This window comes from Bos javanicus, chromosome X, assembly GCF_032452875.1.
Source record: "Bos javanicus breed banteng chromosome X, ARS-OSU_banteng_1.0, whole genome shotgun sequence".
Taxonomy (NCBI): Eukaryota; Metazoa; Chordata; class Mammalia; order Artiodactyla; family Bovidae; genus Bos; species Bos javanicus.
In genome coordinates this window covers 17250038-18374828 of record NC_083897.1, presented here as the reverse complement: position 1 = coordinate 18374828, position 1124791 = coordinate 17250038, and the positions used below count along the sequence as shown (strand labels likewise).

Sequence of the window (1124791 nt, the reverse complement as noted above, 5' to 3'; positions counted from 1 at the left end):
AGCCCAGAGAATGGGCCTGTTCAGAGGCCTGAGGATCAGGGATGCAGCCATCAGAGAAACTACAATTAGTTTAATCCGATGTAGTTGGGGTAGAGGGCAGTTGACAGTGGTGAGAAATGGGGTAGAAAAGTAGCAATAAACAAGGCTATGTACAAGAAAATGAGGACTGCCCTTCCCCATCCTCTCTTCAGAAGCTTATGGATTATTAAACACTAAAACACTTATAAATAACATAGCAAACTGTCAGTACTAGATATAGGAGACCTGGACTACACAGGCAAGTTGTGCACTTGACACCTCAAGGGGCAGTATTCGTGGAGACACCCCCGGGGGCTGTGCAATGTATCAGCCTTGGAGGACACTCAAGACCTACTCGCTAATAACAGCTGTTACCATATGCCTGATACATTATACACATGACCTTATCTAATCCTCACAACTGTTCTGCAAGATAAAAATTATTTTCTCTGTTTTCTAGATGAGGAACCTGAGTCTCATAGAAATTGAAGCTAGACACTTAATACGTAACATCACTGGGATTCAAACCCAGGTTGGACTAGCTCCAAAATGCATTTTCCTCTCCTACACTTAACACTCCCTCCCAGAGAGGAGAGGCTTCCAGTTGGGTTGAAAGATCCAGGAAGATTTCCTGGTTGAGATGGGCAGTGATCTCATTCTTAGAAGATAAGGAGGAGTTGGCTAAGCACAAAGGAGGACAAGAGGCATCCTTCGGGAGCGTAAGAACTGACACAGGGCAGTTAAGTGCACTGTGATGGGAAGACACCTAGGGGGTTAGGGCTGTAAGTTAGGTGACAGGGCATGAGAAGAACAAATAGGGGAAGGTGTAAAAGTGTAGGAAGAGATGAAAATGAGAATGATTTCAAGTGAAGAACAATAAGACTTCATTCATTTTAGCCTATGCCTATAGAAGCCCCATTCCTGATCAAGAAAGAAAGTGAGCTGTGCAGGCAAATTTGGAGTGTGACAGACTCCAGACCCTGGAGCAGAGAAGACAGGCTTCATGGAGGCCATGAGATTGGAGCTAAGCCCTGATCTGTCTGACAGGATATAGGTGAAAAAGGAGATTGAATCAAAGAAGATGTCATCACTTAGAGCCCTAGAAGCTCAGAAGACATGGTCAGTTCTGGCTTTAAGTAAGGAAACTGGAATGAGGGTAGAGGATACGGGTGAAGATGAGTCCAGGTTGCACAAGTTGACTTGGAGATGATAGTGATATCCAAGGGAACATGTCCAGGAATTAGTTCAAGAAATTGAGCTTCCTTGAACTGGAGCTTAAGAAAAGGGTATAAGAGGTAATTACTGGGAGATAAAGCCTTGGGAAGATGACATGAATCTAGGTGATTAGGATCAGAAAATGAAAACTCCCCAACATTCAATCTTCAAGGCACAGTTGCAAAACAAAAGACAGAGAGAAAGACAACAAAGGATACCAAAGGGAAGTGATCAAGAGATGAAAGAAGTGTGACTCATGGGATTCTAGACCAGAGACTTGGGTAGGTTAGTTTTTCCAGTGCAACAGATAAGGCAAGATGGAATAAGCCTAGGCCTCATGGACTGGGGGCATTTGAACTAGGCCTTAAGTGAGAGGGAGGATTTCATCAGATGAAGATGGAGGGCAAAGGCATTCTAGGCAAAGGAAATAGCAAGAACAAAGATGCAAAGCAATATTGTATCAAGAATCATATTTTACCTGGGTAAAAATCTCTGTATAACTAGGCATCATTTTTTTTCAGAATTCAAGAGTAATCTGCACTTGTTGACTCAGACATGTCTTTACTCAGTAAAAGCAAACTTCAACCATTTCAGTTCCATGTTTGATCTTTTCTGCTTGATCATGTGCTTCTTGAGCATGGGAGACCCTGTCCTGTTTGTTTGTTTGTTTGTGTTGCTTTTCTCCTATGTAGTACTTGGTGAAGGTATTCAGTAGGTGCTCAAGCCTGTTTGGTGACTGTTACTGAGAAAGGGCCTGGAAGTTCATAAGCATAGAAACCATTCAAAAGGTGGGAAGATAAAAATGCTTTAAGAAAAAAACGCATTTTGAGTTGGCTAGTTTATTTACCTTTTGGCATACCACTCTGAAAGGGCATTTTCTTCCTTTATTGTGGTAATGTCCATTTCACTTTTAAGGTGACATGATTTATAAAAATCTACCACATAGTTTTAACCATATTTGTAATAATAATAAGAAATGCTTTATTGCCCTCAAAAGAAATGAGCATTTTCACATCTTGTTCACTCTCTGGGAAAGTCAAAAATGTTTGAAACCATGTGTTATGATAATTGCTTGTCAAATATTTAAAAATATTTCACTGATAGAAGAAGAGTCAAAGTAACATTTAAATTTTAATTCCTATACCCTGAAAACAGGGTATTATAATACTAATTATAAAACAGCAAACCAGATTTTTAAAAAATAGTATAAAGTATATATAAATGTCAAGGGCAAAAAGTCTTTTATCCCTAATTTTAACTAATAGGCCATTTTGGAGCTGCATGTCAATACTCCCATCCCTCCATTCCTCCATCAAGAATGAAAGTCTGACCAAGCATTATACTAAACACAGCATGTTCACACACACACACACATACACACGCACCATGTTTATAAGAAATACACTATCCAAAAAAAAGAAATACATCATCAAAGATCAAATGTTTAAAGAAAGGCTAATTTATGAAGTAACATCTTTTAATTCTTTTTCTCTGTTTTCTTTAAATCTAATTAGTATTGCAATCCCTGCGATTGATCTCTATGATATACTGCTTAAAGTGTAATTATAGTTGTTTATTCCCAAAAAAAGAGAGAAAGAGAGGACAGGGAGACAGAGACAGAGAGAGACACAAGGAGAGGGCTTTCAGTCTTGTGACTTTCTACAACTTTTTCAGAAGAAAACAAATGATTTGATCAGATTTCAGCTTATAAACTTACACACTGATTATACAATTATAAAACTTTCTGTATTAGTTATCTATTGCTGAATAATGTGCATGCATGCCAAGTTGCTTCAGTCACGTCCGACTCCTTTCGACTCTACAGACTGAAGACCACCAGACTCCTCTGCCCATGGGATTCTTCAGGCCAGAATACTGGAGTGAGCTGCCATTTCCTCCTCCAGGGGATCTTCCCGATCCAGGGATCAAACCCGTGTCTCCTATGTCTCCTGCATTGGCAAATGGGTTCTTTACCACTAGTGCCACTTGGGAAGCCCTTGCTGAATAACAAATTACCCCAAAACAAGACTTCCCTGGTGGCCCAGGGGGCTCAATCCCTGGTCAGGGAACTAAGATCCCACAGGATATTTGGTGCAGCCCAAAAAAAAAAAAAAAGTTACCCCAGAACAACAACTAGTTATTCTCTCATGGTTTCTGCGGATCAAGAACCTGGGCACAATGTAGCCAAGTGCCTCTGGCTCAAGATCTCTGAGGAGATGCCATCAAATTGTCATTTCAAGATGCCACTGGGGTTGGAGATTCCACTTCCAAGCTCACTCAAGAGGCTGTTGGCAGGAGGCCTCATTTCCTCTCTGTGAGCCTCTCCATAGGCTGCCCGAGTGTTCTCATGGTATGGAAGATGATAATGACAACAAAGATAGGAAGTGGGAGAAGGGGGAGGGAAGGAGAGGAGGGACAGAGTCCAAATCGGAAGCCACAGGCTTTTTGTAACCCAGTGTCAGAAGTGACATCTCGCCACTTCCACCATGTTCTATTTGTTGGGGAAGTGACTCTGGAGGTCCAGCCCCTACATGAGGGGAGGGGACTACACAAAGGTGGGAGCACCAGGAGGCGGGATCACTGGGGACCATCCTAGTGATGACCTTAACTCCACAAATGAGACATTCTTCAATTTATCTGTGTATATACAATCAATTTACAATCAATGGCAGGACACAGCTTGGGTAGAAAAATACATGATAAGTCACTGCTGTACCCTTGCCTCTGTCGGTTCTGTTTTCCTTCTCTGGGGAAAATAAGTCCTACCAGCTGCAAATTACAAGTCCGACTGATTGGTGAAAAGTATTCCAGAGGAAGCTTCTATTTATTTTTCTAAGACGACATTGCTGAAGACATTTAAAGCCAAAGGGGAAAAGTGTAAACGGTAAATCAAATAACATAAATGATGATGCTAGTTCAGATCAGACCAACGATTTCCTAATGCAACTCAGTGGGAGTGGGGAGATGGGGGAATCTGAGTCATATATATGTGTATGCACATATTTTTTATATATCCCTGGAGAAGGAAATGTCAACCCACTCCAGTATTCTTGCCTGGAAAATTCCATGGACAGAGGAACCTGGAAAGCTACAGTCCATGGGGTCGCAAAAAGTGGGACACAATGAGCGACTGAGCCACACACACACACACACACACTATATATATATATATATATATATATATATATATATATATATATATATAAGGCATTAGCCAGCTTCAAAATTGAGAGGCAGGGGACTTTGCTCATTGATTTATGTATGTATGTATGTATATAAATACTAACACAATGCTTCCCATCACTCTTCCCATTACTACTTTCTTTCTTTTTTTTTGCTTTGTTCCTATCCAATCCACAACCATCTGGCTTGGCCATTGATGAAGTTCCTGTAACTTATCTGAAGGGTAATGCAATGAAATCAGAGGAGCTCCCAGAATTATTAAACAGCAGGAACCGAGAGGGGCTCACAGGGCCTGAGCAGGTGGGGGATTGCAGGAGGCTTCATAAACAAGTTCCCGGAAGTGAAACGACAGGCTTGCCCTTCCCTGCCTGGCTGTCAGCCTTCATTTTTAGATGTTCTCTGACAGGCAAGGGGGAATTGCTCTGAGTCAGAGAATTAAATGCTAATACCAGTTTTCAAATGTAAAGGAACACACACAAAAAATCCCTGCCAGCTGTCTATAAACTTACCACTCCCCCCTTCAAAAGCACTTATATTCTACAGTTACCAGGAGGAATATTTAAATGACTCAAGTTATTTTCAATGTTATTTTAACTTTGTCACACACACCCTATTATATAAACACCAGGCTAATGTAAATTATTCACCTTTTAAAGTTACTTCAAAATTTTTGACTTTTAGCCAAATACGTATTTCTTTCTAGCAAGAATTCTTTTGAGTTGTAACACTACAACTTAAATACATACACATCTTTAAAAGTTTATTTTCCAAGTAATGCCCATAGAATATTTATTCTGTTTTCTAAACTGCATTTACATGACAACATACTGAAAGAAAGCCAGTGTGAGGAGAGGAGAAATAAGTCCTAAAGCCAAGTCCTAAAGCCACAGTGAGACTGGTTTCTTTGGGGTTAGAGAAACCTCAGCCCTCCCCTCTACCAACAGAGGGTCAAGTTGGGAACAAATTGACCCAAAAGTAAGCCTCAATATCATTCCTACACTAACTCCCTATAATAATTTACAGTCTGCAATCAAAATAAAATTATCTCTTCAAAAATCTGGCTTGTATGATCCAAGCTACAAATTAATTCTCATGTTCATTTCATATTTCATCTGCTTAATTTTTGCTCTACCAAGCTATAGAGAAATCACACTTTTCTGATTATATTGAAGCACCTAAGCTCATATATGTTGGGATATTTGGTTACAGCAACTACAATGAATATTTAAGTTGCCCAAGTTGCTTTCAGTGTTGTTTTAACGTCTTGAAAATATTTAATGACAATTTTTTAAGCTGCCCATGAAAAAAAAACATTCTCCAGTTTGAAGCTCTGCCATCACTCCAAAACGATTAGCCTCAGTCCAGAAGGTGTGTTTCCGTTCCTCTGTTCCATCAAATCAGCACATGAGGTTAAATTTCTGTATTCTTTTGGTGAATTTTTCTGCCTGATATTTACTGGTATTTTAAAACATATTTTTATGACTAATGTCACAAGAAATTGATTATCCTTAAAGGCCAGTCAAGTCTAGTCAGGGGCAGGGGGGTGGGTATATTTTGGTGGGGGCCTATGCAGTTGTCTGAGAAATAGAGAAAAGGGAAGAAAGAGGGGTAGGGAGAGAAGGAGAAAAGCTGCTGTGTAGGCATATATGAAGCAGTATTTTTCCATCTGTTCTCTTCTCCAGTAAGAAAACTCACTCCTGTGTGCATGAAGAAGAAGATATTCCAATGGTTCCGATCAACCTCGGTTTATCACAGTTTTAGTTTGTAGAGTTACCAGGTAAGCCCAGTGAATCTATTGCAAACAATTTTCATTACATCACACTCAAGGCCCTTCAAAGACTCCTCACAGTCCCATAATTAAATCAAGACGCCTCTGCCTACTTCCACACCCCTCTAATCTATTTGTCCTGGAGGGGCAGACCTTATTTGTCCAGTTCAATCAACAGCTAATTCCACAAAAGATAGCCTCTGTCTTGCTGTGTCTCTCTCCTTTTAACTCTTCTCTATCTGCAGGTCCCTGAACATACTGTTTTCCCCATTGCATTTAAATTGCACCTTCCCTTCAAAAATCGGCTTGAAACTTAAAAGTATGAAATGATGGTGGGGGACTACCCTGGTGGGCCAGGGGTTAAGACTCCATATTTCCAATGCAGGGGACACGGGTTTGATCCCCAGTCAGGGAACTAAGATCCCATACACTGTGCCACACAGACAAAAAAATAAAAAATAAAAATAAATCAAATGATGGAGGTAGTTTTTCAGGAGAGGGTTTCTAGTACTGAGTAGCTAATTTAAAATAAACTAATTTCATAGTATTAAAGGGGATGAGTTTCAAATGCCAATCTCAGACCAACTTGTTAAGCAACCATGTTGGCTTTGGGTTAGACAACCCTTGGCACCAAGGGCACCAAAGGGCACCTAAGCCAACTCTTGAGGATATTGGCCACAAGCTTCACCACCGACACGACCTGACTTCTCCTCACTCCCTCCATGTCTTTTCCCTTCTCAGGTAGCATTTATTTGAAAATCTGCGTTGGACACCAACTAACACGAGTAATTGTGCAAAGTGCTGAGAAGAGATCCATGGCTGGGCATGTCCTTACTCTCTAGGGGCTTCCTATCTGCTAGGCAGAGACTTAGAATGACTAGCTTTATTAATGTGCTGTGATGGAACAGGCCAGAGGCAGTTAACCCCAACCTGAGATCATCTGAGAAGTCTTCAGGGAGGAGATGGCATTTGGGCTGAGCCTTGAGGGATGAGGAAATGAGAAGAGCAAAAATCTCCTGCGTGGAAGGATAAAAAAGAAGCTGTGGTTGGAGGGTGAAGGGGTACAACCAGAGGGGCAGATCAGAGCCAGGTTGGAGAGGGTCTTGAAGGCCACATTCAAGGACTATACTTTTCGCTGTATGATTTTTTAGTGCCAAGGATCAATATGATCAGAATTGTGTTTTTAGAGTTGAACTTAGGGAACTAGGGTGAGAGGGGCCAAACTAAGCTGGGGGATGAGCCGGGAGCCTGAGAAGGTTACCTTGGTGACCTAAGGGTGGCAAGTTAAGGGTTTGCATTAGAAGACAGAGAAGGAATGAGGGGAAGGACTTGATTTTCTTTTCCTTCTTTCACCTTCCTCCTTTCTCATTTTTGTCCTTGCCCCTACTCTCTGCCTCCCTCCTCTTTCCTTGCCTGAGGCCTAAGCATTCCTTGGGGACTCTGAGCTAAGGAAGCTGCTGAAGCCCTGGGTTTAGGGCACATGTTAAAATGGAAAACTGGACCCAGATCTCTAGCTCCATTTCCTGCCAATGGATGGAGCTCACCCTGATCATTAGCTACTGTGGAATCCCACCTGATTTTAAACCCAAGAATTATTTTAAAAGACAGGAGGTAAAAGAAACGACATGTCTCACCAGTCCTAGAAACTCTACATATTAAGTCTTTTAAATATTTTTTTAATGCAAACAGCTATGTTATGGACACAAGAAGAAGTTCTGGATATTCTGGCATTAATAGCTTTAATATTATGCTTCAGTTATACACACTGACTTTCCTTCCTTTCCTATTTCAACAAGTATTTCATGGTTTGGAAAACACATCTTGGTTTTAAACAGATAGCATCCCTTAGCACTGTTCACTTTCCTGTCCCCTCCTCCTGTCTCTGCCCAGCGAGATATTATTTTCTCCCAGGAGTAGCACGATCCTAAAAGTGAAGTCGTTCCAACTTGGGGAGCTCTGTGCTTTTGACAGCACCTCTTTGGTGCTGGCCAATTTGGAGCTTAAAAAAATTTTTTTTGATATAAAAGGAGTAACCAACTGTCCAAATGCACTTCAGCCTCCCTGAATCCAATAGCATTCGATGTGTTGACGTTGCTCTATACTGAGTTTTTGTTTTTATTTCTTCTGTATAATAGGGTAATAAGGCTCAAGGAAAGTGCTAGAAGTGTAAGATTAGAAATTGATCATAATGTTTACGGTGAAAGCAAGTGACCAAATCTTGTCCAGGAGGTGGGCTTTCATCTCCATGCCCCTATCATTATACTGTGCTGTGAGCTCACTCTGGTGCAAAGGCGAGTCCAGCTGGCTTACAGGATGAGGACCCTGTAGGGCCAGCACAGTGTAGAGACTGAGGTCACCCTCCACCCCTCCACTGTGGCCTTCCTTTGTGCAAAGATCCGATCATTTCTGTCATCTGAGAGAGTCTTTGATTTCATGGGCCAAAATCCAGGAATAATTAAGACAATAATAGTGCACACCCAACAAGAAAAACATGCCCTGTTTAAAGAAGAAATCCCAGCAGCATTGAAGGCAGTGATTCCGCATCTTTGAAAAGAGACTTCAAAATCAAAAGCAACAGCCATCAAGGACTTACTAAGCTCCTCCTTGACAGAAAGGAAAAATTTACTAATTTATTCTTTCTCCTGGTGAGATCATGGGGTTGGGAGAAGTTAAGATTTGACATTTCCCAACCCCCCTCAAAGTTCTAAGTTTTGCAAGCAGCTATTTTTTATCATAACCAATTTCTCAAAATAAAATAAAAATTACTAAGGTGCACTATATTTTTTGCTAAATCTGACAGTAGGGCAGGCATGAGTCTATTATTTCTGCTCACTGCTAGCCTTTTCTTGAACCCTGAAAAAAAAAAAAAAGCTTTTACAAATAACACAGTAGAAGCTTCATAACACAATTCCAGTTGTTTTCTTTCTGTTAAATCTGTAACTCTATCCTGATTTTATCTCTCTGAAGACTTCTGGATATTTACAACATAAGGAAAATCTTGTTTCCCTAACTCAAGGCCTTCATGAAAAACATAATCATAAAAGACACTTCTAGTTAAAATGAAAATGCTAAGTTCTAGACATTTTGTTTACAGTGTAAAAAAGAGTTTCAATTCAACTCCTTTTCCTAGTATCTAATTCCAAAGATTTATTTGCAATTGCTTCTCAGAAAACACTTTCCAAAAATTCTTCTAAATACCTTGTTATGGGTTACTTCCTTGCTGAATTTCTCCACTCGAGGGCTAATTTATTTTCCTCAGCTGCACCTTCAGAGCCTTCAAAGCTTTTTTTAAAACTCTCCTCCCACGGCTGACTAGAATTATTTCTTATCAAGGTAATTTCTGAACATTTCAGGGAGGAAAAAAATATGTGCTATTTTCCTGAAAATACCTGCTTTGAAGCTGAATTTCAGAAACGACAAAAAAACAAAAACAAATAGTGAATGGTGTCCACTTCATTTGGGGGTTCTCGGGTTGCCCAGCGAGAAGTTCCCTCCTTGACACCGGGGTTTGGAGGGCTGCGGCTGGGTTTTAATGCCAGGCTGCGTTTCTAAGCGACTCTTGGGGCAACTTCTGTTTTGTGAGGTTGGGAAGGGCCTACTAAAATGAGAAGCCATTTGCAGAATCAGGGTTTGTTTCAGAGGCCCTAAGAAAACCTAAGGAAATCCTTAAGACATCATATTTGAAAAATACTCGAAGATTGTTCACTTGAGTAAATACTTAGCTTGCCTGCCCTCACTTTCTGCGGCCTGTAGCCATATTACTCACCCTCAAAGCATTCATCAATATTCAACTGGCTCTCTAATTTGCTGATGCAGCAAGAAGAGTTTAATAAAGGAAACTTGCTTCCCCCCCCCCTTTGGAGGACGTGCCACAAACTCCACTTTTATCTAATAGTGCTGGAATCTTCTGCCCTTCTGCTAATCCAAGGAGGGGAATGCACGCTTGCGCGCAGTTAGATCAACCCAAGCAAATTTACCCACGAAGCCGAGCCTTAAAAGCCCAGAAAAGTCTTTCACCCCAAGGACACTGGAGCTTTATAAATGATCTATCTGAGGATTTAGAAGCTTGTTCAGTCACGTCTGACAGCCCGACAAACTTTCAGCCCTGTCCACGAAGCATTCTGAAAACTTTCAGAGGGAAATTATCGTTTAGAAATAACTTCTTAGCGCCCACCGAACCCTTACACGTCACTGCAGTCTTAAAACCTTTCCTGAAAATCAAATCTTGGCCTGTAAAATCTTTTTAGTTAATCTTTGAAAATAGTTTTGCAGACCCTGGAAGAGTCTACTCTCCCTCCCACCCCCCACCTCTAAAAAAATGAAAGAAAGAAAACAGCCGCAGAGGCAAGGGACAGGCCGCGCAGCACTTGCAGCGCCTCGGGTCTGCGAGATCGCCCTTGCAAAGAAATTAAGAGTTGACATCGGCGCTCCAGAAACCTCAGTGAAATGCATGCGAGAGTTAAGCAGCTCAAGAAACTTGAGCGCCGAGCAAGGCAGAATCCGTGGTTTTATTTTTGTATACTGATTTCGTGTGTATGTGGTGTGTGTGTTGCTATTTTTCTTTCAGCACCTGATTTTTTTTTTTCCAGTGCAGCGCGCGATTCCCCACCACCCCGCGCGCAGGGCGCAGGCCGCTACAGCCTTGGCCACCCTCGGGGAACGTGGGGGAACCGGGGCCGCGGCGGCGGCGTCAGGCGCGCGGCTCCAGCTCCCCGCGGCCCATCCGTTTTCTAGCCCCTCCGCCGCGCGGGCGGTTGGGCAGAGCTGAGCCGATCGAGTCGGAGTCGTACCCGGGGTGGCTGAGTCGCCCGCGGAGCCCCCTGCCCAGACCGGCGCGCTCGGCAGCTCCTCTGCTGTGCTGTGCGCCTGGCCGCCCACCTGCCCCGAGGCCCCCGGGTGCCTCCCGGCCTGCGTCCCGTGTCCGGGGCGGTGGCCGCTGCCGGCCAGCGCTATCCATTGCCCTTCCCTTCCAGAATTCGCTGGTCTGAGCCCTGCGTGCTGACAGATTTGTCCCACCCGGGACAGGGAGGGAGGAAGGAGTCGCGCTCATTTTCCTAGACAGCATTCAGGCGCTGTTTCTTTAACGAGGAGAGGGAGTTCTCACAACGTTTTTATTATGACATTTTGCAAGTAGACAGGAAAGTTGAAAGAACAGTACAACAAACGTCCACTTATCCCCCACCTGGATGTGACAACTTAACACACTATAACACTTGCTTCCTCTGTCTGGCACAATGTGTGCGTGTGTAGGCTGTATCATCTGAAAACTGCAGACAAGATGATATTTCACCTCTCCACTCCAGCCTTCATCTTCTAAGGGTATCCTCCTACTTAACTTCAATACTATTCTCACTATTCTCACCTAAGAAAATCAACTCTCCGTCCCTAACAGCAGCTAGCATTTATAATAAGGGCTCATTTCCCTCCTGTTGCCCGGGGTCAATCTTAAAAATGTTTCCCCTTCTTGGACCGGGACGTGTGCAGACAGTTGTTCCATTCCTCCGGGCTCTGTGCCCCCAGCGGACGGCCTGCAAGTACGGGACCCGCTCCGGGGCTGCTCTCCCTGAGGGCTTGGAGGCTAGGAGGGGTGGCCTGGGCAGGGGAGTCCCCACGAGGCTGGCCTCAAACGCTTGGGGAAAGCGCTACGCTCACGCGGTTCGAAGCACCCCTCCCCGTTTCCTCCCGCAACAAGTCAGGCACCCCCAGCCGGCACAGCGCCAGGGGCGTTGCTCAGTCACCTTGCTCCCTACTGGCAGCTCAGGGGGCACCGCGAGAGGACCAGTGGGCGCGGGGTGGCGTCCGTCCTACACATCTGGGTGTGCGCTGCGCTACCCTGTGCCCGTGGCTTTGCCTTGTCCCATTCTTTTTTCTCCCTAAACCCCGGCTCTTCGACTCTGTACCGGCTCTACTGGATGCCCCGTGCCCTTCTCGGCCCCATCCCGGCTGCGGGCCAAGGTTGTGGCGTGGAGCGCCGACACACACACACCCACACACCCCCCCCCCACACACACACACACCCCGCCCCCCCATCCCTCTCCTCTTCCCCTCCCCCTTTCCGCCCCGGGGCCGGGAGCAGCGCGCCGAAGGGGGGGGGGCGTGGGCACCGCGTGGCCACGCCCCCGGAGCCGGCTTTTTCTAGAGCCGCTGCTGGAGGCTCTCCGCCGGCCGCCCAGCTTGCCTCCCAGGGTGCGCGAGGCTCCGGTCCCGCGCTCCACTCCGCTCCGCCTCCGCCACGCCGCTCTCCGAGCTTCGGCTGCAGCCAACGCAGGAGCGCGCCCTCCGCGCCGCCACCCCGAACCCCGGCCCCGGGCTCCCGCCTCTCCGCGCCCGGCTCCGGTCTCTATGGCTCGGGACCCGGTCCCGCGCCCCCCGCGCCCTCGCCGACCTCAAGCCCCGGCCCCGCTCCCCTCCCGGGCCCCGCTCTCTCGCTGTCTGTCTGTCTCAGCCCTCCGCACCCCCTCCATTCCTCCCTCTCTCTTTTGCTTGCTTGCTCGTTCGCTAGCTCTCAGACGCGGCGAAGCAGCTTCGCAGGAAAATCCCAGAAACCTTTGCAAACAGCTGACAATGAAATTTAAGAAATTCTTCGATTTCGGCGCCATTTTCGAGTGGATCGAGAGGTGACATGAGATTTTTTTAAAAGGGACTTGTTGGCTGGCATTTCTCCCTTTAATCACGTTGGTTACGGCAGACTGAAAAAAATTTGAGTTACCACGCTGAAAAAGTTATGTGTTGCTTTGGGATTGTAAAGCATGTTGGGGCGGGAGGCGGGGGGGGGCCGGGGTGCGGGCGAAACAGACACATGAGTGGGCTGGGAGAATTCTTAGGAAACGGGCTGGAAAAAGCTAAGATGGAGGGGTGGGGAGAGAAAATCGAGTAAGGGGCTGTGACCGCTTGTCAGCCTCGCTAGAGTCGGGATCCACTGGTTTTGACGGACTGTACATGAACTTTTCGTGGCTCCTATTTGTAAGCCGTAAAATATGTCTTGGAAATAAATGTATGATTAGTTTTGCACTGTCTTTTCCCAACTAAAACTTTCAAGGTTGTTTAGTTTTCCCTGTAGGAAACATGACGTTGGTAAAGTCGGCATGAATGAGCCGAGGGAAGGTCCATCGTGTTTGTGGTGGGGGGAAGAAGACATCTGCAAAATTGAGACAAAACGTTGTAAAATATGAACAGAGGAAGAGGCGTATGCTTTGGCTCTCAAATGATTTGGCCCAACACAGTTCAGTTCAGAAGGCGGGGTGGGGCTAAGGGCAACTCGAAAGTATCGATTCTTTGTCTATTGTATCGGCGACTGACTCTCTTCTGAAGTGACAAGACTTCTCTTTGTAATCTCTTTTCGTAAGTAAACTTTAATCTAAGGGGAAATCCATAAACTAGGGGAGCGAAGTGGCTTTTTAGGAATGTAAGTCGTTGTACTGTCACTAGGAGAGAAAAAACGGGTTAAATGACAGGTACAAATGAATTCGATTCCAGTGAGTTTGCAGAGCAATCTGGAAGGGACCTTCGCCTTTGACACCATTGCTGTTTCGAATGAACTTTTGTTTTTCTAAGTAGTCAACTAAGGAAATGTTAAATGAGGGATGACTTTAATGTGAGGGTTCTCATATTTGTGTGGGGCATAAATATTTAATTGGGAGAAGGTTGTGGAGTTTTAAAGTAAAACTGTACATTTGCTAAACATGTTTTTTTTTTCTTTCTTTTTAAAGGCAACCAAGGACGTTTATCTCCATTAATCCCAAAAGTGAGAGTTGTTTGTAAATAGCATAGCCAAAACAAGATGGAATTTACACACACTTAAATGTATGTCCCAATTTAGGGAACGAGTTATTAATAAATTAGTTCACCATAAGTAGTGCATTTGGTAACACTGGATCTCAGTCTGGTGTTACGAATTTTGTAATTAGTCTCATTGAATACTCTGAACATTTTATCATCTAATAAACAGGACACAGCATCCATTAAACTGGTTTTGAAAAAACGATGTAAATTTTAAATGAACCAAAACACTTAACAGACGTGGATACTTGTCGTGTCTATTACTTGTATTGAAACGTATTTTAACTTTCAAAACCATTAGCATTTTGTGCTACTTGTGTTGTTTTAACTTACAGGTTTGTGATTGAGGGTTACAGATTTATTTGCTTCTGCTTGACTATTCCGTTTAAACACTGTGGGAAAGGATGCGTGTAACTTATTGCTAATGTGTGTCCATTTTAAAAAGGAAAAAGTGGTATGTAATGAGTTAATCATTAAGGAGTATGCACAGAGCCGGCCATTTCAGAACGGGAAAGCATTTCTGGGGAACTGCTTGAGACAAGAAGGACTGATTTGACATCAAGTATTTAAACTTTTTGACTTGTGTTTTAATAGCTGATATTAAAAGGTACAAAGTATTTATGAATAAGTTTGAGTTAGTTTCATATGTAAACATCCAGATATTTCATATCAGAAGAGTTATCTCTTCATTCTTTAATACCTTTAAAAAGAACTCAAAGCAGGGTGTTTGCTGTAATAAGAAAGCACTGGTGAGTTCAAGAGGACATCTCATGCTTCTAGGGATGGATCTGTATTTCCCAACTATCATATATATTAAAATAAGCTGAAGCCGCCAGAGACATTTTGGTGATCTTCTTTAAGTCAATAAATGAAAAGTTATTGTTTTTTTAGTGGGGACATTGAGTGAGGCTTATTTATAACATACACCAGGAAAAAGTTTCAGGAAGACTTTGGAAGCAGGCAAGAGTGATCCAGATGTTGCCAAACTGCCTCAATTTCTTTTCTTACTATGCTTTCCTTCAGAAGTAAGATTCTTTCCCACCCTAATTCCTCTCTCAGCCCTCTGCCTTTCACCACTACACTTTTTCAAGATTCATCCTCTGAGGGAAAAAAAAGAAGAAATCGAGTAACATCCTTCACTCCACCTGCTGAACCTGGAAATCAAATTTCTAAAAAGTATGTCGATTTGGACTGACGTTTCGCTTTATTCCTTGCCATCGGGCGGCACGGGGTCTTCCTTCCAGTCACCTTGTCTTTCTCCACCTGCAGGTACCCCAGAGCGATCCTCCTTCGTTGACTCCGAGGGGATGCAGCAGCAATTCATGTTTTGAAGTGCTTTAAACGGTTCAAAACGTGAGGCGCTGCTATACCCCCTTGCGAGGAAGTAGGAAGGTGGGGTTCTGCTAGACGTGCGTGCGTTCCCGGGGAGCACCGGCTCCCTAGGCCAGCTCTGGAACAGGTAGGTGAGCGGAGGCTTGGATCTCTCTTCCTCTTCCCCCGGCGCCCTTTCACCTCCCACGAGGCTCCGCCAGAATTCGAGGAGAGCTCTACTGCTCGCCCGGGGGGCTGGGGGCTGGGGGCTGGGGGCTGGGGGCTGGGGATGGTCTGGGCCAAGCGCGCCGAGAAGGGGGTTGCCGTGCAGCACTCAGCCGTGCCCTAGCAGCGGGAACAGTACTGCAGTGGGCAATTGGTGATCTGGAGTATTGTTTCTGCTGCCCGGGCAAGACTGGGACTCCCGCATGGGCCCCCCCACCAGGTAAGTCCTAGTCCAGTGCCCGCCTTGTCTGCTCCAGCAGCGAGACCCGGGTGAGGCGCGTTTGTCCTCGGTCCAACCTTTGCCCGCCTTTGAATAGATGTGAAAGAAACTGCATTTTAGTACTCCTTTCCCCGTCCGGGTAAAATTTAAACGAGGGTGTGGGGGGAGAACCCTCCTGATCACCTAGACTACCACTCACAGGACAAAAAACGAATAAAGACTACCTTCAAGTCTCAGCAACTAAATGGTGTGGGGTGGCGAGGAGGGGAGTAGTTGGAAAAGAAGTAAGGGGACGCCTTAAGGTGACCCATTGCAAGCAGTCGCCAGGCCGCTGTGCGGCTCCTGGTAAATGACTCACATCCTGCGTGTGGAAAGGACACTGGAGTCCAGGAAAGAGAATGTTTCTGGCCCCTTCTCGACACCTTCCCCACTCTTCTCCCTGTCTCTGTTGGGGGAAGCTTCTGTCGAGATCTGGCAAGGCACAGGGCCTGGCCCGCCGGTGAATCCCAGGCTGCCTCGTAGAAAGGCCTGACCTAAGTGATCTGAGGCCTGCAGGGAGCGAGGTTACCCAAGGGGGTGGCTGTGGAATGAGGCTCGGCGGTTCAAGCTGCCTGTTGCCCTATCTCCCAAAATCTGGTACCAGAATTCCACTCTGGAGGCGCTTCCCCAAGGCCACCGCAGTCGCCCGGGGGCCCGCCCACAGGGATTGCCCCGCTGGCAGGGCGCTGGCTGGACAGCTCCTGAGAAAATGGCAGCCCCTGAGCTGTCGACTCTGGGGCCCTCCGTGCCTACAGAACTCCAGGAACTGTTACCAATGGACCTCGAACGCTGTCTCCACCCCTCACTGTGCGCCCCCCAGTCTAGGCTAGGAGCTTGAGAGCCGGCCTAGAAAAGAGAGGACTCATTCTCTGGCTGAGGTCGCACTTTGCCTGTGAAAATCACTTTAGGTTTTTGGTTTGATCCAGCGCATGGGCAGGTCAAGGACTCTTGGCAAAGACAGAGAGAGGTATGGAAACTTTCCCACGCTTTCTGTCATCCTAAAAGAAACCAAAGACGTGAAAGCCCCTCTGGTCTGTACAGGCTGCCTGGAACTGTCTTCCTGGGGGCCAGGAGTGGGACCCCTGGAGGAGGAGCAGGAGGAGGTCGGGTTTGGGGAGCCCTGGGTTCCAGGCAGCCCGAGCCGGGGCTCAGGCTCCCGCCGCCCCCACGCGCGCTCTCCCAGACTCCTTTGCGCTGAGGCCGGCGCGGGCGGGTCGGGGCCCTTCCGGCCACCGCGGACCTGAGGGCTCCTGGGGCGCCGCCACCCGGCTGCTTGGGGCCAGCCCGGCTCCCCGCGGCCGCCGCTGCCCCGCCCCGGCCTCGATCCCGGACCGCGAACCCTGAAAGTTGGCTCGCGGCCGGCCCAGGGCCCCGCGGGCTCGCAATCCCGAGGCCTGAACGGCGAACAGGTTCCCACACCCGCCTGGCTTTGCGCTTAGGGTAGGAAAGGCACCTCGAGACTGCCGCCGCGCCTCTCATCTTCTCCCTTTCTCCCTGCTCAGGACGGGTCCCCTCGAGCCAGAAGGAGGCCTGGCAGCAGCCAGCGCCCATCCCACGGGAGGACCATACCCGCGCCCTCCAGCTCCCTCCAGCGAGACCCAGGTGAGAGACCCGGCCGGTTGGGGACTGCAAGTGGCGGAGGGTGGGAGCCACGATCCGAATTGGGGGCATTGCCTTCCAGATGCGCTGTGGCCCTTGGCCCCAGGCCCCCAAGAGGCATCGAGCTTGAGGGCATCCACACAGCCTTCGGACTGCGTAGTGCCCTTTTTCTGACTTAAAGCAGTCATCTTACACCATTATTCACACGGTCGAAGTTGCAGTGTGCCTAGATTTTCCTCCAAGGACAAAAATGTGAATAAAGCAATATTTTAGCCAAACATTTCCGTGTCAATTAAGAAGATTGCAATTCGTTCCAGACTATAAATTCTCTTTAACTCTCTAAGGTATTCATTCAAATTGTTTTTCAACGTTGCTAAATGTGCATCATAATGTGTGGGAGTGTGAAAGGAATCCACTTATAGTCAGCAGATCAATTGATCCGATGTTACCACCTTCAAGTAGGCACCTTTCCATTGTTTTCTCATCTTTTCCCAGCACATGTTATTTGTTAGGAAGCTGCGTGCACACAGCCTTGTATTAAGTTTATTAGACAGATGTGGCCCATAAACTAGGAAAAGTTTAGTCAGGCTCTAAATTTAAAATTCCACATTTCTGTAAGTTGTGGGACAAGATATATAGGTTACATTTATAAGCTAGAATTGAACATAATTTAAAATATTTTAATCACAAGGATATTTTTTGAAGGCATCCAGCATTTCCAGTTAGCAGTAATGACTTTTTTTCCAACAAAGGAACACTGCATCAACACTCTTGGCCCGGATCTGGACACAGAAGACTTCTGTTTCAAGAAAATACAGTCATCTCTCAAATCCTGTAATTTATATGCATTCTAAACTCACTAGGTATTGAAAACCACCCAAATGTCCCACAACATGGGATAAAATATAATCAATCACTCAGTGTAATATTATGCATCCTTTAAAAAAGTTATTGGAAAATGTTTTATGATCTGTAAGTCAAAATAACCCTCTCCCACCATTTCTTTCTCCCTGCTGCTCCCTGATACCCATGCTTCTTTGTTCCAATTGGCATGTAAGCTTGTTTTCCCCGCCAAATGAGTCAGTCATGATGGGAACGTCAATTGATTTGAACAGATGTGTGTCAATGTTACTTGGAAAACTAGATGCCAATAACCACAGCCACACACACAAAAAAAGGCAGTGGTTGCAACTATGTAAAAATTTATGCATACATACAGACAGTGACTAAAGTGGAACCCCAAACAGGAAAACAGTTGGATATACTCCAGTGCTGGGACATTAAATGATTGTATGCTGCTTTTGATTTTTATTAATATGAATAACTGTCCAATTAAAAAGACCTACTAAGGACTCTGCAGTGCAAATTATTTTGCTGATTGTTTTAAAAAACACCATACCAATCAAATCATCAAGGCAGATGGGGCAGCAGGGGACTGGGTTTGTTCACCCAATCCTGGAACAGGCTCAGGGCAACACTTGGAGAACAAGTCATCCTACACAGGTGTGAGCTAACTTCTAGGCAGCTTTCCTGAGAAACTGCACAAGACGAAAATAAAAATAGGTCCAAAAAGCATTTTTTTGAAAATCAATGAAAGTTTATAAATAGGAATTAAAGACTAGAGTTGGGGGCTATATCCAAGTTTGAGTAAATTTTTAGAGACCTATTTTCCCATCGGCCTACAGTGTAACTTATCCTCATAACCCTAAAACTTGATACACATTTGTGTTTAGAATGATTACATTACTCCTAAAAGAAAATCGATCTATGCACCAATTATAGCAAATGTGTAACTCCCTGCTATTGTACACCCCAGTTATCCTTCCCATTAGTTACTGCTCAGTAAATGAACAAAAATCTGCTAGCTCTTTCATAATATCTCACCTGCCTGCAGCCTTTACCTCCCTCCCCTGCTCCAAAAGTGATCTCTTTGGCAAGTTTAAAAAGACATAGACCCCTGTAGGGATAGTAAATTAAACCATTGGGGAGGAGCCCTGACAAGACCTCCATTTCCAGGCAGCTGCTCAGCTTTGGAGTGCTCCACTTATGCCAGTGAGCTCTAGAATCTGAGCAGCCAGTGGGAGTCAGTGGCCCTGGCTTGGCCACTGCTGTTAGTCAAGGAGCTGAGAACAGAGCGGTATCCATGAGCTCCGAAGGCTTTGAAGCATGCCTCTCCCAAAGCAGCTCCCTTTACCTGTCCCCTAACCCACCTGACCTGCCCTCCAAACCAGACTGTTGCCCCAAGGCTAGACATTTTAAAGTCCCGGCCACAAAAACTACAATAATCAGAAACATAATAATCCTAACATTTTTCCTTTTTTTAAAAAAAATTGTGCTTTTACATGCTTTTTCAAATGTTTTCATATTTTCTACTTGCAACAACCCCAAGAGATAGGATAAAACATCAAGAAAAGCAATTGCTGATAAGAAGCCTAGAGCTTATGGGGGTTGAGGCTTTTATGGGGGTCTGAGGCTAGTCTGGGGCCTCTTCCTCCTGAGCTCATGTTGAACTTCTTGTTTCATTACCTGTTAATCAGAACCAACTACACAGTAGTGACTAGAGCAGGAAATGGAGTTGGGTTTGTTTAGAAAATTTAGAGGTGAAACTGATGAGTTGTCTGATGAGCTTTTCCCTCTGCCCTGGACAGTTCCTGCTTAAGGCCCATGATTGGCCCCTGGATGGCTAAATAGTGACAATAAATAACCCAGGTGTATACATATAACTACACACAAACCAAAAAAAAAAAAAAGTGTGATTGAAAATCATTTTAAAGTCTCTGACCTATATTGGATACTTTCTAAAAATTTAACCAAATTAATCTTAAGCAGAGATATGGAATGTCCAACCATAAGAGTTAACAATGTAGTCACTCACTCAGTGGAACCTCTTTGAGCCATGACAAATAATAATTTTAAAGGCTGAGTTGAAACCTGGGAAACACTTATGATATCAAGTTTTAGAAATCATGGACATAGAATCTTGTGGACACCGCAATTGACAAGGGGGTCTATGTAGGAGCAGAAACTGGAAAGAACATCAAAACAAGCATACTTGTTGCTTAAGATGGTGGAATTCGAGCGGAAGTTCTTTCTCTGCTTTTCCATGTGTTTTTTGTTATGCCGTGTTTTTTGTTACATTGTCAAACATAATTCTCTAAAAAGTCTTTAGGGGTCACAGACGATACAGCAGTTTTGAGTCAAGGATGCACAGACCTCAGACATCTCGGGGATCATCATGTCACGAGATACCACTGTGCACTTGTGACAGATTGATAACTGAAAGGTCTGGGAGCCGCTCATCTTCACAGCAATACAACTGGTAAGTATTACAAGACCCATTGATGAAAAGATCAAAAAGTGGGTTTTGAGCGAGGAAGAAAGAGGTTGCTGAGGTGGAAGGAATGGGACAAGCTGTACTTTACAGTTTAATGGGAGGTGGGGGGAGTCAGACTTTGTGTCTTTAGTTGTTGTTTTAAGTTCCTTGTAATGAATTGACATTCATTTAAGGCATAAGATTTTATATTCATGCTAGAATGTTAAAGAATTTATGCTCAAGCAAACAACTAAAAAGACATGAACCATAAGTACTATAGACACAGGGTCATCCTTAATATGTTGTTGATGTAAGTTGTTAAGAAAAGGCATAAAAACTCCATGAACAAAAACTCACAGAAGAATACATAAAAGATGCTCATTTCAGTACTTTTTTTTTTTTTTTTTTTGTCCACGCCATGCTGCATGTGAGATCTTAGTTCCCTGACAAGGGATGGAACCTGCACCCCTGCATTGGAAGCATGGAGTCTTAACCACTCGACTGCCAGGGAAGTCCCTCATTTCAGTATTTTTAAGAATAGAAATTAGAAAAATCTTGATGACCAATGAAAAAGGATTGGGTAAATAAAAGATGGTGCCTCTAATATGTGGCAAGAGAATATGCTCCTGCTGAAGTATTTAGCAATAAAAGAAATGAGCAAATTTTTGCACCTTTCCCATCTATGCAATCTGAGCGTACAGGGGGCATTCTGTATGTAGTTTTGTTTCAATATACAGATAAAAGGCTGGGAGGAAATGTATCAAAACTTTTAAAGTGGTTATCTATGAATTGTGGTATAAAAAGTGTTCAAAGAAAGATGCTAAACTATTTTTGCGATGTGTTCCTAATATGTAATCTAAATGTATTGGGAACATTTTGCATTCATAGTTTTGTATCAATCTTCATATTATTATATGGAAAGAAGGCTAGGAGGACGGATACCAAAAGTCCATCAAAGAAAGATGCTAAACTATTTTTGCGATGTGTTCCTAATATGCAGTATAAATATATTGGGAGCATTTTGCATGCATGGTTTTGTATCAATATACAGATAAAAGACTGGCAGGAAGAAACCAAAAATTATATCATGGTTATCTGTGGATTATGATATCATAAAGTGATAAAAGTAAGATGCAAAATTATTTTTGCAATATGTTCCTGAATATTTAATATAAGTATATTGGGAACATTTTGCATCCATAGTTTTGTATCAGTATTTAGAAAAAAAGGCTAGGAAGGAATATACCCAAATTTAATAGTAGTTATTTCTGGGTTTTAGTATTATAGATGATATCTGTCTTTCTCTTTATACTTTTATGTATTTTCCAAGTAATACTTGTATAAACAACAAGATTCATTACTTTTATAGCGATAATAAAACTTATTTTATGTTTTTAAAGAGTTTGTACTCATTTAAAAAAAAAAAAAAAACATGGTCCTTCGACCCGGGGATGGGGGAAGACTTCCTATTTGGGCAGCAATGGGCCTAGAATACATTTTCAAACCTGTCTGAGCAAAACCTACACAGCTTTGGTTGGCTCTGTGGTCCAAATGTATGTTATCATTTACTCTTGGCAAAGGAAAGAGAAAGTATAATTTTAAAATATAACCATGACAGAGTAATAATAGTAATATTGCTAACCAGACTGTTATCTCCGGTCTAATCAGAGTAACACTTCAAGAAGTATAGAAAGTTGAAACAGGCTGCTTTTCCCCATGAACAATTGAGGCTGGCGGGACTTGGGTTGTTGCCCAGGGCCTCAAGACACAGTGGCCAGCTTGGGACAGGCTTGAGTCAGGAAAACACCTTACAGAAAGTCTAATTCCACTTAGCTAACTTTTTGCAGATACAGATAAACCTCCTGCATCCCCCCACAATTCTGCTGCACTTCATAGCAACCCTGGTGGTGAAAAACACATGTGCCACCCGAAATGTAAGCTTTCCCTGTTCTTTTAAGAGAGATAGAGACCTAGAGGGGTGGGATGGGGGGGTGGGAGTGAGGCTCTAGAAGGAGGGGAGATTATTATTATATATATATACACACACACACACACACACACACACACACACTTATAGCTGATTCACATTGTTGTACAGTAGAAACTAACATAACATTGTAAAAAATGAATAATTTTTTTAAAAAAAAAGGAGGAGTCAAAATAACGTACCCAAGGTCAAGCATGAGGCCGGCAGCTAGAATTTAAAAGAGAGAGAGACAGACAGAGGCATTTGGAGACACATCAGGCTCACAGCCTGACAAGACCGCCACCAAGGGTCGAACGCTCTTTAGCTGCACTGATTTCAACAGAGACACTTTATCAGAAAAGGACTAGGGTCTCACCCCCATCCTTTAAGTAGCACTCTGGGGAAACTGTTTCCCCTCAAAGAATCATTCAAACCCTGTAGCAAGTCCATATTATTAGACATTATTTTTGAAATAAGACTTTGAGAACAGCCTTCCAATTTCCTGGTGCCATGCCCTTTTTCTGCTTAAGGACAATTGTCATATAACCAACCGTGTCCTTTTGCGTCAATGGTTGTGCTCCTCTTTAATCTTTCATACGCACTTTTCTCTGCCGCACTCTAGCAATCTGAGCACATTTTCAGGATACCTAGCTCTGTGCTACTTATTTTTGCAGGGAGGAGAGGACAGAAGAGAAGCGGGTGAATGTGATACTAAGCCAGAGTGCCCTTGAACACACCAATCCTGTCCTCTGTCTGCCACTGAGTACAGAGAAGGCTTTGACCTTCTGAGACAGGGCAGACCATACTGAGAATCTGCTTTGCTCAGCTGAATTATCCAGCATCTTCCTTTTTGCCTAGATCCAGAGCATGGAATGGGGGAAGGGTGTGGGAGGGCCCCCTTCCTCAGTGGAAGCTTTCCTGTACAGCTGAGAGAGAGAGAGGGTGGTGGGGAAAAGGAGAGAGAGAAAGAGAGAACTCTTAACATAAGCACTGACCATAAACTCTTCGTTACCAGAGAAAAAGCCCCCAACTCCTGATTTTCTGAACCAATAAAATGTCCTAGAATTTAGCCACTAAAGAGAGTACTCCTAGTTGGGAATGTGCCAAGAGGGGCAGGGCGGTGGGGGGCAGGGGGCCAGCGCAGGAGCTGGGAGCTGCCCTTTGCTAGCAGGGTCAGTGCAATCCCTCATTTTACAGAAGAGGAAACCGAGTTGCTGAGAGAGAGGAAATAACTTGCAGAGAGGTCGCAACTTGCAAAGAATTGGTGGTGACGTTAGAACTTGAACCTTGATCTTCAGGGCTCTTTCCACTGTAATTCATTGCATCTAAAGGACAGAGAAAGCGACTCAAGAAGATGCTAGATAGGATGTGGGGCTTGATCAACATCTGCAAAGGTAGATGGAGCCAGAAGAGGCAGAGAGGCACATGAGGACACTCTAGGTGGGGGACAATGACCCGGGGCAGGCACGGGCAGAGTGGGCATGCTGTGGCACTAGGGCAGTCAGGAGACAGGTCTGGAGGAAATTGCTAAGGTCAAGTCTAGATTGTCAATGTGGGCTATGCAGACCCTAGAGGGGATAAGACATTGTCCCAAGAGGTACAAAAAGCCACAGAATACAGATGATACAACTTCCAAGAGAAAGATTTGATTCAACAGTGGGTCATTTAAAGCACTGTTTTTCTGTTAAGCACAGATTCGGGAAGATAAAACTGAGATCTCAAAATCATTTCAAGTTTGTTGCAGGCCCCTGTGGGCTGCCCCACATCTTCCATCCCAGTCTTATTCTGAGGGAGGATTTATGCATTTGTCTCTAGACATTTGGCTTTCTGCTTGCTTTTCCTGCCAGTTCCAGGATCCTTGACTTCTGCTAACAGCTGCCCTGCTCTGCCCTTTAAGGTGACTGCTGCTTACCCCAGGAAACTGCTAGAGCCCCGTGTCAGGCACAGGACCCAGGTCAGGCCAGTCCCACAGTACCCATGTCCCATTACATACACATCAATTACACTCTAAAAATCTCATGTGACCCCAGCCTGATCAATGAGAATACTTCTCTTATTGATGGGAGTAAGGGTGGGTTAATCCTGAAATGGGAAGTCTTTCTTGCAGTTTCTAAGCTTGGGGCTGTATGTGGCTATGCCCTCACCTACCTTGCTCTTCCGTGTCCATCACTGGGAGGAAGTCCATCTTAAGCAGGAGAGAATGAGAACAGCATGCACCTAGAAACACTTAGAAACACAGCAGGAAGGGGAGGAGCAGTGGGGGAAGGGGAGGGAGGCAAATGACCTAACTAGTCCCATCCCAGGTTGGGAGCACGTATGGTCTGTTCCTTTTTTGTTTAAGCTGGTTTCATTTGATTTGTTAGAAAAATACTTACTGAGCACCTTCTAGGTGCCAGGCACCATCCTAAGGCCTGGACATAGAGCAGTAAACAATGTTCTCATGGAATTTACATTCTAGATTGAGTTGTGCTTCTGTCACTTGCAACAGATTGCAGAAGAATGTACACGCTAAGCATAAGGACCAGAGAGAGAGAGTCTGTATTATAAACAGAGGAGTCTGAAATTTCTTGAGCAGGGGACTCATGTGATCTTTCACAGCAGGCCTGGCTGGTAGCAGTGACTATGAAAAGACTGGAATGGCTGGGGCTCCAATTTGCTCCATTTTTGAGATACTCTCATGAAGAGAATGTCATGGTTCCTGTGATGAAAGTCAACTTCAAAGGAAAATAAAATGCTCCCAGGAGGTGTTCAGGCCCAGCTCTCCTGGCCCTCCCACCACCCCACTCCCTCTGGTTGTGTGGTTCTGCCGTCCCTGGGCTGCTCCGTTTTCCTTCCCTTTGCCCACGTGCAGTACAATGACAGCTGTCTGCACGTGAAGTGCAGATGCCACTGACCAGAACGTAGTAGCTGAAGGGAAGGCCCACAGGAGCTGCCATCTAGGCTGCCCTCTCCTTGCCCCAACCCACCCACCTAAGACCCATCCCAAGTGCTTCATTCTCTAGAAGCACTCCCTTGACTGCCCCACCCAGGTAGAACCTCCTTTGGGCTCCTGCCACTCTCGTATCCGGGCACTTGCTCATAGCAGAGGTGGCTTTTTTTTTTTCAGGCGATCCTCCTACAATTCAGTAGGAAGCTGTCTGAAGACCAGAGCCAGGCTCCCCTATGCTACTTCCCCCTCACAGAGCCTAGCCCTGTGCCTGACACTGCAGAGAGGGTGCTCCACCCCAGTTAGTTGATGAGACTCTGGAGATGACTGAGGGGTAATGATCTGAAGTCCTTTTCCTGGGACAGTCCTATTTCAGCCTATGTTATTGCCATAATCATCAGCAGCATCCTCCCACTTTCAAAAGTATCTTGTGATAAAATATATTGTTACCTACTTGTCTGGAGGGCACCGAAGGAGCTGTTGTCACAGCCAAGTTGAAAGGGCTCCTGATATAAGACAAAATACTTATAAAATCAAAGCAGCATTATATTGCAATTCTGTCCTCTGGTTACTTGGAACTGAATATGCTCCTTATAGAGCTCTGGAGAGACTTGCCTGCTAGGCTGCATCTGGTTCCCACACTTGCTCAAGCACATGAAGCATTAAAGCCACAGTCCAGCCTGTCACAACATCCTGGTATTGCCTCCATTTATTTCATGCCATGGGTATATAAAATAGTACTGTTACACCCCACAAAGACTGAAAAGGCACTGGAGCTCAGTCCAGAAGCAGAAAGAGTTCAAAGGCAATCATGAACACCCCAGAAATCCAGCAGATGGGGCAAAGTGCTGCTTGATGATTCTTTTCAGCTCTTAGCTTGTGAGAATCTGCCTCCCAGGGGCAACCAAAAAAGAAAAAACAGCCTCACCCCATCACCCTCCCATCTCCCTCTCTACCTCTGTCTCCCCAGGGTTACAGCATCATTTTGCCACTGCTCCATACTCACTGGCTTCTGTGTAGAGGCCCTGTGAGACAAACATTTCTCCCTTGAATGGATTAAAGAGGGCCACAAATTCTTTGACACATGGCTCCCACTGGGATATGAGGTCTATGTCCTCTCCCCTCAAATCTGGGCTGGCCTCAGTGCCTTGCTGCCCCAGGTGGCAGAAGTGGCCTTGAAGCTTCCACCTGGAAGCCTCTTGGAGCCTCGTGCTTCCACGTATGAGTCCAGTTGCTCTGAGGAGCATGCTCCAGTTGCTCTGGAGAAACCATGTGAAGAGATGCCATGGAGAGGCCCCGAGACTCCAATAAGGAGAGAAAGAGATGCCCAGGCTGCCCCTAATTGTTCCAGCTCCCAGCAGTTTAGGTCACCCCAGCCGAGTCCCTGGATATCACAAGTCATCTCTGCCAAACTGCAGATTCCTGAGCAAAATCAATGATTTTCATTGTCTTAAGAGACTAAGTTTTGGGGTGGTTTGTTCTCTAGCAACCCATAAGCAGGGTACTCCCTCTTGGAAATATTTATTGATTTATCAATTCTTGTAGCACAAGTCTGGTGCACTGTTCAGCTCTAGGACCAAAAGTGCGGATGGGGAAGGACTCAGGGGTGAGAGGAAGAGGGAACCCTGCACTGCTGCATTCCTGGTTCAGTAACCTGAGAGCACAGCTGGGAGTAGGCAACAGAATGGTTAGACAGTAAAGGGGAATTTGTTTAAATTTAGTACTATGACTGTTTTTAGCTTCTTTTTTTATGGCAAGCAGAAATGGTTTTGTGTTTACCATGTTGCTGTTGTTGCTGTTGCTGTTCAGTCGCTAAGTCATGTCCAATTCTTTGTGACCCACTGAACTGCTGCACGCCAAGCTTCCCTGCCCTTCACTATCTCCCAGAATTTGCTCAAACTCATGTCCATTGAGTCAGTGATGTTATCTAACCATCTCATCCTCTGCTGCCTCCTTCTCCTTTTGCCTTTAATCTTTCCCAGCATCAGGGTCTTTTCCAATGAGTCGGCTCTTCGGATCAGGTGGCCAAAGTATTGGAGCTTCAGTTTCAGCATCAGTCCTTCCAATGAATATTCAGGGTTGATTTCCTTTGGGATTGACTAGTTTGATCTCCTTGTTGTCCAAGGGACTCTCAAGAGTCTTCTCCAACACCACAATTTGAAGGCATCAATTCTTCAGTGCTCACCCTTCTTTGCAATCGAACTCTCACATCCATACATGACTACTGTAAAAACAATAGCTTTGACTGTAGGGACCTTTGTCAACAAAGTGATGTCTCTGCTTTTTAATATGTTGTCTAGGTTTGTCATAGCTTTCCTTCCAAAGATCAAATGTCTTTTAATTTCATGTATTTACCATAGTGAAATCAAATTATACTTACAAAATAAGTGTATGTCACACCCATTAGAATGGCTACTACGGAAAAAAAAAACAAAATAATAAGTGTTGGCAAGGATATGGAAAAATTGGAACACTTGTGCATTTCTTATAAAATGGTACAGTTGCTGTGGACAATCACCTGGAAATTCCTCAAAATTAAACATAGAATTACCATGTTATCCAGCAATCCCACCTCTGCATATATATATATATACACACACAAAAGAAAGCAGATTCAAATAGATATGTATACACCAGTCTGTGTTCATAGCAGCATTATTCACAATAGCAAAAATGTGTACATAATACAAATATTCATCTACAGATGCATAGATAAAGAAAATGTGATATATCTATATAATAGAATATTATTCAGCCTTTAATGGAATATTATTTGGGCTTCCCTGGTAGCTCAGTTGGTAAAGAATCTGCCTGCAATGCAGGAGATGCAGGTTTGATCCCTGGGTCCGAAAGATACCCTAGAGAAGGAAATGGCAACCCACTCACGTATTCTTGCCTGGAAAATCTCATGGACAGAGGAGCCTGCTGGGCTATAGTCCATGGGGTCGCAAAGAGTCAGATAGGACTTAGGGACTAAACCACCATTCAGCCTTTAAAAGAAAGGAAATTCTAACACAGGCTACAACATGGATGAATCTTGAAGCCATTATGCTAAGTGAAATAAGCCAGACACAAAGGGGCAAATATTGTATGAGTCTACGTATATGAGTTATATGCTTTTATGAGTAATCAAACTCATACAGACATTAATTCTGGCAGCTAGCCACATTCTTCAAGGGCCCAACAGCAGAGTCATCTGCAATTAAGAGTCTTCCTGGTTTTATTTCCAGGGTCCCAGCAGCTGGGGAGCCCCTCTGGCACAACACATCCTGGGAGAGTGTCTCTAGACCTCCAGTAAGAGATCAGACTCTGGACAGGTCAGAATTAACCACAAGGCATTGACCCCGCTGGGACACCCTGCAGGCGCCCAGGGGTCCCCACCTCCCCCAATAATGGTGGGGATGCGCTCTGCCCCAGGACTCTGACGGACTCCCTCCCAGAAGACTCGGGGATGGACCCACTTGTATTACCCCAGTATACCTGGCGGTGGAGTCTGGGGGAGAAAGTCAGGCCTCCCGGCTCCCCCAGGGTCAACCACCAGGACCGAAGGCTGACTGACGACCACCCAAGGGTGTTTAAGCCTCCGCCCCCGATCCTCTTTGGTACTTGGATAGTACTTGGACGGGGACGCGAGACACGAGCTGGAAGCTCTGTCTGCGACCTCCCACAGGACACAAACCTCAGCACAGCGCTGCCGACCTGTGAGCACACATCCATGTGGAGGGGTAACGTGACACATGTGGGGCATCTTGGCCCAAGTGGGTTAAGGAAGGCATCAATATGGAGGGTAAGGGTGAATTCTAGAAGATCTGCCGTTGGTAACACTTGACACAACTGAGAATGGGAGCTATTCACCAAACCAAAATGGAAAGGATTAACTGAAAGTCCAAATGAATGAGAACTATATTACCATCACCCCAACCTGTCTTTCCCACTGAGCTTCCAGAGTGCTGGCAACTGGGCTTATGTCCCCCAGACAGAAGGTGGGATTTTATTCTATGTAGTAGACACCTCTGGTGCCTCCTGTCCCTTCCCCTTGGGGCACCTCTGATTTCAGCTGCATAAGTGCACTGTTTTGTAGGAGATCAGACTCACCTCATATTGGCAGTGTTTGACCTTTAGAGAGTATTAGGTCTCTCTTTGCTTTCAGTTCCAAGGCCTTCTCTAATGCTGTGTGTGTTATGCTGTGAATGTTTATGTCTCCACTCCTGAAAATTTATATGTTGAAACCTAACCCTCAAGGTGATGGTACTGGGGGATGGGGCTGATTAGGTCAGGGTGGGAGGCAGTTAGGTCCTGAGGGTGGAACTGTCTTCAGGAATGGGAGTAGTAACCTCATAAAGAAAGCTGAGAGCCGAAGAATTGATGCTTTTGAACTGTGGTGTTGGAGAAGACTCTTGAAAGTTCCTTGGCCTGCAAGGAGATCAAACCAATCATCCTAAAGGAAATCAGTCTTGAATATTCATCAGGACTGATGCTGAAGCTGAAACTCCAATACTTTGGCCACCTGATGCAAAGAACTGACTCACTGGGAAAGATCCTGATGCTGGAAAAGATTGAGGGCAGAAGGAGAAGGGTACAACAGAGGATGAGATGGTTGGATGGCATCACCGACTTGATGGACATGAGTTTGAACAAGCTCTGGGAGTTGGTGATGGGCAGGGAAGCCTGGCGTGCTGCAGTCCTTGGGGTTGCAAAGAGTTGGACACGAGTGAGCAACTGAACCGAACCTCATGGAAGAGGCTGAAGAAAGATCCCTTCCCGCTTCTGCCAGCTGAGGACACAGTGGAAAGAGGCCAGTCTGTGAATCAGGAGGCAGACACCATGATGCTGCACTTCCCAGCCTCCTAGAATGATGAGCAAAGAATGTCCATTTTTGATAAGCCCCTCAGTTTGTGGTATTTTGTTGTAGCAGCCCCAGTGGACTAGGAGGCTGTAGGAGCTACTTATAAAAGTAGCTTGTAAGTGTGGTCAATTAACACCCCAGGGTTAATAAGACTTTATTAAGGGTTAGTAAGGCTTTACCCTCACCCAACAGGGAGATGGGAGCTGGTGTTTAAAGGCTGAAGCTTCCTGTTCTTCAGTGGTCAATTCTGGAAGGTCTCTGAAAGCTTCTAGGGAGGCCCCAGGTGGAATGAAACTCATGTTTCCCACAAGGGTGACCTCAATAACACTTGGTTATATTGGCTTTTCCTCTTGCCCTGTGTCACTCTCTTAGCTCCCTCATTCCAACTTCCCGAGATCAACTCCCAAATAAACTACCTGCTCTCAATTTTTTTTCTGAGCCTCTGCTTTTGAGGGAATGCAAATTAAAATAGTCTCCATTTGAAGACACCAGAATGAAAAGCCTGTGTGCTGGTCCAGCTGTTCTAGATTGGAGCCAGTGGACAGGCCTGACACAGGTCACAAAGCTTCCAGTCAGCACATTAGTGTCTCATCCCTAAATGTGGATCAGGGCCCAGAGCTGGGATGAGAGTGAGCCAAGGGAGGCACCCAGGGCGTCCTGTTTGCCTCTCCTGGCACTGGCTGAAACAGTAGCAAAAAGCCTTAAGACTAAAACCAACAAATGGAAAAAAGAAACGCTAATAAAGGAAACAATGCACACAGCAGAACACAACTTTGAACAATCCACCGTATCTCCAGAAACATGATTTATGCATTCTTTAAGAAGAAAAGAAGGAGCATTTAAAGAACAAGAAATGAAAAGTTTAGGGCATCTCTTAAAGAGTAGAACAAAAAGGCAGAGTAGGAAAATAGAAAAAAAAAGGAAAAGAGCATTAGAGGATTGTTCCAAGAGACAAATCATAGATGTTTCTAGAAAGAGAGCCAGAAAAAAAAAAAAAATAAAGGGGGAGAGGATATTATAAAAGAAATAATACATAAAAATGCCCAGAACTGAAGGACATGAGTTTCCTGTTTGGCAGAATACAATGTGTGCCCAGCGTAGTGAATTAAAAAAACCCACATCAAGGCACCTCATCATGAAAATTTCAAACGGAAAGATAAAGAAAAGTTTCTAGGAGCTTCCAGGAGGAAAAAAAAAAATAGATTATACGTAAAAGATCAGAAACCAGGATGACTTTGGATTTTTCAAGAGGAAAACAGGCAGCTAGACGACAGGAAACAATATTCTGAAGGAAAATTAATATCCAACCTAGAATTCTGTATGCAGCTAAAGCAACAATTAAGCATGAGGAGAGAATATAAACATTTGCACACATGCAGGGTCTCAAAAAAGTTGCTTCCTTTCTCAGGAAGCTCCTGGAGGCTATGTGCCACCAAAATGAGAACGAGAGACTTCAGCTTCTGCACATGGCAGGCTAGGTCATTTGGACCAACACTCCTGCTGAAGACATCAAAGAAAGTGGATAACATAATTTTAAAATATCCTTAAAAGCATGAAACACTTAACAAGATAGACAGTAGTGAGCCAAGATCCAGGAGAGATGAGACCAGCTCTTGGGGTCACTTTGGTTCAAAGATATTTTTCCAATCAGAAAGAAGAAGCCAAGAGACTGAACATTGCCAGTGGCCTCCAATGGGTAGGGAACAAAAGTCAGAGTCCAGGGTCAGGCCACGACAAAGATTCTGGTAAATCATCACCTGTCTTGGGCTGGGATCTGGAAAAGCTGTAGCCTAGGAGTAAGGATGGCTTGGAAATAAACCAGCTCTCACACGCAATGCAGCCTGCCTTCCATTCTTCCGAGTAACCCCCAAAACCTCATGCCCTGAAATTGTATTCAGTGTATTTCAGATAGCTAGCAGTCGCAGGCACCTGGGAAAAACAAATAAAAACCTTTGGAGGAATAGAACAGTATCCTAGGCTTCATTAAAAAAGTTATGTCCAACACATAATCAAACTCCTAAAGTTTTTAGACACTATGATGAGCAAGAACCAGTAGGAATGATAGCCAATACAAATTAAAGCAGAACTCCCAGCACCACAATTTTCAACCATGATTGTAAAACAGTGATGTGTATTTTGTTCAGAGGGGAAATGCCAAGCTTTACAACTGTAGCAGGAAGCTGAAAACCATAAAACAAATCATTGAAGATTAAAAAAAAAAAAAAAAAACGTGAGAGTAAACCAATGAAGACGAAGACATGGGATCCATCAAACAGAGAATGTAACACAGGTGAAATACAAAGGAAATTCCCCCGGCAATAGGGAAGGAGGATGCCAGGATGAAATCTGTACACCAGACCTTGAGAGCTACCAGTTCAGGTTGGAGCAGGAACTGGAAGGCCTCAAGAGGGTTGTTTTCAGGAGGAAAAAAGTGGAGCAGGAAAAAAAATAGAGTGGAGTTGATAGATTCTCTAATGTATTTCCCATATGAAAAATTGAGTTGAAAGTTGTCGTACAAAGTTACTGGACATTGAGAATTCCTCTGCAGTCCAGTGGTTAGGCCTTGGCGCTTTCACTGCCTAGGGCACAGGTTCGATCCCTGGTTGGGGAACTAAAATCCCACAAGCCACATGGCACAGCAAAAAAAAAAAGTTATTGGGTATTATGAAAATATTTAGCCAAAGATTTGAAGAAAGTCAAGGAGAGAGGGCGAGGGTGAGGAAGAGGAAGGGAGAGAGAGAGCACAAGAGACAGGACAGAGGCAGTCAATAGGAAATATTTAAAATTTTAAAATCAGGAAAGAGTGGTGTTACCACAGGATTTTATTTGTTTATAAGTCTAATATCTCACATAGCTTCTTTGATGTATGGGTTATTTAGAAGTGTGTTAGTTTTCTAATATTTGAGAATTTCCTGCCTTCCTTGGATTAATATTTCTTTGTGATGATGTAATTTTCTCTATTGTCTTCTTAGCTTTACTTCTTTTTGTTATTTTTTAGCAGTTGCTCTAGGGTTAACAACATGCATCCTTAACTTAGAAAGTCTATTGAGAGTCATTATTGATACAGAGACAAAACATCAGACTTCCAGCTTTCCCTTCTCATCTGTGTGTGATACTTCACAAATCTAGGAACCTTAACAACACAGTAATTACATACACTTGCCCTCCTGTTCTCTGAGCAATCATTGTCATATCTTTTACTTCTACAAGTCTTATAAACCCCAGCTGACAGTTTCTATTGTTTATTTTTATCGTCATTTGTCTTTTAAGTAAATGACAGGAAGAAACACAGTCTTTTATGTTTACTCACTTACTTGCCATTTCCAAGGCTCTTCATACCTTCTTGTATATCCAGAAAAAATGATAATGCTATTTTGATTAACAAATTAATCACTGTGGTTAATTTTTAAAATCTCACCATTGGGGGTATGGGTCAAACAAAGACCCTACTTTGGAAGTTTTAACCCATCTCAGTTGAACTGTGAAAGGACCTGCTCTAAGTCCGAGCCTTCCAGAAACCACAGGGAAGAAAAAAACTATTTTGATTTTGCAATAGTTACTGTCTTAAAAATAATATACAGCTGTTAAGGGCTTCCCTGGTGATCCAGTGGTTAAGAATCCACCTTGCAATACAAGGGACACTGGTTCGATCCCTGGTCCAGGAAGATCCCACATGTTTTGGAGCAATCAAGCCCACCTGCCACACCTACTAAAGCCTATGCACCTAGATCCCATGCTCCACAACAGAAGCCACTGTGATGAGAAGCTCTCACGCCACAACTAGAGAAAACCCCTGTGCAGCAACAAGGACCCAGTACAGCCAAAAATAAATATTAAAAAATAATTATAGTATACAGCTATTAAGAAGATTGGTGATAAAAGCTGTGTAACAATTATTGTAAGAATTGTCATTTATTGACTATCTACCTACCCCATGTTGTTGGAAATGGACACTCAGTGGGAACTGAAACTTGCTCAGATGCCAGGGGTAGGGAGGAAGTGGAGGTGAGCACATAAATTCAATTCTGACAGTAGATACATGTTGGTTTTCTCATGCAATAGCCTGGAAATGTGTATGACACACAAATGTTAGTGTTAGTTGCTCAGTTGTGTCCAACTCTTTGTGACCCCGTGGATTGTAGCCCACCTGGCTCCTCTGTCCATGGAATTCTCCAAGCAAGAATACTAGAGTGGGCAGCCATTCTGCTCTCCAGGGGACCTTCCAGACCCAAAGATAAAATCTGAGTCTCCTGCATTGCAGGCAGATTCTTTACAGTCTGAGTCACCAGGGAAGGCACAAAGCTAAGCCCCCAAAAATGTCATGGTCATATATAAAGTGTGATTAAAATTAGGATAAAAAACACTATGCACTATGATTGTGTTTGGATAGACTTTTCTCTAACTTCCACATTTTTAAAAATCAGAGAGCATTAAAATCTATAGGAGCACAAACAGGTTTTCTTCTTGATGTAATCAGAAAGACTGAAAAATAATTGAAAAGAGGAAAAATCACAGAGCATTAGCTTTATTTAAAAAATTATTTCTTCTTTCTCTGTTTTGGCTACAAAGCAAATAGTTTCATTTTTTTTTCTGATTATATAATTTTATCATGCATGCTCAGCTGCTCAGTCATGTCTGACTCTTTGAGACCCCATGTACTGTAGCCCACCAGACTCCTTTGTCCATGGGATTCTCCAGGCAAGAATACTGGAGTGGGTTGCCATTTTCTCCTCCAGGGGATCTTCCCAACCCGGGGATTGGACCTGCATCTCCTGCATTGGCAGGCAGATTCTTTACCACTGAGCCACCTGGGAAGCCCCATAAGCATTCAGATATATGCATAAAAGTTCAAAAATCAAATAAACAACCTGATTAAAAATGGGCAAAGGACTTGAATAGACATTTCTCCGAAGAAGATGTACAAATAGCTAATCAACAGAGGAAAAGATGCTCGACATCACTAATCACAAGGAAAATGCAAATCAAAGCCACAGTGCAATGCTATTCATACTTCAGATCTGTGAGAATGGCTGTTATCAAGAAAATAAACAATAACAAGGGTTGGTGAGGATGTGGAAAGTTTGCAACCCTTGTCCATTTTGGGTGGGAATATAAAATGGTGGAGTCATTGTGTAAAGCAGGATGGCAGTTCTTCCAAAAAAAAGTTAACAAAAGTATATGGTAAACATCAATTCCATTTCTGAATATATACCCAAAAGACTTGAAAGCAGACACAAGTGGGTATTTGTATACCCATGTGAATAGCAACCTTATTCACAATAGCCAAAAGGTAGAAGCAAACCCAAGTGTGTTATTTGCTAAGGACTGCCATAACAAAATGCTACAGACTGGGTGACTTAAACAGCAGAAATTTCTTTTCTCAGTTTTGGAGGCTGGAAGTCTAAGATCCAGCTGTCAGTAGGGTTGGTTTCTCTTGAGACCTCTCTCGTTGGCTTATAGATGGCCACCTTCTTGCTGTGTCTTCACATAGGCCTTTTGCACTCGGTTTCTTGGACTAGGGTCTTATATCCATGACTTCATTAACTCCATTACCTCTTCAAAGTCCGATCTCAAATGCAGTCACATTAGGGATTATGAATTTTGAGGAGACACAATTCAGTCCATGACACCAAATGACCATCAGTGGATAAATGGATACACAAAAAGGCTATATATACATGCGATGGAATATTATTCAGCCTTAAAAAGGAAATTCTGACACATGCTCCGTGGATAAACCTTGCAGACATTATGGTAACAGACATTAGCCAGTCCCCAAAGGACAAACACTGTATGATTCCACTTACATGAGGAATCGAGAGGAGTTAAATTCCTAGAGACAGAAAGTAGAATGCTGGCTGCCAAGGGCTAGGGGAAGGAGAGACTGGGGAGTTATTGTTTAATGAGTACAGAGTTTCAGTTTGGGAAGATGAAAAAGTTCTGGAGATGGATGATGGTGATGGTTGCCCAACAGTGTGAACGTGCTTCACGCCACTGGATTCTACACTTACAAGTAGTTAACATGGTATGTTTTATGCTCTGATGTATACCACAATAAAAAATGTGCAAGAACTTCCCTGAGATAGTAATTATTAAAACTAGGGAACTGTTCTCTGGTGGACCAGTAGATTAGAATCTGCCTGCAAACGCAGGGGCCACGGGTTTGATCCCTGGTGTAGGAAGATCCCACAGGCCGTAGGACAACTAAGCCCATGTGCCACAACTACTGAGCCTGTGCTCTAGAGCCCAGGAGCCACAACTATTGAGCCCACAGACCACAACTGCTGGAGCCCATGCACCCTAGAGCCTGTGCCTTGCAACGAAGATTAGCTCCTGCTCGCTGCAACTAGAGAAAGCCCGCAAGCAGCAATGCAGACCCAGAACCTCCAATAATTAATTTAAAAACACACAAAAACTTGGGGAACTCATCTTTTCATGCATCTTTACACTTACATGTATATATATTATGTGTTTTTTGTCCTCATAGAAATCCTTTTAATTTCAAAATATTTTATTATTGTATGATATATCAAATGTATAGAGAATCATAATGCAGATGCCCATGTACCCACCACTCAAGTTTAGAAAATTTTTTTGTATTTTCCCATTCTGGCTTGAGACCTTTTATAAAAGTCTCTTATCATGTAATATTCAGTACCTACAATATTTTGTGTGTATAAAATTAAAATGCACACTTAAGAACCTACCACAACACCCAGTCTTGGAACTAGGCCCTGTGGATGCCTTTGAATCCACCCGTGTCCAACACCGTGTCATGTCATTCCTCTGCCTCTGCCTACTGGCACCCCGTCCCCTGCCACCAAGAAACGCTGTTCTGACTTTTGTGTTTATTCTTCTCTTGCTTGTCACATATGTATCTAGCTCTATTCTGGCCACTTCTTGCTGCCTAAAAACCTGTCTCAAAACAGTGATTTAAAGCATCAGGCATTTAATTATATCTCATGATTCTGTGTGTCAGGAATTCAAGCAGGGTTCTGGTAGGAGATTCTTCTATTACAAAGAGTGGATGGGCTGGGCTGGAAGGCCTACATGGGCTCAGCACAAGTCTGGAGGCTTGGTGGAGATGGATGGGTAGAAGGCTGGGTTCAGCTGGGACTGTTTACTGGAGCCAAACCTCCTGAATAACTGACTCTGGGTAGTCAGACTTTTCCTAGGGTAGCTCAGGACTCTCAGTGTCCCAAGAAAGCCAAATAAAGCTATAAGACTTCTTATGACTTAGTCTAGAAGTCTGGAATGTCACCCTGCTGGACTCTATTGCTCAAGCAAGTCTCTAAGGCCAGCCCAGATTCAGGAGGAGGGGAATTTTCTCCACCTCTTGACGGGAGGATTAGAGAAGAATTCTTGGCCATATTTAATCTATCACAACAGCCCCTAGACTATGTTTTCAGTATTTTTATTGCCAGATGGTGACAGGGGTCCTGTACATGCTGAGCATTCCATAGCAAATGTCACCTTCTCAATTAAGCTTATCCGGATATCTTGTTTTTCTTCCTTTCGTTAAAAAAAAAAAAAAGTTTTATAATGGAAAATTTCAAATGTATAAAAACGTACAATAGATCCATCACCCTGCTTCAATGATCATCAGCTCATGGCCAATCTTGCTTTCACGCCCCCACTTATTATTTCCCCCAACTCCCATGTTATTTTGAAATAAATCCCAGACATCAAGACTTTTTTGTCTATAGATAATTGAATATTATTGTATTTCTAAAAGACAGATTATTTTTTAAAAATAACCACAGTATATTATTTCATATTCTAAAGTGAAGTTGCTCAGTCGTGTCCGACTCTTTGCAACCCCATGGACTGTAGCCCACCAGGCTCCTCTGTCCATGGGATTTTTCCAGGCAAGGGTACTGGAGGGGGTTTCCGTTTCCTTCTCCAGGGGATCTTCCCAACCCAGGGATCAAACCCGGGTCCCCCACATTGCAGGCAGACACTTTACCATCTGAGCCTTCTAAAAGCCACAACAATTCCTTGATATCAATGTACGTTCAAGTGTGTGCAAATTTCCAGTTGTCTCCTAAGTGTCATAAATGTGTATTTTTTTCTGCACCAACTCTCCCTTTTTTAAATATGCATGTATTTTAAAGTTTATTTGAATTGGGATCCAAATGAGGTCCATATGTCACTATTGATTGATATTTCTTCTTCTTTTTTGGCCATGCCACATGCATGACATGTGGGATCTTAGTTCCCTGACCAGAAATCGAACCTGTGCCCCCTGCAGTGGAAGCCCAGGGTCCTAACCACTGAACCTTCAGAGAAGTTCCTAATGGATATTTCTTGAATCTCTTTTTCTATTGGTTTCTCCCTTATGTCTTTTTTCCTTGAAACTTATTTGTTAATGAAACCAGGTTGTTATCCATATAAAAACAATTGATAGCATCTCAGATTAGAAACACAGGGATATTTTTGCTTTATGAAACCCAGAAAGTTTTCCAGGCTCTCCAGTTTCTCACTTAACAAGCATAATGCAGTTTCTTGGCACTTTTTGCCTCCTCAGCACAAATTTCTCCCTTATTCTTTCTTCAGTGAATCCTGACCTTGTTCAACATGTTCCAAGGGAAATTAACTATAATCTTAGCTTTAAAAGTGGGCTTGACTTGGGAAAAGGCAATCCCATCCTCCATTTCCAGTGACTGATTAAGAAATGGGACATTTGAGCCCATTTTGGCTAGTGGGACTTGAGAGATTTGTCATTGCTGTTGAGAATTGACTCAAAAAGCCTTTCTCGAGGAAGCTTGCACTCACATGACTATTGTCAGCCTCTCTTCTGAATATTCATTGGAAGAACTGATGCTGAAGTTGAAGCTCCAATACTTTGGCCACCTGATGCAAAGAGTCGCCTCATTGGAAAAGACCCTGATGCTGGGAAAGATTGTGGGCAGGAGGAGACAGGGGCAACAGGGGATAAGATGGTTAGATAGCATCACCAACTTAATGGACATGAGTTTGAGCAAACTCTGGGAGATCGTGAAGGACAGGGAAGCCTGGCGTGCTACAGTCCATGGGGTCGCAAAGAGTCGGACATGACTGAGCAACTGAACAACAATTCCTGACCGTAAGAAGGCACAGACTTAGGATGAAGTTGGCATTATGGACCGCAGAATAGAGCGATGGAAACCCCGTGAGTCCTTGGCATCATAGTGGAGCAGTGGATCAACTGGTCATGCCTGAGCTACCTCTGGATTTCCCAGTTACATAGTCAATAAATCTTCTTGTGTAAGCCAGTTTGATCTGGGCAATGTGACTGGGAGCCTAGAACATCCTGACTGATACAAAGGCCATTCTGATGAGTCCAGTCCCCCTGTCTGGCTTCTTGTCTTGTCACTTCCCTCTACCTTCCCCTTTGCAACCAGAATAGGCTACTCACCATTTCCCACACTCCCCTGCGATTTTTTCCCTATGACTTTGCCCAAGCAGACCTTATGGCTGAAACATTTTCCCCAGCTTTGTTTCCTCTATATCTCCCTGTCAAAACCTTTCCCACTCTCCCAGGTCCCATTTCAATGATTGTTTCTCCCTGAAGCTTCTCCCCAAATGCCCCCCACCTCCACCTCCCTCTTCTGAGTTTCCTCTTTGAATTCCTGTTGCGTTAGGTGCGCCCCTTTTCTAGCACTGAAGGAAGAATTGCCTTGCTTTACAAATGCTTCTATACTTGATCCCTCTCCCCTACTAGACTCCCGTCAAGTGCAGGGATAATTTTCTTTCATCTCTATCCCTGAAGAACCTAGCACAGAACCTGAGACACAGAAAGGCACCATAATAAGTCCCTCACATACAAAAAATTTCCATTTCGAGTGTGCCTTCGTAAGTCCAACAAAGTCAGCCTAGGTACCCAACTAACACAACTGACTATATGGTACTATACTGTAATAGTAATAAAAATAAAAACTCTACTGTAATAGTACTTACAATACTTTTCACACAAATAATACATTAAAAAACACAAAAAATAAAGAAAATACTTTTAGTCTTACAGTACAGTACCTTGAAAAGTACAGTAGTACAGTGCAACAGCTGGTGCATCTTAGCAGTACCAGCTACATCACTGCTGCTTTTATGCTTGCTTCCAGACATGCTGGGCTTGACATAAAGATACTGTACTACTATACTCTATACAGTACTGCACAGTAAAGTATACTCAAGTACAATCACTTGTAGAGGATTCACACGTGTGACAATGTACGCCAGACACAGATGTTCGCATCTTTGAAAGTTCGCAACTTGAAGGTTCTTGTGGAGGGCGCTTGTACTGAGTTGAACAGCAACAATACCAAATGTGGTTGCTTCTTTAACTTATGTGACTCCAGACAGTTGTTTCCTATGAAGGCTCAGTGACTTTTTAAAGAAATGGTTATGTCTCCAAATTTACAAGTAACATATGTAAACACATTTTGAAAGTGGGGAAGTCAGATTCAACTGAAGGCAGTATCTTCCCCCAAGTTCCAACAAAAGGCCAGATGGCCCCTTGTGAAACTTGTTTAACCACACATGACCAACTAGAGCAAGTGTTGCAACTGTTAACAAAATGTCGTCAGAAAGGTGATTTTGGAAGTGCTGAGGTTCAGAAAGACCCAGACTGAAGAAAGACCAGATAACTTTAAGAAAAGGGTGCTTTGAACACCATCCCTGGTGTCAGACAGATCCCGGTTTCAGTACTGGTTATGTTCCAGATATGTCACCTTGGACAAATTCCTTCCACTCTCTGGGAGCTCAGCTCCCTCATCTAAGAAAATGGGAGGGGGGGAATAATAGTGCACACTCAAGAGGGTGTTGTGCATAGGAATGAAGCAGTGTGTGCCCAGTGTTCACACATGGTCAGTGGTCGGTAAAAATGTACCTGCCATTAACAATAAGGAGGGTGATCCTCAAGGGATGGGAGGGGAAAGCAGTGGAAAGTAGGGGTAATGGGGACAGGATAGTGTGGAATGGGGAGGGAAAATCTAAGTAGACCTTTTTGTATAGCTCTGACTCTAACGTTTTGCCATAATAAGTATTTACGACTGGGAGCTGGAGGGCCTACATGAAGTATGAAAGTGAAAGTGAAGTCGTTCAGTCATGTCCGACTCTTCGCAACCCCATGGACTGTAGCCTACCAGGCTCCTCCATCCATGGGATTTTCCAGGCAAGAGTACTGGAGTGGGTTGCCACTTCCTTCTCCAGGAGATCTTCCCAACCCAGGGATCAAACCCGGGTCTCCCACATTGCAGGCAGATGCTTTGCCGTCTGAGCCACCAGGGAAGCTGAGTTTATATATGAAGTTTATACATGAAGTATAAACACTAACAAATGAATCAAATTCCATTATAGGTTATTAAAGTAATCATGGAGAACAGCATTTTGACTGAATACTATAAGTCTTATGACAAAAATCTGTCCACAAATACTGGACTCTAGTTAATAAATCTGTTACAGGCATATGTAACTACTTTATGATACTAGGGTCAAACAAACTACTGAATTGAGCCACATTCTCTCTGTCAAAGAAAAAAAAGTTTAAGAATAAAGAAAAGGAGAAGGTTAGAATGGATCTTGTGGTGTGGATGAGTGGAGACAACAGACATAGGGAAATAAACATACTGACATCTCCACTCTCACTCAAACTACAGGATTCATTCTAGCCCAGATAAAGAAGTAAACATAGATGTGTGTGTACATGGGTTAGTATGCGTGCTTGTATTTCCTAGTTCTGTCCACTGGGAGGACCTAGAAGCAAAAACACCCCAATAGTCATAAGCACATCTAGCTCTCGGATCTTGATTTCTAATACCATTGTCCAGTAAAGGAACCAGGGCTTCTTGAAGTAATGGTTGATTCCATACCAGGGCAGGGTAAACACAAAGTAAACCTGTAATATCCCATGGTGCCAGGAAATAGGAAAGTGCTTGGGAAAGGGTGGGATTAATGGGAAGATGCACAGCAAATGTTCCAGGGGAAAAAATGTGCAATAGAAATGAACCTGTGATTTATGTTCAAAACTCTCAAATACTGTCATAATGAAAGGAATAGGAGAAAAAATGTTAAGAAGAGAAGTTCTACTGAAAAGTTACCAAGTTTGAAAGTCACTTCAGTCATGAATCATAATGAGGAGGCTCATTATGATGCACACTCAGGCTGTATAAAGAGAAAACTTGAAACTTAATTTGGCAGTTTTTATTAGTAATGCTTGAAGTTACAAATAATAATGAAAAACCATTAAAAAATCATTACTCTTTCAAGTGGTTTGAAGTATCTATAAAATTCACATTTAAAAATGGCAAAGAGCACACACAATCCTTCATGCCAGAAAGTTATTTTGTCTGAAGCTGCCCACGGGATCATAAAATAAGCCAGCAGAAAAATTTGAAGATCACATTAGAAGAACTCTGTAATCATCTTTGAAAATGCTTCCCAGTGCCAGAGGAAGTCAGTTTGCATTCTTAAAGATCAGCCATGACCTCAAAAAAGCACTTTAATGTACAAGTCATTTGGAATTATTACCTTCAATGAGCTTAATATTTTCCTCTATGCTCTCAGTGTATTCATTTCCACTTAAGAGCTGAGTGCCAAAGGTTAAGTGGCAGTGAATGAAGAGCCAGGTTCTGGACTAAGATTGCCTGGGTTCAAATTCCTCATCTGCCACTTCTAGCTGTGTGATCCTGGGCAAATGATGCAGCCTCTCTGGGCTTGCATTTCTTTATATGCAAAACTGGGATAGTTAAAAAAACCAACCCACCATCATAGGGTTTATCATAAAGATTCAAAATGCTTAGTATGGTTCTATTGCCTATGGTGATCATTCAATAAAAGATTAATAATAAATAGGGTTTGGGGGTTTTGTGTGGGCCTTTTTTTGTTTGGGTTTTTTTGTTCAACCTGAACATGTTTTGCTTCTTATTCTAGGTAATTCAGATACAATTTAAAAATATTATATTTATCTTTTTACTTTCTATCATTTATTCAACAAATATTTATTGGGCACTATAATTTGGCAGGCACTGTTGTAGGGGTCTGGGATGAAGCAGTGAACCAGACAGTCCAGGTCCTGCCCTCATGGAGCTGATGGTGTACCACCGGAGACAGCCAATAAATAGAGAAATAAAGGAAAAGCTCCACTCGGCAGGTGCTTTTAAGGGAACAGCTCTGCCATAGGCCATGTGGACAAGGTCAACTGCAGTTGGACCCAGGTCTCAGATCAACGCCCCGTGACCCTCCCAGGAACATGGTAAACAGCTTTGTGAGGCGCTGTCCTGAGGCTATTGGTTACCCACCTCCCAACCTTGAGGGGGCTGCCTCAGAAGGCAGTTTCTGGTCCTTCTCCTTGGTTCCTGAGAGGCATGGGACTTCCAATCTTGCACCACTGAGGCTACAACTGAGGGCAATACAATCATTTAGTTGGAGTATGGAGCCGACCCCACCACGACAGGGCAACCCACCACTTGTCATCTGTCCTCTCTGGTTTGGTGCCGTCCTGCAGGGACTGGGGATGCAGGAAGCTGACATCGTGCTGGGATCTCGCCTACCCTTCGAAGTAATAAACTCTGCATCCACCTTGGGCTTTGTTTCCTCCCCACCCCAATCGATGGCAGAGCGGCAAGTCCTGAGTGGCAAGTCCCACCTAGCAGCTATGGCAGTAGTTGCCATTTAGGGACTGCCTGACCGCTTGACAGAGCTAAGTACCATGAGGAGATTAAAACAAAGGTAATGGAGAGAGACTTTGAGGCTATTAGGCAGACCAGGGACAGGTCCACCAAGGTGATGGGTGAGCTCATCTGGGGGAACAGAGTAATAGGCGGAAGGAACAGCAGTGTGAAGTGAAGTGAGACAGGAGGCAGAGGATAAATGAAGTTAGAGGAGCTGGCGGGGCTGATTTACCTGGGTTGGGAAGATCCCCTGGAGAAGGAAATGGCAACCCACCTCAGTATCCTTGCCTGGAAAATCTCATGGACAGAGGAGCCTGGTGGGCTGCAGTCCATGGGGTCGCAAAAGTCGGGCATGACTGAGCGACTAATACTTACTTACTTTTGCAGGTCTGCGGATAGCTTGAGTTTTCAAGTGCTAAGAAGGCAAGCGATATACAGTTGACGCTTGAACACAGAGATTAGGGCCGCTGACCCTTCAAGTAGTCAGAAATCTGCATAGAAGGTGTCAGTTCCACGTGCACAGATTCAATGCACAGCAGTGTGTAGCCCTGTAGGTATTTTTGGTAACACATCGCTGTATAAGTGGTCCACACAGGTGAACATCGTTATTCAAGGGTCAACTGTAATCTGATCTGTAGTTTTCAAAAGATTATCATCCAAAAAAGAGAAAAAAAACACATAAGAATGAAAAAAGGGTGTCCAAAACTATGGCAACCCACTCCAGAATTCTTGCCTGGAGAATCCCATGGACAGAGGAGCCTGGTGGGCTACAGTCCATGGGGTCGCAAAGAGTTGGACACGACTGAAAGCAGGGGCCTAGCACTCTGGTGAAATATGCTCAGAGTACTAGGAGCCTGGTGCTGGGAGCAGCAAGGTGGGGAAGAGATAATCCACCCTTGTAGGAGTTTGGCTTGAACTCTGAAACCAAGAGCCACAGGAAGGATTTGAGCCCTGTACACACACATACACACACAGCCCTATCAATACTCACTCTAGATAAGATTTAAATTAGGATCACTTAGGCATAAAGGACAGAAATGGTATGGACCTAACAGAAGCAGAAGATATGAAGAAGAGGTGGCAAGAATACACAGAAGAACTGTACAAAAAAGATCTTCATGACCCAGATAATCACGATGGTGTGATCACTGACCTAGAGCCAGACATCCTGGAATGTGAAGTCAAGTGGGCCTTAGAAAGCATCACTACGAACAAAGCTAGTGGAGGTGATGGAATTCCAGTGGAGCTATTCCAAATCCTGAAAGATGATGCTGTGAAAGTGCTGCACTCAATATGCCAGCAAATTTGGAAAACTCAGCAGTGGCCACAGGACTGGAAAAGGTCAGTTTTCATTCCAATCCCAAAGAAAGACAATGCCAAAGAATGCTCAAACTACCACACAATTGCACTCATCTCACATGCTAGTAAAGTAATGCTCAAAATTCTCCAAGCCAGGCTTCAGCAATATGTGAACCGTGAACTTCCTGATGTTCAAACTGGTTTTAGAAAAGGCAGAGGAACTAGAGATCAAATCGCCAACATCCACTGGATCATGGAAAAAGCAAGAGAGTTCCAGAAAAACATCTATTTCTGCTTTATTGACTACGCCAAAGCCTTTGACTGTGTGGATCACAATAAACTGTGGAAAATTCTGAAGGAGATGGGAATACCAGACCACCTGATCTGCTTCTTGAGAAATCTGTATGCAGGTCAGGAAGCAACAGTTAGAACTGGACATGGAACAACAGACTGGTTCCAAATAGGAAAAGGAGTTCGTCAAGGCTGTATATTGTCACCCTGTTTATTTAACTTATATGCAGAGTACATCATGAGAAATGCTGGGCTGGAAGAAACACAAGCTGGAATAAAGATTGCCAGGAGAAATATCAATAACCTCAGATATGCAGATGACACCACCCTTATGGAAGAAAGTGAAGAGGAACTAAAAAGCCTCTTGATGAAAGTGAAAATGGAGAGTGAAAAAGTTGGCTTAAAGCTCAACATTCAGAAAACGAAGATCATGGCAACCAGTCCCATCACTTCATGGTAAATAGATGGAGAAACAGTGGAAAGTGTCAGACTTTATTTTTCTGGGCTCCAAAATCACTACAGACGGTGACTGCAGCCATGAAATTAAAAGACGCTTACTCCTTGGAAGGAAAGTTATGACCAACCTAGATAGCATATTCAAAAGCAGAGACATTACTTTGCCAACAAAGGTTCGTCTAGTCAAGGCTATGGTTTTTCCTGTGGTCACGTATGGATGTGAGAGTTGGACTGTGAAGAAGGCTGAGCGCCCAAGAATTGATGCTTTTGAACTGTGGTGTTGGAGAAGACTCTTGAGAGTCCCTTGGACTGCAAGGAGATCCAACCAGTCCATTCTGAAGGAGATCAGCCCTGGGATTTCTTTGGAAGGAATGATGCTAAAGCTGAAACTCCAGTACTTTGGCCACCTCACGCGAAGAGTTGACTCATTGGAAAAGACTCTGATGCTGGGAGGGATTGGGGGCAAGAGGAAAAGGGGATGACAGAGGATGAGATGGCTGGATGGCATCACTGACTCGATGGACGTGAGTCTCAGTGAACTCCGGGAGTTGGTGATGGACTGGGAGGCCTGGCGTGCTGTGATTCACGGGTTCGCAAAGAGTCGGACACGACTGAGCGACTGATCTGATCTGATCTGATCTGAGGCTGCTGTATTGAGAGACTGTGTCTGTTGGTCAGGGGAAAGGGGGACAAGAATGGAAGCTGGAGTTCAAATCAAATCGAATCGGAGGTTACTGCCATAATCCACAGAAGAAATCATGGCCAATTTGTCCATGGCAGCCTTTCCTCCACGATTTTGGCAACTGAAGCTCAGAGGTAGTCTCTTCTGTGAAATGTGCTTAGAATGGATGTATATAATGTATAAAATAATGTATATAAATAATTTAGCACAGCATCTGACATATATTAAACCTATTAAATAGTAGCTACTACTGGCTTTGCCAGTTTCATTCCTGAAGCCTCTGCACCTACCTTGAGAACTGCTCTTACAGGTTCTTGTGTCTTTAAAAAATGCAAATACAATCTTATCTCTCTCTACTTAAAAACCCTGAAGTGCCTTCACCCTGTGGAATGCAGAAAATCCACCTTCCTGGTCACAGCCTACTGGGTGGTCCATGGTCTGGCCTTGACCTTCCTCTCCAGTCTCAGGGCCTGCCTCTCTCCTGGCTCGAAGACACTGGCTTTCCTTCTTTCCCTCCAACCCCTCAGATGGTTGTCACCACCAAGCTCATCTCTTCATGTGGCTGGTTTCTCTTCCATTCAGTTGCAGCTCAACCACGACCTTCCCTAACTGCCTTATCTAACATCCACCCCTCAGCCACCAGTCCCTAACACATTGCTGTTTTAGGTCCTTCACAACCTGCCACTATTGGAAATTATTTGGTTTGCTGTCCCTCTCCCCAACTAGAATGAAATCTTTGTGAAACTAGGAACCTTGCCCATCTTTCCCAGGACCTAGAATATTGTAGATGCTCAATATATTTCTAGGATCTCAAATGCAGGGAAGGACATTACTTGATTAACTCTAGCCTAGCTAAAGAATTAAGGTACTAGCCCAGGTTATCTATAAATCTTTTACACATGGAATTAAAATGGGGACCTACCTATATTTACAGGTATGAGTCATAGATTATAAGCATTCACAATATGGGAACATATGAAGGCTTTGACATAATGAATTTTCCAGGTTGCTGAGGTGTTCTTCTTTAAGCACCAACATTTCCCTGGATGGCAACATTCCTAAAACAGAGTCTGTGTTGCCCTAGCTCCTAAAATCAAGTAAATGAAATTTCATTTTTCCTTCCTTATGAACATTCCTTATTGTAAGAGGCTGAAGTGAAAGAGCAGCCCTGAGGGATTACTGAGGTGTGACATTTATGACCATCTGCTCCAATCCTCAATGACTACATGGTCCCGGAGCCTGCAGCTTTTTCCTTTTAAATATTCTTCCTCTACCTTGACAGGCTGTTATCCTAAAAATTACTGCTATTCCTGTCAGTATCTCCCCTCCCCTTTCTTATAAATGCATTAGGGGAAGCACACTGATTGAAACCGCCCACCCTGGCCAGGCACCATAGTAACTTTGCATGAGTTGTTTTATGACAGGAGATCCTGATAAGGAATACAGAAGTAATAAGCCACCACCAATCAGAAGAGTTCGGGAAAGGTCGAAAGGAGACACCACGTGCCTGTCCACTTCCCAGAATCCCTCTCGCTAGCATCCGTCTTGGCTGAGCGATGTGTGCGCCACCAGGAAAGACTCTGAATTAAAGTGATTGGCCAAAGACCACCCGGAAACTAATCCCATCACCATAAAACCCGAGACTGCGAGCCACGCAGCAGAGCAGTTCTCCTGGGTTCCCTTGCCCTACTGCTCTCCACCCGGGTGCCCTTTCCCAATAAAATCTCTTGCTTTGTCAGCAGATGTGTCTCCTCAGACAATTCATTTCTGAGTGTTAGACAAGAGCCCAGTTTCAGGCCCTGAAGAGGTCCCCTTCCTGCAACAGAAAGAAGAGGGTGAGGCAGGTGTGCAGTGGGAGGCAGGATGCAGTGGTGAGTAGGGTGGCCTGGGACGCCTGGTTGGGGGCACGTGGTGAGGAGAGGACTTGGGAGGCATCCTCTTCCTGATCCTGGATGCTACACTCACAAGGTAACACTTACCTCAGACTCACAGGTCATGAAGATCAAATGAGATAACAAAAAGTGAAAATATTTTGCAAACTAGTAAGTTCTAGGACTATAACACATTATTATTCATTATCATTCAAAGTTCCCTGTAGGGAATTACAGCAAACTTTTTAAGGCACAAATATAGCTGGATGGCCTACAAGGTTGCTAGTTCATACCTTACCTGGAGCAGAGAAGCAGTGAAGAGTTTTGGCGTAAAACTTACCTTCCTGCTCCCAGAAAACAAAAAGTTTTGTTGTTGTTCTTTAGTCAATAGAGTATTCTCTACCCAAAGAAGGTAGCAGTCTATGTTTGAAAAGCTGTGCAAGTGTAGGTGAAGTTGTGACTGAAACAATTTAACAGAATTACAAAAGAGAGAGCCATGTTATTTTATTTTTGGTTGCCCCACTCAGTTTGTGGGATCTTTCTTCCATGACCAGGGATCGAACTTGGGCCCTTGGCAGTGGAAGTGCGAAGTCCTAAGCACTAGAGCGCCAGAGAATTCCCTGAGCCGTGTTATGTTAGCATAGGAAAACATAATAAACTATATACTATGTGTCTAAAATCTAAGGCCTCTGAAGAAGGTCTAGCTCCACCAACCCATTTTAATAGATAACCATTATTTGCTGTGTTTGGTCAAGATTACAATTAAACTATCTACTAAAATTTAACAGACAAGGAAAAGGTAGCCAACAGAAAACTAGGTTAATTTGTAGAGAAATGACAGGTATGCATAATTTCCTTTAAAGAGATAGCCTTTATTTGAAGGATTTTTACACTGAAGAATTCAAAAATGGTAGGTTTTTGGAACTTACTGACCTGTATTGAAAAGGAACTGTTGACAAAGATTCACCAGAAATGATCTGAACAAGCAAGAAAATATAGTTAATACTACCGAAACCTACTGAAACACTTGCGGGACATGCGGTCTCTCTGACACAACAATGCCTCAAAGTGCTGTCGTGGGTACGAGACTGCCTCTCGCTACTTTCCTAAGCACACAGTAGCATAGGGAACAATATTCAGTCACTTCTGTTCTTTCCTGAACATATAAAAGTTAAAATACCAATTAAAAAACTAATATATTCTTCTCTTCAAATGTTTCTTACACATACAATTTCCATATTTCCAGTCAATAGTGGTGTGGTTTAAGAGCTATTTCATTCACAAGTCAAACAACAATCTACCCAAAGGGAACTGATAGTCTTTAGGCTCGTAGTGCAAATGAAGAGTTCGGGAATGCAGCAACTGACATTTCTAAAATACAAAACAGATCAAATTCTTAGGAGATACATGCAATAAGCTCTATTAAGCAGCTGGCCACAGAACGAGAACATTGGATCATGTCACTGGTGATTTCACTGGGACGCCAGGTATTTCCAAACTCAACTCGGACTCTCATCTTAGGCTTTGTATTTTGCTTTTCCAGTTTCGCTAATGACACACACGTGCTATAAAATAAAAATTGAGAAATTTACATTAGAAAAGTATCATCTGAAGTAAAAGGCAAGAACAATATTTGGCATGTCTTCTATGAACAGTATTATGCTGCGGGGGTTTTAGTGAAACCAACAGAGGTCTGTGTGCCTTCCCCATCTTCCTCACCCATGCTCACAAATGCATTCTCCAGATTCCTGCCTCCAGAGGAGGAGGTGGGTATTTGAAGGAGAGTGACTTGAGACAGAAACTAGTTCCTTTCTTTCTTATGACCACATCCATCATCTGAAATAATAATGGGACGGTTATTGTGTATTAAAGCTGTTCAACTGTTGAGCCAGCAAGAAGTGTCACCCTCGCCTGGCCAAGTTCCAGCTCTAAGGATGTCTGTACTTGACTACAGCTTTATGTGACTAATGGGAACCATCAGTCTGTTCGAATTATGAGGTGCTGGAAAGAGAAAACAAGTCTTCCCTTTTGTAAATTTTTATATGGGTTCTGAAAACTGAGAGTGAAGAAAAGAAGCATTACTTACATTCAAGTCCCTGAAGTATTCATTATAGTCAAGGGCATATCCCACAACAAACTTGTCTGGAATTTCAAATCCAACAACTAAAAAGAACCATAATTCATCATTCAGATACAGAAAACATCACTTTCAAATCTAATATGTGTAAACATTCTCTAAAGTAACTCTAAACCATTTCATATAAAACTTCTTTGGGTTAAAGATGGTTAAATGATTGACGAAAAGTAATTCACTTACAGTCTGGTTTATATCCAACACTTCGAGGGGTCCTTTTCATCAGCAAGCTGTTAATTATAAAATGTGACATGTGACACGTGGAGACACCGGAGGGCATTACAGAAGAGAACATGTGTGTTCTGCAACATGGTTTCATCTGCCGTTTAGCCTGCTATGGTCAGTTTTCACAAACTCAAAGAAAGACTGTGAAATGGAGAGCAACATCACAGGGCTCGCTGGGCAGGGGCAGCAACGAGTTCACACTACAGATGGGGCCCTTGACTGATCTCCACCTGGGACAGAAGGGACTGTTCTGAGAGCTGCCCCCTGACTACCCACATGCCCATCAAAGGGCAGCTCATTGGGAGGATGAATGGGTGGGGAATGCCAATGAGCAAAGATGATAAGATAAAGGCTCTTAGTCCCAAATCCCCAGAAAACAATCCCTAAGCCACAAATAAGTGGCTTACAAAGAGGCACTTAAGCCAAAAAATAAATAAATAAACTACCACCCTAAAGGAGCTGGTATTTATTTTGGAGAGCAGAAACTGCTGGTAGGATGCGGCAACTCTACAAAAGCTAATTTCATAACCCAAATGCTGCCTGCAGAATTTTTTCAGCTGTTAAAAAAAAAAAAAAACCTGTAATGGTTCTTTGAAAGTCTTTACATATGATAAGGGCAGTCCCAAAAAAACTCAAGATTTCACACCTTCAGAGATAAGTATATTAAAAGGGCTGGAAAGGAGCTGCACATCAGAAGTATCTGGGAACCTTAAAAAATATGTAACAGAACTCAGATGCCCAAGCCATACCCCTCACCAATTACATCTGAAGCTCAAGGGAAGGGACTTTTAAATTCTCAGGTGAGGGACTTCCTGCTCCAAATACAGGGGGTCTGGGTTTGATCTCTGGTCAAGGAACTAGATCCTATGTATCAGAGCTGGGAGTTCACAATGCCACAACTCATGATTCCACATGCCACAGCTGGGGATCAAGGATCCCGAGTGCCATGGCTAGGACCTGGGGCAGCCAAATAAATAAATCAAATAAATAATTATTTAAAAAAACTCTCAGGTGATTACGATGTACAGCCTAAGTTGAGAAGCACTAGCCTAAACCTTAGACTCCAAGAGATCATAGTCTAGTAAGTCCTTCGTGATTCTCCTTTCAGTAATGAGAGGAGACACTTGGACTCGGTTTTCATTTAGAAAGAAAATAACAAATCGATCACAGCAAAACCCCTTCCATCTACCTGAACTCATTCAGGAACAATCCAGAAAAGGTATCATTAAACTCAGTGCAAGCTGTACTAAGAGCTCAGGGGAACTCAGCACCTTATGTTCCTATAGATCTGAATGAAATAATTGGAAGTTACAAAAAAATGCACAGGGAGGATCCCTGCGTCCTTTCTCCAGTGTCCTCCAATGAACATTTCACATAATGTAGCAATTACCACAACCAGGACATGGACATTGGTGGACTGACCTTGCCCCGATCTCACCAGCTTTGCAGGCTCATCTATGTGTAGTTCTAGGCAACTGTATCACACGTGTGGACTCATGTAACCACCACCACAATCAGGATACAGAACTTTCCATCACACATGGCTTTCTCTTGCTACCTCTTTATTTATAGTCACCTCCAAACATCACCTCCTAACCCTTGGCAAACACGAATCTGTTCTCCATTTCTACCATTTTGTCACTTTAAGAGGTTGTATAAACGGAATTATATAGTATGTGCCCTTTTTAAGATTGGCTTTTATTGAACAGTCCCTTGATCCTCCTCCAAGTCATTGTGTGGATCAGTAGCTTGTTCCTTTTTAGGGCTGAGTAGGATTCCATGGTAGGGTGGACCACAGTTTAACCAGCGACCTACCAAAGGACATTTTCATTCTTTCCAGTTTGGGGCTATTACAAATGCAGCTGCCATGAACACGCACACATGGGTTTTGTGCGGATGCAAGTCCGCATTTCTCTGGGAGAAAAGCCCAGTGTACAGCTGTTGGGAGCTGTATGGCAGATACAGGTTTAGTTTCTTAAGAAACTGCCAAACTGGTTCCCAAAGTGGCTGCAGCATTTGACATGCCTCGCAGTTAATAGTTTTTATTTGCAATTTAACTTTGAAGTTAAAAAGCTTTCTAGTCATTCTTAACCCTGCTCTGAATAAAAAGAATAAGCTTTATGTTTCCTCTCTTTATGCATAAAACACAAATACACATACACTACACAAACAAATGCACAATATATCTGTGATATTAAATGTAATGGCAAGGAAGAGATTGAGAAAAAAAGGTTGAAAAACAACTGACTTGGGTCAAGTCCATCACTAAGAAATGACCTAGGTATTCTTTGACTACTTCACACCTCCAGCAACAGGAAATACCTCTCTCGTGAGGCAGTCTTTCTCAGTTTCTCAGCATATTCCAGGAAAGAGGCACAAAAGAATATCTAGAGAAGTACATGCCATGGTAGGTTGACATTTAAAACCCTAAAAGCACGTAGACAAATAAGCAAGTGCACTGACTAGTTTACAGGAAATTGCTTAGAGCACTAGAATGCATCATTTCTGCACTTCCATCATGCCTGTCCCAAATCCTGATGATAAACTTGCACCAGCTATCAGAAAAGCCCCGAAGGACAAACTGCAGACATATGACTCAGTGGAAGGCTTACTCTGATTCAAAGATGTTCAACAAATACTTTGTTCCTTTAAGACAGGTTTATAAAAACCAGATAATCATTTAGGGGAAAAAAAGGCAGATCACTATCTGACCCCTACACAAAAATTGCAGATTGGTCAAATTTTTTAAAAAAATGAAAAAAAAAATCCACACAGGAATGTCAGTCGACAAAACACTTAAAATAGTACAGCATAAACTCAGCCAGGTTTCTGGGTTCAAATCTTACCTTTACAGTGATCCAGCTCTGTGCTTTTTGGATAATTCCCTATGCCTTGCTATCCCCATCCGTGAAGTGGGACTAACAACTGACCTCAGAGTTGTCGGGGGGGGGGCGGGGTGAAACTCTAATTAGGGATAAAATAAACACAGGTAGAATAAAGCAAAAACCAGACAGCATAGGTAGGACCAGGAGGTGAGGTTGATCCAGAAGAAAGGAAGCAGGCACTGTCCATTTTCAATGTAGTTACAAGATGCGACACACAGGCCCACTGCATCACGTGACTGCGGGAGCTAAGGCGCTTCAAGGCCTACCCCTTCCCTCCACCTCCTTACTTGTCTTTAGGATCCTTGGTCTCAGTTTTGCAAAGTGGCCCCAAACCCTCTGCCATGCTACCCTGGACAAGTTGGTATCATTACTATATTGTTGGAAAACCAAATATTAATAACATAAGACGATAAGGCAACTGCACTGAAAGGCTTTAAAACATGATGAATGATTTACAAGGACATTTACTGAGTCTTATTTGAGATTACATTACTTTTTGAAGATAAAACTAGAGTTGAAAAAATTTACCCTTACAAAGAAGCAAGTACTCTTTTTTCAAATGAAGTAGCTTATGTCAAAATGTTATATACATACCTCGCAACCTTGACCATCTTTGGTTTATGCTTCTTGACCAAGGCAAGCAAAGTCTGCATTGTCTTCCCAGTGTCAATTATATCCTTTCAAAACAAAGAAAAGATATTTAAATGGCAAATAAAACCATCACAGCTTTAAATTCAGTCATTATACAAACACACACAAAAAACCAAAATCCCATGTATAACTGGAATAACGCCATTTTTTTAACTGCAGTTATTCTCACCACAATTCATACTGAGATATTCTGGAATCTGAAAATCAGTTGGCTCTCAGCAAGCAGTAGGAACGCCAGTCCTCAGGGCTGGATTTTATAGGCACCAAGAGGTCAATGACAGCTAGTTTAAATATATATGCAAGTATGTACATGCATATTTTATTAGAGAGTTGTGGTTGCTGCCCTTCATTATAAGAGATTAGATATTTTTTCATAAATTCAAGATGAGGATGCTTTCCTTCCAACTCTTAGACATGGGTGGTTAAAAGACCACACTGAGAAACACTGTTTTATATCATCTTAAAAGTATCCAAGGGACTTCCCTGGTGGTCCAGTGGCTAAGACTCCACATTCCCAATGCAGGGGCCCGGGTTCCATCCCTGGTGAGGGAACTAGATCCCGCATGCCACAACTTAAGATCCCGCATGCCACCACCAAGACCAGGTGCAGCCAAGTAAATAAAGACTACAAAAAGTATCCAAAATATTAAGATTTTACTATATAGAATGACTTTACATGAAAGTGAATTTTAGCTATTTAGTCAAAAGTAGGACGTTATTCAAAAGAAACCCATCTCTAATTGGGAAAATATTTCTTCAACCATAACCCTAATGTTCTTTTGTGAAAATATTCTCTACAGATGGTCTAAAGCAGCGCTCACAAAATGAAGCTGTAAGTCATCAGAAACATCAGGGCTGGGGATTTGTGAAAAATACAGATTTCTGGGCTGTGGTAGACAGACTCTGACTCCTGCCCCCTAGTGGACACATCGAGAATAATCCCCTGCTCCCTGAGTGTGAGCAGGACTTGTGAAATGATGGAGTAGTCATTAGGTTGTGTTACACAAAACGGCTGGAGCAGCCTGGAGAGACATTCGGCTGGTTTTGAAGAAGTCAGCTGCCATGTGAGAGGGCCATGTGCTAGGACATGAGGATAGCCTAGCAAGAAACTGGAGCTCCCAGTCTCACAACCACAGGAACTCAGTTGTGCCAACAATGGGAATGAATTTGGAAGACAGTACCAGAGTACCATGAACCACAGGTGAGATCAGAGTCCCAGCCTTGATTCAGCCTGATGAGACCTGGGGCAGAGGATTCAGCTACCCTGAACTCAGGCTCCTGATCCCTGAACCCTGAGATAATAAATGTGTGTTGTTTTAAGCTGCTTAGTTTGTAGTAACTTATTAAGTGGCATCACCCTAGACAAAAATGAATCAATCTGAAGTGGAATTAGTGAATCTGCATTTTAAAAAAGCAACCAGTTCCCAGGGATACTCATGTACACAAACCGTTTGGAAAGAGTCTTACTTGTTTATTTACTTTTTTAATCTACAAGCTAAAATCTAAGAACCCTGATAACAATAAAAAAATGAATTAGGGGTTACTGGCGGCTCAGATGGTAAAGAATCCGCCTGTAATGCGGGAGGCCTGGGTTCAACCCCTGGGTCGGGAAGATCCCCTAGAAAAAGAAATGGCAACCCACTCCAGTATTCTTGCCGGGAGGATCCCCATGGACTGTAGCCTGCCAGGCTCCTCTGCCCATGGGGCTGCAAAGAGTCGGACACGACTGAGCAACTAAGCACATGCTGCTCTTAAGCCTTACACCATTTGACACAAAAGAGTGAGAATTTATTCTATATAGTACTATGATGAGTAATTTGGCAGTAAGAGTCAAATTGAAAATGTACAAATTCTACAACCAAGTCATTCCACTTCTAAGTGCCTGCACCCGGAAGGAACTGGAACACATGCACACGGGACCTCACAGAAGGATGCTCTCAGCAATCCTGTCGTAGTAGGAAAACCTGGAAGCCAGCTCCCTATTTGTAGGGCAACAAACAGGTTCATTCATACACTGCAAAGTTATGATGGATTTTAAGGTCAAGTAACTCTATATGTCTCAACATGAATAACCTCAAAACCAATTCTGAGTGAGAATAACAAGTTGCAAGAGAGAACATATAGAGACTATGGGCTTCCTTGATAGCTCGGTTGGTAAAGAATCCACCTGCAATGCAGGAGACCCCGGTTTGATTCCTGGGTCAGGAAGATCCGCTTGAGAAGGGATAGGCTACCCACTCCAGTATTCTTGGGCTTCCCTTGTGGCTCAGCTGGTAAAGAATCCGCCTGCAATTTGGGAGACCTGGGTTCGATCCCTGGGTAGGGAAGATCCCCTGGAGAAGAAAAAGGCTACCCACTCCGATATTCTGGCCTGGAGAATGTCATAGACTGTACAGTCCATGGGGTCACAAAGAGTCGGACACAACTGAGTGACTTTCACATGTAAATTATCAAAAGATATGCTTTGTATATGGTTATATATATGCAACAGAAGCATAAATACATGGATGGGAATGATATATGTAATTTTAATTTTTAAATTCCAAGCCAAAAAGAGAGGGGTAAGATATATACCATAATGTTTCCACTATCCAATTTAACTTAAAAATAAATTACTAAATACTTCTTACAAACGATCTCATTCCCTTATAATACAAGCCCATCACTAAAACTGATGCAAAGGAATTTCTTTCCCTGGGTTACCTTTAGGACTGCATATACCAAGTTAGAAAATCATAAACACCATATTAAAAATATGTAAAACTTACTTCAACAATCAAGACATTCTGGAAGAAAAAGAGAAATGAAAATCAGTACAATGAATCAGACAGTGTTTCCAATTATAGTTTAAGTCACATCATAACAAACTCTAAGGATTTCTCCAAATTCTTGTTTTAACCTACTTTACTATATCAAACCCTGATTTAAACAAATGGGCCATCTGTTGGGATTTGGAACTCTTTAATATAAAATTTTCACTGCAATGGAATTTTTAAAATAAAATTTGACCCATATGTTCAATTTTTAAAAAGAGTTTCCATTACTTAAACAGAATAATCTTGGGCAAGTTGAAAAATTTCTCTGGGCCTCAGTTTCCCATGTAGAAATACACTAATGTGTATTCCAACTCCAACATTCAAAAAACTATAATTTGTACAATAACTCCAAAATCACGCATTTAACTTACCATATGGAATCCTATTAAAACCCCCATTTTCTTGGTAGGCTGAAATTGATCTGCATGTGCTCATATTCTTGGACTAAACTAAAAAAAGATATCAATGCTTCCTGCTACCATAAACCCTTATCCCAATTTCTACCTCTTAGAATTTTATAGCTGAAAGAACCCTTAGAGGAAATACTGCCTTAACTGTCTAAGGTAGAGAAGAGTCCTATCTATTCTTGGGAATGAGGTAGCATTTCATATACTGATTATAATCAGTCATAAGAAGATTCATGTATATTATTTATTTGTAGTCCTCATTTCTCTGTCACATACCTATAGCATTAGGTATGATGTTCTCTATACTTTTCTAAGTCAGTGGTTATCAAGGGGGGTTTGAAAGAAACATTTGAAATTTTTTAAACCTCACCTTATTTAATCTGTAATTTTATAACTGCATGTATTTTATAATATACATTATATTACTACAATAGTTCATATACAACACTCTCTTTCTCATATTACAACTAATTTCTCTCTTCTCAAAAGACACTGTAACCTAAATCTTTAGGAAAATTGAATATACAGTTGACCCTTGAATGACAAGGAGGCTAGGGACACCAACCTTCCACACACTTGAAAACCATATATACCTTTACAGCCAACTGTATCACAGTTCCTCCATATTCACAGATTCAACCAACTACAGATTGTATAGTAGTGTAGTACAGATTGATAGGAAAAATGTGCATATGAGTGGACTCACACAGTTGAAACCCATGTTGTTCAAGGGCCAACTGCAATCAAGTAATGAACCAATAATTGTTTCACCACCCACTATGTGGTTTGCTCAGCATTTTCTCTAGCCCAGCTAGCACATCTGAAGGATAATATTTTCCCATCAGTAACTTTGGCTCACTGATGTGGCAATCAGAACCATGGGATGGAGTTATAGTTTGAAAACAGCACTGAATTATGAGACAGAAAAACTGGAGTCTAGTCTTGGCTCTAATACTAAGTAGCTGCAAAAGCTTGTCTAAATCATAATCAAAGACTTTTAGTACTATGAGACAGTTTACACAAATCAAAGTCTAGAGAGATTAAATATTTGCCACACAAAATTATAGTATCCAGAGTATGGTATCATTACTGTTTAAAAAATAAAAGAATGAGAATTACAACCATTATTGAGAGTTTATTTTATATCAAATAACTACCTCTTTACTTAATAAATGAAAAAAAAAAAAGAGGCTCAGAGGTCAAATGATTTGCTTAAAGTTACAAAAATAGTCAAGTGGATAGACTTGAGAGGTTTTCAGGGTTCAAAGCCCATATTCTCAGCTACTAACTAGAAAAAAAAGGGAAAACTACTCATAGAGACAAACTGAAATAGAAAGTCTAAATAATCCATAATCTCACCCCTAAGAAATAACTTCACCCAACTTCTGCATCTTAATTTTTTTCCACAATAAATGAGCTTACTCAAAGTTATTTCAGAAGCAAAGAACTTGTAAGATCACAGAGCTATGCAGTGGGACAGCCATTAGGTGGGAAAGGCAAGATCGAACGGAATCAGAAAGCTTTGAAGGCTAGGTCCCTTCCAGCACTAAAAACTGATTCTAGGAGTAAGGGCTTCAAATGACTTCTAAATATGGACAAAGCATGCTGAAAGGGAAGGAGGGTATGTCTGGCAGAAAGGGAGAAGAGTCAACAGATTGCAATTTCTCCTTTGAAGTTTTCAAAAGATGTTGAGGAAGACAACATTAGTTTGGCATGACCCTGATATGGGACCATAGAATTTGACACAAGTGTTGTATGTTAAAATTGCCTTACAGATACTCAGTCATGTAAGTAAGCTATAAGCATTAAAATCTAAAAACCAGAGGAAGAAAAGAACTTTGGAGCTACATAGACCTAAATTTAAATTCAAGTTCTATCATTCGCCAGCTTCCCTGGTAGCTCAGATGGTAAAGATTCTGCCTGCAATGAAGGAGGCCTGGGTTCAATCCCTTGGTTGGGAAGATCCCCTGGAGAAGGGAATGGCAATCCACTCCAGTATTCTTGCTTGGAGAATCCCATGGACAGACCATGGGGTCGCAAAGAGTCAGACATGACTGAGCGACTAACACTTTAACTTTCTTTCACTCTGCTGGCAGAGTGACTTTGGACAAGTCCTTCAACCTTTCTGAGTCCTAAGTTTCTTGATCTATAAAACGAGAATGATAATATCTACCTCACAGGATTCTTGTGAAACTTTTATAAGTTTATGCCTTTATATTTGGTACTGCATCTATCAGCAAAAAAAATAAAACAAAATAACTGGCAGCTGAAAAAGAAATCATAGCATTCCATCATTTATCACAGGTTACTCAAAAATCATTTCAGTGTATCAGAAGAATAATATTCAAATATTTTAATAGCTCTATTATCTCAGCTAAATGTCTGTACTGGAAGATTTTTGATGTATTTAAAACTCTCTTTGCGATTCCTTAAAATAATAGTATATTTGAAGTGTTCGTACTACCAGAAACCGCTGAAAGTTCTACACAATTATTATCACTTGACCCTTTTAAGTCTCTGAGGTGGTTGCCAGTATCATCCCACCATACATATGGGAGACAGAGAAGTTAAAGAACCTGCCCAAGGTCACGCAGTTAGGAAGCACTGAGTCAAGCATTGAATCGAAGTTCTCCAGCTCCAGAACCCACACTTTCAGTCACTACATTATACTGTTTATCTTTTAAGAAACGATGTGTGATCTATTTTTAAAAAGGAGGCTTTTCCCTTCATATATTCTTTTGAAGGATCCCAAATTAGATCCCCACAGAAGCATACCAACAGTACTTGGCAACAAGAGATTTGAAGTTTAACGTTGGATTCTGTGGCCTCTTTGCTATATGACCTAGCTTAGATGCCTAACTTAGATTGTTTCCAAGGGCTAAATAACTTGTGTTTGAGTACATAAATAACTATCTAAACTGCCTCCTGGTGATGGATTGAAAGCACAGTATGACTCTTGGTATGGAGTGTTCTTTCCTTCTCCCTCAAGATACATACCTTTCCCTAAGAGGAAGTTTATCTATGAGCTTGCCCCAAGAAATGAGAAAAACATCAAATAAACAACCTAACCTTACACCTAAGAGAACCAGAAAAAGAACAAGATACATACCTTTCCAGTTAAAGTTGAGAGATCATCTCCACCAATTACTTTTATGTCGCCTGTTGACTGGTCGTTCTAATTAAAAAAAAAAAAGGTATAAATATACATGTATATCCTTCCATATAATACACACACATTTCAAGTTATCAAATGGGAACTAGGAGATTTAAGAAGTTAGCTATCTCATGTCACAGCATTATGATACTCTAAGAATTATGTTTCTAGAAATGAATGACAAAAAATTAAGAAGTTCTAATTAGCCATTACTGATTTGATGCTTTGAAGAGTCCTAAAAATGGGGCACACGCATTTTTGAGTGGGCAGTATTACAGCAGCCACCCATCTTCAGTCTCAGGAATTTCTGAACCATGAAAGAATTTATTAGCATGACAGGTGTCTGGTTCTGGCCCAGGACCATTCCCATGAGTCAATCAAACTGTAGAGTCTGGTCTATATCACATTCAACTCCAAAGATATCTCCCTCAAAAGTCTAGCTGAGGCCCAGGCCATCTTCAGCACAGTCTGGGAAATCAGGTCTGATCAGGAGTCCTTTAAAGCATAACTCTTAGGCTCCAAGTTTTCTGCTATCATAGAATCTAGTAGAAACCATTAAGGAGTTTCAAAAAGGAACGCTCCACACCCACTCTAGCTGGTGGTGATAATGATTGTAATTCAGCTGTGCTGGATTCAAGACAGAAAACTAGTGAACGAACAGTGAATGAAAGAGCTTAGACTTGCCCTTCCAGAGAGCAAACCATACCAAAGTTCTGCCAATTACAATGGTGCTGTAACAGACAAAGAGATCAAGGAACAGAATGGAACCCAGAAACAGACCCAGAAGCACATGAGGATTTAGTACATGATAAAGATGGCTATTTCAAGTCAATAAGAAAAAGAAGAATTATTCAATAAATGGTGTTTCATCAACTAGTAATCCATTTGGGAAAAAAATAATGTATGATCCCTACCTCATAGCGTACACAAAAATAAATTCCAGATGGATTACAATCTAAACATAAAAAATAAAGCCATAAGCAGACCAGAAGAAAATGCAGAATATTTTCACATTCTCAACAAAAATTGGAGACAACCAACATGTCTATTAACAGGGAATTATTTAAATTAAGGTCATCCACGCAGTGTAATACTGTGCAGCTATTAAAAAGAATCGGACAGTCTGTACATACTGTCCTGAACAACAGTAACTAAAACACCAAGTTGTAGGGCAATGTGCTGCCCATGAAGCCATTTCTGTTCAGCATTTTAAAAAAGCTTATAACTGCAATTACCTCTGACCAGTGACAAGGGATAAGAAGACTTTCTACTTTTACATGTAGGAATACTTGAGATATTTTGGGTTTGGTTCCAGACCATCACGATAACATGAATGTTGCAATAAAGTAAGTCACACAAATTTTTTGGTTTCTCAATGGACATAAAAGTTATATTTACACTGTACTGTAGTCTATCAAGTGTGAAACAGCATTATGTCTGAAAAACAATGTACATTCCTTAATTTTAAAATACTTTATTGCTAGAAAATGTTATCATTTATATGTGGAATCTTAAAAAATGGTACAAATGAACCTATTTACAAAACAGAAATCGAATCAAAGATGTAGAAAACAAACTTAGGGTTACCAGGGGTAAGGGGGGGAGAGGGATACATGGGGAGGTTAGGATTGACAGATGCACACTGCTATATATAAAATAGATCATAAAGACCTACTGTGTGCAGTGCAGGGAACTCCACTCAACACTCTATAATGGCCTCTATGTGAAAAGACTAAAAAAAATGGATATACGCCCACGTGGGGCTTCCCAGGTGGTGCTAGTGGTAAAGAACCCGCCCGGGAGACCAGATGCGGGTTCCGGAATTTGCCCTGGAGGGTGTGGCAACCCACTCCAGGATTCTCAGTTGGAGAATCCCACGGACAAGGGAGCTTGGCGGGCTACAGTCCGTAGGGTTACAAAGAGTCCCACACGACTGAAGCAACTTCATGCACGCACGCATGTGCGTATGCATAACTGACTCACTGGTGTACACCTGAAACTAACACAACGGTGTAAATCAACTATATTCCAATAAAAAGTAATTTAAAAGAAAATAAAGTAGTGACAGCAAACACTGTGGAGGATGCAGAGAAACTGGACCATTTATACTTCATGTGAGTGTACAGGCACTCTGGAAATCGTACAGGCACTCTGGAAATCAGCAGTTTCTTTAAAAATAAAACATGAAACTATGGTACAACCTCCCCCAAAATATATATAAATAAAAATTCTAACCATCATTGGAGCCTTCAGTGAGTCTTAACCTTTTTGTAATGGTAGCATCAAAGATCACTAATCACAGATCACCATAATAAATATAATAATAATGAAAGCTTGAACTGTTGTGTCAATTACCAAAATGTAATTCACAGATGTAAAGAGTGCAAAAGTGTTGCTGGAAAAATGGCACCAATAGACTTGCTTGACACAGAACTGCCAAAAACCTTCAACTTATTTTAAAAAATGCACTATAAAATGAAGCACAATAAAACAAGCTGTGCCTGAATGCTTCTATATACATGTCCATATTTGATGGCAATGTTATTTTTGAAAAACACAAATGGGCCAACAGAACACAGTGATGCAAACGAATATAAGATACAAAAGTATGACTTCCAATATAAAAAACCCTTGCATATCACTTCTCATCGCCACCTCTTATTCTAACTAACCTAAAACCTAGAGTTTCAAACACAGAATAGAAAACAAAAAGTGTACAAAACCTGAAGCTTTCAATGAGCACAACAAATCAAGGTAAACAGCGACATCTTCTGTTGAAATTTGGTATTACACTCCAACTTCAATTGACCCTTTTGTACAGAGGATAGATCTGAGAACTGAAAAGTATGGAAAGTATGAAATCATGGAAAAAACCCTGTGATCCAAAGGCGACGGTAATAGGGAAACAGACAAGAGAACTCCAAGTATGCAAGACACTGCTGCTCTGATAGATCTAAATCTCCATATTCGTGTTTGCCCCAAGGGTTTTAGCTTCTAAGGCTTCTTTGATGAAAACACAAACAACTTTTAAAATGCAGGCTAAAACAGCACATTCATTTACGAAAAATGTTACAGTCCACTGTGCTAGAGAAGGCAATGGCACCCCACTCCAGTACTCTTGCCTGGAAAATCCCAGGCTGCAGTCCATGGGGTTGCAAAGAGTCGGACACGACTGAGCGACTTCACTTTCACTTTTCACTTTCATGCACTGGAGAAGGAAATGGCAACCCATTCCAGTGTTCTTGCCTAGAGAATCCCAGGGACAGGGGAGCCTGGTGGGCTGCCATCTATGGGGTCGCACTGAGTCGGACACGACTGAAGCAACTTAGCAGCAGTTCCCAAATCGCATACAAATGACAACCATGAATCCGTTCCCCCCCAAAGGATTTCCCTCACTCCCTCCATTCCCGTTTAGGTCAAGGTTCCCACTGTCTCCCTGCTGCATTTCACTACTGAGGGACTCTCAAGTACTTCAAACTTCATGAGATGATGGTACTGGCATGGGAGAGCCCAATCTGTCCTTAACTCAGAATGTCACTGTCTACTACATAAAATTCCCAGAGAAGCTCTTTGGGTTTACAAATACATACCCTTAGTGTCTGTGTTTCCATTTTATCAAACCTTCTTTTTTAAAAATATCTATTTATGTGGCTGTACCAGGTCTTAGCTGTGGCATGGGAACTCTTAGTTGCTGCATGTAGGATCTAGTTCCCTGACCAGGGATCGAACCCAGGCTCCCTGCATTGGGAGTGCAGAGTCTTAGCCACTGGACTACCACGGAAATCCCTCCATGTTTAAAAAAATAAAATTTGTGGTTTCATGGGGCCAAACGTGACTACTTCCTTCATGTTCTATGAGTCAGGGTGCTTGTATAAAACCTAAGCTGCGCAAGAAGGACTACATCAAAGTAAAAATCCACAGGCAAGGATGAGAAAACACACTTTTGACCTTTCTGTTAGAGTTTCTTTACACTGTGGACAGTACATATCCCCATTCCTGCCAATTTAAACTGAACAAATTCTTTCCCCCATCAGTGTCCAATAGTCTTAGTTCAATAAGCAGGAGAAAGGCATAAATCACTTCACTTGCTTTATATATATAAAAATAGGTTTACAGAAGATAAGCTTTCAACCACATCAAAGTGGTACTTTACATTTAAACTTTAACTGTTCTGGAGAAAAAAAGCATACCTTAAAGCAATTGACTAAATACATACAGATTGAAAGCTACTGACCTCTTCTTAGAAGAGATACTTTAAGAAACTACTCCAATATTTTCTACATTTTTCTTTAACAAACTCACTCAAAGAGCCAGCTTCTTACAAATAACAAATCACTATAAGTAATTTGCACCTTTCATGTATTAAACAGTTGGCCTAATCAAGCTACTAATCAAGTGACCTCCAAAATTAAGACTGAAACTTATAGCTTTATGAATCTTGATTATAATTGAGGAAAAAAATCCCAGAATTGGCAAAATGAATTGTCTTTGCGTGCAAAACTGATGAAGAAATAATAGGAAGCCCATATCAGAGGATCCAAGTCAGTTAAAAAGTTTCCCAAGTAAGACTCTTCTGCACAGAATTAAAGGCCTGGGTTCAAATCAAAGGCCTGCATGATCTTGGGGAAGTCACTTAATCCCTCTGCCCCTCATTGTTCTCAAATGTCTTGTTGCTGTTGTTTAGTTGTGTCCAACTCTTTTTCGACCCCATGGACTGTAGCCCGCCAGCTTCCTCTGTCCATGGGATTTCTCAGGCAAGAATACTGGGGTGGGTTGCCATTTCCTTCTCCAGGGGATCTTCCTGACCCAGGCATCAAACCCATATCTCCTGTGTCGGCAGGTGGATTCTTTACCGCTGAGCCACCAGCGAAGCCCTCCCAAATGTACACTGAGATAAGTCCTAACTCAAAAAAGGTTTCTACAAGATTTAAAATCCTAAGAACAATTTCATTTTAAGGTAAGCCATTTAGTCTGAACACATCATAAATCAGGCTAATTTTTCCTTTGATTACAGCCCACAAAAAATTTACTCATCTGACAACTTTCCCTCCTGAGGCTTTCTTCTTTTTTAAAAAAATTATTTATTTTTAATTAGAAGGTAATTTGGAGAAGGCAATGGCACCCCACTCCAGTACTCTTGCCTGGAAAATCCCATGGATGGAGGAGCCTGGTCGGCTGCAGTCCATGGGGTCACTAAGAGTTGGACACGACTGAGCGACTTCACTTTCACTTTTCACTTTCATGCACTGGAGAAGGAAATGGCAACCCACTCCAGTGTTCTTGCCTGGAGAATCCCAGGGACAGGGGAGCCTGGTGGGCTGCCGTCTATGGGGTTGCACAGAGTCGGACACGACTGAAGCGATTTAGCAGCTTAGCAGAAGGTAATTGCTTTACAATGTTGTGTGTGTTCCTGCTGTGCATCAACGTGAATCAGCCATAGGTATATATATGTCCCCTCCCTCTTAAACTTCCCTCCCACCTCCCACCCCATCCACTCCTCTAGATTGTCACAGAACACCTGATTGGAGCTCCCAGCACCACACAGCAACTTTCCACTGGCTCTCTATTTTACATATGGCTATTTATGTTTCCATGCTACTCTCTCCATTCGTGCCACCCTCTCCTTCCCCCGCTGCGTCCATAAGTCTGTTCTCTATGTCTGCGTCTCCACTGCTGCCCTGCAAATAGGCTCATTAGCACCATTTTCCTATATTCCATATGTATGTTAATAGATGATACTGTTTTTCTCTTTCTGACCTACTTCATTCTGTATAACAAGGTCTAGATTGATCCACTTCACTAGAACTGACTTTATGGCTGACTAACGTTCCACTGTATACATGGACCACAACTTCTTTATCCATTCATCTTGCCGGTGGGTATCGAGGTTGCTTCCACGTCCTAGCTACTGTAAATGGTGCTGCAATGAACACTGGGGTACATGTCTTTTAAAACTGTGGTTTTCTCAGAGTATATCCTCTTGGAAAAGGAAACGGCAACCCACTCCAGTATTCGTGCCTGGAAAATCTCATGGACATAGGAGCCTGGTGGGCTACAGATCATGGGGTCGCAAAAGAGCCAGACATGACTTAGCAATGAAACAACAAGGTATACGCTCAGTAGTGGGATTGCTGGGTCATAGGGTAGTTTTAGTTCTCGTTTTTCAAGAAATCTCCATACTGTTCTCCATAGTGGCTGTCTCATTTTTTTAAATTAAACTATTTTAGTAAAAAAAATTACTAAAAAATTGAACTCACAATAGAGAAAATACATTTGCACAGTTACTAACTGCTTTTTTAAAAAATATCATAGATATTTAGTGATAGAAAAGGTCACTTAATATATAGCATTTTATTTTTGAAGGATATATATACACATCTTAATACCTCCTGAAATTGACATATGACAGTTGCCAGCAACTCACAGATATAACTGACAGTGTCTTCTTTCTTAGCAGTACAAAAAGTAGTGGGAAATCTTAAAATCGAGGCTATCTTAGATTTAAACATGGTATCTGGAATCCCTAGGCAATTTCTCAACTAGGCAGTAAGCAAATAAAATCTGAATAGCTAGTCTAAAAGTATGTAAACTATAATATGTGTGTGTATGCACAGAAAATTCTTCAAAATATTACAATTAAAAGAGGTACTGGAATTTAATTCCTTTATAAGTTTTTATGGTTGTATGTTCTTTTACAGGTTTTTTTTTTTAATCAGAAAAATTTACTTTTTATTCTGAAGAAAAACTAGATAGGCTGTGTTAACACTGTTATGGCTGTTCATATATCCGGGGAAATTTAATAGTTCATGGAGCATTTCTTTAGGATAAGTACAGATCAGTTAATGATTAATTCACTACTTCAAACTGGTGAAGATTACACTAACGTCATTGTTACCGATGCTACAAACAATTTTAAATGCCTATTTTATGATTACATCAAATTGTTTTATAATATGCACATGTAAATATCTTCCACAAGTTGATGAATTATTAAAGAGGGTAGAAATGTTACTTCACATCAACAAAGTATATATGGTTTTCCTAATTTCTATTGTTTAGTAGTAAATCTACACAAAATGTCACATAAAATAGAACAGGTAATTTTTCTCTATGGGAAAATTTACCTAAATGTTTGCTTTAATTATGTTCAAGATCTCAACACTTTTTATGAGTTGAGGACTTCAGCTTAACAATCCTCTAAGATCTAAAACTACCAGGAAAAAACTAGCAGTTCCTTGGTGGTCCAGTGGTCGGGACTCCACACTTGCACTGCAGGGGCACAAGTTCAGTCTCTGATCAGGGAGCTAAAATCCTGCATGCTGTGTGGCGTAGCCAAAAAAACAGAATTAAAATGTCAATGTTCCTACTGCTTCAAATTGCTCTATGACTATAAATATACTTAAAAAGAAAATATTAAACTCCCTTCATTTTTTAATGAGCTTTCTTTTCAAAGAAAGAACATTCTGCACAAGTCTCCACAGTAATGAAGTAGAAGTCATAAAGCAACAAAACTGATTTTTATGTGTATGTGTGTGGGCAGGAGGATTCTTAAGAAGATCAAAAACAGAAATCATGCCCTGGACTGTGAGCCTCTAAGCAATAGCATATTAAAGTCAGTTATATTGACTAGAATTAAACCTTAGTGTAAATCAGCAAAACAACTTCTGTTAAGTAAAAATCCAGATTTTGCATTTAAGCAAGTCTTTAATTCAAGCAAGATTCGGACAAGTTAAAAGGAGTTTATAATTACAAAGTAATGTCATGATATATAAGCACAAAGATTTTTAACAGGATAGGGAAACTGTCTATGATGATACTTAAATAGTTGTCCAATCACCAGCAGGACTGATAAAAATGGGGGAAAGGTCAAAAACTTGGGTCAAATAGATGATTAACGAAAAGAAAGGAGGCTGAAAGTTAAACGTACGTAAGTGGTCCTTATTTCCAAATGGAAGTGTAAACATAACACAAGTTTCTACAAAGATGCCCTACAATACTGATTTATAAAGCAGAAAAAGATCAGACATTCATTCTCATCCTTGAAGAAGCTAGGGAAAAAAATCTATTATTTAAGGAAAATAGTAACTCTCAGGAATTACAATGCCAACATGCAACCAGAAAAAAGGCAACAGTATGAAGTAATAAAAATCAAGCATACGGATGATGAAATTCACATGAAAAGATGACATGGATTTTGGTTCACCCCACAAGCATCAATAATGCTTACTCTTGTCAATATTCTGAAGCATTTGAGACTGTGTGACACAGACAGAGGGAATGTGACACAAAGGTGGTTTCTTCAATGTGCTAATGCTCGCACTCCAACACGCTTCCTAAAGGACAACTGCTGACCCTCATTACTTACAACTAACTCCAAATGCCTAGGACTCCCTTGCAAGTCAATCTAGCGCCAGAGAGGATATCTGCCACCAGTCAACAGAGGATCCCCTAAGTCCCAAGAGCAATTCCTCAAGGGGGTTTTAAAAATCCAGAAAACCAAAACTAAATCAAAAAAACGTTAAAATAAATATAGGCTTTGGGGGAGAATGGATACATGTATATGTATGGCTGAGTCCCTTCACTGTTCAGCCGAAACTACCACAACATTGTTAATAGGCTATATCCTAATACAAAATATAAAGTTAAAAGTTTGAAAAAAACTAAAATAAATACTGGCGACTGTATAAGGCAACTAGTTTGAAAAAGACAATATTCACTTGGATATAAAGTACTAGGGAATATATTAGAAAAGCTCAGTAACCATGTAAAATGAACATGTAAGTATAGTTTGAAGAGCTTCAAAACATAGGAAAACCTACAGCTGCCATGGGTTTTTTTGGTTTTGCAAAACATAATGCTTCACAATAAATTCATGTTAATCTGAATTTTAGAATCCATGTAGTTTTGTTTTTATTTATTAATATAGATCAATTGGAATTTATGCATAATCAGTTAAAGCTGATACATATAGGATGCATAATAAAAATGCCATGTTTATTTTAAACATGTATGAAATATACTTACACAGTAGCTCTTCAGTCTGATAAAATCCACAGTCATAGGAATGGATTTGTCACTATTTCTGTTCAGTGCTTTGATGTAATCCAACAGGTCGGCAAAGAACTTATAGCCCCCCTTGAGCACACAGAGGGCCACAATGTGATGGCCACCCATCTCCTTCATCACATCTCGAGCCAGCCGTTCGGTCCTACAGAAATTAAAATCAGTAACTTAATAGAAATTAAATTATATTATTAAAAAAAACATTTAAACTTTATGGAAATTCCCCGGCAGTCCAGGGGTTAGGACTCCATGTTTTCACTGATGAGGGTCTGGATTTGATCCCTGGTAAGGGAATTTAGATCCTGCAAGCTGAAGGGAGTGGACAAACATTTAAAAAAAAAAAGGAGGTTCAAGTCAGTAAACCTATAGCTGATTCATGTTGATGTATGGCAGAAACCAACAAATATTGTAAAGCAATTATCCTTCAATTAAAAAATAAGTTCAAAAAAATATAAATAAATAAAATCAATACATTGCAAATGTAAAAAAAAGGATTAAGCTTCCACAAAACACGTCCTCTGCCCCCTGTGAAGTCTATCTGTGCTCATAAAGCAAAGGTAAAAATTTCAAAAACCTTCAAAATCCATGTGTACTATAAGATCTATCATGAAAAATTTAAAAAAGCAAATTAAAATAAGATACAATTTTTACCTATCAAACTGGCAAATTCTGATAATACAATATTAGAAGAGACGGTGAAGAAAACAGCACACTCATATACCATTGGGAGTATAAATTAATACACCTTTCTGGAGGATACTTTGACAGTATCAAAACATTCAATAAACACCTTCCCCTTGGCCCAAAATTTCCCCATGGATAAAGTTAACTGACCAAATATCTGTAAAAGGATGTTCCCTTCTAGTATGATCTGTAAAAGCAAAAAAATGGAGACATCATGCATCCATCAATAAGGAACTGGTTATATCAATTATGGTACAGCCAGAAAGTGGAATGCCATGCAACCTTTAAATATTGACACAGCACCAGATGTACTAATCTGAAAAAATGTCCAATAAATTGTAGATCTATACAACAGCAATACTCATGTGTTAAAATATATGGTATACATACATAGGCAGTGAGTAGGGAAGAAATGTGTACAGGAGACCGAGAGAACTTTACTCTTCATGTTTAAGCGTCTAGAGTCAGAATATTTTAGAATATAGTTATAATAATATTATAATCTTAGAATAAAAAAGAACAGCCAGAGACACAAGACAAGCATTTAAAGAAAGTGAAGTTTTTCACTGAAATTTATTTAACAGAAAATTTTCAAGCTAGTGTGCATAATAATCAAAATATGACCTTGCCTTCCCATGATTGAGCCCCACTCCATTACCCTGTTCAGGGTTGAGAAATCAAAGACTTTGTGACTAAAGTTCATTCCTCCAGTTTCCCTTCAATATTTACTTTATTCTTCTCCATACAGATTCCCGGTATACCATGACTTATACTGGGTTATTCATAAGTTCTCCTCCCCTCCCTTTTTGTCAAGAGGGCTTCTAAAATAGAAAGCATCAATTATGTGAAAAGCTGGCCTAGTTTATGTTCAAATATCAACTAGTTAAAACAGTTGCTGACACCAGAAATTAATATAAGGAAAGACAAAATTCCAACTTGAGATCATACTAACCTGTCCATAATTAGTCCATGAGGAATAAACACCTTCTCCAAATCCTCAGCATAATGATTGGGTATACAAAATAAATTTAGGTCATAACCTGGTTCATCATCGCTAATCTGAAAAAGAAATACAGCTGTGTTAATGAGAGCATTTCAGGATACAAACACTTGATTGGATTTAGATGTTTAAAAACCTTAGCCTATCACAGAAATTTAGATATTATGAGATATCTTGTATGTGCTAAGTCATTTCAGTTGTTTCCAACTCTGTGACCCTATGGACTGTGGCCAAGAACTTTCTGTAACTTCATAGGTATAATGAATTGTAGTTATAGAAGAAATCAACCACGTTTCAGAGATGAACAGTTAAGATTACAGAAGTTGAATGACATGAAAATTTCTTTAGTTCAGCAGAGAAGAAAAACTAAATAGCTAAGACAAATATGGCAAAATCTTGATAATATTATAAACATAGGTGATAAGTACATAGAGATCAATTATACTTTTAATATGCTTTCCACTTTTGCATGTTTGAAAATTTAGTAAAAAAATGTTTAATACACTATAGTCTAACAAGTTAAAATATCACAGTGAACAAGAAAAATTGATGGTCCCTAACTCAAATCAAAATAGTCTCATCTCACAGTAGGGGAAAAAAAACCCACCATGAAGCTAAGTGATTCCTTAAAAACCCACGCTTGCATAACTCTGAGACTGTTATAATCAACTCATGAGGAGCCTTCATACTAGACACTCTAAGATTGTTTGAGTAGGACCACATATTGGTCATCTTGGTATGTCCAGTTCCTGGAAAGTAAAATATTAATAACACTGAGGACGTGGTACCTGTGGTGGTGAAACATACTATGAGTACAGCTTTCTAAATTTTGTATATGAACCTATACACACAGAGGACTTCCCAGGTGGTGCTGGTAGTAAAGAACCTGTCTGTCAATGCAGGAGATGTAAGAGACGCAGGTTCGATCCCTGGGTCAGAAAGATCCCCTAGAGGAGGAAATGGCAATCCATTCCAGTATTCTTGCCTGGAGAATCCCATGGACATAGGAGCCTGGTGGGCTATACTCCTTAGGGTCACACAGAGTCAGACACAACTGATGTGATTTAGCACGCATACACACAGAAAAACTATAATAAAATCACAAAAACCTTTATCTTGGGGAGTGGAGTTACAGTGATTTTATTTAGCTATATATTTCAAATTGTCTTCGATGAGTATATATTGCTTTTTACAAAGTCAAGTCCTCATTAATTAGTTGTGGTAGTATGTCTTTTCATATATAATATGAAAAGCATAGGGAAATTTTCTAAGATATATTAAAACCAAATCTATGAATAAAAAATTATAATAGAAATAAAAGGAAGACAAGAAAAAAAAGAAAGGTTGGTATGCAAGAATATACCAAACAGTGGTCAACTGTAAGAACTGGGGACCTGCCACTTTCTGCACATTAATCTTGACTTGGGTTTTTTTCATTGTCAATTTCACTTAAAAAAAAATTATAGTTTCTTTATAATTTCTATTCGGCATTATATTTAAAATTTCTTCAGCACCTGGCCAGTTAGCTCAGTTGGTTAGAGTGGTGCTAATACAGCTTATTCCAAAGACACCAACCAGAATTATAATATTTTGTTTCACATTTTATTCAAGATGGAATATCTTCCAAATCACATTCAAGAAGCTGATGACATGAACTTTGGCAGCTGGCAAGAAATATTGGTCAAACCATAATTAAATCTTGCCAAGTCAGTTATTATCTATTGAGCATCTCCTGCTCCAGTCAGCACTGTGTTAGGTGCTTAAGGACAAGTAGCTTGGTTTTCAATAAATTGTAAAAATAGATTTTTAAGATGCATCTATTATCCACAGAATTGATAATTATATTTTAAGAAATTTGAAGTTCATGTCGTCTTTCCTTCGGTCCCCAGAGTTCTGAGTTTTCCAGACTTTGGTGGAGTTTCAAGTGCTGTCAGACTGGTAGTAATTGCACGCCACTTCCGTCTGGAACTGTGGCCAGGAGGCTGGTGGTCATTTGGGCAGGTGGATCGGGACATGTCCACGGGCAAGGTCCAGCAGCACGCAGAGCACAGGCACTCGCTGGGCATGCAGCCTGAAGCCAATACGGGTTTGTTTTAAAAACAAACATGTATTACTTTCATACGCAGGGGGAAAATCCTATTTTGGGTATAGGAGAAAGATTATGCTAGATCCTCTAGGGTGAAGTACTAATGTACCCAACTCAGCATTCACATCAGGCTTATTTCACAAGACATTACTACAAAAAGAATGGGAATGGGACATCTGTGACACCTACAGGAGTATTTTAAGTGAGTATTATTTTTATAATGCTTCATAACAAGCAAGGTATTACTTTTCCAAATTTTATAAACTGAAATCTAATCAAAGTTTTGGGAAAAGGAGAGGTAGACCTTACTAGATCCTATGCAAGGATAAACATTCATGTCAGGCTTGTCAGACTAGATCTGCTATTACCTGACAAGAATGAAAAATGTACCATTTCAGAGTGCTTTAAAATCAAGATCCAGAGCACCAAAATGGTTTCCCTTCCTCCCAGTTACTCACTGCTCTGTCACAAGCATAAACCAGGACCCACCCAGTACTCTGAAACATGCAAGACTTTCACGGAAGACTACTGCTTCTGTGAAAATGACTCAGTATCTGGCTATGGGTTTTGCATGCATCCTAAGAACTTCAAGTCTTGTTTGTATCCATCAAAGCTAATGTGAATTTTGCCCAGAGTTCAAGTCAGACACGCAGTCTAACACAGACAGATCAGCAGGGATATAGCCCCAAATAGGAATTCTGTCATCATGCCAAATTCATTTCCATCTCAGGGAATTCCCTGGCAGTCCAGTGGTTAGGACTCCATGCTTTCACTGCTGGGTGCCCGGATTCGATCCCTGGTCAAGGAACTAAGATCCCTCCAGCTGTGTGGCATGGCCAAAAAATGAAATTTTTAAACAAATTTTCTCCAATTGAAAAGGTTTTATTTTCAACTGGTACTATTCGATTTATATATCACATTCAGTGTAAAAGGGTTTTTTTGTTATTTGATGCATTAAAAAAAATACATCAATATAACTCTTTCCAAAAGGCAAAAACAAAATTCATAAAATCTGCATCACTTGAGGTACTTTAGACATAAATTCACAACTTTGTTATAATTCACTATAAATATATGGGGTTGCCATTTCCTCCTCCAGGAGATCTTCCCAACCCAGGGATCGAACTAGTGTCTCATACGTCTCCTGCAGTGGCAGGTGGATTTTTTACCACTGAGCCACCTGGGAACCTCAATATTAATTGATTAATATCTGATATGAATTAACCCCATCTAATATGGATTAGTTAACAATCCAGTGGGTACTTTGATAGGAAGGGATCATATATATTTAATTACATAAAAATGCATTCAGCATCCACCTTGATTATAGCACTATGCCAGATTTTGTAGGAGGATACAAAGATGATTATAAATTGAGAGACTTCAAAGAGTTTATAATCTAATGGAAAAGACAAATATATATATATGACTAACTATACAGCACATTAAAGCTTATAATCTGTACCATATCTAATCCCACAAGCCCACAAATGTGTGATTATCAAAAGTGCTTATACACACTAAAGATAAATGGAACCCAAGGTCACCTAGCACCAATGACCCCTTCCTAAAGAAATATTAAGCTTAAAGTATATGATAAAGTATTATATTCTGTTGCCTAAATTGCAAACTGAGTAAATTAGACTGACATGTCTCTGGCACCGAATTAGCACAGCCTTCTAAATCAACTAGGTGACAGAAATGCCCAACCTTGTATATGAGTATAAATTACATGGTATTATTTGTAGCTTGTATGTCTAAGGACAGTGGTTACTACCAACACTTCCTAAAAGAAGTGTATTAGTCTGCTGTAACAAAAAATCATAGACTGGGTGGCTTAAACAACAGTAATAGTAACTTATTTCTCACTGTTCTGGAGGCTGTGAAGTCCAAGATCAAGGTTAGCAAAGTAGGCTCCATTATGAGGCCTCTTCTCCTGGCTTGTAGGCAGCTATCTTCTCCTGGCTATGTGTGTGCTGGGGGCAGCGTGGGGCTGGGAACTCTGGTGTCTTTCTTCAAAGACCAAGGCCCCACCCCCACAACCTTATCTAATCCTAATTACCTTCCCAAATACCACTGCTTGGCAGGGCAGGTGGGGCGGGGCGGTGGCTAAAGCTTCAACATGTGAACTTAAAATGCCTCAAGCTCACAAAGAAGCTTCTGGATGGCTTTGGGAAGGGCCCAACCCCAAAATATTTAGGGGAGAGCTCTGGAGGGGCTGGAAGTGGAAAACAAATGAAAATGTGGTTTCTTTGCAGATACATCTTTCCTTCTATGATTCCCAGTTCAGCCAGAAATGGCCAAAAGATAGGTTATTAATAGCTCTGAGACACTTACAATTTACTCAGTTCAGAAATCTGACTGCATCTACTCAGAGCTTTAGAAGGTAGCTTTCAAATTCTAACTCATCTATAATAAACTTGTTAATGGTAAAATCTACAAGGCACTTTTATTAATATGAAAGATTACTGAAAAATGTAACATTACTATATATCTTTTGTTTAGGACCAAAATCCATCTTTTACTATCATAAATTATCAAAATTATTTTATTTTCCAGTAAAACTGGAGCCACAAATTCTTAATAATTATATGTGTCACATCTATAATAATGGTTTTCATACATGAAAAATGTTGTTGCTTGTACATAAGATGTCTAATTACAAAGATATATTATCTAAAATTACAGTAAGCAAAGAAATTAACTAGAATGAAGATAACACATGCAACATCAATTCATCATCTGTGAGCTGGATGGCTTAGGTCTATTTGTGATCCAAAAATGACAATGTTTATGCGTCTAAACAAGACTAAATGGAAGTGAGGAAATGAGTTTTAAAATGTGAATTAAAAGGTGTACAGTAATAGATAAAATACATTTTATTTTATTCTTAGTAACCAACAATACGGGCTTCCCAGGTGGTGATAGCGGTAAAGAATCTGCCTGCTAAGGCAGGAGACCTAACAGACAAGAGTTCTCTGAGTCAGGAAGATCCCCTGAAAGAGGAAATAGCTACCCACTGCAGTACTTTTGCTTGGAGAATCCCATGGACAGAGGAGCCTGGCAGGCTACAGTCCGTAGGGTCGCAAAGAGTTGGACACGACTGAAGCAACTTAGCACACACACACCAACAATAATCCCAAGCTTCCAGAATGGGCAGAAATGACCAGGTGGCATATTTTTACCTTTGATATTCAGACACTTCAAACTCTCAAAAAACACCAAAGCAGATATGTCATACCCTTGGGATAATCTGTGATAACTCAGGGTATCTTAAGACCAAAATTATGAATTTCTGATGCATTTATTCCTAACTGTGAAAACAGTTTAAGCTAGTAGTATGTTCATTTTCCAATTTTATATCAGCCTTACAAATAAATTACATACATCACTTGCTTGCCCTCCCTTCTAATAGGTAAAGAATTAAAAGCTTTACAAGAATCTAAGGCTTACAAGAATTAAAATCAGCATTCTATTCAACTCAGGGATAAATTATTACCTGCTTCTATGTAAGTGGGCCCATAACTACTATCTATATGTACAAGGACATGCATTTAGCCAACATTATCATCTTTCCTTTCCAGTGTGCACAGTAGAATAATAGGCATGTTAACTCTGGGCAAAATACATGCCTATCAATTATCAGAAGCACAGTGCTGAAGATAGTAGTTCACAGCAATTTCAAATGTCTGTTTGAATTCTTATTTGTAGCAAATTTTTCTAAATATTAGACATTTGGCAGCCACTGGTAGGAAAGTAACAGTCTCAATATTGATATTAACAATGGTGGCTGGCAATTTTACAGCATATAAATCTTACTGATGCATGTAATATACAATTACAGAGGAAGAAGAGGACACTAGCACATCTTCATCTTTAGCATCTCTTCACACTGGGGGTAAAAATGACACGGCCTAATTACTCCCTAGTGAACTACAGAAAGCTAACAGAAAGCTAAAAGAACTCCAAGACCCTTCTTCTCTGTTGATCTGGTTGTTCCTTTTGTCTTTTTCCCACCTCTTGCCTACAGACTTTCTGTAATACCTAGATATAAAAAATGGATGGAAAAAGTTAAGATGAATCTATAGGATGCATGTCACATTAATTAATCAATTTTAGAATGAAACCACCAAATTCAACTACTCCATTTCTCAGCGGTCACCAAGGATAATTTTGGTCTACACTGTCAGCCTAAATCCTGTTGATAAAATGATAGTGTTGTGGACCCCAAAAAAGCACTATTTTATCAATTCTGTGAAAATGTGGCAGGGTAAGATTTAAGCCCAGTTAATAGGGATTACATTTCTAGCAGTGCTGCTGCTAAGTCACTTCAGTCGCATCCGACTCTGTGCGACCCCATAGACAGCAGCCCACTAGGCCCCTCTGTCCCTGGGATTCTCCAGGCAAGAACACTGGAGCGGGTTGCCATTTCCTTCTCCAATGCATGAAAGTGAAAGTGAAGTTGCTCAGTCTTGTTTGACCCTCAGCAACCCCATAGACTGCAGCCTTCCAGGCTCCTCCGTCCATGGGATTTTCCAGGCAAGAGTACTGGAGTCGGCCATCCTGAAATGTAGAAGATATTTTATCCACATAATGTATTTCTGATGCTTCATAATAACCTGCAAAAATTTAAAAGCTTGTTCTTTGTTCAAGTGTGTCCAAGTTTTCCCTGGTAGTTTAGAGACATACTTAGAAGTAGCATGGGTCTTACCAGGCAGATCTGGCGGTCAATTTCATCTGATTGATATTGGGTAAGTTACTTCATCCATCTATGCCTCCAAGATCATACTAGTATTTATCTACCTCCCTCAACGTCCCTCGGAATATCTATTATGTATTCTTAGGGCATTTATACTAGATAATGTTGTAAAATATTTACCTCACTGCCTAAGACATAGTATGTACTAAATAAACACCTACTACTGTCACTTTGAACTTAAAAGTGGAGAGGTTAAGAGCAGACTCTGGGGCCAGATAGCTTAGATTCAAATTCTAGTATTGCTGGGTCATCTTGGGAAAGTTACTTAACCTCTCTGAGCCAGGTAAATTTTTTAAATAAACATCAAACCAATTAATATGTATAAAGGGCTTAGTAACCAGCACATAGCAAGCACTATTTAACTGTTTGTTATTGCTAACATGGAGACAATTTCTGGGAAGGAAATAAAAAAGGGAACAGGAATTTGCAAACCAAAAACACAATGAATATCTTGATGTTTCAACAAAACTAACAGCCAGTTATAGCAAAAATAATTCACTGTATGCTGGGGCAAGCATTGGACCCCAAAACTTAAAACCAATCAACCTCCTCAGCAAGTGAATAAAAATAGCTGAGTACGTACTATTAGCATCATATTTAAGCACATGGCGCTTGATAGAGACCTAGGTTTGAGTCTGAGCTCCTCTCAATAACTTCAGAGATTTAGAGCCTAAAAGGATTCAAAGATTCCCCATCTGTAAAATGATAACCATACTTCTGTTAGAGGGTTGTTTTGAGGACTAAATAGGGATAGGCAGGTAATGACAATGATAGGATCCCAGCTGCTACTGTTGCTAAGCCGCTTCAGTCGTGTCCGACTCTGTGCGACCCCATAGACGGCAGCCCACCAGGCTCCCCTGTCCCTGGGATTCTCCAGGCAAGAACACTGGAGTGGGTTGCCATTTCCTTCTCCAATGCATGAAAGTGAAAAGTGAAAGTGAAGTCGCTCAGTCGTGTCCGACTCCTAGAGACCGCATGGACTGCAGCCTACCAGGCCCCTCCTTCCATGGGGTTTTCCAGGCAAGAGTACTGGAGTGGGGTGCCATTGCCTTCTCTGAAGGATCCGATAGGATCCCAGGGCAGACTCCATTAAGACCACTGCTCTTAAAGTCACAAGGCCTAATATGAAATAGAATCCTTTATTTTTTAGGGCTCAATGGTTTATTTAATTTACTCATCCAACAGAAAATCATCGAGAATTTCTTACGTGCAAGGCACTGTGATTCCTGCCCTTGTGGGAGAGACAATCAACAGGTAATAAGGTAACTGTTAAAATAATAATAATAGTAATAATGCAGGCTAAGGCATTTAACTATTGAGAGAGGGTTGGCTCTTTTAGCAAGCATGATCAGAAGGGGAGAGCAAGGGGAGGGAGCAGCTTGGCTTCCTGGAGAAACAAGAACCAATGAGGTTGGAGACAGGATACCAGAGACGGATTATGGTACCAATGTCCTTGAAGGTCAGGACCAGATTCGCATTTTTTATGTCCCCTGAGACATCAAAGAGCAACGGATTGGGATTCAAGCATATCTGATTACGAGGCCTGGCTTACCTCTGGGCTGTGGGAAAATTACCTAATATCAGTTAACTATTTTCTACGCATGTAGGTATGGTTACGGCTGCCAAGGCTGCCGCGAGGATGCAATGAAGCAATGCGCATTCCCACAGATATTCATCATAGTGTTTGCAGAACTAAGTGAAAATACCAGTCCCCGCATGCCTCCCATGTGGTCGTTTCCGTGCCCGGGGCCCTCTCCGGACCTGCCCTGAGGACCTCACTCCCACACTCCAAACCTACAGAGAAGAGCCTCTCCTAAGAAATCCCCCACCCTCACCGCGCCAGATCATTCCCGAACTGGCCCACGGCCCCTCCCCATAGCACGCTCGCCAGCGGCACATGTCAACCAAAACGCCATTTCCACCCTCTCCTCCCACACGCAGCCCTCCTTCCCGGGGCTCTCCAGAGGCGGCCACCCCGACCTCGCCGTTCCGTCACCCCAACGCCCCAGCGTGACACGCGGCCGAACCCAGGAAGATGCGGCCTCCCCCCTTCCCGCGACCCCAGGCCACCCGGACCCAAGCCCGCACTGCGGCCCCGCGGCTCGGGGGGGGGCCGGTGGCCGCCGCCACGGGCCTCGCGAGCCAGGTTGCTCACCACCACGCTGGGGCTGCGGGCCGCCATAACGTAGCCGGCTGGCGCGCGGGCTGAAGGCAGTCTGGGGAGGAGGAAGCCGGTGGCGGGGCCGAGCGGGAGGCGGAGGCGCGGCGGTGGGCGGCGCCGCGCGGGAAAGCCAAGAGGTCTGCAGGAGCGCTCTCCACCGCCGCTCAGAGCTCCGGAGCAACAGGCCCCGCCCCGCCCCGCCCCGCCCAGGGCCGCCCGCGCGCTCCCCGCGCGCCTCCGTGGGCGCCTGCGGGTTTCCACGCTCCGGTGGTGGCCGTGGGAATTTTCTTCCCAAGGAAGTGGAGAGTCGTCCGCAACCTCTCTTTTGCTTTCCCTCAGTCTCTGTCCAGACGGTCCCCAAATTCCCAGACCTGCCGCCGCCCTCCTTTCCTCCCAGTGGCCCTAAATCGGGCACCGACTCTTCAGGTTTCTGTCACCACGTGGTTCCTCTCGCCCAGCGTCCCCTTCCCAAGACCTTGGACTGCATTGCGGCTTCCATTTCCCTGAATCGTGGCCCAATTCTAACAAAAATCTTTAACTGGGTGTACGAGTTGAGACCTAGAACCGTAGAGTCAACCCGAACAGGGTATAAATCCGAAGGGAAACCTTAACTGTTCTTTGTGCGAATCAGACTCACTGAGCCACTCTTTTGCGTCTCAGTAAAATGAGGGTATTAACTTGGATCGTTGAGAAATAATGATATGTACGTAGACGGTGTTCTATGAGCACACACACTATATATATATATATATATATAATATATTATATTTTACATTACATTACATTACACATATATATATATGTAATGTATGTGTGTGTGTGTGTGTGTGTGTGTGTGTGTGTGTACAACACTGAAGACGGTGCACGATCAGTAAATGAGAGCTATCGCCTTCACTGATCTTTATTCTTTGCCGCCACAATTCCCGATATGAATCTGGGGGGGAAAATCTTTCCCTACACTCCAATAGGTGGAGCACGCCAATAACAGTTGTTCCATTTCTACTGTGCTCATCTGTGTAGCTCCAGCACCCACCACAGCGCCTAGCACATAGCTGGTGGCCTCCATTAAGGCCACTGACAGGTACGTGGTGGGAGGAGATTTGTGAAACTGGGCAAGTCATTGAACTCGGAGCGTCAGTCTCTTTCTCAGTTACGAACTTTTTGTACCTATCTTTTGGTGATCATGAGTGTATTTCCATTGGGTATAGACGTTGACGTTCATATCAGCACATTTTTATTACTTATTCCTTTAACAAACACTGTTGCCCTAGGAAGTTAAATCAGAGAAGTTTCGGTTATATATTTGGCCCCTGACACAAGCGGACTCAGCCGCCCACGTTGGTTTCTAAATCAAGTTCCAACTCTTCAGAACCCTTCCAGCTTGCTTCTGCTTTGCAGTTTCTTTCTCCAACCCCTATACTCCTGTATTTTAACAGAGACTTGAAATAAATGGTGAAAGCCAGTGATTTTAAAGACAAAGAAACAAATCATTATTTCAACCTTGTCATTTTAGGTGACAACTTGGAGCTTTTACTTGTGAAAAAAAAATTTTTTTAACAGCAAACAGAGTACAACCTACAAGAGGTAATCCTTTTGTTTGGTAAGTGAAAATCTGGTTCATATATGACATCTTTTGCTGATTTTGGACAATATATTTTAAATTGAAATGTATTCATTTAAATTTTTAATTGTTTTAAAACTAAAGATGAAACAAGAAAATAATGGTTTTTACTAATTACTATTTTTTCTGTAGTAATTAGTAATACCATTATTTTAACAGAAAATAATTTTGTCAGATAGGCAAAATAATTTTCTCACATAATTTTGTCATTCTGGGTGTCAAATATGCTAGGTATGCCACCATTCTTCACTAGAAGATCTGCATGCAGAAAGAAGTAAAAAAAAGCATGGGTATAACGCAACATTCCCCTGCCCCACCCCTGCCTTTCAAGAAACAATTTTGTAATCCACTTATGTGGACAGAATGAGGAATTATTTCTATACTACAGCCAATTCTGAGTATATTTCTGCTCCACAGGTTTCTTTGTTTAGTAAGAACCTTGTTTTTACCATGGTACTGTGTATTTCTATAGGGGAAAAAAATCACTGCAAAAATCCGTATCCTAAATGTTGAAAAACTGAATTTACAATAGCCTTCTCAATGTCAGATGTTTCTCCATCAGATTAAATTCTCATTAGTTTTACTTTGATTCCATGAATTGGATGAGAAACTGAACAATTACTGGAATTAACTAATGGGATGGTTCATTTTATGTGCCAACTTTGCTGGGTTGTGGTGCCCAGATATTTCATCAAACATTATTCTGGATGTTTCTATGCAGGTGTTTTTTGGATTAGATTAGCATTTAAATCACTGGATTTTGAGTATACCAGATTACCTCCATTTCAAGTCCTAAATAGAACAAAGGCTAACCTCCCCTGCTGGCAAGAAAGAATTCTGCCAGCCAGACTGGAACTGCAACTCTTCCCAGTTTCCAGCCTGCTAGCCTTCTCCATCAGATTTTGGACTCAGCCAGGCCTCCACAATCACATGAGCCAAGTCCATAAAATCTCTCTCTCTCTCCCTTTCTCTCTCCACACACACACATCCTGTTAGTTCTGTTTCTCTTTAGAACCCTGACTAATATAACTGATTTTCAATTTGAATCATCGCATGATATCAGTATAAAACTGACATCATTTAACTGTGAAGTTCTCCTGCTAGTAGAGCTACATCTTAAAAGCTATTGTTTCACTTTTCATCATGTACAAGGAAGCATGGCATCAAAAAGTAAATGAATGTTGAAAAGTATTTGATCTAAACAAAAGTCATTCATGAGCAATATGAAGCTACCCTCTCTGCAGCTGGACCTCCTTAAGTCATCCTCTTTGGGCACAATTTTCTTAAAATAACTACAAACCTTTGAGGTAGATGATGCTGTCTCTGCAGGCATGCATACAGCTTCTGGTTTTCATGTGATCAGTGATATCACTGAGGAGCCCCACCCACGAGTGGATAATTATCAACAAATGTTTTGTTCACATTGTACATTCATGATCAATTTTCTTAAATAACAAGTTCAGTATTTTTCATTAGTTATGTACTTTAGTTTTTTAAACTCATGCTGAAAGGGTGGACTGCAAGTTTTAAAAAATATAAGGGTTGTAGATTTGCAACATATAATGAATAACTATTGTACCAAGAGCATTCAGACTGTTTGCTGTATTATGTTCTATGGCAGGACATATTTCTACCTCTATTTCCTGAATATATTTTACATACATGTACATATGTAATTTCCTATGTCCACTGGCCTAGTGGCTTCATGTATCTTGCAGGTTTTGGCATGGGCACACCCAGCTGGCACACCCAATGTCCAGCAAGAGGCAGAGTAGTGAATACTGCTCTCCCAACCCCCACCCAGGATAAGAATGAGTCAGTTGTCTCTAACTCATAGTGTGAGTGCATTTGCTGACACAAGTGAACACCCAGCACACTGTCCTTGAGAGGAAAAGGGAGAAGGTTTATCACTGGCTGTCCACTGGTTGTTGCTTAGGTTTAACTGTGTTAAAGTGAGAATTTGGTTCTCTGCATATTGCATCTCATAAGCTAGTAGGCAAGGCCAAGGCAGAAGCTGGAATTTAAAAAGTGGTATGCAACTGACCCATCCTGGCTTATCTCGATTCAACTATTAATACTTACACTTTGACTTCCCTGGTGGTCCAGTGGTTAAGAATCTGCCTGCCAATGCAGGGAACATGGGTTTGATCCCTGGTGCGGGAAGATCCCACATGCCGTGGTACAGCTAAGCCCATGAGCTGCAACTAGTGAAGCCCTTGTGCCTGGAGCCTGTGCTCCACAAGAAGAGAAGCCACCACGAGAAGCCCACACACAGTGCAACAAAGAGTAGCCCCTGCTTGCCACAATGAGAAAAAGCCCACATGCAGCAACAAAGACCCAGCGCAGCAAAAAATAAATTAATTAGTAAAAAAAATACTTGATAGGAAAATGAAAAATCTGGGACAAATGCTAAATTGGACAAGATGCAGGGTAACACATAAACTGGGACTGTCTTTGGCAAACTGGAATATATAGTCCCCCTATAATGGTGTAGGCCAGGTTGAGGATGCTTTCCAATGCTCCTGATAGGCAGCTCCCAATCTCTGACCGGTTTTCTTCCTCTCCAGTTCATGTTGGCCACCATGCCTAACATAATTTGTGCTTCAGATTCATGGCAGGTCTCCAGTTTCATCATCTAGCATTCTGTTCTTGGCTCTCCTTACAACCTTTACTTCCCACTTCAGTTTGGATTCCACCTGCACCACTCTCTCACCACTGCCAGAGGTCCTTTGTACCCTTCTAATTCTGCTCTGCCACAATGGCAGTGCCACATCCTTGTTCAACCCACAGCCTGCTTTGCCCACCCTATTAGGCCGTTAAGGGCTGCAGGAGAATATCCCACAACCATGGACATTGATTCCTCTACAGATTCATGGTCTCAAACCTCAACCGGGCCCTAAACAGCCATGCACAATCCTTTACAAGTGCTTGGTCAGTTACCCCTCTTGTTCTCCTCAGGAATGTTCTGAACACATTCTCCTTCAACTCCATCAGATTCACTCTAGAACACAGATTCAACCCATTAACTTATGAAGAGATGGAAGGAATCAGACCTGAATCCCATCAGTTCCTTCCGCCAACATCTGCACTGCTTCTTCACCTCTTTTCTCCAGGCCAAGAGGTGATGAGTCTCTCCATACTTGCTCCATCTGCTTTTTCATCTCCCATCTCCTCTCAACAAACCTTCATTACCTCTGTCTCCTGCACCAACCATTGTACTGAAAAAAACTTTAACAAAGAACACCACTGACTGCTATCTTGCCAAATCCAATGGACATTCCTTTTGGCCTTACATAATTGTCCTTCACATTGCATTTGATACTATTTATCACTTTGTTCTTGAATGTCTCTATATTTCTTTGGCTGCTGGAGCACCGCCTTCCTGATTCTCCTACTGCCCTATTTCTTCTTGCTCCTTCTCTCAAACTTCCCAGTATACCCTTCCCATGTTAACATCCAATACAATCATACTTAGTGCAATGATCAAAATCAGGAAATTAACATTGCTACAACAGTGTTAACTAATCTAGAACCCTTATTTCAATTTCACCCATTGTCTCATTAATATCCTTCCTGGACCATGACTAGTTCCAGGAATGCATATTGCATTTCCCAAACTCTCCTTCATTCTGGAACAGTTCCCCAGTCTCTGTGGTCTTGACATTTTTGAAGGGCACTGGTGAGTTACTCTGAACAATGTCCCTCGATTTGGGTTCGTCCAATGGTATGACATCATTAGATTTCAGGCAGTCCACTTTGGGTCAGAAAGCCAACAGTTGTGATGCTGTGTTCCTCACAGCGCTTCACCTTAGGTGACACATGTTACCCATCTGTCCCATTATGGATGTTCACTTGGATTACTTAGTTAAGGCAGTGTCTGCTAGGTTTCTTCACTATAAAGACACTATTTTCCCCTTTGTAACTAATAAAGATTATGAGGAATGGTACTTTAAGACTATGTAAAAAATATTTTTTCTCATCAAACTTTCACCAATTTTAGCATTCTTGCCGGAAAGAATCACTGGGATGTTTATCAAATGTTGATTTTTCCTATTAACATAATTCCTTTTTAGTTTATTAGCTTGAATTCTATTACAATGAAGAGCTTTCCTTTCTCCCTATTCATTATTTATTAAGTTATTTATATCATCATAGACTCAGAGACTCCAATTTTATCTTATACATAATGATCCACTAGTAGCATGACTTTGTTACCCAAATTGCCCAAGATTTGGCCATTGGGAGGCCCTCTATGTTGGCTCCTATATCTTGATGTTTCCCCACCATCCTTTGAGCACCGTGTCTTTATTTTTTTGGCTGTTCCACGCAGCATCCTAGTTCCCAGACAAGGGATCAACTGGTGCCCTCTGTCTTGGGAGCATGGAGTCTTAACCACTTGACTGCCAGGCAAGTCCTGAGCACTAATTTCTGGCACTGCATGATTTTCTATGCTCCTCTTGTGCTTTCCGAGCCCTAGCCTTGGAATCAGCCATTTCCCCAAAAAGCCCTGGTTCCTTTAGGTTATAACTTTTAATTCATGATGGTAAAAACCAAATGTCTTATAATAAGCTTTTAGAGATTCATTCATTCATTCATGCCTCACTGCCAACTGGCAGGATCTTAGTTCTGGACCCGGGATGGTACTCCGGCCCTCAGCAGTCAAATCATAGAGTCCTAACCACTGGACTGCCAAGTAAATCCCAAGAGTAATTATATTTTAAAAACTAAGGTTTAAAATGTAATGCCATCTATCAGTATTTAGTATGTGTGCTGTGTGTGTGCTCAGTTGCTGAGTCATGTCTGACTCTTTGAGACCCTATGGACTGTAGCCCACCAGGCTCCTCTGTCCATGCAATTTTCCAGGCAAGAATACTGAAATGGGTTGCCATGCCCTCTTCCAGGGGATCTTCCTGACCCAGGGATCGAACCTGCATCTCCTGTGTCTCCTACACTGGCAGGCAGATTCTTTACCACTGAGCCACCTGGGTATGTATATGTATACTTAAGTTTGTACATTTAAATACTGATATATGTACATTTTGAGGTATGTTAAATTCTTTTTTGAAAAGAGAACCTTACATAAAATAGAATTAGTAGCTCACAAAAATAAAAAAGAGCTATATACTGAGTATACAGTTTGTTCTCAAGGTGAGGCAATAAAAGAATTAATTTCTACATGAAGACAGAGTTGTTGCCTCACCCAATATAAATGTGTACTCTTAAAAGGTCTACCTTTCATGCTTCTGTGCTACATTTGAGTGTTTTTGCTATAGAAATTTGTAAAAATCAGCAAATGAGACAGAAAGGGTTCCTTGCTTCTAGAGAGGCTAAAATCTCTAAGGTTATGTTACCTTCTGTTTTGGTTTTCAGAAAGCACTGTTACTCTGGTTATTAATACAGTTAAAGCTGTGGCTACTTGACGTTCTCAGGTATCTGTATGCTAACATGACATCTCTTTCTGATGGTGCTCTTTTCCAGGATCAGGTTCAAAATTCAGAATATTAAAAACAGACAGGGTATTTTACACCAAACTATCTTTAACACCTTCTTAGATGTCTGCTAGCACCAAAGGCTTACTCCTTGATCTCCTGACCCACAGTGTGGTATCACAAACAAAAGGATTGAGGGGTGTGTGTTAGAAATTATTAGGTATAATAGATATGCTTCATAATTTTTCATGAGTTCAACAGTGAACTGTCTTATATAGTTCAGGATCCCATTGTAGGGAAAGTTGTAAGTCAAAGAAGCTCAGGTTACTTTAGGTTAATTTTGTACAGGTCAAATATACTATAGGAAATTGTGTGTCTTTTCAAGCTGGGCAGTAACAGGGAGACAGATAAGAAATTGACCTAAAAAATATTTTATTGCTGAGTTTAAAATACCTCTGTTGTTTGAAAGTGATTATATAGAACACATTGTACAGGACAGATCGTAACACTGAAGATTTATCAAGGCCTTCTCTGTTGGTATGTTCTTGCCTCAGGGTTATCATACACTAAGTATGATAAAAAGTTACAAGTAGGTTCATTCCCTTGTGTACTAGTCTCTAATCAGACATTCCATTTTCCTCCATTCTGATACTTTTGGTTATTTAAATGCAATCATTCCATCATTCAGCACAGTAGTCTCTGCTCTCCCTTCATGCTTACTTAAAGGGCCCTGCTATAAATAAGATAGAGCTGTGCTGTTTAAGAGAGCAGCCACTAATAAAATCAAATTTAAAAATTGGTTCCTCAGTCTTACTTAGCCACATTTCTTTAAAAAAGTTTTAAATTGGAGTATAATTGCTTTACACTGTTGTGTTGGTTTCTGCTGTACCACATGAATCAGCCACATGTATATGTATGTCCCATCCCTCTTAGACCTCCCTCCTGGTGGCTCAGACGGTAAAGAATCTGCCTGCAATGCAGGAGATCCAGGTTCGATCCCTGGGTTGGAAAGATCCCCTGGAGAAGGCAATGGCAACCCACTCCAGTATTCTTGCCTGGAGAATTCCATGGACAGAGGAGCCTGGCGGGCTACAGTCCATGGGATCGAAAAGTCAGACACAACTGAGTGAATAACACAACACCCGCCTCCCCCAATCAGTTCCCTCTAGGTCATCACAGAGCATCAGGCTAAGCTCCCTGTGTCATACAGCAGGCTCCTTCTAGCTATCTATTTAACACATGTAGTGTACATTCGTCTAAGCTACTCTCAATTCATTCCACCCGCTCCTTCCCCACGTCTGTTCTCTGTGTCTGTGCCTCTATTCAGGCTCCCCTGATAGCTCAGTTGGTAAAGAATCCTACATTGCAAATAGGTTTATCGGTACCATTGTTCTAGACTTCATATATATTTAGCCACATTTCAAATGCTCAATAGCCATTTGCAGCTAGTGGCTACTGTATTAGTGTGGACACAGAACATTTCCATCACTGTAGAAAGCAGAGTGGGTCTTCTGGAAGGAATGCCAAAGAACAGTCTCAGAGCCTCATGAGAAAGGAAGCAGGCTTCTCAGTGTAAGCGGATACTGATCCCAGGTGCATAAAACTGACAGACTGTTCCAGTGTACCAAAGATTCACAATTTCCAGGACTATTTTAGTGTAGAGGGAGATGAGTTCACAAAAGCAGATGACTATGGGGGGAACACATGTATACCTGTGGGTGATTCATGTTGATGTATGGCAAAAACCATCACAATACTGTAAGTAGCCTCCAATTAAAATAAATTAATTTTTTAAAAAGTAGATGACTACTCCAAGTGGAAAACAAAATAGGACTGAGTAAAATGGATGAGATATCTATGTATGGCAAAACCAATACAATATTGTAAAGTAATTAGCTTCCAATTAAAATAAATAAATTTATATTAAAAAAAAAGAAATCTAGTTGTGGTTGTTTTAGACTCTTTTCAGAATTGCTTTCAATATTCTATTTTCCAACAAAGGCCCCATTCTTTTTGCTCCATTTGTAACCCTCAGTTTAGCAGGTGGCGTCAATGCCCTTGAAATGAACACATTTGCTCAAAAATCACTATCAGTGGACTTCCAACTGAAACAATATTTCTAAAACAAAAAGCATAAATTCCTCAGACTGATACGTTATTTCCATTATCTGAGGGAGGAATAGAAACAGAAGAGTGAGAGTTGTGGGCAAGGATACAGAGCCCCGGACTAATCTCCTGCAGGAGTCCTGCCTTCAAGCCCGGATGACAAGATTTTGTATTCTGGTATCCCTGGCTACCTGGGAAGATGGGGAGTGGACCCTCTCAAGCTCCTATCAGTCAAGCGCAAGAAACCAGAGGTCCCTGTGGAAGGTACACTTGGAGCTAATGTGGGATGGGGGCATAGCTAGTAAGGGGCCTGGCAGGGCACTGCCAGCTCAGAGCCATAGGCTACACAAAATAGCTACCAGTGGAAATAAAGTATCATGGGATTTTCCTTGGAAACACCTTCCTAATATAGGAAACTAGTTTGAAGGAATATTATCAGTGTAACTAAAAATAATGCTAAAAATGACTTTGTTACTATATAATTAAGACTATGCCTAATTTCCACCATTTACTAGAAGCAGCTGCTTTTTAAATAACTCATTTTCACCAGTAGCTATTGCAAAATAATTTAATGTTTGGCTGAATCCAGGTAAGATTCTGTAATTTTCGTGAACATATAGAAATGTTTCCACTCAACTTTGTGTGTGAACTTTTAAAGGTATAGTATCTGACAGACGTTTGTAATAATTATTTAGCAATTGTATTTTGCCTCTATTATTTTAATTGTACCTCCTAATATTCTTAAGTATCTTTGGGGAGTTTAAATTGGCATTAAACTAGATGAATAAGCACTTGATTTTATATATCTACCAGAATTGCCTGTAACATATACCTATATAACACATAATATAGGGGTACTTACATATGTAAGTGAATTTTGACCTTTAAGATGATTTCAAACAAAACCCCAAGAACTTGTGTTTGCTTCTTCCTCCTCAAATCTGGGGAAATTCAGATAATAGCAAACACTTAAATAGCACTTACCATTGGAGAAATTTAAACACTGGAGGGGTTCAATAATATTATTGTGATTATATTTTTTAAAGTCTTCATGCTATATATATATATATATATATATATATATATATAAAATAATGGGATTTGATTCAAAATAAACCATGGTGTGTGGGAGAGGAATAGGTAGGGGTGTATATGAAACAAGATTGGAAATTAGTAATTGTTGTATCTGGCTACTGTGTTCACAATAAAAATTTTCTGCAGGGCACTTAGTTATGTGAATTAACGGACTTTAAAAAATGTGCACAGAACTTTGACTTGGGAGTTTCTGTTTAGAAATTTACCTTAAGGAGATAATCAGACAGGGAAGAAAGCTATATGTTTAAGAATGTTCATCTCAGCATTATTTTTAAATATTTTTTACTCATGTATCCTATAAGAAAAAAAGAAATGTTACTTTAATAAAATGAAAAAGGAATCTAAGATGAAGACATGAAATACAAAGCAAAACAGTGGCAGGTGACGGGTCAAAACAGCTCAAAAGACCAGTTTCCTCTATTTTGGGTGTATGTCAGTAGAAAAGGTAGAGAATCCTCTGATTCTTGATTCCCTGATTCCTAAATGGGAAAGGAGAGAGTCCTCTCTAGGCCACCTGATCCAAATATAGTTTATACCCTTTCCTCCAGATGTGGTTCTTTAGTGAAACATCCTGATGACTCACCAAGGCTTACTCATATTTCCTGAGATCCAGCCTTCTTCAGGCTCCCTTAACAAGAACTGCTGTTTCTGCTGGTGTGTTTAACTTTAAAAATAAATAATAATTTCAAAATTACAGATAAGTTACAAGAATAGTACAAAAAAAAAAAAAAAGAATAGTACAAAGAACTCCCGTACATCCTTTACCAAGACTTACCAACCTGTGACATTTTGCTCTATTTGTTTTATGTCTTTTTATACATACACACACATGGATTACTTTTTGAACCAGTTAAAATGCAGACATGACACACCTTTACTCCTAAACAGCTCAGTATGTTTTTTCTAAGAACAAGGATATTCTCTTATATAACAATAATAATCACAATCAGAAAATTAACATTGAGACAATATCATCTAATATTCAATCCATATTTACATTTAGTTCACAGTCCCCCAAATGTCCTTCATAGCGAGAATTCTTTTTCTGAACCAGGATCCAACTCAGGATTGCACATTGCTTTTACTTGTCATGTCTCTTTGGTCACTTTTAACTTGAAACAGTTCCTCTGCCTTTGTTTTTCAAGACGTTGATTTTTCTGAACAGTACAGGCCAGTTGTTCTGTAGAATATTCTTCAATCTAGAGTTCCCTGTTGTCTCTTCATGATTAGATCAGCCCTCTTTGCACTCGCAAAATAATGGCAACCTAACCTGCAACCAACTTAACTGTATGATGATAGGGAAATGGTTAAATAAACTGTGATACAACCACAAAATGTACTATCATGCAACCAACAAAAATTATAGAGTATATTTACTGAGCTGTGAAGACACTTTCAATTTTTAATTGAAAAAAAGCAGAATACAAATCAATAGTTATAACATGAGCCCATTTTATATAATTACATATATGCATAGAAACCCTGAAGATTTTACAAAAAAATATAATGGTGACCTATGGTCAACAGGAATATGATGGATTAAATTATTTTTTTCTTTTTTTTTTGGTGCCATGACTGAGATGATGGATTAAATTTTTTAAAATTTATCTGTATTTTCTATGACTATACTACCAAATGCAATCTACAGATTCAATGTGATCCCTATCAAATTATCAATGACATTTTTCACAGAACTAGAACAAAAAATTTCACAATTCATATGGAAACACAAGACTCCAAATAGCCAAAGCAGCCTTGAGAAAGAAGAATGGAGCTGGAGGAATCAACCTTCCTGACTTCAGACTATACTACAAAGCTATAGTCATCAAGACAGTATGGTCCTGGCACAAAACAGAAATACAGACCAATGGAACAAGATAGAGAACCCAGAGATAAACCCATGCACCTGTGGGTACCTTATTTTTGACAAAAGAGGCACAAATATATGATGGGGCAAAGATAGCCTCTTCAATAAGTGGTGCTGGGAAAACTGGACAGCTACGTGCAAAAGAATGAAATTAGAACACTACCTAATGCCATACACAAAGATAAACTCAAAATGGACTAAAGACCTAAATGTAAGACCAGAAACTACAAAACTCTTAGAGGAAAACATAGGCAGAACACTCAATGACATAAATCAAAGCAAGATCTTCTATGACCCACCTCCTAGAGTAATGGAAATAATAACAAAAATAAACAAGTGGGACCTAATTAAACTTAAAAGCTTTTGCACAGCAAAGGAAACTACAAATAAAGTGAAAAGACAACCGTCAGAATGGGAGAAAATACTGGTAAAGGAAACAACTGACAAATAATTTCCAAAATATACAAGCAGCTCATACAACTCAATACCAGAAAAGCAAACAACCCAATTAAAAAGTGGGAAAGGGACCTGAAGAGACATTTCTCCAAAGAAGACATACAGATGGCTAGCAGGCACATGAAAAGATGCTCAGCATCACTCATTATTAGAGAAACGCAAATCAAAACTACAAGGAGATATGCCTCACACCGGTCAGAATGGCCATCATCAAAAAGTCTACAAACAATAAATGCTGGAGAGGGTGTGGAGAAAAGGGAACCCTCTTGCATTGCTGGTAAACTAATGGATGTAAACTGGTAAACTGGAATGTAAACTGATACAGCCACTATGAAAGACGGTATGGAGATTCCTTAAAAGACTAGGCATAAAACCACCATATGACCCAGCAATCCCACTCCTAGGCATATACCCTGAGGAAACCAAAATTGAAAAAGACACATGTACCCCAATGTTCGCTGCAGCACTATTTGCAACAGCTAGAACATGGAAGCAACCTAGATGTCCACTGACAGATGAATGGAAAAAGAAGTTGTGGTACATATGTACAATGGAATATTATTACTCAGCCATAAAAAGGAACACATTTGAATTAGTTCTAATGAGGTGGATGAACCTACAGCCTAATATACAGAGTGAAGTAAGTCAGAAAGAGAAATATAAATATCGTATACTGACACATATATATGGAATCTAAAAAGATGGCACTGATTAATTTATTTTCAGGGCAGCAATGGAGAAATAGACATAGAGTACACACCTATGGACATGGTGGGAGGGGAGGAGGGAGAAGGGGAGATGTATGGAGAACATAATATGGAAATTTACAATACCATATGTAAAATAGATAGCCAATGGGAATTTGCTGTATGACTCAGGGACCTCAAACAGGGGCTCTGTGACAGGCTGAAGGGTGGGATGGGGAGGGAGATAGAAGGGAGGTTTGGGAGGGAGGGGACATGGGTGTACCTATGGCTGATTCTTGTTGATGTACTGAACAGAAAACCACAAAATTCTGTAAAGCAATTATCCTTCAATTTAAAAAAATTTTTTAAACTTAAAAAATTATCTGCATTTTTCTAATTTTGTCATATGAGCATCAAGTCATCTGTGAATAGTGAAAATATCTTTTAAAAACTTTAAAAAGTAACAGGATAGCTTCACTTTTATATCTGAAGGATCACCATGTGGAAAAGGAAATACTTATTACTTTCCTGTACCATGAACCAGCTAATTTCACTTAAAATCACTTCATCTTATTTGCTTTTTATGACAACCCAGTGGTTTAAGGGATATATATTACATATAACATGGATACTATTTTGACAGAGGTGTAGGGGCTGAGACTGAGAGGAGGAAGGTACCTTGCTCAGAGTTTACCACTTACTGGACACAAAGCTAGGACTCAAATCCAGGACTTTCAGACCATAAAGTTCCCAATTTATCCACTTCACTCTGCTCTTGTGTGGCTCTTTTTCAGGTGTCTGCTGCCTGACTCTATCTCATAATGGGCTTAGAATTTTGACAGTTTCCCAGATTTTGGTCTTACCATCATACCTCTGATGATTTTCATAGGTTTCATAAATAGGCACATACCTTAACTTTTATTTTTCTACTAAGCAAGATTTATATATGTGTATCTATGTACATTGGAGGAGGAAATGATAACCCACTCTAGTATAGTCTTGCCTGGAAAAATCCCATGGACAGAGGAGCCTGGTGGGCTTCAGCCCATGGGATCACAAAGAGTCGGACACAACTGAGTGACTCAGCATCGGTGTACATTAAATGACTTTGCTTTCTGATGTGCCTCAAGCTTTGAGTTATCTTTATTATGTGGCATTTTCCCAAGCAAGGTGGCTAATCAAATTCATTACCTCATGACAGCGCTGGCCTCAACATCTTCCTTCTCTCAACTTTCCCTTCCACCATTTTACCTCTCAGGTACCTACGGTTCCCTCCACTCTGTCTTTGTAGGTCCTCTGCCAAGGAAAGGAAACCAGATGGTGATTTTGCACAGGCACCTATTAAACCTCTGCTATTGGGGAGGGGCTAGGTAGACAGTCCATGCACAGTCCCAACCAACAGAAGGACTTTTCAGTTTCGGTCTTGTCATCTAGTGGGTTACTCTTCTCTTCGGGTCATCTGCAAAAGCAGATTGGCAGAGAACCGTGTGATGGAGCGTGGACTATATGGACACTAAATAGAGTCAAGGAAGTCAAGTAAAACAGGAACTCAAAAGCGCAAATTGGCTTTAGCAACAGTCACTGGTGAACTGTGCCCGAGTGGTTTTAGTGTAGTTGAGAGAAATGGAGAGATGTAGACAGAAGTGCATACAGTGAGCTAAAGAGTGTATAATAAAAATATTGAAGTGGAAATATCAAGTGAAGACTTGACTTTCAAGAAAATTATATGAAAAGAGAAGGTAAAGTAAAACTAGAAGGAAGCACAGGAACAAGGGACAGTGTATTAGGGGATGGAGATCTTCAGTCTGTGTTCTCTCCTCTAATTCTCACAGCTCTATGCACAGAGTACTAGTTTCAACTGCATTTAAAAGATGAGAGATAATGGAAGTGGAGAGTCAGCAACCTCATCAAGGCCACCGAAATCCGGAGGCCATCTGTAAGTACAAAGGACTGCAGACTGATATGGAGAATCTGAGACCAAACACCAGTATTTATGGGGCATCAGTCTGCATTGGGATTTCCTCTAGCAGGTCATCTTCCACCAAAGTAAGAGTACGGTAAACTCTAGGCAGAGGAGAAGCAAACAGTGGAAGAGAATTACGAGAAGTGGGAAGCTGAGGCCAGTGGTGTCAAGGGGTAATGGAGCTCATTAACCATCTTATCCAAACTGAGTATTTAAGGAAGCAAGACCAAAGAAAATGAAGGAACTAAGAGTCTGGTGAACATGGGCACAGAGTACAAGTTAGGAATCTTGGCCAAAAGTTCAAAAGAAAAACATACAAACAAACAAAACCCAGTAGAATCCAAATTAGTTTATCAGTGGTAAAAATAGATCCAAAAGACAGAATGAGATTCTAAAGAAGTATATGTGGAAATCAAAGCAGATCAATTTTATCACTATGATTGATGGTATCATTAACAGGCAGATAAAATTCAGGTCAGGACAATTTGATGTGACACTCATGCTTGAGTAGCCAGCACATTGGGTAAAAATGTCCAGAAGAATAGCATAGTGTCCCATTTGAGACGCAGCTTCAGTGAATGGAGCAGACTGCCGATAGGGACTGGAACTAATCACCTGCGGTCACACAGGTGACAGTTTGATCAGTTGATTGTGGTGACAAGTAAGAACAATACAAGAGGGCAAAGACCAGGACACCATGGAACATTTAGATCAAGGTAGGGGGAAGAGTCAGGAAAGGAGTAGTCTTGAAAGAGTGGTATAGATCATGGAAATAGTTTCCAGGAGGGCATCAAAGGAAAAAAAGAATAAAGATAGGAACGTTTTAAAGTTTTATGTCAACCACCTTTCTAGGAAATGGCCTACAAACAGTTGGCTGCATTTCCAAGTTTCATGAAATGGAGTGACTCTGGTTATTAAATGCAGTAAAGGCAGCCTAAATCCTTTCCTACCTTGCCTCTTTCCCAGGGAAAAAGAAAACCTGTCAAGCCTTTTTCCTAAGCAACCAAGGTTTTTTTAACCCCTTTCCCTGCCCCTTGGCCCCCACCCTCATCTCCACCCCCAGCATACTGGATTCCTGCCCTAGGCTGCTTGGACACATGGGATAAGGTGAATCACTTAAGAACCATTCTTCCAAGGGAGGTCTGAGAAGACTATTGTGTTTGAGGATAATGCCAAAATTTCAGCTCTTTGATCTGCAAACTTTCAGACACTGCTTATCTTCTATGCTTGCTCTCTAACAGAGAACATGAGACCAGGGTCCGAAGAATTACTGCTTCCTGGTAATACTAAATCAATACTAAATATAGAACATAAGCCTATTGGGCTTAAGGATCAGGAACATTTGAAAATAAGCCTTTCTGTTAAGTTGTCTGGCTAAACTCTGAAATGAAAATAATACCAGTCTTCATTATTACTAAAGTTTCAAGTTACAAAAATGAACTCTCTAGTGTAGTTATCCTGTTTGTGGCTACTCCTTAAAGACTTAATTATTTCATAAGCATATGAAAAAAAGGGGAGGAAACATAACCAAAGGTCAAGTTATTGGTAAAATATTCAAAAGAATTTTTTGTAAAAAAAAAAAAGAAAAAAGAAAAGCTATTTGTAATATTATACATCTGACTTAAATCTATTTAAGTAAAATAATTGGCTAAAGTCATAAATACCCAATTAGCACAAAATGTTAAACTAATGGCATCAAGTCCTGGTTCCAAATCAGGAAAGGAGTATATCAAGGCTGTATATTGTCACCCTGCTTATTTAACTTATATGCAGAGAAGGCAATGGCACCCCACTCCAGTACTCTTGCCTGGAAAATCCCATGGGTGGAGGAGCCTGGTGGGCTGCAGTCCATGGGGTCTCGAAGAGTCAGACACAACTGAGCGACTTCACTTTCACTTTTCACTTTCATGCATTGGAGAAGGAAATGGCAACCCACTCCAGTGTCCTTGCCTGGAGAATCCCAGGGACAGGGGAGCCTGGTGGGCTACCATCTATGGGGTCGCCCAGAGTCGGACATGACTGAAGCAACTTAGCAGCAGAGTACATCATGAGAAACGCTGGGCTGGATGAAGCACAAGCTGGAATCAAGATTGCCAGGAGAAATATCAATAACCTCAGATATGCAGATGACACCACCCTTATGGCAGAAAGCAAAGAACTAAAGAGCCTCCTGATGAAAGTCAAAGAGGAGAGTGAAAAAGTTGGCTTAAAACTCAACATTCAGAAAACTAAGATCATGGTATCCAGTCCCATCACTTCATGGCAAATAGATGGGGAAGCAATGGAAATAGTGAGAGACTTTATTTTGGGGGTCTCCAAAATCACTGCAGATGGTGACTGCAGCCATGAAATTAAAAGACGCTTGCTTCTTGGAAGAAAAGCTATGACCAACCTAGACAGCATATTAAAAAGCAGAGACATTACTTTGCCAACTAAGGTACATCTAGTCAAGCTGTGGTTTTTCCAGTAGTCATGTATGGATGTGAGAGCTGGACTATAAAGAAAGCTGAGTGCTGAAGAATTGATGCTTTTGAAATGTGGTGTTGGAGAAGACTCTTGGGAGTCCTTTGGACTGCAAGGAGATCCAACCAGTCCATCCCAAAGGAAATCAGTCCTGAATAGTCATTGGAAGGACTGATGCTGAAGCTGAAACTCCCAATACTTTGGCCACCTGATACAAAGAACTGACTCATTTGAAAAGACCCTGATGCTGGGAAAGATTGAAGGCAGGAGGAGAAGGGGACGACAGAGGATGAGATGGTTGGATAGCATCACCAACTCAATGGACATGAGTTTGAGTACACTCCAGGAGTTGGTGATGGACAGGAAGGCCTGGCGTGCTGTAGTCCATGGGGTCGCAAAGAGTTGGACACGACTGAGTGACTGAACTGAACTGACTGAGTGGCATCAATTCATTCTTGAGTAAATTCAATTTATTCTTTAGAAACTTTCTTGATAACCAAATATTCACGTTATTTTTTCCCCTAATTTATTTATTTACTTATGGCTGTGCTGGGTCTTCCTTGCTGCTCAGGCCTGTCTCTAGTTGTGGCGAGCAGGGGCTCCTCTCTAGTTGCACTGTACAGGCTTCTCATTCTGTGGTTTCTCTTGTTGAAGCACAGGCTCTAGAGCACTTGGACTTCAGTAGTTGCAGCACCTGGGCTCAGTAGTTGTGGCTCCCGGGCTCTAGAGCACAAGCTCAATAGTTGTGGCTTATGGGCTTGGTTGCTCCATGGCATGTGGGATCTTTCCGGACCAGGGATCAAACCCGTATCTCCTGAATTCACAAGTGGATTCTCTACCACTGAGCTACCAGGGAGGCCCCTATTCATGTTATTTTTACTCTTATTTCTTATTTTATATTCAGACATGCAGGTAACTGGTGCTTGAAATTCTTAAATGAAAAAAAATTCTAGCAGATAAGCTAAAAGCATGTTATGTATATCAAGTCATTTTTTCTAGTTAGTCTTAGATTTTATTCATACAAGGACAAACCAACTAGTTGAAAAGGTCAAGTGATTCTACCTTATTTTTTACATAATTGACCAGTTGTTAGACAGTGTTTGGGGAGTAGGAACCATCTCAACAGAAAAAGGTCATAGGAATTCTTCAACAAAACAGTACACAACCCCTTCAAGTACACTGAACTGAGTCACATCTGACCCTGGACACACAGTAAATCCATCTGGCAACAATGAACAGCTATGAGCAAGCTGTTACTTTTCAGAAAGCAGAATGAAGGCAAATGATTCACCAATAATTAATACAAATAATAATACATACAAAACTGTTGATAGTACATATGAAACAAAGCCTTTTGACTTAATCTTTTCACAAATGAAATATAATGTCCAGTTTCTCAAAGATAATTCATATTCCACTTTGAGATATAGTCTATTTGGTCTTTACAGCAAAATCAAAACTCCACAGAATTCTCTATAGAGCATGTATGTTTTTTTTAAAGGCTCCACACCTCTTTCTCATTAAAAAGCACTCCTTTGGAGTAGCAGAGCAGGGAAGCTTAGTCCCTACAGGTGGACTTTTAAATTGGTACTAATTTTTTGGATGGTGATTTTTTTAATCAAAATTTTAAATGTACATACCCTTTACTTAGAAGTTCCACTTCTGAAATATAGCCTAAGAAATTACTTAAGAACATGAAGATGTACATGAGACTGGACAGAACTGCAGTTCATCCATACACTCCAATGCCATGGCGCTGCTAAACAGAATGTGAGAAATCTCGTTGTGCTGACACTTTCTAGTGTTGTTCAAGTGAAAAAGACAAGGTGCAGAACTGGAAGTACAGCATAAGACTATTTATGCTAGGTTATATCTTAACATAAGCATTTGGCAGAATACACATCAAGTACAGGGGAACAAGCTGGTGGAAAAAGGGGGATTTTAGCATTTTGCTTTATACATCTGTATATTTTCATGTTGCACAATGACTACATTTTTTTAAACTGAGGTAAAGTCCACATAACATAAAATTCACCCTTTGAAGTATATAATTTGTGGTTTTTAGTATAGTCACAAAGTTGTATAACCATCACTACTATTTAATTTCACACATTTTCATCACCCCCAAAAGAAACTCCATGCCAGTTATTTCTTACCCGCCCCCGCCCCCCACAGATCCTGGCACCCACTAATCTGCATTCCGTCTCTATGAATTTGCCTCTTCTGGACATTTCATATAAACAGAATCCTACACTATGATGATCATAGTGTAGTAAGCTGGCTTCATCCAGTTAGTATGAATCAGCACTTCATTTCTTCTTATGGCTATATATGACTTTAATAGCTCCAATTTTAAAGCTACTCAAACAGAAAAACCTTACTCTTTTGTATACACGACTTTATAGAAACTCAACAGCTCTAAATCCAGTGTCCATATTACAGTTTATTTCTACCTCCCTGCTCCTAACACTCCCTTGAACATTTACTCTCTCAGGTCCCATTTAAAAGGTTGCCTCTTCAAACAGTACTTTTGTTTTCACATAAATCTCTTAGACTATTATCATTCACACAGCAGAACGCTTTTTGCCCAGTTGTACCTTCCCTATCTCCACACCACTGGCCCCACCCCCAACATAAAACACATTTGTAAGTCTATAGACTTTTCACTTTCACTTTCATGCATTGGAGAAGGAAATGGCAACCCACTCCAGTGTTCCTGCCTGGAGAATCCCGGGGATGGGGGAGTCTGGTGGGCTGCCGTCTATGGGGTCGCACAGAGTCGGACACGACTCAAGTGACTTAGCAGCAGCAGCAGACATGTATAGGCAAAGGCAGAATTTGGGAGTTTATGGATCCGCTATGTTGACAAGGACCCAGGTCTGGCTGACTTCAGTACATTTACCACAGGCAGAAATGTCTGCTACAGTGTAACAAAGTAAAATGCTATCGTTAACTTCCATAGTAACTTATTATTAACTTCCATAGGTATTTTATAGCTTTCATCTTCTGAATAAAAATCAAGACTATATTTTTGCCTTGTCCTTCAAGTTCGGTTACCTCATTATCTGAACAAGGCAAAATTATGTAATACTGGTTGATACATAAAGCAGCACTGTCACAGGGACTGGGTTTTTCTCTTAAAAACATGGACTGGCCATAGAATTTTCCTAGGAAATTCTACCACATTTATGCTTTGGAATGACCTCAGCAATGCTGAAAAAAGAAAACAAAAATACCCCAATCCCAAACCCCAGCTGTGAATAGTTTCAATTAGCTAAAGAAAAACCACATAATTCTCTTCTCCATATTTTTATTGGGTAATTAAAATGAAGCTCAGTAATGGATTTTCAATGTGCGCACACATGCACACACACACACACTCACTCACTCAAACATGACAGGTAACATTTGCAATAAAGCACACTATAGTTCTAGTTCCAGCATTAATCAGCAATCTCTTGCTTGATTTCTTTTTCCTCTTGAGTAGGGATGCAGGCATGCAGGTTAGAAATTATATGTATGGAATGAGTATATTCTACCAACCAAAACTTTGATTTCTGCCCTCAATAGGACCACCTCAATATATGAGCACTACTGCTAGAAGTGTCCACAGTAAAGGAAGTATATTTAAATCTTTAAGATGGAATTCCTTTATGACAAGGATATTAACCTTGCACCCTTATGAGCAAGCTGATAAACTATACTAGGAGTTTGGGTTTATCTTTAAAATCGCCTTGTAACTAGGTTTCAGAGGATCTGATGTAAGTCATAGGTATCTGAATCATGTAATGATAAAAGAAACAAGATGTAATGCAGTTCTATTATACTTTTGAAAGATTTGCTGTTTCTCTCCCTGATAAAGCCTTATGTGTGAAACGTCAAAATTAACTCAAATTCACATTTTTCTCTCTTTCATACTTATTTAACCACAAAGTTATTAAACAAACTAGGCATTTCACCTTGAAATAATAGCAAGACTAAAAGGAACATAATACTATTGCAGTTACAGATAAGCTTCATCATACCCTTGTACAAAAAAGACATAAGTACAAACATGAAAGTCATAACTCATTTATTGAATGAATAGTATATGCAAGAATACCAATAAAAGGAAACTAATACTACAAACTACAATTTTGAAAATAAAGCCAATATAACAGGAACAAAATATACATAATATGAGAGGAATGTTTGATTTTGACCCATAATGCATTCCTTATCTTTACAATAACCTAAATGTCTGTTAGAACAAAACTGTATACCTTGGTCTAACTTTAGTGCTTCTTAAAAAAGCAACAACATTCTAGAACACTTTTCTTTTGCTTTGAGATATTTAAGATTCACACATTTGTTCAAGTACATAGATTCTGATTTAACAGTAGATCTACATATCTTGTTATTCTCTTAATATCTTGAGTAACATGTACTCCAGAGCAAGTACTATCTGAAATTCTAAAACTGATGATCATTGAAATAAAATGTACTTCAGTTGTGGGTTTTTAATAAATTGAGATGAAAGTAAAACTCACCCTTCCCACCCCCCTCCCCCCAGGAACAAAGAGCTCATTAAAGTATAGAAACTCAAGTCTATCTTTCTACTCTAAAGAACATTTCTTACTAACATTTCTGGTAAGGCAATAAATGCTCCAGAATAATCTTCAATATATGCTTGCAAAGATTACACTGTTTAATATCGATAACAAAAACAAAACAAAAAAAAAAGGAAAAAAGAAAAAATGCTTCAAAATTTTAAGCTAAAATATGCATAAAGGACAGTCATGGCAGTATTTTTTGAAATGATGTAAATGTTATATACTTATCAAATAATGTCATGCTTATTAAAACTACAGTTAAGGACTTAAGAGATGAACAGTAAATACACTGCTGAGGTCCATTTTTCTAAATATTCATACCACAATGTAATTACTACCCAAAAGATGATGATGCTACTTGGGAACATAAGTACTGTACAATTTTTACATTGTAAGGCACTTTTACTCAGCATGTGACGAAAACATGGATAGAGAATCAAAATATTGGAAGTTTACAACCGAAGGTGATTTTTCATGTGACTTCAATTTACATTTCAATTTTTAATGAAAGACTGTATAGCCAATGACACCACAGTGAGAAAAATAGGTAGCCAGCCACTTATCTAGCCAACCAAATGGTAAAGTGCTATTCTGGTTGCTAGTGGCAGAGAAAGGGTTGAAGAAACCCATACAAAGTCATACACTTTATTACATAACAAATTTATTAACTGACAGCTATAGTATTTGAAGTTCATTATATGATTATTGACTGGCCATTATTACCCCTTGGCACCTTCCATTTTTCCTAAAAATATCATTACAGTAGTTGTCCAAAAATGAAGGTGCTCTATTATTCCGTGGGTAAGTCTATGGCACACAATGTAAAAATGATCTAGACACAGTGATTCAAAGATTTAAAATAATGGGTTTCAAGCTGCTGTAAGGAAATAAAGTACAGATCCTTTGGGAAAAGTCACATAGCTTGGTAAACAAACATCTAGATCTGTCGTTGCACTTCAAGTCATGGTGAATTTTGAAAATTCATCACATACATACACAAAAAAATCCAATGGTATATTTAGAGCAAAAGGAGAACAACGTATAGGGCAATCCACTACTAAAGCTAGTTTCCTTCTAAAAATAATAAAAGATGGTTAAAATAAAGCAATCATTGAGTCCCTTGATTTAAGTAAATGTGTGAATACACACTTGACAAATGTGACTTTAAGGGACTGGCAGTTAAAAAAAATCAGTCATTAAGCACAGTGTAATTTTCCACCTGTTACATTTTTAAAATGCTTTTCCATAATCTGCAGAACATCTCAATGTACAGTCAAGTTAACATGTTATTTCTTGTTGGCTAATCTGCTTTAATGTGGTAGGTTAATAAACCAGAAATCAGAATCCCTACCCTTGATACTGAGGTGCTATGGTAATATTAGGCAGAACACAACTAAAGTTTTTTTGGTTTTGCCACAAAGAAATAGATAAATGTGCTTCAGCAGGTAAATGGAAGAAAATATCACTAGCTAGAAATGCCAGTGTGAAAATCCTTTCTAAAAAGCTGGGTTCTTAGGCTTTGAGAAACAATTCTGATGATCAATGAAACAATACCGAACATTACCAGAAGGAAAATAGGTCACAGAAGCCTATTTTATAGATAAGCAAAGCAATGAATGAAAACATTAAAAATATTAAATAAAGTTTCTAAAATAGTGGTCACAAAATTAAAAATAAATACTGTTTTATGCAAAGACTGTTTTTTTTTTTTTTACTTCTACAGCACATGAGACCTCCTTACATACTTTGGGCCAATATATGAAGTGTTCCACAAAAACACGGCACTTGAGAGGAACAAGTTTCAGACATGGTGGCTAAAGTCCTTAGTAAGTGGCAACCCCTTAAATCTTAAAGAGGTTTCATTTGCTGTTGCCAAATGTTAGTTTAAACTTGAAAGGATCCAATCATTTTGCTAGAAGCTCTTTGTATGACATGAAAAGAGAAGAGGTTTACTGTCAAGAGAATTTTGGCATAAGCACTGGAGCTCAAAGCTTATAATCACCAGTTGCCCGAGTCCATGCTGGTCAGTGAAAACAACTTTAACAGGAACCAAATGAAAAGCTTTAGCACACTTCTTGGAAGAGATTTTTTAGCATGTGCTGTCAAAGCCAAGAGAAAAAGAAGGTTCTCTTCATTTCTAGCCTCCGTTACTTGAGCGTGGAAAAAAAAATTCAAAAATTCCCATGTGTTGCCACCAGAGGCATGTTTGTACTGTAAAGTGAAATTTGCTTACGCTTTCCCTTGAGTATGAATCCACTAAACAAACTTAGACATTCTAAACAGTAGAACTTTGTTCAGTCCAGAAATATAGCTTACTTCATTTCAATGTCTGCTTTAACTGTTGACACTATACACAGGGTTAATAGTGTTTCAATTGCTTCCCAGAAACTGCAAACTACAGCTACGTAATATCAACATGTCAAACTCTGCCATCTAGTGAAGGCTCATAAAACAAACAAGATGCTTTTAGGCAGTTCAATGAAGGATCTAAGAGTTGGGCAGTAAAAAGTTACAAACCCTTTTTGATTTTAGAAAACAGTGAAAAAAGAATAGTAGTTATGGATGTCTTATTCATTCCCAGTTTTCTAACTCTGTCCCATGAACCTGTTTAAAAGATGATAAAAAAATGTAAAATATGATGCTTGAGGGGAGCACAATAAATAAAATGTTATTGAGGAGCAAGAATATCTTATTGGTTTGACACTACAACTACATTTATTGATAAAGTGGATAGCTTGTTTTTACAGTTACAAAATCAGCTAGTTAAAAGAAAAAAAAACTATGCAAGCCTACACATCCTCAGCATTCTAGTAACATGCTTAACTAAATATAATAGCATTAAAAAAAAACCAAACTGCACATTATTAGTTCAATATATATTTATCAGTGTGTACTGTATTCTGACAACACAGCCAATATAGTTAACTTTCATACCTAGTTTCCATTAAGCTGCTGCTGAGTTAGTTGTTGCTGATCAATTTCTACTTTTCCTCGGCTTTTACTCTCTCGTTCTTCATCTTCTTCATCTCTCTCATCATTTCCACTATGATTTTTACAATATAGTCTACAATGATGAAAGATAAGAATCTCAAAATGTTTTGTCATTATTGATGAGAACATATTTACATCATTAGTGGACGAGGTTGACGCCCATTTAAAATATGGTCTCCTCATCCAAAAACTCTCCACAATTAGGTAAAGGTTCATTTCTATTTAATAGAAAGGAAAGCACTCTATTAATGAGATACAAAAAGTTCATCTCAAATAAAACCTCTGGTTTAGGATGAAAGTTACCACATATGTTCAAATATAAGGCAATTCCTCACTTTGCCCAATGAGATTAAAAAGGTTTTCAGCCAACATAAAAATATCAATTTTCAGTATATATGTGAAAATGTCAGTTGCTCAGTTTTGTCTGACTCTTTTTGACCCCATGGACTGTAGCTCACCAGGTTCCTCTGCCCATGGAATTCTCCAGGCAAGAATACTAGAGTGGGTAGCCACTGCCTTCTCCAGGGGATGTTCCCAACTCAGGGATCGAACCCCGGTCTCCTGCATTAACAGGCGGATTCTTTACCATCTGAGCCACCAGGGAAGCTTTACTATTGGTGTTTTACTATATACGCACCAATATATTTTGCATAATCAATCATTTCCACCATAGTCAGAGAAGGGTGGGGGATGATCTGAGCTTAGTTTTAAGGCAATTATACACAAGATGACAAGATGGAACAATGCTTAAAAAATGTTCAGTAGATGCCCTCTTGTGGGCAGCAATGGATAAAAGATGATCACGTAAGAATTCATCTGCCACAGATGATGTAAGAGTAGCTTTAACATGAACGTTTCTAACAAGTGAGTAGAATAAACGGCAGAGGTGGGGTTGGGGGGGGGGCAACAAGGATAATTGACTTCTGACATAGTTTTGCTCATCACTTTTTATTCTTAAAACATTTTCAATAATTTTCAAAGAACTATGGAGAATTTCTACTCTTCAAACACTGCACATTAGGAATCACTTTTTAAATCATGACTTGAAGTATCAAGAGTGAGACTTTTTTATAGTGTACCTGTGAAGTATCTTCCTCCAAAATACAACCTGAATCTAATTAAGCCTTTGAACCAAGTTATAAATACAGGAAATACAGAGGGGTAGGAAATGAGGTATATGGTATATGAAACCACAAACAAGCAAATAGATAAAATCTAGAACAAGGGGCTTTTCCAAGACAACTTATCAGGGTTCTTCAATAAGTAGGAGGAAAAGGCAAGGGTGGAGTGGGGACTGTTCTTTATTGACAGAGACTTACTTAAGAGACTTCCATTAAATGCTATGTAAGGACTGTGAATGTATTGAAGTTTGAACAAATCAAGGCCAAAAGAACATTTTCAAGACAACTGGGGAAAGGTGCAAGTGGACTGGGTATGAGATGATACTAAGAATTTACTGTTAATTTTAAAAAGTGTGATAATAATTGCACAGTGATACTAAAGTATCTAAGGATAAAATGACAGAAGATCTGGGATTCTGCTTTAACATACCTCAGAAAGAAAAAAAATGTAGATGAAACAACTGTGCAATAACTTGGTACCTGCTGAGACTAGGAGATGTGTAGTTTTAGAAAGTTTTATAACAGAATTTTATCTAAAAGATGAGCTCTTTGTTAGAAAAATACTAATCTTCTCTGGGATTATTTTTCACTCAAGGACTATTTCCCATAGATCTATTATGTGTCTTTCCCCAGTCGGGACACCCAGGCCACAGGTGTTGACCAGTCAAAGATCTCTGCTGTCACAGAACTTACTATTTTATGGTGGGAGGCTAACATTTTAGAAAACTATATATTTATATAGTTTAGAAATACAATAAAACAGGATACAAAGATCACTATATAATCTTCCCTTGCCTTTTTAATATGAATATATTCATGATCCATCCTAAAGGAAATCAGTACTGAATATTCATTGGAAGGACTGATGCTGAAGCTGAAACTCTAATACTTTGGCCACCTGATGCAAAGAACTGACTCATTTGAAAAGACCCTGATGCTGGGAAAGATTGAAAGCGAGGAGAAGGGAACAACAGAGGATGAGATAGTTGGATGGCATCACCAACTCAATGGACATGAGTTTGAGTAAACTCTGGGAGTTGGTGATGGACAAGGAGGCCTGGCATGCTGTAGTCCATGGGGTCACAAAGAGTCAGACATGACTGAGCGACTGAACTGAACTGATTCATGATCCAGAGAGGACTGGTAAAGAAAGAAGGGAAGGAAGCCATTTCATGTAGAAATATTCCTCCTTTCATTTCCTCCTATCTGCCCATTCTTCTCTCCCCAAACTACTCGGTTATGGACTTATTTGAACTCAATGGTCTCCATGAAAAAAGCTAGATTCCACCTTCTAATTTTAGAAACAAATTTCAATGTGAAAAAATAAAAAGAACATTTCAAATCATCATAGATCCCAGTCCAAATATTTTTGTTCAGAGATGACCACTGCAACATGGTGTTCTAACAACTAAAAAAACCATCTAAACGTCTAAAAGAACTGATTAAATAGGCTAAATCACGCATTCAGTGGAATACTAGACAACCATTAAAATGGTGATGTGCTACTGTTTAACATCACAGAAAAAATGCCTCTACTAAAGATACAGGAAGTGGGAAACAGGTTATAAAATATTATATATAAGAAAGTTTGGTTTTTTAAATGTATACATGTAAATAATCACATAAATGTCTAGAAGAAAACATTCCAGAAGATTTAAAAGTTATCTTTGATGCTAGAATTAAAGTTGATACTAAGTTTTATTTTTATCTGTAGTTTCCATTTTCTTTCTGAAATGAAAATGGATAACTATTGTGAAAAGAATATCTAAATAAAGTTAAATTTTAAATACAATAATTCTCATATATTTGATTTAAATATTTTAAATGAGCTTGTTATTTTAAAATATTATTGGGGGACTCCCCGGTGGTCCAGTGGCTAAGACTCCATGCTCCCTATTCAGGGGGCTGGGGTTCAATCCCCGGTCAGGGAACTAGGTCCCATATGCCACAACTAAGACCCAGCCCAGCCAAATAAAATAAATAACTAAATAAAATTAAAAATAAAACATTATTGGCTACTTTAAAAAATAATGTATTGCTCATGAACTATATAAAGGAGAATATAAAATTGTCTCTTCTTCCCTATGCAATGAATAAGAGGTGACAGCTATTACATTTGCTGACGATACTCCAAGAAATTCTTTTATGTATAAAAACCATGCGACTTCTCTGGTGGTCCAGTGATTAAGACTCTGTGCTTCAAATGCAGGGAGTATGGGTTTGATCCCTGGTCAGGAAGTTAAGATCCTACATACTGTGCAGTGTGGCCAAAAACAATCCTATAATGTGACGGGATCTAAATATAATTTGGACAAATAGGCTTTAAAAAATACACATATCTTGTATGCATGTACTTTTCATATGCTAAAATAGAATTATGCAACTTCCCCCCCTTGACTGGAAATACCTCTTTCATAACTCTACACATGGGTCTACTTTATTTAACTGCTGCATAGCATTCCACTAGATGCTTGTATGTACGAAAATTCATTTACTAAGTCTCTTGATGGAACTCTGATTTTTTTTCCTTTCTTTCTTTTCTTCTTGCTATTGTAGGTGAAACGTTAATAAAAATATTTCCCCTTTCTGCATGAGAATTTCACCTTTGGTTAACTCTTTAGCTCTGTTCCCCTGGCAACTTAACAAACATTCAGTTCAGTTCAGTTCAACTGGTAGACTGTATCTGGACTGGGGGCTTCCCTGATGGCTCAGCGGGTAAAGAGTCTGCCTGCAATGCAGGAGACAGAGGAGACACAGGTTTGATCCCTGGGTCAGGAAGATCCCCTGGAGAAGAAAATGACAACCCACTTCAGTATTCTTGCCTGAAAAATTAATCCCATGGACAGAGGAGCCTGGCGGGCTATAGTCCAAAGGGTCACAAAGAGTTGGATACGACTGAGTGACTCAGCACATGATTGAAACATTACAACTTCTCTAAGCAGAAAGCCTCCAACTCTGTGAACATTTCCATTTCTAAAATTAGTTTTAATGGTGTCCAAGTCCTTACTGGCAACACACACAAGTTAACCAGGAAAGGAAACTTCCCCTGTAAACTCTGCCTCCCCCCAAATAAAAGTAAAATATTTAAATTCTCTAAAGAACCACAGATATAAAATGGAGAGCAATTTATCATTGGAGACCTAAACCTTAAACAATATATATCTTTTACTACTAGTCTGCTTGTGTGGACTGAGCAGACAACAGTGCAAGAACATGTATGTGTAAGAAGTTTCATTGCATTGTTAGTGATAGCAGCAATACCCACTAAGGCATCTTCTTAGATTCTAAGATTCCAACAAAGATATGGATCTATCTTCAGTGATCTTTATCCCTGGGCCAGTACCATACTATTTTCATTACTATACAATATGATTGGCTTTGATATATAACAGGAAGATTTCTCTTCTCAACTGCATTAAAAATTTTCTTGGCTTCATGTGATAAAGATTAGTTGGCTGCTCCAATATCTATCCCTGCCCTTACCTACATAGTACTAAACCATAGTTTGTTTGGGTAGCAATGTGTCCACTAAGAGTATATTTCCCAGACTCCTTTGGACACATGACTAAATTCTGGCAAATGAGATGCTGAGTGTATGGAAATTCCAGGAAGGCTGATTAAAGCCTGACTCAGGTGGAGCAACAGCAACTTGGCCCTTTCATCTTCCTTTGCCCCTGCTTCCTCCTGCTTCCTATGGAAGGAAGAGACAACGGGAAGAAGGAAATGGGGACCAATGGTAACACTGAAAAGCTGCCTACCAATCTGCATTGCTTTCCCCTGGACGTCTTTCGGGAAAGAAACAAACTTCTATCTTGTTTAAGTTTCCATTTCTTTTTCCAGGTATATAAGGTAACAATCATTACTAATAGACAATAATACTACATTTACTTTTTTAGATAAAACTGTCAAAAAGTTGGATTTCATTAAAATTGTATTAAAATGTATAACTTGGGAAGAATAAGTATCTTTCAAAGTTGAGTCTATCAAGGATCATAATATACTTTGTCATTCATTGGGGTCCTGTGTAAGATGCTATTTTTTTAAAACAAAGTTCACCTTTGGGGTGTGTGTGTGTGTGTGTGTGTGTGTGTGTGTGTGAAGAGGAGTAAGAGCTTGGCAGGGGGAGTGGGAGACAGTTTTCCTTTACATTTTTTAACTAGCTATTTGTTGTTTAGTTGCTAAGTCATGTCTGAGTCTCTTGTAACCCCATGGACTATAGCCTGCCAGGCTTCTCTGTTCATGGCATTCTCCAGGCAAGTATACTGGAGTGTGTTGCCATGGAACTGTGGGGGTTTTTCGTCATGGAATTGTTTTTAAAAATTCATCTCATACTCAGCAGTCTTACTGAGTGAGCTCTTATAAACTGTTAATAAATTCAGAGTTGATTTCTTTGGATTTTCTTGGTAGACAATGAAATCAATAATATTGACAATTTTTTCTCCTTCACAATATTTACTATACATTTTCCTTCCTTTCCTTGTTGTACCAGCTTAACCCTCCAGAAGAACAGTGAAAGTGACTTTGGTAGTTGGCACCCTTGTCTTGTTGAAATGATCTGAATGAAATGAAATGAAATGAAATGATCTGAAATGATCTGAATGAAAGTGTATTGGTATAGTGGTTCTTAATTAGAGATGAACTTGAGAATCACTTAAGTGAAGTGAAGTGAAGTCACTCAGTCATGCCCGACTCTTTGCGACCCCATGGATAGTAGCCTGCACCAAGCTCCTCCATCCATGGGATTTTCAAGGCAAGAGTACTGGAGTGGGTTGCCATTTCCTTCTCCAGGGAATCTTCCCAACCCAGGGATCGAACCTAGGTCTCTCACATTGTAGACAGACGCTTTACCATCTGAGCCACCAGGGAAGTCCTGGCAAGTCATAAAATACAAGGTTTGGGCCTCAACCTACTGTGAGGGTAGGGCCCAGGCATGACCATTTTTAAAGAGGGCTATCTCTACCTTCTGGTTAAGAACCATGGTCCATTTACTTTAATGCCAAAGAAGCTGTTTTTTTCTTTTAACACTCTAGTAAGACTCCTAGCTTACAACCAAGAGTACTTTTGCTACCTTACTTTAAAATTCAGAAATGAATGTTGAATGATATCAAATGTCTTTTCAGTTTCCACTAGGAAAGCGCTAGGATTTTTCTTTATTAATTACAATGGGTCACAGTCCTAATTTTGAATAATCTTGAAACTGTTAGACTACAGCCCTGGATTTGATTTTCTAATATTTTGGATTTTGGTACATATATTTATAAAAGTAAGATCAGTCTCTAGTTCTTAAATTTCTGTTGTTAAATGGTATCTTTGTCAGATTTAGTGTCACAACTATGCAAGTGTTACAGAATGAATCAAGAAGTTTTCCATTTTTTGCTATGTGTCCATGGGGTCGCTAGGAGTCGGGCACGACTAAGCGACTTCACTTTCACTTTTCACTTTCATGCATTGCAGAAGGAAATGGCAACCCACTCCAGTGTTCTTGCCTGGAGAATCCCAGGGACGGGGGAGCCTAGTGGGCTGCAGTCTATGGGGTCGCACAGAGTAGGACACGACTGAAGCGACTTAGCAGCAGAAGGACTTAAAAATAACATTGGAATTATCTGTTCCTTAAAGGCTTGATAGAATTCATTAGAAAAACATGTGCCTTTATTATTAAGCAAAGTTTGGCCAAGTTTATAACACAGCATTAGCACCTCATGCAGTCACCCAAATGGCTTGGTGACTGCTGACACAAACTGCTTTGTCCATGAAGTAGCTGACTCTGGGTCACTGGTTTACTGCACACTGGGAATGTGAGAGCAAAGAAGTCCTTTACAACTTGCAAAGACAAACCAAATAAATATTCAGGGATCCCTATCAACTTACTCTCCATTTGATTAAACAATGGGAACCATTAGAGATTCATATTGATACCACTAGTCCAATGCAGCACAGGTAAGAAGACCATAAAAAAATGAAGGTAACATAGAATCCCAAATCTCCAAACCTTACTCTTTCATCAGTCTTCCAAGAGTACCTTTAGACTTCTATCTTCACAACTACTATTCTAATCTACCAGCAGTTCTCACCTGGACTTGCAGCAGTAGTCTCCTACCATCACCTCCCCCCCACCACCATTTGCACCCTGGCTTGTGTACCATCTTAGGGCCTTGCACACACTGTTCTCTCTGCCTAGAACACCTTCCCAACACCCACATCCATTTTGCCTTTGATATCTCAGCTCAAGCACTATTTCCTTAAGGAAATTCCTAGACACTTTTCCACTACAGACTAGGTTAGCTCCTCCTCCTTATATGCTCTCACAGCACTTTGTAACAGAACTTTTACATCAGGGGTCCCAACCCCTACCAGTACCAGTCCATGGCCTGTTAGGAACCAGGCTGCACAGCAGGACGTGAGCAGTGAGTGAGGAAACCAAGCTTCATCTGTATTTACAGCTGCTCCCCTTTGCTTGCATTACCGCCTGAGCTCCACCTCCTGTCCGGTCAGTGGCAGCACTGAATTCTCATAGAAGGGCGAACTCTACTGTGAACTGCACGTGCAAGGTATCTAGGTTGTACACTCCTTATGAGAATCTAATGCCTGATGGTTGGAGGTGGAGTTGAGGTGGTGATGCTATCGCTGGGAAGTGGCTGCAAATACAGATTATCATTAGTACAATAAATGTAATGCACTTGAATCATCCTGAAACGATCCCCCCACCCCCCCCCAGTCCATGGGAAAATTTTCTTCTGGTTCGGAACCGGAAACCTGGTGCCAAAAAAGTTGAGGACCACTGTTTTATACCGTTTATGAAGTTTGTGATTGTATATTTATTTATGTGGCCATTTGACTGATATGTTTCTCCCACTAGACTGTGAGCTTCCATGAAGACACAGTCTGTGTCCATTTTGATCACTGTTGTATGCTCAGCTCCTAGCCCAATGCCAGGCACATAGGAAGCATAACAAACACTGGATAAACAAATGCTAATCCAGAGATGTCTAGGCAGAGGAAAATGCCACTGCAGTACTCATACAGCATCCTCAGTATTCTATACGTGGCTAAACATCACCTAAGAAGCCTGAGCAAGTAAACTAATGTCATCTATTTAAGGGTGGTTACTTACTGACAAGTTTAGGAAAATGGACAATTGTTGTTCTCTTACTTGTAAATTCCTCGTGACATATTTTCAATGTATTTAGCTTTGTCTTGTACTCCACAGTGGTAATGGTAAGTCTTAACACAGGCTTTTATTTCACATCCAATAGTAGCACCAGGCTGACTGCAAAGTGTACATTTCTGTTTAGGGGAAGAGAAAGAATAATTATAAGCAGTATTTCCAAGTTTATGCAATCTTATTTTTTCTATTTTAGCCATATTTCAGCCAAACATTCCATGTTACAAAGAAAAGTTTTTCTATTGAAAGAGAGTACACTGAACTTATAGTATAGCATATATATTAAATAATGTTACAATCTAAATCATACTTTGACTTTCTAATATGTAGTCACCCCTGATGTTTCCATTATTTAACTCTAGTAACCATTAGCAATCTGACATTGAAACATAAAGGGAACACTCCTTAATACTGGCAAACACACATAAAAATATATTCTATATTTTAGTGGTTGGCTTCTTCTCTTCCCTGCAATCAGTCCCTTTCTTATTATGACCAGGGGGAAGAATGAGAAGATAGGAAAGCAATGCCCCCCAGAAAGGGATTGCTACCAAGTAGGCAAAAGGGCAGAAAGAGACTAAGGGGCTGAAATTCTCGTAAGACTTAAGGTAATTGTTGGCAAAAGAGTTTCATACTCAAAGAAGTTTGAGAAATGCTAGTTTTAAACAGATTACTTGATTGCAGAACTTCTGACAGCCTTTCCTCCAGGAAGGAGGGTATAGTAAACAGTTTCCAAGTTTATTGAATTCCAGATGCCCTTTTAATTTTGGAGCAGTGGGAGAGCATCTTGATGGAGCGATTTCCTTTGAAGCACACATGGGAAAATGCTAGGTTAGTGCTGACACTAACGGTCAATAGTGTAGAAGCAAGCAAGCTGATCAAGAGAACTGAATTGCTATCCTAGTCACCTATTGGACTTCAGATGTATGACATAACAACATTGCTCAACATAATATGACTGTTTTCCCCTTTATTTTTTTTTTAATACTCCACATTCTGTTTTAAAGGAGTTTCGTTTTTTAAAAGAATAATCAAAGTATCAAGAAACTGAACTGGATTTAAATGGAACAGATGATATCAATAATTTTTATACCTTCAAAAATGCAGTTCCACAGAGAAAAAGTCATTTCTAATCAATTCAGACAAAGATCAGCAATGTCTGAAACAGATCAAAGGGGAACTTCACAATGGAGGGATTGACTCACCACCTGAATCCAAGGATCAGACATTATGACTTGTCTGATGTGATAAAATATGGACGATATAGTCCCACCTGTGAAGAGTTCTTACCCCCCAAAATGTTGAAAACTGAATCTAATCAGTTTTTTACATCTAACTTCCACTTTAAAAGAAAATCTGGTGGATAGAGGGACAAGTTAAATGGCATTGTGAAAAAGCAAACAGACAAATAAAACATGTGGGATGTTCTATAGGACAATTAATTCATTTTCTTCAACAAGTCAATGGCATACACCAAAACAGAAACAATAAAGACAGGGAGGACGGAGTGCCCTAAATTACCTAAGGGATATGTAACAACCAAATGCAATGTGTGAACCTCCTCTGATTCACACAAACCAACTTTAAAAAGATAGCTTTAAGACAGTTGGGGAAAAACAAATACAAACTAGGTATTAAATGATACTGAAGACTCATTGTTAATTTGTAAGTTGTAATAACATTGTGGTTAGGTAAGAAAATGCCCAACTTTTAAGAGATACATACTGAAATATGTAGAGGTGAAATGATATGAAGTCTCAGCTCTGCTTTAAAATACTTCAAGCAACAAGAATAAAAGGCATAGATGAAACGAGTGCCGCAAATTCTTGATGAGTCAAGGTGATGGACAGACATGTGTTACTAGCCTTTCTAATTTTGATGTTTGAAAACTTTCACAATAAAAATTTTTTAAATAAAGTCATTTCTAGAGACAACTGCTGTCTTAAATATTTTGCATTCCTAGAACATTTTATAATATTCATAAACTGTAAAGGAGTAAGTGATCAAATAAAGATGCCAGTATTTCTTAAAGCTATTTATTAGTAATTCAGTATGTTTAAAAACACGAGACTTAGGCACATTTTATAAAGGAAACTTTAAAGCTATGATAAACATATTAAGAGACAACTATGTATGTGAACTTTAAACAGAAGGCTCTGAAAAAAATCTTTTCCTTTTATTTAAAAAAAAAGAATGAATAACAACATGGGGAGGTTCTCAATACTCTATTGGGGTCATGAAATTGTTCTTAAAGCGAGCTTAAACAATTTAACATTTTAAACTTAATAAGGTGTGTCACATTCACATCTTCATTTATTTTATTAAAAGACTCTCAAAATACCCTGAAATATAAATCTCTGTATAATTCTCTTAAGTAATGAAGTTACATAGAAAGAAGAATAACTTTCAGTAACATCAGCATCCTTTATTATATTACAAATGAGTCAAATATATACTTTGCTTTAACACATGAACTACTTTATATTAAAATTTTTGGTGACTGGATGAATTTAAGATGTGTTCTAAATTTAAAGCACAAAGTCAGAAGAGTAACGGTGCATAGCATAAACATAAAAGCACAGACCATTCTTTTCCCTCGTTTAATCTCCTGCAGTACAGTTTTAATATCAAAATCTCCAAATTCTGCTCTTGAAGTTGTTGTGAGCTGCACGGTGCCAGAAGAAAATAACTAGAGAAGAAAAATGCAAAAACATGTAATATTCAGAATCCTTGTGAGGAAAAGATTAAACAATGTGTGCACAAATGTGTTAGATTATTTTAATATCCTGAGAAAGATGACTTTTCCTTAATCAAATACGACTCAAATATTGTTTTAATCTAGTCACATGTCTGATTAAAATATAACTCAAAATAAGAACAATGGAATAAAATTAATATTGCCAGTACAGGAACAAGATTAAATGCTTCATTAAACAAGAGTTCAGCAGTGTCATCCTGTCATCTCAACTATTTTACATTTCCACAAAGTTTAAAAAAATAGTTTCAAATGACAAATTTCAACCACAGATACAGATCAGAATCACCTGGAGATTTTTTTTTCCAACTAGACATGTTTGGCGGAGAAGGCAATGGCACCCCACTCCAGTACTCTTGCCTGGGAAATCCCATGGATGGAGGAGCCTGGTGGGCTGCAGTCCCTGGGGTCGCTAAGAGTCAGACACGACTGAGTGACTTCCCTTTCACTTTTCACTTTCATGCATTGGAGAAGGAAATGGCAACCCACTCCGGTGTTCTTGCCTGGAGAATCCCAGGGACGGGAGCCTGGTGGGCTTCCGTCTATGGGGTCACACAGAGTCGGACACAACTGAAGCGACTTAGCAGCAGCAGCAGCAGACGTGTTTGGGATCTACTCCAGGGATATATATTTTGGAAAAACCTCCCCACATAAATTTGATATGCATCTCTGAATAAGAACTCCTGAAATAAGTAATATAATTTTTAAAAAACTTTGGGGCCATGTCACATGACTTGTGGGATCTTCCTTCCCTGACCAGGGATTGAACCCAGGTCCTCAGCAGTGAAAGTGTAGAGTCCTAACCACTGGACCACTAGAGAATTCTATAAATAATATAATTTTTAAAAGCTAATCATCAATGGGATAAATAATTTCAATACAACCTATTTCAAAAATACTTACATATATTATGTGTCAGGCCTGTATCTAATGATGCAAAGATATAGTTTTTACCCTCAAGGAATTAAGGCTCATAAATGAATAACTGCAATAAGTATAAGAAATACAATAAGAGAGATTTTTACCAGGTTATACTGGGGTCTAAACACAGCTTCCAAGACAAGTTCATAAAGGTGATGTTTTTAGTTATAAGACTGTTAATTATGGATTATCTGGAACACAGTAACTACAATCAGGATTACTTTAAATCCCACTAAAATCATAAACACTATATATTTTAAAATCTAGAGTTTATGAAGATTTGGGATTATAGAACATAATCTAAAAGAGACGCTCAGAGGGCTCAAACAAACTTTGTGTGCACCAGGACCCAGAGACCCCACAGAGACTGAGACAGAACCATGTTTGAGTGTCTCCTGCGGAGGTACGGGTCAGCAGTGGACTGCTGCAGGGGCAGGAGCTTTAGATGCAGCAGACCTGGGTGTGGCGTAAGCCTTCTTGGAGGAGGCCGCCATTAACCCCACCATAGAGCCTCCAGAACTTACAGAGGACTGCGGAAACAGACTCTTGGAGGGCACAAACAGAACCTTGTGCATGCCAGGACCCAGGGGAAAGGAGCAGTGACCCCACAAGAGACTGACCCAGACTTGGCCATGAGTGTCCAGGAGTCTTGGCAGAGGCCTGGGTCGACAGTGGCCTGCTTCAGGTATGGGGGCACTGAGTGTAACAGTGCCTGCATGGGACCTTTTGAAGGAGGTTGCCATTACCTGTATTACCTCCACCATAGTTTGGCCCCAGGTAAATAACAGGGAGAAGGAAATGGCAACACACTCCAGTATTCTTGCCTGGAGAATCCTGCGGACGGAGGAGCCTGGTGTGCTGCTGTCTGTAGGGCTGCACAGAGTCCAAAAGGACTGATGCGACTTAGCATGCATAGCAGGCATGCAAATAACAGGGAGGGAACACAGCCCCACCCATCAACAGAAAATTGGATTAAAGATTTACTGAGCATGGCCCTGCCCACCAGAACAAGACCCAGTTTCCCCCTTAGGCAGTCTCTCCCATCAGGAAGCTTCCACAAACCTCTTATCCTTCTCTATCAGAGGGCAGACAGACTGAAAACCAGTCACAGAAAACTAATCAGGGCAGACAGACTGAAAACCAGTCACAGAAAACTAACCAATCTGATCACCTGGACTACAGCCTTGGCTAACTCAATGAAACTATGAGCCATACCATGTAGGGCCACCCAAGACGGATGGGTCATGGTGGAGAGTTCTGACAAAATGTGCTCCACTGGAGAAGGGCATGGCAAACCAAGGCAAGATATTCTTGCCTTGAGAACACCATGAACAGTATGAAAAGGCATAAGATAGGACACTGAAAGATGAACTCCCCAGGTTGGTAGGTGCCCAATATGCTACTGGAGATCAGTGGAGAAGTAACTCAGAAAGAATGAAGAGATGGAGCCAAAGCAAAAACAACACCCAGTTGTGGATGTGAGTGGTGATGGAAGTAAAGACCAATGCTGTAAAGAGCAGTACTGCAAGGGAACCTGGAATCTTAGGTCTGTGAATCTAGGCCATGTAAGTGGTCAAACAGGAGATGGCAAGAGTTAACAGCAACATTTTAGGAATCAGCAAACTCAAATGGACTGGAATGGGTGAATTTAATTCAGATGACCATTATATCTACTACTGCGGGCAGGAATCCCTTAGAAGAAATGGACTAGCCATCATAGTCAACAAAAGAGTCCGAAATGCAGTACTTGGATGCAATATTAAAAACGACAGAATTATCTCTATTCGTTTCCAAGGCAAACCATTCAATATCACAGTAATCCAAGTCTGTGCCCCGACCAGTAATGCTAAAGAAGCTGAAGTTGAACAGTTCTATGAAGACCTACAAGACCTTTTAGAACTAACACCCCCAAAAAATGTCCTTTTCATTATAAGGGACTGGAATGCCAAAGTAGGAAGTCAAGAAACACCTGGAGTAACAGGCAAATTTGGCCTTGGAGTACAGAATGAAGCAGGGCAAACGCTAATAGAGTTTTGCCAAGAGAACACACTGGTCATAGCAAACACTCTCTTCCAACAACACAAGAGGACACTCTACACATGGACACCACCAGATGGTCAACACCAAAATCAGATTGATTATATTCTTTGCAGCCAAACTTGGAGAAGCTCTATACAGTCAGCAAAAACAAGACCAGGAGCTGACAGTGGCTCAGATCATGAACTCCTTATTACCAAATTCACACATAAATTGAAGAAAGTAGGGAAAACCACTAGACCACTCAGGTATGACCTAAATCAAATCCCTTACGATTATACAGTGGAAGTGAGAAATAGATTCAAGGGATTGGATCTGACAGAGTGCCTGATGAACTATGGATGGAGGTTTGTGACACTGTACTGGAGACAGGAATCAAGACCATCCCCAAGAAAAAGAAATGCAAAAAGGCAAAATGGCTGTCTGAGGAGGCCTTATAAATAGCTCTGAAGAGAAGAGAAGCAAAAGGCAAAGGAGAAAAGGAAAGATACAAGCATCTGAATGCAGAGTTCCAAAGAATAGCAAGGAGAGATAAGAAAGCCTTCCTCAGCGATCAGTGCAAAGAAATAGAGGGAACAACAGAATGGGAAAGACTAGAGATCTCTTCAAGAAAATTAGAGATCCCAAGGGGACATTTCACGCAAAGATGGGCTTGATAAAGGACAAAAATGGTAGGGACCTAACAGAAGCAGAAGATATTAAGAAGAGGTGGCAAGAATACACAGAAGAACTATACAAAAAAGATCTTCACAACCCAGATAATCATGATGGTGTGATCACTCACTTAGAGGCAGACATCCTGGAATGTGAAGTCAAGTGGGCCTTAGAAAGCATCACTACGAACAAAGCTAGTGGAGGTGATGGAATTCCAGTTCAGTTATTTGAAATCCTAAAAGATGATTTGTGAAAGTGCTGCACTCAATATGCCAGCAAATTTGGAAAACTCAGCAGGACTGGAAAGGGTCAGTTTTCATTCCAATCCCAAAGAAAGGCAATGCCAAACAATGCTCAAACTACTGCACAATTGCACTCATCTCACATGCTAGCAAAGTAATGCTCAAAATTCTCCAAGCCAGGCTTCAACAGTATGTGAACCATGAATTTCCATATGTTCAAGCTGGATTTAGAAAAGGCAGAGGAACCAGAGATCAAATTGCTGACATCCATTGGATCATCAAAAAGCAAGAGAGTTCCAGGAAAACATCTACTTCTGCTTTATTGACTATACCAAAGCTTTTGACTGTGTGGATCACAACAAAGTGTGGAAAATTCTTCAAGAGATGGGAATACTACACCACCTGACCTGAGAAATCTGTATGCAAGTCAGGAAGCAACAGTTAGAACTGGACATGGAACAAGAGACTGGTTCCCAATCAGGAAAGGAGTACGTCAAGGCTGTATATTGTCACCCTGCTTATTTAACTTATATGCAGCGTACATCATGAGAAATGCTGGGCTGGATGAAGCACAAACTAAAATCAAGATTATGGGGAGAAATATCAATAACCTCAGATATGCAGATGACACCACCCTTATGGCAGAAAGCAAAGAAAAACTAAAGAGCTTCTTGATGAAAGTGAAAGAGGAGAGTGAAAAAGCTGGCTTAAAACTCAACATGCAAAAAACTAAGATCATGGCATCCAGTCCCATCACTTTACAGCATATAGATGGGGAAGCAATGGAAACAGTGAGTGACTTTATTTTGGGGGGCTCCAAAATCACTTCAGATGGTGACTGCAGCCATGAAACTAAAAGACGCTTGCTCCTTGGAAGAAAAGTTATGATCAACCTAGACAGCATATTAAAAAGCAGAGACATTACTTTGCCATCAAAGGTCCATCTAGTCAAAGCTATGGTTTTTCCAGTAGTCATGTGTGGATGTGAGGTTTGGACTATAAAGAAAGCTGAGTGCCAAAGAACTGATGCTTTTGAACTGTGGTGTTGGAGAAGACTCCTGAGAATCCCTCAGACTGCAAGGAGATCCAATCAGTCTATCCTAAAGGAAATCAGTCCTGAATAGTCATTGGAAGGACTGATGCTGAAGCTGAAATTCTAAAACTTTGGCCACCTGATGTGAAGAACTGACTCATTTCAAAATAACCTGATGCTGGGAAAGATTGACGACAGGAGGAGAAGGGGATGACGGAGGATGAGATGGTTGGATGGCATCACTGACTCAATGGACATGAATTTGAGTAAACTCTGGGAGTTGGTGATGGACAGGGAGGCCTGGTGTGCTGCAGTCCATGGGGTCACAAAGAGTCGGACACGACTAAGAGACTGAACTGGGGATGTAATATACAGCATAGGAGACCTAGTCAATAATACTGTAGTAACTTTGTATGATGGAGAAGGCAATGGCACCCCACTCCAGTACTCCTGCCTGGAAAATCCCATGGACGGAGGAGCCTGGTAGGCTGCCCATGGGGTCGCTAAGAGTCGGACACGACTGAGCGACTTCACTTTCACTTTTCACTTTCATGCATTGGAGAAGGAAATGGCAACCCACTCCAGTGTTCTTGCCTGGAGAATCCCAGGGATGGGGGAGCCTGGTGGGCTGTCATCTCTGGGGTCGCACAGAGTTGGACATGACTGAAGTGACTTAGCAGCAACTTTTTATGATACATGGTAACTAGTCTTATTGTGGTGATCATTTCATAATATATAAAAACATTGAATTGCTACGGTGTATGCCTGAAACATATAATGTTACAAGTCAATTATACTTTTTAAAAAGATTTGGGATTATAGGATATGCTATTCCTAATTCTAAAATATGAATACTGTGGAGGGAAGTTCTATATTTGGTCACTAGCTAAATGCCTTTCCAAAACTTGGATTTAAAAGCATATAAAAAGAACCATACTTACCATGCACTTATAATGTGCAGCTGCCTTCTTGGCATTAAATATATGCAGTTTTCCTCTTGCTTGATTTTCTTCCTCCCCTACATGACAAAATCCACATTTAGGCCTGGTGTCACTAGGGCTGCTTCTATGTGGAGACCGATCTCTCTGCAAACGTGAAAGAAAAAGAAAAACTTGAAAAAAATCCATAAAAAATATGCTATCAGTACCTCAAGCTTAGTTAACACTTCAAATGATTAACTTTACCTATAAACACAGGTATACTCATGTTGCCACAAAAGTAAGAATCCAACAATTTTCTACTTACATAGGAACTACTTTCCATTTCATCCGTTCCATGAGAGGATGTAGACCTGGTATCTTCCGACAGTCCTTTAAAATTAGTTTTTCGTGGCCTTCCTTTGCGACTTTTCTTTTTACTTTTAGGCGATGAAGGCTCCAGTTCATGTTCATTAAAACTTTCTTCTAAATCAGCTGCTTAAAAATGAACAAAAGCTTTATTCACATGGACCAATTTTAAAATGAGCATTAGTTCATGGGTCCTTAGAACATACGTTTTTCCTCAGAATATCACCTCAAGATATGAGGAGAAATGGTCTGTGGTATGTTTGATGTAACAGCCTAACATTTCATATAAATGCAATGAAAATCAAATACAAAGAAACAGTTTTATTATAATCATTGTAAATTATTTCCATCAAATATATAATTCTATGCAAATGAGTCTTGTGATCCCGACTGTGCACATAATTCAGTAAACATTTCAAAATACCAATAAGGGAAATTTTAGAGTTAGATCTTGTTGGACTGTCTTGGTGGCGCAGTGGTTAGGAATCCGCCTGCCAATGCAGGGGATACAGGTTTAATCTCTGGTCTAAGAAGATTCCACATGCCATGAAGCAAGCAAGCCCATGAGCCACAACTACTGAGCCCACAATTTAGAGCCCGTTAGCCACAAATACTGAGCCCGTGGGCCACAATTACTGAAGCCTGCACACTCTAGAGCCTGTGCTCCACAAGAGAAGCCATCACAGTGAGAAGCCCACACCACAACTAGAGTCCCCACTTGCCACAACTAGAGAAAGCCCATGCAAAGCAACGAAGACTCAGTGCAGCCAAAATGATAATAATAATAAAATAAATTACTGTTTTAAAAAAAGAATTAGATGTTGTGTTGTTGTTTTTACCATAGGTTTCAAAGAGTTTTCCCTCACACTACTGGTGAAATTAGAAAAATTACCCAAAATTTAAACTTACAATAACTTGGAAAACTACATGAAAATAAAGTAGGTATAACATGCATGTGTGCTCAGTCCCTCAGTCATGTCTGACTCCTTGTGACCCCATGGACTGTAGCCTGCCAGTCTCCTCTGTCCTTGGAATTTTCCAGACAAGAATATTGGAGTGGTTTGCCATTTCCTCCTCCAGGTAGTGGTGGTGGTTTAGTCACTAAGTCATGTCTGACTCTTGCGGTCTCATGGACTGTACCCTGCCAGGCTTCTCTGTCCATGGAATTCTCTAGGCAAGAATACTGGAGTGGTTTGGTTTCCTTCTCCAGGGGATCTTCCCAACTCAGGTATCAAACCTGGGTCTCCTGCACTGCAGGCGGATTCTTTACTGACTGAGCTACCAGGGAAGCTCAGTCACCTCCCCCCGGGGATCTTCTCCACCCAGGGATTGAACCTGTGTCTCCCGTGTCTCTTGCATTGGCAGCTGGATTCTTTACCACTGTGCCACCTGGGAAGCCCATGTATATCTGTGCTGTCTAATATAGCAGCCACTGGCAACATGCTTTTTTTTGAAATTTAAGTCATTTATAATTAAATAAGATTAAACCATCAGTTTCTCAGTCTGACTGACCACATTTAAGTATTTATTAGTCACATGCAGTAAGCTGAGTCTCTACTGGACATCACAGATATAGAATGTTTCTATCATGGCAGAAAAGTTCTATTAGGCAGCACTGTTCTATATAGCTCTTTAAACTAACATGAAAATCAAAAGACCTAATTCAACAAAGAAGTCATCTACAAATGAGCTAACCAACTGATCAAGTAAACAAATATTAAGCCCTGGTGGCTCTCAGATGGTCAAGAATCTGCTTGCAATGCAGGAGATACAGGAGACCTTGGTTCAATTCCCAGGTTGGGAAGATCCCCTGAAGAAGGAAATGGCAATCCACTCCAGTATTCTTGCCTGGAGAATTCCGTGGACAGAGGACCCTGGCAGGCTACAGTCCGTGGGATCGCAAGAGTCGCACACGACTGAGCAACTAACACTTTCACTTCCTAAGTATAAAAGGAATTTCTAACGTAAGTGGTAGGAAAGCTATGTTGCAGGCTGTCTGTACATACTTTAATGGATTAAACAAAATTAATGTAGAAGTTTCAGAATTGTACTTCCAAGCAATTTGAAAAGAATTTGTACCATTAATAGAGGTGTTTCATTTGGTTATTCACTACAAATATTTTATTCATTGAGGGTGTACAGTATATAAGACAATGTATTTAGTATTCAAAAGATATAAAAACCAAATATTCAGTCTTAGAGTCAAACTACAGAAAGTTTTAGGTACAGTTCTAATACCTATTTTGATTTTTCTTTTACCATAAATTATTGACTATAATTCCATGGACTAATTTCTCCATGAGAAAGCGTATTAACTCCTATTCTCAGATGCTGATCTTTCCTAATAAATATTTTAAGGGTTTTTTTAAAGCAATAAAAGCACATTCATTATGATAAGAAAAGGGTAATTTAAGTAGTGTACTTGCATATATAAACTCCAGGAACTGAGAGCATTAGATCATCTGCAAAACAGTTACTAAAACTTGTATCAATGTAACTTTACCTAACTATGGTAGAATCGGAGAGAAGAAAAAGGGGAGGGGGAGAGTTTTACAGACAAAAATCTGGATAACTCTCCCTGTGAAGACAGACAAGTCAATTAAAGATATATTCTAATCTTAACACTAGCAAATTTAACATCAGAACACACCATCTACTTTCTTTAAACATTTTATCTGAGAATTCTTATGACACAATTTCATTAAAGGTACTAGAATTACTGTATGTACCAAAAATTAAAATGAAAAATCATAACCAAATGTTTCACTCATCCTGGTACATACTATATCATATATGTAAAATACATAATATTCTGTCACTTACAATGAAAACAAAAGTCATTAGCTATAATACCTATCTTATAATCTATATATAGATTATATATAGAATATATATAGAATATATAACTATATTATAATCACTATAATAACACTACATTGTCAAATACCTATAAAGAAATTACTTAACTGATTCCATTATCAGGCCAACATGTCTAACTTTCTACATGGCAAATCTGTCTGTCCTAAATATGAAATCATTCAGTATAAAATTTCAGGGGACTTTAATAGCAATAGTAAAAAAAAAAAACAATCACAAAAGATTGACAAAATTTAACTATATTAGACTCTTAAACTTCTCAAAGTAAAAATATAAGTGATAAACTTAAAAGGCAAACAATAAACTGGAAAAATATCTTCTGTACTTATGACAAAGGATTAGTATCTTTATGATCTGATAAGCTCATAAAAGATTAAGAACCCAACACAAAAATATGATCAAATAATTCATAGAACATAAATAGTTAAATACACTTTGAGAAAATTTGACTTCTCTAGAGTCAAAGTGTAAATTAAGTGATATATCATTTTCACCTATCAAAATAGCAATCTTTAGTTATAAAAAGCTACAATAAATCCAACAAGAAGTGTGTTAGAAATACAAACATAAAAGAAACCCTACAAATATACTGAGATAAATGATGCTTCTGGAAGAACCAGATCAAAATGAGAATGGTATCAGTTCTTGCTAACCTTATTTAATGAAATGTTGAAAAGACAGAACTTAAGTTGATTCCCCAGTTTTCTGGAACAGTAAATGTATAATACTATCTTTTTAAAAAAGATATCAAAATATACCATAAAGCAAAAGTACTTAAAAACACTGGCATAGGAATAGACACATATCAGCAGAGAAAGCTAGGTTGAAAACAAACCCATATGGATATGGGAAATCAGAGTATGATAATGGTGGCATTTCAAATGAGTTGGGGAGAGACATAATGGCACAAATGGCTACCTATTTTCTAAAAACTGAGATTCCTATTCTCATACCATATGAAACAATTAGAGATGGAGCCAAAAAATCTAGTAAAATAACAAACTATAAATGTAATAGAAGAAAATGGAAGAGAATTTTGGGATTAGGCCACCTAAGAAGCCATTTAGTGGCAGGGAATGAATATCTATACTTTACAGAGAGCACTTCAAATCAATTTTGAAAAGATAAACCTTGAAAGAAAAACATGTAAAAGATAGAACTGACAGTCCACAGAAGAAATATAAATGACCAAAAAAATGGGCAGAAGCACAACCTTATTAGTGATAAGGGAAATGGAAATTAAATGAGATAATCATATGGGTAAAAGTTATAAGGCTGATAATATCCAGCAGAGGTACAGGGAACTGGACACTCTCATACAATATTGGTACATATTATAGTACTTATTTCCAATGTTAAATGCATAGACTGTCACCTGCCATCACCATTTCTAAGATTTTATCCTATAGAATCACTTGCATAAGTACATAAGCACGTATGTATAGGGAAGATCAATGCAGTTTTATTTGTATGTGGAAAAAGTAGATATAGGTGTTTTTAAAACACTTTGTTTGTATTTATTTGGTTGCACTGGGTCTTAGTTGCAGAATGTGGGATCTAGTTCCCTCGCCAGGGATCAAAACCGGGGCCCCTGCATTGGGAGCGCAGTCTCAACCACTGGAGCATCAGGGAAGTCCCAAGGTGATTTTTTAAAGTAGAGAAATCTGTAAGTAAACTACAGTTCTATTTATTCTATGGGCTATAACACAACAATTAAAAAGAATGAGGTTGATCTGTATGCAGACAGAGAAGGGTGTCTGATATATCACAGAAAGAAAAAAACAAGTTGCACAACGTCACCTCTATATATACTATGATGCCATTGTATTATGAACAGTGCATATATGGATACATATGTAAGAGTGTATGTATCTAAGAAAGGTTCTGAGAAGATATACAAACCATTATTAGTAGTTACTCACAGAGTGTGATTCTGGGGTGAAGAGAGGGCTTTGTGAATTAATTTAATAGTACTATTGTACTATTTAAATTTTTTAACAATGGGCAGTATACTACCTTTGTGTTTAAAAGAATTCGTAACATACAATGTGCTGAAAGGAGGGGGTAAAGTCAGCCACTGCTGACGGGAATATAATCTAGCACAATCTTTCTAGAAAGTAGCATGGCAGTGTGGATTGAGGACCTTAAAAAGATTAAACCTTTTGACCCCAGCAATATTATTTTGGGAAATTTATTCTGAAAATTATTTGCACATGAAAATGTGAGGAGGAAGCTAGTCACAGCACCTTTGTTTAAATTTTTCATGGTTGCTTACTGGTTTTTTTCCTATTCAGAACTGTGAAATATTTTACATTTTTTAAAGGTATCATTTTTAATAATAATTGTAAAAGAATTATCTGCATGAAAGAAGGAAAAATCTTCCTTTCCACCTTCCAATTCCAACTGCTTTGCACTCCCAGCTCTTGCCCTAATTTTCTTGCTTCCCTTTCTTCATATTCACTCCCTCCCTTCTCAAGGTACTACTGTTACGTAGTATCTGATATTTCTTTTCTCAATCTCAAGGGTAGAGAGCTTGGTTTTGAATCCTGGATCTCTTGTCACAGACTTTGTGTCCTTGGACCTGAGACCTACCTCAGAGGGTTCCTGAATTAAAAGAGTTAAGGTACTTAATCTAGAACAGGGCCTGGCACATAAGACACGCTCAATAAATGTCAGCTGTTATTTTCTATGCATATGCAAATCCAAGCATACTGCTCTACATCTTGCCCTTTTCCATTTAATATATAAATGCAAATACCCAAAATATAAGACCTAACATTTGAGTTTTTACTATACCAGATGTGCTGTGCAGTTTACATGCATTATTTCATTTGCGTCTCGAAACTGCCCCATGAGGTTATATCAGTCATCATCCCCATCTCCCATTTTACAGAAGAAAAGTAAATTCAGAAAAGTTAAAATTATTTTGCCCAAGATCACAAAGCTGGGGAAGAGCAGAGCTGGGACAGACACATGTCAGTGAGTGACTTTATGTTCTAGAAGTATTAATACTGACTATCTAGGAAATAAACATTTTTATATGCTCCTGCAAGGTAGAAAACTGCTAGCTATACATATGCTTATGTATGCATATTAGTGCTCTTGAAGGACACAAAAGAAACTGATCCTAGATGTTGCCTTCAGCGAAAAACTTTGGAAACTGAGAAACAAGGACAAGGATGAGAGGAAAGCTGCCTTTCCAGTACTTAGTAAATCTATTCTATGCACCTAAACTTAAAAGGTTTTTAAAGACCTTGATACCACATTAGGATCTCCCTAAATTTCCATTTAATAAAAGTAATGGAGATTGGAAATTGCCAACATCCTGGGTGATTTCACTGTCCACATGGACAATCCAAGCAACACGTAGTCATTCAGCTCCTTAATCTTCACTAATGTCCTCCATCAACCACCTAATCCCTATAATCACACCCAGATACCTCATAATCACCTAAAAGGATTCTCTCTCTGAAATCACTGCCTCATACCGTGGGACCACAGATGATTGCTTTCCTAAATAGTTTCATTCTCATTGTTCTCCAATCTTACCAGGACCTCCAGTCTATTAATTCCTTTCAGTTTATTTTTCTCTAGCAAATATTCTAAACTTCCTATCCCTTTACTTCTTGGTTGAACTCACTTGGAAAAAATCCTGATTCTGAATGAACCAACTAGCCACTCTCTCTGTGCTACACCCAGGATCCCGAGTTGCTGGAGGAAATGTCACACAAGCTGACAGCATCATTTTATAAATTCAGGGTTACTAACCTCAACTGCTCCAATAAGGTCTGGAAACTTTACACTTCTTTAGGTCAACTTTCTCCCCTGGTCTTCACAACTAGTATTTCAAAACTTTCTCCTTCAACTTCCAACCCTCACCCATCTCCCTACACTTTCCCCCACAGAGAAAACAGACCTAATAGGAACCACCTATCTTCCTTCTCTCCTATTACAGTAGAAAGGTTCTCCTTATCACAGGGCAGTTGTTCCACCTGCACTCAATCCTCCTCCTTGTACCTCCAATCTCCTCTTGTCCATTGAATCCTTTCTTGTAAGCATTAACAACTAATCTCCCTCCCCACAAAGGCCAACTAAGTGAAAGAAACCAAGCTGAAAAGGCTACATATTGTATGATTCCAAGTATATAACATTCTGGAAAAGGCAAAAGTATGGAAGATGGTACAGAGATTCTCAAATCTGATATTTCAAAACACAGTTCATGTTATATCAAGCTAACAGAACAGACTGAATTATATAGTATTTATCACTTTAAGTATTAGTAAAGTAGGTACTGAGCCACAGATGGCAAATGATCAATACATCACCAAAGGTATCAATTCCTCTTTGCTCTATAGACTAGTGCTGTACAGTTCTCAAAGACAGTCCCTGAAATACAATCCTATAACCCCCACCATAAATTATAATCATTAAGTAGAACATATGTTTCCCATTAGAATAATGAAGTAAATGGAAGTTGTTTCTGACAAAGCATCCAGTATCTAATAAATTCAAGCTAGATAAACGTGATAAAAGTCTAAATTCAATAAATAGAAATTGCCATATTTTTAAATTGCAAAGTTATGCTCTCAAGTTCTACAATATGAGTATATACACACACTACATATGTCACTAATACAGGGAACCCCAATATGCTATAAAGTATACACCGAACCCAAATTTCAAATCAACTGTATCCTAAGTTTGAATTGTAGTATTCCTGCCAGTTCTACTAAAAGAAAAGTCCTCTCGAAAAGTATGAATTTAGATCTTCCTCATTAAAAAGTTTCTCAAAGCAAAACGGTGGTTAAAATTATTTCACTTTGTGTAGTCTGCAGTGACTTATCTCCACCACTAGATGGTACTATCAGCTTCAGAAACTGAGGGAATAAAAGGGGCGATGTCTATAGGACTCATTGTTGTCACCCTTAAATACCCTGCCCCAGTATGTTGATACACTTGCCAGATCATTAAGTCTCAATCCTTGGTTTACTGCATGTGCTCACTAAAATTTTGAAGAGAATCAAATAAATACATTGTTAAAATCTGAAGCAATGAAAGGTGAGAAAGCTTACTCTTAACCTTTCACTAAAGGTTTTTCAACTCAATTCTAGAATTAAATGAAAAAACTGAAGGAAAACACTATAAAGTTTATCAGTTGTACTTTATCAATCAAAAAAGATTCTGTTCTTATATTTGTCCAGTATCTGTATTAATAATAAGTTTTTGCTAAAGACAGTCTTTAACCAGCACTTCTAAAGTATTTAGATTAATCTGGTCCTAAAGGGAAAACAATACTATTTTGTATTATAAAACCAAGACCTAAGAAATCAAAAAGGGCCACAAATTTTAATGTGCTAACACTGATAATTAGGTAAGTCTTTATAAAAGAGACAACTTCTTAAAACAACAGGCTCAAATCATTCTTAATTCTAAGCAACATGCTCTCAGAAGCTAACAAAAACTTGAAAGATCTCTAATCTAAATGAAAGGATAGAACAATCTCAGATTAAATCTGAGCTTTTCATATTGCTAGTAAGAGTATCAAAACCATCTGTATGAGAAATTTGAAACAAGTCAGAATTCAGTTTCAGAACTTTCCCATACGTTTTAAAGACCAACTATACAGCTTGGCTAAGAATATATAAACATGACTGTTCTGGTTTTGTACAAATTTAAGTGGAAACAAACCATAAAATAATTTTAAAGGTTTGTATTTTAAAATTGACTATTTCTTATGAACATGTCTATATTAAGGGGAGTGAAAGTACTTCAGTGTGAATAAAAATTCAACAGAAAGGTTGTTTATCACAAAATGTACCAGTATTTCTAGTCCACATTTTCTTTATCTGACAATAGCAAGGACTCTCTATAATTATTACCTTTACAACCCACTAACATAGTCACCTGAACACAGAAACCCATAACCACTGGCATCATTTCCCCCTAAAGATAAATATATTCTCCATGTACTCTTTACAGGAATTTAAGGTAAAAGTTTTCTTTAAAAATTCAGATCTTTTTCACTATTAGTTTAATGTAAACTTTTCACATTAGTTTATCCAAATGCTTTTCTCTTTTTTTCCCATTATTCTGGTTCATTCATAACTTGAGTAATTTTTATAGTGCCTTAATTTAAAATGAACAAACATGTTCTCTATACTTAAGTATCTTCATTATAAATCTTAATAATAGGAATAAAAATTCATTTGCAGATATAATAAAACTGCTCTCAAAAGGCTTTGAACCTCTGTAGGAACTGGGTTAAGTATTCTTTAAAAAAAAAACAACTGAAGTATAGTTGATTTACAATGTTGTGAAAAATCTGGAATGCTTCATGAATTTGCATGTCATGATTGCACAGGGGCCATGCTAATCTCCTCTGTATTGTTCCAATTTTAGTGTATGTGCTGCTAAAGCAAACACCTGAGTGCTTTTCTTAATTCTTCAAATAGCATTCAATTTTAAGACACCTCTTGTGGTGAAAATATAGTATAATTCGCTCATATTTTACTCAAATTTCCTCTTGAAATTAAAAAGTAGCTGAATGACGTACCTTCAGAATTATGTGCAGTTTTCTTGTGTTTTCGACAATAAACCCTACAAGAAACGAAAAAATTAAAAATTACCAAGTAAACAAACCAACTCATTTTTCAAACTAAGAATGAGCAGTATACTTCACCCCATTCACTAGATTCCAAAAACCTTATCGTTAAACTTTCTATGCCATTTCTCGGAGCAGTCAATTCCCTACCAAAAACACCCTTTGCAACGGATGATGAGATGCTTGGAATCAGGCACAAGTTTTTTACAAAGACCTAAAGAAAGTATGACTTTAAGAAAGCTAAGAGAAGTTAAATAATTACATGTATATCCCTTGTGAAGGTTTCTCTCGTATCTGAGCTTTGTCATGCAACGCACAGTGGTAGTGGTATGTCCTGTGGCAAGTCTTCACGTCACAACCGATTGTTGCTCCGGGACAATGGCACAAAGAGCACATCTACAGCAAAACAATAAAACAGTATTATTAGTGTGTGCTTTTGCTACAGCTATGATATCAGGTTAGAGGCATAGCAAATCTCTGTCAAGGCAAAGAAACTGGTTATTGAAAAGTTCTGTAACTAATATTGTTATTTTTCTTATATTTCTCACCTAGAAATAATTCAAATAAAATTCTACTGGGAGGATTTTTTCCCATGTTAAACAACGACAAAATTAATGGAATATTATTGATGCTACTGTTGTATTGTGGTCAAGAGAAAATCTGAAATGCTGCAGGAATGTAAACTGTAGACCTTTTCACAATCCAGATCTTCCTGGAAATGAGTAACTGGGGAAAATGGCTCATACCAGAAAACACTGTCCTTCACATTTCCACTTATCAGTGAGAATTTTTAGAAAAGAAATCTCACATACTATTTGGGAACCTGGTAAAATCAATTTCAAGTGAGGGAGGGAAAGAAGATAAAAGAATTAGGTAGATTTTTAAATCCCTCAAGCCCTAAAAATATTCTATGATGTCAAACTGATTGTGAAAACATGCTCATCTATTTTAATTTAATCTGTTACTTACCTTTCACATCATGAATTCAAGCAAATAGATAAAACAGATGCTTTCAACATATTTTAATACAATGTACCTCTGACTTTACTGGATAATTCATATTGTTTAACTAGCTCACATTTAAATTTAGAAAAAAATTCTTTAAGAAAAGTACATAACGATGACTGTTAGTGGTTTTGATTACCATATCATAGTATACTGTACTATGGTGGTGGTTTAGTTGCTAAGTCAAGTCCAACTCTTGCGACCCCGTAGACTGGAGCCTGTCAGGCTCCTCTGTCCATGGGATTCTCCAGGCAAGAATACTGGAGTGGGTTGCCATTTCCTTCTCCAGGGGATCTTCCCTACCAGGAATCAAACCCAGGTCTCCTGCATTGCAGGCAGATTCTTTACCCACTGAGCTACGAGGGAAGCCCATTATGAGTGGACTTTTAATGAGGCTCTCTCCTAAGCTATAAATGCCATGCCAAAATAAATTCACAGGAAGGTAAATCTTAAAAACTGTTCACTTTGTTTCTTGGTAGGGATGCCTCATTGGGAACTGTTCTCATTCCTCTTTACTTGGCCCCTAAGTAATTTTGGTGTACCAAGAGGCTAATGTAAATTCTAATAAAATACCTTCTGTTTCTCTAAGCAAGTCAAACACTCAACCCTTCATTCAAGCTATCATTTAAAAAAGACTCCTATATAAGTCAGAAACAGAAACATTCTCAATACAGGTACTTCCCAGAAAACACGAGGGCCAGTGCCCATTATTAATGCTAAAGAAATACACCACTTCCTTAAATAAATACAGAAACTTCAAAGCAATACTGTAAAAAGAAACACTGTGCCAAATTATCAAGCAAGGCAAGTTGTTAAATCCTTTTGGGTGGCTTATAAATTGTTAAGGACATGGAACATTTGTACTCAGCTTATGAGGTTCTATTATTTTAGTAAATTATACTTCTAATTAAAAAAACATAGACTGATTATAGAAATTGCAGAAAACACAAAAGAGCACAAAGAAAATTAAAAAATCATTCATACCAACCAAGTGTAGACACCATTACAGTGTTGCAATGCTTATGTGAAAATATTTTTCTCTGTAATTCTATACATATTAGTCACCTGGTTTTTAACTTAATAAATTGAACATTACCACTACTTCATTAAGAGCTGTACTGAAAGTAGCTCATTTCGAAATTACACTGAAAATGGGTTTGCACAGGTACATTTGGAAAATATTGAATGCAATGAGCAAGCAAAAATAAAAGGAGAGGTACTGTTACAAATCCCGTACCAGCTCAGCACTGGCATACATATAGTGAGATGGCCACTTTCAGATACTGCTGGAAATTGGTATACTCTCCGGACAGCAACTTGCCTTATTTATCACAGAGCTTATTAAAAGTGTATATACTCTCTGATCCAGTATTTTTCCTTTTATTAACCTAGTCTACAAAAGAAATCAGACTTAATTTATATGCAATCATATTCACTGAAGAATTATTTAGAATAACTCCAAATGTAAAACCACCTGTGGAAAACAGCCATTGAAAAATGTTTAAATAAGTTATAGTACAACCATATGTAGGAATGTTCTTTACTCTTTTCAAAAACATTTTAATGGCATGGGAAAAGGTTTATGCATAATATCAAGTGAAAAAACAGGACACAAAGTTAGGTATGCAAATTATGACCCCAATTATGTTTATAACTTTATTCTTTGAAAATAGGTGAAAGTAAACACAGTGAAATGCTGAGTGAGTATCTCTAATTGGTTTTCTGTCTCATAATTTCCTATATTTTCTGATTTTTCTACAATGGGCAAATTACTTTTGTATATGAAAAATTATTTTGAAACCATTGGGAATACTCCAGCAAATGATTTCAATCCCCATCTCTCAGTTTATTGAGAATGAGAAGGAAACCAAATACCAAAATATATCAAAATGTGTTTTGGTTGGTTATAAATTCAAATCTGCCTAAAGTATAACCAGTTAACTACAGCAACTCAGGACAAATAAATTTTTTGAGTGAGAAAAAGCTTATTCTCATTTTTATTTTGTCAGTTTCTCTCAAGAAAGAAAGGAAAGAGGAAGATATACCAATAAAAATGTTTTCAGAGAGGAAGATTCTTCTCAAGGTTAGGAGTAGGAATTTTTCTTCATTAGAATTTATAGGAAAAAGAAAGAATTTACAAGATTTTATGCAGCATTCATATACCAGCAGATATTTCTGCTTGTAAATACATTCTGGGAAGGTATGAAGAAAATACCAAAATATTATCCAGAATAAAACTAAATATGAAATGTAAATTTGCTTATATACCTGTGAGTACAGAATGGGAACACTACTGTTATGTTCAAGATATCATTGCTATGTTGCAACCCATATCATTGCTATGCTGAACCCTTGAACGCCTATGGGACTTAAGATAGCGTATTCATTTTGGCTCTTACCATTTTACTTCTTTGTATGACTAATTATCTTTGTAAATGTATAGATTTTATCTATTGATTGCTTCTAGACCAAGTTTTTTGAAAGATAAACACTGTGACTACCATGTAGCACTCAATAAACATTTTGATTTTAAACTTACTATGTTACTGAAAATTTTAATATCATATACCATATTTTTTTCTCATTCATGTTTTTAACATCTGCAGACTTGACTACTTATCTTCAAGTATGTCTAAAAAATATTTAAAAGTCTGATTTGAAAAGGTAAAATGGAGAACAATCCAGTTGAAGGGGCAGAGAATGAGCAGAGAGAATGAGGAAGAGATAAAAAGACAATTAAAGACATAAAAATCCCAATTAAAGTTTGGAAACTAGATAGGTGGCTAGTATTCTTTTCTTTTAAAAAAAATATGGATAATAAAATAGAGAGGACTTCTACTGGAAAGAAAAACAGTTGAATAATAGGAAAATAACCCCTGCCCTGACACAGCAAGGCACTACTAGCTGGCTGGACCAGAGTGATGTTATCCTGTGTTCCTCTTTACACACACCATTTATTTGCCCTTCAATCAGTTATAGGCTCTATTGGGCCCTCACCAGAAGTGTGTTAACCTGCCATTTAACATCATGCTTGCACTGCAGTCAGAGTGCTCTCAGATGTGGTGAAATCCAAGTTAACCTGATGGGAACACATTTTTCAAGGACAATGGTGGACTTCCTCCTTGAAAAAAGGTCTTTTCCCACATACCAAATACACATATCAAATATTCTGTTGAAGGCCAACTTCCTGTCTTCAGGATAGGTATAATGTCAATTCTCAGCTTATCCTGCCTATACCCTGATTTCAAGTTCTTTAAATAGAGGTGAAAATGTCTTTGTTGTTAATGATTTTTCTTTTACTTTCATCCCTCTATTCAGTTTGCTATCTAGTAGACCTAACAAATTCAACAATTTGTCTTCCAAAATAGAGAGATTAGAAAATAAGACTCAACAGATGTTTGCATAACATGGTATCTTTTTTAAAATTTTTAATAAAAATTACATATATTTAGGATATACAGCATGTTTTAATGTACATATACATAGTGAAATAATTACTATAGTTGAGCTAATTAACATACCCCTCTCTCCAATATAGTTGCCATTTTTTGGTGCATTGGTATAAGCCCCTGAAGTCTACTGTCAGCAAATTTCCAGGATACCACAGAGTATCATTAACTATGATCATCATGTTGTACAACAGATCTCTAGACTTATTCATCCTACATTAAGTGCAACTTTGTACCTTTTGACAAACATCTCCCATTTCCCCGACTCCTCCTGCCCCTGGTAACCAGGGTTCTACTCTCTGGGAAGCTATACTATATTAATATTCAGTTGGGCCAGACAAGCAGAGTCTCAAGGAGCTAATCCACAAACAAAAGAGGAACGAAGTCATGCATGAGAGTAGATGAACAGAACTGAAAGGACTATGACTTAGCTAAAGTCCTGCAGGAGCCCGAGGTTGGAACTTATCTGCTCCTCAGTCAGCTGATCAAGGCCAGGACTGAAATTCACTCTACAGAAGGAAGAAGTCTTAAGTAATAAAAAGGCAAATACTGCTTTGTTAGTAGCTATGGGGGAAACACAGGGAAAAACTCAAGACCACAGACAGAGACAAGGTAAAACAAATGAGATGCCAACTTCTAGGACAGGTAGAAAGAAAAGGCTCTTGAAGACAAGTTCTAAGACTTAGTTTGCCCCGCTCAATTGCTGTGTATCTACTATGTATGTCAGTAACTGACCACAAGTATATAGGTATAAATTCTCATAGCCAAGTAGTTACTAATCTCAAGACACTTGTTCCAAGAAAACTGCTACAAATGTACAGAGAATGCAACAGATTTCCAAAAAAAAAGTCTGTAGAGAAAAAAATACCAGAAGCACTTGGAGTTGGGACTAGGGTACCTAAGATATTTTCACAGGAGAGATGAGACAAAAATTAAGTGAGAGCAGTTTACCTTACACTAGTGTTTGTCACTTTGTATTTTTTTTTAATAACAGAAAACATTACCTCTAGTTATTAATAATAAAATAATTAGGTCTAAATGGAAAGCTAGAAAGCAAAACTGAACTCTTAAAGTTGTCTAAGTCATTTTAAAAATAACTTGATAGATTAGGACCTTAAATTCTCCAAGTGCTTCTAAAAAACAGGGCCACTGAAAAGTACTTTACTAGAGTGACAGACTAAATCTAAGCAGTTACTGAATAAATAATTTCAGAGGTCTTTTAGAAATCAGAGGGCAAGGAACTAATAATAAGTAAGCCTATCAAGCTCTTACTTAACCTAGTCTCCTGACCTTGCTCTCAATATCACATACTCCAACTCCATCCAACTTTATGAATCATCATTATTCTTACGATTGAAACTGCCCACCCTGGCCAGGCACCATAGTAACCATTTGCATGAGTTGTTTTATGACAGGAGATCCTGATAAGGAATACAGAACTAATAAGCCACCACCAACCGGAAGAGTTCAGGAAAGGTCGAAAGGAGACACCGCGTGTCCGTCCACTTCCCAGAACTCCTCTCACTAGCGTCCATCCTGACTGAGCAATGCGTGCGCCACCAGGAAAGACTCTGAATTAGAATGATTGGCCAAAGACCACTCGGAAACTAATCCCATCACCATAAAACCCGAGACTGCGAGCCACGCAGCAGAGCAGTTCTCCTGGGTTCCCTTACCCTACTGCTCTCCACCCGGGTGCCCTTTCCCAATAAAATCTCTTGCTTTGTCAGCACATGTGTCTCCTCGGACAATTCATTTCCGAGTGTTAGACAAGAGCCCAGTTTCAGGCCCTGGAAGGGGTCCCCCATCCTGCAACATTATGAGGAATATAAATTCTCTTATTGGAGCTTTTGAAATTTGTTTTACTTATCTGAAAGATTCAGATTCAGAGTTTTTCGGAGCTCAGATCTCTATGTTTAAGCTCTAAGATGTAGGTCTTACAGGCTGAGGGTACTCTAAAGTGCCATACTGCTTGCTATACTTAATCTGTGAACACCAAAAATCCATGCTCAAATAAGTACCAAGACATCCCCCCCAAATCAGACATAGATTATTTTATATTATTGGTTAGGTTATCTTCCATTACCACAAGTAATTACATAATGACATAAATTTACAGTATTCTCAACTGCAAAGAAGTATTAAATGAAGGCAAAGGAGAAAAAAATTTGAATTTTTAAAATATTAATTTGTTCAGTAATAGCCAAAGACCTGATTTTCTCCACCATTAGACTTGAAGTTTCTCTTTGGCCTCACATTTATTCTCTTTAGTCACCTCCAAAGTAAAACAAAGTTATTTTTCTTTTTATAAATGACAGGTAAAATATCTGTGCACATTTAATCTGCATGCCATCATCCGAACTTTGAAAACAATTCACAGCTCTGTGAATACCTTCATGCTGCATGTACACTTAGTTACACAGGTGACGATGAAGCCAGGGAAATCTTCCGGAAAAAACTTACCTGTTTTCCCCCCAAAATACTCTAAGGCAAGCCCAATTCGGCCCATCTCCTGTCTTCACAAAGAAAGTTTTACTGGAATACAATCACACTCCCTTCTTTGGGTACTGTTTGGGCAATTTACTGTTGCAACTGCAACAATATGGCTAGCAAAACCTTAAATATTAATTATCTAATCCTTTATACAAAGTGCGCCAACCCCTGTCCTAAGGCAATGATCCATAACTGAGTGCTCATCAAAAATCATTTGGGAACCTTTTTAAACCCACTCACCCTCTTTTCTGATTGCTGGTTAAGTATCCCTGATCTAAGGATTTAGTAGCACTATTAAGTCCGTGGGCATTTTGTGCTTCTTTGTATGTAGTAAGCAGTGGTAACATTCTATACACTTTGGGTGCTTCATTTTACCCTTAATGAATGCCAAATAAGCCACATACTCTAAATAGCACTGGAGGTGATATATGTATAATTATGGCTGATTTGCATTGTTGTATGGCAGAAACCAACACAACATTGTAAAGCAATTTTCTTCCAATTAAAAAATAAATTTAAAACATAGCACTGGCATTTACTACTCTGTACTTGTTAAAAAGTACTTCCTCCTCCTTGAAACTGTTCCCTCTTTGAGTTCTACAGTATCATTTTCCCAGTGGAACACACTTTAAATGTCACTCTCTCTGAAGTCTTCTGATTTCTCAGGTAAAATTAATTATGGTCCTCTCTCCCAGATCTCCTGTGGCATTCTTTACATTCTAGGCTAAAGTACATGTATTCATGATCGCATACAAAGTGCCTAACATTGTGCTTGGTACAAAGTAGGTGCTTAATTAAGTATCTGATAAATGGACAGACAGATGATTTCTAGACTCTGGATAGAGGCTTTGAATACAATGCCTAAGGAAAACAACAAAAATTTAACACCCTACTGGGAGAGTGAAGGTTGAAGAAACATGGAAACACCCTTGTTTGAGGCATACACAGCTCTTCACCATCCTGAACAAATAAGCAACCCGATCTTTCCTTCTAGATTTCTCTCATTCCTCTTCAAACAGCTAGAATTGCAAACAACACTAAAACACTGATTAACCAAAACAGAGGAATTTTATGCCTATACTCTTATCTCCATGGGCAATTTACACCTAGCCCATTATTAAAGCTTCACACTATTGTCCCATTGAAGCCCTTCCCTCCTTCAAATTCAGCCAATTAAGGAGTGCCCACTTAATAGAGTACAATTGAGCACAAATGAGATGTCAAGCACCGTGCTAAGTGTTTTCCATGCATTCCCCAGCCCCCACCCCCACTTAATCCTATGCTGGGCAAAAAGAATAGTCTTTGCTCTCCCAGAGCTCACAACACAGTGGAGAAGAAAGGCTTGCGCACGTGTAACAAATACAATGCAGGGTGTCAAACCCTGTGTCAAAGATGAAGGTCGAGTTAGACTCAAAAACCAGAGTTCTGAGAGGCAGCTAGGAGATGAATAACGTCAGTACATGCACAGCAGTGGGGGACAAGTGGAGGATATTCAGGAAACAGCTAGAATGAGATAGGGGATGAGATAAACAATGGAAATGGTGGGTTAAGTTATGCATTCTGAAGGGTAGATATTCTATAGGCAGAAAGGAATCAGTAAAGGTTTGGAGTCAGGGAGTGAGTGGTATTAGGTTATAAAGGTAGAGATCAAGTAATTACCAGCAGTATGCTGGAAGGATGGAAAGAGGAAGACTGGATATAGGGTCGCAATAAGAAAGAATGCTGAGACATCCCAGAAATAGAATCGATGTGAGTAATATGGAAGGAAGGTATAAAGGATTCAGAAAGAGAATCAGGTTTCAGGGCAGGGAGATGATGAACAGTGGAATAGACAGGTTGAGTTTAAGATGCCTGCAGGACATCCAGGTACAGCAGACAAGTATGCTGCCGTTATTGTATTTCATTTTCCACAATGTATATCACTTGTCTCCTGAAAAATCCTGCTTTGCCCTTCCCTTCCCTTCTTACCTGACTTGAAATCCTGTCTAACGTTTACAGACCCTGAAATCATCCCACCTTTCTCAATTCTAATCTATTACTGCCAGTCTCAGTGGCCCATTCTCATATAGTTAACCTATTTCATGGACTCATACTTTTTTTCCCTTTTAAATCTTACCATCTCTGGGATATAGTCTTAGCTACTTAAATTGGCATGACTCCTCCCACACAAAATAAAAAGGTGTATCTATAAATTGTCATACTGCAGATTCATATATGCAGATCATATCTAGATTATGATCTCTCAAAACCAGATATCCTGTTTCGCTGGGGTGCCAAGCACTCAACTGGTAGTGAGTAAACAACAAAGTCAATATGTAGAATTATAGAATTGGTCTTTTTATTTTCAGAGGCTACTAAAAATATCTTGCAAGTAACAGAGACTCAGAATATTCTTAGATAGTATGTAGGTAGGATTTTTGTTCTAAATACGAACAATGCTATTAACAGACTATATTAATAGCAGCCTGATAATGTCCCAAATTCAGTATTATTTCCATCTTTATTAGAAAACTATTAAGCTTTAATTGTAAAATGTGATTTGGGGTTAGGGAGCTTAAAAACAGTTTAGTATAGCCTAGTGATTAAGAGTTCTGGCTTTGGAGTTAACTGGCCCTGGATTCAAATTCTAGCTCTGCCACTTACCAGCTATATGATCACAGTCAGGTTACTTCTCTGAGCCTCAGGTTCCTAATCTGTAAAGTGAGACTAAATACCTTCCTATCTCACAATATGACTGTGAGGATTAAAAAGGATCATGTATTTAAAGTACTTAGCCCAGTCCCTAGCACATACTAAATGTTCAATAAATGTTAGCTATCTCTGCTACTGAAGAAGAAAACAGGAAAAAATGTTCAGAGGATTTCTCAAGACGTGAGAAAAATTTAGTTTAAAAAGGAGAAAGTTTAGGAATGATCTGAGGATAGTTATCAAGTATATGAAGGACTTTTCATTCTTAACACAGGAAAAAAAAATACTTCCCTTAATGGAAAGAGACAGACCTAGAATAAATGACTCTAAATTAAATGAGATATTTGATTTATATAGAAGGACGAATTTCTCAACTGTGAAGAGTGTTATATAATACTGGTCCTGTTTCAGCTTGCTTGGGTAGAATCACAATTTCTTAATATATTTAAATATAAGATAGACAAAAAAAAATCTGTTATATGGCTTGTAGGTAATCTTGCCTAAGGGGAAGGAAAGTGAAATGGCTTCTTAACCCCTTTCGGTCTTAAGAGTTCTTGATACATTTGACACAGGTACCAATTAAAACAGTTCATTATTTGATGTAGATATTTTTGGGGGGGGGGAGATGGATTTTAGTTCCCTGACCAGGGCTCGAACCTGGGCCCAGCAGTGAAAGCGAGTTCTGATCACTGGGCTACCAGGGAATTCCCGCATAGATACTCTTAACGATCTCAACACCTAGCTCCATTCATCAAGAGTATGTTCTTCAATATTCCTCCCAAGTGTCTCCTTAAACAAAACGAAAACAGCAACAATAACTCATAATTTTACTTGGAAATTTGCATTTCTTGGCTAGATAGCTGGAGAATAAGAGTAAATGGTACAGATGTTGTATCTCCACATATGGATTCAACAGGAACTAGAAACCATTCTGGAAAAAACAATTTGTCTTAATTGCAAAAAGACTTTCAAATTATAAAAACCTTATATGCTGGCAAATGTCTTGATGTAAAAGAGATAAACATGTTCATGCAGAATGGCTTTTCTCTCCAATTCTTATGGCTGACGTGATAATCTTGGAAAGTGGACTATGGCAGCAAGAACACAGAAACTAGCCACCTGTACCCTTCTTTTTTGTGGCTTCCCATCCTTTCAAGACTCTGACGCGCCTGGCCACCTATATATTCACACCTTACATCCAAGCCTCTTCTCTCATGGTTTTCTTTGGGGCAAGCACGAGATACAGACTGGAACCTGCCTTAAAAGGACCTATGGACCAGCACTCTTGCCTTTCATTACTTTCAATGGATATTGACCCACTTCTCACCTAGAAATCTAGATGAAAAAGAGCCAGGGCAAACAGACTCACAAGATAAAACGCCTTAAAAAGTGAATTGTGCTTAGTTGCTCAGTTGTGTCCAACTCTTCGTGATCCCATGGACTGTAGTCCACCAGACTCCTCTGTCCATAGGAATTCTCCAATCAAGAATACTGGAGTGGGTTGCCATGCCTTCCTCCAGGGGATTCTGCCATATGGCAGGTGGATTCTTTACCATATGAGCCACCAGGGAAGCCCAAAAAGTCAATTAGGGAAGCTGATTATCTAGTTTTCACACAGTTTACCTACTTACATGAAACTCTTCACTTTTTGTCTTTCTTTCTGATTTATGCCCTTTTAATTGCTTAGATAAATCTACACAGGGAAAAGTAAAGAAGAAAACCAAAACCTGGAATTTTGGTTACTCAGTAATATTTCATGTAAAAATGATATAATGGAAGGGCTAAAACTAAGGGTAAAAAGGAGACTTAAAAATTATTTCAAAATTTAACATATAAATGCTACTCTAGTCCTAGGCCCTATGTAAATTATGCAAACCTGGCTCAAAAGTTCTCTCCTTCTGCCACTATTACTCAAGGCTGGATGCCCACAGCCTCAAAATTTAGGCTGCAAAACACCTTTCCTAAGGAACTTCCCTGGCAGTCCAATGGCTAAGACTCTGCTATATCACTGCCAAGGGAGCGGGTTCAATCCCTGGTTGGGGAGTGTCAAAAAAGAAAAGAAAAAAAAAAAAAAACCTTCCCTAAGGTAAAACTCTTTACATCTTCTCTAGCATGTTTTAGTTATGCAACATCACTGTATAGCAAGCAGTGATACAGCATTATCCATTTATACTGCTGGTAAAAATACAAATAAGGTAATGACTTGTCTAAAGTTACATAATGTATCAGTGGCAGCTATTAGCAAAACAGGCCTCATGAATTCTCAACCCAGTAGGCTTTTCATTAGCCTACAACAATGTTAGCTGGGTCTTATTATTACTTATGAACAATAACTACAACAGGGCTGCCATTTTTAAAATCTTAACTATGTGCAGGCACCATGCTAGGTCCTCTACAGTTTCTTTTTAATTCTCACAATATCCCTGGGAGGCAGGGACTGTCATTATATCCTTTAGGCAGGTGAAGAAAACACGGCTTAGAGAAGTAAAGAACTTGTGCAGAGTCACCCAGCTAGTCGGTAAGAGAGCTGGGATTCAAATCCCCGTCTGTTACTACAGCTTGTGGTCTTAACCTCCAGTACTGTTCTACTCCCTAGATCAAGGAATAAGCTTAGTTATGTATAACTCAGTAGGGCAAAAAAATTAACTCCCTACATCTTGCCATTAAAAATTAATCAAGACAATTTATAATAGTGAAATCTGTACAAAGTTCTGATGCTGTCTGCACAAAGGGGAAATTTTACCTAATTTAAGTAAATTAAATCTCCACTGAATTTAGCAATACTGATAGATGTATGTTGCTGCTTCTTATAAAAATAGGCATCGCATTTGTTAGTAACACAGTAACCTCAGGGACCAAAACTGCTCCCGTTCTGACTAGAGCAGCCGCATAGAATAACAACAATGCTAACAAGTCAGGGTGTAGACACGTTTTCCATGAATATTCATCAAGCCAAGGAAAAAACAATGGGTGATAAGGGTTACAGTACAACTAGTTTCAAGTTAGTAGTATTCTGTCTTTGTATCCAAATTGGTTTTTAAGGACTAGGAAATAAAAACATACTGCTCTGGTTCTCAAAACTCAGCAAGCACGTAACATAAAGAAATCTAAAACCACCAAATGAAAAAAAGATCACATTTTTTTTTAATGGAGCATTCTAGTGTTATCTGCAGTTTTGGGGCTGGGAAAGATAAACGTTGTCATGGTTAAGGTCTCACTGCAACAACAACAAAAATGTCTGGCCTCTGAATTCCCATTTCTGCCTATAGTGACTCTAGAGTTTAAGACTATGCGAAGGGTTGACTCATTGGAAAAGACTCTGATGCTGGGAGGGATTGGGGGCAGGAGGAGAAGGAGACGACAGAGGATGAGATGGCTGGATGGCATCACTGACTTGATGGACCTGAGTCTCAGTGAACTCCGGGAGTTGGTGATGAACAGGGAGGCCTGGCGTGCTGCGATTCATGGGGCCGCAAAGAGTCGGACACAACTGAGCGACTGATCTGATCTGATCCTAAAAACAAATCTCAAATGTTCTCTTTGAACTTCTTCATACTGCTTTTATTTTTAAACTATAGAAAACTGACTACTTTTCAAAATAGATTATTCCCGATATCAAAATGAGAGCCCTCCTTCCCATCAAGATTCTTTATGAGTATGAGATTACTCAGTGTCTAAGGACATAGATATATGTTCTGCCAAACCCATCTTTAAAATAAACACTTGATAGTGATTCAATAAAGAGCTCAGAAGAGAAAAATAACCAAAGAAGAAGAAATTATTTCAATGTAAACTATAATGTATCAAATACCACTTGAGACAATACTACTTTTCCACCAGAACAATACAGTATCTTGCCAAACTGGTTACTTGGTAGCGAAGACAACTGCAGGAACATTACACTGGTGAAGTTTCAGAAAAACTGTAAAATTCACCAAAAGTTATCCAAAGTCATAAATACTGTGTTGTATAACTGAATCACAGTAAAATATGCTGTTCAGACACTGGTAACATTTTCTTGTTGAAAGGGTTCTGTCATCTTCATTTGTAATGATCACAATTACTTTATCATGGAAAGTAAAAACATTTCAGAATTTTAATTTTAAAAATAAGCTTGAATGATGACTTTAACATAAAACATTCAAATTAAGCAAACTGCTTGTTTCTAAGTCAACACAGCTCGCAAAAAGATTTTAATACTTTTGGGGGGGAAAAAAGATAAATATACATATTGATTTACTCCTTTTTTGTTCATTGGCAGACAAATTAAAACTAGCCTTGCAATTTGCTGATTTGGGGGGAAAAATAAGACTGCAATTTAAAAAAAATTACACTCAGTTAATAAGGCAATACACTTTAAAATAAGCAATTTCCTCCTTAATGAGCTTAAAATAAGTTTTATTCTCAAGAGGCAGAAATAGCAACTTACCAGCTTCGTGCCTCTTTTAATTTCCTTTTGGACATCTTCAATAGAAAATCCACCAAGACTTTCGTTATCAGAGTGTGATGAAACCAAAGCAGATGAGAACAGCTATAAATTACATTTAAAAGAAATTAAGGTTCATATAAAAAGAAATTACAGTGAAACGTAATTTATAGTGAATAAGATGCTAAATTTAAAAGGAAATAGTAAAGTAAAAATGACACAACATTAGTGAGGAACCATTTAGCCGTTTAACTGGTTTTGTTGTTGTTCTGTTTAGTATTCAGGAATATTCATTGTTAAGATTCTCCCGGTTTCAGGTCTCCTGGTTGCCGCGAGCATACTTACCATACACTTATGGTGTGCTGCCACCTTCTGGTTTTCAGATATTAGTAACTGTCCACATTCCTTGTCTCTATTTGACTTACAAAAGCCACATTTGCGCTGTCTTGTAGGCCCTTTTTTCTGTTCAACAGAGCTTGACATGATTTTTAAATTGCCTTTAGAATGCCACTTTATGCCTCAAGAAAAGCTACAGAGGATAAGAAGGGCAACAAAATGGTTAATTTGTTTTAAAAATCAATTTATACATTCATGTAAATTGTTTCATATTTGACCTAGGTTTTAATATGTGTAATTAAAAATAGCTACTTAGTATAGACAAATGAACATTGAAACCTCTGTAATTTTAAAAAGTGTACTATCTATGCATAAAGATAAATTAATGAAGTAACTGGGAAAAATCAAACTGCTCTCAATTAAGGGACATGTGAAATAATTAGAACTACTTCTGCATGGATAAATAAAACATGAACAATGTGTGAAATTAAAATAGTCATCTGCTGACATAATTAATGAAAAATATTTTTCATGTATACCGGGGTGCCCCTTCAAGGAGACAAAGAATTATATATCTAAGAGCAGAGCAAAAACCATTGAGAACTACACAATATCCAGAGTGAACAGAACTCTTTAATTGCACAATTCTGTAAAGTTCACATATTGATAATCCAACAAATGAGAAATAAATTTTACATAACCATGACTTTGGAACACTTATTTTTAAAATTTGAGTTCTTTTCAAGTTAAAAAAAATCATTTATACATCTTTATTAGTTTTTGCTACTGTATTCCTTTTGCAAGTAAAGGAAAACTTAAGTTTTACCGCAGTCTATTAAAAAACACAGACTTTAAGAACCAATCATTTATAAAAACAACTATGTTATCTGACTCTGAGATTTACTCCAAAAGTCTGCTTATTAAAGTTACAAACTGACAGTGGTGTTCTATATGCAGTAACTTTCATACTTAAATTAGTAATACTGTATAAAGGGTGGGAAATTTTTCTGAATGAGCCTTCAATTTAGTCAAAATTATAATTATAGGTAGTATAGTCAAACAAAAAAAGGGAAGAAAAGTTCTAACATGGAAGGTTTCAGATTTAGATCATCAGTCTCAACATGGATTCTTCAGAAGAACAAAAACAAATGTAAAATCAGTTACTTGAATTGTGCCGTTTTCCCAAATCAAAAGAACTAAGTAGCTCAGGACCTAGGTTACCATAACACACATTTCAACCAATAAAATCTCAATTTTTTATCTTAAAACTGACTAAATTCTTTCCATTCTTTCATATATTTGGACCTTTTCATAAAATGCTGAAAACATGGACTCACTAACACTACACAGTGTCTTTCTGAGGAGCGCTTGTTCACCAACAGAGCGGCAGCAGCTGGATGCCAGCAAGGTGGTAGCTGCAAACCATGCAGTGCTTCACAATATAAAAACACAAATACTGAAAAGTGAACATAAAGTCACAAAGAAACAGGTCTTCTCATCAATTTTTATCTAGGTTTTTCGGTGTAACGAAACTTCACAGGCCTTGACAGTCTCTACATTGATGGGTTTAACAAACTCTTAATGCTATCAACAATTTTAAATACCTCCCCCTTTCAAATGGCATCGGATACTTTACAACAGTACTGTATTCACAGCACTGGCTATAAACTGTGAAACTGATTGAAAACAGGCAGCAAATACTTTTAGGATTAAAGAAAAAAAAAAGAACATAACAGAGAAACAAAAGAAACAAAAGGGGAAGTGTGTTTGCATTTGCTCAGGCAAATATGTGTTCAGTTGCTTTATCAAGAATATAGCTGCCAACATCTTTAGAATTAAACATGCAAAACACCAAAATTCATAAATAGCACCAGAATTTGCTACTTGGAGTTCTAAATTAGCTTTCTTTACTACTGTGCAATGAACAGTAAACACTCTGAAAGCACTGTAATGTATTCAGCATTTTTTCCGGTCATCCTTGGCCAGTTGAAAGGATGGCACCACTACAAATCCAATCTATACAGACATCTTAATGTGTAATTTCTGTACAACCCCAGCATAAGCTATAAAATCAGCTTAAGATAAATTCCTAGATTAGAAAATTCTTTATTCTTAAAATTAATTCTGAAAATGGTGTCCCTAAAATCTACCCATATTGAATTCTACCTCTTTCCGTTTATAAACAGATAAATGTCTCATCCTAATTTTGATATCTACTTTACTAGATATCAAAGACCCCAAAATCTAAAAGAGAAAAAAAAGTACACTTTATTTTGCATTCAAAAATATTCTAGTGTATCTTTTCTATAATCAGTTTAAATATAATTTGTTAAGTGAACAGAAACGCACACAAAAGTGCACCAAACCAATTAAAAACTTTCCCCAACGTGCAATGACTAAATGGATTTTTCCACTAAAATTCAAATAATGCATCTGTGCATATCTTGCTAATTTTTTTTAACAACCTCCTTGTAAAACATGAAGTGGAGAACATCATGGAAACAATGACTCCTAGCAAAAAATGTCTTTATCATAAAAATATAGATTTTTATCTAATGCTGTCACATTTGTGGTTTCTACTTAAGGAGAAAAAGGGCATTCCAAGGACCAATATTAAGTTCATAATGATCCATACAATACATGGCATTTTAGTTCTAGTCTAAAAGGTTTTTCCGGGCATGCAGAGATCAAACTTTGATGCTTTCGCCCAACAATGAGACCTTTTCCTTAAAAGAAATACAGCATTATGAATAATGTTATAAAGCACAAATAAATAGGCAAAGATGCCTGAGAAACATTGTCTGAAAAAATAGAAAAGCCTGTTTAGTTAGGCTGAAGCAATCAGTGCATTTCTGATTTTCCAAGATGCTGTAAAGCACCAAGCTGGCAATAACCTGAAACATCAAGGAGAGCCTTCAAGAACCAACTCGAGAGCTCATTCAATGTCTGGTATCTGAAAGACCATTTTCATAGAAAAACAAAACAAAAACTGCAGTTCCGGAAGATCAAACAATTCCACACGCAAGCAAGTTGAAATATACAGATCAAATATATATATATAAACATGATCCAAGAAGCAGTATTTCTATCAGTTACACTGGAGAGAAATTAACGAGTAAGAGACGAACCGGAAGGGCACCTGAATTTGGTTGCACGATATTGTTACATGCTTCGCACTGTTTTTGCGGTTATTCAAAAGGAAACTGAAGGAATTTTCCAGTTGTTTCAAACCCAAGGGTAGAGAAAGAATTTGAACTGTATGAAGAAGACCTGATATTACGTAGTAAGCCGATGAAAAGAAAAGGCATTTCAAAAATAAAGGATTTTTCAACTTCCACGCAGAATATCGAAACGAAGAAATTTCAAAAGAATGCCGAGCTGCTCGTCCATATAATAAAGGATGGTACACAGAACGTACCGGATCCTCTCCGTTATTTATCCCTCAGTACAAACTAGACTCCAAGATCTCCCTCTAATCAAGCGCTAGATAAACTCGCAAAACTATCTTCCACTAAAATACTTTAGCAGGTTCCTTTCGGTCGTGAAGTCAGGGTCCCCTAATTGTCCTTTTCCAATCCTCCTGGATCCAGGAAAAGATCACCCTACCACTTTCTTGAACCCTCCTCCCCCCAGGAGTTCGCCCTCTAATAGTCTTCGTTTCGTATCTCAGTTTCACCCCCAATTCCCCCCACCCCGGAGTTTTTCCTCATTCCGAAAGGCTAACCTTCTTGTCATCCTAACAATTTTTCCTCTCACTCTTCCCAAACTGCGAGTCCCCCTCCTCCCCAAATATGTCCTAAGCGATGGGAAAGACTAAAAATTCCCTGTATTTTGTCCTCCTTAAATGTCGCGCCCCCTCCCCCGAAGTCTAGGCTTAAGCCTAACGTCTCCCTCCGCTCCTCCGAAGCACTTTTCTCAGCAGCCTCTTTGCCAAGCGCCTTCAATGAGTGGCGCTTCTGGGGTCCCTGACAATAAAGCGAGACCACCAAGAGTCCCCCTTAACAACGGGCAGGGGCGGCGGCCTGGCCACCGCCATCCTCCTTGTCTTTCCCCGCTGGGCAGAGAATGGGGGGCCCCAGGGTACCGTGGGGACTCACCGGCGGGGCCCAGAGGCGAAGGGAAGGGGAGAAGCGCCAATAAGGGGAAAGAGAAAGAAGTCGATCTCGGTTCTCCGGCAGCGCCTGGGAGCGGGGCTCTGTCGCCGGAGGTTGTTTCCTTTCATTCGAGGAGAGACGGGCTCGCGGAGCGCCCTTACGTCGCCCCCCTCGCACGCAACGACACACTGAGCGTTAATACGTCTCGAGCGCGCCGCGGGCCCTGATTGGCCGCAGAGGGGACAGCTGAAGCCGCCCAGCCAGGACGCATGTGTAGAAGCCACCCCCAGGATGGATCCAGGCAGCAGGCCCCACCTCCTGCTCGCGCGCGTACCTTCTATTCTCCGGTCCACCGCTTAGCCAAGTGTTTGGGGGCAGAATCCTAGGAGATGAAGAAAGAGATTTAAAGATATCGCTGTGGGTTGGGCGGAGAAGGGACTGGGCTGGGACTAGAAACCGTTGACCAGGGGCCCTGGGTAACCAGTTTTCAACAGTGATTCAAGTTGGTAGGCCTTATCCCTTGCACTTGTTCACTGAGGCCTTTTCACATCCATTATTTCATTGTACTCTCGTGGCATCTCTTTCAGGTCCTCCATTCTCTCATTTTACTGCCAGGAAAAACTGAGAACCTGGTAGTGGAGTCAGTCTGCCTGGATTTCAGTCTGTGGGCCAATCATGTTTCACCTCTGTGCCTTAAATTTGTGTGTATCTTTAAAATGGGGATAAAAATAGTAGCTCACGGGTTTATTGTGAGGTAGAAATAAGATAATGCCAGTAAACCGTGTATTAGGGCCCCTGACGTATACCAGGCCCTGTATAAGTTATGAGATTTTCACAATCCGAAAAGATAAGTGATTTTCTTCATAATTCGCACAGGTAAACCCAACACCTAAACTGAGCACTTTTCCCCTTTAATGAATGACGCCAGACTGCGTGGGTTTGAAACTCAGCTCCCCCCACTTCTAGTTCAATGACCTTGAGCACATTGTATTACCTCTGTCCCTCAGTTTCGAGACATCGAAAATGGAGATCACAGTGGTATCTATCTTATAGGGTGGTTAAGAGAAATGGATTGAGATGTGTAAATCACATAGAATGATGCTTGCGCACATAGTATGCCATGCTGCTGCTGCTGCTAAGTCGCTTCAGTCGTGTCCAACTCTGTGCAACCCCACAGACGGCAGCCCACCAGGCTCCCCGGTCCCTGGGATTCTCCAGGCAAGAACACTGGAGTGGGTTGCCATTTCCTTCTCCAATGCATGCAAGTAAAAAGTGAAAGTGAAGTCGCTCAGTCGTATCCGACTCTCAGCGACCCCATGGACTGCAGCCCACCAGTCAGTGGGAGTTTCCAGGCAAGAGTACTGGAGTGGGGTGCCATTGCCTTCTCCGTAGTATGCCATAAGGGTCAGCTTTTGTTATTTTTCTCCTGGGCTCACAGACTGCTAACTAGTGGTTTAAAAGAACAACAACAACAAAAAGCCTTAATAAACCGATGAAAATTTAAAGATCTCCTTCAGGTAGCTATTTTTCCCGTCTAAAAAATAAAGAGGGGAGCAGTGGATTTCCATTGTTTTGATCCGCTACCGTTTCGATGCTGTTTCACCATTTTTTTTTTTCCGACCTCAATGTCAACATTAGATTGTAATCCTCAAGAAAACGGGAACCGCATTTGATGTAACACTGTATCCCGTTTGAAAGTGTTAGTCGCGCAGTCCTGTCCGAGTCTTTGGGATTGCATGGACTTAACGCCTGTCAGGCTCCTCTGTCCGTGGGATTTTACAGGCAAGAACACGGGAGTGGGTTGCTATTTTCTTCTCCAGGGGATCTTCCTGACCCAGGAATCGAACCCGTGTTTCCTGTGTTGCAGACGGATTCTTTACCCTCTGAAGTGAGTGAATGAGTGAGTGAAGTCGCTCAGTCGTGTCCAACTCATTGCGACCCCATGGACTGTAGCCCATCAGGCTCCTCCATCCATGGGATTCTCCAGGCAAGAGTACTAGAGTGGGGGGTGCTATTTCCTTACCCTCTGAACATGTACCCAATAAGGGTAGACAAAGCAGGACCCTTTGCCCTTTCATCCAGGCCCTGTACCCTTGAAAGGGAGAAACTAGAGATTTACATAAGATCCAGAATGTGTATTCCAAATATTTACAGTGTGTTTGAAAACAGGTTCTCCCCCCACCCCAACCCCTAGCATCATTTCCCACCAACTTCACACACTTACTGATGTGAGGATGAGACTGATGATTGTGTAAGTGACAAAATGTAGTGCCTGTGCAGTATGTCATCATTTTAGATTTCCTCACAAATCCCCATATTTTGCTCTCTTTTATTCATTCTCTCATCCATGCATTCCTTCTAACACCGTTTGATTGAGTAAACATCTGCACAGCTACTAAGTTCCAAACACAAGAAGAGACATAGATCAACTCAATCCCTGACCTTGAACTCATGGTCTAAAAAGGGAGACAGACAAGCAAACAAAAACATTATGATGTGAAATATGCTGTATTAGGTGTGTGCCTGGTACAGATATCCTCTATTGTGTACAAAGTATTATGCTAAGGCACAAGGCAACTGTGAATAAGACACAGTCTTTGCCCTCAACTCTTTACAGGGTACCAAGGTTAAGATGAATAGCTGCCATAGGGATAGACTATAGCAAGTGCCTTTACAGTGGAAAGGAAGTGCAAGGAGAGTTCAGGAGAAGAAGAGATCAGTGACCCCAGTTAGTTTCAGGTCCCAGGTCTGGTAACTAGTTCCAGTTAGCCTGACTGATCCATGCAACCTGTTATTTCAAGGGCTACAGAAAGGAGTCAGATGGTGGTAACTTGCTTTTAACAATGCCTGAGGATGGAACATCAGATCTCTTAATCTCTTACTGATTCACCAGCACACTCCCACCCAATACTCTTTCTTTTCCTTTCACTTTTTCTTCAGGCTCTAGGTCTGGTTTTTTGTACCTGATTCTCAGCAAAGTCTTTAACTTCCTGACTTATTTAGTGTAGGGCTATCTGAGCTACGCTACTTTATCTTGTACACCCATCCTCTCTGGCTTCCTTCAAGATGCAGAGAGAGAATCGTCCTTCCTGCTTTTTAAAGTTAAAGCTGTAGGTTTAATCACATTGTTTCTGTACTCTGGAGGAACTGATTCCCTACTTATTTTCTGCTTCAGCAGCATCAATTGCCCTGCTCTCATTTACCTTCACTGCCAGACTCTACCTTCACTGGTAGACTGTGTTATTTCTCTCAAATTGCTTTCCCATCACTCATTCAGCAAGCATTTGCAGATATTTTCTATATGCCAGGTATTATGCCAGACATTGCATGTTTGAAAAGGAGTAAGACACAGCTCCTGCCTTCAAGGAATTCTCAGTCTAATGAGAAAGACAGAATTTCTTTCTGTCTGTAGGTGAAATGCTACAATAGAATTACATACCTCCAAGATTTATGGACTCTGTCCAGTGGAGCAGGAAATACATCCCTGCAGAGGAAATGTTTTGAGTTGAGTCTTAAAAGACAGGTCCTGGTCTAGAAAAATCTGGATCCCATCTTCATGACTCTTCTGTCTTCATTCTTTACATCTTTGTTTCATTTGACTCTTAGGCCATTTACTTGTTCTGAAACGTTCACCTTCCTTGTCTTGTAAGGGACTCTGACTCTGGCTTTCTGGCTGTTATTTCAGTCTCTTTTGTAGGTTTCCCTTCTTCTCTTTTTAAATGCAGGCTTCTGCCTAGACAGAATCCTGTACCCTCCCCTGGTCTACTGTTCTATAAGCCCATGTGTGTGCTAAGTTGCTTCAGTCATGTCCAACTCTTTGCAAGCCTGTGGACTGCAGCCTGCCAGCCTTCTCTGTTCCATGGGATTCTCCAGGCAGGAATACTGGAGTGAGTTGCCATTTCCTTCTCCAGGGGCTCTTCCCAACCCAGGGATTGAAACTGCATCTTTTATGTCTCCTGTACTGGCAGGCAGCTTCTTTACCACTAGCGCCACCTGGGTTGAACCCAGGTTTCCCGCATTGCAGGCAGATTCTTTACCAGCTGAACCACAAGGGAAGCTCCAACCCAGGAATTGAACTTGGGTCTCATGCATTGCAGGCAGATTCTTTACCATCTGAGCTATCAGGGAAGCCCTGTATCAGCCCAGCCGGTCTTAAACTTTGGAGGTGAGAATTATCTGAGGAGTTTGTTAAAAATGCAGAATTTCTGGCACCCCTCCTCTGAGGATTCTGAAGGTTTGGGTCCAGGAATCTGTGTTCTTAAACTGGCCAGATAGCCTGATGTGGATATTCTGGGGATCACGCATTAAGAAACTTCCCTGCATTCTTTTTTTGTAGAACAGATACTATCTCTTGACTTCCACTAACTTGTAAACAACCATTTAGCAACTGCGCTTGCTCTGCTTAGATCAGCCCTGTCCTTGAGCTTAAATCACTAAGTCCAATATAAGCAAATTCATCCTCTCCAGCAACTACAAAGTACTTTTTCTTCCATCTTCAGTTTTTTGTGTAAGATACCACTAGCATTTCTGCTCCTGCCTAAACCAAAGGCTAAATTCGCCTAGTGCCATGACCTCCCTTCTAGCTGTAATCAACACCAGTGGATTATGCATTCATTCATTAAGTACCTATTGATTACCTACTACATTGTTAGATAAATATGGACATGGTCCATTTGGGTCGAGTGGGGGAGACAGACAGTAATCAATTAATCACATAAACCAGTGTAAAATTATAATTATGACAAATTTTGCACAATTTGTTCAAAAAAGCAAATGTCCCTTATATGAAACTTAAGTCTATTTGCATTTTGTATATTGGATACATATTTTTTTATTCTTTATTTTTAAAGTGGATGGATTAAGCATTTGAAATGTTTCTGTGAAAAAAATACAATGCTATGTATTTGTGTGAGATGAGTCAGAAGACCTGAGTTTGAATTGCTGGCCTGCCACTAACTAGCAGAGTTACCTCAGGTTATTCATTTGGCTTTGTTTACACATCAGTCAGATGAGATTACTGTTACTTGAAAAATTGATTGCAGGTTACTTGCAAGATTACTGTTACTTGCAAGGACAGATAATGAGGTACAAGAGTGTTCTTGCCCAATAAATATGAAGGACAATTTTGTATCCCTGAACTGCCGTATCATCTGCTTGATCTACCTGCTGACATAGGCTCCCAGCACTTGGCCACTATACTCTTCTACGCTAAAGCGTCTGTCTACAATGCAGGAGACCCGGGTTCGATCCCTGGGTCGGGAAGATCCCCTGGAGAAGGCAATGGCACCCCACTCCAGTACTCTTGCCTGGAAAATCCCATGGACGGAGGAGCCTGGTAGGCTGCAGTCCGTGGGGTCGCAAAGAGTCGGACTTGACTGAGCGCCTTCACTTTTCACTTTCACTTTTCACTCTTCTACTTAGTTTTTGTTGTTGTTGTTATTGTTTCAGCTTCCACTTAGTGTGTTGATGAGCCTTTATAATATTGTTAACTCTCTCCACCCTATGGAGCTATTCTGGTACCGAAGTGAGGAGATGGGGGCCTTGAGGGCCTTGAGGGCCCCCATCCTTGAGGAATTCCCCATTCCTTGAGGGAATTTGTATAGATCTCTTTCCCTAGTTTAGCAATTTGAAGCTGAATGTGGAGAATGGGCAATGGAAAAGAGAGTAGAAAATGAAGAATGGGAAAGAGACTGTAATGAAGAACGGGAAGAAGTGAAATTGGAATGGGATGACATCATCTCAAGAGTTTGTTAATAATACAGCAGCCCAAGCCCCTACCCCAATAATTCTGGCATAGGTATGAAATGAGGCCCAGCAACTATATTTTTAGCAAGCTCCCCAGGTAAAAAACTGTGATAGATACAAAAGTTTGAGAACAACTGACCTATAGCCATCAAGCTGAAAGCAAGAAAAAAAACAAACACTTATCACTTGGGCAATTCATCAGTTTCACCTGACTGCCCAAGAGATTTCATTCTGATAAATATCATTCTTACACATAGATGTTAGTGAGGACACGTGCTTATAACTGGCTTTGCCATTGGGTCCCAGGTGATCTTGAACATTGTGGTTCTGTGGCCGGCCCTATTTTGGCTGTTGGCTAAGTAGCATGATCAGACAAGTCTACACTAATCGCACATATTATAATAATGTTTTAAAACAAGAAGAATTGTATATGAATAAGATTTGTGGGGAGCTAACATTCACAATGAGATATAGTCTGAGCCAGGAGACAAAAAACAAATGGTATGGACAAAAATCCTGGTTTCAGGTTAACTTTTCAGTGCCTTAATTTCCTCATCTGTACACTGAAGATGATGGAAGTGCCTGTCTCAAGGATCTGGCACAGTTCCTGGCCCACAGAACTCAATAAACATTAGAGCTAGCTTTATGGGCAGCAGTATGGAGTGTTCCACTTAATGAGCAGCTGTAGTAGTCTTCAGTGTTTCTGATAAGTGGAATGGAGAGACAAAAGACTTTTGTTTCTTTCTTTTTGCTGTATTTGCTTCCTACAACTCCTTTGACAGTTTTCTTGGACTTGCTAGGACCTAGCAGCCTTCAAACTCTGGTTCAGTTGTCAGCCCTTAGCTTCCCGAAGCTTTAATTACCCTTCCACTGGGTGAAGCTCCCACCCTCTGTTTCCACAGCATCCTGGCCAGACCTTGAGCTCGTCATTTTCCACCTTGTATTGGAGTTATTGTACTTCTGTCTCTTCCACTAGACAGTGAGCTCTTGGGGAGAACAGGCCATGTCCTATTCATTTTTCTACCCTTAGCACCTAGCACAGTGCTTGCCCCATAAATGTTTACTGAACTTTCTCAGAGGAACATGTTAGGGAGCCAATGGTTACTACTTTGGGAAGACTTTTTCCTGTCTGAGACTGCTGTCTTTATTATTTTATTTATTTATTTGGCTGCACTGGGTCTTAGTTGGGGCATGCAGATCTTTAGTTGTGACATGTGGGATCTAGCTTCCTGACCAGGGATTGAACCCAGGGCCCCTGCATTGGGAGTGCAGTCTGCCGCTGGACCACCAGAGAAGTCTCTGATTCTGCTATCTTGTACTCTGTGCCTTGGCTCCTACACCTTTCTGTTGTGCTGAGAATCATTCAATGCAATTTAGCAATTAATTATATATTGTATACACTATACTATTTTAATTGCTTCATATGTTAATCTACTGCTTATTTCCTCTTCCCTCGGGCATTAAGAGAAGACAGGGCTATAAATGGGAAGTGGATAATCTAGCTGGAAGCCACACCCAGTTGTCAGTCAGGCCTGCTTATTGAATGCCCAGGATACTGTGGATGATACTATCAATCACCAGAGGTGAATGCAAATGAAAAAGTAGCATAATTTACCACAAGTGCATAGAACACTTAGGCACTCAGTATTTGTTAAATGAATGAGCAATTTTGTGAAAAACAGTAGTGTACTTGATTAGACTAGAAATCAGGAGCCCTGGCTTCCAAACTTCATTTTGAACTTGAAAAGTCACTTCATCTTCCTGGGACACCTTTTCTTGTTCTAAAAAAATATGAAATCAGACTAGATTATCTTTAAGATCTCTTCTAGTTTTAATATGCAGTTCTGCCCAACAGTTAGGCTCCTCAAGGGTAAACCTGGTAGATATTGCCTCTTATCTTCTCCATAGCACATAGCACAGTGGTGAGCACACAGGAGGACTTGAGAAATACTCAAAGTCAGAAACTTCACCAAGATAGTTTTTTTTACCAAGATATTTTTTTAAAAAGCACAACCGATGGACTCCAAGTGTGCCATGAAACATGCCTCATCTCTAAAAATGGGACCTCAAAAAAGTAGGAGAAAACCTGGAAACCTGAATTGTTGCACTGCAAAATCATTAAAATATTTAGGATTTGGAAGCCTAACTTAGGCTCCAGTTGACAATCCAGTGATTTCCTTTCCTTAATCCAAGTGAAAACTTGAGTGCATGTGGGATACAATTACAGCTTGATCTTAGACTCTGTTCTCTCTCTTACTTGGTAATCATCCACCCCACCACTTTATTTACCACCCACTGGGATTGACAGCACACTCATTTAGCTCTCTAGCCAAAACATCTCTCCTCTGAATTCTAGGGCCATATATCCAACTGCCTATTTGAAATTGCCTAGTCACCTCAAAAGCATCTCAGACTCAGTATGTCTGAAACACAACTCGTTATCTTCTCCCTATAACCTTGGTACTGCTCCACTGTTTGCTAACTCACTGACTGGTACCTCTGTCCACCAGTTCTGCAGGCTGGAGATCAAGAAGTCATCCTTGACACCTCCCTCTATTTCACTCCCCACACTCACCTCTAGTCTATCAATAATCATGGTAATTTTGACTCCTAATGATATCTAAAATCAGCCTACTCTTTGTTATCTCTACTGCCTCTACCATTTCCAACCTGGATCACTCCACCAGTTTACTGACTTGGCTATCTGATTTAATTGTCTCTCTTCCAATCTATCTCCAACACTCCTGCAAGTATCATTAATTCATTTATTCACCAAAAAATATTTATTAAAAAAAGAAAAAGAAAAAAAATATTTATTGAGTACCTAAAACTGATGTGCCAAGCACTCAGGATATAGCAGTGTACAAAACAAGCAAAAATTCCTATTTTTATGGAGTTTGCATTTTAGCAAAAGAGACACACACTAAAAATAATGTGTAGGGACTTCCCTGGTAGTCCAGTGGTTGAGACTTCGCTTTCCAGTGCAGGGGTTACAGGTTCGATCCCTGGTCAGGGAACAAAGATCCCATGTGCTTCGGGGCCAAAAAAGCCAAAATATAAAACAGAAACAACGTTGTAACAATTCAATAAAAGATTTTTAAAAATAAAAATAATACGGAGAATACATAGTATGGGGAATTTACTTCCAGCATGATGAATTAAGAAAGTTAACAAGTCTTCTCCACCCAAAGCAACTATGAAGCTTTACAAAACTATCAAAAACAGCCCTTTCAGTGCTCTGGAAAGCTGCCAAAGACATAACAGGGTGACCAATTATCCTGATCTTCTTGGTTCGTCCCAGTTTCAGCACTGAAAGTCCTACATCCCAGGAAACTCTTTCCCAGTATGCAAAATCAGTTTTCAGCAATGGCTGCCCAGGTTTGAGGGAAAGGTACCAAACTCATACTATGGCTCCAAATACAGGGGCTGAAAGCAATGCTATTTTCAGTGTCCAGTGAATATGGTAGCAATTATCTACCCCTAGTCACTGTTGCTGTTTTTAATCCTGACCACTGATATTGGCAACCATGATTCACTGTTCACAATATCCCATCATTCATTGTAATAGTCAGAGAGATGCAACTTTAAGTTTGCAGCTTATATACATTGTAGTCATGATTTGTAACATTCTGTCTTTGACTTTGCCTGTGGATTAACTGTTGTGATTTGTATGGAGATAGTGGCACTGTAATTTTTTTTAAAAATTTATTTTTTGTTGGGGTATAGACAATGTTGTGATAGTCTCAAGTGAACAGTGAAGGGACTCAGCCATACATATACATGTATCCATTCTCCCCACAATGGGCTTCTCTCATAGCTCAGTTGGTAAAGAATCCACCTGCAATGCAGGAGACCCCAGTTTGATTCCTGGGTCAGGAAGATCTGCTGGAGAAGGGATAGGCTATCCACTCCAGTATTCTTGGGCTTCCCTTGTGGCTCAGCTGGTAAAGAATCTGCCCGCAGTGCGGGAGACCTGGGTTCAATCCCTGGGTTGGGAAGATCCTCTGGAGAAGGGAAAGGCTACCCACTCCAGTATTATGGCCTGGAGAAAGTCACAGAGTTGGACATGACACAGAGAATAGTTCACTCACTATTCTCCCCCAAACTCTCCTCCCATCCAGGCTGCCACATAACTTTGAGCAGAATTCTATGTGCTATTCCGTAGGTCCTTCTTGGTTATCCATTTTAAAATAGCAGTGTAGTGGTACTTTAATTTTAAACTTTATGAACATTGTGTTCTAAGTGTTCAGATAAAGAAAATGAGAACAATTACAATACCAACTGCAGCTTGACCCAGAAATTACCAAAAAGGAAAACTAAATAAATGACTATGTTATTTTGATGACAGATGGAAGGACACATACAAATGGATTAGGGAGGTAAACAATGAAAACGACATACTGGATAATAAACTGAAAAGAGTTTGGAACTGAGCATGGCAGAGAAGGAAATGTGTAAGCACATATGGAGATTGAATCTCAAAGGTGAAAGGTAAGACAGATAAGTGCTTATAAATCAGTCAAAGGCTTTTGGTCTTCCAAAAGGACACTAAAGTTTGGTTGAAACTGGTGGCCACTAATTTACCCTAGGCATATCATAACAAATATGTCTTATTCTATCATTCCTATCATTGCTCTTTGAATAAAGTTACATTTCCTGATTCTAAGACAGCAACTAAAATGTCCTGTGGGTGAATGAAAGGGGAAATTTTGGTATAAAATGTTTGGCTCCTAGCAGTCTGGAGTTGATTTTACCGAGGATCTTACCAAGGATCATGCTTTGTACAGTAAATCAAATGATGTGTCAAATCATGGCAACTGAAAAATGTTCCTCCTAGCTTTTAGGTACTTTGATTTGAAAAGGAGGATTTCAAATCATCTTCTTAACTTCTTTGAAGATCATAATGAAGCTTCAAAAAATAATAAGAATAAAAGATTGTTGATATCTATCTTTGATCATTGTTCTGCATATTCAGTAGACAGTGCCAATGTAAATTTTGGAAAGCAGATGGTTTTAGAACTCAAAATAAAATGTCACCCAGTAAAGGGCAGTCAAGTTAAACAGTGCTTCCTCAATTTCTTATGAAAATTCTAACTTATTTGGAATCCAATTTTGATTTCACAATTTCAAATTTCCTCTGTACTTTTTTTGCCCTGAGAACAAGGGTTAACTTATGAGTAAAAATTATAGACACTTTAGGCATGAATAAGCCCATACAATGAATTTATAGATACAAAGGACCTGATTGGCAAACAGCTAGTCTAACAAAAGTAGCTTGAAGATACAAAGTGAATGAATGTACATTTTCGGAGAGTTGGAAAATAATTCCTGCAAGTCTAGCAACCTGTTTCCACTTAGTAAAATCTATGTATTCTGTGCTCAACACTTTTGTTGAGATTATTTTAGCTCTTACAGTTAAGCCTTTGATCAATTTTTGGTTAATTTTTGCATATGGTGGGAGGTAGGGTTCCAACTTGACTCTTGCGTGTGGATATACTGTTGTCCCAGCACCATTTGTTGAAAACGCCATTCTTTCTGCATTGAATGGTCTTGGCACCCTTGCTGGAAATCAATTGACCATAAATGTGAGAGTTTATTTCTGGACTCTCAATGCTCTTCCATTGATCAATATGTTTATTCTTTTGTTAGTACCTCACTGTCTTGATTAGTAGAGCTTTGCAGAAAGTTTTGAAGTTAGGAAATGTGAATCCTCCAACTTTGTTCTTCTTTTGCAGGGTTGTTTTGGCTATTCTGGGTCCTTTGAGTTTACAGATGAATTTTAGGATCAGCTTATCAAATTCTGCAACAAAACCAGCTGTGTTCTTGATAAAAGGTTGTGTTAAATCTATAAATCAATTTGGAAGGTATTTCTATCTTTGAAATATTTAAGTCTTCTGATCTATGAACATGGGGCCATTTTTAATATTTTAGGTTTTTTAATTTCTTTTTTTAATCCAATTTATTTTATTTATTTTTTTACCATTTTAAAAATTTTAATTGGAGGCTAATTACAATATTGTGGTCTTTTTTTGCCATACATTCACATGAATCAGCCATGGGTGTACATGTGTTCTCCATCCTGACCTTCCCTCCCACCTCCCTCCCCATCCCATCCCTCAGGGTCATCCCAGTGCACCAGCCCTGGAGCACCCTGTCTCATGCATCGAACCACAGTTTTCAGTGTAAAAGTCAGCACATCTTTTGTTAAGTTTATTCCTAGGTATTTTATTCTTTTTGATGCCATTGTGGATGGAATCATTTTATTTTTTTAATTGAACTATAGTTTATTTACAGAGTTGTGTTAATTTCACCTGTACAGCAAAGTGGTTCCATTCTGCATATATATTCATTCTTTTTTATATTATTTTCCATTATGGTTTATCACAAGATATTGAATATAGTTCCCTTGCTATACAGTAAGACCTTGTTTTTATCCCTTCTATATTTAATACTTTGCATCCTATGGAATTGTTTTCTTAATTTCACTTTCTATTTGATCATTCCTAGTATACAGAAATACATGTGATTTTTGTATTTTGGTTCTATGTCCATGACTTTGCTGAAGTCATTTTCTAGTAGGTTTTTAATGTGTTTGTTAGAATATGCTATATATAAGATCAGTTCAGTTCAGTTCAGTCCCTCAGTCGTGTCCAACTGTTTGCGACCCCATGGACCACAGCATACCAGGCCTCCCTGTCCATCACCACTCCCGGAATTTACTCAAACTCATGTCCATTGAGTAGGTGACGCCATCCAACCATCTCATCTTCTGTCGTCCCTTTCTCCTCCTGCCTTCAATCTTTCCCAGAATCAGGGTCTTTTCAAATGAGTGAGTACTTCGCATCAGGTGGTCCAAGTATTGGAGTTGCAGCTTCAACATCAATCCTTTCAATGGATATTCAGGACTGATTTCCTTTAGGATGGGCTGGTTGGATCTTCTTGCAGTCTGAGGGACTCTCAAAAGTCTTCCCCAACACCACAATTCAAAAGCATCCGTTCTTCAGCACTCAGGTTTCTTTACAGTCCAGCTCTCACATCCATACGTGACCACTGGAAAACCATAGCTTTGACTAGACAGACCTTTGATGGCAAAGTAATGTCTCTGCTTTTTAATATGCTGTCTAGGTTGGTCACAACTTTCCTTCCAAGGAGTAAGCGTCTTTTAATTTCATGGCTGCAGTCACCATCTGCAGTGATTTTGGAGCCCCCAAAAAGATAAAGTCTGACACTGTTTTCCACTGTTTCTCCATCTATTTGCCATGAAGTGATGGGACCAGATGCCATGATGTTAGTTTTCTGAATGTTGAGCTTTAAGCCAACTTTTTCACTCTCCACTTTCACTTTCATCAAGAGGCTCTTTAGTTCCTCATCACTTTCTGCCATAAGGGTGGTGTCATCTGCATATCTGAGGTTATTGATATTTCTCCCAGCAATCTTGATTCCAGCGTGTGCTTCATCCAACCCAGCGATTCTCAAGATGTACTCTGCATAGAAGTTGAATAAGCAGGGTGACAATATACAACCTTGATGTACCCCTTTTCCTATTTGGAACCAGTCTGTTGTTCCATGTCCAGTTACTTTGTTGTTGCTTCCTGACCTGCATACAGGTTTCTCAAGAGGCAGGTCAGGTGTTCTGATATTCCCATCTCTTTCAGAATTTTCCACAGTTTATTGTGATCCACACAGTCAAAGGCTTTGGCATGGTCAAAGCAGAAGTAGATGTTTTTCTGGAACTCTCTTGCTTTTTCAATGATCCAACGGATGTTGGCAATTTGATCTCTGGTTCCTCTGCCTTTTCTAAAACCAGCTTGAACATCTGGAAGTTCACAGTTCACGTATTGCTGAAGCCTGGCTTGGAAAATTTCAGGCATGACTTTACTGGTGTGTGAGAGGAGCATTCTTTGGCATTGCCTTTCTTTGGGATTGGAATGAAAACTGACCTTTTCCAGTCATGTGGCCACTTCTGCATTTTCCAACTTTGCTGGCATATTGAGTGCAGCACTTTCACAAAATCTTCTTTTAGGATTTGAAATAGCTGAACTGGAATTTCATCACCTCCTCTAGCTTTGTTCATAGTGATGCTTCCTAAGGCCCACTTGACTTCACATTCCAGGATGTCTGGCTCTAGGTGAATGATCACACCATCGTGATTATCTGAGCCATGAAGATCTTTTTTGTATAGTTCTTCTGTGTATTCTTGCCACCTCTTCTTAATATCTTCTGCTTCTGTTAGGTCCATACCATTTCTGTCCTTTATCGAGCCCATCTTTGCATGAAATGTTCCCTTGGTATTTCTAATTTTCTTGAAGAGATCTCTAGTCTTTCCCATTCTATTGTTTTCCTCTATTTCTTTGCACTGATCACTGAGGAAGGCTTTCTTATCTCTCCTTGCTATTCTTTGGAACTCTGCATTCAAATGGGTATATCTTTCCTTTTCTCCTTTGCTTTTCACATCTCTTCTTTTCAAAGCTATTTGTGAGGCCTCCCCAGACAGCCATTTTGCTTTTTTGCATTTCTTTTTTGGGGGGATGGTCTTGCTCCCTGTCTCCTGTAGAATGTCATGAACCTCTGTCCATAGTTCATCAGGCACTCTATCTATCAGATCTAGGCCCTTAAATCTATTTCCCACTTCCACTGTATAATCGTAAGGGATTTGATTTTGGTCATACCTGAATGGTCTAGTGGTTTTCCCTACTTTCTTCAATTTAAGTCTGAATTTGGCAATAAGGAGTTCATGATCTGAGCCACAGTCAGCTCCCAGTCTTGTTTTTGCTGACTATATAGAGCTTCTCCAAGTTTGGCTGCAAAGAATATAATCAATCTGATTTTGGTGTTGACCATCTGGTGATATCCATGTATAGAGTCTCCTCTTGTGTTGTTGGAAGAGGATGTTTGCTATGACCAGTGCATTCTCTTGGCAAAACTCTATTAGCTTTTGCCCTGCTTCATTCTGCACTCCAAGGCCAAATTTGCCTGTTACTCCAGGTGTTTCTTGACTTCCTACTTTTCCATTCCAGTCCCCTATAATGAAAAGGACATCTTTTTGGGGCGTTAGTTCCAAAAGGTCTTGTAGGTCTTCATAGAACCTTTCAACTTCAGCTTCTTCAGCATTACTGGTCGGGGCATAGACTTGGATTACTGTGATACTGAATGGTTTGCCTTGGAGATGAACAGAGGTCATTCTGTCATTTTTGATATTGCATCCAAATACTGCATTTCAGACTCTTGTTGACTATGATGGCTAGTCCATTTCTTCTAAGGGATTCTTGCCCACAGTAGCAGATATAATGGTCATCTGAGTTAAATTCACCCATTCCAGTCCATTTTAGTTCCTGATCCCTAATACGTCAATGGTCACTCTTGCCATCTCTTGTTTGACCACTTCCATTTTGCCTTGATTCTTGGACCTAACATTCCAGGTTCCTATGCAATATTGCTCTTTACGGCATCAGACCTTGCTTCCATCACCAGTCACATCCACAACTGGGTGTTGTTTTTGCTGTGGTTCCGTCTCTTCACTCTTTCTGGAGTTATTTCTCCACTGATCTCCAGTAGCATATTGGGCCCCTACTGACCTGGGGAGTTCATCTTTCAGTGACCTATATTTTTGCCTTTTCATGCTATTCATGGGGTTCTCAAGGAAAGAATACTGAAGTGGTTTGCCATTCCCTTAATAAGATCAAATTATCTGCAAATAGAGATAATATTGTTTACTTTTTCATTTCCTATCTGGATGCCTAGTTTCCTTGCTAAGGCCTGGTTAGAACCACTAGTACAATATTGAATAGGAGAGATGTTGTTTATGGATGAAAACTTGCAACTAGTAGGTAAATAAATCCTGGAAATCTAATACACAATATAGTGAATATAGACAACAATATTGTATTATGATCATCAAACTTGCAAAGAGACTAGATCTTAATTATTCCCACCACAAAAAAGAAATGATAATTATGTGATGTAATAGAGGTGCTAACTATCCCTACAATGACAATCATATTACTAGGTATATATGTATAACACAGTATTATATGTCAAATATATGTCTTTTACTGTGTTATACATATATACCTAGTAATATGATTGTCATTGTAGGGATAGTTAGCACCTCTATTACATCACATAATTAGTTGTGGCACATAGTATCCAGTTCCTTGACCAGGGATCGATCCTGGGCCCGCTGCATTGGGAGTGTAGAGTCTTAGCCACTGGACCATGAGGGGAGTCCCTACGGCAAATATATTTCAATAAAAAATGTTGAAACATGTGGTTGACTACTATTGACTTGAGCAGACATCCACATTTCATTCCTGATCTTAGGGAAAAAATTTTACTATTTCATCATTAAATATGATGATAGTTGTGGGTTTTTCAAAGATATTCTTCATCAAGTCAAGAAAGTTTCCTTCAATTCTTAGTTTATTGAGCCCTTTTATCATTAAGGGATGGCAAATTTTACCAAATACTTTTTCTGCATCTATTGAGAGGATTATGTTAGCTTTGTCCTTTATTCTATTCATATGGTATATTATTAATACATGAATTGACTTGTGGATATTAAAACAACTTTGGAATCCTGGGATGAATCACACTTGGTCATGGTCTGTAGTTCTTTTTATATGTTGTGGGATTTGATTTGCCAGTATTTGATTGAGGATTTTTGTTTCTGTTTTCATAAGAGATACTGGTTTTTAGCTTTCTTTATTTGCTGTATTTTTGTCTGATTTTGGTGTCAGAGTAATACTGGTCTCATAAAATGAGTTAAGAAGTGTTCCCTCCTCTTTTATTTTTTGGAAGAGTTTGTGGGAAAGTGCTATTAATTCTTCTTTAAATATTTGGTAGAATTCACCAGTGAAGTCTTTTTTGTGTGTGGGTAGTTTTTTTTTTTATTAATTTATTTTTTATTGAAGGATAATTGCTTTACAGAATTTTGCTGTTTTCTGTCAAACCTCAACATGAATCAGCCATCAGCTCAGTTCAGTTCAGTTCAGTTGCTCAGTTGTGTCCAACTCTTTGCGACCCCATGAATCACAGCACACCAGGCCTCCCAGTCCATCACCAACTCCTGGAGTTCACTGAGACTCACGTCCATCAAGTCAGTGATGCCATCCAGCCATCTCATCCTCTGTCGTCCCCTTCTCCTCCTGCCCCCAATCCCTCCCAGCATCAGAGTCCTTTCCAATGAGTCAATTCTTTGCATGAGGTGGCCAAAGTACTGGAGTTTTAGCTTTAGCATCATTCCTTCCAAAGAACACCCAGGACTGATCTCCTTTAGAATGGACTGCCATAGGTATACATATATCCCCTCCCTTTTGAAACTCCCTCCCATCTCCCTCCCCATCCCACGCCTCTAGGTTGATATAGAGCCCCTGTTTGAGTTTCCTGAGCCATACAGCAAATTCCCATTGACTATCTATTAAAATGACTAATTCAGTCTCTTTGCTTATTTTAGTTCTAGTCATAATTTTCTATTTCCTATTCTGTCCAGTACAGTAGGTTGTGTCTTTCTAGTAATTTATTCATTTTATCTAAGTTATCTAATTTGTTGGCATATAGTTGTCCAGGTGGTGCTAGTGGTAAAGAACCCGCCTGCCAATGCAGGAGATATAAGATACATGGGTTCAATCTGTGGTTCAGGAAGATTCCCTGGAGTAGGAAATGGCAAGCCACCCCAGTATTCTTGCCTGGAGAATCCCATGGACAGAGGAGTCTGCCAGGTTACAATCCATAGAGTCGCAAAAAGTTGGACATGACTGAAGTGACTTGGCACACAATTGTTCATAGTATATGCTTATAATCCTTTTTATTTCTGTAAAGTTGGTAGTAATGTCCTCTATTTTATTCTTGTTTTTAGAAAATTTTTTCTTGGATAGTTTAGTTAAATGTTTTTCAATTTCCTTGAACTTTTCAAAGAACCAACTTTTGGTTACATTAATTTTTTTCTATTTTTTCCTATTCTCTATTAATTTCCACTCTACTCTTTATTATTCCCTTCTAATTGCTTTGGGTTTTGAGTTTAGTTTTTTTGTTTGTTTTTAGTTTCTTAAGCAGGAAAGTTAGGCTATTAATTTGAATCTTTCTTCTTTTTTTACTGTAGGTGGTTTATGTTTTTTCCAGTAGTCATGTATGGACGTGCGAGTTGGACTGTGAAGAAAGCTGAGTGCCGAAGAATTGATGCTTTTGAACTGTGGTGTTGGAGAAGACTCTTGAGAGTCCCTTGGACTTCAAGGAGATCCAACCAGTCCATTCTGAAGGAGATCAGCCCTGGGATTTCTTTGGAAGGACCAATGCTGAAGCTGAAACTCCAGTACTTTGGCCACCTCATGTGAAGAGTTGACTCACTGGAAAAGACTCTGATGCTGAAAGGGATAGGGGGCAGGAGGAGAAGGGGACGACAGAAGATGAGATGGCTGGATGGCATCACTGACTCGGTGGACGTGAGTCTGAGGTAACTCTGGGAGTTGGTGATGGACAGGGAGGCCTGGCGTGCTGTGATTCATGGGATTGCAAAGAGGCGGACACAACTGAGCGACTGAACTGAACTGAACTTACAGCTATACATTTCTCTGTAAACAATACTGTAGCTGCATCACATAAATTTTGTATGTTGTATCTACATTTTCATTTATCTCAAAGTATTCTGTAATCACTCTTGTGATTTCTTTGGCCCATTGTTTATTTATGAATATGTTGTTTAATTTCCACATATTTGACTTCTATTTCCTATGTGTACACCTATGTTCATTGCAACATTATTTATAATAGCCAAGATATAGAACAATCTAAGTGCCCATCAATGGATGAATGGATAAAGAAGATATATACAATTAAACATTACTCAGCCATAAAAAAAAAACGAAATCTTGCCATTTGTGACAACATGAATGGACCTAGATGATATTATGCTATACGAAATAAGTCAGATAAAGATAAATACTGTATGATTTCACCTATATGTGCAATCTAAAACAAAATAAATGAACAAACATAGCAAAACATAAATAGAAATATAGAGAATAAACAGGTGGCTGCCAGAGGGGAGGGGGTGGGAAGACGACAGAAATAGGTAAGGGAGATTAAGAGGTACAAACTTCGAGTTATAAAATAAATGAGTCACAAGGATGAAATGTATAGTATGGGGAATATAGTCAATAATAATGTAATATCTTCATATGGTGACAGATGGTAACTAGACTTATCATGGTGATTATTTTGAAATGTTAGAAATACCAAATCACTATGTTGTATATCACTATCTTGCCTTGAGAACCCCATGAACAGTATGAAAAGGCAAAATGATAGGATACCGAAAGAGGAACTCCCCAGGTCGGTAGGTGCCCAATATGCTACTGGAGATCAGTGGAGAAATAACTCCAGAAAGAATGACGGGATGGAGCCAAAGCAAAAACAATACCCAGCTGTGGATGTGACTGGTGATAGAAGCAAGGTCCGATGCTGTAAAGAGCAATATTGCATAGGAACCTGGAATGTCAGGTCCATGAATCAAGGCAAATTGGAAGTGGTCAAACAAGAGATGGCAAGAGTGAATGTCGACATTTTAGGAATCAGCGAACTGAAATGGACTGGAATGGGTGAATTTAACTCAGATGACCATTATATCTACTACTGCGGGCAGGAATCCCTTAGAAGAAATGGAGTAGCCATCATGGTCAACTAAAGAGTCCGAAATGCAGTACTTGGATGCAATCTCAAAAATGACTGATCTCTGTTCGTTTCCAAGGCAAACCATTCAATATCACAGTAATCTAAGTCTATGCCCCAACCAGTAATGCTGAAGAAGCTGAACCGTTCTATGAAGACCTACAAGACCTTTTAGAACTAACACCCAAAAAAGATGTCCTTTTCATTATAGGGGACTGGAATGCAAAAGTAGGAAGTCAAGAAGCACCTGGAGTAACAGGCAAATTTGGCCTTGGAATATGGAATGAAGCAAGGCAAAGACTAATAGAGTTTTGCCAAGAGAATGCACTGGTCATAGCAAACACCCTCTTCCAACAACACAAGAGAAGACTCTACACATGGACATCACCAGATGGTCAACACCAAAATCAGATTGATTATATTCTTTGCAGCCAAAGATGGAGAAGCTCTATACAGTCACCAAAAACAAGACTTGGAGCTGACTGTGGCTCAGATCATGAACTCCTTATTGCCAAATTCAGACTTAAATTGAAGAAAGTAGGGAAAACCACTAGACCATTCAGGTATGACCTAAATCAAATCCCTTATGATTTTACAGTGGAAGTGAGAAATAGATTTAAGGGCCTAGATCTGATAGATAGAGTGCCTGATGAACTATGGAATGAGGTTCATGACATTGTACAGGAGACAGGGAGCAAGACCATCCCCCAAAAAAAGAAATGCAAAAAAGCAAAATGGCTGTCTGGGGAGGCCTTACAAATAGCTTTGAAAAAAGAGATGTGAAAAGCAAAGGAGAAAAGGAAAGATATAAGCATCTGAATGCAGAGTTCCAAAGAATAGCAAGGAGAGATAAGAAAGCCTTCCTCAGCGATCAATGCAAAGAAATAGAGGAAAACAACAGAATGGGAAAGACTAGAGATCTCTTCAAGAAAATTAGAGATATCAAGGGAACATTTCATGCAAAGACGGGCTCGATAAAGGACAGAAATGGTATAGACCTAATAGAAGCAGAAGATATGAAGAAGAGGTGGCAAGAATCCACAGAAGAACTCTACAAAAAAGATCTTCACTACCAAGATAATCACGATGGTGTGATCACTCACCTAGAGCCAGACATCCTAGAATGTGAAGTCAAGTGGGCCTTAGAAAGCATCACTACAAAACAAAGCTAGTGAAGGTGATGGAATTCCAGTTGAGCTATTTCAAATCCTGAAAGATGATGCTGTGAAAGTGCTGCACTCAATATGCCAGCAAATTTGGAAAATTCAGCAATGGCCACAGGACTGGAAAAGGACAATTTTCAATCCAATCCCAAAGAAAGGCAATGCCAAAGAATGCTCATCTCACACACTCGTAAAGTAATGCCTGAAATTCTCCAAGCCAGGCTTCAGCAATACGTGAACCATGAAATTCCAGATGTTCAAGCTGGTTTTGGAAAAGGCAGAGGAACCAGAGATCAAATTGCCAACATCTGCTGGATCATGGAAAATGCAAGAGAGTTCCAGAAAAACATCTACTTCTGCTTTATTGACTATGCCAAAGCCTTTGACTGTGTGGATCACAATAAACTGTGGAAAATTCTGAAAGAGATGGGAATATCAGACCACCTGACCTGCGTCTTGAGAAACCTGTATGCAGGTCAGAAAGCAACAGTTAGAACTGGACATGGAACAACAGACTGGTTCCAAATAGGAAAAGGAGTATGTCAAGGCTGTGTATTGTCACCCTGCTTATTCAACTTCTATGCAGAGAACATCATGAGAAACACTGGGCTGGAAGAAGCACAAGCTGGAATCAAGATTTCCAGGAGAAATATCAATAACCTCAGATATGCAGATGACACCACCCTTATGGCAGAAAGTGATGAGGAACTAAAAAGCCTCTTGATGAAAGTGAAAGAGGAGAGTGAAAAAGTTGGCTTAAAGCTCAACATTCAGAAAACTAATATCATGGCATCTGGTCCCATCACTTCATGGGAAATAGATGGGGAAACAGTGGAAACCGTGTCAGACTTCATTTTGGGGGGTTCCAAAATCACTGCAGATGGTGATTTCAGCCATGAAATTAAAAGATGCATACTCCTTGGAAGGAAAGTTATGACCAACCTAGACAGCGTATTGAAAAGCAGAGATATTACTTTGCCAACAAATGTCCATCTAGTCAAGGCTATGGTTTTTCCAGTGGTCATGTATGGATGTGAGAGTTGGACTGTGAAGAAAGCTGAGTGCCAAAGAATTGATGCTTTTGAACTGTGGTGTTCAAAAGATTCTTAAGACTCTTGAGAGACTCTTGAGACTCTTGAAGACTCTTCAGAGTCCCTTGGACTGCAAGGAGATCCAGCCAGTCGATTCTAAAGGAGATCAGTCCTGGGTCTTCTTTGGAAGGACCAATGCTGAAGCTGAAACTCCAGTACTTTGGCCACCTCATGCAAAGAGTTGACTCATTGGAAAAGATTCTGATGCTGGGAGGGATTGGGGGCAGGAGGAGAAGGAGACGACAGAGGATGAGATGGCTGGATGGCATCACTGACTCGATGGACTTGAGTTTGAGTGAACTCTGGGAGTTGGTGATGGACAGAGAGGTCTGGCGTGCTGCAATTCATGGGGTCGCAAAGAGTTGGACACGACTGAGTGACTGAACTGAACTGAACTGATATTGTATAATAAGAACTAACATATGGTTTTAGGTCAATTATACTTAAAAAACAGGTAACTAGAAAAAGAGATCAGATTTGTGGTTACCAGATACAGAGGTTGGGGGGAAGGGGAATTAGATAAAGGTGGTCAAAAGTTACAAATTTCAAGTTATAAGATAAACAAGTACTAGGTATGTAATGTACAACATAAGTATAATTAACACTGCTGCATGTTATATCTTAAAGTTGTTAAGAGAGTAAATCTTAAGAGTTCTCATCACAAGGAAAAATAATTTTTCTCTTCCTTTAATTTTGTATCTATATGAGATGATGAGAGTTCACGAGGTCAGGGAGCTACGACGTGTGCAGGGCGCAGGGATGCCAGGTCGGGTAGGGGGCGCGTTGAGGTCGATTCTTCTTTTCTTTAGGAAATTCCTTTAGAAGAAAACAAGTTTGGGCAAGATATTCTGTGATGTGCAGAAAAACGCGACTTCCATTCATTTGTATTTAGCCCTCTGGCCGCTCTCTGCCCTTCCGTGGCCTTGCGCGGTTGCCCACGCACCATAGGAAGGTGTTTATAGTCCTATAGCCCTACATGATCGCAGAGGGCCGTGTTTACTCCTCGTTTAAGATTTGAACCTGGATTTACTGTGCTGTTTTCCCGTGTCTGTGCATTTCTATCTCTTAGTTCCTCTTCATCTCCAGGAGCGTCCGTGCATCTCATTTATTCATTCAGCGTATCTTGCTTCAACTCACTTGTGCCAGGCCCTGTGCTGGTGGAATTTGAATACCCAGTGGTAGCCTACAACTTGACAACTTACAGCGCAGAATTTAGTGGGCAGACAGACACTAAACTCGGAAGTAAACTAGTCAGCAAGATAATTTGGGAAGTAATTAGAACTGTAAAGGGAGTAAATTGGAAATTGATGGGGTGGGGGGGAGTTGAGTAGGCCTCAAGTCATGATGCCTGCATTCCTCCTTTCAACCGTTGTTAAGATACCTGGTTGGCCCTCTAGTAGGGGATCTTGGGGACACAGACGTGCCCATCAGTCCTGCTTCCTGTCTTCATGGAGCTACCAGTACAAAGCGGAAGACAGCAACAGTCTAGTGTGATGGAGCTATGTGCAGGCATAGGGCTCAGGGCTGGGATGGGGGAAGCACAGTCAGAGAGCTTATGACTGGGATGGAGGTGTGTGTTAGCCAGATTAGGAAACTTGACCCAGCCCTGCCATGTCAGTGAAGCTTCCTGGAAGAGATACAGCTGATGAGGAGGAATGAGAAGGGGATTTATGATGGGAGGGAAAAGCCTGGGAGGCTTGTGCTGAGTAAACAAGTAGACAAGATAGATTTAGAAATTGTATTAACTGCTTAAAAGAGAAAAAAGAACCACTGGATATTATGAGAAAGAGCAAGGTAGGGCTAGGGCTTCATATGGAGGATAAGGAAGGTCTCTTGAGAAGGAGTAAAAAAAAAAAAAATTTTGTATCTATATGAGATGATGGATATTCATTAAACCTACTATGTCATCACTTCATGACATATGTAAGTCAAATCACTATGCTGTACACCTTAAATTTATACAGTGCAATATGTCAATTATATCTCAAAAAAACTGGAAGAAAAAAAAGGCTTTTATTTCCTTTTCATCTTCTGCATAGTTTTTCTGTCCATTATCAAAAGTAAGGTGTTGAAATCTTCAATTATTGTCGAATTCTCTACTTTCTTGTTTCACTTAAATCAGTTTTTGCTTCATGTATTTTGGGGCTCTGTTGTGGGTGTACATGTTTATAGTTCATATATGATCTTGGTGGCATGACTCTATGAATATATGATGTTTTCCTTTGTGTCTAGTAATGATTTCCTTTTTGGTGTCCACTTTGCCTGATACTAATAGAGCCACTCCAGCTTTCTTATGGTTGCTATTTGCATTATGTATCCTATTCCATTTTTTAAGTTTTAACCTATTTGTATCTTTGAATCTAAAGTGTGACTCCTCCAGTAAACAGCATACATTTGCATCTTGTCTTCTTTTATCAAGTCTGATATTCTCTGCCTTTTGATTGGATTGTTTAATCCATTCACTTTTGATTTTATTATTGATGGAGTACTTGCACTGATATTTCCCTTTTTGTTCACTGTATACAGTTGACCTCTGAACAACATAGGTTTGAACTGTGTGGGTCCACTTATACATGGATTCTTCTCAATAAATCCATACTACAGTATTACACAATCCTTGGTTGGTTGAATCCTCCAAAGCAGAACCATGAATACAAATGAACAGCATCTATGGAGGGCTGACTATAAATTATACTTGGATTTTCATCTGCAGGGGTGAGAGAGTTGGGGCCCCATGATGCTCAAGGGTCAACTTAATTTCATGCCTTTTATATTCCTCTATTCTTCTTTACTACTTTATTTTGCATTCAATTCAGTTCAGTGGCTCAGTCTTGTCCAACTCTTTGCGACCCCATGAATCGCAGCACACCAGGCCTCCCTGTCCATCACCAACTCCCAGGATTCACTCAGACTCACGTCCATCGAGTCAGTGATGCCATCCAACCATCTCATCCTCTGTTGTCCCCTTCTCCTGCCCCCAATCCCTCCCAGCATCAGAGTCTTTTCCAATGAGTCAACTCTTCGCATGAGGTGGCCAAAGTACTGGAGTTTCAGCTTTAGCATCAGTCCTTCCAAAGAAATCCCAGGGCTGATCTCCTTCAGAATGGACTGGTTGGATCTCCTTGCAGTCCAAGGGACTCTCAAGAGTCTTCTCCAACACTACAGTTCAAAAGCATCAATTCTTCAGTGCTCAGCCTTCTTCACAGTCCAACTCTCACATCCATACGTGACCACAGGAAAAACCATAGCCTTGACTAGATGAACCTTTGTTGGCAAAGTAATGTCTCTGCTTTTGAATATGCTATCTAGATTGGTCATAACTTTCCTTCCAAGGAGTAAGCGTCTTTTAATTTCATGGCTGCAATCACCATCTGCAGTGATTTTGGAGCCCAGAAAAATAAAGTCTGACACTGTTTCCCCATCTATTTCCCATGAAGTGATGGGATTGGATGCCATGATCTTCGTTTTCTGAATGTTGAGCTTTAAGCCAACTTTTTCACTCTCCACTTTCACTTTCATCAGAAGGCTTTTTAGTTGTTCTTCACTTTCTGCCATAAGGGTGGTGTTATCTGCATATCTGAGGTTATTGATATTTCTCCCAGCAATCTTTATTCCAGCTTGTGTTTCTTCCACCCAGCGTTTCTCATGATGTACTCTGCATATAAGTTAAATAAGCAGGGTGACAATATACAGCCTTGACGTACTCCTTTTCCTATTTGGAACCAGTCTGTTGTTCCATGTCCAGTTCTAACTGTTGCTTCCTGACCTGCATACAAATTTCTCAAGAGGCAGATCAGTTGGTCTGATATTCCCATCTCTTTCAGAATTTTCCACAGTTTATTGTGATCCACACAGTCAAAGGCTTTGACTTAGTCAATAAAGCAGAAATAGATGTTTTTCTGGAACTCTCTTGCTTTTTCAATGATCCAGCATTGTTATTCAGTCACCAAATAGTGTCCAGCTCTTCATGACTCCATGAACTGCAGCATGCCAGGCCTCTCTGTCCCTCACTATCTCCCAGAGTTTGCCCAAGTTCATGTCCATTGAATTGGTGATGCCATCCAACAATCTTAACCTCTGGCTCCCTCTTCTCTTTTGCCTTCAGTCTTTCCCAGCATAAGGGTCTTTTCCAATGAGTCAGCTGTTTTCATGGATATGTCTGGACTATTTTTGACCCTTTGCATTTCCATATAAATATTATAATAAGTGTGTCAATTTTTTTAGTGGAATAAAAATAACCTATGCTGCTAAAGAATCTGCCTGCAATGCTGGAGACCTGGGTTTGATCCCTGGGTTGGGAAGATCCCCTGGAGAAGGGAACAGCTACCCACTCCAATATTTTGGCCTGGAGAATTCCATGGACTACATAGTCCATGGGCTCACAAAGAGCCAGACACGACTGAGTGACTTTCACTTCACTTCACTTCACTTCACTTCATTGGTATTTTGATTACTATTCCGTTCAGTTTACAGATCAGTTTGGGGAAAATCAATACTTTCACTGTACTGAGTCATGTAATCCATAAACATGGCATATCATTCTATTTTTTAAATCTTTTTCTGAATTTTCTCAATATATTTTAGTTTTCAGTTTACAGCTCTTGGGTATCTTTTGTTAGATTTATTCCTTATTGCTTGATGTTGTTTGATACCATTATAAATGTTATCTTTAAAAATTTAATTTTGAAAGAAAATTTCATTTCTATTTACTTGATGCTAATATATAGAAATACTATTGATTTTTTATATTTTTATATATGAACTATCCAGTAGATTTGCTAAATTTGCTTATTAATTCTAATAGATTTTCTGTAGATTCTTTTGGACCTTTTTTTTGGGGTGCAAATCATGTCATCAAGAATGACAGTTTTATTTCTTCCTTTCCTACCATATACTCTTTATAGCTTTCCCCGGTGTTATTGCCACTGGACTCCAAGCTTCGTTGAATATAGAAGTTGTGATAACAGACTTCCTTGTCTCAGTCCTGATCTCAGGGAGAAATTTTTCAATAATTCATCATGATGTTTGATCTAGCAGGTTTTTTTTTTTTTATAGGTACACTTTATATGATTAAGAGTTTCTATTACTAATGTGCTATGAGTTAATTTTTTCCTAATCATGAGTGAATGTTGTATTTTTAAAGATTTGCTCTCCATCCATTGGATCATTCTTACTGTGGCTGCAAATTTATCTATTTCACCTTTTAGTTCTGTCAGTTTTTGCTTTTTATCTAGTATGGGTGTGTATGGCTTTAGAATTTGTAATATTCTCCAAGTCGACTGATTCTTCTATTTTTACAAAATATTCTCTATCTCTGATCATGTTTTGTCTGTGATTAGTACAGCTGCATCAGCTTTCTTGTGGCTAGTGTTTGCAGAATATATCTTTTTTCATTCTTTAACTTTCAACTTAAATTTAAGGTGTATCTTATGTAAGCCATTTGTAGTTGAGTTTTATTTTTATCTAGTCTGACAATTTTGACCTTTTGATTGGTATATTTCATCCATTCACTTTAAAAAACAACTTTATTGAGATATGATTCACATACTACAGAATTCACCCATTAAACTGTATAACTCAATGACTTTTAGTAAATTCATAGAGTTGTATAACTCAATGACTTTCAGTATATTCATAGAGTTGTGCAACCATTACCACAATCAAATTTTTAACATTTTCATAATCAGACAATTCACTTTTAATGAAATTATAAACATGTTTGGGTTTTTAACTCCCACTCTTTTTCTTCTATTTGATTCAGCTGTTTTATGTTCATTTCTCTGTTTTGCTTTCTTTTACATTAACCTTTGCTGTTATTCAGATTTTCTCTTCTAGCCCGTGGCTTGTACATTCTTTTGTTTTTCTTTCAGTGATTACCTTGGAGATTACACGTGTATCCTTAGCTTATTGCAGCCCAATACAAAGTATTGCTTTTCTTCTTTACCAATAATTTTATATAACCTTAAAGTTCTTTAACTCCATTTACACTCCCATTTTGCATTATTGTCTTTATACTTTAAAAAAGGTACTTAATTCACAGAATTGCAAATTTCAGAGATAGGCTAGCTTTCAGGGATAGGTGGACTCAGGATCTTACATCCCAAATAGACCTCTGTCCATCTACCATCTCTGCTTCCTTCTGTTTTGGATTCATTTCAGATAGGCGATCCCACTGTTATATTAAGCCTTGGAATCTCAAGGTATGCAACCTACTGCTTAGCAACCCAGTGGGGGAAAAATGCCTATACCATAATACTTCCAGCTAAAGTTTCAGGGTTGGTGCTTGCTGGCTTGTTAGGAGTTCATCTTTGATCAAATACCCTGCACTCAACCAATCATCATGGTACTTTATTGACCACATCTGTATCACATGCCTAACCCTGAAGTTAGAGATTGGAATGAACTCCACCCAAATTCCATGGTGTTGTTATGCATTTAAATTATATTTTACACCCTACTAAGCATTACTATTACTGTTTTGTACAAGTAAATCAATCTGTGTTTATTCCAATATTTAGTTCTTTATAGCTCTTTATTTTCTCCTGCATTTTTAGTATCCATCTGGGATCGTTTCCTTCTGCTTAAAGAATTCCTTTTAGTGTAGGCTTGCTGACTATAAATTCACTCAGATTTTGTGTGTCTGACATAAAATAAGTATGGCACCTTTGTTTTTCAAGAATATTTTTACTGACTGGATTTTTACTTTTGCGAGTCACTTTCCTTCATGCTGTAATAACACCATTGTGTTCTGGCTTCTATGGTTCCCGTTGAGAAGTTGGTTTTTTTTTAATGCAGTATTTTATTTGTTAATTGAATAATTAAAATGGCATAGTGTTTATACTTTTCATGTATCACCTGTTTGGAACTGGTACATTTCCCTCAAAATGTGTTATTCTTTATAAACGCCCTCTAGATTGAATAGCTGTATTTTTCAAGGCATAATAGTATATTGCTTTAGTTTGTTGTGGCAATATGCTTCCATTTATAGATATTTAAATTTATAAATCTAATTTTTAAAAGTTCTTCAAAATGAAATGAAATGCTTTAAGCATATATGTCTAAATCCACTGTGTGTGTCTCTCTCTCTGTTTTATTTTTTTTTTTCTTAAATGTCTACTTCTGATCTTAGATTTCACTTGCTCAAAAACATCATCATCTACCATTTCATTATCAACTTTCCACATCACAACTCATTCACTCACTGAGGAAAGAAACTTTGAATCATCTTGGAATCCTTTCCTTCCTCCGTCTATTTATATTATATCACAGAATAAAGGAAGCAGGCAACAGAAATGCATCAGGAGAGATGCTTAAGTTTTAACCATTTATCTTGAAATGTGTAGAATAGGACTATGTAATAAAGCAAATGATGTAAGATGTGAATGTAAATCCATATTTCAAATTGTCTTCTTGATAATTAGAAAAACTTTTGCCTGACTTTTGTTATATCTGCTTAGAGTGTCTCAGTCTTCACCTTGAAATAGCGATGAAGAAGCACTTATATTGGGATGATGGGAAACCTCTGCTCTTCCATTTTCTTTGCTTGTTTTGTGCTTGCATCATTAGCATTCGCTTCAACCCACGGCTTCTTTGCAAAGATCTTCTGAAATATTTTGTCCACTGTATTAGAGTTGGTTTGTCTCAAATTAGATAACATTATGCATAAACATATTTAACCCTCCACAGGTAAACTGCAAGACTAAAGAGCCAAGGAATGTGGGAGAACACCATGAGCAAGTCATTTGCTTTGTGGAACTTCTCTTTGACTCATGAATCCCTCAGGCCTTGTTTGTGACCATCTGATATATGGATCCAGGGAAGGTGCTGATGACAACTTGTATATTAAACATTAGTGAAGCTACTTTTAAAATTTTCTTTGGATTAAAAGAACTATCACTATAAGCTCTAATATTTTCTTACAGTACCCAGTGGTACATCTTGCATCTCCCCTCGGGATATACACCCCATTGGGGATCAATACTATCTACCGTCCTGAAATGATGACCCATAAGTAACAGAACTTCACTACAGAAAGTCAGGCAAATGACAGTGTACATTTTTCTCGCTCTTTTCTGTTTCAACCCTAAAGTTCTCAGTGCAGAAGAGGGAAGAGAGAGCAAAAGAGAAGGAAACCCCCTACTCTGTTCTAGACCCATGTTGGAACTCCTCCTTGCCCTGAGAAAAGAATTTCGAATGAACTCAAAGACTGAAGCTTAGAAATCAGCATAACTGGGGAATTCCCTGGTGGTCCGGTGGCTAAGACTCTGCACTCCCAATACAGGGGAGCTGGGTTCAATCCCTGGTCAAAGAACTAGATCCCACATGCCACAACTAAGACTCTATGCAGCCAAATAAATAAAAATAAATATTAAAAAAAATAAATCAGCATAACTGGATCTTAATTACTAAAATGAAACTCATGGAAGGTGTTGGAAACTCCTGGGATTGGACCAAGATGTCATCGAAACAAATGAAAAGATAGAAAGGGAATTTCAACCAAGTAGGATGGTCATCACATTAAAAAAAATCCTAAGGAAATGTCATATTTTGAAACTTCAGAGATATCCAGTTGTGGACAAGTCCAAAAGACAGAGAATGAAGGAACTACAGAGAAAACTGGGCCAGGCCAATGGAAGGAGGCACGGAAGCAGTATCACTGTGGGGTGTGACACAAGCCTTCCAGATGGATCGTGTAGATGGTCTTGCCAAGAGACTTGGCCAGTCTGGCATAAATGAGTGGTGTGGATCACCTAAGATCTCAAGCACAACCTCAAAGGTGAGGACATATTGGTTTGGATCTAGGCTTTGCCATTTTCACTTTAAGCATGTTGCTTAACCTCTTTAAGCCCCAGTTACCCCAACTGTAAAATGGGAATGATAATAGCACTGGTCTTATAGGGTTGCTTTAAGGAGTAAATAAAGGTAAATGGGCGCATAGTAAGTGCTCCAATAAATGGTAGGTAGAGTCATCATTGTTATCACCATCACCTTCTTTATCATCAGATGGTTGCAGGTGCTTCTGCTGAAAGTGAAACATTTGGTAAATTCTTTACCTGCTCTGCTGAAAATATTCCATCTTGAAAGAAGATATTGGCTGCCTTTCACAGAACTCCTATGTTATCACAGGTACTGTGCTAAAAGCATTTCTCAATTGCCACATAACTCCCACAAGATGGATTGTTGCCATTGTTCAGTCTCTAAGTCATGTCAGACTCTTTGTGACCCAATGGACAGCAGCATGGACTGCATTTTATAGGTAAGAACTATCACCAAGTTTTAAAGAGCTTAGTTCACCAATTTGCCCAAGTTCACAATGCTTGTTGGAGACAGAGCCCTACTATTTCCACCGAACCACAGTGCCTCCCACTGAGCATGGACCTCATTCTGGAGAATCTGCTAATAATATGGAAATGTTACTAACAAAGAAAGAAAGGGACTGGGTTGACAGCAAGTTGCAACTGTCAGAAAAAGAACTAAAGGCATACTCATAAATGTACCTTGATTTTATGGAAGTCAGCTTCAAAATGTTCCAGGTTGCAAAGTCATTTTTAAGACTTCTTTCGCTTTTTTTTTTTTTTAAGGTAATTTGGCTTTTTCTCTTTGGTTGCTTCTAAGACTTTGTGTCTGACTTCTGCAATTTTACTCTGATGTCACCATAAGTATTTTTTTGTGTGTGTACTTAGCCTGTATGTGGTTCCATCTGTGTGTTAATGTCTTTACTTGATTTTGGAAAATGCTCATCCATAATCTCTTCAAATATTACTTCTGTCCCAATTGTTCTCACTCCTGTCCTCTGGGACTTAAAGGACACTTATATTAGGCATTTTCAATGCGTCCCACCTGTCTTTTTGTTCTGTCTGTTTTTTATTCTTTTTTCTTTCAGCACTACAATTTAAGTGTTATGTATTTAACTCTCAATTCACTGATCCTGGCTTCTGCCAGGTCTGTTTTGTTGTTAAATGTTTCTAGCTAGTTCTTAATTTCAGATATTAGTTTTCTGTTCTATAATTTCCATTTGATTCTTTTTTCCAGCTTTATTGAAATATCATTGACATAAAATATGGTGCAGGTTTAAGGTATTCAGTGTGATGATTTGACACATGTATATATTACAAAATGTTTACTGTGATTAGGTTAACGCATCAACCTCACACATTTACCGTTTTGTTTTTGCTGTTGTTATGGCAAGAATACTTAAGATTTACTCGTAGCAACTTTCAAGTATACAATACAGTATTGTTAACGACCCTCACCATGCTGCACATTATGTTCTTGGAATTCATTCATCTCATAACTGGAAGTTTGTATCCTTTCATTAATATCTTCCCATTTCTCCACCACCCCAGCCCTGGTAACCATCAATCTCATCTCTGTTTGTATGCCTTTGATATTTATTTATTTTAAACAATATTTATTTATTTATTTGGCTGCACCAGGTCTCAGTTGCAGCATGTGGGATCTAGTTCCTTAACCGGGGATCAAACCTGGGCCCTTGCGCTGGAGGTGCGGAATCTTGATCACTGGATGACCAGGGAAGTCCCCCAACTGTCTTTCTCATTTGACTATAAACTCCATGAGGAAAAGAACCCTGCCCATCATGTTTACCACCATAGTCTCAAAGTTTAACCCACATGGTACTCAGTTAATGTTTACTAACTGAATGAGTCAGTGGATGAAAACAAGAAGGCAAGGGGACACGCATGCAAGGAAAACTACTCAAGAGGGTGTCATGGTTAACTAGGAATTAACTATTATGGATTGGTTAATTAACTAGTTGACTATGAATTAATTAACCAATTAACTTTGTCACTGAATTACATTAATTGCTTATGTTAATTAGTTTATTAATTATGAATGAACTATTAACAAGAAGGAACTGAGACTTGCAGCAAATGTTGAAAACGAAGAAAATACACAAAAAGCCCAAAGCTAAAACAAACAATAACAAAAAGACCTCTTGCTGCTGCTGCTGCTGCTGCTGCTGCTAAGTTGGTTCAGTCGTGTCCGACTCTGTGCGACCCCATGGACTGCAGCCTACCAGGCTCCTCCATCCATGGGATTTTCCAGGCAAGAGTACTGGAGTGGGTTGCCATTGCCTTCTCCAAAAGACCTCTTAGGGAATTTATATTCAGAGAAGGAGAAGGAAGATTAAGAAAAGTATATACCTGATGCTTAGGGCAAATGATTAAATTTGATGGATGACACAGGAAATGAATAACTCCAACTCTCACTGTGTTTATTTCTGCTTTGATTGAGAAGTTGTTGGAGAAAAGAGATGTTCAGCAAGAGTGGAAGTAGGCAAAGGAGCTTAGAGGAATAGATGTAGACGTTAGAACTAGACAACAGCGCGATGAATTCTGGCTCTGACATTGGCCTTGGTTAAATCACATAAATAATTCTCACAGCCTCAGTTTTTCCATATGTAAAATGAGGATATAATTATTGGACAAGGTAAGGATTTGAATAATAAATGTGTGTTTAATGCTTTATATACCATAGAGCTTTCTCCTCAAAGAGAAGGTAGATTCCTTAAAAATTACTTGTTATTAATATAACAGTTAATTCTGGCAAGGATTATTAAAGGAAAATGTTCTTCAGTAATTGGATAAAGAAGGGACCAACTGACATGATATGTTTATATATGATCTAATTATATGTATATATAGGGGAGGAGAAGAGGATCACTTCAGTTCAGTTCAGCCACTCAGTCATGTCCTACTCTATGACTCCATGGACTGCAGCATGCCAAGCTTTCCTGTTCATCACCAATTCCCAGAGCTTGCTCAAACTCATGTCCAATTAATTCGGTGATGCCTTCCAACCATCTCATCCTCTGTCGTCCCCTTCTCCTCCTGCCTTCAATCTTTCCCAGCATCAGGATTTTTCCAATGAGTAAGTACTTCCCATCAGGTGGCCAAAGTATTGGAGCTTCAGTTTCAATATTCAGGAATGATTTCCTTTAGGACTGACTGGTTTGATCTCCTTGCAGTCCAAGGGACTCTCAAGAGTCTTCTCCAACACCACAGTTCAAAAGCATCAATTGTTCGATGTTCAGCTTTCTTTATGGTCCACCTCTCACATCCATATGTGGCTACTGGAAAAACCATAGCTTTGACTAGATAGACCTTTGTCAGCAAAGTAATGTCTCTGCTTTTTAATACTCTGTCTGGGTTGGTTATAGCTTTTCTTCCAAGGAGCAAGCATCTTTTAATTTCATGGCTGCAGTCACCATCTGCAGTGATTTTGGAAACCAAGAGGATATATGTACATATTTCTACATAGTGAGTTCTGGGTTGGTTATAGCTTTTCTTCCAAGGAGCAAGCATCTTTTAATTTCATGGCTGCAGTCACCATCTGCAGTGATTTTGGAAACCAAGAGGATATATGTACATATTTCTACATAGTGAGTTCTGGGTTGGTTATAGCTTTTCTTCCAAGGAGCAAGCATCTTTTAATTTCATGGCTGCAGTCACCATCTGCAGTGATTTTGGAAACCAAGAGGATATATGTACATATTTCTACATAGTTAGAGATACAGATAGCAAACTAACTTGATTTGATAGAGTAATTTAGACAGGTTGAATTGGATTACCAAATTGATCATAAAATGACATACAGCCTCTCCAGACTTCAGCAAGGCATTTGACAAGGGTTCTTTAAGTGCAGAAATACAGGTGGACAGTTTTTTTAATTATGGTAAAATATTTTGTGATATTGTGATTAATAATAAGAAATATATATTTGGTCTTCATCTCCATCTCTAGCACAGAGCTCCTAAAACCTTTTGTATTTCCTAAGTGATGAGAACCATAAAGGTATCTTTTGTATGTTAATCAGTAATCTTAGATGTGCAGCTGACACCACCCTTATGTCAGAAAGTGAAGAGGAACTAAAGAGCCTCTTGATGAAAGTGAGAGAGTGAAAGAGCTGGCGTAAAACTCAACATTCAGAAAACTAAGATCATGGCATCCAGTCCCATCACTTCATGGGAAATAGAGGGGAAACAATGTGCCAGTGTCAGACTTTATTTTGGGGGGCTCCAAAAATCATTGCAGATATTGATTGCAACCATGAAATTAAAAGACACTTGCTCCTTGGAAGAAAAGCTATGACCAACCTAGACAGCATATTAAAAAGCAGAGACATTACTTTGCTGACAAAGGTCTGTCTAGTCAAAGCTATGGCTTTTCCAGTAGCCACATATGGATGCGAGAGGTGGACCATAAAGAAAGCTGAGCGCCGAAGAATTGATGCTTTTGAACTGTGGTGTTGGAGAAGACTCTTGAGAGTCCCTTGGACCGAAAGGAGATCCAACAAGTCAGTCTTGAAGGAAATCAGTCCTGAATATTCATTGGAAAGACTGATGCTGAAGCTGAAGCTCCAGTACTTTGGCCAGGTGATGTGAAGAACTGATTCATTAGAAAAGACCATGATGCTGGGAAAGATTGAAGGCAGGAGGAGAAGGGGATGACAGAGGATGAGATGGTTGGATGGCATCACTGACTCAATGGATATGAGTTTGGGCAAGCTCTGGGAGTTGGTGAGGACAGGGAAGCCTGGCATGCTGCAGTCCATGAGGTCACAAAGAATAGGACATGACTGAACAACTGAACTGAAGTGATAAGAGCCAGAAAGGTGTCTTTTGTGTGTTAATGAGTGAATTTGGAACTCATCTAAGGATAGGGATGGGTTGTCAGGGTAACCAATTGGGATTAGAGGGTTGGAATTTTCAGTTCCACTTCTTGATTTCTGGGGAGGGGAGAGGGGCTGGAGGTTGAATAAGTCAGCAACAGCTAATGATTTAATGATTTAATCAGTCATGCAAACATAATGAAACTGTCATAAAAATCCTAAAGGATGGGGTTCAGGGAGCTTCCAAGTTGGTGAACCTGTGGAGGGCTGGGACAGAGCATGGATGCTCCATACCCTCACCCCATACCTTGCCCTCTGCATCTCTTCCATCTGCTGTTCCTGAAGTCTATCCTTTTATAATGGGCTTTCCTGGTAAGTCAGCTAGTAAAGAATCTGACTGCAATGAAGGAGATCCCGGTTCAATTCCTGGGTCGGGAAGATCCCCAGGGGAAGGGATAGGGTATTCATGGGCTCCAGTATTCATGGACTTCCCTGGTGGCACAGATGGTAAAGAACCCACCTGCAATGCAGGAAACCTGGGTTTGATTCCTGGGTTGGGAAGATCCCCTGGAGGAGGGCATGGCAACCCACTCCAGTATTCTTGTCTGGAAAATTCCACGGACAGAGGCGCCTACCAGGCTGCAGTCCATGCGGTAGCAAAGAGTCAGACGTGACTGAAGCGACTGAGCATGGCACGGCACAGCATAGGACAATTTCCGGGACAATTCACCTGCTGGTATCCATGAACTGTTTGGTTGATATGTGGATAAGTCTCCACTCCACATGTTGGAAATTGTGTCCAGGAATTAAAATTATATACATAACATAAAATTTACCATTTTAACCATTTTAAGTGTGTAATCCAGTGGCCTTGACTATATTCACAATGTTGTAAATTCATCTCCTCTATCCATTTCCAGAAATTTTTTTTAGCCTCCTAAATAGAAATTCTGTATCTGTTAAATAATCACTCACATATTCCCCTTCTCTGAGCCCCTGTTAATTTTTCTTCTTTTTCTGTGTTTATGAATTTGACCACTATAGATACTTCTTATAAGTGGAGTCATAATATTTGTCCTTCTGTGTCTGGATTATTTCATTCAGCATAATCTTTTTAAGGTTCCATGTTGACAGTATCAGAATTTCATTTCAAGGCTAAATTATATTCCATTTCATGTATATGCCATGTTTTGCTTATCCATTTTTCTGTTCATGGACATTCTTATTGTTTCCAACTTTTGGCTATTGTGAACAATGCTGCTGTGAATAAGCTGTTTAAACAATTTGATGAATTAGCAACTGGTTGATACAGTTGTACTCAAAGGGTGCTGCTGAGTGATGGCACCCTTGAAGGAAGTTTCTAGTGGCTTGCCACAGGGTTCTTTTCTGCAGCCTTCCTCTGTTCATCAGTCTTTTCAAAAAAATATAGAACATAAGACTGGCTCCTTGTGTTGCAATAAATACAAACTTGGGGGAATGATAACTATATCATATAGAAAGATTAGAACTCAAAAAGATATTGGCAAGTTAAAGACACTGAATGAATTAAGAAAGACGGAAGTTTACAGGGGCAAAATATAAGGTCATATATTTGAGTTCAAAAAACCAACTGCATGAGTACAGTTTAGGTATGCTATCTCTTTGAAAGCCTAAGCTTAATGTGTGCCAATAATAGAAATTGTTCCCTCCAAACATTCAACTGATAGTAGGCTACATTCAAGAAAATATAATATCTAAAAAGGAGATCATAGCCATACGTACTTTGTGCCACACCTAAGGTATTGGTGTTCAATTGTGAGCAACACTCTTAAGAATGCAGAATAGTGTGGCGTGGGCTTTACCGTCTCAACTGCCCTACCCCAATTCCAGTTTTGTCACTTTTAATTCAATTTGTCACTTTTCATTTATTTTTAGTTTTGTGGCATTGAGCAAGTTACTTAACTTCTGTGTTTCTTCAACTGTCAGATAGAGATAATAATAAGAATATTGTGAAAATTAAATGAAGTAACACATAGTAAGTACTCCATAAATATTAATTTTTAAAATGATGTGTTCAAAACAGAGTATTAATATAGTCAAAGAAAAAGAACCACTTATCTTTTCAACCCACAATTATTTATTAAGCTCCTCCACAGTTATAGGAGGAACACTTGAAGAAACTAGGGATGTTCAGCCTAGAGAAGACATAACATGGGGAGTATGAGAGCTGTCTTTAAATCTTTGAAGGACTGTCACGTGGAAGAGGCATTAGACTTTTTTTTGAATGGCCTCCTGGAGTAGAACTAAAACCAGCGGGTGGAAGCTACAGATTTTGGATCAATGTAAGGAAGATGGAATTCTCTGCCTTCTGAGATAATGAGTTAACTGTCATTGCAAATATTCAAGCAGAAGCTCGATAAAGATTTGGCAAGGTACTGTAAAGGAGATTCTAGTATCACATGGGTGATTCGCGTACATGACCGTTAATGTTCATTAATCCTTCCAGACCTAAAGAGTCTATGATGATATGAAAACATTTTTGCTCTTTCTTAACTGTGGGATTGTATAAGGTCTGCACACCTTCTACCTGCTTCCAATTTATTTTGTCAAATCACATTTGGACCTAAACAGAATGACTTGAAGTCAAATGCAGGTCGATCTGGGAAATCTTAGTGGTTTATTTTTCAGCTATCTAGTTTACAAGTGGTTCTTTTGGAACCACATCACTCAGAGTCCCCAACCACTACCCCAACTCCTGTTTGGAATTACAGAGAAAAATGGTAACCCAGACTCCTGGGATACAGAGGCTGAGGGAAGTCTGATGAATTTTTAAAGAAACTATTGAAATGTTCCTAAGTGCTTACTAGAATAAGTGTCATTTGGTGGAAGTGTGGGGAAGATGTATATTTAAATTTTCAACCATAGATTCAGGAATATCATCTGAGAACAACTGAGGTTTGGTAGAGTTTTCTGAAGAGTTGACAATGAAAAATAAAGCTTGTTATTTTTATAGGCTAGAGTTTAGGAATTCATAAACTGTAACTGTTGTCATAAGAAAATTTGAATCAGGAAAGTTTGACTTAGCAAGTGGCTCAAACATGCTCTTTATTTGTCATCTAAATTAAAATGTGAAACAGGATGAACTAAAACAGAAAGTTACATAGAAAAATGTATTATGCATTGTTTTTCATTACCTCCTAAATAGATAAGGATGAGCTAGAGAAAAAAGGCACTAGGTAAATCTCCTAAATAAATGAATAAATTGTAAGAAGACTTTGTCATTTAGAGGAGACAACTAGCATTTATCCACAAAATACATAAATGACCAGGCAATTTACATGAATCTGTGACATGATTCGTCTGACATACATTAAAAAAAGAGGTTGATAAGTACATTTAAAAATTTCACAACCAATTTTGTTGGTACTTTGAGATAGTGTCTTAAAAAATACAGAGAAAATTTTTGAAATGTAAGCCAACAATACAGACTTTATTTCCATTTCTGGATTAGATACTAATGGATAGTATCAATAATTCTGGAGCCCATAGAAGCATATACTGGTTTGGCTACACTCATCTTTATTTGTAAGTTAATTACTTTTCAAGTGACAACAAAAATCTTAGTAGATTTTGTTTGTGGGACTTTTTTTCTTACAGTAATTATTTTCTTACCAAAAGATAATTCATTTTCAAGAGGCTGCTCGGGGAAAAGTTAAAAATAGAACACATACCATAGTAGGTGTCAAAAGCACTCTACAGTTCATGAACTACATTGATATCTCATAAATCTATTTTCGAATAGCTACAGAGAATAACTATTGGAATTCAGTAAGTAATAAGATCATAGTTTATAAAACCAAGTCAAGGTACACTAGAGCTGTGCCACAAAATATCTAATACCATCTGATATACTTGTGTAGCACCTCACTGTGTACAAAAGCATGTTAACACCCCTTCTCATTTGAATACATTCATAACAGCTCTATGAATAGACAATATTATCCAGATCTTGCAGATGAGGAAACTGATATTTAAAGACTGTAATTGATTTGCCCAAGGTCTTACAATGAGAAAAGGCAGTTCTAGGACTCAAACTTAAGATGGCTGGCTCTGTGCTCCAGAGCAGTCATCCTTTATCTCCTGAAGGATACATTCAGCCTAGAAGTGACAACTTGTTGCTCCATTAGTAACTAAACCACTCTGATTAAAAGCCCAAAATACAAAGCACTTCTTATATTGTTTCTCTCCTTTGGGAAGAATTACAACAAGTGTTACAAGTTTTAAATATTCTGACAAGTGGAGACTTCCAAGAAAGTGTATGAATATGTAACATCAGAATAGATATGTTATGTGATTGTTTCGTCTGGGTACCTGAATTAGACACAAAGTTCTGTTTATTTTTCTTGCTAGTAAAGAAGCAATGTACCAGAACTGTATTGCTTGGGTCACTCAGATATTGGGTATCTACAGTGTACTGGGCACTCTATGTATACAACCCCATGAGTAACATAACTATTACTCTCATTTTAGAGATCAAGTATCCAAGTTTCACAGAGATTAAATAACTTGATTGAGACCACATAGTTAATAACTGAAAAAGCTGGGATATAAACACAGATGCTCTGACTTCAAAACTCATTCTATTAATCAAAACTACATTACTTCTAACATAAAAGAGGTATGAAACCATATATGACTTCAAAAAGAAAAGGATATTTTAAAGGTTAAAAAAAAGAATAAAAGCAGGAACACAAATTCCGGGTTACTTTGAAAGCTTTTTAAGATCATTTCTTTTAGTTTTTATTGGAGTATATAGTTGATTTAAAATGTTATGTTAGGTTTTGGTGTACTGCAAAGTGAATCAGTTATACATAAACATATACACACTCTTTTTTAGATTCTTTTCCCATTTGGGCCTTTATAGACTACTGAGTAGAGTTCCCTGTGCTACACAGTAAGTCCTTATTCAGTTACCTGTTTCAAATATAGTAATGCGTATATGTCAATCCCAATCTGGGATCATTTCATTAAAAAAATTTTTTTTGGCACACCCTGTGGCATATGGGATCTTACTTCCCTGACCAGGGATCAAACTCTCACTTCTTGCATTGGAAAAGGGGGTCTTAAGCACTGGACCACTGGGGAAGTCCCTGGTATCATTTCTTAATAAGTAGTCATATAGGTATCTCTCATTTTCTCTGTGTAAATAATAATCTCTAGTAGAATAAAATCGCTCTGTATGTGCAATATATACATATACAGATATATTTAATACTTTCTAGTCTACATTCCAATTTTTTTCTTGATTTTGGAGAAATTATGAGTACACACTGATACTTCTAACTTCATTCCAACTCTACAAGTTATCTCCTGCTGGTGACCCTTTTAAAATTTTTATCTCCCTTCTTCCAGCAAGAAGTCCAATTTCCAACAGTATTAACTCATTTTCTCCAATACACATAAAATAGTTTCAGAATTACTGTTTTCATACTACTATATAAAACAAATCTACTTAGATGGATTGAAGATCTGTATGCAGGTCTTTTTTATCCCTAGTCAGAGAATACACAGCCCAGGTACTTTGTTTCAAAGTTATTTGGATTAGTTATTTTCCATGTGGTGATGTTATTCATTTGAAATACAGTTGGGTTCATTTGTTTCTGTTTGTATTCAGTTTTAAGTTTCTTTTCCCCTCCTGTTGATTCAATTTTATTTTTGAAAATGTAGAACATTGGCACAATTTCCAAAGCTAAAACTGCAAAAATGTATCCTCAGAGAAGTGTGACTCCCTCTCCATCCTTTACAACATGCCCCTGCTCTCTCCTCCCTGAAACAGAACCTTAGCCATAACAATAATTTGTCACTTTCCAAACCTCAGTCCTACCTGATAAAATCTTCTTCCTTGGTATTTCATTTGGGAGGAAGCTATTAGAAAAAAATGTCTAAAAACTCTTCTCAGGGGGGCCAAAAATGAAAAAAAAAGTTAAAAACACTGATCTATTCTCCATCTTTATAATTTTGTCTTTTTTATCATATTAAATAAATTGAATCATACAGTATGTAACCTTCTGAGATTGGATTTTTATCATTCAACATAATGTCTTTCAGACCCATTCAAATTGTGTAGATGAGAAGTTCTTTCCTTTATATTGCTATGTAGTGTTTCATGGTATGAATATATCAGTTTGCTTATCCATTTATCCACTGAAGGTCTCTTGGGTAGTTTCTAGTTTTTAGAGATTGTGATTGAAGCCTCTATAAACATTTGCATATGGGTTTTTGTGTGAACATAAAGTTTTATTTCTATGGAATAAATACCAGGCATACAGTTGCTGGGATGCATGGCAAGAAAATGACAAACTATTTCTAGAATGTCTGTACCATTTTAGATTCCCACCAGCAATGTATGAGAGATCCAGTTTCTCCACATCTTCACCAGCATTTGCTAGCATCAGTATTTTTAATTTTAGCTATTTTGGTGAAAGTGAAAGTGTTAGTCGCTCGGTCGTGTCTGACTCTTTACGACCCCATGGACTGTAGCCCACCAGGCTCCTCTATCCACGGAATTCTCCAGGCAAGAATACTGGAGGGGGTTGCTATTCCTTTCTCCAGGGGATTTTCCCAACCCAGGGATCAAACCTTGGTCTCCTGCACTTTCTGGTAGATTCTTAACCATCTGAGCCACTGGGGAAGCCCAGGTGTGTATTAATATCTCATTGTGGTTTCAATTTACATTTCTCTAGTGGCTAATGATGTTGAACATCTTTTCGTGTGCTTATTTGTAGTCGTTCAGCACTTAGATTTTGTACATGTTTTGTTAACATTTTACCTAATTATTTTATTTAGCCTCTTGATGAAAGTGAAAGAGGAGAGTGAAAAAGTTGGCTTAAAGCTCAATATCTTTTCTGATCTTCAGAAAACTAAGATCATGGCAACTGGTCCCATCACTTCATGGGAAATAGATGGGGAAACAGTGGATACAGTGGCTGACTTTATTTTGGGGGGTTCCAAAATCACTGCAGATGGTGACTGCAGCCATGAAATTAAAAGACGCTTACTCCTTGGAAGGAAAGTTATGACCAACCTAGATAGCATATTGAAAAGCAGAGACATTACTTTGCCAACGAAGGTCCGTCTAGTCAAGGCTATGGTTTTTCCAGTGGTCGTGTATGGATGTGAGAGTTGGACTGTGAAGAAAGCTGAGCACCAAAGAATTGATGCTTTTGAACTGTGGTGTTGGAGAAGACTCTTGAGAGTCCCTTGGACTGCAAGGAGATCCAACCAGTCCATTCTAAAGGAGATCAGTCCTGGGTGTTCATTGGAAGGACTGATGCTGAAGCTGAAACTCCAGTACTTTGGCCACCTCATGCGAAGAGCTGACTCATTGGAAAAGACCCTGATGCTGGGAGGGATTGGGGGCAGGAGGAGAAGGGGGGGCAGGAGGAGAAGGGGACGACAGGGGATGAGATGGCTGGATGGCATCACCGACTCGATGGACATGGGTTTGGGTGGACTCTGGGAGTTGGTGATGGACAGGGAGGCCTGGCGTGCTGCGTTTCATGGGTTCGCAAAGAGTCAGACACAACTGAGTGACTGAACTGAACTGAACTGATTTCATGTTTAAAATGGTATTGTTTTTAATTCTGGTTTCTACCTGTTCAATGCCAGCATATAAAAATACAGCTGATATCTGTGTGTTATCCTCGACCCAGTGACCTTTGGCCTTGCTGAATTCACTTATTTTAGTGCTTTCTGGTAGATTCTTGGGATTTTCTACTTAGACAAAATGACATCTGCAAATAAGGACAGTTTTATTTCCTCCTTTCTAATTTGCATATCTTTTTCTTGCCTTCTTGTCCTGTTTAGGAGTTTCAGTACCATGATGAATAAGAGTAGCGAGAGTAGAAGGCATCCTTGCCTTTTGCTTGTTTTCTGGGGAAAGCATTCAATATTGCACCATTAATTATAATGTTAACTATAGGGTTTTTTAGTATGATGATCTTTATTAAATTGAGCAAGTTCCCTTCTATCCTTAGTTGGGAAAGAGTTTTTATCATCAATTTTATGGACTGAATGTTTACTTCCCCCCAGAATTCGTATGACAGCACTGGCCTTAATTCCCAAACCATCCACCTTTGCCAGGCACAATGATAACCACTTGCATGAGTTGTCTTATAACAGGAGGTCCCAATAAGGAACATGGTGCTGCCACCAAAAGCTAATTACAAGAATTTGGGAGGGGCCAAAAAGAGGGAGAAGACTCTGGCCCATAATATGTCTTATAAAACTAATCTGAAGTATTTGGGAGGGGTCAAAAGGAGGTAAGAGATGCCATCCCATAATATTGTCCTGCCAACCTCCCAGAATCCTTTTCACTGGGATCCATCTTGGCTGCAAGATGTACGTATCACCAGGAAGGACCCTGAGTCAGACCAAATATGGGCACAAGCATGATGACTGACCAGAGACACCTGGGAAACTAACCCCATTACAATACAACCTGAGACTGTGAGGCACGTGGCAGAGTAGTTCTCCTGGGTTCCCTTACCCTGCTGCTCTCCACCCAGGCACCCTTCTCAAATAAAGTCTCTTGCTTTGTCAGCACGTGTGTCTCCTCAGACAATTCATTTCTGAATGTTAGACAAGAGCCCACTCTGAGACCCTGGAAGGGGTCCCCCTTCCTGCAACACTTTCTTTTGATTAATGTTTACAGGATATATCTATTTTCATTCTTTTGCTTTCAACTTCCGTATATCGTTATAGTTGAAGTGAGTTTGTGTAGACAGCATCTAATTGAACCATATTCATTTATCCACTCTTCCAGTCACTCTTTTTCAACAAATGTGCTTACATTTACTTTTAATGAAATATTGCTATGTTAAGGCTTATGGTTTCCATTTTGTTATTTATTTCTTTTTGTTCATTTTCTCTTTTTTATTGAAGTAGAATTCATATAACTTAAAGTTAACAATTTTAAATTATACAATTTAGTGGCACATTCATAATATTGTATACCTCTATCTAGTTTCAAAACAGTTTCATTACTACAAAAAGAAATCCTGCACCCTTTAAGCACTCATTCCTCATTCCCTCCTCCCCTCAGACCTTGACGACCACTGTTTTACTTCCTGTTTCTGTGGATTTGCCTGTTCTGGGTACTTCATATGAATGTGGCCTTTTATGTCTGACTTTTTTTACTTTGCATGTTTCTATGCTTCACCCAGAATGCATTATGTATCACCACTTCATTCCTTTTTATAACTCAATAATGTTCCATTGTATGGATGTATCACATTTTACTCATACATGCATGATTTTATGCATTTGAGTTATTTCAAACTATCAGCAATTGGAAATAGTTTTGAACATTTTGTGTACAAGTCTTAAATACTTATACAAGTAAAAATAGACATCTGGTTTTTAGCCAGTAGATAAGAAGAAAAGATAACATCTGTACTTGAAGTGTATGTTGGTGGGGAGGGGTCAGTCTTGTGGGACTGAGACCTTAATTTGTGGTCTCTGACAACTATTTCCAGGTAGATAGTGTCAGAATTGAGCTGAATCATAGGACACTCAAAGAATTGTTTGGTGGTGTGTAAAGCCAACCATCCCCAACACATATACACATTGCAATTGGTAACTAGAACCTTTTCATACCTATTTTCAATTTTTTTGCATATCTCCCTAGCAGTGGAATTGCTGAGTCATTTAGTGATTCTATATTTATTGTTTTTAGAAACTTTTAGACTGTTTCTAATGTGGTTGCCCCATTTACAAATCCACCAGAAGTGTGTAAAAGTTCTAGTTTCTCCACATCCTCACCTACAATTTTTTAAATGTTTTTTTTTTTTTAAATAATCATCCTAGTGGGTTTGAAATGTATATGAGCCGTATCCCATTGTGAATTTGAATTGCATGTCTCTGATGCCTAATTTTGCTGAGCATCTTTTCTTATGCTTCTTGTCCATTAGCACATCTTAGGAGAAATGTCTATTCAGATCTTTTTTCCATTTTTAAATTTGATCATTTGTCTTTCTGTTGCTGAGTTTAAAAGTTCTTTATATATTCTGGTTATAAGACCCATATTGGGCTTGCAAGGTGGCTCAGTGGTAAAGAACCTGCTTGTCAATGCAGGAGACACAGGTTCGATCCCTGGGTCGGGAAGATCCTCTGGAGGAGGAAATGGCAGCCCACTCCAGTATTCTTGCCTGGGAAATCCTATAGACAGAGAAGCCTGGTGGGCTACAGTCCATGGGGTCACAAAGAGTAGAAAATGAGTTAGCGACTAAACAACAACAACAGAAAAGATAAAGATTAGTAAATTGATCTTCCTTAAAATGAAGAATTTTTTGTACACCAAAAGACACCATTTAAAAAGTGGAAAGGCAAGAGATAGAGAGATAAGATTTGAAATCCATTTATCCAATGAAAGACTCCTGTGCAGCATGCATGCTAAATTGCTTCAGCCATATCTGACTCTTTGCAACCCTATGGGCTATAGCCTGCCAGGCTCCTCTGTCCATGGGGTTCTCCAGGCAAGATTACTGGAATGGGTTGCCAAGGCCATCTCCAGGGGATCTTCCCAACCCAGGGATTGAACCTGCGTCTCTTATGTCACCTGCATTGGAAGGTGGGTTCTATGACTATATAAAGAATTGTTACATACTAAGAAAAAGAAAGTTCATTTTTTAATGAATAAAAAGACTTAACTGATATTTCAAAAATAGTATCTACAGATGGCCAATTACCACATACAAAAGTGCTTAACATATTATCAAATTAAATCCATAATGTGATAACAAATCTATCTGAAAAATCTAAAATTTAAAAGCCTGATGATGGAAGGTTTGGCAAGTTTGTGGAGTAATTTTTAGACTCTATTCATTGCAGTAAAAATTGGTACAACCATTTGGGAAAACTGTTTGACAGTATCTGCCAAGCTGAACACGTTTTTCCCATGACCTAGTAATCAGGGTGCCAAATATATACCCAATACAAAAATTAATACAACATTGTAAATCAGCTTTATTTCAATAAAATAAATTTTAACAATCAATAAAAAGTTATGACCAACCTAGATAGCATATTCAAAAGCAGAGACATTACTTTGCCAACAAAGGTCCGTCTAGTCAAGGTTTTTCCAGTAGTCATGTGTGGATGTGAGAGTTGGACTGTGAAGAAAGCTGAGCGTTGAAGAATTGATGCTTTTGAACTGTGGTGTTGGAGAAGACTCTTGAGAGCCCCTTGGACTGCAAGGAGATCCAACCAGTCCATTCTAAAGGAGATCAGTCCTGGGTGTTCACTGGAAGGACTGATGCTAAAGCTGAAACTCCAGTACTTTGGCCACCTCATGCAAAGAGTTGACTCATTGGAAAAGACTCTGATGCTGGGAGGGATTGGGGGCAGGAGGAGAAGGGGACGACAGAGGATGAGATGGCTGGATGGCATCACCAACTTGATGGACATGAGTTTGAGTAAACTCCAGGAGTTGGTGATGGACCGGGAAGCCTGGAGTGCTGCAATTCACGGGGTCGTGAAGAGTCGGACACGACTGAGCGACTGAACTGAACTGAACTGTACCGCATGAGATCCCAGTTCCCTAAAGCCCATCCCTCACAATGGAAGCACTGAGTCTTAGCCACTGGACCAGCAGGGAAGTCCCTGTTCTTCATTTTCATCTGGGTAGTGAGGACATGACTGTGTTCATTTTGTGACAATTCACTGGGCTATGCATTAAAGGTCTGTGTACTTTATGTAGTATGTAGATTTTACTTCAAAAGAAAATTAACCTGAAAATTTGCCTTTGAAAATTCTCATAAAGGTAAATGGAATCCAAGGGAGAATAGGGAGAGAAAGAAAACCATGTTTTATTATTTTCTGTGATTTGAATTTATATAAAAATACCTTTTCCCAGAAGTATAATACAGATCTAGTGGGTGGGACATATTTCCTGACTTTATAGTTGATCATAAGAAGGATAATAAAAGTAAGTAAAACATATATTCTAAGGGTCAAATTACATCCCTTTCCCCTCACTCAGTTCCCCTCACCTCTTCCTTATTTTGGCACCAAAAATGAGGCAGTACACTATGGTTAAAGGAACATAGGCTCCTTGAGTCAGGTAGCCCTAGGTTTGAATCCCTGCTCAGCCACAAGCCAGCTAGCTGTGTGAGCTGACCCAAGCATTGTATCCTCTTTGAGCTTCGTGTCCTTCAACATTAAAATCAGGCTGATGAGACCTCCCTCATAGGGCTTTATGTCAAATACTTAGCCCCTAGTGCCCATTCAATAAATGCTAGCTGTTGTTGTTCTTCTTCTTCTTTGGGCCATTGTTCTTTTCGTAAACTGTATTACTGTATTCATATTACTGTAAAGTGTAGAGGCTTCTTCAGTTGGAAGTATGGAGATAGCTGTCTTGCAAAGACAGGCGGAGGAAAGGTGCTAGGATTGTGTCTGCTGCTGCTGCTTAGTCGCTTCAGTTGTGTCTGACTCTGTGCAACCCTATGGATTGTAGCATGCCCAGCTCCTCTGCTCATGGAATTCTCCAGGCAAGAATACTGGAGTGGGTTGCCATGCCCTCCTCCAGGGGATCTTACCACCTCAGGGATTGAACCCAGGTCTCCTGCATTGCAGGCAGATTCCTTACTGCTGAGCCAGGGAAGCCCCAGGATTGTATCTACTATCCCCTAATCCATAACTTTTTAAATTTTAAAAAAATTGGTCAATTTGGGGCGATCCTAAGATGGTGGAGGAATAGGACGGGGAGGCCACTTTCTCCCCAACAAATTCATCAAAAGAACATTTGAACACTGAGAAAATTCCACAAAACAACTTCTGAATGCCGGCAGAGGACATCAGGCACCCAGAAAAGCAGCCCATTGTCTTTGAAAGGAGATGTTTTATCATTGGTGCTGTATAGATGGAGAAGTCTTGAGGCTACCGTAAGAATAAGACTGAAAACCAGAAGCAGGAGGCTTATGTCTAAATCCTGAGAACACCAGAGAACTCCTGACTCCAGGGAACATTAATCGACAGGAGCTCATCAAACGCCTCCATACCTACATTGAAACCAAGCACCCCCCAAGGGCTAACAAGTTCCAGAGCAAGACATACCACGCAAATTCTCCAGCAACTCAGGAACATAGTCCTGAGCTTCAATATACAGGCTGCCCAAAGTCACTCCAAACCCACTGACATCTCATAACTCATTACTGGACACTTCTTTGCACTCCAGAGAGAAGAAATCCAGCTCCACCCACCAGAACACCAACACAAGCTTCCCTAACCAGGAAACCTTGACAAGCCACCCATACAACCCCACCCACAGTGAGGAACCTCCACAATAAAGAGAACTCCACAAACTGCCAGAATACAGAAAGGACACCCCAAACACAGCAATATAAACAAGATGAAGAGACAGAGGAATACCCAGCAGATAAAGGAACAGGATAAATGCCCACCAAGCCAAACAAAAGAGGAAGAGATAGGGAATCTACCTGATAAAGAATTCCGAATAATGATAGTGAAAATGCTCCAAAATGGAATCACAGATAAATAGCCTGGAGACAAGGATCGAGAAGATACAAGAAAGGTTTAACAAGGACCTAGAAGAAATAAAAAAGAGTCAATATACAATGAATAATGCAATAAATGAGATCAAAAACACTCTGGAGGGTATGACTAGTAGAATAATGGAGGCAGAAGATAGGATTAGTGAGGTAGAGGATAGAATGGTAGAAATAAATGAATCAGAGAGGAAAAAGGAAAAATGAATTAAAAGAAATGAGGACAATCTCAGAGACCTCTGGGACAATGTTAAAAGCCCCAACATTCGAATCATAGAAGTCCCAGAAGAAGAAGACAAAAAGAAAGACCATGAGAAAATACTTGAGGAGAAAATAGTTGAAAACTTCCCTAAAACGGGGAAGGAAATAATCAACCAAGTCCAAGAAACCCAGAGAGTACCAAACAGGATAAACCGAAGGTGAAACACCCCAAGACACATATTAATAAATTAACAAAGATCAAACACAAAGAACAAATATTAAAAGCAGCAAGGGAAAAACAACAAATAACACACAGGGGGATTCCCATAAGGATAACAACTGATCTTTCAATAGAAACTCTTCAGGCCAGGAGGGAATGGCAGGACATACTTAAAGTGATGAAAGAAAATAACCTGCAGCCCAGATTACTGTACCCAGCAAGGATCTCATTCAAATATGAAGGAGAAATCAAAAGCTTTACAGACAAGCAAAAGCTGAGAGAATTCAGCACCACCAAACCAGCTCTCCAACAAATGCTAAAGGATCTTCTCTAGACGGGAAACATAGAAAGGGTGTATAAACTCAAACCCAAAACAATAAAGTAAATGACAACGGGATCATACTTATCAATAATTACCTTAAACTTAAATGGGTTGAATGCCCCAACCAAAAGACAAAGACTGGCTGAACGGATACCTAAACAAGACCCTTATATATGTTGTATACAAGAGACCCACCTCAAAACAAGGGACACATGCAGACTGAAAGTGAAGGGCTGGAAAAAGATATTCCACACAAATAGAGACCCACAGAAAGCAGAAGTAGCAATACTCATATCAGATAAAATAGACTTTAAAACAAAGGTTGTGAAAAGAGACAAAGAAGGACACTACATAATGATCAAAGGACCAATCCAAGAAGAAGATATAACAATTATAAATATATATGCACCCAACATAGGAGCACCGCAATATGTAAGACAAATGCTAACAAGTATGACAAGGGAAATTAACAATAACACAATAATAGTGGGAGACTTTAACACCCCACTCACGCCTATGGACAGATCAACTAAACAGAAAATTAACAATGAAACACAAACTTTAAATGATACAATAGACCAGTTAGACCTAATTGATATCTATAGGACATTTCACCCCAAAACAATGAATTTCACCTTTTTCTCAAGCGCACATGGAACCTTCTCCAGGATAGATCACATCCTGGGCCATAAATCTAGCCTTGGTAAATTCAAAAAAGTTGAAATCATTCCAAGCATCTTTTCTGACTGACTACAATGCAGTAAGATTAGATGTCAACTACAGGAGAAAAACTATTAAAAATTTCAACATATGGAGGGTGAACAACACACTGCTGAATAACCAACAAATCACAGAAGAAATCAAAAAAGAAATAAAAATATGCATAGAAATGAATGAAAATGAAAACACAACAACCCAAAACCTGTGGGACACTGTAAAAGCAGTGCTAAGGGGAAGGTTCATAGCAATACAGACATACCTCAAGAAACAAGAAAAAAGTCAAATAGATAATCTAACTCTACACCTAAAGCAACTAGAAAAGGAAGAAATGAAGAACCCCAGGGTTAGTAGAAGGAAAGAAATCTTAAAAATTAGGGCAGAAATAAATGCAAAAGAAACAAAAGAGACCATAGCAAAAATCAACAAAGCCAAAAGCTGGTTCTTTGAGAGGATAAATAAAATTGACAAACTGTTAGCCAGACTCATCAAGAAACAAAGGGAGAAAAATCAGATCAATAAAATTAGAAATGAAAATGGAGAGATCACAACAGACAACACAGAAATACAAAGGATCATAAGAGACTACTATCAGCAATTATATGCCCATAAAATGGACAACTTGGAAGAAATGGACAAATTCTCAGAAAAGTACAACTTTCCAAAACTGAACCAGAAAGAAACAGAAAATCTTAACAGACCCATCACAAGCATGGAAATTGAAACTGTAATCAGAAATCTTCCAGCAAACAAAAGCCCATGTCCAGACGGCTTCACAGCTGAATTCTGCCAAAATTTTAGAGAAGAGCTAACACCTATCCTACTCAAACTCTTCCAGAAAATTGCAGAGGAAGGTAAACTTCCAAACTCATTCTATGAGGCCACCATCACCCTAATACCAAAACCTGACAAAGATGCCACAGAAAAAGAAAACTACAGGTCAATATCGCTAATGAACATAGATGCAAAAATCCTTAACAAAATTCTAGCAATCAGAATCCAACAACACATTAAAAAGATCATACATCATGACCAAGTGGGCTTTATCCCAGGGATACAAGGATTCTTCAATATCTGCAAATCAATCAATGTAATACACCACATTAACAAACTGAAAGATAAAAGCCATATGATTATCTCAATAGATGCAGAGAAAGCCTTTGACAAAATTCAACATCCATTTATGATAAAAAAAAAAAAACCCTCCAGAAAGCAGGAATAGAAGGAACATACCTCAACATAATAAAAGCTATATATGACAAACCCTCAGCAAACATTATCCTCAATGGTGAAACATTGAAAGCATTTCCCCTAAAGTCAGGAACAAGACAAGGGTGCCCACTTTCACCACTACTATTCAACATAGTTTTGGAAGTTTTGGCCACAGCAATCAGAGCAGAAAAAGAAATAAAAGGAATCCAAATTGGAAAAGAAGAAGTAAAACTCTTACTGTTTGCAGATGACATGATCCTCTACATAGAAAACCCTAAAGACTCCACCAGAAAATTACTAGAGCTAATCAATGAATATAGTAAAGTTGCAGGATATAAAATCAACACACAGAAATCTGTTGCATTCCTATACACTAATAATGAGGAAATAGAAAGAGAAATTAAGGAAACAATTCCATTCACCATTGCAATGAAAAGAATAAAATACTTAGGAATGTATCTACCTAAAGAAACAAAAGACCTATATATAGAAAACGATAAAACACTGGTGAAAGAAATCAAAGAGGACACTAATAGATGGAGAAATATACCATGTTCATGGATCAGAAGAATCAATATAGTGAAAATGAGTATACTACCCAAAGCAATCTATAGATGCAATGCAATCCCTATCAAGCTACCAATGGTGTTTTTCACAGAGCTAGAACAAATAATTTCACAATTTGTATGGAAATACAAAAAATCCTCGAATAGCCAAAGCAATCTTGAGAAAGAAGAACGGAACTGGAGGAATCAACCTGCCTGACTTCAGGCTCTACTACAAAGCCACAGTCATCAAGACAGTATGGTACTGGCACAAAGACAGAAATATAGATCAGTGGAACAAAATAGAAAGCCCAGAGATAAATCCGCGCACCTATGGACACCTTATCTTTGACAAAGGAGGCAAGAATATAAAATGGAGAAAAGACAATCTCTTTAACAAGTCGTGCTGGGAAAACTGGTCGACCACTTGTAAAAGAATGAAACTAGAACACTTTCTAACACCAGGATACACAAAAATAAAATTTAAAAAAATAATGAACTCAAAATGGATTAAAGATCTAACCATAAGACCAGAAACTATAAAACTCCTAGAGGAGAACATAGGCAAAACACTCTCCAACATAAATCACAGTAGGATCCTCTATGACCCACCTCCCAGAATGTTGGAAATAAAAGCAAAAATAAACAAATGGGACCTAATTAAAATTAAAAGCTTCTGTACAACAAAGGAAACTATAAGCAAGGTGAAAAGACAGCCTTCAGAATGGGAGAAAATAATAGCAAATGAAGCAACTGACAAAGAATTTATCTCAAAAATATACAAGCAACTCCTGCAGCTCAATTCCAGAAAAATATATGACCCAATCAAAAAATGGGCCAAAGAACTAAATAGACATTTCTCCAAAGAAGACATACAGATGGCTAACAAAAGATGAAAAGATGCTCAACATCACTCATTATCAGAGAAATGCAAATCAAAACCACAATGAGGTACCATTTCATGCCAGTCAGAATGGCTGCTATCCAAAAGTCTACAAACAATAAATGCTGGAGAGGGTGTAGAGAAAAGGGAACCCTCTTACACTGTTGGTGGGAATGCAAACTAGTACAGCCACTATGGAGAACAGTGTGGAGATTCCTTAAAAAACTGGAAATAGAACTGCCATATGACCCAGCAATCCCATTGCTGGGCATACACACCGAGGAAACCAGAATTGAAAGAGACACGTGTACCCCAATGTTCATCGCAGCACTGTTTATAATAGCCAGGACATGGAAGCAACCTAGATGTCCATCAGCAGATGAATGGATAAGAAAGCAGTGGTACATATACACAATGGAGTATTACTCAGCCATTAAAAAGAATACATTTGAAGCAGTTCTAATGAAGTGGATGAAACTGGAGCCTATTATACAGAGTGAAGTAAGCCAGAAAGAAAAACACCAGTACAGTGTACTAACACATATATATGGAATTTAAAAAGATGGTAATGATAACCCTGTATGCGAGACAGCAAAAGAGACACAGATGTATAGAACAGTCTTTTGGACTCTGTGGGAGAGGGCGAGGGTAGGATGATTTGGGAGAATGCAATTGAAATATGTATAATATCATATGTGAAATGAATCACCAGTCCAGGTTTGATGCATGATACAGGATGCTTGGGTCTGGTGCACTGGGATGACCCAGAGGGATGGTACAGGGAGGGAATGTGGGAGGGGGGTTCAGGATGGGGAACACGTGTACACCCATGGCAGATTCATGTTGATGTATGGCAAAACCAATACAATATTGTAAAGTAATTAGCCTCCAATTAAAATAAATAAATTTATATTTTTTAAAAATTGGTCAATTTATCTAATGAAAAACATCTGCCAAAACAGTTCACCCATTCCTCCCACCCTCTACTCCCTGTCTCTTAAAACTACCAATCTGTTCTCTTTATCTATGAACTTGGTGGCTTTTTTCCCTTAGATTCCACATATAAGAGAGATCATACAGGGACTTCCCTGGCAGTCTAGTGGTTAAAACTCTGTACTTCCACTGCAGAGGGTGAGGTTTCATCCTTATTCAGGGAACTAAGTTCCTGCATGCCATGGTAAATGGCCAAAAAAGAGAGAGAGAAGGAGAGAGAGAGAGATCATACAATAGTTTTCTTTCTCTGTTCGACTTTTTTCACTTAGCATAATGCCTTTAAGGTCCATCCATGTTGTGGAAAATTGATAAGAATTTACTCTTTTTATGACTGAATAATATTCCATTGCATATATGTACCACAATTTCTTTACCAATTTAATCATTGATGGACACTTGGGTTGTTTTCCTATCTTGGTTATTGTAAATAATGTTGCAATGAACACAAGGGTACCTATATCTTTTTGAATTAGTGTTTTCATTTTCTTCAGATAAATTTCTTAAATATTTCCTATGTTCAAAGTTGTATGCTGACCAGCATGGAAATGATGTGACCCCAGGGCTTAGAACACACTTTTTGGCAGAAACAAGACATGTTCAGAAAGGATTGGTGGAAAGCAGGCATAGAGGTGGCCTAGGTCTGAAAGATAGGGATGAAAGTTACATATGAGCTTGGTAGCAGTAGGGGTCTGGGACCAAATTGTAATGATAAAAGTCCACACAAACTTCCAAATTCAGTTGAGAAATTGAGACAGCAGGAAGACTTTCAAAGCAAGAAAGGGATTTGGACTTGCCAGTTAGTTCAGTAATTCCCTGAGTAGTTACCAGGGATACCACTGTTGACCAAGTGTGGGTGGTGTTCAGGTTGGAGCTTACAGACCTTTCAAGACACTTTCAAAGAAGGGGAGAAAAACAGGGCTGGCAAATGGTTTAGGAACATGGCGAGCAAGGACTTCTGTGACCTGAGCGCTGTCATCCATAAGTGAGCAATTAAAGCGACTTTCAACCTTAACACAGGGGTTGTCCTTAATCATTGACAACTTGGCTAAAACTTTTCAACTTCTGATTATTTCATCTCCCATGATGAAGCTATCTGTTCCTTGTTATCAGTTTATCAAGCTGTAAGCCTTTTGAGCACCCACAAGGGGCAACAGAGAGCATTAAGTATTCCCAAGGGCTTCCCTTGTAGTTCAGCTGGTAAAGAACCTGCCTGCAATGTGGGAGACATGGGTTCGATCCTCGGGTTGGGAAGATCCCCTGGAGAAAGAAACTGCAACCCACTCCAGTACTCTTGCCTGGAGAATTCCATGGACAGAGGAGTGGGACAGGCTATAGTCCATGAAATCGCAGATTCGGACATGACTGTGTGCTACCTTTCACTTTTTTTCACTTTAGGCTCAGCAAACCCAATCTTTGGGGGTCTTTTAAGAAACTGCACTCCATGCCAATATGAAGCCTTCATTCAGTAACTAGAGTTAAGGAGAGGTCAACTGCTTGGAAGAGGAAATAAAGAGACTGTGCACAGGGAGACCTACCTTCTTTTATGGCCTAACCCTCACTATTGCCTGGCTCTTTCCTGGACTCCTAGGAATCATGCTATTGGCTGGGGACAAAGCGATCCACGTTCATAACAGATCCTATCACACTACTGTCTTTCTGCTTCCTAGCCTTTGACTTTTCATTTAAATGATGTTGGATCTAATTTCTTTATGGCTGACTCACAACATAAAACATTTATTTATGATTCTGTACCCCCCTGAAAAATAAACAAGAAAAACACATCATTCATTCATTCATTAGACATTTGTGCAGAATCTACTATTGAAGAATTCTTTCAGACAAGATGACAATGTGGGGTAATTGTTATTGAACTGGCAGGAAGCCAAGCAGCATTAACAACAAACAAGTGAAAGAAAAACTTTTCACTGGCAAACTAGGTGGCAAAATCATTCCACACAAGCCTGAGTATTTATATTCTCCCATTTCAGTATAAAAACAAATGCCTTGATCACAAATTTATGGGATTTAAACTACAAACAAGAGCATGTCACTTAACTGACACTGCATTAATCCTCTTTCATAGGCCAGAATGTGTGTAAGTGAGACAGCTTCTCATCAGACATGATCAGCTCCCTGGCATGTCCATTGCTCAGCTGGAGAAGAAAATGTCTTTCAAGAACAACCTGTGCATCTAAGTTTTGGATAAACATAGAACAGAAAACATCACTGTGCTTTTAACAGAAATTGTTGGGGAAAGCAAAATGTACTGCACACATTTCTGGAGAAATTACCAGAGTAACTATTAGAGGAGTGTTATTAAAATGTGTCCTGCAGGGTCCTGGAGCACAGCCATTCCCAATTAGATGTTGGCTTTATCAGAAACCTGCCCCTTCCCTTCACAGAGAAAATAATTGGCACCTTAGGAGAATCTGTGACAACATCAGCAATTTCATTTGCTTGGTAGTGGTATTTTTTCCCTTCTCCTTTTCTTCCTCTCCCCCACCCCAAGCTATAATTCACATGCCACATACCATTTTTAAATGTACAGTTCATTGCTTTTTAGTGTATTCACAAAGTTGTGCAATCTTGACCTCTAATTAACTTTCTGTCTCGATGGATTTGTCTATCCTGGATGTTTCAAATGAATGGAATTATCCATATGGGGCCTTTTGTGTCTGCCTTCTTTGATTTAACGTCATTTTTTTCAAGGTTCATCTATGCTATGGTATGGATCAGTACTGCATTCCTTTTATGGCTGATTGATATTCCATTTTACTGATATACCACACTTTATCAGTGTATCAATGGACACAGATTATTTCCACATTTTGGCTATTATATATAATGTTGCTATGAACATTCACAGACAAGTCTTGTGAGATTGCATATTTTATTTCTCTTAGATGTATACTTAGAAGTGGAATTGCTAGGTCATGTAGTAAATATGTTTAACTTTTTGGTTAAAACTTTGGTTAACTTTTTGGTTTTCCAAATCAGCTGCAACATTTTGCTTCACACCAGCCATGTATGAGGTTTCAACTTTTCTCCATATCTTTACCAATACTTGTTATCATCCTTCTTTTTGTTTATTGCCATCTTAGTGGATGTGAAGTGGTATTTCACTGTGGTTTTGATTTGCATTTCCCTAATGAGTAATTTGGAAAACTCAGCAGTGGCCACAGGACTGGAAAAGGTCAGTTTTCATTCCAATCCTAAAGAAAGGCAATGCCAAAGAATGCTCAAACTACCGCACAATTGCACTCATCTCACACGCTAGTAAAGTAATGCTCAAAATTCTCCAAGTCAGGCTTCAGCAATACATGAACCATGAACTTCCAGATGTTCAAGCTGGTTTTAGAAAAGGCAGAGGAACCAGAGATCAAATTGCCAACATCTGTTGGATCATTGAAAAAGCAAGAGAGTTCCAGAAAAACATCTATTTCTGCTTTATTGACTATGCCAAAGCCTTTGACTGTGTGGATCACAATAAACTGTGGAAAATTCTGAAAGAGATGGGAATACCAGACCACCTGACCTGCCTCTTGAGAAACCTATACGCAGGTCAGGAAGCAATAACAAAGTAACTGGACATGGAACAACAGACTGGTTCCAAATAGGAAAAGGAGTACGTCAAGGCTGTATATTGTCACCCTGCTTATTTAACTTATATGCAGAGTACATCCTGAGAAATGCTGGGCTGGAAGAAGCACAAGCTGGAATCAAGATTGCCGGGAGAAAGATCAATAACCTCAGATATGCAGATGACACCACCCTTATGGCGAAAGTGAAGAGGAACTAAAAAGCATTCTGATGAAAGTGAAAGTGGAGAGTGAAAAAGTTGGCTTAAAGCTCAACATTCAGAAGACAAAGATAATGGCATCTGGTCCCATCACTTCATGGCAAGTAGATGGGGAAACAGTGGAAACAGGGTCAGACTTTATTTTTGGGGGCTCCAAAATCACTGCAGATGGTGATTGCAGCCATGAAATTAAAAGACGCTTACTCCTTGGAAGAAAAGTTATGACCAACCTAGATAGCATATTGAAAAGCAGAGACATTACTTTGCCAACAAAGGTCCGTCTAGTCAAGGCTATGGTTTTTCTAGTGGCCATGTATGGATGTGAGAGTTGGACTGTGAAGAAGGCTAGGCACCAAAGAATTGATGCTTTTGAACTGTGGTGATGGAGAAGACTCTTGAGAGTCCCTTGGACTGCAAGGAGATCCAACCAGTCCATTCTGAAGATCAGCCCTGGGATTTCTTTGGAAGGAATGATGCTAAAGCTGAAACTCCAGTACTTTGGCCACCTCATGCGAAGAGTTCACTCATTGGAAAAGACTCTGATGCTGGGAGGGATTGGGGTAGGAGGAGAAGGGGACGACAGAGGATGAGATGGCTGGATGGCATCACTGACTTGATGCATGTGAGTCCGAGTGAACTCCGGGAGTTGGTCATGGACAGGGAGGCCTGGCGTGCTGCAATTCATGGGGTCGTAAAGAGGTGGACATGACTGAGCGACTGAACTGAACTAAACTGAATGAGTAATGACATTATTAGACATGAAGGAAGCTTAAATACATATTACCAAGTGAAAGAAGTCAATCTTAAGAGGTTACATAATGTATAATTTCAACTATTTGACATTTTGGAAAAGGTGACAGTAAAAAAATCAGTAGTTGCCAGGGATTGGGGCAGAGGTGAGAGGAAGATAGATGAACAGGCAGAGTACAGTGGATTTTTAGGGCAGTGAAAATACTCTGTGGGCTTCCCAGGTGGCTCAGTGGGTAAAGAATCCACCTGCAGGGCAGGAGACCCAGGTTCGATCCCTGGATCGAGAAGATCCCCTGGGGGAGGGCAAGACAACCCCACTCCAGTATTCTTGCTTGGAGAACCCCATGGACAGAGGAGCCTGGTGGACTATAGTCCATAGGGTTGCAAAGAGTTGGACATGACTGAAGTGACTGAGCACCCAGGCACAAATACTCTATCATTCTATAATGGTGGATACATATTATTATCCATTTGTCTAAACTCATAAAATGTACACTGTCAAGAGTGAATGGTAATGTAAACTATGGATTTGGATGATTATATTTCAGTGTCAGTTCATCATTTGTAACAAATGTACCACTCTGGTGGGGGAAGTAAATAATGGGAGAGGATATGCATACACGGAGATAGGAGGTATATGGGAAATCTCTGTACCTACTGCTTAGTGTTGCTGTGAACATAAAATGGCTCTAAAATATAAAGTCTATTTAAAAAAAAACAGAAAGCAGGGCTTCCCTGGTAGCTCAGTGGTAAAGAATCTGCCTGCCAATGTAGGAGACAGGTTCAATCCTTGATCCAGGAAGACTCCACATGCCTCAGAGCGACTATTGAGCTTGTGCTCTAGAGCCCGAGAGCCACAACTACTGAGCCCACATGCTGCAATTAGTGAAATTCGAGCACCTAGATCCTGTGCTTCACAAGAGAAGCCATTGCAATGAGAAGCCCATGCACTGCAACTAGAGAATGGCCGCCGCTTGCCAGAACTAGAGAAAACCCCATGCAGGGACAAAGACCCAGCACAGCCGAAAAAAAGACCTTGTTAAAAAAATCAAGATAATGCAAGAGGTATTTAAGGAATAGTGCTAGAAAATGTATATGCCTCACATTCAAGTATAATTGTATTTTTAATGTATTAACTTTTGTATTCTTGACTCAGCTCCTAAATTATAAAGACCTTGAAACTATAAAAACCTTGATAAACCATGGTTTCTTTTTTATGTTACATTTAAGCTCTAGCACAATGCATATAATAAACTTTCAATATATACTTTTACCAAGAAAAGGAAAAGAGAATGGATAACGTCTCAAATGGACGAATCAAGAAACAATAATATGCATATTATTTGGAAATATCATGGTAAATACAGTCAAGATTTGTTTAAATATTTTGAAAGTGGTTGTCTTTTGAAAATGAAAACAGCACCTCAAATCACATATTTTAAAAAACCCAACAAATGAAGCCTTGTTTTGAATGAAATTTATAAACTCTTAAATATATTCACTATTATAGTACCCTTGGTTCTTCTGACTCCTCTTGTTTTCAAAAAATATTTTTGAGTCTTTTGCTTAAAGTATATTTTACTTGGTTTCTATTTCTTCTCTGTTTTCAAAATGCAAGCAACTTTTCAAATATATGTTGTCAAACTTTTTAAAATTAATTTTTACTGGAGTATAGTTTATTAATAGTGTTGTATTAGTTTCTGCTGTACAGCAAAGTACATCACTTATACATATATGCACTTTTTTTAGAGTCCATTCCTATATAGGCCATTTTGAAATGAGTTTACTCTTTAAAAACTCTTAATAATTTTCTTTTGTTTTTTCCATTATATCTTATTTAATTTAAATTTATTTTTAATTGGACAATAATTGCTTTACAATATTGTGCTGGTTTCTGCCATATATCAATATGAATTAGCCACAGGTACACATATGTCCCCTCCCTCTTGAACCTCCCTCCCACTCCCACCCCATCCCATCCAATTTAGGTTGTCACAGAGCACTGGATTTGAGCTCCCTGCATCACACAGCAAATTCATGGATCTCAAAACTACTCCTGAAGAGATTTAAGGGAGAAATCTTAGATTGTACCCGGGTATATCTGGTTAACTTCTGTCTGGGAGTTCCTTACTCCCTTTATCTCTTCCTGAAAGCAATTTTTTTTTAAGTAAATGGCCAAAGTCATACCCCCAAAGTTTCCATGTCTTATGGTCTTATATTCAAAACATTCTAAATCATTTAAAAGATTACAAAGAGTCCAAGTGTCCATCAGTAAGGGCTTGGTTAAATTATGGTGCATCTACCCAATGTTAAATTTCAAGTTCAGCTACTTCCTTTCACCATCTTTCTAAAATAACAACAGGAATACAATTAGTGAGATATAAGTAGTGTACTCAATTTTTCATCATTTTTCAAATTGATTAGAGTAAAAATGTTTGACCTAAATACAAAAAGGACAGTGGATAAATTAAGGAGTAATGGCAACTAATTAGCCAATATATATATATATATATATATATATATATATATTTTTGTTGTTTTCAGTTGCCTAATTCTATTTGTGATTAGACCAATAATTAAATTTACTTTTATTCCCTGAGAAGACACCAAATGATCATGGAACATATGAATAACAGAGATGCAAGTGTGAGAATAAACTGGCTGGTGACTAATCCATGAAGTAAAAAATTTACATGCTGAAAATTAATAATCAATTTTCTATGAAATGCATCCTCAGTTCCTCGACAAGTTACAGTTACCATATGACCTAGCAATTCTCCTCCTAGAGAAACGAAAGCATACGTCCTCATAGAAACCTGTGTGTTAATGTTCATAGCAGCATTATTCATAATAGCCAAAAAAGTAGAAACTATACAACGTTCACAACAGATGAACAGATGAATAAGAAGTGGTATATCCCTACACTGGAGATATTACTCAGCCATAAAAAAGAATGAAGTACAAATATATACTACAATCTAGATGAACCTCAAAAACATTATGTGCAATGAAAGAAAACAGAAAGAAAACAATGTTTCCATTGACATAACATACCCAGAATAGGCAAATCAGTAGAGACAAAGCAGATTGGTATTTGCTTGGGGTTGGGGGATAGGGTCTTGCCTGGAGAATCCCAGGGACAGGGGAGCCTGGTGGGCTGCCGTCTATGGGATCGCACAGAGTCGGACACGACTGAAGCGACTTAGCAGCAGGGGGATAGGGAAATGGGAAACTATTGCTTAATCAGTACAGGTTTTCCTTTTGGGATGATGAAAATTTTCTAAAATTAGATGTGATGGTTGCACAAGCCTATGAATATAGTAAAAATCACTAGATTGTACATATTAAATGAGTGAATTATATGTATTAGGAAGTCATATGAATAAAACTGTCAACAAAAAAGAAAGGAGCAATTAGGACAGATAAGAGGAGGGTAGCAGGTCTCCCTGGCAGATTCAGGTAAACACAGCTGGATGTGAAATCCCTCGGGTTTCTGTTCTCAGACCCTTGGGTTTTGGAAGGAGCCACAGCTGTGGTTTGCCAAAGCACCTGAAAGGCTCCAATCAGTCACAGGCCTAGAGAAACATCATGAGCTGAGAGAAGCAGGATTCTTGATCTGCATGGCAGTCAGCCGGATCTCCAGCCACCCATGCCTGTGGGTGAATGAAATCACCTATATGGCAGGGAACACCAACCACTTGGTGCTGGGAAATGGAAGTCAGAGGCCCAAGCAAGCATGGTACCACTTGGAAGAAGAGCACAGCAGAAGGTGTGTGGGAAGCCAGCTCTCCCCTGGGATGCCCATGGACTATATGAGGAGACTGTCGACAGCCAGTTCTGATAGAGATCAATATATGCTAACTACAAAATCATTCCAAAAAAAGGAAAAAAGATACATGTACATTTTATCCTATCTTAAAACCTGTACACTTGCTCACCAATCTATTGATTTAAGGCCAATGTTTTTTTTCCCCCGAACATGAATATGTTGATGGGTTTTTCTCCTTATCCTTCTTGTTTAAATAGCACATTTAAACAGCATCTGATTTCCAGTGTCTGTTTATTCAAAACAAATAAAGGACTCAGAGATATGGGTAGTGAAATCTGAGAGCAGGATATTTCTAGATTTTCATGTTTTCCCATCTTTGCTGATATCTCAACCACAACTAAACTGACAATGATATTTTAGCTATTTAAGTCTTTTAACAGTTTCTACAATCATTAAACTTAGCTTTTATAAAATGTTTTTACAGCCATATCTATTCAATTTATGTAATATTTAGTTATAATTACAATAACTAGTGTTATTAGGGGTTAGGGGACTGCTTTGGTCTGAATGTGTCCCTCCAAAATTCATATATGGACATTCTTACCCCTCAGGTGATGATATTAGGAGGTGACTATGTCATGAGGTTGGAACCCTCTTGAATGAAATTAGTGCTCTTATACAAGGAGCTCCCAATCCAGTATTCTGGCCTAGAGAATTCCATAGACTGTATAGTCCATGGGGTCATGTTGCAAAGAGTTGAACACAACTGAGTGACTTTCACTCACAAGGAGCTCGAGAGCTTGCTCACCCCTTTCACCATGTGAGGATACAGTGAGAAGCTAGCAGTCTGCAACCTAGAAAAGGGCCTTCAATAGAATGAGACTGTTCTGGCTCATTCACATTGGACTTCCAACTTCCAGAAGTGTGAGGAAAAATTCATTGTCTATAAGCCACCCAGTCTGTGATATTTTGTTATAGCAGCCTGAATGGTGCAAAAGAGGGACAGACTGAACTGACTTGTGGAAGGTGTACCACCCCAGTGGACGAGGTGGGAGTGCTCAGGGCTGACCGGTGGGAAGCCTTCCACAGGCAGGTGACTCCTGTAGGCAGACAACTCAGGCATTAGTGAGCACATCCACAGAGACTGGAAAGTGTCTGTGAGTTCAGCTAGTCAGATTAGTGGAGGTTGTCTAAGAGGCCTTTTGTTGTACCCAGTTCACCTCTTGGCCACAGTCAATCTTAATAGAGCCCTGCTCCTGAGTGATTGGACCCCACTCTGAAGGTTGTTCTGAACCTTGATTTTATCTGTCACTCTAGGTCTGAGGTGTGACATGCTGGCTTTCAGATGCTCCCAATGACCCCCATCTCCTGGCATTCACACCTTGTGTAATTGTCTCCCTTCAAGTGTGGTCTGAAACTTGCTTTTAACCAGTAGAATGTGGCAGGGGCTATGGGTGTCACTTCCATGATTATGTTACGTAAAATGGTAACCTCTGTCTTGCTAAGCAGACTCTCTGTTGCTGTCTCAGCACTTTGGTGAAGCAGGCAGCCATATTAGGGAAGCCTAGGTGACAAGAAAATGAGGTGAGTGTCTGGCCAGGAGACAGCCAGGAACTGAGTCCCTCAGTCCAACAGAGACCACAAGGAAATAAACCCTGACAGCAAACTGTAAGATTTTAGGAATGGATTCTTCCCCAATTGAGTCTCAGAAGAGGCCCCAGCACTAGTTAACACTTTGCACCTTGTGAGAGACCTTGAGGCGAAGGACTCAGCTAAACCAAGCCTGGATTCCTAGAACTGAGATAATAAATATATGTGTCGTTTTAATTTAAGCTGCCAATTTTGTTTTTGTTTTTGTTTTGGTGAGGGGGGCTACTCTATACGGCATATAGGATCTTAGTTCACCGACCATGGGTTGAACCCCTGCCCCCAGCTAGACTGCCAGGGAAGTCCCTTAAGCTGCTTTTGAAAAATGTAGAATTAGGGCTTCCCTGGTGGTCCAGTGGTAAAGATCTGTCTAGCAATGCAAAGGACACTGCTTCTATCCCTAGTCTGAGAAGATCTCACATGCTATGAGGCAACTAAGCCCATGTGCCACAAGTACTGAAGCCCGTGTGCCTAGAGCCTGTGCTCCACGACGAGAAGTCACTGCAATGAGAAGTCACTGCGATGAGAAGCCCATGAGCTACAAGCAGAGAAAGCCTGCTTGCAGCAATGAAGACCCAGTGCAGCCAAAAATAAAACAAAGAAAGAATACAGGATTAAATACCAATACTGCCTTGTTGAGAATATTTGATTTTACATTTTCCTCAAAGAGATTAATATTGTTATAGATACCAGTAAACAAACACAACATGGCAAATATCTCTTTCAAAATAGTTTTTAGAAACTGAAGCATTTATTGGTGAAATGATATGCTGTCTCAGATTTGCTTTAAAATTGTCCTGTAGGAGTTGGGGGAGGAAGAATGGAGGGAATATATTTGACACAAGTTGGGCTATGTGCTAGTAATTATTGAAGCTGAGTGATGTATCTGTGGGGGTTCATTATATTATTGCTTACTTTTCTGTATGTTTGAAATTTTCCATAATAAAACCAAAACAATTTCTATAATGTCACACAGTTCAGCAAAGGTAACAATAGTTAAACAACTAGTATTTCAGAAGCTATTATAATCTATGTATAAACACTGTACAAAGTAATGGGAATATTGTGATTCAAAGTAGGTGGTATGGATACTTCTATACTTGATTTGAGATACTGTTTTTCAAATACTATATATACATGCAAGTTATGACATTGTTAATTATTCAGTTTTGGAGAGGGAGGGGATCCAAGACTATAGCTTTCTAAATGTATTTTGGTTATATAAGCTGTATGTAAATCATTGCCATATTAATTGGCAGTGACTTTGTATAGAAAATTTAAGTAGAAAATTTTAAGCAGAAAAAGTTACAAATATATTGACTGTAACATAGGTTGACTCTCTCCCTATATGTGTGTATTTCTCTTTTATATACATATATATAGTAGCATAAATAAAACTGAAATCATATGTAAAAATGAAAAAGTTCCTATGTAAAGTTCTATGAAACTTGGGGAAAGCCTAGAGTGAAAAAAAAGTAGTTTAGTTGTTCTCTTGGAACCAGAACATTTAATAGAAGGGGAACAAATGAGGCCTTCTATTTAGCAATAAACATCTCTTTTTTATTTTTTTAATTAAATTTATTTATTTTAATTAGAGGCTAATTACTTTACAATATTGTATTGATTTTGCCATACATCAACATGAATCCACCATGGGTGTAGACGTGTTCCCAATCCTGAACCCCCCTCCCACCTCCCTCCCCATACCATCCCTCTGGGTCATCCCAGTGCACCAGCCCCAAGCTTCCTGTATCGTGCATCGAACCTGGACTGGCGATTTGTTTCTTATATGATAACATCTCTTTTTTTTAATTGCCTTTTAAAAATATTTCATTCAGTCACTTAGTCATTCAACAAATATTATTGAATATCTGTACTGTGATAATCAAGGAGCTCATGTTTTGATAGGAAAGAAAGAGGAAATTTAAAGTCCAGCCTTCAGTGAGAAAGTGACACTTTGGGGCAAGGCCTCAAGGAAAGACTTTTAAAAATTATTTTATTTATTTATGGTTATGCTGGGTCTTGTTGCTATGGGCAAGCTTTCTCTACTTGCGGCGAGCAGAGACTACTCTTTGTTGCGGTGTGCGGCTTCTCATTGTGGTGACCTCTTCTATTGCAGAGCACAGGCTCTAGGCACACAGGCTTCAGTAATTACGGCACTTGGCTCAGTAGTTGTGGCCCACAGGCTATAGATTGCGGGCTTGGTAGTTGTGGTGCATGGGCCCAGCCACTCCACTGCACATGGAATCCTCCCACACCAGGGCTCAAACCTGTGTTCCCTGTATAGGCAGGCTGACTCCTGTGGACTGTACCACCACGGAAGTCCAGAAAGGACTTCTTGACAGTGGCTTGAAATTATCTTTCAGGGAGGGACTGATTGGTCAGAAAATAATATTAATGGAAATGAAAGCATGCACACAGTCATTTACAAAGCTTCTTATGTACATGATCACATAGGATCCTCACACGATAGAAAGAAGCATTGTCTACCTAAACAAGAGCTTACTTGCATGAACATGATTATAAAGCCACCAGGTAAATACTACTAACAATTTGTGCCTGTTACAAGGGAGCCAATGAGCCAATTGTCTCAGAACATGCAGGACCCATCTGATGGGAAATTCTCAGCCCGTTGGTAATGGCATATTCAAACTAAAGGATTTCACAACCTGTTGGTCTACTAATGTAGCTATATCATGAAAATAAAATATGGGTTTATTATTTAATTTTCCAGATAATTATTCATTTCTGATTACATTTTCTGTCTCCTCTAAAAGTGGGCACAACTTTTCCCATTCACTCACTAACTGAGCAAATATTTATTGAGTGCCAAGCTCTGTATTGGGTTTCCAAGGTGGCTCAGAATTAAAGAATATGCCTGCAGTACAGGAGATTTTGATCCCTGGGTCAGGAAGATCCCTTCAAGAAGGAAGTGGCAACTCACTCCAGCATTATTGCATGGAAAATCCCATGGACAGAGAGCATGGTGGGCTATAGTCCAAAAGAGTTGGACATGACTTAGTGACTAAACAACAACAAACAAAGCTCTGTATTAGGCACTATTGGCTATCCATATTAAGTCAAACATGGATCTTCACATGAAAGGAAGATCTTTCCCCAATACAGGAAAAATGCTGGTTAAGACTTTATTCAGTGCATCACCTTAATTTAGGAGGCTGAAAGAAGTGGAAGTAGTTCAGAGAAAGGGAAAAAACCCTATGAATCCCAGTTAATGTGGACTTTTTTGCATGTAGAGATTTATAATACACCTTAGAGTTTACAAAGTGATATCATATGTGTATTGCTTCCTTTAATCTTCCCATAACAACCCCATGAGGGAGGTATTTCCATAAAGATTCAGCAATGTAGAACTTTGTCCAGTGTCACACAGTGAGTCAGGACTCAGATCCTCCTCGTCTTCTCCGTGATAGACACAAAGAAGTCCACCTCGAGGAAGGAAATGCTGCCTAGCTGTGGGGAGTTCAGTCAGCAAACAGCCTCCAGCTGTCAGCTCCTTCCACAGCTACAGAGTTACCTCACAGCCAGATCGCACCTTTTCTGAGACAGCCTGCATCTGTTGACTCAGAGAGGTTGGATTATAAAGGTGTAGCTATTTTGGCTTGATAACAGAGCACTTAGGTCATCACTGGTTGCTCCAGAGTCCCACAGAAGTAGAGAAAAAACAATCCTAAAGTTCATATGGAAACACAAAAGACCCCCAATAGCCAAAGCAATCTTGAGAAAGAAGAGCAAGCCTGGAGGCATCATGTGTTCTGATTTCATACTATATAACAAAGCTATAGTAATCAAAATAGTATGGTATTGGCATAAAAATGATACATAGATCAATGGAACAGGATAGAGAACCCAGAAATAAACTCATACATATACAGCCAAGTCATCTTTGACCAGGGTGTCAAGAGCACACAGTGGGCAACAAATGGTGCTGTGAATACAGGGTAAGTCTAAACATAACCCAGATGCACTGGGCCTGACAACGGAGGAAAAGGACTATACTCCAAAGAAGCTGCAAGAGGTAGCTGGTGTGTGTCAGCAGGAGAAGATCGGATTTTGAGGTTGGTTGATCGATGTGGGGATGGATAACCTCAGAGAGATGTAGTTGAGTTTACTGAGTACTTTCCTGAAATACAGGTATAACACCTTGTTACGGACCCCAGGAAGTGGTGTAAATTTTCTATTAGGATGGCTCCTAGAAGGAAAATGTGATAGCCTATGCTGTATGGATTTGAAATGTCAATTATTGTGGTGGCAAATAGTTGAGGATGGGATTAGAAGGCTCAAGGAAGTGGGCGTGCTGGAATGGACATCCCCACGTCCAACCACAAGAACCAGCATAAAAGTTTGTCTTCCATAGGAAGAGCCAGAGAGCACACTATTTAACAAAGCTGTCAGGAATGCTCAGGTGAGATGGATGCCAACGTCACTCAAGAGTTCAGTGGTGGCCTCCTTTGCCATCCAGGTCTGAGAAAAAACTGTCATAAACTTAGGTTACTGATAGCATTATAGATGAAAAAACTCATGACAACAGAAGCCAGGTGCTTAATCACCAGGCACCAGGAGTTTGCAGTTATTGTAATATAACCAAGTTTACACTGGCAGCCAAGGGGTCCGACCCACAGAGTTATGGAGATGGTGAACAGAGCGTAGCATTTACAGGCACTATTACTACTCCATTTGTGATAACAGAAACAGTCTGGGAGACCAAGGCCCCTTGTTTAAAAAAAAAAAAAATCATGATCCCCTGTCCAGTTTCCAGACCCAATTCAGTTTTCGACTCACTGATAGAAGACCTGGCTGAATCCCTCAGAGAAAGGACCCTGCAATATCACAGCAAGTATCCACTATAGTGATTTCCCTTCTGCAAAGGGACCTCTGATCATTTATTTGGGTAACTGTGTACTGGAGAAAGAGTACACTTTGATATTTTGAGGGCTATAGGACATAGGGTCTGAGTTGACATAGATACCTGGATACTCAAAATATCATCATAGCCTCCAGTGAAAGTGGGAACATATGAGGCCCAGGTAATACGTGGTGGAGTCCTGGCCAAGATCCAGTTCATGGAAGGTCCGTGGCTACAAGAACTTCGTGATCATCACTCCAGTCTCCAAGGGTACAATTAGGTAGTTGGCACAACTACCACTCTGTGTCCTTGGCCAGTGAGATAAGAGCTATCACAGTGGGGAAGGCAAGTGGAAACCTCTGATACTGAACCACCAGCACCACACTGCCCTGCTTGACTGTGACAGTAAATGGTCACATTGCAGAAGGGGCTTGTAGAGATTAATACCACCCTTAAGGTTCTAAAGGATTGCAGGGTGGTGATTCTCATCATATTTCTATTTAATTTGCCAGTCTTGTGCCTGCAGACATTAGCTGGGATAGGACTGTAGACCACCACAAGTTCAACCAAGTAGTAGCTCCAATCACATCAGCTGTGCTAGATGTGATCCCCTTAAATACGTCCTTATGGCCACTGGTTTGGCAAATACTTTATTTTCTGTCCCAATCAGAAAGGAGAATCAAAAAGAATTAGCATTCAAATGGAAGAGGAAATAGTATACACATTTACAGTTGTTGGGGTTTTTTGGGGCGGTTCTGGCGGATACTCGTTTCTTCGCGAGGCCTTTCTCTAGTTGCGGTGAGTGGGGGCTGCTCTTCATTGCAGTGCGTGGGCTTCTCATCGTGGTGGCTTCTCTTGTTGTGGAGCACAGGCTCTAGGCACGTGGGCTTTAGTAGTTGCAGCTTGTGGGCCCTAGAACATGGGCTCAGTAGTTGTGGCGCACGGGCTTAGTTGTTCCACGGCATGTGGAATCTTCCTGGACCAGGGATCAAGCCTGTGTCCCCTGCACTGGCAGGTAGATGCCTATCCACTGTGCTACCAGGGAAGTCCCACACCTACAGCTTTGTCCCAGCGCTATATTAGCTCTGCTATCCTCTGTCATAATTTAGTCTGAAGAGATAAGAACCTTCTGGGAATCCTGCAGAACATCTCACTAGCCTACTACATTGACAATATTTCGTTGATCAGACTAGAAGAGCAAGAGGGAGCTATTGTTCCACTTCTTGGTAAGATGCATGTACTCCTGAGGATGGCAGATAAACCCTACAAAGATTCAGAGGTTTACCAGATCCATAAAATATTTAGAGGTCCAGTGGCCAGGGATTTGCTGGGGCACCCCCTTCAAAGCAAAAGACAACTTCTTATACTTGTACCTCTTGCCACAAGAGAAGGAATCATGACCTCTGATGGGTCTTCTTGGGTTGTAGAGGCAGTGTATCTCACATCCAGAGATTCCACTCCATCCCAAGTGACAAGGCAACACACATCAGCTATGACTGGGGCCCAGAGCAGTGAAGGGCTTTGCAGCAGGTCCAGGCTGCCATACATGCTGCCCAGCCATATGATCTTGGCAGATCACATGGAATTAGAGGTATCAGCAGTGAGAAGACACAGTATGGAATCCATGGCAAACCCCCATGGGAGAATCACAATGCAGGCCCACGGGGTTCTGGAACAAGGCCATGCCATCTGCAGAAAAGAGTTACATGCCTTTAGAAAAACAGCTCCTGGTATGCTGCTGGGCCCTGGAGAAGATGAAACACCTGACCACAGGACACGAAGTAACCATGCAACTAGAATTATCTATCATAAACTGGGTCTTATCAGGTCCATTAAATCATAAGGTCAGGCAGACCCAGCAACAATTCATTACAAGATGAAAGGGAGGTATCCAAGGGTGATCATGAACAGTACTAAAGGGCATAAGCAAGTTGCCAGCTCAGGTAGCTCCGATGCCCATAGCACGCACCACTGATGCACAGAGCACCTCCCTCAGTTCATGCCAACAGCTCTTTGGGGACCCCCATCAGATGAACTGGAGGAGGAGGGAAAAGCCTGGTTTACAGATGGGTTGGGTCAGTATGTGGGCAGAAGTGAAAAATGGATGGTAGCTATATTAGCCTCCTTCAGGGGGTGGGGGACTTGAAAGAGAGTGTCACATAAAAGTCCTCCCAATGGGCAGTGATTTGGGTGATATACTTAATCACCCACTTCGGGTGGAAAGAGAAGTAGCTCTAGGTTAAAATATTTATACATTGATGGTCAGTGGTGAAGGTTCTGAATAGCTGGTTAGGGGTTTGGAAGGAAAAAGCCTGGTAGATGAGGAACAAGGAGATCTGAGACAGAAGCATGTGAATTGGCTCTACGCATGAAGATCTTTGCATCACATGTTAACATCCACCAGAGAGCATACTGCTCAGAGGAGGCACTGAATAACCAAGTAAACAAAACGACCTGGGCAGCCGACATCAGCCAGTCTTTGTCACTGGCCACCCCAGTGATGGCAAGATGGGCACGTGAACACAGTGCCCACGGTGGCAGACTCAGAAGCTACACATGGCTCCAACAGCATGGACTCCTGCTTACGAAGGCTGATCTTGCTAATGCTACTGCAGAATGTTCAACATGCCACATACAGAGACCAACACAAAGCCCCCAGGATGGCACTATTCCTTGAGACCAACTGGGCACCTGGTAGCAAGCTCACAACATTATGTTCCTTCCATCCTGAAAGGGCCAATGGGTCATTCTCATAGAAATAGACACAGATTTCAAGTATGGGCTTCACTCTCCTGCCTGCAGGTCCTCAGCTAGCAACTTCTTTCTCAGGACTTATTATGGGATGCCATATAACATTGTATCACACCATCTCTGATGTCTCTATCCATAGATGACAGATAGGTAGACAGATAGATAGGTGATAAAGAAATGTAGAAGATATAGATATCAAAATAAAATCTCTTAATGGTTCTACTTCTCTGTTTGAATCCTGCCTAATGCAGGAACTTACACTTACCCTCCCTGTAACTCTACAGGACTTGAGGACCTGGTTTCCAAAGGAGGCATCCCTTCTCTGGGGCACAACTAGAATCCCACTGAGTTTGTTTCCTTTCCTTTTCTTTTGGTTGCACTGTGCAGCTTGTGGGATCTTAGTTCCCTGACCAGGGATCAAACCAGGGCCCTGGCAGTGAGAGCACCATGTCCTAACCACTGGACCACCAGGGAATTCCCAAGAATCCCATTGAATTCTAAGCTACAGCTGCTGCCTAAGCCTTTTAAGGCCCTTGTGTCCAGTGTCCAGCAGGCCAGAAGAGAGGTAAGTGACACAGCAGGGGTAATGGACTCTGATTGTCAGGAGCAGGGCTGCTGTTAAACGAGAGCCCTGAAGAAGCGCGTGTGGAACTGTGTGGCCACTTGGGCCTCTGTGAGTTCTCTTTTGCCCAGTGATGACAGGAGGTGGACAGATACAGCAGCCCCAGCCTGAGAAGGGCATGATGACCAGGGGCTCCCTCCCTTCGAAGACGGTCTGGGTCAGGCCCGCCAGTAAGGCACTGAGGCCACCAGAGGGCGGTAGCACCGGGAGAGCATGACCTAGAACAGAGAGTGAAGGAAGAAGATCCTGTGGTTATGCATGCTGTCGTGTCTGACTTTTCGCGACCCAGCTGACTGTAGCCCGCCAGCCTCCTCTGTCCATGGGATTCTCCAGGCAAGAATACTGGAGTGGGTTGCCATTTCCTTCTCCAGGGGATCTTCCCGACCAGTGATCGAACCCACATCTCCTGCATTGGCAGGTGGGTTCTTTACCAGTGAGCCTCCTGGGAAGCCTAAGAAGCTGAAGGAAGGAGATGCTGAGTGATAATTGCAGCCCCAAGAGCAGCTGCAGAGGTGGTGGTTGTCGTCAGTCCCACGAACGTAACTCTTTTAAGTTTCCCCTCTGGAAGAGAAGCCTGAAGGAGGCCAGAAAGACTTTGGAGGACAGGGTGGTGGATGCAAAGATGAACCTCCCAAATCTCCTTAAGGACGGACTCTACCCGACAGAGGGGAGTGAGGGCTGCAGACATCTGTAGCCGTCAGCTCTTTGAGGAACAGCTTTATCCTCAGAGAGCCATTCCGCCTTCCAGAGACCGCCGGCATTTGGCGAGGCACAAAGGCCCAGCCATTTCCACCCAATGGGGGTCACTTTGATGGATAAAACTCCAGAGCTTCTGCCCGGTTGTCGAGACTTTGCTGTTCACATGGCAATTCCCTCTCTGCTCAATGTTGCTTCCTCTTTTCCTTCACAGGTGTCGATCCCTCATAAATTTCTGGGATCCTAAACTCCATCTTCTATCAGTGACCCAACAAGGCAAACTCCACATCTCCTGCTTTGCTAGTACACTGCCCTGCCTTGGCACAAACATATGAGCTGGAGCCCTTCAATCTCAGCTCTATTTATAAACATACCCTAATATATACCCAAAGGAAAAGATTTTAGATAACTCATGTTTTATGGGAGAAAAGTCCTTATGCTACATGTAAAGGTATTTTTGTACTCATTAAAACCACATAAAATGTATTATGCATTTTAAAAGGTTGATTACCTTATAACCAGAAATGCCCTCCAGGCTTACTGCTGACATAACCCACATTCATGAATGTCAAGAGCAGCTCTCCAGATTTTCTTCTACTTCATTATATGAAGGGGACATGTTGTTTTATAAAATCTTGAAAAAATTTGTAAATCTAAAGGAAACATTTTGTCTGTTATTGAAGATATTTTAATAAAGAGATATTGAAATGGTTTTTCAGAGAACTGTTTAGTTATGAATGAACACAATATGATTCCTTCATTGGAACTTTCAGAAATTTACCAGAGCATCAAGGAAAGAATAAGAGTGAAGTATATAAATTATCAGCATACTTAACACTGTCCAAGCGGTAAGGGGGGCTTAGAGCATTTTTTTTTTTTCCTTAAAAAGTAGCCATCTTTCAATGAAAACACTTTAGGAAGCAAAGATACAAAGGAAAAAATTGGGTAAAATGTGATTAGTAATTTTTAATTATAAAGAAAAAACTCAAACCCCAAAGCTATGGTGAGCATAGAAAGACTCCTTGTTGTTTACTAAGTTGGTTCTATTAGTGCTGGAGCTTGTTTTAGAGAGCTGTCAATTGGTCTTCATATTTCAACTGTTCTTGTTTATGTTACTGTATGTTGTGTCCTTCATGTAGACCTAATAACCCACCATCAGAAGATGTATACTTTATGGTCTTTTCAATAATCAGATGCATCTTCACTACTCAGCCTTGCCATTTAAGAGATGGTTGACTCAAGTTGAGTCTGGATTGTGGCAATAAACCAGTTTATCCTTGAGAAAGTTAAATAACCTCTATGGTGATTGAACCTTTGGCTTATTAATTTTTGTACAAAAAAGTGACCTGATATAATGGAACAAACATCACATGTGGAGTTGGCCAAGCTGGGTTTGAATTCCAGATCCACTGCTTACTGTGTGACATTGAAAAAGTCATTTAATATCTTTGAGCCTTGGTTTCCTCATCTGATGATCAAGGATTTTTGTGCAGATTACAGAAGACAAGGTACATGGAAATATTTGACACAAAATAAACTAGTCTCCAACCAACAGTCCAAGTGCAGGCTACAGTACTACTGACATAAAAAAGAATCTCTCAGGTTATATCTTCTATCATGGTCTGGAATATACCTATTGTGGAGTTAGCAGGCATGGGCTGAAAGGCCAAAGAAATTCTTAAAAGTACCCCAGAACACACCCTCATAGAAGCAGGTATAAACTGAGTCTCCTGGGAAATGCAACTTGAGCCCACTGAAATGTTGCAATCATCAAAAGTTGGGTGTGATCAATGGTGAGGAAGAGAATGAGAATGAGAGGGGGAGAGGAAGCGAGGGAGGAGGAGGCTGTGTGAACAGTAGCTCTGCCCACTCAACAGGGGAGACACCACCTTGATACTCAGTATGGAAAAAAGGGCACACCTACAGTACATGGGAAACTTCAGCTTCAGTGTCTTAAGAGTACAGAAAAGAAGACAATGACTTATTCTTATCCGAGCAGCTGTAGTAGTGGGTCCCCAGCTGCATGGCTCCTTGTGCCAAGGGGAAATGGAAAATACTATAATAGCCTCTCTTGTCTCCATTCCCTCTTCCTAGATGAGCTTTTTCCCACTGGAGCACTAGAGCGGGGCTTTCTTCCTCCTTCTGGTATTGTGCCTGCCAAGGCCAGGGGCCAGCCTTACTCTGACCTGATTGAAGGGGGGCTGGGTGGGCTCTGACCCAAGAAAATTCCCTTTGTCTTGAGGCCTGAAAGTCCATCATGACAGATTCACTACTTTGGCTTAAGCCTTCATACACTAACAAAATCAAAATATCGCCACCCCCCCTGCAATTTGTTCCATCTTCCCAAATATATCACACACATCATTGATACACATCTTATGAATGAGTTTATCCTAATTCTCCAGAGAACACAATTTGAGGGTCAATAAATGTAAAAAGCTTAATGAAAATAATAGCTGGGAGGAGACAGATGGACTTGATCAACTTCCCCTTGTCAGTTATATGATAAAATAATAATAATAAAGATGGTGACATTTACTGACTATATGTGATCTCATCTTATCCTTCTGACAACACTATTTATTAACCCCATCCTGCAAAGTGAGAAAATTGAGCTACAGGGAATCACACAACTTGACCAGCCACAGGGCTAGTAAGTAGATAACCAAAGTTTGGGCACTTCATCTCTGTGTTACACTGCTTCTTGAAGACAGGAGCCACTGTGGTATTTCTGTTTCATATCTCTCTTTGAAACCGGACCACTCACAGTGGACTTAGCTGGGTACTATGAAGACAATCTCTTAGATCTTTTGTTTCCAAAACAAAAATGATGGCAGCCACAGGTACAGTGGCACCAGTAAAAAAATGTTTCCTGCAATTTGTTATCTGGAATCTCGTGTTTATGTCACAAGAACTTCATTCTCCAGTTTATCTGCAAAAAGCTGGAATCCAGGCAGTTTTCAGAGTAGAACCTCGCATGGGACTTTAAAACGTAGTCAGCAGAATGTAACATCGCAGTGTTCTAATTCATTGCTGTTAAAGAGTTTTCTTTGAAGCCAAATAGACTTTGCACATTCACATTCCAGAAATGCCCCCACCCCTGCCCCCATGCTTTGCCTGGAAAAATCCTTCTTATCCTTCAAGGCCCAGCTCAAATGTCACCTCCTTTATGAAGTCCTTCCCAGCCCCACAGGCAGAATTAATTGCTCCTCCTCTGTGCTCCCACAGCACTTTGTATTAGCACTGCTAGTAGAGCCCTGGCCACGTTGTTTTAGTTAGTTGCATAAGTAAGGTCCCTGAGGTCAGAGACCTGTCTTACTCTTAAATCCTTTTATCCCCATATCCCTGGCCTAGCTCATACCACATTTCATCAAATCTAAAACCCCAGTGATTGTAAGATCCACCATTATTTTATGAACTACTAAGAGAGACTTAAAAAACCAAACACAGACAATTATACTATGACTTGCCATCAATTTAAAGATGTGCCCCAAATTCAGGGATGTTTATTTATTTAGTTATTTATTTATTTGGGGCTTCCCAGGTGGTGCTAGTGGTAAAGAAGCCGCCTGCCAATGCAGGAGACAAGAGATGCAGGTTTGATCCCTGGGTTGGGAAGATCCCCTGGAGAAGGAAAGGGCAACCCACTCCAATATTCTTACCTGGAGAATCCCACGGACAGAGGAACCTGGTGGGGTGCAGTCGGAGGGGTTGCAAAGAGTCATACATGACTGAAGCGACTTAGCACTTAGTATATCTATGTTTTAGAAGTGATTAACTATGGTAATAACTGCTCAGCAAATGTTTCTAGAACTGGGTTGTAAACTCAAGGTGGAGCAGCTATTCCTAGAGCCCTTGTTTTTGAATAATTATGGAATTGGGAGTTGATAGGGATGGTGTGCAATTGTATTGCTGATTTCAAATATTTTACCCAACAGATTGAAGGGATAAGTGGCTTGACATGCCATTCCTGTTAAGAAACACTGCCACATTGCTCATTCAATGGACTAGAAGGTACAGTGACAATATGTTCTGATCTAAATTGGGGGCCCACAATCACTCAAGTGAGTGTGATTACAGAGACAATGGGACAGAGTATTTGCATCAGCCTTGACTCTGGTTCTGTAAGCCAATTCAATCCACTGCTGTTCCCATCTGCCCATGAAGATGAACAGTAACTTCTAAGCTTTCTCTCAGCTTGCTTCAGCCCTGCTTTGAAAAATTAAAGCATCAAAAGATGTGGTCCTTTCTCAGCTCCAAACTGTTGGCTCTCCTTGGCCCTCTGGACTTGGTGATTTTATATTGTTCTCCCTGGATTGTTTCTGGATCTAGGCTTTCTAAAGGGCCTTTCCACAGGGTGAAGCTTGCTGGGACTCACCATCCCAGGCTGTCTCATCAGGACTGTTTCAGTTCCATCCTAGAAATACAAAGCCTCCCCCACCACTCGACCTAAGAGCTGGACTAAGTGATGCACTTATCTTTTCTGCACCTCCTAAAACCATACTCCTTTCTCATCCCCCAAGCACTCATAAACACATACACACACACACGCAAGATAAACCAAGTTGTCACCGAAGACTATCGATGTGTGGTTGGTTGATAGAAATTCTGGAGTAAAAACTTCTCTTTAGAAATTGAAATATACTACGAGGTTGGAGCGTAATAGCTTAATACAATTTGTGAAATATTTTAAACATGTAAGCTTATGTGCACACTAGCAGTCAGGGGCTGAGGGTCTTTGTGGGGGAAGGAAAGACCCTGGGTTGGAAGCAGTGACCATTAAAAGCCTGAAAGTCAGCTTCCTCTTTGAGCAGGCTGCCAGCTCCTGGGTAAAGTTATCACGTTGAAGTCAGAAAGTTCCAAAGATGATTATCTCCCAATTTAGTCCAATCTTCCCAGGCCAGGCAAGTTCTGCTCAACTCCAGGTCAACCTAGTTTCTCTCTATTCAAGTGCCTTCCCTGACCTTAATGAGTAAAAAGGAATCAAGAGAAAGGAGAAGAAATAACCTCATTTACTCCCTCTCCTGATTTATTATTGACATGGTATTCGGAGATGTTCAAACTATAAAAAAGAGCCTTTGTGCATTTCCTTTGAAAGGAGAAGCTCTGTAAAGTAGGTCCCCTGAAGTATTAAGAGCTGAATGCTTTCAAAGCCATGTTTTACTTCCTCGTAGGTAGTTATACACTTGTGATTAAAATCACTGTGATGAAATCACAGAATGTTAGAACTGAACAGAATCTGGATGATAGATCTACTTCTGCATTTTATAGATGAGGACTTTTAGGTCTAGAAGGTTAATTAGCTAGTTAGTAACAACAAAGCAGGTCCTAGAACTCAAAATGTCTAGACTCCCAGTCTGGGGATTTCCCGTGAGGGAAAATACTTGAACCCTTACAACTGTATCTCACCATCACAGGCTGTAATTACATTTGGCTCACTGGACTTAAAAATACCATGCAAATAGAGCTCCAATTACAAAAAAAAATCTTGATTGATACAAACAAGTGCAACAATCGACTGGCCCACAGTCTCCACCAAAGGCCTGAGGCAGTACATTTTTATTCTTTTTAAGTAAAAAAGAAACTGTCATCGTCTGGGCTCTTTACACAGCTGGATTCCTGTATAAATCAAGCCAGCTCAGTAAAAGCTTACCTAGATGACATCCAACACCTTTCACTCCCTCTCAGCCAGCTGGTGAAGTAAACTGGACAGGAAGCTTACAAATTTTCCCCTGGTAGAATTTTGGAAGAACTGTGTCAACATCGCCCCTTGCTGGTCAACATAAGAAAATGCAAAAGCCAAGGCTGTCAAAATCAGGGCTCTAGCCAAGGTCACAGCCATGTCTCTAAGTTGTCTTCCAGTCTATGAGAACCATGGCCAGGTCAAGTGAGAAAGCATGGGGAAAACAGCAGGAAGGAGGAAAAGCCTGCATTTGGGGGTGATGTTCATCTATTCCTAATTAAGGATAGATCTCAGGGAAAGCAGATACCTTTTCAGTATCCTGTTGAGTCTTTAAGACCCATACACAAGTCATACTTATATCCATAAATGAAATTTTTATTGTTAATATCAATGAACACAGATAGAAGAATATTCATGTGCCAAGGAAATATTGCTCACAAGATCACAAATGTCTGTTAATTTGTGTTTATCAATGATTTGGTGAATTACTATATGTCTCTGAGTTAAAAACATATATATATACATATATATATATATACACACACATATATATATATATACATATGTATATATATAAAGGGGTTTCTGAAACTTCATTTCTATTTGGACTTAGGCAATAAATTCATTAGAAAAAGAAAGCAGAAGCTTTGAAGTTAACATCTATAGCCTTTATGGGTAGCCTGATTCACCAAACATGAAAACTATATCCTGTCCCACACGTTTTAAGTCATACACAAGGAAAGCACAAGAAACACTGATTTGGCTCAAAGATTTGCCCAATGAAAGGATTTTTTTTATTTTCTTTTTTTAAGTTTTAAAAAAAATCCCCCATAAAGTTGTCAGAGGTACCTGATGGCATTACAGAAGCAAAGTGTTTCCTAAGCAACTCCAGGGCTCTGTTATTTCTTGCTTGTAGGCTCTTCTCTGTTCTCAGTTCATTCTTGATGGCAGTGAGCTCTCCACGGATCTTTTCCATTTCTAATTCATAATACAATTTCATTTCTTCTTTTAGGAATGCATTTCCAACCTCAGTCTGCCGCTTTAACTTCCTAACAGTTTCTTTTAAATCCTTGTTCTCAAGGCTCAACTTGTGGATGACCTCTTTGGCTTGCTGGAGCTCTTCAGTTAAGTTTTTAACATTTGTTGCTTTTTCAGAGAGGTCATTTCTTAAAGCTTGAAGCTCCCAGTCTGTCTTGGAGGTTTCCACCTCTGCTTCTTGAAAATTTAGGGGTTTTGTGGAGACTTCTTTTTTGGAGTTCAAAAGTTCTTTTTCTGCACTTTCAAATTCCTCTTCAATTTTTTTGCATTTCATATCAAGCACTTCCAGCTCTTCATTCAAAAGATTCAGGCGAAGTTTTGAAGACATTCCTTCAGTGAATTTCTTTTTCTTGTCTTTTTGTGGTGGAGTTGATAACTCCTTTATAACCCAGGTAGGAAGCTCTTCTGTGCTATTAAAGCTTTCTTCAGTTGCAATGTCTAAATTAGATGACTCACAGGAGACAGAATTTGTGTCTGCCTCAGTCTTTGAAATGTTTATCTTTCTCTCTATTAAATTTGATTCTTGCTCATTTTCATTTGGTTGGGAAATAAATTCTTTCCTTTTAAATTTATTTTCTTCTCGAAACTTTCTACTAGACAAATTAAATATTATTTCCATTCTCTTGACCTTATCTAAAGGCATTTGTTCAGAAGAGGATTCAAGCTGAGCAGCTTCGTTTGGAATATCCTGTGCACTGAAAAGAGGAGCAAACTTATTCTCCTTCCAGTGTTTTCTCCTAGCATCCATTTCTTCAGGTACCTCTTCCAATTCCTGAAAAACAAAATTTAAAATCAAGGCACATATTTACACTGGCAGCTGGGACAGTGGAAAGAACTAAGAATCCTGGCCCGTTGGTGAAAGAATCTAAATATTTGAGGGCTGGCACACCCTCTAATTCACCACGCGACTCAGGCCTCAGTTCCTTCTTTTATAAATGGAAAGGGCTAAACTGGCTAAGTTCTACAGACCCTTCCAGCTTTAAAGTTCTCTGATCCTATGAAATATAACCAATAAATGGACAAGCTTGGCTATTTATTATAGAGAAAATAATCCTATGAGAAAGCAACATGAAAACAGATTGCTTCAAAACAGTATAAGTGATTTTTAATTAATAGGTAAGCCTGTGCTTCCAATGTGCTTGATTTTTTTCTAGTTCTTCTTGGTTGAACTACTGTTTATTCATTCTTTAAAGTGACTGAAACATCAGTGCTTAATGCAATGTGAGCTGTTTTTGGTAAAGTATACCATGCAGACTTCCTTATGACTAATTCTGCCAAGTGCCCTTCTGTCTTGACCTGTAAATTCCTGTTATTCCAGTCTTGGGCTTTGCTTTTAGACAAGACTGCCAAGTGTACAGAATTCAATCCATTTTGACAGCAATTTCATGATGAGAACCGAATGTCAACAATTGGAAATACTAATGCCACCAAATGGGTTTCTTTTTCCAAGATACTGACTCCAAGTATAATTTTTAGATGAAAAATTAGCATATTAAACCACAACCAACTTTCTAAATTTACAAAAGTTACAGGATATTTATTTTGTTTCAAAAGGAGTCTTCCCCATTCAAAGAGAGTCCATAACATACAGCTTTCTTAAAACACAAAAATATTTGATCAGTGACTTTTGAAAAAAGGGAAAAAGAAGGACCCAAGCAACACACTGATGGGCAACTGGCATCTGAAGCCACCAAACTGGTGACTGCAGTTACTGCTAAAGGGTGGGAAGAAAAAGGAGGGGATCACTTTATTCATTCTATACATTAAATTGCTGCAATATATTTGCAACATTACTACTGAGAAAAATCAAAGTATGTTTGCATCTATTCTTCCCATGCACACAAATGTAATTTTATCTTGGTAACAAAAATGGCAGTTGTGCTTATTTTTAAATTAATATTTTCTTTAGTATTATTAAATAGTATGAATGTTATATTGTATTAATTAATATAATATTTCATATAAAGATGCTAATAGTCATGCATTAGCATGACTGTAAAATTTTGGAAGATACAGAAGATCACAGACACACACACACACAGAAATATTCGTCATGATCCCATGGTACTGAGATAACCACTCTTTGGTATATTACTTCTCGATACTTTTTAACAAATATAGTTTAAATTCTAGCAAGTTTTTCTTGCTACAGACAATGAGAGAATAAACTCAATACCTACATGCCTGACACCTTCCCCCACAAAGAAGAGGGAAGGTAACTCATTATACCCAAGGATATATCTCCACTGACAAGTATTTGGTTTCGAGGAAAGGAAAAGGTGCAAATATGCAGTGAAGGTGTTAAAATGATTGGTTTAAAAGCCATAACCCAAACTTTAAGTTTAGTCAATCAGACCACAGTAGTAAGTCGAGACTTGAAATTCATGATATGTACCAATATTTGCCATTGGAGCATCCTCTGCTTTCTCTTGAAATAGTCCTCTCTGACTTTGTTATCCTATTAGTCACCATCCAGAAGCATCAGTGATGTATCTGCCCTTAAAGACGAAGATGACCATAATCACACTTGCTCTCCTCTCTAGAAACATGAATGCAAATACTGGGGATTATTACAGTGATCATAAAGGAAACGAAGAGAGAAAAGGGGAAAGATGCTAATTGCCAGTCACAGTTTTTAGCAGTCAAATTTTTACCAGACAACTCTGTAAGAGTTTAAAAATGCATCTAGGGAATTCCCTGGCAGGCCAGCAGTTGGAACTGTGTACTTTCACTGCTGAGGGCTCGGGTTCCAACCCTGGTTGGGAAATGAAGATCCCACAGGTTGTGCTGCTGCTGCTGCTGCTAAGTCGCTTCAGTCATGTCCAACTCTGTGAGACCCCATAGACGGCAGCCCACCAGGCTCCACTGTCCCTGGGATTCTCCAGGCAAGAACACTGGAGTGGGTTGCCATTTCCTTCTCCAATGCATGAAAGTGAAAAGTGAAAGTGAAGTCGCTCAGCCGTGTCTGACTCTTAGCGACCCCATGGACTGCAGCCCACCAGGCTCCTCTGTCCATGGGATTTTCCAGGCAAAAGTACTGGAGTGGGGTGCAGTACTCTCTGACAAGTTGTGCAGAGTGGCCCCAAAAATGCTTCTAATCTGGTAGCACTGGGAGACAGATTACTATTATTCCTTCTACCAAATTCTGAGTGAAAGGTATTGGTGAGGTTGACCAGGAAAGAGGTGTGCAGCGGGGCAAGTCAGGTGAGGCCACTTTATACTTGGAGATAGCAATAATGACAAATCTGAGATAGGGGTCTGGCTGTAGATAAAGGTTAAAATAGAAAGCTCTTTTCATTAATGATTTTGCACCTTGAAAAAGTCACTCTATCTCCAACCCTCCCATAAATCTCTGGCTAAAAACTTATATATATATATTTTTTTTTTCAGTGTTACTATCTTTCTTTCCTGAGCCTCTGTACAATTTCCTGATACAGCCAATGCTTTTCACAGAACTGGGAACAGTCCACTTATTTTATAACTGAGGCTCAAAGAAGTGAAGTGACTTGTCCAAGTCCTCACAGCCTATAGTGGTAAAACTGAGACCCTGTCTCCCAGATCAGTGCTTTTTCTAAAATTTCTCTTTATTCTTCTGATAGGTTTCATTCCACAGATTGAAAGAAAACAACCCACTATTTTCAGAGCTTAGGTATTTTTTAAAGGGCCACAAAAGGAGAGAGGAAAAATGAATGGGGGAGGGTAAGGAGAATTGCATGTCACATATCAAAGGACAGAACAGAGAAAGGTTTGAAAAGCCTTTTGGAATTTCCCTCCCCTGGCTTACACAGGGCAGGGTCAAGAGGTCTCTGAACTGCTTCTTTCTTTCTCTCTCCCTTTCTTTCTTTCCTTTCTCTTTCTTTTTTTCCTCTTTCATTGGCAAGATATGCTTTAAGGGATTGTTCCCAAATCGAGTCACAGAGGATGGCAAAGCCCAGACTGAGGGTAAAAGGTACCAGGCTCATTTTCTCTTCACAAATTGTGCTCTTTGTTTTTTCCACAGAACAAGTACGACATTGGTATTCTCTGGCAAAGACAAGAAATATGCTTTGAGACAATGACACTCCTTCCTCTATCCTGGCATGGCAGCCAGTTTGCTTTCAATAAACTTGACTAGGTAATTTGTCGCAGCATAAGGCAAATCAAACCAGAGCCGTTGAGAGAATAAGCATGCCTTTTTAGTGGGTCAATTGCTAACACTTTTTATTACAAGTGCCTACCCAACACAATATCGGGTGTTGAAGGACCTTCGGTAGGGGAAGGAGGTTCAAGAGGAATGAAACATTTAAAGAAAGAAACAACCAGGACACAGGAAAACAATATAAAGTCATATGACAAAAATGACGTTAGTGGTCCTCTAAGCCAGTGATCTCCCAGAAGTCCTTGGGACTGCACTGCATGCTTGTGGCTACATGTATGCATTATATGGCTACATGTATGCATTTGTGTCTGACGTGAATTGATAATGGACTCCTGATTATTCTAGTTAGTGTCTCTCTAAAACATCACCATTCATCCTCTAGTAACTTCCTTATTTTTGCAAAGGTAAAGTAGTAGTACATCTTGGTGGAGTAAGGAAATTTATTGACTCATGGAAATGGTTTCTACTCACCTAAAGAATTTGGGAACCACTGATAAAATAAATTGAAAATGATTTATAATGTAATATAACATAGCGTAATTGTTGAGAGCTAAGTGAAGAGTGATCACTTATTGTGGATTTTTAGGCAAACTATTACATAAAAATCTTAGGTGAATGCATATCTGTCCTCAAATAGCTCCAGAAACTAATACACTGTTTATTGTGAAAGGAGAAACCCACTAAACTATCTCATTTTCATTTTCAAGGTATGGGGCCCTGGGGAATATGCTCATATTAAGATGGATAAGTGATCAAATATAGGAAATCTAATTATTTTCTAAAATATTCACTTTAAATTACATGCTTTAGAGAAATCTGATGACATAAAAATCAAAGATCTTTTTTCTCTATTTCCTTATCTCATTTACATTAGATTTTATTTCAAAATGTCAGGAGTATCTCTTTTGCATAAATCTCGATCTGCCTGCAAAAGGCAATTATGCTTCCAGGCAGGGGGAGCCAGGGACTGGGAAACCTCCAGAAGCTTTTTCCCATCTTGCAACAGTGCTTTGCCCCAAACTTTGTAAACTGGGAGTGATGTTTAGAAAAGGTCATTTCCAACCTGTGATGGACAACCTTATGTTATAACCCTCAGCACTTCAGCCACACTCAACTAAAACTGTGGCTTTTAGTGACAGCTTAGGGGCAGTAAGGGGGAAGACAAAAGGCCCTTCTTAGCCCAGGGAACTTTTCCCCATTATTCTTGGATGGTTTCAGTTCTCTCAACCCTCAGAAAAACTGGTTGGCCGAGATAGGAATAGAAAAGTTTGTTACAAAGATCACTGGCCTTCCTTCATTGCTCAACTGTCCAATCTGTTCTCACATAAAAGCAGTAGTTCTCAACCTATTTTTCTGCTTCCCTTGTTCCCAAGCACAAAACCCTGCCACCATTACTCTCTTCCCTTGCTCCAGAAGATTCTGACCTGCCCCCTCTATGGGAGCTTCTCCATTATGAGGACTCTCCAAAGCTGTCTGAAAGAAGGTGGGTAAATATGTTTTGCCGTGCAAAATTGTGGGAAGAAGGAAAAGAAAGTTCTTGAGAAAGGAATTGTGTCAACCCCGGTGGAAAAAAGACTGAAGACGTCAGATATCTTGGCACCCACATTTTAGAACTTCATAAAAACTTACCTTTTGTGAACCTCAGTTTCTTCAGGTGTAATATACAGACAATATACCTTTTTCCAGGTGGTTAAGAAAAATTAGTGAAAACGAAAATGCAAGCAATTTTATACTGTACACAATGGGTTTTGTTCTTTTTTAGATTTTCCTTACCTTCCCTTGAAACATCAACCAACAACCCAACCCTTCTCCAAAGATATGTGCTTCAGAATTGCCAGTCTGAAGTCATCAGACCTCAGAAGAAGTCAGTTAAAAAAAAAAGAAGTACTGTTAAGGTAGGTAGAGGGGAACTTAAACTTGAATCTTACATTAATTTGAGCTGTATCTTCATGGAAGAATTAGCCCTAAATCCTGTAAGTTGTTGATGTCCCCAGATTTCCAAGCTAAATTTATTCTAAGCAGAAGAGTGGTAGCCTTTCTACACCAAAGAGATTTACATTTTTTTAAATCACTAATTGCTTTGCCATGAACTTACCAAATGTCCCAATGTTTTTCAGAGCCACCAATAAACATCTTAAAAATATTACAATTGGGGCATCAGTTTGAAGATTAGCAAGGATAACTCTGCAAGTTTTTTCTGTGCTTCAGCATCATTTCATACAGTTTCATTTTACCAGTATGCTGAGATCTCCTGGCATCTTTTTCATCATTGTATCCCTTGTTGTTGCCTGGCACATAGTAGCCCTCAATAAATATTTGTTGAGTGAATAATTCTTAATATTCTTCCTGAAAATTCTATAATGTTTTGATTCTAATTGAGTTTCTGTAAATACTTGTAATTTTTCCTTTGGCTTATGAGGTTTTGTGGGTGGCATTTTAGGGAAAGAACTTTTATTTTTCCCTCAAAGTTTATTGGGCTCAGCTGAAGTCTTTAGGACACTTTTTTTTTCTATTTCTATGAGGCTTTTTTGATAGTGTACTGACAGTGCAGACTAATGGTCTTGTTAAAAGATTGAAGATATTTGTTGGGTGAGGCTCTGTGCTTCTCAACACCCATAGCAAGCTATCAGCCAGCACAAGGGTACTTACAGTTCCTGAAGTCCAAGGTCTTCTGTTGGTTGCCACCGTTCTCCTTCTCCAGATTGAACTGAAAAAGAAAATGCCACAGCTTAATTAGAAAATATAATTAACAAGAATGACCAAATTGTGTTCATATCTGAGCTGTAGCTTAAAATTATAAGTGATAGCTTTAATGTTGTTTGGCTGATCTGAAATGCAACATCAGACACTTTGAAGCAAGTTTTCGTTTTAACTTGTCAACCCAATTTCCCAGCTATTACGCCATTAAGTCTTCCTTCCCCCAGCAATGCAAATATCAGATGGGACAACAATCATGGTCGCATCTTATTCAACACTGTACCTTCTTGCCTTTAGCAACTACTGAACAAATGAGCCACCACTAGCGGCCACAGCAACATGCTTGTTAGTAAGGAGCATGCCAAGAGCCACGTTAGCAGAGGCTGGAGCCAAGGCCTTGGCTCCCTCTCCCAGAGTCCAGTTATTTTGAAAAACCATTAAAAAGGAAAGGGATCCCAATTTTTGCCTTAATCTCTCAGGGTCCTCACATATGAGCCAAGTGTCCACTTCACGGGACAAACTGTCTTGTCTATTGTTTGGCGGATATTGAGAGCGAAGCCAAGAACCATTGAAAACTGGGCCCTGTGAACGGTTCTTACCCCCAATTCTTTGTTATTAGTGTGGAATTACTCCTTCTAGAAGAAAAGATAGGAAGTCACCTTAATTCTGAAAGGCTGAGTACCGTATTAGTATGAAAGTCACATTTTTGCTATAAAGCTGCATCTAAGCATGCAGAGTTTGGGGGTTTTCTCTGTAAACGATTAACTAAACTCCTGCCACCGCAGCTTCCCGTGCAGAGGAGATGATGAGGCTCGGGTGCTGCCCGGGACGCCACTGCAGGTGACACCTCCCACTTCCCCAGGCCCTACCCCCATCTACCCCTTGGCTGGGAGAAAGCAGGGACGAGGCCTGACCCCACCCCTCCTTCCACACCCCGACTTCCACGCCCAGTCACCTTCGTTCGCAAACGCCCGCCAGTTCCCGGCCGGAGCCCTAAAGAGTGAGGAAACCGCAGCGGGCGTCGAGGCAGGGAGCACGATGCCTCCGCCCGGGTCACCCAGGGAGGGCGAGGGGCGAGCCTGGGGAGCCCCGGCCTGACTGGGCTCAGACGTACCTGGTGGCGTGGGTGGGGTCCAGTGGGCCCTGGTCCCTCTTCTCCGAAGACGGCCTCCAGCAGCGGGCAGATGACCTGGGTTCGGCGCTGGCCACCGCGACCCGGCCGGGCCGGCCCGGAGCAGAGCCTCTGCACTGCAGCGCCAGCGCGGCTCGCGCCGTTGCCTGGCAACCGGCCGGTCCGATTTAAAGGGACTCGCGCGCCGCTACCAGGCGCGCGGGGCCCTGCGCTGCTTGGCGGTCGTCACAACCCGCCTGAGCACTGAGCATGCCCGGTGGGGCGGGCGCTGCGGTGGCTTCTGCCTGCACGAAAGCCGAGCTCGAAGAGCAGGAGAGAAGAGTCAGGGAGGGAAGGAGCGAGAAACTGCGAGGCAGCCCCACCCATGGTGGCCTTATTACGGAGGGTGTGGGTGACTCACAAAGCCACCTGGACTCTGCGATTGGCGGGGGGGGGGGGCGGGGGGGCGGGGGGGGCGGGAGTGGCACACGGATAATTCCTAGGCATGCAGTTTAGTAACGTTCCCTCGAGGACGGTCAGCTCTGGAAGGTTGCCTGGATTTGGTTCGGAGTCCCTGACAACGTGGGAATTACACGCCCCCCCCCCCCCCCCGCCCCACCACCCCCGCACATCCTTGCCAGTCAGCACAATGGTCTGGCCGGAATTTCTGCCTCTGACCGAGGTTCTAAGGGCCTGTATCAGGAGAGCATGTGTCCTGGTCGCGCCTATGGGAGACCAGGCTCGTTCCCCAGCTAGCCCATGGTGTCCTCACCCATCACTCAGGAATTTCTCTAAACCACTCTTGCACCTATTTGAATTTTTTTTTTCTAATTTTATTTTATTTTTAAACTTTACATAATTGTATTAGTTTTGCCAAATATCAAAATGAATCCGCCACAGGTATACATGTGTTCCCCATCCTGAACCCTCCTCCCTCCTCCCTCCCCATACCATCCCTCTGGGCCGTCCCAGTGCACCAGCCCCAAGCATCCAGCATCGTGCATCGAACCTGGACTGGCAACTCGTTTCCTACACGATATTTTACATGTTTCATTGCCATTCTCCCAAATCTTCCCACCCTCTCCCTCTCCCACAGAGTCCATAAGACTGTTCTATACATCAGTGTCTCTTTTGCTGTCTCGTACACCAGGTTATTGTTACCATCTTTCTAAATTCCATATATATGCGTTAGTATACTGTATTTATGTTTTTCCTTCTGGCTTACTTCACTCTGTATAATAGGCTCCAGTTTCATCCACCTCATTAGAACTGATTCAAATGTATTCTTTTTAATGGCTGAGTAATACTCCATTGTGTATATGTACCACAGCTTTCTTATCCATTCATCTGCTGATGGACATCTAGGTTGCTTCCATGTCTTGGCTATTATAAACAGTGCTGCGATGAACATTGGGGTACACGTGTCTCTTTCCCTTTTGGTTTCCTCAGTGTGTATGCCCAGCAGTGGGGTTGCTGGATCATAAGGCAGTTCTATTTCCAGTTTTTTAAGGAATCTCCACACTGTTCTCCATAGTGGCTGTACTAGTTTGCATTCCCACCAACAGTGTAAGAGGGTTCCCTTTAAAGTCAGGAACAAGACAAGGGTGCCCACTTTCACCATTACTATTCAACATAGTTTTGGAAGTTTTGGCCACAGCAATCAGAGCAGAAAAAGAAATAAAAGGAATCCAAATTGGAAAAGAAGAAGTAAAACTCTCACTATTTGCAGATGACATGATCCTCTACATAGAAAACCCTAAAGATTCCACCAGAAAATTACTAGAAATAATCAATGACTATAGTAAAGTTGCAGGATATAAAATCAACACACAGAAATCCCTTGCATTCCTATACACTAATAATGAGAAAACAGAAAGAGAAATTAAGGAAACAATTCCATTCACCATTGCAACGGAAAGAATAAAATACTTAGGAATATATCTACCTACAGAAACTAAAGACCTATATATAGAAAACTATAAAACACTGGTGAAAGAAATCAAAGAGGACACTAATAGATGGAGAAATATACCATGTTCATGGATTGGAAGAATCAATATAGTGAAAATGAGTATACTACCCAAAGCAATTTATAGATTCAACGCAATCCCTATCAAGCTACCAACAGTATTCTTCACAGAGCTAGAACAAATAATTTCACAATTTGTATGGAAATACAAAAAACCTCGAATAGCCAAAGCGATCTTGAGAAAGAAGAATGGAACTGGAGGAATCAACCTGCCTGACTTCAGGCTCTACTACAAAGCCTATTTGAATTTAAAACCAGTTGCTGGTAAATGGGCGTCCCTGATGGCTCAGATGGTAAAGAATCTGCCTGCAATGCAGGAGACCTGGGTTCAATCCCTGGGTTGAGAAGATCCCCTGGAGGAGGGCATGGCAACCCACTCCAGTATTCTTGAAGGCAACTATTCCAACACTGGGCTTCTCTGGTGGCTCAGACAGTAAAGAATCTGCCTATAATGCAGAAGACATGAGTTCGATCCCTGGGTTGGGAAGATCCCCTGGAGAAGGGCTTGGCAACTCACTCCAGTATTCTTCCCTGGAGAATCCCATGGACAGAGGAGCCTGGTGAGTTACAGTCCATGGGGTCACAAAGAGACAGATAGGACTGAGCGACTAAAAAACACACACACACACACATTCACACACACAAGAGTCCAAGCTACTGGCAGTGTAAAGTGGTTTCCTTTGATCAGTCCCCAAGCTACTCTCTTCCAGCTTCAAAGGTTGTTCACAACTTTCCTGATTTGGTTGGGGAACAAGCCCATGTTCTTCATCATGTGATAGATTTAAGTCCTACTATTTTGTTAAATAAATTAATGATCTCTTCAGACTTTGACTAGCCTTGTTGCTGAATGATGATTCTTCCATCATCAAATTGGCTACACACACTGACTATGCACCTTGGCTATAGTCTGATTGGTACCCAGCCTGGGCTTAACGGAAAGATGGACTAGACAAAAGTTGTGAGGCCTGAAACAAAGAGAGACTGGACTGTCCAAAATAATAATCCTAGTGACCCACTCCAGTACTCTTGCCTGGCAAATCCCATGGATGGAGGAACCTGGTAGGCTGCAGTCCATGGGGTCGCTGGGAGTCGGACACGACTGAGTGACTTCACTTTCACTTTTCACTTTCATGCATTGCAGAAGGAAATGGCAACCCACTCCAGTGTTCTTGCCTGGAGAATCCCAGGGATGACGGAGCCTGGTAGGCTGCCGTCTATGGGGTCACACAGAGTCAGACATGACTGAAGCGACTTAGCAGTAGCAGCAGCAGCAGTGACTTTCAGGAAATCTGGTATTTTCTAGGAAGTAGCAAGGTGAAAAGAAACTTTGACTCTGGAATCTCAAGTGAAAGGAGGTTTATACAATTTAAAAAATGACAGTCTAAGGGCTTCCCTGGTGGTCTAGTGATTAAGAATCCACCTACCAATGCAGGGGACACCATTTCCATCCCTGGTCCTGTAAGATGCCACATGCCAGAGAGCAACTAAAGCCTATGTGCCTGCAACCAGTGAGCCGCTGTAACTGGAGAAAGCCCGCATGTAGCAACAAAGACCCAGTGCAGCCAAAAATACACAAACAAATAAATCTTAAAAAATAAATAAAGAGAAAAGGATTTTAAAAAAGAAAGTGACAGTCTAATTTTTCAAGACCTAGCAAGGGAATGACAGAAACAAGACCAGGATTCATTTCAAAACTTCTTGGGAATCAGATCTAACAGGTGTTTGGTGGCTGACAATGTTGCGTTCAGATGCCCGGAGGCCTAGTTCTCAGTCTTTTTTTTCCTCCTTAGAGAACCAATGTCAACAAGAGTTGGCAGCAGGAAGAGGCTCAATGCCAACATTGATTTTGTTATGGACCCCATCAGAATTAGTTTCTGGGATTCTGACAAAACTACTTTCCTTGACATTAAGTCTCCAAACTACTTTGCATTTTATCATGTCTATTTTCGTTCTTTTAAAAGGGTTTCATTTTTTTCCCCCTGATATAAGATCCTTTATTAATATAAGAAAAGCTGCTGCTGCTGCTAAGTCGCTTCAGTTGTGTCCGACTCTGTGCGACCCCAGAGACGGCAGCCCACCAGACTTCCCCACCCCTGGGATTCTCCAGGCAAGAACACTGGAGTGGGTTGCCATTTCCTTCTCCAATGCATGAAAGTGAAAGGTGAAAGTGAAGTCGCTCAGTCGTGCCCGACTCCCAGAGACCCCATGGACTGCAGCCTACCAGGCTCCTCTGTCCATGGATTTTCCAGGCAAGAGTACTGGAATGAGGTGCTATTGCCTTCTCCGAATATAAGAAAAGAATGTTTCCTAATTGCTCTGTGAGTCAGTTTCCATGCTCATACAATAGGAGCTACAATTGTACCTAACTCATAGGAATGTTGTGAGGATTGGGTGAGTTAATATCTTTAAAACCCTTAGAGTAATCCCTGACATGTTGTTGTTCAGTCGCTAAGTTGTGTCCGACTATTTGTGGCCCCATGGACTGCAGCATGCCAGACGCCTCTGTCCTCCACTATCTCCCAGAGTTTGCTCCAACTCATGTCCACTGAGACGGTTATGCTATCTAACCATCTCATCCTCTGCTACCCCTTTTCACATAGCCAACCCTATATAAATGTTTGCTGTTATCATTAGTACTAATATCATCTTGTCTTATAAATTCATTACCCTCCTAAAATATAAACACACTGATGGAGGGCACTTCTATGGCAGTCCAGTGGTGAGGACTCTGCTTCCGTTGTAGGAGGTCACTCCTTCATGTAGTCAAGTATCAAATGGCAGAGAGTAAACAACAGTGAGGACAGAGATTTGTTATTTGAAGGTACTCAGACTTGGAGATAGGTTTTCAAATATGGAAGACAGAAAACAGTTTACCCCTCTAGAACCTTTATCAATACCAAAACAAGGCATGTGATAGTAACAAGATCATACAGTCACACAATGGAACCCAATCTTCTTGTTTTACCAAATAGGATATTGAGACCCAGACAAGTAATGTGATTTACTCCTTGATCACACAGCAAAATAAGCTGCTTTTTGATTTCCCTGGCAAACTTGCTTGAGTAGTCTCAAATGCAGGATATTTGGGAGAATGAAAAAATACACATTTATTGGTATATGCATCATGTTTATAAATATTTAAATTATTCATGCAGATAATAACAGCGAATATTTCTCGCACTTCATATCCTATACATCAGCAGATTCTGTTGGCTGTACCTTCATAATGTATTCAGGATCTGATGGCATCTCACTGTCTCTATTATCACCACTCTGATCCTGACCCCCACCATCTCTTGCCTGGACTATGGCAATAGCCTCCTAACTGCTTCCACACTTGATCTATATTAGTTTCCTAGGGCTGGCATATCAAAGTATCACAAACTGGGCACTTAAAACAACAGACACTTATTCTGTCATAGTTCTAGAGGCTAGCAGTCTGAAATCAGGGTGTCACCAGAGCTGACTCCTTCTTGAGCTTCTGAGGAACAGTGTGTCTCTCCTAACTCCTGGGAGTTGCCAGCCATCTGTCGCCTTCCCTGGCTTATAGACACATCACTCCGATCTCTGCCTCTGTGTTCTTGTGGTGTTCTTATGTGTCTGTGTGTCTCCACATAGCTATCTCTTCTCTGTGTGTGTCTGTGTGCCCAAAGTCCCCTCCTTTTGTAAGAATGTTAGTTAACTGGGTTAGGGCCCACGTTAATTCAGTACGACCTCATCTTAACTTGATTATATTTGCAAAGACCTTGTTTCTAACAAGAGCACATTCATAGGTACAGGAAGAGGGGTAAGGACATGATGATATCTTTGGGGGGACACAAGTCAACCCACAACCCCCTCACCATCTATTCTCAACACAGATCCAGAGAGACTGTTATAAAATACTAAGTCAGACCATGTTACCACTCTGCTCAAAAGCCTAACAAAGGCTTTCACTTTGACTTGTTGTAAAAACCAAAATCCTTATAACAGCCTACAAGGTCCTACAGGATTTGCATGGAGAATCCCCATCCCCTCTTTCTCCACTCCCACCTCCATACAATACCTTTTTGACCTCCTCTCCCGCCACTTTGTCCCTTGATGACGCCACTCTAGCAATACTGGCTGCCTTGTTCCTATAGCACCCAGGCACCCTCTCACCATTAGGGATTTGGCTGCCTGTTCCCTCTGCCTTGAATGCTCCTCAAAAAGTACATGATATTCACATATCTTATTGCCTTACCTTCCTCAAGTGTTTGTTCAGATCTTAGCTTCTCTGTGAGACCTACCCTGACCCTTCTATTTAATCCTGTCAACTTTCAACCTCTCCAGTGTTTCCACTTCTCGTTATCCTACTCTACTTGAAAAAATATAGCACTTTATCACTTTTGAATGTACTATACTGTTTTTCTTCTGTTCTCTCCATCCACCCCCCTTCCAGGTTGCTCTTTACTATGCTCCAAGAGGGCACGATCTTTGATTTATTCACGGATCCATCCCAAGCATCAAAGTGCCTGGCACATGGTAAGCACGAACAAATATTTGTTGAATAGGTGAATGAATGAATGAAGCTCACACCTTATGCCAGGAATGATTCCTTTAACTTTTACAAAAATCATATGACCTAGGTGCTATTATTACCTACAGTTTTGGATGAGAAAACTGGGCCACAAAAAGGTTAAGTAACTAAGTGCCTAAGGTCACAGGGTTAGTGAGCAGCAGAGTTGGGGTTTGAACTCAGAAAAGTCTGGTTTTCAACAACTATACAGCATTGATATATAAAGGGCATCTGACCACAAGTGCCTGGGAGACCCTGTATCTCTTGTTCTGACATTCACATTTTGCAACTGCAGGTGATGCAAAGTAGCCATTTTACACTATTGCCATATGTTGCTGAGATAGTTTGATGTTGTTTGTACATTGCACTGAACAAACTCTGGAGACTTGTTATCTGGGGTCAGATACCAGCTCCACCACTTAGCTCTTATGGGTCTTTGTTAACTTCTTTCTATGCCAGATTATTCATTGGTAAATGGGGAGTAATTATAGTACCTACTTCACAGGGGGCTTTGAGGATAAATTAGTTAATATATGTAAAGCAATTAGAACTATACTTGGTAAACAGAAAGCGCTCAACAAGCCTTAGCCACTGCTAGTAGTAGTGGTGTATGGTTGAAGTGTATAATGAAGGTATCAAATTTTGATCCAGTCTTGGCTGTAATACAGAAGTTGTTATACAGACAAGACTTATCTTTGGTGTTAGAAGTTAGATTAATAGTTCTCTTAGGGGAGATAGTGACTGAGAAAGGGTACCAGGTAGGCTTCTGGGGTTTTTGTAATGTTCTATTAATATTTCTTGACCTGGGCGTTGGTTATATGGATGCTTTTACATGTAAAAAATCATGAATTGTACACTGGAGATTTGCAAATTTTTTTGTTTGTGTACCTCAATAAATATTTTATTTAAAAGCAACTGAAAAAAAAATAAAAGCAACTGAATCCAGCCTTATATGACTTTCTTCTAGTGTCTCTATTCTTTTTCTTCAATTTCACCCCAACTTCCATTTATTCAAGCAACAATTGCAGAGAACATATATGTTTTATGTATATATATAAATTAAATCACTTTGCTGCACACCTGAAACTAACACAGTTATTGTAAATCAACTATACTTCAATTTAAAAATAAATTTTAAAAATCAATTGACTATACATTTGAGGGTTTATTTCTGAACTTTCAATTCTATCCCTTTGATTTATATGTATATCTTTGTACCAGTACCACACTGTCTCGGTTCCTGTAGTGCTGTAGTCAGTTTTGAAATTGGGATACGCAAGTCCTTCTACTTTGTTCTATTTCAAGGTTGTTTTGATCTCCTTGAATTTCCATATGAATTTTACGCTCAACTTGTCAATCTCTACAAAGACATCACCTGAGATTTTGGTAGAAATTGCCTTGAATCTGTATATCAAGTTGGGTTGCATACTGTTCTATGATATATACGTTTCCCATTCTTTTCCTTTCAATATTTTTGCTTTCTTATGGTTTTTAATATGTCTCAGTAAATAACTGGCTGTATGTTTCTAAGACCAATCTGACATCTTTGTTCACTTCAGCTAGTTAAATACTTTAAATACTTAAATATTTGGTTTAACTTTATAGCCTTACTTTTGTTCTATAAGCTCCTCTTTACCACGTTTCTGTCCTTTCTTTCTTACCTTTTTTTATTCCATGGTTTTCTTCTCTTCTAATCCCAAGATTATGCCCTCTGATTTTATTTTTAAACAGTTATTCATTACTGAGACTGCAGTATGAAACCTACAAAAATTTAGAACTAATCAATACTCTTCAGACAACAAAAGGACCTTTAAATACTAGGTTCATTTACTGCTCCCTCTCAGTTTGTGTTGTTATTATATCCTAATTCTATATATTTATATAATTTAACCCTCTAAGACTTAATTATTTTTATACAGTTAATATTTATTTAGATTTATTCATATGTTTTCACTTGCTTTGCTCTGTTCTTCTTTTTACATCTTTGGCATCTGCAGTAACTTATTTTGCCTTTGAAATTTCCTAAATGAGATTCTGGTGGCAATTCCTTTCATTATATTTCACCGTCTTAGCTGAAAGATATTTCTGCAAGGCATACACTTGTAGGTTGATAGTTCTTTTCCATTAGCACATTAAAGCTATAATTCAATTGTCTTTTGGTTCCACCATTGTTGGGAATCAGCTGTCAGTTAGCTGTCTGATGTCTCTCCTTTCTTTGAAAATAATCTGTGTTATTTCTCTGGCTGCTTTACTCTGTATCTCTGCTTAGTTCTGAAAAGCTCTTAGCTATTACCTCTACTTTCTTTTTAGAACTCTGATTAAGTGTATAATTCAGATCTATCACTCTAAATTCCAAGCTTCTTTCTTGGAAATTTTGTTTTCTTTTATCAGTTGATTTTTTGATCAGAAAAAAAATTATTATAATATCTACTAGATGTTATATCATACACCTTGGATTGAAACTTATCAAATAGCAAAGCCTGTCTATAAAATTACTTTGTAGACTCTTTCATATATTTTACCTCTTTGCCTCTCTGTGCTGATTTCTGAATAATTTCTGTTTTTAAAAAAACTGAGGGACTTCTCTGGTGGTCCAGTGGTTAAGACTCCACATTTCCACTACAAGGGACATGGGTTGGATTCCTTTGTGGGGAAACTAAGATCCTACATCCCACACGCCATGTGCAGTGTGGCCAAAAATATTGAGGTATTATTGATGTATGACATTATATCAGTTTCAGGTGTACTACAAAGTGATTTGATATTTGTATATATGGTGACATGATCACCATGATAAATCTAGTTAACATCTATTACCACCACAGTTATAATTATTTTCTCATGGTGAGAACTTTTAAGATTTATTGTCTTAGAAATTATTTCTTCTGAAATGTCTTCCAATCCACTAATTCTCTAATTAATTGTGTCTAATTTGCTATAAATCTCTTCAGTTTGAGTTCCTTGATTTTTTTAACCTTCTGAAGTTTAATGAAATAATTTTTCAAATATGGTCATTCTCTAGAATTTCTTGTTTCCCACACACATTTTTATTTCTTTAAACATAATAAGTATAGAATTTCATATTCTGTGTTTAATAATTCCAAAATCTAAATTATTTCAGCATATGGCTCTGTTGTCTGGTACTTTTGCTAATTCTCACTTATGGTAATTCAATTCCTTTTTTGATTATTAACTTTTTTTGTGAGCTGCTCATTTTCCTTATAAAATAATTTGGACAAATTCTTTGAGATCTTGGACAAAGAATCTGTGTTTGCTTTTGCTAGTTGTCTGGAACATTAACTTGCCAGAATCACTTTAAATTTATGACTAGAGATATCTTGGAGAAGGAAATGGCAACCCACTCCAGTATTCTTGCCTGGAGAATCCCATGGACAGAGGAGCCTGGCAGGTCCATGTGGTCACAAGAGTTGGACATGACTTAGTGACTAATACCACCACCAGAGATATCTTGAGTCACCTCAGCAGTGTGATTTGGGGCTACAAGATGACAGTTTCTGGGTCATCTTTTTCCTCCTTGTCCTGCTTGGCATCATCAAGAAAATATTCCTTTGTAGTCCCTGGGGGAGTGGGTAGGAAAGCAAATTAAGTTCTCATTTATTGAGGGTTTATTCCTTTGGGGCACTAATTTAATAGAAAAAGATTTCTATTAGACTGTTCACCTTTAATTGGTCCCTGGGCTTGCATCTTTTACCCCTATGTTGTAGATGGCTTTTGCAAAGTTGAACTCCTCAAACACCCAAATTTCTCAGTTGTTTTCAGGACAAACCTGGTTTCATGACTTCACTTCTCTGTGTTCTCAGAGTCTCAGAGGTTTTATCCTGATAATTCCTTACCTTGTAGATCTTTAAGGCTTTTTCAATGGATGTTTTCTATATATGAACCGTAATTTTTGTCATCTTCAGCAGTGATGACATGCCAGAAACAGAAAGCCTATACTCCCTCTTTGGCCCTCATCAACACAGCTTCTGGATTCACTAAAACCTTTCACAAAGGTCAGTAAAGATCACTCAGCTGCCATATCGATTTGACATACTTTTCATTCCTATTGAATTCAACCTCTCCATGGTTTCCGACACACCTGATTATATTCCTTCCCTTTTGGAACCAGCTTCTGCTTTCACAACACCTCACTTTCCTATACAGCTCATCAACGACCACTCCTCATGGCTCATATCTGACTCTTCTCATTTCTACATTTCCTCTGCCATCATTCTACCTTCACCTACTAACATCTATCTCTTATATTACTTTGGTAGCCTCCTTGTGATGTCCTCTACCCACTCTTCTCTCCAACCAATTCATTCTCCCCACAGCAACCAGAGTGATTTTTTAAAAATGAAACTTATTAGGATCTTGGGATTAACATACACCCACTGCTACATATAAAATAGATAACCAATAAGGATCTATGGTATAACACAGGGAACTCTGCTCAATATTCTGCAATAACCTGAATGGGAAAAGAATCTGAAGAAGAGTATGTATATGTATACGTATAGCTGAATCACTATGTTGTAAACCTGAAACCAACACAACAGTGTAAACCAACTATACTTCAATAAAAAATGTAAAAAATAGAGTTCTTTGAGAATAAAATAAAAATGAAAATTAGGTCATGTCATGTTGCCTGGGCCAAACCCTTCAAAGCACTGTATTTGGTAGATAAATTTCAAACTATTTACCGTTACCCATAACCACAAACTTTATATAATCTAACTCTAGATTATATATGGCTAATTGTCCCTTTATATAATGCTATAGACAAGCTGATTTTTTTTTCCGGTTCCTCAAACATGTTACACTCTTTCTCACCTCAGATTCTTACAGTTGCTGTTTCCTCTTCCTGGAATACTGTTTCCATGCTTTTTACATGACTAACTTCTATTTATACTTTCATATCTCACCTTTAACTGTAAATTTGTCAGAGACTTTTCCTAACCACCTGATCTAATGGCATCCTGTTCTTTTCCTTGAGAAAGTTTTTCCTAATTTGCAATTAAATATTTATTGTAGGTTTATTTATTTAAGGTCTCTTCCCCCAATTATCTTTAAATGTTAAGAAGGTGGAGGCCCTACTTGGTTCACATAGCTGAGATGATTATTACCAGGCTAAGGGTTGAGCATATGAATTCAGCCTGTTCATAATAAATTCCTTCTTATGAAAAGTTTTTATTCCTTCTGATGAGAAAGGGCCTCCTTATTTTGAAGAGTTTATAAAATTTCACCCCCAAAAGCAAGGGTTTTTAGTCAATGAGTGCTAATAATTTTTTGGTAATTGAAGAATTCACTATGCTGTCATTTAGATAATAAAAAGTCATTATATTTTTCAGGCTCAGGTTATAACTATCAGAGGGAATATTTGAGGGAATTGTTCAAATTTAACATAATTTATTTCTATTCAAAATATTATAAATAAAGATTCAAGTTTGTAGACTATTGTCATCTTAACAATACCAAGTCTTCCAATTCATGAACACAGAGGTCTTTTCATTTATTTGGATCTTTACTTTCTTTCAACAATATTTTGTAGTTTCCAGTCTTGCACTTCTTTTGTGTTAAATTTACCCATAGTGTTTTATTCTTTTTAATGCTATTGTAAGTAAGATTTTTTTTTTGGCTGCACTGGATCTTTAGCACATGGGTTTTGTCTAGTTGCAGCATCCACGGGCTTAGTTGTCCTGATAAATGTGGGTTTCTAGTTCCCTGACCAGGGATTGAACTTAGTCCCATGCATTGGAAAGTGAATTGTTAATCACTGGTCCTGTGAATAGGATTATTTTAATTTCATTTCTGGAATGTTCTTTACTAGTATATACAAATACAAGTGATTGAGGCCTCCCTGGTGGCTCAGTGGTAAAGAATCTGCCTGCCAATGCAGGAGACACAGGTTTGATCCTCAATCCAGGAAGATTCCACATGCTGCGGAGCAACTAAATTCACGCACCACAATTACTGAGCCCGTGCTGTAGACCTTGCGAGACACAACTCCTGAAGCCCATGTGCCCTAGAGACCATGCTCTGCAACAAGAGAAGCTAACACAATGAGAAATTTGTGCACCACAAATAGAGAGTAGACTCTGCTCGCTGCAACCAGAGAAAAGCCCTAGCAGCAATGAAGACCCAGTACAGCCAAAATGAAATAAATAAATAAAGTATATATATAAAAAACAAATACAAGTGATTGACCTTTTATCTTGCTATCTTGCTATACTGGTTTATTAGCTCTAAGAAGTTTGTTGTTGGGGGGGTAGGTGTGTATGCATTTATGAATTCTTCAAAATTTTCTATATACAAGATAAATTCCCAATTTAAAAATTCCCCCCAAAGAAATCTTCAGATCCAAATAGTTTTACTAATGAATTCTACCAAATGTTTAAAGATTTAACTCCAGGTTTGCACAATCCCATTCAGTTCATTTTATTAAACTATTATTACCTCTACCATCACTCCAGTGGGGAGGGGAAGGAGCATCTCATTGTTGCCAGGGGTGGCAAATCCAAGCTCTCCATGAGGTCTCCGCTGATACATTTTTGATGGAGAGTGGAAGAGGGGAAGCTTATTATGGGTCAGCAGAGTGACCTGACTTGGCTTTCTCTGACACCACTCTGGTGGGGGTGCTACAGAACTTTGTTACTGCCTGCTTACTGTGGAATTCTAAGCCAGCTCCTGAGCATTTGCTGTTGGGGCTGGGGGTGGGATCGCAGATTTTTCTGTGGTGTTTGGCTGGAGTAGAGCAGTTACTGCAAAATGTTTTCTTTCTTTCGAGGCTGCCCCTTTCTTGGCCCTTTGGCTAAGGAGTGCAGGCTTTTACTGGGACTATTTTGAGTCTGTTCCTGTTGGCATTTCTGGGTTGCCAACTTCTTCTCCATGTCTGGGAAAAATGAGGCAAAAAAGAAAACGCAGGGAACTCGACACCATGCTATTCCTCAGGGCCTGAAGTTCTTAACCAATATGGTTTGTCTGTTTCAGTCCAGCTTTCAGAGTCTTCTTTTGTTGCTTCATATATGATATATATATGAATTGTGTATATATCAATACACAATTGGAGGAAGGAATAGGAACAAGTATGTCTATACCATATTCGTGGAAGAGGAAGTTTTCTTGCTTAGTTTTTTTAAACAAAGAAACAAAGCTCTTTAGTTCTCAATGTTTTAATATTTTAAATGACAATATACTAAGCAAACACTCACTTTACTACATTTTTCTTTTCTCTATACACTTATAAACAACAGTAAAAGAGTTTTAATATTTTGATAAAAAATTTCCAAGCTCACAGAACTATTGTTACTTTCTCATTATTAAGATCTCTTGTACAGTTCAGCTTGGGTGGTCATTTTTACAGTCCAGCAGTATCATGCAAAGAGATGACTTTCTGTACTACAAGCCCTAGAAAGCAATAATCAAAATACAACTACAAAGAGTTGTAACTAATGTCAACAAAGGAGATAAGAAGTATTATAATAATTAAAAATACTCAATCCAAAGGAAGGCAGAAAAAGGAACAAAAAGAGATGGGACAAATAGAAGATACACATGGACGGAGGAGCCTGGTAGGCTGCAGTCCTGCTGCTGCTGCTAAGTCACTTCAGTCGTGTCCGACTCGGTGTGACCCCATAGATGGCAGCCCACCAGGCTCCCCCGTCCCTGGGATTCTCCAGGCAAGAACACTGGAGTGGGTTGCCATTTCCTTCTCCAATGCATGAAAGTGAAAAGTGAAAGTGAAGTCACTCTGTTGTGTCTGACTCTTAGCGACCCCATGGACTGCAGCCCACCAGGGTCCTCCGTCCATGGGATTTTCCAGGCAAGAGTACTGGAGTGGGGTGCCATTGCCTTTTCCGAGGCTGCAGTCCGTGAGGTCGCTAAGAATCGGACACGACTGAGCGACTTCACTTTCACTTTTCACTTTCATGCATTGGAGAAGGAAATGGCAACCCACTCCAGTGTTCTTGCCTGGAGAATCCCAGGGACGGGGGAGCCTGGTGGGCTGCTGTCTATGGGGTTGCACAGGGTCGGACACGACTGAAGCGACTTAGCAGCAGCAGCAGCAGCAGTACAAAGGTAGACTTAAGTCCAAGCATATCAATAATCACATTAAATATGAATGGTTGATACATCTCAATTAAAAGACAGAGATTGCCATATTAAATAACAAAGAAAACCTTAAACATATGTCACTTTCAAGAAAATTTAAATACAAAGATACATAGGTTGAAACCAAACAGATGGATTAAGGCACTGTGCTAACACTAATCAAAAGAAAGCTGAGGTGGTTATATTAATATCAAACACAGTAGATTTCAGAGTAAAAACTGTTACCAGGGATAAAGATTATCATTACATAATGATAAAGCAGTCTATTCTTCTAGATAAGAAGCCTAAATATTTTTGTGCCTAATAGCCAAGCTTCAAAGTACATGAAACATAAACTTACAGAATGCAAAAAGAAACAGAGAAATCCACAATAATACCTGGAGACTTCAACACTCCTCTCTCAATGATTGATAGGACAAGTAAACAGAAAATTGTTGAGCATATAGAAGACCCAAACAACATTATCAGCTCATTTGACCTAATTGATATTTATACAACATTCCACCACTACCAGCAAAATGCATATTGTTTTTAATTACACACATTGACCAAGATAAAACATTCTGGGCCATAAGTCTCAATTAATTTTAAAGAATTAAAACAAAACGTTCTCTCTGTTCACAATGGAATTAAATTAGAAATCAACAACAGAAGGACATCTGAGAAATCCTCAAATATTTGGAAACTAAATAACACACTTTTCAATGAACACTTTTCAATATGGGTCAAAGTAGAGCTCAGAAGGATTTTTAAAATATTTGAAACTGAATGAAAATGAAAACATAGTATATAAAATTGTATTATAGGCAGCTAAAGCAGTGCTCAGAGAAAAATTTAAAGCACTAAATACTTATGTTATAAAAGGAACCAGTTCTATCTTCTCAAATCAATGACTTCAACTTCTGCTTTAAAAATCTAGAAAAATAAGAACTAATGAAACTCAAAGTAAGCCAAAGAAAAGAAGTAACAAAGATAGAAGTAAAAATAAAAATTTAAAATATAAAGATAACAGAAAAAAAATCTATGAAATTAGTTCTTCTTTTTGAGAAGATTAATAAAACCTATAAACCTCTAGCCAGATTAATCAGGAAAAGAGAGAGAAGACACAAAAAACTAAAGTGGAATGAGACAGAAGACATCATTACAGATATTAAAAGCACAAAAAGGGAATGTTATGAACAACTTTACATCTATAAATTCAATGCCAGACGAAATGGAGAAAGTCTTTTAACAAACTACCTACTAAAACTCACTCAAGAAGAAATATATAACTTGAATAACAATCTACTATAATAATCGAACTTATTGAAAAGGTTTCTACAGAGAAGACTCCAGTCCCAGATAACATTATTTGTGATTCTTCCCAGCACTTAGGAACAAAATATTAATTCTACACAAAGTTTTTTAGAAAATGAAAAAGTTGGGATACCTCCCAATTCAGTCTATGAAGCCACCAAAGCTATACAAAGGAATCACAAGTTAAGACAATAATCCTTCATGAACATAGATACCAAAATTCTTAATAAAATATTAACAAATCAAATTTAATTATATAAAGGATAATCCACCAAGTGACATTTTTCCTGGGAATGGAAGTTTGGGTTAAATTTGTAAATCAATCTATGTAACTCAAGATTTTATTCCAAAAAGGAAAAAAATATGATCATCAAAACATACATAGAAAAAGTATTTGACAAAATCCAACATTCATCTCTGATAAAACTTCTCAACAAGCCAGGAATAGAAAAAAACTTCCTCCACCTTACAAAGGGCATCTATCAATACTAAAACCTACAGCTGATATCATACTCAGTAATGAAAGGCTGAATGGTTTTGCACTAAGATTAGGAGTAAGGTAAGGATGTCTGTTCTCTCCATTTATATTCAATATATTACCAGAGTTTCTAACCAGTGCAACTAGGGAAGAAAAAGAAAATCTTTCCACATTGAGAAGAAAGATGTAATGCCAATTTTATCCTTTGAGACATGATCATCTTTGTACAAAATCCTACAAAAATATGACAAATAATAAGTAAGTTTAACAAGGTTGTAGAACACAAGATCAATATAAAAAAATCAATTGCATTGCTATTTACCACTCTAAAGGCAGAAAGTGAAGAGGAATTAAAGAGCCTCTTGATGAGGGTGAAGGAGGAGAGTGAGGAAGCTGGCTTAAAACTTAATATCAAAAAAGTAAGATCCTTGGAGAAGGCAATGGCACCCCACTCCAGTACTCTTGCCTGGAAAATCCCATGGACAGAGGAGCCTAGTAGGCTGCAGTCCGTGGGATCGCTAAGAGTCGGACACGACTGAACGACTTCACTTTCACTTTTCACTTTCACGCATTGGAGAAGGAAATGGCAACCCACTCTAGTGTTCTTGCCTGGAGAATCCCAGGGACGGGGGAGCCTGGTGGGCTGCTGTCTATGGGGTCACACAGAGTCGGACACGACTGAAGCGACAGCAGCAGCACCATGCACATAGTTGAATTTTCTCTTTCAACGTTGGAATCATTCTGATACACAGTTTTTAACTTGCTGTCGAAACAATATGTTGTGAATATTTTTCCATGGCAATAAATATAACATACTTCTAAAAAAAAAAAAATAAGTAAGATCCTGGCATCTGGTCCCATCACTCATGGCAAACAGATGGGGGAAAAGGGGAAGCAGCGACAGATTTTATTTTCTTGAGCTCCAAAATCACTGCAGACGGTGACCACAGCCATGAAATTAAAAGACGCTTGCTCTTTGGAAGAAGAGCTATGAGAAACCTAACAGCATATTAAAATGCAAAGACATCACTTTGCCAACAAAAGTCCAGCTAGTTAAAGCTATGGTTTTTCTAGTAGTCAGGTACAGATGTGAAAGTTGGACCATAAAGAAGGCTGAGTGTGGAAGAATTGATGCCTTTGAATTGTGGTGTTGGAGAAGATTCTTTGAGAGTCCCTTGGACTGCAAGGAGATCAAACCAGTCAATTCTAAAGGAAATCAACCCTGAATATTCATTGGAAGGACTGATGCTGAAGCTCCAATACTTTGGCCACCGGATGCAAAGAGCTGACTCATTGGAAAAGACCCTGATTCTGGGAAAGATTGAAAGCAAAAGGAAAAGAGGCCGATAGAGAGGATGAAATGGTTCGATGGCATCATCGAAATGAGTTTGAGCAAACTCTGGGAGATAGAGAAGGACAGTAAAGCCGGCTGTGCTGCACTCCATGGCGTTGCAAAGAGTCGGACACAACTTAGCAACTGAACGACAACAGGTCGCTTAGCTGGTAAAGAATCCGCCTGCAATTCGGGAGACCTGGGTTCTATCCCTGGCTTGGGAAGATGCCCTGGAGAAGAGCATGGCAACCCACTCCAGTATTCTTGCCTGGAGGATCCCCATGGACTGTAGCCTTCCAGGCTCCTTTGTCCACGGGGTCACAAAGAGTTGGACACGACTGAGCAAAGAAGCACATGCACACTCTTTAGCTATCAATTCTCCTCCAAATTGATTTGTAGGTTCAACACAACCCCAATCCGAATCCTAGAAGTTTTCTTTGGTGAAAATAAAAAAAAAAAAAACTGATTTTAAAATTCATATAAGATGTATGAATATATGTACACAAGCGATTTTTGACCAAGTGCAAAGGCAACTCATGGAGAAAGGGTTGTATTTTCAACAATTCATGCTGGAATATTTTAATACCATATGCAAAAAAATAATTTGTATCCATATCTTGTATCAAATACATTCACTCCAAATGTGTCACAGATCTCGTCCAAACTATAGTCTTTAAACTACATAACATATGGGGTTTTCCCTGGTGGTTTAGTGATAAAGAATCTGCCTGCCAATGCAGGAGGACTCAGGTTCTATCCCTGGTCCAGGAAGATCTCACATGCCTCAGAGCTACTAAGCCCATTCACCACATCTATTAAGCCTGTGCTCTACAGCTCGAGAACTGCAACTGCTGAGACCTTGCACCCCAACTACTGAAGTCGTCGCTCCCTAGAGCCCGTGCTCCGCAATAAGAGAAGCCACCACAACGATGAGAAGCCTGGGCAGGGCAACTAGAGAGTAGCCCCTACTTGCTGCAACTAGAGAAAAGCCAGCACATCAATGAAAACCCAGCAGAGCCACGAATAAATAAATACAATTTAAAAATTAAAGCCTATATAGTTTATAAAAGAAAATCTTAGAGAAAAATTTTTTTGACCGTAGATGAGGCATCTCAGGTGGTGCTAGTGGTAAAGAACCTGCCTGCCAATGCAGGATACTAAAGAGATGCGGGTTCGATTCCTCGGTTGGGAAGATCCCCTAAAGAAGGGCATGGCTACCTACTCCAGTATTCTCCCCTGGAGAATCCCATGGACAGAGGAGCCTGATGCACTACAGTCCATGGGGTCGCAAAGAGTCGGACAAGACTAAAGCGACTAAGTATGTGTGCATGCAGAGATATGCTGCTGCTGCTGCTGTCACTTCAGTCGTGTCCGACTCTGTGTGACCCCGTAGATGGCAGCCCACCAGGCTCCCCCATCCCTGGGATTCTCCAGGCAAGAACACTGGAGTGGGTTGCCATTTCCTTCTCCAATGCGTGAAAGTGAAAAGTGAAAGTGAAGTCACTCTGTTGTGTCTGACTCTTAGCGACCCCATGGACTGCAGCCTACCAGGCTCCTTCGTCCATGGGATTTTCCAGGCAAGAGTACTGGAGTGGGGTGCCATTGCCTTCTCTGATGCAGAGGTATAGGTTTCTTATATATAACACCAACAGCACATCCATGAAAGAATAAATTTATAAACTGGGCTTCATCAAAATCTAAAACATCTGCTCTTCATGGTACCCAGTTTAAGAAATATAAAGGTAAGGCATGGACTGGGAGAAAATAATCACAAATTTTATATCTAATGAAAGATGCATACAGAATATATAGCACTCTTACAGCTCAATAATAAAAAGACAAGTAACACAATTACGAAAAAAAAAAAAGCAAAAGACTTGAATCAACATGTTACCAAAGAAGATATATCTATATATCGATGGCAAATAAGCACATGGAAAAGATACTCAATGTCATTAGTCATTAATGAAACGCAAATTAAAACCACTTCATGCCTATTAAAATGACTAAAATTTAAAAGACTGTTTGTACCAAATGTTGGCAAGGATGTAGAAGAGCTAGAATTTTTATACACCACTAGTGTGAATGTAAAATGATACAAGCATTTCGGAAAGCAATTTGGTAATTTTTTAAAAATTTTATTTTATTATTTTTATTGAGATACAATTTACAAACCACATTATGTACATTTCAGGTGTACTGTACAACATAATGATTAAATATTTGTATACATTGCAAAATGATCACCATAATTAGTCTCACATCTGTCACCATACATAGTTACATAATTTTGTTTTCTTGTGATGAGAAATTTTGGCAAATTCTTAAAAAGCTTAATATACACCAACTATATGATCCAGCCATTCTACTCCTAGGTATTTATGCAAGAGACATGAAACCATATGTCCATTTCAAAGACTTGTACATAGATATTTATAGCAACTTTAATTGTAATGGCCCAAAATGGAAAGCAACTCAAATGTCCATTCCACAGCTGAGTGGATAAACAAATTCTAGTATATTCACACAATGTAACACTATTCAGCAACAAAAAGGAATGAACTTTTGTTATATATAACATCATGAATCATCATCCTAAATGAAAAAAGCCAGACAAAATGACTATATACTATATGATTCTGTTTATAAAGAAAATTCTGGAAATGCAAATTCACCTATAGTAGCATAAAGCAGGTCAGAGGTTTTCAAAGGACGGGGTGCAGTGGGGTGGGCACTACACAAGGGCACAAGGAAATGTTGGGGGTGATGGATACATTCATTATCTTGATTGTGGTGATGATTTCATGGATATATACAGATGGCAAGATGTACAGTTTGTGTTATGTCAGTGAAAGCATCACTATGAACAAAGCTAGTGGAGGTGATGAATTCCAGTTGAGCTATTCCAAATCCTGAAAGATGATGCTGTGAAAGTGCTGCACTCAATATGCCAGCAAATTTGGAAAACTCAACAGTGGCCACAGGACTGGAAAAGGTCAGTTTTCATTCCAATCCCAAAGAAAGGAAATGCCAAAGAATGCTCAAACTACCACACAATTGCACTCATCTCACACACTAGTAAAGTAATGCTCAAAATTCTCCAACCCAGGCTTCAGCAATATGTGAACTGTTAACTTCCTGATGTTCAAGCTGGTTTTAGAAAAGGCAGAGGAACCAGAGATCAAATTGCCAACATCTGCTGGATCATGGAAAAAGCAAGAGAGTTCCAGAAAAACATCTATTTCTGCTGTATTGACTATGCCAAAGCCTTTGACTGTGTGGATCACAATAAACTGTGGCAAATTCTGAAAGCGATGGGAATACCAGACCACCTGACCTGCCTCTTGAGCAATCTGTATGCAGGTCAGGAAGCAACAGTTAGAACTGGACATGGAACAACAGACTGGTTCCAAATAGGAAAAGGAGTACATCAAGGCTGTATATTGTCACCCTGCTTATTTAACTTATATGCAGAGTATATCATGAGAAACGCTGGACTGGAAGAAGCACAAGCTGGAATCAAGATTGCTGGGAGAAATATCAATAACTTCACATATGCAGATGACACCACCCTTATGGCAGAAAGTGAAGAGGAACTCAAAAGCCTCTTGATGAAAGTGAAAGTGGAGAGTGAAAAAGTTGGCTTAAAGCTCAACATTCAGAAAACGAGGATCATGGCATCCGGTCCCATCACTTCATGGGAAATAGATGGGGAAACAGTGGAAACAGTGTCAGACTTTATTTTGGGGGGCTCCAAAATCACTGCAGATGGTGACTGCAGCCATGAAATTAAAAGATGCTTACTCCTTGGAAGGAAAGTTATGACCAACCTAGATAGCATATTCAAAAGCAGAGACTACTTTGCCAACAAAGGTTCGTCTAGTCAAGGCTATGGTTTTTCCTGTGGTCATATATGGAAGTGAGAGTTGGACTGTGGTGAAGGCTGAGCGCCCAAGAATTGATGCTTTTGAACTATGGTGTTGGAGAAGACTCTTGAGAGTCCCTTGGACTGCAAGGAGATCCAACCAGTCCATTCTGAAGGAGATCAGCCCTGGGATTTCTTTGGAAGGAATGATGCTAAAGCTGAAACTCCAATACTTTGGCCACCTCATGCGAAGAGTTGACTCATTGGAAAAGACTCTGATTCTGGGAGGGATTGGGGGCAGGAGGAGAAGGGGACGACAGAGGATGAGATGGCTGGATGGCATCACTGACTCAATGGACGTGAGTCTGAGTGAACTCCGGGAGTTGGTGATGGACAGGGAGGCCTGGCGTGCTGTAGTTCATGAGGTCGCAAAGATCGGACACGACTGAGGGACTGATCTGATCTGATTTGGTCTCAGTAAAGCTGTTTAACAAGTATTGGGTAGAAAAGCCTGAACAAACATTTTGGCTAACCCAATATTTTTAAAAGTTACAACTAGATGGATAAGTTCTGGAGAGCTAATGTACTGCATAGTAATTATAGACAACAACACTGTATTGTATATTTCAAAATTGCTAAGAGGCTAGGTCTTAAGTGCTCTCACCACAAAAAGAAATAGCACTTATGGTGGTAATCACATTACAATATATAAATGTATCAAATCAACATGTGGCACACCTTAAACCTATACAATGTTACATGTCAATTATGTCCCCAAAAAAAACAAGCAACCAAAAAAGAGGAATAAGATTACTGAGCATTCTGGAGACAATTAAGGGAGATTGTAGGATAAGACAGTGTTAGAATCTCTAGAATCTCTAGTAGGTTTGAAAACAAGACATTTTGTTGCATTGCCATGATTTGTTTGCAGTTGTGTGTTAGTCGCTCAGTCATGTCCGACTCTTGGCGACCCCATGGACTGTAACTGGAGCAGGTTGCCAAGATTCCCCAGGGGATCTTCCAAACCTAGGGATTAAACCCAGGTCTCCCGCATTGCAGACAGATTCTTTACCATCTGAGCCACCAGGGAAGCCCAAGAATACTGGAGTGGGTAGCCTAACCCTTCCCCAGGCGATCTTCCTGACCCAGGGATCGAACCCCGGTCTCCTTCATTGGCAGGTGGATTCTTTACCACTGAACCACCTGGGAAGCTCCTTGTTTGCAGTTACAATGTTCAATTTACTTTAAAATTTCAAAAAGCACTAAAGGAGAATGTGACATTTTAAAATGTACCAAAAGAGAGGCATGGGGTTTCAGGGGTTCTTTTGGCCACATAGCCCAGCTTGTGGGATCTTAGTTCCTCTGCTGCTGCTGCTGCTAAGTCACTACAGTCGTGTCCGACTCTGTGCGACCCCATAGATGGCAGCCCACCAGGCTCCCCCGTCCCTGGGATTCTCCAGGCAAGAACACTGGAGTGGATTGCCATTTCCTTCTACAGTGCAAGAAAGAGAAAAGTGAAAGGGAAGTCGCTCAGTCGTGTCCGACCCTAGCAACCCCATGGACTGCAGCCTACCAGGCTCCTCCATCCATGGGATTTTCCAGGCAAGAGTAATGGAGTGGGGTGCCACTGCCTTCTCCTACCAGGGATCAAACCCATGTGCCCTGCAGTGAAAATGCAGAGTCCTAACCACTGGACCACTAGAGCAGTCCCTATAGGTTCTTAAAAGTTACAAAGCTATGGTATTTTCTTTTCTTTTTCTATTTTATTTATTTATGGGTGCACTGGGTCTTCGTTGCTGTGTGTGGGTTTTCTCTAGTTGCAGCGAGCAGGGGGGTACTCTCTAGTCGCGATGCACGGATTTCTTTACGCTGTGGCTTCTCTTATTGTGGAGCACAGGCTCTAGGTGCCCAGGCTTCAGTAGTTGTGGCGTCCGGGCTTACTTGCTCCGCGGTATATGGAATCTTCCCCGACCAGAGATCAAAGTATTGGCAGGCAGATTCTTAACCACTGGATCACCAGGGCATTTCCTATAAGTTTTTAAAAGTTACAAAATTATGGTATTTTATTTTCAAAGAACTTTTTCAGCATCTCTTTTCTATTATTTTAGATATGTATGCATGTTTTAAAAGTCAAACAAAACAGTAAGGTAAAAAATGAAAACTCTTCCTCTGTCCTTGTCTCACTGTAATGTTGCCTCCTGGGCATTACCATCATTAACGATTTCTTTCAAATTCATTCCAAATTTTCTACAACATACAAGCAGAGAAAGAAACATTTTTGGGGGGTTTATTTTTGTTTTGTTTGGATACCAATGGGATCACATTAAACAGAGTCCAATACAAACAGATCTTTCATTATTTTTAACAGCTGCCTGTTACTCCATTGCCTGATGTACCTTAATTTATGTAACTAGTCACTCATTCATGGGTATTTGTACTCTTTCTAGCTTTTTACTATTTCAATATTGTAATGAACATTCTTCAAGGATGTTTCCTGTACTGGTGGGCATATATTTGTAGGAGAAAAATCACAAAACTTGGACAGCAGGTGGTATAGAGTTATTAAGTGCATGGACGTTGGTCCCGAAGAGGTTGCCAAGATTTGTATTCTCATTATTATTGTTTGGAGAGTGCCTATGGATTTCCCCAGCACCCCTGCCAACATGGAAAGGTGAATAATGCTGTTTTAATGTGCATTCTTGAACTCTGAGTGAGGTTGAGCGTTTTCTTATGTTTTACTGGAGATGTGTATTTCTTTAAAGAAGCACTTTGCTAAAGAGAGTTGAAAATGAATGGATGTATATACACTTTAGGGGAATACAGCAATTATGGTAAATGAAACACACTTCTCTGTTACTTGCACTTAAAAAAATAAAACTTTTCTATCACTAAGAAAAGTGGTAAACGTATAAAGGACAATAGAAATACAGTCTTCTGGCATTTAAAAAATAGACCAGTGATCTGCAATGTGCCATGGGCAGTAAAACATATGGTGGGAATTAAGATTTTCAGAGGGATAGAAAGGATGGCTTGTTTCTTTCACTGGCTTAAAGGTTATGACCCACCGTGCACCATGTGACCTGTCAGGACCTACTGACCCACCAATTATCCTGTGGAAAATGGAACTCACTAACTCTTCCTAACTTTTGCCCAAATCTGTAGCTCCTGCTGCGTTCCCCATCTCTGTTAAAAGCATCACATCTACCCAGTCAGCCAAGCTAGAAATCTAGGGGGCGTCACCACTTCTTTCTCTGCTCCATGCAGCTGCTCCTAGCCCTCACCTCTTTCACAGGGTCTTTGTGAGCCTGAAATGAGGTCCCACGTCTAGAAGTGTCCAGTACACTGTTAGGCAGGCAGTGGTCAGGAAAAGGGATTTCATTCTTTTGCCTTTGGCAGCTTTATCCATCAGTTCCATGCCCCCAAACAACAATCTCCCACAAAAAAAGCAACAAAAAATATTTTTAAAAGCAATGCCCTCTTACCAGCCACCCAGGAACTTTCCACCTTGTCTACCTAAGGCTTCTGCCCTACTTGTTAAACTGTGTACCTGGAGGAATCAGTGTACCAGACAATCACCTTCCACTAGGCAGGAATAATGGAGTTGCCCACGTGCAACATATTAATTGAAAAATATCCTAATCTTTTTCCTTTAAATAGAAAGGATTTTAATGATTTCTTCTCTTCTTATAGACAAGTATTGTTATTTTAAACTTTGGTTTGGAAGGAAAATTTGATGGAATGCTTTCAGAAAGATTTTGGAGGGGAGGTCATATGAAGGCAAAGGCAGAATGTCTAAATGGTGATGGGAAGTGAAATAAAAATCTTCAGTCACCACCTTGTGACCCAGTTATAGGTTATCAGCATCTCCTCTATCACAAAGCTGATTTCTGGCCCATGTCTTCCACCACCTTCTGTTGGTGGGTGCTCAGCGACTACAAATTCACTTTAATATGTCTATTACCCTCAGCAAAACATAATTAAGAACATAAATGGCCTGTTTCTAAAAATAATATTATGCATTTAAAAACAAAATATTATGAAGTTTGGATTATCTGCTGTTTTGGATTATCTCTTCCACTGCCTGAGAGGGTTGAATTTCCTCTGCAGTTTCATAGCCCTTGAAAACATGTGTTTAGTTATAAACATAGGTCCCTCTGGGGAATCTCCAAATGGGAATGTTTCTCTCGTTTGTGAGTGAGAAGTGCATGCATTTCCTTGACACAAAGGAGAGCATTAATGCTTGCCAATTTGCACATAATTTCAAAATGTGTTCTAACCCCCCAACTTTTACCAGTCAGCAAAATTTTTGTCTAGCATCTATTTGGCAATGAGCATGAGTCGACTCAAGAAGTTTAGTTCTTAGATACTACTCTAGGCCATATTTTCAAGCGTGAAAAAAATGAAAAGTATTTTTTAAATTAGAAAAGTTGTCAGAAGCAGTCTCTCTCACCCCATTCTCCTTTAATAGCCAGATTCTTATGTGGGGGCAACCACTGTTAGCAATTTCTTAAGAATATCTTTGAAAATAACCTCTACAAATACATATACATATGGGTATATTTATCCCTTCCTTTTCATGTAAATGGGAACATTTTATTCATACTGTCCTGAAAGATTGTTTCATATCAGGAGATCTGTCAATCCATCTGTCTTTTACTTTTAACAATATCACAGTATCCTATTGTGTGACTATACATTTATTTTATTTAACTAATCCTTATTCTAGATATATGGGCTCCCCTGGTGGCTCAGACGGTAAAGAATCCACCTGCAATGCAGGAGACCTGGGTTCAATCCCTGGGTTGGGAAGATCCCCTGGAGGAGGGCATGCCAACCCACTCCAGTATTCTTGCCTGGAGAATCCCAGGACAGAGCAGCCTGGTGGGCTACAGTCCATGCAGTCACAAAGAGTCAGACACAACTGAGCGACGAAGCACACAGCACAGCATAGTCCTTATTCTAGATATATAGGTTGTTCGTAAGTTTCTTTCCAATTACAAGCAATACTGCTATAAAACTTTACACTTCACTATTTTTAAAAAGTCAATGTAAAAGATATTCAAAAGTTAAAAAAAAAAAGATATACAAAAGTAGAGAAACAACACAACAAACTCCCATATACTGAACACCTATCTTTAACAGTAATCAACTGACTCATGGGCAAAATTGTCCCATCCATACTCCTCCACTTCCCCCACCACATTTTGAGGCAGATTTCTTCTGTAAAAATTTCATTATCTATGTATAGAGGTAAGGACTCTTTAAAAAAAATAAACACACACCACTGCCATACCTAAAAAATAACAATAATTTCTTCATACCAAAAATATGCTGTCAGTGTTCAAATTTCCCCTAAGGACAATTGTTTACTGCTAATCTATTAAAAGTCAGAATCCAAACAAGGTCCACGTATTATACTTGATCAACATGTTTCTGAAGTCACTTTTAATTTAGAAGTTCTCCCTCCCCTTTTCTTCCCTTGCAATTTATTTGTTGGCAAAATTCGGTTGTTTGTCCTGCAGTTTCCCATATTCTGGGTTTTGCTGACCGCTTTGCATGGTTTTGTTTAACATGTTCTCTCTTCCTGGTCTTTCCTCCAAACTGATAGCTTGATAAGCAGGCTTTGTCATATTCAGGTTCAATGCTTTGGCAAGAATGCTTCCAATACGATGCTGTGTACTTCCCTCAGGAGACCATACGCATTCTGCTATGGAGGTGGGGCTTCCTGGGTGGCACAGCGTAAAGAATACACCTGCCAATACAAGAGACACAAGAGAGGTGGGTTCAATCCCTGGGTCAGGAAGATCCCCTGGAGGAGGAAATGCCAATACACTCCACTACTCTTGCCTGGGAAATCCCACAGACAGAGGAGCCTGGCGGGCTACTGTCCACAGGATCACAAAAGAGTCAGAGGCGACTGAGCACACAGGCATAGAGGTGGGGGGTGACTGTTGAATACATAACTTTAAGTAAGATTACTTGTTCCATTTTAAAATTTTGACAGTTATTACCAAATTACCATATGTCTTCCGCAGAAATTGTGCCAATTTACATTCTCTTCTGAAATAAATAAGAATCTCTATTTCTCCATACCAACACTGCTTTATCAAGCTCTTCTTAGTCTTTGCCAACTTGATACACAAAAAAATGTTATCTTGTCAAGTGTTCATACAATCTAGATTTGACTAGAACCAGAGTTCACATTTCTGCAGCCCAATTTCTTTCTTCCCTGGCTCACATGAGTACAATATTGTACATGGATATATCTATAACCACAGCAACATTACAAATGATCTATATAAGCCAAAATGAATTGGCATGTGTGAAATAGTTGTTAAAATTTAATATAAAGCCACATGTACAATGCTACTGCCTTTGTCATGTCAGTGCCAAGTGCAAAGAAATTTGTGTATATATTTAGGAAGTTGGTAGAATTTCCCAAGTCTAGAACACCTGTCTTGTGCTGACTATATGGAGGGATCCAGTGATGACTGAGACCAAGATCTTTGTGCCAACAAGCTTACAGTCCAGTAAAGGAGGTGAGACAAGTATAACGCAGTTAAAATTTAGAGGAAGAAGGGGTCCCTTACTTCTTCAAACAGGTGGCATTGCAAACAGGCTTTGACAAATGAATAAGTCTCAGAAAAGCAGAGGAGGATATTGCATTCCTGATCACAAGAAGGGCATGAGCCAAAACTGGAGTGAAGCAAGCACAGAATATATTCAAGGAATCCTGAGCAAGCTAGTTGGAATGAGGAGTAGATAAAGGACTGGATAATTGAAAGGATAACAAGCCTAGGAAGTATGGAAAATCAAGCTAATTAGCATAGTTACTTTTGAGATACAATGTTTTGAAAGATTAAAAGGAAATAACTTACTGTAAAAAGTAAAAAGCCAACAAGGTGATTAAAAAAATATGTATCACATGGGTCTTTTGAATAGTAGTCACTTTACAACATGCTACCATTATATCTTCTCTTAACAATCTTCCATGATAATTTTGTGTTCATTTACTGTATGTCAGCCAAACACAGTTTCCATAGTGTTCTATATATCTTGGTTAGGGAAAAAAAATAGAAGAAGCTACCTTTCTTCTTTGGTTAATCAAAGCTAGAGGGCACTGGGGAGTTTGATTTGGTTTCGTTGTTTATTTTTAATTATAGGTTAGAGTAACAAACAACTCTTAAAGGGAATTTTCAGAATTCTTAATAATCACACTAAATTACCAGCCCCAGTGAATTTCTCAAATACATTATGACTGGGAGAAGAGATACCACTCAACTTCTAGAAAGTTGGGCTTCTCTGGATAGGAAGCTACAACAATCATCACTGTTTTCTGCTGCCAGATATGAAGAGTCATGTCAAAGAATAAGTACCCTTTGAAGCAGTGCTGTCCAATAGAACTTTCGGCAATGAGGGAAACACTCTACATCTTCACTGTCCAGGTTAGTGAGACTGAGGCACTGCATTTTTTGTGTTGCTGAATTTTCATTAATTAAACCTCAAATATACAATAGCAACATATGACTGGTGGCTAGTGGTGCAGTTTTTAACTGTAAATGTTTATTCATTTTTCCTTAAAAGATTGAGTTATCAATGAAAACAAACATACAACATGAACTCACAAAACACTTTAATGCTCATACTCTAATGAGGGCAAGAGATTCAGTCTGGAGCAGTGGAACTTTTCACGCCTTGAACATTCCACTTATAGTCAGAGGCAATGGTAATTTACTTCTTTAGGCCAGTTTACTGGGTCCTATTCTTTTAACAAAGGCAAGCACGCCTGTGTTGTTTAACACACTTTAAAGTAGAGATAATAAAACATTAAAATCCTTAAGTGGCAATACTCAAACTATGCATATTGCTGCTAAATTCTTTGACTTTAACTGAGCTGGATTTTCTTTTTCTCCAAAAGTCTTGAGTGCTAACCCCTCTGGATACTTCATGCAGTGGAATTATGCCTTAAATTGCCAACCAATAGCCCCTTTTGCATACTTTTAAAAATGGAATTTCAGATTCATTAGAACAAAAGGATGCACTTTTCTCGACCTTGGGAGCTTGTGATCGTTGGGAGATGAAAAGAGTAGTGACACTAAGGAAAACTATTGTCCAGAAAAATAAGCCTCTCCAAGGGGCACCAGGAATCCACAATAAAATCCCTGTTTCCAAGAAAATCCAGGCATTTCCATCAAAAAAGCCTGGAAAGATAAATAGAATGTCCTTAAAAGCCACAGGTTTTTAATAATACAAAATGTCTAAGTCCAGGGTAAACAAAGAGCTAAGAAAAACTAACATCTACTAACTCAAGTTTCTCAAGACCCAGGTCGTGACCTAGAGCCTGATCACAAGGTATTTTCAAAAGAGCTGCTTTTCCTGCGCCTGCGATGAGTTTATTTTGTAGAACTTACTTGGCTACAGAACTCAACAACTGCGAGAAATTTTAAAGCCAGGTGAATTACCATGACTCCTTCAGTTCACAACAAGAAGAAATGGGGTTTGGGGGCTCATGTAAAAAGTGATGTCAGTTTTTACATGATGTCATTTTAAAAAGGGACGCCCTTCATCTAACAACCAAAATGAACCGGGCTGATTTGTTGAATCCAAAGTTAACACTTACTTTTATCGTATCATTTTCCTGATACATTACTTCCTCTCTCATCTGAATTCCCCAAAGTGATGAGTGAAGCTTTTCAAAATGGAATGGTTTCTTCCTCTTCTATGCTTTCTGAATGAGCTATTTAAATATAGTTCTTTCTGATTTCAACCCTCTAGGAGGCAGAAGTCAACAGAGCTCTCTTCCCTTTGTTGCACAAGCTATTTAAACTTGCTGCTACACCACATCCTTTCTCTGACCGGCTGACTTCCAGGAACTAACCTGTGGTTTTGAAAACAGTATTTTCCATAGCAGGCTGTATTAGTTATTATTGATATTATTCATGCATTCTGAAGGTGTGCCCCAGGGCTTTTACAATGGGCTACTAAAAAAAAAATCAAAGAGCAATAAACAAAAATCAGAAGTCTTGCTCAACCACCTAAATATTAATTCACTTGTTTTTGGACTTAGCATTTTGTTCACTGAGATAGGCTCTGAAAATGTTAAAAGCAAGGACAAAATGAATTTTCCCATGGTCCCTAAAGTGTATTTTGCACGATTTTTATTAATAATTCAAGAATATGTCATTTGGCTTTTTAAAGTTCTGTTAAGTAACAGCTCTTGAGAATTAAGCTGTCACTACCGAGTCTCTATTCTCCCCTGGAACTAGCTCTGTAGCCTTTTCCATCTTCATCCAACAATGAGGGAGACCATCCTCTTTTGTACTTGAGAATTTGTTTAATGTAAACTATTTTGATTTTTTAATGATTTAGAATAAATGATGTAAGGCAGGCAAAAAAAAATCATTAAGGAGCAGCCTCTCATCATGTTCATTAGAAGAAGGGTTTTCTGAGCACTTCTAAAAAGTCAGGTTGAGGTTGTGTCAGGGCTCAAGTTTCACAGCCATCTCCACTTTGAAACATAATATACAAAAGCTGAGGTTTTTGTTTTAGCCGAAATCAAGTGTGTTTTGTGCTTAAGTGGGAAACATTTCAACATTTAAACTGTGGTCAAGCTCTCCACTTTGAAATATAAGGATCCGAGGAAAGAAAGATGGCTAGTTCGAGGCTGAAAGAGAATCTTTGTGAGATGTTACTGCTGTCCCTTTGGCTGCAATGGCAACCAGCACTAATCTAAAGGTCAAGCTGGTAACAATTCTTTCTGAGTAGTGCATCTTAACATCATTTAATAAAATCTATAAAACGAAAAGGCTAAATCCAACCTCCTCATACTGATAATTGTACAATTTCAATTGTGTTAATTACGTATTTATTACAGGCTCAGAATTAGGGCAGTAGAGAATTTAGATAAGTGTATGATAGTGTCTTAATCCTTAAAGAACCTCATATGTGAATTTAAATAAATGTATGATGGTGTCTTAATCCTTAAAGAGCTTAATAAGGGGTTGGCCGGGTGAATCATTAAGGCAACCATGTAAATGCCTGACTAGCGGTGTAAACAAGGGAAGGCAAGAGGAATCCACTTTAACTCTGAGTTCTCCAATTGTAAATTTCTAAAAAAACACAAATGCTTTTTGTAAATGCTGACACAATAAAAAAAATGCTACTGTGGCAGAGAGGATAAACATTTGATAAAGTGTATATTAGTGAGAATAGAATTGCCACACTGTTGCAACTCCTATCTTTCATATGGGAAGTATCCTGGGTAAGAGGTAGTTAGTAGATACAAAATTACTTGAAGTCAGATTATCTGGGTTCTACTTCAGCTGTGTAATTTGGAGCAAGTCTCTTAACTGCTGGCTGCACTGAATTTTCTTGATAAGATTGGTCTTTCAGAGCTCTTCCAGCTCTACAATTCTCTGGTTTTTATGAATACTCTGTAAAGTTTGTGTTTGATCTGTGTGTGTGTGTGTGTGTGTGTGTGTGTGTGTGTGTGTGTGTGTGTGTGCGCGCGCATGCGCATGTAGGTACAGATCTACACAGAGAGAGATCTACAAACCCTATATATTGTACTATGAACTAGTTACTATGGGCAACCACAACAGCAGATGTCCAGATTCCTCGCAGGTCTGGCATGGCCCAGGAGGACCTGAAACTAAGTTGTACCTCTGTCACGGAGTCAGATGGAGTTCTCCTTAGTCAGCTGTGACTCTGATTCTAGAACATGGAGTGGATGCAGAGGTGGTTAAGCTTGTGGGGCTGAAATCATGGCTCCTTCACTTCCCAGTTGTCTAGCTTTCGACAGTTAAATGACTTCCGTTTCCTTAATTGTAAAATGGAGAGATGGTAAAAAGATTAGCTCATACGGTTGCTGTGAAGATTTTTATGACTTAATACATGTAAGGCTAAAGCTCTTAGAAGCGTGCCTGGCACATAATACATATTCAATAAATGTTAATGTTATTATGAGATGGATATAGAGTGAACCTCTTATTAACAGGGATGGCTTGATGACCTGGAAACATTGGGAAAGCAATATTAACAGCTAACAGCCACACTGTGGATAATGAATAAGAAGAGGGAAGACTAGTTGGTGCTATTAATAGAGTGGTTAGTGCCACAAGGCAGTGAAAATCCCCTAAGCCCTTGCTGTCTGGTATGGTCACCACCAGCCACATGTGCCATGAAGCACTTGAAAAGCATTTAGTCTGAAATAAGATGTGCTATAAATATGAAATACACACCGAATTTGGTAAAAAAGAAAAAACAGGTAAAATATCTCATTCATAATTGTATATTGATTACATAGTTAAACAAGTATATCTTGCATATATTGGGTTAGATAAAATATAGTACTGAAGTTAATTTCACCTGTTTCTTTTTCCTTTTTTAATGTGGCTATAAGAAAATTTTAAATTACACGTGCAGCTTGCTTTACCTTTCTATCGGACCGTGCTGCTTTGAAGAGTTAAAGGAGCCAACTATCCCTGTCCTTAAATTTTTTTCCCCAATAAGTCTCTCACTGAAGGCTAAATCACTCTGTGACTCTATCCCGGAAAGTTCTATTTCCCTTCCTCCCAGATACATTCCCAGAGAAGTCACGTTCTATCACTGCTACCAGCACTGAGCTCTACTCTGACTTATCATGGCTTTGCTGTGTGTCCTTTGGTGTGAGGATAAAGATTTCTGAAATGATGCTGAGTGACAGGCCAACCTGGCTTCAAGTGCAGGCTCCCTCATGTCAAATTACCGATCCTCTCAGAGCCTCAGTTCACCATCTAGAACAGAAGGATAACAGTAACAATTGCCTATCTAATAGAGTCACAGTGGGAGACATTAATATACAGTATTTAGAGCAGTTCCTGGCACATAGTAAACCTTCAATCAGTGTTACAGATTATTAACATCTTTGCCTGGAGTGTTTCTTGGGATGAGGGGTCTGCATTAATAAATCTGTTTCGAGTTTAGGTGAAAAATCTACCCAAGCTATTCTGCTGATAATGATAAGACAATGGGATCACCTATGATTTTGCATTTTGGGTATTGGTATCCTTCATTTAAGGGAACTGATGGAGTACAGACAGCAGCTGAAACTATTTTCTAAGGGCCAAGTAACAGTGAAGAGCAGACTTTGTGTACCTGAAGCTAATGAAGGAATGAGATCTCCTGGAGCTATGGCATTTGGGATTGCTAAGGAGAGATTGAGCAAGGTGCGTGGAGACCTGAATTGCTCATTCAACCTCTGTCAGCCCCATTTTCTGCAAACAGAAAACACTAAATGCCTAAGCACACAATTGAAACAAAATGGAAATTCTGTTCCATGATAGACTGGAGGAGGCAGAAATCACTGCGTGCTGGATTGAGCAAGGAAGCCTTCCTGCAGGAGGCGTAACTCGAAATGGCGCTTAAAGAATGGGAGGAGAGAGACCTAAAGACCCCAGATTTGCCGACATCTCTGCCAACCCTGTGTCCTTGTCACGAGGTGAATCCATTTTGGACATAATCATAGTCAAAGGGGTCTGCAGAATCTTTCTGCTGACTTACATGAATGAAAACCCTTATTTATAGCTTAAAAGATGAGGTCAAATGCAACTTGAGCCTCGGGTTCCAATGCTCACCCTTTTAGAATATTTTTCTATATGGTAGACCTAGGTAAAATAATGCCACATTAATTCCTGATTTACTGCACTCCTTGCGGCCAAATGTTTTGTGTTAACATTCATATCCACAAAAGAGGAACATTTTTGGCAGATTATTGAATACTTCAAGGTAATAACCACCTTAAATGGATGAGAAATGGTAATTTAATCAATAAAGAAAACAGACGGAAAGAAAGAAAAAAGTTCACAGCAGAGATAAAAAGCCAGTCTCCATTAATTCTCCACACACCATCTCAAGTCTCTCTCCAGAGGTAACTAATTCATTATTACTATTATTGCAGTTAAAAGGAAGACCAGGAAGAGGGGGTGGGGTGGGGGGAAAGGAAGAACAAAAAGGAGGGGGGAATAAGATAAAGAGCAAAGATTTATGGAGTGGGAAGAGACCTCAGAGGTAATCTAGTAAGTGATTTGCTTAAATGTCATTCAGCTAGTTAGTGACAGAGAGCAGACTCAAGCTGAGGGCTCCTGCTTCTAACTCCTGGTCCCTTTCGACACTACCACAGGGTTTGGGGAGAGGGTCGGTTAGAGCAGTCAGCAGGAAGGGCAAGGCCCCCATTCCCAGCCTCAGTCTTCTTAGCGTTCCAGCCCCTCCCCCTCTTTGAGATGCAAAACCCTCTTTCTAACACTTTGAACTGGCTTCCCTTAATCTTCCCCTACCCTTTCTATTCCAAATCACCAAAAGGAACTTCTCTGCGAGCTGTCTAAATCTTTACAGAGAAACTCCCTGGACTTATCTTTATTTACTAGGGGAACGCTTGATCTCTCAGTTATATATTTTTAGACAGAGTTAAAGAGTTGCTCATGTTATCTAGTACTTTACATACGGTTTGTGATCGTTAGTAAACACTTAGTGTTGAAATAGAATTAACAAAGTGGAAAAGAGCTGCCATTTCTGTATCCCCCAATACAAATATTCAACCTAGTCACTAGACTAACAGTGGAAGTGTCAACACACTCTGATAGCGTCTCATAAAACTACAAAGTTGAAGTTGTCTCCACCATCACGGAGTTTACAATCTAGTTGGGTGGACGGACAAAGCTCAATTATCCATAATGGCCTCAGCAAAGATGTGATAATACCTCATCTCATTAGCATGTTAGCATATGCTATAAAATATGATAATTTTAAACTCAGATGAACGCTTTTTATTCTTTTTCCCTATAAAAGGCTGGGGTGGGGATCCAATTCATGACATTCCTATACAACAATGGGGACACTGTTTCCGCATTGCTCATTCCAAAAGGCATTTCTGAAAGCTAGAGATAGATGCCTTTTAGAAAGTAGACCACATTTTCTGGCACAATACTTAATTTATTCTCCTTTGATGACACGCCTGGTGGAATGAAGGAAACGGAGGGGGGGGGGCATTTCCATAAAACCTGATGAGGCAGAATTATAACACAGATGGTATAACAGTTTATACAATATTAACAGCTCTTTTACTGTCAAACTAGTACCGATAAAGGCATCAGAGAGCGAGCTGTGTTTCTCCTTTTTAACTGCATAGTTGACGAAAAGCCTAAGACGCAAGGAACAAAGGAGGCAAATTTCAGTTTGCAGGTTACGAAGTTGAACATAAAGTTGCATCTGGATGGTCAAAGGTTCATTATTATTTATGATTTAGGATCCCAGTTTGGAGTGGGGCTGCGAGGCGTGAGAAATGTACCCATTTCCCTGTGTAACAGCCAGGTTCCTTGGAACACTTGAGTAGGAGGGGGTAGTTTTGTGTGTCATTTCAGCTGGCATAATCAGATCCTAGTTAAAGTGTGAGGATGATTAGATTGTTAACATTTTTGGATAGCATGAGTCTGTCCAAACTCTCTTTCAGTGCCTTGCTTGCAACTCTGGTGCCCCAAATGCTGACAGTAAGAACTTGGGATCTTGGCAAGGAGACTGAGAAATAGGCACAGGGCGTCAGTAGGAAAGAGAAGAGAGGGAGAAAGAGCGTTCATTGGGTGCTGTCAAGTGCTGCACATTGTGATCACTCTGATGCTCTCCTGCATGATCTCATTGAATCTTCACAGCAGCCCTATGGGAAAACCAAGCTTGAAAATACGTCAAAAACCATCTAGATTTCTTTCCAAATTAACCAAAAGAGTGGTTTTCTTTATTCTGGCTTTGTGCCAATTTAGTGGAGGCATCTTAGGCAAATTATTTTGGGCGTCTTAGTGTCTTTGTCTGTAAAACTAAGTGATTGGGTTAGATGCCTACTAAGGACCTTTCGAACCTAAAATATTGGCTCAAACTATCCTTTAAAAGATATCTTGCTATGTCCTTTCAAGGTTTAATGCTGTTATTTCAGTGTTTCATCACTTAGCATTGAAAAAACATACACACTTGACCAGGAGTTAGGCAAAATGAAAGGCAAATTGGAATTTGGGATTTTTTTTTTTTCAAAAATTGTGCCAATCTGTCAAATACTAGGATTAATTTCTATCACTGCAAATATATGACAGTGTTAAAAGCCAGCAAAATTAATTTTAGGATTAATTTGTTAGGAGCTTTAGATCTTAAATATCAAGACTTTTGTGTATACTTGGTAACTTTCTTAGTGAAGTTAAAAAAAAGATGCAGTATGCTTGCAGGGATTAATCAAGTATAGAGATTAGTTTAAGAATGGTGGGTTTGAATTGTAAATGAAATAGTTGAAATTGCAGAAAACCAAGGAACTGTAGACCAAAACAAGCATAAATAGGACACTTTGTTTAGGAACCAAAATATAAAATGAATTCTCTTAACTTTTCTATTTAAATTTCTGACACAGAAGTAAAAATCAAGTAAATGTATTGACTACCCTCCCCTCCTCCCAGTAGATTTTAAAGGTGTTATAAACTGCTATTTAAAGAAGAGCCTTTTGAAGCTTAATGAATAAGGATAATTCGTTTAGTGGGACAAATATAGCAAATGAAAATTGGTCGTGTTTTGTTAGGTGATTAACCAAACTGATGGGATCTATTCAATTTCTAGTTTGTTGATTATCCTTAGACACATTAAATGTTTGTAAATAATTTGGGTTGAGGTATAAATAAAAGGCTATAATTGTATCTATATCTAATAAAAGATATAACATCTAGATACACTAACAAATAATATAATGTCAGAAGAATAAGTACATTTCCAATAACTGAAAAAAACATGATTAAAATATAGACGGAAAAAAGCAAATTTTTTTTCAGACCAAATTAAAGAAAGCCTCAAAGAGTATAATTTGGTCTGAAGGTAAGTTGTATATCTTACTTTAAAGAAGCTATCTACTACTGTTCATCAAGATCTAGTGGTTTCTATGCTTTTGTTTAATGAGTCTTTAAAGAAAAATTACAAACGAAATAATATGAAAGGATTTACAGATTAGTCAAGTATTACATTCTAAAAATATAATTTAACGCTAGATATTCACTAGGATTATTTGTCTTGCTGTTTCTCCAAAATCAACAAGCAGACTCTATATTTAAAATAGCTTTGTTTATTAGCCTTGATATCCTCCAAGGAAACACTGAACTTTGGTCTAGTTAATCAATTATAAAAAGCAAAAAAGGTTTAAATGCTGTAATACAGTATTTTTTGTAATACATACCAACATATCATGTTTGCTTCCTTAACCTCGAGTTCTAGTATATTTAAATCACATCTATAATAATGTTATTTAGTTCAGCAAGTTTATCAATTTGATATCTAAACATTTTCTCAAATATGCAACCCATACTTAAATCTTAACTTCCACATTTTCTTCTTGCTTTAATCTTCTAGCAGCACATAAACTGTTTTAATTCTTAAAGATGGTTTAATAAGTAGCAGCTATAGAAATGGGATCACTAGCAGCTATAAAGCAGCCGTTTGTCTTAGTGATGTGAATCATATTTTAAATCTAGGGAGTAAAGTTTCAAGTAGTTAAATTCATTAGGAATTGAAAAAGTGGGGGATGCTACAGACAGATCACTCTTCTCTAAAAGGAAAATATACATATACAGAGCTCCAAGTAGGGTTATAAATGCTATGATTTTTTAAAAAGAGAACTGTGTCCTTCCATGCTGGATTTTTAAATCATTAGTCTCCCTGTTGACTTAGACATCCTTTCAAAAATGTCAAAAGTAAGCTAGATTACATTTGTTTTGAGAAAATAAAATCTCTCTTTCATTTTGAAAGTAGATATCTTCTGTAGGCTGTATCTGTTGAAAGATTCCCTTTTACAGTGAGTGGTAGTCCTGTTATTTAGGTTGTTCCAAGCTTTCATTGCAGTCCTTTCAGGCATCTGGATAATTCAACACATTTCACTGCGCCTTCCTCCTCAGCATGAAAAAGGCCAGACAATAGTTCTACTTCCTTCAGCAATCACAAGTCAGGAGACAGTTAAAGAGACTCTCTAAGCTTAGCAGAGGACTACCAAACTGAGGATAAACGTTATCTTTGAGGAGAGGGAAGAGAGAGAAGCTCTAAAAAATACTATTGTGCTCTCTCTACCCAAGGTAGTAGGACTTTGCCATGCTTTATTGCAGTGATAGCAGAGAGAAGACTGAATGACTGAAATTTTTCAAACATTAAATGAATACTCGGGATCTTGAGTCTTTACTTCTGAATCACGACCTTTTCAAGTAACACACTTAATATTGTAAAATTATTATATAAATGGGTAATCCTTAACATTACGATTTGCTTGCTTTGGAAGAAAATGTGATGATAGGTTTTGGGAGATTGTACTTTGAATATAAAACTGTATCTTTCATCATGTTCCATGTCATGACTATTTTCCCTTAGAAAATTTATAATGGTGCAAAGATGGACACATTTAATCTGAAAAAATGATTGAAAAAAGTGATGTGTGTAAAATATTTCTGCTTTATAGCTTTTTCTTTGATTATAGTATTACAGTCTGCTAGCAATTTTATGGTTTGTAATATCAGAAGTTCTACTTCTAAGATCACATAAACAGGAAAATCAAAGTGTTTCAAACAGAGTGTAAAAATACCTTTAACACTATTTAATCTTAATAGTGAATCACTTAATGTCTACTGAGTCTATTCTCAAGGTAGGAGAATTAATTTAAGAAATTTTCCTACTGATGGAAGGCAGGTTATTTTGATATCTTTTCAGTATTTGCATAAGTATTTTGACTTGAAATATTTGACTTGTAAAAAATAATGCTGTTAGTGGGAGGAAACTGTTTTATCATACTGTTGAGAGAAGCAAAGATGGACAGAACAGTAATTTTAAAGTATCACATAATAACAAAATTAGTTCCATGCTGTAAGTGCTAGTACTCACATACCTCATTCGATTTACGCAAGATGTAATTTTATTCTATTGTAACTTATTCTTGCTATTCAAAACAAGATTAAATCATTAATAAGGATAAGAGATGTTTGTAAATAATGAAACACTTTTACTTTTAAAAATCAAAGTTAGCAAAGACCAATTCATAAAAGTAAAGTTTACTAACAAATGAAATTTAATAAAATGTGTATTTTAAACTTTTTCACATTTCAGAAAGTCGATCCACCTCTTCTACCATTTGATCTTCATAAAACCCTTTGAGATTGAGATAAATGTATTTTTGCTTTCTGCATTTTAAAACCAAATTATATAATTGTGCATGTTCAATTAGTGAAATTTCCTGCTTCTTAACAAGGGGTAAATCTTTTGAAATTGATGTTTAATTCACACTGACACTATTTAGTTGAAGAAGTATTGTTTACTTTACTCATATGATTTATGTTGGTATATGTTATTGAAAATAAATAGCATTCAGAAGTTCATTATTAATGCAAATATTTTCTTTTGTTTCATTGACACAAATTTTCTCAAACAAATTAAGCCTCAGTAACAAAAAATTCAAATTTCTTTTATTCAGATTAATTTATTTTCATATTCTTGCCATTCAAAACAAGATGATTCATTTTTAAAACAGGAAATGCTTGTAAATAAATGAATACTTTGAAAAGAAACAAAGTTAGTCAAGCCCAGTTTAAAGTGACTCTCCTGAAATCCCAGTTCTTGTTCTAGAATCAAATAGCAAAATAGCATTTGAAATATTTTCTCTTTGGTACCTCCACACGCCCCCCCCCCCATATTGTTCAGTGAGTGTTCTGATCTGCTGGCTTTGTTTTAGGCCCCCTGGGCCCACACTCACATATGAACACAGAACCATGCAAATGTAGCCAAACACACAGTGCAGGAGGATGCTGAATTCCTGATTCCAGGCAAAACTAGAGTGTAAGAGACCTTTGCAAGTGTAGTCCAAAAAATTAAAGTAGTAAATACACATAGAACAAAAGCTCCATTCTAGTTGTGTGAGGAACATAATACTCTTAAATTACTTTCTGGTTTCCATGGGGACCTTTTTGTCCTAAGATACCAATCATTAGGTTTAACAGAGCCGCTTAATATTATTTCTAAATCAAGTAAAATGATTTCTCAAATGGGTAAAATGTTTATTACCAGTATTTTTAAAGTGCTAAAATTCAAATTACTTGAGACTGCTGCTTTTGGTGGCACAATTAAATCTAGAGTCAATATAGAGGTATCCTCCTCTCCTTTTCAGGCGGATGAACGCTCCAAGTATCTCTATTTGGGGGGCAATTCTTCACAAGATATCTGGTTTTTAATTCATTAGAAACTCAAAATAGTGTCAAGAATTTTACATTGTGATGAGAATTCTTAAATAAATTCTCTCTTCCTCCCTTTGGCCAGTTTCAATGCCTTCCTTACACATTCTTATATAACATCTGGGCTTCTGTGTAAGCGTATGTATGTTCTATATGAGATACACACATATATATATTATACCCACACCCATACACATAAACACACACACACAGGCCAATCTGTTTGGGCGTAAATGATGTGACTGGGACTGGGAGTTGTGGCTCCTTTATTTTGCAGAATGCTTAAGTATTGTTTGTCTCACAATACTGGGAGGGAGAAGGAGCCTGGTGGGAGCTGGAGCCTTAAGCCCTGGGCTGTGGTCTGGGGGAGGGGACGGGGTTGCGGGGTCACAAGCTCTTAGCTTTTAGCCTCAGCATGACCACAAGTTTTAAAGCATGAAGGGATCACGTGCTTTTCTTTGAGCTGTTAGTTATTCTGACTTTTGGGGTGTGTGTGTGTGTGAAATGCTTTGTTCTTTAGCTTTTTTTGATTCTCTAGGTATTTTGGCTGATGATTATAATTTTTTTTCCCAAAAGAAAAAGACCAAAATAAGTGACTTATGTATCAAATGATGTCCTAGTTTTTTCTAGATAGTAACATATAGCTTGTGCTTAATTTTACCTTACACTACCCAGGTACTGAGATGGAATAAATTATTTTCGCCAGTTGGGAACTTGATCCAGACATTCTATATGTTGCAAGCCTTAAAAAAATCAAGAACAAGAAAATATCCTGGTAAAGCAATCTCAAAATACCTTATTCCGGGTATTGTTCTGGCTTTAAAGGGAAGGGGGGTGGGAGGAGGGGTGTAAGTTGGGGGGGGGGCGAGTAGGAAGACTCTGGAGGATGTCTTGTTTAATGAACTGTTTAAAACTTTTGGAAAATCTTAAGCTACTGAAGTCCCTCAACATGGTATTTCCATTTGAAAGCCTCTACTCAGATCTTTCACTTTTGGGTAGCTGCTTCTGCTAGTTCTCTTTTAAAAGGATGATTTCATCTTTTCCAACTCTCTTCTCTTTCTCAAACCAAGACACAGAGACAGAATGCCAAATTAAGACTTCTGATGATAATGAGATTTATTTGGGAACATTTTCCAAAATCAGGGTAATGGGTCTTTTTGTTCTGATGGTGAAGAGGATGAGGATATGTTTACTCATTGACTGGGAGCTCTGGCTGCAGCACACAATTAATTATGCTAATAGTTTGTGAGGAGCGGATGTAACTCCCCTACCCCCCTTTTTTTCGGGGGGAGGGGAGTTTGGCAAAAGGGGAAGGAGACGCCCTGGGGTCGGATCACATGATATTATCTTCGCGCCACTTTTGCAAAAACCCTTTTTTTACTCCAGGTTTTGCTCGAGCTCAAAGGTACTGTTCTTATCTTGCTTTAATACAATGTTTCTTGAAGTCGGGTTTAAGATCTCTTCCCTCCCCCTCCTCTTCTTTCCACTGCTAGTCGTTACCATTAAAGGTCGAAAATTGCATTGAAGTCGGTGCAATCTCACAGGACGGATCTGGTTCAGTAGTAAACTTTGGGCTGCGTAATTTCCAGAAAGTATCAGGCAGAAGCGCCAGGGTGGGCTGCAAAGTCTGTTTGCGTGTTTTATGAAAAAAGGAGAAAGCCCACCTGTAGGAGTGACTCCCATCGAAGAAATAAGTGTGGCTTTCGTTGCCTCCACCCCAGACTCATAAGAGGCACGGGCCGTTCAGGTTGGACTCCATCGCGGACCAGGGCCGGGAGAGGCCAGTCTTTTGTAATCGGCTTGCCTGAGCTACTACTGTACACCAGGTTGAGAATCATATGGCGCCCTTGTCCCCGTCTGGGCTTTGGGCTGCCACAATCTCCTGCGGTAACAATAGTGGGGAGGGAGAGGTCGGCTTCATTTGGCACACCCCTTTCCTCATCCCCCGCTAGCGTCCCAGTGCTTTCCTCTCTGGAATCCGCGTGTTCTTTCCCTTCTCTGATTTGTAACTCTCCCGCACTCCCAAGCTCCCTGCCCGCTCCCGGGTCCGCCCGGAACCTGGAGTGGGTATAGTCTGATGACCGCATTTTGCCCAGTGTTCAAAGTCTGGTATGCTTAATTCCATTTTTATTGTGCTTCTTAAAAACTAAGACGTCGTCTTACTTTGCACAGAGAGTGTACTTGGGCTTTGGCCTTTAAGCAGCCGGCCTTCAATTGGTTCTCATTAGCTGTGGAATGAGAAGAGAAAGCCAGATAATTGCACCGTATCTTCCTTGCATTTGTGCGTGTACTCGGTGGCTGCTACCGTTAACGATGCCTGCCAAGAAAGCCTGATTTACTGGGTGAGGGGGGCTCCTGGCAAAGGCGAAAGCCTCCCAACAGTAGCACAAGGTGCCAGAGGTTAGAACTTTCACATGTGCACAGAGTGAATATGCTGTGTCTGTATTTCTTTCCTCCTGGGGCCTTAGGAACACTTTCAATCTAGCGGCGAGGTGGCGCGCATGCGCGCGCCGGGTGGGGGACACCCCGGTCCCACGGCTCCGTGGGCCTCGTCGTCTATCTCCGGTGGGGGGATGGGGCGAGCGCCGCGGGAGCGGGACCGGACGAGGTGGTAGCGAGTGCGCCCTCCTGGGCTCGCCGCCAGTGGCACCGGCTCTAGCACCGGACGCCGCCCGCCCGCGTCGGAGGTGCGCCTTTAATTAAAAGGCTTCGGCTCGCGGGAAAGAGGGGAAAATGCCGACTGCGCTCGGCCCGTGGGTAACTGGGACTCGGTGGGGTTTTCGCTTTGGCGGGGTGGGGGTTCCGTTTCCTAATTCCTGTGCGGGCCGGGTGGGCGGGGGCGGGCTTTTTCCCTGGGCTATTAAAGGCAGAGGGGCGGGCTTTTCCCAGGGATAGAGCGTCGGACGGAGGGCCGAGGGGACGGAGCGCTCCTCGAGTGGTGGCAGGACGGCTGGTGGCCCCGCGTCGTGCTGGCCGGGGGCGCTTTGGGTGAGGCGCGCACTCGTGGCCCCGATTAATTTCCTGAACGCCGCTTCTCGCTTCTCTTCCTCCTCGGGCTTTCCGCAGGAGGCTGCGCTCGCGCCGGGTCCGCGGAGCGCTCGGGTGGCGCGCGCCGCCCAGGGTGTGTGGTGGGGCGCCTGCGGGGGACGGGAAGAGGGGTGGCCGGTGCGGGATCGCTGCGCGCGCCACCTGCAAGGGGCGGGCGCGGGCCGGGTCCCGTGCCGGAGTGGCCCGGGCCGGCGGCCGGAGCCGAAGGGGCGAACCTTCGTTGGGGCAGCTCTGATGGGGAGAATTGACTGGCTGGGTGGGAGGGGACGGAGCGGGTGGGACTTGAGAAAAGCAAAGTACCCTAGTGCAGTTGAGGGGTAGCGGGGAGCGCGCGGGAAACGACTCGCCTTTTCTTTTCCATCACTGACCTTTAGGTTCCAGGAGAACTTTGGGGGTGCGGAATGAGGGGGTGCACGTGAAGGGGAAAAAAGGACTCCCCTCCCCCTTGGCTTGTCTCCCACCAACCCGGGAATGGAGGGGGAGGGAGGCGTGGGCTTGGCGCGTTTTTGGGGCTTTGAATGGAGAACTCCGTTTCCCATGATGCTTTGTTTCTTTCTCTTTAATCTCGGTGGCGGCGGCTGCAGCACGAGGACGGGAGCGCGTGGTGTGAGCAGCTGGAGCACACTCTGGGCGCGCGGGCGGCTCCCGGACTTCAACAGGAGCGCTAGGTAAGTGTGTGAGAGGCGCGGGAAGAACCCGAGGGATGCACAAAGGCGGAGGTGGAGGCTTTCCTCGTGGGGAGGGGAGTGTTTTTACATTTTAAGGAAGTGGGAGAGTGGCTGTCCATCGCTGGCGAGGTATACCAGATGAACAGCTCATTAAAAAAAGTAATTGCGGCAGGCGCTCTCCGACCCGTGTGTGGCTCAGTGTTGCCAAGTTGAATCAAATACAATACATTTTTGAGTCCATTTAGGAGTATTTTTTTAAGGGGGAAAAGTACAGGCGGAGAAATCTAATTTAAGAGGAAAAATGGTCCTCTTCTCTACTAATTTTAGTCTTCTCTCTCCGTAGAATTTAGATTTTTAGATTTAAGTGTAGTTTTTATGCATCAGTTTAAGGAGTTTTCTTATAAAAACTAGATTAGTGGTTTGGAATACCGTGAAGGAAGCCCAACATTTAAAATTCCCTCACTAGTTAAACATAGTACGGATTCTGAGTCTCTGAATTTTTCTTTTTCTTTTTTTGACAAAACTTAACCCATCATGGAAGAGGTAGAGTAACCCTGTGAACCCTTTTCAAATAGGGGCTCATTTCCTTGCTGCATGTTCTTAGGTAAGATAAGCACTTGGGAATGGAGAAGGTTTGCTTATGGACGATAATGACATGAAGGGAAGAGAAGCTAATCTGCCTTCTTTGGGTTTAATGGAGAAAATGGGTCCATAAATGTTTAAACAGAACAAGAGCCCTTTGAAATAGATCAAAATGTGACATCTCTAGGCCATCTGTGCATTATGTGAAGAGCGTGGAAGGCTGCGTTTCTTAAACCAGCTTTAAAATTTCTCTCATAGTCTATTAATGGAGTGGGGGCAGGGAATGTTCATTTAATCTCACAGGCATTTTTTGTATGGTGCCCTACCTCAAGAAGTGGATAGTCACTCTGATTTTCATATGCCTCTTTCTCTAGATAAACCTCGTCTAAAACCAGGGTGGAGGGAGGTAATGGACCTGCACATTTTCTGGGATGCAGATACCAAGTTTTCTTGGTGGAAAGATGGAGAGGGGAGGTCCGAAATCCGCTTATACATAAGAATTGGACTTTTGAAATTGCCAGTGTTATTTGTGTTCAACTCTGTGTAAATAATTCAGAGTATTAATATTTCTCAGGACTTGGCTGAAACTCCAAAACCTAGCTGGGACTCTCTAAGCCAAAGAAAAGTTTGTTTCAGGAATATTAACTAGTAGTTGACTTGTTCAGTATCTAACTTTTTTTTTTTTTTGAACCAGGTGAGTCTGAATAGGTCAGTGAGGATGGAAAAGAAGAGCTCACGAAAGACACTTTTGCTTTTTTGCTTCAGGAATAGGCCTTGGCCATGTAAAAGTGCTTACAGTGCAGGTAGCTTTTTGAGATCTACTGCAATGCAAGCACTTCTTACATTACCATGGTGATTTAATCAATGGCTACTGAGACCTGTAGTTTGTGCAGAAGGAAGCTGTCGGTGCTTTGGAGCTGTTTCCCAGAACGTGTCTCTTGTGTTAAGGTGCATCTAGTGCAGTTAGTGAAGCAGCTCAGAATCTACTGCCCTAAATGCTCCTTCTGGCACAGGCTGCCTGACACACAGCATTGGAAAATATACCTTGACTGATAATTTGCATAGGACGCCTTTCAAAGGTTTGTGTTTGGTTTTGTCCTTGTTTGTTGGGAGCAGAGGGGTGAGGGTGGTGTGCAGCACACGTTTTTTGGTATCAAAGCATAAGATCAGGTCCCAGTAGTACCAAAGTGCTCACAGTGCAGGTAGTTTTGGCAGCGCTCTACTGTAGTGTGGGCACTTCCAGTACTCTTGGATAACGGCTCTTGCTGATGCTGAGAATATTCAAAGACACTGCTACTTACAGTTAGTTTTGCTGGTTTGCATTTCAGCGTGTGGATATATGGCTGTGCAAATCCATGCAAAACTGATTGTGATACTGTGTTTCTTCTGCGGCCCTACCTTCTCACGAATCTCCAGTCTTCGCACGAATCTCCAGTCTTCACACCCATTCATTCATGGGTGGGGATTTGTTGCACTGCTTGTGTTATATATAAAGTATTGCACTTGTCCCGGCCTGTGGAAGAAATGAGGAATTTATCATCTTCTTTTAATGTTTAAAGGTTGTAAGTTCTGATACTTGATCATTGTAAAATGACCTGTTTTGCTGTTGTCGGGTGGATCACGATGCAATTTTGATTAGTATAATAGGAGAAAAATTGCACGGTATCCATCTGCGAACCGCAGGACCCTTGTTGACAACAGTCTGTTGGTACTTAAGTAAGATGTCCTTTCTCTAGTTAACTGCAGTTAAAAAATGTTCTGAAACACATCTGGAGTTTTAAAAATGGTAACAGTTTTTAAAATAAAATATTTGAAATCAAGAAGGTGTATTTTCGCAGTTGGGTGAAGAAGCAGATTGTTACTGAATGTAAATGGACATTTAAATGTAAATTTGCAAAATAAAAGATATTTATAGATCTGGAAAAAATTGACTCTTTTTCAAACAATTGAGAATGCTGGTAGATTCAAGAAAAAAATATCTCATGGTTGGATGAGATGGGGTCCTAAAGGGAAACTTGTGCATATCTGCTTTTCAAGTGTGCATCTGCAGAAAGCAGCAAGACACCTAATTTGGAAGATTTTTATGATGCAGACACATATCTGGACAAAATGTGCTCATTTTAAGTACCCGTGCTTACCCATATGAGGGAGATGCAAAGTTATAGATCAATGGGACGCCTACCCTTGAGGAACTGGGCACACTTGAGATTTAACAGGGTAGGGGGAGCTTGTTGATCCACTCACTTTGGGATTGTCAGAGGAAATCACTTGGTGGAAGGGCCACTGAGATGGAGAAATAACTGCCTTGCTTTGGAGACTAGTAGATGTTGGAAACCTGGACGTGGGCTTATTAGAATTTGGGGCCCAGGGTTCTATGGGGTGACTAACCTTGTGCAGAAATTACCCATGAGAGCTGTTTGAGACAGATCACATGGTAGAAAAAGTGAATATTGACTAATAACACAATGAAAGTGTTAAGTTTATTCAGCCAGTCGCCACCCCAGATAAGGCAGCTTGGATCCTGTAGTGGTTCTTGAATGTTAGCACTTGTTAAAATACAGATCCCCAGCCTTACCTCCAAAAACTGATTCAGTAGGTCTGGAGTGAGGCCTGAGGGTTTGCATTTCTAATCCAGGTACTGCTGTGATGGCTGGAGACCACACTTTGAGAACTACTGCTCAAAAACAATGAAAGACCTCAGTTTCTAGGACACGAAGTCAGTTTCTAGTCAACAAAGGAAGGTGTCTATTTGAAATGTCATCTTTAGTCTTTATTTCTCATCAAAAAGAGATAACGGACAACCGAAAGGTGGTGTGTGTGTGTGTCATTTTTAGTTTGTTTCCTGTTGCCATGGAATTTTTGAATTTTAAAACCATTTTAATTTTCCCTTATAACAGTCCAGTTTAATCAAGAAGAGGAGCTCTTACTGAATTGCACTTAGCATTGAGCTACTTGCCTAAGGCTTCTGTTTCCTCATAAGGGGAAATAATGATAACGTTGGTCTACCTCAAGGATATGTGGGTTCAGCATGTTTTCTTTGGTGGTAGTGGTTTGGGGGATGGATTTTAATTCTTGGTGATAAAGTGAAATCTTAATGAAAAGAGACTTGGTAGTAAATTCTGTCTTCCATTATTAAGTAAGTGTGTGATTTTTTAAAAGTGACTAATGCTTGAGGCAATTATACAGGCATAAAGAACTCTACAGATATTTCCTGTGCTGTCTAATGCTTACTAGTTTGTTGGTGCCTAATCATAGTTAAGTTTGATGTGGCAGCAAAGCAAAGGTCTCCCTCCCCCCTAATAAAGTAGCTCAGTAAAAGAGGGGATTAAAGCTTATTTGTTATAATCCTTAACACCAGCAAACCTCCGCTTTAATAATGCAAGTTTATTGTCTCTAGTGGTTCACTGGTGCTTTAGCAAAGGTGGCTAGTATGCAGACAGTTATTGCAGTTTCCACTTTTAATGGGCATGTGTGGAGGGGCTGTGTTCCTGAGGGGTAAACCACTTGGCCTCTTTTGAGTCTCAGTTCCTTCATCTAAAATCAGGGCGGATCTGGGTGATGCTAGCTTCAGATATTCTGATCTACCTTTGGAGGAGAAATGTCAAATGGCATCCCGTGTATGCAGAATCTAAAAGGAAATGATGTGATGCAAATAAACTTATTACAAAACAGAAACGGACTTAGAACAAACTGGTTGCTGGAGGGGAAGGATGAGGGGAAGAGATAGTTTGGGATGGATATGTACACACTGCTATCTTTAAAATGGATAACCAAAAAGGACCTACTGTATAGCACATGGAACTCTACTCAATGTTACATGGCAGCTTGGACAGGAGGGGAGTTTCAGGAAGAATGGACACGTGTATGTATGGCCAAGTCCACCTGAACTATCACTATCAGTTGCTGTCCATCTGAAACTACCACAACATTGTTAATGGACTATACCCCAATGTAGAATAAAAAGTTTAAAAAATAATCTCTGTTAAAATTCAGTTCAGTCACTCAGTCGTGTCCGACTCTTTGCGACCCCATGGACCGCACCACACCAGGCTTCCCTGTCTATCACCAACTCCTGGAGCTTGTTAATGGACTATACTCCAATATAAAATGAAAACTTTAAAAATAATCTGTTAGACATCTCCAATAATTCTAAAAGTGCTTTGCATTTAAGTCATTTGTTTAGAATTTGAGGGGAAATGGGTCACTTAAATTGGTAGTTATGGAGAAAATTTGGAGAAGGAAGTGGCAACCCACTTCAGTATTCTTGCCTGGAGAATCCCATGGACAGAGGAGCCTGGCAGGCTACACTCCATGGAGTCAAAAGAGTCGGACATGATTTAGCAACTAAACCACCACATGGGGAAATGAGTAACATACCACATACAGCTTACTTATTTCTAAAGATTTACAATAGGTTCAGGAGAAGCACTACAAGTATATGATTTGCCTTTGATTCAGTTTTTTTTCCCTAAGGTCATCAGTGTGGGCATTTATTTTCCCCAGACAGAAGAGTCAATGTGGCATCAGTTTAATTAGCACAAACATATGTTGACTGAGAAGTTGTCTATTTGGCAATTCTGTTACATTAGCTTTGAAACAAGGGACTGTATAAAATTTAAGCTGAAAGAATCCTACTTTATACATCACTGTTGTTCAGTCGCTCAGTCATGTCTGACTCTGCAACCTTATGGACTATATAGCACGCAGGGCTTCCCTGTCCTTCACCATCACCTGGAGCTTGCTCAAACTCATGTCCATTGAGTCGGTGATGCCATCCAACAATCTTGTCCTCTGTCGTCCCCTTCTCCTACTGCCTTCAATCTTTCCTTGCATCAGGATCTTTTCTAATGAATCAGCTCTTTGCATCAGATGGCCAAAGTTTTGGGGCTTCAGCTTCAGCATCAGTCCTTCCAATGAATATTCAGGGTTGATTTCCTTTAGGACTGACTGGTTTAATCTTGCAGTCCAAGGGACTCTCAGGAGTCTTCTCCAACATCGTAGTTCAAAAGCATCAATTCTTTGGCACTCAGCCTTCTTTATGGTCCAACACTCACATCCATACATGACCACTGGAAAAACCATAGCTTTGACTAGATGGACCTTTGTTGGCAAAGTCAAGTCTCTGCTTTTTAATAGACTGTCTAGGTTTGTCATAGCTTTTCTTCCAAGGAGCAGGTGTCTTTTAATTTCATGGCTGCAGTCACCATCTGCAGTGATTTTGGAGCCCAGAAAAATAGTGTCATTGTTTCCCCATCTATTTGCCATGATGTGATGGCATCAGATGCCATTGGTCTTTGTTTTTTGAATGTTGAGCTTTAAGCCAGCATTTTCACTCTCCTCTTTCACCTTCATCAAGAGGCTCTTTAGTTCCTCTTCACTTTCTGCCATAAGAGTGATGTCATCTGCTTATCTGAGGTTATTGATATTTCTCCCGGCAATCTTGATTCCAGGTTGTGCTTCATCCAGCCTGGTGTTTCTCAGGATGTACTCTGAATATAAGTTAAATAATCTGAGTGACAGACAATATGCAGCCTAGACGTACTCCTTTCCCAATTTGGAACCAGTCTGTTGTTCCATGTCCGGTTCTAACTGTTGCTTCTTGACCTTCATACAGGTTTCTCAGGAGGCAGGTGAGATGATCTGGTATTCCCATCTCTTTAAGAATTTTCCACAGTTTGTTGTGATCCACACAGTCAAAGGCTTTAACATAGTTAATAAAGCAGAAGTACATATTTTTCTGGAATTCTCTTGCTTTTTTGATGATCCAGTGGATGTTGTCAATTTGATCTCTGGTTCCTCTGCCTTTTCTAAGTCCAGCTTGAACATCTGAAAGTTCTTGGTTCAGGTACTCTTGAAGCCTAGCTTGGAGAATTTTGAGCATTACTTTGCTAGTATGTGAAATGAGTGCAATTGTGCGGTAGTTTGAACATTCTTTGGCACTACCTTTCTTTGGGAGTGGAATGAAAACTGACCTTTTCCTGTCCTGTGGCCACTGCTGAGTTTTCCAAATTTGCTAGCATATAGATCATAGTCCAGCTTTATTCTTATGTGGGGAGACTGAAGCCCAGGAGGAAGTGACTTGCTCAAGGTTTTGATAAATAAGCAATTAGGGACCAATATGTTGAGTGCCAAGATAGATGTCCAGAGGCAGAGAAGAGGACATGAAACCCAGGCTGGATCAGGTAGTGCTTCCCAGGGGGCCTCAGGAAAGGGGGCCTGAGGGGAGGTAGGCAAGAAGGTCAGTGAAGGGTCTTTTTAGGCAGAGTGGTTTATGTAAAAAGACGAGAGCAGATGGAGGTTCTTCAGAATGGCTGGCCCATGTGAGGAGAGAAGTAAGTTGGGGCTAGATCACAGAACCTTGTCCTGAATGGAAAGGGAAGTCACTTAAAAGTTTTAAGCAGAGAAGTGACCCTCATTTGCCCATTTAGTAAGACCTCTCTGACAGCAGCATAGAGGCTGGCTTGGAGAGTACTGGGCCCAAAGGTGGCTAGTAGGCTAAGCGGGAGGTGAAGATGTGAGTCAGGACAGCAGCCCCAGCACAGAGGTAGTGGCAGCTTTCTTCTATAAATACATGGATAAATCTAACACAGTTCCAACCAGTTTCCAAACTTCATGATGATTCTGAAGTTCATCTGTAAGAATACACAGGGAAGACACATGTACCCCGATGTTCACTGCAGCACTGTTTACAGTAGCCAGGACATGGAAGCATGTCCATCAGCAGACAAATGGATAAGCAAGTTGTCGTACATATACACAATGGAATATTACTCAGCTGTAAGAAAGAACACATTTGAGTCAGTTCTAATGTGGTGGATGAAATTGGTGTCTATTATACAGAGTGAAGTAAGTCAGAAAGAGAAACACCAATACAGTACATTAAAGCATATATATGGAATTTAGAAAGCCGGTAATGACAACCCTGTATGCAAGACAGCAAAACAGACACAGATGTAAAGAACAGACTTTTGGACTCTGTGGGAGAAGGCTAGGGTGGGATGATTTGAGAGAATAGCATTGAAACATGTATATTACCATATGTGAAATAGATGACCAGTGCAAGTTTGATGCATGAAGCAGGGCACTCAAAGCTGGTGCTCTGGGACAACCTAGAGGGATGGGATGGGGAGGGAGGTGGGAGGGGGGTTCAGGATCGGGGGACACATGTGCACCCATGGCTGACTCATGTAGATGTATGGCAAAAACCACCACGATATTGTAATTATCCTCCAATTAAAATAAATAAATAAAAAATTTTAAAAAAATGGTGAGGAGGAAAAGGAGTCATGAAGGAGAACTTAACAGATATTAAAACTTAGAAAGTAGCATTTTAAAAGTGATGCTAGGAAAAAATAAAAGTGATGCTAAGATTAAAAATAGATGCCTGTTGCTGAGATTTCTCTGCTGTTCTACTGATTGAAATATATATATAAGTATTTAGATGGTCATTAGGGTGCCATTTCAAATTGGGAAAGAAAAGATAGGTTAGTCAGTAAAAGTTGGTTAATTATTTTGAGAAAACCTGAAATGAAATAACAGCTAAAACTCTGATCCCACTCATCAGAATAAACCCCAGATGGATAAAGAGCTGAATATAAAAAATGAAACTGCACATTATCTAATTCTCCCTACTTTTCTTTATATTTAAAATTTTCATAACAAAACAATTAAACTATAAAGTACTAAGAAAATAAGGTGAGAAAAGCTCAGTCATGAGATTGAGAAAAGCTGTTTTAAGAATAATATTGATGACAAGGAACCTCTAAAAAAAGATGAATTTGAACACAAAAACTTCACATCAAAAATCATCTGAAAATTAAAAAGCAGAAGATAAACTCATAATGTTTTATATGTTGTATTACATATGAATAGTATATAATAGTGTATTATATATGAATAGTAAACCAACTTTCTCCTTCCCTACTTCCCTCCCTCCTCCCTCCTTCCTTCCATGAACGTTTATTGAGGATCTATTATGTCAGATACCCTCTTAGTGCTAGGGAATCACTATGAACAAAACAAAGTACCTCTTCCCTGGTGGTCCAGTGGTTAAGAATCTGCCTTGCAGTGCAAAGGATGTGGGTTCAATCCCTGGTTGGAGAACTAAGATCCCACATGTCTCAGGGCATCTAAGCCTGCGTGCCACATTGAGAAAGATCCCATGAGCCATAACTAAGACCTGACACAGACAAAATTAATAAGTATTGAAAAAGTCCCTGCTCTAATGGATCCTTTAGTCAGGGAAATGGATAATAAACAAAATAATTATTATATCAGATGGCAAGTGATATGCAGAAAAATAAGTGAATTTGTTCATCTGCTAGGGCTGCTGTAACAAACTCGGTGGCTTAAAACCACAGAAATTTATTCTTTAATAGTTCTAAAGGCTAGAAGTCCAAAATCAAAGTGTTGGCAGGCCCTCTGAGGGCTCCAGGGGGTGATGCTTCCTTGTCTCTTCCTGGCTTCTGGTGGTTGCCCTCAGTCCTTGGTTTGTAGACACATTACTCCAATCTCTGCCTCTATTGTTGCATGATACTGTTCCTGTGTGTTTATATGTGTCTCTCTGTTTCTTATAAGAATACCAGTAATTGGACTTAGGGTCTACCCTAATGCAGTGTGACCTGATTTCAACTTGACTACATCTGCAAAGATTCCATTTCCGAAAAAAGTCACATTTACAGGTATAGGTATTAGGACTTGAACATATCTTTTGAAGGAACACAATTCAACCCAGTACAGCAAGGTGGGGGAAACAGTGTTGGGGTTGGTTGCTGTGTTAAAATATGACAATCAAGGGAGTTGTCACTGATGAGGTGACAATTGAGTAGAGAGGAGGAGGTCATGAGGGTATGAGCTATGTGGGTATGGAAGGAAGAGCACAGTAATTATTCTTAATCCAAATGAAACACTTGATAAAAATAGCTGACACTCATTGAACAATTTCTGTGTCTTAGGTATAGTATCTCATAATTTTTACAATCCTATAAGGTTCTATAAGATAAATCAATTATTATGTCCATATTAGAGATGAAGAAACTGAAGCTCAGGAAGGTCAAGTAATTTGTCCAAGTTTTCACATCTGATAAACTAAGAACCAAGTCCCTACCCTACTGTCTGCAGAGTCTAAGGCAATAGAAAAATGAGTGTAAAAGAATTCCTAAGTGATAACTTTTTAGGAGTTCATCCTCAGTAGTAATTAGTGCAAATCAGAACAACAGGGAGGTTTTTTTGACATCAACTTTACCACCATTAAAAAGATTGAGGATAAGAGTACATCCTGTATTACTCCATTCATATGACATTCTAGACTAGATTAAACTAATCTCTGACAAGGAAAAAAAAAATCAGAGCAGTGACTGCCTTTTGAAAGGATAGGGGCATCCCAGGTATGAAGCGGCATGAAACAACCTTCTAGGGTGATGCAAATGTTCTATATTTTGACAGGGGATTGGGTTCCACAGGTGTGTGCATTTGTCAAAACTCATCAAAGTACATATACTTAAGATTCATTCATTTCACTACATGTTCATTTTATCTAAAAAAGGAATTAAGTATTAAACTCTAGTTAATGACAAGCATGCTAAAGCATTTAGGGATAGAGTTAACTGAAGCTGCAACTTACTTTGAAGTGCTTAAAAAGTTAAGGTGGACTGATGGATGGATGGATGGATAGATGGATAGACATGCAATAAAGTCAATATCAGTTCAGTTCAGTTCAGTCGCTCAGTCGTGTCCGACTCCTTGCAACCCCATGAATCGCAGCACGCCAGGCCTCCCTGTCCATCACCAACTCCCGGAGTTCACTCAGACTCACGTCCATCGAGTCAGTGATGCCATCCAGCCATCTCATCCTCTGTCGTCCCCTTCTCCTCCTGCCCCCAATCCCTCCCAGCATCAGAGTCTTTTCCAATGAGTCAACTCTTCGCATGAGGTGGCCAAAGTACTGGAGTTTCAGCTTTAGCATCATTCCTTCCAAAGAAATCCCAGGGCTGATCTTCAGAATGGACTGGTTGGATCTCCTTGCAGTCCAAGGGACTCTCAAGTCTTCTCCAACACCACAGTTCAAAAGCATCAATTCTTCAACGCTCAGCCTTCTTCACAGTCCAATTCTCACATCCATACATGACCACAGGAAAAACCATAGCCTTGACTAGACGGACCTTTGTTGGCAAAGTAATGTCTCTGCTTTTGAATATGCTATGTAGGTTGGACATAACTTTCCTTCCAAGGAGTAAGCATATTTTAATTTCATGGCTGCAGACACCATCTGCAATGATTTTGGAGCCCCCAAAAATAAAGTCTGACACTGTTTCCACTGTTTCCCCATCTATTTCCCGTGAAGTGATGGGACCGGATGCCATGATCTTCATTTTCTGAATGTTGAACTTTAAGCCAACTTTTCACTCTCCACTTTCACTTTCATCAAGAGGCTTTTGAGTTCCTCTTCACTTTCTGCCATAAGGGTGGTGTCATCTGCATATCTGAGGTTATTGATATTTCTCCCGGCAATCTTGATTCCAGCTTGTGTTTCTTCCAGTCCAGCGTTTCTCATGATGTACTCTGCATATAAGTTAAATAAGCAGGGTGACAATATACAGCCTTGATGTACTCCTCTTCCTGTTTGGAACCAGTCTGTTGTTCCATGTCCAGTTCTAACTGCTGCTTCCTGACCTGCATACAGATTTCTCAAGAGGCAGGTCAGATGGTCTGGTATTCCCATCTCTTTCAGAATTTTCCACAGTTTATTGTGATCCACACAAAGGCTTTGGCATAGTCAATAAAGCAGAAATAGATGTTTTTCTGGAACTCTCTTGCTTTTTCCATCATCCAGTGGATGTTGGCAATTTGATCTCTGATTCCTCTGCCTTTTCTAAAACCAGGTTGAACATCAGGAAGTTCACGGTTCACGTATAGCCAGCTGTTAACAATAGTAGAACTTAGGTGATAAGGATGTGCATGTTCAACGTACAATTCTTTGAGCTTTTCTTCATGTTCAGGAGTTTTTACAATAAAATATTGGAAGGAGAACATGATTGGATGAGGGAAGAATGTAGACAACTAAAATAATGGCTAATATTTACTGAGTGGTTACTATGTACCGGTCCTTGTATTGCATGCAATACATCTGTATTATCTCTGTCTTACAGATGAAGGAAATCAGGCCCATAAAGGTTAGATAACTTGCCCAAGGTGACACAGCTTGCAAGTAGGTGATATAGGCTGTGAATCCTGCCTGATTATAGTGGCCAGACTCTATATGGAATTAGTAAGTGGGAGAAAAAAATCTACTTCTGCTTTATTGACTATGCCAAAGCCTTTGAATGTGTGGATCACAACAAACTGGAAAATTCTTAAAGAGATGGGAATACCAGACCACCTGACCTGCCTCATGAGAAATCTGTATGCAGGTCAGGAAGCAACAGTTAGAACTGGACATGGAACAACAGACTGGTTCCAAATAGGAAAAGGAGTACGTCAAGGCTGTATTTTCTCACCCTGCTTATTTAACTTATATGCAGAGTATATCATGAGAAATGCTGGACTGGAAGAAACACAAGCTGGAATCAAGATTGCCGGGAGAAATATCAATAACCTCAGATATGCAGATGACACCACCCTTATGGCAGAAAGTGAAGAGGAACTAAAAAGCCTCTTGATGAAAGTGAAAGTGGAAAGTGAAAAAGTTGGCTTAAAACTCAACATTCAGAAAACTAACATCATGGCATCTGGCCCCATCACTTCATGGGAAATAGATGGGGAAACAAAGGAAACAGTGAGCAACTTCATTTTTCTGGACTCCAAAATCACTGCAGATGGTGACTGTAGCCGTGAAATTATAAGACGCTTGCTCCTTGGAAGAAAAGTTATGACCAACATAGACAGCATGTTAAAAAGCAGAGACATTACTTTGCCAACAAAGGTCCATCTAGTCAAAGCTATGGACTCCATATGGATATGAGAGTTGGACTATAAGAAAATGATGTGAGAGTTTGGATGTGAGAGTTGGACTATAAGGAAAGCTGAGCACCGAAGAATTGATGCTTTTGAACTGTAGTGTTGGAGAAGACTCTTGAGAGTCCCTTGGACAGCAAGGAGATCCAACCAGTCCATCCTAAAGGAGAGATCAATCCTGAGTATTCATTGGAAAGACTGATGCTGAAGCTGAAACTCCAATACTTTGGCCACCTGATGTGAAGAACTGACTCGTTTGAAAAGACCCTGATGCTGGGAAAGATTTAAGGTGGGAGGAGAAGGGGATGACAGAGGATGAGATGGTTGGATGGCATCACCGAATCAATGAACATGAGTTTGAGTAAGTTCTGGGAGTTGGTGATGAACAGGGAAGCCTGGCATGCTGCCGTCCATGGGGTGGGTCACAGAGTCGGGCACGACTAAGTGACTGAACTGAACTGAACTGAAGTGGGAGAATCTTGCTGATAGTTTCTCTAATTAGAATGTGACTGCATCTGGAGTATCCTAACTCCAAAGTCCACACACTTTATCCCTACTTCTTGAATTTTTTTTGGAGTGGCTCCCGAAATCCTGGCAAGCACAGCTGAAATACAGAGGAACAGCAGGTAGTGGCAATAGGTAAAAGGTTGTGGGAAATGCTGCAGGGCTGGTGGACGTGATGGAGAAAGACAACAAGATCACTTTTGTACAAGTGAGTTTAGGAGGTTTTGGGGACATCCAGGGAGAGATGGGGAGAGCGGGACTAGAGCAGAGGACACAGATCTGGCTCTGCCCATCCATTAAAGCCTTAGCAATGAGGAGAGCAGAGAGTGCTGAGGACAGTCATTTAAAGAGCTGATGAAAAAAGAGCATGCAGCCAAGCTGAGGGCCGAAGAAAAAGCAGAGCAAAGTGGTGTCATAGAGATCAACATTTGCTGTGTATCCCAATTTCACACCATTTTCACTTAAGAACATCTGGTCTTGTGTTGGATAATACCCAAACAGCTTTATGTAGCCTGTCTTCTATAGGAACATATGAGAAAATATCCTCATGACTTATATTCACCATATTTTTTTAAACAAGACAAAGGAAAAGCAAGTTCACTTCAGGAACCATAACATTGTTTCATGGTGAAGTGCAGGTTCTTTCATATTCCAGTAATTCCTCTTTTTCTCCAAGAATTTTTCCAGCCATAGATTACTTTGACTATAAGCCAGAACACTTTGAATGCTTTAGAAGAAACAAAATATCAAATGGCATCTGTTTTACAGTGACTTCTGTTCTTTTGTTGCTTTGAGTAATTTATGTAGAATTGTGCTTAAAGGACAATCCTATTTAGACACTATGTTGGAGGTCTGGGATGGTTTTTCAATTGACTTGTTGGAAGCAATTATAATTACTATCTATAATATTGGTTTTTAAAGTGTATCAAATTTGATTTTAGTACGGTCATTTGACAAAAGCTTAAGCATCTCTAATTTGCTTAAATTGCTTTGGCTACCAAACCGGGGATATTACTAGTGCTATTTCTAGGAGCTGCTCAAAAGCATCAACTTGGGAAACACTGTTACAGCCATTGCTTCTAATTTATTTCAAGCATACTCCATGGTTTCTGCATTGAATACTTTGAAAACAGCCATAGTTTAACTTAATGCATAAGTACGCTATTTTAATTTTGACAGGGCTCTTAAATTTTAGGTTGGAGACTGACTATTGAAAACAATTGGAAATAAGTATACCTGTTTTGGGCTTCCCAGGTGGCGCTAGTGGTAAAGAACCCGCCTGCCAGTGCAAGAGATGTAAGAGACACAGGTTTGATCCCTGGGTCTGGAAGATCCCCTGGAAGAGAGCATGGCAATCCAGTCTGGTATTCTTGCCTAGAGAATCCCATGGAGCTGTTCAAAAGCATCAACTTGGGAAACACTGTTACAGCCATTGCTTCTAATTTATTTCAAGCATACTCCATGGTTTCTGCATTGAATAATTTGAAAACAGCCATAGTTTAACTTAATGCATAAGTACGCTATTTTAATTTTGACAGGGCTCTTAAATTTTAGGTTGGAGACTGACTATTGAAAACAATTGGAAATAAGTATACCTGTTTTGGGCTTCCCAGGTGGTGCTAGTGGTAAAGAACCCGCCTGCCAGTGCAAGAGATGTAAGAGACACGGGTTTGATCCCTGGGTCTGGAAGATCCCCTGGAAGAGAGCATGGCAATCCAGTCTGGTATTCTTGCCTAGAGAATCCCATGGACAGAGGAGACTGGCATGCTACAGTCCATGAGGCTGCAAAAAGTTGGACACAACTGAAGCGACTTAGCACAGCACAGCAGCATACTTGTTTAAGGGTAAAAGCATATCATCAGTAATTTTTCTAAAGACGAAAACTTCATAATTTCCCCAGGGTTTTAGGTCCTGATTTGTGTTATACCATGGTTGATTCAGACAAAATTTAAGTTAGAGATTTATCTTCTTTAATATTGATAATTGGAAGCAGTATTTGAATAAACAGCAATTCTTTCTTGAATATGAAAAATATCTTAAATCAGAAACCAAGAACATTGTTTTTGCTTTGTCAGGTTGAGCAACTTTCACCTCCTTTCTTCCTGGCCCAACAGTGTGATCTTCCCCACATTTCAGGCTGTAACTGAAACATGGTTTAAACTTTTACTTGTGGGTACATTATTAACAATGAGCACTTCTTTAAAAAAGTTTGACTACTTTGGTGGTGGTGGGGTGTGTGTGTGTGTGTGTGTGTGTGTGTGTGTGTGTGTTTATCACTGTGTTCTTAAAGTGTGGTCAAGTGAGGTTCTACCAAGTGACCTTCAGGGGACTGGCCTATTGTATAATAATCTCCATCTTAGCTCTAAGTACAGATTCTGTAAGATAGTGAGTGTCAGCCGCAAATCATCACATCATTCTTGACAAAACCAACATCACTCTGTCAATTAGTGTGTGTATGTCTTGTGATGGGATGACCAGTCAGTAGGGGTTTTAGCTCTGCTGAATTGATTTTTTAATCATCACCCTAGGCAAGGACTAGTCTAAGCAAGAAAATAATGGCAAAGCCACTATTGAATTCTGGTCTGAGCTTGCTAGTAAATTTGCTATGTGCCCTTGGGCATCAAAATTAAACTCTGCTAGTCCTTCACCTGTAAGGTGAGAACCACAGCCTCCTTTCCCTATTAAAGGTTTGTTTCACCCTACAGAGAAATCAAGGAGCCAGATCCTTGGGTAGTACAAGGATCCAGTAGTGGATATCTCCCGTAACTTTTTGTTGAAGGTTAAGTCAGTGATAGGGAAGTCTGGCTGGAGACAGTTTGGAAAATTACAGGACATGAATTCATTGCTTGGACAGCTGATTATTTATTTATTTATTTTTGGCTGCACAGCATACAAGATCCTAGTTCTCTGGCCAAGGATGGAAGCCACAGTCCTCTGCATTAGAAGCATGGAGTCTCAACCACCGGATCACCAAGGAAGTCTCAGACAGCTGGTTATTTTAGAGGAAGGATTATCCAGACTTCATGATGGGGAAACCCTAAATTGAAAGCGTCTAGATTCAATCCTAAAGTGTAAGTGCATATTATTTTTGCTAATTTCCGGATGTCTTGGTTTGTCCACTGAAATCCTGACTGTTGAACTAGATAGGTAAATACCTGCCAAAGCAGACTGTGTGATCTTAAGCAATTTTCAGGATGGAAAATATCAATTGCTCAAGCTAGAAGGGAAAAGGAATGAACATTCATAGGGTGCTTACTATGTGCTGGTTGTTTTATACATATTATCTCACTGGATCATCACAAGAATCCTGGGAAGTAGGAGTTACACCCATTGAGATTCAGAGCAGTTACCTGTTGTATTTTTTTAGCTTACTGTAATTTTGGCCAAGGTCACAAATCTATTAAAATAATAAAAAATTAAATACTGCCTTTTTTTTTTTGCTTTTCAATTTTTATTTATTTAATTTTTGATATTTTATTTTATTGAAGCATAGTTAACCTACAATGTTGTGTTAGTTTCTGGTGTATAGCAAAGTGATTCAGTTATACATATATATGTATTATTTTTCATGATCTTTTACATTATGGTTTGTTACAGGTTATTGAATATAATTCCCTGTGCTATATAGTAGGGCCTTGTTGCTTATCTATTCTACATGTACTAGTTTGCATCTACCGATCCTAAACTCCCAGTCCATCCCTCCTCCAACCCCTCTTGGCAGCTACAAGTCTGTTCTCTATGTTTGTGAATCTGTTTCTATTTCATAGATAAGTTCATTTTAGATTCCGCATATAAGTGATACCATATGGTATTTGTCTTTCTCTATCAACTTACTTCACTTTGTATGATAATCGCTAGGTCCATGCGTGTTGTTGCAAATGGCATTATTCCACTCCTTTTTGTGGTTGAGTAGTAGTCTCTTGTCTATCTATACCATATCTTTAACCATTCAGCTGTTGATGGACACTTAGGTTGTTTCTTGTCTGGGCTATTGTAAATAGTGTTGCCACGAACACAGGGGTGCACATATCTTTTCAAATTATAGTTTTGTCTGGATTTATGCCCAGGAGTGGGATTGCTGGATCATGTGGCAAGTCTATTTTTAGTTTCTTTTTTCTTTTTGGCCATGCCTCATGGCTTGTGAGATCTTAGTCCCTCAACTAGGGATTGAATCCACTCCCTTGGCAGTGAAAGCTCAAAGTTCTTACCATGGACCCCCAGGGAATTCTTTATTTTTAGTTTTTTAAGGAATCTCCAAACTGTTTTCCATAGTGGCTGCACCAGTTCACATTCCTACCAACAGTGTAGGAGGCTTCCCTTTTCTCCACACTCTCTCCAGAGTTTGTTTGTGGACTTTCTAATAATGGCTATTCTGACTGGTGTGAGCTGGTACCTCATTGTAGTTTTGATTTGCATTAAATGCCACTTGAGAGAAACTTTACTTGATATTCTGTGAAAAGTAAACTTGCCTCTACCCCCATCTCCACACACTATTTCTATCACAGTGTTTACCGTGTGACGCTTATCCAAATTTATAGTATTTGCTTATTTGCTCATTCCTTGCCTATTTTCCCAACTAGAAGGTAAACTTTGTAAGGGCTGGGACTACCCAATATCAGTCTTGTTCATCTCTCTGTCTCCAGTGCCTGACTTGGTGACTGACACAGAGTGGACACTCCATAAACATTGCTTTAGTGAATGAATGAATGAAAAATCTTGTCTTACACAGAACTCTTTTTTTCTTTCTACAACATAGCACTGACTCATATGTTTAGAAATGGTAAAGTTGAGACTCAGAGCTGTTGAATAACTTGTCCAGGAGATCTGATATAGGTCAGACCATGAAAGCTGATTGTGGTCCAAAGACCTAGGATTATATTAATCACAGTATCAACTCACACTGGCCCGAAGTTGCATGTTTGGTTTGCTCTAGAACCATCAAACGGAGAAGGCAATGTCACCCCACTCCAGTACGCTTGCCTGGCAAATGCTATGGACAGAGGAGCCTGGTAGGCTGCAGTCCATGGGGTCGCTAAGAGTCGGACACGACTGAGCGACTTCACTTTCATGTTTCTCTTTCATGCATTGGAGAAGGAAATGGCAACCCACTCCAGTGTTCTTGCCTGGAGAATCCCAGGGATGGGGGAGCCTGGTGGGCTGCCATCTATGGGGTAGCACAGAGTCGGACACTACTGAGGCGACTTAGCAGCAGTAGCAGCAGAACCATCAAATACTCAGTACAAAGGGTGTGGGATCAAGGACATAAGTGAGGGAGTGGATACAGTTTCCAATGACCCTGTTTCTTGCACAGGTCTGGTGGTCAAGGCAGTCCTCCAAGGGTGAGAAAGGGAAGAGCCCTGGAGCCAGGCTTGCAACCTTCTGTAACACTGTGCTGGGAGTAGCCGCATCCTTCCTCAAGGGGCTTCCCACTACAGCAGGCAATTCTTGGCTGCATTATTGGTGCCATGCTGAAGCCTTCTCTGTCCTACTGGGTTTTGGGGCTCCCCAAATGTGACAGCTGGTTAGTGGCAGAGCAAATTCAGCTCTCTTGGCTGAAAGCCAGACTCATGTCACAGTGCATACTGATATAGTTTGCTATTACTGCCCAACATAGTAGGAGATGATGTGATCATTATCTAGTAAATATCCACATAGGAGAAGAAGGAAAGAGTGGGTTTAGGGGCTACAAGAGTAAAGTCAGAATCATGAGGTTATGGTACAGAAATGACCCAGAGTGGAAGAAAGTGTGTGACCTTGGGGAATTTACTTAACCTCTCTGTGACCCAGTATCCTTATCTATACAAGGAGAATATGGGACAGTTTTTAACACCCTTAGTTTCAGTTCATTTATCCATTAAGTGGAGATAATGAGGGCTAATGTGAGGTTTTCATGAATAATAAGACATAAAAATTTAGCAAATTCTTGCTCCATAGCAAGCACCCAATAAATGTTAGTTGTTACTATGAATACTAAAAAATGAAAAGGAGTGATTGATGAAAATTAAATGAGTTAATATCTGTAAAGCACTTAGAATAGTGTCTGACACATAGTAAACTATATATTTGAACCTGTTAAATAAGACAAATAAAAATGAAATAGGATACCAAAAAAGAGAGTTTTGGGTAAAGTGGTTTAATCTATTTTGATACCTTTTATCATTTTGGGTCCTTAAATGTCAACTGGGATTTTTCCCTCAATGGCAATATATCTCTGATTTTTATCATTTTCTTTGTAGGTTTCCAAAATCAACTTTATAGGAACATACTTTATAGTCAGCTTTGTTAAAAACAAAGCAATTTCTCCTGACTCTCACACCAGAAAGATTCAAAGAGGCCCAGGGAGCCCAGGGGTTAAATGTCAGAAAATCTTTCAAGAGAACAAGGAAAAGCTAGAATTATATGTTTCAACAGGTGTTTTATGATGGAAACTCATTAAACTATATGAACATGTGAAAATAATACCCTGCACTTGTATGACACTTTTCACTATTTCCTTCAACGTGCCTTCATGTCTAGTATTTCAATTGTCCTTGTAAGGTCTGCATGTGGTAGGGAGAGCAGGTATTCTCATTTGACATAAGAAGAAACTGAATCCAGAAACTCAACCAACGTTTATTGAGTCCTTACAATGTGTGAGGCATTTGTGATACAAAGATGGATAAAACATAGTTGTTCTTGTTCAGCTGCTCAGTCATGTCTGACTCTTTGCAGCCCCATGAACTGCAGCACGCCAGGCTTCCCTGTCCTTCACCATCTCCCAGAGTTTGCTCAAACTCATGTCTTTTGAGTCAGTGATGCCATCTAACCATCTCATCCTCTGTCATCCCCTTTTCCTCCTGCCTTCAATCTTTCCCAGCATCAGGGTCTTTTCTTATGAGTTAGTTCTTCACATCAGGTGGCCAAAGTATTGGAGTTTCAGCTTCAGCATCAGTTATTCCAATGAATATTCAGGACTGATTTCCTTTAGGATGGACTGGTCGAATCTCCTTGCAGTCCAAGGGACTCTCAAGAGTCTTTTCCAACATCACAGTTCAGAAGCATCAATTCTTTGGCGCTCAGCCTTCTTTATGGTCCAACTCTCACATCCATACATGACTACTGGAAAAACATAGTACCTGCCTTTAATTAAACCAACTCTTGAAATAGAGTATGTTAAAATGCTATCATGGGGTATAGGAGGGGTGTGGTGATCAACTGGTATGTGTGTGTGTTTGTGTGTGTACATGCGTGTGCACACGTGCATCTAAGGAGGAGAGAATCAGAGCAGGCTGTACAGAGGTGCTCCTTGAGTTGGGTTATAACACTGGTGTGCTGGTAAATACTTTACAATTGGCTCTCTAGGGAAAACCAAGTCTTGACTTGTGGCATTTGCTGATTTCTGTGCTGTAAATACTTCCACCCACTTTAAGCTATCAGTGTGAAGTCCATGAATGCAGAGCTGGGAAGAGATGTACTGTGGCACATATTTATAGGCTATTTCCACCACATAGATGCAATGGATGGAGATAGCATCACAAACACAGATAACAATAAAGTGTGGAAAAATAATTAGGAAGTGATGAGTTTTGAGTATTTATTACCTTTACTTTTAATATAGTTTACTTAATTGGAAATTTATTTAATTAAACTTTGAGTAATGGCTGTGTTTAAAAACCAGTTCACAAAATTACTGTTTAACAATCAGCTCTCTTGAGCCTGTGATCTGGTTCCAGCACACCACTGGCAAAGCATAAGTTGCTAGGTAAAAGCAGGGAAGGGACATTTCAAGTAGGGAGACACGTTTGTCAAGGTAGCAAGCATATGAAGCAGCATGGTGCTTTTACCAAGCTGGTGAGTCTTCTTAGAAGTTGATTTTATGTGATGCTAATGAATTTTAAGCTTCAGGGTTCCTCACTTGCAGGGCCTGCCCCCCATCCCGCCCCAGAGTCTCCTACCTAATTTTGTATTCTTTTTCTTAAAGAGACCTCATTAGTGGTATACACTTCAGATGCTGAATCGCTGAATCCCTGAGTGCCCTGTTTAAGAAAGAACAGAGCCAGAGATGAGGTTGTTGAGGATAATAGAGAATCTTTTACGTCACATAAAAAGTGGCCTTAATCTTTTAGGCACTAAGGGAAGTTATCTGCTCTGACTTGTGCTTTGTTAGCACATCTCTGGCTGTATGTGGACAATGGGTGGAGGAGTCCAAACAAGAATGCTGTCCAGGTGGTTTGGACTAGAGAGGTGGTGGTGGAGATAGAGGGAGGTGGATGGATTCAAAGGTATTATGAGGTAAAATCAGCAGGACTTGGTAATGGAGGAGATTATATTACATGGGGAGAGGTCTTGAGGAAGAAGAGATGAGCATAACTCTCAGGTTTCTGGTTTAGGTAACATGGTGAATAGTGGTTCCACTGAGCAGGACAGAGCCTTGTAAGTACGGCATAGAAAATTCCAAAATTATCAAAGGGCACTCGTGAATGGAGGATGGGATTTTCAGTCAGCCAGACTTAGGCTCAAATCCCAGCCCTGACGATTGTAGCAGACTTAGAAACTGGGCAAGTTGTGTAAACAGAGCCTCAGTTATATCATCTCTAAAATTTGAGTGTTCTTATGTAAATTAAGTTTGTAAAATAAGGCTCAATACATTGGAAGAAGACTAAATATGAGGTGGGTAGGAGAATGAGCTGGACAAATCTGTTGTGTTGGATCTGAAGGGCTCGTGGGATAGCCAAGTAGAGAGGTCCAGTATGGCGACAGAGTCCTGGAGATATGACTATTTTAAAGGGCAGGTGAAGAAAGAAGGTTCAATAAAAGAGACTGTAAATGAGTGACCATGAGGACAGAAAGAGGACGAGGATATAGTGATGTCATGGAAATCACTGCTGAACCTCTTAGCACCACAACCTCACAGTAAATTGGCTTCAACTCTGCCTACTTCCAACCTCTACCCCCACCCTCCCTTTGCACTATCTTTTTTCCCAAATCCTGATCTTTACCATTGAATCTAGTATCCGTGGTCCATCTATTCAACATCTGTCATGCCGTACTGCTACCTCCCTCGTCCTTGTCCTGATACAATACTCATAATACAAAATCCCAACTGTGGCCTAATACAACAGCTCTCCTTTCTCTGCTCCTGCACCTGGCTGGCTGGACACTGCCAGAGAACATGACATGCCCAAGTGGGGACTGATGACTTCATGATCTCCGAGGAGTTCACAATGCTGCTATTTTACTGTCCGTATTCTGATTCTCCAATTTTCTTACAGCACTAGCTTGTGAGAATGTTAGGGAACTGTTAACCAAAACTATCCACCTTGACAAGGCATGATGATAACCACTTGTATGAGTTGTCTCAAAATAGGAGGTCCCAATAAGGAGCATGGTGCTGTTAACACCATGGTGCTGTTAATTTTTGTTAACACCAAAAATTAATTGGGAGAATTTGGGAGGGGCCAAAAAGAGGGAAGAGACTCCGGCCCATAATATGTCTTCTAAAACTGACTGGAAGTATTCGGGAGGGGTCAAAAGGAGGCAGGAGATGCCAGCCCATAATATTGTCCTGCCAACCTCCCAGAATCCTTTTCACTGGAATCCATCTTGGCTGCGAGATGTACGCACCACCAGGAAGGACCCTGAGTCAGACCAAATATGGGCATAAGCATGATGACTGACCAGAGACAACTGGGAAACTAACCCCATTACAATAAAACCTGAGACTGTGAGGCACGTGGCAGAGCAGTTCTCCTGGGTTCCCTTACCCTGCTGCTCCCCATCCAGGTGCCCCTTCTCAATAAAGTCTCTTGCTTTGTCAACACACGTGTCTCCTCAGACAATTCATTTCTGAATGTTAGACAAGAGCCCACTCTCAGGCCCTGGAAGGGGTGCCCCTTTCTGCAACAAAAACAGCTGAATTTTCCTGTAACCTCTAAGAAGGGCACTGAAGTTATCTGAGAAAAAGAGGAAGCTGGCAGATTGGAAGAAGGCTGCCAGTCACGACTGTATGCATTCAGGGCATGATCGTTAGGCTGGGAAAAATATGAGCCTGGGCTTATCTCAGTGGAGCAATGTGGAGGAGGGACATTAGCCCAGATCCAATGGAATAATGCTGATTTACCTTGAAGCCATTGAAGTTTCAGCTTCAGGGCCCCTCATTTGCACAGACAAATTCCAAGGCCTGTACTTAATATTTATTCACAATTCTTTTAAAAAAACTCTCCAGGAATTTCCCTGGCTGTCCAGTGGTTAAGACTCACTCCATGCTTCCAATGCAGGCGGCATGGGTTTGATCCCTGGTCAGGTAACTAAGATCCTGCATGCCACACAGCATGGCCAAAAAAGAAAAAAAGCCTCTCCAAATTGTGTAAATAGGGTCCCATCAACCTGAATCCACCTCTGATCTAAGTGTTTCCAGGGTGAATAGCTGCTTCTTACAGTGGCCGCTGGGCTTCCTTGGTGGCTCAGATGGTAAAGAATCTGCTTGCAATGCAAGGGATCTGGGTTTGATCCTTGGATGGGGAAGATCTTCTGGAGAAGAAGGGAATAGCAACCCAAATGCTGTACTCTTGCCTGGAAAATTCTATGGACAAAGGAGCCTGATGGGCTACAGTCCATTGGGTCACAAAGAGTCAGACATGACTGAGTGACTAACACTTTCAGTTTTTCAATGCAGCCTCTGGGCTGTTCAAGCCTGCTAGAACTGAGATGCCAGCCCAGGAAGGAGGATGAAGGAAAAATCCTCAACTGATGAAGTTTTATTTATTTAAGTGATATTTTTAGGCAAAATATGTAAATTGTAGATCATCTTCAATTCAATAGGCATTGCCTGTCCCTTCTCTGGCGGATCTTCCCAACCCAAGAATTGAACTGGGGTCTCCTGCATTGCAGGCTGAGCTACCAGGGAATCCCCAAAGAATATATAAGTCTCCTTCTCACCATCCCATTCTTTCTCAAGGCATATCCACTTGTTACTAGTTTCTTGTGTATTCTTTTTAGAGATAGATGCATACATACAAATAAGCATGTATATTCTTTGATTTGGCTTTTCCTTTTCCACATACATTTATAGCATGCTATACCCAGTGTTCTTCAACATGTTTTTTCACTTTGCAATATGTTTTAGAGTTCATTCCACGTCAATCCAAAGAGAGCTACCTAATTCTTTTTAGTAGTTGTAGGCTGTTCCATTGTGGAAATGAACCATAATTTGTTTTATGAATCCCTTATGCTGGAGATTTTGTTTGTTTTCAATGTTTTGCTATTGTTATCACAAACAATATAGACAGAACTGAAATCTGATTATAACTTGAGATACTGAACTCATTGAAATAATAATCAAGTCACCTTTTTTTTGGCTATGCTGTGCAACTTGCTGGATCTTAGTTCCCAGGGAACTAAGGAATAGAACCTGTGCCCCCTGCAGTGGAAGTGCGGCATCTTAACCACTGGACCACCAGGGAGTTCTCTAAAGTCACTTGTGCAAACTGAGCACAAACTTAAAACTTGTACTCTTTATAATACTGACCTTTAAGTATTACAATTATTAGGTTAGATATATTTATAAAGCACTTAGTATCTAGAATGTGCTCAGCCAATGTTAGTTCTTGTTCCCTTCCTTAGGGCTCAAAGAATGAGAAGTGTCTGTTCCTAACCAGAGCCCATCCCTCCTTCTGTATCCCAGGTCTCCATCCCTTCCATGCCCTCATTAACCTTATCTGTCAACTGGGTCTGCTATCTCCCTTTCTACTGACTCCTTTCTCTAGCTATAAGCATTATCTTCTCTCCCCCATCCTAAAGAAAACCACCCTTTGTATTTCTTAGGATTAGACCCTGCTGTGAGTAACAGAAAAACCCAACCTAACAATGGCTTAAACAAAATTGAAGTTTCTTTCTCATGTGAAGGGTGTGAGGAGGGCAATCCAAGGTTGATGTGGTGATTGTATAGTTATCCGGGACTCAAGTTTCTTCCAGCTTTCTGCTCTGCCATTCCCAGAGTGTGGCTCTCTTCCTCAGGGACCAAGAGGAGGTGCCAACCATTGTATCAATATTCCAAGCAGTAAGAAGGAGGAAGGGGTAGGAAGAGGCAAGGGGCACACATCAATGACCTTTCAGGGAAATATGCAAAATTCTACCACACATTTCTGCTTATATCCCACTGGCCACGTAGAGTTTCAAGAGAGTCAGGAAATATAGACTTTATTCCAATTTAGATGATCATGTGCCCAGTGGAAGCCAGTCTTTTAGAGGGGACAATGAATATTGGTTAGGGAACTAGCAATCTCTGTAACATCTTCCCTCAGCCCTCCTTTCTTCCTTCCCGCCGCCCATTTTTTCATGGCCCATACTCATCTTCTCCATGTACTCCCCCTTCAGTTGTTTTTTAGCTTTTTGGAAACAAGTTTGCTCTTGAATGTGCTTTTCCAAGGTCACTATTTGTTTACCAGCTCAGTTCAGTTCAGTTCAGTCGCTCAGCCATGTCTGACTCTTTGCAACCCCATGGACTGCAGCATGCCAGGCTTCCCTGTCCATCATGAACTCCTGGAGCTTGCTCAAACTCATGTTCATCAAGTCGGTGATGCCATCCAACCATCTCATCCTCTGTCATCCCTTTCTCCTCCTGCCTTCAATCTTTCCCAGCATCAGGGTCTTTTCCAATGAGTCAGTTCTTTGCATCAGGTGGCCAAAGTATTGGAGTTTCAGTTTCAACATCAGTCCTTCCAATGAATATTCAGGACTGATTTCCTTTAGGATGGTCTGGTTGGATCTCATTGCAGTCCAAGGGACTCTCAAGAGTCTTCTCCAACACCACAGTTCAAAAGTATCAATTCTTGGGTGCTCAGCAGTCTTTATGGTTCAACTCTCACATCCATATGTGACTCCTGGAAAAACCATAGCTTTGACTAGATGGACCTTTGTCGGCAAAGTAACGTCTCTGCTTTTTAATATGCTGTCCAGGTTGGTCACAGCTTTTCTTATTTGTTCATAAGTTTATGTATTAATAACTTATTCAATAGACATTTATTGATGCCTAGTACACATCATGGAGAAGGCAATGGCAACCCACTCCAGTACTCTTGCCTGGAAACTCCCATGGATGGAGGAGCCTGGTAGGCTGCAGTCCATGGGGCAGACACGACTGAGCGACTTCACTTTCACTTTTCACTTTCATGCATTGGAGAAGGAAATGGCAACCCACTCCAGCGTTCTTGCCTGGAGAATCCCAGGGATGGGGGAGCCTGGTGGGCTGCCATCTATGGGGTCGCATAGAGTCGGACACGACTGAAGTGACTTAGCAGCAGCAGCAGCAGTACACATCAGGTACTGGGCTAAATATCGGTGATATAGAGATAAATAGATCAAAGTTGTCTTTGCCTTACAGGACTCTCATGGTTTCATGAAAGGAACAGGAAATAAACAGAATGATTAAAATACAGACTAGTATGTGACATGATAAGGAAGGCATGAGAACATCTGGAAGCACAAAGGCAGCTAGGATGGTGAAAGTAAAGAAAATATTAGAAAATGACACTTAAACTTGCTATCTAAAGATAAGCAGTAGTAAGTAGATGAAGAAGTCAAGGGCTTCTTGGGAGAGAGTGTCACGGGCAAGGACATATAGCATTCTTAGAATTGCAGGTAGGCTAAAATGGTTAGAGTGAGGCTTCACAGGAGGCAGTGAGGAAAGGAGATCAGCTGGAGATAGATTACAAAGGCCTTGATGTATATGTAATGCCTCCAAGCTCAGTGGGCTTTGTACACATGTTTATGGAGCCCTGTCTTTAACTTTCTCCTAGGTGTAAGGTGCAATGTGGAAAGCTGATGAGCAGAAAGACCTGATTAGATTTCTGTTTGGATAGATGACTGTAGCTACTTGATGGAGGGTGGAGAGTAGGACAAGATTAGAAGAAATGAGATCAACTAGGAGTCTACAATTCTAGCCCAAGTGAGAGACAATGCTCACTTGGACTGAGAGAGAGAAAATTTGATGAGTTTGAAAGATATTTAGAGGGGAGAAGGGTAGGATTCAGTGACTAGGTTGCTGCATGAGTACAGGAAGAGTCAAGAATGATTTTTGACTTGGGCATGTAGGTTGATGATGGTGCCAGTACTGAGTAGGGGGAGGCTAAGAGGAAGAGTTTGGGTTGGGAGGATAATTAAGAATTCCAATTTGGTCATGTTAAAAGTTTGAGATGCCTAAGAGACCAATAAGCAGGTAAGTTAAGTAGCTAGTCACTTATGGAAGACTAGAACTAGCAATGTCTAAAATACATGGCCAGAGATATAATTTTGGGCAACATTGGGATCTGGAAACTGCATTCCTCGGTCATTCACAAGATCTCCTTAGAAGAATGCAGATTAAAAAAAGAAGAGAGCATAAGACCAAATCGTTTGGATCTTCAATAACTAATTGTTTGATAGGAGAAGATGAACCTGAGAGGGATCAGCCAGAGAAAAATAATGAGACTATAGTTTCATGGAGGCCAAGAGAAAGAGCTCAAATGAAGAGACTGCTAAAAGAAGAAGGAAAGAGTTTCCAGTGTTGAATGTGTGGAAGATGATAACTAAAAGCATATCTGGTAGACTTGAAGTGATGTAGATCATTTGTGACCCTAATGAGAGATGGTTTGATAGAGTTATGGGGAAGGAGGGTTGATTAGTTGAGTGGAGAAGTGAGTAGAGGGTGAAAAATGGAGACTTTTGGTATAGATAACACTTTAAATAAATTTGGCTTATGATTGGGAAGATAGGAAGGAAATGGAAGGATTCAGTGGAAAGGAAGCCATTGCATCTATTTAGAAGGAAAAGATAGTTGAGAGTGTAAGTTTCCTGAGAAAGCAGGAGGGGTGAGGTCAGTGGTTCTCAGGTGTGGTCCCTTGACCACTATCACTTGGAGCTGCTTAGAAAAGCAGATTCTTATGCCTCATTTCAGACTACCTGAATCAGAAACTTGGGGTACAGCTGTATTTTAACAAGTTGTGGTTTAGAGTTCTGTATTTTAACAAGCCTTCCAGGGAATTCTGATGTGCACTCAAGTTTGAGGTTCACTGTACCATAGATAAAAGGGAGAATATCTCCTTCACTGTTACAGGAGAGAATGAGAATCAGAAAAAATACAGATGTGGACAGATGCATCAGTTTGGTTTGGGGAAGTTCATTCATTCAACAAATATATAACATGTTCCAGGCACTAAGGATACAGACCAACAAATTCCTGACTTCATGCAATTTACTTTCTAGTAGCAGGAGACATTGGAGAAGGCAATGGCACCCCACTCCAGTACTCTTGCCTGGAAAATCCCATGGACAGAGGAGCCTGGTGGGCTGCAGTCCATGGGGTCGCTAAGAGTCGGACACGACTGAGTGACTTCACTTTCACTTTTCACTTTCATGCATTGGAGAAGGAAATGGCAACCCACTCCAGTGTTCTTGCCTGAAGAATCCCAGAGACGGGGGAGCCTGGTGGTCTGCCGTCTATGGGGTTGCACAGAGTCGGACATAACTGAAGCGACTTAGCAGCAGCAGCAGCAGCAGGAGACATGGGCTTCCCAGGTGGCACTAGTGGTAAAGAACCTGCTTGCCAGTGCAGGAGATGTGAAAGATGTGGGTTTGATCCCTGGGTCGGGAAGATTACCTGGAGGAGGGCATGGAAACCCACTCCAGTATTCTTGCCTGGGATCCCATCAACAGAGAAGCCAGGTGGGCTACAGTCCATGGGGTCACAAAGAGACAGACATGACTGAAGCGACTTAGCACACACGCATGCAACTGGAAACACAATAAGCTAATAAAGAAATCTATCATAATAAGGACTTCAGATATTCTGAGTGAGCAGGGAAGTCATTACTAGAATGTAAGTTCCATGAAGGTAGGAATTTTTATCTGTTTTGTTCAGTGCTGTGTCTCATGGCCTTGAAGGGTACATTGATTATGTTTGTTGAATGAAAAAATTACAGAGTTTTGAACTGACATGATTTGGTTTACGTTTTTAAAACTCTCACTATATTGAGAATTGACATTTGAGATCAACAATGGGAGCAATGACACCAGTTAGAGGCAGCTGAAATATACCAAGCAAGAGTTGATCATGGGGGTTAGTACACAGTGCTAGTGGTGGAAATGGTAAGAAGTAGTCAGTTTCTGAATATATTTAGAGTGGAGGCAGCAGGATTTTCTGACATACTAGATGTAGGATTGGAGAAAAAGGAGAGTCAGTGATAACTGGACAGGTTTAGGCCTGATAAGCTTGAAGGTTGGAGTTGCCATTGGCTAGGAGAGGCAGGCCTATCGGACACGTGTGGTGGAGCGGGGGCAGTGCAAGAATGAACACTAGGAGCAGAGGTAGGTTAACTGTAAAGGTAGCGAAGCTTAGGTCTCTCATTTGCTCTGGCTCTAGCAATATGTTAAGAAGTATTTTTAAGTTCTTCTTCCTAAGGAAGGAACTCTACATTGTATCAGTTTCAGGAACCAAACATTTGTATTTACCCAGATCAGAAGTTACATTTTGGAAACATTAAGGTTGAGATGTCTATTAGACATCTATTATGAAGCTGTATACAGTCAACAAAAACAAGACCAGGAGCTGACTGTGGCTCAGATCATGAACTCCTTATTACCAATTCAGACTTAAATTGAAGAAAGTAGGGAAAACCACTAGACCAATCAGGTATGACCTAAATCAAATCCCTTATGATTATACAGTGGAAGTGAGAAATAGATTTAAGGGCCTAGATCTGATAGAGAGAGTGCCTGATGAACTATGGAATGAGGATAGTGACATTGTACAGGAGACAGGGATCAAGACCATCCCCATGGAAAAGAAATGCAAAAAGCAAAATGGCTGTCTGAGGAAGCCTTACAAATAGCTGTGAAAAGAAGAGAAGCGAAAAGCAAAGGAGAAAAGGAAAGATATAAGCATCTGAATGCAGAGTTCCAAAGAATAGCAAGAAGAGATAAGAAAGCCTTCTTCAGTGATCAATGCAAAGAAATAGAGGAAAACAACAGAATGGGAAAGACTAGGGATCTCTTCAAGAAAATTAGAGCTACCAAGGGAACATTTCATGCAAAGATGGGCTCTATAAAGCACAGAAATGGTATGGACCTAACAGAAGCAGAAGATATTAAGAAGAGGTGGCAAGAATCCACAGAAGAACTCTACAAAAAGATCTTCACGACCCAGATAATCACGATGGTGTGATCACTGACCTAGAGCCAGACATCCTGGAATGTGAAGTCAAGTGGGCCTTAGAAAGCATCACTATGAACAAAGCTAGTGGAGGTGATGGAATTCCAGTTGAGCTATTCCAAATCCTGAAAGATGATGCTGTGAAAGTGCTGCACTCAATATGCCAGCACATTTGGAAAACTCAGCAGTGGCCACAGGACTGAAAAAGGTCAGTTTTCATTCCAATCCCAAAGAAAGGCAATGCCAAAGAATGCTCAAATTACTGCACAATTACACTCATCTCACATGCTAGTAAAATAATGCTCAAAATTCTTCAAGCCAGGCTTCAGCAATATGTGAACCGTGAACTTCCTGATGTTCAAGCTGGTTTTAGAAAAGGCAGAGGAACCAGAGATCAAATTGCCAACATCTGCTGGATCATGGAAAAAGCAAGAGAGTTCCAGAAAAACATCTATTTCTGCTGTATTGACTATGCCAAAGCCTTTGACTGTGTGGATCACAATAAACTGTGGCAAATTCTGAAAGAGATGGGAATACCAGACCACCTGACCTGCCTCTTGAGCAATCTGTATGCAGGTCAGGAAGCAACAGTTAGAACTGGACATGGAAAAAAAAAAAAAAAAAGAACTGGACATGGAACAACAGACTGGTTCCAAATAGGAAAAGGAGTATGTCAAGGCTGTATATTGTCACCCTGCTTATTTAACTTATATGCAGAGTACATCATGAGAAATGCTGGGCTGGAAGAAGCACAAGCTGGAATCAAGATTGCCGGGAGAAATATCAATAACCTCAGATATGCAGATGACACCACCCTTATGGCAGAAAGTGAAGAGGAACTAAAAAGCCTCTTGATGAAAGTGAAAGTGGAGAGTGAAAAAGTTGGCTTAAAGTTCAACATTCAGAAAACGAAGATCATGGCATCCGGTCCCATCACTTCATGGGAAATAGATGGGGAAACAGTGGAAACAGTGTCAGACTTTATTTTTTTGGGCTCCAAAATCACTGCAGATGGTGACTGCAGCCATGAAATTAAAAGACGCTTACTCCTTGGAAGGAAAGTTATGTCCAACCTAGATAGCATATTGAAAAGCAGAGACATTACTTTGCCAACAAAGGTCCATCTGGTCAAGGCTATGGTTTTTCCTGTGGTCATGTATGGATGTGAGAGTTGGACTGTGAAGATGGCTGAGCACCGAAGAATTGATGCTTTTGAACTGTGGTGTTGGAAAAGACTCTTGAGAGTCCCTTGGACTGCAAGGAGATCCAACCAGTCCATTCTGAAGGAGATCAGCCCTGGGATTTCTTTGGAAGGAATGATGCTAAAGCTGAAACTCCAGTACTTTGGCCACCTCATGCGAAGAGTTGACTCATTGGAAAAGACTCTGATTCTGGGAGGGATTGGGGGCAGGAGAAGGGGATGACAGAGGATGAGATGGCTGGATGGCATCACGGACTCGATGGACATGAGTCTGAGTGAACTCCAGGAGTTGGTGATGGACATTGAGGCCTGGTGTGCTGTGACTCATGGGGTCGCACAGAGTCGGACACGACTGAGCAACTGAACTGAACTGAACTGATGGACTGAATTGTGTTCCTCCCAAATCATATGTTAAAACCCTAATCCCCAATGTGGAAGTATGTGAATATAGGGTCTTTAGGGAGGTAATGAAGGCTAAATGAAGTCAAAAGAAGGGAGCCCAAATTCGACAGGATTGGTATCCTTGTAAAAAGAGAAAGACGCACCAGAGAATTCTCTTTCTCTCCATGAGCACACAGAAGAAAAACTTGGGCTTTCCTGGTGATCTAGTGGTTAATAATCTACCTCCTAATGCAGGGGACATGGGTTCGATCTCTGGTCCTGGAAGATTCCATGTGCCAAGGAGCAATGAAGCCTGTGCGCCACAACTACTGAGCCTGAGTTCTAGAGCCTGGGAGCCACAACTACTGAAGCCTGGGAGCCTAGAGACCATGCTCTGCAACAAGAGAAGCCACTGCCAGGAGAAGCTCGTGCACTGCGACTAGAGAGTACCCCACTTGCCGCAACTAGAGAAAGCTGGTGTGTAGCAACAAAGACCCAGAGCTGCCAAAAATAAATAAATCTTCTTTTTTTTTTTAAGAAAAACTATGTGAGGTCACAGCAAGAAGGTGGCCATATACAAACCATGAAGAAGTCTCACCAGACACCGAACACGACAGCAACTTGCTCTTGGACTTCCGGCCTCCAGAACTGTGAAAAAGTAAATGTCTGTCGTTTAAGGCATCCAATCCGTGGGGATATGTAGCGGGCAGCAGAATATGGGTCTGGAATTCAGGAGAGAGATCTAGACTAAAGATATAAACTTGGTGTCATCAATGTATAGACAGTAGTTAGTCATGAAATGATGCATTCATCAAGGGAGTAAAGTAGATAACAACAGAAGAGCTCCAAGGACAGAACTGTGGGCTCTCAAATATTAAAAGTTGACTTGATGATGAGAAACCAGCAATGGAGGGTGAAGAAAAGCTGCCACTAAGGGAAAAGGGGAAACAAGGGATTGTAGCATCTAGAAACCAAGGAATGAAAGTGTATCGAGGAGAGGGAATGACTTTATCAAATGCTGCCAGAAGGGCCAAAAAGGGGAGGACCGCACATCCTGACAGAGTCATCAACTCTGTGTGATGCTTTTGGCTCTGATAGCTTCAGTTTACTCTGTGAAGTAGGTCAACCCTTGAGAGGCAGCGGTGGAACGGGGAGTGCTGTGGAGATAGCAAGTGGGGAGATTTAAGAATGAGGACATCTTCGGGGAAAATGAAAGCACAAGCTGACCTGAGAGAATGAGTAGGATTGTTGGGCAGTGCGGAGTGCCTTTTTGAGACATCTGAAAGGCCACTGGCTTCACAGTTGCTGGAGGGGAAAAGACTGTTAAGGGTTAATAAAGTTTTTTTCCACCTATTTAAAAATGAGAACAGCAGATCCTTGTTTAGGGCCTCAAAGACAGTTTCAAGATAAGAAAGAGCAGGATGCTGACAGTCTAGGAGAGGCCACTTGGACCTCAGGGGGTGTCACGTAGCAATGTACAGCTGTAAGAAATCACACAGCTAGAGCTCGCCGAACCAGCTTTTATCCCCACACAAAGAGCTGCCCCTGGAGCTCTTTGACACTGGGCTGCCCCAGGTGACGTTTGTTGTCCTGACGTTGCTTCCCATTTCCTGGCTGGCCTCAAGGAGCATGTATACATGTGTCTAGTATACGGCAAGGGGAATCGGGAATGAGACCCAGATGGCTGTGCTCTGACAGGCTCACAGACGCATTCCCTGCCTTGCTGAGGAGAGCGCTAGCACGAATATTTTATCCTTTGGAAGCACCATTCTAGAGAGAACTGAGGCTCTGCGACGTTAAGTAACTTGCTATTAGACACACCAGCAGGAAGCAGTAGAGCCAGAATTCAGCCCCAGGAAGACTGACCAACACAGTATAAAACAGAGTGGGTGTTTGCCATGTTGGTGCCAGGCCATGCACTAAGCACTTCATGTGGATTATCTCATTTCATCCTCACTACAACCTATTAAGGTTGACACCATTATTAATCTCATTTTACTAATGAGGTCAAGTAACTTAAGCCAGATCACATAGCTAAGAAGTGATAGAGGGCACTTTTGAACTCAGGAGAGGGGTTAGGATCAGGAGAGCTAGTCCCAGTGTAGATAGATGTGAAAAGAAATGGATGTTTCTTGTGAGCATGTGAGTTTTCTCTTAAAGGGCGCTTAGCCCCAGCAGTAATAAGGGCTCTGTAGTCCACAGTGGAGGACCAGGCTGGAGACCTGAGAGCAGAGAGAAATTTGCACTGGGCAGGGGTGTGGGGAGAGAAATCAGTGGGAGGTGAGAAAGTGGAGACAGTGAGCCCAGACCACTCTCTGAAGAAGCTTGACTGTGAAAGGAAAGAGAGATGTGATTTAGAGCCAAGAGAGAAAGAAATTCTTTTAAGATGGGGGAGATCTGAGCATGTGTATGACCTGCAGCAATGGGGCGGGAAAGGGGGACGATACAAGTGAGAAAAGGGGTGGACTGAGCGAGTATCTGACTCACGGGAGGGACCAGCCTGGGCAAAGAGGAGGGGCCCCTCCTCAAAGACTAGATGCAAGTTAGTGCAGGTGGGTGTCAGTCAAGTTTGTAGATTAGGACGGTACAGCTCCCCATCTTCCCCATACCTCATGTCTTCTATTTTCCCTGTGAGATAAGGTGGTTTGTATAGAGTGAGGGAAATGCAGATGGTGTTGGGTGCCAGAAAACTGGCAATAAATGAGCTGTGTATATGAATGATCTGCAGTGTGCCAGGCCATTTACGTGCATACCCGTCATTCTTCACAACAACCTGCAGGATAGATATGATCACCCCCAGCTTGTCTATGAGGAAGCAGAGATACTCAGAGGCGTAGGAGCTTGGGAAGAGCTGAAGGATGACAAGGAGAGATAGCTGATGCAGGACAGGTGAAAGCCAAAGGAAAGCTCTGAGGCCTGAGCTGAACTGGGCTCTCCTAACTGTGGGCTGGCACCTGTTTCTCCCACTGTGCCCCTTGCTTCAGCTGTGGTCATCCTCCTGGAAGGGGGGTGGGATGCAGACAGATGATCAGACTGAGGCAGAGTTGGGGGCCAGGCTGACAGACAGAGGCCAAGGAGCTCAGGTGCTGATGAGAATGCAGTTCAAGTGGTCACATGAGGCCTCCAGGGCAGGGGAAGGATGTGAAGTTGGGAGAGGGTGGATAGGCTGGGAAAAGAGGGGTGGCTCATGGTTCTGAAAGTCTGCTGGAAGTTAAAAGAATAGTCTCAGTGGGAAGGCGAAAAAGTGGAAAGAACAGAAAGTCGTGGTCCAGTCTGAGAATGAGATTTTGGAGTTGAACATGTCAGAAGAGGAGAGATGGCAAAGCCAAAGTTATGTACGTGGGCATGTGTGTGAGGTTGTGAGTGATACCCTGGAGGAACCCTGAGCCTGGTGTTTGGAGGGGGTGCCCACTTAGATACTGGAATCACTTTGGACGATGGCAACCTCATCTGTTCTTGTTCTCACGGTTGGAGAGAATGAGCCACCTGCATTGGGGAAGAGGACCAGGAAGGTTAGTGATCAGGAAAAGCATGCAAACCAGGCTTTCCTCATATCCACGGTCACCACGGTGGCTTTTAAATTTTTTAATCAATTTGGCCATGCTTCGTGGCTTGTGGGATCTCAGTTCCCTGATCAAGGATTGAACTCTGGCCATGGCAGGGAGAGCACCGAATCCTAACCACCAAGCCATCAGGGAACTCCCCGCATGGTGGTTTTTTAACTGACAATGTTGAAATAGTACTTTACCATCTAGAAAGTGTGTCTCGATGGAAATATTCTACTGCATGAATTTTAGGCCATCTCTTAACGTATTTTCACACCCAGATAGCTTGGAAACAGATTATGTTGGTTTGCATAGAGTTACAAATGCATTTCACATCATTTTAAAAAGCTATTTTAACAATACTTCCTGGTATCTGAGACATAAAGCCCATTCATCTTTTGTTCCTTCCTCTCCTGTCCCTCACCTGCATAAACAAACAAGCAGACACACTCCTAGTATCACATCCTCCTTTTTAGATCACATGCCTCGTGGTGCCTGTTGCCCCAATGAGCTGAAGGACCAGATTTAAGGCTTCTGGCCTAATACTTTTTTCCTACCACATGAGGGCAGACTTTTTAACAAAAAAAAAAGAGGAAACAACTGTTTACCTTATACTATATAGAACTGAAACAGTGCTGGGGATGTATCGTACAATGTGATGACTATAGCCAACAATGCTGTTTTGCATATTTGAACATTGCTAAGAGGGTAGACCTGAAAAGTTCTCACCATGAGAAAAAAGAATTGTAGCTACGTGAGTTGATGGATGTTAATTTTTTTTTTACCATGGTGACCATGTCCCAATAACCACCTGTATCATATTATTACGTTGTACACCTTCAACTTAGACAGTGTTGTATATCAATTCTATTTCAATAAAACTGGAGGAAAAAGGAAGAAGAAAGAAAATAATGAGAAATTATATTAAATCCAGATCTTCTGTGGTTTCTAGGCCTTGACAAATCTAGCGATTTCCTCAAGCCTGCAACACTTCCTGCGCACACTCCATCAGGGATGAACTGGCTCCTTTCTTCCCTGTCTTGCTTCTTTTATTCTTTCCTCTGTCATTCCCTTACTCCCATAAATATCTATTGAACATTTACTCTTAGTAGGATTGACAAAATACAGGATGCCCTGTTTTGAACTGCAGATAAATGACAAAAATTTTGTAGTATAAGGATGTCCCATGTGTATACTTGGGGAGTCAAACTATAAAATATTTGTTGTTCAGGAAATACAAATTTAACTGGGTAGCTTGTGTTTTTGTTTGTTTTTGGCCACAACTCGCAGCTTGTGAGATCTTAGTCTCCCCACCAGGAAATGAACCCATGCCCTTGGCACTGAAAGTGAGGAATTCTAACCACTGACCTGTCAGAGAATTCCCAGCCTGTGTTTTTGTTACATCTGGTGACCCTAACTCTGGGCCAAGAGCAATGCTGGAAGCTGCAGGGTGGGGCTAGGTCTAGAGGTCGGGGCTCCTGGTGGAGGCACGCCTAAGACAGTGAGCAGTGCAATGTGAAAGCCATGGGTCCATCCAGGAGGGTGACCTTAGTAACCTCACCTTCAATGCTACCTCTTACCTCTTCACCTTGCAAAGCCCAACTTGAGGATCTCTTCCCTGGGACAGCTGTCACCTCAATGCCTTGTATCCACACCACTATGATTTACATTTCTGTCTCATCCACCAGACTATCGGGGAACTAGACGTCAGAGATTTCTGTTGTTGTTCACCTCTGTTTCCCAGTGGTGAACGCAGTGCCTGGCACAGAACAGGCATGGAGTGTTGTGGGAGCACAGACAAGGGGCATCTTATTCAGATGGGGGTCATCTAAGCTGAGACTGAATGGTGAGTAGGACTTAACCAGGCAAAGTCACAGTGTGTGTGTGACTGGGGTGGGTATGTGGATTGCAAACCATATTGGAGGTAGGAAAAAGCATTATGTGCAAAGATCTAGAGGGGAGACAGTAAGTGTGGCTAGCTTTGGGGAGTGCTACATCTCCTAAGATTTCAGTGCAAACTCTGAAACTCCCATCTTTACCAAAGCCTTCTACATTTGATCTGACTGCATCTAGGCCTTTAAGTTCCTTCTATGCTTTGAGGCTCCCTCCGCCTCACCTTCCCCTGCCCCCCATCGCCCATCACCATTCCACTCTTTGTTATGCTCACTTCCCAACTGAGCTTATGGTCAGTCACACCAGAACTGAACTCTGAGGGCCTCTGGCCAATCCCAGGCTATGGGGAAACCGCACACCTCCAACTCTCAAGTAAAAGTCAGGCACTGGCTAATTTTCTTATGATTTCCTGCTAAACTTGGCCAAGCCTTGACTGTATGACATATGGCAAGAACCTGAGGTGTAGAGTCATACAAACATGGGTTTGAATCCTGACTCCTCTTACCATCACTATGGCCTTGGACAAGGTCCTCATCGTTGAAAGTTTGTTTCCTCTTCTGTAAAATAGGAATACCAATACTATCTACCATCGAGAGTTGTTGAGAAAATTCAAAATAATATAGGCAGGGACTTCCCCCCTCATCCGGTGATTAAGACTCTGCACTTCCACTGCAGAGGGAATGGGTTCAATCCCTGGTTGGGGAACTAAGATTCCACATGCCATGTGGCACGGTAATAATAGTAATAATAATAGGCAAAGAACAATAAACTCAAAATGGATCAGGTACCTAAGTAAGGCCTAAAACAATAAAACTCTTAGAAGACATGAGACAAAAACTTCACAACATTGGATTTGGTAATGATTTCTTAGATATGACATCAAAGGCATGGGTAACAATAGGAAAAAATAGACAAATTGGGCTTCAATGAAAAATTTAAAATTAGTGCATCAAAAGATACTATCCACAGAATAATGGATACAATCCACATAATGGGAGAAAATATTTGAAAATCATATATCTTATATTTAGAATATAAAGAGAACTTCAAGACTCAACAATAAAGAAAACAAGCAACCCAATTCAAAAATGGCAAAGAATCTGAATAGACATTTTTCCAAAGAAAAATATAAATGGAAATAAACATAAAAGATGCTCAACATCACTAATCATTAGGGAAATGCACATCAAAACTACAATGAGATACTACTTCTCACCCATTAGGATGACTGCTATCAAAAAACCACAAAACAAATCCAGAAAATAACAGGTTTTGGTGAAAATGTGAAGAAATTGGGACCCTTGGGTACTGTTGGTAGAAATGTAAAATGGTACAGCTGCTGTAGAATACAGTATGGCAGCTCCTCAAAAAAAATTAAAAATAGAATTACCATATGATCCAGCAATGCCACTTTTGGGTATATACCCAAAATAATTGAAAGCAGTGTCTCAAAGAGTTATTTGTGCTCCCATGCTCGCAGCAACATTATTCACAATAGCTACATCATGGAGGCAAACCAAGCGTCCATCAGTGGATGAATGGACAAGTAAAGTGTGGTTGTAAAGAGGAAAACCTAGCAGCCTCTCCTTTACTCTCACACTTCTACTAGTTCACAGTACTTCTGACACCTGGTGTGGTGGGAGGGCGGTTTCCCCACTAAGCACTTCTCTGATACCTCAGTTGGGTATCTTATAATTTCACTCAATTCTGACACTCTCTATCTGGAGATAGAGTCAGACCCCACAGGTTAAGCACTCAGTCCCAAGAAACTGCCCCCACCCCCACTTCAGATGCCAATTGCCAGGTAACCCAATCCCTGGGTTACCCACAACTTCTCTCCAACATGGCTACAGACTGAAGGATCCCATGAAGGATCCAACTCCCTCCTGAAGTTGTATTAATTTGCTTTAACACTCAGAGAATTCAGGGAAACAATTATGTTTACCAGTTTATTAAGGGATATGATAAAAGGCACAGAACAGCCAGATGAAGAGATACCCATAGGGCAAAATCTGGGAGGGTCACAAGTACAGGAGCGTCTGTCTCTGCAGAATTTGAGTCCATCACCCTCCTGGTACATGGATGTGTTCACCAACCTGGAAGCTCCCTTTACCACCTACTATTGGGATTTTGGGGCTTCCTAGGTGGTGCTAGTGGTAACGAGCCTGTTTCCCAATGCAGGAGATGTTAAGAGACATGGGTTCGATCCCTGGGCCTGGAAGATCCCCCAGAGGAGGACATGGCAATCCACTCCAGTATTTTTGCCTGAAGAATCCCACAGACAGAGGAGCCTGGTGGGCTATGGTCCATAGGGCAGCACAGAGTTGGACATGACTGAGCAACTTAGCACACACACACACTGGGATTGTTATGAAAGTTTCATCACATAGGCATAATCAATTATTAACTCTATTTCCAGCCCTTCTCCCTTCTCTAGAGAAGTGGGGTTGAGGCTGAAAGTTCCAAGCTTCTAATCATGACGAAGTATTTCTGGTGACCAGCCTCCATCCAGGAGCTCACCCAGAGTTACTGGTCATAAGAACAAATGATGCTCCTACCACCTAGGAAATTCCAGGGGGTTTAGGAGCCTTGAGTCAGGGACCAGGGTCAAAAACCAAATATTAGAACACAAGATGTTCCTTGTGCTCTTATCACTTAGGAGTTTGCAAGGTTTTCTGGGGCCCTGTGCCAGGAACTAGGGGCAGAGACCAATATATATATTTTCTATGCTGTCACAGTGGTATATGCATACAATGGAATATTACTGAGCCTTAAAAAGGAAGGCAAGTCTGTGACATGCTACTATAAGGATGAATCTTGGGGAACACTATCCTAAGTGAAATGACCAGTCACATTTTTAAAAGACAAATATTGTGTGATTCCACTACTATGTGATACTTAGTCAAAATCATAAGGACAGAAAGTGTAATAATGATTGCTAGGAGCTGAGGGGAGAGGGGAGTGGGGAGTTAATATTTAATAGATATAGAGTTTCGGTTTTGCAAGATGAAAAGAGTTATGGCGGTGGATGGTGGTAATGGTTACACAACAAAATGAACGTGTTTAATGCCCCTGAACTGTACACTTAATAGTTGAGATGGTAAATATTATGTTGTGCGGATTCTACCATGATAAAAACAATGATCCAGGCAGTTCTTGTCACAGTGCCCGCTGCTTAATAGGTGCTGAATAGTTGGAAGCTGCCTGGAGGGCTACAGTCCATGGGGGTGGCAAAGAGCTGGACACAACTTGGCAACTAAATAACGATAACAAAGCTGGAAGCTTTCTTTATTATCTACCTCTTTTTTATCACTAGGTGAATCCCCACAGTTTTATTTAGAGGACCTACTCCAAACTTTTTCCCTTTCCTCAGCCTTCAGTTCTCACTTTCTTTCCTTGCCTTCTGTGTTCTTGGTTCTCCTTTCACTTCTTTGACAGTCTCTTGTGTTGCCTTTACTGGCTCTTCTTCCTTTTCTTTATTTCCTAAATGTAGATATGCCCTCATGATCTCGTGCTCAAAATTCTTCTTGTTCTGCATTCCCTCTCTTAGTAATTTCATTTCAGGCTTTACGTGAACGACTTCTAAATGTGTATCTCTGGTTCCAATTTTCCACTTGAACTCCAGACCTGATTTCCAGGCTCCCAACTTGGCCATCTTCACCTGGATATCTCAAAGGCCCCACACATTTAGTATATGCCAATGTCATCATTTCCAATTCTGCTCCCCGCCCCCACCTCACACCTGTCCTTTTGAATATTTTATGTCTGTTAATGGCATTATCATATTCTCAGGCCCTAAGCTTAAACTCTTGACCTCTCAGAGTTCTAAGGAATTGTCATGCAGTCTTTATATTTCCATTCTCACTGTTGTCAGCCAATTTTATACTTCAGCATCTTGTCCTCCAATAGACGTAATCACTTTTCCATAAATAGGATGTTTGAGTAGTGTCGTATGTAAAGTACTCCCTTTTCCTGATATCAGAATTGTTGAGAGATACAATTCACGAATATGCTTGGTGAGCAAGGACTTAAAGGGAGGGGAATAGTCTTGAGGGATGTTTTATTCCAGCTATGATGAAGCCCGAAGAACTGTCTCTGCTTTGCAGCAAATGGCACCTAAGTTCAACTTTTCACTCCCTCATAAAGTGCAAGATATATCTTGCCAAACTATGCTCATGGAACACTTCTTTCAATGCTGAGTTCTACGAAGAGACATTATTGAGTGTTGTTAACACCACTGGCTGAGTGACAGTGGAGTTGACAGTCTCCTTCCATTTTGAGTTGATGTAATCAGCTGATATCTCAAAAAAGCGGTCTTAATCCTTGGATTATGGCCTTGCCATGGCAAAGGGGCTTGCATAACTCAATGAAGTTATGAGCCATGCCGTGCAGGGCTACTCAAGATGGATGGGTCAAAGTGAAGAGTTCTGACAAAAAGTGGTCCACCTGAGGAGGAAATGGCAACACATTCTAGTATTCTTGCCAGGAGAGTCCTATGAACAGTATGAAAAAGCAAAAAGATATGATACCAGAAGATCATCCCACAGGTCAGGAGGTGGCCAATATGCTACCGAGGAAGAGTGGAGGGCAATTACTAATAGTTCCAGAAAGAATGAAGCAGCTGGGCCAAAGTGGAAACGATGCTCAGTTGTGGATGTGTCTGGTGAAGAAACTAAAGTCCCATGCTGTAAAAAACAATATTGCACAGGAACCTGGAATGTTAAGTCAATGAATCAAGGTAAATTGGACATAGTCGAATAGGAGATGGCAAAATTGAACATTGACATCTTAGTAATCAGTGAACTAAAATGGACAGGAATGGGTGAATTTAATTCAGATGACCACTATATCTACTACTGTGGGCAAGAATCCCTTAGAAGAAATGGAGTAGCCCTCATAGTCAACAAGAGAGTCTGAAATGCAGCTGAAGTGCAAGCTCCAAAACGACAGAATGATTTCTGTTCATCTCCAAGGCAAACCATTTCAACATCGCAGTAATCCAAGCCTATGCCCTAATCACTGATGCTAAAGAAGCTGAAGTTGACCAGTTCTATGAAGACCTACAATACCTTCTAGGACTAACACACACACACAAAAAGATGTCCTTTTCATCATATAGGGGATTGGAATGCAAAAGTAGGAAGTCAAGGGATACCTGGAAACTCTTGGTATTTCAAGGTGAGTTTGGCCTTGGAGTACAAAATGAACCAGGGCAAAGACTAACATAAATGTGTCAAGAGAGCACACTGGTCATAGTAAACACCCCTTTCCAACTAGACAAGAGACAACTCTGCACATGAACATCACTGGGTGGTCAACACCGAAATCAGATTGATTATGTTCTTTGCTGCCAAAGATGGAGAAGCTCTATACAGTCACCAAAAACAAGACCTGGAGCTGACTGTGGCTCAGATCGTGAGCTCCTTATTGCAGAATTCAGACTGAAATTGAAGAAAGTAGGGAAAACTACTAGGCCATTCAGGTAAGACCTAAATCAAATCCTCTACGATTATACAGGCATGGGTGACAAATAGAGTCGTGAGATTAGATCTGGTAGACAGAGTGCCCGAAGAACTATGGGTGGAGGTTCATAAATTTTACAGGAGGCAGTAACCAAAACCATCCTCAAGAAAAAGAAATGCAAGAAGGCAAAGTGGTTGTCTGAGGAGGTTTTACAAATAGCTGAGGACAGAACAGAAGCAAAAGGCAAGGCAGAAAAGAAAACTTAATGCAGAGTTCCAGAGAATAGCAAGGAGAGATAAGAAGGTCTTCTTAAATAAACATTGCAAAGAAATAGAGGAAAACAATAGAATGGGAAAGACTAGAGATCTCTTCAAGAAAATTGGACATACCAAGAGAACATTTCAAGAAAGGATGGGCATGATAAAGGACAGAAATAGCAAGGACCTAACAACAGAAGCAGAAGAGGAGGCAAGAATGCACAGAAGAACTATACAAAAAAAGATCTCAATGACCTGGATAACCATGACGGTGTGATCACTCATCTAGAGCCAGACATCCTGGAATGCGAAATCAAGTGGGCCTTAGGAATGATCACTACGAACAAAGCTAGTGGAGGTGACAGAATTCCAGCTGAGCTATTTCAAATCCTGGGCTACCCTGGTGGCTCAGATGGTAAAGAAACCACCTGAAATGTGGGAAACATGGGTTCAATCCCTGGGTTGGGAAGATCCCCTGGACGAGGGCGTGGCAACCCACTCCAGTATTCTTGCCTGGAGAATCCCCATGAACAGAGGAGGCTGGTAGGCTACAGTCCAAGGGGTCACAAAGAGTTGGACTTGACTGAGTGACTAAGCACAGCAAAAAAAAAAAAAAAAAAAAAACCATAAAACTATTTAAAATCCTAAAAGATGCTGTTAAAGTGCTGCACTCAATATGTCAGCAAACTTGGAAAACCCAGCAGTGACTATAGGACTAGAAACGGTCAGTTTTCATTCCAATCCCAAAGAAGGGCAATGCCAAAGAATGTTGAAACTACTGTACCTTGGGCTGATTTCATGCTAGCAAAGTTATGCTCCATATGCTTCAAGCTAGGCTTCAGCAGTCCATGAACTGAGAACTTCCAGACGTACAAGTTGGGTTTAGAAAAGGCAAAGGAACCAGAGATCAAATTGCCAACATCCGTTGGATCATAGAAAAAGCAAGGGAATTACAGAAAAACATCTGCTTCATTGACTATGCTAAAGCCTTTAACTGTGTGGAGCACAACAAACTGTGGAAAACTCTTAAAGAGATAGAAATACCAGACCACTTTACCTGTCTCCTGAGAAACCTGTATGCAGGTCAAAAAACAACAGTTAGAACCAGATATGGAATAACTGACTGGTTCCAAATTAGGAAAAGGGTATGACAAAGCTGAATATTGTCACCCAGTTTATTTAACTTATATGTGGAGTACATCATGTGAAATGCTGGGCTGGATGAATCAAAAACTGGAACCAAGACTGCTGGGAGAACTACCAACAACCTCAGATATGCAGATGATACCATTCTAATGGCATAAAGTGAAGAGGAATGAAAAAGTTTCTTGATGAGGGTGAAAGAGGTGAGTAAAAAAGCTGGTTTAAAACTCAACATTCAAAAAACTAAGATCATGGTGTCTGTTCCCATCACTTCATGGCAAATAGAAAGGGGAAAAATGGAAGCAATGTCAGATTTTATTTTTTTGAGTTTCAAAATCACTGTGGACAGTGACTGCAACCACATAATTAAAAGACACTTGCTCCTTGGAAGGAAAGGTACAACAAACCTAGACAGCATATTACAAAGCAAAGACATCACTTTGCAGACAAAGGTCCATATAGTCAAAGTTATGGTTTTTCCAGGAGTCATGTATGGATGTGAGAGTTGGACTATAAAGAAAGCTGAGCACTGCAGAATTGATGCTTTTGAACTGTGGTGCTGTAGAAGACTCTTGAGAGTCCCTTGGACTGCAAGGAGATCCAACCAGTCCATCCTAAAGGAAATCAACCCTGAATACTCATGAGAAGGACTGATGCTGAAGCTGAAGCTCCAATAATTTGGCCACCTGATGCAAAGAGCCAACTCATTGCAAAAGCCTCTGATGCTGAAGCCAAAAGGAGAATGGGGTGGCAGAGGATGAGATGGTTAGATAGCATCACCAACTCAATGGACATGAATTTGAATAAACAACGGGAGATAGCAGAGAACAAAGGAACCTGGCATGATGCAGTCCATGGGGTTGCAAAGAGTAGGACATGACTTTGTGAGTGAACAACAATAGCAACAATCCTACACTTAGATTCTACTCTTAAGCCATTCAGTTCAGTTCAGTCGCTCAGTTGTGTTTGACTCTTTGCAACCCAATGGACTGCAGCACGCCAGGCTTCCCTGTCAATCACCAACTCCCAGAGCTTGCTCAAACTCAAGTCCATCGAGTCGGTGATGCCATCCAACCATCTCATCCTCTGTCGCCATCCAACCATCTCATCCTCCATCGCCATCCAACCATCTCATCCTCTGTCATCCCCTTCTCCTGCCTTCAATCTTTCCCAGCATCAGGGTCTTTCCCAATGAGTCAGTTCTTCACATCAAGTGGCCAAAGTATTGAAGTTTCAGCTTCAGCATCAGTCCTTCCAATGAATATTCAGGGCTGATTTCCTTTAGGATGGACTGGTTGGATCTCCTTGCAGTCCAAGGGACTCTCAAGAGTCTTCTCCAACACCACAGTTCCAAAGTATCAGTTCTTCGGTGCTCAGTTTTCCTTACAGTCCAACTCTCACATCCATCCATGAGTACTGGAAAAACCATAGCTTTAACTAGACAGACATTTGTCAGCACAGTAATGTCTCTGCTTTTTAATATGCTGTCTAGGTTGGTCATAGCTTTTCTTCCAAGGAGTTTGAACATTCTTTGGCATTACCTTTCTTTGGGATTGGAATGAAAACTGACCTTTTCTTTCTTTTGATTTCATGAATACAGTAACCATCTGCAGTGATTTTGGAGTCCAAAAAAATAGTCTCTCCCTGATTCCACTGTTTCCCCATCTATTTGCCATGAAGTGATGGGACTGGATACCATGATCTTCGTTTTCTGAATGTTGAGTTTTAAGCCAGCTTTTTCACTCACCTCTTTCACTTTCATCAAAAGGCTGTTTAGTTCTTCACTTTCTGTCATAAAGGTGGTGTCATCTGCATATCTGAGGTCATTGATATTTCTTCCAGCAATCTTGATTCCAGCTTGTGCTTCCTCCAATCTGGCATTTCTCATGATGTACTCTGCATATAAGTTAAATAAGCAGGATGACAATATACAGCCTTGACGTACTCCTTTCCGATTTGGAAACAGTCTGTTGCTCCATGTCCAGTTCTAACTGTTGCTTCCTGATCTGCATAGAGATTTCTCAGGAGGCAGGTCAGGTGGTCTGGTATTCCCATCTCTTTAAGAATTTTCCAGTTTGTTGTGATCCACACAGTCAAAGGCTTTGGCATAGTCAATAAAGCAGAAGTAGATGTTTTTCTGGAATTCTCTTGCTTTATCTATGATCCAACAGATGTTGGCAATTTGATCTCTGGTTCCTCTGCCTTTTCTAAAACCAGCTTGAATATCTGGAAATTCATGGTTCATGTACTGTTGAAGCCTGGCTTGCAGAATTTTAAGCATTACTTTGCTCATGTGTGAGATAAGTGCAACTGTGCAGTAGTTTGAACATTCTTTGGCAGTGCCTTTCTTTGGGATTGGAATGAAAACTGACATTTTCCAGTCCTAGGAAAATCCTTGCATCTATGCTCAAAAGACATGTAAATGATTACTTTTAATAGCAAGCTGCCCCAAACTGAAGGCAACATAAGCATTCATCAGTTGTATAAATTACATCTATGGTTGTATGCTGCTGCTGCTGCTGCTAAGTCGCCTCAGTCGTGTCCGACTCTGTGTGACCCCATAGACGGCAGCCACCAGGCTCCCCGTCCCTGGGATTCTTCAGGCAAGAACACTGGAGTGGGTTGCCATTTCCTTCTCCAATGCATGAAAGTGAAAAGTGAAAGTGAAGTCGCTCAGTCGTGTCCGACTCTTAGCGACCCCATGGTCTGCAGTCTACCAGGCTCCTCCGTCCATGGGAGGAGTACTTTTTCAGGCAAGAGTACCGGAGTGGGGTGCCATTGCCTTCTCCGGCCTTCTCCGCTATGGTTGTATGAATATGGCATATTCATAAAATGGAAAAGCAAAACAAAAGAATAATCTGCAATTACCAAAAAAGAATCACAGATAAATCTCAAAAATGTTGAACAAAGTGAGTCAGGGAACACATGCAGTATAATTTCATTCCTTTGAAGTTCAAAAACAGTAAAACTAAGTAATATCTTATTGGTTTGTGGTTATGGAGGTAAACACATGTGATAAAAACTCTAAAGATAAACGAAGAATAAATAGCACAAAATTCAGCAGAGTGGCTAGCTCTTGCAGGTGGTAAGAAAGAGATGTTAGGCCGAGGAGTGGCATGGAAGGTTTTAAAGGCATTCTTTCTTAAGCTGGGTGGTATATCACACATTTTCATTGTATTTTTATTCTTTGAACTATGTATTTGCCTTAAATACACTATTACACGCATGGTATACTTCACAGTTTTTATTTTATTTTTTTAAAGGTACTATTATTTTTAAGTTCTTTGAGATGAGAGGATGGCCTTTTTTTTTTCAGCTAGATAGCTCTTGTCCACCTTCAAAACTCACTTCAAATTTCCTTTGGGAAGCCACCTCTGACTCCCTAAGATGATTTATTTAATATGGAATATTTCAAACATACACAAAAGTAAAGAGAATAATACGATGAACCACCATGTAACTGTCTCCTAGCTTCAAAAATTTTTAACATATAGTCAATTATGTTTATTCTACAGCCTGCCACATTTCCCTGCCTGCCGCCCCCCCGCCCATCCCATTAGATCATTTGAAAGCAAATCTCTACCATCCTATCACTTCATCTGTAAATACTTTGGTAAGAGTCCCTAAGAGTTAAGAATTCAAAAAAGGCACAACTCCAATATGATTATCCACTTAAAGAAATTGACAATGACTCCTTAATATCAAATATCCAGATAGTGTTAAATTTTCTCTGTGTCCTATAGTTTTTGATTTGTTTGAATAAGGATCTAGGCAAACTTTGCACATTACATTTGGTTATTGTGATTTTTAAATCGCTTTAAATGTAAGGTTTCTGCCCCCCCCCCCTTTTTTCCCCTTGGAATTTATTTGTTGACAAAACGAGAAGTGGTCAATTTTGTGCATTCTGGATGTCTGGCTGATTTACCTATCCTCTGCTCATTTCATAAGCCTCTCTATCTTTCCTTTTCCTAACATTTTCTATTTTCATCTATACATTTTGGGGGAATAGATGAGAAAGGATGCCAGGAGAGAACAGAATGAGGATGGGGGTAACCTCTACACGGATACACCCTAGGGTTCCCCACATTTGATTGGAATCATGAGTTTATTTGCCCATCTCCCTCCAACATACCTCCTGGGGGCCAACACCAATGTCTTCTTTGATTCTGTATCCTCTGTTTACACAGAATTTTACACACAGTAAGTACTAAATACACGCTTATTGAATGAACGAATGCTGCTGCTCTCTTGGACTGCTATGTGCTACACCTTCTTTTCCAACTTTGTAGGAAGATTAAGAATTTGTGAAAACTTTGATTTCAACCCCCTGGGGTAAGGTATTATGCAAAATTCTTTTGATAGTTACTTTTCTCGAAAAGTATGACAAATTTCATTGTGAAGAGCACTTTATTTATTGTACTTTCCTTTGTTGCCTATTTCCTGAACCACCATGGTCTTGATAAGCTTGTTTGAATTTAAACACAAAAGTCCCTGCTCTGTAACTTAATGGGAGGTTGAGGGGGACTCCCAGCAGACTTGTCTTCAGGGAGAATTGTGGGTTAACGGCTTCTGAGTAATGCATTACTCACCACAGCTTCTTAGAAACTTCTGAACCAAATTGTTACTTTCTGAGATATCATTGCTCTGTTCCTTGAATTTCATGGGTCATCCCCTCTTGTAGATTTTCTGACTTCACTCTATGAAAAACAAACTTCCTTCTCTGCACTTGCTCTAGTATTTCCTCCTGATTTATGGTTGAGGCATATGTACTCTCTAGGGCACATGGCTAAATATCCCTTCTGTTAGCTCTGTAGCAGGTACTTAGACTTGTATTTACTGTCTGTTTTACTTTGTCACAAACAGAAAATGTACCAGTCCCACCAAATAAGGACACTTTTCTATCTGCTATTGGATTTGATAATATTGTACTCATCCATCTGATCCTGTGAATACCACTGATGTCTTTAGAATTCTTTTAGAAATACTCCCTGTTTTCCTAATTCCAGGTAATGAATCTGGTTCACGGAACTTGAAATGTAGTTTTTGTAAAACTGTTATAAATTGGACTCAATAATTTAAAATCCAACCAAACTAATCATGCTGTAGCTCTGAGTGTGTAGGGTTTATGGAATTATGTTTGAAATGGTAGGTGATGAAGTCCCTCCCTCATTATTTTTTAATGCAGCAGTTAGATAATAGTGAATTAAGATTTCCTGGAGAGGCAATTTTAAGCCATAAACTGACAGTGAAAGATGAACAAAGACTGGATGACATATTGAAATTATACCTGGTACATAAACTTATATCAAACACTTCTAATCTGGCAAACAATGCAATGAGTGACAGCAGACGCAATAAAACAGAAACCTAGATCAATTATCTTAGAAAGATTGCAGTCAGCAGATAAAAATGGGACTGTGGAGTCTTCTGAATTAACTAGCACTGAGAACATGAATCAGTCTTTCATCTTTTATTATTTCATCCTTTTCCTTTGAAGTAAACTTAAAAATAATCTTTTTGCCAACTCCTAAAAATGAAATATTCACTATATCACTTTTGCTCCTTATTAAAAACTGGTATTAGTGTGCCTTTATACTGAAGACATCAAAGAAACTATGGAGTATACTTGTATAAACATAAGGAAGCCTGAAGTATATTGTTTATTTTTCTATGGAATAAATGCAAGATCATGATACTTCATTGTTGTGCATTTACTGAATTCTACTTGGATTTTTTGAAAGAAATTTTCCTTCCCTTTTTGATTCGACCTTTGTTGAATGGATGAAATATATGGTAATTTGTTTATAGCATTTTGCGATCAGCTCCACTTTTCATCCATGATAATGTCCACCAAGTGGACCACTGCATTCGTTTACTCTTTCCAATGGGCTTGGGTTTTAATAGTTTTATTCCACTGCCAAATAGTATCTAACTATATGTAATCAAGTACATCTGGATGTTATCTGTTCCTCCCATGTTTTAAACTGTCAGTATATCCTGGTACATGTTGCAGACACCATTGATTGCCTACCATCACTACCTCTTCCACAATAACAGAACCCCAACTTGTACTGGTTTGAGGCACTGTAGGTTTCAACAGAGGCTCAATCCCTTCTATCTCAGTCTGTTACCCAGCTAAGCTGGCCTTGGTAAATTTTTAAATTAAAACTTATTATTTTTTTTTTAGAGCAGTTTTACATTTGTTATTGACTCTCTCTAGCTGGGCTCCAACAACGGTCCTCCTGCCCAGTGCCATTGGAGCCAACAGAAGGAGACCAAGTTCAGTTCAGAGGCAAAGAAAGCAGAGGAATGGTCTGATCAGAGTGGAGAGGTGCGAGCTTGAGCTGTAGAGCACACGTCTATGGGCAGGGCTGCTTTATAGGGCTTTGTCAGCAGGCAGGGGCCAGGATTTCTCACGGGTGGGGCATGGTTGTGCTGCTCAGAGCACTCGGTCCGGATCCAAGTGCTGGACGCGACGCTTCTGCACTTGGCCTGCCGCCGCCATCTTGGTCATGTGCAGCATTATCGGCATCCAGTCTGCTGCCACCCTGTTGGGTTGCAATGTCATGTACAGAGCTTCTGCACAGCGCCCGCTAAGCTGAGGCGTCAGGCACAGCCATTTCACGCTAGGACTCTGTTATGAACTGCCGGATGCGAGGCTTCTACACAACCCCAGGAACAAGTGAAACTAGACTAAGCACAAAAGACAAGAGAAGGAAAAAAAGGGTTAGACTTCATTTTATTACCTAGATTCTATTTTTATCTCCTGGGAATTGTTAATGGCCTTTGCCAGTGACAGATTCACGGCAATAGGTACAGAGATTTTTCTGTTCACCTCTGCTCCCAGCTATGCACAGCCTCCCTCCTGCTCCTTCCCTGTTACCCACATCCCCTCCAGCATGGTACGTTTGTTACAATTGTTGAACCTATGTTGTCACATCATTATCAGCCAAAGTCCATAGCTTACATTACCATTCACTCTTGGTGTTGAACATTCTATGCATTTGGACAAATGCTTAATGCCATATATCCATAATCATGGTATCATACAGAGTATTTTCACTGCCCTAAAAATCTTCTGTGCTCTGCCTATTCATCCCTCTCTGACCCCCAACTCCTGGCAACTACTGACTGATCTTTGTAATATCTTCGTAGTTTTCCTTTCTCCAGAATGTCATGTAGTTAGCATCATCCACTATGTAGCATTTTCAGAGTGTCTTCCTTCACTTAGTGATAGGCATCTAAGTTTCCTCCATGTCTGTTCATGGCCTGATCATTCATTACTTTTTAGCATCACATAACAGTCCAATGTCTAGATGAACCACGGTTTATGCATCCATTCACCTGCTGAAGGACATCCTGGTTGCTTCCAAGTTTTGGCAATTAGGAGGCAAGTTGCTATAAACATTGTGCACAAGTTTTTGTGTGGACAAAAATTTTCAACTCCTTTGGGTGAATATCAAGCGGGGAGATTGCTGGATTGCATGGCAACAAAGAGTATGTTTAGTTTTATAAGAAATCATCAAAATGGCTATACCATTTTACATTCCCCTCAGCTGTGAAGGAGAGTTCCTGTTGTTCCGCATCCTGGCCAGCACTTGATGTTGTCAGTGTTCTGGATTTTGGCTGTTCTAATAGGAGTGTACTGGTATCTTGTTGTTTTAATTTACATTTCCCTGAATACATATGTTGTGGAGCATCTTTTCATATGCTTACTTGCCATCTGTATATCTTCTTTGTTGAGATGCCTGTTAAGGTCTTTGACCCACTTATTTTTTTTACAGGTTGCTTCTTTTCTTATTGAGTTGTAAGTGTTCTTCATATATTTGGTATAATAGTCCTTTTTATCAGATGTATCTTTTGCAAATATTTTCCCCATTCTGAAGCCATGAGAATTCCATTATCCTTGTTAATGACAGGCTTAGGCAAGGACATGTGATTTAATTCTGATAATGACGCAAATGGAAAAGTCCGTTGGAGGCCTCTGGGGAAGGTCTTTATCTCAGTCTTAGAAAGAAGCACCAGAAAAGAATGTCCTCTTTCCTGGCCTTTGGAAATTGTTTGAGGACATAGTGCCTGGAGGTGTTGTAACCATTCTGCAGCTATGAGAACAGTAGCAGACAAAGAGAACCTCAGAGTAGAAAAATGGAAAGAATGAATACTTGATAATATTGTTGAACCTGTGAATTGCTGACACTGCTTTATCTCTGTTTTCTTTGTCATATGATTTAATAAGCTAACAATTGTTGAAGCCAGTTTGGGTTGAGTTTTCTATTAGTCACATCCAGGCATCCAACATAAAGCTGATGGTTCCTATATTGCATTAGGTGAAGTCACTCTCTTAGTTTCCAAGCACTGCACTAAAATTTCATAGCTTCAGCCCCATTAGGGCTGAATATCAACATGAAATAATTAAAACTGAATTACAGGGTATGCTTTCCTATTGTCATTACTTTTATTTTATTCATTAAATGTGTAGCTATCAAAGCAATAGTTGATGTCATAGAAAATTATGAATTTTTAAAATCTTTTTCTTTTTCAAACTGAAGAATTATTGGAGAAGGTGTGTTTAGCAAATTTGTGATGATACAAAGATAGGAGAGCACCATATGACAGGATTCAGAACTAGTTCAACAGGCTGTAATGATGAGCCACAAACAAGTGAATTGTAATAGAGAGAAATGTATGTATTTTTGCATTGAGGTTAATGAGATGCGGGCTAAGGTTGTTTGGGATGAGCATTAAAGTCTGCTTATATGACAAGCATCTGGTGAATTCAGTTCACTGTTAATTCTGTAAGTGCCAAGATTAGGACAAAGCCAAAAAATTACTAAAAGAGTAAATATATAAATCCTTCTTTCATTCAACAAGAATTTATTAAACATGCATTCCAGAAATGCATATTAAGAGCTGGTTGAGAGAAAGGGCTTTGGACGTCAACTGGTCTCAGCTTGGACTCTGAGATCTTAGGCAAGTTACTTCTTGGTGCCTCCATTTTCTTATCTGTAAAATATGACTAATAATAATGCATGATGATTGAGAGAACCAAAATAATTTATGTAAAGAGCCTGGAAAAGTATATAGTAGCAAGAATAAATTTTTAGCATTTAGCCTTGTTCTAGATCAGCTGTGGTAATTGTTCACACTAATCTGCTTTGTTCAGTTTATACCTGGAGAACTTTGTTTTTGTGTCATATTTGGAAGCACACTGAGAGACTAGGGAGCAACCAAGTAAGCGTGAAAAGAGGATCTCTGGAAACAATGTCAGACAAGGAATAATATCAGGAATTAAATATATGACCTCAAAAGGCTTCTTATATTTAAAAGGGAGCCATATAAATCGGGGAATAAATTTATTTTGTGTTGTTGCAAAGGGAACCCTGGGCACAATAAGGAGAAGCAGAATTCAGCTTAATACACTGATGACTCTTAGCTATAACTGCTATGCAACAGTTGCCTGGCCTAATTGGAAAAGCAGTGACCTCCCTATCGTTGGAAGTACTTGGGCAGAGGCCAGATGAGCATCTGTCAGGGATGATACAGGGAATTCAATGAGTCCTGCAATTTCTGCAGTTGTGTATTTGACTTGAATCCTTTTTAGCAATGAGGTTCTGATTGAATTTTCATCCATATATCCTTGGAAGGTTTTTTAACCTACAAGAAATATTAATACACCAACAAGAAAACTATTTTGCAGAATTAAGAATTTCAGAACTGTCTGAAATGTCCTTCAGAGACTAAATAGATACATTTCTCAATTACTAGTCCCTGAATTGATTGGTAAGGGAATTAAAAATTTGTTATTATTTTTACATTTTATTAATTTTCCTTTCATTATAAAAGAGATACATTAAATAAAATGGTAGAAGAGAAAGAAAAAATCAGTTTCATCACATTTTTATGCATAGTTGATCACATATGACTTGAATTTATATATACAAATATAAATATATTACATAATATATAACATATAAATATATTTTTGCTATTTTAATTGTATAAGGGTTTTATTATTTTTCTATGTTGTAGAAGACTCTTGAGAGTCCCCTGGACTGCAAGGAGATCCAACCAGTCCATTCTAAAGGAGATCAGTCCTGGGTGTTCATTGGAAGGACTGATGTTGATGCTGAAACTCCAATACTTTGGCCACCTGATGTGAAGAGCTGACTCATTTGAAAAGACCTTGATGCTGAGAAAGATTGAGGGCAGGAGGAGAAGGGGACGGCAGAGGATGAGATGGTTGGATGGCATCACCGACTCAATGGACATGTGTTTGGGTAGACTCCGGGAGTTGGTGATGGACAGGGAGGCCTGGCGTGCTGCCACTCATGGGGTCGCAAAGAGTCGGACACAACTGAGTGACTGAACTGAAATGAGGGCTGCCATAACAAAATACCACAAATTAGGTGGTTTAAACAACAAAAATTTAATTTCCCCCTTTCCTAAGGATTCTAGTCATGTTGGATTAGGGGCCCACCATACTCCAGCATCATGTCATCCTAACTTAACTAATTACATCTGCAACAATCTTATTTCCATATATAAGGCTACATTAAGGGTGAGGATTTCAATGTATGAATTTTAGGGGTACACAGTTCAACCCACAACAAGGATCAAACCAATTGTAGTGCCATCTATAATGTATAAGAGCACTGTTTTCCTGTATCCTCAATGACATTTAAGCTTTATTATTTATTTATTTATTTTTAAATTAATTATTTTAATTGGAGGCTAATTACTTTACAATATTACAGTGGTTTTTGCCATACATTGACATGAATCAGCCATGGCTTAAGCTTTATTTTTAAAAGAAGTTGTTTTGCCAGTTAGGTGAAGAATTGTACCACAGTGATGTTTTAATATATATTCTTTTTCTAGTGAGTGCAAAATTTTTTTATGTTTGCTTACTAGTTGAATTTCCTCTTTTGTGAAATGTCTGTTCCTGTCTACTGCCTCTATTTTTTTAATTATGAAAATAATATATTACAAAAGATTTGAAAAACAGAGAAAATAAAAACCGGCCATAATGCCACTATTCCAACACAGCTATTATCATTTTTACTGATTTCTGGGCTATTTTCATATGCATGTTTTACCCTTTTGTAATTGTAGTGTACATGTAGTCTTATCTCCTGCTTTCTTTTTTATCTTACAATGTAATATAATATGAAAATGGGTTAATCCTCAGTGCACCAGAATAGCTCATTCAACAATTATGAATTTGAACTAGGCTTCTAATATTAGACAAATAGAAACTTTTTTCAAGGATATACTACCTGGCCATTAATGGGGTACAAAATAAGAGTATTCCTGGTTGCAAGAAAGTTAAAATTACATTTCCATACCATGGCCTAGCTTTGGGTATCTGGTGCTCGGGTGTCCAATACATGTTAAATGAATTAATAGTCTAGTTATTAGACATCATTTTTATTCATTTTTTTGGTGAAATATCTCCATTTTCAGAATTTTCTTCATTCTAGGCTCACACATGAAATACAGCATTAAGACTTTACAACATAAGGATCAATGCATTATCAATCATGCATTTAAGAACCAGCATCATACTGGACAAAATATAAGTTAAACTAGTATAAGATCCACCATTTAAAAAAACATATTTTAAAAGTCATAAGTGAAAGGAGGATTTTACAAAATGTCTTTCAAAGTAAACTTGTGTGTATCAAGAACTATGGTTCACAAAAACAAATTTATTCAGTGGACAAAATCCAAACATGGAATTCCTTTTTATCCCTTGTAATAAAAAAAAAAACTTCACATTAGAACCAAGAGATGTTACAAGTTATCATTGACCTATCGTCTGAGATATACTGAGCTAAAATAAATATCTGATGGTGTTTATAATTCTACAGGTGTATATCGATAATATACACCAAAGATTTCTTTCTTTTTTCTTTCTTCTCCTTCCTCTCATTTCATTGGAAATATTTTGCACATATTGTCACTTGTATTTCAGTCTTTATAATTAAACAATAGATGGAACAGACTAGAGATCTCTTTAAGAAAATTAGAGATACCAAGGGAACATTTCATGTAAAGATAGGCACAAAAAAGGACAGAAAATGGTATGGACCTAACAAAAGGAGAAGATATTAAGAAGAGGTGGCAAGAATACACAGAACTATACAAGAAAGATCTTAATGACCCAGATAACCACGATGGTGTGATCACTCACCTACAGCCAGACATCCTGGAGTGTGAAGTCAAGTGGGCCTTAGGAAACATCATTACACACAAAGCTAGTGGAGGTGATGGAATTCCAGCTGAGCTATTTAAAATCCTAAAAGATGATGCTGTGAAAGTGCTGCACTCAATATGCCAGCAAATTTGGAAAACTCAGCAGTAGTCACAGGACTGGAAAAGGTTGGTTTTCATTCCAATTCCAAAGAAAGTCAGTGCCAAAGAATGTTCAAACTACCACCCAATTGCGCTCATTTCACATGCTAGCAAAGTAATGTTGAAAATCCTTCAATATAGGCTTCAACAGTATGTGAACCAAGAAATTCCAGATGTACAAGCTGGATTTAGAATAGGCAGAGGAACCAGAGACCAAATTGCCAACATCTATTGGATCATAGAAAAAGCAAGAGAATTCCAGAAAAACATCTACTTCTGCTTCATTGATTATGCTAAAGCCTTTGGCTATGTGGATCACAACAAACTGTGGAAAATTCGTAAAGACTTAAGAATACCAGACCACCTTACCTGCCTCCTATGAAACCTATATGCAGGTCAAGAAGCAATAGTTAGAACTGAACATGGAACAATGGACTGGTTCAAAATTGGCAAAGAAGTACATCAAGCCTGTATATTGTCACCCTGTTTATTTAACTTATATGCAGAGTACTTAATGAGAAATGTTGGACTGGAGGAAACACAAGCTGGAATCAAGACTAAAGGGAGAAATATCAATAACCTCAGATATGCAGATGACACCACCCTTATGGCAGAAAGTGAAGAGGAACTAAAGAGCCTCTTGATGAAAGTGAAAGAGGAGCATGAAAAAGCTGGCTTAAAACTCAACATTCAGAAAACTAAGATCATGGCATCTGGTCCCATCACTTCATGGCAAATAGATGGGGAAACAATGGAAACAGTGACAGACTTTATTTTCTTGGGTTCCCAAATCAGTGCAGATGGTGACTGCAGCCATGAAATTAAAAGACACTTGCTCCTTGGAAGAAAAGCAATGAGAAACCTAGACAGCTTATGAAAAAGCAGAGATATTACTTTGCCGACAAAGGTCCACATAGTCAAAGCTATAGCTGTTCTAGTAGTCATGTACAGATGTGAAAGTTGGACAATTAAACAAGGCTGAGCACCAAAGAATTGATGCTTTTGAACCGTGATGGTTGGAGAAGATTCTTGAGAGTCCCTTGGACAGCAAGGAGATCAAACCAGTCAATCGTAAAGGAAATCAGTCTTGGATTTTCATTGGAAGGACTGATGTTGAAGCTGAAGCTCCAATATGTTGGCCACCTGATGCGAAAAGCTGACTCATTTGAAAAGACCCTGATGCTGGGAAAGATTGAAGGCAGGAGGAGAAGGGGACGACAGAAGATGAGATGATTGGATAGCATCCCCAACTCAATGCACATGAGTTTGAGCTAACTCTGGGAGATGGTGATGGACCGGGAAGCCTGACATGCTGCAGTCCATGAGCTCGGAAAGAGTTGGGCACGAGCCGGGCGCGGTGGCGCGCGCCTGTAATCCCAGCTACTCGGGAGGCTGAGGCTGGAGGATCACTTGAGCTCAGGAGTTCTGGGCTGCAGTGCGCTATGCCGATCGGGTGTCCACACTAAGTTCAGCATCAATATGGTGACCTCCCGGGAGCGGGGGGCCACCAGGTTGCCTAAGGAGGGGTGAACTGGCCCAGGTCCGAAACGGAGCAGGTCAAAACTCCCGTGCTGATCAGAAGTGGGATCGCGCCTGTGAATAGCCATTGTACTCCAGCCTGGGCAATATAGCGAGACCCTGTCTCTAAGAAAAAAAAAAAAAAAAAGAGTTGGACATGACTGAGCGACCAAACAACAACAAATTAAACTATAAAAAATGGTGTCAAACTTAAACTCAAAAGCTTCACATCCTTCTTCTCTGCCATCTCGTCTTCTCTAAAGCTTCCAATTAAAAAAAAGTGATATAAAAATATTGCTTCTCAAAATATGTGGTGAAGGACATTTAAAAAATTTTCAAATTGTAGTGAACTAATACTTTTATAAAATACAATAAAAACAAACTATTAGAAGAATTAAAAGATCAATGTCATAGAAAATAAAAATCCAAAAAATTTTAAAGATTCTATAGACATGAAAATTATCTTGTCAAATTTCTGTATATAATGTAAAATGCTTAATCTTAATTCCTGTACTTGTCTAGCTATGGACTGGTAATATAGAGTCTACACACTACACTTTGAGTAACATTGATATAAAACAAAGACCCTCTCCTTAAGGAGTTGAGAATCTTGTTAGGGTGAACACTATGATAGTAAAAAATTGTATTACAATTTATAATTGTATTTTTATATAATACAAAATTGTATTATAATCTATGCTATCCCAGACCACACCAGCCTGGAGTGACATAAAAGACATGCTCACTGTGAGACAGTAAAAAAATTTTATCTTGGTCTCTTCCCTGGTTACTGGTATAAGGCTCCTAAAACCCAAGTCATTTTCTGGGTGATAGAAGTGTCTTTTGTTCTACTGAGGCAACTCTAGGGGGGAAGGGGCTCCTAGCTGCCTCCTGAATGAAGACTGGCCACCAGAAAGACCAAGCCATGATTAGTGGCTTGCAATTTTCAGCCTTGCTTCCTTTCTTTTGAGAAAGGAGAAGGGCTGGTACTGGAATTAATGGTCAGTCATAAGGTGACATATACCAACCTCATGGGGACAGAAGCTCCTGTTCTCAGGACCCTCTCAGATCTTGCCCTGTGTATCTTTTCATCTGGTGGTTCATCTGTATCTTTTATCATATCCTTTAATAAACTGGTAAATGTAAGTAAATGTCTTCTTGAGTTCTGCGAGCCACTCTAACAAATTAATCAAACCTGAAGAGAGGGTCCTTGGAATTTCTGATCTATAGCCAGTTGGTCAGGGCTTGTGAGTGGCATCTGAAGTGTGTGTGTGTGTGTGCGTGTGTGTGAGTGTGTGCGTGTATGTGTGTGTGTGTGGCAGGGGGCAGTCTTGTGGGACTGAGCTCACCTGTGGGATCTGACATATCTCCAGACAGATCCTATCAGAATTGAGTTAAATCTTAGGACAGCCAGCTGGTGGCACAGAGAATTTGCTTGGTGGGGGAAAATCTGCACACATCTGGTGCCAGAAGTGTGAGTGCAGTAGTAGTGAGAATAAAAGAGATACACAGGAGGAGGACTGAGGTTTTTCCTTCTCATCTTAAAGGTAAAGATGGGTACAACATTGATAGGGGAGCACATATCTACATACACAGAGGTAACTATTAACAAAAATGGTAATAGTTAAAAGAAGTAAGATGGTCAAAAATATACCAAAACAGCTGTATAAATTATAAAACATACATCATGATTCTTTCAGCTGCATGACTGTAAAATTCACAAATTTCATGGGAAAAAATGCCATTATCATGTTTAAATAATCACAATATGGTCAGAGTGTCACACTCATCATTTCTCTGGGTTTGCTTGAGTTCCTTCTTGTGGAGTCTCCAGTTTCTCTCCACATCAAAACTCAACCACATTATTTCTTGGAACTCCCAGGAATAAAATCTCATTCATACAGCTTTCAAGTGGTCTTGTCCATACTTTTTCCATTGTCTGGTGACCTGCTGCCAAGACTTTTGATGTAATGAAGTTGTCATTACTGCCAGAGTCTATCAAAGATACTACTGTCCTCAACTTCTAAGTTTCAAATAATGGAAACAAAGGTTTGTCAAGGGACCATTAGGTTTAATGATTCATGAGAGGTGCCAGTAACCTTTTCGACTTCTTGGTTCCCAGTCCCATGTATTCGGACAATGAAAGAAATAGCATTATATGTACTATTGGCTGACTCAGAGTGATTCCACATCCTGTAGCAGCATCCCAACCTCGCAAGGTGTTAGTTTCCTAGGTGGTACCGTAACTGAGTCTTCAGTAACCTTTCCAACGATCTATGAGACCTGCACCTTCAGTGATGGTGTGCATAACACCAGTGAATCTTGTGGACTTCAACCCAATTTATCAGTAGCAACACACTTTGAGCCCCTGGTAAAGTACCATACTTTGAGGTGACTAGCCATAACCTTAGGGAAAGTTGATTGCATTAGACCCCTTCCTTTATGGATGGGGTAGCAACTTCCCTCACTAAAGCAGAAACTGTTTCTGGATTCACTCTCTCTCTGACCCTGCTGGTACAATACTTTTGCAATGGAGAGTAAGGCCTTTTAGCATGCATTCTACTTGAGACATGAAAGTTCTCATTCTCAAGGCCCATTCTGAAGACTTCTTAGCCATTTTCTTTTAAAAGCTTTGGTAGTCTGGTAAAGCTCATGAACCCATTCTCAGAGTAGTATTTTTAAGTGCAACACATAAAATACATAAGATTATTAAGGAAACCAAGGTTATATAATATTATATTGTTCCATCTTCCAGCCACTTAGGATTCTGTGGACCCCAAATTAAGAGGCTAATCTAGTTACCAATTTTCTACTTTCATGTTTTCCAAATCCATAACAATAAATCAAACCATTAGATTCTGCCAGTGAATTGTATAGCTAAGAGGCTGGTAAACTCCAGTTTATTAACTGCTTTTATAAATAAAGTTTTATTGAAATACATATCCTTCTATTTACGTATTATCTATGGTCATTTTTACACTACAGGGGTAAAATTAAGTAGTTGCAACAAGATCATATGTGGCCCAAAAGCTGAAAATATTTACTACCTAGCTGTTTAGAGCAGAGAAGGCAATGGCAACCACTCCAGTACTCTTGCCTGGCAAATCCCATGGACAGAGGAGCCTGGTAGGCTGCAGTCCATGGAGTCGCTAGTAGTCGGACACGACTGAGCGACTTCACTTTCACTTTTCACTTTCATGCATTGGAGAAGGAAATGGCAACCCACTCCAGTGTTCTTGCCTGGAGAATCCCAGGGATGGGGGAGCCTGGTGGGCTGACGTCTCTGTGGTCGCACAGAGTCGGACATGACTGAAGCAACATAGCAGCAGCAGCAGCAGTAGCTGTTTAGAGAAAAAGTTTGCCAACCACTGGTATAGATCCTGGCCTAAAGGCCAAGCAAGCAAAGTGGACCTGAAGTTGTACTCCTTGAAGTTCTGCACATTGGGAGGACTTTACTTCTCCACTGTTCTTCTGGGGTAGCCCTCAGGACTATAATGCTGGAACAATTCACTTCTGGCTGTTTCAGGCATATTACAAAGAGCCAGTTTTAAATAAGCCTTGAACTTCCCATGAGGTTGTTGGTATTGCAAAAATAGCTATGAAGCAGGAGTAGATATGCTGAGACTTGTAACTTCAATATCTACTCAGGCCACATTCTGAATGTATACTCAATAGCTTCCATTGAAGAGGAAATGCTTCAGGGTACATGTAAGGTTATAGCTAGGCAGCTGACTCTTAGCATTCAGTTCATGATGGGCAGTTTGGGTTATAATTAGTCACTTGAAGATCTGTGTTAGAAATTCAACCAGAAACTAAAAACAACCAGAAACTAGAAGCAAGACATGGATTGGTTTTAAAGGAGAAAAGTTACTTCCTTAAGGGAACATAAGTTTGTTTAAGAACTCCAGGAACTCCTTGCTGTGATTCTTGGGTATGGACTTTCCACAAGCTATTATAACATCCCAATATGCCACAAATGTTTCTGGCACCATTGGGTTTAATGGGTTATAGTGGCCAAGTGGTAGAACCACTCCTCGGATTAGGTGGAGCACCATCTCTTGCTCTGTGTTCCCTCAAAGATGAAAGATTACAGCATTGTAGGCCAGTAAATGGAAAGAAGCAACCAGTCAAACATGATCTATGTTTTCTAAAAATCCGTTGAAATTCTTTAAATGATAGGGAGTCAAAGATGCAACAACTTTTTATTTACTTTGGAAGGGATATTCAGTATGTCTCAAATCCTGGATGTACTTGCCCCCCTCCCACCAAAATTTTACTGATGTGTCAGGATAACCTTGTATTTTGGGGAGAACTGTTGCCCATTTTCTAGCATCTGAGGTACCTGTTAATTTTTGCTTTCTGTATTTAGTCAATATGATGTTATCAGTAGTAGACTAGCATAATGATAGGGGCTTCCCTGGTGGCTCACCGGTAAAGAAACTGCCTGAAATGTAGGAGACCCGGGTTTTATCCCTGGGTTGGGAAGATCCCCTGGAGGAGAGCATGGTAACCCACTCCGGTACCCTTGCCTAGAGAATCCCATAGACACAGGAGCCTGGCGGGCTGTGGTCCATAAGGTCACACAGAGTCAGACACATCTGAAGCAACTCAGCAGCAGCAGCAGCAGCAGCAGCACAATGATGTGCTGTGGGATGGTGAGATGATCAGTGTTCCCTGCAAATTAGTAGCACATGGCTGAAGAGTTGACATAATCTGTGGTATTCTGCTTCTGCTATTCTCTGTTGCTAAGCTTGTCTCTATTTAAAATTTTGCTATTTTGTATGTCACGGGTTTTTGCGTTAGTTTTAGTTTTGTAAAATATTGCATTAAAATATCATTTATCTTGGTTACTGATTTTGGGGGGGAGTCCCTTAAACTTTGTGCCAGAGGCAACTGCTTCACTCACCTCACCCTAATCTTTGTCCTGATTGATATATAGAGAAAGTGCTTTCATTAGATTAATAACTACTTGCCAACTGTTTACAAGATCACATCTGGAACAGTAGCCAGATTTAGAGTTGACATACAATTAATGATAATTTAAGGTCACTTTCAGACTCACCTGACCTTTAAAGTAGCCAAATATGAATTAAATCATCACTTCTATATCTCCTATGTTGATTTGAAAGTCACTCAGTCGTGTCTGATTCTTTGCAAGCCCATGAACTGTAGCCCCCCAGGCTCCTCTGTCCATGGAATTCTCCAGGCAAGAATACTGGAGTGGGTAGCCATTCCTTTCTCCAGGGAATCTTACCAATCCAGGGATCAAACCCAGGTCTCCAGCCTTGCATGTCGGTTCTTTACCATCTGAGCCACTATGGTAATATTTATCTCTACTATTCTACCAGGGAGGCAATATTGCTTCCTTGTTAAGGAGGTGGAGTTCCAAGAGTCTATACTTGGCCTTTTCTTCCATAATAGTCTCAAAGGCCTATCTCTGTGGCTCAAGAAGTCCAGTGGGAATTCTGTCATTTGCTGAGGATATGCATTTCATTTCTACCTTTAGGAACTGGGAGTATTTTCATTGAATTGGGCTTGGTGGTTTCATTGGGCCTATGGTGAGACTGCCTAGGGTCAAAACTGTACTTATATTCTGTCAGTCCTTATCCTAAAAGTCTATGGCTGGTGGCCATAGTGTTCTGACTGTCCAGAAAATAGTGTTAACTCAACATTAGGATCTACTGTTCTCCAAAATGTGGATATTCCCTTTCTGTAGGGAAAATGGCTTCAGTGTCACTGGGCAGAAAATGAGGAAAATGTATATATACTTGTGGTATTCTTCTTTAAGGGTACCTGGACTCCTTTTCATTTATGAGATCCTAAATCTATAAACTGACTCAGATATGGTAATGGGGTGAAAAGTCGTGACTCTCTATTGTGGTAGATCAAACCATGTTTCCCTTCACTAAACCAGGAATTTTGTTAGTTGTAGAAGGACCTCAGTGAGCTGCACATCTATATGTCCCTAGGGTACCTGCTCAGTTATATAATGCCAAAGGACCAGTGAACTACAATTTCTGATTACCCATACAGGCCCTGCTACCTATCCTAGTAGCTCCCCCCACCACACCATATTATCCTCATTGAGACCAACAAGCTGGTTTTGACTGCAGTATGTCATATTAGCTTCCTCACCTAGAAAGGACCATCGATAAAGCTGTTTTAAAATATGAGTCCTTGAGTATTGAATGGCAATTGCAGAGGGAGTACTGGAGCTGGAAAATCATCATTTTTCAACCATCATAGTAAAGATTGATTTAAGCAGGAGTCATAAATTGATGCTAAACCAAAGGGAAATTTTTGATGAGGATCAGAATACTTACATTGTTCTTAAAATGTCTCTCCACAGACTACTTATTAGTTGTTAGAGAAAAAAATATTAAGTGTAAAGCGGAAAAATCAGAAAACAACCTGATTGGATGATCAAAAATTACATCACCCATGGAGGTCAGATAAACCTGACCTCATATGAGAGACCTTAATATGTCTCTCAATATTAAACCCTATGAATGACACAGCAGCAAGTATGTAGTTTTCTAGCCAGGAATATATAACATGGATCTAAATATGAGGAAATACTAGACAAACTCCAAATGAGGAACAGTCTATTAAAACAAAAGGAATGAAGGCTTTATTCTTCAAAAAATCTCAATGTCATAAAAGAAAGACTGTGTGCATGCTCCAAACTAAAGAGATGCGACAAATAAATCTATATCTGATCTTAGACTGGATCCTGTGCTAAAGGATAATAAAGTGCTGTAAAGGATATTACTGGTCTATTGACAAAATTGTACTATGGAGGTTGGATTATATATATATATATATATATATATGACAGAATTTCCCATTTTGATACTCTAATTCAGTGTGGGTAAGTGATATACACATTAATACATAAAAAGACAAGGATCCTGTCTTACACAGAAGTTTTTTGCTGGTTTGTGAAAGAAAGCAAAGTCGCGCAGTCGTGTCCCACTCTTTTTGACCCTATGCACTGTAGCCCACCAGGCTCCTCTGTCCATGGGAATTCTCCAGGCAAGAATACTGGAGTGGGTTGCCATTTCCTTCTCCAGGGGATTTTCCTGACCTAGGGATAGAACCCGAGTCTCCCACATTGCAGGCAGACTCTTTACCATCTGAGCCACCAGGGAAGCCCAAATGCATATGAGAATCTGTGATTCTGTTACCTATTCAATTCCTAGAAAGCTGCACAAGTTGATATAACAACATTTGGCGCAAAGGAGGAGGAAGTAGTGGAGATTAAAAACTCAGATCTAGATGACTTCAAGAATGATGAAATGAGGAACTCTGAAAACCCTCCCTTCCGTAAAAGCAATGAAAACACTAACCAAAAATTGTCAAAAGTAACTTTTCCAGTATTCCAGAAAATAAGTGAAAGCTTACAAAAATCCAGAGAGCATTTCTTCAAGAAAATGGCTTAATCTTGATAAGAACAGTAAGCTTTGTGTTATTAGAAAGTCCCTCTGTTTCCATGCTCCCTCCCCAGTCCTGTGGTAGCCTTAAAAATCAACAGCCCACAAGCACAGTGAAAACCAGCAACTAAGCAGCCACCGGAGGGATGAGAAGGACAAAGAATGTGAACTTTATACTTCGTGATTTCAAAACTTACTATTAAACTACTTTAATGAAAGCAGTGTGATACTGGCCTAAAGACATATAGATCAATGGAGTAAGAAAGAAAGTCCACAAATAAACCCTCACTTCTAAGGTCAATTGATTTTCAACAAGGGTGCCAGGACCATTCTATGGGGAAAGCATAGTCTTTTCAGCAAAAGGTACTGAGATAAATGTATATTTGCATGCAAAAGAGGGAAGTTACCTCACAGCATATACCAAAACTTAATTTTAAATGGATCAAAGAGCTAACACTATCAAACTTTAAGAAGGAAAATAGGTGTAAATCTTCATGATCTAGATTAGAGAATCTAGGCACTTTTTAGGTAAGACACCAAAAGCACAAGCAACCAAAAGAAAAAACAGATAATTTCATGAATATTAAAACTTTTATACTTCAAAGGGTGCCATCAAGAAAGTGGTGAAACAACCCACAGAATGGGAGAAAACATTTGCAGATCACATATATGATATGTCTTACATACAAAATATATAAAGAACTCTTATAGCTCAACAATAAAAAGGCATTCCACTTAGAAAATGGGCAATGGGGATTTTCCTGGGAGTCCAGTGGTTAAAACTCTTCTTTGGCTTCCCTTGTAGCTCAGTTGGTAAAGAATCTGCCTGCAGTTCAGGAGACCCAGGTTCGATCCCTGGGTTGGGAAGATCCTCTGGAGAAGGAAATGGCAACCCACTCCAGTATCCTTGCCTGGAAAATCTCATGGACAGAGGAGCCTGATGGGCTACAGTCCATGGGGTCGCAAAGAGTCGGGCATGACTGAGTGGCTAACACTTACTTACTGACTTTCCAATGCAAGGGGTGTAGGTTCAACCCCTCATTGGGGAACTAAGGTCCCACATGCTATAGGATGTGACTAAATTTTTTTTTAAAGAGAATGGGCAATGAATTTGAATATACACTTTCCCAAAGATGATACACAAATGGTTAAAAAGCACCTGAAAAGATGCTCAAAATAATTAGTCATTAAGGAAATGCAAATCAAAACATGATGAGATACCACCTCATACCCACTAGGGTAGCTATAATGGCTAGGGTATTATATAAATATATAAAGGCAGACAATATTAAATGTTGATGAAAGGAGAACACTCACTATAGAATACAGACTGGCAATTCCTTTAGTGGTTAAACATAGAGTTATCATATATTCAAGGAACTCCACTCCTAGGTATGTATCCAAGGGAAACGAAAACTGATATCCACACAAAAACTAGTATGCAAATGTTCATAGAAGCATTATTCATAATAGCCCCAAAGTGGAAAGAACTCAAAAGTCTACCAACTGATGAATGAATAAATAAAATGTGGTATATACAGACAATGGAATAGTATTTGGCAATTAAAAGTAATGAAGCACTCAGTAACATGGATGGACCTAGAAATTATCATACTAAGTGAAGTAAGTCAGACAAAGATAAATTTCACATGATATCATTCGTATGTGGAATCTAATTTTAAAACATAATAGAAATGAACTTATTTACAAAAGAGAAAAAAGATTACAGATATAACAAACAAATCTATGGTTACCAAAAGTGAAATGTGGCGGGGCAGGGGAGGAATAAATCAGGAGCCTGGGATTAACATGTACACACTACTATATGTTATTGTTTAGTCACTCAGTCATGTCCAACTCTTGTGCAACCCCATGGACTGTAGCCTGCCAGGCTCCTCTGTCCATGGGATTTCCCAGGCAGGAATACTGGAATGGGTTGCCATTTCTTTCTCCAGGTGATCTTCCCTGGCCCAAGGATCAAACTCACATCTTCTGCATTGGCAGGCAGATTCTTTACCACTGAGCCACCAGGGAAGCCTCACTGCTATACATAAGATAAACAAACAACAAGGACGTACTGTATAGCACAGGGAATTCTACTCAATATTATGTGATAATCTATATGAGAAAAGAGTCTGAAAAATAATGAATATATGTATATGTATAATTGAATCACTTTGCTGTACATCTGAAACTAACACATCAGATTAACCATGAGTGAAATCATTCAGTCATGTCCGACTCTTTGCGACCCCATGAACTGTAGTCCATTAGGCTCCTCCATCCATGGGATTTTCCAGGCAGTAGTACTGGAGTGGGTTGCCATTTCCTTCTCCAGGGTATCTTCCTGACCCAGGGATCAAACCCAGATCTCCGTCATTGTGGACAGATGCTGTACCATCTGAGCCACCAGGGAAGTCAATAAAAATTTTAAAAAGTAATGAAGCACTGATACCTGCTACATCATTGATGCACCTTGAATACATGCTTCATGAAAACACCCAGTCAGAAAGACCATGTATTGTTTGATTCCTTTCATATGAGATGTCCAGAATAGGAAAATCCATAAAGGCAGAAAGTACATTAGTGGTTGTCATTGGCTGGTGGGAAGGAGGAGAGGGGAGTGACTGCTACTGAGCGTGGGGTTTCTTTTTGGGGTGATGAAAATTTTTTGGATTTAAGGAGTGGTGAGGATTGCACAACCTTTTAAATATACTAAAAGCCACTGAATTGTATACTTTAAAATGGTGAAGCTTTTGGTATGTAAATTAAATCTCAGTGAAAAAAAATATCAGACCTTTAAAACTGCTTGATACTTCTTTGCAAGCAAATATAATGATCTAGAATTCCACTTATCAAGTTAGGGGCTGAGATGTAAATGCAACTTACTTGTTTGGATTCCCAGCATGAGGCAAAAAAGCTATGTCCTGTAGTGTCTTAAAAGTATACTCTTTCCTACAAATGAAATTCAAATGGATTGTTGAGAATATGCTTAAAAATTGCTTCCAACTTTGCCATTCCTCTTCTCACATAAGAAAACTACATAACTCTCTTCAAAACAATTTTGTATGTTTAAGATATGTTTAAAAATAGCAAATTTCAAAAATGGGAAAACTTCTTTACTAGGAGCTGCAATTACTTAAAAATTGTCAGTGCCTACACATTTGAGAATTTTCATTGCATGTTAAAGGCTGATTCATCATAAAGAAAATGGAAACAGAAGAGTGAATAGTACAGAAAGGAAAGACAACAGGAGCTTCCTACATGGAGTCATGGTTTCTTAGGTAATCATGTTCTGATTTTACAAAAACCATTACAGGATCTTAGGCTTTTGGGGTGAAAAAAGGGCAGCATGTTACATTATCCATCTTTCTTCCTTCAAATTTTGATTAGTGTAGACAAAGAAGTAGGTGGAAAGCCGATTGACATTAGGGAGAAATACAAACACCCCTCTAGTGAAAACTGTGCTTTCACCTTTAAAACATTATCATATAGTAGAGTAGTAATAAACAGTTTCTGGAAGACCATTCCTTTGGGAGCGTCCATATGCTCTCAAAGCAGGAAACATAAATCAAACACCTTAATCAGTTCATCTTGCTCTAGCCTACTGCTTGAATTAACCCACTATAGAGGTTCAGCGGGAAGACTTTGAACACACTCCATCTGAGACAACCATAGTGAGGGAAAGCTAACAAAGTGCTGAGAAACAGAGAAATCCATTGGTAAGAAAACCCAAATATTTGGAAGATAAATAATAACAAATATTGGTAAAGACATGAAGAAATTGGAAACCTCATACATTGTTGGTTGGAATATAAACGGTTTAGTTCATTAGAAAACAGTTTGGTAGTTTCTAAAGAAATTAAAGTAACCATATGATTTAGCAATACCACTCGTAAAGATACTGAAAATGTCCAAGTGAATTGAAAACATACATCCATGCAAAAACTTGTATACAAATGTTCCCAGCAACACTATTCATGAAAGCTAAAAAGTGGAAACAATACAAATGCCCATCAATTGACTAATGGATAAACAAATGTTGTATATTCATAAAATGGAGTATTATTCAGTCATAAAAAAGAATGAAATCCTTATTCAACATGGAGGAAACTAGAAAACATTATGCTAAGTGAAAGAAACCAGACACAAAAGGACAAATATCATATGATTCCCCTTATGTGAAATGTCCAAAATAGGCAAATATATAGAGACAGAAAGTGGAATAGTGGTTGCCAAAGGCTGAGGGGGAGTAGAGAATGGGGAATGACTACATAGGTATAGGGTTTCTTTTTTGGGTAGATGAAAATATTCTGGAATTAGAGAATGGCGATTGTCGCATGTTGTTTTTCAGTCAGTAAGTTGTGTCCGACTATTTGCATCCCATGGACTGCAGCACACCAGGCTCCTCTGGCCTCCACTATCTCCTGAAGTTTGTTCAAATTCATGTCCATAGAGTCAGTGATGCTATCTAACAATCTCATCCTCTGCTACCCTCTTCTCCTTTTGCCTTCAATCTTTCCCAGCACCAGGGTCCTTTCTAATGAGTCAGCTCTCAACATCAGGTGGCCAAAGTATTGGAACTTCAGCTTCAGCATCAGTCCTTCCCATAAATATTCAGGGTTGATTTTCTTTAGGATTAACTGGTTTGATCTCCTGGTAGTCCAAGGGATTGTCAAGAGTCTTCTCCAGCACCACAATTTGAAAGCCTCAGTTCTTCAGCCCTCCCCTTTCTTTATAGTCCAACTCTCACATTTGTACATGACTCCTGGAAAAAACATAGCTTTGACTAGACAGAACTTTGTAGGCAAAGTGATGTCTCTGCCATTTAATATGTTGTCTAGGTTTGTCATAGCTTTTCTTCCAAGAAGCAAGTGTCTTTTAATTTCATCGCAGCAGTCACTGTCCACAATGATTTTAGAGCCCAAGAAAATAAAGTCTCTCACTGTTTCCTTTTTTTCTTCTTTTATTTGCCATAAAGTGATGGGACCAAATCCATGATCTTAGTTTTTTGAATGTTGAATTTCAAGCCAGCTTTTTCATGCTCCTCTTTCACCCTCATCAAGAAGCTCTTTAGTTCCTCTTTACTTTCTGCCATTAAAGTGGTATCATCTGCATATCTGAGGTTTGATATTTCTCCTGTCAAGTATTAACCAAGTTCTGAGATCAGAGAAAATCAGGTACATTCAGGGTAGTGTGACTATAGGAATGTTACATAGGCTTGTAAATATACTAAAAGACATTGAATTGAAAGAATACATATAAACAAAAACTTGTACACTGATTTTCATAACAGCATTATTTATAATAGCCAAGAAGTGAAAACAACTCAAATGTCCATCCACTAATGAATGGGTGAACAAAATGTGGTATATTAATACAACTAGCTATCATTCATTAAAAAAAACTATAAAACTCTAGATAAAAGAAAGCAGACACAAATAAATGGAGGAATATCCATGGAGATATCCCATGTCCATGGATTGGAAGTATTAGTGTCGTTAAAAGGTCCATATTGCCCACAGCTATCTGCAGATTCAATGCAATCTCTATCAAAACCCAATGGCATTTTTTAGAAAAATAGAAAAACAATCGTAAAATTCATATGGAACCACAAAAAAACCCAAATAAAGAAATTTTGTGCTAGAAGAACAAAGTTGGGGGCATCCCATATCCTGATTTCAAAATATATTACAAAGATACAGTAAACAAAACAGTATGGCACTGGCATAAAAACAGACACATAGACCAAAGGCACAGCCTAGACAGCCCAGAAATAAACCAACACAAATATAGCCAACTAATCTTCAATAAAACTGTCAAGACCATTGAATGGGGAAAGGACAGTCCTTCAATAAACAGTGCTGGGAAAACTGGATGTCCACATGCAAAAGAATGAAATATGGACCCCTATCTTACATAATATACAAAAAGCAACAAAAAATGAATTAAAGACTTAAATGAGACCCAAATCCATAGAAATCCTAGAAGAAAAAAGGAGAAAATCTTCTTGACATTGATCTTGGCAATGATTTCTTAAATGTGACACTGAAAGCACAGCCAACAAAGGCATAAATAGACAAATGTTACTATGTAAATTAAAAAGTTTTGAACAGCGAACGAGCCCATCAACAGAATAAAAGGCAACCTATGGACTGAGAGAAAAATATTTGGAACTCCCAAATGAGTGAGTTTTATGGTATATTAATTATATCTTATTACAGTTGGTTTTTTTAAGAACAGAGAAGACACAAATAAATGGAAAACATCTTGTGTTCATAGATTAGAAAACTTAATATTGTTAAGATGTCAATAGCACCCAAAGTAATCTACAGATTTAATTACATTTTTTGTGGAAACAGAAAGATCCATCCTGAACTTCCCTGGTGGTACAGTGGTTGAGAGTCCACCTGCGAATGCAGGGGACATGGGTTCAATCCCTGGTCTGGGAAGACTCCACATGCCATTGAGCATCTAGGTCTGTGCGCCACAACTACTGAGTCCATGCTCTAGGGCCCACGAGCCACAACTCCTGAGGATGCATGCTGCAACTACTGAAGCCCATGTGCCTAGAGTCTGTGCTCTGCAATAAGAGAAGCCACAACAGTAAGAAGTCCTGTGCACTGTAACTAGAGAAAGCTCATGTGCAGCAACAATGACCCAGAACAACAACAACAAAATTTCTTTTTAATAAATAAATTAAGAAAAGAAAGATCCATATAAAATTCATATAGAATCTTGAGGGACTCTGAATAGCCCAAGACAATCTTTGGGAAAAAAAAGAATGAGATTGGAGGTCTCACACGTGCTGATTTCAAAACTTATTATAAACATATAGTTACGAAAATAGTGTTGTACTGGAATTAAGACAGACCTACAGATCATTGGAATAGAACAGAGACCTTAGAAATAAATTTTCATATATATATATATATTTTTCATATATACTGTCAAATATTTTTTTACAAAGCTGTCAAGACCATGAATTTCAAAAGGGAAAAAAAATCCTCTTAAACAAATGATGCTGAAACAACTGTATATCCATATGCAAACAAACCAAGTTTGACCCATACTTTATAGCATGTATGAAAATTAACTCAATATGGATCAAAGATCTAAATGTAAAACCTTCATGACATTGGATTTTTCAAGGATTTCCTAGTTGTGATACCAAAAGTACAGGTAACAAAAATAAAAATAGAGAAATACAACTGTGTTACATTTTAAAACTTCTGTACATAAAAGGACACAATAAACAGAGTTAAAAAGTAACCTATATAATGGTAGAAAAGATTTGCAAATCCTATGTCTGATGAGGAGATAATGTCCAGAATATATAAAGAACTTCTACGACTGAACAACAGGAAAGCAAATAACACAATTAAAAAATGGACAAAAATTTGAATAGACATTTCTCAAAGATATATACAAATGGCCAATGATGCTCAACATCATTAGTCATTACGGAAATGTAAATCAAAACCACAAAGAGATACCAAGTCACATCCCACTAGGATGGCTACTATAAAAAAGAACAGAAAATAAGATGTGGAGAAATTGAAACCTTGGTAGAAGGCACTGATAGTAGAAATGAAAAATGGTACAGATGCTATGGAAAACAGTATGGTGATTGCTCAAAAAATTAAAAATAGAATTACTATATGATCCATCGGTTCTGAACAGTTGAAATCAGGATCTTGCAGAGATACTTGCACACCCATGTCCATAACAGCATTATTTACAATAGCTAAGAGGCAGAAAAAAGCCCAGTGTTCATGGTGGCACAGTGGTAAAGAAGCCGCCTGCCAATGCAAAGGGATACAGGTTCTATTTCTGGGTCAGGAAGATTGCCTGGAGGAGGAAATGGCAACCCACTCTAGTATTTTTGCCAGAAAAATTCCATGGACAGAGGAGCCTGGCAGGCTACAGTCCACAGGGTCACAATGAGTCAGACGTGACTGAGCAACTGAACACACACCATCAATGGATGAATGGATAAACAAAGTGTGGTATATATATACAATGGAATATTATTCACCCTTAAAAAGGAAGGAAATCTTGTCACATGATATGACATGGATGAACTTTGAGTTATCATGCTCAGTGAAATAAGCCAGCCACAAAAAGACAAACAAATATGGTATGATTCCATCTATATGAGGTACCTCAAATGATCAAATTCATAGAAATAAAATAAAATGATGGTTGCCAGGAGCTGAGTTGGAGAGGGGAAGGGAGATCTGTTGTTTAATGGGTATAATTTCAGTTTTGCAAGACAAAAAAGTTTTAGAGATTGATTGCACAACCATGTGAATATAGTTAACACTACTGAACAGGACACTTAGAAAGTGTTAAGATGGTAAATTTTATGTTAAGTGTGTTTTTTAATCACAATCTCAAAAATATACAAGCAACTCCTACAGCTCAACTCTAGAAAAATAAATGACCCAATCAAAAAATGGGCCAAAGAACTAAATAGACATTTCTCCAAAGAAGACATACAGATGGCTAACAAACACATGAAAAGATGCTCAACATCACTCATTATCAGAGAAATGCAAATCAAAACCACTATGAGGTACCATTTCATGCCAGTCAGAATGGCTGCGATCCAAAAGTCTACAAGCAATAAATGCTGGAGAGGGTGTGGAGAAAAGGGAACTCTCTTACACTGTTGGTGGGAATGCAAACTAGTACAGCCACTATGGAGAACAGTGTGGAGATTCCTTAAAAAACTGGAAATAGAACTGCCTTATGATCCAGCAATCCCACTACTGGGCATACACACTGAGGAAACCAGAAGGGAAAGAGACACGTGTACCCCAATGTTCATCGCAGCACTGTTTATTAATAGCCAGGACATGGAAGCAACCTAGATGCCCATCAGCAGATGAATGGATAAGAAAGCTGTGGTACATATACACAATGGAGTATTACTCAGCTGTTAAAAAGAATACATTTGAATCAGTTCTAATGAGATGGATGAAACTGGAACCTATTATACAGAGTGAAGTAAGCCAGAAAGAAAAACACCAATACAGTATACTAACGCATATATATGGAATTTAGAAAGATGGTAACAATAACCCTGTGTACGAGACTGCAAAAGAGACACCGATGTATAAATCAGTCTTATGGACTCTGTGGGAGAGGGAGAGGGTGGGGAGATTTGGGAGAATAGCATTGAAACATGTATAATATCATGTATGAAACGAGTCGCCAGTCCAGGTTCGATGCACGGTACTGGATGCTTGGGGCTGGTGCACTGGGACGACCCAGAGGGAGGGCAGGGGAGGGAGGAGGGAGGAGGGTTTAGGATGGGGAACGCGGATATACCTGTGGCGGATTCATTTCGATATTTGGCAAAACTAATACAATATTGTAAAGTTTAAAAATAAAATAAAATTAAAAAAAATATTTTAAAAAGAAAAAAAAGTTGGAGGTGCTACTTAACACTACAGGCAGCAGATTTAATTAGCCATTCAAGAGCTGGTATTGGTTCATATTGTTCATAAATTTAAGAAAAGTTTTAGCACAATTATAAATGATAACATTAAAATGGCTTTTTAACAGAATTTGGGATGTTTCTGTGAATCCAGATCTTTGAAATCATCATTAACAAGGGATTATTAGGTCATCAAAAAACCCAGCTTCTAGTACATGGAAAAGAGAGACTTCTGGCCTGAATGGACCACAGTTCTGATAGAATGATTCTATTATTATGTTCCAATAAAATTTAATGTCTAAGTGTGCTTGTTTAATTACTCAATTGCTTAAATAGTAGTAAAGTGATACTGCACAGAGCTTTGTGAAACAACCAAACCCAAACAGTGGTATATATTTAAAAAAAACCTGAAAGGACCCTTAATCATTATTTTATAGTTCTATATTTTCATGGCAGATGTTGACATTTTACCATTGTTCCAGAATCAAATGTCAAGTTATTCCTGTTCAGAATTTTCCATTTCCATGTGCAAAGAATTCCATCTGCAGCTGTATTTATAAGTGAACTCTCTGCTTGCAAAAGCCCAGCATTTCTAAGCAGGTTTGTAAATAGGTTTTGAAGGAGGACATGCAAGCACTAGAGACCTGCCTGGGTTAATTAATTCTCTTTTCAGGCACTAGAACCTACACAAGTAGGCCAGCTGGAGGTGAATGTTTCCTTTGAAAGAGATAATTATATGCCCTACCAATTGTTTGCTTTTCTACATCTCCCCCAGTTAGATTCCCCAGAATTCATAAACTGTCAGGAGAGGTTTTTCCCTTCCTGGGAAACTGAACATGTAGATGAGTTGAGATAATTGTGGGTAATTCAGATAGTTTGAAGGTCCGGATGATGCATACAAATAATTACAAAGAAGAGACTGTGAGCTTCTGTTAAATACAGTGTATGGAAACTGCTATGGCTCTATGAAAACAGGACGGTACTTCAGTTCACGTTTTCTTTCTTCTGAGATGCTCTTCCTCTGTTCCACACTATCCACTTTCTTTCCAGCAGAGCGCTGTGCAAAATAGCTCCCTGCCTCACCTGGCAAGAGTAAGAGCAAGGGGACCCTTCCTTCCCGGGGGAAGGGAGAGCACATGACCCCGGCACCAGCAGGGGGCAGCGAGGACTCTGGGAGCTCTTTGCACAACTAACTGGCCTTGCCCCTCCAAAGCCCACCTCATCCAGGAGCTGGATTTCCTGAGCAGTTTGTTAGATAGACCAAAGTTCTCATTCTTCCTCCCTGTTAGGAATTCAAGCACACCCGACAGACTCTCAGAGGCAGGCTGCTTCTTCAAGTGGTGTGAGGTGGGGAGAAGGTTCTGTGTCCCAGGCTGCCTATTCGGGTGAATGCGTGGACTTAGATGCCTGTCTGAATCTTACTCCCAATACTCTTTTCTTTACAGCTATTTAGAACATGAACTGGAAAGGTTACAAGTTTCACGTGTTCCTCTTCTGTCATGCCTAAAACCTTGTTTGTTCTACAGTATTGGGCTAGTGGAACTTTATAAAGCTAGAGGACTTGATGTCTTCCCTCTTCCACCTTTATCTTCACTCAAGGGAAGGAATATATGGGAAACAGGTCAAGAGTGACCTCTGCTTCCTTTGGAGGAATAGGAGAGGCCAGGAGGGGGTTTGTCTGGTAGCACCTGAGACACAAGTTAACGACTTTCTCCACAGAAAAAACAGCAGGGACAAGGGAGCAGATCACACCTGCCTCAGCTTCACAGGTCAGTGCTGCTCCGGGCCTCAGGCTCATGGAGATTTCCTTTCTCATTTTACCAGGACTGCTGTATTAGTGCCACTATAGAGGCAAGGAGCTCATGGTGTCTAATGTCTTCACCCCTGTCTTGCTGTTCAGGGGCAAAGTGTGTGGTGGTTCATAAAAGGGATAGATCAACAAAGACACCAGACTTGCTGGTTGGAGTAGAAGTTAGTCCAAAGGGAGAAACAGTGGGAGGCCCTGACAGGGGCCTTTGGTCTTAGTCCACGATGTGGCAGATGAAGGATGAAGGCCGACCTGCCTTATCACACTGGCTCCTTCATCATGAGTCTCTTATCCTGGGGATCCCATCCTATCACTCAGTTACAGAACTAGAGGCTGGGAGTTCCTGGTGGCTTCCTTTTTCCCTTTTTTTTATTCTTACAGGCAAGGAATATCTGTAAAAAGGGGGAACTGAGGATGACTGAATCTTGCCATAATTAGTAGAATGAAAGTTTCACAGAGTGAAATGTGAGGGAGCAGGTACCCAAAGAGTGATACCATCTATGCTGATTTGGAAGCAAGACAGAAGCTGCTCTGTAAAGTTTTCTTTTTTAACACCAACATCTCCTTCATAAACCTCTATGGCCTGGGCCTATGAGCTTTAGAAACCTTGCTCCCTCTCCTTTTGAGAGAGTGAAAAAGGGCAGCTGTATGAGTGCTTTTTACAGAGACTGGGGACTGGAAACACCATCAGATTTTCCATTTTCCTGGTCCATAATCTATTTCCAATAGAAACAACTGTGCAGCAGCTCCAAGGGAGCTGGAGCAGGAGTGATCCACACCTTGCTTCACATGTTGGAAGGCAGCCCAAAAGGAAACTTAGGGGGAGCTCTGGTATATGTCTCCAGAGAGGAAGTAGTGGTGGAGGAAATGTTGTTGCCCTGGGAAGTCTAGAACATTGAAGGCAGGCCTCTGCTACCCTGTACCTGTGGGCTTGGCTACTTCTCCTCTATTTTCGTTAAAATAAACTTTTAATTTTAGAGCAGTTTAGATGTATAGAAAAGTTGTACTGTCGTTGGATAGTACAGAGAACTCCTGTGTAGCCCACGCCCACTTTCCACTATTATCGACGTTTTATTATAGTCTATTTGCCATAACTAATGAACCCAAACTGGTACATTACTACTAACTAAATCCACACTTATTCACATTTCATTGGTTCCCCCCTAATATCCTCTTTCTGTTTCAGGATCCCATCCAGGATACCACCTGCATTAGTCTGCTCAGGCTACCATAATAAAATTTCACAGACAGGGCAGCTTGAAAAACAGAAGTTCATTTTTTCCACAGTTCTGTAGGCTGCAAATGTAAGATTAAAGTGTTGACAGGTTTGGTTTCTCCTGAGGCCTCTCTCTTTGTGGCTTGCAGATGGCTGTCTTCTTTCTGTGTCCACATATGGCCTTCCCTCTATGTACATATGCTGTTGGTGCCTCCTCCTTATCAGGACACCAGTACTATTTGGCCCCCACCTTAATGACCTCTGTGCTGTGCTTAGTCACTCAGTTGTGTCCAACTCTTTGCAACTCCATGGGCTATAGCCCATCAGGCTCCTCTGTCCATGGGGATTCTCTAGGCAAGAATACTGGAGTGGGTTGCCGTGCCCTCCTCCAGGGGATCTTCCCAATCCAGGGATCAAACCCAGGTCTCCCGAATTGCAGGTGGATTCTTTACCATCTAAGCCCCCAGGGAAGTCCAAGAATACTGGAGTGGGTAGCCTACCCCTTCTCCAGTGGATCTTCTCAACCCGGGAACTGAACCAGGGTCTCCTGCATTGCAGTCAGAGTCTTTACCAGCTGAGCTACCAGGGAAGCCCAAATGACCTCATTTAACCCTAATTATCTCTTTAATAAAACCTTTGCCAACAAAGGTCCATCTAGTCAAGGCTATGGTTTTTCCAGTAGTCATGTATGGATGTGAGAGTTGGACTATAAAGAAAGCTGAGCACCGAAGAATTGATGCTTTTGAACTGTGGTGTTGGAGAAGACTCTTGAGAGTCCCTTGAACTGCAAGGAGATCCAGCCAGTACATCCTAAAGGAAATCAGCCCTGAATATTCATTGGAAGGACAGATGCTGAAGCTGAAACTCCAATACTTTGGCCACCTGATGCAAAGAGCTGACTCATTTGAAAAGACACTGGTGCTGGAAAAGACTCAAGGCAAGAGGAGAAGGGGCCACAGAGGGTGAGATGGTTGGATGACATCACCTACTCAATGGACATGAGTTTGAGTAATCTCTGGGAGTTGGTGATGGACAGGGAGGCCTGGCGTGCTGCAGTCCATGGGGTCTCAAAGAGTTGAATACAAGTGAGCAACTGAACTGAACTGAACTGATCTCTTTAAACCCTAATTACCTCTTTAAAGGCCCTATATTCAAATGCAGTCACGTTGGGGATTTGAGATTCAACATGAATTTTGTGGGGACGCAATTCAGCCCACAACACTATCTCTCCTTTCTTTTTCATTAATAAAAACTTTTATTTTGTATTGGAGTATATTCGATTAACAATGTTGTGATGGTTTCAAGTGAACAGTGAATGGACTCAGCCATACATGTACGTGTATGTATCCATTCTCCCCCAAACTCCCCTCCCATCCAGGCTGCCATATAACATTGAGCAGAGTTCCATGTGCTGTACTTGTTGATTATCCATTTAAAACATAGCAATTGTGTACATGTCCATCCCAAACTCCCACTCCATTCTTTTTAATTGAGTTGAGACTGAGCAACCATGTTTCTGCTATTATGGAGGTCGGAAACTGGAATGACTGTCAGATTTTTCATTTTCCCAGAAGTATTTTTTTATTTAACATAATTGATTCACAATATTGTGTTAGTTTCAGGAATATAGCTTCAGGTTGTTTTTTCCATATAGGTTTTTTTTAAGTTGAATATAATTTCCTGTGCTATATAGTGAATCCTTGTTGTTTATCTATTTTTATATAGTGGTGTTTATCTATTAATCCCAACTTCCTAATTTATCTCCAAGTTCCCCTTTGGCAACCATAAGCTTGTTTTCTATATGTGTGACTCTAATTCTGTTTTGTGACTAAGTTTATTTGTACCCATTTTTAGAAGCCACATATAAGTGATATCAAATGATATTTATCTTTCTCTCTCTGACTTACTTCAGTCAGTAAGACAATCTCTAGCTTCGTTCATGTTACTGCACATGGTATTATTTAGCTCTTTTTGTGGCTGAGTAATTTTCAATTCAGAGAAGGCAATGGCACCCCACTCCAGTACTCTTGCCTGGAAAATCCCATGGACAGAGGAGCCTGGTAGGCTGCAGTCCATGGGGTTGTGAAGAGTCGGACACGACTGAGCGACTTCACTTTCACTTTTCACTTTCATGCATTGGAGAAGGAAATGGCAACCCACTCCAGTGTTCTTGCCTGGAGAATCCCAGGGAACGTGGAGCCTGGTGGGCTGCCATCTACGGGGTCACACAGAGTCGGACACGACTGAAGCGACTTAGCAGCAGTAGCAGCAGCAATTTTCAATTGCATATATTAATATGTAACACAACTTTATCCATTCATCTGTCAATGGGCATTTAGGTTGTTTCCATGTCTTAGATATTGTAAAGAGTGCTGCTATGAATACTGGGGTACATATATCTTTTTGAATTATAGTTTTCTCCAGACATATGCCCAAGAATGGGAATACTGTATCATATGGTATTCTATTTTTAGTTTTTTAAGGAATCTCCATACTGTTTTCCATAGTGGCTGCACCAATTTACATTCCCATCAACAGTGTAGAAGGCTTCCCTTTTTTCTACCATTTACTATTTGTAGACTTTTTGATCATGGTCATTCTGGCCAGTGTGATATCTTATTACAGTTTTTTTTTTTTAGTATAAATGTATTTATTTTAATTGGGGGCTAATTACTTTACAATATTGTATTGGTTTTGCCATACATTGACATGAATCCTCCACGGGTGTACATGCATTCCCCATCCTGAACCCCCTCCCACTTCCCTTCCCATACCATCCCTCTGGGTCATCCCAGTGCACCAGCCCCGAGCATCCTGTATCATGCATTGAACCTGGATTGGCGATTTGTTTCACATATGATAATATACATGTTTCAATGCCATTCTCCCAAATCATCCCACACTCGCCCTCTCCCACAGAGTCCAAAAGACTATTCTATACATCTGTGTCTCTTTTGCTATCTTGGATACAGGGTTATCATTATTATCTTTCTAAATTCCATATATATATGTTAGTATACTGTATTGGTGTTTTTCTTTCTGGCTTACTTCACTCTGTATAATAGGCTCCAGTTTCATCCACCTCATTAGAACTGATTCAAATGTATTCTTTTTAATGGCTGAGTAATACTCCATTGTGTATATGTACCACAGCTTTCTTATCCATTCATCTGCTGATGGACATCTAGGTTGCTTCCATGTCCTAGCTATTGTAAACAGTGCTGCGATGAACATTGGGGTACATGTGTCTTTTTCAATTCAGTGTATATGCCTAGCAGTGGGATTGCTGGGTCATATGGCAGTTCTATTTCCAGTTTTTTAAGGAATTTCCACACTGTTCTCCATAGTGGCTGTACGAGTTTGCATTCCCACCAACAGAGTAAGAGGATTCCCTTTTCTCCACACCCTCTCCAGCATTTATTATTTGTAGACTTTTGGATCGCAGCCATTCTGACCAGTGTGAGATGGTACGTCATTGTGGTTTTGATTTGCATTTCTCTGATAATGAGTGATATTGAGCATCTTTTCATGTGTTTGTTAGCCATCTGTATGTCTTCTTTGCAGAAATGTCTGTTTAGTTCTTTGGCCCATTTTTTGATTGGGTCATTTATTTTTCTGGAATTGAGCTGCAGGAGTTGCTTGTATATTTTTGAGATTAATTCTTTGTCAATTGCTTCGTTTGCTATTATTTTCTCCCATTCTGAAGGCTATCTTTTCACCTTGCTTATAGTTTCCTTCGTTGTGCAAAAGTTTTTAAGTTTAATTAGGTCTCATTTGTTTATTTTTGCGTTTATTTCCATTACTCTGGGAGGTGGGCATAGAGGATCCTGCTGTGATTTATGTCAGAGAGTGTTTTGCCTATGTTTTCCTCTAGGAGTTTTATAGTTTATGGTCTTACGTTTAGATCTTTCCTCCATTTTGAGTTTATTTTCATGTATGGTGTTAGAAAGTGTTCTTCTGCTGCTGCTAAGTCGCTTCAGTCATGTCTGACTCTGTGTGACCCCAGAGATGGCAGCCCACCAGGCTCCCCTGTCCCCGGGATTCTCCAGGCAAGAACACTGGAGTGGGTTGCCATTTCCTTCTTCAACGCATGAAAGTGAAAAGTGAAAGTGTTCTAGTTTCATTCTTTTACAAGTGGTTGACCAGTTTTCCCAACACCGCTTGTTAAAGAGATTGTCTTTCCTCCATTGTATATTCTTGCCTCCTTTGTCAAAGATAAGGTGTCCATAGGTGCGTGGATTTATCTCTGGACTTTCTGTTTTGTTCCATTGATCTATATTTCTGTCTTTGTGCCAGTACCATACTGTCTTGATGACTGTGGCTTTGTAGTAGAGCCTGAAGTCAGGCAGGTTGATTCCTCCAGTTCCATTCTTCTTTCTCAAAATTGCTTTGGCTATTTGAGGTTTTTTGTATTTCCATACAAATTGTGAAATTATTTGTTTTAGCTCTGTGAAAAATACCGTTGGTAGCTTGATAAGGATTGCATTGAATCTATAGATTGCTTTGGGTAGTATACTCATTTTCACTATATTGATTCTTCCTATCCATGAATACGGTATATTTCTCCATTTATTAGTGTCCTCTTTGATTTCTTTCACCAGTGTTTTATCGTTTTCTATATATAGGTCTTTTGTTTCTTTAGGTAGATATATTCCTAAGTATTTTATTCTTTTCGTTGCAATGGTGAATGGAATTGTTTCCTTAATTTCTCTTTCTGTTTTCTCATTATTAGTGTATAAGAATGCAAGGGATTTCTGTGTGTTGATTTTATATCCTGCAACTTTACTATATTCATTGATTAGCTCTAGTAATTTTTTGGTGGAGTCTTTAGGGCTTTCCTTTTCTTAAATCACTTAAACATTTTTTTTGGCCACACCATGCAACTTGTGGGATTTTAGCTTCCCAATCAGGGACTGAACCTGGGGCCTCTGCAATGAGAACATGGAGTTCTAACCACTGGACCTCCAGAGAATTCACTATCTCATTGTGGTTTTGATTTGCATTTTTCTAATAATTAGTGTTGTGGAGCATCTTTTCATGTGCCTATTGGCCATCTATGTGTCTTCTTTGGAGAAATTTTCATTTTTCTATTGGTTTTTGTTGTTGTTGTTGTTATTAAATTGTGTGAGCTGTTTCTATATTTTGGAAATTAAACCCTTGTTGGTTGTGCCATTTTCTAATATTTTCTCTCAGTCCATAGGTTGTCCTTTTGTTTTGTTTATGGTTACCTTTGCTGTGCAAAAACTTATTAAATTTGGCTAGATACTAATCATTTATTATTGCTTTTATTTCTCTTGTCATGGAAAACTGACCTAAGAAAATATTGGTACAATGATTTATGTCAATTTATGTCAGAGAATGTTTCTCTTATGTTCTCTTTAGGAGTTTTATGGTGTCATGTCTTATATTCCAGTCTTTAAACAATTTTGAGTTTATTTTTGTGCATGGTGAGAGAACACGTTCTAACTTCATTAATTTACATGAAGGTGTCCAGCTTTCTCAATATAATTTGCTGAAGAGACTGTTTTTTTCCCCATTGTATATTCTTCCATCCTTTGTCAAAGGTTAATTGACCATAGGTGTGTGGGTTTATTTATAGGCTCTGTATTCTGCTCCATTGATTTACATGTCTGTTTTTGTGCCGATTGGATTACTGTAACTTTGTGGTATTGTCTGAAGTCTGGGAGGGTTATCTTCCAGTTTTGTTCTTTTTCCTCAGATTCCATATAAATTTTACGATTATTTGTTCTAGTTCTGTGAAAAATGTCATAGATAATTTCATAGTTCAGTTCAGTTCAGTTCAGTCGCTCATTTGTGCCCAACTCTTTGCAACACCATGGACTGCAGCATGCCAGGACTCCCTGTGTATCACCAATTCCCAGAGTTTACCCAAACCCATGTCCATTGAGTCGGTGATGCCATTAAACCATCTCATCCTCTGTAGTCCCCTTCTCCTCCTGTCTTCAATCTTTCCCAGCATCAGGGTCTTTTCAAATGAGTCTGCTCTTCGCATCAGGTGGCCAAAGTATTGGAGTTTCAGCTTCAACATCAGTCCTTCCAGTGAACACTCAGGACTGATCTCCTTCAGAATGGACTGGTTGGATCTCCTTGCAGTCCAGGGGACTCTCAAGAGTCTTCTCCAACACCACAGTTCAAAAGCATCAATTCTTCAGTGCTCAGCTTTCTTTATAGTCCAACTCTCACATCCATACATGACTACTGGAAAAACCATAGCATGACTAGATGGACCTTTGTTGGCAAAGTAATGTCACTGCTTTTTAATATGCTGTCTAGGTCAGTCATAACTTTCCTTCCAAGGAGTAAGCGTCTTCTAATTTCATGGCCGAAATCACCATCTGCTGTGATTTTGGAGCCCCTCAAAATAAAGTCAGCCACTGTTTCCACTGTTTCCCCATCTACTTGCCATGATGTGATGGGACCAGATGCCATGATCTTCGTTTTCTGAATGTTGAGCCTTAAGCCAACTTTTTCACTCTCTTCTTTCACTTTCATCAAGAAGCTCTGTAGTTCATCTTCGCTTTCTGCCATAAGGGTGGTATCATCTACATATCTGAGGTTATTGGTATTTTTCCCAGAAATCTTGATTCCAGCTTGTGCTTCATTGAGCTGAGCATTCCCATGATGTACTCTGCATATAAGTTAAATAAGCAGAGTGACAACATACAGCCTTGATGTACTCCTTTTCCTGTTTGGAACCAGTCTGTTGTTCCATGTCCAGTTCTAACTGTTGCTTCCTGACCTGCATACATATTCCTCAAGAGGCAGGTCAGGTAGTCTGGTATTCCTATCTCTTTCAGAATTTTCCACAGTTTACTGTGATCCACACAGTCAAAGACTTTGGCATAGTCAATAAAGCAGAAAGAGATGTTTTTCTGGAACTCTCTTGCTTTATCTATGATCCAACGGATGTGGCAATTTGATCTCTGGTTCCTCTGCCTTTTCTAAAACCAGCTTGAACATCTGAAAGTTCATGGTTCATGTATTGTTCAAGCCTGGCTTGGAGAATTTTGAGCATTACTTTACTGGCATGTGAGATGAGTTCAATTGTGCGGTAATTTGAACATTCTTGGGCCTTCCCTGGTGGCTCAGAGGTTAAAGCGTCTGCCTGGAATATGGGAGGCCCGGGTTCAATCCCTGGGTGGTGAAGATCTCCTGGAGAAGGAAATGGCAACCCACTCCAGTACTCTTGCCTGGAGAATCCCATGGAGGAACGAGCCTGGTAGTCTACAGTCCATGGGGTCGCAAAGAGTTGGAGGCGACTGAGTGACTTCACTTTCACTTGAACATTCTTTGGCATTGCCTTTCTTTGGGATTGGAATGAAAACTGACCTCTTCCAGTCTTGTGAGCACTGCTGAGTTTTCCAAATTTACTGGCATATTGAGTGCAGCCTTTTCACAAAATCATCTTTTAGGATTTGAAATAGCTCAACTGGAATTCTATCACCTCCACCAGCTTTGTTCATAGTGATGCTTCCTAAGGCCCACTTGACTTCACATTCCAGGATGTCTGGCTCTAGGTGAGTGATCACACCATCGTGATTATCTGGGTCATGAAGATCTTTTTTGTATAGTTCTTCTGTGTATTCTTGCCACCTCTTCTTAATATCTTCTGCTTCTGTTAGGTCCATACCATTTCTGTCCTTTACTGAGCCCATCTTTGCATGAAATGTTCCCTGGGTATCTCTAATTTTCTTGCAGAAATTTCTAGTCTTCCCATTCTGTTGTTTTCTTCTATTTCTTTGCATTGATTGCTGAGGAAGGCTTTCTTATCTCTCCTTGCTATTCTTTCAAATTCTGCATTCAAATGGGTATGTCTTTTCTTTTCTCCTTTAATTTCGTTGGGATCACATTAAATCTGTAGATTGCTTTGGGTTGTGTGGCCATTTTGATAATATTAATTCTTCCGATCCAAGAACATGGGATATCTTTTCATTTCTTTGAATCATCTTCAACTTCCTTTATCAGTGTTTTATAGTTCTCAGTGTGTGTCTTTCACCTTTCAGTCAACCAAGAATTCTAAATACATTGAAACTATACTTCATAAAAGAGGAAGCAACCAAGACATTGCCAGAAGAATAAAAGTAAACAATTCTTTGCTTTTCTTGAAGGACCTACCCTCCAAGTAATACCAAAGGGAGCTCTTTAGCCTGAAGTGAAAGGACACTCACTAGACAGTAAGTTGAACCCACACGAATAAATAAAGAGCACCAGCAAAGTTAGCTACATAGATAAAGATAAAAAGACTGTATATAGGTATATAAGTGTATGTATACATATGTATAGTTTGTAACTTCTTTTTTCTACCTGATTTAAAAAGACAGCTACAGAAAGCAATGATTTTTAATCTGTGTTCATGGACATACAATGTATAAAATGTAAAGCAAAAAGGAAGGGAGAAGGAATGGAGTTTTAGGAATGCATACTTTTTGTAAACAATTAAAACGAAGTTGATTTTAATAAAAACTAGACTCTTATAGATTAAGATGTTAATTGTAATCACCAGCGCAACCACTCAATGTTACTATGCCACACAATGTTAGTTTATTCTCTTTACATTGATCTGCTCTTTGCCTGTAGCATGATTTGCTCTCCCTTACTCAGTTCCCTGTGTTTTTCCTCCAGTGCTACTAAGTTACAATCTTTACAGAGCTGGGGGTGTGGAGTGAGGGAGACATGGTTTATTCTGTTTTATGCATATCTAAGGTAAAATAATTCATTATGTCCATTTCTTTATTAGTCACAGGCTATTTTCATCCAAAGTGAATTTTAGTGAAAATAATACTTTTGTGGAATTATCTTTGATTGGTGAAGCAGTTCCAGCTGGAAAGCTTGCCTTCCTGGGCACTCTCTCCACCTTAGTCAGGCTGGCCACAGGCAGGCCACATGCAAATGATGTGTCTATAGTCTCAGTGGGCTTCCGTTGTGGCTCAGTCAGTAAAGAATTCGCCTGCAATGTGGGAGACCTGGGTTCGATCCCTGAGTTGGGAAGATCCCCTGGAGGAGGGCATGACAACCCACTCCAGTATTCTTGCCTAGAGAATCCCCATGGACAGAGGAGCCTGGTGGGCTACAGTCCATGGGGTCACAACGACTGAGTGACTAAACAGAGAACAGCACATAGTCTCTGTCTATAGTTTGTAGCATGTTTATGAATGTAGGCATTCACTTGATGGAGCCTGGGAACTAAAGACGGATTTTCAGAGACAGTGTTGGTATACCTACTGAGTCACAGTACAGCTGAGAAGGATCAAATGAGTTCATGAAAAGATGACAGTCTGGACATTACACATGAACTTCTCTTTCACAGACCTTAGCTGCTTTGTGCCAAAAACCTTTGTTGATCTGTCTGTATTTGATGTCCATTTTGTAAACTTTGCTTTCCTCTTTGCCCTTCTGCAAGTGCTGGGTTAGTGGTTTGGTGTTTTGTTCCCTCTAAAATAAATGCACTTTTTACCCCAATCTTGTCATGCTCACATGCTGCCCTACATTTTAAAGAGAAAGGAAAAATGTTTATTTGGTTCCCTCTCTATCTTCCTTCTCTGCCTTCCTTCTCTTCTCTTCAGGCTTGAGAAGTTATCTCCATCCCTAGAACAATGGGCAGTGGCTCACATTTTGTCTGTGAGGATCTGAGGAGTACCTTGAGGGAATCATGCTGGGATAGACAGGGCCCAAGACCACCAGGAAGCAGGTAACACTGGAAAGTGTTTGATGTAAAGGCTTCTGTTTTTTCTTTGCTAGAGATCTGGTGCAAAGGCCAGACCAGCAGGCAAAATGTGACCACAATAGGCAATCGGTGGTGGGGGTAGGAGTCGTGCTCCGTGTCTGTGGCCCAAGAAGTGGGAAGCACCACCACACAAGCAGGGAATCTGGTTAGATGATGTGAGAAATCATGGTAGGTTGACAGGAGGAAACTGTGAACATGTATCAAAGTCTGGATATGAATAGGATTTCAGTTGTAGGAGGGAAGATAGCAAGGCTGGTGTTGTGGGATTAGGGGTTTAGGTAGGATATCAGAGTGAGGGTTTTGGCTCAGGAGGAGGCATACATCCATTGACCAGAACTGGAGCACAGGTAGGGCCTGGACCTTAGGACAAGGTGTGTGCAGAGCAGTAAAGAGCACAACTTGGTAAGCTTTCATTCATCCTGAACTTCTACCCTGTACCAGGTGCAAGCACTAGGCTAGATATTTAATGATGACTAACACAGGAAGGCAATGGTACCCCACTCCAGTACCCCTGCCTGGAAAATCCCATGGACAGAGGAGCCTGGTAAGCTGCAGTCCATGAGGTCGCTAAGAGTCGGACACGACTGAGCAACTTCACTTTGAGTTTTCACTTTCATGCATTGGAGAAGGAAATGGCAACCCACTCCAGTATTCTTGCCTGGAGAATCACAGGGACGGGGGAACCTGGTGGGCTGCCATCTCTGGGGTCGCACAGAGTCGGACACGACTGAAGTGACTTAGCAGCAGTAGCAACACAGGATGATTCCAGCCTTGCAAAATTGGGGAATAAAATGACTCTTCTACTAGCTGTGTGACCTTCGGCAAGTCACTGAACTACCTTGCAGCCCAGTTTTCTCAACTGTAAAATGTTTTGAGGGTATGGCAGCTCCTGAATTTCCAGTCTGTGTGGAAGAAGCAGAGGCGTGGTAGGCTAAGGAACTAGTTTTGAGGACGTTTTCATACAAAAGCAGAGTTTGTTTTTTCTCTAACACTTTATTATGAAGCTTTCAAATGTTTAAAAATTTGAAAGAAGTATAGAGCAAACACCCACCCACCACCTAGATTCTGCAGTGATTAACATTTTACTCTATTTGTTTTACCACATATCTGTCCATCCAGCCATTCATCAATCAAGGTAAGTTGCAGACATTGGTACCCTTCACCCCCAAATGCTTCAGCATGTATCGAAATGTCATTAACTATAATTCAGTATTTATTTATGGTACTTTTTCTTTTTGAGATAAATCTCAAGTGTACTATTAGCTGAGTTGTGACAAACGGATATATTCATGTAACCCAAGCCCCTATCAAAATATAGAACATTTTCTTTACCCCAGAAAGTTCCCTAATGCTTCTTTCCAGTCAGTCCCTACTTCACCCACCTTGTATTAGTTTCCTACTGTAACAAGTTATCACAAACTGGATGGCTTAAAACAACAGAAGCTTATTTTCTCACAGTTCTGGAGGGTTCAGTTCAGTCGCTCAGACGTGTCCGACTCTTTGCGACCCCATGGACTGCAGCATGCCAGGCCTCCCTGTCCATCACCAACTCTCGGAGCTTGCTCAAACTCATGTCCATTGAGTCGGTGATGCCATCCAACCATCTCATCTTCTGTCATCCCCTTCTCCTCCTGCCTTCAATCTTTCCCAGCATCAGGGTCTTATCAAATGAGTCAGTTCTTCGCGTCGGTTGGCCTAAGTATTGAAGTTTCAGCTTCAGCATCAGTCCTTCCAACGTACCCAAATAAGGGTATCCACAGAGACACACTCTCTCTGAGGGCTCTAGGAAAGAATCCATTCGATTCCCTTGTTTTTGCTTCTGGTGTTCCTGGCAGTCTTGGTGTTTCTTGGCTTATAGATGCACCACTACAACCTCTGTCTCTGTCGTCACATGGCATTCTCCTTGTGGGCTTCTGTCTTTGTCTCTCTTATAAGACACCGGTCATATTGGATTAGGACCCACTCTAATCAAATTAGTTAAATTTGATTCTATCTGCAAAGACCCTGTTTCTAAATAAGGTCACATTCGCAGGTATTGAGGATTAGGACTTCAACATATATTTTGGGGAGACATAATTCAGGTGGTGCTAGTGGTAAAGAACCGGCCTGCCAATGCAGGAAACATAAGAGACTCGAGTTCACTCCCTGGGTCGGGAAGATCCCCTGCAGGAGGGCATGGCAACCCACTCCAGTATTCTTGCCTGGAGAGCCCTCATGGACAGAGGAGCCTGGTGGGCTACAGTCCATAGTGTCGGAAAGAGTCGGACATGACTGAATCAACTGACAGGCCTAATTCAAACCATAACACATCCCGGATCCAACTGCTATTCTGATTTTTCCACCACTGATTTTGCCTGTTCTAGAATTTAATGTAAATGGAATTATGCAGTATATATTGTTTTGTGTCTAGCTTCTTGCACTCAGCATGTTTTCATAATTCATTCATTTCATTGCATGTATCAGTTTGTATTTCCCTTCTATTTCTGAGTAGTATTCCATTGTATGAAATCACCCTGGTGGCTCAGACAGTAAAGAATCTGCCTGTAATGCAGGAGACCTGGGTTTGATCCCTGGGTTGGGAAGATCCCCTGGAGGAGGAAATGGCAACCCACTCCAGTATTCATGCCTGGAGAATTCCATGGACAGAGGAGCCTGGTGGGCTACAGTCCATGGGGTTGCAAAGAGTTGGATATGACTGAGTGACTAACACTTTCAATACTTCTTTCCATTGTATGGATGTACTACAGTTTATCCACTCTTCTGTTGATGGACATTTGGGCTGTTTCTAGATTTTTAGCTATTAAAAATAAAGTTGCTTTGAATATTGATATTCAAGTCTTTTTGTAGACATATTTTCATTTCTCTTGGGTAAAAACCTAGAGGTGGAATTGCTGGATGATCGAGAGGAAGGAAGGAAGAGAGGGAGGAAAGGAAAAAGGGAAGGGAATTCCATTTTAACAAACTGGGCTACGAGGACAGGACTTGAAGCAAGTTGACATTGAGTCTTAAGAGTGTTGGAGTGGCCCTTCTTAAAGCTCTGCTGACAGAACTGTGTCTGCGGCTAGCAATAAGCCTGTAGCTGAGATCAAATTGATGTCTTTGCTATGGGTAAAGGAGGTCTTCGAGACTGGAATCAGACCCTTGTGAATGACCTTAGAGCCAGGGTCAGGAATGAAGGTTAAATTGTCATGTGTGTATTCCATCAGCCCCTTACTGATATTTATGGACAAAGCTGTAGGGACTGGGGTCCATGTGCTTCACATTTTTTCCCCTTTGGCCAGCTGTGCCACTTGCAGGATCTTAGTTCCCTGACCAGGGATTGAACCCATGCCCCCTGCTGTGGAAGTATGGAGTTCTAACCACTGGACTACCAGGGAAGTCCCTGAGGTTTGTTTTTTAAACATCAGTTGCTGTTTCTTTGTCTAATATATATTTTAATCAAAGATCCTAGAGGCTTAGGATAAATCATATTCTGATTTCTAAATGTTGTATTAGTGGCCCTGTTGTGGCCATGTTTTCACAGAAGAAAGGAGATGGAATGAAGCAGAATTGGAGAGTCCAGTTCTCTAGGAACCACCCCTTGACACTCTCTGGCCACACTAGAGTTAACTGATCCTGCCAGACTGCTGGAATGGCTACCCTATGCAGCTGGCTGGGATCCAGTTTTTTGGCTGCAGCCAGCCCTTGCTGCAGACCATGTTTAGTTCATCTCTATGTCTGGTATTTCTCTGACTCTACTCCTGGATTTATTCCAAGTGGGTATCTTTCTTGTTCTTAATGAGTTCCAGGGCAGAAGATTTTGCAGCCTCCTCTGACAGCTTATATCATAGAGCTTTATAACACTGTCAAGAACTGCCTATTTCTACTACAACTCATTTCATCCTTTTATGAATTAGTGAAAATAGAGATGAGGCCACCACAGCCTTCTTTCATGGTAGCCCTTATGTTCAGTGTTCTTGTAAAGGCAATTTAGTGCATTAGCTCTCAGACATGTCTGATTCTCTCATGTCTTCTGCATTGACAGGTTGGTGCTAACTGGGAAACCCAATGTTACCTATGAAAGATTATTCATAGTAGATTTTCTTTAGGATTGACTGGTTTGATCTCCTTGCTGTCCAAGGGACTCTCAAGAGTCTTCAGCACCACAATTCAAAAGCATCAATACTTCAGCGCTCAGCCTTCTTTATGGTCCAACTCTCACATCCCTACATGACTACTGGAAAAATCATAGCTTTGACTAGATGGATCTTTGTCGGAAAAGTGATGTCTCTGTTTTTTAATATTCTGTCTTGGTTTGTCATAGCTTTCCTTCCAAGGGACAAATGTCTTTTAATTTCATGGCTGCAGTCACCGTCCACAGTGTTTTTGGAGCCTAAGAAAATAAAATCTGTCAGTGCTTCCACTTTTCCCCCTTCTATTTGCCATGAAGTGATGGGACTGGATGCCATGATTTTAGTTTTTTTCTTCCAATTTTATTAAGATATAATCGAGAACAGCACTGTAAAACTTTAAGATGCAGAGCATGATGATATGATTTTCATATATCATAAAATGATTATCACAATAAGTTTAGTGAACATTCATCATCTCAAATAGATAAAAAATTAAAGAAATACAGAAAGACCTTTTTTCTTGTGATGAGAACTCTTAAGCTTTACTCTCTTAACAACTTTCATATATAACATAAGAAGTGTTAATTTTATTTATCGTGTTGTACATTACATCTCCAGTACTTATTTATCTATTTTTTTCCTTTAAACAACTTTAATTGTAGGACAATTACAATATTGTGATGATTTTTGCCATACATCAATGTGAAATGGCCATAGGTATACTATGTCCCCTGCCTCTTATACCCCCCTCTCACTTCCCTCACCTTCCCACCCCTCTGCTACTGCTAAGTCACTTCAGTCGTGTCTGACTCTGTGCGACCCCAGAGACAGCAGCCCACCAGGCTCCCCCATCCCTGGGATTCTCCAGGCAAGAACACTGGAGTGGGTTGCCATTTCCTTCTCCAATGTGTGAAAGTGAAGTCACTCAGTCGTGTTCGACCCTCAGCGACCCCATGGACTGCAGCCTTCAAGGTTCCTCCGTCCATGGGATTTTGTCACAAAGCACAAGCTTCGGTTCCCTGCATCATACATCAAACTCTCACTGTCTATCTATTTTACATATGGTAATATTGTGTAAAGACCTAAATGAAAGACCAGAAACTATAAAACTCTTAGAGGAAAACATAGGCAGGACACTCTCTGACATAGATCACAGCAAGATCCTCTAAGACCTGCCTCCTAGAATAATGGAAATAAAAACAAAAATAAACAAATGGGACCTAATTAAACTTAAAAGCTTTTGCACAGTGAAGGAAACTATAAGCAAGGTGAAAAGACAACCCTCAGAATGGGAGAAAATAACAGCAAATGAAACAACTGACAAAGAATTAATCTCCAAAATATACAAGCAGCTCAATGCAGTTCAATACCAGAAAAACAAACAACCCAGTCAAACAGTGGACAGAAGACCTTAACAGACATTCCTCCAATGATCTTAGTTTTTTAATGCTAAGTTTCAAGCCCGTTTTTTCACTCTCCTCTTTCACTGTGAATAGAATTTTATTGAAGTATAGTTGATTTACAATGTTGTGTTAGTTTATGCTGGACAGAAAAGTGATTCAGTTATACATATATGCATTCTTTTCTTATTCTTTTCCATTATGGTTTATCACAGCATATTGAATATAGTTCTCTGTGCTCTACAGTAGGACCTCACTGTTTATTCTGTGTGTAAAAGCTTACATCTGCTAACCCCAACCTCCCAGTCCTTCCCTTCCCCACCCCTCCTCTGCCTTGGCAATCACAGTCTATTCTGAATAGACAACATTTCTATCCAGAAGAAATATTTTAAATTTTTGTTGAATATTTTGGAAGTAAGAAAGAAGTGGGGTCTAAAAGCATTTTCTATAAGGTTTCTTTCAGAATATAAAGTTTCTTGTAGCCTCAAGTCTTGTTACTCAAATTGCGGTCCAGCAAGATGAACACCACCTGGGAACTTGTTAGAAATGCAGAATCATGGGTCCCATGGAGACTTACTGAATCAGAATCTGCATTTTAACAAGATCCGCAGGTGTTTGGCATGCACATTACAGTCTGACAGCAATAGCCTGAAGGTTAGCAGGATGACTTCATGACACTTTAATTTGCCCTGTAATCAGTCTGTAAGTGAGATGGTGCAGCATATTTAATATTGTATTATGTTAATATTCTTTATATAGATTAATCATAGATGTAAACATAGTCTTAAAAATTGAAGGTGAGTCCATTTTAGTATGATTTCTGCCCTTACTTTTAATATTACCTTTTACAGCTCTTTGTAAAATCCTATGATACATTTCTTTTCAATAATATTTCAGTGGTAATTTGTCATTAAAATGGTTACACATTCCAAGAAGACACATCTGGTTAGTATACTTTTAAAAAATTCTTGGAATTTTAAATTAAAAGTATGGGTACAATGATAATTTCCAGTTTTTAAGTGAAACTCAGTAGTAAGGAAAACTATTTAGTATTTAGTGTATTATTTGTTTAGTATGCCAAGTAGGTACATTACACTACTTAGTTAAAAGCTGTTCATTTCCAAAGGATTGTTGTGTCCTTGTTAAATTGCTAAATCACATTTTCAATTTTATGGGACTGCTCTTTCATTCATGTAGAAATTAAGATAAAACGACAGACTGGTTTCATAAATGTTAGGTACATTAATTTGACCAATATTCAATAACTATATATTGTATATATTTTGGAGGAGGGACCATATAGTAAACTTTGAAATCATTTTTGAGATATCAATCATATATACGCATTTTGTAAAATCCAAATAATTTTTTTCTTGCCTTCCTATAGCAATATTATGCCTTTTGAATGTCCATTTGGATGATAAAAAGGTTTTCTTGATTTTACTATATTGCTGGGGATTTTATTTCGCAATTCAACTGCACAATCTCTCAAGAATGATCATTATTAATCATTGTGTAGGCCAGAACTCATTAGCCAAAGCAGCGGCTGTGTGCCATATTGTTGTTTAGTTGCTAAATTGTATCCAACTCTTTTGCTGCCCTGTGGACTGTAGCCTGCCAGGTTCCTCTGTCCACGAGGTTTCCCAGTCAGGAATACTGGAGTGGGCTGCCATTTCCTTCTTCAGGGGAATCTTCCCGACTCAGGTGGTGCAGTGGTAAAGAATCTGCCTGCCAATGCAGATGTGGCTTGGACCCCTGGGTTGGGGAGATCCCCTGGAATAGGAAATGGCAGTCCACTCCAGTATTCTTGCCTGGATAATTCTCTGAACAGAAAAGACTGGTGGGCAGGTTATAATCCATGGGATCCCAAAGAGTTTCACACGACTGAGTGGCAGAGTACACACGCAGGCCAGAACCTGTGTTCATTTTCTTCCTAAGTCATTGTGGCATAAAAAGAATGTAGCTTATTCGTGGTTTAAGTATCCTTCATTAACATTGTTTGATAGTATATATGGCCCCATTTCTTCTTGCCTTTGCTCTCTTCTGGCCCATTATTTATAGGAGAATAAGGACAACTCGTTGTTATTCAGTCAGTAAGTCATGTCCGACTCTTTGCGGCCCCATGGACTGCAGCACGCCAGGCTTCACTGTCCTTCACTATCTCCTGGAATTTGCTCAAACTCATGTCCATTGATGACAACTTACTCTTTAAGAATTACTCTGTTGGGGTAATCCATGGAGATTGCGAGGGAAGGTATCAGGTGTGAAAGAGAATGGTCTTCCCAGTAGGAACATGGTCAGAGCTGTCCGCTAGTATTTTATTGTTGAAAACAGTTTTGAGTATTAAGTGCATAGTAAAGGCCAAAATTCTTCACATGCTCTACAAAGCCCTGCATCATCTGGCCCCTTCCTCTCTCGCTGAGAAGAAACTATAGAAATATTATACTTATTTTGTTTTACCTGTTGTTTAGTTGCTCAGTCGTGTCTGATTCTTTGTAACCCCATGGACTGCAGCACGCCAGACTTCCCTGTCCTTCACCATCTCCCGGAGTTTGCTCAAACTCATACCCATTAAGTCAATCATGCCATTCAATCATCTCATTCTCTGTTGTCCCCTTCTCCTCCTGCCTTCAATCTTTCCCAGCATCAGGGTCCTTTCCAATGAATCAGCTTTCCACATCAGGTGGCCAAAGTACTGGAGCTTCAGTTTCAGCATCAGTCCTTCCCATGAACATTCAGCATCAGTCTTTCCCATGAATATTCCCATGATTTCCTTTAGGATTGTGTGGTTTGATCTCCTTACTGTTCAAGGGACTCTCAAGAGTCTTCTCCAGCACCACAGTTCGAAAGCATCAATTCTTCAGCGCTCAGCCTTCTTAATGGTCCAACTCTCACATCCATACATGACTACTGGAGAAATTATAGCTTTGACTATACAGACCTTTGTCAGCAAAGTGATGTCTCAGCTTTTTAATATGCTGTCTAGGTTGGTCATAGCTTTTCTTCCAAGGAGCAAGTTACTTTTAATTTGATGTCTGCAGTCCCTGTCTGCAGTGATTTTTGGAGCTCAAGAAAATAAAATGTCACTGTTTCCATTTTTTCCCCATCTATTTGCCATGAAGTGATGGGACCAGATGCCATGATCTTAGTTTTCTGAACATTGAGTTTTAAGCCAGCTTTTTCACTCACCTCTTTCACCTTCATCAAGAGGCTCTTTAGTTCCTCTTAGCTTTCTGCCATAAGGGTAATGTCATCTGCATATCTGAGGTTATTGATATTTCTCCCAGCAGTCTTGATTCCAGCTTGTGATTCATACAGCCTGGCATTTTGCATTATTTTGCTTGGTCTATGTCTAAAGTTTAAATGAGCTCTTTCAGTAAACACAGAGTAAGAACTCCAAATGAAAAGACAGCATCAAGTTTTTTGTTTGACTGGCAGTGTTTATCTTTTCTTCAGTTCAGTTCAGTTCAGTCACTCAGTCGTGTCTGACTCTTTGTGACCCCATGAATCACAGCATGCCAGGCCTCCCTGTCCATCACCAACTTAGTATTGAATAAAATAACAATGTGTCTTATAATCATTGGTGGCTTAGATTCACTGAAATGTAGTACTTGTGATTATTATGTACATCTTAGTGAGTTTTCCTATTCAGTTACCTCAGCCTGGAATCTTTTTCCCCTTTCTATGCATACAGGCTCCAAAATCACTGAAGATGGTGATTGCAGCCATGAAATTAAAAGACGCTTACTCCTTGGAAGGAAAGTTATGACCAACTTAGATAGCATATTGAAAAGCAGAGACATTACTTTGCCAACAAAGGTCTGTCTAGTCAAGGCTATCGTTTTTCCAGTGGTCATGTATGGATGTGAGAGTCGGACTGTGAAGAAAGCTGAGTGCCGAAGAATTGATGCTTTTGAACTGTGGTGTTGGAGAAGATTCTTGAGAGTCCCTTGGACTGCAAGGAGGTCCAACCAGTCCATCCTAAAGGAGATCAGTCCTGGGTGTTCATTGGGAGGACTGATGCCAAAGCTGAAACTCCTATACTTTGGCCACCTCATGCGAAGAGTTGACTTGTTGGAAAAGACCCTGATGCTGGGAGGGATTGCGGGCAGGAGGAGAAGGGGATGACAGAGGATGAGATGGCTGGATGGCATCACTGACTCAATGGACATGGGTTTGAGTGAACTCCGGGAGTTGGTGATGGACAGGGAGGCCTGGTGTGCTGTGATTCATGGGGTTGCAAAAAGTTGGACACGACTAAGTGACTGAACTGAACTGAACTGATGCATACTACAACCTCTCCAATCGTTCAAGCCCCAGGAGCTACTCACCTCCTCTGGGAAGACTCTCCTAATATCATCAGCTTGAAATAATTTATTGCCTTCAATTTGTGTATCATTTAGTCCTATTTATGTACTTCTTATTTTCATCATTTTATTATGGTTATTTGTATATAGGCCTATCCCTTTTTCTAGTCTGTAATTTTTATTCATATTTATATCTCCCACAATGTCTTGAATTTAGTAATTAAATAAACATTTGGATAATAGACAATTGACAGGTACTAGAAGGCCTCTTCTCTTCCATCTTCAAAATGGACCCTCATTTTTCATTTCCAAAATTGAACTGAATCAAAGCATCAGTTCTCATCTCTTTATTTATTTACACTGAGCTTTGTGCACCCCACCTCAACTTTGTAAGACTTCCCACAAGGGAACCTCAATGAAAATGAGTTTATAAGGTCTTTTTGACCTTGACTGACAATTCCAGGAAACATAGAGATCAGTGGAGGAGGGGATGCAAAAATAGGACAAGGAAACCAAAAAAGAAATGGAGTATTTGGTGATGATGACAGGCCAACATATTGAAGAGCAGCTCTGCCCAGGATTTGATGGAGCCACTGGCTTAACCTAGAATCTGACTTCATTGTTAGAGTGCACATGCTTCTCAGGAATATCTCAGTTATTGGATTTTAAAATCCAAATCTCTCTTTGATTTTAAAATCTATTGTCAAGACAAAATTAAAGGCAATTTTAGAAAGAAAAAAATCACCTTTAATTCTCATACCTAAATATGACTCTTTTTGGGACTTCCCTGGTGGTCCAGTGGTTAAGACTCCGGGCTCCCAATGCAGGGGACACAGGTTCAAGCTCTGGTTAGGGAACCAGGATCCTGCATACTGCATGGGCACAGACAAATAGATAAACAAATAGTCATCTGCTTGAAAAATGACTCTTTTCATCTTTTTATGTTCTGTTCCACTATTTGTATATACAGAATTTTGTATTCAGTTTTTTATATTATAGTATATATGTATATTATGTAAGAATGTTTATATATCTTAGTGTTATTACATTATGTTTGTAATTATTACCTTTATAGTTACATACTATTACATTGAATATTGATTTATATAGCATACTTTCTTTAAATTTTTCTCAGTAGTTGTGCTTTTAAGTTATTACAGTACTTGCTAGTATCAGTTCAGTTCAGTCGCTGAGTCGTGTCCAACTTTTTGTGACCCCATGAACCGCAGCATGCCAGGCCTCCCTGTCCATCACCAACTCCCGGAGTTTACCCAAACTCATGTCCACTGAGTCAGTGATGCCATCCAGCCATCTCATTCTCTATAATCCCCTTCTCCTCCTGCCCTCAATCTTTCCCAACATCAGGGTCTTTTCAAATAAGTCAGCTCTTCGCATGAGGTGGCCAAAGTATTGGAGTTTCAACTTCAACATCAGTCCTTCATCTTCCAATGAACACCCAGGACTGATTTCCTTTAGGATGGACAGGTTGGATCTCCTTGCAGTCCAAGGGACTCTCAAGAATCTTCTCCAACACCACAGTTCAAAAGCATCAATTCTTCGGTGCTCAGCTTTCTTTATAGTCCAACTCTCACATCCATACATGACCACAGGAAAAACCATAGCCTTGACTAGACAGACCTTTGTTGGCAAAGTAATGTCTCTGCTTTTGAATATGCTGTCTAGGTTGGTCATAACTTTCTTTCCAAGGAGTAAGCATCTTTTAATTTCATGGCTGCAATCACCATGTGCAGTGATTTTGGAGCCCCCCAAAATAAAGTCAGTCACTGTTTCCACTGTTTCTCCATCTATTTGCCATGAAGTGATTGGACCAGATGCCATGATCTTCATTTTCTGAATGTTGAGCTTTAAGCCAACTTTTTCACTCTCTGCTTTCACTTTCATCAAGAGGCTCTTTAGTTCTTCTTCACTTTATGCCATAAGGTGGTGTCATCTAAATATCTGAGGTTATTGATATTTCTCCTGGCAATCTTGATTCCAGCTTGTGCTTCATCCAGCCAAGAATTTCTCATGATGTACTCTGCATATAAGTTAAATAAGCAGGGTGACAATATACAGCCTTGATGTACTCCTTTTCCTGTTTGGAACCAGTCTGTTGTTCCATGTCCAGTTCTAACTGTTGCTTCCTGACCTGCATACAGATTTCTCCAGAGGCAGGTCAGGTGATTTGGTAGTCCCATCTCTTTCAGATTTTTCCACAGTTTATTGTGATCCACACACTCAAAGGCTTTGGTGTAGTCAATAAAGCAGAAGTAGATGTTTTTCTGGAACTCTCTTGCTTTTTAGATGATCCAGCGGATGCTGGCAATTTGATCTCTGGTTCCTCTGCCTTTTCTAAAACCAGCTTGAATATCTGGAAGTTCATCGTTCACATATTGCTGAAGCCTGGCTTGGAGAATTTTGAGCATTACTTTACTAGCGTGTGAGATGAGTGCAATTGTGCAGTAGTTTGAGCATTCTTTGGCATTTCCTTTCTTTGGGATTGGAATGAAAACTGACCTTTTTGGTAGTATAGGTTAATACAATTACTCATATAATACAGAGCTGAAGTAAATGTGGATGCATATAGTTTTTGTTCATTTGAATTCCTTCCTCAGGGAAAATTCCCAGGCATGCGATTACTAGGTTAAAGGTTCTTTATAGGTCTTTCCAAATTATTTTCTGCAGTGGACATTGTGGTTCTCTTCTAAGGAACTACTTGATATGGGTGGAACTGATTCTACCACCACCTCCAACTGTGAACCCTCATTACTCTTAACCACTCTGGGCAATCCATTCTCTGCCATAGTATTTGGTTGAGGCAATCCAGGCCTAACCTACTTAGCCTCTGGTATTCCACTGGTCACAGACATCAGTTCGGTGGTGGCCCAGTCAGTATGAAGCTCAGGACTTCTTTCCATGCTTATAAAATGCAGCGGACTCTCTTTCCCAAGATCCCAAGAGGAATTATATAGCCTCATTCCTTTGGCAGACATTTTGCAGCATTGAGGAGTGGCAACCTGAGGATGAAGTCAACATAAAGACGTAGGCAGAGGTGAAGGGATTACAAAGAAACAGAGATAGATCCATAATTAAACTGTGCCTTGGAACCTCCTTACTCCTGAACTCTTAGTTATATGATTCAATAAATTCCCTTTAAGTGAATCTGAATTGGGCATCCTGTTACAAGCAGAAGCATACTGACATACTTTTAAAAGAGAAGTCTGTCAATTTATATTGCTACTATTTGAACCGAAACTTCATTGAGCATTTTAAACTGCTAATTTGTCTTAATCCCTTTTTATTTGAATATTTTTTCCATGTTTGCTTCCTACTTTTATTTTCTCATGTGAACTGATTGTTCATGTCCCTTATTCATTTATATACTCGTTCACTTGTTCATTCATTCATTCAGCACATTTTGCTTGACTGCTATTATGAGCCTAGTTTTAATGTCATTTTTATAAATTCAGACAAATTCTTTATCTAGAAGAGCCATTAAGACTTTGCTTATCATGTTTGATGGAATTTTTCTATGGTAGAATCTTGCTCTTAGTTTAGTCTTTTGTTCATTCATTTAGCAAATACTTATTGAGCTCTGCTATATGTCAGGTTTGATTTCAGGCCCCAGGTGTATAGCAATAAAGAAATCAAATTTTTTGCCTTCACAGTCCTTAAATTCTAGTATGGTCAATAATTCAGAAATAAATAAACAAGTAAATTTATAATATGTTAGAGGATAATAAATGCTATAGTTCAAGAAAAATAATGGTCAGTAATGAGGACAAAGAGTGTTGGGTGGAAGGCATTGTTATTGCACATAGGGTGTTATGGAACATTTGAACAGGTGTGTATCTGAGTAGACAGCATTCCAGGCAGAGGAAAATAGCAAGTACAAAGGCCCACAAGAAGGATCATACATGGTATGTTCAAGGAAGCCAGCATGTTTGAGCAGAGTGAGTAGCTGAGGTCAGAGAGACACTAGATACCCAAATTATATAAATCTTTGCAGATTATCATAAGAATTTTTTCAATGGTGAAAAATTGAAAGAATTTCCCCTAAAGTCAGAAACAAGACAAGGGTACCCACTTTCACCACTACTATTCAATATAGTTTTGGAAGTTTTAGCCACAGCAATCAGAGAAGAAAAAAAAAATAAAAGGAATACAGATTGGAAAAGAAGAAGTAAAACTCTCACTGTTTGCAGATGACATGATCCTCTACATAGAAAACTCTAAAGATTCCACCAGAAAATTGCTAGAGCTAATCAGTGAATATAATAAAGTTGCAGGATATAAAATTAGCACACAGAAATCCCTTGCATTCCTATACACTAACAATGAGAAAACAGAAAGAGAAATTAAGGAAACAATTCCATTCACCATTGCAATGAAAAGAATAAAGTTCTTAGGAATAAATCTACCTAAAGAAACAAAAAACCTATATATAGAAAACTATAAAGCACTGGTGAAAGAAATCAAAGAGGACACAAATAGATGGAGAAATATACCATGTTCATGGATCAGAAGAATCAATATAGTGAAAATGAATATCCTACCCAAAGCAATCTATAGATTCAATGCAATCCCTATCAAGCTACAAAGGGTATTTTTCAGAGAACTAGGACAAATCATTTCACAATTTGTATGGAAATACAAAAAAAACTTGAATAGCCAAAGCAATCTTGAGAAAGAAGAGTGGAACTGGAGGAAGCAACCTGCCTGACTTCAGACTATACTACAAAGCTACAATCATGAAGACAGTATGGTATTGGCACAAAGACAGAAATATAGATCAGTGGAACAAAATAGAAAGCCCAGAGATAAATCCATGCACCTATGGACACCTTATCTTTGACAAAGGAGGCAAGAAAAGACAATCTCTTTAACAAGTGGTGCTGTGAAAACTGGTCAACCACTTGTAAAATAATGAAACTCAAGCACTTTCTAACACCATGCACAAAAATAAACTCAAAATAGATTAAAGATCTAAATGTAAGACCAGAAACTGTAAAACTCTTAGAGGAAAACATAAGCAAAACACTCTCTGACATAAATCACAGCAGGATCCTCTGTGACCCACCTCCCAGAGTAATGGAAATAAAAGCAAAAATAAATGGGACCTAATTAAAATTAAAAGCTTTTGCACAATGAAGGAAACTATAAGCAAGGTGAAAAGACAGCCTTCAGAATGGGAGAAAATAATAGCAAATGAAGCAACTGACAAAGAATTAATCTCAAAAATATACAAGCAACTCCTGCAGCTCAATTCCAGAAAAATAAATGACCCAATCAAAAAATGGGTCAAAGAACTAAACAGACATTTCTCCAAAGAAGACATACAGATGGCTAAAAAACACATGAAAAGATGCTCAACATCACTCATTATCAGAGAAATGCAAATCAAAACCACAATGAGGTACCATCTCATGCCGGTCAGAATAGCTGCTATCCAAAAGTCTACAAACCCTCTTATGCTGTTGGTGGGAATGCAAACTAGTACAGCCACTATGGAGAACAGTGTAGAGATTCCTTAAAAAGCTGGAAATAGAACTGCCATACAACCCAGCAAACCCACTGCTGGGCATACACACTGAGGAAACCAGAATTGAAAGAGACGCGTATACCCCAATTTCATCGCAGCACTGTTTACAATAGCCAGGACATGGAAGCAACCTAGATGTCCATCAGCAGACAAATGGATAAGAAAGCTGTGGTACATATACACAATGAAGTATTACTCAGCTATTAAAAAGAATACATTTGAATCAGTTCTAATAAGGTGGATGAAACTGGAGCCTATTATATAGAGTGAAGTAAGTCAGAAAGAAAAACATCAGTACAGTATATTAATGCATATATATGGAATTTAGAAAGATGATATCAATGACCCTATATGCAAGACAGCAAAAGAGACACAGATGTAAAGAACAGACAATTGGATTCTGTGGGAGAAGGTGAGGGTGGGATGATTTGAGAAAATAGCATTGAAACATGTATATTATCATATATGAAATAGATTGCCAGTCCAGGTTTTGATGCATGAGGCAGGGTGCTCAGGGCTGGTGCACTGGGATGACCCTGAGGGATGGATTGGGGAGGGAGGCGGGAAGGGGGTTCATGATAGGGAACACATGTACCCCCATGGCTGATTCATGTCAGTGTATGGCAAAAACCACTACAATATTGTAAAGTAATTAGCCTCTAATTAAAATAACTTAATTGTTTTAAAAAAGAATTTAAAAAAATTTCTGTATTGCTTAGAAGTTTACTTTTTTAAACAGTGCAGTCATAAAAGATCATCATTTCCTTTTAAATTTCTTTTCCTAGAAAATATCTTTCCAAAGATATAATATGTGTTCTTTCCTAAACCCAGTTTGTTTTTCATCAACTAAATTTTCAATATTTTATCCATCCAAAATTTATGTTGCATAATGTAAGGAATGTAATTCAACCAAATTTTCCCCCAAAGTGGCCATAGTTATCCTAGCACTATTACATAAATATTTCTTTCCCAGTGTTTGACAGTGCTTACCTCATTTGCATAGTAAATTCTTATATATAAATGATTTCTTTCTGGATTGCTTTCCTTTTCTACTAGTTCTCTTTATTTTTCTGTTTTATATTAGTACTATATTGTTTTGATTATTATTATTTTATGTTGTGTTCCAATATTTGGCAAGGTTGTACCTTCTCCTTTTTATTCCTTTGCAAAATATTGTTTTGATATTATTGATGTTGATTTTTTCCAAATGAATTTTAGAATCATTTTGTTGAGTGTCATAGCAAACATTTTGGGATTTAGATTAGGAATTTATCAAATTTGATACATTATCATTGAGGAATAGTCTAGTACAATGGGAAAAATCATTTTAGCTGTGTTAATGTACAACTAACTGAATTTTTCCTTGGTCTGGGGATTTGATCAAATGGTGATTTTACTTTTTGTGGGAATAAGTTAGTGTCAGTTAACTTAGTTAAAATTTGGGGATTTAAAAAGTTTAAATGAGTAATAAGTATTTTATTTTAATTTCTTTGGGGATTAATGCCAAGCGAGGGTGTGGCACACCACAAAGTAAAATTGAGAATGTAGTTATTTATACATTCAAAAAAATTTTTTGAATGCCTCCTGTTGTGCTAGGTTTTGGGAGCACAACAGAATAGAAAACAAACCCAAATCCCTGCCTTCCTGGAGCTCACAATCTAATCATAGAGTGTTTAATGATCAATGGTGACAACTGAAATATTAGCTCCCAGGCTACAGAAGATTTTACTGAGAAATTCTAGGAGATTCCTTGTCCAAAATTTAGTGTGCTTTCTGCCTGCTTAATTTGAACTGGTTCTGAGGTTTTGCCAAGGATGGCTGGGAAAGACTTGTAATGATATTGGGTAATATCCAGAATGTAATGTGAACGTAGAACCATCACTGAAATATGCTACCCTGCACCTGCATTGCAGCTGTACCCATGAATCTTTATTCTGAGAGGAATGGGTTTCTTGTTTGGCTTTAGATGAGTTTTGTGATCTCATGCTCAGTGACCCAGGCACTGTTGTGAATGTTGCATTGGGCTTATGGGACTTGGTATATTTCTCTTAAATGTTCTTAATATTTGATTTGATTCTTTATGGGGCTTCCCAGGTGGTTCAGTGGTAAAGAATGCGCCTGCCAATGCAGGAGATGTGGGTTCGATCCCTGGGTTGGGAAGATCCCCTGGAGGAGGAAATGGCAACCCACTGCAGTATTCTGCCTGGGAAATCCCATAGACAGAGGAGCCTACAGTTCATGGGGTTGCAAAGAGTTGGACAAAACTGACCACGCACACATGCAATGATTTAGTCTGATATTCTTGATTGGCTATCTGCTCAGAGACTTGGAGGGAGTTGAAAATAAAGGACAAAATGCAAAGGCAAATATTAAAAGCCTTTATGGGAGGGATTGAAGAACAGATGGCATCGGTATGTAGTGGTAGCTGGCATGGGGACATGGGAAGTTTGAGGGAAGATGGCAAAAAAGTCCAAAGTAAGGTAAACGAAGGTTTGTAGAAATCTCCCCATCACTGAGGAAGTTAGACTTGGCCTCGAAATTAATTAGGGCATGCTCAGTGGTGAAAGAATTTCTTTTGGCATGGGTCTAATCTGAGCAGTTTGAATTTCTCAAAAACAACAGTTGTGGTAGAACAGCTGTTATTTTACATCTGCAAATCTCCACAGGACAAACCCTGTGCCCTATATTTGGCTATTTTTCATTAATAGGGATAGAATCCCTGGAAGAGAAAGCAGTCTTGGGTCTTGGATTGAGAGAGTACTGAGCCTTGACACTCTGGAGCTTTAAGAGCAGCTTGCAAAAGGGCATTTGGCAGGGAGGGATGTTTGAAGAGGCAATAAGAGAAGTCAAAGAAGAGGGGAGGGAATCAACAGTAAAGCTGCCTGTGACAAAAGGATAAGCAATTGGATCAATACAGAAAAATATGAAAGAAGTCATCTTGGGGTTCTGGCAGAGGAGGCAGAGTTTATTAATGTATGTAATTGTCAACAGTGTTAACAGTTGCCTTATACATGTTATCTCATTTAATCCTCACAGCAATTCTCTGAGGTAATTATTATCACTACCCCATTTTACAAAAAAACAGAGGTGAAGGGACTTAGCTAAAGTTATCCAGGTAGTAAGTGGCAGAGTCAGGATTCTAGTCTCAACAGTTTGGTCTTGAGGGACTCAACTATTACACTTACACAGTCTTTCCCAGACTATGTGGAATCAGAGCAGGATTTTGACATCATCCCAAGCCCATTTTTGTTTCTTTAGTTATTACTAATCTGTGTTTAGTGTATGAGGATTTATTTTGTGATATGGGATGCTTTGTGGGTCCTCTTTGAGTGAAGATTACTTTTGCTTTTTTTTTTTCCTTCAGAGTGCCCAGTGGAGAACAGTTGGATCTCTGTATTTCTGAACTAATGCCAGGGTTAAACCCAGGATCACTGGGCTGGTCCATGCTTTTAATGGTCTAAGTGTTTTATTTGTGAACCCCTTCCATTCTTGAAGCACCTCAATCTTGGATGATTTAATGAGCTTCTATTCATTCATATAAAAGCAACAAGCTTATAAAGCAAAACAAAAAGTAGGAATGTTGAAGTGATTATAAAAGGGGAAAATAAGTCTTGAGGAAAAGTCTTGAGAAAAGATGGAGAAAGCAAAATCAAAACACACAAGAGTCTTTAGATTACATTCCTGTCTGTTAGGAAGGAGGGAGCTAAAAGTGGGTGAGGGTCTTAATAATGGCCAAGTACAAGGGTCTTCTTGTGTTCTGAGAATGTCTGGCATGAAGTTACCAGGGGAGAAACTAGAGCTATAGAACTCTATACTTTAAACAGGGTTGAAGAAGACACCCCAGTGGACTTCGAGGTATCTCTCTTAAGGGCATCAAGTAAAATATATTAATAAATACATCCAAAGACTCTCCTTTCATAAGCTATCTAGATTCTGTCCATCTCTGGAGTTACTTTTACTCCAGTATGTGGCACTTAAAAATAACAACTGATTCAAGAATTTATGTCCTTATAACATTTAGGGTTTCCATCTATGAACATAGCATGTGTTCTATTTATGTAATTCATCTTTTATATCTCATAAAAGGAAAACATCTACCTTTGTTAATTAAATTAAGCCTAGAACCCTTAACTCTTGTCCTCAACAAATTGTCTTTCCCTAGGGGTCTTTTGAAATAGGTAGCAGTAAAGAACAGGCGTTTGAAGTTGGACAGAACTTTGAAGTTCTGCCATTTTCCTTGCTGTATAATTTTGGGTGCATCACTACACTTTTCTGAGTTTTAGTTTTCTCATCTGTAAATTGAGGTTTAAGAAGTATCCACCTCCCTGGTTTGTGGAGAGGTTTAAATGAGATTATGTGTGAATTCCCTGGCAGTCTAGTGGTTAGGACTTCATGCTTTTCACTGAAGGCTGGGGTTCAATCTCTGGTTGGGGAACCAAGGTCTCAAGGCCTAAATAAATAAATAAATATAATGAGATTATGTAAAGCAGTGCCTAGTTCAAGCACTCAGTTACCCACATAATTACCCACAACCCATGACTGCCTGTCTATGAAAGAAGAGATTCTGCTCCCCCATGAGCATTTTGGTCTAAATGTGGCTACATTAACTTTACCTGAATACTTTCTAGCATAGTTGAAATAAGGCTGGAACATTTAACAAAATTGTTCTAAAGGCTAGGGAATAACCATAGATCAGTAAACACAGAGAATAATAGACACCAGATCATTGTACTTTACAAAAAGACTTGCTTTTCAGAACCCCATTTTATCCTTGATCCACAACTATTTCCACAAGATGGGTACCGTCTTGTGTATTCTTTTTTTTTTAATTTTTTATGTGGACCACTTTTAAAAGTCTTTGTTGACTTTGTCACAATATTGCTTCAGTTATATATATATATATATATATATATATATATATATGTCTTCTTCAACCCTGTTTAAAGTATAGAATTTTATATATATATATTTTGGCTGCAAGGCATGTGGAATCTTAGTTCTCTGACTAGATATTGAACCTGTACCCCCTGCATTGGGAGGTGAGGTCCTAACCACTGGACTGCTAAGGAAGTCCCTCTCTTGTTTATTCTTAAATTCCTTATATTTTCCATCATAATTTATTTAATACTTGTATTTTATTTCTTTTTTATATTTTATTGAATTGATCAAAAGTTCTAAAATAATATAAAAAATGATAGAAGATATCTTTTTCTTGTTTTTTTAAAAAGGAAATACTGTTAATAATTTTCAATAAATATTATTATGCTTCCTGTTTAAAATAGATGTTCTGGGACTTCCCTGGTGTTCCAGTGGTTAAGACTGTGCATCCAGTGTAGGGAAATAGATCCCACATGCCACAACTAAAGATCCTATATACTGCATCTGAGAACCAGTGCAGTCAAATAAATAAATATTTAAAAATAAAGTAGATGTTCTTTGTCATATTATCATTTTCAAATATATCCTTAGCATATTCATCATTCTATTCCTAATTTTACAGAATGCATATTAAATATTATTATTTGCTCTTTTGGTTTTCTCTTGGAATTATATCTTGATCCATCTGGCAAATACTTATTAAGGTTCTACTCTGTGTCAGGCACTATATGAGGGTGCTGGAGAGACAAAGATGAATAGTATCACAGACTAGTCATAAGGACAAGATGCCAACCATTACAATACAGGGTGGTAAGTCCTAAAACAGACTAAGAGTGCAGGTTAATCCAGACCTTCCCAAGTGATTCACGTGACGGATTGGGTCTGGGTTGCAGACAGAGCTTATATTCAACTGGTCCTCACTAAAACAATTGGATCATTTAAAATATTGAAATACTTCCATAGTCAATCACTGTTGCCTTAAGCACCCTGAGCAATCACTCACTGACCCAGCTGTTTCCTGGAACTCACCCCAGCCCAGACCTCCTGGGAATTTACCAGCTAAAGGAGTAACACCTGCTACAGTATGACACCACAAGCACCCAGATTTAATGCTGCCACCCAGAATCCAAGTACATTCTGATTGGTCAATTCTTGTACCTTATCACTTGATAAATACTGTAAATAGCACCCTTGGTTATGAATGTACCAATATATCCATCCTCTCGACTCTCAAGATGACCAGTGATTTGGGACAGCCAGAGACCCCTTCTCTTCTCCTCCATCTAGGAGCAGCCTCATCTGCATACCTCAATGACCCATACAAATATTTTTATTTTCTATCTATGCTATGAAAACAGTTGGCAAGCACTGATTTAACCTATTTGTTGTTGTTGTTGTTTAGTTGCCAAGTCATGTCCAACTCTTTTATGACCCCATGGACTGTACACCGGGCTCCTCTGTCCATGGGATTTCCCAGGCAAGAATACTAGATTGGGTTGCCATTTCCTTCTCTAGGGAATCTTCCTGACCCAGGGACTGAACCCGAGTCTCCTGCATTGCAGGCAGATTCTTTACCACTGGGCCACCAGACCTATATCAGTTCAGTTCAGTTCAGTTCAGTTGCTCAGTCGTGTCTGACTCTGCGACCCCATGAATTGCAGCACGCCAGGCCTCCCTGTCCATCACCAACTCCCAGAATTCACTCAAACTCACGTCCATCAAGTCAGTGATGCCATCCAGCCATCTCATCCTCTGTTGTCCCCTTCTCCTCCTGCCCCCAATCCCTCCCACCATCAGAGTCTTTTCCAATGAGTCAACTCTTCGCATGAGGTGGCCAGAGTACTGGAGTTTCAGCTTTAGCATCATTCCTTCCAAAGAATACCCAGGACTGATCTCCTTTAGAATGGACTGGTTGGATCTCCTTGCAGTCCAAGGGACTCTCAAGAGTTTTCTCCAACACCACAGTTCAAAAGCATCAATTGTTCGGCGCTCAGCTTTCTTCACAGTCCAACTCTCATATCCATACATGACCACTGGAAAAACTATAGCCTTGACTAGACGGACCTTTGTTGGCAAAGTAATGTCTCTGCTTTTGAATATGCTGTCTAGGTTGGTCACAACTTTCCTTACAAGGAGTAAGCGTCTTTTAATTTCATGGCTGCAATCACCATCTGCAGTGATTTTGGAGCCCCCCAAAATAAAGTCTGACACTGTTTCCAATGTTTCCCCATGTATTTCCCATGAAGTGATGGGACCAGTTGCCATGATCTTTGTTTTCTGAATGTTGAGCTTTAAGCCAACTTTTTCACTCTCCTCTTTCACTTTCATCAAGAGGCTTTTTATATAGATAGTCTTATACTAATAGACTGCGTTAGTCTCAACCATTGTTGCTTTCCTACAATCAGTCCTTTATGATTGTGGGTTGCCATTGCCTTCTCCAATGCATGAAAGTGAAAGGGAAGTCGCTCAGTGGTGTCCGACTCTTCGCGACCCCATGGACTTCAGCCTACCAGGCTCCTCCATCCATGGGATTTAAGTTTTGCTAAATCATAACTGCTAGGATCTTCAAGATTTTTTCCTCATATTCAGAGTTTATACGGGTCTCTGATTTTTGTGTTTTATTTTATCTTTGTCAGGTTTTGGGATCAGGGCTAGATTTGTTTATCATGGAACAAATTAGGTATCTCCTCACTTTTTTTATACTTTCTTCCTTGGAAATTTGAAAATACTTATTTATTAGTTTTAACAACTTTATGTGGTGACAGTTTCTCAATTTATTCCTCAGTTATTAATTTCTTCAAATTTTCTACTTGTAGTATGAATTTTGGAGAAGGCAAAGGCACCCCACTCCAGTACTCTTGCCTGGGAAATCCCATGGATGGAGGAGCCTGGTAGGCTACAGTCCATGGGGTCGCTAAGAGTGGCTTCACTTTCACTTTTCAGTTTCATGCATTGGAGAAGGAAATGGCAACCTACTCCAGTCTTGCCTGGAGAACCCAGGGATGGGGGAGCCTGGTGGGCTGCCATCTATGGGGTCGCACAGAGTCAGACACGACTGAAGCGACTTCCCTTTCAGCAGCAGTATGAATTTTAGTATTTTATATTTTGAAGAAAAATGTATTAGCATACAATTGTGGATAGCATTTCTTTACAATTAAAAAATATTGTTTATCCTGGTTGTTATATTCCCTCTCTCATTTTTAATTTTATGTGTATGTTTTTCTTACATAGGTTTGTCAGAGGTTCATCTACTTTATTAGCCCTTTCAAGCAACCAGCTCTTGAATTTACTTATTAATTCCACTGTTTTTACATCCTCTAATTAATTTTTTTGTTTTTATCTTTATTATTTCCTTCCTCCTATTTTCTCATGCAATATTTTGCTCTTTTTCTAAAATGTTCCATTTATTGTATTGGCCTTAAATTTTAACAGTGAGAGGTGAAGACGATGCTATTATACATCCATCAGAAATCCTTTTCTCTGAGCTAGACAGGTGTTGGAGGAAATGGAAAATGGGGGCTGCTAGAAACCCAAAACCAGAGACTACCACAACAAATATATGTATTCACTTTCCTGAAAGCGTTTCTCCACAATGGGGCAGTAGGGAGTAAGAAGTGTTGGACCTGGCTTTCAAGAGAGGAAAACGTTTCCCTCTGTGCTATGAGACCTGGGCATGTTTGAGCTAGGAGCCCTCCATCCAGCCTGTCTGCTCTTGGTGCAGAGGCTGTGCTTGTAATTCTTGTCCCTAGTGTTTGCTTTCTCTGAGTCTTGCTTTCCTTCCTGCTCACCATAGTAGTTAGGAAGCACACCCTCTAGACTGATGTTTTAACCAAACTAAAATGGTCTGAATCTCTCCAGGAGTCAAGCAGAAGAAGCCCTAGAGCTTTGAGCTCAGGCCGGGATGTGGCGGCTGCACTGCCACCGTCACTCCCTCTTATTTGACTCCAGGGTTTCTGCATTAGAGGCTCAGGCACAGCTTGGCTGTCTCATGGCGTCAGGAGGAGCTGAAGGATATGGCTTGCATGTTTAAATTGTTTAGAGATGTGTGTGGAGGAGGAGGCAGAAGGAGAGTAAAAAGTGGGAGGAGGCTACAGAGATAGGCATTCCCAGGGGACAGAGGAAGCAGGTGCAGGGAAGACCCGTGCTTTCCTTCCTGAGCCCAGGGATCTTGCCTCTGAATATCCCCCTTCATAAATGTGTTTCTTCCAGCCTGGCTCTTGTTATAAGTCAATAGGGGGCAGCAGTCCCAATCCTAAGTGTAGGTACAACCAGAGGTGCGCAGAGCCTGCACAGTTCTGTAAGATCTGACATCTATCAGTCACCCCTTTGCTTCCTGTGCTCTGCCCACCCTAGCCCTCTTTTCTGTCCTTTAATGGGCAAAACACTTTCTTAGCTCCTGGCTCCTATACATCCTGGCTCATCTGCCTGAAACATGCTTCTACTGGCTCTTATCATGGTTGGCTCTTTCTCATCATTTAAGTTGCAGCTCAAATGAATCATCACCTACGTAGAGAAGCCTTCCCTGACCACCTACCTTAGTCTCATAAAGCGCTGCCCACCTCCACCCCAAGCTACTGTTAGTTCCATTTTCTTGCTGTATTTTCTTCATAGACAAATCTTGGTTTTTTACTTGCCTGTCTCCTTCACCTGAGTGTAAGCTCCATCAGGCCAGGGGTCTTACTGCCTTGTTCACTGATGTATGGTCTAGTCCTACAATCAGTGTTTAGTATATAGTACACACTCAATAGATCTGTTTTGAAGGAATGAATGAACCACTGTGCAAAGCATTATGCTAGGTGCTGGTGGCACAAACCCAGAGGGAGCTTATAGCACAGTAGGAGAGGAAGATATGTAAATGAATAATTACTAATGGAAGGCAAGTGTACTGTACCATCATAAGCCTTGCCTCTGCATTTAGACAGGTAGACAGGTCTGGTTTAAATCTTGGCTCTATCATTTACTGGATGCATGACTTTGGGTGGTTGCTCAAGCTCTCTGTGGCTCAGTTTCCTTATTTGTAAAATGAGGATAATAATAATAATACTTACTCCATGGGATCGTTATGAACATTATACTATGTTATAAAGAGTCAACATGGTGTTTGATAAATGGGAGTTATTATATTGAAGCCTTAGAGTGTGTTTATAGACGGAGTGTGCTGTGCTTCTAAATTTTTTTGTTGCTTTTGACAATTTTAGCTCTAGTTGCTCTAATGGAGAGCAGTATAGACTGAGAAGGAGCCACAGTGATATTCATTAACAGCAAGCCCACTAAGAAGAGTTCAGGCCTGGCTGATGGAGCTGGGAAAGGCTTCACTGAGAGAGAGCAGTACCTCCTACTTTCTATTCCATCTTACATAGCCAGGCCAGTGGAGAGAAATTAAATGCTGATAAATGCACAGGCACTTACTACTACAAATTCAATCAAGTGTCAAGATAGAACTGATTAAAAGATGATTCAGAAGCTTCTAGCTGATAACCATTCTAATGTAAGACGTTATTTTAATTTTTTTTGTTTATTTGACGCCAGTAAATGCCACATTGCTAATACTTTAAAGGAAAAAAAAGGCAATATTTTGTAAAGTGCCACTTTGTATTAATTTGAGAGAAATGTACTTTTATTGCATTTGGTTTCCTTTTGGCTCTCCTTCACAATTATAAAACTAAACATATCAGTTCAGTTCAGTCGTTCAGTCATGTCCCACTCTTTGCGACCCCATGGACTGCAGCACACTAGGCTTCCCTGTCCATTACCAACTCCCAGACCTTACTCAAACTCATGTCCATAGAGTCAGTAATGCCATCCAACCATCTCATCCTCTGTCGTCCCCTTCTCCTCCACCTTCAATCTTTCCCAGCATCAGAGTCTTTTCCAATGAGTCAGTTCTCATCAGATGGCCAAAGTATTGGAGTTTCAGCTATAGCATCAGTCCTTCGAATGAATATTCAGGGCTGATTTCCTTTAGGATGGACTGGTTGGATCTCCTTGCAGTCCAAGGGACTCTCAAGAGTCTTCTCCAACACCACATTTCAAAAGCATCAGTTCTTCGGCGCTCAGCTTTCTTTATAGTCCAACTCTCACATCAGTACATGACTACTGGAAAAGCCATAGCTTTGACTAGACAGACCTTTGTTGGCAAAGTAATGTCTCTGCTTTTTAATATGCTGGCTAGGTTGGTCATAGCTTTTCTTCCAAGGAGCAAGCGTCTTCATTTTCATTTTTTCATTTCATTTCATTTTCATTAATTTCATGGCTGCAGTCACCATCTGCAGTGATTTTGGAGCCCCAAAAAATAAAGTCTCACTGTTTCCATTGTTTCCCTGTCTATTTGCCATGAAGTAATGGGACGGGATGCCATGATCTTAGTTTTCTGAATATTGAGTTTTAAGCCAACTTTTTTACTCTCCTCTTTCACTTTCATCAAGAGGCTCTTTAGTTCTTCTTCAGTTTCTGCCATAAGGGTGGTGTCATCTGCATATCTGAGATTATTGATATTTCTCCCAGAAATCTTGATTCCAGCTTGTGCTTCATCCATCCCAGCATTTCTCATGATGTATTCTGCATATAAGTTAAATAAACAGGGTGATAATATACTTGACATACTCCTTTCCCTATTTGGAACCAGTCTGTTGTTTCATGTCCAGTTCTAACTGTTACTTCCTGACCTGCATACAGATTTCTCAGGAGGCAGGTCAGTTGGTCTGGTATTCCCATCTCTTTCAGAATTTTCCACAATTTGTTGTGATCCACACAGTCAAGGGCTCTGGCATGGTCAATAAAGCAGAAGTTTTTCTGGAACTCTCTTACTTTTTCGATGATCCAACGGATGTTGGCAATTTGATTTTTGGTTCCTCTGCTTTTTCTAAATCCAGCTTGAACATCTGAAATTTCATGGTTCATGTACTGTTGAAGCCTGGCTTGGAGAATTTTAAGCATTACTTTGCTAGCGTGTGAGATGAGTGCAATTGTGTGGTAGTTTGAACATTCTTTGGCATTGCCTTTCTTTGGGATTGGAGTGAAAACTGACCTTTTCCAGTCCTGTGGCCACTGCTGAGTTTTCCAAATTTGCTGGCATATTGAGTGCAGCACTTTCATAGCATCTTTTTTTAAGAATTTGAAATAGCTGAACTGGAATTTCATCACCTCTACCAGCTTTGTTCGTAGTGATGCTTCCTAAGGCCCACTTGACTTCGCATTCCAGGATGTCTGGCTCTAGGTGAGTGATCACACCATCATGGTTATCTGGGTCATGAAGACCTTTTTGTATAGTTCTTCTGTGTATTGTTGCCACCTCTTCTTAATGTCTTCTGCTTCTGTTAGGTCCACACCATTTTTGTCCTTTATTGTGTCCATCTTTGCATGAAATGTTCCCTTGGTATCTCTAATTTTCTTGAAGAGATCTCTAGTCTTTCCCATTCTATTATTTTCCTCTATTTGTTTGCACTGATCACTGAGGAAGGGTTTCTTATCTCTCCTTGCTATTCTTTGGAACTCTGCATTCAAGTTACAAGTATCACTGATACTTGAAAGCAATCAGTGTCTGAGGTGAAAAAAACTGTAAGGATTATTCAGGTGAACTCTTCATTTTGTAGAGGAAAAACTGAGGCCCAGCATCTTGCATGAGGACATTAGATTTGAAAAAAGTAGTGTTTTAGAAAGTTTAATCTAGTAACACAGCGAAAAACCTCCTGTTGGTCTGCTACCAATAACACGTCCACTTTTCTGTTCTGGGCCAGCTTCTCATGTTTCTGTTTCATTAATTCAACAAAGTAATTAACTGCTTACCATGTGTCACACACTGCTGGTGTTGGGTACAAGCAACATACACACAGCCCACCTTACTGTTCAGCTGGCAAACTGAGAGAAAAACAGACAAAAAACAAGCAAGAAGGGATGCACAGGATATTGGGGGAGCACCTAGGAAGCTTGCCTAATTCAGGCTGGAGCAGGAGGGGATATGGAAGAGGGCTGTCATCAAAGGCTTCTAGGGGGCAATCTTATCATTCCATCTAAATTGAGAACTGAAGTTTTAACTGGGAGTTAGCCATGTGCGTCGAGGTGGAGGGCAGCTATATGTTACTACCAGAGGGGATACCAAGTACAAAGGTCAATGAAAGAACACTTGGTATGGCCATAAACAAGGAATGAAGTACTGATATATGCTACCGCATGGAGAAACGTTGACAACATTATGCTAAGTGGAAGAAGTCAGACACAAAAGGCCACATATTGCATGATGCTACTTATATGAAAACTCCAGAAGAGGTAAATCCATGCAGACAGAAAGTAGATGAATGAGTGGTTTCCTAGAGCTAGGGCAGAGGGAGGTGGCTGGGGGTGATGGCTAAGGGGTGTGGGACTTCTTTGAGGGGTGATGAAAATATTCTAAAATTGAGTGAGATGATGGATACGCAATTCTACAAATATACTAGAAGCCATTGAATAGTGCACTTAAAAAAGGAGACTGTGTTATGCTGTAGAAACTAAAAGACATATGATATGACTAGAGGATAGAGAGAGAGGAGAAGAAATAGCAAAAGATAAGGCTGAAGAGATAATTTTACTATGAAAAGCTAACATAGAGCACTATTTGAAAACTATGCATATATTAACAAAGTATTAAAAAACAGCTCTAGAATGTAGGTACTGTAATTACCTCATTTTACAGATGAGAAAACTAAGACATAGGGAAGTTAACTTGCTCAAAGTTACACAGCTACTAAAAATGGTAAAGCTGAGATATAAACCCAGCCAGTCTTGCTTCCGAGTGTAACCGTTACACTTTACCATGAAAGCAAGATCTGATCATGAAGAGCTTTGGAAATCACGTTCAGTGCTCAGTCATGTCTGACTCTTTGCAACCCCATGGACTGTAGCCCGCCAGGCTCCTCCGTCCATGGAATTCTCCAGGCAAGAATGCTGGAGTGGGTAGCCATTTCCTCCTCCAGAGCATCTTCCTGACCTAGGGATCGAATCGACATTGGCAGGTGGATTCTTTACCACTGGGCCACCTGGGAAGCCCAGAAATCATGTTAAAGAGTTTTAATTTTGTATTGAGGTCCTCTTAAAGTGTTTTAAGCAGAGGTGATAAGATCAGACCTGTGTTGGAAAAGACCAATTGCATTCCTGTTGCAATGTGACCAAATGGATTGGGCTGGGGCAGGGAGAGGAGTAGCAAGATCAGAGGCTGTGAGATCTGTAAGGAGTTGATCTGAACTGGGGGCTGTGAAATAAGAATGGCAGTAGCAATGAGGATGAAGGATGAAGAGAAGATAGATTTCAGAAATATTTAGGAGGATTAATTGACAGAATGTGATGATTGACTGTAGAGAGAAAGTCGAGATTGACTCAAGGGTTTTCACTTGGACAGCTGGCTTGCTGATGATGCTGTTTTCTGAGCTCATAGGAAGAAGATGAATTCAGATTTTTGTATGTCGAGTATGTGCTGTGCTGTGTTTAGTTGCTCAGTCACGTCCTACTCTTTGTGACCCTCTGAACTGTAGCCTGCCAGGCTCCTCTGTCCATTGGAATTCTCCAGGCAAGTGTACTGGAATGGGTTGCCATGCCCTCCTCCAGGGGATCTTCCCGACCCAGGGATCGAATCCAGGTCTCCTGCATTGCAGGCAGATTCTTTACCACTGAGCCACTAGGAAAGCCCACGTTGAGTATAAGTTCAAGTTTAAATGTTGAGTAGGATGTTGGATATTAAGGTCCAAAAATCAAGGAGACGTACCACACCAGGCATACAGATTTGGGGAGTTATCAGCCTACTGATGGTAGGAAGCCATGGGAGTAAGTGAGTGCTCAGAGTATGTGTCAAGTGAGAAGAGAAGGCGGCCTAGGGCACATTCTCAAGGAATACCCCTATTTAAGGATTCACAGTATGAGGAGATTGAGCTGGAGAAGCCAAAGAAGTAGGACCCAAATCAGGAGAACCTGATTTTGTAGACGGCAAACAAACAGAATGCTTCAAGAACGAGGGAGTGTCGACTGCATCAGAGATATCTGAGAGCTAATGATGGGAAAGTGCCCATTGAGTTTTGCAATAAGGGGTCAGTCCATTGGTGAGTGCAATTTCAGTGGAGTATGGGGAGAGGAAGACTGATTATAGTCATTGAGAGAGTGATTCATAGGAAACTTGCTTTTTGCCTTTTTTCCACAGATCCCACTAGCTGATTTTTCTACTTGAGTTACTCTCTGCCTTGTCCAGAGAGGTAGCTCCTATTGAACACTCAGCTTCCTTTCCCTTTAAAGCTCCATTTTGCTGGTAATAACTAAATGGAAATAGGCAGCAGATAAAAAAATTCTAAGGAAGGGATTTAAGGCTTCTAGAAATCTGATAACTTTCTTATCATGGTTATTTCCTAGACCAGTTTTTTTCTAAAATATTTTCCACAGATATTAGATGATAAAAAGTTTCTGTGATTAAGATTGTTTCTTTTATATCTGACATTTGAAAGCCCTTAATATACTTATATACTTTGTGAATCTGTGGGTGCACTGAGTGTAGAATTAATGATGCTGTGTTTCTCAAACTTACTTGTTCATGGAACCTTTTGTTAAGAAGCATTCATAAGATTAGTGTTCCCCAGTATACACTTTGGGCAAGTCTACTCATGTTTATAATTCCAAATAACACTCTTCTGATGGCTCTAGAAGTTTTAAAACCCTCTTACTATTACTCTTCCACTCTTGAGGGTGGAGCTCCTACTCCTTCACCACCTCTTCAAAGTCTACATTCCCTTTCTCTTACCACCACCTGAGTGAAGCCTAATATGGAGGTGCATACAGGATCGGAATATGAAAGTCCAGCCAGGATCCCATTGCAGATGTCTAGTGTTTCATTTATTTATCCATCCATCCATTCATTCAGAGAGTAACTAAGCCAGACACTGTACATGGTCCTGGAGATATTTCAATGAATTCAACAGCAAAAAAACACAAACCTGCTCTCATGGAACTTATATTCATAGTAGCAGGTGACAGACGGTAATCAAGTAGACAAAAATATAGAATGATTTCAGGCATGAAAGGATGAACTCCTAAACCAAGTAAGGTAGAGGGAATAAGAATAGATTAGTTAAGTCTCAGGAGCAGGTATGGAGCATAGGGAGAGAAATTTCAGTTTGGCAAAGCTGAATGAATGAAACCCAGTCCAGAGCTTGGCATTACCAGTCCTTTTTTGCTTATATCTTTCTCCCAGAGAAGCTCTGGGCAGCGTTTTCTCTGCTTACTTAGAAAACCAATTGTCTTTCTTCACATCTATTGCCTGGGTAAGGATGTTAAGGAAAGCACAAAACATTCTAAAGGGCGTCAGAGGGGTAGTTTTAGACCTCCTAACTTGACACAAGTTGAAGTAATAACTTATTTTGTGTTTCTAGTTTTCAAAATGCTTTTTCATACAAGGTAGAATTTATTAGCCCCATTATATAGAAAAGGACATTGAAACTTATAGTCTGACTTGCTGAAGATTGTATAGCTGTTCATCCTTGGGATTGGGTCTTGAATTCAAGTCTAGCTGGCAAAACATCTAAACGTTGGTTATATTACTGCAGATTTAAAAATTCTCATGCTCATGGACATGTCTGGATTATTCTTGTGTGTTGGGGGGATTGGTAGGAAGTGGAGAGGGTAGAGAGGAGGAGGTGGAGTAATGATTAACTCTCCTTGAGGGGAAAATGGTCCCCGTTAATGCATTTAGATTGAATGAAAGAGTTGTCAGGGCAAGGGCCAAATAGCGATTAGATCTTTTTCCCTCCGAGTAATCTCCATTCAGGGCCACATAAATTAGAATCCTAAGGGGAGGAACTGCGAAGCAACTAACCCTTTAGTCTCTCTCCCAACTAGTCAGACACTTTGAATGAGAGAATCTGGATGGGGTTTATGTGAAGGTTTAGGTTTGTAGCTTAAAGGCAGATGTGGTGAACTTGAAGAAGGCTCAGAGGAGCTGATAAAAGGATTGCAGAATAGAGGTTGAATTAAAAAGGTTGAAAGGATTGGAACTGTTCTACTTGGGACTTGCCTACCTCTCTCATCATCCCTCATAACTTCCTGCTTGCAGTTTGTGTTTCTGAGGTACTGAAATGCTTATAGCATTTCACATCCCTCCCCACATTTCTGTGGCATTTTTCACACCATGTCTGTGTATCATGTTGTCCAATTTGCTCAGGATGTCCTCTCTCCACATACCCAGACTTTACTAAGAGTCTGCACTTAACGAACTCTTACTTGGTATCTAGGACTGTGCTAAATATTTTAGAGGCAGTGATTCATGTCATCCTCATAGAACCTTCTGAGGTGGACAGTGCTGCCTCCATTTTCCATACAAGTGAACGGAGTTCAGAGAAGTGTGGTAACTTGCCCAAGGCCACACAGTTGAATCCAGATATTTCTGATACCAGAGTCTGGCTGCCTATGTTAGTCTGGGTCTTCTGAGAAGCAGAAACCAATATGGGATTAAACGTGCAAAAATCTCTTTAGGGAAGACCAGTATGAGAGAAACTGGAGAGGTTGCTGGAGAAGGCTGAGAGCTATCAGGCTGAGATACAGATCTGAGCTGTGTTGGAAAGATAGGGAAATATCTGGTAGGACTATCCTAGATTGCCAGGTAGTCAAAGAAAGATTCAGAGAGGCCTTCACCATTCTCTTGAGCCAAAGTCTGGTGTTGGTGGATTCCTGCATCTCCCCCACAACAGGTCTGTCTTACTGTTCCTGATGGCCTCAGTCTCTTCGCTAGAGATGGCCTGTGGAAGTGCAGCCTTGCGCACATTCAGTGATGAATTTCAGAATACAGCACCTCAGGCCTTTGATCAAATTATGCTCCTTGTAGTTCAATATCAATCACCTGGGCTAATTTTGTCCCTCCAGGGGACATTTGATAAGACCTGGGACATTTTTGATTGCCACAAGTTGGAGGAGGGTGCTCCTGACATCCAGTGGGTAGAGGCCAGGGAGGCTGCTCAATATCCTGCAATGCACAGCACAGCCCCTACAGCAAAGAAGGACGTAGTCTAAATACCAATAGTGTTGAGGCTGAGAAAGGCTGCTTAGTGAAAAGCCTGAAAGGACCATTCTCCTGGCCTCTGTGATTCTTCCCCTCTCCATCATACTGCCTCTGTTGTTGTTGTCATGTCTGACTCTTTTGCAACCCCCTGGACTATAGCCTGCCAGGCTCCCCTGTCCATGGGATTCTTCAGGCAAGAATACTGGAGTGGGTGGCCATTTTCTTCTTCAGGGGATCTTCCCGACCCAGGGACTAAACTCACATTTCCTGCATTAGCGGGTGAATTCTTTACCCCTGAGCCACAGGGAAGCCCCATATTGCCTCTACCAGCAAGCTTTCTCTGCCTTTCTGCCTTACCCTCACTCCTTTAGGTGCTCTTCCTCTCCTGCTCTTACAGCATTCTTCAGATATGCATCATAGTGCTTATCAAACTGCGTTATTGTCGCACGTTTACTTATCTGTCTCCCTCTATGGACTGTGAGAACCTTGAAGGCTCTGAGCTGTTTAGTGGCAAATGTAGTCGTATATGACAGGAAGTCACATAGTTCCTTTTCAGAACCCATTTACCCTAGTAGCTCCCATAACTCTCTGCTTAATGCTCACCAGTATGGCAAAGCCCCTTTTGAACATTTTCACTTGAATGTCCTATAGTAGCTCAAACTCAACACACAGTAATAAAATTCATGCTGCTTCTCCTCAGTTGCTTCAGTCGTGTCCGACTCTGCGCGACCCTGTGGATTGTAGCCTAGCTCTGTCCATGGGATTCTCCAGGCAAGAACACTGGAGTGGGTTGCTGTGCCCTCCTCCAGGGGATCTTCCCAACCCAGGGATTGAACCCAGGTCTCCTGCATTGCAGGTGGATTCTTTACCACTGAGCTACCAGGGAAGCCCAATAAAATGTATAGGCCTCCTCAAACCTGATTTTCTTCTTATGTTTTCTTCATCTGTGAACGACCCCATAATTTATCCAACTATTGAAACTAGAAACTTCAGAGTCATATCTTTTCCTTCATCTCCCCAATATCCCTAAATCACTAAATCCTCCCAAGGATTTTACTTTTATTCCTATCTCTCAAATCTTCCCCCTTTACTCCATTCCCAGAGCCATTGCCTAAACAGTGACTCTCATCACTTCCTTTCTGCATGATTGCAAGAGTCTTTGAACTCATCACCCTGCTTCCACTCTTTCCACACATGCCCTTCAAGTTTACACTCGACACTGCTGCCAGAGTGATAAGTCTTGCACATCTGAACATATTATCTTCTGGCTTGACATGCTTCAAGGGCTTCTTGTGATCTTCAGGATAAAGTCCAAACTTCTTATCACAGTGCACATGACTTTCATGACCTGGACCCCTGCCTGGCCTTCCAATCTTGTTTCCCATCACTTCCTCACACAAACCTTTGCCTCTAACTGTTTCTCAAATGGGAGTTATTTTGCCCCCTGAGGAACATCTGGCAATAACTGGAGACATTTTTGGTTGTTGCAACTCAGGGAAGCGAGGTGCTATTCAAGTAGTAGGTCGGGTCTAGAGCTATTGCTGCTCAACATCCTACAATGCACAGGACAGCCTCCCACAACAGTGAATTATCCAGGCCATAATGTCAATAGTAACTGTATCAACTGGGCTTCCCAGGTGGCTCAATGATAAAGAATCTGCCTGCCAATGCAGGAGACACGGGTTCAATCCCTGGGTTGGGAAGATCCCCTGAAAGGAAAGGGCAACCCACTCCAGTATTCTTGCCTGGGAAATCCCACAGATAGAAGAGCCTGGTGGGTTACAGTCCATGGGGTCACAATGAATTGGAGATGACTTAGTGACTAAAAAACATCAAACTGTATCAACTACCTATAGTTCCTTGGAAACAGCATGCTGCTTTCACCAGCCTGTGTCTAAAACATGCCTTCTCTTTTTCATCTTGGCTAACTTCCACCTGCCCTACAAAACTCCAGTGAATTCTCACCTCTCCTGGGAAGCCTTTCCTGACCTCTCAGCCTAAATTAGATGTCCCTCCTTTGTGCTCCCACGGCCCTTGGTGCCTATCCCCTCAAGCACTTATAAGATAGCATTGCAATCATTTTATTGTCTATTCCCTAGACAGATTGAATTCCTTGACAGACAGTACCACAGTTTATTCATGTTTGTGTTCCCTATACTTGGCACATGGTACATTTCAATAAATGTTTATTACCTGAATGAATGACCACATGATCTAAACACATGACTGCTCAAATCCAAAACAGAGTAGAAGCTATTCCTTGTCATCATCCTCACCATTTGTCTTTATGAGATGCCTAAAATATTTACTGTGATGCTTGGCCAGCAAACCTACTAGAAGTTGATCTGAAAGGATTCCTTCATTTATTCATCAATGTTTCATTGGTTACCTAGTAGGTGCCGGACACTGAGCTAGGCACTGAGGACACAGCAATGAAAAAGACAGACATTTGTAAGTTGTCTCGAGGAATTTACAAATCTAGCAGGTTATACATGTTTGACTGAAATCTAGTTTGTCTAAGTAGACCACCTTGGGGATCCCAGTTAAGGGTCTGGAAATAATATCTATTAGAAAGAGTGCTTTCCAGTCTGGTTTGATTTGCTTGTAGTAAATTGACCATCTTGCAAATCCTTGCTGTAATAGGCATGTCCTTCCCCTTAGCAATACACAGAGTAACAATGCAGCTAAACTTGCTCTATTTCTGGCCCTGAGTATTCAGCCATAGGACTGTATCTGAAAGGAAGAAGAAGATTACTGGTCTGAATAAGCTGCAAAATAAGTGCAGCCACTTCCTTAATTGGCTTTGTATGAAGAACATGAACGCTCATTACATATCTTGTCAATTGCCCCCATCTCTGGAACTGGGGCAGCAATTAAATAATGAAAAAAGCTCACTAGCACAGAAACAGTTAACATTAACTATGGTACTGGGTGTCAGGTGAGGTTTGGGCCTGTTATCTCTTTTCTAGGAGTGTCTCAAACTCAGCTACAGCACTAAGATATCCAAAGCAAAGGAGTAAATCATTACATTTTTCCAAGTGGATCTAATGATATTCATTCAACTTATTTGAGTAGCTTTGGGATGAACTAACACTGAAAGTGAAAGCATTAGTTTTAGTTACTCAGTCGTGTCTGACTCTTTGGGACCCCATGGATTGTAGCCTACCAGGTTGCTCTGTCCACGGAATTCTCCAGGCAAGAATACTGGAGTGGGGGGAGAGGCTGGGATGATTTGGGAGAATGGCATTGAAACATGTATGTCATATATGAAACAAGTCACCAGTCCAGGTTCGATGCACGATACTGGATGCTTGGGGCTGGTGCACTGGGATGACCCAGAGGGATGGTATGGGGAGGGAGGAGGGAGGAGGGTTCAGGATGGAGAACACGTGTATACCAGTGGTGGATTCATGTTGATATATGGCAAAACCAATACAATATTGTAAAGTTAAAAAAAAAAAAAAAGAATACTGGAGTGGGTTGCCATTTCCTTCTCCAGGGGATCTTCCTGACCCAGGGATTGAACCCAGGTCTCCTGCATTGCAGGCAGATTCTTTTTCATCTGAGCCATCAGGGAAGCACTACTAAAAGACTTACTTTGACCATGACTGGAAAAAAAATGCTACAGGAAAGGTTAAACCCCAGTATGTGAGAGAATGGAAGGGACAGTATCCTCCAGATGCCCAGAGCAATTTCCAACTGACCTAACCTTGGGAGTTATCATGGAGTCTTTGGGCATCAGAGGAAACTCTGCTTTCATCCATTTAACAAATATTTATTGAGCACATACTATACATCAGTCACCACGCTGTGTGCTAGAGATGCTGCAATAGAGGGGGCGGTAAGACAAAAATCCCTGACCTGGTGGAGTTTACATACTATTGCGTAAACATTTGGTGAACAAAGATAAGCTGCTCTGTGTGTATGGGAGAATTCCTGCTGGGTTTATGTTCAGCCTTTCTCCTCACCCCTTTGCCCTCCCCCAGGAAGGGCTAGTAATTCTTTTACAGATTCTGTAACTTTGGGGGGAACTGAACTAGATGGATATATCAAATCATTGATGAAACTGTCTTGACCCTTAGGTACAATTGGAGTTTTCCCTTAAACACTTACCCTGCCTTTCAGGACTTTACTGCTATAAATGGAATCATTCTGGTTCTCAGTATCCATGATTAAGCTCCTCTGTTTGCATGTTCAAATCTTGAGGGTGCCCCTTGGGCATTTGGAGAGCATTTAGCACACTCAGCAGCCTCTGCAACAGAAGCCAAAGTGGCAGCAGGAGTGCATTCCATAAAAGCAGCTCTCTTCCTAGAGCCCATAATTAGAATGTGTTAACTACATCCTCTTTGCATCTGGTACAGAGCAATTGAAGGGTGACAGAGGCAGAATGGAAATGGTACCCATAAAAACGTCTCACTATCTGTAAAGGTAAAAAGTTGGTCTTTATTCTCACTTGTCCACTGGAAGTTAGGTTTTTTTCCCTGCCCTAGATTAGACACCTATGGAATCCTCACTATTTTCAGAGCAAAGGATTCTATGCTAAACACCACAGTTCCTGGCACATCGTAAGAATTAAAAAAAACAACAAAACATGACAGCTGTCGTCATCATCATCATCATCATGTTAGCAGAGAATGCGATAACCAGAAGAAAACACATTGGATTGAGAGGAGTTCAGGTCTGTGATCTGATTTTGTCACTAAATAGTCATGGAGTGTCTCAGATGCCATGATAAGAAGTGCAGTCTGGAGTATGGAATAGGGAGGAAGGAGGAAGTGGAAGGAATCTGCTCTCAGGAGCACACTGGGGCTAGGGAGGAAATAATCAAGTTGCACAGTGTTACTAGATACGCAGATCCGCCCTTCACTCTGCTCTGTGCCACAGGAGGCGGATCCATCTGGATTGCATTAATGGGCTCCCTTGCCTCCTGACTTCTGGTTGTGTTTGGCACCAACTGGAGATCAGAGGGTGGACGGAGAGCGAAGCTGGAGTATTTATTCCCCAGGCTCTCTTCTGATGGGCCGAGTACTGGCAGCAGCTGCTTCCCTCTGCTGAAGGCCACAGGTCCTATAAAACCACACTCTTCATACTGTTCCCACTCCTTAGCCCTTCGGGTGGGTAACAGCTCCCTGCTATTACTATCTCCTGGGTACCATTCAGTCTCTTGTGAAGTTCCTACACTCTACTCATACCTTTATAAATAACCTCTTTATGAAATTCTCCCAACAGTACTCAGTTTGAGTATGCCATCTGTTTCCTGCCCAGACCTTAATTGATAAACCTGGGTGATTCTTGTACTCTATCCCCAAACCCAAGGCATTAGCATCATCACATCAGAAGACGTCCCTCCTTTTGGTCCCTCAAGCCCCTAGCACAGTGCTTGGCAAATAGAAGGTACATGGTAAAGATTAGTTAAATGAATAAATTAATGGACTTTAGTGAGGAGAGCTGCGTGGTCCAAAGGAAAGACTTAACTAACTTGGGTATAGTTCTGGTCATCAGTAGTTCTCGAAGGGCCAGTCTGGCAAAAGGAGCTGCCTTATGGTGGGGGCATAGGATTTAGGGAGAGCAGAATCCAGCTCTTAGAAGAAGGTTGGCAGAAATCGAGCAAGAATAGTTTCTAAGACCCTCGTCACTGCCTGAGGTTCAAGATAGGGCCCAGATATGGGTGTTTAAGGACAGAAAAAGCAACATTGCAGTTACACTTAATCACTGGAGTTCTGGAGGAGAGTGTCCTGACTGATTGATTTATAGGCCTGGAATCTATTGAGTAGGAGTCAAAGAGTCTAATTCACTAGGCTGGCATAGTTTGAGGACTATTAACTAGTCATCCATGAAAGGTATTTATTGGGCTCCTTATTCTGATTTTGACACTTACCAAACAATCTTCAAGACTTAACTCAGTTTTCATTATCTTCCTTCTTGGAGAGACAGTACACAAACTAGCCAACAAGTACCATTTTTTCAGTATAAAATAATGAGTAATGGTGGGTGTAAGGTTAAGAACATGGGCATTAGAATCAGATAGACTTTTATTAATAAAAGAATCCTAACTTGCCCAGCTTGGGTAAGTCCTAACCTTTCTGAGTCTTGTTTATTGACTTTAAAAATGAAGGTGGCGGGAGTAGTTTTCTCATAGTGTTGCTATGACTGTTAAATAAGATAATTCACATAAAGCCCTTAGAACACTTCTTGGCATATAGTAAATACATAGTAAAGTAATTTTAGTGCATCATTTATATTAGTACTTGACTTTCTTGTTTATCAGTCCCTTGGAGTTTGATTGACCCTAGAGCAACTCTTAAAAATAAGTTTCTGAATCTGCAATACTGAGGCCTGTGGCCAATCTTCATGATGCCGCCGCAGCCATTCCTTAGCTCAGCTCTATGTCAATCACTAGCATTGGCCAGAGGAGAACAGTTCTCTCTCCTCTGGGCTCCCTCAGCTTTCGGCTTGTGCTTCTGTCATAGTGAGCCATGTGAGTGCAGGGTGAGGCGCAAGAGTACAAGCTCAAATACACTTTTTGAAGAGTTTTAAAATAAAATTTCATTTGCATACATCATTCTAGGATGTCAACCTCTTCTGAAGAATAAGTTGGGCACTTTCAGCATATGAGGGCACCTGCGTCTCTCCTCTTATTCCAATCCCTGTTCCTTCCACTCCCAGACACCTGCCTCCTGCTCTGAACAAGTGTTGGAAAGCAAATATGGCCGAAATAAATACCATTCAAGCAGTGCCTACCCTGCAGGGAGCCCATAAAAGGAGAAGGCCCCTCTAAACTGGAGATCTGTTTATTTTGCAATTAACAAAAGGTCAGGAGGCCTGGCATAGAATCCAAGTGTAACTCTGCTGTGTTAGCAAGAATTGTGGAGTTTGAAAGTTATTGCTGAGGAATTGGTATTTTTATTATGAATTCTGAGAAGCCAAAGGTTTCTGGGTAATATGTGAATCACAGCAAAGTATTCTGCCATGGTTTGACCCAAAGTTAGCTCCTTTTTGGTGATATAAAAGGTCAATAGGTCATGGGAGCTCCTCTGTGTTACCTTAAAATGACCCCTGTTGAGGATGTAACAGATTATTAATCAGGAGCCATATCAAGGAGCTATGGCTAGGGAGGAGCCAGCTTTCAACCTCTGATTTAGGACCTGGGAATTTACAGTTCTCTTTCTTCCGCAGGGCCCTAAATTGGCTTGACATAAGTTTAACAGGAACGTTTATTTAGCTGTGGTTCTTTTCATCACAGGGTATTATGGGATATCATCCATTCAAAAAAAGTTTTGAGCACCTACTATGCACTAGGTACTGAATTAGAGTGATGAAGACACACAAAAGAATCAGAGGACCTTGTCCTCAAAGTACTTGAAGTCCAGCAGTGACACAGACATGAAAACAGAAATGCAAAAAAAAAAAAAAAAAAAAACAACAAACAGAAATGCAGTAAGTTGTTATGGGTGATGTGATGGAGCGTGTACCAGGGCACAGTGAGACCAAAAGGAAAGAAAGTCAAGTTGTTTAGTCGTGTCCGACTCTTTGCGACCCCATGGGCTGTAGCCTACCAGGCTCCTCCATCCATGGGATTTTCCAGGCAAGAATACTGGAGTGGGTTGCCATTGCCTTCTCCAGAGGATCTTCCCGACCCAGGGATCAGACCTGGGTCTCCCACGTTATAGGCAGATGCTTTACCGTCTGAGCCACCAGGGAAGTCCAACCAAAAAGAAAGAGTAGGCCAATGTAGCCAGGGGAAGAGTGAGAGACAGGAAAGACTTCAGAGAGGAGGTAGTGTATTTCAATTGCATGAGCAAAAAAGCATCTTTTAAATGAGAAAAGTGCCTCCCTAAGATTTGCTTCATTGTTGCATTGGCCACAGCATCACTGATCCTGCATTTACTTTAGCCCTCTTCTATTGGCTTGTATCTACTTGTACTTTGAAAATTGGTTTTGAAGTCTTAATTGTAAGATTGTGCATTTCAAATTCTTTCACTTTGCCTTTGAAGCTAAAACGCTTATGCTCCTCTATCCCTCAGTTAATGCATATATTACATTGGTTAACAATGAAACATTTCTGTACTACGTGTGTCATCTCAGGCCGGAAACTTCTTGGAAGGGGAATCCCTTTGTTGTTATAAGCTGCCTGCCTTGTAAGCTTTTAAAGCTTATTACATGAGGTGCATGCTGGGAGGTAAGGGATGATAAAGTATTTGGGCTACAAAACCCAGTTCAGAATACTTACCTCTTAGCACTAAACTACCTCAAACCCTCAGTCACATGTCTTACCTGCTGCTAGCCAGGTAAGCTCCTATCACCAAGCCTTAACACTCCCTTTCTATTGATGAGACTCAGAACCAGAGCAGCATCATTGCTTCTTTTTTATTCCTGGGGCTCTCAGAATGCTTTTTCAACAGCAGGTCATAATTCTTGTCATATAGGAAACAAATATCAATACAACTATCAATTGACATATGTGTGTGTGTGTATGTGTGTATACACACATATATAAAACCAAAGACCTATATAAAGCTTCTGAACCTGGCTTAATGTCTTCCTGGGAAACTCCAGCTACTGCACACAGGCTAGAACCCTTGGCATGATAGACTCCCACAGGCTTTAGAGATGAAGTGCTCTTAATATGATTAGAAACATGAAATTCTTATTTAAATATTCTCTTTACACATGTCCTTTAAATGACGTATGGCTCACTTTTTTTGAGCATGCACTTTATAGCTTGATGATCTTAGAAAATATTGTTCAAAAGTAACACATCACAGGTGTCATTGCAATCCAAAGAGATATCTCAAAGGGCGTGACCGGCCAGAGCATCTTCTAGGATACCTCTAAGTTATCTCATTCTAGGATACCTCTAAGTTATTGATGAGCATTTGAGCTTCATGTTTGAAGCCCAAATGCTTGAAAGCTAACTTAATTTGACATTAGCTTGATAACATTTATGAAACCAAAGAAGAAAAACAAAGTTGTTTGGAACTTGGCAAGAAAGTCAGTGCTCATTCTTGTTGTAACACAACTTTCTAGTGAGAACCAAGGTAAATAATAAGTTGGGAAAAAATGGTCACCTATTGATCCTAATAGTGAGATGTCAAACCGTGTGTCTCAAATTAAAAGAGAGGGTGCGAGAAACCTCTTCTTCCTTACCACTTGCAAACTACTTGAAAATCTGCCTCAGTAAAATCTCATCTATTTGGACTAATGGGGGTGGGGGCAGGCAGACCAATCTGAATTAGTGACAGGTTGGAATTCTGGAATGTCTTAAAACATGCCCTTTTATTAGTTGAAGTCTATGTGTACAATAACTCAAACTAACTGCTCACAATGGTTCCCAAGAGAGATTCTCGGAGACTTGCTTTCTAGAATAGATAAGACCCATTTGTTATTAGCAGTTGCCATTGACTCATAAACCATGTGCTGAAGTCCTTAATAAGTTTGTTCCTTTAAGGAGATAGAAATGCATTTGCAGTATGGTTTAAAGAATCCTGCCCAGCAAACTTTTTCTTCATGGGGAATGCAAAGAGATCTCTCCCTAGAATCTCTCACACACAGTTGCTTGTGGGCTGAGGTAAAGGAAGTTAAGAGAAGCAGAGAATGTAGAGTTGGGAGAAACAACCCTTCCCCACACCAGCCTCTGCTTGAGTCCTTCTGGTCACAGGAACGGAGATCACTACCTCAGGAAGCTGATCAGTGCTAATGTTTAGAAACGGTGTTCCTTTACTCTCCATTATTTGAGGGGAGGACAGCTCCTCAAAGCCTCTGTGAGGGTGGATTTGTCACATCAGTATCTTTTGCCTCCCTGCCTCCTTCACTTGGGTGTAAAAGTGAAAGCTGATCTTGGTTGCCCACCCATCTCCTGTCCTCCCCCACTGCTTCCTCTCTCATACTGGAGCCCTGTAATAAAAAACAGGAAACAAACTGTTAGCTGAAAACCAGTCGTGTCCCTTCTTGGGTTATTTGCCTACTCATTAGGAGTTGTGGAAGATCCTAATCCTTCAAGATTTGAAAAAAGGACTATAATTGTGGAATGCATGACAGGCTGTGGCGTTGATATATTTTTGAGAAATGTATTGGGAGCAGCATCTAGTCAAATTACCCTGTATGGACAGCCTGCCCTCCTTCCATCCCAAAATGCACTCACCTTTGCTCTGTTGGGTAATGTAAATACCCAGCTGCCTCTCCATATCTGGGCTGAATGTTTGTGTTCTCTTGCCTGTGTGGCCTTGACATGCCTGACCACATCATGAAGGGTCTGTATTACAATGTAAACTTCAGCAAAGGGTTTGTGTTTGTTAATCTTTGAACAATGCTCACAAAAAGCGGTTTAATAAGTGTTTAAAATTTTTTTAAATTGTGGTGAAATACACTTAACAGAAAATTTACCATCACAATCATTGTAAGTGTACAGCTCAGTAATATTAAGTATATTCAAGTTGTTGTGCTCCAGAGCTCTAGAACTTTTTCATCTTGCTAAACTGAAACTCTATGCCTGTTAACATGAGAAACTTTCCATTCCTCCCTCTTCCTAGCCCCTGGCAGCCAACGATTCTACTTTCTTGTCTTTTTGTGGCTGGTTTAATTCACTCAGCATAATGTCCTCAAGGTCTATCCAGTTACACCATGTATCAGAATTTCCTTCCTTTTAAAGGCTGAATAATACTCTATTTGTATGCATAAATGCTGCTATGAGCTGCTGCTGCTACTGCTGCTAAGTCGCTTCAGTCGTGTCCGACTCTTTGCGACCCCATAGACGGCAGCCCGCCAGGCTCCCCCATCCCTGGGATTCTCTAGGCAAGAACACTGGAGTGGGTTGCCATTTCCTTTTCCACTGGTGTACAAATAGCTGCTAAAGCTTCTACTTTCACTTCTTTTGGACATATACATAGGAATGAAATGACTGGATCATATGGTAATTATATTCTTAATTTTTTGAGGATAATAAGTTTTTTTAAATGAGACTGAGGAGGCAGAGAAACATAAAGTAGATGCATGATTATATTAGAGTCTCCCATTTCACTACACATCTATTGGGTGCTCACCATGTGCTCAGTGCTGTGTCTGATATAACTTGAGACCTTATAGTTCCTTCTTGGCTCTCACTACAATGTCATCTCCATAAAGGTGAGGATTTTTGCTTATTTTCTTCACTGCTGAATGCCCAGAACCTAGCATAGCACCTGACATTCAGTAATTTTTTTCACCAAATACTACTGAATATCTAGTATGTATCAATTACAAAATGATCATGAAAGTCAGTGAGGAAAGCGATGTTTCCTGTCTTCTTGACTCGTGAGCAGAGTGGGTGAAAGGAGGCAACAGGGTCTTTCCCCCATTACTCTGTGCTAAACACTGGTGATACCCTACTTGCAAAGGGAGAAAGGGGTGAATTTAAGACCAAGAGAGAGCAGCTCAGCTAGAAATAAAGATCAGCGGAGACAGAAGCTTTTTGTGTTCCTAGACAGACAGCTGCCCATTCACAATACTGAAGCCATATTGAATTAGGAAGAGAGCAGAGAGCAGTACTTGATTATCCAAATCAACTGCTTATCTTGGCAGGGCACAATGAGCTCTTGACTGAAAAGAATTTTATTTTACTTTTGCATCAAATCGAAGTGAGGAGTTGGGGGCCCAAGCAGAGCTTTCAAATTAGGGGATTTAAGATGTTACCTCATACCTCGTCAATTCCACTTACAGAATATTAAAGAATATTCTCAGAGTTCTCTGGGGTTCACAAAATGGTGCATTCACGTAACAATGCCCATTCAAGGGCCCTTCCCTAAGTTAGCATGAGATATACTATTGCAAAAGTTTGTCTGGTAGGGAAATACCTAGGGTTCTTCACAAAGCCCTCAAAGGATTTGGCAGTCCTGTGCTGGTTCCAGGTATGCAGCATTTCTTATCCCTTCTGTGAGCCTCAGAGATTTTTCTTGTCTATTTTCTACTTTTAAAACCACCACCACCACTTATTCCATTCCTTAGGGTCCTTTTCACTTCCTTTGGGGTAGGCTGTACTCTCTCCCGTTATCCTCTTCTTGCGGTAATCCCAGTGCTGATACTTCAAGGGAATAAGCAAGTTGCAAATACAGAGAAGAGTTACACAAACTCAAGCCATTTCACAAAGTTCTTGTAATTAGTTCCTGCTTCGTTTCCTCGAAGGTACCCAGAAGCCCCAGTGGTCTGTTTTCTTTTATCTGTGAGGGTGGCACTCCTTCTTGCTTATAGGATAAGGCAACACTAATTAGCCTAGCATTCAAGGTCCTCTAGAAGCAGACTAAGGTCCAGCGCTCCATTATTATCTCCCACTTGTCTTCCAGTCTACACAAACTGTCTGCTCCCATCAAATGGTCTCCTAATTGTTTCCCTCCCCAAACTATTTTCATTCCTGTTTCCTGGTCTTTGTTCACATTAATTCTCTCAGGCTCTCTGCTACTCTTTCCTCAGGGCTTGGAGTCTTACCTTTTGTGACCACCTGGGCCCTTTGGGCAGAGTTACTCCTTCCTTGGAATTCCAGTAATCCTTCTAGTGTGAGCCACTTCTCTGGATTTAGCACATGGGAGTACATATGTGTGCAGGTGTGCCTAAGGGCAGGTGGTTACTCCATCTCTAGGACTAACAGCACTATGCACTGAGTAGGTACTCAGTAAACATTTATTTTTAATGATGATGTCATGTTCTTGAAGCCTGTTCTTTCTTTCCCTAGGTAATGTTTACTAATGTGAATGAAGTGTTGCTGAGACTTGCTCATGTTTTTAAAAAGATGAGGATGGTGATGACTCAGTGGCAAGATCTTTTGGCAGAGAATTCATCTTGAAAATACTTGTATTATCCTAGCAACACACATGTAACAAGGGGAAACAGCCCAACAGTCTTAAGATAAAGCAGCAAAGATTTTTAGGATTTTAGTAAGCAAGACTTTCTTTCTTTCTTTCTTTCATCAAAGTGATTAAACACTGGAATGAGCTACAGAGGTAGATTATTAAGAAAATTTGGAGGGCTGGACAATTTATTCATTCATTCAAAGGAAAACGGGGAGGCAAAATAAAGGAAGGGGGAAAAGTTTAAGTATGAAGGATTTGGCATTTATCCATGTAAAACAGAGGAAGGCGGATGCAATCTTTTTTTTTTTTTTTGCACTTTTTGGTCTTTCAGCTATGTATGGCTTCCCCAGCAGGATGAAGAGCCTTGTGGTGGGTGGGGCTCCTTCTTCACTGGGTTGTATAGCCATCAAGCAGGCCAATAAAATTAAAAAGGCAGCAGATGTTTTTCTCCCCAAAGAAGGGGTTGAAATGGTTATTGAGTAACTGTTTTTGTGATAATGTCCATATACATTTAATCACAAAAAGATACAAACAAATGACAATTGTAGCTCTGATATACTTCACCCAAAGAAGTATTGGGGGTGAGGGGTAGAAAAGGACCTGCTGATACAACAAAGGGGCATCAGGAGTTGGAAAAAAGATAGGCTCATGCATGTAGCAGGACAGGAAGTAAAATAATAAAAAGAAGTACAGAAAGTCACTGAACGGAAAGCACGAAAACAAAAATAAAACGTTAGTGAGAAGTTTGGAAGTTTGCGATTAGATTCTTGGAAGAAAGTACAGACGATTTGGCATGTATTGCACAAAAAGCTGGTGATTGAATCCAATACAGAATACATCAATCCCAGAAACATCAGACCTTGCACTGCTCAATGACACAGTAATTTCAGGTGTCCAAGAGTAGGAATCTGTGTTTCTAATAAGTGATTTTGTTGATTGTTTGTAGTTGCTATTCAGTCACTCACTTATGTCCAACTCTTTGCAACTCCATGAACTGCAGCATGCCAGGCTTCCTTGTCCTTCACTATCTCCCTGAGTTTGGTCAACTCATGTCCATCGAGTCAGTGATGCCATCCCACCACCTCATCTTCTGTTGCCCCTTTTTCCTCTTGCCCTCAATCTTTCCCAGCATCAGGGTCTTTTCCAATAAGATCAAAGAAGTTTGGGGAGCACTCTCCTGTAAGGTAGTAGGAGTTTCATCAAAGTGTGAAACATCAAATGATTTCACTTGAAAGACAATTCATACAGAAGACAGAAGGAGAAGTGGGATAAAAGATTGAAAATTTGATTTGAGGAATAATAATTTTCTTTTGCCCTTCTTGCTCCCAAAATGATTAAAGGTAACATAGTTATTAATAATGGATACTAGCTGCTTGGCACTATACATGTATTATTTAATGCCTACAACAACCCCATGAGGGAGAAACTGCAATTGTTGTTTCCATTTTACAGATGAGGAAACTGAGACTCAGGTTAAACTATGAAAGGGTGGAGCTAGGATCCAGAGCCTCCGCTGCTCTTGTTTCATGAAACTGTTTACAAACATCACAAGAGACCAATCCAGAAATCCCAGAAACAACAGCAAAAAACACAACTAAGTGAAGAAATTTGGATGAAGAGAAAGCAAAGGAAGGAAAGTGGGTGAAGCTGAGATAGGGTCCTGTTCATTGATCTACATTTGGCTCTGAGCTTTCCAACAGTCAAAGGGAAAGAGGCAACATCTCTTGATTCAAAGTATCCATAAGGTGAAAGCAAACCTGCTTTTTAGGAGAAACATAAGGATCTCTGGTAGAATTTCCTGAGAGCAATGTCCCATGTGGGTCCTCAAATAGAGGAGAAATGCTTCTATTGAAAGGATTTTTTCAAAGGAGAAAGGAAACTTTACTATATTAATTTTTTAAAGCTTGGGAAAGCAAATGTTTAAAAAAGGAAATAATTTGAAGATGGATTATAATATTATTCCCTTGTAAATATGTTTTACAGTTCACACTTTTTATAATAAAAGAACTACATGTGGAGTTCTTGTCTTTTGAGATCTTAAAGAGAAAGGTGGCTATTCCTCTGGCGTGGATGCCTGAAGGCAAGGACTGGCTTAATGGGGCCCCCTCCAAATCAGGGGCTGTGATTCTATACTTCTGTCGCTGTGCAAACACTTTTACCTGGGGCAGCTTAACCAGTCTTAAACCTAAAGACTCAGCCACAGCCATGGCAATGAATGCTTCCATTGTGAGAATCCTTTCTGATAAAACAAATGGTTTTTAAAAAAAAAAAAAAAACACATACACACATACACACAATAAAACAAAACCTCCACAACATTCAGGATTCAGACACACCCAAGTAAGACATTTGCAGTAACAAAAGTTTCACTTAGTAAATGCTTGTCACTGGGGATGGAGAGTCAGCACTTAAGCACCAGTCGTTTAACTCCGAGCGTTTGCTGAAGTCCTTTGTGTCTTAGATGTCAAAGAAATCTTTTCTAAGGGAGCCATCAACACCACCTCAGGGGTGATGTTTTAAGCCTAATGTGAAAAAGAGAGCTTCTCTAAAACTTCTTATATGATTAACACAGTTGAATGCCCTTTATGACAAAGCATGGGGAGTGCAAATAAAATTCTCTTCAGGAGGAGACCTTCGTCCTTGCTTTTTTCTTAAATCATTTCTTAGCAATGTAACACTGGGAAAGAACTTTCACATTTCAGGGGGATAAAAGCTCAGGAACATATAGCTGTGCGGTTTAAACTGACTCAACTCATCACGAATCGGGTCAAATGGCTCAGAAGAGGCTTCCTGGCTGTATGCAGCGAGGCTGAAACCTGGAAAAGAGGGGAGACAATCGAGTTACCGTCACCGTGTGTGGGGGGAAATGTGTTATGTGGCAGTAGTTAACCCAACAGCATTTGCCTTTGAGGGTCTATTTGAATCTTTGGCCTTCTGTCTAGTGCGGCACATCCAGGAAGAAGTGCACAGGAGGTTTCTCTAAAAAAAGAATGAGATGCTTGCTTCTGCAAAGAGAAGGGTATGGTTATGCCGCTGTCAAATGAAAGACTTCAGCCTTCCAACAGAAGGTGTCACCCTCTGGAGCGCCTGATGGACTGCTACCCTAACAGGTTTCCCTTTATAAACAGAGTCCAGCCGCTTTGGCCTTATCTACTTGATTCTGAAATAGCTCGTCAATTTAATAGCATTCAGGTTGTTTATGCACACACAAGGCCCTTTGAAAATAACCCTTTTCATGTCGCCAAACAGGCATTTTGAAATCAACTAATTGGATGGTTGTCTGAATTCAACTCGTTGTTTTAAAAATAACCAGTTGTTCCACTGAATTACATTTTTTTACCCCCAAGCCAATTGGTGTGTGTAGACAGAGTTTGAGTCAATCCAGATGGCTGGCTGCATTTTTGACTTGAACTGACTGGATGTTTTGTGGTCAGATATATACAGCTCTTGATAGCCACTGGGGAAATGGAGTAGAAGGGAAGGAAGGTGTAGGAAAGTTAGGAGAAATTATATCAACAAAAGTTTCCATCTTGAGTGCTGTGGATCCAGACATTTTCTGCAATCAATCCTCCCTCCCCCTCAACACACATGCACACACGCACGTGCGCACACACACACACACGCACACACACACACACACGCACGTAGTTAAGAAAACAGAAATAAAGTAATAACATCCCTCCCAGCTGGCTCTGCTCACGGCTGTGGGTCTTTTCTTTCTTTATTTCTCTCCATGAATTTCTTCACCGCTTGGGTGGCCTGTGGAGGGATTCTGGCAACTCAGCATCATTGGTTTAGCTCCCTCTTAGGCTAACTTTTCCTTACTGTGTGGAGCTCTCCTTTGAGGGACTTCGTGCTTCTCTCTGTCTGTAAAAGCAAGGCAGGAAGAAGAGGGCTTCAGGCAGACCTGAATCCCTAATTCCAAGCATGAGGCCTGACTCTGACCCATGGAACCACTTTTCCTGAGGGAAACTGAATTTCCTGTAATGAATGTAACCAGTTCTCCCTGCTCAAGCATTACTACTACGTTTTGAGAAATTCTGAGTTTTGTGTCATATATGGGCTCCATAATTAGCTGTCAAATTCCGCTGGCATGAGGAAGTGCAGTTCAGATGCTTTCAAAGGCTACTTCATTCAGACTTAATTTAATTTCTTCATCTGCCTTTCTGATAACATGATGACAGTAGAACCACCTTACAAGGAAGAAAAGGTTCTTCAAACATTTAAAATCAAACTGCAGAGGCAATTTCCAAAATGCCTTCCACCTTTTTTCCCACAAACTTCGAGTGAATTATATGATACAAACTCACTTTTCTACTGCCAACATGGTGTCTTTTCTACCTTGTGCTAATGTCATCGTTTGCAGTGAATCGAAGAGCAAAAGAAATATTCTGTTTGAAACCTGGCTCTGTCTCTGTTGTCCCTAACTTCTCTCTCTCATTTAGTAAATCTCAAATTGGCGTGCTTCTCAGAACATGTCATTTTTCATGCCTGGCTCTTTAAGGTGCATATTGAATCCTGGGAGGCTTTCAGAGACATCTGGATAACATTCAAAAGTTTTTGCCTATGACATTTAGGTTTTAAACCACTGCCACATGGCTTGTTGGGATTTTGTAGTTTGGGAGGTATTGGAGGTATCTGACTCATGTTATGGCCCTGTCTTCATTGCTGACCAGCTATCTATGTGACCTTGGGCACATCACTTTACTCTCTGAATCTCAGAGGTTTTCTCATCAATATTATGGGGGCAATAATATTTGCCCCCACATCTATCTCATGCCTGATCTAGCTCAGAGGACTCTTGGGAAGAACAATCCAGATAAGGCACAGGGAAGCCCTTTGTAAGAAGAATGAAGTCTCAAACAAATATAAGAGATTCTCAAAAGAGAAAATTTAACTGGGATTATTACTTAATAGGTAGTCCTGAAAACTTGGCCCTTCTTTCCCAGATCAAGAGGTTTGTTGTCAGCTCACAAAATTGCACCGTGTGCTACCATTACTTTAATTCCTGCTTGTTGAATTTTTTAAAAAAACCCAAAGATCAAATTCTAAGGAAAAATGATATGAGTAGATATATTGCCTCAGTTTTCAGAATCCATAATAATATTAGCATAGGTTTAAGGAAACTTGGCAGGCTTAAAGTTTTTTTTTTTAGTATTAATGACACTAAATATAATGACTATGTTAAAGTAATCAGTAATATTACAAGTTCTGTTTGCAGCAAAACTAAAGTGAGAAAGTGAATTTCTCCCTGGATTTCAGATTCAGCTCTGCTTCAGTTGTGAACACAACTGCTTATAGCAAGGTAACCTGCTGTTCTTCTCATTTTAGAGGCAAGAACTAAGCCATATCTATGAAAATATACAAAAGGACAACAGGCACATCCATCCTTTATTCTTTGATGTTTCTGTTTAACCGTCTCAGGGTTTCCCATCCTTGAGTGGTGTAGGGGCAGCTGATAAAGCCCCGATGATTTAGAAGCACACAGAATCCTGCTTTATATTATCATCTTGTCTAGCTGCTCCCATGTGATTAAATGACCTTTTTTTGCCATAGGAGCAGTTATACTGAGGAAGATGAACTTTCCCTTCCATCTGTGTGTGAAATGTTGTTCCTCCATATGCAGACTATCAGCCAAGAGAATGGCATTCTTTCCGGTTGTCAGGATATCATTGGCCTTTTTCCTCTGAAGAAGAGTCAATTCATAGCCTAGTATCAAGCAGAAAAAAAGAAAAATAAATACATCATGATGTTTCTGTACAATGGTAAGTTTGAAATGATATGAGTATATGTGAGTATGACTGTGAAGTTTAAAACTAGGGTAGATCTGGCTGCAAGCTTAAGTTTGAAAACTTTTTTTTCAGAAGTGAATTTGAGCTCCTGTAGTTACATCCAGGAAATACGAGCCATTACTAAGGCTGGGAATTGAGGGTAAGGCCAAAAAAAAAAAAAAAACACACACACAAAAAAAAACACAAAAAAAGGTCTGGAAATGTAATTGTAATTGGGGAGGCCAAACGACAGAGGTTAAGCCCTGGGAAATGGAATGGCAAATCGGTCTGAGAATTCCTGGGCCTGTGGCAGGTCTCTTGCTGGACTCTGGCCATCAATGAACACTGCTTAGCTCTCATACTCTCCACATGGACCTGTTTTAAGGGAGGCTGAAGGAGGACTGAGCAGCAGGCAAGATTGTGAAGTTCAAGGAGACCCTCTCAGAGCATATGCCTCCTTCAAACTTATGAATCATGTAAAACCTTGATAATCTGGCAGTCCCAGTGCTGGCATTGAGGTAACCCTGGCAGTGAACTGACAACTGAAGATGCCTGCTCACTCAGATGGTTAAAACAAACCTGGAAAATGTACATGAGGGCAAAAATTTTGCCCTCATCACTATATCACCAGTGCCTAGAACATAGTGACTGTTCTATAAATGTTGGTAATACAAATATTAATTAATGTTTATTACAAATAAACAAACAAACCTGGCTTTGATGGCCTTTAAGAGAAATAGCCTTAAAGTTCATAGAATAATATGAATACCTACAACATGCCAGAAGCTTTACCTATTTTATCTCTAGTCTCTCAAAGACCTTGCAAGGTTATATTTTTCCTAACATACAGAAAAGCTGAAAGAATATTATAGTGGACACTAGTATTCTGACTGCCTATATTCCATAAGTACCATTGTGTTCTCTTTGACTTATCATATGGATCTATCTATCTATTCATCCATTCATCAACGGAGGTTAAGTGTTTAATCCTCATTTTGTAAGTGAAGTCTCAACCAGGTAAGGCGGCTTATCCAAGGTCCCCCAGCTAGTAAGTAATAGAGCTGAAATTTGGACTTGGAACTATTGAACTGCATAACCTATGCCCACTCCACCACGCTGTGTGGACTTTTGTGATCACTGTGTTGCAACATAAGTTAAAGCAAGTAAACTGGAGGGTGGGTTGAAATCGACTGAGAGGTTGAAGGTACTAGTGCTGAAATCAGAGGAACATCCTAGGAAGGGCTAACGTAGCCTTTGACCTCAGTATTACAATGTGTAAATAGCAGACTAACGCAGGAGGGCAAGGATCTATACATTCTACATCATATGGTAAAGAGGAAGAGATAAATCATTACAGGGTATTCTTTTTAAAAATTAATTAATTATTGTTTTTCGCTGTGCTGGATCTTTGTTGCTTCATGTGGGCTTCTCTAGGTGCAGAGAGAGGGGGCTACTCTCTAGCTGTGGTGCATAGGCCTCTCATTGTAGGGGTTTCTCTTGTTGCGGAGCATGGGCTCCAGGCACCGGGGATTCAGTAGTTGTTACACGTGGGCTTAGTTGTCCCGCAGGATGTGGGATCTTCTCAGACCAGGGATCGAACCTGTGTCCCCTGCACTGGCAGGTGAATTCTTAGCCAGTGTGTCACCAGGGAAGTCCTTCTACAGGGAATTCTTGTTATTGTTTTTAAGAAAGCAAGTTTCATGCCATGCCATAGACCCAGCATAGACTCAGCTTATTGTCTCACCATTTCTGTAGATTCATAGCCTAGTATAAAAATTGAATATGATATAACAGAACATCAAGAATAGATTAGATTAGATTTCATATACTTTGTTTACTAAGGCAGGGAAATATGTAATACAGTTCAGAAAGATTTCCATAGAAAGGATTGACACAGGTTTTCAACAGGGCAAAATGAATACTAAACCCCCCTAAAAGTTTATTACCATAATTTCCAAACAACAAAGTAATTTGTTAGGCCCATGTATACTGAGATTTAGGTAAACATAGTCTCTTACCTTTAGTACTTTACAATCTTAAAGAGTCAACATCAAAGCCTCAGTTATTTAAAAAATTTAATGACTTAATTACAAAAATCTCTAATTTAGATTTTTGGAGATAAAGAAAACACAAAGGAAGTATGTCTGTTTATATTTCCACTCTTGCAATATTGCTTACAACAAGCATTACTGTGCTGCTCATTAGGAGAAAAATTAGATTTTAAATGTTGTACACAATACTTGGATTAAAGAGAGTGCTAAGGAATCAACAAATATACCTTGAGAATCTCCTATGAAGCCATTTCTGGGGTCTGTGTTGTGGATGCATTCAGCCTTTCATTCAATAAATAGGTACTGGGGGCCTACTATATCCTAGGCACTGCTCTAGATTCTGGGTACAGAAGTGTAAGAACTCTTCCTTCAAGGAGTTCACAATCTTAGAGACACAGACTGTCAGAGGTGGAAGGAACCTTGGAGAGCATGAAGTCGGCCATCCTCAATTTACAGTTAAGGAGGCTGTGATTCAGAGATGTGAAGTTGCATATTCAGGGTCACAATGCTCAGAGAGGCAGGATGAGAATGAGAAACCAGTGCTTTAGACTGCTGCTCCTCTGCTCCTTCGATTATTCCAATCTATTTGGGAAGACAGGGTACTCTCACATGAAACAACTTCAGAACGATATGAGACAAAAAGCTGCTAACAAACCATATGGTATTAAGCATTAGTTTAACAGCAGTTAGGGAAGGACTGGAGACATCCAACAGAGCTTAAATCTTCTGAGTAATGACATGCAGTTTATTTATGGCAGGGGAGACTTGCTGTACTTCTGACATGAGAATGAATGAGATGAAGGCATTCCAAGGAGCCTACTTCCCTCTGTATCTTATCATCTTGTTTTGTTTTGGTATGTTTGCTATGTTTTTGTACACAGGCAAGCGTCTCTTTCATTTACAACAGAAAACATGACATAAATTAGGGGGGAAATAATGGATATAATAAAACATGAAGGTTGTAGAGATCAACCTCCATTCTGTAATTTACACCAAGTTCTACTGAGGGGCAAAATCTCATGCAAACCATATTTCCTGTCTTCTGAGTATTACTTGAATAAGAGTGAGCCAAAGAAGAAGAGTGTTCCTATGGGATAATTTTTTTGGAGAAATCTTTTAGTTACACATTTATCCTCACATGGGCTACCTATTATTGGAAAGTTTTTATGCCTTGTGAATAGGAATTCCCTATAATTAGGGAATGTGGGAATTTTTTTTGTAAAGAAAAGCATTTCAGAGCTTTATTTAAAAACATTTACTCAGTGACTACCATGGGCCAAGGCACTGTGCACATACTTAGCATAATACTTCTCAAACAGTTTGTAGTGAAGGGTCAATTTATTTAATATTATTTTTATTTTCTGATATTAATGTGAACTCCTGATCACCTAAAGCTCAAAAGTCATGATAGAGACAAAAAAGTAAACATACATTTACCCAATGTGGTAAATGCAGTGGTCACCCCAGGTTTTGGTACAGCAAGTGTAGCAGCCTCTGGGCTTGGTTGGTAGGGGATGGAACCATCTAGCACTTCTCTTCCCCTCCTTTGGCTGCAGGTCCCAACCGTACTGCCTCTGAACAACACAGTTTCTAATAGGTAGACTTTACAATTGACTATAGAGTTACCAGTGGGGTGATGGCCTTTTCTTATGAGATGCTACCGTTGAAATTCCCCTGGACTTGGTACTGTGGCTGAGGCTTGGGAAGTCAGATGGACGAGGCCACTCAAAGTATGAATTGCTGTCCGTGGTGGCTGTTGACTCCCTCCCATATGTTGTTGGGAGCTCAGGGAGCTCTGGGGGTGGGAAAAGGCCTTGAGAGAAGCAAACATGCGAGCAGTCAATGGTTAGAGGTCAACTATTGACCTATTGGGCACCCAGGCTCCAAAGCAAAAAGACCCAGAAAAAACTTAGCAAATTTACTTATAGATTCTACACAGCATACATCCAAATAAACATATTACATTACCTAAACCACTGAGTTTTGGGGGACACAATAATTCAAAGCAAAACAAAGTATTCATGAATTGCCATGTGACACCTAAAGCCATGCCTCAGGCGTCACCACTCTTTCCATTTAAAGCTACCATCTTCTCAATCACCTAACTACAAGCTCCTTAAATTTTAATAGAAAACTGATTATCTTACACAATAGAGACAAAATGTTAGATATACATTTATCTGCCCAATCAAAAAAAAAAATCAATGGACTAGGGGTATGAAGAAATATGTTAGGAATCTAGATCAATATCCTTTATACATATGAAGACAAAATGGAATAATTTCTTATTTGCAGCAATAAACATGATGCCACAAATAAAAATCTCAATAGTTGTTTTCAAAGTCTTGAACTCTAACTTACAAGAACCTCAGGATATTTTGTGGATTTAGTGAGGGCAAAGTATAGTCCTGGTCTGGGGAGAGGCTATCCATCCACAACTCATAATGCAGGCATCTCAGCTGGGTCTATTAATTTTCCACACACATGGAGCCAAATTCTGCCTAGGATTATTATGCAATTTTCAAAATGGCTTTAAGTCTTTCAACTTACAAAGTTACCATTTACATTGCACTGGCCTGCTGGCTGGGATGAATGAATGAACACTCTTTCCCAAAGGACCATAATTCATTCTCTGATCATAGCTTATACATTTGGGAGAATTGGGATCAGTGTGCCTGGCGCCTCCCCTCCCCTCCACCCCACAAAGGAGTCATACACTGCAAGAGAAGGAGACAAAGTGGCTGTGTGCCATAGAGCACAGAGGTGTGGCTAGGGAGGTGTTGACTGTGAGCAGCACCAGTCTAACATATAAGCAACTGTCTACATGATGTGATTTCAGGTGTACCAAAAAAGGCCTCATTGCCCCTCAGTTTAAACACTCCCTTCCCACTAGCAAATGCCTCGAATTCCACAGTTTTTAGAGCCCTGTTCCTTTGGTTTAAAGCTTTGATCCCTGTGAAAATACCCCCTACCCTGGGTGGGCAGCCTCATTGTACCCCATCAACCATATACACTGTGAGCGGATGAGTTTTAAAATTTCTGTTCAGAAAGGAGGTTTTGAGGGTGGTGTGAAGGGGAGAAGATACTGTGTACCTCAGAGGAATGGCGTGGGGAGAGCATCACCTGGAGGGGGGGTGGTGGCAAGGGGAACTGGGCCCAAAACAAACCATGTGTGCGTGTGTGGCCGTATGCATGGCTATATATGAGCCCCTCCCATGGCGGCAGCTGTTGAACACCCTTTCTTAACCCTCTCCCAGAAACCTTGATTTATGCTGCTTTTGGAGTCATAGAACCAGACTCTCCTCCCAGCTACAGCAAGATAATAGCTGCCGGCTACAGCTGGGAATTCTCGAATTCTTTCAAACTAGAGACTAGGAACGAAAGGTGAAGAAAAGTTCTTCTGGGCCTGCTGTGCTAGGTAGCCTTCCTCTGAGGCCCAAAGAGGAAAATGGGGCCCAGTGGTGTTATCTAAATGCTTCCAACTGGGCCTGAAAGCACAGAGCCATGAATTGTGGAAAGTGAACACCGGTGCTCAATCAGCACATCCTTTTGTGTTTCTAGACTGATTGTTTCTCTTTGTCTCTTCCAGCTGAAGAGTAAGGATGAGTCATTGGCCTGACTTCGAAAATAAGGAAGGGAGCCCTGAAAAGTAAGATGGCTGTTTATGTAAAAAGAAAAATAAAACCCAATCTTAATTCATAGTCACTCATCTTGGCAATATATAGCAGATAAAGTAACAGCTTTAACAGTTTGGCAAAGGAACGGGATTTTGTCAGTAAAACTCCACACACCGGACACTGGCAGAATGGACAGCTGTCCAGAGTGTCCCTACAGTCTGTCCTGACCAAAAGCCTATTCTTCAGTGCCTATTCCAGGGCCTGAAATCCCACTGGCAGAGTCTTAGCTTGGGGACTGAAACGTTAGAAAGTCTTTGGGAGTCACTTATTAAAAAAATGCAACCACTCCTTAAGCCTAGCAAGTTTTATTAATCCCACCTTGCTGCTGCTGCTAAGTTGCTTCAGTTGTGTCCGACTCTGTGTGACCCCATAGACGGCAGCCCACCAGGCTCCCCCGTCCCTGGGATCCTCCAGGCAAGAACACTGGAGTGGGTTGCCATTCCCTTCTCCAACTCCTTAGGTCGGCTTAAAGCCCTCAAGTAGCTGCTTGTGGGGGGAGCAGAAACTTTAAGGCCAAAACCTTAAATATTTGCCAAAACCTCAGGGTGAGTTTGCTTATGACCGAAGTCCAAATTCTACTCTTTCACATACCACCGCACAAGTTTTGCTAAATCCTCATATTCTCAGTACTATTAAAAAATTTTGAAGCTAACTCACAGTTTTATTTAAGTGAATTGATCATAGTATTGTCTACTAACTTTGTCTTAATGAAATCATGGGTTGAATGTAGTACTATGCATGTTCATACATTTCTGATCCACATTACAACAAAAATTTATTTAAAAAAAAAAAAACAAAACTTCACTGGTCCACATACCACCAGAGATTCACACACCTCACTTAGGGAAGCACTGCCCTAATTGCTTCCCTGGTTCATATAAAGTATATTAGATATAAAAGTATATATTAAAAATAAGTCATAGTCCCTCTGTTCAAGGTACTCAATACCCAGTAGTTGAAAACAACTGTTGCCTTTGTAGTTAGTTGCATGAGCTCTGGAAGATCATGAATTTATGGGAGGTCATGTCTTCCTCTGCGAGGTCATGAAATTCAATCAATGCTTGCCTTCCAATCTGCCCTTTGGTCACAGGGCTCCACAGGTGGAACATATCAAACTCACCAGCCAAATTATGACTCTTAATTGGTGTTTCTTTTAAAGTGGATATGTCATTTGTCAAATGTTCAATGCAGGCGCAGGCCTAGCCCCAGGCGAAATTATGAAGTAGGAGAAGAATGCCAGAGACGTAGGCCGCACTCAAATGTTTGTTGAAAAAAGAATGAATGAGCCTTCCGTCCTTGAATCCCTCTCTCCCAACCCCCGCATCCACTCGGTGCCTTTTTAAATTCTATCTCCTAAATATCTCCAGTAGTGTTTTCCCTTTCCAAGTCTCCTCTGCCACAGGACTTTATCATTTCTTGTCTGGATTATTTTCACAGCCTCTTAACTTGCTTCCAATCTGCTTCCTTCTCCAAGCCAATCCCCACAATGTTGCTGTAGAGATATTTTCATAGGGCAAACAAGATCATATCACCCCTCTGCTTAGAAGTTCCTTCAGTGCTTCCCCAGGCTCCTTTGCATGGTTTGGGGACTCATAATCTGACCCTTGCTTACCTCTGCTGCTTTAGCTTCCCTAACTCCCCAGCCTGAGACCCTTACTTGCACCTCCCATCATCCAACTGGGTCATGCTCTCTCCTGTCAGAATTTTTGTTCATGTTGCTTGTTTTCCCCTGACACCCTCCCCCCATTTTCTTTTCTCACCTCAATTCTACTGGTCTTTCAAGCCTGAGTTTAGGATATCACCTCTTCTGGGAAGCTTTCTGTGACTTGCCTTCTCACCCCTTAGAACTTTGCATTTGCCCCCATGTTAGCACTTACCACATGCTGGGTTGACATTTTTCTGTTTGGTTGTCTTTCCCACAAGACCCGTAGATCTTTGAGGTCAGGTACCAATGGTTAATCTTTGTATCTCATTGTTTGTACCTCACAGTGTCTGGCATGTAGCAGCAATTCAAATATTTGTCATTGAATGAATGAATGAGCCCCTCAGTCACCTACCTTTCCTTTGTCTCTCTTCTAAGCCCACAAGTTCTGGCACACAACCTCTTCCTCCATGGCCTGGCACTCACTGCAGAATTCCTGGGGTGGAGGCTCTCCTTTTCTTTTCTTTATCTGAACCTGCTTCTCCCTAGATCAGAGACAACAGGATCAGATGGTAAACTAATTCACACTGAGGTGTTAAGTCATTTCATTATACAAACACTTATTGAGTTCCTACTATGTGCCAGGCATTGTGCTAAGGTGTGTGTGAGCCACTAGAAAGAATATGGGAGTTAAAGATCCCTACTTATGGGTAATGACTAAATGCATTTCTCCTCTGAGAGGTATTTGATTTTCAAAGAACCGGATTTCAAATGATGAAATTTAAGCAGGAGAGGTGGGATTTGGGCTAGGAGACCTCTCAAACAGGCTAGCTCTGGCTCAATGAATTTGCTGTGTGAAACGGTTTTCTAATGAATTAGTCTGACTTTAAGCCTTAGGTTATCTTGTTGTCACCAGTTGTGCTTTGCTTCATGAAGGGTCACCAGGGGCTACCTTACAGGAGACATTCTTTTAACATCCTGGGATCAGGTGCCTTATCTGACTTTGTGTGCTTCTATTAAATTAACCCCCATGGGCTGTCAGATTTTTAGTTATAGTATTCAAAGATGAGGCAGGTGTGAACCTACCCCGCTTCGCCAGCGGTCCCCAGCTGCCCTGAATGTGACTCTTTGTGGGGTAGGTTTGTGAGCTGCGTTGGGAAAAAGAATCGAGGGAAGCCCCTCAGAAAGCAGGAAGAAGAGGTGGATTTTGTGCGGAGGAGGAAGACCTCTTGGGAAGCTCTGGTGGCCAGAGATGAGCTGGACCTGGCTGGCGGGGTGGGTACCGAGGCCAGGGACCTCCACGCACCCCAAGGAAGGATGGAGAGGTTGCAAAAATCCTAAAGGAAAAAGCCCACTCGGCTGTAGGCCAATGAGCGGCGGGAAGGAGGAGTGAGGCTGGGGAACTTCTCTCAGAGCCAGTCAGAGGGGACGGCTGCTGGGAAGCCAATCAGCGCGCCCGAGCCTGCAGCCCCTCTGCAGTAGTTATGCCAGAGCGCCCTGTGTAGAGCGGCGGCGAGCCGGCAGCTGGGCTGGGCGGCCAGGAGCCACCGCACGCGCTCCGCGTCCTCCTCTCGCGCGGCTCCTGCGGGATCCCAACACTGCGGTACCCCAGCAGTTCCCGCAGCCCCGCGCCCGCAGGCTGGCCACGCGGCCACCACCGCCCCCTGGCCGCGCAGTTCGCCTCGCCCCGCCCCGCCCGGTCCCTCCTCGCCCCGCCCCAATCCGGTCAGCCCCGCCCCGCCCCGAGCCACCAAGCAGTTCCCGCCCTCGCCCAGCGCCCAGGTAGCTGCGAGGAAACTTTTGCAGCGGCTGGGTAGCGGCACGTCTCCAGCTCCTTAGGGCCACTGCCAGGCTTGCCGCGTCCTGGGACCTCTCTCGCCCCCGCTGCCACTCTCCCACTCTCTCCTCGCTCCCCGCGAAGCAGGATGGCAGGGACCGTGCGCGCCGCGTGCTTGGTGGTGGCGATGCTGCTCAGCTTGGACTGCCCGGGACAGGCGCAGCCCCCGCCGCCGCCGCCGGACGCCACCTGTCACCAGGTCCGCTCCTTCTTCCAGAGACTGCAGCCCGGACTCAAATGGGTGCCTGAAACCCCGGTGCCAGGTGAGGAGTCGTCCCTCGCGCATTCCCCGCGCCGAGCGGTGAGCCAAGGGGCGCATGGTGACCGTAACCCGAGCGCGCTAGCCCCGCGGGGCCGCGATCGTGAGCCCAGAGGCTGAGTACCTGGGAGTGGTCCCCGCGCTCGAGCCCGGCCAGGTCTCCCGAGGAAGAGAAGAAGGGTATATGTGGACCGTGTCCGCATCTCCCAGGCTCGCTGGGCTGTCAGCGAAGATGCGAGTGGTTGAAACGGCGAGCATGGCCTTCTAGCGGGCGCCCATTTTTTGGGGAGGGGGGCAGGGCGGGAAGGCTGGAGTTGGTTCTCCTAGCCTCGGCGAACTGGCGCCGCACATCCGAGCTGGTGCCTCGGGAATTTGCCACCCTCGCTCACACTTACATGCCAGAATTTCAGCCTCAGCTGGACCACGGCTCCAGCCATTCTTTCACCAACCTGCCCTCACGCCCTCCTTTCTGCAGCCTGGGTTCCCAAGGCTCGCGGGCCCAAGTGCAAGCAAAGTTGAGGACAGATCTCCGAATCCGCAGTGACAGGTAAAGACACGCGGAGGGAAACTTTTGAGTAGGAGGGTCCCCCAAATGAGGAGGACTGAGCCTTTTCCCTTCAAAACAGCGTCTCTTCTCTAGGCTGGCAAAATCGTTTCCAAAACCATGCTGCTGGCCGGGGGAGCAAGAGTCCAAAGATGATTTAACTCCTCCCCTTCTCAAATTCATCTGCCTTCTTGACAGGCTGGACCCTGAAGGGAAGATGATTTTAGGTGGAGGAAAGTTTCTGAACGCTTGCCTTTTGTTCAGCACAATCAGATCGTGTTGTAAGGGCATATTTTAACCTTCCCTGAGCACTGCCGCTGTCAACAGATGAATATTAATGGCCTTGTGTGATTGACTGTCCCACGGTTGGAGTCCTAAAAGCCTGCCTTAGAATCCAATTAGGACAAGTTGCTACACTGACAATGCAGGCAAGAAGAGTCGGCTTCAAACAGGTTAATTTATCAGAGGTGCGCTCTAAGAAACGGCTGGTTGTATTCACAAACTGTAAAACGTTTGTGGCCTCCGAGGTCTCTTCACCACCCATGCATCCACCAAGGCGCGCGTCCCGCGCTTCCGAGGGATCAGGGAGCAGCCCTCGCCAAAACTTGGCTCGTGGCTCTCAACAAGTCAGGGAGGCGGGCCTGCTGGTTGGGCCAAGTTGTGAATGCGATGCGCGCCCTGTGGGCGCTGCCGGCGAGCGTTCACTAGCGGGAGGTTACCTAGGCAGCCAGCGCGCCCTCAGCCTTTTCTTTAGGTGGATGAAAAGAGCCAAGCGAGCCTGCTGTTTAGTTGCAAAGGTGATTGGTCACCCTTTTTGGTGACTGAAATGCATTTGCGCATATGTTAAATATTGCTTTGCAGGATTTTGCTCTATGGGAGGGTAAAACTACCTCTTCCACTGTTAAGTGTTAATAACATAACACGTGGGCGTGTGCAGGAGCTGTAAGGGGCAACCTATGAATCAGTTCCACAGAGCTGAAACAGCGGGCGAATCTCTCTCCCCTCGAAGTGCCATCCGTGGTAATTAGATTGCTAAGGCCAGAGACATGCTTTTGTTGATAATGTAAAAATTGGTCCTCGCAGGATGAGCCCCCACAAGATGAATGGGTCCAAGGTTGGGGCTGGGGCCACACTGGGCGGATTTGAAGCCAAGGAGTAAAGATTGTACTTAAAAGAGGAAAAAAGACCAGAGGGAATGCACAGATACTCATTTAGCAACCCCCCTCTACAGAGACTCAAACAGGCCCTCACCCTCCATTGCCCTCCCCCAGATCTCTGGCTGCCTGCCTCTTTGCAGCATCTGTATAAAAGTATTGGGAGGGCCCACACACCGTGTGTGTGAGATTTGGCCTGGGCTCCCTCCTTCCAAGTTCCCTTACTCCTGGCCTAAGGATGGCCATATTCCATGTAGAGAACAGGGACTTGTGATGGAGATTTTTCATTTTCCTCAAGTATCTCCCAAACTCTATAGGAAAAATCATGTTCCGAGCATCTTTACCATATAAACCCAGCGTTCTCTACTTCACTTCTATTTAACAAACATATGCCCTGTTGAGGACCTTCTATATGGCAGGCACTGTTCTGACTCGCCCTGGAGCAAAGCCAAACTTCAAATATGGTGGATTATACCCACACAGCTACCATATAGCCTGGATTTTCTGGGGGCGGCGCAGATTTCCAATACCCCTGGCATAAAACCATGTGTCCCAAGCTTTAGTTGGGCAAATACGGTCTTTGTAGATACAGAAAGCATGGTGAAAATCCTAATGTCCGTGTGTGGAAAGAGCTCATCAGTATTTCAGAGAAGAGATGATAATGGCGGACTTAAATACAATGCCAAGTGCATAATTTCAAAATGAATAAATGTGTGATTTGCTGCTGTCATTCAGTGGTTGGAAATTGAAAAACAGCTGCAAAGTACTTGATAGTTATGAACCATCATGATGACCGCTTGACATTTTTTTCCCTATCTATATTTTAAGCCATGTTCAGTTTGCCCGCTCCACTGTATTAACTGCATTAAAGCTTTCTTTGTCCCAGATAAAATGAGATTTGGTCACAGTAAAGAGAAATCCTCAAGAATGTCCTGTGTCACTTAGGGGGAGCATTTGGGATTGACTGCTAACTTTGACCATTAGCAGAATTGGGTTAGACTGGAGAAGGTACATTTCTTATGCTAATATGGATGAGACTAAATAGCATTTGAAATCGGCCAGCCTAAATAAATCATTGGTGCTGAAGGACTACACTAGACTTCCACAAAGCTGATCTAAAGCCTTACAATCTTGTGTTCCCGTTTTTTTTTTTTTAGTGTTCAAACACACAGGATAGCAATTCTAAATGGCATGTCCCCCAAATCCATAGATCTTTTCATACCCCACTCTTTTTTTTTTTTAAAGGATTTGTAACTTGGAAAGCACCACAGATGGAAACCAGGCACACAGTTAGCATTTGGCAGAAAAATCCATATAACTGACTTTCAGTGCAGCTCTTTTGCCCTTATTTAATTTAGAAAAATTCAGAAAAAAGCCAATGAGCTCATAAGTCTAGATGTTTATTTTGTTTTGCTTAACCTACCCACAGGCGCAATCAAGAATGGATACAATTTTAGGCAAGGAAAGTGAGCTAGTAATCAGACAATGATGTTTCCAATTGTCTCAAGGGAATGTTACAGAAGTCTGAAAAAAAATTCCTCTAAACAAAAATCAAGTGTAATTCACTTTATGAATGCCATACACCACTTTTGGAGGGGGGTGGTGGTGGTGAAGGGAATGGATGGAAATGAGAAAAACAAACCGTGGTAGTGTTGCAACTCCCAGAAGATTGAGGAATCTTGCCTTAGAGGGCCTTGGAAAGTTCAAGAACCAATCCAGAAGGCCAAATGCCTGTATGGGTAAAAGGCAGCCTTGAAGAGCCAAAATCGACTTGGAGTTTCTCAAAATAGATGAAACAACATAAAAATAAAAATCAACATTCTTGAAAAAAGAGAGAGTTTGGTATTCGTTGCTGTTGTTTTAAAGTATGAGAACTAGCAATCTCATCCGGGTTGCCAGCTGTGGCTCCCCAATTAGTTGGAAGCTGTTAGTGGTGCTAAAGCCGGGAGACAGAATAAGTGAGGCATGGGAGGGTTTCTCTCCCCTGAGATTGCACTAGACATTTGAGTGAGCAGGTGATTTGTTGAAACTTTGGAAAAGTCGTATTACCATGTGCTAACTTGGACTAGTTTGGCGAACTTGCTCAGATGTGGTCTGAATATATTTGTTACGCTAATCCTGATGATCAGCACCAGGATGTACTTAGAGGGAAGCATCAGTCTGATTGAGGAGATGGCTGATGATTGGTGGGGCACCTTGGCTTGAAAGGAGTCTCAGATTGCCTGCTCCTTGGCAGGCTCTCTTGTTAGGTGTTGGGGGGTGCCCAGAGGAAGAAGACATGGTCTCTTTTGTCAAGGCACTCACAGTCTAGTGGGGGAGCATACGAGTAAACAGGCTTCTCAGGAAACTTGTAGGATTAAATAGGGTGAAAAGGGCTAGAAAATACCTTCAGGAAATTAGCTGAAATGGTCACAATAGCCAGCCTGGTCAATGGAAAAAAAAAAAAAAAAACTGAAGAGATGAAGTGGGAGATAGGGAGAGGTCGCTTAATAGGGCCGCCATCTTAAAAAGAGTTTTCTTAATTCTTGGAGCAAATTCTGTTTGTAAGCATTAGGAAATACAGGCATAAGAAGATTTCGATGGATGTTAGATGACACAGATGGTGTCAGTTTGGCAATGTGGTTTTTTTCTTATGGGCTGGTAGGTTGTATCCAATGTTTTGATGCAATATTTTTGAGCATTCTGCTGCTTCCATCTTTAGAGTTGCAATGTTTGCTGTTCACTGTAGCCTAGAAAGAGGCTGCTTATTACCAACCTAGGAGAAAAGAGGTCCGGATTTGTCTGCTACGAGAAAAGACAGAAAATATGTTTTCTCCTTAAATGGCAGCTATCAATAGGACCACGCCAACTCTAGTGTTTGATGCATATACAAAAGCATGGGTCTTAAGAGGTATCTTATTACTCATTTCTAAGAAAATTGAAGATAATCACTTATAACTTGTGCACATGATACATCATTTGGAAAGAATTTCACTGGGGATCATATTGCTCAACTGAAAAGTTCTGGCATGCTGAATTTGTACATTTTTGTGAATGCTTCCTTTTACTCTGATCTCTAGCTTTTTTTCTGCATATGGTTATTTGTATGTTTTAGATTATAAGCTCCTTAAAGGGAAAGCACTGCATTTGATGCAGTGTGGAGCCCAATGCTAAGAGTACCATAGCATGTTTCGTAAATAATAGATAATACACTTTCACTTTTCACTTTCCTACACTGGAGAAGGAAATGGCAACCCACTCCAGTGTTCTTGCCTGGAGAATCCCAGGGACAGGGGAGCCTCGTGGGCTGCCCTCTATGGGGTCGCACAGAGTCGGACATGACTGAAGCGACTTAGCAGCAGCATTTCTAGATCATTATGTATTCTTTGATGAAACTCTCAAATCCTTTCTTAAGCTATATGTCATCTTACTTAAAGTCGAAGTCCAAATTTTTATGAGACATATTGGGGTATGTGGACAAACTTCAAGCTGCATATATTTTGGAGACTGATTCAGGCTTACCTCAGTTAGCTGGCGACTCTTACCATCAAGCAGGGCTTATTAAGGTTGAGATTAAGGTTGAGTACTCAGAGAACAAATTGAAATTAGCAACATTGTTATGACTGGCTTAGTATCATTAAAGATCAACAATTATTATAGCACATAAATTGTAAGACATCTCTTAAAATCAAACTCTCTTTGATTTAATGTCAGCTAGACCTTTCTCACTAATGTTGACATTACCATATTTGGGAGTTGAGCTATAACACATGCATGGACCTGTTGAAGTACCTCACAGGTTTCTGTAACCTGGAATCAGAATTTGTGCACAGCCTCAATTCCAGAGATCACACCAGGAGCCAGCATCTCATCAGCCCTAGCTGAACTTCTAAGCGGGTTCAGTGTTTTTTGTTAATCTAAGGTCTAATGGAAAGTGTGTGCTGAAAAATCTCCCCTCTTCTGCCCACGTTTAGCAAGTTGTCAGGCTTGAAACAGGATCCCGAGGACTCCATTAAGAAATGAGTACCAGAAAATAAGAGTCCAAGTCATGGGCCCCCAACTGGCTTTAGAAAGAGCATAAAGTAATGGGATTTTATCTCCTGAAACATAATGACAGTAAAAATGTGATTCACAAAGCATCCTGAAGGTGAGCATTATCAGCAGAGAAAACGTGCCTTTTGAAATGCTGTGTGTGAGTGGAAAACGCTCACTCGAACGTTATAGTCTTACTTGAATGCCTGTTGAACAGACAATGTAAAGATTTACTTCTCTTCTTCAGATTAGGCCAGTTGAATATTAATTATCCAAGTGCTAATTATTAAAAATACTTGTTTGCCATTTTTAAATAAAAATGAATCCAGATTGATTAACAGAGAACGCATTTCCATGTTACAGCCTTATTTGAGAGTTTGTATTTTTTTCTCATGAATAAAAAGGAGTCAATGTTAGGACCAAAATGTGTTGCTAGTGTTCTGAACAGTTAATTACATCTAGTAGCTGAAATTGCATTTATATGCTAGATTAGTAAATCTACTAAGCTCTTTGAAGTATACTTAATAGGCTTATATTGATAAATAATTGATAGGAAGACAGATAAAATACAAGCGAAAGTGGCAGTAAAAAGGGACAGAGAAGTTAAAGCGATTGTAAATGAAAGCTCCACCCACTGGATTCCAACCATTCACCTGAAAGTTGAAAGATGTACATTTCTCAGAAGTGGAAATTTTGAGTTTTCAGTATTTTTCAAAATTTACACAATGAAGCATGCATTTATTTCTTATAATTTCAGCAAAACTGTAGAATTTTAATTGGCTTTTTTGAATCTGCCTTTTGAATATAAGTTTATTACTGGAAAATTAGAAATCTTGATTATGGTATCTTTAAGGTATGTGTTTGTAATAATTTAAATCTCCTTACTAGATTGTGATTTTCTTAGGGTTATAGCGGCTGTGTTTTATCTTTGTATCCCCAGTACCTAGCATAGTGCATAGTACAAATAACAGGTACTCAATACAATTTGTGGGTTAAATAAATAAATGGAATTATAAATGTATTGTAACCATAAAACTTCCATAAAACCATTATTTAAGTAGTTGATTCATTTTTACTAATATACTAAAATTTCTAAAAAAGGAACTACTTTTTCAGGTCAAAAATCCATTTGTTGCCTATAGGTAAGTGATAAAGGACATTGATTTAATGCATTTGGCTGTACTATAACTCCCTGGAAAAAGTAGATAGCCAAGACTTACAAGAGGTAAGTAGTTTGTACTTGTTTACAAGGTTATTTTAAGTAGTTAAAAATAAATTTAATATGTCTACATGTACATAAATGCATATTACATAAATGCATACATTTAACTTCACTTTACAGATCTGTAGTATGTAGTGTGAAAATAATGCAACTGGTGTCAGTTACAGAAACATATACTAAATGTATATCAGTTTTTATTCAGTGTTTGCTGCATCTTACTTAAACATCAAGCTTCATAAATGTACATCTAAGAGGACATAATTCAAAGTGGATTTTCAGCCATGGGAATTTTATTGAAGTAGTATAAAGGGCCTTATGAAAGTCCTCTTAATTTCTGTATGCATTAGGGCATCCTTTTAAAGTTGGCTAGCGATGTTCTTGCAGATACAGGCCCAAGTAGTATAGAGGGGAAAAGAGAAAAAGATTATGATTGTTTAAAAATAATATTAGATTTGAATAGTTTCCTTCTTAATTGTGATTCTGTTCTCTGTCTCCCAAACTCTGCATACTGGTACTTCCAGTGCGTATCATGGCATCCTGGGATTCTCCATTGCTCTTTGTCAAATTTTGGTTTGGATGATTGAAGCTGAGGGAAACATGGTGGAGCCAGGAAAAGTTAGGGTGACAGATACAAGGAGGAGGTAAAAAGCCCTCCCTCTGGTATGTATCAAAAAGTGAACTCACACGTAATGGACTAAAAAGGATGGGGAAACATTTGAACATGGGAATTAACACGTGTGCAGAGACAATACAGAAGTATGCCCCGATTACATTCGGCTCCCAAAATTACCTTATTTGGACTTCTTACTTAGTATCCATGATTTTGAAGTTCATTGTTTATTCATAGCCTCTGACAGACCCTGTGCTCATTGAATGTAGGAGTCATGTTTGATTGTCACAGTATCCTCTAGAGTGGTGAGCAGAGTGCCTTGTACAGAGTTATTATTAAAAGTTGAAATGAATGTAAGAATAAACACATAAAGACCTAGTTTGGAGGACTTTGTCGCTGTCAGATGACATCCTAGGATGCCACGTGTGCTAAGTCTCTCAGCCATGTTTGACTCTGTGCGACCCCATGGACAGTAGCCCACCAGGCTCCCCTGTCCATGGGATTCTCCAGGCAAGAATTCTGGAGTGGGTTGCCATGCCCTCTTCCAGGGGATCTTCATGACCCAGGGATCGAACCCAAGTCTCTTAAGTCTCCTCCATTGGCAGGTGGGTTCTTTACCACTAGCGCCACCCAGGAAGCCCTCAGGATGCTATGTACCTAGAGAAACACTGATTCTCTGAATGCATCATTTTCTAAATTGATTTGTAGCAGAGACTGAGGAAGAGGGGGTGGTGAAGTTGAAGCATATTTTTCTATTCTTTGTGACCCTGGGAGCCTTTTTGCCCCTCTTTAAAAACTGAAGTTTGACAAGTAGAGAGATTTTAGCTGCAGCTTTATCTGAATGTGGTATTTGTATATGTTTTATGTATATATTAATAGATTATATATGTATAAATATATGTTTCTGTTATTTTGATAGCAACAATTAATAATTATGTGTTATTTAAACTGTTTGAAAGTTGTGAGTTGCTACTCTTTGCAGTGGGTGGTCTTTCACAATCATACCTTACATTTGTGTCATGAAAGCTTTGCTTTTATATCTTATGTACAAACAATGCAACCACTCATAAAGTGTCTGCAGGTTCTGAGTTCCACAGATCTGCTTGGTTCCAACAGCCCCCATACATATGTGTATACTTGTACATACACACATGTAAAATATCCCTATAACTGTCCACCCTTAATAATCCGGAGAATAAGCCTAACCTACACTGGGAAGAACTAAGGGGGTACAGCTTTTTAGCACCTGAATAAACCATTTTCAGTTGGATTCACCCCAAAGTGTTGCAGACCTAATTGTCACTGATACAGAGCTACTGCTCATTTATTGAGTTCCATCATTTCCCTAAGTACAGAGATATGATCCTTGTTCAAGTTGTGATGGTTAACCCATACTGTGAATTTGGCTCAGTTTGGAGAACTACATCTAGCGCTGGCTCGATTGCATGTTGAGCTCCCTGGAAATGAGACTATGACCCAAGAGATAGTTTTCAAGTTAGGTTTCATAGAGTGATTTTATTGGGGAACCACATTTGACTATTTTGAAAGACAGATGGAAATTCTCAGAAAATGAACCTATTAATAATGAACTTTGTATGCTATCTCTGAATAAATATTACACGTTTTTCATTCATTCTTCAACCAACATTTATTGAGCACTGATTCTATGCCAGGTACTGAGCTAGGAGCTGATGAATAAGATAAAACCACTGCTTAGGGAGGGAGTCAGTAAGGAAAACTATGGTGTCAAGGCAGCTTGATGAGCTGGGTTCCCTGTGGGGATCTGGTTGCTGTTGAATTATGGAAGAGGGTAACCAGTTGCCTTAAGTGGGCTGTCCTGTAAAGGTATTTGCAAAGGTACAGAGTTACTAGACAAAATGAGACATTTGTTGTATTGGACTAGCTTGGATTGTTTGGAGTGCAGATGTGGGGAAAGTAGAGGAAAGATGAACAAGAGAAGTAGGTAGGAAATGCTAAGGGGTTTTGATGAACTGTATCCAAGGATGATGAGGAGCCATGAAAACATTTTAAGAGAGGAAACACTATTCAGTATGGAGGATAATTGGAGAGTGGGTGGTGGCAGAGAGTTTTAATAATGCAGGTGAAAAGGCAGGGCAGTAAATAGGAGAATAAAAGATCAAGTTGAGAGAATATAGGAAGTAGAATAGACATGACTTGTTGACTGGTTACGAGGATAGAAGGGAGAGTCTAGAACTTCTAGTTTTGCTGGGTGGTGGGGCCACAGCAGATAATAGGTGCTCAGTAAATATTTGCTGAATGAATGAGTGAAACATAGGAGGAACATGTTTTTGAGGGGTAAAATAATGAGTTTGATTTTGAACAGGTTGTGTCTGAGGGGTCCTTTGATCATTGGGGCAGAAATGCCTGGTAGGTAGTTGAGGTTGTGTTTTGGACCATAGAAGAGAGAGCAGTCAGGGCTGGAGGTATCTATTTGGACGTTATCAGCATGTAGATGGTAACTTAATACTGGGGATAGATAGATGAGATCACGGGGAAAGAGTGTATATACTCTTCTGGAGTACCAGAGAAGCAGGATTGCGAATCATTAGCATATAGGCTCAAGTTGGAACTCATGGGTGTGGATGATATTTTCCAGGCTTTTTCATGTGACATGTCTTAAAGTGTGTTTTGCCAACATCTGGTGATTTTTCAGGGGAAAAAAAAAAACAGCCAAAGACTTTAAGAACTCTCTTGATTAAAAGTATGAGTATATGTTGTCATAGTGCAAGACTTTTGCAAAAAAGATAATGTCCTCCAACATACACACACACAGACTTCTATGTAGAAAAATACATTAGAAGCAACGGATCAGACTTCTATTATTTTTGATAGCAATAATTAATAATTATGTATGTCATTTAAACTGTTTGAAAGTTGTTGTTAACTCTTAGCGGTGGGTGGTCTTTCACAGTCACACCTTACATTTACATTGGTAAAGCCTTGTTTTTATATATCTTATGTGCAAACAATGCAGCCACTCGTAAAGTGTCAGCAGGTTCTGACTTCCACAGATCTGCTTGGTTCCAACATGGAGGTCCCTCTGGCTCTCCTGCTTTGGAGAGAAAGAAAGCTCTAACTGTGTGTAGCTTTGGAGCTCTGGTCTCTATTCCATTTTAGACTGGGCCCTGCTGACGAGTCTTTGAAACATATGGTTCCAGGCAAATACTAGGAATACTTATGTAATTGGGCTGGTCTTTTCCTTTTTTCTTTATTTTTAATTGGAGGATAATTGCTTCACAATATTGTGTTGGCTTCTGCCATATAACAACATGAATCAGCCACAAGCATACGTATTTCCCTTCCCTCCTGAACCTCCCCCCAAGTGTCTATGGAGATGGGAATTTTTTTGGTTGGTGGTGGGGAAAGGGTTGTATACTTTTCTGTTTCTCCTGCAAAATGGTTTCTTTAATTTCTCTGTTGCTGAGGTTACCATTTTCATTCAACGTAAGCTTGAAACTCCTTGTTCTTCAGTAGATTTTTTGAGTCTACTTTGTTTGATGGCCTAGTTTGAAAGGGCACAAGAGAAGAGCATGGAGACTACAATTCACTGAGTGCCTACTGGATGTCACTTGTTTTATGTTTAATCTCTCATGTAATCTACACAGCAAAGTTAAAAGGTAGGTGATGTCATCTCCATTTTACAGACGAAGAAACTGAGGCCCGGAAGTTTCCTTTCCCCAAGGTTGTTTAAGTAGTGGAGCCAGGATTTACATCCAGATTAGTCTCACTCCATAGCTCATGTTCTTTCCAGTATTCACACTGTATTATGAGGGGAAGAATATGGTCTGGATGGATATAAAGTTTTTGTCCTAAATTCCCACCCTCCTTTGACTTTTGTGATACTGTACACTCTGGCTTCCCCTCCTAATTGTAAAACAGAGTCTCTTTGCCTGTTTATGCTCTTCCTCCCACCCTTCATTAGACACAAGTGTTCCAGTTGGGTTTGTCCTTTGCCCTTTCTGTTCTCTCTGTTCATTCCCACAAGCATTCCCATGACTTCATTATCTTCACTGCTTGAATGACTCCCCTGTCATTTTCCAACCTGACCTCTTCCTTGCTGTCCAGTTCAGTATTTCCCAGTTGCCTGTTGGATATCTCCATCCAGAAGTCCTGCCAGTGCTTTACTTTCAACACAGTAAAAAATTAGTCCATCATTTTCTTTTTCTATCTGCACAAACTGCCTCTCTCCAACATTCTTATTTCTGGTGATAGCATCTCTGCATGGTACCCAACTTGAAACCTTGAAATCATCTTTGACTTCTCTTTTTATACATCTCACATCCAAATCAGATGTCTGAGTCCTGCAAGTCTGCCTCCATCTTGCCTCTCACTCTTATCCTGTTGACATGTGTGCCCTCTATTTAAGCATAACAGGCTGCTAACTCACTACTGAGAGGATCCTGTAGTTGTCTGCCTTCAAGCCTTTACTTATAGACCACCTGACTGTCTTCCTCTCTCTGGTGCCTGTGGCCGTCTTACCCATTTTTCAAGGTGTCAGTGAAATGTTATGTTCTTCATGAATCACTTTATGATTAACCAAGACTAGATGTGATTGTCCCTTTGAACCCTGTGATCAATGAACTTCTATGGCTTTGGTTCTTCTTTGCTCTTGTAAATTATTTATATGCTTGTTTCTTATTAGATCCTTGCTCATTAAAGTGTGGCCCTTGGACCAGCAGCATCAGCAGCATCTGGGAGCTTGTAAGAAAATGTAGAATCTGGGTTTCAAAACAGAAAGAAAAAAGCAGAATCTCAGCTGCCACCCTAGATCTACTGAATCCGTATTTCTATTTTTTTAAACAGGATTCCCCCCAGGTTACTTGTATGCATATATAAACTCCTTGAGGGTAAGAACCTTGGAGCACTTAAGAGAGGGTCTTGCATATAATAGATCATTGTTCTTTTGACTTCTCAAGTTTGTGCCCCGCTTCAGCTGTTGATTCACTGATGTGGGAGCGTGGGGTGTGGGTGGAAAGGAGGGTGGGAGGAGGGGGAAGGAGAGAGAGATTCGGAGTGTCGAGGGGAGAGGGAGAGAATGTAGGGGTGTAAGAAAGTGAGAAGGGGTAGGCTAGAGAGAGCCTACAGGATCTTTGCTCATTTGCTAATAACTACGACTGGTTTGGAAAATAGTCTTTGCTCCTCTATTGTCTAGGCCTTGGCTTAATTTAACGTGGCCAGAGGCAGTATCTCTTGTGATCATTTTGCTCTTACTCTAGGGAACTAGGACCTTCCCTGTAGTTCATAAGAATCTGTTTGCAATTCAGGAGACCTGCGTTTGACCCCTGGGTCGGGAAGATCCTCTGGAGAAGGGAATGGCAACCCACACCAGTCTTCTTGCCTGGAGAATCTAGAGCTTCCCAGGTGGTGCGGTGGTAAAGAATCTGCCTGCCAATGCAGGAGACACAGGTTCCATTGCTGGGTCAGGAAAATGCCCTGGAGGAGGAAATAGCAACCCACTCCAGTACTCTTGCCTGGGAAATCCCAGGACAGAGGAGCCTTGTGGGCTGCAATCCACAGGGTTGCAGAGTCAGACGCTACCGAGCATGCACATGCGCTAGGGAAGTAATGTTCCCCACGTTCTCTTTTGCTGTATTCTGTGGTGTGTCTTCTCTGGCCATCTCCAGAAGTCAGAGTGGAGCCTGTGAGGAGTGTCAAAGAGCCACAGGAGAACTGTGCTCAGTGTTTCAAATAGTCCCTTCTGTTTTCAGAAACAGATTTTCTGTTTTGTTTTCAAACTTCAAAGTCTATTTCTGAAATAAGGTTTATTTTCCCCCACGGAATTCTGAAGATTTTATACAAGTGTTAATTTCTAAAACCCAAGTCATTTCTTGCCTTTGAAACTTCAGTGCTGTGGGTCAATTTAATAAAGTCGCCTGAAGGTTCTTTTGGCCTTCAAAAGCTGTCAGATTGCCTTTTTGTTCTTTGAGAGAGTGAGGTTGCCTCATTCACAATGCCTGAAGGTGATGTTGGAATCAACATTTATTCAGTTATTCAGAGTCTTTCCCCACCCCTCAACAATATTCAGTTTTATTTTCAAGTGAGGTCTTGGTGGCCACATGATGTTTTACCAACTAACAAATTCCCCAAAGCTCCGGAGTGTTCCATAGAGGAGTGATAAGCAGCCCAAGCTCCTCTGACACCCACAGTAAGGGGGAGAGTGAGCGTTCTGTGTGCTTTTGTCTTCATTTTTCGCCTTCTTCTTTCCCACCCGCACACTCTTTCAAGTGGTGATAGTTTAGAACAGAAGGTGTTTTATGGTTTGCTATATTTATTGAATGCTTTTGTGTTTCTTGTTCTCTTAAAAAGATGAGTGGAATGCTTTGTATTTCCCTCACTATTTTTAAAGTGGCGTTTCCTTTTCCTCTTGCTTCTGAGTTCCCTTTTCCCCCTCTTTCCCCCTGTCTTCCTCTGCCTCCTCCACATCCGCTTGCCCTCAGCGATTCTGGAGAGAAAACAGGCTTTGCATTTCTGCCCACATATTGGGTTGGGGCACCTGGTTACTTCTCTTGGGATATTGTGAAATTCACTTCCTTAGTTTGGAAATGAAGAGGTCTAAAATGTGCACTGATGAATTTACACTCCACTTTCTAAGAACTCTGAGTAGTTAAGAGGCTTCTTGTACAGATAGAACAAGGCTAAATATATCTGACTTGAATACCTCTGATCGTTGCAATATAGTTTACATTCACTCTTACTTTGTCATAATTCTCAATGAATGCAAATTGCATCTCTGTTCTTCAAAATCTCTTTTCTTACACGGAATGCCTTTTCTTTTTCTTGGGTTAAGGGAGCCCCTTTGAAACACTGCTAACATGGGGTAGAACTGCTACCTACCTTGAAGGCTAACCAAACTAGTCTGCTTTTCCGTGACGAAGGGATCACATTTCAGGACATTGTTTCATTTGTAGGATTTTAGTGGCCTAGTTTCAAGTTTGACTGCAGGTTACAGAGTGTATTCCAATTGGAGTATTCTGTGGTATTTTTTTTTCTGTGTGTTTACACTTTGGGGATCTTGGGTTTGTCCTATATCTGTTATCTCTTCCAAGCCTGGCCAAGGTTGTTAGGTTATGCAGTTATGTATAAATATTTAACAAGATAAGTTAGACAAAATGTGCTTAAAGATACTTTAGCCCTCCCCCCAACCTCCTCACCACCCCGGGCCCCAGCTCAGTTTTTGTGTGGACTCACAGATGGTTGCTTTATCTCACATGTTTAGATTTGGAAGACATTCCTTTGCACTTTGCTTGATGGACACAGTGAAATGGAAGCTTTTCAGTCAATCTTGACTACCAAAATGGTAGCACCAAGTAACAGATAACATTAGGCTCCTCTTCCTATTTTTTTTTTCCTGACCAGTTATCCAAACTCCCCTAAGCCAGAAGAGTTTTAAGCATGAGATTGTATGTTTTTTAAGAAAATATTTTGGATAAAGACTAATGCTCTCAAGTCCGGAATAACAATTAGTACCATTCATTAATCAGGGGCATGTTTTGACTTTGAGTCCTGGCGAGGAAATATAAACTGTGAAAGTCACACATATATATGAACCTCAGGCAAATTTATGACTTGTCAACCTTTTAAGGTTAAATTCTTAACCCCAAATCGGGGCTGGCTTTATATGTGGAGTTTGACACATTCCTTTGGGCCACTGAACACCCCCCTCCCTGAGCCCTTTGCTTAACAGCAGCTAATGGCCTAATGAGCAAGAAGGATTTCTGCCTCTTATCAGCTGCCTAAACAGCAACAGGAAGGCTGATATACAGAGTATAGGTCAAAACCAGAGTTCTTGAACCAAAAAAAAACCACAAGGTCAGTTAAAAACTCTGGCATCACTATAGTCATCAATACCTGTCAGTAAAGGAGCTGGACACTTGAGTTCAAACAAATAGTTAATAGTTGTCAAAAGCATGAACAGTCTAATTAATTTTGCTAGTAGTCCTTTCCTTCTTTGTTTAGTTCTTCTATAAATAGCCTTCATATAGTCTTTAATGAGCTTTTAGTTTGTGCCTGGAAGTTGTTATGGTCATGCGGCAGGAGTGTTTGATTGTCAGGTGGTGATGATGATGGAGGCAAGGGTATTTATATTTTGGCCCCAATTTTGGAAGGGGCTGCCAGATAAAGGTAAATAGATCTCTACTACTACTTTTCTTCCTTTTCGAAACGGAGTTTTTGAATAAATACACACTCAACTTGCCACAGAGTCAGAGAACCCTTTGTGATTCTTCATATTGTACTCAGACCTTTTTAAGGAGAAAAGAGTCATGGCTTGTTTCTTAGATCCACTTGGAATCCAGGCTCAGACTCGCATAGGATAAATATTTTAGGGGATTCAGTGCCCATCATAGTGAAAGCCCCTTGACTTTCATCTTCTACATTTGCATTTTTTCAGAGACAATAATGAAAACATTTTTTTTCAGATTCCGTTCCGTTATTGAAAATCCTATTTACATAAACAGGCATTGTTGTGGCTTAGGGAAGAATGTGGGGTCCCATTCTTTAGCTCCTTGTATATCTTTGCTAAGGCTTGTCTAAATAGAAGTAATGACGCTTTAGTCTAAGCAGCTTTTCTCATTTAGGTAAGCAGGGTGGTTTGAAATTTCAGTTTACTAGATAATTGAGTTTCTTCTTCTTAATTATTTCAGGCATGCAGGTTGCTCTCTTGATAGCAAAGACCTTAAAAATCTAGTAATCTCCTCCGGCATCCATTGGGTAATAAAATCCTGTGCATTTTCAGGGGTTAATTTTCATGACAATTGTGTATCCCCTCCCCACCTACAACCCAACCCCCACCCCTGAAGAAATTCTGCTATCTATTAGGGCTTTGATCTCCTCACATTTGCAAAAAGCACACTTAAAAAATATATAAGGATGATGCTGGAATAACTGGATCTAGAGGAAATTTAAATATATTCAGATTCATGCTCATTACACAACTTTAATTTAGCATTTATAATAGCCTTGTCATATTCTTCAGAAAATCATCTGCCTGACTTTGCCAGACTTGGTTTTCTGCCCTGAATGAAAAACTGAAGATCAGCAAAACTGGAGCCTAACTATCCCTATTCTATTCCATTTCTCGAAAAAAAGAAAAGAAAGGAAAAAAAAAATGAAAGAAAAAGAAAAATTCTCACAGGTCATCTAGTGCATAGTGAGGTGAGGAAAAACCTTAAAAAAAAAAAAAGAGCTCAGGCTGCCTTCACATCTGCTATTCATTCCCACTGGTGTGACTTCAATTCAACAAGTTTTTATTGAGCACCTGTGCTGGGGGCGGTGCTAATAATCATTAACATTTATTGAGCCAGGCGCTGTGCTAAACCCTTTATGGGCAACATCCCATTTAATCTTTACAATAGAACTACCAGGTGGGTATGATTTCTCCCATTTTACAGATAAGGAAACAGAGGCTTACAGAGGTTTAGTGACTTGTCCAAGTTTGAATAACCACAAAATGAATTAAATCTACTTAGGCTGGTTTAAGAGCCATGTTCCTAATCACTACTCTTGTGATGGGCTCAGCATTTCTGGGGATTATTTTTGAAACCAGTTTTGAGAATCCAGTATATGTTAGATACTAGGGGTTTGAAGTAAAACAACAACAACTCTACTCTCTGTTCTTGATGGGGGAGGCAGACATGGAGACAGATGAGGACCAGGCTTGGAGGGGTCTCTGTATCTGTTGAGGGTAAGGAGGAGGGCATGGGAAGAGCAAAGGCTTGAATCTGTGGGAATGCTGCATCCCAAATGTAGCTCAGCAGACAGGGGTCATGGGCATTTGATTTTCCTGTTCAGTGAAGGTTATCATCTCTGGGTTGATCTGCCTCAGTGATTGCATTAAATGGTTTCCATCACTGCCCTAGTTGTCTGTAGCATCAGCTACCTTGAGCACCTATACTCTTTAGATATACATGCAGGGTCAGCGTGGTTTGGGGAGAATTGGCCCCATAGTTCCCATATTGTTTCTACTTTATTTCAGTTCTTTCTTTTAAGAAAGTAAAAATTAAATGGGGCAGATATTCCCGAATCAAATTACTGTGGTCTCAAGAGCTGGTGGCTTTCTGAAGGCAGGTCATATAAGACTAGCAGCTCACAGGGAGGTCCTAGATCCAGGCTTAGTTCGTTCAGCTTGATCTGGAGCCCTCCTGGCACTGCCTCTCGGAGCCCACACTGGGCTCTAGAGAGCTCTGTATCTGAATCATCCTTAGCCAGACAGGAGAATGAAGTTACTATTAGCAATTTTTGAGTTTTTCAGTGAAATCCTGGAATGAGAAGGCCAATCCCCAAATCACCTGTTTGGGTAATTTATTTTTGTTTTTAGTAGCTCCTGAAGAAAGCAAGGAGGAAAAAAGTCACTACTGAGCATCACGGAACCATCTTTTATGTGTTGCAGTAATAACTTAAAATTTCCTCAGTTTTTGGAAACATTTAGTTCAGGGCAAAGTGAATTCACCAACATGTATGTGTGTGTTTGAAACAATATTCTTTAGTTTCCAATCTCAGCTTACTCCAAACTCATGTCTCCAAGTTTCTTATAGCTGATTTGCTCGCCAACTCCCCTCCCATGCACTTTCACCTTCATTAAATCTCTTCCACAGAAGGGGTTGCCACCAAGTCTAGACTTCAGTAACACACAAGAGGAGGGCCAATTAGTGAAGATTTTGATTCATATTACATGAGAGTCGGGGGAGGAGGAGGGGGAGGAGGAAAATGTGTCCTTCCCAGTCCTTCAGATACTAAAGTTCTAACACAACAGTATGCTGAAGATGTATAAAATTACTGGAGCATTTACACAGCTATTCCCCAAGATGGCATAAATGCCACAGCACTAGAGCATGTCAGTGTAGACACTCAGATCAGCTGAAGGATAGGAAAAAGGAAAAGATCAATAACGTTGCTTCTCACTAAGGGATCAAGAGTGAGGGTTTGATTTTCTTTTGGTTGCATTTTGCTCAGGTGCAATGTGTCTGTTGTACTAACAAGGCACCCGGCTCCCTTTTCCACAGGTTCCTATCATAGGGAAAGGGGAAAGATAAAATAGAGGGCACAGATTATTTACAGTGGCTGAGAAAGTAATTACAAGGTGCAATGGCTTGAAACTGAAATTTAGGTTAGCCATTAGAGCTGGGAGAAGCATCTTAACAGTAAGGGCAATTGGGCATCGGAAAGATTTGCTTGGGAGCTGGTTAAACAGCATCTCCAGAAGTGCTGGAAGACTAGGGCACCTATAATGTGAAGAAAGACAATGGGATATGCCAGCTGTCTTTGTGGTTGTTCGGTTGCTAATAGCTTAAAACTCTTTTTTCATGTATATGAAATACATCTAATTTATCAGACTTAAGAAAACAAACAGGGATTTCCCTGGAGGTCCAGTGGCTAAGACTCTGCACTCCCCATACAGGGCGCCCAGGTTCAATCCCTGGTCAGGTACCTACATCCCACACTCCCCAACTAAAGAGCCCACACGCTGCAATGAAGATTGAGGATGCTGAGTGGTATAACGAAGACCTGGTACAGCCAAATAAATAAATACTTTAAAAAGATAACAAACACATTTGAGCACTGAGAATGAGGCATTTGGATTAGTCTGAGCACCCTTCTAACAACTTTTCTGTAATATAAGCCAAGGACTAAGGCAATAATATTGTTTTTTGCTTCTGCAAGACGTCTGTTTTATGGCTTGGGACTAATGCTGTTAAAGTGACATTTGGGCTTTGTCAGTAGGACTTCCTCAAGGCTGAACATAAATAAAATTTGTTTTTTTTGTCCCTTTTGATCTTTTTTAAAACTTTCACTTTGACTGTCCAGGTGTTCTGGGTTAACTCCCACCCCCTCTTTCCTGTGCTGAAGGAAGCTCCCACATAAACTCTTTAGATTTGAAGAGAATTAATTACTCAAGAAATGTTGCACTTTAAGACAACACCTGATGAAACTGTTAATCAAAGTAGTAACTCATTCATGATGGAACATTGAGACATTACTAGGCAGATACTTGGGGACTTCCCAGGTGGCTCAGTGGGTAAAGAAACCACCTGCAATGCAGGAGATGCAGGTTTGATCCCTGGGTCGGGAAGATCCGCTGGAGAAGGAAATGGCAACCAACTCCAGTATTCTTGCCTGGGAAATCCCATGGACAGAGGAGCCTGGCGGGCTATGGTTCAGGGTGTTGCAAAAAGTCAGACACGACTGAGCAACTGGCCACACACACATAGGTAGATACTTACAGGTGGTAGAGAGGAGGGTGTACTAGTTTCCTTGGGCTGTCATAATAAACTACCTCAAATTTTGTGGCTTATAACAAGTGAGTTTATTATCTCATAGTTCTGGAGGCCAGAAGTACAAACTCAAAGTATCAGCTGAATTCCCTCCATAGGCTGTAAGAGAATCCTCCCTGTCCTCTTCCAGCTTCTGTTGGCTCCAAGCCTTCCTTGGCTTGTGGCTGCATCAGTCCAGTCCCTGCCTCTGTCTTCACATGGCCTTCTGTTCTTCCTGTATCTCCTCTGTATGTGTGTTGTTCATAAGGACTTGTCATTGGATTTGGGGCCCACCTAGCTAATCCAGGATGACCTCATCTCGAGATCTTTAATTTAATCACATCTTCAAGACCCCTTTTTCCAAATAAGATCACATTCACTGGTTCTAGGGGTTAGGAGGTAGACATCATCTTTTTAGGGGTACCAGTCAATCTACTATAGAAGAGAACTTTCAGGGCCTCTTGAATCATACCAATTTACCAGAGCTTTCTACTCTAAGGGTAGCTTGTTCTAGGGAAGCTTAAATTTGGTTGTAACATTTCAGTGTGTTTCCTGAAGGGGATGTAGGTTCAACTGCTGTTAACCCACTTTCTAAATGGGAGTGAAATGACTTACCTAGTCATGCTGGATCAGAAGAAGAGTTCTGAAACAGAGTAGGCTACCATATTATTATTCACCATGGACTTGGTGTCTTAACTCTTGGCCTTATTGGGTTGGATTTTTCTCATAAAAATATATCTTTTTCTAAACACTTTAGCCATAAGAAGGCAACTATTGCTTATTAACCACTTGAAAAACCTTTCAGATCCTTTTCAGGGGATCTGTAGGGTCAGGGTGGTTGGTGTGTTTTCAGTCTAGTTTTTGTGGTTTGCAGAAACATCAGGTACAGGGATTTTACAAACCAGAGACATCTGTGAAGCAAAAGGTTGCTTTTTCAGGGTTAGGTATACTGAGTCTTGATCTTCCCTGGTGGCTCAGTGGTAAAGAATCTGCCTGCAATGCAGGAGCTTCAGGAGACATAGGTTCAATCCCTGGGTCGGGAGGATCCCCCGGAGAAGGGAATGGCAACCCACTCCAGTATTCTTGCCTGGAGAATTCCATGGACAGAGGAGCCTGGTGGGATACAGTCCATGGAGTTGCAAAGAGTTGGACACGACTGAGTGACTAAACAACAATTCTTAATCTAGAATGGGCTCAGTGATTATCGATTAACCTATAGTTGGAAACTTAGACTCTCAGACCGGAAATTATCTATGCAGTCATCTAGTGAGGCCCAGATTTGAAAAGGTTTTGGTTGAGTTATAATAACACTTTAGTCATGATACAGAGGGTTCTTTCTTCTCCCCTGCCCCAGTGTGATTTCATGCACAGGGGGAATGGCCTAGCACTTAGATTGGGCCTAGGTTGTTGAAATTCTCAGCTATGCTTCAGGTCTACATGTTTGAAGATTGTATCTGAAAAATAAAAATTATACATCTCCTAAAATATGGGCTCTCTGCTACTTATCTGAGTAGAATAGCAATTAGTGAAAGAGCGACTTGGGGAGACAGGAAAATTGCCTTGGTTTAGTTCTTCTGGCAGATTTCTAAAGATTCTTTATCCCAATTGGTATATCCTCCACCCCTATTTTGTTTTTATTAGGGTTTTCCCCTGTTGAAGTAATATAGGTGGGTGGGAGGAGGGTGCAGGGAAGAGAAGAGGGGAAAAGAGGAGGAGAGAGAGATCTCCATTTTGGGCCCTGAGCACTCTTCATTTTCTCTGGAATACTGTTCTACAAGTTGCTCTGCTGCTGCTGCTGCTGCTAAGTCACTTCAGTTGTGTCCGACTCTGTGCGACCCCATAGACGGCAGCCCACCAGGCTCCCCTGTCCCTGGGATTCTCCAGGCAAGAACACTGGAGTGGGTTGCCATTTCCTTCTCCAATGCATGAAAGTGAAAAGTGAAAGTGAAGTCGCTCAGTCGTGTCCGACTCTTAGCGACCCCATGGACTGCAGCCCACCAGGCTCTCCGTCCATGGGATTTTCCAGGCAAGAGTACTGGAGTGGGGTGCCATTGCCTTCTCCACAAGTTGCTCTAGTAGCATCAATTGGTCTGACCTAGTTCCTTTAAAATTGAACTCTCTTGACGTTCTGGCATTGGTTCCAAGTCAAAGGGGAGGGCGTGAAGCCCAAACCTCAGTGAGCCCCTTGAGATACAAAGATGAGTCAGTTAAGGAACTTAAATCTAGCAAAGATAAGGCATGCAAATATAACCATGATGCAAGTTACACAGTGTGAGAAGTGTCTGTGTAAAGGATGTGGAGTGCTGTGGGAATTCAAAGGGTAGACAGCTTGTGGAGGATGGAGGACATCTCTGCTTCCACGAACACTCTTTCCTGTGAGAATCCAATCCAAAGATAACTCAGAGTCAGTGATACCTCAGTAAAGCTGGAAAAAGTATTTAAAAAGACAACAAAACAAAAAGTAGCCAAAGATAACTAGGAATCATCTTGTGGCAGGGCTCATATCACTCCTCCTCATCTGGCCCCAGCCACTTTGCACCAGCTCACTTTTGCCTCTAGCCTTACCAGTTTGCTGGGCAATGCCTGAGTATGCCACCCCTTTCACACCCCTGAGCACTTGCTCTGTTTTAAGAAGGAGAAGGATGTAGATGTATATGTTAGCAACATCTCTCTAGGGCTTAGATGGAAGAGCGTGTAGAGGCAGGAAGGCCAGTTTGGGGGCTGTAATAGTTTTCCAAGTGAAAAGAGGTGAGGAAATGAGGCAGAGATGGAAAGAAGGGGAATGATGAGGGATTTTTTAAAAAGCAGAATCAGTAGGAGCGGGCTTCCCTTGTAGCTCAATTGGGAAAGAACCTGGCTGCAATGCAGGAGACCCGGATTTGATTCCTGGGTCAGGAAGATTCCCTGGAGAAGGAAATGGCAACCCACTCCAGTATTCTTGCCTGGAAAATCCCATAGACAGAGGAGCCTGGCGCGCTACCGTTCATGGGGTCGCAAGAGTTGGAGACGACTTAGCTATAACCAGTGACAGTTGGCTATAGGGGGAAAAGGTGAATGAGATGTCCTGAGTGATCTAGAGGTTTCCTGTTAGTTTGGGAGTCCATTTCCTGGACCAGTCTGTGAACTCCAGGGCAGAGACTATGCCCTGTTCATTATTGTATTCCTTGAGTTGGGCAGAGACCCTAGCTCAGAGTAGGCATTCAGTGAATGTTGGATGAATGAATTGTTCACCACTTTGGCAGGCTGCATGTAATCAGTGAATTTGTATTCCCAGAGCACATGTTGATGGCTGGTTGGCAATGTGGTCCAGAAAGAACCTCTTTGTGGGAGAGTGTAGCAATCAAGGGATTCAGCCTTTACTGGGCATGAAATGATACGCAATTAATTGACAGTTGGCAGTAGAGATAAAGGTAATTCGTTCTTTAATTCTCAGGCTTAGAGAATGGCTTATCTCCAGGGTTGCTTTAAACTCCCAGTACTCCAGTGTGGTAGCGACATTTTTGGCCTGCCTTTTACAGAGGCAGAATCTGTGGCGGCCCCAGGCATGATCTTTGATTTAAAGTCTGAGCTCGTGATACCCAGGTGTGCCCTCTGCAAGGTCATGTTCTTTCAGGCTAAATAATAGAAGAATAACCTTCATCTGGGTTCCCTAAGACAATTTCTTCTACCAGCAATTCTCACTTCCCCATTGGTTTCAAATGCAGCCATTTCTTTCATCTGTATTCCTATCTTGATTAGTAAGAAATTAATGAGCGTGTAAGATTTGATTTAGATAATGATTAATTAGGGGAAAAGGCACCGTTCTAACAGCAAGTCACTATTATATGCTAAGGAAATTAGTTAATATTTTTGGATGGCAAATTGACTTGTCCTCTGTTTAAAAAAAAACCTTTTAAAAATGGTTGATATGTTTTTTTTTTTTTTTGGTTCATTAGTAGAGCAATCTGCACTTAATCCTTTGGATAATTCAAATAGGCATCTATTATTTTCCCAATAAGTCATGAAGCAACCAGTTTTGGATATCATTCATTTCTTTGCTTAATATTACTTTAATGGTAATATTGCATTATTACTTTTAGCACAACATACTTTTGTTAGCAAAAAAGTCTGCTGTTCATAAAGCAGACCTTGGCAATAAAATATGTCAAATCATCACATACACACACACACACACACATACATATATATATGGAAAAGATTTCAATTTTCATTGTTACTGAGCCCTGACGATTTATTCTCTTCTGTTGCTGTTTGAATATGTTCTATCTGCTTTTAGAAAAGTATGAGGATAAAGGTCTGCATTAATATTTCTTCTGTTCTTTAGTGTGTTTTTAAATGTGATTTTTGACAATTTATGGTCATTAGCTAAAATTGCAGTGTAGTAAAATAAACCAATATGTAGAACATAATAAAGGTAATTAGAGAATCAGAGGGCTGGAAGTGACCTTGAGGGGTTATTTCGCCCATTTCCCAACTTCAAGCTTTAAGACTAATCTTCCTAGACAGCACCCTTCATCATATTATGCCTCTGCTTGAGACTCAACGGGGTTCTTTATTGTCTGTACAGTCAAGCTCATAGTCTTTTAACTCCATTCCAGGCCTTTCAGACTCTGGCCCCTCTTGTCTGGTAAGCTAGCTACACCCCAGATTCTAGCTTTTCTCCAGACGGGTTAGACTTGCCCCACTATTCCACTCGTGCCAAACACATTTCGCCCATTGGCCTCATCTTTTACTGTTTAGCTTAAGCCCCACCTCCTCTTGGAAGTCTTGTTTGACCCCTAGAGCCTCTGGTGAGCATTTACTTATATAGCAAATGTTGTCTATATTTCATATTTTAAAAAATCAACTGTATTGAAATATAATTTACAAATAACAAAGTACATTTTGAGTGAAGAATTTACTGAGTTTTGACAAATTTATATACCCATGTAACTACCACCCCGATTAAAATATAGACTATTTCCATTCCCTCAGAAAATATACTGCATATTTTTTCACCTAACCATATATCAGCTTTAACTGTTCTCTAGCTATTTTTGTGTGTGAAAGTCTGGTCTCTTAGCATGAATTTATTTTTTGTTTATTTTAATTTTACTTAACATATATTGAATATTTACCTTGTATCAAGTAGTAGGCTAAGAGCTTCATATGCATAGTGTTACTCAGTCCTTGCAACAACTTCGCGGGGTAAGTGCTGTCGATAATAAGGATTGAAAAAGCATGTATAGGTTAAATAATCCATCTTTGCTTGCAAGCTGGTAAGTGGTGGGGCTTAGGACTGAATTGTAAACTACTTGACCAGAGGGGCCATAAGTGTTTTGCTCCTTCCTGCCTACTAGTGTCTTACAATGATGTAAGGCCGTTAAAACTTAACTGACTTAGAATAAAATCCAATAGAACAGATGCATTTAAACAGCCTCATACACAGTGTTCACTGTCCCCTTCCAATTAGAGACCAGGCTTAGGCCTGGAATGGGGTCTCCAAGTGAATGTGGCACTGACATCCTGGTACTGACAGAGGTAGCTAAGGGAATCCAGAGCAGTCTAAAATGTCAAGTCTTTGAATGGAGCTAAAGAAAGACCAAGAACTAGGCCCGAAGGAAAGAGTCTGTGTTATTGGGCCAAGAAGGTAAGGCTGGGGAACTTCACTGCTGGGCCAGGAGCTAAGACTCCATGCTCCCAATGCAGGGGGCCCAGGTTCAGTCCCTAGTTGGGGAACTAGATTCCACGTGCCACAACGAAGAGTTCGTATACTGCAAGTAGAGATCCTGAATGTAACTAAGACCCAGCACAGCCAGATAAATAAATAAAAGAATGCAAGGCCATAGGTAGCCAAACCTAAGAGATCCCTTTACACAAGAGGACACAGGAGGGAGCCTGCTGTGGACTTCTTGCTATTTAGCCTCTGGAAGGGGAAGCAACTGGTAAAGGTGCCCAGCTTGGATACACATGGGAATAATCCTCCAGAGAAGAGCTTCCATAACTCAAATATCCATTCTCAGTTGGAAGACCCAGAGCTGGACCCAATGTGCAAGCAAGACATTGTCTCAAAATAACTAGGAATAAATTACTTCATAGCTCCTTCAAGTGAAGCATCTATTTGTGAATCTTCAAGGTGTTTGGAAATTGATTTTTATGGAATTTAAAAATATTTTTCAGAGATCAAAGTTAAGCATACAGATGTAACATTTTCAGGGTTGTCTATCTCCACCCCTCCATTTTCGATCAGACAGAAAGTTCTTTTCTAGTGCTCTCAGTCTGCAGCCCTCATTAATCACTGCTACATGCACAGGGCTGGCTGAGATCGACAGAGCATCCCAAAGGAGATGGGAGTCATTCTCTGCTCTTCAGGAACTGAAAATCTAGGAGAGGAGATTATAGTATGAAGGTACTTTTTAATCCTCCAAAATAAATGGGAACTAGCAGCCCCATAATGACTTTAATTTTTTTTTTTTTTTTTAGCATCTGGGAATGCAAGTTATTAAGCCCTAAAGAGTTGAACCTTTGTGACTCATTTGAATAGTCAATTGCTAAGTCTTCTCCTTATCTCCATCCCATGCTATACTGCTTGTCTCTAGTCCCATTTCCCAGCTGAATTCCATTTTTACAAAAAAAAAAAAAAAAAAAAAAAAGAACACCTCTTTGACGAGTGTGGCCTGCGATTACTTTTCTTTCCCACCTAATAAAGGAGCACTTTCCCCTGGACCTTCTTTTGTTCCTGACATACTTAAGGAATGCTTTGCTACTTACTACGTCTTTTGTAGGTTGCATCTTATTTTGAATTGGCCTTTCTGCTTTTATTCACACAAGTGTGTACCAGTTCTCAGTGTGCCTCCTTAGTCATCTGCCCTGGGTTTTACATTGTATTCATCCCACTTGGCATTTGGTTCCCAGAGTAATTCTTTGTTTTGTTGATGAGGATTCCTCTCTAAATTCTTTCTGTCTTTCTTTCTGTTTTGTGCATTCTTTCTGTCTTGTTTCTTTCCTGTGCTTGTTCATGCATTAAAATGATTGTATTTCATTGTTGTCATTTAATTTAGGTATGTCTAGCTCTCCTGGCCCACTGTTCCTTATGCTGTCATGTGCGGAGGCTTATTTTAACCTGGCCTGTGAGTTATTTGAAATTTACTTAAAAGAAATGTTTTTCCCTTTGGCATTTATTTTTCTCCTTTGTGGTTTGGAAATCCTGAATTCTTATCAGTTTAGAGATGTTTTATTTCCTCCAATCTATAGCTCACTCTTAGCCCCCAGATCAATTGTACTGGTTTATTGATTAACCAGGCAGTGATAAGTTGGAGGGAGGATAAATATTGCTATATATACATTTCTTATATTTGGATATAATAAGTACCTTTCTTCATGACATCTGACATGTTTTCCCATAAGTTCTCATTTAAGATTTTAGTCCTTTAAAGATTTTGGCTAAACAAATTCTTGAGGTAGTGGGAGTCTGTACAATGATGAGACTTGATCAACTCAGGGAACGGTTACCCCTATGCTTGCTCTAAGTTACTTTGTGAATTATCATATTAAGGCAAACCAAATTGAGGTCATGGTAATTTAAAGAGCCATTCCTGGGCTTCTGTTGGTACATCGAGTGGCAGTTTGTTACCTTATAGTAAGGTGCTCAGGGTACTTCACAAAGAAAAACTATGAGCCCTATTATATTATGACTCCCACTGGTTAGAGCTGGTGGGAGAAAAGCAGTACTAACAGCCACCCTTCCAAATAAACTCCAGCATTCTTGAAAACTGGAAATCTTCACCAGTGATGAAACACCGGTTTAGAAACACAAAGAGTTTATTGATAACATTTAATTTTAAGAGTGTATGCAAATAAAGGTATTTTAAACACACATTACTTAGGTATCAATTTACTAAGAAAATAAATTAAACCTTGCTAAATGGACAGGAACTTGGTATACGGAAATTGCCTGCTATGTAGGATTTTTCATATCTACACATCAGTCTCAACTACCCTTGTTTAACTCTAGATTAACCACATGTCCCCAAGGGGACTCTTTCCTTTCTTGGTCCAGTAAACTGTGTCAGTTTCTGCTTTTAGAAAAGCATTACATTTTGTAACTTCATATAGAAAGAACACCATGAGCTAGAGAGCTCTGTTTTATTTTTTCTTTTTTCCTAAGATAATAATAAAGCCTTTGAGCTTAGACCCTATTAAAATTGGTTTAAGGCTTGTACATGAGATTGACATTTATAGGAGATAAATCTGAACTCTGTGTCTCCAGACCCCAAACTGTATTTTGACACATTAAATATCACCTTTCCATCCAGTACTATAAATCGCAGTGCTGGATTAGGGTCGGTGATACATGTTATCTGTGCTCTCCTTCACTACTTTTGTCAGCAGCTCCCTTGAGGAGGGGAAAGTGGAGAGGTTGGAGTCAATACAGTGAACTCCAACAGTGATCTTATGTGAGGTTGAACTTGATTAATTTCATTCCTAAATTAACAAAACTTGGACACATACATTAAGGTCATGATTAACTGGAATTCATAGGGAAATGAGACATTGTAATAATCAATTTTCTGGTAACTTATGGCTAATTAATCCCCCCCACTGAAAACAACACCTCAGATGTTGAAAAGCTGTCTAAAATGTCTGAATATGGGGACTTCCTTGGTGGTCCAGTGGCTAAGACTCTGCACTCCCAATGCAGGGGGCCCAGGTTCAATCCCTGGTCAGAGAACTAGATCCCACATGTCACAACTAAAGATCCCACATGCTGCAATGAAGATCGAAGATCCTGCGTGCAGCAACTAAGACCCAACGTAGCTAAATAAAATATAAATATTCTAAAAAGAATGTCTGAATATGCTTTCTAGCCTCACTTCAGTACGATTTGATGTTTATTATGAAACTGTACTTTGCCAGGACTTCCCAGGTGGCACAATGGTAAAGAACAGGCCTGCCAATGCAGGAGATGCCAGAGACATGGGTTTGATCCCTGGGTTGGGGAGATCCCCTGGAGAAGGGAATGGCAACCCACTCCAGTATTCTTGCCTGGAGAATCACATGGATGGAGGATCCTGGTGAGCTACAACTCATGGGTTTGCAAAGAGTTGAATATGACTGAACACACATGCACTTAGGTTACTTTGCCAACCACCTCATGGAACTTTGGGGGTGTGCCCCCTCTGGGGGATATCCCATATATGTGTTTTGTCAACCCAGCTAATGATGTTGCTTTATTGCACTCATTTATATGCACTAGGTATTCATCTCTTAACCCCTTTAGACAGTCCACGTTTTTCCTGTTGAAAGCTGCACAGTGCTTGGCACATAGAAGATATGTTAGCCTGGGTCCTCTGAGAAGCAGATGTTAACTAGATGTGCAAGAAATTTATTGGGGAAAACACTGGGGAAGGAAATGAGCAGGGAATTGAAGGATGCTGGAGAAGCCATTTGACTGTGGTGTAGGTCTGACCCCTGTAGAGGGGAGAGGGAAGGAAGGAGGATTGAGTAGAAAGAATGTAAACTGCAGGGCTGTTTTAAGGAAGTTTTGTCAAGGTCAGTGGGGAGTCCTCAAGCCAAAATGCCTGTCAGCACCTTTGCCATGCTCAGTCATTGGCTGGGAGCAGCCCCTAAGGATTGTGGCGTAGGTATAACATGGCAGTGAATGCAGAGTGCAGCAGCTGGGGTCGTTAGTTATACACCCTGCGGCAGAAGGTCTGAGATGCCCATATTCATGGCCACTACAGAAGGAGCTCAACAAATGCTTATTGAAGGGAAAGTTTGAGAAAAACAGGAATTACAGAAGAAGGGGATTTGACTTAAATATTCATTGAGCCCTAATATTTGCTAGTACTGGTGGAGGATATAAAATCATGGGACTCCCTCCTGGTTCTCGCTTCTCCTCAAATGTCACCTTGTGAAAGAAACCATCCCTGATTACCCTATATAAATAGAGTCATCCCTGCAGCCACTACATCCCCTATGTCCCTTAGTTTGTTCCTTAAACATTAAAAAAATCAGCAGCTTTATTGAAGTTTAATTGACATACCACAAATATTTTAAGGGTACCCTTTGACAATTTGACATATGCCTTCAGCCATGAAACAGTCATCACAATCAAAATAACGAGCATACCAATCACTCTCCCAAATTTCCTCACTCTCACCCCCTCCTTGCCCTCCGACTCTCCCAACAACCACTGAACTGCTTTCTGTCACTATGAATTTTCACTTTCTAGATGGAAACATACAGTTCAGTTCAGTTCAGTTGCTCAGTCGTGTCCGACTCTTTGCAACACCCTGAATTGCAGCACGCCAGGCCTCCCTGTCCATCACCAACTCCCGGAGTTCACCCAGACTCATGTCCATCGAGTCGGTGATGCCATCCAGCCATGTCATCCTCTGTCGTCCCCTTCTCCTCCTGCCCCCAATCCCTCCCAGCCTCAGTCTTTTCCAATGAGTCAACTCTTCGCGTGAGGTGGCCAAAGTATTGGAGTTTCAGCTTCAGCATCAGTCCTTGCAATGAACACCCAGGACTGATCTCCTTTAGGATGGACTGGTTGGATCTCCTTGCAGTCCAAGGGACTCTCAAGAGTCTTCTCCAACACCATAGTTCAAAAGCATCAATTCTTCAGCGCTCAGCTTTCTTCACAGTCCAACTCTCACATCCATACATGACCACAGGAAAAACCACAGCCTTGACTAGACGGACCTTTGTTGGCAAAGTAATGTCTCTGCTTCTGAATATGCTGTCTAGGTTGGTCATGACTTTCCTTCCAAGGAGTAAGCGTCTTTTAATTTCATGGCCGCAATCACCATACAGTAGGTAATATTAAAATCAGGTTTCTTTCACCTAGCATGATGTTTTGGGGGGTTCAACCGTGTGGTGGCATGTATCAATAGTTTATTTCTTTTTATGGCTGAGTAGTATTCCATTGTATGTATATACCACAGTTTGTTTTCCCTTTACTTAGTGTTTTTTTTAATCTGTAGCATTTATCACTACTTGACCTTACATATGCAGTTTGTTGCCTCCCAGAATATAAGCTCCACAGAGGCAGGGTTGTTACAGGACTGCTATATATCCACAGTGCTTGGCACATAGTGGATACCCAATAAAACATTTGTTGAATGACTCTTACTCCCACAGCTTCAATTTTCTTTCACATACTGATGAATTCCAGGGATACAGGAATGTGTTGAGTCACCAGTGAAGAGCAGAAAACAGAAAAAGGGGTTTTTATCATTGAAAAACTTGGTAGATGGTAATTGTTAACTGAGATACAGAATGCAGGAGACTTTGTGCTTGTGCTTCTGGGATATATTGAGTTCAGTTTGGGGTATGCTGAATTTGAGATTCCCATAGAGTAGTTTGAAAATGTGGGATTTGGGAGCTGAGAAGAGAGGTAAAGTCAGGATTAGAGAGTTCAGCAATCATAGGAGTTATATCAGATCATCAGGGTTGAGAGAGAGAGAGAATGAGAAAGGGAGTCAACAACATTTATGTGTTAGGCAGAAGAATAGGAAGCAAGAAAAGACAGATAAGAATAGCCATAGCAGTAGGAGGGTGTATGTGGGTGTATGGGGATGTGTGGGCTCAGAGTAGGTTCACTAAAGCAAGGAATGGGGAGAATTTTAAATAGGGATTGGTTTACTGTGAGGACTGCAAAGTGTCACATTGAGTAAGGACTGAGAAGAAAAGGTTCTGATTCCCTAATTTTGGAATAATCGAGAAGATGATTCATTTGGAAAATCTTTATCAAGATACAAAAATAAAAAAGGCATTATGTATCCTTTGGGAGGTGGTGAAGAGGTGGCTCAGAAATTCAGAGGAACAAGAGTTTGGCATTTGTGATAGAGCTAGAATTGTTGGGGTTGTAAGGGATTTTGGTGATTGTCTGTATGCTAATGTTAGAAGCATGGGATTGGCCAGACATACATTTCACTTGGAAATCATAACTGGAAGTTTGAAAATTGCTTCTTGGTTGTGTTCTCATTCATAAATTATAGTCATGAAAAAGAAATTGTAGGAGTGAAGACTGATCTTTTAACAGGCAAATTAAATATTGGTGTTCAATGACGTATACTTTGTGCTATAAATTAGTTTATGCAGAATTTATGAGTCAAACCTAGGCAATAAGTTCTCACGGTTATTCAAAAGATTCAGTCATAAGGATAACTGGGAGAAATCAGGGATTATTTAAGATAAACTGTAATTTTAAATAATCAAGATTTTACTGTATTTTAAAAGAAACGCATTGTTTTGCTGTATTTGCCTTGTGTGTGTGACATTCTGCTTACTGAAACATGAAAAACTTACTTGTTTCAGGATCAGATCTGCAAGTGTGTCTCCCCAAGGGCCCAACATGCTGCTCAAGAAAGATGGAAGAAAAGTATCAACTAACAGCACGATTGAACATGGAACAACTGCTTCAGTCTGCAAGTATGGAGCTCAAGTTCTTAATTATTCAGAATGCTGCAGTTTTCCAAGGTGAGTTCTGGGCATCATTTGAGATGTGCTGTGCAATGGCATCATTCTTCGGGCACTGGGCTTTTCACATGCTAAGTATAATTTAGAAATTACCATTCCAGTATTAATGCTTGATATAAAAACCTCCCAATGAGAGATTCTGGTTAAGGAAAAACATGGTTTTTAGAGAAGCCACATTACAGTCTTTGGGAAGGTGGGTATTGTCAAAAATCATTGTCCAAGGATATTCTGTTTACCTGTATGGAAAGGATATAAATCTCTGAAGAAAGAGTAAATGGTACTTTTTCTCCACTAGCCCATTAAACTTGTTTAAAACACAAAAAAGTTTACTTAAATACCAGTTTTCTGCACAAGTTAGTTGGATATTTGTGGAACATGCACAAACTCTTTCTGACCACTGGGACTATTTTCATTTAAGAGGGAGAAACTGGCTTAATGGCTCCACATCTTCTCATCTGTGTGAGTGGCTATCTTTCCTTTCTTTCTGAGTCTCAGTACTTACTATGTGTGTATAAAGGATAGCTAGGAGTGATAGCGAATATGTGTGTAGCGCTATGTGCTAGGTACTCTTGTACGTGTTTTACATATATTAACCCATTTGAGCCTCACAGTAAACCCTTTGAAGTAAGTAGCATTATTGAGTGAAGAATGAGTGAGTGAGTGAAGTCGCTCAATCGTGTCCGACTCTTTGCGACCCTGTGGACTGTAGCCCACCAGGCTCCTCTGTCCATGGGATTCTCCAGGCAAGAATACTGGAGTGGGTTGCCATTTCCTTCTCCAGGGGATCTTCCCAACCCAGGGATCGAACCCAGGTCTCCTGCATTGCAGGCAGATGCTTTAACCTCTGAGCCACCAGGGAAGCCATAGTGGTATGATTAGTTTCCCCATTTTATGGATGAAAACTCAAGGCACAGAGTGGTTAAGTAACTTGCCCAAGGTCACACAACTAATAAATGGGGAAAGTAGGATTTGAACCTAGATAGCCTGACTTGCCGAGCGTTTGCTTCATTACACCACTTTCTGTGAAGGAAAGTTAATTATGGATATTGGAGGTTTCTTCTATCCTTCCTTAAGCAGATGGAATGAGCTGCCTTCTTGTCCCACAAGGAGAGAATTGGGGTCAGGTGAAAAAAGAAAACCACTTCTGACTACTTGACATTCAAACTCTTTTGATTTATGGCACCTTTATAAGAATTAACCTGTTTGAATTGTAAGGTGGGCTGATTATAGCTTATTTTGTCTATTGTAACGAAATACTTAGAATTAGCTACAAAAATTTTTCAAATTAGCTAATAAAACATACGTTCACAACAGTTTCTTGGGTCAAAGCCTCAGGGGACATTGGGCTGATTATATGAAATATAATACAGAAGCTTGAAGTATTTGTTAAAGCTATTTATGCAGTCAGACTCTTGTGAAGAGTTTGTTGAGACTAACAATTTGGCAAAAGAATGAATAATTTAAGCTCATTTTAAAAATACATGTACCATTCATGTACTTCTTAGATTAGTTTTGGAGCTGATCCGTTGGGTGAAAGTGGGGTGATGAGAAGTGATGTGATACCGACAATCGAGTTGAAGGAAGGCTGAATCTTACTCTGTGGGGTGTCAAGGTGCTTTTCTAGAATGTAGTATTTGTGATTTGTTTCATTTCTGGAAAAACCAAGCTCACAGATGTTATCTTGCTACCTTTTCCTGGCCCGGCTGGAGCGGGGTGGTGGCGTGATCACACTGGTATTGTAGTGCAGAGTAAGCTGATGCGGCTGTCCATCTGAGGACCTTGCATGTCAGCATTCATATCTCCATCCAGTTCTGCATTTTGCATGTTGTATTTTCTGCTTCTGGAACAGCACAAGAGCAGGAGAGAAAGTTTTGACAAGATTTTGGATTAGCTTCCAACCATGGCTGCTTTAGAATGGAAGTTGAACATTCGTCATGTGAATAGATGGTGGCGGGGGGTGGACAATACCTATTAGCTGTCCTCTCTCTCTCTCTCTCTCTCTCTCTCTCTCTCTCACACACACACAGACAGAGACATCATTTCTCAAATTGTGGGGACAGGCAGGACAACCCTAGCAAAGGAACCTGGAGACAACTGACGTGTAAACTCATTGCTGCTGCCACCTTCTCAAGGCTGGTGCCTTGCCACCATGTGTACTCATTTGGTATCTGTTTCATTCTGTCTTCTTACTCCTTTCCTGTTTATTTTTTCGAAAAAATAAACCCCAAAAGAAAAAAATAGAACATGGTCCTAGACCTCGAGGCAATTATACCATGCTTGTAGAGACATTGCCCCAAATCCTTTTTGTACGATTGTCCCCTTGTTTGGAGAGACAAGACTGAAATCAGGGACTGCTACAAGATGATGTGTTATTAATTACTGAGAAAAAGAGTATCTCCCCTTTTTTTCTTATAGCTACTTAGTATTCCAATTAATTTAAATTGGGAGCACAGTTGCTTTTTCTCTAAAATACACCCCATCCCCAAGATTCTGATAGAACAATTTATTGAGAAAATTGCTCCAATACTTCACTCCTGTGAAATTTGATGTTAGCTGTTTTCACCACATGAAGTTGAAGAAGGCGCATCTTGATCTTGGCCTACATCCACAATCTCTTTAGGATTCCTTCACTAGTCCACATTGGGGGTATTAAGTAGTGACTGCGTTCTGCAAATATGTGCACAGTTCCACGAGCAATCCTTACTGCCTCGATTTGGAGTTACGTCTTCTTTTGCAGGAAGCCTTTGCCCTCATAAATGAGCCTGGGGTCCTTTGCTGCAGTGGTTAGAATGCTCTACTGCTAATGTTGTTTTGATAATGATTGAAGCATTAAAAAAGTTGTTCTTTATTTTCAATCTTTGCATTGCCTCGTTTCCTAAATTTAATTTACTTTGATGTGCTAAGTAAAATGGGGCAGCACAATCGTTTTTTGTTTCTGCTTAATTAATTCTTTTTGAAAAACCCCTTCACTTAAAGTAGATTTCCTTTTCTCTTTTTCTTCTCCACTACCTAATAATGAGGATGATGATGATGATAATGATAATAATAATAGCGATAGTAACAGTTTGTTAAGTGCCTACTATATGATGCTTACTTTTACATAATTATCTCTCATTCATTTTTCCCAGCAGCCCTATGAAGTTCATACTGTAATCATCTCCATTTTACAGATGAGGAAACTCATTGATGCCCAGCTTTTTCCAAGCCATCATGTGACATGGTTTTCCTTGTTCTTAGTGTGCTTGAGGTAAAACAAAATTAAGAAGTTGCAGGATTTGTGGTCCTTGAGAAGAAAAATGAGATAGAATTCTGAATTTTTCATCATATCTCCACCACCTATTTATCTTCAAGCCTTGGGTTCTGCTTTCTTTGTAGAATTTTAAACTTGTATGGGAAGATCCCCTGGAGAGGGCATGGCAACCCACTCTAGTAGTCTCACATGGAGAATCCCATGGACTGAGGAGCCTGGCAGGCTGCAGTCCATGGAGTCATAAAGAGTTGGACACAGCTGAAGTGACTTAGCACACACACACCCAGGAAATATTTGGGGTATGTCCAGGTGTTTTCTGTATGGTAGAGGATGCCAGTCTTCCCCAAGTTACCACTGACTTGGAGTGAGAATACTCTTCAGAATGTAGCAACACTTTGCTTTTCTGGAAGTTGCCTCTCTCACAACTGGAAGTCTCTCTATCAGAGAGGAGAAATGCTGGGTAAAGCAGAAAACATCTCTGTGCACCTAAAATGAAGCTCCTGCTTAGGTAGTTGACTCATCTGAGAGCTCCTGGGTCCTTGTTCAGAGCCTACTACTGTTCTGCATTTATGCACAGTCTTTACAAACTTGATTTTCTAGTTTTCTAGTCACTAGTAGATAAGCAGTTAACTAGAAGCGTTTTTTGAAAGACTGCCAGAGGGAAGTACATATGAGGAGCAAGAAGTTAACGAGTGACAGTAAGAATAGAGGACATAAAAGTGACTCGAGTACCCATTGAATGTGGCAGCTGGGAGCATCTTATAGAGGCTTATATTGCTACGTGCCTCATAGCCCCTAGGTTATAGTAGATCCAACAACTAATGTCCCTAGTGATGGCTATGAATTGATAGGGAAAGATCAAGTTATGTTCATTTTTTCCCCTGAATATTTCCATTTTGAATGGCTAAAAATATTTTTGGTGCTGAAAGGCGAAGGAGGACATGCTGGACTTGGAGTCAGAAAAATTTAAATTCTGGTTTTTTGTTTATGGGCTTTATGTCTTTGAGTGGTTCTTTAGACTCTAATAGCCTCAGTTTTCTTATCTGCAAAATGGAGACAATAATTACAGTCCTGCTTCCCTCAGGAGTAGAGGTAATATATGCGAAAATGTCTTGAAAACTGTAAAACACTATATGCATGCAGTATTATCTAGACAGTTCATTTTGTGGCTGCTTTACCCCACATGGGCCAGATAAATGATGCATTACCATTGCAGACAGTAACCTAGATAAAGCCGGAGTTCCTGATGTAATTTAACAACTTTTACCAAGTGTAGGTGATGCTGAAGCAGCTCCAGTGCGCAGGTGAGAGAGCACTTAGGCAAAGGACCCTTTGAAAGAGAGGTTTATTTTATGCATTCATAGATATGAAGCTGTGTTGTTTGAAATGCCAATACTTCCATGAGCAATCCTTTTTTAAGCTTCTGAAATCTTCTCGGAAGGCCCCTACCTGGTGTATTTTACACACAAATGGAAGGCTAGATCACAAAGGCACTGCTGTGTTCAGGTCATGTTTTCATTGCATTTTCTGGTCCATTCTACCAGGGCAGAGAGGAAGAAAAACACTGTCTTCATCCAGTGTTGGAAGGCTTTCTCCTACCTGCTCTCCATGGAAGAGACGAATGGGGTGGGGGCAGTGCTTTGCGCTTCTTTTCTTTTTCTGCTCCCTTATTTTCCATTTCCATCTGCTCTTTTTTTTCTGTCAGATTCCTGTCTCTCCCACTCCCCCCTAAATAAAATTGTCCTTGGTTAGAACACCCTTTTCCATCAGCTCAGAGCAATTTCTCCAGTCATTTCTGCTTGAAATAACTGTTTAGGGACATTATTCAAGCAAAGCTTTTTTCCTTCACAGTTAATATGTGACTAAATAATTGCTTGAATGTTGATAAACATGTTTTTGAGATTCAATCATTTGTTAATTTAGTTTTTATAATGTGGTGGGGGTTTTAAGTGAGTACTGAGCAATTTTTCTCCATTTCACACTTTTTTTCCTGCTGCCTAGTCTGACACTTCTGCCCATGCTGAGCTGCAGTGAGTCCTCAGCACAAACTGCGGGCCATTCTGTCACAACCCTTTCTTTTTCAAAAACAACATACAGGAGAAAATAATTACACTGATGTCTAATCAGGACTTAATTCATTTGCCAAGACCAAATATAATAACATTAAACTGACTCAGAGAATTTTAGGAACGCAGACCATGACCATGAGTGAGGTTATATATCCTCAAAAATGTAAATTATTAATCAAACCACTCATCTGTACAGCAAAGCTCTAGTAATCCCATTATAAAAGGGTGAATTTCTCATCAGAGGCCAGAAGATGCTGGCTTTAATTAGTGGACTTTTATGGTGTTGACTCAAAGAGATATTTTGGTTATAAAGTTTTTTAAAAATGTGATTAATTATTAGTACTATTGGAAAAACAATTGGAAACTGGGAGTTTAAAGTTATTTTGGTTTTAAACTAAGAATTTTTTGGATTTAATTCAGTTTCAAAATTCTGTGGCTGTAGCAGAGCCAGAGACGGTTCCGGGTGGGGGGGAGGCATGTGGGTACAGTTGTAAACCTTTCCTGTGCCCGCTATTGATTTAGAAGTCAGTCATTAGACTGAAAACTGTTTAATAAAAGGAGCTTAGAAATATGACTCAGTGGGCAGGTGGGGACTGTCTTGGGCCAAGAGTGGGGTGAGGAGATTGTGCAGATTAACCCTTTACCCCAGCCTGTGCCCCTTGTTTCTGAACTCCCCCCTGGAGCTGCCTTCATCACTGCCCACCTTCTCACTAGTGGGCCTGACAAAGCAAATTAAAGGAAATTGTCCCTGCCCTCTAGAAGCTTCCAGGAAAAATACCACTTTTGGCTGGAGTGATTACTCCCTCCCCTCCCCTACTGGGATTTGTTTACTTTCTGAAAACATATGTTCCTCCTCCTCTTTCTGTCTCACTGAGTTGTACTACCTGATAGCGGAGTAATGAAGCATATGTTCCAGAGATTTGAATTCTCCTGTCAATCGAGTGGAGGTACAAACAATTTGCCTTTAAGCTGGAAGTGGTATCACAGAAATGAAAAACACCTTTCCTTCTATTGACTGTGAGATGCTTCCAGGGGCTGCTGCACACCGTGGTACTCCTCCGTTTGCTGTCTGCTCTTTCATTCAGTCATCAGGTCTTGCTGCTGCTTTCATACTTCCTCCCATCTTTCCCCCACATTCTGTTCCCCTTTGCCTTCCCTAGGTCTCAGTCATCTCATTAATCACATACCATTGCCTTGTAGCTCTGTTTCTCTGATTTTAGTTTCAGGCTCCATCAGCTCACATCCAGGCCACCTGCAAAAGCTGAACTGGGTTTCATGTCTGTGGTCTCCTCCCTTGCTTCTCAGTTCAGCCGTGGAGTATAAGTTCAAGATGGCAGGCTCTGGGATCACTTGGGCTGGGTTTGAATGAGTTTAGGTGGCAGAGGTAGGAGATGTGGAGCTGGTGTGGAGGAGAGAAATTGAAGGCTTTTGCAGTAAGAATCACAAACCTCCTGTCTGAATATGTATTTAAGTCTGTGAGAGATGAATGAAAAATTTCCTGTTCTAAAGTGTTTTACTTATATTATCTCATTTAGACCTCACACCAACCCACAAAGTTGGTACTATTTATTATTAGCCTCATTTTATTGCTGAGGAAGTAGAGGCTTAGAGAGATTAAGTAACTTGTCTAAAGTTGCATAGCCAATAAATACATGGAGCAGACAGGAGTTGAACCTGGACATACAGCTCCAGAGCCTGTGCCCTTAATCACCACGTGTTTTATAGTCACTGTATTTTGTTTCATGGTCAAGGACAATCTCCCCAGTTCTAGCTTTCTTGCATGGGAATTCTATTATATTTAACTAAGTAACATTTGCTGAGCAAGTATCTAGCACGTCTGCAGGCAGGCAGGTATAGGGAATTCAAAGATAAAAACTACTTCACGCCTACTTTCAAATAGCTCAAATTTCAGAAACCAAGACTTTTATACATGAGTATCCTATGAGAAATTCAGTAAAAAAATATTAGCCGGTTTCTCTATAGGGGTTAGGAGTGGATCCAGGGTTTTTTTTTTACATTTATTTATTTTAATTGGAGGCTAATTACTTTACAATATTGTATTGGTTTTGCCATACATCAGGATCCAGGTTTTTTAAGGCTCAAAGGTTACAGAATTTGAAGGCCCTCTTAAAAAAAGGAGACAAATGTGCAAAAACCAAATGCCTGTGGTTCTTCTAGAAGGAGGCTTGCAAGTGCGGGTCCCTGTAGTTTGTTTCATTAACTTCATAGGAAATTCACCTCTGTGTGGGGCTGTGGGGTTGGAAGAGATTAATTTCAACCAGAGGGCAGAGATTCTTGGAAGAGATTGCCTGTATGAATTCTCCAGACAGATGTGGCTCTTGATCAAAGAGAAGGGCCAGTGAGGGAGTTAGGTAAATCAGTACACATCTTTCTGTAAATTTAAACTAAACTTTAAACATTATTAATTGCCTACTAGGTACAAGTCTTTCTGGACTTCCTAGCTAGCCCTTTGGTAAGTAGTTATCCCTTTGGAAAGGGCAAAACACCTAGGCAAGAAGCAGGGGGTGGGGGCGTAATGAGACGGGCACGTGCTCTGGCTTCAGGTAGACTGGAATCTAAGTCCCAGCTCTCCTACCTCCTCTCTTTGTAACCCAGGGCAAGTCATTTCTCTCTGAGCCATGAATTAAAGAAGGTTAAATCTAGTGAGGATGGAAGAACTCAGCTCTGTGCTGGTCTATAGGAACCAAATGCATGGTAGCCATTGTTTTTGTTATTCCTTCTCATACATTTATAAGCATCATTGTGTATGAAATATAATACCTGCTTTGCAGTATTGAATGTCAGATACCTGGCACATATACATTAAAAATGCTTTTCATGTTATAATATCATTTAATTAATATGCAATGCTCTAATATACCCACTCATAAGAGAAAACTATGTTTTCAGAGAATAGCGTTTCTGTGTGTTTTCATTCTTTCTCTGTGTGTATGTGTATACTTAAGCCTAAAAAGAGTCTATGTTTTCTCCATAGTCCCCTAGTGGTCTGAATGAGTTAATGTAGCCTCTTGATCTAAGTAGCAATGGCAGACTCTGATTTCATTGGGTTGATTAGGAGAGGAAGGAGAACAAAAATGATGAAATAAGGATGTTTATCTTGCTTCCCTCCTTTGGTTGAAGTTCTTTAGCATTAGTACTGGACTTGATTAACTGAAATGTAATTATCAGATTAGAACAAGTTCTACTGTATTCCCTCTCCTGGGATCCTATGTTCTTTCTAGCACTTACCAAGTTGATAGTGATATATAATGATTATTTTATTAACATGAATCTCCTTTACTAGAGAATAACCTCTCTGAAGGTGGGGCTTATGTGTATTCTACCTCAACCCTGTATCCCCCAGTGAGATAGTGGACACTCAGTAAATGTTTCAGCAACATACACATACACACACAATTAAAATAAGTAATATTAATAGAAGCAAATTACTGTCTTTTCCACTTCCTCTGCAATCACTACCACGATGACCAGATAGACAGAAAAGTATAAGCTATTGCCTACAGCATTTATTCCTAGGTTTTGAAGTCTACTCAGATGTAAGATCTTAAAAGTCTAGATAGTGGATTGATGCTTTCCCATTGAGATGGAATGTCTTATGTTTACCTGAACCTCTGCCTCTGCATCTAGCCTCGCCATTCCCTGGCTGGTCTTTTCCTCCAGCCTAACCTCTTCACAGAGAACTGTGAACAAAGTGCAAAGCCAAAGATGTACATCTTGTGACCAAGAATAACAAGAATGGTGGCATCGATCACCTTTTCCAGATATACTCTTACATGTCATTCTTGATTACTGTGGGCACTTTAAAGTAATATAGCAAACTTTGTTTGAGAATATTCTTTTTTTAAAATAAGTTTTTAGTATACAAATGAATATACGTTTATTAGATACAATGAAAAAACCCACAAAGAAATGAAACAGTAGAAAATAAAATGACCCACATTCTATCCCCTAGAGGATAACTACTATTAATGTTTTAGTATATAATTTAACATACTTTTGTTCAGTATTGTACAGATATAGGTATGTATATATTTAAAAAATGGATTACACTGCTCTTTCAAGTAATGCAATATAACCATCTTTCCATGTAAATATTTGTATAATATAATAGTAATAGAATATTTAGAGGTTACCTAGTACTTAGTCATGCTATTTTCTCATATGTTATTAATCCAACTCTCTCTATTGTTAGAAATTTCAGTTGCTTTCAGTAGACCATAGTAAAATAATGTCCATGTAAGTATTTATGCATATCTTTATTTCCTTAGGATAAATTCCTGGAACTGGAATTGCTGGGTCAGGGGCTTATGCAGTTCTTAAGGTTTCTCACATTTATTGCCTATTTTATTTCCATCAAGTTGTATCTCTTCTCTTGCTAGCAATGTATGAATGTCCATTTTCCTGACCATTTGCCCTTTTAGAATAACCCCAGTTTAGGTGAAAAAAATAGTAGTCTTTTCTTGTCAGGAAACTTTGTTGATCATTTGTACTTTTTATTTTGTGATTTTTCTCAATAATATTCTTTCATCTTTTAAAAAATTTAGCTATTCATTGTTCTTATTGGAATGCCCTTTTATTATTGATTTTAAGAGCTCTTTATATATTCAGGATCATAACCCATTTTATATGTTATAAATTGATTTTACTGATTTGTTAATACAATATTCATTTTTTATGGTGCTTTAATAACACTTCCAGTCAAATGTATCAATATCTTCCTTAGGCTTTCAATATAGCCTTTGGATTTTGCCTAATTGATGTTAGCCTTAGATGAATCAAAAATATGTTCTATTTCCTATTCTGACAGTAGCTGTGTAAAATTTGGTAAGTAATTTAAAGTGTCTGAATTTGTTTTCTTATGTGTGTGATAACACCCGATCTACCAACTTGCCAGAGCTTTTGAGGACCAAAAGAGGTAATGTATATAAGAATGCTTTGAAAACTTTAAAGGATTATTGTTGTTGTTATGCAGTTATCTTTGACACTGACCATTAGTCTGAATGAGTTCCTGTTTATAGTACTGCTATCAGCATTGCCTTTTTTCCCCTGTAGATTTGAGACCTTTCTGACCATTTACTAGGATATAATCTTGGTCTAGAGTTGCACTGGAGTCTGTGCTCTGGTAGCTGGAAAGGCCCTGGGAGGGTGGTGAAATGTTGCCTGCCACCAGTCTCGGCCTGGAGCATGGATTCTGGGCATCCTTCCCACCTTCCCAGCTGGGAAAATGGGCCCTGGAACTATTCTTTGAAGTAGTGTGCGTGTTGACTCCCACATGCCAGCCCATGAAGGGTAGCTAGAGAAACTCATCCAGTGAGGCCAGAGTGCCTGTTCCTGTCCAACAGAGCAGTAGGTGGGAGAAAACCCAAAGCCTTCTGTCCACACTCGTATTCCCTAGGGACTGGAAAAATAGTACTCTTTCTAGCAATTAACATTTGAAACAGACACACTGGCCTATCAGATAAATCAGCAGCTTAGCCTTGTTTTGTGGTACATATTCTGGAACGAGTTATTAGGAAAACCTTTTTTTTTTTTTTTTAAATTATGAAATGACCAGAATTCTCCCTCTCTAAATGCCAGCTTAAAAAAATCAGAGGAAAAACAATTAAACTATCTCATGCATCAAAGTAATCATTAGTAGAAAAACAAAGTATGTTCTTTCTGGCAATCTCTGCCAGATGGTTGAGATGGGTGATAGTGGAAGAAGAGGCTTAAATGATACACATATTATTTCAAATATAACCTTGAAGGCTTTTGTTTGTATTTTGATGGGAGGGGAAGATAGTGTATACTTGCATAACTTAAGCCTTCTTGAAGGTCAGAGGCCTCTGGATAGCTGGTTAGACATTTGTGAGGTTAGACATTTGAATTCATCTGGGTCACTTACATGAAGGAGAAGCAAGGTTAACTAAGTTTACTGAAAGACTGTGTGTTAGGTTTGATTAATCTTCCTTATGGTAGTGATATGGCTAGGTATTATTATCCCCATTTCACAGACATGGAAGCTCGAGTTTGGAGCCATTAAGCAATCTGCCCAAGGCCACATAACCAGTAAGTGGCAGCATTAAGTTTCTAACTTCAAAGTCATTGCTCTTTTCATTGAGCCACACTGTCTCCCTTGGAGGTAGAAGATAAAAATAAGATTTACGAAGTGATAAAAATGATCGTAGAGAGTTTTGAGAAATAGAAAGTGCTGTTAGGAATCTGTACAGTAATGGAGAAATAAACAAAATGCCTCAAGAATGGCCCCCAAATTTTATTTGGCATAAGGCTTCAAATTCCATTGATGTGAAACGATTCTCTGTAGGGACATACTCTGGCGAGTTAATTGTACCCCGAGTATTCTATGGCAGCACGGCAGCCTTTCCTATTGCCTCATAAAGAATCGCACACACCCCCTTCAGAGTTCATTTTAGTACTTTTCAGGCTGACATCTAAAGGGGCTGCTACTCTGACAAACACAATCTGGCCAGATGTTATTATTTTGCACTACATTTAATTTCTTCCTGCCAAAGATTTAGACTTCTTTTCCCTGATAAAGATCAGGGGAAATTGTCTGGTATTTACAAAATCCCATCCAGGCGTATCTGTTACAATGTTCACTTAACAAAGTTTATTAGATTATTAGGGCTTTAAACCCTTGGGCTCTTTCGGTATTGAAATTAAAAAAAGAAAAACCCAAACATCTTCAACAAATTTAAGTGGCATAATTAGACCCTGGGCTTGTCTTACAGGCATTTTAGAATTATGAAAATGATTTAAATAGTATTTGCTTCCTGAGAAACTTGCTGAGTTTGACAGGGATGAAAGGAAGGCGGTTATGCTCCTTTGGTCTCCTGAGTTAATGGGGAAAGTGATATCTGGAACTGAAATAAATTTGCTATAGTTGTATGGTGAAATCACTCCCATAAGTAGTTAGCCGTACCACACAGGGCCTCTCTTTCTTGGCCTAGTTAAAATGTGGGCACGACAGTGTTAGAGAAACATGGGGGTCTGTCATTTCTTTGCTCATAAAATCTATTTAGAGGAAACACTTACCTGGACTCCTTGAACTTGAATTCTCTGCTCATATCTTCTATATTAGGCATATTAAGACTGTAATAGAAGTATTCAATATTTTAAAGGTATGGTTTGTACACACTTTTCCTCAAGAGATTTCAATGTGCTTTATGTTCACTGATTATATTTTTAAGTGTTTCCAGTTGGAGCTTTGTGGTACTCTTGTTATTTTTTCTTTTGTGTGAATGTAAACATGGGAGGGTTGAGAAGGTGACCTGTATTAGTCAAAATAAGGAACTCAGAACCGATCTGAAGCTTTGCCTATATGATGTACATGGGAGAGAGAAGCTAGACAGAAGCAGTCTAATTATGCTTATTTGTTTGGGGAGTTGGGTGGACTGGTACTAATTTAGACACCAGAATTCTGGACCATCAGACTTGGCATAACAAGAGAGAGGACTGTTTAAGAACATTGAATGCAAGTGTTAATTACATATGTCAACTTGGGCATTTTCTTCTACTGTATATTTATTTGGCATTAGACTGGGTTTTTAACAAATTATTAAAGCATAGTTCTTTAGAGACTATGTTAGAAATGTCTCACAAATAAAGCAAGACCACAGTTGGGCTTTTCCTTTTTATTTTGAAAGTGGCCAGAAGCCCGTTATATGAAAACTATAATAATGCAAACATACGTCTGTACAGTGCCGTAAGTGTAACTGTAAGTGTAGCAGTAAGTGCTGAAATGGCAGAAGTGAAGGCAAGGCAGGAGGTAAATATTTTGCAAAAATTAATGATCTAGAGTGAACTCTCATTAACTTTTGGCTCTGTTAATTTGAATATTGTGATAATTTGACTTGGACTGAAGTTTATGAAAGAATCTGCTAAACAAATTAATAGTGTATATAAGATTTGTAGGAAGGCATGTTTAATTTGCTTGAAGGACTTGAGCAAGCCCATTAATTGGGGCTGCTAATTATAACGAGCTTTGCTTATTAAAGCAAACCTGATAGAAACTCTACTTGGAAACACTTTATTAGCAGTGATTTAGAGTTACTCCAGGTATGGAAAAAAATAATAAAAAGTAGTGTAGTGTTTAAGAGAATAGATTCTGGAACAAATTGACTTTGAGCTTGAATCTTGTTACCTAGGGGAGCACACTTAACCTCTCTAAGCCTCAATTTCCTTAAACAGGGATAATAAATAATAGGACCTAACCACACACACACAGTTGTTGTGAGAAATAAATGATATGATGCTTGTAAAACTTAGAATAGTGCCTAGTATACAGCAAGTGCTCAGTAAATGTTAGCTGATGTTTGTTATTCTTGGAAAGTAGTTGTTAATCACACTTAACTAACTTAAACTGTCCTTTCCTTTATCAGATCAATTTAGTGAAGATGTTCCAGGACAACATACTGCTTGTTGAGCTAGCCACTCCTAAATTTGAATGAGAGGCCCTCTGGGGACAGTAACTTAATAAATTGCTTTCCATATTCTATAGACTAAATGTACACATGGAAAGGGATGATGACCAGATTCAAAGGCTTTTTAGTTTCCCAGGAAGGAAATTCTAATTGAGCATATTTTATGTTATAAGCCTAGTTGACCATGCATTGAGGTTGTGAAGTTATTTTGGAGCCTGAAAAATACCAAGACTTTATATGTCTGAATATTGTAACATTTCTAATCTTATTCCTTTTCTGCTATCCCGTTGATACTACATAAATTATAGGTGTTTGTTTTGAAAGAAAAATTGGTAACTATTGGTAAATATAAAACAGAATATAAATACCATCCAGAATCCTAACACCTAGAGATGACCATAAGTTTTCTGGCTTTCTCTCTGCATATATTCAAATACGCATATGTAGATTTTCTTACAAAAATGGAATCATACTGCACTCATTAAAAGCAATGCTAGTGATAAAGCGGAGAGTGTACATGTTCTTTTCAGGTATGCCTTAAAATAGGGCATTAATTGGTAATCATGAGGTGGACTTGAAAAATTGCATATAATTTTACATCTGAGAGTCCTTGATCTGTTTCTGTTAAGACCAATAGAAATTCAGCACAGAGAATATGGACTCAATTATCTTTATAGGTCCATTATTATTCATATTTGATGTCTGTGTGTATAAGTGTGTGAGAGAGAGAGAAAGACAGAGAGAGGGAGGGAGGGAGGCAGGCAGGCTGCCTGTGTATCCTGGGTGGAGATTTCTCCTTGTTGTGTGGTCTAGTGACGAGCATTGGACAGGGAATAAGAAGATAGCAGCTTGTAGCTGTGACTCCATCATGACTCACTGGATGACCTTAGGCAATTAATTTCATTTCTCTGGGCCTTTGTTCATTTTCTCATATATGAAATGTGGGGTTAGACCAGATAACTTCTACATCTGCTTGCAGCTCAGAGAATCGGAGTTTTTTTGTTTTTAAGTCAAAGTTGCCTGTCTGCCTGGAAGAACCCGAGGCTCTGTGGAGATCTTCCTAAAGAGAGGACAGTGATGAATTTCAATAGTTTCTTTGGCGCCAGATAGACCAAAGCTGTAATTTTTAGCCTATCAGGCATTTGACTTTTGAAAGTGCTAAATCCTCCATTAGGAATAAATGTGGAAGCTTCAGGTTATTTATTGTTATTTACACTTTCCATTCATAACTGTCAGTGTCACAGGCTCTGTCGACATAACTGCGTCAGTGAGGTTAGCTTTAATCAGTTTAGTGGCGGCTAAGTCACAAATATATCAAATAGCCAATCATAATGCAGGAGTCCTCTAAAGCCTGACTGAATTATTTATTTTGTTATGATGAAAATGTCTGGGCTTTATTGGTTTTTTTTTTTTTTTAAGAACTTGATTCAGCTTGAAGTCTAAAGATAAAAGATCAGTGATTGTCTCTTAGATTTTTATTCTGCCTTCCTTCAAGGCTTTTCATTTTTCACAAGCCGTTGTTAACACTTTTAAAGTCAAGGTGAGAGATCTGTGATATTTTTTATCCTAGGGGTTTAAGCATATGTGAAAAAACTTTTACCTTTGATTTCTTGTTCCTTTCTGTCATGTCAAAGCTGTGTGACCTTGAACTAACCACTCAACCTGTTTGAGCCTCATTTTCTTTGTCTGTAAAATGGGGATAATCTTAGTCTTTTCTAAATCTCAAATTATTATGAGACACAAATAAGATAATGCTTTAGTTGTCATACAAATGTATGATAAACTTGTGATTATCATTAAGTTTAGTGTTATCATTTAGGCCTTCAGTGGGTAGGTCTGACTTGATATAATAGATATTTGTGTGTGTGCATATCAGGCGTGTCTGACTGTTGGCGACCCCATGGACTGTAGCCCACCACGCTCCTCTGTCCGTGGGATTTCCCAGGCAAGAATACTCGAGTGGGTTGCCTTTTCCTTCTCTAGAGGATCTTCCTGACACAGGTATTGAACCCGTGTGATGCTGAAAAATTATATGGAAGCCAGTTTTATAAATCAAAACTCTTCTATGTCTTACGTTATATCGTGATAATATTACCCACAGAAAATTTTGTCCTCCAGAGGTCATTAAAAAAATAAAGGATTCAACGAACTTAAAATATACTCAGTACTGAAAAATGAGCAATATTCAAATTAAACATGTGTACTGCAAATCATATTAAATACAGTGCTACAAATATAGAGACTCTGAAAAGGGAAATAATTCATCATGATTCAAAAATGCTCAGGACATTTTAGGGGATGGGTTGAGAAGGGTGGGGGAATGGGCCACTGGCAGTGGGAGGTCAGGGAGGGAAGACAAGAAGAAAAACATTTAAAACATAGCTGAACAATCCTCTCTGTGTCAACCCATGCAGCTATTACCAACCCCCACTGCACACTTATTATTCTTTTTCCAGACATCTTTAATACAGACAGTGAAACTAGAGTAGAAATGTGGCTTTGTACTTAGAATACAGTTGTATGGGCTCTCTAAGAATCACTTTTGTTTTCTTTTTTTCTACCCAGCCATTCAGAGGCCCTGATTACCAGCGAAACAGTAAAGAAAAGAGAAATAGTTAGAGCCAAAGCAAAACACAAAGGAAGCAAGATTAGAAAATGGAGAAGCTGGAGGGAGAACATCTGAGTATAGTAACACGGTCACTCGTAGGAAGAAACTGTTTCAGGTTTACATACTTAATTATCTCATGTTTAAGTTGAATCATGGCTAATTAATTTTCCTGTGCTAAAGCAGATTTACAGGTACTGAGCATGTACTAACTGAGAGTGACGTTTATTGAAAATTGAAGAGTTAGGTGGATTTATTCCTGATGTGACTGAAGCTATGCTCCCAGAATGATTTTTCAACCTCATCTTATTTCCAAGTCCTTGGGAAGCTCATACCATGGGGAAATACCAGCCTTAGGACCCAAATATAGAGGTTCCAGTTCCACCTTGGTCATTCTTCTAGCTCTGGGACCTGCAGCCAGCGCGGATCTTTTGTCAAACTTGCTTGTCTCTCTGCCGGTTTGCTCAGGCCTGCCTGCTCCATGCTCCCTTCTGTATCCTCTGCTGTGCTAAGTCACTTCAGTTTTGTCCGACTCTTTGTGACCCCATAGACTGTAACCCACCAGGCTCCTCTGTCCATGGGATTCTCCAGGCAAGAATACTGGAGTGGGTTGTCATGCCCTTGTCCAGGGGATCATCCCAACCCGGGGATTGAACTCGCGTCTCCTATATCGCCTGCATTGGCAGGTGGATTCTTTACAACTATTGCCCCCTGGCCAAACTAGAAATGATGTGCTTTGGATGAAGGAGGAGGATTTCTGTCCCCCTCACTGAACTGAAGCTCCTCAAGGATCTTCTTTGAGCCCATCTTTGTATCTCTGCCTCCTAACTGAGTGTTGGTGGGTAGATGCACAAAATAGATTTTCAACACATGTTCGTGGAACTTTAATATCTCTAAACCTTGGGTTCTCATCTATAAAATGGAGCAGCTGCTTTTCCAATCTATCTTATTTAGGAGAATATGAAGATGTACATATAAAATTGCATACTAAACCAAACAGCACTATACACTCATTCATGTAAGGGGCTATTACAAATTAGAGTTGTTATGTGTAATTCACATTTTAAAATTTAGGGCTATTTTCTTAATGGAACTTGATCAAGTTAACCTTTCTGAAGTGTAAATTGTCTGTCCAAAGAGGTGAGTAGATTACCACATTGGTCTTTTAACTGGACAGGTTGCAGGGGATCCACAAAGCCCCTGAAACTGTATATAAAATGTTTTGTATATGTGACTTTTTTTGGAAGAGAGAGCACATATCTCAAATCAGATTTGGGGGTCTATGTACCCCAAACTGCTGAGAACCACAAGGCTGACTAATCTCTAGATTTCATTCTGCTCTAATCTGATTCTATGAAGAATCCTAGTCTGAATAAATAGTTTCAAATTTCTGATTATTTAATGGACTTAAGTAAGTAGCCTCAGTTATTTTAATGGCACTTAAGTCAGAATTCCCAGATTTAATAATACCCATTTCAGTACTGATCGTTGGCATATTCTGCTACCACTCAGATGCCAACTTGGCTTGAGGGAAGAACTATTATTTCAAATGTTGCCTCCCATCTACTTTCTCAAATGTAGTTACTTTGTCCTCACCTATGTTGCTTTTTAAGAGGGGCTGTATTTTGGTCTGTAGAATTAGAAACTTTACTCATGTTTGTCAACTGAGTGCAATAAACATTCCTTAAAGAAATAAAATAGCAATAGCAAAACTAAAGCCCAGGAGAGGCATTGGAGGAGTTGCACCATTTAGGAGCCCAGCTGTGGTTGTTCTGATCATAATGAAGCTACTGTATACCATTTAATTCTCTTGGGAAGTGATACAGTTAAAGTCCCAACATCTGTAGAAATAGCAAGGTGGATTCAACTTTGTTATGTACACTGAGCTTTCTATTTTCATGATGAGAGATGGGAGAAAAACTACCAGATTAGGAAGTATGGGCAGTTTTTACAGTGAGTAGAAGGAGGTGGTCTTCCAGTCTGTTTTAGAATCTTATTCATTGCTGGCACTGGAAGGAGAAGACTGCTAACCATGTGGGTGATCTCACCATAATCTTTGGGAGGAGAGCATCTCTAGCCAATCACTTGGAATGATATAGTGGGAAGGGAAAAAAAAACAGCCATTGACTAGGATGCAGAAGATAAGAGTTTTTGTTTATGGCTCTGCCACTAAGCAGATAGTGTATCATTGGGCAAGTCTCTTCCTGATCCTGAGCCTCTTGGCCTAGTTATCATATAGAGGCCTGTTCCAGTGTCAGTTGCTCAGTTGGGTCCGACTCTTTGCAACCCTAAGGACTGTAGCCCACCAGGTTCCTCTGTCCATGGAATTCTCCAGGCAAGAATACTGGAGTGGGTAGCCATTCCCTTCTCCAGGGGATCGTCCCCACCCAGGGATCGAACCTGGGTCTCCTGCATTGCAGGCAGATTCTTTACCATCTGAGCCAATGCTGTAATTATTTTTAATAATAATAATAGAGTTTCAATTTAATTGTCTACTGGGGGCAACTATGTTAGTGTTAGTAGCTCAGTCATGTCTGAGTCTTTGTGGCCCCATGGGCTATAGCCTGCCAGGCTCCTCTGTCCATGGAATTCTCCAGGCAAGAACATTAGAGTCGGTTGCTGTTTCCTTCTCCAGGGGATCTTCTTGACCGAGGGATCAAACCCATGTCTCGTGCTTTGCAGGCAGATTCTTTACTGTCTGAGCCACCAGGGAAGTCCCCACTATGTTATGGGTTTTAAAATAAAATTGATTTACTTACAATAATCCTGTTAGGTAGGTGGTATTATCTCCATTTTATGGATGAGGAAAACTGAAGTCCAGAGAGGATAAGCAACTTGCTCAAGTGCTGGCATCTGCCCACTCCTTCCTGATTTCTTTTCCCTGCAGCCAATCACCGCCAAATCCTGCTAGTTATTCCTCTTCACTATCTCTACCATCACTGCCCTGGTTTCAATGCTTACCTCTAGTCTGGACTTTTAAACCACTTCCTAACTAATCTCTCTGCCTCCAGGTTTATATCCTTCCTCTAGTGTCTATCAGTTTTTAAGAAGGAACTCAGATATCATTTCTTTTAAGAAACCTTCCCTGTCTACCCCCTCCACTGGATTATGTTACCTTCTTCTGTGTCCCATAGTACCTTGTTTATCTCTGGTCTGCTTCATTAACAATATAATACTAGCCAATATTTAATTATTTAATTTAAATATTTAATCTAATAGGTGTCTACTATCTACCAAGTATAATACTATTCTAAGCTCATTATATCCATTAAGTCATCGAATCCTCACAGCAACCATATGAAGTGTAGATACTATTGATGCCATGTTTTACAGATGTTCAATAAGTTGCCCATGATCACAAAGCTATTGTGTACCAGAGCTGGAATTTCAAACCCAGACACGCTTGAGAGCCTGAGTTCTCAGTCTCTGCTCTATACTGTCTTTTGCCTCAAGTACTGCCTTCACCAGGGAGCCTTCTATGGCTCTTTTTAAAATTACTTTAAAAAATAATTTGGATTTCATGAAGTCCAAATTAAAGTTTGAAGCTGAAAATGAACCATTGTCAGGCACTTTTGATAGACTTCGGGGCTTCCCTGATGGCTCAGTTGGTAAAGAATCTGCCTGCAATGCAGGAGACCCCAGTTCAATTCCTGGGTTGGTAAGATCCGCTGGAGAAGGGATAGGCTACCTACTCCAGTATTCTTGGGCTTCCCTTATGGCTCAGCTGGTGAAGAATCTGCCTGCAATGTGGGAGACCTGGGTTTGATCCCTGGATTGGGAAGATCCCCTGGAGAAGGGAAAGGCTACCCACTCCAGTATTCTGGCCTGGAGATTTCCATGGACTATACCGTATAGTCCATGGGGTCGCAAAGAGTCGGACATGACTGAGTGACTTTCACTTCCACTTTGATAGACTTGACGCACTAAATTGACTCCGGGATCAGATAATTCTATATTTATATAAAGCTAAACACTTCAGAACATTTATACTTTCAGGAGACACATGGTTCCTATTTTCCAGGTAACAAAATTGAGGATAGAGTTGTCTTCCATTCACATTCTGATGAGGAAGACCTTGGTCCAGGAGGTGCTTTTTCACATTAACCTTTTCTTTCAAGAAGCACAGAAAGTGTTTGGTGTCTAACCGAAGAAGCACTCATGAGTGATTTACAGGAGCGCTTTGTTGATTCAATCTAGTTATTTGATGCTGTCTCATTTTCTTTTCCTAAACAACTTGTGCATGAGTGTGTCTGGGAGGATTGGATAGAAAAGAACATGCATATCAAGGTTTTATTGCCTGGAGGCTTATGAATCAGCACCTTCATTTTACTGAGTTTCTTTTTGCCTCAAGTGCCAGATTTTCTCCATCTTTCTTCGACAATGGCAAGTAGTTGGTAGGTGCATTACATAATTTTCATAGTGAGCACTGCTGTTGTTGATTACGAGAAGGCTTTGAGAAAGGGTTCTAATGAGACAGGATTGTTGATTCTCCCTGGGTTTTGACTTTCTAAGAAAGTCACTTATTCATAAATTGTCCCCCACCCCCATAGGGTGGCGCTATGTACCACCCTGAGAACTTTTCTCCCCTGAAACCCCTCACCCCCAAGAGAGAGTGGGAATGACTTGAGTGGAGCAGGGAAGCTAAGTGGGTCCTTTAGCATGGCCCTCTGTGAAGTCTGTGGAGGCTTGGTGAGAGCTTGAGTCCTTAGTTTTTGATATTTTTTCAAATTATGCATGTAATTTTCTGAGATGGAAAAGTGTGTGTAGTATTTAGATGTGCCTAATGCAAAAAAAAGCAATACAGAAATATCTAGAGAGTAAAAAGTGAAAATAGAAAAGTTCCAAGTCCCCCTTTGTCCATCTCCCTCTGTCTGACTGGCTATGCTGACTGGAAACACGGTAGTTTGATGTGTGTGTCCTTCCTCAACCATTTCCTGTGCCTTTGTGTATGTACATACACACTCACTGCTGCTGCTGCTACTAAGTCACTTCAGTCGTGTCTGACTCTGTGCGACCCCATAGACGGCAGCCCACTAGGCTCCTCTGTCCCTGGGATTCTCCAGGCAAGAACACTGGAGTGGGTTGCCATTTCCTTCTCCAATGCATGACAGTGAAAAGTGAAAGTGGAGTTGTTCAGTCGTGCCCGACTCCTAGCGACCCCATGGACTGCAGCCCACCAGGCTCCTCCGCCCATGGGATTTTCCAGGCAAGAGTACTGGAGTGGGGTGCCATTGCCTTCTCCGATACACACACTCACTAGTCACTCTCAATTTTTTCCCTATGTAAATGTGACCGTGCCATATGTGCTGTTTTACAATATAATTTTTCACTTCATATATCTTACAAAGTCTTTCAAAATAAGTACTGAAAGGTTTTGTCCTTTTTAAAAATGATTGTGTAATGTTCCTATCCATCTCCTCTCCTGTTGGCACCTGGGTTTGTTATTTGCTTTTTTACTCTGACACACAGTGTCGAAGGGAGTATGTTTAGTCACATCTTTTCATGCACTTGAAAACTTATACCTGGAGCAGAAGCTGTCTAGGCTATCCCTAGAAGGAGGACTTTGGGTCCAAGGAAACATTTCCAGAGGCAACGGGCCAGTTTTACATTCGGTGTTACCTCCCAACGTGCAGAGAGAGCCAGCATTTTCCATGTCACTGGGGAAGCACCTAACTGCTCCAGAGATCTGACCCTGAGCAATCTGTCTAGGAGTCTGTCCTTTTTTCAGTGACCCAGAAGTCAAGGAACAGCAAGGACAGCTTAACACGGCCCAGCCCTGTTAAGTTGTCTCAAGTAGAAGATGGTCTTCTAAATCCTGCTGTCATACTATAGGCTGGAATTTTGAGGGCAGTTTTTGGTTAAATGCCTCAAAAACTTTCTTTCTCTGTTTTTGTTAGCCAGTCAGCAACCATTCAGGAGCATCTACTGTATGCCATGTGCTGCAGTGCATTTTCAGACACACACATGGGATTATGCAGCTGTACTCCTCAAAAACGTGGTCTTGTCTGCTTATGGATATGCTCTCCATTATTTTTTATGTCTTAATTAAGGGCTCATAGAAGAGATGCTTTGACTTAGATGGACTTTCAGTAGCATTTCACAAATAATATTCTTAAAGTGGGTTAGTTGGGTTTTTTTTGTTTTTTTTTTTTTGGTCCCTTTTCATATAAATCACTCTGTCTATAGAAAAACATCAAACTGTTTTCACAGAAGGCAGGGAAATAAGTTGTTTACACATCACCATTTGACTCTCTTTACCCTCATCCTCATTACAAACATCTCAGCCACCCAAGTGAAGTTAGTTTAAACCTCCAAGCTATCCATGCAAACAAGACCCCTACCGCTAAGGAGTTTGGAGCAAGAAAGCATGGGGGTTGTCTGCTATTTTTGTAGTCTCTCTTCTGGGTTCAGAATATTTTTTCTTGTGTTAATTCACTACCAAGAGGTTTGGTTTTAGTTCTGTGTCCTTTTTCAGTTCTATAAATTAAGGAAGGTGGTTCCATAATGTCACAGTATCTCAGAGTTGACAGGGAGCATTAGAGGTCCATCAAATGCAGCCTTCCTGCCTTCATGTGACTCCTCTGTACAATGTATTCTGAGCCAGTGATCATTTGGTTTTGGAGTGAAAACCTCCTCTGATGAAGGAATCCTATCCTTTAAGAAGCAGCCCATTTGATTTTTGTTCAGCTTTAATTGCTAGTTTTTATGTTAGTTTGGGCCAAAGTCAATCTCCTAGTAACTCTTTTGCCATACTGGTCACTCTCATGTGGATAAGCTTCTATTTGGTGATTAGTCCCCTAAACTCTTTTGCCATACTGGTCACTCTCATGTGGATAAGCTTCTATTTGGTGATTAGTCCCCTCAGAATTGCCCAGTACTGAGCACAGAGTAGCCTTCACCTCCTATAGTCTACATATGATTCTTTTATTGAGGCAGCCAGCCTAAGACACTATTGAGTCAAGAAGTGTTGATCTTAAAGTCAAGCAAAATTCTCCAAATTGATGTCACCAGCCTTCATCCCATGTTTGGGGTGTTGGTCTTATATGATAATAATATCTTGTCAAATTTCAGCTAAAACTGTAGCCTGTTGAGATCACTAGGATTTCAAAATGAGTTAACTGTGCCTTCCAGCTTCATGCAGTTTGTAAATTTGATCAGTGTACCATTACGCCATCATACTAGCCATTGATAAAAATGCTGAGCAGAGCAGATCACGTAGGTTCCCCATCAGAAATTTCCTTTTGGATTGACATTAGTCTATTAACTGGCACCTTTGGATACAGCCATTAAAGCAGCGAAGGAACCAGCTAGCAGTATTCTTTCCAATCTCTAATAGTCTGTCTTGGACGTGATGGTTCACTTTGTTCTCAACCCTCTTGAAATCCAGAAGCAGTATATCCACTGTTTTCCCTTAGTTTTCAGTCCAATACTCCCATCATAAAAGGAAATGAGGTTACTGGCGTGACTTGTTCTTATAAAACTATGCCAGCTTCTTGTGATTACTTATTTCTTTGCTCACAAATCTGCTTGATGCTGTGTTCTGAAATCCTGCTTGAGACTGATGTTAGACTGATGAGATTATTATCTGTGACAGCCACCTACTTTTCCCCTTTAAGGAATATGGGAACCAGAGGGGCTTTGTTTTCTGGTTCCCCCTCACCAGTGTTTCCCAAATACTCCTTTCTTTGTCACCTTTTCCTATGCTGGGCTGACTCTCCTTCCCATCCCATCAGAACACTGCCCTCAGTTTTCCTAGGTGACACCTACTTAGTATGCTAATGGGTGCTAATGGACTAAAATGTATTCAACAATGAGTAATCTGTTTGCTTTCTGAGCAGGGCCTAAATCCCAACATGTGATTAGGATGGTGGTAATTTTGGGCATCATGGCGGTTATTAATGTAGTGTGGGAGGCTAAAACCTTTTGTTTCCTCTCAAATAGGTGACTGCCATTTAAACTCCATGTATGGCTTTCTGCCAATTGTGTTGGGGGCAATTTGAAGCGAAATTGATTGGCTAATTGCTTGTGGTCATCCGGCTTTTCAGCTGCCCGTGTAGCATCCCTGGAGGTAATTAGCACTTCCAGAATTGGGGGTGATTTGGAGTTATTCATGGTCATGGCTTCTGTTGTGGGAGCCAGGGCAGCAGTAGCTTAGTTATGAGTGAATCAGTTTTACTTTAAAATGATTACTGAGGATTGATGAGTTTCTTTAACAATTAAAAAAAAAATCCATTATGGAGGAGTTTGATATACAATTGCCTCCTAGAGTCATTTAAAGTGGCCAGTTGGGTTCTATATATTGTGTGATAAACTCATTGGTAGGAAATAGCTTCAAAAATGTTGAGCATTTTCCAAAAGCGACTGGAATTTCAATTGCAGCCCTATAACAGCACACATAGTGGAATATTTTTCAGCCAGTGTTATGCTGAACAGTATAGAATATATTTTTCATTAAGAATGTCTTCATATGTAAATGTCATGTAAAAACCACCGATATCTGTGATCCCCAAATTTAGAATCATCAGCACTTCAAGGTGATTGCTCTCTTTTAAAAACAATGTTCCTGGGTAATTTACAAGGACAGTGAATACCCAAGGAGAGCATCTTGGGATTCTGCCATTTCCCTCCAAAACCTGGCATTTGTCAGTGTCAGTCAGCATTGAAATTCTACCTGTGGCAGTAGAGGAAAGCCCGGAGTCATCTGCTTAGTTTGATTGTTCCTTTTTCATAATTAAATGGGAACCAATGTTATCATCTTTGGAAGATCCAGCTTGAGGGTGATATGCTTTTGCAATGCAAAGAAACAGTGGGTTTGTGTCAGTGCTGAGGCTAGGGCTGGGAAGCCTTGGCCCAACCAGCTGTTATGTTCCAGTTGTTCCCAGGCTCTTCAGTGTGGTCGCCTAGTCCCTTGACCTGCTGGTTGCAGTGTACAGCCCTCCTCTTAGGAATTCTTCTAGTTTTCTCCATTTCTAGCTTGGATTCCCAGCCTTGACTGATGCTGGAATTCAGGGAAGGCTAGAAGGAAAAGGCAATAATTCCTTCCTTTTGTCTACCCAATGATCACAGAAGCCCTACCCTGTATTTTAGGATGAGGTTATAAGAGAGGATGTGACTTAGACTATTTTCTCTTTTTTTTTTTCTGCAAAAAGCTTTATTGTTTCCATTTGGTCCAAGGCTTGAGAGAGGGCTCCAGGGTGTTAAAAAGCTGCCTAATGGCTGCAGAGGGGGGCTTCAGGCAGTCCTGATGTCAGGTGGGTTCTTCAATGGCCACCGGTCTCCAGAAGCTCCTAGTCGTGCTTGAGGGTGAGCCTTTCGAAGAGATACTCGTCCAACCCAGCCTGGGGACCAGCCAGCCTGCGGAGGTTGGTCAGGTGGTCACCCATCTTCTTGATGAGTTTCACTTCCTCATCTAGGAAGTGCTTCTCCAGGAAGTCACAGATGTGGGGGTCTCCGCGGGCACAAGCCAGGCCATGCAGATCCAACAGGGCTTGATTCAGGTTCTTCTCTATGAGAAGGGCGGCTTCCATAGAGTCGTTTTTTTTTTTTTCAGGTTTTAAAACTTTTTATTTGAGTATTAAAAAAATTGTGCATTCCAATAATTTAAATCATTTGAACAATAAAAAAAATGGCACTCCAATTAAACTGCATTTTACAGTCCGCAGAACACCTTGGACCAGCTTTTTACTCTAGATTTCACTGTCATCCCACCCAGCTTCCTCCTTCACCAACATGCAAGTTCTTTTCCTTCCCTGCCAGCCACACAGGCAGATGGGAGAGGCAGGCGCGGCCTACGTTGTCAGTAGTTCTCCATTCTTTGATGTGAAAAGGGGTAGCACAGTCATTTAAACTCGATCCAACCTCTTTGCATCTTACAAAGTTAAACAGCTAAAAGAAGTAAAATAAGAAGGCAATGCTTGTGGAATTTACAGTGCATACTGGCGGCGCACGCTTCATTATGACTCGCCTACTTGCTTCTCCTCTTCAATCATTTCTTTCGAAGGCAGTGGATTTTTCTCTTGCGTTTCCATTTTCTTCAATTTCGACTTATCGAACTTCTTAATCTCAGCCATATCGGGTTTGTCAGACATGGTTGCAGAGGGTGCGAAGCGAACTGCGAGCGAGTGAAGTCGGGTCTGCGCTGTGGCCGCCGCCGAGTGCCCGCGTCCTGGGTTTTACCCAACTCATCTTGAGATGGCTTCTGCACGTCCAGGAAGAGGGCGCGGCCGCCATGTTGGTTTTGCAGTTTCAAGAGACGCTCCGTGGCCTCACGCTTCTCCTTGGCCAGTTCGCGAAAAAAGTGACCGACACCCTCCAGGGCCACATCGTCGCGGTCGAAATAGAAGCCCAGAGAGAGGTAGGTGTAGGAAGCCCGCAGTTGCATGTTAACCAGGCCGTTGACGGCAGCCTCTACCTCGGTAGAATAATTCTGATGAATCTGGGAGCTCATGATTGGTTGGTAATAAGGAGTTAAAAAATGGTGGCTGGTCCGTAATCACAGACAGCTGAGTGGCTGACTCCGGAGGTTGCGACTGGAAAAAAGGTTGGAGGGTGGTCAGAGGCTGGAGCAAGGGGCGTCCCTGGGTCTGTTCCATCCAAGCACTGTTGAAGCAAGAGACAGATCCACAGGCCGCCGAGCGCACTTCAGACTATTTTCTTTTACATTCTTGTTTTAAAACATCTCACAAACAAGGAATCAGTGCCTGACATCTACTGTGTTCCATCTCTGATCACAGCTTCCAGCCTGCTTTCTCTACTTCCTGTTTTCAGCAAGTTTGATTTTTACTTTCACTTGCTTGTCTATTCTCAGCCTGTCTTCTCTCCCTAACTAAATTGGTCAGATTTTGTTTCCTAAAAGGAGATTACATTGCTCTTTGCTGGAAAAGACAGTCACTGGCATGGTGGGAGTAGGGGTGTGTGTGTGTGTGTGTGTGTGTGTGTGTGTTGGCAAGGGGTGTGTGTGTGTGTGTGTGTGTTGGCAAGGGGTGTGTGTGTGTGTGTGTGTGTGTGTTGGCAAGGGGTGTGTGTGTGTGTGTGTGTGTGTTGGCAAGGGGTGCTGTGACAGGGTGTGTAAGGCTGCTTTGCTAAAGTCTGTTTTTAATCCTAATGACTCTCTTAGTTCTAAGGCTGAGTTCAAATCCTAGTTCTGCCTCTTTGTGATCTTGGGAGTTGTTTCCTTAGTGCTTCAGTTTCCCCATCTTTAACATGCGTGGTAGAAGACTCTATCTCATACAGTTCTAGTGTGGACCAAGTGAATAAACTCATGTAAGCTTACATTGATGGTTTCTAAAAAGGTCAGAGGAAAAGGTGGGAAGAGGGTAATGGTGGTGATACGTTTGTATTCACCCCCCTTCACTCCCATCAACAGACGGCACTAGGAAAAGTCACTGGTTTCTCCTGAGGATTCCCTGTTTGACCCAGAGGAAATTGCATAACCCATCTATCCCCAAACTGTTTCTGTCCCGAGTACAAGCTAGATCTTCTGCCGGGGGATCAATCAAAGAGCTGTCTTTGGCAGGGGGAAGTGTCATGAGAATAAACAGCTGCTCTCTCCGCCCCACAACCCCTCCTGCTGCTAAATGACTCTAGGGAAGAGGAAACCAGTCATCAAAGGCTTCTGCCACCTGTGCACAGCTGGTAGTTCCTGAGGTCACTTGGTAGTGACTGGAGGAGTTTAGAAAGTATCCACGGAGCTAAGTCACTGATATATCCCTTTCCCTAAGGCTCAAGGACTTGCTTTCTTCTCTGTCCTTCATTCCCAGAGTGGGGAAGCTCCTTTGTAAGCTGGAACACACTAGGCTGAGATTGCCCTAGGTCTTCCCTAGCGCTGTTTTGTGAATAGCATCCTTTGAGTGATTCTCAGTGTGAAGAAAAGGAGCAGGACTAGGCTTTCTTGTCCTTCTTCTTCAGCCAGAAGAAGAATCTTCAGGAAGATTAGGAAGTCATTTCCTTTGAGCTACTTGCTGCCAAGTGTCAACTCTCCCGGGAAATCCAGGCTGCTTCAGCTAGACTTCCCTTTTCCTGTCTCCAAGGTTGCCAAGCCAACTGGCAGAGTGCAGGGCCCAAAGGTGCAGCTAGGCCTGTGTTCCAGAGGGGGCAGAGTGGCTGACAGAGCAAAGGACACCAGAGGCCCCTCATCGTTGGGGACAGGCAGGACAGTCCCCAACCAGGCAGATCCAGAAAGCTTTAACAGAACATGACTGAGACACACTACAGAGGGGTCAACTTGGTTGGTATAGATACAGCACATCTGAGCAGCTAAGGCCAAGGTTTAGTAAAAGGGGAAGGAAGGCACATGGCCACAAATATCAAATCAGAACCACTGCTGGGTCAGAGTTCTATTCAAGGTTGGAATAGTCAGGGTTTAAGAACTAGAACTGGAATAATTCGGCTCCATCATTTATTGAGAGTTTCTCAAGGAGGAACAATAACAATCAAGAGCATGGATTTAGAGTAACAGAGGAACTGGGGTTAGAATCACTGTTCTGCCATCTATTAACTAATAGACTTTTTGTGGAGTTACTCAGCCTCTCTGCACCACTCTGAAACAGCACACATGATGCTAAAAAGGATTTTATGTATAGATACTAAAGAAATGTTTGGTAAGTGAATCATTTTTATCCAGAGGTTATTTCTGGCAAGATTGAGTTATTGATGGTAGCTCCCAACCTTAAAGTTCTACTGCAGTCAGTTTAGTACTTGTTCTGTGTCTGAGATGGTGCTGCCCTAGTGCCCAGCCACCTGGGGCCTGATCATTAGGGGAATGTGAAACCAGTTAACAGGGACCCAGGGACCACGGGAGGGGGGAAACACAAAGTTCTCTGGGAAGAATTCTGAAATAAATTCATGTGCAAATCAGGAAAACAGATTATTTTGACTTATTTTAAAATGATCTTTTTTATACCTTCATGGCTCTTCAATAGAAATGGCTTAAGTGAAAAGAAAACTTAATTCAATGAATAGGCAATTTATGAGTCTTGGGTGAGGCACAAATTTGAATTCTCTTGTTAAAATTGAGTGACCAAGTAAATGCAATGTGGTATCTTGAATTAGAGCTTGGAACAGATAAAAGACATTAGTGGAAAACCTGGGGAAATCTGAATAAAGGCTGTAGTTTGGTCAATAGCATTGTACCAATGTCAACATTTTAATTTTGACAAATGGCCCATGGTTATTTAAGATGTTACTATTAGGGGAAACCAAGTGAAACTAGCTTTGTAACTCTACTGTAAATCTAAAATTATTGCAAAATAAATCAAGTGGTTAAACTCTCTTACTTTCAATGGTGATAAGCTCTGCTTTTCAAAAAAAATTGAAATGTAATTGAATTACAATGTTATATAAATTTCAGGTGTACAGCATAATGATTCAGTATTTTTACAAATTATACTCTGTTAACTGTTATTACAAGATAATGGCTATAATTCCCTGTGCTATATGATATTTGCTTGTTGCTTATCTATTTTATATGTAGTAGTTTGTATCTCATAGCCCTAATTTGCCCCATCCCCTCCATCTCCCCAGTGGTAACCAGTAAGTAGTTTGTTATCTAGATCTGTGCATCTGTTTCTCTTTTGTATATACATTCATTTGTACTATATTTTAGGTACTACGTATAAGTGATATCATATAGTATTTGTCTTTCATTGTCTGACATTTCAGTAAGCACAACATTCTCTAGTTTCATCCCCATCTCTCTGCTTTTTTTTTTTTTTCCCCACGCACTTTGTTTGAAGATGTTTTTGAAATTACATGGGATTGGGATGGGGGCACTCGGATACTTGCTTCTACTACATAGAGTTTTGAACTCTGCCCTTTTCCTTAACAATATATACATGCACTTTCACATGCCATTAGAAGTTCATGGTAAGTGTGATTGTTCATATGCATAATGTATGTAAGCACCCCCTTACTGATGTACGTTTAGGGTGTTTCCAATTTTGTGCTGCCGTGAACATTTGTGTACATATAACTTTGTGCTGATTTCTGATGTTTCCTTGGGCTAGAGACATAAGGAAACTGCACCAAAGAATATAAACTTTTAGGAAGATCTAGATACTTAATACCGTATCACTTTCCAGAAGAGTTTTATCAATCTATACACCCAGGAGCAGTGTGCAAGTGCCCGTCTCACTACCTCCTAATCAACATTGAGTCTTACTATTAAGAACAAGCATCTTTTATGCATGCACTTGCTTTAACTTGGCTCCCTGCTTAGAATCCGAGTGTCAACCTGTGGTTTAAGAATGACCAGACTTGGCCCCTGCCCCACTCATCCTTTTACCATTTTTGTATATAATTCCTTAACATGGTAGCTAACTGGGACATGATCTTTTAAAAGACAATATCGTATTGACAAGTAACTGGAGATTCTCTTTCTTTTTAACCTTGTTTCCGGGAATATTGTGAAATTCACAGACAAACCTTTTGATTCTTGTTGATATTTACATGCACACACACACTTTAATACCACTGAATGGAAGGGGTGGGGAAAACAAAAAGTTGTCCCTTAGGGAGTCACTACATACCTGGGATTTGGAGAATACCAACTTGGCATGGCCTGGGTTTGCTAAATGCACCATTGCCTAGCACTCTACGCTCCTCACATATAGTAAGCAGCTTCTCAATAAGCAGGACTAATGACTACATTCTGCCTGTTTAACCTGCAGAAGTAGAATGGAGGCAGAAGGCATAGAATGTTTTTGGTGGTGGCAGTGTCACTTCTGCTCCTATCTTGCTGTGTTGGGTCGCAGTTGAGCTCAGGGCCTTCCTTTGACACCAGTCATTCAGGAGGAGTGCACCCTAGCCTGCAAGCCAGCCTCCGATTCTGCTGTAGGGACTGCTCTCAGAAAACCAGCTGCCATTGCTGGGGAAGTAGTTCTTTCCGCTTCTGTCACCCTTCACAGCCTTAGCTCCTCTCGTATTTATAAGACTGTTTTAATAGTCTTGTCTTGTAATTACATCTGGAGACAGGAGACAGCATCTTTTGATAGTTCAAGTCCTAACGCATTTAAATTGCCCTCCTAATGCTGTAAAAGAGTCAAATTATATATTCTGGTTTGCACTAGACAGCAATAAATGTCAAGGTGCCATCCCCTCTGGTCTTTAACTCCTTGATGCTGTCTGTTTTCGTGCACCTCGCACTGACCGTACACTAGTGTTTTCCCATCTCCAGGCTCGAAAGGATCAAGTTGGGGAGATAAATTTCACTATTCAAAATATATTAAAAGGCAGAGGAAGTTTGTAAACATTGCTTTGGAAAGCTAAGCAAAGCAATAAAGTCAAGGACAGGAACCTGATTCAGTAAAGGAAACATTTCACAAGATTGTCATCTACTTTATTTTTAAAGCCGCAATAAGATGTAACGATAAAAAGGCCAATGATGCATTTCAGCCAAGTGATATGAACTCTTGCTAAACCAATTAAACTGTCAGTATACTATGGTTTCACATTTTCTATAACATACTAGGTCACCTTAGGACACTTAGTCACTTATGACTTTTTACCACTGATGCAAAATCAATTTGGCAATTTATAATCTTACATTTCATTATGAAAGTATATTATTCTGTAAGAAAGCTGCTGGAAAAATAAGAGGCTTCTGAAGCCCATTCATTCCTCTCCTGTTCAGGTGATGTCATAAAAGAATAAAATCAATCATATTATCTGATGTTTTGAGACTTCTAGTAGTTTTTGATTTATATGGTTTTTAAAGAAGATGTACCGAGTATACAATTCTAACCCAGGATGCAATTCTGAATGTTAGATAAAATTGCAGACATTAAAAAGTGAGAATTTTTACTGAAGAGCTCATTTTTCATCTACCTCTTTAAAATGTTCGAGTGTATGGATTGAAAGAACCCTTTTGCTTAAGTATCTATATGCCAGAGGGCGGGCTTTTTTGTGTTCCTGTATTTGGAGTTCCTGCTCTTCTCAAAGAGATGGCACAGATGGTTATTCATATTTAATACCATCACATTTCTCAGTTTATTTTTTGGAAATTGTAAGTTACAGAACGATACACCAGCTTATTTGAGAGAGAGGTGGAAAAAAGAAAGAGGAAGAGTTGGAGGCTTATTATTATTATAACTCTCATTTGGAAATACCTTCCTTTTTTCTCTCTAGGACAAACATGTCACCGCTTTTGGAAAAAACCAATGGCAGTAATAAAGTGCACACGACAGATCCTTAGTTTTAGGTGCTCATTAGCACAGAAGCAGACAGAACTGTTCTCATAAGATCATATGGCTAACAAGAGCATAATTAACATTGACTGTACATATAGCCCTTTTCTTTTGTTACGAAGTCAACAAGAGTTTCCTTTAACCTTCCCTTATGACTATTAACCACACTTGTTAATACATCTCCCTGTTCCCAAAGCTCAAATCAGATGTGTGCCTCTGGCAATTACAGCTGCAGTAACACTGGATCATTTAAATATGAGATTTAAACCTGAGATTCTCTTCTTTTTTGGTTTAAGTCAGGGTTACAGGGTAGGTAGGGGCGACAAACTGCATTAATTTTGATTCTGCTTGTGATCAAGCATCTCATGATACAAGAACTGTGTGGTACTCAGCTATTTGTCTACTGCCATTGTCTCAGGTATTTCCACTCTCATTGGCATCTCTCCTGTTTGCGTATTCTTTTTTACATTCCAGTCTGAACACAGAAGGACACATTGAGTGAGAAGAGAAACACAGAGTAGAAATTGAATAATTATAATGAGAGTCACTTTGCACTTTGTATCTTGCTGAGAAAGGTATTGGAACTAGGTTTAACTGACTTTCTGTTTACCAGGTATAGGAAAAGACACTTCCACCTGCACTGTCTCATTTCAACTCACAACAACCCTGTGAGGTAGACAGGATATTCCCTACTTTAGAGATGAGGGCTGTGGTTCCAGGAGATTAAGCAGTTTGCCAGGGGCATAATGTTAGGAACAGGTTGAGTTTAGTTTCCAGTTCTAATTCCAGTATTCTATGGGCTCCATCATGGTTATTTATTATTGTTGATATAATTAAGTCTTGACAAGCCAGAATACATAGGGAATGGTAGCACACACCATAATAGGGGTTTAGAATATGAATGAATGTACAATTTTGGCTTTTTTAAAAGAATAATTTATTGGTATGATACCTGTTAACGTTAGAAAATGCAGCAATATAGGTAAGATAGTGAAGCAAACAATTTACTTGTGATACTAAGACCTATTAACAGTTTGGCTAGTAGACTTTTCTTTTTTAGATCTTTAAATTATATGTATACATTACAAGGGATGGTTAGAAAACATCACAGACTCAGTGGACATGAATTTCAGCAAACTCCAGGAGATAGTGGAAGACAGAGGAGCCTGCCTGGTGTGCTGCAGTCCGTGGGGTCACAGAGAGTCGGACATAACTTAGCGACTAAACAAAAACAAACATACATACCGTTTTATACCCTGCTTTTTAAAAAATGTAACTATTTTCAGAACATGTTCTTGTGTTATTACATAGATGTCAACATGATTTTAATGGCTATGCAGTACTCTACTGTCTGGGTATCCCATAAAATATTTAAGCAATTTATCTTGGATATATTAATGTGAACCAGTCCTCTGGTTTGATAATGTTCCTCTGATGTCACAAAATACATGGTAATGTGGTTTGTTAAAATGTTCAGAATATGTATTTTATTATTAGTTAGCTATGGTTAAATGTACATCATGTTGCATCTTTTTCGAGCTAGTGGTTGCCTTGGACATGGCCCCAAAGTCTAACTTTCAGAGCTTTTGCTTAGACATATGCAGGTAACACTAAAGCCAGTAACCCCTGACAAAGATGGCTGGAAGCTTGGGGGCTGAACATGAGGTGTAATTTAAGGGAAACAGAAACTCCTCCCTGAAATTCTCATTGGAAGAATCCTCTGGGTTGAGCTACAGAGGCCTATGGTGAAAAGTCAATTGTTTCTGTTGAATCAGTGTTGTGTCTGTTAAACTAGTTATGGTGAATCTATTCACTGGAATATTATGAAGCTGTTAACACTGATATTTCCAAAGAATATTTTATGATATATGTTAACACTTTATAGAGAATGGGATGTGTGTGTATGTATATATAAAATTCCAGTTTGGTGGAAAAAACATATATACATATATACTGAAATATCTCAGGGCCTGTTTTTGGATGGTGGGTGTAAAGTAAGGGAGTTAGAGAAGGTGAGGTTCAGAAAAAGAACAAGACTGGCACTTTACAGGAACAGATCACCTTTAATGAGGCAAGAAGGGGCAGCAGTCAGATTAGCGAGCTGCTGCGCTTATCCAAGAAAAGAGTAAGTATATATAGGCATGTATGTGGAAAGTTACTGTCTTAAGGGGGCCTGTTCTTCTCCAAGGTTGTTTGGAGTAGTTATCTCTTAAACGGCTGGGGTAAGGAATTTTGGAGATAGACCAGGGGCTGGACCAGCTGGGAGCTGGGCGTAATCAACTTTAATGTCCATTTTTTTCTTCGGGTGAGAGAGTTCTTTGTTTTGCATAGAATGGTGGGGAGGACCTGGAGGGGAGTTTTAACTCCAGGCTGTTTTGAGCCATGTAACTTTCCTTCAGTGGGCATGATAGTTCATTTTTTTCTCCATATGTTTCTGAATTTAAAAAATATAAATTTTTTTATTATTCACTATGTGCTAGGCACTGTACTAGTATCTCAGTCTTCACAACAACACTAAAGTTACTATGATTGTCTGTTTGGCTAAGACCACACAGATTGCTTGGGAACAGAGCCAGGATATGAACTTGGGGTCTTGTTGTTTAGTCGCTAAGTCATGTCTGACTCTTTCGTGACCCCATGGACTGTAACTTGCCAGGCTTCTCTGTCCATGGGATTTCCCAGGCAAGAATACTGGAGAGGGTTGTCATTTCCTTCTCTAGGGGATCTTTCCAACCCAGGGATCAAACCCATGTCTCCTGCATTGACAGGTAGATTCTTTACCACTGAGCCACCAGGGAAGCCCAAGTTGGGGTCTGTTTATTTCCAAAATCCATATGACATCAGATAGAAAAGGGAGAAGATATATTTTTGATTTTTTCTTAACTGTTGAAAACCAAGCAGTCAAAGCAGTACTGGGACAAGAAAATACAAGTCCATGGCCAGACGATAGGGCATTTATGCTGGTGAATCCTGGGAGGTCCTTTGGCAACAGGGGTTAGCCTAAGGACTCTGCATCCCTGGGGTTAATAATATCTAACGTCACAGAGCTATTGTGAGGATTAAATGAGGCAATGCATGTAAAGGGCACATGGTGCATGCTTGCTCAATAATGGTAGCTAGTATTATTATTTCTCTTATTTAGGACCTTGCTTGTTATAGGGATTAGAGACTCCAAGAAGCCTGAGGTAGGACATGTTTACCTAGGGAATCCTGTCACATCTCAATAGTCCTCAAACATTCCTGACCAGTTGAAATACCTTTTATTTGAAACTTTCAAATAAATAAGTCCTAATCAGCTTTGTGGACCCTACCAGCTTTTCCCGAAAACTGCTCTGCTTTTTGGGGACTTATTTATTTACTCAATGAAAATAGGGACTTTGTGTAACACAAGGGAAGCAGGAAGTGATTGGTTTGGAGTTAATAGGCAAGCCTTTTCTTTTCCCTTTAACCTGAGGAGGCTTGATTGGGTTATGCTCCTTAAGAGTCTTGGAGCGTCTGGGAATTTGGAGAACAAAAGCTCTGCAGGGAGGCCACCTAAGAGAGAAGGCTCTTCACAAATCTTTGTACATTCTTAAATTTTTCATTCTGTTTTTCTCCTCTCTCAGTCCCTAGAATTGAGTGGCATTATCTTGAAGCCATGGAGATTTAAGAAACAACCAAGGTTGGCCTCTCTTTGTTGAGCTTATGAAAGCCATATTTAGTTTTAGTAGGAATGTGTTTTTCCCTTGGGAGGCCCCTCTATACCTGCAGCCATCAGAAATTCCATATTAAAATCCCACATTTAAGTCTTTACAGCTAAAGTCTGTTCTTGCGTGTCTGGACCAAGTCCAGCTGTCAGACTGCAATATTATTGACTTTCTCTTCTCAAGTGAGTGCTTTATATCTGCTGGCTCCATTTCTTTACCACTCGTTCTGAAACACCTTGTAATCTGGCTTCTGCTGCTGCCTCTTTAGTAAAATTGCTCCCCTGCAGGTTACCAATGACGGACTTTTTACTGAATTCACTGGGGCTTATTTTTCTTTCTCCCCCTTGAATGTTTTCCTTTCCTTGGCTTGTGGCAGTACATGTATCTGTTTCCCTCCCACCCCTCTGAGCATTCCTTCTCTCCTTTTTGATGACAAATCTTCCTCTTCCATTCAAATGTGACTATTCTCGAAAGGGGATGTCTTTAGTGCTCCCTTCCCCCTCTACTCTTTACTCATTTTCATGGCTTCAACTGCTATCTCAATATCATTAATTCTCCAGTTCTCACTTCTTACCGATGCCCCAGCCCTAGAGATCTTAGGGACTAATAATAAAGCTTTCTTTTGTTGTTGTTGTTCAGTTGCTCAGTCGAGGTTGACTCTTTGCGACGCCATGGACTGCAGCACTTCAGGCTTCCCTGTCCTTCACCATTTCCCGGAGCTTGCTCAAACTCATGTCCATTGAGTCAGTGATGCCATCCAACCATCTCATCCACTGTCGTCCCCGTCTCCTCCTGCCTTCAATCTTTCCCATCATCAGGGTCTTTTCCAATGAGTCAGTTCTTCGCATCAGGTGGCCAAAGTATTGGAGCTTCAGCATCAGTCCTTCCAATGAATATTCAGGGTTGATTCTCTTTAGAATTGACTGGTTGGATCTCCTTGCAGTCCAAGGGACTCTCAAGAGTCTTCTCCAACACCACAGTTCAAAAGCATCAATTCTTTGGCGCTCCGTCTTCTTTATGGTCCAACACTCATATGCATACATGACTACCACAAAAACCATAGCTTTGACTAGACGGACCTTTGTTGGCAAAGTAATGTCTCTGCTTTTTAACACACTGTCTAGCTTTTTGTCATAGCTTTTCTTCCAAGGAGCAAGCGTCTTTTAATGTCATGGCTGCAGTCACCATCTGCAGTGATTTTGGAGCACAAGAAAATAAAGTCTGTCATTGTTTCCATTGTTTCCCCATCTGTTTGCCATGAAATGATGGGTCTGGATGCCATGACCTTCATTTTTTGAAAGTTGAGTTTTAAGTCAGCTTTTCACTCTCCTCTCTCACCTTCATCAAGAGGCTCTTCAGTGCCTCTTCGCTTCCTGCCATAAGGGTGGTGTTATCTGCATATCTGAGATTACTGATATTTCTCCCGGCAATCTCGATTCCAGCTTGTACTTCCTCCAGTCCAGCATTTTGCATGATGTACTCTGCATATAAGTTAAATAAGCAGGGTGACAATATACAGCCTTGGCGTATTCCGTTCCCAATTTGGAACCAGTCCATTGTTTCATATCCCATTCTGACTGTTGCTTCTTGACCTGCATAAAGGTTTCTCAGGAGGCAGGTCAGGTGGTCTGGTATTCCCATCTCTTTAAGAATTTTGCATGGTTTGTTGTGATCCACACAGTCACAATCCACACAGTCACTTCTGTGTACTCAATGAAGCAGAAGTAGATGTTTTTCTGGAATTCCCTTGCTTTTTCTATGATCCAGTGGATGTTGGCAATTTGATCTCTGGTTCCTCTGCCTTTTCTAAATCCAGCTTGAACAGTTGGAATTTCTTGGTTCACATACTGTTGAAGCCTAGCTTGAAGAGTTTTGAGCATTACTTTGCTACCATGTGAAATGAGTGCAATTGTGCAGTAGTTTGAGCATTCTTTGGCATTGCCCTTCTTTGGGATTAGAATGAAAACTGATCTTTTCCTGTCCTGTGGCCCCTGCTGAGTTATCCACATTTGCTGGCATATTGAGTGCAGCACTTTCACAGCATCATCTTTTAGGATTTGAAATAGCTCAGCTGGAGTTCCATCACCTCTACTAGCTTTGTCACTTGACTTTGTACTCCAAGATGTCTGGCTCTAGGTGAGTGATCACACCATCGTGGTTATTTGGGTCATGAAGATCTTTTTTGTATAGTTCTTCTGTGTATTCTTGTCACTTCTTCTTAATGTCTTCTGCTTCTGTTAGGTCCATACCATTTCTGTCCTTCATTGTGCCCATCTTTGCATGAAATATTCCCTTGGTTTTCCTGATTTTCTTAAAGAGATCTCTAGTTTTTCCAGTTCTATTGTTTTCCCCTATTTCTTTGCACTGATCACTGAGGAAGGATTTCTTATCTCTGCTTGCTATTCTTTGGAACTCTGCATTCAGATGGGTATATCCTTCCTTTTCTCCTTTGTCTTTCACTTCAACTAAAAGTTGTCTTTTAGAGTCAGGCATTGTGCTCTGTACTTATTTACGTTATCTCTAATTCTCATAACATTCTTCAAGGCAGATAGTCTTAAGTCCATTTTACATAAGAGGAAACCAGCTCAAATAAGTTACATGTGTTTGTATTTTTCCATTCAGTCTCCTACCATCAACTGAAACCCAGCAGGTCCACAAGAGAATTCCTTCTCTGGCTCCAAACTCCTGACTTTAAGGCAGTGCCACTCTCCCACTTTCTGTTCTATCCCTTGCAGGCTGAGAGAGTTGAAAATCAGACAGGTATTTGCTTTGGAATATTGCCCTCCCTCTCCAATAAAACAACACCCTCAAAATCCCCCAAGTCCAAATTATTACAGCTTCATATCTTGAAAATTAAAGTTTAGGCTATCCTACAGATGAGCAGATCCCAACTATTAGGAGAGCTAAGTCTCATAACTTTCCAATACTGCATGTTCTGGGCTGCCTAGAGTTAAACTTAATTCTCAGCCCCAGCTGTGTTTTCTTCAGTCCTCAAGATACACCTCCCAAGTAGGTCCCTCCCATAGGTGGGGCTAGCCTGGCTTCTGCGCACTTCCCAGTGTACCAGCGGTAATCCCGCCCCTTTCTTCTCTCTTGGACTGGAAAGCCTACTGGAATGTGAATGATTTAGTGATGGTATTTCTGTAGTATAGGAATAGCTTTCAATGTACTATTTTTTAAAAAGAAAATTACTTACAAATGTTGGTAGTTCAGTATTAGTAACAGCTGATGCAAAACATATTCACAGCTGATCTGCACATACCGATGTGTTGAGACCATGAGTTTGAAAACACACAGATTACCAGGGAAGACCCAAATGCCCATTGGTGAGGACTAGCTTTCCTCTGCATGTGGTGTATTTGCCTAATGCTACAACATTTTAAACCTGATACTACTTAAGAGTCAGAGAAGTGCGAAACTCCACATCTTTCTGAAGTCCACTAACAGGATCACCAGGTGACAAGACCTTACTGTAGATTCTCTATGTGCCATTCTTTACTTGGGCTGTTTTTACTAGTACAGCTCCTATCTCTGTGACCATTTCATTTAAAAACAGAAATCTGCCATAGCTGCTATCATTTTTTTATGGAAGCAGTACAGAAGGTTAAAAGTTCACTTATATTTCATTCTTATGAAGTCAGGCTAAAGGAAAGCGTAGACCCATTGAGAAATTTTGGTTATCTGTTCAGTACTTCCGTTTCTTCTCTTAGTAAGGAATGGGAGTCTGGAATTATGGTGGCATGACTCTTTAATCAGACTTGACCAGGATGGTAGTAACATGTATCAAAAGAGAAACATACTCAGATTAGCCTTTGGTGAATGGTCTTCTTAATAAGGAACTTGGAGCATACCTTTTAAAAAATCTGAGAAGCTGGGTGTTTAATCATTGTCATGAAAAGAAGATAAAAAACTGATGGCGTTTTCCAGGATTGTAACCTATATCTAGTTGAACAAACTAGTGACTAGTGGTGTCTAGCATGTACTTGGGGTTCAATGAACACTTGTGGAATGAATTTGTTATTTTAGTAAAAAGATTAAAATGTTCTGAATTATTATGACATTCCCTGTGGTTGTTAGCATAAATTAAAGTTTGATAGCAGTAAAATTTACTTTGAAAAAAATCACTGAAATACTTAGATTGTAAGAAAAGCTTTATCCTAGAATGTAAAATATCAGTGATATCTTACCAGGCTACCTTTTTCCTTCTTGGACTGTAGGGTGCTTTTCATCTTTGACTTAACATATACTATTTAGGCCAAGGGCAGTGGAGAGGTGATGAAGTTGGGGTCACTTGGAAGCATCAGTCCGTCTGGCCAGGGTCTACCATGGAGGACCTTGCATCAGATTTACTTTTGGGGGGCTCAATATTTTCTCAGTCATCCTTGTAAATTTTTATGTTCTGTAAGCAAAGAGTTTGGCCTGATGGTTACAGTCTGACTAGCAACCAAGGTTACCTGTGGTGTCATATGCTCTTCAGAGAAAAATTATTGAATAGAAGCCTAATTATAGCCAGTTTAGCTCACAAGAGGGAAATCAGTTCAATTGAAAAATGGTTAAGTGCCGACTATGGGCCCAGATTGTGTGATGCCTTCTGTAGAAGTATGAGATGTGGTCCTTGACCCAGAGATGCTTAAAGGCAAGATAATTACAAATGAAACAGTAGTAACAGTACCAGGCATCTGAGAATCATCGCTTGAGAAAGAACTATGAAGATCATTTAGCCCAAACTTTCCAGTTACAAGGAAGACAGGCTCAGATTAGGAATAGAATTTCCCAAGGTTTGCCAAATGATTGGTAGAAATCGTAAATATATACTCAAATCTTCTAATGCTCAGGTACTCCTTTCATTCCATCATTTAGGTAGTTATATGGCATTTGGACACACTTTGCTTTGATCAGTTCTTTTGATGCTGGGAACTTTTTGACAAGACCATTTTAACATGGGCGGGGAGGGGGGACTTCTGCAAAAGCCTACAAAACAAGCTAGTAAAATGTCCAGCTACTTTTTAAAAATTACCAAGTAATGTGCAAAACAGGCATCCTCACCCCATCCCTCAGCTTCACCTCATCCCTTAGCCTGGAGGGTGGAGATCAGGGATGAGGTAGGAGAGGAGGTCAAAGATGGAATGGGTGTCATGGATGGGGTAAAGCTCCAAAAAGGGATGAAGGATGGGGTGGAGGGTCAGGCACCATCTGGCAGGCAAAGCACACATTGCCAGGAGTCATGTGTTTCCCACACTTGCTCATCTTTGAAAGGCCATTAATCACGCTGGGCACATTATCTGCTCATTCTCTGAGAATTCTTTTATTTCTTTAACAGCCTATTTCTTAGAATCTCTGATTCCAAACTTTCAAGGGACAGGAATGGAGTGGGGAAGGATATTTGGGTGACAGTATAGTCCTGTAGTCTCAGACTCAGGCTTCCCTGGTGCCTTAAGTCAGCGTCTATCGGTTCTCTCATTAACATTCCATGTAAAATACTATATGTTTCTGCTCTTTTAAAAATTGTAAGCTTTGATAGGTGCTTTTGAAGGCATAGGACTGTGTAGGCTCTTTTGAGGTTTATCCTCTTTCAAAAGCTAATAAACCTAAATATACATCTAGTATTTTTAATAAAAAATGTATGAGTTTTTCACTTTGTCAGTGCAGTTTTTAATGTAAAATTATTTTTTAAAAATTGCCTCTCTAATGTAAAGAACCTAAAGGCATAAAAGGACTGAATATTCAAGAGTATTCATATAGGAGAAAGTAGAAAATGGAAGTTCCCCTGTAATCTGGGTAAGGATTGAGGATAAAGTGTCAGGGAGGTAAATGATAAACAGCCTCTAGTAGTCTGTTTTTTTCACGGCTGCATCGTGCTGTCTGCATTCTAACAACTGTGCCAGAATGTCAAACATAAATACAGGATGTCTGGATTTTAGCAAACCATTCGAAAGTTTTCTGTAATATCTTGTGCATAAGATTGTGAAATTTGACTGCATAACCAGTAATTAGGCAAATTCACAGCTAGTTGAGCAACAGATTCAGCGTCAACCTGGAGGAAGATGTTTTAGTGAAGGGCCACAGGACTGTTTTGGCTCTGCCTGGGCATTCGTTCACGCAACAAATACTGAGCCCCTACTGTGTAAAAGGCAGCCTACTTAGTACTGTGAGGGGTACAAAGGTGTCCATATCATGGCCCCCACCTTAATGGAGCAAAGTCTTGATCACAATTGATCACAAAGACCGGCTTTTCACTTTGCAGATAACGTAAAGCTGGGTGGCATAGTTTAATATATAGGATGACAGAATCCAGATTTAAAATGACCTCAGCTTGTAGGAACTCTAGGTCAAAACCTACAAGATGAAATTTAACAGTGATAGATGTAAAGTCTTGAATTTAGGTTTAAAAAATTGCATATGTACAGGATATGAGAGATGTGACTTGGCAGCAGTTTATGTAAAAAGTTCTTGGGGATTTAGCTGATCACAAGTTTAATATGAGCCAACAATGTGGTGTAGCTTATTTTTTTTTAAAGCCAAACAATTTTAGGCTGTATTAGAAGCATGTGTGCTGATCAGACCACATCTGGAGTATTATGTTCAAGTATAGTCACCACATTTTACGAACATTGACAAAGTTGAGTATATCCAGAAGACAGTGACCAGGATGGGTCTGAAAATCCTATCACATGAGAAATGGTTGAAAGAAAGACCTGAGGGGTAGGGGTGGAGTGTCAGCTTTTGCTTTAAGCCTCAGCTTAGACCCTTCAAGTCTTGGTTAGGTTTCATGGCTGTGTACGTCCACATTCCTCTGGACAACCCTCTTGCCTTCTGCACTAGACTAGGGTTTTGTCAGACCAGGATTCAGTCTTTGTTCACTGTGACATCAGTTGGTCGAGCACTTTGTTTGATAACAAGGTCTGTCCCCAGCAATGCTTACAGAATGATGGAGGGAAATTTCCAAGTATGACACCTTATGTACAGCTGGGGGAAAACGGATGAAGAACTATAATGCCTGGCATCTATAGTCATTAAAGAACAGAGAAGAAATGTCAAAGTTCCTAAAAGGTTTTGAATGATTCTCCTTTAGTCATTTTCTTTTGCCTTCTGCTAGGATCTAATACTAGATTTGCATGTCTGTTTTAACAGAAATCCTAAAAATGCATTCTCTCCAAAAGGAGCATTTTCAAAACTAAGTTAAAGTTCAGGCACTAGTATCGAGGAGATACAAATGAAAACAATGAGATACCATTTTTTCACTTGGAGATTAGGGAAAGAATCCATGGTGGTCTTTCCATGGCATTGGTTGAAAAGAGTCAGACAAGACTGAGTGGCTGAACAACAACAAGGGAAAGAGTGGATAAAAAATAACACGCACTGCCAGTGAGGCTTTAGTTAAACGGACACACTCGTGCATTTCTGGTGCAACCCTTTTGGAACAGCAGTTTGGCAATTTGTATTATCAAGGGCCTGAAAATATTCATAGTTTGATCCAATAATTCTACTTCTGGGACTTTATCCTATGAAAACCATCCTGAATACAGGAAAAAAAAGCCCTATGAACAGAGGTGTTTTCTGATAACAAAAATATTGGAAATAACAAAGTATTTAATAATAGAGAAGTGAATGGTTATATAAAATGTGATCTGTCCCTTTGATATAAGGTTATAAAGCCATTAAAGTTTATAGTCTCCACAGGATATAAAGCTGTACATATAATATGATACAAGTGCATGAAAATAAATAAACCTAAACTTATATGGAGAAAAATCCTGGAAAGTCTTATACTAAAATATCAAAAGTGGCTGTTGTTCAGTGTGAGATTATCAGACTGAAATTACTTTTGCATTTGTCTTCTTTTTTGCATTTTCTAAATTTCTTTTTTAAAAAGCATTTTTATTTCAAAGAGAATTTATGAGTCCTATAACATCTAGGAATAGATCCATAGAGTCCAGGCCTTCAGTCCTCCTGCATGTCACCAGTTATATCAAGGACATTCAGAAACTGTGAGGAAAAAGCAAATCCAAACAACTTCAAGGCTAAATTGATTTTAATTCTAAATTTAATTAAAATTAATTTTAATTCACTTTCATTCAAAGCACGTAAATGTAAATATATACTAGGCACACTTGGATCAAGGGTGTGTTAATGAACTTTACAAGTAAAAGATGATACAATTCTTACAAAGGAAATAATCAGCATCTCAGATTCTAAAGAGCCAGGTACCTTTTGTAAATGGACATGAAAAAGTGCCTTGTGGTAACAGGCACTTAATAAAGTCTTGAATGACTGGCTCCTGGATGTGAGGAGGGAAGAATGAGAGATTGATTGCAAATGGATAAGATTGAATCGCTTGATGTGTACTGGAAGAATCTGGATATCAGGTATTATCTCGTTAAATCAAAATCTGTTCTAATGGATATTTATATATTGCTCAGATGTATGAAAGTTCAAGCTGTCAGACTTCTGTATACTGTAAAAATGCATCCATTACAAGTAATTTGCACTAACCCATGACTCTAGACATTCAATTCAGTCCAATTTTCTTCTATCAAAATTACTAGTAGGCTTTCCAATATCCATTGTTTAATTTAACACACGGTTTACCTTCTACAAAGAAGACATGTTCACAGGCATGTTTGATGCAAACTTCATTGTGGGCTACATATTAATGCAGCCTGGCCCTGCCTCTTCCTCTAATGAGAGTCTTGGTCCCTGAGTCTCTTGCATTATCATTTTCCCCATCATTTCTACTTTAAAAAAAGGACCATGCAGCCCTCAGAAAACGAAATGGTTCTAAATTTGGTCTGTAATGTTAGTGAGTGGTTGTGGGTAGCAGGGATCAGGATTCTATCAGAGGTAAATAACAGATCCAGTTTCATTGAGGATGTTCAGAATATTTGAAGACAGTCTAGATTTGAAGAGAAAATAGAGTTTTTATACATGTTCACATTTTATAATCCTGTTTTTTTCTGTCTTAGAGTTCTACATAGCATGTGTATATATTTCTGTGGACTTAATTTTATTCTCTATTTTCTTGTATATTGCATATTAACGATAATGAAACACTATTAAGCAGATGGCTTCCCAGGTGGCTGTATGGGAAAGAACCCACCTGCCAATGCAGGAGACTTGGGAGACATGGGTTTGACCCCTGGGTCGGGAAGATCCCCTGGAGGAGGGCATGGCAACCCACCCCAGTATTCTTGCCTGGAGAATCCCGTGGACAGAGGAGCCTGGCGAGCTATGGTCCATAGGGTCGCAAAGAATCGGACATGACTGAAGCGACTTAGCACACACACATTCAGTTCAGATAAGTTCAGTTGCTCAGTCGTGTCTGACTCTTTGCGACCCCATGAACTGCAGCACGCCAGGCCTCCCTATCTATCACCAACTCGTGGAGTTTACCCAAACTCACGTCCATTGAGTCAGTGATGCCATCCAACCATCTCATCCTCTGTCATCGCCTTCTCCTTCCCTCAATCTTTCCCAGCATCAGGGTCTTTTCAAATGAGTCAACTCTTCTCATCAGATGGCCAAAGTATTGGAGTTTCAGCTTCAACATCAGTCCTTCCAATGAACACCCAGGACTGATCTCCTTTAGGATGGACTGTTTGGATATCCTTACAGTCCAAGGGACTCTCAAGAGTCTTCTCCAACACCACAGTTCAAAAGCATCAATTCTTCGGTGCTCAGCTTTTTTTATAGTCCAATTCTTACATCCATACATGACTACTGGAAAAACCATAGCCTTGACTAGACGGACCTTTGTTGACAAAGTAATGTCTCAGCTTTTTAATATTCTGTCTAGGTTGGTCATAACTTTCCTTCCAAGGAGTAAGCATCTTTTAATTTCGTGGCTGCAATCACCATCTGCAGTGATTTTGGAGCCCCCAAAAATAAAGTCAGCCACTGTTTCCCCATCTATCTGCCATGGAGTGATTGGACCAGATGCCATGATCTTCGTTTTTTGAATGTTGAGCTTTAAGCCAACTTTTTCACTCTCCTCTTTCAATTTCATCAAGAGGCTCTTTAGTTCCTCTTCACTTTCTGCCATAAGGGTGGTGTCATCAGCATATCTGAGGTTATTGATATTTCTCCTGGCAATCTTGATTCCAGCTTGTGCTTCTTCCAGACCAGCATTTCTCAGGATGTACTCTGCATATAAGTTAAATAAGCGGGGTGACAATATACAGCCTTGACATACTCCTTTTCGTATTTGGAACCAGTCTGTTGTTCCTTGTCCAGTTCTAAGTGTTGCTTCCTGACCTATATACAGGTTTCTCAAGAGGCAGGTCAGATGGTCTGGTATTCCCATCTCTTTCAGAATTTCCCACAGTTTATTGTGATCCACACAGTCAAAGGCTTTGGCATAGTCAATAAAGCAGAAATAGATATTTTTTCTGGAACTCTCTTGCTTTTTCTACGATCCAGCAGACATTGGCAATTTCATCTCTGGTTCCTCTGCCTTTCCTAAAACCAGCTTGAACATCTGGAAGTTCATGGTTCATGTACTGCTGAAGCCTGGCTTGGAGAATTTTGAGCATTACTTTGGGATGAGTGCAATTGTGTGGTAGTTTGAGCATCCTTTGGCATTGCCTTTCTTTGGGATGCGAATGAATGTTGACCTTTTCCAGTTCTGTGGCCACTGCTGAGTTTTCCAAATTTGCTGGCATATTGAGTGCAGCACTTTCACAGCATCATCTTTCAGGATTTGAAATAGCTGAACTGGAATTCCATCACCTCCACTAGCTTTCTTCATAGTGATGCTTCCTAAGGCCCACTTGCAGATGAATTTGATAACTTATTTCTGTTCCTTGCTTGTGTTTTATTCTTTTCCCTCCTCTTATTTAAAAATACTTTCTTCTTATTTTCTTGTATCCCCTTGTTTTCTGTCTCAGTGGGAAGCAAACTATTTTTCAGAATTGGTCACTTCCTTTGGTTTTTTTTTTTTTTAACCTCCAATCTCTGTTAAATGAAAAATTTCATTCAGCATTGAATTGACATGTCTATAGAGCCCCAAAATAAATAGAAAGTATTTAAGAATGGATTTGATATGAATTTTCTTGTAAGACGTCCTAGGTTGGTTGATACTGACAGATTTTCCACTTGATAATCTGAAGCTGTGATCCCAGGGATGAGTATACTTAAATGGGGATCTGGATTACTGGAAAGAATGGTATGTACTTCAAAACTCTTTCCCCCTCATCTGCAGTTAACTTTAGTGTCTTGTCAGTCTGGCAGGTGTTAATAATAGCTCGATCATTTGCCTGCAGATGACTCCATTGGAACTGTAGGTTGTTTTAGTGGGGGAAAAGGCGGTGAGTCTTTGATCTCCATATAGACAGAGGATAATTCACAAAGAATTCTATTGGAGTGATTTATGGCAGAAACAGCACAATTTTATGAATGTTTTCCCCCAGGATGTCCAAAATATGTTGGCAAAACTAAGTGGAAGATGCGCTCTTTCCATTGCTCCAACTTTCCTTTGAAATGGGCTTCTTGATTATATGAATTTTCAACCCCTGTTTTTTTTTTTTTTTAATAAAATGTTTTTAAGAATAAGTAAGTGTCTCCTGATAGTTAAACATGTGAAATATTGGTGCTTGGTGAGGACAGGGGAAAATTTATTTTGAAGGGAGCAGATGGTACCCCATGGGGTGAAGATGATGTGGTAAATTTGCTTTCTTTACCGTGTGCATAAGGTCATGTACAAATGGCCGGAAAGCAAATGAAAGGTACCCTGGAGGCCATTTGCACTTGGATGTCAACTTTCTTTCAGGAAAGGCTATTTTTCTTTATTTTTGTTTTTATACAGATTTAGGCCCCAATGCTGGTTGTTAGTTTCTCTTTTTTTATTGCTGCTTATTTAGGGCTGCTTCATCAAGGGCTTAGGTTTCTCTTTGAAGTATCTGGGTCCTTCCTACCTCTAGAATGCAGCCTCTTAAGGCCTTTAGTGATAAACCAGATTTGAGCCTGTAGCCTAGCCAGCATATTTTGCCTAACTGCCTCCTGCCGTCTCGGCATCATTTGAGTCTGTGGGGGTAGATATGCTAGACTGATTACTGATGGTGGTGCATTCCCTCTTTGGTGGTTTTCTTAATCTAGGAACATCTTCCCTGTCTCTCTCTGGGTAGCCAGAGACTATCCCGTTTCATTGCTTACTTCTCAGAGCACTAAATGCTAGTCTGACAATAGTCTCACTGCTTCATTTTATTATTCTCTGGTCCTTCCTTGTATTTTCCTTTCTGCTTCCCACTTAGTTTGCAATGCTCTGCAAGGAGAAACCATGTTTTACAGAATAATTCCTATATTAACAAGCTGTATGTGGTCTGGTGACACACCTTGATGTCAAACCATTTTTGGCCAAAGGAAGAAATGCTATAAGAAACACAGGGCTCCACGAAGTCAAAGAAAAAGTTATGTCAGATATATCAGAAAAAATAAACTGGATGTTGATGAGAGTACTAATATTTACTTTCAGGTTATAGTATATTGAGTTTTTTTTTCTGAAGCCCTCCAGCTGTACTTCTGTTCTGTCCTCTGAATTGTGTTAGGAATTTGTACTTCAGTAATGACATGCGTGCCTGCTCAGTCACTTCAGTCATGTTTGACTCTTTGAGACCCTATGGAGTGTAACCCGCCAGGTTCCTCTGTCCATGGGATTCTCCAGGCAAGAATACTGGAGTGAGTTGCCATGCCCTTCTCCAGGGGATCTTCCTGACCCAGGGGTTAAACCCGTGTCTTCTGCATTGCAGGTGAATTCTTTACCTGCTAAGCCATCAGGGCTGCAGTGTGTGCTCATTTGTGTCTGACTCTGTGTGACCCTATGGAATATAGCCCACTAGGCTCCTCTGTCCATGGGATTCTCCAGGCAAGAACAATGGAGTGTGTTGCCATGCCCTTCTCCAGGGGATCTTCCCTATGCAGGGATCAAACCTGAGTCTGCTGCATTGCAGGTGGATTCTTTACTGCTGAGCCACCCGGGAAGCCCAGAGCCAGTAATGGCATGGCTGTTGCCTGAGGCTCAGGGGCTATGTCGATGGAGAGCTTGTGGTCCCTTTCCCATCCTGACCCAGGCTAGGAAAACCAGTCACTTCTTGTCTGGTGTCGAGTGCTGTTCAGATCACCAGCCAGAGAGTGGGTTGCCCCATGGGCCAGGTCGTTGGTGCCTTCTTTTCTAGCTGCAGCCTTGTTTGCCCGTCTCCTCAGCCACTTCAGCTCAGTGCAGCAGGGTAGAATCAATCAGAATCTAGAGCCAAATTTAACACAGTGAGGGAGGGGAAAACTGAACAGTAGAAAGGCAAGTAAAAAAGGGGAGGGGTGGGAATGGGGCAAGTTAGCCCCCTCTTGGCTTCCCACAGTGTTGCTCTTTCCTTCTTGGGCAGTGAGTTACTGCAAGGAGATACAAGTTCAGGTGTACCTGAGACACGCACAGAAACATTTATATAGGAGTTCATTGCAGCATTACTTGTAATAGTGAACAATTTGGATTGGTTGTATAGAGTACACTACGATAAAGCTGTTAAAATGGTGTTCTCACATATTTTTAATGACTGCAAAGTACTCACAAAATAATACACATGAAAAAGTAAAATATGGAATAATAGACCTGATCCCAGTTGACCATTTATAATACCCATAGAGAAAATGCTATGCAGAAATGTAGTAAAATATTAATGGAGACTATTTTTGGTGGATTTATAAAACATTTCCTTTTTGTATTATATATTCTAAAATTTCTAGAATGCAGATTTATAATTTTATACTCAGAAAAGTAAAATATTCCTTACTACCATCTTTGACCTCCAAATCCACATGCCAATATAGAGAGAACTACTTTTTCTGAGAATAAAAATTATATTTGTATTATGGAAGCTTTTTTAAATATAGAAAAATAAGGGAAAAATAGCAGCAATGAAATGTCTTGCTGCTACTGCTGCTAAGTAACTTCAGTCGTGTCCGACTCTGTGCGACCCCATAGACGGCAGCCCGCCAGGCTCCCCGTCCCTGGGATTCTCCAGGCAAGAACACTGGAGTGGGTTGCCATTTCCTTCTCCAGTGCAGGAAAGTGAAAAGTGAAAGTGAAGTCGCTCAGTCGTTTCCGACTCTTAGTGACCCCATGGACTACAGCCTACCAGGCTCCTCCATCCATGGGATTTTCCAGGCAGGAGTACTGGAGTGGGGTGCCATTGCCTTCTCCGGGAATGAAATGTCTTAAAATACCCTTAAAACTCTTTTCCTTTTGCTATGCTATGCTATGCTAAGTCACTTCAGTCATGTCCGACTCTGTGCGACCCCATAGACGGCAGACCACCAGGCTCCCCCATCCCTGGGGTTCTCCAGGCAAGAACACTGGAGTGGGTTGCCATTTCCTTCTCCAATGCACGAAAGTGAAAAGTGAAAGTGAAGTTGCTCAGTGTGTCCGACTCTTAGCGACCCCATGGACTACAGCCCACCAGGCTCCTCTGTCCATGGGATTTTCCAAGCAAGAGTACTGGAGTGGGGTGCCATTGCCTTCTCCGCTTTTCCTTTTAAGAGGTGCATACTATGACGTATCACTGTAATTTCTGTTACCTAACAAATTAGTGAGGTTTCAAATACAAGATACTTTAAAATAGGTCCTTATATTTTAGACGGTATCTTCATGCATGATTTTTAGAAACCACAAGGACCTTATACATCCTCTGGCCCAACTCTGGGTAAAGTTAAACAGTAGATTTTGACAGTATTCTTTGCTAGGCAGGGCTCTAACATACCTAAACTGAGAGAGAGTCTAAATGGCTTCTTTCTGGTTATACAACTAGCTCCAGAATCCTGGAGATACCCAGGACTTTGCTCTATCAGTTTATTTCCAATGAGGAAAGACATTTTGATATTCCTAGGGGTAGTAGCTTTCTTAAAATCATGTACCTCACATTTCTAAAAAAGGAACTACCTTTTGTTTTCCTTTAAGATAAGTAACTGTAACTCAAAAATATAGACAAATTTAAAAGATGTGTGTGTATGTGTGTTCATATACAAATGAACAGATTACTTGCTTTTGTGAAATAAAAAGTTGGTGCTTGTTTTTAAGAATGTTTCAAAATTAAAAACTGCTCTAATATTGAGTGAGTAAATATTTGGTGTAATAATGCACTCAGGTTAATGTCTTCTAAGCCTTTTTGCTATACCCTGTTTAAGAAATAAGAATTATTTGACTTATAGTTAATTTTTTATTAAAACATAGCATTTCACATGCCTTTAAATACACCTATCATAGAAATAGTTCTTTTATTGGATTTATATTATGGTAGGTTAACAGAAGGAGTTGGAGAAGGCAGTGGCACCCCACTCCAGTACTCTTGCCTGGAGAATCCCATGGACGGAGGAGCCTGGTAGGCTGCAGTCCATGGGGTTGCACAGAGTTGGACACGACTGAGCAACTTCACTTTCACTTTTCACTTTCCTGCACTGGAGAAGGAAATGGCAACCCACTCCAGTGTTCTTGCCTCGAGAATCCCAGGGACAGAGGAGTCTGGTGGGCTGCCGTCCATGGGGTCGCACAGAGTCGGACATGACTGAATCGACTTAGCAGCAGCAGCAGCAACAGAAGGAATTGGTTTGATTCAAACAGCAACTCCTGGAAAACCTATGTGATTGTATTTATAAACAATTTAACAATATATTATTCCAAAAAAAGAGAGAGAGATGGACAATACAGAACATAATTTACCTTAAAAAACGAATCCTACTTTGTGAAAAAAATTCCCGTTTTCCTTCTGGATGGTACTTGGTGGGCCTTTTTGTATAAGTAGTTTGTTCTTTGATAACTTTGGCCAGTTGAAGCTTGATTGGAAGCCTGCTTTGCTCAGTGCAGCAAGCTAGCAGAACATGAATGATAACTGAGCAGAGGGATCTCCATGAGAGAAGATTCCAGCAAATGGGGAACCCTTAGAGGACCTTTAAAAATGGTCCTAGGTAAGATCTTATATCCTGGGATCAGTTTCCTTCCTCCTTGTCATTTTGTTGGAAGAGCATTCAATAAGGAAATTGGTTTTCAGTGATGGTTGGTAAAATGTTTAAAGAAGATGACGCCTTGTAGCTCTGCTTGGTTTAATCTCTAGACCTTCCACATGGAGTGAGGTATATACATCTGATATTTTCTCAGACCCCACAGCTAGTCTGTCTGGATGGCTTTGGACTCTTAAGAACAAGTGTACAGAGTTGATGCTTTGTAATTGTTACCAGCACTTGATCGCATTACTTTGTTGAAAACACATCCTTTTTTTTTTTTACTCACAGACTTTTTGCACAGGGCCCCGTATGTGCCAGGCAATCAATAAATATTTGATTGACTGTTATCTTTTAAATGTAAATTCAACATTTAACATTCAGATATTGAAGTTTCCCTGTGCCAAAACCCAAAGAAGTCTCTGCCAGGAGAATGCCTGCTTGAATACTTGGACTAGCTCTCCATAGGTCAGTTGGCATGTGTGTGTTCTGATTCTATGCCTTAGTCTATGAGGAATCTAATAACCAGTAGACTGTTAGTCAATTCACTTATTTAACAGCCACTCAGAGAATAAGGATCTTCCAATAGCTGGTAGGCAACCTAGAATCCTGAAGTTCAATCAAACTGTTTATTGAACATTCCTTGAACTAGGTTTGGGTCATGGAGGGTTGGAGGTAGATTTCACCTACAGTGATGGCTTGGATTTAGTCTCTATTCTCTGAGATCCTATAATATAGAGTGCTGGAATTCATTGAAGAAGACTGATGATATCCCGTTTGAAGAAGACATACTTTGACAACTTAGAAGAAACGGGGCTGGAGTTGGTTGATTATACCTGGGAATGCCAGGCTCCTTGAGGTACTGGAACAAGGAGGAGAAAAAGGAGGTATGTGAGTGCAGGAAACAGCAAAAAAGAATGGAAGAAGGAACAGAGGATGATTGTAAGAAGGTAGATGTGGCCCCAGGGAAGTAGCACACCCAGCTCCATGTCCTACACTGTGGAGACTGATGTTCGTTATAATGAACCAGAGCCATTACATAGTTTATGTTTCATATACAGAACTCCATTTACAGAGACAAACAAATGTAAGAAATATCCATACAGCAGTGTGTAAGTATTTAAAAAGTTACTTTTCATGCAGAAGACCTTAATCTGCAAATACTTAACAAGGTCAGACATCCTGGGGGAGACAGAAAAACATGTGTGTGCCTTTGAGCAGTTTATTTAGCTGAGAAGACCAGACATATACAAATGAAAATTTGACTCTTGTTACAAGGCCGTATAGGCCAGTTGCTTATGGATGGCGACTTCCAGTGGGCTCCAGGGGTTGGCCAGCTCCCAGGGGCCTTGAACAGTCAGGAAAAGTTTCCAGGTTCTTGAGCTGGCCTTGGTGGTTGGGCAAGATTTAGGTTGAGCAAACATAATGCAAGATCTGCAAAAACGTTGTCATTTGCCCTCCGAGAAGTTGCAGTGTCTGAGCTGCTCTCATAAACGCCTCCCCAAAAAAGGCTTGTGCACTTAGCAGTAATAGATTGAACCATCAACTCCTTAAAGCACACCTGGTTGATAATTAGCTCAATCACATTGTGTTTCAGTCATTACCCTTGCATTTCCCAAGGATGAGCTTAATTCATCTCCCACATTCAAGTGAGTGCCTGCATGACCAAAACTTGACTGAATAGAATTTCCGTCTCTATTATGTCAATTTAATACTGTGGTAGTTTTATTGCAAAATAGGTATTGGGTTACAATTTGCCACCCAAATATATGCTCGGAAATTGTTAATATATGCTGTAAAAAGAGGTCCGATGGCAAAGGACTGTCTTTTTTTTCTAAACAGTGCTTTATCTGAAGGAAGACAAAGAGGAAATGAGCTGAAACTCTAAGTTGAGGAATTTAGAGCTGATAAGATCAACTGTTGTTTATTCAGAGACTACTTACTCTGGTTTTATAGCTTATAAACGTATTGATGATGGATACAGCCCCTTGCTTCTCAGGTTTTACAGAGTTTACTTTGTGTTTTAACCACACTTTCTTTGCCACTGACCTGCTGCTGGATATGAAGGGATAAACTGGTGGTGCATAGGCTATATTACCAAAGTGGAAATGGAAGGGGGTACCTTTATTATATTGGATTACTAGCCAAATGCCTGGAATGCTCAAATCTACTCACTGGTTGCTATTTAAAAGGGAAAAATACAGATATAACCACTTCTAGGAATGGTGCCAGGTGTCTGTACTAAGGCAACCCAACTCCAGAAGGCTATAAAAATAGCCCCCAAGTAGTAGGTTCTGATTTCCCACTGAGCTGACCAATAAATCCAACAACCAGTTAATTAAAAATGCTGGGAGGGAATGTTCGTTCTCCATTACCCACCTGTCCTGTGAATACTCATTGGTTACAAACAGGAGGCTACAACCTAGCGTTTCAACGTCTGCATTAGGAAACTTGCTCTTTCCTTTTTATAGTAACCTGGAGATATAAATGGCCTTTGTGGTTGCCTGGTACTCCTGCTTGGGTGTCAGGGTTTATTTGAGGCCAAAGTGATGTGGATCTTCTAAAAGATGAACCCGTTTATTATATTTGTCTCAGGGTTTCCTGGCACCATCTACAACAGCATGTTTAGTCTACCTTATCTCCCCCTTGTTCAGGCTGTAAGTTTTCTTATAGCCTGCTGAAACCTGATGGGAAACGTTCCTTCCTGACTGCTGCTATAGACAGGATACCATCATAGTCTAATATGCAAAGAAGAGTGCTAAAAGTTGGATCTTTTAGAATTTTAACCCGATAAAGGTTAAAATCAATTTGTGAAGCAAGCAAGCAAGAACTTGGATCAAGTAGACCATCCATACCATCCTAACCATCAAAGTTATTAAAAGGGACACAGAGAAAGTATCAGAGAGAATACTGGACTTGGAGTTGAAAGTTCTGGGTTTGAATCCTGACTGTATTTATATGGTTTCTCTGAGCTGAGCTCCAGTGGTTCATCTGGAAAATGGGCATAATAGCACCTACTTCACTGGGTTATTATGAAGAATAAATGAGATCCTGTGTGTGAAAGTGCCCAGCACTTAGTGGATGCCCAGTAAATATTATTTGAATCTGATTTTGTTTACAGACTTGGTGTCCTCTGTTGCCTTAGGTGGATACAGGAAACACACATTTGCAGGGAGCTGCTGAAAAGAGGAGAAAGTGGTGGTGGTAAGGTGGAACAGATCCAAACTCACTGCATACAACTTTGGTCACCAGGAACCTTTTTTTCCCAAGACACCACTATTAGTTGAATTATGTCTCTTGATGTTTTTTGCAGACTTTTTTTTTTAAACGTAGATGTATTTTGATAGAAAACAGAGAAAAGTCATGAAACTTGAGTTCTAGTCAGGGCTCTGCCACTTACAAGTCACTTTCCCTAAGGCTCACTTTCTTCTATCTAAAAAATATATTGGATTGGAGAAGCATTGTGATTCTCTGTTCATAACCTAAATTCATGGGGATGATTGGCTTTTGCATCTTTAATAACTGTAACTGGAAGTTTTTATATAGAGTGAAAAGTTAGGGGAGAGACTGCTGAGTCCAAGGGTGCAGAAACTTAGCAAGGACAGAAACTTCTCTTGCCAGTGAGCAGTAATCAGGAGACCTGATTGAGATGAATATACAGATTGCTTTTTTTAAAAATTCATGCTTTTGAGCTGTGCTGTGAGTGTGTGTTCGGTTTCAAGACCTTGCTAAAGCTGAAGCTCTATTGTGATTTGCTGCACATTAGCAGGATATGGATTATTATTCTTGATAATATATACTTGATCATAAAGACCACAAACTGGGGCCCTATTATTTGAGGACCTATTGCATCCCTTTTCCACCATCAAAATAGGTTTGTAAATTGTTATTGGGGCCCAGCTATCAACCTTCTAAATAACTCTATCTCCTGCTACCTGGAATTACTTTAATAAGGAATGGCAGAGGGACTCAGAATCACATTACATGAGAAAAAGTTGAGAGACCTGTAATTTTTTAGCTTGGGGAATGAGAGTTTAAAGGGGCCATGTTGGCTGATGTGAAAAGAATGAAGTTTTCTCAAGTCCAATAGAATTAAGCTAGTGTGTGTGTATGTGTGTGTGTGTGTACGTGTTTGGTTTTTGGTGTGGGAGGAGGCACATTAGGATTGATGGAGGAGAATTATAGGGAGATACAGCTTTCTCAAGCCAGGCAATAACTTTCCGGCAATCTAAGCTACCCAAAAAGGGAATAAGGAGCCACCTCACAGAGGTGGCAAAATTCCCACGAGCAGTTCCTATTTATAATCCTAGCTGAAGTAAAAAGTGAGTCTCTTTGATTGGAAGGTTGACTCTTTTCTAGAATAGATCTGTAGGGATCCAGCAGTCTGGTGCTGTTTCCACTACACTGAATACTTCCAGGGCCTAGCCTATGTCTCATTTGTGTCCTCAGCACCTAGCATAGGGCTTGGTCATAGAAGGCGCTCAGAAAATGTTTGTTGATTGACTGATTGAAATTGCACTTGCAAGTAACCAAGTAGGTGCTTTTGGTCCTTGGATCAAGTGTGTTAAATTGATTTCCATATAACTATAATGTCCACGCTTTTCTTCAGGTGTTTCTATGCATTTCACTCACAGAAATCCACCAATTAACAACTTGTCATTGGTAGAGAACTAAGAGAGAAGAAATGTAATTTTAGCATTTTAGCTAGCCAGCTTTATGCTCAGTCATGTCCAACTCTTTGAGACCCCATGGACTGTAGCCTACCAGGCTCCTCTGTCCTTGGGATTTCCCAGGCAAGAATACTGGAGTGGGTTGCCATTTCCTCCTACAGGGGATCTTCCTGACCCAGGGATTGAACCTGGGTCTCCTGCATTACAGGCAGATTCTTTACCATCTGAGCCACCAGGGAAGCTCAGTTTTAACACTGAATAAGCATTATTACAGTTACTGCATATATGGTAGCACAAAAATGACTACACACTCTGGAAAGAATTTTATGCATTTTAATGATGAAAATGTTTATACAGAAAAGTAGAAGAGAGAACAATTTAAATCTTCTTTTGTTTCCTTGAGAAATAAGAGGATGTACCTTGTGATTGTCCTGTGTGTACCTTGCAAGAGACCTCGGAGCCAGTTCTGAAGGTAAGTGTTTGTAGTTCCAGTGGCCAGAGGCCCATGAACAAACATTAGAAAACCAAAAGATCGAGAGTTTTTTGTCAGCCCTATTATGTTCACAATGAGACAGCCTAAAGAAAGGAAGATGAGTTTGCTGGGACTCGGTCTTCAACACTGGTTTCATCATTTTAGTCTTAAATCACCTGGTATGATTGGATACTACGTGTTCTTCCTGGTATTGTCAGGCTTCCTGAGGATTAACTCATTTGTCCGGTAAAACATCTTCCCTATCAGATGCCATTGCGTTGATGCTCTAAACCTGCCTCTCATTACTTTATTGGTTGATTCTATAATTACTAGTTTGTTTTTTGTTTGTTTCTTTTTCTTCTTTTTAAACTTTTGACTGTACTGCTAGGCATTTTGGAGAAGGAAATGGCAACCCACTCCAGTGTTCTTGCCTGGAGAATCCCAGGGACGGGGGAGCCTGGTGGGCTGTCGTCTATGGGGTCGCACAGAGTCAGACACAACTGAAGTGACTTAGCAGCAGCAGCAGCTAGGCATTTGGGATCTTAGTTCCCTGATCAGGGATCGAACCTGCAGTGGAAGCTTGAAATCCTAAGCACTGGACTGTATAACTAACTAGTTTTTTAAATAAAGCACTTTGAACGATGCCTCGTAAAAATCATATTAAAGGAGTACACAGGCTAAACCTAATGGGAAAATGCAATCTTCTTCCTCGAGTACCTTGCAGATAATGCAATTTCTTTAGAAACTACCAAGAAATGACAGGAACTTCAAAAATATAATTTGATTAGCAACCTAGGGAAGATAACTGATGGCTCTTTGAAAGACTGGCCCCTGAGAAATATTTGAGCTAGTACCTAATAAAGTAATTAAAGATGCATCTGAAACTTTGGTTGTGTTTGCCTGATGTCTTATGACTACAACTTTTGCCTAACCTAACCTACATTCTCCTGGCAGTGGTTTTCCTGACTAGCCAGTTGTGTGGACACTTTATTCCTCTCCAAGGTATGTAAAGTTCTTTGCAGGGACTTCGTAAGCATTTCTTCCCAAGTATTCATATAGGCAGCTCTCAAAGGTAGTTTATCTCCCTCTTTCCAGCTTGTCTTTCCCTCTCTTTTGGTGTGGAGTGGCTTGAGGGTGTCATCATAGGAATACTACTTTTTAGCCACCCTGGTCACCATTTAGAAAAAAAAAAAAATCCAAGCATCCTGTTTGGACAGATTGTAGGCTGTGACATTAGACCTTCCTGGTATGCAGAATGGCTTTCATCACTCTCCCACCCCATTCGACAAGGTTAAAGGTCTCAGGAAGGTATTTGACTTGTGGCTTAATCTTGCCCTCACTGCTGAGCAATGATGGGTCTTTTTGCTTGAACCACTTAGGAGGTGCCCATAAGAGAAGCAAACCAGAGAGGAGAAGTGAAGAGCAAAAGTGAGTTCATTGCAGCATTTGAAATGAAGAGGGCACTGAGAGGGAAATAGAATGTACACTGAAGCCTTTGCTTGTAGCCTTTTTTTTTTTTTAAGGTTCTACTTAGGAAGTAAAATGGTGTTTAGTGGTATTTTGTTCAAAGACAGTATAGGGAATCTGAAAAAGCACTGTAATTTATCTTAGATGAGATGACCCTTGGAGCCAGGTACTAACGTCCCTTCTGCCATTTCTGTCTTGACCCAGGATCTGGCATTTGCATGGTATCACTACACGTAACCTTATTGACTATTGAAAACTGTTGTATGCTTTCATGTTAAAAAAACTGTGTGTGTGTGTATTACCCAAAAAAGAATTCTGTCCTTTCTGAATTTTGTAATATATAAATAATAAAGCTGTAAGTGTTCATGATATCAATATTTTTATGCCAAGCTTAAGTCTCAGTCTAGGTGATTTTCAGCTAAACTGTTTATTTAGGTGATCTTACTAGTTGTTGCACAACATTCAGAACACTCTCAAAAGACAATTAATTTTAGTTCATTTTAAATAATTGTTTAAAATAAAAAGCTTAGAATTTTTGTTTAACCTTGGACCAAACAGTAACAGACCTCAGACTTTTTAATAACTTATTGAGCTATAGACATACTATTTTATCTCTAATATTTATTAGAGATAAAAATTGTTTTACTGAGATAAAATTCATCCCTTTAAAGTGTACAATTCATTGTGTGTGTGTTTTTTTTTAGTATATTTGCATGGTTATGCAGTTATCACTGCTGTCTAATTTCAGAATATTTTCATTACCACCAAAAGAAAGCTTATATCCATTTGCAGTCCTTTCCCATTCCCAATTTCTGTCAGCCCCTGGCAACAGCATTATACTTTCTGTCTTTATGGATTTGCCTGTTTTGAACATCTTGTGTAAGTGGAATCATACAGTATTTGTCCTTTCCCATCTGACTTCTTTCACTTAGCATGATGTTTTCAAGGTTCATCCGTGTTTTAGCATGTATCAGAACTTCATTCCTTTTCATGGCTGAGTAATATTCCGCTGGGTTTCCCTGGTGGCTCAGACAGTAAAGAATCTGCCTCCAATGCAGGAGACCTGGATTGGGAAGACACCCTGGAGAAGGAAATGGCAACCCACTCCAATATTGTTGCTTAGGAAATCCTATGGACAGAGGAGCCTGGTGGACTGTAATCCATGGAGTGCTTAAGAGTCAGACACGACTAAGCAGACTAACAGACACAGTATTCCACTGTATGGATATACATAATTTATTCATCTATCATGGTTGTTTCCCTTTTTTGCGTATCCAGGAATTTATCCTGAGGAAATAACTAAGTGGGTACATAAAGAATTAGTTATAAGGTTATTCATTTGATATTATGCAATTAAGAAACTGAAAATAACCTGAATCTCCAACATTAAGGGATTGGTTCAATTATGGGATATTTATATGATGGAATATTGTACAGCTCTTAAAAATGACATAGGAAAATGCTTACAACTTATTATTAAGTGACAAAATATTACATATAATGTTATTCCATTTTTATAAAAAATTATTTAATATGCCCAGAAATAAGGCTGGAATCACGGATAACAGGAAACAGTGATTTTCTCTAGATAATGGGGTTATGGGGGTTTTACTGTCTTCTTTTTTATCTGTTTTCTAATTTTTCTAAAATTAAATCATAATTATTTATTGAGTACTTTGTATGTGCAAGACATTTTGTGGTGTACATGTATTTTGTAATAAGGAAATTAAAATCAATGTTATTATTAAAAACAATACAAAAGGGAGTGGGGGATTATGTATTGTGTCTACTCACATGGGCATATACCAGCTTCTGGAGATGTGAAAGGGTCTTATAAGCAGCACTAGGGTCTGATGCCTGAACTCCAAACAGATTAAGAAGTACTGATAATGACATGTTTATCAGATAAGAAAGACACTGAGTCACTTTTTTGAAGCAGTCCTGTGCATTTCTGCTTTCTCAGTGGAATGTCTAGCTATTCTTTCCCTACAGGAAGTGATTGGAAGTGGAATGCAGAGTTTATTTCCACCTACACGGTCTGACATTTTGACATTTCCTGAACTGCAGGATGTTTGAGCACAAACAATTTGGCTTTTACTGCAAAAATTAATTTACTGCCACTTTCTCATAGTGATGGGCCTTTCTTTGTAAGAGGACAAAGCTATTCAAGTGGAGAAAATGAGATGGTTAATAGGATGACGGTAACATAAAGGTCTTGAGTCTGGAGAAAAGGACCTCGTTAAGCATTGATTATCAGCGTGGTGTAAACTCTTTGAGAAAGTGTTACTACATTCAGCACCACTGTTGAGTGAGGGAATTTAAATCTGCGTTCCATTTACATCATAAATGAGATGTGTGTATTCTAATAATAGGCTGCTCTTGCTTTTGCTGCATCAGTACACACGCATTTGTTCAGTTGCTCTGACTGGTTTGTCACATCAAGCCAGTCATTTGTGTGTTGACATGCAACCCTTCTGACTGACTGGAGATAAAGACAATTTGGTCCACCAGGAATATGTATCTTTGAGTTACTTTTGTGGGCAGGACGTACTGTAGGGTAGAAGTTACTGAGTACAGTCAAACCAACCTGAGTTCTAATCCCTGACAAGATCGAGTCTCTGAGCCTCAATTTTCTCGTTCATAGAATGGGGATGATAATATCTGTCTCACAGAGTTGATGCACAAATTAAATGAAGTTATCTTTTCAATGCACTCAGCATATTCCCTGGTACATTGTAAGGGTTCAATAAACTTTTATACTTTTAATGGGTGTGCAAAGGAATTTAGGGAAGAAAATTGAATTCCTGTTATTTTCCTTTTTTCCCTCTTCACTACATCTCAGCTTTCTCATTCCTGTTTTTTTTTTTATCTTTGCCTAAAGTGAATTTTTTAAAATTTCTAAACTGTAAATTTTAAAATGTAAGCTTTAAGGTTACTTTATAGCCCAATGAGGAAATCCTGACATTGTCATGGAACAAAACAAAATGCACAAAGACCCATAGCATTCATACCCAACAAAGCTTGTGCTTAGTAATCTCGGTCATACTTACTTACAGTCATCTAATTTTTGCTTTTTTCTTCTCAGGCTTAGACCTTTCATAAGGATAAACATATATCTAGATCTAAATAGATTTGGCCTCTTAAAATATAAGGCTTTTGTGGGTTTTTCTATAATCCTCACCAGAACACCAACCTATTAGTACATTCCTTTACCCCTCTAACTTGCTGCTTTTAATCTGTTTGGGGCTGAACAACTAGGTTACAAAACTTATCAGAACTGCAGATAAATGAAAAATATTCAGTTCTGAATGAGGACCGGGGTTGGAGAGAGAGGGATCTACATTGTTCCTGCTGAGATACCTTTTCTTTGATTATATTCTGATTCTTTTTTAACTCTGGCCATCGAGGATACCTATAAGGGAGATCCGAATACTATTTCTCAGTAAAATGTGTGACCCTGTTAACATAGAAGAAGAATCTTCTTTGACTCCCTAAAAGGAGTTATTTAGGAAGCTATATGTAATGACTCTGTGCCACAGAACCCAAGCTGTAGTGAATTGTTACATGGGTCAGGTATTGCCAGGGTCACCACAGATGAGCTTTCCAAAAGCGATAGGTGATGTGGAGTCAAATATCTTGGGGAAGGGGAATCTTTGAAATTAAGTCAAATGGCATGTTTACAAGAGTGAAATATTTAGTGCTCTGATAATTGTCTTCTTGATAGACAAAGGGGAAATATTTCTATCCAAAGTATCTGGTTAATATTTGACAACAGACAGTAGTCAGAATGGCAGGCTAATGTCTCGAGAGTAAACTAAAATTACCAGAAAGCACCTAATTTAGATGTGGAAAAAAAATTTGACTTTATGGTTTGTGCCTTTCCTAATTTGATATGACAAATGAACAGTTCATCTCTGATATCTTTCGATGAATTTTCTTGTACTATAGTTTATGTTGAGCATGGATTAGGCTTTTAAGCGAATGCGAGACGCAAGCTTTGACAGTTGTATATTTACATACAGATGACTTATAATTTTCACTCAGGAAGATTCTTGTCTATTAATGTCCCCGAGGTTCTCTCTGTAGATACACAATTACAGCATTGTAGCTGGGACCTTGCAGTCAGCATCTATTGGTTGTTTAATCTCAGTATCCCAGTTTCCTGATATGTATTGATATAATGGAATGGCTAACAACCCATTCAAAAGGTTGCTGTAAAGATTAAATGAGATAATATGTGCCAAGCACCTAATACAGTGCTTGTACATCATAGAAATCCATAAGTTAATGTTATCACCTAGAGCTGGTCTTGGCTTTGATGATTGGCTAAGGAGACATCCACCAAGTGACCTAGCTGTGTATTTGGCTTGTGATTTGTTAAATCTCTGGAAGACCCAAGGGCTTATTGCAGTCTAGAGGAATGAGACTCTGAGAAGTGAAGACAGCTTGCATGCAGAAAATTGATAGGCAATCATGATGAAGTATTCTTGACTCGCCAAAATGAAAACTTCTTAGTGCAATTGGTAAACGTAGTTAGAGGCTGTTTATTTCTTTTGCTAGTGAAACCTTGCTATTCAGTGCCTCAAGTCTCTCTCTTCCTTAGGATATAGCCTTTTAGAGGAGGACCTATGGAAACTTTCCTGGGATCTCAATGAGCTTAATAAACTTCATCTAGGAATGAGCCGGAGGAGATTTCTTCATCTAGGAATAGGCAGGAGGAGAAGGGGACAACAGAGGATGAGATGGTTGGATGGCATCACCGCCTCATTGGACATGAGTTTGAGCAAGCTCCAGGAGTTGGTGACAGACAGGGAAGCCTGGCGTGCTGCAGTCCATGGGGTCACAAAGAGTTGCACACGACTGAGTGACTGAACTGAACTGACTGAGGAACGAGCCATCATTACCATAATAAAGGCTCACTAATCACTGTTGAAAGCCACAGGTTAATTATTGCATAAGGGTTGTATAATGTAGTTTCAGGAACTGAATAATTAAAAAATTTAAAAGACCATTTAACATATCTTTGACACAGAGCCAGAAAGTAGAAGACAACCTTACTTTAATCATTTAACAGGGATTTAGCAACTCAGGCAACATATATCTGAAGCAGTTATTAATAGTATATTGTGGTTGCAGTGTTGAAGAATAACATTTCCTCAGGACAATTGAAATTCAGTAATGAAAGCTAAAATTGAATACAAATAGGGGGGTTGCTGGGGGAAGAGTATTGGTAATGAGGACCATATAACATTCATAATTTGAGTGTCTAGATTCTAGAGTATATCCCAATACACTTTTGAATTTCTACCCCCCCTAAAGTTGCTTAAAAGATTTCTTTGGCTTAATTGCCCTCTCTTTCATGCCCTTCTTTAGCTTAAATTCCTTATATTCTGTAAAAACTGACTTGCAATTCCCCTGTCTCATTCTGTGTCTTCTCAGTACATACACAGTAAGGATATGTTGCATGTAGAATCCTGTTAAAGGGCAGGATGACAATAATGGTCACATTGTATTAGAGACTCATCGAAATAAATGCCTACCACAAACCTACAGTTTTGATTTGGCCATGCTAAGCTGGGTACTCTAAATGCTCTTACAAATGAAGGGATAGGGAAGATTGTACAAAAGAGGCTATTTTGCTGATTCCAGAGCAGTGGTGTCTCTAAGTAAATACCTCTGTAACCTTCTACTATAATTGTATTGGAAAGCAATACAAGTGGGATCTATAAGTATTGAAAGGCCTATAATAAAGACAGGATAAAGGTATTCTTAACCTTTTGTAGGTTTTAAAATTTGTTTATTGTTCATGGGGTATGTCCAACTGAATGCAGAGTTCCAAAGAATAGCGAGTAGAGATAACAAAACCTTCTTAAGTGAACAATGCAAAGAAATAGAAGAAAACAATAGAATGGGAAACGTTAGAGATGACTTCAAGAAAATTAGAGCTACCAAGGCAACATTTCATGCAAAGATGGACACAATAAAGGACAGAAATGGTAAGGACCTAACAGAAGCAAAGAGATTAAGAAGAGGTGGCATGAATACATATAAGAACTATACAAAAAAGATGTTAATGACCCAGATAACCACAATGGTGTGATCACTCACCTAAAGCCAAACATCCTGGAGTGTCAAGTCAAGTGGGCTTTAGGAAGAATTATTCCGAACAAAGCTAGTGGAGGTGATGGAATTCCAGCTGAGCTATTTCAAATCTTATAAGATGATAATGCACTCAATATGTCAGCAAATTTGCAAAACTCAGCAGTGGTCACAGGACTGGAAAAGGTCAGTTTTCATTCCAGTCCCAAAGAAAAGGCAATGTCAAAGAATGTTCAGATTACCTACAATTACACTCATTTCACATGCTAGCAGGGTAATGCTCAAAATCCTTCAAGCTAGGCTTCAACAGTACGTGAACCAAGAACTTCCAGATGTACAGGCTGGATTTAGAAAAGGCAGAGGAGCCAGAGAAATTGCCAACATCTGTTGGATCATAGAGAAAGCAAGGGAATTCCAGAAGAGCTTCTACTTCTGCTCCATTGACCACTTTAAAGCCTTTGTGTGGATCACAGCAGACTGTGGGAAATTCTTAAAGAGATGGGAATACCAGACCACCTTACCTGCCTCCTAAGAAACCTGTATGCGGGTCAAGAAGCAACAGTTAGAACCGGACATGGAATAACTGACTTGATTTTGAACCAGGAAATTGGGAAAGGAGTACAATATACATGGGTGTATCTTGTCACCCTGCTTATTTAACTTATATGCAGAGTGCATCATGCTAAATACCAGTCTGGATGAAGCACAGGCTGGAATCAAGATTGCTGGAAGAAATATCAACCTCAGATATGCAGATGACACCACCCTTATGGCAGAAAGTGAAGAGGAACTAAAGAGTCTCTTGATGAAAGTGAAAGAGGAGAGTTAAAAAGCTGACTTAAAACTCAACATTTAAAAATAACTCCTATAGCTGATTCATGTTGAAGTTTGACAAAGCAACAAAATTCTGTAAAGCAATTACATTTCAATTGAAAAATAAATAAATCAAAAACTAAGATCATTGCATCCTGTCCCATCACTTCATGGCAAATAGATGGGGAAAGTGGAAACAGTGACAGATTTTATTTTCTTGGTCTCCAAAATCACTGCAGATGGTGACTGCAGCCATGAAATTAAAAGATGCTTGCTCCTTGGAAGAAAAGCTATGACAAACCTTGACAGCATATTAAAAAGCAGAGACATGACTTTGCTGACAAAGGTATCGGTAGTCAAAGCTATGGTTTTTCCAGTAGTCATGTATAGATATGAAAGTTGGGCCATAAAGAACGTTGAGCACTGAAGAATTGATGCTTTCAAACTGGTGCGGGAGAAGACTCTTGAGAGTCTCTTTGACTGCAAGGAGGTAAAACCAGTCAGTCCTAAATGAAATCAGTCTTGAATATTCATTGGAAGGACTGATGCTGAAGCTGAAGCTCCAGTACTGTAGCCACCTGATGTGAAGAGCTGATTCATTGCAAAAGACCCTGATGCTGTGAAAGACTGAAGGCAGGAGGAGAAGGGGACAGCAGAGGATGGGATGGTTGGATGGCATCACCGACTCAATGGACGTGAGTTTGAGCCAACTCTGGGAGATGGTGAAGGGCAGGGAAACCTGGCATGGTACAGTCCATGGGGTCGCAAAGAGTTGGACATGACTTAGTGACTGAAGACCAACAAATTTGTTTAAAAGGTGATTAGGGAAGGACTTTAGATACACATGTTCAAAGAAAGGCAATGCCAAAGAATGCTCAAACTACCGCATAATTGCACTCATCGCACACACTAGTAAAGTGGTGCTCAAAATTCTCCAAGCCAGGCTTCAGCAAATACATAAACCGTGAACTTCCAGATGTTCAAGCTGGTTTTAGGAAAGGCAGAGGAACCAGAGATAAAATTGCCAACATCCGTTGGATCATAGAAAAAGCAAGAGAGTTCCAGAAAAACATCTATTTCTGCTTTATTGACTATGCCAAAGCCTTTGACTGTGTGGATCACAATAAACTGTGGGAAATTCTGAAAGAGATGGGAATACCAGACCACCTGACCTGCCTCTTGAGAAACCTGTATATAGGTCAGGAAGCAACACTTAGAACTGGACAAGGAACAACAGACTGGTTCCAAATCGGAAAAGGAGTACGTCAAGGCTGTATATTGTCACCCTGCTTATTTAACTTATATGCAGAGTACATCATGAGAAACACTGGTCTGGAAGAAGCACAAGCTGAAATCAAGATTGCCGGGAGAAATATCAATAACCTCAGATATGCAGATGACACCACCCTTATGGCAGAACGTGAAGAGGAACTGAAAAGCCTCTTGATAAAAGTGAAAGAGGAGAGTGAAAAAGTTGGCTTAAAGCTCAACATTCAGAAAACGAAGATCATGGCATCTGGTCCCATCACTTCATGGGAAATAGATGGGGAAACAGTGGAAACAGTGTCAGACTTTATTTTTGAGGGCTCCAAAATCACTGCAGATGGTGACTGCAGCCATGAAATTAAAAGACACTTACTCCTTGGAAGGAAAGTTATGACCAACCTAGACAGCATATTGAAAATCAGAGACATTACTTTGCCAACAAAGGTCCATCTAGTCAAGGCTATGGTTTTCCCAGTGGTCATGTATGGATGTGAGAGTTGGACTGTGAAGAAGGCTGAGCACTGAAGAATTGATGCTTTTGAACTGTGGTGTTGGAGAAAACTCTTCAGAGTCCCTTGGACTGCAAGGAGATCCAACCAGTCCATTCTAAAGGAGATCAGTCCTGGGTGTTCACTGGAAGGACTGATGTTGAAGCTGAAACTCCAGTACTTTGGCCACCTCATGCGAAGAGTTGACTCATTGGAAAAGACCCTGATTCTGGGAGGAACTGGGGGCAGGAGGAGAACGGGACAACAGAGGATGAGATGGCTGAATGCATCACCGACTTGATGGACATGAGTTTGGGTAAACTCTGGGAGTTGGTAATGGAGAGGGAGGCCTGGCGTGCTGCGATTCATGGGGTTGCAAACAGTCGGACACGACTGAGCAACTGAACTGACTGATTCATATATATGTTTATGTGTGTGTATGCACACAGGCATGTATTTATACATATGTGTATTTCTACATTTAGACTAGCAGACCATGAAGTCATTCTCAGCAAAGTTCAGAGCCTGTCTTTATGTAAATGACGGCTCAGCTTGAGACATTTTGTTGGACCTAGGGAACTGTTTTAGCAGAAGATGGATATTATCTTAGGCTATCTGGGGAAGGGAAAATGGGAGCAGCTGTGGAAAAATTTGAGTTATCTAGTGGGAGCCAGATTAGAAATAAGGTTGTCAGGGGTTGGATAGGCCTCCCTCCACCATGTATCCTGCTTCTGAGCAAGACATCTTCCCATTCAACCCAGCTTCTTCGTTGTCCCCAGCCTGTTTGCACAATTAGTGCAGGGTCGGTCACATGATGAGGTAATGGCAGATGGAGACAGAAATTCTCTGTAGGCAAAGACTTGGTGTGCAACTTTGCTCTTGTTTAGGGGCAGAGTTGGTGAGCACAATTTAGGTTTTGTAAATGCTTGCTGACTTGTACCCCACAGGCAACTCCTTGTTAATTAAATTGGCAGCTAAGCCGCAAAAAGTTGTTTCAAATATCTAGTGGTCATTTAAATGGAAATCAAGCAAAATTATGTCTTTCATTCTAGGGACAAAAAAGGATGATGCATCTAAACACATCCAAAGGTATTAAAAAGCACATTTCTAAAGAGCAAGTCCAAGGTCCAGTATCTTTCAGGAGCAAAAATAGACAAATTCAAGCAGGGTTTAAGGGCCATATCACTCAGTAGCACCTATGAACAGTTTTAGTCAAGGTCCACATTTAAATGGTTGTTAGTCAGGTCAAGCTATAGATTAGGAAAGGTGGTAGATGAAATCAACTCAGGGTCTGGCACCAGTTACAAAAGGAAGCAGGTCATTGGGTTGTGTTTATAGAGGAAAGAGAATGGATTGTAAGATTGTTATCGCTGGAATCATGGTAGGGGAGGGGATACCCTCATTTGAAGCCTGGGCCCCCAGACTAAAGGAGCCCAGAGTGCTTTAAGGACTCACATTTAATTGGCCATACATTCCACAGGAAGAAGCCCTGCCTCTGGCTACATCCCTTTGCCTTGAAGAAAGGAAAAGGAGGGGAGGGGTGGGGGAGAGCCCTCTGGCATCCTGGGAAGACGTTTCTAAAGCATCTCCAGATTTTCTAGCCTGGTTTCAGGCTTTATACTGAACACTGGCAGATATTTACACACCCTGGTTAACAACTTGGTGAAGAGTTTCTTTTACTGTTGCATCAGTAAGCAGTGGCATATGGAGTTTATACGATCCGGGTTGTTTGGAGCCAGATGATCTCCTAGCCCCTTCGATGTAAATGTTTTATACTGCTTTACGGTTTGCAGCAGTACTGTCCCTGACCCTAGAGGGAGGGGAAAAAAAGAACTAAATTCTTCACTTTGAGAATCCAGGTAACAAAGTGAAAAATAGAAGTACAGTTTCACATGTATAATATCATATGTGAAACGAATCGCCAGTCCAGGTTTGATGCATGATAACAGGGTGCCTGGGGCTGGTGCACTGGGATGACCCAGAGGGATGGCACGGGGAGGGAGGTGGGAGGCGGGTTCAGGATGGGGAACACGTGTATACCCGTGGTTGATTCATGTTGATGTATGGCAAAACCAATACAATGTATAGCCTCCAATTAAAATAAATAAATTTATATTAAAAAAAATTTTTTTAAGTTAAATTGCTTAAAAAAAAAAAAGAAGTACAGTTTCATTAGCTAGAGGTCTTGGGTGTAGTTCACCCTGTTGAATCATACATGATGATCAACATGAATACAAGCAGCTAAGTAGTTTTCATTAGGATCCAATTAGTAGGTGATTTGGTTGCTAAATGTGTTTGCTAATTCATTAACAATTAGGTAAATTAAATTTAATGGAAATGATTTAAATTTGAAAGTAAAATGCTGTACATATTAATTTTCACTTTATAGATTAAAATCCATTTGCTGCCTCCCCCATCCCCTTCCTCCCTCTCTCTCTTTTTAAATCATACACAGCACACAGGCAATTAGAGCACACAGGGTAGATTGTTTTTCTCATTTAAAGTATCTCTTCGCTCTGGAAATCAGTCCTCCAGTGGAGCATGTCTGTCTCTGGTTGAGTGTCAGCAACAAATGGTGCATGTGCACATAATACTGATGGGGATTGTTGGTGCAAGTGAGAGCAGGAAAAGCCCTTTGCAATACTGGGAGGGATTCTGGAAGGTATTTTAGAATTTGAAGGGGCTTAAGGCTTGATTCCGCTGCTGATATTGAATTGCAGCATGACCAAATGATTAACAAACTTGTCTTTCTTGAAATATCTCAGGGCAGAGAGGTTCTCAAATGATTGCAAATTGGTTAATGACTTTAAAAAGCATGTTTCTGGCTGTAAACATGTAACTTTGCTGGGTTTTCCTGAACAGTTGAGTATGTTTAGGAGGTAGCAATATAAATCAAGATATACCAAACTAGAAAGGTTATGTTACTTTTTTGTTAAATCTCAGAAAAAGCTCTTCAGTTCAGGATGATTCTTTGAAGACTGGTATCTCGATTTATTTTAAATAAGTTCATTTCAGCTTTACTATCAGTGATTATAAAAGTTGCAGTGCATTTCCTATTGTAACGTTTTGGGTTGTTTTCATTGTCTTTCTGATTTTTTCCTGATCTTTGAATAGGACAATAGTTGAATTGACAACTTCCTGGAAAAACAACCAGTCTTTTCTCACAGGGGATCATATTATGTAATTTTTCCTTGTTGTCAAATAGAAGATTGAACTATCAAAGCTAAACAGGTAGGCAAGGCAAACTTTAATGTGGATTGGTCTTTTCATTTTTAAATATCGTATTCAAATAGGATGGTTGTTATTGTGTGTATCTGAAAGCAGTAAGATGCTGAAGGCCTTTGTTCTTTGGACTTCCCTGGTGGCTCAGTTGGTAAAGAATCTGCCTGTAATGTAGGAGACCCAGGTTTTATCCCTGGGCCTGGAAGATCCACTGGAGAAGGAAATGGCAACCCAGTGCAGTATCCTTGCCTGGAGAATTCCATGGACAGAGGAGCCTGGTGGGCTAAAGTCCATGGGGTTGCAAAGAGTCGGACCTGACTGTGAGACTAACACTTCCACTTTTCACTTTCACTTTGATCTTTACTATGGAACAGTGTGAGGAGAATGTGTGACCCAGTATGGTTGGTGACTTGCCAGGGTAGGTTCACATTTCTGAGAAACTGGCTGTGATTGTACAGTTAACATCAGTATTTTGCTTTCAACTCATGTTAATAGGTTGTTGAAAGTTCAAGTGAACATTGTTGAGGTTGAGTGAGTGAAAAAATATTTAATGGGGTCTGTTAAGTATAAGAGGAGATCATTCATTGCTGGCTTCCATCAGGATATCTAATTTCCCCTTGAGGATCTGACCTGATTTTTTGTCATATGAGGGTCAGATTACTATTTACCTCAAAGTCAGCTACTGTGCTCATAAAAGTTGTGTTTATTTTCTCTCTCGGATATGTGGCCATAAATATTGGGTTAGAAGCATCATTGGATTTTTGTCCTGCTTTTACAGTGCCTTCTCTTAGTGAACTTGTCCTGTTTTCTCCCTTTTACATTCAGTTTTATGGGATTCTATAGAAAAATCTTCATAATATGAAATGGATGATGACTTTTATCTTTTCAAAGAGTTTAAGCTATGAAAAAGAGGAGAATCTTGGAGTTAAGCAAGATAGTGATAGTTGGTTCAAAAAATAATGAGGATTCAAGTAAGGATTGCATTCTTATTTTTTTTTAAATATAGATCTATTCATTGGATTGTCCTTATTGTTTCCATTCATTAACCTTGTCAAGTGATCATTTGACTGATAGACCTCTCAATATCACCAATTTTTGAATTTTCAATTAGATGTTACAGAGATAACCACTGAGTTGTTTGACTTTGCATTTGAAGTGTACTTCTTAGAAGCTTGCATCCTATATATAGATAGACTAAATCTTTAAAAAGCCATAGATGGAAATTTGGGTAATTTTCTTATCTCTCAGGATGGATGAGGGAACAGGGAGACAAAGCACTTAATCCTATGCAGATAGTTCACTGATGTCTCAGTTTTAAAATGTCTCCCTGGATGTGCCATGGCCCTTTCTCTTTGAGGCTTATTCAGTCCAATAAAGCACAGCTGTCAAGTGAACACGTTTAAAAATTCTGTCATTTATACCTCCAATTTCTATATTTGTCTTGTGTCCTCCCATTTCCCTATATTTTCCAAAATATTCGAGTTTTGTATAGTTTTCTAGGATTGCTGTCTTATCTAGCAGTTTATAGGTTCTAAGTTTGTCTTCTGGACTGGAGGCCTTGCCAGTGATGAAGATAAATGTATTGTATCCTCATTTGTCATACTAAAGAGGACACTTCTTCACTTGACTCCTGCAGTCATGTGGACATTTTTGCTGTGTATCTAACTGGACAGAGTAGTGGAATATATTTTCTTACCTTAGAAAACAAAAATGTTGTATAGCTAAAATAACTCTAAGGAGTTTTCAACAGCTTCTGATCCATGTTATCAGGTACCATATGTAGAATGAAAAGAAAAGGTAAGAAGCACATTTAAGGTGTGGAAAGTCAAGCAAGGCCACAGAAGGAACTTTCTCAATACAGTTCTTTTCAGAAACACTTTTTTTAGTTGAATTATTTTTGTCTGTTGACAGTGAGGATTTGAATTTCCCTAACAATAATGTGAAGTGAAGTCGCTCAGTCGTGTCCGACTCTTTGCGATCCCATGGACTGTAGTCTACCAGGCTTCTCTGTCCATGGGATTTTCCAGGCAAGAGTACTGAGTGGGTTGCCATTTCTTTCTCCAGGGGATCTTCCTGACCCAAGGATCGAACCCAGGTCTCCTGCATTGCAGGCAGACGCTTTACCCTCTGACCCACCAGGGAAGCCCCTCTAACAATAATAATATGATCTTATTTTTGTAATGGGCTTCCCAGCTGGTGCTTGTGGTAAAGAACCTGCCTGCCAATTCAGGAGACAGTATGGCAAAAACCACTACGATATTGTAAAGTAATTCGCCTCCAATTAAAGTAAATTTTTAAAAAAAGAAAAAGAGATGTGGGTTTTATCCTTGGATGGGGAATATCCCCTGGAGGAGGGCATGTCAACCCACTGCAGTATTCTTGCCTGGGGTATTCCATGGACAGAGGAGCCTGACTGGCTACAGTCCATGGGGTCACAAAGAGTCCAACACAACTTAAGCAATGTATTATTCTTGTAATATTATCTTAGTGTTTACAAATATACTTTCACAAATATTTAATACCACCATCCAAAATAGCAGTAGACAGGCAATATTACTTAAAATTCATTTTCAGATTATAAATACAATGCATGGTTTTTAAAGAAGATTTGAAAATGCTGAGTATAAAAAGACAATAAAAGTCATCCATAATTCCTTCTAAAGATAACAATGAGTCAATAGCTCGTGTTTTGGCTTATTTCACTGCAGTCTTTCTCCTTTGCATATGTTGTGTTTGTATCGTTATTTGCATTAGGTTTTATGTACTACTTGGAAACCCACTTTTCTGCTGTGTGTTTATTGTGAACCTGCTAGTTCATTAAGTATTCTTCTCAATACTGCAGTTTCCACTGTATGGATTTAGCCCAATTTATTTGGACTTCATCATCTGTTTAGATTGTTTCTGACTTTTTCAACAAGAATTCATGCTGTGATTAACATTCTGGTACCTAAATATTTGGGTGCATTTCTAGTTATTTTATCAGGATAAAATCTTGAAATTTCAGGATTCCTGAGTTAAAAAACATGTATGAAGATATAAAATTCTTTGATGTATTTTCCAAGTTACACTTGGAAAAGTTGTTTTCGTTTAGTCCCATCCGCAGTGTGTAAGGAAAGAACAATTGATATTATCCCAAAAGCTCGGGTCTAGAGAGACTCAAGACTTGCCCAGGGTCATATGACTAATATCACTTGTCCTTTGGTTTTCTGGCAGTTCTACAGTTTTTCCACTCCACCACTGCTGTTGTAAAGTTAGTGACAGATCTATAGTAATTTAAGTGTGCAGTTTGTGCAGGGAAACCTCATCCAGCCATGGCTTTAAAATAAATTTAGTTCTATTATTATTTACAAACTCTAACGTGTTTGGAATTTGATAAATAATGAGAACTAAACATGAATGCGTGGGTCTCTTCTCAAAGGCAGTCTTTTATATTTGCAATATGTTTTCTGACTTACACCTAAAATATCCACTATAGAGATTATGCTTAACTGAGAAATGATAGCCTAAAGTGATTTTGTTGTTCTTTTCTTGGTCACAAAGAGGTGGTTTAAAGTACTATTCTTTATTAAGTAACAGTTTTTCCAGTTCAGCATCAAGACATTGAAAAGATTACTTCTGTCAAGATTGCATCTTCTCTCAAACCATAATAAGTAACCCTTAACATCTACAAAATGAACTGAAACTTTTGTTGACTCTCGTTTTTGGAAAAAGAAGGAAAAAAAAAAACCACATAATTTTTATGTGTTTTTTATGTCAGGACTTCAGAATGAGATGGAATATAGCAATTAAAGATGGTTTCCTTAATTGGAATAGAACCAAACCAAATGTGGGAAGTAAAACAAACCTCTGCTCCACCACCACCAAAACAAAAACAAAACAATACTGCCAAAAGGCAAAACCACATCGGTAGCCTTTACTTCTTTCCCGTAGCATACACTCAATTCTTAAAACAGCTCAGCACCATGGCTGTGTGAGGATGGCCCATTCACAAATTCTAGGTCACCAGGGAGCCATATTTGGACTCTGTTGAAGGCCTTTTGCTCTTTGTCTTAGGGAATCAGTGTGATGACATTGTTTTACTTCTGGATTCCAATGTATTGGAGTAGATAGAAGGGACATAAACTGAAACGAAAACATTCAGATTCTGAAAGCTGGGGTAAGGCTTTATCTTATTTAAGGCCATGTTCTCTTTAGTATCACCTTACCCTGGGGGCCCTGTGTAAGTGTTTCATAGGTACCATTGCTTCTGGACTTAGTAGTATGTTGTTGGAAGTCTTCTTTTCGTATCATGATACGCCTTTGAGGGGAAAACGTTTTCCAGGTGTTAATAGGATCTGTATTCTGTTGTAGGCCTTGTCATTATTATTTCAAATCATATGATCTTAATGAAATAGGAATCTATGTAATATGAATTTTGTTATGTTTGACAACAATTAAAGATGCTTGGGAATGGTGCTCATGTTATTCTAATTGCCTAAAATGTGTTGATGTCCCTTACTTCAGTTGTTTTGTATTGGTTGAACAGCTTTCCAGGTAGATGGCAAATCCAGGTAGATGGCTTTAGTAATAAGGATCTAAATAGCCTATTAATATTTCTGAATGTAGCAGTTCTTCAGTGTTTTGGGAAATGACTGTTTTTTTTTCAGCTTTATTGAGACATAATTGATATATTGTCTGAGTGTAAGGTCAACAGTGTAATGATTTGATATATGTATATATCATGAAATGATTACCACAATACCATTAGTTAACACATTACTTACCTCACATGGTTATATTATGTGTGTGTATGTGCATGTGGTGAGAACTTTTTGTTAGAATTAATTTATTTGGCATGAACCCCATGGACAGAAGAGCTTGGTGGGCTACAGTCCATGTGGTCACAAAAGGATCAGTCATGACTGAGCAAACAAACACCAAAAATCTCCAGGTCTTAGTTGCAGCACACGAAATCTTTAGCTGTGGCATGTGGGGTCTAGTGTCCTGACCAGGGATTGAACCCAGGCCCTCTGCATCAGGAGTGCTGAGTCTTACACTTTGGACCACCAGGGAAGTGCTGTGGGGAGAAGTTTTAAAGACTTATTCTCTTTGCAAACACAGCGTTGTTAACTATGGTTACCATGTTGTATATTACATCCCCAGAACTTTTAGTCATGTTATTACTCTTTGAGCATCTTCACCCAAGGAAATGCCAATTTCTCATCAAGGTGTTTACACTGAATTCAGATAGTGATAGTAGTGGAGGTCTCTGTTGCTTAACTGTTATCAGACAACAAGAACTATATTTTGAATATGTGCATCTTGTGAAGTTAAATTCTCAAAATGTCCATGTTACAGTAAGCATCTTGAGACAGATATCGGTTGACAGGTTCAGTCAATTTGCAAGTATTTATTGAGCATCTGCCAAGTGCCAAGTACTGTGCTAGATACTGTGAGGGTGGTATGTCAGATGCAATTTCTACTTTTAAGTGAGGGTTTATAGTCTGGTTAACAAAGAGGTCATGCACATACTATCCCTTTTTGAGCTAAGCCTGAATGATGGAGAGGCTATTGATGAAAGGATATGAGAGACTGTGATATGTATTGTATATATAATGGCCTGACCAAAATCTTGGAGCCAGGAAAAATGAGCCTTGTGGGTGCCAAAGTAACTATTTGGGCTGGAATAAATGGTTCCTTAAAGGGAATAGTGTAGTGAAAGAGAAAGTTGAAAAGGCAGGCAAGGGACCGAACACCCTCATTTTCATTTCCCAGCTGTTTTCTAGGGCTATATGCCTAGAGCTCAATAAATATGAATAAATTTTAAAAACTTGTCTAGTTTAAAGCAACACCCAAGGAACAATATCTTGAGTTAATCCGTACAACATGTGGCATTGTAAAATAACCCTTCAGGGTGTCCCACTTGAAACAGCCCCCTTTTTAGTTTCTGCATATATCATGTGGGCCACCCAATGAGACCAGTTGGAAATGAAAGACTTGGATTGGAAAATTTGCCAGAGTGGTTAACATCTCTTTGGATCAAGCTGAGCAGCTGTGTGATTTCAAACTCACTACTTTCTAGTTAAATGATGTAGTATGTATTCCTGGATGTTTGAAAGTAAAAGTTGTTGATCAAATGATCTCATATGTGAGCCCTTCATATGAGACATTCCACTAGCCAGAGGATGGCTCAGAGTCTGTCCTTGACATAGTATCTGGGTTTTTTTTTATTATTATTATTCTGTCTTGGCCACTGCCTTCATCTGACATATTTTAAAAGCAAGACCCTAGGAGTTTACCTTTGAAGTCAATATTCTAAAGCAAATTTTCTGATGCATTTAATTAATGGCAGTGAACCAGAAGTATGAGCAATTACAAATGGCAGATGATGAATAACTCATTTATACGAGACTTAGAAAGTCTGTTTATATTTACATTTGACTATGGGTGAGTCTGTTTTTGAAATTCACTTTCAAACTAAATAATGAAGTCTTACTATAAAGGTCTGACTTGAGCTGCTGAGAGGCTGGCCTAATTTCCTGCAACTGCTCCATGCTGGCTAAAGAACAAAAACATCGCCTGTTGTCCAACATATTACTTACATAGCATCATTCTCAGTCTAACTGATATGACTACCTGAAAAATTTTACTCTCTGGCTTACAGCTATTTCCTCTTGGTTTGTCCTCAACAAATACGGAAGGGAACAAAATCAGAGGACTTGAAAGTAAGATAGTTGTGTATAGGGAACTGTAGGGAAAGAAATATAAGCATAAAATGGAAGGATTAAGATTCAGCAACATAAGCAAATCTTTATACTTTTATTTGTTAATTTTTGGCTGTGCTGCTCTGAGTCTTCATTGCTCTATGGGCTTTTCTCTAGTTGTCGTGGGCAGGGGCTACTCCCTAAGTGTGGAGTGAGGGCTTCCCATGTGGTGGCTTCTCTTGTTGCACAGCACAAGCTCTAGGGTACGTAGGCTTCAGTAGTTGTGGCATGTGGACTCGTAGTTGTGGCAAATGGGCTTAGTTTATTGGTGGCATGTAGGGTCTTCCTCGGAGAAGGCAATGGCACCCCACTCCAGTACTCTTGCCTGGAAAATCCCATGGACGGAGGAGCCTTGAAGGCTGCAGTCCATGTGGTCGCTGAGGGTCGGACACGACTTGGCGACTTCACTTTCACTTTTCACTTTCATGCATTGGAGAAGGAAATGGCAACCCACTCCAGTGTTCTTGCCTGGAGAATCCCAGGGACGGCGGGGCCTGGTGGGCTGCTGTCTATGGGATCGCACAGAGTCGGACATGACTGAAGCGACTTAGCAGCAGCAGCAGCAGCAGGGTCTTCCTGGACCAGGGTTTGAACCTGTGTCTCCTGCATTGGCAAGGGGATTATTTACCAATGAGCCCCCAGGGAAGCCAAACAAATCTTTAAAAGGGATGAGATAAAGGAGTTGCAGCAAAACTAAGATAACATGACATTTAATGGTCAAGTAGTTATTGGTCAAACCAAACAGAAAAAAAGTTTCTCTGAGATTAAAAAAATAGGATTGTTTATGCACTCCCAAAATGCAATTGCAAAAGATTAGGGGCTATAAAACATGGAATAGAAGGATTTTAACCGTATTCTAGAAAAACAATTGAGGATAATCATGTTCCTTAATAAGAAGGAAATGTTCATAAAAATGTCATTGTAATTTAATGATTTGTTTTGGGTAAAAATAAGATCCCTAGTAAACCTTGGGAACGCTTCTTAGGTATCATAATTAGAACTGGATCATTTCTGCACTTTCAAGGAGTCTGGTTCTGAAGATCAGGTTCTATTTTGAAATTATGCTCATTCAGTAAACCATTGTGGATTTAAATCTTATGAATGTGTCTTACTCAATTTTGGGGAAACTGTGTAGTTTCAGCCATTAGCTCCTCTTGGTTTGAATAATGTAATGTGTTCTCTATGTTTAAATTGGCTCCTTCCCACCATCACCCATTTTAATCTGTTTTAAGCTTAGCTTTGTTTACTTTTGAAAGTCTTCTTTATCTCTGCTGTATTAGGATTTGGCGAATAAGTTCACTTCACCTCATCAATATCCATTATTATTTGACAGACTGATTATATCCTTTCCTAGCCTCAATCTGTTTTGACTGGAGTGCCTGAGGTCTGTAATCTGCCTTTCTATAGCATCCCCTGAAGATATTAGCTAAATTTCTCAAGCTTTATTCTGTCTTGTCACCAGGGAGCCCAGAATAGTATGTTGCAACCCAGGTGAATAAGCATCTTGCTTATACCCCTGGTGCCATTTTGTTCATTTTAATACTTTGTGGATGGTTTACATCTCAGCAACAGTCTTTGGATTTTTGAGGGGAGAGCATATACAATAGGCCTAGCTAGTATTTTCTGTACTTTGTGTTGGTTGGTGTACCTGGGAACCTGCGGAGTTGTCTGTGATATTTGTTAAATGGCAAAAGAATGCCAAAGGGTAGTGTTTCTGCCTGGCATCATTGTAAAATGCATTAGCCTTGCATTTTACTTTTGTAGTAAACTTCTGGGATGGCAGCCTGCCAGGGCCTATTAACTAAAGTTTAGAAGACTGTGTGGTTGAGGTTCCAGCCGTCTGTTACCTGTACAATTCCTGCCAGTTAGGTGACTGTGACTAGGGCTACTTTATGAGGGTATAAAAACTTCTTAGCAAATTCAGCTTTTTATTATGTACTGCACAATTCCTATTTCAGGAAGACAGTCTATACCAGGAAATATAAGGGAAAGGAAAGACTTTTAAGTGCTCTCTGTGGGGGCCTTTTAAACATTTTAGCTACTTTGGCAGTTGGCACTGAGTGGGGCGGGGGGCAGTTGTCTTTTAAAAGGGATGATTTTTACATCTGTGATTTGGGGACACACAGTGAGGTGAATGCCCTAGCCATCAGGCAGTTAGGTCAGGCAATTTTCTTCCAACATTGATGCTGTTCCTACCCAAGATTTCCTTATCAATAGTTAAACCCATACAGCAAAATGGAACTGAAGGGAAAAGAGAGGCAGACTTTGCAGCCAGCAGGCAAATGATTAGTTGAAGTAGCCAGGCTCACAGAAGTTCTAAAAACTTAGAAACACCGTCTGTATCCTTTCTTCCTCTCTTCTCATCTCTGTATCCCTCTATCCCCATCCCTCTCAAGGTCACATCAAAAGCCCAGAGCAACACAAGAACAAAGAAAAGACAGTTGGGAGGAAGCAGAAATCATTCTAGTTTTCTCCTCTCCACGTCAACACTGTTGTAGGAATAGTTTTGAGCTCCAGAGAACCATGAATTATATAAATAAAACCAGGAATGTGTCTTTTACTGATGACATTAGATGTTTTAGTGTGATCAGGATACCCACAGAGGCAGTTAGGTAGCCCTACACAGCTAGTTCTTTTTCTGTAAGAAGCTACATTTGCATCCTTTAACATCCCCTTGGCATTTATATACCAAGGAGAATGTCTGACACTCAGAGGAAAAAAAAAAATGAGATTCCTGGGTACTTGAAACAGAAAATTGCACTTCTTCTTTCTGTCATGTTTCTTCAGAGTCTTTGGAGAAGGTATTGTATGATGTGCGTGGAGACAGTTAATATAAAAGGTAACCTGTTATCATCTTCCAGTTCTTTGGGTATTAAATGGGGTTGAAACCATTTAAGGGACAATGTCTTGTTTGGCATCCTGTTGCTCCCTTTGGAAGGGACTAAATATATCGGCCCCGTTTTCACTGTTGTATGGATACATCTTTCTCTGTGAGAGAGCACGTTTCTACTTAACGTGTACCATACGGTTGCACTACTTGAGGAGAGTGGACTGCCTCGTTATAGCACCTAATCACTTCTCCATTCCTACTTTATATGTGGTTAAAAGTGTACGATCTCTCACATGAAACTTTTTATTCAAGGCTTTTATGTGTTTACAAGAAAATTCTTCTGGGATTGCCAGTTCGTGATGATGGTTGTTAATAGTTGCTTGGCATCATCTGTAGGAAAATGATGGCGTATCAAACACAGATTTATTGTTCACCTGCTATGTGAGCCATGCTGTGTAAAGCACTGAGCAGTGTCCCTTGCATTGCACGGATGATGAAGATCTTAACTTGGGAAGTAGCAGAGGAGATAGAGAAAAGCTGGAGATGGGTGTGAGAAATATTGAGGAAAAGGGAACTGGTTAAGACTTGATGAGTGGATGGATAGGGATGAGTGAGAGGAACGAAAGAAAGGTTTTTTACTTTCAGAGCCATTAGTAACTGGGAACTAGCATGCTGATGCCCTGAATAGAAATGGGGAGATCAGTTGAAGCAGTAAGGATTGAGTGGCAGTCATTCCAGGAGAGAAGATGATAACCTTAGTAATGTGTTAAGACAGAGAAGCAGGGCATCATAGGAACTCAGAATATCTTCTGTTTAATATCTTCAATTTTATCTGGTAAAAAGGAATGTTATTTGCTAGAAGTGAAGAGGACAGGATTGGGTTTGGGACTTGGGAAACTTGGAAAGAGTAGAAAATGGGAAAGATTTAGATTGGCTGTCCTGGAAAATGCCAGGTAATCTGCAAGATATCAATAAAAGGCTTGCTTAACATCAACCAGGGCTTAGCTAAAGTTAAGCTTTATCTTGAATGTATGCCATCAACATGGCAAAATTTCAAGATTATCTGGAGAAAGTCATGAAATTAAGAAGAGAAGCAGTGAAAGTAAATGATTTGGGAGTTGGCAAACTGATGATGGTCACACAGTCATTATTTTGGGGGGACTACCAAGAGCACTGAATATTTGGAAAAGAAAAGTGATCACTTAAATCATACATTTTCCAACCATGCATTCCTTTTGAAATGAATGAATTCAATTGTCCTTCCAAATGTTGCTTGGAAAAAAGAGGATCCCCTCTACTCCCTAACTTATTGCTGTTACAGTGGTGATTGATACATCATCACTAAAAAGAAAAAAAATCAAAGTTGAATTTCCATGTGTGAGAATTCACTGAAGTCGTATGAAATGTAAAATGGTGATTTCTGTAGTTGCCCAGGACTCTTAGAACCAAAAAAACAGTCCCTCTCTTTCCCCACCCTTTGGAAAGTTCAAGTTTCTATTCTGAGCTCATTATTAAAGCAGACTGGGCCATTCAAGCTTGAAATGTGCTTGTGTTGCCATGGTTTGTGTCAATATTCTTCCCATCACGCTTACAGTTGCTTGTGTTCAGTGAACCCCAACAGGTGTGACTTAATGTAGAATGTAAGGAAGAACGCATGAAAACATCTGTTAGTGCTAGATTCTGTGTGCATTTCAAATGAAGTTATAATTGTGACATTTACAATTACTCACACAAGTTAAATTTGCAAGGCATTCCTTCTAAAAGTCATTAGTTCTTCCTAGGCACCATGCATCTGATCTAAGATGACTATTCTTGCACAGAAGCTGTTAAATCTAACTCATATTTTCTGAGATGTAGAGGACTGGCATGTTTCCTTTCAGAGACAACCAGTTTCCTACCATTACATTTCCTCTTCAAGTTTTAAGTGTGTGAAAGAAAAGGATGGTAACAGGGTCGAAGAAAGGTGGGTAGTGCTGAATACCGGAAGAAGCCTTGAGCTCAGTGAAAGGAACTAGGGAAATCAGGCCTAATCCCATCTCCATTCCACTTAGGATCTGTGATAGTTGTTTCTGGAGGCTTTTTAGGTTTCTTAGAACTTCTCTGTGTGTGTTATTAAACCTTGTCTGTTCCCCTATAGTTATTAGCTGTAAAACCCTTTACAAAACCTCAAAAGGGTTTCTGGGCTTAAGTAGATACAGATGGGGAAACTATATAGCTGTGTTCTGCTTGGCAGTGAGCCCAAGAGAAAACCTGAGTCAAAGAATAAGTGCTGGCAGCAGAGGAGGGGCAGGAGGGAGCCAGCACCAAGGGCCTGTTGAAACTGAATGAAGGACGATTCGGAGGGCTCCAAGAGAGGGTGCCCTTTTCAAATGGCTCCTCCTTATGAGGTCCTCTCTTTTTCCTCCAGCTGGAATTCATCTTCCATTACTCTAGACTTCATGTGTATCTCCTTAAAGCAGCAGTCCCCAACCTTTTTGGCACCGGGACCAGTTTCATGGAAGACAATTTTTCCACCAACCGGGGTTGGGGGATGGTTTGGGGATGATTCAAGCACATTATATTTATTGTGTACCTTATTTCTATTATTATTACATCAGCTCCACCTCAGATCATCAGGCGTTAGATCCTGGAGGCTGGGGACCCCTGCCTTAAAGGCATCTGTTATTTAGTATCTTGCATTTGTTGTTGTTCTTATTTTGTACTTTAACAGCTATTTGTAAACATGTCTTATACCCTGAGCTCCTTGAGGGAGCTCTTTGTCTCTCCCACGGCGTCTGCTCCAGTGACTTGCCCATAGTGACTGTTTAATAAAGTTTGACTGATTGACCAAGTGAATGTGTGCTACAGTATGCCATTTCCCCATAGATTCTGCCAGTATTTTTTGAATGTTGCCACTATGGGAATAGAGGGGATTTTCAAGATGGAGGCCTGCCCTCCAGGACTTGCCTAGCTAGGTAGGAGGACCAGACACCAAAGACTATTCTACCTATGATTCCTTGGGCTTCGTTCAGTTCTGTGCTTGCCGTGACTTGTTCAGGTATTTTTTTCATTTCCCCAGTTGCAGTTTTAGCTAACGTTCTCTTTCCTCTGAACACTATTATCAATTCTCCTTCTGCCATTTATTTTCTGGGCCTGGGAACCTAATAATTCAGCATCTGATTCAGTGAAGACTCATTGCCAAACGTGCCACTGACAGTAACAAACTCCTTCCTGGGAGTTAGTCATTTCAAGTCACAAGAGAATCTTAGCGTTAAATGATATTACTCAGGCACTAAATGCGTAGCCTAGAAGCCTGAGAGAGAATGACGGCTTCTTCCTCTAGTACTTTCAACCCTAGAGGAGCCACTTCCATCTCTTATTTACCTATTCCCTCTTCTAGTTCTGATGATTGACTCAAGAGGTTTGGGGGCTTGATCTCTAAAAAAACATGGAAGTTCTTTGAAAATGACTTTAGTTTTATTGAAGAACATTGAAGTAGCAGGTTAGTCCGGACTTTTTTTTTTAATCAGGGAAATTCCATTTCCTGTATTTGCTAAGAATATTATGAATGAGTTAACATGTTACTGTAGGTTAAGATAATCTAGAAATGTATCTGGAAAATCTATTTCAATTACCTTCTGGGTGCTTTTAGTGAAAACAATAAATTTCAAAGAATTAGGCGAGTCATAAAAATAAATGTTATGAGGGGATGATGCCTCGTTTTTCACCTTCAGAATTAAACATGCACTGTGGAATTATGCACGGCCAGGGTCACTGCCTTGCTTGTGGGTATTAATCGCTGCCATAGGTAACTTCTGAAGGAGGTGAAGGGAACGTTTCCCATAACACAGAGATTAAAGCATGCAATTTACTGAAAATCTCCTAAATAAATAGCGACCCAATGCTGGATTGTGCATTAAAGGGAATGCTGCTTCATATTTACAATTTGCATATGGATACCCTGTTGAAACTTGCATTTGCATATATAAGGTATTGATTTTGGTTAATGGAACATGAGGTCATTTCTCTTTAGTTTCTTTCAATTTAAGTATCATTTTCTTTCTCTTACAGCTCAGAGAGAGGAAGGCAGAAAAATAGCTTCAGATGATTGTGTCTGGAAATACTACACATATTCGTCTGTTTTTATTTCAATTTTTCATATTTAAATTGCCTGTATTGCTTATTAATCTCTGTAGCTGGCCACTTCTTAAAACTAGAAATTTGCATGACAAGTAATATTTACTTTCCCGAGCTACATTAAGTGGATCTAAAATGCCCTCAGACATCCCTGTAGCATTGTCTCCTAAAATCAGTAAGGCCCAGCATCTCTGGCCCATGTGAAGTGGCTTGGTTGAGTTTTTTTGCCGTACAATTCAGTAAATTGCCTGGCCCTCCTAATTGTGCTGAAGATTTAATGTCAAAATGGTGCCAGGGCTTAATTAGCTTTGGGCTTCAGGTTTTTGTAACTATTATGTTGGTTGCTTACCAATTACCACATGTTAGAAAAGATGAAAAAGGTACTCCATTTTACTGAGACAACAGAATCAGCTGATTTACATCTGCCTATACATTTTCAAGTAAGCAAATTTTATATAGTTTTTTGTTGCAGCAACCAAAACCCAAACTGATTTCTCCTTCCATGAGTGCTCTTTCCTGTGTGAAATGTTTCTTGTTCTTTCTTCCCTCCTGCTTGATTCAATAACATACACAGCTCATTATAGAGTGGGCACTCCATGGAGAGGATTGCTTGCGACTTTCCAACATGAAATGACAGCATCGATATGCAACTATTTTGTGAAAAAGTGCAAAAGGATTTTGAAACATACCATCTGTAATACTGTAACCTCAATTACATTGTTTTGTTGGCTTATACGTAGAAAAATGAGAATGACTCTTATTGCTTCTCAGTACCAAAATCACCCAGTGTAATGTTATCTCTTTAGAATTTATGGTTTCCATGATAGGTTTGAATTTTGAACTTATACAGGGAGAAAACATTAATATTAAAATATCATTTCATTTTGTGGGGGATATGGATAAAAAGACATCCCACAGATAGCTGTAATTGAATTTTATTGAAAGAAGAGAACTTATAAATAGAGCAACAGCTGGATATGTTAAATTAAAAAACAAAACAATACCACATTTAAAGTACTTATGTCTAAGAGTATGTTTATTGTGCCCATATCACATTTTCAGTTCAAGAAGATCAAGGACATCCTTTTCCCATTGGCAAGTTATAATCTGTGTAAAACACCAGGTATGTTTCCATAGGCTATATAAATGCAGGGACATTCAGAATGAAAGAAGACCCCAAATCAACACTAGTTATTTTAGTTTCATTTCATTCACAGTTTGAGAGTTGTGTTTCACACTCATATTTGAGTAAGAAACTTCCTGGCTTCATGAATAAAAATGTTCAACAAAAAAGTTAAATCAAATGTTTGGAAATAGCAACACATTTCTCCATAAATTTTCACCAAAACTTTAGAATTGTATTCCCAAGAAGAAATATTTTTAAATTGGGCAACTTAGCCCATCTGTCAGTTACACTTGGGTTCAGAGGAGACAAGGCTGCTGGAGATGTGAGTGTTGCCTGTTCACAGAGATTAGGGATGGGGCTGAACAACGATCAGAGCCAGGTGGAAATGAGAGGCGATGGGAGTTGCAGCTGTTTGTATCTACCAACCATCATGCTATGCCAACAGCTGGAGAACAAATTTGGTATAAATTCCCAGGAGCTACTGTCGGTTAATGCGAGCCTTCCAGGAACACATACCAAATGATAGCCTACTTTCCTAATTCTATTATGGGAAATTTCTTCAGAGTCAATCCCTGTGAAATGGGATCAGGAAAGGTTTTAGCCAAAACCATGAAGTGAGTGCAATTTGGGTTTCCTGCCCTTTAACCTTTTCTTCAACTTTCATCCCTTCTTCTCCTTTCCCCTCCTAAGATGTCCAGTATTTGATGTCTTTAAAATACTACCCCAACTGTCCTTAGCCCTCCCATCCCAAAACCAGCACTGTGCTGCACTTTTTCTAGAAAATAGCCCTGTGATCAAGGTTTTGAATCTATTGCCCTATGTTGTTCTCGCTCTACTTAAAGTTAGCTGGGTATTCCTTTTCTTCCAGACGCTGTATGTGGAAAGGAAAATGTGCCAGTAATCAGAGATTCTTATTGTGTTCTCTCTCTCAGGAATGTTTTCATGTTAACTAGGGGTATGTGTGTGTGTGGCAATACTGGTCGGTGACTGCACAGTGCCCTTAATAAAGAGTGAGGTAACATAAAGGATAGCATTTATTAGTTGTGTGGCCTTCTCAGCACTCTTCAAATTCCATCACTTGGGTGACCCCTTCTCTGCCTGCTAACGCTATCCTGGAATAGGAGATTTTGCATCCATTCATTTACTGCCTGCCAGAAACAACAATTTAAAATTATTCCTGTGGCCCAGTGGAACCAAGAAGAAACTTTCAAGATTATCAAAATGTTCATTCTTACTTAGAGTAAGAGAGGGATAACATCATTCTTCAGTATTCTCTTACTATGCTTAAAATATTTTTTCCTTAGAGCATTGGTCAGAGTATTGCAATCCAGATTTATGGCTATTCTATTGACAAAGGGTTATTGCACAAATGTTTTACTTGCTGTTCCTAGGGGCTTATCAAAAATAATTGACTGGATGTCATTTTCTCTTTGAGACCAATTACTATTGACCCAGCTTTGCTTATTGTTTTCATTACTGTCTAATAAAGAGTGAAAATGTTGCTGAATGTTCTTAGAATTGACATGAGAAGAGCAGTCTTAAGAAGTGAGCAGGTATCTCTTGTGCTTTCCTAGTGCTGCTAAACAGAGCCCATATTCAGTGCCAGGAGATTGTGTGAACAAAAGCGTCTCCAGTATGTAAAAATCAAAACTGCCCAAGCTATGTTTTGGGATAACTGGGAGTGGGGGTAGCAGTGGGGAAATATAGTAGACTGATGTATGCAAGCGTGTGGGTTATGCTCTGCATATAAACATCATGGTCCACGTGCAAGTCACAGCCGTATGTGGAAGCCTGGGAGGCATTAGGATAGCTTTTGTGGCTTCTGTGATTAATATTGTCTAGAAGTGAGAAGGCTATAATGTATCAATCAGCACCTTATAAAGGCATGAGCTGCCTGTTTTACTTTTGTTATATGGCCTGTTGGTTGGACATTAACTATATCTTGATACATCCTTGTGCTGTCATCTAGGGATGATTGTTATTTTCTACAGTGGGAAGAGCCTGGCAAATGATACTTGGGCATATGCTGATTAGACAGGAAACTAGATGTGACTTATTAAATATGTTCCATTCTTCATAGGTAGAGTGGAAAGTAAACCCTCTCACTTAGTGAGTGGCAAAGAAATGCCCCTTTCCCCAAAATACTAAGACTTAGCCTTAATAAAGAGGAAATGCAAGTTTATATTCACATATAAGACTAATTTATTTATGAGTTTGGTTTAAGGAGCTGAAAACTACTCTTTATAAATTGGGGCTTTCACCCTTCAGTTTCTTTAAGCATGTCCAAATATATTTAGTATCATCCATGATCCAGTCCCCATTTAAACTAGTACAGAAGACATACTTTTAGCTTATCCAACTTTGAGGTTGTTAATCTTATGGAAACAAGAACTCAAAGTTGAAGCTTTACATAGTAGCTGGCCAGATTTCAGTTCTTAGGATCCAAATTTCAGATATGCCTAAGTAGGTTTCATTCTTGGATTTAAATCAAATGATCCCAGTCATAGATCCTGTTTTTGAGGGCCCAGATGAGATGCAGATTAGTTACTTACTATGATGAAATTATCTATAAATAAAAATTTAAGGCCCTGCAGTTTTATGCTTATTATTTATATAGTTGCCTCCTCCCAACTGGGTTAAAATGAATATTCCAATCAACATTTTTCTTCCAGTTTTACTGAGATATAATTGACATTCTACACTATATATATTTAAGGTGTGCAGCATAAAGATTTGACTTACAGACATCATGAAATGATGTCCATGATAAGTTTAGTGAATATCCATCATCTCATATAGATACAAAATTAAAAATAATTTTTTCTTGTGATAATCAAATATGGAGTCATGTGACGAACAAGGCCCCTCTCTTTTATTTCCTGTTGAGATATTATACATATAAGCATGCTATCAGAATTTAGTTTTTGGAAGTATCTCATCCCTACAAAGCCATTCTTCCTCTTTTGGTTATTATTTGCCAATAATATTTGCTGATTTACACCAACTATTCTTATGAACTCTTTGGATTTATTCTCTTGACAACTTTCATATATAACATACAGCAGTATCAATCACATTGTAAATTACATCCTTAGTATTTATTTATTTTATAGCTGGAATATTGTGCCTTTTCACCACCTTCATCCAATTCATCCTCCCTTCACTCCTCAAAGCTGGTAACCACAGATCTCATCTCTTTTTTTCTGAGTTTGTTTTTTCAAAGTATCATTGACGTACAACAAACACTATGTTAGTTCCTGTTACAGAACATAGTGATTCTGTGTTCATTGCATCACTGTTTACAATAGCCAAGATATGGAAGCAGCCTAAGTGCTCATCAGTAGATGAATGGATAAAGGAAATGTGGTATACAGATTCAATGCAAAAAGAATGAAATCTTGCCATTTGTGACAACCTAGATGGACCTAGTGAGTATTATGGTAAAAATGAAATAAGTCAAAGGAAGACACATACATGATTTTACTTATATGTGGAATCCAAAAACCAAAACAAATGAACAAGCATAAGAAAACATAGATACAAAGACAAATAGGTAGTTGCCAGAGGGGTTGGGAGGCAGGGAGGAAAAGTAAACAAATAGATGAGGGAGATTAAGAGGCACAAACTTCCAGTTGCAAATTAAATGAATCATGAGTATGAAATGTACAGTGTGGAGAATATAGTTGATAATGAAGTAGTATCTTTGTATGGTGATGTATTGTAGACTTATCATGGTGATCATTTTGAAATGTATAGAAGTATCCAATTAACTTTTTTAAAAGATTTACTATGTGTACTAGAATAAGAAGCTTAAGATGCTCTCAATGTTTGGTCCATAGGACCCTCTACAATTCGTAGTTAACATCTCGTGCATGCGTGCTAAGTCGCTTCAGTCATTTCCGACTCTTTACGACCCTGTGAAATGTAGCCTGCCAGGTTCCTCTGTGCATGTAATTCTCCAGGCAAGAATATTTGAGTGGATAGCTATTCCCTTCTCCAAGCGATCTTCCCCACCCAGCGATTGAACCCACATTCCTGCATTGACAGGCGGGTTCTTTACCACTGGCGCCACCTGGGAATCCCAGTTAACAGCACATCTATTGTCAAATCAATTTGAGTTAGAATTCTGGTTTACTCTATCCTAGATGGTCAACTCTGAAATAGTCCATCTTTCTCAGGCCTTTTCTCATTTCTAGAATAGGAATATGGATAGACCTTTCTTCCTTGGAATGTTGTCAGGATTAAACAGGACAGTATCCATAAAGCACTTAGCACAGAGCCTAGTATTTAGTAAGCACTCATTAAGTGCTGCGGAGAAGGCAATGGCAACCCACTCCAGTACTCTTGCCTAGAAAATCCCATGGACATCATGCATCGGAGAAGGAAATGGCAACCCACTGCAGTGTTCTTGCCTGGAGAATCCCAGGGATGGCGGAGCCTGGTGGGCTGCCGTCTGTGGGGTCCCACAGAGTTGGACACGACTGAAGTGACTTAGCAGCAGCATTGCTGCTGCTGCTGCTGCTAAGTCGCTTCAGTCGTGTCCGACTCTGTAGTTTTCACAGTGGTCTGAGTGTCACTTATCAGGTGATTTCCCTTGTTAGGCTGTGAATTTTTCCAGGAAAGGACTATGTCTGCCTGATTGTCCTTTGTATTCCCAACACCTAACCCAGTGACTATTACAAAGCAAGCCCTCTGAGTCTCAGTTTCCGAGTCTAGACAAAAGGGGGATAAGAATGGTGCTTACCTTCACAGGTTTGTTATGAGGATTTAAATTATTCACTAGGATAACATATAGATGAAAATCTCAGTGATTTACACATATATATCAATACTAGGAATTTACTTCCCTTTTTAAATATTTTTTTATGTGGACCATTTTTTTTTTTAAAACCTTTACTGAATTTATTACAATATTGCTTCTGTTTTATGTTTTGGTTTTTTGGCCATGAAGCATGTGGGACCTTAGCTCGGGGATTGAACCCACACCCCCTGCACTGGAAGGCAAAGTGTTAACCACTGGACCACCAGGGAAATCTCTACTTCCCCTTTTTAATTCAGAGGATTGCCAAGGGTCCAGTGAGATAATGCCATTATCGCTTTGCAAACTCAGAATCTTGACATAGAGGGTGTCTGTAAATCTGTTGAAATTTTCTTTTTGTCAGGAACCTGGCACCCTCACAGACAAGCAATGTCTCTTTCCCAAGCCTCAGACCTTGTTTTCTAAAGTCAGTCATTATCACCCCTTTATCTCCACCCCCACACACCAAAACCGGGTCCGGGGGTCCCTGGCAGAGCACAGTTCTTTGACAATAGCTTTCCTTCACCAGGTGCACGTCCTGGATCCTAAGGGACACATTGAGCCAGGGGCTTCCAATCTGCAATCATTGTTGTCTGGGAACCCGGTGCTAAGGCTCCAATAGCTCTGCTTTCAGACATCCTCTCCTCTCCAGGAAAGGTGGCTGGGCTGTGCAGAAGGGCTGTGTTCTTGGGGAGTATACTGGGAAGGAAGCCTGGAATGCGTGGAAGATGAGGCTTTCTCAGCAGATTCCACTGTTTATAAGTTTGAGTAATTGTGGGTGAAACAGAGCCTTATTCACTAATGTGTGATTTTAATTTCCAGGGCATACAGTAGATAGAATTTCCAAGACTCCAAGAAATAGTTAATGGCACTACCAGTGAGACTCATTCAGGTTTCCATATCGCAAAATGATTTTCTTCTCATTAAGATACTGACCGAAACCTTTAATTTTCATTCACTCAGGGATGAATCTGGGCGCATCCAGAGCACAATGAGAAATGACAGTAGTACCCAGTATGACTGGATCAGTGATGGAAGTCAGGGAGTCGAATGCAGGAGTGGGTAGCAGTTTGTCAGAAATTAACCTGACCTGGACTCATACTGGAGCAGGGGTGTGGAATTGGAGGTAAGGAGTAGGAGCTAGGAGCAGGCACCATCAGGGTCCCAGAGTATGCTAGATGGCAGGCTGAAGGGTGCATCATGTGGGAGCTGAGATCAGCCAGGGTATTGGTTGCCAACCATTGCTTTTTTGGGGGGGAGTCTGCCCCCAAAGGGCACTATTTGCAATCCCTCATCGTTTTTCCAGCTGGGTGAGCCAGAGGGAGTGTCATTTGGTGCCAGAAAGTAGCCTTTTCCCACTTTGCACAAAGGCGCACAGTGTACTAGCAGTGGCCCCAAGGGTGATTACCCGAGGTGGTGTGGGGGCGAGAATGTCTGTCTGGTGTTAGATGGGACGGGTGGAGGGAAGGTTAGTGATTGCTGGGAATTTTCTCTGGATAATGGCGGGGCACTCCATCAGCAGTCCATTTCCTGAACTGTCCACTTATGAGACTCTGTCCACATGGCCTGTTCTGTGTACCCAGATATCCATTTATCTTGATAACAATCTGATCTCACATCCACCATACCATCTCAGAAGATTGTCTGGCAGACTAAAATATTTCCTCAGCTTTGCTCCCCGACTCTTATAACAAGACTAGCTCCCTTTTCCCCATTTTATCCCTTTTATCTGTAAGTACTTTTTTTTAAAAAAAAAAAAAAAAACAAGGGCTGACAGCTTTATTGTTCAGGAATAATTGCCAAAAGGCTTAGTGGACTGTACTTGCCAGTAAAAGGTTATTTGCTGGCTTGGGATGTGGGCTCCCGTGCTGTAGTGTGTCATTCCAATTATGTTGTCACGTATTGAGCTCCTGCTTTGTGCCTTGTGCTGTTCTGGGTGAGGGCATAGTGACCAGTAGAGGCAGCTCATTTATACGGTGGTATGTTCCCATTTCCCATCTCCCTGCTCCCCTGGCTCTGAGGCATGGAGTCTTGAACAGCTGTTGCGGCTGAACTCATAGGGTGAAAGGGGTGATGACATTCATATTTGAATGTTTCCTAACTCATACAATTTCCATGGATAACTATACCTAGCAGGCAGAGAAGGCAATGGCACCCCACTCCAGTACTCTTGCCTGGAAAATCCCATGGATGGAGGAGCCTGGTGAGCTGCAGTCCATGGGGTCGCTAAGAGTCAAATACGACTGAGCGACTTCACTTTCACTTTTCACTTTCATGCATTGGAGAAGGAAATGGCAACCCACTCCAGTGTTCTCGCCTGGAGAATCCCAGGGACGGGGGAGCCTGGTGGGCTGCCGTCTATGGGGTCTCACAGAGTCGGACACGACTGAAGTGACTTAGCAGCAGTGGCAGCATACCTAGCAGGAGTCAAAGAATGGCAATTGAAAAAATAGTTCTATCAACTTCATATCCAAGTTAATTAAACAAACTTTTATTGATTCAAGAGAAACTGGTTAATCAAGTTCATGATTCATTCATAATCAATTTAACTTGGTATGACAATATTTGCCGGTGTGAGCAAGAAATGTAGGCAAAACGAGCCAGAGAACAAGAAGAATAGGGCAGAAGAAGGGGTATTTGGGGAAAAGAAACGTTTTGTGGGGGTGGACAGTGGTAGACAGAAATCTGGGAGTCAATAGGCACATAGATAACAGAAATGACAGTGGGTGAAACTGCGGAAGACAATCTAAACAAACATCATACAGTAGAGAATGAAAATCTCCATTACTACTTGCTGTGTATCTTTCTTTCCTGAGTTCAAAGCATTTCACCAATGCTCTCACACTCACCATCACAGAATCCCTTTGAGGCATGGAGTAATTATTGATTTCCTAAAACAGACACGAGTTAAGTGACCTGGCCTGAACCAGAGCCAGTGGAGACAGAGCCTGAAAGTATTGCAAAGGTCCATGGCAGTAGAATGGACTCACTTCAGTAACACATGGTTATTCGTGTTTGTCTGTGCTAACTTCTTGGACAATCTAGTTTTTTTTAGTTGAATTTTGGCCCTGTAAAATTAGTACATGTTCACTCTAGAAAATTTTTTTAAATATAGAAACCATGAAGAACATAAAACCCAGACTATCATCTTGCCATCCAAAGAAAATTGCTATTAACTTTTTAGTGTATGTTCTTCCTTTTTATATGCATTGTTATACCTTTTTATTACTACAAAGCAATAGTACTGTTACAGAAAATTTGGAAAATTCAGAGAAATATTAAAAAGAACAGTAAAATCACCTGTAATCACACTACCTGGCAATAATTACTGTTAACGTTCTGGTATATTTCAGTCTTTTTTCTCTATGCATTCACAAAGAAAAATATATTGTTTTAACAGAATGCGATTAAGCTTATATTCAGTTTGATACCTGTCATATTCCCTTAATATTACATCATGAGTATTTTACCATATCATTACACATTCTTAAAAAGTTTATTTTTAATGGTTGTATAGAATTCACTTTTGTGGTTGTACCGTGGTTTCTTATGGATGCACTATACTTTATTTACCATCTCCACTAACAGTGTATGAGTACCCATCTCACCACACTGTTGTCATTGCAGTTTATCTTTTTATATCTTTGCCAATTTGCTAGGAGAATGATGGAATTTCATTGTTTTAACTTAAATTTCTTTGACTACTAATGGGTTTAGCTTTTTTAAAGCAGCTCAGTTTTTTGACATGTGGCTTTCAGCACCTACTGAATGTACAACTTCTAGTCAAAACCACATATACATGTTGAGGACTCGTGGCTCCAGTTGTGACAGAACAAAGATTGCCTTGCTAATATGTTTTATATAGTACTGGGCTCAGTGCCACAGCCGCTAAATAAATCATAAGCTCACTGACAACCAGGCCCATATCTTAATCATTTCTGCATCTCCCATAGCCCCCAGCCTAATGCCTGACACAGAGAAAGGCTTAATAAATGTTTGTTAAATGGCTATGGAGGTGGAGCTTTTGTGAGGGTCAATATTAGGTTACTAAAATAGTATTTGACGTCTTGACGTGTTAGAAAAAAAGAATCTGTGGATTTAAATTTTTAAATCATTGCCCAGGACTCAACCTATCATCTTATTTTATAAGGAACAAGGAAGAAACTGATCCTTTCATACTAGGGAACCTCTTTTTGCCAAAAGAGCTGTTTTGCAACCATAATATCAAATCTATAAACACAACACCATCATGATAGAAGAGAGTCAAAAGCAAAGCTACCAGAAATGACTAGTTGGCTGCAAGGGAAAATGAATGCATGAGAAGAATAGGAGGAAAGAAGAAATAACTGTGGAATTCAGAGCTATTTTCCCTTCACTTGCCTAGTTGGTAAAAAGTTCCAGACTTTTAAAGTCACAAGGACTAATGGAGATTCTTGACTCCTATCTGTTCATTTTTCTGATAAGGAAAATGGGCTTAAAGGGGTGGGCTGAACTGGCCAAGGCGATGCAGCTTGGATAAGAGCATAGCTAGGACTGGAACGAGTGTCTTTTTCCAAGAGATCTTCTTTGACTACTGTCCTAACTCTCACCCCCAGTTCCCACATCAGTACAATACAGCATTTTGGGGTTCCCCATCCCCCCTCGCCAGCTTTGTATTCATACATCTCTCACTTTCTTTATTGAGGCATAATCAGCACACAACGCTGTCATAGTTTCAGGTGTACACGAAATGTTCCGTGTTTGTAAATATTGTGAAATGATCACCACTGTAAGTCTAGTTAACATCTGTCACTATACACAATTACAGAGTTTTTCCTCTGTGATGAGAATCTTTAAGATCTATTAGCAACTTACAGTTGCCATACTGTACATTGTATCCTCATGTCTTATTATTTTATAACTGGAAGTTTTGACCTTTTGACTTCTTTCACCCATTTACCCACCTCCACCCGCTGCCACTGACAACCACCTGTTCTCTATATCTGTGAGCTTGTTGTTTTCTTAGATTCCACATTTAAGTGGTATCATATAGTGTTTGTCTTTCTGTCTTCCATTTTACTAAGCATAATATTCTCTACATGTATCCACATTGGTGCAAATGCCAGAATTTCATTCTTTTATGGCTAAAAAGTATTCCATCACACACACACACACCCCCCCCCCCACCACCACCACATCTTTATACAGTCATTTGTTGATGTGTCCTTGGGTTGCTTCCAAATCTTGGCTATTGTAAATAGTGCTATTAATGACTATCAGGGTGTATGTATCTGTTCAAATTAGTGTTTTTTCTGGATATATACCTAAGAATGGGATTGCTGGAATGTATGCTAACTCTATTTTTAATTTTCTCAGGAACCTCCATACTGTCTTCCATAGCAGCTGCACCAAATTTAATTCGCACCAACAGTGTAGTAGGGTTTCCACATATCTTTATTCTTGTGCTTGTTACACTCTACTACAATTATTTGTTTTTAAGTCTGTCTCCTCCAATAGACTGATTTCTTTGAGGACCTAGCATAATGCTCTACCTAGATAATCATGATAATCACCCAAGGTGTGTTGTTACATTTTGGCATTTAAACTCAAAGTGTCTAGAAGTCTTCCTAGTCCTATAAATCTGCAAGGTATCCAATCAGTCCCAGTAAGTACTGCTAATTACTCCTGATTTTACCATAAGGCATCAGTTGGAAAGAATAACTATTAAAAATTCTTTATTCTATAAAGTTAAGTGAAGTCGCTCAGTCGAGTCCAACTCTTTGCGACCCCATGGATTGTAGCCTAGCAGGCTCCTCTGTCCATGGAATTTTCCAGGCAAGAATACTGGAGTGGGTTGCCATTTCCTTCTCCAGGGGATCTTCCCCACCCAGGGATCGAACCCAGGTCTCCCGCATTGCAGGCAGACATTTTACCATCTGAGCCACCAGGGAAGTGGCTCAGATTTTCCCTTGCAGCCATTTATATTGAAGTATAAATGATTATACCACCAGGGCTTCCCTGGTGGCTCATAGGTTAAAGCGTCTGCCTGTAATGTGGGAGACCCGGTTTCGAATCCTGGGTCAGGAAGATCCCTTGAAGAAGGAAATGGCAATCCACTCCAGTAATCTTGCCTGGAGAATCCCATGGAGGGAGGAGCCTGGTAGGTTACAGTCCATGGGGTCGCAGAGAGTTGGACACGACTGAGCGACTTCACTTTCACTATAAATGATTAACAATGTTGTGTTAGTTTCAAGTATACAGCAAAGTGATTCAGTTATAATATATATGTATCTGATCATTTTCAAATTCTTTTCCCATTAGGTTGTTATGTAATATTGAGCAGTGTTCCCTATGCTATGCAATAGTCCTTGTTGGTTATCCATTTTAGATATAGCAGTGTGTAATAACTATTGTAGAGAAATGCAGACTGGCAGTAGAAGGGCAACGTGAAGTAAACAGAGGAGATCAGGGTAAATTGAAGAGGGTAGTGGGTAGAAGGAGATCCTAAGGGAAATGAACAGTTATTGTTAGGCATATGGTGCTGCACTACGTGTTTTAACATGCACACATTTCTCACTGTAGTATCACACCCATTTTACAGATGAGGGAAATGAGAGATGTTAACAGTATCACCCAGGGTTACACAGTTATGAAGTGGCAGTGGTAGAATCCAAATTCTTGCTTCTCTGATTTCGAAACCTCTGTTTTTCCTTAGGTTTTCTGATACTACATGCTGCTTCTTTCTATATAGTCGGAGGTCACTAACATTTAAAGGAATAAAACATAAGATGCTTTTTTTTTTTAAAGAAGTTTAAAAAATTACATGTCACATTTACCAAATATTAATGATATGCCATACCTTCTTCTTCTGAGACTTTCCCTTAAATTTTCTTGATAATTCTTAGCCCTTTGGGTTTGCTTATTTATGTAACATTACCTGTGATGTGCTCTACAAGGAAAAGTCATAGGCGACAATGATATTAATGAAAGATTTTAGCATTATTTTAAAGCATCAAAGTTATATGTGTTATCTTGCCTTATTATTGAAATAGCAGACTGTGCTGTTATCAGAAACCTGGCTACCTTGAGCCCCTTCCCCCACTTTTGCCTCCCTGTTGGCTCTGCCAAACTCCTACCAGCTCAATGATCCTTGTCTCAGTGTGTTGTTTATTTCTTGACTGGCAAAGTTCCTACTTATTACTCTCTCTCAACCAATTGGCAGATGATTAGAAATGATATGTAGCTTGCCAAGATTTGTAAAAGTTTAGGGTGTATTTAGTCCCCTAACAATGAGGAAATCTTGCCCTGATCTTCAAAGAATTCCATTTGAGCTGCTGCTGCTGCTAAGTCGCTTCAGTCGTGTCTGACTCTGTGCGACCCCATAGACGGCAGCCCACCAGGCTCCCCCGTCCCTGGGATTCTCCAGGCAAGAACACTGGAGTGGATTGCCATTTCCTTCTCCAGTGCATGAAAGTGAAAAGTGAAAGAAAGTCTGTCAGTTGTGTCTGATCCTCAGCGACCCCATGGACTGCAGCTTTCCAGGCTCATCCATCCATGGGATTTTCCAGGCAAGAGTACTGGAGTGGGGTGTCATTGCCTTCTCCGCCATTTGAGCTATGTGTTCTCAAAAGTAAAGTTAATACCCATAGCAGTTGATTGCACCTAGTTGGTTGAACAATATGCCAGATTCAGTAAATTTTCTAATAATTTCCCTCCTCTTTTCTAGAGGCAACCTGGCATCAGCTTTAAGGAAAGGCAGGAAGATGGGTCAGTCTCACCCCTTCACCCCTCAAAGGCCTTATTAAATTACAGATTCCATCTTTTCCCCAAGAGGAGCTCAAACTGAATAAAATATTGAGTCGTTTGGGATAATATCTTGACTTGGCTTTGTTTTAATGAATTTTATCTTCATTCTACAAGAATCTAAAAATTTTCTTAGCAAAATTTGAGACGTGTAGCTGGATGAGTATATTGTAGGACCTTAGACCTTGAATAAATAAGCCCCTCAATGCAGCCATCTGCTTAGGTATCCCTACACCTAAATCATATATGAGTTGTGGTTTTCCATCTTATTTGAGATTTTGAGACATAGATATGTTATATCTTGTTTTTCCTCATGGTCTGTTTCAGTGTTTAAGTCTAACTCTTTTTCATGGGCAAGAAGTTATTCCTAATGTTTGAATTCTCTTCTAGCTATGCATTTAAGCCCAAATGATTGGAGAAATTTTGAAATCTTGGCAAGATTCATGACACTGAAATTTGCTAAAAAGTACTCAGGGTTGGATTACGGTAGAAACAATGAAGAATCGTGCCAGTCAGTAGGGATGTAAACAGAAGAGGAAAATGTGGAGCTGCTTTGATCGTGAATTCACATGCATATAGGGATGAAGCCATGTATGGGAGAAGGACAAACAACAGGAAGGGAAAGTAGAACTTACATTAATGTTATTGGAAGTGAATCAATAGAGGAGAAAGATTTTAAAGTAATAGTATGAAATAATTGGAGGAAATAAGGCCTACTTCACAGAGAGTAGCAAGATGTGTGGGGATAGCTTTTCAATGGAGAGAACAAGACTGATTGTATGAAATCCATGAAATCATTATAATTAGTGTACTGGGAAGTTGGAGAGTAGATAGATAAAATATTAACTGGTTTACCAGGGGGTGGGGTAGTGCTACAGTATCTAATAAGCTAAGTAATCCACTGATTTTTAAGCATAAATGAAGAAAAACTCTTGGATGCAGTAATTGGAGTGATGTGCATTATGGGGTTTTATTTAGCAAGGATTTATGTTAAGGCCTTGGCAAAATTAGAAGTCATGTTTGAGAACTATCCATTTTGAACACGTATTCATGTGGGCCAGGGTAAAGGCCTTTCTGGAGGTTCAGTTCAGTTCAGTCGCTCAGTCATGTCCGACTCTTTGTGACCCCATGAGATGCAGCACTCCAGGCCTCCCTGTCCATCACCAACTTCTGGAGTTCACCCAAACTCATGTGCATCAAGTCAGTGATGCCATCCAGCCATCTCATCCTCTGTCGTCTCCTTCTCCTTCTGCCCCCAATCCCTCCCAGCATCAGAGTCTTTTCCAGTGAGTCAACTCTTCGCATGAGGTGGCCAAAGTATTGGAGTTTCAGCTTCAACATCAGTCCTTCCAATGAACACCCAGGACCAGTCTCCTTCAGAATGGACTGGTTGGATCTCCTTGCAGTCCAGGGGACTCTCAAGAGTCTTCTCCAACACCACAGTTCAAAGGCGTCAATTCTTTGGCGCTCAGCTCTCTTCACAGTCCAACTCTCACATCCATACATGACCACTGGAAAAACCATAGCCTTGACTAGATGACCTTTGTTGGCAAAGTAATATCTCTGCTTTTGAATATGCTATGTAGGTTGGTCATAATTTTCCTTCCAAGGAGTACGCATCTTTTAATTTCCTGGCTGCAATCACCATCGACAGTGGTTTTGGAGCCCAAAAAAATAAAGTCAGCCACTGTTTCCACTGTTTCCTCATCTATTTGCCATCAGGTGATGGGACCAGATGCCATGATCTTAGTTTTCTGAATGTTGAGCTTTAAGCCAACTTTTTCACTCTCCTCTTTCAATTTCATCAAGAGGCTTTTGAGTTCCTCTTCACTTTCTGCTATAAGGGTGGTGTCATCTGCATATCTGAGGTTATTGATATTTCTCCCAGCAATCTTGATTCCAGCTCGTGCTTCATGCAGCCCAGTGTTTCTCATGATGTACTCTGCATATAAGTTAAATAAGCAGGGTGACAATATACAGCCTTGACGTACTCCTTTTCCTATTTGGAACAAGTCTGTTGTTCCATGTCCAGTTCTAACTGTTGCTTCCTGATCTGCATATAGGTTTCTCAAGAGGCAGGTCAGATGATCTGGTATTCCCATCTCTTTCAGAATTTTCCACAGTTTATTGTGATCCACACAGTCAAAGGCTTTGCATAGTCAATAAAGCAGAAATAGATGTTTTTCTGGAACTCTCTTGCTTTTTCGATGATCTGGAAGTTAGGGGAAAATAAATGAGGAATAGGATCTTTGAGGGGTGAGTTTTGAAATAGCTCTTTTAGACAAATCAAAGTTCTCTTTTAACCATGAATGTTATCACTTTTTCACTCCTAATTGGAGATTCTGCCCAGGGAAAGAGGAAAGTGTACTAGGTGAAGACTATTCCCATTCAGAATTCATTGTTGGGCACCTATGCTAAGGATAGGTGCCCTCATCATTGCCATTGATGAGGAAAGATGAACTCATAAAATACATATGTCTTATACATACTTGAAGGCTTCCCTGGTTTCTCACACAGAAGAATCTTCCTGTAATGCAGGAGATCCAGGTTCGATCCCTGGGCTGGGAAGATCCCCTGGAAAAGGGAATGGCTACCCATTCCAGTATTCTGGCCTGGAGAATTCCATGGACAGAGGAGCCTGGTGGGCTACAGTCCATGGGGTCTCAAAGAGTTGGACACGACTGAGTGACTAACACTTTCACTTTCATACATGCTTGAAGTTATATGATCATTACACTAGTATTTAAATGCAGCTTCTATGACTCTGCTCAGCTCAGCTAACATTTCTTGGTACTTAAAGTTAGAAGTTTTTGACTGAGGCCGGCAGCTATTGTAAGGATTACTGAGTAAATACCACATCTCTGTTTGATATTAGCTATTGATCTCCACCCCCCTCAGAAATTGGACAGTAGTGATCTTTTCTCATTCTTCAGGGTACTTCCCGAGCTTTGGAGGTTCTGATAATTGTGTGAAGTTCTGAACCTTCACTTTTCAAATCATTTTACAAGCGACTGTGGAGAAGCTAATGAGAATCCTGTGAATTTGCTGGGTTTGAACTTTTTTTTTTCATCTTAAGCTTTAAGGAAGGAGCACAGCTAGCTTTATTTAACAAAAAACTCATGTTAGACCATAAAGAAGAACATATCTGGTGAATAGAATTTTAGTATCTTAGAGTTTAATTTCAAGGCTCAAAGTAAAGATTATTGATTTTATCTATTATAATATTTTACACAATAATCCAGACTTGAAAGAAATAGACAATTAAGTAAGTTCCTGTCAGGGACCTGTTAGGTTTAAACCATGGCTTTAAACCTAGGAAAGGGCTGTAACTCAACTCACTGAATTTCAATACCCAGGCAGTTTCCTTGAAGTCATAGGGATCCTGAGATGAGTCAGCCATAATCTCTGCCCTCAAGGGATTTCTAGTTTGCTAGAAAAGAGAAGATACAGCCCAGTAATAATCCAAGGTAGAATTTGTCAAATGTGCTAAGACAGGTAAACACAGAGCTCTACAAGCTTAGAAGTGGTTGAGGTTACCTTTGAGTGGGGGTAGGGAGATCAAGTAAGGACTGGACCAAAGGATCATGTGACAGTTAAGTGGGTCCTGTCTCCAGCAAGGATCAGGCAGACTGGGCACAGGAAATGAGATTTTTCTGTGACTTTTTTGCCAGATGGAAAAGATTTTGAAAGTGGATGAGGGGAGCTTACTAAAAAAAAAAAAAAGAGAGGTTGATGAAATAGAAATAGTTACCTTTTAAGCTGAGTGCTGGTATTAAACTTTATTAGAAAGTTATGGTGAATTATGGGCATATTATTGTTATATGTTGACAGATCAGGATGGATGTTAAGTACAGTGATTGGAAAAAACATGTATCTCCAAGGTCTCTATAAAATTTGTATTTTAATTTTAGAGTGCTTGCTAGAATTGATCAGAAACTGATCAGAGCCATATGGAACTTCAGTGAACTTATTTATTCTGTTGTCCAGCCTAGTTCATCTTGGTTATATGAGAATCCATGTTATTTTAAGGTATTTTCAGTTTCCCTTAGTAATCTTGGGCTTCCCTGGTGGCTCAGATGGTAAAGATGGTAAATGAGGGAGACCCAGGTTCGATCCCCAGTTTGGGAAGATACCCTGAAGAAGGAAATGGCAACCCACTCCAGTATTCCTGCCTGGAGCACCCCATGGACAGAGGAGACTGCTAGGCTGCAGTCCATGGGGTCACAAGAGTCAGACATGACTGAGTGATTAACACTTTTCATTTTCACTTAGTAATCTGTCCAAGTATTTGACAAGAAGTCTTCTTTGTATGTAACTTAAGTTTAACCTAACTTGTGTAAACAGTGTTTCATCTTGTCCTCTCTTCAGCAGAGATGGAGATCAGCCATGCCCATTCCCTTCTCCAGGGAATCTTCCTGACCCAGGGATCAAAACCAGGTCTTCCACATTGCAGGCAGATTCTTTACCATCTGAGCCATCAGGGAAGCCCAAAATATCCTGGTGTGTGTGTGTGTGTTGCTCAGTTGTATGTGACCCCATGGACTGTAGCATGCCAGGCACCTCTGTCCATGGAATTCTCCAGGCAAGAATACTGGAGTGGGTTGTCATACCCTTCTCCAGGAGATCTTCCCAACCCAGGGATCGAACCCAGGTCTCCTGCATTGCAGGCAGATTCTTTACTGTCTTGGCCACCAAGGAAGCCCATAGTATCCTGGAAGACTTATGAAATGTTTTCTCCATTTTATCTAAGCGTAAATAATTCCACTGTCGTTACCTTTACTTAAAAACTTACTCCCAAACTTTTTAATGATCTTCTTTTTCTCTAAACATCTTTATTCTATACATCCTTCTGCCCTCCCAGAGATATTTAGAGAGCATGTGAGTCACTGTGCTAAGTGCTATAGCGTATCAGCCTTCCTTCCCCTATAACACTGATGTGTACCTTGCTGGTTATGGGACCACCTGGCCCTTACGAGGATAATGTACCATAAAGGAAGGGTGTGCCTTTGAACCATACAGTTTTAATGACCTCGCTAAAAAAAATACATCAGCATCACTGGAAACGTTGGATTTCTTGTCTGTTTCCAACTGAGTTCAGTTTCCTCTAGGAATGTGATCAGCATTGATATTCTTGCAGTCTGTCGGCATGCATGCTTCAGTGCTGCTTTTTGTTTGGTATGACCACTTCGGTTGGTTTATGTGAAGATTGTGTATCCCCTAGTTCAGCTTCCAGTCCATTACCCTTCTCCATCTGTGAGCTCTATGGGAGGAATACCACAGACTTTCAGGAAGCAGGCCTGTGATACATTTTTTTCAAGGTAACAAATTCTTCCTTCTGTTTGTTTCTTAATCCCCCTTGGCTCCAACCTCTTCTCTCACTCCCACCCCGTATTTCTTTTCCCCATAAAACAAGCAGAAAATCTGTGGCCATGAAGTGTCAGTGGACTCTGACTTAGGTTAGCTGAACTAATTTTGAATTCTTGGTTGTCATGAATGTTTCTGCAGTAATTAGCAGCATCTCTTTCCACCGTTGTTTTTATTAATACTGATTGACCTTCCTTGTTCTATCATTTCATGTATGTGAAATGACACCCCTTTCTCTTCCTTCATTGAAGTGGCAGCATTGATTTTCTATGCTTCTGTTTTCAGAAAACACAATCAGACACACATTGTTTCTGTGAGTAGCTGTTTCTTTTGTCTCTTCTGGCTGGTGTTTTTAATACAAATTTCCTTTCTTATGATCAAATTCTTTTGTACACTAATAGAAGCAGGCATCAGAGAAGTAAGCACATAACATTAATTCTGATTCTGACTCCCATCCAACAAGTCAGGGACTCTGTATTGTGCTTTTTTCTCTTTAAGTGAACACAGTCGTGAGTATTAACTTATTGTAGTTTGAAAATAGTTCATTCTTATTTTTAAGTTATGAAAAATTTCCTCTTTATAGATAACAGGTCTATGCTAACTGTTGCTGTAAAAGTTCTTTATTTCAGATACAAAAAGCTGTGAGCTGGAGAACTGTCATGGAAAGTAGGCAATGGAAAAGTCTCCTAAAATTGGTCCAATTTAAGCCAACTTGTTCCATTTATAAAAACATGATATAGTCAGTTGGATTTCTACTACCTGTGAGTGCATATACAGTGGTATCTGAAATTGAGAGCATATGAAATCCACGCTTCATAGAAGATATCTTTTCTGAATAATGAAAATTATGGTAGGGAAATCAATCTTCAAGCAGGAATCAGCTTTTAAAGAGTTTTTTGAAGGTATCTATGCCTACTCTGAAGTAAAAGAGGATAAAATACCTCCTTTGGTGAGAGAAATAAAAATACTCCTTAATACAGATGGCAAATGGTAGAGAAATGCCCTGTATGAGATGTCATGTGTAATTATATAGTTTTATCTTGAAACATTTTATGGGTTTTGCTTTGCTGCATGTCTGTTGTCTTTATCCTATGTCATATGCATACATTCAATGTATATGTATGTATACATATAATTTGTTTCTATAAATCCACTTAAGTTAGGTGCTCTTGGCTTTTTCTTTGCTTTGTGACTGGAAGGGTCACATGTCAAAGGTTTCAAAATAGAGAATATTTGAGATGTCAGTCTTTATTTTTAAATGTCTGTTATGTGTTAGCTCTCATAAGGAGTAGTTTGAGTAATGGAAGCTTTACGATGAGTTCTATAGGCACAACTAGTTTAGGTGATGAAGTTCTGTTTAATAAAATGATATTGAATCTTGTGATATCACATCTTAGAATTATTCATCTGTAACTGATAGGCACAAAACTATACAGTATGTATTTATTAGGGCTGGTTAAACTATAAAAATAAAATATTTTGATGGCACTTAGAGAGGAGAACATTTTTCAGGATTTCCGAAAGAACACAGTTTTGTAGAACTGAGTGAATTCTGCCTTTTCATGTTGGATATCATTCTGGGTCTCATCCACATTGGGTCACAAGTTCAGTATCATAAATTTATGATGACTGTAAAACCAAACCATCCCTTCAGGTCTTTGGAGAGAAATATGGAAAAAGTACTGGAGAAAACAAATATGTATTTTTGTTAGCCAGGTTGTGTTTAAAGGACGTAATTATTAGAGTATTTGTCATTCACTTCAAAATCGTGCCTTTGGAAAGTGAAACTCTGGCAAGAATTCTTCAGTAGCTCCCAAAAGAAAAGTTATATTTTTGAGGTCGGGTGTATCATTGGGGTGGGAGGAGAATTATTTCCATGTGTGTTAAAGTTAGCCTGTATTTGAAGTTATTTAAAAAGATCACAGTTCAGTTCAGTTCAGTCACTCAGTTGTGTCCAACTCTTTGCGACCCCATGAATCTCAGCACACCAGGCTTCCCTGTCCATCACCATCTCCCAGAGTTCACTCAAACTCATGTCCATTGAGTCGGTGATGCCATCCAGCCATCTCATCCTCTGTCGTCCCCTTTTCCTCCTGCCCCCAATCCCTACAGATCACAGTTAGACCTCATTAATTCAGAATTCTGTTAATTTGTAAACAAGATTGCCTGAGGAAGCCTTTAAACTTCCTGAGACTAAACTTCTCAAATACTTTAGAAGTAGCTCCTGGTAGACTAATTTCAAATAGTTATTTGCATGTGAGGCAAAAATTCTTGCTAGGCTACGTTTTATTCACTTTACTCTAGGTATAGTATATATACAGTAATCCTTCCTTAAGTCTGAATTCAAAATTGCAGCCTGTAAAGACTTCCACCTATGTATTTTTCTCATCATCTCAAGAATTTTGGATTAACATTACAGAAATCTCCATTTATTGTCAGTTGTGAATTAGGGAGTGTTATCTAGGGACTCAGTATCAAAACATTTGGATGGAGGAAGGAAAAAATGTCTCTTAATATTTTATTTGTAACATTAGCTGCTTAGTCGCTCAGTCGTGTCTGGCTTTTTGCGATTCCATGGACTCTAGCCCACCAGGTTCCTCTGTCCATGGAATTTTCCAGGCAAGAATAGTGGAGTGGGTTGCCATTTCCTTCTCCAGGGGATCTTCCCGACCGAGGATTGAACCCGGGTCTCCTGCATTGGCAGGTGGATTCTTTATGATATGAGCAAGTGAATTTATAAATATCTCACTCAAACTATTGTGGCAGAAGATCCTGGAAAGTTTGCAGTCAGCAGATAATGGTAGATAAAAGTTAATTGTATCGTACCAAATATTATTGATATTCTTTTATTTATTGTGCTATTTTTCTTGTCTTATTTTGATGAACATTAATAGATATTTATAAAAGTTGTCCTAGAGGTTTCCTGGCAGTCCAGTGGTTAAGACTCTGCACTTTCAATGCAGGGGGCATGGGTTTGATCCCTGGCTGGGGAACCAGGATCCTACATGACTCGTGGTGTGTCCAAAAAATAAAATTAAAAAAAATTTTTTTTTAAAAAGGAGTTTTCCTAGGGTCACTTCTACCATAGTCTCCTGAACTCTAGGGAGTGTGGTAACTGAAGAGAGACTTCTGATGGCGCCTTGAAGGTACTGGGTGTTTATGTTCCGCTCCTGGGACCCACACTGATGTCAGACTAGGATCTTCTTTTCCTGAGTATCTGAGAGGTGAGCTTTCTCTTTCTTGTTTTATTCTGTTTCTCTTGTCAAATACTGAACTTCTCTAGGCTCCTCTCATCTTTGAAGAAAGAAAAACTTCCACACAAACCCCACCTTCTGTCCTCAGCCAGTCACGTTGGTGCCCCAGGCCTAATTCTCATCATTTTAAGTCAGCAGGACTGTGCTAGTTGGTAGCTATACCCTCCCCCAGTTTTCAGCTCCTTCCAGGCCTGACTTCCCCTTTCACCTCATCTAATCTATTATTAAGTCTCAGCTTATTGTTTCTCCTGACCAGCACCTTATCTCTTCAAAAGTAGCATGTACAAGCAGAGTCATTTGTCTAAACTGGGAAGGTTGGATCCTAGCTCCAACCATGAGGAACGTGCAAGGAGTGCAAAAAAGGGACTTGGTATTTCTGCTCCTTCCACTGTTGCCTACAACCTCCTTGCCTTCTGAGCCAGGACCCTCAGGGTTTGTCCCTGGATTAGTCATTTATTTTCTATAGTTTCTTCCAGTAGTCTCACTGGCTTATTGACCCATTATCTGCAGTGACTGTTACTTTCTGCAGTGAATATGGTGGAGGCATGTGATGTAAAATGGGACCAAACATTTAAACATCAAAACTGTTCCTTATGTGCTGCCATTCTTGTGAGTCAGTCATATGTTTCTGTCTTTCCCTCACCTTCCAGAAACTTAAGGGTAAAGGGGGGGAGGTAGGAAGAGTGAGAGGGTTTTGTGAAATAAGTCTTGCTTCTCTTTGAATGTGAAAAATAAGTTCTGATTGTTTCCATTTTTTTTTTTCCTGAAGCAAAGTGGATTTACCAAATAAGGTTTCACAAATAGGTCTGCTTTGTCTTCCATAAACCTGGGCTCCTGTACAATCATCCTTGGTGCGAGTGGTTAATTTGGGCTCCTCATACACTTTATTTTGGTGAACAAGTTTAATCAATTTACCATGAATGTCCAGTCACATTTTTAAGATTCTACTGGCCTTCCATGTCATGGTTAACTTGTCTTTATTCACAAGTATATTTTGCCAGGAAGATATTAGGATAATTATTTTAGTTTCCTTTCAATGATTGTCTTCTGTGACATAGATTACCTGGGACTTCGTCTCTTGCTAAAAGGATGTATAAACCAAGGAATGACCCCCGGCAACAGCCATGTAGTTCATGTAGTTTTAAGATACATTAGTTGATGTAAAGGACAGGGAGGGAAACAGTAATGAAATGTACCAATAATGACTGAGTGGAAGAAACTTTTCATAGCAGGAAATGTATGGTTCTGAATAAAGTGTTACAGATTTTTAAAAAAACTGTTGATTAGATTTAGGAGAAGGAGGCATTTGTACAGTTATCTATTTCTGCATGACAAATCACTCCAGACTTACTTGCTTAAAACAGCAATGACAATTTATCTCTCATGGTTTCTGTAGATAAGAAATTGGGGAATGGCTCAGTTGAATGGTTCATAATGTGGGTTCTCTAATAGGATTGCGGTCAAATGGTGGCTGGTGCTCCATTTATCTGAAGTCTTGACTGGGGCTGGAGGATATATTTCCAGATGGCTCACTCACTTGGCTGGCAAATGGATGCTGATTGAACGTGGGGAGTCTCAGTTCTTCTACATGGGCTTCTCTGTAGGTTGGCTTGAATGTCCTCTTAGCATGGTAGTTGGCTTTTCTTAGGACAAATGATCCGAGAGACCAAAATAGAATCCACAATGCCTGTTTTGATCTAGACTTGGAAGTCTTACATCATCACTTCTACTGTATTTTGTTGCTCAAGCGGGGCCAGATCTGATTCATTTTGGAAGGAGACTCTTCTAGGGCAGAGATTCCAAGAGGTATGAGTCATTGCGGGCCACCTTGGAAGCTGGCTACTGCACCGTCTACGTGAATAAGGAAAAGCCCTCTGAGTACTGAAAATAGGAATGATCACAACACTGATTCTGGACTGGCGTTCTTTCCTGATTGTTCTTTACTCTTAGCCTCTATTTTGTCTCTTTCTTTCTTCAGTTTACCCTTCCAGTATGTTTCCTCAGGGGCTCATCTTTGCTTTTCCTCATTGCATACACTGTACCTGGCTGACTCACAGGCTTACTGCTGAGGACTCAAGTATATTCATAGTTTCAGCCTAGACTTCTGTCATTCCAAGCAGCTATCTAAGGGCATTGCAAACTGAACATGTTCAAAACATAATTGACCACCTTCCTCTCTAAGTTTGCCCTTCCTGCATTCCCTTTCTGGATACCTCATCACTGGACTGTGAGTCCTTGAGACTAGGGCCAGTGTCTCATTGCCTTTTTATTTATTTAGTTAGGTATACTAGATATTGGTTTTTCCTGTGGTCATATATGGATGTGAGAGTTGGACTGTGAAGAAGGCTGAGCGCCGAAGAATTGATGCTTTTTTTTTTTTTTTAAAGAAAATTGATTTTAATGATAAATATATACATATATACACATAGTGCTCTGAATAAACAATACAAAATTAAAAATACCTCTCAAGACTAATCATAAGAAAAGAGGAATGCATGTTGCCAGTAACAGGTTTAGAAAATGGTAATGCTACAGATTATTTAGACTTTTAAAAAGTCATGAGTATATATTAGGGATAGTTTATATCAACATATATACACCTTTAAGTAAATATGTTTTTCACATGCAAGTTCCCAATAAACATAATTTATCAAAATTGTTACAAGAAATGGAAAACATAAGTTTTTTCTAAAGATATTAAGGAAACAGAAATTGTAATTCAGATATCCTCAAAGAAACCTTTTGATCCAGATAACTTCACTGGCTAGCCAGAAGGTCAATTAAAATCAACTTGTTTATATAAATTTGTATCAGTTTATGTTTACAACAAAAAGATTTAGAATATGCCTTTTATGTAAAGATACATGTACATTATATCAAACAACATCACATACCTAGAATTGAACCTAAGAAAAACAACTGACAAAAAAATGTAAATATACCTAAAACATGTGACTGTATTACATAATAGTGTGTTTGTCGCTCAACTGCTGAAGCTTGTCATATGCTGGTCTTAAATCACACAATCACTACTTTGCCCTCTGCTCAGTTGCTTTAGTTGTGTCTGACTCTTCGCGATCCTAAGGAATGTAGCCCACCAGGCTCCTCTGTCCATGGAATTTTTCAGGCAAGAATATGGGAGTGGGTTGCCATTCCCTTCTCCAGGGGATAGAACCAGGGTACCCCACATTTCAGGCAGATTCTTTACTGTCTGAGCCACCAGGGAAGCCCCATTACATAACACATATATAAAAACATCCTAGTGGTCATGTATGGATGTGAGAGTTGGACTGTGAAGAAGGCTGAGCGCCGAAGAATTGATGCTTTTGAACTGTGGTGTTGGAGAAGACTCTTGGGAGTCCCTTGGACTGCAAGGAGATCCAACCAGTCCATTCTGAAGGAGATCAGCCCTGGGATTTCTTTGGAAGGAATGATGCTAAAGCTGAAACTCCAGTACTTTGGCCACCTCATTCGAAGAGTTGACTCATTGGAAAAGACTCTGATGCTGGGAGGGATTGGGGGTAGGAGGAGAAGGGGACGGCAGAGGATGAGATGGCTGGATGGCATCACTGACTTGATGGACGTGAGTCTGAGTGAACTCCGGGAGTTGGTGATGGACAGGGAGGCCTGGCGTGCTGGGATTCATGGGGTCGCAAAGAGTCGGACATGACTGAGCGACTGAACTGATCTGACTAGATATTAGCTGTGGCATGTGAGATCTTCAATTCTTGTTGCAGGATCTTTAGTTGGGGCACGCAGGGTCCTTAGTTGCCGCATGAGGGTTCTTTTATTTGTGGCATACAAACTCTTACTTGTGGCTGTGGGATCTAGTTCCCTGACCAGGGTTTGAACCCGAGCCTCTGCATTGGGAGCGTGGAGTGCAGCATAGCCACTAGACCACCAGGGAAGTGCCGTCATCACCTTTTTAATCCCATGCCTGCCTGAAGTCAACATGGGAGTGTTTGCCAAATGATGGTATGCATTATGAAGTCTCTGTCTGTAGGTATCTTTATGCTTTTGACAGTAGTGGAATGTGACGCTGGTAAAAATAAGTTGATAAAATTTTAAAAGTATAGATGATGCATTAGGATTACACGGCTATATATATATATATATATATATATATAATTATAATTTTTAAGGGATGTTTCAAGGGCTTATTTATGGACCAGAAGAGATGTCTGAGAGTCATTGCAAATGTTCCTTGGCATCTCAATATCCAGTTCTACCAGAAGGGGCCCACATAGACAGGCATCCTCAGGATAGGAACAAAGCTTTGCCTTTAAAAAAAATTCCCCTTTTATTGGGTACTTCGCCATGTGGCCCTTTGTAATCGTTCCTTGCTCCAACTTAAGCAGAGTTCCAACTTTCTCCTTTGACCCACATACCTTCCATATAATGCACTAGTTCTGAGATGCTGAGACTGAAATCTCTGTCAAAGGAGAAGGAAAGAGGGTGATGACAATTCAGAATGTTTTCTAATATTCCAAGTACTGTGTTAAAGTGATCTATCTGCATTATCTCATTTAAAGTTCACAACAGCTTAATGGAAAAGATACTACTACCTTTAACCCTCTTTTAGAAAATGAGGAAACTGAATCTTCCATTACACAGTGAAAGAGAGATGGATTCAGATTGGGATTGAAGACTTTCTTACTCGAGACCTTTCTGTGGCATCTTTTCCATCCCTGAGCCTTACCTTAATGGTTGCTAGCTGTATGTATATATGTATCTATTATAGAGGAGATGTATGTATTATAGAGGAGATAATTTTGCCTAGAGTCATTGTTAGAGGGAACTCTAGGTCATATATGTTGTTTATAAATATACATATGTTGGATACAAAACAGTATTACTTCTGTTAATACTTTAGTATCCTAATTTGAAACTCTGTACAGTTCAGTGAAGTATCTATGAAAGCTATTATCACCATTTACACAAGAAAAGAATCTGAAATAGCTACGTGGCTTGTCAAAAAGTCATCCACTGAGCTTAGAACTGAGCTGGGACTAGAACTTAGGTCTCTGAAAACCAAGTTCATTGTTTTTTCTTCTTTTTTAGTGTTTCTAGTCACATGTCTAATCATTATTAGCCAGTAGATACACATGAATGCTTTGTGTTCTGAGTAATCTCAAATGATACTTATTTTTAAAATTAGGGAACAAAGGACTAATATTAGTTGTGAGCTTGAGAATCACCCTCAAAGGTTTCGATGACTCATTTGCCTTCACCCAAGCACCCTCTTTATTCCTTTAACTTAATTAAAATAAGTATATTCTCCCAGGACCCAGATAAAAGTTAGCTCCTGGGTCCTGGCACAGGGTGTGCGTTAATACAGCTTCTCCCCACAAGGGGGAGCCAAAAATGCTTCGGGGCCTTAGCGACAAACTACTCAAATACCAAGTCTGAAAATCCTGCTGCCTCTGTTTTCTCAGTGAGGACCTCCCAGTACCATCACCAGAAAGGAAAAGCAGATGGTGCTTATATTGATGGTGGTGTGTTTGGGTATGGACATGGGATGTGGGTGGGGGATTTTCATCTGAAGAAACTCAGCTCTGAGAAATAAAGCTATTATGAGTCAGTCCTAGGCTCTCTTTACCTGTTTCTCCTGCTGGAACATTGTCCTTCAAGCCCTTCTTTGGCCACCGTACACGTGAATCAGATAGCTCCCTGCTGAAGTCAGCTCCCTCGGCCCTGGATCAATAATCTTTCCATGTCATCACACTGGAGCTGTTTCTGCCACCTTCCATTAAGGGAGTTAAAGAGTACTTGGTAGAAAGGCTTCCACTGCTTCCTTTGCAGATGATGGGTGGTGTGGGGAGGGGGCAGACCCCACAGGGTTATGCCCTTTGCTCTTTGCTCGGCTTTAACTTTAGTACTTCAGTTAGGCCAGGAGCAAGAATAGTTGTTGCGGCTTTGACAGATACAGCAAACATCTGAATTTGCATTTGAAGAATAAATTTGGATAACAACCAGGTATATAAAGGGTGGGGAAATGAAAGCTTTTTCTTTACATAAAAATGAAACTATTGTTTTCATTGACACCATGTGGATCTCTTTTCTATCAGAAATATTTAAGAAATTTAAGTGTGATTATAACTTCCAAATATAATGTTTCCAAGTGTCAAGTTAATGTGTTCAGGGAACAGAAAGACTCAAATACTCAGTGTGAGTCTCACGTAACATCTGCTTCCACAAGTACTTTGGGGACCCTTTGAGGCAAAGACAGTGGGGAACCTTGACTTATTTGCTAGACATGGAGGTGGAGATGGGAACATCCCTCCGACCTCCCTTTCTTTTTGAAAATGAGGATTTCTGAACATAACCTATCATTTCAGGAGAAAACAAATTATGAGTCATTTTAGTTACATAGATAACAATATTCATAAATGAAAAATGGGGTTATTTTTTAGGACAGAGAAAAGCAGGCTATCACCACAATGTACAATGAACAGTATAACCCCCCAGCTAAGATGTAATTACTGAATTTTTAAAATAGTAAAGCAATAATCTAGGCATTTAAGAATTACTGTTTGTATTTTGGAGTGGAAGTAACATCTTTCTCAGTTATTTTTTGGAACATGGCCACTGCTGAATTAAGGGGTCCAGTTTGTACATTGTATTTCTTCTGCATAATTGCACTAAAAGAATACGTTGGCATATTGTATGGTTTATAACGAGCTGGAAAAAACCTCCAGAAACCCTCCACAATGAATTAGGTATTCTGAAAACTTTTATTTTTTAAACAGTGATACTCTGTTCAGTTCAGTCGCTCAGTCGTGTCCGACTCTTTGCAACCCCATGAACCGCAGCACGCCAGGCCTCCCTGTCCATCACCAACTCTGAGTCCACCCAAACCCATGTCCGTTGAGTCGATGATGCCATTCAACCATCTCATCCTCTGTTGTCCCCTTCTCCTCCTGTCCTCAATCTTTCCATCATCAGGGTCTTTTCAGAGGAGTCAGTTCTTCACATCAGGTGGCCAAAGTATTGGAGTTTCAGCTTCAACATCAGTCCTTCCAATGAACACCCAGGACTGATCTCCTTTAGGGTGGACTGGTTGGATCTCCTTGCAGTCCAGGGGACTCTCAAGAGTCTTCTCCAACACCACAGTTCAAAAGCATCAATTCTTTGGCGTTCAGCTTTTTTTATAGTCCATCTCTCACATCCATACATGACTACTGGAAAAACCATAGCCTTGACTAGCCGGACCTTTGTTGACAAAGTGATGTCTCTGCTTTTTAATATGCTGTCTAGGTTGGTCATAACTTTACTTCCAAGGAGTAAGCATCTTTTAATTTCATAGCTGCAGTCACCATCTGCAGTGATTTTGGAGCCCAAAAAATAAAGTCAGCCACTGTTTCCACTGTTTCCCCATCTATTTGCCATCAGGTGATGGGACCAGATGCCATGCTCTTAGTTTTCTGAATATTGAGCTTTAAGCCAACTTTTTCACTCTCCTCTTTCACTTTCATCAAGAGGCTCTCTAGTTCTTCTTCACTTTCTGCCCTAAGGGTGGTGTCATCTGCATATCTGAGGTTATTGATATTTCTCCTGGCAATCTTGATTCCAGGTTGTCCTTCCTCCAGCCCAGCATTTCTCATGATGTACTCTGCATATAAGTTAAATAAGCAGGGTGAAGCAAGGTCTGATGCTGTAAAGAGCAATATTGCATAGGAATCTGGAATGTTAGGTCCATGAATCAAGGCAAATTGGAAGTGGTCAAACAGGAGATGGCAAGAGTGAACATCGACATTCTAGGAATCAGCGAACTAAGATGGACTGGAATGGGTGAATTTAACTCAGGTGATACTATGTAAATTGAACAAAAAATGTCAAAAAATGCTTGTTGGTTTTTAGTGTTAATCACTCAGTCGTGTTTGACTCTTTGTGACCCCATGGACTGTAGCCCACCAGGCCCCTCTGTCCATGGGATTTCCCAGGCAAGAATCCTGGAGTGGGTTGCCATTTCCTCCTCCACGGGATCTTCCTGACCCAGGGATTGAACCCAGCTCTCCCTCATTGCAAGCAGACTCTTTACCGACTGAGCCATCAGGGAAGCCCTTTGTTGGTCTTTAGGCCGAGAGTTAAACCAAAGCTCTCCTAGATACAGAACAGGCCAGTGACTGGACTTTTGATTCTTCCAAGGAGGTCCTTCATAAGGCAGTTCAGCTCTGTCTAAACCTGCCCTTGAAGACATTTTGGGTTAGGTCCCTTGGACTGCGAGGAGGTCCAACCAGTCCATTCTGAAGGAGATCAGCCCTGGGATTTCTTTGGAGGGAATGATGCTAAAGCTGAAACTCCAGTACTTTGGCCACCTCATTTGAAGAGTTGACTCATTGCAAGAGACTCTGATGCTGGGAGGGATTGGGGGCAGAAGGAGAAGGGGACGACAGAGGATGAGATGGCTGGATGGCATCACTGACTCAACGGATGTGAGTCTGAGTGAACTCTGGGAGTTGGTGATGGACAGGGAGGCCTGGCGTGCTGCGATTCATGGGGTCGCAAAGAGTCGGACACGACTGACTGAATGAACTGAACTGAACTGAAACCTGTTCTTTTATCACCATGGCCCCAAATCAAGCACTAATGAGGTTTTGTGACCCCCATGGCCCCAGTAGCAACTAAAGTAGTTAATTGTTAAAAACGCATGCAGTTGTTCTGTGACAGTGACTGTCTTGAACCACGAGCAATTCTTTCACCTTTTGGCTGTAGATTCTGCACTTTCTTCCTAATTGCTTCTGTGGATTTTATACGAGTCTAGTCAGGGAGTACAGATTGTTAAGAACTGTGATGGGTTGAATTTTTACCTAACTTGCTGGCAGGAGGCACAGGGTTCCTGGATCAGAGATGAAGAACAGTTTCTTATTCACGCAGTAGTCAGAGTATTAGCATTTTTGCCCTGGCCCTAGTACCCACAGATGATGCGAAGACAGGTGGGTGGTAATTGTACACTCAGTGGGTTGAATTACAGGAGAGGAACCCTGAGTTTAGGGAGCTCAAATCTTTTATAACGGGCAGTAAGTACACCATCCGTTTGCTCCAGAGAGACATTATCTTCATTATACTGGACCACACTCAGCTATATCTTCTAAGTGAACCTGCTCTTTCCTTCAGAGTTAGACACTCTCTCTGTCTTCCAAGGCTGTTTGCTATACATACATCCTCGAAAAAATGTTCCAAAACAAAGGCACTCAGTGCTTCTGTTCACAAGATATGTAGAAACATTAGTTGTCCATGGAGAATTGTCTCCCAACACAGACCAAAGCCAAGAGGGCCTCCGAAGAACTGTTGGGTTGTTCCATCTTTGGGAGTCCTGCTGAGAGGACGAAGCACTACAGTCATCACCATTACTACTATTTCCATTGTCTGGAAGAGTATGGTCCTGAAGGTACTTTATCTCCCCTAACCAAAAAGTCTGGACTCCATTCCTGACTCCATGTTTGGCCAAGAGATTAGGGAGGATGTCTCTTGGTTACCATAATTTGTCTTGTGACCAGAGATTGGGAACCAGTGGTCCACAAGTTACCATGTTCCTTTGTTTTACCTCTGTTCCCTCACTTAAAACGCAATAAACTTATCTGACTGAGGCTTTATGTAGTCCTAACTCAGAGGCACAGAGCTTTTAAAAAGAAAGACCATTCTATTGTAAGGAAAGAGGTGGAATTTGAAAGCTCAGGCCAACTCCTTGTCCCTGAATAAAAGTCAGTTTCCCAACATATCCTTTAATAAGCTCTGGATCAAGAGGTCAGAAGGCCAGCCAAAAGAACTATCTTTGTCTGCCATATTTTTAAGCAAGCAAGGTGTATAATCTGAAATTAAAAAAAAAAAAATTGAATCCTAGAACGGTGTCCATCACAGATGTCCGAAAATGATTCTGTGTCTTTAAAAATTCTTTTGCCTTGAAAAATACATTGTTTCTCTGTTGTCTGATTTTAGGTCTTCCAACCTGAGAGGCGGCTGTATTGCCAGACTGTATTTGATGGACACAGTTGTAAGGAACCATCGAGTCTTGTAGCTTAGCCGGATCCCTATCTAAGTCCTTGGTCTAGCATCTTGCCAGAACTCAGATGGTAGCTGGGGCATCAGAGCTCTGTACTGGGTGGAGCCCTGGATCTGTTCTAACGTCTGCCATTAATTTGGCTATGACACTCTGTGGACATCATGAGTCTTCTCACAGCCTAGGTGTACTCAATCTAAATAGAGAGGCTTATAGTATTCTACCAGCTCTGGCATGCCTCTGGGTGGGTGGGTGGGTGGGTGGAGTCATCTCTAATTTCTGCAATATGTGAATATTGGAACTTTGTAGAAGGATGATTCTCTTTTCTTGATAACAGCACTAACACATGCTTATTTTAGAAAAATAAGAATATATTGATTTACAAAAAGAATAATTTTTAACCCTATTTTCAATTTCAGTGCCATTTTTTTTTCTCAGTGCCATTTAATAGACCATATTTTGGTCTATTTTATTTGTGTATCTGTGATATAATTGAGATCATATTGTGGTGTAGTTTGCCTTTTTTACTTAAGCTACCATGAACATCTTACCATTGCATTTATACTCTACCCTGAAGATGAAAACTCTTATTAAGTGGAGAGCCATTGAAGAGTTTTAAGTAGGTTTCACTGTAAGTCCTCTCTCTTCAGATCAGAGATAGAGAAAAGAGCCTATTCATACAATTTTGAGTTGGATTCATTCCATTCTTCATTGCTGTCTGCACAGAAAAAGAATGGCTCAGGGTTATATGCATTAAAGATGGGAGTTATAGATTAGAGGTTTAGTTATCTTGAGATGCTATATTATTAGCACTTGCATGTACACATTTATATGTTATGAAAATGAATTCGAATGGCACAGATCAAGACATCAATCACATGCAGACCACAATCAAAACTATCAACTACGGAATATCAAATCTCACAAGCCCCGATCAGATATGGATAGCTATCGAGCCAGGTTTTAGGAGCATGTGTCTCGTTGTTACCATAAAGCTTTTACTGACTATATTTAAGATTCCTTTCATTCCATGTACCTTCAAAATGATCCAAGGTAGTATATAAAATTAAAAAAAATAAACATAGGACCTTTCAAATAGAAAAACGGAGACAAACCAAAGGAACCAGAAAGGGTGGATGCCATGAGGTATTTGGACAGGCCAATCCAATAATCTGTTTCCTAGCAGCAAAAAGTAAACAGGAAAATACACTGGCGTGTATAGTTTTCATTGTTACTGAAGAAAAATATGTATACTTCTTTTCACCAGACAAAATTTATCATGAAAATTATTATACGGACCCTTCTGTGAGAGATAATAGATTATAGCAGACATCTTCAGCTACAGTTTTGCAAAGGAACAACAACCCTGTTGAAATGGGTAATTGCTGTATCAGCCTTGCACATAAAGGGTGAGAATGTGATATTAAATCATAATTCAGTTTAGGCATTTCTTTGGAGGCTGAGATAATGTGGGCCAGGTACTTGGCTTTCTGATGATTTAAATTAATATGAGAATAGAACTTAGGAAACACAGATGATCATCTTGGAACATGCCCAGTTTTTTGTCAAAACTTTTGAGTTTTGATTTGAGGTCAGATGCCTCAAATGAACTATTGATTGATGATAGCTTGTGTCGGAAATCATACTGGAAACATTGGTTGGGTTATTCTAAGACTAAGGGTCTGAGTTGATTCATATGTTTTGAGTAGGCGAGTGATAACCTTTTCTTGAGTGAATAACTTAACCCGGACCCACAGCATGGGCAGAGTCTTTCCTCCCTCTTACTATTTCCTCTCTAGTAAGAACCAGGTTACCTGAATCCATTTTTTCTTTTCACAAAGTGCCCGACTTCTCTCCTTATTTATCACCGAAGGGTCTTCCACTCTTCCTTTTTCTCTTCAGCAGCTGTACCCTGGGGCAGCCTGAAACCGCCATGTTCCTGGACAACAGCTGTCACAGAATGCAAACAGGATTGCATTTCAAAAATAACTCCTGGTATAATTGCAAAAATAGGAAACAACAAGTCATAAAGGACTGGTTAAATTATGAAAGAGCAATATGATGGAATCCTAGGCAGCTATTAAAAAGATGCTGTTGAAGATTTAATAATATGAATAAATAGTCATTCTATATTTTAAGTGGGAAAAGCCCTGAGTGTGTGTGTGAGAGAGAGAGTGTCTACATATATTTCTGTCCATAGATATAAAGAGAGAGACATACCTGTCTATCTAGAAAGAGAGAAAGACAGACTGAGATGCAAAGAGAAACTATGCAGCTTTGAGTGGTGGAGGTACATTTTTTTTAACATTTTTTCTGTACTCTTAAAATATTGTACAGTAAACATGGATTATTTGTGTTTAAACAAAAGACATAAAATGTGAAAGTTCTTGGCATAGAATACAAGGCCCTTCAGTATGTGTTTGCTGCATCTTCCTTCAACTTATTTCTTGGTGATCTCCCGTCCTTTGTCGTATGCCCTGAAAACTCCAGTTACACAGCCCCACTACTGCTGCTGCTGCTGCTAAGTCGTTTCAGCCGTGTCCGACTCTGTGTGACCCCATAGACGGCAGCCCACCAGGCTCCCCTGTCCCTGGGATTCTCCAGGCAAGAACACTGGAGTGGGTTGCCATTTCCTTCTCCAATGCATGAAAGTGAACAGTGAAAGCGAAGTCGCCCAGTCGTGTCCGACTCTTTGTGACCCCATGGACTGCAGCCTACCAGACTCCTCCATCCCTGGGATTTTCCAGGCAAGAGTACTGGAGTGGGGTGCCATTGCCTTCTCCAACACAGCCCCACTAGTATTTTCCCAAAGGCTTTGGGATCTTAGTGGCTTGCCCAGCACTTAGCAGGTGCTCAGTGCCTGTTTGTTGAATAAATAGCAAAGGTGTCACTCTCCCCTCCCAGTTTTCATCAGAACCTCACTCCTCCTTCCTGGTCCCTGGTGCACTTCTTCCCACACACTTTCCAACTGCTGGCAGAGTCATGCATTTGAAATATAAACGGGCAGTTTAGTTCTCAAATGGTGGACCTTAGAGCATACAGCTGGCTCGGGTATGTTAATATGGATTTGGGGAAAGTCAGAATGTGTCTGCGGTTGTTTAACAGTGAACTTATATACATTCTTGCTCTTAAACATTTCCTTACCTCTAAGCAAGCTCACTCCTTGTCTACTTCATGAAATTAGCCCTTCATTTTAGGACTTATTTTGAACATATAAAAGAAGGAAACGATCCAAAGGCATCTTAACTATAAAAACCCGCAGGATCCATTTCCTTCCCCAAACAACGTATCTGGCTCTGTTTTCCCTTCAAAGTAAAATCAGTCCTTGAAGAGACAGTACAATTTACACAGCGCCACCCAATTAACTTTTCTGGTCAATTTTATTTCAAAAACAATAACTAAACATGGTCCTCTATAACATCTATTCCTTCTCCCCAAGGAGAGATTTTGTGTTACTTGTTTTTGTCTTTGCTCAGCACTTTGGTGTGTGTGAGTTTTCATTAACTATTCTGAATGTAGGCAAAGGCAGTGTGGTTGGAACAAACACAAATCAAGACCGCATAAATTAATAATCTTTTTAGTACCATTGTCCTACATGCCTTTAGAAATTAATTTTAATATCAGCAAACAAGTTAAAAACTCCTCTTCCACTTCTGCAGCTACTATAGGAAACCCAAACCTCTTTTGGCAGTTTTGTGAATGATAAAGGTTCATTTTTGTTTATGTTTAAATAGCAAGTGTCATATGGATTTATGCAAGGAGACCAAAAAAATTCATGGCAAGAAACCAGCCACCTGTGTTAATCAGTACAGTCTGTGGGAAAGTGAGATGTAAATTCCGACAGGTAGGTCTTTTGCTTCTGCTTTTCGTCTCTTCCTGACTGATTGGTTGTTTGAATTTAAATCTTAAGGACTTTCTTTAGAGAGTATCAGTTAATAAGCACCTCAAATAGGGTTATTAATGAGGAGAGAGTATCTTCTAAAGAGCTTGTAGTATAGAGCATAGAACTCGGTAAAGCTTCGTAATTAACAGTAGAGACTCTGGACTTAGACTGAAGTTTGGCTTTAATCTCAGCCCCACCTCATCCCAGCTCTTGTCATTTTAGACAGATTACTTAAGCTCAATATGTATCACTTTCCTTGTGTGTAAAATGGGGAGAATACTTACTTACCTCCTGCTGCTAAGTCACTTCAGTCGTGTCGTACTCTGCAACCTCATAGACGGCAGCCCACCAGGCTTCCCCGTCCCTGGGATTCTCCAGGCAAGAACACTGGAGTGTTGCCATTTCCTTCTCCAGTGCATGAAAGTGTAAAGTGAAAGTGAAGTCGCTCAGTCGTGTCCCACTCTTCACGACCACCTGGACTGCAGCCCACCAGGCTCCTCTGTCCATGGGATTTTCAAGGCAAGAGTACTGGAGTGGGTTGCCATCGCCTTCTCTGACTTACCTCCTAGGATTACTGTTAAAATTAAATGAGTTAATATTTGTCCAATACTTAGAAAAATGCCTGGACTCTGTAAGCGCTATGTGCATATGTGCTCCTACTTTTAAATCTCTAGGTTGTGAAACGACAGTATTACTCTCATAATTGTTATTTTATTTTAAATTAGCATACAATAAATTAGCATATCTTTTGGTGTAGAGGTTTTTTACTGTTTATGCATGCATAAATGCATGTGACCACTATTGAAATGAGGATTCAGTACAGACATCACTTCAAAAAAACTTTGTCTTGCTACTCCTTTGTAACATCCCAGTCCTGTTCTCTATTGCTCTGGTTTTGCATTTTAAAGAATGTCACATAAGTGGCATCTTCTAATGTTGCAGCCTTTTGAGACTGACTTCCCTCACTTAGTGCACTGGCTTTGATATTCATCCAAGTTGTTGCATGTATGAATACTGTGTTCCTTTTTACTGTAAAGTAGTATTCCGTGGTTTAGATAGACTACAGTTTGCTCTTATATTCTCAAGTTGAAGGATATTTGGGTTGTTTATAGTTTGGGGAAACTACAAATAAAGATGCTATACACAATTGAGTATATAAGTTCTATAAGTTTTCATTTCTCTAGAGAATTCTAGAGAATCCACATTATCTAGATGTGGAATTTCTGGATCATATGATAAGTGTATGGTTAACTTTATCAGAAACTGCCAAATGGTTTTCCAGAGTAGCTGTACCATTTTGCATTCCCACCAGCAATTGATGAGAGTTGCTGTCACTTCACATCCTAGTCAGCACTTGGTATTATTGTCAGCAATATTTATTTTAGCCATTTTAATAGGGGTATAATGGTATCTCAACAGTGACTTTAATTCGCATTCCTGCAGTAGCTAATGATATTAGCATCTTTTCATGTGTTTACTGGTCATATATGTATCCTTTTTTAGCAAAATGTCTGTTCAAGTTGTTTGCCCATTTTTAAATTGGATTGTCTGTTTTCATATTGCTGAGCTCTTTTAGTACAACTTTTAATTTTGAAAAAGTTTACAAATTACAAGAAATTACAAAAATACAGAGATTTTTCTATGTACCCTTCACCTAGATTGACCCAATGATAATATTTTACATAACCTTAGTACATTGTCAGGAGAAGGCAATGGCAACCCACTCCAGTACTCTTGCCTGGAAAATCCCATGGACGGAGAGCCTGGTAGGCTGCAGTCCATGGGGTCGCTAAGAGTCGGACATGACTGAGTGATGACTTCACTTTCACTTTTCACTTTCCTGCATTGGAGAAGGAAATGGCAACCCGCTCCAGTGTTCTTGCCTGGAGAATCCCAGGGACGGGGGAGCCTTGAGGGCTGCCGTCTCTGGGGTAGCACAGAGTCGGACACGACTGAAGCTACTTAGCAGCAGCAGCAGCAGTACATTGTCAAAACCAGAAAACTGGCACTGGCATAGTACTGTTAACTTAGTATAGATTTAATTAAGGTTTCACTACTTTTTACACATACTTTTTCATGTATCATTCCCTGAAATTTTATTACATGTGTCAGTTTGTATACACATCATGAAAACCGGGATACTAAACTGTTCCATCACAAGTAAACTCCCTTGTGTTGCTCTTTGATGGTCATACTCTTCCCTCAACACTAACGTGTAGTAACCAGTGATCACTCTTCTAGCACTTTAATTTGGTCACCTCAAGAACATCATATCAATGGAATTTGACAGTAACCATTTAGGATTTTTTTTTCTCTCAACATAATGCCCTTCAAGATCTATTACTCGAGGTCTCTTCATATACTATAATATAAATCCCTTGTAATAATATGATTTGCAAATATTTTCTTCCACTCTGTAGTTTGTCTTTTTGTTCTCTTTAAAAGTTTCTTTCTCAGGGTTTCTCTGGTGGTTCAGTGGCTAAGACTCCTTGTACCCAAAGCATGGGGCCCAGGTTCAGTGCCTGATTGGGGAACTAGACCTACATGCTGCAACTAAAAAAAAGAAAGGAAAAAGAAATCCAACATGCCACAACAAACATCCTGAGTGCCCAGCTAAGATCTGGCACAGCGAAATAAAGAAATAATGAATAAGATAAAATTTAAAAGTCTCTTTCTCAGAGCAAAAGTTTTACTTGTGATGAAGCAGTCCAAGTGATCATTTTTTTCTGTGGTAGATTGTGCCTTCAGTTCAGTTTAGTTGCTCAGTCGTGTCCGACTCTTTGCAACCCCATGAATCGCAGCACGCCAGGCCTCCCTGTCCATCACCAACTCCTGGAGTTCACTCAGACTCACGTCCATTGAGTCGGTGATGCCATCCAGCCATCTCATCCTCTGTCGTCCCCTTCTCCTCCTGCCCCCAATCCCTCCCAGCATCAGAGTCTTTTCCAATGAGTCAACTCTTCGCATGAGGTGGCCAAAGTAATGGAGTTTCAGCTTCAGCATCATTCCTTCCAAAGAACACCCAGGGCTGATCTCCTTCAGAATGGACTGGTTGGATCTCCTTGCAGTCCAAGGGACTCTCAAGAGTCTTCTCCAACACCACAGTTCAGGATTATGCCTTAGGTGTCATTTAAAAGAACTCTTTGACCAAACCCAGGGCAAAATATTTTCTCACATATGTTCTCTTCTAAAAGTTTTATAGTTTTGCAATTTACATTTAGATCTATAATCAATTTTTTGATCTGTAATCAATTTTGAGTTAATTTTTGTGTAAGACATGATTTTAGGGAGAGGTTCATTATTTTTCAGTACATGTGTGCAATTACTCCAACACCATTGCGGAAAAGACTGTTTTTGCTGCATTAAATCGCCTTTGAACTCTTATCAAAACTCAGTTGGTCATATTTGTGTAGATCTATTTCTGAACTCTCAGTTCTATTCCATAGATCTATATCAGTACTGTCTACTGTCTATACTATTAGATCTTTAAGGAAGACTTAAAATTGTATGCTGTGATTGCTTTGATTTCATTTGTCTTTTTCAAAATTGTTTTGGTTATTCTAGATATTTTGGGTTTCCATAGGAATTTTAAGATTGGCTTGTCTGTGTATACAGAGAAAATCTTAGAGAAATTTTGGTTGGAATCATGTTAATTCTATAGATCAATTTGGGGAGAATTGACATCTTTACTATATTATGTCTTCATGTATCTTGAAGCCCTTTTGTTACGTGCATGCACATTTATAATGGGTAGGCTTTCTTGGTGGATTGACTCTTGTCATTATGTAATGTGGTATCCCTGATATTTCTTTTTGCTCTGTAATCTACATTTTCTGGTTTTAAAATAGGCACTCCAGTTTTCTTTTGATTAATGTTGGCACGGTAAATTATTTTCTACCTTTTGCTTTAAATGTCCACATATTTTGTGAATTTCTCAAATTTCCTTTTGTTAATGATTTCTAATTTCACTCCATTATGGTCAGAAAATCCTGTGTATCATTTCAATCTTTAAAAAATTTTTTAAATTGTTTTTGATTTGTGGTCTATCCTGAAGAATGTTCCATGGACACTTGTAAAGAATTGTATTCTACTGTTTTTGGAGGGAGCATGTATAAATGTGAGGTCTGGTTGGTTTATATTGTTGTTTGTGCCTTGTTTCTCTGCTCATCTCCTGTCTAGTTGTGCTATATGTTAATTATTGAAAATGGGTTGTTGAAGTCTTCAACTATTATTGTTGAATTTTTTCTTTCTTTAATTCTGTCATCTTTTGTTCCATGTATTTTGGTTTCTGTTATTAGGTTCAGATGTGTTTATTGATTGTCATTTATTTATTTTGGCTGCACTGGGTCTTCATTGCGTTTGTGTAGGCTTTCTCTAGTGGCAGCCAGCGGGAGTTACTCTTTGCTGCGGGCTTCTCATCTCGGTGGCTTCTCTTGTTGCAGAGCACAGGCTCTAGGAACATGGGCTTCCGTAGTTGCAGCGTGCAGGCTCATTAGTTATGGCGCACGTGCTCCGGAGGTGCAGCTTGCGGGCTCTAGAGCACGGGCTCAGTAGTTGTGATGCGTGGGCTTCTTGGCATGTGGCATCTTCCCAGACAGAGATTGAACCCATGTCCCCTGCATTGGCAAGTAGATTCCTATCCACTGTGCCACCAGGGAAGTCCACAGATATGTTTATAATTGTTACATCTTCTTAACTTTTTAACATTATAAAATGTCCTTTGTGTCTAGTAACAATTTTTGATAGTGTTATTAGTGTAATACTTTAGCATAGCCACTCAAGCTCTCTTTAGATTGCTGTTTTCATGGTATATCTGTATCTTTTTCCATCCATTTACTTTGAAAATATTTGTTTTTTTTTATTTAAATGTGTCTCTTGTAGACAAAATATAGTTAGATTATATTTTATATCCATTTTGTCAATCTCTTTCAATTAGTGTAATAAATTTCCATTTAATGTGATTACTAATACATTAATGTGATTACTAATTACTAATAAAAGGTCACATTTACACCTGCCATTTTATTATTTATTTTCCATGTCCTGTATCTTTTCTTATTCTAGTATTCTTCCATTTCTGACTTGTTTTGTTTTAAATATATGTTATTTTACTATGCCATTTTAATTCCCTTATCACTTCTGCTGTAGAGTATCTAGTTATTTTCTTAGTGCTTGTCCTATTAACTTCTTTTTTTGCTCTTTTTCTTAACAGCTTTATTGAGATATAATTTACATACCACACAAGTCACCCATTTAAAGTATACTGTTCAGTGGCGTTTAGTATTAATATATTCAGAGTTGTACATCCATAATAACAATCAATTTTAGAGTATTTTCTTTACCCAAAAGAAATCTTGTACCTCCTAGCCATGACCTCCAGTGCTGTCATTCCCTCTAGTCCTAGGCAGCTACTAATTTACTTTCTGTCGCTATAGGTTTGCTTATGCTGGGCATTTCTTTTCTTGTTTTTTTTTTTTTTTCTTTATCCCTCCATTACCAAAGGAAAAACCCTTTTATTTCTAAATTTTTTTATTTAAAAAATATTTATTGGCAAATAGTTGATTTACAATATTGTGTTTCAGGTGTACAGTAAAGTGATTCAGTTATGCATATATATATTCATTCTTTTTCAGATTCTTTTCTCATGTAGGTTATCATAGAGTTACTTCTTAATTTTTGATGATCTAGTTCAGGTTAATATCATCTTGATATATAAAAACTTTGCTCCTCCCTGTTCTTTATGCTATTATTTTCATAAATTATGTATTATACATTGTGTTTCCAAACACAGAATTATAATGTTTGCTCTATGCCCTTGTTTTTTAAATAAAGTAGGAGGGAAAATAATTATTAAAAAATATATTTATACTCTTTTTTATATTTACCTATGGAGTTACCTTTATTAGTGTTCTGTGTTTCTTCCTGTAGATTGGGGTCACTGTTTCTTTTTCCAGTCATTGCTCTAGGAATTAGAATATGCATACTCTATTTTTCACAGTTTTTACAATCCATACTTTACCAACCAAAGCTGAATGCAGAAATCTTCCACTGTATAGATCCCTTTTATATTCTCTTTTTATATTATTTTATCCAAATATATTGAAAATCTTGCCAGACATGGCTATAATGGTTGCTTTTAATTGTGAAGCATATCTTAAAGAACTCAAGAAGAGGAAAATGTTATATTTTATTTATCTTGATATTCATTATTTTTTGTCTCTTACTTCAGTCTTGATTTTCCAATTTTCCTTCTGGTATCATTTCCCTTCTCTACAAAGGACTCCCTTTATAGCAGTTCAGTGGCTGTGAATTCTCATAGTTTTCCATCACCTGAGAATGTTTTTTTCTCATCTTTATTTCTTAAAAAATATTTTCACTAGATGCAGAATTGTGGGTTGATAGTTCTTTTCTGCAGTTTAAAAAATGTGCTGCTTTTTTTTTCTTACTCCATGGTTTCACGTGAGTAATCCATAGTCATTCAAATTGTTATTTCCTTGTAAGCAATATATTAGTTTTCTCTGGCCAGTTTCAAGATTTTTTTGTTTTTCTTTAACTTCAGCAGTTTATTATCTGCCTGAGTACAGATCTCTTTGACGTTATCCAGTTCAACATTTGCTGAGTTTCTTGAATGTGTAGATTTATGTATTTTGCCAAATTGGGGTAAATTTCTTCTATTTATTTATGTTTTTCTGTACACTCTTCGTTATCTTTTTGGACTCTGGTGGTACAAATATTAGACTTTGTGTTTTATCTTTCCACCATAAGCCTATGTTCATTTTCGTTTGCAATCGTTTTCCTCTCTGTTATTCAGATTGGAGAATTTATATTGCTTTATCTTTGTCATCTCCATTCTGCCATTGAATGAACCTAGTGAAGTTTTTTTGTTTGTTTCTTCAGTTTTTTTTTTAATTGTGTTGCTCAGACCTAAACTTTCCATCTGATCTTACTTATGCCTTCTGTTTCTTTGCAGAAACATACTATCTTTCCATTCCTTTCAAGAGGGTTTATCCTTATTTTTTGCAGCATTTTTATAATAACTGCTTTAATATCTTTGTCTGACAACTCTATCATCTTTGTTATCTCAGTGTTGGCGAGATAAGATTGATCATCTTTGCCCTTGTGAGTTGTTTTGTTTTTTGTTTTATTTTAGTTTTTGTGTGCTAAGTAATTTTTGGTCATATCCTGGACATTTTGTATATTATACTGTGAGACTCTGGATCTTTTAATATCCTATGGTAATTAGGTTAATTGTATCTTCTAAATATGTTTGAATGTTTGGCCTGTGTTACTTATGCATGTTCTTTAGGAAGATAAAATGCATGGTCTCTGCAGTATACAGTTACCTGTTTAATAGATCAAGTGATGCCAATTCATAAAAGAAGTTTTGGGAACATATATACAATGGAATATTACTCAGCCATGAAAGGAACGAAATTTGGTCATTTACAGTGATGTAGATGAACCTAGTGGAGAAGGCGATGGCACCCCACTCCAGTACTCTTGCCTGGAAAATCCCATGGACAGAGGAGCCTGGAAGGCTGCAGTCCATGGGGTCACTGAGGGTTGGACACGACTGAGCGACTTCACTTTCACTTTTCACTTTCATGCATTGGAGAAGGAAATGGCAACCCACTCCAGTGTTCTTGCCTGGAGAATCCCAGGGACGGGAAGCCTGGTGGGCTGCCGTCTATGAGGTCGCATAGGGTCGGACACGACTGAAGCGATTTAGCAGCAGTAGATGAACCTAGAGTCTGTCATACAGAGTGAAGTAAGTCAGAAAGAGAAAAAAAAAACATTGTATATTAACACATATATATGGAATGTAAAAAAAATGGTACAGATGAATCCATTTGCAGAGCAGGAATAGAGATGTAGAGAATGGACATATGAACATGAGAGGGAAGGGGAAGCTGGGCCGAATTGGGAAAGTAGTACTGACGTGCATACAATACCATGTGTAAAATAGCTAGCTAGTGGGAACCTGCTGTATCACAGGGAGCTCAGCTCAGTGTTCTGTGATGACCTAGAGGGGTGGGAAGGAGGGGATATATGTATACATATACTTCATTAATGCTGTTATACAGTAGAAACTAACATAACATTGTAAAGCAATTATACTACAATTAAAAATAATAGTGCACTGGGACGACCCAGAGGGATGGTATGGGGAGGAAGGAGGGAGGAGGGTTCAGGATGGGGAACACATGTATACCTGTGGCGGATTCATTTTGATATTTGGCAAAACTAATACAATTATGTAAAGTTTAAAAATAAAATAAAATTTAAAAAAAATATTCTATCAAACCAAAAATAAATAAATAAATAAAAATAATAATAGTGCCTATCTTAGATTTGTTACAAGGTTTAATAAAGCATTTTTTAAAGTTTGAAAAAATAAAAATGAAATTATTTTAAAAATAAATTCAAGGCAATCTGTTTTGATAAAATGATGTTGGGGGTGTGATAATTGTAGAATTATTATCATACTTGTTTTTAATATGCATGTCTTTCTGGCAAACAAAAAATTCCAGGGTCAACTATTATGTGTTTTTGAAATTTTCATCACCAAGCAACAAATGTTTCTCAGGCATCTGCTCACTGTTTGTCTGGCACAATTTTCATGTCAGTAACAGATATAAAGATGAATAATATCTACATGGAAAGAGGTAACCTTAGTTAATGTGGGTGGGGGATCTGAGGCACAGAGAGTTAGCTTATCTACTAAGTGGCAGAACTAGGCCTTGGTCTCAGGTTTTCTGACTCTAAATGATTTGCTTCTCTCTAGCCCCAGGTTGTCTCTATTAAGTACACAGTCTAAGAAAAAAGGATGGCAGAGCTTCAAAAGAGGTATAAAATAACTCTCCATTCCACCACGATTTGGACAGAATCATCAGTGTGCTAATATTCCTGAATGATAGATACAGTTGACAGTACAAGGATTGTGACATTGCTGTTCTTCACTTATTTGAGCAAGTTAAGAATGTGCCAGGATTATATAGAAATTCAAAATATGAATAATTGGTATATATTTAACCAAAATTCTTTTTTCTTTCTTATGAAGTCAGAAAGCATATTAGTCATTGTAGTAGACATGTTGCCAGCTGGCAATAATTAGTATACATTCATATTTCCAAAATAAGCTGTTTTGATGTTATCCTTGGTTATTAACTTACCCTCATTTTTAGTTATTATGTGTTGAAAAATATAATTTTATAAAAAATGTTGCTATGTAGATGTGTGACTAGAAAGATCACTTTGCATACACTTGGAAATTTTCATCCTTTGGTTTTTAGGCATAATCTCTTTTGCAGGACTTAAAAAAATGTGTTGAGATCCTATTGTGTGCTGGCAATTAGACTAGCTTCCTGGTATATTTTCTCAGTCATAACTTTGACCACAGTCATTTTGAGACTCTATTGCCAGAGTGCCTAATCACATTTCTGTACTGTCTCCCACCTACCAGCTAGTTATTCCTGTGTCTGTTTTGCTCAGCCAGATCTCATTTCCCTCTTTGCTACTAGCTGAAGATATAACTGGTGTATTTCTTCTGTGAGAGAAAGTACATAAGAGTATCTGGTTCAAGCTAGGTGCCTCAAAGAATGATTTTTTGTATGGACTTCTCCCATGTACTCCACTCAAACACATGACTCCACTGCCTGCTCTGAATTTCGATGTCTGCATCTTTCTTTATCTCTGCATAATCTCCTTGGCTTCCTGACTTTTCAGTTGTGCTAACTACTAGTATGGCCTTAGCAAACTTCGCAGTCCCATCATTTATCTGATGGCCCCAGCATTACTGTCACTCAAAGTCCTAGCATGACATTTTATGGAAAACAAGGCATTCTGTTTATGATTCCTTCACACCAGGTTGAAATAACTGCTTCTGCTACCCCTAGCTAAACTGCATCATCTGACATCATGATCAGTAGGTATTGTACTAATTGGCAAGGAAAAAATGCATTAGCAGCACTACTGTAAAATCAAGTTCAAATAGACTGAATAAAATATATGTCTTATGCTGCCCTTTGTATTCTTGTTACAGCATCCATTCTTCGCCCTTAGTGTTGAGACACTTGTTTCTCTTCAATTAGATATGTTATTAATCGTGACATTGATAACAAACATGGCTTGAAGAAGTGAGGTTTCCATGTTTTAATTCTAACTGTTTCCTGAGCAGGTATCTAAGTTGTCATTGACTGCTCACTCGGTAGATGGGATTATTCGGTTCTATTCTGGTTAGCTTTATGTGGCCCAGACCTGATTTCTCAGTAACGAGAGGGACAGTGAAGAAAATAACTCAGGCTTAGATTGAACTCGAAGGGCTGATGGAAGTCTTGATGGTAACCTGATGGAATCAGTGGTAAAAGTTGATTTTAGAGCCATCTTGACCATGGTTTGAATATAAACTCTACAACTATGTATGACTTTGAGCAAGTTTACTTAAGCTCACTGAACCAGTTTTTTCATATTAAAATGGAGATAACAATCTGATAGGATTGTTATGAGGATCAAATGAGATATTATGTACAGCACACCTATTGTGCCTGCCACTGATGCACAGAGAAGCTAAGTACCTTGCCTAAGATCACACTGCTAGTAAGTTGCGGAGTCTAGTCATAGACCCAAGTCAGTTTGGTTCCAAAGACTTAAGCTCTTTTTACTCTGTTTTTTTTCCCCACTAGCAATAGGGCATGTGAGCTGTTAATACTTAGAAACATAGAACTTTAGGACTGGAAGGAATTCAGACATCATCTATTATGCCACTAATTAGATATTTGAATTCCCTTTACAACATATTTCACCAAAGCCCTCTCAAGATATCATTGTGCTTCTCGTGAACACTTCTATTTTATCTGTAATTTATCTCCTCTGTTGTTATGTAAAGTGCCTGACCATGTTTGTGTTATGTTGGAGAGGACACTATCAGAAAGATGTGCAAAGAGAATAGGCACATCGTTTAATGAGGAGAAGCCCCTGCCTCCTTCAGTGTTGGTAGCAAGTTTTTTTGTTAATTTTTTTAAACTCTCAGGAGAGAAAATCACCAAGGCATTCTCCATTGCAGCATTCCCTAGAGCTGGCTTTATCAGTCAATCCTAAAGGAAATCAGTCCTGAATATTCACTGGGAGGACTGATGCTGAAACTGATGTTCCAATACTTTGACCACCTGATGTGGAGAGCTGACTCATTGGAAAAGACCCTGATTCTGAGAAAGATTGAAGGCAGGAGGAGAAGGGGACAACAGAGGAGTAAATGGTTGGATGGCATCACCAACTCGGTGGACATGAGTTTGGGCAAGTTTCAGGAATTGGTGATGGACAGGGAAGCCTGGTGTGCTGCAGTCCATGGGGTTGCAAAGAGTCAGGCATGACTGAGCAACTGAACTGAACTGATGTGGGGTTGCGGTTGTGGCACATCAGTTTTAGAAAGAACTGCTTTGACCTGGACCCAGCTCCTTTTGCTGAAGTACAGAATCATCCCAGATTCCCAAGGGGATTGGGCAGCCTTTTGTTGCCATAGTGGAGATAGCCATAACTTTACAACTTACCCAGATTAGATGTGGTCAACCACTCTGTTGAGCTTGTTAAGCTGTTTGGGTAATTTGCTTTTCGGCTTCCTGCAACAAGTATTATGTTCTGGGGAGCAACCAGTCTATTTCACTCTTCATTACCTATCATTCAATATCAACATCTAGGGAATTCAGGATGTCTGATTCTGATTGTTTTTGTTTAGTCACTAAGTCATGTCCAACTCTGTGCAACCCCGTGGACTGTGGCCAGTCAGGCTCCTCTGTCCATGGGATTTCCCAGGCAAGAATACTAGAGTGGGTTGCCATTTCCTTGTCCTGGAGTCCTGGTTTAAATCCTCTTTGTTGGGATTACACAGCTGAAGCAGCACTCTAAGGTTTAGTAGTTAGGCTAACTCTGGAAATGCCCAGCTGCTTTAGACCAAGGTAGGGAGGGTGGTCCTCCCTTCTCAGCTTATTTCAATTCCATATCTTGGGGAGGATGCTACTCTGTCTTGTTTGATGTCATAATTTTAAACCACTTGGAATAATATTCTCCTTTGCTTTAATGTTATACATCCCTGTGCATGTTCTTCAGTAATTGAAAGGGATATCGGACAAATTTGATCTGTCTAGCTTTGACTTATGCTGTCCTTATCTTGGCCTTTGTGTCATTAAGAAAAAAATTGGTATTGATCTCGGACCATACCACTACATTGTGCTGCAATTTTTCTTCCTTGCTAGTGGAATATAAATCGATAAAAGGCAGCTGCTTTAGACCAGGGCCAGATATGGTGCTGTCATTTATATATTGTAAATCCAATGATAGCTGATCAAATCAGTGCCTCTCCTGTTCCAAACTTGACATGATTGAATTGTCAATAAAAAGGATTTTACAGTAAGGGAAGGAGAGCTGACAGTGTAAATGTCTGAAAACCCAATGAAATTCAGTGTAAAATGAAACAATGAACTAGGATATCATTTTATAATTTCCAATGGGAAAAAATATTTAGTGAATCATAGCTGAAATTGGGGATGATCACAGGAGGAGGGAAGCAGGAATGAAAAGCCAGCTCACTCGTATTATAATTTTTGAGAAATCTGAAATGCAAATTTGCAGATGCAAATTTTTGGAATTATGCATCGTACTCACTGACTTGTTTATTTACAGAAGTGGTTCAAATACTCTCCACCTCCTCCCTCTTCCGTGCACATATTTTCTAGTGATAATACCCAGTTGCTGGGGAAAAACAAGCATTTCCTTCCCCAGGAGTCCTACTGACTTCTCACACGTGATTCAGGAACAGATCTGGTAGAATTTAACCCTACATTCTTAAAGTCAACCAGTAGAGCTCTAGTTTCACTTAATAGGTCCCTAGTGGAGAGTGAAAAAGTTGGCTTAAAGCTCAACATTCAGAAAACGAAGATCATGGCATCTGGTCCCATCACTTCATGGGAAATAGATGGGGAAACAGTGGAAACAGTGTCAGACTGTTTTTTGGGGCTCCAAAATCACTGCAGATGGTGACTGCAGCCATTAAATTAAAAGACGCTTACTCCTTGAAAGAAAAGTTATGACCAACCTAGATAGCATATTCAAAAGCAGAGACATTACTTTGCCAACTAAGGTCCATTTAGTCAAGGCTATGGTTTTTCCTGTGGTCATGTATGGATGTGAGAGTTGGACTGTGAAGAAGGCTGAGCACCGAAGAATTGACGCTTTTGAACTGTGGTGTTGGAGAAGACTCTTGAGAGTCCCTTGGACTGCAAGGAGATCCAACCAGTCCATTCTGAAGGAAATCAGCCCTGGGATTTCTTTGGAAAGAATGATGCTAAAGCTGAAACTCCATTACTTTGGCCACCTCATGTGAAGAGTTGACTCATTGGAAAAGACTCTGATGCTGGGAGGGATGGGGGCAGGAGGAGAAGGGGACGACAGAGGATGAGATGGCTGGATCGCATCACTGACTCGATGGACATGAGTCTGAGTGAACTCTGGGAGTTGGTGATGGACAGGGAGGCCTGTCGTGCTGCGATTCATGGGGTCACAAAGAGTCGGACACGACTGAGCGGAACTGAACTGAACTGAGAAGTACTCAAAAAAATTTAAAGGGAAAACTCTAAATAAGAAGCTCCGACAGATGTAACTCTTGGTATGTGGCCCATCAAACTTAGTTTAGGTAACTAAGATCTGACCCCTTGAAAGCTGAAGAAATCCTGCCAATTTTTCATGAGACCTGATTAATCTATTTGCAAATGTAAGAGCATGGCACTTAATTGTATGTTGAGAAGTATATGCTGGGAGAGGCCAGGTTGGGAACTGATAAGAGGATGCTGTTTCGTTTAAATGCTGCCAGAGGCATGTTTGCATGACATTCTTCCCTCTGGACCTGATTAGAGGAGAATTGGCTTCTGAGAGATGCTTGACTTCTGAATTTTCAGCTTGAAAACTGTATTCCGAGTTTGATATATATTTTTGGAGGGCTCTTTTTCCACATTTTCTCATGATAATAGGGTTAACTTATAAACTGTAGCAACCATGACTACCACTGCAACAAGCGTGTTCTTGTGTCATCATGAGGTACCTTACAGGAGAGGGGATTAATCACCACTGTGCATCTTGGAAAGTATTATTTTGACCAGGAGTAAGGCGAGTCTCCTTTCCTGATTTGAACTTGAGACAACTCAAGTAAAATCTAACCTTGTTCCTTTGCTCTTGTTGAGGTACCTCACACCACTAAGAGTCCTCTTCCTCCTGTGATATGCTCTTCTCCTTGGGCTTCTCTTATACTGCTCTTATTTGAAACTTGTGAAAGCTTGTTCTTTGTCTCGTTCAACCAATTTCTTTCTTCTGTTTTTCTCAACTTATTATCATGGCTACCATTTCTAGGAGTGATATACAAACCAGGGACTGTGCCCTTCAAATTATACCTATTATTTCATTTAATATTGACAGTATCTCTATAAAAATCAACCAACTGAACCTGTGCAGAGAACAAAAGAGGGTCAAGGATATGCTAGATTCTTGGTTAACACCCAGTTTTACTGGACAGGGAAAAGAGTAGGAGTGAAAGAAAGAAATGGAGAAGTAGCGATCAGACCGGAAGGAGGGAACCAGAAAGGGCAGGATCCTGGAAGTCAAGAGAAGTTCATGTGATACCCACTATGAATAAAGCTCCCAGCCTGTCTCTCTTCATTTTCAATTTATTACTCATGGCTTATACCAAAGGTATTGTGAGTGGGTTTTGAAGAGTCGCTGGCCCTATGAACTGTGAAGCAAAATTTCAAGTTCACACAAGTGTACATTTTCTGGGGAATGGATCGGCAGATTTCTTTAGTGATCCATACATAAAACAAAGGTATATCTTCAAGCTTACACCTTCAGCTTTCCACTGGACATTTTCCATCATTCTTTCAAAGTCAGCATGTCTAAAATTTAGCCTTTGTACCACCTCTTTGCAAACCACCCATCTTACCCCTCCCCTACCTTCTCCTGGGAATCTTGTGCTTTCCCCTTCGCATCACCATTGTCTCTAGGGTTTATCCTTTCTCTATTCTTAATTTTCACTACCTTTTCTTGGAACCTCTTCTCCTAGTTGACTGGATTATTGAGGTTACTCTTTTAACTTTTTTAAAAATTTGTTTGACTGTGCCAGGTCTTCATTACAGCACGGGGATCTTTAGTTGTGGTATGATAGATCTTGTTCCCTGACCAGGGCTTGAACCTGGGCCCCCTGCATTGGGAGCGTGGAGTTTTAGCCAGTGGACCGCCAGGGAAGTCCCCTGGGCATGTGTGCTCAGTCACTCAGTGATATTTGACTTTTTGCAACTCCATAGACTGTAGCCCACCGGGCTCTTCTGTCTCTGGGATTTCCCAGGCAAGAATATTGGAGTGGGTTGCCGTTTCCTTTTTCAGGTGATATTCCCAACCCAGGGATTGAAACTGAGTCTTCTGCATTGGTAGGCGGATGCCTTACTACTGAGCCATCTGGGAATCCGAAAGTCCCTTGAGGTTGCTCTTAACCAGTATTGTTGCTTCCTAACCTTCTCTGTTTTATAATAATGTCATACTTTTTGAAAGTTAGCCTCATCACATAAAGCAAGCTATTTACGAGCACAGTGTTTACGGGCAGTGGAATCTGACATAAAGTGAAAGTGTTATTCACTTAGTCATGTCCAACTCTTTGTGACCCCATAGACTGTATAGCCCACCAGGCTCCTCTATCTATGGAATTCTCCAGGCAAGAATACTGGAGTGGTTAGCTGTTCCCTTTTCCAGGGGATCGTCCCAGCCCAGGGATAGAACCCAGGTCTCCCGCATTTCAGGTGGATTCTTTACTGTCTGAGTCACCAGGGAATCTGACATATCTGGGTTACAGTTCTGATTTTTCCTCTTGTTCACTGTGCAGTCGTAGTCAAGTTGCTTAATATTGCTGATCTTCATTTTTCCCTCTTTAAGAAAATAGGGGTAATGCCAATACTACCTCCTGGGCTTATTGTGAATACTCAGTGAGATAATCCATGTAAGGAGCTTAGCAGAGTGCTAGCACATTTGTAAGCTTTCAGGAGAGAGCTATTATTTTCTTCCAAAGAACATAAAATGTCTCCCTGACGCTTACCTCACCACACATAAAATCTTCTGTGTGACTTTTCAGACCTACCAGAAACTGGTCCCCAACTTGCCTGACCCTCAGAAGATGTGTACATCAGGGTTCTGTGTCCTAAATGTGCTCTCATCGTGCATACCTCACCCCCACCTCTGCATTTTCACTCATGCTGTTTCCTCATCCTAAAATGTTGGAGCCCATTCATTCAGCCTTCCTTCACACTCCAGTTCCTGTACCTTCTCTGGTCTCAAGTCCCCCGGTTCTCAACATATTCTAATTTCTCTTGTACTTCGTCATTGTCTGTAGTGCCCGATTAGTACCTTATAATACACTGTTCAGCACAATTTGTGCTTTACTTATGAGTTTATAGTGTTGCAAAATATGAAGCTGTTCATTTCCTTCCTGCTTGTTTTTGTTTGTTTTTTTCCTATCCGAGCAGGGATCAGGTCTTGACTTTTTTCCTCTGTTCCATGTGACTTGTAACAGTTTCTCTGTAATTATGTGCTGTATTTGTTGGGTTTTCTTTCTTTTCTTTTTTTGGTTGTTTTAATCAAACTGTCAAAGTTTGGATGCAGAAGACATGTTATGTAAAACTTGCCACCATGCCTTATTTTTTTATGAACTCAGATACCTGGAGACATGGAATCTAAAGCTGAGATTGCTGGCTTGGGGAAAGCCGAGCACCTCCTTTCTCTCATTTCTAGAAATATTGGGTTTTCCTGGTGGCTCAGATGGTAAAGAATCCGCCTGCAATGCAGGAGACTTGAGTTTGATCCCTGGGTGGGGAAGATCCCCTGGAGAAGGGCATGGCAACCCACTCCAGTGTTCTTGCCTGGAGAATCCCATTGATAGAGGAGCCTGGCGGGCTATAATCCATGGGGACACAGACAAGACGGAGCAACTAAGCACAAGTAAGACCAGCAGGCTGGGTGAAGTCTCTTAAGTCCTCTCTGATCTCCTAGGACTCTGCGATTCTGATAAAACTAAGAATCTGCTCCAAAGGCCATACGGCTTTATTCTCAGCCTTTGCCCTGGCTTGCTGTGGTTTTGACAGAATGTAGCATCTCAAACAAGGCTTACGTGCTGTCCTTAATTGAAACTGTTTGTCCCTCCTAGTGAGCAGACAAGCCTCAGTTGAGGAAACCACGTCAGCAGATTTCATTCCAGGGTGGGGAACTGTTTCTGACAAGGAGCCCCATAAAGTATGTGTGCTTCAGAGAAAAGGGAAAACTGGGTAAACAAATACTCCCTTTGCTGAAGGAGGATGTGGGTTGAAAATCATATTATAGAAGAGGTATCCTGGAGTGTCCTGGGTAACCAGCCAAAAACTTGATCTGGTTTCTCTTAGCATGGGGTAACTCACTACGCCAACTGACATATTTCTCCAGTGACCTCTGCATCTGAAAATGTCCCCTAAAAGCACAGCTGTCCATTCTCCATGCTCCAAGCCTCACCGTTAGCCCTAACAGCCTGCAAGATGCTGTTGTGCGGGCATTTCTTCAGCATTTCTCAATAGAGTGGCATGTTCGGCTCCTTTCCATTTCTGACATTTGTGCGATTGAATCCCTGCCTAGAGAACAGGAGTGGCTTTTATATGGCCTAGGCCCTCTGTGCTGGGCAAGCCTGGGCTTTGTTGTAACAGCATCTTACTGTTGTTCATCCGCTATTTACCCACTGCCCCGATCTGAGCCGACAGCAACTTGAAAGTTGCTTCCTCAGGATATTCTAGGGAGCAGAGTGGAAAGAAGAAACATTGGCACGTCCTCCAGAATTTTAACTAACCAGAGAGCTGTCTGCTGATGGGTGCTCCGTGCACCACTAGCTCCAAACCCTCACTAATTATACAAACTCATCAGGAATGTCGCCTAGTGTTCTTCTATTTAATGGGTGGTTGTGCACCACATTCCTTTCATTCTGCATTCGAATTATTGACATAATATTGACATTCATGGGCAGGTTAGTTTTCTAATGATGGTCAGAAAATCAAAGTGTTTTTTTTTTTTTTTGTATTTCCTGACTTTACCTGTCCTTTCAGAAAACCTGAGAGTGTTATTAATACTTAATGCTGCATACAGTTTTCGCAGCAGTACTCCTTTCCCCAGAGGTTAGTCTCAGAGAATACAGGACAGGGTAATTAGGTCTATTGATCTTTGCTATAGCCAGTGTTATCGGAATGGCTATCAACTTTATAAGTAAGATGTGGATATTCATTTTAGTTAAGGAGCTGTGACAGCTCTTGCTTCTTGAACATTCTTTACCCTAACAGAGGCATTTCTCAGCAGCAGCTATCTCCAGCTCTCTTTTCCTAGGGCTGGTATTAGGGGCCAGAGTGAATAGGTGCTGTGCCGAGAATGGGAAAACCTTAAACTTAAATAGATTTGGCCTGTGGGGCAAGTTTCAGAAAGTCAAAAACTCTCTTAAGGAGTTCCTGTCCCTGCCATTTAAGTTGACAAGTGAATTCTCTGAAAGAGAGTCTCTCTGGTAAAATGTTCCATATTGAACCCATCTCAGGAGACTCTTCTTTCACTTCACTGAACTTCCAAGTGGGGCAGATAATAGCTTAGCTCATAGCTGGAGATGTGTTAAGCAAGTGGCTTTGACAATGGTATTGGAACTTCAGTTCAGTTCAGTCACTCAGTTGTGTCTGACTCTTTGCAACCCAATGGACTGCAGCATGCCAGGCTTCCCTGTTCATCGCCAACTCTCAGAGTTTGCTCAAACTCAAGTCCATTGAGTCGGTGATACCATCCAACCATCTCATCCTCTGTTGTCCCCTTCTCCTCCCACCTTCAATCTTTCCCAGCATCAGGGTCTTTTCTAATGAGTCAGTTCTTTGCATCAGGTGGCCAAAGTATTGGAGCTTCAGCTTCAGCATCAGTCCTCCCAGTGAATATTCAGGACTGATTTCCTTGAGGACTGACTGGTTTGATCTCCTTGCTGTCCAAGTGACTCTCAAGAGTCTTCTCCAACACCACAGTTAAAAAGCATCAATTCTTTGGTGCTCAGTTTTCTTTACGGTCCAAATCTCACATCCATACGTGACTACTGGAAAAACCATAGCTTTGACTAGATGGACCTTTGTCAGCAAAGTATGTCTCTGATTTTTAATATGCTGTCTAGGTTGATCATAGCTTTTCTTCCAAGGAGCAAGCATCCTTTAATTTCATAGCTGCAGTCACCATCTGCAGTGATTTTGGAGCTCAGGAAAATATTGGTTCCCCATCTATTTGCCATGAAGTGATGGGACCAGATGTCATGATCTTCATTTTTTGAATGTTGAGTTTTAAGCCAGCTTTTTTACTCTCCTCTTTCACTTTCATCAAGAGGCTCTTCAGTGCCTCTCTGCTCTCTGCCATAAGAGCAGTGTCATCTGCATATTTGAGGTTATTGATATTTCTCCCGGCAATCTTGATTCCAGTTTGTGCTTCATCCAGCCTGGCATTTCTCATGATGTACTCTGCATAGATGTTAGATAAGCAGGGTGACAATATACAGCCTTGATGTACTCCTTTCTCAATTGGGAACCAGTCTGCTCTTCCAAGTCTGGTTCTGTTGCTTCTTGACCTGCATACAGGTTTCTCAGGAGGCAGGTCAGGTGGTCTGGTATTCCCATCTCTTTAAGAATTTTCCACAGTTTGTTGTGATCCACACAGTCAAAGGCTTTAGTGTAGTCAGGTGAAGCAGAAATAGATTTTTTTTTGGTTTGAATTCTCTTGCTTTTTCTATGATCCAGTGGATATTGGCAATTTAATCTCTGGTTCCTCTGCCTTTTCTTAGTTCAGCTTGAACATCTGGAAGTTCTTGATTCACGTACTGTTGAAGCCTAGCTTGGAAAATTTTGAGCGTTACTTTGCTTGCCTAGAGAGGTACATCAGCGTCTACTCAGAGGGCCAGAGAGTCTGAGTGCTGGTTAGGACTGTTTTCTGGATTGTCTGGTGTATAATTCCTAGAGTCAAAGATTATTAGGTCACTAAATCCCTGAGAATAGCTCACAGGGAGTCAGGACTCCTTGTGTTTATTGCTGACAGTAGCCACCCTATGCTCCTTTCTCTTTGGTTTCCCAAGGAGGGATTGTTTTTAAAAAACGGAAGCTCAAATATTCAGGGGCAGTAGGTTCAAACATTTGTCTGGCAAGAGATGTGGTGGGGAAAGATGGAGGCTATACCACCAGGCACACATATACCACTAAGCAAGAGTCTAAAACGTGAATCACCTCTCAGACAGCAAGATAATTTAAAGTCAAGCTAGAAGGATCTGGACTGAGATCTCTTTATATCTCCTTGCCACCCATGTCCACCCTTCACCTTCAATTTCCCATAGGGTTTATGGAAATTGTGGCCACTGCTTTCCATGCACACCTGTACATCTATATACATAGCCTGAGCCAAATATATCAAGATAGAAAATCATTTGAGTTTAAATATTAACAGCATTTTGTTTCTCAAATGGCCTTGTAATTAAAAAGTAGATCCTTCTGGCTTGAATGATAAATAGTTTTTGAGGTTAGACCTGTCTGCCAGGTATTTCTTCACTGGAAGTATCTAATATTTTTTATATGATGAAGTCCATTAGATACTTATATATATCTGCTTCTAGGTTGACAAAACAAGTGAAATATTTAGATTCCAAAGAAATTTCAATAAGATTTAACCCAAAGAGCATGAATACCAGAGAAGGCAATGGCACCCCACTCCAGTACTCTTACCTGGAAAATCCCATGGACGGAGGAGCCTGGTGGGCTGCCATCCATGGGGTCTCGAAGAGTCGGACACGGCTGAGCGACTTCACTTTCACTTTTCACTTTCATGCATTGGAGAAGGGAATGGCAACCCACTCCAGTGTTCTTGCCTGGAGAATCCCAGGGACGGGGGAGCCTGGTGGGCTGCCATCTATGGGGTTGCACAGAGTCGGACACGAGTGAAGCGACTTAGCAGTAGCAGCTTAGCAGCATGAATATTTGTTGAAATTTTGTTCTATTTCAATAATTTAGATATGGTTTTGGGTTTTTACAATAGTTTGTTGTAAACTTTTGTAATCCCAGGAAAGGAAGACTTGGGAATTATCATCACTGTTTCCAACAAAACTTCTTTTCCTTATTTGATTTTTAAAGTAAAACTTTTATGTGAGACATACATTTTAAATTAGATTTAGGTACCTTTGAGGAATTTCTTTTAAGTAGCCTCAATATTTAAAGAAGTTATTTAAGCCTGAAATTCTCAAGACACATTTAAACTAGCACCCTAAACTCTGTGATTATTCGAATAAGAATTGTTGGTGGCTACCCAAGGGCAGATTTCAGCCTATGTGAGCAGCTATGTTGAGTTTTGTGACTTCAGAATGGCTAGTTTTTAGAATTAGACCCTTTTCCCTCAATTTAACTTATGTGCCTTGACCAATACTATATATAAATGGTGTTTGATGATAAAAGGGAGTGAGTCACACTTAAGGAGCAACATCAATGCCCATTAAGCAGAATATAAATAACCCTTTCTAGATATGCAATAGAGATTTAAAATGGTCCCATGGGAGCTGAATTATATAGGAGAATTTCCTGTGTAATTATTCTGAAACAAAAAAACAAACAAAAACCCTCAATAATTTCAGTTAGAGTCTTTACATCTCTTTAGCCAAATAGAGGAAACTCAACTTTACGTTCACTTTAGTCAAACTTATTTCTTTTTATGTCACTGGTTTTATCCTCCCTCCCTCCCTTCCTTCCTCTTTTTCCTCCTTCCTTTCTTTAGGAATGAAGCTCTGTAATTTTAAGCATGTTAGCTAGAGATATGTAATTATCTAGAGCTGTGTACCAAAGTACAAAACTTACATTTAAAAATGACTCAGAGGTAGAATGACAATGTAAATTATTGTCCAAAAAGGGACACTATTGAGAGTGAAAGAAGAGCTAAAAACAACCAACAGGTTGGTTGATCTACAAGGTGTAAATGGAGACTTTAGCAGGTTTGTTGTTGTTCAATCACTAAGTTGTGTCTGACCCTTTTCAACTCCATGGACTGCAGCAGCACTTCCCTGTCCTTCACTTATCTCCATGTCCATTGAGTTGGTGATGCTATCTAACCATCTCATCCTCTTCTGCTCCCCTCTCCTTTTGCCTTCAATCTTTCCCAGCATCAGGGGCTTTTCCAGTAGGTCAGCTCTTTGCATCAGGTAGCCAAAGTATTGGAGCTTCAGCTTCAGCATCAGTCCTTCCAATGAATTTTCAGGGTTGATTTCCTTTAAGATTGACTGGTTTGATTTCCTTGCTGTCCACAGGACTCTCAAGAATCTTTTCCAGGACCACAATTTGGAAGTATCAATTCTTTGGTACTCAGCCTTCTTTATGGTCTAACTCTCATATCTATATATGACTAATGGAAAAACCATAGCTTTAACTATACAGACCTGAGTCAGCAAAATGATGTCTCTGCTTTTTAATATGCTGTCTAGGTTGGTCATAGCTTTCCTTCAAGGAGCAAGCGTCTTTAAATTTCATGGCTTCAGTCACTGTCGTCGGTGACTATAGATCCCAAGAAAATTAAATCTGTCACTGCTTCCACTTTTTCCCCATCTATTTGCCATGAAGTGATGGGACCAGATGCCATGATCTTAGTTTTTTGTATATTGAGTTTTAAGCAAGTTTTTCACTCTCCTCTTTCACCCCCATCAAGAGGTAGCAGGTTAATCAGAATGTATGGTCACCTTATTCACAGGGAAGCCTAGTTAAGGTGTAAGAGGCTTTAGAAAGCCTCTAGTGTACACTTTTTCACAGAGGAAACTGAGACTCTGGACCCATAATACCTGGTTCTCGTCCAGGTCTTCTGGCTCTCAGCCCAGGCTTCTTTCAGTTACTCTCCGTGCCTCACCACTGTGGCTAGATGAAAGAACAGACAGCACAGAACCATTTCATTCTCATATTTTCTTTCTCCTAACAGATAGCTTTTTAGATGTGAAATTTCTCAGACATGAGACTCACCAGCCCCTCTTCCCTCCAAATCAGTGCTTCACAGTTAATTAAGTGCACTGATTCTTATTGAACCTTCAGTACAAATTCATTGTGATCTTTCTCTCACTTTCTTGTGGTTTAGTTAGGATAAGTTCACAAAATCTAAGCCAATTAGATATTATAGAAGCATTTGGATAGTTTAAATCCAAAAATACTTTTCTTTTGAGAATGGAACCAAGTGAATCCTTAATGGATTTCAAGGCATATTTTTCAAACTAGCCAACATTAGGCAATGGAGTGCAGTTTTTCCTGAAATAATGAACTTGAACTTTTGCATCTGGTTGAGAGTTAAGAATGACTAAAAATCTTTGCTGTTGGCTGACATATTTGAAACTGCACAAAATGTAACTGAAAGAAATGGGCCAGAAACTGAGATTAAGGTTATAAATGTAATACTCATGGTCTCCTCTGGCTTTTATCCTGTGTGTATTCTTTCATCCCTGTGATTGAAACACTAGCTTCCCTTTCCGTGGTGATAGACAGGCAGTGTAGTGATAACCTCATTAATGAAGAGGATGTTCTCCAATGATATACTTTGTTGTCAGAAACTTCATCACCAGTGATACAAATGACAGAGAAAATGTTCAGATGAGTTTAGGGATACATGAACAAAAAAGATATAGAATAAAAATATTGTCAGATTGTGATGGAAATCAGCGTGACTGATATAAGGCCCTCAGCATTGACATCAACATCTCACTCCCCTTTTATGTATAGCTCAGTCGTCCTTTGTTGACTGAATAGCATTGTTGGGTGCCACCACTGAGTCTCCAAGCCAATTGTTCTTCCTTTCATTCATTTAATGGCTCTGGCTGGGCAACTTGGAAGCTATAGCTAGAGGGTGTCTCTAGCTCCTTCTCACTACCCTCCGTTTTGCCCTCCTGGTTGGCACTTTCAAACTAGTAAATTGATTACTTTGGAACTTGCTCTCATCCAAACAAACTTCTGATATTCAGGCAAGCTAGCATTTGGCTTCACAATTTACAAAGTTGTAAGAAATGAATGAAAAGGAGCGCCAATACAACTAACTTCTTTGTAAGTGAATTTCCTAGAGAGTTCGATAGTGGAGGTATATGAAATTGTCTACGTGTTGCTGAGGGTTGGTTAGTTATTTTCTCAAGTCATTTGTGCATTGGTGTTCTTCCACCCCCTAATGTCTCATCCTCCTCTCACATACTTTATAGAATTGATGTTTCTCTTCTTGGCCCTCGTATTGGTTCACTTTCTCACTTTACTCTTATATATAGCTTTCAGTTTTTTCCCATCTTCTGTCTTTCCTCCACATCACTGACCTCATTTAAATTCAGGAAACAAGGATTTGAATAGGAAAATGAGAGTAACCTGAAAGATACAGTGAAAAACTAACTTTTCTAGTGCATTCAGAACATATTTTCATTTAAATGCATCTTCTTTATTTGTATTTGGGAATACTGAAGCCATAAAAAGTACTATCTTTTTATTATGTATGAAGTTTCTTTCTGTGTGTTATGCATCTTTGTGTGCGGGAGGATATGTAGGAATATAGTCAAAACTGTAGGTGCTGGTATTATAAATTTGCAAACTTAGAACAGGTATTTGGTTGTTTCCTGGTTTTATAATAGTAATTGTGTGACTGGTACTTTACATATATTATCTCATTTAATTCTCACCGCAATCCTGTTAATGGAGTCTTTTCTGTCATCTTATAGCTAGTAAGTGGTAGAACCAGAATTTGAATACAGATTTCTCTGCCTCCAAAGCCCCAGTCTCTTTTCACTATATTATACTGCTTCCAAACATAAAAGATTCTGGGTTTTTTTATTTCCTAATGTTATAGCATATAAGGACCAGGCATATTTCCCCACTGACCTGCGTGTTCTTATATTCAATTTTTTATATCCAAAAGTCTGTAATTTTTTATTTATGAAGCATTCTAAGCTTTGATTTGTATTTTGGGATTGGACGACCCTTCTCCCATTTTCTTTCCCCAACACATATGGATTACTTTGAAAAATTAAACTGTCATTTGAGACTAAGAAGGAAAGGCAGAGTGTGTTAAATTTCTCCTTGTCTTGAGGGCATGTTTTTCATTAAGCTCTCTGCCTTTCTTGCAGGGAACAACTCTTTGGGGCTGGGCTTATGTTTAATTTGTTTTATGTAGACATGGTCTCCTCCCTATTCTTAGGGCCCTTTCATGATTACTTCATAGTAGTGTAGCCAAGTCCTGCCAATGGCATTGCAGTGGTTTGGCCTTCAGTACTTGGCTAGTATTATTAACAGAGTTACTTTCTCTCTGTTCTGCACTAAGTACCATATATTCATCCTTCTACTACATAGTCATTCATTCCTTAGAGGTTGTGCATTTGCCAGATATAACCAGATATGAAACACAGTGTATGCCTTTCCCAGGATATACTTCTTCAAAGTTTAGCCTGCAAGACATAAAATTGCTGATACTTGACTTTTTTAAACTGAAAAAAAATGGCAGTTTAGTACGATTCAACCCCTGGTGACTCAGTGGTAAAGAACCTATCTGCCAATGCAAGAGATGCAGGAGACACGAGGTCAATCCCTGGGTCAGGAAGGTCTGCTGGAGAAGGAAATGGCAACCCACTCCAGTATTCTTGCCTGGGAATCCCATGCGCAGAGGAGCCTGGCGGGCTACAGTCAATGGGGTCACAAAAGCGTTGGAGACAACTTTGGGACTAAACAACAACAAACCTAATAGTTTCAGATAATATAATTTTCAAATAGATATGTAGAGTAATTCCTCAAGGTATCTAATAATGATGATAATAGGGATAAAAGCTAGCATTTACAAAGGGCCTGCTATGTGCCATGTACTTTCTATGTGATTTCTCATTAACTCCTCTCAACAAACATAGAAGGTATTATTAACACTGTTAGTATCCTCTCTTTATAATGGAAGACACTAACTCTCAGAGAGGTTAAGGAATTTGCTCAAAGTCATGCACAGTCAGTTAGCAAAGCTGGGATCCCAACCTAGGTTTGGCTGACTCCAAAGCTTGGGCTCTTTCCAATGTACCATCACTCTTGTGTTGTAATTGAGTATGTGGAATTGTGAATGGTGAGACAGAGTTCACTGATGATCACATTCAAAGAGAAGCTGTCTTACATCCAGCTCTAACTTTGGTCTAGAACTTGACCTTATATTTCACTATCTCCAAATCCTAGACTGTGTCTCTTCCCTTTCACCAGTTAAATTCTTCCTTGAGGCATTATCGGAAAGGGAGTTCCAGACAAGGCACCCACTTTTATTTTCTTCCTAGTATTAGATGGGGGGTGAGGGATAGTTGGAGAGGTGAGGGGAGGATCAAGATGAAGCTGTGTAGATGACCCAGTTTGTGACACTACCACAGCTTTCTGTGTCTAATATTTGTCCTCTTTATATTCCCCTTTGGTTGTCAAGACCAAATGATGGATCAGAGAATTCTAACAAAGGCTACAGCTTAAGTTCTATTCTCATATACTCAGCACAACTCCAGGGCCAATTTTAACCTCCATGTGCTTGCTTTTGTGTAATCTGGTGGATAAACAATCTCTCTGAAAAGCCGATGATGGAACTTGCCTCTTCTGATACTTAACTGATACTTCAATTAAGGCCTATTTTAAAAGGACCCAATTTGATAAATAATGGTGATATTCCATGTCTGCATACAAATAATATAATAAGCCTAGTTGATTTTTGTAAATAAAACAGAGTGTTTCCTAGAGTCCATTCCTTGAAAAAAATGTATGTGGCCCCCAAGAAAACTGGCAAATAAAGGATGGTAAAAGTTTGTTACAAGTTTTTAAATTATCAGTTAAAAACAGAATTTTAAAGGAATATTAAGGTATAAGGTTGGGCTTGCCAGGTGACTCAGTGGTAAAAAATCCACCTGCCAATGCAGGAGAGGCGGGTTTAATCCCTGGGTTGGGAAGATCCCCTGGAGAAGGAAATGACAACCCACTCCGGTATTCTTGCCTGGGAAATTCCATGGACAGAGCCGCCTGGTGAGCTACAGTCCAGAGGGTCACAGAGAGTTGGACATGACTTAGCGACTAAACAACAGCAGGGTATAAGATTGCAAGCCAGCTAGAATTCTAGTTCATAGAAGTGCAACTGATCTTGGCACTTGTCTGTTTTTCATGTTAAAAGCAACCTGAAATGAGACTGAAAGAAAGAACAAGTTGGAGAGGAAAAGAAACAGATTCAGTATTTGGGCCTTAGTGCATTGGAGGTGCCCCTCAGATACCCAGAGGGCTTATCTGGAGCTCAAGAGAAAGGTCAGGACTGGAGAGAGACAGGAGCATCCTCAGAAGAGAGCCAAGTTGATACCTGAGGATGCGATGGGTTGGTACAAATGTTTTGAAACTAGTTAAAAGTACAGATTCTTTGGCCTTGCACTTGGAGGTATTTATATGGGGTCTCTGTTTGTTGTGGTGGTCATTTTTGTTTTCCCTTTTGTTTAACAAGCTCCCCAGGCCATTCTGATTTGCAGCCTGGTTAGACCATTGCCTTGTCCATCACCTCAGGACTTGGCTGCTGCTTTGTTGCCTCCAACAGGGATCATAAAACGTGAACGATTCTTCTCTTGTCCTTTCAAAAGAAGGTAGTTTCCAAAGCAAAGCAAGTTTTTGAGATATAGTTAAAGGAAATATGTAGGAAAATCCCAGAGACAATGGAGTTTCTCCACTGCAATATGTTTATCTGTTTAAAGGAAAGGAAATCATTTTTGTGGACTTAGATATTGAATGGGATGCACATTTTCCAAAGTTGCCCAAAGAGAAATAATTTAGGAAAAAAATAGGATACTGGGTTGATTTTATTATGTTAAAGAAATAGAACATTCTTAGCTTTAGTGGCTTCCACACTAAAAATATTGTTTTATTTTATTTTTTTTTAAATAGAGGTCTATAGATATGAAAGACACGTGCATACTTTGGGAAAAAATTGCATTTGGTCAGTAATATAGGATAAATGATAGTTGTGGTTCAAATTAACCTGAATCAAGTATAGATACCAGGCCATTTTTGAGGTTGAATATTGGATTTTTCCCCTCCAAGCATTGTCTCCAGATCTAACTGTAAGCCCTGGACACTCCAGGCTTCTCGAATCAGATCTGTTTCTCATTTGAAACAGATGGAACCATCAAGGATTTTTCCCATTTGACTATGCCTGGGGAGAGAAGAATGCTTTTCCCTTTGGGCACGTTTAAGGCCAGACCAGTCAAATTGAAGGATGGAGGGAGCAGTCTCTATTTTAGGCGCCAAAGGGTCAGAAGGGGAGTTGTCTTCTCAGGTGACCTAGAAGCCCAGAATGGGATCTTTTGGACCATGGTGGGGAACCTGGAAATTTCAGTTGGTCTAAATTCTTGGTTATGGAATTAAAACAAGTTATATCTACTTTGGTTATCAACTTAGCCTAGTATTTTGTCTCGGCTGCATCCTGCTGGAGTCATATTTTACTTTTGAATTTCTTCTCTTGTGACCTTGCATCTTTCACACATCTCCAAGTTTTCTGCTCATTCTCTCCTTCTGCTCATCTAAACAGATGTTTCCCAGTGGAGCTGGACTGGTCCCTAGTCTCTGGCAGGATCTTTCATTAGATAAGAAACTTGGAAAACATTTTGCATGCTTGATCAATCACTAGCATGTAATATGTAGATTGTTTTTATTGATAAAGTATTGTTGTTGCATATTTGGAGGGATGTTTTTTAGAACAGTTTTATATGTGTTATCTGCTTTTCACAATAGGCCTGTGAGATAGAGAGGGTAGGGAGGTTTAATACTACCATTTTCCAGACTGGAAACCAAGGTTTTAGATGTATCTCAGTCCAGAGCCCTTGCCATTCAGCCTTCCTGTGGATTGAAGAAGACAAGGAGGAATGGAGAAGAAGATATGGATGCATGGGCTTTGAAACAGCTTTGCAGATATGCAGGCAGGGGATCATCATGATTAATAATTTGCCCATAGGAGGAAAATTATTAAGCACATTCTTAATAACCACGCAGTTCATATAAGACTGTTTACAGGCTAGACTCAGTCACAGATTTGGCTTTGAATTTATTATGTTGTTTTGAATATAACACCTGCTTCTTAAATACCATTAACTTTTTATCTTTTCAAATTCCTTTTTCTTGGAGTATAATTGCTTACTAATGTTGTGTCAGTTTGTACTGCACAACAAAATGAATCAGCCATACATATGCCTATAACCCGTCTCTTTTGGATTTCCTGCCCATTCACGTTGCCACAGAGCATTGAGCTATACAGTAGGTTCTCATCAGTTATCTATTTTCATGAGTTGTTGAGGGTGTGCATGTGAATGTATATAAAAAGTAGAGTTCCTGGAGTTCTCCCTAGATGATGGAGACCTATTGTGCTTAACAATGTGCTTATTTTATATATCGTACTTCAGATATAGAATACATGGTTCTATGAAATGCTGCTTCTATCCAGACCTTCAGAAAGTTTAATTATTCATCTTATTGTTCTGTTTGTATTGAGTCTCACATTGGAAGGGGTTATAAGGCTTGGTGTTTATGATTAAGAGTGTTAGAGTTTATAATTAAGTGTATTACCAATGGTTATCAGAAATGGAGATGTCAGCAAGGGCTTTTTTTCCCCTCTAGGCCCGTTTATGTTTCTTCATTGTATTCTGTCACTATCTTTGAACACATACACACACATACAGATAGACACACACACACACACACACACACTCACTCACTCCCCTCTGGATGGTTAATTCATTCACGTGCAATTAAACTTAGAATGCAGACTTCCTGGAGACAAAATATAAAAAACCAAAGCTTAAGAGACCTATTAGTGAAGTTCATCTGAGTGCCTGAGGTATAAAGAGTCTTTACAGCCTTGACAAAATGTATCTGTAAGTGTTCTTTGTTTAACCAAGATGTGCTAATACATGTTGTGTTGTATTTTAGTGTTCTTGACCTTTTAATTAAAATCCCTTGAAATGAAGACTTGAAGAGATAACTGAGATTTAGTTGAAGCTACCCAAGATTAGTATTTCTTAAGGTCATGCCAGTTTTGCTGTCAGTTTTTTAAAAACACAGTAGCTGTTTCTTTCCTTAGAGAAAAAGAAGTGCTTTCTCCTGCATGGTTTTTTAAAATTGTACTAGCCTTTATGTGGATTTACTGGATTCTTAAGCAGAAAGATGCATGCATAAGCACACTTTACCAAGCATATTTTTATGAAAAATTAGACTTATGAACCTCCATTTTCCAATGTAGAAAGGAAGAAAGCTACAACTCCATTGCTTAGAATACTTTCAATTGAACCTGACAAAAAGTAGAAAATGTATTTCAAAGACCATCTCTGCATGGGCTAGTTAAAGACTGGGACCACCTATCTATCTAATTTCTATGGCTGCTTCAGATGAAAAGCTCTTGGTGGTCACATTTCTCTTTGAATTAAAAGGAACCCCCTCAGTGAACTCTGTTGCCACATTTTTTTTTCTTGTGAGATATTCCTTACAAGAAAGTTTCAGAAGTCATTGATCAATCCTGCTGTTTCTACTAACCTTGATTACTAGTGCTCAGATCTCCTAGTTCATTTACTGGGGAGATTCTTGATTATTCAATTAGTTGCTTGTAAGGGAAGATGTCATACATGAGTAGACTTCAGATGGAAGCAGTGATGGCGTCATTGCAGCTTAGACTATTTGAAATCAGCACATCAGATCAGATCAGATCAGTCGCTCAGTTGTGTCCGACTCTTTGCGACCCCATGAATTGTAGCACGCCAGGCCTCCCTGTCCATCACCGACTCCCAGAGTTCACTCAGACTCACGTCCATCGAGTCAGTGATGCCATCCAGCCATCTCATCCTCTGTCGTCCCCTTCTCCTCCTGCCCCCAATCCCTCCCAGCATCAGAGTCTTTTCCAATGAGTCAACTCTTTGCATGAGGTGGCCAAAGTACTGGAGTTTCAGCTTTAGCATCATTCCTTCCAAAGAAATCCCAGGGCTGATCTCCTTCAGAATGGACTGGTTGGATCTCCTTGCAGTCCAAGGGACTCTCAAGAGTCTTCTCCAACACCACAGTTTAAAAGCATCAACTCTTCGGCGCTCAGCCTTCTTCACAGTCCAGCTCATAGATGTGCTTAAACAAAAGGCTTACTTCTCCCATTAATTGGCCATTTAAGCCTTCCCATAGGGAGAGAAGTAGAGTCCAGTTCAGTTTGGGAATTCTCTCAAACATTGGTGGTCTTTAATGATGCTTTTCAATTTAGTTAAATTCCAAGCCTTCCTAAGTGATCAATGCAAAGAAATAGAGGAAAACAATAGAATGGGAAAGATTAGAGATCTCTTCAAGAAAATTAGAGATTAGAACATTTCATGCAAAAATGTACACAATAATACAGAAACAGTATAGACCTAACAGAAGCAGAAGATATTAAGAACAGGTGGCAAGAATACACAGAAGACCTATACAAAAAAGATCTTAATGACCCAAGATAACCATGATGATGTGATCACTCATCTAGAGCCAGACATCCTGGAGTGCAAAGTCAAGTGGGCCTTAGGAAGCATCACTATGAATAAAGCTAGTGGAAGTGATGGAATTCCAGCTGAGATAGTTCAAATCCTAAAAGATGATGCTGTGAAAGTTCTATACTCAATATACCAGCAAATTTGGAAAATTCAGCAGTGGTCACGGGACTGGAAAAGGTCAGTTTTCATTCCAGTCCCAGAGAAAGGCAATGTCAAAGAATGTTCCAACTACCGCACAATTGCACTCATTTCACATGCTTGCAAAGTAATGCTCAAAATTCTCCACATGAACCAAGAACTTCCACATGTACAAGCTGGATTTAGAAAAGTCAGAGGAACCAGAGATCAAATTGCCAAGATCTGTTGCATCACAGATAAAGCAAGAGAATTCCAGAAAAACATCTACTTCTGCTTCACTGACTACACTAAAGCCTTTGACTGTGTGGATCACAACAAACTATGGAAACTTATTCAAGAGATGGGAATACCAGACCACCTTACCTGCCTCCTGAGCAATCTGTATGCAGGTCAAGAAGCAACAGTTAGAACTGGACATGGAATAATGGACTGGCTCAAAATTGGGAAAGGAGCACGTCAAGGCTGTATACCATAACCCTACTTATTTAACTTCTAGGCAGAGTACATCATGCAAAATGCCAGGCTGGATGAAGCACAAGCTGGAATCAAGATTGCTGGGAGAAATATCAATAATCTCAGATATGCAGATGACACCACCCTGGAACTTCCTACTGTACATAGCTCCAATGGTTCTTTCTACAATCTTTCCACAATACACTAGAACATTTTTTTTTTTTGCTTTTGCTTTTTAAATATGCATCCTACTCTATTATTTGGAAAACCATTCACATGTGCTTTTTTCTTTTGTTTTCTTGTTTAGATAAATGACCACCTAAAGAGATTTCAGGACAAAATGAACCCCCAAAGGCTAGGTTGACAGATACCATAATAACCAGTATCTCAGAGTTCTGCATGCTTGAGTTTTATAATACAGTGGATGAACTCAGATTGAGTGTGGAACCTGGAATTCTTTGCTCAAGTCCCCAGAAATCTAAACACCCTGATTTATTATCTGTAATATCTGGGCTGGTCTATGTATTTATAAAATGTTTTCTGCGTTGAGAAGATGAACATTTCTGTGGAACATTGAGTAAGTTCTTTGGTTCTGGGGAATTCTCAGATGGTGAAGTGAAGTGAAAGTCACTCAGTTGTGTCCAGCTGTTTGTGATCTCATGGACTATACAGTCCATGGAATTCTCCAGGGCAGAATACTGGAGTGGATAGCCGTTCCCTTCACCAGGGGATCGTCCCAACCCAGGGATCGAATCCAAGTCTCCCACATGGCAGGCAGATTCTTTACCAGCTGAGTCACCAGGAAAGCCGTCTCAGATGGTAGAGGTGGTCATTTGAAGCCAAAACAGCCATCTAATCATAGGGCGACATAATTATTTTTACCTATTCCAATTATTGAATTTGACTCTTTTTTTTTCTTATTTTGTCTGTTACTTTTTTTGTACAAACTCAATTTCCCCAAGGCAGTCAATCTTTGGGAGGCCAATGAAAGAAGGGATTAGAGGTATCATGGGTCAAAGAAAATGCAAGGTTAGTTGACCAGCTCTGTTCAGAAGGGTGCTGCCAGTTCTGGGTGGCTCCCAGCAAACTGATAAGAGAGCAGAGACCTCTCTGTAAAGTTATTCACGTTCCCTTGGGTTGACACACTGACCCATCAGGTCACCCTGGGAAAAGTGGAGCCTATCCTTTTTCCTTTGAGGCTTCCCTGGTGGCTCAGCTGGTAGAGAATCTGCCTGCAATGTGGGAGACCTGGGTTCGATCCCTGGGTGGGATCCCTGGGAAGATCCCCTGGAAAAGGAATGGCTACCCATTCCAGTATTCTTGCCTGGAGAATCCCATGGACAGAGAAGCCTGGTGGGCTATAGTCCATGGGGTCAAAAAGAATTGGACACAACTGAAGTGACTTAGCTCTCATGCATGCACAATCATATGGAGCCCTGTGCTTAGGGCATAGCACTTGGTTAAATGTTGTCCACTTGCAATTCTCAATTTTTTAAACAAAAAGATGCCCTGGATTTTTGTTTGCACTATTGTGGTTTAGTCACTAAGTCGTTTCCAACTCTTGAGACCCATTGGGCTGTAGCCCGCCAGACTCCTCTGTCCATGGCATTTTCCAGGCAAGACTGGAGTGGGTTGCCATTTCCTTCTCCAGGGGATCTTCCCAACCCAGGGATCAAGCCCAAGTCTCCTGTGCTGCAGGTGGTCTCCTGCATTGCACGCAGATTTTTTTTTTTACTGACTGAGCCACCGGGGAAGCCTTGTTTGCACTGGGACCCACAAATTATGAATACTGATCTGCTTGTTGGTGAAGGCAATGGCCCACCCACACTCCAGTGTTCTTGCCTGGAGAATCCCAGGGACGGGGGAGCCTGGTGGGCTGCCGTCTATAGGGTTGCACAGAGTCGGACACGACTGAAGTGACTTAGCAGTAGCAGCAGCAGATCTGCTTGTACCATGTCCTGCTTTAACAAGTGTTGGCCTGAGATGAAATAAAAACATCCACCACCCTTTTTTGCACACTTTCATCTTCTATATGCCACCCCAGCTCTGTCCCAGTGAAGGAAGCACCAGATTATACTAATTTCTACCTAAGTTTAGAGGACCTAATGGCTCTCACTTCCAAGGACAATTTTCTTTCTAAAAGAAGGTAGCAGACAAAGGGTAGTGTTCAAAGGAATGCATTTTAGGTCATTTTTTGTTTGTTTTTGGCCTTTTAAAAAAATATAAAGTGTTTATTGGGACTTCCCTGGTGGTCTAGTGATTAGCACTCTGCGCTTCCACTCTAAGGGGTTTAGGTTTGATCCCTGATCAGGGAACTAAGATCCCACATGCCTAACACTAATCCTAAGATCCCACATGCCATTCGGTCAAAAAAAGTGTGTGTGTATATATATTTATATGTGTGTGTATAATATAAATATGTTTAGTTATGGCAAAAACAGGAACAACAGCAACAGTTGAACTTAGCTGTTTACAAAACTCATTATTGCAGATTGTTCCACGTACAAAGTGCAGGCAGTGTGATAGTGTTGGTGTTCTATTCAGGAGAGGTAAATAAACAAGCTGGATGGCTCAGAGAAGTTCCTGAAAATAAGCACGTTCATCCTGTCCCATGGGGTTCAAATGCCTGTCCTCGATATCTAAGAGCCTTGGTACTGGCTGTTGGAGGACTGAGCCCTACTCCTTCTTCTCTTGCCAGCATCAATGGGCCAACAGATCTGAAGACACATAGACCAGGATCTCCTCTCTTGTGAACACCATCATTGCACCATCTGTCTGACCAGCACCTCTTTTAATTATTAGCAATCTGATCTTTCAGTGAAGGAAAGCCGGTTTGCTCTGTTATTTTTGCCAGTTAAATATAAAATGAAGTGTACCACCTTAATGTGTTACTGAGCTCCAGCTGAATTTGAAGTTGACCTTTCTTCACCTGTGCTAAAGAGGCATTATAAAAAGGGATTTCTTGATGTTTTGACAAACTTAGTCTATTGAGAAAAGATTTGTAAACATGAGATATCAGGAAATTTCTTACAATTTTTTTTCAAGGAGTAGGAATTTTTTTCTTAATAACATTGAGAGGTTTGAGAGAAGACAAGAAGAACAGAACTAAGATCTAACAATTATTTATGTAAATTTTAGATGCAAAATCTAAGAAACTTGTCCCTAAGCCTTTAAAGAAACTCGGGAACATGGGGGTGGTGATCAGAGAAAATTTCAGAAGTTTAGCTTTATGAGGATAACATCAGTTCAAGTAAACATGGAAGTAAATGATAAATATGGTAGAGGTCTACTGATTCAGCTCTCTCTAGGCTTTCTACTGGTGAAGGCAACGGCACCCCACTCTAGTACTCTTGCCTGGAAAATCCCATGGACGGAGGAGCCTGGTAGGCTGCAGTCCATGGGGTCGCTAGGAGTCAGACACGACTGAGCGACTTCACTTTCACTTTTCACTTTCATGCATTGGAGAAGGAAATGGCAACCCACTCCAGTGTTCTTGCCTAGAGAATCCCAGGGATGGGGGAGCCTGGTGGGCTGCTGTCTATGGGGTCGCACAGAGTCGGACACGACTGAAGCGACTTAATAGCAGCAGCAGCAGCAGGCTTTCTATATGCTGCGCCTTGTGTTCAGTTCTAGGGAATAAAGATGAATATAGTAAGGTCTTTGTTCTTGAGTGCAGAGTCTAGGAAGGGAGATAGACCTGTGCCCAATTGGGATATCTGATTTCAGCTGAGCCCATCTGACTCTAGTTAAGAACATGGATTTTTAATCCTTGGCTCTAAGGCCAGAACCATAAGGAGCAGCAGCAAGGGAATCCAGAAGAACTAGAGTTCTAGCCAGGAAATCAAGACAAGAACTGAGTCAGGCAAGATAGAGTGTCAAGGACAGGCGCAGGATTCCCGGAACTGACCGAGGCATATAAATCTCATTGAGTTACTAAAGGCTCCCTTACTGCAACTGGAGTAAAATGTCAGAGCAGGACTAGAAGCCCAGGGAGACTTGATGCTGAGCCTTGGGCTTTCTACGAGCTTCCCTGGTTTCAGAGATTATCCTGAGACAAGGTAGGACTGGGCTTGTCTGTGGTCACTCAAAAGTAGTAGTGATGAGATTTAGTTAGGTTAACTGTGAGGGCAAAGCAGACAGCGTTATGGTTTCTTGAACAAAAAAGAAAAAGTTACCTCTGACAGTTTATAAATTGTACCACTTAAGCTTTGGGTCATTTGAAAAAAAAAGTGTCCTCAGAAATCCTAATTTGACTGGTGGCTACTCAAGTAATTGAAGCAGTGGATATTAGAGAAACCTCATCTAAATAAGCACTGAACTGATCTATAGGAATAGAGAATGTTCCAGAATTTAAGTAGGCTTCCTTCTAAGTAGTTTCTGTTTTGAATCTTAGATAAGGTATAGCCAGTTCCTAATTATCATGTTTTCACTGAAAACCATTTGTTTCCTCCCAGTGCACCCCTTTCTTGGTATTACTATGGCAAATGTCTAACTTGTCAGTACATTTGTCTTCAGGCACATTTAAGGATTTGTCATATATGGTGGAAAGTGCTATTTTAAAACTCATACTTAAAAAACTGTATCAGCTTAGGGTTGATTTTGTGCTTATACTTTAGCATTCAGAAATGAGTTTCTTGATCGTGTTGAAATGTTTCACATTGCCTTCTAAGTTAAAAGTAAAAATATAAATTACTGAAATATTAAACTATTAGGAAATGGCTCTAGTCTATGTCCCTGAGGACTTTTGCTCCATGGAATGTACTTAACCCCATGTACAATATAGATGATGATTGTTTATTTGAGATCCTTATGAGAGGGTTGACCCACCATTTTTCATATCATAGCAGCACAAGAAGTAGAATAGTATTCTAGCACATAATGTGTTTTTCAAAAGCTTCAAGATAATTTATATTACTTGTAATATAACCTTTTTAAAACAGATTTTTAGGTCCATAAGTATTTAGATACATAAGCAAGATAGTAAAGTTGTTTTACTGTTTTTTTCTTTTTGAAGATTTGAATGAAAAATTACATTTCACTGGATAGTTTTCATGACAATCTATCTTATCGGACCAAAGCCAGGTTGTTCAGAATAGAAGCTGGAAATTTTCTCTTGTCTCACCCCACCTTGACCAGGCATTGCAACATGAATTTGGAATTGGGACCATGTGTGACCCTTATCCATTTATTTAATATTTAATCCTGGCAAAGCATAAGCAGACTCTCTTCCTTTGTAGTTTTTCATGGCTATGACCACTTTATGTGAATTACCACAAGGGGAGAACATGGTTCCTGACAGGCAGATAAAGGATAGTGTTTCTGAAGGACATTTTTCCTGAGGAATAGAACAACTTTTTGAATGTTCCTTGCTTCTTTTGATTATATCAGTTGTTTTCTGGTTGGAATAATCATATCTGTCTTAACTACTAAGGTTTTAAAAACATTCTATGATCCACACATTAGCTTATTTTCAGTTGGCAGATTTTAGGCTGAAGGCAGTGTTCTGTTGACTCGTGAAACAGAGCTTGATTCAGGTAGATAGTTATCGAATGCCCCTTTGTGTGTCAGGCTCTGAGGTAAATACTGAGACACAAAGATGAGAGAGACAGAGCCCCTAGCCTCTCAGGGTTCACAGTCCAATGGGGTAGACTAAGAGATAAATAGTTTCCGTCTATCGTGATATACTCAGATGGAGGTATGCAAAAATGTGCGACTGGAGCAAGTACGAAGATATTGTTTCTGCCTCTTAGAACTTGTTTGCCTACTTGCTAGTCACCAAATTTTTACATATTCCTTAAACTAGACCAGGAAGCCAGTGGCATCTTCTGCTGCTTAGTAGCCAGCCTTCTGTCCTATGGAAGGACATTTACAGTGGGTATGCTTTTGCGCTCGGATATATTTAGGCTCCGAGATACCTGAGGCCACTGTGGAGGCAGGTTTCCAACCCCAATTCAGGGTAGTTGGTTTTGGCCTTTTCCACAAGGTTGAGAAGGAACAGACAATAAGTGGAAGCAGGAGGAGGGGAAAAAATGGGGAAAGCTGGAGAAATACTGGGAGGAAGGAGTAGAAAAAATAAGGCAGCAGGAATGGTACACTCCTCCTGTCTCTCAAACCTAGGTGCCTTCAAGGCTAGAAAGGTTACTGACCCGGGTGTAGACTCTGTGTATTTTCGGTAAGCTATATTTAGCTGTCTGCTCCTCCAGCTCCTTCTTCGCAACTTTCACACAAAGGAGGCCTCCTTTGTGCTTAGGGACCTTCTCAAGCACTTAGGTTTTTTCCCTGGAATTCACAGGCCCTGCTCTGTTCTGTGTTTTATTGCTTTCAGCTTACTTCCTGTTCTTTTGATTAAAAACTAAAGCCTCTGTAGAAATGATAAGAAGTTTAAAAATGGAGCAGACACCAAGCAGTGCTTACTGGTGTCCACGCCCTGTCCAGGTGCCGTGAATCTAGGGCAGCTGGGGTAAAAACGCTAAGTGGAACCAGCTTTCTGCACATATCTTGTGCATAGGAAAAAGGAGTGCTTTTGAAAAGGCTTTGCTTTTTTGAATTTTCTGTGGAGTTATTTATGTAAGTTTAGAGCTGTTTATTTTTTTTCTTTCATTCTGCTGTGTCGTATGTAGATGGAGGAGAAGTCTGCTATGTTAGCTTGGTTTAAATGATGCTAAAGGGGATACGTTTGCTGACACTATCAGGGGGCCGTCTGAAAATGATCACCTCCGACAGTCCAAGATGGACCAGCTCTTTCTTTTTACCTCCTGAGGGTTGAAACACTCTCAACTTTATTAACAGGAATTTGTAGGGACAAGCCTGCTAAGCTTATCTAGTTCCAAATGAATACCTTAATTCATCAAACGCTTACAGCGAGGCTCTGCAGGTTTATAGAAGAAACACCATACAGAAGCCTCTCAGAGGTCCCAGGCAGTGATGTAGTTCTGAAGCTAGAGATTATTGGTTTGCCACACAAATATATAGAGGTTGTTAGTATTTTGAGCAGACTGCAGTTGGTGGCCTGAGGGGTTGTGTGTGACACTGGAGTCCATAAAAGGATGTACCCAGGGAGTAGAATTTGGATATTGTGGGTTTGGTGAATTAGGGGGAAAATATGAAGAAAATCTGTTTAGGCGTAAGACTTGGACTATATTTACTAAGAGCATCAAACCTGTTATTTCACAGGAAGGAATGGTTAAAATTAAATATGTACATCATAGGCGCTAAGAATTCAAAACCAATAGAATATGACATCACAATCGAAATTCACATATTGAATGGTTTTCGATTTTCATTAAGGCCTTAAATTTCATAATAGAAATTATGTACATATGCCCATACGTATTAACTGTAATAAGGTTTTCTTTATATATATTTTCATACATACCTTTAATATTGTAGCCGAGTGCTCAATTTTTGGATTTAATTATACTCTTTAAAAAAAGAAGCCCCAGTTTATAATGGGTACAGTATTTTAATTAAAGTGCACTTTTAGCAAGTCACAATGATAAATTTCTTGGAGAGGCAAATAATCAGCTTGTAATGTCAGCTTACTTTGATGCCAGGAGTTGGCTTTTTTTCTGGGTGAGGGGGAACTCGGGATGAGTGTAAACCAAAAGATTATCATTATCATTTTATTACATTACTCTAATTAAAGAGAACACATCAAAAAGAAGATTGCATTTGGCAGCCCTTTACATAATGGGCTTTTGTTACAAGGAAACGTGGCTCCCTCTCCTAGTGTGTATAGAGCAACCCGGGACGCTTCTGGCAGCTGGCCATGGAGTCCGTCCTGGCTTTGGCAAGAACAGATGGTTTTGGGGTCTGTTGTTCACGTTTGAGTTCCATGTTACCAATTTTGAATGAAGTCTTTACTGAACCCTTTGTCCTGCAGTCTACAGCTCCTCACGTCAGGGGGCAGTTAGGCGCCGTTCCTGACATGCCAATTGAACGCCGGAGTCCTGCCATTTCTTCTGAACTTGGATTCTCCCTGCCTCTGGCCCTCTGCTGGATGAAAGCAGCAAGTGTGGGTCTACTGCCCCCCGGTGTCCAGCTCGGAGAGATGCCGGACAGCCCTGCTCTGAGCTCTAGGAACCCAGGGGAGACAAATGCCTGAGCTGTCTCTCTGGCTCTTGGGAGCAGATGTGGAGGTGCCTGCTTGACTACCAAATTCTTATCAGGACATGCAGATGCCATGGTCTGTAGACTTTCTACTTTGAGAAGGACCTTGCATTCATCCATTTCACTGCTTTAATTGTCCCACTCTATACACATTTATTGAGCATCTACTATGCTTTTAATTTTTAATTCAACAGATACTTTTGGCACCTACTGTGTGATAGGCACTGTGCCCTGAAGCTAGGGCTCTAGCTGTGGAAGGGAGGCAGTGATAAAGAAAAATCTCTGCCTTAATAGAACTCAAATTCTATTGGCAGGTGAGGAGGTGGAGGGCAAGGAGACAGCAAACAAGGAAATGTGTAAATAAGGCAATTGAAAATTTGTGCCAAGTGCTATTATGGTGTAAAGGTAAGGCAGACTCAAGTAAAAGAGTGAGGTAGGTGGTGATGAGATGTCAGAAAAGCCTTTCCAATGAAGTAGTATTTGAAAGGAGAGCTGAATGAAGTGTGAGAACACACCATTGTGAGGGTGCTAGGGAATGGAGGCCAGAGAGGGGAAGAGACTAGCCTAAAGACACAGCTTTTTCCACAGCAGAAGTATGACTAGAATACATGTGTTCCCTGACTCCAAAGCAATGATCTTATCTCTGTGCTGCATCCAGATAAAATAAGTGGGGAAAATCGTTACTGAGCTTCTATATATTGAGAGGACACCTGGCTTATAAGGAGAGACACAAACATGAGTTAAAGTTAAGAGAGAGGCTAAATCTCTAAGTGTGTGTGTCTGGCAGGTATCCTTGGCATAGAAAAGTGTGCAGTTACCTGCATGAATGGCAGTCTTGCTGCTCAAATATCTCGTTGTAATCCTGTGGTGCCTGAGAGTAGCCAGGTGAGTGCTAGGTGGCCTGTGTGTCTTAGAGGAAGGGCTTCCAGGGTAGATACAACACTAGTTCATTTGCTGTCTCTCCCCCCACCTCCTAACCATCCCCTCCCCCCAGCAGAATGGCTGCTCCTTGTATTCTCCTCGAGTGCTTGTTGGAAGAGAGGGGCTGTCTCTGCTTGCTTTAAAAGGCGCCAAGTCAGGAGAACTCTGTAGAGGAAAAGTCTCTATTATTCACAAAATGGCGGGGGTGATGCTCAAAGGTCATCAGATTCAGAGAAAGGGTCAAAGCACTAATGAAGTGGAACCCTCATCCACATGGCAGTCTAGTCACTTAGGATGGACGGAGGAGACACTGCCTTTGTTGAGAGCCTGCCCTATGTGCACTTTCTGGCATAACCTTGGCCCTTCCTGCTTTTTACGACTTAACTCCCACTCCTTTCATGGGGTTATCCATACTGTGTGTTTTGACTTTGGATCTTTCTTTAGAAGAAACAGCCTCCTGTTCTCATTTCTTTTTACATAACGATTCAAAGATTGGAAGGGAGTATTTTCCTAGTTGACCTTTAAAGTTTGGTTTTCATCTCTTTAAAATCTATTATCATATGTAGCTATGATGTCATATCTGACAGCCTAATTGTGGACATGCCTTTGAACATACCAATAGGCATGTAGTATAAGGGTGTAGCAAGTGACCAGCTTAACCTTTATTTACCTATGCTTTTTCTGCTGCCAAAGGGAATTTTTTTTTTTAAGTGAGCATTTTTGGAGTAAAGAAATTTCTAGCAGAAAACATGTCCTTTTGAAAGATAAGCATGTTTCATCTCCTATAATAACATAGCCTTTTATGTCCCCCACCTCCAACTTGGAGAATGACACATGAAAATTAAAGAAGAAGAGTTTGAAATGAAATGTGATGAATATAATTGGAGGTCGCTTTTAGAATGGTCAGTTCAGTTCAGTCACTCAGTCGTGTCCGACTCTTTGCGACCCCGTGAATCGCAGCACGCCAGGCCTCCCTGTCCATCACCGACTCCCGGAGTTCACTCAAACTCACGTCCATCGAGTCAGTGATGCCATCCAGCCATCCCATCCTCTGTCGTCCCCTTCTCCTCCTGCCCCCAATCCCTCCAAGCATCAGAGTCTTTTCCAATGAGTCAACTCTTCGCATGAGGTGGCCAAAGTACTGGAGTTTCAGCTTTAGCATCATTCCTTCCAAAGAAATCCCAGGGCTGATCTCCTTCAGAATGGACTGGTTGGATCTCCTTGGAGTCCAAGGGACTCTCAAGAGTCTTCTCCAACACCACAGTTCAAAAGCATCAATTCTTGGGCGCTCAGCCTTCTTCACAGTCCAACTCTCACATCCATAATGGTCAGTGTGAGTGTAATCAATCTCCTGAGGAAATGATCGGCCCCTCTTCCCAGGGAGAGATGCTTCTTGTGGCTGGTAGGAGAGGAACAGGTTCTTTCTTTGCCTCTGACGCTTGCTAAAATCCAGGACTTCTTTGCTGCACATACCTCTTTCTTGGGGCTTTATCATTCATTTTCATTCTCTCTCCCCCTCTTCCTTCTTTTTCTCTCTCATAAATCAGCTGGTGTGTGTGTGTGTGTGTGTGTGTGTGTGTGTGTGTGTGTGTGTGTATGTGTGTATGGCTGATCCCCACGTTCTCTATGTAATCCAGCCAATTGACTCCTAATTTATCAGTTAATTACTAATACTGCACTGATTACACTAGACTTCTCCCAGTCCCGTCTGGGGAGGAATCTGCCCTCATTGACCTCATTTCATTGTATCTCTTGCATCAGCATTGTTTTGGAAATAAGTAATTGCCTTGGGGAGCTTAAATAAAAGCCATAGTTAAGCAGGAGTTCCCCCAAGCTTTTAGCTGACTGAGAATATTTCCCTTTGGGAAATTCTTCCAAGTGCCCTCTGGTCTCATTTACAACTGTATTTGGTAAAGTTGAAGAATAGCAAAATGATCCATTTATGTTTTTTCAAATGCTAATAGCTTGTATTTGCAGGGTCCTTTAAAAGCATTTCTGTATTTCTTTCCTTTTTCTCCTGTAACAGCCCTGTGAAGGATATAGCATCATCCTGTTTGATGGTGAGGCAGCAAGGTGTAGTTGAAAGCCTTTCAGACTCAGAATCAAAGGACCTGGTCTCAGTTGGCCGTCCATGGAGGTGACAGGTGTCCCCTGAAGACTCTGAAAATAGGTTGTTCTCTGATAATTAAACTTTAAACAAGATGCAATAGATCAAAGTAGAGAGGTGTCACCGGAAGGTATTAACATTGTTAAAGAAGTGATATGTCAAGGAGAACAGAGGCTGGAGAGAGTAATTGAGGGCATTCTGCAGAGCCTGTCTAGTTCTAAGGGCCAGTTCCTGTAGCAGGTTTATTTTCATTGCGGAGACGGTTCATTAGATTACAAAGACCTGATACCACTGAACGTGATTTCACTGACTCATCTGGTAATGATTCCGACTCACTAATCAACCCTCTGATTATAATTCATCTTTTCATGTAGCTTGTCAGTGGAGATATGGCCAGGAATATGAGAATCTAGTCTCCCTAGTAGTAATAATTCATATTGCAAATGAATACTTAGGCATTCTGGTTGCATATGCCAGTTACTTGGGATCTTTCTTAGCATGAGTCACGTGAACACTGGGACACTGACAAAATAAAATTTGTCAAAATGCAGCCTCTTCGCAGTGGTTGCCTTTCCCTGATGACACCCTTCATTATTACTATGCACATATTCTTTTGAACATCTAGGGATTTTTTGTATTTATAGATTGTACAAACTTGAGCAAGTCATTCCTCTGCTCTGAACTTGGTTTCAAATCGGGAAAGGAGTATGTCAAGGCTGTATATTGTCACCCTGCTTATTTAACTTATATGCAGAGTATCATGAGAAATGCTGGACTGGATGAAACACAAGCTGGAATCAAGATTTCCGGGAGAAATATCAATAACCTCACATATGCAGATGACACCAGCCTTAGGGCAGAAAGCAAAGAAGAACTAAAGAGCCTCCTGATGAAGGTGAAAGAGGAGAGTAAAAATGTTGGCTTAAAACCCAACATTCAGAAAACTAAGATCATGGCATCCGGTCCCATCACTTCATGGCAAATAGATGGGGAAACAGTAGAAACAGTGACAGACTTTATTTTCTTGGGCTCCCAAATCATTGCAGATGGTGATTGCAGCCATGAAATTAAAAGATGCTTGCTACTTGGAAGGAAAGTTATGACCAACCTAGACAGCATATTCAGAGAAGGCAATGGCACCCCACTCCAGTACTTTTGCCTAGAAAATCCCATGGACGGAGGAGCCTGGTAGGCTACAGTCCATGGGGTCACTAGAGTCGGACACGACTGAGCGACTTCCCTTTCACTTTTTACTTTCATGCATTGGAGAAGGAAATGGCAAGCCACTCCGGTGTTCTTGCCTGGAGAATCCCAGGGACGGGGAAGCCTGGTGGGCTGCCGTCTGTGGGGTCTCACAGAGTCGGACACGACTGAAGCAACTTAGCAGCAGTAGCAGCAGCAGACATCATATTAAAAAGCAGAGACATTACTTTGCCAACAAAGGTCTGTCTATCAAAGCTCTGATTTTTCCAGTAGTTATGTGTGGATGTGAAAGTTGGACTGTAGAGAAAGCTGAGCACTGAAGAATTGATGCTTTTGAACTGTGGTGTTGGAGAAGACTCTTGAGAGTCCCTTGGACAGCAAGGAGATCCAACCAGTCCATTCTAAAGGAGATCAGTCCTGAGCATTCATTGGAAGGACTGGTGCTGAAGCTGAAACGCCAATACTTTGGCCACCTGATGCGAAGAACTGACTCATTTGAAAAGATGCTGATGCTGGGAAAGATTGAAGGCAGGAAGAGAAGCAGACGACAGAAAATGAGATGGTTGGAGGGCATCACCGACTCTGGACATGAGTTTGAGTAAACTCTGGGAGTTGATGATGGACAGGGAGGCCTGGCGTGCTGCAGTCAATGGAGTCACAAAGAGTCGGACATGACTGAGTGACTGAACTGAACTGAGCCTTGGTGTCTGCATTTTTTGAGTGCTTTGGAAACTGAATAAATGTAAGGTAGTAGTAGAATGATGAAGAGGAAGGAAGAAAGCAGGTTTGAGGTTTGGCATCAGAGGTAATTTACCTGCATATATATGGAATCTAGAAAGATAGTAGTGATGAACCTATTTGTGGGGCAGGGATAGAGATGCAGGCATAGAAAACAGACTTGTGGACACAACGGTGTAAGGGTGGGAGGAACTGAGAGAGTAGCATGGAAACATATATGTCACCGTATGCAAAATAGATAGCCAGTCGGAATTTGCTGTATGATGTGGAGCTCAAACCCTGTGTTCTGTGACAACCTAGAGGGGTGGGATGGGGTGGGATGTGGGAGGGAGGTTCCAGAGGGAGGGGACATATGTATACCTATGACTGATTCATGTTTGTGTATGGCAGAAACCAGCACAACATTGTAAAGCAATTTTCTTCTAACTAAAGAAGAAAAAGGTAATTTGCCTAACATCACATATCTAGCTGACAGCAGCCATAAGTAGCATATGACCCTCACTGTATTCTAGGCACACAGGAGCAAGAGATGGGGACAGAAGCCAGATTTAGGATAGGCTAGGCTAGAATCCCACGGACAGAGGAGCCTGTCAGGCTCCAGTCCATGGGGTCGCAAAGTATCGGACACAACTGTAGTGACTTAGCACACACACAGCAGGGTAGGATAGGACAGGGTAGGGTAGATATAAGTTGTGAAGCAGGGGACTGGCCTTCTACATGGCATTTAGGCTTCTCCCACTCTGTTTAGTCCACCTTGTTCCAAACTTCTTTGTGCTGGAGGGAAATGGTTAACTGAATTCTCAGGGGTTCTTCACCACTTGTTCAGTGTTCTTTCTGTTTAAAATCAAAGCCTGATTGCTGTAAGAACTAAAGACCAGATTTTTTTTTTTCCAGGAAAAAATTCCAAAAAGTTAGTTTCATACAGCCATTCACTCTGCCATGGGACCCTCAGAACCTAGCTAGAATCCAGGAGTGTTTCTTTTAGATGGTTTTGCTGAGAGGAAAATATATACATTCCAATATCAGGTTATTGATACACAGTTGTATCCTAATCCTCATTCCTTTGATACTGATAAATGTTGGTAGCTCCAGTCTGTTCTTCCTGGGGGTAATTTGATGAGGTTCGGGTAGTTGTGGACCAGAGATTCAGTTGAACCTAGTTCTTAAGGATTATAGGAAATCCTATAGACATGGAATTCTGTTGGGAACCCACTGCTTTGTGATTATATTCTATTGCTATAAACAGCATTAAGCATCAAGTTATTGCTCATTAAACCTGACGTAGTTAAATAATCACTACAGGTAGAGACCTATGGTAATTCCCTTGTTTCTGTCCACCTACCAGATGGACTGTGTATACAGTTATAAACTATTCGACTTGGAACTTTTATTAGTGAAGATACATGCTTAATTGTGTTTAAAAATCCTGTTGGAATTTCACACATACTTTGTAAAATATGTATTCTTTATTTTGACAGGATTGTGTTTAAAGGAGTCTTTTGATGATAGACATTTATCTTTTCTAGATCTTTTGTCCCTGGCGATTTGCTGTAACTTTTATAAGTCAGAGGGCTTATTGATCTATAGATTTTATATTATGCTGTGCATGAATAGCTATTGCTATATTACTGGAGAAACTGACTGCTGTATAGTCTGGGTGAAACGTATTGATTTTCATGGACTGTAGTATTCTTCACAGAAAGAACATGCTGAATTTTAATTTCCTGAGAATGTCAACTTGCCTTGCCTGTCAAGAAATTAATCTGAGGCTAGTGTTTACTGGTGTGATAGCAGTCTTTTACTTGCTCTGACATCATGTCATCTTATTACATCAATATCTTTTATAGGCATTGCCAATCCTTGTATTCAGAATCTCATCTTTCCTTTTAATGGAAGGTAAGTAACCAGTGAATACAAAAACCTGTACCTGGCACATAATAGGCATTTAATTTGAGATATTTAATGAGATATTGCAAATACCTGCTCTAGTACCAAGTTATCTATATCTATATTCACATCTATCTGTCTAGCTATCTGTTTCTCATTTAGTCCTCAAAAAGAATCCTGTGAGGTAGATCCTACTCTTTCTTTTTCACAGGTGAAAAACTGAGGCTCAGAGAGGTCATTAAAGCTTGCCCATAGTCACACAGCAGAGAATACATAAAAAGTGGTGGAGCTGTGGTTTGGACCTGGTTTACCTGGTTTTGGAGTCTACTTGGCTATCCTACTTCCTACAAACAGACTGGGACTGACTTGGAGATACTCACATCTACCCTGTCTCTGACAAATCGCAAAATAAGACCCTCCCACTTTCGGAAAGAGAACGATACCTGGTGGGAAGGGCTGTGCTCAGGCAGTGCTGTCTGTCAACACCTGTCCGCATCCAGAAGTAAAGGCCCTAAGGGAAGTTTCTCGCAAGGAAATTCTCAGGCTGGTTTGTTCAAAGACGTAAATTTTAAATGGAACCACCTCAACATTTCCTACTGATTTATTGTTTCCTGAAGGGGAAAATCCAGTGGTTACTTAAGAAACAAAATAAAAGTCAAAAACCCTTATGCAAAAAGGAATGATTGTCCAGAAGAGGCAAATCCATGCAGACAGAAAGAATAGGGCTTGCCAGGGCTGGGGGTGGGGAGAAGGGGAAGGAGAAGTGACTCCTAATGTGTCCAAGGTTTCTTTTTGGAGTGGTTAAAATGTTTTGGAATTAGGTGGCAGTGATGGTTGTACATCTTTGTGAATATACCAAAACCCACAGAATTGTATACTTTAAAGTGGTGAATTTTATATTATGGGAATTATATCTCAGTATTATTTTTAAAAAGGAAACGGAACATCTGCTTAGAACATCCCCTAAGTGTTCATAGTGCTCTAAGATGCCTTTTTGTGGCCTATGACTTTTGATCAAAGATCAGTGAGTAACTTTAAAATCAGCTCTGCCCAGGGGCTTGTCAGCATGGACTCCTAGTTACCAGTAAAGATTTTTAACTCTGATTACAGTTTTCCTATGAAAATCAGAGTGCCAGATTGGGTCCCTGACCCTCTGCAGGATATCCAGGTAAAGGCTGTGTTTTTCTCCTTAGGAAAAAAATGTGAATAGAGATTTTTAACTCTGATTACAATTTTCCTATGAAAATCAGAGTGCCAGATTGGGTCCCTGACCCTCTGCAGGATATCCAGGTAAAGGCTGTGTTTTTCTCCTTAGGAAAAAATGTGAATAGTTAAAGTGTAACTTCCCCAAATAACTTGATTTATCTTAAAGTGCAGCAATTTGCTACACGTGCGGTTTTCAGAAAGCACTAATCAATTCCAGGTCAGAATCAGTTAAAGCGCTCCACAAATTGATAGTGAGGTCTTAAAAAGGCTCAGCAGCTTTGGAACGTTAAATTTACTTGCTGTAAATTTGGAATAAGAACATAAAGAATCACTTTCCAGCAAGATGATGAAAATTCATCATGTACATTATGTGTTTCTTCAGAAGCACACTACATTAATTTTCCAGCTCAAATAAGTGGAGGAAGTAAGGTTTCTTGTTACTAAAAAGTTGCTGTGATGTTTAGAGAGGCAGACCAATTCCATTAATGAATCCAATCTGCTCTGACTTGTGATACTGCCTAAAGTGTCCTAAAAACCCTAATGTTGATAAATGTCATACAAACCAGTATTAGGCTTTTTCCCCTTAAAACAAGACTGAGAAGGTCTTAGTCTTAACTTAGTTTTGTTTCCCAAGGATCCGAATGCTTACAGTCAGCTCTTGATTATCCAGGCCAATCGTGGAGATCAGGGGCATGGCTCCTCTGAAAATCTCTCTTTGCCTTTGGTGTATGTATTAGCCCTCATTTGACTCTGAGGGCTGCCTAAGAATGAAAGAAGGCGGAAAATTTTTAAAAAGTCCCGCTAGTTAGCATCTCTCCTCAAAACCCTCTTCAGACATCTGTCCCACTCTAGGCTATGCTGAAGAATTATGGCATCCCCACTCAGCCCAGAGGGGTCTTCTCCTAGCTAGATGAAAATCATGAAGTTTTCACGTTTAAAAGGCCTCCTGCTTCGTTGCTGGCCCACAGAGAGAAGTGAAAAGAAGAGCAAGGCAACATCAGCCGTTCTTTCATCTGCTTTGCTTAACTTTGTTAATAAACATGTGAAAGCAAGGTAATCCACCCTAGGATACCCAAGATTTGCTTTCTTATCTTTGTTGGCCTGTCAAACACAGCTTTCCATCTCATCTTAAAGCACCCCCAAAAGCTTTGCAAATCTATGCTGTGGTCTAGAACTGCTTCACAGCTCTTGAAATGCAGTCTCTGTTGTTGTGAATGATGGCAGCTATTAAATAAATCCTGGAGATGCTGCCCTGAAACTCAGATCAGGAAAGGCTCATTGTACCTTGCCTTCATGTGGTCCCAGCACCTCCAACTGTAGGATCCCTGGCTCTCTGTGGCCCCTGTCTGCTTGCATTCTCCTGACCAAGCTGAGTAGTACCTTGACACGTCTTTTTTGCCTGATGTCTGCTGTGGTGGCACAGGTCTCTTGGTCCCCTCCTTGCCTACTGATTCTTTGACATCTGCCAGACTTCTCTGGTGGCTCAGTCAATAAAAAATCTCCCTGCAGTGCAGGAGACCACCTGCAGTGTAGGAGACCTGGGTTCAATCCCTGCGTGGAGGAGATCCCCTAGAGGAGGAAATAGCAACCCACTCCAATATTGTTGCTTGGAAAATCCCATGGACAGAGGAGCCTGGCAGGCTACAGTTTGTGGGGTTGCAAGAGTCGAACACGACTTAGTAACTAAACCACCACCAGGCTCTGCAGGCCCAGCAAACTCTGAGGGCTGGCCTCTGCCAACCCATCTCTTTGCTGTCTGGGTTGAAAGCTTTGGCAGCCAGTTTGCATAGATGTGTAACACCTATTCTTGTGACAGATCTCTGTTACCATGGGAACTAGGCACAGGAAGTCCATATACCAGACATCCAGTCTGAATTTCTGTGGTCATTTCTTAGTTGTTAGTGCTAATGGAGGAAAGCAGGGGCATTGGTGATCTGATTGAGTGGATGATCCCAAATTCATTTGTGTTTGATGTTGGAATGGACATGCACAGTCCATCAGCAGCCATGGATAAGCAGACTACTCTGAGTCTGACTAGGACTTCCATCCTCTAGTAAGATGCTAGCAGAGTATAGAGAAGAAGAAATGGGGAAAGGGGATGGAGCAAGAGGGAGAGAGAGAGGATGGGGCAGCATGTGGGATAGGAAATGTGAAGAGATGTACTCAGAGAAGGAGTATGTCTATGAGTTAAAGCAGGTGGAGTTCTGAGAGCTTCCCAAGGTAACTGGCTGGCTCTGCTGGGCTCTCCTTTTCCTTTTGTTCACTAACCAGCAACCTCAGGTTTGCATTTCTATCATGGTTTCAAGCGTGATTACTCTTAACAACTGCTTCTCGGAAAGAGAGCCACCTTTTTATTATACTTTCCAGAGAGATGAAATTTAGCAAGTGGTGGTAATTACGGTTAGGTCCCCAGCCCCTAGCAGAGAGTATGAGCTTGCAGGGTTCGTGTATGTACCATGATGTTGCTTTGGGGCTGGGCCAGGGGCTTAGGGCTAATACTCTGTCTCGCACAGAAAAGATGGAAGGGAAGGTCTGCCCTTTCAGTAAGTAGGATCCCTATGGTGACTTTTGGGGCTTCTCTGGTAGCTCAGCTGGTAAAGAATCCACCTGCAATGCAGGAGACCCTGGTTCGATTCCTGAGTCAGGAAGATCCGCTAGAGAAGGGCTAGGCCACCCACTCCAGTATTCTTTGGCTTCCCTGGTGGCTCAGACAGTAAAGAATCCACCTGCAATGTGGGAAACCTGGGTTCAATCCCTGGGTTGGGAAGGTCCCCTGGAGAACGGCATGGCAACCCACTCTAGTATTCTTGCCTGGAGAATCCCCATGGACAGAGGTGCCTGGCGGGCTACAGTCCATGGGGTCGCAAAGAGTCAGACACGACTGAGCGACTAAGCACAGCACATGATGGCTTATAGGGCTGTCTCTTCTTACAGCAGTTCCTATTTTGGGAATGAGCTCTCTGATGAATCTCTAGTTTGCATGATTCATGGAGGTCTTTGCAAATGACAGTGCTTCTGACTCAAAAGGAGTTCTTAATTTCTGTCCTCAGAAGTGCGTGTAACATTAAAGACCCAGGAAGCCTAAATAAACTGTTGATGACATGGCAGAGGTTGGATTTCACACCCGGCAAGGTCCTTCTGGACGAGACTCACATCTGATTCTCTTTGGGGCACGTGGCACCCCTAGTACAGTGCAGGCCCTCACTGTACCTGGGAGCAAAAGCCAAACAAGCCTGGCCTCGGCCAGCTCCTCACTACCAAGCTGCCTCTTCCCCACTTTCCTGTGGCATACTTACACCTAGTTTCTGCTTCATCAGCCTTGTCCAAAGAGTTTCAGAAGAGAAGTCTACTCTAACGTATCACTTCCTCCAAGCAATCTAGAGTTCGCCTTTGCAAATAGGAGTCCGCTAGTAAAGAAAAGGGTGCAAGTTATTATTTTCTCAGTTTGTTGGAAAAGTGTTTTATTGGTCTCCTGTCATCCTGGCCTTAGAGTCATTTCATGGAGTCCCCAGTTGCCTCATTTTGAGCTGTGACACCTGGCCCAGCTTTAGCCTCTATGATCCTGGCAGTATACCCCGCCAGCTGTGACAGTTGCCATCTGGCCTGGCCTTTCACTCCTCTTACATCAGGATTGACTCATGTGGCAGGAAAACATCCCCATTACCTTTTTGTGGATGAGGCATGCCAGTGGATTTACTTCTGTAGTGAAGGAAATGAGACCGAGAGAGATTTCCTTCCAGCCTATATTGCCAGAGAACATCACTGTGAGGCACTTGAGAAAGAAAATATCGAGCTACCTTTGTAGATGCGGAGGATCGATTCAGAGAGAAAATAATTAAAAAAAAAATACAGAATTAAAAAGAAACACAATGTAAGGCTGTAATTGGAGGAGGAAATGCAATATCGCTCATACCGAGAATATCGTTTCTATAATAATTTTCAATAAGTCAGTGTGAACATTGTAATTCTACTGGGATTTGAGATATGAGAAAAATGAAGTAAATATTTGGAATGAGCCATTATGGAGAAAGGTCCCTGATGAGTTGCTATTCACTATGACTATACTATAATGATGCTAACACAGAAATCTTTTGGAGCCTCCTTTTTGAAAGTTTTATTGAAGTACTGCAGTTCATTGTTCTCTATCCCTTTTGGGGTAACAACACCCCAGGTAGACTGTGAGGGGTTTGATCAAGGTGGTGATGTTGCCTATCGATCACTCTTTAAATCTCTGGCAACAGAACCTACTTGTTTCCCAGGCGAAGGACCACATTTCTGAAGGGTGGCTATCACTAAGACCACAGTTCCAGTGTTGCAGAAGCAAGTTGGTCGGTAATTATATGTTCTTATATAGATTGCTTTCAGAGATAGGTAATTATTGTGAAACTGACCAGCTGGAACTTACAGTTAGCTCAGGTCTAGACTTCCCAGGCTACCAGCAACCACCTGTCTTTCAGACAGGGTAATCTTGGACATACATTGTTTCTCTTTAATATTATAAAACAGAAAAGCAATGAAAATGAGATATGAGTGAACCCTTTAGAAAAAAGAATCTGTTATTAAAACAAAGTACAAAAGGATATATTGTATCTTTTAAAAAGCTTCCTTGTGGAGGGACAGGTGAGAAAAGGAATTGCTCTGAAACAGTTGTGGCAGGGTTAAAGAGAAATGAACTTTACTATTGAATAGTGAGAAAGCTATAAACTGCTCTTTTAGCCTGCAAATAGCTTTCCCTTTTTCCTTTCCCACTTTTATAACTCAGAAAAATGTATTGACCCTCCATAGTTTGTAAGATCAAACCTAAACTCAAGCATGGTGCCTAGGTCCCTTCTCAACCTGGCTTCCGTCTGCTTTCAGCCTCCTCTTCCATATAGTCTCCATACCCACCTCATTTCATCTATCTATATGACATTTATACAGAGGCGCCATGTACAAGACATCGCTAGGTTCGTTGTGATCTAACACACATCATTTTACTTCAGTGGGGGCTTTATTAGTTTACCATGCATCCAACATGAGCTCCATTAAAATATTATGAGGTGCTATGTGCCTGGGCTGGGATTGTAGCAAAATAACCTGGAGGAAAAAAAGGAGTCTCGGATGTGGTGGGAAAGGGAAGAGTTGAAACGATGAGGGAGTTTGAAAAAAGACCATTGAATAACAAAAATGATGGGTATGATCTACCTCCTGTTTTTAATTTTTAGTGATTTTTTTCCAAACTCCTATGAACTCATCTAAAATTATGCAAGATGAAATTGGTTAAGCCAATGAAACATTGCATAGTTACATGAAAATGTGCATATGAAATAATGCTATTAATAATACTTAACATTGAGTATTAGTATATTATGTGCCAGGCACTGTTCTAAGCATTTTTATAAATATTTTATCTTGTAACCCTCAGAACAACCTTCTGAGGGTAGGTACTATTATTTTCCCAATCTTACAGGTAGAGAATCCAATAATGAAAGTTTGAGTGACTGACTGAAGGTCACCCATCTAGCCTGTAGCAGAGTCAGGATTTGAAAGTACCTGTATTCTGGCTCCAGAGTTCATGCTTTTAACTACTATAATACATCTGTCTCTAAATGGAAAAGAACTTCAAAAAGTATATAAATATATTTATGCACATATAGATACATTGACAAAGATAATTCAAATAAATAGATTTAAAATTAGACTCATTCTCTGGTTGTTGTTGTCCCATTGCATCCGACTCTTTGCTACCCCATGGACTGCAGCATGCCAGGTTTCTCTGTCCTTCACCATCTTCCGGAGCTTGCTCAAACTCTTGTCCGTTGAGTCGATGATGCCATCCAACCATCTCATCCTCTGTCCCTTCTCCTCCTGCCCTCAATCTTTCCCAGCATCAGTGTCTTTTCCAGTGAGTCAGTTCTTCACATCAGGTGGTCAAAGTATTGGAGCTTCAGCTTCAGCGTCAGTCCTTCTAATGAATATTCAGGATTTATTTCCTTTAGGATTACTGGTAAAGAAGTTTAAATTCATAAGAAAAGGAAAAGAGTAAGAATGGTTTAGTGTCAGGTCAAGAGAAAGCAGTTTAGGAAGGAGGATATCAACAGGTTCAAATGTCAACTGAATTAGTAATTAACTGATTAACTTAATAACTTTAAGTAAGTCACTTAGCTTCCTTTGTAATTGTTTTCTTATCGTTAAAAATTGCTGTTGCCTTACAGCTATGTTTAGAAGATTATTGAGATAATGTTTAAAAAGTCTTTGTTGTTTCCTTAGATAATAAAGACTTTTTTGAAATACCCCCACACTATTGTAAGCCATGTCCTAACAGATAAAGCTAACGGCAGATTATGTGTGAATTTTCCAAGTCTTGTGCAGTAGTCTGAGGTGTTTAATGGGCTTCTCTGGTTTCTCATTGGTAAAGAATCTGCCTGCAGATGCAAGAGACACGGGTTCAATCCCTGGGTTGGGAAGATCCTTTGGAGAAGGAAATGGCCACCCACTCTAGTATTCTTGCCTGGGAAATCCCATGAACAGAGGAGTCTGGGGAACAACAAACAGTCCATGGGGGTCGCAAAAGAATTGGACATGTCTTAGCGACTGAACAACAACAAAAGTGTTTTATGTCCTTCAGTTCTAGTTGAAATGTCTTGATATTCGAAGGCAGTAAAAGCAAGCATATTCCTAGTTTGGTATCTTGTAGAAAAACCAGTTGATTGATTATCTAATTTTTCATTGTTAGCATTCATTATGCACAGCGTGAACCATCCATGATGTCTAGTTGACGTCCTTTGATTTCTCATTCATCTGTTTACTCACTCATCCATTCATTTAGCAAACACACATTGGGAACTAGGCTTCCCTGGTGGCTCAGTGCTAAAGACTCTGCCTGCCAGTGCAGGAGCTGCAGGAGACTGTGGGTTCGATCCGTGGGTCGAGAAGATCCCCTGGAGAAAGAAATGGCAACCCACTCCAGTATTCTTGCCTGGAATATCCCATGGACAGAGGAGCCTGGCAGGTTTAGTCCATGGGGTTGCAAAGAGCTGGCCATGATTGAACAACTAAACAACGAAATTGGGAGCCTCTTATGTAACCAGAATCTATCTAGGTGCTGTAGTTAAGATGAATGAGACACACAGTTCTTGCCCTTAGAGCACTCATATGGAGAGATAGGTTTGTAAGTGTAGACTGTCATTACACCTTAGTGAGTATGCTTTAATATAAGGAGTACACATGATATACTCTGGGTGCACGGAAGAGAGATTGAGACTAAGATAGGCAGGCTTGTTCTTTCTTTTTTTTAATTTAGTTTTTTATTGAAGGGTAATTGCTTTATAGAATTTTGTTGTTTTCTGTCAAACCTCAATATGAATCAGCCATAGGTATACGTATATCCCCTACCTTTTGAACCTCACTCCCATCTCTTGCCCCATCCTACCCTTCTAGACTGATACAGAGCCCCTGTTTGAATTTCCTGAGGCAGGCTTGTTCTTATTCAGTTGCTAACTCATGTCCAAATCTTTGCAACCCCATGGACTGCAGCATGCCAGGCTTCCCTGTCCTTTACAATCTCCTGGAATTTGCTCAAATTCATGTTCATTGAGTTGGTGATGCCATCGAACCATCTCATCCTTTGTCACCCCCTTCTCCTGCCCTTAATCCTTCCCAGCATCGGGGTCTTTTCCAATGAGTTGGCTCTTTGCATCAGGTGGCCAAAGTATTGGAGCTTCAGCTTCAGCATCAGTCCTTCCAATGAATATTCAAGGTTGATTTCCTTTAGAATTGACTGGTTTGATCTCCTTGCTGTCCGGGCTGTTGATTCTTTTTCATTAAATTGAAAGTTTGTATAATCTTTCTCTCTTTCCAGGTGACCAAAATAGCAATAAGTTGAGAAGTAGAGAAGATAACTAAAATTTCTTAATCGTAGCAAATACACGCACAGCACAGACTTGCAGACTGTAAGGCCCCGTACTTTTGTAGGCAATTGCCATACACGTGTTCCACCACCTTTATTACATTTGGATCTAGGTAAACTCATAGCCAAATACTTTTGGTGTCAGCTCTGATCACATATATAAGCCCAGTGCCTTTGTCACATCTTTATATAACTCTCCCACCTGCTATTTCTTGAATCACCCATGAGCCCTATTCTCTCATATTCAAACCAAGCTTTCAGAGGCCGTCAGGCAGTCCCAGGTAAAGAAAACAATCTGGTATTTCCAGTTGAGTCTTACATGTCTTTGGCTACTATATTTAACTAAGTTTGAAGTGATTTTTTACATTTTTACCAAGTGGGAGATCATGATAATGCTGTAATAGACTTTATGGTCATCTGACTCAGGCCCAAAGTAGTTGATTATTACCTTAAATTCTCAGTTGTTTGTATTATCAAATAATCACACTATTGGTTCTATTAATGTCACCCCACCCCAGTACTCTTGCCTGGAAAATCCCATGGGCGGAGGAGCCTGGTGGGCTGCAGTCCATGGGGTCGCGAAGAGTCGGACGCGACTGAGCGACTTCACTTTAACTTTTCACTTTCCTGCATTGGAGAAGGAAATGGCACCCCACTCCAGTGTTCTTGCCTGGAGAATCCCAGGGACAGGGGAGCCTGGTGGGCTGCCGTCTATGGGGTCGCACAGAGTCGGACATGACTGAAGCGACTTAGCAGCAGCAGCAGATACGAGTTCATTACTAATTTTGTTTCCAAAATATTTATCTACAATGGAAAAATTTCTTTGTGTAAGTCTCTTCTCTTTTTTCTCTTCTTTTAAAACTTTTATTTGGTGGAAAATTGTCTTACAATTTTGTGTTCATTTCTGCTGTATGGCAACGTGAATAAATCATAATTTTGCATATATATCCCTTCCCTCTTGAGCATCCCACCCCTCTAAGTCATCACAGGGCACCAGGCTGGGCTCCCTGTGTTACTCAGCAACTTCCCACTAACTATTTCTTTTGCACAGGATAGTGTATGTATGTCAATGTACTTCCTCAGTTTGTCCTGCCTTCTCCTTCCTCTGCTTTCTCCACAAGTCTGTTCTCTGCTAGGTTCATCGGTACCATTTTTCTAGATTCAACGTACATGTGTTAATAGAAGATACTTGTTTTTCTCTTTCTGACTTAACTTCACTCTGTATAAGAGGCTCTAGGTTCATCCACCTCACTATAAGTGACTCAAATTTGTTCCTTTTATGGCTGAGTAATATTCCATTGTATAAATGCACCACAACTTCTTTATCCAGTCATCTGTCAATGGACATCTAGGTTGCTTCCATATCCTGCCTATTGTAAATATTACTGCAATGAACACTGGTGTACGTCCGTCTTTTCGAATTGTGATTTTCTTAGGACATGTGCCCAGTAGTCAGATTACTGGGTCATATGGTAGATTTATTTATTTCTAGTTTTTTAAGGAATCTCCATACTGTTCTCCATACTGGCTGTAACAGTTTACATTCCCACCAATGGTGTAGGAGGGTATCCTTTGCTCCACATCCTTTCCAGAATTTATTGTTTGTAAATTTTTTGATGATGGCCATTCTGACCAGTGTGAGGTGATGCCTCATTGTGGTTTTGTTTTGCATCTCTCTAATAATGAGCAATGTTGAGCATCTTTTCAAGTGTTTATTGGCCATCTGTATGTCTTCTTTAGAGAAATGTCTATTTAGGTCTTATGCATATTTTTTTGTTTTTTTTTTTTCCTTCATATTGAGCTGTTTGAACTGTTTATATATTTTAGAGATAAACCCTTAGTTGGTTCATCTGAAAATTATTTTCTCCCATTCTGAGGGTTGTCTTTTTGTCTTGTTTATAGTTTCCTTTGCTGTGCAAAAGCTTTTGAATTTTATTAGGTCTCATTTATTTATTTTTGTTTTTATATTCATTAAACTAGGAGGTGAGTCAGAGAGAATCTTGCTGTGATTTATGTCAAAGAGTGTAATGCAGATGTTTTCCTCTAAGAGTTTTATAGTTTCTGGCCTTACATTTAAGTCTTTAATCCATTTTGAGTTTATTTTTTTATTTGATATTAGGAATTGTTGTAATTTCATTCTTTTACACATAGATTTCCTGTTTTTCCAGCACCACTTATTAAGGCTGTCTTTTCTCCATTGTTTATTCTTGCCTCCTTTGTCAAAGATTAGGTGCCCATATGTGCATGGGTTTATCTCTGGGCTTTCTATCTTGTTCCATTGGTCTATATTTCTGTTTTGGTGCCAGTAACATACTGTCTTGATGACTGTAGCTTTGTCGTATAGTCTGAAGTCAGGGAGGTTAATTCCTCTAGCTCCATTTTTCTTTCTCAAGCTTGCTTTGGCTATTTGGGATCTTTTGTGTTTGCATATAGTGAAATTTTTTGTTCTAGTTCTGTGAAAGATGCCTTTGGTAATTTGATAGGGCTTCCCTGTTGGCTCAGATGGTAAAGCGTCTGCCTGCGATGCAGGAGACCCAGGTTTGGTCCCTGGGTTGGGAAGATCCTCTGGAGAAGGAAATGGCAATACACTCCAGTAGTCTTGCCTGGAAAATTCCATGGATGGAGGAGCCTGGTGGGCTACAGTCCATGGGGTCACAAAGAGTCGGACACTACTGAACAACTTCACTTTTCAATGAATCTCTAGGTTGCTTTGGGCAGTATAGTCATTTTGAAAATATTAATTCTTCCAATCCAATAACATGATATCTCACCATCTGTTTGTGTCATCTTTGATTTCTTTCATCAGTGTCATAGTTTTCTGCATACAGGTCTTTTGTCTCTTTAGGTAGGTTTACTCCTAAATATTTTTTTCTTTTTGTTGCAATTGTGAATTGGATCATTTCCTTAATTTCTCTTTCTGATTTTTCATTGTTAATGCATTGGAATGCAAGGCATTTCTGTGTATTAATTTTATATCCTGCAACTTTACTAAATTCACTGATTAGCTCTAGTAGTGTTTTGGTGGCATTTTTAGTGTTAGGTTGTATGTGTAAGTTATTAAACTGTAAGCTAAACTGGAAGCAACTAAAGCCTAAGGCTGTCTGAAGGGCTACAGTTCTTTCTCTGCTAGTGCTTCTTTTCCATTTTGCTTTTGGCTGTTTGGTTCTCATCCTATTGTCTTTATAAAGAAGGGGTAATAGGTAGATTAGATAGCTCATGTAATCATTCTCATATAATTCTCTTGTGCTCCAATGCAATGCTCAAACTCAACATTCTCTCCTGTTTGTGACCCATTTAAGTTTTGTGGAGGAGAAATCATAAATATTCAGGAGTCAATATGTGTCACCACGAGATGGCTGTCTTCAATAGTGTGCAACCCTTTTAAAAGGGTTTTCAGAGAGTTTTGAGAGGGCTTTGAGAGACTGCAGCAATGAAATTAAAAGACAGTTACTCCTTGGAAAGTTATGACCAACCTAGATAGCATATTCAAAAGCAGAGACATTACTTTGCCAACAAAGGTCCGTCTAGTCAAGGCTATGGTTTTTCCAGTGGTCATGTATGGATGTGAGAGTTGGACTATAAAGAAAGCTGAGCGCCGAAGAATTGATGCTTTTGAACTATAGTGTTGGAGAAGACTCTTGAGAGTCCCTTGGACTGCAAGGAGATCCAACCAGTCCATCCTAAAAGAGATCAGTCCTGAATATTCACTGGAAGGACTGATGCTGTAGCTGAAACTCCAATACTTAGGCCACCTGATGCAAAGAGCTGACTCATTTGAAAAGACCCTGATTCTGGGAAAGATTGAAGGCGGGAGGAGAAGGGGCTGACAGAGGATGAGATGGCTGGATGGCATCACCGACTCAATGGACATGAGTTTGAGTGAACTCCGGGAGTTGGTGATGGACAGGGAGGCCTGGCGTGCTGTGGTCCATGGGGTCACAAAGAGTTGGACATGACTGAGCGACTGAACTGAACTGAGAGAGTTTAGCTGATAGGCCACTCTGTATTCTTTACAAACAAGTTTTTTGTGGTCATGGACATTATAACTAGCTCTTACGCAAGATAGTTTGAAAAGCTTCTCCCTGCAGGAGAGACAGAAGTATGATAGAAAGAACAAAAGACTGGAACTGATGAGCTTTGGGTTTTTTAGTAGCTTCTAAGTTCCCTCATCTGTGAAATGACAGGCTTGATAGTCAGTAGGCCCAGACCTATTTCTATACCAGACTTACCTTGGGAACTTGTTAAAATGTGGATTCTTGAGACGAATGCCTAGAAACTCAGAGTTTATACATTTGTAGTAGGGCCTACAACAAGCACCCCGGGGGATTCTGGTATCATAGATTTCCAGACCAAAAATGTCCAGGAGACACTGAATTTGATGTAAGCAGAATTGATAAGAGGATCCTTATATTAATATTTTCACACTAAGCTTTTGTTTTCTGGAATTAGAGTTCTCGGTGTCAGGCCTAACTAGAATATACTGGTGAGGTTGTGGGTTCAGCCAATGTGCTGGAGTCAGGGTTCAGATTTCTAACCTGGGAAGGGGAGGTGAGCACTATGATGCCATGATTTCAGGTCAAGAAATTGGCCTCCAAGGGTCTGGAGCAGATAGGAAAAAATGAAGAGGAGTAGAAGCCAAACTTTTACAGGAGTTGGTCGATTTGGAATGCAAGTAATTCCTGGATCAAGAGGGGTAGAGACCAGGGGAGAAGTAGAGATAGAGAAGGTGAGACTGGAGAATAAAATCTAAATTTTTAGAATGGCTGATGGTCCATGCATTAGTAAAGGAAGGCTGTGACTGTCTACTTTTTGCACTAATTTTGGAGTATACTCATTGCTATAATGCTGTAAGAGGATGTGCGCAGGCAAGTGCATGGACTGTGAGTGGAACAGAAATGTTTTTTACATAATAAGGTATTAGAGATGTACCTGGCTCAGTATTCTTCTGTGCTTTGGACTATCACTGTAGGGGCTGAGAAAAATGACCAGAAAGGGATGATTGTCAGACAGTGTGAGCAGAGATAGGAAGATGAAGGTGGATCAGAAGGAGCCTGGGATGTTCAGCTCAAATGATCCAGAGAGATTTGATAACACAGAATAATGAGGAACAATGAAGGGTTCATGGCATTAGTAAATTTAAAGGACATGTTGATTTTCTATGTATAAAACAATGATATGAATAGGTAGATTTTGCTACTCCAGTTGAAAGCCCAGAGAATAAAAGGATTATACAGTTGTTTGCCTTAATACTGGCGGTAGAACACTCTGGATCTCTGCATAGTAGGAGTGTGCCAAATGCTGTCTGAGAAAGGTTCTGTGAAGGGCTGAGGCAGGAGGGATGTGTTATGTCATACCTGGCGTGGCCAGGAGGGGGAGCAAGTCATTTGGTTGATAGTTCATAATCTATGATAAGATTCTTTGAATGGTGTTTTTATCAGAAATAGCAATGAATTTAGTTTATAATATCTCCTCTGTTTTCTGCTATATATATATTATGAGAAGGATATACTTAGGGTAGATAAACTATAAAAATAACTCTATAATGACAACTCTAGAAGTTTAATGTATCACAGACTGAAAAAGGCTTCTTTGATTCAATGGAAAAGATTTCTTTGACCATTGTTCACTGGGCTCACTTGTTGATATTTGCCATGCACACCACAGTTTTCCCCTTCAGGGAGGCTTTTTAGTTTGCATTAATTTTGTGGTCTTATCCTTTTGCAGATAACCTTTAAAAATAGTTTTGGGCACGCATCTTTCTTTAAACCCCAAAACCAACAACCCCTTTAATTTTTTGTTTTGAAATAAATATAACTGTCATTCATCTGATATCGTGAATTATGTCTGTGAGTTTCAGAAATGTTCAGAGGTGCTTCTAAATAGGTTACTTTGCTATTTCCAAGGTATCTCTTTTCGAAATGATGCCCTCAGTTTTGCTAAAGTCACCCATGTAATTAATTGTTTATATTCAATCCTGTAATTTCCTTGTCAAAATGTAAATACTTTTGCATTGTTGGGGAAAGCTTGTGTAGTCACTGACTCCTTTAAAATGCCATTTTTTGCAATCTTTTATGCCGACCTGGATTTTTCTTAACAATTAAGAGAGTTAAGCAAGCTAGACAAAGTATATGGTTTTGAATTCTGCTGTTAATATGATGGTCAATCTTATCTACCTGTTTTTATACCAATCTTACCATATCTGGTAATAGGTAGTTAGGGCATGATAGCAGCTTGAAGCGGCCTCCCCAAGCACCTGAAAATATTGAAAATAAATTTCCCCCTAAGAGGTAAGCTAGGAAATCAACAGGTTATAAAGGAGAACAGAGTTATGCAAATTCCCTTTGAAGAGAGTAAATTATAAAAGAAGAATGTCATCACATATTATTTGTATAATTTTTAAAGCATACATGTAGAAGAAAAGACTGGAAGCAAATTGGCAAAATTTACCTATTGTTGATAGTAGTTCTCAGAAATATGGGTGATTATTATGCTGCTTCTTTGAATTTTATTTTTTAAATTCCAAAAAGAGAGAGAGCAATACTGAGACAGAGACAGGCAGATTTAATGGCTCCTAGGGAAAAAGACCAGACAGCAGCCTGATTGACCGTGTCAACACAGCTGAAGAAAGAATATGTCAATTAGGCAGCGGGAGTTAGGAGCTGTTGGTCATGAAAGCAGAGAAAAAGGAGAAAGTCACAGAGAAAGCTAGTAGCTCTGATCAGCCCGCTCTACCCAGGTGAGAGACTGCCTTGTATGGCTCTGGAGTAGGCGTCACAGCAATGAAGCAGCGTGGTTATGAGTGAAGTCCCATAATCAGACTGATTAGTGTTCATGTCTCATGCCTAACACTCCCTAGTTTTATGATCTTGGACAAGTGGCTATATGTTCAGTCTTTATTTTAATAATGTTACTTACCACATAGAGCCTTTGTGAGAATAAAGGAAGATAATTTATATATTTAGCACAGTGCCTGGTACATTGCAATCCCTCAATAAATGTTAGCTATTGTTGTAACATGTTATTATAAAATCCTAGTTATAGAGCTATATCTTAACATGATGCTATTATTAAACATTCAAATCTTATAACTTGAGTTGATACCAACTCTATGTTTGTTAAGCAAATCTTAGATGATACTTTGGCTTCCCATGTTATTTACCAGGGAGATTAGTGAGGATCTGACACGTTGTAAATTATGTTTATCATTATAAATGTATACAGTGGCATTTAGCTTTGATATAGCAGTCTTAAGAGGGTTTGATACTATGTGCTTAATTAATTCGAGACATTGTCAAAATTAAGTTTGGAGTCTCCAAAGCCTGGGAATTTAAAAATTTTACACACAGCCCTTTGTGAGCTTGGTTGATGTGAATCTATACCTGAGAGAAGTATTACTCAACTCTGGATCTAGTGAGGTTTCTTTGAAGGCAGTCTTCAGCATCCTCCAGCTGATTAACTTCCTCTGTTTCTATAAAAAAATTCCACAGAATAAAAACAAAAATCACATGCCCTTTTTATTGTGTGAAATTTTAGTAATAGTGAATATGCCATTTCAAACTTCTCTCTTCTCTCCTTCTCCAAGGAGAATCAAGTCTCCCATATTTGGCATTAGAGAGAGGTGCTTAAGAACTTTGGAACCAGACAGACCTCACTCTGAATTCCAGCTGTGCACCACTTACTGGCTGTGTGGGCTTGGGCAAGTTCATTTTGCTCTCTGATCCTCAGTTTTCTCATCTTATAAAATGGGAATAAGAATTGTAATGTCTATATCATAAGGTGGTTGTGAGGATTAAAATGAATTAATGAATGTAAAGGGCTTAGAATAGTACCTAGTTCAAATGAATGTGTCAGGCAGATGTTGGGCTTCCCTGGTGGCTCAGGTGATAAAGAATCTGCCTGCAATGTGGGAGACCCGGATTCAATCCCTGGGCTGGGAAAACCCCCTGGAGAAGGGAATGGCTACCCATTCCAGTATTCTTACCTGGAGAATTCCACGGACAGAGGAGCCTGGCAGGCTACAGATCATGGGGTCTCAAAGAGTCAGACATGACTGAGTGCATGCATGCATGCAAGCAGATATTGTTGTTGCTGTTGTCATTATTATTGTTGTTGTTAGAATATTGTCAATCAGTCATCATTATAGAACCAGTCTGTTGTTGTTCAGTCACTAAGTTGTACCCAGCTCTTTGCGACCCCAGGGACTACAGCACACTGTCCTCACTCTCTCCTGGAATTTGCTCAAATCCATTTCCATTGGGTCAGTGATGCCGTCTAACCTTCTCAGGAGGTGGCAGAGGATGAGATGGTTAGAACCAGTCTGTTGACATGTTAACCAATGATACTTGACCTGGATTGTCAGTGTCAGCACTCGCAGGGCCGTCATGGCATTTCTGAAACAAAATGAAATTAACTTTAATTTTAATTTAAAGAAAAAAGGACACTTGGCACTTATGGCGGTAGGGTATGATCATAGTATTAGCCAAATGAGCTAATGATAGAGACACAGTTCCAGCTAGGTTGGGACCAATTATGGTGGATCTTTTCACTGGGTTGCTGACAGCAGCATACCTGTCTCAACATTGGTCTGTGCTGGCAGAACACACCAGCACCTTTCTTTATGATCAACACTGACAAATGGCTGCTCAGATGAATTAACATTCTCATCTGGCCTAACGCATTTTGTGGAAACAAGTTGGTAAGCCAGTGTATAAGCTGACCCACAAAACCTCTTAGCTTAAAAAAAAAAGTACTGTATATCGTTGTTGTTTAATCACCGTGTTGTGTCTGACTCTTTGCGACCCTATGGACTGTAGCCCGCCAGGCTCCTCTGTCCATGGGATGTCCCAGGCAAGAATACTGGAGTGGGTTGCCATTTCCTCTTCCAGGGGATCTTCCCAACCCATGGATCAAACCCGCATCTCCTACTTTGGCGGGCAGCTTCTTTACCTCTGAGCCACCTCAGAAGTACCAATATCATTCTACTTGTAGTCTAAGGAGTATTGAGAAATGGCAGATAAACTTTTGTTTTTTCCTTCTGTGGCCGCATTTGTTGACCTCCACTTGGTGTTTTTGAGAGGCCCATAGAAAGAAAACTGAAAATTCAGTAGTGGAGGAGGAAAAGATCACGGGGGAAAGGGGCATCTTATAATTTGTCAGCATGAGTACTGGTCACTTGTTCCACAGTAAAAACTCAGATCCAAAAAGTCCTGAAAAGCCTAAACATATAGCACAGCAATAGGGCAGCCTCATAATGGGGCTCTCACAGGGACAATTTGAGCATCATTCACACTACTATTCCAGTGAACCTTTGATGTCGTGGTATGCCAGGACCACAGCGCACTTCTATTTCCTTACCCTTTCCTTGCTAAAAGAACTGAGAGCCTAGGGAAGACTAGAAAAGAGTTCACTTCTCTACTTTGGTTTCAGTCATTTTGGACCAGAGTCATTGACCTTGGTGATTTCCACAGGCAGATTTTGGAAAATGAGAACCTTGAATTGTAATTCGTCCTTTTGTGGTACATGGCTCAATCGGGAACACTAATGTTTTAGGAACTTCCCCTCAACTTTCCTTCTTAAAACAGAGAATTTTCAGTGCTGTCAGCTCCAGGGTTCTAGACCCCATGAGATGAAATTTTAAAAATTATTTATTTATAATTGAAGGATAATTGCTTTACAATATTTTGTTGGTTTCTGCCATACATTAACATGAATCAACCATCGGTATACATATGTCCCCTCCCTCTTGAACCTCCCTCCCACCTCCCAGCTTTTCCCACCCCTCTAGTTGTTATAGAGCTCTGGTTTGCATTCTCTGAGTCATACAGCAAACTCCTGTTGGCTACCTATTCTCCATATGGTAGTGTATATGCTTCCATGCTCCTCTCTCCATTCATCTCACCCTCTCCTTCCTCTCCCCTCCCACTGACCATAAGTCTGTTCTCTTGTGTCTGCATATCCATTGCTGCCCTGCACGTACATTCATCACCATCTTTCTAGATTCCATATATATGTTAATATATGATACTTGTTTTTCTCTTTCTGACTTACTTCACTCTGTATAATAGGCTCTAGGTTTATCCACCTCATTAGGATTGACTCAAATGTGTTCCTTTTTATGGCTGAGTCATAATCCATTGTGTATAGGTACCACAGCCTCTTTATCCATTCATCTGTTGATGGACATCTAGGTTGCTTCCATGTCCTAGCTATTGTAAATAGAGCTGCAATGAACATTGGCGTACGTGTGTCTTTTTCAATTTTGGTCTCCTTGGAATATATGCCTAGTACTGGGATTGCTGGGTCATATGATAGTTTTATTCCTAGTTTTTTAAGGAATGTCCACACTGTCTTCCATAGTGGCTGTATCAGTTTACATTCCCACCAACAGTGCAAGAGGGTTCCCTTTTCTCCACATCCTCTACAACATTTATTGTCTGTGGATTTTTTGATGATAGCCATTCTGCCCGGTGCGAGGTGATATCTCATTGTAGTTTTGATTTGCATTTCACTAATCATGAGCGATGTTGAGCATCTTTTCCTGTTTATTAGCCATCTGTATGTCTTCTTTGGAGAGCAAGCTGGAATTTATAGCTCAGTTGAGGACAGTTAGGTCAGTGGAGGAGGACACAGTGCAATTGTGCTGTTTCTTCCTTTGCAGTGGCATCGGGGCTGCCTGCAGTCCTGCAAGGGGAGCCCCAAGCATGATTAAGGGAAGTGCTAAGCAACAGGATCAGAAGGTCTCATTAGAGAAAGTGACTGTGGCTTATATTTTAGAGATTGTCTTTAAAATGCCCAATCACAAGATCAGCTTTTTCCAGGCATGTTGCCAAGTTACAGTAATGGACCAGTTTTCAAATGTCCATTTAAAATCAGCTCTCTTGAATGTAGCACTGTGGCAAAGGTCCTTCTGGCAGGAAGCCACTTAAGACATCAGACCACTCCATGCATTATTTTTAAATAGTGCCCAGGCCTTTTAGTGATTTAGGCACTATTTTCTTTGAATCCAGAAAATGTCAGTGTTCCAGAAGCAAACCTAAGTGGTGCTGCCTGGCCAACAACTGGATTTCCTTTTGGGCAGATGTTCCCTTCTTGGGGCTTGAGCCTTGATATTTGTTTATATTGCCCCCTGTCCATCTACCCCATGGAACTATCTTGATTCAGTCCTTTTCCCTATTCCCTCCTAGATTTAAAAATTAGGTTGAGTTTGTGGAGGTTTAGGAATAGAAGAGTTAAAAGGAAGGACATTCACTGTGGCCTGGATGACACTCCTAGAATATAAAAGAAAATCATCCTGCTGTGAGGAGGCGCCTCTGCTCAGCCCCCCACCCCCTTATCTGGAAAAGGGGGGAGGGATTGGCAAAGGCTGCCAGAGGAGTTTTCCAAAGACATTTCTAAAATCATGAGGTTGGATCTTCTTTAAATAAAGACCTGCAGTTTGCTGGAAGCTCATGGACAAATGGCCGGTCAAGGTGGCCCATGTCTGGGATGCTGTAAGTAACTGAGGTACCTCTGAGTGGCTTGTTTCCTATTTTCTCACTCAGGACCTGGGATTCCCTCACTGATTTTAATATTATTGCATATGATGGTTGCCAGAGGTACTCAGACAACACGAAATGGGAAGCTGAATCAAACATTTATGTTTGTGGGAATGGCTGCTTGTCTTTCTGAGAGGGTACTTTTCTTCTTCCAGGTTGTAATTCTAGGATTACTTCAGTCACCAGCTCTCCATTTTTATAACTCCCCGTTAAGGCCATTTTGTTAAGATAATTGGCTGTTCAAGATTGTTGGGAATGTCAGATTCCATTAGGTCACCTCGTCCTTAGTCATTAACATTGTCCAACAGTAGGACACTGACAGCCCTCGTGGCTGGTGATGTCACACTTCTGTGGAAGGACGGTGGTATACTCTTCTTGCATGCATGGCATTCAGCATGCCCTTCATATATCTTAAAGAAATGTGCCCTTTAAAAACAAATATAATTGTGTGTTTAATAAAAGATGTTTCTGTAACTAATTTCTTTGAATATGTACTAGAAGTTTCGCCTCTTCAGATAGTTGCCAAAGCCCTCAATAACTGCTACAGACCAGAATTCAGGTAGCAGTCAAGCCTCAAAATTTAGCTCGTTTGGTGTGAATAGGTACTGATTAATAGTTTATGCATGCCTAGAGAGATGATGCGGAGAAGGCAATGGCACCCCACTCCAGTAGTTTTGCCTAGAAAATCCCACGGACGGAGGGGCCTGGTGGGCTGCAGTCCGTGGGGTTGCTAGAGTCGGACACAACTGAGCAACTTCACTTTCACTTTTCACTTTCATGCATTGGAGAAGGAAATGGCACCCCACTCCAGTGTTCTTGCCTGGAGAATCCCAGGGACGGGAAGCCTGGTGGGCTGCTGTCTATGGGGTCGCACAGAGTCGGACATGACTAAAGCGACGCAGCAGCAGCAGAGAGATGATGGAGGAGGGGATGGTTGGATGGCATCACCGATGCGATGGACATGAGTTTGAGTGGGCTCTGGGAGCTGGTGATGGACAGGGAAGCCTGGCGTGCTGCAGTCCATGGGGTCGCAAAGAGTCGGACACGACTGAGTGACTGAATTGAACTGAGAGAGATTAGATGACCTGCTTCATAGATCCTACTGATACTGTAGTGGTTTTTTTTCCTTACTGCATTTCACCATTTTAGAGGTCACTAGAACTGGTTCTTTATCCGAAGATTAAGGGGGAGAGGAGGAGGTCTGGAAGAGGAAAGAAATCACAGGCAGTACTCAGATAGGTTCACATGTATTTTTGGATACATAACAATAATTTTCTTGTTAAACAAAAGAAAGGTAATGTCAAAAAAGAGATTATCAAACATCTATTTTTAGAAGAAAGAAAAGTGATTCATGAGAATGTCCATGGAGTCACATTGACTTACTCTCAACTTTTTCCTGAAGGAAGAATTATTTCCTTTAGGTCTTTGCTGCTAAGTAAATTGCAAAACACTTCCCTTTTTGCATGTAAACATTTTTTGACTTCTGGAGAAGCATCCAGCATTTATCAAACCCTCCCGCAGTCAAGTCATAATTGCAAATCATAGTGATTTCTCCAGTGCCTTGACGTCCTTGAGAATCTGAGGGAAACATAGACTACCTTGCCCAGCTTCACCAGGGACGTCTTCAGATATTCTGTATTTTTCCCACCCGCTGGCTTTTTTTTGGTCAGGTTCTAACCTTAATCCTATAGTTCCACTGCTTTTCCTACCCCATTCTTTTACATAGACACATACCAGATGCGCACACAGTGTGAGTCAGTTCTAATGTGGAGGCAAAAAGCATTTTATAAAGTTTATAGAATATAATAGCAGCTTGCTAAAGTGAAATATTCCCTCCTTTAAACAAGCTCAGGGGAAAGCCACGTGGTTGACTTTTGCTGGCGTTCCTTGCCTTCCTCCCTGCCTTTGAATTCAGCTGAAGTCATAGTGGTGATTCTGACTTTCCTGCCAAGTCTTTGGTCACTCCCAGAGCCCATTGAGTTCGCCCGAGCAGCTTTCTCCCCCTGAGTTTATCAAGCCAGCCCTCACCTTCCCTGTGTTGCCTGACCTGGAGTGTCCTGCAGGACGCTGATTCCCAAGAAACTGTCAAGATCCTGGCCCTTGAATCCTGTCTCTGCCAGTAGCACTTTGAAGGAACTGTGGGCTCAAGGGAGGGCCTGGCCTTTTTGCAAAGGCTAGCTTTTCAGTTAAATACCATAGTTTTATGATTAGAGCTGAGAGCTCTGAGATTTCATACCCGTATCAATAATCCCAAGGAAATGCATAGTATTGACCTTTTTCTCTTTTCTTATAATTTCCATTTCTTTGTGGCTATAAGGCACTGCAGGCTATGTGTTTCTGGGGAATTTTTGTTCTCTGTAAGTAGTTGGAATCATTCAGGCTTTTGCCTTGTTCTCACATCCTACCCAAGTTATGAAGTTGCTTTCCTGAGATATCCTGGAAACCCAGTATAGCCAAACAGCTGAAATACTTTTTTGGTGTTGAACCACGGGGGGAAAAAAAGGTAAAGCAAGCTACTCATACCTGAAGGAATTATTGCATAGTGTTTTACTGTGTAAGCTTTGGAGTCAAAGTGCTTGAATTCAAACCTTGGCTTTTCTACTTACTGACTGTATATCCTTTGTGGTAAGTTACTTAACCTCTCTGTGCCTCAGTTTTCTCATTTTTAAAATGGAGATAATAGTATACTCACCTCATAGGCAAATGAAGTGAAGTCGCTCAGTCCTGTCCGACCCTTAGCGACCCCATGGACTGCAGCCCACCAGGCTCCTCCATCCATGGGATTTTCCAGGCAAGAGTACTAGAGTGGGTTGCCATTGCCTTCTCCAGGGGATTTTCCCGACCCAGGGATCGAACCTGGGTCTCCCGCATTGCAGGCAGATGCTTTAACCTCTGAGCCACCATAGGGGGGTTCTGATAATACATGAAACACTGCAGTGTTTCATATCTATGAGGTTATCTTATGTTTTTCAAAGTATATAGTAAGAAGATGCTCACTCTTACTACACAGAAAACTAATCTTTAAGTGCTATGCAATAGTTTCCTTGGAAGGAGATGGTAATAATGGCAAAAAAACATTGCACAGTCAGGAGTCCTGTGTTTCGTTGCTGTCAACAACTGCTGCATAACTATGACTTATGGCCAATCATAGTTTCAGTTATCTCAGCTGTGAAAGTGGGCTAATAATAGTTCCCTTCACTACGCTTTGCATACATGAGTGTGGGCACACACACAGACAAACACAGATACACACACACGCATGCACATTCACTTTCCATGATAGAGAAGGAGGAGAATTCAATGAGAACACAAACATTAAAACTCTGGAAGGGCATGAAACACTTCAGTTATGGTGATTGTGTTGCCAGGTATACTATGTGTATTTAAGCTATAGTATTCTTGGAACAAAAATTACTTTCATATCTATAAGGTATTTTATGCTTTTCAAAGAAAATAGGCCAGCCAGTATTTTATCACAGCTGGCTGCTGCAAGCCTCTAGGGCATAAGGACCCTGTTTACTTGGTATATTCACAGTACAGCAGATAGTGTACATTCAGTAAATGTTAAGTGGAAAAAAATGTAATTTTATACAAGTGCAGTTGATCTAATGAGAGAGGTAAGATGCCTTGGAAATGGTCTTTAAATAGTTTTCTAGCAAGTGGTTATTGTTGTTGACTTCACATAATGTCAGAGGCCTGTGATAATTTAGGTTTCAAACAAGTTGAAATTTGGTTCAGATACATATCTTTAGAGACTATGTTATAGCTCAGCAGGAAAAGCCATAGCCTAAGCCTGAGGCTTGGAAACTGCTATCTCAGATCTATCTTATCTTTCATTTGAGAGTAGACTGTAGCCTTTAGGCTCTATATGTGTAAAAAGTGAAAAGTTGTTATAAAGAGTGCTCTGTGAATACTTGTTGAGTGCATGAGTGAAGAAGACCTTGGCAGAGTGTGTGAATAAATTTAAACCAACTCAAACTTGGTACTTCTCATTAGTGTGAGAGGAAGGAGGTTGGAACTGCATCTTCTAGTAACCATGTGGAAGAGGAGTCTGTTTCTTTAATAGTCACTAAAGTGTTGGCTGTGAAGCACTTGGAGCAATATAAAGTGCTATGGAAATTCCTAATAACAGGTTACAGACAGAACTCTTTTGTTGCATAGACTACTGACAATTAACTTTTCTTAGGTTACTCATTTAGTGTCTAAGTGGTTAAAGGAGGAAAGAAGAGCAAACAAGAGTGAGACTGTATCAGACAAATACATTAATTGTCCTAATATCAACAGAAAAATCCCCTTGTTGTGCTCTTTCTTTTCAATATATAATGGTATATTGAAAAGAAATATGTTTTTATTAGATAAAGGTACTACCAGAATATTTGCATTGAAACTTTTAAGTGAAGCTATTCCCTCTTTATTCAGCAAAATCTTTCATTCAGTAGTTCCATAAAAGACTTTTTATTTTCCTCATGTATGGTTAGTAACAGTAGGAAGTTCAGAAATTCTTTATCCCTGATTCATGGAATTATGGTTCAGTTCAGTCACTCAGTCGTGTCCAACTCTTTGCAACCCCATGGACTACAGCACACCAGGCCTCCCTATCCATTACCAACTCCTGGAGCTTACTCCAACTCATGTCCATCGCGTTGGTGATACCATCCAACCATCTCATCCTCTGTCGTCCCCTTCTCCTCCAGCTTTCAGTCTTTCCCAGCATCAGGGTCTTTTCAAATGAGTCAATTCTTCGCATCAGGTGGCCAAAGTATTGGAGTTTCAGCTTCAACATCAGTCCTTCCAATGAATATTCAGGACTGATTTCCTTTAGGATGGACTGGTTGGATCTCCTTGCAGCCCAAGGGACTCTCAAGAGTCTTCTCCAACACCACAGTTCAAAAGCATCAGTTCTTCAGCTCTCAGCTTTCTTTATAGTCCAACTCTCACATCCATACATGACTACTGGAAAAACCATAGCTTTGACTAGATGGACCTTTGTTGGCAAAGTAATGTCTCTCCTTTTTAATATGCTGTCTAGGTTGGTCATAACTTTTCTCCCAAGGAGTAAGCATCTTTTATGTTTATGGCTGCAGTCACCATCTACAATTTGGAGCCAAAATAAATAAGGTCTGTCACTGTTTCCACTGTTTCCACACCTATTTGCCATGAAGTGTCGAAACAGAATGTCATGATCTTAGTTTTCTGAATGTTGAGTTTTAAGCCAACTTTTTCACTCCCTTCTTTCACTTTCATCAAGAGGCTGTTTAGTTCTTCTTCGCTTCACCTATAAGGGTGGTGTCATCTGCATATCTGAGGTTATTGATATTTCTCCCAGCAATCTTGATTCCAGCTTGTGTTTCTTCCAGCCCAGCATTTCTCATGATGTACTCTGCATATAAGTTAAATAAGCAGGGTGACAATATACAGCCTTAACGTACTCCTTTCCCGATTTGGAACCAGTCTGTTGTTCCATGTCCAGTTCTAACTGTTGCTTCTTGACCTGCATACAGATTTCTCGGGAAGCAGGTCAGGTGGTCTGGTATTCCCATCTTTTTAAGAATTTTCCAGTTTGTTGTGATCCAGTCAGAGGCTTTGGCGTAGTCAATAAAGCAGAAGTAGATGGTTTTCTGGAACTCTCTTGTCTTTCTGTGATCCAGCGGATGTTGGCAATCTGATCTCTGGTTCCTCTGCTTTTTCTAAATCCAGCTTGTACATCTGGAAGCTCACGATTCACGTACTGTTGAAGCCTGGCTTGGAGAATTTTGAACATTACTTTGCTAGTGTGTGAGATGAGTGCAGTTGTCTGGTAGTTTGAACATTCTTTGGCATTGCCTTTCTTTAGGATTGGAATGAAAATTGACCTTTTCCAGTCCTATGGCCACTGCTGAGTTTTCCAAATTTGCTGGCATATTGAGTGCAGCACTTTCACAGCATCATCTTTTAGGATTTGAAATAGCTGAACTGGAATTCCATCACCTCCACTAACTTTGTTCATAGTGATGCTTCCTAAGGCCCACATGACTTTATATTCCAGGATGTCTGGCTCTAGGTGAGTGATCACACCATCGTGGTTATCTGGGTCATTAAGATTTTTTTTTGTATAGTTCTGTGTATTCTTGCCACATCTTCTTAACATCTTCTGCTTCTGTTAGGTCCATACGGTTTCTGTCCTTTCTTGAGCCCATCTTTGCATGAAATGTTCCCTTGGTATCTCTAATTTTCTTGAAGAGATCTCTAATCTTTCCCATTCTGTTGTTCTCCTCTATTTCTTTGCATTGATCACTGAGGAAGGCTTTCTTATCTCTCCTTGCTATTCTTTGGAAATCTGCATTAAAATGGGTGTATGTTTCCTGTTCTCCTTTGCCTTTTGCATCTTTTGTTTTCTCAGCTATTTGTAAGGCCTCCTCGGAGAACCATTTTGCCTTTTTACATTTCTTTTTCTTGGGGATGGTCTTGAATTACTGTCTTCTGTACAGTGTGATGAACCTCCATCCCTAGTTCTTCAGGTACTCTATAAGATATAATCCCTTGAATCTCTTTGTCACAAAAATAAAATTTCACAAGCTGAGAAGATAATAACCAAACCTAGAATGTCTTAATGATTTTTTTTGTTTGGCTAAGACATAAGGCATTCTTGTGACTGTTTGTTTGGAGCAATTCATGTCCCATAAACTCTTTGATGGGGGGGAACTTTTATTTTTACTAAAATATTTTAGTTAAGTAGAATGATTTGGTGAGCTCTGGGGACTTTAATAAAGTAATTGTGGATTCTGGGAGGAACTACATACAAAACTTGACTTCCTTGGATACTCTCAGACTTTCTGTTGTAAAGAGTAAACTACAAGATCTAAGAACGTGACCCTGAGGCCTCTTTTTGTAGGAGTCATTTATTAGCCATGGCAACCTTGAATATGTAAGAATATTTCCTAATTAATCAAGGATTGGCTTCTTCAAGTGAAAGCCTGGGAGACAGAAAATGAGAAAAAGACTAAAACTTGTGTCTTAGAACTTACTCACCAAGATGACGGGCAAGGTATGGTCTAGATGAAAAATGCTGGACTACAAGATTATCACGTAAGAATCAGAGTTATTCTTAGTGTATCCACAGTAAATGAGTTCCAGGAGAAATTAAAGTCAACATCTGGAATTCCCTTATATTCTACTGTTAAGCCACTTTCTTGATTTCTCAAGGGTGGCTTGTTCCTTAATCCAATGTGAAAACAGACATATTCCAAGCCATGGTGAAGTCAGCCTTGTTCATGCCTACCCAGTTTTAACATTGTTATATATACTTGACCAATGTTTTAATATATAATAGAAGGGCAGAAAGATAAAAGGTTTTGACAGGATCATGTATGCAGATTGCATCTCTGGCCCTGACAACTGTAAGGGAAGACAGTGTTGGGCTGCTAATGAGCCCCTGGGAAGTGTCTGGCATTTATGAATACAAACATTTCTATCATTGCTACTAAAACTAAAACTCATGAGAATACATTGTTGAAATAATATTTTATCTTGAAGTAGTAGGTATAGCTGCTCTTTTTCTCCTTCTCCTTATTTATCTACCTACCTATTTATTTATATCCTACCTTCTCCTGAAAAGAGTTTAAAGTACTCTACAAAGGGGCACATAGTAAAAGCAAGATCCAGTGCAACTAAAATACATGGGAACAATTAGGCAAAGGGAAAAATACAGGTAGGGAAGTAAGATGGAACGAGGACTAGGGTTGTGACGCAAAATGCATGACATGAAGTTTACTATGCTTGATAGAGGTAGACCACAAATTTGGTCTATGCTTTCAACCAACATATATGAAGAAAGAAAAATGATTGACTACATGAATCAGAATGTACAGAAGGTTAAAACAAAGTAGTTTTTCAGAAAAGCTAATGGAGGGTGAAGAATAAGAACTAATTGGGCTAATGGGGCAAAAGGTGGTCAACTGTTGCAAGAGTCATAAATTTCCTAGTAGCTATGGATATTCATTTTTGTTTCTGGAGATCCTTTGGGTGAATCATTTTAATTGTCTTCTCTGGTCTGGAATAGTCTTTGGGGGAAAATTCATCGTGTCTATCTATGTATTTATCTATCCATCTATCTATGAAATGATATATATAATAGTGCTTAAAAAATGTTTCCTTCATGTTTTCTTTCATTTATTTCTTTATTTCCAGTTCATGTACTTTGTATTGATATTTAGAAGTCTAGCATGTGAGACTTAGAATGCAAACCTGCATACATTTACAGTCTGGTCATAGACCTGCACCAGCCAATGGTTCATGTGTAATAGCAACTTATTTCTAAGCTTGTCAGTTCTATCTAAATTAATGTGGAACATAAAATTCCAGAAAAGTTCAATAGAAATTGCAGTAGAACTTCTAGTATCCTCTATATTAACTACTGTGAAAAATGTGGGAGGCTTTCTTACCACCTAAACTTGTATTTTTATGTGGTTGATTTTTTTAAAAAAATCATTCAATATTCAAAAGTAGCGTTGACATGTGTTACCTATTTGGGTATTTTGGTCCATTAACTTTTTCCAGTGGTTTTTCCAATTAAAATTACATTGATGCCACATGACATCTATTTGTATGGTAAAACTCCCTAACTCTTGAAAGAAATGTCAAAGCAGATTGAGCAGAGGGAGTGAGTTAACACTTTTCAGTGGTTCTAGTCACTAGTTCCATCAAGTACTAATTTCCAAGGTTCAGTTTTTCTCATTTGAAAAATTAGACTGTAAAAAAAAAAAGAAAAGAAAAATTAGACTTTTTTAAAGAACAGTTCTACATTTAAGCAAAAGTCAAGCAGATAATACAGAAGTCCTATTTGCTTCCATTTCCTTGCACACAGTTTCCTCTATTATTAATATTATTAGCATTAATATGTTATATTTCTTGTAATTAGTGATTGAGTATCGATATTATTATTTACTGAAGTCCATAGTTTACTTTAAAATGGACTGTTTCACAGTTCTGTGGGTTTTAACAAACGCATTATGTCTTGTATCCTCTATTAGTATATGATACAGAACTCTGTTACCATCCTAATAATATTTGTGCTTCACCTGTTTACTCTTTCTCCCTGCCTCTCCACCATGCTCAAATCCCTGGTCACTGATCGTTGTTTCCCAATAGTTTTGCCTTTTCCAGAATGGCAAATAGTTGGAATCATATAGTATACAACTTGTTAAAACTGGCTTGTTTTACTTAGCAATAAATGATCTAAGACTCTTCCAAGTCTCTTTGTGGCTTGATAGCTCATTTCTTTTTATTGCTAAATAGTATTCCATTGTGTGGATATACCACTGTTTATCCTTTGAAGGGCATCTTGCTTGTTTCTAGTTGATTATAAATAAAGACTCTCTAAACAGTCATGCATAGCTTTTTGTGTGAACTTGTTTTCAATTTGATCCAACAAATATCTAGGAGCACAATTGCTGGGTCATTATTTTATTTATAATAAACTGCCAAACTGCCTTCTAGAGTGACTTTGCTACTTTGCATTCCCATCAGCAGTGTTGTGCTGCCTCTTTGTCAGCATTTGGTATTGTCAGTGTTAAGGATTTTAGCCGTTCTAATAGCTGTGTATTGGTATCTCATTGTTGGCTTAGTTTGAAATTCCCTAATGGCATAAGACATTGAGCATATTTTCTTATGGTTATTTGCCATCTACATATTTTCACTGATGAGATGTTTGTTCAGATCTTTTGTCCATTTTTAAATGAATTGTTTGTTTTTTATTGTTAAATTTTAACAGTTCTTTTATATTTTGCAAATATTTTCTCACAGGCTGTGCTTTGTTTTTCCATTCTCCTAACAGATGTTTGTTTTTTTATTCTTTTAACAAAACAAATGTTCTAAATTTTAATAAATTCCAGCTTATCAATCGTTTATTTCATGTATTGTACTTTTGATAGTCTATCTAAAACCTTATTGCTAAATTCAGAATAATCAAGATCTTTTCCCATGTTACCATCTACAAGTTTTATAATTTATATTTAGGTCTACAGTCCTTTTTGAGTTAATTTTTATGAAGAGTGTAAGGTCTGTATCTAAGATTTATTTCTTTGCATGTAAGTGTCTTGTTTCAGAACTATTTGTTGAGAAGACTATCTTTTTTTCATTGAATTGCCTTTCTTCTTTTTGTCAGTCTATTTCGAGGTTTTGTGTTCAGTTCCATTGATCTATTTCTTTATTCTTTTGCTAACACTCTGTTGTCTTGGGGGCTTCCCTGGTGGCTCAGACAGTGAAGAATCTGCCTGCAATGCAGGAGACAGAAGAGACCCAGGTTCAAGCTCTGCGTTGGGAAGCTCCCTGGAGGAAGGCATGGCAACCCAACCAGTATTCTTGCCTGGAGAATTCCATGGACAGAGGAGTCTGGCAGGCTACAGTCCATGGGGTTGCAAAGAGTCAGACACTACTGTGTGACTAACACTTGCGCTTTATGCCATCTTGATTACTGTAACTTTATAAGAATTTCTTTTCCCTCTTTGAAAATTTATTTTGGTCTCAGTGTTTCTCATTTATCTGATTGTAGATATAGGCACTCTGAGAAAACAATAATTAACAATTTGATTGTCTAGTAGTTCTTTTTAAAATTTTCAATATTGTATTAGTTTCAGGTGTAGAACACAGTGATTCAGTTTTTTTTTTCAGATTATACTCCATTATAAATTATTACCAAAGGGTAGAGGGAAGGGACACAGTACAAATTAGGGGTATGGGATTAATAGACACAAAGTACTATATATAAAGTAGATAAGGAACAAGGATATACTGTATAGCACAGGGAAATATAGCCATTATCTTATAATAACCTATAGAAATTCTTGAACTTGGGTGTCCTAGTCCTGTGGTTTTGTAATTCTTCAGTGTTGTGATGTCTATTCTGGGTCTTTTGCCTTTCCATATAAATTTTAGTATTGTTATCCACAAAATAACCTGCAAGGATTTTGACTGGTCTTCCATGGAATGTATAGACCATGTTTGGAAGAATTTACTTCATAATAATATTGAGCCTTTCTATTCATGAACAGAGAATATCTCTCCACTTATTCTTATACATATTTTATTAAAATTGTATCTAAGCTTTCCATTGGGGATGCTAATGTAAATGATATTGTATTTCCCATTTGAAATACCAGTTCATCATTGTTGGTGTATAGAAAACAATTGACTTCTGTATATTAACTTTGTATCCTGCAACCGTGCTATATAAGATTATTAATTCAAGCGGAGTTTTACATCAATTCTTTGTGATGATCTATATAGACAAGCTTGTCATTTTTGAACAAAGACAGCTTTATTTTTCCTTTCCAATCTGTGTATCTTTCATTTCTTTATCTTGTCTTAATGTGTTGCTGCTGCCGATGCTAAGTCGCTTCAGTCGTGTCTGACTCTGTGCGACCCCATAGACGGCAGCCCACCAGGCTCCCGTCCCTGGGATTCTCCAGGCAAGAACACTGGAGTGGGTTGCCATTTCCTTCTCCAATGCATGAAAGTGAAAAGTGAAAGTGAAGTCACTCAGTCATTTCCGACTCTTCGCAACCCCATGGACTGCAGCCTACCAGGCTCCTCCGCCCATGGGATTTTCCAGGCGAGAGTACTGGAGTGGGTTGCCATTGCCTTCTCCGGTCTTAATGTGTCAGGTAGGACTTTAAATATGATATTAAATAGAAGCACTAAAAGGGACATCCTTGCCTTGTTCCCTTATCTTAAGTTAGGGAGCAAGCCTCTAATTCCTCACCATTAAGTATGATATTAGCTGTAAATTACTTTATCAAGTAGAGAAATTTCCCCTCTATTTCTAGTTAACTGAAAGTTTTTATCATGAATGGTGTTGGATTTTGGTAAATGTTTTTTCTGTACCTATTGGTACAATTTTTTATAGCCCTTTAATATGATGGATTATATGAACTGATTTACTAATATTTTATTGTGGGTTTTTGTATTTATATTTGTGAGAAATATTGGTATCTATCTTTCCTTTCTTATAATGCCTTTATCTGGTTTTGGTTTTAGGGTAATGATGGTCTTAGAGAATGAATTAGGAAATGTTCTCTCTGCTTGTATTTCCTGGAAGAGATTGTGTAGAGTTGGTATTCTTTCTTCCTTAAATGTTTGATAGAATTCACCTGCGAAACCATCTGGACCTGCATTGCTTTTGGAAGTTTATTAATTGATCACTTAATTTCTCTGATGAACAGAGAATAATTCAGTTTGCCTATTTGTCATTTTGTAAGTTTTGGTGCCTTTTGTCTTTTAAGCAATTGGTGGTGCATTTTATCAAGTGCACCAAGTCGTGGGACATAGAGTTGTTCATAATATTCATATATTATCCTATTAATATCCATATAATTATTAATAATGACCCCCCTTTCATTTCTAATATTAATAAATTATATCTTTTGTTTTCTTCTTGATTAGCCTGGCCAGGTATTTTAAAATTTTATCTTTTCAAAGAACTAGCTTTTTGTTTCGTTGGATTTATCTATTGATATTTATTTTTAGTTTCACTGAATTTTGCCCTAATTTTTTATAATTTGTATTCTTTTACTTGCTTTAGGTTTATATTGCTCTTAATTCTCTAGTTTTGTTTGGTGAAATCTTAAATTTATTGATCTGAGATCTTTTTTCCTTTTCTCATATAAGCATTCAATGCTACAAATTTCCCTCTAAACACTGCCTTTGCTACATAACACAAATTTCAGTAAGTTTAATGGTCATTTTCATTTAGTTAAACATTTAAAAAAATTTCTCTTAAGACATTTTTTGTCCCATATGTTGTACTGAAATGTGTTGTTTACTTTGCAGAGGATTGGATATTGTCTTACCTTTCTGTTATTGACTTGTAATTTAAATTCATTGAGTGGGCTAAGAACATTATTTGTATGATTTCTGAGCTTTTAAATTTGTTAAGGTGTATTTTATGGCCAAGTGTTACAGTCTGTTTTGCTGAATGTTACACGTAAGCTTGAGAATGTATATTCTGCTGTTGATGGATGAATTACCCTATAAGTGTCAATTAGATCTAGTTCATTGATGCTAATCAGTTCAGCCATGTCTTTAGTCAGTTTCTGCATGATGGATTTATTAGGTATTGATAGATGGGTGCTGATGTCTCCAACTATAATTGTGGGTTTGTATATATAAGAATTACGTCTTTTTGGAGAATTGACCCTTCAGATTATGTGACACCCTTTTTTATTCCTGATAATATTCCTTCTTCCAAAGTGTGCTCTGAAACTAATTTGGCTATTCCAGTTTTTTCTATCTGGTGTTAGTATGATATGTCTTTCTTCATCCCTTTATCTGTATCTTCATATTGAAGATGTGTTACCTTAGATAATCTACAGTTGGGTTTTATTTTTATGTTTATTCTGATCATCTCTATCTTTTACTTTTTGTATTTAAACCATTCACATTTAAAGTGATTAGTGAGGTAATGTGTTAATATTCATCATTTATAAATGCTTTTTGTTTATTGCACATATTATTTGTTTTGGTTATTTTTAATCTTCTCTTTTTTTGCCTTCTCAGGCTTTAACTGAAGCCTGAGATATATGATTCCATCTCGATTTTGCTTCATTTTGAAAATTTTTAGTGGTTCCTGTCAAGTTTGCAATATGCTTTCTAAACTACTTTAAGTCCACTTTCAAGTCTACACTAAATTGCTTCACTGGTAGTTCGAGTGCCTTATAATATTCATTTTACTTATCCGTATACTATAATCACTGATACGTTATTGCTGTTATTACTTTGAACAAAGTTATAAGTTAAATCATTGTTTTAAAAAAGAAAAGGTTTTATTTTGCCCTTATATATATATATATATATATATATATTCCTTCTCTGATGCTCTTCCTTTCTTTATTTAGATCTGATTTTCTGGCTTATATACTTTTCTAGAAAAACATATTTTTTACATTTTTTTGCAAGCCATGTCTACTGATGACAAATTTCTTCCATTCTTGTTTGTCTGAGAAAGGTTTTTGTGTGCCTTTTTGATGGTAATTTTGCTGGAAAGAGAATTCTAGCTTGTTGTTTTTTCTTTCAATGCAAGATATTTCCTTTTACTCTCTTCTTTCTTGGATGATTTCTGATGAGATGTTCAACATAATTCTTATCCTGTTCCTTTATAGGTAAGATGATTTTCTTTCTTCCTCTGGCTTCTTGGAAAATTTTCTCTTTGTCTTTGATTTTTTACCATTTGAATATGATAAGCCTTAGAGCAGGTACTTTGGTATTCAACCTGCTTGTAACTCTGAGTTTCATGGGTCTGTGGATGGTATCTATTATGAATTTTGTGAAATTTTTGGTATCATTTCCTCAAATATTTCTTTTGCTCTCTTTTGTCTTTCTTCTCTTTCTATAATTGCAATTATACATATGTTACAGATTTTGATTTTTCCCACAGTTCTTGGATGTTCCTTTTTGTGTCTTGTTTTTTTCTCGCCATATTTTCATTTGGGAAGTTTATATCACCATTTCTTTAAGCTCCCTGGTTCTTTCCTTGGTCGTTTCCAGTATACTGATAAGCCCATGAAAGGCATACTTCATTTCTGTTTGTGTTTTCTATAAGACTGCTTTATTCTTAAGGCCTTGAAGGGAACTCAATGGTTTATTTATTCTTCTCTCCAAATGATGTATGGCAAAACCAATACAATATTGTAAAGTAATTAACCTCCAATTAAAATAAATAAATTTATACTAAAAAAAAAAAAAGAAGTCCAGTCTTCTACTGAAAAGACCCTTGGTCTGGGTCTGAATAAAGAAACATCTGCACCAAGTACAAAGGACAGTCATTTTGCTCTGGTGATAGGATATATGTCCTGGGTTAATAGGGGACAAGTTATTGATTCGTTTAAAGAGAGGTGATAGTTTGATTGCACACTTTACATACCAAACCATATTGGAAAGTTGTGTCCCCTTTGGAGCAACATAATTTAAGAAGGAAGTTGGTAACAGTAAAATGTGTCCAAAATGGGTGACCAGGATAGTGATAGGGGTATTAGTAAATCTAGAAACCTTGCTATATTTGGATGTGTATTAATTTATCAGATGTCTTTATCTGTATCATCTGTCTTTCTATATATAGTGTTAAAAATAGAATGTTTTCTGTTTGGTGCCAAATTTTTCATAATATCTCTGATTTTACATTGTTCTAATTTTTCCTGGATATAATGCTTGACTTTTTCCCAGGAAAGAGACAGAGGAAAACCTCCCCTAGCATAAGTGTACCTTATTATCTGACCAAAAAAAATCAGTAGGCTGAACATTTTTTGCAGTAATTCTAGCTCTTGGCTTCATTTCAGGAAACCTCAAGTTGCCAACTTCAAGCTGAGCGTCACTTTTCACCTGGTGTTGGTTCCTCTACGTCCCCAAGGAGTCTTTGCTTGAGTAGTTATGGTTTGGGCTGTTGTCCTGTGATATAGAAGTAAGGGGGTTGGGTAAAACCCAGAGATGTGCTAAGTGGATTCTGAGCTGTGAAAGTTGGAGCAGGGAGCACATGTGAGTTTGAGGTTGCATATGAACCCCTAGCCCTTTCCCCCTGCAGTATGTGTTGTTATTATTATTTCTGGAGAAGAGTTCGTGATCTTTTATAATTTTCTTTTCCTGTTGATCCAGCAGTGCTAGTAACAGAAACTTAAAACAGTTATGGCATATAGTGTATGGAATTTCATGGTCATATATCTTGCACATTAGAGAATAAATGTACTGTGCCAAAGATGAAATTTGCCTTGTAGAGAATTCATTTTAGGGTAGCTTCAATGACTGAGATCCACAGGGTAGCATCTCAGCAGCCGTCTTCCTTCTCTGACCTTATGCAGCCCCAAGACAAAGGTGAAAGTACAATTGGCTTTAGCTGCAATTTCTCCCAGTACTTTTCCATTCGGAGAGGAGAAGCCAATAGAAATATAATGAGCTTAAAAATGAACTTGACTTTCAAAGACTTTTGAGAATGTGTGTGTTTGGCCATATGGCTGAGGACAGCTAGAGTGAAACCATTGCTGGGAGACAGTAGTTTGAGTTGACTACTTCTGCTTTGCATGACTGTGGGAAAGTGCTTAAATTCTGCTTGCCTCAGTTTCATCATCTATAAAGTGGGGACTGCAAAACCAAACTCAGAAGATTGTGGTAAAAAGTGGATATTGTAATATACTTGGAAATGCTTTGTAAATGCTATGCATGCCTTTTCAGTTGCTACAGTCATGTCTGACTTGACTGTAGCCTGCCATGCTCTCTGTCCATGGGATTCTCCAGACAAGAATACTCAAGTGGGTTGCCATCCCCTTCTTCAGGGGCTCTTCCCAACCCAGGGATCGAAGCTGCATTTCCTTTCTCCTGTGACTCCTGCATTGCAGGCGGATTCTTTACCACTGAGCTACCAGGAAAGCCCCGCTTATAAGGTATATGGTATAGCATTTAAGGGCTTCCCAGGTGGCGCTAGCCACCAGTAGTCATATATGGGTGTGAAAGCTGGACCATAAAGAAGGCTGAGCATTGAAGCATTGATGCTTTTGAACTGTGGCATTGGAGAAGACTCTTGAGAGTCTCTTGGACAGCAAGGAGATCCAATCGGTCAATCCTGAAGGAAATCAATCCTGAATATTCATTGAAAGGACTGATGCTTAAGCTGAAGCTCCAATACTTTGACCACCCGTTGGGAAGAACTGACTCATTTGTAAAGACCTTGATGCTGGAAAGATTGAAGGCAGGAGGAGAAGGGGACGACAGAGGATGAGATGTTTGGATGGCATCTCTGACTTGATGGACATGAGTTTGAGCAAGCTCCAGGAGTTGGTGATGGACAGGGGAGCCTGGTGTGCTACAGTCCATGGGGTCACAAAGAGTTGGACACGACTGAGTGACTGAACAACAACAGGTGGCGCTAGTGGTAAAGAATCTGCCTGCCAATGCAGAGTTCAGTCCCCAGGTCGGAAAGATCCCCTGGAGTAGGAATGGCTACCCACTCCAGTATTCTTGTCTGCAGAGTCCCACGGTCAGAGGAGCCTGGTGGGCTACAGTCCATGGGGTTGCAGAGAGTCAAGCATAACTGAAGCAACTGAGCATGCACACACATACCTTATACTTTCAAGACAAGGACAATATATTATTTATCCCCATCTACTTAGCACTTATATACCCCTAGAACCTAGCACAGAGTCTAGTATTAATAGAGGATTGGTAGCTAAAATTAATGAATAGTTTTAAATCTTCAAATTTCTGATGATTTTGAAGAATTAATTGACTGGTCCTTTGGATTGCATTAGAAAATCTCTTCAATTCATTCAATGTTTAGATTCAAGGATTGAGAATAGTGTATGAGGTTAAGAAGAGATTGTTATAGATAAGCTTTCCAAGAAGTTCTTAATATTCTAAACAACAAAAATCACAAATGAACATTTAGCAATTGATGAAAATGAAGATTCTTTCTCAAGTGGGCTTGGAAACCCAGTAGAATTGCTCTGGCATCTACTCAACATTTCTGGGCGTGGTCATAAACCCAAGGGAAGACTCTAGTATGCGCGTTCTACTTTGTGAGGGGTCTGGGGCAGATGGTGGTGGTACAACCTAGAGCTCACTTCTGCCACAGATGACTGAGGTGTTTGGCTAAGTGATCCCAAGGAGCAGTTGGAACGCAGTCTCCCTAGGTAGTCTGAAAATGGTAATAATTTGATTTTTCAAGGCTCCTGAAATGGCATCATTTTGGGGTACATCTGTTGTGGACCTCTGTTCTTTGGAAGGAAATGAAAGTGCTAAGTTAATTTTAAAAGTCTTGGGAAACTTGATTATTTTTGTTTTTAAACTATGTCTTATTTCTTGAAAAATCTGTTATTGTTGTTTTTCTTTCCCTCATAAGAAATGCAGAACTCTGATTATTTGGGATAAATTGTGTCTAGAGGGCTTCAGTTTGGAGAAAATGGGATGGTGACATTATTACTTTCTCTCTCAAACCAGTGACACGAATCAGGCCTTATGCCAAGGGTTAGGGGCAGCAGATGTAATCCTGAACCCATAGTCTCTGTAGAGTGGATAAGGCTTCCAAGCCATGTGGAAGCCGAACTTACCAAGGAAGCTTAGCTATTATCCTTCCAGATGTTCAGCTTGCAAATAGCAGAGGTGTTATTTTCAGTATCAAATGTATAGATAAGTACATGCCTTGTTTTTTCCATCCTGGTACCGTTTAGGGGATAAATTCCATTTTCAGGTCTGGCAATCTGTCAGATAGCTCCGTTTAAAGTTATCTACCAAAATGATTAAATTGGTGATAGCTTTTATTCTTGGCTAAGAACTTGCCTTTCCTCCAGAGATGAACAGGCTTGAATCGTTATGTGAGTTTATATAGTATATGGTTGGTTGTCAAATATTTATCTTTGTCTAAAAATGAAATAAATGTCTTGAAATACAATTTATTTTTAACTGAATAAATCAATGAGAGAAAAAGAACTTCTCATTTAGCCAATTTTTAATTGCTATTTTTATGAGAGGCCAGAATGTTAACTGAATCCTGACTTTCGTCATTTGAAATATAATTTGTGTGTTTAAGAATTTATGTTCACATCAAGGTTTGGACTTCATGTTCAGAAAGGAAAATTGATTTATAGGAACAAACAACTGCAGGAGTAGAGGCAATTGCCAGAAGTAAACACGAGTCAATTACTTAAGGCAAATGGGACCTTAATCACCACAGTGATAGAGAAATCTCAAGTTCAATTAAATACTGGACTTTCATGCTTTAATTTGTGGGCATTTCTATATCTCTTTTGCAGAGGCCTTTGAAATTGTCGTTCGCCACGCCAAGAACTACACCAATGCCATGTTCAAGAACAACTATCCGAGCCTGACCCCACAAGCTTTTGACTTTGTGGGTGAATTTTTCACTGATGTATCTCTCTACATCCTGGGTTCTGACATCAACGTGGACGACATGGTCAATGAATTGTTTGACAGCCTGTTTCCAGTCATCTATACCCAGCTGATGAACCCAGGCCTTCCAGAGTCCACCTTAGACATCAACGAGTGCCTCCGAGGGGCAAGGCGTGACCTGAAAGTATTTGGGAATTTCCCCAAGCTTATTATGACCCAGGTTTCCAAGTCACTGCAAGTCACTAGGATCTTCCTCCAGGCCCTGAATCTTGGAATTGAAGTGATCAACACAACCGATCACCTGAAGTTCAGTAAGGACTGTGGCCGAATGCTCACGAGGATGTGGTACTGCTCTTACTGCCAGGGACTGATGATGGTGAAGCCATGTGGCGGCTACTGCAATGTGGTCATGCAGGGCTGTATGGCAGGTGTGGTGGAGATTGACAAGTACTGGAGAGAATACATCCTGTCTCTGGAAGAACTGGTGAACGGCATGTACAGAGTCTATGACATGGAGAATGTACTGCTTGGTCTCTTTTCTACGATCCATGACTCCATCCAGTACGTCCAGAAGAATGGAGGAAAGCTCACCACCACGGTGAGTACCATTCTACCGTTTTCCAAGGAATTGGATTCTATTCGGGGTGTGGTGGCATGGCCAGTAGGTGCCTTCGGAGAGGACTAAGAAAATATGGGCAGGGATGATAGAGGGCCTGAATGTCCTCACAAAGCTGGGCAGTGCATTAAATCCACAGGTTATGGAGTCCAAAGCCTGGCTTTGCATTTTAGATCCATCTACTTTCTTGTTTTCAGACCTTGGTTATGAGGCTCTATATGAGCCTCATCTTGCTGATTGATAAAATAAAGATTAAAAAGAATATCTTCTTCATTGGGAGTAACATGGGTTACAGTTCTTCAGTAATTATTAGTTATTGTTACCACTGCTGTTAGTTAACACAACATTCTTGCCAACCCTGTGAGGTATGAGCTATTATCTCCATTTTGTAAACGAGGGAACTGAAGCTCAGGGAAACAGAAACTTGACCAAGGGCACCCAGCTATAGTTAATGAAAGAGCCATGATTCACAAATTGATCAGGTGTCCTTTTAATTAGGTTATCACCAGTTTCTCTGGTTCTGATTTCACTCTTGTGCTCTTAGTCACATTACTATTTTGAGTAACGGAGAAGGCAATGACACCCCATTCCAGTACTCTTGCCTGGGAAATCCCACGGACAGAGGAGCCTGGTGCACTTCTGTCTATGGGGTCGCACAGAGTCGGACATGACTGAAGTGACTTAGCAGCAGCAGCATTTTGAGTAGTTGATTTGCGATGTTAGTTTTGATGTGCATTTTGAGTAGTGTCTTTAAAAGTAGGAAACCCAGTTAGAACCTACTAACTAAAGCTACAAATGAATGAGGCAAAACATTCATATCTTCCAGCAGTTGTTTCTGCAGCCTTGATTCATACCAGTGTAAGCCTGATGGTATTTGTATTGGGGTGGGACAGTTCTGTGAGGGAGCAGCTTGCTTGGTTTCAGTCAGACATTATTAGTTACATTGTACCTGCTAAGCTAGGATGCACACATTCAGAACCACAGGAGCACACACTTTTCAATACAGAAAAGAACATAGAGCCAAGAGCTCTCACTAAGGTTATAGTGACTAACTCCTGAATGTTGTCAGCTTTGTTGAAGGAGGTGGCAGAATCATCTAATACACTAGCCTTGTTGGGATCCTACCATCACCAGTTTACATAAAATTATGTCGCAGTAATCCATGGGATAGATCCTAATATTATCCCCATTTTACACAGGAGTAGATGAAGCCAGCTTCAGAGCTGGCTTATGAGTAAATATTAAAAATAACTAAGGTCATGGCATCTGGCCGCATTACTGCATGGCAAATAGAAGAGGAAAAGGTGGAAGTAGTGACAGATTTCCTCTTCTTGGGCTCCAAAATCACTGTGGATGGTGACTGCAGCCATGAAATCAGAAGACGATTGCTTCTTGGCAGGAAAGTGATGACAAACCTAGACAGTGTGTTGAAAAGCAGAGACGTCACTCTGCTGACAAAGGTCCGTGTAGTCAAGGCTACGATCTTTCCAGTGATCATGAACGGTTGTGAGAGCTGGTCTGTAAAGAAGGCAGAATGCTGAGGAATTGATTCCTTCAAACTGTGGTACTGGAGAAGACCCCTGAAAGTCCCTTGAACAGCAAGGAGTTCAAACCAGTCAATCTTAAGAGAGATCAGGCCTGAATATTCACTGGAAGAACTGATGCTGAAGCTCCAGTATTGTGGTCATCTGACATTCACAGGTGACTCATTGGAAAAGTACCTGATGCTGGGAAAGATTAAGGGCAGAATGAGAAGGCATCAGAGGATGAGATGGCTGGATGGCATCAATGATGTGAGGAATATGAACTAGGGCAAACTCTGGGAGATGGTGAGGGACAAGGAGGCCTGGCGTGCTGCAGTCCATGGGGTTGCAAAGAGTCAGACACAGCAACAAGACGAAGCTTAGTGGCTCAGCTGGTAAAGAATCTGCCTGCAGTGCGGGACACCTGGGTTTGATCCTTGGGTTGGGAGGATCCCCTGGAGAAGGGAAAGGCTACCCACTCCAGTATTCTGGCCTGGAGAATTCCATGGACTGTATAGTCCACAGGGCGCAGAGTCAGACACGACTGAGCGACTTTCACTTCACTTCACAGAGCCTAAATACCTTGCCCCGACATCAAAGCTAGTTAAATGGCAGTGGGGAAACTGGGATTCCAACCCTGGGTTGTTGCCTTGCTTGATTCATGCTCTTACCTTCTATGCAGTGCAACTGCTGTGTACTCTGAACCATCGCTTACCCAGAATGTGGAGGGCAGCTTAGGCCATTTAGCCCTGTCCTTAAGCTCTGCAAGTACGAAATGATAGGGGTAATTGGTTTCTTTGGTGAATTAAACAAGAAAGGAGAACAAAAAATGATTCAACCCACAGGATGGCTACTCACAGAGCCGCTCTAATTGTCCCATTCAGAATGTTAGCCATTTAAAACACATTTGCTGAGAAAATATTTTATAGTAAAATGAACAGAAATGTCCTAGCAATAGTGTTCTTCAGTGGTTAATTATTCCTCTGATTGCTTTATAATTCGAGGCCAGATTCTTGGGCCTTAAACAAAAGTAAATCTCAGAGAATTAGAAAAATGAAAAGCCAGTGCATTCGTATGTTCATTTCACCTGATGTTCGTTGAGGGCCCTCTATGTGTCCGACACAAAGCAAGAGTGCCAGGGGTGTGGAAATGTCTTCAATAAGAGGAAAAACAAGAAGATAACATTAAAGACAGAGTATGGGAGGCTTTAAAGTTTGCCTCTGATGTTGGTCACTTTGACAGCAACATTTTGAAAACTGATATTGGTCACTTTGACAGCAACATTTTGAAAACTGATGTTGGTCACTTTGACAGCAACATTTTGAAAACATGTTTTCTTCTCTAGTTATTTTCAACACAGAAAAAAAGGTGGGGTGGAGCTGGTAGTGGATTGAGTCCACTATTTTGATCAGGCTCTAGACATGAAAGTTTACTTAGTGAACATTTCTTAAGCATTTGCTCTATTCATGGCACTTTGCCAGGTGCTGGGTACTCGATGGCCCCAGACATAGTTCTTAAGTCTTTAAAAGGTCAGTTTAGCTTTGTTGACAGACGGACGTGTAACTGAATAATTTTCAGCACAGTGAACATCTCACTGTAATGTGAATCTTAGAAGGCCTGAAAGAGATTACCTAGTCCAGTCCCTTTGATTTTACAAATGAAAAAATAAAGTTCAGAGAGGCTTGCCCACAGTTATATAGTTAGTGGAAGAGCCAGAAGTAGGGTCCAAGGTCTGCTGCTGCTACAGTCGAGCACTCTTTCCACCACACTGATCTGTCTCCCATAAGACCCTCCCAGATTTTCACTCAAAAAGCTCCGTTAGGATTCTGCAAAGACATCTTGAACTTAAATTGAACAGCTATTTTGGGGGTGCCAACCCTGCTGTATGTTAGGTGCACGTGGGAGCATCTGTGTGTGTGCACGTGTACACACACACACAGGGAGTACATTTCATGCCATTATCATTCAGGAAGAAAAGCCTTGGCTGTCAGGAGGTGCTCAGTGAGGCAGTCAGTCCCTTTCTGTTTTGGCCATTAAGGGCCTGATTGCTCCCAGCTCCCAGCTGGTTATGAGAGCGTGAAGTCTGTCTTCCCCAGGGAATGCATAAACTAGAACAGAAAGTGTATGTAAAGTCTGCCTTGTTACTGGTTTATGATTGCCAGCTCTAAGTAATGTATACCAAATGGTGGGGGTGGGGAATCACGGTCCAGATGTGATCCAGTATACTCTGTATGCCCCATCAAGGGGCCAGGTCATTCATTATGGGTGGTGAGGGGAAGTGAGGGCTGGGTGGATTGCAGAGCACTGTTCCCGTTAACAAAACCACAGAAGGCCCCCAAGCCTAAGCTCCTTGAAAACTAAGGCATTAATGAGATTCTGCTGCAGCACCCTCACCTTCCGCTTGTGATCAAATGTGAGACCCGGCCAGTTAGTCCTGATTGAGGTTAAGTTGTGAGAGACCTCTGTGAAAATCAGCTCTTCCAGAGCTCTGTTAGGACAGCATTTTTAGCTAGCTATAAGCTGTGCATGAAGTCTGCCATGGGCTTACCCAGTGGCTCTGCAGTAAAGAATCCACCTACAGTGCAGAAGCCATGAAGTCTGCCAAGCAGGGACTGCTCATCTACCCCAGATCATGAAGGACATTTTGGTTTTATGGTGATGGACAGGGAGGCCTGGCGTGCTGTGATTCATGGGGTCGCAAAGAGTCGGACACGACTGAGCGACTGATCTGATCTGATCTGATCTGACGTGAGTGGGGCACTGTGAATTTTTTATAATTATGCCCTATTAGTGTTTCAGTTTTCCCTAAGATACTTTTCCATTCTTCAGACTACCAAGTGAAGACATGTGAGCAAATGTTAGGATGTTGTTGCTTGCTGCACACCTAGAGGTGGTAAGCATGTGGTTCTCAAACTTGACTCATCACCACAATCATCTAGGGAACTCATTAAACAGATTCCTGGAGCCCCTCCCCCTGCCCTGGGGATTCTGATACCATAGGTCTGTGCCAGAGAATTTGTCACTTAAAAAGTACTCCATTTGATTCTGATACTTCCTTGGAAGCAAATCCAGCCACCTTGTTTAGAAGATAAGACCCAGAGGTTGGAAGTGAATGACAATGGCAAAGCTGTGAGCACATCTATCAGATGGGGCTGATACTTGGGAATTCACTGAAATGGTAGGTTCAAAGTACCTGGCAGAGTTCGAGGCACATGGCAAGTACTAACTAAGCCGCAGTGCAGTACTCCTTCTACAGCGTGTTTCTAAGTGCCAAATGGATAATGAGTTTTTCTTAAACTTGTTTTTAAGTGCCAGGACGTTTCATGTTATTTTAACCCAAAGAAGTGAATAAAAATACCAATATTTTATTGTGTGTTTATATGTGTGAGAGAGAGAAAGGAGAAGAGGTGAGAGGAAGGTAAGGAAAGAGAAAAGTTTTACTGAAAAGTATTAACGATGGGACTGTAAATAGATCCATCTTGGTTCTTCATCTACATTTGTGAACTAGGTTAAATATCATGGCCCCAAGTGAGTACTGAGTAGGTCTTTAATAGTATTGAGGCATCATTTGGGTAGTATTTGAGAGTGTCATTTTAAAATTTATCAGCACATTATTGAATTCCATACCTTATGGATGTGCTCAGTCCTTCAGCTGTATCTGACTCTTTGCGACCCCATGGACAGGATTCTCCAGGCAAGAATATTGGAGCGGGTTGCCATTCCCTTCTCCAGGGGATCTACCTGACCTAGGGATTGAACCCGGGTTTCCTGCATTGCAGGCAGATTCTTTTCTGTCTGAGCCACCAGGGAAGCCCAGTAATCAGCATGTTGGATGTTTATTGCTAATTGAGAAAGTTTCCCAAGAATCTCTATGATTGGACTTACTTTCTTTACCCCCCTAAAGTAAATTGCTCATATGTCCTCACATGGCTGTTTGCACTTTTATTTTTCCATTTTTACTTATGTACTTTCTTTATTGATTCATTTCAGAGTTTCTCAGCATTAGTGTTTCCTCTCCCACAATTTCATTACCTTGACTAGTTATGTGCTTCATTGAATGTTGTCCAAAACTGCAACCTTTTCTACCTTCTCTGTTTCTCCCCTTATTTCCTCACTTCAGTTCACTCGCTCAGTCATGTCCAACTCCTTGTGACCCCATGGACTCTTCCCTGTCCATCACCAACTCCTGGAGCTTGCTCAAACTCAGGTTCATTGAGTCAGTCATGCCATCTAACCATCTCATCCTCTGTCAGCCCCTTCCCCTCCCAGCGTCAATCTTTCCCAGCATCAGGGTCTTTTCCACTGAGTCAATTCTTCCCAACAGGTGGCCAAAGTATTGGAGCTTCAGCATCAGTCCTTTCAATGAATATTCAGGACTGATTTCCTTTAGGGCTGACTGGTTTGATTTTACTGTCCAAGGGACTCTCAAGAGTCTTCTCCAACACCACAGCTCAAAAGTATCAGATTCTTCGGCACTCAGCTTTATTTATGGTCCAACTCTCACATCCATACATGACTACTGGAAAAACCATAGCCTTGAGTAGATGGACCTTTGTCAGCAAAGTAATGTCTCTGCTTTTTAATATGCTGTCTAGGTTGGTCATAGCTTTTCTTCCAGGGAGCAAGCATCTTTTAATTTCAAGGCTGCAGTCACCATCTGTAGTGATTTTGGAGCCCCAGAAAAATAAAGTCTATCATTGTTTCCATTGTTTCCCATGTATTTGCCATGAAGTGATGGGACTGGATGCCATGATCTTAGGTTTTTTGTTTTTTTTTTTTTTTGAAAATTTCAGGTGTGTTTATTTTTTTTTTCCTTACAGAAACAGTTTTTTAGTTTTTAATGAATTTGTAAACAAAAAAGCTCCCAGTTCAAAATAAAAACAAAATCCCAGATCATATAGATGTTTACAGTGATTACATTTATCTAAGCAACATACATACATGTTCAGTTGTAAGATGTTAACTAAATTTCTGTGACAAATATGTGTTTTTTTTTTAATACCAAGAACATTATAGAGTTAATGCAGAGTCCTAAGGATAATCTAGTAGTCACTAAGTTTTTCTTTTCTTTTTTTTTTCAAGTTTCTGCTTATTTTATTTTTAAACTTTACAATATTGTATTAGTTTTACCAAAGATCTTAGTTTTTTTAATGTTGAGTTTTAAGGCAGCTTTTTCATTCTCCTCTTTTACTTTCATCAAAAGGCTCTTTAGTTCCTCTTCACTTTCTGCCATAGGGGTGGTGTCATCTGCATATCTGAGGTTATTGATATTTCTCCCGGCAACCTTGATTTGAGTTTGTGCTTCATCCAGCCTGGCATTTTGCATGATGTACTCTGCATATAAGTTTAATAAGCAAGGTGACAATATACAGCCTTGATGTACTCTTCATCAATTTGGAGCCAGTCTTTCCTCACTATGGTATTCATTTTAGCACTGTCTGAAATAACATTCATCTCAGGGAACATTTAGTGAGTGTCCAATTGTGGAGCCACTAACAGACACAGGAGGTGCAAGAAGTGGCTGGAAAGATGACCGCGACTGTTGCTGTCTTCAGAAATCATTTGGCCAGGAGGTAGCAGAGCTGGGATTCAAAGCTGGATCTGTCAGACTCCAAAGCACATGCTTCTCACAATTTCTCTACATTGCTCTTTCAAATAGGTTCACTCTCTTCTCACCAAAATTTTCATTCCTTTACCACAGGCTATGTGGGTCTTGATTATCTTGTTTAATATCCTGTATTACTCTCTCCTGTTTTTACAGCTGCACAATCAGTTTGTGAATTCATTCTCCCTCCTTGGAGATTTCTCCTATAGTATTCCTCAATCAAGTGCTACAAAACATGAGATTTTTCGTCTCCGTAACATTTAAAGGCACAGAATAGTTTCTAGAGGAAGAATGAATGTTTTTGTAGGTGATGGAAGACCCAGTCACATGGTGAAACGACTTTGCCTAGAATCTGTATGCACTGTGCCAATGATGAGGGATGGATTATCTTGCCCCTGCAGTGTTTGGAGTCTGCCTGTTGTATCAACATACAGTTTTTAATGCATTTGTCTTTGATTCTGGACTTCAGTACACCCAGGTCTCCATTATGGAGTCTCCTTAATATTAGTAACACTGCCTACTGAGTACCTAACATATTCCAGTATTCAGGTACATCCATTTTCTTAGGTAGAATTTCTGAAGATATCTTCAGTGAAGTCAGTATTTATTTATGTGAGCTAGGAAGCTCTCGGGAAGATTCTCTGTTGATCCTCAATAATAATTCACTCTATCAAATTCTTATATTTTGCTGTCTATGTGAGTGACTGTAGCTCATCAGAATTTCCAAGATTAGCCCTACACTTTTGAAAGCTGAGGTTATTTCTCAGGTGTCAGAATGTCAGTGTTTTTCTCCTCATGCCATCACTTTGGACTTTCATTTTTTAGTCTCATATAGAGATACCTTGTCTGAATTCATACAAGCTGTTGTCAGTAGCAAGTGATTTCAAAGTGATAAAAACAAGTAAATGGCTCACTGCCTAATTACTGTCTGCAGGTCAGCATCTAGAACTGTGGCAAGCAGCTTTATTTCCATGAGGTCCATTTCTGGAGAGAGAAAAATGTTTACAGCATGCCATCTTTTTTTCGTTCACAATAAAAATAGCTTTAGTGATTCCCATGGGGAAAATATATAGTTTTAAAACATAGAGTACCTATTTATTGACAAGCCAAATACAAATGAAAAAATTTACATCACTTTCAGGCACCTAATGTTAATTTTGGGACACGTTTCAAACAGTGGTCACACAAGGGAAGCTCTTTATAATGCTTCATCTTGAAATTATGTATATTATGGGGCATATTAGGGAATCCAATGGGGTCCTCACAAATCTAGAATTACTTGCCTTTGCCTTGGCAAGAGTGGCACTGTGATTATATGTTCTGAATCTTTAGAAAGAAGTCTTCCCCCCTTGCTGTGTTCTCTGGAGTAATGTGGCAAGAAAGTATCCTCAAGAACTGTGAAACACCTGAGATTTTTACCCTGACTGCAAACTAACAAGTTACGCAGCCAGTATCATGGATGCTGGATAAGGACAGGAGACTCCAGCTCAGATATGCAGCACAGTTTACTTCTCACAACGAGAGCAGTAGCCAGAGTATCAGCATTTGTGCTGGGTCCCCAAGCCCCAGCTCCCACAGGGAAAGGCAAAGAGGACCAGATGACTCCTACGCACAGTGTGATGCATTACAGGAGAGGAGGCTTGAACTTCAGTTCAGTTCAGTCGCTAAGTCGTGTCTGACTCTTTGCGACCCCATGGACTGCAGCACACCAGGCCTCCCTGTCCATTGCCAACTCTGGGAGTTTACTCAAACTCATGTCCATTGAGTCGGTGATGCCATCCAACCATCTCATCCTCTGTCATCCCCTTCTCCTCCCGCCTTCAATCTTTCCCAGCATCAGGGTCTTTTCTAATGAGTTAGCTCTTCGCATCAGGTGGCCAAAGTATTGGAGTTTCAGCTTCAACAACAGTCCTTCCAATGAATATTCAGGACTGATTTCCTTTAGGATGGACTGGTTGGATCTCCTTGCAGTCCAAGGGACTCTCAAGAGTCTTCTCCAACACCACAGTTCAAAAGCATCAATTCCTCAGCACTCAGCTTTCTTTATAGTCCAACTCTCGCATCCATACATGACTACTGGAAAAACCATAGCCTTGACTAGACGGATCTTTGTTGGCAAAGTAATGTCTCTGCTTTTTAATATGCTGTCTAGGTTGGACATAACTTTTCTTCCAAGGAGTAAGCATCTTTTAATTTCATGGCTGCAGTCACCATCTGCAGTGATTTTGGAGCCCCCAAAACAAAGTCTGACACTGTTTCCACTGTTTCCCCATCTGTTTTCCATGAAGTGATGGGACCGGATGCCATGATCTTAGTTTTCTGAATGTTGAGTTTTAAGCCAACTTTTTCACTCTCCTCTTTCACTTTCATCAAGAGGCTGTTTAGTTCTTCTTCCTTTTCTGCCATAAGGGTGGTGTCATCTGCATATCTGAGGTTATTGATATTTCTCCCAGCAATCTTTTTTTAAATTTATTTATTTTAATTGGAAGCTAATTACTTTACAATATTGTGGTGGTTTTTGCCATACGTTGACATGAAACAGCCATGAGTGTACATATGTTCCCCACCCTGAATCCCCCTCCCACCTCCTTCCCCATCCCATCCCTCGTGGTCATCTCAGTGCACCAGCCCTGAGCACTCTGTCTCACACATCGAACCTGGACTGGCGATCTGTTTCACATATAATAATATACATATTTCAATGCTATTGTCTCAAATCATCCCACCCTCACCTTCTCCCACAGAGTACAAAAGTCTGTTCTTTACATCTGTGTCTCTTTCGCTGTCTCGCATATAGGGTCATCATTATCATCTTTCTAAATTCCATATATATGCGTTAATATACTGTATTGCTGTTTTTCTTTCTGACTTACTTCGCTCTGTATAATAGACTCCAGTTTCATCCACCTCATTAGAACTGATTCAAATGCATTCTTTTTATTAGCTGAGTAATACTCCATTGTGTATATGTACCACAGCTTTATTATCCATTCGTCTGCCAATGGGCATCTAGGTTGCTTCCATGTCCTGGCTATTGTAAACAGTGCTGCAATGAACATTGTCTCCCAGCAATCTTGATTCCAGCCTGTGCTTCTTCCAGCCCAGCGTTTCTCATGATGTACTCTGCCTATAAGTTAAAAAAGCACGATGACAATATACAGCCTTGATGTACTCCTTTCCCAATTTGTAACCAGTCTCTTGTTCCATGTCCAGTTCTAACTGTTGCTTCCTGACCTGCATGGAGATTTCTCAAGAGGCAGGTAGGGTGGTCTGGAATCTCTTGAAGAATTTTCCATAGTTTGTGGTGATCCACACAGTCAAAGGATTTGGCGTAGTCAATAAAGCAGAAATAGATGTTTTGTGGAACTCTCTTGCTTTTTCTGTGATCCAGCGGATGTTGGCAATTTGATCTCTGGTTCCTCCGCCTTTTCTAAAACCAGCTTGAACATCTGGAAGTTCATAGTTCATGTACTGTTGTAGCCTGGCTTGGAGAATTTTGAGCATTACTTTACTAGCATGTGACATGAGAGCAATTGTGCAGTAGTTTGAGCATTCTTTGGCATTGCCTTTCTTTGGGATTGGAATGAAAACTGACTTTTTCCAGTCCTGTGGCCACTGCTGAGTTTTCCAAATTTGCTGGCATATTGAGTGCAGCACTTTCACAGCATCATCTTCTAGGATTTGAAATAGCTCAGCTGGAATTCCATCATGTCCACTAGCTTTGTTCGTAGTGATGCTTTCTAAGGCCCACTTGACTTCACATTCCAGGATGTCTGGCTCTAGGTCAGTGATCACACCATTGTGATTATCTGGGTCGTGAAGATCTTTTTTGTATAGTTCTTCTGTGTATTCTTGCCACCTCTTCTTAATATCTTCTGCTTCTGTTAGGTCCATACCATTTCTGTCCTTTATTGTGGCCATCTTTGTGTGGAAAGTTCCCTTGGTATCTCTAATTTTCTTGAAGAGATCTCTAGTCTTTCCCATTCTATTGTTTTCCTCTATTTCTTTGCATTGATCACTGAGGAAGGCTTTCTTATCTTTCCTTGCTATTCTTTGAACTCTGCATTCAAATAGGTAATATCTTTCCTTTTCCTTTGCTTTTGGCTTCTCTTCTTTTCACAGCTATTTGTAAGGCCTCCTCAGACAACCATTTTGCTTTTTTTTCATTTCATTTTCTTGGGCATGGTCTTGATCCCTGTCTCCTGTACAATGTCACGAACCTCCATCCATAGTTCATCAGGCACTCTGTCTATCAGATCTAATCCTTTGAATCTATTTCTCACTTCCACTGTATAATCATAAGAGATTTGATTTAGGTCAGACCTGAATGGTCTAGTGTTTTCCCTACTTTCTGGAATTTAAGTCTGAATTTGGCAATAAGGAGTTCATGGCCTGAGGCACAGTCAGCTCCCAGTCTTGTTTTTGCTGACTGTATAGAGCTTCTCCATGTTTGGCTACAAAGAATATAATCTATCTAATTTTGATATAACGGTGATGTCCATGTGTAGAGTCTTCTCTTGTGTTGTTGGAAGAGGGTGTTTGCTATGACCAGTGTGTTCTCTTGGCAAAACTCTATTAGCCTTTGCCCTGCTTCATTCTATACTCTAAGGCCAAATTTGCCTGTTACTCCAGGTGTTTCTTGACTTCCTACTTTTGCATTCTAGTCCCCTGTAATGAAAAGGGCCTCTTTTTTGGGTGTTAGTTCTAGAAGGTCTTGTAGGTCTTCATAAAACCATTCAACTTCAGCTTCTTCAGCATTACTGGTCGGGGCATAGACTTGGATTACCACGAATATTGAATGGTTTACCTTGGAACCAAACAGAGATCTTTCTTTCGTTTTTTAGTTTGCATCCAAGTACTGCATTTTGGACTCTCTTGTTGACCATGATGGCTACTCCATTTCTTCTAAGGGGTTCCTGTCCACAGTAGTAGATATAATGGTCATCTGAGTTAAATTCACCCATCCCAGTCTGTTTTAGTTTGCTGATTCCTATAATGTCAACATTCAGTCTTGCCATCCCCTGTTTGACCATTTCCAATTTGCCTCGAATCATAGATCTAACATTCCCAGTTCCTATGCAATATTGCTCTTTACAGCATCGAACTTTGCTTCTATCACCAGTCACATCCACAACTGGGTGTTGTTTTTGCTCTGGCTCTGTCTCCTCATTCTTTCTGGAGTTATTTCTGCACTGAGCTTCAATAGCATATTGGGGACCTAGTGACTTGGGGAGTTCATCTTTCAGTGTCCTATCTTTTTGCCTTTTCATACTGTTCATGGGGTTCTCAAGGCAGGAATACTGAAGTGGTTTGCCATTCCCTTCTTCAGTGGACCATATTTGGTCAGAACTCTTCACCATGACTCGTCCGTCTTGGGTGGCCCTACATGGCATGGCTCATAGTTCCATTGAGTTAGACAAGGCTGTGGTCCATGTGATCAGATTGGTTAGTTTTCTGTGATTGTTGTTTTCAGTCTGTCTTCCCCCTGATGGAGAAGGATAAGAGGCTTATGGAAGCTTCCTGGTGGGAGAGACTGACTGAGGGGGAAACTGGGTCTTGTTCTGATGGGCGGGGCCATGCTCAGTAAATCTTTAATCCAATTTTCTGTTGATGGGTGGAGCTGTGTTCCCTCACACAAGCTTTTAGGGAACTCAAATCTTTTCTCATAGATACTAAGACTGTCCCCTGCTTTCTCTGACAGAGACACCATTACTATCTTCCAAGACTATTTGGTACAGAAAGATATTTGATACAAATAGTCTGGGGGTGGGGAGATGTGCCTCTGTTTATAAGACATGCAGAAACACAAGAGGACCATGGAGAATTGTCTTGCAACACATGAGTCCCCCAACCTTGGATGGCTGCCAAAACTTCTCAAGTTCATGATGCTTCTGGAGGATCTGTCAAGGAAATAAGAAGTTGCTGAAAGACACTTAGCTCAGCCTTGACTGTTTAGTCAAAAGGCTGGATGTGCGCCAACTGTTGGACGCTAGCAGAAGGAACATCGAAGAATAGATGGCAGCTGTTTTCTCAGCTCTTCAGAGAATACTCTAAAAAATATAAAAGGGGCATTTGAGTAGTTGCCTCTGGTTAGGAATAAACTCGCCCCTTTGGGCCTCCATCTGCTCACTACTCTGTTGCTGTCTCTTTCAGTCTCCAAGCTCTTGTTTCCTTTCTTGCTTGTTCAGGCTCTGGGTTTGGGAGTTTTGTGTTGCTAAGTAGCTTGCCTGAGACTTTTCTCTTTTATGGACGGAGGAGCCTGGTAGGCTGTAGTCCATGGGGTCGCGAAGAGTCGGACACGACTGAGCATCTTCACTTTCATGCATTGGAGAAGGAAATGGCAACCCACTCCAGTGTTCTTGCCTGGAGAATCCCAGGGACGGTGGAGCCTGGTGGGCTTCCGTCTATGGGGTCGCACAGAGTTGGACACGACTGAAGTGACTTAGCAGCAGCATGATGAAGCAAGTGATAACCACCAAGTAGTAAGCAGATGCTTATCCATGTCTGTAGGAGTGCTGTGGAGGACAGATTTGTGCTTGGAATATATTCAGAAAGGTTAGAAAGTCAGGAATATTTGTTCAAGTGGGCAGTAGTCTAGGAAGCCCCCACTGATGACCTGGTATTCAGAGAATCCATCTGTTCCCATGATGAGAATGAGGGAATCCAAAATGCCTTTTTAATGTTGGGTGGCCCGGGAATCAGAGCAGAGGGAAAGCAGCCTTCTATCTGGTGAGGGTAGAAAAGCTCTCGAATACTTGCTTCTTTTTTTTTTAATTGCAAAACCTTAAACACCTCAGAAAAGTGGAGTCATGTACACAGTGTGATTCCTCTGATTCTTTTTTACCCACTTGGAATAAGGTTACCTTTGGCAGCTGTAGGGCTACGTCATTCGCTTGCAGTAGTGCTGCAGATGGTCTCTGCTATGCATTTTGCTGTGTTTCTCAGGTCTCAGGCAGAAAATGCTTTCCACTTGGCCCATTTCTTAAAGGGCTGTCACTCCCCACCCACATTAAAAATTAAGCATGTATTATGAACATCACAGAAACATTTTTAAATGCACTTACACTGTAGTATAGTCATTTCCTCCAGGGAAGGGATAGTTATAACTTTTGCTGTAATAAAGAATTTCACATAAGGCCACGATGACAGAATTTGGGGCAGATTTCTTCCAGTGTCTTACAGCCTTCATAAGATAAAATATACACTTTCATCATCACCAGCAGCCACAACTTTCTGAGTTCTGGTACTGGGTACTCTTCTACGTCTTTCTGTTTGCCATTATTTTCCTTATTGGGTAGACTGTTAATCAGTTCAGTTCAGTTCAGTTCAGTCGCTCAGTCGTGTCCAACTCTTTGCGACCCCATGAATCGCAGCACGCCAGGCCTCCCTGTCCATCACCAACTCCCAGAGTTCACTCAGACTCACGTCCATTGAGTCGGTGATGCCATCCAGCCATCTCATCTTCTGTCATCCCCTTCTCCTCGTGACCCCAATCCCTCCCAGCATCAGAGTCCTTTCCAATGAGTCAACTCTTCGCATGAGGTGGCCAAAGTACTGGAGTTTCAGCCTGAGCATCAGTCCTTCCAATGAACACCCAGGACCAGTCTCCTTTAGGATGGACTGGTTGGACCTCCTTGCAGTCCAAGGGACTCTCAAGAGTCTTCTCCAACACCACAGTTCAAAAGCATCAATTCTTCAGTGCTCAGCCTTCTTCACAGTCCAACTCTCACATCCATACATGACCACTGGAAAAACCATAGCCTTGACTGGACGGACCTTTGTTGGCAAAGTAATATCTCTGCTTTTTAATATGCTATCTAGACTGTTAGTAGAAAGTGGAAGTGAAGTCGCTCAATCGTGTCCGACTCTTTGCGACCCCGTGGACTGTATGTAGCCTACTAGGCTCCTCCGTCCATGGGGTTCTCCAGGCAAGAGTACTGGAGTGGGTTGCCATTCCCTAATAGAGTAAGATAAATAACCCCTGTTTTGGTGAAGGTACAGAGTTCTTAATGTCCTTTAAAATGTCCCTTTGGCGATAGGGATTCAGAATGCATCAGTAGCAGTGTAGTTAGTCACTCAGTTGTGTCTGACTCTTTGTGACCCCATGGACTGTAGCCTGCCAGGCTCCTCTGTCCATGGGGATTCTCCAGGCAAGACCACTGGAGTGGGTTACCATTCCTTTCTCCAGTGGATCTTCCTGACCCAGGGTTCGAACCCAGGTCTCCTGCCTGGCAGGGAGATTCTTTATCATCTGAGCTACAGCTAGAATGGGCCTGAGGGATCTTACTGGGGAGATGAAAATGTTGCCAAACAGGTTTGTCATGGTCGCACAACTTCATAAATTTAGTAAAAATCATTAAATTGTACACTTGAAATGGGCGAAATGTATAAATTGAAAATTACACCTGAATAACATTGTGGAAAGAAGGACTTTGTAAAATTAAAAAACTGTAGAATTAACATATAAAGCATTTCGAATACAACAATGTATCAGCATATTATAAAACACCTAGTAAAATGAGACATGTATAACTGTTAGTCATATCATTCCAATAAATTACTCTCCTGAAAGCCTTCAGCCCTTTCATCCCTTGCCCGGCCTCAACCTCTGACCACCCTCTCTTCTAAGCCTATAAAGTAAACAAAAACAAATAAAAGCAGTGCTAGAAACTAGAAGGTTTAAAAAAAGTCTCTTTGCGAAGTGCACCCTCCATCAAGGTGGCTTTCTTGTTTTAAATGGAGGGGGAGTGGGAGGTTGGGGAGGGTTGATTCTGACTTCCTGTTGCCCAAATTCAAATCCTTTCCGAAGAACATTCAGAAAGTGAATTAATTTTTCCTTTTTTTCATTCCACTCAGAATGCCTAAAACAGATAAAGTAGGAAACAGAGTCATTATATTTGGGTGCTGTCTATTATCATTTACTGACTGAGAGTCTGTCTAAGCCTTTCTGCTTTTTGCAGATAATTAATTTTGTTCCTAAATGTGGGAAAGAGTGATTGTAATCAGTATGTTTGTACTTTCAGCCACAAATAGAGCCCATCAAAGATATGCAGTCCAAATAAACCTCATAAAATATGCAGCCCCAGCAATGCTTGAAGTGAATGTTGTATCTTTTTTTTCCAAAGAAAAAATCTAAATGTATGATTTTTAAAAGTCGTTCTTGGTATTCTTGTGTAGTTAGTAGATGAACCCCTCTTTTTCTAACTCAAACCTACACTGTGAATTATTTTTATCATTAAATTTCATGAAGTAGAGCTGAAAGAGACTTTGATTTGGCCCAGAAATCACCTTGTCAGCATACACATATCTCTTGAGTTTTGGGTGCAGGTTGCTCTTATGCTTCTAGAAAATTATGAATAATTAGATCTGAGTTCAAGGCTCAGGTTCATGCGATAAAACCTAAGAGAGTAATGTCTGTGAATGAAGTTGAAGTCCCCTGAACCCTCCTGAAAGCCTTTAACCCTTTTTTTTCCCCAGTTGCCTGGCCTCCACCTCTGACCACCCTCTCTTCTAAACCTATCCCCCCTCCCTCTTCTTCAAAATTATACCTGTCTCAGTGTCTTTCTCAGTCTCAGTGTTCATTCAGGGTCTGCATTTGGTTTAAAATGATGTTTAATCACGGTTTAGTCATCACAGGAAGTCCATTTCTACTTTTGCTAGTTCTCTAATGTGTTCCCTCTCCTGAGACAAACCCACTTCACTTAACGAAATTTTATATCACCAGAAAACTCTTCAAAGGGGTTATTAAGGCTGGAGATCTCAGTCACCATGACACAGCTGTAGGGGGAACTATTTAAATGTGTGAGGGGCCTTTCAGTGCTTTTGCAATCACCTGCTATGCATCGTAAAGGGGAAATAACATCAGTTCAGGAAACAGACTATGGATATAGAGTCTGTGCCTTGTGCTACCACAGGAGACTGGTGTTGGCAAAGCGACTTAATCTGTACAGTGAAGAATGGGATGATGATGAAAGTGATTATTATTAAGCACTTGCATATGCCACACGTAGTTCTAAGCCCTTTACGTGGATTAACTCATTTAATGTTTATGACAATCCCGACAAGAAAGGAAAAATGATCATTAGTACCATTTTTCCAGGTTAAAGAACTGAGGCAGAAACACTGGGAAGTAGGTGGCAGCTACAAGGTTGCTTTTTAATGGAGGGCCTTCTTAGGGTCTTCTCTTGCCCAGAGCCACAGCCAGCCTTCAGTGTCAAAGTGGAGCCTGGCTCCCTCTGCAGGTGGTCACAAGATGACTTATTTGGTAGAAATGAGGCACAATGTGGAGCCAGGGAATCGCTTAGGGTCTTTCATTCCTGCCTGCTCTCTGTTATCATTCATCCTATTTCCTATATGTGGCCTTGAAAACAGCATGGAAACCATTCTTATGGGCTTAGCTTTTATTCTCTGCATTTTCTCATACTTAAATAAATCCTAATTAGATTTTTCTAAATTTGTTTAGAGCTCAGACTTCCCCCCAGGATCAGGGTCTATTCCATTTACCCTTTAAAAAAAATCCATTTTTGATAAGCTTAGGTTTAAGAGATACTTTAAAAGATAATGGCACTTAAGGTTCCCCCCTTTCAGATCAGAAATCCAATGAAATACTAAGTTCTGTGCCTTTCTTATTATGCATTAAACCCTGCAATGATCTCTTTCCAAACAGGAAAAGGGATTCCATAGTAATTGAGTTTCTGATTTACTCTACTGCCCCATTCTGCTGAACAATTCTTAATGTAAAGTGAATAGGTTTCTTGACTATAGCAACCTCCTAGCAGATTTTTAAAAAATTATGAACACTTTAAATTACCCTTGGACAGTCTCTTCACAAGTTTTCTAGACAAAGTACTGTGGACAAAAGAGCAAGAAACTAAATTAGTGCCCTTACTCTGATTAAAAATAAAACAGTAATTGTGATAAATTGTCGTAATCAAACTTGACAGATGGAAGCTATAGAGTGCATGTTATATTTCCTTTCAGCATGAAAAGGATAGTAACAAGCCCTGGATCACAGAGGGTGAAAGAATACAGTACTTATGGGAATGTTTCCCTCACACATCTGTGTTTATCAAGTTAAAGTCTGTTTCTTCCTCCATCATTTCTTCTGAATCTGTAATCCATTGATTTTTTTTAAAAAAATAATGCATGACTCAAACCACTCTGCTGTGAAAAGCCCCATTCAGAATTGTCTCAGCTTTGGTTATCATTGACCAAAGACTCTTCAAGAAACCAGGGATAATAAATTGCAACATTCATTTTAATAGCACCATAGAGATTTTTAAGAGCAAAGCTTTCAAGATGGAAAGCCAAGTCAATATCCTGCACAGGAATGGGCCAGCCTGGTATTGCAAGGAGCAGGGTAAAAAAAAGGTGCTCTGATGTAGTAGAAGGAACACAGGCTTCAGGAGTTATGGTGTGAATCTCTGCTCAGCCAATCCTTATCTTAGTGACACTGGGCATAGTGTATAATCTCCCTATTCTTAGCTGTATCATCTGTAAAATGGGGAGGAAAATGCCAGCCTCTTATAACTATTATGCAAATTAGCAGGGATGCCTAGCACCTAGTAGCACTATAAAATCTGACATGTAACATGATAGATTTCATATGCTGTGATACCGAGTGGCCTTTTCTTCCTAGGTCTTTCCTCACATGGGGGCATTCATCTTTGGGATCCTCTCATTAGCAACAGCATCATTGATAAATATTTACCGAGCCCTTGTGACAAAAACCCTATGACAGAAGCTGGTAGCCCAAATATTAGGCTGCCGTTTCAACAGATGAAACCAGTTGGCTTGGAGCAGAATTTCTGGATTCTTTTCCTAACACTAGGATAGCTCTGTCAGGCTAGGTTGCTTGTCTAGGTACTCCACATGTCTCCTGAGGACTTGAAGCTCCTGCAGGTCTTTTCATTCAGAGTTTGGCGTGTTTTATTGATTTGTTTGTTGATTGATTTAGTTTTATTTGTGGCTGTGCTGGGTCTTCGTTGCTGCACAGGCTTCTCTCTAGTTGTGAGTGGGGGTTGCTCTCTAGTTGTGGCACACAGGGTGCTTATTGCGCTGGCTTCTCTTGTTGGGGAGCACAGGCTCTGGGGTGCATGGGCTTCAGTAGTTGTGGTTCAGGCTCCAGAGCACTGGCTCAGGAGTTGTGGCATTTGGACTGAACTGCTCCGTGGCAATGGCACCCCACTCCAGTACTCTTGCCTGAAAAATCCCATGGACGGAGGAGCCTGGTGGGCTGCAGTCCATGGGGTCGTGAAGAGTCAGACACGACTTCACTTTCACTTTTTACTTTCATGCATTGGAAAAGGAAATGGCAGCCCACTCCAGTGTTCTTGCCTGGAGAATCCCAGGGACGGGGGAGCCTGGTGGGCTGCCGTCTATGGGGTCGCACAGAGTCGGACATGACTGAAGCGACGCAGCAGCAGCAGCAGCAGCAGCAGCAGCTCCGTGGCATGTGGAATCCTCCCAGACCACAGATCAGACCCATGTTCTCTGCATTGGCAGGCAGACTCCTCTCCACTGAGCCACCAGGGAAGTCCTTGGTGTGGTTTTGAACAAGTTCATTCAGCCTGTATGGCTATAGGCCTCTCCTTCCATTTGTCCAATGCTTGCCACGAATAACCAGGATGATCAATCCTGTTCCCCCAGGCATTCAGGTGAGCTGATGCCCAGCCAGGCAGATCAAGTTGAACTCGTAAGTTTTCCAGCTGCTCAGAGAGGTCTTCACAGAAGACTCATGAATAAAGGGCAGTGTGATATGTCTAGATTCCCGATGGGGGTTTCTAGCATTCATTGAATTTGTTTGGGTTTAGTGCTGAAATACTTGGGAGTGGAGGAGGACTCAAGCTGTGCTGATGGTCCCTTTGTTTTGGAGTGTATCTGATGCAGTATGATGCTAAATTGCTTTTGCTGGGCACTACTGTTAAATGTGATTACATTTAGGTTGGTAGAAAAATAAATAGATCGGCTATACCTCATTACAAAATAAAAAGTTCAAATGGAAGAAATGAATAGATACCTAGTACATGTCTTTGGGATAATTTAATGATATCCTCTTGTTTTAGACGTTATACTTTTATGAAATCTCCCAATTTTGTTGTCTCTTCTTATCCATCCTGCCTACTCAGAGTCTCTTCCCCCGCTTTGTAATGAATGGCAACTACCTTTATGATTTGGGGGATTTGGGTTTTCATTCTATGTCTTTGGACGTAGGGAAAAGAAGAAAACAATAGGGAGGAAGTGAAGGGAGTTACAGGAGAGAAACAGGAACAGGGGAAGTGAATTAAACCATCTGAAAATGATTTTTTCTTGGCACATGTCATCTACAGTATTTAATATAATCATTGCTCCACTCATGCTGGCACAATACAAATAAGTCATAAATTCTAGATTTAAAAAATACAGTGTGTATCAGGGTTTTCTTGATTGCATCAGTTTTAGCATGTGACTACCATTCTCTCCTCGCCTCTAGTCTTAGGTGGGGTAGGGCTTTCATTTTTCTCTTAAATCAAGCTAAAGGGGAATGGAGTCCCTCCTTGGGATAGTGAGGAGCCATCAAAAGTATTGTTGTTCAGTCACTAAATTGCATCATGTCTCTTTGTGACCCCAAGGACTGCAGCATGCTAGGCTTCCCTGTCCTCCAGTATCTCCTGGAGATTGCTCAACTCATGTCCATTGAGTCAGTGATGCTATCTAACCATCGCATTCTTTGCTGCCCGCTTTCTCTTTTTGCCTTCAGCCTTTCCCAGCATCAGTACAGAGAGCATGAATCTCCATCCACAAAATCAGAAGTATAATAAAGTACATTTTAAATGCTTTTTTAAAAAAATAGACTATTTTAAAGCACTTTTTAGGTTCACAGCAAACTTAAGCAGAAAGTACCAAGATTTCTCATATATCTCTTGCCTCCTCAATATCCATAGCCTCCCCCACTATCAACATCCTGCACCAGAGTGGTACATCTGTTATAATCGATGAGCCTGCACTGATACGTATCATTATCACCCAAAGTCCATCCTTTATATTAGGCTTCACTCTTGGGCTTCCCTGGTGGCTCAGAGGTAAAGAATCTGCCCACAGTGCAGGAGACTTGGGTTCAATCCCTGGGTCAGGAAGATCCCCTGGAGAAGGAAATGGCAACCCACTCCAGTATTCTTGCCTGGAGAATTCCATGGACAGAGGAGCCTGGTGGGCTACAGTCCATGGGGTTGCAAAGAGACACGACTGAGCGACTAACACTTTACTTGGTGTTATACATTCTATTGGTTTTGATAAATGTACAGTGATGTGTATCTACCATCACAGCATCATACAGAACAGTTTTACTGCCTTAAAAATTCTCTGTGCATGCCTATTCATCCCTCCTTTCTGCTCCACTCCGGACTTGAACTTCTAGCAACAGCTGTTACGTTTTACTGTCCCCATAGATTTGCCTTTCCCAGAATGTCATGTAGTTGGAATCATACAGCATGTAGCCTTTTCAGATTGTTTCCTTTCTCTTAGTAGTATGCATTTAATCTTCCTCCATGTCTTTTTGATAGCTCATTTCATTTTAATGCTAAATAATATCCCATTGTCTGGAGCATCTTGTATTTTTAAATCAATTTAATTTCCAGTCCAAATCCTTGTTCCCACTGAGTTAGTGGTAAATCCCACATCATTACTTTTTTAATTTATTGAGATATAATTCATATAGAATACATTTACCAATTTACCCATTTAAAGTGTACAATTCAGTGGGTTTTAGTATATTTGTGGAGTTGTGTAACCATCACCAAAAATCAGTATTAGTACAGTTTTATCTTTCCAAAAGAAACTCTGTACCAATAGGTTGTCACTCCCTCTTCTCCTCCCCACCACCCACCTAAGCCCCTACCCTGAAAACCTCTGATCTGCTTTCTGTCTCTGTGGATTTGTTTGTTCTAGACATTTCATAGAAATGGAATCATACAAGTCCAGCCTTTTTTGTCTGGTACCTTTCACATAACATAATGTATTCAAGGTTCATCCATATTATAGAATGTTTCACTACTTCTTTCCTTTTTATGACCAAATAATACTCCATTGTATAAATATAGATGGGCTTCCCCTGGTGACTCAGTGATAAAGGATCCACCTGTAATGCAGGAAATGCAAGAGACGTAGGTTCAATCCCTGGGTCGGGAAGATGCCCTGGAGGAGTAAACGACAATCCACTCCAGTATTCTTGCCAGGAAAATCCCATGGATAGAGGAGTCTAGTGGGCTACAGTCTATGGGATCTCAAAGAGTCAGACACAATTGAGAGACTGAGCATAATGACTGTTGATGTTGAGTAATTTTCTTGTGATTGTTGGCCAAATAAGATGTATATCTTCTTTGGTGAAAGGGTCTATTAAGATCCTTTTCAATTTTTAAATTGGGGTATCTGTCATTCCATTGTTGAATTGTAAGGATTATTTGTATATTCTTGATATGAGACACTTATCAGATGTATGATTTGCAAATATTTTCTCCCATGGTGTGGGATGTCTTTTCATTTTTCTAATAATATCCTTTAAAACATAAAAGTTTATAATTTTGTTTAAGTCTAATTTATATATTTTTGTGTTTGTCATATCTAAGAAATCATTGCCTAATCCAAAGTCATGATGATTTACACCTATGGTTTCTTCTAAAAATTTTTTAGGCTTTGTTGTTATGCATAGATGTATGATCCATTTTGAGTTAATTTTCTATATTTGGTGTGAGGTAGGGGTACAACTTCATTCTTTTGCTTGTGGATATCCAGTTTTCAGGAGAAGGCAATGTCACCCCACTCCAGTACTCTTGTCTGGAGAATCCCATGGACAGAGGAGCCTGGAAGGCTGTGGTCCATGGGGTTGCTGAGGGTCGGACACGACTGAGCGACTTCACTTTCACTTTTCAGTTTCATGCATTGGAGAAGGAAATGGCAACCCACTCCAGTGTTCTTGCCTGGAGAGAATCCCAGGGACGGGGGAGCCTGGTGGGCTGCCGTCTATGGGGTCGCACAGAGTTGGACACGACTGAAGTGGCTTAGCAGCAGCAGCAGCAGCATCCAGTTTTCACAGCTCCATTTGTTGAAAACACTGTTTTTTCCCCGTTGAATGGTCTTAAAAACTTTTTCAAAAATCAATTGACCATAGATGTATGGATTGAACTTCTAGTGAAATGGCAAGAATGGACATCTCTGTCTTTATAATCTTAAGAAAAAAAGTCTTCAGTCTTTCCCCATTAAGTATAGAGTTAGCTGTGAGTTTTTCATAAATGCCTTTTATTAGTTTGAGGAAGTTCCTTTGTATTACTAGTTTGTTGATTGTTTTTATTATCAAGATATATTGGTTTTTTAATCAAATTCCTCTTCTGCATCTAATATATATGTGTCTTTTATTCTATTAATGTATTAAGTATACTAAAGTGATAACAATAATAATAATTAAACTAATTATTATACTAGATGTTATACCTCCCTTGCATCTCTGGGACAAATATCACTTGGTTGTGATATATGATCCTTTTAATGCATTGGTGGGCTTTGTTTTATACCTTTTTGTTGAGGATTTTGATATTTATCTTCATGAGAGATATTGGTCTATAGTTTCCTTGTAGTCTTTGTCTGGTTTTGGTATCAGAGTAATATTAGCCTCATAGAATGAGTTGAGATGTGTTCCCACCTCTTCTGTTTTTTCAAAAGCGTTTTATAAGGATTGGCATTAATTATTCTTTAAATGTTCGGTAGAATTTGCCAGTAAGGCCATCTGGCCCTGGGCTTTTTTTTTTTTTAAATGGGAAGATTCAAATTGCTAATTCAATCGCTTTGTTATGAATTGATTCAGATTTTCTATTTCTTCTTGAGTCATTTTTGTTGTTTTAGGAATTTGTCCATTTAGCATCTATGTTATATAGTTCGTTGACATGCAATTTTTCTTAGTAATTCCTTAAAACGTATTTTGTTTATATAAGACTTGTACTAATGTCCCCTCTTTCATTCCTTATATAGTAATTTGACTCTTTTTTCTGTCAACCTAACTAAAGGTAGATTGATCTTGTTAATTTTTTTCACAGAACCAACTTTCAATTTTGTTGCTTTCTTTATTTTTGTATTCTTGATTTTATTAATTTGTGCTCTAACTTACTATTTTCTTCCTTTTCTTTTGACTTGTGTATCTAGTGCATTTATATTTAATGTACTTACAGATATGGTAGGATTTACATCTGCCATTTTACTCTTAGTTTTCTGTTTGCCTCATATATTTTTTTGTCTGTGTTCCTCCTTTGTTTCCTTCTTTGCCATTAAGTTTATATTTTTTAGTGTAACATTTTCATTTCTTTGAAGATTTTTTTCCACTTCTTTTGTTATTTTCTTAGTACCTGTTCTAGGACTTAACAGTACACAACTTAAATTGTCAGAGTCTACTTAGATTTATACTAACAATTCCAGTTAGATATTGATATACCAGTGCTTTGGTTTTTTTCAATGCCCTGTCCACTCTGGTGGCCAAATAATTGTCTACTTGTTGTTCTAGAGTTTGAAAATGATTTGTTATCTGGAAAAGGCCCTCTCACAGTTCTACTATCAGCTCTGCCAACTAATTCTGAGTCTTATTTTGCAGTCATCTACTTTTTTTGTGTTTAGTCTTCATGGAATTTTAATTTTCCTTTCTCCCTACAATTCAATATACTTTGTACTTTCCTTTGGCGACAATGTATCTCAGTGTGATTTCCAAGTTAGTACTGCTCAATAGAAGTATAATGTAAGCCACATAGTAATCTTACATTTTCTAAAAGCCACAGTAAAAAGTTGGAATAAATAGGTGAAGTTAATATTTTTATTTAGCCTAATTATGCCCCCGAATTAGTGTTTTGGCATGTAATCAGCATTTTAAAAATTGTTAATGAGATATTTTACATTTGTTTTTCATCTCAACTTGGACTAGTCACATTTCATGTGCTCAATGGTCACATTGATACAGATTGGACAGTGTAGTTCCAACCTCCCCTCTGGGAAGGAATGTAGTGACAGTGCCAGTCCTACCCCTGGAAGGCTGCTTTCACAAATAATACTAGTTCAGTTCACTCAGTCGTGTCCGACTCTTGGTGACCCCATCGATCGCAGCATGCTAGGCCTCCCTGTCCATCACCAACTCATGGAGTTTACTCAAACTCATGTCCATTGAGTCAGGGATGCCATCCGACTATCTCATCCTCTGTCATCCCCTTCTCTTCCTGTCTTCAATCTTTCCCAGCATCAAGGTCTTTTCAAATGAGTCAGCTCTTTGCATCAGGTGGTCAAAGTATTAGAGTTTCAGCTTCAACATCAGTCCTTCCAGTGAACACCCAGGACTGATCTCCTTTAGGATGGACTGGTTGGATCTCCTTGCAGTCCAAGGGACTCTCAAGAGTCTTATCCAACACCACAATTCAAAAGCATCAATTCCTTGGCGCTAAGCTTTCTTTATGGTCCAACTCTCACATCCATACATGACTACTGGAAAAACCATAGCCTTGACTAGATGGACCTTTGCTGACAAAGTAATGTCTCTGCTTTTTAATATGCTGTCTAGGTTGGTCATAACTTTTCTTCCAAGGAGCAAGCATCTTTTAATTTCATGGCTGTAATCACCATCTGCAGTGATTTTGGAGCCCCAAAAATAAAGTCAGCCACTGTTTCCACTGTTTCCCCATCTATTTGCCATGAAGTGATGGGACTGGATGCCATGATCTTCGTTTTCTGAATGTGGAGCTTTAAGCCAACATTTTCATTCTGCTCCTTCACTTTCATTAAGAAGCTGTTTAGTTCTTCTTCACTTTCTGCCATGAGGGTGGTGTCATCTGCATATCTGAGGTTATTGATATTTCTCCCGACAGTCTTGCTTCCAGCTTGTGCTTCATCTAGCTGAGCGTGTCTCATGATGTACTCGGCACAGAAGTTAAATAAGCAGGGTGACAATACAACTAACTGCCCTTCTAAGTTGCCCTGCTGAGAACTGCTCACAAGTAGAAGAAAGTAACTCAGAAGAAAGTGTGTGGTCTCTCTGACACACAACTTCTCATCCAAAGCATACTTGCAGGCAATGAAAAATTAATTTGAGGGAACTAGTTTATATTTCGAGGAAGGCATGGCATACTACTCCAGTATTCTTCCCTGCAGAATCCCCATGGACAGAGAAGCCTGGGGGGCTACAGTCCAAAGAGTTGGACATGACTGAGCAACTAAGCACAGCACAGTTAATATTTCAGTTAATGATAGTTCTTTGTATATGTAGAAAATAAAGTGTAGCAAGCTTTTTAATACTAACATTCTGGGGTGGATACCCTATAAAGGATTAAATCAGGCCAAAGCAAGGGGAAAGCCGCACAGTAACTGTACAAATTTGAGCCATTTCAAGTGCCATTTTGGGTGATCCAGTCCCTCCAGACACCTCTCCCTCCTGAAGAGGGTATTTTTCATTGTTTTGTTTTTGACTGGTGTCTAGGAGGTCGTGAGATGAATAGAAGCGTCTGTATATTTGCCCAAATCTCTCCCTCTATCCTTTTGTCTGATTTGGATGATTACTGGTTTCTTGTCCCTTGAATATTGCTTATTCTTAGCTTACTTTTGGTTTTTAAGGAAGAGTTACTGCTGCTTCTCTCATTTACTTCTTAACCTTTCTTGTTTCATGTACTTCTCTTTCTTCATTTTTGGCTGTGCTGAGTCTCTGTGGCTTGTGGGTTTTTCTCTAGTTGTAGTGCGTGGGCTCCCCATCGTGGTGGCTTCTGGTTGCGGAGCCTGGGCTCTCGGTGTGCAGCTCCTGTAGTTGTGGAGCATGGCCTTAGTTGCCCCATGGCGTGTGAGATCTTCCTGGACCAGGGATTGAACCGCATTGGCAGGTGGGTTCTTTACCCCTGAACCACCAGGGAAGTCCGATTCTTAATTTTTCTTAGTCACTCAATTTGATATCTACCCTTTTTGCCTCAGTTTTGCGGACAGTGCAGATAACTAATTTAGGCCTCTGATTTTTTATAAGGTTTTTCATGTTCTCTCTGGCTTTGACAGTAGTACTTTAGGATTCATGTTCCCTTTTTGTTAATTCCATCTATCTGCCATTCAGACTCTTTGCCCAGATCCTGCTGTCTCCTTGCCTAGACTCTGTATCAGGTCCCTGGGCTTGTGTTTTATAGATCCTTATCTGGATGCCTGAAACTTCTGGCCTGAATCTAGTGGCCATCAGGCTTGCCTGGATCTAAATTACTTGCCTGTTTCTCCTTCCATTCCTTCAGTCCCCTCTCTTAATACAGCATCTAAATTTCCTTGCTTCGATTATTAGCCAGAAACCTCACTCCACACCCATACCAGCCAACCCTCCTGGGCTTGGCCTTGGATTTCAAAGTGACAGAAGAAGAGGAAGAAAGAAACACTCCTTGAATGCAACTTTCAAGGCAATACACAGCTTTTAGGAAGTAACAAGTGAGGACTCTATATGGGGAGCTTAACTCTGCAAAATAAAAGACCCTATTGGATAAAAACAGAAAGAAACCTATCAGTCCAGCAGCTACAAAGAGTTATCATAGGGAAGACATTTTCTTGTTTTATCTGTCAAGCCAGAATGGGGAGATTTAGTTGATAGAATGTGGTAGACAAATCAGCAAGACAGAGCAGTGAGGATTAGAAGCACAGCAAAGCAAGCAAATATGATACGACTGCCTGTTGTAAAGACTGGAAAAACAAATACTAAGTGGGTATTTTAGTAGCATCTGTAAGTTCTGGGATCAAAGGAAAAATCCATAAACACTTCAAAATGTTTGCCTTGTACTATTTGGCTAATTGGCCAAATGTAATATCAACTTATAGGAGAAAGTAAAACACTGAAGTGTAGAAATATAGACAAATAGCCCAGGTTAGCACAAGCATGCATGTCCATAAAAGAAGACCATAAAAACCTGAAACGTCATTCTTGGGATTGGCCTCATGTCAGTTTTAAAAAGCTGAGGTTGTGCTCTGTCAGGGATGCCACAGGAAGTATCCTCCGAAACCACAAGCTTCCTTTACCATCTGTTCTCAAAAACATCCTTGGGAAATGCTGACCGTGGGTTAGGACTTTTGTTTCTGTTATTGAAACCTCCTGATCTCTGATCCTGGGAAAAGTTCTCACTTGGTCTGTCTTCCTTCTTTGTCCTGTAGGTGGTATAAAGTTATGCATTTTTTTCAGTTATACATATATATTCTTTTTCATATTCTTTTCCATTATGGCTCATCACTGGATAGTGCATATAATCACCTGTGCTGTATGGTAGGATCTTGTTTATCCCTCCTATGTATAATAGTTTGTATCTGCTAATCCCAACCTCCCAACTCCCAAACCTCCTCTCCTGGCAACCAGAAGTCTGTTCTCTATGTCTGTGAGTCTGTTTTTGTTTCATAAATATGTTCATTTGGGTTGTATTTTAGAGTCTATGTATGCTGCTGCTGCTGCTAAGTCACTTCAGTCGTGTCCAACTCTGTGCAACCCCATAGACGGCAGCCACCAGGCTCCCCCGTCCCTGGGATTCTCCAGGCAAGAACACTGGAGTGGGTTGCCATTTCCTTCTCCACTGCATGAAAGTGAAAAGTGAAAGTGAAGTCGCTCAGTTGTGTCCGGCTCTTATCGACCCCATGGACTGCAGCCCTCCAGGCTCCTCCGTCCATGGGATTTTCCAGGCACGAGTACAGGAGTGGGGTGCCGTTGCCTTCTCCGGGGTCCATGTATACGTGATATCATATGGTATTTGTCTTTCTCTTTCTGACTTAGTTCATTTAGTATGATAATCTCTAAGTCCATCTATGTTGCTGCATTTGGTATTATTTCATTCTTTTATGGCTGAGTAGGAAATGGTAACCCACTCCAGTATTCTTGCCTGGAAAGTTCCATCGAGAGAGGAGCCCGGCGATCTACAGTCCACGCGGTTGCAAAGAGTCGGGCACGACTGAGCACACACACAATATTCCATGGTATGCGTGTATCACATCTTCTGTATGCCTTCATCTGTCAGTGGATATTTAGGTTGTTCCATGTCTTGCTTATTGTAAATGGGTCTGCTTGGAACATAAGGATGCGTGTACCTTTTCAAGTTTAGTTTTGTCTCAGTATGTGACCAGGAGTGTGATTGCTGGGTCACATGACAAGTCTGTTTTTAGTTGTTGTTCTTCAGGAAACTTCAGACTGTTTTCCATAGTGGCTGTACCAGTTTACATATTCACCAACAGTGTAAGAGGATTCCTTTTTCTCCACATCCTCTGCAACATTTATTATTTCTAGAGTTTTTAATGGTGGCCATTCTTTCTGTTATGGGGTGGTAACTTAATGTAGTTTTGATTTGCATTTCTCCAATAATTAGTGACAATGAGTATCTTTTCATGTGCCTATTGACTATCTGTATGTCTTCTTTGGAAAATTTAGGTCTTCTGCCCATTTTTCAATTGGGCTTTTGTTTACTTGTTATTGAATTGTACTACTTGTTCATATGGTTTGCAAATTAAGCCCTTGTCAGTTGCATCATTTTCAACTATTTTCTGCCAGTCCTTTGCTTGTCTTTTATTTTGTTTATGGTTTCTTTACTGTGCAACAGCTTGTAAATTTGAGTAGGTTCTATTTGTTTATTTTTGCTTTTTTTTTCTATTGCCTTGAAAGACAGACCTAAGAAAACATTTGTACAGTTTGTGTCATAGAAAGTTTTGCCTTTGTTCTCTTATAGGAGTTTTATGGTATCATGTCTTATATTTAAGCCATTTTGAGTTTATGTTTGTATATGGTGTGATGGTGTGTGCTAATTTCATTGATTTGCATGTGGTTCTCTAACTTTCGTAACACCAGTTGCTGAAGAGACTATCTTTTCTCCGTTGTATACTCTTCCGTCCTTTGCTGAAAATTAACTGACATAGGTGTGTGGGCTTATTCTGTTTCATTGATCCATTGTCTCTTTCTGTGCCAGTTCTACCCTGTTTTGATTACTGTAGCTTTGTAATATTATCTGATGTATGAGAGGGTTATACCTCCTGTTTGGTTTTTTCTTCAGGTTTGCTTTGGCAATTCTGGATATCTTACAGTTCCATATACATTTTAGGATTGTTTATTCTAGTTCTGTGGAAAATTCCATGGGTCATTTGGTGGTGGTGGTGTTGTTTGGTTGCTAAGTTGTATCTGACTCTATTGTGACCCCATGGACTATAGCCTGCCAGGCTCCTCTGTTAATGGGATTTCTCAGGCAAGAATCCTGAAGTGGGTTGCCATTTCCTTCTCCAGGGGATCTTTCTGACCCAGGAATCGAACCCACATCTCCTTCATTGGCAGGCAGATTCTTTACTACTGAGCCACCAGGGAAACCTGGGTAATTTGATATGCTGCTGCTGCTGCTAAGTTGCTTCAGTCGTGTCCGTCTCTGTGCGACCCCATAGACAGCAGCCCACCAGGCTCCCCCATCCCTGGGATTCTCCAGGCAAGAACACTGGAGTGGGTTGCCATTTCCTCCTCCAATGCATGAAACTGAAAAGTGAAAGTGAAGTCGCTCAGTCGTGTCCCACTCTCAGCGATCCCATGGACTGCAGCCCACCAGGTTTCTCTGTCCATGGGATTTTCCAGGCAAGAGTACTGGAGTGGGGTGCCATTGCCTTCTCCAATTTGATACAGATTGCATTAAATCTATAGAGTGCTTTGAGTTGTGGCCATCTTAACAATATTAATTTTTCCAATTCACAAGCATAGAACATCTTTCCATTTCTTTGAATCCTCTTTCATTGCTTTATTAATGTTTTTTAGTTCTCAGCATATGTCTTTCACCTCCTTGGTGAGGTTTCTAAGTATTAAATGAGATTTTAAAGGGGATTGTTTGCTTACACTCCATTTCTGATATTTCATTGTTAGTATAAAGAAATGCAACCAATTTCTCTGTGTTAATTTTGTATACTGCTACCTTGCTGAATGTATGAGTTCTAATAGTTTGTATGGAATCTTTAGAGTTTTCGATATATAATATCATGTTTCTTCCCTACTAATTTCAATACCTTTTATTTCTTTTTCTTGTCTTGAGTGCCGTGACTAGGACTTCCAATACTGTATTGAATTGAAGTGATGAGAGTGGGCATCCTTGTCATCAGATTTTAGTGGGAAGGCTTTCAGCTTTTCACTGATGAGTATTATATTTGCTGTGGGTTTGTCATAAATAGCTTTTATTGAGTTGAGATATGTTCCCACTATACCCACTTTCATAAGAATTTTTATCATGAATGGATGTTGAATTTTATTAAATTAAAGCTTCTTTTTTAAACCAACTTTCCACTTTATATTTAGAGTCAGAAATAACCCTCAAAGATCTACTCTAGTCTCCTTACTTTGAAGATGAGAATACTCAGGCATATGATTTGAGGCAAAGGATTTTCCAAAGATGAACTAGTTAATGTCATATTAGGGTGTAAAACCTGTGGTTTCTGACAAACACGCCAGTATTCTTTCTAAAATACTATCTAATTCTTTGATAGGACATAGTGAGTATGCTAACTTTCATTATTGGACATGCAAACATACTCGCAGCTTTGAAAGTTCACAACTTGAAGGTTCATATGGAGGGGACTTACTGTATCTGCTCCTACCAAAAAATATTCAAAATAACATCTAAGATGCTTCTTGATTCTCTTTGTTTCTTGATTATAGGATTCCTAGAAATCACAATAAATGCATTATGAGTGTGGATTTCAATGTACAGACTCTTATGAGCCTTTTTTCCCATATGATCTTTTTAATTTTATTTTTAATTTGAGGAAAATTGCTTTACATTGTTGTATTGGTTTCTGCAATACAACAGCACATATCAGCCATAATTATATATCATAAGCATTTTTAGGTGAAGAAAATTAAAATAGGCAGAGGATGAAATTTCTTGCCAAGGTATCCTGTATCTATGTGTTTAAAAGTTACCTGAGAAAGTCTTTATGCAGAAGGAATCAAATACAAATATGCAGTTTAGACTTGGAGAACATCTTAAAGATGGCTCGCTATATAAATAGTGAATAGAAACCGTCAGTCTTGTTTCTCTTAGACTCTTGCAGAAGTCTAAGCAAATCAATATGAAAGTGTTGCTCAGAGTGTGCTCCAGTTATAGCCAATTAAAGGTCAGCATATATAATTTACACAAAATAGATGAGCAGGAACAAAAGGTATCTGTTGTGCCATGAGGAATGATTCTATTTCATCTGCAGATGAGTACTAAAAAGGTCATTGAAAATACAAGATGCAAATCATTGTTTTTTTTTTTTTTTCAATAAAACATTTGTTCTAGGTTTGTTCTTTCAGCCAGTTTTATTCTCTTGTTTGCATGCATGCCATAGTCATTAGTACAATTGAATTATAGAATGACCTACACCATTAGACTGTTAGGCTGCTTGATTGAAATTATCTTTATAATGGAAATCAGAGAACACTTTTAACCTTGTTAGAGCACCACTGTACCGTTGATTAATATATAAAGCAAGTCATAAATTTCATAGTGAGCTATTTATTTCCAGACTATCTTGTGAAAACAGTTTGGGCTATATTACAGAAACTTTCTTCATACCTTTTTCTAGCTGACACTAATGATCCTGATTATTTCTAGGACTTTCAAAGCGTCAGTGTTAATTAAACTAATGCTTAAAAATAGGGGTAAAACAGAACATTTGACTGTTATATCTTCAATGTTTGACAATGTGTATGGTACTTCTTTTGTTAGGTGGTTAATTTCAGAAAACTGACTTCCTTTGATAAGGTTTTTCTCCAGAAGCAAATACTTGCCTGACTCAATGGTAATAACCATTATTACCAAGGTCACAGCTTTATCTATACATCTAATGAGTGTTTGTTGAGTACTTTAGGTATGTTTTGTACTGGATTGTGTGGTATGAATAAAAAGATTTTTTAAAAAGTCGGCCCCTGCTCTCAAAAGAGTTCACTGTCTTGTGAGGGATACAATTGACAGAAACAGAGACCATCCAATGCACAATATAAGGACATAGGTTAAGGGGCTTCTAACCTAGCCTGTGGAGAAGGCAATGGCACCCCACTCCAGTACTCTTGCCTGGAAAATCCCATGGACGGAGGAGCCTGGTGGGCTGCAGTCCATGGGGTCGCTAAGAGTCGGACACGACTGAGCGACTTCACTTTCATGTTTCTCTTTCATGCATTGGAGAAGGAAATGGCAACCCACTCCAGTGTTCTTGCCTGGAGAATCCCAGGGACGGGGAGCCTGGTGGGTTGCCGTCTGTGGGGTCGCACAGAGTCGGACACGACTGAAGCAACTTAGCAGCAGCAGCAGCAACAGCAACCTAGCCTGGGAAGCTGCCACAGAGAACTTCCCCATGAATAAAGGCTCTTCCAGCCAGTGAAGAGGCGAGCACCAAGTTTGTGGGGAATAGATGACTGTGGACAAGGAAACACAGAGGCATGGAACTTAGGTAGAGACTTCGGAATATAGAAGGAAGAGGGTCTTTCTTACTCCCAGAACTCATCCTATGGCCCAGACTTCCGTCCTAAGCAGTAGCAGGCCACCCGGATCCTGAGACCTTGGATTGACTTTGGAAGAAAGGAGTCTGATATACTGCCTTTCCCCAAGGCCCACTGTAGCTGGCTCCAGCAGCAAGAGGGCAACATGGGTGCTGGAGAGGTCAGGCCTCCCACTCTGGACCAGTCACCTGTATATATGGGAGGTTTGGAAACAGGAGCTTGGACGTCTGGGTGGGCCTGGATTGTTTCCAGAAAAGAAAACAGAAAGGGTTTGTGGGGAAGGGAACTGGTCCTGTTTCTAAAGAAACCACTTCCTATAAAATTATACCCTTGCTTTTAGACTCTCATTAAGGGAAAGTAGGACTAATTAAGAAACCTGAACATCATCAATAATTTTTCTACTTGAGTTTTATGAGTAGTAATTTTTTTTAAAAAAGCACTCATGAAGTCACTGGTAGAAAAGCTAATGCACAGCTTTTTAGCAAATGCCCTTGAAGACTCAAGTTTTATTCAGTCATAAATTGCATACAAATAGCTAATTGCTAGCTTCCAGAATAAAATGTACTTATTGTCTCAAATTGGATACATAGCTTTAAAAGTCAAGCCATAGCCAATCTTTGTTTTTAGCGAACATTGCTAAAGGAGATACCAAACCAAACGGCCTGGGTGATACCATGCTAAACTCTCTAGGCTGGATTGGTGTGCTTTTAGTTCATGGAAATAGAATTGGGTAAACTCATTGAGTCCATGATGGTTTCAAATAAACTATGCAACAGCAGAGATTTATAGGGTGATTCCTGGTTCACTTGAGAATAATCGACCCTAATAGGTAACTTTGTTTCTTGTCTAAATTGTCCTTCATCTTCTGCTCCTTCTCTTCATTGCTTTCCTTTCCTGCCTCCTTCTCCCTCCTCTTCCTTCTCAATTCTTCTTCTTCAATAAAAATGTAATAGTGAGAACAGATTGCAGTTTCCTTTTATGGGAAGACCTGCTACACGGTGTTTTATCTCCAGAGGCAGATCTTTAAGTGAAGAAGTGACGGCAGAGGACGGGCATTGCTACACAGGCCACAGAGGCCACTGGCGTAGGCATGAGGCAGTTTGCTTGTGGGGAGAACTAGGGCTAGCCTTGTGCCATTTTATTGCCTTTTAGGACAGTTTTCAGGTCTCAAAGTGAAAACTCAATAAAACTTTCAGAAGCAAATAAATAGAACCCAGAAAGCTTGTTTCCCTGGGGATGGGGAAGCACCGTATGTCAGTTTCATGCTTTTAATAAAAAGGCCATGGCTTCATCTAAATCATAGTAAGTGTTTGCTTTTCAGGGATTTTCATTGAAATGACAAATGTCTAACTGTTTCTTATGCACTTTTCCCTGACCAGAGAAAAATCCAGTTCAAAATAAAATACCCACAATAATTTCCTATTGGACAATTTCCTGTATGATGTGCTGTCAGTATCCAGTCTATTTCTGAGGGAGTCGTTATAACAGTTGTTTGCTCAAGAAGCATTGGAACCCAGACTGTGGCTATAGTTGTGCTGTTTGGAACCCTTAGAGCTTGTGTAGTCCATTCATATTCTTGTACCAGTGAGGAACCAGAGAACCAGATTGGAGAGGAAAGATGCATATAGAGGAGAACAGGAAGTTGGAGATAACCATGGTAAAAGGGAGTGAAGAGGAAGAACATAAAGTATGTTCAGAAGAACCCTCTGTCACTTTTTAAAATTTTTGGTAAGATTAGAGAGTGGAGTGACAGGGTGGGCATACAATATGCATTGGAGGAAAGGGAATTGCTGTTTTTTGAGTCCCTTTTATATACTGAGCTTAGTGCTGAGCACTTTGTATAGATTCTTTCTTTTAACCCTCACCACAATGACATAAAGTGAAACTTATTATTGTCCCCATTCTACAGATGAGGAAGCTGAGGTTGAGTGGAGTGAAATCACATATATTTTCTTTCCATTTAAGAAGAGGCAGGAGAGGATTTCCCTGGAGGCTCAGTGGTTAAGATTCTGTTTTCCCATGGCAAGGGGTGGAGGGGCAGGTATGGGTTCAACCCTTGGTTCAGGAACTAAGATCCCACTTGCCATGTGGTAGAGCAAAAAAGAAAAAAAAAGCAGCAGCAGGAGACCTGGGATCAGATGTGTGTGTTTTGAGGGCTCAAGTGAAGCACCTTGCCTCCCAGCCCATGTTGTGAAGTCTGTAACCTGAGAGTGAACACAAAGACTGAAGTCAACACACAGAGAGGGGCAGATCACAGGTAAGAAATTTAGATCTGAAGGGAATTCTTGATAAGAAGAGCACATGACTGCCAGCGTTTTCATTGGACAACATACGAGGCCACCCAGATAGGGAATGATTTCTTTGGAAGACACATTTCAAGTAAAATCCTCCTTGCAGAGTAAATAGACAGATTTGTGAGCATGGAGGTGAGTGGGGCGATGGAGAGAAGGACTATTTGAACACCTAAGAGTAAGAATAGGAAGACAGACATGTGACTGTCTGCTGAGAGGGGAGCCTGTGAGAAGAGGATGGCAGACTGATACATCAGAGAGGTGAGTGACCAAGAAAGTGAATGAGTGGGTGGCTGCAAGACTCCATGGAGCTCCTCATAGCTTTGTTTGCTCTTTGGACATTTGTGTAAGGACTATTTTTATGGTGTGATCCATAAAACTGAATGCTGACTTCATGCAGTCATTCTACTTCATGTGTTTTTCTTATGATTATTTAATTAGTTGCTTTTTAAGCATTTACTTTTACTCAGTAATCCAGATTCGCTGTCTCAGAATTGATATTTGAGGTAGTGTCTGAAGGGAGACCTACTTAGTGGCCTTTTGCAGGGGAGCTGGAACCTGAATGTCGTTGTGTTCTTTTGTTGCTGAACTGCCAATGTTCGGATCAAAACAATCCACTTCTGAGTCATGTATGTTATTAGCTCTGGCAGGATAGCAAGACATGAGGCAGATATTATTTTATATGTTAGGGAAACATAGATAAGGAAACAGAATGAAGAGACTGTCTTTATTCTTTATTAGAAAAGCAATCTTTTGTGATACATCTTAGCAACAAGCAATGAGTTTTTAATAAAACTGAGCAGATAGAGCACTCATATGTCCAGGCTTGCTCCCCCTCTTTGGCTCCAGAAACATATGATTTCATGACACTAGCAAGAGGCCTGCTGATTTGTCAGTTGATCAAAAGTTGCTGAAGGAAAGTCAATACAAAAAAGCTACTCATCATCTTGTCTTTTCCCGGTAACTCTACTGGACTTCCAGTGTCCACTTGCCTGTTCTCCACAGCAGTGTTATTAACACTAGTGCTTGTCCCTCTGTTGTAAAGGGTGAGAATCTCATTTTGTTTCTTTTCCTCTTGTTCAAAGACCGGGGGCTGACTCCTTGGAAGATCTGGAAGAATTATTATCACCAGCTATGTGTAGCCAAGGGTTGCTTTTCTTCCCTTTCTGCTTCAGTCATTTTCACAGTAATGCATTTCTTTATCACACTTGCCCTCCTCTGGACATATGTCTTAGAAGCCCTGCTCTTACTCACTGTAAATTGACTCAGAAATGAAGCAATTTGATTGTTCTTCAAGTAGAACAGTGTGTTTCAGGTGTCCCCAGTCCGAGAGGGTTTGCATAGCTGCCATGCCTGCAGTGGAGTCAGCATAATTGCCTCTACCAGTATTTTGTAATAGACGTCACTAATTTTGTGCAGACAATTCCCACATGGGCAGAATCCGATGCTACAACAAGGATTTTTGCTAAAAGTACCTTTCTCCTTGGAACAAACTTGTTTTGCAATTCTCCTGTGTTATGTAGAGGCTAAATGATTTGTCTTAGGGGTCTATAGCTGACCTGAGAGTATTTCTGTTAACAATAATTCTGGGTACCATTGAAGGGCCTTTGAAATCAGTGGGCGATTCTCTGTGAGCCCCAGCTGCCCAAGGTAATATGTACTCCTGACAGGTTGCAGACTCTCTGATCTGATGGTGCCCATCAGGAGCCCCGTGTATGTCCCTCAAACTTCTGTTTATTTTTCATTATTAGTTGTCACATCACTATATTAAATTATGAAATCTGTTAAAAGATCATGATACAGTGAGCAAGCTTCTTGTCCAAGTCTTACTTATCTTTATTATAGTGGCTGCAAAACCATGAGGGGGAAAAAAAGGCAAAATGATGGGCAAGGAAGGAGACAGCCTCTACTTTCAAAGGGGAATGACTCCTTTTTCCTGGCACCATACCTGCTCGTAGAGCCATAGGATTTTAAGATGCCACAGTTGGGGGTGCTTATTTAATCCAATCCCCTTCATCTTGTAGATGAGAAAGCTGAGGCCCCCAGAAGACCTTACCAAGGGCACAAAGGTCCCAGTAGCAGAGCTCGGGCTAGAATAGGCCTTGGATATTCACCCTACTAATTGAGTAACTCATGAAGAATAAGAGATGGGTTTTAAAGTTCAGATCTGGTGTACCTAAGACACATTTCAAGTGAAGTCCTTATTACTCTTCAGCATAAATCAAAAATAGGTCCCATTTTTCAATCACCATGTCCAACTGGACAATGTGGGTGTCACTTGAGACCATTTTTGTTGTTAAGAAAGAAATACAGGAAACACTTGCCCAGGGTTATTTCTGTTGCTACTCGTTTTTTCCATCTTCTTGAAGACCACAGTTTCTTAAGTATTAACTTTGAACTTGGTGAATCTTTGATTGTAAGTTACTCCCAGTTTCCTCAACAGGGATTATAGAGAAGCATGTTGGAATTTGGAGTGTTAGGTCCTGGTTTAAAGGCCCTTTTTTGTCCCTTATTAGCTGTGTGGCCTTGAGCAATCACTTAACTTCTTAGAACCTCTCTTGGTAAAAATAGGCATAAGATCTTCATAGACCTGGTTATAAAACACCTACGTCATAATGTAATATGGACAAGTGCTTTGTAAAGAGCAAAGGGCTATAACTAACCACAATGTTAGTTATTAGAATGCTTACCTTACAGATTTCCTGAAACTGGCCTGGAATATCCTTCATTCTTGAATGATCTATAAGCAGTAGATCCTTCAATTTCAATAACTTCTCAATTATTCACACTAATGGTAGGGTGGAAGAGCACAGATGATACAAAACAGCAATCCATTTCGATACCATTTCTGTTTGAGTTTTATTGTATTTGGGAAAGCTTCTAAAATCTCTTTGCAGAAAGCAAAATTCAACCGAGATGAATTCTGTGGGCACATCCAGCGCTTCCAAAAGCTGGCCATGTGTAAACCCGTGACCTTCTCTGGACCTCGGTTTCCTATCTGTAAAAGGGAGAATTGGCCTAACTGATTTCCTGGTGCCCGCCAGCTCTGACATCCATGTGTCTGTGAGTCTAGGTGTATTGAAGGCAGCAGGTGAAAGCCCATTTTAGATGATGCCCCAGAGTTCTGTGGGGTGGCTGGAGTTGTGCAAATACTAGGGAACAAAAAAAATCACAAGCTGACAAAATGGCACTACTTCATTAATTTTTTTTGATATATGAATTTTAAACATTTATTTATATTTGTTTTCAAATATATATTCACACCTTGATTTAGATCAATGGGTTAGTCATTATATACACATAGATAAATAGAGTTTAGAATTTGAGGCTCTATATTACCTCATTAATTGCATAGGCAAGGACAGAAGCCAATCCAGGGTGTAGGAAAACCATGACGGACATTTAAGGAAGTGACCAAAAGAAGAGATTGGAGGAAAAAGTGAAAATAACATCTATAGGCAGAAAGGGTTAGAATGATAGCAGTGTTCAACGCTGCTGTCACAGAGGAAACGCGCGAGATGAGTTTCTTTGTGCTATTTCTGTTCAGAGGTCACAACTCTTCTCAATTCACCTGATTTTTTTTTCTCTCTTTTCAATCATGTCCTTTTCAAAATTCATCTCAGCAGTATTTCTGAACCCTTCTGATTATATCTTTTGCTAAAACCAATCAGCAGAGGTCTGTCTACAGTGCAGGGCAATCAGCAGAGACTCCAGGTATTGGTCAGAGACCATGTCTTTATTTAGATGGACTGTAGCTAGTGGGTTTGGCTGAAGTTACAGTCAGAACAATCCTGGAACAGTCCTGCTGCCATCTATCAGTACATGGCTTCCCATACAATTTTAGGAGTAGTTCCTGGCAGTACAGTGGTTTTTGAATATTTGCATGAGAAATGGAGTATATACATAATGTATGTTGTACTCTAATATTTTTTCTTTTTAACTCATCTAATACCCTACCCCTTCAGCCTCTCAGAATTTAACAACAGTGGTAATCAGAGTGAGTTAAAGAAAATCCAAAATTCGGCTCTCCTGACATATTGTACTATGCGGTGGTAGCCTGTACCAGAGATAGCATGGACATTGCTGTATGTGATCTGGAATTCTGTGATAGAGTGGTAGGTAATGTTGCATGATAGTCAGCCTCAGTTTTCCATACTATGCATTCCCATTACATACTATACCTCTTCGTCAGACTCAAGTTTTAATTGTGCATAGTGAATAGGAAGTAAAAGTGTTAGTCACTCAGTGGTGTCCAACTCTTTGCCACCCCATGAGCTGTAGCCCTCCAGGCTCCTCTGTCCGTGGGATTCTCCAGACAAGAATACTGGAGTGGATTGCCATTCCCTTCTGCAGGAGATCTTCCTGACCCAGGGATCAAACCTGGGTCTCCTGCATTGCAGGCAGATTCCTTACCCACTGAGCCACCAGGGAAACCCAGTGAATAGAAACAGACACATGAATAGCAACAAGCTATGAGAAATGAAGATGCATAATTAGTATCAGGTAAGTGACAGACTATAAAGGGGCTAATCAGATTATATCCATGGATTTAATATTATTATTATTATATTGTTGAGTCATAAGAGTTCTTTAGCATTCAGAATACTAGATGCTTATCAGATATATGATTTGAAAATATTATCTCTCACTCTGTAGGTTTTCTTTTCACATTCTTAATAGTGTCCTTTGAGGCATGAAAGTACTTAATTTATATGAAGTCCAATTTATCTATTTTTTCTTTTGTCAATTGTGTTTTTAGTGTCATATCTAAGAAATCATTGCCAAATAAATCCAGTGTCACAAAACTTTATGCCTGTATTTTCTTCTAAAAGTTGTATATTTTTAGCACTTAAGTATAAGTCTTTATGAGGTAGGGTTCCAAATTCAGGGATGTGTTACTAGATGCAGCTTGTTGGAATTTTGTTGAGGATTTTTTAGTCTATCTTCATAAGTGATATCTTTCTGTAGTTTTCTTTTTTTGTGACTTTTTTTTCTAAGTTGCTTCAGTTGTGTCCGACTCTGTGCGACCCCATAGACAGCAGCCCACCAGGCTCCCCTGTCCCTGGGATTCTCCAGGCAAGAACACTGGAGTGGGTTGCCATTTCCTTCTCCAATGCAGGAAAGTGAAAAGTCAAAGTGAAGTCGCTCAGTCGTGTCCGACTCTTTGCAACCCCATGGAGTGCAGCCTACCAGGCTCCTCCGTCCATGGGATTTTCCAGGCAAGAGTACTGGAGTGGGGTGCCATTGCCTTCTCCATTTTTTTTTGTTTTTTTTTTTTGTGTGTGTGTGTGTGTGTGTGATATCTTTGTGCAATTTTGATATCAGGCTATTACTGGATTCATAGAATGCTCACTACTCTTTCAGAGGTTCAGTCATTTTCTTGAATAAATACTCCTTGGATCTTTGCAGTCCTTTTGTTAATTTCTCGAGCTATGAAAATGTTGATTCTGACATTTTTTTTCCAGTTTTTTCACAGCTTTTTTGAAGGAGAAATTTCTCCTAGATACGTATGCAGAAATTTTTGCTGATGTCCTATGATTGGTATTTTGATACATATGTTATATAACATTTTATTGCTTAATTTATTATTCATTCAACAAATATTTATTAATCACCTAATAAGTAGAGAGTTTTGCTGAGCACTGGGAATTCAGTGATGAACAAGACTACTTTTGTCTATGTCCTCTTGAAGCTTACACCTTTGTGGACAGATAGGCTCAAAGAAGTGATATTACAATGCGGTGTCATAAGTACCATGGTCAGGGAAGTATAGAGGACTGTAGGAGATTAGAGAATTAGATCAAATCCAGACTTTGGGGGACAGGAAAAGTTTCTGGAAGGAAGTCAAATGTAAATTGGAACCCAAAGAACAAGGGGATGGTTTCCAGGCAGAATGTAGAGCATGTGTAAAAAGCTTATGATGCTATGAAAGAACTCAGCATAAAATGTGATGGGAGGAGGGAGACACAAAGCTCGGAGTTTTGCAGGAAAAAGATCATCAAGGATATTGTAAGTGAAGGTAAGATATATATTTTATCCTAAAGGCTATGGGAAGCCACTGAAGGCTTTTAAGCTGAGTAATGATATTATCTTTGCTGTGACTCCAGCACTCAGAACACATTTTGTTGTTTTGTTGCTAAGTCATGTCCAACTCTTTGCAACCCTATGGACTGTAGCCTGCCAGACTCCTCTGTCCATGGGACTTCCCAGGCAAAAATACTGGAGTGGGTTGCCATGCCCTTCTCCAGGGTATCTTTCCCACCCAGGGATTGAGCCCGCCTATCCTTCATTGAGGGTGAACTCCTTACCACTGAGCTACCTGGGAAGCTCTCCAAACACAGTAGATAAATAATGTTTTATTTACTATAAATACTTTGTAATTTACTTATAAATTATTGTTTTCTGATTATTCTGGGTGTTAGTATGCAGGAAACCTTTGGTGTCAGGACTCTTTTTCACTCTTAAAAAGTATAGAAGCCTCCAAAGAGACTTGCTTATGTGAATTATATCTATTGTTATTTATTGTATTAGAAATTAAAACAGGATTTTAAAATACTTATCTACTATTTTATTTAAAAAATAATAGGGACTTCCTTGGTGGTACAGGGGCTAAGATTCTGTGCTGCCAGTTCAGGGTACCGGGTTCAATCCCTGCTCAGGGTACTGGATCCCACACACTATAACTAAAGATCTCCCATGCCGCAACTAAGAGCTGGTACAAGCCACATAAATACAAATGATTTCTTAAAACAAATAGTAAAGTCATCATGCTCACATATATTTTTCTAAGAAAATAGATATGTTTTCCAAAACAAAATCCTTTAATGGGATGAGTGGCATTGTTTTACGTTTTGTAAATCTCTTTCTTTTGACTTAATAGTAGACTTAATAATCCTTAATAGTAGGATTATCATATCTGCTTCTGCACTCAGTGTGGTTAAACTGATGAAAATTTGATCTCACACAGATAAACAGTTGGACAAAGAGCAGTGTTTTAATATGCTTTTAAGATAACTAAGGCATTCTCTGATATTACATAAAAATTTGACAAGTGACAGTTTCTTTTTTTTTTAAGTGACAGTTTCTTAAAGGTTAGCTGCAATATGGAACCTGAAACATATCAATTAACTTTTTATTTTCTGTTACAAAAAAAAAATCTTCCTTGCAGTTTTAGTGGATCTTTAGCCATTATGTGATTTTGTATCATTTGAAAAATGGGGTTCACTGAGTTATGCAGATCTGCCAAAGGTTAACACACTTCACTATACAATATCAAAATACCATATGCATTAATATCACCACAGCCTCATCAAAAGCTGTAAAGCTCATAGTGGAAGAACTAAGTTTTACCAAATCCTGATTTTTACTTGATAGTGAAAGCCTTTTCTTATTGAAAGACTTTATTGGGATTTCCCTGGCAGTCCAGTGGTTAAGACTCCACACGTCCATTGCAGGGGGCACTTGTTTGATCCCTGGTCGGGAAACTAAGGTCCTGCATACTGCACAATGTGGCAAAAAAGAAAGGTTTTATTTTTTAGAGCAGTTTTAGGTTTACAACAAATTTGAGAGGAAGGTACAGACATTTCTTATATAGCCCCTGACCTCACACATGCATAACTCTCCCCATTTTACTAGACTAGTCCTTATTTTTTTCTTTTTAAAAAAATTTTTACAAGGATGAACCTACACTGGCACATCATTATCAACCAAAGTCCATAGTTTATGTTAGGGTTCACTAGATATTATGTGTTTTATGGCTTTGAACAGAAGTATAATGACATATATCTATCAATGTAATATAATACAGGGTACTTTTACTCATCTAAAAATCCTCTATCCTCTGCCTGTTCATGTCTGCTCCTACCCCCGACCCTGACAACCACTGGTCTTTTCACTGTCTCCATAGTTTTTCCTTTACCAGGATATCATCTAATTAGAATCATGTAGTAAGTAGCCTTTTTCATATGGGCTTTTTTCACTTACTAATATGCATGTAAGTTTCCTCCATGTTTTTCATGGCTTTATAGCTAATTTCCAGAGAAGGCAATGGCACCCCACTCCAGTACTCTTGCCTGGAAAATCCCATGGACGGAGGAACCTGGTGGGCTGCCGTCCATGGGGTCTCTAAGAGTCGAACACGACTGAGCGACTTGACTTTCACTTTTCACTTTCATGCATTGGAGAAGGAAATGACACCCCACTCCAGTGTTCTTGCCTGGAGAATCCCAGGGACGGGGGAGCCTGGTGGGCTGCCGTCCATGGGGTCGCACAGAGTTGGGTACGACTGAAGTGACTTAACATAGCATAGCTAATTTCTTTTTAGTGCTGAATTAAATCCCATTGTCTGTCTGTATCACAACTTTTTACTCATTTCACCTACTAAGGGACATCTTGATTGCTTCTGAGTTTCAGCAATTATGGAATAAAGCTTCTATAAACATCCTTGTGTGGGTTTTTGTGTAGACATAAGTTTTCAGCTCCTTTAGGAAACTAGGAAGGAGTGCAATTGGTGGGTCATGTGGTAAGAGTGTGGTTAGTTTTGCAAGAAACCACCAAACTGTCTTCCCAAATGGCTGTACCATTTTGCAGTCCCATCAGCAATGTTTGAGAATACCTGCTTTTCCACATCCTCATCAGCATTTGGTGGTGTTAGTTTTACAGATTTGGGGCATTCTAATAGCCAGAACAATTCTACAGTCCTTCTAATAGGTGTGTACTGGTATCTCATTTTAATTTGTATTTCTTTTATCACATATAATATGAAAGATCTTTTAATATAATGTCTTTATTTGGGGTGCTTTCCCAATGGCTCAGTGGGTAAAGAATCTGCCTGCAATACTGAAGACCCAGGACACTCAAGTTTGATCCCTGACTTGGGACAATCCCCAGGAGAAGGAAATGGCTACCCACTCCAGTATTCTTGTCTGAAAAAAAAAATCCCATGGCCAGAGGAGCCTGGCAGGCTACAGTCCATGGGGTTGCAACGAGTTGGACACGACTGAGCACACAAGCATGTTCATGTTCATTAGCTATTTTGGTATCAATGATTTCCTATAGTGAGTGAAGAGGTATTCCCTTTCCTTGTATCCTGTAAAAGAGATTGTAGAGAATTGGCATAATTTCTTCTTTAAATGTTTGATAGAATTCACCAGTGATCCATCTGGGCCTAGTTCTTTCTGCTTTGGAAAGATATTCATCATTGATTCAATTTCTTTACTAGGTGTAGTTCTAATCAGATCATCTAATTCTTGTGTAAGTTTTGGCAGATCATGTCTTTAAAGGGATTGGCCCATTATATAGGTTATCAAATTTGTGGGCATAGAGCTGTTCATAGTATTCCCTTATTTCCTTTTAATTTATTTTCATTTCTGTTATTAGTAATCTGTGTCCTCTGCTTTTTTCTTAGCCTGACCAGAGGATTATCAATTAAATCAATTTTCACAAAGAACCAGTTTTTGGTTTTATTGATCTTCTCTATTGATTTCCTGTTTCCAGTTTTATTGATTTCTGCTCTAAGTCATATTATTGCTTTTCTTCCGCTTACATGAGATTTAATTTGCTTGTCTCTTTCTAGTTTCTTAAGGTAGAAACGTATGATTTTAGAACTTTCTGATTTTTTAATTACATATTTAATGCTATGCATTTCACTCTGAGCACTACTTTTACATCATCCCACAAATTTTGTTAAGTTGTATTTTCATCTTCTTTTAGTCTTCTTTGACCCAAGTATTATTTGCTGCTGCTGCTGCTAAGTCACTTCAGTCGTGTCCAACTCTGTGCGACCCCATAGACGGCAGCCCACCAGGCTCCCCCATCCCTTGGATTCTCCAGGCAAGAACACTGGAGTGGGTTGCCATTTCCTTCTCCAGTGCATGAAAGTGAAAAGTGAAAGTGAAGTCACTCAGTCTTGTCTGACCCTCAGCGACCCCATGGACTGCAGCCTTCCAGGCTCCTCCATCCATGGGATTTTCCAGGCAAGAGTACTGGAGTGGGGTGCCATTGCCTTCTCCAAAGTGTTATTTAGAAACATGTTATCTTATCTTCCAGTATTTTGGAATATTCCAGTTATGTTTCTGTTATTGATTTCCAATTCCATTCTTTTGTGGTCAAACAGTAGATATTATATGATTCCTTTGCTTTTAAACATTTTAAGATGTGTTTATAGCCTAGAATGTGGTTCATCTTGGTGAATGTCCCATGTGTGTCTGAGAAGAATGTATATTCTGCTGTTGGTAGATGACATAGTCTATAGATGTCAATTATATCCAGTTGATTGATAGTGTTGTTAAGTTCCACTATGTCCTTACTGATTTTCTGCCTGCTGGGATTTGTTTATTTCTGAGAGAGGTGTGTTGAAGCCTCTATGATAGTGGATTCATCTATTTTCCCTGGCAGTTCTATCAGTTTTTGCCTCATGTGGCTTAATGTTCTATTGTTATGCACATACATGTTAAGAATTGTTGGAGAATTGACCTATCACTGTGTAATGCCCTTTTTTTATCCCTGATAAATTTTCTTACTTTGAAGTCTGCTCTATCTGAAATCAATATAGCTATGCCTGCTATCTTTTGATTAGTGTTAGCATGGTACATTTTTCTCCACACACTTACTTTTAATCTCTATGGGTTTTTATATTTAAAGTGGGTTTCTTGTAGACAACATATAGTTAGGTCATGTTTTTGATCTACCCTGAAAATTTCTGTCTTTTAGTTAATTCATGTAGACCACTGACATTCAAAGTTAATATTTATGTATGTATTAATGTCTTGGTCACTGTGTTTTCTATTTGCTGCCCTTGTACATTGTTCTTGGTTTTGTCTTCCACTCTTCTCCTGCTTTTTGTAGTTTTAACTGAGCTTTTTATGTGACTCCATTATTTTCTCCTTTCTTAGTCTATCAATTTTAGTTCTTTTAAGCTTTTTTTATTGGTTGCTCTGGAGTTTGCAATATACATTTACAACTAACCCAGGTTCACATTCAAATAACACTACACCACTTTGCAGGTAGTGTGAATACCTTATAATAACGAAATAATCCCAATTCCTTACTCCCATTTCTTGTATTATTGCTGTCATTCATTTCATTTATATATGCTGCTAAGTCACTTCAGTCATGTCCGACTCTGTGCAACCCCACAGACGGCAGCCCACGACACTCCCCCGTCCCTGGGATTCTCCAGGCAAGAACACTGGAGTGGGTTGCCATTTCCTTCTCCAGTGCATGAAAGTGAAAAGTGAAAGTGAAGTCGCTGAGTCGTGTCTGACTCTTAGCGACCCCATGGACTGCAGCCCACCAGGCTCCTCCATCCATGGGATTTTCTAGGCAAAAGTACTGGAGTGGGGTGCCATTGCCTTCTCCAGTTTAAGAGTAAGAAAAGAGGTTTTGTTTTTATTTCGTCTTCACTTATTCCTTTTTCAGTGCTCTTCTTTCTTTATATAGATCCAAGTTTCTGAGCCATATTATTTTCCATCTCTCTAAAGAACTTCTTTTAACATTTCTTGCAAGGCAGGTCTACCAGCAGCAAACTCTCTTAATTTTTGTTTGTCAGAGAAAGTTTTCATTTCTCCTTCACTTTTGAATGGTAATTTTTCAGATTACTCTCAACTTTCTAGATTGGTGATTTTTTTTCTCTCCACACTTTATTTTTACTCCACTGTCTTTTTGCTTGCGTGGTTCCTAAAGAAATGTCAGCTATAATTATTATCTTTGTTTCTCTATAAGTAGGATATTTCCTCCATCCCAGATTTCTTTCAGGAATTTTTCTTCCTCTTTGATTTTCTGTATTTTGAAAATTGTATGCCTATGTGTGGGGTGTTTTTTTTTTGGGGGGGGTGCATTTAACCTGCTAGATGTTCCCCAAGCTTTCTGTATCTATGATTTGGTGTCTAACATTAATTTAGAGAAATTCTCAGTCATTACTATTTTAAATATTTCTTCTGTTCTTTCTTCTCCTTCTGATAGTCCCATTATGTATATGTTATACCTTTTGTAGTTGCCCCACAGTTGTTAGATATTCTATTGTTTTTGTCTCTTTTCTCTTTGCTTTTTTGTTTTAGAGCATTCTGTTGACATATCCTCCAGTTAGAGATTCTTTTCTCAGCTGTGTCCAATCTGCTAATAAACCCATCAAAGGCATACTTCATTTCTGTTAGTAGTTTTCTTTCTTTTTGGCTTTCTTAGAATTTCCATCTCTGTGCTTACATTGCCAGTCTGTTCTTGGGTACTGTTTACTGTATCCATTATTAATAGGTCATAGTTGTTTTAAATTCCCAGTCTGATAATTCCTACATCTTGCTGTCTCTTTAATTTGTGCTTTTTGCCTTTTAGTATGCCTTGTAATTTTCTTCTTGATAGCTGGACATGATCTACTGGTTAAAAGGAACTGCTATAAATAGGCCTGTAATGATATGATAGTAAGATGTAGGGAAGAGGAGGCAGTCTACAGTCTTATATTTAGGTCTTGGACTTTTAATGAGCCTAAGCCTCTGGAGCATAAACCTCCCAACTATTTCTCAGTTTTTAAAATTCCACCTCCACTATTAGGTGGGACAGGATGGCTAGAGTGGGCTGGAGTTGGGTATTTCTCTTGCCCAGGTGAGTTAGGTTCTGAAAATACCCTATAGCGTTAGGCTTTAGTTAATTGGTTTCTGCTGAGGGCAAGCCTTGTTGAGAAGACCAGAATGCTCAGGTGTATTTCAAAATGATTCCTTTCCCTTTCTCCATGCTGGAAGCATGAGGAATTTTTTTCTCAGACATTTACTATGGGAAGCTGGTCAAACTCCTGAAGGTAAAATTCACATTGTTGGGGTGCCTTTATGGCTAGGTATCTCTGGAGAGTTTAACTTTCAAAGTTGTCTTTGTTGAGCCTCTAGCAGTTTGCCAGTTAGTTTGATTTCCTACTCCAGCCCTGGGTTCCCAAGGCAGTTTCTGCTCCTAAGTCTGTGCTTTGTAAGCCCTTACTCCCTCTATTCGCTATCTGTTTCTCTCATCTTGGTAGTAGTGGTTTACCAGCTCTCCCCTCCTCTCTTATAGATCTGGAAAGAGTTGAATTTTCAGTCTGTTTAGCTTCTTTCTTGTTTTTTAGATGGAGTGGCAACTTCCAAACTCCTTACATGTGGAACTGGGAGCCCTGATAATGCAAATTTTATCATTGGTTACAAACTGTCAATTGTTTTCTTTAAAGTAACCGGCTTATTTTGTTCCTTTCCAAGGGTGAACATTTACTCAAATTTTTACTGTTTCTTCAAGTGCAGTAAGTGAAATTGGCTTTTTTAAAAACCGGAAGTGCTTAGCAGTGGGAAGTACAGTGACTACTATTAAGAATTTGGTGTCTCTAACCCGACTCATGCTAAGCTGCCAGCAGTTTTACCTCCTATATCTTTTGCATCATCAATGTAAATGCCCTCATAGTTTTTTGAAGGTAAATCATGAATTTCAACATTATTTAACACAGTATTTCCACACTGCTCATGTTTTTCCCCCAAATTCTCATAGATCTTCGATGATTAGTTATACTGGATGGATATAAGCAAAATAGCAGGTCCAGCTCATGAGTGTAGACTTGTCCATTTGAAAGGCAAAAACTCAATTCTGTTGAGGAGGTATAACTCCATCTTTATGTTTGCAGCTTAATCTTTAATTTGGTGAGTTACCTTCTTTCATTGGAAGGTGGTGTGATTTTTTTTTTCCTATTGAGTCTTCATCCTGTAGACATTGAGCAAATATCAGTCCTTCCGTGTTTATTCGTTTCTTCACCCCATGTGTAACTCTCCAGCTACTGTAATATAACAGCTTACCCTAAACTATGCTTCAGTTGTTTTTCCATTTCTATTTTGAAAAGCTCTAACAAATTTTGACTTTTAAAGAGCTCATAACTTCTTTTAAATATTTAACTCCTTTTTTTACTCCTTTTTCTTTAAACTGAATGATTTTCAAGATGACTACAACTTAGCTCACACTACATTCCTATTCTGAAATGTTGAATCATACACCCTATGATGAATTATTAATGTATATAAGGCCAAAGGAATGAGGTTTTGTTGTATTTTTGTTTATACTTAATCTTAATACTTTTTCAAAAAATATTTATTATTGCAAATAAGACTACAAACTGTAGTTACTTCCTGTGTTTTCACATAGACACAAAGCTTCCGGATTTTACAATTAAATGATAATGAAGTTACAAAAATTATAGTAGGCATAACCTAAGTAAATAGCCAATGAGAGCACTAAGGACTGAGAATAAATTAACCTCTGAAATAAAATATATTTGTGCCCTAAACATGCTATCTAGACCCACATATTCCAGAGCAATGATGTCATTATACAACATGACGTCTCTGGAAAATTATTCAATGTATTTGTGAGAGACTAGACCAAGTTAAGTCTTAGTACTATTATGATAATAGATTTGACCTCTAGGACTTCCTGAGAGGGTCTCAGAGAACTGCTGTTAAGGGAATGAATCTGCTGCTGTTGTTCAGTCGCTCAGTCGTGTCTGATGCTTTGCAACCCCATGGACTGTAGCATGTCAGGTTCCTCTGAATTGAAAGAGGTCAAAACTGGAGGTTGGAAGGCCAATTAAGAGGATGCTGGGCTCATCTATGTACTGGTGGTTTTCCAACTTGAAGTGTATCAAAATCCCCTGGAGGATGGCCAGACCCTACTCCCAGGGTTTTTGATTCAATAGGTTTAAGGTCAGGCCTTAAAATTTGCATTTGTAATGAGTTCCCAGGTGATACTGATGCTGCTTGTTTTGGAGCCACACTTTGATAACCACTGCCCAAGGACCTTCGGAGAAGGCAATGGCACGCCACTCCAGTACTCTTGCCTGGAAAATCCCATGGACGGAGGAGCCTGGTGGGCTGCAGTCCATGGGGTCGCACAGAGTCGGACACGACTGAAGTGACTTAGCAGCAGCCCAAGGACCTTGCTGCTCATCCCAGACCTCACCCCAGATATACTGTGTGTGTTCAAATCTAACTGTGTAGGATCCCAGGTGATTTGTATACATATCCAAGTTTGAGAAGCACTGCTCTAAGAGGCAGTTTCAGTTCAGTTCAGTCTCTCAGTCGTGTCCGATTCTTTGTGACCCCATGGGCTGCATCACACCAGGCCTCCCTGTCCATCACCAACTCCCAGAGCTTACTTAAACTCATGTCCATTGAGTTGGTGGTGCCATCCAACCATCTCATCCTCTGTCGTCCCCTTCTCCTTCCCCTTCAATCTTTCCCAGCATTAGAGTCTTTCCCAATGAGTCAGTTCTTCGGTTCAGGTGGCCAAAGTATTGGAGTTTCTTGAGGCAGTTTATGGTATCCTAAAAGCTGAGTATAGAGAAAAGCCCAGAAGTTTAAAAGTTATATGAGAGAAAAAAATAAGACTTAGTGGCTGGACATAGAGAAGTCAGGGAAAGGGAGAATTCACCAGAAATGCTTTCATTTCTTCTGGCTTGAGCAATTGTGAGTAGGTGATTGATTCCTGTTTGCTGGGACAGGGAGCACAAGCAGATGAGTATACTTGGAAGAGTGTGTTTGAATTCAGTATTGAGTTTATTGACTGCATGGAGTTCTCTTTTAGCCCCCACAATATTGGCCATATGTGATTAAACAATAAAGTCCTAGGCTCCTGGTGCTGGGAAGGGATTGGTATTACATAAACTTTAGGCACACATGCACAGTTCTGTTTCTTCTCAGAATCCACTTATGACAGTTATAAATTACTAAAAATAAAAGTCTCTTCCACAAAATGATTTTTTAAAACCTGTCTCACCTCCTCACAGCATTCATTCCCATGGACACAAGTAAACAAGTTAGAGACACAGAGTAACTGGCGAAGATCATGTAGCACCCATCAATAATTGGAACCCTGAAGAACAGAATGGGATATCCCAGGTGTCCCAGCGCAAAACAGATCAGACTGTGATGCATGAACAATGTGGGCAGACTCAGTATGGCTCCCTTTCAGAGTGGGGATCCAGTCTCACCAAACAGTTTCACTAGTTCCCCAAAGTCCCCCTTTTAAAGAACTCCTCCAGATATTACTTATAGGTAGCTATGTACCTGACCAGCTAGGCCAGGATTCTAATTCACAAAGAGGGCTGCCAAAGGTAAGCAGTTCTGCCTTATGGAATGAATGAGTCAGTTTTCTGTCTGGATGTGGGAGACATTTCACTTTCATCCATTATTTTATTTGATCTTCACACTACTGCCAGGTACAGCAGGCATTATTATCTTCAGTTTACAGACGAGGAAGCCGAGTTTGAAGGTTATTAAAGGACTCTTCTACAGTTATTGAAATGGTAGGAGGATGTACTGGGACTGGAACCCAGGTCTCCTGACTCCAAATTGAGTGCTCTTTTTTACTGTAAGTGATATAGTTCAACTAAACATCAGACTGATCTATAGGACATTAGTTCCGTTTTTTAAAATTCCAGCTTATTTAAAGAGCTGACTTGAATGAAATGTTCAAACAGTGGCACCTGATTTTTAAAAATAGCTTGATTCAGAATACATTACAGATTATTACTGAACTTTTATTTTAATAGTCAAGCAATTAATGATGAGTCACAGCAAATCTGTGGGAGCATAAAATGCTCACATTGTCCCCAGGTCTGTTCATTATCCTCTGTGCTCTCTATCCTGATCAATCAATAGTTAATTAATAATGATGTGCTTCCCGAAGTACAAGGTTATAAATTAATTTAATACTCATATGCATATATTCTGTAGGAAAAATGAGTGGAAACTGCCTGCCATGCCCATCTCATTGTAAGAAAATGTATGTAATGATTACAAGCATATAATAAGAATGGTTGGCCCAGCCAAATGTTTGTTCATTTCTGTTAATCAGTATTCATTTGAGCTACTTCCATGCAGTTCATGGAAGCAGTGCAATCAGTTGAGTAGTGTGGCAGATTTAAATCAGTAATAAAAGCCCTGGGGAAATTAACAAGACAAAACATTAACCACAGACTAAACATTAACATATATTAGCATTTTTATTATACCTGTAGAATTGTTAAATGGGCATGGTTGCTACTGTTTAAAAGTTTATGTTGTATATCACATAATTTCAATGTATATTTTGTTTTAAAACTTTTAAGATTTAATTAAGTGAAATTGAACAATGATATGATAGACAATTGAACAAAATGAACTTAAGTTCATTCTTTTCATTTAACTGGAACCTTACGGCCTTTCCACACTACCCTCTCCCCAGCCCCAGGCATGGGGGGAAAATCCATGGCAAGGTTCCCTAAAACAAAGACCACACATAATATTCCACCAGAGTGGACTGCAGGGTCAGAATCAATATTAAATTGTATAACTATATAGGATATTTTATTTTTAATTCTTCAGGATTCTGCTACATCCATCGACAATGGAAGACTAAATTTATATGAATTATTTAGCAACATTTCTCAGAGAAACACTCCTTGCGACCACAGTCATCAGCTGGATTCTAGCAGAGTAGTTATTCTGTCATTAAATAAAACTGAAAAGGTCCCCTAGAGGTCCTCAAGTCTTGGTGGCCTCAGGCACAGCTCTTGAGAGGAAAGGAGCTGTACTGCTCACAGGAGAAGTCAGTGGGATATCCATCTTACCAATTAGAAGCGGTCAGATTGCTGAGGGCAGTATGTGTCGTCGCCGGCTCAGCTCGCGCCACTGCCTTAGTGATGGGAACTTTTCTCTCTTCACTTCTGCTGCTTCCTCTCCTTCCTCCTCTTCCCCCTTCCCTCCTGCTCTTCCTTCTGTTATGGACCATATAAGTTAAAGCACACACACACCCACCCACCCACCACCCCACCACCCCTTAGCTGCTTTTTAAGAAAGAGAATGTAAAGTCATACACCTGATGTTTAAATCGAGAGCAGTTAGGGCTAGTTAAGAGTAGGGGAGAGGCAGAGATACTCATTAATGTAGGCCAGTATAGCTAAAAGCTTAAACCTCTTGAATTCTTGTAGCCATAGGATTAACCTGGAATTTCCATTTGGGGAGAAACTGTAAAGGATATACTCAAGCCAGATACCAGAACAGACCTGGCAGGATCCAGGGATATCCTGCAGGCAGTAAGCAGCAGGCTAGACCTACTTGAGAACCACGTTCCCACATCCAACAGAACTTGACATTCAGTGCTTTGGTATGGTTATGAAATGAATCTTGTCTGGCAGGTCAAAGAGTTTAAATCATTCCATGAGCAATACTTTCTGAAACTTTGGTCAAAATTGGGTATCACTTTTCTATTGATCTTTAAGAACGAGCCCTTCTTTGAAGTATAGTTTTAGAGGTTTCATAATCATTATCTTTCTGCAGTTATGGGTGGGATGTCCACATAACTATGGAACCAGGCCACACCAAGCCTCAGAGTCAATCCTTTTGATAGAAATCCATGAAACAAAACCATAGGTTTTAAAGTCAGACAGATCTGGCTTCTAGTCCCCGGCTCTGCCATTTACTAGGCATTTGACTCTGTTTTAGTTGCTTAACTTTTGTGAGCCTCAGTTTCCTTATCTTTTAAGATAGGGTCAATAATACCTGTACTATATGCCTCGGAGCACTGTGGTAGGACTCACTGGATACAATAGGGAATGGGTGGAGAGGTTTCCTGTGAAGCACCAGGCTGGAGAGAGAGATTATGTTACAAATGCAAGGCATTGATGTTGATGAGAAGCTTACAACAGACCCTCTTTCTCTGCTCAGCCATCTGGAGGGAAAGATCAAGTCTGAGTTTTTTGTCACCTGAGAGTTCCTAGAACCAACAATGAATGGGAGCCTGAGAATGAATTTAATCAGTAGAGTATCTGCATTTCTTGACATGTTGATTATGGGGTGTATGTGTGAATTGCATCAAACCCAAATGCTTGGCATAGTTTCAAAATCTTCGGTAAAGTACTCTACTGGGAAAGGAATCCCCACATTCTCAAAGGAGCCCAGAATAAAATATGGCACTTCAAATACCACACCTTCCTCTTTTGAGACTAGAGTTAAAGGTGGATTGGAACTATGGGAGGTCAAAAGGAAGTCCTTCCCTCAGTGACAGGTGGAAGTGGGGTTGTAGGCCACACTTCCTGATGTCCAGTCTGCTGGGCTCTTACTTACAAATACCTTGCTGGGCCCAGCAGTGTATATTCTCCAGGTATGTGCAAAGCCAGTGCTTCTGGACTCTGGTTAGAGGGAAAGATCAAGTCTGAGTTTTTTGTCACCTGAGAGTTCCTAGAACCAACAACGACCTGCTGGCCTGGATATGCTCAGAGGCCCTGGCTTCTTCTAACACTTTGGATCTTATAACACTTCAGAGCACTATTGCTTTCCCTGCCACAGGTTCTGGCACATAAATAAAGGCGCCATTAGGAATCACAGTTCATGGAGAACAAAAAGGTTTTATATTCCCGGTCTACTGATAGAGACACCTTTGTATCCAATAAATTCACTCCAACTAAGTAGATTTAAAGGTAGTGGTATCCTTGACTAGGTACATTAGTCAGTGAGAAGAAATTGGACTGCACTTTTTATTTAAGAGTCTAAAACTCCTGGGCAGGATACTGATTTCTCAAATGCCACTTGGGAGGCTGACTTCTTTAGCAAGTGCAGCTATAGAGTAAGAGCCAGGTCTCTCAGCATAGCCTGAGGTTTCCCAAGTAGGAAGCTGAAAGGACCTCTTTAATGTGAATACCGCATCTCTTTGTAAATTATGTTTTCTTTTTATGTCTACTTCTCAAAATAAGCTCATAATATTCACCTACAGCTCACACAGTGTGGAGGAGAAAGATGTGGAGAGAAGGGCCCAAAGGGGGGTCTACATTTGACAAACGCTTTGTATATGAGAAGAATTTGCTTCATGGTAGATTTGTGGAAGAAAATACAGCCTGTCTGATAAGATGTGGCAGATTTCAGATGGGGCAGTGGGGGTGTTGGCAGGATACCATTGTTTGCCCCTTACCCCACACAGAGCCTTGGGAAGTCGGCTTGATAATGCCACATTGGGTGGCTTGGGAAGAAAGGTCAGACTGCAGGCTTGCTACATTCTCATTTGTTCTTAACCTTCCTACTTCTGCTTCAGCTGCCCCCCTTTCCAGTAGATTTGGAGGGACTCAAAACTTTAAAGTCTTGCTGGGGTCCAATTAGTATTCACTGATACAAAGGGCAGACTTTCAATGGCGAGGGAGATTTTGCAGCTGTGGGTTGCAAGTAGGCAAGTTACTGTGCAAGATGTGTGAAAGATTGTGATTTTGGTGCTGGATTTGAAGCAGGTGTCGATGAAGAAAGTGTGTCCTGTGCTCCTGAATGTGATGATTAGAATACTTGAATCTCTTTGAAATAAACTCTAACATTGATATGTGTTCACAGAGTCATAAATAGATATTTATGGAAGGAAAATCAAGATTTTGTTCCATGAACGGTCATCTGCAGTTTAACAAAGAAATGCCTATGTGTCTAAGGACATAATTTTATGATGCACAGTCTGCACTCGGTTATTTGTAGCTGCATTATGTAAGTTCTTAAAATTTAACTCCCCAGTGCAGCCAGGCAGCCCCTGCCTAAAGTACCCTACCAGACTGCCACCAAATGGGGCAAATTCAGAGAATACAGACTCTTCATTTGAAGTTAATTAGCCCAAGTCAAGTGGCATTACATAAACACATCTGAAAAATTCAGTATCATACATTCCAAAGCCAAATGGAGTGTTTTAAAATGTCTGCAACTTTTGTTTTATTCTCATTAAGATAAACTATTGAGAAGACGTGGTCTGAATATCATGCTATATAGGTGCTGTCTTTCATAAATGGAGGTGATATTACTGCGGATTCCAAATTTTTTTATACTTCAAAAATTCATTTATATATGGATAACTTTCCAAAGCTATACCAGCTACATGCTATTTGTCCCTTTATTAAGAGATTGATAACTTAGTGAATATGATCAGGACCATCTTCAGAAATCCAAAAGCTGGGATTAGCACTCAGAGCCCATGGCCTCTCGGTAGAATGGTATGCCAGATCAGATACTAGGATTTTCCTTCAATTCACTTCAATTATGTCTTTACTAAATGCCTAACCGTGTGTAAAATCCAATGTGAATTCCATGGAGGTATAGAAGTTGACAAAGATATAACCTTTGTCTTCACAAGGTATCTCGAGTATTTTTCCTAAAGTATACAATCTATATTTAAACCTTGTCTATGTTTTTGAGAACAGGGAATTCTTTCTTATCCCCAAACATAGAATGTAAGCAACTGGAAACCAAGCATCATCTTCTTGGAAGGCGATGTTGCATTAGCTTTGAAGTCAGACATGTAGGTTCCAAGGCAGACGGTGAATCCACTGCCTGTTTGTCTCAGGCAAGTCACATCACCTCTCTGAGCCTCAATTTCCTCAGCTATAAAATGGGAAGTCTGAATCTGATTATGAATTGAAAAGCCCTCTGCCTAATTAAGTGGTGGCGCTAGTGGTGAAGAACCCACCTGCCGATGCAAGAGATGTAAAGAGACATAGGTTCAGTCCCTGGGTCAGGAAGATCCCCTGGAGAAAGAAACGATACCCCACTCCAGTATTCTTGCCTGGAGAATCCCCTGGACAGACGAGCCTCATGGGCTCCAGTCCCTAGGGTCGCAAAGACCTGGACACAGCTGAAGCGACTTAGCACACAGTGAGTTGCCTTATTAAAATAACACACAAGGAAACGAAGCATAGCATCTGGCACAAAGGGAAACATATGTTAATATTCATACTTACTTATATAGAAGTTTATTCAGGCTTTTGACTGAAAATGAACAAATAACAAATCTACAAATATTTTCACCAAATCATTTAGATTTGAGATAAGAAAGCTGATGCCATTTTTATCATTGCTCTGAGTATAATAGAGCTAAGCTTTAAATTCTAATGCTGTACACCTGAGATTTATATAATTTTAAAAAGAGCTAGCAAAATGCTCAGAAGAATCGGGTCACTTTGTGTGCAGGAGGTTGCTCTTCTATTAACAGACTACTCTGTACATCTCCCACACACCCCTTCACTTCCTACACCAAACCTTCCTAAACTTGAAAGTTTCCATTTGTGAACTTCCTAGGGATAAATATCAAGTGCCATTGAAAGGTATCAGTAGCATAAGTCCTGTGTAGAGGGTCCTTTCTAACATGTACTTCACTATAGAAATAAGGCATTTTCATCTGAGGAAATCTGTGAATAGACTGCAGCCAAAGTGCCCCCGCCGGTCTTCAGCCTTCCTGGTTCTTTGCCTTAAAAGCGTATCACCTTTTTTGACTCCAGTAATAGCTTCGTTCTGCTCTTTAAAAAGAAATTGGGGAAGAAATTGAAGTGCTTTTCAGAATTTGTTTCTACTATCATATCTGTGAAAGTATCATATAATTATATTGCATTTCTTTTTTCAGATTGGCAAGTTATGTGCCCATTCTCAACAACGTCAATATAGATCTGCTTATTATCCTGAAGATCTATTTATTGACAAGAAGGTATTAAAAGTTGCTCGTGTAGAACGTGAAGAAACCTTATCCAGCCGAAGAAGGTGAGAGGGTTTTTTTTTTTTTCCTTCTAGATTTCAGCATACAATTAGCAATTGTGTTTTAAGATCAAAAACCACTGGAGTGAAGCTTCTTAAATACATGTTATTTAGTTCTTCTGAGTAGAGTATTCAATTAATTAAATTCTATCCTCTGTTAATGTTAAAAGAAAAAAGATATTGTATTATATCCAAGCCATATTTAAATGTAAATTTACCATATGTAAATATCCAGTACAGCAACACAGAGTGGAATAGATTTCCCAAGATCTTTATTGATTAAGCAAAACCTTTTTTATTTATGATCTGGTCTCACAATTCCATGGCTTGGTTTGTGTCTTTCCCAATTCCCAGACATTGAGTCTGGGGTGAGTTCACCAAAGAGAAACTGGCAAGACACTCTGATGTGTACACACCTACACTGTACACTCTACACACTCTTTTAAGAATGATAAAATGAAGGATTTGGTTTCAGTTCCTTAAGACAGCAGTTGAGGGACCAAATTAAAGTTTCTTATTCTTTTCATTCTTCCCTCCCCCATCCGGATTCCCTCCTTCCCTATTATAGTTTCATGCTTACCTATAAAGGGTAAAAACTGGATTGGGAAGTTCAGTGCAAATCTTGAAGAACTGATTTCCCCAAAAGGACTGCACCAGTAGCCAACCCTGCCACTGGCTCAGGAATAGCTAGACGTGAGTTTAGCCTTGTGATGACTTTGAAAGGATTGGGAGAGATTGGCCTAGAGATGGAAAATTAAGAGATGAAATAAGTAACAGTCTCAGATTTGGACTAAGTTATTTTCTTTCATACCCATTTACTACAGGAGATTTTGAAATGGCAACTCTTAAGCATATATGATACAGTTTAGAGTGAGAGAGGGCAGTAAGGCCACTTGAGAGACAGTCCTCCAAAGCATTTCAGGAAGTCCCATTTTCTTTGTTGACTTCCAACCTAATACATTTCTAGTTTCCCTAGAGCAGCAGTTTTGAAGTGTGATTTGAGAACTCAGGGAGTCCCAGAAACTCTTTCAGAGGTGTGTAAGATCTTCCTTTTACTAACTACATATCTGTGTGAAGCTGGTTTTTATTCATACACTTCAACCAAAATAATATATGACAACACATTAAATACAGAAACCAATGCCGAAATTTAGCTGTCTCCTGTTCAGCCAGGCAGCGAAGATATTTTGCAAAAACACAAAAGCTTTACTGCTTTTCACACTTTTTTCATTAAAATGTTATTTATGCTAACATATCAAGACTCGTTGGTTTAAAATTAATAATAAATTAAAATTTTTTCCTGAGTTTTAATTTCTAAAACAGTAGATGTCACTATATATCATGTAAACAAAAGCTCTTCGGGGTCCTCAATAATTCTTAAGAACCTTTTGGGTTGTGTTGGTTATTTAGGGCTATATAAAAAGTGACAGCAAAACATAGTTATTTAAAACAACAAACATTTATTATCTCCCAGTTTCTGTCAGGACTTTGGGAGCAGCTTAGCTGGGTGCTCCTTAGTCTCAAAGAAATTTCAGTCAAGGTGTTTCCTGGAGCTGCAGTCCGCTGACAGGTGACGGGAAGCAGGAGGGTCCACCTCCAAGGGGACTCATTTACACGTGGAACAAGTTAGTTGATTGGAAGGAGGCCTCCGTTTCTTACCACACGGACCTTCTGAGTGTCCTTATAACACGACTGCTGACTTCCCCAGAATAAGTGAGCCATGGAAGAGAGAGAGCAAGGAGAAAGCCGCAATGTTTCTTACAACCTAGTCTTGGAAGTGATACACTGTCATTTCTGATGTATTTGATTTGTTAAACACAAGTCACCAGTTCTAGTCCACATGCAAGGGGAGGGAAATTGAGCTCCACCTCTTAAATAGAGGAGTGTCAAAGATTTTGTAAACATATTTTTTATTTTGGCAGTGCCACAAGGCATGCAGGATCTTAGTTCCCCGAGCAGGGATCAAACCTGCGCTCCCTGCAGTGGAAGTGTGGAGTCCTAATCACTGGACCACTGAGAAAGTCCTTGGACATATTTAAAACCATCTCAGGGGTCCTGGCACCAGAGTACTCTGAGAACCATTTCCACATAGCAAAGGGGTTCTTTGGAAATTTTTGTCTTTCTGGGAAGACGAAATTAAGACATTTCTCGAGGCCCTTTTTAGCTTCTGTCTGTCCCCTGTCCATTGTTCTCCGTTGCTTTCACTCTGCCCAAACCACCCGAGAAATTAACATTACTTGTTGATCTTTAACTAATGGAAATCTCTTGCATATTGCACTGAAATGAGAAATTTATATAATATTATGTATTATTTATAAATAATACATAAAATGAAACAAATTATAATGTTTGTTTGTTATATTTGTTTTTATTTACAGAATAATATAAATTACATATATAGTACTGTGTGTATATATGTGTGTATGTATGTGTATATATATATATTTTGTTGTTACTGCTGTTGTTCAGTTCAGAAATTTGGGAAACACCTATTATGTGCCAAAATGTATACTGGGCACTGAAAGTCAAAACACAGTCTGCTCTGCCAAGTCAGTCTAATGTGGAAATAGACTTAAGTACAAATAATTTCAAACCAGTTTTATAAGTGCAAAAGAATGTGCAGAGTCTATGGAGGCAGCCAACAGGGGAGGAGAGAGCTCTGCCCAGGTAGAGTGGAGGCTTCATGGGAGATGTGCTGTATTAATTTGTAACAGAATCACATGTAAAGCTTTTTCAAAATAGCACACTATTCCAGTCACATTTTGAGTTTACTCTGTCACCCTAAACACACTTATAAGTACATAGGTTTATTAAGATCCTGCTGCCTTCTATCTTGGGCTCTGTGAGATCCATTCCCTTTTGCCTTATTGGGGAGAGCTCTATGGGTGTTGATTCCTCCAGGGAAAAGAAAAAAATTGGTAAATGAGTTCCTGGCTGAGCACCCAGATTTGGCACTTTGTTAAACTCATTTTTGAATTTGTTGCTAACCCCCAAAGAAAAGAAAGGGTAGTGAGAAAAATGTCAAAACCTGTAGACTTGAGTTAAGTTGCAGTCAGGTAGGACTCCTTGGGTGTTGGAAACATGAGCCCACCCCATAATGCTTCTCATCTTTTTTGCAAACTGAAGCAAAACTGAGATGGAGCCCTTCTTTCTGAATTCTCTGCCGGAATAAGAAAACAAAGCAACAGGAGAGTATCTGATTTCATTTAACTCTCTCAAATAGGCATTGTAAACCCTCTTAGGGAGAGTGGAGAATTGAAGGTTAAGATGCTCTCTTGCTAAATGCACTGCCCCCTGCAATCTGATGTTATTAAGAGGGCTTGTTTGGGCAGAGTGGTAGCACCTTTGTAAATTTCTCTTTTTGTTCTGCACAGCATTTCACACTGTCCAAAAAATATCTGTGCCTCCAGCACCCCTCACACCCATGCTCCAGGGCCATCCTCTGATAATTGGAAAGGAGCCCTATTGTAGCTTTCAGTTTGTGGAGGTTGTAAGCAAGCTGTCTGAATCTGATTATGAGTTGAAAAGCTCCATTGCCTTATTAAAATAAAAACACACAAAGAAATGCAGGATTCCTTTGGTAGCATTCAGAAATCATCTGTTTGTTTTGTCTGCCCCCAACTGGGTAGTTTGCAACACACAACTAATCTTAGAAATTGCTTAGTTCAATTTAAAGGCGATTTGATAACTCAACTGGTGGTCTAAGTATGGGACTCAGCAATCCTTGGAGATACAAATATTGAAAATATCTGTCATCAGATTTCAACCAGTGAGGATAGGACAAGATGTACAAGTAGGACAATCAGAATAGAAGAAATGATATTTTCACAGCCCTTTCCAACTCGAACATTTTCAGCACATCTCAGATATCAGTCTGACCCTCCTTTGCTCTAATGAATGTTTCTTTCACCACTTCCCCTATAATACTACTTACCTTGTCATTTGCATATTCCCCCAAAGTTTGGTATTTTATGACATGAGCACTATCTTTCCCTTTTCCAAACACAAAATCTGTAGTTGAATATAGTCCATTCAGCATCTACATACCAAGCTTCTGGCCCAACTGCTAACCCGTGAGAAAGTCACATGGTCCCTCTACCCTCATGAAATTACATCTATGTATTCCAGCCTTCCTTGTCCTGCACTCCCCCTCCTCCCTTTCCTCTCTGACTTGGCCTAAAGGGGCAATGGATTAGGTGACACTAGTAATGACCTAGAAAGGAAAGAACAAAAGCTGATCTCAGCTCCCTAGTCCAAAATCAATGCTTACTCCCACTGCCTCTCCGATTGCTGCTCTGGTTTGGCCAGGCAGCTTTGTAAGCTCAGTGGTGCCTTCCACCCTCTGAACAAAACAACAAAACATGTCCTGAATGAATCAATGAGTTTCAGATCTGGTACAAGTCATTCTGCCCAAAATAGAACTCTGCTGCTTTCAACATTTGTCAACACCATCTATGTTGGTATAAGGATTAGGCTCTGATAAATTGGAGGAGCTTCTAGCCTAGTTAGGGAGACAGAGACACACAATTTTGATACATTGATGGGTGAGTACCAAAACAGAGCTATGTACAAAAGAATGGCAGCATCATAGATGGGGAAGTTAGCAGCTCTCTTGTGAAAAGGTAACTCTTAAGGTGGGCCTTGAAGGAAGAACAGAAATTCTACAAATGAAAGAAGGAAAAGAGTGTATTCCAGGCAAAGGGAACAGTATGAGAGAAAGTCTGGGCTAGTCTTTGGAATGGTAGAAAATGATAGTTTAGCGTCAGACTGTGAAAGGTTCTCTGCAGCAGAATTAAGCATGATTTTGCATCATTCTAATGATAATTATTTTAGTTTACATGCTTTTTTGTGTTTTCAATTTTTTTGAGCTCGTATTATTTTATATTAAGAAAAAAAAATCCTAATGATAAAGGAGAAAAGTTCAAGATCTGCAGTTGGGGATGAAAGGCTGTTTTTATTTGCAGTGGTTTCCAATTAGTGCTGCTTTGATGCCTGGCCCAAGCAAATCATTGCAAGAAAGCCAAGGGAATCCCCTCCCCCACAACTCAAGAAGGGGACGCTCCTCTTGAGGATGGTGGGAGACCCCAGGGAAGATCACGTGTGCCCATCTGCAACATTTCAAAATAGTTCGTGCATGCAAAGGGGCCCTCTCCTTTAGTTCCACATTTAACACATTGAAGAGACTCTTTTTCCTGAGTAGACTGCTGTGAGCAAGCATTGGGTTTGTCCCAAGCGAGAGCCTATGGCTCCACTATTTATATGTCAAATGATATGTTTGACATGTATGATTAGAATAAAGTGGAATTGGAATCAAAGAACATTCCCTTCAATTAAATTGTTTTTTCCATTCCAGGCAACTAATTGTCCAAACTTTTTTCTTTTTTTTAACCAGAGACAATTCAGTTGAGCAGACTGCCTTATTTCATGAGTGGAGATTTTTCTATTGTCTGTCATGTGCTACTAGCACAAAGAAAAGAAATCTGAACTGAGTCACACGTGGGTAATTAATATGTCAATTTAGTTTTAGGTATCTTTCTTTAAAGAAATAAAATATTCAACTCATCTCCTTCTAAACTTACTAGTATAAGCAGGGAGACAGAAAGTTACTTAAGAAAAGATAAAAGTAAAATATACTTAGTTCCCATGCCAGAACAAGTGTAGGAAGGAGTGACAAAGAAGAGGAGAAAGAGATGCCCAGTAAACCCAGTAGGCAGTAAACTGCTTCTGTCCTACTCTGCTACTTTGGGGGCGGTGGTGTCATCAACTCTCCATCAGTTTAGAAAGTCTTCTATCCTGAAAAATGTAACGTCTGGCTTTCTTTTAAAAAATCAAAGTTTTTGGAAACCAAGACTTATTTTCTCAGTCTTTTGGAACCGAAAAGCTGTATGTGGGGACTGTGAAGTATTGGCCAGTTTTCTAGATGCGCTAGAGCCCTGCTCCTTGTTCTCATCGAGCAGCTACTGCCTCATCCCGCAGGTCCTGGGGGTTACTTGAGAACAAGCATTTATTTCATCATTTTGATGTTCTTTGTATACCAAACCCACCCTGGATTCTCGGTGGATTCTAATGGGGGTAATATACACTGAGAACCAAAAAGAACTCAGTGAATAGCCTATCAAGAAGAATAGGTTTTAGAGAAATAACAGTAAAACTTTTCTGGAGAGGAAAGTCTACAAAGGAAATATATCCAAATATTAACAGTGATTATCTCTGGCTGGTAGGACTATAAACAAGAGGGTTTTTTCCTTTCTGCATTTCTATATTCTATAAATTCTCAATAGTGAACATACATTTTTCTTTTATAATGAGAAAAAAGCAGCAGAGTTCATTTTCTAAGATGGAAGAAATAGATTTTAACCATACTTTGCTGCTCTTACAAATTTCTTTTCTTACGCTTCACCCTTATCTTTTTTTCAAGTCCATCCAAACTGGCTCTTTCCCAGCTCTCCTGACTGTCTCTTTCCACTGTTTCAAGGAGTCTCTCTCTCTTGTAGACAAGCCCTCTCTTTCTGTAAGACATATTTCACCTTGTAGCTTTTCTGGAGTTATGTCTCAATAACAGCTTTATTGAAATATAATCCACACACCATACAATTCATCCATTTAAAGTATGTAATTCAGCTGTTTTTACTATAGTCACAGAGTTGTACAACCCTCACCACAATGAATTCTCGAACGTTTTTGTCACCTTCAGAAGAAATCCCATACCCTGTAGCTGTCGTTCCCCAGCTTTCATCTGTCCCAGCCCAAAGCAACTACTGATCTACCTTATGTCTCTCTCCATTTGCCTATTCTGGACATTTCACATGAATGGAATCAATCGTATGTGGTCTTTCCATGACTGGTTTCTTTCACTTAGCATAATGTTCTCAAGGTACACCTCTGTTATAGAATGTAGGAATACTTTTTTCATTTTAAGACCGAATAATACTCCATCATATGGAATATGTAATCATTTATCCATTTATCACTTGATGCACATCTGTCTTGTTCTGCCTTTTGCTATTGTTAATAGTACTGCTATGAGCGGGTGTGTACATGTACTTATTAGGAGTACTTGTTTTTAATTATTTTGTGTATATACCTGTTATGGTAGTGGAATTGCTGGGTCATGTGGGAACGCTATGCTTAACTTTGTGAAAAACCACCAAACTCTTTTCCGCAGTGGTTTCACTATTTTACATTCCCACCAGCAATGTGTGAGAGTTCCAGTTTCTTCACTTCCTGTCTTTTTTTATTATAGTCATGCTGGTGATGTGGTATCTTACTGTGGCTTTGATTTACATTTCCCTGACGATTAACATATCTTTTATTTAAAAAAATTTTTTAATTGTTTTTGAATCTCAATTCTTTTTTTAAATCAGCATATAGCTGCTTTACATTGTTCTTAGTTTCTGCTGTACAGCAAAGTGAATCGGATATACATATACATATATCCCCTCATTTTTAGATTCTCTTCCCATATAGGCCATTACACAGAGTATTGAATAGAGTTCCCTGTGCTATGTAGTCGGTTCCCATCAGTTATATATTTTATGCATAGTAGTGTATATATGGGAGAAGGCAATGGCACCCCACTCCAGTACTCTTGCCTGGAAAATCCCATGGACGGAGGAGCCTGGTAGGCTGCAGTCCATGGGGTCGCGAAGAGTTGGACACAGCTGAGCAACTAAACTTTCACTTTTCACTTTCATGCATTGGAGAAGGAAATGGCAACCCACTCCAGTGTTCTTGCCTGTAGAATCCCAGGGACTGGGGAGCCTGGTGGGCTGCCGTCTATGGCGTCGCACAGAGTTGGACACGACTGAAGTGACTTAGCAGCAGCAGTGTATATATGCCAACCCTAATCTCCCAATCCATCCCTTCCCTCTTCCCTTCCCCCCTTGGTATCCCACCTGATGATTAATCTACCTTTTAAAATTCAACATCAGATTCTTAGACACGAATCCTTATGAAGGCCACCACCACTTTGCTACCAAGTAAAGACCATCCAAACTGCTATACCAGATTAGTCCAGTGATTTACCCAGTCCAATAGCTAGCTAGTCTCTGAAAAAGAGTAACAGGAAAAATATTTAGGGAGAGAACATGGTTGTACTTTCTCATACCCACTTTAACAGATGAAATATTATTTATCTTGTGTATATAAAGTTATCTGGGACTTGAAAAAGCTTAATTATCTTGCATACATAAGTTTATCTGAAATATAATATATATTTCTATAGATTATATATTTATATTCTACAGGCTCATAATAATGGAAATAAATTGCCAAATGGCTAACATTTTAAGGTATTATTCTGTGCCAGGTACTATGCTAAGCGCTTTACATGCATTGTCTCATTTAATCATCCCAGCAACCTATCGTTTGCTTCATTTTAAAATAAAGAAACTAAGCCTCAGAGAAGTTTAGTCTGTCTAGTAAGGTTTTCCTGTTAAGTAAGTGAGGGAATAATTGGCATTTGAAACTCATATGAGTTAGACTCCAAAATCAGTGCTCTTAGCTACTACTCCTAATAGGTTTTAAGGGGCTGTCCTGAGAACCCAACCATCATTATATCATAGCTCGTAGATGATACTGTGTTCTGAATTCAAAATAACTAATTCAGGAACAAGTTTTAAAAATACAGTCTCTTAGATCCATCGTGTATGTCCTATGGAGGTAATGAGTACTCTGTGAAGTAAGATGATCTTTTATTTCCCCAGGCTACCTTGTTCAAGTGTCAGAGAGATTCCCTAAGTTCTACAGTTTTAATGAGCCAGACATTATTTACATTCCTTGTGTCTTTCTTAGACTTTTATCTTGACCCAACCGAGTAATATCTTTCTATATTAAAGTGGGAGGTCTTAGGTTTATCACAGCCCTTCGTCCCCTCAACACTTAGATAGACCCTCTCTGAATCTGCTCCAGTGTGTCAGTGATCTTTATGATCAGCCAAGAAAAAGACTCCAAGAGTTGGGAGGCTGGAAGCAGTTCAGAGTGTTATGCTGAGTTTTTTTTTTTTAAACTTCTAGAAAAGTCAAACTGGAAGGCTTTGCTATGAGTTCAATTTTTCTTGCCAGCGCTATGTTAGTGAGAGAGAATTTGGAGGTAGGAGGAGGCCTAAGGGAAACTTTCATTAAAGGGATGGCCATCACTTCTCATAGACTAATAGCCATATTCCATTTCCTCGTGTAAGGAGGGGAATTACTCGGCCTCAGCCTTTAGTCTTTCAATTTCCACTCTTGGGAACCGTATTATTACCTTGTAAAACGGAGCATCTCCCCTATTAGCGTTAATTGAACCCATCTTTTTCCTCTGTGAGAAACTATAATGTTGACTTTTATGTTCAGAGCCCTATACTGAGCCTCTTCACTTTGGAGATTGACGAAGCGCAGCCACCAGGAGTAGGCTATGAGAGAGTTTGAGCATAACAGGAAGTAACTGTTGGGGTATCAGGAGTTATATATGTCTCAATAGCCCTTCCCCAGTTGTTTTGTCCATCACCCTGGCTTTACTGTGATTCGAGCCTTTCTGAAGATGTGCCAAGTATTGTAAGCACGCATTCTCTCTGTCTTCCTCTGAATCATTAGTTGAAATGAGTCGTCTTATGGTAATAAAATGGAAAATGGCATTAAATGCAAGAAAATAATTTCCACCAGTCTTCTTCTTTTAGCCAAATCTGAGAACAACCCCCAGAAGGCATTTCTGGGCTCTCACCAGTGTCCAAATGAGATTCAGGCCTCTAGCTCCTCCAGAGGCCTGTATATCAGGTCAGTCCATTCTTAGCCTGGAGACAATATTGAATAATTACTCCACTGCCAGGAAATTCCCTAGTGAGACTCTCTAAAAACTTAGTGGAGACTTAAGATAAACTTGGATACAGGAAGTACTCTTTAATTTCCTTTCTATTGATACTAGAAATATTGCTTTAGAAAATAAAGAGTATTTTACTTTGGTTTGTTTACTACTGGACATCTTTTGCATAGATAGTTTAGTATTTCTTTATAAGCATATACACTTCCCTCCAGTCTATAGTGTCTTATTTTGTGTGTTCATGTACATCTGAAAGAAGATAATAGGCCAAAAATTTTGCAGAGTATTTATGGGTGTGTGTTTATGCATGTTTGCATATATAATATGTTTTCTCTCTCTCTCTCTGTGTCTGTCTCTCACACGCACTCCTATAACATGAAAGCCAGAGCAAATATATAAAATATACTAAGAGCCCTCCCAACCCCCTTATAGGAACCACAATATACAAACAAAGAACAAAGAAACCTTCCTCCTCTAGCAGATGTGAGTTTCTCTGATGACATTGTCAGGAGAATTTCATAGAGCTTATACTGCTCTGAGCACCCTGCGATTCTGATCTGCAACTAATAGCCAGAGTCTATATGGAAAGGGGCCATCTCTAGGGTAATAGCATTGAAAATTACAATCAATGCACTCAATTACACTCAGAAGCCAAAAGATATGTAGCGCTTCAATGTGCCTTGTAATCAGCACCTTTGAGAATGTAGGTAACAGCATCTGAATGAAAAATGGAAGCTGAACGTGTTAGAAAATGGATGTTAGAATTAAATCATCCTCCTGATAGGAATAGCACCTTATATGGCAGGCAACTTTTTTTTCTAATATCATTTTATTGATTTAAAAAAAAACCTAAATTGTGACCTTGTAGCCAAGAATGTCTTTTAAAATCATTTATTGCTCTAATCAGCCTGGCAGAGCCTTTCTGTCATGCTGATAAGGAAATTAAACTTTCCTCATACTGGGTTTACTTGCGTCTTATGCACAGATGTTTTGTTTTTCTTTCAGGGAACTAATTCAGAAGTTAAAATCTTTCATCAGCTTCTATAGTGCTTTGCCTGGCTACATCTGCAGCCATAGCCCTGTGGCTGAAAATGACACTCTTTGCTGGAATGGACAAGAACTCGTGGAGAGGTAATCTTTTTTGAATGTTAAATATAGCAGTATATGAGAAATACTCATCATATGCTCATCTCAGGCTTAGTTATGTCTTCTCTCCATTAATTTCATGAGAAAAATAATAGAAAAAAACATACACATGAACATCTATGACATGGCACATGCTGTCTATAACTTACAGCCCTCATAGAACTTACAAACTTTGAAGCGCACAGAGAACTATGGATTCAGGTACATTTTACAAATGGTAAGCATAAGGCAAGTCTTTTTTCTGTGGGTCTTTGGCTTCTTCCACCTTCTCATTATGTGGGCCCTTATTGATTGATTGATTTAAAGAAATCATATTTGTACTAATGGTCGTTATTTATGAGAATGAACTACATATCAAGCACCATGCTAAGTGCTTGTATGTGTTAACTCTCTATCCTTATGTCAATCCTATGAAATTGCATTATTTCCCCCTGTGTTATAGATGAAGATGGAGAAAAGAAGAAAGGGGAGGGAAGGAGGAGTACCATTTCACATCATTTTTATTGAAATGTTTGATTCTTTGAGTGTTTCTTAGTATTATCTGTACTAACATTTGTCATCTCTGAAGAATTTGCTAATCGCTGGAAAGGAAATAATATATATTCTTTTTCAGCAAATATTTACTGAGCATTTTCTAAGTGCCTCTCATGTAGAAGTAAACAGAACAGGCAAATTTTTCTATCCTCTAGGAGCCTTCATTCTAGCGGGTTAGTGATATTCCTGACCGCCATTGCTTTGTATGTGTAGAAAATGGCTTACAATTAAAGAATTAAATCAGGAGGGTACAATGCTTAGGAAACTCCATAATGGGGTGGATGAACATGCTTTCAAAAATGTGTGTGCAAGGGGTAACATATTATAGAGGGGAGTACAGAAGAGACCTGGGTGCAAGTTCTGAATTTTTCACTGGCCAGTTGTTTAACCCAGGGCAAGTGACTTGAGGCAAGAACTGAGGTGGTTGGGTTAAAGTAGCACTAGTTCCAACAGTCTGTGTGTTTTATTTCCTTATCCACTCATTCATCCATACCTTCAACATTTATGTTTTGAGATTGATGTTTATGATTATGTTTTGAGATACTATGCATTAGGCATTGAGGTGGGTGCTAGGGGTATGAAGATGAACAAGATGACAGGCAAGTTACTTGCTTTGAAGACCTTTACATTCTAGCAGAACCCAATATCCAGACATAGGATAATTAATAATGATGCTAAATGGAATTAATTAGTGGTGTAATGCCATGGACAGAGGAACGCTTTGGAGCCACATGAACTTGGGTTTTCATCTCAGCTCTGCTACTGACTCGGTGTGGTCTTGGGTGAGTCACTTCACCCAGCAAGTGTCAAGATCCTCTTCTGTAAGAAAGGGGTATCTCCCAGTATTGTTGTAACTAGCAGGTGAGATAAAGCCCCTAGCAGGCAGGCACATACTGGAAGCTCAGTTGGTGTTAGTTCTCTTCTTTCTACCTTCCCCCACCACCCCTCCTCTTCCCAGGGCAAAGTAGAACATAGGCCTGAAAACAGCTTGTTTCTCAACTAAGCTTTGTACTGACCTGGAACAATGGGAATGGGGTGTATATTTATCATGCTAAAGTTTCTATCAGGTGCTGAGTAGAATCATGAAAATGTATCCAACTGTTGTGGCATATTCATTTAAATTATCAAAGAGAAGCAGCTGGTATTTGGCTTTCTAAAAAGCAGATGCTTTAAAACGGGTATGCTGTTTAGTTGCTTAGTTGTGTCCGACTCTGTGCGACCCCATGGACTGTAGCCCGCCAGGCTCCTTTGTCCATGGAACTCTCCAGGCAAGAATACTAGAGTGGGTTGCCATTTCCTTCTCCATTAAAACAGGTATAAATGATACCATATTTCAAAAAGAAAATTCCCACAGGTTCAGTATGTGGTTCTTACGTAAACTTGATGAGAAACCATCCCAATAACTTACCCACTGGTATATTAAGATGGTGAAAAATGAACAATTTTTCATTTGTTTTGAGCAGCATAACCATGGTTTTTTTAATTAAAAAGCAAATTTTAGTTTATACTTATTTACTATTGTAATCATTCATTCATTTACTCATTTAACAAATATTTGAGTGCCTATTATGTATCAAGCACTAATATTTGTTTCCTCCTTGTTGTGATCATTTAGAGCAAATGTTGTCACCGCACTGAATATATCTTCTGATATATCAGATGATCCCGTTTTAGTTACTTCAAAACGGTTTCTTCTTAGGCAGTCCTATGTTTTTTGAATTAGTGGGATTTTTAAAAATTGAATTTTACTCATATAAACTATTCATGTTCGGTATACTTTCATGAAGGATGTTGTCCTGAAACTGAGAAAATCATTTTCTATCAAATGGTGGAATCCAAAGCCTGCTAACTTTGAATGAGTCCAGAAGTTAACCAAGGGGGCACTTTTGCACCATGAAAATAGCTCTGCTAAACAAAAACTTTTCTGTTTAATTTGCCAGCTTTTAATATCTTAGGATATTGAACAAAATAATAAATATTATAGTATGGAGGGAAGCCATTATTTCAAGCTCTTATTTGTTACTTCTGCAAAACCTATTTTTTTCAAAGCAACTTTTATTGTTAATATATATGATGCAGAAAATGAAGGAAGGAAGAGAAAGAAGGTGGGAGGAAGGAAGGAAGTCAAATGTTATTTGTAGACAGAATACGGGTAGTGTAATCCAGGAAGTGCTTCTTCCATGGTTGGCAACCTTGGCTTATCATTAACCTGTACTTTAATCACTGACCTAATGCAATGATTGGAGAAGGAAATGGCAACCCACTCCAGTATTCATGTCTGGAGAATCTCAGGGACAGAGGAGCCTGGTGGGCTGCCGTCTATGGGGTCGTACAGAGTCGGACACGACTGAAGCAACTTAGCCTGCATAGCATGCAATGCAATGATGGGAGCAGGAAATAGTCTTAAACTAGGTTTTTACCAAATTACTCAAGAATATACATTTAATAATATGAAGTTCTGTAGCCTGAGCATATGTGTGCCCTCTTTTTGCACCATTTATGAAGAGTAGCCTTGAGCTGCATGTATCATCTATAGTTATATCCCCTCTCTGAGGCTTTTCATTGAATTTCTCATTTAGTCTTAAGTAACAGTTGCCACTTCATATTGTCAAATGGGTTGTGACTTTGTTATCTTTATAGGTTGGGTTTGTGTTCCTTTGAAAATATTTTACTTTAAATCAAGAAAATTAATGAAAATCAAGGATCCCGAAAAAGAATAAGACTTGTCAGTGGAGACACATGATAAAAATGAAAATATTGATGTTAAAAATCCATATCAGCTGGGTTATCATAACTATTTATACCCTCCCACTGTGGATCTACCTATTTCTCAGCTTTTAAAAGTCAAACAAGTCACTGTCTCTCTGAACAGAGCCATATCTCACATCCTTTCAGTTTTTATCTCTTCTGAATAAAATTAATCAAACTATGCAGGAAAAGAACGTTTTCACACATCTAGTCTCAGGGAGTACCACGTAAGCATCATTTGTCTTCTCACCTCCCCCGCCCTCCACCTCCTCCCCCATCTTGGCTGGAAATAAATATTGGCTTCCAGGATTTCACAAAGAAGTCTTCAAATTAGCAAGCTTGACTCATGTGAGGTATACTCCATCATGAGAACCAGCATGTATCCTTCAGGCAAAAACCTCCTACCATTGCCAAAGGCAGAAAATCCTCCATCTTTTGCCTTTGTAGAAGCACAGAGAATTTCAACTAGAGAATCCCTGAGACCAAGATAAATATAAAGGTGCCCATGGAAGAAAGCTAACACTGGGCTTAAAAACAGCTAAATGTAGGCTTTGCCTGCAATGATGCTGAAAATACCTGTATGAAGAGTGAACAATTTAGCAAATACATTCTCAAGCACCTTTTTAGAACTGTTAGGCCAACTATCTGGCTGAAATTTTCATTCTTCTTTTAAACGGTTTGATACCACGTAAGCCCTGTTTTATTATTTAATCGTTTATTTTGAATTAGCATGAGAGAAATTATTTGAACCTATACATATTTGAAAACCTTAGAAAAAATGCTGGTTTTTCCATTTAACATCTGATAATTCAGGTTCCTTCAACAAAAATTGAGCACTTAGTATGTACTAGGCCCTGTGGGGCATCAGTGATAGGTATTAGAAGCCAGTGCCTGCCCCTGCTGAGGGGTTTCCAACTCAGTGAGGAGAAAAATAAGGGAAAAAATCAGCCAGCCTTTTTTCCTCAGCAGTCGAGAGAGAGCTCCCCTCAGAGGTGTCAAAGCAGAGGTTCTACCCATCTGTATTGGGTATCTTTTCCTGCATAGTTCAATTAAGTTTATTCACAAGAGATAAAACTGAAAGAATATGAAATATGGCCTATAGAGTGACAGTCACTTTGACTCTTTAAAAGTTGAGAGATCTGTGGATCCATAGTGGGAGGGTATAAATTGCTATGATAACCCAGCTGATACTAATTGATATTTTCTTCAGCATCAATATTTTCATTTTAATCAGGTGTCCCCACGGACAAATCTTATTCTTTTTCAAGATTCTTGATTTTCATAAATTTTCTTGAGTAAAAGTAAGGAATTTTCAAAGGAACAAAAACCCAACCTATAAAGATAACTATGCATGCTTGTGTGTGTGTGTTGAGGTGAAATTCATATGATATAAAAGTAACCATTTTATGGTGTACAATTCAGTGGCATTTAGCACATTCACAGTGTTGTACAATCAGCACCTCTATCTTGTTCTAAGACTATATCATCACCCCAGAAGAAACCTTGTACCCATTAGCGGTCACTTCCCATTCTCCCCTTCTGTCAGCCTCTGGCAACTAACCAACTGCTTTCAGTCTCTAGATTTACCTATTCTGGATATTTCGTATAAATGGAACAATTCACTTAGCATAATGCTTTTTAAGGTTCATCCAAGTTGTAGCATGTACCAGCACTTCTTTTCTTCTTATGGCCATATAGTACATTTTGTTTATCCAGTCATCAGTTTTCCACCCTTTTTTTTTTTTTTTTTTGGTTGCACTGAGTCTTTGTTGCTGTGCGTGGGCTTTCTGTAGTTACGGTGAGTGGGGACTACTCTAGTCGCGGCGTGCGGGCTTCTTATTGCGGTGGCTTCTCTTGCTGAGGAGTACAGGCTCAGTAGTTGTGGCATCCGGACTTAATTTGCCCCGTGGCATGTGAATCTTCCTGGACCAGATATCAAACCTCTGTCTCCTCACTGATAGGTGGATTCCCATCACTGTACCACCAGGGAAGTCCCTCCACCCGTTTTTATGTTAACCCTGAGCAACTACCGCTCTGGTTAGGCTTTTCCCACCCCCTCTGAATCAGCTTGGCTCACGCTTAACCTTGAGGATAAGAGAGCCAAAGCTTTAGGTCTTCCATCCTCATCATACTTGAGCAGCATTCCCGTGCTAGGCTCTCCTCCACCTGTCCTCATCTCCATGGGCCTTTGCAGTCATTCTCCTCTGAGTCCTTTTTTCTCAGCGTTGTGTATATACTCAGCTGGCTTCTCCTACAGTCAGCATACCTCCTACAGGAGTTTCTACTTCCCTGGTGACCTTGACGTTCATCCATTCCACATGTACAACTATTTGTGCTTTGTGGCACGATGCCTCAGTTCCCTCTCTGAGCCAGTCCTAGCTGGTTTTGCTGCTCCTCTGCCATGTTGTTGGCCTCCATGGGCCTGGATCTAGATGTCAGCCCCAGAATGTTTCTGTTCTCTTCTGGCTAATAGATCTACATAGCCACTTGTGTTCCTTGTGGATCAGTATCCATTTTGCACTTCCTCAGTATGACGCTGGGACTCTGGGTGGAGTACACGGGGCACCTGGCATTAGAGAATAAACTCCATGAGATCCGCAGGGTCACACTGCAGTGAAGGCACGTCCTCTGCCTCTTAAATAATCTTACCTTCCACTTCACCTGAGAGACTATAGACACATACTCTTACTGCGAATTTTCCCTTGTTGCCACTGATCAGACAAGTCTTCCAATGTTTATAAGGCCTCTCCAGGATTTCTCTACTTAATTGGAGAGGCAGAAGCAGGAATATACAAAGCAATTATTTTACTTCTCGAGTTTTGTTCTGGTCTCAAAACCTTCTGAATGCTTCAGGAAAGTAGGGTAATGAGACTATTTTTCTTCTGCTGGATTGGAGGGATAGACTGTGTCATAGCAACAAGTGGGAATGAATGTGAGAACCATTAACACCCAATTTCTGACATGTACAAAATAATTTTTTTTAATTGAGATGAACAAAATGGTTGATTTTGGCTGTATATGCAGGAAAGATGAGGGAAAATAGTTGATTCTGTTTTTATAATGCAGTTATTTAAAGAACACTGTTTTGAGGATTTGAGGTAGGGGGAGGGGCCAATTTGTAACACTAAAAGGTTTTTCACTGGTTCACAGAGCAAAACGGAAAGACCTTCAGAATCTTCAATCTGGCAATGAATGATTAATTGCAGAAAAGACCTATGTGCCGAGTGTATAGATATTCAGACACAGACATTTGCACAGCTCATTCCAATCACATCAGAACAGGCCAGCAGAATGCAGCAGTTGCTACATATAGCTCCCATACTCTCATGCTAAAGTAAGTTATTATTATTGTTTGCCTTCTGTTCGTTTAGGATTATGTTGTAGTTTTTGAAGGCTCAAGGCCGTATACATAGAATTTTAAATATGGTATAGCCAGTGAAAACCCCGATGGAGAAGCAAATATAAGATTACAAAAAAAACAGAGCCAAGAGGAAGTAGGCAGAGAAAAGAAAGTAAACAGTGGATCATGGAAATAATATTGAGTGATATTGAGTCAAGTCCTAAAGTCATTTGCTTCTGAGCTGGTTTAGGCACAAACCAGATTAAACTCGTGCTGAAGCCAGGGCTTATATCTCTTCTCAGCAGCCCCTGTTGTAGTGCCTGGAGGATTATAATCTGAGGTGCAGTCTTCAGTATCCCAGCTCTTCTCATTGCTAGTTCTTCCTCTGCCTCCTATCCTGCAGGAAGCTCTGCTTGTGAAAGGCTGGTAGGAGGGAGAGAAGAACAAATAGGGATTTGGTTGGTTTTCCTTTTTTTTTTGACCAGGAAAATATTATTTTGTTTGGAGCACTGTCTGCCTCCACATCTTCTCGGTCCCCTTCAGACATTTTTGGATTTCATTTTATTCAATCTTCCTGGAAGCAGAAACATGACTCTTGACTTTTTTCTGATTTGACTGTGTGTCCTAGAATGAAAGTACTGAGGTATAGCTAGTATGGCAGCTTACATTCTAACTTGCTTTAGGTAAACATAATTGCTCATGGAAAAGTTTGGAAGGAAAAATAGATTACATAGAAAATGGCTTAACTTGGTGTAGCATGAAATATTTGTGTCAGTGAAAGATTTTTATAATCCTGATAAGGTAAGATAGATACATTTGACATGCACCCCTGTGCAATAATTCCTCTAAGGGCTTAGATTGGCATATTCTCCATCATATATTTATTTCAAAACTTGCCTCTAGTGACAGCTATTTTTCAGGACCTACTCCATGGCAATACAGTGACATTTATCCCTTAAGATTATAGTGTCACATACAGCAGCTCAACCTGCAGAATTGAGTGAGAAAAACCCAGCTTATCCTAGTGACTAACAGCATAATATGGTCTGCCACATTCAGGATGGGCTTGTCAACTGTCAGGTCTAAAGTAGTGAGAGGAGACACTCTCACGGCTCAGCACAGATGTCTGTAACCACCTGTTGAAGGCTGGATGACCTATTCTTGAAGCAGAGTGTGCCCTATTAGTACTTAGGCCAGCCCCACCCACGCTCAGTTGGATCATCTCATTATAAGAAGAGCATTTGGGCCTTCAAGACAGGACCCCACACATCCATACCCTCACCAAACCTATCTCACCACACAGCTTCCTCTTTGAAATGTGATTCTGAAGGTGGAGTAAGGCCTGTCTCCTATTACGGTCACTGCTCCATGCACTGCTCCATTTTTGCTTGGAAGGCTTAGGAGATGGATCCATGAAGGACTATAATTGCTTTTAAGAAATTATTTATTTAACACATCAGGGCTTCTATGTGCTTGAGGTATTATTGCCTCCTTCAGAGTAGGCAACTTTAGTAGGTCATGGACTGACTTCACTGAGGCCACCAGTCCTCAAAATATTTTTTGACATCTTCTTTAGGAAAGGGTCCCTGATAGCTCAGTTGGTAAAGAATCTGCCTGCAATGCAGGAAACCCCGGTTTGATCCTCTGGAGAAGGAATAGGCTACCCACTCCAGTATTCTTGGGCTTCCCTAGTGGCTCAGCTGGTAAAGAATCTGCCTGCAGTGCGGGAGACCTGGGTTTGATCCCTGGGTTGGGAAGATTCCCTGGAGAAAAAGCCTTGAGGTCATATGGTCAGTTTCCCAGTCTGCAAGCTGTTGGTGTTCAGCCCATTTTTCATCAGTGATACAGACGGAGAATTAGAGAAGGCCCTGAGAGGTTAGGATGCATGAGCCAGGTGATTGGTGCATGTCTGGAAGAGTGAGTACAGTCACTAGAATGATCCAGGTGAAGGTTTTAATCTTGGTTTAGACATTGACTGTGTGCTTCTGGCAGGTCCTTTAACAGCACAACCTCTTCCCTTATTTTGAGATGGGCATAATTGTACCTGTTCTGCAGGACTGTTGTGAAGGGGTATGCTGACACATGAGTACGTGATTGCTGTTGTTAATATTGGCACATCATTAGGGTGTGGTTGAACAGGACAGGTAAATGTCCAGGGCCAGGGTGAAGAGTTGTAGGCCATTCTTCCTGTCAAGGCACACTGGATTTGGGGTAAATATCTGTAAGTCTTTTGGAACCACACTGTTGAATGGGGAGGCTGCTTAAGCTGCGTTATACCATTTGGGATCTATTTGGGGTAAGAGGATAAAAGGAGCTGTGTATTTCTTGTGACACTTAAACTGATTTTACATAGACTTTCCAGAGAGGCACTCCAGAAATGTTTTAAGTAACGTCAGAATTGCTGATGGTACCCAACATAGTTTTGGCTGTATACATTCTGATTGATATTTATTTACAAATTTGAAGTCTGCCATTGCTTTCTATTCAGCGCTCTGAGAGCACGTAAGGGAGGTGGCGAATTGACTGAAACAAGGCTGCTGGGCGGGACAAGTGCCCCGGCCTTTTCTGTCTGAAGTGGACAGTCAGTCCTTGAGTGATAGCAGTGTTGCTTCATCAGAACGCCTTTGACTGACACAAGCAGAACCTGCCTGAAACATTTTCATCCAGGTGCTCTGACCCAGGAGAGTTATTTCTGGCAGTCACTGAGCATCAAGAAAATGGACTCTTGAGACTCCGAGTTTGAAGGACAGGCAGAAGCCTGTTAGGGGAGCCTCTTGGGAGGCTCTTGCCAGTGGCTCTGCTCTTAGACCCCTCTGGCTGCCTTATTGTTGGGGCTGCTGTGATCGTGCTATAGATTTTACCCGCTGCCGGAAACGATTGGCAGGTGCCCCTTCTCTACTGCCACTGGCCCCAGTTCTTGCCCCAGGGTAAGCTTTTGGGGGCTCCCTTGCAAGAAACTCAGCTCTGCAGGGTTTTGTTTTTTTTTGTTTTGTTTTTTTTTTTTTGCCCTTTACCACCTATACTTAAGTGAATGCAAAATATTGGCTGCGTTTCTCTGGTGATTTTTACTAATAAAGTCAAGCAGTTAGGAATTAACAAAAAGCACCCAGAGGCAAATTGCAAAGTTACGGGGCAATTGTAAAAAGCCATGGGGTAGTTGTTTCAATGCATAGCTTTCGGGTCAGCAAGCCTGGGTTTGGATTTCTGCTCCAGTAGGTATTAGCTCTTTCTCTTCTCTGAGCCCATTTCCACATCTGCCCAATGGAGTTAATAATTTCTACCTTTAATGAATTGTTGACAGGATTCAGAGAGATTGTGAATACAGAGTACAGTGCCCGAAACACAGTAGGCCCTTAAGAAATGGTAGCTGCTATTGCTGTTTTTCAGTAAAATGAGCCTATAAAAATGGTCCTTCCCATTTTTTACTGGAAGAGACATGGAGCTCTGCATGACTTTAATTCCCTTCAGTGATCCATTTCTGAAGTCTTTTACCAACAAAGGTCCATATAGTCAAAACTTTGGTTTTTCCAGTAGTCATATATGGATGTGAGAGTTGGACTATAAAGAAAGCCGAGCACTGAAGAATTGATGCTTTTGAACTGTGGTGTTGGAGAAGACTCTTGAGAGTCCCTTGGACTGCAAGGAGATCCAACCAGTCCATCCTAAAGGAAATCAGTCCTGAATATTCATTGGAAGGACTGATGCTGAAGCTGAAACTCCAATATTTTCCAACCTGATGTGAAGAACTGACTCATTGGAAAAGACCGTGATGCTGGGAAAGATTGAAGGCAGGAGGAGAAGGGGACGACAGAGGATGAGATGGTTGGATGGCATCACCGACGTGATGGACGTGAATTGGAGTAGTCTCTAGGAGTTGGTGATGGACAGGGAAGCCTGGCGTGCTGCAGTCCCTGGCATTGCAGAGAGTCAGATACAACTGAGCAACTGAACTGAACTGAACAGGGAGACAGCTTCACCCACTTCCTCTCATCTTTATCTTTGTTTTTTCTTCCTTCTGCAAAAATGTTAAAATCCTCACCCTTGCCCCTGTTCAGCACAGGTGGTGGGCATTTGGGCCCATTGCTGATAAAGTGAGAGTTAATTGCATCTATGGATATGTCCTAGACTAGACTGCCTACCTTTAATATCTTGTTTCATAGCAAAGGCCGTTTCAACAGTTCCACCTAGAACTTTTTAACAGTGACTCATTCAGGGAATCTTTCTATTTTACTTGCGTTAGAAACCAGGAAGGGTGAGGTTGCAGGGCAAATCTAGTTGCCCAATTCTCTGAAGTCCTTTCTGTCACCCTTGGGTTAACCTTTGTGGAAAAGGAGAGAGGTCATTAAAATCAGTCATGATTGCCCAATTTCTCAAGCCAATGAACGTTACTTTTTTATGTGAGTGTGCCTTTGATCCTTGGATTTGTCGCCTCTGTAATGAAGTTTCATTTCCCTCTGAAGGAAAATTTACTTTGATTTGTAGCTCCGGTGTCACAGGAGCTTCTACATTTTGCCCCCTGGTATTTTAGTGGTCCACGTGTCTCTGAATGGATGGATCTTAAGCCACCATAGTTTGAGTTACTCGGTGGCCCATTTTGTCCCCCTTCTTGCTTCTGGACACAGCTTCAGGCCCAGAGCTGGGATAAGTCCCTCTTGAAAGAGAGCCAGAGTGAGCTGGCCTCACCTGAGGTCAGGGTGCACCAGCCTTGGGTCCAACGGATGTGTAGAGGGTTATGCTACACAAGAACTCAGGCTGGGGACTTCCTGGTAATCGAGTAGTTAAGCCTCCGAGCTGCCAGTACAGGGAGTGAGGGTTCGATCCCTGGTCAAGGAACTAAGATCCCACGTGCCATGCAGTGTGCCCCCCGCCAAAAAAAAACTCAGGCTGAAAAGCTTAATGACCAGGACCAGAAAAGGCCTGAAGGGGCCAGAAAAAGCTGTTGCTGTGGCCTGCCCCTCCTTATCCTTGACTCAATGGCATCCTCTGAGGAGCCTGAATCCCCCTGCCCCAAGCCCAGTCTAAGACCCTCAGCACATAGGTGTCCCTCTGGCACATCTCCAGTGAGCATGTTTTATCTAATCTCCCACTAGAAGACAAGCCTGTGTCTTCTCTATGTATCCTCCCTGTTTAGTTGTACCTGCCGTAGAATTGACTCTCTATACTGTTGAATACTGTTGAATTCAATAAATGAACCAACAAACATACTGGTTGGTAACAAACCTGAGTACCAGATCCAGCTTGCTCATGGTATATGTGTCTGCCTTTGGACAGGTTTACTTTAACTCTATGTTTCATTTCCTCCTTCTATGAAATGGTGAAATTAATGCTTCCCCTGCTGACCTCATAGGGTTGTAGTGAGCCTCCAGTAAGCAAACGCACATGAAATATCTTTGAAAATTGTGAGGCGCCCTCCATTTACTAGGTGTTAATGTAGAAAAGTGCTTCCCAAGTGGCTCAGTGGTAAAGAATCCGCTTGCCAATGTAGGAGATGTAGGTTTGTTCCCTGGGTTGGGAAGATCCTCTGGAGAAGGGAAATGCTGCCCACTCCAGTATTCTGGCCTGGAGAATTCCATGGACTGTATAGTCTATGGGGTCGCAAAGAGTTGGACACGACTGAGTGACTTTCACTTCACTTCACTTCAGGAAGATCATCTGGAGAAGGAAATGGCAACCCATTCCAGTATTCTTGCCTGGTGGGCTGCAGCCCATGGGGTCACAAAAAAGTCAGAGACAACTTAGGGACTAAACAACAAAAATGTAGAAAAGTAGATCAGACACGGAGGGAAGTTTTACCTTGAATAAATGGCATTATGTGTTGGCTAATTAGCATAGCATTACTGGACTCTCTTTATGAACACGCAGCTTTGAGCATCTTCCTGAGTATCTCTCTGTCTATGCATCTCTCCAGAAAGAGTACTTTAAAAAAACTGGGGACTTCCCTGGTGATCCAGTGGTTAAAACTTCACCTTCCCATGGAGGAGGGGTTCAGGTTCAGTCCCTGGTTAGGGAGCTAAGATCCCACATGCTTTGCGGCCAAAAACCAAAACATGACACAGAAGAAGATTGTAGCAAATTCAATAAAAACGTAAAAAATAGTCCACATCGAAAACATCTTTAAATTCCTTTTTTCCTTAAGCAAATCCACCTATTCCCACAAACTTCTATTTTTAAACAAGCCATTCCACAGTGTTGAATAAACTGATTGGCCCTGCTTAAGGAGATACTTTGGGGGATTTGTAGCATCAGTTTAAATTAATGAAAAGTCTCAGTGACAGACTTTTAAAATAAATGCAGCTTTATTACATTCAAGCACATATAACAACACCACTGGGAATAGAACTTGAAGAAAGCCTGCGTCGGAGAATCAAAGTGAACAAATAAGGATCGTTGATAATGAGGCTATTGTGTGAATGTCCTGCTGAAGACCAGCATCCTCAAACGGGCTAACGTACCCCTGATGAAACCCATTAATTTTAGAAACTCTTCCCCTGCTCTTCATAGATACGATGAAAGTCCAATTAAAGCCCCCTTCACATGGCTTCTGGATAACCCAGCTTTTCCAAACCCCAGCGGATGGCATTTAGCTGGAGTGCTCTGTCCTCTGGTTATAACATAGTGATCCTGAACCGCAAACACCCTCTGGCCCCTATGGTGATCAGCTTGGTCAGGTTGGCCCAAGACTTTCTAATTTGGGCACAGAATGTCCCAAGTCCTGGGAAATTTCTCAGTCTCGGGCAAAGAGGGACAGTTGGTCATCTCCTGGCAACTATGCCCTCAGGAGCATAGGGAAAAGGCACCACCATAGGAGGTTTACACTGGATGGTTGAAGTGTTGCTGGGGAACTGCAGATCTGTTCGGCTTTCAGCCATCACGGTTTACCTTCTCTTACCTTTTCTTCCCTGAGGCATTCTGAAACCTTCTCTCTTCCCTTTGCCCCCTCTAATTCCTGTCTGAGCATGCAGTGAAACTTCAGAAAGTAGGACTGAGTGGAGGTGGCATAGCCCAGGGGTAGAGCATTTGACTGCAGAAGGTAGGACTGAAACAGTGAAAGTCTTAATCAAAAGAATGGCTAACATTTCTATAGTGCTTCTCATGTGTGCATTAAGTAAGTTAATTCTCACCACAGCCTTCTGATCTGGACGTGATTGTTGTTCTGTTGCTCAGTTGTGTCCAACTCTTTGTGACCCCATGGACTGCAGCACGCTAGGCTTCCCTGTCCTTCATCATCTGCCAGAGCTGCTCAAACTCATGCCCACTGAGTCGCTGATGCCATCGACCATCTCATCTTCTGTCGTCCCCTTCTCCTCCTGCCTTTAATCTTTCCCAGCATCAAGGTCTTTTCCAACAAATCAGTTCTTCACATCAGGTGGCCAACGTATTGGAGCTTCAGCTTCAGCATCAGCCCTTCCAATGTATATTCAGCACTGATTTCCTTTAGGATGGACTGGTTGGATCTCCTTGCTGTCCAAGGGACTCTCAAGAGTCTTCTCAAGCACCACAGTTCATAAGCATGAATTCTTTGGCGCTCAGCCTTTTTTATTGTCCAGCTCTAACATCCATACACGACTACTGGAAAAGCCATAGCTTTGACTATACAGACCTTTGTCTGCAAAGTAATGTTTCTGCTTTTTAATATGCTGTCTAGGTTTGTCGTTGCTTTTCTTCCAAGGAGCAGACATCTTTTAATTTGGTGGCTACAGTCACCATCCACAGTAATTTTGGAGCCCAAGAAAATAAAAGTCTGTCACTGTTTCCATTGTTTCCCCATCTTTTTGCCATGAAGTGATGGGACCAGATGCCATTGTCTTCGTTTTTTAAATGTTGATGTTTAAGCCAGCTTTTCCACTCTCCTCGTTCACCTTCATCAAGAGGCTCTTTAATCCTTTTTGCTTTCTACCATAATGGCGGTGTCATCTGCATATCTGAGGTTATTGATAATTCTCCCTGCGACCTTGATTCCAGCTTGTGCTTCATCCAGCCGAGCATTTCTCATGATGTACTCTGCATATAAGTTAAATAAGCAGGGTGACAGTATACAGCCTTGACGTACTCCTTTTCCTATTTGGAATCAGTCTGTTGTTCCATGTCCGGTTCTAACTGTTGCTTCCTGACCTGCATACAGATTTCTCAGGAGGCAGATCCGGTGGTCTGGTATTCCCATCTCCTGAAGAATTTTCCACAGTTTGTTGTGATCTACACAGTCAAAAGTTTTAGTGTGGTTAATGAAGCAGATGTTTTTCTGAAATTCTCTTGCTTTTTCTATGATCCAGTGGATGTTGGCAATTTGATCTCTGATTCCTCTGCCTTTTCTAAATGCAGCTTGAACATCTGGAAGTTCTCAGTTCATGTACTTTTGAAGCCTAGCTTGAAGGATTTTGAGCATTCTTTGCTAGCATGTGAAATGAGTACAATTGTGCAGTAGTTTGAACATTCTTTGGCATTGCCCTTCTTTGGGATTAGAACGGAAACTGACTTTTTCCAGTCCAGTGACCACTACTGACTGTTCCAAATTTGCTGGCATATTGAGTGCAGCACTCATCTTTCAGGATTTGAAATAGCTCAGCTGGAATCCCATCACCTCCACTAGCTTTGTTGATAGTGATGTTTCCTAAGGCCCACTTGACTTCACACTCTAAGATGTCTGGATCTAGGTGAGTGATCACACCATCATGGTTATCTGGGTCATGAAGATCTTTTTTGTATAGTTTTTCTGTGTCTTCTTGCCATCTCTTCTTAATATTTTCTGCTTTTGTTAGGTCCATACTGTTTCTGTCCTTTATTGTGCCTGTCTTTGAATGAAATGTTCCCTTGGTATCTCTAATTTTCTTGAAAGGATCTCTCCTGTTGTCTTCCTCTATTTCTTTGCATTGTTCACTGGAAAAGGCTTTCTTATCTCTCCTTGCTCTTCTTTGGAACTCTGCATTCAGATGGATATATCTTTCTTTTTCTCCTTTGCCTTTGCTTCTCTTCTTTTCTCAGCTATTTGAGAATAGCTCAGTCAACCATTTTGCCTTTTTGCATTTCTTTTTCTTGGGGATGGTTTTGATCAGTGCCTGTTGTACAGTGTTATGAATCTCCATCCATAGTTCTTCAGGACATGATTATTACCCTCATTTATTGATGTGGTTGAAAGTGAAAGTCACTCAGTCATGTCTGACTCTTTGAAACCCCATGGCGTGTACAGTCCATAGAATTCTCCAGGCCTGAATACTGGAGTGGGTACCCTTTCCCTTCTCCAGGGGATCTTCCCAACCCAGGGATTGAACCCAGGTCTCCCGCATTGCAGGCAGATTCTTTACCAGCTGAGACACAAGGGAAGCCCCAATGATATGGTTAAATGACAACAAAAGCCACGGCACTATTAAGAGAAATGGGATCCGAAATCAGGTAGTCTATGCTGTCTTGTCCACGACACTGCCTGTCACATGCTTGGCTTCTCTTCTTCCTGTTCTTGATGGAAACCCTGATCTAAGCTTGTTCTCCTAGTCCAGCACACTTGGGATAGGTGTTCTGTCTGGCTTTTCTTGGCCTGTGCTGCTAAATTCTATCCTTCCCTTGGTCTATCCCCAGTCCTGGCCCAGGAAATTGCAGTTCTTTTTCTGCCTCTTGCACCATGCTTCTCAGCTTTCAGATTTTCTCAGGGCTGGAAGGTGGTATCCCCTGGGAGAAAGAGCCAATGACCTTCACGTCCTTCTGAGGCCAGTACACCATGGCTCCTATGATAACACCATTACCTATGAATGTGAAGCCCATGCAAGTAGAGACCCCTTTAGCCCTAGACTGGAAGTCCAGCTTGGCTCTTAACTCTACCACAAACTGGTTTGTGTGACCTTGGGCAAGTCACTGACCACCAGTCTTCTATTTGTAAAATGGAGTTAGACAAGATGACCTCTAAAGCTCTTTCCAGCTCTAACAGTCCATGAGTTTCAATGGCAAGGATATTTGAGGGAAGGGGGGAGTCTGAATGGAGGAGGATTGCCCTAAAGCCTCCTTGATGACATTGAATATCCAGTTCTTTCTCTGATGGCTTCCCAAATAGACCAAAGTGAAAGCAATTGAAAAGGAGCCCCGGGGTGTAATCATTCTCATTAGAACAGATCCTTCGGGTATCTTTGGGGCTACAGGGGGGCAGGTAGGTTGGCTGATTGAGATGTCAGAGTACTCAGTTTCTGATATTGGAGAGTTTGGGGTGAAATTAACATAATTAAGCCTTAAAGAAATTGCCACCCCCATAGCACCACACGACCCCAATGGAGCTTCTGAGCAAAAGAAATAGAATTCAGTGTCTGTTGCTCCAAATAATATTTGACACAACCACCCAGAATGAAAATGAGAAGCCCTCAAACCACAGAGCTCTATCAGTGTGGAGAGAGATCCATGGAGTGGAGTGCCAGGGGCTGAAGGGCAGGTCAGAGCAGAGGGATACAAAGTGGCTGAGCAAACCCAAGGGAGGGAGACAGTTCTCTCTTTGCTGAAACCCTCCGGGCTAGAGAGCTAGGGTAATTTTTGACCTAGCTGTCCTTGTGTGCATTGCTGTGAGCTTTTATTAAGTATTTATGTAGCAGTTTATATTTCACCAAGTGCTTTACAATCACTTTTATTTGGCTGAGTAAAGTTTTCCTGGAATCCCATCTACTTTATGATCAGGAGAGGCACTTCTCGTTTGCTTAGCACCACCCTGCACACAGCTGCACACAATAGGCCCCTTGTTCTGGCCGGAGAGCAGGTGCAAAGAGTCGAGGACCTGGAGGCACCTGCCAACTGCTGGGGAGGCTGGAGTAGGGGTGGTTTACACTTCAGTTCACCTTTCCTTCCCTCTGTTACTCTTGAGTGTTATTTTATTGCTGGTGACTAGAGAGCGGCCGTGCCAGACTTGGGCCCGCCAAGGGCAGAGCTGTTCTGCTATTGGCAGTGGAAGGGCCGGTGGCTCTAGTTTGGTTCCTCTGGCCATGCCCACCATGGGCACCGTCTTCCACCAGGGGAATACTGGAACACACTTCCACCAGAGTGTTTCCTTCTGCTCCCCAGGGCCGTGACTGCAGCCTGCATCCTGGGGCTCTGGGACCGAGTTTAAGAGAAGGCAGCAGAAGTGGCAGTTCTGCTTTCTTCAGGCCAGACTTTTTAGTGTCCTTGGGCAAGTCTAACACCTTCTTCTTGCTAGTTTCATCTCCTCTCCATCAGCCACAGAGGCGCCCTCTGCTGGCTCTCTGGGTGTCATGATGGAGGCCGGTGTGTGTCCTCAGCTCATGAAGTGGTGGGCTGCACATTCTCAAGCATCTTAGTTTGCAGGGAAATCCCACACAGTCACTAGTTGAAGATTTCATTTTCTGAGGACCAGATTTGCCAAAGACCAAACCAGAATCTGGTCTGTGAAGTCCAAACTGGGGATAGTGGGCTTTTAGAACACTGGACAGTTCAGTGTCTCTAACTCCTAGAGTTCTGTAACAGCACAGAGCTGCATAGATGCTTAATAGGCAAGTGCAGAATAGAAGGTATTTGCATTCTGTACTGACATGTGCTAAGTCGCTTCAGTCATGTCCAACTCTTTGCAACCCCATGGACTATAGCCCACCAGGCTCCTCTGTCTGTGGAATTCTCCAGGTAAGAATATTGGAGTGGGTTGCCATGCCCTCCTCCAGGGGATCTTCCCAACCCAAGGATTGAACCCAGGTGTCCCACATTGCAGGTGGATTCTTTACCATCTGAGCCACCAGGGAATCACATTGCTTAAGGTTGCTGCTGCTGCTGCTAAGTCACTTCGGTCGTGTCCGACTCTGTGTGACCCCATAGACAGCAGCCCACCAGGCTCCCCCGTCCCTGGGATTCTCCAGGCAAGAACACTGGAGTGGGTTGCCATTTCCTCTCCAATGCATGAAAGTGGAAAGTGAAAGTTTAGTTGCTCAGTCGTGTCCGACTCTTCGAGACCCCATGGACTGCAGCCTACCAGGCTCCTCCGCCCATGGGAGTTTCCAGGCAAGAGTACTGGAGTTGGGTGCCATTGCCTTCTTCGTGGTTAAGGTAGCACAAAACTCTTCTCCTTACTTCTAAGCTCAGATACCTTTTTGTCACTGGGTTGTTATTCCCTTCTCCAGGGGAATCTTCCTGACCCAGGAATCGAACCCATGTCTCTTACATCTCCTGCATTGGCAGGTGGGTTCTTTACCACTAGCGCGACCTGGGAAGCCTCTGTACTGATGGAAGACAGCAAATCCTTTTTCTGACCCCCAAAACTGAGAACCTGGAAATTTCACCATCAGATTTGAAACCCTCTCGAAGTTATTGCCTTGATCGTAGCGAATATAACAGATGGGTTCAAAGAATTGCTTTCACGACGGTAAAATCTTCTCAGAAGCGGGCCAAAGTTTAGACCACTGGAATAGGGTTTGTGATGCAAATTGATATTGTGTAGTGTGGGTGGGCTCAGTGTGGGAGCCCAGGCAATGGGACACAGGCTGCATGAGTGAGTGGTGCTCGGGCTGTGGCAGCTCTCCCATTCGGCTGGCCCAAGTGGGCAGTGACCTGCCACTTGAACGATGGTGTTCACTGGGGCCTCAGGCAGGAACTCCACCATCCCCTACCTGGCCATTGTTTTCCAAAGTGCTGCGATCTGGCGGCTTGGGACACAGTGGCAGGTTTTCCTGGCAGGGCTCAGACAGAAGTCCAGTATAATGCAGGTCCTCAGTCACTGGCTCCAGATTGGGGCAGAAGACCCCAGGGGAACAGACTGACAAGAGCTGGGCAGAATAGATCAGCTTTGGATGAAGTCTTCAGTCTCAATTCATTTCAACAGAGGTATATTGACTGCCTGTTGTATGCTGGCCACTGGGTAAAGCAGAGGACTGACTCAGGTGAATATAAACACAGAAACCAGGATGGAATTTGGCCATATGGCCCAGGAAAATATACCCGACCAGACGAAGCCATGCCTGAACATGTAGGGTTCACCCCAAAAGCATGAAATACTGGCTCCACGGATAGGTCAGACAGCTAAGCTCTCACCATTGTCTCCATTGGCTCAGGATCTCAGTAGGCCTAATCCCATGCACTGAAGATTTATTGTTGTTGTTCAGTTGCTAAGTCATGTCTGACTCTTTCTGACCCCATGGAGTGCAGCATGCCAGGCTTCCCTGACCTTCACTGTCTCCTGGAGTTTGTTCAAACTCATGTCCATTGAGCCAGTGATGCCATCCAACCATCTCATCCTCTGTCATCCCCTTCTTTTGCCTTCCATCTTTCCCAGCATCAGGGTCTTTCCCAATGAATCGGCGCTTATCACGTGTCCACAGTATTGGAGCTTCAGCTTCAGCATCAGACCTTCCAATGAATATTCAGGACTTATTTCCTTTAGAATTGACTGGTTTGATCTCCTTGCAGTCCAAGGGACTCTCAAGAGTCTTCTCGAGCACCACAGTTTGAAAGCATCAACTCTTCAGTGCTCAACCTTCTATATGGTCCAACTCTCACATCCATACATGACTACTGAAAAAACCATAGCTTTGACTGTACGGACCTTTGTTGGCAAAGTGATGTTTCTCTTTAATATGCTGTCTAGGTTTGTTATCACTTTCCTTCCAAGGAGCAAGCGTCTTTTAATTTCGTGGCTGCACTCACCATCGACAGTGATTTTGGAGCCCAAGAAAATAAAATATGCCACTGTTTCTCCACATTTTCCCCATCTATTTGCCATGAAGTGATGGGACAGGATGCCATGATCTTAGTTTTCTCAATGCTGAGTTTTAAGCCAGGTTTTTCTCTCTCCTCTTTCACCCTCGTCAAGAGGCTGTTTACTTCTTCTTCACTTTATGCTATTAGAGTGGTGTCATAGGCATATATGAGGTTATCAGTATTTCTTCCTGCAGTCTTGATTCCAGCTTGGGATTCATCCAACCCAGCATTTTGCATTATGTACTCTGAATATAAGTTAAATAAACAGGGTGACAGCATACAGCCTTGACAAACTCCTTTCTCATGTCTGTTGTTTCATGTCTGGTTCTAACTTGCTTCTTGACCTGCATACAGGTTTCTCAAGGATTAGGGGCCTGTAAAGGACTGTGGCTTAGACACTGACAACGAAACAGTGACAAGAATGTTGAGCTTTCTTTTAAAGCATTTCAGTAGTACCCATTCATGTAAAAACAGTTTATCCTTTGCTCGCAGTCTTTATCAGTTCATGAAATAAGGTTCAGCAAGACATCCAAAGCAACATTTAGGAGGCTTTTCTTTGTGAAACGCAATGCATGAAAAAAATCCACAAGTTACATTCTTCTCTAACTCAGACTTGCCTCTCCCTGAAACTCCTCTTGAGTCTGTGAAGTGTGATTGTAGGTAGAGTTTGAAAGTTCTCTTCTTAATTTTGAAGATCCTTGCATTAAAGAATGGATGTTTGTTCTGGATCCCGCAGGGACCTGGGACAAACAAAGCAGTGTTCTGAAGAGAAAGATTTGAAAAAGTGTGTGGGTGTTTCCAAGAGCCATGTAATTCGTTACTTGTGACAGTTATATGCAAAGTGGAAGCAGAATATTTTCTGTCACAGAGAGCAGGAACATGAAATGTGGAGAGAGGAGAGAGTGAAAAAGGCTTCTGACACCCAAAGTTGATCACTCGGGAAACTTGGCTGTCTGCCCTGGGGCATAGGTCAACAATGTCTTCTTCAGTGGACTAAAATAAATGTTGAACCGTTTGAAGTCCTAACCATAAGTTCCCTGCCTCAGACGCCCCATCCACTAGCAGTTTTGTGAGGACCTCTCTGCTGAGGAGTAGTTCCTTTCAATCAGGCCTGCCTGCTCAGTGCTGGCTACTCACCCAACGGAGACTCTTCCACTTTTCCAGTTCTCTCGGTACAGGGATGAGCAGACTTGAAGCTTCCCCTAAGTATTCATGGCAAGATTTATTCATTCTACTTCAGAAAATTCTTTTCCAAATAACATTTATTGAACACCTATTTTGTGTTGGATACTTTCACAAAACAATACCAGTGCTCATATAAATGTGTTGGGCCCTCTTCTAAACACTTAACCTATGTTATCTTAAATTTGCTAACATTCATTACATCAGCTAATCCTCAAAACAAATGTAGGTGGCATTATCCCTATTTCAGAGATAAGGACACTCAAGTCCAGGAGAGTTTAGTTACTTGTCAAAAGTCACACAGTACCAGCCTTTGAACGTATGTCTTGATTCCAGGACCAGTGCTCTTTCCACCATATTACTCAGCCTTTCTAAAGTATACTGTCTTTGCTGTCTCAGTAAACTATGTAGACAGGACTGAATTTTACCTTTTAAAAATAAAATAATTATTGATCATTATTTTCAACATCAGTTACTTTCATACAGTGTTCTCGTGTGTGTGACCTGTTCTTTGATCTCTTCTTGTCTTTTCTATTTGGGGGACGTTGTGGCTCTAATCACATTCCATCAGCAGTGATACCAATAATAATTTGGATGGCTACTGTTTGGTCTCTCTGGGACTCAGTTTGCCCATCTGTAAGAGGGGTGCATTGAACTAAATGATTTTGAGGGTCCTTTATGACTCAAATATTTTTGAGTTAAAATCTAACTTTCAAAAAAAAACTAAAAAAAGGTAAAGACCATTTCCTTTTGGTTTAACTCCAGTGGGACAAGAAAACATCTGGTTTTCTGGGCTAGAAAGTAAAAGTCACTCAGTCGTGTCTGACTCTTTGGAATTCTCCAGGCCAGAATACTGGAGTGGGTAGCCTTTCCCTTCTCCAGGGGATCTTCCCAACCCAGGGATCGAACCCAGGTCTCCCACACTGCAGGCAGATTCTTTATGAGCTGAGCCATAAGGGAAGCCCAAGAAGACTGGAGTGGGTAGCCTTTCCCTTCTCCAGTGGATCTTCCCAATCCAGGAATCAAACTGGGGTTTCCTGCATTGCAGGCGGATTCTTTACCAACTGAGCTATCAGGGAAGCCCACTGTCTGGGCTAGAGGGACTCGGTAAATGAGTTTGGGGTGATTTAATGATAAATCACCATTACACACCCTATGCTACTACATCTCCACTCCCAATTATTGAACTTTGAATTGCCCTTTTTTTTTTTTTTTGCTATTTTTGGAAATCTTACACTGGCTCAGATTCCTCTCCTCCTTGGTATGTTCCCCTCAAGGACACCCCTCAGAGAACCCTTCAGCAGCCCTGCCCGCCCTGGCTTGGTGTCTTGGCTGCCCGTGGTCAGGGCTCAAAGCCCAGGAGGCTGTTCTCACCAACCTTCCCACACATCAGGCTCTGCCTATGCCGCGGTTCTCACAGGAATCGCTTTTGCTTCCTTATTTACTTTTCTCTCTCCTTACCTCCAGGCTCCTCTGTGGAGTTTGCCTCTTCAGACAAACATTCAGGCATTTTCTCTCTGCCTCCCCATCTCTGCAGGAGGCTGTTCCCCACAGCGGGTGATATCAACTTCTCAAGCTTTCCTCACCATCTGGAAAATATTCTTCGCTTCTTGAGGTTTAAATGACTTCTTGATTATATTCCAAGACCAATCTTTTAGTCTCTCCTCACAGTGAGGTTAGAAACTAGGCTAAAAGCGGATTCTAATATAGCTATTCCCTTATATAGGTAATGTCCACTAGATGAGGTATAAATGGGCTTTCAGCCCCCTGATTTCTACTCTAAATTTTGCTTCCTTTCTGTTGAAATATATCTGTAATTTCTGAAAGGCTATTGTTTGAGAATCAAAGTAGTTCTTGGAGTCTGGTGGTCATATCTGTTTCTGGCACTCTCCTGTCTGATATTTGCTCTGAAGTGGTATTGCTGTACCAACAATTATGAAAACCATTTTTCTTTAGACTTGTGCATACATAAATGAGAAGCAAATTGCTGCCTTCTTTATTAAACATATTTATTAAACTCAGCAATTTTCACTTTCGCTTTATTTTTCTGTTCATTTATGTAAATGAAGACTGCATCTTGGATAGAAAAAGAACATTTTCTTAGGCCTATTGATAAGGTGGGTTTTCTACCCTGTGTTCTAGTTTGTTTTTAAAGGTATTTATACTCTTTAAATTATGCCATTTTTTCACAGTGATTGTTGCAGCTGGAGTGCTTTCCAAGGAAACAGTCTGATAAATCACTGTTTGGGCAAAGGGCTACTTGCAATACTGCAGCCTTTCCATAAGATGGCGCACTGAGAATGTGAGATCTGTAACTTCTTTGTAGATCATCTAAAACCCCAGTAGTAAATGAAACAAACTTCTGTGAAATTAAATATTTGGTGGGGGGGAGGGGGCAAGTTGGTTTTTCTAAGACTTGCTTTCAAATACTTTCCAGTAGTCTAATGCCTAGAAGAAGGAGGAAAGTGAATTTTCTAGCAACTTCTCTCTCCTGCATCCGTACTAGCAATGCTCAAAATCACCAACGTGTATTTAAGGAACCTTTTAAAGAAGAAATTTCTTCTAAAGGTGAGAGTTATGATACTAACTACCTGTGATGCTGGGAAAGTCCCTCCCTGGGTCTCAGTTTCTTAATCTGCACCATCAGTGGATTGGATAAGGGTGCTTCCTATTTGAATGTTGTATGTTTGAATCCATTGATTTTCTTCCACTTCACCTGTGCTGCCTCAGCCAGCACAGACCCAGGAAGAAAAGACTGCCCATTTTACACATGTTTGACTCTATTCCTCTTCTACTAGTGCTCTCTTTGTGTCATTTGTCCTAACACCATCACGCCCAGATGTCCTATTTTCATTGGGTTCCTTTGCTCTTTATGGCTTTTGCAAGGTGTCCCCCCTCCATCCCTGCCCCATCTGCCTGAACAGAGATGTGTCTTCCTTTCACTTCACAAATCAAATTTGCTATTTTTGTGCTAATAAGCAGGTACCACACTGGATGGGGGAAGAAGACACCACAGGTAATGCTTTATGGGGACACTTCTAACATCACGCATAACATGTCCAGTTAAGAAGAGTTTAGATTTAGGAGGCAGGAGCGCCTCTCTATTTTTCCTCCTCCACTGGCCAGTATTCATTGCCAGAACCATGTCAAAGCTTTAGGAAAAAGCAGTGTTCTGGAGAGAGGACAGTTAATCTAATTAGAGATGAGTGTTGCTAAGCAGATAACCCATCCTTAAAATCCCCCATGGCCAACAGTGTCCCCATTCCTGACACTCGGGGCAGTCTGGGTGGGGAGAATTGTGGCTGCAGTGACTTAGCCTCACTGAAAATCTGTCAGGAACCATTGTACACCAGGGGCACAGAGGAAGTGAGTGGAAATAAAATGCTGGATGAATGAATTAATTACTGCAACTCTACAGAGACACCCCTAACTGAGTCCCTCTGAGCTTAAAGCTTGGAGCATGTATGTTACATGAAATTCCCTGGGGTTCCATTGCATATGTCGTATTGCTACGTGGCAGGGAGACCTTCGCCAACACTCACTTTCCTATTGTCCTTAGAGATTTCAGATCACCTTTGGTGTTTGTCTATACAGTGGTGGTGGAGGAGGATTATTTATATGTCTAACTTCAATACCTTATCTTTCAAGAATGCAAATATTTCACTGAATGGTGATGCTGTTGGATCTCTGTTTGGGAGAAGAAACTCCATACACAGGGCTCTCCCCAAGGGCTTTTAAAGGGCAAGCCCAGGAATCCGCTGATTAGGTAAAGAGAGCTGTTGTGGCAAACCCTGTTGTGAGCCTCGTAGACCATCACCAGTAGCTGGCTAATTGTATCATACCATGAATTGGGCAGTGTGAAATGGAAATGTCAAATATTTAGTCAGCGTGGATTATTTCTAAGGAATAATGGCAGCGGAGCGGTTAAGAACAGAGGCAGCTGGACATAGACTCAAACGTTCAAACTCTAGCTTTGCTATTGAGTAGCTGTGTGACCTTCAGCAAGTGGCTTCACTTCATGCCTCAGTGTTCTTCTTTGCAAGAAGGAGCTGATTATAATACTGTCCATCTTGTAGGGCTCTTAGGAGGACTCAGTGTGGTGCTGCGGGTTGTATTTTCCCTCATGCTGGAACAGTATCTGGCACAGAGAAAGCACTCAGCACTGCCAGCTGGTGTTACTACATGTACTAGGAGGTGCTCTGGGTGGTACACAAGACAGCTAACCAAGCCTCTGCCTTCAGAGAGCTCACGGACTGTATGGGCTGGTAAATGGAACGTATGTGGAAGGAGCACAAGCCACTCAGCATGGTACCCACAATGCATTTGGGTGCAAGAGCAGCAGTTCAGAATGAATCCCAGGGAGGCCCTCAACTCCCATCAGGAGAGGACTCTTCGAATCTTCTGGGAAGGTTGGCAAGAACTTGAATGGCTTTTATGCCTCTGTTTAGAGACAGGGTCCTCATAATAATACACATTCAGTCATATCCTTACTGACTGTCCTTTTGAAATAGGTTAGCATTACCTCATTGAAGAGTAGAAAACATATAGGCTGTGTTTAACCTAACAAAGTATAGTTTGTGACCTGATGATAACCATCTGAGGTGTGAAGGAATTCCAGGGTGACATTCTGTGTATTGGCCCAAACATGTGTTCTCATAAGGGATCCCCTTTAAGCCAGGGATCTAGTCATGGCCGACATAACTCTGATTAACAAGAATAATTTCCCAGAGGCTCTGAGTGAGGCCTAGGAGTTAGGCCCACTTTTTATTTTCCTTTGATTTGTTTTTTCTTGTTGTTGTTGTTTCATGTTGTTTTCTTTTGCCTTAAAAATAACTGCTATATAAATTTTCACCCATTAAAAATTACTGTAAAGGTTTTAAAGTGTAAAAGATATAGAAGGACATAAAAAAGTAAAATTTCCCCCAATATCTTACTTACTGGAAGTAACTGCTTTTACCATTCTTTTTATTCCTCATTAAATTTTTTAAGTGTCTCAAATTCTATGACATATTTTTAATCAAGTTGTTTCCATTAAAAAGTACTGATTTTAAAGACCAATGACTTAGAACGGCCACACAAAAAATGAATGGTCCACAAAATATTCTCCTTTCCTTCTGAAGGTTTATCATGCCAGGTTACCATTAACTAGTCTTTGACTATTGAGCTTAAATGGCCAATTGGGACAAACAGTTCTGAGACCATTCTTCCACCACTGATTAAGATGGCAGGTATTGAGGATGTTGTTCATTTAGCCTCCTGAGCTTTCTGGGCAGACTTGGTGACCTTGCCAGCTCCAGTTGCCTTCTTGTCTACTGCTTTGATGACACCCACAGGAACCATCTGTCTCATGTCGCGAACAGCAAAATGGCTCAGAGGAGGATAGAGAAGCTCTCAACACACGTGCGCTTGCCAGGAACCCTATCAATGATGGTAGCATCACCAGATTTCAAGAATTTGGGGCCATCTTCAGCTTTGTTCTAACTTTGTTCTTTTGATGTCTGCATAGTATTCCATTTGAACACTCAAGAATTTTAAGATTCTGCTCTACATTTTGTCTGGCTAAGGAGAAAAGGGTAGAGGTGTGAGAAACAGGACATAGTATTGGGGATGGGGGAGAGGTATTCACATGCCTAAATGGATAGGGGAAGAGCAGAGTTCCTAAATAGTTTTAAAATAGTGCCACTAAATTTAAAAATAGGGCCACTAAATTTTAGCAGATGTAGACATCAATCGAACCAGTACTTTTGGTTACTGCTTTGTGGAGTAAATAAAATAAAGTTTTAGGTCTAAGCCATAAGCCAGCTCTTCCCAACACTTCTGTAACCAGAAACCATGCTTAATTTACTAAGTCTTTTGAGGATTTAAATAGCACATGGATAGAGCAAAATAGTGGATGCTGTTTCAACTTTCAGAAAGTTTGGCAAGCTTTTAAACTCAAGGCTGTTTTTAAAAAATTGAGTCACCATGGGATTGGGGAGCAGTGTTTAGTCCCGGCTCCTTATCCAAGACTTGGGGCTAAGAGACAAAAAAAAAGAGCTGAAAGGGCATTTTTCTGAATGGCAGGAAATAGACAGTAGGGCCACAAGGGATCAGCTACGCGACTAATTTGACTTAATATTTATAAATGATTTGGAAGAAGGAGTACAGGGCAAAGTCACTAAGTTGGCAGATGTCTTTACACTATTCCACTGAGGATAATAAACTTTAGAAGGTGACTTGTTTTATAGGAGTGGGCAGGCTTCGATAGGAATAAGTCCAGGGAGATGTCTCTAGGGACACGTTCCTAAAGTTCATTTTAGAACTGCTTACCTCTTTACCTGTGAATCAGGTCTCTGCTTCAGGCATCAGTAGATATAAAGAAAAAGAGGATGGAGTTGGTGGTCATCAAGAGGGAGATGACATTTAAACAGACAGCATTATATACAAGCACACAAAAGGAGGCTAGTGGGGAGCTGATTCTCACCAGATATATAAACAAAGAATTTCCCTTTAACACAGCCCCCAAAGGCAATTGGTATGTGGTGGGTGATCTGTTTATTCACTGGAGAAGGACATGGCAACCCATTCCAGTATTCTTGCCAGGAGAATCCCTTGAACAGAGGAGCCTGGCGGGCTACAGTCTATGGGGTCGCAAAGAGTCGGGCGCAACTGAAGTATTTCACATGCACACACAGTGTATTCGCTAAGTTTTAACGTTAGGTAAGGTAAATAGTCAAGGCTGTATATTGTCACCCTGCTTATTTAACTTATACGCAGAGGACATCATGAGAAACGCTGGGCTGGAAGAAGCACAAGCTGGAACCAAGATTGTCAGGAGAAATATCAGTAATCTCAGATATGTAGATGACACCACCCTTATGGCAGAAAGTGAAGAGGAACTAAAGAGCGTCTTGATGAAAGTGAAAGAGGAGAGTGAAAAAGTTGGCTTAAAGCTCAACATTCAGAAAACTAAGATCATGGCATCTGTTCCCATCACTTCATGGGAAATAGATGGGGAAACAGTGTCAGACTTTATTTTTCTGGGCTCCAAAATCACTGGAGATGGTGATTGCAGCCATGAAATTAAAAGACGCTTACTCCTTGGAAGGAAAGTTATGACCAACCTAGATAGCATATTCAAAAGCAGAGACATTACTTTGCCAACAAAGGTCTGTCTCGTCAAGGCTATGGTTTTCCCAGTGGTCATGTATGGATGTGAGAGTTGGACTATAAAGAAAGCCGAGCACTGAAGAATTGATGCTTTTGAAGTGTGGTGTTGGATAAGACTCTTGAGAGTCCCTTGGACTGCAAAGAGATCCAACCAGTCCATTCTAAAGGAGACCAGCCCTGGGATTTCTTTGGAAGGAAAGATGCTAAAGCTGAAACTCCAGTACTTTGGCTACCTCATGCAAAGAGTTGACTCATTGGAAAAGACCGTGATGCTGGGAGGGATTGGGGGCAGGAGGAGAAGGGGATGACAGAAGATGAGATGGCTGGATGGCATCATAAACTTGATGGACGTGAGTTTGAGTGAACTCCGGGAGTTGGTGATGGACAGGGAGGCCTGGCGTGCTGCGATTCATGGGGTCACAAAGAGTTGGACAGGACTGAGCGACTGAACTGAACTGAACTGAACTGAATATTGACAGAGTATTATACTATAAGGAAGCATCTATTAGATCACTATCTTCTGAAGTTGTGAAATTTTCAATAATAAAGAGATAATGAGGTCTGCCCTATCTCCTCACAGTGTGGCTGAGAAGCTCAAGTGAGCTAAGTGATACAAAACTGCTTTGTAAAATGCTGTGCAAAAATACAGTGGTGTTAATTATTCTTGGCATGTCATAATTTGGGATTAGAAGTACAAATTGATAAAATTCTAGGAACTTAATAGATATTCATGAAATGTACAAAGATCACCATACAAGGATGTTCTTTGCAGCATTGTTTATATTAGTAAAATATTAGAAATACCTCACTTGTTTATCAGTAAGACATTAGATAAATAATTTATGATCTAGCCATACAGAGGAATAAAAACAAAGCAGTTATTTATGTTCTGACACAGAAATGGATCTAAGATACATATTAAGTGATAAGTTGCAAATCAGCCTAACTAGTACAATTCCAATTTTGGTTAGACTTGCATGTTAGTATACACCTGTGAAGGGCTTCCCACGTGGCTCAGTGGGTAAAGAATCTGCCTGCAATGCAGGAGATGAAGGCAGACGTGAGTTCGTTCCCCATGTTGGGAAGATTCCCTGGAGGAGGGCATGGCAACTCACTCCAGTATTCTCACCTGGAGAATACCATGGACAGAGGAGCCTGGCAGGCTACAGTTCATAGGGTCGCAAAGAGTCGGACACGACTGAGCGGCTGAGCATGCATGTATGCACACATACGCATGTGGAAACCTCTAGAAGAATATATATCAAACTTAAAGATGACTCTCTCTTGGAAGGATAAGATGATGCAAGAACTTGTGCTGTATGCTTTGATTATGTCTGTATATTTTAATTGTCTTCAATGAGCACTGTTATTTTTGTAATTAAAAATATGAGTAAAAAAATATGAATTTGCCCTTAATTCAACTGCCCTATTGTAATTTTTTAAGTGTATAAGGTAGGGGCAAAAGTCCTGCAAATTTTTCCATTTCTTTAAGAGAATATTCCATTATCAGGATGAGGAAAAAGCGAAAAAAAAAAAAAAAGAGAGAGATCAAAACCTTCTCCCCCTTTGGTAACAGTGTTCTGGTCTTTCTACATGAGAAAAGATAAAGGAGAAAATGAAATCTGTTTCTTGTTTTTGTTTTGTGTTTGTTTGCCTTGTTTTGAAAGGTGAGTAAATGTACAGAGGTCTGGAACCATGAAGCCAGCAAAGAAACCACCTCAGTAGTGAATTACTGTTCCAGTTGAAGTTGACAAAGCCCCGCACTGAAAGGCAGAATTGCCCAGGATTGTAAATATCCCCCATTCTCATGCTGGTGAGGATGTCCATAGATAGCTTGAAACTTCATTCTTGAAGCAGAAACCTATGTCTTATCCTGGGGGACCACGTTAAAACCTTCCCTTGACCTGCTGGTTTGCCTCCCTGTGGAGAACAGAGACAGAAGCTGGCAGGTATAATTTATGCTGCAAATGGGTTGGGAAAGCCTTTTCAGGAGGAGCTGGGCTGCCCAGACCTGCAGGAAATGATGGGAGGAGGAAGTGGAGAAGGAGGAAATAAAGAACATGCAAGAGTCTTTATCCTTCAGATGAATAGAAAGCACACTCAGAATTAAGGACCCTCCTGTGTGCTTCCCTGGCCAAGACCCAGCACCTCCCTTAGTGCTCTTCTGGACTCTACACTAGATGGAGGGCAAAATAAGGGCAGAGACCTTGTCTCTGTCTTGTTCATTGCCATATCCCCAACACCGAGAAAAAAGGAATGATGAATTAATACTTGTTAACTTTTTTTTAAAAAAAACTTTACAATATTGTATTGGTTTTACCATACATTGACATGAATCCGCCACGGGTGTACACATGTTCCCCATCCTGAACCCCCCTCCCACCTCCCTCCCCGTACCATTCCTCTGGGCCATCCCAGTGCACCAGCCCCAAGCATCCTGTATCATGCATCAAACCTGGACTGGCGATTTGTTTCATATATGATAATTTACATGTTTCAGTGCCCTTCTCCCATATCATCCCACCCTCGCCCTCTCCCACAGAGTCCAAAAGACTGTTCTATACATCTGTGTCTCTTTTGCTGTCTCGCATACAGGGTTATTGTTACCATCTTTCTAAATTCCATATATATGCATTAGTATACTGTATTGGTGTTTTTCTTTCTGGCTTATTTCACTCGGTAAAATAGGCTCCAGTTTCATATACACAATGGAATATAACTCAGCCGTTAAAAAGAATATGTTTGAATCAGTTCTAATGAGATGGATGAAACTTGTTGACTTTTGAATGAATGTTCTCCAGTACAAGTAGACTCTATCTGGAGTGGTCTGCCTTTGTACCATGCAGGCATCCCACGGGCTGGAAGGCTAAAGGTAGCTTGTGGTCAGCTCGACCATGTGCCAAATACAGTCAACTTGCACTTTGCTTGGAATTCTCTTGTGACAAACCTTTTCTTTACCTTCATATTTCCAGATACAGCCAAAAGGCAGCGAGGAATGGAATGAAGAATCAGTTCAACCTCCATGAGCTGAAAATGAAGGGCCCTGAGCCAGTGGTCAGTCAAATTATTGACAAACTGAAGCACATTAACCAGGTATGTGTGTATCCAACAAAAACAGATATGACAAAAAATTGAGCAATGGATGATGTTGAGTGTTCATACTGTATTCTTGGGCTTTTGGAAAGGCAGCCATGTTCATCGTCTTCAGAGTCTCTCTGCTAAACAGGACTTCTGACCTTTGTTTTTCACCCCATTTTTAAACTATAAAGAAAATATCACAACATAAGAGAAAGCTTGGAAAACAGAAGGAAAAGTATTTGTCTCAACCCCACTAGTCCATCCTGTTTTCATTTTTATATTTTTTAATATTTGGTCAAAAAATCACACATAGGCTTTTTACATAATTGGAAGTATATTAGTGATTTCTGCTTCTTAGAATTAACACTGTGTTGGAAACACTTTTTCATGTTGCCACAAATCTGCATACTAATCATCTTTTGTGGCCCCGAAAGATTCCTTTGAGTGTTAATTATAATTAATTTGCCTTTGCTATGCATTCAGATTGCTTCAAATTTTTACCATTAAATAAAGCGACCTCCTGCATAGTGCTGTCTCCTAATCTTAGCTCAATTTCTTAACATACTGGAGTTATGGGGTTAAAGGATATGAGCGTTTTACTGCATGTTTCCAAACTGCCGTCCAATGGGGATGTGACAGCTTTCACTGCCACCAGCAAGATACGAGAGGACCAGCTTCACTGCACCCATGCCAACTTCTGAGTCACTGCCATGCACAGAGCACCCACAGATTCCCTTGACTTGCACAGTTTTTCTTCTCAGGAGTTTAGTAACTGAGACACAAATAGAAGTTAGTTGTACCATCTGCTTGTGATTGCTTTGTGGCCACAGTTTAAAAAATGCCATCAAAAATGCCACCAGATACCAGAGTGGCAGTGTTCCCACCCTATCGTCTATGGGTGGGAGGACCCTGGCACCGCTGACTTCTATTCATAGCTGAGGAAAGACTTAATGAATTAAACTCCTTCTGCAAGGACAGAGGTTTCTGTAGGATGACATTGGCATGATTTTGTCTTTTCCTGTGAAGTTTAGCAGTGAAATCTTTATGGTTTTTAGGAAAAATATTTGGAAGGGCTTCCTAATAGTGACATATTTCATGGCGAATGGCATTGTGAAAGTATTTACTACACTTTTGAGTGAGATTCCTCCAGAGCCTAAGAAAGTGCTCTGCTCTCTGTGAGCACTTAATAATTAGTTGTTACTGCTTCTGAGCACAGAATAGTGGCAGTATTTGCATAACAGATCCTTCTTTTTGGTGAACTCACAACCTCACTAAGTTCTATAAAGCCTGGTTACATACAAGATGTTTCAAAACACATCTCTGAAGAATTCAGAGCACAGCGTAAACCTCCCATTGCTGTTGGTGTGCTTTACCTGGGGACAAAGGCAGTGTTTCTTTGAATTATTTCTAAATTATCTCAAACCAAATGTGTCTGGGTGACTCCACTCAACTGGTTAGATCCAAGCACTGGTAAGGCCAGAACCTCAGGGTCCATCTCTGTGCCCCTCATTTTAAATGAATAGTGTCAACAGATGTCTTTGGTCACCAGACATGAAGGAATACCTACTATGTGCTCAGCCAGGTTCCAGGGAGTTTGAGGATTCAAAAGGAGCCTGGCCTGTTTTCATACCTTCCTTGGAGGAGAAACACATGTTTAAATACAAAGAAAAGGCAGCCAATAATGAAGAAGAGCTAGAGAGTGATGCTGCTCATCAGTTTTGGGGTGATTTTCTTAGGCCTGAGGTGGGCTGGGTACTGTGAGAAGGCTTTCATAAGAAATATCAGAGAAAGACCTGTGGATGGAGCCCCACCCTGTAAAAAGGGAAAGCTGCATCAGAGCATATGATCTGGCAGTCACTAAAAGTGACTATTTATAGCAAGCCCCTCAGTAAAGACTTTGGGTGTTTGATATTAATGCTCTGGGAGACCATGTCATATAATGAATAGAACATGGGCTTTGAATCCACGTGGATCCCAGTTCAACTGTGGGTCTTACTAGATATATAACTTTGGGCAAATCATTCAACCTCTCTGAGCTTTAGTTTTCATCTGTAGTATTTAGAGTTAGCAAAATAGTTCCTTACAAGATTATTGTGAGTATAAGAAATCATGTCTATGTATCTATGTCTATTCATATCCCATTATATAAAATTTATGTATAATTATACATTTAACGTATTTGCATATATATGTAAAATGTATATATATATGTATACACACACACACACACACACATAATTGCATGTGCATGACACAGTTAAGGTGATTATTATAGTCAGGATGTCCACTGTAGTCAGGACTTGAGTGAGTCTGAAAGAGAACAGTATTCCAATACTTTTTCCCAGTCTAATTCTGCCACCCAAATTTTGGGTGGATCAAAGAGATCCCTTTGATACATCTTTCTCTCCCATGTTGTTTCCTTCTTTCTCTTCCTGCTAACTTTCAGCCACAAAAGGTGAAGCCTCTTCATAGGTAGGGAGGTATATATTGTCAGTGTCGGAAAGGTCACCATTATAATTACTTTCTCCTACCTTTGCCATGGACATATGTGTGGACATTTTTGGTTCCTTTATAAATACCATTGAGCAACCAATTAATTCTCATTGATAGACCAGTTTTACCCGTTTAAGTTGAGCTGTTAAAATTGGCTGGGCTCCAAACACCCACGCTGGTTTTTTCTTGTCTCATCTGTATTGCTTTACATGGCCAAAATATATCATCTTTCAGACCTTCAGTAAAATTCATATTTTGGCCATGGTTCAATCTGAAAGTGAGACACTTTAGGGAAGTCATAATGAAGAATGGGATGATGATGATAATGTGTTGTATTTGTGTAGCATTGAACCATATTTCAAAGTGCTTTTATGTCCTAAAAGTCTTAACTGCTCATATTGGAAAAAAAATATCCAGCCTGGAATTGTATAAGATACAGTACTGTCAAAGAATCATTCTTTTCAGGAACTCATTGTTACCCTTGGGTATTATTTCATCCTCACTGCCTCCTGGGAGGTAAGTGATAATGTTTGTACCTTTTTTTATAGCTAGGGAAACTGAGGCAGAAAGCCATTAAGGGCTGTGTGGGCATGCTGCCAAAACATTCAGTAAGTTCAGTTGAAAATTCAACCAATCATCCAGATGTTGTTTCCTAGTCACTGCCAAACATCTGGATTCACTGAATGCCTGGCTACACTGACCTACAGTTAGAGTGATGAGGAGGTAGAATCAAGTTAACTTGCCTCAGTTCACATGTAAGTGAGTGGAGAATCCAGGAGTATAATGTTATTTTCCTAAGCTCCTCGCTTGGTGCTGCCACTATTAAAGTACAGTAGGCTGCTCCAACATACGCAACTGTAAGTGCAGAGCTACTTTTGTCTATGCACGCATGCCCGTGTGTGTCCATCCAGATGGACTGTGGCTAGGCCGTTTATGAGCACGTCCCCCAAGACCTCTTCACTTTCTTCCATGGAAATTCTCAGCTGCCTCCTTTCAAGTTATGGTTGCTGTTGATAGGATTTGAAATAATATATTCACTGAGGGAGTAATGTAACATTATTTCCGTATTGACAGTCCCACGATGTAACCTGGAAAGGACGTGTTCCGGGTCAGGCCCAGGGCCCCTTTCCTGGGAAGACCTGCAGGTGTAGAATGTCCTCCCCTCCTCCTTCCAAACCAGAGTTCTTGTGTAACATTCCCACGATTGGAAATGAGGACCCTTTTATTTCCTTTGCAGTTTTTAATTTGTGTGTGAGGATTTATTGTCTTGTGTTAGGAGAGGAATTGAACTCTTAAGTCCTCAACATCAGTCCTGGAATTTGCTGGGCCATGTTGCTTTAAAAGAAAAATTGTGTTTTTCTTACTATCCTGCTTCAAGGCTCCTGCATGGAGAGAAGACCCCACAAATACCAAGAATGATCATGATCCACTTTTACCCACAGGCCACTGTGGCCTGTGCGTCCTCTAACTCAGTTTGTTGGTAACAGTTTCTCTCTAAGACTTGCTGTGTCGTTAGTGTTAATGTCGCAGACCTTAAACTACTACAGAAGCTATTGTTTCCAAGAAAAACCTAGCTGTTTATTATTTTCCCTCAGTTTCAGTTCGGGTTCAAATGAAATTCCAGAAATTGTTTTCCTGCCTGTTGGAAACAGCTGAAGCCAGAGCAGTCAATACCTGCTCATTTGGTGTCAGAGCTTTTCATTCGAAGTTGGATAGTCTCATCTGTTTGGGATGGTTGAAATGTCCTGCTGAATGGTGGGGGTGTGGACGAGATGGCCTCTTAAGATTCCTTCCAGCCGTGTGATTCAGTGATTTGTGGCTCAAGGTCAGGCTTTAACCCAGGACCCTCTTGTGAACAAGTCTTGTGACTTTATTCTCTGCCCTGCCACTCTTTTTTAAACACCCTGTTCCCAGGTCACCCCTTTCTACTTTGTAACCTCGCATCTTTTCAGAGATTCTTCCCTTCCCACCAGTCTTCCAGCCTGGGCAGATGGAACTTAAACTTGCCCTTCCCCCTACCCAATTCTTCTGTTCTCCTGCCTTGTTCTCATTAGGCCATGAAAACATTAAACTACGAAAACACTTGCATTTATCACCCTCCTCCAGAACCAGATAGGTGATCTGTCTTCAGATCGTGTTAGCCATGTGACTCCATATGAATGATAATAATTCTGCCATCAATTTGCACAGCACAATTCAGTTTGTAAAGCTCTTTCATGAACATTACATAAATGGATCTTCACAGTGACTCAGAGAAGCAGACATTATTACCTAGATTTACCAGATGAAGAACCTATGGGCACTGGATGTCTAAGTGACCTTCATATAGTAAGTGGTCAAACTAGACCTAGAATCCAGGGGGACTGATCGCAGTCTCTGTGCTATTTCCTTCTATGTCTTTGAAGACACAGCATGCCTTGCTGTGGTTAGCATGATCCATATATAAAAGATGTGCAGAAAGAAGTACAAATAGCAGAAACTCCTTAATTTGTCTAACAATTTCCAAGTCCCTAATGTAGTAATATCTATGGTCTGAAGCTCTAAAATTGGCAGCAGAGAAAGAGTAAGCATGTTGTTTACCAAGCATCCACTGGGAAGAGTCCTAGAAAACTGACCCCAATTGTGTATGGTGTGGCAACTGAGGCACTTTGTGACATAGACAGCAGACAAACTTTCTATTAGCTATCTCTAACTCATAAAATGATTTTAAATGGCCAAAGAAAATTTTAAATGTCGAGCACACAGTGGAATGTCTCCACTTCCATCCCCCTTCATAAATACCTGAAAAGTATTTTTAAGATGCCTGACAGATTATTTTGGTATCGTGAAAAGGCACTGACTTTGAAATAGAAAGTTGCAACTTTAATAAATTAATTAATAAAGTTGTTACATGTCAGAAAAGTACCCAGGGCATACCTTAGCATGTAAGTTTTAAAAATCTTTAAATGAATCTCAAGCATGATCAAAAATTCTTTGAGTAACTTTTTTCTCACAATAATACCAGTGACAGTCATAAAATGCTGGCCTACTCCAGTTGTTGCTAGAAAAGCTAACACTGATCTAAAATTTCTAAACCAAAGGAGAAACGTTTTGAGAGTCAAATTTAAATAAAAGGTCTTTCCAAATGAAATTATGTCCCAGTGTCTCTCACACTTCTTCACATACAAATAGTGTAGCCGAACTGTAATAATTGCCATTTCCATATGGAGTCAGAATGTGTGTTTGTGTAAAAGACAGAGTATCTACAATGGCATGTTAACAACAGCCAATGAATGACTTCTGAGTTATAAAAGAACAATGCAAGTTGGTCTTCAGATCCCAGACCTAGACTCTGTGGAGCTAAACATGATTTCATGAAGTAAAAGGGAATTAGCTGATGCATTCCAAAACACATTTATCATTAAAAAATCTTCTGTCATTTTGCTTAATAGCTTGAAAAATAATTACAATGTCTGGTGGCTTTGGGGAGCATGTGTTTTTAATATCTTAATTACTGTGTACAGTTTAATAACACTGCACCAAGATGAATTCCCAAGTATTTCATATTAAATTTCTTGAAAATGAACTATTTGCTTTTTTTAGAGGATACAGGATTAAAGGTACTTAAATTGGGTCATGTATTTTAATCTTTGCACATTAAGTTAAGTTATTCAAAAGCAGAAGATAAGTCAAGAGTGGTAAGCCAAAATGTTGTTGATAGCAACAACATTTGCTGGTGATTGTGGCTTATCAGTGAAAGGAAATACATGATCTTTTTCATTGCGGTATTATACTCTTTCATAAGGTTTTTTTAGTAAGAAGTATTGGAAGTGTTCAGAGAAGGCAATGGCACCCCGCTCCAGTACTCTTGCCTGGAAAATCCCATGGATGGAGGAGCCTGGTGGGCTGCAGTCCATGGGGTTGCTAAGAGTCGGACACGACTGAGCAACTTCCCTTTCGCTTTTCACTTTCATGCACTGGAGAAGGAAATGGCAACCCACTCCAGTGTTCTTGCCTGGAGAATCCCAGGGATGGGGGAGCCTGGTGGGCTGCCGTCTATGGGGTCGCACAGACTCGGACACGACTGAAGCGACTTAGCAGCAGCAGCATTGGAAGTGTTAACTATGGAAAGACAAGTTCTACATATGAAAAGGAAATTCTATCAAACTATAAAGGCTATTGGGTTTACAAAGTTAGAAATATATTTCCAAAATATCTATGAAATCCATAGAGTCTCTTATTTACATCTACCTGCTGGCCAAATACAACACAGCAAAAATAAATGCTTACAAATGATTGCTCTCTGCCCCCATAAACCTGTATTATAAGCAGTATATTGGTGTATGTATGTTCAAATACTCTTCGCAAATTCATAGACAACTTTTATCTTGATATATTTATGAACATATACGTATCCTGCCTCTGGATTGTCAGCTCCTTAAGTCTGAAATCATGCATACAAGTCTGTTTTCTACAGCACCTAACATAGTGGCATATACAGAATAGACCCTCATATACAGTATTTTATAGATCATCAGTTCATTCAAAGAAGTTAATCTTTGTTGCCCTAAATTTATTTCTGAGCTTTGATTTAATTTAAGGTACTTTTCACATTGAATATCAACCAATTTTTGTGCTAAAGAAGAGGGTTATGTAAGTGCACCGTTACAGTTTGCAGGGATGTTTCGGTCATAGGGTCCAGCCCTTGGATTTTATAGACGAGGAAATGAAAACCTAGAGAGAGAAATGACTTGTCCAAAGTCACACTGCTAGTAAATGACAAAGCTGGGCCTGGGAAACAAACAGATTGATAGTTTGTGGTGCCTTTGCTCTGCTTCCAAAGGCTCTTGTGTAATCCAAAACATGCTTCTAAACACGCAAGCACATTTTCTTATACAGAACTCCCAACCACAGCAGAAGCCCCTACTGAAGCAGTTCATCTTTGGAACGAAAATGGGCATAGTGAGAGACAGGAACTTGCTAATTATTATCTCTTGTCATATCTATTAACTAGTGTTTGGTCATAACAAGCACGCCTCAGTGCCTCCTGCCTCATTAAACCCAGTGAGCAATGGTTGCACGTGGGCTAGGAGCCAGGGCAGGGGGCTCTCTGCTGGGATCACTGGACCCAAACCAGGCAGAGTCAGCAGGACCTATTGCTCGTGGTTTTATGCCCACTCACACAGTCTGACTTGGGCTCCTGTCCACACTCAGGATTAGTCATTAGTCATCTGTTCACTCTCATGCTCGTATCTCAACTCCTCCACCTTCCTGGGTACCCTATAATGATTTATCCAGTGCTTCTCCCTCCTTCCAGAATGGCAAAATTAGCATCATATTAGTCAGTGGGCTTATGTGCCAGTTAGCTCAGTTGTCAAGGCAGTGTGTTCAGATTCTGTTCCACGGAGAGTAGAGATGTGGGAGACGTGCTGTGGGGGTTATTCTGCGTCCCCCATTCCTTTTTTAACCAGAGTGTCTAAAATCTGCTTTACATATGGGTCTTCTAAATACGATTTCACTTAAACAAAGGGCTTCAACTGCTAAAACAATAAAAAGTCTCAGAGTGCCCTTGAAGCTAATATTAAAGGTTTAATCCCATATGGAGCCATTTCTTCATGTGAGCATTCACTCAATGAATGTACTAAGTATCTACAAATACACAACGCAGTCACAGAATGCCTTCCAATCTCCATCTGCCACTCCTAAAATGAACTGTTAGTTAAAATGGAGACAATATGGAAAGTATGAATGGGTTGGTGGAGACATTATTCCTATTGGAAATGATGTTCCCATTGGAAGGCCCATTATTCTCATATTGGTGAACCAAAAGTATCTTCTTTGAAGCTGAAGACCAAAACAAAGTTTTCCTTGCCCATGTCATTAGGATTTTGACAAAACTCAATGGTAATAAAACTAACTTCTGAATAGAGAGCAGATACGTTTGCCCCAGGATGGCAGACCTATGTTAATTGGCTCAACCAAAAGTTTGGCCTTACTCCTTGATATCCATGGTTATTGAGACCCAGGGCTTCCCAGGTGGCATTAGTGGTAAAGAACCAGCCTGCCAATGCAGGAGACTTAAGAGACATGGGTTCAATCCCTGGGTCGGGAAGATCCAGTGGAGGAGGGCATGGCAACCCACTCTAGTATCCTTGCCTGGAGAATCCCATGGACAGAGGAGCCCGGTGGGCTGCAGTCCATAGGTCGCAGAGTCAGACACGACTGAAGTGACTTAGCACACACACACACTGAGACCTAACCTTCAACTGGAAGCTTATTTGACATATGGCCAGGGACGTTTCCATATTCTGTGTAGGCTCAGTGTTAGTATTTAGTGAATGTAAAGTAATAATAATGGGGTCAGTTCTGTGTGCCTGACTGTATGCTTTCCTTAGATAGCAACCGCGGTAATTTTGCATAGCAAATTTTGAGTGGAATATTTCCAGCAGAGTTATAATTAATGTTCAAAGTAAAAATTGTGTTATTATTCATATGTGCTTCATTGTCTTGGATAAGTTCCTAATATAGTTAAAGTGAAAGTGAAGTCGCTCAGTCGTGTCCGACTCTTTGTGACCCCGTGGACTGTAGCCCACCAGGCTCCTCCGTCCATGGGATTTTCCAGGCAAGAATACTGGAGTGGGGTGCCATTGCCTTCTCCAGGGGAATCTTCCTGACCCAGGGATCGAACCCAGGTCTCCCACATTGCAGGCAGACGCTTTAACCTCTAAAGATGGTCTTATTTGTTTAGTGGATCTGTGTTATTTACTTCACAGTCCATATCTTGCTAGTTCATCACTGCACTATGGGTAAGCAGTTGACAAGACCAAATCAGCTAAGAGAATTCCCATTGTGATAAGTCCTAGATAATGATGCCCAGGTTCAGATCAGTTTATATCCATAGCACTGAAGAGTCTTCTGGTTATTCTCATGGTATCACTATTAGCAAATTTTGAGTCATCACAACAAGCAGAAGAAGAGCCAAAAGACTGGAGAAAGGCACAAAGTTTTACCCTCACCTTGAATAAGGAGGGGCAATTGGATTGTGGAAACCACACATCAGGGAACCTGGTATCACATCTTCCCCGAATTCTAGACCAGAATCTTGGAGACTGTGAGCTTCCAGACACCATGGTGATGGTTACTAGGAGCCACTTGGGGCTCACTCAGAACAAATCAGACCACTTCCCCTTACTTATATGTACATGTGATATAGATATGGTATACCTAGATTTCAGCAAAATGTTTGCCAGAAACTCCTATGATCATTTTTAAACAAGTGACATAAAATGTTGGCTTAAGTAATCATATGGTTTGGGGAATGTGTAGCTAATTCAGCATCATTCCTAAAGAGTATTTTCTTAATGTGTCAGTGTTAGCCTGGAGAGAGGCTTTTAGCTATTTGCTTTGACCTTTACTGCCTAAAGTTGTTACCAATGACTTACTACAGACAGAGAAGACATACTTCTGATATTTAGTGATGGCATGAAGCTAGATGGGGTTAGCCGATGCATAGATAACACAATCAGGATCTCAAAATATCTCAGTAGGATAGAGTGGCAGAGAAAACTAGCAAGGTGAAATGTTTCAGGGAAAAATGGGAAGTATTACATGAAGATTCACAAACATGATTTAGCCACTCTTTTGATGTTGTGGCCACTACTGGGGGGTGGGGGGAACAGAAGCATGTAAATATATACATATGTGTTGGAGTAGAGGAGGGAGAGCATGCAAGTAAGTAGCTAGAGAAATAGTATCTATCCTATTTAAAGGTTCAGAAGAACTCTTTGAGGATTGTAAGGTTCAGTATTCCACATGAGTTTTTAATAAACCAATGCTACCTGTTTCCGTTGTAAAGTCTTACTGGTATGTGACTTAGAGTCATAATGAGAAATTGGAGAGCCACAACACTATATACTCTAGTTTGGCGGACGTACAAAGGCTTTAGAACCAAACGTAGATGTATGTTTAAGTCCCAGATGTGTCACTTTGTGATTGCCTAGCTTATGGCCGAATTAGTTAACCTCATTGTACCTCAAGTCCCCTAATCTGTGAAATAGCTATACTGCAATCTATCTTGAAGATTTAATAGAAGTGTTAGAGATAATACATGTAGTAGCATAGTAAATCATTGGTCTCCAACCTCTTTGCCACCAGGGACCAGTTTCATGGAAGACAATTTTCCATAGAGCAGGGTTGTGTGGGAATGGTTTTGAGATGATTCAAGTGCATTACATTTACTGAGCACTTTGTTTCTTTATTTTAAATCAATTAATTTATTTTAATTGGAGGCTAATTACTTTCCAATGTTGTAGTGGTTTTTGCCATACATCGACATGAATCAGCCACGGGTGCAAATGTGTTCCCCATCCAGAACCCCCCTCCCCCCTCCCTCCCCATCCCATCCCCCAAGGTCATCTCCGTGAGCACTTTATTTCTAATCTAATGCTGCCACTGATATGATGGGAGGTACGGGTCCATGGCTTGGAGGATGGGGACCCTTGCAATAAATTATAGCTACTCTTTTTCTTCATGTTATGATAGTCTGAAGAGTTAACATAAAGGAAAGTCACAGGTAACCTTTTAAGTAACTTGATTCACTGTGCCTCAGTTTATCAGTTTTTGGAATGTAGAAACTCTAACTTTTCTAGGTCGAATTATTGTTTAAATGATTTTAAATATAATTATCTCAACCATAAAGATTCTTGGAAAAGTATGTCTAGTGAATCTTTGACAGATTTTTTAACTATTTAATGTTCAGTTTGGCTCAAGGTAACTGAATGGAAAATGAAGCTGATAAATTTAAAAATTATATATACATACATATGTAGTAATATGTTCATATGTCTATGTACACACACACACATATATGAAGGAGCGTGTGTTTAAATTAAGTTCCTCAGATTTTTCCAAGTTTGAACTCTGCCCTAAAGTGGAGGATCTATTAATAGGCAGGCTATCCTTAGAGTATAACTTAGAGACCATGATCCAGAAGTCCGATTTTAATCTTCAGCCCCACCAGGACCTTTCATGGAAGGATGGTATCAAGTGAAAAGACTTCAGAGGTATAAAGTTCAGGGCAAATTAATCTGCATTCCTTTTGAACATCTTGCTCTCTGGTTGAAGATGGTGAGCAGTTCCTATATTTAAAACCCGGCTGACATGTTATCCTTATTGGCAGATGTCTCACAGGAGGTATTTAGAATGATTTTGAGTGGCATATAATATGTTCATGAGTGTGTGTGTGTGTGTTTCATATGCCGACAGAGCAGAAAGAATTCACAGGGCTTGGGGTTACTGAGCTTTCTTGAGACACCATCACTTTCAGCTGTCGGGGTGATGTCACAAATGCCAGGAACACTGCCTAGGCCCAAATTCCCAAAGCTCAGTTTTGCATTGCAGAGTCTAAGGCAGACAAGACCCCTTCCATGGGCTCTGCCATCTAAGAACCATGGAATTTGTTAGCTACACGCTGGGACCAGCCGCCACTTGTTGTCAGGCAAAAAGAGAGCTGCCCCCTGCTGCCTGAGCCTTTATCCCTGCCTGGGATACCATGGAAAATGGGGAAGGAATCCAGACTCATTAATGGGCTGGTACAAAAGATTAAGCCAAGCTAGAGGCAGTTTGTTATAGCTGCATATGGATTCTTGAAGGCAGTTGAAGGATCTCCAGACCAGAATCCAGTGGTGCTGTTGCCTTTGTTTGCCAGACCCAAGTATATGATAAGGGTGTCCCTGTAGGGAGCAGTTTTCTTATTGCCAGTTTCTATTTTACAGAATGTCATTCCCCCGGCTAGTGTAGCAAATTGGTTGATCAATAATTGCAATCTGATAACCCACAGTACCAATTATTGTTAAAGCTACAGGTTTTATTGTAAGAGGCTGAGAGGGAGCTCAGGTCTAAGCTTCTGCTTGGATGAACAGTCTTTGTTCTTATCTGTTGTTCTTGGAAATCAGCTAAACCATGATTCCTTCTATGACTTCTTTTCAAAATGAAACTCAATCAGGAAAAAAAGTAAAACATATATATATATTTATAACATATATATATATATCTCCTCACTGTTCATTTAGCACTTACTTATTGAATGCACACCTTATGTGCAATGCTGAGTCTGGTGGGCTCTATTGTTAAGATATAAAGAATCCCTCCTCCTTGTCTAGACTTGTTACATATACGTGTATCATTATCATTTGAATTCATTTGTTCACTATTGAGCAGCTCTATGTACTGGAGGTAGGGGCTGTGGACAAGGATATAGGAATAAGTTTAAGCACAATTCTTGCTTTCAAGGAGGGTGATGAAAACATACCTACATAACTATAATCCAATGCATAGTGTAAGTATCACTAGACAAATATAAACCAAGTACTCTGCTCACCCAGAGAAGGGAAGGATTAATTTCAAGACTTCAAAAATAGGTAGCCTTTAAGCCTTTATGGCTTTGAAAGATGAGGAGAGTTTTGACAGATAGAGGTTGGTGGGAAGGATCTTCCTGGCAGAGAAACGTGGTATGCACAGTGGCACAAAGACATGAAAGTACATCGATAACCAGAGTGGAAGAGGATGTAAGTAGTGAGAGATGAGACTGAAAAGATGGTATACTGCAAAATTTGGGAGGGTCATGAATAGTATAGAGCATCTGACTTTGCCTCTGTTAGCAGTGGAAGTTGGGGTAGAGACAGAGGGGGGCGTGCAAGTAAGTAGCTAGAGAAATACTATCTATTATCTTTGAAGGTTCAGAAGAACTCTTTGGGGATTGTAAATTTCATGATTCCACGTGAGTTTTTAATAAACCGATACTACCTGTTTAATAAACCAATATTCCCTGAGCTAGTGCAGCTGCTGGAGCCAGAGTGACGAGGTCAGATCAGTGTTTTATGATGTTAACTCCACGAGGAGCATGAAGGGTGGCTTGGACATCAGAAATTGGAAGCAAAGAGTTCAGTTAAGCTTGCTCAGGTTCACGAGGCAAAGATGTGACGCTTGCTACTAAAAATCATTCACCTTCCTTTCCACTTCCTGATGGAACAGTTCAGGGGATGAAAACTGCTCTGTACGTGTTCAAGCCAGTCATCTTCTGGCTGTTAGCCAGGACATAGGGAGGCTGGAGCGTGCATTGGTTCGGGCTTCAAGAGTGAAGGTAGCGTGGTGTGACCTCACAGCAGACCAGTACCTAACTCAGGTCTCACAGAAAAAAAAAATTATTTTTAATTCTGGTATTTCATTGAACCTGAAGTAGAAGTTCTCACAATAGAGTATTTAGAGTCCCTGGTGAATGTGTTAACTATTACTTTTTAATCAATTTGTTACACACTTTTTTATTCAGGATTCCAATTAAAAGTGGCTCCTTGGCTGTTGAATGTTGAGCGTCATCCATTCACCGAAGCCTCAAAAATTACCAAAACTGTGAGAAAGAGTGAGAGAGATTATAGTGGTTTTTCTTCAGCTGCCACCGTGGGTGCTTAAATGTGTTGGAGAGACGACTGTGTTTCGTGACAGCCTCACAAAGAGGAGGGGGGGGGGACCCGAGGGAAGTGGTGACTGTTCGCCTTCTCCAACCTCCTTAAAACACATTTTCCCATTTGTTACCAACTCCTGTGTCTTTCTAATTATGGCAGCTACTTATAGTTTGTGCTGTTTCCCTAGAATGGTCTTCAAGAACTTTATACACTTTATAAAGTACAGGGCTCTGCTTGTTCAGTTTACTCAAACGTCTGCTGACAGTGAGCTGAGCTGACCTGACCTTTCGCCGAGGCTGGCTGGCAGGCACTCGATACCACTTTTTCTCTCCACCTTAGCACTCTTGTGCCCTTGCTGGTCAGAGCAGATACAGAGAAGGCAGGCAGTGTAAAAGCCTGTTTACAGCACTTCCACAAGGGTAGGGTCTTATCTGCCCCACTCACCACTGTATCTTCTGCTTCTAGAACAGTGCCTGGCACATCTTAGGCAATGACTTTTGATTGTGTGAATAAGCGAAGTATTCTGTTCCAGCTTTTGAACCAGCTGTTTAACTCCAGTGTAGGGAGTCTGTAAGTTTTATCCTACGCCTGTTTCACCATGGAATTTGGGGAGCAGAAAACTTGCTTTCTAGTTTCACAGGCATACAGACAGAGGGGAAATTCTGACCTAGAATGGACCATGTGCAATGTCTCACTAGTACTTGATTGAGATGATGAGATTTGGGACTTTTCAGCTAAGATGATTAATGAGATTTTTGGACCTAGAGTTGAGTCTGTATTGGGTTGAGACTTTAAGGAATATTGGGATAGGGCAAATGTATTTTGTTCATAGGGAGATAGTGTGCATGCATGAAAGAGAAAGCAGGGGCATTCTTTCCAGCATTAAAAAAAATTATTAAATATTACATTACAGTTTAACCTTTAAAGTATGTACAGAATATGCTAAATCTGCCAAAACCATCTAGAATAGTGCTTCCTTCGATTCAAAATTTTGTTTTACTTTTTCCAGTTTTATTGAATATAATTGACATATAACATCATGAAAGTTTAAGATGTACAATGTGTTAATTTGATACACTTCTATATCATAAAATGATGACCACCATAGCATTAGCTAACATCTCCATTCAATCACATCATTATATTTCTTTTTTATGATGAGGACATTTAAGATCTCTCTTTCTTCACTTTCTTGAGAAACATGGTGGAATTGTACCATGTCCACCCCATGAATCCACTATTCCATTCATTCAGAACTTGGCAGAACTTGGAAAATTCGTGATCTCACTGTTCCGTCTTCCTTTGTTGACCTTCATTTGGCGGCTATGCCATGGTTCCCATCCAGTGCAGTGATTTTTGACAGAGACTGCAGGCTGTGGCCTGCTCCCTCCTACTATGCCTACACTGTCTCTCTAAAATACGGTATTGAGAGGAGATGGGAAACCTACTTTATCTGCCAGAGCCTGAGTAACAGGAACTTTCATTTTCTGGCTGTCTCCTTTCTACTTCAAGCTCAGCTTGTTGAGGCTTGAAGAGCTAAGATGGAATTACAATTCATGTCCCTGTTTTATTTCTCAACTCATCTTCCTGGATTCTGAAGACTGTGGTGGTTCCTGCCTCAGTTATATGTAGGAAACTTTCTTATTTGCAGGCTATGAAAGAGAATCAGGTGATCAAAATCTTTATCATCATCTATCCTATTTACACATATTTCTTGTGCTTTTCTATAGGAAATAGTTTCTGTAAGGGAAGACAAATGGGTCTGTGATCTTATCTACTCTCAGCATCATCTAGTCCTGGTCTCTCTTCCCTGGAGCCCGTCAATCACCAAGTGCTTTCATGTCATTCTTTGTAACCTTCTTTGTCTGAGATCCTTTTCTATCTGTATACCATCACCCTTACTCCAGGCCTGCCTTACTTCACCTCCAATCCCCTGATGGGCACAGTGACTAGAAAAATCGATGAGACACTCACTGCCCTTGGCTTCTAGTGATGGGCAATCTTTTTTTTTTTTTTTAACATCTTTGTTTTCTTATAGCACTAAAGTCTCCAATATGACTTTACATTTCACTTTATATTTTTCTTTTGTTGATTCATTTGTATAACTTCTGTCTCTACCACAAAAATACTTGTTGCTTTCCTTTTATAAGTCCCCAAATATGAGACTTGACTCCCACTTATGCCATGCTACCTTCTCTGAGATGGGGAACCTCTTTGCCCACAACTGCTCGCTTCTCATCTTCCTATCCACCCACTCTCATATTCCATATAAGTTAAAATTTTTCTTATAGGTTGATTTTTTTTTCTTTATGCCCTTAGTGATGATTCTATCTTTAATAGAAAGTTAAAAAATGACTCTTGGAGAAAGACCGTGATCAAGACTACATAGCATTTATCGAGTGCTTGCTGAGTGCTGGTATTACCGGGTGTTTCAAAACATCTAATTAAGAAGCCCCATGCTTTCTATATGCTCCTTCTAGATTTAAAAAAATCTATATAAATGCTTTTGGCTTGAGAACCATACTTGCTATGTGCTCCTTTCTAGATTAAAAAAAATCCATAATCTATAAATGGTTTTGGCTAGTGATAATGAACAGCAGCACTTTTTTTTCCAAAGCAAAAACACCAGAAGTTTGGAAAGGAATTTGCAAGTTGTGTTGTAATGCAACTGATCTCTTTCTTCCTGAGAAAGTTGGTTTCTTGCCAGAGCGTTCAATTCAGGCCCACGCAAACTGGGTGTATTTATAGAGGGCTGAATGAGGAAGAAAACATGATAAACTTTTCTCCCCAGTACAGCAGACAGTGGTAAACAATCACCAGGTGAATACCATGTAGCACACAACTTGGGGAATCAAATGCCACCTTGGTATATGGCAGCCAGACATCTACTAGGTTGAAGGGTTCCCCCTTGCCCCTGTAGGCAGACAGTTGAGGTCTGGAGACTCAGGAATGCTATTCTGGGTGATGGCAAGCCCTCAGAGGTTTCTTTGAGCACTCTTAGTGTGGGGCACATCTAGGAGAATATGCTCCCTAAAAGTGCCTCCAAATTCTTAATATAAAATGTTAAGAAAATCAGAATTTCTGCATTTAAAGTGCTTTAAGGGCCTTCCTTGTTGGCTCAGATAGTAAAGAATCTGCCTTCAATGCAGGAGACCTGGGTCAGGAAGATCCCCTGAAGAAGTGAATGGCAACCCACTCCAGTATTCTTGCCTGGAGAGTCCCGTGGACAGAGGACCCTGGTGGGTTACAGTTCATGGGGTCACAAAGAGTCAGACACAGCTGAGAGACTAACACACACAAAGTGCTTTAAAGTGTATGAGACTCTTTAATTTACATGACCGTGTGTATTTCTCACAAATATTCTGTGAGCTGGTTATTATTCATTTTGGTTCAGTTCAGTCGCTCAGTCGTGTCTGAGTCTTTCCGACCCCATGAACCGCAGCACACCAGGCCTCCCTGTCCATCACCAACTCCCGGGGTCCACCCAAACCCATGTCCATTGAGTCAGTGATGCCATCCAACCATCTCATCCTCTGTCGTCCCCTTCTCCTCCTGCCCTCAATCTTTCCCAGCATCAGGGTCTTTTCAAATGAGTCAGATCTTCTCATCAGGTGGCCAAAGTATTGGAGTTTCAGCTTCAACATCATTCCTTCCAATAGCACACCCAGGACTGATCTCCTTCAGAATGGACTGGTTGGATCTCCTTGCAGTCCAAGGGACTCTCAAGAGTCTTCTTCAACACCACAGTTCAAAAGCATCAATTCTTCGGCGCTCAGCTTTCTTCGCAGTCCAACTCTCACATCCATACATGACTATTGGAAAAGCCATAGCCTTGACTAGATGGACCTTTGTTGACAAAGTAATGTCTCTGCTTTTTATATGCTGTCTAGATTGGTTATAACTTTCCTTCCAAGGAGTAAGGGTCTTTTAATTTCATGGCTGCAATCACCATCTGCAGTGATTTTGGAGCCCAGGAAAATAAAGTCAGCCACTGTTTCCCCATCTATTTGCCATGAAGTGATGGGACCAGATACCATGATCTTAGTTTTCTGAATGCATTAATATTCTCTTTTATAGATGAAGATATTGACACTCAGATTTTAAGTGACTAAAAGGTTGCATTTACTCTAAGTTCTGTGATCTTTCTTCCACTCTTTGGAGGGAAGAAGAACCATTAAGACAGTCTCAGTATATGGCAGGTCATTGGAAGTAGCCTGGAACCAGTAGCTATACCTGTAGCAATTTCTGCCAGGGCAAGAGTGTGACAGTCCACAAAGATGTGTGTATAAGCTAAGAACTTGTAGAAAAATTTAAAATTACAACATAAATGGATGATAATATGTTGGAATGATTTGCACTTGGATGTACAATTCAGAATGCTTTGTTGCATATATGCTTTGTGTAGGGAAAAGTAATAATTTCCCAAAATAGGACTTCTGTTCCGTGTAAAATCTTACACCTGCATCTCTGGATGATGATTACAGTGACAACAACAATGATGATGCCTTTGATGATTGTAATATTTAAGTTAAAAGGCTGATCTGGGGAAAAAAAAAAAAGATGTGTGTATAAGGATATTTCAGTGGTGGTGTTTGCATGGAAAAATTAAAAGCAGCACACATGTCTATCAATAGGAGATTTATTATGTGAACTACACCGTTTTTATACAATGGAATAATCTGAAGCCATTAAAAATATTGTTAAAATTTTGTTATAGATAGAAAGCTATCTGTGATATACTGAGAAGTACAAAAAGCAGGTGATGAGATAGTACTAAAGTACAATCCAATTTTAACAAAAAATTAGCACATGTATAAAGGTATGTACAGGGAAAGAGTCTGTAAAACTACATATCAAAACATTAGCAATAGTTGGGTAGTTTTCATTTTATTTTCTACTTCTCTGTTCTCTTCCCAAGTACTTTTTAAAAATCATCTTTAAATCTGAAAAAGCAGTGTTCTGAGACACAGATTATAGTTACCCTACCCATCACAGCTATATGCATTTCTCTCATTTTTCCCATTAGCCTTCATGTTTTCAGACTCAGGGTGTCCGTGATTTTCATCTGTCATCATATAGCTTTGCCTTCTTCTCCATCTTTCGTTATCTTACTTCCCCTTATCTGGACATTTTCCTGTTACATTTTGCCTTTAATACACCATCAGCAGAGGGTAATCCCAAATATTCTGGGAATAAGGTACAGTAGCACATATATGGAGAAGGCAATGGCACCCCACTCCAGTACTCTTGCCTGGAAAATCCCATGGGCGGAGGAGCCTGGTGGGCTGCAGTCCATGGGGTCGCTAAGAGTCGGACACGCCTGAGCGACTTCACTCTCACTTTTCACTTTCATGCACTGGAGAAGGAAATGGCAGCCCACTCCAGTGTTCTTGCCTGGAGAATCCCAGGGACGGGAAGCCTGGTGGGCTGCCGTCTATGGGGTCGCACAGAGTCGGACACGACTGAAGCGACTTAGCAGCAGCAGCAGCACATATATAGTAGCTCTAAAATCAGTATTGCAGCTTCGAAGCAACATCTCTCGTAGTGGGTTGCTAGGTGCAGTCATTCAGAAGTTGAGCTTTCACTGGGAGGAGAGTGGTAAAGAGCCGTGGATGCTGGTTGTTTTGACTTAACTCAGAGATGTGTATGTGGTCTCCATTGCATGTTGTCTGCTACACCAGCTTCCAGCTAAACCCCACTAAGTTTGATTTGGGGAAAAAACTTTCAAATCTATGGAATAAATGTTGATTCCAGATATAATATCCAGACTCTATGAAATAAGACAGCCCTAATCTCTCAGAGACCAAAGATAAGGCCATCTGACAGCTTTGCAACGTCAGAGATTTTTCAGTCATTCCTTTACACACATGTAAAACCTTCAGACTTTCTTGCGAAAATAATCTTTATTTCAAAAACTAGCTTTGAAGTTTGAAAATCAAAGCAGACCAGCTGTTTCTCAGCACAGAGAGGACTTTTCTGAAACTGCTAGAAAGCTAATAAGGATTTCAAAGGCCGGTGATAACTTAACTCTAATACCCAGCGTACACGGAGCACTGGGGGTGGGTACAAGCTGTTTACTGCAACCAAGACATTAACTAGGGAGTCTGCCAAGCCTAGTTCTTGTTTTCCCCTCTTTTCCTTTCTCTCAGAATCTGTTTTTCGACTTCCTCTCACAATCTCCTGGCTTCTTTCTTTGCCTTACCTTTCATTTTTTCCCTTATTTTCCCAATTTTTCTCTTAGCTCTCCGTCCACATCTTTTTATTTAACCACCTCATTGCCCAAACTTGCTGTAGCATAAACCTGGACTATATTTTAACCACTTATTATATCTTTTGAATGGAGTTTCCCTCCCCCTGTTATTTTTCTAGAGGAGATGAAGTGAATATTTTATATTTATTCCACAAAAACAAATACAAACTAGACTAAATCAAGTGGTTTCTTGTGTGTGGCCCCCATTGATTTTTTTTCCCTCTGTGGGTCAGTGGCCCTTGGGAGAATAATGGTCCCCACCCTTGCACTAAGGGGTCTTGCCAATTTAATTCTTCAGAAAAGGAGATGAATAACAGTATGGACAATTAGTTACTGTGGGTGGGAGAAGGAATTTGACTGGAGGCCATTTTCTTTGGAAAGAGATAGGAAAGCACAAGAGGTTGCAATAGTTTTACTTGTGAAAACTACAGGGTATGAAACGACTTGGTGGAAAGTTTAGCCAAGAACGGGAACATCTGGGGCTTATTCATGGTTTTGCAGAAGTTTTTGAAGTTTTTTTATTAGCTGGGTTGACCTCAGATTGAGGAGGAGATTTTTCAACTGTTAAACAGTTTTTTCTTTGCATTCCTAAAGTCATATTGTGCTCAGCTTGTTAATATCTGCACAGGGGGCCTTGGGCAGAGTCGCCAAGCCGAGCGGCATGCTTTTGGGACATATTTCCCCAGAGCTGGTATTTCCTTTTCTTGTTGAGGATTTGCATGTGTCCCTTTCATCCATGCACACAGCAGATTCCTCTGCAAATAATTGCATTTGACATCACAGTTGTTGGAGAAGATGCGGAGTGGGGGAGGGAATCCCATTTCCCCTACACTGAGACAGCTGGAGGGAGGAAGCAGGTTAGACAGGGACATACATAAACATACCTGGAATGCAGCAGCAGGTAATTCTGTCTGTGTTAGTCATGATAATAACTTGCATGTTGGAATATCAACGACATAGATTCCAAGATGTCTAGAATTCAGAAAGGGGGAAAAAAACCCACAGATCGACACCTAGCATCTCACAGATTTACTGAGCCTGATGCTGGAAACACTGGCAAACATATTTAGTTAGTATCAGTGGAGCATGTTCCAAGGCACTTTTCCCTAATTTTTTCTAGGGAAGGATTGTAGGTCATTTATTTGGAGCTTCTGGCGGCCACAGCAAGAACATCCTGCAGGGAGACCACTACCCACTCCACCCAGCTCTCAATAGGCTGAAAGGGAGGGGATGTCATCAGTAGAGGTTCCTATTATTTGGGACCCTCAGAAAGGCAGACTCTCCAAAAAAGAGTGTTTGTTCAGGGCATGACAGTGCTGAGAAAAGTGAAAAATAATCTATGCCCTAACACTGTGACCAGAAATAACTTTGTGTTAGAAATTAACCAGTACTGCCTAAACAGAAGCCTTCATTCTTAATGTCTGCAAAATGTTCTGTGGCTAAAACTCTTGGAGGTAAGTCAGTGATTTTTTTTTTTTCTATTAACTGCCAGGCCCACAAAGGTTTCATGCAAGCAAAAGAATTCAAACAAATTTCCAAAAATTTGACATTTAAAAATTTGGGGGATTATTCTGACACAGATGTTCTGTGTTCTGTATTGGGTTTGTGGTCTATGCCAGGCTCCTTGATTAACAGCTAGAAGACATAGACAGTTCAATAAATCAACACATAGTACTTGAGCTCCTATTCTAAATGCTTATTGTTTATTTAGCCACTGAGTACCAGGCACTTGGCTAGGCCCTGGGAATCTGTAGAGGCACAAAGATGAATCAGACACAGTTCCACCCTCAAAAAGTCATTAGTCTCATGGAGGAGACAGACAGAGACACAAATAATTACAATACAAGGCAGAATGTGATTGGGATTTTAAGACAGGCCCAAACAAAGTGTTGTGGGAGCACAGATGAAACAGATTCAGCTACAGAGACATTACTTTGCCAACAAAGGTCCGTCTAGTCGAGGCTATGGTTTTTCCAGTGGTCATGTATGGATGTGAGAGTTGGACTGTGAAGAAAGCTGAGTGCCAAAGAATTGATGCTTTTGAACTGTGGTGTTGGAGAAGACCCTTGAGAGTCCCTTGAACTGCAAGGAGGTCCAACCACTCCATCCTAAAGGAGACCAGTCCTGGGTGTTCATTGGAAGGACTGATGCTGAAGCTGAAACTCCAGTACTTTGGCCACCTCATGTGAAGAGTTGACTCATTGGAAAAGACTCTGATGCTGGGAGGGATTGGGGGCAGGAGGAGAAGGGACGACAGAGGATGAGATGGCTGGATGGCATCACTGACTCGATGGACATGAGTTTGAGTGAACTCCGGGAGTTGGTGATGGACAGGGAGGCCTGTCATGCTGTGATTCATGGGGTCACAAAGAGTCGGACATGACTGAGCAACTGAACTGAACAGGAATTGGGGAAGAATCTGTGAAGGAAATGACATATGAGATGATTCTTGGAAGATACATAGAATTTTAACTGAGGAGGTTACACAAGGCTAAGAGCATAGCATGGACAAAGCATGGAGGTGTGAAACCATATGGTGTATTTGGAAGACGGGAATTAGTGAAGGTACCTGGAGAGGGTTGTGAGAGTTGGGGGACTCACTGGAATTGTAGCTTGGGCAGTTATGAACTTGAGTTAGCAGCCTGAGAGAAAAGTCTAACCACAGATTCTTTTTAAAAAAATATCTGAACCATACCATTCCTTTGAAGCCAGGTCCCTTGGGGACAATATTAGAACTCTGCATCTACTCTTAGGATCCACAATTAAATTTAGAGGCAAGGTTTTCATATATACCTACACTAGAAAACAGAAAGACGTGCATACTATACGATACAGTATGCATGGACACCAACTGAAGAGTGGAAGGAGGAAAGCACAAGGTATATTATTGGTGATTCATTGTTCTTGAGGCCAACTTGGAGCCTTGGTATATCCCCCCCTGCCATTCAAATATCACACCCTTCCTAGACAAACACTGCCACAAACCACAAACAGACTTCTTTTATCAACACTAATGGATGGGAAGGAAGGGAACAGAGAAGAAAAGGCTGGTGGGTGAAGGAACAATCAATTCATTTTTAGGTTCGAGAATGAAAAAATTAACTGATCATAAATTCCAAGTGATTGGTTTTTCTCCTGTTTTATTATGAATAAAGGATCTGTTCACATTTTTAAAGTAACACCTCATAGTACAAAATGGAATAAGCAGGTAGGCCAGATTCCTTTTGTGTGTTTGTAAAGGTGTGAGAATAGTAGTTTGTCTAACACACATCTGGACTCCCTAGGGGACAAAAACCCTTCTCATCATGTAGGAACACGTAAATTTGACACTTCCTGCTGTATTGAAAATAGATTCAATTAAAATATCTAGTAATGACTCATTTTGATGATCAGGTGCTTACACATCCTTATTATTTTGCCTTCCAGAGTGTAATAGATTTGAAAGACAATCCCTGGGTGAATTTATGTTGCCCCTAGTAGAGTTTCTTTCTGGGCGTCATTGTGGAAGTCATCATGGATGGCCTGCGAGAGGAAGCCCTGGGGAGAGTGGAGTTTACTAAGAGTGAACTTCCTTACTCTCCCTTTGGATCTGGTTGGCTAAGGCATCTACTGCCTTTTAGAGCATCATTCTTCCCGGTACATTTCCATTGCCCTACACTACGAGCAGCAGTGCACCTGTCTTGTGCTGGAAAGGAAATAAGTGTCAAAGTGAGAACAAAGTAAGGACAGTTGGCTCATTCCAAGTTCATGTGGGACTGGAATACAACTGCTCTTCCCAGCGTGTTGGAAGGGGAAAAGACAGCCACATGGGGAAGGAGTATTAAATTGTGGCTTGTGTCCAGATCCATTCCAGCTATCATCCCTTTAAATCACTCCAAAATAATGCCAAGTTCATATTTAGAAGTGAATTTTCCAGAGAGCCTACCTTCTGAATAGCAAGGGGAGATCTACTAGTAAAACCATGTAAGTCACCCCCGGCCCCCAGTCAAAACTAGATTGATGCAAATGCAAAGGGTCAGGGCTCCAGAAGTTTCTGCTTTGAATAAGATGTGATGCCAAGGTTGCAGTGACTTTGGGAGCATTAAAGGTCCCATGGCACTTCTTAAAGGAGAGTTTGCCCAGACCGCCTTGGCCAGTGTTCACATCTGGTAATTGCATCTGTTGACATTGGCTCGCCTTGTCCTTTCAGCGGCATACAATATTGCCTCGCTCGCATCCTGTCTCAGACCCTTGCATGGTGTTGCTATATGCTGTTAAATAGCAGTTGCATCTCACCCAGTGGGGAATGCATGTGGAAATCCTTCAGGGAGAGTGGTGCAATAGAAATGTTGGATCGACGGTGTTTTTTCTTTCGTGAGCCAGGAAGTGTTAGTGTAAGAAACAGAGTCAAACACTGTGCAGACTAACCGTTAATGTGTGCAGCAGAGTAAGAAACCACCATATGCAAGGCAAGATATGTCAGGGATCAACAAGACCCCTTAGAGATAGGGAAATGAAAGCAATGTTTTTTGAAGTAATCTTGGGGCATGCCCTATAAGTTCAGAGTACCATCTAAAGAATTTTGGAGTTTCTGGAAAGTAGAAAGCTTCTATTGGCATGGGTCTCTGCAGTTTACAAAGTCCTTTTTATATACACAAGCACATTTAATTCCCATAACCCTGTGAGGTAGGTATTACTGTTATCCTAATTTTATAGCATGGGAAACTAGAGATTTGTGAGGTTCAGAGATCTGCCGAAGGTTTCACTTCCAGTAAGTGGAGGAAACAAAGGAGTTAGGAATCCGGGTCCTCAGACTCCAAATGCTTTACTCTTTGCAGTATACCAGGGCGTAATGAATGTGTTGGTTGTGGTTTGATAAACAAATCATGGGTCTGGCATATCATCTTAGGTACATTTTAAACATTGAGGTCCTAAATTTCTTGGGAATTCTGGAAAGCCCAGGTAGTTTTGACACCTCAAAGTTAGGACCAAAATTTCAAAATGTTAACTCTTTTTTATTTATTTTTTTAAAGAAACCTTTCTAAAGTAGACTTCCTTACCTTTTATGACTACACTGTACAATATAGAGAGAGATGCTTTAAGGTGTCGCTTCAGTGTCCAAGACTCTTGGCTACCTCTGCCTTTGGTTCAGGGCTTTACCTGGTAGCTTAGTGGTAAAGAATCTGCCTGCAGTGCAGGAGACACAGGAGATGCAGTTCGATCCCTGGGTTGGGAAGATCCCCTGTAAAAGGGCAAGACAACCCACTCCAGTATTCTTGCCTAGAAAATCCCACGGACAGAGGAGCCTGGCAGGGCCACAAAGAGTCAGACATGACTAAAGCACTCACACATGCAATGCATTTGTCTGATGCCAAGTCCTCCAGTCCTCACAGAGTAACTCAAAGAAGTATTGTCTAGCTGGCCTATTTTCATTTTCTGTTCACTTCTGCATTGTTGGATAGATAATGATATTTTGCATCCATACAAGAGTGAGTATAGATTGGAAATCACTAGTTCTACAAGTAAGTAGTTCAGTTATCTGTTGGGATCTGTCTGTTCCAATATAAATTCATTGTTATGAAATACTGCCTATAAGAGCCATGAGCATGGAATTAGGAAAGAGGAAGAGAAAAGAGCTCATGCAGACTATAGAAGGAAAAAGTGTGTATAAGTTGAGCAAAACAACACATTTCCGGGGGGAACAACATAAAACAAATATTGAAAAAACTGAAAGACATGGGATGGAAAAGAGAAATCTCAGAAGAGTAGTAATTGAGTTTTTAGAAGTATCAACTTGAACTTCCTGTAGTTAATGTGTCTCCCAGCTAATGGCATGATTACAGTGGCTGAAAGCTAGGATAAGAAAGGAATCTGGGAAGACATTGCTGGCTTCCTATTGGGTTTTGATTAAGGGCAGGCATTTTCATCAAAGCTTGTTTTTTCTCCTTTGTCACATTGACTGGCACTTCTCCCTTTTTTACAAAGAGATTTTTAACCACTTTAGTGAAATATAATTTACATTTAATAAAATTCACCCATTGTTGTTCAGTCATTCAGTTGTGTCCGACTCTTTGAGACCCCATGGACTGCAGCACACCAGGCTTCCCTGTCCTTCACCAACTCCTGGAGCTGGCTCAAACTCATGTCCATTGAGTCGGTGATGCCATCCAACCATCTTGTCCTCTCATCATCTTCTCCTGCCTTCAATCTGTCCCAGCATCAGGGTCTTTTCTAATGAGTCAGCTCTTTGCATCAGGTGGCCAAAGTATTGGAGCTTCAGCTTCATCATCAGTTCTACCAATGAATATTCAGAATTGATTTCCTTTAGGATGGACTGGTTGGATCTCCTTGCAGTCCAAGGGACTCTCAAGAGTCTTCTCTAACACCACAGTTCAAAAGCATCAATTCTTCAGCGCTCAGTCTTCTTCACGGTCCAACTCTCACACTAATACATAACCACTGGAAAAACCATAGCTTTGATTATATAGACCTTTGTTAGCAAAGTAATGTCTCTGCTTTTTAATATGCTGTCTAGGTTTGTCATACATACAGTCTGAAGAGTGTTACTAAGTGTATACAGTTGAGCAACCATCACCCCAATCCAATTTGGAACATTTCCATCAGCCCAACAATTTCTCCATGCCTGTTTGGAGTCACTTTCTGTACTCATTCCCAGCCCCAAGCAATCACTAAACTGCTTTCTGTCCCTATAGATTTACCTTTTCTGAATATTTCATATAAACACAATTATATAAAATATGGTCTTCTGTGCCTGGCTTTTTTTCACTTAGCATAATGTTTTTGAGGTTCATTTATGTTGTAGCATATATCAATATTTTGTTCCTTTTTATTGCTGAGTAGTCTTTCAGTGTCTGCGTATATACCCCATTTTGTTTATCCATTCACCAATTTTGGTAAATGTTTCTGGATTTGGACTACTATAAATAATGCTGCTATGAACATTCATGTAGAATGCTTTGTATAGACATATGTGCCATGGTCTGTGTGCAGATTGGAAAAGAATTTCCAGATACAGTATTTCAGAAAGGAGTGAGTTTATGAAAAACAAAGATTAGAGATAATCAGGGCACTGCGAGCTCAGGAGGCTGAGCTCCTGACAGACCAGGGAGAGCTGACCGTTGGAACAGCAGGCTGGCTCAAGGGAGAGTTGACCCCTTTCATAGGCTAGCAGCCAATTTTTGTAGCTTCAAAACAAATACAATTCCTGCTGGAAGGGTGGCATTAGGTGATTGGTTAGGGTGGGTATTTTTACCTAATATGGGGTCAGGGAGCTGGCCAATTTAGATCAGGGTGGCTCATGGCAGTGGCTGCTGTGGGTTCAGTCATTTCCAGAGATGACCTTATTCTGGGCTCCATGTCTGTGGCCTTGGAACAAGGCCTTGCACCTGTGACCTTGGTCTGGGACTCCACAGTATGTTTTAATTTCTTCTGGGTAGATACCCAGGAGGGTCATATGATAAATAAATGTTTAACTTTTTAAGAAACTCTAAACTGTTTTCCAAAGTGATTGTACCATTTGACGGTCCCACAAGCAATGTGGGAGAGCTCTAATTTGTCTGTATCCTATTCAGCACTTGGTACTCTCATTCTTTGAGTGTAGACTTTTAGGTAGATGTGTAGTAGTATCTCATTGTGGTTTTAATTTGTGTTTCCGCAGTGGGTCATGGTGGTAAGCACATTTTCATGTGTTTCTTGGCAATCTGTATATATTCTTTAATGAAATGCCTGCTCAGTCATTTTGCATGGATATTTTATAGTTTAAATAAGAGAAGATAAGGGGAAAAAATGTGACTATGCTAGGAGATTATACACTCCTCTCTTCTACATGTTAATTAGCTTGTTTCTCTTTCAGTTGTTTTGGGGCTTTTGTTTGTTTTGTTTTGAATAAGTGAAGGACTAAAATGGTCCATAATAGTTCCCTGGGTTAAACAGAATTTCTGAAGACACTGATAATCTTCTAAGTAGAGTTTCTCTGTAGTGGGTGTGTGAAAATCGCTCAGTCGTGTCCAACTCTTTACAGTCCATGGGATTCTCCAGGCCAGAATACTGGAGTGGGTAGCCTTTCCCTTCTCCAGGGGATCTTCCCAACCCAGGGATCAAACCCAGGTCTCCCGCGTCACAGACGGAATCTTTACCAGCTGAGCCACCAAGAAACTTACCGTAAATTACTATGGGTGACATATTACAAAATACTTTTACATGTATCATCTCAATGATTCCTCACAGTTGCTCTAGTAGGTACTATAGTCAGTCATCTACCTGAAGTTTCCACATCTGTGGATTCAACCCACCTCAAATCGAAAGTATTCAGAAAAAAAAAAAAAATTCCAGACAGTTCCAAAGAGCGAAACGTGAATTTGCCGACCATGGGCAACTATTTAGAGAGCACCTTACATCACATTTACAACTGTATTAGATATTGCAAGTAATCTATAGATGATTTAAAGTATACAGAAGGATGTGCATAGGTTGTATGCAAATACTTTGCCATTTTATATAAGGGTTGTGAGCACCTGAGGATCCTGGTATCCACGTGGGGAACTAGAATGAAAACCCCATGAATACGGAGGGATGACTGCATTTTAATCTGCTTATGACAGATGAGACTGATTAGGGAAGTGACTTGTATATGTGTAATCAGTTGGCAAGTTGGTAGAGCTGAGTTTTGACCCCAGGTCTGGCTCCCAATCCTCTACTCTGTCCACTCGATCAGGCAACCACATGTAAAGGTCCACTCTGGTTTTTTGTATCAGAATTTCAGCCAAGCCCAGATTAGTAACTTCAGGATATCACTTGTGGGAATAGCTGTTTGATAAACTTGCAGGAAGTATTTCCTCCATTACCTGATTGAATGGTTTTGCCCATTTTCCCTTGGCCCAGATGTTTGGATTTCTGTATTATGGACAGCTTGATTGTAATCTGGAAACAATGAGGACTCAGAACATCTGTTGAGAGGAGGAAAGCTAATAGATGAGATGGCATATTCTGATTGGATATTATTTTAGGAACAAGTCAGTTTACATAAAACCAATTAAACAATGTTTGACAAAATGCTAAGTTGTAGAATCAAAATATTGTCCAAAACTTAAATGGAGAAATAAGAATACTAGTGTCTATAATATTGGAGAAATTATTGTTTAATTTCTTATATTCAGTGTCCTCTAATGTTTTGAGAATGTTTTATTGTTGGGTTTGGGTAACAGTTCTGCATCATTCAAGAGCATACTTTAAAACGTTTGTCTGTTTTGCCTCATAAATCACTGAGAATGCACCAGAATTTCAGTATTATAATATTCATATGAAGACTCCCAAACTGCTTCACGTGTCAGATACCACATGAACACAGAGAAACACATCCTTTGTTAGATGATGTGGCTTGTTAGGGTTGGAAATTGTGGTTATTATTACTGGGATATGCAAAAGAAATATAAAACACAGTGCCTTCCCCTAAAGATTTTGCAAGTATTAAAGCTGTCAATATTCACGCACAGAGAATAATTAGCAAATGATATAAGTCAGAACCTAAGAAACTGCTAAATGGAGCGCAGGAACATAAAATTTGTGACAAGAAAAGGATCACTGGAAGCTGAGTGCTATGGCCAAAACAGCTAGCACAGTACTGCACTCTAGCTATTTATCATCAAGTATACTAACGTTTGGGCTTCCCTGGTGGGTCAGATGGTAAAGAATCTGCATGCACTGCAGGAGACCTGGGTTCATTCCCTGGGTTGGGAAGATCCCCTGGAGGAGGAAATGGCTACCCACTCCAGTATTCTTGCCCTGAGAATTCCATGGACAGAGGAGCCTGGCAGGCTATCATCCATAGGGTCACACAGAGTCAGACAGGACTGAAGCTACTAAGCAGCAGCAGAAGACTAGAGTTTAACAATTACTTAATACAGGTTAATTGTAGAAATTTAGAAATTACATAAAAGTCAAAATAACTTAGTTCACTCCTAATCCTACCACCCAGAGATAATCACTGTTTGGACACATACTAATTGTATACGAGTTACCTTCAAACTAGTAAATATTAGCTGCTCTTAAAATAAATGGACAAAAACTCCTCTATCCTGAAAAGCGGTCATTATCATTCATCTGCTCTAGCAATATACCTCTGAGTGTGTTTCCCAGAAATTTTACTGATATGGTGTTAAAAAAAAAAAAAGAAAAAAAAAACTGTTCTTTCAACAAGCAGATGGAAAGATGCTCAAAATCACTAATCATTCAGTTCAGTTCAGTTCTGTCACTCAGCCGTGTCCGACTCTTGGCGACCCCATGAATCACAGCATGCCAGGCCTCCCTGTGCATCACCAACTCCCGAAGCCTATTCAGACTCATGTGCATCGAGTCAGTGATGCCATCCAGCCATCTCATCCTCTGTCGTCCCCTTCTCCTCCTGCCCCCAATCCCTCCCAGCATCAGAGTCTTTTCCAATGAGTCAACTCTTCACATGAGGTGGCCAAAGTATTGGAGTTTTGGCTTTAGCATCATTCCTTCCAAAGAAATCCCAGGGCTGATCTCCTTCAGAATGGACTGGTTGGATCTCCTTGCAGTCCAAGGGACTCTCAAGAATCTTCTCCAACACCACAGTTAAAAGCATCGTTAGGAAGATGCAAATCAAAGCCACACTGAGATCCACCTATTTGGGTGCCTTGTTGTTGTTTAGTTGCTAAGTCATGACTGACTCTTGCGACCCTGTCAGGCTCCTCTGTCCATGGGATTTCCCAGGCAAGAATACTAGAGTGGGTTGCCATTTCCTTTTCCAGGGGATATTCCTGACCCAGGGATCAAACTCTCATCTCCTGCATTGGCAGGCAAATTCTTTACCATTGAGCCACCAGGGAAGCCCATTTGGGTGCCTACTGTCAATAAAAACAGTAAATAACAAGTGTTGTCAAGACGGTGGAGAAACTGGGATCCTTGTGCCCTGTTGATGGGAATGTAAGATGGTGCAACCACCATGGAAAACAGTATGGTGGTTCCTCAAGAAATTAAATATTAAATTACTGTATGATATAGCAATTCCATTTCTGAGTATATATTCAAAAGAATTGAAAGCAGAATCTCAAAGAGATATTTGCATACCCATGTTTATAGCAGCATTATTTACAATAGCCAAGAGGTAAGAGAAACCCAAATGTCCATCAATGGATAAATGGATAAACAAAATGTAGTATGTACATGCAATGAAATATTATTCAGCCTAGGAGGAAATCCTCTCACTTGCTACAACATGGATGAACCTTGCGGGCATTATGCTGAGTGAAATAAGCCAGGCACAAAAGGACAATACCATATTATTATACTTACATGAAGTATCTAGAGGAGTCAAATTCATAGAGACAGAAAGTAGAACATTGGTTGCCGGGGGCTGGGAGAAGGGAGAAATGGGAAGTTGTTGTTTAATGGATGAGAAGTTTTAGTTTTGCAAAATGAAAATGTTCTGGAAATTGGGTGCACAGCAATGTGAGCATACATAACACTGGTGAACTATATATTTTTAAATGGTTAAGATGGTAAATGTTATGTGTATTGGACCACAATTTACATTTTTTTCAGAAGCATTCCATATGCTCACCTAAGGATTAAACAGTAGATGAAATAAAATTTGTTTACATCAGGACTTAGAACCTTTACTATGCTAATATGCATTATGACACTTCATGAAGAGATGTAGCATAATGTATTTTCCCAACTTATCTGACCATGGATCTCTTTTTCCACAGTATTATGGAACAAGGGAAAATATATTAAGGATTTCTCCTTAGGAAATATTACTACAAAGTGTTGGTGATTTAATAACTCACCTCTCCAACAGACATTTTATTTCAGGAAGACACCTGAGATGATCAATGTTTATCCCAAAGGAATGTGTCTCTAGAGTTGGAATGTCAAGCCCTGCAAGTACCTAAGAAGGAAAAGATTTGGGGACACAGCACCTCTCAGATCTCTACTTGTCCGCAACCAACTCTTCTGCCTGCTTGCAAGTTCAGCCCTGCAGTTTGGCAGTTGAGAGGGGAGGCCATCAAGCGTAGAAAGTATTCTTAGGGAGGGGACAATCTTTAGTATCTCATTATAAAGTTTCATGGTTTCATTAAGGCATCCAGTCATTCTAGCATAGACAGGAGGCCCTCCTAAGCAGGAACTTCAATGCAGTGCTGGAACCTTTGGATGAACAGGATTCAGGTCAAGGGAAAGACAATTCTCTGGGTTGAGTATCTTGCTGTGTAATTCAAAATGAGAGGTTGCTAGTAGGTTTAAATGTAGTTGAGTTAAAGGAGGATGTCATAGTTAAAAGCCAAGAATTTCCTCTAGGAACAGGTGAAAAAACAGCTGACATTCCCAATTGTTTTTCTGTTTAAAATGACTTTTCCAGACCTAGAGCCTGTAAGCATTTTATTAACATTTGATTAGCAATTATTCCTTACTGTGTTGAAGCTAAAATTAGATCAGGTTTCCTTGCATCGCCACACACACACACAAAAATAATCCTGAGTTCACAAAGAATCATTCGAAAATAATTTCCCCTTTTCCTGTCCTTACCTCTTCTTAACAATCTCTAAAAATCATAGCCTGTCAGAGCTAGAAAAGACTTGGAGCTCATGCAGTCCAAACCCCTCGTTATATATGTGGGGAAACCAAGGCTCAGAGAAGGGGAGAGATTTCCCCCAAGACCCAGAGAGTGTCAAAGCCGAGAAGACCTGCCTGTCCTTGCAGTACACTGTGCTACCCCATTAGAAGATGATCTGCAGGGGCCCAGTATAGCTATGACTCCAGATCAAACTTGTTTATAATTTATTAGACAGGCAAAGAGCAAGGGTTTTTATTTGAAAGCCAGAATGCAATTTCTCTTAGGTAATACAATTTGTAGGCTGAACATGAAACTTAAAACCTGAAATAAATCAGCATTCACAGCATGTAAGAATGTACAGTCAACTATAATGTGACATTTTGTTTTATGTGTAAACATATAGCAATTAGGTCAGATCTATCCGCTGGAATTACTTGGTGGCTTTGATTTGTGCGGATGCCTATAGCAGATTTATTCAGATTCTGAAGGGAATTGTTATTGTGAATTATCAGGTTTTATAGGAACTCTGTATTTGTAAATGATACACAGGCTATGTAGCTTAATAAAAACCAGGAAATAGTTTACTTGATAGGAAAGTTTGGTAAGAATATAATATAGATAAAATGTATGTTGCGTAAAAAATGGGGGTGGGGTACTTTTTGGTAATGTTCATATTCACTTACTAATTAACATACTGGTGTGTATGTATTTAAGGTCATGTGCTATTAACCAGTTTAAGAGCTATCACCAATCAACCAGTTATTAGGATGACACTTCAGATGTCAACCTTGGGAGTCATTATTCTGTAATCTATGGGACTCACACTTGGTAGCTCAGATGGTTAAGAATCTTCCTGCAATGTGGGAAAGCCAGGTTCGATCCCTGGGTTGGTAAGATCCCCTGGAGAAGCGAATGGCAACCCACTCCAGTATTCTTGCCTGGAAAATTCTATGGAAAGAAGAGCCTGGTGGGCTACAGTCCATGGGATCACAAAGAGTTGGACATGACCGAGCAACTCACTTGGGAGTCTGATGTCAACCAGTGGTATATTTCATTGTTCTCTTCAGGGATTCTTAGTATATTAGAATATTTAGAATTGGGACATGTGGGTTTCAAGAGTTTCTTGGGAGAAGCCATCAACTACATAAACAAGCCCAATGCAGGTGTTGAGATAGGTTCAGTCTAGTTGTTTTACGATTGCTAAACTTTATCTATACAACAACCTCAGATGCAAAGGTTATAAACAATAGGAACAACAACAAAAAGAAAGGTGGCATTAACTATTGTTAAAATGCCTAACCCATCAACACTAAAAGGCAAACCGATTAAGCCATATCTTCCCCTTGTCCTAGACTCCAGGTTCCTGGTATGATTGACAGATGTCAATAAGATGCAGTAGTGCAAACGAGAAGCCTAATTAGCAGCTCTTTCATAAAGAGAATTACTAGTTTCATAACTGTGTAGTACTTGGAAGAAGCAGTACAGAATGGCTGTACTCCTACAGCCAATGCCCACAGGGAAGTCTGTTAACTCAGAGCCCAGGGAGGCAATCCCTATAGAGAGATTGTCCACAGAATCACTTGTTTTCCGTAGATGTTTGAAATGTAATTAGAATTTACCATTTTTCTGTTTGTGTAAAAATAGGCTCCAAAATATTACATGTGGTGTCTTTTACCTATGGATTGGAACAGATAAAACAGATAAATCCAACCAGGTTTAGAAGTAGGCTTTTGTTGAATTTGTACTTATCAGAAAGCTAGCACTGTTAGTTTAAAGGAAAGAGTATAGCCATGTTCCAAAAGCATCAGATGATAATATTTCCCTTGTAAGATGAAACTGGAAATATGATGGAAATTTCAGAAATATAACAATCTCATTTGCCAAGTTTCCCACTTGGGATCCAGAGAGTCACTCACACAGCACTATTACTATTAACAGTAGGAGTGAATTCAACTCCCCCAGGAAACCATAACTTTCCAATACATTATTCATGGTTTAGGAATCATTTTCATTTTCTACCTCAAGAATTTAGCCAAATGACAACTGTTTACTGAATTCTTTTTCCCAGTGTTTCATCATGTACTAAAATTCTACAGGCCCTTGTCATACCAGGACTAGCAATGTTGCTTCTCCTTGATGGCCCTTCTCCTCGCATGACTCGCTTTCCATGGTCTGAATGAGTACTGAAAGCAAATCCATGAGAGATTCTTGTGGAAGTTGAGGTCACTGAGATTTTGGTGAAATAAGATAATTGATACGCTGTGCTGTGCTTAGTTGCTCAGTCGTGTCTAACTGTTTGTGACCCCGTGGACTGTAGCCCACTAGGCTTCTCTGTCCACAGAGTAGAATTTTTCAGTGACCTTTTCAATTCTAGCAATAGAAAGTTTGTTTCTAAATTTGGGGTTGCAAATTTTTCCTAATTAGTTGTTTCCATTTTTTTCTCTTTTTATTGAGAAATAAAATACACATACTACAAAATTTATCTTATTAAAATATATGGTCTACTGGTTATTAGTATATTGACCAAGTTATGCAACCTTCAGTTCAGTTCAGTTCAGTCGCTCAGTCGTGTCCGACTCTTTGCGACCCTATGAATCGCAGCACTCCAGGCCTCCCTGTCCATCACCAACTCCCGGAGTTCACCCAGACTCACGTCCATCGAGTCAGTGATGCCATCCAGCCATCTCATCCTCTGTCGTCCCCTTCTCCTCCTGCCCCCAATCCCTCCCAGCATCAGAGTCTTTTCCAATGAGTCAACTCTTCACATGAGGTGGCCAAAGTACTGGAGTTTCAGCTTTAGCATCATTCCTTCCAAAGAAATCCCAGGGCTGATCTCCTTCAGAATGGACTGGTTGGATCTCCTTGCAGTCCAAGGGACTCTCAAGAGTCTTATCCAACACCACAGTTCAAAAGCATCAATTCTTGGGCGCTCAGCCTTCTTCACAGTCCAACTCTCACATCCATACATGACCACAGGAAAAACCATAGCCTTGACCAGACAGACCTTTGTTGGCAAAGTAATGTCTCTGCTTTTGAATATGCTATCTAGGTTGGTCATAACTTTCCTTCCAAGGAGTAAAGCGTCTTTTAATTTCATGGCTGCAGTCACCAGCTGCAGTGATTTTGGAGCCCCAAAAAATAAAGTCTGACACTGTTTCCACTGTTTCCCCATCTATTTCCCATGAAGTGATGGGACCAGATGCCATGATCTTCGTTTTCTGAATGTTGAGCTTTAAGCCAACTTTTTCACTCTCCACTTTGACTTTCATCAAGAGGTTTTTTAGTTCCTCTTCACTTTCTGCCATAAGGGTGGTGTCATCTGCATATCTGAGGTGATTGATATTTCTCCCGGCAATCTTGATTCCAGCTTGTGTTTCTTCCAGTCCAGCGTTTCTCATGATGTACTCTGCATGTAAGTTAAATAAGCAGGGTGACAATATACAGCCTTGACGTATTCCTTTTCCTATTTGGAACTGTTGTTCCAAACAGGAAATATGTCTGTTGTTCCATGTCCAGTTCTAACTGTTGCTTCCTGACCTGCATACAGATTTCTCAAGAGGCAAGTCGGGTGGTCTGGTATTCCCATCTCTTTCAGAATTTTCCACAGTTTATTGTGATCCACACAGTCAAAGGCTTTGGCATAGTCAATAAAGCAGAAATAGATGTTTTTCTGGAACTCTCTTGCTTTTTTGATGATCCAGCAGATGTTGGCAATTTGATCTGTGGTTCCTCTGCCTTTTCTAAAACCAGCTTGAACATCAGGAAGTTCATGGTTCACGTATTGCTGAATCCTGGCTTGGAGAATTTTGAGCATTACTTTACTAGCATGTGAGATGAGTGCAATTGTATGGTAGTTTGAGCATTCTTTGTCATTGCCTTTCAACCATCACCACTATCTAATTCCAGAACATTTTCATCACCCCAAAAAAGAAAACCCATATTATTAGCAGTCAGTCCTCATTCCCCCCTCCCCCAACTTGTGGGAACCACTAACTACTTTCTGTTCCTATGAATTTGCCTATTCTGAACATTTTATATAAATGGCATCATATAATGTATGGTCCTTTTAACTGACTTATTTCACTTAGCATAATGTGTTCAAGGTTCACCCATGTTGCAGTATGTATTAGTGCTTTATTCCTTTTTCATGGCTGAGTAATATTCCATTGTGTGGATACACTATATTTTATGTATCCATTAATTCACTGATGGACATTTGGGTTGTTTCTACCTTTTGTCTATTGTGAATAATACTGCTTTGAACATTTGTGTGCAGGTATCTGCTGGAGTCCTTGATTTCAGTTATTTTGGGTATATACCTAGGAGTGAAATTGCTGGGTCATATGGTAATTATATATTTATAATGTATATAATTTTAAGTTATATGTAACAGTTTAACTTATTGAAGAACAGTGAAACCATTTCAACAATGACTGTACCATTTTACATTCCCATAAGCAATGTATGAGGATTCCCCTTTTTCTATATCCTAACTTGTTATTTTCTGATTATTATTGTTGCCATCTTAGTGGGTGTGAAGTGATAACTCATTGTGGTTTTTGATTTGCATGTCAGTAACAACTCATGTTGATTCTGGGAGGGATTGGGGGCAGGAGGAGAAGGGGACAACAGAGGATGAGATGGCTGGATGTCATCACCGACTCGATGGACGTGAGTCTGAGTGAACTCCGAGAATTGGTGATGGACAGGGAAGCCTGGTGTGCTGTGATTCATGGGGTCACAAAGAGTCGGACACGACTGAGCGACTGAACTGAACTGAACTGAATGACTCATGATGTTGAATATCTTTTAATTTACCATTTACATATCTTTAGATAAATGTTTATTCAGATCTTTTTTAGATTTTAAAAATCAGGTCCCTTTTCATTTTTTACTTATGAGAGTTCATTAGATAATCTGGATACAAGACCCTTATCAGATACGTGGTTTTCAAAGAATTTTTCTCAGTCTGTGAGTTGACTTTTCACTTTTTTGATAGTCTTTTTTGTCACACAAAAGTTTTTCATTTTGATGAAGTCCAACTGATTTTGTTTCTTTTGTCACTTACACTTTGCCTCACTGAAATTCACAAAGATTTACCCCTGTATTTTCTCCTAAGGGCTTTATAATTTTAGGTCTTACATTTTGGCTTTCAGTCACTTTGAGTTACTTGTTGTATATGAGGTAGAGATCAAAAATCATTTATATGAAGTAGGAATCAAAATCATTCTTTTGCATATGGATATCCAGTTTCCTCAGCACCAGTTTGTAATGTTGTTTAAGTCGTTTATATCCTGTTGATAATCTGTCTAGTTGCTCTCGCCATTATTTAAAATAGGATATTAATATCTATAGTTATGAGTGTGCCAGTTTTTTAAATTTATTTTCTAATTGCAGGGAAATTGCTTTACAATATTATTTTATTTATTTTTGGCTATGCTAGGTCCTCATTGCTGCTCAGGCTTTTCACTAGTTGCAGTGAGCAGGGACTCCACAGCGGTGCACGGTCTTCTCAAAGTGCTGGCTTCTCTTGTTTTGGAGCGTGGGTGGTGGGGTACGTGGGCTCAGCAGTCATGACTCCTAGGCTCTAGAGCACTGGCTCAACAGTGATGGTGCATGGGCTTAGTTGCTCCATGGCATGTGGGTTCTTCCCAGATCAGGGATCGAACAAGTGGCTCCTGCATTGGCAGACGGATTCTTTACCACTGAGCCACCAGGGAAGCCCCTAGTTATTATTTTTAAATTGCTTACTTTTCCTTTCAATTCTGTCAGTTTTTACTTCATGTCTTTTCAAGTTCTGTTGTTAGATGCATATACATTTATAATTGTAAAGGATTGGCCTTGACCCTCAATGTTTTTAAAAAATGAACTTCTTTGTCTACAGTACCAATTTTTGTCTTAAAATATATCTTATCTGATACAACAATTCTAGCTCTTTTTAAGTTACTCTTTGCATAGTATATTTTCTTATCTTTTTACTTTCAACCTATTTTTATATTTGAGTGGGAAGTGTGTCTCTTATAAGCAGTTTATAATTAGATCCGGAGAAGACAATGGCACCCCACTCCAGTACTCTTGCCTGGAAAATCCCATGGACGGAGGAGCCTGGGAGGCTGCAGTCCATGGGGTGGCTAAGAGTCGGACACGCCTGAGCGACTTCACTTTCTCTTTTCACTTTCATGCATTGGAGAAGGAAATAGCAACCCACTCCAGTGTTCTTGCCTGGAGAATCCCAGGGATGGGGAAGCCTGGTGGGCTGCCGTCTATGGGGTCGCACAAAGTCGGACATGACTGAGGTGACTTAGCATAGCATAGCATAGCATATAATTAGATCTCTGCCTTTAGATTGGAGAGTTTAATCCAATTACAGTTAATGTCATATTGATATAATAGGATTCATATCTATCATCTTGCTTGTTTTCTACATATCTTATGTCTCTTTCTCTCTATTTCTCCATAACTGCCTTTTGCATTAAATATTTTCTAGTTTGTAATTTAATTCCCTTGTCATCTATTTTATCACATTTTAAAATTATTTTATTTGTAGTTTCCCTGTGGATTACAGTTAACATCTTAACTATAACAATTGGGCTTCCCAGGTGGCGCTTGTAGTAAAGAATCCACCTGCCAATGCAGGAGACACAAGAGTCGTGGGTTTGATCCCTGAGTTGACCAGTCCCTGAGTCAAGAAGATCCCTTGGAGGAGGGCATGGCAACCCACTCAAGTATTCTTGCCAGGAAAATCCCACAGACAGAGGACCCTGGTGGGTCACAGTCCATGGGGTTGCAAAGAGTCAGACATGACTAAGAGACTGAGCATGCACACTGATAGTTTGGATTAATCCTAACTTAATGTTACTACTCTATGGTTTTGTTCCCTCTCTCCTCTGTGCTATTATTACCATACACCTTATATCTTTATAAGTCCATCCATGCATAATTGTAATTATTGCTTTATGCAATTTTCCTTTAAAAGAAATAGGGACTTCCCTGGTGGTCCAGTTGTTAAGATTCTGCACTTCCACCACAGGGGGTGTGGGTTCAATCCATTGTACCATTGCATGCCACATGGTACAGCCAAAGAAAAAATTAATTGAAAATAAAAATAATAAAAGAAATAGGAAAAATATTTACCAAGTAAAAATTGAATAATAATAATCTATGAAGTTACTTTTTCTAGTTTTCTTCATTTCTTCCTACAGCTTTTGGGATATTGTCTAGTATCTTTTCATTTCAGCTGAAAGGATTCCCTGTACCATTTCTTGAAGGCATGTTTAATAGTGACAAATTCCTTTACTGTTTTTCCGGAGATGTCTTCAGTTTTTTGAAGGACTGTTTTGCTGGATATAGAATTTTTGCGTGCGTGCTCAGTCATATCTGAGTCTTTGTGACCCCATGGACTATAGCCCCCAGGCTTCTCCGTCCATGGGATTCTCCAGGCAAGAATACTGGAGTGGGTTACTATTTCCTTCTCCAGGGCATCTTCCTGACCCAAGGATTGAGCCCACAGTCTCCTACAGCTCCTACATTGGCAGGTGGCTTCTTTACCATGGAGCCATCAGGGAAGCCCATAGAATTCTTGATTGACAGAGTTTTTAAAATTTTTTTTCAGTGTTTTGAATCTCTTATTCCACTGTCTTTGGCTTCTTGGTTCTTTATGAGAAATTGGTTGTTAATCCTATTGATTATTACTTGTACATGATGAGTTGCTTCTCTCACTGCTTTCATAATTCTCCCTTTGTCTTTGATTTTAAATAGAACTGTTAGAAATAGTAGGTTTGGATAATAATTTAACATAGAGCTAGAAAGTGGAACTTCACAAAGAAATATAGGGAATGATTTGCTCCTCTAAAAGGGAGGTAGTGTAGACAAAAGTGAAGGATCTATTTTCCCAGCTGAGCTGATAGAAAATATTTTTTCTGGCTTGTGTAAATAGAATAAGAAATAGAAGTCAAGTTGGAGGTGGCCTGGACTAGGGTCATGTTTGGGAAAGGAGAAGAATTTGTTTAGCAGTAACAGCAGCTTCCTGTAAACCCTGTACTAATTAAGGCAGTTATACACTTGTTTTCCATGAATTAAGGTATCTGCATAAGTGTGAGTACCTCAGTGTGTAAATTTGTTGAACACTTTGTCTCTGATGCTGTAGGTGATGTATTTATAGCAGAAAGTCTCTGCACTGTTAACTGACAAATAATGATGCTGGAATTTAGTTCAAACTTGTAGAATCACTACATATAACATCACTGACGGTTACACTACATATTCCTGTCTCTTTCTGGAACCATTAAAACACAAGATGTCGACCGTCTGAAATATCATGGTAGTCCCCAAACATAATTATTATTTAAAGATATAAAGATTATAACCGGCCTACCAAACCTAATCTTCGGGACAGCAACATATTTGAAATTTCAATTTAGTTGAAAGCTACCATAACTTAGGAATTTACCACTTATTTTAGCAAAATGCTTAAATGTAATGAGAGTAGGAAACAAAATGGAATTATGTGTAATTGAATGCAAATGCAAGGATTTCAGTATGATTAAGCCTCTCTAAGATGTTTTCAACCAGAATTATTTGGGACTAGACAGGAAGAGATGAATGGGAGAAAATAAAGAAGTACCAATACTTTGGCAGGTGAATTTATCCACCTAATCAGAAATGGATAAGATGAGGACTTTGGAAGGTGTTATTCCACTGCTTTTTACACCTTCTAGAGAAGAACTGCTTTTGGACTATATACTTCTTGAGGGCAGGCTTCATGTTCTATTATTACCCCTTACCCATGCCAACCTGGAAATTGGCTGCCAAGTTCTCAGGAGCCACGCTGTCCTCTTCATAGCCTGTGCTTTGACTACTACTAATGATCCAGGAGAAAGAACCTCATCTCCCTCCTTCCTGTTTTTATTTTTTATTTTTTTATTTTTTATTTTTTTGTGTGACCCCATGAACTATAAAATCCATGGAATTCTCTAGGCCAGAATACTGGAGTGGGTACCCTTTCCCTTCTCCAGGGGATCTTCCCAACACAGGGATCGAACCCAGGTCTCCCACATTGCAGGTGGATTCTTTACCAGCTGAGCCAGAAGGGAAGCCCCTGTTTTTAAAGTCATTTTGCAAGTCCCTTTGCCTCTCTCCTGCTGCTGCTGCTGCTGCTAAGTCGCTTCAGTCGTGTCCAACTCTATGCGACCCCACAGATGGCAGCCCACCAGGCTCCCCCATCCCTGGGATTCTCCAGGCAAGAATACTGGAGTGGGTTGCCATTTCCTTCTCCAGTGCATGAAAGTGAAAAGTGAAAAGTGAAAGTGAAGTAGCTCAGTCATATCCAATTCCTAGCAACCCCATGGACTGCAGCCTACCAGGCTCCTCCGTCCATGGGATTTTCCAGGCAAGAGTACTGGAGTGGGTTGCCATTGCCTTCTCCAAGCCTCTCTCCTACCTGCTGTCAACTGATTCTCCTGTGGTATCCCCAAGGATTAGGCAGCACTGGTGTGCTGAAAAGCTCTACTAACAATTGTCTGTGTGGGCTTGCTGTGCTCATCTGTAAAATGGGATTGGACCATATGATCTCTCAGGTCCTTTCGAACTCACTTACCATTCTAGGTCTATGACCTGATTCCCTTAGTAACAGGTTGAATATAATGCTGACTACTTTAGGGTGCTCAATACACCTAATATCTGCATTTCTTACATTGGACGCCATTCTCTGAGAGGTAAGTTCTCTGCTTCTCAACCATCTCCTTACCTGTTGCATGGGCATATGAGCTAATTTCTTCAAAGATGAAAATGACCATGGCTGTATCCAGAAATGTGTTGAATAAACAAGATATTCAGAATGTGTGCATATTACCCACTATATCCAAAGAGGTTAAACATTGTGGGGTAGGGAAACAAGTGTTTATTTAACAAAATGTTAATATGACTAAAAAGAGTCTCAGAAGATGGTGGAGAAGTCCATGTTAGAACTGATAAAGCCATTCTTACTTACTGAGCTCAATGAAAAGAAACAAATAAAGGTAAAATTATAAATATGTGTTGGCTGCAGCCTGTCATAAACTGTCCTTTTCCCCTCCCACACTTACATTCTCCTATTCCTGCTACTCTGTCACTACCATCACCACCAAATAGTTGTGTGAAATAGAGAAGGAACTCAGGTAAGATAGCCAGCCAAGCTCTTCAGTTCTAGTAGCAAGCAAAATGTACATACCCCATCCACCAAAGAGCCAACAAGGAAAATAATTTATCATAATCCCTAGGACATATACACCACCAAAATAGCACAGAATCAAGCTCTGCCCAACACTGAATACAAATTAGCTGGACTTGGCTACATGGTGCTCTTCCCAGACCTTGTGGTTAAATCGTAATTAGCTTTTTAGGAAAAACAAGGGGCCTGTATGAGAAATGGATTCCTAGGCAGAGCCAATAGGAGAAATGCTTGATGAGGTTTGGAATTTAAGAATAAGAAGCAATGATTAGAGAAACCCAGATGGGGATGAAAATGATTATATCTGTACTAGACTCCAACTCTGCTTATTTACTTCAGAGAAGTGAAATTAATCTAAGATATGCTACCAAGTGGCAAGTATTTCCATATACTAAGTGAGTGAGTATTTTATTTAGGGGATGAAAGGTGAGTGTGAAGGATAGTTTAGCCAAATGCTAAGTAGCAGTTATTTCATAAGTATATACAATCAACCCAGCAGAAACTTCTGCAGGTGGAATTTCTAAAAGTATTTGTATTTTGTAAATAAGTTCATTTGTATCCTAGTTTACATTCCACATATAAATGATACCATATGACATTTGTCTTTGGGTTACTTCACTTAATATGGTTATCTATAGATTCATCTATGTCAGTGCATTTTATGTTATTTCATTCTTTTTATGACTAATATGCCTTTGGATGTATGTATATGTATATGTATGTATGTGTATTACCACATCTTCTTTATCCATTCATTTGTCAGTGGGCATTTAGGTTGCTTCCATGTCTTGGCTATTGTGAATAATGCTGCTGTGAACATTGTTGAAGAGCACCATTCTTTTGATTCATCTATTTCAACCTTTAAATCTTTTGATTCATCTATTTCAACCTTTAAATCTTTTGATTCATCTATTTCAACCTTTAAAAGTATGTGATTAGATGTGATTATTAAAATAATTTTACTCATGTTTTCTGTTTCCTATGGGAGCCTCCTTCCCTTTTAGGAATCTACAGCCTAAAACTTGGAAAGGGAAGGGTTTAAAGCGCTCTGATTTCCAAGGAAAGAATAACTAGAAACTCAGAATCTAGTTTTTCATCAAGTCCCAGCTAATTTACTTGTACCAGAGGCACCAGGCCATTTATTACACTTCAGAATAATACAGTGCAGCCTTAATTATCTGAAGCATATTTGAAGTTCATATTTTTCTAAGAGTACACCAGAGAAGGAAAACAGTTTTCAATGAAAACCTATTTATCAACCCTGATCTAGACGTCACTTTAAAGGCAGGAAGCTCTCACAGGAAAACTAGAGGCATCTCACTAACCCTTGGTGGGCCTCCTTCTGAAAGATAGTGAACCCTTTACTCCGGCCATTGAGGTTGACTCTTAAAGCCCTGTGCTTGATGACATAGCTGCTGTGGTTCATTCACAGAGGTTATTTTTAGAGTCAAGAATTCTCATTTCCCAAAAGTATAACCACAAAATATCTATTTGGAATGAGTCCCACTTATACACTAGGACAACAGTAAATGTGCAGTTCGTGTCTGTGTAACCTCAGTTCCCCGAGGAAATGTGATATCCTAATATACCCTCACCCTGGGGCCTTTACCCTCCGTCAGTGGCCCTCCCACGTCTAACAGGGTGATTCCTTTGGAAACCAAGTAGAGCTATGGGGTTTTACAGATGTCTTCAAAGTAAGTTTTCCTTCCAGAAAAGAAGATACGTTTCATCCCCGAGACTTTTCACAATTTAAAACTGACATGGGGATAAAAAGGTCACTCATCTTCAACAATGGTGGTGGCCAGGGTTGAATGCCTTCCGAGGAAAACTGGACTTGGCGGCCTGAAAGGTTACCCTGCTGTATTTGCATTTTGTGGCCACACTGGCAAATCAGCCCAATCTGGCCGGCTCCTGAAGGCTAGGCCAGCCTTGACTCCAGCCTTAGAACCAGAACTGTGTTTGTGGGGCTTTTGAACCCCTAAAATGAGATTCATTCTAGTAATGCTAGAGACACTAAAGGAGGTCATTACAGAGCACGGAACTGACCCCCATTAGACCAAGTAATCTAGAAACAAGACTCACCTGGGGATTGGCAGAGGCTCACCAGGTGGCCTGAAGGAACCATGTTCAGCCCCTTAGTGCTTTGGTTGGTTTTGGCTACATCCTTTGAATTAGTTGGTTCATTTGCTTAAAAAGATTAATTTCCTGCCTTCCTCTTTCAATTTATCCCACTTTATCAGAGGAAGGGGCTCCCTCAGCCAGGGGGAGTAAAGGACCTGCTGGCAGTCAGTCACTCCGTGTATCTGTACATCTGTCTAGCCTCAGTATATCCAGGGCTCCCTGGCAGGAATCAGCTAAAACCATACGAAAGCAATAGCAATGGCTTATCAGACCAGGGTTGAAGAGAGGGAGATTGAGAGAACCAAAATTCGGTGAATAAATTGCTTGTTTATTTTGTTAGCCCTTTGGTTCATTTATTCTTTCGATCACCAAGCATTTCCTAAGCACCTGTTATGTGTCAGGAACGGTGCTCGTCCCAGGGCCATACCCTTTCCAATTTAATGCTGGAATACAAAAGCCTTCCTCCCTGGCCCCGTTCCAAATCCTAACCACTTTAAAGTACCTACACTTGAACTTTTTCAAGGTAAAAATGAGTACGTTGCCTCATATCTCCCTCAGCTCCAAGTTCTTTATTTATAAAAATGAACCTAATAATACTTGCCCTGCTGCCTTACAGGGGTGCAAGATGGATCCACTGAGAAAATAGAAATACCTTTAATTATAAAAATAATGAAATGCTGATAGTAATGACACAATAACTAAGATTTATTGAGAGCTTATAGGCTTCCCAGTAGTAAAGAATCTGCCTGCCAATGCAGTAGACATGGCTTCGATCCCTGGATTGGGAAGATCCCCTGGAGAAGGGATTGGCAACCCATTCCAGTATTCTTGCCTAGACAATCCCATGGACAGGGGAGCCTGGTGGGCTACAGTCCATAGGATTGCAAAGAGTCGGACATGACTGAGCAACTAAACAACACATGTCCCACAGAACAAGTCTTAGCCAGGCCATAGCTGAATGTTAACTGGAACCAAAAGTTCAGAATTCATCCTCTTCAGAGATTCAGATCTTATAAATGTATTATTTTAATATAAAATTTAATACACTATTGTGTAACTACTTACTATGTGCCAGATACTAAGATTAGTGCTTTACATGGATTACCTCATTTTATCCCCATGATAATGCAATGTGGGAGATAGGAATAGGTATTATGAAACACATTTTATAGATAAGAAATATAAGACTCAGAGAGGTAAAAGAATAACTTGCTTATAGTAACAAAGCTAGTAAATGATAAAGTCTAGATTTGAATACAAGTTTTCTTTGTCTAGAGTGAGCTTTTTAACCACCGCGCTTTGCCTCCTCTTAGAAAAGTATAAAACTCTACAGTTCTAAGCTATTAGTAATATTATTGTAGATATTTTTATTTTAAGGCAGTGGACAGCTTCCTAAAACTGCAGAGAACCTTTTCTACCACTGGGAGGGAGCCCCATGGGAATAATTGTAATTTCATCCCAAGTTCGCTTCTCTTACATCCTGGCTTGTTTTACTATCCAGGTACTTACTGAATTGGGAGGACTTATTTTCACACGTTTCCACTCTACATTAGCAAACATCAAGTAAGAATCAGGGAAGCTAGAAGTGGTAGAGAAAGCATGTGCTGTGGGTAAGAGGCAGAAGTGGAAGCAATTCCCAGGCAGGAGTGTATAGAGCCTCTGACAGGCCCCACTGCTATCTGTTACTGCACATTTCTCTCTCTGCGTGCATCCCTAGTGTACAGACCCTTATCTTCCTGGGAGCATCCAGAAGGCTTTCCCCAGCCTCTTAAAAACATTTCACCCACCCTCTCTCCTGGTGCCTCAGTATTTGGCCATGGAGTGTTACTTGTTTTGCTTCACAAAGCATTTGTAATAAGCTCTTCATGGTGGCTCCTGTGCCTGCTACTGCTTCTCCTCTTCCTCCCTTTCTGCATCTTTACGACCATCACCATCAACCTCAGCAACAGAGTTAACACGTTTGAGCCTCGCCAGGCAATGTGCTAAGCACTTTATACCCATTCTTCTATTTAGTCATTCATCCATTTAATGACTATTTAGTAAACGTTTACTTTGTACCAAACACTGCCCTACACACTGGTAATCGAAACAGACGGTTATTTCTTCTGTTAGTGGGGGTGCAACAGGGGACTATATAATTACAAACTGTGGAAAGTTCTATGAAAGAAGATACATGGGACTATGAAAGGTGAAAGGTACTATTGAATTTACATCTTCAACAACCCTGTGAAGTTAATAAATAGCATTGTCCTCTCTTTTATGGGCATGGAAACTGAAACTCGAAGAGGTTGAGTGACTTGCCCAAAGTAACACAGATAGTAAGTATGCTGAGTAGAGATTCAAATCCAGGCTGGTCAGATTCCAGAGCTCACACTCTTAAGGGCTATACTTTATTGCCTCTCCAATGTGTGAAGTGCCTATATAGCCATTCATTCTAGCCCTATGCACTTTGGTTCTGGCTTCTCCTCAAACGTGTGGAGTTGCAATTGTTTCCAATTAGTTGTGGCTGTGGTTTGGTGCATTAGTTCAAAGAAACTGTGCACGCAAAGCAGAGGTCACGTGCCCTAGGTCTCGTGGATGTGCACAACGTATAAATAATAATGGCATTCCTCCAAAGCTGGGATTCATTGGAGCCACTACATTTGTTTCCCATTAGCTTATGCTACTCAAATACAAACAGTCAAGCATGTATTTACATCGCTGTGGACATGGAAAGCCGAGCCCCCAAAGCATTCCTTGCAGGTTGTATAATGCTGAGCACCCAAATAGTTCAAAATCAGTTTTGTAAGCCCAGCTCAATAGCTTTAAAAGGTAACCTGGATTCCAGATATTTTGAAAAATGCCTAGAGAGAGGTATGTGAGTGGCCAAAAGAGACAAACCTAGCTAAATCCTCAAAATATGTACCAAGCCCCATATTTTGTTATTTATCCTTTATTTTTAAAATGCTAAAGTGCTTGAAGTCAAGAAAACTCTTAGCCATGTAGCAGCAGTGATGGAATTCTTCATTCTATTCTAACCAGCTATCTGAAGCTTTTCAAAACAAACATGTTTGTGATACGATGGTTTGGTTCTTTAAGACACAGGAGATGCGAGGCTGGGAAAAAAGCAGGAGGCATCCGGTGTCATTATCTCCCCCTCCACCCCTGTCCCCCCAACCGGCTTTCCCAGCCAATAACAGAAGGCTTTCCCATCAAGGTATAGTTCATGGATGGTGTCTGAGAAAATGAGATTGAACTGGAAATTATCTTAGGTAAAGAAGTCAAGATGACAAAAAATGTGAATGAAGGCCCCATTAGTTGATGTCTTTACCTAAGAGAGCATAGGTTTTGTGGGGGTTTTTTGTTGTTGTTTTTTTTTTTTTTTTTTTTTTTTTTGAAGACCTGAGGACTTGGAAGAAGACTCTATTTTTAATGAGGACTCTATCACTTACTTAGTGCTTGGTCTAGTCTTATCTCCTCTCCCAGCCTCCCTTGACATGGGAAATGGGGATGGCAGTCTTCCTTGTTTATACAAATTGATAGTGTGGATTTGAGGATTACATGAAAGAACATATGTTAAGTCCTAGCAAAGTGTGTGGCTGATAAAGTCCATATCTTTACAATCAAGATAATTCCAAGAGGCACATTACTTATACCATATAGGCAGATCGAGAATTGCTGCTCTCTCTGTTCTTTTTTATTTTTTTTTCCCTCTGTTCTAATTTCAGCATATTTGATCCCGCTAAGAACAACAAGTACGTCGTTTGATCTTTGTTCTCCTGTCAACCAAGCATGAAAAGAGTTTTGGCCAAATCACACTGTCCCATGCTGCAGTGTTCTTTCGTTATCTTGGTTATGGTTTTAAGAACATGAAATTGCTGTACTCTAGAAAGCCTTTTTTGCTCTTATCCTTTGGTTCTAATTTTCTTAAGTAATTATTCGAGGCTTGTTTCCTTTTATCACACAACCCTGAATACCTGTTCCAAGGAAACTTAAATATTTCCCTTTGTAATCCTGAAGTCACTCACTTTACACAAGAGTATTTTCATTAACTACAAAGACAAAAGGTCATGGTGTCCATACCTAAGTAAAAAGGAAATCATCAGATTTTTAATAAAATGGTTTGAAGAACATGCATTAAGGATTCAGACACCTGTGGAGTTGAGGTGACTCTTGTCCAAAGATGGTTTCACTGGGTTTCTGGGAGGTGGAGTAACACTAGAGTCAGTTCAGTTCATCTCAGTCATGTCCAACTCTTTGCGACCCCATGAATCGCAGCACGCCAGGCCTCCCTGTCCATCACCAACTCCCGGAGTTCACTCAAACTCACGTCCATCGAGTTGGTGATGTCATCCAGCCATCTCATCCTCTGTCGTCCCCTTCTCCTCCTGCCCCCAATCCCTCCCAGCATCAGAGTCTTTTCCAATGAGTCAACTCTTCGCATGAGGTGGCCAAAGTACTGGAGTTTCAGCTTTAGCATCATTCCTTCCAAAGAAATCCCAGGGCTTATCTCCTTCAGAATGGACTGGTTGGATCTCCTTGCCAGTCCAAGGGACTCTCAAGAATCTTGTCCCACACCACAGTTCAAAAGCATCAATTCTTCGGTGCTCAGCTTTCTTCACATCCATACATGACTATTGGAAAAACCATAGCCTTGACTAGACGGACCTTTGTTGGCAAAGTAATGTCTTTGCTTTTCAATATACTATCTAGGTTGGTCATAACTTTTCTTCCAAGGAGTAAGCATCTTTTAATTTCATGGCTGCAATTACCATCTCCAGTGATTTTGGAGCCCAGAAAAATAAAGTCTGACACTGTTTCCACTGTTTCCCCATCTATTTCCCATGAAGTGGTGGGACCAGATGCCATGATCTTCGTTTTCTGAATGTTGAGCTTTAAGCCAACTTTTTCACTCTCCTCTTTCACTTTCATCAAGAGGCTTTTGAGTTCCTCTTCACTTCCTGCCATAAGGGTGGTATCATCTGCATATCTGAGGTTATTGATATTTCTCCTGGCAATCTTGATTCCAGGTTGTGCTTCCTCCAGCCCAGTGTTTCTCATGATGTACTCTGCATGTAAGTTAAATAAGCAGGGTGACAATATACAGCCTTGACATACTCCTTTTCCTATTTGGAACCAGCATGTTGTTCCATGTCCAGTTCTAACTGTTGCTTCCTGACCTGCATATAGGTTTCTCAGTAGGCAGGTCAGGTGGTCTGGTATTCCCATCTCTTTCAGAATTTTCCACAGTTTATTGTGATCCACACAGTCAAAGGCTTTGGTATAGTCAGTAAACCAGAAATAGATGTTTTTCTGGAACTCTCCTGCTTTTTCCATGGTCCAGCGGATGTTGGCAATTTGATCTGTGGTTCCTCTGCCTTTTCTAAAACCAGCCTGAACATCAGGAAGTTCACGGTTCACGTAATGCTGAAGCCTGGCTTGGAGAATTTTGAGCATTACTTTACTAGCGTATGAGATGAGTGCAATTGTGCGGTAGTTTGAGCATTCTTTGGCATTGCCTTTCTTTGGGATTCGAATGAAAACTGACCTTTTCCAGTCCTGTGGCCACTGCTGAGTTTTCCAAATTTGCTGGCATATTGAGTGCAGCACTTTCACAGCATCATCTTTCAGGATTTGAAATAGCTCAACTGGAAATCCATCACCTCCACTAGCTTTGTTCGTAGTGATGCTTTCTAAGTCCCACTTGACTTCACATTCCAGGATGTCTGGCTCTAGGTCAGTGATCACACCATCGTGATTATCTTGGTTGTGAAGATCTTTTTTGTACTGTTCTTCTGTGTATTCTTGCCACCTCTTCTTAATATCTTCTGCTTCTCTTAGGTCCATACCATTTCTGTGCTTTATAGAGCCCATCTTTGCATGAAATGTTCTCTTGGTATCTCTAATTTTCTTGAAGAGATCTCTAGTCTTTCCCATTCTGTTGTTTTCCTCTATTTCTTTGCATTGATCGCTGAAGAAGGCTTTCTTGTCTCCTCTTGCTATTCTTTGGAACTCTGCATTCAGATGCTTATATCTTTCCTTTTCTCCTTTGCTTTTCACTTCTCTTCTTTTCACAGCTATTTGTAAGGCTCCCCACACAGCCATTTTGCTTTTTGCATTTCTTTTCCATGGGGATGGTCTTGGTCCCTGTCTCCTGTACAATGTCATGAACCTCCTTCCGTAGTTCATCAGGCACTCTGTCTATCACTAGAGTAGCCCTTCTTAAAGTGTGGTCTGTGGTTCACTCACAGGAAGGTGGGGACAGGGCAGGATGGGGCTGTGCTCCACCCCAGACCTATTCAATTAAAAGCTCTGTGGGTGGGGCCTGGAAGCTGGAGTTTTTAACAAACATCCTAGGTGATTCAGATGGAAATTGAAGACTCACTCTCACGGTACATAAAAATGTACACACCATTTGACCCAGTAATCCTACTAATGGGAAACTAAGGAAGTAATCCAAAATATGGAAAGAACTATTGAATACTCCTGATGATCCATCTTTATTTATAGGCGCAAAAGAACTAGAAGTAATGTAATATTTTCAAAATTAGGAAAATGGTTAGGTAGATTTTGGTAGATCCCTGGAGGGCACTGTGAAGGTGTTTTAAACACATTTGAAGTATTACATTGATCACATTTATTCATTACAACAATTCTAGAAGACAGGCATTTCCCTCATTTTACAGATGAGGACATTGTGGTTTAGGGAGATTAAGCAGCAAAGTTAGTAGTGGAAGAAAAGAAGTTAATAAGGGGGAAAGCCAGGATTCTAACCCAAGTCACTCTAAATTCTAAAATGCAAGTTCAACTGTGTAAAAATACAGCCATTAGAAACAAACCCTACCCTCGAAAACCAAACACTGGTTCTTAAAGTTTGGAAATTGGAATTTCTCCCTTATATCCCTTTCTTTCATCTTTCTATTTTAATACTTACATAATGAAAATATGACATCATAAAATAAAAACTGATTGTATATTTAAGCAACTGTGAAAGTTTCATGTGAGTCAACAGAGTAGCAAGGAGGGTAGAAAATGGAAAAAGCTGCGCAGTGGAAAGGTCTCGTGTACTTCTCGCTAGGGCCGGCCGAATGATGCAAGGCAGAAATGTCAGGTTTCGCGAATGTTTCAGTGGGGTCGTGGAGCAAAATCATCAGACCAGTGTTTTAATAAGATCGTTTACATTACTAATCATTATTCTGAGCCCTGGCTTTTAAAAAGCTAATAGGATATTGTCCTTTGAAAATGGCAAACAGTTAATCAAAAGCATTAGGCACCTAAAGTTAACTGTACAAGGTCCTCATAACTTTCCTTTCATAAAGTGAGCATTCAGTCTGGAAGACATTGTAAAGAGTGACAGAGGGAACAAAAAGGTCAATATTGTGAATTGTAATTAGCTGATTTGATTTCTATGCCAAATTCCAGGCTGTACTAAATCCACAGTCCTCACTGGCAGCTCCTCATCTCTGACACATTACCCTTCTTTCAACACTCTGGCGCTTCAGAGTCCTTTAAGACTTTTGCATTAACATTAGCTTTCTAGGTTTGGATTGGTTTTGTTAATGTGTGAGGGTTAGGCTCATCAGCAACGTGTATGTAATATGGTTGGAAAGTGTGCTATAATCCTTCTTCAATGCTGAAGTTGTCACCCAAGTGGGAGTAATTTAAGAACTAAAGAAGTAATTTCACTGGCAAAGTTTTAAAGTTTTTTTTTTTTTAATTGCACTTAAAAAAAAAAAAACTGAAATACCAGAGAATACTGGAGGCATTGTACACGAGGTTGGAAAACAGCCTCTCAAAGATTAGCTACAGATCTCAGCCAGGGTCATCCAAAAGCCTTTAGCTATTCATTTACAAGTTTTTCTATAATTCATCTGTGCTTTGGCTTTCTCTTTTTTTATGAGGTTGTGGAAGTAGCTCTTAGAGAATTAAATATGCCATGCCACTTCCTTTTGCTTCAGTTCAGTGCTATTGAGTGCCTATCATGTGCCAGGGGCTTCCCTGGTAGCTCAGTGGTAAAGAGCCTGCCTGCCAATGCAGAAGATGAGGGTTCGATCCCTGGGTCAGGAAAATCCCCTGGAGGAGGAAATGGCAACCCATTCCAGTATTCTTGCCTGGAGAATCCCATGGACAGAGAAGCCTGGAAAGCTACATACAGTCCATGGGGTCACAAAAGAGTTGGCTACAACTTAGTGACTCAACGACAACTATGTGCCAGACACTGCCTTCAATGGTATGGGGTTCAAAGATAAATAAGGCATTCACTGTCTGCTGGTGGAGTGAAGCCACATGTACAATAAATAATACCAGGTTGCATTCATAAAGTGCTGTTTGGGAGGTACAGATACAGGGAGCAGTGCTGGAAGAGGGAAAGGGAGAATTATAATGAGCATCTGTGGTGGCCAAGAAGGCTTTATTAAGGAAGTGACATTTGAACTTGGCTTGAAAGGATGGAGTGCTTTCAATCGACGGAAATGAAAACAACTCACATTAGGTGCTCAATTAATGTTTGCTGAAGGGATTAATAAAAGGCACAGATGTGAGATGTGCTTGAGAAATAGCAAGTCCACAAGGCTGTATCTAACCACAGATTCCCCTTATGTGAACAGTTCTAATTCAGGTAATCTGTGACATACATGAAAGATGTATTTTTCAAAATTGGCCTTAAAACGTGTATGTTAAAAGCAGTTTTCCCGTACATTTCATAATGGTAATGGAAGAAATTAGGGTGGTTTGGTCAAACTGAAATGACATCGTCTAGGTAGTAGTACTTAAATAGTTAATGAACCCTGGTAGTCCATGAAACCCAAGGACCCACACAGTCAAAATGACTTGCCCAACAATACTAAATATTATTTGCCTTTTCACTGTGCTGATATTTGCACTGATGGTACAGAAGCAATAGTGAGAACAACTGTCAGTACCACAGTATGAATCAAGGCAGTGACACCAAATTGTACTCGAAATCATTACACTTGCAGGAAAATAAAAGGCACTCCACTTAAGAATATCATTGCTAAAGCAGTACAAATGATTAATATATTAAACCTTAACAATTGAGTGTACTTTAAAAAATACATTCTGTGTTATGACATTTGACTTACGTGTAAGGTACTTATGCTACAAACTGAGTTGATATGTGTCTGAAGGAAAAGCATTTGTGAGATTATTTAAGCCATGAGCTAAATTAGCCTGTTTTACTGACTGACAAACTATGGTTATGCAGGCTTGAGTATTTGTTAGACGTTTTATTTGAAAGGAACAAAGAGAGCCTGACAGTTAAAGGAAATACTGACAGTGTTTGTTGCCACGGATAAAATTCAAACTTTAAAGAGTAAATTAAAATTTTGGAAAACTTGTATCTACCACCATGACCCTGAGAGCTTCCCAATGCTTCAGAGACTTTTTAAATGAGATTGGAGGTGATGTTAATGAATGTGATTTTTAAAATATCATATAATGAAAGGTGTCAACATTTGGGAGACCTGCAGAGCTCAGTGAACCATTATTTTCCAGATGATCTGTGCATGATGAGACAAAATGGGTAAAAGGCCCATTCAAAATTCAAAACATACCAATGGATTTTAATGTAACATAACATGGAAAGTTTACTTATATGGTTTCATATTCAACACTGCAAGTAAGCTTTTTCACTTGTTGAGTTTTTATGTAGTTTCAATGAAAAATATCCAGAATTATCTGAAAAGGCTACTCTTAATAAAATACTTCTGTCTTTTCCCATTACATACCTGTGAGAGGCTGGATTTTCTGCAAATGTTTCAACTGAAACAACATATAACAACAAATTGAAGGGAGAAGTAGATACGTTAATCCAGGTATCATATGAAGCTAGATATTAAAGATACTTGCAAAAATGTCAAACTATGCCAGCCTTCCTTCTAATGGGTTTATGTCAGGGGAAAATATATTTCTTTTTCATTAAAAATGCTATTTATGTTAACATGTTATGGGATTTTTATTTGTTATGTTTTTAAATATTCCTTTTAATTTCTCAGTTGTAATTTCTGAGATGGTAATGTTGATAGATACAACTGTATAATCAAAAGTTCCATGATAGTCCCAATAAGAGTATAAAGGGGTCCTGAAATCTAAATGTTAGAGAACTGCTGGTCTGGCTTATCCCAGCCTTTGTGTCTGTATTATACGTTTAGATGTGTAGGATGGGGGAAAGGGTAGAGAAGGAAATGTGTTTCGAGTTTGATGGTGGAGATGGTGCTGGAGTAGATGATAGAGGGGTTGGCTTCACTGATACCATTAGAGGCTGTTGCCCAGGAAAGAGCCAGCTTTTTATTGTGGATTTTTCTTTCTTTGCTTAGAAAGGGAAACAAACCTGCAGAGTCACATTTCTCTATGGTATATAGCTTGTTCCAAGTAGATCATGGTGTAACAGCTAAATCACAGGTGGAGAGCAGAAAAGTATATTTTGCAGGGACAGTGAACACAGACAGTGAAAGCCACGGAAACCAAAATGTGCCTGTGTAAATATGCAGCGTTTCTTTTCTTGGATACTTGTTCTGCAGTTGCGAAAGTCTCACTTTCTGCATATCCACATCTTTTGTTGTCCACTATTTAAAAATAGGAGGTGGACTGATATTTAGGACTAAACATGGATGGTGGGGCAGAAGCTACAGTAGGAACAGAGGGTATTGGAATACAGCCTTGGAGAGAGATGGTGAGGAAAAGTAAAATTGCCCTCAGAAGACCACTCATGCTGTGAGCTGGGCTTCTGAGTCTGTGGTGAGACTTTTGGGAGTGGAAGTCACCCTAAAATTAAAAAGGCATCGACTGTGTGACTGAAAGGCCAGATACTGCAGAGCAAAACAGGCATGCCTCTTATTAGGTATATGATCTACAATAAAGCAGAATGAATCTCAAAGCATCTTATGGAAACTGTAGAAGATGGAGATATTTTTTAAAGTTTTTCAAGTGGTCAGGGCATAGTATGAAACAATTAATTATAAGTATTTATCTAAATGTGTATAAAATGTCACTGCCATTTTCTTCATGTGGTGGGATGCATTTGCTGATTTAATTAGGTGAATGTAAATATAGATCTAGTGGGCTTTCACAGGCATCTTTTCTGAACTTGGTGTTCTCTCAGCCTATAAATATGCTTTGCCTATCATGACTTAGTTCCTCATCAGTGACTTCTCCTCCCACGGAGGCTGAAGACATGGGGAAGTTCTGATACAATACTCATTCTGGCTACTGATGGTGGAAATAGAGTGGAAGAGTGGAGAATCATGTCAAATGCTATGGAAAGGTCCAGAAGTATGCAGCTCTAAAGAATATAAGCAATGTATGTCTATGTAAAGTTTGAAAATGATTTTTAAAACTTTCTATGTAGCTCTTTTTCACATTTTAAAATGCTTCCCGTTAAAAACACACTGTCTTAGACCTACCTGAGAAATATAAAAAGTTGCTGCAATCCTGGTTGTTTTCTTTCAGCTCCTGAGGACCATGTCTGTACCCAAAGGCAGAGTTCTGGATAAAAACCTTGATGAGGAAGGGCTTGAAAGTGGAGACTGTGGCGATGATGAAGATGAGTGCATCGGAGGCTCTGGTGATGGAATGATGAAAGTGAAGAACCAGCTTCGCTTCCTTGCGGGTAAGTGATTAGTGCTGGTTCAAATCTGAGCTAAAGTGGTGATGCTTGGGAATTAAATACCAATTGAATCTGCTCTTTCTAACTTCCCTAAAATCTCTGTAACACACAATGCCATCAAGGAAAGGTGACACTTTAGAAAAATGAAGTTTTCAGGTAGCTTTTTAAAAATTCTCTGGACCTAAAAGGGTAACTTCCTGGTTTTCATTGTCTAAAATGAACTGACCTCAATCAGTTGGCTTTGTTTCCTACTGGAAATTTCCTTGGTTCTTCTCAGTTATAAAAAGAGGTGCAAAAAGAAATGCAATCTTAAGAGCCTAGTGAAAAACCAATGATGGGGTAACTTTCAAAGAAAAGACATTAGGTGACCTTCCCCTCTGAGAATGTCATATTGGGTTTTTTTCCAGTAGTAGTTTAACACTGATAGGCTATGCTACATAACTGTACAGCTACCTAAAAACAAGTAGAAGAAAAATAGAGAGCTGATGCCGCCAAGAAGGCAAACAGCCATAACAAAAAATATTTCTTCACAAGCTACATTTGTATCTGTTCGCCCAATGTTCAAAATGCTTTCGTATGGATAGGCATTCTTGTTTCCATTTATACAGAGAGATAAAGTAGTGTATGACTACAAGAAAATTGGGGCTCAGAGAAGAAATGAGATTCATCTAAATGAAAGAGCTAGAAATCCAACTTGGGTCTTAAGACTTCTGGTGTCCGTTCTTCTGCAATGCACAGCCTTCTCCTTGAAATCCTATTGCCTGTGGCCTCTGAGACCCTACAAGCTCCTCTTTCTGTTGCAGCCTCTTTCCTTCCCTATTTCTTTCTAATGCTGTCCTGAAACTGAATCTCTTCTTAAGCTTCTATGTTTTCTCACTTCTCCAGAGAAAATACGTATCTTATCTACTTTGGCTATTTCATTTTTTAAAATGATTTCTGTAAGTTCTTTTTTTTTTTTTTAATTCTGGCAAAAAAAATCTAACATGAAATCTACCCTCTTAACAAACTTTTTAAAATCATTTATTTTTTTTGACTGTACCAAGTCTTTAATTGCCACGCATAAGAATTTTGATCTTCATTGTGGCGTGTAGGATCTTGAGTTGCAGCATGTGAACCCTTTGTTGTGGGATAGGATCTAGTTCCCTGACCAGGGTTGGAACCTGGGCCCCCTGCCTTGGGAGCACAGTCTTAGCCACTGGACCATCAGGGAAGTCCCTCATAACAAACTTTTAAGTGTACAGTATTGTTATTAATAATAATTATTAGATTGTACAGCACATCTCTAGACTTCTTCATTTGTATGATTGAAAATCTGTCCCCATTAAACACTAACTTCCCTTTCCCCCTCCCTCAGTCCCTGGCACCAGCATTTGACTTTCTGCATCTATGAGTTTGGCTACTTCACTCCCTCATAGAAGCGGAGTCACATAGCCCTTCTGTGACTGGTTTATTTCACCCAGCATGATGTCCTCAAGTTTCATCCACATTGTAGTGAATGACTACATGATTTCCCTCTTCTTAAGGCTAAATAATGTTCCACTGTATGCCTGTCCATGATTACTTTATTCCTTTAGCCATCAGTGGACATTTAGGCTGTTTCTACCTCTTGGCTGTGTGGTTAATGCTGCCGTGATCATTCTTTAAGTATTATACCACTGTGGGGATAACTCATAAAATCATTACCTCCAGTCTTCACTGGTCTCCTGAGCTACCTTCCCAGATCTCCAGCTACTTACTAGCTTTCTTCCTGACTTTCCCACCATTACCCCTAACTCTATGTATCATAAATCAAACTTAATAATAGACCATCTCAAACTGGTTCCTCCCTTAATATCATTATTTTTCTAATGCCACTACCATTATCCCAGTCTCTGAGGCTTAAAACTGAAGTCATCTTTGACTCGTCTCCCTTGCCTTTCATATATAGTTGGGCACCAAATCTCTGTAGATGATTTATAATTTTTTTCCTGCTTCTCTCACGGTTTCCTTTCTATCCTCCTTTCCTCACATCCCCCACCCCTGCCTATGCTAAGATCACATTGTAAGTGGTCTCCAGGCTTCTAGGATAAGCCAGGAGTATTGAGAGCCTTAGGCTAACAGATTAGAGAACAAAGAATCAGAGACCCAGGCAGAAGATTCCACCAAATTCACCTTGTACAGCTGCCAGGTTAATCTTTCTAAAGCGTCTCCTACCTCTTCCTAGCTCAGCTCCTTTCATCCTGTCCCCGTTGCCTAGAGGGTTATGCTCAGACTCCTTAGCAGAGTTCTGAGGGCTTTCTGGTCTAGCCTAAAGTATCCTTCCAGTGTCACTTCCCACCACTAGCCCCACAGCAACCCTACACTTCAGAAAGAACAAACCATACTCATCCCCCAGGAGCATGAATTGACATACTGTTCTTATTCCTGTCTTCAAATGTTCCCCACATTTATTTCTATGTACATACCCTTTTATTTTCTATTGAATTATACCCATCCCTAAAAATGCATTTCAAGTATTATGCAGTGAAAATATTTTTAGGGGTCGAGTAAACTTGTATTTGAATTCTGGCTCTATTCCTTATGAGCTAGCAGGACCTGGGTCAGTTCTTAGCCTCCTAGCTAAATCTCCATCCCCTTATCCATCAAAAGGGGCTCCATTTGATCCATCCATCATTAAGCAACTAGTTCAGGATCAAACCAAGGGAAAAAGTTTGTGAAGCATCTGTCCCAGTATCTGCAACATACTGGATACTCTGTAATTGTTTGTTTCCTTCAATGAAATCTTTCACAACCATCTCATTGCATACTTATCTCTGCCCTCTGAATTACTAAAACAAATTCTGCCAATTCATTCAAGAAATAGTCTGCACTGTCTCCCAAGTTCCATTCCTAAGGCATAACATGGTCACTCAGAGCCTGGCATCCTACAGAAAGAATGTTGAGTACACATAATAAGTAAAACTCATAGAAGGTTTTGTTTATTGGACACTTAGCATGCTGCAAGTGCTGTGCCAGAAATTCACACACATTGCCTCATGTCATTTTCACAACACCACTATTATTATTCCCACTTTACAGATGAGAAAACTGATGCTGGAAGAGGTAGGGTAATTTGCTTAAGGTCATGCAGTGGCTAAGGTCAGAGTCAGGATTCAGAGTCAGGCAGTCAGCTTTCAGAGGCCATTTATTGGACAAATCTGCTTTGCATTTTGCTCCCCCCGAAAAGCTTGTGGTCAGCTAAAGGCTGCTTAGATGACTCAGCAAACTAGTAACTGGTCCCCATGCTGATCCTTAGTACACACCACTGTTCGTGTTTCTCCAGAAGTCCCTGTTTATCCCTCCTCTTGCTCTCCTGCCCAGAAGCCACTTCCCTATCCATTTCAAAGTGCAATTCCCCAATTCCATGGTGACTTAACTTTTTTAAAGAGTGTTTGGTGTGGGACCTTGTCAAGGGCCTTTTCAAAATATAAATAGATTACATCTACTGGTTTTCCTTTGTCCAAATGCACATTTATCCTCTCAAAGAATTCTAGTCAATTAGTTAGGCATGATTAACCCTAAGTGCTTTGTCAACTGTAAAATGCTACACAAATGGTGGTTAATTTAATGTACAGAAAAAATGATGCTTTACTCCCAATAGGGTACACTTGCCTAAACATGTTCAGTGAGCCTACCTGCCTGGAGTTCCTTGAGTCCCCTTTGAAATGCTTCTCATGAAGAGGAGACTCACTGGCAATCTGCCAGGCTCGTGGCACAATAGCTATTAGGAATAACAAGCTATACACTTTGGTCAGCTATTACACAGTTTTACCCCAAATCTGGGTAGATGCCATCTGACCCTGGTGATACATCAACATCCACTTGGTCAGCTAGACTTGGAACACTGTGTGCGGTCACCTCTGTCTCTTTTAGAGCTTCCAAATTCCTTCCTTTAAAAGACAACTTGAAAATAAAAAACAAGGCTCAGAGTATGTTCAGACTCTCTCCTGTCTCCCTTCTGTCCCCGAACAGTTCTTTTGCACTCTGACCAGCAAGCAGTCCTACTGGCTGCTCTCCCTGGCTCACTTATTCCCAGCTTTTGATGCACTGGAGGAAGTGCAGGACACGGAGCTTCTATTCTTGGCTTTGCTTCCAACTCCCATGTGTCCCGGGACGAGCTTCTGCCTCTTTTGAGAAGTCAGTTTCTCCATTTGTAAAATGAAGAGAATGCCCAGGCATCTCTCGCTGGCCATGCTAGTGCCAACAGTCTGTGATGATGTTGGCTTTAGTCCCTGGCAACATGCTTACCGGAGTCTTTCAGGGACACCTTCTTCATGCAGATTCCCTGTGTTTTGTTCTTCTCCTGAGCTATTTACACATTAAAACAGATCTTATTTTCTCTATACTAGCTCCTTTGACTGTCCCAGTCAGACAAGCCAGGCTTCTTACCAAGGGCTGCCCACGCCTGGCCCTCGGCACACTTGTAGGCCAGGATGCTCATAAGAAGTTCTGAGCAGTAACCAGGCCTTCTGAGCTATATTCACTTTTAAAAGTCTTCATCCTAAAGTTTCCCAAGTGCTCTCTTTTTTCCTATAATTCTTCTTTCTGAATTTGGAGTCTGACCCTTCTTTCCGATTGTTGGATTTAATTGCTGCTGAGATGACCACTAAACGATGTCTTCTTACCCACAGTTACAGCTGACCTATTCCTTTCACTTCTCAAAACAAGGCTAAAATGTTTTCCTTTTGGAGAGTTACCTCTTTTCTCAGCCTGTTTCATAGTGTTGTGGCCATTAAATAAAATAATCCATGCAAAGCACTTGGCACAGGGTCTGGACCTAGTAAACACTCCAAAAATGTTGCCTACTGTTAAAGCACCTGGTGTGTTGCTGTTGCTACTGACCTATGGGAACTCCAAGAGCCTGCAAATGTAGATCAGAATTAATCGCCTTATTTTTTGGTTTATTTAAGACCCATAAATGGCAACTAAAGCCGGGTAAGTGACATTCTGCAATCTCCCCTTACCCCATGCTACTCCAAGTGGGGTCCATGGAGCAACAGTATCTGTATCAGCTGGGAGCTTGTTAGAAATGCAGGATCTTAGGCCCCACCTCAAGACCTACTGAATCAGGAGGTCATATTAACACAATTCCTAGGTGATTTGTTTAGTTGTTACCACTTTCTAATTGAACTCTTGTGGCATTTAGGCTTAATACTTGAAGCATCCCAGAAGCCACTAACCTGTCCCTGCATTGAGCTAAGTACTCTAAGGAATATGAGAGAGGCCCAAGGCCCATCATCTCTGTGATAGGTTAGGATACTTCGGTTCTAGTCCTAGCATATTTACTACAGTGGGACCTTGAGCAAGTTATGTAGCTGCTCTGAGCCTCAGTTTCTCTAGCTATAAAATGGGGATAATCATACTTGCCTACCTCAATGGGTGGTTGTGAAAATCAAAGGTGATAATAAGCATGAAAGTGCTTTGTAACCTATGAAGCTCTACAAATATTTATAACAACCAGAGGACTGTTATTATTATTCCAAAGTCTCTGGAAGCTCTTTGGCTTTCTCAGCAACCCTAGTTCAGCATGTATTTTCTGAAAAGATTGAATTTAACGCATGAGTTATAAAGCACTCGCATTGAACACCCATGTTCAGACTCCCTTCCAAAGATAGATCATCCATGATGGACCTGGTGCAATAAGATGACTGTTTTGTTGCCAGGTTGCCATCAGCATTGTTCCTAGTTTTTGGCCTTGTCAAAGCTCTTATTGTAAGCTGTTTGGGTAGCTGGCAACTCGCAGAGCTTTGGCTGGGGCTGAGCCCTGAGAAGCTTTGCAAGCTCTGGCCATGTGTCCCTGGCCAAGACATGATGACTAAGCATCTTAAGCATCTGCTTCCTGTCCGCCAAGTCTCACCCACAGAGAAAACACACACACATGCCCATGCGCACACATGTACACACACACACACATACGTAGGTGTGCACATGTGCATACCTGCTGTTGGAAACACAATTGAAATTTACGCTCACAGAAAACCTCCCAGCAAGAAGTACCTGTCTCAGAGACATCTGTGTTAGCACTCCCTCACCCCTGTGTCTCCTGGACCTCTTCTTGCTCCAGCTTGTGCTGTTCTGTGGGTACAGCCAAAGCATGCTGGCGAGCCTAACATCTTTGTAACAGCGAGTCAGAAAACAAAGAGACTCTTGTCTCAAGCTGGGCCAAAGAATGGATACTGCAAAAGCTGATTTCTTTGGATGAGGAAAGCAGAAACAGACCATAGAATATAGGAACAGTCCTTGTGGCTCCCTGGGAGGCAGAGGGGCTTCAGCTGCTTGGTGGCAGCGTGAGGAGAACAGTCCATGGAACATACCTCGGGCCTAGGACTTGAACCAGCCCTAGAGCCAAAGGGCAGTCTCCTGCCATACTCAGCCAGTGTTTCTTGTGGAGATATTTGCCCTCAAGAAACATGCAGTCTCTTCATGTCAGTGTGAGGACTGAAAAAAGAAAACTTGACACTTGTTCCCTGACTGGAAGGGAAGGTGAATCCAAGTCTCAGTAGGTCCCTTCTGCCATTCCTCTCTGTCTTCCCCAGCTGTTGGGAGGGACAGAAGCTGGCTGCTTCCCCACCCCTTCCAGTCACCCCTTCCCAGCAGTTCTGGAGAGAAGCTGTGAGCCCCATGAGTCTCTGCACCTCATAGTCCCTCCCTACAGTTACTTTACAATCTGGAAGCAAAATAACAATGACTCTCCTCTTGCTAAAAACAGAGATTAGAAAATATTTTTAAGCCAATGATTTTCATTCTTTTTTGTTTTTTAAGTGGATGTAGCCTTATACTCCGATTCCTAACACGCTTGTGCACATAGAATAAGGGAAGGATGCTTCAGTGGCTTAAACTGTTCTTCTGAACTGTCAAATCAAACCCTCATAAATGTGGGCTGGTAGTCACGTGTAAGTCATTGACTTGGTGAAAAGGGTAAAATTAATGGAGGAACTCTAAAATGGGCCTTTGATCATGGGTAACATCTGCAAAATTTTCACACTTTAGAACAAATCATATTGCCTGCTGAAGAATGAGTACAGGGTTTGTAGGAGAATGAAATGTCCTCGGATATTTTTAATGGGGAAGTGATCAAGTCCTGTTCAGAGCTCAAAATATATGCGGATTTCTACTGCCCTGCTGGTAACAAGTCCAGGAATAGATTATGGCAGTGTTCCCACAATGTATTCTACAGTTTGAATAACCTGATCTCACTTCCTTTGCACTCCTTGGAAAGCCAGCAGTCAGATCTCTGGCACTTATGTTGAAGGTTGCTAACCACTAAGTGCACTTCCGAAATTCTCAGCTAGGATCCTGTAGTGACTCCCTTCAGCCTTCTTCCTTGGGATATCAGTCCCTCAACCATGAGATCTCAGCATAAGTGGACCCCCTGTCATTTACCCTGGGAGGTAGGTCCCATCTGATGGGTGATCGGGACACTCTCCTACCCTTAGGCTGCTGAAGCTTGAGATATCACGGGAAGGAGGGCATTTCATCTATGGGGTCAGACAAACTGAGTCTCAGTTCTGCTCTATTACCTCCCAGTGTTGGACAAAGTCACTCAACTCCTCTGAGCCTCATATTCCTCATATGCAAAAATAATAAAATATTTCCTGATCTGCCCACTTCATAAGGAATTGAATGAAACACATGTGATAATGAATATAAAAATCCTTTATAAAGCAATTACCCATTTAGGGTAACATTATTAATATTATTTGGTACCATGGGGTCATAATTGAATTTTATTCATCAAAAGCCTACAGCTAAAATAAGAATAATAAAATAATAAATTAAATTCCCAATGTTCTGGCCAACAAATTTCACTATAATGTGCTCTCTCTTTTTTTCATCCCCAGGGTAGCATTTTCAGTTGCTCATTAACTTGTTTTTAGCCCAGTAAGAAGGTATTTAAACAGTGACAAATATGTCTGCTGAGTTGTGCAAATAACCAGTCACAAAAGTAGTAGTCACGTACATCTTGAAAGAATCTCAGCTAGTTATGTTTTGTTTTCTTTGGTGTTAGTGGGGCAGTCAGGGCAGGGGAGGACAATGAGTTGGGTAGGGTCATGAAAGGGCCCCTGATTCTTTCCATTCTATCTTGCTCTTAGCTACAAGCAATCTGCTTTCATGCCTTGATCTTCTCTTTTAGAGATCAAATGCCATAGGGAAGCTGAAGGAACCAAAGCTCACTATAATAGCACTTTTCTCCCAGACACAGACCAGGTGGTTCAGGCTAATACATGGACAAGACAGCCATTCCCACCTCACCCCAGAGCTTTGTGCAGTTCCCATGGCTCATGCAGAGGGATCTGGATGCAGACTTACATAGTGACATTACCAGCCAACTGAGTAAGTGTACCCAGAAAGGGGCCATCCCCACGCCTTAGTGTTGACTAGGGAATTACTTCAGGTAAGCTGGTGGAAGATGAGAATAAGGAAAGGTAAAAACTAAAGTTACCGTCTTGTTATTTTAAAGGACATATGCTGAGGTTCACGTTTGTGGGTCTACTGCCCTCTGAACCATTAGGCCATGAGGCTTTTATCAGGGGAAATGCTATAATGCTTCTGCTTATTGGTAGACCTTCCATACAACTGTAAGAATTGGGGGAGTGTTGGGGATAGTGTGAGCAATTTGTGACCATTGTATTATATTTTGTCATCAATTTTCAAATGAAAAGGAAACAGTTGACTATATGAATGTGGCTAAATGGGGTGATTGATTCCCCTGGAGGAAGCCATGTTGGCCACTTGAGTGACAGCCTCAACTAATTGCTGTGATCTAGTGTGACTAGAAAGGAATAGGAGGGGGAGGTTCAATACTTACTAGTAGAAAAGAAAGAGCAGAACCAGCAGGAAAGTGGCCAGCCCAGAGCCTCCACCTGAGCTGACAGATAGAAGTGAAGGGATCCTCACTTCATCCCCAAGGGATCTGGGAGCACCAGAAAGAGAGATTCAATGTCTAATCAAACCTGAGTGATGGCCCTACATTCCCTTGATGGACGATAGACTCTAGAGGGAGCCAAATCAGAGGACCCCAGGGGAGCAAGGAATCATGAGCCTGCAGAACAAGGGAGAAGCTGAGAGCACGTGGTGAGCACAGTCCCAGGGGCTGCAGGTGGAGATTAGATATGAAGCCAGGCTGAGGTCCCATTCTTAGAGGAGGGACTCAGAGTCATCAGCTGCCTTACAATCACTGACCTTCCACAAAACCCCTGAAACTACACGCATTGCACAAGTGCGCACACATATTATCAAGTCTCTTTCCAATTCAGACAGTGCTGTCTGTTAACTTTGTTAATATGGCGAAAAGAATAGAGGTACAGCCATCACCTCTTTCTTCCTCTTATTTGCCTGTGCCAGGGACAGGAGAGTTCCAGTTTCCTTTGGTAGGAATGACGTTACTGGCAGTTTTTGTTGTTAGTCTTTCTGAAAGGAAATCTTCTTACAGACCCTGCCTACGTACACACCTGTACAAGAGATGTTTAATGATCCAGAAAAATGATCCAAAGCACTACTGGTTTTTGATGTTTCTAAATAGACTGACTTACTGCCTTTTGATTTTTTTTAAAACAATCCTAATGGATATGGGTGATGGTAAATAAAACCTTTAAAGATGAGAATGGGAATACCTGTGCAGACAGAATCTTAATTTGTAGCTCATTGGTGGACTTAAGCACTAATATAATTAGCAAGTAAACAAAAATGGAGTCAAGGCTAGTCTGCAAATTCTGGTGTCTGAGAACAGTCTCTGTTAGACCAGGGGGCAATCTCATTAGCACATTCAGGATGGCTTTCTGAGTGAAGTGGTTTCTTTGATTAATGATGTGCCTCTCAGAGGTTAGAAAGCAAGTCTTTGTCATCAGCAATCAGTCGCCAACCTCTGCTTCCTTCTCCTGCCTTGCCCCACAGTTGTCATTCAGTAGGTGTTTGATAAATACTTCAGTTATCCATGGGCAAGGTTTACTTGTCAGCATTTGCTTCTCTTTGCATCCTGCTTGGTAGCTTTCACACGCTCTGCTTCTTTCATTGTGTGTGTGTGCTCGGTCGCTTCAGTCATGTCCGACTCTGTGCGACCCCATGGACTGTAGTCCGCCAGGCTCCTCTGTCCATGGGATTCTCCCGGCAAGAATACTGGAGTGGGTTGTCATGCCCTCCTCCAGAGGATCTTCCTGACCTAGGGATCAAACCCAAGTCTTATGTCTCCTGCATTGGTAGGCAGGTTCTTTACCACTAGCACCTCCTGGGAAGCTTCTTTCATTAGCTTCCTCAAAGTATCCTCCTAGCAATGGAAGTTGTGAGCCAAGAGACAAGAGATCCCTCTTCCAGTCAACACCTGGATAGGGCCTCCTGTGAGGGGCCTATCCCTCAGGTCCTATACCTATCCCACAGTGTATCCACACTGTGTGAGACATTGTGAGTCTGTAGCCTTGAGTGCATCCTGAAGAGAGTGAGCAGGATGGAGAAGAATCTGCAAACAGGGTCAGTGGAAGGACAACTGAAAAAAAGTCCCAACGTTCAGTCTCTACAAGAGGAGAATTAGGGGGCTTCCCTGGTGGCTCAGATGGTAAAGCGTCTGCCTGCAATGCGGGAGACCTGGGTTCGATTCCTGGGTCGAGAAGATCCCCTGGAGAAGGAAATGGCAATCCACTCCAGCACTCTTGCCTGGAAAATCCCATGGACGGAGGAGCCTGGTAGGCTACAGTCCATGGGGTCGCAAAGAGTCAGACACGACTGAGCAACTTCACTTTCACTTTCTACTATTTAGAGGTCTTGCATATGGAAGATGAGAATAGATCTAGAACCAATACTTGGAATTTATAAGGAAATATATTTTGGCTGACAAAAAGGTTAAACTTTCCACTTTAAGCAATTCTTCAGTGGAATGGATTGCTCTAGGAAATCAGCTTCCTGACTCTGGAGGTGTTTGACTAGAGAGTGAGTAACCATGTATCTGAAGCTGAAGCTCCAGTACTTTGGCCACCTGATGCAAAGAGCTGAGATGCTGGGAATGATTGAAAGCAAAAGGAGAAGGGCGTGGCAGAGGATGAGATGGTTGAATGGCATCATCGACTCAATAGACATGAGTTTGAGCAAACTCTGGGAGATAATGAAGGACAGGGAAGCCTGGCGTGCTGCCATCCATGGGGTCACAGAGTCGGACACGACTGAGTGAATGAACAACCATATATCAGAAACATTGGCTTGGTGTGAGGGTAGAGTGGAATGTCAGAGAATGGATAGACACCTACATTAGGGGCTCTTGACTTCCATGGTCCTGAATAGCTCTGAGATGCTGTGGTTTTATGATGCAGACATGTAAGTAGAACAAAAGAGAACCAAGTTGTTGGAGCAAACCAATGAGGCAATTTTTCAGGCTCCAGGAAAGAAAGAGGAGTGGAGAAGAGATTTTCTGGTTGTATTTGAGCACCTGTCACCAATTATGATTTTCTGCAACTATTTTCCTAAGCAAACGGATCCTTACAAATGGCAGGCTCTTCCAGGGAGCAATTCTCTTCAACATCCTGTCTGTCACTCACAGCCTCTAGATTTGTTTTACTACTATGAGAATCCAGTTCTAATTTCTCCCCAATTATTTCCAGGCTTGTAGCTTCCTGCCTCGTGTTAGAAAAGCAAACTGGGATACGGACTCTCCTCCAGTTACAATTCTTTATCCTTAATGGCTGAATGGTCAATATCAAGGCTGTCCAGTCCACCCTTATCTCCTCCACCACTCTCTCCCTTCCAACTCTGGCCTCAAAGAATAGGCCAGTACATTCAGGTTCTCTAGTGAAGAACCAGAGTATTTTTTTAGTTTGCTTTTTTGTTGCAATTGTTGTTCCTCCCAAATCTGTCATGGACCAATACTTTTGTACGACATAATAAAAGGAAATGATAAAAAGGCCTACAAAAATAAAAGCCACAGTTTTTAATTATGAGACTCAGCAGATCTAAAAAATTTCTCTGTCAAATTGCTATAAAGATGTCTAAGTGCTTATTGCAACTTCTGGACTTACGTCCTCGAAGACTGGCAGTAAAGAGCAGCAGACCCCACTCTGAGCGGGAAGAGGTAACCCGCTATCTGTCTCTGCCTTGGATCGCTCCCTACCCTTGGACCCAGAGGTGGAATAGACTCAAGCAGCAGTCTAGATGGGGGTGGGGGCAGTGGGGTACCGCTGCTGGCTCGCACTGGCTCACATGAGCCAACTGTTCTTTTCAGAATTTTCATGACTCAGTTGTTTAAAATAGCCATTATTAAAAATTAAATTCTATATAGCTATAATTATATTCTATTAAAAACAAGCCATTTAAAATTCATCAGATCCTGGTTATTTTAGTAGTTTTACCATTGTTGTTCAGTCACTCAGTCACGTCTGACTCTTTGCGACCCCATGAACTGCAGCATGCCAGGCTTCCCTGTCTTTCATTATCTCCCGGAGTTTGCTCAAACTCATGTCCATTGATTCGGTGATGTTATCTAACCATCTCATCCTCTGCCACTCCCTTCTTCTCTTGCCATCAATCTTTCCCAGCATTAGGGTCTTTTCCAATGAGTTGGCTCTTCATATCAGGTGACCAAAGTATTGGAGCTTCAGCTTCAGCATCAGTCTTTCCGATGAATATTCAGGGTTGGATTCCTTTAGAATTGACTGGTTTGATATTCTCTATGCCTTTTTGACATTATCTGTGTCTCCTTGTGCCTGAGTGGTAGAAGTACTCTATACTCTTCCCAACTATCATTAGCTTGAAATTGACCATGACAGAAATATTTACACCCCAGAAATCACTGAAAACTACAAATGAGGGCTTGACTTATTGGTTTGTTGATTGTCTAGAATCTAGAGTCAAGAAAGTGATGGAAAAAAATGTTAGCAGTGCAGATTAAACTTTAAATCGGGTTGTCTCTGTAGCTATTTTGTTGCGAATAAATAGCACAATACATCGAGAAACTATTCTTCCACTATTTGAAAACTATTATCCAATTTAGCAGAAAAGTCACTCCTGTCATTGATAAAGGAGTGATGTTCCCACATAAGTCTTTGTTATTTCATTTTTGTCCTGTTCCTTAATGTAAACCAATATATCAAGCAGTGTTCTTGCAGGAACTACACTTGCTTGTCAATTGCAACCTTGGCCTGGCTACAGATGCCAGAGTCTGGCAAGAGTCAGTGAAAGCATTCTATGAAAACCAACTGGCTTTTTTTGGAGTTTAAAGAATATTGATAGATTTTATGATATGTAAATTGTATGACCCACATCCTTTATTCCAACAAAATTTAAAATAAGCCAACATGCATGCTTTTTTTTTTTTTTTTTGAGAGAGAGCCAGTTATTAAACATTTACCAGCACATCATGGGGTAAAGGGAGTGCTTTGAAAGATTATTTTCCTTCCTTCAACCTTAAAGTTTCTAGGCTTGAATCAATAGCTCTTTCTACCACAAGTGGGAGAAAATTTCTCTCTTCCAAAGTTATGCTGGCAAATGAAAGAGCCCCTCATTTTCAGTTAGTCTGAAATCTAAGATGCCTTTGGAATTCCTTAGGAATCCTAGAATTGGAAACTTGGAAACTATTAACCAGATGCATAAATTTTTTTTTTTTTCTTCCTCAAAAGCCCTTATTCCCTGTTGAGGTTGATGGACTGCCATTGAAATCTCTCTGCTAACCAATGGAAATCTCTTCAGCTCCCTCCCAAATCTAGATGGGAGTCTTGTAGACCAGCTCATGGGGCACCAAAGCAAGGCCCACTTTCAGAGCTGAGTCTCCCTATATCGGCGGGTATTAAGACAAATGAATGCCGTGTGCTGGGATTAGCCCTGGTTTCACAGACTGAGAGTGGAACTCCTAATATCAGGTTACATTTTGTTGGCTTGGTAATAATTTTTTTAACCACCAACCATATGGGCAGAGGTTGGAAGGAAAGCTAAATTTGGAACACACCCCCACTCTCCCTTTTAACATTTCTTTCTTGTTTGTGCCGGGAGGCAACATGTTACTCATACTCACATTAACAGCACTGGTTGCTATAGGACTGAGGAATGAGATTCTCCCAAAATGCAGTTGGAGCAGGGTATTGGAGATTTTCTACCCAAGTACGCAGTAGTGCAGTCAGAACGTCTGTGCTCTGCTTCTGCAGATTTCTGAACGTGTCTGTGCACACAGCACTAGAAGACTAAATCAATAATGAAAGGATTTCATGTCTATTGGCTCATAAATGCTTTATCATTTTTAGTTGACATCCAGAGATAGCACTTTTCTGCCCTAATATCTTTCTGACTCAGGCGTTTTAGAGCATGGAGCCATGAATTCTCTCTCCGTTTAGTTTTTTATGTTCTGGCTTTCCTTCTCCCCATCCGCCACTTCATGAAGATGGATTAGGTTTTGGTAGTGGTAATGATTTGGGCAGTATCTGTAGAAATTATGCACATTTCAGTTCCAGGGCTTTCTCAACCTGAATACATAAGGCATACTTGAGCCTAAAACAGGAGTTTTAGCGTCTCAAAGGAATTTAGAATCAGATTCAGTTTAAGGAATGGAAATTAGTCTACCTTCCTTCAAGGAGCTGTTGTAGTCTCCCTACGATGGCAATTTGAGGTCAGAAGGGCATTCTTCTTGCTGTCCCTGGATTCCAGGAAACAATGAGAAGTCCTGAAGCCAGATCTCACAGCCCAGCCTCCTCCTCTAATCTTGTCTCCCGCTAATCCCTACCCCACCCTATGTTCCAACTACTTTGAATTTCTAGCTGTTCCTGAACTTGCTGTTCTGCTCTTTAAGGCCTGCCTGAGCCTTTATAAATCCCTGTCTTTGCGACACACATAAAGCACTTAGCTCAGTGTGTGCCCCTCGGTGGGTTCTAATAATTGTTGGCTGTTAATACTCTGCACATGCTGGTTTTTGAGCCCAGAAAAGTTTCCCCTTCTTTACCTTTAAAACTCAGCTCAGATGTGCCTTCCTCCACAGTGAATCCTTGCCCTCGGCAGAGTGCTTTGTTTTGTTAATACCCATTCTAGCCATTATGAGCTTGAAGTCAGGTGATGGCCAGTGCCCGACACATCACCGGTGCTCAGTAAGTTTTGGTCGCGTGACCCTGGCCATACAGCTATGAATAAGCACAGTACCTGCCCATGTAAGCACCTAGTCCAGTCGGGAGCATGGGGGACAGACACTGAACTAGATAATTATGATGTGATGTGATTAAGGTATGGATTGCTATATGCACATGGGGTTGTGGAAACACAAAGGAAAAGCTTCAAACCCAGACAGGGTGGTCAGAAAGTAAGCTGAATCTTAAAACGATGTGTAAGAGTCAGGGGAAAGGTGGAAGGCATTGAAAGGCAGGAGGATAATATGAGAAAAGACATGGAGGTGAGAAAGAGCATGGTGGTTCTGGGAACAATATGCAGCATGATGGGCCACAGCAAAGAGAGGCGAGAGGTGAGGCCAGAAGATTAGTTAGGGTCAGAGCATGAAAGCCTTCTCTGCCTTGTTAAGGAGCTTGGCCTTGATCCTATAGCAGGGTCTATAAATTCACAACATATGGGTCATCAGCCTCCCCACCCCCACCCCTCTCATGGCAGACATTGATAATCAATCACAGCACCCCATTCCACTGGGTCCAGATGTGACCTCATAATCCTTCTCAACGTACTACTGCAGGGCACACCACCCAGAGATCAGAGGTGGCACTCTGGTTGGCTGGTGTAAGATTTTCCACGTGTGTGTATATGAAGGTTGAGAGTTTGGGAGAGTACGAGTTACGGGAGAATTATGACGTGGTCAGACTTGCATTTTGGAAATCTCTATGCACATTAAAAAGAAGAATCAACAGAGCCCAATTGTTTAGATGTGGCAAGATGAAGAAGAAAGAGTAGTCAAGAACCAGATGATTGTTCCTTCGTTGGGCAACTGGGCAGATCCCAGTGCCATTCAGAGACAGCATGAAGGAGGTAGTGATAGATTTGGCATGATAACAAGAGCTCACTTTTTTTGAGTGTTTAATATATACTGAGTAATGTTTTCAGCATTTTCTGTGAAGCAATTGATTTTATCCTCCCAACAACCCTGTGGGGTAGGTACCATTATTATTTCTGTTTTGCAGATGAAGAAACTGCACAGAGAGGTGTAAAATATTAAAAACCTAACAAAATCAGTGGCACTAAGAGAGATCATTAGGGCAAGAAAAGCTGAAAATACATCACTGAGTCATTTGGATGAATATAAAGAGAGCCAATCAAGTCACCAGGCACCCGTGCTAGGGTTTATCTGTTTGTCTTTAATCTTTTGGAACCCAAAGTATTTATCATTCTTGGAAAAGGACCACTGTGATGAATACAAATCCATCCAGCCTTCAACACATCTGTTCTACTCACAGGGCAGACATCAGTAGGAAATGAACTCAGTCTGTCAGTTCAGATGCTCAGTCACGTCCAACTCTTTGCAGCCCCACGGACTGCAGCCTGCCAGGCTTCCCTGTCCTCCACCATTTCCCGGAGCTTGCTCAAACTCATGTCCATTGAGTCGGTGACGCCATCCAACCATCTCATCCTCTGTCGTCCCCTTCTCCTCCTGCCTTCAATCTTTCCCAGCATCAGGGTCTTTTCCAATGAGTCAGTTCTTCACATCAAGTGGCCAAAGTATTGGAGCTTCAGCTTTAGCATCAGTCCTTCCAATGAATAGTCAAGACTGATTTCCTTTAGAATGGACTGGTTGGATCTCCTTGCAGTCCAAGGGACTCTCAAGAGTCTTCTCCAACACCACAGTTCAAAACCATCAATTCTTTAGCACTCAGCTTTCTTTATAGTCCAACTCTCACATCCATACATGATTACTGGAAAAGCCATAGCTTTTACTAGACAGACCTTTGTTGGCAAAGTAATGTCTCTGCTTTTTAATATGCTGTCTAGGTTGGTCAGAGGTTTTATTCCATGGAGCAAGCGACTTTTAATTTCATGAATTCAGTCGCCATCTGCAGTGATTTTGGAGTTCAAGAAAATAAAGTCTCTCACTGTTTCCATTGTTTCCCCATCTATTTGCCATGAAGTGATGGGACCAGATGCCATGATCTTGGTTTTCTGAATGCTGAGTTTCAAGCCAGCTTTTTCACTCTGCTCTTTCACTTTCATCAAGAGGCTCTTCAGTTCCTCTTCGCTTTCTTCCGTCAGAGTGGTATCATCTGCATATCTGAGGTTATTGATATTTCTCCCAGCAATTTTGATTCCAGCTTGTGCTTCATCCAGTCCAGCGTTTCACATGATGTACTCTGCATATAAGTTAAACAAGCGGAGTGACAGTATATAGCATTGATGTACTCCTTTCCCAATTTGGAACCAGTCTCTTTTTCCATGTCTGGTTCTAACTGTTGCTTCTTGACCTGCATACAGATTTCTCAGGAGGCAGGTAAGGTGGTCTGGTATTCCCATCTTTTGAAGAAGTTTTCACAGTACTATTGAAGCCTAGCTTAGAGAATTTTGAGCATTACTTTGCTAGCGTGTGAGATGAGTGCAATTGTGTGGTAGTTTAAACATTCTTTGGCATTGCCTTTCTTTGGGATTTGAATGAAAACTGACCTTTTCCAATCCTGTGGCCTCTGCTGATTTTTTTTTATTTCTTTGCATTGATCACTGAGGAAGGCTTTCTTATCTCTCCTTGCTATTATTTGGAACTCTGCATTCAGATGGGTGTATCTTTGCTTATCTCCTTTGCCTTTACCTTCTCTTCTTTTCTCAGCTATTTGTAAAAGGCAGGCAGAATGAAATCCACAATCAAAGAAAACTAACCAAACTGATCACATGGACCACAGCCTTGTCTAACTCAATGAAACCATGAGAAATGCCATGTAGGGCCACCCAAGACAGACAGGTCATGGTGGAGAGTTTTGACAAAACATGGTCCACTGGAGAAGGGAATGGCAAAACACTTCAGTATTCTTGCCTTGAGAACCCCATGAGCAGTATGAAAAGGCAAAGAGATAGACACTGAAAGATGAACTCCCCAGGTCAGTAGGTGCCCAATATGCTACTGGAGAAGAGTAGAGAAAGAACTCCAGAAAGAAGGAAGAGACAGAGTCAAAGAGAAAACAACACCCAGTTGTGGATGTGACTGGTAATGGAAGTAAAGTCCGATTCTGTAAAGAACAATATTGCATAGGAATCTGGAATGTTAGGTGCACGAATCAAGGTAAATTGGAAGTGGTCAAACAGAAGATGGCAAGAGCAAACATCGACATATTAGGAATCAGTGAACTAAAATGGACTGGAATGGGCGAACTTAATTCAGATGACCATTTTATCTTCTACTGTGGGCAGGAATCCCTTAGAAGAAATGGAGTAGCCTTCATAGTCAATAAGAGTCCAAAATGCAGTACAATCTCAAAAACGACAGAATGATCTGTTTCTTTCCAAGACAAACCATTCAACATCACAGTAATCCAATTCTTTGCCCCAACCACTAATGCCAAAGAAGCTGAAGTTGAACAGTTCTATGATGACCTACAAACCCTTCTAGAATTAGCACCAAAAAAGATGCCCTTTTCATCATAAGGGATTGGAATGCAAAAGTAGGAAGTCAAGAGATACCTGGAGTAAGAGACAAGTTTGGCCTTGGAGTACAAAATGAAGCAGGGCAAAGGCTAACAGAGTTTTGCCAATCAAACGCACTGGTCATAGCAAACACCCTCTTTCAACAACACAAGAAACAACTCTACACATGGACATCACCAGATGTTCAATACTGAAATCAGATTGATTATAATCTTTGCGGCCAAAGATGAAGAAGGTCTATTCAGTCAGCAAAAGCAAGACCAAGAGCTGATTGTGGCTCAGATCATGAACTCCTTATTGCAAAATTCAGACTTAAATTGAATAAAGTAGGGAAACCACTAGACCATTCAGGTATAACCTAAATCAAATCTCTTACAATTTTACAGTGGAAATGACAAATAGGTTCAAGGGATTAGATCTGATAGGGTGCCTGAAGAACTATGAATGGAGCTTCATGACACTGTACAAGAGGCAGTGATCAAAACCATCCCCAAGAAAAAGAAATGCAAAAAGGAAAGTGAATTAAAACAAGCCTATCCAAATGACGACCTATATGATTTCCAAATGAATCTTCAGAAGCAAAAGGCAAATGAGAAAAGGAAAGATATATCCATTTGAATGCAGAGTTCCAAAGAATAGTGAGGAGAGATAAGAAAACCTTCCTCAGTGATCAGTGCAAAGAAATAGAGGAAAACAATAGAATGGGAAAGACTACAGATCTCTTAAAGAAAATTAAAGATACCAAGGGAAGATGTCATGCAAAGATGGGCACAATAAAAGACAGAAATGTTCTTAATGACCAAGATAACCATGATAGTGTGATCACTCACCTAGAGCCAGACATCCTAGAATGTGAAGTCAAGTGGGCCTTAGGAAGAATCACTACCAACAAAGCTAATGGAGGTGATGGAATTCCAGTTGAGCTATTTAAAATCCTAAAAGATGATGCTGTGAAAGTGCTGCACTCAATATACCAGCAAATTTGGAAAATTGCAGTGGTCACAGGACTGAAAAGGTCAGTTTTCATTCCAGTCCCAAAGAAAGGCAATGCCAAAGAATGTTTAAACTACCACACAACTGCACTCACCTCACAAGCTAGCAAAGTAATACTCAAAATTCTCTAAGCTAGGCTACAACAGTACGTGAACCGAGAACTTCCAGATGTTCAAGCTGGATTTAGAAAAGGCACGGCAATCAGATATCAAATTGCCAACATCTGTTGGATCATAGAAAAAGCAAGAGAGTTCCAGAAAAACATCTATTTCTGCTTCATTTACTACGTTAAAACCTTTGACTGTGTGGATCACAACAAACTGTGGAAACTTCTTCAAGAGATGGGAATACCAGACCACCTAACCTGCCTCCTGAGAAATCTGTATGCAGGTCAGGAAGCAACAGTTAGAACTGGACATGGAACAACAGGCTGGTTCCAAATCAGGAAAGAAGTACGTCAAGGCTGTATATTGTCATCCTTCTTTAATTTATATGCAGAATGCATCATGCAAAATGCTAGGCTGATGAAACAGCCCAGCTGGAACAAGCTGGAATCAAGATTGCCAGGAAAAATATCAATAACCACAGATATGCAGATGATACCACCGTTATGGCAGAAAGTGAAGAGGAACTGAAGAGCCTCTTGATGAAAGTGAAAAAGGAGAGTGAAAAAGCTGGCTTAAAACTCAGCATTCAGAAAACCAAGATCATGGCATCTGGTCCCATCACTTCATGGCAAAAAGATGGGGAAACAATGGAATCAGTGACAGACTTTATTTTCTTAGACTCCAAAATCAATGCAGATATTGACTGCAGCCATGAAATTAAAACATACTTGCTCCTGGAAGAAAAGTTCTGACCAACCTAGACAGCATATTAAAAAGCAGAGACATTACTTTGCCAACAAAGGTCCATCTAGTCAAAGCTATTACTTCTCCAGTAGTCATGTGTGGATATGAGATTTGGACTATAAAGAAAGCTGAGTGCTGAAGAATTGATCTTTTGAACTGTGGTGTTGGAGAAGACTTGAGAGTCCCTTGGACTGCAAGGAGATCCACCAGTCCATCCTAAAGGAGATCAGTCCTGAATATTCATTGGAAGGACTGATACTGAAGCTCCAATACTTTGGCCACCTGTTGGGAAGATCTGACTCATTGGAAAAGACCCTGATGCTGGGAAAGATTGAAGGCAGGAGGAGAAGGGGACAGCAGAGGATGAGAAGGTTGGATGGCATCACTGACTCAATGGACATGAGTTTGAGTAAGCTCCAGGAGTTGGTGATGGACAGGGAAGCCTGGCGTGTTGCAATCCATGGGGTCACAAAGAACTGGACACAACTGAGTGACTGAACTGAACTGAGTGTTCATAAATTAAAAGAGCAAGATTAGAGGGGTATTGGATTACATCACAATGAATTGTGCTGTGTTTTTCCAATGATTAACCTTTTCTTATTTCAATGATGATATGCAGTGTACATCCGTGTGTGTGTAAATGTATGTATTTGATCCGTTTGTTTAATAACTTCTTGCCTTCTAAAGCACTTTTTCATTCCCCATTAAAGTGTTCTAATCAGGAATCTAATTGCTTTAAGGAATAGGCTATTTCGGTGGGTAATAGATGTGGTGTTGTTTTCATCTTAGCTTCACGTCTGGCTGTCTGGGCTGCATCAGTGGCATAGTGGCAAGCACTTCCAGGAGACAAGGCACTTTGGCCGGGAGGGAAAAAATGTCCTTGTCTAAGACCTGAGCACACAGCTCTGCATTGGTGTCAAATAGTAGTGAGGACTGTGCAGCCTGTATTTCCTTATCCCCAGACCAAGTTGCCTATTAACCCTGAACTCAGATCATGAGACCATAGATGTGCTAATGATTCCAGTGTTGTCTGGAACTTTTTATAGCTACAAGTGTCCATCTTTTGCCTGAACATACCAATCTCATTACCACCTACCTCTCTTTGATCAGATCATTCTTTACATCTGCCTGTGATGCCCTCTGTTCTCCCCTCCAGTACTTAAATCGTCCTCCACAAAACTCATGTTTGATGGCCTCAGCCTTCCACGTCTCTTCCTTTTCCAAAACGCTGGATCCACCATTCTGCACATAACAAAAATCAACTAGAAGATTGTGATTTACAAACAGCTTTCAAATTCATCATCTGATTAAACCCTTCTGACAGTCTTATGTGGTTTTAATATTAGCTTGTGTACAGGAGAAAACTCAGGCTCAGAGAGTTGGATTACTGGCCCAAGGTCAATTCATGGTAAGAACTAGAATTGGAGCCCAGCTCTTTCTGATGACAAAAGCATTTCCATAACTACCTTGCTACATGGCCCAGCACATGTAGCTGATGAATATTTGTTGATGATGATGATAACAGTCCTCTTATGCCGGTAAATAGCCATTGACTTTCTCCATGGACTTGATGCTCAAAATCAGAACAGCCTCAGCAGGCGTAGTTCAGGGTCTCTCCAGCCTTTAGGGATTAGGTCGTGAAGGGATGAGCTGAAAGCATGGTGCTCAGGCCAGTTTTGTTGGGCTAGTCTGGGTTCCCTCTCCTTTCTCTCTCCCTGTAACCCAGTATCTTTCCCATGAATCACAGTTCCTCTGGGTGCCTGAGTCTGGCCCTAAAGCAGGGACCATAGAGCACATGGTGTTCGAGCAACTCACTCTCTGTGCTTGGGAGATCTGAGTTCACGCCTCTCCGCTCCACTTGAGACCTATAATTATTGACCCACAGCGCATTCTTGTGCTCTGTGACCATCTGGTCTGAGTACGTCCTAGGCTATCATTTGCTTGGGCAGCAGTTGGTTTAGACAGCTTATCCTGAACATATCTTTGGAAACCTGCATAATCTTGGTTCTGGGAGACTGAGCAGGCAGCCAGGCTAAAGGCCCCATGTGCTGTTCTTGGGCCCAATGCCCCAGCTAAAATAATACACTTGGAATTATTCATTATCCCTTCCATGCAACTCTAAATTTTAAATTGCATACTTGTGAGTGAGCCTGGCTTTTTGTAGGTCTTTCGTACATTAGAGAATTGCATGTTTCAAAGATTCAAAATGATTGTGGGAATGAACTTCATTCTAGCAGTAACAACAACAATAGTCAGAAACATAGTAACACTCAACACTGGTAATTCTCTCTGTGATTACACTGGCCTGAATATTACCACATTTAATCTCTACAATATCCTCTGAAAGGTTGGTGATATTATATCCCCCATTTTACAGATGAGGAAAATGAAGCTCAGAGAGATTAAGTAAATGTCTTAAGATTATGCAACTAATAAATGGTTGAACCCAGATTCCAACCCATGCCTTTTTGGCTCCAAAGGCCATGAAATTCTAAAGCCAACCCTTTGCTCTGCCTCCTCCCTTCTTGGTTCATAGGACACTTGTCTATGCCATGTAAGCCTTCAGTTGGCAGCCCATGACACAGGTCCACAAACAGGTCATGAGCAGGATTCAGCACTAGGGTCCTGAAACTGGTCATTCTATCTATGCTGTGCTCCACTGGCCAACCCTGAGCCTCCTTGTTCTTGGTTCTCCCGATGAGAAAAGGTAGACACAAGAATTCACATAGAGTGCATGAGAGGATGCCACTGAATTGGTCAACTTGGACTGTTGTAAAAATATAAACAAATCTGGTCTAGTATTTATTCCTCTTTTCCTTGAGCCTAGACATGCTCACAAAATCAGTCCTCTTTTGGCCAGCCAAAGATCGGACATGTTCCATGAAGAAGAGATCAGTTTTAAACATCTACAACCTTGGCTGAAAAGTATAAATTTGTTCACAGAAAAATCTGGTAAGAAATGACAAAAAATCTAAAATAACTTGAACCAGTGGTTATCTTTGGCTCATATGATGTGGCCAATGAATATAGATAATCTCTACTTTATAAAGAATGTTGCATTTATTAATGTGGGCCTCTATGGAATCTCATTTTAAATATGAGTTGATGAACTGGTCATTTTTTTTTTTAGTAACAGCTTTTTTTAAGATATCATTAAAATACCTATATAATCACCCATTTTAAGTGTAGAATTCAGTGGTTTTTAGTATATTCACAGAGTTGCACAACTGTTACCACCATTTGAGAATATGTTCATTATCTGAAAAAGGAACTCCATGCCGCTTAGTCATAGACCCTTATCCCTCCCACTTGCCCCCCGCCCCAACTCTAGGTAAGCACTAATCTACTTTCTGTTTCTATGAATTTGCCTGTTCTTGAAATTTTGTATAGATGGAATCTTACTACATGTGATCCTTTGTGACTGGCTTCTCTCATTCAGCATATTACTTTCAAGATTCATTCATGTTGAAGTATGTATAATACTTCAGTTTTTTTATTGCCAAACAGTATTTCATTGTATGAATAGATCACAATGTACTGTTGATGGAAGTTTGGGTTGTTCCCACTTTCTGGCATTATAAATAATGCTGCTATGAACAAGATTTTGTGTGGATATGTTTTTGTTGCTCTTGGAAATAAAACTAGGAGTGGAATTTCTGGGGCTTATGGTTAAGTCTTTGCTGTTTTGAGAACTGCCAGATTGTTTGTCAAAGTGACTATACTGTTTTACATTATCACCAGTGGTATGTGAATGTTTCGATTTCTCCACATCCTTTCCAGTATTTACCTTTTTTATTATATCCTAGTGGATGTGATGTGGTATCTCCTTGTGGTTTGGATTTGCCTTTTCCTGATAACTAATGATGTTGAGCATCTTTTCATGTGCTTTTTGGCCATTTGTAGATCTTCTTTGTGGAAAAATGTCTATGCAGATCCTTTGACCACTTTAAATTGTTATTTTCTTTTCACTGCTGGGTTGTATTTATATATTCTAGATACAAAACTCCTATCAGATATGACTTGCACATGTATTCTCCCATGCTTGACTTACCTTTTCACTTTACACTATTGTTGCGGCACAAAAGTTGTTCATTTTGGTAGTGTCCAATTTATTTTTTTTCTTCTTTTCACTTGTGCTTTTCGTGTCATATATAAGGAATGATTGCCTAATCTCAGATCAGAAAGATTTACACTTCTTCTAGGAGTTTTATAGTGTTAGTTCTTACATTTAGGTCTTTCAGTCCATTTTCATTTTGGCACATAGTGTGAGATAGGGATCCAAATTCATTCTTCTGCACATGGATATCTGGTTACGCTACCACGTGTTGAAAAGGCGATTCTTTCTCTATTAGATGATCTTTATACTGTCATCAAAGTCAGTTTATTACAAATGTGAAAGTTTATTTCTAGACTTTCAATTTTATTCTATGAATATATACTTTTGCCAGTTCCTCACTGTCTTGATTTCTATATGTGCAGTAAGTTTTTAAACATGGAAATGTGAGGCCTCCAACTTTGTTCTCCTTTTTCAAGATTCTTTTGGCTATTGTGGGTATTTTGAATTTCCTTATGAATTTTAGGATCTGCTTGTCAGTTTTTAGATTTGTAGAAAAATTTGGGGGAGTTGATACCTTATCAATATTAAGTCTCCCAGTCCATGAATGGGGTGACTTTTTGCTTATCTAGGTCTTTAATTTTTTTCAACAGTGTATTACAGTATTCAGAATATAGGTTTTGCATGCCTCTTATTAAATGTATGTCTACATTTTTTATTGTTTTTGATATTGTTGTAAATGGAATTGTTTCCCTAATTTTCTGATTGCTCATCCCAAGTGTATAGAAATACAATTGACTTTTGTATGTTGATCTAGTATTCTGCTACCTTGCTGAACTCATTTATTACTTCTAATATTTTTTAGTGATTTCCTCAGAATTTTATACATGCAGAATTGTGTTGTCTGCAAATAAAGATAATTTCACTGCTTCCTTTCCGGTCTGGACACTTTTTATTTCTTTCCTGGCCTGACTACACTGGCTATAACTTCTACAATGTTGAATAGAAGAGGCAAGATCTGACATCCTTCTTGTTCCTGACCTTGTGGGGAAAGCTTTTATACATTCACCCTTAAATATGATGTTAGCACTGGGTTTTTTGTGGATGCCCTTTATCATTTTGAGGAAATTCCATTCTATTCTTAAATTGTTAAGTGCTTTTATCATGAAAAAATGTTGAATTTTGTCAAATCCTTTTTCTGCATTTATTGAAATAAGTATGTGGGATTTGTCTTTATTCTGATAATATGGTGTATTATATTGTTTACTTTTTGTATGTTAAACCAACCTTGCATTCCTAGGATAAATCTCACTTGGTCATGGTATATGGTCCGTTTTACATGTTGCTGGATTTGCTTTGCTTATATTTTGTAAAGTTTTGTGCTTATACTTATCATGGATATTGGTCTGTAGTTTATTTCCCTTTGTGTTATATTTACATAGTAGTATCATGGCCTCATATAATAAGTTAGTAGTGTCTCCACTTCTGCTTTTTGGAAGAGTTATGAAGGATTGTTGTTAATTCTTCTTTCAACATTTGATAGAAAAAGCCATCTGGGCCTGGGCTTTGTCACTTCAGACTTTCTATTTCTTCTTAAGTCAGTTTTGGTAGTTTGTGTATTTCTATGAATATATCCATTTCATCTAGGGTATCTAATGGTGTTGGTATACAGCTGTTCACAATATTTCCTTATAATTTTTTCCCATAAGGTTAGTTGTAATGTTCCTTTTTCATTCCTGATTTTAGTAATTTTTTTTCTCTTTCTTTTCCTTATTCACTTGAGCTAAATGTTGGTCAATTTTCTGATATTTCAAAGAACCAATTTTTGGTTTTGTTGATTTCATCTATTGGTTTTTCTGTTGTCTGTTACATTGATTTTGGTTAATTTCCCAAATGACTTTCTTCTTTGATCTAATTTATTAATTAATTAATTTATTTATTTATGTACACAATATAAATCTAAATAAACTATATTGAAAAAGAAATCACAAAGTAAATTAGAAAATATTTTGAGATAAATGAAAATGAAGATACAACATACTAAAACTTAATGGCTTCAGGGAAAGTAGTACCATGCCATGACCTGCCCTTCAAACTGCCCTTCAACCTTCCTTTCAAACTTCCATTCTCTTCCATTCAAACTTCTCTTCTCTTCCCTTGCCTATCCTTTCCTACCATTTCCTATCCTTCCCTTCCCTCCCCTTCCCTATCCTTCCCTCCTCTTCCCTCCCCTTCCCTATCCTTCCCTCCCCTTCCCTATTCTTCCCTTCCATATACTTCCCTTCCCTATCCTTCCCATCCTTTCCCTATCCTTCTCTAAATTTCCCTATCTTTCCCTATCCTTCCCTCCCCTTGCCTCCCCGTCCTTATCTTTCACTATTCTGCCGTCCCCTTCCCTTCCCTCCACTTACCTATCCTTCCTGGCCATTCCCAGTCCTTCCATAAGTTTCCCTATCTCTCCTCATTTCCCTAGCTTTCCTTATCCTCCCCTTTCCTCCTCTCTCATTCCTTTCCCTTCCCTATCCTTCCCTGTCTTTTCCTATCTTTCCCTTCCATTCTCTATCCTTCCCTCCCCTTCCCTAAATTTCCCTATCTTTCCTTATTTACGTATCTTTCCTTATCCTTCCCTTCCCTTCCCTTTCCTTCCCTGCTTCTGCTGCTAAGACGCTTCAGTCATGTCCGACTCTGTGTGACCCCATAGACAGCAGCCCACCAGGCTCCCCCATCCCTGGGATTCTCCAGGCAAGAACACTGGAGTGGGTTGCCATTTCTTTCTCCAATGCATGAAAGTGAAGTCGCTCAGTCGTGTCCGACTCAGCCTTCCCTAAATTTCCCTATCTTTCCTTATTTCCATATCTTTCCTTATCCTTCCCTTCCCTCCCCTATCTTTCCCTATCCTTCCCTTCTCTATCCTTCCCTTCCCTATCCTTCCCTATCCTTCCTTCCCCTTTTCTGTCCTTCCTTCCTCTTCCCTGTCCTTCCTTCCCCATCCCTATCCTTCCCTTCCCTATCTTTCCCTTTCCTATCCTTCCTTTTCCCTTTCCCTTTCCCTTCAGAAGAGACTTCCTATAGGTCTGTTTTTAACCCTAAAATCAAATGGTAATTGTGAATCACATGCCCTCTTCTAAAGGACATGGAGGAAGGATCTTTGATTGAACTTTCCACTTTGTGGCTTATCTGAACTTGCAGCTTTCAATCCTTCTGCCACGCCTCCCAGGCTGAAGCAACTGATGTAAACCAGCACAGAAGTGAGGGGATTTTGAGTACTTGAATGTAGTGGTTTGTTATCCTGTTGCTGAAGCCATAAGAGCCCAGAAAGTAAGAAACCTCTATTTGACCAGTATTCTCAATCTCCTCAGTGACAAAATCAGATCAGCTGTAGAAAATGGCTATCAATACACCTGAAAAGAAGTAGACAGCCTAAATGCATAGAACACAATGGCTGACTCTGAGTGACTGGATGAAGTCAAACGTGATGCCTAAATTGTCTGTTGCTATCATTTATGCCATTTTTAAAAGCTGACTGTACCTCAAAAAAATAAGTTCTGGAACTAATTTCCTATTTTAAATGGTGTTCAATATTGCCTTTTGTCAGTGAAAATTTCTCACTTGTAGATTTATAAGGTAATGCAAATAAACATCAAAGAAATAAAAATATTATGATCAACCAAGATGTGGGTTTCAAGACAAAAAGAAAAAATCCGATCTCTTTTCATTATTCTAAATCCTCATGATACTTATGCCATGCACATATGTATAAGTTTATAAAGCTATGCAATAATAAAAATCACAGACATTCACAGTAGGTAAGCTTAAGTTTGAAACACAGGAGAACCATTTCTTATGAGATTTTTTTTTTTTTTTTTTACTTCTTACATAAATGCTCTTAAAATCAACCACAAAATATCCTGTCTCTAAGTACTAAAATTGGGTACACACTGGCTACAGTAATATAAAGATGGCCAAAGACCAGGTTCTCAGACCTGGACTGTATATCTAATTCTCTTTCAGTAAATCAAGCTAGTAAAGGCAGTGAATCTCATGCTGAGGAAAGACAGAAGCCCAAGCTCAGTAGGGCCTGATTCTAGTGAGAGCTGAGACATTGGATGCCTTTAAGAGAATCCTTTTGTTCAGCTTAAAATGAATCATCCACAGATGTGCCCATTTCATATTACATTCATTAATATCTCTGTTTTAAAATGTTCTGTATTGATACAAATGTGTTAAAGCTGATGTTTCTAGCGTAACCGAAATTTATGTAATCTAAAATAACTTCCATCTGCTAATGCTCATTATGCAATATGAAGATGGCTCTTAAGAGCTTACTGTCTGTATCTATAGGGCACTATGCAGATACGGCCACATGTGTCTCACATTTAACCGTAAAATGGATACCAACGTCCATTCAGCACAGAGTAATGTGAAATACAACATTTAATTCCCAAATGCTAATTTTGCTAAGAAAAAATATAAAACCTTTCTGGTTGGGGAAGAATTTATAGAATCAGGCTTCAAGGCTATTATAATTGAAGTTGTATCTTTACTTCAATTAAAGTTCCCATCAACAGTGATGGTCAGGAACTAGGTTCATGGCAGTGGGCTCTCCTGTGAAGAAAGGCAACTTCTGTCCCCAGCTCCCAGGAACTGGGATCATGGTTTCTAAGTCTCACACACACACACACGCAACACACAGTTGGTCCTAAAATCTTCTAGTGTTTGGCTGTAGACAGAAATAGAGCAGGAACACCACAGCTTTGAAAGGATTGTAGCTCCAAGGTTAAAAGCTCATCTGCATTGGACAACTGCTTTATATTTGTTCATTTATTGAATTGAAGGTGGGAGAAGAGGTCGACAGAGGATGAGATGGTTGGATGGCATCACCGATGTGATGGACATGAGTTTGAGTAGGCTCCAGGAGTTGGTGATGGACAGGGAAGCCTGGTGTGCTGCAGTCCATGGGGTTGCAAGGAGTCTGATATGACTGAGTGACTGGACTGAACTGCTCATTTTTTTCATGGCCCTCTACAGTTTCATCCTACTCAGCCTTTCCCATCTAATCCCTTGTTTCTTCTCGCTCAGTACAGCCAAAGTGTTTCCTGAATATTTTCCATTTTTCCATGCCTCTGTGCGTCCCTATGTACCATTCTATTTCCATCTGAAATATTTATATCTGTCCTTCCACTTCCTCCTTCCCCTTAATCTGCACTTATCCATACCTACCCATGCTTTCCAGCCTCCTTTTCAGTGCTTCTTCCCTCATAAAATCTCCATGATTTTAAAACATTCATACCCAACCCAGAAGTGCTCGATTCCTCCTCTAAACTTTCTCTGTACCTGACCGAGACAATATAACACAGTAGATAAGAACGTAGCCACATACAAGTGTTTTGGACAACCACGCTTCTCTGAGTCTCAGTCCCTAAATTTGTAAAATGGAGATATCACTACTTCATAGGATTCTTATGAGGGTTAAATGAAATTATGCACACTAAGAACCCACATGGTAGATGCTCTGTCAGTTGTAGCTGGCCTTAAGTACAGGGACCATGTCTTGTTCAACTTTGTACCCTCAGCACTTAGCATTGTTCCTGGCCCGGAGTGGGTACTATGTGACTGTTCCTGGAGTCAATAGGCACCCCTTTAATAAAGGGAGGACATGCTTTCTAGACATCTGGGAGTTAATCTACTGGGTCTGTCACTTGCCTTCCTCTAGCTTCCTTGTTAGCCTACAAAAGGGAGCTGCTCACTGCAGACTGTAGTAGCTTTCTCTCTGCTTAAGTTGGCCATCAGGTTGAACAATACAAATTGGGCGTTCGGTGCTTCATTCTAGCCTTCTGATTATTCTCTGAGGATTTGTTCTCCTATGTCGGACCTGGAGCTTATCCTTTGTTAAGGATTGAATTCATTCAGAATTTTGCATTGTTAGGTTTTTAAAGCAATTTCAACTGGTTTGGTAGTTTGTTTATTGTTGGCCAGTGTGACTTCCTTTTCTCTCAAAATCCCTTTGAAAAGTTCTGTAAAGTTTTTGGTACATTCAAAAGAACATGAAAGGTTTTATGTGTAAATAAATGAGAAATGCTTTGGTTTCTCTTAAAGTGCTTCTCTGGTAAAGTCAAGAGGAAAACATGTGTTGTAAATGGGCCCCAGTTTTTATTTGCTGGATTTGGGCCTCTCTGCAATCCCTTTTTGACAGATATGTGGAGCATGTTGAATTCCAAGTTGACTTTCAATTAAACTACATTTCTATATTTTCTTTTAAAAAGTATTCTTAGGGATATGGGGGAAAATCTTTAGTGCCAGAGACACTGGTCAATAGCTTGACCACATTTTCAGGAGATAAAGGCAAGGATAAATCCAAATGAGGAACAGGAAACTCAAATGGAAGAAAAGTAAGTAACTAAAAGAGCTCTGCTATGGACCATTGGTTTGACTGCAAAGGAGAATGTGAGTTTTGTCCATCACAGGCAAAATGTGCAACTCTTAATTGTGTTTTCAGAATTGGAGGATGCTACTCCGATGGGATGTGGCCATAATTTTTAAGCGATCAGAGTCTTTAGTCTGTTGTTTCTCTTCTTAGAGCCAAGGTAAGGGTCTCGTGGCAAGGCAGATTGGACATGCAGTTCTGTGCCACCGTTACACACTTAGGTGCACTCTAGGAAGGGGAAGAGACTGGGTCCACCCAGGAAACTTGGCATTCAATCCACGGTATGGTACATAGTATACACTCCAAAGTACTTGAACAAAGGGAAGGAACTAGCCTGATAAGAATGTGTTCCTTGCAGCTTCCTGCTGGCATCAGTGCAGGAGAAATAAGGGAAATACTGACCTTTTCTCTGCCCTTGTGACTCTTGAGCCAATTCCTGCTTGGGTGTCACTGAATTTCAGAAAAAGGTGGAAGGAAAGGGGAAGATTCCCTTTTTAATTTTATCCTATCTTTCCTGTCTCTGCTTGGAAGCTACTGACATATGGACAGACTCAAAGGTTTTTGGTTTTGTTCATTACTTATCACTTTTGTGGTCTAGAAGTCAAGCTTGAGCTAGGTCACAGGGCACAGTCGTGGTTGTTCGTGGTGAGAGGTAAGGTGGAGCTGAGGGAATAAGGCCCTCTCTGTAGGAAGAAAAGGCCCAAGGTCATGTTTTGACCTTGTGTCTGCTCACCTTCTGCAGCATAAACCAATTGGTGAGTATTTTATTTGCATAGGATACCTGAAGCTATACAGGTATGTTATATTCACTTTGATACCTCATGTGGTGTCCGTAGGTTTCACGGGCTTAGCTGCAGTACAGCTAAAGATTTTGGAAGAATGGAAGACAAGTAGCAATGTCAGTGCATGTCTGACTTCCATACCACCACGTGGGTAGAGTTTGTGTGTGTGTGTGTGTGTGTTTTAATTAAAAATTGAATTCAGAATATTGTAAAGCAATTATCTTTCAATTAAAAATAAATGTAAAAAAAACGAATTCAGTTCTCAGTTAGGAAGCCAAAAAAAAAAGTTGAAAAGCCACAGTAACTCCTAGTGCCCCATGTTATGAACAGAAGTGCCTTCATTCAGGTCAGGCCCCCCGTGTCCTCTCCAGAGGAGGGCCACCCTGTTGGCGTCTGGACGTGGATGATGGTTCTTAAACTACACATAGGAATCCCTCACTGCCGCCGTCAACACCTGCACTCTAGACAAATGACTCACTCATTGTGCCAGCAGACGCATCACTGAAACAGATCGTAATCTGCAACACAATCCATTGGGCCAGCAATACACATTGGGGAGTGGGTATCGTCATAGAGCCTGGCAAGCTCTACATGGAAAAATGATTCAAAGGAAGCATTCTGGCCAGTCCAGTTCTGAGGCTAATGGCTTTATTTGGGAAAATTAGTCATTCTTCCACTTTTGACCAACAAATATTTATTGAGATCCCACTAAATATTGAGTCTTCTACGAGGAACTTGACATAAATGCTCTCATGTAATATGCGCAGCAGCTAGTGGGGGAGGTAATTAGGCTCCCTTTAGAGATGACAAATGGAGAAGGCAATGGCACCCCACTCCAGTACTCTTGCCTGGAAAATCCCATGGACGGAGGAGCCTGGTGGGCTGTAGTCCATGGGGTCGCTAAGAGTTGGACACGACTGAGCGACTTCACTTTGACTTTTGACTTTCATGCATTGGAGAAGGAAATGGCAACCCACTCCAGTGTTCTTGCCTGGAGAATCCCAGGGACGGGGGAGCCTGGTGGGCTGCCGTCTATGGGGTCGCACAGAGTCGGACACGACTGAACTGACTTAGCAGCAGCAGCAGCAGCAGAGATGACAAAACCGAGGTAAAAGAAGTCAAGTGACTTGTTCAAAGTCTTACTGCTGGCGATAGGTGGAGTTTAGATCTGCTCTCAGGTCTGTCTTTTCCTCAAAATCTCCCTTTGCTGCCTGTGGCATGCCAGGAATGCTTTCTCCTTATTTCACGTTATTTCATAGCTCAGTTCTCCCCAAGAGCATAAATCTGTTAAGGGCTCCATCGTTACCAAGGTCCCTTGAGGATGGGCCACTTGCTGATTTTTAGTGGCCACCTTCAAAGTTTTCCAAGTTCCTTTCTGGCTAACTGTATGCAGGTAGTCGATGGCATGGGAAAATGCCCTCATCTGCATTAACTTGGGAAGGTGCAAGGGCTGAAGACAAGGTGCTCAGAGAGAATTGAATTCAGCCAGTTATTTCAGCTCAATTCACGCATTTTTATGGCATACCTCCTCTGCGCCTCACACATTGTTAGACATGATGAGGATGAAGAAGCCACATGTGATAGTATGTGCTGTCCAGGAGGAAGGAAGGTATAGAACCAAAGAGTTTGTACTTAATCCTAGGAACAGCGGGGAGGCACTGGTGATTCTTGAGCAGAGATGTGACAACTGCTCCCAAGGTATTTTCATTTCACTCCTGCAAGGCTACCTTGGGGGTCAGGAACGGAAAGAGCACAGGGTGGTGGGCGTTGGGAAAGCCTGACTGCATGCTCCTGGGGTATTAAAGACGTGACAGTTTCTGCATCTTTGCCTAGCACCTCCCATACATGTGAAATCCCACAGTTGAGTGGAAAGGATATAAACCATCTGCAGTAACATATTTGTTTAAAAAGGAGACACCAGCATGAAGACTTAGCAACTTTGAACCAGTTGAAAGAAGAGCAGCTGCCTGATATTTTTGTAGTGCTTATATTGATTGTTCATCTTCCATTCTTCTTGTGGTTTGTGTTACTAGCATATTTGTATTGGTTCTGCCAAAAGAATCCTTGAGAGAAGAAAAATTCATAAATTATTTTGGAGAGTTTAAATCTACATAAGAATTAAAGTCCCCTGGAGCTTTGGGCCACTGGCGTGCACAGTTGAAGTACATAAGATTATGTGTGCTGTGTGCTAAGTCACTTCAGTCATGTCTGACTCTGTGTGACACGATGGACTGTAGCCCGCCAGGCTCCTCTGTCCATGGGATTCTCCAGGCAAGAATGCTGGAGTGGGTTGCCATGCCCTCCTCCAGGGGATCTTCCTGACCCAGGGATCAAAGCCATGTCTCTTAGGTCTCCTGGATTGGCAGGCAGGTTCTTTACCACTTGCACCACCTCGGAAGATTCAGTTCAGTTCAGTCGCTAAGTCATGTCCAACTCTTTGCAACCCCATGGACTGCAGCATGCCAGGCTTCCCTTTCTATCACCAAGTCCTGGAGCTTACTCAAACTCAGGTCCATCGAGTCGGTGATGCCATCCAGCCATCCCATACTCTGTTGTCCCCTTCATGAGTGTCCTTTTATATCTTGAGGGCCTGGGGGAGGGGCCAGGAATCTCCCATCCCTATTTGCCTTTTTCTGGAATGTTTGTGTTTTGGAGGTACCTGCTCTGTGCCAGACGCCATGCTAAGTGTTCTCACACAACCTTACAGCAACACTGTTTTTACAGGTGAGGAAACTATGGTCCAGAGAAGTTATATAACTTGCCTGAAGTCAGAGTTTAGTATATAGTTGGTCCGTTATTGACATCTCTATTTCCGGCTCCCAGTCTAGGACTCTTACCACTATACTATATTACCTTCCTCCCGGATCTATTTGGCATTCCTAGAGTTTACACGGAGAAGGCAATGGCACCCCACTCCAGTACTCTTGCCTGGAAAATCCCATGGATGGAGGAGCCTGGTGGGCTGCAGTCCATGGGGTCGCTAAGAGTCGGACACGACTGAGCGACTTCACTTTCACTTTTCACTTTCATGCATTGGAGAAGGAAATGGCAACCCACTCCAGTGTTCTTGCCTGGAGAATCCCAGGGACGAGGGAGCCTCGTGGGCTGCCGTCTGTGGGGTCACACAGAGTCAGACATAACTGAAGCGACTTAGCAGCAGCAGAGTTTACACAGTACGCATCACAGGAAAAGGATGGCAGTCTCTGATTTGTTCATGAGCACTCATTGTCACTTAAAACCCAGGGTTCTGCAGAAATAGGGCTTGAGACTGTTGTGTTGTGATGGGGGAGAGGGACATGTTGAGAGAATTGGGTACTGATGGAGCAGTGCTAGCCTAGGAAAGTTGCCCTGATCTGCTACAAGACAGCGTGAAGTCAGCAAATCTCTTGAGAAGACAAGGAAGGACCGTGATGCAAAGGACATTAAAATGGGAAGAGATACGCTTGTCTTCTCAATTTTGTCCCAGGTAGACGAGCTAACAACGTGGGGCTATCTGATTTCTTCCTATTCCTTCTGCGGATGCAGGATCCATCTCCCCCAGGGAGCTTGTGGACTGGTAACAGAGATCAAGGTTGATAAATGGTCTCAAGGCCAACTAACAGTGGCAGGTCACTCGAGGGTGGGTCAAAATCTCAGACTTGATTCTGGGATCCCTTTAAGCTCCTGAACTCCTCTATTAGGTTATGAATTCATAATTTGGCATTGTCCCGACCTTTCAGCACACTCCTCCCAAGTACTTCTAGAAGAAGTGTTGGCATGGGAAATGAAGTCTGGTGAAGAGTTGGCCAGAACCCCACCCCTACATTTTTGAGGGCCATGACACAGGACACCCCATTGTTAGAAATGGTCATGGTACACACGTAGGAAATGGGACATAGAGCCCGACCTGGCTAAATCACACACTTACAGGTGCCTGGGCCCAGAGTCCGGGCTTTGGAGGAATAAAATTTAGGGAAGTCTTGTCAGCAAATGAAGGGTTAAGTAGACTGAACTGCCCGCAAAGGAAAAAGGAAGTATTTGAACTTTGTTATTTCAAAAATGCTTGATGTGCTAGCCTATTGCTTTTTACCATCACAAAGCTATGAGGAGTGACAACTTGATTTATATCTGAAATCTAGTATCTGGCATTTCAAAACAGTCACAAGAACTGTATGCAAGAAAACATTTCCTATCTTCAGTTACCTGTAACCGCCTCTTTCTCATTTGAGCGGATTTTGTGAATCAGATTATTTCTAATATATGTAACATTAAGCACCACTGATTGCACGTTCAAACTCAGTCTATCTAGACACAAATCAATTGGACCGACTTTCTAAAAAAGAAAGTTGAATTGTCTTGTTTCCATAGCATTAGATAGCCAGCCTGCCTCTTTCATCCTCCAAGTGTTTTGGATTCTTGTAGCTCAGCTTCATTTATTGGTCCCTAAACAAAAATTTAAATATACCCAAACTCAGCCTATTCAGGGAACAGAAACATATTTCAGTTGTCTTTTTTTCTTTGTTCCTGACCATTTCCCTCTCTTTGGTCCACAAATTAGGACTTATGTATTATTTCAGTCAATTCCCTCGATAAACCTGTGAAGGTAGTGGTATTATGTTCACTTTTCAGATTAGCAATCAAGAGCTCAGATTTTTAAAAATGTGGTCACATAGCTAGTAAGTGAGGGACCTGAGAGAATGGGTTAGGAACCTGGGACCCTCAGTCTCTGACACTGCCCTTCTAGATCCTAACATTCCCGGGACAGCTCCATGATGGTGATCCTCATTTCAGACTAATCCAGTGGAAGCAGACTAGCATCTCTCCAGAACGGACCTGGCCGTGCAAATTCCATCTGAGTTCTACTTTAGCACATTACCTATATTGCAGATGGAGACTAAGGCACAGACATCAAGTCATTTATTCTTTGTTTTTAAATTTATTTATTTTAATTGGAGGCTAATTACAATATCGGTAGGCGTACATGTGTCCCCTCCATCCTGAACCTCCCTCCCACCTCCTCATTTATTCTTGATCTTGGAGAAACTCAAGACTAGAACCTCATACCTCTAAGGGAAACTGAGCCAGGCGGCCTCCTTATTTTAATGCTGCTTGGGAAGGTTTTCGTGACTCCTTCACCTTTTTGATTTTACACGAATATTCCAAGATGCCCAGAAGTTTTCCAGGGCCTAATTTCATTCTTTTGAGTTCTCTTAAAGTTAAAACAGAAAGTCTATATGTGTGTGCCACGTGTATATTTTAGAACTTTGTGTTTTATGTACTATGGCTTTCAAGCCATATTATTATGGATTTATACAGGTTTTCATAATCACTCAAATGGTGCAATTCATGCTTTTGTCATCAAATATAAACTAAATTTCCTAATGGAGAATGCACTTGGTCTGGAACAATGCCAAAAAGAGTCCAAAGAAGCCACTGGAAGTTTGCTTCCCCAAATATGTGTTGATGAATTATCAGGTGTTCAATTAAAAATACAGAACTGATTTTTAATTCCTATTGAAATCGTTGCAAGTGCTCCAGGTTCTATCGCTTGTGCACTTTACATGCCTTCTCCATTATTAACATAAAGAAATTAATGTTTTACAAGCTTCAATACTTGATGCCATATGCGTCCTGAGGATATTTAAAGGGAGAAGAAATGTAAATAGAATGAAATTCTTAAGCAAGATTACTGATATGACAGGACTAAAGAGCTTGGGAGTCTGTGAAAAGTGCCTCTTTTCTTCCCTTTAATAAGTCCATTACTTGCACTTGGGCATATTTTAAGGTCCTTTTCATGCTGAATCTAGAGTTGAGCATGCTTTGCATTTCAAGCTTTGTCTATGAATCAGTAGAAGCCAAAGTTATTTCTGCTTTAAAATAACAGGAGCCAGGAACAGCTAATCTCTTTTCATTCTGAGTTCTTGACATTATTTTACTGGACAAAGTTTGTGTTGGCTACAAAACAGGCCATTCATAACATCTATGAGAAGGAATTTAGGTAAGAATGAAGAGAGATTGTAGGATGTATAAAGACTCCCTCTCCTGAGGCCATTAAGAAATTCCAAATTGGTGCTGTTTTGAATAGTGACATTGCATTAGCCTTGCTAATTTCAGTCATTCAGGCTGATAGTCTGTTTACCAATCTACTAGATGAAACCTTCCCCTAACTACAGCTTCTTACCCAAGGTGAGTTGGTATTTTTAGACAGGCGTGGGGGCACAGGGGGTGGGTAGGTAGTGAGAGAAGTTGGAAGGTGATCAAGGCTAGCACAGTAGAGCCTCTCAGCCAGAAACTCTTTGGAAAGTGGTGTATGTGTTTAATGCCTCAGTAAGACATGCCCTACATTGTTGAAGGAAGTTTCCTTTCCTTTCCTTAAGGAGGAATGAGAATATGAGATTTTGTCACACCCCTGGCTCATTGCATCCAACCTCTTTGATTATCTCTGACTTTTGTCTGTAGTTCAATAATCAGGACTGGCAAAATAATCCATCCACGTGTGTTTGTTTTTAAGTGGGCATATATTTGCTCTTCAGTTCATAAAAATGTGCAAATAAACTGACAGATAATTAGTGGCAAAAACTCCAGGGGATAGGGAACTCCTTTTTAGGGGAGACTACATGTAAATGACATTCTCATAAATCTCTCTGGACTAACTGGCATCTCACATCATGCTGGAAAAATGTATGGAGGGAAATCTTTGGAGCTTCGCAAGCAGAGAAAGTAGAAAGATTGCCGAGTGTTTGAAAGGGTTTAGGGTTTCATTGGAAGAGCAGCTGCACCCCACCATGCCTGTGCTCAGATACACGGAACACCAGTGAAGTGGTGCGCTGGAAATCATGGGGCACAGAGAAGCCCGCGTGAGGGCAGGGGGCCCTCCACGCCCACTCACATCCGGCCCTGAGTTACTGACCTAGGTTTCCTGTCAGTCAGTGACTGAGACCAAAGGACACGACAAGATCCTTCCCTGAGCTCCACGGGCCATCACACAGTAAAGATGAGAGCGAGAAAGAGGAGGGGTGGGGTGGGGGTGGGAAAACAGGAGAGATTTACTTAGGCTCTAGAGCAATGTCTCTCCAGAGAGAGGACTAATATTTCTGGTTTTCTCAAGTAACAAAAAATAACACCCGTAGCAGATTCATGTTAATGTATGGCAAAACCAATACAATATTGTCAAGTAATTAGCCTCCAATTAAAATAAATAAATTTATATTTAAAAAAAACAAAAATAAATTTATATTTAAAAAAATAACACACTTGTAGAGCACGTTAAGGTTTAGAAATCACGTTTACATATCTTCTCACACTTCTCATCCTTCTCACTTAAGAAGCAGCACAACTTTGGTGCCCAGTAACCAAGGATTCTCTGCTTACAGGCAGAACTAGAAAGGTGCAAGGGTCAGGCTCCACCCCAGAACCCCCACTGCACTCAGCTCCTGCCTTTCTTGTGGCACTTCCCCCATTCTAACCTGGATACAGTGATTTTTGTTCCTGTCTCTCCTTCCTGACAGGATAGAGAGGTCCTTGAGGCCAATGACTGAGTTTTCCTCATCTCCGTATCCCCCATGGCACCTGGTACAGTGTCTAGCAAACAACAGGCTCCCAGTTGATACTCATGGTCTGCGCCTCCCTAGATGGACTCCTTGAGGATGGGTGCCGTCAGTGAGAACTGCAGTGCCAGGCCTGCGTGGTTCTCAGGACGTCAGTAAATGTTCCTAATGCTGAGCAAGTAGTTAATTACACTGGACCAACCATACATAACACAAACCCTTCCATTCAGCCTCGGCTGCCACTCGTCCACCTCAAGGGGTTATCGGTGATATCACATTTAAAATGACATCTTTTAGAACAACTCAGGTATTTGTAACAAATATAAGGACCCAGAATTTGATACATTTTCAGTCCTATTTTCTGCCAAAAGAGCCCAAGGGTGAGAAGAGGTTTTAGGGAAAGAGAAAAAAGTCACGAGGTAAACAAGGCAGGCTGAGAGGCTGGGGGGTGAAGAACGCTGCCTGAGTCTGTATCCAGGGCCCCATACTCTCTACACTCTGCCTGCCTGCCTGGGGCATGAGAAAGGTGAAGCCAAAAAAAGAAAAAAAAATCAAATTGAAAAGGAGGCCTCCTAAACTCAGTCTTAGGCTTAATACTAAGGGGAAAAAAAGATTTGAGGATTACTTACCTTGTTGTTAGTCAAAAGGGGGCTTCGGATTTCTCCCCTGGGTGACCTAAGCTGTAATCTGTCTCTATAGTCCTCTGTTAATACTTCTTCCATTTGTGAGGAAATTATAGTGACCACAGAAGCTCGACTTACTTTCTGTAATCTCTTGGCAGAGAAATTAAAAAGACAACAAAAATTGCTGTCCAACTGGAATACTGCATGACATAGGGGAATTGATTGAGACAAATCAATGGAAGAAAACAATCTCTATTTAAGGAGAATGCATCTTTAATCATGGTAATCCCTTTAGTAAATTACTTTCTCTGGTGACATGGCATACCTAATTACAGTTTGCTCATTTTGATTCCCCCTTATAGTGTTCCTTGCTGCTAATGCGGTGGTGGATTTGCAGGCTGAGCAGTGAACTTATTAGTGGCATTAAAAACTCAGCCAATTGGGTCTCAGGACCAAGATGTCACCACATTTAGAAGTGAATCAGAGATCACAGGACAATTATATTTTCATTTCACTTCCTCAGATCTAGTTTCCATCCCCTTAATGATCTGGATTCTCTGCTCTGAGAAGTATTCTCAATATCCTTCTAAAATTGTGAAAATAAAAATGGAATACAATAGTAAAATGGGTATAACCAAAGACAGCTTATGTACTAAGATTTGTTCCACAATCCAGTTTATACAGTTAAGCATAATATTAGGGGTTTTTGTTGGGGCTGGGGGCGGGGGGGGGGGCTGTGCTGCACAGCATGTGGGATCGTAGTTCCCTAACTAGGGATCGAACCTATGCCCCTTGCATTGGAAGTGGGTCATTGTGACTCCCAGGTATTCTGTGGCTGTTGTGACCAGACAGATTTGTTATAACTCAGAAGTACCTCCTTTGTTTTAAATGAGTATCTGTCTGTTTTAAAAATAGTTGTTGCAATAGGGTGATGATTTTTCCCCAAAGATGCTTTAATATCATCCTATGTTATTGATGGGCTTCCCAGGTGGCACTAGTGATAAAGAATCAGCCCGCTGATGCTGGAGATGTAAAAGATATGGGTTCAATCCCTGGGTCAGGAAGGTTCCCTGGAGGAGGGCATGGCAACTCACTCGAGCATTCTTGCCTGAAGAATCCTATGGACAGAAGAGCCTGGTGGGTTACAGTTCATACTGTTGCAAAGAGTCGGACACAACTGAAGCGACTTAACACGCATAAACATATTATTAATATCCTCTATGAGGAACCAGAGATCAAATTGCCAACATCCAATGGATCATCGAAAAAGCAAGAGAGTTCCAGAAAAACATCTATTTCTGCTTTATTAACTATGCCAAAGCTTTTGACTGTGTGGATCACAATAAACTGTGGGAAATTCTGAAAGAGACGGGAATACCAGACCACCTGACCTGCCTCTTGAGAAACCTATATGCAGGGCAGGAAGCAACAGTTAGAACTGGACATGGAACAACAAACCGGTTCCAAATAGGAAAAGGAGTACGTCAAGGCTGTATACTGTCACCCTGATTATTTAACTTATATGCAGAGTACAAAATGAGAAATGCTGGGCTGGAAGAAACACAAGCTGGAATCAAGATTGCTGGGAGAAATATCAATAACCTCAGATATGCAGATGACACCACCCTTATGGCAGAATGTGAAGAGGAACTAAAAAGCCTCTTGATGAAAGTGAAAGAGGAGAGTGAAAAAGTTGGCTTTAAGCTTAACATTCAGAAAACTAAGATCATGGCATCTGGTCCCATCACTTCATGGGAAGTAGATGGGGAAACAGTGGAAACAGTGTCAGACTTTATTTTTTGGGCTCCAAAATCACTGCAGATGGTGACTGCAGCCATGAAATTAAAAGACGCTTACTCCTTGAAAGGAAAGTTATGACCAACCTAGATAGCATATTCAAAAGCAGAGACATTACTTTGCCAACAAAGGTCCATCTAGTCAAGGCTATGGTTTTTCCAGTGGTCATGTATGGATGTGAGAGTTGGACTGTGAAGAAAGCTTAGTGTCAAAGAATTGATGCTTTTGAAGTGTGGTGTTGGAGAAGACTCTTGAGAGTCCCTTGGACTGCAAGGAGGTCCAACCAGTCCATCCTAAAGGAGATCAGTCCTGGGATTTCTTTGGAAAGAATGATGCTAAAGCTGAAACTCCAGTACTTTGGCCACCTCATGTGAAGAGTTGATTCATTGGAAAAGACCCTGATGCTGGGAGGGATTGGGGGCAGGAGGAAAAGGGGACGACAGAGGATGAGATGGCTGGATGGCATCACCGACTTGATGGACATGAGTTTGAGTGAACTCTGAGAGTTGGTGATGGACAGGGAGGCCTGGCGTGCTGCGATTCATAGGGTCGCTAAGAGTCGGACACGACTGAGTGACTGAACTGAACTGAACTGAATGTCATCATTTTAAGAAAAAAATAATCTCCTTACTCTCAAAATTTTCTCCAACCCAGCTTTCCCAACTTCTGTCCTACTATCTTGCAACTTATCTCCCATGCATAGCCTCCATCCCTACTTGTCAGTGTTATTCTTGGAATATTTCTGAAAGAAAGACACCATGTTTTCAAAGGTGTATGTCAGAGGATGTTCACTACAGCCTTGTTCATGCTGGGGAGAAATTAAAAACAAACTAAATGCCTATTAGTGGGAAAATGCCTAATAGCACCGTTATATCTATTCATACTATGGAATTTCTCACAGTGATTAAAGGAATGAGGCAGTTCTCCATGTATTAGCATTCAAAGATTTCCAAGACCTAGTAGCATATGCATATAAAATACATTTACTGGTAATTACCTCTTTGGAGTTGTGGAAAGGGACATGTTGAAAAGGTGGCTGGCTTTTTTTTTTTAACTCCATATATTCAGGTATTGTTTCAATCTTTAGCTTCAAGAACATATTCATGTGTTGAGTACTTCAAAAATTAACAAAATAAAAAGAGTCTGTCAACTGTGTGGAGGATGGTTTACGTGAGAAGGAGACCAGGGGAGAGGTTAGAAGAATGTCATCTAAGCAGTAGTGGAATAAGCAGTGGCGCTGGGAAGGGGAAGAAGTCACAGAATATTAAGGAAGCAGAATTCATGGGATGTGAGAATTAATTACACCTGGAGGATGGAAAAGGAAAAGGAATCTAGGGTGACTTGTGGGTTTCTGGCTTGGGCAAATGGATAGCTCAGTTCAGTCCAGTCACTCAGTCGTGTTTGACTCTTTGCGACCCCATGGACTACAGCATGCCAGGCCTTCCTGTCCATCACCAACACCCAGAGTTTACTCAAACTCATGTCCATTGAGTTGGTGATGCCACCCAACCATCTCATCCTCTGTCGTCCCCTTCTCCTCCCACCTTCAATCTTTCCCAGCATCAGGGTCTTTTCAAATGAGTCAGTTTTTCACATCAGATGGCCAAAGTATTGGAGTTTCAGCTTCAGCATCAGTCCTTCTGTTGTAGCCACGTGTTCCCGGAAACAAACTCACTCAGAAGGACAATGCAGATAGTGGAGTGCAGTTTATTACACCGGCGGGCCCAAGGCAGAGTCTCCTCTTAGCCAAGGACCCTGACCAGCATTTGTGAAAATCTTTTATACCCCATGTGTACGTGTCTGAACCCACCACTCCAAATTCCTTGAGACACATAAACAAAGGAAGGGTAAATACAATCCCAATAACCCCATCAATTCACGTGTTATGTGCTCAAAAGTTAAACAATTAGCCAATAATCAATAAGCCCAAGGTTACACTCCAATAGGTACGGAAAAATTTACGGCCTGACCAGAGGGGGTCTTATCCTTCTGTCGTTTCCATAGTCACTAAACACAGAGTTCAGAGTCCATTGGAGAGGTGGCCGAGCATGATCAGCATGAACAGACCTAAGATGGAGTCCAGGCCCTATGAATTCCCTCTTCACTTTCAATGAATATTCAGGACTGATTTCCTTTAGATGGACTGGTTGGATCTCCTTGCAGTCCAAGGGACTCTCAAGAGTCTTCTCCAACACCACAGTTCAAAAGCATCAATTCTTCAGTGCTCAGCTTTCTTTATAATCCAACTCTTATATCCATACATGATTACTGGAAAAACCATAGCTTTGACTAGATGGACCTTTGTTGGCAAAGTAATGTCTCTGCTTTTTAATATGCTGTCTAGGTTGGTCATAACTTTTCTTCCAAGGAGCAAACATCTTTTAATTTCATGGCCGAAATCACCATCTGCAGTGATTTGGGACCCCAAGAAAATACAGTCTGTCACTGTTTCCACTGTTTCCCCATCTATTTGCCTTGAAGTGATGGGACCAGATGCCATGATCTTCGTTTTCTGAATGTTGAGCTTTAAGCCAACTTTTTCACTCTCGTCTTTCACTTTCATCAAGTCTCTTTAGTTCCTCTTCACTTTCTGCCATAAGGGTGGTGTCATCGGCATATCTGAGGTTATTGATATTTCTCCTGGCAATCTTGATTCCAGCTTGTGCTTCATCCAGTTTTCAAGTACTGGATGGCTAGTTGAAGCTAATCTGAACTGGGGCGAGGGTAGGGCAGCAGGGGCCCACTGGAAGAAGAGCAGCTAAGGGAATAGAAACACTGTGTTGTTTGTGGCTTATTGAGTCTGAGTTGCCTGAGGGACATCCAGGTCAGAACAGTTCACTTTCCAGACAATGTCTGAGCAAGAGATAGATTTGGGACTCTGGGGAAAGAGAAAACCAGGGCCACAGATGAGAACGTTCAAGAAGGCTTATCAAGTGAGAAGTGAGGAGAGTCAAAGAAGGAGAGAACACCTGTCTTTAAGAAAAACAGCCCCCAGAGCAGTCTGAGAATGATTAGAGGAGGGACCTGAGAGGAAGTGGTATCAGATAGTGAGGAGGACAGCTAGTTTTAAGACAGAGTAGCCAACAACAGTATTGGATGGTGCAGAGAGCTCAAGATGAGAAGATGAGAAACTCAGAAGAAACCATTGAGGGATTAACTGTAAACTAGTACGAGGAACCTTATGGGTAAAGCTCCACGACTGATAGCTGCTGCTGCTAAGTCGCTTCAGTCGTGTCTGACTCTGTGTGACCCCATAGACGGCAGCCCACCAGGCTCCCCCGTCCCTGGGATTCTCCAGGCAAGAACACTGGAGTGGGTTGCCATTTCCTTCTCCAATGCACGAAAGTGAAAAGTGAAAGTGAAGTCGCTCAGTCATGTCCGACTCTTAGCGACCCCATGGACTGCAGCCCACCAGGCTCCTCCATCCATGGGATTTTCCAGGCAAGAGTACTGGAGTGGGGTGCCATTGCCTTCTCCTCCATGACTGATAAAAATGGTCTAAAATTGAATTACAATGGTTGCACACCTTGCTAAATTTACTAAAAGTCATTGAACTGTATACCTGAAATTTACTTGAAGTAGGTGATGTGGTATGTACTCAATAAATTTCTTTAAAAAGTAAAAATGAGGGGTGGGGGAAGTATATATTGGAACTTAGTTTGAAGCAAGCTCTGATTCCAGGGAGAACTTTCCAGTCTAACCTCTTCTTCCTAATTGGTTAGAAAAAGTCCCATGAAATACAGGCAGGAAGCGTACATTGCTGATGCCACATCCTGATCCTTCCCCAATCTCTTGCAACATCAAAAACTCCTTTATGTGTGTGATTTGCTTTTCACCCAGCAATAAAAACTACCACCCTATTCCCTGTCTTCCTTCAGATGATTGCAGTATAGTTGCTGTGTTCATTATTTGTATTAACTTCTAGCATATATTTCCATTTTATAGTGCCAGGCTATAAGGCCCCGGTTCTGATCTGTTTTGTTGTTGTTGATTGCATTTTAGTGTCTTTAAATGTGGCTTCATTATTGCCCCTGCAAGGCCTTTCAGTCTGAAATCTCATCATTCATTTTCTAACACCTCTCTTATGCTTATAGCCTGATGCCTCGTTCTTCTCAGTCATTTCCCTTCTTAAATTGATTTGGCCAATGACATGTATTTGTGTGTTAACAGGCACATTTGCCTTATTCTGTAGACAGGTAAAAACAATATGGAAAACTTCTGCCCCTTCTTAGTTATAAGGAACTAGGGCTGCCCTTGACCCTATGTATTTTTTAAAAAATATGGAACACTTAATGAATTTGCGTGTCGTCCTTGTACAGGGACCATGCTAATTGTCTCTGTGTCATTCCAGTTTTAGTATACGTGCTGCCAAAGCAAGCACAACCCTATTTATTTTTTATGTATTTACTTTTTTAATTGAAGTATAGTTGATTTACAACATTTTGTTAGTTTCAGGTGAATGGCAAACGGATTCATACACACACATATATGCATACACACTCTTTTTCAGATATTTTCCCATTATGGTTTATTTTTGTTGTTGTTGTTCAGCCGCTAAGTCCTGTCCCATACTCTTGCAACTATATGGACTGCAGCACACCAGACTCCTCTTGTCCTTTACTATCTCCAAGATTTTGCTCAAATTCATATCTGTTGAGTCAGTGATGCTGTGGGGTACAAGATACTCTTTTCTTCCTCTGGATCCTGAATGATACCGTTATGTGGCTGTACTGAGCGAGGTGTCTACCACCTGCAAATTACTGATAATTGTTTCCTGTTGATAGGGAAAACTTTCCGTGGAAACAATTCCTAAGATGCTTGTTCTGTCTTCTCTATAAACAGCATCCTCTTATGGCCATCCCATACCATATATGCATGTTTCATAGTGTGTGAGTTACTCAGTTGTGTCCAACTCTTTGCAACCCCATGGACTGTAGCCGGTTAGGCTCCTCTGTCCGTGGAATTTTCCAGGCAAGAATACTAGAGTGAGTTGCCATTTCCTTTTCCAGGGATCTTCCCGACCCAGGGCCAGGGATCAAACCTGGATCATCTGCATTGCAGGCAGATTCTCTACCGTCTGAGCCACCAGGGAGGCCCATGCACATTTCATATTGCCTGACAAATACTCACGTTATTTCTGAGACTTAGCCTCTATCTTAATAAGTGGGACAGATTTTGTGCGGGGGTTTCTCCCTACCCTAGGCAGGTCAGTAGTTACTCCCTTAAATTTATGTCTTGGTTGATAACTCTTTGGCAAACTTAAAGCTCTGGTCACTAAGCTACTCATGGTCTCCAAAAGACACTGATCCCTTTCTTTGAAAGAGAGAAATCCAAAGCAGTCTCTTGAGATTCCTCTCTAGACAGTGTCTGTGTCAAAGGGAGGAATGCAAAGGTCACTTGAACCCTGTCCCTTCACCCTTTATCCCTGCCATGAGACCTAGAAAGACCTGAATGAAATCCTAGAATCTCAGGTTTGGAAGGGTCATCAGAAGCTATTTACCTTCACCCCCTCATTCTATGTTTGAATCCCTTCACCAGTCTTTCTACCAAATGGCTGTCCAGATTCTCATGGACCACCTCCAGAGATGGATCTCAGTGCCTAGGGGCAGCCTACGCAATTGTCAGACTGCAGTAATTAAAGAAAGTTCTTTATCTCTTTTGAGTTCAAATCATTTTCCCCTTAGAAGGATGACAAGGCTGTGAAACAGAAGTACTAAAATGGCATGGCTGTGAAGCAAGAAGAGTCTGAGATGAGAAAGAGAAGGGAAGGAGCAACAGTGGTATGCGTGGTGCAGGGGGTGGAGCAGAGGCAGATAAGTAGGTCAGTGGAGGTGGCGGTGGGGGGTGGGGCAATGAAGGAGACGGAGCTGAGAGGCAGGACTGTGCCGAGGGTAAACAGGAAGGCCATGGGTATGTTGATGGAAGATTAAGGAGATACTAGAACCTCTTCTAAAACAAATGGAACCCAGGTTAGAGGTTTAAATCAAAGTGCAGAGGAACAGAAAAGCATCTTTAACATTCGGAATCCATCAGAGGATTCCAACCTTGCCCTTTGCCTAAGGATATGGAAAAGATCACTGTAGAGACAGGAGAGAATGTTTAGTAAAGCAACAACTAGACAGAAGAGAAGGGATAATTGGACAGAGGAAATGAGTTTAAAGAGCAATGGAAAGAGAAAAAGAAGTGAATAGAGAAATGGAAAGGGGGGAATGAAAACACAGAACTTTTAGGTTAAGGAATTGTATTTATTCTCATGCCAGCACATAATTGTATTTTCCTGGCAGCCATTCCACAGACCTCTGCAAGAGGAAGGGGTGCCGGCACATGTGACTATAGGGACTGAGGTCTTACTGCTCTGTGCTTTTACAGCCAAGCAAAGGACTTCATTCATGAAGCTGTATTTTGATGTTGCAGGGACAGGCACTGAAATGTCAATCACCAGAAAACAGCTCCTCATTTGGGAATTGGTGGTGATGGAAAGGGCAGGGTATGCTCCAGCGGTGGGTAGATTCTGGGGCGAGGGCAAGGGTCAAAGGTATGGGAAGCCAATCACAACGGTTCCAAGTGAGAAAGAAATGGAACCTGCTCACCAGCAATCCTGTTTCCCATCCAGTGTGGCACCCAGAATGCTGGCATGTGTCCCTTGCTTACATAGTAAGGCATCGAGTTTCAGACAGTGAAAGGGAGTAAGAAGCAAATCGTGTAGATTCCGTCCACACTCGGTACAGTGAACTGATGCTGTGGGTAATGAGAACTGGCTATTGAAAGGGCGGTTTTGGTATCTAAAGGTCAGGGTTTGAACGCTGCCATGTGCTTCCTGGGCCACCCACACCGTTGGCCCTGCCTTTGTGTTATGTTCATCATTGCTCAGTGGGACTCCTTCCGCTAAGGAAATCTTCAGTTGATAAAGATAGACTCCTCAGGAAGGGTATCTACTAAGGAGGTAGCCCTTCACCTTCATATTCTCAGTAGACTGGGGTTACGTGTTCATTTGTGTGGCCATTGAGTCACGCATTCATTCAGTTTTTCACTGGCTCTGCTAGCTCAGTACCAGGTGGGAGCTAAAGAGAGAAGTAAGACTCATTTCTTCCTTTGATGGGGCTCCAAGTCTAGCTGAGTGACTAACTCTACTATGTATGCTGCAGATTGAAATTCGTGCTATGATAGAAGTACAATCCAATTAATAATCAGAGAGAGAAGTGATTCATCTGGACTGGGGTGATAAGGGAAAGAAAGCTTCCTGGAAGAAGTGCCATGTAAGTTGAAGCCTGAGAGAGAGGGAAAAAAAGAGATGCCATCCCAAGTTGAGGGAACAGCATGAAGAAAGACACGGGAAGCTCAAAGCACTTGCCACTCTCAGAAAATAATAAACGGGGTGGTACGACCACAGTCTATGGTACTTGGGGAAATATATGGGCAGTTGAAACTGGAAAGCAAGACAAGATGAGTTCAAGAAGCTCATGAATGCCCATGCTAAGGAACTAGGACTTTACCCACATGCAGTAGGGAGCCATCATCGGATTTTGAGAAGAGAAAAATGTGATTCAACAGGTGACTGGGGAAAAGGGTATTTGTCTTTTTTCTACTGTCACAGAATAGAACATATTCTTTCTTCCTGGACAGCAGCGGGCCATTGGAGAGCAATGGGCATCTTGTCTGCTAGGGCACTGAGGACTGTGGCAGGAGGGGAGAAAACAGGGGGAGAGAGGCTGAGGAGAAGAGGAGAAATGGTCACTGCCCAAAGACTGAGGAGGGGGGACTTCCCTGGCAGTCCAGTGGTTAAGTCTCCATGTTCCCACTGCAGGGAGGCATGGGTTCCATCCCTGGTCACCAAGCTAAGATCCCACATGCCAAGCAGCTCAGCCAAAAACCCCCACACAGACACAGGAAGTGGCACCTTTGTGAACGGTGGTGTACTGACAGTCCAGACCCAAAGATGGGAAGGGAGGAGGGAGCCAGGATGACAATGTGTTCTTCCAAGTAAATTGACAGTAAAATAAACTCAGTTCCCCAAATCCCATTAATGATGAGGGGGGCATTTCACAACTGGAGAGTTTTTGGGGAACAGCTTCAGATAAAACAACTAAGCGAGGCTTTTCATCTTTCATTTATGAGGGCACCTGCCTCCTGTTGATTTCTGGCCTGTAATGTTCCTACACCCAGGCTGAGTGTTTTCAGGGACTTGAGCCATTTTGACCTATTGGCTATTATTCTAGTAACTTTCCTTTGCTGTTGGATATTGTAAGCAGTTTAGTTCTCAGGTACATTTTTTGTAAGATCCACCATGGCTGATTAAAAACGGAAGAGTACCAGATTTGGGGTTTTCCCATTCCAGCCTGTCTAAAGCCCTATGTCAACTACTATCAAAGAGTTTTTTATTAAGCATCTTGGAGTGCAGGTTCCAAGGGACTATAAGGGCACTCCCTCACTCCTAACCGCCCCCTCAGCGATTTGATTTGGCTACAAAAAGTGACATTTTGTATCTTCCTTCTACATCTTCAAAGCCCAATGATGCATACCTCTGTAGCTGCATCATGTTTGAAATTTATATTATAAACAGAGCTCTGTGAATCTAAACCATTAAGTTTTTTAAAGTAATGAGGACAGAGTGTATTTATTCCTTCATTGATGTTTTTAAAAAATGCATTTTCAGCTTAGCATTTGTGTGACTCACAAAAGTAAATGTAAGTTTCCTGCGGTTGTATATAAATTTCTCTTAAAATAGCCTCAGATTAAAATTCTTGACAAAAAATGCCCTCTTCCTTCACTCCCAATTGAGGAGCCATATTTGCAATTCTAGGGTAGTGCTTAAATATCCATTTAAATTTTTTTGGACAACTTGAATTTCGAAGCATACCTTTTGGGGGTGGGTGTTTTGGTATCAGGTATATTCACACACTCACTCCTCTCTAAAGTAAAATGCCAGAGGAACGCTGCATTCACATTCCCTTTAGGAACTAGGATGTACCCGTAAATGCCATTATCTTTTGGCTTCTATAGTTTTTTAATCACGGTGAAATATATATCACAAAACACTTGTCTTTTTAACCACTAAGTATACAATTCACAGGCATTATTTACACTTGTAATGTGTGCGACCATTACCACTATTGCCAAAATTTGCCTATTCTGCCTAGTTATATTTCTAGAAATGGAATCATGTATTATGTGGTATTTAGTGGCTGGCTTCTTTCAGTTAGTGTAGGTTTTAAGGTTCATATAATCTTGGAGCAGGCAGCAGTACTTCATCCCTTTCTATGGCTGAATAATATTCCATCGTATGGGTAGACCATGTTTTCTTTATCCATTAATCGACGGGTAGACATTTGAGTTTCTTCCACCTCCTGGATGCTGTGAATAATCTGCTGTAAACATTGGTACAGGTATTAATGCGTCAGGGATAACAAGAATATAGCATTTCCAAGACCATCTGGAGTTGGAACTCTGGAGACACCTCCTAATGAAGCTTGCTTGTGCAGGCGTTTGCTGATAGCTCTGCCACAAGACACACAATACACAGCTCTGACGACAGTGCTTCATCTCACTCGCTCCCCAAAGGCTAATCAGCATTGAGTGAATCCACATCAGCTCCCTCTCTCTTCTCAATTCGGTACTATCTGGTTTTGGCCCAACCCGATCAAAAGTTCTCTCAAAAATCTTCCATTACCTTCTTGTTGACACTTTGAGTAGCTTCTTCTCAGTCCTTACTTTCCTTGACCTTTCTATAATGTGCTTCCCCTCCTCTCTTTAAAGTGTTCTCTTCACTTGCCTTCTTGAAGCCTGTTTTCTTCATCTTCTCCCCTGGCCCTGGCTGAATCATGTCTCTGTCACCAGCTTCTCATATTCCAATGAGTCTCAGGCCATTACTTCCCATGGGAAGGAAAGGCTTTGAGGAACTGTGATTCCTGTGGAGCCCTTAGGCAGCCTCAGATGAGAAGGGTCTGAATGTCTGACAGTAATAGTTATGACACTCCTGTGGAAGGTGGTGATCATTCTCAGGCTGGTGGAGGAAAGCCAGCACCCACACCACCCATCCACACTGTCAGTTTCCAGGATGAAGTTGTTCTGTTTTGGGGAATATGACTTGACCCATGATGTACCTAAACAAGTATAGCATTGGCCCACATCATAATAAGATTCTACAGCAAAATGACAGTTTCCAAACGTATTACATGATGTTCTTCTTTGTTCCTTTCTCAGTGGCTGGACACAAAAGTGAGGCATAGTTAGTGGCCAAATCCCCTGGACGCCATCTTGTATTAGACACTAAGCTTTCTGAGCCCCATTTAAGGGCAATTACTGTGGCATCCCTCTCCTGACTAGGAAGTTATCGCAAAATGACTTTAAGTCATTAATCAGGAATATGTGGTCAGAATAGCCCAGCTTTGATAGTATACACAGCCTGGGTGACCCAAGTATCCCATGGTGCTCTTAAAACCATTATACAGCAGTGAAGAGTGGGAGTGAACACCTGATTCTGAGGATCTGGGACATAACCTGGAGGTCCTAGTAAACGGGAAATACTTTATGAAATCTTAACTGAGTTTGCAAATAACACCCTTTTGCTCCATCATACAGCCTTGTGTGTCCCAGTATAAAATAGTGTGCTTTTCCCTCTAAATCCCTGGGAAGAAGCATGCCATGGCCTCATGTCCCCACAGCCCACTGCAGCATACACCCAGCCCAGACTGAGAAACAGAGCCTAGAGGAAGAGAGGCCATACCTCTACTAGTGGTAAAGTCCACTGTATTCTTTCAGCACCCTAGCAGTGTACCTAAGGGCATTTGTAGGCTGCAATTAGCTGTAGGAAATGAAGTGGGCATCTCAGTGCCCGGCCCTCTGCCAGGAGCGGTGACTGGATTGTTCCCAGAATTTGCAGTCACGTAGTTGGGGAAATTGGCAGCTCACTTATTTGTCACGAAGGCACGTTGTGAAATGGACCCTAAAAGGAGTCCCATTAGACCAATTAAAACCAGAGGCCTCAAGTGTGCCATTTCCCTCGTCTGATCTGTGAAGAAGAAAATCTCCGACTCACTCCCGGAGACCTGAGGTTCATTAACAAAGTCATTTTCCTCTGCTTTCAAGTCTTAAGTAGTCATTTCACACCTGAAAGTTCACAAAGGTGGTGGTGGGGGGGGCGTTGATGTGGCAGGAAGGAAGGTTGTATTGAGGGGAGGACAAGGAAAACCAAGATCAATTAGGGGTTCAGAAGCCAACGGCCCAAAGGCTTCTGTGGGAAGGGGCAGCAGAGTGTGCAATAGTACAATTTCTAGTGATTTTCCCCATTTCAGCCTCGGGGGCCTACCAAGCAGTGCACGCTGGTTTCACATACTCATGTCCCAGGGCCCAACCATACACGGCAGATACAAAACACGGGGAGAACAGTGTTGCTCTGTTGCCATATTAGGGCCTGGATTGAAGCCTTCTGCTGGTGAAGGCTTGGTAAGGAAGACACCCCCTGTTCAGCTCAGCAGCAGCATTTGCTCCCCTGGCATTGCAATGACAGCTCCTGTCTTGGGCTGCCCCTGTGAAGTCCGCCAGCTGGGGTGGGTGAGGCCCCTCTAGCAGTGCCTTGCCCTGCTTGATGCCCATGCCACCAGAGGGTGAGCGTTTGAATCTTCTTATATGTTCAAGACCCCAGTGGCTCTGTAAGGGCCCAAAGGCTTGTCTCACTGGCTGACGGATTTTCCTTGGTTGCCTGTGCATGCCTGCTTGATGTACCTCAGCAACTTCTCCCCCAGGGCTTGGTGTTTATGGCCTTTAGGAGCCGTCAGGGTTTAAAGAAAATAAAAACAGTCCAGCATGGATTTATTTTTTGCCAGTGTCTCTTATCCGCCATTAAACCAGCTTAAGAAGAAAGAGGATTCAGAATTTGGTCGCTGGTGAACATGACTAGGAAGGCTCACACCCCAGGAAAAGCAACTGACTGCAGCTTACAGGTGCTCTGGTGGGGCAGCCATCTTGGCTGCTGTGGGTAGAGGAATGATGGCGGCCTGAGCAGACTGTGCTCCTCATTGGGCCCCAAGAGCCTTGGAATCAGAGAGAAATAAAACTAGAAGGAAATTTAGAGTTCATCCAGTCCAGTACCTTGATTTAGCAAAATGGGGTGACTGAGGCCCAGGAGAGGTGACTTGCCAAAGGTGAAATAGTAACTCAGTGACTGAGCCAGGCCTGGAACCCAGGGCTCCAGACTCCCAGGATGGAGGCATCTTCCTTAACTCCCCTAGGAGATTCTGAATAACTAAGAATGGGGTTGTTGGTAGTATTGTTGAGTTGTTTCTGACTCTTTGTGACCCCATGGACTGCAGTATGCCAGGCTTCCCTGTCCATCACCAACTCCCAGAGCTTGCTCAAAGTCATGTCCATTGAGTCGGTGATGCCATCCAACCATCTCATCTTCTGTTGTCCCCTTCTCCTCCTTTCAATCTTTCCCAGCATCAGGGTCTTTTCCAATGAGTCAGCTCTTCACATCAGATGGCCAAAGTATTGGAGCTTCAGCTTTAGCATCAGTCCTTCCAATAAATATTCAGGGCTGTACCCCAGAGTAAGTGCTTCTTCCAATGCAGAAAACTTTTTCCACACAAAGCTCAGGCCTAAATGACTGATGATAATTTAAAGGGATTATCTAATCTGCAACACAAAGGACATAAGAGCAAAATGAGAGTCAGGGCTGAGTCTGTAATTAGTACAGACTGTTGGGTCTAACCCTCTGGGTGTAGTTAAACTGATGACAAATAGAAACAGATTTTTGAATTTAGCATGAAAATCTCCTTGCTGGCCCAAAAGGTTCTCACTGACATTCAACTGCAAGACAGAAACAATTTATGTACATTTTACACTATGTACCTAACCAAACATCACTGATCAACATAAAAATATGAGTGATTTAAGAGTATGGTTTGTGGTGATCCCCATAATGCATCTGGCATGTAGCAAAATGAGATGGTCTTGGTTTGGTGTAGATTTAGCTTCTTCGTAGGTTTTTGAATTTTTTTTTTTTTTTCATATTTGCTACTGGCAGATCCCCAGATACTGTTCCCACAGGCTTCTTGTTTTTCCCAAGACAAGATGTCTGACAAGTCTCTCCCACCCACTTAGGGCTGTCCTCCAAACTGTTAACAATGATCTTTCTGAAAAACACAAAACAGATTGTGCGGATTCCTTCCTTAGAAACCTGCAGTGGCTCCCTATTGCCCACAGAATAAAGTTTTATCTTTCTAATCTGTCAAGATCTGGCCTTTATTTTCTTGTCCTTCCTGCCTTACCTTTTATCATCCAGCAAGCAACACGTGCACAAACACACCCCCCACAACAACGAGTGCTCAACATTGCTTCCCTCCATAGAGGCCGCTGGCGCGCACTGAGCGTGCCCTCTCGGCAGTCTCGGGTGTTGATGATTCGACTCCAGCGGAACCCTCTGCCTGAAATGGGTAACCGTCTCACTCAGCCCTGCCACAGTCCACCCATGCTTCATGGCACAGTTATAACCCAATTGTCCAAAGGAGCCTTCCAGCAAGCTTTTTATTTGGAATTTCTCTCCCTTCTTTGTTTTTAAAATTTATATTTTGGCCATGCTGGGTCTTCATTGCAGCACACAGGCTTTCTAGAAACCGTGGCATATTGGATCTTAGTTTCTTGACCCGAGGTCAAACCTGCATCCCCGGCATTGGAAGGCGGATTTTTTTTCCGGCGGGGGGTGGGGGGGGCAGTATAATTGCTTTACAATGTTGTGTTAGTTTCTGCTGTACAACAGTGTGAATTACACATCCCCTTCCTTTTGAACATCTTACCCCCTAGATCATCACAGAGCACCAGGTTTCCCACTAGCTATCTATTTTATACATGGCAGTCAGTGTTACTCTCTCAATATGTCCCACCCTCCCCTTCTCCGCCCCAAGTCTACATGTCTGTTCTCTCTGTCTGCATCTCTATTCCTGCCCTGCAAATAGGTTCATTGGTACCATTTTTCTAGATTTCACATATTGCATTAATATATGATATTTTTCTCTTTCTGACTTACTTCATTCTGTATGACAGACTCTAGGACCATCCACATCAGTACAAATGGCCCAGTTTCATTCCTTTTTATGGCTGAGTAATACTTCATTGTATATATGTACCATATCTTCTTTATCCACTCATCTGTCAATGGACATCTAGGTTGGGAAGGCTGATTCTTAACCACTAGACAAGGGAAGTCCCTTCTCTCCTTTCTAACCCCCTGGTGTTTCATTTTTGCCTTTATCTGAACCCTTTCCACTTTCTGTCAAGTGTCTTGTTGGTTTGTCTATTGGTCTGTAATCCCACCATAGTGTGGATTCCTCAAGGCAAACATTAAGTAAGTCTTTCTCCAATCTTCTAGCTCAATGCTTGGGACATAGTAGGCTGCCATTAAGTTTGTTGAATTAAATTGGATTGTATTTCCCCTGTCCAGGAATATCCATGCCTATCTTAACCAAATCTCTATTTCCTCCGTGTCCCATAGTGCTTCCTTGTCATGCTAAGCTGTCCTCTTCATCTCTGTTCTTCATGATGGTGGCCCAGGCTCAGAATGAGTCTTTGCTGGGACCCCCATCAGTATCAGCCACGGGAGCCTGGCTATAGGACTGAGTGATAAAGCTTTGCTGCTGCTGGGTGGGAAGTCTCAGGAAACCCATAGCCACAGCATAGGAAGCACAGGAAGGTATTATTCTGAATATTCCTAGGGTCATTTGGAGGTAGGAGACTTGGCCCAGCTTTGTGCCAGGTGTGTGTCTGATGGCCTTGGCCATCATTGCTGATTGCTTCAGGAAAATAGAGCTGATGTAAAAACCACTTGGGGTCCCAAAACCTAAAACTCTTTTCAGTAGTTCACAAAGCTTCAGAAGGCTACTTAATCAACTGTGATCGGTTGTATGCGGAAACGTTGATTTCTCTCATGTGATTTTTCCTATTGATGTATAGTTGATTTACAATGTTCTGTTTCTGCTGTATAGCAAAGTGATTCAGTTATACACATAGATACTTTTTAAATATTTTCCATTATGGTTCATCACCAGATACTGACTACAGTGCCCTGTGCTGTATAGTAGGACCTTGTTGTTTATCCATTTTATATTTAGTAGTTTGTATCTGCTAATCCCAACCTCCCATCCTTCCCCTGCCCGTCCTCCTCCTCGACAACCACAAGTCTGTTCCCTGCGTCTGTGAGTCTGTCTGTTTCATAGATAAGTTCATTTGTGTCATATTTTAGACTCCACACGTAAGTGACATCATAAGGTATGTGTATTTCTTTCTGACTTCACTTAGTATGATAATCTCGAGATCCATCCATATTGCTACCAATGGCATTACTTCGTTCTTTTTTATGGTTGAGCGATATTCCATATATGTGTGTGTATATATACACACAGCAGATCTTTATTCATTCATCTGTGGATGAACATTTAAGTTCCTTCCATATCTTGGCAATTGTAAATCATGATGCTGTGAACACTGAGGTACATGTATCTTTTTGAATTATAGTTTTGTTCAGATATACACGCAGGAGTGGGATTGACGGATCATATGTCAATCTATTGACATATGATCTAAAAAACTCTATTTTTAGTTTCCTGGGATACCCTCCATGATGTTTTCCGTAATGGCTGCACCAGCTTACATTGCCCCCAACAGTGTAGGAGGCCCTGTTCTCCACACCCTCTCCAGCATTTGTTATAGCCGTTTTGACTGGTGTGAGGTGATATCTCATTGTGGTTTTGATTTGCATTTTCCTAATAATTAGTGATGTTGAGCATCTTTTTATTGCCTGTTGGCCACCTGTATGTCTTCTCTGGAGAAATGTCGATTTAGATCTTAGGCCCGTAAGACCTAAGTTGGGTTGTTGGGGGTTTTGTTATTGTTGCATTGTATGAACTGTTTGTTTTGGAAATTAAGCCGTTGTTGGTCACATCATTTACAAATATTTTCTTCCAGTCTGTAAGTTGTCTTTTTGCTTCATTTATTTCATCTGGTTTTTAGTTCTCATTGGCAGGATATTTTCACTAATTGAGGTTTTGGTTTGTTTTTTTTTTTTTCCAAGAAGGAACCCATTACTACTTAATCACTGCAGTATATTTGGTGTATAAAATTTGCAATTCGTGTATGGTATAGCTCCATGTGAGGTTCAGAGTTAGCCGTGTGTTCAAAGAACACTTCTGCCACTTACCAGCTGTGTAAATATGGGCAAAAAAGGAACCTGAGCTTGAGCTTCCTCATCAGTAAAATGGGAATTATAATACCTATTTTATAACATTGCTGAGAGGGTTCAGTTACATGAGATCATGTATATAAAGGGTACTTAGCACAGTGCCTAGCACACAATGAGGACTCAATAATTGGTAGTCATTTTTATAATTTCAAAACATAGATCCTAGATATAGACATAACAAAAGATGTATTGGGTGGTACAAAGATGAGAAACTGCTGGATTTAACATAATTCCTGGGTGTACCATAACTGCTATAGTAGACAAAAGTGTGTAGTGTTCATGGATTATTTGAAGAGCAAGATAAATAGTAGGGGAACCGAGTGTTCACAGTAGTAGATGTTGTTTGTTTAATCCTGATGTTGGGCAAGGGGAATATCCGGAAAAGGAATTTTAAAGCACTGCTGAGAAGGCTCTCATTCAGGTCAGTCCTAAAAATACTCCTCTTCATTTAAGTTGAGAAGTTGCCGTGAAACTCAAGGCTGGGCTTTCAGCAGACCCAGCCATATGTGTTCTCAAGGCTGGTGAAATCTGATCAGGCCCTAAGCCTGCACTGTCCTTGCCGACTGACAGCTGACCTCCGCCTGCTCTGTGTGCCCTGCACCATTCACCTTGCAGAGACAGAGGTCTGATTTCCAAGCAAAGCATTGCTCTTTGTTCTTTTTCTCTTTGATTTTCTTCGTATCTAGTTATTTTGGGGGGAGAAGGAATGGAGATTAGTCTGCTGATTTGCTTTTCCCTCAGTAAGAGGGTTCACAGGAAATTTTGATTTGAATTATTAACAATGAAGAAGAAACACTTTCTCAGCTTCAGAAGAGCACAATGTGGTCAGATTCCTATATATTGGAAGTTAGGACATCATTTCTTTGTACAGCAATGAAAAATAATTATAGTTCATAACAAAATAGAAAAATTATTTGTATTGAATATGATAAGCAAAGGACTCAATGAAATATGCATTCAGATTAATAGGAAAAACATTAATACCAATTAGATAAGAAGGCAAAGAATATGAACTGTCCTTCATTGAGAAATACAATTAGTGAATGACAAAAAAAACCTTCATCTATACTAATAATTGCACATGTGTGCTCAGTCGTGTCCAACTCTTTGTGATCCTATGACTGCACCCCACCAGGCTCCTCTGTCCATGGGATTCTCCAGGCAAGAATACGGGAGTGTTCCTCCTCCTCCAGGGGATCATCCCAGTCCAGGGGATGAACCCACATCTGCGTCTGCTGCATCGGCAGGCAGATTCTTTACCACTGTGCCACCTGGGAAGCTCATACTAGTAATCAGATACATGCAAATTAGAGAAACTGTAAGGTAGCACCTTATACAGACTGCAGTATCTTTCTTTATTGAGACATAGTAAATTTGGTTCCCTCATCATTGCTAGTGGCATTATAAACTGCAATAGCCCTTTGGAAAGTAGCACTGTGGACTGTGTAATCAGACCCTTTGGCTTTGATCACCTTGACTTTGCTGTCTGGTCTCAGCAATGCCAGCCTGTTAACAGCAGCCCTGGTCTTAGGCCCTGCTCTGCACACATCCTGGACCAGCTGAGTCCCCACACCTTCTTCCTGTGACTTATTTCATGTTTCATCCGCTGTAAGAGGAGCTCTTCCTTCCTCTTCCTTCCTTCCTTCTGCAGAATCCCAGTCATTTCCTCTCTGCCTGTTGCTAAGCATCTCCATGTCCCCAAGAGATCTTTCTGGCTCCATTGGCCACAGGACAGTTGGCTGCTGAAGTTGCTCACATCACATCACCTTCACAAGATATTGAAATAGAAACACTGGTGACCAAGTCTAGAAAAGCCAAAAGATTTGCACTCTAAATCTGGAAAAGCAAATCTAAAAGAAACTGAGCCTTGGGCCAACCATCTTTAATTTCCTGATACACCACTATCAACTTAGATTTGCCTTCTGGGGGACTTTTGAGTTAGGCCAACCCCAGTACCCCAGTTTCTTTACTGAATCATAAAGATATCTCATAAATGGTAGGCAAAGAAGGACTGTTACCCATAGGCCTCTTAGTCTTAATTTACTTGATATCAACTTAAATCCTAAGCATATCATGTGTGTGTGTGTTGCCAGGCAGCAGTAAAAAGACCATATAGATAAAAGAAGAAATATTTCAGAAAAATAAAACAACTTTCAGTAGCAAACTACCCTACTGTCAACTCTAAGGCAAGGCTCCCAGGGGTGCAGGACACAGAACAGGTACACTGGGGGTTCGCATCCCCTCCCCCACCCACACACATACACATGAGAACACACCTGGAGTTACCCACACGGCACAGCCTTGCCAACCAGGAGACGTGACAAGTGCCAGTGTGCACCCCGGGGTGTGGGTGGAGCCAAGGGCAGGAGGGGCGTGGCCAGCTCATGTGCGCCTTGCTGGTGTGCTCTCTGGCAGGAATACCACTAGCCCTCTTCCTCGGGCGGGCCCCCAGCTCCTCACCCGTGTTTTCTTCCCATCTCCCAGTGGCCTTCCTTTCAAGGAAAGAAAGAACTCAAAGCCGGGCTACCCCAGCAGTCCAGACAAGTGCCTGGCCATGAAGAGTGCGTACCTGAAGCCGTTGGTGAGCCTGCATTTAAAGTCTTTCTTCTCTTTCCGCAGAACTAGCTTATGATCTGGACGTGGACGATGCTCCTGGAAGCAAGCAACATGTGAATCAGAAGGACAATGAGATAGTTGCCTCTCACAACCTTGGGAATGGCCATCCTCCCCTGAAGCTTCTCACCAGCTTGGCAATCTCTGTGCTGTGCTTTTTCCTCCTGGTGCACTGACTGCCAAGCTCACAGGATATGTGCTGCCCTTCAGCACCCTGTGGTCTCCCTCTATAAAGGGAACCACCTTTTTCTTTTTCCCTCTTTTTTTTATCTTCTATACCTCCTTCAGCCATTAAGTAGAAAACTAACCCTGCGTTACGTTTTCGAAAATCACGTGGCATCTCCATGAGGAGGGCAAATTTTAGTGGTAGTATAGATTGTCTTTTGCAATACAAAAAATCAAATTGTGCCAAATTATTTTCCTATGTTTGGCTGCTAGAACATGGTTGCCATGTCTTTCTCTCTGTCTTTCCCTTTGCATGGATTTCTTTGGAAAAAAAAATAATAAACACTCAAATAAAAATGCATTGAGTCTTTTTTGTAAGCCCTTGTACATGGTGACCATGCTGTGCTTTCCTCCTCCTCACCTAGCTTTCTATTCTGTATAAGAAAATCCCCCTCCCTCCCTATCTTTTGGGTGAGTATCAGTCTTGGCCCCAAGCTCCAGCCAAAGCCAATCCCTCCCAACACACACCCCATCCATAATCTCTATTTAGGTTAGAAGGAATTCCCTGATGGTCCAGGGGGTAAGACTCCATGTTCTCAATGCAGGGGGCCTGGGTTCGATCCCTGATCAAGGAACTCAATAGATCCCACATGCTGCTACTGAAGCTCCCGCATGCTGCAACTAAGACCCAGCACAGCCAAATAAATAATTTTTAAAAATAAATGGGTTAGAGTGTCTTACCTGTGAAACTAAAGACACTTCAAAATAGTCCCCCCCATCTCTCTTTACAAATTTCACTTTGCTGAAAATGTTTTGCCCAACGAGAAATCCTCTGTATGGATCATGTACACAATAGTCTTCCTTTCTCCCTACCCAGAGAGGGGTCCCCAAGGGTACAAAGGAGTACTTCCCCCAGGTTCCTTGCTGCCTGTCACTCTTCTCCAGGGGTTGCCACATGGCAAGGCCGGCAGTTGCTCTGGGTCAGGTCATAGGGGTGGTTGTTGGGAGACCCAGGATTATAGGAAGCAACGCAGCTCTTGGCCTCAGACGGGGTCCTTCAACAGTTGTTTTTTCCACAACTAGGCCTTGCATACCTGTTGGCTGTCAGGCACTCTCCCAGCTGCAAAATGATAGAAAACCAGATTGGATCCCGCTCTCATGGAGCTGAAGGTTTGGCACCAATGCTAATTCCAACACCAACTTTCTGTCCATTGTAGGCCCAGTATTATCACTGAAGACTCTGTTTCACACATACGCCATCCCAATAATGATGCCGATGCTGCTCTTTGAATGTTCTGCTGCCAAAGAACCTCAGGAATGACTGACTTGACATTGTTTCCAAGGCCTGGCTTATTGCCCATTTGCCAGATCAGGTCACCAGAAACATTGTTGACTCTTTCTAAGTGGGACCTCAACTCCCACCTGAGGGCAAGGAGAAGCCAAGCTGAAGGATGAGGAGAGAGAGGGGCTGGGCACACAGCCGGAGTGTGAGCCAAGGTCCAGGAGGGGCTGAGACGTCCCCTTTGATTCTGGGAGGCGGTCCCAACCAGGAGCTCTCATATCTGCAGGGTGACAGGAGGAAGGGCGGGGGGGTCATTTCTCACAACTTATGGGTCACCAACACACTTTCATCAGGGTCTCCTGAGGAGCACAAGTTCCTGGTAGCCATCCTTTGCAGAAATTTTGCAAATACAAATTGGAAACTTCTGGTTTAGCATTTCCTTCACTTGGTTTTGGTCAAGGCTACAATCAGTGGTCTTTGTTAGCATCTTTCAATGATTTGTAGTGGTTGGTAAAACTTGAACAGGCATTATCTTTTAAACATCATTATTTCTGTATTTGAGTAAGATTTATGAGAATCATTATTCTTTGATTCATGAAACCTAAATACCGCAAAAGTTTGTTCCTTGGACTCGAGTATGCCAGGCTACACTACCAGCAGACCAGAAGGCTGGGAAGCCCAGTTAGCACCTAATGGCGGTCCCTGTCACTTGACAGCAAGCTTTTATTTAATGTGGCAAAAAGGTGACCCCGAGATTGGGTTTTATGGCTACAAACAGAAGGGCACCATCTTAAAGTCCTTTTCCTCCTCTCTAGGAGATGAAAGGGACTGTTTTTGAACATCTTTCACATTCATTTCCCTTTAGTCCTCAGCTTCCCTCTTGTAAAATGGACAATCCAGTTCAGATGTCCAGCTTCTCTGTTGCTCTGATTTTGTGGCATCGTTGGTCCCAAAAGGAAGTAAGAGCCACTCCCTCTGCCCAGTGCTGGGCTTACGCATGTGCTGTTGCCACGTGCCTCTCAAGACGTTGCCAGCTTCAGGTCATATTTGATACACTTCAGTTCCCAGAACATGACCCAAGCCAGGCAGCGTTTCTGTGATCTTGGTACACCACCACTACAGTCCATGCCCACTGAGTGATGAGCAGCCAGCAGAAGGCTCTATATAAAGTCCAAGGCCTTCTGGCTTCAGCTAAATGGTCAGAATTAAAATAACTACTCACACTTACAAAACATGGAAAATCCACCACCTCCTATTGACACTTTACTTTTACTCAATGGCCCGTCTCAGCATTTTATCCATGCCTTTTCCTGTTTCTCTGTATTTATTCTCCTAGTTCAGAATCTAGTTTCACAGCTCGTTGCTGGTAGCTTTATACCTTTGAAGTGTTTATCTTACCCTTTGCTTTAAACATCCTACATGAATTCCGTTAAGATGACAATTCTGTCCTTAGACTAAGCCTGTGTACATCTGTGCTAAGTCGCTTCAGTCATGTCCGACTCTTTGTGATCCTATGGAGTGTAACCTGCTGGGCTCCTCTGTCCATGGGATTCTTTAGGCAATAATACTGGAGAGGGTTGCCATGCCCTCCTCCAGGGAATCTTCCTGACCCAGGGATCGAACCCATATCTCTCATGTTTCCTGCATTGGCAGGTGGGTTCTTTACCACTAGCACCACCTGGGAGTCCTTAGACTAGGCTCAGTAGTTGGAAAGTTGCACCATCTTGGGAGTTTTCAGGCCTCTTTCTGGTTGGATCCATGTGTGAACTTCCACCAGCTCAACTCTGGTATTTTGAACAAGGTTAAATCATGTAACAACATACTGAATCCCCAGGTTGAAAAGGGCCCATTAGTTCATCCCACAACCCGTGTTTGATTAGCACCTAAGGCAGAGCTCTCACTAGGTTGCAAAGCAGACTATTTGGTTGCTGGACACCTCTGATTTTTAGAAAGTTCATTTTTTCAAAAGAAATTTACACAGGTAATCAAAATCTAATTGTACATCATCATGTAAAGCTTAAAAGATGACATTTGTCTCGTGATTCCATACCCCATAGTTAGTATTAAATATTTGATTGAAATCTTTCCACTTATTTTTTTTGCTTTGTATGTATATATTCACACACATGAGATTATAATGAATGTGTAAGTCTATAATATGAATCAGTCTTTGATAGGTTGAGCCTAAATCTGCCTTTCTGTAATTTCTACCCATCGTTCTTGGCCCTTCCATAATGATTAACATGAGAGTAAGACAATACCACTTTTCACATAGCTGTCTTTAATCAGTCAGTGACTCTTGCCTCTTCTGAGCTGGTTTCTTCAACTCATTCACCTGTTCCCTGCTCCAGCGGGTCAGTGGTCCTTTCATGCTGTTGTGCTGATCAGATCAGATCAAATTAGTCGCTCAGTCATGTCCAACTCTTTGCGACCCCATGGACTGCAGCACACCAGGCCTCCCTGTCCATCACCAACCCCCGGAGCTTGCTCAAACTCATGTCCATCGAGTTGGTGATGCCATCCAGCCATCTCATCCTCTGTCGTCCCCTTCTCCTCTTGCCCCCAATCCCTCCCAGCATCAGAGTCTTCCAATAAGTCAACTCTTCACATGAGGTGGCCAAAGTACTGGAGTTTCAGCTTTAGCATCATTCCTTCCAAAGAAATCCCAGGGCTGATCTCCTTCAGAATGGACTGGTTGGATCTCCTTGCAGTCCAAGGGACTGCTGAGCTCAAAGTGCAGCTGGAGCCTGTGCAGAATGGAGCATGGATTTTCAAGTTCCTACAGAGCCCAAGACCTCCACCTCCTTAGAATGTAGACACTTAGAGGCCACGTCATATTCTTCATGAAGGATGGGCTTGTGGCCAACTGAAACCCCCAGGTGATTTTGCATGAATAGCTGCCAAGCCAGGTCTCTTCCATCCCATACTCATGTAACTGATTTTTTTAAACCAAATTCCAAGGGCTTTTGATTTTACTTGTCTAGATATTGGGCCAGACAGTATACACTGTGTGTGAGAGAGAGACAGAGAACAAGAACAGGGGGAGAAAATTTTCTTCTTGCCAAGGCCATACATTTTTGGAAGTCTTCCTTTGGAACGACTATTGAGCCAGTCTATGTACCATACAAGAAAATCAGCCTCATTTCTTTATAGTCACACCTTGTTTGAAACCAAAAATAATGTTCTTCAGCTTGATCACCCACCTCATTCACTACATTTGCTGCCAAGTAGCTTTTAGCTGTTTCCAAAAATCTAATTTGCCTCCAAGAAACAAAGGCCTCCCTGAGAAGATTCCAAAGAATATGCTATGGGATATGGAGGAGTTTTCCCCCAAGGAAAAGTTCTACAGTATTTGAGGACACTGTACATCTTGGAAGGACACGGCATTAGTTTGAATATAAAAGGTCTGCTAGGTTTGCCAAGGAACCGACAAAATAAGCTCATTGCTTTTTATTCATTTTTATTTGTTTGGAAACATATATACTGGTTTTGAAAGTTTCACATTAAAAATAGATGGAAAAGAACAAAATGGCAGAGTAGGAAGACACAGATTTCACCTACTCCCCAACAAACACATCAAAAATACCTCTATATTTGGAGCAATCTCACTGAAAACTAACAAGACTAACATAAAGGCTCTTCTGCAACCAAGGCTAAAAGAAAGATCCACACAGAATCAGGTAGGAAGGGAAGAGACGTGATCAAGTCGGGATGTTTGCCCCTGGAAGAGGACACAGAATGGAGGGAGGGGGTGAAAAACACAGAGATCCTCACTGGGGAGGGAGCAGTTCCAGCCACACATTGGGCATATGCAGGCCTGGGAAGATGAGTCCCCTTGGCTACTTTGAAAACCAGTGGGACTAACAGGAGGGCTGTAAGAAACCTAGACTCTGCTAGTGAAGTGCATGCACACACTTGGCTTACTCCTGAAACAAGGCAGGAAAAGTGAAATTGTATGAGATTCTTTCTAGTTTCCCACGAACACTCCAACGAGTTCCCTAGCCTGAGCCACACGTTCACTGTGCCCACTTGCTTCACCACGCAGCTCTACACTAGGGTAAAGGCTGCCATGAGAGGAGTGATCAATCATGAGGGAATGTGCCGACCCAGACCCAGAAGAGCATCTGAACAGCACAGGGGCAGCCATTACTGGTGCTTATAGAGTCAGCACATCAGAAGTGGTCCAAGACTCTGACTGGTCAGGTGGCCACAGACCAGGCCAGTAGACCCACACTATGTACCCATGCCTGGCCCCTCTTCCTATAGGGAACCCTGCTCCCTCTAGGGCAAGGGTTCTGGTGCTGGGAGGAGGGAGAGCACACACTTAGAAGGAATGGAGCCAGCTTGGACACAAACTTTAGGGCTTCTGCTCCAGCAACGTGGGATCCAACCCCCACTCTAATAGGGTGTTTTTTGGCCACTAAGCAAAGTAGAAGATCATATCTGGCTCCGGTTCTAGCCCCTCTATCTCCAGCCCCACCTCCCACCATGGTGATAGCTGCCAGCACACCCTGAGTAAAGACATAACTCACATGCATGTCAGATTCAGCTCTCCCACCAAAGCCACTGGGCACATGCAGACGGCAGAGGGCCACTCCCACACAAGGACACACCTTCGGGACTACAACAGGTAACTCTTTCAGTTGTCTAATTTCACAGAAACAGAGAAAGTTAAGCAAAATAAAAAGCAGAGAAATTTGTTTCAATTGACAAAACAGGAGAAAATCCCAGTAAAAAGAACTAGTGAAACAAAAATAACCAGATAGAGTTCAAAGCATAAGTCATAGGAATGCTAACTGAATTAAAGAAAAGAATAGATGAACACAGTGAGAATTTTAACAAGGAACTAGAAACTATTAAAAAAAAAAACCAATCAAGTGAAAAATACAATAAATGAAGTAAAAAACATACTCTGGTGGCTCAGATGATAAAGAAAAACACTAGAAGGAATTAATAACAGACTAAATGATACATAAGAACACATAAGTGATCTGGAAGATAGAACAGTGGAAAGGGTTCGTCGCTCAGTCAGGTCTGACTCTTTGCAACCCCATGGACTATAGCCCACCAGGCTCCTCTCTCTATGGAATTCTCCAGGCAAGAATACTGGAGTGGGTAGCAATTCCCTTCTGCAGGGGATCTCCTCAACCCAGGGATGGAACCTGGGTCTCCTGCATTGCAGGAAGATTCTTTACCATCTGAACCACCAAGACAGTGGAAATGATCCAGTGATCCAATAAGAACAGCACAAAGGATTTTCCTGGTGATCAGTGGTTCAGAATCCACCTGCCAATGCAGGGGACACAGGTTTGATCCCTGGTATGGGAAGATTCCACCTGCTGTGGAATAACTAAGCCCTTGCACCACAACTATTCAGCCTGTGCTCTAGAGCCCGAGAGCCACAACTAAGGATAGTCCCCACCCGCCACAACGAGAGAGAGCCTGTGTGCAGCAACAAAGACCCAGCGTAGCCAAAACATCAACAAAACAAAACAGCAAACAGAAAAACAAATTTTAAAGAATGAGAATAGTTTAAGGGACATGGAAAAAGCAAGAGAGTTCCAGAAAAACATCTATTTCTGCTTTATTGACTATGCCAAAGCCTTTGACTGTGTGGATCACAATAAACTGTGGGAAATTCTGAAAGAGATGGGAATACCAGACCACCTGACCTGCCTCTTGAGAAATCTGTATGCAGGTCAGGAAGCAACAGTTAGAACTGGACATGGAACAACAGACTGGTTCCAAATAGGAAAAGGAGTACGTCAAGGCTGTATATTGTCACCCTGCTTATTTAACTTATATGCAGAGTACATCATGAGAAATGCTGGGCTGGAAGAAACACAAGCTGGAATCAAGATTGCCGGGAGAAATATCAAGAACCTTAGATATGCAGATGACACCACCCTTATGGCAGAAAGTGAAGAGGAACTAAAAAGCCTCTTGATGAAAGTGAAAGTGGAGAGTGAAAAAGTTGGCTTAAAGCTCAACATTCAGAAAACGAAGATCATGGCATCTGGTCCCATCACTTCATGGGAAATAGATGGGGAAACAGTGGAAACAATGTCAGATTTTATTTTGGGGGGCTCCAAAATCACTGCAGATGGTGACTGCAGCCATGAAATTAAAAGACACTTACTCCTTGGAAGGAAAGTTATGTCTAACCTAGATAGCATATTCAAAAGCAGAGACATTACTTTGCCAACAAAGGTCCATCTAGTCAAGGCTATGGTTTTTCCTGTGGTCATGTATGGATATGAGAGTTGGACTGTGAAGAAAGCTGAGCTCTGAAGAATTTATGCTTTTGAACTGTGGTGTTGGAGAAGACTCTTGAGAGTCCCTTGGACTGCAAAGAGATCCAACCAGTCCATTCTGAAGGAGATCAGTCCTGGGTGTTCATGGGAAGGACTGATGCTAAAGCTGAAACTCCAGTACTTTGGCCACCTCATGTGAAGAGTTGACTCATTGGAAAAGACTCTGATGCTGGGAGGGATTGGGGGCAGGAGGAGAAGGGGACGACAGAGGATGAGATGGCTGGACGGCATCACTGACTCGATGGACGTGAGTCTGGGTGGACTCCGGGAGTTGGTGATGGACAGGGAGGCCTGGCGTGCTGCAAATCATGGGGTCGCAAAGAGTCAGACACAACTGAGTGACTGAACTGAACTGAACTGAACTGAAGCAATATAAAGTATACCAACATTTTCATTATAGGAGTCTTTAAAGGAGAAGAGAGAAAAAGGTGAAAAATATACTTTATGAAATTGGAATGGAAGAAATGAAACTGTCACTATTTGCAGATGAACTGATACTACATATATAAAACCCTACCATAAAACTACACAAATCAGCCATAATTATACATATGGCTGATTTGTTTTTTTACCGAAGAAACCAATACGGCATTGTAAAGCAATTTTCCCCTGATTAAAAATAAATTTAAAAATAAATAAAAGTTGAGAAAAATAAAATTAACAGTTAACAAAAAAGAGAAAATCCTAAAGTCTTCACCAGAAAGAGAAATCAAAGAAAAAAATATCCTGTTTAAGACTACATCAAAAAGAGTAAACTACCTAGATATAAAATTAACCAAGGATGCAAAAGGCCTATTCTCTGAAAACTATAAAACACTGATGAAGGAAATTGAGGACAATACAAAGAAATGGGAAGATATACCCTGGGTTCACTGATTGGAAGAATTAATATTGTTAAAATGTCCATATGCCCAAAGCAATCTATAGACTTAATGCAATCCCTATAAAAAAATTTCATATTTTTCAGAATTACAAATAACCCTAAAATTTATACAGAACCACAAAAGAGCCAAGATTTCCAATGCAACCTTGAGAGGAAAACAACAACAACAACAACAAAACTGGACGTATCATGCTCCCTAACTTAGACTATACAACAAAGCTACAGTAATTAAAACAGCATGGTACTGGCATAAAAACAGACACATAGATCAGTGAAACCAATAACCCAAAATAAATCGACTCATCTATGATCAATTAATCTACAGCAAAGGAGGCAAGAATATACAAAGGGGAAAAGATAATTTCTTCAGCAATTTCTACTGAGAAAACTGGACAGCCACACGTAAAACAATGAGATTCAAACATACCCTCATACCATATACAAAAATAAACTCAAAAGGCTTTAAAGACTTAAACGCAAGAGGGAAACCATAAAACTCCTAGGAGAGAACAGAGACAGACTATTCATTGACATAAACTGTAGCAATGTTTTCTTGGATCAGTCTCCTAAGGTAAAAGAAATAAAAGCAAAAATAAATAAATGGGACCTAATTAAACATTAAAGGTTTAGCACAGAAAAGGAAACCACTGACAATACAAAAAGACAACCTATGGAATGACAAAATATTTGCAGGTCATGTGATGAACAAGAAGTTAATATACAAAATATACAAATAGCACAGACAACTCAATATGTAAAAAAAAAAAAAAAAAAAAAACGCAATCAAAAAATGGACAGAAGGCCCAAATAGACATTTTTCCAAAATAGACATACAGATGGCCAACAGACACATGAAAAAATGCTCAACATCACTAATTATTAGAGAAATGCAAATCAAAATTGCAATGTGATATCACCTCACACCTGTCAGAATGGCTATCATCAAAAAGTCTACAAATAACAAATGTTGGAGAGAATGTGGAGAAAAGGGAATATTGATACACTACTGGTGGGAATGTAAATTGGTACAGCCACTATGGAAAATAGTACTTAATATGAAGGTTCTTCAAAAAAATAAAAATAGAACTACCATAGGATCAAGCAATTCCAATCCTGGCAATATATACCCCCTAAAATGAAGACACTAATTTGAAAAAATAAATGCACCCCAATGTTCATTGCAGCATTATTCACCATAATCATGACATGGAAGCAATCCCTGCTCTCATGGGGATTCACATCTATTGGGGGAGACAAGAAATTACAATACAATATAAACATTAGAATAGAAGTATACACAGGATGTGAGGGAGAGCATAGAATGGGGAACATATTATGGTCAATGTCACTTTCTTCAAGGGATATAACCCTTGAAGAAAGTGTAGAAGAAAGCACAGAAATTTACATATGGCTGATTTGTGTTTTTGTGTGGAAGAAACCAATACAGCATTGTAAGGCAATTTTCCCCTGATTAAAAATGATGTAGAAACTGTAGAAATGCTCCAGATTACAAAGGAGACAGAGTGTCTTCGGCAGAGCAGTATGACACAGGTCCACAGTGGACCATGCACATGGCTATCGCATTATTGGCCATTGTGGGGCACCGTGGGACTCCAGGGTGCCCATCCACGAGACGGGAAACTTATGTGGAGCATACACAGAGCATGCAAGGATGGGCACAATAAAGGACAGAAATGGTAGGAACCTAACAGAAGCAGAAGAGATTAAGAAGATGTGGCAAGAAAATACAGAACTGTACAAAAAAGGCCTTAATGACCTGGATAACCATGATGATGTGGTCACTCACCTAGAGCCAGACATTCTGGAGTATAAACTCAGATAGGCTATAAACAATGCTAGTGGAGGTGATAGAATTACAGCTGAGCTATTTAAAATCCTAAAAGATGATGTATCAAAGTGAAAGAAAGTGAAGTTGCTCAGTCGTGTCTGACTCTTTGTGACCCCATGGACTGTAGCCTAGCAGGCTCCGCCATCCATGGGATCTTCCAGGCAAGAATACTGGTTGCCATTTCCTTCTCTAGGAGATCTTCCCGACCCAGGGGTTGAACCTGGGTCTCCCGCATTGTAGGCAGATGCTTTGCTACACTAAACATGCCACCAAATCTGGAAAACTCAGCAATGGCCACAGGACTGGAAAAGGTCAGTTTTCATTCCAATCCCAAAGAAAGACAATGCCAAAAAATGTTCAAACTACAGCACAATTGTGCTTGTTTCACATGCTAGCAAGGTAATACTCAAAATCCTTCATGCTAGGCTTCAACAGTATGTGAACTGAGAACTTCCAGATATATAAGCTGGGTTTAGGAAAAGCAGAGAAACCAGAGATAAAATTGCTAACATCTGCTGGATCCTAGAGAAAGCAAGGGAATTCCAGAGAAACATCTACTTCTGTTTCATTGACTATGCTAAAGCCTTTGACTGTGTGGATCACAACAAACTGTGGGAAATTATTCAAGAGATGGGAATACCAGACCGTCACCTTACCTGCCTCCAAAAAAACCTGTATGCAGGTCAAGAAGCAACAGTTAGGACCGGACATGGAACAACAGACTGGTTCCAAATTGGGAAAGGAGTACGTCAAGGGTACATGTTGTCACCATGTTTATTTAACTTATATGCAGCATACATCATGTGAAATTCCAGGCTGGATGACTCACAAGCTGGAATCCAAATTGCTGGGAGAAATATCAACAAACTCAGATATATAGATGATACAACTCTAATGGCAGAAAGTGAAGAGGAACTAAAGAGCCTCTTGATGAGGGTGAAATGAGAGTGAAAAGGTTGGCTTAAAATTCAACATTCAAAAACTAAAATCATGGCATCCGGTCTCATCACTTCATGGCAAAGAGATGGGAGCGGGGAAATGGAAACAGTGGCAGATTTTATTTCCTTGGGCTCCAAAATCACTGCAGATGGTGACTGCAACCATGAAATTAAAAGATGCTTGCTACTTGGAAGAAAAGGCATGGCAAACCTAGACAGAGTATTAAAAAACAGAGATATCACTTTGCCAACAAAGGTCCCTATAGTCAAAGTTATGATTTTTCTAGTAGTCATGTATGAATGTGAGAGTTGGACCATAAAGAAGGCTGAGTGCCGAAGAATTGATCCTTTCAAACTGTGGTGCTCAAGAAGACTCTTGAGATTCCTTTGGACACCAAGGAGGTCAAACCAGTCAGTCCTAAAGGAAATCAACCCTGAATACTCACTGGAAAAACTGATGCTGAAGCTGAAGCTCCAATACTTCAGCCACCTGATGCGAAGAGCCAACTCATTGGAAAAGACCCTGATGCTGGGAAAGATTGAAGGCAGGAGGAGAAGGGGATGACAGAGGATGAGATGGTTGGATGGTATTGCTGACTCAATGGACATGAGTTTGAGCAAGCTCTGGGAGATAGTGAAGGACAGGGAAGCCTGGCGTGCTGCAGTCCGTGGGGCTGCATAGAGTCAGACGTGACTTAGTGACTGAACAACACAGAGCACCACATAGTGGTTAGAAGCAATGAGAAATATTCACAGCCAGCAGGATGAGTCTATCTCAAAAGCGCAATATGGACAAAAAAGCAAGACACCGAATGGACTATATCACATCTAACCTTTGCAATGAATGAAGATATATTCACAGAAGACAATACACATTTTACAAAAAAAGTACACACTAAAAAGCATACACTGAGCATGTTAGAATGGTTGCCTTTGTATGGAGGGGAGTGGGCTTTGGGAATAAAAAGGAATAAATAAGTCAAACAGAGCAAGAAAAAGAGCCTTGTCTTGACCAACTCTGATGATATACAGTGAACTGAGCAGTTATCTTTAACTCAACCTTTTGTACCCGAGGTCACAAACAGAACCAAACTTGAAGAAGAGAGGGAAAGAGGGAGGCTTAGAATTTTGGGAGAAACATCTCTCCAAGGCCTGGCATAGAGTAGGTGCTCAGTAAATACATATTGAGAGAATGAACAAATGAGCAGTCCACACGTTGTACCTCAGGTCACTTGAAAGTATTGGCTAAGCAAATGCGCTTTCAATCATGTGGCGTGTGGAGGTGATTCAGACGTGACCCATAGAATCCCCGAAGTTTCAGTTTGAGACAATATATTTAAGAGCTCCTTCAGACAGATAATTATCGCTTTCTTTTGGGGTGAAAATCCCATTTCCAGTACCCTTAGGCAAGGGAACTGTAATATTTATTCTGCTTTATTAGAGTCTTGAACTCATAGAGATAGATGATGAACATTAACTCCCTCATTTTACCAATGTAGAAACGGAGGCCCAGAGAGGCTAGGGGACATGCATAAAGTCACACAGCAAGGTAAGTGCAAAGTCAGTACTGATTCAACCAGAGCCTCTCCCATCACATTATATATACCGTCACCTGGAAAGAGCAGAATTAACAAATGGTTACACTGGAGAGCTAGAGTCAAGGCTGAAGTTTCTTGAAATCTGTGTGCATATAGAGTTAGTTACACTGATCTTCATTTTGATCCTAGTGTGAGTTCAAAAAAAAAACTCTCTTATCTAACAAAACACATTGCCCTTCCAAATGAATGCGTTCAAGCCAGGGCCTGCTTCTAGACGCTTTGTGTTGCCCTTACAAATTGGAACCTGGGGTGCGGGAATTCCATCCTCCTCAGGAAGACTCCCTGGCACAACGGCTCCATTGTTCTCCTCTCTCACACTGTTTGGTTTCGTGCCTTTGCTGTAAGATGTTAGGTATTTATTTTGTTTTGTTGGCGCTTTTGTGATCAGTCTAGACATGGGCCTCCATGGAACCATCCAGGAGGCAGATAAATCTCCCACGGTGGAACTGGGGAACCCCCTTGGTGCTGTTCTCTCAGGGAAGGAAGGGCGGCAGCTCCTGGTCACCCAGCTCCCCAGCCAAAAATTCATGAAAACGACCGCAGGATGGACTGAATTCACTAACAGAGGAGGTAGGAAGTGTTCCATCTCTAAAAATATTCCCAGTCCCAGAGTAATCCTTACTTGGTCCCTGGGATGAATTTGCTGCCCACATTTTTGTCTTAGCCAGAGCACTCAACACTGTCTCACTGGAGATGAAAAGTCTCTTTTTTTGCATGGATCACAGAGACTGCGTTCTTACATGTCTCCACAATGGAGGATCTGAAGATCTGACTTAACCCTAGATAAGCAAAGATACATATTAAGACAAAAATACAGGGGGAGGGCAAAGCTGACTCAGATTGAATAGAGGTGGGTTTTATTTCGACTCTCTTGATGCGAACTGTTTTGGATTCTTATACTATCACAGAACAAATAGAAGCATGACAACTGTTTCACAATTTACAGGGCTGATTACTTTTGCCATTAGGATACAGTGCTGATAGATAGTAACAATTTTTTACCCTTCCGGAAATTAAAAAAATGTACACCCTTCTTCTATGGCCTCCCCCAACACCACACTGCCAACAGGAGAAGCTTCTAGGGCATTGAGAATTCCAAATAAAAATGGTCTTAGGCTTGCAGTCAATAAAATCATTTAGCCTGGGATCTGCCACCGCACTGAGGTCCACCCCTTACACACAGCAGCACCATAGATGTTTGTGGCATGAACATCAATTTGAGTGGCCGGATCCCTGGCAGGTAACGTGGAAACTATTCACTTTCCCTCAGACAACAGTACCACAGATTCCCATGTCTATACAGCAAGGCCACCAAGCACCAGCCACATGGAACATTGACCATAAGCTTCAAGTCTGACCTCCTACTGATGGAGCATGTATCAGTAACCTAGGGCATGCTTACCTTGGAATAATATCGTCTTGTGTTCTGCCCTTTTACCAACAAGAAAGTTTTATTCTCCCACAGTTTTCTAGAACTTGTTTATGGTTATAGTTGCAAAACTACTACAGGGCAAAAGTATTGTTTAGGAGCAACACCAAAAATACGGCTACTTCCAAATGGCCATGGGACTGTCTAAACTTCTCTTTATGCCCTATTTAGAGTGATCAGAGTCCTCAACCATCAAAGAGTCAATGCTTTCTCCATATGCCTTCCTTCAGTGTGTTTCACTGTATTTTAATTCTGGGAATATCAGGAAGCTGTGTATATACATACACAAAACAAAAATGGCATATTTAGTTTTGCCAAATCTATAATTATAAAGAGTTTACCACATTATAACTTGTTCAGTCTAGAAGCTGCTAGTTAAAGGTTGTCTTTCCATTATAATGAATATTTAAAACACAGTTCTGGCTCCCAACAAATTAGAATCTGTCCGAAATATATTGCCACACCCCTCCTTTCCAAGGGTAAACTTCCATCTCTTTAGTTCCTTAAATTTGCTGACAATCTTTGGTATTCCCTGTGCCATCAAAACGGTTATATCTAGTGTTGATGAGCTAAGTCCCTGTGATTTCAGAGGCCCCTGTAGTCCTACCTCACTGGATCATATAAAATCTATGATTCCCCAGCATGGGTCCCTCACCTGGTTTTGAGAAACCTATAGAAAACTGAAGAAGTTTTAGTTAGCAACTTCTCACTGCCTATCATCAGGTCAGCCAAAGAGTATCAACAAAAACATTTTGGTAGATTTTAAAAGTTCTCATAAGGGACAAAAATGTAACTTTAGGAGCTGATGGATGTTATCTAAACGTATTGTGATCACTCATTTATCTATACATATATTCATCACGCTGTACACCTTAAACTTGGACAATGTTATATGTCAACTAGAACTCAATAAAACTGGGGTAAAAAGAATATTAAGTATTACTTCAAGCCCTGTACTGCTTACTGTCAGGCTCGTCCTGAGGCTCACATAGGGAAATGGACAGGAAAATCTTTTAAATGGCTTGACACATCCATTGGAGGTTTTTGAAAAAAGAACTACCACATTTTTGGTGGGAAGAGAGCGCTGTGCTTTGCCCCATGAGAGCAGGAAGCTGTCAGCTCTCTTAGGCCTTTGTAACTGCCTAGTGTCACCTGACTTACGCAGGCCCCTACCTGTCAGGATGAGAGCTCTCCTCAGCCTCAAATGGGCAGTGGTCCTCATATCAAAAGAATCTCTTAGAGACATCACTTGAAAAGGCTTACAGCTTCAGAACCTTTGCCCTCCTCATCCTCTTCCGAGCATTTCACACTTGAAGTTGAGAGGACACCTTCAGAAGGAAGAGAAGAAGATGGATATGAAGAATTGAATACTCTGGCTTCTTTTGATCCCAAGAATCAATGTTCCTTTTGAAGGAAACATTATTGAAAACTCATGAATGACCAAGGCCAAGAGCCTGCATGACCACTGCAAAACATTGTTCTTAATCAATCCTGCCTCATCTCTTATTTCTCCTGAAAGAGCCTTTTTAAAGCCTCACCGGTGATCTTATTCCACCTGACAATGCAGTAAAAATTCAGTCCCCTATATTTTGTATTTAGGGGCTCAGGTCCTGCGAGGTATTTTCCAACATCTCTCTCACTGGGCACTCTTGCGTTACCCCCTAGCTAGGGCAGGAGGAAAGGCCCAAGGGGCTGCCTATCCATGACAGTCACCGGAAGGAGACAGGCAAATCCACTTGTCACCCGTCAACTCTGGTCATGGTCTAGGTTTTTCAGAATGCTTTTGTTCATTATAAAGCCATCAGCGGTTCAGGGATATGTGTGTACAGCAGGACTTTGGGAGGGGAATGAGGAGCCTCTAAAGATGAGGTTAGAAAGAGCCAAACTGTGAGGAAAGCTTAGGCTTCCCAAGCATTGACTAGAACCATTGAAGCCTGTGCTCTGAGATGGCCACAGACACAAGGACAAAGGTACTCATATTTTCTAAGCACCTGTCAGATCGTCAGTTCAGTTCAGTCACTCAGTAGTGTCTGACCCTTTGTGATCCCATGGACTGCAGCACGCAGGGTTCCCTGTCCATCATCAACTCCTGGAGTTTACTCAAACTCATGTTCATTGAGTCAGTGATGCCATCCAACCATCTCATCCTCAGTTGTCCCCTTCTCCTCCCACTTTCAATCTTGCCCAACATCAGGGTCTTTTCAAATGAGTCAGTGCTGCACATCAGGTGGCCAAACTATTGGAGTTTCAGCTTCAACATCAGTCCTTCCAATGAATATTCAGGACTGATTTCCTTTAGCATGGACTGGTTGGATCTCCTTGCAGTCCAAGGGACTCTGAAGAGTCTTCTCCAACACCACACTTCAAAAGCATTAATTCTTCAGCACTCAGCTTTCTTTATGGTCCAACTCTCACATCCATACATGACTACTGGAAAAACCATAGGCTTGACTAGACGGACCTTTGTTGGCAAAGTAATGTCTCTGCTTTTTAATATGCTGTCTAGGTTGGTGATAACTTTCCTTCCAAGGAGTAAGCATCTTTTAATTTCATGGCTGCAATCACCAACTGCAGTGATTTTGGAGCCCAGAAAAATAAAGTCAGCCACTGTTTCCACTGTTTCCCCATCTATTTGCCATGAAGTGATGGGACCGGAGGCCATGATCTTAGTTTTCTGAATGTTGAGTTTTAAGCCAGCTTTTTCACTTTCATCAAGATGCTCTTCAGTTTTTCTTCCCTTTCTGCCATAAGGGTGGTGTCATCTGCATATCTGAGGTTATTGATGTTTCTCCCTGCAATCTTGATTCCAGCTTGTGGTTCATCCAGTCCAGCATTTCTCATGATGTACTCTGCATATAAGTTAAATAAGCAGGGTGACAATATACAGCCTTGACGTGCTCCTTTCCCGATTTGGAACCAGTCTGTTGTTCCATGTCCAGTTCTAACTCTTGCTTCTTGACCTGCATACACATTTCTCAGGAGGCAGGCCAGGTGGTCTGGTATTCCCATCTCTTTCAGAATTTTCCACAGTTTATGGTGATCCACACAGTCAAAGGCTTTGGCATAGTCAATAAAGCAGAAGTAGATGTTTTTCTGGAACTCTCTTGCTTGTTTGATGATCCAATGGATGTTGTCAATTTGATCTCTGGTTCCTCTGCCTTTTCTAAATTCAGCTTGAACATGTGGAAGCTCACGGTTCACGTACTACTGAAGCCTGGCTTGGAGAATTTTGAGCATTACTTTGCTAATGTGTGAGATGAGTGCAATTGTGCGGTAGTTTGAGCATTCTTTGGCATTGCCTTTCTTTGGGATTGGAATGAAAACTGACCTTTTCCAGTCCTGTGGCCACTGCTGAGTTTTCCATATTTGCTGGCATATTGAGTGCAGCACTTTTACAGCATCATGTTTCAGGATTTGAAATAGCTCAGCTGGAATTCCATCACCTCCACTAGCTTTGTTCATAGTGATACTTTCTAAGGCCCACTTGACTTCACATTCCAGGATATTTGGCTCTATGAGAGTGATCACACCATCGTGATTATCTGGGTCGTGAAGATCTTTTTTGTATAGTTCTGTGTATTCTTACCACCTCTTCTTAATATCTTCTGCTTCTATTAGGTCCATACCATTTCTGTCCTTTATTGAGCCCATCTTTGCATGAAATGTTCCCTTGGTATACTCTAATTTTCTTGCAGAGATCTCTAGTCTTTCCCATTCTATTGTTTTCCTCTATTTCTTTGCATTGATTGCTGAGGAAGGCTCTCTTATCTCTCCTTGCTATTCTTTGGAACTCTGCATTCAAATGGGTATATCTTTCCTTTTCTCCTTTGCCTTTTGCTTCTCTTCTTTTCATAGCTATTCTTAAGGCCTCCTCAGACAACCATTTTGCCTTTTTGCATTTCTTTTTCTTGGGGATGGTCTTGATCACTGCCTCCTGTACAATGTCACAAACCTCCGTCCATAGTTCATCAGGCACTCTGTCTATCAGCTCTTGTCCCTTAATCTATTTCTCACTTCTACTGTATAATCGTAAGGGATTTGATTTAGGTCATACCTGAATGATCTAGTGGTTTTCCCTATTTCTTCAATTTAAGTCTGAATTTGGCAATAAGGAGTTCATGATCTGAGCCACAGCCATCTCCTGGTCTTGCTTTTGCTGACTGTATAGAGCTTCTCCATCTTTGGCTGCAAAGAATATAATCAATCTGATTTTGGTGTTGACCATCTCGTGATGTCCATGTGTGGAGTCTTCTCTTGTGTTGTTGGAAGAAGGTGTTTGCAATGACCAGTGCATTCTCTTGGCAGAACTCTATTAGCCTTTGCCCTGTTTCATTCTGTACTCCAAGGCCAAATTTGCCTGCTACTCCAGGTATTTCTTGACTTCCTACTTTGGAATTCCAGTCCCCTATAATGAAAAAGATATCTTTTTTTTTTTTTTTGGTGTTTAGTTATAGAAGGTCTTGTAGGTCTTCATAGAATTGTTCAGCTTCTTCAGCATTACTGGTTGGGGCATAGGCTTGGATTACCATGATATTGAATTGTTTGCCTTGGAAACAAACAGAGATCATTCTGTCGTTTTTGAGATTGCATCCAAGTACTGAATTTTGGACTCTTTTGTTGACCATGATGGCTACTCCATTTCTTCTAAGGGATTCCTGCCTGCAGTAGTAGATATAATGGTCACCTGAGTTAAATTCACCCATTCCAGTCCATTTGAGTTTGCTGATTCCTAGAATGTCGATGCCATCTCCTGTTTGACCACTTCCAATTTGCCTTGATTCATGGACCTAACATTCCAGGTTCCTATGCAATATTGCTCTTTACAACATCGGACCTTGCTTCCGTCACCAGTCACATCCACAACTGGGTGTTGTTTTTGCTCTGGCTCCGTCTCTTCATTCTTTCTGGAGTTATTTCTCCACTGATCTCCAATAGCATATTGGGCATCTACCAACTGGGGATATTCATCTTTCAGTGTTCTATCTTTTTGCCTTTTCATACTGTTCATGGGGTTCTCAAGTAAGAATACTGAAGTGGTTTGCCATTCCCTTCTCCAGTGGAGCACGTTTTGTCAGAACTCTCCACCGTGACCTGTTCATCTTGGGTGGCCCTACAGGGCATGGCTCATAGTTTCATTGAGTTAGACAAGACTGTGGTCCATGTGAGCAGATTGGTTAGTTTTCTGTGACTGTGGTTTTCAGTCTGTCTGCCCTTTGATGGAGAAGGATAAGAGGCTTACGGAAGCTTCCTGGTGGGAGAGACTGACTGAGGGGGAAACTGGGTCTTGTTCTGATGGGCGGGGCCACGCTCAGTAATTCTTTAATCCAATTTTCTGTTGATGGGCTATGTTCCCTCCCTGTTGTTTGACCTGAGGCCAAACTATGGTGGAGGTAATGAAGATAATGGTGACCTCCTTCCAAAGGTCCCATGCAGGCACTGCTGCACTCAGTGCCCCCAACCCTGTAGCAGGCCATTGCCAACCCCGGCCTCTGCCGAGACTCCTGGACACTCACGGCCAAGTCTGGGTCAGTCTCTTGTGGGGTCACTGCTCCTTTCTCCTGGGTCCTGGTGTGTAGAAGGTTCTGTTTGTGCCCTCCAAGAGTCTGTTTCCCCAGTCCTCTGTAAGTTCTGGTGGCTCTATGGTGGGGTTAATGGCAACCTCTTCCAAGAGGGCTTATGCCACACCCGAGTCTGCTGCACCCAGAGCCCCTGCCCCTGCAGCAGTCCACTGCTGACCCGTACCTCCACAGGAGACACTCAAACATGGTTCTGTCTCAGTCTCTGTGGGGTCTCTGGGTCCTGGTACACACAAGGTTTGTTTGAGCCCTCTGAGCGTCTCTGGCGGGTATGGGGTTTGATTCTAAACATGATTTCGCCCCTCCTACCATCTTGATGAGGCTTCTCCTTTGCCCTTCAACATGGGGTATCTCCTCAAAGTCACTCTAGCACTGCACAGCTGCCATTCCAGCGCCTGCTGTCTTGCTGGGGCTTCTCTGCCTTTAGACCTGGGATATCTCCTCACAGCCACTCCAGCACCACACAGCTGCCACTCCAGCACTGCGCAGCCACTGCTCCAGGTCTAGCCACCCACTGAATTCAAATGAGAGCTTCAGGTACAGAGTCACTTTGCCCAGCAGTGAGGTAGGATATCCACCTGCCACCAGAAGGAGCCTGCAGCTCACACAACAAAGCTCCATGGTGACTCCCTCCTCCCTGCTTGGCTCTGCTGATCGCCAGTTCCCCTTCCTGGCCAGCAGCCCATAGGCCCTGCCCCTGTGGCTTCAGAGAACACTTTTAGGCCTGGTCTGTGCCCTGAAGGAGGGATTCACAGATCTTCTCATGTGGTCTGGCCCAGGCCCTTCCAGAAGCTATACTTCCAGGTGGGATGGAGTCCATCCACCAATGCAGCTCAGCCCAAAGGTCTTCTGAGGGTCCCATTGTGCTTTTGACCTTAAGCTCTAAAAGGCAAGGTAGAGTACCAGAACCTGATATCCTCAGAGGCGCCATCCATCACGTCCCTGTAAGTCCAGATGAAACCGAAGTCTTCGGAGCCGGCAGGCAGCCAGGCTTGGTTTCATGCGCTTCCACATTCTTCTTCTCTAAGATGTTTCCGGAAGCTGCAGAGCTTAGTGTTTCTGATCCAAAAATCTTCTGGCATTTTTTATTTGTAATAATTCCAAACCCACTGAACATTCTTGTAACAACTGAGATTTGGGAGTGAGAGTGGAAAAAAAGGATCAGTGAAATGATGAGGGGCCTACTCACTGTTAGATGCTAGATTTCAAAGGGAAAGGAATTTGATGGCCCTGTTTGAGCTCCCAGGAAGTGTTGATCTCCTGCCTGAAGCCCCACAAGGGTTTTTTATTGTGGATCAGGGTAGCGGCAGGTATGGGACTCAGGGCTATGATCCAGCAAGAGTTTGGCAGGTCTGGGAGGAAGTGCCCAGATGCCTCTCAAACCTGGGTACCTTATTCTCAGCCTTTCCTCCTCTACACGTTGCAGCCAGGAGCAGAGCAGGCAGGCCCTTGAGGTCAACTAGTCCAGTCCCCTCAGCTAATAGAAGGGGAAAGTAAGGCCTTGGGGTGAGGGACCTTGGGATTGTTCTAGAGCCTAGGGCCTCCTGGCTCCAGTCCAGGGCTCTCTTGGTCCTAGCCCATGAGTAGGATCAAAAACAAAATCACATCTGCCAAGTTACAGTCTAGAGCTTTCTCCATCTTACGAGTCCCTGACTTCTAACCCCTCCTATCACCAGTCCTTGTGACAAGAATCAGACCAATAAACACCTTGTAGAATCCTTAAATCGCCTAGAAACTGGAAGACAGGTGCAAGGGCAGTGAGTAGAGAGCTTATTAGAATCGGTGTTCCCTACGAGTCCTAACAGACATGAATTTTCCTTAGAGAAACAGATGGAGATTCATTTCAAGGGCCATGAAGAAGAAAAAACACATTTGCTCAAATGGCATGGTCTTTTTCTTCTGCAATGACTCAAGCTCATGCTCCTGCCCCATCCCCTGCGAGCTCACAAATGTGCATGTCTGTAGATCTGCCTTTCCCATTGCTCAGCCCTTATTATAGGGAGGGAGGATTCAACTGCTGATTCCAAAAACTATTTTCCAAGAATAACAGCATATCTGGCCCAGCACAAGGCTTTCACTTCCACTTGCTGGCAAAATATGGAGGCTGGGCATTCCCTTTTATCCATCCCTGTCACTGAGGCTTGGCCCAGGCCCTTTGGAAATCTCAGCTCCAGGAGGGGTTCACACATTCAGTTCTTAGAACCAAAAGGAGAGGTTGACAAAAGCAGGGCAGTGTAAGTGAAGAGAAACCAACACCCCCCCTACAGTAGGAGCTAATTGGATTGGAAACATAACTCTGGCAAGACTAAGTCATGGGGCCACAAGGATTTGGCTCAACTAGGGCCTCAGGAAACCTTTTCCAGAGGCCTGCTGGCTCCTGGAGTACAGAGAACCCTGCCCGAGAAGTTGTGGGGAGAAACTGAGCTCCTCCAGACACTGTAAATCCATCTGACCTAGGGCAATCTATATCTGCATGTTAAATGTATTGTCACAGAATACCACGGAGCTATCTACCAGGCCTTTCTGAGAGGTGAATTCCCATAGGGGGAACACATAATATTAGCAGCTCAGAAAATCTAATGGGTCTGGGGTGAGGGGGACGTGGAACAGACCTTGCAATCATTTTGCTTAAGTAAACTTTGAGTTTTTAATCCTACATGGGTCCCTTTCCTTACATTCCTTTAAACATGAGAAAGAGGTTAGATCTTATATTTAACTTTGAAATTTTGGAACAAAATCTCTTCCTTAGTCAAAATCTCCATTTCAATTTCCTCCAAACTAGTTCTTAAACTGTCTAGGGGCAAGAGTGGGTGTTGAGGGTGGTATAAGACTTCTCTGCAAATCATATGAAGGCTTAGATTTCTCTATTAAAAAAATAGCATAGATACACTGTGATAGGCAACCTCTCTGATGGCTCCTAATAATCCCTTGATAGTCACATCTTTCAGTAACTGTTTTCCCTTGAGTGGAGACTGAACTTAGTGATTTGTTTCTAATGAGTAGGATATGACAAAAGTGGTGGGATTAGGTTAGAAATAGATTGTGGCTTCCTTATATATATTTTCCCACAGTAATAATAATAAAGGACTGTTGCTTCCATCTTCCTGCTCACTCTCTTGCTCACTCACTGAAGAAGCCAACTGTCATGTTGCAAGATACACTATGGAGAAATTCACATGGCAAAAAATGAATGTCTCTGGACAGTAGCTAGCAAAGAACTGAGACTTGCCAACAATCATGTGAGTGACTGTAGAAGCAGACAAGCCTTGAGATGAATGCAGCACTGGCCAATACTTGGTTGCAGCCTATGAAAGAACCTAAGCCACACCTGTGTTCCTGACATATAGAATCATGTGATAATAAATTGTTGATTTTTAAGCTGCTAAATATGAATATAGGGCTTCCCTGGTGGCTCAGCTGGTAAAGAATCTGCCTGCAAGTGGGAGACCTGGGTTCGATCCCCGGATTGAGAAGATCCCCTGGAGGAGGGCATGGCAACCCACTCCAGTATCCTTGCCTAGAGAACTCCATGGACAGAGGAGCCTGGCAGGCTACAGTCCATGGGGTCGCAAAGAGTCAGACACGACTGAGCAATTAAGCACAGCACAAAACGTGGATATTACTTGTTACACAGCAGTAAATAACTAATGCATAGCAATGCACAAAGATTTTGCACATATGTTCAGGGGATTTCAGAACATCCTAAATCTCACGCCATGGCCCTTCTAAGTTAACTCCTTGTTAAGAACCCCTTGACCAGTGATGACCAACAGAAATGCAATACAACCCACACAGATATTTAAAATTTTCTAGGAGCCATGTTTAAAAAGTAAAAACAAATAGGTAAAAAAATTTCAATAGCAAATTTAGTTTAAACTAGTATGCCTCAAATATCATCATTTTAGCATATAATCAATATTATTAGTGAAGTTTTTTCCTTTTGTTTCAAATGTTTGAAATCAGATATGTCTCCTCAATTTAGACTAGCAACATTTCAAGTGCTCAGTAACCACACGTGGTCAGTGGCTTCTGTAAATGGACAGTACAGCCCAGGACTAATATGAAATTCACATAATGAACAAATAGTGGTTTCTTTGGTCATCACAGCACCTGCTGCCCTAAATGCCTGGCACTGACAGGGAAGTTAGCAGGGCTTACTGCTATTGAAAAAGCCCAAGGGGGTAAAAATGGTAATATTCTCCAAATTGCTCTATAGATCCAAAACAATTCTTGTCAAATCCCAGCTAGCCTTTTTTGGCAGAAATTAACAAGTTGATCTGAAAAATCATATGAAATCATGAGGACACATGATAGCTTAAAAATATTGAAAAAGAACAAAGCTGTATGAATCACATTTCCCCATTTTAAAACTGAAGATAAAGCAACCAAAATCAAGACAGTATAGTACTGGAATTGGACTAACATATAAACTAATGGATACTGTTTGGTGGTGCAAGTGGTAAAGAATCTGCCTGCCAATGCAGGAGATGCAAGAGAGGCGGGTTCAATCCCTGGGTAGGAAAATCCCCTGGAGTAAGAAATGGCAACCTGCTCCAGTATTCTTGCCTGGAAAACTTCTATGGACAGAGGAGCCTGGCAGGCTACAGTCCATGGGGGTCACAAAGAGTTGGACACGACTGAACACATATAGACCAATGGAACAGAATTGAGAGTCCAGAAATCAACCTATACACTGATTTTTGACAAGAGTGCCAAGATCATTCAATGGGGAAAGAACAGTCTCTTTCAATACATGGTGCTAGGAAAGCTGGATATCCACATGCACAAGAGTGAAGCTAGACCCTCCCCCACCACCTCGCACCATATATAAAAATTAACTGAAAATGGATCAAAGACTTAAACATGAGAGCTAAAGTGAAAGTGAAGTCCCTCAGTCGTGTCCGACTCTTTGCGACTCCATGGACTGTAGCCTACCAGGCTCCTCCGTCCATGGGATTTTCCAGGCAAGAATACCGGAGTAGGTTGCCATTTGCTTCTCCAGGAGATCTTCCCCACCCAGGGACTGAACCCAGGTCTCCAGCATTGTAGGCAGACGCTTTACCGTCTGACCCACCAGGGAAGTTCTTAGAAGAAAACTTAAGAGTGAATCCTATGACATTTGATTTGGCAATAGTTACTTAGATATATCATCAAAAGCACATGCAACAACAACAACAAAAAAGATAAATCGGACATCACATCAAAATTTTAAAGATTGTACTTTAAAGGAAACCATTAAGACAATGAAAAGGCAACTCACAGAATGGGAAAATAAATTTTCAAACCATATATCTCATAAGGGACATGTATCCAAAACATATAAAGAATTCTTACAACTTAATAAAAAAGGCAAACAACTCAATTTTTTAATGGGCAAAGGATCTGAATAAGCATTCCTTAAAAAATATACAAATGACCCATAAATTCTTTAAAAGATACTCAATACCACCATTAGCCATTAGGGAAATCCAAATCAAGACCACAGTGACATCCTACTTCATACCAATTAGGATGACTAGTTTTTTTAAAAAAAGGAAAAAAATAAGTGATGGCAAGAATGTAAAGAAATTGGAACTCCTCTACATTGCTGATGGGAATGTAAACTTATGCAACTATTTTGGAAAACAATCTGGCAGTTCCTCAAAATGTTAAACATCATATGACTCAACAATTCGACTCTTAGGTATATAGCTAAGAGAATTGAAAACATATGTCCACATAAAAAACTTGTTCATGATTTGGCAGTTTCTCAAAAGCCAAACATAGAATTACCATATAATCTAATCTAACAATTCCACTTCTGGGAATATATTCAAAAGAATTAAAAGTAGGGACACAACAGGTATTTGTACACCAATGTCTATTTCAGCATTATTCAGAACAGCCAAAAGGTGGAAACAATACATGCCCATCAGTGGATGAATGGATGAATGAAAATGGTATATCCATAAAATGGAATATTATTCAGTCACAAAAAAGAATGAAGTAATGATATGTGCTATAACTTCAATAAACTTTAAAAGAAGTAAAAGAAGCCAGTCACAAAAGGTTATGTATTAGTTGATTCCATTTTAATAAAATGTCCAGAACCAGGGAAATCAAGACTGAAAGTAAATAGTTTAATTTAAAAATTTTTTTAACTTTTAACTTTTATTTAGTAAACTAATATTATATGTTTCACATGTAAAGGTTCAGATTCTTTTCCATTACAAGTTATTATAAGATATTGAATATAGTTCCCTGTGCTATACAGTAAAACCTTGCTGTTTAGCTACTTTATATATAGTAGTGTATATCTGTTAATCCTAAACTCCTGGTTTATCCCTCTCCCTCCCCTTTTCCCTTTGGTAATCATAAGTTTGTTTTCTATGTCTGTCTGTGAGTCTGTTTCTTTTTGTAAATAAGTTGATTTGTATTGTTATTTTAGATTCCATATATAAGTGACATCATGTAATATTTGTTTTTCTCTGACTTACTTCACTTAGTATGACAATCTCTAGGTCCATCCATGTTGGTGCAAATAGCATTATTTCATTCTCTTTTGTGGGTGATGCCCCTGCCCTTCCATCTACGCAAGGCAGAAGTGGGTTTTCCCTGCCAGCTCTGCACACGCACATATACACATCAAGTCTGCTCCTGAGAGACTGATTCCTCTTAGGGCCCTTCCCTGTGGCCCATGGAAGCATGGACTAGAAAGAGGTACCATCCACTTATAGGCATTGCCTCCTCCCCTCTCCCTGCACAGAGCCCCATCTCTGTTTACAGAATTGTCTAGAACAAACTTGTTGGTCTTCACTTCTGACCTCCATTTAACTCTGTACCCTAGCTCCTCACCCAGCCTTTGACAACCTCTTTGGAATATACACCTATGACAGCACCAGCTTACCCTCTCAGTGCCACCCTTTCTTGCCTTTAGGAGATACAGTAGGATGAAATACAGCCCCTTGAAAGATATCTGTATCCTAATCCCAAGAACCTGTGAATATATCCTTAGATGGAAACAGAATTTTGCCGGTATGGTTAAAGTAAAGGTTTTATAGATAAGCAACAAGGAATTACTGTATAGCACAGCAAACTATATTTGAAATCTGAAAAAAAAAAAAAATATATATATATATATAACTGAATCACTTTGCTTTATACCTGAAATTAACACAATATTGTAAATCAACTATACGTCAATTTTAAAAATAAAATAATAATAAACTGAAACTTGTTCAGTCGTATCTGACTCTTTGTGACCCCATGGACTGTAGCCACCAGGCTCCTCTGTACATGGAATTCTCCAGGCAAGAATACTGGAAAGGGTAGCCACTCCCTTCTCCAGGGGATCTTCCTGATCCAAGGATTGAACCTGGCTCTCCCACATTGCAGGCAGAGTCTTTCCCATCTGAGCCACCAGGGAAAGGGTCCTAAAATAGGGAAACTATCTTGGATTATCTGAGTGGACTCTAAATGCAATTATAAGTGTCCTTAAGAAAGAGAGGAGACTTCCCTCGTAGTCCAGTGACTAAGACTCTGAGCTCCCAATACAAGGGGCGAAGATTCAATTCCTGGTCAGGGAGCTAGATCCCACATGCCTCAGCTAAAGATTCCTCATGCTGCTACTAAAAGATCTGGTATGCCACAATAAAGATTGAAGATCATACAGACCCTGCACAGCCAAATACATAAGTAAATAAATATTTTTTTAAAGGAGATAAGTGAGATTTGATAGACAGAAGAGGAGGCGATGCGACCTACCAGAGAGGAAAATATTGGAATGATGCAGTCACAAGCCAAGGAATGCTGGCAGACACCAGAAGCAGAAAGAGGCTAGGAAGGAACTCTTCCCTAGAGACTCCAGAGGTAGGACAGTGCTGCTAGCCCCTGATTTTGGACTTCCAGCTTCCAGAACTACGAAAGTAGAAATTGTGTGGCTTTCAGCCACCAAGTTTATATTAACCTGCTGCAGCACACACAGGAAACTAATACAGGAGGGATGCGCCTCAGCTTCAGGCGAGACTCCTTCCTGCTTGAGGATTTCACTTGGCCCCTAAGGCAAAGTCTATTCCCTGTGTGACAAACCAAAGAGGGGAGACCAACAGGGCCAACACAGGCCTCGGTTCCTGAGATTCTGAGGCCCAGGAATCCTGGGGAAGCCCAGGGAAGAAAGTGGATTACTTTATCTCAAATCACAGAAATTTAGAGCTTACAGAGGACACAAGAGTGGTGAAATGCTTTGTAACAGCACTGAGAACTCCAAGCTAACTCACTGGCAAGGGCTAACTGTGGGGAACTCGGTTCTGATGCTTCCCAAATCTTCCTGGCAAGTGGTTCAGAAAGTGCTAACCAGAAAGTATTTTGCATAAACGTATTTATTAAATACAAACTCTTCCTCTTGGCCTTGGTTGTATCCTGGTGTCACCTGGGGAGCTGTGAAAAATCCCAACACACAAGCCACAACCTAAACCAACTAGATCAGAATCTCTGGGGATGAGACCCAGGTATCAGTATTATTAAAGCTCTCCAGATGGTGCCAACGTGCAGCCAAGGTTGAGGACTGCTGCCGAAGTCTTAACCTTCAGCCTGTTCCACCACCTTGTATAGTGCAACCCTGGGAGGTCAGGATAGAAGAAGACAAAGGCAAAGGCTCGTTGAAGATCTCACCTCCAACCTAGCTGGAAAGAGGGAGAGAGAGGCAAAAAGTAAGTGCAACCAAGAGCTATTCAGAGGCTCCTCCAAAGACCTCTACACAAGAACCCCAGTAGTGCCTGCAGACTGGAAAACCTCTCTCTCTGGGGGCCATTACAGAAGCATCTAATGGTTCCCTTGGATTGGAAGTGAACCTAGAGTCCTGGGACTGGCTTCATTTAAGATGACACAAGCCCTAGACCAGATAGGGGCATCCCTGGACTCATTTATCCTGATAGGAAGCTGCTGTAGGGTGTTGTCAGGGGCATGACTTACCTCCTCCAGCAGAAAAGACTAAAGAAAACAAATTCTCCTTCCTTCTCTGTTTCCAAGTTTTCTTTGTAGAATAATTATGGTGACTATACAGAATGAGTATTCACTGCCATTTCTGTGAGCTATCTATCATTTACACTTGGTTATAATGTCCTGTTCTTGCCTGGAGAATCCCAGGGATGGGGGAGCCTGGTGTGCTGCCGTCTCTGGGGTCACACAGAGTCGGACACGACTGAAGTGACTTAGCATAGCATAGCATAGCATAGCATCACGTCCTGTAGAGCTGAGTATAAAAACTGTCACATGAGTCTGCTTGGGTTGTGAGGTTTGATCAACACTAAACTTTGTTTGCATGCATGCTAAGTCACTTCAGTCACGTCCGGGACTCTTTGAGACCCCATGGACTGTAGCCTTGGACGAGGGGTATCTCCTCACCACCGCCCTTCCTGACCTTCAATGTGGGAAGAGATACCCCACGCCCAAAGTAAGAAAAACCCAAGTAAGATGGTAGGTGTTGCAAGAGGGCATCAGAGGGCAAACACACTGAAACCATCCTCACAGAAAACTAGTCAATCTAATCACACTAGGACCACAGCCTTGTCTAACTCAATGAAACTAAGCCATGCCCGTGGGGCAACCCAAGACGGGCGAGTCATGGTGGAGAGATTTGACAGAATGTGGTCCACTGGAGAAGGGAATGGCAAACCACTTCAGTATTCTTGCCTTGAGAACCCCATGAACAGTATGAAAAGGCAAAATGATAGGATACTGAAAGAGAAACTCCCTAGGTCAGTAGGTGCCCAATATGCTACTGGAGAACAGTGGAGAAATAACTCCATGAACAGTATGAAAAGGCAAAATGATAGGATACTGAAAGAGAAACTCCCCAGGTCAGTAGGTGCCCAATATGCTACTGGAGATCAGTGGAGAAATAACTCCAGAAAGAATGAAGGGATGGAGCCAAAGCAAAAACAATACCCAGCTGTGGATGTGACTGGTGATAGAAGCAAGGTCCGATGTTGTAAAGAGCAATATTGCATAGGAACCTGGAATGTCAGGTCCATGAATCAAGGCAAATTGGAAGTGGTCAAAGACGAGATGGCAAGAGTGAATGTCGACATTCTAGGAATCAGCGAACTGAAATGGACTGGAATGGGTGAATTTAACTCAGACGACCATTATATCTACTACTGTGGGCAGGAATCCCTCAGAAGAAATGGAGTAGACATCATGGTCAACAAAAGAGTCCAAAATGCAGTACTTGGATGCAATCTCAAAAACGACAGAATAAGCTCTGTTTGTTTCCAAGGCAAACCATTCAATATCACAGTAATCCAAGTCTATGCCCCAAGCAGTAACGCTGAAGAAGCTGAAGTTGAACAGTTCTATGAAGACCTACAAGACCTTTTAGAACTAACACCCACAAAAAGATGTCCTTTTCATTATAGGGGACTGGAATGCAAAAGTAGGAAGTCAAGAAACACCTGGAGTAACAGGCAAATTTGGCCTTGGAATACGGAATGAAGCAGGGCAAAGACTAATAGAGTTTTGCCAAGAAAGTGCACTGGTCATAAAAAACACACTCTTCCAACAACACAAGAGAAGACTCTATACATGGACATCACCAGATGGTCAACACCGAAATCAGATTGATTATATTCTTTGCAGCCAAAGATGGAGAAGCTCTATACAGTCAGCAAAAACAAGACCAGGAGCTGACTGTGGTCATGAACTCCTTATTGCCAAATTCAGACTTAAATTGAAGAAAGTAGGGAAAACCACTAGACCATTCAGGTATGACCTAAATCAAATCCCTTATGATTATACAGTGGAAGTGAGAAATAGATTTAAGGGCCTAGATCTGATAGATAGAGTGCCTGATGAACTATGGAATGAGGTTCGTGACACTGTACAGGAGACAGGGATCAAGACCATTCCCATAAAAAAGAAATGCAAAAAAGCAAAATGGCTGTCTGGGGAGGCCTTACAAATAGCTGTGAAAAGAAGAGAAGCGAAAAGCAAAGGAGAAAAGGAAAGATATAAACATCTGAATGCAGAGTTCCAAAGAATAGCAAGAAGAGATAAGAAAGCCTTCCTCAGCGATCAATGCAAAAAAATAGAGGAAAACAACAGAATGGGAAAGACTAGGGATCTCTTCAAGAAAATCAGAGATACCAAAGGAACATTTCATGCAAAGATGAGTTCGATAAAGGACAGAAATGGTATGGACCTAACAGAAGCAGAAGATATTAAGAAGAGATGGCAAGAATACACAGAAGAACTGTACAAAAATGATCTTCATGACCCAGATAATCATGATGGTGTGATCACTGACCTAGAGCCAGACATCCTGGAATGTGAAGTCAAGTGGGCCTTAGAAAGCTTCACTACGAACAAAGCTAGTGGAGGTGATGGAATTCCAGTTGAGCTATTCCAAATCCTGAAAGATGATGCTGTGCAAGTGCTGCACTCAATATGCCAGCACATTTGGAAAACTCAGCAGTGGCCACAGGACTGGAAAAGGTCAGTTTTCATTCCAATCCCAAAGAAAGGCAATGCCAAGGAATGCTCAAACTACCGCACAATTGCACACATCTCACACGCTAGTAAAGTAATGCTCAAAATTCTCCAAGCCAGGCTTCAGCAATATGTGAACCGTGAACTTCCTGATGTTCAAGCTGGTTTTAGAAAAGGCAGAGGAACCACAGATCAAATTGCCAACATCTGCTGGATCATGGAAAAAGCAAGAGAGTTCCAGAAAAACATCCATTTCTGCTTTATTGACTATGCCAAAGCCTTTGACTGTGTGGATCACAATAAACTGTGGAAAATTCTGAAAAAGATGGGAATACCAGATCACCTGATCTGCCTCTTGAGAAATTTGTATGCAGGTCAGGAAGCAACAGTTAGAACTGGACATGGAACAACAGACTGGTTCCAAATAGGAAAAGGAGTACATCAAGGCTGTATATTTTCACCCTGTTTATTTAACTTATATGCAGAGAACATCATGAGAAACGCTGGACTGGAAGAAACACAAACTGGAATCAAGATTGCCGGGAGAAATATCAATAACCTCAGATATGCAGATGACACCACCCTTATGGCAGAAAGTGAAGAGGAACTCAAAAGCCTCTTGATGAAGGTGAAAGTGAAGAGTGAAAAAGTTGGCTTAAAGCTCAACATTCAGAAAATGAAGATCATGGCATCCGGTCCCATCACTTCATGGCAAATAGATGGGGAAACAGTGGAAACAGGGTCAGACTTTATTTTTGGGGGCTCCAAAATCACTACAGATGGTGACTGAAGCCATGAAATTAAAAGATGCTTACTCCTTGGAAGGAAGGTTATGACCAACCTAGATAGCATATGCAAAAGCAGAGACATTACTTTGCCAACAAAGGTTCATCTAGTCAAGGCTATGGTTTTTCCTGTGGTCATGTATGGATGTGCGAGTTGGACTGTGAAGAAGGATGAGCGCTGAAGAATTGATGCTTTTGAAGTGTGGTGTTGGAGAAGACTCTTGAGAGTCCCTTGGACTGCAAGGAGATCCAACCAGTCCATTCTGAAGGAGATCGGCCCTGGGATTTCTTTGGAAGGAATGATGCTAAAGCTGAAACTCCAGTACTTTGACCACCTCATGCGAAGAGTTGACTCATTGGAAAAGACCCTGATGCTGGGAGGGATTGGGGGCAGGAGGAGAAGGGGACGACAGAGGATGAGATGGCTGGATGGCATCACTGACTCGATGGATGTGAGTCTCAGTGAACTCGGGGAGTTGGTGATGGACAGGGAGGCCTGGCGTGCTGCGATTCATGGGGTCGCAAAGAGTCGGACATGACTGAGCGACTGATCTGATCTGGACTGTAGCCTGCCAGGCTTTTCTGTCCATGGGGATTCTCTAGGCAAGAATACTGGAGTGGGTTGCCATTTCCTTTTCTTCCTGGCTCTTGGCTTTGTTGAGTAATGAATGCTGTCCACTAAGTAACTGACGTTCATAGCAGAGTTCCATGCCTGAGAAATTTGTGACCTTGGAAAATACCAGTCTAGCTTCAGAGGTGAGGAAGATGAGCCCTTAAGGAGATCTTTCTTAAAAAAAAAAAAAAAAAAAAAAACATGACCAAATCTGCTCCTTTCTTATCTGTGTTTTAAAGCTACCTGATCCACAGTACCAACAGTGCTGGTTTATCGTGGAAAATATAAATGCAGTAGAGCAGCTTGGAGTCCAAATAATGAAAAGGTGGATTTGAGTCTTCTGTAGGCAGCCAAGAATAATGGAGCTGAAGCAGTCCTTGGAGAGAAAGGGGGCTCAGTCAGGAATGTGTGAGAAAATCAAACTCCTCTGTGTCTCTCCAGCCCAACTTGAGAGGAGAGAATGCGTCAGCAAAGACAAACGTTTCAGGACTCTCCCAGGGAGCTCAGTGCGAGCCAAGGGATCTGCTTGGAAGTCATTGTCCAAGAAGGAACACCAGGGCTTTGAAGATGGAGAAAATCATAGGATCTGGTCTGGCTCCGTCCAGCTCCTGACTAGATACAGCAAGTACAGCCACCTTGGGCCCACTGCTGTGTCCTGGGAGACATGGATCAGAAAAAAAGGATCCCATGGGGGAGCAGGGGCACGGGGAGGCTGGGGGTGATATCAGCAGGCAGAGAAGCAGAGCATGTAAGCAGCACTCATCTCTTTGGGTTACAACTTTCTGGCATTCCCCTCAGCTGAGGTAAGGGGCTTCCTGTTAGAAGCAGATGAACAGCTCCTAGCATGTTTATACAACTAGCGATTTTGTTGTTGAAGAAAGCTTCTGTTAATCAAATAGAGTATATTTTGCTCAGAGTTTGGATCCTTTGGAAAATAAACATCTGATCTTATTTCACTAGAAATCTGCTGGTTGCTGTCTATGGGGAATCTCTTGAGAGTTTTTCTCTCTTTAAATGCCACATCAAATAGATTTTATTTGGGAATTTTTATCCTCTTCCCCAAAAACATTTCATTAAAATAAAAATCCAAACTGCAGCCCCAAACCCTGAACTGAATGAGAATCGGGGGTTCATGTCTGCTGGTAGGACTCATTGGAGCTTTGGAGTCACATTATATTTGATCCCCATTATTTTTTCTCCTGAAACTTGAGGTTTGGGGAGCTTGACATACCACATTTCCTTTGAAACTCAAGGGTGTACACATTAACAGTAAATCTTTCCTCATGGACATAACCAATTTTAACTGATTTGTTTTCTACCCGTGAAAGAGAAATCAACTCAAAGTTCCCAGAACCTAAATAAATAGAAGTGGAATTGGTACATGCATTTTTCAAATGTTTCAAACACTTCAATAACTATGGAAATATCAACAATACAATTCAAAATAACAGTGAAGGAAAATATAATCCGAATAGGTTTGTGTTTAAACTAACAGAGCCCTAATACGCCTGAGAGAAACACTATAATGAAGTTAATTAAGAATTAATGAAGTTTACTAACTAGCAATTAATAAAGCTCTCACAATGTGACACCTGACGTTTAGTTCCATGATTTCTTTTTTCTGGTTCCAGATGTTTTTTAACTATAAAAACAGCACCAGCCTCATAAATGATGCTCCTCTGTCTTTTTAGCAGTCATTATTGATCAATGGGCATTTTCTCCCACTCTGTGACTCCTTGTAAATGTCATTTTTCTTATTCCTTTGATGTTTGCAGATACATTTACATTCAAACAAGTACACAAAATCCCAGAGATCACTACAGGAAGACACACTTCTTTGGGAATACGTATCAGCTGCAGGAGGTTTTCAAAAATGCTAATATGTAAGTCAGTCTAGCCTAACATGGAGCTTCATCCAGCCTCATATTCAGTCTTAGACATAAACACAGGAGCAACAAAATGCCTGGCTTGACTGCAGTGATCAGAGTTCCAAAACACAACAAATTAGTTTCACACCAAGGGAAAGGTCATTGCTTTAATCCATGTCTTTGGGGAATGTACACAAATATCATTCTTCCCAACCTACGTAATTCAACAGTTTAACTGGTGTGGCCACTCACTGTTTATTTTCCCATTGGGTAATGGAAGGAGTTAGCATCACATGACAAGGAGAGGATACAGGCAGTTGCAAATGTGTTGATGATTCTCCCTCTCTTTCCCCATCTCTTCCTCTTTCTGTGCCAAGTGGCTTTCCTTCTCTCTAAGGAATCCAGAAAAGGCTTGCCTCAGCCCCCAGGGCAAGATTCAATATCACAGAGCCTCTTTGCCAGTGAGGATTGGCTGCCCCAGCTTTCCTACCCCCCTACCAGTGTGGCCGGCCACTGCATTTAGCTCTGTGACAATTGCTAAATTCACAAAGTCAGGCATCCTCCTAGATAGAGAACTATTCGGAACTCAACTGGGAGGTACAGCATATGGGAGGGTGGGGGAAGAAAACACAGGATTGGAGGTAAAATCCACTAGGGTGACAGTCATGGCTCCAGCAGCATGTGACCTTGAAGACATTTTCATGCCCTTCGGAAGTCCATTTGCTGCATCTCTAACATGGGAATGGGTGGTGGTGGTGGTGGTTTAGTCGCTCAGTCGTGTCTGACTCTTGCGACCCCATGGACTGTAGCCCGCCAGGCTCCTCTGTCCATGGGATTTTCCAGGCAAGGATACTGGAGTGGGTTGCCATTTCCTTCTCCAGGGGATCTTCCCAACACGGGATCGAACCCAGGTCTCCTGCATTGCAGGCAGATTACCGACTGAGCTACAAGCGAAGCCCAACATGGGAATAATAGCACCTAATTCATAGAGTAGCTGTACTGATTAAATGAGAGATCATATATGAAGTGTGCTTAGTACAGCCCTAACAGGAATGAAGTGCTCAATACATGGAAACTCTGTCTCTCTGTACAAAGGAAGATTCCAGTGGTTGCATCTTCACCGAAGGAGGGGCTGTGATTGGCACAGGGCCTGTGGAAAGACTTCTGGAGTGGCGGGCAAATTGCTATTTTGTGTCCTAGGTGGTGGTGACAAGGCTACCAGTAACTACTCACTGAGCCATCCCTTTGTTTTATGTGATTTTCTGTATCTGAGTTTCATTTCATAATAAAAAGATTATGATAAAGAGGAACAAATACTTGTTTTGAAAGGGAGGGAGGAAGGAAGACAACCAACATGTGTGAGGAGAGGGAGATGGGAGAAAAAAATACAGGCAGGGAAAAGGAGTCTCACCACACCCACCTGAGGTCAAAGGGATGCACAGAGCCAGGCAGGAAGGCAGGATCAGAGGGCATCACAGTGGTCCGGCTGCCTGGGAACAGGCGCCACGCAGAGCTCCCCAGTGAGCTGAGGGCCAAGGGCCAACATGGCAGGGATTGCCATGTCCCTGCCCCAATTCCCAAACAGTCTCGACCTTCCGGAACTCTTGTCTCTTGTCCTGATGGAAACCTCACATCCACCCTGTAGAGTTCAAGACAGATGTTGCTGTTGTGGTACCAGCCCCTGAAGTCCCTTGAATGAGCCCTGTTCCCTGTTACACCAGATACCTTGCTGCTGCTGCTGCTGCTGCTGCTGCTGCTGCTGCTAAGTCATTTCAGTCGTGGCCGACTCTGTGCGACTCCATAGACGGCAGCCCACCAGGCTCCCCCGTCCCTGGGATTCTCCAGGCAGGAACCCTGGAGTGGGTTGCCATTTCCTTCTCCAATGCATGAAAGTGAAAGTGAAGTTGCTCAGTCATGTCCGACTCTTAGCGACCCCATGGACTGCAGCCTACAGGCTCCTCTGTCCATGGGATTTTCCAGGCAAGAGTACTGCACTGGGGTGCCATTGCCTTCTCCGATACCTCACTGGTCCCATCCAAACCAGGTTCTAACGCCAACTGATAAGCTTGGTGCCCTTTTTCTATTTGCCTAGCCTTCTAGAGAATGAATGAGACATCCATCCCACAGAGAGGTGCTCTCTGAGGTCAGAGGTCCTGCTGAGATGAGAAGATTATGGGGGACACTATTCAATGCCTTGACTACCTCTTAGTGCTGTGCATCTGGCCTCCACAGTCATAGACTTTAGCTCAGTTTATTCAGAAGGAGGAGAGAGGTGCTGTACTAGGGACATACTATCTATGGGCACCAGCTGAAAGATGCTCACTCAGAAGAGTAATAGTGCTTCTGTTAAGGAAGATTCTACAGCTGTTACTGAGCAACACCATGGCTTACTGGCTGAAGGGTGATGGGAAAACCAACAAATCCTAGACACAGCTCTCTTTATCTGTGCGCTACAAAGAGCCAGAGACTGTCTCAAACGCCAGTGGAATGACCAGAGAACCAAATCTGTATGTGGACCCATGTGACAATGGACTCTAGTCCAAGAGGCCCCAGCTCAGGACCCATCCTAAGATCCCATTCTTCATAATTGTACAGCACCTACTACTAACCTCACACCCATCCTTCTCATTTCTGATCCCAGCTGTTCCAAAGTAACATGAGCCTACTCAGCTCTTCTCCCAGTCCTATGCCTGCCACCCACAACCCCTGCCAGGTTCTCTCTAGAACCTCAGACAAAAGAACTGAGACTTACTATTTTCTCTCCTCACTGATGTCTTCCCTTGACCTGTTGAATCGATGGATTTATTTCCCCACCATCTGTTCTGCACCACCAAATGGCATCCCATCCACTTACTCACATAAACCAACCAAGGCATTATTCAACTGTGAACATTACTGCCATGAACATTCATTTCCAAGGTTTTGTTTGAATACCTGTTTTCAGTTGTCTCAGATGCATTCCTAGAAGAGGGATTGCTAGGTCCCATGGTAATTCTATGTTTACTTACTGAGGAACCAGGGAACTATATTCCATAATGGCTGCACCATTTTACATCCCAAGTGATACCTGAGGGTTCCAGTGCCTTCCTATCTTCACCAACACTTGTTAGTTTCCTATTTTAAAAACTGCGGCCATCCTCACGGATGTAAAGTGGTACTTCACTGTGATTTTGAGTCACATTTTCCTCGTGACTGATGCTACTAAGCATCTTTTCCAGTGCTTCTTGGCCATTAGTAGGCTTATTTCTCCACAAATCTCCCCTCTTCCTTTCTCTTTTTTTCCTCCTACCACTGTCTTGTTCCCCTTCCTCCCTGCTTCTTACTCCCCTTCTTAGTCTCCTTCATGGGCTCCTACCCTTCTGTCTGTCCACCTCTAAATCTGATCTTCCCTGGGGTTCCATCCCAAGTGCTTTTTCCTCCCCACTCCACCCACTGTGTTTGGGTGATTTCATCTGCCCATGGCTTCACCTCTGTCTCCACACTGACAACTTCCAGACCTTCCTCTAGAGCCTAGCCTCTTTCCTAGGCCCCAGGCCCATACCTCCAGCTGCTCTCCCAGTGGCTTCACTTGGACGTCTCACAGCACCTCACACACTTGGCTTCTGCTTGGACAGCACTCACCCCATCCCCACCATTCCAGACCCACTCCTCCTCCACTCAGTGCCGCGGGCCCAAGACCCTGCAGTCTTCTTAGGCTCCTCATCCCAAATTTCTCATCAGGCATAACAACCTATAGATTCAGTTTTGCAAATGTTTCCAAATATACCAGAAGCCCAACAAAGACTTAAAACTTTGAATTATTTATTGACCTAGCACTCTAGGTGATAAAATACTCAAAGAGATCATATTCAGAAAATGTTTCCAGTTCAAATGAGTAATTGACTTGCCTGAAATCTACCCCCTAGATCAGGTATGAGAGGTGAGGACCCAATTTCTGGGTTCGATATCACTTCTCTCCAGGCTAGCGACCCCTTCATCCCTGGTCTGGGCCCACGCTGTCTCTCACCTAGACTATGGCAAGTCTCCTCACTGGTCTCCCCATCTCCAGAGCCCCCAATCCTGAAACTGATTCTCTACACTGACAACAGGGTAACCCTCCAGAAGCACCGCTCTGATTATGCTGCACATGTTTGAAAGACTCTTCAGTGATTATCCTTCGACAGCATAAACAGGCTAAAATCTAAACTCATGGCCATGATTTGGCCCATCCTGAGTCTTCCAGACTCATTTACTGTCCTTGCAGCTGCCCCAAACCACCTGCCATGCCAAGAACATACTCGATGACAGCTTGACCTCTTGCACACGTTCTGGTTCTGTCTGTCTAGGAGGAGCCAGGCCTTCCTTCTTCCCTTCCTGCTCCACTCCCTCAGCCACTGACCAACTTGGATTCTCCAAGATTCAGTATAAACATAATCTCCTCTGCAAAGCTTTATTGAATCAGTCACTGGATTCCATCTCATTCAGCTGACACACACTCAGCTCCCATTACATGTTATACAGTGCTAGGCACAAGGATACAAAAATGAGCAAGTCTACAGGTCCTGCCCTAAAGGAACTCACAGAATGGCTAGGGAGGCCAGGTGAGGAAATCATCACAAGACTGCAGTACATGCTGCGGGTTTGCACCAAGGGCCATAGAAACACCCAGGAGGCAGTCAGTAAACCTGCCTGGAGAGGTCAGGATGCAAGGAAACATGAGCTGTGTCTCAAAAGAGACTCCAATGTGAGACTGGAGATGCAGGAGAAGGGGGACCTACCTGGTGGTCCAGTGATTAAGATTTGAAGCTTCCAGTGCAGGGGAAATGGGTTTGATTCCTGGTCAGGGAACTAAGAACCTGCATGCCATACAGCATGGCCAAAAAATAAAGATACCAAAAGAGTGCAATGAATTGAGTCTGATGTAGGATGTGCTGAGTTTAACGGACCTATAGACCATTTATCCAGGAGGGCATATCAAATGGGCACCTGGAAACACTAAGTGTCTGAAGGTCAGAGAAGAGTTGTGAGGTAGGGGGCGGGGACAGTTCTGGAAGATGTCAGCACTTAATGGTGGTAGACGCCTTGACATCAAATGGATGGTAAGTCTGGGAAGGAGACTAGTTGCAGATGGTCCCTTTACTACAAACTGTTGCAGTCTCACCTCTCAGTCCTTAAAAAAATTTTTTTTTAAAATTTTTTGGCCATACCAAGCAGCTTGCAGGATCTTAGTTCCCCAGCCAGGGACTGAACCCATGCCCCAGCAGTGAAAGCATGGAGTCCCAACCAGTGGGCCATCAGGAAACTCCCTCTCACCCCCTCTTTGTGTAGCTCAACTGCTAGGCTAAGTGCAACTCAAGGGTAGATGCTGATGTCTGCTTATGTCAGCATCACCCCATCTCCCCACACCTAGTTACTGCCTGGCATAGAGTAGGTGCCCAATACTTGGTTGTTGAATACTTGTCACTGAAATGAGGGGCAGTTGTCCAGTGACCACAGTCGTGAGAGAGGACTAACAAGACAATGACATTTGTGGCTGTTTTCAGTGATGCTATTAAGGATCTCAGAGCCTTTGAGATGGGACATAGAATAGGCATGGGGGAAAGGGCAGCAGAGAGAAGAAGGCATCAAGAAACAGAGGTCAAAGTTCCTCCAAAAAAGCTTACAAACAATTAAGGCCGATACTGTCACTTTGTCACCAGCATCATCTTGCAATCAGTTCTGGCACAATCAGAGTAAAGCATGTTTCTGGAAAAGCATGACAAAACAGGATTTGGTAAATAACATGTGCATTTCACTTCTAGTTGTTGGAGTAATGAAGCCGGGCAGGTGGCAAGGAGGGAGTACAGGGGAGACGCTGCTTCTGTGGTTGACATTTGGCTATCAGGTCAGGAGAAGACTGAGGAGACGTACCTGACCTTGCCCAAGCATCTCTCAACTTGTGTCTGATGCACTGGGCCAATGGTATTGACAAACACTGGGAAGCAAAGAGGTGCCCTGCCAGCTGGGTGAGGGCTGATGAGGACCCAGTGTCCTCTATCTTGGTTTGAGGACTCATCACCCAGTGCCTGAGTGAGATGGCAGTGAGGAGAAGACAAGACAGTGCCTCGATGTAAGTCTTAAATCCACCCAGGTGACAACTTCATTTTCAGTTAGTACTTTGCTGTATTTGCTGTCTATCACATGTTATCCATTTACCCACCCCTCAATCCATCTTATCTTTTGGATTCACCTCATAATAAGCTGCAGACATGAGTACACTTTACTCCTAAACCCCTAGCATTCATAGCATTAACTAGAGTGTAAACTGTGTTTATTGTTCTTTCTTTGAGGTAAAATTTACACTCAGGAAATGCACAAAGCTTAAAAGAGCCACTTGATGGGTTCATTTTGATGAGTATACACCTATGTATCACAAGCTCCCATCATAGCGGAAAACTTGAGTTATTTTGCTCCCTTTGGCAGACCCCTCTGTTGACTGTATTCTCAGGACATCTGATTGAGGAGCTAATATGGTTTTGAAGGATGCTAAGGTGACGTTTGTAAATGTAGCAGACACCAGAGTGGAAAGCCAGTGAGCCTTATGGAGTACAATGGAATTCTAAATGCTCAAGAGTGCACAATTTCCTTTAGGGTAGAAGGAACTTGCAGCTTCAGGAAACCTCAGAGGTTGGGGATTGGGAGTAGAGAAAGGGTCTGGGAGTAATCAGTTTGAAAGCATACAGAGTTGAGCTTCATTCCCACTCCAGTAAATCTAGAATTGCAATAGTTTCAATAGGCTGTGTAAATGTTGACCTTTGGACTCTCAAGGGGAAAGTGGGGATGGGCCACAAAAGAATGGCTAGCCATGTGGAGTGTCTCCAGAGGGGAGATCTCCAATCTGGGGACCCTCAGGACTTTGTGAAGCACTTGGTCCCCACCCTCCCTGTGCTGCTCATCCAGGATATGATCTCTGCCCCGAGTCTAACCACTGACTTCCAGAATGTTCTTACTGCTGCTACTGTTGTTGTTCAGTTGCTGTCATGTCCAATTCTTTGTGACCCCATGGACTGCAGCACATCAGGCTTCCCTGTCCTTCACTATCTCCTGGAGCTTGCTCAAACTCATGTCCATTGAGTTGGTAATGCCATCCAACCACCTAGTCCTCTGTTGCCCCTTCTCCTGCCCTCAATCTTTCCCATCATCAGGATCTTTTCTTGTGAGTTGGCTCTTTGCATCAGGTGGCCAAAATATTTGAGCTTCAGCTTCAGCATCAGTCCTTCCAATGAATATTCAGGGTTGATTTCCTTTAGGATTGAGTGGTTTGATCTCCTTACTGTCCAAGGGACTCTCAAGAGTCTTCTCCAGTACCACAGTTCAAAAACATCAATTCTTTGGCACTCAGCCTTCTTTAGAGTCCAGTTCTTACATCCATACATGACTACTGGAAAAACCAGAGCTTTGACTCTGTGGACCTTTGTCAGCAAAGTGATGTCTCTCTTTTTTAATATGCTGTCTAGGTTGGTCATAGCTTTTCTTCCAAGGAGCAAGCATCTTTAATTTCATGGCTGCAGTCACCATCTGCAGTGATTTTGGAGTCCAAGAAAATAAAATCTGTCACTGTTTCCACTTGTTTCCCATCTATTTGCCATGAAGAGATGGGAACAGATGCCATGATCTTAGGTTTTTGAATGTTGAGTTTTAAACCATCTTTTTCTCTCTCCTCTTTCACGTTCATCAAGAGGCTTTTTAGCTCCTCTTTACTTTCTTACCATTAGAGTAGTATCATCTGCATATCTGAGGTTGTTGATATTTCTCCTGGCAATCTTGATTCCAGCTTGTGAGTCATCCAGCTGGGCATTTCTCATGATGTACTCTGCATATAAGTTAAATAAGTAGGGTGACAATATACAGCCTTGGCGTACTCCTTTCCCAGTTTTGAACCAGTCTGTTGTTCCATGTCTGGTTCTAACAGTTGTTTCTTGATGAGGAGCTTCTAAAAAAGTAGCTGAAAGTATTTTTCAGAAAGTCTATGTATCCTTCCCCCCAAGTTTGAGTGATTCAGGAATGTCTGGGCATTATGGAAGGACTCTTGTCTTCATGAAAACTGAAAGCTGAGATGTGTAAGGCCAGTGCTTGATATAGCAAGCAAGGCACCCCTTCTCTTCTCACAGGTTCGTCAAGTCCCAGGCTTCAAATAAGGGGCCCCCACCCGGTCCAGCTATCTTTAGCAATGCCCTGCTGATAGCCTGAGCTAACCAAGTGGGTCAGATGCCACAGTCAAGGGCAGGGAACCTCTCCTCCATGGTGGCTACTGACCCACAAAACCAATGTCGATTTAGGTCACACACAGTTATCAAAGGCAACTCCTGTTTGCAGTGACTGCTTCTTAAGGAAGGGTAAGGTACTGGGGCTGTTTTTATCTTCAAGCAACCCACAGCAGATAATTGAGAGAATGGACCATAGCACTCAATTCAACACTGAATTCTATTTTCCAAAGATGCTTCATTCCTTCCGGTGGCTATTTAAGAAAAAGACAGAGGGCATGTAGGAGAATGGGAATAGCAGTACAGAAAGAAGACAGTTGGGAGGGACATGGAAGATAGAAGGCGACTGAAAACAATGATAAAAGGAAGAGTCAGGGGTTGGCGGTGGGGGAGGGGAGTGCTGAGAAAAAGAAAAAAAAATGGCAAGTAGAAAGACAAATCCATGTAGTACACAAAAGGGACAGAAAGATACAAAACGGGAGAGAAAATGAAATAGAAAACCAGAGTATCAGCCAGGCCAACTCCTTAATTCTATTGAGGGGAAAACTGAGGCCCAGAAAGGGGAAGTGATTTGGCCAAAGTTTTGCTGCCAGTTGATTCTTCAGCTGAGGCTAGGACTCCAGTCTCTAGACTCCCAGATCAGGAGCATAGCAGCCTAGGTACCAGGCTTTCTGGGAGAGACCAGACATTGTTCACTCAATCAAGAAGTTACATGTTGAATCTGAATCTAGGAAGGAAAACAGAAAGCCTCAGATCTCATAAGACCAAGTCAGGCAACTGACAGATCATCAGAACCGGAAATCCCAGGTCCACAAGGTACCTGGAAGGGGCTCCTGGAACCACTGGGTTGTCTGAGGCCAATGGGCCCAGTCCTCCTAAGTGGCCCATGGATGGATTCCCTTAGCTACAAGGAGGAAACGAAACAGGCTGGATGTCTGTTCCTCCTCAAAGCTCATCTACGTGTCCACTGCCAGTTCTGAGCACAGAAGTGGAAATCAAAAAATGTCAGAGGTTCCTGGGAAATTGGAGGCAAGATGGACTAAGTCTCCCCCAGGGCAAGCTGATCCTTGGCTCACTCTGGGCCAGACTCACTCAATCCACTCCACCAACTCTAGACTGAGAGAGATCCAGGCCAACTCCAGGTTTATCTTTCTGTTAGGGCCCCTTAAGGCTGATTGCTCCAGATAGTACTTCATGGTTGCCCCAGAGTACTTGGCAATTCACTAGCAAACTCAATCTAACCTGTCCCCCTCCACAGATTTACAAACTTTTGACTGAATTTTGCCAGGGCTGGATATAATTAGGCATGGAACCAGAGGTTCCCAAAGTCTGCTATATGCCTACATAATATACCCATATGCATGTGTAGAAAATGCTTTTGATCCACAAATCTTATATAGAAAAGCAGCTTATGATGGAGTTTCTTAAAAACCCTCTTCTATGGAGCATTTATCCTCTTCAGGGATAAGTCTGGATTTAATTCCCAGTTAGCCTCATCAAACCACACAGGCAAGTTTCCTCAGTCTTCTAGTGTTCTGGTTTAAAAACCCTATGGCTGATCCTTTAGTTCCATTCTGTCACCTAGGCTTAGAGTGCGATGATCTGGAGAGGCTATGGTGAACATGACAAAGAGGAAATGCTGTGAATCAGTAATGTCCTAGGCGGCAGAAACAGCTGAGTACAGCGACTAATACATAGTAGCTGCTCAATAAATATTGTTGCCAGAGTCCTTTCATACCAGCCAAACTGCTAAAGCCCAGAGAGATTAAGTGACTTATCTAGGATCATACAGCTGGTCAGTGACAGCTAGGTCACTGTGGACCTAGTGTGGACCACTCATCCACACTAGGTCATGGATGAGTCATATGAAAGAGGAATATTTTAAACACAGGAACCTTCTAACACTTCTAATGTATATATAATTATATACACAATACAATGGAATACTATTCAGCCATAACAAAGAATGAAATAATGCCATTGCAGCAACATGGACGGACCTAGAAATTATCATACTGAGTGAAGTCAGTCAGAAAGAGAAAGACAAATACCATATGATTTCACTTATATGTGGAATCTAAAATATAACAAAAAGGAACATATCTATGAAAGACAAACATTCACAGAGAGCAGACTTATGGTTAGCAATGGGTATTGGGGGTGGGGGAGGGAAGGATTGGGAGTTTGGGATTAGCAAACTACTATATACAGGATGAATAAACAACAAGGTCCTACTCTATAGGACAGGGAACAATATTTGACATCCTGTGATAAACCATAATGGAAAAGAATAGGAAAAAAAATCTATGTATAACTGAATCTTTGCTGTACAGCAGAAATTAATGCAACATTGTAAATCAACTATCAGATCAGATCAGATCAGTCGCTCAGTCGTGTCCGACTCTTTGTGACCCCATGAATCACAGCACGCCAGGCCTCCCTGTCCATCACCAACTCTCAGAGTTCACTCAAACTCATGTCCATGGAGTCGGTGATGCCATCCAGCCATCTCATCCTCTGTCGTCCCCTTCTCCTCCTGCCCCCCATCCCTCCCAGCATCAGAGTCTTTTCCAATGAATTAACTCTTCACATGAGGTGGCCAAAGTACTGGAGTTTCAGCTTTAGCATCATTCCTTCCAAAGAAATCCCAGGGCTGATCTTCAGAATGGACTGGTTGGATCTCCTTGCAGTCCAAGGGACTCTCAAGAGTCTTCTCCAACACCACAGTTCAAAAGCATCAATTCTTGGGCGCTCAGCCTTCTTCACAGTCCAACTCTCACATCCATACATGACCACAGGAAAAACCATAGCCTTGACTAGACGAACGTTTGTTGGCAAAGTAATGTCTCTGCTTTTGAATATGCTATCAAGGTTGGTCATAACTTTCCTTCCAAGAAGTAAGCATCTTTTAATTTCATGGCTGCAGTCACCATCTGTAGTGATTTGGAGCCCAGAAAAATAAAGTCTGACACTGTTTCCACTGTTTCCCCATCTATTTCCCATGAAGTGGTGGGACTGGATGCCATGATCTTCGTTTTCTGAGTGTTGAGCTTTAAATCAACTATACTTCAATAAAATTTAAAAATGTAAGTATTATTTATTCTTATCACTAAAAAAATAAAAGAAATTAGGATGTGGGAATTCCCCAGCCATCCAAGAGAGGTTAGGACTCGGCTCTTTCACTGCCAAGGGCCCAGGTTCAATCCCTGGTCAGGGAACTAAGATCACACAAGCCTCATGGAAGGGCAAAAAAATAAACAAATAGAACACTAAAAAATACATATATATATAGTAACCTTCTAGAATCACAGTCTCTCAGAATGACCAGTGTGATCTCCCTGGAGCCAGCATCCAATGATAAGCTAAAAGTGCTCAGAATTACCACCCAGGGATTTTAGTCCTGCCCCCTGGTACTACACGAAGCAGCCAAACCCTTCCACTTGATAAGGATTTGAAGACAGTCAGTGGAACCTCTGCAAATCCCTGGTTCCTTCAACCACCCTCCACGTGACACTCCTTCCACTCAATAACTTCATTGCCCTCCTGTGGATTCACCGAAGTCCCTGTGGTGCCCAGAAGTGGGTACATCCTCTGAAGGGGACTTACTCTGCTCCTTCCTCTGGATGTTATGAGAGCGTGCTACATCTCTCAGCACTCACATGGCACTGTTTGCCCTTCTTTAATCTGTGGTTAGCTCAGACCCCCCCAAGATCTTTTTTATATGATCTCTTGTCAAACTGTCTCCTTCATCTGAAAAAAGTACAACCAAATATTTATAAACTCTGTACTGCACTTCACATGGGTCCCACTTTTTAAGGTCTGATTCCTGGAGGAAGATGCCATCAAATTCTTCTAGGCCAGAAAACCTAAGTCTAAATGGTAAACCTTCAGTGAAGTATTCTTCCACAACCTTAGTTTTTTCCTACCTCACATATTTTTATCTATGTGTGCAACCCCATGGACTATGGCCTTCCAGGCTCCTCTGTCCATGGAAATCTCCAGGCAAGAGTACTGGAGTAGGTTGCCATTTCCTCCTCCAGGGGATCTTCCCAACCCAGGGATTGAACCAGTGTCTCTTACATCTCCTGCATTAGCAGGCAGGTTTTTGTTTTATTTTTTTTTTACCAGTAGCACCTCATGGGAAGTCCATTTTCATCTATATAAAACTTAAATAAGGATCATTTCTACAAACTATTAGAGCTTACTGGTTTAAAGATAGCATACATGTGTTCAGCAGAGTAACATTTATTTAGTGAATATCATGCACTGGACATTGTGAAGGGCTTTCTATACATTTAGCTCATTCCCTCTGACAGCTGGAGGATTGTTCTCCCAAGTTTATAGACAAGGAAACTGAAGCTCGAGAGACTCCACTGTTATTAAGGGGGAGAGGCATGACTTGAACCTAGTTCTGACTAATCCCAAAGACCATGTCCTTTCATTTAAGCCAGTGGCTCTTAACCGTGGCTGCACATTAGAATCAGCTGGGGAGCACTCAAGCCTCCCAACACCCAGGCCCCACCCCAGCCAATTAAAGTGGAGTTCCTGGAGGTGGGCTCCAGGCAGGGGTAGGTTGTAAAGGCTCCCCAGGTGAATCTAATATACAGCAGTAAAACCACTGCTTTGTACCATGCTGTTTCCAAGGTATATTAGGCCAGCATAGATGTGAAAACAACTATTAGGCCCTCTGTATATTTGTAGCACTGGTTGCTTCAAAAAGCAAGACTGAAGTTATTTAAAGGCACTAACATCAAACGAATAGTGCTGGAGAGACAAAGCCTGCAGTCCCCTGTTCTGATGAGGGAACGAGGGTAGCCACCTATATTCCCTTGTAACTTCCCACCCCCTTGAAGCTTCTGCAGCTTATTTCTCTGAGTCATGTGCTTTCCCTGTTCACCGCGTTCAGTTCTAGAAGCTGGCCTATCTACTGGGTGAGCAGACTACAGGTGAGTCCTAAACATTCGTAGCTGTGGTGGGGTATTTCTGTGTCTCTTTAATGTATGAGGACAAAAGTCTTGGGTTTTCTGTTTTGCTTTTCCCTTTCTGAGTAGGTTGTCCGAGATGGTGCCTGAAAGGTTTGCCTGGGGAATCAAGACTCTATATTCCTTCCTGTACCCCTCTGGTGGGTCCTTTTATGATGTTTGCAAAATTAGGAATGGACATGATGCAACTGGGAAAATAATTCGTACATTAGCCGGAGGTGCAAATCCCCAAAGAGCCCATTGCCAAACTAAGAAAACTCCAAGTTACTGGGAAGCTGTAAAACCTAGCACTGCGAGAACAAAGGGCCCAGGCATATGGAACAGCTTATCAGAGGCCGGGCAACAGAGCCCGCGTGAGAACAGCACCGGCTCCAGAGAGAGACACCTAGGTCTGTTCAAGGAGAGGTCAGGAAGCGTTGGGGATGGAGAGAGGGCTGAAAGATGTGATTAAAGTAAATCCTCCAAAGATGGAAAAGCTGGCCTCAATGGCTCCTTCCTGTGCTTAATACACTTTCTCAGTTTCCGGGGAGTGGGCGTGGGCACTGTGGGCCATTTGCTTCTGGCCTGTGGCTCCCTGTCCTTCCTCCAGCACTGGAAGACATTCTTTGCAAATCCTGGGTGTGTGTTTCCCTTTTTACAAGCAGTCAGGGCTCTGGGAAGAAAATGGATCTCTCTTCAAAATCATAATACCATCATATAGGCAAAAAGGGCCTCTTCTCATAGCCTTCCCAGAGACTCCATTGTAATAACCCCTAAGTAGTAAGGGCTTCTGGGACAGTTTCCACACACACACATTGAGCACTGAGGAGAATGAAAGCAGAGACCCAATTTAGGTCTCTAAATACACATGTTCCCATGGACTGTGACGAAAAATGGGACTGAGTGGTTTTTTTTTTCTCTGTTTATCCTGTCTTTCCTTTTCTTTTTTTTGGCCTTGAAGAGTCAGGTAATCTAATCTCCACAGACCTCCATTTTTCCTCAGTTTGCCTGGGCAGCAGACACCACCGAAGAGAGTTTTGGAAGATAAACAGAATGTGTCAACACATCCAAAATGTTTCCCTCATGTGGCTCTCAGCTCACACTTCTTTCGAGCATTGGAGCCATGCGACATTTCCATGCAAAGAAAGTCTCAAAATAGCAAGCAGTAAACAGAGCCAGGGAGCCTGATGTAGCCCTGCCCCGTACCAGCCCTGGGCCCTGCTCCCATCCACAGGGAAGCCAACTCTTTCCCTCCTCAGACAGCCAAGCCAGGCTACATGGTCAGATAATCAATGACAGGTGTCACGCCCCATAATAAACTTGAAGGAAACAGACAGACACATATAGAATCCTCCAGGCTTGACTGCTGCAGGAGCAGCGTTGACTGGCACCTTACAAAGAAGCCCTACACGTGGGCCTGGATCATTCCATCCCAGGTGCCCTTGGATCGGCAAGGAAGGTGAGAGAGCGGAAGGGGCCCCAGGAACTGCTCAACTGGGGAGGCTCTAGCCAGCAGGGACTGGGCCGAGACACTGGCAATGTTTATTCAGCTTACAGCTTTCATTTATCCTAAGTCATTTCAATGAGTTCAAGGAAAGAAATCATTCTACTGGATTGAGTCCATCCCTAAATATTTGGGACACACGCTGAAAGGTTAGAAGCAAACTCCTGCAAAGAAATGATTGCTGGAATGAGGGAGTTGGCTACCAGAGGAGGCCTGGGACGAAGGCCAACCATGACCCGGGAGGGAATCAAGCGCAGTGAAACGATCCATGAAGTTTCTTGGCATTTTCAAGCACTCCTGGAAAGAGAGTGGCTCATCAACTTCACTGAAGAATCTCCGAACAAATAGCTCCACTGTCTCTGGGTTTCCTGGCCTCAGAAATGGGCTGGGCAACTTGACTGAACACTGGGAAATGAACATTTTGAGTCTGGCATCTGAGGCTTTCTACTGGGGTTCAGGGTGCTTCAAACAGCTTGCTGTGATCTTCAAGGTTGCCCAAGTGCCAGGCAGAGCCCCAGGAGAACAGGTTTTCTCAGCCCTACCTAGACCTACATCTCTTGGCCTCTCGTTGTGTAGGATGGATTTGAGTCAAGCATGTCCTTTGTCTTGAAAACAACAAAATGAAAAACCAAACCTATCAAAACTACTCCAACGAGGCGGTGAATAATTTTCCAACAAAAACTTCCTGAGAAAAAGAGAGAAGGGACTAATAGAGTCAGCATCCTATTAGATTGAGGCTTCCCTGGTGGCTCAGATGGTAAAGAATCCACCTGCAATGCAGGCAGACCAGGGTTTGATCCCTGGGTCGGGAAGATCCCCTGGAGAAGGAAATGGCAACCCACTCCAGTACTCTAATTCCATGGACAGAGGAGCCTGGCGGGCTACAGTCCATGGGGTAGCAAAGAGTCAGACATGACTGAGCAACTAACACACACATTGTTAGAATTAAGGGTCAAGAGCAAATTTCCTGTTTTGGAGAGCTTGGGCCACACTTTTGGGCTTCGTTTTTGGAAACTCAGCACCAGCAAGAGGAGGTGGTGAGCACTTGCCTTGGGAGTTCTCCGCCAAGAATCAGGGACCCAGGCCCAGACCCTGGATCCAGTCCTGGAGGCCAAGGTGGAGCCTGCTACAAAGAATGGACTGGAGTTGCTACAAAGGGGAACAAAAAAGGGGGTTGGAGAACAAGGACAACCTAGATGCCCACAACAAACCAGGGTAGAGGCCGGGACATGTGTGAGACACAAAGTTGGAGGGGCTCCACAGACACTGGGCCCTCCAGGCCTGGCTCTGCTTCCCAGGCCCCTGACCCTGTCTGTGGAGAAAGGGTGCCGTGAAGGAAGGATGCACCCCTGGTGAAGACAGTCACGTCACCCGCACGTTATAGCACATTGTATTTTTTGAAGCATATACTCCTGCTTCCAAGAAAGAGATCACAGTTTCATTTGTGGGAGCAGTACCCCCAAAGTGCCCAACAAAAGACCAGAAACGAAGAGGCAGGCACAAAGACCTCTCACCAACATTCCTTCGAGCAAAGCAAAGCATTACCACGGGGCTATTTTCATGGCAAGAGGCTCATATGCACTTTAATCCTGAAGAAGCAAGATGAAACACCCTACAATCTCTGTTTCAAATCCATGTTTAAATTTTACTTTAAATGTTTTATGATAAGGGATACAAAGTCTTACTTAATGTACCTTCTAAGGATTTCTTGTCCTGAAGCAATTTGTAAATGTTGCAGGGTGTCAGAAGTCGGTTTCAGTGCAGAGAAGGAGCTGTGTTCTGAAATCCCAAGGGGCACAGGGCTAGGAGGAGGCCCTGGGGCCATCTGATGGGAAGAGGAGGTTTCTCATTGCCCTGGAGTCTCCCTAAGAGTTTATTACTTAAGATTGGGAAACCTTGAGCAATAGGGCTTTGGGATTTCATCTCAAAATCCTCTAGGCAGCAGATTGCTCCCTTCGGGCTGCTGCTGTGTGTTAACAAGGGATGGGTTAGAGCATCTGCTGCAGATGCAGGGCAAAGCATGAGCAGGTCCTAACCTCCTTAGAGGTAAGCTGAGAGTGCTGGGCCCAAGTTGGAGTCAGCAAACTTTTCCTGGGAAGGACTAGCTAGTTAACAACAGGAAATATGGATCACATATGGTCCCTAGCATATTCTTTCTTTTCATTTTTTAAACAGCTTTACTGTGATATAATCTGCATATCATGCAATTCAGCCATTTAAAGTATATCATTTAGGGACTTCCCTGGTGGTCCAGTCGTTAAGACTACATACTTCCACTGCAGATGGCATGGGTTCGATCCCTGGTCTGGGAACTAAGATCCCACATGCCATGGGGTGTGGCCAAAAAATTTAAAAAACAACTATCATTTAGTGGTTTTCTGTGCATTCACTGTGTTGTACAATCATCACTATAATAATTTTCATGTTTATCACCACAAAATTAAACAAACCTGTATCCATTAGCCATCATTCCCTTTTCCCCATCATCCTAAGCTCTAGATATGTTGGCCTATTCTGTTCATTTCAGACAAATGGAATCACAAAATATGTGTCTGGCAAATGGCTTCTCTCACATAGTATAGTGTTTCCAAGTTCATAAATGAGGAACATGTATCAGGAATTCATCCCTTTTTTTGACCAAATAATACTCTATTGTATGGATATTCCATACTTTGTAATTCTTTCCTCAATGGACAGTTGGATTAGTCCCTCCTTTGGGTTGTTGCTAATAATGCTGCTATGACATTCCTATACAATGTCTGTATGGATCTGTGGATCTGTGTATTCAGTTCTTCTGCATATATACCTAGGGTTGGAATTGTTATGCCATAACAGTAACTTTATGTGTAATCTTTTGAGGAATTTCTGTATTTACGAATTGATGGCACCATTTTCCCATTGCACTAGCAATATATAAGAGTTCTGATTTAGTCACAGTTCTCACCAGCACTTGCATTTGTCTTTTTGATCATTACCATCCTAGTGAGGGGCTTCCCTGGTAGCTCAGTTGGTAAAGAATCTGCCTGCAATGCAGGAGGCCTGGGTTTGATTCTTGGGTTGGGAAGACTCCCTGGAGGAGGGCATGGCAACCCACCCCAGTATTCTTGCCTGGAGAATCCCCATGGACAGAGAAGCCTGGCGGGCTGCAGTTCATGGGGTCACAAAGAGTCAGACATGACTGAGCGAGTGAGCGTGAAGTATGATCTCACTGTGGTTTTAATGTGTATTTTCCTAATGACTCTTGATGTCAAGCATCTTTTCAAGTATTTTTGGCATCAACACTCTATCAAGAGAGTGTAAAAACTACAGCCATACCACCCTGAAGTCACTGAATTTCATCTTATCTACAAAGCTAAGTAGGGTTGGGCCTGGTTGGTACTTCAGTGGGAGACCACCTGAGAATTCCGGATGCTATAGGCTTAAAAAACAAAACTAGACTTGGCATCTATCCCCAAGCTAATTTTAAAGAATTCTGGAAGTTCCCTGGTGACCTAGTGGCTAGGATTCTAGATTTTTTACTGTCGTGGCTCAGGTTCAAGCACTGGTCATGGAACTGAGATTCAGCAAGTCATGTGGCATGGCAAAAAAAAAAAAAAAAAGGTGCTCCAATAAGAAATCTGGAACTCTTGACATAAATGGAAAAATAGAAAGTTTCAGTGAAGAAAAAGAAGATGTAAAAAATGAAATAGACATTTAGGGGGAAAAAAAGTGTGGGAAAAAAATAACTCACATATGGGAGAAAACATTTGTAGATCATATATTTGATGAGGGTTTGATATCCTGAAGGATATTAAAACTAATACTCAACAACAAAAAGACAAACATCCTAATTGAAATGAGCAAAGGACTAGAATAGACATTTCTCCAAGGAAGACATATAAATGGGTTATAAGTACATGAAAAGATGCTCATCAATAGTCATCAGGGAAATGCAATTCAAAACCACAGAAGATACCACATCATACCCAGCAGGATGGCTACAATTTTTAAAATGGAAAATAATAAGTGTTGGCACAGATGTAGAGAAACTGAAACCCTCATAGATTGCTGGTGGGACTATAAAAAGATGGAGCCTCTGTGGAAAATAGTTTGCTGGTTCCTCTAAAGTAGTATTGCCATATGATCCAACAATTCCACTGCCAGGTATATACCCCTGAAGAATTGAAAACAGGAACTCAAACATATATTTGTACACCCACATTCATAACAGCATTGTTCGCCATAGCCCAAAGGTGGAAACAACCCAACTGTCCATCAGCAGGTGAATGAATAAAGAAAATCCATACAATGGAACATTGTTCAGTTTTATAAAGCAATGAGGTTCTAAAACATAGCTGCAACTTTAGATGAACTTTGAAAACATTATAAATTATATAACCAGACATAAAAAGCTTATATGGTTCTGCTTATATGAAATATCTAGAATACATCAATTCATAGAGACAGATTAGAGGTTACCAGGGACTGGAGGGAGTGGGGGATGGGGAGTTATTGCTTAATGGGTACAGAGTTTCTGTTTGGGGTGATGAAATATTTTTAAAATGATAGCTGTATAACCCTGTAAATGTGATTAATGCTATTGAATTGCACACTTAAAATGGCTAAAATGGCAGTCTATGTTACTTTGAATTGCAATTAAATACAGTAAAAAGAAGTACTATCTTTAACCCATATATAGTGAATATAATAGTAAAAATGATTTGGGGGGCTAAGAAGCAAGTCCTTGGATCAATTGAAATAAGGATTTCCAAACAAAGAAAGGAGAGGAAAGTGACCCTAATTATCAGGAAAACAAGAACTCCATTTGCAGGAGGAGAGAACAGAAGCCTCCTGGCTTGTGTGGGACACCTGAAGACCGTCAGTCAGGAGGAAATGCTTCAAGCACCAATATGCATGGGGTCTTTCAAGGGCACCCAGTCCGGTGTTTGGGGACCTTGCCCTCAGTCCTTTTGACAGAATGGCACTGCAAAACTTAAAAGTTAAAGCTACCAGGATGCCCAAACATGACTTGTGAGACCAGACCAGTAAAAGCTGGCCGAGAGCTGGCAGTGATCATGGTGGGGGCAGGAGGGGGAGGTTCCTGCTCTTAACTGATCTTAGGAGGGGCACAAGAAAGCATTCTCAGGAATACAGTAAGACAGTGGAACTGCAGAGTACAACAAATCCCTGTGGCCACACAAAGAGGAATTTGAACCTCTCAGGACCCCGGGACAGTCAGAAGTCCAGGGGTTAGAGATCCAGATCTGAGATTGGGTGGGACTCAGCCATATGCTCTAACCATGCATTGAGTCTATGTGCTGGACGAGCCGGCACCTTTGCCAGTAGGCATTTTGTGAACAAGGTTGGCACCTATTTACCACTCAGGTCCTGGACTATCCCATAGTCTAAGGCGGCCTGGACAAACAAGAGTTTCTATATTCATTTTCATCTCTATCTCGGATAAAACGTGTACCTTTCCATTGGGCTCATCAGACCAAGTGAATCAGAGTCCGTGTGCTCCTCTCCCAGATCCCTTAGCTTTACCATCAGTCAGACTCCACCACTTGGCTGCTCACACCTGTCTATTTGGGGCTGTGCATATCCTGGGACCAGTTTTTGCAGTACCAATGGATATAAGGCACTTTTGGACAAAATTGATATTTGTTGTACATTCTCTAGGTTTTCTTTTCTTTTTTTTTGGCCATGACATGCAGCTTGAAGGATCTTAGTTTCCCGACCAGGGATCGAACCCCAGGCTCTCAGCAGTCAAAGTACCAAGTCCCAACCACTCGACCACCAGGAAATCCCTAGGTCTCCTAATTTGAGTCTTATGCTTGCTGAGTCAAATGCTTGCCTGAATGAGTTCCTGACTTTCTCTCTTGTCCCTACCTTGTGGTCCCCAAGAACTACTTTCCATTTCCTCCTCCTTTTCATGTTGGGAAGGGTTCCAATATACCCCTCTGCTTTTTCTCACGGCTTACCCTCAGCACCAGACTGGTGTGGACCCTGACCTGGGCTCTCTGGGCTTTGCTCCACTGTACATGCTGTCCTGGGCATTTTGAACTCTAGTTCACCCCACTGCTCCAGCAGCCCAGCTCCAATTCAACTGAAAGTCTGATCTTTCCCAACCCATTCAATGATCAGCAGTTGCCTATGGTCCTAGCTCTGAGAGAAGCTAGTCTCTGACCAGGGATTGAACCCAGGCCCCCTGCAGAGGAAGCACAGAGTCCTAACCACTGGACTGCCAAGGAATTCCCAGAACCTTCTTTCTCTTAATGGCAATGAGACCAAGCTGTAAGCTCAGTCCTTTTAAATAGAAAACAGTTCTCTTAAAGGTTGTTTCAGGAATTATAAAGTGATAATAAACATCCCAAGAACACATTTTACCCCCAGTTACTTTTGGAGCTAAACATGGTGACAAAATATTCATTGGCAACAGCAATGGTTTACCCAATAGACAAATTCATCCCATGCTTAGGATTCCTATGAAGCTAGGCGCCCCCCAAAAAAGTAGCTGAAAGCATCTGAGGTTTGGTATTTCAGAAATAGAATTGAATTATATAATCATTATGGAAAAACAACTTTGTTGGGCTTCCTTATACTTATTTTCAATTTAATATTATTTTTCAGTTGATTAACCTATAGCATCAGGAGACACTGTAATCTCCTCCATACCTAGGGTCTCCAAACATTTTTATAAAACCCTAGGTGGCTATTTCATTACAGAGTTCTGTGGATTCCCCATAGTCCCTTCGGGACTACCTAGGCAACAGGGACAGGGGAGAAAAATGATTGAGTTCAGTAATGGGTGAGATCCAGGTTGGGACATTTGTTTCAGGCATTCTCTTGGGTGCAGAGGCTGAATAATTGAAATTCAAAGCTAAAGCAAGGCTAAGACTAACAGACATCCAGATTCAGGTTTCAGCGAGTCAAGAAAGGCAACTTAAGTTCAAAGAACAGGCATTTGGCTCTATTTTTCCTTTTTATAAAGACCTCTTATGAAAAGAAAGTTAATTTCTGTGACTCATAAACAGAAGATCTCCAAAGCGCCATAAGGTTTCTATGCAATTATGTCAGAAGAACGTGATGAGAAAATAAATAATTCCATGCTTCCTGCCAGTATATCCATGTACACAATGTGCAGTCCATAAAAGCAAGGTTAAGGAATAGTGTTAGTTATCAAGGAAAGAAGAGGGTTCATTCTGGTTAATAACTACAGCCTCTCCATGTGCACCAGGGCACCCAAATTTGATTTTGTCTGTGATTGGCTGCTTAGCCACATGCCAAGAACATCTGTGATATTGCCACACACCGGGGAAACAGTAGCTCTCAGCCCACTGGTACCAAGTGGGGTTGCTAAGCAATTACAGAAGTTATCTGAGGGTTTCTGGGTTTGGAAAACCTAAGTGACCCTCTGCATCAGGAGCAGATGGGAACAGGTAGTACCCTCCAGGGACCTGACAGCACCAAGATAGAAAATAGAGAATCAGAAAAGAAGACCCAGGCACATGTCCAAGACAGACTCTAGTATTTATGCGCTATTTTACTTGTACGTGTTACTACACCATCACAAGGGAAAAAATCCCTTCTGCAAACATGAGAAATGCAACCTCCAAAGATGATGTTAATTGTACTTCTGGGTTCAAAGAACATACTAACTGCAGTATTCCCAGCACTTTATTCCTATAAGTTATTTCTGAAATTGATGCCAATAGCCAGTGACCCCAAGGGAACTCCAGGCTGACTGCAACCAACCTACCCTCCACCCAACTTTGGAGTCTAGCCTGCTCCTTCTTTCCCAGAGCTATAGGAAAAAGACAGTGAGAGGGGCCAAGAGATGTGGAACTCTGAGCAGCCAAAGTAGTACAGGGAGCCTAGGACCTGAAGAAGACAAACCAATACAAGCCAAGGAAACAGCAAAGGAAGAGAGAATCTCAGCTTTGTCCAAAGATGCATCCTATACCTGATCCAGCTCCAGACCTGAGAACGGAGTGAAGGAGCTAGCTGGGGCCCTGCCTCCATGTAGCTGCCCAGACCCCTACCCTTTGCCAATTAAAGGTCAACTCAGGCCCATTCCATCAATTCCAAGTCCATCTATTCCACTGTCTACTCTACCTTTCCACTTAGATACCAGAGAAGTTTCTCAAATTCAACATGCCAAAACCCCAACATTTGACCTGTGTCTACTTCCTTCCTCAAACCCACTCACAACCTTCTCAATCTCTCTAATGCAACTCTGTTCCTCCAATTGCATAAACCCAAGTCCTGGGCATCATTTTTGATTCCTCCTTTTCTCTTAAGTCCTCAATCCAATCCATCAGTAAATGCTATTGGCTCTACCTTCAAACTCTATGGAGAAGGGAATGGCAGCCCACTCCAATATTCTTGCCTGGAGAATCCCATGAACAGTGGAGTGTGGCGGGCTTTAGTCCATGGGGTCACAAAGAGTTGGACGTGACTGTGTAACTAACATTTTCAACACTTTCAAACTCTATCTGGAATCTGACCACTTCTCATCTCCTCCACCTCTACCATCCTGGCCTGAGCTGCCATCATCTCTACCCCAGGACTATGTCAATAAGCCCCCTCCATTGCTTCTACCTTTATTCTCCCACACTCTCATCTAAACGTAGCAGCCAAGAATCAAACAGTTTACAAATAATAAATGCTGGAGAGGGTGTGCAGAAAAGGGAACAGTCCTACACTGTTGGTGGGAATGTAAATTGCTTCAGTCACTATGGAAAACAGTATGCAGGCTCCTTAAAAATCTAGAGAAACCACGTGACTGAGCAATCTCCCTCCTGGGCATATAACCAGAAAAGATGAAAACTCTAATCTGAAAAGATCCATGCACCCCAATGTTCAGTGAAGCACTATTTACAATAGCCAAGACATGGAAGCAACCCAACTACTCACCAATAGACAACTGGCTTAAGAAGATGTGATACATCACACTACTGTATATAGAGCACAGGGAACTCTGCTCAATGTTATGTGGCAGCCTGGATGGGAAGGGGGTTTGGGGGAGAATGGATACATGTATATGTATGGCTGAGTCCCTTCTCTGTTCACCTGAAACTATCACGATCTTGTTAATTGGCTATAACCCAATATGAAAGAAGGTGTGGTATAGATAGATGTAGATATAGATATATAGATATTCAATGGAATATTACTCAGCCATTAAAAAGGAATGAAAATTGCCATTTGCAGGAACATAGATGGACCTAGAGATTATCATACTTAGTGAAGTCAGAGAAACATACCATATGATTTCATTTATATGTGGGATCTAAAAAAGTGATACGAATGAACTTATTTGTAAAACATAAATAGACTCCCAGATATAGAAAACAAACTTATGGTTACCAAAGGGTAAGAGGGATGCATAAATTAGGGGTATGGGATTAACAGATACACACTACTACCTATAAACAATAAGGATTTAATTTACTATGTAGCACAGAGAACTAGTCAATATCGTATAGTAACCTATAATGGAAAATAACCTGAAAAAATAAATATATATAAAACTGAATCACTTTACTGTACACCTGAAACACAATATTGTAAATCAACTATACTTCAATTTTCTTTAAAAAGATAAAAGGAAACATAAAACACAGCATCCAGACTGAACTATTTCAACTGCAGATCAAACCATGTCATTCCTGCTCAACACTTTGCCACAGTTCTTCATTTTATCCCGAGTCAAAGCCAAAGTCTTAACCATGGTCCACAAGGCCCTATGTGATCTGGCTTCCCATCATGCCAGCGTATACTGCTCCCCTCTCACACATTCTGCTCCAGCCACAACTTGTAGATTGTTTCTCAGAAATACTGGGCACAAGGACTTCCCTGGTGATCCAGTGGCTAAGACTCTGTGCTCCCAATGAAGGGGGCCCAGTTTCAATCCATGGTCAGGGAACTAGATCCCACATGCCACAACTCAGACCTGGTACAGCAAAATAAATAAATAAAAATAAATTTTAAAAAAGATTCACTAATAAAAAGAAAATGCCAGGTACAATCTTACTTTAGAGTCTTTGCTCAGACTGTTCCATCTTTCTGGAATTCTCTCTCCCACCTGAGATCTACGTGGCTCACCTCCTCTCCTCCTTCAGTTTTCCACTGAAATGGAATCTTATTGAAATGACTCCCTGACTCCCCTGTGTAAATTGAGGGTCCTTCCCCCAACACTCCCCTTCCCTTTCCCCTGCTTGATTCCCCCTAGTGATTAGCATTCATCATTTAGTTAGTTTAGCTTTGACTTTCCCTAGTGTATTTGGATCTTGAGATGGGAAAAGTTAGGCTTTCTTCTCTGTGGAAGGCATTTCTGGCCACAGGAGACAGGGGCAGGAAACAGACTTTCCCCCCAGAAATAGCCCTCAGTGTGAGGGGTCTCCTGTGCCTCCAGGTAGAACCAGCTCTGTCAAGGAGCTTGGGGTGGGACTGGCCCCACTATTCAGGGCAGATCACCACTGAGAAGGACTGAGATGAACAACTTCTGGGCTCCCATTTGGTGGGTTCCACAGGTTGGGTAGGTAAGCTGTGGACTATGACTCTCCAGGCCCAGCCCCAAACCTCCTTTGTCGCCTATTGTCATGAGTCTGTAAATTCTGTTGGAGAAGGGTCCCTCTCTTATTTGCTGCTGAATCACCAGCATCTAGATCGGGGCTTAGGACACAGTAGTTGCTCAATAAATACTTATTCGATAAATGCATGAATGAATCAATGAAATGACCAAGTATACCAGGGAGAAATTGCTCCCTGCCAGCCTCCTAATCACTACTCTTTCTCTACCTTTCTCCCCTATCCTGTTGGCTGTCCCTGGCTTGGTTCCCCCAAGTCCTTTCTGTCTGTCTTCTCCCTCATACCATTCTTCTGCATTGCCTCCCTATTTCCAGCCCCCAACCCAAGCCTGCCTCGACCTGCAGCACAGTTGGCAGGGCCACTGACAGCCCTCATCTCCTGCTTGCTCGAGGGCCTACTATGTGCCCGGCATCATACTAAGTACATGCTACACACTTTCTTTATTCCACAGGATGACACATCTGTGAACAAAGCCAGCTATCATCCACCTGCCCTCAGATCGAGCCTCTTCCCTCAGACCAAGGGAAGGGGTGTTTCCCTGCCCTTCGCACACTGAATGCTGAACTTGCCCACTGTCCTATCTCAGCCTTGCCTTCACGAGAAACCTCCCAGCATCCACCTCACTCCACTCGTTGTAAGCCCCCAGGTCTGACCTCTCAGGATACCTCACACTGAGGACACCTCGGGGATGGCCTACAGAAGAACAAAGGCCTGGATTTCAGCTGCCAATGGTAGCTAATTTTCCCAGAACCTAAATTCTCATCTTGCTGATAATTATTATCGTCTGCTGATAATCCAGCCCCAGGGACCCACATCACTATATAGTGCATTCTCTATATATCTGATCTCTAACCAAAGATTGGAAAATCCTTGCCTGGGAATGGAGTGAAAAGCATTTTTGGAAATATTCAAAACATGCATCTCGGTTCCTCAATGAGAACCAAAGCTGAGGATGTGACGTTTATAGGACATGTCAGTGGAAAAGATTACTTTTCTTAAAATACATTTGTTAAATGATAGGTAAAACAGCAAACGGATGGGAACCTACAACTGGGAGACATCACAGGAAGAGGGAAATATGATTTTTATTATAAACATATGCATTTTATTATTTCTCCCAGTGAGGATCAGGATTGGGAATCTGCAGCTGTGAAAGGGCAAGGAGACAGCAGTATTTTTAGACCTGTCACTTTAAAATATACCTTCTTCTGCTTTGCCGCACTGTTTCTCTAAACAAGGCCCTCTTGCAGCCTGAGCACAGCGAAGATGAATATACATATGAAACAGATGACTGGAAGGCAGTTCCTCTTACCCTGGCAGACACTGTCTGAAATAACTTGGCTTGTCACCACCCCCACCCAGGACCGGCTCATTCCCCATGCTCAGGCATCTGGGCCACTGTCCCCCACCCCACCCCACTCCTGTCCCATCATCCCCCACAAGTCTAGTCCTAGCTGGTACCCAGTCCTGCTGGTTCTTTCTCAAAAAGTCTCTTCCAATGAGTATGAACATGTGAAGCCACTGCTTAATAGCCTGTGTGCTAGAGACATATTTCTTTGCATCTAGGCCATTTTCCCATGAGGCAAGCAAGAGGGTTTTGCCCCAGCTTACAGAGAAGGAAACTGAGGCTCAAAGAGGTGAGGTTTCTTGCTCAGGTGGTGAATGGGCAGATTGGAACCCAGGTGTGTGGTTTCAGAGTTCTGGCCTATGCCATAACCATGCTGTCTTGCATCCTCCCTGCCTCCCCACCCCAGAGGAGGGCATTGCAACCCACTCCAGTATTCTTGCCTGGAGAATCCCATGGACGGAGGGGCCTCGCGGGCTGCTGTCCGTGGGGTCTCAAAGAGTCAGACACGACTGAAGTGACTTAGCACACACTCGAGTCTTCCCAGCCCTCAGCCTAGGCTAAGCATTAACTGCTGCATGGCTGCGATGTCCCCTTCCCACAACTCCAAGTCCTGCACACAGAGCCACAGGCATTTGCCACAAACAATTCTGTCTTTAGGAAGCCCCTGTCTCTCCAGGGCCCTCTATATTGCCCAGGTATCACATTCCAAAGGTCTCACTGTGGCACTGAACCCTCCCTGAGCCCAACTCTAACTCCAACCTGTCTCCAACCATTTCTCTCCCTCACTTCATCCTCATCGATCCCGCACGTGCCTCAGCATTTTTGCTCACACTCTAATCCTCCACTGGACCTCCTTCCACCCTCTTCATCTCCTTCACAAACCTTCACTGGTGACTCCATAAAGCTGTGAACCCTCTCCTGCAGTAAATTCCACTGCTTGGGTCTATGCCTGTCCTAACATTTTCTAGGTGTACTGTGTGTCTCTCTTCTCCCCACAGTAAGCAGATGTACTACTGCCCTGTCTGCCTGGCACCATATTGGGTACAGAATACGGGGCTTGTAGTTTCTGACCAGTTTTGACTTGAGTCTGTTTAGCGCCAAGCTAATGGGGTTTCCCCAAAGAGGCGGGCTTATGGGAAGGGATGTGACTCATATAGAAGCCACTACTTTGTCCACAGCGAGGGCCAGCATCTCAAAGACAGCCAGAGCTGGCTGTTCAGAGAGCTGAAAGCACTGCATCGGGCCTTTCAATCAGTGGTTCTGTTTGTGCCATTAAGCAGTCCCTTCTTCCCTGTGGCATCCAGAACCAGAGGCCTGACACAAGTGGGAGTGACAGGCACTTTATTACTGACATGTCATCACCTACACGGGACTGCTCTGCCAACAAGAAGGCGATTTCTCCAGCCACTTCACAAATGACTGAATTATGGGCTTTCTCAGTCTTTCATGCTGCCAGGCTCAACATTTTCGTTTACTCCTCTCGTTACCCTTGGCATGGTTTCCGCACTGGGGAAGGCAAAGCACTCCCAAGCTCACGTCTCCTCAAGGACTCTTAAAAAATATGCTGCTTTAAACCGAAGATCTTCCTCAGTTCATAGACATCGCTCTCCCTCCCTGCCCATGGGCCCAGGCCACTGTTGGGGTCTCAGGCCTGTGGAGAACAGTGGAGAACTTGTCCACCTCTTGGCTCTTGATTTCAAACCATTTCCTAGTGAAATACTGTCATTTTGGGAAACAAGTCTGTCAGGAAGTCATTTCAGGCAAAAATCAAATCCACAGCACTCCACACAAATAACAAACAGCCTGCAAAGCCCTTCAGTGGGACTCCAAGAACTGCCATTTGGAAGGGAGGTCAGGAAGTAGAGCATAAACATCTGGTGTTCCAAAGGGCTGGCCTGGGGGCTGCGTGCAGATGGGAGAAGCCCTGGGCCCTGGGCCTGGCCTCTCAGTACCTTCTCTTTGTTTTTTTTTCACAACTGATTTTTGGCCACCAGGGCACTGAGTCACCAGACCTCAATTAACACTGGAAGTGCTACTCAAACAGATTGACTGTTTATCAAGGTGATGGGCCATTTTCACTGACTATTTCTAGTATTTATTTTTTAGTTAGCCAAAGTGCTAATTTGCTTACCATTTCTTGGCATCAACTGTCCTGAGAGGTCTTTGAATCTTCAGAGGGTCCCTTTTGTCCTTCATTTCCAAGTCATGCTGGCTCCTTGGGCATTTTGCAGAAATGGATTAACTTGGTCCAGTCCTGAAATTAGTGCAAAAACACTCTGACTTCTGGAGTGTCTCAAAAAGAAGACAATGTTAACAATAGTAGACTCTTCTCAAACCACCTTGCATTGAAAGAGCATGACATGTTTCACAAATGTTAACTACTTAAATCACCCAACACACCTGCATCCTGAATAAGAGCCATCCAGATAGCTCTCCCTGGATGAAATGTAGTCCCATCTAGAGTAAAATTCCCATGCGGAAGCTATAATTGCTGGAGCTGCAAGTTGATGGACAGTTTTTGGTTAACATCCAACATTTTGCTAACACTGTAATGGGATCTTCATTGGAGGTCCCATTGGATCAAGAGCTCCACCCCTCATCTAACTGGAAAAATGATGCCTCTGGGCCTGTGTTTCTCAAGTGTAACCTATGGTCTGTAAGTTGCCTTCACTTTTGCACTAGCTGGTTTAAAATCTAAGAACAGGATGTGCTGATGGCTGGGTGAGAATTCCAGGCAGCGCAAAAAGCAAAGAGAAGGTGGAGGCAAAGGCTGACTGAATTCATTCTGGCTTGATGGCTCCAAATTCCCCAGGTGTCAACTAAGAAAATTGGGAGTGCTACTATCGGGTTGGCCAAAAAGTTTGCTTGGGAAAACCCTGCACGAATTTTTGGCCAACCGAGTACCTCACTGCTGGCTGCCACCAGGGGTGGGCACAAAGGTATGCAGCTGGATCTCAAGACTTAAAGCAAGGTAAGGGAATCCAGCCACAGGCAGAAGAGAGAAGTGACCAGAGCAGAGACAGATGAGAAATCTAGCAGAAAGATATCACACCAGACAAGGCCTCATTTCCTCTTCCCATCACTCAATGACATGTTGAGAATTTCCCCCAGTCCACCTTAATCTCCACTAAAAGCCACTTCTCCTGATACTCCTTCAGCAAAATGGAAGAGTCCTAAAGCTCAGCAGAAGGTGGATTCCTAGGGTGTTGGCCTCAGGAGGGTTACTTGCTTGTTTTTAACCAAGGCTCTCCCTGAGTTGGGGAACCTTGACTTACATGGTAGCTGACCTTGTACAGACTTCAAGGCTACTCTGCAATCTTATTGTTGATAGGAGTCCTCTGTACCTCCCATTCACCACAATGACTAATCCAAACCTTCAGTTCAGTGCAGTTCAGTCACTCAGTCGTGTCCAACTCTTTGTGACCCCATGAACCGCAGCACAGTCCATCACCAACTGCCGGAGTCTACCCAAATCCATGTCCATTGAGCTGGTGAGGCCATCCAACCATCTCATCCTCTGTCACCGCCTTCTTCTCCTGCCATCAATCTTTCCCAGCATCAGGGTCTTTTCAAATGAGTCAGCTCTTCGCCTTAGGTGGCCAAAGTATTGGAGTTTCAGCTTCAACATCAGTCCTTCCAATAGAGCACCCAGGACTGATCTCCTTTAGGATGGACTGGTTGGATCTCCTTGCAGTCCAAGGGACTCTCCAAGAGTCTTCTTCAACACCACAGTTCAAAAGCATCAATTCTTCAGTGCTCAGCTTTCTTTATAGTCCAACTCTCACATCCATACATGACTACTGGAAAAACCATAGCCTTGACTAGACGGACCTTTGTTGACAACGTAATGTCTCTGCTTTTGAATATGCTGTCTAGGTTGGTCATAACTTTTCTTCCAAGGAGTAAGCATCTTTTAATTTCATGGCTGCAGTCACCATCTGCAGTGATTTTGGAGCCCCAAAAAATAAAGTCTGACACTGTTTCCACTGTTTCCCCATCTATTTCCCATGAAGTAATGGGACCAGATGCCATGATCTTAGTTTTCTGAATGTTGAGCTTTTAAGCCAACTTTTTCACTCTCCTATTTCAATTTCATCAAGAGGCTTTTTAATTCCTCTTCACTTTCTGCCATAAGGGTGGTGTCATCTGCATATCTGAGGTTATTGATATTTCTCCCGGCAATCTTGATTTCACCTTGTGCTTCTTCCAGTCCAGCATTTCTCATGATGTACTCTGCATAGAAGTTAAATAAGCAGGGTGACAGTATACAGCCTTGACATACTCCTTTTCCTATCTGGAACCAGTGTGTTGTTCCATGTCCAGTTCTAACTGTTGCTTCCTGACCTGCATACAGGTTTCTCAAGAGGCAGGTCTTAGCACTCTTCAAATCCCAGGCCCCAGCTCTGCCGCCTTCACTCTTAGCAGGACGCCGGGCAGATGTCCTCACCAAGACACATGCCATAATGTATGAACTTTTTATTCCTTCCCTTGTCTTCAAACTTATTTATAGGTACATGTTTCCAAACCTACCCTTTCTTCATTTCTTCCCCAGGGTCAGCAACAGGTGTCCCTCCCCACTTCTGAGTCCTTGCTCATCATGTCTCCTTCCTGTGTCTTCAGCCTTTCCCTCTATGCTTGCTTCCTGTCCCCAACCTAGAAGTATGCAGAAGCCTCAATTTGGAGAAGGTCATCTTCTACCATTTGCCTTTTAAAGGTGAGATTCCACAGGGTTCTGTCCTAAGCTTGCTCACAATCTCCCTGTTGATCTCATGTATTCCCATGGTTCAGATACTCCAAAACACCAAATATCCCTCAAATAATATCCATAGCACAGGACTTCCCTGGTGGCCCAGTGGCTAAGACTCTGTCCTCCCAATGCAGGGAGCCCAGATTTGATCCCTGGTCAGGGTGTTCTTGCCTGGAGAATCCCAGGGATGGGGGAGCCTGGTGGGCTGCCGTCTATGGGGTCACGCAGAGTGGGACACGACTAAAGCGACTTAGCAGCAGCAGCAGGGACCTAGATCCCACATGCAGCAACTTAAAGTCTCCACATGGGCAATTAAAAAAAAAAAAAAAAGATTCCACATGCCACAACTAAGACCCAGTGCAGCCAAGTAAACAATGTTCAAAAATATCCACAGTTCTCTCCCATCACTTTCTTATGAGCTCCAAGCCCCTATGTCCAAATGCCTACTGATGATAGCTCCACCTAGATAGCCCACAGGCCTTTCAAACTCGGCATGTCCAAACTGAAGATGTCTTTCCCACCTCCCACTCTCAAGCTCTTTCTTTACCTATAACAATAGCATCCACTCAGACACCTGGATCCAAAACCTGGAGTCGCCATTGATAAGTTTCTGATTTTCCACATTGCACGGGATGTCTCCCTGTCCATTCTGCTTCCTTAATATCACTGTCTGTTAATTCCATCCCCTCTCTTCATATCTTGAAAGTTGCTCAGTTGTATCTAACTCTTTGCAACCCCATGGACTGTAGCCCACCAGCCTCCTCTGTCTGTGGAATTCTCCAGGCAAGAATGAAGTGAAGTGAAGTGAAAGTCACTCAGTTGTGTCTGATCTTTTGCGACCCCATGGACTATACAGTTCATGGAATTCTCCAGGCCAGAATATTGGAGTGGGTAGCCTTTCCCTTCTCCAGGGGATCTTCCCAACCCAGGGATGGAACTCAGGTCTTTCGCATTGCAGGCAGATTCTTTGCCAGCTGAGCCACCAGGGAAGCCCAAGAATACTGGAGTGGGAAGCCTATCCCTTCTCTAGCGGATCTTCCCAACCCAGGAATCAAACTGAGGTCTCCTGCATTGCGGGTGGATTCTTTACCAACCGAGCTATCAGGGAAGCCCCTCCAGGCAAGAATACTGGAGTGGGTTACCATTTCCTTATCCAGGGGATCTTCCTGACCCAGGGATTGAACCCGGGTCCCCTGTGTTACAGGTAGATTCTTTACCTTCTGAGCCACCAGGCAAGCCCATGTCTTAGTAGTCATTTATTTAGTCATGTCATGTCAATTCTAACTACTTGACAGTTCCAGTGGCTTTGTTTTTTTATTCACCTCCCAGTTGTTCTATTTTAATAGTCAACTAACTTGTATCCTTCTTTCTTCTAGGCCCCTCCAGTCTGGGCCTCCAACTGTGAACACAGCCAACTACTTCCTCTATACTAACAAAACACATTATCTTGCCTCCACTCTGGTACTCACAATAGCACATATTTTATGTTGCAATTATTTGTTTACATGTCAGGGAGTCTCCCACTGGATTTAGAGCTGCTTGAGGACAGGCTCTCACTTTAATTTGACTCACTTTTAATTCAGAGCAAATGAATACATTTGATGCTGCTTGGTTGTCTCTAGTAAAAGGGCAGCAAAAGACACTACCAGAATAGCTAAAATTTTAAAAGGCAGATAAGATAAACAAGGACCTACTGTACAGCACAGGGAACTGTACTCAATATTTTGTGATAATCTATAAGGGAAAAGAATCTGAAAAAAAGAATATATATTTTTATATAACTGAATCACCGTGCTATACACCTGAAAGTAACACAATATTGTAAATCAACTATAGGTCAATAAAAAACAAAATATTTTAAAAATAAAGATAATTAGATAGTATTGGTTCCAATTTTTAAAATTTATTTTTAATTGCAGGATTCTTGCTTTACAATGTTGTGTCAGCTTCTGCCATACTCAGCTGTTTAAATTGGGTGGTCCAATGGTTAGGATTGGCATTTCCACTACAGAGGCACAAGTTTGATCCCTGGTCGAGGATCTAAGATCCACATGCCACACTGTGTGGCTAAAATAAAATAAAAGGTAGATAATACCAAGTGTTGGAACTGGAATTCTCTTACATTGCTAGGCAGAGTATAAATTGGTACAAATACATTGGATAAGTATATGGCAGTATCATAAATATAGATATATAGTGTCCTATGAAACAAGCAAAATTCACTCCTAAATATATTCCTAACATAAATGTATAGACACATGTACCAAAAAGACATATACAAGCATGTTCATATAGCACTATTCATAATAGTTTCCAGTTGGAAACATAAATAATTATAAGCAATAGATTAAATTCTATGTAGCACTGAGAACGGAGAAGGCAATGGCACTCCACTCCAGTACTCCTGCCTGGAAAATCCCATGGACGGAGGAGCCTGATAGGCTGCAGTCTATGAGGTCGCTAAGAGTCGGACACGACTGAGCGACTTCACTTTCATGCATTGGAGAAGGAAATGGCAACCCACTCCAGTGCTCTTGCCTGGAGAATCCCAGGGACGGGGGAGCCTGGTGGGCTGCCATCTATGGGGTCGCACAGAGTCGGACACGACTGAAGCAACTTAGCAGCAGCAGCAGCAGCAGCACTGAGAAGCAAAGAACTATTTCTGTTAAAACAACAACAGCAACACATGTATAATTCTCACCAAAAAAATACTGTTGCATGCAAGAAGCCAGACAAAATAATCTACCCTATAGAATTTCATTTATATGAAGTTAAAAGACAGACAAAATTATTCTATGGCATTAGTTCTTAGGTTAATGACTAACCTTGGAGGGGGACTAAATTACTGGAAGGGGACATTAAGGGGGCTTCTATGGTGCTGGTCATGCGCCATTTCTTGATCTGGGTAATAGTTACAGAGGTGTGTTCAGATTGTGATAGTTCATCAAGATGACACTTCACTTTTCATGTATATACTATACTTTCTTTAAAATTTTACTTTAAATAAGTATATCTTGAACTACATTAACCATCTTTTCAACTTTTAAGAGTTCTTCTGTTTTTGAAAATGTTTACATATTTCATTTATGAGTTGCCTCTTGAAATCCTCTCCTCCATGTCACAGTTTCTATTCTCATCTCTTTTGTAGTCTTTTGCTGTTTTCTAAACTGGACTCTCTGCCTTACATCTGTCTCTCCCCCCACCACACATACACAGAGTTCATTTTACATACTATTAATAAAGCCCACAGCTCATCACATCCTACCCTCTACTGAAAAGACTTTAGTGGCTCCACTTCAAAGAATCAAAGTCATTGAGATGCAGCAACTGATTGGAAGATGGAAGCCTGGGAGAGAGGGAAGAGTTAGCAAAGATTCTTGGCAACTGGGTGACCTATGGGTAGTGTCCTAAACAAAAATAGGAAACAGAATAAGATGAGTGAGCGCTGAAGGGAAATGGTGAGCTCAGATTAGAATACAGTGAGTTTGAAGTCAGTGGCTAACAAAATTGAGTGGAGCTCTGACAATCTAATGAAAAATGGATAAGCAGTGAAGAGTAGTGAGTATCTCAGGTCAAATCGATACAAAGGGAGACTGATTCTAAAGAACAAGGAATAGATTCTCATCAGATAATTTGAATCTGAAGGAAGTTCACCTCAGCTATAGTTGATAACACCTGAAAATTCTAATCAATGCAGCAAATGTTAGCTCAGTTCCACTAACTCAGAACCCCACTCCTCATCTCCTCCATGTGTAGTTAGTACTGCATGGTCAGGACCTGCAGCTGGACAGGCCACCCAGGAACTGCGGTGGCTCCCAGTGTCCTACAGATCTGCCTGTGTGGCCTGCCTAATCCACCACAAACTCTAGGGCTGGAACTTCCTCCCATCAGTCTCTAACAGCCAGGAGTCAGCAGAAGAAACCACAGCCCTATCCCAAATCCTCAGTCCCTCCCCAGGTACTTAGGGTTGAGAAAAGACACTGTTCCCTCTACACTATTATGCCTGCAAGGACAGGGTCTTGAGACCCTTCTGTGGACCTCATCCTCAAAAGGTACCACCTCTCAGCACCATGCCCTTTTAGATCAAAGTTCTCATTTTTCAATCTGTCTTCAGTAAGCTCAACAACTCTTTATTCTTAAACCCTGAACAGCTCTTTTTCAGTGTTTATTATATATTGCTATATTGGTTTGGGAGGAGAAGCAGGTTATAATATATCTATAGTATGTTCCTGTTTTAGTTATAAGAAATATACATATTTCTATGCTTAAATAAGCACATTGGATATATATACACATTAAAAAAAAAAAACTGGAAGGAAATATACCAAAATGTTAACAGTGGGTTTACTTTCTTCTTTGTGTTTTTCTATGTCATGTCATTTTTAAATGCATGTATATTAATTTTTTAACTAGAGGTAAATTTTCCAATGTCCTTTTTTATTCAAAAATTGAAAACAGTTTCCACTTCCAGTATGGTAGAATAAGTCATTAATAGAACCACCTCCCTGAAGATATCAACTATAAACTCTGAGGAAAATGACCAAAAAAAAAAGAAAAAAAAGAAATCTAGAGATTCTAGAGAGTGAAAAAAGGAGCATATTCTGGATGGAAGCTGAAAAGGAAAGCCTGGGATATGGGGTGAGTTTCCATCTTTACAGCTTGACCTTGAGCACAGACTTCATCAGAAACTCTGCCATCTTTCTGCCCTGAAAAAACCAGATGATGTCAGAACCCAGGGTAACTATAGCCATCTGAAAATGCCATGGGAACCCTATAAATTAGAGAAGCAGAATAGGAAGTCCCCATATTCCATGCATAAACTCAGCCAAGGTTTCTGGCTGAACCCTGGGCCTTTGAACCATGCATTCCTGGGGGTAGACTCAAGTCTTATCACAGTTAAGGCTAAAAGATTTGAACTGCTAATTGAGCTGATAACCTCCATAGGTGAGGCAGAGTTTGCAGTCTGAGGCTAAGTTAATTGCTTACTAAAACAAAAAAGTGTCAACCCTTTTTGGAGGAATATAGTATAATCCAGAGTCTCCACAAGCTAACAATTACAATGCGTGGTATACAATATGAAATTACCCAACATATGAAAAAAAAAACAAACAAAAAAAAACAGGAAAATGTGACCCATTGATTCTCAAGAGAAAAGATAACCCATTGAGTTCAACACAGAGATGACCTAGATGTTGAAATTATCAGACAAGAACTTTAAAAGAGCTATTTTAACTATAGTCAATGGGGTAAAGGAAAATATGCTCATAATGAGTGAGGAAAAGAAGGAAATCAAGAAAATAGAAACTATGTTTTTTAATCTAAGAAATTCTAAAACTGAAAGATACAGTAACTAGAAAGAAACCTCAATGCACTCAAAAGCAGAATGGAAAGACAGAGAAAGAGTCAGTGAATGCGAAGATAGATCAGGAGAAATTCTCCAATCCAAAGGAGAATAAAGGTCAGAAAATAAAATGAGCAAAGCCTCAGGGATCTGTGGGACATTATCAAAAGATCTAATATACAGGTAATTAGCCCAGGAGAGAAGAAAAAAATTTAATAATGGCCAGAAACTTCCAATTTGGTGAATCTCAAACGGAATAAATATGAAGAAACTTATGTCTAATCCAGCATAATCAAGTGGATGAAAGCCAAGGATAAAAAGTAAATCTTATGTGTAGCCAGAGAGAAACAAAATATTATATATGGGGGAATAATTATTCAAACGACCATGGTCTTATCAGAAATCATGAAGGCCAGAAGGCAGTGGCACAACATCTTTAAAGTGCTAAAGACAAAATATTGTCAACCCAGAATTCTGTAACCAGTGAAAGGATCCTTCAAGAGTGAAGATGAGGGACTTCCCTGGTGGTCCAGTGACTGAGACTCCATGCTCCCAGTGCAAGGGGCCCAGATTTGATCCCATATGCTGCAACTAAGACCCAGAGCAGCCAAATGAAAAAATAAATATTAAAAAAGAGTGGAGTGTGAATTACATGAAAGTAGTAAAGTAATATTAGTCACTCAGTCATGTCTGACCCTCTACGATCCCATGAACTATAGCCAGCCAGGCTCCTCTGTCCATAGAATTCTCTAGGCAAGAATACTGGACTGGGTTGCCACTCCCTTCTCCAGGGATCGAACCCAGGTCTCCTGCACTGCAGGCAGATTCTTTACCATCAGAGCTACCAGGGAAGCTCTGAATTACATATAGAACTCAAATTAAATGTACTCATTAAATTTTATTGAAATGTGATGGACAAAATGAAAAATGAGATAATATTTGAAAACAATTACAAACATAATTTTAAAACAATACTAAAATAAAAAACCACAACGCTGACAAAATTGTGGTTAAAATTGTCACCTCCATACAAAGTGAATGCAAATTGGTTTAACCTCCTTGAGAAGCAACATGTTACCAAGAACTAAAAAGAAATGTTGATCTCAGTCTTGGAAATTTCATTCACTGCAAAAACTAACAGGTGTATAAAGGTATTCGATTCAGTGTAATTATGAACAGTGTGAGGCTGAAAGGAACCATTCCCATTAACAGGGCAATGATTAGCAAATGACTGTCCATTAATGGAATAGAAAAGACTATTAGGAAACTATTAAAGTATATTATGTGAAAAATAAACAATGTACAAATGTGTACTGTGATGTTAAGAAAAGCAAATTATAAAATTACATGTTTATCATGAGTATGCACATACATGTATTAATTCCTTTGAGAATACTTATTGAACACTTAATATGTCCCGGGTATAGTGCTTTTCACAAAGGTGAAAAGACATGATCCCCTACTTTCAAGGAGATTCAGTCTAAGTGGAAAATATACAAACAAACTGAAAGGTGTTGTAATTTGTAAAATGCTTTTGTGAGGGGGAAGGAACGTGAAAGCCTGATGAAGAAATAAGGAAATACTTCACAAAGTGGCTAAGACGTTTATAGACCATGACAAAAGAGAACATGAAGAAAAGAAACCATTTGTGTTAGGGCAGAGAAATTGGGAGGCATTTATCTCTGTACTTCAAATTTTCTTATGTTAAATGTTTCAATATTTATAGAATTGAAAAAAATTGAAGATATAAAAAGTGAAGCCTTCTATATTTGGCTACTGTGGGAAAGGTTGATGTGAAATAAACCACAAATACATTGTAAAAATAAAGAAAGTAAATTTTTAAAGAAAATAAAAAGGCTCTCTGGTCATTTTCCCCCATTCTCACTTTCCTTAGGGACAGGCCACACAAATCCCCTGAGTGGGCAGCAGCATCTCCTGGCCCCCACCCAAGTTGACACCATACTTAAAATATCCACCCCAGATGGTCATCAACTTACCTCCTTGCACTGGGTTGATTATTAATAGTCTGGAGTCTTTGTGAGGCGGTTTTGTTTGGTTTGTTTTTCTTTTAACCTGAAGTTAGGAAGTGGCCATGCCAGAACTTCTCAGATTCCCATGACAGAATTCCACAGTAGTGGGTTGAATGGTTCCCCCCGCCTCCAAATATACATCCATGTCCTAACATCTAGAAATTGTGATTGTGACCTTATTTGGGAAAAGGGTCTTTGCAGATGTAATTAGGCTAAGGATCTTGAGATGAATGCATCCCGTATCTAGGAGGAGCCCTCAGTTCAGTGACAGGTGGCCTTATAAGAGACAGAGGGAGATTTGGGACACATAGGGGAGAAAGCCATGTGAAGATAGAGGCAGAGATTGGAGCCATGCAGACAAAAGACAATGAATGCTTGAAGCCACCAGAAGCTAGAAGAGGCCAGGAAGGTGTGACAGTTAATTTCATGTGTCAGCTTGGCTGGGCCACGTGATACTCAGATATTTGGCCAAACATTATTCTGGGTATTTCTGTAAGGGTGTTTTGGGTGAGATTAATATGTAAATTGGTGGAATTAGAATAAAACAAGTTGCCTTCCATACTCTAGATGGGCTTCATCTAATCAGCTGAAGGTCTGAATACAGAACAAAAAGACTAGACTCCCCTAACCAAAAGACAGTTCTCTAGGAGATGGCCTTCTGATTTGATCCGAGACCCTGGATCTTCCTGGTTCTAGAGAAGACTGTCTTCAGACTCAAAACTGGGACATTAGCTCTCCTGGGTCTTCAGCTTGCTAGCCCACTTAGCAGACTTTGGACTTGCCAGCCTCCATATTCCTTATAAATAATTGATCGATACAGCAATGGATCAACAGGTCCTATTGGTTCTGTTTCTCTGGAGAACCCTAACACAGGATCTTCCCCAAGAAGCTTCAGAAGGAACATGGCCTTGCTGACACCATGATTTCAGACCCTTGGCCTCCAGAACTGTGAGAAAATACATTTCCATAAAAAAAATATGTTGTTTTAAGATATCCAGTTTATAGGAATTCTTTTTATCACAGCCATAAGACTCCAAGACAGTTACTGTGGCCTCTGACTTTTTAAGGACCTGGGTCAGGGGAACTTTGGAACATTTGCAGAAACATAGACTTCCTTTCTGATATTTTTAAGCCCAACACATGAGTCAGGGGCATGTGAAGAAGTAAGAAAAGCATAGTGTCACAGAATCACACAGACTAGAATTCAAATTCTGGTTCTAGCACTTAACACCTGAATGGATTCAAGAACCTCACGTATTTTACATATAATAGTGTGTGTATGTTAATCCCAAACTCCTAATTTATCCCTCCCCGCCACCACGTTTCCACTTTGGTAATCATAAGTTTGGTTTTCAATATCTGTGAGTTCATTTATTATCATTTTTAAAAAATTGAATCCACATATGAGTGATATCCTATGATATTTGTCTGTCTTTCTGACTTAGCTTAGTATGATAATCTCTAGTTGCATCCATATTGATGCAAATGGTATTATCTCGTTCTTTATGACTGAGTAGTATTCCATTGTGGGGCTTCCCAGCCAGGGAAACTGGCGCTAGTGGTAAAGAACCTCCCAGCCAATGCAAGAGATGTAAGAGACACTGGTTCAATCCCTGGGTCAGGAAGATCCCCTGGAGGAGGAAATGGCAACCCACTCCAGTATTCTTGCCTACAGAATCCCATGGACAGAGGAGCCTGGTGGGCTACAGTCTATAGGGTCACAAAGAGTCAGACACGACTGAAAAAACAGCACAGCACAGTCTTCCATTGTATATATGTACCACAGGAAAAGAATCAATATATGTATAACTGAGTCACTATGTTGTACACTTGAAACTAACAACATTGTAAATCAATTACACTCCAATGAAATTTAAAAGAAAAGAAAAAAAAAGAACCTCACTAACCTCTATGAAGCTATTTCCTCATCAAAGCAATATCTCCTATCTTTCTGGGGTCCTATGAGGAATAGAAACACCCTTGGTAAAGCACCTGGCCCAGAGTACTAATTATAAACTGTTTTTCTTCTCCTATCCACCTCCTTCCTTCCTTCGCTAATTTGAAAGCTCTGCAGACAAGGCTTCTTCCAATCCCACCTGGCCTGACATCCCATGACTACAAGGAAAATGCCTTGATCCGATTTTCCCAGCATTCCCCATGAGCCCCCCTCCCCATTCCTGTCTCAGTGCTTTGCGTGCCTTTGCCCCACTTACCAAAATCCTCTTCCTCCTGAAAGGCACAGCTCGAGCTCTCCTACTCTAGGAAGTTTTCTGTCAACACCCAGCCCATGGTCCTCCCTCCCTCCTCCGAACTCCTCCGACTCTCAGTGAGGAATCACTTCACACACTGAGCTTCTTCCCTGTGTAGCCAGTTCCCACATGCCATCAGGCACTGCGGGAATTGAAAAGCATTTCCCACGGAAACGACATTACAGATAGTAGCCAGACTAGCAAAAGTGTGCACAGTACCCTACTGGGCTTTGCACTTCTGGAAAGCAGGCCCCACATACATTCCAAGTATTATAATTATGATCCATTAGGCATAAAGAGATGCAATATAGACGGTGCCCCTCTGTTCTGGCTGCACCAACCCTCCAGCACCGCCTCCTGGGCTCATATCCATCCATTCCGTCCTAGGAAGGCTGCCTGTCCACCAGGGCCTGCTGCCAGGCCTGCTGTCTGGGACCGGACCACCCTGACAGGTGACAACAGGTGTCCAGAGAGAGGCCACCAGCACAGCTGGGCACCTGGCACAGAGGTGAACTGGCCTGACAGGAAGGAAGTGCTTCCCAGACCCAACAGGGAGGAGGGCGTCCCCGTGCCCTGGTCTGTGGCTAGTGGCAGGGGCTGCAGGGGGCAGAGGCCTGGAGGAAGGGCGGGCCTGGCCCACACAGAGGCCACAGGGAGCCTGGTGGCTTTCCTGGGACACGGCTGCCTTTTCAGCCCCAATTAAAGCCTGGACCCAAGTCAACTGCTTGCTTTTCAGTGGGGTGAGGCTCAGAGATGGGCCGTCCCTCTCTCTGGCTGCAGTTCAGCTCTAAGGGGTGCTTCCTTGGGCCCACAGGAAAGTAGAGAGCTGCTCACCACTTTGCCTGGGGCTGGAAGGACAAAACTGAGGGCTAGGTAAGCTCATTTAACTCCTTTGTGTCTTCTACCCAATCCTGAAACTAACTAGATCAGCATCACCTGGGAACTTATTAGAAATGCAGACTGTCAGCTCCCACCCCCTCCACCTACGCATTCAAAATCTGCATTTTAATAAGATCCCCAGGTGATTCCTCCCCACGTTAAAGCTTGAGAAGCACTGCCTTAATTGTTCAAGGCAGAAGGGCAGGAAACCTAGATTTGCAATTTGATGACTGAGGACAGCAATGGTGGATTTTAGCCTTGATCCAAGCAGAAAAACTTGAGTAGTAAGGCTGGTGTGGATAAAAGCCAAATTGCCTACAGCCCAGCCCAGCCTTCCAAAACTCCAGACGTGGAGATTCCAGCTGAGATACAGAAGGGACTTGTGATTGTGATGAGTGTCCATAAACCAGTGACTGCCACTATTTGTATTTGTTTTGTATTTGCATTTCTCATCGTCTCGACTAGACTACAAGGGCTAAAAGGTCAGGAATCACATTGTATGAGTGTGTACATCATAGGAGAAAAATGGTATCTCATTAATGAGCACAAACTCTAAATTAGGCAGACCTGCCTTGTGGGCTCAGAATTTCCAGTAATTTACAACGTGGTCTTAGCCATAACAAGCCCTTTCAGAGACCTTCCGTGACTTGGTTTCCTCATCTGTAGTACTGAAGTGAAAGTCGCTTGGTCCTGTCCAACTCTTTGCTACCCCATGGACTATATAGTCCATGGAATTCTCCAGGCCAGAATACTGGAGTGGGTAGCCTTTCCCTTCTCTAAGGGATCTTCCCAACTCAGGGATGGAACCCAGGTCTTCCAGTACTAGTGAAAACCTACCTCCCAGGATTCTTGGAGGATGAAAAATTGTACCCAGTAAATAACCGGTCCTCCAGGAAACAGTCACGCCTTCCCCTTTGAATCTCCCTACCCCCAGTGCCTAGCTCCAAGCCATCACATTTTAAATGCTAAATTAAAAAAAATGTTAGGTGATTGATCACCCCAATGTTCCTGAATAAAATGCATTTTCAATAAATAACTCTTGCTGTTTTCTTACTGTTTTGCCAAATTTCAAAGCAAATCATCCTTGTTATGGAAATTTGGGCAAAACATAGGAAGGTCTTAATGAGAAGTCTAGCTCTTTTCCATACCACCCTCAGTCACCCGGAGGCTCCAGTGAGTTCAAGATTTGGCTCCCCTAGGAACCCAGAGCCATGGCTTTACAAGGGGTGCTGAAGACTGTCCCGTTGGGGATGGCCTAGCAAATGGAATTCAAGAAACTGCTAAAGCCTCCCTTTGTGAGCTTGCATCCAACTGGGATGAGCCTGTGTCTGTCAGCTGATGGAGGCCCTTTGTGCTGAACACCAAAGCAGCCTAATTAAGGCTGCTGAGGACAGGTAACTAGGGGATTGGGTAGACCTGTGTAAAACTGACAAGAGGCAAACCCACCTGGAGTGGCTGGTTGCCGTTGTGTGGTAGTTAAGGACTTGAGCAGAGTTTCAGGCCAAGGATGACCTCGAGGGGGAGAACTTCAAATGCAAGAAATGAACAAATAACAAACTTGGCTTTTGTTCCTAAAAAAAAAAAAAAAACCGGAAGAATTTTGCTGTAATACCACCACCCAGCAACGTAACATGTTGATGCTAACATTTTGGAGTATTTCCTTTCAGATACAGAATGAATATGAAGGTCATAATAATTATCTGTTATTTCTGTTGTCTTACACAAAAGTTTGTTGTCTCTGAAGACAATGGGTAAGCTTGATTTCCTTCCTTGCTGAGATGTGGGGGTTCTGGAAACCCAGACCTTAAAAGCAGCCCAACTAAGACATTTCCCTGGTCCAATGGCTCGCCTCTGTCACTCAGATCGCCAAGTGATATGTGTTGCACAATCATACTTTCAAAGACTCTGTGCACAAATGAAAGTCATGAAATAAAGCCGGGCAGTTTCCACTTTAATTCAGAGAGAGAGGAGGTACTTGAAATTGAGCAGTAGAAATTCTCTCATTGATCTAGTGGAGTGGAGAGCCTGTTAGGCAAACAAGAATCCTTGCAATCTCACTGGTCCAAAGAGTAGCTGGCATCCTTTCAAATGAGGCAGTGACAAGGCTCTAAGGCACCTGGCCTTCAAATAACTGAGGATTTGGAAATCAGAATTCTTGTTCAGCCTTGCTCAGTGGCCACCAGGGCCAACATACTCAGATGCAGCCTGGGATTCTGACAGCTCTGAGCCCCTACTCCTCAAAGAATTTGGAGATGTGAGCCTGACCCCCAGGCTTTCATGATCTGGATAAATGCTGTTTCTCTTCCCTCCTTTGTCCAAATCTTATTCATGATCCCGAAGGAATTAGGTTTGATGTGGAAAGGCATGCTTTCAAACCCTGATTTTGGTCACTCGTAATATATATGAGGCCTTGGCTGCTGCACTGAACCCCTCAGATCCTCAGTTTCCATATCTGTAAAATGAAGCTAGTGATATGACTTCTCTCCTTGGTTTAGTGTGAGGAGTCATTGAGACAGCTTCTAGAAAGTTCCCTGGGCTCAGGGAATGCGTTCAATCAATGAGAGAGTGGGGGATTCCCTCCTCTCTGTACCTGAGAGACCCCGTTATTTCTTCAACTAGTCCAAAATGTACTTCTCTTTCATCTCTTCGCCAAATCCTTGATGCTGATTTCATGTCTGGAGTCCAGCCTCTTTTGCTTTCCATTGGTCCAAACCACTGCTACTAACGGAGAAGGCAATGGCACCCCACTCCAGTACTCTTGCCTGGAAAATCCCATGGATGGAGGAGCCTAGTGGGCTACAGTCCATGGGGTCGCGAAGAGTTGGACACGACTGAGCGACTTCACTTTCACTTTTCACTTTCATGCCTTGGAGAAGGAAATGGCAACCCACTCCAGTGTTCTTGCCTGGAGAATCCCAGGGACCGGGGAGCCTGGTGGGCTGCTGTCTATGGGGTCACACAGAGTCGGACACGACCGAAGTGACTTAGCAGCAGCAGCAGCTGCTACTAAACCGGGTACATCTTTCTCCCACCTGCGGCTAGGACCTGGCTCCACTGTATAGCCCCTCCCAAACTCATGCCTGACTTCCCTGTCCTTTCCTTTCCATGGAGAACTTTCATTCACTTCGCCATTTCTCCTTTAACATCATTACTGGGACAACCTCCCAGTTTCTATTCACTAAGCCATCTTTCTTCATTTAAATCCCACTCACTTCAGAAGGCTTGCTTAAAAAATAAAACCAGAAAAAAACCTAGTAATCAAACTCAAGCGGATTCTTTACCGGCTGAGCCAGGAGGGAAGTCCAGTCAAACTCAAGGGGTAAGGAAGAAAGTGTTTTTTCCTCTCACTGTCAATCAGAGCATAGTTACCCTGAAAAAAAAAAAAAATCAACATTTTTTTAAAAAGCTGATAGCCTGTGCTGGGAAGGGTGTGATGAAAAAACATTATCACGTGCTGTAGGTCAGAGTATATTATCAGCTCAATCCTTTGGAAAGCAACTGCGCAAGATTTATGGAACCATAAACATGTTCCTGCTCGTTAACCCCGTATTTCAATTTCTAGGAGATGACTTTAAGGAAATAGTAAGAAATTTGAGTCAAAAGGCGCTACACTAATATATATTCATTTCAGTGTTAGTTAAGATAGACTAATGTTGGAAACCACCTAAGGGGCCAACAAGAAAAGTGTAAAGGAAGTGACACGGAATCCCCCAGGTGTATTCCACAGGTATTAAAATAATAATTATGAAGTATCTACCTAGAAAAGTGTATAGTATGAAAAGCAAAGTACAACAAAGTGTGTGTGTATGTGTGTAGAAATAAATAGGGAAAGATTTAAAATTTAAAAAACAAAATAGGAAAGTACTACCAGTGTCTGCGTTAAACAGTTATTAATACTGAATAGGGAGGGATTTTCTTTTTCTCTGCTTTTCAAAGGTTCTGTCATGTGGTTATATTACTATTATAAATATATAAAAATTACATTATGTTACTTTATATGTTACATTATATTTATAATATATAGCTGAAGCTTCCCTGGAATTAAGGCGTTCAGAACCAGAAGTTCCCCAAAAAGGACCACCACAAACAAACCCAAGCCAGGTTGGTCAAACCACCAAGAAACCAGCCCCCCAAGGGACCCTATTTTGGGCTCCACTAAATCGCAAAGTCAGAGCCTGGAAGATGAGCTAGGTCTGTGCTTTCATCAACGGGAAACACTTGCTACATCTTGGGCCTTGCAAACAGACACCTGGAGGACGGGGAATAGGAGGCCGAGAGGAGCTCAGCCCCGGGGCTGTCCCTTCCCCGCCCCCTTCCCAACGCCTGGGGGCAGGGAATTCCAAGTGGAGTCAGAGAAGAAAAAGCGGTGACTCCACACTCTTAAGAGATGGTGAATTGGGGCAAATACTTCCCAGGAAGAAAGTTTTAGTGGCCATTTGTAAAACTGAAAGAAGCAATTCAGGTGTGTGTGCTCCCGCAGTGATTGGGAATTAGGGCTTTTTCCAAGCCATGGACTGGATTTGGAAGACAAAGGAACTGGATCGGAGCCAGAGTGTTTTAGGGCTGGAAGGGACTTATGCCAGAAAGGAACAAAAGTTTCCTGAATGCTGGCTACTATGTGCCAGACACTTTAAAAACAGTATCTCTTGAATCCTCAGGATAGCTCAGTCAGGAAGCTATTATGGTCCTTGAGTTTCCAGGCAAGGGAACTGAGGCTCAGAGAATGTCCAAGGTTAGGCATCGGCCAGTGGCCAAGCCAAGAGGAGACCTGCAGCTGTCTGACTCCAGAGCCGTGCCCTTTCCTCTAGGTCTAGGCCAACCCCTTTCTTTTGAAGATGAGGAACCTGAAAGTCAGGGAGGGAAAGTGATTATACCTTGTTGGAGAGCTCATCAGAAGGAGGGCAGGACTTGAAGCCCAGTCTTGTGATCCCCGGCTGGCCGAGCACTCTCCACTCCCCCACCCAGGGCTGCCACCCACCTCTGCCCTTAGGCTTCTGCCCAACCTGCTACTTCTATCCACTTCCCCTTTCCAGGACAATTCCTCATTGATTGGGAAGCCCAGGTTGACACAATCTCTGGGATCTTTGCAATTTGGGACTTATTAACATTACTATTATTTTTTTATTTCATTTGATTGTTCACTTCTGTATTTTCTCCTGAGTCGGGAGTATTTGTGGCAAAACATTATCTGAGAAGTAAAGAACATGTAACTGAATACAGAAAAGCTGTTTGCCCTGGGGCTTTATGTTTGAAACCAAAGGCAGCACGACCATTGAGTGTATTATCTGGATGATATCTAATACCACTGCTTTAGAGTGTGAGAATGAACCCTTTTCTTAACAGAAAAAAAAATCAGAAAAGAATATTGACCTTCCTAATGTTTCCCAGCACAAAGAAATCCATCTACTGTAGATTCCAAGACAGACCAGACCAATATGTCGACATGCTGGGCTCAGATTTCATTCCTGAAAATCTGGAACCTTATGCTGTATAAATAACATGATCTTTTCCTTCGTTCGAATCACGGGGGAAAACAATTGCTGGCAGATCTCAGAGTTCGCCCTCCCCGCTAACTGTCCCCACAAGTCCTAACTTGCTACCCGCAAGTCATGACTCGCATATTTTCATTTGAAGAGTTTTGAAACGTTCTGGAAACCATAGGGGGAAAGAGAACCAAATCCTCCTGAGACATAGAGTAAGGGGCAAATTTTTTTAAGAAAAAAAAAAACATAAAAGGAAATGTCTTGCATATATAAGGGTATATTAAAACAGTTCATGGGACTTTATGGTACATTTTCTGGCATTGCCTGGTCAGATACAGAAGCACTGTTAGATCTGTCCTTATTTTCCAGAAGAACAAACTGGTGTGCAGAGAGGGGATATGTCCAAAGAACTGGCTAACTTTGACTTCTGGTCACATTCTCAGTTCTCTGTGCCAATCAGAAGAGCTAAATACCATATTTTAGTCTTTGTAGAAGAAATTTCTGCCTAAACCAGTATCATTTCCTGGTTAAAGATTTTTATATTACCAAAGTGATTATTAGAAGTTGTTATCACTCTAAACCTATTTACATGTCTCAGTGTTACATTTGTTCCTGTTTGAATTACAGCCATGGGGATTCCCTGGTGATCCAGTGCTTCCAAAGCAGGTGGCACAAGTTGGATCCCTGGCTGAGGAAATAAAGTCCCACATGCCGTTGGGCATGGCCAAAAGTAAAATAAAATAATAACAAAATAAATTAAAAGTTACAGTCAAACCCTCTGACAAATTTCTAGATTATTCAAATAGCAGAAGAGTTGAGGGGCACTGGCCATGTCTTATTCTTCTCTATAGTCCCAGATTGCTTAAATAAGGCTTAGTACTGTGCCTTGCACTTCGGGTCATTCATAAAAAATCAGTTGAATGAATGGAAATTAGCTTATTGGCCCATTCCTAGGCTGTTACCTGTGGTACATTTTCAGAGACTATGGAATATACTGTAGAGAGAGAATTTGGTTGGAAGCTGAGTGACCCTGAGTGAGCGATTCCAATAAATATCTTGGGAGTGGAAGCAAGGTCTTTGACACTCTACTGATTTATTCCATGCACACTTACTCCCCTCTAGTCCATTCTCACCAGTATGTCTTCCAGTGTGTTCCCCTGGTCATCAAGTCCAAACTCCTAAGGTGCTCTGTGGCCTACCATGACAAGTCCATCACCCAGGTGATGGGTCACCCAACTCCTGCCCACCTCTGCCCTGTGCTGAAGCCACAGCTAACTGCTTTTAGTCTTTTCTCCCCTACCCCCACCATCCAAGACCAGACTTTTCAACGCCTCAATGCTTCTCCCCTAAACACCCAACTCTCCACTGTTCTTGGCTAGTGAACTTCTACTCATCCTTTATTTCTTGTGTCATCTCCAGGAATCTCCCCTTATGTCTGCATTCAAAGTGCAGCATTCCCTTTCCTGTACTCTCATAGCACCTGCCCACTGACTTGAAATACACTGTTTAGATGTCTGTTGCCCCTGTGAAAGTATGATTTTTTGAGGGCAGAGACCAGATCTTGCTCATTTCTGAGTCCTTGGTGCCTAGCACATGAACCTGGTCAGAGGAGCTTGGACCATTTAATGATGTCTAAACTTGCCTGAGGAGTTTTAGTGGGTGAGACCTCAGCAAGAGTGCAGTAAGAGAGGGAAAAGAGTAGCATTTCTGGGGCCTCCCCATCTCCTTATAAGGACGATATTTTTATTTTCTTGAAGTGTTAAGATAATAGTCAAATGTCACTGTGCCATTTGGTCCATGGGAACTGAGTTCTCAGACCAAGGATTGAACCTGGCCCATAGCAATGAAAGCCTGGAATCCTAACCATTAGGCCACCAGGGAACTCCCTAAGGCCTAGTTTTCTGTGAGGTGTGAGGGCAATAACTAGCTTTTAAAATCTTATCAGACATTTCAAGATCTGGGATGGGAGACCTCATCTGTCCTACAAAACCTCAGATGGACCAGTTGTCTTATTGAATGATGGGGGAAGCTGGATCTTTCCATGAGTCATGGTCAGTTACTACCTTAAAAGTGGTAAGAGCATGCTTTCAGGAAATAAAACCTATTACTTTTGACCAGATAGTAACAGTAAGAAAGTGTTCCCCAAAGAGGATAGGTTCCCCGTTTTAAATGAAAAGAAGGAAGTGAAACAATCAGGTTACCATAAGCAAAGGATTCTAAGTAGGTGCTTTCAAGACATTTGGTCTCTTTAGTAGGGCTGGGTACCATTAGCACACATTGGATATGACTTTGACTTTCAACCGTATTTTCATAGATGTTCCAAAGCAGCACTATCCAGTAGAACTTTCAGAAATGATGGGAATATTCTATATTTGTCCAAAATGGCAGTCACTAGCACAAGTGGCTGCTAGGCACTTGAAACGTGGCTGGTGCAACTAAACTGAATTTTAAATTTTTCTTAATTCCAATTAATTTTATTTCTAAATAACTATGCTTAACTAGTGGGTAGCATATTGGACAGTACAATTCCAAAGTAAATCTCAGCCCAATGAAGGCCCCAATCACCTTGCCACCTGTAGATCAAGATCAGTTTGCTTCTGGCAAACTTACTTTTAACAAAGCAATTTTTATTTTTATTTTTTTGGCTGTGCCACACAGCTTGTGGGATCTTAGTTCCCACAAGGGGTTTAACCTGGGCCCAGGCAGTGAAAGCACTGAGTCCTAACCACTGGACACCAGGGAATTTCTGTAACAAAGCAATTTTTAGAACCATTAATATAAACGCTTTCCTGAAAATTTAGAAAATAAGGAAAAGGGGAAAACTTCTTATCCCTAATCTCAGCATTTTGGTACATATTTTTCCCACTTTGCCCAGCTTGCTCATTAGCACCTTGAGCCTTTTGGCAGTCAGAAGGTGTGCTCTTCCGTGGAACCTAGGGACCCTTGGGGGCAGCCATGACTGGTAGCCTCACACAAGTACTTCCGGAGGGGTAAGCAGAGGGGCCACGGCTGTTGCCTGTGGCAGCAGCAACCATCATGGTGTCCTGGTTTTGACTCTCCAGGTAGGAAGGTCTTCTGTGTGTTCCAGACTCATGTTCTGTCCTATCCAGGTAAACCCTGGAATATTGGAGCTTCAAGGCAATGGCAAGCCACTCCAGTACTCTTGCCTAGAAAATCCCATGGATGGAGGAGCCTGGTGGGCTGCATTCCATGGGGTCACTACCAGTCGGTTGCGACTGAGCGACTTCACTTTCACTTTTCACTTTCACACAACGGAGAAGGAAATGGCAACCCACTCCAGTGTTCTTGCCTGGAGAATCCCAGGGACGGCGGAGCCTGGTGGGCTGCTGTCTATGGGGTCGCACAGAGTCGGACACGACTGAAGCGACTTAGCAGCAGCAAGGTCCCTAGCAATTAGCTAGTCCAACCTATTTAGAGTGTAGATAAAATAGACACAGGACAGAGACTGAAAGAGATTGGATCCCTGACTCTTGATTCCAGTCCAGTGTTCCTTCCTCTCAATCGCCAGTCTTTACAGCAGCTTCCCAAGTCCAGTGACCAGGGCCTCCTCCTCCTCCTCCTGGTACTGCCTTACCACAGCTGCTGAGGAGAAGCAGGAGAAAAACTGAATGTGAGGCACTTGTCTTCTCCCAGATCTCCTCTGTTTTCATTTGCTTGGCAAAGTAGGAGGAAGTGCCTGTAACGACACCTGGCCTCTGTCCTTTGGGTAGCCCCAATCAGATAGCAAGGCCACCGTCACATCTCCTCCAGGCCTGCCATCATTGCCATCATGAAATAAAGCCTTGGTTGCCTGTTCCCACCATCCCCTTCTCTCCAGGCCTTCTCAGAATGGCCTGCTTGAAACCTGAGCCCAGTTCTTTCCCACACAGGAAAGAAAGGTTCCCACGACGGAGGCCATCTTTTCCAAGACTTCCCTGGCACACCAGAGGGCCACATTCTTCCAGAAGGCCAGTCCTGGCCTCAGGGAGGGTGATTTGCAGGAGTTGTCCTGCCTCTTAGGGGGAGTCCGTGAAGCTAAGGCACACATTCACCACTCTCTCTATGCCCTCAGAGTTTCTCCACGAGCCCTTGCCATCATGCGGCGTCTAGTAGCTTGGAAGTCGGGACCCCATTGCTACCTTCCAAATCCCCTAGCCCCATTTGCTCCCAGTAAATTTAAACAACTGCATGAGTGGGTCTAAACTCCCCTTTGTGCTATAATTAGGCTGGAACAAGGCTCACCCCAGGACAGAAATACTGTATGGGGCAGGTTATAGACTGCTGCTGGTCCCCACAGTAGGGAAGGAGCGACCTTCTGAATAGGAGGATTAACACATTAGCACATAGATTCCTGCTTCCGGGGAGGGTTGAATTCTAGGATAAGAGCTCCAGTTTGTAGAGAGGGGGAGGGGAAGAGGAAGACAGCACACTACAGACTGTGTGTTTCCTTCTCGGGGTACCTGGGGAGTCGGCTCAGGAATAGACCGACAGGCACCAGTCAGAGGAGCAGAGCCTCCCCAGGTCCTCCCCAGTTCGGGGTTGTGCCTGGAAAATGCAGAAATCCAGGAGAGAAAAGTCTTTCCTGCCAGTGCCCCTTTCTCCTTCCCTGTCAGGTAGTGCTGGGGCAGCTGGAAGGCTGTAGAGAAGCTCAGAAAACAGGCACGCTGAAGCTAGCCACACAGGAGTACTCGGAGGAGCAGCTGTGTGGTGGAGGAGCAGCTGTGTGGTCTCGGGCAGGTGCGGCACCCATCTGGGCATCGTTTCTTCATCCACACAAAAGGGGATATTAACATTCATCTCACAAGGTTGTTAGGAAGATTACATGAGATAACATAAGAAAGCACCTAGAAATGAATAAGTAACACCTAGCAGGCCCTCAACAAATGATAAGGGCTCCCTCTCCAACATCCTCTCTGCCACCCACGTGGGCAAGAATTTCCTCAGCAGATTTCCCACTGAGTCTTCTGTTTGACTCAGTTTTCAGCTATGCCCCAAGACAATCGTCCCATGCCTGTCCCCTCTCTTTGCCCATGAGTGCACAGGGCAGAGTAGAGGTGGTCATGTCCACCCTCCTAGCTCTCCTTCAAAGGGCTCAGCCCTGGAACATGGTCAGCCCAAGTTGGTGATAAGCTCTGCCTTGCTTCTCTTCACAAGAACTCATAGAAAGGAAGCTCTTGATGTCTTCAAGGGCCATAAGGGAGGTGATGGTAGCTGGGAGGGCCCACAGAGTGTCTACAGCCATTTATGACAATGCATTGAAGTGGGCTCCAAGCCAGCAACAGACAAAACAAACAATCAAGGAGCCTTAAAAAAAGTAAAATAATTTTTTTTAATTAAAAATATTAAAAAAAAAACAAATAATCAAGGGGCCTAGGTAACAGGTTCATTTAAATGAGAGAGAAGTTGGGACATTACCAGCTTTCCACTTGTCCCTCTTAAGAAAGATGGAAAAAATAAGAGAAAAAAACTTAAAAAAAAAAAAAAAAGCTCTGGAAAACTTTTGAAAACCAGAGAACCTGCTAATGAAGTTTTTCTCAAATCTAACAAAAACAGCAAAGAAACTTGGCAAAGAAATGCCTAGGTTGTTGAGTTACTAAAATAATGAAAAGCTTTTCCTTTACCTCTAGTGTAAGATTTGAAGGGAGCGAAAGATGTTTCTGTCCCCAGACCTGCTGGACAGCCACAACTCTGCAGCTTAGATGTAAAGGAAGGTGCAGAACAGCAATAAAGGTTGGTAACAAAGCACCACTTGCCTGCAGAAGATTTGCCTTCCCCAGAACAGCACGGGGTCAGTACATTTTCATGGCTTCTGCTTGCCCTGCTTAGCTCAAGACTGAGATGGTTGGATGGCACCACTGACTTGATGGACATGAGTTTGAGCAAGCTTTGGGAGTTGGCGATGGACTGGGAAGCCTGGCGTGCTGCAGTCCGTGGGGTTGCAAAGTGTCACAAAGAGTCAGACATGACTGAAAGGAACTGACTGGCAGATGAGGCCAGAGAATAACCCACTTAATGTCTGTAAGTCTCAGTTTCCTCATCTGTAACTGAGAGTGGGTGACCCTAATCTACCTTTACCCCAGTGGAGCTCTGACATCCAAGTTTTCATCTGAGATCTTAACATTCAGGGAGTGCATATGTTCCTGTGGTAGGCTGAGGCTTTGAAGTCCAGGAAATGAAATGTTTTGTAAACTATAAATTAATACCCACACCCCCCGCTTCCCCCATAAAGTATCATGATTGAAAATAGTACTCAAGAGTCTTGAATGCTTTCTTTAAACTGAATATTCATGTAAGGGCTGAATACACTTAAAACTTAGATGGAACTCAACATACAGGCTCTAAATCTGCCTCTCCGAGTGCACATCTCCAGATTGAGTCTATCAGGCCTGAATGGCTGAATTCTGCCTGTGAAAAACCACTCTTTCAGAGAATGATGATTTGTGTAGGATCAAAGGTCAAGAATGCTAATTTCACATCTTTTACTCTTAGAGTACCTTTAAGGCATTGGCAAACTGGTGGAAAATGGTTTGGAGTTTGTAAACATCTTGTATTTACTTGCCAAGCTTGCTTGGTGGTAGCTCTTCATTGGGACAGAAGAATGGACTTGGCTTGGAGAGCGACTGAACAGGTGGGATGCTAGAGCCAGAGGGCCTGCCTGGCGCCCAGAAAGCCCAATAACAGAAGGAAGGTCCAACACCTGGAGGGCCCAGCTCCCTGAGGGTCAAAGCAGGAGCATCTCAACTCACTTTAGGAAGTATTAATACTTGGTCTAGAGCCATGCCTCCTACAGGAGGCAGACTTGGGGGACCCTATTTACATTTCTAAGGGAAGAAATCCTCATTTTACCAGCTGGCCCTGGCATTGGCCCTGGACTCAACAGCCACCAAAGTCAGCATGCCAAGATCTCATCTTTAGTCACTTTGAATCATGGGCAGTTAGGGCTTTGGTTTTGCAAATTTGGGCAGAGAAGCAGGATACGTGGTTAGGAGGACTAAATCAGAAACTTAAACACTTACCCACATGGAGAACTCATTACCTTAGCAGGCAACCCATTTAGATTTTAACAGCTCTAGTGGGTTAGAAATCTCTTCCTTATATAGCATTGAAATCTGCATCCTTGTAACTTCCACCCTTTGTTCCCAGTTTCTCATTCAGAAACCACATGGACTAAATCTGTTCTCTTCCCCCAAGAGGCCTTAAGAACATTGTTCCTTGACTCTCAGATTTAGCTGGGCATTGGCTATAGTGATAGGCAGTTGGTTAGATAGATGCCTTTCCATCCTTATGATTCTATGTGGGAAGGAAATAAGGAAATTGATCCTAAAAGGAGACATGACAGTTCCTAAGTTACAAAATTTCTCAGTGGTTTCACTAGGAATCCTTCCTGACTCCAGGTATGCACTCCTCTACACCCACCCCTCCCCACCCACAATAAAAAGGCTCCCCTGAATTTCTATTATCAACCAGAATGTCCTGCTCTGGCTAGTATGATCAATGACTCCTTAGCCAAAAGAAGCAAATATCACACAAATCCCTTTACTGTGGTGGAAGTAGTAGCAGGCAGAAGATATCCGAAGTTTACAGTATTAAACATACCTTAAAAAGTCAGGCTTTTCAATATAGACATCCCAGTCTCCCTACCCCTACCCCTCCTTCCCCTTCCCCACTCCCTTTTGCTTTACCATTTTTAAAATTTTTTAATTTTCTTTTTAATTAGAGGATAATTACAATATTTTGATGGTTTCCATCATACATCAACATGAATCAGCCTTAGATATACAGACTTTTAATAGGCAATTTGGAGACTTCCAAATGGAAGTGGTCCACCGGTTTTAAGACTTGGTGCTTCCACTTCAAAGAGGTGTGGTTTCGATCCTTGGTTGGGGAACCAAGATCCTGGATGCCACACGGTGTGGCCAAAAGTCAAAAATAAATAAATAAAACTTAATTTTAAAAAAATAGGCAGTTTGCTGTCAAAGACTCAATTCCACAGAAGGTAATCTGGGCTCATGTTGGAGAAGTAAGCATATACAATCTACTGAAGGAGATGACTGAGCCACCACGCTGTGCCGCACACTGACCCCCGCTCCCGCCCATCTGCTCATAGGCTGGCTTTCTGAACCAGATTGCCCTTGGCATACTTGCACTTTGTGGTTCCTTGTGCCTTGTCTGAGCCAGCCAGGGTCACCAGTGAATGCCACTTAACACTACTTTCGCTGGGGCTTCTAACTAGCGTGTTGATCAAGTCCCCAAAGTCAGACAGTCAGTAACTTCTATTGAGCCTCTGCCCTTTGCTGAGTACAGTTCTAGTCGCCTTGAGAGGGAAACAAAAGAAGTAAAAGCCAGGGCCCTTGTCTCGGATGGATTTACAGGCCCATTAGCAACTCTCTTGAGAAGAGACTTAAGGACACTTAAAATACAACATACAAATGGGTATAATAGGGACGAGAGTGAGCCAAGCAGAGATTCTAAGTTCCTTGAGGGAAGGGCTCTGCCTTTGTGTCCCCCCAGGAAGGGCCTCTCCACTTCCTCATTAACCTTTTGTTTGGAGCAATTAAATAGACCTCAAGGCTGGTCAGCCTCCACTTTCTCTCTGGTCTCAGGCTCAATGATCAAGTTAATAACACTGGGACTTCATTGACTTCAGATGGGGGTATTTCAATATCTTGGTGAGATGGCTGAATAGGCCTTTGGTGTCTTGTATATCCACGTGGATCTTGGCATTCCATCGAGGAGAGGAATGATAAAGCTTTCCCCTGGAGTATCTTCCCCTACTGGCTCCTGCTTTATAATAGCAGCTGCTAATTATTTAATACCTACCCTATCCCACTTTACATATGATATTTCATTTAATACAATAGAAAGGATTATTATTAAGTTTAATGAAAGCAGTACTATCAGTATTTCACTTGTTCAGAAATATTAATCTGCAAAAATAAGAAAGCCTGGGTCCAACCTGGAGTTCTTACGCAGAGCAGTGAAAAATAAATCTGAAGAGGACACAGAAAAAAAAACTAACCACAGGAATAAAACATGCTGAGTATACAGATAAGATTCTCCTATAAAATAAGTCATCCCAGCCACATTTCCCTGTAGCAAAGTGCTGGTTAAAACTCTAGGCAGTGGTACATTTATTAAAGTAATATTTAGATCAACAGAAATTGACATAGATCTTTCATGTTGTTTTGAAATGGATTTGTAAAAAATCGATATGGCGCACTGATGTAAAAACTGAAGGGAGCTAATACTTGTCATCTGTATATTATGTTCAAGACACTTTCAAGCTTCACAACCTTTCTTTGAGGAATGCCTCATTTTTATTCCCATTTTTCAGATGAGGAAACTGAAGCCCAAAAGATTAAATATCTCTTCTGAGATCATGTATGAACAAAATGGCAGAGCAAGGATTCAAACACAAGTTTACCTAATCCCAAAAATATCAATAGGATTCTTACCTCTACATCATGTTGCTTCCTAGCAATGAATGAGTTAACCCAGATAATGAGACAACAGAAGAAGAAACTCAGTTGCATCCATCCAGCCCCAGGCTAAGTGCTAAGTGGCTCTCTGCCTCCCTTCAGTCCAAGAAGTGCCCCTAGCCCTGAACTGCAGCCAGAGGGATGGCCCATCTCTGAGTCTCACCCCACTGAAAGGCAAGTGATTGAATGTCCAGGCTTCGGTTGGGGCTGAAAAGGAAGCCAGGAAAGCCACCAGGCTCCCTGTGGCCTCTGTGTGGGCCAGGCCCACCCTTCCTCCAGGCCTCTGCCCCCTGCAGCCCCTGCCACTAGCCACAGACCAGGGCACGGGGACGCCCTCCTCCCTGTTGGGTCTGGGAAGCACTTCCTTCCTGTCAGGCCAGTTCACCTCTGTGCCAGGTGCCCAGCTGTGCTGGTGGCCTCTCTCTGGACACCTGTTGTCACCTGTCAGGGTGGTCCAGTCCCAGACAGCAGGCCTCGCAGCAGGCCCTGGTGGACAGGGCTTCCTGGGACGGAATGGATGGATACGAGCCCAGGAGGCGGTGCTGGAGGATTGGTGCGGCCAGAACAGAGGGGCACCGTCTATACTTCATCTCTTTATGCCTAATGGATCATAATTATAATACTTGGAATGTATGTGGGGCCTGCTTTCCAGAAGCGCAAAGCCCAGTAGAGTACTTTCCTTTCCCAGTCAGTCTCTCACACACAGAGGCAGGCATGCAAGCACACTTTAAAGAGCAGGCCAAAAAGTGTTATAAATAAAATTCTAGAACATGAGTGGGAGGAATAAACAGGAAAATTTCACTGTAAGAGATGAGAACGCACCAACTACTTGTAGGATGGCTTTGCTCCAACAGCCCACAATTGTGCTGTTAACCAGAAAGCGGGAGAGATCTCTCTCGTTGCTTTGCTCAGGTTTTTTCTCCTTCTCCTTGTCAATACACATTAGAGATGGTGTAAATATCATTGTTTTTCAGCGTTAAGCTAACAGTAAGAAAAAGAAGGCAGTCTTCATTGGTGCGGTGACAGAACAGAACCTGATGGGTCACACTGACATTACAGAGCATCCTTCCCACCCAGCCAGTCTGGACTCCTGGCTGCCAACCCCATGGGCTCAGCTCCCTTGCTCCTCTCCACCTGTATCCACTCTTCCCGCAAGCTGAAATGTCCCTCACAGCCCTCCCTCTGCTCATTCCCAAAGCCTCCACATCCTCTAGCCCTTTGTTCAGGATATTCTGATGATGTGACAAGCCTTCCCCCATCTTTCCATCCCTTTAGGGGTCTTGCTGGTGTGGATAACTAAATCCAGCCCTGGAAGGCCCAGCCACCTGACCCCTCCTCTGACCATGAGGACCACAGGCTATCTGGATCTAATACATGGCCTGTTTTGTGAGTTAATAGCTCAGTCCTCACCAAAAGTGGATGCTCCCAGAGGCCAGGCCAGGGCTGTGGCTTATTCCCTCTTCATAATATATACTTGACTTTTTTCAAAACTTGAAAAACAGAGAAGTTGTCCAGGGCATGGTCCCTATTTTGATCTCTTTCATCAAAGCATAACTTACTAAATGGCTGCACATATGATTCATAACTCTCCTGACAATTCCTCTATCAGTTCATTCTTCTCTTGCTCACAAAACCCCTCCTCTGCCCCAACCCTGGCCTTTGGCTCAGTGGTTGTGATGGGCCAGTAGTTCATATTTTTCAGGCCAGGGTAGTATTTTCAAAATAACACAAGAGCCAGCTCCATAGCACTAGAACTTCTTTCAATTCTTATATTGTACAAGCCCAGGAAATACACATACGGAGGTTGCTAGGAAGTAAGAGAGATTTTTTTTTCCTTTGGGCCTCCATGAATTAGAAATAAAAGAGCCCATGGGGAAAGACGGGTTCTGGAAGGCTCAGAAGAACTTTTAGAAAATCTGCTAAATAATATTTCTGTCTGCTGTTTGTAGACGTGACTCGCTTTGAAACCATCTGTCATGCAGTCCTTTGGAGAGAGCTGAGAAGTATTTAAATCTGTGAAAATGAGTATATTTTGGTATATACCAAAGCAGTGTTTTAATGGGTGCCTGCTGCACATTGTCCAGTGCATTCTTTCAAATGTGCTTTTTATCCAATTGTCAAGTAACATTTAGAAGAGAGTTGGAAGAAGGGAGAGGGCAAGGAACGGCCAGGTCGCAGGGCAGTCTATAGCTGTGCTTCTTTGCGGAATGGGCGGAGAGGCTGCCATGCAGGTGGGAGAGCCATATTCCTCAGGGGTCTGCGGTGGAGCTAGAGTGTTCACTGCTTTTCCTTCTGCTTAGTGAAGGGGGAGGGCTATGGCCAGCTGCTCCTCTTTCCTAGTAAAGGGTTAGCTTTGTGCAGCCAGAATGGGGCATGCTGACAGCCCAGCACTTCCACCTTTGTAACATTTCTGTTCTCACTGCTGCCCTTGGTCCCTCTGGGTAATATCCCAACTTAGAAGTACCCAAGATGTCTAAATTTCTGGCAGCAGCAGCAGCAGCTGTTGCAATTAAAAAAATATTAATAATTGAAAATCATTATTAATGATTTTAATTAATCATTAAAAGGTTTCTTCATGTTGAGTGGAGAAGGTAGATGGAAATAAAACTCCTTTCTCCCAACACCAGGAAGAGTAATTCTTAGTGTTTCACATATGCTGTGGCCTTGTTTGCCCAGTTAAATTGTAAATTTCTTGGGGGCTAGACTCTTGTTTAGAGCAAAAATCAAGCATCAGAACCAGAAGGAACTCCAGAGCTCACATATCAGAGATGAGAACATTGAAGTTAAAAAAGTGGGCAGTGGATTTCCCTGGCGGTCCAGTGGCTAAGACTCTGCATTCCCAATGCAGGGGCACAGGTGTGATCCCTGATCAGGGAGCTAGACCCCACATGCCACAACTAAAGATCCTACATGCCACAGTGAAGACCAAAGAGCCCATGTGCCACAACTAAGACCCTGAACAGCCAAATAAATAAATAAATTCTTTTTTAAAAACGGGGCAAAACTGACATAAAAAAAGAAAGTGGGAAGTAGCAAGTTAGGACTTATCAGAGATGTCCAGATTCACGGTGCAATGGTTTCTTACTGTGGCATTCTCCAAAATCTGCCAAATACAGACTCCTCAACTGCTGTGCCACAGAGGGCAGCAGGCTAGAAACTTCTCTTATAATAGCTGGATACAATCCATGATAAAGAAAGTATGTCAATACCCCAAAGAATTGGAAATTGGTATTCAAATACATGTGTGTGCATGTTCATAGCAAAGGATGAATGGATTAACAAATTGCAGTACATATACACAATGGTGCTGCTAAGTTGCTTCAGTCGTGTCTGACTCTATGTGACCCCATAGACGGCAGCCCACCAGGCTCCCCGTCCCTGGGATTCTCCAGGCAAAAACACTGGAGTGGGTTGCCATTTCCTTCCCCAATGCATGAAAGTGAAAAGTGAAAGTGAAGTCGCTCAGTTGTGTCCAACTCTAGCAACCCCATGGACTGCAGCCTACCAGGCTCCTCTGTCCATGGGATTTTCTAGGCAAAAGTACTGGAGTGGGGTGCCATTGCCTTCTCCAATATACACAGTAAATACCCTTATAAAAATCTCTTTATGCATCTCCCTGGTTATTTATTTAGAATAAATACCTGGGCATGCAAAAATAAATAAAATGTGCATATTCATATGATGGAATATTATTCAGCCATTAAAAAAGGAATGAAATACTGACACATGCTACAGCATGCATAAACCTCAAAAAAATTATGCTAAATTAAATGAGCCAGATAAAAGAACCAATATTGTATGGTCCCATTTATATGAACTGTGGGGGTCACAAAGAGTTGGACATGACTTAGGGACTGAACAACAGCTTATATGAAATGTCCAGAATAGGAAAATTAATAGAGGGAGTAGATGAGAAGTTATTAGGGCCTAGCAGGAGGGAGAGATGAGGAGTTATTACTTAATGGGTAAAGAGTTTCTTTGTGGGGTGATGAAAAGGACTGGACCTAATTAGAGGTGGTCCTTGTACAACACTGTGAATGCACCATGTCACTCAGCTCTTCACTTTAAAATGGTTGATTTGGGGCTCCCCTGGTGGTCCAGTGGTTAAGAATCTGCCTTGCAATCAAGGTCCACTGATTTGATCCCTGGTCTGGGAAGATCCCACAGGCAATTAAGCTCATGTGCTACAACTTCTGAGCCCGAGCTCTAAAGACTGAAAGCCTCAACTACTGACCCACTCACTGCAGCTACTGAAGCCCACATGCCTAGAGCCTGTGCTCTGCAGTAAGAGAAAGCACCACAATGAAGTCCATGCACCACAATGAAGAGTAGCCCCCGCTTGCCGCCAACTAGAAAAAGTCCACACGCAGCAACAAAGACCCACCACAGTCAAAAAATAATCATAAAATAATAATAATAGATGGATAATTTTATGTTACGTGAATTCCAAGTCAGTTGAAACAAAAAAGGAGGGGGAAAAAAAGCATGTCAGCATCTTAGCTCATAAGTCTAGGCCATGTCTGACTGCTGGCTGCCCCCAGCACTGCACATGGTCTCACTGCTATGTAAATAGTGTTGTAAGGATAGCCTGGCAGTCAAGGGCAGGGCTTTACCATCAGAATCAGGTATAGTTCTCAGCTCTGCCACAGGCCATCTGGGTGCCCTCGGGCAAGTGATTTAATCTCCCTGAGCCTTAGTTTACTTATATGTAAAATGAAGATTCAGAACCTACCTCGTGGAGTTGCCACAAAGTCTAAATAACACAGAGCAGGTGCTCAAAAGGTGGTAAATTATATTTTTATGGAGGCTGTAGAGATGAGAAGAGTTCAATAAAGAGTAGCTGTTAGCTAGGGTAGGACAGTAACCTCTTCCACCAGCCTGAAAGAAACAACAAAGGAGCCAAATGAGTATTGGATCTTAAAAGTGCAACATCTAACAGTATTCAGCTCAGAGGATGTGACCATCCTAATATACGTTTAATATTTTTGAGACTGTAAAAGTCACACATATTTACTGTAAAATACGGAGAAGTTTCCAAATTTTATGTATACACACACACACACCTCAACCCATCCACTGAAAAAAATTATAGTTGTGGCTTGTATTCCCCTCTTGCATAACATACATCTGCAATGTATATATAGCCTGATGAATTTTTACATGTATATACACTCATGTAATCAGCACATGGATCAAGATATAGAACATTCTGGCACTCCCAGGTTTTCTTGAAACCCTTTTTTCATAAATACTGCCTGTGATGCCTGCTCAGTTGCTTCAGTTGTGTCTGACTCTTTGGGACCCTATGGACTGCAGTCCACCAGGCTCCTGTGGCATGAGATTCTCCAGGCAAGAATTCTCTTGGAGTGGGTTGGCATACTCTCCTTCAGGGGATCTTCCTGACCCAGGGATCGAACCCATGTTTCCTGCATCTCCTGAGTTGCAGGTGGATCCTTTACTGCTGAGCCACTGGGGCGGGGAAGTCCCAAATATTGGCTAACACCAGCAAATTTTAAAAACCATATCATTTGCATATATGTATTAAAAGTAAAAACATGTACAAATCCATCTCCTTGTGAACCGTATGTCATGTTTACTTGGACCTGAGGGGCGAAAAATCCATTAAATGTATTCTATTCTTGTATACATTAAAATATAAACACATGCTCGAACATAAATACACACATATAGTATAGACAGAGGTCTATGTATTTTAAAAGCATGTACTGTCCTTCATCTCATTTCTGTTTTATAATAAAGAAACATAAAATATAAAAAAAAAAAATAAAAGTGGGCAATGAATCTGTACTTCATAGGAAGTAAAGTTAGGAGTCAGACATGAGAGCATTTATTTGTAAGTAAATTATTTATTTATTTACTTATCTTTGGCTGTGCTGGGTTTTCATTACTGCGTGTGGGCTTTTCTCTACTTGAGGCAAGCCGGGGCTACTCTCTAGTTGCGGTGCTCAGGCTTCTCATTATGGTGGCTTCTCTTATCGCAGAGCAACGGCTCTGGACACATGGGCTTCAACAGTTGCAGCTCCTGGGCTATAGAGCACAGGCTCAATAGTTGTGGTGCACGGGCTTAGTTGGTCCACGGCATGTGAGATCTTCTAGGACCAGGGATTGAACCCATGTCCCCTGCACTGGCAGGCAGATTCTTAACCACTGGATCACCAGGGAAGTCCCACGTGAGTGCATTTAAATTGGAGATTTGACATGAAAATAAATTTCTCTTGATACATTGTGTAGCTGCCTCCTTACCTTGACCCTGAAGAGTCAAGGGCAGAAAGGACAGGTTCTCTTGGAGGCAGTGGAAGTGGAAGAGCAGGCAAGGGCCTCTTTATCATTTCTACCAGTTCCTGTGCGTCCTCCCCCGACCCCCACCCACCAAGCTGCATGCATGCTGTGTACTCGGAGAATTAAGAAAACGGCCTGGCCGTCTGAATTCTGGAAAGTCAGTCTGGGTGAGGGAAGATGTCAGCAGAGAGGGACATGGGAAAGGCCAACCCCCTGCGCTGCCTGTGCAGCCTGGATTCAGCGAGGGGCTCGGAATGTCTGTCCAGGTTTAATGGTTTCCTTGCTCATTTGAATGCGTTATTGTTAGAGCAGCAGCAACAGCAGCCGTTCTGTAGACTTTACCCATCACTGGTTAGAAAATGACAAATGTCAAACTATGTCTGACCCTGACTCTCTTCAGCTCTTTTTATCTGTGGTATCTCTTTGGAATAAAAATGCCTGCTCCCTGCTGGGTCTTCTTAAAAATGCACATTGTCTCTTCACATAAAAGCAGGGATGATGGTGCTAGGGAAAAAGAAGAGGAGGAGAAAAAAAAAAAGAAAGAAAAGAAAAGGCATTCATTCAGACTTCTCAGGTTTGAAGTGCAAGTCCAAAAACCTGTTGGGCTAAACTGACACTTCATTAAGAATTTCCTTCTGTCCCTTTAAAACATTCTGCAGCTTTCTAATGGGGCCTTGGTTTTGTCGCTCAGTGTCCTGATCCTTACAGAGAAGGAACTGGTTTTAGAATGTTCAGGGCCAGCATTGGGGAGAGTGCCCTTCAGCACCAGATGCCCTCTCTGTTTCTCCAAACAAGGTGGAGAATGAATATAAAATGCACTAGGCAGGGTCACATGTCCCTGGGTGTCCTTCTCGCCACGCTGAGCCACAGTGTTCCCTATACCTAGGAGCCTGTGTTCTCAGGTGAATCCTGAGTAGAAGCAGGCAGCTTGGACAAACATCATTACTATGACCGCTGTTCTAGTCAGAACCTTTGTTTTTGCCTCTGACAGTCTGTTGCTGGCTTGAAACTTCAAACCCAAAAGGAAAGGTCAAGTTTGAGGTGGATTGACTAAACAAATGCCAAGGTCCCTTCCAGATCTCACAGTCTAGAAGCCTCTGCTCAGCCGAGAAGCCTCTGCTGGTTTCCTGCCTCCACGCTACCTTTTTGTCTGTGCAATTTTCTCATCAGCTAGGTGAGATGTGGAAGTTATAGAAACAATTTTGAAAAACAAATGTTCCAGAATGCTTTCACAATCTAAGTACCAAACACCGAGTTATTAGTATTTTTATTTAATCAAAGTGATATGAAGAAATAATTTTCTTTCCATGTATGAACCATTTATGTCCAGTGAGTAAATTAGAGACGGAACTCTCCCAATTATATTGAAATACACATTTTATATCTAAAGCTGTAGGTCAACTCATGGTCAACAAGCTAGAGTAATGATTATCTATGGCAACAATTTTGCCATCACATGGAAATGTACCCACTGAAAAATGTACCCACATTTCCCCCAGTAATTAGGAATCCCCTTTATAAATTAGACTATAAACAAGAGCTTAGGTGTACAGAACACCAATACCAGAGACCAAAGATCTCTTTCCCATACAACCCCTGGTTTTTGTTCTTCTACAAGCATGAGACATTAGTTGGAATTTATACAGACGCTACAGACTTTATGAAACTTTTGCCCCAGTAATAAAGTATGAGAAAATATCAATACCAGTGAATACGTGATTATTGCCTAAAAATGTCCATGTTACTCTCTGGGCCTCAGTTGTCTCATCAGGAAAATGGGAATAATAAGAAACATCTTCCCTATAGTGAGAGGGTACTGTATGAAGGTAACTCAGATCCCTCTCTGCTCTACAACTTGTATAATTCAATGCTAATTATGGACCAGTACAGTGGTAATTCATGTGTCACAATACCAAATTATTAGACCAATTTATTGCCATGCTAAACAACATTCAATGCTGATAGGGCTGGATCAGAGCAAACTGTGAAGCAGATGGAATTTATAATAACCATTGGGCTTCCCAGGTGACTCAGTGGTAAAGAATCTGCCTGCCAATGCAGAAGACACAGGTTCGAAGCCTGGGTCAGGAAGATCCCCTGGAGAAGGAAATGGCAACCCACTCCAATATTCTTGCCTGGGAAATCCCATGGACAGAGGAGCCTATTGGGCGGTAGTCCATAGGGTCGCAAAGAGTCAGACATGAGTGACTGAGCAAACACATAATAACCATAATAACAACAATATTAGCTCATGTTGATTGAGCCCCAACTTTTAGGCTCCATGAGAGAAGAGATGCTGTTTTATTCAAAAAAATATTCCCCAAGACTTAGTGTTGATCTTCTAAAAATGGGTTGAATGAAGGAATGACTGAATGGACAAATAAACAAACGCTTTATACCAGGCTATGCTAAGTGCTTTCTGATTACTTCAATATATTTGTATTTTATCTTCCATGCCTGGAGCTGAGGGCACTGAAAGGAATCCGACATGCTCCAGGCCAAGAGGAATGCTTTTCATATGTTTTGGTGTTTTTTGTTTTTTTTTTTTTTTGTACTCATATGTTTTACTGGCTTTATTCATAATCACCAAAACCTGGAAACAATCTAAATGTCAACTAGGGAATAGGTTAACAAACTGCGGTACATCTACACAAAGGAAGAGTACTCAGCTCTACAAAGGAACACATGATGGTTATGGGCAACTGCATGGAGGCATCCCAAATGCAGTTTCCCGCTGTAATCTTCACAGAGTAGGCGTGGCACATGAGAAAAGGGAGCCCTGAAGAGGGTAAGTTACTTATCTAGGGACACACAAACAGGCGATAGCAGAGCCAGGATTTAGCTCTCGGGCTGCCTGAACCTTTAGCCTCACCTTCTTCACTGGGCAACACTATCTTTCTTCTGTCTTATATTTCTTTTCTGCCCTTCATACAGAATACCCAGATGAGAATTGTTGGGACTTCATCACTTGGTTGAAAAGACTGCCAGGGCCTAACCTGCCTTTTTTCAGTCCATTCTATACCTCCTCACTTCCTCATTTCAATCTTTTGAATGCACTACTTGAACCTTTTGACTCAACTTACATGATCTTTTCCCAGGGTATTGTGCCGCCATTATCTGGCACTGTATTTCATGACAGTCATTCAGATGAGCCTGTACTTGGTCAAAATGTTGTCATCACTGGCCTCAAAATTCCCACTCCTGGGCTTCCCTGGTGGTCCACTGGTTAAGAGTCCGCCTTGCAATGCAGGGGACACCGGTTTGATCCCTAGTTCAGGAAGATCCCACGTGCCACCAGGCAACTAAGCACTGGAACGAAGACCAAACAGAGCCCCCAAAATAAAAATAAATAAATCTTAAAAAAAAAAATTCCCACTCCTCTCTGCCTAGTGATTCTTCCCCATCCTTCATGGTCCAAAGGGAGGCCTACCTTCTCTACTCATTTGCACATCAGCTTTGCACGGTCTTGGAAGTTTTCCTGGGCATATTTTGGGCTTGGGGCATAGTGAGAAGTGACTGTGTCATTGAACATGGACTCAGAGGGCCTTGATTGAATACTCAGAACCAGTTTCCTCACCCATAAATTATGGAAAATAATGCAGGCTTCACAATAGAGTTCAATATCTGAACTCTGCTGCATTAAACAAATGTGTTATTAGCATGAGATTGCTTTCCCATGGAATTCTTTTTTCACCAAAGAGTGTGACACTTGGAAATTATGCTATAGGAAGGTTAATTTTGTGATAGTCCCTGGATGGATGGAGGGAGGGAGAGGTTGGAGATCTCTTAGGCATTGGCTCTACAGTGCAGACAAGATGTAATGGAACTTGGACAAGAGTTGATGGAGCCTGACTGGAAAGGAAGACTCAGTTTGGGTTTTTAATGAAGAGAGAAAAAGTGTGGCAACTATGGCCCTGGGATAACAGTAGGCAACACTGGCACAAACAGGGAAGTATGGAGAGGTACCTGGAGCTGGTGATTCAATCTGTAAACACAAATGAGCTCTCAGAGAGAAGAGAAACTAAGGCGAACTTCAGAGAAGGCAATGGCATCCCACTCCAGTACTCTTGCCTGGAAAATCCCATGGACAGAGGGGCCTGGTGGGCTGCAGTCCATGGGGTCGCTAAGAGTCGGACACGACTGAGTGACTTCACTTTCACTTTTCACTTTCATGCATTGGAGAAGGAAATGGCAACCCACTCCAGTGTTCTTGCCTGGAGAATCCCAGGGACGGGGAGCCTGGTGGGCTGCCGTCTGTGGGGTCACACAGAGTTGGACACAACTGAAGCGACTTAGCAGCAGTAGCAGCAGCAAGGCGAACTTCAGGCACTAGAGAAAGAATACCGAAGGGAGGTAAGGAATAAGGAGACAGGAACAGAGCACACCCATCAGCTTCTTCAAAGTCACTGATCCTTCTATTGCTGGCACTTCTGTAAATTTGCAGAGGGACCAAGAGGAAGAGTGGCATCCATGGAACAAACAGCAAATTGGGATGAGTGTCCTAAGGGCTGTGCGTTGTCTTGTGTATTTTTTGCTAGTGTCTTTCTCCACGTGGATATGGATCCTACCTCCCCAAGCAGGGTGCTAGCTTCACAAAAGTCTCTGGTCTTTGGAGTTTCTAGGGCCTTTGCAGAACCAACTTTTGCACACAGGAAGTAGTCAGAATACAGACCTCGGTTGGCTGCTTTCTTTTTTTCTTCAAGTTTTCATTCTTTTTTAAAAATTAATTAATTTATTTATGACTGTGCTGGGTCTTTGCTGCTGAAGGGGCTCTTCTCTAGTTGCAGCACATGGACTCAGCTGCTCCACGGTACGTGGGGTCTTCTCAGATCAGGGATTGAACCTGTGTCTCCTGCATTGCAGGCAGATTCTTTACCACTGAGCCACCCAGGAAGTCCACTTGGTTGCTTGAAAAGGGGCAAGGGAGGAAAGTTTCCTGGTGAGATCTAGGCTGAGGATAGGCTTAATTTGTCTAGTAAACTTTTAAGAGTTCTGAAGTAATCATTAACATTTAAGCAACAGGAGATTTCTGGAAATTCCCTAGTGGGAATCCCTAGTGGTCCAGCGGTTAGGGTCTGACACTTTCACTGCCGTGGCCCAGATTCAATCCCTGGTCAGGGAACTGAGATACTGCAAGCTGCACTGTGTGCCCAAAAACAAAAAATAAGATTTCAGATACAATTCTAGGTCTCTTTTCCCCCTGGAAAACTGCCCATCGGGCAAGAGGCATTCAAATGAAAAGCCTAAAGACCTTTTGGAGGCTGCTGGGGGTGGGGTCAAAGAATCCTGAGAGAAATCAGGACCTCTGCTAAGGCGCAAGTGTGGTAGTCATTTTGTATAGACAGGGCTCTGGAAGCCTAGAAGCAGGAGCCATCAGCTCTTTTGTGTGGGGGGATGCAGATCCATGAAGGTTTTCCAAGAAGAGGTGCTATCTCAGCTGAGTTCTGTTTTTATTTTTTAATATTTATTTGGTTGCACCGGGTCTTAGTTGCTGCATGCGGGATCTTTAGTTGTGGCATGCGAACTCTTAAGTTTTGGCATGTGGGATCTAGTTCCCTGACCAGGAATTGAACCTGGACTCCCTGCATTGGAAGTGAGGAGTCTTAGCCACTGGACCATCAGGGAAGTCTCCTCAGCTGAATTTTTTTTCTTAGCTGAATTTTGATGGAAAAGTATGAACGACTTTCCAAGGAATGGAGGGGAATGAAAAGTATTCCCAGCAGGGGCAGGGTGAGGATGCAGGCATGATGGAGAATGGTGATGCATTCTTGTGGGGCCAAGCACTAGATACAGGGTAGGGAAGGGCCAGTGAGAAAGCTGGTAATGGAGACTCTGGCCCAATCGCAAAAATCCAGAGCTGTTGAGTGACTTGGCAATTGATCTGGAAAGCAATACGGTACCGATGGGGGGAGAGGTGCAAGGTTAAGCAGGGGAGGGACATTGTTCAAGTGATGTGAAAGGCTCACTGTGATGGCTGTGGGATGGCCGGGTATGGTAGGGGAGAAACTGGAGGGCTGCAAGACAATCAAGTATTAAGGAAGGAAGCCACATCCTACTCCTTATCTGCATATTTGGCAACCAAAGCAGCTCCTCAGCGGGCCATCTCTTGGCCATCTCATCCCAAAGCTGAGAGAGTGAACGGGGTTTGTGTAGTTTCTGGCTTGGAAGCCAGCAGCAGTGAGCATATACTTTGTTCTCTCTGCCTGCCAGCGAGCGACCCCAGTGCCACCTCAGGAGAAATGCCTCACCTGGAAAAACCAACTCTACCAAATACAAGCCAAAACATTTTGGCTTGTATATCTCTCCTCCCTCTCAGGCTGGGTAGCATCTGGCATGTAGTAGGTGCTCAATGAGCATTTATTAATCTGAAATAGGGACATTCATATGGGATTCGGGCTTCCCAGGTGACGCTAGTGGGAAAAAACCCATCTGCCAACACAGGAGACATAAGAGATAAGGATTCAATCCCTGGGTCAAGAAGATCCCCTGGGGTAGGGAATGGCAACCCACTCCAGTACTCTTGCCTGGAGAATCCCAAGGACAGAGGAGCCTGGTGGGCTACTGTCCATAGGGTTGCAAAGAGTCAGACATGACTGAAGCGACTTAGCATGCACGCACGCATATGACTATAAAAGCTGGCTTAAAACTCAACATTAAAAAAACTAAGATCATGGCATCCAGTCCCATCACTTCATGGCAAATAGATGGGGAAACAGTGGAAACAGTGGCAAACTTTATTTTCTGGGGCTCCAAAATCACTGCGGATGGTGACTGCAGCCATGAAATTAAAAGATGCTTGCTCCTTGGAAGAAAAGCTATGAACAACCTGGAGAGCATGTTAAAAAGCAGAGACATTACTTTGCCGACAAAGGTCCGTCTAGTCAAAGCTATGGTTTTTCCAGTAGTCATGTATGGATGTGAGAGTTGGACTATAAAGAAAGCTGAGCACTGAAGAATTGATGTTTTTGAACTGTGGTGTTAGAGAAGACTCTTGAGTCCCTTGGACAGCGAGGAGATCAAACCAGTCAATCCCAAAGAAAATCAGTCCTGAATATTCATTGGAAGGACTGATGCTGAAGCTCTAATACTTGTGGCCACCTGATACAAAGAACTGACTCATTGGGAAAGATCCTGATGCTGGGAAAGATTGAAGGCAGGAGAAGGGGACGACAGAGGATGAGATGGTTGGATGACATCACTGACTCGATGGACATGAGTTTGCGCCAGGAGTTGATGATGATCCGGGAGTTGATGATGGACAGGGAAGCCTGCCATGTTCATGGGGTCGCAAAGAGTCAGACACGACTGAGTGACTGAACTAAACACATATGGGATTCAGTCAAAGGCCTTACATTTTTTTCAGTCTTGGTTCAGCTACTTAAGAGCTCTGCGGCTGTGGATAAGCCACATAACTTCAGTGAGACTTAGTTTGCTGATCTATTTTCAAAATCACTAAAATTTTCTATGAGAGTGTGCCTAGAAGCACTTTGCAAACTCTGAAGTACTCTATGACCCAAAGTTGGAGAAGGCAATGGCAATCCACTCCAGTACTCTTGCCTGGAAAATCCCATGGACGGAGGAGCCTGGTAGGCGGCAGTCCATGGGGTCGCTAGGAGTTGGACACGACTGAGTGAGTTCACTTTCACTTTTCACTTTCATGCACTGAAGAAGGAAATGGCAACCCACTCCAGTGTTCTTGCCTGGAGAATCCCAGGGACGGCGGAGCCTGCTGGGCTGCCACCTATGGGGTCACACAGAGTCGGACACGACTGAAGCGAAAGTGGTGTATCCATAAAATGGGGTACTATCCATCCACAAAAAGGAAATGCTGACACATGCCACTACATGGGTGGATCTTAAAAAAAAAAAAAACATAATGCTAGACACAAATGGCCACATATGACATGATTCCTTTTATGCAAAATGTCCAGAATTGGCAAATCTATAGAGACAGAAAGAAGATGAGTGGTTGCTAGGGGTTAGGGGGGAGAAGTGAATGGACTTTAATTGCTTAATGTGTTTTCTTTTAAGATGCTGAAAATATTCTGGAACTAGTTAGTGGTGATGGCTGCACACCATGGTGAATGAATTAAATGCCACCAAATTGTACACCTTTTTTTTTTGGCCACACTAGGTGACTTGCAGGATCATATTTGCCTGACCTGGGATGGAACCCCGCCCCATGAGTAAAAGCAAAAGTCCTAATCACTGGACCACCAGGCAATTCCTGGTTAGTGTATTTTATCTCAATTTAAAAACCAAACCCAAAAGGCAATATGAAAGTTGATCATCCTGAGAAGTTGTTGATTCCTGCACCCTACCTGCAGCCCCCAGTCCATTTTTTGGCATTCAGAGAACTTACAGAGTAGGTGCATCTCCACTAAGGAGTGCAGAAAAACTGGAATGAGAGTGAGGGGGATGGGGAGGAGGAGAGCTACAGGCCATCAGAAAAGGGAAGCTAGATGGTATTTGTTTCGCAGATTGCCAGTTGTTCACCCTGTTTGTATTTAAATGAAAGGAGGCTTTGAAGTGGGAGCTGCCTCTGAGCAGGGTTTGGGGTTCCTGACTTGTGTGGTAAAGTTCAGACTTGTCCAGATTCGTTTCTAGCCAGAGGTTACTGTTTCTGGTGGAAAAGGCTCAGGTTTTGGTTAATAATATATGAACAGGAAGAGCTGGAGTAAAATGGGGGACAAGGAATGAGTTCACCCTGTACTTGATGTGAAAGGAAGTTTTCTCTGATTTGGGCTGCATAGTTTGGGAGTATCTTTTTCTCATTTAAGGAGGTTGGGTTTCATTTTATTATTAACGTTGGTCCCATCTCAGATCGTATTCTCTTTGGGAAAGAACATCTTTAAGCAAATGCATCAGTGAATGAAAGTTAAAATTGCTGGGCTAAGTTCTAGCAATGCCTTGAGGACCTGATGATTATCAGTTTAAGGAAAACCTGGACCATTTGAAAGTCCCTCGAAAATGGCAGGAAATTCATTTGTACTGGAGTTTGCAAGTTTAGAAAGAGTCCTCTCACAGTTGCAGAGTTAACCATTCTGCCAACCCACAGAAACTGAAGTCCCACTTACAGATGGGTCACAATCCGTCTGTTTATGCTGATGATCTCCAAGAGTTAATAAAATGTAGAAGAGTCTATAGTGAGCTTTCAAAACAACAGCTAGCTACTTTCTACAGCTCCTCACAGCCAACCACATCAACCAGGTTTACAAACAACAGTGTGTGTGGGGGGGGGGAGTCTCAACAAACCCTATGAGGGTGATAATTGTAATGATGGTTCATATCTTCACCCTATGTAATTTTATGGGAATTGAGAGTCTAGCCAAATAATAAGTTCCAGCCCCTTTTATCTGCCCAGTTCCCAGCACACTCCCGAGGTGTCTGAGGCACTTCTCACCCTAACCTCTTACAGCAGATTGTAACAATAACAAGGGTAATGACAAGTTCCCAATCTGCACAATTCCCTTCATTAAGGAGCCCTGGGAGCTTCAAAAACATTCATTAATGGAATCTGACGAAGCTTAGAAGGTGGGAAGACTCACCCATTTCCAGTTTTCAGGTGGCTACGTGGAGACGGGGTCCTAGAGAGGTCTGAGTTTCTGTCAAGAGGCTTAGGGGGTCCTTGGCTACCTTTATTCCATGTGACCTGGGAGTTATCTCTGGATCTGGGGGCACCCCCCAGCCGCATGCCAAGTGACTGTCCTTCTCTGGGCCTCAGTTTCCCTTTGTGCAGAAGGAGATTTGGGGCCAGAAAGTGAGTTTGGGCCAGAAGATTTCCAAGGTCAACCCTGAATCTGCCAGCGCGCCCCTCCCCCGCCCCGCCCACGCGGCAATTGGGGCTGGGGGGGGGGGTCCAGAACCTCCCGGTTTAGGGTTTGATTAGACTTGTAGCAGAACCAGCTTGGGGGTGTGGGGGTGTGGGTGGGCTGAGAATGCCTGCCACGTTTCCAAACAGGTGAGCACCGTTTGATGGAAAGCAGGTCTGAGGAGGCCAGGTGAGGCTCTAGGGCCAGCTCGTAGTCTGCCTGCAGCAAACAATGAGATTAATGCCAGCATTTTCCATTCCCAGCCCAGGAGCTGGGCGGTGAGGAGCGTCCTCTTGGCTGCGGGGCGGCAGCGGCAGGGGTGGGGTGGGGGGGATGGATTGCCGGGGTAGGTATCGAGACCAGAGGGCTCGGTCCGGCTTTGGCCCGCGGGCAGCGGGTCAGGGGGCGGCGCGCAGAAGGCCTAGGACTCGGACGTGGGTTTCAAGTCCCAGCCTCCCGGCCCGGTCCCCAGGGACTTGGGCCTTTCAACCCGGAGAAGTTAGCCGGTCCTCTCCGGGTGGGGGGCGGCGGGCAGGCTCCCCGCCTCCCGGGAGGAGGGGAGGAGGGAGGAGTCCTGTGGGGCGTGTCGCGCGAGGGAGCGCCGCGCGCCCGGTGCGGCCCCCTAGGAAGTGGATTTGGTTGCTCCGGATCCAACCCCGCTTCCAGGTTTTCTCCCGTCCCGGCCCTGCGTGCTCCCGCCCGTCTCCGGCACCCCCCCCCCCCCCGCCGCCCGCCCCCCGCCCCCTCCCCCTGAGTGCCGCCCGCTGGGCCAAGTTTGTCGAGCGTCGCCGCGCACGCCGGCCAGTCAATCAGCGGTAAAGCTGAAGAGGGCACAGCCGCGCGGCCGAGGGCAGAGCGAGCCGAGCCGAGTCGAGCCAGCGGAGCGGACCAGCGCCGGGCAGCCCGAGCCGCGCGCCGCGAGCGCCCGCCGCCGCCCACGCCCTCCTCGGCCCCCGCGGCGCCTGCCACCTTCCCCTCCTTCCCCGCGCCCCTGTCCCGCCGCCGACCAGCTCGCCCGGGTCGCTGCCCCCGCGGAGCCCGGAGGTCACCGGCCCGCGCCTCCGCTCCCTCTGGGCCGCGCAGCGCCTCCACGCATTCCTCCTCCTCCTGCTCCCCGGGCCGGGCTCCTGGCACCGGGGACCGTTGCCTGACGCGCGAGGCCCAGCTCCACTTTTCGCCCCGCGTCTCCTCCTCCTGTTCTCCTTCTCCAACTCCTTCGCCCTCTGGCTCCGCTCTCGAGCCCCTGTCTCCGAGCCCGCCCGCCCGCCACTTTCCGTCCGGTCCTAAAGGTGGGAGCGCGTCCGCCCCGGCCCGCACCATGGCACGGTTCGGCTTGCCCGCGCTGTTCTGCACCCTGGCCGCGCTCAGCGCCGCACTGCTGGCTGCCGAGCCCAAGTCGAAAAGTTGCTCGGAAGTGCGACGTCTCTACGTGTCCAAAGGCTTCGACAAGAACGATGCCCCCATGCACGAGATCAACGGTAGGTGGGAACCCCCGGGAGGCGAGCTCCAAGACGGGCACCCCGGAGAAGGGGCCGCGGCAGCTCCCTTGCCCCGCCGGTCTCCGCGCTGCCGGACGCAGGTAGCCGAGACGGAGAAATGGACGGGCGCGCTGGAGCGAGCCCCGGCGCAGAGCGTGCCCCGCGGCGCGGCGGCCCCCGGTGCGCCGCGGGCGGAGGGGCATCCCAGAGTTGCCCGGTGTCACTTTCGCGCTCTGCTTTCATCCCCCAACCCCCTCCCACGGTCTCCCGGGTCCCAGGAAGCCCCAGAGGACTCTGGCCCGCAAAGTGCGTGTCACCGGCTCCCTCGCCTTTTCCGGGTTGAACTCCTTACTGGGCTCCCCGCTTTGTTGTCGGGGTGACTAGAGGTCGGGTGGGGGTGGGGGCCGCCAGTGAGGGGGTTTCTAGAACTTGCCAGATTCCCGGGGGCGCGAAACGTGGAATTTGAGTTGATGTTTCATTGATTTTCTTTAAAATCTCCCCGCCTCTCTCCACTCTCCGCCTCTCCCACCCCTGACATGGATTAGGACTTTTAGTAGCTCCAGCGGCTTTAGAAGTGGCCTTTAAAAAGAAAAACGACTCTCCAGCCCTCCAAACCCTGACTTTTGGGAACTCTCCTGCTTTCCGGAAGGTGTTGGACAAGAAGGGTATCCCCCCCCCCTTTCTTTTTTTCTCACCTCATTTTAAGGGTTAATTGCACTTTCAATTACAAACCTTTGAAAGGACTGATTACAGGAAACCTGAATCTCAGTTTGGATATGGTTATGCAAATAGAGACGGTTTAGCCGGTGAAAAAGTTACCCGGATTTCGGCGCTGGGGATGCGTGGGGTGTTTGTGAAAGCCCGTCTCCGAGCGCCGGGGAGGCAGCTTTGCGTCGGGTGCCCTTCGGCCCTCCTCGCCAGGCGAGCGGCGGTGGCCGGGCCGGTCCCCTCTGGGTGGCACTCAAGCATTCGCAGAGAGGCCAACTGTTCCGCGCAGCCCCGCGGGCCGCGCCGGGGCAGGTAGCCTGTTCGCCCTGAGGATTCAGAAAGAATCACGAATCTAGCTGGCCTATGGCCAACTTAACCTAACGGAGAAGTGAGCGATTCGAGCCCCGGGGGCCAAGCTCCATTCCGAACCTTTCATGGAAGTGAGCAGAGCGCGCCTTTGCCTCGCGGTGTTGGTCACACGGGTGGGGCGTGCAGGGGGGCGGCAGCCCCAGAGGAAATACTGTAATTTCAACCAGGCGCTTCCAAAGGCTTAGGAAGACTCGGGGGTCATTTTTTGGAAAGGGCTATTAATACCCTTGGAGATTAAGTGCAGTCATCAATTACACATAAATTACAAAGGTAATTGAGGGAAGTTGCTGGGCACTTTTTAAGAGTGTGACCGGCATCTATCTAGAAATAGAACCCAAGAAATCGGTGGAGCAGCCTAGGAGCCCACGGCACCTGGGCAGTTATCAAGTAACTCGCACATTACTGATTAGAGACTGTTTGCCCTTGAGCTGCTTGTCTTCTGGGGAAGTCAAGTCGGTCTTCTCAGCGGCACGAGTTTATTGGCTGGAGTGTCCTAAAAAAGCCCTCTTTCTTTCCCCTCTCCCTTCCGCCCCTCCTGAAAAAGTAAAGTTAAGCCAGCAGCCACTGAAGCTGGGAGGCTCCACAGGTCAGACCTAGGGTCTTTGTGCCCTGCGCGGTTTGGGCCCCGGGGCCCAGCGGAGATGATTGGCGTGAAGGTTACAGTTGTCATTCCCACGTTTTGAAGGGATAGATGCAGCGATGCACTTAATGGGAATGTGACAAGTTTTCATCTTCTGCCCATGCAAAACAGTATGTGCCTTTGAGGTGCACTGGAGGCGTTGGGGGAGTGGGTGCTGAAATTGCCCCCCCACCTTCTCCAGCTTTGCTCTGTGCAGCCTTGCCAGGGAGGGACATCTTTCCCAGCCAGCATCTCAGGAAAAAGGACGTTTTCAGGGTGCTCAAGGACAGTGCTAGGTGTTCCCTTCGATTGTCATGGTCCCCAGAAAACACCTGAGGAATATTTTTGCATAAATGTTCTCTGGACATATCCCCCCCTAAAGATAGGAGCGTTATTAGTGACTAGCAGCAGGAAATGGAAGCTAATGTGCTCACACCCAAAACATTTTATTCTTTTTGTCTTGTCCTTCATCTCCCTCCCAGGGCTGCTGCTTTTATTTCCCCTTTTGAATGACCTACTGGACTGCATTCTCCCGAGGAACAAAGGAAGTGCCTTTTTAGCTGGAATCCTTGGAAGACCACCAAGGACTTTAGCTCATGCAGTGCAATTTCGCACCACTTTCAACAATAACAAAAATGCATGACTGAATGGCTCAAAAATGTGGAGTGTTAGAGGCATTCATTTGAGTCTAGGACACTGTCACAACACAGACAGACCCAAGTAAATACCTTTAGATGGTCAGTATAGAAACAGGGGTAATCTTTACTATCACCCTGGCCTCTCCAGATGCCTACATTGTCCTTGTGTCCCCTATGCTCCACTCAGATAATTTTGGTCATTTGGGAGAGCATAGTCAATGGGGTGATTTGAATGAATTAATTGCCAGGCACTTTCCTTGGTTGAGGCGGGAGGTGTGTGTATTTTCTTAAGCGCAAAAAGTCCGCGATTGTTTTCCGATTGTTTTCCAGGCAAAGGGTCACGGCGTCTGAGTGCCTAGCCCCAGGCTTAGCCCAAGTTGAAGGTTTGATTCCCAACGGCCTTGCACTTGCCTTCTAGAGGTTTGAACAGGCTTTGAGACTACTCCACGTTCTTAAGGACTCTCAGTCTTTTAAGATCATAATTAAGATAATTTGATGTGCTCTCAAGGGTGTCAGGGAATACATCAGGCTGACAGGGCCTCCAACCTAGGTCTTTCTTGCACTGCCTATCCACTTGACCCCTGTACTTACCAAATAATGGGCAGCTCAGATGCCATGATCAAAAGGCATCTTTAACACAAAATATAGATTTTTACTCAGCTTTCAATGGGCATACCTTCTGGAACACGTAGTATGTGCAATTTTCCTGGAGGCACTCAGCATCGTGGAGGCAGCAAAGAGGACAGGAGGGCTCTGCCACTAGGAACTTACCAGGTAATAGGGAGATAAGCTGTGTATACACATGATGGGAATACAACATGGTGTGTGGTAAGTACCATATGAGTGGTGCAGGTGAGGAGAAAGGAGGGCCTGGGGAGTTCAGGGGAGAAGGGATTTGGGACTAGGGTATTAACTCACTAATGGTAGTTCAATAGTTAAAAAAGAAAATAATATTTATGGTGAAAAATTGTAAAATCTTAGCATTCTCATTGTGCCTCCCTCCAGAAGGACAGGATAAAGGACATGCAACAGTTGGCATTTTATTACTCATCTAATCTTTGCTTCAAATTATCTTGAGGAGTGAGCCAGTTTGGTTAGAAACCTTAAGCTTGCCAAGGTGAGATGGAAGGCTACCAAGGAGAACTTGGCATCATAGTTGTGATTTGGGAGTTTGTTTTCCTGTTCCCATTTACGTTTATGACCAGTGCACCTGTGAGTGTGCTTGCACACTCATGTGTATATCTCCAAGGGAATCGCATAAGCTATGCTAGGATTACGTGGGAGAATGTGTGTGGGAGAAGTAGGAATACTTTCTGCTATTGCATTGATTATTACATGTAAGACACACAGCATGTCTTCAAGGTTGTATTCCCTCTTACATACTTTAACTCTGTGGGTTAGATTTTGCTGAGAACTTGTGATTTTTCTCACCTGTCAGTATAGAAATTGTCCCAAGTTTCCTGGACATGCTCAGAAAAGAATTTAGGAAAAGTTCTAGCTTACGCAGCCCAGTCTCTAGTTAGAACATACAAATATAAAATGTTTGATTCAGCATAATTACTATTTTCCTTTTTGATTTGACTCACATTGGGTTGCATGCAATTTCAGGATTAGCTGGAGACTAGACTGAGGAATGAAAAAGGAAGTTTTCTTTTGTTGTCTCAACAAGGGAAACAGCATCAGTGTTCATCTAAGTCAGTTGGCTCCTGAATAACATCATCTGTTTTAGCACTGAATTGGTTGGCAGTATATGTTTTCCAAAAATGCATTTTGGTCTCAGTGAAAGATGGGTGGCTATTAAGTGCTTTCTCTGGGCCTGGTCCTAAACATGATCATCCCAACTCCCATAGAGGGCTGGTTTTGGAAACATAGGCTATGAGAGAACCTATACTTGTGCACTCAGTGGTGTTTAACTCTCTGTGACCCCATGGGCTGTAGCCCACTAGGCTCCTCTGTCCATGAGATTATCCCAGCAAGAATACTGAAGTGGGTTTCCATGCCCCCCTCCAGGATATCTTCCTGATCCAGGGATCAAACCTGTGTCTCCTGCATTGGCAGGCAGATTCTTTACCCCTGAACCACCTGGGAAGCCCATGAAAGAACCAGTAACTAACTAAAGACCATCATCACAGCACTATGCTGATGCTGTACCCTAATGGAGACAATCTAATGTTAACTGTAAATTGTATTTCCTGGGCCATGGGGAGCCAAAGATAGCTTCTGAGGAGGGGAATGTTATTAGTCATACTGTTTCTGGAAGATAACTAGTGGCGCACTGGGAGTTCAGGGTTGGTGAGGCAAGGGGGATAAAGGTAGGGAGGCTGTTTTAAATAGTTCTTAACTGGTCTACCTGCCTCTTGTCTGTCCCCCTTCCCCATTCCATCCTGAGTATCACCAGCTTCCTTTCCCTTCAGCAGTGCTGTGAGTGGAGTCATTCCTCCGCTTTGAGCTTCCCTGGCTTCAAGCATCTCAAATGATAGTTTCATTGAGTCACTCCTGAACCCCCCCAGGGTTATGTGCCTCCTTCTGAAACCCAGGCTTGAATCAGATCCATGGTCTTTGCACCCAGCTGTCTTGTATCATAGTTCATCGTGTGCGCAGGCACACGTGTGTCGTCTTGCCTCAGCTGTAAGTAAACCGAGGGCACGAGCTCCTGGTGTGTTGCGTGCCCAGTGGTCCCAGGTACAGGAGCGCAGTGCAGTATTTGTTAAACGTGTGTGTATGGTGGGAGGGGGAAGGAGTCACACAGACAATTAGATCACGTTGTCTGGCAGGACACCAGTGCTATCTCGGATTATGCTGCCTTGATAATAGATCGTCATCCCATGGTCTCTTGCTCTTCTGGGAAACTTTTAGGTCTAAACATTCTGAAAAGCAGTAAATTTAGAGTAAACCTCCTAGAAATGTTATTATAACTTGGAGACTGTTTTTATTCTTTGATGGGACTACTCGTCTTTACCACTTCATTAATAACTGAGTGTCATACGAATTTTTCAGAAGGATTTGGAATTCTGATTTTCTTCCTGGTTTCTTGAAGAAACAAACCATTGAGACTTTTGTGATTAGGCAATTTAAAGCAAATGGAGAAGAGTAACACCTTAGATTTCAGCATATAGAGCTGTTTGATGTACATCAAGGACCTTTTAAAAAAATCTTGTTTGTTGTCTTTACCAAGGTGAACAACACAGGCTTCAGGATATCGCTAGTTTATATAAGCAGGGACTTCCCTGGCGGGCCAGTGGTTAGGACTCCATGCTTTCATTGCCAAGGGCCTGGGTTCAATCCCTGGTCAGGGCACTAACATCCCACAAGCAATGCAGTGTGACCCCCCCCAAAAAAATGTTTTTTTATATAAGCAGACACACTAAAATGTGAACAGGTAAAAACTAGCATTTTCAATTCCACTTGGTTAAACATCTGTTTCTTACTATAGAGAACATGAAAGTGCAGAAAATTCATGAAGCGATTCCATCCTGGAGGTAATTTGAAATATTATATTTAATTTCTGATGCATTTAATTCAGCAATCTGGTGGGAGAGAAAAATCAAAGAGATCCATCAGCCAGGTATTCAACTTTTGAAAAAGAAACTCTAACAAATGTTAGAAATTAGGGAAAAAATTGAATGGAAGAGTTAAAAAAAAAAGTCAATAACCTCCAGGAAGCCTGGAAACTATGTAAAAACATCTTATTGGAAGCCCAGATAAATGTGTGCCAAACATCAAAAAGACCAGCTGCTTGGGGGAAGAAAAAAAGAACCCGGCATGACTAACTGGCAGAGTAAAAGAGGCTGCTTCAGGGAAAAAGGCATCTTTCACAAAATGGGAAGAGTTTAGGAAGTCCGTGAGGTATAGCAGGGCAGGTACAAACTAGAAATTAAGTGAGCCGAAAGAGAATCGGAGGTGAGCCTTGCCAGGGACTTGAAAGAGGGCCCAGGTGATGGTAATGGTGAAAAGGGTGGGCTTGGTGAGTCCAGCCTCTCCGAGGAAAAGCAATATGGCTTCTTTAAGGGGCAGCCATGCCTGATTAACCTCCCAGAGTTCTTTGAGAGAAAAGAACCAAGTGCATACAGGGAAACAGACCTCATTTAGACTGTCAAGAATTAGGCAATGGGATTCCAAGGCAGAGTATATTCAGGAAATTCATTTACTTTGGGATAGGTGAGAATGTTTGTTTATTGCAGAAAGGAAAAGGGAAGGGAGGGGGAGAGGGAAGAAACCCCACTGTCCTAGGTGGAGTAGTTGACATGGAAAGACCATGGTTTCTTAGAAAGAGCAGGTCTAGCCCAGCTCTGTGACAAAGTAGTTATTTGATCCCTTTGGTCAGGTTCTTTCACCTCCATTTGAAAAATGGGTGTGGGGTTGTTAGAAGACTGGATTACATCAGGGATTCTCAACCCTGGCCATGCTTTAGAACCACCTGGAGAGCTTTTAAAATCTACTAGTGCCTGGGGTACTACCCCCCAGGCCAATTAAATCATACTTTTTGGCAGTAGGGCTAGGTAAGTTTTCAATTTTTCTTTTCTTTTCTTCTTTTGGCCATGCTGCCCGGCACGTGGGATCTTAGTTCCCCTACCAGGGGTTGAACCCTCACCCCCTGCGTTTGAAGTCCCTTGTAATTTTTTCAAAGCTCCTCAGTGGTTCTGATGAGCAGCCATGGTTGAGAAACAGTGCCCTAGATGATCTGAGGTCCCTTTCACCTCAGATTCTGTGATATTGAATAAATAAATTTCATCACAAACTTATCTCAGAAGAATGCTTTGATTGAGATCCAGTGCATGCTTGTTTTGATTTTGGTTAACTTGGTTTTAAGAGAAGGATCTGTTAAACTTGGGAAAAATATTTTGTAGTCAAGATGCAAGTACATGCCATCACCAGTGATGCTTTGCTGATGGTTGAGAAATAAAGACTAGGACACTGAAAGTACTTTGGAGAGATTTAGACAGGAATCCAGCCTTGCTGTTGTTTATTGATTAAGTGTCAGTGTGCTGGGTGATACTTCTTCCCTTTATCTTTATTGGTAAAATAAAAAAAATCTCTTTATCCCTTACTTTAATGTCCTCTTTGCCATGTGTTTATTCTCTTCAAGTATCTTATCAAGAAATAGAAGTACAGTAAATCCCTAGGCTTCTGGCCGGCATAGTCATCCAGAACGCAGCTGGGAATGTGGAAGTAAGCAGAAAAGCTAAATGATGGAAACAGCTGTCATAAAGCCAATGCATTCTACTTGGAGAAAAAGGCCTTCGGAAATTTATCATCCCCAATCATTGATTGAATGCCTTTTGTATCAAGCAGAATGCTAGGTGCTGGGGATTCAAAGATTTTGTTCAAAACCAGAATCCAGCTTTTTGGAGGCTGCTGCTGCTGCTAAGTCACTTCAGTCGTGTCCGACTCTGTGTGACCCCATAGACGGCAGCCCACCAGGCTCCCCTGTCCCTGGGATCCTCCAGGCAAGAACACTGCAGTGGGTTGCCATTTCCTTCTCCAATGCATGAAAGTGAAAAGTGAAAGTGAAGTCGCTCAGTCGTGTCCGACTCTTAGAGACCCCATGGATGGAGGCCCACCAGGCTCCTCCGTGCATGGGATTTTCCAGGCAAGAGTACTGGAGTGGGGTGCCATTGCCTTCTCCATTTTTGGAGGCACTTATATTCAAATTTGGTAGATAGGGTTTATAGGTAAGAAGATAAAAACCTTAAGTCACCTGGCTTCCCAGTCCAAAACTGACTAGGAGTAGGCATAGGAGTAGCCAGTAGTGCCGGTTGGAGAATGGATGGATCAGAGGAACGGGTAGATTCAGAGGCTTGACATCTGGGAGGAGTGAGAGATGATTGTGAAACAGGTTGGGTGGCCAGAGGCTGAATAGTAGACCCAGAACTTGCTGATCATTGGCAGTTGGAGCCCTATTAGGATGGGTGAATACTCAGAGACACCTCTCTAACCATTGAGGGCACTGGTATATTTCAGGGCAGTATTAAATAATTGTGTTTGGAATATTCTGATTTAAAGCTTAAGAAAGTGTGTGTGTGTGTGTGTGTGTGTGTGTGTGTGTGTTTGACTATACCGCATAGCTTATGGAATCTTAGTTACCTGACCAGGGATCGAACCCACATCTCCCTGCAGTAAAAGCACAGTCTTAATCACTGGACTGCCAAAAAAGTCCCAGAAAGTAGATTTTAGAAAAAGTGGACGCCTTCAAAATACAGACATTGCCCTTGAAGGCATATTGCCTTTTTAGAGCACCTAGTTTCCCAACAGTGCTGGGTCAATAAGGAGTCAATTCTGTGTGTCACTTTGTCGTTTTCTAGGGGGAGAAAAAAAGTTAAAGGCTGTGTATCTTTCTGACCCAGGGATCAAACCTGGGTCTTCTGCATGGCACACAGATTCTTTACCATCTCAGCCACCAGGGAAGCCCATTAATAATTCAGGGGTTTACTCATGGTCAGAACTTTTGGTTGGTGATTTTGTTGCTCTGAACTTTGTCTTATAAGCTCCCTAGAACGTCCCAGGTAGATTTTGTTCTTATACTCTCACCACCTGCTAAACTCACCTTGGGAAACTGACATTCTGACCTGAAGTCATCAAAGGCAAGGGTTGGTTTTGAGTTAGAGGTGACAGGTTTTTGTTTTTTTTTTTAATTGAGTGTGATATTCCTTTTTCATCAGTCAGGTTTTCTTTCTTTCTTTTAACAGATTTATTCTTATTTATTTATTTTTGGCTGCGCTGGGTCTTCATTGCTGCACAGACTTTCTGTAGTTGGGGCGATCGGGGGCTACTCTTTAGTTGTGGAGTTCAGGCTCCAGGGCACGTAGGCTTCTGTAGTTGTGACACACCAGCTTAGTTGCCCCCATGGCATATAAGATCTTCCCAGACCAGGGATCGAGCTCACGTCCCCTGCATTGGCAGGTGGATTCTTAACCACTGGACCACCAAGGAAACCCGTGACAGGTTTAAATATGTGTATGTTGGTTTCCCTTGAAAACATTTACCAAACTAAGTAAATGGATAATCATATATAAAGACACAGTAGAAGTTAAGGACAGGGGTACTGTATTAAAAGTGAGGACACATTTGAGGATTCCTATCTCTGATGAGGTGGCTGTTTGAACCTTTAAAGAAAAAGAAGCCATTCTTGACAGCTCACACATGCTCTGAGAGGCTGTGTAGCTCCAGGTTCTATCACACTGCCTGGCACATGATAGGTGTTAGAAATGTTTGTGGTTGACGAATAAGTTCAAGCATGATTTGTGACTTTGGTAAATTCCTTCGAGGAATGAATATTTCTATTTATCCATCCCTTTTAATTCAATAAATTTTAACTATTTATAAAATTTCAAATATATTCAGTACTAGATGCTTAAGTTAGAAAAATAACCTTTTTTTAAAAAAAACAAAAACCAACTTGTAGTGTTTATTTTTCAGTTTGTCCAGAGATGGGAGCTAAGTATTTCACGTGCTTTGTCTTCATCCTGGAGGACAAATGGTTGCTGCTTCTTACATTGTCTGTTTCAGACGTTAACAGCAACTCCACTGTACCTGCTGAGGTGCTTCTAGAGAAAAAGAACCATTGCTCCTGTTCCTTGCTTTGGCTTCTCAGCCTGGTGTTGATGTCCTTCCCCTTCTTCAGGCAGCTCAGGTTGGGCCCCAGGCAGGATCGCCTGTCTTTGTCTAGTCTAGCTCAAGGTCACCTGGTTCCCGCCAACCCCGCGGCCATTCTTTTCATGCCGGTCCTTTCTCCTCCCAGCTACTTTGTCCGTTGGTTTTTGCAAGCCTCTTTAAGCCTGGCTTCTTCTTGATGTTGGGCTTCTGTCTACAGGAGCAGCCTAGGAAGTGGTTTCTCTTGGACTGCAAAGGTTTCCTTAGTTCTCCAAACCCTTGACGTCGGCATCCCAGCAAGCATTAAGCCACAGAAAAAATTTTTTCCCTTCAGTTATTGTTTCTATTCCACCACCCGGGTTTGTCTCCATTGAGTTTTCAGTCTGGTGTTTGGTTAGAGATGAAAACAAAGCACTGTGTCCTTGCAAACTGCAGTGTGAAGCATGTGGTTAACAGTTACTACTTGCAATGGTCCAGCCTGAGTGGGAGTATCGTTTTTCTTGGCAGTCACTTCACAGAAAGTCCTGCCTCTTTGGTGCCAGAATAAGCAGTCATTACATTCCTTACAATTTATAGTCAAATTATTATCTACTATTGTTAAAATTGCCTTAATTATAGAATATTTCCCCATGCGAAGATTTTAAAAAGCAATGCAAGACAACTTTTCACTGGTGTACTTCAGAAATGGTCCTTAAAAATCACTCGCTGACTAGGATGTCAGAAGCTATGATGAGGAAGAGTTTTTGTGTGTGTTTATGGGGAGACATTTTTTTTAAGGGGAGGTGTGTGGTGGGTTCATTTTAAACAATCTGAGCTAAATGCCCCCAGCTGGCTGGTTTGTTAATATTCTGCCTTGTTTATCCTCAGTTTGGAACTAATTTTTTTTTCCCCCTGCCCCTTCAGGTCCCATGGGCCTGAATACATTCTGGGAAGAAGGCTCTACTGGTGGGAGGTGGATTTATCATTAAGCCGTGTGGTGATGGGAGAAGATGGTCTTGTATCTTTCAGTTCGGAGGGCAAATGAAGAAACCAGAACCTTCCAAAATAAGAGACTGTCCATTTTCTTGTGATCAGCACACAGATTGAGATGACTGTGGGAAATGTTTGTTTAGATTCTTCCAGAAGCTCTGCCTTTGGGCTCTGCTTTCAAGATGTATCCAAGAATCTGTCTTCCTCTTTACCACCCCGATAACTACAGTCCTGATCTCATCCCCCATCACTTCTTCCCTGGATTATCACAGTTGGCTCTGACACATCTCTGCTCTGGCTCTCACTCCCTCCTCTTCCCCATCAGTGTATTCCCAGCACATCAGCCAGTGTGATACTATTCTGTTAAACCTCACTGGGATCTTATCACTTTTGCTCAAAGAGCTCCAGTGACTCCCCTTGCCACCCAGACGGAAAGCCAGAGCTTAGGGAGCCTTACAGGGTCTGCCTCTTGCCCCCTCCCATGCCAGATGGTACTGTCTTCTTTATGTTTTTTATTGTTGTCTCCACATGCTGGTCTATCTTCCTTCTGGGTTTTGCTTACCTGTCACCTTCATGGGGAAGTCTTTCCTGACTTCTGTGTGAACTAGAATGCCCACCTCCACATAAACTTTGTCTCTCTCCCTCACTGCTCTATTCGGATCTCACAATCTGACCCGAGGGCAGGGACTTTGCCTCTTTAGTCACTGTCCTATCTACACCTGGTGTCTAGCGCATTGCCTGGTACTCGGGTGTTCACTGAATGAATGAATGCATGAGTGAGTACTCCTGGCAAGTAGCATGTGGTTTACCCTCCAAAAGCCTTTTCCTAAGAACATCCTACTTGTCAGTGTGAGGCTACATACCTTACCCTCCCTCTGTAGAAAGAGGGTGCCTAGGCTGAAGGTTTATTTAGCAACTGTTTACCAAGTGCCTCTGAATTGAGGGGCATCATCCTGGGCACTGGGGGTAAGGCAGCCTTACTAGTGCCTTATACAGGCCTGGCCTCAACATGCATGGGGCTTACGGTCTCAATGAGGAGACTGATATTGACTTGACAAATCTCCAAATCAGTATTTAGTGACAGCTGTGATAACTTCTTCCAAGGAGAAGCCCTTGAGCTTGGGTGAATGATAATCAGAGTGAAGCAGAGTGTTTTGGGACTTTAGAACCTGTACTTAGGCCCATAGGGCTCTTCTCACTTCCTAGGAGGTGTGCGTTTTACACCATCACACCCCGCCCCCCGCCCCCCGCCCCCCACATACACTTGAATGGCAGGGTCTTGAAATGTAAGTCTGCAGCACTTGGGGCAGCACAGGGGAGATGGGCCTGCATTAGCACTCTTCTTTCGTTTTGTCCCTTGACCATCACTTTAGAGTCCGGGGCTTCCGTAGGCACCGGGAAATGCAGAGAACTCTTGTTGTCACTTTGCAGCATTGTCTTCTGTCCTCGGAGTGCTCTGCAGAGGAACCACTAGACACTCTTGAGTCCTGAACCCTCCAGGTTTCTGTGAAAGCTCAATGTCCATTCTTAATCCTGTAGAGACCACAGAAGTGCAAGTTAAAAACATTTATTGAAGTATAGTTGATTTACAATGCTGTATTTAATTTGTGTTGTGCGGCAAAGTGACTCAGTTATACATATTCTTTCCCAGTATGGATTATCACAGGATGTTGAATCTAGTTCCCTGTGCTATACAGTAGGACCTTGTTGTTTATCCATCCTACATATAATAGTTTGCATCTTGTTTTTGTGGTTCAGTCTCTCAGTTGTGTCCGACTCTGACTCCGTGTACTCCACCACACCAGGCTTCCCTGTCCTTCACCATCACCCAGAGTTTGCTCAAACTCATGTCCATTGAGTCAGTGATGGTATGTAACCACCTCATCCTCTGTCGTCCCCTTCTCCTCCTGCCTTCAATCTTTCCCAGCATCAGGGTCTTTCCCAATAAGTTGGCTCTTCACATCAGGTGGCCAAAGTATTGGAGCTTCAGCCTCAGTCTTTCTAATGAATATTCAGGGTTGGCTTCCTTTAGGATTGACTGGTTTGATATTATCTAAGCTTTTTTGACATTATCTGTGTCTCATTGTGCCTCCATCACGTCTGACTCTTTGCGACCCCATGGACTGCAGCTTGCCAGGATTCCCTGTCCTTCACTATCAGAGTTTTCTCAGATTCATGTCCATTGAGTCAATGATGCCATCCAACCATCTGCTAATCCCCAACTCCCAATTCTTCCCTCAGCCATCCCTCCTCCTCGACTCCCAATTCTTCCCTCAGAAACCCCTCCCCGCTGACAAGTCTATTCTCTATATTTGTGTTTGCTTTTGTTTTGCATATATGTTCGTTTGTGTTGTACTTTAGATTCTACAAGTAAGTGATATCTTATGGTATTTGTCTTTGTCTGGCTTATCTCAGTATGATAACCTCTAGGTCCGTCCATGTTGCTGCCAATGGCATTATTTCATTCTTTTTAATGGTTGAGAAATATTCTGTGTGTGTGTGGGCAGGGGGGGTGGTGCTTCCCTCGTGGTTCAGTTGGTAAAGAATCCTTCTGCCAAGCAGGAGACGTAGGTTTGATCCCTGGGTCAGGAAGATTCCCTGGAGAAAGAAATGGCAATCCACTCCAGTATTCTTGCCTGGGAAATTCCATGGACAGAGGGACCTGGTGGGCTACAGTCCATGGGGTTGCAAAAGAGTTGGACATGACTTAACTAAAGCAACAACAAATGTGTGTATGTGTGTACATGTATGTGTATACAGCACATCTTCTTTATCCATTCATCTGTTGATGGACGTTTAGGTTGGTTAGATATCTTGGCTATTGTAAATGGTGCTGCAGTGAATATAGGGGTACATGTATCTTTTCAAATTAGTATACTGTTGTCTGGGTATATGCCCAGGCATGGCATTATAGGATTATATGGCAACTCTGGGGCTTCCCTGGTAGCTTAGATGGTAAAGAACCTGCCTACAATGTGAGAGACCCAGGTTCGATCCCTAGGTCGGGAAGATCTCCTGGAGAAGAAAATGGCAGCCCACCCCAGTATTCTCGCCTGAAGAATTCCATGGACTGGCCATGGGATTGCAAAGAGTCAGACACCACTGAGCGACTAACACTTTTCACTTTTTCATGGCAACTCTACTAATTTAAGGAACCTCCAGACTGTTTTTCCATAGTGGCTGCACCAATTTACATTCCAGTCAACAGTGTATGTGGGTTCCCTTTTTTCCACATCCTCCCCAGTATTTATTATTTGTAGACTTTTAAATGATGGCCATTCTGGCTGGTGTGAGGTGGTGCCTCATTTTAGTTTTGAATTGCCTTTCTGTAGTAATTGAAATGCTAAGGGTTTTTTTTGACCAAGTGGCTCAGAACAAAGCCCTCTGGCCCTGTGGTGACTGTTCCAGTAGAATTCTGGTTCAGCAGAAATGGATCTGATGCTCCTGCCAGTCGGCAGCAGGATTCCTTACCTCTCCAAGCTTTTATGAATGGCAACCAAGTGTGCATGTCTCCCTGGCTGTGTGTGTGTGTGTGGAGGGGGGGCGGTGAGCATGGAGGCTGGCCAGGAAGATGGGATTATAAGCAAATGCAATCTGAGTGATAAGTGTTCCCGCAGTTATCAAGGGAACAGAATGGGAAAGAGCCTTTCCTGCCATACACTGTGCCCCTCAGAACAGGGTTGACTCCATTTCAGAGTTTGATACTATTTTATTTTTTAAAAAATTGCAATAGGATTGATAGTTTTCAGAATTTTGGATGAGTGCTCTGGATAAAAATAGGGCCTTGTTTTTGTTAGTATGTTCAGAAATTCCAGGCTCTAATGAGCGACCCTGAGGCTGAATTATGCATAGGCACCACCTTGCATGCTTGGCAGTTTTACATACTGGTACACAAGTAGTCATGAGATCCCAGGATTGCCAGTGCTTTGCAGTGTTGAAGGCTGAAGTCCCAAGTTCTTGATTTAATGCAGTGAACTGACTGCATCTGTAGTAAATAGGTTGTATGCAAGGACTAAATCTTGTTTAGATATGCAGATTTACGTGTGCCCTAATTTATATATGGATTAAAATGGGAAGCTTTTGGTATATGTCCTATTTTAAATAATATAGGCTTGCACTGTCATTGTATAAGGATAAGTTGCCTGATTAAAAATAAACATAAGCGTTTTGTTTCTTGTTGTCCAAACAAGCAAATGGTTCATATGCTATGAAGTACTCATGGTGAGGACTAAGATATGTAGGTTCATGCTGAGGCAAACCAATCATTAGCTCTCTAAGCATAGCTTTACCTTTAGAGAGAAGTGATTAATTGTCTCTGCTTTTATTTTAAAACAGACACAGCATGGACCGTTTTCGCCAATAACCTAGTGTTTCTCTTGGAGCCCGGAGATTTTCTCTTCGTTCCTTCTAAGTTTTAGAATGAGAGATTCTGGGATGAAGGAAGCTGAGGCTAAGCTTGTTTATCTCTGCTGGGTCTGTAATAAAAGGGTTTGCTAAGCAAATGAATAAGTACATTAGGAGATGTTTGACACCTGCATAGGGGAAGGGAGTTATCACCAAACACCTCAAGGACAGCCATTTTGATTGAGACCATTGTGTTCATTACAAATATGTCTGTTTATTGAAGTAGGTCTCTAAATTGCTTTAAAACTTTGGCAGGGGGTGTGGGGAGAAGTCACTTTGTGTTTAAAAAGTGATAAGCCTGCGTTTCTTTAAAATATTGTATAATTCAACCCATATTCCCTCCAATTAGTCAAATTTATAGAAGGCATTTCTATAATTGACCATAGCAACATGAGTGACTAATGGCAGTTCTGCTGTTAGGGTAGGATATTTGTTTTCTTTCTTGAAATCCCAGCAGCTGTTGTATCCTCAGAGTTTGCAGGAGGGAAAAACAGCCCCCCAAATTGAGATGTGTTTTTCATGTGAGAGGAATGCAAGCTGATCACTAAGAATAAAGGGAAATGATTGCATTGGCATAGTTATTAATTTCAGAAATGTCTTTGAATCTGTGCTATATGCTGGAGTGCTATGCCAGTGCTTTGTGGCTTCCTGGGGTGACATTTCAGAAATGTAAGACTTAGATTGTGTATCTTGCCAAATATAAATTGCCTCTAATATTAAGTGTTTTTCTTAACAAAAATTGGTTGTAAAGGAATTTTTCACCGTTTTCAATTTACTTAATGTGTGATCAAACCCTCAATTTTCATCATAGTGTATATTTAGTACTGGACACTCTTGTGGGAGAAAGAATGCCAACTGTAGACAGCCTCCTTAAGGTGTGTCACTTAGGAGAGTCATTCTTGGAAATGAAGGACAGTCTTGATTGTTAATTTTAAAAAGGAAGAATAGGGACTGCCCTGGTAGTCCAGTGGTTAGGACTTTGCTTCTGCTGCAGGGGGCATGAGTTCAATCCCTGGTTGGGAAACTAAGATCCTGCAATGCTGCACAGAGTGGCCAAATAAATAAATAAAAACTTTAAAAAAAGGAAGTATAGGGCATTTTACTCCAGCTAAATGTAAAATGCTGTCAATTTCTTGAGATACCACATCACTCTAGTATGTTTCTCGGTTATATTGGATTCTGTCCACTGAAGCAGTTGGCTTTGTGCTTTTGTTCCTTTTTAAACAGTTTATTGTAACCTTGATGGGACCTTTCTGACCTCCTTTCTCTTCTCTTCCTTTCCTAATATTTGTTTTGTTTAATCAGTCAATATTGATATATTTTTCCCATTAAAAAAAAAAAAAAAAAAACAGCCGAGAAGAGGCTAACATGATTTCATCAGCTTTCTAATTGCTTTACTAATGGGAATCTGTTGGTCCCTTCAGCATCAAGGGTGCAGTTTTAAAAGGAGCTGGTGACCGATTCTTCAGCATATGTCTTTAATTTTTAAAAATCTGGCAGGGCCTGAAATTTTGAGAAGTCACGTCATTTTCTTCCAAGGCTTTAAAATTTTAATTGTAAAATAAACCCTACCTACTTAAGATCATTAATCCATATTCAGTAAGATTCCTACAAGCATAGTGATCATTATTATTTTAGTTACAATAGATAGCATATACTGAGTACTCGCCTTGGGTCTTTTTGGAAAGCATTATGTAGAGTAACCCATTTTATATAAACAAAATAAAAAGACACATGGAAGGAGAGGGGAATGAGGAATTCTAAAAGAGAGGCTTATGCCAGTGAATGGGCAAGCCAGTAGGCTTTCTAGGTAGCTTTTATCAGCCAATGGGAATTTGCTGTATGACTCAGGGAGCTGAAACCCGGGCTCTGTGACAACTTAGAGGAGTGGGATGGGGTGGGAGGTGGGAAGGAGATTCAAGAGGGAGGGGACAGATGTATACCTATGGCTGATTCATGTTGATGTGTGGCAGAAACCAACACATATTACGAAGCAATTGTCCTGCAATTAAAAATAAATAAATTCAAGAAAAGAAAAAATATAAATCAAATCACATTGAAAAAAAGAAACCTGACAGTTCTTAAGATAAGACATTTCCTTGTTACTAAACCTAGAAAGAATTTATGATATAGGTTCTTAAGTAAAAGACATCAAACAGTGTAATAATCAATGTCGTCAACATGATTTCATTTCTTGTACTGATCTCCCATAAAACCCCAAGAAACAGCATTTGAGAAATTCAGTCTGGCTTTTGATCCATGGGATTATCTTTAGTCGAAAGAATTCAACTCTTCTATCATTCTAGATAACTGCTTCCTTTTCGTGTATGAATTTATATCTCTTGGTTTCTGAGTCAGAGCTCTCCTGTAATGGCCCCCTGATAGCAGCCATTACAGCCACCTGCAATGTTCAGAAAACCAGGAAGAGTTACACACCAAGGGAAGTGAGAGCCTGTGGGCTGAAGCCACTTTAGATCTAGGGATTGAAACCATTTGAGGGAAGCTGGACAGCATCTTTGATTCTTCAGCCATTTTCCTTCTCCCTGTCCTGATTAACTCTGCTCTCAGGACTTTGTACCTGGCCCTCAGAATTGTCACAGTGTCATTTGGTCTCCAGAAGTGAAAGTGTTAGTCACTCAGACGTGACTGACTCTTTGTGACACCATGGACTGTAGCCTGCCAGGCTTCCCCTGTCCATAGGCTTCTCCAGGCAAGAATACTGGAGTGGGTTGCCATGCCTTCCTCCTCCAGGGAATCTTCCCAACCCAGGGATCGAACCCAGGTCTCCCTCATTGCGGGCAGATTCTTTACTGTCTGAGCCACCATGGAAGCCCGTTGGTCTCCAGAGATACTGTTTATAGTAGGCTAAATTTTTTCCAATTGAAAAGATGATATGACAATAATAAAGAGTAACTTTTATGTCCTTTTCACATCATAGTTCAAACCCTATTCACATGAACACATTTTTATGTGATTGAAATTATAGTGCTTAGTGTATCTGCTGTTTTTCTTCCAGTTTTATTGAGGTATCTTTGACATACAGCATAATGATGTGATTTACATATACCATGAAGTGATTATCACAAGTTCAGTGAACATTCATCATCTCATGTAGATATAACATTAAAGAAATAGAAAAGAACTTTTTCTTATAATGAGAACACTTAGGATTTACTCTTTTAACAACTTTTATATATAACATACAGCTATCATGCTGTATTATTACATCTTTAGTACTTACCTTATAACTGGACATTTGTACATTTTGACCACCTTCATCCAATTCCTCCTGTATCTGCTATTTGAAACAGAACGCGAAGAGTGCTTCTGTAGTTCTATACAGTGCAGATTTTCTAATGGCCACATAGATGTCTGAAGTTGATGCACTAGAATCTATTTTACCTATGCCATATGACTGTGTAGTTACTTTTGGTGGTTTGTGGATGCACGTGTTTGTGTGTGTTGGGTACTACATTGAGCGCAACAGTGATCATCTACACACCTATGTGTTTGGCTTCTGTCGAAGAACTTCCTTCAGTTCAATTTTATGTAAATCTGTTTTTTTAAAAAAAAAACTTTCAGAAAGCTTGGGGGAAAAAACCCCGACACATTCCTCTGGTGTTTAAAGCCTATTGGCGGCACACACCAGACTCCTCTGTTTCAGGTGTGCAGGGAAGAGAGAGGAAATCTGAGGTTTAACCTAGGGACTTGGTCAGCTCTAAGAGTTCAGTTTTTTCCAGCATTTCCCACATGCACTCGCTCTCAGCTCTTGCCAGGAACCTACATGTACTTTGCTTCCTAAGAACGTAGTTCAGCAATATTTTGAGAAACAGCTCAAATGTTGGCTGGTGGGGGGATGGCGATTAAACCTGAAGCAGAGTATGGATTTTTTGCTTGCAGGGCCTTTTTCTGTGGTTCTTATGCCTTTTGGAGGAAAGTTTCCCACATGTTTGTGTGTCCTATTTAAAAAAAAAAGGTGTGTGTGGGGGAACCCGAACAAAACATGTCCTAAAAACATTTGTCATCTAAACAGAACTTCCTAGAAAGCAGTGCCATTGTTTCTCAAAGGAGGGGCTCGTAATAACCCTCCTTCTCACTCCTCTCTGTTTTTGACAATGAAAAGATTTTATGACTATTAGTTGTGAAATGGCTTAATTCAGCTTCTTATTCTTTATGGAAAATAACTTTGCTATGCCTAGTGTCTGTCTCTGGTCAAAGGGCGTTTCCTCTGTCATTGGCTTCCACGGTTTGTCTGCTTTCAGCTTTGTGATCGGGAGGGTACAGTCTCGCCTTTTAAATTGTCCGCTTCATCTTTTATCTTTCAACAGGTCCTGGAAGAAAAATCATCCAATGGCTTCTTTCCAGGGTCAGTTTTTGAAAGATCCGGGGCTTGCTTTATTTTGACAGGTGGCTGGTGAAAGAGGCGCTTACAGGGTGGGGTAAAGGAGGAGGGACATCTGAGTGCAGGAAGAGGAGAATGGTTGGCTGTTGCTTCTGGGGCTTTCTGACACAACGGCAAGTAATTATGATGCTCTTTCTCCTCAATGGGGTGTTGAAGGAGGAGTTTGCCAACAAGTCCTCCAGTTGGAAGACAGCTGTACCCTTTTTAGAACCATTTTGGGGTTTTGGGGAACAGAATTAAGATCTGTAGAAGATGCAACTGTGTAGATTAATTGGCTGCAATGATGCACAGGAGTGATGAATCATTCAAAAGGTGTCCTTCTCCCAAGGACCTGTCACTTTGGATCAGTCCCAGAGGCCAGGCCAGCGTGGTATCTGAGGTGGTCTCAACGACCCTGGTGTTCTAGGATATCTTCCAGCAGTCCTGACTTGCTTTAGCCATGGTTGCTTTAGTTTATAGCACCCCTGGGGATGGCTAATTACTGACTGCCTACTGGATAAGGTAGTGCCTCTTTGTTATAAGTGAAGCAACTCTCGAGGTCATTTAAATTTGGGTTATTTTTAGCTTCCAGAGATTGCCACTTGTAGGGTTCATGGGTCTTTGTGATGTTTGAAGCGTTAGAACAACATGTGGATTCCTTACATCTTCTCTCCTGTACCAGACTGCCCTCACCCCTCTTCCCACTCTACATCCGACTCTTTATCACTTCAGCTTCTCTTTCCTGAGCTGTTGGTTCAGTTTATGTCTTGTTTCATTTGCACAACTCAGAATTATACAACAATATTCCAGGTGGTTGGAAGAAAAGGAGGAGAATATTTTCTTTTTTGATTCCTACAGCCTCCCTTAGGTTCAGGAAGTTTTATTTATGGTGTTTTTGACTACATTTAATAGATTAAGTCCTGTTAATAATTAAGAACAAGATGTAAAATGTAAACCGGTCTAAAAAATTTACTAGTAAAACAAGTGAAGCTCAGACAGTTCAGAACTGAAAGGATTCGAGATCCAGGAGGTTCTTTTTCAGACCCCCTTTTCTTGCTCTAGGCCAGTTCGGGCTTCCAAGTGCCTTCGTGGGAGGATACAGAGTGATCAGTTAGGGTGAAAGCAGGGGGCAGAAGATGGTCCATGTTGCCTTTTTGTACTAGAATACCGTGATAACAAAGGCCTCTTGGAAAGAGGGCCATCTGCTGAGGCAGCACAAGCCTTCTATCATGAAGGAGGATGCTTGTTACCTGGGGTTTTAGGAATTCACTGTAAATTAAAGAGCCTTGATAGCAAAGAAGATGGCTCAGTTTCCTAAGTGAAGGCAGGTGCTGGCAACAGTAATTTATTAATTTTTTTATGGAGGGGTTTCAAGAAACGACAGTATGCTTTTAATAGCTTTTAATTCCTTTGCTGATCTTTTCCGAAGTTCTGAGGTATTTCATTATGCTATTCAATTTCAATGTTTACATTAGGCTTTAAGCCAATTTGTTTGGTTTGGTTTTTCCCCTAAGTGGACACAAGCTATAACATAAGCACAGAAATATAGCACTGCCAGGCAGGAGAGAGCCTTCCTTGGACCATGTGTGACTCAGGAAGCCTGGGTCCTGTGCCCTGTTTGGCCCCTGACCAGCAGGGTGATGGGCATTCAATAACTCATCATATCAGGGCCTTGTTTGTCCCTGGTGTTCATTAAAGGAGGGCATTTAACTAGATCATCCCTAAGATCCTTTCCAGCTCTGATCCTCTATATTTCACTGCAAATGTGTTGAGAGCTGATGAGATGATCTGGAAAGATGAGAGGAATATGAGGAAAGCCCTTTCCTCATTGCATATGTATTCTTGAGTACAATAAAACCTTGAAATGAGCAGTTCTGGGTAACTGAGCTTTCTGAATGGTTTTTGTCTCCTTGCTCGCTGTCAGCTGTCATTCTGTACCGTTGTCAGCATGCCTGCTTTTAGCAACTCCTGTCCATCCCCCCCACCCACCCACCCCAACCCCCGTCTTGGCTGCTTCCCTTGTGGTCTTAGGAACCGTAGCATTACGCTCATCAGGACTCTGTGCCAAGTAAGCATACAGAAGCCATGGGGGGAGGGCCTCTCCTATGACCCTTTGGCCGATCAGAGCCTTTGGAGGCTTATTTTTAGGTTCCAGATAGGCTGTGTGTCACTCTATCCCTGTTTGTCTCAGGCTAGACATTAGTGTAGTTAATAATAAGCACATTTCTTCTCTAAGCTAACTAGTAAGAGTAGGTGGATGAGAGGAGGCTAGGATGCACTGAGACTGGAAAGGGGCTGGGAAGGCAGTGTGTATCCCAGGGCCTAGCCAGACAGCTCATCTTGTAAAAGATCAAGAAAGTGGTTTGGAGAGGGAAGTAAGTCACAAAGAGAAAAATAAATTGTGTATATAAACACATATATATGGAATCTAGAAAAATAGTACTGATAAACCTGTTTACAGGGCAGGAATAGAGACACAGACGTTGAGAACTGACTTGTGGCAAGACACACAGCAGGGGAAGGAGAGGGTGGGACGAACTGAGAGATTAGCAGTGATATATATATATACTACAATGTGTAAAATAGATAGCTGCTATATAGGTTGGAAGTTGCTGTATAGTGCTCTGTGATGACCTGGGGTGGGGGCGATGGAGAGGTAGGAAGGAGGCTCAAAAGGGAGGGTATATATGTATGTGTGAGTGTGTGCTAAGTTGCTTCAGTTGCGTCTACCTCTGTGACCCTATGGACTGTAGCTTGCCAGGCTCCACTGTGCATTGATATTCTCCAGGCAAGGATTCTGGAGTGGGTTGCCGTGCTCTCCTCCAGGGGACCTTCCTGACCCAGGGATTGAACACTGTATATCCTGCAGCTCCTGCATTGCAGGCAGATTCTTTACTGCTGATTCACTGGGAAGCCCTGTAAAGTAATTACCCTCCAATTAAAAAACTTAAAAAATTTTTTTAAAAGACAAAAAAAGTGGTTTGGGATGAAGAGCTAGGCTAAGGAGCTATTTGAGAAAGTTGGAGTCGCACTGTAGCTTGGATGCTTGGATTCTAAAGAGAAACGTGCCCCGGGCGTGCCTCTCTGCTTGAAGCAGGATGCTGGCAAGCGCAGGCTGCCCCAGCAGATGTGTGTGTTCAGGGTTTGCTTGTCTGGTTGGTGCCTGGAATGTTTCATGCGAGCTTCTGAAAGGCCACAGATATCTTGCTCCCTGACTCAGGGCGTAGTCCCAGAGTGGGAATTTGAATCGAGTTAACCCTTCAGCAAGGGAGAAGGAAATGGCAACCCACTCCAGTGTTCTTGCCTGGAGAATCCCATGGACGGAGAAACCTGGTAGGCTGCAGTCCATGGGGTCGTACAGAGTCGGACACGACTGAAGCGACTTAGCAGCAACCCTTCAGCAAGTTCAATGGCTAGGCATTAACATCCCGATATGCTTCCTTATTCTGAAGTCAAAGGATTCATCATTATGGCACAGTAGTCTCTCTGGCCATCAGGCCAATAAGCAGTACATAACCAACAGTCGAGGGCGCTGGCCACACAGTGTATTTTGTGGTCACTGTTTCTGCCCAATGAAGTCTCTGCATCTCTCTCAGACCTTTGCATCCATTTTCTCTGATACCCACAGTTGGACAGCTCTTCTGCTTACCCGTAGCATTTTGCGAGGAAGGAATAGAAGGACGAATGAGTGGACATTAGAATAATGAATATTCATTCACTTATTCTGTGTTTATGCAACATCGTCTATGTGCCCAACTAAGTGGCAGTTACTAGGAATATAAAAAGACCCTGTCTCAGTCCTCAAGGAAATAATCCTCACCTGTTAAAACTGGCTATCGGTTTTATTACTTCTCCAGGTCTGGAAGCTCCTTGAAGTCAGACACCCTGTCTTGCTCAGGTCTGTAATCCCCCACATCATGCCTTGCACACAGTACAGGGGCTCCATAAGTGTTTATTAGCTTGATCTGAAAAACACCCAACTTTCTGCCCATGAAAAAAAAAAACAAAAAAAAACAGGCTTACATTCCCAGAAGCTTTTTCCAGACCATCATCTTTGGCTCGAAGCTTTCTTTGATCTAACAACAGCAGGCATGTTAGTCTTTGAAGCATGCACTGCCCTCGACATCAAGTGGACTGAAAACGCTGGTCACTGTCGGCCAGGTACTGAAAGGGTCTTCTTTTTATTGTGAAGCCTTCAAAGAAAGGACTTGTGCCCATTCGTACTCCTGGATAAGTGCACATTCCAGCCCACCACCAATCTTGTTATGCCCAGAGTTTCTAAAGTGCTTTAGCTACAAATATGTGCATCTATTGAAAAGATTTGATGCCATCTACTCAGCTGTAGGAAAGCCCAGCAGAAGATTTGTCCCAGGAAGAATAAGGCTTTTAGACCACACAGCAGTGTTGGAAAAAACAACGTCTAATCATCTAGTTCTTGAGCTTAAGTCTAGCGTGAAAATAATATAGCTAGGGATAATTTATGCTGAGGGTAAATGGGTGTTCAGAGTTAGCAACTGAAGAACTTACTGGGGGAATTCAGTTCAAGCACTGGAGCCCTTTAATTCAAGCATAAGTGCTGCATGGAATTTGAAGGGCTGCTACCTCACAGGTCACATGATTAATAATCAGCAAGCCTTTCGAAGTACAACGATAAAATTAAATCCAGCTCTCATTTACAGGAAATGCTGCCTCTAGTACAGATTATAGACTTATTAGGTTTATCTGGCAAGGCCTGTCCTTTAAGTGCTATATAATTATTCCTAAACCTTTCAGGAAAGAATTTGAGAAATAATATTTGAAACCCATAAGCTATAATTCACTAACAAGGTGGAAATTTCATTTAGTCGTCTGTGCTTGCTTGCTTATTTATTTATTTTATTGTTCAAAAATTAACCTTTACTCACCAGAATTGCTTCCAGTTCTCTGCTGTTTCCATTCTGGCAGACAACTATAAATAACACAGAATTAATATCATTACAAAATGCTTTATTCGCAGCATATAATTGAAACCCACTGCTGTTTGCACAGGGCATGACTGCAATAACAGGAAATGCTGGGAGACCAAAGGAGACATGCTCAGCCCACCCCAAGGATAACTGGTGGCCTTCTCCCATAAAGCTACTTGGCCCTCGTGAATGGAGGCCGGTGTGTTTTGGCCAAGGATGATTTAGCAGACATCTGTGCAAACAGGCTCCTGTCAGGACACAGTTGGTCAGAAGTCACATAGCAGACTGGAACAGCCCTTTGGCCAGCCGCTCAGGTATCTGCCTTTGTGGGCTGCAGGTCCCAACCTCTGCTACCACTAGCAGGCCGGGGTGCATGAAATTTCTTGATTGAGCCCTCAGAGGGAGGCGCTGGGGGCTTCTGGCTGCTGCCCCCCTTCAAGGCTTACAACAGAATCTGCTCTCTAATCGCCATGAGAATTAGCTTGGGGTCCAGAAGCACCGGGTGTGAGTTCTTTCTTCCTAAAATCAAATTTCTGCATAAAACGAGCCCTCCTCTGAAACACATAAACTAAACGGAGTAGAAACTGGGCGGGGGGGCGGGGGGTGTCCTTTGTACTCAGAGAATAGGTACTTTTACTTCAAATGTGTCAGCGTGAATTAGCACTATTAATGCTTTCACAACTCAGCTAGTTATTGAGCCGGCCCTTAAAACAAGGGAGGCGAGGGGGATTTGAATAGACAGATCTCTGACTTAATAGCCACTTCTCAGGTTGTTCTTTAGGCTCTGAGCATGTGCACCTGCCTCCCATTTCCATTAACGTCATTAAGAGCTGCGTATCGTGTGTAATACAGGACCATCAGGGTTCTTTATGGCTGTTCTTTGAAAGGGAATAAAATCATGTTCTTTTCATTCTCCCTAAAACATGACGTGTTAAAATTAAGAGCCGTGGTGCTTTTGCCCAATTACTTTTGCAGATAAAGTTTCTTGATAATCGCCTAGAAGTGAATTTTAATTTAAACAAGCAAGTTGTGTATTCTTTGGTTAAACATTTTCCAATTCCATTTGTGTCCCTGGTAGAATCCTCTGAAAGAACTGCCGAGATTTAGGGGAAAAAAAAAATTTAAAGAACACCCCTCCACCACCAAACACAAGTAAAATGGATGCCGGTGCCCTTACTGCTATTTCACAGCCCACTACCTCCCCATGGGGCCCCCATATCGAAAAGCTGCTGCACAAAGCTGAAACCCCCATCCTATCCCCTCTGCCCAACTATTATTTTAGAAATAGCCCTTAATTTTAGCATTAGCTTAATAAGATAAGCCAGCCACAAATCAAACATGAGGGAGTTTTGGTTCCCTCACTTTTGGACATGTAGGTCAGAGCAGCAGCAGGACCTCAGCAGTTAAATGACCTGCATTATGACTAGTACTGAGCACCTGTTCTGGGATAAGCTTCAGGAAATCTTTCATCAACTTCATAAGCATCTTAGAAGATGATTATTTTTTTCTTCATTTTTCTGATCAGAAACTGAGCCTCAGTTTTTCTAACTGTAAAATAGGATACTACTTTCAGGGCTTCTGGTGATGACAGAATAAAACAATATATGGGAAGATGCTTCAAGAACCATATGAATACCAGGCACCATTATTGAGACAGCTACTTCTGATTACGCATAGGTGCTTGGAGTAAAAAATGAATCAGGGCAAAGGCTAACAGTTTTTTCAAGAGAACACACTGGTTATAGCAAAACCCTCTTCCAACAACACAAGAGATGACTCTGTACATGGACATCTCCAGATGGTCAATACCAAAATCAGATTGATTATATTCTTTGCAGCCAAAGATGGAGAAGCTCTATACAGTCAGCAAAAAACAAGACCAGGAGCTGACTGTGACTCAGATCATGAGCTCTTTATTGCCAAATTCAGACTTAAATTGAAGAAAGTAGGGGAAACCACTAGGCCATTCAGGTATGACTTTAGGATTATACAGTGGAGGTGACAAATAGATTCAAGGGATTATATCTGGTAGATAGAATGCCTGAAGAACTATGGACGGAGGTTTGTAGCATTGTACGGAAGACAGGGACCAAAACTATCCCAGAGCAAAAGGCAAGATGGCAAAGTGGTTGTCTAAAGAGGAAAATAGCTGAGGAAAGAGGAAAGGCAAGGGAGGAAGGAAAGACATGCTTAACTGAATGCAAAGTTCCAGAGATTAGCAGGGAGAGATGTGGTTGAGTTGCTAAGTTATGTATGACTCTTGCAACCCCATGGACCATAGCCTGCCAGGCTCCTCTGTCCATGGGATTTCCCAGACAGGAATACTGGAGTGAGTTGCCATTTCCTCAAGGAGAGATAAGAAAACCTTATTAAGTGAACAATGCAAAGAAATAGAGGAAAACAATAGAATGGGAAAAACTAGAGATCCCTTTAAGAAAATGAGAGATACCAAGGAAAAATTTCATGTAAGGATGGGCATGATAAAGGACAGAAATGGTAAGGACAGAAGTTGAAGAGATTAAAGAAGAGGCGGCAAGAATACACAGAACTATACAGAAAAGGTCTTAATGTCCTGGAGAACCATGATGGTGTCCCATCACTTTATGGCAATAGAAAGGGACAAAAGTGGAAGCAGTGACATTTTATTTTCTTGGGCTCCAAAATCACTAGGGACGGTTGGTGACAGCAGCCATGAAATTAAAAGACACTTGCTCCTTGGAAGGAAAGCTATGACAAACCTAGACAGCGTATTAAAAAGCAGTGACATCACTTTGCCAACAAAGGTCCATATAGTCAAAGCTATGGTTTTTCCAGTAATCATGCAGGGATGTGAGAATTGGACCTTCAAGAAGACTGAGCGCTGAAGAATTGGTGGTTTTGAAGTGTGGTGCTCGAGAAGACTTTCAGAGTCCCTTGGACTGCAAAGAGATCAAACCAGCCAATCCTAAAGGAAATCAACCCTGAATATTCATTGGAAGGACTGATGCTGAAGCTCTGATACTTTGGCCAACTGATGTGAAGAGCTGACTCATTGGAAAAGACCCTGATCCTGGGAAAGATTGTGGGCAGGAGAAGGGGACAACAGAGGATGAGGTGGTTAGATAGCATCACTGACTCAATGGAGATGAATCTGAGCAAACTGTGGGAGGTAGTGAGGGACGGAGGAGCCTGGCGTGCTACAGTTCATGGGGTCACAAAGAGTCGGACATGACTTAGCAGCTGAACAGCAACTTTAAAGTAAAAGGTCACAACCAAATGAGCCCAATCTTTTGACTGTTTCTGATATTTAACAACAGAATTAAATTTTTTAAATCATTTCTGACATTTCTCCTAAGACCACCTTGATTACATTTTTAGACTCCTTTTCCCCAACCTGCCACCCCAGAAAAATTGATTTGTAAATGTCACTGCAGGTCACCCTATTTGTGAGCAATATTGAGTCCTTAAATGAAATGCTCTACTACAAAGTCAAAAAGGACATATTCCTGGGAGGCAGAGGTTGTGTCGCCCCTAAATACATTTTGTTTATTCACTTACAAGTTGGAAAGGTGCAGGGACTTGGTAAGGAAGTAATCTAGGCTCTTGGAGGCATCAAATTACCTGTATTAAGGTACATTCTGATACTCTTTTGCACACAGATGTGCATCTGTTATGAGTCCTGGCTTAGGGTTCTTTGGCCCTGATCTGGGTTCAGAAGGGCGGCTAAGGGGATCCTCAAGGGCAGTGCCTCCCAAGAGGCTCTTAGAGACTAGAGAGAGAGGGACTTAGTCTTTTCAAGCTGGATCCAGTTAGTCTTCCTGTTGGGGTTATACCCCTGTGCCCAAAATCTGACATCTGTGCTAGGAACTTCTTAAAATGAAAGTGAAACTCGCTCAGTCATGTCCAACTCTTTGCTAGATCATGGGCTATACAGTCCATGGAATTTTCCAGGCCAGAATACTGGAGTGGATAGCCTATCCCTTCTCCAGCTGATCTTCCTGACCCAGGAATCGAACCAGGGTCTCCTGCATTGTAGGTGGATTCTTTCCCAGCTGAGCTACCAGGGAATCCCAGGATCTTCTTAGGGCTCCTGGTTACTGGTAAGGTCTTTGATGACACCCCCGGGGAGTGATGTCTGACCTAGGACCTTTCAAGGTTCCTGCTTGTACATGTAGCCCAAGGTCTCAAGCCTTCCAGAAACGCTTTACGTGTGCCAAAGACAAGGGCCAGAGTCTGCTGTTGGCTTGGGCTCTCCCTCCCACTCAGGTAATTGTGCATCCTTAAGTAACCTTTCAAACTGAACACAGACATTTATAGCAACCCTAAAGTTCCTCTCATCTCATCCTCTGTCTTTCCCCTTTCAAAGTTTGAACTTTGAGATCCAGGGTAGGGGTGGGGTTGTGTGTGTGTGTGTGTGTGTTTTTTTTTTTTAAGAAATGAGTTTAATTCACTGAAGATTTAACAACTGGGTATGGCTCTGCTCCCAGCTTCAGCTGAAGGACATGGCCTTTGTTTGACAAAGATCCTTAAGACTTATTAACTTGTAAAAAACTGATAGCATGATCCCTTCCAGGAAAAAGGAGAAAGATTGTATGGGTCCTTCTCATAAAGGAGTCAGAATTGTCCCAATCAGTTAGGGCTTTTTTATTTTGTGCATGGCCATTTGCTGTAGGTGGTGGGTTCCTATGGACACATTTAAGTGCAATTCTTTGTGCATTTTTAGTTCTCTGAAGAAAATTCTCATGTTGCATGATCACAATAATAAGCTACATGTTTTTGAAAGGGCTTTTTAACTTTAAGAGCACCTCATAATATTTTTAATGGACTTTGTTTTTTAGAGCAAGTTTAGAGCAAATTTGAGCACAGAGTACAAAGAGTTCCCATATAGCTCCTGCCTGCCCACATGCCCACCTCCCCCACTATCAACATCTTGCACCAGGGTCATGCATCTGTTGCAATCTGAACCTACGTTGCTGTATCAGTGAGCCTGCATCATCAGCCAAAGCCCATCCTTTCTTTACATTAGGGTTCTCTGGTACATTCTGTGGGTTTTTGACAAATGTATAATGACAGGGATCCACCGTTACAGTATCACATGGAATAGTGTCACTGCCCTAAAAATCCTCTGTGCTCTGCGTATTCATCCTTCCCTCCTCCCGGCCACCCACCTACCCCACCCCCCAACTCCTGGCAAGCCCTGATCTTCCAGCTGTCTCCATAGTTTCGCTTTTTCCAGAATGTCCTATAATTGGCATCAGATAGTATGTGGTCTTTTGAGATTGGCTTCTTTCAGTTAGTAACATGCATTTAAGCTTCCTTCATGTCTTTTCATGGCTTGATAGCTCATTTCTTTTTAGCACTGAGTAATATTTCGTTGTCTGGATGGACCACAGTTTGCTTATCCGTCCACCTACCAAAGGATGTGTTGGCTACTTCTAGATTTTGGTAATCATGAATAAATCTATAAATGTCCTTGTGCAGGCTTTTGAGTGGACATAGTTTCCAGCTCACGGATAAATACCATCTAGCATGTTTAGTTTTATAGGAAACGTCCAAACTGTTCCCGGGTGACTGTGCTGTTCTGTATTCCTATCAGCAATGAATGAGTTATTTTTGTTCCACATCCTCACCAGCATTTGGTGTTGTCAGCGTTTTGGATTTTAGCCATTCTATTAGGTGTGTAGTGGTATCTCATTGTTGTTTTAATTTGCAGTTCTCCAGTGATGACATGGAACATTTTTTCAAATGTGTTTTTGCCATCTGTGTGCCTTTGGTGAGGTGTCTTCTTAGGTCTCATGTTTTGAATCAGGTTGTTCATTTTCTGATTAATATTTTTTCATCCTATGATGTTCATTTGTTCTCTTCTAACTGTCAGCTGGGCATTTTGATTTTGGTTACATATCTCACCTAAGATATGTAGATTTTAAGGCAGATCATGCCTGGTAAATGTTCCCCCTGGGTTTGCTGAAGGATTCACTTTTATTACCACGAATCTGGTGAAAGGGCAAGTAAAAAGTTAGTGATCAACTCAGTGTGCAGCTGGCAGTTAACCTGTTGAATGTATAAACTTGTTGAATGTATAAGCCCAGTTGGTTCTGCTATATATAACACAATGTATTCCTCCTTAAAAATCACTGTGCTATGCAAAATCGTGCAGTAAAACCAGAGGCCTTAATGGGAATATTGGGGTTAGGGTATAACACTAAGTATCTTCACCAGTGGCACATTTAAATGGCAAGAAACCTAATAAAAACAATAACCTAGTTTTGTACATTCTAAGTGGTCTAAAAATATATTACAAACTACAATAAATATGACACTTTAAAGAACCACCTCAAGTTTGCATGGGGGTTCAGAAGGGTTCAGCCTGTGAGTTATGGTAAAGTGGTGAATGGAAGGTTATCTGAAATCAGATGGTAAATGAATGTGAATGGGTGTGACTCAGCACAGTGAACTGAGGGAACAGGTCGATGTTTGTGTGTTTATGTGTGTGCTTCCATACACGTTTTGTGGATTCCTACATGATTTGTTTCAGCTGGTGGAATTGTTTGCTTTCTTGTTTTTTTTTTTACCTAGGGTTTCTTGATGAAATCACCAGTGAAGGAACCATGTGGGAGCTGTGAAATTCACATTATGCCCAAATTGTTTCCTAATATAACAGTGGCAGTAGAAGAAATGTACATTTTCAAAATAAGCATTGTGCCCTATTAGACTAGTCAGTTTCTTGAACAGGGTGTGTGTGGGGGGGGTTAATTTCATCCTCAGAGTAACTGCTCACATATGACCTTCTTTGTCCAGCTGCTCTTGAGGGCCCACCGACCAGGGCTCTTATCACCAGTCAGTCCCTCCATGAGGGGCCTCTTGTGCTGCCTGGGGAAGCTGGTTAGCATGCAAAGAGTGATTTCTGGTTTTATATTGATTGGAGAATGCTAGGTTGTTTAAGACCTCTAGCTTACTCAAATTGCTGGTGTGGATGAGGCATTGGCCAGCACTGAGTGGCGAACAGGCTTTGCTGGAGCTGGTCTAAGTAAGGCTGGCTGCATATTTGATCCCTCAAATGGACTGTCTTCCTAGAGTAATTAAAAGCATATTGAAAGTTGGTCTTCTTTGCAGTCTCTGGCATGGATTGTAACAGGACTGGATTCCAAGTGTCTTTTTTCTGTGCACTTTCCCTCTTATGGATTATAGAAACCATCTCTTGCTAAGCAGAACTTTTCAGTCATGTCAAAACCTCGTTTTCCAAGGGAAAACAACACCGTAGAGAGGAATTTATTTTCAAAAATAGACATTCACTTTGCATATAGACAAGTGCTCTAACAACAACACCATGTTGCCCTTCTGTTCTGGGGAATAAATACATTATTGTTAGTTTGGAGGGAGGGATTCTCCACAAAAGACAGATGCTCTGCTCTATGTATATTTCCAATGATCCCCCTCACTAAAGATGCCATGGCTCTATCATTCTTGGGAAGCTTTGGGGTTTCCTGTACATTGGCTGAGACAGATAGGTCCATAGCCTTAAAACTTCTTGCTACCTGGGATCTACATCAGAGCTATGGCACTGCTCTGCTTGATTGGGAATGGGTCCTTGGAATTAGGAGCTAACATTTTAAAAAGGTTTTGTGAACAAAATTCAGGAGCATCCCATCTCCGGGTCAAAGCTATGTAGTTCTCCTGGAGCCCCATATTTCTCTGTTATTACTTGCTCTTTAGAACCACTCTCTTCTCTACAGAAGCTCCATTTCAGCATTGCTTTTCATGTGTTTCTCCTTTCATCCTCACAAAACATTGTAAAGTTACTCTTCTCTCCACAATTTTCCACTTATGGGACTTAGCTCCAGGTCCCTTGCACTGGATCAAGCAACATGCAGTTTGAACCCAAAACTTTTGTTTTTAACTCTTTGTTGTTGTTGTGTTAGATTTCATATAATAGAGAATCTACTATTTTTCACCCATTTCCTTCTTTTTTTCTATTTTGGCCATACCACGCGGCTTGTGGGATTTTAGTTCCCTAACCAGGGATCATGGAGAAGGCAATGGCAACCCACTCCAGTACTCTTGCCTGGAGAATCCCATGGACGGACGAGCCTGGTAGGCTGTAGTCCATGGGGTCGCTAAGAGTCGGACACGACTGAGCGACTTCACTTTCACTTTTCACTTTCATGCATTGGAGAAGGAAATGGCAACCCACTCCAGTGTTCTTGCCTAGAGAATCCCAGAGACGGGGGAGCCTGGTGGGCTGCCATCTCTGGGGTCGCACAGAGTCGGACACGACTGAAGTGACTTAGCAGCAGAAACCAGGGATCAAACCCACGCCCTCAGCAATAAAAACGCAGAGTTCTAACCACTTCACCATTTTAAAATGTCACAGTTCAGTGACATTTAGTACATTCCACAATGTCGTGCAACAGTCAACACTCTAATTCTTTTCTCACGTCAAAAATTCTTCATCTGCCGGGTGCCCCCCAACCCTTGGCAGTCATTAATCTGCCTTCTGTCTGTAAACATCTTGTCTATTCTGGATATTTCCTATAAATGAAGTCATACAGTGTTGGAACTTTTGTGTCCAACTTCTTCACTTAGCAAAGTTTATCCACACGGTTGCATCTATTGGTATTTTGTTCTTTATACAGCCAAATAATAGTCCGTTGTACAGACGTACCACATTTGTAATCCATTCCTCGTTTGATAGATGACCTGTGGGTTTATTGTACCTGTGGGTTTATTGTACCTTTTGGCAATTTCAATAGTGTTACTGTGAACATTCATGTACATGTTTCTGTCTGAACACCTGTTTTCATTTTTCTTGAGTCTATATGGAGGAGTGGAGTTTCAGGTCATATGGTAATTCTATGTTTCACTTTTTGTGGAGCTGCCAAACTTTTCCACAGTGGCTGCGTTGTTTCACACTCCCATCAGCAGGTGTGAGATGCATGCAGGTCTTTCTGAAGCCGGAGGCTGTGTTCATTTTCTTAGGCCATACCATCTCATAATAAGTCCCCAAAGGTTCCAGCAGCCCCTTGCCAGGTGTCCACTCCAGCCAACAACAGAAGCAGGTTTCAGGAGGTCTTGTGTTGTGAGGGGAAGTTGTTGGTAATTACAACTTGGGCTTGGGGAAAAGAACAGGTGTTTGCCATCCTCCTCTTGCTCCGTGTCAGATAGTGAAGAGTGTAGGTGCTGGAACCACACACTGTGTGAGCTGCCAGGGAAGCCCAAGAAATACCCAGAATGGGCAAATCAGTTACTACCTAGGATTTAGGGAGTGATAACTGTGGTATCTTCCCTGGTGGCTTAGATGGTAAAGAATCTGCCTGTAATGTGGGAGACCTGAGTTCAGTCCCTGGGTGGGGAAGATCCCCTGGAGAGGGAAATAGCAACCCACTCCAGTATTCTTGCCTAGAGAACTCCATGGACTGAGGAGCCTGGTGGGCTACAGTCCATGGGATCACAAAGAGTCAGACACGACTGAGCGACTAACTGAGTGACAACAGTTGTATGGAGTTTTTAGGAGTCACAAAAATATTTTAATCTTGGCTGTGCTGATGGTTGCAGTAATTATACTAAAAACCATTGTGTTTCCTGGCTATTATAAACAGTACTGCGATGAACATTGGGGTACATGTGTCTCTTTCAATTCTGGTTTCCTTGGCGTGTATGCCCAGCAGTGGGATTGCTGGGTCATAAGGCAGTTCTATGGAGAAGGCAATGGCACCCCACTCCAGTACTGTTGCCCAGAAAATCCCATGGATGGAGGAGCCTGGTGGGCTGCAATCCATGGGGTCGCTGGGAGTGGACATGACTGAGCGACTTCACTTTCACTTTGCACTTTCATGCATTGGAGAAGGAAATGGCAACCCGCTCCAGTGTTCTTGCCTGGAGAATCCCATGGATGGAGAAGCCTGGTGGGCTGTAGTCCATGGGGTCACACACAGTCGGACACGACTGAAGCGACTTAGTAGTAGTAGTAGTAGTAAGGCAGTTCTATTTCCAGTTTTTTAAGGAATCTCCACAAAACGAATCGCCAGTCCAGGTTTGATGCAGGATACAGGATGCTTGGGGCTGGTGCACTGGGATGACCCAGAGGGATGGTGCGGGGAGGGAGGTGGGAGGGGGGGTTCAGGATGGGGAGCATGTGTACACCCGTGGCGGATGCATGTTGATGTATGGCAAAACCAATACAATATTATAAAGTAATTAACCTCCAATTAAAATAAATAAATTTAATTAAAAAAGCAAAAAAAAAAAAAAAAACCCCAAAACCATTGTGTGGTATATATTTTTTTTTGCCACACTATTCAGCTTGGTTCCCTGAGCAGGGATTGAACCTGCATTCACAGCAGTGAAAGCACTGGACCACCAGCGAATTCCCTGTGTTTTACTTTAAATGGATACATATTATATTAACATCTCATTAAAACATTAAAAACCAGAGTTGGCTCTGGAGCCTTACTGCTGCTTATTAGCTCTGGCCTGGGACAAGTTCATTAGTGCCTCTGTTCCAGGGTTCATATGTGTAAAAGGTGGTAAAATAATAGGTTGTACCTACCTCATAGAGTTGTGAAGATCAAAGAGGCTAATATACATAACACAGTGCTTGGCATGGTGCCTGACACATAACCAGTGCTCGGTGCATGCTGGTAATTATTAATATTAGCATCATAAAATAGTTTCTGAAGATCCAACTGATAGATGGTGTTCATGATGGGACAATGAGGACAGGAAATAGGTAAAATTCCTCTTAAAATTTGAATTCTTAGTTCAACCCTACTGCTGAGGGCAATCAGCAACACAGGACCGTGTAATGAGGCAATAATTCGGATAGTAATGGGAGATGAGGTCATGTGGCAGGGGGTGTTGGGTAGACCTAAGGGCTAGAAAAAGAATATTGGTACTGATGTGGGAGAGGAAATTGTATTAAAAAGGCTGCTCTGCCTTCACTGACAACAGATGTTGGGAGGTCTCGGGCTCTGGGCTCCAGGGCCTCTGACCCCCTTGGAATTCTCTCCAGTTCCTTTGGAGGTCACAATCTGATAGTTGGAGGAGTCGTCGTGTGGAGGAGTCGTGGTATAGAGTAGCTCCCTTGGATAGGTTTTCCTCTTGCTTCGCCTAATGTATCCCATCCCCAGGAACCTAGCAAAGAAAGCAGCCACTTTTCAAGAGCAACGGAGGAAAAGGCTGGAATGGGATGGAAGGCAGGCACCTAAAGGACAGAGAAGGACCTGTGAGTGAAAAAGAAAGCTGAACAAAATGCCGAGCTGCTCCTGCTGGTCCAGTTGCTCTCAGGCTGAAGGGCCTCCAGAGAGAGCCGAGCCATCATCTGTGTTAACACATGCAGACTCCATGCATGGGACAGCCTCCCGCAGGAGGGGCACACAAGAGCCAAGACAGCCACCCTCCCCCCAGTACTTGAGAGAGACTCGGAGTAAACACATAAAGGGACTGAAGATCATGTCCAGAGAACAAGCTCACAAGTGCCACAGGCTGGCCGTAACCGAGTGTATCAAGTGCCCAGAGAGTCAGTATGGTTGTGTTTAGGTTCACTGGGTGCTTTTCTTCTATCTCTGTGCCTCCTTTCCATAACCCGGTGTCCTACATGGACTGATCATGTTTTACAGCTGGGAACACCCTGGGTTCCCGACCCGCCAAGTGATTTGTCACCAAGAGATGGTTCAGCATTGCTGTCTGCTTCTGCGAGGGTATTTGCGTTGGATTCCATCATCGGGGTAGATTGCCTCTGCCAGCTGAAGCCACACACGCACACACCGTGCCCGAGCCCAGGCCCTGGGCCGTCGCGGCAGCTACATTGCCAGGATGCCGGCAAGTGTGAAATGCCATTGGCAAGGACCAGGGGCTGGAGCGTGCAGCCCTGTTCCCCTGGGGGAGGTGGTTGTGGGCTCAGATGTACAGCTTCTTCCTGCCTGCTCGCCAGCCCCTCCCCAGTCTGCTGTCTGTCCGTCAGCTGCAGGACCGCCAGCCGGTGCCCGCGGGCTGTTCCTTGGCACCAAGCCAGTGGCGAGCTAGGAGCCTGTGACTTTGAGACTTGGCCCTTTTCAGTTCTCTTTGTTCCGAAAGAAGTTTCATCCTGGCTCTCTTCAGTGGCTGCAGAGGATTAGGAGAACCCCGGGGAGACTTGGCTATAGGACAGCTCTCAATGCTGTGCTGGGAAATTTGAAGAGGGGCCATCTCTCTCTGTCTTAGTTCAAGTGACATTCTTCTCTACTTTCCTAAATGGGTTTTTACTGTTGCAAACCCTATAGCATAATCCCCGCGTGTACTTTTGTGATTTTGCAGCTATGGAGGGGATTAGACCAGTATCTGGACCAGTAAAATATGGTAAGGACTGTTGAAATGGACAATATGAAGGAAAATTAAAATCTCAGTACTTGTTTTTAACAGTTGGACTAGTAAGAATCAGTGCTAACTTTTCCAGGTTAGGATTTCTCTTTTTTTTTTTTTTTAAAGAAAACAAGTCTGCTTTTCAGTGCCTTGATAAAAGAAGGGAGGCTTTGCTCCTCTGAACAGAGCTTGACAATCGGATCACTAAATGGCCAAAGGCTATGGTGTCCCCAAGTACAAGTGGGCCATTTTCCAGAATGTGTAACTACTTGTACTTTTCCCGGTTTAATATTCGTAAGAAATGAAAATAGCCTCAGTTGTAAAGAGGTTTCGTATTAAGCTTTTTTATTAGTGTTAATGGCTTTTAGCTTTTTTAAAAAAAATGCTATTTACTCCATGACTATGAATAACTTGTTTTCTGAGCATCTGATTATTAAAATAGATGGACAGATCTTTCCATTTTCCATAAACTGCCCTTTGGTGTAAATATGAGATAAATGCCTCTATCCATCTTGTTAACCATGTTTCTTTTGGTATCTTGGGGAGAACTTAACTGTGAGCTGCTTCTGTTAGATTTATTACCTTGAGGACACATTAACAAATAAAAAAGCTATAACCGACTGCATATATACATACCAGAGGTGTGGAGTTCAGTTTCTGTAATCCCACAATACACAAATGTTGGCAGAATTTCCATGATTGTATTAATCCTGTGAGCTACTCCGTCATGCATGGTAGCTGATATTTACAAATTGAGGTCTGGAATGGTCAGAAGCTTTGAAGATGTTTTATTATGCAGTATGTGAAAGTGGAAGTGTTTTAGACTCTATTGGCTAACCGGGCAGCAAAAAATACAGCCTCCTAATAGGCTGCAGCAATCTCCTAACAAACCTGAAGGCTCCTGGAGAGTTTTTATAGCCTAAACCAACAATGTTTTGTCAAAGGTTTCACCAAGGTCTTACTCCCTGTGGATGGGTTTTTGATATCTGCTGTGAAATGTTAGTTCATTTCTGTCATCCACCTACCTGTTGACTGACTTGCTTAGTCAGTTTCTGTATTGTGGAATAGGATAGCCCTGCTACAAGGAGCTCCTGGGTCTTTAAGGGCTCCTCTTGATTAATGGGAGAGGATTTGAGCATAATTAGGAATCACATTGTGTTTGAAGACTGGAAGTGGAAGCCCAAGAAGGGTCACTGATTTGTCCTCAAGGTCATAGAGTTAGATTGAGTCAGCCTTGCTTCCTTGCAACATATGTAACAGTCTGTATAGAAGTTGCTTTTGCCCGCGGCCTTTCACCCTTTTGAAGGTTTCTGTGATCAAAGAACACCTTGGCTCACCCTGGCCACCTTCTTTGTGACTTCCCACATTTCTCTTTCCTCCATTCACCTTCCACCAGTTGTCTTTTTCTCCCATCTGCCTTCTCCCTTCTTGTTCCTTTCATTTTGTTGTTGCCCTTCTCTAGAAAGTCTCTGGGTAGTGTTCAGTAGTTTCAGAACAGCAGATGATATTCCAGGAACAAATGAATTACCCTTTGGTTTGTCTAAAGAGTAGGACTTTCTTTTTCCTTTGGTGGCTATGAGGGGAGTGTTTGTTTTGGTTTCTCAAAGCCTTCCCCAACCACAGCAGTCTCATGGATTGGAGTATTTTTCCCCAGCTCTACTAGTCATACTATGAAAGTCACCATGTTAGAGTGTGCAATTCAGTGGTTTTTAATAGAGTCACAGAGTTGTGCGACCATCACTATTTTAGATCATTTTTGTCACCCTCCCCAAAGAAACCCCTTTAGCAATCAGTCTCCCTTTAGCCCCTGCTTAGTCCTAGGTAACCACACATCTGCTTTCTGTGGACAGAGGGGCGTCCTGAGAGCCCTGTCTCCGGTCCTTTCCCTGTGCTGAGAGGAGTCGTGGACAGTGGCCTTCCTGATTTTTGCCCGTTTTCCCTCAATAACTTCGAGATGAGTGTGCTCTGTATTCCAATTCCTATTCTATAGGCTCCACAGTTGGACTTTGCAGAGCCTCCCTTTCTGATGTCTGACTTCCTGCAATCTTGTTGTCAGATGATGGCGTCCCCTTTGCCTCGGAGCCCTGGTAATGGGAAAGCCCAAGACTGGAAGCTTCCTTAAGGCAGGGACTTCCCCGGCTCTGAGCCCAGTGCATGCCTGCCACATGGGAGATGCTCAGTGTTGGCTGAATAAGTGAACATGGCACCCCACTCCAGTACTCTTGCCTGGAAAATCCCATGGACCGAGGAGCCTGGTAGGCTGCAGTCCATGGGGTCGCTAGAGTCGGACACGACTGAGCAACTTCCCTTTCACTTTTCACTTTCATGCATTGGAGAAGGAAATGGCAACCCACTCCAGTGTTCTTGCTTGGAGAACCCCAGGGATGGGGGAGCCTGGTGGGCTGCCGTCTATGGGATCGCACAGAGTCGGACACGACTGAAGTAACTTAGCATGCGCTGATATTAATGAAGATGAATGCCATTGTGTGTGTGTGTTTTCTTTAAATAACCCAATTTTGGAATAATTTTTAAAATAGCATGTAAAGCTGTTGTCAGAACAAATTTGAAATGTATCTCATTTTGTGTATTAGTGAGACATGGGTGCTTTTCTCTCAGCCATTTTGTATATTGTTGTGAGTCTGGTGCTCTGTCTGTCTGAAGGGGAAAAACAGAAGGTTTAGAGGATACAGTCAGACTAGTGCTATAGACATACTCCATGTAGCTAGTGCTATACTCCATGTAGCTGCTTTGGTTCCTTTTAGCATTGTTCTCCTTTATCTGAGGAAGAGCATCTGGTAAGGAATGCTTTTACTTGCCATTGAGGACATGCATGTTGTGCATTCAGAAAATAAGTGGTATTCAGAGATTCTATCTCAAATTCCTCTGAGTACCGTAACAGGGGGCCTGGCGTCCAAGTTGAGGCGTCGATAAAACATTACTGGGGAGAGTGCAGGAGTTCAGGGCATTTTGAAGCTCAGCACATGTTCACATCCCTCTAAAATTGGTGAAGACTCCAAAGTGAAACCTGTAGGATCATGTGGTTTTAATGTTGTCCTGCAATAAGATATGAAAAGCCACACACTACGGAGCACAATATTGAAAATTGCTTTGAACTTGCAAACCCTGCTATCTCAACTGTCCCAGCAACTTTCAAAACGTGATAAGCAGGAATGTAGCAGTTCCAAAGACACGTGCTTGCTCTTAAGCAAACGCCTCAAATGCTCCTAATTTGTACCAGAGACCTTATCAAAGGCCTTGGCAAAACTTCCAGTTTTGCAATTATGAGTATTAGTTGAGCTTAACCTCTGAGGCGTGGGGTAAGGGTGGGGAATGAGCATTTCATGTAACTCTCATCAAATCAGGTGGACAGAGAGTGGAAAAGAAATTGAGAAGCAAAGGGGCAGGAATTTGAGAGGACCCTCTTTTTTGAGCCACCAGAACTTTCCCTCCAAGAGCACTGTCCCCACCGGGCAGGCTGTGAGAACTCATAATTTATGAATAACAATGTTAACCCCATCGGTGAACACTTGGCTTCATGTTAAGCTTTGGATTGTTGCTGCTCCACCCTTAGGCTCCATTTAGGAGCCTGATAACGCTAGGAATCAAGCCTTTCTAAAGAAATTGCTTTCATTGTTCATTCTTATTAAAGACTTTTTAACAGTCCAGAAGACAAATTTTGTGTTAGGAAAATAAATGACGCATATCTGGGTGTCTGTGACCTTGAAGTAATGACTGGTTTTCCTAGAATTAGGATCTGTATTTCTTGAGAAGCTTTTAAGTAGATTGTAAAAGAGCAGGTCAGAGGATATTTTTAGAGATGCGAAGTATCTATAACTTTGCAAATACAATGGTCAGCAACAAGAATTTTGAAATAACTCCATCTTCCTCAGGAAGGCTGAACAAATAGTGTTTATCAGTAAATGGAGGCTACAGCTGTTTTTCTCTAACATGTGATGGGGAATAAAAATCTTTTACTATATTTTGGCATTTAGGAAAATGTTATAATTTGCTTTTTGGGGGAGTGGGGAGTGTGTGTGTGTGCATGTGTGTGTGTGAGGAGGGGGAACACATTTTTCTTTATATACCGTGTGTTTCAATCTTTATTCATTTTCAGAAAATGCAAGAAACGGGAAGAATTTTGAAGAAACTAGTAAGTTAGGTGTTACTATTGAACCAGAAACCACATTTGCTGATATTTTCTCCATGAACATCTGAGAGTTTTGGTTGTCAGGAGTAGTCCTGAAGCTGGCTGACTCTTGGTGGGGGGACAGGTCATTGGTCATAAGTAGGGGTAGATGACTTGGAAGAGAGGGGCCCGAGTGTTAAGCTTGAGAATGGTTCAGGAGGTTTCGTTCCAGAAAATGAACACCAGCATGTTATGATTGCCCTTAATTTATACCCTTAGGGCTTCCTTAAAAAACAAAAAGACATAAATTGAAAAGCCAAAGTTGGGCTTCGTGGAGACGCCTCAAACTGTTGAGCCAGGGTCTGGGTGGAGTGGCTTGGTATTGGCCTTGGGTGTTGAAGGAATGGAGGTGCTTATTTAGGGTAGGTGGCCTCATTCATTGCTTTGAAAACACAGAATGACTTTTAGAATGTCCTAGAAAGCAAATTATCTTGCAGCCTCAGTTTCTGTTGGGTCGGTGAATTGCCTCTCCCTGTGAGAAACCTTGTAACTCATATAATGGCCTAAAGGTTTATGAACCAATTTGGAAAAAGAGAAATCAACTCAAGCTTGGTTTTTTTTCTATCAAAGAAAGGGTATGCCCATTAAAGACAAGCTTTGTGTATGAAGATGGCTTTATTTATATTTAGAAATGATGGCTACAGGCTTCTCTTTGAGTTTATTTAGATTCCAAAACCTGAGCATGTTTCAGAACTGGGGTAGGGAGGACACTGACACTTCCCCGCAAAAGACAGTAGTGATTTGAGTAAAGCAGAAGTTTGAGTAGTGTGTGTGTGTGTGAGAGAGAGAGAGAGAGTTTTTAGTCCTGCAACTGAAAGTTATTTAAAATAATGAACACCGTGATTCAAAGGACTGCATATTTGCCTTAAGAATATCAGTGAGTATGAGTTGCTTCTTAGCAATTTTTGTAGTTCTGCCCTGTCTTGTTTGTTGTGGGGGTCATGATAGACTCTGAGAGAAGAAATATCGAGGCTAGTTTAGGCCTGGAAGTCAAGAATAAAGTAGGCTTTTAATGAACAGTTTCAAAATTTGCCATAGTTTCCAATTACATTTATTATTTGAACATGAAGATGGCTTAGGACTTTTAAGAAAAATGATGTTCATAAAACACACTGAAGGGGAACTTGCTGAAAGATTAATTTCATATATGTGTGTACACACACACACAGCAGCTAAATTGGGATGCCACAGCTTGATGAATTTTTCAAATATTTTAGCAAAGGTTTCAGAGCACTCATGAAACAAGCTAAGGATTGCTTGTCATAGCTAATAAAGTTTGCTTGGATCTCACTTAATTTTTCTGCTTGACTTCACAAAGTAATTGAAACTTCCTTTTTGCTTCGAAACCCCCGCCCCCCGCCCCAAGAGCTAGTCTTAAAAGAACCTCTCTTTTGGTTAGCAATTCTGTGGAGTTTTTCTGAATGTAGGACTAGGTCCTTAAATAGTTACTGAGCTAGTGGTCATTCAGTCCTCAAAAGGGAAATTAGTTAAATCTGTACGTGGCTTCTGGAGGCTGAAGAACATCCGAGGAGGAAAGAATGGCTTATTACAACTGGAGCATTTAAAGCATCTCTTGGGGAAGACTGGAAGTATGACCCAAGTCGAAAAGTGGAGAAGGAACTGTCCACCTGGAACAATGAAGGTATGAAGAAGGATCTCCAAGCAACCTGAAGAACTTAGGTGTGAGAACTCTGAATTGATGCAGATGAGTCCAGATGATGAGCTTTCCCAGTGTTCCAGCGTCTGCTTGTTGGCGTCTTTATTTCAAGTGGTTCTCTAGAAAATTGCTTTTTTCCATCAAATAAACCAACCCAGAACCCTTAGCCAACTCTTGCAAAATAGCTTCTCCCTCCCTCCCTTCCACCCATGGTTTGTTTTGGGTTGACCGTAAAAGACAAGACAGACTGTTAACTTTACCAGAAAATTGGGCCGGGGGGAGCGCTGCAGACAGGTTTTGCTGCTGTAGCTGTGAGGTGAACAAAAACCTCAGATTGCATGTCCCATATTCTCAGGGCAAAAACACTTATTTTGGGAGCAATGTGGGTGGGTTTTGAGGCACTTTTCTGTTTTTGTTTTAAAGCATTTGGTAAGAAGACACTTGACTTTGAAATTTTATTTTCATATGTACTGGCTTGAGAACTCTGACCTCCCACCTCTGCTCAATCCACCGTGTCAGCTTTCATTTTTAACTAAGTAATCAACTGGTCGACATAACTTGCTTATTTTCAAAGCAATCATATGGGAGTAATTTGGCCTTTTTTTTTTTATCAAGTCGAGTGTTAATTATTTTGATCTGCCTCTTGAATGGTGGGTTGTTAATAGTAATATTAGTCACAGCTGGGCTGTGAGTGCTTGATTCCAGATTCCTTGGTTGAATGTTTCATAGGTCACTAAACAATTTTATGATGAAAATGATTTATTTAAAGCCTAATTCTTGACCTTTCTTTTCCCCCAGTGCCTCAGGATAATTGAATGCTCAGTACTGTACCTCTAGTTACTTGCTGTTCAAGAATTCCTCATTTCAGTGTTCATATCATATGCAGAAAGAATTATGTATCCTGGAAGGAAAGCTTTGTAAATACTGGGGTGTTTAATTCAATTTAAATTCATTTAGGAGAGACTAGTACCATGGATGGAGTGACTGCATTATAATTCACCATGCAAACGAAGCATTTGAAAAAAATTGACATTCTTGACTAGGTTTCTTGTCATTCATACTAGTATATTCGGTTTCTTAGCTTAGCTCCAATGGTCTAATGTGTATACATTTAATATCGTTTAAGACAGACTCTGGTTATCTCATGTAAGTGACAGTGGCTCTGTGAGAACTATAACTTCACAGAAATATAAGAAAAAAACAGGAACTAGGGTCAGAAGCCCCACAGGGTATAAAAAGGTCATAACCTTTCTCAGAGGAGGCAAACGTGACTGATACACTAGTGTGTTTTTTTTTTTTTTTTGATACACTAGTTTTTGAAGAGCACTTTATTGCATGAAGGAATGTAGTAACAGGGCTGAAAGCAAACATGGCAGTAGTGAAGGTGAAATCAGCTGTGTGTCCTGCTTTGGGGGGAGATTAAAGGATGCAGATTTATGTAAAATTATTGAATTATAAGTAGGCTAAAAATGTCCTGTTTTTGCATATCAAAAGGTACAGATCTTCTCAATCTAGTTGAAAATGGATTGAGTGCACCTAACCTACAGAGCATCATAGCTTAGCCTAGTCTACCTTAAACACGCTCAGAACACTTAAAAATAGCCTGTAGCTGGGCAAAATCATCTAGCACAAAGCCTATTTTATGATAGTGCTGGAAAAATCATGTAGTTTATTAAATACTGTCCCCAAAGTGGAAAAGAGAATGGTGGTCTGGGTACAGTGGTGTACGGATGGTTTCCCTCGTGAATGCCTGGCTGACAGAGCTTCAGTGGCAGCCACCGCCCAGCATTACCTTCCACATATCCCTAGCCCAGGAAAAGATCAACATTTGAAGTTTGAAGTGTGGTTTCAAGTGGAAGAATGGTAAGTTGAACCACTGTCAGTTGGGAACGGTCTTTACTGTATTTGATGACATCTTGCACGTATACATCTATGTATAAGTAGGATTTGGGCTTCCCTGGTAGCTTCTCAAGGAAGAAGAAAGGACAAGCTTTTTTTCTTTCTCCACATTCCTTAAGATTATATAACAATAATGTATCCTGCCTAAGGACAGTCTCTGGATTAAACCTTCTGTTATCTTAAAATGTAAATTATGGGAGTAGACCTGGTCTTTACAAGGATGTGGAGAAGGCAATGGCACCCCACTCCAGTACTCTTGCCTGGAAAATCCCATAGATGGAGAAGCCCGGTGGGCTGCCGTCCGTGGGGTCGCTAAGACTCGGACACGACTGAGCGACTTCACTTTCACTTTTCACTTTCACGCATTGGAGAAGGAAATGGCAACCCACTCCAGTGTTCTTGCCTGGAGAATCCCAGGGACGGGAGAGCCTGGTGGGCTGCCGTCTGTGGGGTCGCACAGAGTCGGACATGACTGAAGTGACTTAGCAGGTAGCTCAGATCGTAAAGAATCCGCCTGCAATGCAGAAGACCCCGGTTGGATCCCTGGGTCGGCAAGATCCCCTGGAGAAGGGAATGGCTACTCACTCCAGTATTCTTGCCTGGAGAATTCCATGGACAGAGGAGCCTGGTGGGCTGCAGTCCCTGGGTCGCAGAGAGTCAGACACGACTGAGCAACTAAGCACACGTAAGTAGGATTTACACTTGGATATGTGAGCAAAATCAAGAAGCCATGTCAAAGTCTAAAGATCCAGTTTTTTTTTTTTCTTGCCACACCAGTTCTCCAGACCAGAGCTCGAACCCCTGCCCCCTGCATTGGAAGCTCAGAGTCTTAACCACTAGCTTGCCATGGAAGTTTTCTCTTCTATCCCTTAATATTGAAGTAATGTTGTCAATATTTTCTTAGATGACAAAATTACCATCTTCTTGAAGATCTTGAGAATGAAGCTCTAAGTGAATCAATAAAGTCTTTTAGATGATAAGTAATGAGAGGACAAAAGATGTTGAAACGTGAATACTTTTCTTAATAGTGCTTTTGTGAAATAAAGACATTCCGTTAGACTTTGGTGTGGTGGCTGGAGAGAATGTGATGTATTCAGCATGGATGTTGGAAGTTCTGCAACTTCCAAAATATGCTGCATCACTGGCCCCGGGGCTTCCAGGTGGCCCAGTGGTGAACGCCTGCAATGCAGGAGATGCCTGTTTGATCCCTGAGTCAGGAAGATGTCTTAGAGAAGGAAATGACAACCCGCTCCAGTATTTTTGCCTGGAAAATTCCATGGACAGAGGAGCCTGGTGGGCAGTCCATGGGGTGATAAAGAGTCAGACATGACTTAGTGACTGAGTACACACGCATCCTTATCAAAGGGTTTGGTTTGACCATTCAGATAATTGAGATTGAAAGATGGTTTGGCCATCCAGATAATTGAGATAATTGAGATTAAATTAAGACTTCAGATGCTGCCAGGAAAAGTAATAGCATATACATTTCATCCCCAGTTCCATTTCAAGATGATTCACAGTTGGAAGATAGACAGCATAGAGTTTAACCACTAGGCATATTTTTACCCCTTTTATTTGAAAATCTCAGCAAATACTTTACTTGAAGTAGTAGTATAGGTGAGGGAGGGGCTCATTTTTCCTGTTTGCCCAACACAGTCCAGCCAGGTTTACACCTGTTGCCAGCGTGATTGTTGATAGTACCTCTTTTCACTCTCTCAATGTGTCCTGGTGTGGGCTGTAATTTACGGTCACCTTAAGGACAGGAAATGGTATATTCACAAAAAGAACTCGATAATTTAAAATGATTTAAGAGAGTCTTGCTCCAAAAAAAAAAAAAAAGTGGGTAAGTGAACTTGCAAATCTTTTCTAGGTATGACTTAGCGTAAGGTTGAGGAATGAAGCAGCAGCAGATTGATGTCCTGGGGGTTCTGTGTATGTAGGAAGAGCACTAGAGGCAAGAAAGCCATCTAGATGACGCCTAGAAAGAATCACTCAGAATTGATTCTGATGACATTCCAAGGCCACCATTGTGAATAGCACTCTGTCGCTGGTTGCACACACAGGTGCAGTGGGCGCAGAACAGTCAGGGCTTCTGTCCTGGGAGGGGTGTTGTGGGCTCTCAAGTGTCTTCCTCCCTCCTTGGTGCTTCTGCCTGAGAGTTCAATATGCAACTGCCTTCCTCCAGGGCTTGCCAGTGTTTTTGTTTTTGAAATGACCAATAAAGGGAATCTTTTCTTCTTTGTGAACCTCTTTCCAGGGAATAACAAAGAATGGCAAAGAAGTGCTCTTTGCTGTTTTGTTTGTGCATTAAAAAAAAAAAAAAAAAAAAACTGGTTACAATAGTATAGGGCGAAACTATGAATTATGGTTTTGTGCCCAGTGATCAAATATCCTCAGCCTAGGGAACACCATAATACCCAAGTTGTACAGAAATATCCAAACAGTGCAGAGGAGGTGTTTTTTGGATCAGATTTATGTGTTTTTTATGATGGCATGTAGTTTAGTGGACTTCGAGCTGGGAGACTGATTTCCAGGCTACATTGGATGACCTTGGATAAGTCACTTAATCCCTCTGTGCTTTAGGTCCCTTTTCTATTTCTTGAGGCTTAACAAGGCTACAGAAATCCTCTTCTGGGGTTGAAGGAGTGAAGTGCTGGCTTCCAGTAGATGGATTCACTCACTCAGCCTTGTGTCTCACTTGCTAAAACAGGAGAGGTCATGGAGGGCTTTATAAGTGCCTTCAGCTCTAACCCTTGCCCCAAGCAGAATGAGATTCCGAATGCGGAAAGTTCCCTGGACAGGAATGTGCAACCTAAGTGCGGTGGGAGGTAAGAGGGCCTGGAACTGGCCTGCTTGCAGGACTATTTTTAGTTCTGGGGCACTAGGGTGGGTCAGCTCCTTTTCCAGGGCAGTGTTTTAAACTAGAGCCTTGAGTGGCAGGCCCCTCTGGGGAAGCTTTAAATTGGGCCAGGATGGGGTCCCAGTCCAGCCCTGGCTGACGATAGGAAAACTTAGTTTGGTAGGCAGTGGTAGGGCAGTTAACAAGTTATTTACAAGTAGAGTATCTCAGTTGAGAAACCTGGATTACCTTGGAGCAGTCAGAGAGTGCTGCTTAAGCAGCGTGGTTCAGAGAGACATGACAGAGAGAAGAGGGCAAGGAGCAAGGACAGACCCACAGATCCCCATGTTTTAAAAGCACCTTCGTTCATTAAGTCCAGATTCGGACCATCTCAGCCTGCTTTCTGTGGGGCCCTGTCCCCTTGGAGTTCATTGTCAGAGAGCTTCAGCTGTGGACCTTTATGGTCATAGGCACAGGTTATGTTCATCCTGCTGACTGTCAGTGGTGATTAGAACATTTTTTAGGCTTTTTTTACCTTAATCAATTGTAAGCGATTTGGCCTCGATTCTTTTCAATATTAAATAGAGAAAGACCGTAGTATATTAGACCTGGAGCTAGCCCCAAACTTAAAGTTTGTTGCTTGGACACAGTTTATGAAGTTGGTCCTAGGGACTTACCTCTGTCCTGCTAGGCTGGCAGTGAGAGTAGATTAGTCTGGCAGTGTTCCTGGGAGGAATGTTTTGCTTTAGTTTACTACCGTTTAATTCATCACTGCTTTTCAGTCCTCTACCCTTTGATAGAATGGGAATCATTTTCTGTTTGTCTGTGGTAGAAGTTTAAAATTCGTTTCCAAAGCACAAGTCTGCAAAGGGGCTCCATTTATTTGTCTAGAAATGTCCCCCCATTAGCCTTGGCAGGCCTCCAGCCTTGCAGACGTAATGGACCGAAAACTCTGCTAGTTCCCAGATTTTGGCATTCATACATTGGAATGTACGAACTGAACCACCCCCACAGAGGTAGACAAAACTGTAGTCTCATAATTTACAAAAATACAGCTACTCTGTTTGGCCTGCTACTATATGCAGAATGTAGAAGTTGCCTTTGAACTCTAGGGCTTGGAGAAGAGAAAGTACACTGCAGAAGGAATTCAAAGTGATCAGGAGATCTACCTAAGAACCTCTAAGGGCTTCCGTTGACTAAGAAATCAGAGGTTTAGTCTGAAGGCCGTTTCCAGCCCTCCTATTCATTCACACATTTATTGAGAACTCAGCCAGGTACTGTGGCCCTAAGGACACTCAGGAAAATAAAAGAAACTGTTGACTGCAAGAGGAGCATTAAGTCTAGGAGCTCATTTGGGGGCCGATGTTCCTCAGCTCTGCCCTCCACTGGAAGTCTCCGAGTGCCCCTGAGAAGCAGAATCGTGGGAACATAAGATCTTAGAGCTCTTTTGAACGTTAGAGCCAGAGGGGAGGTCAAAAGTCATTTAACATACGAGGTCATTGAGACTAAGACAGCCAGTTTTGCCACACTTCATCCAGCTGCCTTGCTGCAGAGCCAGGTCTCTTGTTGACAGACCAAGGCTTCTCATCTTTATTGCTCTTTAAATGATACTGTGCTACTTGTGCTCTCTTTTTGGCCTCAATAGAACTTGGGAGACTTATAAATCCATAGATGTTTGGGAATGTCTCTTAAGACCAACAGGTTGGGAACCACTGAACTGAACCATTGAAAGCATGTGTGTGTGCTTGAACCTAATGATAACGTTTGGCGCTTTGGTCTTAGGACTTGATGTTATGATCTGAAATGCTTTTAAACTTGAGGCACCTCAGTGCATACCTGATCCATGCATGCCTTCATTACATACTTTTGCCCTGAAATACATAAAGCTGATAAGGACTTGAGAAGGCTGCTCTGATGCATGTAAACACTTGGAGGGCTGATGAATGTCCTGCTGCATCCTTGTTGTCCAGCTCTTGAGGGATTGCTTCTTAACATTTCATCAGCCAGTCATTTGCCATTTCTGATCTTACTGTCTAAAAAGCACATCCTCTAACCTAACATCCAGTAGAGGATGTTGCTCCATCTTTTTGCAGGGAAAAAGCATGTGAAACAGCTGCAACTATTTAGGAAAGATGAGTAATGCAGAAAATAGTGCATATTTGCAGGTTTTAACAGACTTGTTTCTTTTTCTAACAAAAAATAAAGGAAAATAATCAGTCTGTAGGTTTGGAGGACTTTTGAAAATAAAATCACTCTAACTTTGGTTTATTAAATGATGGAAATGCTTAAGACTTTCATGTTCTGAAGAGATTTACCACTCAGTGTTTCTATTGAACATCAGAATAAAAATAGAGTAATGTGAGTATGAGAGATCAGTAAGTCAGAGGATATTCTGGCAAGAAACCTCAAATTCAACAGGCTTTCTAACAGATGGTTTTGACATGGAATCTTGGTAGGATATTGTTATAACTGCAATGGAAATGGGTGGGTTGGGTTGGTGGGATAATCCATACTAGACTCCGAGCTCCTTTAGGGCAGAGAGTATGCTCATTTTTTTTCCTCACCATCTGGCACCATGTCTGACATATACTGGGTCCCCAGTAAATGTTCATTGAGTGACTAGAGAAAGAAAACTGGTGGAGATAGGTACAGCAGGCAAGGTAGTAGTAAATCACTAATGATACCGGGATCAAAAAGGGAAGTTTTAAAAATTAGGTGGAAGCCACAGGTTGTATCTATAGGCAGTCACCAAAACTACAGTTGAAATAGAATGAAAGATTAAGAAAAAACAAGTTGGAGGTGTTGAAAAAAGTACTTAGTTGTCTTTGGGGATAAAATTCTACAGCTGTGATCAGGGGAAAAGCTCAGCTCAGCAGCCTGAGTAATGAATAAAAAGAATTTTTTTGAATGAAAATAAACAAGCTCTGTGACTCTCCATTGAAAGGCCAATTGCTGCCTCCCAGCATCTTTAAGAATGACATTTTACCATACATCAACATGAATCTGCCAAAAATCAATACAATACTGTAAAGTAATTAACCTCCAATTAAAATAAATAAATTTATATTTTTTTAAAAAATGACATTTTACCCACCCAAGCCATTCTCCTCTAAAATGAATTGATAATGTTTGCCTTAGTAGTATCTCTTGTTAGAGAATGAGACGGTCTTAAATTTCTTACTCAGGTTTTAGCTGTGTCAGAAGCAGTGGATATTCTTAGATTTTCAACAGCATTTATATCTGGATATCTTTGGGATAATTTGTTGTGTTCTGATCCAGAAAGTTGATTATGTGTTCCTTTTACCATTTCTGAAAGATGTGATTCACATAAGAGTTATTAAAAAACGAGGAGAGTGTTATCTGATTCTTATTTACTATTTCATTGCAGTTTTACAAGTGTGTGTGCGTGTGTGTGTGTGTGTGTATGGAAGTTCAGAATGCTCTGGCTAAATTCTAGGATGAAAACAGGAAGTAGTGACTATATTTAAGTGTTTTCTTATTTGAGGGATTAAAACCCATGTTTTGGAGTTTGTTTTGGTCATCACTCCCAATTTAAATGGCATTGTTGTTTTCTGGTGGCCAGAGCAGCTTGTGAAGACCAATAACTTGTGTTAAACTTGTATGTGAGGCCATTTCAGATGGTATTCTTAACTCTTAACATGTCCCTGGGTGGCATTCAGCATACTCTTTGGCCTATCTGATTGACTCCATAATTCCACTCCTAGGTATATACTTAAGAGAAATGAAGCCTTTTGGGCAGAAAAAAGAAAAACAAAACATGTAAATTTGGGGATTACTGAGATTTTAGTAAAGATGGCTTCCTATTTAATGTTTGTATCCAGTATCAAAAGAAAAACCTAATATAATGTTTGTGACAACACTACCCACAGTTGGTTGTCAGCAGGTGGAAGCAAGCTGAATGTCCATCAGCTGATGAATGCAGAAACAAAATACAGGCCTGCCTCAGTTTATTGTGCTTTACTTTATTACACTTCACGGATACTTGCGCACGCGCTTGTATGTGTTTTAAACAAATTGAAGGTTTGTGGCAATCCCGCATGTTGACTAATGTGTCAGTGTCATTCTCTTGACATTAGTTGCTCACTCCATGTCTCTGTGTCACATTTTGGTAATTCTCACAATATTTCAGACTTTATATTTGTTATGGTCGGGAGTCTTTGTTACTATTGTAATTGGTTCTGGCATTTTTTAGCAGTAAAGTATTTTAAAATTAAGGTCTGTACTAAAGAAGGAATGTAAAATTAAGGCGTAGTACAGTGTAAACATGGGGTTCCTGGTGGCTCAGGCGGTAATTCAGTTTATTGTGGTGGTCTGGCACCAAACCTGCAGTATTTCTGAGATATTCTTCTTTGCTATGTCCATACAATGAAAATTATATAGCCACAAAGAGGAATGAAGCACTGATACATGTTATAACACAGATGAACCTTGAAATCTTCATGCTTTGTGAGAAAAGCCAGTACAGAAAGACTGTATATCGTATGATTCCTTCCATATGAAATGTCCAGAATAGGTAGATCCATAGAGTCAGAAAATAGATGACTGGTTGCCTGGGGCTTCCCTGGTGGCTCAGACGGTAAGGCGTCTGCCCGCAATGCGGGAGACCCGGGTTCAATTCCTGAGTCGGGAAGATCCCCTGGAGAAGGAAATGGCAATCCACTCCAGCACTCTTGCCTGGAAAATCTCATGGACAGAGGAGCCTGATAGGCTACAGTCCATGGGGTCGCAAAGAGTCGGACACGACTGAGCGACTTCACTTCACTGCCTGGGGCTGATGTGTGTAGGCAGTTGGACGGGGGAGAGTGATGGTGACTGCTAATAGGCATGAGATTTCTCTTGGGGGCGAGGGAAATGTTTTAGAATTAGATAGTTGTGATGGTTGCAAAACTCTATGAACATACCAGAACCCAGTGAATTGTACACTTTAAATGGGCAAAGTGTATAGTATGTGAATTATATTAGGATTTTTAGAAGTTGGTGGGATGGGTATGGAAAGAAGCATGTTAGTGTCATTTCTGATGTCTGGTTCTCAAATGGCTAATGTCAGGGTTCACCTAACTGATGGGATTCAAGAATTACAACCTGGACCGCAAGAGACCAGAGTTCTGCTGCTGCTGCTGCTGCTAAGTTGCTTCAGTCATGTTCGACTCTGTGCGACCCCAGAGATGGCAGCCCACCAGGCTCCCCCATAACCAAATAAATTGTGCCACCTTGCACAAATTCATCCACATTGGCAGGGAACTTCATTTCCTCTTCTATAGACTGAGGAAACGCGATCTCAAGATCATTAAGTCCCTTCTGGGTTTTAGTACTTGCAAACTTTGATGGCATTACTAACATACAAGCTTATTTCATCGTTTTCCATTCCCAGAGAATGAAGGGTGATGTTGGGAAATGAGCAGTGGGAAAAACAGCATATCCTTTTTCATAACAAAAGGATTGAGGATGTCTGGAGAAGGGTGAAAGAAAGAAAAAGAACTTGGCTTAGTCTCTTTGAGCTGCTATAACAAAAATGCCATAGATTCAGTGACTTAACAGAATTTTTTTCTCACAGTTCTGGAGTCCAGACCAGCAGAGTCTAGTGAGTGTCTAGAGGCAGTGTCTTGGAGAAGGAAATGGCAGCCCACTCCAGTACTCTTGCCTGGAGAATCCTGTGGATGGAGCAGCCTGGTGGGCTGCTGTCCAGAGGGTGGCACAGAGTCAGACATTACAGAGGCGACTTAGCATGCATGCATGCATTGAAGAAGGAAATGGCAACCCACTCCAATGTTCTTGCCTGGGGATTCCCAGGGACGGAGGAGCCTGGTGGGCTGCCGTCTATGGGGTCGCATGGAGTCGGACGCGACTGAAACGACTTAACAGCAGCAGAGTCACTGTCTAGTGAGAGCCCCTGGAGTATTTTTATAAGGTCCCTTATCCCATTCACGAGGGTTCCACCCTCATGACCTAATCACCTCCCAAAGGCCCCACCTCCAGATACCGTCACACTGGGGGGTTAGGTTTCAACATAGGAGTTTGGGAGGTGGAGGTACACAAACATTCAGCCGATAGCAGAGCTTTAGGTTTAAAAAAACAAATATGGTTTTTCAGACTGTTAGGCAAGGGCACGAATGTCAGGGTAATTCATATTAGTGATCCAGTAAATTGACAATAATTTACCCATGCACCCCTTGGCCTCTCTGTCATGGCATTCTCAGCTCTCAGTCATTCCTCAGTTTTCTGTCCCTCATCACCATTTGTTTCTACCAATAGGAGCATCATCTCTGGGACCCCACCCCCCCTAGACTCCTTCTGTCCTTAGGCTGGCTTGCCTGACTTGACTTACCTGTTATTTGTTTTATTTATTTATTTTTGGCCAAGGGGCCTGTGGGATCTTAGTTCCCCCACCAGGGATGGAACCCGCACCCCCTGCAGTGGAAGCACAGAGTCTTAACCACTGGACTGCCAGGGAAGTCCCTGACTTACCTGTACTTAGTAGTGGGAGGCAGCTGTGCAGATCCACAGCAGCACCCATTCATGGCTCTGAGAGGAAGCAAGGAGTGTACAAGCTTTTTCTGAAAAGTCATCATCGTGGAGGTTTTCAGGAAATAAAGCTTGTGTGCGCGAGCCATCCCAGAGGAGTGTTTTCAGGACATCTCTCATCGAGGAGGCTCGTTCCCCTCAGAAAAGCTGGCAGCATGTAGGCTTTCCATACCTTCTTTAGCAAGGCATTAACTCAGTATCCAAATCAGGGTCCTTGAAAATTGTAAAACCGTTCTGAACTTGTTCTTACCAGTGTAGAACGTTTGTATTGTGTTTGTGTTACATGTAGGGTACAGCTATGGCAAGTGACATTTGGTCCTGGCAGTTTTAGAATGAGAAATAGTGAGTTACTGTTTGCTCCAGCTTCTTCCCTTCTCTGTCCTTTTTCTTCATGGTTTTGGTTTCGGTTTTGTTTCCCTTGTGGTTCAGCTGGTAAAGAATCCACCTGCAATGCAGGAGACCTGGGTTCCATCCCTGGGTTGGGAAGATCCCCTGGAGAAGGGAAAGGCTACCCACTCCAGTATTCTGGCCTGGAAAATTCCATGGACTGTATAGTCCATGGGGTCAACTGAGTGACTTTCAAATTGTATTTAATTTGTTTAGGGGTCTTGTCCTTGCTGAGTCCTGCCTTGTTGCTTGTTCTCTTTGGGGAGAGATGAGCGACTTTTGCATGGGTACTGTAAAATGAATAAATGAGAAAACTTATGCAATTTTGTTTTCCAGAAACTTTGGTTATTTTGGTCTTAGATATTACCCAGGTTTTCTTCCATTTCATTTCCCCGGAGAACTTCAGACAGCAGTGGTGTTTTTCCTGATGTGTTCTTCTTCTAAAGGCATGTGGTTTGAGAGATTACTCCACTTCAGGATCTTATTTTTGCTTTCTTCTTGGATGTTTCAGATCGATTTCCTTCACTAAGATCGGGTTGCCTTGAGAGAAATAGAGAACAATCTGAAGTGCAGATAGCAGAGTGTCTCTCCCCAAATGAGAAAGTAGGTGTTTGAAGAAGTAAGCCCACTTTGAGAAATAAACCTTATTTTCATGTTTACTTAACTCTTCTCTCTTAAATCTTCTGGGATTAATATTTTTGGTAATATGAATCAGCCGTTTGATGTGCTTTTGAAAGGAAAAAACAGCACTCTGGTCAGTTGTATCTCTGGTATGGACACCACACTCAGGTGAGAGGAAGAGGAATGTTTTGTTGAAGCAAAAAAATCATCTAAGGATTTAAATGTATACGAAAGAAGCCAGTTTTCCCTAATGAATTGCCCCATTGATCTCTCTCTGAACACGTCTAGAACTTTTTGTGAAGCTCTTGAGTTGTAGCCTCAGACAACTGTTGACCTAACCCTTGTGACATTAAGATGTTATGTGTTGGTTGTGTTGCTTCCTCTGAAAAGGAAACATTTGGGGTAACAGATTTTTCTAGATAATTATTCTTTTATAGATCAAACAAACTTATAAAATGTTCTAAACATCTCTGTGAAAATATCTTGGAAATATTTATTCTCTTGCCTAATTAAATAGAATGATAAAAAATCATAATGAACTAGTTAAAGAAGACCCAGGGCCATCATGAAAATCATTTGATAAATGATTCTCTAACGTGGTCCTGTCCTTAGGGCTTTTTGAAGGACGGGAAACTCTTTGCCCCTAAGCTAAATGGCCCCATACTGTTCTGCCTCTGTTGCTTCTGCCTCCCTTTTCAGCCGTCACTTGAGCTGTCATTGATTTGGGTTCGCTCTTTGTCCTTTTTCACCCAAGGCAGAACTGAATGTCTAGAAATCAGACAGCAGCAGCAGAGTGGGTTAAATAGGCAACTGGAATATTTGTGTGCAAAATAAAGGCTATGTCCCAGAGGGTGGCTCCAATATTCTACAGTAAATTGCACAGACTTTGTCCCTGTACCCCACCTCCACCCCCCGTTGTTGTTGTTAAGGTCAGGCTTCTCTTGCTCATTGGGTTGTCTCAGAAGTTGAAGCAATGTGTAAGTGAGAGGTTGCTATGCTTCTGGGCTTGTTTATTGAATGAGTTTAATATATGAGGAGTCAATAAAAAGAATAGTCTTAAAGCCTCTTTTAAAACTTTGAAATTCTGCTTATCTCTTTTGTATCTTTTAAGGTTCAGTGGCAGTATATGGGAGCACGGGTATACGATATTGCTTTCTGTTAGCACCCTCCGTAAATTGTATATTCAGGGTCCCATTTATTCAAATGCGTATTCTCCTTGCCTCACCAACCCGGCAAGCTCTGGTTTATTAGATGAACAGGAGTTTTCTCCTTTGCCAAAATATTTGGTGTTCTGTCTCCTCCATAGGGTTTATTTTTGTAAATATGCAGTGATTTCACCTTTATCATAAAATTGGCCAGCCTACTTGATTTGGAGATGAGCCCTACTGGTTTCTACTTCCCAGGGTCCCCTTCGGAACCCTTCTTATGAACAGGAATTGCATTGACAAGCACCAGTTTCTCGGGCAGCGGCTGTTTGTAAAGATGGCCTACACATGTTGGTCAAAACAGTTTCACCCTTGAGTTACTTCAAAACTGACTGGTGGATACCATCTGGTCCCAGTGATTTATCTACTCCTGGTTTGTGATTAGATGCATAGCATCGTGTTTACCACTATTTGATCTAGTACCTCTGACCTGCCGAGTTCAGTGTTCTGGTTTGGTAATGCAAACCTCCAAGACAAAGAATTCATTCAGTCTCTCGACCCGTCTCCTTTTTAGCTCTGTGACTGTGATTAAGTGAGTCCTTGGATGCTCTAAATGGCTTCCTCCCTTTGATAGAGAGAAAGAGCCTCTTACTGTGTTGACTTGGCAATCTCTTGCAAGTTGCTCCTGCCTAATTTTGATTTTGTGTCTAACCTGCATGCCTTTTGGGCTTTTCTTTATACCCAGTCTGGGATTAGCTTTTTATTTCATCAAAGATACCTTCACTTCTTTTTCACTCTGGCCTTTTAGCTGTGCTGAAGTTTCTCTCTTCTCTCTCTGTCCCCAGCTCTCTTTCAAAATATAAGTGCTTGGGAGCACTTATCTCTGAAGTAACAGGTAAAGGACTCTTCCCCTCACCCCCGATTTTCAAACTAGTCTCCAGATATCTTGCATGCTGTTTACTTTTTGAACCCTTTTTTCCCTCCCTCAATGATGCCTGGTTTGTCATAGCTTCTTACTCTAAAATGGGGGGCGGGGGGTGTAAATCCATGCATTGTGTTTTGCACTTTTCTTTTCCTCCCCCAGGGAGTTGCTGAATTGCACAGGGCCATGCTACCCATTACATACTCTCTATCCTGTTCCTCAGTGCCTGAGTTCTGTATACCACTCAGGATCAAGGCCAGGGCATCTCAGGCCCTTGTTCTCCCCTCCCTCCCTGCACACCACCCCCCCCCCCCAACTCCATAAAAACACTTGTTCAGGAAGCATTTTTTGTCTCTCCAAACTTTGCCTACACATCCTGGCAAGTAAGTATTATGGTGATTAATTTTCCTTTTCTCACTCATGTCCATAAATCTTAGGCACAATTGTGAGGCGTAATGGAGGGAAATCTATGGTCCCAGTCTAAAACCTGGTAGAAGAAGACCTGTTTGACAGAAATAGCAAAGAAATAAAGCAAGTAGAAGGAGGTGATCAGGTGATAAACTGACAGACGCTCTGAGGTCAATATACTCTCATCAGCAACATCAAAAAATCAGCACTTAAATGCACCACAATTGTGCAGGGAGCTGTCATTTCAATCTTTGTTCTCCCTTCCTTTGATGTGATAGGGAACGAATTCCCTTCATCTCAGGGTGAGTGGTTTTTTTTTCTGGTTTTTATTTGACACACATTTATTCTTAGATATTCTAAATTTCTGAATCATCCACCTTTATCTTAGAGCAGAGTGTTCTTTCAACAAAATGATTGGCTAGTAAGAAAGAATTGATCATTTGTCAGCATAGTGCAGTTAACATGGTACGTACTCAAGACATGTGTATGCTTTTTTTAAAGTAAGATGCTTATTTAAGTAAGTAAATAGGAGTGTCTTATTTCAACCTTTTGTATTTGTGAGTGCAGGAGTCTTAGAATGCAAATGCTTCATACTTTACATGTAAGAATACTTAGATATTGATGCAGAGTTGATTCCTCAAAATATTAGGCTGTTGCTGGTATTTCACCCTTTTGACTTGAAATAACCACAGCTTCATGTGAATCAACCTTTCTTCTTCTTATTATTATTTTTAATCTCCCAAAAGTATAACAGAGTCATTTTAAAACTAAAGAAAAGGTTCTCTAACCTGTAATCCCAAAGTGATATTGCTGTAGCCTGAATTTTTACCAAGGGACAGTCTGTGTTTTGGCTAAATAAAGCTAAATTGCTGTTTTTTTCCTGTAATTTTTAGAAATAATGGTTCCTAAGCCTAATAATAGTACCTGTAGTAGTAGTACCAGCAGTAATAATCACAACAGGAAAATACTCTTCCTTTAATTAAATATAGTTGAACCCCAAGGCATAGAAAGGATCCCCCTTCTGAGAAATATACAGCCATTCCTTGGGGTGGGGGGTTTATGGTTACAAGATCCCCCAGGAAACCAAAATCCACAACACATTCTAGCACATCGTTCCATATGCTTTAACTCATCTGTAGATTATTTATAATACCTAACACAATGTAAATATTCTATAAATCGTTGCTGGACATTGAGTGGGCTTCAGCTATTGAAATGGGCTTTCCTCACTACGTTGAAATCGATTCCAGAATATGATTGAAAATCTTGAACTGTGGCAATGCAGAAACTGAAGCTCCAATACTTCGGCCACCTGATGTGAAGAGCTGACCCATTGGAAAACACCCTGATGCTGGGAAAGATTGAGGGCAGGAGAGAAGGGGGCAACAGAGGATGAGATGGTTGGATGGCATCACCAACTCAATGGACATGGGTTTGGGCAAGCTCTGGGAGATGGTGAAGGACAGGGAAGCCTGGCGTGCTGCAGTCCTTGGGGTTGCAAAGAGTCGGACATGACTTAGCGAATGAACAACAACAATACATGTGCTTCTGTAACATTAGCTGTAGTTTGGGATCACGCTACCTTGACTCAGAACGTAAGGTTAAATAGATTTTATTTTTCAAGTGAAAAGTAAAAATAAAATCTTTCAAGTGCACAATTTATGGTTCAATGAAAAGGGACAAAGAAAGCTATTTTCTGTTCATTATTTCTAGTTACCAATACTCATTTAAGTACACTAAAATGTTTTCTAATTCAAACAGATAAGTGCAGTGTTATCTTTAAAAGAGGTGGACATTTAATGTCATTTGGCATTTGTTTTCATCCTCAAAGACAGTTTTAAAAATTGCCTCTCGGGTTCCTATGGGATCCGGAAAAACTATGAACTTGCACAAATATATGTGTGTCTGCAAGGAGAAGGTTACTTTAGTTTTATTTTCCTTTGAAGTACCTTTAAGTATATTCTTAAAATATGTCCTGAACCACATACCGTTGTTCGTTCTTCACATAGGATAAAACATCTTCAAGGAGAGGAGCCAAAAACAAGTATATTAAAGTGACATACTCTTTTCTGGCAGAAAGTCCCAGTATGAAACTGGGTCCTTGAATTTTCCAAAGGAGACTGTATTTATTGCCCTTCTTTTCTAAGAGGAGCCATTTTAATAATTTTGCTATCACTTCAAAGACTTTTCACAATAATTATAGTCAATAATTGCAGTAGTAATGCAGTATGCCATCTGCAGGCTCTGTGTAATGGAAACTAAAGAGAAAAACATGTCCCTCTGCTTGATGGGAGTTGCCGTGAACTTGAGGCCCTGGTGCCAGATTGCCACTAGCATCAGCTTTAGGTGGCCCTCCCAGTCCTCAGCCCTGGGTCCTCTAGCAGTTTCCTTTTCTTTGTCTTTCCCTGGACCCATTTCTCTTTAGTTCTTACTGTCTCTCTCTCCCTCCCCCTGCCACCAGCACCTCCCCCATCCCCCTAAGCTGATAGGTCACCTTCTCAGACTGGAGGAGTAATTGGAACTTCTTTAGGACAGTTATTTGACCAGATCATTTGCTTTATGAGTGAGTAGTTGGCCCATGGCCCCAAAGATTTATGGAAAGCAAGTTGGATATTGAAATAATGAAACAGATGCTTACGCTCCCATTGCTCCAAGCCGTGGAAAGCTGTTTGATGATTTGAATTTGTGAACATCAGGCCTCCAGACTGTGTCCTGGCCAGATTCAGGTTCTGATGCTCTGGTGGCTCTCTTAGGTCCTGTGACAGTGGCTCCAATGGCAGCTCTAGGGCAAGAACCTTCCTATCTTCTTTGAGGCTCAAACCAGAACGGCCTCTCTCCTTTTATCCCCACCCAAAGCAAAAAATGGGAACAGGAAACCCCTTTATACCTAGTTTTCTGACAGTTCTACAGGAAACAGGGCCAGGCCACCTCCAATATACTAGTTGCTTTCTGGAACATTCATATCTATCTCTGTGGCCTTGGATCTGGCAGGCCTATATCTGAGGATGGTCAGGAATTGAATAGGCCTGTGGGGACTTGAACACAGAGCAAACGACTGGTTTTTCTCTTTTCCTTGTCACTTGCTGGCAAGGGCAATCACTTTTCCATCTTCTTCTGTAAGGAAGTAAATTTTTGTTTGTGTCATAAATAAGTAATCACGTTAATCCGTTAATTTAGTGCCCAAGATCTGCCCTTATTTTTCCCTTCTCTGTGATACTTAAACCAGAGGAAAATGGTAGGTGACTGGCATGGCAGCCCAGCCGAAAAATTTCCTAATTGATTCCTTACATTTTAAGTACCTTTTTATTGGAGTTTCAGAGCCCGGAACAAACAGGGATTTTTCCTAGCATAGTAGAAAGAAACTGTGTACTATCTCAGTTCCTTTGCTGTTTGGTGCATCAGTCACTTGAGGGCATAGAAGCTCCTCTCCTGAGACCACAGCAGCAAAACTTGAATGGGGTGTCACACCAGTGATTTACTGACTGTTGGATATTAAGTTTAGGGAAGTTCATCATCAAGGATCAGGTTTAGATTCACAGACTTTTCAAAAATCAAAGCATGAACATTGTCTGAAAGATGGGGTTTTAAAATTAATTTGAGTGGTTAGTGACCTGATTTGGCAAGCCGAATAGCTAAAGCATTTGTGTGAAGCTTTTCCTTTGTGGATTTTGCTTTATTGACCAAGAAAGGCAGCAGAACTATATCCTTAAGGAATTTGCTCATTGCAAGATTTTGCTTTGAGTCTAAACTAATACCTTCTGTTACTGTTGAGGACTCAAAAAAAATGGCCACAGCATATCTGGCAATGTATTATATATGAGTATGTAACTTTCTCCCAGCTTGTCCAAAGGACCTACTATAAGGCACATGTCTTGAAGCCTCAGTGTAAGATGCATGAGTTGTGGTGGATTTACCTGGGATAGAATCACCTCTTCTCCTGTCTTTTGAACTTGAGTTGTTTCGAGATAAGATCAGAAGACCACAGAGATCTTTTGGGGAGGGGATGGAGGAGTGGAGTAATTCAGAATATACAGTAAGAGGGAGAGAGAAAAAGCCTATAGAACAGCAATAAAGTCCACGTCAGATTATCTTGTCATTTTCAAGAGGGTGGAGCCCAAGCATTTTGCCTTCTCTGCACTGAGTGGCATCTAGCATGTAAGACACACTGGGTAAAAATACTAGATTAAGCACCCCAAATTTTTTGTGTTGCCAAATTTGGCCAAAAGTTAGTTTTGGAGAAGTGAATTAATACTTCGATATAGACTTGGGAAAAATTTTAGGACAGGGTTTCATCTCTTGAGGTGGACTGGTTGAAGTAGTAAACACACTGAATTTTCTAATTCTAATGAACAAACAAAATATAATTGATCAACAAGTCTGAGCCTAAAGGAGAGATTCTGAAAAGTGAGATTGGGGAATTGGATGGTATCGAGGAGACAGTCATTAGAATAAATAGGGAGATGGCCATTAAATCCCAGTTAGACCTGGGATGCCTCACTTATAAAGACAAGCAGGTAGAAGATATAGTAAAGAATGGGACCATGGAAAGTTAAGCAAATTTAATCTTCTAGGAAGGCCAAGATCATTTCTATAAGTGGAGTCTCTGCTTGACTAATGACCTTGTGTTTTACCAGAGACTAAAGCATATGTGGATGAAGGGAAACCAGTGAACTTGATCTATCTAGGCTTTCAAAAAGCTTCTCCTGGGGTTGCACGGCAAGCCAAGGCAACGTAAAGTAACTGGCATCACCATACAATTGTGAGACTGTTTCACCAACTACTACGTTTGGCTTAGAGGCAGGATGCAGAGGGTGAGGGATAATAAGTCAAGTCTCTGTATAGCTGCATTAAAGTGGCATTCTCTCCAAAATTAGGATGGAGAAAATTTTGCGTAAAACTCTAGTAAATGGCCTAGGAAAGGAAGTGTACTTTACTTTTGGCAACAAAATGGTAATGAATTCTAGGGGTCTGTCCCAGGGGTGGCAGGCCCAGGTGTTAGGATACTAGATAATGGTGAAGAGAGCTTTTTTGAGGGTTGGGGAAAACCCTCAAAACGAGGGCTCTGCCTTTCTTCCATCTGTCTGTGCTAAGATGTGCTGAGGCTGAGTTTTTCTCTCATGTTATAAAAATGAACCCCTATTGAACTGTGGTCCATGGACCTGGGCATCTGTAGTGTTGTTCAGTCTCTCAGGCATGTCTGACTCTTTGCGACCCCATGGACTGCAGCTTGCCAGGCTTCCCTGTCCATCACCATCTCCTGGAGCTTGCTCAAACTCATGTCCATTGAGTCGGTGATGCTATCCAACCGTCTCATCCTCTGTCAGCCCCTTCTCCTCCTGTCCTCAATCTTTTCCAGCATCAGGGTCTTTTCCAATGAGTTGGCTCTTCATACCAGGTAGCCAAAGTATTGGAACTTCAGCATCAGTCTTTCCAATGAATATTCAGGGTTGATTTCCTTTAGCATTGATGGGTTTGATCTCCTTGCTGTCCAAGAGACTGTCAAGAGTCTTCTCCAGTATCACAGTCTGAAAGCATCAATTCTGTATTAGGGTAACCTGTAACTTACTGTGACCCTTAACAAGAATTTTGTGGAAGTGGATTTTAAGGGTTGTAATGAAGTGCAAACTAATGAATTTCATTGATATCTGGCTAGAATTTTCAATTTATTTATTTATTTATTTATTTGCCTGCATCAGGTCTTAGTTGTGGCATGTGGGATCAATTTTCCTGGCCAGGGATTGAACCTGGCCCCTCTTCGCTGGGGAGAGTCTCCTGGCTAGAATTTTAAAGACTGGTTCATGTGGCTTGAAATCTGTTGTTAGAGAATCATTTTTCTTTATGTGAGTCAGTGAACTTTGTTATCATTCAAAGTAAAAGCATTCTAAATAGCCATTTGGAGAAATATCTTTGGGAGAATTTCTAATGAATGACCATGTTGTTCTTTAGGTATATTTTCACTAGAAAGTAGATTCACTGAAAACCTATTCTCACACTATTCTGGAGAGAGGAATTTTAGGTATGTCTTGAAAGGGGGTGAGTAAAGAGAAGCTTAGGAGGGTTTTTATTTTTCTAGTTACCAAAGCTGAAAAGAAGCATGGAAAAAAAGAGAGAAAATAATGTTAAAAATATTCATGACCCACACAACCTGTGACATGTCTATAAAACAAAAGGTATTAATATTTGTATTAGATCAAGTGTCTGGTATTGATAAGCCTCCCCACCAACTACATTTTTAAAATAAACTTTTAATTTTGTATTGGGGTATAGCTGATCAGGGTTTCCCAGGTGGCTCTAGTGGTAAAGAATCCACCTGCCAGTGCAGGAGACAAAAGAGACATGGGTTCAATCCTGGGTCCAGAAGATCCCTGGAGGAGAGCATGGCAACCCTCTCCAGTATTCTTGCCTGGAGAATCCCACGGACAGAGGAGCCTGGCGGGCTTCACAGTCCATAGTGTCACACAGAGTTGTATATGACTGAAGTGACTTAGCGCGCGCATGCACGCGCGCACACACACAGCTGATCAACAAACAATGTTGTGATAGTTTCAGGTGAACAGTGAAGGGACTCAGCCATATATATACATGTATCCATTCTCCTCCAAACCCCCTTCCTATCCAGGCTGCCACATAACATTGAGTGCTATACAGTAGGTAATTGTTGGTTATCCATTTTACATATAGCAGTGTGTACCTGTCCATCCCAAACTGCCTAACTATCCATTCCCCCCATCTTTCCCGCCAGCAACCATAAGTTCAGTCTCTAAGTCTGAGTCTCTTTCTGTTTTGTAAGTAAGTTCATTTGTATCGTTTCTTTTTAGATCCCACCATATAAGGGATGCCCACCAACTGCATTTTTCTCCTACACATGGAATAAAGTTGGTACCCACATGTTGACCCTTTCTCATCTTGCTGTGAAACCTCAATGGCTGTGGCAGATTATTTTAGAATGAGGCTCTTGGGGGTTTCTTTAGAGATGAGTGGGAAATAATAAGGAAAATAGCTCCCTATTAGAAGTGTGGCGTTCAATCAGTCCCTGGGAGGAGGGGGAAAGGAACATAGCCAGTGTTTTTTCTGAGGATGCCTTCTTCCTTGCCTTTCTCTGAGGTCTGATGTGCTTGCCTGCAGGAGACTGCTCACAGAGACCATCTTAAGACTTACACTAGGGGTGCAGAGAAAGGACAAAATGCTGGTGGCCAGCATGGCCCCATCCTGAGAATCCCATCCTGAGACTCCTCTGAGCCTGGTCTTAGAGATGTTTGAGACCTTTGAACTGTCTTAGAAATGGCCCTCCTGAGGCCTTGGTCTACCAGGAATTTGGACACATGGCGTGGGTACATAGGTTCCAGAAAGAAGTACCATTGGGCACCAAAGAAAAAAATGTTCTAGCCAGTAGTGTTTCCTCTCTAGGCTACTTTTTATTTGTAGTTGAATATGAAATAGACATATTTGGTCTCAGGCATTCTGTTAAATGATGAGCCCAATGGAAATCATAGATCAGTATTTGCAAGAAACTCTGAAATGATGCTACCCTCGGTATGTGCACCTGACTCATTGACATGAAAGTTCTTTGTTACTTGCAAAACGAGTGAGAGACCTTCTTTTCCTGCCTCCTGCTCCCCTCCCCTGATCCAAGATCCCCAATACATTTCAGTGAGCCTTTTATTAGACGACTGTTTATGTGGTATTTACTGGATCCTCAGAATTGTTGAAGAGATTTGGGTTAATTGCCAGTATTATTATTGCTGTTGAGTCCTAGATCTGGATGAAGTGGTTGGAAATGTGCAAAATAGATGCAGTCACTCTGGCTGCTCTAAAGTAATGGTAACATAAGGTCAAAGTATGCATTTCAGGCCATTCACTCAGTTTGGTTGATGTGCCTTACTTTAGTAAACCTTTGGTACAGTTAAAATGGGGTTTTAAGATTGTCGGATAAAACCTTAGGTTCATAATTTGCTTATCAGTATAAAGCAATAAAAAGCCCTGCTTGATTTCAATCTGGAGTGGGTTTTAAAGCTGTTGCAAGCTCCCTGAAATGAAGTGTGGAGTTTGAAAGTAGCAACCCTGTCTTCCAACTACACTTACATGAAGTATTCTTAGAAAAATATAATAAAACTGACATTTGAAATGTATGTGTTTCTGATTGGCCTTCTAGAGTACCTTGCAGGATTAGTGGACCTAAAAATAATTGGCAGCTAAGCCCTCCAGAGCTATATTTTGGCAAGGTTTTGCAAAATGCTCACTAGCTGCATTTCTTCTACTGATTGGTAGGTGATCTCAAATCATACATCTCCATAATGACTATAATTTATGTGCTTTATTATTAAGGTTTAGGCCAAGTGACTTCAGGCTTTGGATGTGCACAGCACTTTACTTGCAGTCATTTCACTGCTGCTTTGCAAGGGAGGAAGGATGGATTAATATATACATTCCCCCACCCCCCTGGGATTATTAAAACCTTTAGAGATTTTGTTTCTTTGTTCCCATGAAGCAGAGCATTGTATATTCCTCCTGGGGTTCTTAGGTAGCCTGGAGGGGCTGGAGTTATACAGCAACCTGTGTTTTAGCTCACTTTGTGGCTCCATGGATTTAGATCAAGAAAGTGAACAGAAACTATTTTGGTAACCCTTGAGACCAATGGCTAGGAATTGTTTACTTCAGAACAAATAAAAATTAGGAAAAGAGTAAAGTAGCAATTGAGGGATTAGGAAAATTACCCCAGCAAATAATAGCTTGATGTGATTCCCCAATATTAGGATTAAATCAAGTGTTTGATGTAATACTGATGAAAGGCAACTCCCCCACATATTTATCCTTTTTACTTTGAAAACTGAAGCTTGCTTTTTAAAAAAAAAAAAAACTTTATCCTAGAAGTGTTAGATTTACAGAATTTGGGAAGATAGAGCCCAGAGTTTTCCTGTACCCCACATCCAGTTTCTCCCATTATTAACACCGTATGTTTCTGTGGTACCTTGACACAATTGATAAACCAATATTGATGCATTATTAACAAGCAGCACATTTTTTACATTAATGGTTTCATTGAGGTATGATTTATTACCCAAACAATTCACCCGTTTAAAGTATACAATGGCTTTTAATATACTCACAGAATTGTGTTTATCACCAACATCAATTAGAACATTTTCATTATCCCAGAGAGAAATCATACCTTTAAGCTTTAACCCCTTCCTTACTTCTCACCCCTGACCGCCACCATCCCACCTCAGCTCCATGCAACCACTTTCTGTCTCTATAGATTGACCTAGGCTGGACATTTCATGTAAATGGCATCATACACTATATGGACTTTTGCAAGTGGCTCATTCAGTTAATATAGTATTTTCAAGAGTTCACCATATTGAAACACATTTCAGAACTTTCCTTCTTGTGGCTGAATAATATTTCATTGTTCAGATACATCCCATTGTGTTTATCCATCCGTTGTTGGACATTTGGCAATTATGAATAATGCTGCTTTTAACATTTGCATGTAAGTCTTTGTATTATTGCACTGTATTCGTAATGCTTCCTTCTTTACAAAGGGCTCAGCCTCCAGGGGGTAAGTGATTTTTCCTAGAGCTTACAGTGAATCATGTAGGTCTGAGATTCAAACCCATATTTCCAACTCCCTATATCAGTCTTCTTATCCCCAGACTACCATTAGACCTGAAGAATGAAAGACTCAGATAGTATCAAGTATTTGGAAGTTTTTAAAATTCACTTCTTTAAAACTGCTTGTCAAGAGCTAAGTTTTCATAAGCCTCACCAAGGAGGTGAAAGAATTATACACTGAGAAGTATAAAACATTAGTAAAGGAAATTGAAGATGATTCAAAGAATTGGAAAGATATTCCATGCTCTTGGATTTAAAAAATTAATGTTGTTAAACTGGCCAAAAAGCGATCTATAGATTTAATGCAATCACTATCAAATTACCCATGAAATTTTTCACAGAACTAGAACAAATAATCTTAAAATTTATATGGAAGCACAAAAGATCCAGAATTGCCAGTGGAATTCTGAGGAAAATGCACAAAGCAGGAGGCATAACCCTTTCAGACTTCAGACAATTCTGCAAAGCTACACCTATCAAAACAGTGTGGTATTGGCACAAAAGCAGACATCTAGATCAGTGGAACAGAATAGAGAGCCCGGAAATAAACCCACACACTTAGAGACAATTAATCTTCAACAAGGGAGGCAAGAATACACAGTGGGGAAAAGATTCTCTTCGGTGGTGCTGGGGAAGTTGGGCAGTACATTGTAAATCAGTGAAGCTAGAATACACTCTTACAACATACACAAAAATGACAAGATACCATAAAATGCCTGTAAGAAAATATAGGCAAAAGATTGTCTGTCATAAATTGTGCCATTGTTAGATCACTCTACCAAGGCAATAGAAATAAAAAATAAACACACGGGATCTAATCAAATTTACAAGCTTTTGTACAGCAAAAGAAACCATAAACAAAACAAAAAGACAACCTACAGACTGGGATGTAATATTTGCAAATGATGCAACCTACAAGGGCCTAATTTTCAAAATATACAAATAGCTCCCACAATTCAATAACAAAACCCCCAAACAACCAAAGTTTTTTAAAAATGGACACAATACCTAAATAGACATTTCTTCAAAGAAGACATACAGATGGCCAATATGTACATGAAAAGGTAGTCCACATTGCTAATTATTGGGTAAATGCAAATCAAAATTACAATGAGGTCTCACCCCACACCAGTCAGAATGGCCATCATCAAAAAATCTACAAACAATAAATGCTGGAGAGGGTGTGGAGAAAAGGGAACCCTCCTACACTATTGGTGGGAATGTAAATTGTTACAGCTACTATGGAGAATAGTATGAGGGTTCCTCAAAAAACTAAAAAAACTACCATATAACCCAGCACACCTACTCCTGGGCATATATTCAGAAAAGATTAAAAACTCCTAAAATGATACATGCACCCCAATGTTTATTGCACCATTATTTACAATAGCCAAGACATGGAAGCAAAGTGAGCATCAATAGACTGTTGGTTTAAGAAGTTGTGGTATTTATATATAATGAAATATTACTCAGCCATTAAAAAGAATGAAGCAATGCCATTAGCCACAAATGGACCTAGAGATTAATACACTAAGCCAGAAAGAGAAAGTTAAATACCATATGATGTCACTTATATGTGGAGTCTTAATACAGTACACATGAACGTATCTGTGAAACAAAAAGAGACCCAGATGGACAACCAACTTGTTGTATTCAAGGGGGAAGGAAGGACTGGGAATTTGGGATTAGCAGATGTGAACTATTACATGTAAAATGGATAAATAACAAGGTTGTTCCCTATGTTGCACGGGGAACTATACTCGGTGTCCTGTGATAAATTATAATGGAAAAGAATATACATGTATGTTTGAGTGTGTGTGTGTGTGTAACTGAGTCACTTTGCTCAATAGCAGAAATTAAAAAGAACATTGTAAACTAACCATACTTCAATAAAATTAATAAAGCAAAAACCCAGAAACAAAGCTGAGTTTTCTCCAAAGTCCTTTCTGCTTGAAAGGCTTTTGCAAAATCAGAACCTCTTACCTTGGCAGTTTTTCTAAGGACTTTCCACTCAGTTCTTCTCAAATGCTCCTCACTGCAGTGCTCACCCTTAGGGTGCAGTTTGTATATTTGTTATTTACCAAAGGCATTTGGTTTGCATTTTGAGTAAAATCAGTTGGGCATCAGAGAATGTCTGCCTTCAAATTGTGCCGGCACAGGCAAGCCTGAGTTTTCTGCATTGTGTCCCATACACTGGCTGCTGTTTCCTCCATTTAGGACTCTGACAGAGGAATCCTGAATAGACTTATTCTGTCTCCTACAGGTATAGAAAGCTGACACCCTAGTAGTAATTACAAGTATTCCTGTATAACCATCTCCCTTCAAATGTGTGAGAATCTGAGAGACCTTTTCTTGCCTTCTAGTTGGAGTTCAAAATGAAATTATAATTAGCAGTAGTTAGGTTTGTAGTAAATAGGCTGGGAGCTGGCTAATGAAACTAACCATCATTTTTAACACTTTAACATAACATTTGGGTTATGAGTAATTAGAAGTAAATGGACGTTAGCTGCACCTTGTCTGTACATCAGAGCCAGCTTTGGTGGGAGGAGTAAATGAAATAAAATGAGAAAGCCCAGTTCTGCAGATTGCCCACTGCAGAGCCGTGTTAAAGGATGGACTGGATTCCTCATATTCAATGCCTACTTCTTTAACCATTGATTTGAAGTGCTACAGGAAAAAAAAAAAAAAGAGCCAATCCACACTCGGCAGGACTGAGTAGTAATTTATTGTGATTGTCTTTGTTCAGCTTTGAAAAATGAAGGCATTGATATTAGGACTAAGGAGAAATTACATCAAGCTGGTGTGATTGAAAAAAGTTTGGCTCTTTCGAGTGATTTTTTTGTTTTTAATGCCGCAGAGTTAGGCTTTAAAAGCACGCTTCATTGACTCTCATCCAAGCCTCTGAGGACAAGGCTAAGGGACCTTTTTTCTTTTGAGGGCCACTGACCCACAAAGAAAAAAACCTAATCAAGGGCCATGTACAAAAAGCAACTTAATTTAGGTGCTTCCTTAGAAATCCATAAAGCCTTCAATACACCTGCTTTTGAACTTAAGAACAGGGAACTCTCAACAAGTATAACAAATACAAAAAGTCCTTTAGTTTCTCATTATGTGCTGTTAAAAGAGGCGGAGTGGGTTAAGAGAGAATAGGATGAGAAGAGTGAAAAGGGGTGAAAAGGTAAGGGACCCGAAGAAGGCTATGAAGAACGCAGCCAGGGTCCCAGAAGCAGGAGGTTGAGTTAGGGACGTAGAGGAGGCAGATGACGGTTGTAGAGCATAACCATGTTTACTTGAACTGTTGGGTTCTAATGCTTCGGGCTTTGAAGCTAGAATTCTTCAGAAAGGGCATGTGTCAGAAGCTCCTCGCATGCCCTCACCCCCAGCCCCAGCAGTGGCTGTTGTCTACCTGTCCCACATTGGATCCTTTGTGCCTGTACTCTGCTCTTTCAGCCTAAAGACCAAATTGTGACATCCTTCTTAAATGAGAAGTACATAGGATCACCAAGTTTAGAGGAAATCTCCAGAAACAAAAGGCATTTCTCATTCAGACCCAGCGTTTTAGAAGCAATCTCCAACAAAGTGGAATGTCTTTCCATCGATATGTATGGCCTGGCTTTGAATCATAGAAATCATTTTTTGGTGTTAAAGTAGAACTATTTATGTTTTAAAAATCAAACGAGTTGCTTGAGTTCTTACCAGTGTGCAGGGTCGTAATTTCTTCTTCAGATGCACCAAGACTTGTCCCTTGTCCTCCCTTTGAACTTCTCATCAGCCAGAACTGGTTATGGCACCAAATCCGTAGTAGCCCAAGTATGGTTTGGGATTTAATTCACAAGTGTGTCTTGGACAGGGCTTCTGGCAAGAATGTCACATTACATTTTCAAGTAACACTTTTTAGAAATGCAGACAGATTACGTGGTGTAGTCAGGGCTCAAATGAGCAGAAGTGGCTCTGTGATGATTTTTAGCCTGTGAAAATCTTAAAAAGTAGCTACTCTCTTATTATCATTCATTGATGTAGTTTTGTACATCCTAAGTTCCCATTGTATTTCAGTTCATTTTCTATGTGGGGTATGAGTGTGATATGGATTTCTTTTTAAACACAGTTACAGCAAGTACTGTAACTTGTACTTGCTGTAGTAGTTGGGGACCTTCGCATTATTTTTTGCGTGAAGATTGTGTTGAGGGAGGAATCCTCCACCCTGAAACCAGGAGACAACTGGGTATCTCTTTGCTAATTAGATGTCTCAGTACCAAAAGACCTGCTGTGAACTTGATAAGCCAGTGAGGAGGCAGTTTTGTTTTTGGTTGTAACAAGGTGTTTCCAGAAAACTGGGCTTCTTCCACAAATGAGATCTAAGATGTTCGGCAACCTCACAGCTCTAAACTCTTTCACATCCTTCCTTAGCCCCCACCCCACCCCATCCCCACCCCAAAGATTTCAAAGTGGCAAAAGAAGCATTTTTTAGTTTGTGGATGAGGAAGTTATTTGAAGATTGTTTCCCTTCTCCTTTTCTTTAAATAGCCCTTTACTGCTGCAAACCCATTTTTGTCTGGCAGTAACACTCCCCCTACTTTTTAATTGCCAGGAAGGAAGAATGATCAGGAATATATCTGATTATGTAATTATTTGCATCTGTGCAGTTGACAGCACTAGTGTTAGTCAAATAAATTGCCAACACCGTGTTATCTGAAGTCTGCCCCTGCCACAAGGCTACTTTGCCATCTGTCCGAGGTGAAGACTTATTTCTTCTAAGCACCCACAGCCAAGAAGCAGCAGTGGTCGGCTCCTGGCCCAGTTCATGTCCACGATTAGTGTTGTTACACAGATTTTACTCTTCATTCCTCATCCCTTGATTTATTAGTCACACTTAACCATTGAAAGGTTCATATGTCTTCAGCATATGCCTTCCTGAGTTCCTGAGACCTTAGATCTTTTCAGAACCCTTTTGTCTATCATGGAACATGAACTGCAACAACAGGAGGAACAGTGAAGGTAGATCCTTGTAAACATCAGTAGAAAATTATACAAGGGTACCTATACTAAACAATTAATATTGGCAGAACTAATGTGATGGTACCTGGTAGGATTTTTTTTGAGTGGTGCTGTATCTCTTGGTCATTATAAGAGAAAGGCATGGTCTGTTCGAAGGGTAAATTTTGGTCTGTGACAGAGGAGGAACAAGGCGGGAGTGAAGTTTGGGGTTTATAAAAAAGAAGCTTTCTAGACTCTGATGTCAAAACCACAAACAGAATACTTTTGGTGTAGGGGAGGCAGATGGTTTGTGCATTGAGCTGCTATGGAGTGAATGTGTCTTGGACATTTTCCTTGACTCTGAGCTACCTGAAGATTATGTTTCTTGAGAGCCATTAGTCTATTTGGATGAATGAGTGACTATACCACACACAGTCATAAAGTCAATCTTCTAGTGTCTTAACACCTGTACAGAAAATGCTGGACAAGAAAATCTTGACATCTGGGCTTTTGCAGGAATATCACAGACAGAGATAAAGCCAAGCATGGGCACCTAAATCAACCTCTTCCCTCTTGAACTTGATGACTTATGGTGGAGATTGATTGTCGTTCATTTTGTCTTCTAGGTGATCATTTGAAAATCTGTCTCCAGGGTTATACCTGCTGCTCTCAAGAGATGGAGGAGAAGTACAGCCTCCAAAGTAAGGAGGATTTCAAAAGTGTGGTCAGTGAACAGTGCAATCATTTACAAGCTGTCTTTGCCTCCCGCTACAAGAAGTTTGATGGTATGTATTAGAACTTTGGTCTCAGTAAGTGTAGTCATTTGCTTAGTTATTTATTTGTTGCTTGTAGGATCTTATTTCCCTGACCAGGCATTGAACCTGGACCACGGCAGCGAAGTGCTGAGTCCTAACCACTGGATGGCCAGGGAACTCCCTTGAATTCATTTTATACCTTTTAGTCAAGTCACATCCATGAGCTGCCAGTGAAATTTGTACAGTTGCTTCTCCCTGAGCGCCCTTCTCTCAGTGCTCGTTTTCTCTCTAGATGCTCTCCTTCCTGGATCCCAGGGGCAAGTGAGCCTTACAGCTTTAGTGCTAGAATCCTTCCAGATACACTAGGATCTGTGTGGTCTGGTAGCCATTATGGAAATATGGTCACAAGAAGCCAAGGAAGAGATTGAAGTAGTTTAAATGCTTTCGTTTATTTTCTTGGGTGAACACACAATAGTGTTGTTGACGCAAGTCACTTAAAAAAAAGCTTTCTAATAAAAAACAGGCATTTGAAAACTTAGCCAAAATAGCCATAGATATTCTGCAGATGCTGGACTTCAAATTTAATTTCAAAATGGCTCCCCCAAAGCCAACCAGAATTCCTAGAAACCCTGTAGAACACAGGAATAAAGCTCAGCTCTCGAGTGTCCATCCAGCGGCGACCCAAGAGATAGCTCCTGGGCTCTAGTCTTCAGTATACTGGGCTCCATCCAGAGCCTCATTTTACCTGGAGCTTCAGTAGCTCAGATGGTAAAGAATCTGCCTGCAGTGCAGGAGACCTGGGTTTGATCCCTGGGTTGGGAAATCCCCTGGAGTAGGACATGGCAGCCCACTCCAGTGTTCTGCCTGGAGAATCCCCATAGACAGAGGAGCCCGGTGGGCTGTAGTCCATGGGGTCGCAAAGAGCTGGACACGACTGAGTGACTAACACTTTCAATTTCACACTTGGTCTATCTATGTGACACTTGATCTTAGCCAAAAGGCCAAGAAGCAATGGTCTATCCATGTTAAAGTCACAAATGAACCCATTTCATAATGTCCCCTGTGCCAAATACGGATTCTCAGATGCACACTTCATCTTTTCAGAGTGAAGAAATAGCCAATCTGAGTTAGATGAGACTTCAACATATCTGAAGCAATGTAATAGATAACAGACTTTCAAAACTAGAGTTATGTGGTCCCAAACACCTCAGGCTTCCTTTCTCTGGTGCTGTTCACTCAATCTGAAGATTGTTGTGAAGTAGATTTAATTTTAATAGAAATGATTTCCTTTGTGCCTGTTGTAAAGGCCATTCTAATTACATAGTACCTTTGAAGCATGCTTTTCCTGACATTCTGTGTGGTGAAGAAGTACAAGGCAAATTTTCAAGATGTGAAATGTCTTTGAGCATTTCTGCAAAGGGCTCATTACCATGGTGAGAAGTGGGACTAAATTAGATTTGATCTAGCTGATAAGGCAGCCCCCAGTTAGAACAGGTTGTATTTCAAATGCTGGCTTTGAGATTCGTTATTTGAAACTGATAACTGATTTAATAAGTGTTAGTAGGTTCCCAGGCTACATGACAAATGGATAATTAAACTGTAATGTAGGTGAACTAAATTTTTCTATGTACCAATTTTTGTGCCCACTTTCCCCAACACTTTGTATGAGGAATTATGCTTAGTCTGTATCTCCTTTCTCTAAATAGATGGAAATAATTTATATATTTCTGTATCCTGTTGACACCACGTGAAGATGAGTGTTATTGGCAAAAGACATCATTAGACCACCTGTGTCTCCTGGTCACTAAATTTATCAGTATGATCATTGAAAAGAATGGTATTCCCTTGACTATGGCATTTCCCATTCAAGACAACAACTGAGAAAAACTTAGGAAGATAGTCAGATGGTCATCTTTCAAAACATGAGATGCTGATAATTAAAAATTACTACTTGGGGGTTTACTAATGGGACTTAAAAGGGAAAATTCCAGCTCTTTAGCAGTGGCTAGAAAAGGCAATGGCACCCCACTCCAGTACTCTTGCCTGGAAAATCCCATGGATGGAGGAGCCTGGTAGGCTGAAGTCCATGGGGTCGCTAAGAGTCGGACACGACTGAGTGACTTCACATTCACTTTTCACTTTCATGCATTGGAGAAGGAAATGGCAACCCACTCCAGTGTTCTTGCCTGGAGAATCCCAGGGACGGGGGAGCCTGGTGGGCTGCCGTCTATGGGGTCGCACAGAGTCGGACACGACTGAAGGGACTTAGCAGCAGCAGCCTGTTTGTAGCCTGCTGGAGTGGAGATGAGGCTGTTAACTTCCAAGGTCACCACCTCCAGATCACCCCATTTCTTATTAGACATGTGTCCTCCTGCTGTGGAGCACAGACATAGTGATTTCTCTTGCCGATGGGCCTGCTGGTTTTCCTATTCTCTCCCCTTCACATTCCCCATGGTTTTATAGCATAATTCGTATGACTCCAGTGTGTAGTTTTTAAAAAGCCATACAAAGAAACTTTATCAGTAAGTGTTAACATATGTTTTTTAAAAAGGTAGAGAAAAACAGTTTCTCTTGCCCATCCCTACCAGGCTTCACCTTCAATATATGTGTTTAGCACTGTTGCTTTATCAGTTTCAAAACTGGCCATGAAAAATTATGATGAAACTCCAGCTTGTTTTTTCTGACTTCACATTAGAGTATGGCATAGACAATAAAGGTAGGCAGCATAGATTTAAATTATTTTGAAGGTGTAGTAGCTAAAATGTGTTTGACCTGCAAATCAGAACAGAGCTTGGATACTTTGCTTCCCCCCCACCCCCAAGTTAGGTTTTCTGAGACAATTAACTGCTTCTATATGGTAAAAATTGAATGGTAGCCAAGAAACCATCATCCTCTGGTGGGTGCTGCATTTATTGATTGATTTTTAAGGTTGGCAATTATGACCTGCCAGTACTCCACAAGGCCTAAAGATGACGTTGAGTGAAGTTGTACAGGGGCTGTTGTGACTCTCAGAAATTCAAGGGTGGGGTGATTTGGTCACCACCTTTGTAAAAGCCGAACCAAGGGTTATTGATGTGAATGGAAGGCAGGAAGTTGAGCAGAGTAACAAGATGGCAACTGGAGAGAGAAAATGGGTCAGCAAGGTGGCACAAAGAAGGCTAGCGATAAGTACTGAGAAAACAGTGAGGGACACATGGGAACAGAGGAGGTCAGACTACTTCAAAGAAGCATCTTTGGCCATCTCCAAGCTTACAGTATAAATTCAAAGTGGCTATCCTGAGCTCAGGCAACTTCCTCTATCATCAAAACCTCAGTCATGTTTATGAGATACCATGTTTTTCTAAGGCAGGAACAAGTACTTTTTTTAAAAATAAAATTTCAAATAAAAACAAGGTTTTTTGAGGCTTTTCAGAAATTCCCCCTTTTTAACCAGAAAGCATCCCATATCACACTGCCTCAATGAGCTCTGGGCAGAGTCTGAGCGCCAGCTCTGGCGTTTTGGAATCAGTTAGTCCCCTTATCTCTAAGGTCCATTGTTCTACACGTTTAATTTTCTGTTCTTTGCACCTGTACAGTGTATAAACCAGTTTTTAAGTTGTGAAACACGTGTGTGTTTTGAGACCTGACTGAAGTATAGAACTTCCTTAGGCATCAGTCCCCCCAACCACACCTCTCATTCTCAGATATCCCATATATTAAAGCCATACCTCTGAATTTAGGACTCACCTTTGTATTCTCCTATGCTTTAATCTACTCTTTGACTTAGAATGTTCAATACCAAAAATCTACTATCCTGGGCTAGAGACATGGAGCCAGACAGAGTTAGCTGCTCCCCCTCTTGGTCAGTCCTGGGAATTTTTCTTTCTTTCTTTCTGTTTTTGAAGTCTAGAACTGCTAATTAACATAGCTGAATCAGTTGTCTCATAAATATGCTAATCAGATACTCCGTTCAGGGGGCTTTGAAAGAATTGCTTGGCAAAAGGACTTGAAATAATAGAAGTAGGGCATAATCCGTGTTTGGGGACCACAACATAAAGACCCGCCCCAAATGTCACATTTTGTGAGGCTAGTTGTTTTTAAAAGAATCAGAGCTAAATCAAACAACCCAAATAGATTAAGAAGATTAGAGCTGCCATGTTAAGTGCATTTCCAAATGACATAGTAAAAATGATGGTAACAACCACAAACATAGATTCTTGCTTACAGAGTCTCCAAATCAAATTATTTGCACGTTGTTTTGCAGGTTCAAAAAGACTTTTTAAGGAAATTGCAGTGTTGTCCGATGGTAGTCCATTGGGGAAACTGCTTTCATTTGCCATTGTGGGAGCAAATGTAGCAACTTTGGGCAGGAGGTGGAGCCTACCGCGTTATCAGCCTGCTTCTGCTGTGAACCCACTGTGACCTGGGGCAATTAACTGGTCTCAGTTTTCCCATCCATAAAATGAAGGGGTTGAGTTGGATGCTCTCTAAAGACCCTTTCAATTCTACAAATTCTGTGAATCTTCTAAACATGTGACCAGACCAGCTGCTTCAGTGAAAGGTCTTACAAGATGTTAATTAGGCGTCTGCATGGTCCCCTCTATTTTCCTCCTATCATTTCTTAACCCTCTGCTACTTTCACCAGGTCTTTGAAAACCCTCTCATGGGCCTGAAGCTTGTTAACTCGAATAATAGTAGAAATGTTCTGAATTAGCTTAAAACGCACATAAAAGAAATAATTGTCTGTCCCATCTATCTGAAGAGTGCTTCATGTCCTGCTTTTGTGAAATGATAGAAAACAAGAGGGCTGGAGAGCTTAAGTGAGGGGTGGCCACTCTTCAGATTGAGCCAAATTTGTGTTTTAATCACTGACTAAAAATTTTCATGGTTCATCCTGGCCATTACTTCATTAGGCCAATAGGCAAAGCAGTGTGGAGATTCAGCGAGTTGAAGGCATTTGAATTCACATGCCCATGAAAAACAAATGTATAGCCAACTAAACTTCATGGCCATTAGCTAAGCTGAAGTTTCTGGAATTTTCTTGACCCCTGACCATAAGTATTTTTCAACTGTATAGTTCTCTTACTGTCCTTTGCAAGGCCATACCAACTTACTAAACACTTCCTGGGTCTTTAGTTTAAGTCTTAGACATCCTTAAGATACACGTGTCATAGAAATGTGTAACATACACAAAACATAGTGTTGTTTTTAAGCCTTACCTCAGGTTTCATTCATTAAGATGTCTTTTTGAAATTTGTTGCTTCTGAAAACTTCTAGAAAAGCACAGCAGGCAAGATGTAGCCACAAAAAGTATAGAAAAAGACATGAGGCCTCTGGCTTTCCTGCAAATGCAGGGCTCCTTTCAGATCATACTGTGCTTGGAAAGCACTGCTACTCTATGTTTTACAATTCTATTTTCTTTCTTTTGTTTTTTCCCTCCATGCAAAAGAGACTAAAAAGCTGGGTATTTTTTCTAATTCTTTGATAATCTCCCTGTGAAACGTGACTAGAACGAGCCACTACCAGTTTACTGTAATCAAATCAAAAGCTCAGACAAAACACACACGTTCCTGTATTGACAAAGGTTTTCTGCCTTTTGAGTTGTTATCTCAGGTGTGACCAATTGTGACTGTGGTGTTGGCTCTCTCATTGAAAATGCCTGTGCAGCTTTCAGCGTGCCCTGAGCACTCTCTCTTTGGGCCTCTGCTATTAGCTGTGGCTTCAAGAAGCAGCTGATCTGTTTGGAGGCGAGTAAATACACAGAAGAGCTTGAGCCAAACTGCTTTTATCTGTTTCTGTTGGTTCATTGTGCTTTGAGCCTGGGAGTTGAGAACCTTGTTGATCATCTCTGCTCACCCTTTTTTTCCATGCGTCTGTCTGTCCTAGCAAAGAAAAGGGCTTATTTGATCCAGCAGTTACTCTGATTGACTGAGAGAATTCCCAAGCCATTCAGGCCTTTCTTGTTCATTGTCCTGGCCCATCTCCACCTCTCTCTCTCTGTCTCTCTCATAATAAAGGGGACTCAAGCAGGGAGTGCTACATGGGCACACCTTTTCTGTAGGTCACTTTGGCAGTATGTCAGACGTGTCACATAGGCTCATTCTTACCCTTTGATTCAATAATTCCGCTTCTAGGTATTGATCACCAGGAAAGAAAAATCTGCATACAGGTTTATGTACAGGAATGTGCAGCACAGTGTTATCTGTCATTAATGAAAAATAGGAAATCAGTCTAAACATCCCATAGTGATTACATTATGATTTGGCCATATAGTGTCATAGTATGCAGTTGCTAAAAATGATATTTCTGGAAGCTTTTAAATCGGAAGTGCTAACCATACAATGTTACATTAGAACAGGGTATAAATACCGTATGACTTCAACCGTGTGACAACACATTCCTTCATAGAAAAGACAGGAAAGAAATTCAATAAACCATTGTTGTCTCTTAAAGGTGGGATTATGGGTAATTTTTATTTTCTTCATACCTTGCCATATTTTCCACATTGCTACGACTTCAAAGGAATAGTTTGTAGGGAAAAACAGTATTTTTTAACAAAAAATGTAAGAACTGCTTTGGTGTTTTGCCACTTTTGGGTTATTTTCAGCATCATGATACTCACTGTAGACAATTAGGAAAAAGTAGAAAAAAATGCATTGAAGCATTTAAATTGGATGAATATGATAAGGGAAAAAGTCATTTTTGAAAGCATGAGGTGGATTACTTTTCTGATTATGTCACTGCAAAATTGGAGTGAACAAAATTGAGAATCATATTGAAAAACATCACGCTGATTCCCCAATACCCCACCATCACCACTGTATGCCTCATCCTTTTTTGCTCAGGTAGATAATGTATATATGTACATAGAAATCAGAATCATAACTGATTATGCTACTGTGCATCCTCATTTTTCATTTTATATTAGATCATGAACAGATAGACTGTATATGAGGTTTGTGTATAAGGTCATTTCATATAATAGATAGATGTGGAGGTTAGCATATGGAGCACTTGGAACACTACTCGAGCCTCTTTCTTTTTTTTGTTGGAGGTTTCTTACACCTGCCCCCATGGGCCATTCTCAGCAAGAAGGGATACAGCTGTGCTAAGGTGACTTGGCTAGCTGGTGCTGGGAGGATCATTACTAGAAATGGAACAAGGCCCAGGGGAAGGGCTTACAGCAGTGAGCCTTGTGTCCTGGGCCAAGTTATCCGGGAGAGAGAAAGGAAAGGAGCTTTAGCATTCAACATGCATTAACTACTGAAAGCAACCTTGGGAAGAAAGGGCTGCTCCTACTGTGGCTGGATCCCACAGCCCCTTTCATATGTTAACAGCCCCTAATAAGGGCCGCAGCTGGCAATGGCCTTGTCAGCCTAGGAGAGGTCCATTGTTGGGCGATAGCTGAGGAACATTAGTCAAGTACAAGTCCTTTTAGTGTACCATGCCCTCCCTAGCAGGCACTCCTGAGGAGGGACATTATGCCAAGCTGGAGGACAGTGCCTGTTAAAAACTTAACATGGATTTGGCCAGAAAAGCAAGACAGAGGAGACAGTCAGAAGCCCAAGTTTCAGTTTGGTTTGGTCAGTAAAATGCTTGTTTAATTTCCTCCCCCCCCCCTCCATTTGTAGATGCCTATGTTAGCTGTTCTTCATCAAATACTTAAGACCTTGGGTGAAAGCATGGATAGCTATAATTCTCTGAGTTTTCTTAACTGTGAGAAGTATGATTTGTAGCATTTACTAGGAGGTTTCTTTCTCAGGAATTTTGTGGATGTGGTAACTTACTGTTTGCACACCACACCAGGGCTGTGAAATAAGGCCTTTACAGTAAAGAGGAAATTAATCCTTATATTTAAAAGGCAGCTTCCTAATAACATAAATACAAGGGGGTAATTTATAGCACCAAGCAAATGGATTGAATAGAAAGGGCTCCCAGTCTCTTCAGGTCACGGGTTAATTCTAGAATGCATTCTAACTCATTAATCAATAGCCAGTCGATTGTTTATAAAGTAGTAACTAATGGCATTTAATAGCAGAACTGAAGGCCTTTTGACCCATTTCAAGAATTTTGAATGTTTATTTGATGCAAGACAAGTGGCAGTGGATAGAAGTTCCAAAAGCACATGATGTTCTTTTTGTAAAAGACAGGATATTTACATAGAAAACTTTTATATGGAAAAGTTTTGCCTTTTCACTCTGGTAGTTTTTCCCATCTTGAATGGGTACTACTGACAAGAAGAATAATCACCTTTACAAAAAGGAATAATCACATGTTAAAGGTGGAAAATAGTCCCAGTCTCTTAGCAAAGAACGTGGGTGAAATACATGGGAGTGGAGCACTGACCTACTGTTTCTGAATTCCTCATTTTCCTTTCCCTAATTCTTTGCCTTGATCTTTTTGTATTGGGTTAACCAAAAAATTTATTCAGGTCTCTCCATACTGTCTTACAGGAAAACCTGAATGGCCTTTTTGGCCAACGCAATATATATATATGTGTGTGTGTGCTATATATGATATTCTGTTGTAATATCATGTGTAATCTCTTCCTTGGATTTCTCCATCCCATGTTTTTCACTCAGGAGTTGCTCCACCCTTGTGGATGTCTGGGACATTTTACAGCATTGGAAGCTACAGCCATTATGCATCTTTATCTTTGGCTAAATTGCTCCCAGTTTTATAAGGTCTTGGGTCTTAACTGTTCTCCAGCAGCTTTGGCTTAATTTATGTTCGCCCAAGATCGATAATATTTGACTCTGCCAAGAAAGATAAAAACCACCCTTGAAAGGTTTTTTTTTTTTTTTTTTTTTTAATGATTATATATATAAAGAAACTCTAAAGGTGACAGTATCATTTCATGTATCACGTATGGTGTGCATTTATTGAGCAGCTATTATGCGTGAGGCATGATCCATAATGAGGGGAGCAGTGATAGTCCCATTTAATGGAGGAAGAAGCAACAGAGGCTCGCTGAGGTTTAGATCCTCTGTCCCATCAAGGTCACATAGCTCATAAATGAGAGGTCTCATGCCTTTCCCACTGTGTGATGCTGCTTTAGATCCTGGCATGTTACACTGTTTATTTCCATTGCTATGTTAAGTGGTCATTCATGAGTCCTAGGTGTAGCAGCTGTTTGATCCTTAGAACATAAACCCTTAAGCCCCCAAACTGAAAATTGAAAAAGAAATAAACCCTGATCAGAGACACCATATTTCAAATACTTATAAACTGTCTCCTCTCTGATTCTTCTTTCAGACACCAATGGCATCACTTAAAACTGACTCCCTGAACAGCATTTTTCATGAACACGAGCAGTTCCTACAAGGGAGATCTGATTTCCAATTAATTCAGCTTCTGATTGTGGTGGAACTCTGGTTGACACTGCCCCTGACTGGTTCTGTTTTAGCCACCAACTGTCTTATAATTGACTTTAGGCATAATGTTTATGAAGGAATGATTGCTAGGTATCTCAGGCCCACTCAGTTTTTCTTCGGGAATTAAGATCTGATTTTGAATAATGGGGTAGAAAGTAGAGATGAGCTTTGCAGCAATGAATGAAGTTGCTATTGATGGCTGGGGACCATGTCCTGAATGTCTAGTTTGTGTTCTGTACCCCACTGTAGAAGGAAATGTAGGAAGAGAGGGGGATGGGGATGTGAAGGAATCTACAAGAACATATGAGAGCTGCCAGTTTGGTAAGAGGAACAGATGCAAAAGCTTTCCTCCCCCCTTTTTTCCTTACAGCAAATTGTTATGCTTTGATTGGTATTGTATCCAATTGGTATGGATTTTAGAATCTAAGTTATGTCTGCCATATCCTTAAAAGAACTCTTTGAGACAAAAAACATAGGTGGAATAGTCCCATTTACCAGGCTGATAAGAACGTGTCAGGGGCGGCCCAGGTGGTGCTGGTGATAAAGAACCTGCCTGCCAATGCAGGAGACGTAAGAGGTGCAGGTTCCATAACTGAGTCGGGAAGATTCCCTGGAGGAGGACACCGCAACCCGCTCCAGTATTCTTGCCTAAAGAATTCCTTGGACAGAGGAGCCTGATGGGGCTCCTCCATGGGGTCGTAAAGAGTCAGACACGACTAAAACGACTGATCAAGAGCATGTCTAAGGAAGGACCCCTGGTGGTCCAGTGGCTAAGACTCCATACTAACAATCCTGCATTTGATCCCTGGTCAGGGCACTCGATCCCACATGTTCATCTAAAGAGCCCACATGCCACAACTAAGACCAAACACGGCCAGATAAAAAACTAAATGTTTTTTAGAAAAGAACACGTCTAAAGAGAAATGAGGTTGAGTCTCTTGGATCACTTGACTTTTGTTCTGTTGACTTTGTAGGTGAGAAATAGATGAATATTAAAAAAAAAAAACTTGCTATATGAAATGAAAGATTAAGGATTTTATAGACGCTTTAAAAATCTGGTGCCTCCATAAAGGCATGTGCGGAAAGTAGCAGGATAGTAAAGGTGAATTGGATGGAGAAAATTCATCTTCCTAGAAATTTTCATTACAGTCTGCTTGGGCAGGAATGTTAAGATGCATGGCAAAACCATGTGCTTTGATTTGAGCACATAGCAACCACTTGGTACATACTTGTGAAATTGCATAGTTTGGAGAGAGAAAATTACCAGATTTCTAACTCCTTATATCAGTGTTATAGAATTTCTATATATAATCCACTCAGCCTTTATATTTGCAAGTTATGGCCGCACTAAAGAATCTTTAAAAATGTGAAGAAAAGGAAATCAATTTTCTGAACGGTTAAATGAATTAGAGCCTAATGTATATGTAGCACTAAACTAAACTCTGAAAAATATAAGCTAACATCACACACATATGCGCATGCACACACACACACACAAAACCTTCCTAGACAGAATTTGAGTCCTGGGAAATAAAGTCCATTGTGGTATTAGGCAGAGAACGTGCTGTGTTAAAATCAGATCTGTTCTTCATTGGATCATTGATCTTGTACCTCAGTGTAGCTATATAAATATATCTATACCGCCCCACGGGCTTTTGACACAAATGAGGAAGTCTTGAGTATGTTTTATTTTTACCATAAAATTTGCAGTGTCTTAGTGATTCTTTGACCTCGAACACTTTTAAGCCTAAAAAAATAAACTCTGACCTTTCGTAGTGGTATTCAGTTAAAACCAAGCTATCCATATCATTCCTCCCCCAGCTTTAAAAACCAAGGTTTTAAAACCATTAAAAACCATGCATTAGAAATGTGAGTATTCAGAATTATTTAATGAGTCGTGAAAACACAAGTCAAATCATTCTCAACTTCCCATTTCTACAGTAAATGATGTGTGCCAATTTTATGAGCAATATAGTAAAAATCCAGCATAGGGAAGGATCTATGGTTGTCTTTGCCATCCGCTCTTTTGGATGGTGAAATATTAGTACCACTGGGTTGACACAAGTTTTCCATATTGATATCAGTGACCAGGCTTTATTTTTCCAGTATGTGAGAGCCAGCACCACTTGGCAAGGATGCTAATGACTCAAGGACGGTATGGCAAGTGGACCAGCTGACGTTTAACGTCTTTTCTTACCCCAACTTTCCCCAACTTTGAAGTCTTAGAAAAATGCTACCTCCATCCTGACTCTTAGTTTCAAGATACTTCCACATGAGGAAATTCACCCCCAACCACCTTCAAGAAATGACCCCCAAGAATGCAACAAAAAAAGCTAAAACCCAGTTTATTGGAAATGTATTTTCTTCTAATTAAAGCATTAACCCTTAGCCTGAATGCTTCACATTCAGCACAGTTCCTGAACTGATGGTGACTGCTAGTGAGAGACAAAATGGAACAAGTTTCATTGAGAGTCTTTTTTTTTTAATTTTTTAATTGAAGGATAATTGCTCTACAGAATTTTGTTGTTCTCTGTCAAACCTCAACATGAATCAGCCATAGGTATACATATGTCCCCTCCTCCTTGAACCTCCCCCATCTCCCTCCCCATGCCACCCCTCATTGAGAGTCTTGATTCTCAAACTGTAGGGTGTAGCAGAGTCCCAGATGGCTGCCCCCTCCCTCCAGGGTTTCTGACCCAGTAGGTTTAAGGTGGGATCCAGGAACTTATGACCCAGTGATGTCGATGCATGTCTATACCATGGGACCACAGTTGAGAACCACTTGGGATCTTGCTGAGAATGAGAGCCCCTTCCCAGGTACCTGATAACTGTAAGTCTTTTCATATGGTTCCCCTAGCTCCTTCTGTACTTTATGTCCTTTCAGGGAGAGAATTTTGGTAAAAATGCCAGGCTGTACAGTATAATGGGGGTTTCCCTTTCTCTCACTGAAGAAAACTCAGGAAATAAAAGGCAAGCAGTAGAGAAGGGTTTTGTAGCGCTATTCCATTTTGATAACCTCACTCATGTTCTTCTGGCTTTGAAGGAGTTGTCTTATTTGTCTTTCTGCTCCACGTTCACTTGGAGGCAGCTTCTTTCTTGATGCAGTCCTTATATTTTGCTTTGGTATTTATTACATTTCCTGCTTATAAAAGTGATACCGTGAGATGTTTATTTTTATACCAGACATAGATTCTTTGCTGCTAAGTCGCTTCCATCGTGTCTGACTCTGTGGGACCCCAAAGACGGCAGCCCACCAGGCCCCACCGTCCCTGGGATTCTCCAGGCAAGAACACTGGAGTGGGTTGCCATTTCCTTCTCCAATGCATGCAAGTGAAAAGTGAAAGTGAAGTCCCTCAGTCATATCCAACTTTTAGCGACCCCATGGACTGCAGCCTACCAGGCTCCTCCGTCCATGAGATTTTCCAGGCAAAAGTACTGGAGTGGGGTGCCATTGCCTTCTAAGAATGATTAATGTTGCAGAAGACTGTTAACTTCTCTTTTTTCTTAACTTCTCTTCTCTTCTGTGAACTTCTGAGAAAAGATTCAGGAGAAACTATTTGTATTTAAGAGATTAAGTCTTTAACATTTAGGCTGTGGGAGTATGTGATGCTACTCCAGTACTCTTGCCTGGAAAATCCCATGGGTGGAGGAGCCTGGTGGGCTGCAGTCCATGGGGTTGTGAAGAGTCGGACATGACTGAGCGACTTTACTTTCACTTTTCACTTTCATACATTGGAGAAGGAAATGGCAACCCACTCCAGTGTTCTTGCCTGGAGAATCCCAGGGACGGGGAGCCTGGTGGGCTGTCATCTATGGGGTCACACAGAGTCGGACATGACTGAAGCGATTTAGCAGCAGCAACAGTATGTGATGGCCAAAAAGTAAATCTGGGTGGCGGGGGGTGGGTGGGGGGAACAGGTATTCTTTTTTCCCTATTTATTTTCCTGTGTTGTATGGTTGAATCTGTTATGCATTTCATTTCTGTCTTTCTGGACTGGAAAGGATCTCATGGTGTTACTGTATGAATCCTTTAGGAACCCAAGGCCACCTGGGTTACCCCAATTTATACTGATGTCACAGGGAATACCTTAGAACTTCTTTTCTTGCTTATGTGGGGTGTTTCATTATGTTTCTTGGCCTCAAGCATTTCCCAGGCAGTTTTCTTATATGTCATGTAGATATAAGGAGGAGAAAGGTGGTTAAAATCATGTCTAAGTAAACAGCACATCTTGACAACACCTGTCCCGGTGTCAGGTTACAATGAGGAGGCATTATTCACTTCAGTTTAGATTCTTACAGTAAAAAATTCAGGGAAACTTTATGTTTTCATTTTTGTCCAGTTCTTTATTTACCTTGTGACTGACTGAGAAAAGGAGGGAGGGAGAGATTCAGTTTTATATTGAGTCCTGAGAAATTATTGGTTTAAAGTTTCTTTTTTTATGTAGGTGTCTTTGTGACATAGGTTTCCCTTCAGTGACAAACTATCAGAGATGCCAAATTCCCCCAAAGAAATCCACGCTATATACAAGCATGTTTTCCAATTTAATATCAGGAGGTTTTTTTTTTTTTTTTTTTTTTTCAGTTTTCAGATTTACCTGAAAAGCACTCCCATTATTTAATTATTGAGAACCCTTTCCGTTTTGGTTTTGTGTTTAGAATTCTTCAAAGAACTACTTGAAAATGCGGAAAAGTCCCTGAATGACATGTTTGTGAAGACATACGGCCACTTGTACATGCAGAATTCTGAGCTATTTAAAGATCTCTTCGAAGAGTTGAAGCGCTACTATGTGGCAGGGAACGTGAACCTGGAGGAAATGCTGAATGACTTCTGGGCCCGCCTCCTGGAGCGCATGTTTCGCCTGGTGAACTCCCAGTACCACTTCACAGACGAATATCTGGAGTGCGTGAGCAAGTACACAGAGCAGCTGAAGCCCTTTGGAGATGTCCCTCGGAAACTGAAGCTCCAGGTCACTCGTGCATTTGTGGCAGCCCGCACTTTTGCTCAGGGCTTAGCAGTTGCAAGAGATGTGGTGAGCAAAGTCTCAGTGGTAAGTACTGTTTACAGTCCATGATCTTGTTTTGTTTCATGTTAAAGTTTGGGAGGTATGGGAAAATAAACGACTAGAAATCCATTGTCTTAATAACAGTCATCTTTTCTTTCTCTCCCCTCTTGTCACCTACACTTTGTCCTGATACATGAGCACTGTATCGCTATAAACAATACAGTGATGAACATCTTCATGTATCGTCATCATTCTTTTCATGGTTTTCTTGGTAGCCATTCTTAGAAATGGCACTACCTGCTCTTGACTTAATGGCTTTGCAGAATTATCAGGAAAGAGAATGAAATTGTAGTATTCAGGAAAGAGAATGAAATTGTAGTATGCAGGAAAGAGCAGATGCTATGAACCATGTTTTCCTCATTTGTAAATTACAAGAATCAGATGAGACCAGTATTTTTCAGACTGTTCTTTGGAGCCTGCTAAGGGGGTACCTCAGGGGCCTCCTTGACAGGAGACAAGGGAGGCGCAGACTTAGTGGGCAAGACTCTGCATCTGTGCCTTTACCTCCTAGCTGCCCTAGGAAACCTTTGCTCTCCTCAGTTTTATGTAGTAGGGTTTTTTGGTTGGTTGGGTTTTGTTTTTGTTTATTTTTTTTGGCCGCACCAGGTGGAGTCTTCGTTCCTGAATCAGGGATCAAATCCATGACCCCTGCAATTGGAGGCATGGAGGCTTAACCACTGGGCCACCGAAAATCCCTGTAGTAGGATTTTGAGCAAGATTTCAAGGAGGGAAAAATGCTATGCCTTCTTCACCCATCCCCTCCCCACGGTGAAATTTGAGAATGTTTTGAAGGCCTTTCCGCCTCTACCTTTCTGTGACTCAGTGCCAGTGAAGACGGACTATTCCAGAGCAAAGTTATCTGTGCAGGACTGATCTTAGTGCTATTACCATTAGACCCTCAAAGGGTCATACCCAGACAACATGGGCAGACCAGGATTCGTGGCCCCCCGATTATAGACGAAACTTAATTTAACAGAGTGAAGGTAAAGAATTATGTGTTGTGAAAATTAGGTGCTCATCAGATGTTTTGTTTTAGCGTTGCATGGTGTGTTAGTTGATTGGTTGCATTCATTTTTACGGTTGTGTGTGTTCACATTTCCCAGCCAGAAAATGACAGGAAACAATTCTTTACAGCACATTTTGTTCACTCCTTTTCCTCCTGATATTTTCATCATAAATTGCAAAAAGAAAAAAAAAAGAAATGCTGGGGCATAGGAGAGTTGGGTGGGAGCAAGTAGGGAGATGATGGTTATAGTTAAAGGAATAGCCTGGTTCCTGAACTTCTGCCCACCCCAGCACCCATTATTAATTTTGGAGATGCTCATGTCAGAGTCCCTAAACAATGCATAGTGAGTCCAGATCAAAGTTATTGACATCATAGTTCCCCTCACACATCTGCCATCTTTCAGCAATTCCTTGCATTTATCCTAAGCTATGGAGAAGGTGATGGCACCCCACTCCAGTACTCTTGCCTGGAAAATCCCATGGACGGAGGAGCCTGGTGGGCCACAGTCCATGGGGTCGCTAAGAGTCGGGCACGACTGAGCGACTTCACTTTCACTTTTCACTTTCATGCATTGGAGGAGGAAATGGCAACCCACTCCAGTGTTCTTGCCTGGAGAATCCCAGGGACTGGGGAGCCTGGTGGGCTGCCGTCTATGGGGTCGCACAGAGTCGGACACGACTGAAGCGACTTAGCAGCAGCAGCAGCAGCAGCATCCTTGGCTGAGTAGCCAGTAAGGAACTGCTGTGTGATTTTGAATGTCGGTGTGCATGTGCATGTGCGTGCCAGAGAGAAAAGCAAGGACTAGAAAACCCTTTGCAAGTGTTTTAAACTGGTTTCTTTACATTAACCTCCCCCTTCCCTTTCAGTTTATTCTTGGGAAGAAGGACCAGGCTGACACAAGCCTGCTGTGGTGTTAGCCTCACTTAGCAAGGTTGGGGCCCCTTTAGAGAACTGAGATTCCAGAATCCCTAACTGGAGGAGGAAGGTGGTGATCAGAACAAGGAAGCAGGTTAGAAGCTTGAGGGCTAGAAGGCTAGTCTTCGTCACGCCACCTCCCAGAGGGGAGAGAAATGAACACTTGCAGCTTCCCTGTGTTGCATTCGTCTTGACATAGTTTTCAGAATTAACTGTGGGCAATCAGTAAGACTGACCATTCAGCCTTACTTACCTATGCAGTAAAGACTATGTGACCCAAAAGGAAATAATCACAATTTCCAATGTTGCTTTTGATATGAATTTTTTTTAAGCAAGAAAGAAACTTCTGTGTACCTTACTTTTGACAAGTTGTATAAGAAAGTTACTTTCCAAATACGACCCTAGATTTTTTCAGAATTGATCCCTATTCTGTATTGTCATGTCTGCCTAAGAGATATTTGCATCATTATGTGAGAATGCAATGAATACAAGCTATAGAGCTCAGTTTACTTTGAGTAAAACATTACTTGCCAGTTGTTTAGTGGAAAATACTGTTATGACTTAAAACATTTTTAATTAAAACATAGTTTATTTCCAATGTTAGTTTCTCATGTACAACCAAGTGATTCAGTTTTTTTATATATATATATATACACACACACACGTATTTTTCATATTGTTTTCCATTATGATTTATCCCAGGATTTGAATATAGTTCCTTGTGCTATACAGTAAGACCTTGTTGTTATATATAGTAGTGTGTATCTGTTAATCCCAAACTCTTAACTTCTCCCTCCCCCATTCCCTTTTCCCTTTGCTAAGCATAATTTTGTTTTCTATGTCTATGAGTCTGTTTCTGTTTTGTAAATACGTTCATTTGCATCATCTTTTAGATTCTATGTATAAATACTACCATATGGTATTTGTCTGACATACTTTACTTAACATGACACTCTCTCGCTCCATCCATGTTGCTGTAAATGGCATTATGTCATTCTTTTTTATAACAGAATAGTATTCCATTGAACAGGTACCACGTGGTCTTTATCCATTTGTCTGTTGATGGGCATTTAGGTTGCTGCCATTTCATGGCTATTGTAAATAATGCTGCTATGAACATTGGAGTGCCTGTATTTTTTCAAATTAGAGTTTTTGCCATAAATAAGCCAAGGAATGAGACTGCAAGATCATGTGGTAACTGTTTTTAGTTTTGTAAGGAACCTCCATATGGGGCTTCCTTGATAGCTCAGTTGGTAAAGAATCTGCCTGCAATGCAGGAGACCCCGGTTCGATTCCTGGGTCAGGAAGATCCGCTGGAGAAGGAAGCGGCTACCCACTCCAGTATTCTGGCCTGGAGAATTCCATGGACTGTATAGTCCCTGGGCTCGCAAAGAGTCGGACACAACTGAGCGACTTTCACTTTCCATATGGTTCTTCATAGTGGCTGTACCAATTTACACTCTCACCAGCAGTGTAGTAGGGTTCCTTTTTCTCCACATCCTCTCCAGCATTTATTATTTGTAGACTTTTTAACTATGGCCAATCTGACTGGACTGAGGTGGTACCTTATTATAATTTTGATTTGCATTTCTCTTAACAATTATTGAAGGTGAGCATCTTTTCGTGTGCTTATTGGCCATCTGTATGTCTTGCTTAGAGAAATGTGATTATTCTAAATGTTATGTTTATAATTAGAAACCTTAAAAAATAATATTTTGCTTTGCTACTGAGCATCTTCTCAACCTAAGGACTGACTTGAAATCCAACTCTTCAACTAGGTTGAGTTGTATCTAAATTATGTAATAATAAGACACTCAAGTATGAAATCAGTTTCTAAAACTGCCTAAACACAAATTATGTAAAAATATATCGTCTATGTAATGTTTCTTTTTAGAAGGTTGTAAATTCATTACATTTGTGTTTGGACTATGACTACCAGTTCAACAGATTTTAATTTAAGGTGTAGTGTGTATTTAAAATTGAAGATGTTGAAGAAACTACATTTGATTAATAAAATAAGAAAGCTCTAACAATTTGGGGACTCAGGGAATGTTTTTTCATATAGATTCCCACCCCTGCCAACTGTTATCCAATTGTACTTTACAGGTGGACATTGTACTTTACAGGTGGACTAGAACAACCCAAGAAATAAATATTTCCTTCTTTTAGTATCCAGTTTCACTTTCATGCATTGGAGAAGGAAATGGCAACCCACTCCAGTGTTCTTGCCTGGAGAATCCCAGGGACGGGGAGCCTGGCGGGCTGCCGTCTATGGGGTCGCACAGAGTCGGACACGACTGAGGTGACATAGGAGCAGCAGCAGAATTAATTACCTTTTTAAAGAGACCCACCTCACCCACTTCATCTAACAAGAGGTCAGTGAAGTCAAATATGAAGACCATTGCGGTCTTGGGGCTAGTTATTATTTACTTAACTCAGAGATGTTCCCACTTTCTCTTCATGAGCATATGCCCTGCTTTTCCAGTTTACTTGTGCAACAAAAGGGTTGCGGTTACGTGTTGAGCAATGATTTGATTGTCACTAAGCCTTTTAAAGGCCATTAGCACCAGCAGGCTTAACTGACGGCAAGAGAAGTCACTTCTTAAAGTATACTTGCCTTGCTTCAGTTTTTCTGGGCACAGACATCCAGAGATTTCAGCTTACTCCATTGAGCTTTGCAATTCAAACTGCAGAAAAGTTCCTTTAATTAGGAACAGATGGTTCAAGAATACCCCGGTGCTCCACATCTTTGTATTACTTATTCCATCTTTACTTGTCATGGTTCATGATACATTTCTTATTTACCTGCTTGCAGCAGCAGTTTTGCCTTGAAGGGTGAAGTCTGTTGTGGTCTTTCAAAAATGCACAAGTGGTTACATGCACCATGAAAATCAATAGCTCCTATGCCAAAGAGAGTTGCATTCTCATGGTTTCAATTAACACTGACATAATGGGGCTATGTCTACACCCCCACCCCAAACCACGGGGACTATAATTAGAAACCAGTGCCTTAGCATTGTGATGTCTAAATGACTATCCTGCCTTGAAAATGAGATCCATTGATCCCTCTTCCATTTCTGTCTCTTTGCAATGCACCAACACCTACAAGAGTACTATACAAATTATTTTTCCGTTTTCCCAAATTGTTATAAATGTCTATTTTAAAAATGAGCAATACAAAAAAGCTTTTGAGCATACATGTATATTCAGCCCTTAAGATTCTTTTTCAGTCACAAAGACTAGAATTGCAAAGAGGAAGGAGGGAGGTATATATATCCTCTACACTATAATATATACAGAGGTAGAGATGAGGAAGGTAGGGGTGTGGGAAGTGTCATGGAGTGAAGATTCTCAAGACGGTAATAGAGCCCTCTACAAGGGGGGAATACAGAGATGCTTCAGTTTAATCAGTAAGTCATGTCTGACTCTTTGTGACCCCGTGGACTATAGCCTGCCAGGCTCCTCTGTCCGTGGGATTCTCCAGGCAAGATTCCTGCAGTGGGTTGCCGTTTCCTTATCCAGGGGATCTTCCAGACCCCAGAATTGAACCTGCCTGGCAGGCGGATTCTTTAACCACTGAGCCACCTGGGAAGCCCCTTGACTTATCATTAACAAGTCTACTTAAAAACACAGCAACACTTATTTTCAAGCATTTATGTAGTCAGTTCTACCTACCATGGCCCTACATACTCCTGAATGAATCCTAGCTTATTTCATGTTTTTGTTACATCTTTGAAATTCTATTATTAGGGAAATAGGAGCGTCTTCGCCTTCTTTCTTTGCACGTGTGCGTATTGAATCCAAAACTAGTTGGGAAATTGTTGAATAAACCCTTCACATCTCACAGAGTGTTTGGGTTCCCTATCTTTTTCTTTAACGGTAATTTGGAAAACGATTTCCTGTTATTTTTATTGGGTGCTTATGTTACCAAGCAACAGATAAAAATCTAGACCCTTTCTGTTTGTTCAGTACTATTGGCAGCACAGGGGAAAAAATGTTGTAGTGAATGTATGTTAGGAACTAGAAGAAACTAGGAGGAAATGTGTTTTTAACTTGAGTGCCGCATGTTGACTGCCATCACTGTGTAATGTGGCTGAAGGCTCGTTCTGAATTACTGAAATGAAATCCAGGCTGTGTGAAGAGCTTGGCTCCAGCATTTCTCTTTTTTCAGGCAGCTTGCAGTAGTTTTTAATGTGGTGTTTTGAAAATGCAGGTTATTTGGTAGAAAGTCCTGATCTATATTAAGAGAATCTTTGCAGAGAAAAGGACATTTCTGCAAAAGCTTTTTATAGCAGAAATGGCATGCAGCTATCATGTTAAATGTATATTCTGAGGAAGGTAGGAACGAGTATTTTCAAGAGTCTTTACTAAGTTAAAGAGTCTTTACTAGTTAGAAAGGGAAAAGAGGACCCCCCCCCCGACCCTGACGGACTTTTACCATAAAATAAACTAGCAGCTAAGATCTAAATGCTTGTTTATCTTACCATTTAGAAACACCTTAGTCAGTCTTGAGGGGCTTCCCTGGTAGCTCTGTTGGTAAAGAATCCACATGCAATGCAGGAGACCCTGGATCCATTCCTGGGTTGGGAAGATCCCCTGGAGAAGGGCTAGGCCACCCAGTTCCATATTCCTGGGCTTCCCTGGTGGCTCAGACAGTAAAGAATCTACCTGCAATGCGGGAGACTCAGGTTTGATCTCTGTGTTGGGAAGAGCCTCTGGAGAAGGACATGACACCCCACTCCAGTATTCTTGCCTAGAGAATCCCGTGGAGAGAGGAGCCTGGTGGGCTACAGTCCATGGGGTCACAAAGAGTCAGACATGACTGAGAGACTAAGCACAGCATAGTCAGTCTTGAGGATTTCATAAGGCTATTAATGTATTATCATTATGCTCAGTAGCTCAAATTGATTTTGATTTGCATTAATAAAGAAATATTGAGTCCAGATGATATTGCCTTTCTATCTTTTAGGTCCCCCAAAGTAAACACACTAAGCCATCCCATTCTTCTATAAATAATGTCCAAAACTTCTTCTTATGCTCAGCCAGTAAAGAATCCACCTGCAATGTGGGGGACCTGGGTTCGATCCCAGGGTTAGGAAGATCCCTGGAGGAGGGCCTGGCAACCCACTCCAGTATTCTTGCCTGGAGAATCCTCATGGACAGAGGAGTCTGATGAGCTACAGCCCACGGGGTCACAAAGAGTTGGGCACGGCTGAGCGACTAAGCACATGTAAATGATATGTCATGTTCTAGTAGAGATTGATCATCTCTGCTACATTTGGCTGCAAGTTTTTCAAAATGTGAAAAGTTCAGCAAAATATATATTGTTTTTTTTAAATTTAAATTTATTTATTTTAATTAGAGGCTAATTACTTTACAATATTGTATTGGTTTTGCCATACATCAACATGCATCCGCCACGGGTGTACACGTGTTTCCCGTCCTGAACCCCCCTCCCACCTCCCTCCTCATACCATCCCTCTGGGTCATCCCAGTGCACCAGCCCCAAGCTTCCTGTATCCTGCATCGAACCTGGACTGGCGATTCGTTTCTTATATGATATTATACATGTTTCAATGCCATTCTCTTGGTTTTGTTCAAGTAACCTCTTTTCTCCCCATGTCTACCAGTGTTTACTTGAGCTTTTGAGTTCTTTGTATCTCTACTGCTGGTGAATATTTTCTTTCTCACCCTGTAGCACCTTGAAGCATTCTAAGGATATAGCATTGAGTGCACGAGTCATTAATCTTTGTTAAAAACTGTCATCTCATCCATAGTTGTCCAATCATATACTGTTCCATGTAGAACAGTTGCATCCTAACTTGCTCTCCCACCTTAAAAACTGGTGAATAAAAAGTAAAAAAAAAATACATAAAAAATAAAAAACCAAACTGGTGAATAAATGTGAAGCCTGAAAATTCTCATTAGAAAATATCCAGCCCCAGAGCTGAGATAGTCACTGTGTGTGGATACCCTATGCTGGATCATGGAGCCGTGGAGAAGGGACAGCCCCGTGGGCTTCCCTCAAGGTTCCTATGCAATCTGTTACTCAAAAGAAACACATTAAGGCAATTCAGTGTACCTGCTCCCAGACAAAACTGCCCGAGTTCAAATCTTGGCTATTTACTGGAACATCTTGTGTCTGTTCCTTAATCTCTTTGGGCCTCTGCTTCCTCATCTGTGAAATGAAATGATAATATTCATCTCCTACAATTATTTTGAAGCTTAAATGAGTTAATATGCATAAAGTACTTTGAACGGACCCTGGCACACATAGTAAGTACTCAATATCATATAAATCTGTGAAATCCAATAAAAGGTATCAGAAAATGAATTCTGACATTGAAGAGAATACTTTTCTCTTGAATGTTCACATCTCAACCTTCATGATCATGGTGGTTTAGTCACTAAGTGCTGTCCGACTCTTGCCACCCCATGGACTGTAGCCTGTCAGGCTCCTCTGTCTATGGGATTCTTCAGGCAAGAATACTGAAATGGGTTGCCATTTCCTCCTCCAGGGGATCTTCCTGACCCATGGATCGAACCCAGGTCCTCCTGCATTGCAGGCAGATTCTTTACCAACTAAGCTACAAGGGAAGCCCAACATAAAAAGTGAATTAAGCATTCTCTCTGAGACCTTTAACCCATTCTTTATGTAAGTGGTTCAGAGCAGGAAGAGAGTAGTGTATAGTTTTCCTGTTCCTTCCAAATATCATTTTGAGAAATAACTATTAACTACTAAGAGAGGTCTGAAATATCTGACTTTTATAAAAGCCATCATAACTAACCCCCACCCAACTCCGACCCCAGCCCCAAGGATTCTGGAAGCACCCGTGGACTCAAGAGACCCTTCTAAATAAAAATAAAACATCAAATGTTAGTCAAGAGCTGTGACCCAAAGGAATAATCAGATTGATCATTTTAAGTGGCATGCCATGCCATAGCGAATCAGTACATAAGTGAGGATTAAAGAAAGATTTTAGAGTATGGTTACCCCTTTTGTTAATCCCCACGTGGCATGATCTACCACCCAGCCTTGGGTCTTCTGGAGTAAATTACTTCAGTAAGTAAGTTCTTTGAGGACTTCAGAGGAGTAATTGATTTCGAGTGTTACAAGGGAGTAGAATGTCAAAGAAGTCGATTTTATATTCAAAATTAATAAATCCCCAGAACAAAGTATGACTTAGTCCACTATTATATCTGCCTATGGGCGAAAGGTTTGCCCTTGAAATCTTGGCAAGACCACTGAGAGCTTGTAAGGGAGCATGGTAGTCCAGAGTCAAAAAGTAGAGCTTGTCCTTGGTACTCAGAGTGAAAGTGGGCACCCAACACCTGAGGTGGAGTAGTTTCATCACTTCTTCTGGGGGAATGAGCATTGCAGGGGATCCCTGTTTCTGCAGTTCTCATGACTGAAAGCCTTTGTCTTTTACTGGGGCCTCATCACACACAAGGGGTTTATTTCCCAGGTTCTGAATGCCCTTCATGTGGAATACTGCATGGTGGTCTGAGTAGTGTTTGGGAGAAGAAAGACAGATTTTCTCTAACTTTGGTGTTTCAAATGTCCTTTCTCATCCTAGCTTTCTTATAATTTCCCCATCTCTCTTCTCAGTCTGGTATTTAGTGTTTCCCATAGCATATTATAGCTGAGTTACTTGTGGTCATTTTTAGTAGTTACACAACAAATCATGTGCAGAACATGAGCCAATACTTAGCCAAAGTATGAAATGGAAAAACTCTGCCAAACCCAGCTTCATAATCTTCCTTTCATAAAACTCTACTGTGTCACTTGGTTTGATCTCTCTTTTTAAAACTTAAGCCTCCATCAACCTATTTAAGGAAAGGATAGTACTACAAGGCCTGCTGCCTAAATGATTTAGTTTATAGTTGAACCAAGGATACGGTGAACTCATCCTAGAGTTATCTTTGACTGAAGTGTTTCTTGAGCATGGTTACGGAGTTTAAATTTTTGCCTATTTCCTAATGGTCTATACCATTTTGAAATTTCTTTTGTGTTTTCTAGAACAAGTCTCATAGTCTAGAAATTCTTACTTGTCTTGCTACCTAATCAGAAATGCATTCCAGAAAAATCTCTGGCCCATAGTAGGTGCCCAGTAACTACTTGTTGACATTTTAACTCTTTCTACCTTGTTTTCTGCTCCAAGTCCTTTTTTTCCCTAATAAGCATTGTAATGAAAAAAATGTCATGCACTAGCCTGCTTTTCACAGACATTTTTTATAATAATTCTTTACCTCTCCAAAATCCAGCCGTTTTAGCAGTCTCACCAGTGTGGAACCTAATTAAAGATCAGAAAACAAGCAATGTTTAACATTTAAGCTTCATATTGTTCTCTTTAAAGAGGCAGCGACATGACAGATGTGGAAAATGCTTTCAGTGTTTGCTGAGGTGCAGTGCTAGAGTCAGATGCGGCGAAGTGGCAAGTCCACAAGTCAGTTGTTCTCTCTGGCTTTGGTTTTTTCATCTCTTAAATGTGAGAGCTATACTTGGTGATCTCTAGGGTCTCCTCCAACTCTAAGACTTCTATGATTCTCTGACCACCTTCTCTCCTCCCTCCAGGCCTGTTTGTTCCTCTGTCAAATGAGAGGGTGAGAAAGTATCAAAGTCCTAAGTCTCTGTAACTTTAAAGGTGTGCTCTTGTTTTTTTTGTCCAGAAAACCTAGCTTTCCAGCATGGCTATTCCTTAAGGGTATTGGTTAGCCAAGATTTTACTGTACATTAATACGTGGTTAAAAGGACCAGTTTAGTGCCTAGGAAAACATTTGGCACTGGTTAAAACTGTGGAAAAGTCCTAATTCTTCCTAGGGAACCTTGACTTCAGTGTATACAATTACATCCTGTTGGACAGTCGTCCCCCTTTACACTTGAGTTCTGTTTGAGATAAGAGAATGTGTGTACATCAGATAGGAGCCTAACAGTGCGAAGTTTTTCTCCTGACAGTGTTAATCCCCCATTCCTGTTCCTAAGGCTACTGTTGATAAGTGGTATCCAAAGTTACACTCCAGAGCAGGTGATGCACATTGCTGCACTGCCCTGTGTCCCAGCATCTGTTCCCTGCGGTGGTATCTGCTTTCACAAGTCTGTTTGCAGAACTGGTCGGTACTGATAGAAAGGAATGCAGTAATCCTCTGATACTGACTCCAAAAGGGGAGGGTGGGGCCGAGAGACTGAGAAGACAGGACCTCTTGGGGAGCTGCTGGCTCGTGATCCTGGCCATGATCCTTTCTAAGCATTGATGGAAATGAATGGCAGGATGGGATCAGCTCTTCTATGCCCAAGACAGTTGCATTCTATAGAAGTAGAAAGATGAAACTAAGTCTCATTTATCTGCAGAGGCCATCGAGCCGCATCTGACTTCGGTGCCGCCTTCATCCTTGCTGCTTCCCTTGCTCATGAACTTTTAGTAGCTCTCTGTGTCCTGCCATATGGTGTCTTGGTTTCTGCCTGGTGTCTAAGCCCCTTAATAGCCCGGTCACATACGCAGTCCATCTTATATGCGGGCAACTTTATTTCCCAGAATTCCTCAACCCCATCCACAGTCTGCTCTGTACCATGTATGCTTTTGTTGATTTCATTCTCCCTTAACTGCGTGTTCTCCCTTCATTTGATCATTTCAATCTAAACCGCTTGTGATCAGCAGATGCAAACTGTTGTATATAGAATGGATAAACAACAAGGTCCTACTGTATGGCATAGGGAACTATATTCAACACCCTGTTATAAAACATAATGGAAAAGAATCTGAAAAATATAAATACATGCAAAACTGAGTCCCGCTTCTGTACAACAGAAATGAAGCACAACATGGTAAATCAACTGTACATCAATAAAATTTAAGATATAAATAAATCAACCCCTTCTTTGGAATGTAACTAAGTCCTACATCTTCTATCAAGTGTGCCCTGAGCACCCCATGCTTTGTTGCTCCCAAGCCTCAGACAGCCTTCACATAATCCCAAGTTCAAATTTATTCATATTCTTCCATGTAGGATATATCCATTTTGCCTTCTGTGCAGCTATGGGCACAGAAAGGAGTACACACGAGCTACCCTTCTAAACCTTGACTGGGGGCCTACATTTGAAAGGGCGCTCTAGCAGTTTGCAAAGAAGACGTGCTCAGATTACAGTCTGGCATGGCACACACAGTGATGACCATCTAAAATGAGTGGGAGTAGTTGAGTGTGTGTGTCATATACAGCTGAGTTGCTGAATGTTCATTCCTACCTCCCCATGCCTTCCTAGCATACCCTTTTCCTTTACCTAATCTTGCTGTAATTCACCTCTTTGGTAAGCACGCCAGGCCGTGCTACATGTGATCCATTGTGACTCATAGGTGAAATTCATGGCCAAGCCTTCAAAGTCAAGTTGATAGATTTGCAATAGATATGTAGTTGCTGTCTCTATCTTGGTCCCACCATTGTCTATTTCTTCTTCCAAATTAGGTGAATCCCACAACCCAGTGTACCCATGCCCTGGTGAAGATGATGTACTGCTCCCACTGCCAAGGTCTCGTGACTGTGAAACCCTGTTACAACTATTGCTCCAACATCATGAGAGGCTGTTTGGCCAACCAAGGGGATCTTGATCTCGAGTGGAACAATTTCATAGGTGAGCAGGCGATTAATGTGTTTGTGTCACTCCTGGGCTTCCCAGGTGGCCCACTGGTCAAGAACTCACCTGCCAATGCAGGAGACATGGATTCGACCCCTGGGTTGGGAAGATCCCCTGGAGGAGAGCATGGTAACCCACTTTAGTATTCTTGCCTGGGGAATCCCATGGACAGAGGAGCCTTGTGGGCTGCAGTCCATGGGGTTGCCAGAGTCAGACACGACTGAGCGACTAAGCACCCACGCATGCACATCACTCATTAGGGATAGCTCACCTTCCAGCCACAAGAAATGTTTTATTTTTTAATTAAGAAAATGTTTTTTTTGGCTGTGCTGCATGGCTTGTGGGATCTTAGTTCCCTGACCAGGGATTGCACCCCTAGCCCCAGTAGTGAAAGTGCCAAGTCCTACCCACTGGACCAGCAGGGAATTCCCCAAGGGATGTTTTAATTGTCAGCGATGGATAGTGATTCCTGGAGTTCTGACGATACTCAAAGTTCATACCACTCTACAAGTAAATGTTCCCTTGAACTAATGGTGGCATTTCTGAAGACAGTGGACACCAAGCAAATACCAAGTTTCGATAATGAGAAAGTGCCTTTTTGACATTTTCCCCCAAAGGTTAGTTTTAGTTCTACATCGTAGGCTTGTATCCATGTAAATGCTGGAGTACAGCCATCACTGACCTATGGAAGGAGCTTTTCAAATGTTACATTTGTGACATGGCAACTGAATCTTCTGCGTACCTGCCAGATACCACTTAGATATTTGAATCAAGTGCAATCTGACTTTGGAAATTTAACAGTTATATTTCTGTAGAGGATTTGACAATCACAGACTGCTCTGGTGAGAGTGGAAGGACTTTTGCCCTGAGAATTTCAGAGGTCAGTGTTCTCACCTACAACCTGAAACCTAGAAAACCTATTACTGGAACCCAGACAGCAATGGAAGTGACCTAGCCAGCTTCCAAGAGGGTTAAGTATGATTTGTGGAAAATGACAAATTAGGGATAATTGAAATATCCAGTCATCAACTCCCGGGATGCCTGCTTAATGCATATGGGAATCCTGGAATGTTAGTGGCAGGTGTTGAAGCTGCTAGTGGTGTGGCTGCACACACAGACTATCAGGACCCCAAAACAAACTCTCTCCCATCCCCCAGTTGCATTTGCATAATTGCAGATTTTGAGTGTCTTTGTAAGCACCTATTTTGCACTTATTTGTCCACATCATGGGAACATGTATGCAATTTGCTGAGGGTTTTTTGTGGGGAGGGGAATGGGAGGATTGGAGCTGGGGAATGCTTTTTAGTCTGCATGAGATCTAATTATATTAACTCTGAAAGTGCATCAATAAATTGGCTCCAACAGATTCTTGAGAATACTGACACAAGGAAAAAAGATGTGAATATTAAACACCGCAGCACAATTGTAGGCTAAATAGTTCAAAGCTAGAAGACCTGAAAAAAAGTCCACACGCAGAAAAGCAGAATCCCATGAACGAGAAGGCCTAAGACCAGACACACACACACCAGTACCACATCATGCCGAGAAAGCAGCCATGGGAGAGACTGTTACTTGAAGACATTTCCAGATCTAAATTAAAGTTGATATACTTTTTCTTTTCTATCTTTTTTTTACTCGCCTTCTCACCTCCACCCGCAAATGTCATGTTTGCAATTCACTTTTGCTTAATTCATTTTTAAGAAACAAGATGGTTTGCCTTTTCACATTTGCCTGTAGCACCGAATGCACTAGTTCTCTGGGCAAAGCAGTAATACCTGCACACTGATCTAGGTTGGCTAACTTTTCTACAGGCACATCATGAATAATATAAACTGTTCTGTTATTCTGATGTGTCTGGGAGAAAGTGTAACTCATAAATTTGTCTTAAAATACAAATTCTAGGGACTCCCCTGGTGGTCCAGTGGCCAAGACTCTGAGCTTTCAATGCTCTGGGCCCTGGGTTTGATCCCTGGTTGGGGAACTAGATCCCACATGTCACAGCTGAGACCCTGTGCAGCCAGATAAATTAGTAAAAATCAACATTTAAAAAAGCAAATTCTATATATTTTTCCAAGAGCTTACAGGTCCATATCAAAACCATACTCTGGCTTCCTTAATTTACGTCTTCAGCCACGTACTCTAAATCAAGGAGGACTTCCATGGCTGCTGTTCTTGCTGTGTGTTTTACAAATGACATTTGTTATCTTTAGAAACAAAATTAAACTCAAGTGGAAATTGGTAGGATTTCAGAATCAGTTTTCCTCATTTATTTTAAATATTTTTTTGGAGGGAGGAGGAATATAATTCTATCTAAACTGAATTTTTAATGGGTATTTTATTCTTTATTTCTAATAAGCTGATATAAAAGGCCAGGAGTAACAGACATTGTTAATCTCCAGTGCTTTTTCATGGATTTTCACAAGGGTTTAATTAATTTGCCCTGTGGTTGTCGAATTCAGTCCCAATTTACATGCCTGTGCCGTAAGTTCAGTGTTTTTTTTGTTGTTGTTGTTCCTTCACAAGGAATTTTTCCTCCTTTAAATGACTGCAGTTAATGAATGGTCAAGGAGGGCTTTTCCCCCCCTGCTTCTTTAAATCAGATCACGGGGTTAAGTCGGAAAACTGCCTTTTGTTCATCCAGTCTGGTCGTGAGGCTAAAGATGTGGGTTCGTGATTATCAGCAGCACAGAACAAAAGGAATCACTTTTTCTAGTGAGAAGGGGCTGCTTTGTTGCAGGGTGGGAGAGAGCTGTCATGAACACTGAAATGCTGCAGTCAGACTCGAACCTTTAAGGAGACTCAGAATGTGTTTTTCAATCTGCCTTACCATTGTGCCCTCCTCTCTCTCTTGAACTGCACCTATTAAATGTCACCCACCTTGATAAAGGTGGATCCAAATAGTTAATACACCTTGGACTTGGTTTATAAGCGATTATAGGAAACCCTCTTTTTGAAAAATAGTGTCCCCACAACAGAAGTCAATTTCTGGAGAATCATAAATTATGTGTAGGTACAACTTGCTCTCCGTCATATACTACCATTGTGCTAACATTCATTTGACTCCCAGCCAACCTTATTCACAGCACGTGTTGCTGCCGCTGGGGATTTAGTATGAGGGGGTTGGGATTGCTGGCTAGGCCGTCAGCCAGTTCCTGGCAGGAGGAGGCAGGAGCTGGTCAGCTATCCTGCAAAGGGAGACCTGCAGCCTAGATTCATCAGAAGCAAGGACACTGGATCTGACATCATCAGATCATGGGGGCGCCCAGTGGATGGCTTAGCAGGACTGTCCCAGGACTGAGCAGAGACTTTGGCTCCCAGGCTGCAGGCTCTGGGCAAAATACAGCCTCACTCATATTGTTCAGCGACACCACACGCAACGCTGGTATGACAGTTCCAGCCCCACTCCCTTCTTAGGCCCTCGTGCGTGGCCAGCCGGCCTGGAGTTGACAGACGCCAAACAGCCAGAAGAATTGGGGTTTGTGTTCCCTTTCACAAGCACGTTCATCATCTGGCCTTTCCTCCCCCGAAGGGAAATAAGTAGTGACGGATGCACTGTTTCCTTCCGATGTAAACCTCTGCATTTGGGGTTTTTCTCTGGAGCTGGCGACTCCTTGGCTCTGAAGGTCTGTGCTCTGCGGACATGGTGGTGCTGATGCTTTGAGAGTGATGAACACGTTTAGGTTTTGCTCCACTTGTTTACAGAACTCCCCTTTCATTAGCACATCAAACGCATTTTTCCTCTTCTGGAAAAATGGTATATTCATGCCAGCAGGCTTTCCTTAGAGGTTGGGAATGTCAGTTTTTGATGATTACCACAATGTGACCTGCAACTTCATTCATTATGACTTTCCCCCAAAATTTGCATTGCTTGGAAGTCTACTCGGGGTTTGTGACATTGGAATTCTGGTTGAGAGAAGTGAGCTCAAGCTTTAAAATGTTGGGCCACATTTGTTCTTGGAGGAGGTGAAAGGTTGCTGACCACCTGCGAGCTTAGGTAGAAGTTCAGCTGTGGCCTGTGCTTTGAGAGGGACTCACTATGTTCTAGAACCTTGCCCTTCTTTCCAGCAGCCGTCCTTGGACTACCTGAAGGCTGTGGAGTATGTGGACCTAACTCTCCTTTAAGGGGAAAGAGCACATGGAAAAGTTCACTGCTTGTCATAAATGAGGCATCCTTTTTCTCATTTGGATATGACCTTTCCAGTTTTCTAATTTTGCACAATGAGTATCAGGGAAAACTACTAACTAAATCCCAAGAACCATGGATGACAAGAAAACCAGTACAGGGGGTGGTTTTCTTTAAGAGATTCAGTGTGTCCTAAAAAAGTCTAGACTTTTCCAAAATGTAGAAATGATTTGCTGAGTAGTGAAGGACACATATTGTGAACACAGATTTTGTGCCCTGTCTCTGTTTTTTTCATTTGAATAAAAAGTAGCACATGTTTTTTGCTTTAAAATAACTCAGGACCCTTGTATTTGAAATTGGAAGTTTATCTTAATACAAAAATTGGATTTTACAAAATGCCATTATTTGTAAAGTCCTTAGAATTCTTAAGGAGGCACCTAAAATTCCTAGGAACACTTTCATTTATATTTTCTAACTGCATACCCAAGGATCTGAAAGGGTTTCATTTTAAAAAATGAAAGAAAAGAATTGGTATGCCAGGATTTGAGCTGGTTTATGTTTTTGACTCTGGTAAATCGAACATGAAATGGGAAGAGCCATGGAAGTCCCTGGGCGAGCTGGCATGTTATTCTACTCCCAGCCTTAGGTGTGTCAGGCAGGAGCTAGGTCAGAGCTATGCAGTGACAGCTACTGACACGTGGAGAGATGAATTATCAGTGTAATAGAAGGTTTCCGATTGTGTGTGTTCTTGCTGGGGGAATAAAGCCTTCATCTGGCCACTTCCCACTCTAGAGAGCTGGCGGTACATAGCGACTGAATGCAGTTTTGTGTCATAGAAAAAGATACGAAAGTATGAATTAATGATGATCATGTCTTCCCCTCCAACACCCCCCCCACAAGGGAAACAAAGACAGTAAAATAATCAGACTGATCACTCAAGGCCAAGCTAATGATTTACTTTGTATGCTGTATTGTTCTGCCCCAAACCTCATGTTAGATGCTATGCTGATGGTGGCTGAGAGGCTGGAGGGTCCTTTCAACATTGAGTCCGTCATGGATCCCATCGACGTGAAGATATCAGATGCTATTATGAACATGCAGGAGAACAGTGTGCAGGTATCTCAGAAGGTAAGGAAGGCAGGTCCTGGATTGGAGAGGTGGGGCCCACTCTAGCCTGCTATGCCTCATGTGGCCACATTTATGCCCATGCAGGTTTTCCAGGGATGTGGACCCCCCAAGCCCCTCCCAGCTGGTCGGATTTCCCGTTCCATCTCAGAAGGCACCTTCAGTGCCCGCTTCAGGCCCTTCCATCCCGAGGAGCGCCCCACCACAGCAGCTGGCACCAGTTTGGACCGATTGGTGAGCCCTGGGGCAGCAATGGCTATGTTTAAGGGCAAAAACCTGAAAACATTTGCTCAAAATGCAGTTTGATTTGGAGGATTCCAAGCACAGGGTCTTTTCAGGTGAAACTTCTCCAGCAAATTGCACAGCGATGTCAGTGAACCTGCTTCTCTGATTTCCTCGCTCAGAAAGTTCATCCATAGAGCTAGGAAGTGGGGTGCTCGGAGGCTTATCTGAATGCCTACCTTTTATGTCACTGTGCGGGTAACTCATAGGCTGGGTCCTGAGTCATCAAAGCCCTGCCAGAAGATACTGTGTTTTTCCAGTGTATCTCTGGGGCGTGGGACCCGGTAGGCCCCAGATGGTGGTTCTAATGAAGAACAGGAATGGACAGTGGGTGTAGGCACTAGGCAGCTTTTGTTTTAAATGGCAACTTAATCCAGAGCTTGCATTTCATCTGTTAATTCTTGTGGTGATTTTATACATTTTACATAGAAGTATTGGGGTGACCAGAAAGGTCATTTGGGTTTTCCCACCAATCTGAACAAATTTTTGGCCAAGCCAAAAATCTGCATTTTTCTCTTCAGACTACAGAGAGACTCTGGAGATACTTTAGACATGCTCTGAAGGCACATGTGTAGGTAGTTTGGGGTTTTTACAGAGGTTTTTGTGTTCTCTCTCTCTCTCTCTCTCTTAATGAGGTTACTGATGTCAAGGAGAAACTGAAGCAGGCCAAGAAGTTCTGGTCCTCTCTTCCTAGCAGTGTCTGCAATGATGAGAGGATGGCTGCAGGGAGCGGCAATGAGGATGATTGCTGGAATGGGAAAGGCCAAAGCAGGTGAGCCGTCGTTGGCCAAGTGTGTGATTTCTCCCTCCATGATGGGGAAGTTTCAGAGAAGGTTTGCTCAGTCGTTTCATCGAGGCATTGTGAAGCCTTTCACAAGCAGGTGGCAACAACGTGGAAGATTTCTAAGCATTCTTAGGAACTGGCGTAGAAGTGTCGGGAAGGCTGCTGGCTACTTGCAGAGAGTCTTGGGGCAAAGGTTTATGCCCGTGGTTATATGATAGCGTTACTGCTGCAACCAAGGATTGAGTTGTTCTAACAGTGTCATTATTTTTCATATTTAATACCTGTGGTCCTGTGCCTGATGGCGTGGCCTCATCAAGTACCAATTCTCAAAAGGTCTCATTGTCTTCCTTGATGATGCTCTGTGTCCCTCCCCTACATACCCAGTAACTTAGACAAGTGTCCACTTAACTCTGCCCCACCAACCTCCACAAAATGGGTAGTTTTCAAAAAGGTCCCAGAGTGGAGGAACATGTGTATCCCCAGGAAGAGGAGAGATTCCGAGTTATTCAAAAGGCAAGCACTTGCAGTTCACTGCAAGTGGCCAATACCAGAACCTAGCAAGAATCTTTGCCAATCTTCGGCAGCTTTTGTTTTACTGATCCTCTTAACGAGGTCATTTGTCATTGCAGGTACTTGTTTGCTGTGACAGGAAATGGTCTAGCCAACCAGGGCAATAATCCAGAGGTGCAGGTTGACACCAGCAAGCCGGACATACTGATCCTTCGTCAAGTCATGGCTCTTCGAGTTATGACCAGTAAGATGAAGAATGCTTACAATGGGAACGATGTGGACTTCTTTGATATCAGTAAGCATGTGTGCTTCTAAAGAACAAATTGTTATATGTTTGTTTGTACACCTTGACATGAGAAAGAGCACAATAAACATTCCTTTTTTTTTCTCCCCCCAAAAAATAGGTGACGAAAGCAGTGGAGAAGGAAGTGGTAGCGGATGTGAGTCTCAGCAGTGTCCTTCGGAGTTTGAGTATAATGCAACTGACCACTCTGGGAAGAGTGCCAATGATAAAGCCAGCAGCGCTGGGGTCCCCGCTGCGGCCTGGCCCTACCTCCTCCCTGTCTTCTGCATCTTATCCCTGGTTATGCAGAGAGAGTGGAGATAATTCTCAACCTTAGAGAACAAGTGTTCATCGTCAGTTACAAAGGCACTGGTTATCACTTTTATACCATCCTAGTGACTTTGCTTTTTCAATGAATGGACAACAATGTACAGTTTTTACTATGTGGCCACTGGTTTAAAAGATGCTGACTTTGTTTTTGCATTCAGTTTTGTGGGAGAAGGGGATTGTATGTAAGGTCAGTCCGGCCTCCTCAGTCATGTTAAATGTGGCTAACAGTGTAGGTACAGAGCGTAGTTAGTTGTGCATTTGTGATTTTTATCACTCTGTCTGTTTGTTTTCTTTCTGTTTGTGGGGTTTTTTTCCTTTCAATATGATCTCACTTTGTTTCTTACAAGAAAACCAGGGTCCTTTCTTGGCATGTAACATGTACGTATTTCTGAAATATTAAATAGCTGTACAGAAGCAGGTTTTATTTATCACGTTATCTTATTAAAAGAAAAAGCCCAACAAGCAGTAAAATTGCCATCTATCCCTGTTGTTTTAGTTGCCTTATCTGGAGAGAAGAGGAGGTGTTGTATCTTTTTTTCTGCAATGTGAAGGCACAAGGGGGCTTCTGAGCCACTTGTCAGGTTGTGTTCAGGCATCAATACAAGAAGAAGGTTATACTTCATTTATAGCTGGTGACTGGAGGAGGCTGCAGACTACCCATTTTGGTTGAGCTGGGTTGTATAAACTTCCATCACAGATCAGTCCATTTCTGGAAGCTGCTTATCCGTCGAAGATTCTTGATCTCCCTCGAAAGATATAAGGCATTCAGGCTATCCCAGGGTATCACACTTAATTTGGGGGTGGGTTTGGTTTGGTGTTTTTTTTTTTTTTTCATACAGGCACGTTAGCAAGCCACTGTGCTGGTCTTCGTGTCCACACTTGACCCTCTTTGACAAGATCAGGTGTGTTCAGGGTGGTATGGCCATAGACCACCCTCTTTGAAGTGATATCCCACCAGCAGAAGTAAGTGGCTAGCAATCTCACTTGGTCCCTCTTGGTTCAGATTCCAAACCCAATCATAGCCATCTGGGGGGCTAGCCAGAATTGGGGTACAGCCTGGGCTCAGGCAGTAAGTATCAATACTCAAAGTTTTTGTCCATGCATGTGTATTTGCATTTATTTGGTTTTGGATCCAGTGTTTTGTTTTGTTTTTAAAAAAAGAGATTCTAAAGTGTCTTATTGAGTCTTTTTCTTGCCCAGTCCTGCCCCATCTGAAAGCCAAAGGTCTTGCCATGGTTCACAGCTGTGTGCTACCCTATCAGCCAAGCACCCCAGTTGGGGAGCTCTGAGTGTCCAGATTTTTCTTCTCATGTTGTTGGGCGTTTGAGTGGGGGGCAGGGAGGAATGGGAGTAGGTAAAACTGAGAAGATCACATCTTCGGGGTGACCTTTAACCACGCAGGTGAACTGACAAAGGCCATTAACTCTTGTCCCAGACCAAAGAGTAACCACTGCCTTGGCCCCTTTGGGGCCGTTTCCTTGTGTCTTTACCAAATGACAGCTCATAAAACTGTGAGAATGTAACAAATCACATTAAAAGGAGTTCCAGAAGTCTTCAGAAAGAATCACTCTGCAAAGTCTCTTCTTGCTTTAGACAGCCATTCAGATCCCAACCAATTCCCCAAAAGCTGAAACCCACAGAGAGGTTGTTTGTGTTACTGTTCAATCTTCAGTTATAAGAGTAATTCTCTATTTTTATATTGAAACGTAATTACTTGATAGCTCAGGGTCTACATTTCATTCAGCTTTTTACACCAAATTCTGCAGAATGGACAAAATGAATATTGGGGCTGTTATAAACAGAGGCTTAATTTTATTAGAAGTAGCCAGTTATTTATTGAAGCATGATGTTAATAAAATAGGCATATTCTGGCTCATGTGTATAAGTTTTGTTTCTTTTAAACAAATCACAGAAGACGTAAAATTGAGAAGGCGCTCCATTTATGTATGAGGAAAAATTGATTGTAAATAGCTAAGCTGCCTTGTGAGAACTTGGAATATGTGCTGATACTTAGTAACTACCTCAGTTGTGAGGAATTTCCTTTTTAGCTTAGACTGCTATTACTTTTACTTGGTAGAAATGAATCTGGTCTCCAAAATGTGGCTCAGAGAGTTATCCCCATAGACCTTGTTAGATTGTTTTTAATTTAAAACCTTGATCTCTGCCCAGCTGTTTTCTTTCAGTCAAGTTCTCGAAACCAATAACATTTTCCGAATTAAATATTCTTGAAGGTTCTTCTGGAGTCTAAATGATTTGTTTTCTTTCTTTGCAATTTTTCCTGTTACTCTTTTATTATTTAAATTGTCTCTTGCCTTTGAACTTGAACTATGAAATAAACAAATCATAGATTTTTCCATTCAGGTCTGACTGGATAACTGTTGGCTTCCAACCAGCTGGCAGGCTCACACCCCTACTCTCCCCAAAACAGAAATAAAGGCAAGTTGAATATTTTAAAAATCTTAAGAGTTCCGTATATGAGGTAGAAGGAAAGCTTTGTGAGGAGACCTTACTTTTCCAAAGCCTCAGTTAATAGCATGTGAAGAGTTTGTGCTTTACAAAGTCATTAATTAATTACTGGTTACTTTCAAACACTTCACCCACTCTGTACCTTAAGAAACATGTTAGGACTCTTAGATTGTATTTTCTTTCAAAACTAGTAATTAGCACCTATTATTTTGCTAAAACTGTACAAACAATGGACTTAGATTTTTGAACTTTAGTTTCCTGGGTGTTAGAAACCTAACAATATACACATAATTTTTTACGAAAATTAACAGTTAACATCTTTAAAGTAAAACTTACTGTATGTGATTACAAAACCACAATAAAAATAGGTATAGATGGTGCTATATACAAAATTCTACTTCCCCTTTTGTGTTGGCAGAATATGTCTATTTGCATAGCTAAAAGGTAGTATGTTAATAACAGTGTCTATTACAGGAAGCCTCCGTGTGTGTGTGTGCACTCGCTCTCAAGCAAATACCACACTATCAAATACAACTTTCTTTTTGAAATAAAACACTGAGAAGAATCTTCTAATTAGAACTTAGTGGGAAAAATATAATTTGGCATTCCGTGATATACTTTAAAAATTCAGTTTCTACCTTTAAACTCCTGATTGTTTAACTTTAAAAATCCTTTTTATATGTGTGAAAAATACCTGAAAGAGAACATGGTAATACAGGAATTCAAGCCCATCAGTAAGGCTAATGGCCATGTAAGAATTGCTTGTCTAATTGAGGTTTTAAGTAGGTCGTATATTGACTGGGTTTAAAAACAAAAACCTATACTACAAAAGTACAGAGTGAAAGTTTCCATCCTGTTCCTGCATTCATCTGCTCAGTTATCCCTACACCCTAAATAAACTTATTAGTTATTTCTATATGTCTTCTTCCAAAATTCCTCTATACAAATACAAGCAAATATGAATAGAGGCTTTTCTTTTTTGTCTCTTTACCTGAAATGTAGCATATTATGCCCAATCATCTCATATTTGTTTAGGTTTCTCATAACGTTCAGAAGTATTGAGAGGAAGAGGAGACCCTAAAGGACTCCTGTTCAAAAGGCATGGCTTCTCTGTGCCACCACAATTTGCATTTTTACTGTACTTTGGCCCAGATTAATCTGAGTAATTTTTTGAGAAATAAACATGGAGTTGATGAGCAGTTTGGCATTGTAGTACTATAATCCCAGAGTGCACAATTAGGATGCTCTCTGTGCTTCATTAAGGTTCATTTTTGGCACTTTGTTTCTGTATCATCACCAGCAAAGAAGACCTTGGGCAATGCAACTGGATAGATCCTCTTAGAGCACAGCACATTAATACCACTGTTAATGCTTGGAAATGGTTCAAGAAGGAAATGTCATGGCCTAGAGTGGACTCATATTCTATTAAAGTACTCTTAATGTTTCCTCAAGCTCAAATGCCTTGAAATAGCATCAGCCACCACACAGGAAGGAGATGAGAGTGTTAGGAAAATGTGTAACTAGATTGTCTGGGATACCACATGAATTATCTGTCTCGTGGTCAAGGAATCATTAGGATATGCACGTGTCCAAGTTCAGTTTTCATGTAAAATTAAGTTTTTACTCATCAGGGCATGAAGTGATTTCTAAATTCAGAAGTAATCAGAAAAATTTCGAAATTCATTTTTCAGCTTGAGGGTCCATGTGTGGAATTAAATGCCCAATTTTACTCTACTTTTGATATTTCTTAAATATTAGGAATTCTGGGGGGAAAAGTATAGGATCATTGGAAAGAAAAAAATTTTTGTGCATCAATCATGCCAGATGCACGCTGATAAAAGGTGAAGAAACAACACGTGTGTGATGACACAAGATGCTTTTCTAAAGGGTTCATGGTCTGGGACTTCTCTGGCGGTCCAGTGGTTGGGACTCCTCACAGGAGGCATGGGTTCAGTCCCGAGTCAGGGAACTAAGATCCCATATGCCTCTTTGGCACAGCCAGAAAAAATAAAAATCATTAAAGAAAATAAACAGCTTGTGGTCTTATAGACTGATTAAAGTTCCCTGCACTTTGGGGAAGTTTTGCAACAACTTTCTTGCCCTACTATGTGTTGCTGTTTCTTACCAGAGTGTTGGAAGTCCTATGTGTTTGTGAGTGTGTATCTACACACAGAGGTGTATCTGTGTGTTTTCAAACAATCCCAGTTAGACTTTACCCTGTCACTTAGGGCTGCCTTCTCCCTGCTGGCAGCGGTGTATGCTTGGGGAACGCAGACAAATTTTAATAATAGCCTAAGGGAAACATAATTAGGAAGGTAAGTCTCCTGCCAAGGGGGAAAAAAATACACGCACATATAAAATGCATTCCAGATAGAATTTCTTAGATTAACCACTGCCTGGGATTTGCTTTTCTGCCTCACCATCGATAGCCTCAAGCTGCCCATAACCCTCTCTTCTTGGTGACTTGCTGCATGGGGCAGTTTGTGCCAAGTTGGCCAGAAGGAAATAAATCATGGTCAGCAGGTGGTTTTCTGAACACACTCTAGGATCTCAACTCTGACTACATTTAAAAGTCTTTAGTGGCCCCACTCTCACTTCTCTTGTTGTTATTGTTCAGTCACTAAGTTGTGTCCGACTATGACCCCATGGACTGCAGCACACTAGGCTTCTCTGTTCTTCCGCATCTCCCAGAGCTTGCTCATACTCATGTCCATTGAGTCAGGTGGCCAAAGTATTGGAGCATCAGCTTCAGCGTTGCTCCTCCCCATGAATATTAAGAGTTGATTTCCTTTAGGATTGACTGGGTTGATCTCTTTGCAGTCCAAGGGACTCAAGAGTCTTCTACAACACCACAGTTCAAAAGCATCAATTCTTCAGCACTCAACCTTCTTTATGTTCCTACTTACATCCATACGTGACTACTGAAAAAACCATAGCTTTTACTATATGGACCTTTGTCAGCAAAGTAATGTCTTTGCTTTCTAATATGTTGTCTAGGTTTGTCAGAGCTTTCCTTCCAAGGAGCAAACATTCATGGCTGAAGTCACTATCCACAGTGATTTTGGAGTCCCAGAAAATAAAATCTCACTGCTTCTACTTTCTGCCTTTCTATTTGCCATGAAGTGATGGGACCACATGCCATGATCTTAGTTTTTTGAATGCTGGGTTTTCAGCCAGCATTTTTACTTCTCATTTAAGTATAAGGAAAAATTGTTGTTACTCTGTTGTTGGAGTTCTGAATACTTTGCAACAAGTTTTGGCAGCAGCAATGAACAGAAAATCAGCACATTGACTGGAAAAAACAAAGTCATTCCTTTGTATTTCTGTTAATTCACCTGCAGTGAGGCAGGATGAACCTGTGTGACTGGCACTAAAGCTGGGCCACAGCCATGATCTCACAGGGTCTTGCAGAGTAGAAACCCTTCCATTTTGCAGATGTGTCAAAGGGATAAGTTGGGTGACTTGTCCAAGGGGTGACAGGTAAGAAATGCAAAAACAAGAGCTGGAACAGGGCTTGGTCTGCCACAAGGGCCTGCTTATCTTGGGCTCTCTTTTTCCTTCTATTACCCTTTCCCCTTTATTTCACGTCTGAATCAGCAGGAAGGGATGGTGCTTGTCAGGCCTGCTGCATGCAGAGCTCTCCCGGTCCTGTGGAAGGGCCAGGGTAAGGGTCATGGCAGACCTTGGCTGCAGACTTTGGCTGGCCTGAGGACAAGGCGAGGAGTCAAGGACCACCTGGAGACAAATCTTGAACATTTTTCTAACCACACACAGTGGCTCCTTGCTCAGCTGACTTCAAATCAGAAAGAGCCTTGATGATAGCGCAAGGGGACCATGTGTTCTTTGCCTTTTGGTTGTACAGAACCGGCATTAAGTCATGTGACCTTGTCTGTCTGCACCAGGACAGCATCATGTGACCATGTATGAACTGGCACTGGGGGTGCTGGGCAGCTGCCTTGCTGAGAAAGGGGACTCACTGAATACCATGGTAGTGAAAAGAATACCATGATTTGTGTTGGAAAAATTCACACCTGTTTAATCAACTGGAGTTTTGTGAGGAGGTAAATACATCTTGCAATAAATAAGGCACACTGAATATTATCTGAGCTTCTTAAAGAGCCCTTGAGAAGATTTCAAAGTCATACCCGGGTTAGAGAGAGGACACAACCGAGCTTACAGGCACTATTCCAGCCTGGGGACTGTAACAAAAGCTGCCTCCTGCTGTACTGGTCTTCATGCTGCTTAGAAATGATAACATCTGAAGACAAAATCTGTGCTTTAGCGTCCAGAGATTTTGACTCACCTTTTGCTACCTAGGGCAAGGTGGGGTGGGCAGGGGAGAGAACCTGGGAGCTTTGATTGGTTTCCTGAACACATGTCCAAGCATGCCCATCAAGCAGTATGTGCTATAAAGCTTGGGAAGGGTCCTGCTCTAGAGGTATTCTGACTCTGGTGTTTAATCTCAACCTTGACACAAGGTCCAGAGAGATGTCATTGAAAACCAGCAGGGACCAAGGGCTCTGCCTCCAAAAGAAAGGCAAGTGAAGGCCTCACTGGTCTATGGAGAGAGTGCTGAGAGGCCATGTGACCCCCACTCCCAGATGTTGTGGGAAGAGCAGATTCCTAGGACTCAAGGCAAACCGTCTTAGAATGTGTAAATGGTCCGATTTGAAGACAGAGGAGTTCTTCGTCTACTCGGTGAATAATGACTATGTAATTGGTTAAACCAACGGTGCTGTAGGCTGATGATGAACAAAACGGTGGGCAGGAGTCATGTAGAGGCAGCAACCATGGGGGCTGCCAGAGGTTGGTGTTCACCTTGCCCCTTGCGCCACTGGCCCACACACAAGTCAGAGCTGGATGGATCCTTATGTGCCCCACATTGTGTAATTTGTCCTCGAAGTTCCCTTTTGGAGAACTGTAATTTATGTGCAACCAAAGTATTTGAAATTCCTTGTAATGAAACAGACTACAAAGATGAAATACCTAGAGATGTTCGCCTTTGGTGAGCAGAGGTCTCTAATGGCTCTGGGTATATGGGCCTCCCAAATTACATGGGATTTGAGGCAATAATGTGATCTCTGACACGTCTGGCCTTGCTCTGTGTTGGAGGACAAGAGGGAGGATGTAAGATGGAGTCGTCGTCAGGAAGCCCCTGGGGAGACACAGGGATGTAGGACTAACTGGTCTGAGCATGGTAGCGTGGTAGGTATGGGTAATGAGCAGGTGGAAAGGAAAGGTGTGTAAAGCGCAGAGGCCACAGTTTTGCTAGTACAGGGTGGGGCAAGGGTGGGGTCTCTCAGGAGCCAAGCAAGGCAATTTTCAATTCAAGGGGATGGGGACTTCCCTGGCGCTCCAGTGGCTAAGACTCAAGCTCCCAGTGCAGAGGGTCCAGGCTCAATTCCTGGTCAGGGAGCTGCAAGGAACCACATGCTGCAAGGAAGGTCAAAGATTGCATGTGCCACAACCAAGACCTAGTGCAGCTAAATAAGTATTTATCAAATGCAAGGATCTATCTAATGCAAATTACTGAAAGGACTTGACCTGTTGCCCAGTGTGTATAAAGAAGATAAACTAAGTGTGAGGTCGCCCTTGGGTTTGACCACATGCTTAGCACTACATAGTCTGAAAGGGCTATAGTCTGAAAGGGCTCATCTCCCTCCATAACTCATACACTCTGGCCTCCCCCAAATGATCTTGATTTGGAATTCTCTGGTAATGACAACCCAGTTCCACTCAAGGAGTACTTTTTGGACGTCCAGGCTCAGAATGCAGTCAGACACATTCAAAGTGCTCCTCCCAGCCCATCAGACATTTGCATTCTGGCCACCACCTGCACACGTCTTCTCCATTTCTTTGAGCACTGCCTCAGGCTCACCTGCACAGCCCTGCCCCCACAGGCCCTCCAGAGCTCCCAGGTATATTCAGCTACACCCTTCTGCTATGGCCTCCTGGCTCTGGAGAAAAACACAGAGAAGGATCCCAGGAGTCTGGTTCCCCAGACAGCATCCTGCGCAGACCTGGGATTACAAGGGAGTGAGGAAACATCCTGAAACATTAGACAGCCGGTGAGGGGGATGAATGGGCCAAATATCTTTCAGGTTAAAGGAGGAGCCCCGCCTGCTTGCCTCCTGCCATCCCAGGTGGCTTATGGCACTTTACCACTGGGGTAGTCAACCACCGTTTGCAGACTACGAAGCCTCCACTTCACTTCTTTCTGGGCTTTTCACATCTAGACTTCGGGTGCTGGAAACACAGTGGTGTTCCAAGGGTAAGGAGTGTTCCTCTAAGGGATGAGGAATCAGGAGCTGCTTCATCCATCACAGGCCTTTGCCCAGAACAGTGGCGATTTTACACAACCTTGCTCACCAGGTTCTATGGCCACCAAGGCCCCTGGAGGCGGGATGACCGCCTTCCCAAGGCCTGCACGGAGCCCTACCTCTGGCAGGGGACCCAGATTAGAGCCTGTACAGGAAGGAGCCCCAGCTGCAGGACCTCTGAGATCCTGGCTCCGTCTGCCCTCTTGGCACCCTCTTTGTGGGCTGTACACTATCCACATTTAGAACGGAGCTGGCCTGGACACCGACCATTGCTGAGTGATAGCAGGAAAGCTGCATTTAGATCAAAGCCTTAGGCTGAGGTTTTCTGGAAAATGAGCAAGGAGAATGAAGCCTGGTTCTTGCAGGCAAGAAAAGATTCTGACTTTCTAACAATGTTGTTCAGTCGCTAAGTCATATCTGACTCTCTGCGACCCCATGGACTGCCAAATGCCAGGTTCTTCTGTCCTCCACAATCTCCCAGAGTTTGCTCAAATTCATGTCCACTGAGTCAGTGATGCCATCCAACCATCTCATCCTCTGTTGCCCCCTTCTCCTTTTGCCTTCATATTCTGATTTGAGGGTTCAAAACAGAGGAAGATCCAAAATGTCCCTTGACCTCCCATCACCCTGACCTTTTACTATTCTCCATCCTCAAAACATGCCTCATCTCTACTCTTTTCTACCAGGACCCCTAGAGGAGAATTCCACGTGCTAAGCCTTTTATCTAGGAGGCAGGCAGACAGAAAACTTAGGCGACCACCTGTCTAGCCTCTTAATTACCCATCCCCACCCCACTTCTCTCCACCTTTCTCCCCAGTTTCCCACCAAACTGAGTTCCTTGAGAGTTGCCATCTCCTTTGTAAAGGGCTTCCCTGGTGGCTCAGCGGTAAAGAATCTGCCTGCCAATGTAGGAGATGCAGGTTCAAACCCTGGGTTGGGAAGATCCCCTGGAGAAAAACCCACTACAGTAGTCTTGCCTGGAGAATCCCGCGGACAGAGGAGCCTGGTGGGCTACAGTCCATAGGGTCGCACAGAGTCAGACACGACTGAACAACAGCAACAATCCTGTTGTAAAGAAATGCTTTTCTCTCCTTGTCACATAATGAAGCTTCCCCAGCTTCTTTGATTCCAGAATTGACAGGGAGAAAGGAAAAAGCTGTGCAGAAGTGTTTCCCAGGATCAAAGTCCCATCTGTATCTCCCTGAAGAATCCAAGCTGCTCTTGGAAGACCAGTATGGGAGGGAATGGGTGATGCTGAATAATCCCCTGTTCTGTCTTTCCTGTAATCTTCTGGCCCAGACCATGTGGATTAAAGAGTGGTTTCGCCATATCTCTGTAAGATGTTAAGAGGACAAGATCCCATCAAAGACTGTGGTATTAGTTAAGCCCATCCCGGCTTAGGTAAGAATAAATCCAACTCAAAATGATCTAAACAACAAGGGATTTATCATCTCATGTAACAAGAAGCCATGATGTAGGGAAGCTCCAGGAATGCTTATTTCTCAACATTATTATCAAGGATCCAGAGCCTTTCCATCTTTTAACTTTGAGCTGTTGAGTAAGAAAGCTAAGCTAATCAAGATTCGTGCCCTGGGCAGAGTCTAGTCTTATCTGAAAGGCATGGCCACAGGGAAGAGGATGAACACTAAACTACCCTGAACAAATTAGGGGCTGATCAGCAAGGAAGAAGAGAGGGATGGCTATTGGGTAGGCAGATAACTGGGTTGGTTACACCAGTAGGCACATAGGGCGCTCTTGCTGCATCCGGGATGGCGAAGTGCATGGTTGTTGTTCGGTTGCTAAGTCGTGTCCGACTCTGCGATCCCGTGGACAGCAGCAAGCCAGGCTCCCCTGTCCTCCACTATCTCCACTATCAGACTCATGTCCATTGAGTCAGTGATGCCATCCAACCATCTCATCCTCTGTCGTCCCCTTCTCCTCCTGCCTTCAATCTTTTCCAGCATCAGGGTCTTTTCCAAGGAGTTGGCTCTTTGCATCAGATGACCAAAGTATTGGCGCTTCAGATTCAAAAGTGCATTAGGCATCAGCAGCTTTGACGGGGATAGAAAACTTCACGGAGCTTCAGGGATTCCAGAATGCAGAGCTACACAGACATAAATTCACCTTCTAGACATACCAGCTCAACTCAATTCCCAGGGTCTCTTCAAGGACTTCCAGGTCAATCTTGAATCCTTAGTGATTGGTTGTCCTCTACAACAGTCCTGCCAAGCGGTTGCCCAGCCACTGCTTGAACAGCTCCAGTGACAGGGAACTCACCGCTTCACAAATGGTGTTATCTCTAGGCAGCTCTAAGTATTAGAAAGGGTTTTCTGCCGACTCCAGAGTGTCCACATATGTACTGTTAGCTCAGTGATTAGGTGGCAAAGCCTTTGAAGTTGCTGTCAGTGTTTACTGGAAATGGAAGTTTTCAGATGTTTCTAACTAAAATTTCCTTGCAGATTCATAAGTGTTGCCAAGAGATATTTTAAAAAATAAACAATTGAGTAACTCTGGGGAAATTTTGGCTTGTCTGCATTAAGATCTGTAGATATTTTTCATAATTCAAACCCATTTTTGGCTTGACTGGTTTAAATCTTAACAAGAGATTAGACCATAACATAACCTAATAACTAACATTTTGGGGGGAAATGTTTTAAGGAAAGGCCTTGTGGTATTAGCTTTGAAAGTAGTCATTGTATGTGAGTCCCACATAGCTCCTGCCCCAGTTAGATTGGAGAAGCCTAGCTGAACTCCTGGTTGTCCCTGTGGGATGAGGAGGTCATTTCCCCTGGTACCATCTCTTGCTGTGAGAGTAAGATAGTATATTTGGTGTGTTCACATGAATCCAGATGAATGGGAAATAGCAGTGGCTTCAGCCTTGGCCATGACCGCTCAAGGACTTGGTAGCATTGATGGCTGTGCTGCAGCGGGTGGAAGTTGGGGACAATGTCTCAAGGGGATTCTAGGGTAGAGATTAAGGTATGTTTTGTCCCCTAATAACTGTTCTTCTCTGACTACACGGATCGCCACTCCCTGATCAAACCAAAGGAAGTTGCCCAGGCTCACCAGAGTCATAAATTCTAGTCAATTGTTTTTAAATCTCAATATGATGTTATGGAAAGATTTTCTCTATGTCCAGATGGGAAGATTGCCCATAAGTGTGCCTGCATTGTCAGAAACATGATATTACTTAAAAAAAAAACTGAAGTATAGTCAATGTACAGTAATATTATATAAGTTATAGGTGTACAATAGAGTGATTTATAATTTTTAAAGGTTATACTTCATTTATAGTTGTTATAAAATATTGGCTGTATTCCCTGTGTTTTACAATATGTCCATATAGCTTATTTTATACTTCATTCCCTCCCCCTTCATTGCCTCTCCCCCTCCCCTCACCCCACTGGTCACCACTGGTTTGTTTTCTATATCCTTGAGTCTGCATCTTTCTTTTTAAATTATATTCACTAGCTTGTAGTATTTTTTCAGATCTACATTTAAGTGATAATCATACAGTATTTGTCTTTCTCTGACTTATTTCACTTAACATAGTGCCTTTCCAATCTATCCAAGTTGTTGCAAAATTTCGTTCTTTTTCATGGCTGAGTAGTAGTCCATCCTATATATGTACTGCATATTCTTTATCCATTCATCTGTTTATGAACACTTAGGTTGTTTCCATGTCTTGGCTATGAGCATTGGGGTGCGTGTATCTCTTCAAATTAGATTTTTTATTATGAAATAAAAAGTAATATTTCAAGGTTGATTCCCCAGTGAGTCACAGGAGCAGTGAGTGGCTAGCCTCTTGAGGGAACAGCCTGAACAGACACCATTGGAAAAATGAGAACATGTCTGTTAAAGGAGAACAGCCACCTGTGACTACTGGGAATTGGGAGCAATCTTCTGAAGGTTGGCTCCACAGGCTATGTCAAGCTCTAATGTTACCCCCTCTTCACCACTCTCCAGGTTCATGTTCATTCCCTCCACCACCAATTCTGAAGCCACTATCCTTGCAGCAACCGTACGTCCTTCCACCTCCCTTCCTTGGGACTGGCCACCTCATGTTCAGATATGGGATTTGGGTTTGGTTTCAGCTTTGTAGAAATATGATTAAGGCAGAGTCATACTTCTCTAACAGTGACCAAGAGCTTGACATAGCCTGTGGAACCAACCTTCAGAAGATTGCTCCCAATTCCCAGTAGTCACATATGGCCATTCTCCTTTAACAGACATGTCCTCATTTTTCCAATGGTGTCTATTCAGGCTGCTCCCTCAAGAGGCTAGCCACTCACTGCTCCTGTGGCTCACTGGGGAGTGTCTTCCTAGGCTGTGACACACTTAGGGGCCCATCTCCTAAATCTGATGATGGATATACGTTTTTTTAATAGCCAGAAGTTGGTAAAGGCCAAGTCTGATGCCCTGACCAAAGCACTCGGTCACTAACCAGATCCTTCTGCGTATTATATGGGTGCCAAGGAAGCCAAGTACTAGTAGGGTGACCTCAGTGTCAAGGTAAGTAATTTTGCTCAGAAATGAGATGTGATTATGAAAGGAGAGAGATTTTCTCATATGGCTCTCAGAAACAGGTTCTGAAGGCAGGTCACATGAACAGTTGCTTCAAGTCGGTACTCGAGAGGAGCTGGCATGCTTGGAAATGTAAGTCCTGCTCTCTTGTTAAAAGTCACAGATTTCATGACCGTATGGACACATGGTGGCTGGTGTGAGGCTGCGTCAGGAGGTCCTATCAACTGGATGGTCTTATCCAGCTCACTTTAAGGTTGGCCGTTGTCACCTTGTCACCCATGACCTGCTTCTCTGGCAGTTACCACTGGTGTGATCAGTGCTCAGAACCATCAGAGCCTCAATCTGTGTGATCTCTCAGGGACAAATTCTGAAACTCAAAAAAAAAAATAGTGGGAGAAGCCAGGTTTGTCCCAGGCCTCCTCTGCCTCCCAAGTATCAGTCTCTTCCTACCCTAGGGGCTCTGACATTGACAGGGAACAGTATCTTCAGTGGAAGCAATGACATTGTCATTGAGGGATTTGAGGTGAGGGTGGCGAGGAAGGGCAGGGCCCTGAAGGCTGCTTCCAAGTTCCCTAAGTCACTCATTAGCTCTGAAAAACACCAGCCACTGTGCTGTTTCCCATCCTCAAGAGAACGTGCCACCAAGATGGTCTCCAGAACCTTGTAATGCCTGGCCAAGAGAAAGATGGTTTCCATTTAGTCTATACTTTAAGCTGCTTCCCCCGAGGGAAGGCCTGGCCCATCCACTTCACTGTGTAAATAACAGGCAGGAGGAGCCTGTCTGGTGACATGGGCCAGACTTCTCGGGTGCCTCCATGGATTGCAGATAAGCTGAGTGAGGACTCAGGGTGGAGGGCACCATGAGTGGATACCAGCCAGACCACCATGGCCCAGGCAGGTTGGTTATACAGGCGGATCCCTGCTCTGGAGAGGGCTGGGCTGATGAGGAATTGGAGGCTGTTTCAACAGGCAACGTAATTTGAGGCCTAAGTAAAAATGTGTGTTTGGTAACAGAAACACTCATATTGGAAACAGGTGGGGTTTGGGCTTTTGCCTATGCTCAAAAATGGATTGTCTGAGGCCCACCGTGCTTTTCTGGCTCCAAAGTCTGCCTGTTTGGGGCTTGGAGCTTCACAAAGGATGAGGCCTGCTTGAGCCTCTGTTCTGAAGGGGGCTCCTTGAAGGTTACCAAGGATATGGGGTTTTCGTCAAGTTACAGACCTTGCCCCACAGTGAAGAGCAGCAGGAAGCCCAGTTTCTGTCCTGTGGGTCATCACGTGTGCATATGCTTCCTGGGGGCAAGTGAATAAGCAGCTGCAAAACTTGGAGGGGACTTCCTTGGTGGTCCATTGGTTAAGATTCTGAGCTTCCAATGCAAGGGGCACAGGTTCCATCCCTGATGAGGGAACTAAGATCCCATACGCCACGAGGCATGGCCAAAGATAAACTTACTTGAAGCCCTGGCTGTTCACCAGGTACAGTGTAAGTATGTAGGAGAGACAAAGATGGGGTTTACATGATAATACAAGGCATAATATGCACAGAAAATGCTAACAGTAGAAGGTAACACAACTGCCAATCAAGCACTCGGGCTCTCCAGACTGTTCTCTCTGCTGCTGCTGCTGCTGCTGCTGCTGCTAAGTTGCTTCAGTTGTGTCCAACTCTGCAACCCCATAGACGGCAGCCCACCAGGCTCCCCCGTCCCTGGGATTCTCCAGGCAAGAACACTGGAGTGGGGTGCCATTTCCTTCTCCAATGCATGAAAGTGAAAAGTGAAAGTGAAGTCACTCAGCCGTGTCCGACTCTTAGCGACCCCATGGATTGCAGCCCACCAGGCTCCTCTGTCCATGGGATTCTCCAGGCAAGAGTACTGGAGTGGGGTGCCATTGCCTTCTCCAGACTGTTCTCTCAAAGCTTACTATAGTGCACTGGGAGTGTTTTATAAGTAGGGTTGATTCATTAGTGTGTCCCTTGATGCATTTATTAATTCAATCCATAAACTCTTCTTCCATGGAAAGAGAGGTCATTCATATGAGTATGTGTGTGTGTGTTTTAAGTGAGGGGTCCTGGTTATTATTTAAATAATGAATTTCCTTTCTTTTCTCTCTGCAAACCATACTCTCATCTTCACCCTGTAGTGAGTGTATATTCAAGTGCAGGCCAGAATCAGTCAGAAAGTGATCTGTCCAAGTGTTGCTATGTAGAAACAGAAAGCTGTTTCCATCCATATGCCCAATCATCTGTAATACCCTGCATCTCATCTCATCTTTAATATTTTATCATTTTTAAGGAGAAACAACACTCATCATTGTATATTAGTTACAAGTGGGCAAAGTAGGGCTTAATTAGAGTTTTTGTGGGTTGGCGCAATTGATGTGCTGGTTCCATGAATGTGAAGGTAGAGCTCAGACCGGTGGGAAGGAGGGCATAGTGGGGCTCCCACCACCACCACCAGCCCACTCTGCAAACTTCCTGTGGATCAAAAGGATCATTATGCTTAGGTGACTCTTGGGTGTTTGAATGCAATTTCTAAAGCACTACCTGCTCTAAATATCAGTGTTTTGAAGACAATGGATTACCTTAGCTGGGATTACCTTACCCACAGCTGGGGAGGGTAGCCAAGGGCTTGAGGTGGCCCTTGTTAGCATCACTTTTGATTGTAGCTTATATCAAAAGACTACGAATACAATGAAGAAAATAAATTTAATGTGAGATTTTCCAATGTGTTGGGCCACATTTGTCCATCTACGGAATTACTGGGGAAATTACCTGCAAGATTTTACACAGTGATCTCAAATATTTACTGGAATGCGGTGAATACAGAATCACCGACATATACAAATCCCGATGAATTTGCAGGTGGGTATCTGCTGGGTTTTCGTCAGCAAGCTAGACGATTCTCTGAATTCAGTTCCCAACTCGGAAGTTCCATCCTAGCACTTTGTTTCATGTGAAAACAGGAACAAGCCTGCTGTGGCTTTCTGGCTCTCACTAAAACGCCCTGGAGCCTTTCCGCCTCTCTGCAGTCTGTGGGGCTGAGCCTTAAGTCGGACTGCAGGGCTCTGGAGCCAAAGGCAACCCGAGGTTGGAGGCCATTTAGTTTATGACCATTTGGGGGTCTTAAACCCTCATGAAACTGAATGGGTCTTTTTAATTTTGTTGCTAAGTTAGTGGGGTAATTGCTTCAAATTCCATTTCATTCTGGCTGGGGTCTCGTGCTCTTGTTTTGGTTTCTTGAGGATTGTACTTGATTTTCTCACTTGAATCCTATAAAGGTGCTGTCCACAGTGCTCTTAGGGGACCATTCTTTGGCCATTTTCTCTGATACCTGGTAAGCAACTAAAAAGTCCTGCTCCTAATCAGTGACTGGATGGAGCAGGAGCAGGGAATTTTGATCCCAGTTGTGAATCTTTCAGTGGACTCTCCTGTGAAGCTCATTCTTGGAGGACACTTCCTTCTTAAGGGAGGACCATGGATCTGAAGGTAGTCTGCACTGATTGTGACCAGAGGGAGGGAAAACAGAGTGTTAAGTGCTTCGTATACCTTTTGAAAAGATTTCTCTTTGCATATATGTGTGGGTAAAAATATACATGTGAATATGCTTTTGTTAGCATGAAGTCACCAAAGTTAACCTAAGTAATGAACTTAGAGACCCTTCAAAACCTTTTCTGGTCTCTTTATGCTATACTGAAATCCCCATATAATTAGCCATTCATTTTTAAATCAGAAGAAATGAGTCATATTTGTAGGTAAAAATGTTGAGAAATAAAGAGGAAAGGGAGAGGGTAGAAAAAGATCGGGTACAGGCACAGTGCATGTGCTTCAAATTTTTTTTTCCCTGAGGCTCTGAAAAGAGAAATGAAGTTTTGAATTTACCAAGTCTAACTGGACATGGAACAACAGACTGGTTCCAAATAGGAAAAGGAGTACGTCAAGGCTGTATATTGTCACTCTGCTTATTTAACTTATATGCAGAGTACATCATGAGAAATGCTGGGCTGGATGAAGCACAAGCTGGAATCAAGATTGCCGGGAGAAATATCAATAACCTCAGATATGCAGATGACACCACCCTTATGGCAGAAAGGGAAGAAGAACTAAAGAGCCTCTTGATGAAAGTGAAAGAGGAGAGTGAAAAAGTTGGCTTGAAGCTCAACATTCAGAAAACTAAGATCATGGCGTCTGGTCCCATCACTTCATGGCAAATAGATGGGGGAACAGTGGAAACAGTGGCTGACTTTATTTTGGGGGCTCCAAAATCACTGCAGATGTTGATTGCAGCCATGAAATTAAAAGATGCTTACTCCTTGGAAGGACAGTTACGACCAATCTAGATAGCATATTCAAAAGCAGAGACATTACTTTGTCAACAAAGGTCCATCTAGTCAAGGCTATGGTTTTTCCGGTAGTCATGTATGGATGTGAGAGTTGGACTATAAAGAAAGCTGAGTGTTGAAGAATTGATACTGTTGAACTGTGGTGTTGGATAAGATTCTTGAGAGTCTTCTGGACTGCAAGGAGATCCAACCAGTCCATCCTGAAGGAGATCAGTCCTGGGT

At 41.0% G+C, this 1124791-nt stretch overlaps 7 protein-coding genes, 2 long non-coding RNA genes, 5 other non-coding genes and 1 pseudogene across 20 annotated transcripts; 6 read left to right on the top strand and 9 right to left on the bottom strand.

Annotated features, from left to right (window-relative positions):
- The first annotated feature begins 12275 nt into the window (after positions 1–12275).
- LOC133242279 (uncharacterized) lies at positions 12276–18709 on the top strand. Its single transcript, XR_009734826.1, has 2 exons — positions 12276–17360; positions 18110–18709. It is a non-coding gene; the product is annotated as an uncharacterized LOC133242279 (long non-coding RNA).
- A 30798-nt stretch (positions 18710–49507) lies between these two features.
- Positions 49508–80817, bottom strand: HPRT1 (hypoxanthine phosphoribosyltransferase 1). 2 transcript variants are annotated; one of them, XM_061408381.1, is made up of 9 exons: positions 80676–80817; positions 71628–71734; positions 69953–70136; positions 60884–60949; positions 57320–57337; positions 54495–54577; positions 50974–51020; positions 50743–50819; positions 49508–50221 (listed from the first exon to the last, which is right to left on the bottom strand). In XM_061408381.1, the coding sequence occupies exons 1-9, from the start codon at positions 80700–80702 to the stop codon at positions 50174–50176; spliced, it is 657 nt and encodes a 218-aa protein (XP_061264365.1). In that variant the 5' UTR covers positions 80703–80817; the 3' UTR covers positions 49508–50173. The 2 variants fall into 2 exon arrangements, with proteins under 2 accessions (XP_061264365.1, XP_061264363.1); XM_061408379.1 differs by lacking the exon at positions 80676–80817 and adding an exon at positions 75631–75696.
- A 21605-nt stretch (positions 80818–102422) lies between these two features.
- Positions 102423–151223, bottom strand: PHF6 (PHD finger protein 6). 6 transcript variants are annotated; one of them, XM_061408374.1, is made up of 11 exons: positions 151134–151223; positions 147046–147229; positions 146704–146805; positions 132902–133035; positions 132592–132635; positions 123121–123290; positions 122817–122960; positions 116818–116922; positions 114222–114355; positions 105894–106023; positions 102423–105563 (listed from the first exon to the last, which is right to left on the bottom strand). In XM_061408374.1, exons 2-10 carry the CDS (start codon positions 147181–147183, stop codon positions 105894–105896), a joined length of 1101 nt encoding a protein of 366 aa, XP_061264358.1. In that variant the 5' UTR covers positions 147184–147229; positions 151134–151223; the 3' UTR covers positions 102423–105563. The 6 variants fall into 6 exon arrangements, with proteins under 6 accessions (XP_061264358.1, XP_061264359.1, XP_061264356.1 ...); XM_061408375.1 differs by having other exon boundaries at positions 123121–123287; XM_061408372.1 differs by having other exon boundaries at positions 102423–106023.
- LOC133243553 (U6 spliceosomal RNA) lies at positions 132355–132461 on the bottom strand. Its single transcript, XR_009735109.1, has one exon. It is a non-coding gene; the product is annotated as a U6 spliceosomal RNA (small nuclear RNA).
- A 71819-nt stretch (positions 151224–223042) lies between the features above and the next one.
- TRNAE-CUC (transfer RNA glutamic acid (anticodon CUC)) lies at positions 223043–223114 on the bottom strand. Its single transcript has one exon. It is a non-coding gene; the product is annotated as a tRNA-Glu (tRNA).
- A 7285-nt stretch (positions 223115–230399) lies between these two features.
- Positions 230400–239019, bottom strand: CCDC160 (coiled-coil domain containing 160). The gene is made up of 3 exons (XM_061408371.1): positions 238629–239019; positions 237467–237524; positions 230400–231451 (listed from the first exon to the last, which is right to left on the bottom strand). Exon 3 carries the CDS (start codon positions 231425–231427, stop codon positions 230456–230458), a length of 972 nt encoding a protein of 323 aa, XP_061264355.1. The 5' UTR covers positions 231428–231451; positions 237467–237524; positions 238629–239019; the 3' UTR covers positions 230400–230455.
- On the top strand, positions 236214–237362 carry LOC133242272 (uncharacterized). The gene is made up of 3 exons (XR_009734825.1): positions 236214–236300; positions 236580–236712; positions 236935–237362. It is a non-coding gene; the product is annotated as an uncharacterized LOC133242272 (long non-coding RNA).
- Positions 239020–431800: 192781 nt separating the features above from the next.
- On the top strand, positions 431801–890988 carry GPC3 (glypican 3). Its single transcript, XM_061408363.1, has 8 exons — positions 431801–432151; positions 464261–464422; positions 671583–672277; positions 730589–730722; positions 741517–741642; positions 773248–773368; positions 829882–830041; positions 890473–890988. The coding sequence occupies exons 1-8, from the start codon at positions 431977–431979 to the stop codon at positions 890640–890642; spliced, it is 1743 nt and encodes a 580-aa protein (XP_061264347.1). The 5' UTR covers positions 431801–431976; the 3' UTR covers positions 890643–890988.
- TRNAG-CCC (transfer RNA glycine (anticodon CCC)) lies at positions 460595–460667 on the top strand. The gene has a single exon. It is a non-coding gene; the product is annotated as a tRNA-Gly (tRNA).
- Positions 489794–491414, bottom strand: LOC133242264 (ferritin light chain-like). The gene is made up of 2 exons (XM_061408362.1): positions 490952–491414; positions 489794–490319 (listed from the first exon to the last, which is right to left on the bottom strand). The coding sequence occupies exons 1-2, from the start codon at positions 491235–491237 to the stop codon at positions 490078–490080; spliced, it is 528 nt and encodes a 175-aa protein (XP_061264346.1). The 5' UTR covers positions 491238–491414; the 3' UTR covers positions 489794–490077.
- Positions 490469–490932, bottom strand: LOC133242263 (thymosin beta-4-like). Its single transcript, XM_061408361.1, has one exon. It carries the CDS (start codon positions 490876–490878, stop codon positions 490744–490746), a length of 135 nt encoding a protein of 44 aa, XP_061264345.1. The 5' UTR covers positions 490879–490932; the 3' UTR covers positions 490469–490743.
- Positions 875900–876006, bottom strand: LOC133243555 (U6 spliceosomal RNA). The gene has a single exon (XR_009735111.1). It is a non-coding gene; the product is annotated as a U6 spliceosomal RNA (small nuclear RNA).
- Positions 890989–943217: 52229 nt separating the features above from the next.
- Positions 943218–943336, top strand: LOC133243630 (5S ribosomal RNA; annotated as a pseudogene).
- A 50560-nt stretch (positions 943337–993896) lies between these two features.
- On the bottom strand, positions 993897–993969 carry TRNAG-UCC (transfer RNA glycine (anticodon UCC)). The gene has a single exon. It is a non-coding gene; the product is annotated as a tRNA-Gly (tRNA).
- A 4976-nt stretch (positions 993970–998945) lies between these two features.
- GPC4 (glypican 4) lies at positions 998946–1109156 on the top strand. Its single transcript, XM_061408355.1, has 9 exons — positions 998946–999634; positions 1072393–1072551; positions 1086531–1086922; positions 1099317–1099482; positions 1104606–1104736; positions 1104821–1104967; positions 1105651–1105787; positions 1106429–1106604; positions 1106714–1109156. Exons 1-9 carry the CDS (start codon positions 999475–999477, stop codon positions 1106914–1106916), a joined length of 1671 nt encoding a protein of 556 aa, XP_061264339.1. The 5' UTR covers positions 998946–999474; the 3' UTR covers positions 1106917–1109156.
- The last annotated feature ends 15635 nt before the right edge of the window (positions 1109157–1124791 follow it).

Coding starts and splice junctions, on each gene's coding strand:
- HPRT1 (XM_061408379.1), bottom strand. CDS start 75,681: ATGGAGCCTACTTTGCTAACCTTGATCTTGGACTTCACAGCCTCCAGA. Junction 50,820..50,973: donor TGTTGGATATAAACCAGACT/GTAAGTGAATTA, acceptor GGTTCTTTTTAG/TTGTTGGATTTGAAATTCCA. Junction 50,222..50,742: donor AATACTTCAGGGACTTGAAT/GTAAGTAATGCT, acceptor TTTATTTTATAG/CACGTGTGTGTCATTAGCGA.
- PHF6 (XM_061408372.1), bottom strand. CDS start 147,183: ATGTCAAGCTCTGTTGAACAGAAAAAAGGGCCTACAAGACAGCGCAAA. Junction 122,961..123,120: donor AAATGGAAAGTAGTTCCTAT/GTAAGTAGAAAA, acceptor TCACGTTTGCAG/AGAGATCGGTCTCCACATAG. Junction 106,024..114,221: donor ATGTCACGAGGAATTTACAA/GTAAGAGAACAA, acceptor TCATCATTGTAG/ACTATATTGTAAAAATCATA.
- CCDC160 (XM_061408371.1), bottom strand. CDS start 231,427: ATGGATGCTAGGAGAAAACACTGGAAGGAGAATAAGTTTGCTCCTCTT.
- GPC3 (XM_061408363.1), top strand. CDS start 431,977: ATGGCAGGGACCGTGCGCGCCGCGTGCTTGGTGGTGGCGATGCTGCTC. Junction 672,278..730,588: donor GAGGAAAGCTCACCACCACG/GTGAGTACCATT, acceptor TTCTTTTTTCAG/ATTGGCAAGTTATGTGCCCA. Junction 741,643..773,247: donor GGACAAGAACTCGTGGAGAG/GTAATCTTTTTT, acceptor TCATATTTCCAG/ATACAGCCAAAAGGCAGCGA.
- LOC133242263 (XM_061408361.1), bottom strand. CDS start 490,878: ATGTCTGACAAACCCGATATGGCTGAGATTAAGAAGTTCGATAAGTCG.
- LOC133242264 (XM_061408362.1), bottom strand. CDS start 491,237: ATGAGCTCCCAGATTCATCAGAATTATTCTACCGAGGTAGAGGCTGCC. Junction 490,320..490,951: donor GTTGGGTAAAACCCAGGACG/CGGGCACTCGGC, acceptor AAAAAAACGACT/CTATGGAAGCCGCCCTTCTC.
- GPC4 (XM_061408355.1), top strand. CDS start 999,475: ATGGCACGGTTCGGCTTGCCCGCGCTGTTCTGCACCCTGGCCGCGCTC. Junction 1,072,552..1,086,530: donor CCGCTACAAGAAGTTTGATG/GTATGTATTAGA, acceptor TTTTGTGTTTAG/AATTCTTCAAAGAACTACTT. Junction 1,104,968..1,105,650: donor GCACCAGTTTGGACCGATTG/GTGAGCCCTGGG, acceptor TCTCTTAATGAG/GTTACTGATGTCAAGGAGAA.